This window comes from Manacus candei, unplaced genomic scaffold, assembly GCF_025592945.1.
Source record: "Manacus candei isolate 608988 ecotype Guabito, Panama unplaced genomic scaffold, ASM2559294v1 h1tg000005l, whole genome shotgun sequence".
NCBI lineage: Eukaryota > Metazoa > Chordata > Aves > Passeriformes > Pipridae > Manacus > Manacus candei.
In genome coordinates, this window is record NW_026138053.1 from 7,007,533 (window position 1) to 8,160,965 (window position 1,153,433).

At 42.3% G+C, this 1,153,433-nt stretch overlaps 14 protein-coding genes and 4 long non-coding RNA genes across 78 annotated transcripts; 7 read left to right on the forward strand and 11 right to left on the reverse strand.

Annotated features, from left to right (window-relative positions):
• Nucleotides 1–3,935: 3,935 nt before the first annotated feature.
• Nucleotides 3,936–48,735, reverse strand: PLPP3 (phospholipid phosphatase 3). Its single transcript, XM_051801671.1, has 6 exons — nucleotides 48,038–48,735; nucleotides 23,464–23,621; nucleotides 18,573–18,856; nucleotides 17,479–17,536; nucleotides 10,159–10,335; nucleotides 3,936–5,763 (listed from the first exon to the last, which is right to left on the reverse strand). Exons 1-6 carry the CDS (start codon nucleotides 48,174–48,176, stop codon nucleotides 5,638–5,640), a joined length of 942 nt encoding a protein of 313 aa, XP_051657631.1. The 5' UTR covers nucleotides 48,177–48,735; the 3' UTR covers nucleotides 3,936–5,637.
• Nucleotides 41,461–47,943, forward strand: LOC127477531 (uncharacterized). Its single transcript, XR_007906976.1, has 3 exons — nucleotides 41,461–42,099; nucleotides 42,198–42,666; nucleotides 46,886–47,943. It is a non-coding gene; the product is annotated as an uncharacterized LOC127477531 (long non-coding RNA).
• Nucleotides 48,736–76,430: 27,695 nt separating the features above from the next.
• Nucleotides 76,431–100,299, forward strand: PRKAA2 (protein kinase AMP-activated catalytic subunit alpha 2). 7 transcript variants are annotated; one of them, XM_051801267.1, is made up of 10 exons: nucleotides 76,933–77,121; nucleotides 83,136–83,277; nucleotides 85,182–85,275; nucleotides 86,620–86,764; nucleotides 87,632–87,719; nucleotides 90,274–90,498; nucleotides 91,808–92,312; nucleotides 94,028–94,154; nucleotides 94,391–94,674; nucleotides 95,668–100,299. In XM_051801267.1, the coding sequence occupies exons 1-9, from the start codon at nucleotides 76,956–76,958 to the stop codon at nucleotides 94,627–94,629; spliced, it is 1,731 nt and encodes a 576-aa protein (XP_051657227.1). In that variant the 5' UTR covers nucleotides 76,933–76,955; the 3' UTR covers nucleotides 94,630–94,674; nucleotides 95,668–100,299. The 7 variants fall into 7 exon arrangements, 6 of the variants coding, with proteins under 6 accessions (XP_051657264.1, XP_051657255.1, XP_051657227.1 ...); XM_051801277.1 differs by having other exon boundaries at nucleotides 98,774–100,299; XM_051801265.1 differs by having other exon boundaries at nucleotides 94,391–94,664.
• Nucleotides 100,300–100,776: 477 nt separating this feature from the next.
• Nucleotides 100,777–126,589, reverse strand: FYB2 (FYN binding protein 2). 9 transcript variants are annotated; one of them, XM_051801021.1, is made up of 22 exons: nucleotides 126,479–126,589; nucleotides 124,930–125,043; nucleotides 121,959–122,727; nucleotides 120,518–120,712; nucleotides 119,405–119,438; nucleotides 116,419–116,519; nucleotides 115,654–115,682; nucleotides 114,380–114,411; nucleotides 113,437–113,521; nucleotides 112,950–113,103; nucleotides 111,037–111,163; nucleotides 110,894–110,937; nucleotides 110,521–110,590; nucleotides 108,571–108,654; nucleotides 107,296–107,324; nucleotides 106,489–106,549; nucleotides 105,841–105,924; nucleotides 104,013–104,097; nucleotides 103,559–103,715; nucleotides 103,359–103,392; nucleotides 102,812–102,930; nucleotides 100,777–100,956 (listed from the first exon to the last, which is right to left on the reverse strand). In XM_051801021.1, the coding sequence occupies exons 2-21, from the start codon at nucleotides 125,017–125,019 to the stop codon at nucleotides 102,822–102,824; spliced, it is 2,373 nt and encodes a 790-aa protein (XP_051656981.1). In that variant the 5' UTR covers nucleotides 125,020–125,043; nucleotides 126,479–126,589; the 3' UTR covers nucleotides 100,777–100,956; nucleotides 102,812–102,821. The 9 variants fall into 9 exon arrangements, with proteins under 9 accessions (XP_051656981.1, XP_051656987.1, XP_051657002.1 ...); XM_051801027.1 differs by lacking the exon at nucleotides 100,777–100,956 and having other exon boundaries at nucleotides 102,777–102,930; nucleotides 110,894–110,934; XM_051801042.1 differs by lacking the exon at nucleotides 100,777–100,956 and having other exon boundaries at nucleotides 102,777–102,926.
• A 7,594-nt stretch (nucleotides 126,590–134,183) lies between these two features.
• C8A (complement C8 alpha chain) lies at nucleotides 134,184–154,099 on the forward strand. 2 transcript variants are annotated; one of them, XM_051801186.1, is made up of 11 exons: nucleotides 134,184–134,379; nucleotides 136,416–136,575; nucleotides 137,498–137,642; nucleotides 138,768–138,912; nucleotides 140,029–140,218; nucleotides 141,511–141,711; nucleotides 143,004–143,244; nucleotides 147,712–147,840; nucleotides 148,523–148,680; nucleotides 150,748–150,970; nucleotides 153,354–154,099. In XM_051801186.1, the coding sequence occupies exons 1-11, from the start codon at nucleotides 134,282–134,284 to the stop codon at nucleotides 153,503–153,505; spliced, it is 1,842 nt and encodes a 613-aa protein (XP_051657146.1). In that variant the 5' UTR covers nucleotides 134,184–134,281; the 3' UTR covers nucleotides 153,506–154,099. The 2 variants fall into 2 exon arrangements, with proteins under 2 accessions (XP_051657146.1, XP_051657155.1); XM_051801195.1 differs by having other exon boundaries at nucleotides 134,186–134,379; nucleotides 136,479–136,575; nucleotides 153,354–154,097.
• Nucleotides 154,100–157,824: 3,725 nt separating this feature from the next.
• Nucleotides 157,825–177,258, reverse strand: C8B (complement C8 beta chain). 2 transcript variants are annotated; one of them, XM_051801208.1, is made up of 12 exons: nucleotides 177,066–177,258; nucleotides 175,719–175,890; nucleotides 174,519–174,660; nucleotides 173,866–174,007; nucleotides 171,519–171,651; nucleotides 170,456–170,653; nucleotides 168,144–168,384; nucleotides 166,960–167,088; nucleotides 166,072–166,235; nucleotides 163,738–163,891; nucleotides 161,866–161,934; nucleotides 157,825–160,509 (listed from the first exon to the last, which is right to left on the reverse strand). In XM_051801208.1, exons 1-12 carry the CDS (start codon nucleotides 177,200–177,202, stop codon nucleotides 160,358–160,360), a joined length of 1,833 nt encoding a protein of 610 aa, XP_051657168.1. In that variant the 5' UTR covers nucleotides 177,203–177,258; the 3' UTR covers nucleotides 157,825–160,357. The 2 variants fall into 2 exon arrangements, with proteins under 2 accessions (XP_051657168.1, XP_051657176.1); XM_051801216.1 differs by having other exon boundaries at nucleotides 157,826–160,509; nucleotides 175,719–175,869; nucleotides 177,066–177,253.
• A 155-nt stretch (nucleotides 177,259–177,413) lies between these two features.
• DAB1 (DAB adaptor protein 1) lies at nucleotides 177,414–618,336 on the reverse strand. 13 transcript variants are annotated; one of them, XM_051801374.1, is made up of 17 exons: nucleotides 336,503–336,957; nucleotides 314,764–314,876; nucleotides 293,245–293,444; nucleotides 243,790–243,929; nucleotides 241,404–241,502; nucleotides 222,121–222,252; nucleotides 221,416–221,535; nucleotides 220,785–220,823; nucleotides 219,397–219,462; nucleotides 214,776–214,835; nucleotides 203,633–203,689; nucleotides 200,704–200,766; nucleotides 199,449–199,557; nucleotides 196,532–197,080; nucleotides 195,570–195,697; nucleotides 194,544–194,642; nucleotides 177,414–185,876 (listed from the first exon to the last, which is right to left on the reverse strand). In XM_051801374.1, the coding sequence occupies exons 3-16, from the start codon at nucleotides 293,309–293,311 to the stop codon at nucleotides 194,559–194,561; spliced, it is 1,713 nt and encodes a 570-aa protein (XP_051657334.1). In that variant the 5' UTR covers nucleotides 293,312–293,444; nucleotides 314,764–314,876; nucleotides 336,503–336,957; the 3' UTR covers nucleotides 177,414–185,876; nucleotides 194,544–194,558. The 13 variants fall into 13 exon arrangements, with proteins under 13 accessions (XP_051657334.1, XP_051657293.1, XP_051657355.1 ...); XM_051801333.1 differs by having other exon boundaries at nucleotides 177,414–186,491; XM_051801343.1 differs by lacking the exons at nucleotides 177,414–185,876; nucleotides 336,503–336,957 and adding exons at nucleotides 409,169–409,233; nucleotides 618,306–618,336 and having other exon boundaries at nucleotides 192,126–194,642.
• Nucleotides 618,337–702,070: 83,734 nt separating this feature from the next.
• On the reverse strand, nucleotides 702,071–721,296 carry OMA1 (OMA1 zinc metallopeptidase). Of its 3 annotated transcripts, XR_007907769.1 has the most exons (10): nucleotides 721,142–721,296; nucleotides 719,870–720,392; nucleotides 719,255–719,483; nucleotides 718,020–718,193; nucleotides 717,817–717,924; nucleotides 716,477–716,605; nucleotides 713,333–713,407; nucleotides 711,762–711,911; nucleotides 703,603–705,358; nucleotides 702,071–703,432 (listed from the first exon to the last, which is right to left on the reverse strand). XR_007907769.1 is itself a non-coding variant. In XM_051807928.1 (9 exons), exons 2-9 carry the CDS (start codon nucleotides 720,370–720,372, stop codon nucleotides 705,140–705,142), a joined length of 1,587 nt encoding a protein of 528 aa, XP_051663888.1. In that variant the 5' UTR covers nucleotides 720,373–720,392; nucleotides 721,142–721,296; the 3' UTR covers nucleotides 702,071–705,139. The 3 variants fall into 3 exon arrangements, 2 of the variants coding, with proteins under 2 accessions (XP_051663888.1, XP_051663898.1); XM_051807928.1 differs by having other exon boundaries at nucleotides 702,071–705,358; XM_051807938.1 differs by lacking the exon at nucleotides 721,142–721,296 and adding an exon at nucleotides 720,853–720,963 and having other exon boundaries at nucleotides 702,071–705,358.
• Nucleotides 721,297–731,182: 9,886 nt separating this feature from the next.
• On the reverse strand, nucleotides 731,183–748,483 carry MYSM1 (Myb like, SWIRM and MPN domains 1). Of its 4 annotated transcripts, XM_051807903.1 has the most exons (21): nucleotides 748,354–748,442; nucleotides 747,431–747,576; nucleotides 746,326–746,401; nucleotides 746,082–746,152; nucleotides 745,738–745,815; nucleotides 745,583–745,609; nucleotides 744,974–745,052; nucleotides 744,206–744,304; nucleotides 742,845–743,599; nucleotides 741,846–741,976; nucleotides 740,933–741,036; nucleotides 740,224–740,301; nucleotides 739,116–739,204; nucleotides 738,743–738,797; nucleotides 738,608–738,658; nucleotides 737,862–737,936; nucleotides 737,384–737,572; nucleotides 737,046–737,178; nucleotides 735,200–735,305; nucleotides 735,025–735,082; nucleotides 731,183–734,483 (listed from the first exon to the last, which is right to left on the reverse strand). In XM_051807903.1, exons 2-21 carry the CDS (start codon nucleotides 747,442–747,444, stop codon nucleotides 734,319–734,321), a joined length of 2,433 nt encoding a protein of 810 aa, XP_051663863.1. In that variant the 5' UTR covers nucleotides 747,445–747,576; nucleotides 748,354–748,442; the 3' UTR covers nucleotides 731,183–734,318. The 4 variants fall into 4 exon arrangements, with proteins under 4 accessions (XP_051663863.1, XP_051663854.1, XP_051663844.1 ...); XM_051807894.1 differs by lacking the exon at nucleotides 747,431–747,576 and having other exon boundaries at nucleotides 731,184–734,483; nucleotides 748,354–748,483; XM_051807884.1 differs by lacking the exons at nucleotides 747,431–747,576; nucleotides 748,354–748,442 and adding an exon at nucleotides 747,243–747,415 and having other exon boundaries at nucleotides 731,184–734,483.
• Nucleotides 748,417–894,466, forward strand: LOC127480140 (uncharacterized). 3 transcript variants are annotated; one of them, XR_007907774.1, is made up of 7 exons: nucleotides 770,484–771,133; nucleotides 775,734–775,868; nucleotides 778,239–778,326; nucleotides 783,717–783,809; nucleotides 825,559–825,623; nucleotides 856,095–856,252; nucleotides 892,182–894,466. It is a non-coding gene; the product is annotated as an uncharacterized LOC127480140 (long non-coding RNA). The 3 variants fall into 3 exon arrangements; XR_007907773.1 differs by lacking the exons at nucleotides 770,484–771,133; nucleotides 778,239–778,326 and adding an exon at nucleotides 748,417–748,515; XR_007907772.1 differs by lacking the exon at nucleotides 778,239–778,326.
• Nucleotides 748,636–749,461, forward strand: LOC127480146 (uncharacterized). 2 transcript variants are annotated; one of them, XR_007907775.1, is made up of 3 exons: nucleotides 748,636–748,673; nucleotides 748,773–748,809; nucleotides 749,203–749,461. It is a non-coding gene; the product is annotated as an uncharacterized LOC127480146 (long non-coding RNA). The 2 variants fall into 2 exon arrangements; XR_007907776.1 differs by lacking the exon at nucleotides 748,773–748,809 and adding an exon at nucleotides 748,850–748,886.
• JUN (Jun proto-oncogene, AP-1 transcription factor subunit) lies at nucleotides 768,295–770,283 on the reverse strand. The gene has a single exon (XM_051807955.1). The coding sequence runs from the start codon at nucleotides 769,917–769,919 to the stop codon at nucleotides 768,975–768,977; it is 945 nt and encodes a 314-aa protein (XP_051663915.1). The 5' UTR covers nucleotides 769,920–770,283; the 3' UTR covers nucleotides 768,295–768,974.
• Nucleotides 894,467–897,246: 2,780 nt separating the features above from the next.
• LOC127480133 (uncharacterized) lies at nucleotides 897,247–902,214 on the forward strand. Of its 2 annotated transcripts, XR_007907771.1 has the most exons (4): nucleotides 897,247–897,342; nucleotides 898,247–898,384; nucleotides 899,823–900,086; nucleotides 901,561–902,214. It is a non-coding gene; the product is annotated as an uncharacterized LOC127480133 (long non-coding RNA). The 2 variants fall into 2 exon arrangements; XR_007907770.1 differs by having other exon boundaries at nucleotides 899,823–902,214.
• Nucleotides 902,215–906,104: 3,890 nt separating this feature from the next.
• HOOK1 (hook microtubule tethering protein 1) lies at nucleotides 906,105–1,076,602 on the forward strand. 10 transcript variants are annotated; one of them, XM_051796387.1, is made up of 37 exons: nucleotides 906,109–906,237; nucleotides 917,310–917,518; nucleotides 919,394–919,505; nucleotides 920,987–921,138; nucleotides 930,222–930,307; nucleotides 954,822–954,937; nucleotides 967,455–967,583; nucleotides 972,270–972,373; nucleotides 994,967–995,074; nucleotides 998,280–998,341; nucleotides 1,003,342–1,003,489; nucleotides 1,004,816–1,004,890; nucleotides 1,008,019–1,008,139; nucleotides 1,010,728–1,010,822; nucleotides 1,035,877–1,035,938; nucleotides 1,039,122–1,039,314; nucleotides 1,060,027–1,060,112; nucleotides 1,061,385–1,061,457; nucleotides 1,061,689–1,061,739; nucleotides 1,062,232–1,062,364; nucleotides 1,063,029–1,063,096; nucleotides 1,064,326–1,064,388; nucleotides 1,065,087–1,065,170; nucleotides 1,067,782–1,067,948; nucleotides 1,068,541–1,068,681; nucleotides 1,069,829–1,070,030; nucleotides 1,070,876–1,070,986; nucleotides 1,071,283–1,071,370; nucleotides 1,071,454–1,071,514; nucleotides 1,071,947–1,072,087; nucleotides 1,072,601–1,072,688; nucleotides 1,073,143–1,073,177; nucleotides 1,073,753–1,073,835; nucleotides 1,074,251–1,074,351; nucleotides 1,074,700–1,074,801; nucleotides 1,075,498–1,075,566; nucleotides 1,075,770–1,076,602. In XM_051796387.1, the coding sequence occupies exons 2-37, from the start codon at nucleotides 917,321–917,323 to the stop codon at nucleotides 1,075,926–1,075,928; spliced, it is 3,867 nt and encodes a 1,288-aa protein (XP_051652347.1). In that variant the 5' UTR covers nucleotides 906,109–906,237; nucleotides 917,310–917,320; the 3' UTR covers nucleotides 1,075,929–1,076,602. The 10 variants fall into 10 exon arrangements, with proteins under 10 accessions (XP_051652412.1, XP_051652423.1, XP_051652364.1 ...); XM_051796394.1 differs by having other exon boundaries at nucleotides 919,397–919,505; XM_051796415.1 differs by lacking the exon at nucleotides 906,109–906,237 and adding an exon at nucleotides 912,393–912,725.
• Nucleotides 1,076,603–1,081,900: 5,298 nt separating this feature from the next.
• On the reverse strand, nucleotides 1,081,901–1,107,698 carry LOC127475178 (cytochrome P450 2J2-like). 9 transcript variants are annotated; one of them, XR_007906128.1, is made up of 11 exons: nucleotides 1,093,456–1,093,604; nucleotides 1,092,805–1,093,106; nucleotides 1,092,123–1,092,288; nucleotides 1,091,822–1,091,971; nucleotides 1,091,069–1,091,229; nucleotides 1,090,490–1,090,666; nucleotides 1,090,095–1,090,230; nucleotides 1,089,677–1,089,864; nucleotides 1,089,061–1,089,199; nucleotides 1,088,688–1,088,922; nucleotides 1,081,901–1,082,022 (listed from the first exon to the last, which is right to left on the reverse strand). XR_007906128.1 is itself a non-coding variant. In XM_051796697.1 (10 exons), the coding sequence occupies exons 2-10, from the start codon at nucleotides 1,092,991–1,092,993 to the stop codon at nucleotides 1,088,747–1,088,749; spliced, it is 1,482 nt and encodes a 493-aa protein (XP_051652657.1). In that variant the 5' UTR covers nucleotides 1,092,994–1,093,106; nucleotides 1,107,550–1,107,698; the 3' UTR covers nucleotides 1,088,620–1,088,746. The 9 variants fall into 9 exon arrangements, 8 of the variants coding, with proteins under 8 accessions (XP_051652657.1, XP_051652675.1, XP_051652647.1 ...); XM_051796697.1 differs by lacking the exons at nucleotides 1,081,901–1,082,022; nucleotides 1,093,456–1,093,604 and adding an exon at nucleotides 1,107,550–1,107,698 and having other exon boundaries at nucleotides 1,088,620–1,088,922; XM_051796715.1 differs by lacking the exons at nucleotides 1,081,901–1,082,022; nucleotides 1,093,456–1,093,604 and adding an exon at nucleotides 1,100,460–1,100,594 and having other exon boundaries at nucleotides 1,088,620–1,088,922.
• On the reverse strand, nucleotides 1,082,020–1,100,594 carry LOC127475214 (cytochrome P450 2J2-like). 7 transcript variants are annotated; one of them, XM_051796804.1, is made up of 10 exons: nucleotides 1,100,460–1,100,594; nucleotides 1,086,334–1,086,635; nucleotides 1,085,679–1,085,835; nucleotides 1,085,378–1,085,527; nucleotides 1,084,625–1,084,785; nucleotides 1,084,195–1,084,371; nucleotides 1,083,803–1,083,938; nucleotides 1,083,385–1,083,572; nucleotides 1,082,764–1,082,902; nucleotides 1,082,020–1,082,257 (listed from the first exon to the last, which is right to left on the reverse strand). In XM_051796804.1, the coding sequence occupies exons 2-10, from the start codon at nucleotides 1,086,520–1,086,522 to the stop codon at nucleotides 1,082,082–1,082,084; spliced, it is 1,473 nt and encodes a 490-aa protein (XP_051652764.1). In that variant the 5' UTR covers nucleotides 1,086,523–1,086,635; nucleotides 1,100,460–1,100,594; the 3' UTR covers nucleotides 1,082,020–1,082,081. The 7 variants fall into 7 exon arrangements, with proteins under 7 accessions (XP_051652764.1, XP_051652744.1, XP_051652774.1 ...); XM_051796784.1 differs by lacking the exon at nucleotides 1,100,460–1,100,594 and adding an exon at nucleotides 1,100,303–1,100,451; XM_051796814.1 differs by lacking the exon at nucleotides 1,100,460–1,100,594 and adding an exon at nucleotides 1,093,613–1,093,747.
• LOC127475209 (cytochrome P450 2J2-like) lies at nucleotides 1,102,393–1,107,698 on the reverse strand. The gene is made up of 10 exons (XM_051796760.1): nucleotides 1,107,550–1,107,698; nucleotides 1,106,899–1,107,200; nucleotides 1,106,212–1,106,374; nucleotides 1,105,911–1,106,060; nucleotides 1,105,155–1,105,315; nucleotides 1,104,578–1,104,754; nucleotides 1,104,206–1,104,341; nucleotides 1,103,787–1,103,974; nucleotides 1,103,169–1,103,307; nucleotides 1,102,393–1,102,678 (listed from the first exon to the last, which is right to left on the reverse strand). Exons 2-10 carry the CDS (start codon nucleotides 1,107,085–1,107,087, stop codon nucleotides 1,102,503–1,102,505), a joined length of 1,479 nt encoding a protein of 492 aa, XP_051652720.1. The 5' UTR covers nucleotides 1,107,088–1,107,200; nucleotides 1,107,550–1,107,698; the 3' UTR covers nucleotides 1,102,393–1,102,502.
• Nucleotides 1,107,699–1,110,025: 2,327 nt separating this feature from the next.
• On the reverse strand, nucleotides 1,110,026–1,118,784 carry LOC127475587 (cytochrome P450 2J2-like). Its single transcript, XM_051797557.1, has 9 exons — nucleotides 1,118,578–1,118,784; nucleotides 1,116,869–1,117,031; nucleotides 1,116,097–1,116,237; nucleotides 1,113,966–1,114,126; nucleotides 1,113,181–1,113,357; nucleotides 1,112,490–1,112,631; nucleotides 1,111,728–1,111,915; nucleotides 1,110,666–1,110,804; nucleotides 1,110,026–1,110,204 (listed from the first exon to the last, which is right to left on the reverse strand). The coding sequence occupies exons 1-9, from the start codon at nucleotides 1,118,782–1,118,784 to the stop codon at nucleotides 1,110,026–1,110,028; spliced, it is 1,497 nt and encodes a 498-aa protein (XP_051653517.1).
• Between the last annotated feature and the right edge of the window lie 34,649 nt (nucleotides 1,118,785–1,153,433).

Sequence of the window (1,153,433 nt, forward strand, 5' to 3'; positions counted from 1 at the left end):
GAAGTGATGGCTTTGTTTCAATTTATTCATTTTTCAGGTGGGAAAGAGAAGTCACATTATTTCAAGTTTTGGTATGTTTTGAATCACTTCAAAGATTTCAGGAGCAGGCTGAATTCCCCACAATTCCCATTTCTCCCATCCATAGATATGCATGTACACATAGTTTGGTGTTTTGGTGGTTCTGTTTCTCAACTTTCTGCTGACACGTGGAAACACTAAAAGGTGTTTTTCTTAAATAATAGCCCATTGTTCCTGCTGGTTATGAACCCTTCACATAAAGTGAGATCAAACCCTGCAGAGTTCATGCCTTTAGACACCGCAGATGCTGATGCCTTTGCCACCAGCACTGAGTTGTCTGGCAGCTTCACACTTCACGTGTCCCGAAACGCAGCACACAGAGTCACCTGATGAAAGATAAAAACAAAAAACAAAACAGAAGCAAAGATGGTTATTTTCGGGGTTAAAGACAAAAATTAAATGCTGCACGAGGCCACACCACTATATATTAAAAGCAGCGTTGCCTGCGAGCTACCGCCGCGGTGGCAGCCGGCTCTAGAGCGGGGCAGGAACTCGTAGAACAAGACTTTCTAAGGAAACTGGGAGATGTTCCTGGTGACTTCACTCCCTTCTAGCTACAGATAGGATGAGGCGGGGACTCAACACAGCCAGTTGGATCATTATTACCCAAACACACACATAGGTGTAGTCTGTGCCCCGAGGAAATTATAACTCAGGACAAGCTAACGCAGGCACTCCTGCGCCGGCTGGTGCCAGTGGGGGTGGCATGCAAAGGTGATAATTGAAAGTTGTTGGGTTTTGGGGTTTGTTTGTGTGTCTTTTTCCCCTCCCTGAGTCAATAGGAGGTTGTTTTCTACCTTCTCTTTCTTCAGTGAAGGTGACAGCTTCTGTTCTGTTGTGATGTATCTTGGTAAGACAAGCAGTTGGCCATCAGGACTGTGTCAGAAGCATCACCTGGCACCCAGGGAACAAGGGTAGGAAAGTCTGGAGGGAAGGGGCAGTAGGTCCTGTCTGTGGGCAGGTATAGGGACCATGTTTACAGAAGCCAGGAGAGAAGTGATTCACTTCATTCATAAAAGTCTGAACTTCTGATCTGGTCTCCAGAGGAAAACACAAGGTAGGAATCGCTTGCCTTTTGAAAAGAGAATAGTGCATGAAGGCAGAGGGTGTGTCAAAGGAAAGGGACAATTGGGGGAGAAATGCAAGTGAAGTGGGGTGCTGACTCTAAGGACAGTCATGCTGCACCCCAGCCATGGATATGGGCTTGACATCAGCCCTCTGGTGCAGCAGGACCTCAGCCTAACCTGTCCTCTAGCTCCATGGCTGAATGCTGGTTTCACCTTTACAAACAGTTGGGTGAAACCTTCGGACACCCAAAACAAGGCAGGTTTGGAGCATGAGAAAAACAGGTCTCTGCTTGCGGGATGAATCTCCTTCCTCCCCCTCCCTTGATTGAGAACTTCATATCCGAAAATCATTGAGCAGAAGTACAACAGCTTCAGCCTCTGAAGGCTGCCAAGCATTCTTGCTGAGTGAAGCTGTTTAGGTACACCGAGACATGGCCGAACCTAGCGCTTGCGTAAACCTTTCTTACCCTGGAACAAAGGACCTGCTCCCATGGCAGTCAGGTGCATGCACGAATCCCTGCCTTTGAAAACACGCTGAACCGGTCTCTGTGCAAAAAAAGACAGGTTTGACCAGAATGTCCCCTTGTGCAGAAAGGATCTGCCAGCCAGGCCCCAGCATCAAAGGCAGACGGCTGGGTGCTCCACAGCCTCCGATTAGCATCAGCATGAGCAGAGCCCAGGTTTTGCAGTACTAAAGGCCACAACCAGCATCCAGCCTCAGGCTCCAGCAACACGTCTTGTTTGCATGAGCACATCTGAGTTTGTTCATCTGTCTGCCTCGTCAGGATCACTGCAGGGAGCTACAGCATGCAAACCCCAAAGTCTCCTGGCTGCTCAGCACCCCAGCAGGAAGGATGAAACACCACAGCACCAGCAGTGCAAGGTGCAAGCATCAGATGCACCTGCAGACACTGCAGAAGTGGTTGCCTCAGGATCCAAGTGCTCGTATGGGTTTGGGTTTGTTTTCTTTTCCATTTCACCCATTTCTCTTTCACTTCCTTCCTGCCCCTCAGGAAGTGCTGGCAATAGATACGCCCTGTCGCTGTGCTTAGGGCTTGAGGTATCTACACCTCTGCTCCTTTGGCTTTCACTTCTCTGTGGGGTTTCATTGAAATGCTCATTTAAAATCAGTGCTCATTTCCTTCTGTATCACCAAAACATTCCTCTGTGCTTTGCTATCCAGAAAGGTCTCCATGGACTGTGACACCACATATCACCACGCCTCCAGTAATTATCACTTCATTTAATTCCCAACAGTCAGTACGGGTGAGCCCCACCAAAGCTGCACCCACCCACCCAGCACACGCTACCGTGCAAAGCTGCCCTTACCCTCCCGGGATCGGATGGAATCCGACAGCACCGGAGAGGCAGACAGGAAGCAGAGGAGGAAACGACCATTGCTCAGCCAGAAATAGGACTTGGCACTGCTGATGCTCAGCCTCATGCTATAGTGTCCAAACCTGTTGCCTTCTATACATTTATCCATGGCCTTTTCTCCCTCTCGCCAAGATGACCTACACATCCTGAGTGAGGTCCCATGACTCGCTGGCCCCACAGCCCTGCCCTGGCTCTTATCACCTCCTGTGCTGTTTCCCCTCTGACACTTCTCCAAGCCCTCCTCTTTCACCCAGACATCTGTATTCCTGTTTTTTCCAAGTAGCTGGGGTTAAGATGCAAGCAAACACTTTTCTCAGCCCAGGGCTTGCTGCACCGGAGTCAGCTCTGCACATGAAGGGCTCCATGGGGCCAGGCTCCTGCCAGGCACAGGCAGACATGGCAGTGTTTCCTCCTCCCATGTGGATTAGTTATATCCAGGCAACATATTTTGGAGATAAACTGGAGATTAAGCGTCTGTCCTCAATAGCCATTGCCCTAAAGCTGATGTGTAACCTCTACAACCCACTCAATCCCCAAACACTTTTACACTCAAGTCACACATGGCACCATGAAAACTTTCTTTGCATTTAGGACAGGTGTGGGTTTACGAAGTTTTTCCACATGTAATAAAATATTACTTCTAATTAGGATAATAATAGCAAGTGCTAGCTGAGTTCTGCTGGCTTAATTTCCACCTGCTCTTTATTTGCAGTTTGATGTGGTATTCACTTCCTGTCATGCATTCTTGCATATTATTTCTGTGCTGTGTTATCTCGCTGATGTGGTTCACCCAAGGAGTGGTCGAAACGCAGCTCTGACCGTGTGTCACCACCAAGAAGTTCATTTGCTTCTGTAGGAGGAGGAAAATAACAATAATAAAAAAAAATAAAATCAAGGCTGCCTCGTAACTGTATGCTGTGCACATGTGCCTTTCTGAGAACATGTTGTTGTGGCATTTTTTTTTTCTTCTTTTCCCCTTCCACCCACACTTGCAACCCAGTGAGCTGCGTGGTTTTTTGTTCAGCTGCAAAGTGTCTGTTTTTCATGGAAAAGGTGTTTGTGCAGGGAGCCCTCCTAGGCAGGGGCTGTCCAGGACAGCCAGCAGCTGTTAATTTCTTTAAATAAACATTGCTAAAGATGCCCTCAATAAAATGGGATTTGCTTTAAGACCAGGGCTACCAAAGAACAGATCAATGCAAAAACCCCATGAGTGTCCCCAGCCAGGAGGTGGTGGGACTTTCTCACACACCCATTGAAAGCACCATCGGGTCCTTTTTATCTAGATGTCCTCCTGAACCATCACATCCCCAAGTGTCATCCAACATTCACATCACAATCCCAACTGGGCAGGGACCTTATTTCTCTGGCAAGGGAAGGGCAACCCAAAGGCAGAACACAATGTGCACCAGGATGTTTAGTTGTGTTATGAGCTTTTATTTAAAAAGCACATTTATACAGCAATAATTTCGCAGATACAAACTTCAGTTTTGTATTCTACAAAAGTCTTTGAATATTCTTCTCTTTACAAAATGGAACATTACAAAAATACAGACAATTTAATATGATTTTTTTATACAAGTGTCTCTAATTGTAGTTATTTTCATTAAAATATTACTACCACAGACCTACAATATTTTAGTCGACTATAAAAAAATTAATTCAATGCTTTTTTAAGCAGCAAAATGTAAATAACACAGGTCAGGACACAGTTTATAGTCATAGTGGATATATCTAAAATTGTTTCAGAAATAATATTTTACATAGTTAATTTTTAAGGTTTTATACATTATTTATATAATATTTATAATATAAAAAAAATCATAGCTTGCTATAAGTTGAAATGATAGGACGGATTCTGTAAGAAGGATGTGCAAATGGCCGTTCTGCATGTTTTGCGGGATCCCTTTGCAAACGCGCTTGGTGAAAGGGCTGCAAACCAAGAACCTGTGGTTTCTGGGCGAAAAAAATTAGTCATCACACTCAATATCGGCACAACTGATTTACCACCAGTGTGACCCAGCGGAGCACAGGACCTGGTACCTGCCATGGCGCACACCGGGGTGCCCAAGGGAGGAAGAGGAGGAGGAGGAGGAGGAGGAGGAGGAGGAGGAAGGGATGCACAAACCGACTGACACCCAGGCCAGGACGTGCCGCCCAGCAGCCCGTCCCAAAACTGCAGAATAAAAGTTTCCCCAGGACTCAGCCCCGAGGTCGTAGTGCGAACGAGTCTTCGGCAGAGCCGCCGCTACCCACTTGCAAACCGCCAGCTCCCGTGGGCACACAGAAAATCTGCTGTGATTTTTTTGGGGAGGGGGATGGCCAGGAAGTGGAGGATGCTCTTTTCATGAAGGGCCATGTTGGGGGTTCAGACAGGATGAACCCTCACCAGGGAGCGAGCGGAGAGGAAGAAATGTGGCTTCTCTGCGCGGAGGAGGGAGATCTCCAGCCTCACTGCGCGTCTCAGGGCCGCTTGTTAAAGGCAGGTAGTGTGAACAGAGAGAACAGAGACCCTTTGGAGATCTTGGATTGGGCAAGCTTCTTCTAAATTAAGTCACAGTATGGAATAGAGGAGGCAAAAATAAACTAGGATCAAAAAGAGAAAAAAGCATCTCTTACAAACCAACCCCAGATCTTGACTCAGTGCTGTTGCTTGTATATAGTGCTATACAATTTAGACATGAGTTGTTTTTTTTCTCGCAGGCATTGGAAATCTTCATAGTAAGAAAAAACCTAGGATGGCCAGCTTTCCAAAAACCCCTTAGTGTTCATTGGGCTATGAACAATTTGGCGTTCACTACAACATGAACACTCAAACCAATTGCACATCCAGAACTCCGGCACCTCTCTTTGTTTGTTCGGCTTTTGAGTTTTGTGGTTTTTTTCTTTCTCATTGTCACCTTTGCCTTAGTTGACCACCACCACCCCTTTCATCAAAATGTCGCAAGTTGAAAAGACCACAGAGTAAGACTTTACTGGTCGGGCAAGAAAGTCTCTCCCTACATTCTACTGTCTGATGAGATTTGAGAGCAGCAGGTAGTTGCTGTCAGCAGTCATTTTTTTGCCAAAAAAAAAAAAATTAAAATAAAATACAACACCCATCCGATTTCTCGAAGTTCTACACCATGTTGTGATGGTTATTCCTCTCAATGATGTCCACAGGTGAAAGGATCTCCTTCCGGATGGGTGGTGGAGGCAGGCAAGTCTTTGTCTTGGGCTTGAAGAGATCTGAGACGTAAAACACCTGTAGAAGGAAGTGAAAAAGGTAAACTTAGCCACACTGGGTGATGCTTTGTTTGAAAAGTTAATTTACAGAGTATATAGACATCTCTAATCTGCAAAAGTAGCTCTTTTTGTGGTATTGAATGCCTGCCTGTAACACCAATAGCTGTGAAATCCCAAGTGCCTGCTACCACCTTTCTGTACAGTGCAGAAAAAGGCTCAAGCCTCTCAAAACAGTGTAAAAACATGACGGAACAACTCAATTTCTCACTGCGTAATCACCGAGTGCAACACCCAAACCTCTGCTGAATGGGTTGAAAAGCCAGGAAACAGATACACGACCTCCACTCCAATAAAATAACAAAGGTCTCCAAAGGGCTGTCCTCCCTCAAGGCACGTGGTTTCAGGGACAGAGTCAGTGTGAAACAATTCATTCAGCCAGATATGAGGTAGGCAGTTAAAAGCTTTCAAATCAAAGCTGTGTTAAAAGTTATCAGCAATGAGTCAATGGTGAGTGATGCTCCTCATGCCCCCACCAAAGTACCGATACAGAGTCAGGGTTTGGTCTTGAAGCCAAAGGCTAAGGAGCGGAGGAGTTATTCCTGGCTACTTCTTCCTAAATATCCCGTGATGTAAGCCCTCTCCAGGATGTGAAAAAGGTTGGCAATTTCGGAAGGTAGCAACACAATAAGAAACAAAATGCTGGGAGGAAACTTCCACATCCTCTTTTGGCAGCCACCGCACAAAGCTTATCAGTCCTCCAGGACCGGGGCACTTTCACCCTTGCCAGAGCTCAGCCCTGTTCCAGAAGGGAAGAGAGTCAGACAGCACAGATCCTCTGGACGGTGTGAGAAGTGGCAAAGACTCATAATTTTGTTACCTGGCACCAAAGCCTCAAGCTTCCGTCCTGCCACCAACTGCCTCTGTCAGCCCAAATTGGCCAGCTCATCTCGGACATCCTTAAGCCCTGATAATCTGGACCGAGCTGTGGGTTTGCTAAAATGAAGTCCCAGGATGAGCAGCACATGGCCATAGGAATTAGCAGTACATTTGTGTTTTCTCCCACAGTACTCTAATGCAACATTTAAGCAACCAGATAAATCAGGTGAAAAAGTAATTCCAAGATGCTCAAAGAATAATATTAGATCACTACTTCCAGGCTGGGTAACACAGGAAGGAAGCAAAGGTTTTCCCTACCTGCATCTCCATATTTTCTAACTACCCAGAGCCTTGTGCAGCAGGTCTAGTTGTCCTTGGAAACAACTTCGGCAAGTCCCTATCAGCAGATAAGGCACCAAGCTGAACAGACAGCAAACCTGTTGTAAGCAGCAATTTACTCCTACAGTTGTAACTGGGAATGCAGGAAGCTGAGCTGTTGTTGCTTGGCTTTTATTGCTTTGTGGAAAAGCAGAGAAGGAGACAATTTATAAAACAGTTCTTTTTTTAGTGTATGTGCTGGTGTCTGGCCATCTAATCGTATAACAGAGACCATAAAGTTGTTTACAGGGCATCCAAGTGGCACCATTTGTACCTTTGGTTAAATAACAGGATCCAGCTGACCTCACCAAGGATCACAAGCTGGAATCTGGCCTCTTGCTGCAGCACTATGCTGTAAAAGCATGTTGAACTGCTCTGGCACTGGGTTTCTTTTGGATTGTTAATAACTCTAACCCCCCCATTTGGCTGGTTTGGTGCACTTCTGATACCAACTCAAATACTTGTCCACCTTGGAGAACTGGATTCAATCAAAAAGATGTCGAACTTCTGCACCAAGATAGCCATGACAAATCAATTTATGGGAGGAGACTGCTGAGTGCAAGAAGCATATGGGGATTGCACTGAGTTTGGTCCTTATTTTGGACAGGAATGAGTTATGGTGGAGTGTCATCCTGGGTATTTTAGCTGTTACTGTGCTGCTTTTCAGGGTTTCATTCAGAGACTGGTTAAGAGGTTTCATTTCTCTTTAAACTGTATTTCACTTTAACATGGCTGGAGGTTATATAAACATTTATAGGAATCATGAAACGTGATCTATGGGGGTTAAAAGTGTGTTAAATCCTCCTAATGCTTGAACTGTTTAACACAAAAAAGGACTAATAAACGTGTGAAGTTTTTCACTTGGATTAGCTCCATTTCCTGTAGAAGGTGCTCTCCACCCATAAAGAAAACTTGACAGGAGAAGGCTGAGAGCATTTTATACAAGTAACCAATATCTTATATTCCAACTTAACAATTCCTATTACTTTTCATTACGTTGAAGAAATTTTTAATCATATACAGAGAGGTTAAAACAACTCATCTAAACTAACCAGAGCAACACTGGGAGCATGTCCTTCCAACATCCCCCTTTTCTCTCTCCCTCAGATGAGACATAAACTACACAACACATAGCAAGCATATAAAAACTATTTCTATTTAAGAAATCCTCATCGTATTTCATCCTGGATCCAAGTCTGAATGTTTCATCAGCTGGAAGTGCTTGACATTAATGTCTTCTGCTTGTTATTTCAGGCACTGAAAGACAAACGTGTCTGCTGCAGCACGACCTGGATTTAAGCTCTGGCAGCCTTCATAGATGAAATCCACGATTGGTTTCTTCTGAAAATTATGGCCTGATAACTGTGGTGTTTTAACAGCTCTTGACTATCAGCAGAGTGGACTCCTGAGTGCTTTGCTGGGGAAGGGGTGGCTGAGAGCACCCAGGGTTGGAGGTGATGAGTCTCCAGGTCTCTCCCTCTGCTTCAGAGGCCTGGACACAAGAGCTGGGCAAGAACCACCAGAACATACCAATAATTTTAGCAAAAAGCTGCTAAACCACTCATTCAATGAAAACTCCAGGGAGTGCCAGGATGACTCTTCTTCTTGTCCCTCGCTGCCACGCCCCAAGATGGAGGAAAGTCTGCCAGCCTCTCCTAGGCAAAGGGTCCCACCAGCAAAGCCAGGTTCTAGAGAACAGCAACATACCTGATGGTTCCTTGCAAGCTGATGAAATGGGACAAGGGTTGGGTTTAAACCCTGCCCTGAGTACTGAGCTGCGGCCTGAGACATTCCGAGTCACTGAGCTATGCCTGCAAAGGCCTTGGAGACAACTGCCCCTTCCACAGGCCAGCTGGGAGAGCAACACAGGTTGCCCCAGGCTTGCAGGCAAACCAGAGCCTGCCTGGGAAACTCCAGGCAGCTGCTTCCTATGTCGGTTTACCTCGACACAGGAAAACTAACCCAGCACCGCCACAGCCTCCCCTTCCCAGCACAGCTTCCAGCTGCCGGAGGGCTGGGAGGGGACAGCTAGGCCTGCTGCTTGTCCCAGCCAGGAAGCAGCCGGACACCCATCCCGAGCATCCGGAGAGCTATTGTCTTTCTGAAACCACTGCTGGGATCCTGGGATGGATTGTCTGGTCCCTACTCCCCTTATGTATTGCTGTTATTCCACTTCTCAAGCATAAAGACACACACACTTCTCTCACTTCCCCCTCTGGATTTGCCAGCCCCGCATGGGACACCAGCATCAAGCAGTGGGAAAGCCCAACAGCTACTGCTCAGAGAGTTAATAATACTTCATAAAAACTTTCCAACAATGACATTTTTATTTCAGCTTTGGAATATTATCAATGAGTGGGAAGTACATAAATAACCTATTCTCTCTCCTTGCAAAATGTAACATTAGTGAACTTAACTCCTTGTCTCCTAGGCTGACATACTTTTAGATCAGCTAAAAAAAAAATTTAATAAAACAACCCAAAAAGTGGTGAGCTGTTAAAATCTTGCTTTCAGGAGTTTGCACAGACACAGAAACTACCACAACCTCCACCTCTTTTGTGTCTAGCTGAGGCAGCTGCCTGACCTGGTGTTCCCCAATCTGCCAGCTTTAAACATCTTCATGTGTCACTTTGAGTTACGGGGCTGTGCAATCAGGTCACCCTTTGGAAAGCAAATGGCATGAGAACAAGCCCAGCAGCCGAAGACAAGAGGGTACAGCTTTTGTTTGCCACTTTCTCACAAGCCCTTTTGCTCCATGAAAACCCACCACCCATCAAGGCAGTCTGCCTCCCCTTATCGGGCAGACACAGCTCCCATGCCCGGGAACAGCTTCTGGATGGATTGTATTGGGAAGTGCCATAATCCCAACTACCCCAGACTCTGCTTGGGTGCTGGTGGAAAGCCTTGCTAATGAGCCAGTGTTCATTACTGAGAACAGCTGGAGAAGCCAATGCTGCTGGGCAAGAGGGAAATACTCTCCCTTGACTGAATGCCTTCCCAGCACCCTGATCTGCCTGGACTGAGCCTCTGGAGAATGCTGCCTCCTGTCACTTCCTTGGATCTTAACAGGAGTTACCTGAGATGGCAGAGGCATCTGCTGTTCCCCAAGGACCCTCCCAGCATCCCTGGTGCCATTCCCTGCCCGGTTTTCCATACTTACCACGCAGTAAGCCACCAGGGCTCCCTGTGCAAAGCCTGCCAGCACGTCGGTGGGGTGGTGCTTGTGGTCTGACACGCGGGACAGGCCGGTGTAAAATGCCATCATGATGAGGGTGAACTGGAGGAGGGGACGGAGCAGGCGGGCTCCCTTCCATGTGAATCTGGCCTGCAGATAAAACTGTGGGAAGAGAGGAAAACAAAAAGGTTGTGTAATGATTTGCCCAAATTTGCCCAAAATATGCACATACAGCAGCAACTGCTCTGTGGGGCTGGCTGTGGGGAACCCACAACCCCGTGGGTCAAGGAGGGGGGAGCTGTCAGAAAAGAAGGATGCTCCTTGCACATATGTGGCCTCCATCATGCAGAGTAGAGTGGAGCTGGAGGGATTTTAACTCGTAGAGGGGATGCAGACAGAGGTGGATGGGTGCAGGTCCTCCTCAGTGAGCCAGGATCAGGGGTTTGGGAATCCCTGCATCCTGGTTCACACCGTGGCCCCACTTCAGCCTCCACACAACATCCCATGGGGCTGAGCAAGGAAATTCCTCTCCATCACTATTTACTATGCAACAGAAGCAAGGTCCCAAATTTGGGGTATGTAGGACTCACGGTATGTCTCAGAGGCAAGAAAGGAATCAATGCAGGATGCTACACCTTGCAGGATGCTACACCTTCAGAGCCAGTCCTGAGAATTTCCAGACATGGCCACAACCACTGATGATGTGCACAATGCCATCCTCTAATATGGGAATTCCCTCACTGGGTGGGAATGACATGCAAAGTCCTGGCCCAACCCAAAAAGGTGATGTAGACATGATGTCAAATAGGCATTGTACCCTTGTCGTGACTATCTCAGGCCCGTTTCCGTTTTAGTTGAGGGGCATGGCTGGTTCCTGTGGGAACCAGGAAGCTGGGCGGGAAGAGAGGACAGGAAAACGGCAACTCACTGCCCATAGATGAGCACAAGGAGGAAGGCTACTGGAAGGGAGGGATGCCAGAGCAACCTTCAGGCTTGGGGAGCAGAGAGACTCAAAGAGTGTAAAAGGTGTGGTAAATACAGCTCAGCTCCTGCAGCTCAGACCCACAGCCCATGGGCTCAGCTGCTGTAAGTCTGTTCTGCCTGTTTTTAAATGAAGCACTAGAAGTCAGACCTGGTGTGCTTCAAGGGACTCTGCAACGTCAGAGGGCTGGAAAGGGGTTTAATTCCCATTTATGATCCCTTTTACACACCCAGAGCACTTTGCACTGCCTTAATATGAAGGGAATGAAGCTCTTGCTGGGTTCCCTGAAACCACAAATAACTTAATGACACCATTTACCTATAAAAGCAGAACTAATTGGGAAGCTGATAAGGGGGAAGCATCATTTTGGCCAATTTAGTACGCTTGGCTGTTGCATAAACATTGTATTTACCCCTTTTTAGAAAGAACACACACTGGGCTCTTCAGAAGAAACGAAACATCATGTCGTTTAAATGGAGCAGATGCTCCAAATTATCCAAATTGTTATCCAATTAACATGGAAGAGAGCAGCACCAAAACAGCTTGGTGCTGGCTAATGCACACTATGATACTGGGGAATATACATGCAAACCAGCCCGAGCCTGGGAATGGAGCCACATCCCCACAGTGCACACCCCACACCATGAAAACGTGTGCACACAATGTACGGGATGAGTTTCAGCTCTCAGACCCCACAGCAGACCCACGCTGATGCAGCCCAGCATCAGCACATAGACCAGTGGGGTGGTTCTCTAGTTTGTGACGATAATTTTCATTGCCATGGTATTTGTGCACCCAGTGATCTGTCCCTGAGAGTAACTGTGCAGGCACAATACAGTTGTGGATGCCCCATCCCTGCAAGTGTTCAAGTCCCAGGGTGGATGAGGCTTTGAGCAACCTGGTCGAGTGGAAGGTGTCCCTGCCCATGGCACGGGGGTTGGAACTAGGTCATGTTTAAGGTCCCTTCCAACCCAAACCATTCTAGGATTCTATTTTCATGTTCGAGAGCCTCAGCTCAGCCCAGGTGACAGTGCAAAATTCAGGTTCAAGTATCTGCTGAAGAGCAAAGTTAGCTGCAAGTATTATATATTATAAACCATCACTCTTAGTTCTTCCAGGAAGACTTGAAACCTGACGTCTTATTTTAATCTTGTGTCTCTGTCCCATCAAAACCCTTAAGAAATAAATTTGCTGCCAGATAATCTGACATTTGTCACTTTAGCAGAGTCTTGACACCTCCTTAAATCATTCCATCCCACAAGCCTGGACTAAACAGGTCATTGAGAGGTGAGGATGCAAAGTATCAATTAAAAATTAGCAATAAAAAGCTAATACCAGGTTTGAACACCCAATAAAACAGACACTTTTGGGGCTGAACTGTGTGCCTAACTACATACTTTAGCCCTGGAAAAGGAGTGCAAAGGCAGTGTGGCACCATACAGGGTGTGCTGGGTGTCACTCAAGCCCCCAGCACTCAACTCACACCCACACATGCATATCTTGGAGGAGTAAAACCCACAGATGACCCTCAGACACTGCACTAACAGTGTGAGGATCTTTGCTGACTTCCTTTTACTGCCACAATAAAGGTCATGGAAAAAGTGCTCTTTATTTCCCCACTCACAAGGAAAAAGAAAAAGAGGGTAACAACACTTCTCGTATTCCATAAACATATTTTGAACATGAAGTATTATGGAAACTGCTCTGAAACACCAGGGTGCTGAGGATCCCCTAAATACTTTCAAGGTAAGACTCAGAGTGCTCCAAAACTTGCCTCTGCCCTTAGTATGAAAGTAAAACCCAGTTAATAAGAGAAGATCAAAAAGTGAAAGTAGAATTTAGGGGCTGAAAAGATTAGAATTTCCCTAAAGCAGGAATTAGTTCTATTTCCAAGAAATAGGAAGTTCCTGGAAATTTATCTGAAAATCTGCTTATGAAGGTGTTTTGTGTTTTTTTAAACCTGGGATCAGATCTGAAGTGCTGCCTGCTATGGACTGCCAGATTTGTATGGGAATGTATGGCTGGATGGAGCCCTTCCCGAGAGGGGGTGGAGGAGCAAGACCACAACCAGGGTTATTTCCACTGCAGATCATCACAGGGCAGTGAAAACCAGGAGCATCAACAGAAAGGGTGGATGGAATGATATGAAATGGGATCATACAGAGCAGGAGTTATTTGGAATTCCCATCCACTGTCTCCTGGCAGAGGCTGAGTTACCACAAAGCAGATGGCTTGAGGGATGTCACATCACTCTTCTTGTGCCAGGGGACTTCCACAGTGCTGGTTGGGACAGCCCACAGCCACACACAACCCCTGGGCAAACCCATCGAGGAAGAGCTGGCAGGGGACACCGTCTAAAAGAGTCATGTCCAGCCTCCCGGGGCTTTCTGCTATCCAGAAATCCCATCCTGTTCACACTCTCCCACCACAAGGCTGAATTCCCTCAACCACGACCCTTAGTCACACCTAAAGTTTCTCTCTGGGAAACAGCTGGGCTTGTTTCTGGCTGTCTGACCTGAAGTGACCTCTGCTCCAGCCCCATCTGCAAAGAGAGTGGTGCCTAAAGTGGTACAGGGACAAAACCTCTCAAACCCAGACTCACTCCGGTGTAACACATTGCCCTGGCTGGACAAAGTCAGCTAGAGTACAGGGAATGCAGAATTTGGCTTTTAGCACCAAGATGGCTAGAAGAGAAGGACAGGAGATGGGCAAAAACCTCTCAGGACAAAAGGCATGTGCTGTTTGTTTCTTCCCTGCCTTTGCTGAGCATACAGCATCCTCCCACTCCATCAGGAATACCCCCATCAACTCAGCAATGCAGTTGACACCTCAGCCTTGGCCTCTGATGTGATTCCAGTTTATTCACTTACTTAGGTCACCGCTAAACTTGACTCCACAAATCCACAATCACCACAGGGGTTCCTTCACAAGGGCACGTCATCGCTTAACAGCACCAGGTCACTGGACCTTCTCCACCCTTCAGCAAGAAGTTCCAGTGAGAAGCCTCATGCTCCCCCTCACAAAACCAAAAACATCTCTAATTTTTCATTTAAATCAGTAGAACACACCACAATCCATTCTGATCTGAAGTCTTCAGCCTCACCCACCGACACACAATAAATACACAAGCTGCCCTGGTTTACTTGCATTTTATCCAGAATCAGTAAACATTGTTGAGGGATATTAATTTAGATTTTCTGATACTTAAATTTAGCTTTTCTGCACCCTCTGTGTGGTTGGCTGTGATGTCAGGCAACTTCATGCTGCAAAAAATATCAGCGTTATGGTCTCACATGCTTGAGGGGTGCAGAAAGCATCCACTGCTCTCTGCAAAGACTCCCCCACATCCAGAGAAACAAAACCAAGAAGTGTGGGTCAGGTCCAGAGGGCTGCCTGGAATAAGCTGTTCCCTACCTCCTCTTTCCTCAGCCTACTATAAATATATATTACAGCTCACTCAGCCAAGGAGTAACAAAGCAAGGAAAATTAAGACAAAGAGGATTACCCAAGTGTAATTTCCCTTTTTAAATTTTTTATACAAAGGCCTGATGTTAATTGAGTATTCCTGGTGACAAGAAGGCTGCAAGAAACTTAGCCCTGAAGTCTCAGCATTCAGAACGAAATCCCAGGGGATTTTCCTGTATTGCAAGTGCCTTTCCCTGGGACTTTTCCTCCAAAGCCCTTCAGGGCTTGGCATCTATTGGTGTTTTCCTACCAGGAGCCCATGGATAATACAGGGCTCTGCTGCTGGGCTGGGAAATGGGGAAGCCATGGTCATTCATCCACTGCCCAAAAAATACCTGGACAAATCCATCCCCATGGTGCAGGCAAAGCCCTGTGGGATGCGTGGGAATTTGCGTATCTTTTAATAGACTGGCTGAATTTTTCTGGCACCCGTCTCCATCAGGTGAGGCAAACATTTTAATTCAGAATAGGATCTGAGAGTGAAGCCAGGCAACGCCAGGAAAGACGGGAAGTGACTTATCCTTGAAATATGAAGTATTGTTAAATGGGGAACACACTTGGGATGCAAGTGATCAACCAAACCTCTGCAGGACACACTCAGCCCCACAAATACCCCCACTCTGCAGAAGCTCCTGGCAAACTCCTGGTATCCAAAGCGTAGGCAGCAACCTGCTGCAGCACAGCCCTCACTTCCTAGGAACCAGTGAGCTCTTGATTGAGATGATTCCTTGATTAAATCCATCAAACTCACCTCCTGCAGGCACTGGCATGGTGGATTCCACATTTCTAACCAGTTGAAAACCCCAACTCATTCTTTTTTTTTTTTAATTATTTTTTGGTATTATCAGCCTCTCCCAGTCTGACAGATGTTCTGCTTCCCTTTTTCTATAAGATTTTTCATTCAAGTTCAGTCAGTGATCAAGGATCTGGATGCTGCTAGACATGTTAGAATCATAAAATCATTTATAAAATGAATGATTAAAGGTCATTTTCTTTATTTAAAAGACTCTTGAGATCATAACTTCATCACCTCTGATACACATCACATCACAATGTCTTGCCACAAGTTGCCTTTTTCTCCCTTCAATTTATGACTAAACACTTGATGTAATTTTTCCCAACTTCTTAAGGCACAAAGCAACTGGACAACTAGTCAGACAGAGCCTGCTACCAGCCTTATCACAGTTTTGAGACAAGTTAAAAATTAAAAATAAAATAATTTGTAAAGGGATTGGCCCTCCATGGAAAGGGATAAGTGGAGCAGCCTGTTGTCCTGGATCAGGAGGTGTGGGACAGGGGCTGCTCAGTGCAGATAGCTCAAGTGCTCCCATACGGGGACAGGGAACACAGCAAAGGAAGACCAGAGGCAGCTCTCTGCTCTGATGCCTCACCCTCTGAAGCAGGTCTTAGGTGCATTCTGTGGGAATGTTGAATGTACTCTGCAGTTTTGGGGTCTCCAGTGCACTCTCTGCCACCAGCCCCCCCAGCCACTGTATTTCCATTTGTTTCTCACTTGCTCCACAAGTGCTGGATTTTCAGAAAAACACATGGAAAAAGAAACTGGCAAAGCAACAAGGTTTGTCCAGCACCCTGCAGAAAGAGGGTCAAGCCCTGGCAGAGAAACCATCACCAACTTAATAGGGACTGGCAGTCCTTGCTGTTTCCAGATGCTGGGCTCAAAGGCATCTCAGGGCTGACTTATCTGCCTGCCCACAGATCTCCTCAGAAATAAATAAATGCTGGTGTGAGCGATGGTTTCCAAACTCAGCTCAGAAAGTTTTATGATGGGCTGAGCCTCCTGTGAAGCATCACCAAGGCAGCTCTTCATTGTAACATGGCTGGGAGGAAACGGCCAAAATCTTTACTGAAGAAATTCACAAGTTTTCCAAAAACAAAATAAAGTAAGAGGGAAAACAAAGAAATAATTTAATATGCCACCCACAACTGCCTGGGAAGTTCAGTGATTCAGTTACAGAAATTGCTCAGAGGGAGGGGGCATCCAGGGCTGAAAAGGCAGGAGGGAGCAGTGGTCACTTATCTTTGCAGAGGGTAGTGGATTGGGGGAAGCACTGCTCATAGATAAAAGCTCATGTTTAATGTTTTTATCAGTGCTGTGCTGTTTCTCTGGTTGTTAGTTAGAGCTCACAGGGGATGGAGGAGGTGCACAAATCTTAAAAGGAATACAAAATCTTTTTCTGCCTGATTTTTTACAAAATAAATAATTTTTAAATAGGGAAAACCAGACACAAATCACTATCCAGACTCTCCCAAATGCTGTGTGTGGGTCCAGCCTGTGTGGGCAGCGTGCCTCCTGCAGTCCTGGCAGGAAGCACCTTGGCAGCCACCCCGGCCCCCAGCCCCGGCACAGGAAGGGCAGAGCCATTTCTCACTGACAAAGAAAAACAAGTCCCAGCCCTCTGCTCCGGAACCAGGCAAGCAGAGGCTGCTCCACCTGCTCCACTGGCACATTTCAGAACTGGCCATCACACCCTGACAGAGCCACAACCGCCCTTCTTCCTCCTCCATCCATGAAACCTTTTGCCTCGCCCCAAACTCTCCTCAGTGGAAACCACAATATAGGGTGAACAAAATTGCACAGGTCATCCACAAATTTGGTAGGATTTAGATTTATTTGCAACCTTGGCTACATCCCAAAGCTGCACAGCTCAGCTATCACCCCAGGAGTCTCCATCCTAAATAATGTTTGAGAGTGGACCTTCCCATCACCAGTTCACTCTTTTTTTTTTTCAACCAGCTTTCTATCTCTGATGCTCATAGTGCCATTAGTGCTATGGAACATGGGTGAGTGCTGCAGGAAAGGGGGACAGGAGATCAATCAGCTCAGTGAGGTTACTTACCACTAAATACAGCATGGTGTACAGGGAGAAGGACGCGTGCCCGGAGAAGAAGGATTTCCTGCAAAACAAAGCAGGTGCTAAGAACCAGCCAGCAAAAGCTTCAATATTATAATTTAAATACAATACGGTGACTCTCCTGCCTCTACTGAGGGTGCCAAAGCAGAAGGATCCACAACATCCAATCCTTTGGGTTATAAAATCCTCACAACCCCCAATCCTTTAGGTTATAAAACCTGTGTTATCCGCCCTGCTTGCTCATGAAGCAGAAAGCGAACGGATGGACAGGATGCTTGCATTGTTTGTCCCTTCCTGGTCTACTCGTGGGACAGCAGTTATTTCCAGGATAACCCGATAACTCATCATCTCGCCTCAAATAACCAGGAAACTGTAAAGAAATAAGAAGTAAGCGACTTCTCCGGTCGCTTAATTGCAGTATGTGAAATGTGTCCCTGGAAAAGTCAAAACTGACCATCTGATGGATTTGATAGAGAGCTCGAAGGGGAGGCACAGCAGCCCTGCCTGTCTGGTGGAGCCTTTCTGAAGGAGAAGCTCTCTGCTCCACCACACAGGACAGCTCAGGCTGTTCACCATGAGCTCAGCTCATAGGGTGAATTCCCACACTGAGCAACAGCTCTGGGGAACAATAGTGTAGGAGTAAAGGGAAAGAAATATTATTCAGCCAAGTGCCACACTTCCCAAGGGAAACTGCCGGTCACTGGAAAACAGATTTATGGCCTTCAGAGAAAAAGCAGCATTTCATAGAATGACCACATGGTTTGGGTTGGAAGGGACCTTCAGGATCATCTAGTTCAAACCGCCTGCCATGGGCAGGGACACCTTCCTCTAGACCAGGTTGCTCCAAGTCCCGCCCAACCTGGCCTTAAACACTTCCAGGGACGGGGCAGCCACAGGTTTTCTGGACAACTTTTGCCAGTGCCTCACCACCCTCACAGGGAAGAATTTCATTCTAATATCCAATCTAAACATGCACTCTCTCAGTTTCAGATTTGAATCAGCTATTGCTGACAGAGAAGCTCCTGAGACACCTTTAGTGGCAGCAGCTCATCGCTTTAATGCCACTTTGGGGCTCTCACCTGGCTTCCTGGACCCTGCTGTCGTTTCCCCTGCAGGTGTAGTTCTGGATGTAAACTCCCTTGGCACAGTTGATGACAGAGAAATCCACGTCACAAACTGCCAGGAAATGTGGCCGCAAGCGCCCGACGGACACTTTGGCAATGTCTGTGAAGGACTGGCTGATGGCGCAGCCGAAAACAAAGCAGCCCACTTGCTTGTAGAGCGCTGCCACGTAGGGGTTCTGGATAAAGGAGCGGGATTTCTCCTTCAGGTAGTGGATGCGGTAGAGCTCTCCTGTTATAATCTGTGGAGGAAACAGAGAGGTTAGAGAGCAGGAAAAGTGCTGTGCAGGACCCCTGATGCGTGTAAATGCAGGGCTGAGATATCTCTTTGTGCCCTGAGCATCTCGAACCAGGAATCTGCTCCCTCAAGGAGGAAGGAGAACCCACAGCTCAGTGTCTCTCCATGCTCCTCTTCTGCCCTCTCAAGAAGAGATTGCAATGCTCAGAATGTTGTTTATGGAAAAATCCGATACACAAAAACAAGGTAGATTTTGCATTAGCACATTGGCATAGTTTTAAAGAAGTGAAATAGCACCCCAGAATAGTGGGGGGAAACATTAACATCAGTGAGATAAAGAATCAGTTTGTATTGGGAAGGAGAGGCCAGATCCACTACCCTCTTATCAAACTGATTTTGGGAGAAAGTAAATGAACAACCTGCTTATCTTACTCTCTTAAAATCGTGAACACAACAAGGGAAGAACCAGAATGTCGCAAACTTCATATTCTGGCCTAAAACTTGCTGCCACCAGACCCAATTCAAACCTCTCGAAGCCTTCATAAACGCCAGTATTTCAAGGCATTTCAAGGGGTCTTGCATTTGCGTGGCAGCAAATTATGTTTTTCTTGTGTCGGGGGTGCTGAGGTTGGACAATATCGCCATAAATCACTGTCAGGGAGCAGAGGACCCAACTTCTCACATTCATGACTCTTAAAAGGCAGGTTAATGAAAATCAGGCTGTGAAATGAAGTCCAAATGTCTCACCTCTCCCAAAGAGGCAAAGGTTCAAATTGTTCTCCGTCACGCTACACACCTAAGTTTTAAGCTCCAGATTTACAGCTTTAGGATTTTATTCATTACTTTAAATGTTTTTATACCTGAGTAATAAATCGAGGTAGAGGATTTTTTTTGGGTGCCCCCTTGTCCCTGCTTCTCTCTAGTCATGGCAACTATGATATGTAAAATTAACTGTCAGGAAAAATGCCTTCATGTTAATCCCTTTCTGGAGCAGCCAGCAATATTCCTCCTGGTGTGGCAGCCTGCCAGCTGTAAGCAGCAGACGAAGCTCCCCTGCCTACCTTTTTTAAAAGCTTGGCACAGCCCTTGGAAACTAATAAACTGGAAAAGTATGGCAATTAGACTAAGAGGAGATGAAGCTGTATCATTGTTTGAACTCACTCGTACCAGGGCTTGAAAAAACAAAGGTTGACCTAAGGCAGCTGAAATTGCAGCTAAGCAAGCTTTATCAAAGAGAGATACAACTAGAATAATAAAAAATAAAGGCCAAGCTAGAGTGTGCTCTGCTACCATGCACAGGAAAGCTTTGGGTGGCTGCACCATCATTTAGGAGTTTACATGTCACAGCTGAGATTTACTCTTGGAAATCTGTCAGTGACCAAGAGTTGTTTAGGCAGCTGCAGCTAACCAGCTACAGCATCATTTTAATTCTCACAGTCTCCAAAGACCATGGTTTATCTCCATTTTGGACCATTTTCCAGTACAAGCTGGCAAGCCAGGAAACTTACTGGCATGAGGACTGCAGGGTCAGGTTGTCCTGGACGCACACAGAGGCTCCTGTACGAGGTCAAAGCACCACTTGCACTCCTGAAAGCCTAAATTCACATGAAGGGGAGCTAAGAGGCTCAAAACTCATGGCTTTCACAGGGGGGAGATGAGACAAACTAAGGATGATATCTCATACTGGCAGATGTGCCATTACTCCAAACTCACAAACACGTAAACCTGAGGCTCTTGGTCTTGGAAAGGCATGTGACCATTTTAAACAGGGACCAACAAAGGTTCGGGGATTAATATTTTTCTCTCACTGTTGGTGGTCTGGGTAATTGCACACATGTAGCAGATTGTAAACTGGAGCCTTCATTCCCTCACTAACACGCTGCTGGGTACCTATGAACCCTCCCCACTCAGTGAAAGCCATGGCTCAACCTTAATGAGAAGGTAAAAATTGGGTAAACTTGTTTTTTTGGCAGCCATGTCCCAGATAAAGCAGGACGGTGAAAAACTAACGCAGCACAGATGTGCAAGGACTGGAAGGACATCCTGAAAAGAAAACAAGTTTTAAAGATATTAAGCTCTTCTCATGCCTCACATTTCTGGCAAGCCATCCACATGGGACATATGCCATTCCCAGGTGATGGGCACAGCTCCCAGGGACTGTCTCACACATTTAAGAAAGATGGTCACTAGAGAGAAGCCAATATCAAACTTTTCTATCAGTGAATGCTTTTTGCAGACTTTTGGTTGTCATGCCCATTTTATTCTTATTATAAGCAATTCAATGAGCCTATAATTACTTTTAGAGCTTTTCTAGTCACTTATGTCTCTAGCGTAACGTTCTCTGTGCTAATCACATTGGTGTATCACCTTCAACTGTAAAACACCCAGCTAACCCAGCTGTGTAACGTAGATCACCTAGGAAATTAATTTTCCTAGGAATATTTCAAGGGCTTTCAGGTGTGGGGACACAGGAGACCACAGCAGTGGTAGCTGTATGAGGCTCAGGAATAGAAGAGTGTCACCTTCCCCTGGCCATCCAAGGGACCACCAACATAAAATTTACAATTTCCCAGCATGAAGAGCAGTCAGGAGAGATGTGAGAGTGCACAGCTCAGAGGCACGAGCCTATCCAGTGTCATCTGCACAGAAATTTGCCTGAAGTCAGTAAATATACAGATATTAAAACCAAATGTATATCCTCTCACATCCTGATTGAAGCCAAGGATTCATCTCTGCCGTTTACTTAACAAGCTCTCTGGGTGTCCTCAAGCCACTTAAAACATGACCTGGACCTTTTACCCCAGGCTACACTGCCTGTGACGCCACATAAAGCAAGGGCGTGAAATTTTGGCTGCCCCATCCCAAATGCCAGCTCCGTGGAAGTACTCACAACCACCGTCCTGCCTTCCGAAGGCAAATGATGGGAGCGAAAGGAGCAGAGTCAGTGCTTTGTGGATTTGGAAGGAATTCCTATTATGCTACAGTAATTCTGGTATCTGGGTTACATCTGAAAAAAGAGGTCAGGCTGACTTGAATTTTCCATGCAGGCTGCCTTAGCAAAGAAATCTGTTGCTTCAATTCCTCGTTAGCCATTTGTGTCACTCAGCAGCAAATAACTGAGCTTTTGAATTTACCTTATTAAGTTACATTTGTTGTGGGCACAGTGAAACCAGGGCAGAAACATCAAATTCTTTGGGGATTTTCTTTCTCTTTTAATTGACCTGCTATTTCGTGGTAGAAAGTTGATGGATCACATAGGCAGCTGATTATGTTTCCAGTCTCTGTTCCAACTCCTATATTTGCCACTGCCTCATTACAGATCAGAAGAGCACTCCACATGGAGCTGGCGTGCCGATAGCTCAGGCAGTAATGCAAAAATGAGAGGCTTTTTCATTTTGTTTTTATGGCTTTTCCACACTTGGGGGTTATTCACCTGCAGGGTAAAATTCTGCTGTGTTTATAGAATTGGGGGTTTGGCACCTTTTGGGCTTGCTTTGGGAAGGGAGGGGGCATAGGAACAGAGCAGTTTTGGGGACCTGCTTTGCTTAGTGAGTGTATGTGGTCAGGAGATGATGGAGAGATCAGGAAGTGATGCAGATATTCATGTCAGGAAGCAGCAAGGCTGAGGATGGGGTATTACCAGAACAGGCACTGTGCCATCCTAAAATATCTATTGCCTGTGACATTGCTCCTATGAGGAAAGACAGAAGCTACAATGAGAACAAGTATTCTGACCTCTCCCATCACCATCCCTCCCAGCTGAAGGACTGAGAGGAAGGCAGCGTCACTGGGAAAGCACCTGAGCATTTCTGGCAGCAGGTGAGAAGGAAAATATAGGTACTTTTCACAGGAGAATTTCATCTCAGCTGGAAGCGTTTAAGCAACAACCAGGAGACAGCTCTTGTCTTCTGCCCCAGGTACATGCTGGCATAAAGACACTCAACTCTGTGAGCTGAGTTCAGCATTTTGGCTGACACTGAAAGCTCTCACCATGCAATCAATTCAGGTCTAGGGAAACTGTCAGGAAAAGGAAAACGAAGAGACATTGGGAAGGTGGTGCATTACCTACTTTTTACAATGAGGACTCTGGGAATATGCTCCCCATGGAAGGTTTTAATTGTCATTTGAAAATGGCTGTAATATGCAATCTCTTAAAAACCTAATACTAACCTGTTAAACTTTTCCAGGCACTGGTTAGCTGAAAAGATGTATCCTTTCTTTGTTTTTTAAACCTTATGAAATAGGCAAATACCAAGAGTGATTTTAATAGGGACAAACTATGCCAAGTCCTTACAGACACTCAAGTGTTTTTGCCTCTACTCTGAACTCCTACCGGAGGGTGAAAAAGCTCTTGTGAAGCTCACAGACTTGCCCAAACAGCTTTGGGCCTGTTTACGGGCTTCAAGACTAATCTCATTCCTCTCATTACATGCTTTCATTTGCAAATGTTTGCTGCCATGCTTACAGTGAAGTCAAATCATTGCAGTAGATCCTGTGAACACACTGGTAAGACGGTGTTAAACTCCCCTGCTGACGGGATGTTGGTGCTAAAAGAGGTGACAAAAAAGCCCCTCAAGGGACAGAAGAGGAGATTTCAGAGGTGCTACTTACAGCGAGGATGGCGATGAGGATACCTGCAGCACACAGCACTGCATCGTTGATAGTCTCCACATTCTTCTGTGGGTACCTGATGCTTTCATCGTCGCAGTAGAAGCCCCGCTGGTAGGGCTGGATTGTGCTCGTTTCAATGATGAGGAAGGGCAACCCAGCTACAAAGAAAGGGGGAAACAACCAAACCCATTATCAATACAGGCAAACACAAGCAGCTCACAAAAAAAACTCAACTAGAAAACCCCTTGCAAACCACGCAGCACTGTTCCTGATCCTTGTCTTTCCATATTCCTATCTTTCCAAAGGGAATAGGTTTGGGATTTGTTTTTCCAAGTCGGTCTTGCGGGGAAAAAGCATCTCCTCTGTTATGGTTATCAGATGTCTGTGCAGCCTGGTTTCAGTTAAGCCTTGTGCACTGCAAATATTAACTTACAGGAACAGACCCCTGAAGCAATCCCTCTGCAAAAGGCCATGAAAACTAATCTGGCACTTTTCTCTAGGGAGGGCCCGATGCTCTGCCGAGCGCCCTGTGGCCGGGCAGCCCAGAGCTGTGCAAACAAACACTGGAGGATCGAGTATCTGTATGGCTTCTACCTGGTCAGCCCAGCTACACTCCAGGCCCATCACTTTTATGCCTTTGAAGCCTTCCTTGGCTCACTCCTCTCTGTATTTACAGGGTATATGTGTGTTGGTACCTACTCATGCAACAAGTATGTGCCTTGAGCAGCTGTGGGATACCCATCCTTGACCCACCCATGCAAGGACCAGCCCCTCCACAAGAGCCAATGGAGTCCCATCAGAACCTGTTCACCTTCAATCACAATAAAGCCATGTGAAATCTGTTTTTTAAATGCTATTTGTGAACCCTCTGTGCAGGATTTCCTGCATCTGCACAGCTTGGCTGGACCTTTGCACCAGGCAGGGGGCAGATCTGCTCAAAAACATGAGGCTAGGACATACAGTGAAGGGAACACCAGGAAATTGCTGGAAATGTCTGTAACTCCAAGTTCTTATAAGTTTTTCAGAGAAATACAGCCTTGCCTCAAAACTAGAAGGAGAACCCTAGGGTGTTTCCCAGCCACAATGTCACCTTGGGCAGGGCACCCTCCTTCCCTTTGCCTCAGTTTCCCCATCCACCTTTGCTATTAAGCCCATCACTGAGAGGAGCACTACATCCCCACCAAAATAAGCCCCAGATTCCCCGAAACCCACATTCAGAGTAATCACAAACCACAAGGTACAGGAAACCCTCCTCCCACTTGCAGAGCGAAACCCAGGTAGGGGGAAAAACAAATGCACAGTGGTTCAAGCTGTCCTTGGGCCAAGACAACAGGTCTCACGCCCAGATCCTACAGAAAGCACTGGGGAATACTTGTCGACCACTAACTTGCTTAAGTATCTGTGGGTTTGTTTACACAGCTAGAAGTCAAAGACATCAGAGGGTTTTCCCTTCTAAAATTAATAAAAAAGGAAATAAAAAGTGAAGTGCTGTTGGGTTTCACCCAAATTTGTTCACAATACATTTATAGTGAACACAATCTACTAGATGTGATTAGCAAGGGCATCATCCAGGTTGCTACAAAGTGTCATCGAAATAATGTTCCACATGTTCTCCACATGAACCACTCTCTGGATCTCACTTTGCGCAATCCCTTTTGGCTCCTCTTCCTGTATGGTAATAGGTTTGCCTAATCCAGGATTACTACAAGGTTTTCTTAGTCTTAAGAAAAAGGAAAAACTCCATCACCTGTGAGCAAGGACAACACACACAAATATGAAGCTATTCAGGGAGCCGGCAGCGGTCAAGGCCACTGCTCAGGGCTCCTTTCAGATCCTCTCTAAAAGCTCTGGAAGTAGGTTAATTGCAAATTCTGGGCTCCGTGGTGCTTGGCAAGGCAGAATAGTTTCCACCACATGTGTGAACCAGCGAGGAACAGTTTCAGAACTGCCTGCCCAGCTCAGATTTGGTAAATAAAATCGGACATCTCGCGTGAATCCAGTTGATCTTCATTCCACTATTTAACTGTTTTGATGCCCGGCCAGCTTGGCCCCAAAACGCACCTCTGATGCCAGCAATCCCATATTAATAGGCCACTTAAAAAATCTTTAAGTTTCCAAATGAAAAATGGCAGGAGAAGCGCTAAGGCCGCTCGGCGCGATCCGATTTCACACGCGCTCGGAGCGGCAGCGTAACAGTTGAACTCGGGGAGTAGACATGCCACGGTTACGTGGCTTATTGTTATTCCTCCAGTTCCTCTTGTTAATAGCTTTCACATGACAGGTCTGTAAAACACATGTTCCCACAGACAATAAAATACATCTGAAAGCTAAAACTGGTTTAAAAAAAAAAAATTAAAAAAAAAAAAAAAAGACAATAGTGTTCCTATATATTATGTGAACCCAGGAATAATAAAGATTTGTTTTCTCTTCATTCATTGAACAGCATGGGGTAGTATTTCCGCGATTCAATTATGTGTACACTTGCCACAGCTATAATAAGAGCATAAGTGACCTATATGGGACACATTTTCACAAAGCACATAGGCATAGTTTAGAAAATCCAATGGGTTTGTTTTCTCTCCTACAAACTTGTGGTTTAGTGGGATATTGCCAATCAAGTCTTGATATTTTTCCAGCAAAACAGTAACCTCAGATTACCTTTTTTTTTTCCCTTCCCCTTTTTTTAAAATGAGAAACATAAACACACTCTCCATACCTAAACGGATATTACTTATAAGACATAACATGCCTTTAATTTTGAGGGCTGGGTGAGAGGCTGCTCTTTCACCCAAGGAAGAGAAGACCCCAGCCCATGGCAAACAGTAAATCATGCTCAAAATGGCTCTTCTTCCACAAGGTTATTTCTTGGAGGATGGGTTGTCTAAGGGACTAGGTCACTGCTCACATTTTTTTTGGCAAGGGGGTTGCAGCACAGAGAAACTTGTACCAGTACCAAAAGACAGCCAGAGTATGGGTTTTGCAAAAAAAAACTCTACAGAGGGAAGTCTGGAAGAATTAAATGCCGAGAGAGATGCCCTTGGAATCCCCAGCAAAACACTAGAGACATCTCCTTCACACTAGGAGATCTGCCAGAGGCAAAGGTATCCAGAAGTGGGGCTACAGCCCACACATCTTGGAAATGGAAGGCAGGCCGTAAAGGTGTAGGGTTGTACTGTGAAGATGAAACATCTGTCCCCATCACCTTTTCTGCCCCAGTCTGCCTGTTGGATTCAGCATTATAGTAGGAAATTCAGACTGTGCACCCCTGGCTGCAGGGATTTGGATGTAGAGATTCAACAGCCAAAACCCATAAAGCTGCTAAGTCTTCCCACCCCTATACATGGTACAAAACTATTGAGAATACAAGAGGTACATTTCAGAAAACAGTAATTAATGGTGATTTGCACTGAACAACAGAAATACAGGGCAGGCAAAAAAAATTACACTGATTTTGGGGATAGTCACCCTTCTCTGAAAATAATCCTGCCCCCTTATTACTGGTATCTCCATGCTAAGAAACGACATAGCAGCCTGTGGACCATGTCCTAAAGCATGGGGGCAACACTGGTACATCCATATAGAACTGTGCAACCAGGGAAGGGCTGCTATCCCCACCTCACAGACACAGGAAACTAAAGCATAAAACAAAGGGATTTGCTTATTCATACGTATAAAAGGTAAACGGAGCTGAAATTACCTTCTGAACTCTAACATCATTCACAAGGTGAAGGAAAGTTTTTTTCGTTATACAAAGGGGATTTTTTACTTCAATAAAAGAACAAGGGAATCCCAACCACAATCTTTCATCCAACTATGCTGTAGGAGATCAAACACAGTTCCAAACCATGAACATAATAGAAATCTCTTGAGGACTGATCCTGCCCTATCCAAACAGGCTCAGCCCTGCTCCAAGTGTCATGGAGCAGGTGTGGACACTAAAGAATTGTGCAAGGCACTGCTGGGTGCTGTGGGACTGGACATTGAAAAATGATTGTTGGGAGGAAGTCCAAGTGACTTGGTGACCTCTAACCGCTGGTGTCCTACACTAAGGTATTTCAGAGCAGGGTTTAAATTTACTTGTCTTTCCATTTAATAAAGCCAATCAAGTTTGGAAATCTAGCACCAAGGAAAAAATATTCCTTTCTCTGGTAAGCACCTTTATTAAGAGGCAATTAATAGGCAATAATCCTGGGAAGGCTGGCAGCATGAAAGGTAAAACCCCACCACCAAGCCTAAACAAAACCCCCGTGTACTCTCTGACCAGCCTGAAATGTGCATAAAATCAAAGGCAGGAGAAAAAAGGGCTCTGTGTTGGGTACAGCACTTTGAATCTCAGTCTTTGAAAATTTAACACTTGTGCAGATTTAATGGGGAAAAAAATTTAAAAGGGGATAAGCTTTCATTGGCCACTCATCAAAAAGCAGAAGGAGCGGAAGGCAGGAGGCATTTCTGCAGCGACCCACCCATGCCACTCTCATCTTCCCAGCCCAGCCTTCACCTTTGCACCAAATTAAACACCATCACTGCCTTTTTCTTTCTAAATGTTTGGTTTTGATGGAGGTTGGTTTTTTTCCTCCATTAAAGCTTTCTTCTTTCAACCCTGCAGGTCAGTGGGATGGTGCTGGCTATCTCAACAAAGCAATGGTAATTTCTAACAAGCATTCCATGATGTGTTTGCCTGCCTGTGTCCAGGTCCTGGGTGTTCTTAAGGTTTCGGTAGATTAGACATCCACCTTAATAAAGTGAAAAAGACCATTAAATAATTTGGCAGGGCTGAGTGGAGTCTCTAATTCCTCATTTAAATCACACTCTGTAAATATTTGGGTACCTACAAGAGATAGGCTTTCTATTTGAAGTACTTAGTGGCTGATCTTGGGAACATGTAAACTTTATTTGGTTTACAATACTTGTACATATTTAAAATGCATAAAAACTAGATTAGCCTACGGTAGGCTTTTATTGGGGCTTTAAAAGTTGGCTTCCCCAACTTGTAGAGAGGAATTGCAGCACTACAAGACCAGCCTTGGCATCTGCTATAAGAGTGAACAGCTCTTGCAGCCAATTTACATTGTATGTATTGTATATATATATATACACACACACAAATAAAATGTAACAACCCAAAGAATAGAAGTATTTCCACATTTTCCACATTTCCACCATATCAGGCATATGCTGTCAATCAAAACAGAGCCCATTTATGCACCAGCACTGGGAGCATCTGAAGCGTCACCAACCAAAAAATAACCTCAAGGAACCAGATCCACAGCCCAGTGGCAGACAAAAGAAGGATCCTACCGCAGACTGGATTGAGCCATTATGTTGGGATTTTTAAATGTCTTGAAAGCAGCAGTGATGCACCTCCAAGACCATGGTTTTTGACTGAATCTGGATAGTCAAGGCCCATATATTCACTAGGACAAGAAGGACTAGGATGCAATTAGGCTAACCATCAGCTCTGCTATTTTATTACCTGCGCAGTCTTAATTGTTCTTCACCTTGGTTCCAGCAGTCCAGAAGATTGCTCTGTGCATATGCCTGTATTTTGGAAACACATCTAATATCTTTGTTTGCAAAACAGATTCCCATTCAACTCTATTACAGTTCCACTACTCTCAGCTACACAGACACATGAGGATAGAAAATTCTCCACACAAACAAACCCTAGACTTTACAGTAAAACAGGTACCTGCTTTAGAGTACTAAAGAACCTATAAACAAGGATCAGTATATATTGCATTTCTCTGATTTGACCTGTTCAGAAAAGTTCTAGGACACAACAGGTTGATTTCCACAAAAACATAAAAAAGGCAACAAATTATTAGTTAATTTCCGACTTGTTGTAGGTTCTTTCACGTAACTCACATGAACGTTTGCCCCTATCTATGTCAATCTGTCTCGTTCTCTTCCTATGAAGAGTGTGACATTTCCGTCCACTTTATAATTATTAGTTATATTTCAGCCAAATCATAGGAACTTTAACGTAAACCTCACCATTTTTAGGTCCACCAGATGCTACAGAGTCCAGAAGACTTCCTAGTGGGCAGACACAGATTCATTTTGAATTAGATGATATTTTCTGGGTCCTTACTTTTTTGGGGGTTTTCTGTTTGTTTTTTAATAAGAACTGGTTAACCAGGAACACAGAAAAGCATCTTCTCATGCCTGTTAGTGCATTAGCAAACAAGAAGAAAGCCAGGAATATTCAACTTCTACATATACAACCATGTAACACTGATGACCCCAAGCTGCAGAGGTACTTGAGATGCACCTTTAAAAGGAACCAAATGTGGTGTCAGAAATGACAGGTGTCTTTATTTGCTGCCCAAGCCCATCCTCCAGAGACATATCCATCCCTGGAAGTGTTCAAGGTCAGGTTGGACAAGACTTTGAGCAACCTGATCTAGTGGAAGGTGTCCCTGCCCACAGCAGTAGGGTTCCAAAAAGACAACCTTTATGGTCCCTTACAGTCCAAACCATTCTAGGATTCCATTATACTTATCCTTTTTGGTTAATACAGCCCTGTGCAACATGGAGCATGTTTATTGACCCAACCATCCTAGGAGAATATTATTATAAAAAGGTTCTTGGTCACAGGTACTTTAAACCAAATGTCAGATTATTCTCATGCACTGCAAATTCCTCTGGATTTGAAACCTCGGTAGAAACACTTCCTAAAGTGGCTGGAGCACAATGTGCCAGACCCACCCTTTAAGAATCTCCAGATGAACAGGAATGCTACCATTGGTTTTGCTGGGAGAAATAATGCTTTCACTGAGTACCTGTTACCTATTTTCAGAGGTAAAGACCACATACAAAGGAAGAAAGAGAAGAAGGGAATTCTACTAAGAGTGTTAAGCTGTTCCTCATGGGAGTTTGGCATGAGCTGATGTATTAAAAGAGCTTTATATTAAAGAGCACATATATTTTTAATACCTAAAAATGCATTAATAAGACAAAAGGTCTTATCCAAGCCACAATATGTAGATGCATATAAAAGTTTGCATTTCTGGGGTAAAACAGATTTAAACCAGACTGGCCAACCAGCAAATTTGGAGAGGGTGAATAAAAAAAGACATTACCAACAGGAATCCAGAGCCAGCTCCAGCAAAACATGATGGAAACAAAGCCATAATTTCACATTGTCTACAACAAGGAATAAAATGTGACACACCATGAAAATTCCAATGCGTCAGCATCTTTTGAGGTACCTCTATACATCCATGTGCTTTGGAAGTCTCACAGATATGACAAGTCTGACCTAGGATAACCCAGCCTGAATAGAGGGGGAAAAAATGTAAAAACAATAAAAATGTGCCTGTGAACTCTGCAATACTGAAGGCAAACAGATTGTGTGAAAAATACACTGTGGCGACTATTATGTTTTCAATTACAAACGAAGCGAACAGGGTTTACTCTGCCGGTCAGTGGGGTTTGGAACAAGCCTCACCATTGCTCCTCAAGGCTCAGCCTTCGAGGAAGGGCTCAGACCACTGCCCAGCCCCACCAAAACCCAACACCCTGTTTCTTTGGGGGAAATCTAAGAGCTTTCTGTCAAATGGATGCAAGGATGAGCAGAGAGTCTGCTCCCTTCATCCACCTGCACACACTGGCTGCATGAGCCCTAATATTTCCCCATCTAATAACAACTCTGTTTTCTACTCATATAGATTCATAGAATGATAGAAAGGTTTGAGTTGGAAGGAACCTTAAAGATCACCCAGTTACAACACCCTGCCATGGGCAGGGGTGTCACCCACTAGACCAGGTTGCTCGGGGTCCCATCCAACCACTCTATCAACTTCTATTCAAGAGGAAAGTTTTGTGAGCTGTAGCCATTGTTTTAATATATAAAATCTCAAGCAAAGATTCCTTATCTCAGCTTACTGCCCCCCAACACCCCCACATACAAGCCGTGGCTCCTTCTCTTTGCACAGCCACCCCAAACCATAACAAGAACAAGTGGAGCCAATGGGATGCAGTAGACAAAATCCTCTTAATTATTTTTAAATCAATAAAGACACAAAGCACTTGAAGCAAAAATAAAGCCAGTTAACCTGGTCAAAATTCAGCTGCTGAACTTCCCAAACTTCCTTCCCTCATTCTTGAGTATGCTGGCCAGGCACTGCCATTGTAATTAAGCACGTTTTCAGGAGCAACTGCCCCTGTGTAGGAGGCAGCAGAGCCCCTGGCCACAGCACTGATGCCTGCCACCAGTAGCTTTTTGACCCAGTTCTGTCAATGTACCTATTGTAAATGCAAAATCCTTCTTCGGATTTGAAGCAGCAGCCACCTGCACAAATAAGGCCGGGTTATAACTCTGTAACCCAATACAAGCACTGGAAGCTTAAAAAGTTTGTATTACAAAAAGCACTTCTGACCTCTTCCTTGGAAGTTCACTAATCACTTTTAATTCATAATTTATTTCCTCTTAATATACTTGCTTTATGTAATACCCCCCTTTCCCTCCCCTCCTTTCTTTTTTCTGGAAGTTCCCCAGGAGAAAATGGTATTACACAACTCCCTTGACTAACTGGAAATGAAACTTTTCCCCCTCGGTAGTCGCGATTTGGTGGAGTTTCCAGGATATAGTGCACAGCACACAGTGCTGAAAGGCAAAGAGATGTGAGTGTGGGTGGAAGTGATCCAAAGGGCCCTAAAGTGATGGGGGGTGATCTTGGTGGTCCCTCGAGCAGATCTCAATAAGGTTTTGCCTGTTCACCAATGGGTAAAAAAACCCCATAATATTATCACTTTTCTGGCTTCCCTGTGTTTTGATTGCAGTTACTACACAGAGTGACATCCTAATATAGAGCAATACATGATATAACTGAGATTGCACTGGTAGTCAGGTAATATTAAAAAAAAAATCATGCACCTAATTAAAATAGCTTTGTACTACAAGGAAGGGAAATTTTGCAGGTGGAAGGCAGAGGCTGCTGCCTTGGCCCTGCTGCCACCTTGCTATCTGTAGAAGTTTGTGTTTCTTTGATGGAAAACAGCTGTGAACAGGATACTTCAGAGACAAGACATCACCTGCAGTTACAGAGGTGTCCACCCTATACTGCTCACAAGAACTTACTTATACTGACCCTATCTGCCCCTGGATGACAACCCTATGAATTATTCATGTCCCTAGAAGTCAAACAGATTTTCTGGGGACAGCATGGTTCCATGTTGCACACCATCTTGGAGTTCTGGGTGCTTTCATACTGCTAAGAAACTGAAAACTCTGCAAATCCAGGTGATGCAGCAGTGTAATAGCAACACTGAAAATTTCACCACCCTCTTCTGCAAGCACAGGGCCAGCCATAGTGGACACATCCCCCTTGTCACACACAGTGTCACACCAGCCCCTTTCCCATGCACAGCCCAAACCTCCCCTCGACAGCTGCATTTTGCAGCCAGGTGACATTTCATAGCCCCATTTCCTTAAGGGACAGTATAAATTGGGCCACATCTGACTGGCACAGGCAATGGCCAAGCCTCTATTCACACTGACTCAAGGGACACAACATGTACCATGCCTTTTAAAATCCAAAATGGATAACTCCCAATTTCCCTTTCCAGCCTCCTGTAACAATGCTGTGCCCTGCTGTCAAGGAACGTGTGAATAAATTGAGGAAAAAAGGTTAAAGAAGCCCAAGGGAATAGCAGTCTCTTTTTCTTTATTGCAGTTAATTTTGACAAAGGCTCTTCTGTTTCCTCCCTCTACTTTTTTTTTTTTTTTAAGGGCTTCGTGCCAAGCTGCATTATTCCTCTTCACCATGGTACTTCCATGAAACCCGCCTGGTATGTTTGCCTGAAAATCACAGGTTTTCATGGAAATTGTTTTTATCTCAACAACTACTCCTTTTGTCATCTGGACATGAAAAGAGGAAGATAAGGGTTCAGGCTCAAATCTGATCCCAGTAACAAAGTATCCATTAAAAAGCACCACGACCTTCCTTCCAAATCCAGCATCACGAAAACCTGCCCTCTCAATGGGGCAGAAACCCCTCAAAAACCCTTTTAACTATCTCCCTCAGAACACCAATGCAACTGCAGATCCATGTGAAACTCCAAACCCCACTTTGCACAGCCTCAGTATTAAACACTGAGGCTTGGGAAAAAAAGCTCATTGTATTGGTAGGATTGTTTTGAACTATTTTTAAGTGGAAATAGTTTCTTTTCTTGCAGCCCATCATGGCAACCAGAGCCCACTGGCTCCTGTCAGCGAGGCAGGAGCTCAGCAACTCCTTGGGGGTGTTCTCTATTTCCAGCCTATTTACTGCTCTGTTGAGAAAGGCGCCTATAGATGCTCCAGTTCTCAGATGGGAGTTTGGAGGGACTCGGTTATTCAACAAACCAACCCTTTCTAAACACGGTCAAAGGAGTGATTTGATGCCTTTCAGTGCTTACTATACAAAACGCTGAAAGACCAGCGGACTTCAAAAGCCGCAGAAGCGGAGCTGGAGTTTGGCAGGAGTTCATTAGCTGCCTGTGTCCTTCTGTGTGTGGCTTGTAATTACATGCAGACCTGATGCCAACTCCTCATCTACTGAGGGGTACCAATTAACGTGCTGCTGGATGATTCACAGGTAGCTAATGTAAGGATTTATACAACTGGCGTGCCAAGTATCCCATGCTTTATTATTATTATTATTTTAAGCTGGCCTTTTTTGATTCTCTTCAAGTTATCAGACAAAAATGTGGGTTTGGCAGTAAAATTGGGATTGTTCAGCCTGTTCCCAGGCCACACACTGGTGGGCCTGATCCTGCTGTCACTGTGTACCACATCTGCAGGGAAATGCACATCTCTTGGTGCATTGGCCAAGGACTTCCAAGTTAAACAACCTACTGTATTTTACCTTTGTATAAAGCATAGTTTTCTGCTCCAAGGAGAAAATTCTAAAATTGAGGTACAATTTGTCCTCCATATTTGCCTTTCCTGCTGCTTGCATCCTCTTACTCCTACAGGTAGTAAAACAATAACAGCAGGAGCTTAACAGCAGCTGGGGGAGCTGAGGAAACAGGTACCTAAAAATGATAATTCATTTTTTGGAGGGGAAACATACACAAAACTGCATCTCCCACAGGAAAACATAACAGTTATTAGCTCCTCTAAAAAAAAAAAGATAAAAAAAATGAAAGTCTTTCTTCTCTTACTTGAAATCTGCATCCCTTTGCTTTTCTTACTGGAGATCTGCATCCCTTTGCAGCCAGCTGGCTCTCAGTGCAGCCTTTGGCAATTAAAACCTTGGGAAGTCAAACACAACAGCATGGAAGTGAGCCTTTTGTTTTCCTGCTTTGTCATTCTTGTCTTGTGTTTCATCCCAAGAAGATTTCTCAGGCTACGGGGGAACCATGGGCTTAGTGGAGCACCTTGGCACTGACCTGGAGCAGACCTCCAAGCACACTGTTTTCCAATGCTGATGTTTTTCCCATGGAGAAAAGGAGAGCCAGTCCTCATTTCCTTCTTCTGCTTGACTTTCTACTTTCCAAAAGTCAAGGTGAGTCCACCGAATTTCCCCTCCTCTCAGTCTTCAGCATTTCAATGGCCTCTTGTCCTTAAAGCCACCAAGAAATGAATGGCACATGAGACGGGCATGATTTTAGATTTACTAGAAATTTGATGCTCCTGGGCAGAAATGAGACTGTAAACATGGGCAGCAAGAGAGAATTTAAAGAAATTATCCCAGCCACAGGACAGCTACGCACTCAGTCACGGTGTTGGATGCATTATGGATACACATATAGCATCCAGAGACCCTCATTAGCAGTAATTTGGTGGCTTTTGCTCTTCTTCCTTTATGTTTGTCATACAACTTCCCCCAATATTCAGTTTCTGTGTTAACCTTTCTGTGTGCTGTGGTCCAGCACACAGACACCAATCTGTATCATTCTCCCCTTCAGACACCCCTATTTCCATACATCTTCCTCTCTCCATAGGAGAAGCAGTTTCTCCATCACACTTTTTGCTCCAAGACCCTTGCATAAGGCCTTCAGCCCTGGGGGATAACAATTCCAGGAGGGCTGCAAGTACAGCCCAACACCCACACCATTTTATCCTTCTAATAAACCTTTCACTGCATTTGACACAATACAGGTCTTGTCCAACCATGAAAGCTTTCTTGCTTATCAGGAGAATTTTTAATCAACTAGAAGGGAAAACATGGCCTGACATTTTATTGCTTCCTTGCACTTTGCTTTTAGATGTTTTGGTTTCTCCCAATTTGTACTCTTGTTAATCTCTTTAGTCAGGGATTGGTGGAAAGCCTCAAGTTTTCCATGCCCAGCAGCTTCCTTCAGATCATTTGGAGGCAGGGCAGGCAGAGGAGCATGGGGGAATGCGGAGGCTTATGGTGGGGTAGGAGAAGAAGGCACCAGGCACCAAACTCTCCACTCATTGCAGGTTCTGGGGCAGGGTTTTGTCCTGGCCACAATTACAAACCAACAAACAACGTCTGTGGGGAAGGGTCATAAGAAGTTCAGCTTTCCTCTATTGAAACCATCTGGTGCCTATAAAAAAAATCCAACTGGTTGGTTGGGATGGTTGGTAGCACCTCCTCCCTGCTCGGCTCTTCCTGGCACTTCTCGGGAATGTGGTGGCACCAGAGGTGTCACAGTGAGGGAGAGGGCTGCCATGGGAACAGGGGACTTGGCAGACACACTCCCCACTTTGTATCCCTCCTGCTGAGAAGAAGGTGCCCCAGAATACACCTCATTTCACTTCTTATCTGAGCCAAACTCCTTTACGAGGTGTCTGTCCCCTCAGGAACACTGTCTCCTGCCAGAGTGCTCTCAGTGAGCCTGTGAGAGGGCTGAGCTTTCTGTGCAAAATAAAACATCCCTGTGAGGCCAGCGTGGGACCCAGCAAAGGCTTTCTCCAGGTCAGAGTAACCAGTGGGTCCCCCTCCAGCATCAACAGTGAGAGGCATCGCCAAACCTGCAGGAGATGGGAACCTTTATTAGAATAAAAAAAAAGAAGGCCTAAACCTCTCCTTTGTTTTCAACAGAAATAAAAGGAGGGGAATAAAAACAAAAAAAGAAAAGAAAGGAGAGGAGTGCTTACAGCCAGTTCCCCAGCCTGTAACACAAAACCACCCTGTGCTGGGAAACCTTACACCACGCAGCATCCAGCTCATGTACTCCTGCTCCGCTCGCCGCCTCCCGGATGCTTCCCCAAGCCCAAACTGCCCTTGAGAGAAGCCAAGCCTCAGCCTCTGCTGAAAAGCCTCTTTGTTTGGATTCGCTTTCCAAATCAGCGTATCCTGAGATTGAACTCCCTTCCACCCCTCTGCAGGGCTTTTTAATGTTCAGATGCCTTTGGCAGCAGCCAGATTTGCCAGCAGGTTTGCGGTCCCGTAATAGCGTTCAACCCTCGGTGCTGGGGCACGTACAGTGCTAGCAACTTTCTTCCTGATAAAGGAGAGAAGGGGAGGGAAGGAAAAGTATTGCAGAATTACTTCAAACGATCCTTTAATCATGAATTGTGAACATAGGAGCTAAGTTCTCCTTAATTAAACAATAGCTTTAATCAACCTTCAGTAGCTGACATTACTCAGAGGGTGGTGAGGCACTGGAACAGGTTGCCCAGAGAAGTTGTGGATGCCCCATCCCTGGAATTTTTCAAGTCCAGGTTGGATAGGGCTTGGAGCAACCTGGTCTAGTGGAAGGTGTTCCTGCCCATGGCAGGGGGTTGGAATGAAATGGACTTTAAGGTCTCTTTCCACTCAAACCATTCTAGGGTCCTATGACATTAAGGCACACCAGTGAGATGACCATTTTTTCTCAAGTGGAATAACTGAAAGAAAATTAGACAAGGCATCAAAGAAACCCAGGCAAACGGTCTAGACAATACATGCATCATGAGAGGGTTTGACTCCAAGTACTGCCATGAGCTTTCCATGCAACCTCAAATCCACCACTCACTGAGGTCCTCAAGATGGACCTCAAGTCCGCCACTCACTGTACAGAGAAATTAAATGCATTCTCTTGGACTGCCCACTCTCTCTGCAAGCTCGGGGCACAAATGTGCTACATCCATACAGCCCCTGACATGCAACAGGGTCTCCTGTCTCCCTTGGGGCTTGCAAGCACCCCAAAATCCTGCATTCTCACAAAAGGCAAGAGATATGGTACTCCCAAGGCAGGACTTCTGCTCTAGCACAGACCCAGCTGAGACCCACAAATGGTACCAAAGCAATAATTTCAGTTACCACTCAGATCTTGCAGCAAGGGAGTGTAATGGGAATGTCAATCTGGCACATCACCCAGACACTAAAGGGAAAGTCAACCCTTTTCTTCAAAAACAGCCTCAGGCCCAGGACTTGAAGCAATTTCATGGGAGGAAAGTTTTTTTTCACTGGCAGTTAGCTTTTTAATCGACATCAGAGTTACATCTTTCTCTGTGACAGCTAAATGCTGAGTATTTAAGCAGGTGTATTTTCCGACTGTGGACACAATACCCACTTGTTGCAGACAATTTCAGCGAGAGCAAAGGCAAAGTACCTGTTGTTATATCCACAATCTAGATGTATCTCAAACCCTATCCCATTTCTCTGGCTGTTTTAAACATGCTGCGTGCCTAGATTCTGCAGTAGCTCTGAGAGTTTTACACACTGGAAAACCTCTTTGTGCAAATGCACATGGTGATTTATCAAAACAGGCTTTCTCCAAAATGCTGTCTGGCTTTTCTATGGCTTTTGCATTTGACAAAGACTCATACCAGCTCAGTCAGAAAAATAAATGCCACAAAACTTCTCCTTTAAGGAAAAAAAAATCAAAGCATCCAATCCTCACAGCCCAATGCTTTAGAAATGCTTCCACATGCTAATCAGCCTCCTATTCAGTTCCAGACTGAATAGGACTTCAACAATGACAAAGAAATACGCTGAACCTATCCCACATTTCATCCCCTTCACTCAAAATGTTGCTGTTACCTTGGTTTTCAGCTGCTTTGTGGGAGCTGCAGCAGAATGACAGCTGCATGCTAAAGCTGCAGGGACGGTCAAGAAATGAGGAGCGCTGGATGAAAAAATATCTAGCCCAGATTATGGAGGGGGAAAAAAGAATTATTCAAGGAGATAGTAACAAATGCTGCAAATTTTTATAAGAATTAATAAGAAAAAAAATCTACAAAAACCCTCTTGAGGCCTCTACTAAAAGCACATCCTCTTCTGATCAGGCAACAAAGGGAATCTTTTTCTTAGCCTGGCAAGTATGAGTAGGATAAAGCCCCCTCCAAGCCCTTCCTGTGAGAATTACCCATTTGTGTTATGTATCAACTGGCAGATGCCTTAGTGCACCTTTTTCTCTGTATCATTAACCTGAAAAACTTCAGCTCTTATCTGGGAAAGGACAAGCCAGCTCCCTCTCTAACGGGTGAATCCAAGATTGTTTCCCTTTTCTGCAGAACACAGAAGCACAGGAACAGAGCCACCTGGGGAAGTTTTTGCAGGAATTAGGGTGGGAAGCTCCAGGACAGGTGCACACATGTCCTAGGGACATGCTTCAGCCCAAGCCCTGGCAGCCACAGACTCCTCCACAGTAGTGCATTGCTGAGGATCTGATTTCAAAAGATACTTTGGAAGGCTGGTGATGGCCCGGTAGGACTGGCAGAGGCACTGAAGTCTGCAGTTTCAATGAGGAATTCAGCGAAGAATTAGAGGTTCCTCAGTAGCTCCAAAAGCCCCACTGGGCACCTGGGTGCATCTGTACTGGAAACACTGCCTTCAAAGTGTGCCCTCCCCGGGCTCCAGCACTCTGCCCACGCATGGAGGTGATGCTTCTTCATGCTCCCTGTCTCCTTAGATTAGAAACTCCCAGAGGCACAAACCTCTCTGTGACGTGCCTGGGCAGGACCAAGGGCAGCAAGGCTCACATCCTGGCACAGGGATCCTCTGGGGCTTCAACCCAGCAGTCAAACAGAGAAGCAGCTCCCCAAAAAGCAAGGGCCATCTGATCAGTGATCAAAGAGCCACTTCAGAAACCTGCTAACACCAAACTGATTCACAGCTATCAACTTCAAAGGAGTTTTGCTGCCTGCCATCAGCTCAGCAGCCATCCAAAATTACTCTGTGAGCATCACTCAGAACATAAATGTACCCAGTGATCACTGACCAGACCTGCTTATCATCATTTTACCACACTATTTTCGATTTTCCCTTTGGAAACTAACACTTTAAAGAGTGGTGGGCTTTGCAGAAAAGCCTTGGAAGCCCTCAAAATGCTTGGGATGTGCGATTGATTGATTGCCACTGCCACTGTGCTGCTACAAAGACCAGAGCAAAGACCTCACTGTCAGCATCAGTGGGAATGATAACCAGGGCTGGGCTGCCTATTCACTCCAACCAGCCTCAGGCTGAGCCTTGCAGCCAGGCTTAAAGGAAGGCCCATCACACCACCTCAAATCAGGGGTCATAAGTAGTGTGCTGAGCATCAGGATGATAGGAAGCCCAGACCCCATTTGGCACACTGGCTTTCAAATTCAGTGGCTGGACACTTGGAGGCATATGATGATGTCTCAGCTTCTGTAAGCACACACTGAATTAACAGCAATGTAAGTAATATCTACGTGCAGTGCCTGTCTCCAGCACATGCATGATCAGACACAGGGGCACTGCTGTAAAAACTTTCAAAAATGGCTGCACTTAATTTACAGCAAAAGCAGGTGAAAGCTAATTGCAGGATGCCATGCAGCTCTTTGCTCCCTTTGTGCTGACACTGCTGGAAGAAGTGAGATCTCTGAGGGAGCATCATTTGTTTCAGGAGGGTTGGCTGCCCAAAACCACTAACCAGTAACTTTCACTTTTTCTGTTTAGAGCCGTGGAACGAAGAACCACAGTGTTCTCAGCTCTGCCAACCAGTAAAGGTGATGTGGCTCTAAGAAGTGCAGCTGCCATCTGCAAACTCACAAAGCAGTGAAGGACACCTCCATGCCACAGCTACCTTGATGTTCAGGGCATGGTCTGAGTGAGCCCAGCAATGCCAATCCAGCCTTAATTTGCTGTGTCTCCCAGGCATCATAATCTAAACCCACTGGTATGTTTTATCAGAAAGGCTGGAGGCATCTCCCAAGCTTCTCTGTGCTATGATCAACACACTTTCATGTTTTTCTGGGCAAGGGATGAAAATCTATGGGAAAGTACCAGAGGATTATGAACACTCTCCAGTGACTCAGTGCCACCATCACTGTCAGACCAACTGCAGTTTCATCTGGGCTTTGGTTGTCAGCCCCAGCCAAGTTCTGATGGAGAGCACCATATGCTCTGATAAAACAAGCTCATATATGGATGCAATCTGCAGGCAAGGAACATCCAAGGCTGGAACAAGAACACACAGCATAAAGAGCACAGGCATTTTCAGAGTATCAGAAACTCTGGAGTTAAATTACATGTTCTGCTTATAACATTTACTTGATGCAGAGAGTCTGTTTTCAACCCTCTGTCTTGAAAACATCCAACACATGTGAAAAACAAGCCCACTTACGTGACTGACTTGAAAGGATGGAGTCCATAGGAATTTCTGATACTTAGAAACCTGCCAGGACAAACCTAATTTTCAAACTCATCCATACACTCCCTTGCTAACAAACTTATGCTTAAGACAAGCTTTCTAACTGTTTGTATCAAAAGCTGTATGAAGACACTTCGAATCCCCCATTTTTGATGATGTTCTGCCATCTCAGGTCCAACTTTTGGAGCAGCTTCTGCTGATCCTGATCCTACTGTTGCAACTAAGCCATTGCATGCAGCTAAAAGGCAAGAAGGGATTCTTGGACGTAACTTCCCAACAGCTGCCTCAACACAATCCCGGGCACAGACATCCGATCCACATGAAGAAGCTTTCCACCTGCTAAAATTGTGGAGCAGGTAGTGCCTCTCCAAGGTAGATGTCATGGGAGAGGGTGAAATGGAGACGGGGTGGCTTTGAAAGGGATACGAATGCCCTTCTGAGAAAGGGGCCACATTGATCCATGAAGAGATGTGACAGATAGGGCACCCTCTTCCCAACTTTTGGCAAGGCCCACCCAGCCGCGGTATCTGCAAAGGCAGATGGAAGGCTGGGAACAGGCAGGACCTCCAAACACGTTAGAAAGGGTGGAAGCATAGAAGTGCATTCAGAATGCTGACTTTAGATATTATAATTACAAAATAAGCCTTATATTTCTTTAATTCTTTAATTCACCTCTTTTGTTGAGGCTTTATCATTCTCATTTTTAAGCCTTTTTTTATTGTTTTAAATGTGAAACCTGACCTATCAACAGAACCCAACACAACTGCAGAAGCCAAGGCCCTAAGACAGAACAAAAAGGAAGAAAGAAAAAGGTAAATATATGACAGCACTCGTACCAGACCCCAGATGTCATCTTGCTGTGCAGGAGGGAAAGCTGCACTGGGGAGGGGGTTTCCCTGCTGCCCCCCTTGCTGGGACACAGCCCCCAGGATGCCCAGGGAAGCCGCTGTTCCCAGCACTGGCTGTGTGGACGCTGGGATAGGAGGGTTTGAGGGCTGCTGCCTTTCCGTTCAACAGGCAGCCCTTGTTCGAGGCGCAGGCAGACCGGGCGACCACAACGGTCCCTTCTGGATTGCCACGGATGAAGTGGGAGTATTGTATGAACGAAACGGACAGGATGGAGTCTGCTCTGCCAGAGTGAGCCATGGAGCAGAGCTGGGGCTTTCCTCCTCCCCCTCCTCTTTTAAGTAATTTCAGACAGAGATGGAAACACACAAACACCTTTCCTATCTCAGACGCAGGCGCTGAAGAGGAGCTCTGGTTTGCAAGACGGTGCCCATGTGAGGGTTCCCCAGCTGTGGTATGCAAACCATTTTTGGGCGGTACATGGAGGCACAAGCATCTGGAGATACACCATCAGCCTGTATCTAGACAAACAAAGTCAGACCAAAACAGCCTAAGAAAGGCATGCATATTAAATAGAGATTTGAAGGGTATAAAAATAATCCGTTTGATCTGGGAGTGATGTTTATATTATTTTCTGTGCTCACTACAAACAGACAATTAAAAAATGTCATCTGCTGTAATTGTGATCCCATCTCCTGCCTGTCTCAGCAGCAGGTACACAGGATTCAAAGCACTTCTGGCCATGAAGCAGTTGCACGTAATCCTGCTTTTCCTGGAGACACATCTTCAGGCTCGCCAAATTCCACCAACTCAGGAAAGCCAGCACATTTATACCCCTGAGGACTCAGTCTGCCATAGGTACAGCATTTCCTTGTTCTGCAATTAACAGAACAGTGCAATTAATTGTCACTAATCTCCTTTTGATAGGTTGGTTGGTTTTTTGGTGTTTTTTTTTTTCTCGTTTTTACAAAGCAAATCAAAGAAAGTGGATCTTAAACACCTCCAAAGTATTTATCTTGTCTTTACTTCCAGTTATCTTTGGCTCCTTTGGTCTTTCAGGGGAGGCATCAAACTACAGATTGGTATTGCACTTAGATCCTGACTGTTGCTTTAATAAGAGGCTTCCCAAGGCTCAAAAAAAGCTCCTTTACTCCCAAATTATGGTAGAATCTAACTGCACAACCCCATGCCAAAGACGCCACTTCTGCCAACCTGCCTTTGCCAAAGCACTTCCAGACCAGCCATCCCTGCTGCCTCATGGCCTCAAGGAGCTCATGGCCACCAAGAGATCCTACAGGTATTAAGTGATACATAAACACCAACGACCAAACCCCATCTAGGGATGCCCAAAACACGATGACAGCTCTCCACCCACACAGCTTCTTGCATGTGGTATGGACTCAGTCCTCCCCACCACAGAGAAGACACAGCATGGAGAAGGCAACACCAAGGGGTTGGGACTGTCCAGCTGGTTTAGTACAGTCAGGTCTTGTTGTCCCTTGCTGAAAACCAGAAATCATTGGCTCAGCAGTTTCTTCAGGTGTATAGAAAGACGTTACCTACATGACCAGTGAGTGCTGCACAGCAGGATAGTCTCAAAAATAAAAACAACAACCCCAACCCAAACAAAGCAAAGTTGCTTAGCTCATCAAATCCAGCTTTACAGCATCCAAATAACTCTAACCTCACCCCTCATCTTTAATTCCTCCCACTCCTTACACTTAAATGACAATCCCAGGCCTGTTTGCACCAATTTCTGTGACGAAGCAACAGGGCCTATGGCAGAGCTTAAATCCTTTTTGTTCTGAAAGCTGGAGGATGATACAATTTTCTACACAGAAGAAGAAAGTTAAGAGTAATCTAAATTGTTAGCCCAAATTATAAGATTACATCCACACTTATATAAACATGTCAAGGTCCAGCTAGTGTAAATATTTACTTTCAAAGTTCATTTTAGCATCAAGCTTGTTACAGAAGAGGAGATGCTAAATTTGTAAGAAAGCTGCAGAGATATTAAGGTTGTAAGAGATCTATCCATCTGTTGCTTCAAAAACCTCCGCAAGGCAGTAAAACTTGTGTTGTACAGATTAACTGGAATTGACAGAAGAGAGAAAATTAAATTAGAGGCAGAAAATAAGAAGGGCAGTAAATTATGTGCAGTTTACATCCCGCCAGCCTGAAACATATGCTCCCATAAAGCCAAATTCCACAAGCCTCGGAAGCAGGTATGCCAGATGAAATCCCTCTATTTTATGGCACAAGCAAGACTTTTTGGAAGCTGTTCTACCTGCGCAAGCTGCACAAATACAAGCTACTGAAGACCCTCATCTGCCCTATCGCCCTTGCTGACACAGCCTTCCCCTCTTCTGAGATTAAACGCTTGACTTAGCACCCATCAGCAGAGCACAGGTGGCTGCTCAGAGTTTGTTGAGCACAGGGAGTCCCTGCCAAGGGAAAAAAGCAGGTCTGAGAGGAATAAATTTAACCCTAGGTGCTACATCTGTGGGGCCAGGCTTCCAAACATCCCACCTTAAGGGTCAGGGCAGAAGGCTTTTCCCCACCTGACCTACATCTCCTGTATCAGGAAGAGGTTGGTGGCTGGTTGTAGAAGCTCCGTGCAGTGCTGCATCTGGGCAGCAAAACCCCAAGGTCCTGGGGAAAGCCCCATGGAACCTGCCCCAGCCAGGGTCACCCCAGTTACCCCCCATAACAACTCCATGCTCCAGGAAAGAGCTGCAAGGAACTCCTGGCAAAGGGACAGGCTGCAATTGGGCTGAGGATGATCAGATGAAGGTGGAGTGAGGTCCTCCCATCATGCCTCTTGTTTTGCAGCTCAGAGTCTCCACAGCTCTACAATGTGAAGACACCAACTGGCTCAGCAGGGGCAGCTTCAGACCCACCCAGCTCTTCAATCGCATTTTCAGATGTGTTGCAGTGACCAGTGAGACAGGGACAGGGCAGCAGGGACTCTTCCACATCACCAAGCTCGCCTGTGGCCCTAACAATTTCAGGAAGCATCTTCTAAATCTCTAAATAGAGCCCTCCCGAGAGGAGGAAGCAGATGGAGAAAGTTATTTTCCCCCCTCGGATGACCTGCTTTATTAATAAATGCACACTCAGTTCTTTTCTGCCTTTTTTACTGAGTTAAGTGCAGACGTGGAATTTCTGGGAAGTTCACAGTGTTGGTGATGAAACCTCTTGTTCATGCAAGAAACCAAGGATTTATGCGTGCCAAGTGCACTCATTAGAAGAGTAAGTTGGTTATTCAATAAAATCCAGCTCCCTGCCAACTCAACTCAAGTTGGAAATGCAGGAGAAATTGGAGGTCTGGTTCAGTGGATCTTCATCCAACTTACTCCACCAGCAGTGCTCTTCTGGCAATGGCTCCATGACTCTGCTCCCCAAGATCCTCAAGAAAAGAAGATAAAAATCTTCCTCTTATGCATTTGCTATCAAGATAACCATTGCACTACTTTTAGATGAAAGACAAGAGTGGATCCTTCTAACAACTCTCGCCAAATTAAAGCTGAAGGAAGCTCCTGATAGCTCTGCTTTACTAATTCAGACTTTCTTAGATGTTTATGATAATTGTCTTCTGGGTAATTTGTTTAAATTTGTGTGTAAACAAAGGGTTTGTACACATCTACAGCCTCACAAAGAGTGTGTCACTTCTGAAAGACATTTCAGCCATAGTTCATTCTTTTCATTTTCCCCTCAGAGAAAACCAGTTCAGGTCCAAATTATGGCAGTACCTGCTGTGGAAGCCAGTGCAGCATCATAGGCCTCTGCAAATCAAGTGACCAGTTTTAATATTTCCTAAAGAGGTCCTCAAATGAGAAAAAGCCTTCTGTTTTCCTGCTTCTGTGAATGTCTTTGGGCAGCTGCTCAAGAGGCGTAACTCAGTTTAACTGCACTGGAGGCCATTGGCCTTGTGCCTACATGCACAAGCAGAAGACCTTAGCTGAGTCCCTCCACCTTAAAAGAAGTTATTTCACCCAACTGGGCTCCTGATTATCTTACATAGGACTCTTTTTTTTTTTCCACTGAACGTGTAAATACCCATTAACTTGTACCTGTCCAGCTTTCTCTTACAGGAAGGATTCAGCTAGGGCACCTTTTTTTCCACTTTCCAAATGTTTCTTTAGTTCTTTTTTTTTTTTACAAGCTCAGAAAGGGAGAAAATGGGAATCAAGTGCTTGGAAACTATAAGCTCATAGTCTTCCCTAGCAAAAGGCAGAGAGAAGAGCAAGCCAAACCTCCTGTGAGTAGGGCAGCTGCTTTCACAGCAACTCATGCCCAGTCATCCACTGGCAGGTCCGATACTACTGGTCTGGGTGTATTTGAAAAGCCCATCCCCAAACATACATCATGGGCTATCCATCCCCAAACACACATCATGGGCTATCCATCCCCAAACATACATCATGGGCTATCCATCCCCAAACATACATCATGGGCTATCCATCACATAATCACCTTCCTTACCATGTCCCACCCATGCTCTTCACCTGCCAGTGATCTAAACCAGTGATCTAAGCTGTTGAATTCATGTTTTTACTTTTAAATGCTCCTCACCCTAAAAAAACCCAAAACCAACAACAGAACAACAACAAAAAAACCCAACAAAAAAACCCCCAAAAACCCTTAACAAGCCAACTCTGGTGTTTACCCTCCAATTTCCACCTGTAGTAACCTGAAACAAAGCAACAATCACAGTTTTGCTGTATCACATTATTCCCTGCTAACAATGCCTTCCAGTGATGCTTGATAAGTCCTGTTTACCCAAACTATCACAAGTAGAATAACACATGTCAACTAACTGCTTTTTCATTTAGGACCCTTAGTCTAGAGAAGGGGAAGCAAAACCCTTTTCCCATTCAAATAGCACCTACTCATGCCAGGAACGCCTCAAGTTAGGAAAACTTGCATAAATAAAAGTTTAAAACTTCTGATCCTAGGAGTTGTTTTACTAGGAATCCAAACCTTCTGTTTAAATAGGTGAAGTAAGTCAAGCTAGTTATGTTTCTACTTATATTAGTTTCATATATGGGATATCAAGTATTTTTATTTTTTCCAGATCTGAGGAGATGAAGCTTTCTGCACTGGCCTCTATTCTTGTGGGAATATAAAGAGAAAACCATGCCTCTCTTCTTAATGTATTAGTGCCTCGTAATATACACCAGATGATCAATAAACTACATAAAAATTAAATCAAACTGACAGTCTTTAAAAAATGGGCTCTAAGCAGAAACAATTGTTTTAAAGATTGTGGTGTCTGGAGTATTAAACTCACGTGCTGTTGTGTTATTAATCTCTTTGTTGGAAGCCAGTTGATTTCCCCTGCCTGTGTCTGTCAATTAAATATTCAGCATCGCAGCCACAATGGAAGGGGTAATGTTTTGGAATGCAAAAAGTTTTTGGGAGACACACTGTTGACAGTTCCCTTCCATGCCATATCATCTCCAAAAACCATAGCAGCTCCAAAAGCCATAGCAGGCAGGTAAACCCAGACCTCTGCCAGCGGCTGCGAGATGCCTGAGAGCACTTTAAACTTTTAAAGGAATGAGTTTAGCGAGATGTGCGAGTGGGGCGAGGGGAGAAAGAGAGAAGCGCTGGTAAGCCGGACACCCGAGCGACACACAGTAACCAGAGCGGCAAGAGTTTCTGTTTTTCATGATTAACCATAACACGAGTCACCCCGGGCTGGGCGGTGGAGCAGCCGTAGAGCACTGCCTCCACCTGGAGCTGGCCCCGGCGCCGCCGAGGTGCCGCCGACCCTGCCCCGGGGTGCGGGGCCCGGCGCGGGGGGACCCCCGGGGTAGCATCCCCGAGCCCACAGTGCCCCCTGCGCACCGCCAGCGCCTGGCCGGGCTGCTCCCCCACCCTCCAGCGCCGCTCCGGGTGCGGCAGCGTGGGGAGCGACACAGAAATAAAACAATATCGATAATACTGAGCAGATCGGGGTGCGGGGCTGCTGTGCCCGGCGGACACCCGGCTGTTTCCCGCAGTGACCCCCGCGCTTCCCCGTCCGGCCCGATCGCTCCCCGGCCCGGCTCTCCCGGCGGCCCCGCTCCGCTTTTGTTTGGGAAGCAGAGCGGCCGAGGCACGGCCGAGCTCTGCCCGCCCGCCGCCGCCAAACTTTCCCAAAAGTTTTTCTCGGTGGTGGGAGACGGGCTGGGGGTGCCGGGAGCGGGGAAGAAGGGTCGCGGAGCCCCCCCCGGTTGCTCACCCATGACGAGGCAGAGGCAGTCGAGGCAGATGAGCAGGGCTTTCTTGCTGCTGCTCTTGGCCGGGTTGTTGTTGAGCGCCGGGCTGCCCCCATTCTTGCTCTCCGGCGGGATCGCCTTATCGTACTTGTAGCTCTGCATTATCGGGGGCGAGCGCCCGGGGCGAGCCGTGCCGAGCCGAGCCGGGCCGTGCCGGGCCGCAGGGAGCCGCTCCGAGCCGGGCCGTGCCGCGCCGAAGCCGCGCCGCGCCGCCGGGGCTCGCACGCCGTGCGCCGGGGAGGTGCTGCCCGCGCCGCCGGAGCCGCTCCCGGCCTCTCCGGTGGGGCACGGGAGGCGAGAGGCAGGCGGGTCTTCCAAAGGGGAAAAAAAAAAAAAATCAGAGCAGCAAAACAGCAAAACAAAACCAAACCAAGCCCAAAACCACCAGCAAAGGGGCGAAAGGGGGAGCGAGGGGAGAAGTTTGCGGGTGTCCCAAGGCGGTGGAAAAAGTCCTGGAGGAAAAGCCGGGGGGAAGGATTAAAAAAAAAATAAAAATGTGTATATATGTTATGTATATGTATGTATCAAGGTCTCAGTCCGCGGGGAAGGAGGTGCGGGGCGAGGAGCCCGGCGATGCTGCCCCGGGGGCAGGTGGGCTCCGCACTGGGCTCCGCTGCGCTGCGCTGGGGGCTCCCGCCGCGCCCGCCCCGGCCGCTCTGGGAGCCACCGGCTCGGTCCTGCACTTTTATTTCGCGAGGCCCTTTCCACCCCTCAGGAAAGAAAAAAAAAAAAAAAAAAAAAGAAGAAGGGGGGGGAAATCAGTCACTTCGCTTCGGATGGGATATCCAAGTAAGCACAGCCCCTTTCCTGCATCTGACATTTTACATAGATAATTAACTCCACATTTTTTTCCTGAGGGAAGTTTAAAAAAAAAAAAAAAAAAAGAGTTAGGAACTAAAGTTTCTCGTAGACCAGAAGGAGGGAGGGAGCCTCTAGCGTTCATACAGGATTGCAGGGCGGGAAGGAAAACAACCAGCCGATCCAAGGCTGGAGGACTCCTGAAAGGTGGGAAAAGTGTGAAGGGCAGAAAACTAGTAACAAATAACTTTAAACATTTTTCTCCTGTCTTTTCTTCCTGCCCTCTAGCTCTGTTCCATGTGCTGAGACAGGGCCTTTTGGAGGGGGCATGGTGTGTGTGGTTCCCACAGGCTCTGGCAGACCCCACTGGGGCAACCCTGGGCTCAGGGCTGAAGGACAGTTTGACTGTGCCACCCCACCAGGTACCTCCACTGAACTGTAGCAGCACCACCTTCACCAAATGAGTGTAATGAGAGAGCTGGGAGTTGGGTGAGGGACTATTATGTTGGTTAATCGTTCCTTTGGTCTAATTAAAAATCACCAAGGAAGTAAGCGAAAGATTTCCCAGGAACCCCAACTGGCAGGATGGCGATGCTCACAGCTCTGAGCAGGGGGTGCAGGCAGTGGGAAGAGTGGTGCTGTGCAAGGGAACTGCTCAGGACAGTATCTAACCAGTTTTCTTCTTATTTTTTGGTGTTGTATTTGACCTCAACCTTTCATCTGTGTGCAGGCAAGCAACTGGCTGGTGAAATCCTGTGCCGAGGCACAAAGCCTGCTGCATCCCTGGTGTTTCCCTGCTTGCAGAGGCAGGGAGGGCAGGGAGGGAGGTATGACAATGGTCCCCTTCTGCTTTTCATAGAGCTGCAGACTATAACTGGAGTGCTGGAGATTGTGCCTCGGCAAGGGCAGGTTTTCCAGGAATCTGTTTAGACACATACCTGGGCATACCGGGGCCTGGGAGGAAGAAAGCAAAGTGGTTGTTTTTATATTTTACATTTATATGTGCGGTGTAAAAAGAAAGGGAAAACAGAACTTGGACGTTCCTCCAATTCTTTCATTGTGCCTCAGCAACATGCACTCAGGTGCCACCTCACTTTTGAGGAGATAGCTTTCTTTTGCCCGCTATCACCCCATGGCATTGAGCACAAAACCATCAGTTTTGGCCCAAAATGGTGCCCCATGGTGACAGTCACCCACTCAGGGGACCAAGCTGCCTGTGGAGGACACATCTCAAGGTCTTTCTCTCTTTCCCCTAACCACGGCAGAGGTGCGGGTGCCTAATTTAGGCTCAGATGCCTGAAGCGAGTGGAAAGAATCTTCACATGGGAATTCTCCCCCAGCTGAGAGGCCAACCCCGCGCCAGCTGCGGGCACACTGCACATCCCAGCTTGCCTTCACTGTGGGGCCAAGCATCCACCTTTCCCCACACCCTTCGGAGCCTGGCCATGCCAAGAGGAGCCCACAGATTTCAGCAGCTGGCTCCAGCCTCCCCACATCCTCAGATCTGCTGGTTCCCTGGGTTAAATTCCATTTTGTGTTTAAAGGAAGAAAAAAATAAACAAAAATTGAGACTTATCATTGTAGCAGCAAATAAAAAAAGAGGCTTTCTTGTACTTAAAGGGAAATTGAAATTATAGTTTTATATTCGCATTTACAAGACCCCTCAGGCTACTAATGTTTGCATTTTCACAACAAAAAGATTGTACTGTTAATTGATGCAAGCCAGGGCATACAAATAAGTCTAAATCTTGGACAATTTCTTAAGGGAGCAGCAGCCACTACAATTGTCCAGTTCACACTTGACAATGGGTAAGTCAGTAACACCAAAAAGCAGCTTCTGTGCCTTTGTCAATAATATGCAAGAAATTCATTGGTAATAATTATGTATTCACAAATGGAGTTATTGAATGCACTATGCAACAGCTATCCTTCTAGGCCTCAGCTTTTCCTTTGAGTCAGACTTGAAATTCCCACTACGAACTGAGAGTTTTCTATATGTAAATTACATGAACCAACCTAATTTATGTTACTAGTGAATTTTGCCCTGCATTTTTGGAGAAGGTCTGATCTCACAACATTTTTACCACCTTCCCAGCTCAGCTGGACCAAACCTCTGGTGAACAAGGAACACAGCACTGATATAATCTCTGGGAATATTAAACATTGCTGTAACACTTGTTCTTGCCCAGACTGAAACATTAACTGGGATATTTCAGAACCCAACAATATTAAAAGAGGAATTGAGTTTTACTCATTCAATTTTGTCATTTTAAGAGAATCAGCTCTACTCCTGAAATGGGAAAAGGGGTGGTAACTTGTTGTTGCCCCTTGTACCTTTGTATCAGTGGGTCATAACTATGTGGAAACGTGCTTATTACATGTCAATAACTTAAAAATTGACAGAAGCTCTTCCTGATATATCATGACCAATCATCATGATCCAGGCCAAAGGATATCTATCAAAAGAAACCAAAAATAAAAACATCAGTAAAAATGTTACTTTTTTTCTTACTTATCCATAGAAGACTGTATTAAAGTGGGACAAGAAGGTCTCGTTTGGGGAAAGAGGAGCCTGTTGAGAGCTTGTGTTTCCACTCAGTACACACGGTGGGTTTGGGGAGAGAGAAAGGAAGGGTGGAGGCTTCACTTTCTGCTCTGTAGTTCATGGAATTAGTTTATCCCACACATTATTTAATGTAAAATAACTATTTATTGGAGTGGAGAATGAATCTGTACCCAACCCTTATGCTCCCACTTACCCCATTCCCCTCCCCTTGGCCCAACACAACTTTAATTAGTCCCTACAAAGTGTTTCATTAGTCCAGCATTGGTGCTGGGATGCAGAGACAGCCTGGCCAGCAGCACTGCCGTTGGCCAGCACCAACTCCATGCTCCTGGGGCTGCTCCTTGGCCAGGCAGGATGTGGCCCCAGCACTCTGGGCTGCTCTGCTTACAAGTGTAGAGGAGCAAAGAACCATAGAATGCTTTGGATTGGAGGGGACCTTAAAGTTCACCTCATTCCAGCCCCCCGCCATGGGCAGGGGCACCTTCCACTAGACCAGGATGCTCCAAGCCCTGTCCAACCAGGCCTTGAACACTTCCAGGGATGGGGCAGCCACAGTTTCTCGGGGCAACCTGTGCCAGGGCCTCACCACCCTCACAGCGAAGAGCATCTTTCTAATACCTAATCTAAGTCTTAACTCTGTCAGTTTAAGCCATTCCCCACTGCCTTGTCACTCCATGCCCTTGTCAAAAGTCCCAGCCCACCTCTCTTTGAGCCCCTTTAGGTACTGGAAGGGGCTCTAAGGTTTCCCTGGAGCTTTCTCTTTTCCAGGTTGAGTATCTTCTGCTCTTCCTGATGTGCTACAAAACAAATGATGTTGCAGAGCAGTTTGATGTCCAAAGGGTGCATGACTGGATGCTCATTTTGATGCACTGTCCAGTACCAAGCCATGACTTCCCCCTCAGACCTACAGCAAGGTTTTACTTGGGAATCCATTTTGCTTTTCTGTCACAGGGAGAATTTGGCAGCAACTCTTCTGGAGAGGGGACATGCAGCATGGGAGGACCAGGCCCTGCCTATTGTATTTCTTGTAGCTGTTAATGACCATGTCTATAGCAATCCTAAAATAAGAAAGCAAGCTGTGTTCAGTTTGCTGATTGTTATCCGTTATCTGAGATTGTTCCCCACCAAGGGGGGAAACTGGAGCAGAGTTACGTGCTGCACATCAGGTGGCCTAAACTGGAGTCACGAGGCCGAAATACCAAATACCAAAAACTACTTCCGAAAAGTCCAAAGCTGAACCATCACTACCCTGTTCAAGACTATTCTTAGTATCAGCAGCTGCTGCTGCTGAAGAAAACACCCTGAGAGGGGCTATGAGCAGTGGGAGGGAGCTGGGGGCATTGCCAAGCCCCCCCTCAAAGCAGGAGGAGGTTAAGGGCAGGAGAGCTGCCGTGTCCCCTGCCCATGTTCACATGCTGGACACCTTCACTGGTGCCAGGTTGTCCTGGTGCAATCAGTGCTGCCCATTAAATGTTTACAAAGGCTGGACTTAGACCTGTTGTTGCAGACCCAGGCAAATAAAAGTGAAATCCAAAGGGGGCCGAGTTCTGCCCTCCCCAGTGCTGCTGTAAAGGATCAAGCCTCATAAACCTTCAAGTCATTAAAAGAAAGTAGCTGATAAATGTCATCCTGATGCAGCATTTGGTGCTGCTTGGGAAATTGGGGATCCAGATTGATGCAGGCCAGGAGGGTCATGCCTCAAGCACGTGCCTCAGTGACCCATGGGGTAGGACATTCTGTGGTCACGGACCTGTTCCTGGCATCCTGAATTACTCAGGGTCAGCCACATTCGATTTGCCAACAACCTTCAAGTTCTGTTTTGAAACTAGTATCTGAACTCCTGCCAAGTTTCACAATCCTGGTGTTTCTCCTTAATTTCATCTAGTTCCCCTAAGTCTTGTAGGCTCCTGACATGATTAGAGGATTCCACTTCACGTTATTACAAAAAGAAAAAAAAAAAAACACATGAAAACCAGAGAAACTACAAATGACACGATTACAACAAAAAGTTTGAAAACATTACTTCAAAATCTCATCCAAAAGATCAAAACAGAGAAGCTGCAGAAAAGGATGTTGTTTTATTTATTCTGAAGATTTTCTGAAGCCCAAATCCCATGATTCAAAGGAGCCTGATTTATTATTTGGGTATACTGAGGACCGGTAACACCGTGTGCATAGCCCTAGTTGTGCCACCTCTGTTCTCAAAAAAGAGAATAACAGCACCATCTACTGCCCTTCCTCAGCATTTGCTTGGGAACTCCATCAAAGCATCCCAGCAGGTCAGGGTATGGGTGGTTTCCCAATGCCTGGTGATATAGCCCAGTATTGATGGACAAACTGGAGCAAACTCAGACTGCAAAACCCAAAAATCAGCACCTAAATTACAAACGATGTGTGTTAATTATTAAAAATTCCAAGTCTGAATAATACACCTTCCCCCCAACTGGTGGCATTAAAAAAAGGGTTTCAATAGACCAGTATTTTCATATAGTTCCCTCAAATCCTTTCATGTGTTTATTAGTGTAGCCTTAAAGGGCTGTCTGTAGAATTTCCAATTTCTACCGGGCAGGCATTTTCACCGTCAACAACAGTTAATGAAAGAGGTGGTACATCACCCTCATTTCCAACCTGGTAAAATCCGCGTCTGTGCTCCGCGCTGGCAAACTCCCAGGAGTTTGTTTGAAAGTCAAGAATGTGCCACGGTTTAATTACGCTTCTAGGTCAGGATCTAAATGAAAACCCCGTTATAAACAGCAGTCTCAGAGGAAAGGTCCGCACTCGGGTTTTTAGCCCCGAATTGATTACCAGTTAACTCGGGGTAGTTAACACGTTTGTAATGTCTGGTCCGGACACTTCCCAGCTGTTTGTTGCAGGATACAAACATTTGTGGTTTATAATGTAAACAGGTACACCGACATTTTTTCAGCTTGGACTGATTTCTGGTCGCAAACTATCTCAATAACCTGGCTGAAAATGTTCAGCATCCAAATGAAATGTGAAAGAAAAATTAATATATTTTTCCACATCTAGACTAAGCCATTTTATGGGCCACCCTATAGCTTTTGGCATCACCTTCAAAGTGTGAAGCCCCTGATGATGAACACGGGCACTAATGGGGCAGGTGCATGGTGGCCACTGGCACCATGGGGCAGCAGGAAAAATGATGCTGAACATGGGCTTGTTCCTTCCCAACATAAATGAAGACTCTTTTCTGATGGGATGGTGCTGGAGGGGCCTGGGTGTGTAACTGGGGAAGCAGGGAGAGGTTTTTGAAAGACATTTCGAGCAAAATATATACATGGAGCAAGAGTGGGGCTCATCGAGAGATGAAGCAGCGCAAGAAAAAGTGAAGCCTGTGGCCCCACGTGTGGGGGATCTTCTATCCATCCTGTCCTGCACAACTGTACAACATGACAATGGAAATGCACCAGGGAAGAGCTCCAGCATAACTCCTGCTGCCTCACATGAGCTGTGAGGGCCAGGCCAGGTATTTGTATACAATGCTCAGGTTCCTGGGGTTATCTGCTCCCAAGTCTCTATCTTGATAATTCATTGTCTGTGAGCCTCAAGTATTTAAATGTGTTTGCAAAGGTCAGGCTGGACCCTCCCCAAATATTTGCTCCATCACAAAAATTGGGTTCACTGTAACCTTGGTCATCCATCCATGCTGTGATCCCCCCATGCCATGAAGTGCCAGGGGCTTATAAAGGAGCTGCACAGACCAGCTCTGCCATAGAGGAGCTTTCCTCCATCTCCATTGAAATAGTGAAGGAACTGCTCACAGTAAAACAGGGAGAAAAGAGGTTTTTCAGGGGTAACACTGCAATGCTGTGGCTGAGCAAAGTTGTGCCACATGTTGACAAAATTTAGATGATTACACTGCAGCAACCCCTTTAACAGGAGGGGATGGCAGGACCTCAGTGTCCCCATGGGCTCTGAGTTCTGCACTGAGCTTTTAAGGGCCACAGTACACACAAAAATCTCAGCAGCAGCCTTTCAAGCCTGCTCTTTGCACCCATTTATCTTATCTAGCACTCCACTGAAGTATGGATTTACATAATACACACCCCATATATTAATGTTCCTATTCATCAAGGGGATCTCGACGCTGTTTTCTTTTAAAGTCCTGTTGAAAGTGGTCAAGCTCCTTATAACAAAAGAGGGGTTTATAGCTCTGAAGAGGATTTTCTTCTCCATTTGTATTCTGAATCCTTTCACAGAGGTTGTTTGCTTCTGTGATAAGAGCCAGGCCCAAAAACTTAGGAGTGGTAGGATCCATGATTTGGACTAGTAGCACATTACAAAACTACAGCACTCAAATTACTGACTCAGCATGAAGCATTTGTTTCACACCCTCTCTCTAGTTAAATTTTTTCCCCAAAATTATCTTGCAACACAGCGTTTTAATAGCCAAAGGGGGGCAAGTCAGGCCCATTCCCATTTGTCACACACATTTCCAGTTAAAAGCCCTTTTTTTTTTTTAACTGCACAACCCTCCCTTCCCTCTTCACTTTTCTGTGCCAGTTTAATTATTCTTGGGACACTGGATTTCCAAAGGCTGAAGAAATGTCTGTAAAGAAAGAAACCCACCAAATTAAATGATGTTCAAGTTATGATATTGACCTTAATACAGTTCAAATTACTTACCAGGCCTTGCAGATCACAGCAGCAAACCACTAGAAAGTTCCTCTGTAAAGCCATGCAGATTCCCTGATATATATATATCTTTCCCTTTGTTTTGAAAAGGATTAAGAAATAATTGCTTTTATATGAATGTTTAGGCACCAATTATTCTTCTACCCAAAGGTAGACTAAGAAAAATGAGAAGTACATTCCCCATTTTATATCAAATAGTGATAATGGTCAGATCTTGGAACAAATTTTTGGGTATTGGGTTAGTGGCTGATCTTCCTAGCTTCATATCTTGCCTTTGTAGAAGACATGATGTAGTTGAACACAAACTATCGCGCTCAGTACAGGAGAGGATGAAGATAACTGGCTTCAGCTACCCAGAGACTCAGACTATGGTATTAATGGTCTCTTCTGATTTTCAAAATCTGCAAATTTGCTCTGAATCAGGGATTGTGAAACAGCAAGGAGTAAATCCCTTTAAAATTGCCAGTAAATGTCAGGAAATACACTTTAAACACATAAAGACACAGGTTCACTGACAGTTGTTGCACAATAGCTCACAAATAGCTCATGTGTTCCATCATGGACACCTTATCTCTTTTATCCAGTATTGCTAACATCAAACACTGAATGTCAAAATCCTCCTGTTTCCAAACCACAAGACTATTTTGAAACAGTGGAATCCAAAAATTAAAGAAAAAGACCCCACCCCAAAGTGATGCATTCTTTTACTTGTCCTCAGATACCCACCTTTCCCTGGCCATGCACCCACTTTTACAGCCCTGTTTGCAATCTTTAGCAAAGCCTTGTACCACCAGCTGCTGGGAAAGTGGAGTAAAACACCAATTGTGAGGTGACTTTTGGGCTAACAAACCCAATGCCAAAAGCACAAATCACACAAGTCTGACAAGGCAGCATTTCAGTTTGGTTTTGTTTTCATTTTATTTTCAGAGACTGCCAGCCTGGGTAGCTCTGTGTGCTTGTGTCCCTATGGGCAACAAGTACCTGATAGGCAGCCAAAAAAATACTAGTATGGCATGACATGCATTAAGGAACCAAGTCCTGATGTTAGTCTTTCCTACTGGACTTTGATGCAAAGCTCCTATTAATGGTTCTCAAAGAGAAAACATGATCATTTCACAGAATCCCAGAATGGTTTTGGTTGGAAAACACCTTAAAGAACATCTCGGTTAAAAACCCCTGCCATGGGCAGGGACACCATCCACTATCCCAGTGGAAGTGGATAGTGGCTCCAAGCCCCATCCAACCTAGCCTTGAACACTTCTAGACAATCTGTGCCAGTGCCTCACCACCCTCACAGGGAAGAATTTCTTCCTAATATCCCAACTAACCCTGCCCTCTGTCAGTTTGAAGTCATTGTCCCTTGTCTTTTCACTCCATGCTCTTGTCCGAAATCCCTCTCCAGCTCTCTTGGAACCCCTTTAGGCACTGGAAGGAACTCTAAGGTCTCTCTGGAGCCTTCTTTTCTCCAGGTTGAACACCCTCAGTTCTCTCAGCCTGTCTCCACAGCAGAGGTGCTCCAGCCCTCTGATCATTTTTGTGGCCTCTGGACTCAATTCAGTAGCTCCATGTCCTTCTTATAATGAGGACCCCAGACCTGTACACAGTATTCCAGGTGGGTTTTCCTATGTCTTGACACATTCTTGTTCTTCTTTTCCATACTCAGACAGCACCTTGCTGTCACAAGCTGAGAACCTGTTCTCTATATCACACACCCCACCCGAAGCCAAGAGATAGAACACACTAAACAGAAAAAGTGAAGTGCAAATAAATGCAGTACTTAAACTCACATGAAAAATAGTTGCATAAAGGGGAATCTTGCTTCCTAAAATAGCTTGGCACCAGGCTGTAACATGAGACCAGTTTGCTGATGCCAGATGAGGAGACTGAGCACAACATGACCGCCTGCCCTTACAAGAACTCAGCCTGGACAACACAGAGGTCTCTCTGCTGCAGCTTAAAACCTTTGATTTTAAAAGAAAGCAATAAACAGTACCTTGCTTCAAAAGTTTCACGATCCATAGAAATTAAACTTGACCAGTTCAAAAGGCTATTATTATTAATGTGCCTTCTTGTGCAGATATGATCTCAAGAAAAACACACATGTAGGACTAATAATAACAAATAATAAAGTTATTCATACAGCTGCTGCTTACATGATGGCAATTTCTCCATAATTGCAGGTAGAAGAAATGGGCACACAAACAGCACTCTGTAGTACCTCTGCCTACTGAGGGCTTGGGTTGAAGCTATTTCTTGTAGGTACATATACTTTTGGGAAGAAAAGTATTTCAAACTCCAGCTGAACCCCGATAAGGCTCTCCTGCATCCCTGCCTGGAGCTGTATTCGCACCAGAAAAACACAAGGAAAAGAAAAATAAAAGGCATGAGCACAAAGGTGTTTCAGAGGGAAAGTGGTTTCTGGGTGGTGATGAGCCCCAACCCCTTTTGGTGCCTGACCTCCAAGTGAAACAAGAGTCGAACCCCAGTAGCTCCTTTCCTGCCTGTCACGTGAATCACAAGATAGATGTACGCCAGGAGTGAATACCTGTGATTGAGCAAGTGGGGAAACCAAGCGCCTACCCCCGTCATTTCTCCCTTAAAATGCTGCGGGGGTGGCGAGGTGGGGACGGCAGATGCTCTGGCTCCAATAAGGTCAGGGCAGCTCCTTCCATGGGCTGTTTGGGGCACTGCCGGCACGGGCAAGGCAGTGGGGATCTGTGGGTAGCCCCTGCGGGGCCAGGTGGGATACTCAGCCCTGAGAAGCCTTTGTTCATCTAGAGAGGGAGTGAAGAGGCTCAGGAGAGACGGCCTTAAAGTCCCCTCCAGGACCTGGACCGCGGCACCCTCCTAACTGGGGACAGGGCAGAGGAAATGATGCTGGTAATTGCACAGTGCTCATTAAATTGTTAAACTCAAGGTCACCTGCAGCATGCAAACAAGGCGGGGAGGGAACGCTGTGCCCCTGCCATGGCTCCTGCACCTCCCGGCAGCCACCCACAGACACTTACTCATTACCTGTCTGTGCCTCGCACCTTCGTGTTCAACTCTGTGCTGTGCGTAGCAGTGCCTCCGAGCCCCTGCTTGGGTGCTGGCCCCCAGCCCCACGTCCCTGAACCATGCGGCCAAGCACAGCTGCCTCTCCTGAGAAGCTGGTTCATGACCACAGTTAATCTGAGAGATGATAAAAGCAAGTAATTTGATACCCAAGCTGGAGGGGTGGGGGGCTAATCCTGCCCTCGTCCCAGCAGGGCACAGACATGACACAGGGAGAGGTGCTGGACACTCCCCCTCCTCATCTCACATCATCAGAAAGACACCTTCAAGGTAAAGAGGAGAAAAAAATCTGCCAGGCAAGACCCGTCTCTTGTGGTGCTTCTGCTTTCTACCCAATCCCATTAATGTCCATTAAAGGACAATTTGGCTTGTTTTAGAAAACAAGGTGGATGAAGCAAAGGTAATTCCTTCATTAGGAAATGTTTTCCATCTCAGAGCAGCTGCATTTCCAGTCACCTGCAGCTGTCCCCAGGCTGTACACCTTAGGTGACACTAAGGGACAGCACATGAACAGACACCAACATACGTAGTGTGCTGTGCATCCAAGAGGCCATGAGGCTGGCAGCATTCAAAGGAAAGAAAGGATATGGGTGAATGCACCCCTGCAGGCTTTAATGCACCTTGATGTGTGAATGATGGCTTTGCTTTTCACCCTGGCAGATTATTTTCCTGTTTTGATGGCCCAGGACTCAGCTGCGATGGTGGAACAGACCTCAGAGCGAGCTGTACACAAACGAGGTACAGGAGATGGAAAGCAGGAGATGGAAAAATTCCACTGCCTTGGCCCTTTGATTTTTTCCCCATCCAGATGGAATGGGGAAATGGGGAATTTTTTGATTCAGCTACAGTTTTAATTTCACAGCCCAGGACTGCATTCAGGAGCCCAAATTCCCCCCTTGGATGCCATCTAGTGCTGAGTGCTGAGAGCAGAGGAAGCCTCGTAGGTGCCTGGAGCTGCTGGTAGGAAGGTCACTTCCACTCCTCTTCCAGGGACTACAGTCATTCTTCTGGTTTTAAGCTGCTGGCTCACACCAGATTTTATTTCCCAAGATTCCACTGAAAATCACCTGTGATTTTCTTTGATGAAGCTTCTTCTGACCATTTCTTTCTCTACTCTTTTTTTTTTCTGTCCCTGTAATGTAGAATAATTTCAGGGATAAGCAACCACATTGGCAGCACAGAAAGATTCAGGAGTTAGGACAACTTCAGAAGGTAAAATTTGTTGGAGCCATCTAAAATCTGTTTGAGTGGTTTTGTCTCCTGGAAATGAACCACCCAACTGAAGGGTTGGAGTTTGTCCCAGTGCCAGGGTGTGGGGCTGAGGATCTTCAGTCAAACCCCAAGATCCATGCATCCTAAGGAAGAGGGCAGTGTACTTTACCCAAATTCCAGCATTATCATTTTGTCCATTTTGCAGTGCTGCTGGTCAGCACATTTAGACTGGATGTTAGGAAAAACTTCTGCACTGAAAGGGTTCTCAAACACTGGAACAGGCTGTCCAGGACAGTGGTGTAGTAAACCATATCTGTAAGGATTTAAAAACTGTGTAGGTGTGGCACTTGGGGACAGGGTTTAGTGGTGATCTTGGCAGCACTGGGGTAATGGCTGGACTCAGTGATCTCAAAGGTCTTTTCCAACCTAAACAATTCCACGATTCTATGATTTTCCCACATGATTTCTACAGAATGACCACCCCACTGATGAGCAGAGCACGTGCTAGTCCATAAAGTCCTTCCACCACCCAGCCTCAGTCTCCAAAAGCATCATGAGGCTTGCTGAGGCTAAAAACCTTCCTCCTCCTCCACAGCCCCTTCCCAGAGCCCAGGGACACATCCCCCACATGTTCTGGGTGCATCGCAGCCCCACGGCTCCCAAGGACTAGCTCAGGTCTGTCTCGCCAAGCCGAGGTCTCACCTCTGCACTGCAATGCAGACATATCCTCAAGGCATGTCTATTCACCCTGCTCAGGCTGCTCTGCTCCTGCCCGGAGCTGGCAGGGTGCAAGTCAGGTCTGGTTTGGAAGCTGCTGAGTGGCATTAGGGTGCAGAGCCAGCCGAATTTGCCTGGGCACTGTGCCATGCTGGAGGAGCTCCACAGCACAAACTCAGCTTGGGGCAAGAGTGGCAGAGGCTGCGCAGACCTGCTCCTCCCCTGCCTCCTACTCTGGCTCTCGGCTCACAGCTCCCCTTCACCATCGCTTCCCAAGAGCCATGGCACACTCCCACCCACAACTCATCCTGCTTTTCTTTGCCTCTGCTGGCATCTTACCCCTTCCAAAACTGGCATGTCCTTGCTCTTGCTGCATCGTCAGGAGCATTGCATCTCAGTACCCTTGGGGTCCTGCTGGAGTTGTGCTCCCATTTTAGAGGCACTGGGACTGAGCCTGTTTTGGTGGAAGCTAAAATGATTCACTTGCAGGCTTGCTCGTTGTTTTATTAATTCTTTTTTTTTTTCATCTGCAGTTTCAAATGGTGCAATTTTGAGATCAAAGCCCTTCCCCTGCTCTAATGGCTCCGTGTAAGCCCAGCCTTCACACTTACAGGAGGCTCTGCCTCCAGGGGAGATGCAAGAGTCAATCTCAGCCAACGTGAACTAATTCACAGAGAAGAGAAACTGGACTATATTTTGCTCTCACTCATACCAATCCAAAATTAATTGGCTTTAATGTGGGAAGAACATACATAGTCTACTGATCTTAGTCAGATCAGGCCCATCCTTGAAGTGTATTTAAGAACATCCATTGGGTAGTGCTGCCTGTGAAATAAGTGCAATTACCCCTGACCTGCAAGGAGGACTAGCTGGACAGTGTGCTGCATGGAGAAACAGCTGGCAGGACACAAGGCAGGGGGCCTGTTGCATCTCCCACCAGGAGGAGGGGTGTTTGTGTTGGGCTTCCTGAGCAAAACTCAGCTCCAAGTTTTTCCAGAGATGCTGTTTACACTCTAACTGGTTTCTTCAACATACTACTGATAGTCCCATGTGTGTCCTTTCCTCCACTATTCTGCAGGACAGAAAGATTGTAAATGAGGCCCCAAATGGGGCTATGGCTGTCCGAAAACTATGGAATAATTGGGTTGGAAGGGACCTTAAAGACAATCTACTTCCAACTCTCCTGCAATGAACGGGGACACCTTCTACTAGAGCAGGCTGTTCAGAGCCCCATCCAATCTTACCTTGAATGATTCCAGGGATGGGGCATCCATCACCTTTCTGGGAAACTGTGCCTGTGTTTTACTACTCACATCATAAAAAAATTTCTTCCTTATATGCAGTCTAAATTGACCCCCTTTTAGCTTAAAACCACTTGTCCTGTCACAACAGGCCCTGCTAAAATGTCTTTCCCCTTCAATTTTATATGTCCCTAAGAGAGAACAGAGCTCCCACCCAACTGGAGATGCTGGTGGATGTTGCCTGATGTCATTCATGACATCAGGAACACCAGAGTTTGCATCTGGGAGATCTGCTGAAGCTTAACCTAAGGTGAACCTGCAGAGAAGGGTAGTGAGACTTCATATTGGTTTAGACCTGTCATTGTAAAGCTCGGCTTAAATTGATTAGGAGTTGTTTTATGATAAAATGAAGCAAAAGCTGTCAGAAACAGGTGCAGGTCTGCACAGTAATTCAGGCAGGAAAATAACAGGGCAAGGACAGAGCCAACCTCACCAGTTATATCTGAATGTAAATATGGTGTCTACAGGGCATGGTTGAAATCCCCAACCTGAGGGCACAGGAGAAGAGCCTAAGGTTGTTCTAGCTGGATCTACTCTCCAGAATTAGCTCCCCCTTTCAACACAGTTCCCAAGGTAGCCTGGAGACCCTAAGTGATGCCCTCTCTCCCTTGGGTGCTGGCTGAAGCCATATGTCTGTGATGTGTGGCAGCTCATGAATCACTCTGAATCAGGAGCAAACCAGCTACCCCCAGATTTGAAATGAGCCTAATCTTTTTCTCATAGACCTATTCCATCATTCCCCATTTTAAAAAAAACCACCTCACTCCCTTTGTTCTCTCACATGAATCAGCAAGAAGAAGCACCATGCTTCTTCACGGGTTCTCTTTCCTATTAGAAATTGTTAGTGTATTTATTGTGCACAGTGCTTTTGATGTGTGTGTTGCTGATAAAACACAGGCTCTGGTTTACCAAATCAATAAAACCATCCTGTTCACAGCCCTTCTGTGCAAAGTGCTTCTGGATGTTGAATGTTTCCTTATCTAATCTTTCATACTTCAGCATTTCTTCATGTGAAGCATTGATAATTAAAAATGCAGAAGGGCATGATCATGAGGAGAGATTAAAGAACTTGAACAAAATATTTGAAATAATAACATCATTACATTACAGGGAACAATGTCTCCTGTTAACTGACTGCTGTGCAACAGTGCCAAGGGATCCCAAGCTATGGCTCAAAATTCCTCTGCGTTAGGTGACAAAAACTGCTGTAAAAATCACACAAACTCCCTACAGGATGCAAAAGGCAGCCCAGCAGATGTTTACATCTCAAATTTCTCTGACACAGATCTTTAATTTTGTCTTAGTTCTCACTGAATTCCAAAGGTTGATAAAACGCTTCCTGAACCAAGATTTTAGGAGCTCTATTCTTTGAGCTACTCTGCATTTTATAAAGAGAGATTTGCATCAGATGATACATCAGTTAAAAATAACTGGGAAATATCAAGTAATCATAAGTACATGTCCCACAGGTTTGCATACCTTGAATACTGAAATGACTTTAATTTATGCACTAAGTGATGAGTCCCCCTTTTGCCCTTGGAAATAGCATATGCAATGCCTTCTGTTTTGATAGGGTTTTGTTTTGGAGAGTTGTCTTAATAGACACTGTTCAGTGTTTATGTTAAAGAAGGCAGACCAAAATCCTCTGCTTTGCAGCTGGAGTAGAATGGGTTATGAGGTTAGTTCTCGTGGGCTTTTTTCTTAGCAGTTTGTGCTGTTTTGGCTGAGGTAGAGTTAATTTTCTTCATAGTAGCTAGTATGGGGCTGTGTTATGAATTTGTGCTGAAAACAGTGTTGATAATATAGAGCCTCATCCTTCATAAAAACAGGAAAGCATTTGACTCCAAATGAAGGATAAGCAGCAAGGACTCTGGATGTTCAGCTATGAGTTCCACAAAAACCACAGGCTTTTTTCACTAGGGCTCAAGAAGCACTAGAAGCACTGCCTTAAGAGTAAAACTTGCCTCTACTCCACATGGAGACCTAAGAGTATCCTGCAGCATGACCCTGTGTAAAAGGTTGGTTACTGTGGACTGAAGAGAGAGATGGAATTCAAAGCCTATCTGGATATCACAGCTCTTTTGCCAGTCAAAGGAAATGGGTAACTTCATAGGCAGTTCACTATAAAGATCTGGCCATCCAGAGTAATTTCATTGCACAGCTAAGCATGAGATGGATTTGATTTCCACTTCTTCCTTTTAGCCACAGTACAGCATATTCAGCTCACTTAAACCACAGGAGGGGAATCCTTGTACAACAGCACCAATGTGCCTTAAATTCCAAAAATAGGCATTAGCCAATAATCCCATCCACCATTTTCCATCTGTATAGCTCCAATCACTTTAGAAAGGAGAAAAAGTAGCTTTCATCATTTATCTATCATTTATCATTTGGAATACAATTCCTCAATACAATTAACTCTCTTGGTAAAAAAATGCTTCCTAATGTCCAGTGTAAACCTCCCCTGGTGCAGCTTTCAGCTACTCCCACATGTCCTATCACTGGATCCCAGGGAGAAGAGCTCAGCACCTCCTCCACATTCCCTCCTTAGGAAGCTGTAGAGAGCAAAGAGGTCACCCCTCAGCCTCCTTGACTCCAAACTAGACAAGCCCAACATCCTTAGCCATTCCTCCCAGCACATGCCTTCCAGTCCTGTCACTAGCTTTGTTACCTTCCTCTGAATGTATTCAAGGGCCTTTAAAAGGAGAGAGCCAGGCTCAACAAAATAATAATGAAAGAAAAGAGCCAGACTATAAAGAAAACTGAGAAAAAAGACTCACAGCAAATACAGTCAAGTGAACATAGAGCATGAGCTGGAGGTTAGAGAATTGTGATGTAACAATGAGGAATTAATAAATAAAAAAGCCCTCAATATTAGGATGCATGAATTTGTTCAGTTAATCATCTTCTTCTTCTACTTGCCTCAACAAATGTAATGCCTGAAAAAGAATTTGAAACACAGGCAGGGTAAGGAAAAGGCACATCAGAAGAGGTGAAAAGGATCAGAAGCAGCATTTTTTCCTCTATAACCTCTCATATTTTATAGCTCCACCTCATCAGAGTCCATTATCACACATGGTATAACCTTCAGGAGCCGAGTTTGCAGGTTGTCCTACATGACATGCTGTCAATCACTGTATCAATCATTGCTCTTGTTATTTTCCTCATGCTTGTATTCCAAATTAGACTTTCTCAGCAAAGCTGCTGTTCAATCTCAAAGAGGGTTAAATGATTTTCCAGCTGATCCTTGGCCACAGTTTCTTTCCACTCAGCTCAAAATAAGGACCAAATCCAAGCTTGGCTCTGCTTGCAGTATTACTTGATAAGTTCCTTTTGTCTGGAAAAACCTTCAGATTTATCTTCCATTTCTCCCATACAGAGATAACAGCCAAATCATGAGCACCGTCACTGAACATGTGCAACTCAGATGGTTGGGAAATACAGCAGGGCTCCGCTTCCACATGTCAACTTACAAGACCCAAAGTCATCTGTGTTTTCTACTTGTTAAAAACCCCAGCCTAGCCCAGATATGTCAGCAAGGGACTTAATGAGACCTCACTTTGTTAGTGATTAAGCTTTGTCACGGTAATTGCTGGGATGCACAGCAATATGTGCATAGGGCTCTCCAGGGAAGCTCATGAGATTCCACCTACATCTGCAGGTCTCCCAGATTTTTCCTCCCAGCCCAGCAAACTTGGCAAAAACATTTTGATTTCTACTTAAGTGGGCTGTGAAAAACTAACATTCTCATCTGAGAGCAGGTCTCCAAAGACCTCTGCAGAGGATGCAAACGCGGCTCCCACGGCCGCGCTATCCCCAAGGCTCACATCCAAGAGGGCATCCTTGAACTGGAACCAGAGCAGAAAGGTTTAAACCAGCATGGCTGACTGACAGAAATGATAAAACCAGATTAGCAGATCTAATCTCCAAGCAGCAAAAGGAACTGATGGGAAGGCCAGCTGTGAAAATTGCTTTCATTTACACAAGGCAAAAGAACGGGCCAAAAATGCTACTGTAGAATGATATCCGGTATCACATGAGTTGGTTAGAAAACATTTGCAGGATTATTACAATATATAATTTCTCAAATTAACCAGTAAATTCCTGATACAACCTGAGAGAGTTGGACAATAGTCTCGGGCACATGATGTGACTCTTGGAGATGGTCCTGTGCAGGGCCAGGAGTTGGACTTGATGATCCTTGTGGGGCCCTTTCAACTCGGCATATTCTGTGTTTCTGTGATCCTGTGATACACTGAAGTCCATGGGAAAAGCTGACTGCTTTCAGCATGCATTGGATAAAAATGGAAAATTATACAAATGCACAAACTTGTAATAGGACACAAGTAAAATGATATCCCTGCTTATAAAAGCAGGCATATCAAGCAGACTGTAAAATTAAATTGATGCACTAACACACAACACAGCCTAAGCAAAATACGATATCCCTAACTGTCTGATACTGCTGCTGCACACATCTAGTGGGCATGATTGGTGTGTTATGAGGTTGTTACTTAGGTACACAAAATATAGCCAAAAGATTGTTATTTCTCATGAAAGAGGTTTTGAGTTGTTTGTTTTTAACACAGATAGTCAAATATAGGTTTATTTTCACAATACGCTGCTGAGTTATTAAAGAAAGCATTGCACAGAGGTTAACTCAGAAGCCTGGGAATCAGGGAAAACACCCTTTATTATGTGTGATTTATGGTTTATCTTCTGATCGGTAAAATACGAGTAACATCCCTTTGGTGAGGCCCTAACTCCTTATGCTTTTTATAGTAAGACACACAGGTTGGAGAGGAAAATGCCTTAGGAGTGCTGCAAGTCAGGATTTGCATGCATTTTAAAGTCTTTTGTATATGGTCAGGTTGCTGTGCTGTGAGGTGTTCCCCCACTTCAGCTGATGGATCATTACTGCCCACGGAAGATGTCTCTCCTTCATATGGAAGCACACTTTGCTCCATCAACACCGGGGTAAGCCTGGACACACAAAATTCCTGCAGAGCAGCGGAGGGACAAGAACTTCTTGGACAATGGCAACTTGTATTAAAGCCTTTAGCAATTATTTCTCATCAAAGCCTCTAGATAATTAAGTCCTCTCTCCAAATGAGCGCGACAGTTCACACACGTTTCCTGTTGCTACCGTGTTAAGCTCGGTGACCCACATACACGATGTTGCCACAGCCTTGGACAAGCCTCTCACTCACAGTCACACTAAAATGCCAGTCATGTAATCACCACCGAGCATCTGTTTTGTGGCAGCCTTGGCATAACCATTACAGACATGGAACTTTTCATCCTCAAAGATGATTGATGTGCAATGGGGGGAATACTCTCTTTTTCCTAGTAGTCAGAAAAAGTCTATATTTCTGAGTGTAGATCATGATGCAAAGGCATTGATGGCCCTTTGCCTAGTTTTCCACCTCTAAGAGGCTCTGCTATTTATCTCTGATCTGGTTAGGATTCAGGCTAATGCAACAGAAGTGAAAAATCTGTACTGCTCTTGCAAATAAACTTGCAAATAAATTGAGCCATCCTGTTGCCATGTCATCCTAATTCATAAGGTGAGATTTGCTCTCAGTTCCACCTCTCCTTGATGTTCACATGTCTAGGAATATATGAGAGACTATTCAGTGAATGACTGCAACTTACATCCACTCCATCTTCATGCCACTGCAACCAACATACTAGATTCCACTCCCCGGACACATTTTCTTGATTCATGTTCAAAATATGAGTGAGTTTTTATATTTGTCCAGAATTTTTTCCTTGCACCACTGGCTGCCACGTGGCTGGAATACAAATGCACAAAATGTCTGGGAAGGTCCTGATGTGCCTGTGGCCGCACAGGCACCGTGTGAGCCCCTTCCTCCAGGAAAGCAATCCTGCTGTCACTGGTTGTGGATATCAAAAATGATTCTGGCTGCTATCTCAAAAGTATGCTTGGACGTTGAGGGGAGAGGGAGAAAGCATGACTTATGCTGCCAGAAATGGATTTTTAAATATTTTTTTTTATTTTTGCACAGTTAATACAGGGCTGATACAGAAAATCACTAACAACAGCAAACTGTCCAAACTCATCCCCCCTGGAAAAAGCACCCCCTTTCCTCCAGGATCCCCTCGGCATGCAGCTAAATGAGCACATCTCCCTGCCCTTCGCCTGCCTTCCTGACAAATCCCGAGACATCTCCCCCTGCTCACACTCTGCTATGCAAACTGCAAATTCACTGTTCAGCCATCTTCTTAATGTTATTGTGGTTTCCCACATCTCTTACCAAAACTCATTTCCATGATGGAACCTAAAATGCTTTTCTTTAAACCTATAAGACGTTCTTATGCATCAATTGCAGCCTCTATCTTTTTTTCCCCAGGAGTTGATTTATTAAAAATACTTAATCTCAACTGGGCCAGTTCCTCAAGAACCCACCCCAATAGCTTCTGAAGAAAGGGCAAGGCTCTATAAAATATCAGAGATAGATTTTCACAGCCACAACAGTGAGGGAAGCATCAAATCTAGGGACATAATCACATCAAGTTCCTGATGATCCTTATAATGTGGAAGATTATTTAAAGTCATACATCTTCCAGATTTTTTTTTTCAATTTCATAATATTTGAAAGAAGCCACTCAAGCCTCTCCAACCAAGATTTCTGATGCAAGAACTCCCCACCGCAGACCAAAAATAGCAGAATTATGAGTGCTAAAAGTGTCTAGCAAGGCTTTTTATTTTAATTCATATTTGAGAAAGGTTTCTAGCAGCTGGAGAAAGTAAGAGCTGTATTCATAAAAACCTTGGCTATTTGCCACACAAATGGTGCTTTTATTGAGCGGGGGGCATTGGGGGGGAATGGGGAATGTGCCTACTCCACATCAGGAATGTGTTTCTCCGATTCATAAATCCTCCTCCTCTCCCCCAGCTGACTAAAGGAAACCTTTCTCAGTTTGCCACTGTGATGAGAGAGGGCGAGAGTGATTCTCCCAGAGTGGCAGCCCCAGAAAGAGGCGTTTCAGTTAAAACAACATGGTTATTAAAAACACACACACAAACAGGACTATGTGTTACAGCCTGGCCGAGGGACGCTCAGACCCGGCACAGACAACAGCGGGGACAAATCTGTCAAGAGTACAGCCAACCCATCATACTAACAGCCTGCCACGAAGTGTAATGTCCTGCCATAAATACATACATTTTTCAGAACAGGTCTGAGAGTTTCCAATCTAAAATGCCCTCTCAGACACAGGCAGGGAGAAGGAATGAGGTACGAGGATGAGGAACTGGAACACAGACTGATTGAGGGCTAAATAAAAAAATATCATATCTAGATTTGCTTGAAAAATGGTGATTGAAGTTGACATGTTGACACAACTGGAAGTGGGAACTAGAATTCCTGATTTCCCCCAAGTAAAGCTTTGTCCTGAACTGCAGGTACCACAAGGCACTAAAGATGGTCCTAAGATGCAGCTGCTAAGATGCAGAGGAATACTGTCACCATGGGTTGTTCTAGGCTTAGTGACTTCACAGCTCAGCAGTGTTAAAAACGGAGCAGTTTGGGTTAATAAGAGAGGTCTAACTTTTGGCAGATTCCCAGGTGGGGAGCTTAAAAGCAAAAACATAATAAAAGCCACTTAAACATTAGGGCTTGGCAGCAGCCAAGTGGAAGGTTTGGATGGGGATTTTTAGGCTTCAGCTCAGCTACATTTCTCCTACTTTGGGCACTTCAACCCTTAAATTCGTGTAACCCTTGACGGCTTGCCCATCATCACACAGAGGATGAACCCAAATCCTGAGGTCCTTGGTGAGACATGAACCAGGCACTAGACGTGCAGGGGCTGAGCTCGCAGCGTCCCTCCACCCCAGGCAGGAACATCTGCACTCCACAATCCCGTCCAAATAACAGATTCTGGCACTTCAATAAGCCGCACTTCAAGTATTTCTTCATTTCATACCATCTGTGTGTGGTTTAATTTTAGCCCTATTCTTGTCCTGGCCATTGTGGACGTGGGGAACATGCTGTTCTACCCTGTTTGCTGCAATGCTCTGATACAGAGCAGCACTATAGACAGGGCAAGGAAATAGTGGACTGATTCTGCAAGGTCACGGATCTTTAAACAGCATTTCATATCAAGGTCAGAAGGCCAGATCTACTGTACAGGCAGTAGACCAAAGCCTAAACTCTTCCTCAGTCTGTCCCTGCACCCTATTTGCTCACGGGTGTAAACAGAAGGGTGATGATAAACTTCAAACTCCTCCTCACCAGTGAGTGCTTTCCCAGTGAAGCTGGGATTATCCTACAGATTACACCCTAAAAGAAAACACACTTGGCAAACTACTAAAAAAAATGCTATAAGCAGCTCACATGGTCACTGCTTTTGCCTTCATATTGATAGAAGTTATCTTCCAGGAGTTACTGTTGAGCTCCAGGCTACAATGTTTCTCTAGGGGCTGTACTGCCCACAACTTGTAAAGAAAAGGAGGGTAAGACTGCATGAAAATAAAAAAATATCCCCCACCTTTCAATATAGCTCACATTGTGCTTCATATTTGTGGATAAAGCCTAAAGGGTTGATTCCATGACTACACAAAAAGGACTAGTGCATAGAGAATCATAGAATTGTTAAGGTTGGAAAGACGTCTACGATCATAGAGTCCAACCATAACTATCTACTTTAAAAATGACTCCCAAACCCCCAAATAAACCATCACACTAACCATAGAGCATATAAAAAGATAACAGGAATTAATTACTGTTAAATTCTAATGAGTTGAGGAATCTAGTTACTCATTTATGCCCTTAATAAAATCTTACCCCGAAGTCTCATTCTTACGTAGTAATCCACTCAGAAACAATGTCCTTCTTTAGCTGCTGGTAGAGCGTGTATGCACTCAGTGCTTGCATAGGCAAGCAGTCTCTTTTCAGCAGACTCCTCGTTAAATGGATGTTTATCATGTCCATGCTTAAAATGTTCTATTTTCAATGTAAGAAATATCACACTCCTTCACCACTCTGATTCGGGGAGAGTTTTCAGCACACATTCCCACTGGAGCATCACATACAGTTCAGATTTTCACCCAGTACCAACAAGAGACCATAACCAACTTCAGATCCACATCTAGTACATTTTTGGAATAATATTGCTTGTTGTTACATTATATTACAGTCACAGGACTGTATTTGAATAACTAATAATTTGAATAATCCCCAGAAAAGTTAATTTCCAACACTGTAGCACAAATGGTTCAACATCTGCTCTTGGACACTACATGGGTTTTGATAAATAACATCACTTACATAATATAAATGGGAATTGCTTAGTTATAAATCTAATGTGCATAAGCTGCCTCTGATGCATGCAGTTTCTCTAACATTCAAAAAAACCCCCATTTTACATGTCACAGTTTACCCACTGCTGCATTATCTCATTAACCATCTCCTCCAAAAACAGACTGGGAAAGCAAATCCTACCAAAAATCCACAGATTTAGGGCACTTACAAGGGTAGATAGCGTGCCCCCGAATTTGAGCTTTTGTATTAACAGATGCACAGCATCCCTGACATTTTTTTGGTCACATTGAACTGGAAAAATACAGCATCATAACCTCTTCCCAAATGGGCTGACAAGTTCAGGGTGCTGAGGTGAAGTCCTTTGACAAGTCAGACACAGCTTGAGATGTTCAGCTTCGAGTCCTTCTGCAAGTTCATGCAGGTTCATGAAGCCAGTGCTGCAACAAGCAGCACCCAGGTTTGCCTGGTGCCCTCCCAACCCTTCAGCATCCTGCTGTTTAGCCCTGCATTTCCAAAAAAGCCCCTTACATACTGAGTGAAGAGAGTGCCTACGAGGAGCATTAGCAAAATGTGAGCATGTGGCATAAGCCCTGGCAGGAGCTACAAGGGACCTGTGTTTCTGCCCAGGACTCCGGCATCCCACAAAGGGGTGAAAAAGCATTCCATGTTTTAGCACTCAGACCTAATTTCTACTGTAAATCCAGCCCTGGCAGCACACCAGGGAGAGCTGAGTGCCCCAAGTGAAGGGCCAGGCAATCCAGGGCAGCTTTCCCAGTGCCATCTCATAGTCCCTGTCTGTGAGGAGGGTGGACGTGCAGCCAGCTCAGATGGGGGGGCTGACTCCCGGCTGGCACCGGGGTGTAACAGGGGGCACAAGCAGCAAAGCAAGAGAGAACAAGCCCTGGCAGGATATATTTAACAAGCCCAAACCCCCAAAAAATTGACTGCTAACTCACAGTGCCTGAAAAAACAAGAGACAACCGGCCACAAAGGAACCAAAGGCATGCAAGGATGCCTGCCTCTAAACCAGAGACGTATATCCTGCTGCTCAGACAAGGGATTTCTCAATGAGTAGGGAAAAAGAAAATAAAAAAAAAAAAAAAAAAGCTTGGAGATTGCAGACACCCAGCCTCCAGCTGGACTGAACAACACCCAAAATTTAATTTCTATTTTAAATAAGCTGCAACGCTACTATGCAAAGACAGATCATTCAGACATGAACGTAAGCAGAGAGAAGAGATTTCTACCCTGCTTCGCAGTCAAATACCATTTTGTGTGATCTGCACCAAAAATAAATATGCCACTTTGCCAGACACTGGAGTCTCCATCTCCTAGCAACACCCCCCCACCCAGCGTTTTCCACGAGACCCTTCAGCTCCTGCCTGTAAGCACAGCTCCCTTCCCCAGTGTCTGCAAATGAGATATCCGTTATATAAATACATGTACATATATGTATATGTTTAAAAGCCAGAGGGAAATTAAGTAAATATCCTCAAGCCTGAGTCCCAGCACTACTTTCCAGGAGCATCACAGGCTCTGCAGGGCAACTGGGGGTGGAGGGTGCTCACCCACCTGGTGACATGTCTGCTGCCAAGCAAAGGGCTTTCAGTAACTCTCCTGAAAACCTTAAGCCCCCAAAATATATCCTGTAAATTAAAAACCTGATTAATATTAATTTGATGTTTCTAGTGAACAGCTTCTATGTGTATAACAGGCAGTGGAAACACTCACGACAGATCAGTTTGCTCTGGGATTTAGTTACCAACTTTTAGGAAACAAGCAGGATGGCAAAACAGTGCATCTTCATACAGCAGCTCCCGTTAAACATTTTAGTTTAACCATTAAACAAACACCATTCAAGTTCACACCTATTTGTGCGGTGCTTCATTCAGGCAGAGTCAGGGCTTGCCAGGACTGGAAGGGGAGATCAAACAAACCCCATGTGCTTTTGTGAGCAAAGGCAGAGGAGAGCCCAGAGCTTCCAAGGTAAAGACTTGCATGGGCTGACAACTTTGCAGCTGCCTGAAGATGATAGAGATTTCTCAGGCTTCCCAGGAGATAGTATTATTACTATATTATCTAAAGTTTACTGTTCGTAAATACTGTTTCTCTTATGCCTTCACATAATTCATGTCTGTTGTTCTGGTTGAAAAGATATGGTTTTATTACACTACACACGGTTTTATATTACAGCAACCTTCCTGTTCTACCTCCAGCTTCTTATTTTAGTTATTTATGTTATTGGATTTGTTGAATTAAGTTGTCATTTTTTTATTTATGATAGCACAGTTGCATAGTCTTGTTATTATTTTATCAGGTATCTTTTGTTTACACACACTGTTCCAGCTTCCCAAATAGCTGTTTATTACCTTGGAGCATGGATTGCTTTTGTGACTGCCTTCTGCTACTTCATGTAGCTGAATAAGAAACAAAGACCTTCAAATTAACACTATTAAAATGTGGCAGGACTACTTTTCAGATATGCTAGATCAATTTCAGTATTCAACCATGCTACTTATTTGGGATGAGCATGCCTTTTTTTTTTATGTGAACTATTCATGTGATTCAAAGTTTATGTCTTACTTAGGAGAAGAGGGAGAACACCCTGTTTTCATTAGAAAATCTTTTGGACTTCTGGCTGAAAATGTCCATTGAGTGATTGCTTGAAAGAGAAATAGATCTCAGCTTCTGCATAAACAACAGACCCATTTCTCCTATCTGAGCTGAGGAGCAGCTTCTGCTTTGCCTGAGCTCTGCTCTGAAGACACAGAGGTCCCAGGACAGGATTCACTGGGGTTCCATCACTGAGGCAAGAGGCAGCTGAGGACACCAGACTGCACCTTATAGTGAACACACCTGCACCAGCTGCTCACTGTTGTGCATCATGGCAAGGGCTTTCTTTTTTGGGGGGTTGCAGTTGTCTTGTAAATGAGTAAAAACAGAAAGCTTCATCACAGAAAAGATCACTAAATAGGTGTTCCCTTCAGGATAGAATTTTCTTCCAGCAGAAGTATATTTCTAATGAGAAATTCTAGCAAGCAGTAGCCCACTTGGAGCAGCTATGTTATTATTTCATACACAACATTACCCTACCAGGCTGTCCTAGGGTTGAAATCCTAAGGAATGTATGACACTATCATTAGGATGAGCCGCTAGCTCATGAGCTGCCAAGATATGAGATGGTTTCAGCTGGCTGCACTGACTGCTCTTGTTATTAATGTTTCCCTCCCCGTGCATCTGTTTTGCTCCTTTGCATTAACACAGCTACTGATCCACAAGAAGGCTCATGAGGCTGCTTTGCCAAGTGAGAACTGCTCATCCACCATCACACCCAATACACTGCCCAGCAGGTGCCATCATACAGTGGGTCTCCTCTTCACCCAGCCTGCAGTCTGGAGTGAAGGGGAGCAAGGAGACATCCATAAGTGCCGTCTCCCTTCCTCAGCATGCAGGACCCAGGATATGGCACCAACCAACCAGGCAGGTATTGACACCCACTACCTGCCCCACAATGACCCTTCTCTTCTACGTGACACTTCTTTTCTGGCCCTTCAGCCCACTACCCAATCATTCCAACACAAAACATCCCCCCTCCCTCCCTGCTCCTCCACCTGCCCATGTTTCTCCATTACTATCCGTCCCTCCTACTCACACACCTTGTCACCTAGCCCAAGGTACAGCTGAGCCTCAGAGAGTGCATGCAAGGCCATGCTTCCCACCCCCAGCATCGCTCCTGCGGGAATGTGTTCTTTGCGGCAAAGCCACTCCAAGTACAGTGTCACCAAGAAGAGGGTGGCACAAGGAAGGAGCATCAAAAGTAGGGCTTACCCCAAAGACACTGTCACCCTCTGATGGGTACATTCCCAAGTAGGTGTGACATCCCTCACAGCCAGGGGATGATGCACCCCAAGGACAGTGTGGCACTCAGGTGGCTGTCACTCCAAGAACGGTGTCACTCTCAGGCATTCCGAGGAGGATACCACCTCCAAGCAGGTGCACCCCAGAGATGGCACACCATAGGGAAGGTTCCACCCAAGCAGAGTGCACTGCAAGCAGGATGTATTCCAAGGGCTGTCACTCTTAGGCAGCTGCACCCCTCCAGACAGGTGTCACTCCAAGGAGACTGCCACCAGCAGCCCTCTGACACGTGCCATCCCAAGCCTAGCACACTGCAAGGAGGGCACACCTAAAGGAGGGTGCACTCCAAGAACTATGTCCCCATCAGGCAGGTGTACCCCCAAGGAGGGTGTAACCTAAGGGTGGTATCACCCCAAGGAGGATGTCTGTCCAGGTAGGTGTGTGGCAGGGAGGGTTTATCCCAAGGACAGTGTCACTCTAGGTGGATGTCACCCCCAGGCTGGCACACTCCAAACTGGGTGCACCCCAAGGAGCATTGAAATCCTATAGGGTGTACCAGAAGATGGACATGCACCAAGGTTGTCACCTCTGGCTGATGCTGCTGTAGAGAGGTGTCACCCCAGGCACGTGCACAGTACCCCAAGGACCATGTCACCTGAGGAAGGTGACACTTCCCGGTAGATGCTGCTCTAAATGGTAGTCAACCTAGGCGGGTGCGCAGCACAGAGGGTGTACCCCAAGAACAGTGCCACCCTAAAGGGGTGTCACCCGCAGGCAGGTGTGCGGCACGGAGGGTGTACCCCGCGGTACAGTGCCACTCGAGGAGGGTGTCACCCGCAGGCGGATGCCGTCCTAAAGGGCTGTCACCGCCGGCAGGTGCACCCGGAGCCAAGGAGGTCTCCCCATCCCCACTCCCCTTCCCACCTGGCCCGGGCGGCGGGCGCGCCCCTCCCCGCCCCCGCGCTCCGGGCCGTGCCCGGCGCTCCCCGCCCCGCCGCTCCCGCCGCTCCCGCCGCTCCCGCCCGCCGAGCCGCGCCGGTCCGCCCTGTGCATTGTGGTCCGGCGGCGGGGGGCGAACATGGCCGAGAAGCAGAAGCACGATGGGCGGGTGAAGATCGGTCACTACGTGCTGGGGGACACGCTGGGGGTCGGCACCTTCGGCAAAGTCAAGAGCTGAGTACCGCGGCCGCGGGCGGGGCCCCCTCGCCGCCGCCTCCCACCTCCCTCCTCCCCTCTCCCGCGGCCTCCGCGCCCGCATCCCCTGCCCTCCCCTCCTCTCCCTTCCCCTCCCCTCGGCGGCTCCCCCGCCGCGCCGGGGCCGCGCAGCATCCCCGGGGGGCGGCGGGGGGCGAGCGGCTGGCGGAGCCTCCGCGGGGGGCACGGGCTGGGAGGCGGCCGCTTCTCGGGGTGGGGATGGCGGGGGTGGTGGGAGATGCAGCCCTTGCCCCTCGGTAGCACGGGCTGTGACAGCTGCCGGTGCTGCGAGCACGACCCACCAAAACTTTGCTCCCGCGCTGGGAGGGAGGTGATGGGAAGGCTGGACCGCACACCGGGCACTGCCGGCATCCTGCCCCTCGGACCCGGGGCCGCGATCCTCGGTGCGCCTTCTCTTTCCAGGGGACGGCAGGTGCTTCGGGTGGGCGTGAGGAGCCGGGAGCGAAAGGGGTTTGTGCTGCCGCCGCTCCGAGCATCGCCTCGCGGAGAGAGCGGCGCCCCGGCAGGCTGGGAGCGCCTCCGGCAGCGGGCGGGGATGGAGGGGTCGGGCCGGGCAGGGATGACAGAGTTCGGGTTGTTCAGCCTGGAGAAGAGGAGGCTCCAGGAGACGTTAGAGCACCTTTCAGTGCCTAAAGGGATTGCAAGAAAGCTGGAGAGGGACTTCTGACAGGGTGTGCAGTGACGGGACAAGGGGAAATGGCTTCACATTGACAGAGGGCAGGATTAGATGGGATGTTGGGAAGGAATTCTCGACTGTGAAGGCGGTAAGGCACTGGCACAGGTTGCCCAGGGAAGTTGTGGATGCCCCATCCCTGGAGGTGTTCAAGGCCAGATTGGATAAAGCCTTGAGCAACCTGGTCAAGTGGAAGGTGTCCCTGCCCATGGCAGGGAGGTTGGAACGAGGTGATCTTTAAGGTCCCTTCTAACCCAAACCATTCCAGGATGGTAGGATGGAGGGATCATGTTGGGTTGGGGCTCCACACCAGAATTCCTTGGTCAGTCATACCAGAGCAGCCAGCTCACATTCTGAAGGTACCAGTTTTTCTTTATCTGACTGTACGGTTTGTGAATATTCGTATTTCTTTCTCCTGTGAGTTCTGCCATTACATTAAAATTTTATTTTTTAATCAAGATATTAAAAAAAAGAGCAAAACAAAAGAACAACAAAATTCACTGTGTCTAAGCAGTAATGGATAGCTGTCTTTCTCAGTAGGAAATGGGTTTATCTTGAGCTGGGGGAGCAGCTGCCCCACTCAGTGTCCCCTGCCCTGTTGGGATGTGGCTGGGTGAGGGGGTGATGTGCCTGCACTCGGAGACTGGCGTTTTAAAATAAACCAAAACTGACAGCAGAGGAAAGAAGGTGGAGTTAAATCCACCTGTGACCATTAATCAGGGCCCTAAAAATATATTGCTCAGTTTAATCCCAAACCACAAATTTACTGACTAAAGAATTATTGGAATAAATACTTCTAACAGTAAGAACCATTTCAGTCTATACTAGCAGACCTCAAAAAGTGCTCCAAAGGCAGACCAAATTAAGCCCACCAACAAGACTTTTTTTCCTTGACTAGCACAAATACTCCTCACCCCACCTGTGGCCCAACTTTGTTAAAAACTGACAGTTTCCAAAGAAACATTTCAAATAACATAAAAGAGATTTCTTAGCTCAAACTCCTCTATAGATGAGTAGTATCCTTTACATATTTTTTCCTTCATGTTTTGCCTACAACAGACAGGTGAAATTTGTACTTGAGATTGGAAACTGAGATGAAGAAATGAAATCTCCTATTTATACAGAAATCTAACATTTTAATTTAAATGGGCTTTAGAAAAACCTATATTCACATGAGAAAAGTAAAGAGATTTTTGCTTGATTGATTCAAGTGTTGTGTGTGTTGTGTATAATAATTGCTTTTTCAGAAAGAAGGCAGTGCCATCAGTGACATTTCATGTTGCTGATGTGTTTTCTTCAAACTCTGCCTTGCACAAGCTTTTGTTTGAGGCACTTTTTTCCTGCCTTACTCCTCAAGGTTAATGAATCATAATTTACTATTTTTAAGGGTTACTGTTATTAAGGAAATAAAAAAAAGGCAATTTTTTTAGGAAGGGTTTAGTGACATTGGTTACTAACCAGAACTTGAGTTTATGGCTGGAGCTGAACAGTGACTTTGAGCCATTAGAAACCAGAGATGTGACAGCAAAGGTCCTTGCCCCTGTTGGGATGTTTCTTCTGGCTCAGCACTGTCTGGGTCATCAGGGAACTGATCCTCCTAAAATCTAGCTGAACACTGCAAGAAACTATTTGCTTTAAGCCCATGCAATTTCTTGATCCCATTTACAGAAAGCCCACACAAGGCATGGAAGGGAGTAAATAGGTTGGCAGATGAGAGCAAGATTTTGGTGATAATACTGACATTTCAGCTGGAAATGGTGATGAGGATACAGCATCTGTTAGAAGAGAGGAACGTGTCAGGAGCTGATGTGGTGAATGGATAGGAGGTTTCATGCCAAGGATCCACATTATTACACAGGATTTTGCCAAGTATAGTTATTTTCCCTGTCCTCCAGGCCAAAGGTAAGATTAATTTGCAGAAATAGAACCGTGGAGAAGATCCTGGACGTTGAGTTTAGCTAAGCATTGAAGGAAGGAGGTGGCATCTCCTCCTCTGAGGGTTGGTAAGAATAGATTAGACAAACTGTGTTTGTCATGAGTACGTTCTACCCTTCTGGTCCCCAGAAGCTCTCCCCTGACCACAGCTGTCACACAATGAGGTTCACAGTGGATGCAACTTGGAGAGCTTCAGTCAAAATCCGGTGAAGTAACCCAAATATTTTTCCACGTGGTGCCATGCATGACATCCCCGGCGGCCCTGGTGGTTTCTCACCCACACTTATTTGCCAGTTTGTGGTCCCTCAAGGACTGGCAGTGCTTGGGTTATGTTTATGTTTGTTATGATGACACCTCCGTGGCCTTCAGTTGGGATCAGATCCTGTTTTTCCAGGCACTGGCTGCTGAAGGACACCTTGTGTCAGAGGGATGATAAAAACTAAAGGAGACTGAGCAGATAAAGGAAAGGGAAAGGAAGGGTGGTATAACATATGAGCAAGTGGCTCTGGGACAGAATTAATACAGCTTTGCTAAATATATGGTTTGGATGGATTTCATTTTTAACTTTAGGCTGAGATAAGGGCCAGCACAGCTGATAGGAAAGGAGTTTTCTCTCCCCTTCATAAACTTTTACATTCCCCTGAATCATTTGCAAGAGTTAAAAAACATGCTGTAAAGAAACATGCTGTCAAGGGTTTTTAATTGTTATCTATGCTTATGGTACTATAATCACTATTCCTCCTCGTTTTTTCTCTTATGAGACTAAGTAAATGAGAAGAGTCTTCTCTTCAAAACTAATTCTATTATACCTCTCCCCTTTGTAAGAGCATCTGATGCTGAAGTGTTCTTGTCACACAGTCACACGTGTGAGCAGATGGGTAGCAGACAAGGACACTCACACTGTGTCCTGTTTGGTGCTGTATTTTGGAGTTTAGGGTCAGTATTGCCACCTGACCCTTATGGCTGTTTGGTTTTTTTGCCGCTCCTCATCTCAGTGTTGAATCCATCTCCCCTGCTCACCCCAGCAGAGTCCTAGTTGCTAGTTTTAAGCTCTGGTGGAGCTTACCTGAGTCCCTGTCACTAAAAGACAAGACATGCTCAATCCCCTGTCTAATGCTGCTGCTTAGCCCTCCCTCCTCCCACTGGGCTTTTAATCCGAGGAGGGAGTGAGAGGGAGGGAGGGAGGGAGGAGGCTTTTTGAACACCAACCAAGGCCACCATTGCCCACCCTTGGGGTGAGAAGACAAACCCAGAGGAGCTGCACAAGCATCCTCTTCCACACCTGTGGGAAATATGGGACCTGCCACTGCTGAGTGATCCTGGGGCCAGATCATCCCACCAGTGTGCTCCAGTGTATGGGGTCAGACAGTGACTTTGTGGGCAGAGAGAAGATTGTCCTTCCTGCCCATGTCAAAATTCTTGCAACTACAGGCTGTAGCTAGAGAGACCTCAAAGGCTTAAAAGTCTCCCACCACATAGGAGGTTGTGTTCTCTCTTTGTCTCTCTCTCTCAGCGTTCAAGGAGGCTTAACAAGTCACTGGGGACAGAAACAATAATATCTCTGTATCTAATGCTTACTGTAAGCAAAAGATGGATTACAAAATAGACTGTTTATTTTTAATTATTAATGTGTTTGTGCTAGCAAACCTTCGTGGAGTTACACATTGTTTGTCACGGATGGAAAGGGGATGAACTGTTTGGCAATAGTATTAAAAACAGTAATTATTCATTCCAGGCATGGGAATTTTTTTTTTCTCAAGTGTATAATAAAAATTTTTCAAAGCATATGCTGAAATAAGGCCAGAAAGGGTTGTCCTGAAACAAAGGGTGGCAGAAATCAGGGTTTTTTTCCTTGTTCGGCGATAAACCTCTTTGCTTTGCTGTTCCTCAGTTTCCCAACTAATGGCTTAGTGTGTTATAATTCTTTAATGGAGCTGAATTAATCAGGGGCAGCTTGCAAAGTAGCTTTTTTTTGTGCTCCCAGGAAAGAAAGAGCTATAGTTGACCTAATGAAATACTACTGGGAAAAGACTTGATCTCGAAGATGTCGTGCTGAAGTTGTCTTGCACCTTTCTGTCATGCTTCCCCAGCCTCCTCAGTGTAACATATACTGTGCATATACCCTGACAGCCTTGGCAAAGAGAGATCAGTGCCCTTTATAAGACTACTCTTGGCACAACTGGCAGAGAATTGCTTGCAGGGAATGAAGAGGCTGTATCCCAGCCCCCCTGCAAGCCCCTTGGTTTTGTACCCCTTGCACATGTGCTATTGTGCCCACCTTTGCTCCAGCAGAGCCTCCCTGCCATGGGGGCAACCCCAGCACTGCCCTGCTCTCTTCTCCCTAAGGATACACCAGGGAAAATGCCTCCTTGGACTATTTACAGCCCTCTCCTTGCACTGCACAAGAGGAATTATCTGTCTCCTCCAGCCTTCAGCTAATCCCTAAATTGCATCTATACTGCAAAGCTGAGTTTATTTTCATTTCATCTAGTAGTTTTAAGTATTACGAGGAATAAAATGGACATGCAAAGTGGTGCTTTAATTTTCAAGGGCAGTAAAGTGTTTTATTTTTAGGATGCTCTTACTGAGGAAAGAATCTCTGGCAGGTCTTATCTGGTGGCTAATAATAGTGACCTGGTGTGCCCTGAGCGGTGCCGACGCTGCCGCCCTGCCCTTCTCACACCATTTGCTTCTGATCAGTTCATTAGAGCCTCCAAAATTACAGGCTCTAATAATGTAATAACAAGGTTTGCTCATGCTAATTAACTCCTTGAGCTCTGTGTTATTACTGGAAGGGTAACGTTCATGATTAGAGAGCACAAATATTTACTGTAAGCAGGTTTTCTGCGCAGCCTTGAGGAAACCATCCATATGTCACCATGTTAATATCACATTAGAAAATACTGAGAAGGGGTAGCTCATGGACAAAGAACCTTTTTTAGATATAAACATCCAGTTGACAGTTTTCAAGCAGTTTCTGCTCTTAACTTCAATATAAATCTTACTTCCTAGGGGCTTTTTATTTTTTTGTGTAGTCTGATAACAAATGGATCAAATGCTGAAGTCATTTCACATTATTAATTACAATTCCCCCAGTGACAGTGGTGCTGCTCCCAGTTTGTGGTTACGGTTTGTCCCTGAACACAGTAGATAAGCATCAGCATCTCAGTGAACTAAGTGCATTTTGTAAAACCCCATATTGAAGTTTGCATCTTTCCTAAAAGCAGAATTTGCTCCTGCAGTCCAGCAGCGTTCCTGCAGCTTGTCATCAAACCAAGGAGCACGCTCGAGGAAGTATAAATAGAAATTCATTTTAGTAATGCAAATCCTGCAGTCCTATTTTGGGCAGGGAAAATCCCTATATAATTTTTTTAAAAAGAAGTATGATGGTCTAGTTTTAAGACTGGGTTTATTAGGGATTTAGTCAGTCAGTGTGACAGTGGAGATTCTCTTCTGCCTTTTAAATATATCTATTTCTGATTAATCTAGCTTTTACATGCTATAAATCCTTGCAAATTAGCTCAGGGTATGACCTCCTCCAGTAACTCACTCTGTTTTATTTACTGGAGTGTTTTTGGCAGATAAGTCCCCTCTATTCTGTATTCTATGACTCCACTGGGAAAACATGGAGTGAAGAGACAAAACACAATTTTAAAATATTTTACGCCCTCATCTTTTTCTTTTTTCCCTTCAGGAGTGGCTCTTTGCTTATAAATCACAGTGTGCTGAACTGCTGGCATGACTCTTGCTTCACTGTTTAGTGACTTTGCAATGCTCTCTTTCTAATAGTTGGTGAACACCAGCTGACAGGGCACAAAGTAGCAGTAAAAATACTGAACAGACAGAAAATCCGCAGCCTGGATGTGGTTGGGAAGATCAAACGAGAAATTCAAAACCTTAAACTCTTCCGGCACCCTCACATTATCAAACTGTAAGTACCCTTTCAGCTTAGTCCTCTGTCTGCAAAGGCCTCTCGTATGCAGTTGGCTTCATTTCAGGAGATGGCTTAGAGTAGTAAAAAATGTATTTTGTCAAGTTTTTGCATGTTGGAACATGCACTGGCACAGGTTGCCCAGAGAAGCTGTGGCTGCCCCATCCCTGGAAGTGTTCAAGGCCAGGTTGGACGGTGTTTTAAAAACCTGGTCTGGTTGAAAGTGCCCTGCCCATGGCAGGGGGGTTGGAACTAGATGGTCTTTAATGTCCCTTCCAACCCAAACCATTCTATGATTCCATGAATTGCAGCACGGTCAGGCTCACAGAGTGAAGCCTTGGCCTCCAGTCAATAGGATTTATGTTTTAATGGACCGATTATCCAGAGCTTAAAAGAACATTTTTTTAAAATTTATTATTCAGACATAAGTTTTCGAAGTTGCCACTTTGATCAACCTGAGTTTAAGTTGTAAATCAGCACCTGCATTCCAGCTCTGGGATTCCTTCTCAATCCCTAGTTTGTGCAGCCAGTCCACATTAATAAGGCACTTGATAATATCTTTGGCATTTCTATGAAAGAAAGCGGTTGAATGGTAACTCTAAGGGTAAGTTGACATTTAGGTCAGCCTTAAAACTGGCATGAGATACAGCAAATACCTGGGACTTAGAGGCAAGGGAAAACAAATTCTCTCTACAGTTAAATAACTAACCATGCAGCAACTGTTAACTTTAGAGTAACTTCACAGTTCTATGGATTTATTGGAGAACAGGTTGGTATTATTTCATGAAAAAACCAGCAAGACTCCTCAGCTGCGTATCCAGCATCCTGCAAGTTAAGTCCTGTTTCCACATTCGTCAAAGTATTAAAACCTAAAAATTAAACCCATTTGGCAATTTCAGTACTTCCTCTGGTACACATTGCAATCATGGAATACAGTGATAAAGAAAAGAGGTGAGGAGGAGACTGTGGTACATAAACCTCCTCTTTCAATAACTTTTGAAATGTATATAAAAGAAATACTTGGGCAATTAACAGCAACTTAGATGTCTTCAGAAAAATGAGATTGATGCTATTGATCTTTGTGGAACTATCACATGTTCCCTTGCTGATTTCTGAAAATTGTTTGAAATCTGTTTGTTTCATATTACAACCCAGCTGTAAAAAATCATGAAATTCATTTGCAAAAAAAAAAAAAAAAGCCAACAATAAAACAATGAATCTGAAAGAAAAGAAAGGGAGGTCTCAGCTGGTGCTGCTATGAATTCCTGGGGCTGCATTGACCTCAGCTGATCACTGGCAGTTTATTCCAGCTGGGACACTGAAATGCCCTTGCAGCGCTCAGGGATAATTTTGAATGAAAATGGAGAATAAATTTGCAAGTCAAAGGTGATACTTGTTTTTTTTTTTTCCCCCATTCTAGAATATAGAGGAATTTATATTTGAAAAATAACTTTTTGGAGGTCTGATCTTTGTTTCTGTACCTGTCCAAAAGAGACTCCCTAGAGTTCTTCTTTATCCTTGATATGAGGGAAACCAGATGTACCCTCTCTCTGCCTTCAGCTAACCAAGCCTTCGTTTCTAAAGCTGTTGATGCACATCTTACCCAAAATGGAAATTTGAAAGTCAGGACAGTCCTAAATATGGTAAGATTACCTAGCAGAGAGTTCAGAGGAGTATTAAAAAGGTTGAAGGGAAATCATAGGTTTTTAAAAGAGGACCTTTCACAGACAAGTGAAAGATTATACTGGAAATAAGAGATGGCTTTTCAGGAGTGGAAAACAATTAGAAAGGTAAGATCCAAATAAATGCTTATTCTAAGCATTGATGTAAAATTAATAATCTGTTTAGAAGCCTTTCCCTGTTCTTAATTATTTTTTTTTGTAAATTCACTTGTGTTTTTGAAGGTACCAGGTCATCAGCACACCAACAGACTTCTTCATGGTCATGGAATATGTATCTGGTGGGGAATTATTTGATTACATCTGTAAGCACGGACGTGTAAGTGCCAGTACCATGTCAGCCCAAATACCTATGTGGGAAGGGGATGGTGTTTAGAAGCAAAACTACTGCTAAGGGGAACACAGCTAAGGTTAAGGCCCAAAATAGAAGTTGCTTCACAGCAATCCCGTCTGGAGTGTCTCGTACCCGGCTCGCACTAAAGTTGTGTGTGATTTTTTGCAACGTTGTCTGGTGTATTTCCATACTCAAACCAAAATATCCGAGGTAACATGTTGCTTAGTGAAAATATTTGGAAAACTTGCTTATTTTTGTAATTTTTAGCTGTGGATTGCCTGTCAAAACCCGCATGGTTCAGCAGCAAATTTAAGGCATTAGAGAGGAAGACCACTCAGTGTGTTCTCCGCCCCAGTCATTCATCTGTCCCAGAGCCCCCCTTGGCTCCATGTCAGGTTCTTTGAAGACATTTTAAGGATGTGGCTTATCTGAACAACATTTTCAAATGCCAGTAATCCAACAGAGTATAAATCACCCAAGGTGTAGGTTAAGCCCATGAAATGCGATATTATGGTTATAAAGAAAATCACTGGTGTCTGCTCCATGGACATCCTTGTAGGCAGGGAGCAGTCGCAGGACAAGGAGATAAAAATGGGCTGAAATGGACATCCAGAATAAGGCTTCAGGTGCAGGATCAGCCCATCACACATTTCCTCTCTGTACTAGAAAATCAATACATTTACAGCAGATTGGTTTAGATTAGTGCAGTGGTCGATGGAGCTGACTCTACTGCTTTTGTATGTACAGTTCTGATTTCTCGCACATTTTACAAACCTAGATCTTTTCACTTACTAATTTGGATCCTTTCTGAACTTTTCCATTCAGAAACTCAATTTTTCATGAGGGGATTCTTTCAGAATTCATCAGTAAAAATAAACAGTCATTTAAAATATAATTTCCCTAATACAGCTCATACAGCTTCATAGCTTATCTAGCTATATAGCTAACTAAAATTGTCACAACATTCCACCTTCTTGCTTCCAAAGCCATCTGTCCATGAGGAATTGCTCCCAGCAACATCCTCTGTGGTGTTTTGTCCAGTCTGGATCTGCAGGCCATTGTCTAATAGGTGCCACCTTTAAGTTCTTCCTGATAGCTCACCTAAACTGAAGTTTCACGTTTCATCTCTGGGCTGTATGTTTTACAAACACTAACACGCTATAAAATACAAGGGTGAGAAATCTGCTTTATTTGCTGCTTCTGGTCACAGGCACGCTGTGATTTTCTCTCTGCACCCTGGAACGTTTTGGCTCCTTGCTAAGTCAAACCTTCCCCTGCCAGCTCTGCAGGCAGACCAACCTTCAGGGCTGTTTCTCTTTGTGCCCACAGGTTGAAGAGGCAGAAGCTCGACGCCTTTTCCAGCAGATTCTCTCGGCGGTGGATTACTGCCACAGACACATGGTTGTCCACCGAGACCTGAAACCAGAGAACGTGCTGCTGGACGCACACATGAATGCAAAGATAGCTGATTTTGGTATGTGACCCCAGCAGCATTCCAGGAGCGCAGCCAGCCCCGCGGTGCTTGCTGGAGCGTGTCCGTGTAGCACTCCTTACAAAATCCAGAGCCTGCTTCCCTAACCACCACCAGTTGCTCTACCTGAAAAGCCCACAGTTATAAACGCTGGCCTTTTTGCAAAGGCAGGGATTACTTATTGTAGGCTGCTTCTGTACTGGCACTCAGAGTGGAGCAGCCAAGTAATTTGTAAATCTTGCTATGTTTTAGTATAATCACCTAACATAAAGATTTAACTAATTTATGTTTAAGACAGACTCTGTGCAGTTAATCCAGGGTGAGCTGGCTGTGTGTGTTTATTTTCATGCATGTTCTCAGTACGTTTGGCCATGTGCTCTTGGCCTCACTTCATTTTACAACGAGCAGTAACAGGAGTCTTTAAGTGGCATTACTGATTGAAATCCATTAAAATACCCAGGCTACCAGCTCTGTCCTGGTGAGTCCTTTCTAGCAGTGATAAATCCTTCTGAAGATTTACTCATTTCACAACTCCACCTAATTCCCTTATAAAGTGACTGCTCTGGGATGAATTATGTCTGTTTTCCTCTGTGTTCTGGTATTTGCAGCTTAGAGAAGCAAAATTAGCCTGGAGTGAATATTCCTTGGTTGGATGGGAAAAAACCAATAATGACAATAATGATGATGATGCAGATAATAATAATAATAATATGCAAACCATCTTGAAGGAGTCTATCTAAATTATGTCAACAGTTCCTCTCCAGATTTCCCCCTCCGCTTGCTATACCTCTCCTCCTCTGTGCACCAGGAGTCCTCTGTACCTGGACCTTCAGGTCAAACATCAGTATGTAATAAACATCTTGTTTTTAGGATTGTCCAACATGATGTCAGATGGCGAATTTCTACGCACCAGCTGTGGTTCCCCAAATTATGCAGCCCCTGAAGTAATCTCTGGCAGGTAGGACATTCCATTTCTAATCAGAGCCTATGTAAGCACATGGACTTCAAATTTGTTCTTGGCACTGAAAACAGGTTTGCAAATTTAGTAAAAGCAGCTGAGTCCTTCCAACCTGTGTTTTATGTTTGGTTGAATATACAGGCAAAGATCTGAAAGTTTTTTTGGTTGTTTTATTTCTCAATAACTGTAATAGCAAACCATGTTTTGCTAAAAGTGTTTACTTTGGAGGGATTATTAATACCAGATGTTGACTGTTTATATTAATTAAAGAGGGTGAAAATTACTCTTTGGATGCAGATACAGAGGTTCCAGATGGTAAGGCTTTTCCAGGCCACCCCCCTCCTCTCCTGCCCACCTGTGATATAAAACACAGTGTTAATGAGGAAAACCATTCACTAACAGAAGAACCAGGAAGATCTTTAATCACTTCCCAATGCTGTTGAAACTCTTGCGTTGAAAATAGTTGTCTTCTGGTTCCTTAAGCTAGGGTTTTGGTCCTGGCAGTAGGTTCAACCATTGGAGCTTTGTTTTGAACTGATGAATTGAATTGACAAACCTCCACTGTGGTTGCATCTCTCAGTGTGCAACATCTGTACAGCACATGGAGTGTTGAATGCACTCCACAAGGTTGAATTGGACATTTACATGTTGATACAGAAATGTTACCTCCTATATTTTATTGTCAGGAATAGAAATTACATAGAATGTACATATTTCCCTAATTCTCTCTGTAATAGCATAGCAAGGATTGCAAATACAGATTTTCAAAGTTTCCGTTCTCTGTGTGGTCCTTCAAACTGCCCATCTCATTGTTTGCCCCATATCTTTGAAGTGCCCTTTATATGAGCATTACTTTTCCTAATTCAGTGTTCTTTTTACCTATAATCGTAGCTTTTAAATACAACATTTTGTTCAGAGTGTGTTTGCTGAGATTATGGTTATTTTATCCCTGTTTACACCACTGCAAGTGTTGGCAGAATATCATAGGAATTAGACTAACATCCAAAAACCTGTTGTGACTACAGCTTTATGTGAGAAATCAAGTAAATCCTCATTGTCAAGAGGGGGACAAAGCCAGAAACTCTACTGGGATGCCAAAAAATATTAATAGTGTTTCCATATCCTTTTAAATAAAGGCCAGACACGTTTTTCAGTTTGTGTAGGAGACTAGGCACATGGCAGATTAGCAAGAAGGATTTAGTCCCTGTGTGCAGAGCCTGATCATTCCGTGGGTACAGGCAATACAGCTTAATAACAACAAAAGTAAGAAAGAAAACCAAAACCAAGCCTACATGTTGGACTTTTTCATTGGCTGCAGCTGCATCATTCCCGCATTGGTCCTACTTACAGTGGGATCGGTATCAGGGATGCCCGAGTTTCACACTCCTGGTTGATGTGCCAAGATACCCTCTTCTCAGAGCTATAGCAGCATGTGAGAGCTGCATTTGGGTGGGAAAGGCATGATCCACTCTTCCTGCCTTGCTGGTGGGTGTGTGGGGCAGGGGGGAGCTGAGTCCTGGCTCCTGCTGCCTTTCCTTATAGTGCACAAAACAGTAGAGCATGACAGCTCAGGTTTCAGAGTCATTAAAGTGCATCTCATTTTGGTTTAAAAGTCCAAAAGACTGTTCATGCAGTGCAGTTATCAGCAAAAGAATCAGGCTTCTGATCTATGGGAATCAGGCATGGAGGCAGGACTGAGGGGGCATCTAGCTAATGGTCTGCCTTTCAAAATTACTTTACTGCTGTCCCTGACTGGGAATGTCTCACCCTTGGACAAGAAGACCTGCTGTTTTGGGGGTATTCAGAAAATGGTTGACCAGTGCTTTTACTTGATGGTTTGCTTATGGTTGACCAATGACCAATGCTTTTACTACGCTGTTGTATCTTCAGTAATGCTTTTCAGGAGGAGCGGGTTTCATGAAGAGACTTCTGTATTTCTGTTTCAACTTCTGTATTTTGGTAGGGTTTCACAGCCCAAGGGTAAGCACTGCCTCTCAAAATCTCTGAAAAAGCATTAGTTGTAGCAAAAAGAGATAAGCAAATTGGACAAACAGCAGCAAATCCTGCATATTTGGGGTGTCCCTACTTGGTGATGCCAGGGAGCACATTAGCAGCTTGTCGGAAGCAGGAGCACTTGCATACCAGCACACGAACTTCCACCAAAAATAAACACTCAGAGACAGAGTATATGCTGCTCTTTGATCTGCCTTGCTGAATGAACAGAAATTTCTGTCTGAGCCCTTGGAGCAGAGGAGCAAAGAGCCTGGCAGAGCTCTTAGAAATGTAGGGTTTGGCTTTTTGGAGAGGCAGGGGTGTACGTGGCTGTCCAGAGAAGTGTGGGCAGCCAATGCCAGCTCTGCCATGTCATTTCCCTGAGTAATTTTTGCTTAAGCAGGTTTGGTAGGGGGAAGCCACATGAGCAGCCCCAGGATGTGCTGCAGCTCTGTCCCTGGTGGAGCTGGCAGGGGGTCCCCAGCTCTCTCAGTGGGATCTGCACCCTAACTAAGGAGAGGATGGGAGGTAACAAGTTTCTTCTACCCTTGCCCTCGTGCAGACTGTATGCTGGCCCAGAGGTGGACATCTGGAGCTGTGGTGTTATCCTCTACGCCCTTCTCTGTGGCACTCTGCCTTTTGACGACGAGCATGTCCCCACCCTCTTCAAGAAGATCCGGGGAGGTGTGTTTTACATCCCTGAATACCTCAACCGCTCCGTTGCCACTCTCCTCATGCACATGCTGCAGGTTGACCCCCTCAAGCGAGCAACTATCAAGGACATCAGGTCAGCTCAGGTGGGCTGGGGTGGGCTGGCTGCCTTTGGGGGGCTCCGGAGGCAGGGGATGGTGACTGTCCTGGGGGTCACCTGCTGGCACGTGGACCAGGTGGTTTACAGAAGTAGTCAGCTAATCCAGATGGCTTTTGTTCCAAGTGATTCAAGGAGCAGTCCTGCACTCTTCTGTGATGTTGGAGACTTGGGTGCTGCTGGCAGGCAGGGGGTGATGAACAGAGTGATGAATTTATGTATATTTTATATACATATATATTTCTATATAAAATAGCCTCAAAAATCTCTTAGTATCACTTAGCAAAACCAGCTATAGCGTGGAATAATCCTAAGAACTTAATATCCACCAACCGTTTTTCATTATTTTATTTCAAGACCGCCTCCTTCTTAGGTAGTTCAGAATAAGAGGGTAATCATTGTACTTACTGTCTATCCAATAAAAAAAGGAGGAGAAGAACAAGAATTACTAACTTAATCTATAAATATTGGGTATAATTTAACGTGTATGCAAATGGTTCATCTTTAAATACAGTATAGTTTTTTTTATCTAGTCAGTGAGCACAATGCATCACTGTGGAAATTCCAGGTAAAGGAAACAGTTGGGTTCTTAAGCAGATATTTTTGTCTGTAGAGATCATTAAAAGTTCATGGCTGCTAGTAGCACTTCAAAATTCTCACAGTCTGAGCCATTTTGGAAACATTTTGTAAAACTTGAGCCTGATATACATTTTATGAAATTTATAGTAATCATTACATTTAGCTGGTGTGCTAAGCTTAACATAAATGTTTCTACGACTTTCAGGCATTCTTAGGTTTTTAATGCATTTTCAATGGATGGCCTTAATTTTACCCTTCGATTAAAACCATGTGAACTGCCCTTTTTTTATTTCTTAATGCCTTAAAAGTAGAGGATTTAATTGCATGTTAAAGCAGCAGCACATATGGTGAGATTACTGTTGATACATAGAACATACAGACAAGGCACTGCATGGCTTTTAGACACTTAATTATCATTGGCTTCACTGTAAATCGTTGGGAAATGGGTACCTGGATAGCTTTGATGCTCTGTATCTCTATCAGACCCATGGGAATCCAAAAGTGTGAGAATCTCAGAAGTGCAGAGGTCGTACTTCAGAGCCCAGTGAGCAGAGTGTCATTGCTGTTCCAGTACTGGGGGGACTGTCCAGGGCTGGGTCGAGCTCTCCAGTCAGCAACTGAGGATAGGTCTTGGCTAGAGCCAGTGAGGGACTGGTGGCAGTGGTTGCTTCACACAGAGCTCATGGTGGCTCCTCTCTGTATTCCCCAGGGAACATGAGTGGTTTAAGGAGGAGCTGCCCAGTTACTTGTTCCCAGAGGACCCTTCTTACGATGCCACCGTCATCGATGACGACGCGGTTCGGGAAGTGTGTGAGAAGTTTGAGTGCACGGAGTCGGAGGTGATGAACAGCCTGTACAGCGGTGACCCTCAGGACCAGTTGGCAGTGGCTTATCACCTTGTCATCGACAACAGGAGGATCATGAACCAGGCCAGCGAGTTCTACCTTGCCTCCAGCCCCCCCACCGGCTCCTTCATGGACGACAGTGCCATGCACATCCCTCCTGGGGTGAAGCCGCACCCCGAGCGGATGCCGCCGTTGATAGCGGACAGCCCCAAGGCGCGGTGTCCTCTCGATGCCCTCAACACCACAAAGCCAAAACCCCTGACTGTCAAAAAGGCCAAGTGGCACCTGGGAATCCGCAGCCAGAGCAAACCCTATGACATTATGGCTGAGGTGTACCGGGCTATGAAACAGCTGGACTTCGAGTGGAAGGTAGGGAGTGCTGGTGCTCTGTGGTGCTTTTCATCATTTTCTCATGATCTGAATTGCTCAGGGAGGTTTATAAGTGTGGTTACAAGCCTTACCTGTTTCCAAATAAATGCCCCCACCTTGCAATCATCCTGCTATTTCTTGTTAATAGAGACACAGTGAATTAAGGTGCCAACTGTGCTTCAGTGCTTGTGGTGTTTATTTAGGGCGTGAAATAAGAGTTTTCTTTCTGAGTGCTCTAAGCCTTTGGCTGGAAAGATGATTCTGCCTCTTTTAGCTGTGGGTATAAGAGGAGCTGTTCACATTTCTAATTTTAGTGGCTAATTCCTTGCAAGGTCATCTTGAGTGCTTCTGAGGAAAGGAACTCTCATTATTTCTGCCTGGTCCCCTCAGTCTGTGTGCTGAAATGGCACAGCATTCATCTTCCTTAAAGATGCACAGATAAGGGGCGGGGGCCTTGGGGGCAGGATTTGTATCATTGACTGCGTCTTTTCCTCAATGGAGATGGAGTGGTGCTTGTGGACAGATGTGCTTTCGACCCTTACTGCCTCCTCAGTTTGGGGCTCAGCTTCTTGATTTAAGCCCAGATGTTTTAGTTGACAGTACTCACTCTAGATATTTCTCCAGAGCTACACGTTTAGTCATAATCTTTTTCAAAGTTGGAATAATAAACCCCTGAGTTAGCCCTGAATATCTGCTGCTGAGCCTGATTCCCTAAATCTTGGTGCAGCCCCTGAGGTGAGCTCTCCTGACTCGTGGGCCTTTCGCAGCAGCCTTGTGCGAGCATCAGGAGCAAGGTAAGGAGAATTTCAGCCCAGATCTTCATCACCAGAGGAATTGCCCTCCTCGCTTCAGGTCCCAAGCCTTGTACAGTGTGAATGTCACTGTGCTGCTTCTCTGTAGCCTCCTGTCTCCTCCTTATTTTTGATAATATTACATCTTTAAAGCCAAGTAGCTCCCAGAAGCCTGATTTCACTGCACCAGCCAGGAGATGGGCTGTCGCCAGGTCCACCAGCCAGACATTTGTTAGCTGCATGGTTACAGAGAGTGAACAAATCTCCTGTATTTCTGGTACAGCTGCACAAAGTCAGCCCAACGTCTTCATGTGGGCAGTGGAGATTATTTCGTATGAGGAGGTTTCACAATAGTCTTTCCCAGCCTAAGAATAACTTCAGATGTGACTCTTCATCAGAATAGCTTTCCCATCCACGCAGTTGGTTCATAAATATAGTGCAGAGAAAAGATCTCATTGTAAATGAGATGCAGCAGATTGTGAGGTGGGAAGCAGCAAGGGAAAATACACAGCTTGAGGCTGATCCACAAACACTGGATTTAGCTGCGCTGATGGGAGAGGTCGCTCTGCCCAGCTTGCCCTGGTTTCATGGACACTGTCCTTGTACGTGGGTCCACAAGAGGACTTTTTGGCTCATATGGCCATGGCTGGTGGTGAGGGAGGAGCAAACTTCAGTTTGGTGCCTGGCAGATGGGTCACAGCAGCTTTCTCTGCCAAGCAGCTGGTGAATCAGAGCCCTAAAATAATTTTTAAAGATAGGAGGAAATAAGAAATGAAGCCATTTGCTTAATTTTGTCAGCACTGTTCTTCTTAGAAACTGTGTTTTTCCCAGAACGTGTCTTGCTTGTATTTAGAGAAAATAGGGAAAGAAATGTTCTTCTTGCTGTCTTGAATCTTACTCCTGAAAGGAGGTTTCCCATTGCAGGTGGTGAATGCCTACCACCTGAGGGTGCGCCGCAAGAACCCGGTGACGGGCAATTACGTGAAGATGAGCCTGCAGCTCTACCAGGTGGACAACCGCAGCTATCTCCTGGACTTCAAAAGCATCGATGGTAAGTAGGAAATGGTGCTGTGGGAGATGTGAAACACATAGAACGGCAAGGCTGGAAGTTTAAAAACCACTCTCTGCATTTTGAAGTGCTTATGCAGCTGTTTCAAGTCAGCGAAAGCCCTTTTGATCCATTTGTCTCCACTACTGTTAGTAGTCCCTTACCAAACCTGCGATGCAGGTGCCAAATTAATTCCACTTCTTTTTCTTTTTTTTTTTCTTTTTTTTTTGATTTTCCAGACGAAGTGATGGAGCAGAGGTCAGGCTCTTCCACACCACAGCGCTCCTGCTCTGCCGCCGGCTTGCACCGTCCAAGGCTGAGCATTGACGCCGCCGCATCCACCGAGTACCAGTCCCTGATGGGCTCCCTGAGCGGCTCCTTCGTTGGCAGCATCCCCTCGGTGACCCCACGCCTGGGCAGCCACACCATGGACTTCTTCGAGATGTGTGCCAGCCTGATCATGGCCCTGGCTCGCTGATGGGTGCTGGCGAGGCACCAGTCCCTCCGCACACGGTATTGCACTGTGAGGATCTGGTCTGACTTGTCTGTCCCTTGTTTTTTTTGCTTTGTTGTTCCTCTTCCCCCTCCTCACCACTCCACAGCCTGTCTGAGCCAGGCCCAGACCCAAAACATTCTCCCCTCTAACAAGGCACTGAGGAAATTAAGATAACTTCATTTCACTCTTTATGCTTGGTGAAATGTATCCAATACCCCTTTTTTATCCCTAGTGAACCCAATGGGAAATGTTGGCGTGGCTGTAAAGTAGCAAATTATCACTGAGTTTTTGGAAGATGCCTCCCCCCTGGTTCATCCTGAGTTAGTGGAGCCATGGCCAAGCTTCCTGCGATGTAGACCGTGTTCAGGGAGGTCAGAGTTTCCATGTTGCTGTGTAGAGCAGGGGCAAGATGGGCTGGGCCAGGTCAGAGGGATCAACCAGGAGCTACCTGAAATGGAGCTGAGGGATAATGAAGTAGCTCTGCAGGTTCACACCAGGGTGTAGCCTCTGGTAACACTTTTCTCCCAAAAGTAGCAGCTACTTAGATGTTTCTGCACTAGTGCAATATGACCTCCTTCCCCTCTTTTTCCCCCCCTGCCTTCTAAAGATGGGGAGGGAAAGTGGGATATGCAAAGGTCCTGTTGCAAATGTGCCGTGGGGAAGTCTCCATGTGTCAAGTCTTTGCAGAGGAGAGTCCCTAAGGTGCTTTGTTTCCTCTGAGAGCTCCGGACAGCACTGACCTGCTCACCACGTTCGGAGCTGAAGGCAGCTTGCCTTTTTTCCAGCTCTTAATCTCCATCCCTATCCAACCTCCTCACTCCCCCCTGCTGCACCACCATCTCCAGGGCCTGAATCCCAAGCAGGGTTCAGGTGAGCCACCAATGGAGGGCAGGATGCCAATCACTCACCCAGAAACCCAGTGCTTTGCCCACACTTCGCCCAAGGGTGGGATCATCACTGCCGGGCGAGAGCCGGCAGCATCGCATGGCTCCAAAGCATTTACCTCTCACCTTTCTGTAGGAAGCCTCTGCCTGCTGTCACCACCCTAAAATCACTGCCAAATCTGCCTTCCCGCCCTCCCCTGCTCACCTCTTCGTGCTGCCAGAGACTTGCTTTTCATGCCGAAGGGCTCTCCTGTCCTGCTGCTGCCCACTGGACTGTGACCTTCACCACTCCGCTGATAAGGCAGGGATATCCAAATCCAGAGTTTTACTGTTTCTTTACTACTGGCTATCTGAGGGATGGGATATTTTTTTTTTTAAGACAAACTACTGGGATTTTTAAGGTTAAATTCTTGTTATTCAAGGGTAAACCCTAAAGCATGTGTGACTTCTTTGTTTAAAAGAATTATTTTTTATTACACAGGCTTAATCTAATGGGCAGCATTGGCATCTGCTTGGCTTTGCTGTGGTATTTAATTCCATTTACTTGATTGCAAAGTAATTGTCTCATCAGTCAAGGAACAAATGCTTTATGAAAACTTTGCCAAAAAAATCCTGGGTGGAGGGTTTGGTTTTGGTGTTTGTTTGAGGGGTTTTTTTTATGTTCTGTTTTAAGAAACAAAGCAAAGGACTTTTGCTGGTCCCAGGTATACAGTCATTCAACTTGAAAAAAAATTAATCCATCTTTTTGATAGCTTCTTATGACCCGTTGAGGTTTTTTTCTAGGTTTTTTTGTACAGTTGCACTTTAATTTATACTTTCTGCAAGTTTCTATGAGAAGCAAGGAAGAGAACAACACATTAAACCTTTTTTACTAATCATTTAAGGTAATCAAGACAAATATGGGATATTTTTGCCATCTACTGGCAGTTAAATGGACATTTTCAGCTTGAAGTCCCTTTTTTTTAAAAAAAAAAACCACAAAATTGCCTTACTTTTGTTACAGATTGTGCTTGGATTCTCACTAATGTGACTTAAAGCTCCATTTTTTCCAGAAGTCGCACAAAATAGAAAGCTTCCCCAAAAAAAAAAATCAGTTTTGCTGTTGAGCTCTTGAACATTAAATCCAACCAAGCAGTGGGTGGATTATAAACCCACAGCAGAACAGTTTTGTTTTTAAAAGAAATACTGGAAATATTTGTAGTTCTCCTAGGTTTTGTAATGAGCCTTTTAGTATATTATGATTATTAAATAAATACTCAGGGGTGGAGGATGGCTTTGGTGCTGTGTCTGGTGGCTGTCAGATGATGTTTCTCCAGTGCTGTGGTGTGAGCAGGTCATACCTGGCAAGGATGGACAATCCAGACTCTGCATGCAAAAAAAAATACCCACCCCAGAGCCAAAGCTGAGCAACACCCAGCCCTTTAACAGCTTTTGGATCACAGAATATTCTGAGTTGGAAGGGACCCACAAGGATCAATGCTGAGACAAGAGCAAACAGCCCTAAATGATTTTGGGTGCTGGAGATAAGCCCCTTTGGAAAGGAGCAGGGGAGGGCAGCTGAGCGGCCGTAGGGACAGACATTAATTTCCATCTGGGAAACAGTTATGAGTAAAATGTATTTGGAATGTAAAAGGCTTTTTTTAAATCTATACTCCCAACTGAGCATCTTGCCAAATTGCTTGTCCTGGAAACACTTGTAGCTCCCTTGATAAGAGGCTGGTGCGTTAAAATCTGGAGTTCAGAAGCAGGTAGATGTACAGATGTCTTTTTTTTAAACTGACTCTTGTCCTCTGGGATTTTCTACCCAGCAGAACTAATAGTATTAAACAGCAACAAATGCCCTTGGGAGGAAATATGTGCTTCCTGGAGGCAGGTGGGATTTCTAGGTGGTAGAATTAGCCCTTGTGGCACTTGGCATCTTCTTAGAGCCATGCAAACATTAACTCCTATGTGGATCTGCAAGACCAGTCCTGCCTGGAAGGCAGGAGGAGTTACTCAGTTTTACATGTGGAGAGACATAAAGAGATGAAGCAGCTTTCCTGCTCAGTGTCAGCAGAGGCAGTGGAGTGAGTAGGACTGATGGAAGTACCTCCTCAAAGAACACATCGAATTGAACTGTCCATTACAGCCTTACCCAAATCCGTGCTGCACTTTGAAATACTCCTGAGAACTTTTACTTTTTTTTTATTATTTATTTTACCTTCAAATAAGGTTTTCTATTCCCCAGCTGCAAAGAAGCTGCTGACCTCCAGTTACATTTTCCAGAGGAAAAGTTTAACTTTTACACTGTTACACTGTGGTCAGCTCTTTTGAGTTATGCTGGTACGTGCACAAGCATCAGGAAAAGCAGGGTAGATGTTATTTGAACTACAAAAACTTGAATTAATCCAAGTGCAATTCTTCAGAAGCCACTGGACAGCTGTGCTTTGCAAGCCACAAGCTCACCCACACTTTGCTTCAGCCTGAGAGGGAGAGAGACAAAATGCAAAGGATATAGAGTTCAGATAGGCTCCAGCAGTAACCTCCAGCTCCTGGGTGAGTTAGTTCAGAAATAGCTTGTACTGTTCTTGTTGGAAAAAATATATATGCATACACACATATATATATATACATATATATATGTGTATGCACAATATATATATATGTATAAAATGTAAGTTGCATCCCTGTCATTGGCCTCTCAGCTTTATTTACCCAGCAGAGTAGGTGTGTGCCCTGGACACCTGCCATCACACACACTAATCCCAGCATGCAAGAGGACCTGGAGAAAAGGGATGCTATTTTTACACCCTCTTTTAGGTAAAGCCCATGAGTAGCTTAGCTGACCCCATTGGACCCAACATGGCCTTGTCTGGGGACGGAAGGAGAGGTGGGATTGGGAGCCATGAGTATCCTGCCCTTCTACCCTCCCCAGCCAAAGCCTTGGTGCTAAAGGGGTTTGGGGTAGGTTTATTTTTGGGAGTTGGAGCTGAGCAGGTGAAGGCAGCAGGATATTTTTTTTCTCTTAACGGGTCAGAAATGCATCTTCAGCTGTGTGTCCAGTTTGAGCATTTCACAAGGTGTGTACAAGCACAGGGTTATATATATGGGCAGTATTGTAAAAAAATGAATCAGCTGGTTAGTATCTGTTGTATATACATTTTTGTGTGTGATTATAATGGCATTCATATTGGAATAGATGAATTTCGAACAAAATAACCGTTCTGTCTACTCCTTTTCATTTTACTGCTCTTTACCATCAGTGTGCACCCCCTGTAGAAGGAAGAGAGATCTGTGTGCAGGACATGAAATCGTGCCTTCAACATACATTAGGACTGCTGGAAGTCGCAGCTTTCTTTCACAAGGTGCACAATTTCCCCAGCTCATGTAGAGTCCCCCCGGTGAGACATGCAGGCCATGTTTCTAAATACTTGAAGTACCATTTGTTGTGCAATTATTTGGCTTCACCCTTTTATCAGCTGAGAGGAGAGAGGGAAGAAGAACCACACATCTGGATGAGCCAAACAAATCCCTGCTCCAGCTCCTACAGTGTTTTCCTAGAAGGTTTTAGGCTCTGGTTTTGTTCCAGGTATGTGATGTACCTCCTAGAGTAGCCTTTCTTAAGGTGTTACATTGGTATGGGCTTTCCATTTAGTGCTTTCCTTTGGCTTCCTTAGCCCTTCCCTTATATATCCCTTTTCATCATTCACTTATAAAACAAGCAACAGCTTCTCGTAATTCTGAATTTCCAGTTTGCCTCCCGGCCATGGAGTTAATGATTCATCCAGAGATACCTCACTCCCATGCCCAAGAGATGAACTGGTTTTCAGAATTTCCACATTACACCTGTTGACGGAACAGTGACTTTTGCAGGGAGCACACCTGGTATTCGATGCACAGATCTTTGCTCGTTTTGATCATCAAAATAGGAGAACTGGACTGTAAATCAGAGCTCTACCTGCAAGCACGAGTACACTTTTGGTGTTGCAAAAATCTGTTTTCAACAAAAGCCTTGAAGTTCCTGCTGAAGCTGCCTTAATTTAAAAATCACAGTTTATTTGTAGGATTCATCTCTGGTTGATTTTTTTTTTTTTTACAGTTTGGAAAAGCTGTGAAGTAGATACTGTAGACATGGTAATATTTATTCTTGTTGCTGAAAGCATGTTTTGTATCATGTTATATTCACGTGTTTTGTACCTCAATGCATTTGTTTGGGTTTTTTTCTTTTAGAGCACAAAGCAAAACTGAATCCCAGGGTAATTGTAGTGTGCGTGGCCCAGCTTTTGGGCAAACAAACTTCAGCTCTATGACAGAGATGAACCGTATTAGTCCACTGTAATTTTTTTATTCATACTCTAAGGAGTATTTATGATTTATAATATTATGTATTTATGAATATTTTTGTTAAAATAATGAACTTTTAAAAGCTCTGAGTATAAGCATCCCTTCAAACATATCATTAACATGAAACTCAGAAAAAAAACCCTTGAGCTCTATAATTACTCCATCCTTCTTGGTATTTTCTATTTTGTCAACTCAGAGACTGGAGAAAGTTTTGTTTTCAGATTCATGGCTTTAGTACTTTCTGGGGGTAGCTGTTGTGGAAGGGCCCAGAGCCTAGGTTCAGTTTTGTCCTTTGTGCATTAGATAATCACAACGAAGCCTTTTTCCTTCCATTTATGGTGTGGAAAGTGTTTCTCGGTGTACTGCACTGCATGTGATAGCTGTCTCCATGGTTGACATTTGCACTTTAATAAACTCAGAGATGAAAAGAGATAAAAGCAGCAAATCCTTAAAATTTGCTTATTTCACAGTGCCTTTTTGTGGACTGGAGTTGGCTGTTAAGAGTTTCTCTCTGGAGATGCTTGCACATCCCAACTGTGGGATCATGGATGCCCTGAAGGCTTGGGGGTGGTGCAGAGCAGGAAGGGGAATTAAAATATATATATGAACAACTTAAACAGCTTCCACAACCCAAAATACATGCCAGGAGCCAGGCCTGAAGGTTTTCTGTATTAACATGCATCCAGCAGAGCTGATGGGCCTGTGCTGACTCAGATCTTGACTCCTTACACCAAAGCAGGGAGAGTATAATTTTAAAGATAGTGTGCAAAAATGACCTTTCACTACAGGAAAGGTGTTGGGGGGGGGGGGGAAAGTAGGGTCTTATTTCCTATATGCCTGTGATGCAGCTGGATATAAATCCAGTGAAAGCACACAGCTGCAGTGAATGCCCCAGTTTTGTTCTTATCCACGCTCTCCTTTTTACACAATTTCTGTGATACAAATTGCCCTCTAAAAAATTTCAGTTCTCCCTCAGACTCAGCAAATCAACAGCTGTTATCATGATGATTTCGTTTTTGAGAAGAAACACAGAGGAACAGGGTTTAAAACTCACGTGAGAATTATTCTAACGTTTTATGTGGTTAGGATGTACCAGCAAGGGCTGTAAAGGAAAAAAAAGGAAAAGGACACGTTTAATTTCCTGACCACTATCTTAACCTAAATTTAGCCAACCTGTAGTTTAATTGAGGATATCTAAGTTGCTCTATCTAAAGAATTTTTGTATTGTCTGGAGTCATCCCATAGAAAGCTCTCTTCTTCTGTACATGCACTGGAATTTACCCATGGGGAAATATATTTCTAAGTGTATTGCCAGGCACCTTTGCATTAAATCAGCTGCCAAATGCTGGTGCAGAAGTTTGTGTTTCACGGGGATTTGGGGCTCAACCCCACAAGGACTGTGCGTCATTGCACCGGGATCAGGGCCCAATCACGTCTATCACAGGATATATGGGGAGATTTTTTTTTTTTAAAGCCTTAATTTAAAATGAGAAAAACTTGTTAAATAACTTCCTTATGAAGCACAAAAAGAGCTCACACGTGTGGCTAATACAAGATTTGCTCGTAGTACTCACAGAGACGGTGCTTAATGGACTTCATGAGCTGTGAGTTAGCACTGGCTGGGGAGGAGGACAAGGAAGGGGATGTTTTCTTCATGGTATTAATCCTCAACACTGCCATGGAAAAAAGCCCCCAAGCTAAACCATCTCCACAACTTCCATCAGGCCGATTCCCCTCAAAGGCTGTAGGTGAAGGACACAGAGCACGTCCTAGCCTGTGCCAAAGCCAAACACGCACTTCAGCTCCCCCAACCCTCCATCACCACTAGAGAAGTCTAAATATTTGGACTGGCAAGCCTGCAAAGCTGCGCATGCTTACAGGGGATTGTTTTATTTATTTTTTTTTTATTTCAAGGATGGATGCAGGCCAACGCACTTAATAATAACCACATGGTAAAATAAATAAGAATGCCTGTATAGACTTAAAAGTAAATGTTAAATATTTGCTCTGTTTTCTTACTGATGTCTCCTTTGCCAGCTTTGAAATGGCCCTGTGGCAAACAGCACTTTTATTTTGCTGTGTTTTCTTAAGCCTGGAACTTTTAATAATTTCTAATTAAAACTTCTACATTTTTAGGATATTTATGAGCAAGCTGATACAGGCTCTTAAAATGAGCCAGGGAGGGGCAAAAGCTGTACACTACAATCAGATTTAAGGGTTTTTCTTCTTCCCAAGCCATGTAAAAATCCTATCCCCATTTTTTTTACTTTTCACAGAAAATTTCACAGAATATTCTGGAAAATATGTGCACTGGATACACTAAGGAGAAGCCATTATAAATTTATATTTCTCTTCCTACATTTAGAAGCGTTTTTCTTAAAATAAGCAATCATCCTCCAGGCCCACAGTGGAGAACAGCCCAAACACAGGGGCAACTGTTGGATAACTGCCTGTGAGTTAGTGGGAGCCAGGAGTCAACCTTTACATATCTGGGATGCCTAAGTTAGCTTACAAAAATAAAGTAAATTTTGACTGAATGCTTTATTTACTCTTTTTTCATGTTTTTTTGGAAAGAAATGAGTCAACTTTTCCACTATTTGATATATTTAACACAGCAGGAGTGGTGATACATCCTCCTTCTCCCAATAGTTTTAAGACCAAAAACGGTTCAAAATTATATGGTTTGCTTTTTAAAATCTTTTGGGGAGTTCTGTAATTCTACCACCTAAAACAGACAGTAACAAGTTGGAGCAACTTAATGTGCACAATTTTTCTTCATGCAAATGCAGAAATGAAATGGCTATTTCAGAACTGACCAACAAGGTACTCCAAAAAGTGAGAAATACTGAAAATAACTAATAATCGATGCAGACATGCTCTAAATGTCAGGGAAAAAAAAAAAAAGGAAACATCTCTTGCACATTTAACAGTAGAAAAAATAATTCAGCTTTATTTACATGGGCATCATCACTCCACAGTTGACCAACGTGGGCTCTCCTGGATGCAGGAAGCACAATGAAGACTTTCAGGAATGATCCAGGGAAGAGCAGCTTTCAGGGAAGTTAGTACTGTCTGCCTCAAAAAAAAAAAAAAAAAAAAGAACATTTTCCAGCAAGGTTCATTTGTATCAATTATGCATGAGCATGCAAGGAAACACTGCAGCAGGGAATTTGAGGGTGTGTTTTGGCAAAGCAATGCACACTGAGTGGCCCATGTTTGCAGCAGATGTGAATTAATATGGCATATCTGAAGGCAAGTCAGGAATCTCCAATTTATAGAAGTCATGACTGGACGGGCCTTTTTTTAGCTGCAGTTGGACTGGAAACTTGTGTAACGGCAGACTAAAACTGGAAATAATTATTTAATATTTAATATTTAATACTGGCTGTTTATATTAACTTCCCCTACCTTCAGAAGTTTTAAGTACATTTCTCCAGATCTTAGATATCTCTACACAGAAAAGAGAAGAAAATATGCATCACAATAAATAAAATGTGAGTTTACCTGAAGTTCAAGTGCTCCACTAGAACGTACCCATCTGAGAGAAGGGGGGGAAAAAGGAAGTAAATTAGTAAATTCCTGAGCAAATGAAGTCTCAGTGCCTAAGCACAAAGAACATACTGTGGCTTGGGAGGCTGATTTGCCCCTCCAAACTGGTTTGCAGTGTCCCCCCTTCCTGTGCCAGAGACTTTCTGCAGACTTACATCTGCCCTCTGAATTTCGGCAGATCACTGCGTGGCCCTCCGTGACATCAATGACATCCAGCTGTTCTCCAGCTGTGACAGGGAGATCCACTCTCCTCTCACTGGGGACTGAGCACTCAGCAATGGCTGTGTTGATGACACTGATCTCCTTATCATACTACAGGAAAGAAATAAAACAAGTTATTCCACACTTATGTGCGATGTCTGTAAGGGCAGTGGGGAGGGATGAAGAGATTTCAGGATGGGTTGTGAGGCTTTGGTTAGGGATGAAGAGGGAGAAAAAACCCAGTAACCTCCCTGATGAAGATCCCAGTTTAGGGGAGAAGGAACAGGTCAGTTAGGCATCTCTGGCAGAATAGCTGAGGACCAACAACGTTTCCCTGTGCATCTTTTAAACAAGCCACATAGCTGTTTTCCTCCTCTGACACAACCAGTTCTCTAGAAAGACACGTACCACAAATGTTTCTCTAAAGAACTTCTCTTCTTTTTCTCTCTTCCTGCTTTTTTCTTCACTGCTCTTCTTGAATTTGAAGATATTTCTGCATCAAGAGACACACACACACGCACTCGTGAGCTACTTTTAAATAATCCCTGGCACATTTGGAATTGCAGCTCAAAGCCTAACTCCAGCCTTGTCTGCAATGAACCCTTGGAATAGGAAAGCACACCATTCATATCCCTATTTTTCATAAAAGAATGAATATACAATTCAAATATGTTAGTGAGCATAACTTGGGCCCTTTTGTAATAACTTTTTTTTTTCTGTAAGCAGCATGGGAACAAATGAACTCTCTATTGAGTGTTTCAAATCAGTCATGTTTTTATAGAAGTCAACAATTCACTTTTCCCCCAGCAGTTTGTCTCCTTCTGGTTTTATTTATACTCAAACATAAAGGGAAAGGGTCCCCAGATAACTCTCATCCTGAGTCATTTATGGAAGTGGGGCTTGACACAGCTCTCCAGATTTCTCTTGGGTTTTTTAGCACATGGAGGAGAAAGTCACCCAAGCAGACATTTATATGGCACTGTAAAGTGGAAAACAATTTCTTATGCCCCACTTAAAGAGAGCAATGGCCATTCCTTCTGGGGCATTCCCTGAGTATGGAGATGCCACTCTTTCTGGTACATGAAATTCTAGTTATAGCATTAATTTTAAAACTTAAGACAGGGAAAAAAACACCAAACAAAACCCCCCCACCCATTTGTAATATTCACCTTTGGCTCACTTTGATGCACTTAAAATTAAGACAAGAGAAACAAGAGCTGAAATTAGGAACTTCTAGGCTGTCAGGAGATTCCTCCTTGGCAGACTCAGCCTGGAAGACCTGTGATGTCTAAGGAAGGGATGAAATTGCATCAACTTCCTGATGATCTGTAAAGTTATACCTATGACTGTGCACAACACAACCAGCAGTGTCTGAGCAACCCCATGCAGGAGCTCTGTGGTAAGAACCTGGAAAATGGATCTTTGATTTGCATTTCTTTGAAGTCCCATGTACTGGGTCATAAAAAAGCTCACTGCGATGCACATTTTTCTAAGCTCAAAGGCAATCTCCTACTTCCATATGAATTTTTCCAGCACCAATAACAAAACAAAAAAAAGTCTTTGCTTTTATGCACAAAGGGTACAGCAAGAGGCAATGCAATCAGCCCAACCAGAAAGAGAAGATCTAAGAAATCAATACTTTAAAATAAGGGCAAGGGGAAACTACAGGCAATTACTACATTGTGTACAGGGCTTCCAAACACAGAGCTCTTGCCAAAATCATAGAATGGTTTGAGTTGCTGCCTTAAAGGTCATCTTGTTCCAACCCCTCTGCCATGGGCAGGGACACCTTCCACTAGATCAGGTTGCTCAGAGCTCCCTCCAATATGGCTTTGAACACTTCTAGGGATGGGTCATTCACAACTTCTCTGGGCGACCTGTGCCAGCACCTCACCACCCTCACAGGGAAGAATTTCTTCTTAATATCTAATATAAACCTTCTAAAATAGCAAAAAGGAGCCAAATAAACAGCAAGTAATGACTTTTTGCCTCAGCTAAGTGGGAAGCCATGACAGAACTTCAGGATAAGACCTCAGGATACGCCCTGTTTGCATACAGCTCAGATCGAAGAGTTTGTTTTACCCTTGAGACATTTTCTGCAAAGTTTCCTAAAAGCCAGGTTCAAAGCAGTCAACATAAAACGTCTGTGCAATCAGGGACATCCCACTCCTGAAATCACTCAGGAGACACATGTACAAAGTTAGACAACGTGGGAATACAGAATGGAAATCAAGACCTTTCCACATCGATGATGCTTTTCCTTTTGTCTTTCACCACTTGAAGTTTTGGCATCCGGATTTTGTACTTGTCATCCTTCTCTCTGAGAGGAAGAGACACATGGGAATTCAATTTTTTTCCAGCAGACTATGTCCTCTTCCCAAACCCATGTACCTAGAGAGTAGTGATTTTTTCCTCTCTTCCCCCACACCCACCACTGAAATGCAAACACTTGCTGTGATTTATACCAGCATGCACGGCCGCCACAATCATCTGGCAGCAAGACACCAAGACATGCTGTTCCTATTAAAAGTAATTTTTCTGACAAGGAGCCTGCCAGGACAAGGCTGATAATCGGGTCTGGGAGCTGGAGTTTTCCTTCCTTAGGAAGGCTATCTGAATTTTCATGTGTTTCAGGGAGCAGCTCTTTCCTTTCCACGTCTCTGGCACTAACTAGGTAACGTTGAAGAAACATTTTTCAGGATGCTACTTGCCAAATTAAACACACATGGAGAGGGCACCTGGACTGTCTCCAGAGGACTGAGTCCCAACCAGCTCGTGACCCTCAGTGGTTTGCAGTACCACAGGCTCCTTGGGGCATGGGTTTGTGCCCAGAGGAACATCTCCTTGGCCTGAGGCCAGCGCCAGGAGAGGGCACCCTCCTCACCTGGGCTCTCTCTGCCCCACCTCGATATCGTCATACACCTGGTCCTCCTGGGATACAGAAGCTGTCAATCAAAATGCAGGAAAGAAAACTATTAGAAGATGTCATTCTGAGCCTGGTATTCCAAATGATGTATTTCAGGGGAAAATTGGGGCTGCTGCTAGTTGCTCAACCCAAAGGGACCAAGGCAGTGCAAAGGCAAGATCCTCGGGTCTCCAAACATCTGGCAAAGCCCCAGTGCAAGGAACGATGCTTGGGTTTGTTAGCTGTGTGTGTGGGCAATTTTCTGGATGGGTTTGGCCATCCAGCTCCACAGACAGAGCAGGAACAGCAGTAGCCAGCTCAGGCAGGGTTCCCATCCTGTGGTAATGGGTAAGTTCACTCCAGCAACTCCTCCAGGCTTGATTAGTGAGGACAGGTGTTGTGTCCACCCTCATTTATGCAAAGCATGAACTTGTGACTCCACCAGGCAGAAATAAGTAGTTTTACAGAGAGCTGCTGGAGGGATGTCATCTCTTAACCACCAGCAGCCTGAAAGCAGTGGTTCAGCATGGACTGCTTCACGCATTATCTTCCTTAATATATTCAGATCTGCAGGAGAAATGCTCCTCTTCAAAGAAAAACCACCCAAAAATGAGCAAAAACACCACCCTCAAGTGAGGTACAAATCTCTATCAAGTCTTCAGAACTAATGCTGCCATATTACATGATTTTCAAAAAGGCACAATGCATCAAGATTACTGTACAATACACATTCTTCATACACACAAAAGTAAATCCCCAAGAGTCAGATACATGTATGTTGCTTACCTAAATTTGGTACCGAAATGGAAACCAATCTGTTGATAGAAAAAGACTTTTAGAAACAAGTCTGCACTTCAGCATGACCCAAAAAGCCAAGAGCCCCCAAAAGCTGTCAGTGCTTGCTGCTGATGGAGACAGGTCTAGTTGCATGAGCTATGTGATATCAACAGCATTTGCCAAAATTACATCCCTTGCTAAATAAGCATTTCCATCCTCTGACAACATCAAGAGCCATGTGTTCATCAAGCAGGAAAGGTCTACATTGCATCCAAAATACAGTCCAAGCTCTGCTGCCCACCCCTACATCGCTTCCCAGCAGCAAGAGGGTTGACAGTTCGTAATTGCAGTCAGTAATAATTCCTTTCTATAAGTCTGCCAATATCATGGGTTGCCCAGGAATTTAAGTGTTACAATGTTTGTAGATATCTAAGGTGCTTTCAGAAACTTTAAGGGTTCTTTGAGACAGGAGGATGGCACACAACCTGATGGGTCCTTCCCTATAATGATATTTAGTGCTCAAAGGAGCCACTGACATGACAGAGTATCTAGTGTGAAAAGGTTTGTAAGTAAAATAAAATACCCTAACATAAAAGAGGAAAGGTTTAACCTGGAATTTGCAAAGAAATAAGAAAGAGTAGCATTTCAGGCACTCTGCACAGGGTGAGGCCCTCGCTGGCAGCAGTGGAGGATGGGTTCTGCAGGCAGCTACTGCACACTCGAGGAAAAGGCAATTTCCCTGGAATCTTATCCAGGGTTGAATATTAGAGTATCTGAAAGGGCACTCTAAGAAGTTATACAATATCCTCTACCCTGTTAGACTAACATCTCAATAGTAAACTTCAGCAGATGCTGTTGCCAGCTTGGCTCTAAATGGGACTTGGAATAAAAACCCTCAACCCTTAGAAGCCACATCAGCAAGGCTGTACCTAATCCCAGCCCAAGGCTGAAGTAGCAGAAATCACATTTCTACATTCCCTTGTGTACCTGTGTCATGTTGAGGTATCAGAAAGGTACCAAAGGCAGCAGAAAGCCTATGAAAACCTGGAGGCTGCTGTAGGACTAGCTCCTGTAGATTCCTGATGCCAGAGATCTCAGAGAAGCTGCACAGATGGACCATTGGCCACATCTGCCATAGCAGCTCTTAATGAGTTGATAGAAGCAGTTTTGGCACAAGCAATAAAGCTGCATTTCTTACTCTTAGACCTCCTACTTTCAAATTACTGCAAAGAAGAATGCTCAGGTTTGAAGGGGGAAGGGGTAGGACCACCAACATTTCCTTACCTTAGGTTTTCCTTGAGCCTGAAATTATTCAGCTTCAACTTTTCTATCTTAAACAGGTTTCCAAATCTCTTCTGTTTTTCTGTTCTGTCCAAAAGGGAAACAGAATTTAAATTAAAAGAGGCACTAGGTGCTGAAGTATGTGAGAGCTGCAATACTTGTAGCCCCAGAGATCTTGAAGCAGGGAAAGGAAGGTCAGCAGAATTTGGATCTCAGCTCAGCAGTAAGCTTTAAGTTTTAATAGCTTCATGTAAATAATGGATTCACTGGAATAGGCACCAGCACAGCAAAAGGTGCTTAATTATAAAGTCCAAGCTCAAGTCTTTACTTAGGTTTAAACTTTTCTGCGTTAATTGAAGTTCTTCTCCTCTGACCCAACAACTACAGGGTGATCCAGGTTTATTTGGAGTAAAAATTGTGACAAAAAGGAAGCATTACCCAGAACCATGCAGGGACAATTAAAGGAGACACCAGGGGCATCTGTCTGTGCCACTCTCCCTCACACATTTCTGTCATGTATGCTCTTGAGAAGGATGTTCCATGACACACTCTCCTCTCTGAAGCTTACAGGGGGTTGCAAAGCTACACAGCAATTTTCTAATAAGGTATCTGGAAGCAACCAAGATCTTCCTATGGGGGACATCACCCATGCACAAATACTATTAAAATTATTTTATGTGTATCAGCACACAAAATCCTGCATGTGGGATCAATAGTAGGATTACATAAAGGCTGGTTTGGGGATTAAGACCCTGACCTCTGAACCCCATGAATTTGGTCCCAAATGGTCTTGAAATTCCTTTGCAAGCCCAGGAAGATGCAGTGCTCCTCTGTGAGTTAGCAATAGTTTAATTTCTGCTACTGTTCTGCACCCATGTGCAGAATGGTGAAGGAGAAGCATGGATGCACTTCCCAGCTGGTGGGGGACATGGGTAGTCAGCCTGGGAAGATGTTACCCTCTGGTCAGAGAAGCTTGTGTACCTCCATCACACAACTCCCATGGACAATTTGCAGAGAAATGACACCTCCTTTAATTAACCACCCTGTCACCTCCAGGGTTACAGTTTTCCCGTTTTCCCCCTTTCTGACATCTACACTTTAGCTAGACTTGAATCCAGATGCAAGCCAGTGTGAGCCTCACATCCGTAAGGGAAAAGCAGATGTACAGCAACACCTTATTATTCCTCCCACTCTGCTCCTTAGAAGAGAGCCACCAGATGCAGTCCAAGCAATAGTGTGCCACATCCCCAGCCCATATGCCTTTCCCAAAGGCTGTCTCTATTTCTTACAAAGGAAACTTTTTACTGCGTGAGGGTAGGGAACCACACAAAACACAACTAACTTCATGTTTCACCTCTTAATCCATTTGGGAAGCTCAAGCAACATATAAACCCGAGGCTGCAAAACTCATTGGTTTTATAACACACCCCATGGAAGCAGATATCTTGAGAAGTCATATAAAAAAGAGAAGGTTGCAAGTTAGTTACAGCATGTCAGGCTCTTTTCAGCTTTCCAACCTCCTGTGATCTCAAATTGTCCTGTTTTATGGGGACAATTTGTCCCTTGAGCATTCCCTCTTTTGACACACACAAAAATGTGCCGTTTCTCAGCTACAGCTGAGCAACACTTTTAACCAAAAGAAGGCAAGAGAAACTGTCCTGTGTGTTTGATTCAAGGAGAGGTCTGTAAGGGTAGTACTTCCAACGGATGGGGAGTGCTATAAGAAAAAAGAAAGCCCTCATTGCTTAGGGATTTAAGTTTGATAACTACTTTTTACTCCCGGAGTATCAGCCAAAGGGGAAATAAGGAGGAAGAGGGGGAAGAAACCCATCCATACAACAACTTTTCTGCAGTTGCATTAAGAAAAAAAAGGCTTCCAGCCAGTACCTGGTGTGTGAGATCAAGGATGTATGGCCAGTATTTCAAAATACAGGCTAAGAAATTGCAACTTACTCTGGTTTTGCTGGATTATCACCTCCAATCTCAACATCTTCATATGTTTCCTCGTAGCTGTTTCCTGAAACTTTAAACCAAGGGATGCCATTATCACAAACCACGCTCAGTAGCAATGAGGTGAGGTGAGGTTTGCTGCACAAATTGCACCCAGACTTTTTATGTTTTACTCTTACAGAGGCTTCAAGGTCAGCTCAAACGAATTCCATGCTAGACATGTATATTACTCCCCCCCTCCAGTGTTAAAGGGAATTTAGAGCAACCAGGCCAGAATGAGACACTATAGATGTTGAAAGTTAATCTCATCTTCTCCCAGGGACCAGCCCGAATTAAAAGCAGCTCCTGTTTGAGCTTCCCCACATGCTGCACTTACAGCTGTCTGAAGTGAAGGAACTTGAGGCATTTGACCCGTAGCTGCTAGAAGACAGAAGTATGACATGGGGATTTATAGCAGCAGAGTTTTTAAATGACATTTCATAGACACAGGCACTGTGAAGAGCCCAGGTCCATACTCACAGTCCATCTTGCAATTCTGCAATATCATCGTATATATCCTCTGGTGCCTGCAGAGGCTGCCAAGTGTTTTGGTTCAAAGCTGTTCTTTCTATCCCTGGCTTTTGAGCACCAACATCCATGCTGTGCACTGGAAATAAGAAAGGACTTTTGCTTTAGGAGCTTTTCTGAGGAACTTCTCTCAGGACATGAACTGTTGAGGGTAACACAACTTGTATTTTCTGTTCCAGGAGGCAAGGAAAGGCTCTGCTCTGAGTCACTTTGAGAAGCAAAAGTTAAAAGCTTCTGAGTTTTAAAACATTTACCTTTAAAACATTTTAAAGTCATAAAATGTTACAGATTTTACAAAAATTAAAATATCCATTGATATTCTCAAATCCTTCTCACCAGAAAGCATCCCAAGAGACTATTCATGGATGTTTGGAGAAATGATTGAAGGGTTTTTTTGGAATGGATCCAAACAATGTACCTGTCCATAGGTATACACCTGTAAATCAACATCCCAGAAAGAAGCCAAGGAGGATGAGTATCCTAGAGATGTATTTCACTGAGGGATGGAATCAAGCATCAGAGTTGCACCTCATGAGGTTAGAAGAAGATTATTACTGGAGAACTCTGTTAAGTGGCAATATTAAATCCTTAAAATTGATTTAAGAGAGCTGAAATAATGTAGAAATGCAGCCAGACAAATAAAAGCAGATAGTGTTTCAAAATGAACACGGGAAGTGTTCAAGGCCAGGTTGGAAGGGGCTTGGAGCAACTTGGTCTAGTGGAAGGTGTCCCTGCCCATGGCAGGAAGTTGGAATGAGATGATCCTTAAGGTGCCTTCCAATGCAAACCATTCTATGATTCATGCAGTAGATCTCACTGGAAATGCACACCACCTCAATATTGTCTAATTATGGACCACGACTTCTGCAAAACTTTCAAACCCCATGAAGAAGAAAAGGAGGCAGGAGAGGGACCTAACAATTCTCCTAATCAACCTCTCTGTTGAAGCAATAGCAGGAGGCTCACCATGAGTACTTTGAAAAAAAAATCCCAACTGAAATCACCTCCAGCTGTTCAAAGGTGAAACAAGCCAGTAAGATTTCTTACAAAAACAGACGCCAACCGAAACAGAAAATTATTATGAGGTGATTTAAAATTAAAAAAAAATAATACCTGAGAACCACACCAATAAAAATAACCACAGTCACAGCCAATTTACACTTTCTCCTTCACACTCCTGGCCTGTCCACAGAGCCCAACAGAGTTACTTTGCTCTCTTTCATCTTTAAAATGCTGCCATATCACACTAATGGCTTGCAGAGGCAGGAGTAAGGTTTTGCAGAATAGAGCCCATGAACATTTGTACCTGCAGCTGCAAAATAGTGTTTACAGAGGAGACGGGATTGGGTTTAACTGTGCAGCTAAGGCGCATACCACCAGCTCCAGTCACTGTCTCAGGGTATCGTGACAGAAGGAGGTGAAAGTCAACCTGGTACCACAAGAAGATAGAGCAAGGAATCATCATCCATCCTACTAAGGGACAGAGGAAACCTTCAGGCTCTCATCCTGCTCACGTCGTTTCTACCACAAGCCTTAGCCAAACCCTTTTCTGAGACTCAATAAATTGTGAGAAGCAGAGGAGTGGATTTCAGCTCTCTTGGATAAGGGCAATCTGCTAGAAAAACAAACACCTTGGTTTGAGTTACGCAGATGGTTAACCAACTTAGGAAGCTATTTGCAAAGCCAAAATAAATGATTCAGACCAGAACACAAACGCTCGTGCAACCTTTTGCCCTGGTTTAACTAAATTGGTTCAAGAGTTGCATCCAAATTTAACATTATTATTTCCCACATGGAAGACACATTTGGGCAACAGATGGGACTGAGGATTGAGGAAACACTCAACGGCGCAATGAGATACTCACAGAGCTCAGCTCTGTCTTTTGCCAGCCCTTGTAGGGCAGGGTACTTTGCAGGCAGGGTACTGGTCACATCCTGCTTCCCTTGCAGGACCTTCATCCCATCTCTGCCATCTTCCTTGGTTTGACTACTGGGAGACATGTATTCACTTCTGCCTGTCTGAGATCAAACATTTGGTTTAGTCCATATAGCCTTTAGAAACAGTTTTCTAATATAAGTTAATATAATTCACATATATATAAGAATATAAGTTTTTGTGGACTTAAAACAGTTTCATGCCCTTTTCCATCAGGGATTTGTGGTAGACACAGGTGCTGCCTGGCACCACTACCTGACTTTTAGGCAGTAGCAGCTGAGGGATGAAGAGCCAAAAGAGAAGGGATTAAAAAGGGATTAAGGGCTCAAGTTTTAACTGTTACCTGAAGACAGGGAGGACAGAAGGAGAAGAAACCCTATAATAACTATTAAAATTAATCTCAAGGATTACAATACCTTGAAAATTTTCTTCACTTCCAGTTTCTGTCTTTCATGACTTGGTTTCCCCTCTTTTTCATCCTCTATTGTAGCTCTTCCAGGACTGAAATTTTCAGAAATGAGAAAGATCTCAGAACACAGACACTTTAGCAAAGTCGTAAACACATTGGTTTATGACAGTGCCCAGGTAAACAGCTCATTTTCCCCCTGAATGAGGTAGGTGCCCAAAAGACCACCAGTACTAAAAGGGCAAATCCAAATCTAAATCAGCAGATAGTCAGGGATAATAGCAATCATTCTTGGAAGGGAAATAAACTAATGAGATTGTTTCCTCATAGCAGGAATGGACAAGTTAGATCCATTTGCTGGTGGTGGCACCTGGTTCACAAGATGTACCTCTTACCATAGATTTAGGGAAGAAGATACAGCAACAGTATGCAGAACTTGATACCTTTTTTTTTCCCCCAGCATCAAATTTTCCCACTGTAGTGACTCCCTTTTATCTCATGACTCTAAAATCCCCATTAAAAAAAACCCAAACAAACAAACAACAAAATCCAGCCTCCAGACAGTGACAATAATTATACACTGCAAGGAGTTTGAAGCATGACATTCAGAGTGAAATTCAGTGTAGACCTTGCCTTACCCACACAGCCTTAGACCTGGAACCAGGCATCCCAGATTGAGAGCCTCATAACTCTCCTGCTTATGCTGAAAGACTTCAGGTTACAGTAGGAAAAGACTATGTATCTTCTTGTGTCCCAGAGGAGAAAAGAAAATCTCCCCTCCAGATATGCTTAGAAACCATGAATGCTGCCACAGAAAAGCATCATTGTCCATGCTGTCCTGGTCATGAAATATATGAAATTTCTTTCTATTTACTGATTGTTACAATATCCCATTCCTAACCTGAGTTAGTTGTGGGGCTAGAAGAAGATTGAGAGAATGGAAAGGAAATTACCTGTATTTGGCAAAGGGAAAAATCTTCTGTTTCTAGAATAAAGAAGAGGAAAGCCTTCAGCCACTGTGCTTTTCTCAGCAGTCAAGCTTTTATACAAGGCCTCAACTGTCATCTAGTATTTAAAGAAATATTTCTTTAGAAAGCCCAGAAGCATTTTACATTTGGAATAGTCATCAGTCAAAGATATTTCCTCTACTTTGCAGGACAGGGGACACACATATTGACAAACTATATGGGGATAATATAACAGTGCAAGGGATGGGGCCAGTGAAGCTACTGGTCAGCATGAAATCTATTACAGACTGGAGAGCTTACAGAAGAGGAGCAAGTTTTTTTACTTAAATAAAGATTTCCCAACCTACCATAAAATGAGACCAAAGCCAAGCCAGAGAACTTCCCTGCAAATCACACACAGATAAGTGCATTTGGAAACCTGTGCTGTTTTCCAGGCAATTTGATTGCTTTGCAAGTCAGGATTTGACAGTGGAGTTTGACACTTTCCAAAGTTTTCTCTCTTTTAGCAGGGCCAGAACTGATACCCAGCACATGGTCATCTCCTGGCAAGAGGTGATGTGTTCTCTCGGCCCAGCTACCCGCTGTGAGCTCGTCCATGCAGCCAAGCCAGTCTGCTCTAGGAATAGCTGCAGCAACTCCTGCCCTGTGCAATGCACAATCCTGCCTTCCCTGCAGGATATCACCACTGCCAAGGTGCACTGCCACCCCTTTGCAGCCAAGGTAAAATGAAAAGTTGTAGTTTGCAGCAAAGATATCCCCGCAGCAGGGGATGAAAACGTGTAGTGTTGTGCCCACAACACTTGCCCTTGCTTCTAAGCCAAAATTCTAAGCCTTCAGACATGCCAAGCAAGCAGGCTCAATTTTGCTTTTACACCTGCACAGAGGGACTACCAGCACCAGCTCGTCTTTGGCAGGAACTTCCAGAATAATTCAGTGGGTTTTCCCTCCAAGAATTCATGATCTTACTATTAGTGTGTGACACTTACTTGGTCTACCACCAACATCCAGATGGTGTTACCACTTCCTTACATATATGCAGTGGAATTGAAAGAAACTGACTCTTCCCACTAGTATGTTTGGGAATCTCATTAGTCTTTGTGTCCCCTCTGCAATTTCTTATTTATTTTTTGAGAGTCTTCACAGACAACACACAAAGAAACTCTTGGCATGTAAGAAATACAGATATTGAAAATTTTCAAGACAGGAAAGTATGGTGCAGTCAAGACTGTGAGATCAAAACTGGCTGTGATAACACTTACCTTGTGCTCCTGAGGCTCTGCCTTAGGTACTGGAAAATACGAACATATATTACTTTTTAGTCTGCATTAAAGTCACTGCACTTTTAGTTGCAAAACTCAACTTCAGTTGGGATGCTCAGCATCCAGGCACACATGCACCATGGAACATTCACCATGTCCTACTACCCAGGGTCCTATTTGCTATTAAGCATTTGCTTGCACGCAGAGAACTGCAGCACCAAGCTTGACTGGCCACAGTTTTCATATGAAAGCCCAAGAGGGCTGTGGCAGGATCCCCCAAGGAAACTGGCTCCTGTTCCAAGAGGAGAGAAAAACAACGTGCATGGCAGAAATTAACCTCCCAAAAAGAGGCAAACTTGAAAAATGTAAAAGCAGAGCAGTGGCCCCTTTGATGGAGAAAATTATACTGGGAAAAGACATTGATGGAGATGGAAAAGTTCTGTACCCTGTGCCCTTCTGTTCCCAAGAAGATGCTGAGGTTTGCCTCACTATCTTCTTTTCCTTCTCTTCTACATGTGTAGTATATCATGATTTTCCCCACTGTTGTTTTACTATAAGCATTATTTCACCACCAAAATACTAACTTCTGTCTTGTCTGGGCCCCAGAGTCCTCACACACTGTCAGTGCACAGAGTGACAGTACAGAGAGTTATCTTTGGTCACCTGGAACAATGTGCAGCTGCTTTTCTCAACTTGAAGAAACTCTGTTATTTCCTTTTTAAATGCCTTATCCCAGATAGCATGTGATTCACCTAACAGTCTTACCTTGCAAAGTACCTTCAATGACACACAAGGTTGTGGTGTCCCCAGACTGATTCAGGTACATTGGGGTTTCTTCATAATTATTCTGCTCTTCAAGTTGAGCACTGAGAAGATGAAAAAGAGAAATTTTTTTTTCTGTCCCTTTTAGAAGCATGAAAAAAAATATTCCTCTTAAGGACAAGGAATTCAAGTGCTTTGATACTGAGCCTACAAAAAAGCAAAGTGAAATCAGGAATTCCTTGGAGGGAGAGGAGAGCCCTGTGCCAGATGTAGGGCTCAGCTGAACCTTACCCCCAGCTCCACACTCCCACTGCTTTTCCTCTGGGAGGACAGGCTGCATTTATAGGGCTCAAAGCACATCAGGAGACGTCATACTAGGATTGTAGTCTTCTGCCTACAGCAATCCCTCAAGTAGAAACAGAACAAAAAAATCCAAGGAAATTGGAACACAGTATTTTTTTAAGCCTACTCAGGTACTTTGAAATAGGTAACAACTTAGTTGCACTGTTCGGCACGCTGCTTCACATGGAAGGAAACACAAAGGGGAAAGCAGAGATATCAGAGGGTATGTCTAAAGGTCCTGCTTCTGAGTTTATCAAGCCAATCACTCCATGCCAACACAGCAAGTGGCACGTGTCAGCCACAGGAGGAGACAAGGCATCACGGCTCCAGCACCACAAAGCCTCAAGTATTTGGTTTCCCAGTCCAGTTCCCACCACCCCCTCATTCTCCTTTCTTCCTTTCTTCCTCCAGAAATTCACATCAGTGTCATTTGGGAATAGCTGCAGAGAGAAAGCCAAGCATTCCTGAACTACCCACATAAATCCCCAAGTCTTCCCCTCTACCTACAGTGGCAGAGTTTTTGGCATCTCAGGAATGTCTCAGGAAGCAGCAAATGCACAAGATACAGCTTGTAACGCACCTGGGCAACAGGGTATGGTAAGAAAAGAGCACAAGGAAGAATTCTAGCAAGAACTTCCTTCTTTTAACTGAAAGACTACATAAAAAACCTCAGGGAACGTCAAGCTGTCCTGGAATCACCCAACTGTCACAACTCAGAGTAAGGACTAAGTGTAAACCAGAACCTGAGGAACAAGGCACTCAAGGTGCACTTTAACAGTAGTGAAATTGGAGTAAGAAACAACACCTAAAGTCAAGCAGAAGGTTGTGCTGATACCAAAGGCTGCCTCAGCCCCCTGCTCTCCCCTGCAGCCCGGGGACAGTGCCTGCCATCTTTCTGGTTCCACAGCATGTTTGGGACATGTAGGTCCCACTGAATGGGACACACACACATACATATTGCATCAATACTGCAAGCAGGTATTTTGTCCCCAGTGCCATCATCTGATGAAGAGGAGACCAGGAAAACCCCTGACCGTTCACTTCCCCAGCCCAATCTCTGGAATAAACCACATCCTGGTTTGGGAGGTTGGCTGGACATCAGACAGCCCTTTATATAAACCACAGTGCCACGCCAGACTTGAAATACAGCTGGGCTGAAAGACCCCTGAATAGCATCAGTGAAGGCAGAGTGTTTATCCCCAAATAAGCAGTAAGAGGTCAAGATTAGTCAGCCCAAGTTACTACGTCAGGGTGTCTAAGAGACCAGACTTCATTCCAGGTGAGGCTTCAATGAGGGGAATTTCCATCCCCAAACCGCTGTGATTTTGCTTTCATGCTGGAGTTATTTAATTCATTTCCCCAGTTATCATATGGTTAATATTTAACAAGTGACCTATTGTAAAGACCATATCACAAGTGTTGGAGCAAGAACGCTAATTTTGCTGCAATGCATTACTAGAACAGCTTCCTTGTGGGGCATGACAGCTGTGGAGCTGGTTCCTATTCGACCAGTTCTCTTCTGACAAGTACAGGTTAAAAGCTAACACCAGCCAATGCTGGCAGGAACACCTCATGATGTCAAGAACAACTTGCTGTGTTGATAGCTGCAGGAGTTGTTTGGACACAGAAAGCATTTTAAGAATTCCCCTCCCTTTGCTCTGGTTCAGCTGTTCCATTTCCCTTTTTCACAGCCAAGACAAAACATGTATATGAATATTTTCCTCCACTTTTCCTGTTTTTGTTGCACAAAACCAGGACCACTACACAACAACTCGGGACAAGTCACAGACATATCAGAAAAAGTCAGGATCCCCATGCACACAGAAGTTATGTCTGTAAGATTTTTGAGCCATTTCAGACAAACTCCAGTGATTTGGACCACCACTCAATAAAAATCTCACTTCAGTATCTGGAGACAACTGAAGAGCTGGGCATGGTGAGGGAGGGCAGTGACTCCTGTACCCTGGTTGTGCTGACTGCACAAACATAGGACCATAAATCATGCAGGAGAGCAAACTCCTTCACTGCTGGCAAAGAAAATCCAAACACCTGCTGGTTACACCAGGGCTTTGTTTCAGCAACAGTTCTCAAAAGCATCTCTTTTCTAAAAACACCGAACTTGAGTACATGGAAAACAGGAAGCAAAAAACATGTGGGAGTTGATGACTTTGCAACCAAAGCACTGGTAGTGTTTTCCTTTCCACTAGCTAAACCAGACCTAAAGACACATAGATATGGTTCTCCATGTGGCTTTAACAGCCCAGGGAAAAAAATAGGGAGGAAGCTTTTTTCTTTAGGAGAAGGTCATCCCAGCCAGCTTTGAGTTTCCCATGTAGGTTCTGTTATTCTGTGTTTCTATAACCACAGAAACACAGAATCACAGAATGGTTTGGATTGGAAGATCTAGTTAAAGATCTAAAGAGTATCTAGTTCCAATTCTACCCCCCATAAGCAGGAACACCTTCCACTAGACCAGGTTGCTCAGGGCCCCATCCAACCTGGTCTTGAACACTTGAACAATCCCTGGAGCAAGTTGCTGCCTCTGGGAGTCAGACATTCTCTCCAGACTGAACTGGGATGCTTCAGATCATGGGATGGGGATGCTCCTGTCACCTACAAGCCACACATTGCCTCCCCACAGGCTCACCTTTTGGGGCTCAAGTAATCCTCTTCACCAGCAGCTGCACACAAACACACAGAGGATTAGTATTTGAAGGCAATCCTGCTCTCCCACAGAACACCAGCTGCAGCCACAGGAGGTGTGACAGGGACTGCCCTTCCTCAGGCAGCACGCTGCACACAAAGGCAGGCGTGAAATAAGATTGCCAGCAGAAACTGGGGATGTGGCTGTGTTAATGTCATTATTTCATGTTTCCAGGCAACAACCCCAAGCTTTCTAGAGATCGATATCAGAGCAATATGGAGAGGGCATGGAGATGATGACACATAAATGCAACTAGGTTCCTCCATCAAATTCATATATTTAGAAATGGCAAATAGGTTAGAAAAGAGTTTCAGTGAAAAACTCTCTTTCCCTCTTATTCTTATCACAGCCAGGGCACACCAATAATTGCTGGCACATTAAAGCCAAAGAGACTTTAGCAGAGCCCTTCTTATGAAAGGAGCTCCCTTGGAATTCAGCAAAAGTTGTGTCTAAAAATCTGGGTATAATTAAGCCTGTATCTATAAAGAAACACCACTTAGCAGCTTAATAAGTGGTCCAAAATATTCTATTATACAACATCAATAGGGTTTTATTATGGGAAACTGAACTTTTGCATTTCTTGATGTTGGAACACTTTGCAACATTGCCCTCTGTTGTATTTAAAACAGAAGTGGGGGGGATTAGCAGACTATTTTCTAACAATTTTATTGTGCCTTCCCACAGTTGTGCTCCAGAGTCAAGGCATTTCCCATTGAAGAGGAGTGATAAAGATCAGCTCAGCTCGTAGGCAGCTGCTGCTGCTTTACAGCCAGCTGTAAACCACTCACAACACGCTGCACTTGGGAGGGAAGCGGGTTTCTGCATGTGGGATGGCATCCAGCCTGGAAAACCAGATCCCTTTTCCAGATTAAGAGCAAAAATCAGTCCCACTGAACTGCTGGGCTATTGTTAATGTTCGAGGAAGAAGTTACAAACAAGTAACAATGTCTTTTTTCTGTGGGCTTCGAATCATGGCCTAATAGATGTCAATAAACTGCAAATTATTATTCATTTTCTACAGAACAAGTCTGGAGAGAAAGACCAGAGATCTCTTACTTGTTTCATTTCCTCTGTGGACCAAAGGCAGGATGCTTCGGAAAGTACTGAGGTCAAACTTTGGGGGTCTTGGAGGCTTCCCAGGGGCAGGACCCAGGGATTCAGCTGAAGGGAGAGGTTTAATTCTTGGCCACTTGTTTCTGGGGCTGTAAGACCATTTTCCTGCTCTGGGCTGGCAGAAGGGAGGCTCCAATTCTGCTCCAGAGAAGCACAAGGACAGGCACCAATTAGCCCTCATTTAAGCAAAAATCCACATAGAATCATTAGTTGTTGTACTCACATTTCTAACCAACTTTGTTTCTTCCCAATTTCAGCATCCTCATTACACAGCAGGTCTCTTACCATGTTACCAGAATGGCAAAGTAAATGGAAATGTCCATTTTTACAGATTTTTACAAAGTGAACCATGTTGGGGTCTCAGCTCTCGACAGCTCCCTTCCTCTGGATTATAAAACACTAGCCCAGTTTTCTGTACTGATAACAGCTTAATCCACCAGGATTTAGTGGCGTGGCTGTTTTCAGCATTCAGTCCAAGCAAGGTGGCTTTCCAGGGTAAACAAAGACTTAAGCTTTTCAGTGCCCTGTCACCCAGTGTGACATTAGCAAGGGCACCTTTGCAGCATTTGAGTTTCCTAGCACCAGTTTCTCTAAGAAATATGTTCTCTGAGCTTAAATATGACCTTTTGCGCAGCTGGGAGAGTGCAGAGGGGGGAATTCAGCTTTAAGTGATTTTAATTAGAATTAAACTGTCTTTGCAGATGAGCCAAGCCTTTCTGTGTCTGTGTGAAACTGAAGAGCAGGGTCCAGTCACATTTACCTTGTGACTGCAAAAGGCCAAAGCAGACCGAAATTGAAGATACTCCCCTATCCTCAGTCTTCATCCTATTCTCATAATGTGGACAATTTCCTTAAGTGAGTTTTAAAAAAATTGGTAGAGATGGAGACCCTCCCCTTACCATACTCAGCAGCAGTTTGGGACCCATTTCTTATCTCCAGAACCTCCAGAGAAAGAAAAAAAACATTCCAATGGACCAGTTTGGCCCCTTGTTTAAAGGTCCTGACTTTTAACAGCTTTTCTCTCCAGCTGCTCTACTCTGTACTTCCAGAACACATATGCATATAATGGCCTGGGTCAGAAGGGACCTTAAAGATCATCTCATTCCAACCCCCTGCCACGGGCAGGGACACCTTCCACTAGACCAGGTTGCTCAGAGCTCCATCCAACCTGGCCTTGGACACTTCCAGGGATGGGGCAGCCACAGCTTCTGTGTCACCTGTGCCAGTGCCTCACCACCATCACAGGGAAGAATTTCTTCCTAGTATTTAATCTAAACCTACTCTTTTTCAGTTTGAAGTCATTCCCCCTTGTCCTGTTGCTATATGCCTTTGTAAATAGTCTCTCTCTATATATGCTCAGTGTTAAGAATATACCTTACTGTACCTTTCTGGTGCTGAGGTTTCTCTCTTGGTGGACGATAACCTGCCTGGCAGAATGCAGTTGCCACCGCCCCCTCAGCACCTGCCCCATCAGAGCTCCTGTGTCCTCTGGGAGCCTGGGGAAGAGCTGTCCCACTGCCATGCAGAGCATCCTTCTTCTTGGCACGCCAGTCCAGCACAGCCTTGTTTCCAGAGGATCGCATCCTGTCACTGTCCCATGCAACGGGAGCACGTGTCACCCTCTGCTCCGGACAAGGGTGCATGTCTAAGTTTGCTGCCTGTTGCATTGGGAGTATTGCACTTGCTTTCTCATTGCAGCACAAAGTCTCTTCCCAGATCTGTAGGATATGGTGGAAAGAATCTGGGAGCTGAGGATCCACTGGAGCTGTTTGGCCTGATCCTTGCTGATCAGTGCTACATGACAACAGAGGTTTTTCTGAACTGTTCTGGGGAGAACTCAGCCCTTTCCCTGAGATGTTGCCCTCGTGCTCTTTGTTGTCCCCCATTGGCTCCACGTAACCCAACTTGGCTCGAGGCCATGCTAAGGGACTGTGTTGGGTGAGCACAGAGGGTTGGGAGGCAGTATGGGCAGGTTTTATTATTTTCACACCTCTCTTACTCAGGGGTGGAGGGCTGGACACAGCATTTCCTCCAGAGCCCAGCTTGGACGTGATCTCAGTGGAAGGCTTCTTGAGTGGCTGTGCTAGCTTGTTAGCCAAGTCAGAGTCATTTTGAAATTTTGCTCGGAGGGCTTTGAAATCAGTCACACCTTCCTGGGTGAGAGGAAAGAGGAGAACACAAAATATCTGCTTACAGAGCTGGCAACAGGCAATTTATACAATCATGATGGTTTCAGACAGAAATAGGCTGCAGACTCCACCCTGGTCACCAAGGATGTGCCAATCCTGGCAAAAATTTAAAAGCAGTAGAGGAGAATTAGCTCTTTCAATGGATCCTCCAGAGGCTCACAAATCACTTCTTATTAAGGCAAAAGAACTGAGACAGGAGGAAAACACAGGAGTAGAGCAGAGAAACACAACCAGAGCCAGCAGGACCAGGAGAGATGCCTGCTTCTCCCCAGTGTCACCCAGTGATGGAGAATTTCCCTCAGGAGGACCTGTCAACCACTAAATTTAATGTTTAGCTTCCTGGTAGAGGTGCTGCTATACTGTTTATGCACCTGCTGAGTAGGAAAGCTCCACTTTATTTTTAGTACACAAACACAAAATGGGAGAGGCCATTGCTTCTCCAGAGATCCCCATTCCATCCACTACCTTCTTTAGAAAACTCCACCATGGAAAGAGAAGCACCAAACATCCTCCTTGGCAGGCTCCAAATGACCCCTGGGACAAAATGTTCTTCCTCCCCAGTGCTAGTTCAACTCAGGTCCCCAAGGCTCTTTGGATGCTTCTCCCCTTGCCTTTATTCCCATCCAGGAAGCAGAGGACATACCACCCAACCAGTAGTACACAATGACAGCAGAAGCATCTCTCAGTGTAGGTGATGAATACTCGCTACAATACTCAATTCCTCTTCCACACCAGACCCCAGGTAATATATGGTTTTGAAGAGAGCTAATCAGTGACAGTGCCGTTCAAAAGAACACTTGAAGAACATTTTGCTTCAGGCCTTCATTCCCTGGTGTCTCACCATCCCATGCCGGAGAAAGAGGACCATAATTTTTGCCTGCAGTGTTGTGGCTTAAATTCAGCCCTGAACTGAACTAGGGAGAAAATATGAAGAAAAATTTATGAGCTACTTAAGTCCTTGAACTGCTCTATAACTTTTTATATGCCATGATTACATTAGGTGCACTGCTCTGGCAGCTTAGTTCAGTGCAGAGAACTGTAAGGCTTCACGAGAACCTTTCTAATGAGGAAATTGGAAAAAATTATCTAGGACAGAACTTCGTTATTCTGAAAAAAGCCCCAGCCTTAAGTGTTAAGACAGAACAGATGAATAGCATACTGAGGTTTTATTGCATTTAATTGCACGATTTATTAAACACTGACAATTTCTCTTGAATAACCCCTTTCACTGACTTTATTACTTTCACAGGGTAGTGCATGATGTAAAGAACCAACCCTTGGGGGAGAGGTTTGAATTGCTCCAATTATATTTCATATTAGTGGTCAGCATCTTGATGCTGTGTGAGCTGCCCAGACAGGCTAATCTAGAGGTGAGCCGATGGGAATGGGAGCCTTCAGAAGCATACGGAGGATGAATCAGATTTTGGAAAAAAAATAGTCCCACATGTACCTGATCCCTCCAGCGATGCCAGACAGGAAATAAAGCAGCTAGGTGCCCTAAATGCAATTGCACCAAGCTTTTGCACGTGCTGTAGCAACAGTTGAAGAGTTCAATGCTGCTTACCTCCCCGCACTGATTTTCTTTACTGTAGCACACAGTTCCTCATCAGCGCCCTCAGAGACAAAGAGAAGAGGAAAGAAAAAGTACCTACATGTCTCAATGTGCCCTAGGCAAGGTGGACTCATGAGACATGGGGTTTTTGGTCAGGCACTGTCTGTGACAGTCATGAGCTTGGCACTAAGTTTAATTAAAGAGGGATGGATACAAGCTTCCCTTTTCCTCCCTCAAGTTTTTGTTCCTCTTGCCTTGAAATGACAGCTTCAAGTGATTGGCCTAATTAAGTGGAAGATTATCTGTGCTTAATGTACTCTCAGTGCCCCTCACTGGAATATAGTTTCACCAGACCGCAGCCTGTTGGGATATTCACAGGATAGGGTTAAACTGTACACCATGGCCACCTCCTGCACACCCACATCCAGCTGGACAATCCATCCCTCCCCAGAAAGCTCCTGCAAATGCTGTTTCCTTGCACAGGGTTGAGCTTAGCCAGACCCTCCAAGGTGCAATGAGTTCTCCTGGTCTCTGCAGGGATGATTTTCCATCAGAGCTGGGACTGTTTCAAACCACAAACCCATCTAAGCAACTCTCCACTTCAACCCACACACCTTAACCTGGCCCAGGGAGATGCTCAGCTTAAACATAGTGCTGAGTAGGTCACAGGCAGGACACGTGAAATCCCAGTCCTGGTGTCCCATCAGCGCAGGGAGGGCTCAGGTCCCCTGAAAATCAGATCAGTTGAAAGTGAGGAGAATACACTAATAAATTTAAAGGGCTGCCAACTGCTTACAATGTGTATTTCAGCTACATCTGGCCAAATAATTGACTGTGAATAATACTACATTTGGCAAAAGCCCACGCAAGATGAGAGGGGGAGAGAGTAAAAAGGAAACAAACTTCCACTGGCCGGAAAGCATTAAGGAGTCAGGGGACAGGAGCATTAGGGAGTCAGGGGGCAGCTAAACTTCCCATATTTTCTGCCTAAAAATAAAATGCTCTTCTAACATTAAGATCAGTCTAGGAAGCAAAATAAAGCTCAGTTTAAGCCTATGATAAGGGTACCTTTTAGAAGGAGCAGCAGCAGGAGGTTTGTGCTGACGCCAAAGTCTAACCAAAAGGAATCTGAATTACAGAATCACAGAACGGTTTGGATTGGAAGGGATCTTAGAGATCAGCTTGTTCCAATCTCCTGCCATGGGCAGGGACACCTTCTACTAGACCAGGTTGCTCCAAGCCCTATCCAACCTGGTCTTGAACACTTCTAGGGATAGAGCATCCACAGCTTCTCTGGGCAACCTGTGCCATGGCATCACCACAGTCACAGACAATAACTTCTCTCTAATATCTAATCTTACCCTGCCCTCTGTCAGTTTGAAGCCATTCCTCCTTGACCTGTTGCTACAGGTCCTTGACAAAAGTTTCTCTCCAGCTCCCTTGTAGCCCCTTCAGGTACTGGAAGGGTGTAATAAGGTCACCCCAGAGCTATTCTCCATTAAGTAACTAAATAGAATTAATTGTCCTTAGTTTTCTGAAGCCACTTTTCTAAAACAAATCGACATAGGAAGAGAAACCCCATTAAGGACGCGGCACACAGGATAGCCAAGAGAAACCAAGAGCCTGTTCCCCTCCTGGAATTCTTCTGGTTTACTCAATTCTTTATCTTGATTAGCAAGGGAGCTCCGGTGGGTAAATGTTTAATCAGCACTGCCCTCTGCCCTGCCGTGGGACTGCTGGAGTCAAGCCCAGGCACCCCGGGCATGCTGACGAGAGCAGGCTGCAGATACCATCGACTCATTAACCAGCCGGCTTCTCCCAGGAAAAAAAAAAAAATCCAACTCTACTTTTTATTAAATTAAGAGGCACAACTGCAGCTCATCTCAGAGTGAAGGGCAATGAAAGCTGCACTGGGAGCCCCTCAGCCCCTGCTTTGGGGCAGAAAAGCAGTGTCTGTGTGGTCTCCGCCCGGAGCAGGAGCAGCGATGAGAGTGTGCACCTCACTCCCGGAATGAACTGCTCCCGGCATTCCATGGAGAGAACAGCCCCAAGCTACGAAGCAGCAGCAGAAAACCAAGCAGCAAATCTTTCACCCAGGCCAGGTGCAGAGGAGACAGAACCCATTGCTGCAGTGAGGGTAGAAAGGGGAGCCCCAGTAGTTACCACGTCCATCCCTTGCTGCTCCAGCATGTTCCCTGCCCTGCCTCCAGCCGGAGTCTCCCACAGCTGCTCCCCGCTCTGCTGCCCGTCCTGCAGCCACGCCGGGTGAGGCGGGGCAAGCCCTAAACACACCTAGGCAAACCTGGGTCTGCCCCCGGGGCGGGGAGAGCCTCACCTGGGCAGGGCTGAGCCTGCCCAGCAGTCCCTGACCTGACCCGTGGTTCCCTGAACAACAAATGCCCACGCTGTGGCAGGTTCGGGATGGGTTCAGAATGGGAATGATCAGCTTTGGTTTGCTTTGTGAGAGAAAGAATGGCACTTGCCTCTTCATGGGTGCCCCTACAGCACATATGTGTCCACATGATGTGCATATATATGGCAGCTTATAGAATGTTAGAATGGTTTAAGAAGGGACCTTAAAGGTCACCTAGTTCCAACCCCCCCCCCCCCCCCCCCCCCCACGTTCTCAGGTGTCTTCTCACACCTGGAGTAAGCAAAACTGAGCCCCACCATGCCCAGCAGTAATTCTTACCCCACCTCTTCTTAGGTCTCCCCATGGGTGACACCCACCTTTATGCAGCAGCCCAGCCTGCACCAGGCTCTTCCCCACAGAGAAGCCAGAGTGATTAAAACAGACATTTTCCCAGAGGAACCAAATGTTTCCTTCATCTCTGGATAGCAGAGTCCAGCAAAAACAATCATCCTTGCTGAATCCCACACATATTTCCTGGTGAAGCACCCTTTCCATGGTGAGCTGTTTCTCCAAGTCCTAAGGACAGACCAGCTAAATTAGGGCAAACAAGACTTTTCCTATCACTGGATATTTCTGCCCTGGAGAACACACTGAAAGGATCTGTCCAAACATTGAGCCCATGTTTTTACAGAGCATGTCTCCCAGGAAAAGCAAGGCTGGTTAGCTTGGCAAGAAGATAACTAAGAGCCCCAGGACTTCCTTTTTCCCCTCCATAACTGATCAAATATTATTTCATCTCTTTCTGCAGGAGTGCTTGATGTTTTCCTTCAAGCAGAGATGGCTGCTGCACAGAGCCTGGGTGCTGGTATTCAGAGGTGGCTGTCTATGGGGCTTGGGTGGGCAGGAAGCCATTGGCACCCTAAGCAATACTCATTAGTTGACCCTAATCCCACATAACAAGACATAACACCCCTCCTACAGATCATTCCCAAAGAGCTGCCTGGAAAAAAACCATAGAGCAACCTTAAAATCATCTAGTTCCAGTCCTTCTGCCACAGGCAGGGACATCTTCCACTAGACCGGGTTGCTAAAAGCATTATCCAACCTGGCCTTGAACACTTCTAGGGATGGGGCAACCACAGCTTCTCTGGGCAACCTGTTCCAGTGCTTCACCACCCTCACAGGGAAGAATCTTTTCCTAACATCTAATCTAAACCTACCCTCTCTCAGTCTGAAGCAATTCCCCTTTGTCCCATCCCCCTCCCCACATGGGCCTTGAGCAAAGCCTTGCCCCAGGCACCACTAATGCCTTCAGGAGTGGGACCAATGCTCTCACAGCCTAACCTGACCTTGCTTTCCAGAGCCAAACTTGAGGAGAGATGAAAAATAACAGGAAGAGAAATTGGAAAGGGGGGGGGTGGAAGCAGGGAAAGGCTTATTTGTCAGAGACATGACTCGAAGCACGAGTCTCATTCCTCACCACATGAAAAGTCCTGCTGCTGCGTGGTGGTCTTGGAGAAGAAAGGGGGGTCCTGCCGAGCTGAGAGTTGGCAGGGAATTCCCCCAAGCCAGGGCTGGAGTCACAGCATGATTGAAATCAATGCCAGCTTTGTGTACAGGTAGCCGGGGAGGATTTATGAGTGGTATGAACACAGACCATGAATTAAAGCACTGTTGGGGAATCAGGAGGTTGTGACTTCAGAGCCATGGTCCTGCGGAAAAGGACGGGGCAGATTCCTCTATATGCACTCTAAAAACATTTAAAAAATGCCAAAAGTTTCTTGAAAACATGCATTTTGTGAGTGCTAGCCCTAGTGGGACCCCACTAGCCTCACCTCCCCTCGACAGCAGCCTCAGGGCTGCCATAAATCGCTCCGGGCTGCACTAACTGCACGGGGAGCACGGTGTAGCCACAGTGTTGTTGTACAGATCAAACACTGCAGAGGTGGAAGCCAGCTTTTTTCCCTGGCTCTGGACTTTTGGGGAAAGCCTGATGACAAAGAGCTGGTGCTGCTCTACATAAGTCACCTTTTAATGTGCCACACAGAAAAATTTCCTTCGAGAAACTAAACAGAGATGTCAAGAGATAACAAAACACTTTACACCCTCCCTGAAATGCTGGAGGGAATGCAGGTAATCCCTTCACTAGCCCTTCCCCTCCTACCCCACCTCTTCCGATAGTGCTGGTGCCTCCCATTGGTCCCTACCAAGCTATTGCCAGGAATAGTGACATCCCAGTGAAACACAATGACCACCTTGTCCTCTGCTGTTATTCCACAGGCAGCAGATTGGAGCAGAAGCATGGGGTTTGCTCTGGGTTTGTGTCTCAGAGGCACCGACCCAGAACAGGAATTCCCAGGCACAGCCCTGATGTGAATAAAACCAAACAGCACTACTGAGAGTAGCAGCCCCAAACACTCCCTATATATGCACCACCTCCCCAGAACAAACCATTCCAGCCTGTTTAAAAATTTAAAATTTCATTATTTGGATGTTTTTTTCCTGCAGTTGTGCTAATAGTGTATTATGTAGTTGCATCAGTCCAAGGGCTGCAAGCACAGCATCCAGCAGACTTATTTTCCCTGAATTATTCTTTTCAGCTACTTAGTGACTGATGGGATTTGTAATATAATATAGGTCTATTATATAGATTTGGAATTTGGGGGGTTTTTTTCTTTGTTTGTTTGGATTGGTTTGTTTGTTTGGTTTTAGATTTTGTTGTTGTTGTTGTTGGTTGGGGTTTTTTTTGAATTCACAGAGGTGTTACTAAAGAGCAGAAACAACAGCAGATCTTGGGAATATGATTTATTTCTAGTCTTTCAGACTTTTAGAAAGGTGGGGCAGTGTGACTGGTGAAGATGAGGCAAATTTTTATGCAATCCAGTCTTCTCTGGAAGACAACTAGATTCAGGTGTTGCCCGTGATATAATTGGTGATAACATTAGCCCAGTGTCATGATATTAGAGATTAGGTGTGGTCTGACAGCTTGTTTTCTTTTTTCACAGCTACTGGCCCCACATGTGGAACAACACTGGGGAAAGGCAGTAAGGTCCATATCTCTGAAAAAAACCAACTCAAACCCCAGACAAATGGGAAAAAGTGGATAGCAGGGCACAGTCTTGTACCAGGGAGGGATTTTAGCTCAGATTTTATGCTTTACTCTGTCCCCAAGAGGGCCAAGACACTCACCTCAGTCTGGTTCCTTGAACATCTGATAGAGTCCTAGAATGGTTTGGGTTGGAAGGGATGCTAAAGATCGTCTAGTTCCAACTCCCTGCCATGGGCAGGGATGAGGATGATTTGAATCTCAGCCTTTTTCTGCCAGGAGGTCATATCATGGTTTTCCAGCAGAGGGGGAGAGAGGATCACTTGTTCCACCATCGAGCGTCTTACTCTCTCTTGCATTGCTGGCAGGAATGAGAAATTTAAGAAAATGCAGTATTATTGATCCCTGCATTCAAAATCCAACACTTTCATTTACTGGCCAGGACAACTGTTGTTTAGGAGGAGCCAGTGTAGGTACCATACAGCTCCGTCAGAATTTTTAAGATCAGCCCCACCAAAGCACTGTAGCAGTCAAGAAAATTAATTTAAAAGCCTTGCAATGTTTCAGGTATTTTATCAAGTTGCATGGTTGTCTCTGAAGGATGGCCCTGATCCCACACTTAAATGCATACTTTTTTCCTAGAAATATAGCCCATATAATTACTTGTGTGTTTAAAGCTAAGCGTTTACTCTGGTAGAAGATAATGTTATCAGACCAGTTCAGTGTTCAGTGATACCAAATGAGGCTGGCACGTCCAGCACTAGGGCTGGTCCTTAGATAGACCTTTTCCATGCCTCCCTACAGCCTCTGTGCTCAGTAACTGAGACACATGCACAGCGTTGTTGGTCCTTAAAATGCACCATCTCGCAGTGAGCCCTTGGTAGCTGGAGAATTTAAGGTGGGGAGGAAAAAACAGATGTACTTCAGGAAATGAGGTGCAGAACTGGTGCACAGAGGAAAAGCATGCTGGTCAGAGGCTGGTCAGCAGTGTTTGCTGCCACCCCTCTGACATGGAGGATGATGACCTGGGTAATACAGAAACATCATCTAGCACACAGCATCTGCTCTGCAGGGTAAACTGTAGCAAACACCTTATATCTGTCTTATCCTTCTTCATACTTCTACTCAGGTCTTCTATTTCCTATATGATATAAAGACATCTTCCAAATCTAAATCCTTCTCTTGAAGATATCTGTGCTGGGATTTTGATTTTGAAGTTTAGAGATGAAGACCTTGGAAGCCAGCTTTACTTCCTTGGCAAAACAGAAGTTATTTTACCAAGCTGCTGTGCAGGGAAAGTTCTCCAGCGCCTGTAGAGAGGATGAGCTGAGAAAGGCCATGTGTGCTGTGAAACAGCAAACTTTCCAAGGGCAGAGCTCCAATTTCTAGGCATAGCTTCTTGATCTTGCCATAGCTACATCTCTATAACCCCTGTACATTGCAACAGTCTCTACATTCTTAAAAGAAACCCCACCACCCCTGAATAAAGGCTTTCTGCTCTGTGCTTTTCCTTGGTGAACCACGACAGAACAAACGGCACATGGCAGGTGCCAGTCACATCACCTAATGCTCAACAGGAAGAAGTTTGGATACAACTTTGTGGGTAGGATGCATTGAACAGAATAAAAAAGAACAGGACTCTTCCTTTAGATGGTCACAGTCTTCAAGTCAGGAACAAAATTCAGATATATAGTACTGCATGAATAATGTACTACAAAAAAATAAAAATAGAACATTGGCATAAAAAAAGAATGATTCTTTTACATAACTGTATCCCCTGCAGCAAAAACTGTATTAATATACTAAAAATAAAAATCTACATATGAAGGAGGAACAAATGCAAATTGCTGGATGACAACAACATTATATTATATATATTATGGCTTCACCCTGGAGCTAGGCTTGTGCAGACAGCCACATTACCCACGGGCTGCTCAGGTGCTATGCAAAAGATCAGTGCATTTTGTAGGCGGAAATTAATTCCCCTTTCTGGGCCAAGTGGAACAAAATCCTGTTTTGCTATCAGTGAGGACAAGTGGGTGCCCAAGATTGTTTACTGAGTTAATCAGCCCCTGATTTTTAGATACGTAGGAGTTGTAAATGAGGAGCTGTGTGCCTTCTAATTAGAGCGAAAGATTTCTTCAGTGTTGGGGGAAACAGGTTTGTGATGGGAATAGTCACAAAGTGACGATGTGAGCTTGCTGCTCACCCCAGCCTGCTCACAGCCCCTACTTCCATGCTCCTGAAGAGCCTCAAGATGTCATGGCTCATCCTCCTGAAGGTGACTGCATCACCACCAACAGCATGGCCATCACTGCAAGCCAGAGATTCAGAGAGTTAATTCAGGTTTAGAGTCAAGGATCCCACACACATTTTAGACACGTTCAATTCATAACGTTATAGATGGAACCATAGCTTTTATATATATATATCACTTTGGGAACATAACACCTTTGAGAAAGGTTCTTTAATTTCACCTCTAACGTGGAGTGCTTCACTTGCTGCTTAAATCTCTCTCTCATGCCTCTCCCTCAGACGACCTCACCTATCAGTGCGAAATTGGTGTTGTGCCTGATTGCACAAACCAGCCCAGCCTTTTACCTGAGAGATGTGCCACAAATAACTTTCATTAGATATATATGGTGTGTTTCTGATGCTGCTATCAGAAAAGATATAATGCCTATACAGTCTTGCTTAGATGCTGAGGAGGCACTTGGCTGTGCAAAACATCCATTTATATCACAGGACAGCCCAGGTTTGGATCGAAGACAGATTTGGAAGATGGCCAGGGAGGGTCCTACCATGGGAACAGTGGGGTCCATCCCCATCAGACCTCTATAAGCATTGCTAAAACCTTTTTTAAGTCATTCTGTCTCAAAATAGACATGCAGAGAGGCTGTGATGTGTAACAGGGAGGTGACAAGGGGGATTGCCTTAGGCTAGTTACAATTCCCTACTTTTCTCCCAGGCAAAAGCAATTTAAGTTTAATAGTATATTGAAAAAATATTAAACTCCTTATTCGAGTTCTTCTTGCATAGGCGAAGAAAGGAGAAGGACTTTCTGAACCCATCTGAAGTGCATTAGTAGGTAAGGGATTACATTAACATACTCCCAAAGGTCACAAAAGGGCAGTTTTCATTTCATTTCACTACAGAGTTTACCCATGTGCTACATTTCTTCGTGTTTAGCAAAGACAAGCCCCAGGGTCATTCTGAACTTTAATTACCTTAAAATAACCCCATAAGAGGTCCTTTTATTTTGATAATTTACAATACCAGCTATTGAAATAAGCTTTGCAATTAATTTGGGAAATACACAAAGTGACACTTCTATCCCAGTCTTTTGTGGACAAAGGACAACTCACTGTCTGCTTAATAGCTGTAATAGCCCAAGACCAGACTTTCTTGCAATAATTACACTTTCTCTTGAATTTACTGAGGTTCAAACTTCCAGTTGTCTGCTGGGAACACTTCATTTATGCATGAAGCATCTCAGCCCACTTATGCAGAAGAAAAAGCAGGGAGATACAGACCCTTATTTGAACACACAAGTCTCCACAGATCTCTTACTCTTTTTTTAACTGCTACCTAATGAAGTTACAGATTCCTTGTGTATTTTTGTATCTGCCCAGGAGTCCTTAGGGGAGTTCTGGAGGCTGTGTGCAAGCTTGAGGAAACACCTATGGGGCAACCTGGGCTATGACCAGGTTGTCTTTCCAATGGCCATTTTTAGTTTCTTCTAACACAACAGAACTAAATATGGTCATCTTGTGACTATTATCTTAAAAATAAATAACCTGGGGTGCTCTTGCTTTCTTACACTTGTGCACATCCACTACTTCTGTGCTAAGATGCCACCCAGCTAAGAAAGAGCATTAGAGCCACCATGAACAGATGGGTTTGCACAGTGTATGGGCACAACAATTTCAGGTGTGTGGGACATCTTCCTCACCCCAAATCACTTTGGAAAACAAAGAGTTTTCCAAGATTCTCATGGTTCAGTGACTGTGTAAGGGCCATGCAAAAGCTGGGTGATAACTCACATCAGCTTTAAAGATGGAAAACTGTCTTATGGGGCTGGTAATGGGAGGAAGCTGAACTGACATTTCCCTGACATATCTGGAAGGTACATGTTCCTCATAACACAATTTTGTGCTAATCTTCAATTTGCTGTACTGGGAAGCTTTTCCCTGGTCAGCAACCAGACACACCAAAATTACAGTGAAGTTACTGTGGGAAATAAAATGAGTTTCCTCCTCCTTCAAATTAAAAGGATGGAGCAGGTTGGACAAGAAACACACTGCTGTAATAGGATTTGATTGACTTTAAGGTGGAAACACTTGCACAGTTTAATATATTTCCTTGCCAGAAAACTGGGAATTTGTTTCCAAAAGGGCAAAGGCCTCTGGGATGTGTCCTGATTCTTTGTGATTCGATCTGTGCTATTGTCAATGATTTACCTCAGTGTTTTGGAGGCTGGTGGGCTCTGTGCTTCTTCCAGCAGTCCTGAAACTTAAAGCTTTTGTTTGCAGCTGATCTATAGCAAACATTTACATATGGGAAAACAATGTGGTGGAGCCAGTGTCAGCTCTCTCTTTTGATCCTGTCTATATGCACCCTGGTTTTAATGGCACGCCAGGAGCCCAAGGCATTGCCTACCCAAAGGTAAGTCTGTTCCCTCTCCAACTTTACATATAGAAATTACCAGCATGTCAGTCAGCCCATCAATTTTGTCCTGACTTGAGGCATGTGCACACCATGCTCTCTGTAAACAGCTACCAGGAAAAAAAAAAATTATTGGCAGTTGTCCAAAGCCCAAGCTCAGGATCATAATTCCTTCTTGAAGGAACTGTTTGCACAATGGTTTTTCTTTTACTGATTACTATTAAGCCTTCCTAAACTTCCTTACTGAAATTAGCATACTGGGTTTGGGCACTTCAAATGAATTCTCTTTACGGGATGATTTATGAGTTAATATTTTTCATATTCTTTTTCATTATAATTATTTTACATTTGACAATGTGAAGTTAACAAGTGCATGTGAATAACCCAATTTTCAATCCAAGCCAGATCCTCACACCTCAATTTTTTTCTGTGAACAATATTATTAACCTATTTGAGTGTCACTTGGTCTTTGAAGGAAAGGAATAAACAAGTTACTTTTTTTCTAAAGCTATAGTGTCATGATAGGAAAATGGTTGGATTTTTTTTTCTACAGCTATTAATTTCAGGCTTGTTGTAAAGGCAAATATGATTTAGAAGGATCAAAAAAAGGTATCAGTGATAATTGGAACATGGAGACAAGGAGAAGGCGGAAAGGAAAAAAAGTGTGGTAGTGATACACTTAATTATGAAGGCTTATTCCGATAATCCCTTTTGAAAATGAACAAAGACAAGATTTTTGATGTTTGATGAACTTATCAAACAAGGCAGAATAATGAAGAGGTAAATGTAAAATCCAATCGAAGGTGAGCCAATTAAGTACTTTGAGAAATGCTGAAGGATACAGCCCACAAATCCTCCTGTCAGAGCAAGAAGGCATCAATACATATGTGTCCTCCAGCTCCATTTGTCTGCAGGTTCCTGTTGATTTCCTGGAGACACGGTGGGTTTTTATCTCACACAATGATCTGCATCCACAGACTCCCTTGCTGAGCTGTTGTGGCTTTCATATAGTAAGTCTCTCTACAGCCTCTGATGAATCCCCAATGTGCTCCATACCTCTGCTAATTATCAATATTTCTCTTTGGACTGCAGTCTTGTAAGTAAAACAGGCTGCTCATTAGTTAGTCACCAAAATAATACTACTAATAATGATGTTTTGACTTGGAATAACTCCTTAAAATGCTTTGAAAGCTATGGCAAACACAGAGTTGCATTAGCACTCTACAGATTGCTCCTCAAGACAAAGAAATGCATCGTACAAATAAAGGTTGCAGGAGTTAGGACAGAAACAGAGATTGTAATGACTGGGCTGGGAGGAAAGAGAAGTATTTTCTTGCTGTAATATAGTGATATTCAGTGTATGTGCAGAGTCTGATTCAACAGCCAGGAAGATACAATACCTTTGCCATTTTCTGCCTTTGCAGTCTTCCTTTAGTTATTTTCTTCTTCTCAGAATTTACGTATTTTTTTTTAGAAATAGACAACAAATTTTTCATCAACATCCTTTGTACATTATTTTCTCAGCGCTGTTGGTGTAGCCATTCCCACCACTCCACAAAACCCCTGGGAAACAGACCCTGACTTCATACATAGCAGGAAAACTACCTGACCATGAGTTCACACTGGTGTAAAAATAGTGAAATCAATAGATTTCAAAACATCCCTACTCCTGGAAATTGTGATATGCTTTTGAAGAGAAAGGCAAAAAATAATCTTTTCTTTAAAACCTGTCTCTTTCTGACATCCGTTCTGTTTACTCAGTGTGTTTGCTCTTAAATATATATTATGTACATATATTTAATCATAATTTTAAATCTACCTGTTGGAAAGGGCTAGGATCTCTTGGGAAAGCAGGAAATCCAAGACAAAATCCTCAAGCACTGCACCTGTGGCCCCTGTTAAATGCTGATGGTGAATACCTGGGTGGGACATCTCAGGTTGTAATACAGTCGCCTCTGCTAAGGGATGCTTCCCACATCCTACAACATAGGTTCCTGGTGGAAAAACACACACAGAGACCATTTCCCCTCTTCTAGCCTCCAGTCCTCCTTAAAACACAACTTCAAAGACCTTAGACTGCGCTCTCTCTCCCCCCTTAGAAGAAGCAGCAGAGATGTTAATTCTCCAGCTCCTGTCGACTGTCAGCTGAGCCAGTGGTCAGGATGGACTGATTGCTTTCCTTGTCAAGAGAAAAAAGTAAGGATCCACTGTAATGTATTCATTTATCTTCAGATGTGTCTGTGATGAGGATGTACACACATTAATTATACATATTATACATATTCATCATTCCAAAGCATCCAGTAAACCCATCCAAATATGATGGAGATGCTCCTCTACTTGAGAGGTTCTTACTTACCCTGGTGTAAACTGGGGAATAAATTTGAGGTAGCAGAACAGGAAGAGGAAAATCAAGGCAAATGGTGGAAGAATCAGGCCAGAATACTTGCCCAAGACTTTCTTCTCTTTTTATCTCAGATTTAATTAAGTATCCCCTGATTCTTAATGCAAATATTCCAATGAAAAGAAATTAGAAGCAGCCTTCATTCATCTGCTCCTGTTCTTAATTTTTATATCATTTCACATATGTCATCATAATTTTAGAATTTATTTTTAAATATCTAATTTTGCTTTCTACTGAGTTTATGTTATCCCTGCTTTTTTCATTCCTGTGGTTATAATCAGTAAATTATTTGGCTCTTCTCCCTTTCCCTTTTTTTTCCCCTTCCTAGTTTAAAGAGCAGCAATTCTCATTAATAATCCATCAGAAATGTTGCAGGATCAGCGTTGTAATTAGTGTCTGTGTCCATCTAACACAGCCTGTTACATTCCAGGACAAAGTATGTGTAACTGGAAAAATGCCATATTATTTCCAAGGTATAAACCAGCGAAGAGATACTTCAAAAACATTCCTTCCAACCTCCTCTAAATTCCCACCTATCAGCTTCCCACCTCTCTGCTGACGCTCCCTCTCCATTCACCACATACAAAGTCTTTGGGCCATATTAAAAAAAAAAAAAAAGGGATATAGATAAAAATGATAGTTTTGATTGCTTTATAGCCCACGGAGGTGATGTCTGTGGGGGATACAAGTGGTTGTCTCTGTTGTGTGCTGTAGCACCGGTACCGGAGGCTGGTGCAGCCGGCGAAGTTTGCAGGGAGGAGATGTGCAGGGCACCTCTGGGATGAGCAAACCTGTCATGCTGAGACCACGTGTACTGAACCCCCCAGCTGCGGGAAGGACTTTCGGTGCGAGGAAACAGGTGAGTGAATCAGGCACAAACTCCTGCCAAAGAGGTTTTTTTCCTGGTTGGGCAGCCCTGGGGTGATATCAATCCCCTGCCAACCAGGTGGCAGGACGGTGAACCAGTGCAAGGGGAAGCAGGAAATTTCCCCTCTTTGTTTTTTCCCCTCACTTTTACAGAAATGCATCCACATTACGCTCAGATTTAGATAGAAAGAAGGCTGTGTGACACAGAAAATGTTAATTTTTCAGTAAAACAAAGAGAGTAGAAATACTCTGCTCCAACTGCTGTGCTACACACTCACACTCCCCTCCACGGGCACAACGCTCTCACAACACACTGCTTTTTCCCCCGCTAGAGACATAGTTCAATCATCAATCCAACTAGCAATCTGTTGGGGTGATTTATTTATTTTTAGCATCCTCAGCTCTGAGGACTGGGATATAATACGGCTGTTCTCTGAGAGTTTGACTAGCCTTGACAGATTTTTGTTTCTACACAAATGGCTCAAACTTCCATCTTGAACATCTAATGAAAACTCTATTAAAATTTAGAACCATACATTAGCTCTGCAACTAGCTCAGCAGCTGGAGTAGGTCACTGTCCTTCCATGGGACAAGTGCAGCAGTGCCAGATCCCTTCTGCCATGACTGTCATGTCAAGGCTTTCTCCTCACTCCCAGAGGCAAAAGCTCTTCCAAGTTGCCCTTCCTACAAACATCCATTCTTGCACTCTATTGCAATAAATCCCCCAAATACCTCCTGCAATTGGAAAAGGCAAAATTGCACTTTATAAAGATGGAGTTGACTTCCTTAAGCCAAGTGGAGAAGCTATTCCTATAGCAACTTTCCAAGACCATAATTTTAGATAATACAGTCAGGGCAGTGAGGCAACCTCACCTCGATTCCCACCCCATGGGAGTGGCCAGCTTGAACTCAGAGCTGTGCTCACTTGGGTCGCAAAGGGAAACTTCCTGCAAGGAGCTTGGAAAAGCACATTCCCACTGGAAGAGCACTGTGTTTAACACCCAGCATGACTTCCTGTGGCCCTGAGATACGGGTGAAAAAGAGTCCAACCAGTGCAAGCTGCCAGCGAGTGTTTCAGAAGGGCGGATAAGCCGTCGCCTGCATCTGTGCACTTTAGGTCGCTGTATTAAACGTCACCTTGTGTGCAACGGAGAGAGAGACTGCAGAGATGGGTCTGATGAGGAGAACTGTGAGGATGAAGATACTGAAAGCCCTTGCAAAGACCTGTTCCCAATCCCGGGGTCTATAAAAGCAGTCCAAGGGTGAGTAATTAATCAATAGCTTCTACTCTCACAATCAAAACTGGATCCTTATATTGCTCTTCCTTAGTAATAGCAGTGGTCCATGAACTGACAGGGTGCTGTCCCATGCAACCACGGGTAGCAATGAGGGAGGCAAGAGGGTTCATCCCAGCTTTTATTTCAAATCCTCTCTCAGATTTACTATCTGACCTTGGCCTCTCCCAGCCACACTGTATTTGTGATGCCCACTTTTTACTCCTGTAAAAGTCAGCCATTAGTTAACCTTCCCATCAGCTCGATCCAATGCTCTCTGGAGTCCATGAGATAAATGTGTCCCTGGCCCAGGGCCTGGGAGAGTCCATCAAAAGTTTTTCAAGACATGTATTAATTTTCACTGAGAAACATATTTAATTCTGCTCTCTGATGTGCTTCTCCTGTAGAACATACAAAACCAATGGGGTTTACTATGTTAGTCTTAAAGGTGATTCCCTGTTGTGAAGAGAAATGCTGCTGTCTAGTTTGAATAACACTTTCATTTCAGGCCATGGAATTACAGAGAATGCTAAGTAATGGGAGGGATTTCAGAGGGCAGCAGATGTGAGGGCTGGAGAGAGGGAAGAAGGAGGAACAAGGAAATAATAAGTGAGAGACTTGGCAAAGCACAAGCTGACTGCATGTCTAGGGAGGGTGTTAAATGCCCTGAGAAATGGGACCATTATTAAAACGAAAGAGATGAAATTAAGATAGAAAATAATTATATGAAATGCCAGGAAGCACTTTGTGACAGTGAGATACATTAGGCTAAAGGGAGACCTGAAGGAATTCCAGGACTTTGGGACTTTCATAACTGTATATGCTGGGAGGGGCTGAACAACTTAACTGATTTCTTCCATTTCTAGCATATGAGTCCAAACTAATGTTTTGGAATTAAAATTGTTGTTTGTCTGTAACGTCTGTTAGCTTTGGGAAGGAGATAGCAACAAGAGAGCAAACCCAACCCAATTTTAAGTTCTATTTAAATTCCTCAGGAAACTTGAGGCTAGATAACCTGTAGTGTCAGGAGAGCCTGTGACAGCGACTGTTGAGGGAATAAAACAGGAATGATGGATAACTTTCTGAATGCTATTTCTTTCCAAGATACAATATCCTAACACAGGAAGAGAGACAGTTTGTATACGATCCTGAGTTTTTTGGAGGCCAGTGTGAGTATGTCTACAACGGAGAGTGGCGGGAGCTGAAGTACGATGCTGCCTGCGAACGTCTGTACTACGGGGATGACGAGAAGTATTTCCGCAAACCTTACAACTTTCACATATACCAATTCCTAGTAAGTGCTTTGAGTGGTCAAATTCAGCAGTGATTTCCCAGTAAAAAGCCAAACTTCCTACAGATATCAAATACATTTTATCATTCACTACAAGTTGTCTTTCAAGTTACCTTTCCCCAGCTGCCGCCGAGAAAACAGGCAATCGATGATATAAATGCTGTTTTATGGCACATCAAGGAACTAACATGCTTTATCACCCAGGCATTGCCACTGCTTACTCTGGCCTAGTCAGAGCTAAAAGAAATGGGCTTTCTCTAAATTCTGCTATTAATGAGCTGTAGAGCTTGCACAAGCCACTCACCTCTCTAGGGATGCAGGTGGCCACGTGTAAAACTGTAATGATGCTGCTGGTTCAATCTTTGAAAGCGTTTTAAGTCTATGGCATGGCTACAAAGGACATAAATCCAAATTCTGAGTGAGACAGGGATCCTGAAACCTATCACCGTGTATCACAGTACCTATAGTCCATGAGGTCACATATGATGTTGGAGACTGATCTTAGTAGAGCAGGGGTTCAGCCTGGGTCTCCCACATCGTCAGTGGGTGCCTTCGCCACACTTGGAAACGTCCATCATGCTTTTTGACATGAACGACTGAAAACACATTATTCCTAGGAAATATTAAGGCCACAGACTCAATGCAAGCATCTTTCATATCCTCCTAGCAGGCAGAGTCCCCTGTGCCCCTTAGTCCCCAGTTTGAACACTGGGGCTGGCTTTTTACAGAGCTGGCAAATAGTACAGCCCAGATTCAGCAAGACTGCTCAATTCCACACACCAGCAAGGTAAAGCTGTCAAGAAAAAGGTCACTTCTCTAAAACAGAGGCAAAACAATGTTTGTTTTCTGGTCTTGCCACCATAAATGGCTGTTGAATTTTTTTCCTAAATAAATTCATCCAGAAGCAGGTTGGAGAGAAAAAAAAAAAAATCAGTCCAAATCCTTAGGATTTGGCAGAGCTGTAAGGAACTGGAAGGAAGGTTTTATAATGGGAAGTGTCAAGCTATCTTAATAGGTAACATTACAAGTTCTGGCTTTGAGTAGCTAAACACAAACCTCTCCCCTGTTTGGAGATGGATGAAGCAAAATGCTTGGCTTTATCCACATTTCTCACATATTTCCAAATGAAATGTCATGTGACTTAATTCCTTATTCCACATTCACTGAAGTCAATGCCGGTGCTGTCAGGAGCATCACAGGCTTCAAGCAGAGGCACTATCAGCTCCTTGAAGAAATGAAGATTAAAAAGGAAGAGAAGTACCTGAAAAAATTAATGTCTGCTCCTTTCATTTTAGGCTCATGCTGATTCTGGATTCACTTTTGAGTTTTACGATGATTCAAAGGATCTGCTTGATGCCCTTAAAAATCATAAATCCAAAACAATGGGCTTTACCATTGGAATTGGGCCTGCAGGTTCAGATATACTGGTAAACCTGGGCCTCACTTTATCAGGTGCCAAAGGATCCCTGAAGAATTTCACGGAATACACTGCAAAGGTAAAAAACCCCAACCAAATCAGTGATACATATGCTCCAGTCGTATCATCTGTGCATCACATGGTCTGGCTGTAACTTATGTCAGTTTATTCTCTCAATTGCATTTTTTAACACAGTAATTGTACCTTAATTTGTTCATGTAATTGCAAATGTATGATCGTCAGTAATCCTGTTTGCTGTTCTTTGTATGTTTTAGCAAACAGGGAGTGGGAATAAAATTGAATTACGAAGTGCCACAACACATGTCATCTCACCCCATTCTGTTTCATGGCTACATTAAGCACATAAATAAAAAAATGCTTAAAAGTGACGATGAGGGAGGAGGAAATATCAAGATGCTGATCCAAACAATAGTCCTCAGGGAATGGTCTCCAGTAGCAAATATATCTTGTTCAAATTAATACAAGCTGCCTTATGATGGGGAAATATGCTACTTTTTATGGGAGGTTAAAATACCATGCTGAAAAAAATAGTACCTGGTAATAGGGTGCACTTCTCACAGTGGGCTTACATCATGGACTAGCTGTGATGACCTCTTTCCAATCTAATAACATGAGTGCTGGTATTTCCCACATTTACCGTGCCCCATCTCCACTTCTCTTGTGGCTGCTGACAGAAAACAATAAAGAAGAATTACTTTGATGGTGTTCTGAGTTAAAATGCCCTTAAAAGCTGTTTGAAATGAGCACCATTATAGTATTTACTGTGCCCTTATCCAGACTCACACAATGTTTGTAGCTAAATGATGATCAGTTATTGGAGGAATCATTTAAAGGGTTGTTCTGGTTGCACTGGAGCCTTGTTTGAGGCAATGACTAATCTAGAGGTGGAGTTGTGGATCTGTTGGTATATCCAGGAAATCCTCCCCCATCAGCATCTTCCTGGCCAGGGTATTTCCCCACAGCTGGGCTGGACTTGCCTTGCCTTGACCCTTGTCCTGTATCACTGGTTGAGGTTGTGAAAAAAGCTAAAGGGAATAAACGCTATGGAAAAGAAACCAGAAAAAGAAATAGCAGAAACAGAAAATGGAGGAAAACCAAGCTGAGCCTCACACATCAGTAAAAAACCTCGTAGCATCCAACACCACAGCTTTGTCCTCCACCTCCACAGCACATAAGAAAAAGACTCTAGAAAATGAATTAATATTTCTTTCATTTAAACCTGGGCTTGTTTTCATGCCTTCAATATACACTGACAGTCAGAGACTCAGGCTTTCCTCTGCAAGCCTAAAGACGAGAAATTTATTTTTTTAAATGAATGTTGACTGCAGCTTCTTTTTTCTTTACCTGCAGGACCTTGCATTCATTAGAGCTGTGACAAAGGTGCAGACAGCCCGTTTCAAGATGAGAAGGGACAACATTGTTTTGCATGAAGATGTACTGCTCTCCCTGCAGGAGCTTCCAGACACCTACAACTATGGCATGTATGCCAAATTCATCAATGACTATGGCACCCATTTCATGACATCTGGTACCATGGGAGGCATCTTTGAGTACATCCTCGTCATTAATAAGGAGGAAATGAGAAGAAAAGGTTAGAAAATGAGAAGCTATTCTCTGTTCACAACTTTCTGCTCTAAACCAGCTCTTTCCAACCTGGTGACCGAGGGGTGGATTTCCACAGCCATCTCCTCCCTGGACCCCGGGAGGGTGGATGCTCATCAGCACGTCTTTGCTGAGCTGTCTGGCCCATCCCAGCACATGATAGACACATACTCATCACAAGCCCAAAAATGCATGGGGGGATGACATAGGGGTATCCACACATTCACAAGATGGATGCACTACTGGCCACATGGCAGGGGATTAGCTTGAGTGTCACAAAATGTGCTTCCCAGTCTAATGTCAGAAGTATCTGGGTGAGGTTTTGGTAGTTTAAGAAGGAACCTGAGCATTATCTTCTCCATTTTTTCAGTGTCACTTGCCAATCTTCTCCTATTTCTTATAGTCTTTGTTCTGGCCATTCTCATGAATGCTCAAGGTTTGCAAACTCATCCAGAGTACAGCAAGCCAGCCCACTCACTTTTTAGCCTGTTCATAGTGAAGGCTGCAATTTTCTGTAAATGGAAATAGCACACTGTACTTGGCAGTACCTCTACCACTTTACTCTGTTCAGTGTCATATCTGAAGACTAACAGACCTCTGTTAGCTCCAATTCTCAACAAATTAGAGTGGATGAGGCTGGAGAGCCACACCTTTGAATCTCAATTAGATAAAATACCTACTATAGATATCTAGAATGCAAGAATAGCCATTACTGGTGAATCAAAGCATAACATTTTTCCTCATAAAAAACGTAAGATGCAGAATAATAATATGGTACTTCAGTACACTAACCAGATTGCCAACTTTTGTAAAGGTGTCAACAATGCAATAGATCCCACTTTCCCTATGGACCATCACACCACTCTGCAGAGGGTACCCAGGTAACTGCCTTGGTAACTCCAGGCTGGACATGTATGTAGAAGGAAACTGTGATCTTGGACAACATGTGCAAATTGCTGCAGTTGGCGCAAATTGCTGTAATTCCATTAATTCCGATAATTTCCATGGTTCTGCCCCAAATTCTGCCTCTGGTCTGAAATGGTTTGGTACCAGCAGCACTAGGATAACTATGCACTCCATATTGAGTGTTAACCATGCCAATTCTAAAAGAAATCACCAATTCAGAGAATTTTCATCAAGTTCCCAAACCTCTAATGTTTGGAAATGTGATGCTTCTTCAAATCATTTCTTCACTTTGAAGAGTGAGTGATACAGAAGTGAACAAGGTCTTGGCAAGCAAGTCTTCAGGAAGCAGACTGCCAATTTCAAAGGAAGAGTGAATCAAAAGCATGTGGAGGGAGGCTGTTATTTTGCTTTATCTTGTGCTTGCTGTGTATATAAGGGGGAGATTTATTGCTACGAGATGCTTTATCTTGGGAAAGAAGGATGTTGAAGTTCAGCAAAAGACAAAAATGTGCCCCAGTAGGGATGTAATTTTCATTCTAATGCAGCACCACTGTGTATTTTTCATCTAATCCAGGCTGTGCTAGTGAGTCCACATTTACCAAGTCAGCAGAGCTCTATGTCACACGACGCTGACCCAGAAGGACCCACCTGCAAGTGTCTGATATGCCACAGTCTAAAAGCATTTAGTAAAAAATCCCTGATTTTTCTAATGTTGATCACAGCCATGCTTGAAGGCTGTGTTTGCAAGAGGATTATCCTCCTTCCCGGAGGAATGGTCAGGATCAGGATATAAGTGCTCAAATCTTAAAATTAGAGCTTCATAAGATGAGCGTGAAGCTCTGCAGATGCCTGGAGATGTATCGCTGAGTCCCCACAGGGCTGAGGAACATGGCACCTGCTTTAGAACAACCACTGCACCCTGAGAGCCCACCTAGCTCACAAGGCTGTGTGTTAAATGCTCTGCAAGAGAGAATATTCCTTTTTTCACAGACCAGTAACTAAAACACATGCCCAGGAAAAAGACCCCTTGGCTGAGTCCTCCTTAAATGAGAGACAGCTTTAGGTGGCCACTGAGCATTTAGCTCAGCATAGACATGAAATGGACTTTAGGCATTCAGGCCACCTGAATTTTGAAAATTAAATCACCTTCTCTGTTTAGATACTCGGGAATAGACCACACTGCAGAGATCAGGACTGCAGTTTTGCTGCCAGACCCATTTCTAGCTTTCAGGCTGCAAGGGCTTATATGGATGTGGTCATGAGTGAAATAAATACATATGTCAGAAAGAGGTCCCTTGTTGCTCTGCCATCAATATTTTTCATTACTTGTTTTTAAAATAGATTGTTATGGTTCTATTATTTAGCAGAAAACAGTATAATGTGTTCACATATTACAAGAACATTTATGGGAGAAACATTATGCACAGAGTAAATTAGAAAGAGTCTTCATATATTCTGATTAATTCAAAATGCAGCAGTAAATCTTATCACTTGAGCACATTTAACTATCACAAATTATATCACATAAAAAACCCTATCAGGACTCCCCCCTCAAGTGCCAATATTTACTATGACCACCCTTTTGCAATGATAACCACTTTTCATTTATCAAGACCCGATCTTGCTGCAACCAATAGCAAATTGTATTGACAGACCCTCGCTGAACATAATTACTCAATGGGAGCCATGGCAAATCAATTAATCAGGGTGTTCCTCAAGTTTAATTTTATGGCACTCCAACACCAATATAAGCAATCACTCACATTGCTTTGGGTGAATGAACTTTACCCACTGTGTTTACAACTGTTGAACAGTTTAGTACAAGTAATTGAGTGCCACACATTTAATCTTTCTCAAGGGCCCAGTTTTGCAATGGGATGCAATTCCCACTGAAGTCTTGAGAATGCTTTAGCTGTCACCAGTTTGAATCTGGGACTTGTAGCCCCTTTCTCATGGACGAGAGGCTGGAGGCTGGACATGAGCCAGCAATGTGTGCTCACAGCCTAGAAAGCCAGTGGTGTCCCAGGCTGCACCGAAAGCAGTGTGGGCAGCAGGTTGAGGGAGGGGATTCTGCCTCTCAGGTGCTGTACTCAGCTCTGGGGTTCCCAGCACAGGAAAGACATGGAACTGTCGGAGCGAGTCCAAAGGAGGCCAACAGAGATGACTAGAGGGATGGAGCACCTCTCCTATGAGGAAAGGCTGAGAGAATTTGGGTCATTCGGTCTGGAGAAGGCTTCAGGTGTCGTAATTGTGGCCTTCCAGCACTTAAAAGGGGCCTATAAGAAAGATGAGAACAAACTTTTTGTCAGGGTTTGTTGTGATAAGACAAGGGATGATGGTTTTAAACTAAGAGAAGGTCAATTTAGATTAAAGAAGAAATATTTTTACAATGAGGGTAGTGAGGCACTGGCACAAGTTGCCCAGAGAGGTGGTGCGATAGTTAAACGTGCTCAAGTGGTAAGATTTACTGCTGCATTTTTAATTAATCAGAATATATTAAGACTTTCTAATTTACTCTGTGCATGCCCCCTCCCTGGAAACATCCAAGGTCAAGTTGTATGAGGATCTGAGCAACCTGCTCTAGTTGAATGTGTCCCTGCTCAATGCAGGGGATGTTGACCTTTAAAGTTCCCTTCCACCTCAAACCACTGAACTGCTGGGGTGAGGCAGTTCAGCAGACAATGCTCCAGGCTGGAACTCGAATGGAGATTCCATCTTCAGACTGTTAAGTCACGATGCACAAACCCCACTGACCTCTGTGCTTCCCTTTCAATACCATGGTATTGATTACCAGGCTGCTTTGTAAAACATTGTAAGGTTCTTTGACGAAAAAGAGCAATATAAAAGTTACCTATTACTTACAATACTCGTATTTATAGAAATCAATTGACTTTTTAACTACTAAAGAGTAGTTATTTTATTTGCAGTACACTGAAGTGCTTACATAAAACCTGGCTGTATGAAATATGCACGTTGCTTACCTTGGTGAAACCATCTCATTAGTTCCCTTCTTCCCCTCTGCAGTCGCTTCATGGCTCTCCAGTTACATATTTTCTTGATGTATGTGGCAGTGCTGGTGGCAGCAGCCCAGCACCAGGAAGGCTCTAGCAGCTCTAAGCACACAAACCTGCAAGTTGCTACTTAAGCCACCAACAGGTGGGTCAGATCCTGAGTTTAGGAAAATTAGTGAAGATCTATTGATTTAAGCTGCTGTTCCCAGCTTTACCCTAATTATGAGTTAGCCTGTAAAAAAAATAATGGTTTGGTTTAAAATATATAGATCAAACAAGGACATAGATGCCCAAAGCCTTGTGTTAAGATATTTACTTCTAATGTTTTCTAAGAAACAATTTTTATAAAAAATACTTCTTCACTTCTTATAAAAAAATCTTCTTCACTGTCCTATGCCCAGAATAGCTCTTGACTTTGAAATACAGGCCATGAAAGCAACTGAGTATTTTCTTCAGTAACAGAAGAAAACAAGTAGGAAAATTAACATCCTTCCACTCAGCATGAGTCACTGAATTTACCTGTTTCCTTTCTTTTGCAGCCGTCACAGGTGAGGAGATCGGGGCCTGTATTGGCCTGTCACTTGGCCTTACAGCCAGTGAGAATAAACTGGATCTGAATGCATCTGTGTCATACTCTGACTGCCAAAAGAAAGGATTTCTGAAAACTGGTATGATATCATGGCAGATGTCTGTTAAGGCATCTTGTGTCACTTCTTCTGGTCACTTGGGCATGGAGATTCAAGTAGGGTCACACAAAGAATGAAAAAGAAAGCTCTGGTGCCATCTCCCAGACATGGTGGGACCACAGCAACTTTGAGTCCAGGTCTCCAGGAGTCCTAGTTGCTCTTTAAAGAGCAGGAATGAATGTAACAATACCTGGATTAGAAGCACATATAAATAGAGGCAGTGGGGTGGCTGGAAGGCTGCAGTCCTTATAGCAATGACAGACTGGGCATGCATGGCAAAAGCAACATGGTAACTAGTAAAAAGTCAAAATTGACTAAGAAAAATACTCAAAGGGGGTAGGAAATCCCAAATTTGTACATTACTTAATGAGATGTAGACAGTGTGATCTATTGCCCATGTCCTAACTAGAAACCAAGGCTGGAGGTGTGCAGGCTTTTCGGGTCTTATCAGCTTAAAACATTTGGGATGCTCATCTTGTCACTGACTACCTCATGATAAGGTGGCAGGGCTCACCCCACAAGCAGGGAACACTGAGCTCCCATCGATTCCAGAAGGCAGCTCACTGATAGCCCCCTGCACGATTGATCTCACCTCCATTAAGCAGCTTCTACTGCATGTGTGGAAACAGTAACTAAATAATATGTGTGTAATTCAACTTTTCAGGTCGTGAGAGCCACAGTGCAGTTGTGGAAGATATTATTCCTCGGATTAGAGGGGGAGATACCAGTTACAGCGGAGGGCTCTTAAACAGTTGGGATGGCAATATGTATCGTCACTGGGGAAGGTCATTAAAATATAATCCTGCTGTTATTGATTTTGAGGTAAGGCTTTTCTGCAGTTGAAGAAACTCCGCCGCTATAAGGAATGAAAGTGTAGTCGAGCAGATCATTTTGTATTTTTATTGTGATCCCATCACAGAACAAGATTAAATGTAATGGGCCACTGATCTGGTAACCTCTTATTCATTTCACAATGGGGAGTACATCTCCCACGGACCGCATCCACAGGGAGATGGACAAGGAGCTTAATGCTGGATTAGTGCCGAGTTAAGTTTTTGATGTGTTCCTAAACAGCTTCACAATGAATTGTGGTTGCATTCATCCCTATTATTCTCCCTGACGCTGTCCACCCTTCTGTATAAGCAGGCGACTTGCAGGGGGCTGGGGAAGGTGTTTTAAACACCCTCCAGCAAAGGCTCTGCATAGACAGACCCTCCTCAGGAGTCCTCAGAGCAGGGGGCTCCTGGCTGTTTTCCCAGGGGGGTCCTGTCTTTCTCCACACTCCAAAAAGAGGGTCTGTAGCTATAAAAAACATCAAAGCTGTACTCTCCCTTTAGTTTCACTGGAAGCCCCATAAAATGGAAAGATCACTGAAGCGTCTAATATAGTTTCTGAGATGAGGAGATGGGTGCAAGCAGAGGAGATGGAAAAGGAGAGGGAGCAGCAACCCTACAAACAAATACTTGAGGGACAGAGATGGCAGAGACATGAGGAGGTGGCCACAACTCCTCAGCTGTGGTCAGCAGTGCCACATGTATCCTAAGATGCCAAGATCACTGGTCTCCTCCAGGAGAGCAGCTGTGGGGTGTGGGGGAAGGACCTCCATCACGGCAGGGACATGCAGCTGCTTCTATCCCTCTTGTCTTCATTTGAAAGCACATTTGAAACCTCTGACAGAGAGTGGGAGAAGGGAAAATGGATCTGGGTTACTGGCAGGGCAAGAAGGATTGTGCAAGCCTTCCTGGGCAGTACCCTGATGGCAGAAAGCTCTGATAGCATAGAAGCACTTTCAGTTCCAGCTGCAGGTTATTCACCTTTCTGCACAGTTCCCATCAATCCTGGGCAAAATTTATTGCACTTTTCCAGTAAACCATGTGCTGACCTCTCTGTTGCCTGCTCCAGAGCTGAGCAGTCACTCTGCAACCGAAGTGGCCGATAAGAGCTCGTGTCCACTGCAGCAGCTCTTATCTGCAGTTCCCTCAGTTTGTTAAACAGCCTTGTGCAAATTTGCCTAAGAGCTCTTACCAAAGCCCAGCTGACCCTGATCCTCCCCACGAATCACTCTCACTATGCCTTGTGCAATGAGATGATGCCCAGCTCTTCTTTAGGAATAGTTTCCACCAATTTCTGGCCTAGACACAGTGTTTGCACAGATGCATGGATGGACAAGTATAAATAACTGTTCTCAGACAGTCCTGAGCTTTTAGCTTTAATATTCATTTGAATATTACTAGTCAGTTGGGCAAGTTATAATTACAGCTGCCCAAACTGGACCGTTTTTGCTGGTATACAGGAACTTGATTTTGCTACTGGAAATATGATGAGCAAGTTATATTCTTAAAGCTGTAGGTTACAGTATTATTTCACTACATCATGACAGTACATTTCACTACATCAAAGGACAAAAAAATATATGGGCGATATTCTTCATTCTCAGCATTTACTGGTTATTTCACAATCTGGACACTGTAAGTGGTAGGCTGGCAATAAATTTTGATGAGTCCCTCTGTCCAAAGCTCTTACCAAAACATTTTCTTCAAAAAGGCAAAAAGCATGCAAGAATCTCAGATATTGTGACAGCACTAAGAAATCAGTCAAAAAATGGGCTTACTGGGGTGTTTTAATTTATCATTTGAATCCCTACTAAAACTCCAAAGCATGTCCAGAGAAGCCAATCCTACACAAACCTCTAAGATGAGGAAGGTTTTGGAACGGTGGTTTCTCACTGGGGCCCATCAGTCGCAGCAACACATTTGCATGATGTACATGCAGCTGTCGAGGAAGACAAATGAGTTTTTCCCGAGTCCTGAGTTTATCCAGCAATGTCACAGCGTCTCAGTGATGCCCAGCTGAAATTGTTTTCATGCTATCCATCTCCATCCTATGCAGCTGCAGCCCATCCACGAAATTCTCCGCAGAAGCAACCTTGGTGACATGGAAACCAAGCGGCAAAACCTGAAACGGGCTCTGGATGAATATTTGTTGGAGTTCAATGCCTGCCGCTGTGGGCCGTGCCAGAACAATGGAGAACCCATTTTGGTGGGGGACACCTGCTCCTGCCAGTGTAATGTGGGGTCCAGGGGCCCTGCCTGCGAGCAGACTGAGCGCCGAGGTAAGACCCTGATGTGCACCTCAAACAGGGGAGGGCAAAAAGCAGCCAACAGACTGGGTTTCCCTCTCCACAGGTTGGATATTAGAAAAAGGTTCTTCACCCGAAGGGTGGTTGGGCACTGGAAAAGGCTCCCCAGAGAACTGGTCACAGCATCAAGCCTGAATTCAAGAAGCATTTGGATGATACTCTCAGGCACATGGTGTGACTCTTTGGGATGGTACTGTGTGAGGCTAAGAGCTGGACTTGATCCTTGTGGGCCCCTTCTAACTCAGCATATTATGATTCTATGAACCAACAGCTCTTTGCATCCACGCATCAATCCAGCCTTCACTTCTGTATCACTTTTGTTGCTGGGCTATCCTGAGCAGTCCTGCAAGAGACTGAAATTAGCAGCTCAGGAAATGGCTTTAAACTGACAGAGGGCAGGTTTAGATTAGATATAAGGAAGACATTCTTTATTGTGAGGGTGGTGAGGCCCTGGCACAGGCTGCCCAGAGAAGCTGTGGCTGCCTCATAACTGGAAGTGTTGGATGGGCCTTTGAGCAACCTGGTCTAGTTGAAGATGTCCCTGACCATGGCAGGGGGGTTGGAATGAGATGATCTTTAAGGTCCCTTCCAATCCAAACTATTCTGTGATTTTATAATTACTATAAATAAAGTGGTGGAAATTAGGGTGTGTTTAATAGCTGGAGATTTACCGAGATGTTGCAAAGAGCTGAGCTGGGTGGCATCATCCTGATAAAACCCAGCTGCCCCCACTGCCCATCAAGGGGTGAGCTCTGCCTGTGTTGCTCTACAGACATAGCTCATTACTGTAAACAAGACCATCACCTGGTCCTTGCTGACTGCCATGTCACATTCTTAGGCTGGTGATCCTCCAGAGGGCTTGTGGCATTCCACTAAGGATGTCTGCTACAAGGATGAGAGCACAAACCTCAAAAGTCAGGGAGAGAAGGGAGGGGGAAAGGGTCACGTGAAACAGCTGGGAAGTGGTGCTCAAACAACATGCCACCAAAAATGCTGTTTTAGTAAAAAATTGCCACATAACCAGATTCCCCCCCCTGCCACTCCCTGAGATGCATTTTAACTAGAGGGAAGTATCTATTTTGGGGTGAAAAAATGTGTTTTTCCAAAGTGACAGGTTTCTATTTATGTTTCCTTTATCACTTTATATACTATCCTAAAAAATTAAATGGGTGGCAACAAAAGCCAAGCTTGGAACATGTTCTTTCATCTCATGATGACAAAAAAAATCCAAATCTCAGCACATGAAGCTGGCAGAAAAATCTATCTTCAGAGCAGTTCCACCAGGCAGAGCTCCAGGCCTTCAACCATGTGCTCATCACTGAGGTCTCACACTGGAAAATCAAAGCTGTGATGAGCTAAGGAGTTTGAGCAGAGCTGGGTAGATGGTTCATGAAGCTGAATTCAAAAGCTTTGCTTCAGTGACTGCAAAGTGGGTTTCTTTAAAAAGCTCAGGTTCTCTGAGTTGCCTCCAAATTCAAGGAATTTGCATGGAAGGCTCAGGACCTGCCCCCAAAAGAGCACATGGAGAGCAGAGCATAGGCCAGCCTTGTGCTCCCTGATTTTTGCAATAGTGGGGACAGACACACTTCTCACTCATGCACAACTTTTAGTTTCAAATTTTTAGTTCCAAAACTCATTTAAGAACATAGTCAGTTTTTTTAAAGCACAACGTTTCAGCAGATGGAAAGCCCAGCTTTACACCCAGCACTAAGTAAGAGCACACACATCCATTTGTGCTGTCTGGATTAATAAAGTGCCCAAGCCAGGCATGAAGGCCAGATGAGTAAATAAAAAACGACAGTAAATGACAGCCATCAAGCATTCCCATCATTCAGGAGCACCGCCATAATCCATAGTATCGACCGCTCCTGACAACTCAGTCTGTACTGTGATGGAAAAGCCTTGAAATGACCCATCTCCAAAAGGATGAGCAGACTTTCCACAGCACCTCCATGACATCAGGGGACTTTTGTCCCTCTTCCTTGGTCAGGGGTGACAAAGTTAGTGCAGAGAGAGCTGTCAGGTGCCCTTTGGGAAAGGAGAGCCAGGGCACAGCCTTTCAAATGAGCAGAGAAGAAAAAGAAACAGCTGTTGGTGTTTGAGGTGATTCATCTCCCCTGGCTTCAAAGGGCCTTTATCTCAACAGCTGTCCGTGTGCTGGGCACTGCTGGGATGGAGCAGGGATTCCATAACCAGAAGGGTTACAGCCAGAGCTGAAATCCCAAAGCGTTGTTGGCATTCTGCTCCATCTCCCTCCCCTGCTCCCACCCAAGGCAGGTGGCTGTAGGTGGCACTTCAGAACTAAATACTTCTTTTTGTTTGTTTGTTTTTCCCTTTCTTTTCAATGTGTTTGCAGGTGGTGTGACAGATGGGCGCTGGAGCTGCTGGTCAGGCTGGTCCCCGTGCCAGGCGGGCACGTCGCGGCGCAGCCGGCAGTGCACCAACCCCGCCCCACAGAATGGTGGGCAGCCCTGCACTGGGAGGCCCCTGCAGAGCAGAGCCTGCTGAAAGCCCACAGGTACCCAGGCCAGAGTGGTTTGGAGTCTGTGCTGGGCTATAAATACTCCAGGCATGCAATGGAATTACCCTGAGGACAAATAATTGGCTGGTATTGCGTTTCTATACATACGGAGATGTGCTGGATTCACTGTACAAAACCTGACCAACTGCTTTGGTGGACTGAACACATGTTTTGCCTCACCAATTGTGATGGGAGCCCCACTCAGTGCACAGCAGCACAGCTGTAGTACAGGAGATGGTGGAAAATTCACACAGGTGGCTTTGCTGCTAGATGACTGTGGGGCTACAACATGTCATGAAATAAATTTACCGCAAGTGTTTACATAAGTAAGCTTGACTCTCAGAAAGTTTATATATTTGCCTTTGCAAAATACAAAAAGAAGCTCATGATCCTTGCAGTTTTATGCAGCTGGTATTGACATATGTACCGTGGAACTTTTGTAAGCTGGCACTGTCAGATTTTTAAGTCCAGCATATTGGCCAGGGCTGCATTTGCAGCAAAGCCATATGCTGCTCTGTGTGGAGAAGGCTTAAGCCTAAAAAGCATCATTGCAAAATGTAAACCCAAACTGACGAAGAATTTAAAATAAATAAATAAAGTAATAAATGGAGAGGCTCAAACACAACCATTCTGCAGAGGATGTTCACACATAAGCAAAGCCTATTCTTCTGTGAGATCAGTGATGAATTGACTATTAGCACGCAGGCATTTTATCTCCCAGGCACCCAGAGCCTGAGAAGATGCTAACGGGCTGCTTGATTTAAGGAGCCTTTTTGAATGTGAGACGTAAATCTCAGCACAAGAATGCACACAGTATTGAACTGTGCCCAGAGACCAGGGCGAGAGCCTGCAGCTCCCTCTTCTTAATGAACTGCCACAAAAAACTGGGATGGGTGGAAGGCGAAAGGTACTTCATTTTACTGAGCTTTTCATTACAAGGGAAGAACGGAAAAAAAGCCCTGAGAAGGAATCGGGCATTATAAACAACAACAAGAGCACCAAAACCTCAAAGCACAAAGCAGCCCTTCTATATACATATGAATGGAGAGAGGGAGCAGAAAGGAATCATGGTTTAGTGAAAGAAATTGCTCAGGTATAGCTCTGTTGCTTGGAAATGCTTGTTTTTCAACAGCGTGTCAGTGGGGATTTATAGGCTGACGCTCAGCTGATGTAAATCAGTGTTGTTCCTTCACCACGGCTGATTTATGGTACCTGAAGATCTGGCCCCATATTTTCTTTTGTGGGCATGTTTGCCAAAGGACAATTTTCCATCACTTCTCTTTTGCTTGTAAATGAAACCATAGGCTGAAAACAACAAACCATGTTGTCTTGAATCCTCAGATGTACTTGTTCTGTGAAAAATCCCTATGATGAATAGCAAAGCTGTGGCCTTCTAGCCAACTTTGCTTTTCCAGGTGAAGGTGATATTTACCCAGAGAGGAATTTGCTCCCAAGAGCCTGATTCTGATGTCTTCTACGTTAGGAAAATGCAGCAGCATGAAGCACCCACAGACCGGTGTGATTTAGACTTCTCAAAGGAACAGGAAATGTAGGATCTCAGCAGGTTTTCCCATCCATGGTTTGATCAATGCTGTTTGGCATTGGGCTACCAGGTTATGTGGAAACATGAGACAGGGCTCTTATACCAAGGAACAGTTTGACTTATAGGTGATTCTTACCTTTATACCAACTGCTTAGAATCACAGAATCATAGAATAGTTTGGGTTGGAAGGGAGGCCTTTAAAGGTCATCTAGTCCAATCCCTCTGCCATGATCCCACCTTCAACTAGGCCAGGTTGCCCAGAGCTGGCCTTGGATATTTCCAGGGATGGGGCATCCACCACCTCTCTGGGCAACCTGTGCCAGTGTTTCACCACCCTCACTGTAAAAAAGTTCTTCCTTATATCTAAGTCTGAATCACTGCTCTTTTAGTTTAAAACCATTAGTTTAAGTAGAAACAGGAGAGGTATAAGAGGTATAAGAGACAGGGCTCTTATACCAAGGACCAGTTTGGCTCTTAGGTAGTTCTTACATTTACACCAACTTCTTAAGACTCAGGAAAATGCTTGCAAACAAATGAGTATAAAGTCACCTTAGTCAGAAAGCCAAGTATGCTTCCTTTGTGACCAGAGGGAAGAAATTAATGAACAGAAAGACCTGATGCCTTGGAGGGTGGGGAGGGATGGGGCCTGCAGGAAGGGAACCTGCATCCTCAGCTTTTAGACCTGTTTCTAGAAGGATAGATTACAGGCTAGAGAACCTCAAAAAAGAATAAATCCAACTGCATATAAAATGCCACTAGGAAACACATACAAATAAGAGCAGAAAAAGCTGTGTTTTACCTGCAGTTGTTCATTCTCATGACTCTGCTCACAACCCAAGGCACTGAAATACAAACCCAAGGGGGTTTCCTTTAAACACCAAAGGCATGTGAGTAGTGCCCCTCTCCTCCCACTCCAGTCCTCCACTACCCCCAGGGCTCAAATATCGGGCACGCTGAAATTCAGGAGCAGCGAAGCTGAAGTCAAAAAAAAGGAAGAAGCTGCCTGTAAGGTCTGGGGGGGAAAAAAAAAAAGAAAAGATTATGAGCAATTACACATTTACAATGGCAGTTGAAGAAGCTAATATATCTCCTGCTGAAGTGGGCAGCATGAGAGTTGTGCAAGATGAGATAAGCAGCAGAAATGTATGTTTCTTAGTTAAACTAAAAGCTTAGAGGGTACAATAAAACACTGCAGTTCCACCCGGGTTTTAATGAATGGATTTTCCCCTTTTGCACACTGACATACATTTGATGTAGTTATTTATCCTATATATTTCTCGCGGCATATTTCCCAGGAGACCTTGTTTATCTCGCTCATAAGTACATGATGGATGTATGGCGCTTTGGATAAATGGTATCACAATCAGATATTTTTATGGATATAGGCAAACTGGGTTATTAACAAAGGAAGGGCAGAGAGGAACCAGCACGCAAAAGAAAATAGCGAATGATTGATGACAATACACCTGAGGTTGCAAGGTGCAGGCTCCAGATAACCAGCTAACAGAAGAGGAGATAAGGGCAGTGCTTGAGACAGAGCTGTTTTCTACCTCGGGGTCAATGTCACGTTGACTGCCCCAACGCCTCCATCCCTCTGACCCTGTGATTTTAGAGCAGGCAAAAATTCCTCAGCAGAAGCAGCTCAAACAGTATTGCTTTTCTTTTTATACAGTGGAATGCACAGGCACAGGAAGACGCAAAACATGTAATCCCATGCCAAAAACCTGAAACAAAAGATATTCCAGATTCTGGCAAGTTTGGTAAGGGACTGGTACTTGTGGTGCTGCTCTATCATGCCCAACACAGTGGGATTCATGGTGCTGCATTAAAAATAAGTAAAAATATGTGTTCATAATCATAATAATTACTGTACTCATCTCTAGTTTTGTTGATTTACAGAAGCAGGGTGGTATTAAAATGGTATATAAAAGGAAGATTAATCTGTAGGCATAATTTGACCTGAAATCAGGCAGTTGTGTTGAGTTCTCACTGGGCTCTTCAGCCATCAGAGTGAAACAAAGAAATTCTGGGGACTGTTAACACCTCTGTATGAACTTTCTGAGTTGCTTTCCACTAAATCGATCTGGAAGAGAACCTGGGGAGGAACAATATATATATTGTTTTATATATATATATCCACAAGAAACAGGAGCATGGTAAAGTGATTTAGCAATACTATGGTTACCAAAGGGTTTGTAAGTCCCCAGTTGCAGTGTGGACCACATTCCAGCCTCACAGGTAAACACAAAATGCGTACATGATACGACACAACAGGGAGCAAGGGAATCTCGGCTGGAAAGCAGTCTGGTTTAACCACACCTGACGGAGATGTTTAGGGTAGCAAGAGTGAAGTTGGTTTTGTCCTGGGAAAGCTGAATGTGACAACTACAACTTACCTGAAATACCCTTTTGGGAGTTTCCAAAGCCATGTTGCCTGGATCCAGCAACATCACAGCAGCAATGTCTTCAGGCAGGGAGATGCAAAAAAATTACAGCTTCTTCATGTTTACCCTCTCTTTTTTCTCAAGCGAACTACTTGTGAAAATATAATACGGGATGTAGTAGAGCCCACTGAGACAAGTATCTTAACCACAGAAATGGGCTAGAGCAGCTCAGCCAGCACTGAACACACACACAGCCTGCCTTCCCGAGTTCTCACATGTGGGTTATTAATCTAAACTTACACAGAAAGTGGAAGTTAGAAACACCAGTAAAAGATAGTACCAAAATTTAATGCGAACCAAAATGAAACGATAAAAGCTTCAGCACAGTATTTTTTATTACCCTCCAGGTTATAATAAATCATTAGTTAGTTGAATCAAAGCACAAAATCACAAGGACAAGATAAAGTTATGTCCTTTATGGGAGCTTCTAAGCCTGCAGGCTGCATATTCAACCACTGTTGAACTCATACTTCAGTTAGACTACCTTGCTGATCTTGACGACTGTCAAATCTCTCCTCTCTTTCTCCAAAAAAACCCCCAAATATACAAACCCAGGCACTGCCACTTCAAAAACTCTGGGCTTTTCTGATTTGGGAAGAACAGTTGCCAATCCAGGTTGCTACACTCTGCTTGCCACAGCCATGGATAGAGGCACCACCACTATGTGTTTAATCAGCTTGATGATGAGGGAAGGTGGTTAAATTTACAAAACCCACTTGACTCATTTGAGAAATTTCCTTTGTGAGATTACATTGATCATTCTCAAGAAGGGCAGGCAATGACACTGAAGTACCTGTCCTTACAGGCACCCAGGAACCATGCTCAGAGTCCTCAGCTGCAGAGCTTCTCATGTGCCTTCAAAAACTTGGAGGAATGTCATCCTTCACACAAGCAGTGACCCCTTTGACCATGACCTAAAATTAATCTCCTGGCAAATTTCTATCACACAAAAGATATCACAGCTGCACAGCGGAAAAGGGAAATGTTTTGGGTTGGCAGCTAAATTGTGAAGCCCATAATGAGTATAGAGCACTCATCTTTTACATATGCAATGTGCTCTGCCTTTCTTAAAGCTGTCACAGAAACCTTGTCGATAAGTGTGGAGGCGGCATGAGGGCTACAACTAAATGCACGTTCCATTGTTCAGATGTCAGAGAGCCTGAGCTGTTCTTATAGGAATTACATTTAGACAACATCAGTCTGAAAGGGGAGAAACTGGCAATACCAACCCACCATCACCAGCACTGCTAAAAACCCTCAGAAGAGTGTTTGACCTTGCGGATGTTAGAAGACTCACAACACTCATGAACAACTTTGCACTGATGGAATTGCTTTTTGGAGCAAAGCTATTGTTGGTTATTTTACAGCAGGTCCAGCCAAATGCCTTTGGAAAAATCATTAACCACCAACAAAGCTGTAAGAGGCAAGTCCCCGGAATGATCCAGGCTCAGGTTGGTCATGACATGGTGCACAATATTCTAAGTTCCTCTGTTGTTACATCTGCATTATGATGCACAGCTCCAGGGACAGTAATAAAGGGCAAACCATTTCCTTTGGCTCTTTTCATTAGCAAACTCTCTTCAAGTCAGATGTCCTACCCTGAGCGGACTAGCAGTGTACCTACTGAAATACAGACTTTGATGGGATCAAACAGATGAAACAGAGCCTGCCTGGGACAGAGGCAGCTACTACAGGTAGAACACCTCAGGGAATGTACAACCAATTGTTCCAAAAAGTTCCATTTATCCCAGAGAAGTTGTGGCTGCCCCATCTCTGGAAGTGTTCAAGGCCAGCTTGGATGGGGCTTGGAGCAACATAGGACAGTGGAAAGTGTCCCTATCCATGGCAGAGGCGTTGGAAGGAGATGACCTTTAAGGTTCCTTCCAACCCAAACCCTTCTGTGACTGTATGATTATGCTGGTGCTCATCCTGCTCCAGCTGAGGGTCCTGGCATCCTGGAGTGACATCCCTAGTCAAGGTACAGCCTCTCCATCAAGTGTAGCCATCTTTCCTGCTCTCCAATATCCCCAAGGAGCAGAAGCAGCAGCAGCTGCTTTCCAGTTCCTCATCCATCCCAGCTGCATCCCGCTGTCCTTCCCTCCCCTTCCCAAGGAACCAGAGCACTGATGTATCTGAGCATACCAGGGTGCATCTGATATTTGGTGCATCTTTTTTACCTCAGAAAGGCAAAGGAGGAGGCTCATCTCCTACTGTGGTAGGAGAAAAACTACTGTATAGTCTCACAAGGCTTTGGTGTCACCATTTGGTTTCCACTCCTTGAAGACGATTTCTCATATGACAGACAATTTAAGTTAAATACAATAAATTGGGCAACTGGGGTATTGAGGCACAGAAGCTTTAAATGTCACATTAGATACTGTTGTGCTCATTGAGATTTGGACTTTAAGATGCTGTATTTTGCTCCACATGACACAGCTGTCTTCACAGAAGCTGCATATTAGCACAAATTCTGCTGCGCCTCAGATCAAGCAGTCTTTTCTTATCTCAAAGAAACCTTCAAAAACAAGACAGCACAATTTTAAATCGTGCAGCTACCAAATACAGCAGGAGATAAAGCTTGTCTCAGCTCATTGCAATAAAGACAGGGAAAAGGCAAAATATTAAGGTCAGTGAGCACACTCAATCCCATGGGACAATTGTAAGGCATGTCCAAAGGTGTGATTCATAACACACTCTCAGCTCCCAGTGTCTTGAAATGTTTCTGACTTCAGTACACTTGGATGAGACCCATGAGCAGAGAGAGGTCAACTCAGAAAGCCAGTCAGGTGACATCTTCCCAACCAGTTTTCCAAATGCCCATCACTTTTTTTGTAAGTTCCTAATGATTCCCTCTAGCAATTAACTGTCTCCAAGTCTGGCCCTGAGCACGATGAACCACCGTTCTGTGGGGCAGGGTTGTTGCACTGTCGTCTTCTTGTTCTTTGACCTCCTGAGCATGGAGACCAGCTGGCCCAGCAGCCCCAGTTTCCACTAATAGCAGCATCTGGAAAAAAAAACCCAAAGTAGGAAATGATTGTCAGAGTAAGGCAGGTCTTTCCATGGGAAGAGCTGTCAGCTTCCATGAATCACATTTGAATACAAACAGTTCTGCCCCTGTCTAACAATATACTGGAGTCATTAACAATGAGTGATTGCTTTAAAGATGTTAATTCTTTGTTCAACATTTCTGGTGTTTATTCAAACTACACTTTAGGAAGACACAAAAGAGGACAAAAAAGGTTAATTAGATTTATATTTTCTTGTAGGATGTTTCTGTCTCTGACTTAGTCCAAGCCTAGATAAGAAACACACCAAGTAAACTCGTCTCAGCCACATTTTGAGGTGGGAGGGGCAGTGTTAGCACTTCAATGAACAACAGTTTGACTATTCATCTTTCTCTCCATTGCTTTTCCTATTACACTGATTCTTCTGGACCCTGAGCATGCGAGTGAAAAATTCAAAATCCTGAGAATTATGGAGGCAACAGATAAAAGGAGGAAAGGGGCGTGAGAAAGGAAGTTCCATGTTGACAAGTGAGTCTTTGGGAGGGTTGGATGTGACTGCACGTGTGATAAGCAGACTGAAATAAGGTGTTACTCTACAGTTTAAGGCTCCATGGACTTTTCTAGAAACACCTATAAAATTGACCCCCTGCTTGGTGAAAGCTTGGTTTAAAATGCATTTCAGCCTAGCTTAGTTAGGACACAGCCATACAGAATAAGTACTGGATAAGACTGTAAACAAAGCAGTGATAAATGCACTGCATCAGACTGGTGCCAGAGCTCTGGGTGCCTGGGATCTGGTACTATTTAGCAAATAAATTAATGAGCTGGAAGAAGTAAACAAAATGATTAAATTCACAGATCATCCTAAACTAGAAGGAGTTAAAAACATCAGTCTGGAGACAGCAGCAATATCAAGTGACCAAGAAGCATTAGTAAACGCTTCAAAACAACATAATAAGATTTTAAGATTAAAATGCATGGTAGCATATCTGGGGGACAACAGTTTGCAACATGCTGGCTTATTCAAAGGGAAAAACTTAGGAAACAGAGCTGTTGGAGGAGACTTGAGGCTTGTCATGGATTGTCAATTAGGTAGAAGTTCATATTTTTGATACAATTGCAAGGCACGTACATGCAGCTTTGAACAGCAAAAATAAACTCTCCTCCTCGAGAGTACAAAGAAATTCAGAAGAGGGTGGGGAAAGTATATCTGTCACCTTTGCAGATGTCAACTAAGCCCTGGTGCACTGGGCTGGGCAGACTGGGGATAGCCAGCGCTGGGCATCACTCCCCATCCATCAGCTACACTCCTAATGCAGCTGGGACTGTCTCCTCAGACCTGGGGTCCCTCTCACCTTTTCTCTTGCTGATCTCACAAGCGATGCCGCTGTAGCCAAGGGGACATAAGCATTCACATTCTGTTCCTAAAAGTAAGCAGAGACGGCGGGAATTAGAGACTTCAAGTCACATTTCCCAGCAGACGCTCATTTCTTTTCAGTACTTCATATTCTGTGAGGAAGGGACAGTGGGTGAAATGCCATCATTTTTCTGCAATGTTGAAAGGATGTAATAGCAATAAAGAGGGGAGCCGTCGCTACCCTGCCACCCCTCTTGCCTCCCCAGCCATTTGTTCCTGCCACTGCACTGTAGCTCAACCTCCAACACACTGGAGCAGTAATTCCTCACACCAGGGGTCCGCACAGTCCCCCTGTTCCTCTCCAAAAGAGATCACAGAATCACATAATGGTTTGGGTTGGAAGGGACCTTAAAGATCATCTCATTCCAACCCCCCCACCATGAGCAGGGACAGCTTCCACTATCCCAGGTTGTTCCAAGCCCTGTCCAACCTGGCCTTGGACACTTACAGGGGTGGGGCAGCCACAGCTTCTCTGGGCAACCTGTGCCAGGGCCTCACAACCCTCACTGGGAAAAATTTCTTCCAAATGTCAAATCTAACCCTGCCCTCTTTCAATTTAAAGCCATTTCCTCTTGTTCTGCACTCCAGGCCCTTGTCCAAAGTCCCTCTCCTGCTCTCTTGGAGCCCCTTTAGGTGCTGAAAGGTGCTCCAAGTTCTCTCTGGAGCCTTCCCCTCTCCAGGCTGAACAATCCCAGCTCTCCCAGCCTGTCTCCATAGCAGAGGGGCTCCAGCTCTCAAAGCATCTTTATGGCCTCCTCTGGTCTCCCTCTAGCAGCTCCATGTCCTTCTTATGTTGGGGGTCCCTGAGCTGGACACAGCACTGCAGGTGGGGTCTCTAGAGAGAGCTCTTGGTAAAGCTGAGAGGGAGCAAACTGCAGCATCAGAAACGAGTACCTGGGACAGGAGTATCCCAGCTTGGCTTTGTGGCAGAGGAAAAGCCCACATATCCCTGCTCTGGCTGCCCAGGACTGTGATGTGCATCCCATGTCAGGAACCCAGAGGAGAACTCCCACTTAAGAAAATAAATGGTCATTTAAAACCTCTTGTTGAGAAGATCCTAAATGAAACGCTAACCTGACTCAGCCCCTAAAAAGTTATTTAAACAAGGGTCATCATGAGACAAATCCTTGAAGTGCTATAATCAACTAGGTGGTACCTGAAGTGATCGTTTCTGCATTAGGTACAATTTGATGATAATGATTCTCATCAGGAATTTTGCAGATGCAGATTGGAATTAGGCACTTGACAAAATGGTCCCTTTGTTAGAAGCTCTCATCACATCATCTATGTCTGTTTAGGCAGAGCAGTTTTCATTGAATTTGATTATTTTTCCCCTTCATTTTTAAATCACAGCCTGCTTACAAAGGAGGACAGCTTCTATCAGAAATGGGGGGAGGTGGTGGTGATCACTGTACTTGGCACTTATATGGTGCTTTTCATCTTCAAAACACTTTCACAAACACTAATTAATGCTGAGACAGTAGTCACTTCTCCAGGAGGACTGAAGCAATCTTAAAAGCAAGGGAGGAGACTTAAAGATGTCAAAGGCTTTTTTTAAACGCATAATTGAGAAGGAACAAATTCTTCCATAAAAGTGATACAAATGGTCACTCCTATTAAAAAGACACATCCCCTGACTTTACTGTCTTTATTCACCAGGACTCTACAAACAGACCAACTTTAAAAAAATAAAGTAATTACCTGATAAAGAAATGACAGGGGAAACTAAAGAGCCAACCTTCCTCGCTCCCCACAAATTCCCAACTGATTTCTCTTAAGAGGGTAAAAAAGAGGTTCAAAATCCTTGTACCTTGCAGGAAGGGGGTGCCATTGCCCTGGCACGGAGCACAGCGACAGGAACTGGTCTCCAGCTGAAACTCATCCAGAGCCCGTCGCAGATTCTCTTTTATTGTGATTGCACTGGCAAAGTCATTTGGAGTCACCAGCTGATACAGCGGCTCTGCCTAAAGGGAGGCAAGAAACTGCATTAATTTCCAAGTTCAAGATGCTGTGAACATCACAAAGCTCGGTGGTGGCACAGCTGGAGAGGGAAATGAAGGCTGTGTGGTACAGGCTCCAGGTTTCCCATTACTATTTACTTAAACCTTGTGAACAACAAAGCCACGATGTCAGGAGTACTCAGAAGGATGCTCCCCTTGGTTTCCAACACCAAAGCAGTTGGAAATGTGTAAAAAATACAACAGCCAAACTGTTAGTTAACAAACAAGCAAAGTTTCACAGGAGTTCCATTAAATCCTTTCTCATCCATTTTCCTGATAAAGACATTTTTAGATGAGATTTGCTCAAACTTACACTTTCTGAGTGATCTCTTACTCTGATCTAATAAATGTCCCCGAACACCCATCCACAAAAATCTCCTCCATTCCCTCCGCAGCCCCCCAATGCTGCCAGAGGCATCAGCCACAGACATTTACATCAGCACCTTCACCACTTCTGCATTTCAAAGATGATTTCTATCTTTATGGAGCCAAGATAAGAGTTTCCACTGCCTTCTAGAAGGGAGAGGATTTGATCTCCATCTGCAGATTGGGTTGGTGGGAGAAGACGAGGGGATGCACAACATGGTGAACATGCAATAGGGGATCAAGGAGACTTTGGTTCACTCATTATTTTTCTCTTGAAAACAAGGGAAAGTTAAAGTGGGGTCTCAATATTGCCAGTGGGACGATACTGCCGCGTGTCACCAGAGGATCCATCCCAAATTCCCATCCTCACTACAGAGATGCTGCCATACAGGCCACATCAACAAAGTAAGCATGAAAGATCATCTTTCTGCCATCACAGGCTCAAACTACAAGAACTAAAGAATGTTTCAGTAAAAAAATACTAATTTCCTGATGCTGTACATCCACTCTTCATCAATTATCTGTGATCCATACTTTGCTTTTTGAATTCAGATCATACAAATGAGGAAATACACTAAGAGTGACCTGCCAAGTCCCTTCAGCAGATGATTTATGAACTGATTTGCTTTAGTTTTCCCTAACTAAGCATTCTTAGGCTGACATTTAGTCACACTTCACTGGCACTTTTGATCTTCAAGCCCCACAGGGATATTGGTATGGAAATGAAGATACCAAATCTAAATTACATCCGTCTGAGGTTTTTCACTGGGCAGCCTGGTCACTGATGCCAGGCAAGACAAAGAACGCAATAATTTCTTGTGGGAGATTTTTCTGTGCATGGGATCTAGTGCAGAGGGTTGCATTTCTCTTGTCTCCTGCCCTGAGACCTCCCAGTGCTTTTCTGGAAGGTCAATCCACAGCACACTGGGGGCTTGGGTAAGACACCTCTGCTGCAAAAAGTGCCACACAGGCACTGGCTGCATTTCCAAATTACTGATTTTTTTCCTTGCTTCATATTTTTAAAATTCACCTCTTTCTTGAGAAACAAATGCTTTTCAGAAATATAAGTATTTTTGCCTAAAACTAAATTTTACAATAAAAACCAACCATACAATAATAAAATCAACTTCCACCACTACCAGTTCAAACCTCTGTTTAAAAGAATGTCCTGTTGCACCTTTGTACTATCCACTTATTTTGACATTTAAAAAGATGAAGCAGAATTGCTACATACTTCTGCTTACTTTTCACACTTCTAAAACTCTTCAGGATCAAAAATCCTTGACTCTTCAAAAGTTAACTTCTCTTTTTAAGGTTTAGCTGAACTGCACAAACATCTAGGCATGTATGATGAACTATCTGACCTTCTGAACTGAAAGGATTGTTGCTAAATTGTCACTGGTTCTCACAGAAGATGAGAAATTTCAAGAAAAATAGAAGTCTTTATAAAATCTATGCTGTCAGAAATATATTTTGTTAAGTTATAAACTGGTAAAAGAGAAGGTGGATTGTCTTGCCTGTTGCTTGGTATCAGCAAAGAATCACATCTGCACAGCCACATTACAAGGGTCAAAGCTATTCACTCTGTGTACTTCCAACCACACTCTTTTTAAAGTATCACACCTTTGATTTTCTGAATTCCCAGTCTTAGAGAAACTATGCTGCACAATAAGGTCTATTATTCCTCTGGGTTTGTTTCTTTAAATCTTGTTTATTTGAACACAGAGTTCTCCAAGGTGCTCATCTAAGTAAGGCTGAATGAAGTGATGGATAAGTACCTTTAGCTTTATGATTTCAGGGTTGTACTGTACAGCATCTCCCCACTCCTGCATGAGTGCAGCTGTTGGCAGGTTTTTGTAGGCCAACGTGGTGATGTGTTCACTTGCTCCGCCACGAACCAGGGCAATGAAATCTTCCACATACTTTTTTTTGGAGGTGCTGTCTGCAAAAACACATTCACAAAGTGGCCAGCTCTGCCCAGTTATGTCTTTGGGGACTGCAGTTGAGATACAAGCTAAGAGCAAAACAGCCCTGCACAAGATCCATCACAGTCAGAGGGCAAAGGAAAAACGCTACAAGTGCTTCACACCTGGTTTCCTACAAAGTGTGTCCTATGTCCCTCCTGATCCCTCGTAAGAATACTCCATGCTCCCCTAAATTTCTACCCTATGGTTATAAGCTCACAGGTCCATCCACAGTTCCTCACCACCAGTATTGTTTGTTCTCCTCCATGTATTTTCAGGTACACCCTCCTCCCACTGCACACCCCCAGCTTCCCACATTCCCTGAGGCTCCCACAACACCATTACCTCCCTTTTTAGCCCATCAGAGCTTTTTTGGGTGCAAAAAGGGGCATGCTGGGCTGCTCTGCTGAGAGGTGGGGGATTAGTAACACAGCAACAGCCAGGTGGGTAATGGTTGATCCTTCCCTGCTTTTCCTGGGGATGCTGAGCAGATATTTACTCTCTACTCAGTAAAGAAAATCCTGGGAAAAACCCAAGCTTTGAGATATCTTCCCATCTGTTAAGCCTGGCTGGGGTTAGTCAGCAGACTCAAAAGTGGTTGGGAGGAAGTTGGGAAATATTTCAGGCAGGCAAGATCAAAAAAATCTTCTTTTCATTATGACAAAGGCTATAAATGAAATGGCAGAAGTGTTTCATGCTTACCTCCAATCTCTTTAAAAATGGATTTACAGCCAGCTGCATTTATTCCAAGCCTCACATAGACCTCATCAATATTTGCACCAATGTTAAAGCCATTCTGGGTGCATTTTTGGACATCGCTCAGAGAATAACCTTAAATACACAGCAAAAAATTGTACCGTTTTAATACAACTGTTTGATGTTTTATATTCATATACACAGAAAACGGACCTAAAAAACCCTGGTGAAAACTTACAGCCCAGCTCAGTACTGGGGACAGTGAGAAGATGTTGCTACTGCTGCAGGATCCTGATCTAGGTTGGAAGACACTGATGGGTGGAGCATTTTGATGCAAACAATAATACACATTAGTTCAAGCAAATGTGGCTTGTGATGGGCCCACACCAATAGCTGAAATTGGGAAACAGTGTTAAAATTTGAATATGTGAAATCTGAATCTAAATTCTGTCCCTCGGGGCTCTATCTGACTACAGGATAAGGAACTTCCTCGACAGCAGAGCAAACAGATTGAGCATCACCTACAGCAGAGTCCACTAAATGCCTTTGCAAACAGACAGCGGAGGCAGGTCCTCACTCCCATGCCAATGAATAAATAACTGAGAGTGCAGCTATTGATTAATGTCACATAGCTTGCTCTGTCCTACACAACAATCATCATTTCTTGCAACAAAGGAAGCCAGAGTCAAAGAGCAAGAGCAATGTCAGGCACAAGAGTCATCCAGCAAATTATTTACTGTTTCCTACATGCCGGAAAAGCTCTCGAGGCTAAAGGTGTTTCAAAACTGCCATTTGAAAGGCAATGGAAAAAGAACTTAGGTGAAGGTTTTCAAAGCTAACAAAAGTGTTAAGATCCATGATTCTCATTCATCTCAACCTCTTGTCAGCCTCCAAAACGTGTCATCTAAAACACTTGCTACTGGGCCCTTCTTTGTGAACTGGCAGCACCCACAGCCTGACCACTAGACAAGCCCATGATGCTGAGAATGCTTTGAAAACCTCTTTATTCACTGCCATAAAGCACTTCTACTCCCACATCCTGCAGGACTTTTTTCAGACATTGTTAACTCCTTCTTCCACCATCTCTCTTTTCTCATCTCAGACCTGAGCCATCACTGTGTGCCTGCAGGGGGGTTTTCCCACGAAAAAACTGGTCCCAAAGCTCCTTCGCAACCATCAGATGCACATACCTGCCTTCTGGAGCTCGTCACTGTTCATGACTAAAGTATATTCATAGATGCCACCGACAGTGGCCTCAGTGATGTAGTGGGTCCCGTAGTCCCTGAAGAGCTCCCTGTACTCCCCGTAGCTGTACTCTGTCGGGAGCTGGTGGAGCCTCTGCAGGAACTCGTAATGCAGCATCAGGGCTCGGGGCTTCAGCTTATAAACAGCAACAGCCAGCTCAGAACGGGCATGGATGAATTTGCTGGACTACATGAAATGCAGAAACACAAGAGAATCCAGAAGAAGTGAGAGATGTCATTCTCGTGACAGTGTGTGGTTATTTGCTCTTAAACAATTAGCGCTGGTCAGGATTTATCAATTTTACAGTTTGCAACTGGAAATCTTTTAACTTTGCAAAAGCAAAATTTTTAGTGGTCAAGTTTCTGAAAGTCAGGCCACTCTTGGGACACAGGGAAAGGCAGGGTCCAGGCTCCGCTCTGGCATACCCAGGATGCAAGGATGCAGCAGCACCCCACGAGCCTGCTCCACCCATAGTAACACTGACCGGCCTTTGTCTGTCACAAACTCTCTCCTGAAAAGTTCTGACATCTGAAATCATGATTTATATGTGAAATGGTAATTCTCTGGCTAATCCATATTCATATTTCATAGAATATGCTGTTATCAAAACTCAAAGGAAAGAAGACAACACAAGCACTCCCACATACATGCACACGTATTTGTATGTCTCTGTGTAGATATGTGTACATGGACAAATATTATCTCCCCCCTTTCTGGCATAAAAGTCAGGAATAGAAGATTTCTTTCAAGATGTTCAAAGGATTAAATGTCTAGTTGTTTGAGCCAGCAGGATGAGCACATCAGGGGGGGTTCAATACAGAACTCTGCAGCTTATATAATAAAATCAAGACTTAGGATTGGGTTTCTTTTTGGATATCTATTGCAAATGCTTCTTATATATCTCTGATTTTGTTGTGGGAAATGCCACTTTTCAGGAAACAAATGCAAGTTTAATAGCAACAAGGAATACTTTGCCATTCCTGAGTGTACTTTATACTGAAGGGAGACATAGATCAGTGATACTATTAAACCACTGATAAGAGCTATGTTTGTTTACAGCAATAACAGATGAAACAAAGAAAGCAGATGATGATGCACACTATCTCAGACTCAATCTCATAAAGCAGTCCTAGGAGTTACAGATCTCCAGCCAGCTTAAAGCCAGCCTCAGCTCACAGCTGTGACCAAACCTCTGAAGACAAGACTGGAAGTGATGGTGCCTTTTCTGTTTTGTGGGGTGTGTGTCCTGCTCTGATGAATGATGCACGTGGCAGACAGATCACATCAGCCAAAGCAAAATGGCATCAGTTAGTCTATAATTAAACCCACGGAAGGCCTGCTAGCTGTTTTCATTCTATGTTATTGTCAAGGCTGCCCTACAGTGGAACAGCTTGGCCTTGCTGTTTGCATTATCATTTACCAGCACAACAGCTCCTGCCTTGCTGAACCCACCTAAAAACAGAGATGGCCCTTCACGTGTGAGGTGATACTCTGCAGGGGTCACACAGACAACAGCCACCCACACCACTGACCAGTGCCTGGACTGCATGTACAGGTGCAGGAATTCCTGGAAGTGCAGAGATCCTATTTGCCCTCCTTTCAACCCAGATATCTCACTTAGTCGCCATCACTCACCAGTAGTTCAAAGGGGAACTCTGGGCTCTGGGGTTCGATAGCTACACCCCAATTCTACCTCTGCAGATTTCCTTGGAGGAGCCACTGTGTTGGCTGCACTCCCAGACTGCTTTGGCATCAGAAGTAAGAATCTCTCATGACCCAGCACCCATGGCCACGTGGGGACTGTCACCTGAACATCTCCAAGTAGCAAGGTGACTGTAAGGAGAGGAGACCATCTGAACAGGCTGCTTAGTTTCACTTTTTTAAATGGTTTGACTACAAACATCCAAATGTGGATGCCCAGCAGGACACTGCACAGACCACACTCAGAATCATAGCATATCCACAGATGGAAGGGACCCAGGAGGCTCACTGAGTCCTCTCAATCATTTGTGGCCGATTCCAGAGGTTAGGCAGCTCAGTTCCTGGCTGAGACGTGAATGGAAAAGCTCCTGGATGCCATAAACACAAATGAAGGCCTTGTGGCTGTAGAAAAGACTTGACCAAACGGCAAAATCTGGTGGGGGAAAAGATTTCATTTATCCCAGTCATGGCTGCTGACCTGATGATGAGCATCAAACTGGTACACACACACTAACAGATAACATGTTAGAAGAGAATTAAGTGGAACAATGCTTACAGTTGAAGAAAATCTTTTCATCCTCTGAATGAACTTCTTGAACCTGTTGTCATTTGAACTGTAACCGAGCTCAAACACTCCTGGTATTTTTATACCAAAGCTGAAGCTTGACTGTGAAGCCTTTGCCTTCAGGACATTGCTTTCATAATTTGAGTAGGAGTCATATTCAGTCATTGTAAATTCATATTTGCCTTTGGTCTAAACAGAAAGGAAAAACAACATGTCTCATTTCCTGCATAGTGATTGTATACCTGAAGCATGAGGAAGGAATGCAGATACAAATATACTTGTGAATTAATGCTTGCACTTTGAAGATGAAAAGCGTTGTATAATTGCAAAGCACTATTATTATTAACACAGATACTTCAAGAATACTTGATTTACAGCAGCAGGAAAGCTACTATCTGCTCCATACTGCAAGGTCCTCAGGCTTTCACTTAATATGTCAATCTCATGCAAAGAGGGTGAAGTCTTAAACACAGGCACCAATTAAAGTATGAATTCTAAAAGGAAAAGGTTTCCTAGTGGGCAACACTCAAAAATATCATGCTATGTCATCAAAAGCATTAAGGTCAAATACATAATATTTGAAATATAGCTTTGATGTACCACAGATACAACCTTTCATACAAAGCACATGGTGTGCTGCTCAACCCTCAGCTGTTGCGCAAGGGCAGCTTTCCCAGCCTGGCTCGTAAGGCACTCCACAATTCTGTCTAAAATTAACCTCCCCATGCCCACTGGGTACCTTTTGGGGCCTCTTGGACACTTCTTGGCACTGGGAAGGTAAGGCTCAGCTTTTGCAATGATAAGATCCAAGGGAACACTGTCACCTATTCCAGTGCACATGGATATTATAAGGGGCTGTGTTCAGCATCATGGACTATGTGGAGTATGATCATGTTCTACAATAGGGTTAAATTCACTCTGATCCTATTGGGTGTCAAGAATTTTTTGTAATCTTTTATAAAATGATCTGGTAATGAAGCTTTGTTGGTTTTGTGCACTAAACCTCTTGGAATATATGTATGTGTGTTTATTTGCAGATAAATCTGAGACATACCTCTGGTGTATAGCTTTCTACATTGTATGGCTTTCTGAATCTTGTGTCCATGATATAATGGGAAGAACATCCCCCAGCATAGTACCTGTGATCAAGAACTAATCCTTCCAAGTTGTTTGTGAAAATATTTAACCTGTAGATGAAGCATAGCAGCAAAATTTTACAATATCATCAATTTAAAGGTAAACATTAAATGCCTTGGCTGAGAAAGGCAAAAGATTGCTTTGTTTGGCTGAGGACTTTTTGTTTCACACTTCTTTATTTTGAAACCCAAAAGAAAGTTTTGCCTCTTTCACAGTCCAACCAACCCAGCTGCTGCAGAAGAACCTAACTAACAAGGAAGCAAAAGGCAGAGTCAAATTTTGACACTTGATAAATATGAAGGGCAATTTTCAGCACCCAGCTATGAATGACACCAGTGTTACTGCCACCAGCACTGGTAGCTTTTGTAGTCTTTGCTGGAACTCTCAGGGATGAGCAGAACAAACCCTCACCAGCCAAATCCTCACCCTGTCAGGCTGCCCACCCTGAGCATTGCCAAATGTTCATTGCATCCAGCAGGAAATTTAAAGACAGGTTTGCCAACCCACGTCATCAATCCAGACCAATTTTTAATTTACATTTCTTTGTTCTGGTTTATCAGTCATGATCTTTGCCAGGTTGGTCAAGGATCAACCAGAGGTCAGTAGAAGAGAGAAAAAATTGTCAGGGTACAAGAATAAAGGTAGTCAAGGAATTGTTCAACTAATCCTTGAAATCATGGGGAAGTTTTTTTTTATTTCATTGGATGATGGAGAGAAATCTGCTCTAAGAAAGGATGTAGCATTGCAATCTTTTTAGATGAGGAGATTAAACTCTATAACATGTTCTTCCTATTGCTGCTGGTGGGATGTATTGTAGTAAAAACCCTTCTGTTGCTCACTGTCAGGACACACATCACCCTTGTGGCACACAGTTGAGGATGTGGCACTCACTTCCACAAACTCAAATAGTTATGTGTAAATAGATAAAACTTCACCAAAAAAAGAGGATAAATTGCTAGTAGTCCATGTGTGTCCCCATTAGAGTTCCAGGACTCTGTTGGACCTGCCTCTCCTTATTTTGGGGAGAGAGGCTTGCATGATAATGACTCTGAGGCTGTAAAAAATTAACTCTAATTTTAGAACAATCTGAAAAGATGGGAAGTCCACTAAAAGCAAATTACTGAGCAATTGTAGCTTCAAAGAGATGAGAAGCATGTTCCTATAATAGTCCAACATTATTTTTAATTTTGATTAAACTCAGAAGTACAAAGCATTAGCAATGACATGTGCAGCAGCCATATCTCCAGAGAATAACGAGGAAATTATAATTTTTTCCTTGCAATAGGAGTTTTTCTTTTCCTTTTTTTTTAATGTAAAAAGCATTTTTTCCCTGTAGAATGAGAAAAAACTCTTTTCACACAGTCTGATCTTACAGAAAGTTGTTACAGTTTTAGCTTGTAAAAGCTGGATCAATTCAGACTTGGATTTTAATCCCCACAAAGCTGGAGTTTGCTAAGATGCATGTTAACCCTACTCCAGTCAAGTAAAGTCCATAAATTCCTCCATCTCTCACTGTTGTGAAAGAAATCAAAGAAATTTTGAACTCCCTCTTCCTCCTCCAAATCAATATATGGTGTAAAGATACAAACCTGTAGTAAGGTTCATATTTTAGGCAATCCAAGATACTGATTTCATGGAATCATGGAATGGTTTGAGTTGAGGGACCTTTAAGCTGGCCATCTAGTCCAACTCCTCTGCCATGTAAAGGAACACCTTCCACTGGACCAGGCTGTTCCAAGCCCCATCCATCCTTAAACACTTCCAGGGATGGGGCAGCCACATCATCTCTGGGCAGCCTGTGCCAGGGCCTCACCACCCTCACAGGGAAGAATTTCTCCCTAATCTCTAATCTTAACCTACTCTCTGTCAGTTTGAATCCATTCCCCCTTGTCCTGTCACTCCATGCCCTTGTAAATAGTCTCTCTCCATCTTTCTTGTAGCTCTTTCAGATACTGGAAGGCCATAGTTAGGTCACAGCAGAGTCTTCTCTTTTCCAGGATGAATAATCCCAATACTCTCAGCCTTTTCTCATAGAAGAGGTGCTCCATTCCTCTAATCACCTTGGTGACCATCCTCTAGACTCACTCCAACAGGTTGATGTCTGCAAGACTTTGGATGAGGTTCCCAAAGGTTGTTGGATCCTAACTCACTTCTGGATACAACAATTGCTAGAGTTTTTCTCTGGTCAGTGTTTATGTCTGAAGCCACATAAGATCATTCCTAGCCTTAAGTAAGAAAACATTTCATGCAAGTCACTGACTTACCCTTTTGCCAGATTCTCTATTCCCCAGTATTGTTCCATCTTCTGGTCACACTTTTTAAACACCTTTTTGCAGTTCTTTTCATCTGACTGGTCCCCACAGTCATCGTCCCCATTGCAGAGTAGCCTCCGTGTAATGCATCTCCCTAGGATACAAGGCGTAAGACCCACATAAAATAACCTATGATCATACTCTCTGACTCAGTCTAGAAACAAAATAAAAGATTCCTGTAACGAATGGTTCAAATCTAGTTGGAAAAAAAAATCTTCATCTGCATGGATCACCAAACTTTTAACTGCTCAGTTTTGCTCAAAACTCTCCTAATCTTAAAATTCATTGCTCAACCTAGAAAGAATGTCAAGGATGCCCCAGTGCATGTTCTCCTGTTGCTGTCACTTGTGCTACAGATTTTACTGATATAACTGGGTTTTAATTTCCTATTTGAAGATGTAAAGACATGCTTTAGACCAACAGATGTTGGCTAATGGACTCACTCAAAACCACTGATGCAAACACAAGTATGGATGGAGCCGGGTCAACTCCCGACATCCCTTTGGCCCAGAAAACCCTTGTAAAAGCAGAAAGTTCAGCAGAGTGGTGTCAGAGATGCCACCTGAGCACCTCCACTTCCCACTTCCCACTCCACAAGTCCTTACCTGTGACTGAGCACACAAACCCATCACATCTAACTTTATTCCTGCAAGGACTATTCGTAACACAGTCTTCGGTTTCTCTGTCAGAGTGATCACAGGGATCTCCATTGAACTGAGAGGGTTGTTCCAGGCGGGCAAATCTGTACTGTGATGAAATAAAAAATATTGACTCAAGTGTACAGAAATTGTGAATTTTACGCTTCTCTAGTTAAAAAACAATCTTTGTGGTGTGGAAAACTGATCTAAGGGTACTGTCATATCAAAAAAAAAAAGTGTCAGCAAAGAAAGTGTGATGTTAGTAATGTGCCTAGTTTCAAAGGTTTCTGATCTGCGACAGTTTTAATTTTATTAAGGAAAGATTGAGGACTGGAAGGGATGAAGGAAAGTTTGGTTTTCTTTGACAGTTGCTTTAAATGAGCCTGACAGGGTAGTGCAGGACTTTGCAAGAGTAAGGAAGGATTCAGTTCCATCTCCTCTCTTTCAATTAGCACTGGTAACGACATCCCTTGTTATTTTCTGTCAGTGTATTTACTTGCCCCTCTGTATCATTAGGGATTTTTTTCCGCCCACAACACTGCTGTGAAGCAGTCAATTACTCCGTCCAATATGTTAGCCCTCCTTTTTTCCCCAGCTTCTAAGATTAACTCTTTGATACGAAGCTTCACTCTTCCCAACTCCCATCACTGGTTATTTCTGCTTAAGCCTGGGAACAGCTTCTCCAACTCATTAGCAGAGGTCTCTCTAGCAAGGGGGATTTTGCTCTTCATGCTATTGGGATCATTACTTTCATTTGATGGGGCTTCTTGGGTGGAAAATGCTGGCTGGCAGACAAGAAAAAGCATCTTAATCCTGAGATGCACCAAGTGTCTCCAGGTCCCAGAGGGGACCATTAGTGTAGATGGTGCCTTGCACTAATGCTGGAAGAAAAGGACTGTGTTGGAAAGTCCCTGCAAAAGCCACAGTTTTTACCAAGCCTGGGCTTACACCTTCTCAGGACAGAGAGGCACCCTGGAAAGTACTGGAATTACTGGGTGAGCTGAAGAGCCAAAAGCCACCTGAAAGCAAAAGCCCACAGTCTCACCCTTACAGGACTTTCCTCAGCAGCCTCCTGTATGCCCAACCCCACAGATAATAAAGACAGGGCTCAGAGGAGATTCTGCCTCCTGGTTTCTCAGGCTTCATGCCTAGACCACAAACACTCACCCTTTTCTTCTGGCAGGGATCACACTTGCTCCATGAGGACCAGGTGGAGAGCACGCAGTCGCGGGGCTGTGGCAGGTCACTCACGGATCGGACGTGCCTGCTGTTGGTCACACTCTCATTGGTGCCACTGAGGTTAAGGGACTCTTCACCACTGTGCTCAACAACACGAGAGCTTCAAGGTGTGAAACTACCAATCTATAAGGAGCAACTTGACCTATACCTGTGCAAAACTACACACCAAAGAGAACTAACACTTGTTAGACCCCATCAAGTTTTGCGGGCAACATCTAGATTTCAGTTCCCATTCTGTATTGGCATTGATCCTGTATGAAACCTGATTTCCTCTTCAATGTCCAAGAGCAGATCCAGTCCTCTACACCACCACCATGAGAATAACCCTGCAGAGCATTCAGGAGGGGTGACTGCAGGACACATATTTGATCTAGCCAGCAGAGGAAACTCAACCCATGACCTTTCAACCTGAGCTTCACCTCAAGCTGTGCAAGCCCTATCAAATTACCTGGTCAAAATCTGCATCATCAGTTGCTGCCCTTGCCCCACAGTTCCCTGTTGCTTGGTGCACGGGCAGCACTTTGGTACCTCACTGCCATACATGATAAACAGCTCCGAGGTGAGGCACCTCTGTGACAAACACCAGTCCCAATGATAAGGGCTGGTGTGCACTCAGCATTTTTGAAAACCAGGCTTAAGTGTCTCTCTTTACCGAGCAGCCTATTTTTTCCCAAGCTGGTCAAAGTCATTAGTCTTAGACTCTGTTCTCAGTTTACAATAGGGAGTAATTAACCCATTAATCCCTTTCAACCCCATAATGAACCTGAACCCCAAGTGTTAGCCTTTACTTCACCCCAGCCACTATCTTCCCCCTCATGTGATAACTGTCTCCAAGGTTTCCACAATGCCAGAGCTAAACTGGAAAGACTACAGTCACAGTTCTCTGAAGGAGTAAAATGTATTAAGGCACCAGCGAAAGGAACAACTATCAGCCACATTCGCACTATTTACACACTCCAAGAAAACAAACCCCTGTCTCCCCAGCACTCTGTTGGGCAGCTAGCATGGGAGAAGGCTGCACGTTGCAAACAATTCCCTGTTACAACACGATCGTGGCAATTTGTCATCTCAAATTTATCAAGAGGATTACTTTTCTGAAGGCAGACACATTGCACTGTGTTGACTTCAAAACAATGTCTCTCGCTATTCATTAGAAACACAGAAATCGCTCAAGACAGCAATTACGGACCACACAACACGAAAGCAGAGAGGTTGTGCTGATCTGACTGTTTATCTTATCATCCCATGGACGTGGCTTCAGAAACAGTCACTCACCCAAAGCAACGAGCAGTTTGGATGCCAAGTACAGCACAAAGCAGCAACAGTTTGACAGGGTACAGGGTGAACGTGGTGCGTGTTGTGCTCATCACTCCCAGGTACCATCGGCGACTCGAAACCACCACTGTTCCCATTCCATCTGCTAGTGGGGGTTTGAAAATGGTTCACGTAGTAGAAGATAAATTACTGAGGCTTTTTCCCCACCCTGTAAACAGCAGATGACCCAGCACCTGGCAGGTTCACAAGGTAAACGTTGCAGTTGTTAGCACACGGCTTTCCGCAGGCAAGCAGGGAGGAAGCAAAGATCTGTCTGGAAGCAATTTACACTTTCATTTGTAATGCTCCTTTCAAGGGATGGGGAAAATGAATATTTCAACAAATGAAACATATTTGAGTCTTGGCAAGAAGGAAGTGATAAGTAAACTCAAGTCGGCTTTCTAGGAATAGAGTGCAAAATCATTTATTTATTGCTGCTTTTCATGTCTGTCTTCCAGAGGAAGGCCAGACATGAGGCATAAGCACTCATTCTTACACCTCAGGGAAAGTCTTCATCCCAAGAGTGCCCTTTGCTGTCTCTCACCAGGGCTTGGGCTCGTGGTGCTGGGGAAGACAAGAGCCCCAGCTCTGGCTGGGCCATTCCATAGAGATTCTCTGCTCCATGTACCTGTTGAGCCCATGGAAGCCTGTCAGGTATTAAATTAAATGATTTGGTGCTTTCTAGGTACTATGTTGAGTCATTCTCTCTCTTAAATGGTCCCACCAGGCTGAGAACTTACCACGGGCCTATTCCCATCAGTTCAGCTGGGCTTTCAAAAGCAGATCAGGACCTTCAAAACCTTGCAGAATGTCTCTTTAGTTACTTCATATCCTGCAGCCTTCATATCCTGCCACTTCTCCCTTCTTTTCGATTCCTGAGACACAATAGTCTTTCTCTTCATTTTTCTGATTAGACTTAACCTACAATGAGCATCTTAGATGGAGAAAAGTTCTCTGAATCTGTGTTTCCCTGTACAAAATGAGGAATATCATTGTGTTTTCCCACCCTTCCTCTTGGTGGACAAGCAGAGGTTCTTCGAAGAAGACACAGCCTCACTCTGTCTGCAACTGTGGTTTTTAGCAGCACAGTCTCTCAATGTGGGATAAATCTCTGAGTGCTTTGATGATACAAAGAATAAATACATTTTAATTTTCTCATTATGGGAATGATGGATGCTATATATAAAATGAATCATATTCACTAATACAAAACAAATCTGACAACCTCAGTGCCGTTACCTGGCCAAATGCTACACCCTAATGTGTCACAGTTACCTTACAAATGACATTATTCTGCCTGTGAAGCCACGTCTCTGCAAAATAAGCAACTGGCTGCGACATCTTTCTGGTTTGGCAGCTTGATGATAACAATTTAACACATAGAAGCACATTAACCGAATCCTTGTAGGAATCTGCTCCAAATAAAAGATTGTATTTCAGGCAGCCCATTCTTTAACCCAGAGTTACTGAGCACACAGTTAGTGATTAACAGCCCTCTAGACATGGAGGACAAACTGTTAGAGAAGATGACTTAGGCTGTGCAAAGCTTTCTGTTTGCCTCTTTTGCCTCATTTTTTTGTTTCAAATGATTTTGCCCCAGCCTGAACCCAAGATGTGCCTGTGTGATACAGCTTGCTCAACCTTTGACACAACTGATTCAGTTAATCATTTGTCCATAACACAAAAAAAACCCAAAAAACAAACTAACAGAAAAGACCTTTCCATCCAGGGGACCTTTGCTGGCTGGGAAATACAGTACACATCCAATATTTCAACATCAGCAAAAGATTACTAAGATTATATATATAGAGCACCCTCTAGATTTAACTGCAAACCATGACAGTGATCCCGGCATGTGGAATTCTCCAAGCAACCTGCTTCTGTCTGCTGCTTGTCTTTGTTTGCTGCCTCTCACCATGCACATCACAGTGGTGAACATGCAGAAGGAAGTGGTGCATTAGCAGAAGGAAGTGAGCTTAAAACAGCAGCAGGGACCCAGGAGAAGGAATTCCCTACACATTAACATACTTTTCAGAGAGAACTGAAAAGCACAGTCAAGTTCTACACATAGTTTACAATCTGGTTGAATTAGAGGTAGGTCTAACACATAAAGTTTATGACAACAACCACAGCTCATTTTCTGCTTCCTTGGGTCCATGGATCAGCGGGAATGTTACCCTGTAACAGTGTCCTCTTCCCCCAGTCCTGCTGCTCCTCCGTGGCTGACTGTTATAGTTATGTCTGTCTGCTGAGCTGTTTGTAAGTCCCAAAGCACTTAGTGCTAACAACACTGTAAGTCACTGAATGTCGCTTTCATCACAGTTGAAAATGAAGCCTTGCTTGTGCCCACTATGAACATCAAGCTTGCAAGTGCAACACATCCTTTGCAGAGTTCATAACCCCAACTCGAGCTTGTGACCCCTTGCTCTCTGTAAACAAAACCCACACAGTTTCACCAAACATGATGTTTTTTTTAAAATGGCAGTTTCCTGTTCAAAGAAAAACTGCGAACCACATCAGAGGTGAGAGACCCTCCCTGGGAAACGTCAGACTGGAGCCAGCAAGCAGCTGTTTACAGTACCACTAGTCACTTTTCAAAGAGAGTTTCTTTTTCTCCTTCTCTGAGGCAACTTTTTTATTCCCTGCTTTGGAACTCGGAACACATTTCCTTCTACAGAAGAACACAACTGGCTCATTCAAGGGTAAGAGGAAGCTTTCCACCAACTTTAATGGTGAAGAACGTAAGATGGCAAATACCTGGTAAAATTTAAAACTAGAGAATGTTTTCAAATGTTTTCTACAACTGATTCTATTGCATCACACTTTTTCTTAATAATACAGTTATTTTCTGGTGCTGAGGCTGGTCTCTGAAAGGCCCTGGACATAAAAAACTCACCTTGGTGAGCTTAATTCTCCTCTTCTGGCTTTTGATTTACTAAAAATAATGCCTCATAGTGACTCAGGCCAAATCTGGCACTGAAAACTCTAAGGTCTTGTGAAGATGGTAAGATAGGGAACTGAGTGTACAAAGAAAGATAACCCCGCGATGCCCCATCCCTTGTCTCCATCTCCTCTCCATTAGACCTCAAGATAACACACACACAAACTCATTTTCAAACTAGAAACAGCATTTTTAAAAGATAAAACCAAGACACTCGTAATCTGAGTATGTCAAATAGTACAAAATTTACAAAAAATGCAACATATCACAGCACCATAACTTCTGCTGATTTCAAATACAGCTGGCTTCTGCAACTGAGAGCCGCTCTTAGACCTCTAATGACTGTTAAAGAAGACAAAGATGCCAGAAAAGGCTTTTTCACAGCTAGTACCTGGCAATAATTCTTCCTAATCCTTTATTTTCACAAATGTCTGAGGCTGAATGGACAATGATTGCTGCCTGTTAACCTGATTTTCTTTTAATCTATTGTGATTTCCTTTCTTTGCTGGTGAGAAGTATTGATAGAAGTGGTGCTACAGGAGCAATGAAATAGGGCTGAAAAGCCAGCAAACAGTATCAGATCTTAAAAGGTCTTTTTTAAAAAAATACATTCTGTATCTGAAAGCCCCTTGAATGGGCAACATCTGAGGCTATTCTTCTCATTGAGATTTTTCAGGTGCTGATAAAACATTTTAGGGTGATAGATGAGCCACAGGGCAAACACATCCATTGAGATAAGACTATTTAAAGCTCTAAAAACTAATAGCCAGAGAGCTGTTTCACTAATAGACCTGATATTTCCTGCCTCCAGTAGAATAATTTTAGAAAGAGACAGGCAATGTCACAGGTACTCAGGAAATCCTATCAGGGTATCTCCCCATATTCCTCACTGTCATGCTGAAATGTATAATTCAGTTTCCCCACACTTTCAGACAGCAAGAAAAAACCAGCCCTTTATTCTTCCCCATGCCAGCTTTACCTCAGGTATTTAAAAACAACAAAATAAAGGTTTTGAACTGGGCTGATCCTAAAAAACAAATCAGTATAAGACCTTGTCACAAGAGAGTCGACTGAAACACTCTTAAAAATCATAACTTTTGCAGTAGTATCATCAGAGTACAGCCAGGAACAGGAGATGAGTCCCACTGATGGCACATAACAGGAGCAGAACTAGAAGCCAGGAGCAGTGCCTCCATTTTCTGGTGGTCATGTGGACTTTTTCCCTTTGTTCATTCACCACTGTGTGCATTCCACGCTGGCTTAGAGAGGTAATTGTAGAGAACGGACTCAAATCTCTGTAGAAAACTGCCAACAGATATCCCCTTTCATTTCTTTGACGTGATACTCTTCTGACTGAGAAGAGCATTTGCCAAAAAAGTAAAAAATATGAACTTGACAGGAGTTCTTTAGAAAGCAAAGAAAAGAAAAAAGGAAACGTTGCATGAAAAACATATCACAACCTACAAACAGCCAGAAAGAGGTTAACTTCCCTGCTGCAGCAACTGTCACTGACTAGTGATTAAAGCACATAAAACATTGCCTTTAATCCAACGTAAGGGAGTTAAAATTGCATATTCCCAGTCTATACAATCAATTGCTTTCCCAGAAGTCACTGACAGGGAAAAGAGAGATCTGTCAGCGTTCTCACTTCTGTAAAACCGCAGGCTGATTCTGCAAACTGTTTGCTAAATAAATTCTCATTACTGCAGGAGATCATGGCCTTAATTAGCATTAGTTAAATTGGGACCATTTCTTGAACTAAGCATGTCTGAGTTGGATACTCTCATATACAATCTACAGACTCCTAGTGTGCTTAAGTTACAGCAGTATTAATGTAATACAGTACACAAACACAGCACAGAAAGAATCAGACTTTTTTCCCCTTCTGAACAATGCCAACACACAGCCAGCGTGTTGTAGTCCTTTCTACTTCAAGATTCCTCACCACTGCCAGATTAGATCTCAAACCTGCTCCTTCTGAATTTTTAAACCGACTTTACATAGCAACTGTGCAACATAAGCCAACTTTTCTGATTTTTCAACCATCTTCACAGTGAGAGTACCAGAAGAATATCAACAAGAGTAGATTTGGCCTGTATTGTAAAAATGCATTTTCATTTAAATACATGCTTAGCTATGTCTTTTTTCACTGTAAGTTAATTATTTGTAGCTTATTGAGAACCAGAGATCATGTTCTTCCTCCCAAGGACATCTGAACACAGTTAGCCCACATACAAATCAAAATGACATTAATGCTGGTGTACTTTCATCACAACAGAATGACCTTTATTCTTAGGTGGGATCCAAGTATTTCAACAATCCTCATTGACAAAGGCAATCAATATTTCAGCACGACCTACTGGGCATTTCTGGTGGATAAGACATCAAAAAGTAGAAATACAGTAAAGTACATGTGCACACATTCACATCTCTCTCTCTTCCTGTATATAAACATGTATTTCTTACCCTTATTACCTTTATTGCATTACCCTCTTGGCAAAGAATGGTACTATTCCTTCTCAACCGAAAGATCCAGTACTTGGTACCTCTGAATATCAAACATTATTATTTTGCATGTGGCACTGAGAGTTTCACACCAGCGAACCCTACACATTGCCCCAAGGAGCAGAAAGGTCCCACTGATACAGAAGGTGGTATAATTACCATGTGGTACTGGATCAAGGCTTTGCTTTCAGTTCTGTGCATATTACTGGAAATTTTGGGGGGGGGTTCTGGTTTCAAAATTGTCATGTTTAAATGCACAGTTTTAATTTCAAATCTTACTTGAATGAAAAATGTGACCAAAATAAATTTCAGCTTCTCATGCCACAAAGGTACACCAGCTTTGGGAGCATCAAACAACATGGCCTGTCCCACGAATGTGTAATTTTGCAAGAGGTGATAAAAATACCTACCGGTTTGGAATGCTCATCCTAAAACACCCAAAAGGAGGCTGAAAATGTGGAGGCAGCAATTAAAATCAGCAAATTACGTATCTGCAAGATAAGCAACACTTAGTGTTTAAGATAGTTATTCCTCAAATCGAGGATTTTCTCCTTTCCCAGATACTTCTACTGTCAAAAATACTGTCCATGCCAAACACCAAAACCACACTGTAAGAATGGCAGAATTATCCCAGAAGAGCAAAAGCTATGAAACAAACTTACTAAAATGACACCTTTTTTTAATGTTTTTATTCATAACAGTATTACATGGTGTGTTACAGAAATTAATGGAAAATTTCTAAAAATTTGTTGGTTTCTTTCATTGTTGTTGAATGCGTTATACATAAAGTTAAAAATAATGTGTCCGTATATGTTAACAAATGGTCATTATCTGAGGTAAAGTTAAAGTAGGTTTAGAAATGTACTGCAACAGTCATTTTATCTTTCTCATCTTTATTAAAAAAATAAGTGTCAGAATGCAGAAATAAAAATGAATGAAAACCACGGAGTAAACATCTTTGCAAAGAAGGTGCCCAGTACGTTATTAGATGAAAGGTTTCATCAGACACTTGGATGACTACGATCTATCAAAATATCTTTTCATGACAGGTAAAGATCAAGAACCTACGGGGGATGATTACAGGATGGCTGGTGGGATTCCCTGGTTTTTAAATTTAAAGTGACGAATTTAGTGCTAGTGAAGGATGAGGGATTAAACAATTGCACAAGCTGGATGTTTCAGTTATCTACAATACTGGTACAGTGCAGAGGCCCTCCAGCCCTCTCGACTCAGCATCTCAACCATGACAAGGACGATCATATGACAAGACAACCTGGAACTGTTTTTTATTTATGAGCATTAGTAAAGGTAAGACAAAGGTCCGTGGTGATGGTCCAGCCGTCTCTCAGGAGACACTAAAATTCCAGCCTCATTCCCTCGGCACCTATTCGTTAATGATCCGCTTCCTATAAATATGATGTCAATGGATCCTCTGAGACATAAATCTCTTCTTTCAACGTTTTACCCCATAACTGGAAATGCACTGACAGTACTAAACCTCAAATGTCTATGATGAACCAAAACTGTCTTTGAGGTTCCACGTGTAGGACAAAACCCAAAAAAACCACTGAGGAAGAAAGTAGCACCACTGTGCAAACTATGAAAATATTCTTACAGAAATGTCCTTTAGAAACACTTTTACCTCTGCTTTTGATCCTGAAACACTCAATCTGCCAATTTTTAAATATCTTTTCCAGTTAGAAAACTTGATATTTCTTCAGGTGGGAAAATAAGATTTGCTACAAAGCTGTTTGCACATGACTAAGGAAGAAGCATCAGATGACCGTGAATGAGGATAAAAGTTCTCTTCTCTGCAGGTTCATTAGGTCTATTCACAGCTAATTTTTCATTCACATACATTCCGTAACGCACATTTCTCTAATTTCTCTAATTCAAAATAAAAGACTGGAATCATGTCGTGAGATTTTTTTGCACATACCAACAGTTGCCACCCCAGTTATTCTGTCTTCTAAACCATTTTTAGCTTTTAACAGAGATGAAAGAAAGTAAAACATTTATAACTCCAGGCCTATTTTAATCATGACAAAAAATGTAAATCCTAATGTGCCAATTTAAAAACAAAATCTGCACAATAACCCTAAAAACTGATTAATCATTTGATTTCTTTAACCTTTTTTCCTTTTTCTACTTTTTTTTTTTGTTTTTTTTTTCTTCTTTTTTTGTCTTTTTAGTGTTAAACCACTAAATTCAATATACTGTAACTGCATAGGAACATCAGGAAAACACATTTGACCTGTATAACAATTCTCTGTAGGGCAAAAATATATAGATTCTTTATGAAAATCATGTGCTAAACATATGAACCCAAACACTGTACTTTTGTTTCATAAATGTAAAAAAAGGAAGTTTTAAATTCTTTTGTTCTGCGTGTAAACAGTTTGATGACTTCTATGCAGAGGTTCAAAGGAATGTTTATGTAATGTGAGCTCTTGTAAGTGGAATATGTCCGTGTGATAACGCTAGACCATAAAATCAAGTGTTCCCATTAATTTTACTAGTCGTTGACAAGCTGACTGCTTTTGGCAAATGCACTTGAGCTTCAGCCCATTATTGTAAGCATGTGAAAAAACATATGTGATGTGAGAACCACAAATTGGGTTTGCCACCCCTCCCAAGCACTGCAACTTGCTACCTTCTCTACTGTGTAATGGCATTAGTAAAAGAATTTTCATAACATTTATATTTACAAAAAAACTGGCAATTTTCATTCAAACTCCTTAAAGCCATTTCCCCTTAAACATTTAAAGAGTTTAACAGTAAGATTTTTTTTTCAAGTTATAAAATAAAAATCCCATTTGATTTTTCTGATGTACAAAAAGTGATAAAGATGAACAATTTGATCACAGAATCAGTTTGTTATTCCAAAATCCATGCCGTCCTTGTCCCATTTGTAAAGTCCGCTTCAGCCAAACTCTTAAACCAGAAGCATACCAGTATTATTTGGCAAATGATTTTTTTTCATCAAAAATGGCACACAGAGAAGAAAACACTTGTCTGCATAGCATTACAGCAGCAAGATACTGAAGAAATAAAAATATTCCTTTTCTGTACTTTGTTTAGAGTTTCCTAGGAAATACTGACTCTTTTGTCTTTCCTCAGTGGGACTCCAGGTCCTTTCTCTACCCACAACATGAGTATTCCAACAGAAAGCAGCATTTCTTCCTCATGATGTGCTAGAACTTAAAGGTCCATTTGGCAACATTTCAGTCAGGATGGATAAACAACCAAGTTTCATTCTGTGGTTTCAAGTTGGGAATCATTTCCGCAGGAGGCGTTCTGCTGTTAGATCTGTCACTCATACAAAACTACAGAATAAGAAATAAAATAAAATAAAAAAAAAAATGACACCACCAGTATTTTTTGTTGTTGTTATTTAAATATGTCTACATAGGGAAAAAAATGGGTCAGGATCAGCCTGATGTAAATGATGATGAAAAACATGTCACCGTGACATAAAAAGTGCCGACTTGTGCCCCAAAGGCTGTTGAATGATAATGCCACTGCTACATACAGACTCTGCTTTTTGCTCAAAAGAAAAAGGAATGTCTATTACTCAATATGTGGCACACAGAAGACAACAAATCTTTAAAAGAAGACCGAGGAGTAAGATTTCCTAGTCTGGATACCCACCACTTGTGGGGACGGGGCTGGACTTGTGGTATGATAAGCAGGGAGAGTTTTTATTTTGTGCTGCCATAGGAATCTGCCATTGGTTGCCAAAAAAACCCACATCAGGAACACTCGAAGAGCCAGTCCAGAAGGGCAATCTCTCTCCTTGTCAGACAAAATCAATTGGAAAAAAGCATGAAAGCCAAAGGCCTGCCAGGTTGTTGGGTTTCGTTTGAGTCTTGGAGCACCACAAGACTGTAACAATGCTATTTCTTAGGTCTGTTAATCTGGGCGTAGAGAGGTTCTGCTTCCTGGGGATAACAAAAATAAAATAAGCGGAGATGTCTCCAGACAGCATTTTTAGAACATTTTAAGAACATCTGCTTGAGAACAGCAACACTTTGTCAGTCAAAACCCAAAGGAAGTGTTTGCTTTCTGTGCTGCCTTGAGTGATCAGGGTACTCAGGGTAAATTGTGAAGCAAACAGGACATTATTTCAGAAAATGAATGCTTACTATCAATTTCCACTTCCAGCACTGGCCATGCACTGATTTTCACTGCTGGGCATAGACATATGAAGAAAGTAAATGATAATTTATCTGACTGGATGCTTGGAAGTTTAGAGACCAGAAGTGTAGCCAGCATAAAAGGGAGTTACTCATCCCAGGCTAAGACACCCCCCCCCAGCAGCACAACAGCAGAACAAACCTGTGGGTTTTACACAACTCAGGGAGAAAACCACTTGCAAACAGAAACCGCTGCGGAAAGCTGAGCTAATGAAGCTGTGATGGGATTTAAAATAACAACATGAGTTGCCTATGAAGAACGAGGAACACTAGCCCAGCTCAGTTTGATTAGGAATCTGTAGAACTATTAGTACAATCATTAAAGTCAGGAGGACAGTGTGTCAATTTGCTAACGGATACTTTCTGGGGAATTTCCTGGATGGGGAGGGGGAAAAGCTGCCATGTTCTTCAGCGTTGCTTCATAGCTGACACCCTGTGCTTAATCCTATGTTCATCTTGGCTGCAGTGGGAAGCAAATCACCCATGGACCCTGGAATCCATTCTACTTCATTTCCAGAAAGTAATTTATTAAACTAAGAATGACATCTAAAAAAAGAACAAGACAGGCAGAAAGGCTAATTAATGCCATACTGCATTAACTCTCCACAGCTTGATAAATATTCAAATACCACGCCACGACGTTGAATTTAACCAAGTTAGAATCAACTTGTGTTACAGCAGCATTAGCAGGAGCTGACTTTGAGCAAAAAAACCTCTGAAGGCTGGCAAATCATGGGCACTGCGGAGCAGAGACATGTCTGCCAGGGGATGGCACAGGATTTTAATCACTGCTTATACAAATGCTGAGGATGGGAAAAACAGCCCAAAGGGGGATTCATAGGGCTGTATGTACTCTGTGCCCAGGGTACCTGGCCAGTGTCCTGCCCCAGTGCCCCCTCCTGCTTCACTGTGCAGCTTGTGTTGAATGAGGAGCAAACACAACAAATCCAAAATATGACCTGTTTCCTCCATGCCAAGAAAAGTTGTCTCTTATTCTCTGAAATTACTACATTTCTGGACCGTGCAGGGACCCTGTTTCCCTATCTCCTACCTACATGAAGCCCTTGAGTACACTACAAGCATTATGAGAGGATGAGAGAAATCCTCTGGAATGATTAAATAAAGGCTTCTGAAATTATCCCGAGCAAGAAGCAAATATATTTTGTGACCTTGAAAAACCAAAGGTAATCAGAAGAGATGACTGAGAGCAAATAACTGCATTTCACATACTGTGTGTTAAGTCTACCTGTGCCAATTTTCACGTACCACAGACATGAAGCTGCCAGAATGATCTATCACAGCTAGTTCAGAGAAAATCTGTACTAATTAATGTGTGAACCTGACACACACCAGGCCATTCTTCAGGCAGTTGCTGAACCTGAGGTGATTGCAAAGTGAAGTGAAAAGAAGGAGGAGAAGAAAAGGAGAGGGAGGGAGAACACCCCTTTGGAACAAAAGATGTCAGTTTTCCAAATGCCTTCAGGGAAAAAAAGAGCTTTTCAAAATGTCAAGCCTGCTTGTTAGAGTTGTCCTCAAATATCCTTAAGATATGCAGATGTGCTTAAGTAACAAGTGTCCTAAGGTGCCACTGAACTTGACACCCTTGGAAGAGGAGGAGGAGGAGCTCATCATCGGTCATCAGCACTTTACATCGCACATGAGGCAGCCTTTACATTTAGACCAGGGCATTTTGCATGAAAAGTGTGTTCTTATGTCTTCCTTTCAGTTGATTTCCCCCTTCAGATGCCTAAATGAGAAATTAATTGCAGTAATTGTGTGCAATCTTCCCAGCCAAAGTTTTTGTGTCAATGTCTGAGATTTGTTTTCTAATATTATTTTGAGCTAATTCAAGCAGCACATCGTGCCTGTAGCCCAACATTGCAAATGGTATCTGTAAAGTATTGACAGGGTACTCAAAAGGGTAAAAGAGAGCAGAAAGGGACAGAAAAGAGGCAAAAGGAGAGTTGAGTGCTGTTGACTTCATGAGTAGTTTCTCTCACAGTGCTGGGCACTGTTTTGGAGGGTCTTGAAATCAGAAATACACCTCCTTTCTGTACACACTCCATGCAAAAGTCACAGGCTTGTTATGAAAAGGCAGGTGAGCATAAATCTTCTCACAGTATCAGAACCATCTCAGCAATGTTTTCTGCTTTCTACTTCTACCACTGCATTAGGAACAGACTCGGAGGGAAGGAAAGGAAAGAATTGGTCTTTGTCAGAACAAAAAGAGACAAACAAATAATATAGCAAACAAAGCTGCTAATTCACATAAATCCCTTGAATCTCGAAGTATTTTCCTTTCTGAACTGGCCCAGAAGCACTGGTGATGTGCTTTCATCAATCTACAGGGAGAAACCAAGATGACAACTGGAAGCACCCTTTTTTTGCTGCTGTATTCTAGAGATAGTTCATGCTGCAAATCAGTTTATTCTTATTTTAAGGGGGACAGCAAACTGTAAGTATTTCTGGTGTAGCACACTACTGCATGAGGCAACAAGGTCGCTAATGCTTTTGAATAACATTATGTAAATACTAGAAGTAAATTTGCATCCAATTTAAAGATATTAACATCTGCTCCCCAGCAGAACTAATCACTGGAGAACATCTCCTGAAAGACTCAGAACCTACTTAGGCTTGCAGAGGTGAACTCACTCACAAAACATAACACGAGACTGGGTTAGGAAGAGACTATTTTTACCGTGGCAGCCCTTTCATCACTTTGAGACACCCTGCTACGTGCAGAGCTTCAGGCAAGATGTACTCAATTGAAGAGGTGAGGCCTGCATAGATTTCCTTGCCCTTTACAACAGATTCTCAGTGCCAGTTTTACTCCTGGTTGACTGATCAGAAAGGGCAGGCTCAAATGATAAGAGTTTCATGAAATAAGAGTGCTGGAGAGCCAGACAAAATGAGCATCTTGTGCTGGGGATGCAAGTGAAGGGGGTGGGAGTGTGATGCGTCTTCACTGTTTATTGCATGCTGACTCAGCAAAATAGGACATAGTAAAGTTGGCAAGCGGGGATCAAATTAAAGATTTTTGGTGATAAGACAGGTCATTCCTATTGGCCCATTAACAGCCAGTTTTTATTTATTACTTATTATTAATTATTAATTTTTAATATTTAGGGGTTTTCTTACAGCTAACCTCTATTAGCAGCATAAATATACCAACCTTCTAGGTCAGGATTATGACTGGAGAATGCCTCTGTTCTTATTATAAACCTACCTAGGAATATTTCCTAGTTTCAAATATCCAGTTTAATTACTATAATTTTAAAAGTTTCTGTCATTTTAGTATCAAGATGGATGCTGTACATCCACAAAATGAAAAAAGCAATGACAACAACTCAGAAATATGAACCTGCTCCATCTTGGTCCCATTATAAAACTGAACTGCAGCCATGAAACATGCTGATTATTTCTGGGCTCCTTTCCTAACAAAACAGTAGCTACACAATTCTACTTCCCATCTACATATCTGCCAATTCTCCTTCAAAACTTCTGAACCTAATGGCCAGTTCCAGTTGTTCAGAAGTCTCGAAGATACTAAAATATCACAAGTAGATTTTTAAAATCAGTTGTGCAGAAGACAGGGAACTTTTAAATGACCTCATTACAGATAAAGTGAGGAGAGCTCATCCCCAAATTGAACTGCTGGGATGACAGTCAGCAAGGACTGTGGCTCTACACAAGCTACACAGTATGTTTTCTCTTGTTTGGAGGAAAAAGCTGGAGGAATGGAAGGGCACATGGCTACTTCAGGTGGGCTTGATAACACTGGAATAAGTGAGAAGCCTGTGTATAAGCTGGTCAGATGAAAACTAACAACTTGGAGCGGACTGTAGCAGTGGAGATGGAGGCAATTCTGTAGGATGGCCCCGTTCACAAAGCAGCCTGAATTTCTCTGCTCATGGCCCTTCAGATTCCCTGGGAAATACAGTGATGAACAACTGAGTATGAGACTTGAAATATCAATTTTAGGATTTCTCTGGAATGAAACAATACTTCCCAAACTGTGATCCCTTTCCAAAGACATAACACTACTTCTCTCAGGAGCACAGCCCTGCCCAGTGCTGTGTCTTCAGTTTGAGAATGACAGTTCTAGAGCCTACCAAGAACAGGTCACCTATAATCATTATGAATTCCTTGTTGGACTCTATACAGTTCCTACTGAGCCAGGTGAATGATAGGAAGAGGTCTTGCAAATACAGGCTTTAATATGTGGAGCCCATTCCAAATCCTGGTGCAATAGAAAAGGGGCAGAAGGAAGAGGAGGATGAAGAGTCAGCTTGATATGCCCTCCTGAAGATCACTAAACTCCCAGATAAGCCAGTGCTTTGTCCATAATTTTCTGTTTTCTCTCAACTTCCTAAAACCAGCCCAAATAAAAGAATTATAGCAGTCCATCCAGGAGCTGACTAAGATTATTAGGAACATTTATCACTAAGAATGGCATTTGCTCAAAGATAGATGATGGCAGCAGGCCACTGAAGTACCACCAAAAGCTGATAGACAAATATTCTAATGAACTGTTGCTCTCCTGACAGTGCTGATAGCATTGTGAAGGGTGTGACATATTTTGAGGGCTTATAATTGTCTGCACACATTTCACAGAACAACTAAACAATTTTTTCAGGAAGATATGCTTTAGCCACAAATGTTTTGAAGGTTTCTTGAGAATCTCTCATGAATGATTGCCAGTGCAAGTTTTGAACCGGGCAGCATCTCACTAGAGCTGCATTTGTTCCTCTGTTCAAACTTCTTGCTTTAATGTAAAATGTCAATAATAAGAAATGTTTAACACATTGGGTAGAATTACAGCTAAAACCAGTTCTTTCCCTCTCTCTCCTTTCATCATAGTTACCCCACACACAATCTAAAGACAGCAGTAGGGATAAAATATAAATCAGTTGAAGATGGCAGTCATCTCATTCAGTGTTCTCTTCGCCCCTTATGGAAAAAGACTATCCAACCTCAATGCAGTGCACAAACAAAAGGAAAACAAGCAAATACAAATCTTGCTATATAAACAACCCTGCAAAGAGTTGATCTTATTTCACCTGTGAAAGTTAGGCCTCTCTGCTTCTTATCTTCAACCACAGAGGGACAAAAATGTAATATACCCATAAAGTGTCACATGTACCTACTAAGAATTCATAGCTATTTGTGGAAGAGTGACTTATAGAACAGCTACTGGTAGGATTAGGATTTTGAGAGCTGAAGATTGCCAAAGGAAGAGAGGAACAATAGGAGAAAAGAAGATAGTAACTAAATGATAATATAAAGTATCGGAAGGAATCAAGACATCAAATTGCTGTGGTACCTTGAAAGACCAGGGTGCAAAAAGCTAGGCAGGTGAGTATTCTGACGACATCGAGATAAGTAAAGATACTGTATGGGCTGATTCCAGAGATGCTGGGAACAGATACATTTGAAATTTCTGCACACAATACTATGCTGTGCTCCTGAGTGGTCCATTCAGTCAAGTTGTTACTGTGCTGTTCCTGGGGTAAAAACCATGTTCCAAAGAGTGAAGTAATCTCCCATCTAAGCCACAAAAGTGGCTTTTATGCAGACTGTGATTCTTTTGTACTACATGTTTCTCCCCATTAAGTTTCTCTCCAAATGCAGAGCTCAATACACAACTCAGTAGTAAGTCCTGAATTGATAATTTTCCATGGAGATTAGACTTCCCATTGCTCTGATGATACCAGGCTTCAGAATTCGATGGGCTGGCTTTAGCAAGTGGATTTCCTACGGACTGCTGCTGAATGGTTCTGCACAGAGCCACAATGATATTAGTGAAATTTCACTGGATAGGGGTTTTCTTTTTGTTCAGCTTCCTGTTCCTGCCAAAAGCTTCTAGGAATTACTGTAATATGATAATCAGTAACATTATTTAACATTTCCCAGAATATATTCCTGAGAATTATACATACTTGATGCAAGACTCTGCAGATTAACAAAAAATACAGAAAAACCATATGGAATCACTGCTATTATACTGTTCTTGTAGCTCCCAGATACTCTTGATGGGTAAAAGAATGTATTTTGCTATGTGTTACATAAAAGCAGAACAAAAGGAGTCCCTCACTCGACTCCCTTACATGGTAGGATGCATTACCAGACTTAAACTACTGTTTCAAGTTCTATCTAGAACTCCTGGCAGGTAAATGTGTGTGATGGTAGTTTAGCAATGATTTTAACTATATCTGTGACTGTCAAAAAATTAGAGATTTTATCATTACTCTCCCCAGGATGAATTTCAGAATTATCCCAAGTATGATAAACCATAATAAACAAATGTATGTGGATTTCCAGAGTGTAGGACTCAGACAAAAGTCAAATCCTCTTTCTTGACCTAGGAAAGAATTCTTGGAGTGGTCTGAAGCTGGGAGAGCTGGTGATGTCAGCAAAGACACAGCCAAATTATTATGTGGCACCACCCACCGGCAGAAGCAGCTCTCACTGGAGTAAATATCAAATGCTCTTGTTAGAGCAGCTCATCCCAGCTTGACTGCATCCTTACACTGTCATTTTTAGACTCAATGAGACACAAAGCTTAAAGCTACTTTTGCTTCAGCCCTCCAAGAGCTGAGCATTACATCGGTGAAGCTAAAGAAGGGGGAGATGCCTTCTCACAGCACCGCATATTATTAAGAGATAATCTTATTCTTCCCAAATGGATCAAAGCTAAGTTGCTCTAAGATTTTTTTTAAATCATATTTAATGCACAAAGTAAACTGACTCCAAATGAAACTATTAATTCTGAGTTGAAACCAAATTACTTTGGCTCAGGATGGGTAAGTCTAATAAACCCAGTGCAATTTCTGTACAAAAATGGAAAGGGTTCTACCACTGTTATTTATTTGCTCCAGGAGCTCTGTGCTGGAGCACAGAAGCCGTATCAGATCACATATTTGGGCAATATCAAATATTGCAGAATGGCAGATAGGGAAAAGACAAGGAAACATATCCTTCAAATAGCAACACTAGAGAGTCTTTGGATGGAATAACAATGCTTAGCCCTCATAAAACTTTGTAGCTTCACTGTCTTTTTGGCAAAACATATTTACTGTATTGAAACAAATCACAGAACATTCACTGGGAGCCACATTTTCTACCATGTTCTGTAACACAAAAGATGAAAAGATTGTTTTTCCCGTCTGTCTGAATTTAAATGACTTCATTGGTGAGTAATTTTTAAAACATCAGTATACCAATGCTAATATGAATGATCATAATTTTCTAATGTTTTTAATTTGCAGTCGGAGATAAAAATACACAAGCCCATTTCAATATTTTTTACAAGCAGATAATAAACGTGCTTCTTCTACTGATTATCGCATTGATTTAGGGTAGAGACATTCATGTATCATTATATAATTTTATTTAATGATTGTTATGTCTATGGGTAAGATGTCTTATTCCATTTAACATGTTACATCTGACTGAAGGCCAGAGTGGATTTGATAAAAAAAATGCCTAATACATTGTTAGTAATGGTTCAGTTTCCCTATTTGCCCTTAGAATTTGAACACAAAGTAAAATAAGTCTACATTTCTTTAAAGCATGCAGGCAGCTGAAACACACATATTTGCATAAGCTGCAACACTTAGTGAATGGCAAAAGCCATGCAAACCACCAAGCATGAGAAATACACTGTGGATGATGGAGAGGTCAAACGGAAAGATGAAAGGGAAAAATAAACCATGCATCCATGAAAGCAATGGTAGGCACTGGTGGGAGAATAAGTGAACACCTCAAGGTGTAGAGAAAAAAAGGACAGATACCTACCCCAACCTGTGCTATCTAGCTACCGACCTGTGGACTTATAGTATCACCAGTTGGCTCACCAAATGGATCACTTGTGGAGGAGGCCTGAGACCCATCAGGCTAGAATACAAGAACATAACACCTTTTTTTCTCAACAATAGAAAGTGAAAAGTCAACACGAGGTTATTTTCATGCTGTGGGCATAGCAAGTACATCCTATCTCATGAAAATCAGGAAGTGAGACCTCACCCCTGATATGTTATCAAAAGCCACAATGGTTTGCTATAGCTGATGCAGTCAGGAAAGAACCTCCCCAGTTCCTGCTGGAGCCCAGGCAGAAGCTGCCACAGACCTCAGAAGGTACTGGATCAGGTAAACCAGAACTGCAAAAAGCCCTGAAAGCCAGTGAAACCATGTGAATCAGAAAGAGTCCAAGCTTGCATTATGTTGTACCTTTGGGTCCTTTTGTTGTACAGACTCCCTCTTGCCTTTGGCTCACTCGGGCTCTTACCTCCCTAAGACACCTTGGGACTTACAGTCATTGCTTGGATAACATTTCTTGCTTTGGTCCATAAAGGCAAAGAAATCACATATTGAGGGCCAGAACATTGAGGAATGTAACTAGGCAAACAACTGGGATGCAAGAATGTGTAAGACAACATCAACCATCATTTTAACACACAGACTCTCACATCTTTCTTTGCAGCCTCACCATGTTTGTTGTTTTACCTCAGACTTCCTCCTTACCATGAGTAAGTGAATGCTGGTATGCTAAAAAAGGGATTAGATACAACTAACATATACAGTCTTACATATGAACTCTGAGTTTGGTTCCTCGTATGCAATATTAGTGCATATCAATGGAAAAGCCATGCTATCAGCTATCAAACCCAAAGCAGGATGTGAATTCTGTCTGCAGTCCCTCCTTAAGTACCACCCAGCCCTACTGGAATAGTTACTTCTGACACTACAAAACAACATTTAATTAACTTGTGTCTTTTCTAGCTAAAAAGAGACAATAGGCTTAGAAACCTTGTTGCTACTCACAGCCTCTGGCTCCTCACTTTTGCTTGGGCTTTCAAACCCCTCTTCAAAGAGGTCATCTGCAGCAGGATCACTCGTATGAGATGCTGATGATTTTGATGGAGAACTCTGTCTGGGTGCAGGGGTTGGAGCTAAACAAAGATTAAGGTAACAGCAACAGAATATATTCTGTTAATTTCTTCAGAAAGACACAGCAGCACAGAATTTACTCATGCTTTATAGCCGTCAACTTTATTACTCTCAAAAATTATTTTCTGATGAGGAGCTGTACGAGGTAAATTTGAACATAGTAGTCATTATCAACTCCATGTATTTGATTTCATTTGGCAACTTCTAAATTAAGTTTGGTTGCATCTGGCCTGTGTCTTCAGGAGCCAGGGAGATGCCACTACATAACATTAAGAATGTGTGAGTTGCCTGCCCTCTGGCAGGTAAGTGAACCAGAAGGTCTCTGTCTGACTCCTGGTAAATCTGTGTCTCATGAACTCCTCTTTTCAGCAACCTGCAAAATCCCCCACCTCCATGCTATGAACACAATAAGCTTTATTTTAAAACTCTTCAACGTATTTCCCCACATGTCCAGTACATCAAGCTATTAAAATAAATATCCATCCCCTAATTTCTGCAAAGTATGGTTTGCATGGGACATGAGTGAAACCATTTGTAAGTCTGAATGTCATAGGCATTTGCCAAACAGCTTGCATGGCCCTACCACAAAACACATATTACTATCTTAGAAATTAAATTTCAGACTTCAGCTATCTGGGCTGTTCATCTTCGTGGTCTCTGAAATTCCTCTCTGATATTTTCCTTTATGGTTGGAACACATTTAATAAGCTGGACATGCATAAATATTCTCAGTTTGGATCTGTGTTGGAATTTACTATATGAAAAAACAGAAATAAGTACTTTGAGGAGCAGTCACATCTGAGGAAAGGTATGGTTGAAAGCATAGGAATACTCACGTGAATTTGTAGATGGTGTTGTGGAAGTCACAGGAGTCAAATTTAACTGAGAGATGTCAAAATCATCACAATCATCTGCTTCCTGTGCCATCCCAACTTTATTAAAGTAACTTGAGAAGGCCTCTGAGGTACAACTGAGGGAAGGCTGATCTGGTTTTCTTGATGGCACTGGTGGAGGCTGAGCCATCTGGAAATCTTTAAACATTTCTTTTCCCATTTTCTGTCTGGGCCTGTCTGTCTGTGGACTCGATCTGTTGGAATCACTTGTGGGTGGAACTGTAGCTATAGGAGCAATGGTACCTTGAAACATGGCTGCTTGTAAAGGCAAAACAGTTTGTGTTGGCATGAAGGCAGTTGGTTGGAACTGACCAGCTACAGATGGCCACGGCTGCTGAGTAGGAGGAAAAATACCGGGTTGGCCCCACGCTATCGGCTGTCCTCCCTGCATCACCTGAGCAACTGGAGGCTGAGCACCCATGGCCAACTGCTGTTGAACAAGTGGTTGCTGTCCCCAGAAGGAGGGCAGAACAGCTCCCATGGCAACATAACCTTCAAAGAATAAAGAAAGCAGAAGAGGGGGGGGGAAATGAGGTGAAAGATTTTAACATTACTATCAACAGCACGCAGAACAAGCACAATAAATCAGAGATGTGCAAGCTACATTAGTGATCCCAGAGCTTCAGCACACTTGAAAAGAAAACTGAAAGACATAGTTGGATTCACATCACTGAGCAAATACTCGTATACAGAACCACAGGCTGGTGGGTATCGGCAATAATCCTTCCTCTCATCTGAACAAAAACCTCTCCTCTTCTTCCTCAGTGAGCACCCCCTGTGCCTGTGAAGACCTGTGTGCATGGACCTGGTCAGCAGCTGGGCACTGGGCAGCCCCCTTCCATGGTGCTCTGTTAAAGCAGGGTCAGTTTGGTCAAACCACTCACCAGAACCACAGCAGCTCCCAAACCACTTCCTAAACTCGCCCCCTTCCAGCACAACCCTCCTCCACACCACTGAGTTCTGCAGGCTCTTCTTGCAACCCTGACTGCCCCACCCTCTGCCTTTTACCTCTGCCTGTCCTTGGAGAAGGAGCTCTGGGACCGAATATGATGCACAGAGTCAGGCTGGGATGGATGCTAAAAAGTGAGCAGCCAGAGCTAGCAGAGGGAAGGAAGAGGATGCTCAGGATTCCCTCCTGCCTGCTGCAGTTCCTCATCCTTTTCACTTCTACTCTTTGTTGGGGAGAGGGACCCACCAACACCAGTCAACTCCTGCCAATGGCACAGCTGCCAAACTGGTTCTAAGGGACAGGGAAGCACCTCTATATATGTTACATGACAGCTCAAGGGCTCTCTAATGACAGTGTGACCTTCTTGCAAGGGAACGACTCTTCTGACACAGTTACAGTTCAAACCATTTGGACTCTGAAAAGCAAAGGAAGTGTCTCAAATTGCATAATAATAATAATGAAAAAAAAGAGCCCAGATGAATTCCAATTAAAACCCCTCACGTGTGGTTATTACCCAATTACTTGAGAACATCAAAAACATCTTGAGCTTCTGCTGCACTAAATACCTAATAACAACAAACTGCTTCAGGTATTAGGCTAGTAGAACACCCCTCTAGTTGGGGAGAAAATTAAAGATTAAAACTAAAATTATAATTGCTTCCTGTCAGACCTGAAGCCTCCTCTCAAGCTACCAAGAGGCTGACTGTGTAGGAATTACATCATCAGGTGCTTTTTTATTTACAACAACAAAAAATACTCTGAAACTAAAACTACTATAAAAAAATCTTACAAATTAAATCACCTAATATAATTACGTTCCACTGACAGAAGTACTGTGCTTTACAGATACACTGTTTCACATTTAAATTCATTATTTATTGCTAATACTTTGCAATATGTAACTTCTCTTTCATCTTTAATAGCTTTAAAACTGTTGTTTCTAATTTGAGTGTTTCCTGAGTCCTCCTGTACCTTTTCCTCTTCACTGTATTTCTAGGTTGTTTTGTAATCCTAAATGTAAGGGTGGTTGCAATATTGTAAAGGGAAAAGCCCAAAATAAAATAAAAAAATAGAAACTGAACTATGAAAGACCAAATTACTGACTGATGAAAGGAACAGCAGCTCAGATACATTTCTTTTTCAATAAATGGCCACGATGGATTCTCCAGATGTCCTTTCATCTTGCCCCTGCTGTAACCTCATCCCAGCAGTGAGAGTTTTCATCTGACATTATCCCCAAACACTTCACCATCACTGTAACCTTTCTGAGATCGGATGCCATCAGAGAAGGAGTTAACCAATTAGAAAGGCACTATTGAATGATTCAAGGCATTCCTGCTCCTCCTTTCTTTTCCTAAGGGGAGCTGAGAGTGCTGCTTTCGCAGCATATCCAGGGAGAGATCAGCAGTCAAACCACCCACCTCTCAGTCTGTGCAGAATGTTACTAAGCTTTCGAATCCTGAGCACTTTGAGGAACACAAGTCTAAAGGACATCTCAGGACTTGACAAAGTGGAACACTTTTGAAGCGCAATCAAATTCTCTGTGTCTCAGCCTCTATTTGCAGGAGACAGCAGAGGATACTCACCACTTCCACAAAAAACACAAAGCTAAACAAAATGCTTTTTTCTCTCTTGCTACTGTACCTAGCAGGTATGTTATCCAGATGTCTGAACTATGCCTGAACTCCCAGTGACTTTTTTGGCTTTTGCTTTAAAAAATGTGGGTAAATTCAAACTAATGTACTCCCTGCTTGTTAAAGACTTGCTTTACCTTGCCCTGGAGCACCGACCTCAAAAACCTTCCCCACTTCCACCGTGCTAAATTAATGCCTCAAGTACTGAAATGCAAACCAGAGCTACAAACTGATCACCAAATCTGAGTCAAGCCTGTAATTCCAGTACATTTCTTACCTGAGGGTACGGCAGCAGTGCTGAAAGGTACAGAACCAAACATGTCTGTACTAGCAGGAAGTGACTGGGATGAAGATGGGATAAAGGCATCACCTGGAGTAGCAGGAGTCTGCAAGAAGAAAGGAATAAAATCCAAGGGTGACATATGAGTTGCAGCTTCTGCTGCACATACTTTGCTGCCACATCATCCATAACTCTAAAAATCCAGGTTTGGAGTAAAGAAAGAGAATAAAGAAAGAATGGAAAGATGTAGAAGGAAAGAAGCAATAGAAATAAGAGCATTAGAATTTGCTGGTAACAGGATTAAAACAAAGAAAAGGAGAGACTTTCTATTAGAAGAGAAAAATCAAAATGAAATTTGCCTGGAATACATCACATGCAAAATATTGACATAATTTCCTTCTCCAGAACATACAGACTTGCAATTCTAGATATTAGGTGACAATCAGGAGAGGCAGTGACCAAGGCATTAATGTAAGAAACAGTTAAGGTAAATGAAGAATCTGCAGGAAAAGTGAATAAATATTACTTCTAATTAACCAACAGGACCAGAAACATAGGTCTACACTAAAGGAGAAGCCCAATCCAATTGAGTAAGTTAAGGATGAGCAGGCATGACTTTGAACATCTAGTGCCAGATATGCTCCAGAATACCTTGGAGATTTGAGGCTCCTGACCTCACATATCCTTAATTTTCTCAATACATTTATACTTCCCTACAGCTTAATGTAAGGTTCAAAAGCTTTACAGAAAAATGATTGTGTTTTCATTTTATGATGCAGAAAAGCATGTTGAGAAAATTTTCATTGCCCTCAAAACACATTCAGCCCTTTCTCTCTTTACTGTTTCATCTTCCGTCCTTTAACAGCAGTTCTGGGATAGGTGCTTGGTGGAACCAGAGACATGATGTATGAAGCTGTAACTGGATCTTCCTGCACTGCAGTGGAGAGACAGAGTGCAGTGAAGCATGTCCCTCTGGCAAACATCAGGGGAGTAGATCTGCAGCTCAGGTTGTATCATATGTGACACTGAACGTTAGAGTGGAAAAATAAAAATCGAAGATATTTTTGCCCATCATCATGAAGCAGGGACTCTGCATTCAATTTGCTTCATTTTTATCTTCTTGTAACATAAAAACTAGTTTGAAATTCTCCCCACTGGAATGGCTGATGACCTGAATTGTAAATGTGCTCAATAAATGTGCTGAAAAATATCATGTAAAGTAAAGCACAGTTCAGTTTCCCTGAGTACTCACTGGGGGAGAGGTTACGTCAGGAGGAGTGGACATGTCCCCAAAAAGCTCTAGTTGGGTAACAGCCTGTAAAGAGAAAAAAAATAAAATTTCATTTATCTTTTGAGGAGAAGAAACTGCAAATTAAGTGGTTACAAACAGTAAAGTTATCCAGTAACAGCAAACAATATAAATCCCCCCAAAGGCACATAGGCTTCAAATGCCAAGTCCCACATGGAAGAAGCACATGGGTCCAAGATGTAGCATTTTGATATTGCTGATGGACCCAAATAGCCAACAACTGACTCTATAAAACAATTCTGTAGGGAATTGTCCAAAATGAAAAAAAAAATGAATAAAGCATGAAAAAAACTATCCAGAACAGGACTGGATGCATTACTGCTCTGCCTTTAACATCAGTGAGCACCAAGCATGATTTATGGCCAGTCCTTTTCCCTGGCTCCTTTTTTAAACACTCATTTCAAGGTCTTAAAACATGGCAGTGGAGTGTGGAGTGACAGAAGGATACAGAAGGGAAGGGCTTTTAAAATGCTGCCCGATTTCCCTTTGCCCATGGGACAGGTGCGACCTGGATACGTGGACTTGAAGGAGGATGCACAAATGGGTTACTGCAAGTTTTTAGCTCGGCATTTAATTTGTGTTAGAAATATTTTCTCAGGATGTCCTTCAGTTTGAGCTCAAAACAGGTCACCCATATAGACCTCACTAACTGGACCAGAAGAGAAAAAGCACTTTCATAAAAAGAAACACCTTGAGTGGTTGCATAATCAAAGCTCCTAGACATGTTCTCAAGTAAAATTACACACTTCCACCCATCTGCAAATCAGTTCAGCTGGAGTTCAGGGATGTTAAAGCACAGATTCCTTAGAACTCTGCAGGAAACCTAAATCCCATCTACCACCTTTATCAGGGTGGCTATACTGGAAAGCTTTGATGGGAACACAGAAGTACTTCTCTACTACCTTTCTTACTGGCTTTCCCTGTACCATACTCAATCACACCTACACATGTGGGAAGGCACAATTCTCATTACAAATGAGATTTAATGCAAATCTCAATTCAGCTCATTGAATCTCCTCCCCAGCCTAACCACATAAACCTCACAGCCTCCTATCACATTTCTTTCACTGCCATAGGTTTGAAATCTAGTTGAGTCTTGACCTGCAAAGACAGTCCCTCTTAGTGCTTTGGACATTAATGAAACTGGCTGGTCAGGCTTTACAACCTACCAAAGGAGATCACTCCAAGACTTTTTCCTGCCCTTAGCTTTCCATTATAAATGATCCCTTAAGGAATTAGACTACACATATCATAAGTCTATGCAGTTTTTCAATCCAATCTCGATTCCCACATACAAAGACGATGCTACAATCACTTAGACCTGAAGTTCATCTAGCAGCTCAGATGATTCTCAGATTCATGACAACGATGTAGCTAGGGATGAATTATCTCACATTTCCTCACATCATGTCTTATATTAAATAGATCACATTGCTCTAGTGCTATGAAAATGAAATTTCTTCTTAAGGGCTTATATATCCCTCTAACTATCTGCATGGAAATGGAGAAGGGAAAAAGAAGAAAATCCATGTTTTCTTCGGGATACACTGATTCTAGTTCACGTTATTGAAATACTGCCAGAAATAGCTTCTGCAAAAAAAAAACCCCAACAAAACCCAGCTTGTGAGTCACTTCTGCAGTGTGCACAAACACACTAGGCAGAAGTTGTTAAAATGCTCAGAAAAGTGGGAATGACAACAGCAGCACTCATTTGGAAATCACTTCAGGCCTCCCGTAGGCACTCCTGACTCAAGAGATGCCAGGTGACACTGAAACACACAGAGAGCCACTTTCTTCTCATCTCTCCAAACTGCTTGTTTAGCATCAATCCTAAACCTGCTCTTTTCCTGCATCACTAGTGAACTATTCACTGTTTGCTCCTTGCTGGTTTGCTGAGGAATACCTTGTGTCCTTTTGAGGAGACCATGAGCAAAGGTTCCCAATGTGCAAAGGTTCCCATCCTACGTGAGGGAGCAGATGAGCAAGCCAGAGAGGATGGGAAAGCACAGGATACATACAGTTACACCCTTGTGTGTAGAGTTATACATTTTCTGTGGAACAAAATATTATACGTTTCATAGGAACACTGAAAATTGATAGTCAGCATACTTTTGAACTCAGGATTATATGAATGCATTTGAAAGGTGGTAACTCAGATCTCTGTGCCTCCATACTCCTGTATAATGGGAATAATAATAACACTTTTCAGAGTGCTTCAAGGTGATGGATCTTTGGAAACTCTTCGCAGATATAATTCTGTTAAAGCTCTTAAGGGAAACTCTGCAGATGGATTTCTAAACAGGCAGCTGGAGAGAGTGATAGGAAAGTCGACATCACTGTTTGTTGTAATAAACCCTCGTTCACAATATTCTCTGGTAAAAAGAAATATATTTACAGAGGAAATATTTCTTTACAGAATAGCAACCTCAAACGCAACAGGAGCTACAGAACTACATCAGAGAACATAAACAAATTTAGTGGGAACACAGTTTATTAATTTACTGACTAGAGGCAGCTTTAAACAGCAACACTTGTAGGTGCATTTTGAAGTCCCAAATGGTTCAGATCTGTAGTAATTTTTCCACAACTCAGTTCTCAGCCTGAATAAATGAATGCATCTTCTCTGACACAGACTTAGTTTTATCCACTTGCAGCATATGAGATTCTGGACACCAAACAGTTATCTTTTATTTTTGTGATTTCACTGTCATTACAGAACTGATTTCACCCATTATGCTTCATTAAATTATTCACATCTGATATTAGCTACGTTCCAGTGAAGTTAATCCCAAGCTGAACATTTTCCAATATCGCTATTCCTATAGATGATTTCATCTATATTTTCTTAAAACATTTTGAGTCACAACCTTACCTGAGTGACTGAAACAAGATTTTCATCAATGTCCAGCAATAAGTTTCCATTCTCCAGCTGTAAAGCATGATTTATGAAATGAGATGAATGATTTATGAAAATGACATGAATTTCTGAGCATGAAAATGATAACCTCCATAATTATTGACTTGAGCATTGAAATGAAAACCCTTTCCATCTTGCTGTGAGCACAGATATGAAATCAGGCAGTCAAAACAGAGAGTTTGAATGCTGCTGGGATGTGGGGGCAACGTACACTATTTGTGCTAAATCTCATCATCTGGTGTATAAAGCAATTTTACCACTTGCAACATAACTATTCATTTTCTCAAATATTTATTAAATCAGCAATAAGCATACCCAGTGAGCTCTGATCCTGCTTACATTAATGGAACTTTTCACTGGCTTGGAGAAAGAAAAGCCTTAGCATCCTCAGGGAAAAAAGGAATAATTGAGTTTTGAACAACAAAAGCCCTTAAAGGCAAGTATTTGCAGGAAAAAACATGCCTTCCTCTTAACTAGAAGAACTGTAACACCAATTTAAACACATCAAAGATAAATATTTTCTTTCCAATTTCTAAAATTACATAATTCAAGTGACATTTAAATCTATAGTTTGTGTGCGTGTAAATAACTTTGGAGTATCTGCCCTCAGACACAAACATATCTGTATCTATCCACATATTTAACACATCACTTCAGTGTCCTCAGAACGCTAAATTTCAGGTAACATTTATTATACTGTTGCAGACTTTATTTCTGAAGAAACAAACGTAACAGCAAGCTATCGAAAATCAGATCTTAGGTGACTGGGAAGCTTCATACAAGTTACCAGCCAGTAATCCCACGCTAGCTTAAAAATCTCAGAAACAGCCTCATCTCATCATAGACGTGAAGAAAAAAAAGAAAAAAAGACTGGGAAAAGGCAAAGCAAAGGCAAAGCCAAAGGAAGATAATGTCATTGTGCACAATCAAGTATGGACTCAGTTCTGTAACTTCGTGGTGTGTTCCCCCAGACCCAGATAAGGAAAGTGTGGAAAAAGCTCTGTCTGTTCATTCAAAGACCACAGACCTTCAAAATATTCTTTATATGACACCAGAAGGGTTTATGCCTCCTCATTTGACTCTCATTCTCCAGCATCAGTGATGCAGCACCAGCTGCACAGATCACTCTGTGAAAGCAGCTGAAGGATAACCCCGTCTCAGCACAGAGGGAACACGTGCACGGCGTTCCACAGCCCATTAGAAATTCCCACCTGTGCTACAGCAGGACCCTGCAGAAAACATTTGCCCAACATGTCACAGAGCATCCCCAAGTGCCCAATTATCATGGAGTACTTGAGCCACGTCTTCTATTAGCTAGTGTTCTGCATCACATACCAGCGAGGAGACACTTTCTAAGGGTGAAACATCTCTCTAGAGCATGGAAGAGCCTGCTCTGGGGGGCCATGGCGAGGTAGCGACACAGCTACCAAGGGCAAAATTTGGCCTTATGAACCTTCCCCTGGTTCAGCTTTTCAACACAAAGAGTTTAACCTTTGCAATGAAAGTCAACAATCCTCTCCCTCCTTTGCCAGTGCACAACAGAAAATAACCAGAAGCCTGGAGACATGCTCCAGTTCTCGATCTTTCTCTGGGAAAGATTCCTCCACAGAGTGATGTAAAAGCTTGTTTAATTATTCAAAAAGACATCATCCTGAATATGAAACACCCCCACCACAGCTTAGTCAACCAGGGGCACACCACTCACTCGTGACCAGCCACGCAGACCGAGGCGGAGGAAGGAGTATTAATCCTTGTATTGCAATGACATTAAACTTGTAATGAAAGCTCCATCTTTCTATACAGGCACGTGAGACATATTGTAAATCTTTTAAACATGAAATATGGAAATCTGGCTTCTTAAAGCAGCAGCAAGCTTTTTGAACCACTCCAAGCCAGTAGCGGAATTCCTCATGACACTTTCCACTATTCTCTAAAGAATAACATATTATCCAAGAGCTGGAGAGAAATCAAGAGTAGAGAAGCAATGATAATCATAGAATCATAGAATATCCTGAGTTGGAAGGCACCCACAACGATAGGAGATAAGTAAACTGCAGTTTTCATAAACCAAACCAAAATTGATCCACTTCCACTGCAGTATTCCCTCTGATCGCCCAGTCTTCGGAAAAACATCTGTTCTAAGCAATGCAAAAGTTCAAATTTTTAAAGGGAAATCTAAAACAGGGCTCTTGTGCTCACAGGAGTGCAAAGCACCTTCTTCTTTAACTCCTAGATACATATCGAGACAGAAATTCAACTTCTGTTACTCAGTCTGGTTTTACCAATGGCAAGGGATCTATGCTGACATATGGCACGAGAAAACCTGCTCAATATTGCTACACTTTTGAAAACAAGATGATAAAAGTAGCATCTTACAAAATGTGATTTTGTAGTCTCAGAGAACGAAGCAAAGAAGGTGCTTAAAAACATGAAAAAAAATGTGGTAATTAACTTGTACTCTGATACAGAGCTCAGCAAAAAAAAAAAAAAGAGTACGATGGATACTAAATATAGCAAATAACCAGCAATTAGTAATTAACCTTTGAGCTGAGTATTAGCTATTCAACTCTTTTAAGAAGCAGAGGGATTTAAACTTGATTTCCTGCATTCAGTGGAAGTGCTGTACCACTCAGCCCAGCAGACAAAAGAGGGGTCACCCAACTACACAGCCTCTCTGGATTTCGATTTCCCTTCTTCTAAAACGGATTTTACACTGGAAGTCTAATGACAAGTCAAATAGTTGGTCAAACTAAATATTTTTTATCTTATTTTAGTTGAAAATGTAAATATTTTGGCCATGACAAATAATTTTTCTGATGGTTTGAATCACCATTGTAGCTCAAGAAAGCCCCAGTTGTTTGCACAACCTTATACAACAACTGTTGATATTACTATGAGCTCCATGAGCTTCAAGCAGCTTGCTAATTAACTACAATTCATTCTAAAAAAAACAATTAGAACTATAATGAGGGAGCATGTCGGAATCGTGACTAAACCAATCATCAGTCAAACCATGTCTAGTACATTGAGACACACTGAAAACATCCCACAGACATATTGTTTTCCTGTAAAACTACTGCTGAATTAATGACATCGCATGGTAACAACAAAGAATTGCTCAATTACTTCCCAATTAAAGAGAATATGCTGAAGAATACGTGTGTCAAGGAAAAATCGTCAATGCCTTTGCAATCTTCAGCCTCCAGCAGATGGTAAAGATCCTCAAATGCCATAAACCTTCCCAGTAACCGAGGGAAGGACAGTCACGATGTTACCCTCAACCCCGATTTACACAGGTACAGCTGAGCACAACCCTTCACTTGTAAGGCTGCTGTGAGCATTTAATCATAGAATCAGGAATGGTTTGGGTTGGAAGGACCCTATAGATCATCTTGTTCCAACCCCCTGCCATGAGCAGGGACACCTTCCACTAGACCAGGTTGCTCCAAGCCCTGTTCAATCTGTTCTTGAACACTTCCAGAGATGGAGGCAATTCCATCTACAGGTCATGCCAGCAACATGAGCTGCCATAAAACTACACCAATTTTTATCCAAAATACATGCATTTGGGCATCCCACACTTACACAGAGTACAAATCCAGTGCTCAGGATCCCATGGAACATGGGAATCCTCCAAAATTTCTCTCTTCAGTTTCACAGGGTAACTCTTATTTCTCAGGCTCACTCTTATTCAGCAAATTCTCCTGAAGTCACAAACCCAAGTCATGGCTTTGGTGTGATGTACCCAACCACAGGGGAGCCTTGAGCTTCTTGGCATTCATCAGCTGTCCAGTTTCCTTTGTTTGGTCACTGGATGTGCTGGTTAAAAACCCTGTTAGTCAGCCCTGAGCAGCTCAAGTATTGGGATAGTTGAATATAATCGACATCACAGCTTACTGAGGAGTTTGAGTGAATTGAATTGCTTTACTGTTGCTCAATAGCTTCCTTTAAATTAAGGAACTCTTCATTTGATCAAAACAGATGCTTACTCATTTGTTTATTTTCTCTTCATTTGCAAGGAACTTAATTCTGAATTCCCCGTGTACTTGAGGTGTTTACTTTTATAGGAAATGGTATTTAAAACACTTCAATTACCACTTTTCTCTGACAGACTCTAATAAATCAAGAGTCCAAAAGAGTGACTCTAGCTTAGAGCCAGACCCCTGCTGCTCCCAGGCAACACAAAACTCAAGATAATGAAACTTTCCAGGGCACAGAGGATGCTGGTACAAAGGTCCCACGGTCACTTCCTAAATATCCTCTCTGGACCCCACACACACAGGACACAGTAAGAGCTCAGATAGGTTGGGATAAGCCCTTTAATGTCAGGAGACTGCAGCACTGCCTGGGGGCACACTGCAAACAGCCATGGGACACGTGGTGGCTTTCTTTAACAGCAGATGGGAGAGACAAGTGATGATGGGAACTCAAACTTCCACTTGGAAGCAAAACTCCACTTCTAGACTGTGACAGCAGAGATAGTTCTGAATGCTTTCAGGGAATAAACTTAACAATGGAAGAGAATTAGGCATAACCCCGTACTTACTATTTTAAAATAATTGCAAGGCACAGTTATACAGTTGTATCTACTGCTTTTCAAAACAAGTGACTGGAGCTATAACCAAGCTTGAGAAACAAGTTATTTCTACCTTTATTACTGAATACCTTGCCTTCATGGTATTTTCCAAACCTTGAAATCTCCTGAGTTTCAGCAGGCAAAAAAGCCAAAACCTGTGTATTTCTGTACTTAATAATGTAGGGTAGGATTGAATGAATCTGCAATAATTTACAACAACTTCTCCCCAGACTGATGCCAAATACATACAACACTTTCCCCAGACCTATATTACCTTAAATTTGTGAATAAACCCCAAATTGTGCAAATGATATAATTTAATGCATACAGTGATGCAGAAGAGGTAAAGCCATAAACTTCACTACTTAGAAAGCAGACTGCCTGTGAATAAACATTTTAGCAAATTACTGTGAGCTGTAGGGCTCCGAGCAAATCAAAATGTAGTGAATCAATACAAGGTGCAGCTGTCAACTTAATGTACCAGCAGCCATCAGACAAAATCTGCATCAGTCATACTAAAAAAATGACAAAAATTCACTATATGTAACAAAGCTTTATGCCACAATCAGTGAGATCAATTACACTCTTTTCTCCACTTTGGAGAATATCAAAAGGTCCGGAATATTATCCCAGAAAATGCACAGGAACCCAGGGAAATTTAGGAACACAAACACACATGGAGTCATTAGATATGTGACCCAACAGGTTGGATAACTGTGAGGAGCCACTAAAATGTTTGTCATTTATTTATATTGCCTGAGTTCGTTACTAAAAATACAAATCTAAACTCCCCCACACACGGCAGCACCAAAGTGCCCTATATCCAATAAGAAAACTGTGTCACCAGGGCAAAGCCTGCAGCTTTTGTTTGCCTCCTTGTTTCTTGCTGTTTGAACAGTACAGAGAGAGAACACTGGAAAACTGATCAAGGGCAGCTCTGCTGGATTACAGCTTTCCCACACTATGTGATTACGTCCCAAAATCCTAAAGGATTGCACTAGGAAGTAAATTCAATGCTTTGATAGCATGTAATCATTCCACTGGCCAAGCAGGGTTTAGGATCACATTGGGTGAATGGTATTACCAATGCAGGAATGGAAAGCCTGCTAGCAGCACAATTCCTACAGATTAAAAAGAGCTCAAGATGTGGCCCACAATATCAATATGGCATAAAAGAACTAGGACATGATATTAAACTATTTAATTATATTAATTAAACTAGGACATTATATTCTCATCTGTGAATTTACACTGACTGCTAAAACCTGCTATTTGACTCACCAATATAAAATAAGGGATGGACTGAACCCTGAAGTTTGCATGGGCACATTTTCAATGCTCAGAAAATATCCAGATTAAGATTCTTAATCTTAAATAGTCTATACACTAACAACAGATTAATTCAAACATCTAGCCCTCTGGATTGCTGGAAATCAGACTCTGAATTCAGGTTAACAACTTTCTAAGTGTACTTGCTTTACCTAACAATGCAAGAACAAATTTTCAAGATTCAATTGAAAAATCCCTAATTTTGAGCTCAGGTGCTAAGACCTACATAAACCATGTATTTAACACACATGAAGAAACTTCATCACTTTATGTTACAGATGTTATAAACTGGGAGGACTAAGGAGAAGAACCTGATTTCTGCTTCCTGTGCCAATAAATTTTTTATTAAGGAATAAAGCACAAAATATCCCCAGAAAAAACAGATTTTTATAAAAAAAAGAATAAATTATAGAAAGTCAAACAAAACAATATAAAGACAGATTTAGCTATTAGAACTAGTTAGCAACTAACACCCCACTAAGTATATAGCAGCTACAAGCTTATGGTTGTGATCTCTGTAAGACGTCCCTGTCAGTGTTCCAGTGGAACACTTCTATGACTCTATGATTCTAAAAAAAGCAAAGGCCCACCAAAACATCAACTCATGCCACAAGACATTATCATAACAAATTAATATATTTGCAAATTTTGCAACAAATAGCTGTACCTGTAAAAATGCATGTCCCACACTGAAATATTAAACCTCACACATGGGGTTTAATTGAGTGTAACTGAGTCAGGGCGGTTGAACACAGGTGTCTCTTTTAGCAAACATAAATAAAACTGGACAGCATTCTCATTACAGATGGTCAGAGACTGTATCTGTGCACTCTCTTTCTCCTCACATTTGAGAATTTGGTCCTGAAAGCTGGATTGTGGAGGCTGAAGTCAATGCAAGTCTGCAAGTTGCTTCTGCAGAGCCACTGATACAAACTTAGGGGAAAGCCAGACGTAAATGAGACTGTAATCCCAGCCAGAATTAAAACTGAGCTTATCCCAGTCAGAATTAACACTGAGTTTTCCCAAACACAGCATCCTAATTTGGGCAGAATGACCAGGCAGATCTTATGGCTTCTAAACCTGAGTGTGCTCAGGTCCCGCTTCATCTGCTCCTCCCTGTCCATGCCATCCTGGTTTAATATTCTCCATGTAGTTGGCACCAGCCAAATGAGTGTCTGCATTGTAAGGCACCAGCTATAGTGCCTTGGATCTTTATACAGCAGTAAGATGAATTGTTTGAAAGCCTTCATAAAATTGTTAAGCAGATAGTTTAGACATCTTGATGAGAAGAGAAGGTTTTATTGTGACGTGACTGACAGTCTCTGTGAAGGGTATTTACAATTTGACTCTTGTTACTAAAAACACCGTGACAGGTAGAACTTGATGCGGATGTTTAATGGGAGATGAAGGGAAATTATGACAAAAAGAGCTCATTAAACATTTCCGTTTTTTACAACAGTTAATTTCATACACAGAACTAGAATTCCTAAGCGGAGTGTGCACCACTTAACACAAGCTTTTTGGGGTGAGCTTGCTTTCTTTGTCTGGCTTGATGTCTGCTCTCAATGAATGGAGAATAGGAGAACTGGTCTAAGGAAGGAGCAGAGAGAAAATAAGAATGAACACAAGAAGTGCAAGTTGATACAGGAGAAGGAAGAGATACTGGGAGGGAACTGGATACCGTAAAAAGTGTGCGTTAGGAGCTGAGCTGCACAGCTGGCAGAGGAAATCTACAGGAGAGTAGGATTTGCTGGGAAGGGATGCAGCAAAGAGACAGGGAAATACAAGAATCATATTGAGTAAGCAATCTTTTCATCCCAGTGTCAGAGAAGTGACTTGGCAACCAGCCACCACTCATAATTGAGTTCAGCGGGTAGGTTCAAATCCCGAGATTTGAGACTCATTCCTTTCCGCCTCATTTGCACCGTATTTACATTACTTGATATCGGAGATCATGAGGAGCCAGACTATAAAGTACTTTGGTACCTGCTGACAAATGGCCTCACACAGTGGCACAGTATTGTGTAGGCACATCAGCTATCTCAGTGCATGCACAGTGTTCAACACTTCTGCTTCGTGACACTACCAGGAAGATGCTCTATACCCTCAGCCTCAGTGGGATCCCCCATGCATGGAGAAATATTTGCCCAAGGTTGTCATAGGAAGATGTATCTTACTGAAAAATCAGTGTGAATTACGCTTCCCAGCTTCAAAGCAGACTGAAATGGGGATTCTGGCTTTCAGTCTTTACACTGTGGTGAATCTCACCTCAGCTAAGCCTAACTTTTAGAAGTCATCATACCTGCAAGTCATTTAAAATTCATATGTAGCCAAAGAAGAATGAAATCTAGACAAATGTTTATTTCCACCTGAGAGGGACATGTCATGCAGACAGAAGGAATTTCATAGAATCAGAGAATCCCAGAATGTTTTGCGTTGGAAGGCACCTTAAACATCATCTTGTTACAACCGCCTGCATTGGGCAGGGACACTTGCACTAGACCAGATTGTTCCAAGCCCTATCCAACCTGACCTGTGAAGTGCCTAATTCCCTCCATGGGCTACAGAGAGTCAAGGCTGGAAGGCACCTAAATGACTACTTCAGCACCCCTCACTTTTCAGTGCACAGACTAGAGGTAACTTGCCTGGGAACATACCAGAGGAAAACAATCCTAAAATGGAAGATTGATCTCTGTCCAGGGAATATGGGCAATTCAGTTTGAACTCAACCAAAACTTGCTGCATTGTTATTAAGCATTGAATTTATTGTCAGGAGAGAGGATTCATGGTGCCTGAAACCTATCAGGAGCTACAAAAGGTTTCTCACTTCATTCATCCATTATGAAATTACTGAAAGCAAGACCTCCTAATAAAGAAAGTGTCCTTACACGTTTAAACCAGGTAGATGAGCTAGATTATTTGCCCTCAGACTGAATTTTAGAGGTTTATATAATAATGACAGCTATAAATTGAAAAAAAAATTATGGCAAGTGTCTCAATGACAGAGAGTCTCATACATGGAAGGGTAAGCAATAAATCAGATGGGCAGTGGAATATTAAATTGCTAATTTTAAGAGCTATTGCTCTTTTTTTCTCTTTTAATACATACTAATATAAAAGGTGAAACAGAATTTCAGCTACCTCTTTCTTCCTTTTCTCTTTTTCTTCATAAATTAAAGTACATAAGTTGTTAAAAGGAAAAGCTTTAATCCCTTTAAATTTAACCATGAAATAGAAAAAAAAAAATTAAAGTGCAACCAGTTTCATGGAGATGATAGATTAAATGTATTTGATGATTACAGAGTAGGTTCCATGTGCCCTGTATCTCAGTCATGCTATTTACCAGGACATCCTAGTACCAGGTGTCTGCAGACATAACTGCAAGTGTCCTATACACCCAGTCCTACTGAACGACCTAAATTACAGACTATACCCTGAGTAAATCTGAAACATCACTGAAGGAATAATAAAAAAGTCACAGGAAATGTATGGCAGAAGAACTTATAACACTGAACTACATGAAAAGCTATATGAAAAGCAAGTGAAAAATCAACAGCTATTTTGTGCCCACAAATACCTTAATTAGTTATGCAACGTGAGCTATTTTACTAGATTTTCCCAAGCAACGTGACGATGCCTCCGTGCTTCTGGTGGCTTATCATGAAATATTTATGGCAAGGTTTATTTGTTTGTGCAAAGCCCAGAGATGTCACAATCCAGGTCCCCATCCAGCCCCTCCCCAGCGTTCATCTTTTTTATTCCACATCTCGGTCTCCACGCTCAGCCCAAGCTGTGCAAGTTACCACAGCCTCGTGTGAAAGGAATCACTCTCTACTGAATGCAGGCTTCTTTCCCACACTTACAGTAGACTGAAAGTCCTGACCTTTTCCTTTGTTTTTCCCTACTATCACACAAATCCTCAGAAATACTAATTTTCTGTGTAGCCAAAGCAACTGAACAATTTCTTGAGGTCTTTATAGCCGAAATTTATATTAAACAGTACAACCCACCCTTCAGCAAGTGCACACCCTGTTGCTAAGGCATCTATCACTCCACTGCGTCTCTCAATCACTGGTTACCATTTCTTACATACTTTGGGGATAAACTCTTCACCTCTTCAAAATGCCAATACACAGAAAGGGAATGGTGATTTCTGGATACAAGAGTATATTATTACTATTTTTTTAATATTTTACTGTCCATGCAAGGCATAGGATAGAGAAAATTAAGCTGAATTAAGCTTAGTCTCTTGTATACTCAGAGCACTAGAGAAATAATGTATAGCAATACTGGGAGGGATTCTCAATGTACTGATTAATTTTCCTTTCAGCATTTCCCACAGCTAAACTGATGGCAATTGCATGTACCTCTGCCCTACAACTCTACAGTACTTACTAATCTACCACAGAAGTTGCCTTTATTGGAAAAATAATTGCTTTTCTACGGTATATGTTAGGTTGGACTTTGCTGTAAGTTGTTTGGTTGTTTGGGTTTTTTCCCCAAATGACAGAAAAGTAATTCTCATGCAAATATCCTTTTTTTCTTTGTAATATTTGATATGAAGCTCCCTATAAAATCTTTTACCTATCAGCACACGGTATTCACCAAGAAATGATCTGAGAAGAATAGCCATTAAGGCTGTAGAAAATCACTGTAGAGGTCACAATGCTCTGACATACCTCTTCCTAGTGCTACTTCTCTCAATCTCTATTCAGACCTTACCTCCCCTGCTGTCTGACTAAACCAAGCTGTGAAGAGCACAATATATAAAGTGCAGTTCTGGCAGATCCTACAGGGGAGAAAATGCAGCTCATCCTTGCTCAGAGCAAGATTTGTACAGGTTTGGGTAATAGAGGAACCCTTCTAACCCAAGCAGCAACTCATGCATTAACATGTAAAAGGCTCATTGTCGACTCTTAACCACAAATAACACATTTACACATAGTGACTTTCAAGGAATGAGTTGGAGAAGACAGAAAGGAGATTCAAGCAATGAATGAGATGGATAAAAGTGACATTACAATCCTGGTTACTCTGCACCAACCCAACCAACCCATAACACAACACTGATAAAAGTCACATCACAAGGAATGTACCAAATGCTACAGACAATAATGAAAGCCACAGAGGCTTCTTTACTGTATATACTTTCACATCTTTTCTTTACTTTATATAGACAGGGAAGATACTTACACTTACAGGTTGACTTTTTGGCACATCATAAACGCCTTCCTTCTTTTGGCTGGTAGGAACCTGCAAAATCAAAGGAAAACTGAGGTCAATATCCAAGGAAGTTGGATGAAAACCTGAAATCAGCAACTCGTATTTATGTACAGGGTAGTAATTTAATATTAATGAAATCAAGGACGGTTCCCTTCTCATCCCAGTAGCACCAGTAATGGAGAAAATACTGAAGAACTAAAACATCATCTATCTGTTTTTTCTAAGTCCTATAGCTCAGCAGCGTTCAGAAAAGAGATTTCCATTATCAGACAATTTTGGTTGCATGAATTCCAGGTGCACTTGGATCTGCTTCCTACTGAAATGGCTGTTTTTTCCATATAACTTGAGAGTTAGAGATGCGAAGTTATGTGATGGAAGTTATGATCAAGTGAGTATCTCATCTTCCCAGAGACACAGAGCAGAGTTACTGATCTGAGGGTGAGATGTTTCACCTACGGGTTCAGGTTTCTTCCTTCCAATTAATTTAATAATCTAAGTCAAGAAAAGCCATAACATGTACCCCTGTAGTGAAGGGGCCCTGTGGTTGCTCTGTGAGATATTTGGTTATAATGCTGCAGTTTTAATACGGAATTAATGGCCTCTTGAAGTATGACACAAGAGACATGGACAGAGGACAACACACTTAAAAAACTTTGGATGAGCTTTTAGTTGGGCCAACAGTCATGATTTACACCTTGGGCATTTATAATCTGTTCATGTAAATTCAGTTGCTTTGTTATACAGGGCTGTGCTTGCCCAAGGACCACTGGTTCCCATATTTATAATTTGTGTGTGTATCTCTTTTTCTTCCTAGAAGCGCTGAATGTTTATTGTAAATGACAAAAGCAAAAAGAATAGTAAAAACATTTTCTAAACTGGCACAAATACTCTAAGAAAATCAGGGCTGCTTTTCCACCGAACGGGGCACTGAAAATTACATTTCAGACATCAGTGAAACCTCACAGGTCACTAAAAGATAATATTGCAAATGCAGAATTATTACCTTTTTGTTTTCTAAGACAAAAAACATCTTAAGGTTCTGATATTTCACTCAGACTGGTTTAGGGGAAGTTGAAGGAATGATACTTATTCGTTGAGATGTGCTATCTTTTCTTATTCTGAAAAATTATTCTGTATAATATTCTGTATAACACATGAAAACCTCCCTCTGCTGTTGTCTCTACTGTTCTCTTGCCCACGTTTTAACACCACAATCTTCACAGGAAACTGTATGTCATTAATTCAGTGCACATTGAAGAAGTTTGTCGAGAGCATGAATGCAGAACCCTCACAGAAACTGAATAACCTTTTCAAAAGACCTCTTCTACTCCTATCCTGAGAATGATTTGCTTGCCCTGGTTTTCTCAAAGTACTGGCCACTTCCACTAAAACTACCTATCACATTAGATATGTGGAACTGGTAACAGTGGAGCAATTCAATTTCATGGCAGTAACAGTCTGTTAAGAGAGAGAGCTGTAAGTGACAGTGTGAGAGCAGGAACCAGGAAGAGTCTATTTAGGAAGTGACTAGAAAGCTGAGTCTTCACAAAAAGAGGACAAGTATGGAAAGATAAACTGCTTCTAAACTTTCATCAGGATGCATTTATTTTGCTCTCTGGAAAGTTTTCCTTTCAGTCATTCTCCTCTTCCTCCTTCCGATTTTTCTATGAAGTCACCCCACTTTGCACATCTGCCTGCAGTTTATTGTGGAATGAACATTTCCCTGCACTATCAATCCCCCTTTTTTTATTCCAGTTTACATATAGAGAAAAGCTGACTCCTAATACACGACAGAGAAACTTCTCTGAAAGACATTCTTCTCTCCCAACGTGATACCACCTGTCTTCCTGCTGTTTTTACTTCCCATGTATCATCACATTTTTTGCATTGCTACTCACACAGGGGGTCCACAAAGGATTTCTGTTTTTCCTTTGATTAACAATACCAGCAAAGAGGTACCAGCACTGCTGCTGCTGTCAGCTCTGTCTGTGACAGGCTGTGAAACATTTGGATGTATTTGTATCTCACCAGCAATACAAGCATTGCAATTCAAAAACCTCCATCTCAGACTGTCAACTCCTCATGGAGCAGAACTTGCCTCTCCACAGAGACCAGTGCTGCTGCCAAAGACAACTCCAAACCACCTCCCAGAATCCCATCTCCACCTCACTAGAACACCAGGCAAGAGGAGAGATGCTATTAAGCCATCTGACACTAGATGAGAGGATTGGTATGTGCTCAGTGACTGAGTCCTTGCCTAACACATTACAGCAACTTACAGAGACAACGTTAAAAGAGCAGACACAGAGAGTCTTCTGGGTAATGTATCAAAGAAAGGTGACAGACAGAGAAAGAATGCTTAAAAAGAAAATTGTGACCTCTATTATGCTAAAGAGAAATAGAAATTGTCACTTTCAGCACATATCTTTCATCTGCAATTCCCCACAGGGAATCTTTTCCACCAAGGGAGAAGTGCACACCAGCAAATAAAACGCCACAGCAAAACCAGTAGAAAGATTTGGTGAGGCTGAAGCAAGGTTGCATGAGGTTATTGAGCAGTTACACATGTAGTATGGGGAAGGTTTTGTAGTAAATAATAGAAGCTGCCACAGCTTTGCATCAAACTAAAAAAACCCCACAATGCTAAGCAAACAAACGAAAACACACACACAAGAAAAAAATAAAAAATAAAAAGAGGACCTTTTCTAATTTGATTTTTAATAGTAGCCTGGATGGTTCTGAGAAACAATTTTGTCAGTGATCTGTGTGTAAAATCTGAACTGTGGAAACTCAGATTTACAGTAGCCAAGAGCTCATGAAGCCTGTGGGAAGCTCATGGCTACGAGCCAGTCTGTGGCAGCAATGCCTCAGCATCCATCAATTAGAACTGATACCACAAAAAGACCCCTGGTTCCCTAATTTCAGCATTTGCTGTACTCAAGGTACTGCCTGTAGTAAATACAGAGGACAATGCTAGACTGCATATAGTCAGAGTATGGCATATTGATCACAGGTATTTTCTGTGCACCACTGTGGGAGGAAACACTTCATCACATCCAGATACTGTCAAATAAAGGCTTCAGCAATTCTCTGGTGACTTACAGGACAATAACACCAGTACCTTGAGGTGAGGTAAGACCTCACTACCTGCTTATCATCTTTAATTTCCATTTTAAGGAAAAGAAATTCCTCCAGAATTTCCTCCATAAAGTCCTCCTGTTCACTGGGCCATTCCTCAGAATACAGTTCCAGATTGTTTTCCCACCAAGGTTCGCTCTAAGATCTACAAACACTGTGAGCAACAGCCCCATTTTGCTTCCTTCCACCAGTACTTCTCTAAAATGTCACTAAAAGCTCCGTACTTTGATGAACAACAATCGGCAGTTTTTTTCCCTGAATGCAGTTCTCATGGGATTTTTGTTTGCAGCATAAACCTGACAAATAGAGAAGTAATTTTTTAACATGCTGAAAACAGTCAAACTTTCAATACTGAAAATGTTCAGCCTTAGGTAGACTCTCACCTTGAGAGCTTTGCGTGCCTTGGTCTAGAGATGCAAAAAGATACATATTCCAGTGGGGGTTGTGGGGGTGCCAGGAGATCAGCAGAGACAGATCAAATGAATCTCATATTAATGACCCTGTAAAGGTTATTTTCTAATGTTTAACCTGCATTTCCCTTTCTCACTCAGCTTCTTTCTATTTTGGCTTACAGCTACACTATCCTATCATTTTTTCTATTATCTTCCTATATTTTCTCATTACCTAATACTTTTCCCTTTTTTTTTTTTATTGTTCTATCCTTGCTCCTGTGTACCTTAAAATCTTTTCCTATTTGCAGATCAACCTCTAGCACAGCTAGATGAAATTCTTAATCACTGCTTGAAACTCCTTCCCCTCCACACTAAATGATTTCCTTGAATCACAGGGTTTTTTACAGCATACAAAGATTTCTGTCTATCTTCAGATTTGCCTCTAGTATGTGATACAAAATGAATTACACTTTAATAAACCTTGTACTGATCCCTTGAGGATAAACTGAATGACAAAAGATTATTTTATATTACTTTCAATGCAATTTTTTGTCAGGGTGAAGAATGTGAGCTTGGGCTCTAACATAACATATGCACTCTGAAAATACTTTCCCTGGTCTGGGGGATATCCCTTGAGGACTCTGAGGTTTTGCTCAGTTATTTCCTTGGTTAGCCAGAAAGAAGAGCAGTACCATCAAAATTTCTAGGAATTGCTTGGATGGTCTGGCCTCTATGATATGCATGCTTCTCAGAATAGGTGTAAAAAGTTCCAAAAAATTAACAGAAAAAGAGAATCCACTATTTATCACCTTATATGGTGTATTCAAAAGCTTAAGACCCTTCATAAGTTGACAAAGTTAATATAATTTGTAGAAGCTGAAATGACAAACAACAGAAAAATCACATTGAGACCAGGCAGATAATTCACGTCATGTCACCAGAATGAAATACCAAGACATTTTTGTGATGAATGAAAACTAAAAGTGAACTATATATGAAATGTGCTTTATTAAATGCTTGCAATCGCTGCAATGGAAACACCGAAGGTAGAGATTTTATACCTGATAAATGTTTTCTTCCGTTTCAGGCTCACGGATCGGCTCGTGTCCAGCCTCAAACACAATGTACTATTACACCAGCCGCCAGAGAGGAAAAGTCAAAGATGAAACAGAAGGGAAAAAGGCGATTTGGAATTCCACGTCAAAACAAAGGCAGGCATTAAAGAAACAAGTTCAAAGTACAGGCTGGCAGCAGGACAACCAGTTTGTTGGAAAGCACCAGGTAAGGTTGTTTCATATTTCATAAACCGGCAATGAATAGCCCTAAATCTCCTCTAATGATCATTAGAGCAACTTCCTAGTTCTTTCTCACTAGGGAGACCGCCTGTGGCCCAGTATTAATTTTCTGAAGTCAACATGAATTTTGCCTTTTTTACATAATGGCAATTATTTCCACATATATTTATTATCTATGAATAAAAATGCTAAATCCAAGCTGGGGGAATAGGCTGGTGCACATGGGACAGGGCACATGGCAAAAGGCTGTCACAACATTTTTAATTTTCAGGTTCTTGCTTTATTGTGAAGAGTACAGAGTAAAACTCCTGACATTATAAAAGCTGAATAGTAATTTAGGGCATCCTCATTCTTATCATCTTTCTTGCTGCACCTCAGGCACTGTTCAATATTCACTAATGCTTGAATTGGTTCCTTTCACGTGCCTCCCACTGATATGCCTAAGTGGAGGAACACAAAATCCCCAGGAAAAAAAAAGTCAACTATTGCATATTTTTGTTTCAGCACAAAAACATAAGAATTAAAGTACATCTTTTTCTTCTTCACACTCAGTAGGGTATCAGACATGAATATATTGGCGTATTTCTGATAATCATCTTTGCTCCCAGACATTTTGCTTGGATGAAACAAGACTTAAATTTCAGATCTGTTATTAAATTGTAACCCAAACACCAACAAGGGAGTGTGTTACAACATCAATGTCACTGTTGTTTTTTTCCAAATATTCACCCTCTGAATTAAATTCTGGCTCCACAGAAGACAAAAACAAAATGTCAACTTATTACTATCAAAACGAGATGTCACCTTCCCTAGTTCTCAAAGTAGCTCCCTTTCCAGTTAGAGTTTGTATTAAAGAATGATGACAAATCTAATTTGGAAACTTAAAATCTGGATGTACAAGCCACATTTTAAGTAATATTTATGACACATTAATCCAACTGAACATATTCTATTCTATTCTATACAGACACACAGTGCTATTACTTACAGTTTAATCTCTAAATATGCTACTTTCTATAAAAATCTTAAAGGTTTCTCACAAGACCTATCTCGGTAAGTTTCAAAACATCTTGTTAAAGGTTTTGGCTGTGTTTGAAGATAACATATATCTAGTCATTTCTGAAACTCCAAGGCCATACAGCTTCAGAAATTACCTGGTATACAGGATCTTCTACATCTTCTTCCAAAATTGTCTACAGCAAAGTAAGAGGACAGGCAGTAAAAGCAAAGAACATAAACAGCAGAGATAAAAGAACTGTACTCAGAAATTAAAGGACAGCAAAGAAATAAGCAAAATTGGCAGGTAAGTATATAGTTTTGTTTCTTTAGGATACAGATAAAGTCACATTAGTGCACAAAGTAACTTTATTCAAGTTTCATCCGAGTTTAACAATCTGCACCTCGTTTGCTTTGACTCAAATACACACATTCAGAAATATATTTAACCTTCCCTAAAGTATCAGACACTGTTAAAACCTGACTTACAACACTGACCTTCATTAAGGTTTTCCTTCTGAATTAGAAGAAACACTAGGCAGGAAATGAGCAGATCATTTCCAGTTGCTAAACAGGTTCATCACACCCCAAGTGACAGCTTTCATCACTTTAATCCTACGTCTGAGCTCACGATGGCTGTTGGGTTCACACTGGTCCGTTTGAAGCCAACACCGTTCAAGCCCATTGCTGTTAAGAAGTGCTGAGGATGCTCAGTGCCTCTTTGGAGCAACTTGGGGGGATACTTCAAACCAAGCTTTTCTTGGCAGTAGTCTAAGCTTATTCGTGTACCTGGTATACCGCTTGTTCACACTGTTTGTCCTTTTGTGCCTTTTTTTCCATTTCTTCCCTTTGTTTCAGTTCATAGATGAGCTGAAACAGGTCTCTCAAGTCCAGGATTACTGGTTCAGCCTATGGAAGCAAAAACAGGAAGGAAAATTTCTGCATGGGAAAACATACACCTCTTATCCCACCCTGCTGATAGAGCAGTTACAGCATCTCCACAATTGAACCTCATATAGAATTAATTTCTATCTTAGCATCCAGGCTTGGGTTAATTTCTACTGAACTAACTATACTTGAAAATTAATTATAATTATAGTTATGAATATAAAAAGCATTATGAATATAAAAGGCATATGCATGAATATAAAGGCAAAATTATTAGTGGTTTCACATCCGACAGAATTACAGTAGACTATACACAATGTAGGTTTCAATGAGTACAGGAATATAACCAAACTTATCTGCATCCAGTCTAGCTTAGCCAGAAAGGAAAACAATAAGAAATGATCATGAAAAACTGGAAATAGTGAAATACATTCCCTTTTGCCCAAGCTGGTTTCATTAACTTGCTATTTAGGAACATCTAAGCAGACACTCATGACTAGTGTAGCAGAATCAGAAACAACCCAAGATTGGCCTCTTGAATAGCTTGCTATGAACAGCTTTTTAGTTGAGTTACATGGTAGAAAATGACAGTGATTTGATACTTACTGCCTGGGCTGTTTTTATTGCCACAAATCTATGGTTCCCCTCCTTTCCACATACATATCCGAACGCTCGGTGGTCTGTGATATCCTTTGCGATGTATGAAATTTCATGAACTGCATGGTGATGCTGTAGTAGCTATTAAAAAAAAAAACAGTAGAGAATCACATCAAAATGTTGGATTAAAAAACAGTATAATTTTTCTTTCATCAGTGCTTTACCTGGATCTCAATTCACCTATGGAATTCAAACAAGCAAACATATCCTGGTATCAAAACCAATTAATATCTGAAGTCTTTAAGCCTGGTTTTTTTCTCAAAATCTAGACAAACTTGACTTGCTTTAGTAAGTCGACTAAGAGCTTCCACTGAAGATTTTTCTTGGTGTCTTTTAGCGAGATATAATTAAATAAAAAATGTGCTTCCTAGTTATTACCTACACAGCATCTGAGGCACAGAATCAGTATTTGTAGGTATATATATAAGCAGGGGCTGCAGATACCTGTAGCTTCATACAGGATGACTCTGAGGCCAGGCTGCTCTGCAGGAGCTGCAGAGCTACAGCTGAGATCTCCAATATCTCTAAGAATTGGTACCAGACCTGCTTTATCTCTGCAGCACTCAACATCAGCCAGTGAGAGAGATTTCATTTCAAGCAGTAATAGAACTACAAACAATTATTTTCCCCAGAAAACTAATGGAAATGCAATTATTCAACTTGAAATCATGTTAAATGCAAAAGTTCACATTTTACTTAAAATTCCACTTTGGTGAACTGTAATAATAAAAAGGCTCAATTTTGTTTTAAATGTATGAGTAAAACTCTCCTCAAAGTCAGGACACAAATCTAAGACTCCTATAAGCATCTCTTGTAGTGCCAGAATCTTTCTCACTCTGGCCTAAATAGTATTCTATTATCAAAGTAATAGAGAAGTATTTCTACTTAGAATGATGTCCTTGAAAAGCTTATCTAAAACAATCTATTATTCAATTTCTACCTTCTGATATATTGACCTGCTCTTATATCCTCTAGGGATAATGCTATTTCTGAGAGCAGGCAAAGCCTCACAAAGAATTCTTTTGAGGTCCAGATTCCTGCTGGTTTTGAGAAAAGCACATTTTGAAAACCAGCATGGTATCCAGGCAATCTCTAAACAACCAGTTATTTTTAGAGTTTTGAAAAAACCAAACATTTTAAAATTCAAAAGCAGAGAGGATGTCTGTGTGTGCAAGAGAAAAGGCTAAGTGTGTGCAGGGCAAGTGACAAGCGATGGGACTTCTGTAGGACAGGGAGTGAAATCTGAAAGGAGAGGCAGCCTGCAAGAGATGGATGACTCCATATAAAACAAAAGACTGGACATGTTTCATTTTCATTTCACAGTAAATGGCTCTTAACATCCCAAGATCAAGATTGCTTGCTCGTAGGAGAGTAGAAGTGTTGCCATTGACTTCAGGCAGAATGTGGCTGAGCCGAAGGTGCACTTCAGGCTCTCCCGGTGTGTTAAGCGTTTAAAATTAATGAGAGGATCTTACTTAGATAATACAGGGATATTGATTTATTAGAGTTTTTTTGAAAACCAAGTTACATGCTATCTGTTACAATGAAATGAAATGTTCCCATCTCTCTATTCTGCATATGACAGGGAACGTTATCTCTGGCTCCTATTAAATCAAAGTCCTTTGACATTGCTTTATTGATTGCCAGGCAGCATTTTGCACTGAAATTAAACTGTGATCAGATGCCTCCTTTGTGGAACTAAATTTGAAGACCACCGTACCATGGAAGAGTATCACTCCCAACGTAAGACAGCAGATGGAGACCCTCCAATTTATTTAGGAATCCTCACTCACTATTACACTTTTAATGGTTATGATATTTTACATGCTGCATCAACAGAAGTATAAATTAAGTAAAGGTGACTGCAACATTATCCTTTTAGGTATTTTATTGGATGGCATGTCTAGGAAGAGTTTTTCATTTGTTTGAGGGATACTGAGTTGGAACATACACATGAAATGCAATGTTGCATGCACACATCTGTACTCAAATGTAGATATAAACATTTCTTTGTACATGTTTTTTCACAGTCCTTCATTCACCTAATGTGTCCTTTATACATATTACAATACTCTATTATTTAACAAGTTCCTGATTTTTTGCTCTTGCAAAGCAGAAATGGGAATCCTGTTGCAATCAGGAGAGATTCACCACTGTAAAATGAAAAATCAGAACTGCATCCCTTCTGTAAATATTTATTTAAGGACTCAGCCTGCCCAAGACCCTGCAGAGCCCTTCACAGCAGTGAAATGTGTGCTAGAGCAAAGGACAGCAGAAGGGACAGCATGAGGAGAAACACCATCTCATTCAGTCACCCAACAGAGACAGACACTTGAGGCTATCTATAAATACTCTTTGCATGTTTGGATCAGATGTGTGTCTGATGCATTTGCATAGATTAATCTGTCCCATTAAATGAGGTCAACCAAAAGAAATGTTATGTTTATCCCTCAGATTGAAACTGCTCACATGTAGCCACCCCCTCGCTACTTGATATGAAAGGAAATGAAACAAAAGCCACACAAATTGCTTAGAGCAGAATGTCTGGTCAGTGCTCACACACTGATCTGCCCCTCTTTCTCTCCATCCTCTTTTTTTTAATGTATTTAGTATTTTCAAGTCTTTACCATGACTAAATCCTGTCTCTAGTGGTCATAAGCACATAAATGAATTATTTCATAACTTGACACCCCTGTATGCCAATGCTGATGGATTCCATCACACACTATTGGGTATTTTTACTGTATCTGTGCCGAGAGCTGCTACAAACCATTTACCAATTCTTAAGTGAGGTATCAAATTGTTTTGGAGTGTTGCAGTACGACAGAACAAATTATAGAGAAGACTTAATTTGTATTATGGTTCAATACAGTCAATTACATACTGCAGAGATTAAAAAGTAATTTAACATTTAAGTTTCAGTTGTTAAAAAAAATCCACTGCCTCCAAATTATTTTAGGTCTCCTGTGACTTTTAGTTATTGTTGGAAACAGAGATTTTGAATGGAAGCACAGATAAAGTCTCAAACTGGCTAAGAAGACACTCTTCTGATACACCAGGCCTTCGTTTTAGGTTAAACATGACATCATAATCATACTTTATTCATACACTAGAAAGTTTTTGCCTGGTGTTAAAATTAAAAAGTCCAAAATACCCACCACCACCAAGGCTGCTGTCTTGCCTCTTTTCCTTAAGTTTGCTCTGGTCTCCCCCACTGGCCATTATTTTCTCTCCTTGTCTCCATTCTATCGCCCGCTTCTCCTCTTCCCCCAGGTTGCTCCCTGTACATCACACTGAATTGATTTAGCTGCCTCTGAGATCTGTAGCATTTCTAATTTCCCTCAGGTTGCTTGGCACCTATCATAAATTTTTTCACCCCTTATCCTCATCTTGCCCCTTTATTTCCATGCTGTAGCCTCCAGTGCCACTAAATCAATTAAGTCAATCAATTAAGTACTTGGAGGGTCCAGCAATCATGTCAAATATGTGAGTTAGGTGGCATGAGAAAGTCACTGCTTTACTATCGCTATTTCTCTTTTAATGAGGTTGTCTATTTAGTGGACCCTGGGGCACAGCGTTAAGAGCCACAACAAAAATACCCTGCAAGCTGCAAAGCCTTCTAGAAAAGCTGCCCCACTGAATGCAGGAAGCAGGTTCCACACAGTATTATATCCATAAGGACAAGTTTCACAGGGATTTAGTCTGCACAGCCTTTCACCTTGAGCATCTAAATGGTGAACCTGGTTTCAAATAGGTGGGATCAACTGGCAGCTCCACCAACAATGGTTACTGGGATACTGGGAGACAGACATGGACCAAGCATCCTTGAGTTTCTATTCCTGCCTATTCACTTCTACCACATTTGAATAAGCAGCAATACACTTTAAGTGTCACATAAAGCTCCCCAAACAACAAAGTTACCCATCAAACTGCAAAATTCTTAATGGATTAATAATAAAATAAGTTTGTGGACTATAGATTCAGTCATGCTGCTGTCTACCTTCAAGTCCCCTGTATTCCAACTCAGCAGTTTATAAGGAAATCAGGTCCTGTATGTTCAGGAATACCACTGAAAAAATCACAGAAATTGAACCTCATATGGAAAATTAATGGTAAAGCCTTAACAACAAGCTTAGCAAACCTTAAGTGCAACAGGACATCGACCATTACCTACTGCAACACATTAAGTGAAAACAATGACTTGTAAACCACGTGAGTGGTTCTGAGATTAATTTTATCTCATTGCTGCAAGAAATGTGGGTGTGATACAGATGATTCTCCCTCACTACACCCAGGAGGCTGCTGTGTTTCTTTACAGGGCTCAAGATGTGTATGCTATAGCACTTGGTCAAATGTTCTTCATGGCCATTTCCTTACAATTCCTGTTTGTTTTATCATAGATTGGCAGGGATCAGGGGGACAACAACTGGCCACAGGCATTTCTCCAATTGCCTGTGTTTGTGCTGCAGTGCTTCTCTGCTGTTTCGTTAAAATGCAGTTATAGTAGGGTGGTCTGGAGTTGCTCATCTCCACCATAAACACCCCACAGTCCATACAAGTGCCCATGGCAGCGGGGTTGGAATTTGATGATCTTTAAGGTCCCTTCCAACCCAAACAATTCTATGACATGAAACACCGAAAGTTATGAAGATTTCAGTATTTGGGAGGCATTTCCTGGCACTGGCCAAGATGATCAGTTTTGGTCATAAAAAGAGTATAAATGGAACATACTAACAGAGTAGGAACTGAACCCTTTTGCTGTAGGAGACTGTCCTACTCAGCCAAAATGAATAGTCCAATCCTGAGTCTGAGGCAGAGCCACGCATGGAATGTAGGCCGAGCAATAGGTTATGGACTTTCCACCTGCAAAAAACCCACCCCAAGAACAAGAGTAGAAAAGGAAAATGTAACCTCTGGAGCGTTCTCCAGGCCTGAAGGGACTTCTCAGACAGCAGCCTTTAAGCCTGTCTTCACAATGAGAGAAAATAAATCTGTCTAATCCCTGTGCTTCTTCCACACACACTGATTTCGCAGACAATAACCTAAAGAAAGACTTTTCCAAGTGCCAACTACTAAAAGGCGTTTCAGTGCGCAAGCTTTGCAATAAAAACACTTGGCACAAAAAAGCTCCCTTTGAGATTATATGCAGATCAAAGCTTGGTCTGTGTATCACAAAAGGGCATATGAAATATGGTGCTGATAAAGAGAAGAATCAAAACAGATTTAGCCCCAGTTATCACAGACTCAGTCCCTCCAGGGGGTCAGCTGTCTGGCTGTGACACAGCACAGCACCCAAAGACGTGTAAATTTAATTTCCTTTTAATAACAGTAACAATAATAAACTCTTAAGAGTCATTCTCTTCCTGCAGCCAAGGAGACTGAAGGAAAAAAGATTATTTGACTTCCCAAGCTTACATGGCAACGCACAGCTGAGTCAGGAGGGACGAAAGTCAGTGAGAAAGAACATATGTGTAAGGATAAGCACATCTTCAAGTGAAGGGCTACACTCAGCTCAGTCTATACACTCCACTCTAAATAAAGAGAAGCACTTCACCAAAGTACCCCAGGTAGGAGCCTGTTTGGTTGGACTCAGAAAAAGAGCTTAAAAGGGTACTTCAGCCTCAGCTAAAATCCAAATTAATCCTTACCATTACCTTTGCTTGATGAAAAAAGTATCCTGCTACTGCCTGTATCTTACCTGGGGAGCAAGAGTAGCAAATTCTTAAGAGAGCAGAGGCAAGTGTCCTTGTTGGTGCCTCCTGGGACAGACACACAGGGATGCTCTCGGCTGGCCTGGCACTGTCCTCACCCCAGACCCCTGGAGTCAATTAAGGCAGCAGGACATAGCTTTGCCAGCACAGCAGTCTAATTGTGATGAATGGATCTATGATACTGAGCTAGCTGGATGCTCCAAGAACCTAATTTGTGAAAGAGAACACCACTAAGGTAATAAACTTCTGTCCAGCTCTCATAATTTGTAATAATGTCTGACAAAGACCAGATATGAATTTAGTTATTGTTCATCGTCTTCAGAAGCAAATGCTAAGTTGCTCATGCAGAAGATCCATTTATTAGATATATGAATTTGGAAAGGAACAAAACAAAACTGGAATGCACATATGGCCAATTTCGTATCTTCACTTCAAAGGTTTTTCAATTTTTTATTGTACCAGGAACAAAAGTAGCTAGTTAAATCCAAAACCCTTGACCAATTACTATTAAGCCCAAGTTATATTTTAAATATGTACTTGCAAATATTCTTTCAGGACAAAGAAAATCCTAAAGGGCAAGGAAACATTTTCATAGAGCTCTGAAAAGACAGATGTGCTACACTAAAGCCGTGATGTTGGGCCTCCCATGAGTCTTGTACTATTTTCTTATTGCTTCTGCATCAGACACAGTCATTGTTTTGTCAGGGTGGTTAAAGCAAAGGATTTGCACATCCATACCAAGAAGCAGCAAACCTGACCCTTGATACCAAAGTCAGTGGCCCCACTAGGCCATAAACAGCTCAGCAATGCAATATGCCCAAAATTGCAACTGAATCTATAGGTTGCAGTACATTGCTCTCCCTTGCCATCTCACTGTTTCAATGTGCTGTACAACTAACAATACTTGCCTATAAGGTATTATGACATTCTTTGGGATGGCAGCTGCCCAGTGGCCACTGCTGGGTTCCCAGGGCTGTAACACATACATAGGAGTGTATTCCCCCTTAGCACCCACCTCACCACCTTCTGCAAAACAGTCAGTAGAACAAAATAGCCATAAATATGCCAATATTGCCCTCTTCTCTCCAGTGAAAGCTTTCACACAGCTAAAGTGCACCACCTTTGACCATGCCTTGTATTTTTTCCTGATAGACTCTGATGACTGTAAGACTCTTAGTGATTAAATCTCGAATTGGAAGGAGCACAATTACAATATTCAGTAATGAGAGAGTTTGTTACAGCATCACTGAACCTCTCCATATTTTTACTGTGTTCATCTTTGTAGCTTGTGAATGTCTTTTGAGCAGCCTTTACTTTTTACAAGGTTCTTTTGTTCCTTTACACCAACATTTCTCACCTCCTGAAATGCTTTTGATTTACAAGAACAGCACAAGAAATTCCTTCATACAGCTCCTTGGAGATATGGAGGTAATTTTTTTTTTTGCTTTAACTGTCTCAGATCTTAACTGCTTCAGATTCAGCAAGCATTATCAGTCACCCTCTTCTTGCAGCCTGTGATTTGAAAAACTCATCAGTGAAAGGCAGCCGCTGATTCTCTTGATTTGTCATGCAAACCCCATAAAGCAGAGCTTGCAAAGATCACAAAAACCCTACTCACACTGGCAATGCTAAAATTTAACCTGCACTGAACAGTCATCAAACAACAACTTCCTTGAACCATAAATCTAGTTGCACAGTGTTACAAACTTTACTGGAAAAGGGGAAAAAGGACAAGGGGGATTTATTTTATATTTCTCTATTTATCTCCCAGATACTCTCACTAATTTAGTAAGACTTTAAAGGGGGTTGAGAGACAGTACATGTACAGAGTAAAAAGGGATTCTGTGAATTCACAGAATTATACTGTGTATAATCAGTATGTTTGTTGTGTTCATGAGCCAATTGAAAATTACGCAAAACAGACGAGAATTTCAGGACACAGTTTTTATCCCTTTCAAATATAAAAGTGATTTCATAATCAGAAATAAACCAAGGCATAGATGTAAGACATCCTGTGTTACACAATGATAGACTGATTTCAGTGGCACAGTAAAGAACTGGACAACAACCACTCAGCCCAACTCTTCCTCTCTAACAGCTTAATTATCTAGTGGCCAATGTATAATTCTACAGCAGCAGCTAAAGTTGACATCCTGAAATCTCTCTTCCACAGACACTGGTTTGGTTATGAGAAACTTGAGTTTATCTTTCATATTACAGACAGCTTTTCAGCCCACCCTTCTCTACTACTACTTTTGCTGAAATTCATCATCATGAGAAATCTTCCTGGTTCCCAGCAGAGACGTCTGAACTGCTGGATATTTTTTTCCAATGCAGAACAGGCCTGAGAGGCTATGGTAGATGTTTTGAAAAGACTAAGGAACAACCTCTGCCTTTACTGTAAGATCTCAGATTATTCCATAACTGGAGGTGTACAATTGCAGAACATTCTACAATTGCAGAACATTCTGCAATTGAAGGTGCTGAAGGCTATTGATGGACTTGAGGTACCTGCTCGTTAGCAAAAGATGACTCTGGAGTGATGGGTTTTACAGTTTAGAAACAGCATCATGAACTACCTATCCTGGTCATAAAGACCATGACATTTTGTTTTCACTCTTCCTGCAGAAGAGAGTAAACCTTTTCCTTTGAGTTACAATTGCTCATATAAATAAGCTTCAGAGAATCCCATAAATGGGATCATTCATCAATAAATCCTTCATTTGTTCAGGTCCCACAACAGACACTTCACCTTGGATATAAACCATCCATAGCAACATGACAAGTGTGCACAGCACTTGAGCCCTAAGATATGAATAAAATAAAATGTAAAAGACAAACCTCAAAGAGACTCTAAAAAAGAACAAAGAACTTGCAGGTAATTTTTTGCTCAATTTTCTTTTTTTCTGCCCCCTGCATTATCCCAAGGTAGGAATTTCTGGAGCTGCACTTAGTAGGTGCTTGGCACATCTTGTTTCAAGAGTTCTACATTTCAACTCAGGGAATAGGGAGTATTTGTAACATCTGCCCTGGCACCTTCCAAAAGAGATCCCTAAAGCCCTCATTTGCACATTGTAATGCCCAGAGTTGTTTCTTCCCTGCCCATTTTCATGTAAAGCAGGCTTAATGTTTAGTTTTAGTCTTCTGCTGCTAATTGAAATCGCTAAAAGCAAACTTTGATTAACACTCTGCACGGAAACCTGGCTCAGCTGAGAGCACAGCTCAACTCTGTTTGCTTTTCTCTCTCCTTGCCTTAGTTTTCTGTCCTGGCCATGGGTGTCACACAGGGCCTGCCTTTCAGAAAAGCTCTCTGGCAGGGCTGCCCTCACCTTCTACTTAAAAGCATACAGTAAGGCCTTTCACAGCTTTGATGAATGGATGCTGGTTTGTTTTCTACTACTTATTCCTTTCATTCTCCCCCTCCTGTACAACTTTTGTGCACAGCACATCTTCTCCTAATCAAACCTGAACTTACCCATTACTTCGCTCTCATCACTGCTCAGCCCTGAGCCTTATGCACATACAGGTTACACACACATGTGCTTTTCACTTTAAAGCACTTTTAAATTTCTGTATCATCCACAGGAAAGCATTTGGCTAATTAAAGATTGCAGAAGGCTGCATATAAAACCTTTTACAAACCAACTTGGCCTTTTTAAAAGCAAGGACATAATCAAAAAGTTGTGTTCAAATCCATATTTTGACTATCTAAAAAGAAAAAAAAATACTTTGAGCTATGCAGAGCCAGGGTTAGGAGCCATACGTAGTATTTTCAAATACCTAGACTTCTTATTTGCTTTAAATGTCAAGGTACTCCAATTAATTAGTGTTCTGCCTCACCTATTCACAATGCTGCCTTTGAAATCAGCAGGAATGTCGCTGCAGAGCACAATGACGCAGAGTTAGGATGGGACCCACAAAGGATTAAGAAGTATTAACAGCAGAGACAGGTAGAACGCAACAATTCAGGGACACATCAGGCACTGCTGTAATTCCACGATTACCACTGGGCGCTGGGAGCACAACAGGAGATGCTGTTCCAGCCCCGGGGCTCTGTGACACAGGGCTGCCCACATGCTGAGCACACAGTGCATCCACCACAAAGGTCATGGAGTACAACGATCGCATTTAGGAGGACAACTTCTATGCCCAGTTATTTTTATATCAAGCAAAGCTCTACTGGTATCTGAAATTTATTACTTATTCAACCGAAAGATGGGGATAAAAGCAGGTATCTGTATTTGCTAAGTGTTGTTAAATAAGAGCAGCCAGTGGCAGTGGTCTTGCCTCCTCCTTCCACAGGACCACTTATGACATAAACTAGGAGGGAAAATAAAGCTGTTTATTTACCTCTATCAGACTGAACAAAGCTCTTGCTGACTTCCCTGTAAACACAAACATGTTCCTCACGGCAGAACATCATCTATCAATTTAATTTCCAATAGGTGTCTATTACTATCATCCTGCAAACTCCTGGGATAAATTTAAAAGTAATCCTTCCTGCAGTTTCCCTCTCCCATTGTCCTGACAGTGAAGGACATCTGTCCCCCTTGCATCTGACCCCAGCAGTAGGAGAGGTTAAACAGCCCAAAATGTAGCACAGGAATTCAGAAACATCCTTGGTACTATTGCTACTACCAGGGCAAACCCAAAATTGCAGAGCAGCCTACCAGATAAAATGCACTAAATAGGAAGGAAAATCACCAGCACACCTGGGGTGTAATGTTTCCCAGCCATCTCCACCAAGGAACACTGGATTTCAAAGGGGGATGTAACTTTTTGTTCTGGCACCTGCTGAAGGTCCCCCACTGCTCTCCAGGGAGGTTTCAGAGCATCTCAGCTGCCTGTGCTATTATTATGTCAGCACTTCTCTTGCTAAATCCTTTCCCAAGCAGTCTGCAATCCAGTCATTGTAATTCCAGGTGTGCTGAAAATGGGCCTGAAATTTTCCTCTACTGTGTGATGCATTAACCTGTCTTAAAAATGCCAATACTTGCACATAACTCTGTATTTCGGGTGCTCTTCTATAAGACAAAATTGCAGCTGGAAAAAGGAATATGGTTCTGCTGGAGACAGCAGGACCACAACGTGCCATTCACATCCTAACTTATTTATCTGGATCAAAAATGGGTAGTGACTACAGGCAAACCTCCCTCCCCCCCTCAGTATAACTCTATACTATGACTTTTCTGCCATGGGACAATAGGAGGGATCCTGTGCAGCTCCACTATGTAACAGGATCCATGACGACAAACATGTTGACTTTCAACTTCTTAGCAAAATTCACCCCTAACTCTGGTTAAGCATACCAAACATTTAAATTATACAAAATCAGAAGTGTTGGCATGTAATTTTTACTACAACAGCTCTGCACACAGATACCCATCCCCATATGCAATGGAAGCCAAATGGCAATTGGGAATATGCCAATGTTCATAATATCTATTATTGGGAACTATATAAATCACTGTTGTAACAATGTAATAGTGAGATTCTCCATACCATAAAACAGAATGCATGTAAGCACTACTTCCTTTTCTTAAATCCATCCTGGGGTGCTTGGATTAAACAACAGGAGGCCAGATACAGCCAAATGAGACCATCACTAAACTCACAAAATCTCATTTTCTGCCTCTTTGAAAGCAATCAACTTTTTACCCTTTTCACACTGAAAAAACATAACTATAACAAAATCGCACAAATTATTTCAATTTGGATAAAATGTCTGGAATAGCTTTATTTTATCTTCATGCCAATTAGGGTCAGAAATCTCACGAGGCAGTTCCTGCAGATTCTGACCACAAGAAGGTTGAACTCAGCTCCAGATCAGAGCTTTTCCAGATGAGAGGAATGAGAAAAATTTCAGCCTTCCTCTGTATGCCAAGCGTTAGGAGGGAAGACATAAGGTTCAAACCAAAGCTCTACATCCCCAAGACTTCACAATGTACAAAATCACACCCAAATTTTGCCTTCTGGGTTCTTTTTTTTCACAGGAACAAAACTACCATAACAGATAGGGCTTTTACAATCCTCATACAGCAAACTGGGCATCTAAAAATGTAACTCTGTGAGCTTGTGGCTATTAAAAATCCCAGTGGAGCACTCTGAACTACCCAAACTGTCCAGGGCTCAGTTTGGAGGGCCAATAATAAATGAATTACAATAGTCAATAAGGGATGTAATTAAGCCAGTAGGTTCTTCTGACATTTACATTTTGCTAACTGTCAAACGTTATTCATGAAATGTGTTATTGTTTCCCTTTTGAAGTATCAGAAGACTATAAATACCTTGCAAGAGTAAAATGCAGGGTGTTAAGCCCTCTACTCTGCCATATTCTAATTAGACACATTTATTGCATGTAGAACAGTAAATGCCATGTTTTACTGTTCATATTTACAAGTAGAAAGATGGAAACTGTCAAGGAACACAGAATGACTCCCAGTCAGCCAGAGGGATCTTCTGCAGGCAGAAGCTGAGGACAATGCACAAGAAGGGCCCCAAATGTCACCATTTTCAACTGCATGTGCAAAATTTGACTTTGCTCTTTTTCAGTTATTGCTCTTTACTGTCATTACACAGTATTTTTATCATTGTAGTCCTTAAAAGTCCTCAGCATGGTCCAAGACCCAACATTTCTTAAAAAAATTTCCTATAAATAGGTAATACTGATTAAAAAAAACTGAATTAAAAAGGAGTTTACACTTTAATTCTAACTTTCGAGAGCTAAGGACCAGATGCCCCTCAGGAGACCTCTTGGATGCAGGACTGCAGTAGCTCCTCCTCATAAACCAACAACTTTGTAGTGTGGGAGTGTTTTAAAGAAAAAACAAGGAGGTACTGCATAAACATGTGTAAAGAATTCCTCCAAAGTACGATGGGTAAGATGGGAAGAGACCTGGAGGCAATTATTAGGAAAACTGAATAAATGAATGATGAATGACAGACTGATTTCCTTGAAAGCTGGTAAGAGTAAAGGCAGCCATGAAGAGCCTGGACAAAACAGTTCAGCAAAGGGCTGATAAAACAGAGAAGGCAGATGCAGCATAGGAATGCAAAGGGAAGTGTGACACGGTCAGAAGAATAAGCTGAGACAGTGATCTTGGCAGTCATAATGGATTTCAAAAATAAAAGCCAAATTTGTCAAGAACAAAGAAAAGGATAACAATTGAGACACGAGGTGAAGAGAGGCAGGACTGGGTTTTAACCGTAAGCATGACAGTAAATGCTGTATTTCAGAGCAGGTAAGGAAAACTCTGCAAGATCTGGAGTTACCCTGGATTTAACAATCAAAAACAACACTGGGTCAAAAAGGCTGCTGAAGCTACAGGGCTGAATAATAGATGATGCTGATAGTTTCCTCAACCCTCTGAAAAGGAGGTCAGAGAGAGACCTTTGGGAGTCACGATTAAAAGGCCTGGTTTAGCCACATTAAGCTTTAACTGCTGTCTAAACATGTAAAGAGAGGGCTGGAGAGACAGATCAAGATCTGAACAGAAGACAGAGTTGGTATCGTTTGTTTTGACACAATAACCAAATCTATAGTTGCAAATGAAATAATTCTGATAAAAAGCATGGCAGGAAGAAAAAGAGATCAAGGACAGAGAATACCCAGGAAATCCCAGATGAAAATTGCAAGGAGAGAAACTAGGGACACAGGGGTTAAATCCAGAGACAAGAGTCATGGAGGCCAGGTGGAGGACTTTATGCAAAATCAGCTGATCAGGTAAGATACTTTCAAAGTACTGCACCTGAGATGAGCCATGAAGAGGCCAGCAGGAAGTTTAGGAAGTTTGGGAAGTTTCAAAGACAAAAACCACCTCTGGGAGCCCCAGGCAGAGACTATCAGCAGTCTCCTGGCCAGTACCACACTCTGGCAAACACAAAATTCAGTGAACTAATCACACCATCTCTCCTGCTCACTGCAGAGCAAGTAGAGAGCAGAAGGAATTAATTCCTTCCTTTATTTCTATTTTTAAGTATTCAGAGATGCTCGGTGATAGAGACTTGACAGTTTGACATTTCATCTGCTCCAGCACATGTGCTTCAAGGAATAACTACAGATCCATAATCGTACCTCGATTTCTGGTCACAGATGCCAAAACCAACAGATTTCCAGTAAAGTCAAGAAGTACCTTTGGTACATTTTAAATGAGGTATTTTCTGCCAAAACTGAGAATTTTAATCTTGTTAAAATTTTCTTTCAGCCAAGTTTAGCTGTCCTGTTAGCAATCTATCAGCATAATTAACACCGTCATTCACATCAAATAGAGAAGAGCAGCAAACCCAGGGGTTATCAGCATAAACCTCTTGGAACACGCTGGAAGCTTTATAGAAAGAACTTTGAGAAATCTGTGCATTAAAAGGTCATGAGAGCTCAAAAGTTCAGGAAGATGGGCAAGATGCTGGCATCCAAAACGCTGTTTGGAACATACCGGTGCCATAACATTATCTCAATAGAAGAGAATGACATGACCTGAGGACAAACAGACTTAAGACTTAAAGCAGAAACATAATCACCAGTTCTGTGGCCATCATGAAAAGGAAAATTAACTTTTTTGAATGAAATGCTACAGGTAAGGTCTAGTCCCCCTTCCATGGAACAGGGAAGTGCTATTCACTGAGAAACACCATCTCAGGTAGGTAAACCTCAAAAACAATAAAATAAAATCCTCATCAAAGATAACAAAGGTTGGAGTACCAGGTAGGTAACAGTAACAGATAGTCAACATGGAATACATGTATTTATACATACAGTTTTCCTTTCTGGATTTCATACTAACAGCCTGAAGAAAATGTCTACAGATTAAATTCATAAAACCTGAGTAACACACTGCAATACTTCTCTGTAATACTGTAACCCCATTAGATACTTTTTTCCTAGAAATTTTACAATCCCACAGGTTGTGCCCTGTATTTGTTAAAGATATGAGTTAATATCTCTGAAAGACAAGCCAGTCCCTCTAAAGTGCAGAACAGACAATGCAAATGAAACTCACTTTTAGGGTACTACACAGGACAAAATAGGAAAAAACTGGTGAGATGACTGTCATCTTCATCAACTGGGTTACAATCCATCTGTTCAGGGTATTTGCCATAAATAAACAAGATACTGACACCAATCTATCATGCTTTTTGGACAATGGAGGAGTCTAGATAAATAATAAAGCTACAACAATACCTCATACAGAGCTATATATTATGGCATATTCTGGTAATTTGCATATCCATGATTTATTTAAAATTTTACTTTAACAGAAATAATACTTTAAAGCCAAATAGTAATTTTTATCTTATTTCTTTCTCACAAAGTCTGAGTTTTCCATTAAAGTCAACCAGAAATAACAAGAGTTTAAAAGCACAGCTCACTGCATGAATGTAGAAGAAAATGTTTTCCCGAGCATATTTTATAGAATTTAATTATTAGTTTCAAATACATTTTTGGAAAGTAATCTACAGTAAACAAAGATTTATTGTCACATAAATAAACAATGAGACAATTACAGGCTCTTCATGGAGCCCATATTAGTCACGCACATCTAATGAAGCATTACTAAGCTATCACAGGGAGATGGCCTGATGTGTGTGATTAACAAAATAACACTCATAAATAGCTAAGCAACAATGATGGGCCTTTAAAAATTTTGCATACCCTTCTATATGTAGAGTTATGGCTTTTGTTGCTTTCTAAAGAAATCACCAACCACTAAGTTCCACCCTGAAAAGGAGAATATTAAATAACATAATGCAATTATTTGCATTTTTGCCTTCTACATGCTTTTGAAAATATAAAAGAACTCTCATGAAATATGACTAATGAAGAATATACTGCAGCATGAGATATAACCAAGATGGATATGACAGAATAAATGATGAAAAATTATTTTCATATAATATGCAGCCATGAAATCTCTCAAGTGGCAATGGGTAGAGAAAGCATGGGTTTAGCAATAATTATGGTAGATTTTTTTATGTTAAAAAAACAAAGAGATGTATTTCCCTTCTGTGAGGTATATATTTGGCAAACATATTCTGGAGAAAGCAAGTGGGATGGATGGATCCATGGCACGGAATGATGGAATATAAGAAAGGATTGTTATTATTTCTATTGCAGTGCTGTAGAAGAACTATAACATACTGCATCTACAGTGTAAACTCACAGCAAATCCTTCTTGCATTTTTCTTGGTGAGATAAACTCTTTCCAAATGATATTCCTTCACCCTAGTCTCCTTCATGGATAAATTTACTCAAAGGGCAGAATTCCTGATGGCTGGAATAATAGCATTATTAAAATCAATATTTTTTGATGAATATTAGGTCTGGAACATATTAAAGAGAGCTATAAAGTACAGGGGGAAAAAACCCTGCTTATCATTTTCAGTAGTAACCCAACTACAGCCTTTCATCTGTAACGAATTATGGAGTAATTCCCCTAAATCATCTGTATGAAGTCAGCTATGACACTGCCAATTTTAAAAAAATTTGCTAGTTTTGAGCTACAAATTGATTTTTTTATTGTGATAAATTAAAATCCAATGGCAGCCTACAAGACATTCAACATACAGAAGCCCACATTTTTTCAGAATATTTTTTTCTCTTTTCTATCACACCAGACTGCCACTGTGCCGGACGTGATAGCAATAGCCAATGGTAAAAGTTAAGAAAGGACATTCTGAAGAGGTAAATAACCTTTAAAAATAAACAATAAATGAGCTCTGTGGCCCAAAATATCCTTTTGGGAATTCCAAAAGGATGGAAATACAACTAAGGGAGAAAGCAATGTGGGGGGCAGAGCGGGCTGTTAAAGGAGAGGAAAGCAAATGCAGGATTATCTGGCTGTTCCCTATTAAGGGCTATTTTTTTCCCTATTGTATGAATGTAAACATTACTCTCCAAACTTTATAAACTCCAAAGTTTAACATGGATATCAGAAGATCAGTGTGAGAGAAACATAACCTTCTTGCAACCCCTTTTGCTTCCTTCCCATCAAAAGATCCAGGCCAAGAAACTGTACATTCCCAGTTTTGCCAGCTTGTGGGATTTTTCTAAATCAAGGATGGGATTGTCAGTGTTCTGCATCACCTAATTTTGCCTTCTAGGAAGCTCCTCATCATAGCAGTGATGCAGCTTTCTTTGGGGTCATTTTAGCACAGAGACATCGAGGTGAGACTACACAGATGGTCTCATTTACTGCTCTGCCAGCTGACATCTCTCAGCATTCCACCAGGATGAGCCATAGCTGTATGGATGAGACATGGTGCATCACCCCTAAATATTTGTCTCTTGTGCTGTGGGAAGAATCTTGCCTCAGCAGTGCTCCAAGAGCCTGGAGACTCTGCCACGATCTGTCCATTAATTTGCATATTTCAGATGTTGAGATTCCCAGTAGGAATGGGAATGAGATGACAACTCGTGGCAAAGCAGAGACAGGCTAGATGAGACAGTCTATGAAAAGAATGGGATGAGAGTGTGAAACTTTGGGACATGGAGAGACGCAAGCCATGGAAAAAGCCAAAGGGATGGTGGCTCTGAAAAACCAGCAGAGTATTTTATGCACTCCTGCTTCAAAACCTTGGCATGGAAAGCATGATTCTCCTGCTTTCAAAACACGTAAAAACTGATGTCGAAAGCTCCCCACAGCCCTTTGTCACAGTCCTGTTCCAAGAAGGACAACTCAATATTCCTGTCCATCACTCCAGCAGCTCAGGGGCAGACATTTGGAAGGTGGATTTAGAGGTTTCATTCTAAGCCTCAGTGAGTGAGTGACAGGTTTACTATAAGGATGATATAGATGTGTCAGATTTTGAGTACACGGTGTCAGAGTTATGAAATGAAGGAGACTGTTCCCATGTCCCCACCTCACCAGCTGCAGACAGGAGAGTGTGCAGGATGCTGCAGGAAAGACAACTGGAAAAAAGCACACCTTTGTTTCTAAAACACATCCCCTTTTCCCTCTTTATTCTATGCAGAGAAATCCAATGTTTGAGAAACATTCAAAGACAAGGGCAAAAGGACTAGTCTTTCTTCTTTTTTATTTTTCCAACAAAAGGCTTTAGTCTTAGGAAAGTAACTGTGGCCTGAGTGCAATTTTCACTGACAGTCCTAATTCTGACATTTTCTATTTTCTGTTACCCCAGCAATGTTCTCTGCAACACTGCTTTTGTATGAATACTTTACACAGGCTGTACACAACACATCCCAAATGAGCTTTTCATTACTAACTACTCGTATTACGTATCAGTGAGCTCAACGACATTGATTTTCTAATAATATAAATTAACTGGCAAAGATAATTTCATCTATCATCAGTAGGGTTTTATTTCTGGCATCATGTTAAATAGTTAATCTTCCAAAAGATTAAATCAAGAGCTTTTTAAAATTCAAGGCAGAGCTTCAACTGCTGTAAAAATCTTCTTAATTATGATTAAAACAGTTTGTGTGTTGTTGCTTTATATCTAAGTAGTATAATGTTTTGCTTAGGTTTCTTCTTTTGGAGCAATTTAAAAAATCAAACAGGGTATTGCTATGGCAAAAACTGTGTAAGACATGGAAATCTCTGCAACTTCCTCAACCAGATGTTACCAGGGAAGGTGCTGCTTGGCAGCTTTACATGGCAACCTCAAACTTTCCAGTGCCTTTTGCCTCCCATTTCATACAATATATAATTTTTCTACCACTGACAACACATGAGCTCTGATTCTGATGGCGTTGCTGTTAATAGGATATATCACACTATGGTGACTACACACAGCTGCATTCATGTGGAATTATGGATCTGATAGAAATTCTTATGACTACCCTGGGACATCTTGAGGACAATCCCAGCTAAGTGCATGCTGCTCCCCAGCCCACACTGCCCTTCCTTTTCTCTCCCTATCTCAGGCATCGGGGGGGAAGATTAGCTTCACTCTTCTGGAGTTGCCCGCAGCTCTCTGTTCCAGCTTGTTTTCATCCCCTCAGCTTACTCTGACACAAAGAGCCCAGTCCAAGGCAATTCTCACCTCTAATCCTAATCCCTTGTCATGAGACCCTCAAAAGTCACCTGACCTGTACTGCTGAGGAGTTTTAAGCAGCATCCAGAGGATGGGGTGCAGCTGGACCCAGGATGGATGAGAAAACCTGTATAGGCACAGATACCAGTGTGACCCATGGACTCCTGCAGTCTTCTGCAAATACTGGGCTGGCATTTCAAAGACGTGATTTTTTTATCTGCTGAAGGAAAACAAATCCCTTTTTGCCACTTCTGGACTCAGAGCTGTGAGCATAAGGAGAATCTGTGTACTCCAGTAAGTGATTCAGCAGCAATATCCAGGACATGGCTTTACAATAAACCATGTCTCCATGCTACACTCTACAAGTCACGTAATGACTGGCTCTGACAGATGATAACCCTTTATCAAACTTCTCAGATGCTTCACGTGTGTTTACACTGGTGAGATATCACAGGCCAGTCAGGAAATGCTTCTAAAGAAACATCCATGAAAAGATTCAATTCTGCTCCATCAACTGATCATTTTACTTACCCCTGTCTTTTCATCAAAGATTTTGATTCCCCCAAAGGAAACTGTCAAGAAGACTTTTTGTTTATGTTCTCCTTTCGAACGAGCCGCAGCAACAATTCCCTATGGAAAAAAAGAACAGTTTAGTTGGTTTCATGACTCTTTCAGGTGCCACAGCAGAGCACAGATTTGCTTGTGGACTATTCCCCACTTTTCTGGGAAAACTTCAAGGCTTTCCAGGAACAGTCCCCCTCTTACTTCTGGCTTCTTCTCTTTTTTCAAGGTATCAGATCTCTTTATGCTACCAAGAGAGCATTTCAAATGTGCTCCCACCTCCAACCACCGCACTAGCTAATCCTCCATGAAATTTGTTTTCATGGAAGCTGAAGGTCATCTCTAGCACACTTTTCCCAGCTATAAGCTGCTCTGTTTTCTTTTCTTTTTTTTTTTTCTTTTTAAAGGAAAAAACCCAACAAGGAGCAGAGGAAAGAAAATGCCAACAAACTTCAGCTTACTTCATGGGCACATTTATTTGGAATAAGTAAACTGAGCTTTTTATAGAAGAAAAACATTCTTCTCAAAATATAACTACACCTGTGCTGTAAAGTCAGACTTTTACTTTCTAAGTGAACTTGCTGATATCATCCCATGCACCACTCTACCTCAGTGTAACTATAATAGCAGCTTCTATTTCCACCTTCTCAGGAGTCTGTCCTGACCAACAACACCGTACTAAGACCAAATGCAACCAATTGCACTCCTAAATAAATGAAAATATTTAGCCTTTATCTGGCTATCTGAAATTTCAACATATTTTAAGAACCACTAACTTAAGTTCTAAGACCTTCATGGGATCATTGTTGTCATTACACAGACATGATATCAAAAGTCACCCCAAAACTTTATGGGTGGCCATAAAACCCATGTCGTAGGACACTGGATTTCCAGAGCCCAAAACTTCATGTTATGCCACCAAATGTGAATTTCTAGTGCTCCCTATCCTTAACAGCTTTAGTCATTTCCCAGGACTGTTTAGATTAATATTCCCACCATGCAAACAGGTTATCAGGCATCTGGGAGATGTGGAAATGGTAATCCATGGAGGAGAGAGACAAAAAAGCTTGTGCAGCAGCACAGTAGCAGCTCTCCCCAATTCCTTCTAAAAACTATGAAACAGTGAGAAATATCCAGCACACATTTAAATCAGGTAGGAATATTGTGGCCAGTGTGACATATCAACAGAACACCTTTTAGAACAGATTAGTTTTTGCTTTCCATAAAACTGATTTGTAAATTATCTACCAGATCTTGCTTTTAGATTGTTGAACCATAGGAGGGATGTCACCCCATGCTGTTTCTTAATGAATAACTTATTCCTCCCAGATAGTTGGGACTGGAACTCTGCAGGTTGGTAGTGAACAAGACACCATTTAGTGATTTCTCCTCCTGAAAAAATCAGCAATAGAAATCCATCAGCTCTCTTGGCAGAGTGGTGGGGAGAGGACTGGCAGGAAATAAAAAAAAGGGAGAAAACTGCAAAGGGTTTACTCCTAGAACTAGCTTGTAACCTACAATGCAGATGGCAAGTCAACAGCTGACACTGCGCTGCAGAAAAACACAACCTATCCCTCCTTCCCAACAACACAAGCTCTTCCACATGTCCCAGGGTGAGGGAAAGGATATTTCCTATAAACAGGTCTCATGCTCTTTGAGGGGTGTGAGAAAAGTCTCAGCCAGAGAGATGTCTATCATCGCTCTCATACCACTGGTGCTTTCAGACTCTGTCTACTCTCCAAGTTCACACTCTACGCAAATCTGCCCTTGCCACTGCTCATTTTCTTCCCCAAAACTCTGGGGACTTCTCTTTATCATCTCATGCTGCATCCTCCCAGTGCACTGCCTCCTGATTTTGTAACCCATGAGTCCTGCCATTATAGGTGCAAGGCATGCTCCTTCCAGTGAGGACACAGGTCCCCTCTATATCTGGCTACCTACACCCAACACTGTCACTAACACCTTCCTGCCTGTCCCCATAGGAGGTAACGGCCACAGGCAGGGCTGTAGTTGATTAGCAATGTCACAGAAAATATTCTGATACACCATTTCTCTCCACAGTGCTTTACTTCTCCTTTTGCATAATAAAATTATTCAATTTGCAGATGTGTTGTTTATAATTTGTGGACAAATTGCAGTGGTGTCAATCATGAATAACTACTGAACTCAGAGATAATATATGAAAATTAAACCAGGATAAGCAATACCAGCCAGGAGTTCATGTAAAATTGACTGATTTCAATACATAATTAACCAGACCAAGACTCAGTGTCACGAAAGGAGAATGAGTAAAAGTTCAAGCTGAAATTTGCTCCCTTTGACTCCATAATATTAAGTATTACAAGTTTCACTGCACCTTGAGCTTCATCATGGAGTCTTGGCATAACTTGTCTCCTCGTGCTGCAGAAACCTCATCTATCCCAATCAGTTTTGCTTTGTATCGGACACCGTCACCTTTAAACCTCTTTATTAAAGTGGCTTCGCTGCGATCCTGACCTGAAAAGACAAAAGGGAAACAAGGCAATTTACATGAGTGCAAAGGAAAATAAATGAATAAACACAATTAAGTGGTAAATTAGATCTAACTCCTATCTCAACACCGAAACATGCAAACATTTCAATAAAATTAGAAGGAAAGTACTAGTTCAATAAACCCCTTTGGCCTCACTGCCTCAAATGAATTCACAGTGGAATTGTTGCCGTACAAAATCTTCTGCACAAAATTTGCACACAAATTAGGTTTGCAGAAGTAAGAGATAAACCTGAATCAGAGCTCATGGATCTGAAAACTTGTGATCTGTACGAGTTGTTTTAATCCCAACACACATGAGAATTCTACATTTTGCAGACAAAACTCCAACAGAAACATGCTACTATTTCCTTGTATACTGACTTATCTAATTGTATCAACCATATTTAGACCATTAACATTTCAAAGATGGATAACCAAATTATATTATTTGCCTACAGAATATTGCTGCTTTAGAACCCTCACAAGAAATACTGTCTCCTTGTTCTATTCTTTTTGCTTATAGGCATACACAAAAAAAAACAGAACTAGCAAAGGCTGCTCTTGCAGGCTCACCCTGAGAAGCTTAAAAAAAGGCAAATATGTTTCTTAATCAAAAAACAATTGGGGGTAAGAGAGCACTGAATGGATAAGGCCAATTGCGCTGGTTTTCTTCATAGGAGCTCGTATGGGGCTGTGTTTTGGATCTGTGCTGGAAATAGTGCTGAGCAGGCTGCCCAGGGAACTGCTGGAGTCACCATCCCTGGAGGGATTTAAAAGATATGTGGATGTGGCACTTGGGGACATAGTTTAGTGGTGGGTTTGGCAGTGCTGAGGGAATGGTTGGACTCGATGACCTTACAGGTATTTTACAACCCAAAAAATTCTGTGATTCTGTGATTGGCTGCACACTGGTTGGTGGTGAGCAACTGTTTTTCATTGGCATCACCTGTCTTTCTTGGGTTTTATTTCTCTTTTTCTACTATTTTTCTTCCCATTACCAAAATAATAATAATAAAAATAAAAATAACAACAACACCATTTCAACTATTAAACTATCCTTACCTCAACCCACGAGTTCTCTCACTTTTACCCTTCCAGTTCTCTTCCCCTCATTCTGCTGGGAGAGAACTGAGTGGCTGGGCAGTATTCAGTTGTCAGCTGGAGTTAAATCACCAAATGTACCTAAATTACAATGCTCAGACTGGCCTGAACCACACGACCGTGACACCACAGCAATTCACAAAAGGGACATCTTTGCCAGGAAGACTTTCCCCCCCTCCCCGAGTATCTGCAGAACAGTTTTTACTGTGTCTTAGCTGGAAGAAATATGTTAGTTAGGGAATGAGTCTTCCAAAAATTGATTAAAAATATATTTTGCAGCTGTCTGTGGAATTTCTTGCTAGGACCTCAAAAAAACAGCAGTGAGCTGTAAATAATTGCAACCAAACAGGGAACCAAACAAACATTAAAGGTACAAATCAGCAAGCAAAACTGTAAGATCTTTAAAGAATTTGTAGTTTCTTGGACCCAACTAATTCCTCCAAAACAACGTGATCTGACATTGCTAAAATTTACACCATTACCACCTAAGAGCTCTAGTCACAGATTCTGCCTCATCATTCCAGTTAGTGTAAAAGAATGAACCAAGAACTTCTATAAATCAACCACAGGTCAGAGCCTAGTTTTAGACACCTACATTTGAGAATTCTGGCCCAAATTTTCTCCAAAGCTCATTCCTATTTAAAAGGTCAGATTTAAGCACTGAAAAATTAATAAAATCTGCTACTGTGCATCTGTTTTTTTGATAAACAGAAATACAGAAGCTTTGGGGGAAAATGTTATTTTGTCTGGCATTTCTATTAGAAGTACCTTCCTCAGCAGTCAAACTTGGGTCAACTTGCTAATTTACACACCCATCAACTGGATGAATAAACTTTAGGTTCAAAACTATGGAACTGAAATTTTTACAATATCATTATGAGTATATACGACCAGCAAAGAGTACTTCCAAATGAAGATACTCATTTGGTTCTTCTCCCCCCAGAGTACAGCACTGTCCATGCTGTGAGCTAATGATGGATTAAATGTATATTAAAAAATGAAGCCATATTAAGCATTTTCTGATCTTTAAGTATGTTTGAGCTCGCAAATACTATTTCTTTCAAAGAAAAATATCAGCTCAGAGCAATGTTTTATGCCTCAATCATAGCCCCTTAAAAATAGGGCAGCTGCTAAGTGCTGCTGTGATACTTCAGCAGCCACCCAACTGTTCCCCTTGAACTGTTCTCGCCCCTGCTCCCTCAAAAGAATTGAACAGGGTTCAAACTTCATACTCTTACATTATATTGTATTAAAAATTAAAAAAAAAAAGGCAAATGAGACACAAATGATGCATCAGAAACTCTCAGCAGTGCTAATAACGTTCCCCAGGGAAACATCAAGGCAGATGTTGGCACCACCAGCTAAAAACAACGAAAAAACATTTTCCACTTTCAGCCTCCGGAGTGGGGCAGGAGGGAAAACATCTGGAGACACAACAAAGTGCAGTGATAACAGCGGACTTTTCCATATGTCTTTTATACTCGCAAAGGTATCCTGTTGATTTGCAATAAATACAATCCAATTCCAACAGCTTCCTTACCAAAACTTTCCAACTTTATGTCTTCCTTAGGGCCAAAGGCAGCTGTGAGCTAATAGCATGAGTATGTAAGTGTTCTGAGTCCAAGTCGTGACTGTGACCCTGCATTCATCAATTATTTGAACATTTATACTTATTCCAACCTCTGATCTGTTTTACTGCACGTAACTAAATCCCTGACATTAACAGCCCATTCAAACACACCTCATGGCTGTGTTCTGCTTAGGCACGAGTCCCATGTCAATTATGACCCAGATTAAGTAGGATAAAGTGCTTTTGGGATAAATGACTGGGAAAAATCATCAACCTGAAAATGATGTAGATATTTGAAACTGCGGTGGAAGCTGCAAATTACTAGAGAGTACAAACTCATCCGTAAAACCCTAGAGCATATGTCCCGTGCAAGGCACAGAGCACGCACACGCACACTGCCCTATATTGTACATCAGCCATCTGCAACAGTCACCATTTCTCACACATACCCAGAACTCCTCCCATCCATATTCATGCCATATTCCCAAATTTTGGTGTTGTAATCAGCACTGGAAAACTTTCTACCTGCATAGGAAATTACTGTACGACGCTGTCAGTACAGAAGATTTTACAGCACCCATGAGGTGTGAGATTCATGTGGGCCAATACTTCGTTTGCACACCGGACACTTAGAAAGCAGATAGTCCAGACTCTCATAAGCACTTCATCATTAAAAAAGAAAAAGGTTTTTTTTTTTAATGACAGTTCTTGAACAAGGTTCTTTCTGTATTTGAAACTTCATAAATCAGAGATATCTGAATTACAAGGCTGTAATTCTTAAGTTTTGGGGGAGGGTAAATGATAACATTAAACCACTATACTAGAGAGCTTGCTGTGCCAGGAACCCACCCAAGAAAGCGCCTCCCTCTTTCCTTCCATGTAATAAGTGGAGTCAATCTTTGCTCCTTCACAGCTTCCACCTTCCGAGGAAGCCAAAATCCCCCTAAAAAGGTCACACAAACTCAGTTTAGGAAGGGGATCACTTTTAATTAGAAAATGTGCCGCTCTTGACCCAGGCAAGAAAAGTTTTGTTTGCAGTGTATAATCCTCAGAGGTCCTTAAAATGTAAATGTTAATTATTTTATTATTATCGACTAATGTAGATGTCACCACACACCCTTAAGCTATATGTATTCCAGCTGGACCCCCTGCTTCTGCATGAGTAGGACAACATGATCTTTGCTGCTGAGCTGTGACATTGCACTCGGACTTTCATGGTCTTTTAGAGAGCATCAAATCCCCAGAGCTGGGTGATGCAAAGTGCTTCTGAGCTCGCATCTACAGCAGAGATATCAGCATGATCAGTGTTAAGGTACTTTATCCATCTCCCTAAAGCTACTGTAGAAGTAATAAACAAGGTTTGTAATGCAATCAATCATTTTTATTCAAGGCAATATACCTTAATTAAACCAAGAGTCCTTCAGGCAAGCTAGAGACAGCCCCGAACCCAAACCCCCAAGTACTTAACTCCAAGTCCAGTCAATCCCAAGAAGTGACTGGCAAACAGTCCAAGAGGGAAATAAGCTACTGAGGAAGATCCACAGCCCGAGTTGAGGGATAGAGGCAGATGCTCCCAGGGCCGTACCCAGCAGCAGCAGGGACTAGGGCTCCTTGGGAAGCTGCACCCAAGGCAGTACCACACCCTGCCTTTGACGGTAAGAGGGAGAGTTGTGTTTGAATTAAGTTATCTCGCTCCCCACAGTGCTCTTAATTTTGCAGCCTGCAGCTCATTTAAGGTCTGCTTTCCAGGCACTGTGTATTTTCGTGAATGTTTCAAGAAGACTTATCCTCACTCTTGGTACAAGTCAAGGATTACACCTGATTTTGGCTCTTAACCCAACAGAACACTGAGATAACACTGTATTAATATGTTAACATTTAGAGCAAACGCTTTTCATCCTCCCAGGGGATCTGTAAGTGAGCATCTTTCTTAAATAGAAAAAGAAAATAAAGCAAAGCATCGCAGCAATAAAAACACCGTTGCTCTTTCTGTCCTCGTAACACACTAAACATTCTTCATAGCACCTGCTAATCTAAGCCAATAACCCCAGAAATGGCTATATCCTTTATTTAAATGTGTGAAGCCCTCAGAGCATAATCTAAATTTCTTGATTTTACCACTGTAAAATATATAATGATATTATCACCAAAGTCAATAACATGCTCCTGGCAATCAATTTGCTGAAGAACAACACAGCACTGTCTTGTTTTTTCTTTTCTAACTAATAAACTGTCAAAGTTGTATTCATTCAAATTATGTACGCATTCAAATTATAAACCTGAAATAACACCTCCTTCTATATCACTGGGCTGAAAAACAATCCCATACACACTTATAAGAGTCTACATCTTCCTGGGGACAATTAGCATTTTTATAGGTTTGTATAGCACCAATGCAGAGGAAAATACAAAACATTGTGGTGCAGAATGACCTCTAAGATACCACACAGAATATTAAAGAATATTGAAGAATATTAAATTAATTGCTAAGTGAAAGATATTTCCCATTATCTGTGCATACATATGCACCTATGTGCATATATATATGCATAATTTTATGTATTTGCACATATGCATACACACATGGTGCACAGGTTCATTTGGTACCAATTATCTGAAGAAAACTCACAGTAATTTTAATCAACTACAGATTTCCTTAGAAAAACACACCCAAGTACATAAGCAGGTGTAAAAGAGAAAATACTCATAGGTAATTACATGTACATTTATTTCAGTATGGCATGAACTAAATAGCAATTCATGAAGGAATCATGAAAAACTCTGATTTTTCTCCTTGATGGCATATTTTTCTCAATGGCTTCACAGAACCTCAAGTCCAGTACAGAGGGCTCAAAATTATCCATCACACAAAGGGCTGGATCATCATACCACAACCACAGCACCTTGGGAATGCAATTCTTTGTTCCTACACATAAAAAAGTTCAGTGTATCATGTTTATCTGGGATTTTAAAACTAAGAAAATCCCACAAGTTCTCATTTTTGAAATTTTCTGCTAGAAGTAGAAAACTTGGAGTTGCCAGGTCATGTATCTGTCACTGTCTTTGGGAGCACAACTGCCCAAACCCCCTGTGTGACACCCACAGATCTGCCACAGAAAAATAAAATCTTTTTTCCTTTTTTAATGTAACATTTTAGAAAAGAATCGACATCACACTGGTATATGTGCCCAAAATTTAACTTCTAGTTAATCACTACCATTCTCTTCCTCTAACAATATTTCTCAAATGAGTTTCTTGCAATGAGTCATTTTCAACCTTTTTTTTTTTGAACAGGAGAAATACTTAAAGTTTTAATTTCAAGATCTATCCTTCATCTTAAGAGATCAGAGTACAGTCACAGCAAGATCTGCTCACAGCATCAACCACTGCTGTCTTTTAAATGAAGACATTGGACTTTGCACTTTATTTCATTGATAAAGGCTAATCCCTAGCAACTGAAAAAACCTACTGATGTAGCGAAATACAACTTTATATGGGGTTACAACCTTAAAAAACATGCTAAAGTTTCAAAAGGAATAAGTACCTCTTTTCTATATAGGTCCCTATACAAAACCTTGATTACAATATATGGGTACAACTTGAATGCAAACTTTGTTCATCAACTGATAGGGAATCTCCCAAAAAGTCTGCAAGATGTGTTCTGGAGTGCTTTTAGCTTATCCAGCTCCAGACGGTGCTGTGGAGTCAACACACGAACCCTGTCAGGGTCTACTATATTGCCAAAGTGACATTGCCATGTGCATAAAACCTCAGCAAACTCTCTGTTAAACCTCCCTCTCCAAGAACCCCACCTCCTCCTAGGAGCTGCCCTTGCCCAGGAGGGCCATCAGGAAGCACATGAGCCTCCCAGCACAGGGAATTAGAGGGAGAACCTTCCTCCCATCCTGTTGCTGCCTCAGTCCTCTGGATCCTTCAGCTCAGAATAAGGTAAAATGCCCTGTTTTGACAGCAACGTAAACATTTGTCTTGGATGCAAAGACCGAGAGTAATTCTACAGAAAATGATAAACCACTTAAAGAGGGGACACACAAACCACTCTGTAGGCTCAATGAACTTCTATTATGGTTTAATTTAAAAACATTACCTACAATTTTAAGCACAGATAAAGGCTCTCCAGGAAAACTCAATCATCATTCAGACTATCATCTCAGCAGTACTCCCCGATTTTTCAGCACTGCTGTTCACAAAACCTCCAACAGAGAGATTTATGGCTTCTGGAATTATTAGCCAGTGAATCACCGTACTTGAAGGCACCTACACATACCCACTCTTAGAACCAAGTTTCCTCCATAAGTAAATAAGATGCTCCCATATTATTTGCTGTTTTTAATCAGAGCTTTGTAAGAAGAGATGTCATTCATTAGGTGACAGCAACTTGTCAAGTTTTTATCTTAGTACTCTCCATAAACCAATACAAAACAAGATGTACATTTGACTGTATCCAAAGTAAAACGTTTGCATGGACTAGATTAAATTATTTCCTTATAGAACGGTGAAGTACATGTGAGTATGTCAAGAGAAGGGTTCTATTATTTACAGAGAAGGCCTCAGTATAAAATAATGTTTGATTAAAACTTTGGACAAATCTCAGTGATGGAGAGTCAGGGGCGAGCACCAGAGAGATGGCAGTGATTGAGCACACAGGCTCCACAGGCAGATGACAAAGCACTCATTTTCCTTTTAGCCAGAAGGCTCACTGATCAATTTTATTTTCTTAGATGGTTTTTGAGATGACAGTACATGGGCACATCTTCAGACACAGAAATGACCAAGAGCTGAATGTAATTAAACTTCCTTTCAGCCTCTGTACCATGCAAGTCTTCATAAATCTCTGAAAGCCATTTTGTAAGTGGCCTTTTACAAGCTGTGTGCAGAAGCAGCTAAACTTCTAAATTCTATATTGATTTTAAGTGAAATGAGACCCTGCAATAAAACTTCATTTTGGGATACTAACCTTGTTCAGCAAGCCCCAGGGAAAGACCAAAAGTGAAACAAGGAAAACTTAGCAGTCCATTTTATGCTGTTAGAGAATTAAAATGAGGTTTTCTGGACAACTAGAGGGAAAGGGAGAAGACAGATAACCGTGGATTTTTCTCTTGAAAGATAGAAGATAGTTTGGAAATCTTTGTTCACCTAACATTTCAAAGCTGGGGTAAATGTTTAAATCAAGAAGACATCAAAATGTCAAGAACATAAAGCCTTTGGGAAACCAAGGTCATCAACCAGTTCATTCCTTGCCCACTTGCCTGGATGTCAGTATTAAATTGGCTGCTTCTGAGCCAAAATCAGTGAAGAAAAGGCAATTGATTTTACAATGATCCTTAATTTGCATTAATATGTGCACTGCATTTGGATGGGGCATGGTAAAAGCCCAACCATTTTGGAAACCAAAGGACCTGTTACAGCTGTACTAATATGGCCAAGCAAAACAGTCCCAATGGGGCAGCAGTTGACAGCATCAGCTGCCAAAAATCTCTGTAAAGGACTTCCAAAGCAGCAAGGAGAGGCCAGTCCAAAGGGGCTGCTAAATTACCCCAGACTGTGTCATTTCTCAACCAAATGAACCTGAACCTGTTGGGGGAGAGGAAGGTAAATTAGAATTGCCTTTCCTTCCAAGCTCCACTATAGCACTGAGAAGCACCTTAAAGCAGCTGAAAAATTAACCAACACTAGGAAAACTGATCATTTACAGATGAGCATCTAAAGAATTATTTTGGCATGTGAACATGCAACAAGATCTAGAGTTGCTGAATTTCCTTGATTTCTCTTTAATCCTACAAGAACTGTAAGAGTTCAGAACTCATGAAAAAAAAAAAATCAAGCTGTTTTTATGTGTCTACCTATACCTGGAAGTATGCAGTTTTCAGGAACAATTTTAATTAGACTGTAACTAATCCAGGACACAGACATGCATGTGCTCACACACAGTGCCCCAAAGTCATGTTGAGACACACAAATTCACAATTTACACTTCAAAGCCCACAAATATATTCTGTTGATGAGTCTATCAAAGAGTTCAGTTTTTATTATGTATAAAGAAAGAGAAAGGGTGGAGAATCAGTTCACTTCATACAAATGCCAAATTCTTGAGCTGCCCTAAGATAAATGTTAATTCTCCAGGACTATAAAAAGAGCAAGTTAAGAAAAGGTTATGCTCTGCTGATTAACATTCCCAAATTTCTCACATGTTCAATAAGAGAAAAAAATCTTTCCATTCAAGATAACTAATTACAGACACTAAAGTCCCCAAAGAAAAGAGCAATAGCCCGTAACAGCTAAAGCAGGAAGATCAAGCCATTCATTGATTTACACTTCACCCTCTCCTGTCACTGCTGTGGTCTCCCACTGCATCAGGGCTGGGTGCAGGCTCAGAAATAGGTCTGTGCACCACACTGGATGCAATAATGGATGTGTGCCAGGGGAACCTTCCTCCTCCAAGCCATCCTCTTTGCCAATGTAGGACTTTAATTTACTCTGTTAGAGACTCATGCCAGTGCTCCACAAAATGATGCAGTAAAGCCCATCAGGCTGTAAACATCTGCAAACTGCAGAGTTACGCTTATGTTCCTTGACAGATTTCGTTCACCATTGCAAATAAAGTCTAGCCTAATTCATAGGACTTGGTCTTCTGGGAAGAGAAGGTGCACATGATACTCTCAGGCACATGGTTTGAGCACTTGGGGATGGTCCTGTGCAGGGCTAAGGGCTGGACTCGATGATCCTTGTGGGTCCCTTCCAGCTCAGCATATTCAGTGATTCTGTGAACAGTCTTGAAGCATAAAAGGTCTCCTATTTGACCTCCTCTGAAGGTCACTCCACCCCACTTCCCACTTCGTTTAATCCCAAAAACACTTCAGACACCACTGAGTAAAGACTCCAGCAGAAAAGCCACATCACTTGCTATTCTGGCACAGCAATGATGTCACCAATGTGACACTGCAGCTGCAGAACCACCCTGCACCTTTCTTTCTGTGGAATTAGCGGCACTGACAATTATGTCTGGATTTATTAGACGTTCTGATGATATTGGTATAAAATGCAGCTCTGGAACATGCAGACCTTTAAGTTTCTGGTTTAAAACGCTGGCTCCAAGGCCATGACATTATGGGCAGCATGTGGCTTCAGAAGGGAATTATGTACCCAACTTACAATGCCTATTCTCATTCAGAAATATGAAAAGAACAAAAATGACATGTTAAAGACGCCCAGTAAATAGGTTTTTAGAAATTATCCTGAGATCACATTAATTCAATAAGAAAAGCAGCTGCTATTTTTTTTTTCCACAGTCAAATGGAAATACCAGCATTCGCCACATGGCAGTCAACAAAAAAAAAAACAAACCACTATTTCCCTGCTGAAATTGTTCACATTTTGTTATCCAATGTTTCAGGAAGAAAATTATTTTCATTTTGGCCTCCCACTGCCTCTGCAACATCAGAGAATGTCTCTCCCTGTTGGAAAAACAATAGGAGGCAAAGAGGAAAGCAGCTTTTTTCCTGAGACTTTGGGCTAAAAAACACCATCAATTTCAAAATTACAACAGTGGCAAAGTGCTTCTTTCAATCTGGTCCTTTCATTTTTGCCTCCTGCTGCCGTTCCTATTGTCAAAGTGGCAGCAGGAGGCAGAAATGAAAAGACTACTGCTGGCACTCACCCTTGGGCAAAGCGTTGATAAGAAGCGAAACACCCCTGTGCCAGGACAAATTCCAGAGGTAGGAAATTGGGGTTTGAGCATCCCTCGTGTGTGTAGAGCCACAAAGGATCAGCACATCAGGATAACTCCTCTATTTCTGGAGTTACAACTGATCAGGCATCAAGGAAGTGTTTGGGCTGGTACTCAGGAAACTAAGTATGAAACAGAATATTGTTAGAAAAGTAGTAAAATACAACAAAAATTAACTGATAAAACCCACCAGCCAACTCTGCTTCAAGTAAGAGGAAAGGGTATTGCTCAACTGGGAAAAGCTGGGTCACTTTTTCAAGACATGGGTTGAGTTACAGGCACAAGGATCCAAGTGCCCACCAAAACTGCTTGAATCCAAAGAGCCTGTTGGTATGTGAGGAGAAGCAGGACAAAACACCGGAGTTGAGTGCTCAGTCAAGTGCCAAGATTTTTACAAATTTTAACACATTTGCTGAGCCACCTGCAGACCAGTCCAGTATTTCAGAGTTATTTACCTAAAGAATGGCAGGAAGGTATAGTGCAACCAGAAAGGAATCCCTAACAATCCTCCTTCCAAACTCTGCAAGACAGAGAGAAGCTCCTAAAACGGTGACTCTAACTCAGCCAAGTCATCACCTCCGTCTCTTGCTCTTTGGTGAAGCTTCCAAAGAATCCAAATTGTTCAGCTGCAAATCAGTGTCCTCCAAACATGACTTATTTTAAAAGGATTCCTTCATTCCCTGAAAGGAGGAACTCCATCCCCAACTGAGCAGTACTGAAGGTGTCTCTGCTTACAGCCCCCAAGGCTATGTCTGGCAGCCGTGCACTGCAAGGATGACTGAACTGTATCCTTTTTGGAAGAAATAGGGGTGCTAAAGAGACAGTTTAACCCAGTTCTAGGAAGTTTTAAGCAGCTGAAGCAAATCAAGATAGAGGGTAGGAGCTGTGCTTTGGCCTGGCCTTGCTTAAGGGTTGAAAGAAAACATACTATTTGCCAAGACTATACATGTGTTTTTACTACCTTTGTGGTAACAAGAGTTCATTACAAGAGACCAAAATATTACTCTGAAGGCCTTGAGAAAAAAATTGTGAACAAAGTTGATTTCATCTAGAGATTCTTCAAAAACACAGAAAACAACTGGGAAGCGAATAAAGGGGCTACTAAAATTGAATATGATATTATTTTTTCATCGCATTGGTTACATAAAAGGAGGGTTTTCTTCGTTGAAGCTGAACCATGACAAAGGTACTTTTCACCCAATAAAAATAAAAAGCAATGGTACTTCACAAATAAAAGCACTATTATTACTTGTGCTAGAACTGAACAACAAAAATTTACGAAGCTTGAAAACTTTATTCTGTGCAATGTACACCTAAAATGTTTCATCACCTGTGTTTGTTAAAATAATAATGGTAGATGATTAAAAAAAAAATCCATATAAACTTAAAGTGAGAAGAGTCTTTTTCTAAAGGTCAGAGTTCTTTGTTAACCTATACTAAATCGTTTTTATATTAACTTTAAGGACACGCAGATAAAATCAGCCTGCTGAAATCAACACGGGTATAAAGAGCAGCCACAGGGGAAAAAATAGATTCTATTATCACAATATTACCAGATTTTTAAAACACTATTATTCCATTTGCAGTTGTGCTTATCTTCTGAAAAGGGGAAGGTCTGTCTAAGAGGTGTAATACTCTCATTATTTGGCTTCTGGTACCACCAAGCTTTTCTGGCTATTTCTACTTCTAACAGATTTTTGGAGAACATGTTGAAAACACTGATCAAAAGACGCACAAGTCCTTCTTTGGACTGCACCCCAATGCCTTCTCAATATCTTGACTATAACTTATTCATTTACAAACAAAATTGACTGTGTCTAATTTCCGTGAAGAAAACCCAACAATCTAATAATTTAATGTCTGTATGCAGCTTAGTATATTATAAGATCGGGCATTGCTATGTCAGGTTAGTCTGCTATTAGCTGGGGGATTCTCGAGCATCTGTCATGCAAAGTAGGTCAATTTCTAGCCATATAATTCTGATTATGTCAAAATATTTATTCATGAGTTTTCTAATTCAACATACTTCAAATAAGTCATATTTATGTTAAAAAAACCATCTAAATTATGGTTGCTAACAACTGGGTTATCGCAGCTTCAAACACTCTGCTAATCCGGAGACGTGGATAATGTTTTTTCCTTACAATGTACTACGTAGTAACAGAATTGTTTTCATTTCCTATTTGCCATTATTTTTAGCCTGGTTTATCAGGGAAACAAGAGTAACACAGCCCCACACTCTCTGGGTGTTATGTGGGAATGTGCAAAGCAATGGAATCCCCCATCCTCCCTTCTCATGCCCACTCTTCCCTGCATTAACACTTCAACCTTTGGGCAAATTTCAGTCAAGTCTCATCTATATTACGAATTTTTCACTTCACCAGTCAGGGGAAAATACACAGCTCAATAGAAGAGAGAGAAACTATGGATGGAGGTGCTGAGGAAAGACCAAGCTGTAAGCTTAGATCAACACCAAGACCCAAGAAACCAGGCTTTACCAGTCCCACAATGCACAAAAGTCTCTCAATCAAAATTAGCAGATTACCAGGAGGAAAGGGGGGTGGGTATACAATGACTGTCATCCACATGCTCCAAAAGATCTAACCCCTTCCATGGAGAGATGAGGAATGACTCCAAGCTGCAGGCAACTCTCCTGCAATACCAGGGAGATGGAAAAGTTCACAGAATCATGGAATCTACCTGGGCAGGGACACCTTTCATTAGACCAGATTGCTCCAAGCCCCATTCAACACGGCCTTAAACACTTCTCGGGATGGGGCACCCACCCTTTCTCTGGGAACGACTTCATTATCCAGCCAAGGCCAGCTCTGACTCCTTGATCACATAAAGACAAGAACTTACGACAACTCCAAAGTTTTCAGTGTTATTGCAAGCAAAGGTCTTCAGGATCAACATTTTCTTCATTCCACTCATCTTGCTGCAGCATTCAGATTAGCTATGGATTTCTTCTTGCTTTTACCAATCCTTGCTTTTATCAGCACACACATGATGGATTCCACCTTTTACCCACCGTATCCCTATTAAATATCCTAAAAACCTTGGTAGAAGTAAAATCTTTTTTCTCCCCATGTAAGTGCTGCCTAAGCCTATACTTCATCTTCTAATATACTGCCAGGAGTTGTAACTGAAAATGTATGGCATTATCATTCCTAAGGCAAAAACTGATGAGTTTAATTCTTGCTTTACTATGTTTTCTTTTATGCCACTCTAGCACCACACTGGCAAATCAAAATGAAGGGACACTGTATGCCCACGGTGAGATGCAAAAGACAAAGAAGCTGCATGCAAGTTCTCCTCCTTGACCACATTTAACAGCTTATGTGTGCTTGTGACCTGTAAGATTCTTTACTTCCAGGACAGAATTGAAGGAGTGGCTTTACTTTACATAAGTTAAGAAGTTTTCCCTGAACAATGGAGACACACCAGACTTAGAACCTTTTGATGGTCTTTCATTTTTGCATACTACCAAACCTTCAGGTCACCTTGATACACTCAAGCTAGAAAGGTTGCACCTGAAAAAATCATTAGGATGCTGAAACTCTGAAGTCATTACTCATACAGCTACTTTTATAAGCTTTTAAGTACAAAATCATGTTTCTGGGCACCCTTTTAAGAAGTTGTTTATCACTGTTCAGCCCTCAGTCCTCCGACACCTGCAAGAGACATCACAACCATCACTCCCATGTTTGCTCGAGGTACCACGTATGCACACAGCCATGTTCTGTCAGTGACCTTTTTAATCAAAGAAAAGAAAAGGGGGGCATTAACACTTTTAAATGCTTTCAATTGCCAGTGTACTAATATTAATTTTCTAAATGTTCTTCTACCGGGGTAATTAAACCACAATCTGTGTTCCCTTTGTCTGGCTGCTTCTCATACCGGGATTTAAATGCTATGTTTTGTTTCATCTGTAATTGTTTTCCCTTAGACCTTTCTGGTGGAGACTGCGGGCATTCAGTATAATCTGATTTGTTGATTATGTCCGTGGCATTTATTTAACTGCCTATTGGGTTGGTTTGAAAGAATCACAACAGTGGCTAATAAGACAAATCTCAGAACTACCATTTAAGAAAAACTCTTTCAAGATTTAAATGCCAATTCTTTCTTCACTCGTACTCCTACATGATACCCCCAAAACAAAAACTATTCAATATTTAAAGCACCAACAGTGAGTCTGAACCAACAGATCAAAATATTAGTTTACATGTTGAAATACACTTCTACTGTATAGACTTTATAGTTTAAAAAACTACTGTTATATCCAAAGCCTTTCATATTTTAGAAAACCAAAGAGTATAAGACAAGGCAAGCTGCAGCAGATATTGCAAGATGAGGAAGACTTGATCCTTGAGATCATATTTTGGCAAGTGGTAATTTAAAAATTATGCAGAACTTAGGCAAATTCTGAAACTGCCTTTTGGTAGTCTGTGCTGCCCATCCTTCACTTACACAGTTCATTACCCACAACTCTGTTACTTTCCTTAAAAAAATGTGTGGGTTTGATTTTGTTTCAAATGTTCTGATTTCCAACTCTGGGGTCCTCAACATAAGAAGGATGTGAAGCTGCTCCAGCAAGTCCAGAGGAGGCCATGAGGATGCTCTGAGGGCTGGACCCCTTCTGCTCTGGAGACAGGCTGGAAGAGCTGGGCGTGTTGAGCCGGCAGAAGACTCTTTGAAGACCTTATTGCACCTTCTGGTACCTAAAGAGGCTCCAAGAGAGTTGGAGTGGGACTTTTGACAGGGCATGGAGTGGCATGACAAGGAGGAATGGCTCCTTGACTGCCAAAGGGCAGGGTTAAATTATATATTAGGAAGAAATTCTTCCCTGTGAGGGTGGTGAGGCCCTGGCACAGGTTGCCCAGAGAAGCTGTGGCTGCCCCATCCCTGGAAGTGTTCAAGGCCAGATTAGATGGGGCTTGGAGCAACCCGGTCTAGTGGAAAGTGTCCCTGCCTATGGCAGGGGTTGGAACAAGATGGTCTTAAAGGTTCCTTCCAACCTAAACCATTCTGTGATTCTATGATGTCTCCTTTTCACCACATTAAATATTAAGCATTTGTAAAGCAGACAGTGCAGACACACATGTGCATGTACAAAAGGGAGATGTTTCAGTCTGACTTATGTTAGAACCTCCTTGAACAGCAGGAATGGCCTTGGTCAGGATTGAGCTGACTAAACATTCATCTGAATAATGCTGCAATGGAAAGCTCAGCAAAGGAGGTAATAATAGTAGACAAAACAGGATTCATTTAATCAGCCATGTATTTCTCTGATTACAACAAACAAAGAAACAGGATTGTACGACAATTTTGAGAGCTTGGTAAACTTCATCAGTGCCTTGTAATGAAGCCTTGGCAAGAAATAAGTGAAATACAAAGATTTTTCATATTGAGACTGTGTAAACAGTTTCCACTTTTAGACTTGTATCTTAGCAACTCATAGAAATGATTTTAAAAGACAGCTGGACAAAACCATAATTTGGAATTAAAACAGATGTAATTGCTAAACCAGCAAGTCTGGTGGTCCCAAGCTGGTCTTGCAGCACCAGCTCAACTGTGATTCAAGATGCTGAGAAAAGAAACACCAGGACAAACAGATGTTTCAAAACCAACATCTGCAGGATCAACTAAAAAACATGTATCCGAGTTGGTAGAAATGATTCTCAATTTTGTATTTCTTTCTTACTGATGTAGAGAATCTCTTTGGCTTCCAGTAGCAAGGCCTGCTGGACATGCACCTCCTATTCTGCATTTGCATGTTGTTAGACAGAGATGCAGGATGTACAACTGAAATTTATGTATCAGGTGTTCACGCAATTCCATTGCAAACCAAAAATTTTTAGTTAGTTTTTCAGGAGAAAACTGAAAGAAGGAACTTGTATAATAATTCACAGACCTTGATTAAATAACTAATCCATAATTCAGTAGAGAGATTCTGCTGACATCACCAGCAACAAAAAGGTGCATAAAATCTATCATGAATACAAAAAGAGCCTAAACTATATTTCAGGATTAGTATTCAGACTACAACTGCATAAGCATTATTGGCAATGGGGATAAACCATGTTTATACACAATAGGTCATGTTTTAAAACCCTCCAAGAAGCTGAAACATGAGAGTAGAGCATCCTACTCCTGAGATGCAAACAGAGAGGAGTCCTCAGAACACACTCAATTCTACCATGGAGGATTATTTTGCTTTCCAACATCTGTTTACATGCGATCTGCAGCACATGGCATACAGAAAATAATTAACTATCAGGTTGTAAATTCAGATACTGTTGGGTAATTACCATAGTCATAAATCTTGGCAACTGCAGCCAAAAGTGGTGGTGAATGGCAGCAGATTCCACAGGTGGGCCACAGACAGGATCCCAGTTTGGTGTTCAAGGACTAGGCAAGGGATTCTTGGGGGATGAGGAATCTTTGGGGCATCTTAAGGGGGTGAGGCTGTTTTTAAGCCAACACTTACCATACATTCCCCTGGGCAGCTTAGCTATCAAGAAGGAACTATATTATACTGAAAATCTAATGTGTAAGAAGATTATTTTTAACTATCATAGATACATATAACTTCCTTAAAATTCACATTTAACAGTTTGCTAGAGGATATTTTTCCACAAAAAACACGAGTTAATTTTCAGTCTCACATGGCATCCTGAATATTCAAAGGGAGGTTCAACTAATTCTTTGATTTTTCATTTCTCCAAAGGTCAAGTTTTAACAATTTTGTTATAAAGTTTGTCAACAGATACAATACCAAACCAGTCACACACGCTGCAACATACTGCACATTTAATTTTGTTTCAATTGGTAAAATACAATCTATTCTGCCAGGCTGCATATAAGGGGCCATTGATTCATTGAAAGGGAGTCTTGTATTACTATTTTTCCTCTATGTGGATTGTTTTATGTTATCAACATAGAATTGTATCTGCTGCTTTGTTGTCCAGTTATTCAGTATCATCCTGCCTTTCAAAGTTTTACTGTTACTGTCAGTTCCACTGCTCTGGATCATATTTTACTACTAGTGAACATCCCCGCCCCTCTATCTCCCTCCTTCCTGGCTCATATTACTAGTTCAGAGTGACTGACTTCATCATTTTATTACCCCTTCCCCTCTTTCCCAATTCATGTATTACTTCTGAACTTTAACACTTTTAGACCTCTCAATAAAAGGGAAACAATATAAAATGAAGATTAAACTGAAATTCATATGGAGAGCAGCATACCCAACCCTACATTTGGATTTGTTTTTGAAAAAAAACTTAAGATCTTTTGTTCTAAATAGAGTTACTGACCTAGAAACATATATTCATTTCTGGAAATAAATCAAAATTCCTCCTACGTTAATCTAATTGCACCAGTGGAAGCTAAGTAGTCCCTTAAGTAATTTAAGCTTCCCTATTTGAGGGGGAAAAAAATTTTTAAAAAATGCAGACCTTCCTCATTGCTGGTAGTGTGTTTTGTAGAAGCCAGCTATTATTAACTTCTCTGTTTGCAGTAGGAAAGGCATTTTCCTTTAAAACTGGAATAGATGTGAGCAGACAGTCTGGGTATTAGGGAGCATTGTATTAGCAAGTAAATAGACAACATCAAAGTATATAAAATAGTCAAGGTTTGACTGTTTGCTTTTTGTTTTACTGTCACTGTCATAAAATTTGCTGATTTATGAAATACAGAAAACTCAGAAACTAGAAACCTTTTTTTAGAGGCAGCTGAAATGAAAAAAGTGGAAACCTTAAAGAATTAATGATCCTGTTGAGCTGCTTACCTCGTGTAATTACGAAGCTATTTTATAAAAGGGCAGAGGCGTCAATCATCAACAAGAAGTCTCCTCTCCCTTAGACCAGTCTGTTCAAAACATTCTTGCTCCTTTTCACAAGGCTGAACCACTGAGAATAAAATTTCAACCCCATCACCCCAAGGAGGAGGCACCTCTGCTGACTGAGGTACCATTCCTCCAGCACGACCCAGTTGGAAAATCAGGCAAATCCATGTCACAGAGCACCACAGAATTTATTAGGGCCCGTGACATCTGGTGAACCCCTTTTCTGTAGCCAAAATGTTCTCTACAAATAGCTCTTTGTCTAGAGTAATTATTTGGGGATAAGGAAGGGCTAATAAAATCCTCTCTTGAAAGGCTGGATGAATTAGAGATGATAACAAGGTTTTGATGTGCCTAAGGGAGCAGGGGCATCTTTCTGATTGTAATTTAATCAACCTTCACTAAAAGAAAGAAACATTTACCTGTATCCTCTTCAATAAATTTTGATAAAAGTCTCTATTCCAGCAGGCAGCCAATCTATCCTACCTCCCATGCTTACTGTAAAAAGGCTAAACACAGATCTCATCTACTTCTGCTCCCAACAAAACCAAAGGAAGACACAGTGGTGCAGTACATACACTAAAACCCAAAAAGAATACTCCTAAAAAACCAAAACACACACAGGCAGTGTTCTCAAGAGACACGGTCCTGACTTCCTCTTTTAATATACTCCAAATCCTTATGTTGGTATTTGGGATAACTGATTGCTTAGATTAGGGATATTTAGCCTGCAGAGCAGTACTGATGCATTTCCACTGCGTTCAGCCCTGAGCACCACAGCAGGGATGTAAAATTAGACTTGAGCCCCAAAGGACTTTCCTTCTCTGAGCCAGTAGAAGGACCACTGCAGAGCATCTGGCTTCCTGCCCTCCCAGAGCACCTGGATAAAGTGTTCTGCACCAGCACATACTACCCTTGGTGAAATGTTCCCCCAGTAACCACCTCTAAAGAAAGAATAAATTAGCTACTTTTTCTTGATATGCTGCAGCTGAGGAGACAACAATAAATAGTAATTATCCGTCCTCTTCCCTAAATATCAAGCCTCTGAAGTTCCAATTATATATTCTCATATACACCAGAGCTCACCACCAGTGTAAATATTTCTTCACACCACTTCTTTCAGACTTTGAAAGAAAAGCCTATGTAGTGAAAAATTTAGAATGCAATGGATTGAGTATGAAAAGCTTATTACTTCTGCAAAGAATATTAATTACTGTAGGTCTTACTAATCCAGACAATTAAAGCTTGATTAGGCTAAAGTTATTTTCCTACTTTAGTCATGTAGTTATTGATATTTACATCAAGAGCCCTAAGTGCATATACTTTAAAAGAACCCAAAATAGCCAGAGAAGCACCTACCTTCCAAATGCATGAGTAGAGAAAAACATGAGTCAGTGCTGGTTAATCAAAATAAATCCTAGCAATTGACTGAATTTTCTATATTCTTTACACAAACTGAAACAAGGCAATTCCTGTAAGGTTTTAGAACCCAAGTTTGAATAAGTCAAAAAATAAGAGCACTGAGAATAAATAGACACTGCACACAATACAAATTAACATATTGCAAAATCACCTTCACTAAATGCAAATGGAAGATGAGATTCTTAAATGCTTACTCCAGCATTAATTTGAGTGTGAGTGCTGATGAACTGAGGTGCTAATTAATTTGTAAAGCTATCAGTATTTGGCTCTAATTGATAGGCTGCATTACGGCAATCCTAGGATGCTCAGAACACGTCAAAAAAAGAAAAATAAAGCTCACTTAGGTTCTCACTGTTTTGACACAGTGGCAGTTTTAAAAGCAACAGAAAGGAAATTCAACAGATAAGAGCTGCTTTGCAAAATAATGAAGTGAATTAAATTAAACTATAGTTTGATGAAAATCAGTGAGGAAAACAGCACTAACGATGCTAAGAATGGAATATAACATCCCTCTGCCTGCACCACACATTCAATAAGCACAGTGTGCACATAAAGCAATGTAGTGAGTGCAATAAACATAAACCACAGTAAAAAGGAGAATGTGCACTTTATATTAGGCAGTACACAGAAACCTAGACCAATTACGTACATAAAATATTGGTATATTCTTCACACACAGGCAAGTTAAAAAACAATGAGGAAAAATCAGGGCAGCAGGTGACATTTTCAAGATGAAAAAAGTCCAAACCAGAACAACGGGAGCTAATTAAAGAGCACATGGCATAGCAGGCTCTTCCCTCTCCCTTACCTTGTTTCAATACCCCTTCAAAACATATTAGACAACATCAGATGAGGCAGGAGATGATCTGGTTGTTACTCTCTCCCCTGCTTTATGAATCCCACCATAAACTGCCCAGCAGCTTTTGCCTTAAAGTCTTTTCCCCTTTCTATTTTTGACTCTGCTGCGCCAGTTGAATACAGAAGACTCCCAAAGAGGCACTTCCACATCTGGCACAGAGTAAAGTTTAACATCTGAGAGGCAGAGGGGAACATATTGTCACCTACTGAAACTGTGGGGAGATGATATCGGGTAGGAACGGTGGCCCCACAAGCTGAGATCTGTATTAGAGTCTTATCACTTCACTGAAAAACCAGCAATTCGCAATTACAACACAGCTAAAGGAAGGAACCCACCTGTTTCTAGATCATTTACGTACCATTTTGTGTTAATTAAGGATCATCTGTACCAAATTTCAAGCCTTAATGTCACACAGTTAATAATGAACAGAAAACAGTCACTAGCTCAGGAAAGAAATATATAGGGAAACCAATTAGCTGGGGAAAAAAACCCTCAAAATTGTTAAATACAGATCCTTAAGTGTCTTATTACATAAATAGTTAATTAAGAATAATTTACAGAAACAATTATCATTACCACATTAACACTAATTGTTCTACCCAGGAAGACAGCATTGTATAAAGCAAAATTGCCTGCCTGTTACTTCAGCACATAAAAATGTCAAGGGACTTTCTTTGGTCTCCTTAATTCCCTTCCAGCCTTTTACCATCTCAAGACAGAAGGGCTGTAAAACAAACTCATAGAACGGGGGGTTAACATATTAAACACACCACCTGCCTACTTTTATTGAAATAAGTCAAGTTATTCTATTCAAAATATTCATCCTTTTTTCCCTTCTTTCATGAAAATATGTCACTTACAACCTTGCTCAGGAAGAAGTGTCATCGCTAATATTGTACAGATAACAAGGAGCAAGATTAGGTAAATAGGAAGAGATGTAATTATGTCTACATAAGGTTTAAGTCTTGAGATTTTAAATTCAATGGAAAAGTCTACCAAAAGAAAAAAAAAACAGCAGTGGATATAAAAGATAGGGGAAAAAAGAAGGGACAAAAAGGAGGCTTTTTGCTCACCACATGTCCGATGCCAACATTGTTTTCTCCAGTGCTCCAGACGGAAACAGCAGCTCAGTGCATGTACCCAAGCACAGAATCTGGCCCTTCAGCTCAGGGCTGCTGTGCCTGATTGAGTTTAATTTAAGCCTCTTCCAAATTGCCTCCCCTGTTGCCTCTCTGCCAGCAGCTTTCCCTGCACAGCACGTCCTGCCCTCGGGCAGGGAAGGAGGTGGCAGCACAGGGATTTCAGCAGCTGAAAATGGTTGCAGCTCCACGGGTTCCCACTCTGAAGAACCAGCCACATTCTCACCCTTGAGTACCCCAAAGTTACCTGCTTTCCATTACAAATATGCTTGAGTAAAACAACTGTAGATGGGAATACCTTCTCCTGGATCTCAGATACAAGTATTTCACATCAGCCTTCCAAAGATTTTTTTGGTAGGAAGAACAGGGACTTTGAGATTGGAACATTCAGCCACGTGTCCCATCAAACCAATCCAAAACCCCCAATAACAAAAACATTACTGCAACAATGCCCCTAAATACAGTCACCTTCTATTTGCTCATGTAAAAGGCAACCAGACCAGTGTCCTTGGACATTTCAAATAACATGCTACAAACCAGCTGTTTTTTCCTCAATCTGTGTGACAAAGATGCCAGCTATTTCCTGCCTGCCTGTTCCAGGAAGAACAAAAATTAGAAACAGCATACTTATTTTCATTTAGTCGTGCTTTTCCTCAATTGCCATGTAAATGAGAGGCAGGTGTGGAAAGGAAACATCTTTTAAGTTGTTGACTTCTCACCTTCCACACATGCAGCACTGAGTTCTGTATACCTGCTCAGGTTACCTCTCAATTTCTCCAGATAAAGAAAAAAAACAATTGCAGAGAACCAAGATGTATCCAATACTTGAAAAAAAAATTAGAAAGTTATTTGCTTCACGATGGCTAAATACTAAATGTTGACCTCTGAGCCTAACACAGGAGAGGAGACTAAAAGAACTTCCTTTGCCCTTTTGCCAACACCAAAATGGAAGAGGATAAAAATGTATCTCAGTTTCAGCTGTAAGAGAGTCAAGGTCTCTTTCAGGGGGAGCCTTATCACTCTCTACAACTCCCCGAAAGGAGGTTGGAGCCAGGTGAAGGTCAGTCTCTTCTCCCAAGTAACAAGTCACAGGACAAGAGGAAATGGCCTCAAGTTGTGCCAGGGGAAATTTAGATTGGATATCAGGGAAAATTTCTTCACCAAAAGGTTTGTCAAGCACTGGCCCAGCCTGCCCAGGGTGATGGTGGAGTCCCCATCCCTGGAGGGATTGAAAAGCCGTGTAGATGTGGCCCTTGTGGACATAGTTTAGTGGTGGGTTTGGCAGTGCTGAGGGAATGGTTGGACTAGAGAGGGCAAAGAAAAGCTCAATAAACAAACCCAGCAATTACAGTGCAGCTGTAAAATCATTTGTCTGACGTTCGACCGTGCTGGTTGCTCACAGCCTGGTCTAGCATATGCAGAAGATAACTGGAACAGCAACATGACACTGAAGAAACAGGCTGAGATAAACTGTTTTGCATAATTATCTGTGTGAGGGGCTGGACTCAAAGTTCTTCCCAATTCAATAATCTCATGAAACAGAAAGTCTTAAGTTTTTGATGTAGGAGGACAAATGAGATTGATCTAGTAAGTGCAGTAGGTCCTGATCCCTCCATACATTCAAATGTCAATCACTAAGCTATGATTTTCAAGCTGACAGAGGTCTTGGAAACTACGACGGCCTCAAACTCAGCACTAGGTCTGTTGTTTAAGCTCAGTCTACAAGCCAGTATTAGCCCAGTTTTTTTTCTAATTATGGTTCAGAGAAATTCCAGGGTGGCAGCAACCTCTGCAGGCTGGCCTGTCACATGAGAATTACTCAGCTTGGGGTTTTTGCTAAAATAGCTTGCAGGAATTAAGCTCTTTTACCTTGATGCTGAGTCTGAAGCTGCTGCCTAAACCTTCACATAATCTTTTCCTAATCACCACCTCAACTTACCCATAATTAAAGTGACGAAGGCTTGATCTTAAATAAATGCAACAGTACAGAAGAAGAACAAAGCAGACTTTAACACTGATTGTGTTAGTGCTGTCATTTCAAAATTCCTCAGACTTAAAAAATGCCATAGAAACATGCACTCATTTATACGAGGGCACCTGCTCACAGCAAGGCCAGACAGGTCATTATTCTCTACAAGCTCCTCTTTTAAACAATACAGAAAAATTGGAGACCAAATGCTACAGAAGGACAAAAATGTTACTATTCCTTATGTCCCAAAGCTTTCTTGTGCACACCAAAGCCTGTGTTTGTCCAGCAGTCCCACAAGCCCACAAGGGAACCCTGCACACCCCAGCAGGCACTTTACAGTGCCAGTTTACCTGTCTGGCACATCTCTGTTGACAAATAGGATTTTCAGGGCCAGTTTATTAATAACAATTCTGTGTGGAGGTACTGAATAATGAGGGTAACTACTGAAAGTCATAATGTGCCTCTGGTCCCGGTGTTCGACTCCAAAGCTCGATCTCCGAAGCTCCCTGGGATGCTCTCCCGCAGCCGCCTGTCATGACGTGGGAAGCTGAAATCAGAGCTCGAACTCTGAGAGCTTCACTCCAACAATGCTGGCTAATGAAAATGACGGCGGAGGAGAAGGGAATGGTAATGAGACATTTCAAGAGACTCACTCGTGCTTGCTTTAAGGTGCGGGAGCACTGAGGTGCACTACCCTGTTTTTTCAAGTAGATGCAATAATGACTTCTGTAACAACTGCAGAAGCTCCTATGCCAGTACTGGCACCTTCTGATTTAAAACAACTTGTAAGAGGGAAGTAGTACTTGGAAAAACACGAGCCCTGAGCTGCTCCTGAAAGCTCCTCTCCTTGCACAGAGGCTCCAGGGGAGGATATCCCCACCACCTCTGAGCTTCCCACCCACAGCTGAAGGATCCCATTTAACCACAGGCTGCTTCTCACCATGAACTTTTCCCCTTTGCTGCCTGTGTTCATCTCTACTCCAGCATAGTCAGCCTGCCCACAGTGTGAAAAGGCAGAGGTGACCTTTTCCCACAAGCTGACTGATTTGGAGAGTAATATTTAACATTTAAATGAGGCACAGTAGGTAAACATTTACAGCTGCCCTATCTCTGACTCTGTCCCTCACTGGCTAACACATCTTTTCCCTTTAAATTCAGTCGATATATTTGCAAAGTGAGAAAGTCTCCTCTGGATGGGACTCCACAGGATTTTGCACCTTGAAAAAAACCAAACCATAAAAATCAGGCTATCCAGGTATTCAGAGTAAGTGGAAGCCAGAGAGTCAGGAAAGATTCAAGTGAAGCTCTCCACTGTGAGAAAAGTTGCAACACCAGTAGATGTTTATCATTAGACATTAAATAATACACATAAGAGATAAGAAGACTCTATTAACTCAATTCACTCAAAATTACTCATATCCTCCTCTACTGAAATCTGTGTCAGTTCATAATCTGAACAACAGACAACCAAGGCAACAGATTTTCAAGAGCTGCTTTGGGAATAAATGTTTTTAGGATCATTTTTACAGCATGCTGGAAAGCAAAAGTGAAATACGACAGTCTTTTACAGAATTATATCCTCATTCTCACAATATACACAAAAGCAAAAGCACTGAAATATAAAGATGAAGGCAAATTTAAGCTATAAATAATATTCAATAATGACTTCATATTCAATTTCTTTTCCAAGTACTAGCCATGTATATTTTTATTTGTTAATTGCCATCACACAAGAAAGTTACAACTTAGGTTTGTTGTACGGGTTGTCCTGGTTTCAGCTGGGCTTAAACCACAACATGGCTGCTGGTTTGTTTTTCCTTATCAAAGGTATTTTAATTTTCTTCGTCATTGTATTATTTTTCTTTTATTCTTTTTTAAACTTTCACCATTCCCCTTGCAGAGCAGCAGAGGTAAAGGAGCCTGCACTTCCATCGCTCCCCATCTCCCACAGGCTGTCAGTGATATCCCTGATCTCCCGCAGCCTGAGCCTTTTCCCTCTACACTGGAACTTGCTGTTCGGTGCCACCAGCACCTCTGTCTCCATCAAGAAGAAAGATGAACAGTCGCCCAGGTAGTCAGGTTCAATTTCACTCCATAGATCAACTAACTAAGAGAGCTGCAGCAGAGCATAATTTACATCCCCCGTCAGAAGTCTGAGTGTAGCTGACAGCCAACTTCACACAGCTTTGTCTGATCTTAATCCATTCATGCACTTTGAGTTCCAGCAGCAACCAACTCGGCCCAACTGAAACCTTTTAATGTCTAACCTACAATTCCAAGCAAGCTCACTTGCTACAGAAAAGCCTGTTCTTTATGAAAAAAGAAAACCAACCCCAAACCCAACAGACAAGGCAAAGCAGCACAGAGAAATAATTTGAAAATACAAATTAAGCTGTGATGAGCAAAGGCAAAGTGAAATCCAGGAGAATGTCCTCCAGGTGAATGTTTACTAAAGAAAGGGTAGAACTTTCTTAATTTCGAATATTTTAATATAATTTTTGAGAAGCAGATGTTTGTCTTTTTTATTTAGCTACAAGAGTTCAACTCTGAGCAAAGCACTTACAACTCTGCAGGCAGCATTGCTAGAACACCACTTAACTAGGCTATGCCTTTCTATCATCACTATCTAATGGCTCACCTAAAAATGGCTTTGCAATAAAATCATATCAGTTACAGCTAATTCGCTGATAGAGCGTTGATAAAGAAAAATTACTGATGGGACCTGGAGCTCAACATCTTGATGCATTTTGCTCCTGCATCTCTTCAGTGACAGAACCCAACGTGGCACCCCTCAGAGCAGCAGCATCGTGCTCAAACTGTCACCTGAGGAGCTCACATCCAGCTCAGAATTTTTCACAAAAGTGAAGCTGAGTGACACTGAGGTAAAATTCAGCTTTTAACTCGCATTGGAGATTGGAAAGTCAATGAAAACCTTGTTTCTTTCAGACCCATTAGTGGTGAGTCCTTCTATAAAAACAGATAGAGCTGCTTGAAATGCTTCAAGCCAGCAGCACACAAACACCTGAGAGTGAAGCCTCTGCAGAGGATAAAATGCTTTACAACCAGGTAGCTTTGCTGGTATAATTTAATACAGAAAACCAGCATTTTCTTTTGTAAAATCAATGTAGTGTATCTGCCCTTCACTGATATATAGGATGAAACACAGACCTTGGTAACATATCATCAGAGACACCACCTAAAGACATTCACATACTGGAAGAACGTTTCTTCCTTTAACTGATGTTATTTATTAGCTAAGAAGCACAAAAGCCTAACTCTGGCCACTGAGTCCATAATTTTACATCTCTGGATTTCCAAGATTTACACCTGTCATAAATATCAGAAACATGAATCTTGGAAATCAAATATTAAAATGGGGGATGATACTGTACTGCGCTGCAGCACACAGTAAATTGCTCTCATTTCTGGAGAGGTGGCAGCATTTCAGTGGTGGCTGATTGCTTTATTATTTTTGCATTCATTGCCCATCACTGATGTATGCAGGTTCATTTTCATTTTTAAAAAGCGGCTCTAAAATAAAACTCTAAACGCGCTGTTCACAATAGGCAGTGCACATGTGATTTCTAGGCATTATGGTGTGAATTCCTCATCTTTATTTAGTTTCAAACTTTGTACAATACTTTGAGATGTGGGATAAAGAAGACAAGACATCCATCTTCATAGGCAGATTTACAGATGTGTACAGCATCTTTACTAATTTTGAGTTCAAACATGTCCTAAATATCTCCAGCAATTATTATCCTCAGTGTGAGTTCAATAATGAGGAACCATTGTAAGGATCTTTTTATCTGAGTATTTTCAATTCCATGGCAGCAAAAAGATGCTTATTTTAATAACAGTCTAATTCTAGAAAGCTTCATGGGAAGTGTATTATAGAAGAATACACACAGATTAACTGTTTTCCAAGTAAATCTCAGACTCCTGTTAGCAAGGATGAAAGTATGACTAGGATTGTGGGAGAGACCATGGTGTCAGGCTACATGGGTGCAGTAAAGGAAGAAATAACTGAGGAAGGAGACTGAGGGCAAGCCAGGTTTGCAGAAGGCCTGTAGGATGTTGTTAGAGAAACTTGGCTAGCAATACCTCCCAGGACACTGTTGTGAACCAGTTCGGTGAGAAAATTTCAGCAACAGGAGGTCCAAAAAAAAAAATAAGACCAGGGCAAACCAAAACAGATGCTGCAGTTCAGTGAGGCTCCTGACACTGCAGGAAAACAATTTCCGTACTTGAAACAAATATACTGACATGAGTGGTGACTGAGTAGTGTTTAAGTTCTGAACTCCATAACCATATGAGGCTTTGTTTCATGATTACAAAATGCTTCTTCCAGTAATTCATAAAAGTTAAACCCTGGCTCTTTTCCATTAATTGCTCTGAGCATTTGCTGTCTCATCCTTGTGGGACTCCGTACGCACTATCAATTTCTATTCTGCATAGCTGGTATTGCTCTTTACCTGCAGCCTCTGGAAAAGCATTGCATATTGTATTTAGACAGAAATGGAAATATGACTGTAATGATGCCAAAGAGCAGTAATTACAGTGAAACAAATTAAATTGGGAAGACAGTGAAAGACAATTTACTTGAAATACTGTATTTCAGCCCACCTAAGGAAAAAAAAAATCTAAACAGTTTTTCATTTATAGTTATGGTTAATTATTTACGGAGGTAAATCTATAAAGACTAACAGCTGTATTAGAGAAATCTTCTGCCTGTGTATTTGCAAATACTGCAACTCTGATACTCCCAAAGTCACTCCTGGGCTGTAAGTTTTGATGGGGAGGTGAGAAAGAAAGAGTTTTTCAGAAATACCCCAGTAAATCCAATTTCAAAAGAAAAATTTTGATTTAGATTGAGACTATAAAAGGAGTTCAAGAAAAGAAAAATATTACAAACTCTGAACAGCCTCATGTATTTACTTATTCTTTGGACTTCTAATACAGATGCTGCCCCAACCAACAAGTAGCCATGATGCAAAGAGGTTGTCCTGACACAGGGTAAAAGCTTGTATGGCTACTCAAAAAATCACAGAATATCCTGGGTTGGAGGAGACCCAGAAGGATCACGGATATTCCTCTTCAACAGATTTCTCATTTCATAACGAATAAATACATAACTAGCCTCACACTCTCATTCTGTAAACACAAACTCCTGCCTATAAACAGCCAAACTGTGAAGCAAAAAATAACTGTGAAAAAGAGAAGGTTATTAACCCTTCTGGATTGGGGGCTTGGAAGCAGGAGTGCAACCCTGCAGCCCTCACTGTGATTACAGCTCCAACGCTGGTGAAAACATTCTCACTTGGGTGTATTTGGACTACAATGGAATCTCAACATACAGGGGATGTTCAGTATAAAGTGACAAATTTAAACAGATGTTTTCACAGCAATCACTCAGTTTAGGAAAAATGCCCCACTAAAAGTGCTTGATATGCTTAAATAATATTTCTGAATAGTTCAAGGAAATACCTGAAATTACAGACCAGTTAAGTGGCTAATTTCAATTCAGCATGACAGCGTTCCTCGAGGGGAGACAAGTCATAAATATGAAACTGTCAGAACTTCCTTAAAACTCAAGCATGATATAGCCTAAATCTGCCACACAGCTGAAAAAAAAGTGAAGAAAAAGTAAAAAGAAACCTTAGAAAACAAGCTGAAGTGATTTCTTTGTGCCTTTTGGGAAAGGAAATAAAAAAAAAAAAAGAGGATTTTCTGCCAAAGTTATTTTACAAAAGTTGTTCAACCCCAAATTTCCTTTCTGCCTTGGGCAGAATTCTCAATTTCCTAGAAGAAGAGTCCAAAGTGGGTTTGGAGGCACACTGGCACCTCCAGAGCCGTGCAGATACAACACCTGCCCCTGAAGCCGCCTGTCATTTTCCCTGATGCCATCAACACACTTTTCCTACTTTTCTCTCTTCGTTAACTCATAAAGGGAAACTGGGAAGAGAGCAGCTTTTGCTGCCGTGCTGCAGGCTGGATTCATTAGGAACATCCTGACAATGTGCTACCAAAGGAAGGGGGGAAAATAGTTAAGAAATACGGTGAATATTTTTATATTTTAATTATGTCACACTGCATATTTTACCTGCGGGATATGAAAATATTTATGGACTTTTACACATTTACAGCAAGATGTATGTCTTTTTCTGGGACTGAGGGAAAAAACTGGGTCTAAAAGGAGAGAAACATAGGTTTCTTTTTGTGAAAATGTTCATGTTACAGGACAGTGAAGAACTTGCTCCAACACAGAGCAAGAAGTATTTACCAAGCATCAAACCTAATAAGAGCAGTTTGATTTCTGAAGCAGCTTTTCCATTCTCCTCAGTAGCAATTTCTTTCTATTTCTATGAAAATTTCAGAGAAATTCCAATTTCCATAACCCTCTCTGCTAACAAAGAAAATAAAGTGCCTGTATGCTTAATAGCTACTCAGTGTTAAATACTTACCTGCTCCTCTTCCAACAACCTTCCAGTAAGAGGTTTGCCAGGTCTGTCTTATGCCAGAAGATTTTCACAGCATTAAATTGCCATGTCTTCAAACCATATTACATTGACCATTCTGAAAACTAGACTGACCTTGCATTGAAAGGTGTATTTATTCACATTTAAAAGATAACCAGAGAAATCACTGACATTAATTTATTTCCCTCAAAGTATTTTTCCTGACCCTGTAAGCAGCAGACGTGGAGTCACATATGTTTATTCTTACAGCCAGGGACCAAAATCCCTTCACAATGACAAGATATTTAAAATCTCTCCTTCCTAGAGAACCAGCTTTATTTCAGGCATCTTAAGGAGAAAATCCCATTCCCTCAACAGAGTGCTCTGTTAAGAGCCTGGATGTGGCTGATGCACTGCCCAGACCCCAGCAGTAAGAGGAATTTAAGGATTTTAGACTATCTGAGGCTTTGCCTACATTGCAACATTTTGTGGGTTTGTTGTCTAGCAAAGTGTGGGGGAAAAAAGCTTTCATTTTGAGGATAATGCTATTTTTTCTAATTTTTTTTTATCTAAACATTGTTCCATGGACAGACACTTGGGCCATCAATTCCCTGAGATCACTGCTATGTCCCCTGCCCTCAGCTATGTCACAAGACCACTCATTAATGAACACACTCATAACTATTTTTATGTTACTTCCTTCCTGCGTATCACAAAAACTGGTCGCCTCTGAATTTCCCAGCAATGTTTAAATGCTTGTCTTGAACTGCAAATCCATAAATCACTTCATAAGCAGCAACATCAACGAGAACATCTTAGCATCTTGCCTATGGGTACTGTGACCATCTCAGCCAACACCAGCACTGGTCATCTACAAAATCTTCCATGTGAGTGTGCGTAGCTTGAATTTTAAAAGTGCTACTGTTACAACAAGGCATTTTCCTGTAATGTTTTCATAATTTTTTTACTTTCTACAGGAACCTTCCAAAACGAACTTGGGAGATGAGACAATTTGCTTACATAACGAAGAAAACGTGCAATGGTTTCAAGAAACATATTTCACTTCCCAAGTGACAAAAAAATAAAGTTTCATGAGGAAATAATAAATTTAGGAGCATCCCAGTATTTCTTCCTGTACTACAGCCTATTTCATAATGGGCATACCACAGTTTCCTGTGATGCTTATATTTCAATAAAACAGTTAAAAACCAAATATTATTATTTGTTTTCTGTAATTATTCACTTTTCTACTCCAGTGAAATCTTATGAATCACAATTTAGTGGTCACTTGTTAGGAAAGAAGACTATAATAGATAAAACCAACAATAATCAACAAACCAGGCATATCAGCACTAACATGAAATGGTTTTAACTTCTGTTTTTCCACAAAGCTAGCAACCCTTACATACTTAAGCTCGTTCTAATTAGGATGGAATGGTCAAGCTTGAAAAACAAACACAATTTTATCTTAAAAATATACAAAAATACAACCATTTAAAAGTGTATATTCCAGGAAAAGACCTTCCATATTGCAGAAGTCTGGTTTCAGCTAACAGGAACTATAATTGAAAATAATGTCTTAGTTTGGTAACTTCTGGGAAATTTATCTGCACTGATTTTGACACAACTGAGAGCTGAGCCCACCCCATTGAATGTGCAAAACTTTTGCATTAGTTTCAAAGTAGAGTCCCCAGCAAATTTGTCTTAAGTGGGACAGCTCTAGCAAACTAAAAAATTAATTCCTCTTCTTAATTTCCCACAAGAGTGTAAACATTTTGTGGTAGGTTTCTTGTTCAAATGAATTCTCACCAAAGATACTTTGGCCTGGAGCTTAATGAATTATATGATCCAAACAGAATGTACCTAGTAAATGTTTTCTGATGAATCCACTAACTCAGAAGTCAAGTTAAAGCTGAGATTTTAGAACACCATGTTTATTCCCCACACTAAGATCTTTCTGTCTGTCATCTTTCACATATGAACTTACCTGAAGAGGTGAAAAGTGAAGATTCCTGCTCTTTTCGGGTGGGTTTTTACTTATATAAAACACATCTATTTCACTATCTCACTAAATGTTTCCAATTTGCAGGTGAGATTTTCTACTTCAACTGGGAAAACAAATGGAAGCTGCCAAGAACCCTGTCTGAACAATATGTCACAGTGTATCCTTGCCCACGCTGACCAACACTGCCATATCAGTAACTCTCACTCCCAGAAGAACTTGCCATTGTTTTCCAGAGCACACGTTCAAGCCACCAAGAACAAAGTTCAAGCCACTCTTTCATTTTTATCATGGAAACAGTTGCACCAGGGGAGGCTTAGATTGGATATTAGGAAAAATGTCTTCATGGAAAGGGGTAGTAAAGCATTTAACAGGCTGCCAGGGGAGTGGTAGAGTTACCATCCCTGGCAGTGTTCAAAAACCATGTGGATGTGGCACTCGAGGATGTGGTTCAGTGGTGAACATGGTGGCAGTGTTGGGTTGACAGGCTCGATGATCTTAAAGGTCTTTTCCATCCTTAATCATTCTGTGATTCTGCTGGTGTTCTGGCTGTCATCTCCTGCCAAATCTAAATGGGTGCTGTTCCCAGAGCAGCAAGGTCTGATTGCTTCAGCTTCCTATGCATCCATAGCTATCACTTCCATGGCTTTCACCAACTTTCTTAGCTCTGGTTGAATCCCTGTGGTCATGCACTATTTCCTTTCCACTTATGGAGTCAGGAACAAGCACTCTGGCACAGCTGTGACAAAAACTGACCTGCACGTATCAGATGATAAAGGCTCAACCCCATTTTTAAGATAAAACAGTAATATTTTTGCTGGTACTGTTGAATTTTCCTGGAAACAGCTTCTTCCTTTCAGGTAAAATCCTTAATCATGAAGTTAGTCCATGTCTGCGTGCCTAATTCCAAGAAATCTCTAAGCACAGAGAAACCCCAAGCACAAGGTTGGTTTGACTTTTTCTGCAGCACCTGGAGTATTTCTGCAGGAATTTAGCATCTGGAAAGGTAACACCCACTGGAGCCAGTGGTGATCCTGGCCAGTAAAAGGAGCAACCTGGACAGCAAGAAACCAAGGCCCACAGCCAAGATAACTTCAAGTTATTCAATACTGATTCAATATTAAAATCCTCTTTGTTCTACTGAAGTCAAAATGAAATATTTTTATGTATTTTGAGCCTTATTAAAACCTATTCTTCCTTTTTAAAACAAAACTTAATTGAAACCAGCTAGAAGCAGAAAGCTTCATTTATCATGAAGTGACATTTTTGTAATTAAAATACAGTTCAGAACAAAATGTTTAGCTGCAAAGGCGTGAATTTTCCCTTCTTCACTGTTGCTGCCAACTTGCCATTATTATGAATGCAGTTGCTTCTTTTCACTGAAAATTAACTGAAAGGAAAACAGTTTGTCTAGAAACAGATCCCACCTTCTCTTTTTAAGGAGGCAAGGCATGGTGCAGATGCAGTGCTGTGACCATGTACTGAGTTCTGTGTAATAAACAGGATTAACAGCAACAATTCCTTCTCCTTCTTCTCTTCTTGAAGGCTTCATTTTTGGGTAACTCAGCCTTTAATGAAACAGTGGCTCTGTGTGACTTCCTCTAAACATATTCACATGTTAACAAGGCTGGTCATGTGCAGCACTAATCCCAAAATCATGCCAGTAAATCTGGGAAGCTGAATTTCAGTTGCAGGAGATAAGAGCAGGGAAGAAGCATCAAGTTACATACACCTCTGGGTACAAGTCCGACCATACTTAAATTTCTGTACATGGGTCTCTAATGGAAAAATCAGGTTAGTTTTAGATGAATGGAATCTTTGGTATCATAACCATGAAAACTGTACATGGTGCACATGAACACTGCCTTTTATACCCATTTCTTGTGCCCAAAATGCTGAAATATGCTGGTAATAACTTTAAACTGTTGTAAGCTGGAATCTAAAGTTGACTGGCAAATTACTTGGGGATATACTAACTCATTCACTCCTTTTCCGAAACAACATTCCATGTGCTAGGAGAATCTCTGCCTCTATGAACAGCAGCAATAAATACAAACCTTCTCATGGAGGCACAGAAAATTTGTATGAAACTCTTATTCCTCCAGGTGGAATGGAAGATGGAACCGTCATTTCCACCATAGCCTTTCACTTTGAGACACAAATAAATGAACAGCAAACTCAGAGTGATGAGAACATTCTTACTCCTCTCACAAAGTGAGTGTGCTCCTAAGGCTTTGAAGTAGGTTAATACCATGATTACAGCATTTGCAGAGTTTTGCAGTGGCATGCTGCTCCAATCTCCTTTCGCACTTAGCAACTAAACGAATAAAAATTCTTCTGGTACAAAGGTTAAGTACATTAAAGAAGAGTCATATGAAGCTTTAGCCACACCTCCATCTGATATATGAAATAAAAATCTGCAGGATCTGATGGCTTGATATACTTGGAGTGATTCAACACTTCTGGCACAATCTTGTCATCTCTAACACCCCTTATGTGCTACAAGGTTTTTAAAAGGGGGAGCACAAACAGCCACCTCCAATCGTACAATGAATCCAGTGCTTCAGCTTAATATAATGACTGTTGGGATTCACTTCCAGCTGTGATCCAGTTCCCTTTCTAAACTGGTACTTGAAACACAATCATTTGGAGGCATTCCATCACCTCCATTGCAAACACTGGCCCAACTGTGCAGACACTGGGACCAAGGCTGCTCTACCTGGACTCCAAACTCTCTCCAAATGGTTGAATTCCAGATTCAAAGTTGAAATTTTCATGAAAGAAAAGCGTTTCCCTCAACAATTGTGACTTAGAATTCACTTACTACTACTTACTATTAGGCTTGAGATGAGTAAACTTGTAAATTCAAGTGTTGTATATAAGTGAAATTCTGATGAATAGGAACTTATTGATTACGAAATCTCAGACCTCAAAGCCAATCACATACAACAGAGCAAATGAAAATCCTCCCCTAAATGCTGGCAAAGGAACTCTGAACAGTGATGAACTTGGAATATTTTGCCTTGGTCATACCAGCATAAGCATATTAATGTGTTTTAGACATGAAAGTCTGGCTGACTAAATACTCATATTCCAGGGATGCTCAGTTTACATAAACAGCACTGGCAATAGGGAACTGCTTGTGTTATACACCTACTATTGGCAATTAAGATAATTCACTTATGAGTGTAAAAATATTAACACTAGTCCTTTAGAAGAAAATACCCAGTTCCTTTTTTCAAGTCTGTTGGGTTTTTTCCCCTCACAGATCCCCATTTCTAAATCTTTCCGCTTGTCAGTTCTGAATAACTTGGTTTAAAAAAATGGTACTTAAAGGGTTTTGAGTTTAATGCAGGCCAATAACCTTGAATATTTTAAAGCAGCTAGAAAGAAGCTTAACCACACATTTCAGCAAGTCTAAAGAGACATAATTTGAAAGGTATTTATAACTAGCGCCTCTATTTTCACATCTCAGGCTTTTAGAACCTTTGCTCTAAACCTAAAGGGGAAATTTTTTCCCTTTGAACTAGGTTACTTCAAATGGAAACTTCATTACTAACCTTAGAGAATTCAGTCTCCTCCAAACATCATCTGCTTTGAGAGAAAAAAAAATCAGCTTGTGTTTGGATATAATTAGTGTGAAATGACAGAAATGACAAAATCTGGCCTGCAGAGGTTATAGGGCATTAACAAAAGATGATGTTGTAATAGTTTACACTTCTCTGCTGGAGATAGAGTGTGTGGAACAGAGCAAGAAGAAAGGACAGAATATGTAATGCTGACCTCACCGAGTTCATCTGGTGGTCAGTGAACTCACACGATTTTCAAGTTACATTTTTCAAGATAACTTCGCATTTCTGAAAAAAAACAAATTAAGAGATGCCCCTTTGGTGTCTTTTCCCCCTCTGTCTCTCTAACTAGAGCATTATTCTGCAATTCAGCAGTGGAAAACAATGTATAGTGTTCACCACACAAGTTTAATAAAACATAAAAGTCCTCTTTGGTAATTTCACACAAATGTGTAGCTCCAACTTTCTTACTCTTGTGTTGGCCAACAACTCTAAATGAGTTTTCTCATTATGAAACATTCAAAACTATTAATGTTGATATGACTTTCCTGGAAGCTGAACTTTGACTAAAAGGTGAAAAACAAATGCTTTTCAAAATTATTAGGTTTCAGATTTCCTCTGTTGTGAAAGTCTTATTATGAAATTGGACTTCAATAGCAAAAAGTCAGGTTTCTTGTTAAGAGTGACATCTTTATATTTGTCGCTCTTCACATGATCATCAGGCAACAGGAAACACATATTCCATAGTATGCTTATAAAAGTTCTTATTGCACTTTTAAATTTGCATTGATTACTTCATTACCAAAAGGACACAAATCTTCCCTCAAAATCATTTTTAAAAATTATATTTTGTTTTAAGAACTGAGGAGTTTAATACAAAGACACAAAGTATTTAATTTAAATACACAATAATTTCAAATAATAAAAATCCTTTATCTGATTGCTCTTTGGACATTTAGCCTCAAATGATTGGTTCCACCACAAGATTAAAAAAAAACAAACCCAAACTTCCTCTTTATCTTCATAATCTTTTCAGTATACTACTAGTTTATGCATTGAATAGAATATGAGGAATTACTGAATTAAGGAATTACTGTAGAGCGTTTACTAGGTTTTTAAATATATGGGATATATATTTGCTTTATCTTTATTTGCTTAAATGACCATGTCCCTGAAAAAGGTTATGAGATAATTTAAAATGAATAATGAAATTAATATAACATCTTAAATGTTTTTAAACATAATAAAGATTCACTGCTTCCACAAGATCTGACTCCAGGATCCTTGTTGCTCTCTTAAATTAATCTCTCTACATTAAGAAAACCCCAGCCATGAACATACAAATTAGCATTAAAATGGGCTTTCAGGTTGGTAGGACTTCTTTCAAGCTCTTTTTGAACACCCAAGCTGTAGTGAGCAGAACTACCTACACTTGCCTAGTAGGGAAGGACCTGGCCTAAAAAGAAAAAAGACAAACCTGCATTATCCTGGGCCTCATTAACATAGGCACTTACAGATGAGCTTCAAAGTACGGGCCTTTTCATCATTTTAAACAGAGTTAGGTAACCTTTAATAAACCTCTTCTTAATATCATTAAAGACTGTTCATTCCCCTCTGCTCTAACCCTGTGGCCATGTTAAGCATCCGTATCTTAAACAAATTCTGCAAAACTGCTGCGACCTCAGTCTTTTCTGACTTGTTCCTCTTACTAGTTCCTCTGCCAAAATAATCCCTCATGAATCCTGCTGTGACTGCACCCTCTGAAGCCCTGCACTGATGTCCAGTCATTCAGACTCTTCATTTGAAACTTGGTTTTTTCTTCTTCCAGCTAAAACTTGATAAAAAATAGGATCTACACTGAAAATATTCAGATTTTTCCTATTCTGATATTCCCCAAAAGGAAAACAGAGCTGTAAAAGCAAACGAAGATGGAAGAAAGGATGAACAGACATATATATATATATATCTATATCTATATATATATATATATATCACAGTGGCCCAGGGTAATCACCAGAGATATGAGTTCCTCCCAGAGCCATGCCCCATAATCAGCACAAGGGTCCAGCTCTTCTCCCCTCCCTGAGGGATCCACCACTCCTCTCACACAAAGCTTCTCTGTCTGAAACATTCTCTGCATTTGAGGAAGTTTCCTCAATGAAAACTTAGTTGAAAACAATACTTCTTTATCGAAAGTTCCTCTGTTAACATACCTGCTCATTTTGTTGAAAAATTATCCAGGAGTAATTTCTCAATATCTACAGTTTCTACTTAACTAATTTATTTACCTCTCATGAGCCAACCTCTCTTCCTTTTTACATCTACATGAGTATTAACAGACTTTTAAAAAGAAATATATATGAAAAGAATTTTTCTAAGACATAAAGAATTTAGAAATTCTAATGTTTCCATCAATATCCATGTACTCACATTCAAGTTGGAGTATCATGCAAACAAAGCAGGCAGCTCCATCCTGACTGCCAAGCACAGAAAGCAGCACCAAATGGAGCACATTCCCTGACCACTGTCCTTCCATTCACTGAACAGGACAAAGGTCTCCAGGAAACAGCAATACGAGCTCAGCTCATTAAAAACTGTATGAAAATGTATATCCTGAAGGGATGTTAAATGAGGCTTACCCAGGCAACTTTGAGTCTCTGCTTCCTTAGAATTTTAGTGCTTAACCTTACAGCCCCAGCATTTCTTTAATGCAATTAAACAGAGGTATCGATATAATGTATTGCTTTAGTTATAGTCTAGCACACAGAAAGAAAACAGCCAAGACAGATAAAGAATTCTGCAGGTAGTTTTCATTTTGATCTCCACTGCCTCTCTAGCACTGCCATCCTTTTGACATGCTCCTAACAGCAGATGCTGTGTTCTTCCACATTCAGTTTTACTGGAAAGGACTGGTAACACATTATTTGTAAAGAAACATTTCAGATTTGTGATTTTTTTAAAAAAAACATATAATCCATAAACATCCCTACACTAGTAAATACAGCAAACACTAAATACACCTAGGTAACCATGTCAATATTAAACTTAAGCCATGCCTGAGTACAGAGTACACCCAATTTCCCTGGTGCATTTAATTCACTTTATGCGACTTCGTACATTTGAGTTCAATTTAAAATTTATACAGGCAACACAAGGTATAAAAAGAAGATTAGTTCATCCAGTTACTATGTATGTTTTTGCCTTCCACCTAGTTATCAGCACATTATTGTGACATGAATATTACCCTCTTATTACTTTGATGGCAATTTTATATTTAAAAGTGAAATTAATAGCTAACCTCAAAAGGCGTACTATGCTTAATTTCATTTCATTCCCTGAATCATCCTTTTCACTATACAATTTTTCCTCTAACTAAACTAAGAGAATCAGAGGTGTAATTATAGATCACAGATTATCTGTTCAACATTTGCCAGTAGTTAAGATGGGGTAGACATTAAAGGCAAGTTGACTCCAGAGGAAGCTGCTGCTCCTGTCATTTCTAGAAGAGTTTGTTGTGAAACATTAATATTTATGAAGTCAAGGCTAAAGCTTTCTGTGCTTCTGGACAACTTTGCAGGGCTCTCCCAAAGCAGGACATCCTACCATCACTGAAACCACTGCCAGGAGGATCTGGGAGAGGATGAATCCCCTCAGGCCCAGTAGCCTGCCCGATTCAATTACTTCTAATGGAAGATCCTGGAAACACGATCATGTTAACATTTCTGGTTCTACATGTACTGACTTTTGTGTTCATGCAGCAACAGCTTGTTTCCTTCCCTGACTGAACCATCACAGAGAGGACACAAAACCCAGACAGACCATACGCTACTCACACCTCTACTTCAAATTTGATCTACTGGGAGCAAGGAACGGCAGTTTTGGGACTCGGCAGCCAAATGATAATTCGCCCTACTTCTCTTATTTTCATTGCTGTTTTGCAGCACTGAGTAATGCTGTCTTCAGGAAATGGAAGTGAAAGCTACTCTGTTCTTGTCAGAATAATAATGGATATTGTGTTGGCAACTACTCTCCCATGCTGCACAACTGCATAAATAAAAGGAATTGGGAAAAGCCAACAGTATTATAGTAAATAAAGTGGATAAACTCACCTGCTTGTAAATAAGTGATAACCTCTTTTGTTTGGTGTTTCAGCCTGAGCAACAAGAACAGGATAAACATTATGTCTAAATCAGAAGTGAGTCAACTCCACTGATCCTCCTCTGTGGAGAGAGGTTGTGGGGGAGAAGCACTGGCTGTTCAGGGAGGGTCAAAGAAGAAACAGGCAGCTTGTAAGATGTCAAGTGCCTCCACACATGGTTGTACAAACAGAAACAGACTGAAAGATGGCCTTTGTCAAATTTCAGGTTTAGGTCAGTCCTGGGAAATCAGCTTTGGCCTCACTGTTGTTACAAAAAGAAGGAAAGATGCCAATAAGCACTAAAGTCATTGCTCCTTACAACTTGGTTTCGTGCAGAGTTTCTATTCACGGAGTTTCTATTCAAGCAGGGAAGACTTGCCTTCTTTCCCAGTTTGGAAAATGGGTCATCTTTGGAAAATGCCCCTCTGCAGAGCACTAACTGTGAACCATGGTGCAGCTCCTACTCGTGATCAGCCACCAACAGGCCAGACAGACAGAGCAGCCTGAGCTCTGGGCTCGTGGGATGCAAGCTCTGGTGTAGATACCCGACTGCAGAATATGTTGTTCAAGACAAGAAGGGACTTTAGAAGGTGGTCCCTAAGGATGGAGGTCTCCAGTGAGACAGCTGATAAGTACCAGTTACTTCATGCACTAAATTTACAATCTTTCTGAAGTACATAAGGACCCTATACTTTTCTAAGTAGCACTCACAACACACATCGGACCCTTGGCAATGTCTCCACATTCACTACCCAGCTCTGACAGTGCTTCTGTCCACTGTCACCTTCCAGAGAGACACATCTGCTTTTGTACCCAAAACCTATTTCATGCAGGACTCCAGGATTCTACACACATATTCCTGGGAGAGCAAAGGTACCTAAAAGTACTCTGATTTCTCCTTTCCAGCAAAATCAAAAGCATTCAGTCTTTTTTGGCATCAGTTGGTAGTTACTAAACTAAAAATTCTCTTTCTTGCTCCTCACATTGGAGGGAACCTTGATTATTTTTCATATTCACTATGTCTGCCCAAAATCCATATATTATGTTAAGATTTGATCATTTGGCACTTGCATTAAAATACACATTGAAAGAATTGTAAAAAAACCAACAAATTGATTAAGGGCATCTAATACACCTGAGCATGAAGTGGATTTAAAAACAATTTAAAAAACTGAAAAAATATCTTGCTTTTTATTCAGCCCTTTGTTTCCATATAAAAGGCCCCCACGAACACATTACTCAGTTAAACAAACTAAATACACCATTTCATCTGCAAAACCAACCAACTGTAAAAGCAGAGAAATGCTCTTTTTCCTGTCTTTACACTAACAGTAGCTATTATATATAACAGTGTCTAGACAAAAATAATACAAATAATATGTAATTATTTCTGAGGACAAGTTTATCTCAAAGAAGAATTCAATTTCAAGAGGAATGTTATACTTAAACACATTCATCCATTTTACCATTGGACAACCCAAATACAATATGAATTATATATTATATACCTTTATTCTGGAAGGCCAACAATGTCCGTATTGATTCTATAGATGCAATCATCTACGAGGATCACAGCCACATCTTTTCTTTACTCATGAGGAGCACAGTGAATGTCTGCCCTGACATATTTATCACAGGAAGTCTGAGCCTATTACTCCACCAAATTCCCTACATATTTCTTTGAGGTCTTAAAGAGGAATTTACCATAAGGCATGAATGAAGGACTTACAATTACAGCCTTAGTATTTCAAAATGCTACCAATTCTGTCAGTAAGTTTTTCTTAACTGTAAGTGGTCAGTGTTCAAGAGGTCTGTGACATTTTAAGGACATCGTTATTTTTCAAGCAAAGTGTTTGTGATTACTTGACTAGTATATATAGCTCAACACTTCCGTTTCAGGCTGCTTAAATACACAAATCAAACCCTGCATGTTTCTGTTAACTTGTACATTGCTCCACAGTTTTTATTTCACAAGCTGATTAAAGAAATTACTGCGATATAAACACTGAGAGAGCAGACATTGGTTAAAGCACAAAATAAGAAACAAGATCCTCAGATTACACATCAAGCTCTGCCCTGATTTATGCTGTAATCTTAGGAAAGTAATTGAGAGATCAGCACTGGCTTTAATGCAAAGATCTAACCACCTCTGAAATCAATTTATATTTCCCCATATGTACACAGGTCACGAAAGCTCATTATTTTCCATAAATTATATAAGATTATATAAGTTTGGAGGAATTTTCCCTAGTAATATGAAAAAGTATTCACTGCAATAATGTGGACAGCAATGCTAAGTGTTACATGTTTATTTCAGGGAAAATTAGTGAGCAACTTAATGCTTCCAAGATTGCTGAGATGAAGCTAATATTCCAAATTTACTTGACTTTGATTTTCCTTCAGCAAAATGGGAGCAGTTATCAGCACAGCTGATACCTTTAACTTGCATTACACAGTAACGCTTAATTGCATTGTATGTGAAATTCTGCAACTAACTATAACGTCAATAGAAAAGGCAAAATGTTTCAGAAAAGTAGAAGTGTTCAAATGCATGTAGTGCAAAATGGTGACAGAAATGTTACTCATTAATATTTATTAGGCAAGCAAATGTCTTCGGATGAAGAATGCTACAAAAACATTATCACCATCAGCATACTTGTCCCTGTAGAGTATTTCTCTGTGAGCCATATTAGGAAACTTCTACTAATCCAAACCTCTGGAGGTATTTTAGCTACTAATCTGGATGAATTAGGTCACTCCTGCTCAGTTATTCATTACATGATAGAATTTTCTTCCCTGAACTCTCTGAACAAAACTTTTCATTTACAAAGGTCTCAATACGAATTTTGCTCAGGCCTTTCAATGACTGCAAGCGGAGAAAAAAATTCCCTGAAAATTAATTTCTTTTGCCTCCTTGGAAGTTTTACCTCCTTACCAGTCCCAGCCCTACCTTCTCCAGGTTTCAATCAAATCTCAGATGTAATTTTAGAGTATAAGAGGATGAAGCCAGAAACAACATACAGCACAGGCTGAGGGGGATACATAGGATGCATAGGTGATCCTCACTGCCAGCAACCAGCAGGTTTCCCAATCTACATCCTGCCTTGGAGCACAGGAACACCCACCTGTATTTAATGACTGTTATATGAGTCAAATCCTCTGTGGAATATGCTTTGCATTAAGCTCCTAATTACTAGTTTCAACTGAAAGGCTTTGACAACTGTTAAAACATTGAGAAATTATAAAAGAAGCCTTCAAGAAATCTTATTCTTAACATTCAACAGATTATTGATTCCTCTACCGAGGAGCAGCAAAGTAACAAGAGCCCCAACCTTAACTCAGTCATATCCCTCTCTCAATTACAAACAACAGTACGCATTATAACCACAACAAGATACAACATCTATCACCCCCAAAGAATTAACAATTCCATTAACAACCACAGCCCCCCCCCTTTGGTACGTGGTATTTAAAATACAATTCATGAGCTCTCTAATTGATGATAGGTTATTGGATAACTCTTGTTAATTATAGCTACACAATGTCAAAATTAATGATTTTCCCACCCCCTTTCAACTTGCGAATGAATTCATAACTTATATCAAGACTCAAAAGATGTGCAATTAATATTGTCAGTAATCATTTCACAGAAGAGATTTGTTAAAGGCAGGCATGTGGACACAATTAGTGTATCAATTAATGGTGCTGTTACTTGATCTATAAATTATTGAAAACCTCATAGCTACTACAAGGAAACAAAGCAAATCCACTCCCCGTCAATGAAATAAGCTCCTGACTGTGCCCTTCTTTCATTACTCTTTAAATCAAATTTGAATTTTCATGGATTCCATGAATCTTAGCTATGTAATCAGAAAAATAAATGAACCTATACCAACCTGACAACTTGAAATGCCTCATTACAGTGATGATGGTTTCATTATTGTTAGCTGATCACAATATTTTGTTTTAACATTAAATAATTAAAAAAATAATCCACCATTCTTGTTCATAGCACTTATTAATTTAAACTCAAGTTCTAATCTGGAAATGAAGTTGTAAAAAGTGCATCGAGATTTCCATGTGTCAGTAAAACTGTAACTTTCACATCAATCACAAACCTCCATTCCTCTCTCAAATTTAGCAATGATTGATCCAAAGACTAGATTCAAATGAGGTCTAAGAAGCCCAAAGCAGGACTTGGGTAGCATTAGGCACCTATGATGAAAACTGAAAATGACAAAACATAACCTCATTTAAAGGCTGCCTCCCCCAGAGGCTTTTAAACTAACTAGGTACCTCCTGTTTGATCTTAGTGTGACTAGAGTTTTGCTCTTGGGTATGCAAAGGTTCTCCTTTAGATACTTAGACAGACCCCAGTCTCTCATTAGTGTTTAAAAGATCCAGGAAATAGATGTGACTCTGCCAGAGGCCCAATCCAACAGACGTGAATGGTCCTGGAGCCACTTCATTCCTTTTAATCAGGAGAGATAAAATGGGACAGTTAAGCTTTTTGCCATCCTGATCCCAAGAGGATCAAACTCAGATCTCCCACCACCAAGAAGGCTGTACCATGAAAAACCCCTCCTGCCCTCCTAGTGCAAGAGGGGCAATTCCTTACCTGGCATTAACCAGCCCCCTGAGCTCTCCCTCCTCAAGCACGGCTTCGGAACTTGGATATTCATCCAGTTGGAACAAAGTGCCCAGCTCACAAGAAGAGAAGACATCCAGCTCTAGCAGAGACCTAGCACATCACACCCTCTCTGAATTTCCTGTTCCTACTGGCCAGTTACAGCAATCCTCAGCTTGGCGCCCGGCCTGCTGTAAAATCTGCTTCCAGATGCCACGTGCTTCCCACACATTCAGTGGAAACCCATTAAATAGGGGAATTTCACCCAAGGGGATCCTTAGCATCAACAATCATGATGCTGACTGTCAACGTGCCCAAGCTCCTCTCTGTATTTGTTACCATTTTTAAAAGTCCCTGTCATTTTGAAAATTGACTCAAAAGCCTTACTATGGGGGATACAATGAGAAATGATGTCGCAAAAAAGCCCTAAGCTTCAAATAGAAAAATTACAGAATTTAAGCACAAAGGGAAGAAACTAAATGTCTAGAAAAGTCTCCTGCCCTCCCCCGAGCAGGTGAAGATCTGCACTAAAATTTGGTAACCTGGCTCACTCCACTGACATCCCATTTTAGTTTTACTGTTCCAGTTAATTTTCAAGGAGGGATTTTCCAAGGCAGTTATCAGTGTGAATTCAACATCAATGCAACACATTTCCCCCGGAGAGGTTTCTAAATCAATTTTAATTCTGATAGGCTCAAGTAAATGTTTTCAATTTGATTCAATAATCCATACACACTTATAAAATGGCTTTTCCCCCATGTACTACAAGACAAACATGGTTTATGTTTGTAACAACTTTGGTTAATAAAAAATTCTAATTTCCTATCTCGAATGATACAGACACACAATTTTTATTCACTTCTTAATGAACCAGATGACATAAACAAATGAAATAAAATCAGCATTTAAGAGCATTAGTTGTATCATTAGATCTCTAAATGCTACAGCAACACATGATTTTTGGCAAACTCAAAAAAACCCCACAAACCCTAAATCACAGAAGAGTCCTTAAATAGAGCTTTAGAGCTTTCTAAATCTCCTGAGAATTTGTCATAATTTCCACTTAGAGAGCAACATGAAACCTCTTAAGGAAGTCTTTTGAAATGTGAGCAAGTTCTCAAAAAAGGTAATTACAATAAAGTTACTACCAGGTATCAGCAAGAGTGGCACGAAGATTAGGGCTGGAGGTGAGGGATGGCAGAAATATAATCTCCTCCAATAGCATCTAGTGTACTGCAAGCTCAAAAAATGGAATAAAGTGTAGAAAGGATGGGCTGTAGAGGTCAGGGTGAGACATGGGCCTTCAATGGCAAGAATCTTCACAGTACAGGGAACAAAAAATGACAATCTGAGGAGGAAGGGATGTGCCTGGCTCACCTCCATTTCTATAACTGTATTTCCAAGTCAGCTAAAACTCTGACCCCCTTGCTGGGAGTATGACTAGGCAGTGTTTCCAGACCCCATCAAATTCTGGATCCTTAAGATCAATACTGACTGAATAAAAAGCAAAATTCATACTTGATTTTTCAACTGCCTACTTTTAAGATTATCCAGGTGATAATGTTAACATACAAAATTACAGTTTGATATTATCATGTTAATATTGAACTTACCTACAGTACATTAAGAGTTTCTCAGCTGCAACTTTGTAAATAGCAGCTTCTGAGAGGGTTTTGTATATATGTTTTTGTCCTACCCGTAGTAACAACCCTTTAGTGTTGGAACAGGATATTGTCCTACAAACCAACTCAGATGACAGCTGAGAGAGACAGGAGAGGTGACTGTGACTAGAAAGCTCAGGGCTGTAAAAACTCTGTGTCTAAAGAGAAGTGTTTCAGAGAGAACTGCTTTGCATATGACTACAAAAAGAGATGTGTCCCCAGAACATAAAAGAAATATTTGGTAAAATCTTTGCATGCCCACTGTCATTTGCCCCCTTTTCAGCAGAAATCAAACTATTTCCCTGTCACCCCACAGTCAATAGCCAATGCAATAGAGCCTAAAAGCAGTTCTAAGAAACCCTAAAGGAACTTCAAACACACATTCCACCCCACTGCAGGGAGTTAGTCCATCCCAGCAGCAGGACTTTGCATTCACACTCACTCATTAATCATGAGATTCCTCCTGGACCTTCCCTCTAACCTCTCCAGGTTATTAAATTGTTAACTAATGACATTACAGTGGTTTTAACTCAAGATAGGCACTATAACAGAAATGTACAAATCACATCATCTGAATAACCATAATTTTCTTTTCGGCGATTGTACTTAAATAAGCTGCTTCCATTTATCTGACATTTTATCATACTTTACATTCATATACTTTACAAATCTTAGGAATTAAGCCTCATATTATTTCAACACTTTGAATAAGAAACATTAGCTTACTAGATCCTTATACAGACAAAAAGAGAGCTAAAGATTTAGCTGACACTACACTGAAGACTTATGCTTAGATAAAGAAAGAACCCTGTCCCATGCTCTAACTCCATCCTAATCCTCATCCCCTTCCAGTTACCCCAGATCTTCAGCGTGGGATATATCTGTGGGACAGACATTCCATGCAGTGCTGTGAACTGCAGAAAGCAGGAGAACCACCAAAACAGTAGATAATACAGCAAAAGAGGCCCACCCCTGCTCCAGATGGAGATGCCTGCATGCATCTTGCAGAAGTACAACAAAACACTGGAAAACACTAGAGCTGAAATTTCTGTTTATAAAGCAAAGACTAATATCTTGGGAATACTTAGTTCCACTGCATAATCAAACTCATTGATTAGCAACATTAGAAACTTCATGTTAGCACTTGCTACCTGCCACTGCTCACAGTTAATGAACTTAAGAAAAAAAGGGGAAAAAAAAATCCCTGTTTTTCACATGTCCATCATTCATGGAGGGCTCCTTTGTTGAAATATAGGCAAATGCATACAACTCAATGGTAAGTAAATGAGCACACAAGTTTCTTTTGACTCTCATTATGTGGGATTTGAATGGCAAACAGTGTGTGCATTGTGTACCTTGTCTATGTAAGAGCCCTGGGATGGCTGATGTGATCAGATGCACTCAGACTGCACAGACAATACAGAACAAGATTAATCCTGCAGATGTGCAACTGCCCTACACTGTCCCTTCCAGCTCTTCAGACACTCATACTTGCTGCAGGGAGCTCTGATCACTGCCACACAACATATTTTATACTCCCTCTCAGCACTAAAGGTAATTCTCAGAATTTCCATCTGGGGGATAGAATCAGATTCTGTGCAGAGAAGTGTTCAGTTATTATGATTTATGAAAGTGTTTTCAGAACTTGGATGCTGAATATTTTATCAACATAAACATCAAGTTCCTAAAAGAGTTGTTTGCTGCTTTCGAAAGTTTCACCCTCCAGCAGAAGAAAAAAAATAGATGGCACACATCAAAAAGATGTTATCCATACTAAAAAGGAGACATTTTTTAATTTCCTGCCTGCCCCAAAAACCTGAATGATCGCACAACTAAACCACTTTCTTTATTTGCCTTAAAAATCTCTCTTAGATCACATTCTAATTTACATCAAAGTTCCCCTGTTTTTGCCTTGCCAACTACAGCTTTTTTATCTTAAATGAATCACTTTTTCCTTGTAAGTTTAGGCCTAGAGCAGTCATAAGGTTTCTAAATCATCTTCCCAAACAAACACTTGAATTTTTTTAATTGCTGTGTCTCTTACAAATTCTAATATAGAGATTCAAGATACAAAAGCTAAAGTAAACACAAGTAAATGTTTTGGTAGAACTGCTGCAGTAAACGTTATATCTGCCCAGAATTTCAACCAGTTATCTACAATGAGTAAAATTCACAACACACACATATAAGAAAAGATGAGAACTTTTTTTGTCTTATAAAGAAGTAAACAATCCTCAGAATAAATGGCTAAATTATACACCCACAGAAAGATACAGAATGCCAAACTCAAAAGCTCACATGAAAGTTCAAATCTTGCTGTCTCAGGTATCAAAACTATTTAGTACGATTTTTTCTTTTTTGTTTTACTTTTTTATTTGAGTAATTCTGTTTTCAATCTCAATTTTACGTACAGGTTTAAAAAACAAATCAAAGATGGCTACACAGAACAACATGAATTACCACTAGAAATTAAGGTCTTGGGCTCCAAGTTCATCAGTATTTAAAACCATAAGCAATAAAAATACTAATAAAAATCTAAGAATAAAAATTCCCACTAAAATAAGTAAGCAAAAGCACCAAATTCATATCAGTCCATTTCTCATGGTTATCACTCCAAAGAACTGCCCTACAATCAGAGGCAAAATTGTAAATACAAATATGATCTAACCCAACCATGCATTTATCCATAGCTTCTCCTTGATTTTGAGTTTTCTTCCTCCTTGTTTATATTTCCTTTAGCAGATTACAATTAAATCTCTACAGATTGCTGCTGAGTTCTCTGTAACTTCACAAAGTGTCAGCAAGATTCAACCTCCAGTAACAGAAAGTGCATTTAAGTTCTGCTTAGTTCAAAAGAAAGTAGAAAAAAAAAGCCTTTAGAAGAAAATGTATTTATCAAGAGCGGAAAAAGAGTTATCTTTTGTTAAGGGTAATTTTTAAAATTGTATTTCCTTTTGTGAACCATAAATAACATGTAAGTTTTTTCTCACATTTCAGGTATATTTCAAAATGAGGTATTTTGATGTCAGAGAACTGAAACCCATATTCCTGTACCAGAGTTCCACTGAGCGTAACAAATTCCACTCTCACTGAGTGCACAGATAACAGAAGAATCACAGATGCATAAAAGGTGGCTGATGTAGGAGCTGATTAAAGTACAAAACATGTACAAATAAAGAGAAATGAGTCACTACCTTTCTTTTTGGAGTCTTTCTTTGTGCTGGTTTTAACAGCCACTTGAAGTTCTGTCTCAGTTGACATCCTATATCCTTAGTCCTCTTCACACAGATCCAGGATCTCGGTCAGGCTCATTTAGAACGTCTCTCCAAGAGAATAATTTAGCCTTTCAGATACTATAACCCAAACAGTTCATCTCATTCACTCCTTTCGAGTGCTGTTAAGGAAGGAAACAAAAAGGAACAGTCATTTTCTGAGTTTAAAACATAAAAGGAAAAAAAAAAGGCAAACCATTGCAAGCTTACTGAAGAAGAAACATAAAATTCTTCATCTACAGAGCCAATTGTCCACAATTTTGGATGCCTAAACACAGTTATCTCTGACTAGCCTCAAACATCTATATTTTAGATGTTTTGGCTTATCTGTTATGTCTTAACAGGCTAGAGACACTACTTAGGATGTACAAAAGACCAGTAGTTTTGGACCAGCAGCTGGAGGTCAAAGATTATGATCTCAGAAGTAGCTTGAAATGTCACCAAAAGCAAAAAATTCTGCAAGGACTCAATTCTTAAATGCAACAATTCCAAGGTATAAACATACTGCCAGATAGCAAGTTCAGATTTTTACTCCAGTGCTCTTTCAGCGCCTTCATTCTCTACTTGAACAAAGACAAATGAAAAATGTATTCATTGCTCATGCTGAGAACATCATACTTTGCCACTCCTCTTGCTTATGGTAATGTTTCCAGTATAAAAGAATCTGTCTCCACGCAAACAAAGCTGTAATTTTTAACACCCATCTAGTAATCTTTCTTGTAAAGAACTCTGAGAATTGCTAATTAAACCTATGAAAAATAAATGGGATAAGGGCAAAAAGATAACATTTAGAGAGCAAGATACAGTTTTACATAATATGTGTTTGTTGGGGAGATACAAAAATACACCAGCTGTGAACCCACAGCAGAAATGTGCTGGAGCAGTATGAGGGAGGCAGGACTGGGGATGGCAAAGATCACACAAAGAATAAACATCTAAGCAAAAAATTACTCCAATTCTTACTGCTGGTCCTTCTTGCTTTGAAGGATGACCCACCTACTCCAGGCAGTCTGTCGAGGGCAGAGGACCATACTGTCCTGGAGCCATTTGTCATGATGTTCCCTCACCAAATGGATCTTCTTATTGCCCTTTCTTTTTGTGAGAAAGTTCTCATTATTAGCACAATTACAGTGAAGTCCATCTGGCCTGTCTGAACAGCTGCCCACTTATTAAATAAGCATTTAATAAAGATATTAACCCAGCATATCAGCTGGTTAGCTGGTCAGAGATTAACTGCAGTTAGTTATTTACTAGTGTCCCTTCTTTGTCATTTAAGAAAGTAACAGACTGCAAACACTGAAATAATTTTGACAGTTTAAATCACTTTTCACAGTAAGGGTTGTGAAGCCACCAGTACTTTCAAATCCAGGTTCTTTCAACATTTTAAAATGCTTCAGTAACATTACACTGCCATGCACCGTCTGAAGTGATTTAATATTGCTGAAGTGTGTCAGGGGCTTTCTTTAATAAGCTCTTCAAGTCTGTCTGTGTATTATAGAATATTCAAAGATAGCTTTTCAAAATCTGCTGAACTGATTTTTAAATACAAAATTCCCTGTTCCTCCTCTATGGGATCTGAATAAATGCCGAATAGCAAAAAGGAGGAAAAATAAACCAACGTACAAATTGGAGTTGCAGTGGTTGCCAAATGCACCTTCTTGGTGTAATAGACCCAAATAAACTAACAGCATTTTGATTAACATTCTTAGTTAGGAAAACATCAGAAAAGGACAAAGCAAATGAAGGCTGATCACAGAGGGAAAAGGAATAACAGCTCCAGAAGTGACACTTCCAGGATCTGAAGTGCTCTTTGGCCAGGTCCACGGACAGGGAGATGACACTTCCCAAGCACAGGCACGATGGGCCCCAGCACAGCTCAGAGCTGTGCTGTGAGGGAACTCTCTCACCCGGCTGCAGACAGAGCTGCTCTTCACTTACGCCTCAAATCCCCCCACAAACAGGGAGAGAAGCGCGGCAGAGAACAGATGTCCCTTGCAACCCCCATCTCCTTCCCCTCCCCCTGCATGCAACCCAATTTAATAATATTTAGTTTTACAGCACAGTAGGGATGCATCAGCCTTTACAGCTCAATGGCACTTACTTAAAGCATCTCTCAAGTCACAGTTGGATTGACAGTTTATTTTTTGAGAATTTAGATTTATATTTACCTAAAGGTTAACTACATAACTCTACATGAACCAATTCACAAAAGGAAAATATTTATGACAGGTCCATTTATTAAAAAGATAAATTCAAAAGAAATACAAAATACCACTAGGGTCCATAGTTAAGCAAGTTTTAATGTCTTAGAAGACTGCTGTGGGTACAAAGCATCAGGAATGTCATCTGTTGTCAGCTCCTTCCAACAGGAAATAGTAGCATCTGAATGGCACTGAATATTTTAAAGTAACAACATAGGACTGCTATCTCATTTGAAACTCTCCAGAAAAGCTATATCCCCTCGTGGCTATCCTACTGAGTAATATTTTTTAAAATAAATGCATGTCTATTTTTGGACAGGTTCACATATTGATTTGCTTTCAAACCTAATCAGGTCATACTCTCACAGGCTCATAGATCCTTGAATAAAGTAATAGGTATCTTTGTAAAGGAGCACATAAACATCTGTCAGATGCAAGCTATAGTTCAAACTGAATTTGCTACAGAGACAATTCCTCCAAAAGTATAGGTCTTTATGTAAGCCACATTAGTAAACTTCCATGCACTGTCCATATTTCAGCCGTTTATTACCCAGATGAGAATGGCAGTCAATCTGCTCTTCACTGCAACAGCTTTTATTGTCTCCTCCAATCTAGGTCACCGTTGTTAAACACTACAGTCTCCCAACTGTGGGAAGTACTGCAGCATGTGTTTTATCAATGAGATGCTATTTTCTTTGATCAGTTCTGCCACATTTCTCTCCCTGCTCTGAAGACAAAATTTTGTTAGCTGTGTTTCCAAAAAAAAAAATCCATCATCTTACACGTATCCACTCTAACGATCTTCTTGTGTGCCTTGTTACTGCTCTGGCTATTACAATGTTATGTGCATGCCTCAGCTTTTCCTAAAGAGGATTCAGAGCTCTTAATTTTAACAAAATACTGACATTTTCTGTGGCCTTATTAAGTGGCTACAGCAGGAACACAATCAGCGCATTCTGGAATTAACTGGCTTTTAATTCCAAGAGAAGTCTTAAGCCTGTGTTCTCTATTACTCCTACGCCAGCGTGAAACCTAAAGCCTCAGTGAAAAAATATTTCCATAAATTCTCTGCAGTTAGGATTAACACAGGTTGGACCCTTTATGTGTGGGGAAAGTAGTCCCATGCTCCACTTGCCTCCCCCATGCATTTGTAAAACAACGACTTCTGTCAAATCACTTGTCTTTTCCACCAGGCTTGAGCAGGCTCATGAAGGTGTTATCAGGAGACTTCCCTGGCCCAAGTTATGAAAGAGGTCAGACCAGACCATCATAATACTTCCCCTCTGGCTTTAAAATACATGAATTAATTAATTTTCTTCAGGGCTTCAAAACTTAAGAAGTTGCCTCCCCTGAAACCAGTTTCCATCTGCTTATGTAAAAGAAAAGCAGTCTTAGAGAGGATTTGTAACTAAGCCCTGGCATTCCCTAGGTATTTAAGTTTTCCACAGCCCCAAAGTGGGATTTGACAAGAGGATAGTACCTCCCAAATGCTGGTTTGACAAAACAAAAGCCATGCTACCATCCTTAGCTCTTGGCTTTTATGGCTCTGAAGTCCTGAAAACAATTTTTTTTCCTTCAAAGCACCCAATATAATCATGTTGATGCCATAGTTTTGCAAGTGTTCAACAAAGTCCAACATACTGAAAGGGTAAAATGTAAGTGACAAAATTATTTTAAAAGTATGTGATTCTGGAAAACTAAAACCAGTTCAAGCATAAAGGACTGCAATCCAGGGAGAAAATGTTACTCATTCACTTCCCATCTGACCACAAAGCCTAACACAGAGAACTGCAGTGGGACCACACACGAATAGACGATGGAAAACCCATCCTTGCCATCAGTGCTCTTTCTACCCTCCAGGGAGAGAAGGCCATGAATTCTCTGATGCTGCTCACACTATTTTGTACTCATCAGCTCATTTCCCCAATGGTCAAGGCTCGGGAACATGAGAGTATTCATCTGTTACAGCAGGCACTACACTAATTCCAAACAGAAACCCAAGGGACTGATCCAAACCTCACTGATATACTGCAGTTAATAAGGCCTGTAAGTGAGAACCAGAAAAAGAGGAAGATGAGGTAAAAGAGAGAGCTTAAGATACTGACACAGAGGAGAAAATGAGAAGGAAACAAAAGAAAACAGGGAAGCTGTCTCTGTGACACTTCGTTACAGCAAATTCTATAATGTGCTTAGCAGCAAAATCTAAGCCAGAGCAAGCTTTAAAATTCTGGTTACCCTGGAACAGAAAACAATCTCTGTTAGGCTGTTGCATGGGCCAGTCCTCTCCTCCAGTTTTGCCATTTACCCACAGAACAGCACAATGCACTGGTTCTAGTGACAAAGTCAAATGACTCTCTCTCCTTGCTCTTTCCTGCCATTTCTTTACTAGTATTTCTGCAGCCTCTAAAGGTAGAAGGAATCTTACTGTTCACGTGCACAAACTGAGATTCTACAAAAAAATTCACTCCCTCAGCAGATATGGACCCTCCTCTGGAACTCAGCATCCTGCTTCTCCCTCCATCTCCCAAAGTTACACAGTCTGCAAAGACTCACAACTGCCTCCATAGCTCATACTTAGTTTTGTTTGCTCTAGAGCATTTACCTTCTCACTTCTGATTTTCTATATATTAAGACACAGGAAGGAGATTTAAGTGCTTTATTATGCTTTCTGTACTGCGTCTGTAGTGTCTTCCAGAACAACACTTCCAAATAACCCTTTTTAATTCTTCTAACATCAGAAAACTACTTAGTACTCAAAACACAGCATTTAATTTCCCTTTGCATTTAGTTGCTATAGTTGACTGTATTCATAAAATACTTCTCTTAGCTGCTGAAAACAAGAAGCTCTTTTTTTTTAAAAAACCCTACATGTAACTAAGGCAAACAACATATTTTATATTTAAGTTTGTTGTGGTTTACAACATTCTTCATTATTCTATTTTTACAGCATCTTTCAGGTATGTTACCCAGTTCCTCAGATGGGGTAAATAGCACCCTTGAAGCTGCTTTACTACTAGAAGAGCATCTTGGAAAAAAATTGACATATAAAATATTTCTAAAGTAAGATTTTTATTAGTATTCCGATGATGGCAGGAATAATTACTGAAATTCCTCCTGGAAATCACTCCATATAGTGGTGAACATTGCACTTTACCTCACCAATTATTCACCAGAAGTGCTATGAATTTTCTACTCACAGAAAATGCTGACCAGATTAAAAAGATGTTTTTCAAAGAAATGAATTGATTTCACCAACATTTAAAATGGGGAATTGCTAAAATGTCCTTTTAATATTACACTTTCTTTTTTATATTACGGAGGACAGCAATCAGGAAACAAAGGCAAAATAGAAGACATGGAGCTTGCTTAAATGGAATTTTTTAAATACTTCAAAATATGCCATTTGGATTCAGAAAAAAACTACATAATGCATGTTCATAATTTATCTGAGAATGAATATTCAAATACTTTTAAGGAAAACCATTAGATTTCAGTCAGTCACTAAAGACCAACAGAAAAATATTTTTATATATATATATATATATATATATATACATTTTTACATATATATAACATACATTTTTTTTTTATATATACATACATACTGAGCTAAGTATACCATGCAGTGTGAGTAGCATCACTTTCAGGAGTCTTACAAGGTTAGAAGGGAGAGAATCAAACCCTAAATCTACAACCGCAAAAAATTAAAGGCTGGAAATCAAAATGGAAATGGCAGTCACTAAAACCAGTCGTGGCATCACTGTAAGCCTTCAGTTCCACAAGAATCATGGAATCATTAAGGCTGGAAAATACCTCCAAGACCGTCAAGTCCAACCTTTGAGAAAGTATGTAATTCTGCCGGACCAGGGTATTTGCAGCCTTGAATGAAATAAGCTGCTCCTGGAAAAGGTTAGACATAAAAAACTTCCCAGGACTGTCCTGCCAGACCCCGGGAAGGCAGCGATCCCAAGGCTCATGTTTGCATCTCCTCTGCCTGTGTAGCAGGGAATGCAACTCCAGCCCAGAGAGCTGAAAACTAATAACAAACCCCTCTGTGCTGGGGGTATAAATACAACACTCATTGTTCCTTTAAGTGTACTTTCTGCTCCAAGATGCAAAGCTCCACTCAAAGTGCTATTTGTAAGCTTTTTCAGGGTGTTACATCAAAAAGAGCATTGCCACTGAAAGGAACAGGCTTAAAAAACTTCACATCACTCCTCTGGTACTACATTACCAGAAAACAGAGGAAGTCATTCAGACGGGACTAGAGATTCCCTGTGCTCAGTGAAACTTAATTACCTAAATGCTTTTCCTCTATGAACTGCATTATGCCAAGACTCTACTACACCCAGATTGCTGCATTGCTGACCCTGAAGCAGAAAAGAGAAAGAATTTCTGATAATGCTGTGTAAGAGCAAACTAGAAACTGAACTCACACCTGCTACAGACACATTGCCCAGGCACAGCCCGCCTGCGACCCGAGTCCCACCAGCAGCAAACTGCCTCACCTCCATTAAAGTCAATAAAGTCACACCAGCACAAAATCAATAGCGTTACATTTGACTTATACTGGCGTAACTCCATTGATTTTAATGGAGTTGGAGTTACACCAATTTTATGCTGGTGTATCTGCATTAGTGTCAGAGAAGTTATGCCGGCGTGACTGATGTAAACAATACCAGACCAACCAACCCCTGTATGTCTAAAATTCAATGTCGTTAACTCCAAAGCGACAAGAAAATGCAAATCTGTACATTACCAACGCAGGGCCTTTGGAATTTATTTTTGCAAAGCAGAAGAACGGCTCTTTTGTGATCCTCTTGACACCAAAGGAACAGAGACTAAGAAGGCAAAAAGGACAAAGTACACAGTCGGGATCACAGATTCTGTAATTAGAGCTGTTAAATGATTACTAAAGTGCGGTGGTGCAATCATCACACCGAAGGAAAGGGAGAAGAATGCAGTCAGGAACATCACCAGGGAGAAGGTAAAAGCAATGTCAGACACCACATTTCATACTGAAATGCAAATTCCTCACAATCAGAATCTGTGTATTCTAATTGGAAGAAAAGGTTATGGAATTAAACATCTCCCATCCTGGACAGCTCAGCATGTTTTTAAGTGGCACAGTAAGTTGAAGGAAACTTGTTCATCTTCTGTCCTTTATAGAAATATCCTAATTCAGCTATTTTTTTTTTATTTCAAGATGACTTTCTTAATATGGCAAGTGAGACTGAACTGAGACTCGCCTTCTCATTCATTTTAAATAAAATAACATCACTATACCTACACACTTAAGCTATACTTTGAAATCTGAAGTAGAGCTTGGAATGATGCCTTAAACTAACCTGCTTAACAGATGTGAATTTTGCACCAACTTTTTCAGGTCCCTTTGAGATTTTCTCAGTCACATGAGTTGACTTGTACATTGTGCCTTTCCATTCTCTGAACACTTCCTGACATTATAGCAAAGCAAAGCAAACTTTCCTAATGTCAACAGCAACAAAAAGCCCCTATGTCAGATCTTTATTCACTGCTGCTTTTCAACACTCAGCCCTTGTTTCCTGACAGTTAAGTATTAGGAAAGCTAATCAGAGGAATTCACCTTGCTGTGAATGGACTTTTGATTTATTACACCAAACTCAATGACCTGCCTTATGCGAAAGTTCATTGTCTAGTAGAGCAAAGGGGAAAAAGCAAAACACTTCTGAGACTATAAGTATGAATTTACCCTAACAGGCAAAAATGTTTACATTCTTGTTCCACAACTGACAAATATCACTATTTTAAATTGTCTGGTAAATGGGTGACCTAATTGTGGCCTTTCAGAACCTGAAGGGAGGCTGAAGGAAAGAGACACTTTTTACAAGGATATCTAGTGACAGGACAAGGGGGAATGGCTTCAAACTGAAAGAGAGTAGGTTTAAATTAGAGAGTAGGAAGAAATTCTTCCTGGTGAGGGTGGTGAGGCCCTGGCACAGGCTGCCCAGAGAAGCTGTGCCCATCCCACCCCTGGAAGTGTTCAAGGCCAGGTTGGATGAGGCTTTGAGCAACCTGGTCTAGTGGAAGGTGTCCCTGCCCATACAGGGTTGGAACGAGATGGTCTTTAAGGTCCATTCCAAACCAGGCTATTCTGTGATTCTGAGTTTTACCTACAGAAATAGTTTTGACCAGTCCATTTAAAGACTCCAGTCTCCAAACCAGCAATGTCACTCATGCAGGTAATCCCACAGGAATGCCCAGATGAACAGCGGGCAGGCTCCTGCACAATATCAAACAGAAGTATTTGAGAACAGCTGTTAGATTTTACTGGAGAAATTTCAAACCATAAATAATTTTCTTGGATTCACTTATCTGTTCTCATCTCATTTGTGATTGCAGTGCCTTGTATCTGATTTTGTTATACACTGCTCCACAAATGCCTCTGCTTTCTATCAGTCAGAATGTTAAACACTTTCAAAGGGAGGAAGCATCTCCCCTAAGAAGGTTCCACACATTTTCTGTTCGTGGATAAAACTGAGCAGTGTTTCTGAATAATATCAGACAGTTCTGGAAAATATACTAAAGGGAAAAAAAGCACATGACAATATGACCCTTGAAACTGTCTGGGCCAGGTGTTGTTTGCTGTATTGTAATTCCACACCCAGCAACATCCATACCAGGAAACACACTGATCTCCACTCTGCTATGACCATGCAACTGGAAAGGTCTACGTGACCATATCACCCACTTACAGGATCAAAGCCCAAGTGATCCTGGGTTAGAGACCCTGTAAAAGAAGGAAAAAGAAAAACCAAACTGCTGCCAGGCTAAAATGTCCAGGGAAAAAGGAAAAAAAAAAAAAGATATGTTTGATAACTCAAACAGTTAAATGAGTATAAGACCTGCATGAGTGGTAATGCATCACAAAACCATGTTTATATTCTAAACATTTTTAAAAATCACCCAAGTAGTGTGCAGTGAGGAACCATTCACCTTCTACTGTCATGCTACAGTTTATTCTCTCTTGGAAGCAATTACAGGACAAATGCCAAGCTACAGAAGGTATTTTTCCAGCAGCAGCATCTGGCTTCTTGGCAGACTCCTCAGGCAATTTTATTGGAAGCTTTAGAGATGCTGTTGGGTCAGTCCTAGTTATATTGCTCAGGAGCTGTCTGGCAGTTTCCTCTTCCTAGATGTCATAATCCTTCTGATTTACTTTGAAGGAATTAGCACATTTCTATCCATTTCAAAAACAGTTGACCTGCAAGGCATTTAGGGGCCATCTACAGAGACACAGTAAAAGTCACTGGTCTAAATCTGTGTGCCTTTGAACCAGCAGCATTTCGGCATCCACTGCCTAATGCCTCATCAAGGAAACAACTAATCCATGCAAAAATTCTGTGTATGTGTGTGTGTGCATCTTACTGGTAAATTAAATGTATTCCTTTAGATTAAAGGAAAAAAAATAAGATGCATGAAAGATTAGCTAGTAAAAAAAAAGAAAGGTAGGATGGGCAACAGCAAATCTGTGCCTTTATTTAACATGGACCGCTCTCATATAGTAAAGACAGTCCTGTGCTTTATCCTGTAGTAAGGGAGAGTGCACATGAAGTCAAGAAATGCTTCTGGCAGACAGCAAGCATAAATTGAAATACAAGGGGATCAGCTCAGTCCACAGAAGAAAAACAATTCCTGAAAATCTGCTACTTGCAATTCCTCCATTAACCATGGTGCCTCCAAGGGCAGGAGGGGCACATGGAAGGGAAGAAGGCAAGACAGCTGATGATGTCCTCTGCTCTCCCTACTGCCCATCCCTTCCCCCTCTCCAGCCCTAGCAGCAAAGATCTGCATTATTCTGCAGCTGTAATCATGATTAATCCTCCTCCAGAAGGATGAAGGAGAGGGTGCTGGGTTTACCCACCCTCCCTGCATACCAACAAAACCTAGTCCAAAACAAAAAGTCTTTATGTCAGTTTGGAGCTGTCCTCTAGAATTCATACAGAGAAAGGGGGCACAATGCTATAGAAAGCACACTTACAGTCCATAACACAGGTGGGGTTTTAGAATACTTTTGTGCAATTACTTAAAAGAAATACGTTCCTTAATTTAAAAAGAAAAGGAGGCAGAAGTGTTCATTACTACTAATTTTTTTTTTCCAAAGACTTTCACACAGACATGCCTCGATGTCTTCTCATTTTTTTTTCTTTCAAGAGTTTTCAGAGAGGTTAGACAAAGAACCTTCCACGAAATCCTCTACCAGGTTATTTTCTAGGAAAAAAGAGTCCTAATGCCCAAAGGTAAATATTACAGGCACAAGAAATGTACTCTATAATTTAATAAAGGGCTATGGCTCTTGGATTTTCTGTAACAGGAATATACACAGAGCAACATGAGAGAAGACTGACAGCACTAAGAAAGATACACATATCCAGGTCAAACAAAAAGCCAAACAGAGCCCTGTCATCAGCAGAGTGCAACTAAATCCAACCAGACACAGACTTCAGACTTGGCTAATGCAAATTGACTAATATAATTCCATTTTATGCAGGGCAAAACATATTCTGATTGCAGGGCAGTGGTGCTCACAGGTTCTAAATTTAGGTATCATTAGGGCCAGGTGAACCATTCAGTGAACTAATCTGAATTTTATCCATAGCAAAGATTTGTACTGTCCAGAAATTACCTTCTCAGATTTAAACCACGTATTCACTCTCATTACTTCATACATTTTTTGGATATCTCCATTCATTAATTAAAATATGTGCAGAATCACAATATGCATTGACAAGGCAGCCTGGGTTTTAAAATGCTGTGCTATGGCACACACTGAAAAATCAATTATTTAGGCTTCAGTACATGAACAGAAGTTACTGGCACACTAGAAACCAAACCATATTTTAGGGGAGATGTAGCACAGATTCCATTGTTTACAAGCTGGTTTCTGCAAAGTACTGAGCAATCTCAGTGATCAGGTGAACATTTGGATACACACTGAAGACTAAACTTCCAGTGATGCCCTAGATTTCACTGACTACACAAAAGAGATGAAAGCTGCACAGAGAGACAAACAAAAGGTTTCCTCGATGCAGCAAAGATCTAAAATATTCTTATAAACTGTCTTTGATTCTACAGTCTCAACAAGGCCTGTAAACTGAGAAAGTAAACAAGAATAACCATCAAATGAGTGTCCTTTAGTACAGTCAAATAAAAATAGAAGTAAAATGCTGGTCTCCCTTGTACACTGCTCTCCTGAAACATCTGGCACACTTAAAACAATGTACTTTATATTCAAAGATAATATAACCTAATCTGAAATAAAGTTTCTGCTACAATGAAAACTAGTTGTTTTGCCAGCTGAGTTTAAAGCCAAAAGGTGAAGAAAACCTAATCCAATTAAAAGGAGAGGGAATTTAGGAATGCAGAATTTAATTACTGCACTTGGAAGACAGCCAGGACCATTGGGTTAAGCCCTTGTGAAAGGGCCAGGGGAACTCAGAAGAATTCCAGTGGTCAGGCCCCCGGCTCCTGAGCAGGGCACCCTTGGCACCCACGTGCCCTGTAGCTGAGGCCCAGGGAAGAATGCCAGCTTCTGACTTGCAGCGTTTCCAGCAAGTCCTTCCTCCCAATGCCCAGCATGAGGCAGACCTGGCTCTGCCCAGCTTGTGACACCAGACAGGCTCTCAGCACAATACGGTGAGACTGCAGACGATGGCCAATTAAAACTGCTGGGATAAATACGCCCTCAATGAAGTTATTGCCTGTGTGTCACTTTAACATCTTGGTTTGGTTTGGGCTTTTTTTCAGTTCCACAGACTAAATAGCAGGCAGCAATATTAGTTTTGGAAGAAGTATGATGTTTGTGTTACCCACTCCAGTTAATTAATGAAAATAATGACAGAGTTACAAAATCAGGGATGATTAAGAACTTGAAGACCATCCTATCCATTTCTCTGCCAAGCAGGATTTGTTCTTAATAGCACATAATGCTGTTCTTCAGCAAACCTTTTTAAATCACACCAGCAGCAAGAGTCCCATCTCCTTCCTTCAGAGGTGTTCACTCATTCAGGCTGGTTCAGAGGAAGAAGTAAAATCCGAGAACAGACATCCTGCTAACTTTGTATCATTATTCTGAGTTAACTGCTCAGAGATTATCTTCAGCAATTACTGCAAACACATTCCAAATGCCTGTAATCCTCACGCAGCTCCACTCTATCAGTGTTAAACCAATCTATCCCCTTCAGGTAAGAGCTAATGGTACAATCACATACCACTGGGTTTATAACCCAGACTATTATAGTCTCCATTATTAAATATTGCTTATTATTTTGTACTTACGAAGTCAGGGAGATGTGATTTTATTGCTTGCATATCATTCTTACATTAGTCTTATGCTGTTATAACTTCACTCTGCTTTTCCAGATAAGCTTTTTTTGCTTTCTGCATATTTAAATAGTAACTCTAATTATCCCTATTTGATTGCCCTCCTCTTGCAAAGCCTTTCCACAGGATCATCTGCAGCGAATTCTTCATCCTACTTAGATTTTAAGAAGCCTAAGACACATTATATTCTTTAATTTTAGTAAGAGCATAGAGGTGCTTCTTTCATAAAAGAAAAAGACATGCATAATGTGTTACACCTTCAGATATATTTTTTTCAAAAAGAGAAGGGTAGATTATTGATTATTATTACACTGGGAATAGTAGCAGTACAGAACAGTGCCTAATGATAAAGTCAACTAAAAACTAAAGAAACCCCAACAAACAAACAAAAAACCCCTGTTGACATGGTACCACACTGGCAAAGAAAACTTCACTGTCTAAAAATATTGCTTCTTTTGCAAACAATGCTTATAAGAGTTTTGTGGATTTATTTTCAACCAGTCACAGAAAACACTTTATACTTGTAGTTCATAGGTACATGAAGCTACATGTGGCTACACAGTAACTACAATTAATGGATTTAATGCATAAACTCAGGTAATCTATTCAAAGATGTGCACATTGCAGTAGCCCAAAACATGCCTATAAAATTTGAGTCAAAACTAATGTTTGTTACAATAATTTTGTTAGTATTTTTGGCCATTTTTGAAGAGATTTTGCTATTTTGATTACTGTCAATACATTTTGGGTTAATTATAGTGGTGTTTAGTAACATCATGTGTTGTTAAAGTTGCCTGACATTTCCCTTAATGATTCTCTTTCTAGCTCTTTATAACTTTACCACACCAAACTCTATCTGCCAGAGCTGACATCTTGCATGACACACAGCAAAAGCAGTGACACTCACAGATCAACCTCCAGGACCTTGTCCTGCTGCCCTGAGGCATGAGATCATCCCACTCTCCTCCTCCTCCTCCCCTGCTCACTAAGCAGTGAAGTTTCCCACAGTGACTGCCTTTATCATTCACTCCTGACTTTGATCCTCCAGCACAGACATGTTCCTACTAAGACTTTATGGCAAAGAGAAGTTACTCTGTACACTGCACACACAACTTTGCATTCTGTTACCTTCCATCTGGACAATGTTAAATTTAGCATTTCTTTACTGATGTGCTTGGCTCTGTAACAGTAATTTACATTTTTGTGTGTGTGTGTAGTAACATTCAGGGAAAAAGACGCAACACAGGTGTACAGCAACCATATTGCAGCATCTTGTGGAATTCAGCTCACAAGCTGCATTCTTTCAGCACCTACTCCTGCAAAAGTTACTTCAGCAATAAGTGATATGAGTCTGGCAGTGGTAACTATCTCTCAAACATGACTTGGACTGAACAGGACAGGAAAGAAAAACAGGAGTTTTAGTTGTTAACTGTGACTTTCAGATCCATTTGTGTCAAAACAGTGTCAAAAAGCGTTTGGAAAGACAAAACACAGTCTTGAGCCCCGAATGCTCACAGAGCATTCACTACTTTAGTAAATACTTCTTTATTAAGGACTACTTTAGTAAATAAAACAACCAACCAACCACACAGAGGCACAGTCTTTGAGCCAAAGACTTTCCTTAGGAAATGTGACATTCAGCCAAGAAAAATGCCTCTCTCTCATCTTCTCTGGTCCTCCCCACAAATTTGTACACCCCTGAAGATCTAACATCACCTCAGAAGCACAACAAAGTACCACATTCACACCTGAACCAGCTGGTTTCAGGTACAGCACCAATGAAAGCAGGATGGCAGGGTTGGCAAGGCAATCAACGGGGCTCATCTGACCAAACTAACCATGTGGGAAGAAAATTCTGCTGCCACATACACTCAGCGCCAGGACATGCTGAGAAGCAGCCTGGTTGAAGAAGGCAGGACTGCTTGCCAGTTTAGTTCCCTGCAAAGAGGCCAGCTCAAAGTCCTGTACTGCCCCAGATGATGATAGAGGGGCTGTGAGGGCAAGCTCAGAACACCTGCAACACAGCCTGTGGTTCAAATAGACACGAAAGGATATGTGTCTGTGTTCCGGACAGGGGTTTATATTCCCCAGATTGATGACTTTAAAAGGAACACACAGTAGAGATGTCCCATTGTGATTTATGCTGCACTCTGCTCTCATGCTGCAGCCCTGGCAGGAGCAGCAGCAGGAGGATCGATGCTGCTGGCTGGGTCTGCCCACAGGGAATGAACCTGCTCTGGAGGCAGCACCACGAGCAGAGACAGATCCTCATCAGAGCCAACGGCTCGGAAACATCACAGGGAGATAACCCACACAGATCCTCAGTGACCTTCACAAATATCTCCACAAAGATGCCCACGATTGAAGAGAAAGTTATATTGGTAACAAGTGCTGAACACCTCAAAGCAAATACTTCAGATTAATAATAGCCATTAAAATATATTTTCTCAGCAAGACGTAGCAATCCCATCAGGAAGAACAACTGGTGTCACCAGATCATAAGCAAACACAGGTGAGGACGCCCAGTCTTTAGCAGCAAAGTAATCCTCTGGCACCCTATTCAAAACCTGAGAATATTCAGAATATTATTGGAAGAATAATTCTGTTTGAAGCTCACTAAATAAATCTCAGATTCTTATGTGAAGTAATTTGATTCTATTTTTATCTATTAAAGAACATTTGGATTAACAGATTGAAAAAGTTCATTCACAGCTTTATGTATAAATATATATATATATGACTGTTACAAACCCTCCCCCCTGATGCCCATATAACTAAAAAAAAAAATCAAAGCAGAAATTACATTTACACAGTCTTGAAAATATTTTAAAATCATCACTAACATGTGTGATTTCATCTTATTTTACTTATGAGCCCAAAGATGTATCCTGAATGCCATTTCTATAGAAATTGAGTGCCAAATATTACAAAGTTGCCATTTTACTATGTAAAAATATCCTGCCAGCATTCAAGCAAATTAAATTTAAAATTAAACTTCAAGCCTTTGCATGCCACCATAATATTTCAGGCAACAACTTCAAGCAAGGAAAAGCAAAAAACAGACTGTGCGTATACTACAGTTCAAAATAGATTTCTCATGTCAAATGGCACAGTTTTTCCTTTTTTTTCCATTAAAGAGTTATTTTAAATCTTCTGCTGAATATATTTACATGCCTAATGAAACTTCTTTGGTGATTCTTCTTGAATTACTATATATGCTTTAACACTGCATACACTAATAGTGTACACATATATACAAATCCACACACAAATGTATGCACTCATGCACACCATATTCATGCAAAGAGAATTAATGGGTTTTTTTGACTGGATGCTACCCCCTGTAAATATGTTAAACGTGAATAGTGCTCATGGTTGGGTTCATTAACTAAAAATGTTGCTGTTGTCTGCACAATTCGTGTTGCTCAAATAAGAAGGCATGACATGTAAAATGCTAATTTACAGATTGAGTTCTTTTCAATTTACCATCAAGGTCTTTCTCCATGAGGAAAATCAGTGGTCGCTCACTATAATTCTCATCAAGTAACTTGAGCTGAGACCTCACTCGGCACCTGAAGATAAGTCTCTGCAGGTAGCCTTCTCCAAGAAAAACAGGGGAAAAAAAATTATAAAAAGGTTTTGAATGAGCCCTAAACACATTTTCTGACATGTTGTCATGGAAAAATAATATCCAAAAGCCACAGTCCACTGTGACTGACAAACCTCATCTTTCAAGGGAAGAGTCATTATACTTAGAGTGGCAGTTGATGTCATTGTAGATAACTCTTCTCACAACTTCAGCTATTTCTTCTTCAGTCTTTTTCCTAAAATCCCCATCTCTAGAACATCTGTAGTCTGAGAGATCTGCTCACATCCATAAGCGTGAGAGTTACTCTGAACACCCAGAACAAAGCTTGGAATGTCACTCTATCAGTTAAGTTCACACCTGATGTCCCCATTATAGGTCGATGCAGCATTTGATAAACAGATACATTTAAGAGATTAACTTCAAACCCCCATTATTTCTCCAAACTAGAACAGCAGTAGTTCCATCATTCCCTAAAACATTCCAGGACTTCAATCTACCACAGCTGTACCAGTTGCCTCTTCTATAAATACCTATGACACCCAACTACTTCAGGGACCATAAATGGCAACTTAACTGCTCAACACCTAAATAATTTACGTCTTTAAAATTTCTGAGTAGGTTCATCAGTGGGTTTGTCTCCCTTTCACAGATGCAGCTCTGTGTTGTATTTAGCTTTCCACAGGATCTCACCACCTCCCTGTCACTTGATGTACAAACTACTTCGGTTTCAAAGATCTCTTCTATACAGGGTGAGTTTTCAGCAGCAACTTAATTCTTTTAAATTCTTTTCTGTCACCTCTGTTAGTTTATCAGAGCAGTCATTAAGGCTGGGCATTCTGAGGCTGGTGGGTATATCTGAGCTAGCTCACTTGGAGCTAATTGTGTTCTATTTGACATTCTCCAAGCACTGACAGTCCTCATTCAAGCCGAGTGTGAAAGTTTTTAAATTAGCTTTCACAGTTTGATTCACAGACAGCAAATGCAAAATGGCACAGGATTAATTTTTCCCCAACAACACAGTGTAACAAAATAGCCCAAAGGCTATTTTACTTCATTTGCTTTAACTATTAGGGAAGATTCACAGCACAGACAATGTTCCAACAGAGACAAAAGCTCCAGAGGACTTTCAAAGCTTAGTATTGCCCCCATTAATTAAAGCACCATACGTCTGTACAGCCTTTCCACTTTGTCACTACATGTTAAAATGAAAGTCTAGACCATTTTAGACAAACCACACTGATTATTGCTTAAAACATGAACATATCAATAAAGTCTTCTCAATTTTATTATAGAACACATTTTTATTACATATTAAAGCATGGCATTTGATTTAAATTAAATTTAAAATAGGCTATATAGAAATCCACATTTTCTTGGGGAAGTACAAATCTTGACTTCACATGTTATCTCACTCTCTTTTTATTGGTCTGCCTTCATCTGCCAGGATACAACTTGAATATTGTATCACCTATTGCAAAAGTGCTTTGGTCACTTCCAGCAAACAATGGCAGAGCAGGATGGAATTTTAGCTTTCCTGGCACCTTTCATTTTCCCAGCCATTACCATTAGGCACATACACTGAGTTTATATGGTGAACTTTCTGAATCTGCAAAGTCTCTCAAACAAAACTTCCAAGTACACAAATTTCCCTTTGAGTAAGCACAAAGGTGTGTATGAGCAGCTCCATCAACAAATTGAAAAGTTTATCACATATTGAAGCTTCTACACTCATTTTTTAGAAGCAAAATACTTCTCTGGTTTCAGAGGCAAACTAAAATCTCCACCAACGGTTTGGCTCCTCTTGTCAAAGTACGTATCAAAATATTTCACGTAAGGTCCAAAACTCATAAGCACTCTTCAATTCAAATTAGTTCTAATACTCTAATAACCAATAATTCCAATATAATCTAATAACTGTATCAATAGTGGTAAGTCACATCTCAGATGGAAACTATCTTAAAGTATAAAAAGTATGTACAGTGACATTTGAAAAAATTTTGCCCGCACAGATGGATTCCAGCTCCATACTCCAGATTCCATATTTGATATAGCCTAGGATATGCAGGTCAAATCTGACAAACTGTAAAGTCAAAGGCCCATCTGTAAATGTCAAAATTTAGTCACTGAGGTTGATATAATTTAGGTACTTCTTGACAGGATTTAGAATACTAATCTCAAATATTAACCTAGTTTTAAAAGTTTTACGAGCTTTTTCCATTGTGTGTTAAGAAGCTACATACTTTCGATACAGTGATAAATATTTTGTAAATAAGAAACCTTTTTCACAGTAAATTTGCAAGAAAAGAAAATCAGGAAACGTCTGTTACAATTTTTAAAAAGAATCCACACTATTTAGTGAAATGTATTTATAAGACATTTTAAGAAAATCTTGGAAATCTTTCTTCAAGTCAATTCTAGTATAATGCAAAGCCACAGACCAGTCAATGAGACCCAACACCAATTCATCCCTGTCAGCAGGCACTCCAGGCAAGAGTGCCCTTGCCTCGAGTGCCCTTCACACACAAGATCACTACAAGATCACACACAAAACCCACAAACTAGTCAGGTTTACTTTTTTTTTTCTTTTTTTCATTTTGGAACATTTAAAATGTGATGAGTTTACATTTAGAATCTCCAGTTGCTGCAAAAATCCTCCATGCATAAACCCAGAAAACAGGGATGCAGCTTGTGTGAACAGAACTAAGTTAGACCCCAACTAGCCAGAACTAGGCTGTGAAAAGTGAGCCCTGACAGTGGTGGGCAGGCTTGGACAGGCTCCTTGAAACAGAGCTGGCACAGCTGGCACACAGGCAGTGCTCCTGCTGCCTGGATTAACCTTCATTTGGGTACAGCTACAAAGGCCAGAATTGCAGCTCTCCATGGTAATAGAGAGCAATTTGGATATGTCTTTATAGTTGTTTCATGAAATCTTTTCTGATGATGCTTATGTAATGAAATGGAAGATGAAATTCCACTGACTTTAACATATCAGAAAATCTAATTTAACACAGACAAAATAAAGAACTGAAAAACATGTTTTTTTAAAAATAAAACCACTTTTCTACAGCCTTTAGACCATTGGATCTTGTGTGTAACTACAGATAACATAAATCCTTAAGACAGTCATGAAGTTTTACCCACCCAAATATAAACCAGCCCCCTGCACATGGAACTTCTTCGATGGCAAGTACAACTCAAATGTTCTCTGAATTAACTTCCAAAGCTTATAAAGCTTTATCAGCTCAGATGGTAAAAACCAACGGGTTATTTGAGAGCTAAACTTGTCAGAAACTGCAAAAGAGATACAATCCAATTGTTATTGAAAGTTATGAATACAGTTTTCTGGTCACTTCATGTCAGGTGCTAACAGACATCAGAATCACTGAACAACACATTCACATGAGACATGGAGTGCTTGTGAATATTTATGCTTAAGAAACTTTGAATTCTATCCAATTGTAAATGCCACAGTGTAACTGATCAGTCCTGATCATGAAAGTCTTCCAGAGTATTCTCAACTCTAAAACAAACTAACACTTTTACCTTCCTGCATTTGGCAGGAGTTCATATTACAAGAGAGACATTAGATAAAGCAAAGAGGTCTTGCAGGGCAAAAAACTGCTGAAAAAAATACTCAAATAAGCAGCAAAATAAAGTCACTGCTTCAATATATTATTTTATATATTGACTAGATGGTCTCTGTATATGTGTATATGTAAAAGCCTGTATCTACTTAAGACAGCCTTCAACTGGCAATCTGCAATCAAAGAGCAAGTGTCGGTTGAACTAAATGCTACCAAAGAAAGAGTTAACACATAATCATCACTCAGTTTAATGCAGTTTCTGATCTGTAACAGCACAGAACAACAACTTCAAACCAGCTGTGCAGGGCAACAGAATTCTGCCAATTTACACAGGATCCAGGATCTGTCCCATTGTATAGTTCCTTCACTCATTTCATTAAATCATGTTTGCCAGCAACTACAAAGTCCTAATGGGTGCAGAAAGCTATTCTGCACTTGTTGATTGCCAAGGCATCTGTGCAAACCCAGTGAAATGGAAAGAAGTGAAGCAAGGAACCCCACTGTTAGAAATAAACCTAAATCAATACAAATAGAACTTAAGCACTTGCCATATATGGCTGATTTCTTGCAAAGTATAAGACCTATCAGGGCCTGGTTTTAGCCTGAGACTACCTAACAATGTTTAAATAAATTGGATGATACTTTACTAAACAATACTCTTTACATTTAATTGTCCTAATGCAAAACAATGGCAATATTCAAGTGGCAAATCCTCAAGATGAATTAACATGTTGAGTTTCAGAAAAGTTTCTTTTTCTTTCAAGACACTATCAAGCTACTTCTGTTTTCTCACCAAGTTCAGTGCTGTTCTATTTTCATAGCTCTGAGAGAATCACAGACCTGGTAGAAAATCTTCAGCTTTGCTTTGCAATACTCCTATTTCCGAGACAACCAGCACCAAGCAATATACAAATCCAAGAAAAGGAATTGCCATGAGATGCTACAGTTCCGTGAATAGCTGTTAATGCCAGCTGCAGCAGCCAGAATATCAATTTCCTCATTGCAAAAATTTAGGAAAGCATGATACAAAAGTGAAGGCAGCTTTATCATTACCTGCCTGTTATCATTTCAGAAAGCTTTCCCCCCTTACCTTCTTTAAGTATCTACTAACAATTTTTTTCATTGCAGTTCATCTTGAAAATTAATCATCATAAATTTAAAACCATTTTCTTGCAGATCTGTCAGGTCTGTAGTGCTATTTCATTTATTACAAGACCACATGACGCATCAGAGCTCAGTATTTGAACATGACATATTTTCACTTTGTTGTGATACCACATTCGAAAATTGTTCCTATCAATCTTTCACTGGAGCCAAAACTTAACTGTCTTGTTCACTGAAACATTAAATGCCAAGTCACACAGATGAATAAAAGCATTTGCAAGATGCAAACATTTGCAAAAGTTTCCTGTTGAAAGGGTCTATAGAAGAGAATCCACAAAAATGAACGGAATCCACAGTGAGTACTGAAAGCCACTATTTGTAATCATTTCAGCCATCAGATCACACGGAAAGTTAAAAGATTTCATGAACAGGCTGATCTTTAAGTAGGATTTTGGAAGTATTTACAGTTCTGATTTCCAAAAAAATACTACAAGTTCTGTGCATTTGCCTGACTCAGCTTATGCATTGCTTAAAATCCCTGATTTTCTGCATCGTTCACCAGTGAGGAGTAAAACCCCAAACAAACAGGCCATATACTTACAGTCCCCATAATGCATCATTTTCCCTCTAAACAGTGGCAGCAAACAGGCACATCCAATACTGTATTACTTTCTTCTCTCATTCATGACGATTTCACACACAGGTTCTTTGACTCTGAAAAAGAAGCATTTCCCAGGTTCTAAGGACAGAGGTACCCCAACCAATCCATCATGCTTTGTGTGCTAATGATAGACTCATGCATAAGAGGCACCAGGAGCAGTCAGAGGCAGCAGGCATGAAAAGGAGTGAATCAACTGTCAAGGGTTGTGATCTGAAGGACCGCAAGGCTGTGATTAGAATTTTCAATCAGGACTTCCACAATTTATCATGCTACAAAGGAAAGGGGGGGACACACACATATTTCTTCATCAGCCCTTCCTGCTGTGGGCAAAGTGAGTGTTAGGGCATTAAAAACAGGAAATCTGAACATCTTAGGCTTATAAGCAGGTACTCTTCAGGGAGTGGGAAGTAAAAGATTTTCTGGGACTGCAGGGCTACTACTTTTTGTCTGCATACCCAAAATTGAAATAAGATTATTTGCAGCACAGGCTTTGATATTATGAAAAAGAAACACAGCTTTTCCTTCTCCTCTTACAGGTATACTCAGACACCTGAGCAAGAAGTAGCTCTGGAAACCTCTGACTGTTGCCTTTAAGGATATGAAATGGAATAAAACCCACCAGGAATCCTACATCAGAATTTGCTAATACACCCTGTGAAACTTTAGAAAATAAAAAGGCAGAGGAAATACAGCGGAAATATTCTCATAGCCTGTATGAAATCACCTGCAGCACTTGCCAGGAGGCATACAGTCACATTTTCAAAAGGTAAAAAGGAGCAGCAAGTTTACTGAGTGCACAGGTTCACAGCAACCAAACACATGGTCTAACTGTGGTATTGGTTTGTCTTGGTACTACTACCTCTGCTTAGTAATTCTACATCTCAACAGCCTCAAACAGGATTTGGAGATGGGCTGGTTCTGCAGCTCTGCTATGGTCTCCCTTTTGAAATCACAAGAGTCACAAAACCTCTTCAAATATTTTGCTGCTTCTTCCTCTCCTTCCTCACCTATGAAACACAGCAACTCCATCTCTCTGGACACAAATTTTGCAAGAACTCATTCCCAGAGGGGACTGCTGCCTCAGAGAGGATGACCCCTAGAAAATCAAAAAATGCCAGCCCAGCAATTAGGAACTGGGAGCTGGTGGTTCAAAGGAAATGCCACAGGGTCTGTACCCATGTCACTGCAGAGTCTTTGTCTCAAACTCTAGATTCAAGTGACAGACCAGGCAGATTAGATATTTATTGAAATATATGAATGAGGCATTATTTTAAAAGGCAATTTTCATGTTAAACTATGAGTAATGAACAGTAAAGACAGATCTTATTTACATAATTAATGTTTCAGTTATTGATATTCCTTCAGAGGGTCACTAGCCTTTTTTCTCCAAGTTAATTAATTAATAAAGCAACTGCTTTTATGTAGGTAATTGTAATCACTTTAATACTCAAAGGCATGTAAAATATCTGGCTTTTTTTCTTTAATGTTGCAACTGGAGTGACAAACCGATCATTTGCATAAATATAAACACTGAATGGGTCCATTTAACTCCTGACTAGAAAGAAATCCTTTGAAACTAACAGGAAAGAAATACATTAATTATGGACCAACACAGGAATCTGGGCAAGATCACCTTTTGTCCTTGCATCACAACAATCATGTTTTCCCTAACACAAATCTCAGCTTCAAGACAGTAAACTGCTCATGGTGCAAATCTGGTCTCACTTTTAGCTGAAGATTGCTCTGAGGAGACAAAATACTTTAAGAAAGAACAGACTTTATGGACAAACAAACACAAACCAGAGAACTGTTAGCAAGCAGAAAGCTTTAAACACTCAGCATTTCACAGGTAATTCAGAACTTTTTATTTTTTCCATTAAGAAATACACATACAAATCCAGCAAGAAGCAGTTTGACCCTATAAAAACCTGTTGCAGAAAAACTTATTCTGCATGGTAAATGCTATTCAAGCCAGGTGAGATGGTTACTTTGCTCAGTAGCCAGAGCTCACGTGCTCCTGCATCAGATCAGGCAAAGCATTGCAAATCTGGAAAGGTCTAATGGATGCATTTTCTTGAGGAAGACAGGACAACTGAGAGGTTAGATGGAAGCTTTTCTCCCCTCCCTCATTAGAGACAGTACTGAGTGACCAGGTTCAGTACAACGTGGTGAACACCTTGATCCATGAGTTAATTTAAATTCTGCACAGTCCATCTATGAGCTGTTGGCTCAGAAGCCAATTACTACAGCTTCTTGTCTGTAAATCTCAGTCTTGCTCCACTCACAGTCCACTCAAAACATGACTGCAAAAAACATTTTAGTGGCCTCTTTCATAATTCTGTCCTTGATATGGGAGAACGACACTGGGATTATCATTTTTATCACACACCATGAATAAATTATACTCATCCCTTTTCTGACCCTTCCTATCTACAGCACTACAGGTTGCTGCCAAACAAGCATCTTCAGTGCCACACGGTTCTCCAAAGCCAATTATCTGTTGTTAAAATTTCATCTTGAATATGCTATTTATTGTGTGATCTAATCAACAAGAAAGAAAGAGTTAAAGATGTTGATATCTGAATACTGACACCACTGACTAGCTCATAACCAGAGTCCCATCATTCTGGTATTTCCTGATCAGAAAATTGCTATAAAACATAACTGAGGGGAGTTTCCCCTCTTTTATACAGTGTCTAGGATCACACACAGAAATGAAGGGAAGGAGAGCTCCAATGCACCTCCATTCTAGGGAATGGGATTGCAATACAGAAAATAAATGTTATTATTTGTATTATGCACTCATCTGCACCATATCAGCTGCTAAAACCTTGCAAAACATTCCAGACGTCATCAGGAAACATTTCAACCTGTTTTCAGACTGTAAATCTCAAATCTGATCTCCCTCCAAGAGATTATAACAAAACATGAAATAACCTAAATATTGAAAGTTATTTCACAGAAAACTGAAATAGATACTGTAGGGAAAAACACATTCCAGGCTTGCAAATTCTATCTTGTACGTAATCCTTCTCCAAATTCTTCCAGAGGACTATCTGATCCATCTCTCTCTCTCTGTCTCACAGTATTTTTAACCACTGCAGATCTTTTCAGCCAGTGGCTGGTTGTTTTCAACTGGTGGTTGTAGCAAGTGGCATTCAAACCACGCAGGAGTAAGGAATGCAGCCACTAAGTAGATTATGAATAAACCACTCAGGTAGTCTTTTCTGTGTTTCTCAGTAATCACTCACAGCCAAGGAGCACGATAGAGATCTGCTTCTTCAGTGTCTCACTTCTAAAGGATCGATGTGCTGCGAACACAGGCACTACAGGACTTAATAGCAAGTTTTAAGTGCTTCTTACAAGACAAGGGTCTCCTCTTCTTGCAGGCATGGAAGAGCTAAAGAGCTGCTATCACTGGGTATTTGTGCCTTTTTGTCAGAATCATCCTTACTAAACACAGAGAAGCTACAGTGCACAGATCCAAGAGAAGATATAAATGAAATTCTAGATTAACACAGCTCCATTAAATCAACTTAGCAATTTTATCTCCAGGGATAACAATTTGGCTTGCAGTGGTGGGCTAAATAATGCAGTTCAACACATTAAGAACAGATCTGTATTCAGACTGAATGGACTGTTAGCTCAGAAAAAATAGACAGGAGGGAAAAGAAATGCTGAAGCAGCTGTTTCCTGCCCACAGCACATTTTCTCTTCTCCTTTATCTTCCACAACTATCATGTTCATATATCTATCACCATATCTTGCACTTTCCCTATGAAAGAGACAAAACAGGCCTGAAAATCTGTCTTAATGGGTGCCATAAAAAGAAATATCAATTCATTTGGATGTAGCACCTGCAACAGGCGTAAAACATCCAGAAATCAGTGTAATCAAGAAGTGGGGCTTCTCCTTTGCCATCCAGTCCCTGCAATAAAATGGGCTGCCTATATCTTTTATCATTTCATATCACAGATACCTTCACTTCCCCGGAGTGCATTTAGCAGCAAACCTGGAAATTTCTCCTCTGACCAAGAGGTAAGTCCCCTTTTCTCTCCTTGTAGTCACAGTTTCAGCCATGCAGTTTTCCATGAGGCAGTAAAAAGTTTCCCTATTGTCAGCACTAAAAGCTTCTCCTAAAGTAGTTCTTTTTCCATGCAGCCACATTTTCATCAAATTTTAGTGCATACATTTTATGAAACTGTTTGAAAACCTCAGGATTTAGGTTAGAGAAAGAACATGAAATGTAGGCTAGGCTAGAGTGGGCTTTCTAGGGAATACCCCACTAAAGCAGTCTCTTGATAGGTAAGGTATCTTCCTTACTATAAAAGCAAAGATTGTTGAGCACAGATTTTCACAGGGCTCTGGAGATTTAAACTCTTAGAAAGACCTAATTTCATTCAAAACTATCTGCTTGCTTCCTCTGGATTTTATATCTGTATGAGTTAAGATGGAATATAGAATTGGGCAAAAGAAGGGATTTTACACCATTAGCAAAAACTTTAGTTGAATTTTTCTGTCTCTTAACTCTATCATCTAATGCTGTCAGGCTTGCTATAGGATATTTATTGCTTTGACTATCTAAAAATTATTACTTTTTCAGATTAAAAACAACACTTCAAGGGGGATATAAAATTACATGGTTTCTATTGCAAAAGTCGGCAATGAAAACTTTAATGTACCTGTTCCTATTCAGGCATACCTATGAATATTTTTAAAGCAAAGCTATCACATTCCACCAATGTTTTTACTCCTATTTTTGCTCTAGTTGAGTTATATTTTTTACTCCAAAAGGGATCCATTGGCACAGATATTCACACCACCTTCCCTATTACAATTCATTTGGTGCAGTTTAAACATTCTGCAGTATAACGTCCTGGATACAGTTAAAAACTTCGCAGCTGTATACAGTAACTAGACAGACAACAAAGAATTTCTAACACCCTGCCTTTTAATGCTTCATATCACTTCTTTTGTGATAAAAACCCCGTAAGTCAAAGGATTCCAGACTCATCCTTTGTGCTGCCTTTTCAGGACATGCTGAACATCAGAAGCTTCCCACAGACTGTGTGCAGTGTGGGAGACAAGACACATTCTAGTGGTTTTTTTTTCCTTTCTCGAGATTTCAGCACATATGTATGACCTCCACAGTTTAACTGATGACTATTCAGCGCATCAGTTACAAAAAACAGCCATTCTCATTTCCTTTACGCTCCTCCTCAAAGAAATAAATCAGTATCTTGACTGATTGAAACACTTAGCTGCCAGTCATTTTGCTTTGTCCTCTCACTGCCTCACACCAGCCTGTGTGAACTCGAGAGACGCAGAGAAGTGATTAAATTGTAACAAGGAGCCCTGAGAGCAATAACTAAGTGAGCGGTTACAAACAAGTAACACAGTTCTTCATAATTCAGTAAAATGTATTATTTGATTTTGTATGTGGTTTGGAAAGCCAGTCAAACAGTAGTGCTTTTTCACTAATGCAATAACATTACTGCTTAATGGTGGAAAGCACAAGAGAGCAATATATGGCCTACAAATAGGAGCAAAATGTGCAAGCTTAACAATACAAGTTTATCCTCCTTATGAATTACCTAGGCAGTGCTTTTATTAGATGAGATCCATTGTTTCCTGATCTGCAAATTACTTCCTGAATCTATTAACTATAATGGGAGAGATGTATTTTTCAGTCTTGCCCTCTGAAAAAAAACCCACCACAATAAATCAGTCTAAGCAGGTGAGACTAAACTGGCAACAAGGCCAAGGTATTTCAAGTATGCAATCCCTGGCTCCCTATAACACTAAAGGATTTTTTTTTTAGGATGGGAGCATAGAAATGAAAGGATTTAAGTGTAAATTACCCAATGATAGTATAATTCTGGAGTATTACCATGCATGTGAAGGATTATTAAGGATCAGGTAGGATTTTTCTTGTCTTACTTCAGTCACCTCCAGGGAAACAAATTCTGAAATGCTCCATAGGAGATAAAGAACAACTTGAGTATATTAAAAGACTCATGGATATAATTCCATGAACTACAATCTTTCTTTGTAACTCAGTTACCTTTAAGTGCACAAGACTTTTATCATAGTCCTTGTATTTCACGTGTCTTTGAAGGATGACATTTCCACTCACTGACTTAGCATGTGCATGTCTTGAATTCTCTAGTGAAGGCCCATGGACAGTAATATTGTTTTTATTTATATCTTCCTCCAACTGAATTGCAACAACACATCCCAAAACTCACTTTCCTAAGCAAAATACTTCAGACATGTATAGCCATTAAAGACACAATGATTATCCTGAAAATGTAGAGGTGGAGGTACTTTTACAGGTTCCTGAAAACTGAAGTCAACAGTCGATACTGTGGCAGAAGACAGAATCACAGAATGGTTTGGGTTGGAAGGGACCTTAAAGATAATCTCAGTCCAACCCCCTGCCATGGGCAGGGACACCTTCCACTATCCCAGGTTGCTCCAAGCCCCGTCCAACCTGGCCTTGAACACTTCCAGGGATGGGGTAGCTACAACTTCTCCGAGCAATCCAGTGCCTCACCACCCTCACATTTACTATGTTCTTGCTAATGACATACCAGTTGCTAAAAAACACTTGATAAGAAATATCTGAATCACCACAAGGTAGTTTGGCAGCATCAGAACTGCAAAACAATTACAAAAGGCAAAGCACCTGAATCTGCTCAAGAACTATGACTACATGTACTGCATTCCTTCTTCAGAAGCTCTCAATCGCCTCCCAGGTGTAAGAGTTCATCAAGCTGGATCCATTTTCCAAGCTCCTCACATCTCACATTCTCTTCTAAGACTCAAACTCCAGCATAGTTTAAATTCTTCTCTTTCCCATCAACTGGAGTCAACAGGACTCTTGGTATCTTTGACCCTTGTGCTCCACCTCACAGGAGTCATCGGCTGTAACACATGTTCCATTGACTGAAACAATTAGACCCAGAGTACCTTAATGAGTACATAATCCCTACACAATCTGCTCTTCCAACCACCTCTTACATCTTTGATCTCAAGGTCTGATATATCACCAAAAATTCTGTGCATTTTATTTATGATGGTGCTATGAACAGTAACACTGCTAAATAATTCCCTTAAAGCCACCTATTTTAATTTTCTCTACTCAAAGCCAGGGCAGGAAGCACCACCTGTGGATAAGGTTGTCTGACACTTCCCACTCCCTTCAATTACTCCCTTCAATTACTTTGCAACTTTGCCAGATTTTTAACTGTTCAGGCTACAATTTTACATGTCAAGGGTGTCTGCTTTGGTGTGATTTTCAGGACATGAGGGAAGAGGAATGAGTTGAATCACTTCCAAGATTTAGATTGTAGGGAAATACCATGTCTTGACCATGTTAAATAATCATTATGAACGCTTTTTGAAAAGCTTTCTGAGTTTTGAAACTGGGAGTAAGAGTTGGTCTCCATACAATGGATGGAGACCTAAAAAGCAAACAAACAAAAAACCAAAACCAAATATCCCCTAACAAACAGACACACAAAAAAACGCCACAATCCAAAAATCCCAAAGTCAAAACTACCTAAAGTAAAAAAATGAGATTTCACACTTCTGCAGGGAGGACTCCTTTATACTAAAATCCCTCTACACTATCAACCCTCCTGCAGCCTCCAGAAGGAATTAAAATTTGTATGCACATTCCTATTAACACTGTCCTGGAAAACGGGCTGTTTCTTTAATTACTGCTCTGAACTGAAATTACACAAACCAGTTGAAGTGACAGCAAGAGGTTTGTCTTTCCATCAGGGCACCCAGAAAGCTGCTGACTTTGAATGCATAAAATACAAGTATCAGACTAGAGAAAAAAGAAATAGACTTTGACGTGAAGTCTTGTATCACAAGAAGCAGAAGAGAAGAATTTTGAAGTGCTGTTTAATAATGGAGGACTTGGGAGGTTTAGTCTGGGAGTCAAGAGGTAAAAACTGCTTCAGGGGAGGGGGAGGATTAGAGCAGATGAGACAATCATCTGTAAGAGAGGAGCTGCATCCAGATAAGGAGCCATGAGGAAAGGAGAGCTAACTCAGGGTACCAGGAACCGGATTAAGAACTCATGTCAAGAACATGCATCTCATTTGCCTCTGTTTAGGGTCACAAAGAACACAGCAGAAGCTGCCGTCACAGCTACTCAATTACACCAAATTGTGTAAGCCTATTCCTAGGAAAAAAACTCAAACTGGACCTGATGATGCACATGGATCTCAACACACTGAGATTTGATGTTCCTTCCCAGAAAAGTTGTAATTTCCTTACTATATTAAAAGTAAGATCATCCTACCATTACTACTATACTTCTTGTTGAATATTGTAAGCTGAATTATTCCAAATACTTAATTTCATTAGATGAATTTTCTAAGAAGACATAAATTAGGGCATATGGTTCATAATATTTTCACTTCCTTTCCCAGTAACCCATTTCACTAGTTTTACACTTCATCAATTTAAGCATTATGGCTAATACGTAACATTTAACTCTGTCACAAGAGGAAAAAAAATCCAAGTGTCTCATTAGGAAGCTATGATGGCCATTTCAGAAAGTGGTGTTACATTTTCTACCTACGTCCATATATGAAGGCATTGATATCAGAAGCACATGCAGAGCTTACAGGCCTACAGGTTTCTATGCAGGTGAAAAGCTTTTTTTACTGCTCACTTGGATATAAAGAAAACTGGATCCCCAGGGGACAGAACCCCTGTCTGTAAGATTTACTGCTACACAACAACAGCACAAAGCATTAAAGTAGAGCACACGATTAGGTCTGTTTTACCACAGCATAAACCCAAGGGCAGGCAACATTTTATTTATGTTAAGCAGAACACATTCCTACACACAACTGAATCAGTGACAACAATATATGAAGATCACATAATGGCAGGAAGAGCATCTCTGACTAACTCCAGAAAAGTTAACAGCAGTTAACATCAGAAAAGCTGTTTTCTACCCAAACCTCTGCACTGAAACATGACAACCATCTTTCAAACATCAACAGGTGCCAGAAAAACATACAAGAACAGTAAGAAACACATCAAAAGTTTTCACAAAATATAAAGAAGGCTGAAGCCTCAATTACAACACACTGTCTAACTTACAATCATTGCAAAGATATACAAGGAACTGTTTTACAAATCTTTGTGAACATATATGAACTCCGCTTCTTCAAAATAAGCAGGACACATTTCTTCACACACTAAGAATTCTTCTACAGGTTGTATCAGTGCCTTAAAAGCATCAGTGATCAATTAGAATTATCACAGGAGGGGATTCAGTCATGTCAGGTTTTTGAATGACAGCAATCTGTAAGGCTTTGCACTACAAAAAGACTGTTCAAAAACAGAATACATAACATAATTGTCTACACGTGCTCCTGAAGAAGTAGGTCAGCATATAACACCTTTGCAAAAAACAACTAAAAGGTATCCTACTCCAGTTTATTAACAGACATCACACTGTTTCACAAGTTACTGCTGAATACACAATTATTCAGTGAATAAAAGGGAGGCCGTGGTTAATAACACATTGTACCTATAATGGCAGCTGTTTCTTTTCTGTACCCTGACTCTTCCCTGAGCTGTTTTTCACACTGTATTTTTGAAATATTATTGGGTACACTGCAGCACAGCTCCTAAGGCTGTAACAACAAAATGTAATGGACTTCTCTGACTTTAAAAAGGTAACCTTTGGTATGTTAGACTGGAGGTGGGAGGGTCAATAAGACACTTTTATTGGTGCCAAAACTCAAGAGTTTTTCTTCCCAAGTGTGATTTACAGCACAGGAAGGACATTGACCTGTTCCAGCAAGTCCAGAGGAGGCCACCAAGGTAATCAGAGGGATGGAGCACCTCTGCTATGAGGAAAGGCTGAGAGAACTGGGATTGTTCAGTCTGGACAGGAGAAGGCTTCAAGGTCACCTAACAGCCCTTCCAGTACCTGAAGGAGCCGACAAGAAAGATGGAGAGAGACTGCTCACAGCCTGGAGTGACAGGACAATGGGGAATGGCTTAAACTGACAGAGGGGAGGGTTGGATTAGAGGTGAGGAAGAAATTCTTCACCTGTGAGAATGGTATGGCCCTGACACAGGCTGCCCAGAGAAGTTGTGGCTGTCCCATCCCTTCAAGTGTTCAAGGCCAGGTTGGATGGGGCTCTGAGCAACCTGGGCTAGTGGAAGGTGTCCCTGCCCATGGTGGGGGAGTTGGAACTGTATAATCTTTTAAGGTCCCTTCCAACCCAGGCCGTTCTACGATTCTAAGATGTTGTTATGATACCATAAGACCCTGTTAGTGACTCTTACTTTTATAGAAAAGCTTTTCTATATCTTATACAATACATATATTAAATATATATATATATTAAGATCTTTCTCATAAGCTTTAAATATTAAAAAACTGGAGAGAACAAACATCCTTGATTTGTTCAGGCAAAACTGCTTCATTGCACAACCAGGCTCCTACACCCCCAAGCATCCAGTTCTCCTGTGCCTAGTTCAATACTCCACAAGTAAGTTACACCTTCTCCCCGCTGTATTAGTCACGTACATACTATTTGCTCCTCAGAATGAGTGCCCCTAAGTCCTTTATCTGCAAGCTCTGCCCAGAGCCCTGCAGACTTCATACTGCACCACGACAAAGAAGTTTCTCTCACACACCACTGCACTGAGATGCATTAACCAACTTTACAAGTTACTGCTTTTCCAGCATCTCACCAAAACATTACACCAGCATTTTTCACTTAAGGGAAATTTCTTTTAAAAAAGCACTTTGTGAACTCTACAAGTTGCAAGGCATTTTGGTCTCCCACGTCTACTAGTCAAACTTCTATTACAATAAATAATATATGCAATAGATTAATATTTAGAAGAACTTTACTCTTCTACTTGCATCATCCTTATAAATTATTCTCCTATTAATGAGTTATTTGATCTCAACATATTAGCACAAAAAATACATTGTTCTCTGTACTTCTCTGTAACCTACGTGCTTGCCTTCTGCTAAAAGCTTCTCTTCAAAGTGCTATTATTAATTGTCAAGCATTGGAACTGTTCCTCCAGACATCACCCCCCTTACTTTCAAGACAGGCAGACAAGATTTTCTCCACTTTTTGTACAAGCTAAAGTACATCTGAATACACAATTCATTCTATTCAGCACTGTCCTCTCCCTAATGTACCCAGTATAGCCAACCTCTTACAGGAAGCAATTGCTGGAACAATTAGGACTCTCAGAAGGACTCAGCAAGATTAATACACACTATGGCGTCATGTCTGCATCTTATCCCATGCAGTGATACTGAGATGTTAAAGATCTGTGCCAGCAGGGACCAAAGCCTGTGCAACAACCTTCTGGAACTCTAGGCTGAACTTTTCCACACTTTATTAATGTGAAAACTTGAGAGCTATCACAAACTACTTCTATTCCTGTTGACTATAATTTAGGATTAAGTAGGTCTTTTCTAACACCTGTGACATTCACATCCAAAATGGGAAGGAATCCTCAGAGATTCTGATTTCAGTTTGTTTTGCTTTCTTCTAGTATTGTTTGACTATACAACAGTGACCCTACACAGATCTCCAGAATGGGGTTTTTTTGGAGAAGAAAGCAGATATACACTCCATGAGCACAATTCCTAGTGGTTTCTTGATGCTTGTTTCTCCCAACAAACCAAGAATGTCTTGGAAAAATCCACTGTTAGTCTTCCTCATGAAAATATACGTGCATATATGAAAATGAGATACATTCACTATCATTCAATCTAAGAGTACATCTCTTTAAATTAATAAATAAATAAGCACTGTGAAACAGCCAAAAATAAAGTAGCATAGTCCACCAAAATGGGAAAAAGTCTTAGAGCTAGTCCATTAAAGACATTAAATTTGATATTATAGCCCTTTACTCATTGTCTACATTGCAAATTATGTACATACTTTCAGCCACAAAGAAGAAAATCAACACTGTATTCATCAATTTATTATTGTATTACTGGATCCACAAAACACATGATGTCTACGTGCACTATTTGCCTTCTCTGTACTGTACTAATTCCCACCTCCATCAAAAAGTCCCACCTAAAAATACTGATTAGCAGAGTCAGCCACCCACAATGTGTATGGGTCACTTGCAATCTGTTCTTTGAACTAGAGATGATTTTTGCAATAAAGAACAGAGTTCTCTACACAGGCTTGAGCAATATTTCGAAGCTTGATGCACATGATCTGCTCCCCTGGATTTCTGCTGCCTGGAAAAAGGCAGCTAGAGTTCACTGACTGAGAACAGGATTCCTCTCACCTAAATTTTAGCTGTCAGGACTGGACATCCTGTGTAAGTTAACAAACACAGCTGCTTCTACAAACACTGATGAGCGACAGAACCATCCCATGGAATTTCCTCCCTCTGCAATCTCTTCACCTTACCCAAGAGTCTAACTGAACAAATTATGCAAGAATGAAAATCACTTGCTGTTCTTCATCAAACCCAAAGTCAGGAGTGCTGAAGTCTCAGACCCATTTTGAGGCTGCAGCAGAGTTATTTTCTAGTGTTCTTTCACATATAGAGGATTTCATGTCCTCTCCAGGAGCACCCCGCACTGAAATCCAGTAACTGAAGCTTGGCACAGTGGGATTCACTCAGTAATAATTCTCACTTTTCTCTGAAGATCTCTATGCACCAAAATCAATTAGCATTTGCTACAAATGTAACATAGCAACAGCGGACAGGCCCTCATTTGATGTAAATCAGGGTAGTGGTTCTGATTTGAAAGAACTTCACCAAATTTCATCATCTGTAACTCTCACACAGTGCTGCTGAATAGCTCCCTCCATCACCAGGGAGGTAAGGATCATAAAATCGAGTGCCAGGAACAGTAAGTGGTCAATTCAATTCGTTATCCTCTTTAGGACTTCACAAACATTTTATTTCTCTTGTTTTCAGAAAGAAGAAAAATAGGTCAGAATATATGAAAACTATCACACAGGGACGGTGGACTGTCCTGAAGCCATAATCTGAGATTTGATTACTTCAGCAACCACAATAAAAACCCATTCATAAAGTAATCTTTATTAAACTCACTGATGGTTTTTTACTGTTTTTAAACTTGAGCTAACTGCCAACATGCTGTGTGAAGTAGCACTTCCTGTTGATTTGTTTTGTATTAATTATAGTGTAATTAAAAAAGGGAGTCTTTATTGCAAACATCTACCAGGTGTTACCAGGGCCATAACATTTTCAAATGGCACTGTCAGTGTCACTGTGGCACAATGAACAAATTTCAAAATGTATGCACATCCACAGGAAAAAAACTCCTAGAATGGAAAAACTTTCATTATGTTAAAAAAGGGGGGGAATCCACCTACTGGCAAGATCCTTGATATTTGTGGTATAACTGCTACAGTTAAGACATGAACGCCTAACAGGTCATCTAATCATCTAACGCCATTAAAAGGTTTGAATTTGCCAATAGCCCTCAAAAGTTGAAGAAAACTGGCATAAAAGGCAGTAACAATAAAGTAACTGTGTATTTTGTTACATAAAGGAATGAAAGGGAAAAATCGAAATATAAATAAAATATTCACTGCATTGACTGTTTATTTCCTGAATATCAGTTGGACTACATTAAAGTAGTATTTAAAAAGTATTTTGCTTCTTTCCTAATTACCTTTGTGCTTGGCTTAATCATGGAGCTACTTGGAAATTCCTAAGCCCTGAATCCTCTACTGCATTGATGCACTGGAGTCTAAGTTATTAGTGCAAACCATCATCACTAACCTCAAGATCAAGGAAGCAGAGTCTCCTACTCCACCACAGCCACAAGCAAAATATGATAGGTTAAAAATTGTTGGATTTGTAAAGGTTATACAAGGAAATCAAAAAGAGGGTAAACCAAATTTTTCATGCTAAATACCTGTTAAAAATATCCTAAATACAGAGAAAGCTTTTGTTTCCTCCCATCAACACTGACAGGTTACTGTGAGAGAGAATTAAACAAAAGGTATGAACTCAATAAGGGGAAAATTCAAGTGACCTATTACATGTTAATCTGGTAAAAAGCACATGCCAATTGAACTGTTATGGCCAGTCTCCAGGCAGAGACTGACAGGTCCTGGAAAGGCTGTCAAATTACCAACACTGCCTGCTCCTGCAGGAGCACTGAGTCCTGCCAGCTTGGATCTCTTCATCCCAGTTTGATCTGAGCAACTACTTGAGGCACCTGAATAAACCCAATGAAGGTTAAACAAGTTGAAGTGCTCATTTTCTTTGCTGTTTTAGCATAGTTTATTGAGTTCGATCTCAAGTAACTAGGAACAGAAATGAAGCATTTTTTTTTAACAGTGTACTGAGAGCACTCACAATTTTTCCCTCAGTTACTTCAAGTACTGAAAAAAAAAAAAAGTATAACCCTTTAGGTTGAAAAACTACCAATATGATGCCTGCTATTCTCTAAGTAACTAATCTCTCAGCAGGGTAGAAGACAGTTATGTAAAAGAAAAATAAGAAATGTATATTGCATCAGTAATTGAAGTTCTTCATTTTCAAATGGGCATAATTAAAGTCTTTGCATTTCCAAATTCTACAAACTGCAAACATCAACAATCTCATTTAAACATTTCAACTGACGGATAAAATTATATTTGGTAGGTACAACTAAGATAGGTGTATGTTCCAGAAGTTACTTTATGCTGTGCATGAGTGACTCAACTTTTAACCAACAACAGTTGGTGTGAATGAAACCAGATGAAAAGACACAATAAAAAAAAATTCTCCCATGACCAGAATACAGTAACACTGCAGAACCCACTGCAACTTTGAAACTTTTTGCACTTGCTGGAAAGTGTGCATTTCAAGTCATTTAGTGCTGTTTAAAAGTTACATCAACTGATAGTCTTAACGTCCATTATTGTTCAGTATACATATTTTTTCCTTTTTTAAAAAATATTTTAATGTTTCATAATCTATTATCTTCAGATATTGGATTTTCTTCCTAGTTATGTATGCTGTGAAGCTTAAAGATAGTCATGAGGGAAAACTGTAGCAATGGGTCACTGCAGGAATTAGGAAAATGTCTGTTGAAGAACTTCCTTTGTTTTCAAATATCACTTACATGGGTTAAGAGCACTATACAGTGCTTTATTCTGTTTTGTCTCATGTTGACCCCACACAGTCCAAGAAAAGTGTAGCATTATCCAATCTGTTCTACAGTTGGAGAAGAAGTAAGACCTTTCTTATTTCGTAGAGACCTAAACCAAGAAGAGTCACTTGGTGCCTGCCAAACCCATTGACTCACTAACCACTAACCCTGTCTAAAGGGGTGTTTATGCTCAGCTGTCCTAAAATGAAAGTGGAGGGGAAAACAATCTCTAACTGGAAGCCAATAGGTTTTAAACTCTACATTTTAAAAGGGAAGAGCTACACTTTTAAGCAAAAAAAGCAAGTCTTGGCAGAATTAAGCAAAACTTTCCTGAATGACACTGAACAAGTGCGAAAGTTCTGCAGTTGGGATACCTGCTCAGTCCAAGAGCAAAGAACTGTTTTCAGGTAACTGCTGCTACGATCTTGAATTTTTGCAGATCCACAACTTTCCTAAGCTTTCCAAGAATAAACCTGATAAACCTGTGCAGGTTTAGAAAGTTCTTTTCCATACATAGATTAACTGATAAGCATTACAGTGTATCTTGGGGCACACAGACTGATGGGTCCTGCAATTTAAAGAGTAACACCAGAAAAGGGTTTTGCACACCAGGAATTGCTTTAGGAGGCCACAAATGCAGTGCTTCGATGATAATCAGCTCCCAATTAGCTTCAAAACATGCTGACCCAAACAAAAACATTTAGTACCACTTATAATCAGCAACCCTATGAAGATGAAATGCAGCAATCACCCACATCAAACCCCCACCAGTATCCCTGTAACGCTGATGATAAAGGTAGTTATACTGCTGTTTGCTACAAAAAAGCATTTTTGGGAGATTCCGGCTCCATCTTTAGTGATAATGGAAGGACTCCCTATTAGAGGACTCTTGATTACCCTCAATGCTAAACAAGGATACACTCACATTCAGGTATAAATACTTCTAGCAGCCTTAGTATTCTGTCCTGATTGTCTCCCTCTTCACAAATGTCCTCTAAATGTCATTTTCCAGTAAGTACTCACTAAGTAAAAGCACCTCCTAAAACCATAGGGACGTTGCCTAACATCTAAATCTGAAGTTTTTGCAAGAGAGCAATATGCCTGCTAAAAGAGAACAAAACAGCAAGCACACATGCATGATAGGATTACTTGATTCAATACAATATAAATTAGGTCAGACTCCTCTACGGAGAATTCTGTGTCAAGAACTAGGTGGTCCACTAAATTTCTATTCATTTGCCTTCAGGCTTGGGGAATTGCAAACACTCTCAAGAAACTGATGTTCCTCTACCCACAGGAGTAATCACTATGTAGGGGTGGGGGGAATCTCTCAAGTTTAACTGCTTGATGATACCTGGAGACCAGAGAAATCTTTATATAATAAAAAGAGCAGCTAATAAATCCTTGCATACATATAAGACATACATACATTTATCCATACACACAGACATACAAAATTCAAGAGAATAAAAATCATCAAGTGCCTTTGCCCTATTTTTTCATGTTGTATGTATCATAAAATCACGAAACCACAGAATGGCTTGGGCTGGAAGAGACCTGAAAGGTCACCTCATTCCACCTCCCTGCCATGGGTAGAGACACCTTCCATTAGACCAGGTTGCTCCAAGCCCTGTCCAACTTGGCCTTGAACACTTCCAGCGATGGGGCATCCACAGCTTCTCTGGGCAACCTGTGCCAGGGCCTCTCCACCCTCACAGGGAAGAATTTCTTTCCTATATCTAGCCTAAGAAAATATTCTTCTCCTTAAGAATATAAACCATAAGATAAAAAATAAAAATAAAAGATAAAATATCCTTAAGAAAAGTAACAATCTATGCATCCTCATTAACCCAACAGTAAAGGAATTACTATCTCTAGAAAGTGCAAAGGATTACAGGCTGGAAACTCTGCCTGGAGCCTCTTCCCCAGCAGGCTTTTCCTGCTCAGAAACATTACATTTTTAAAAGCTTGCCCACAGTTATCATCCTTCCTGATTCTATAAGCAAGTAAAGTAAATCTTCACGCCTCCAAGGGCCATAAGTTCATGTCAAGTACTCCACATATCTAAGAAGAGGACTGAGTCAGAGCAAGATGTGACAAGCAGCCCTTCAGCAGTCCTGTTGCTCCACTGTGAATGGATCTGGTTCGGTCATGCAGCTGTCATGAGCTAGGACTTGGAGGGCTGCTTCCCCCACAGCTGGGAACACAACAGCCTTCAGCATCTGCACCTGCACAGACACACAAGGGTCATTCCAGGGTATGAGCTTCACTCTAACTCCTCAAAAAGCAATACACTGGTTAGGAGACAAAAGCTGACAGGTCTCGCTCTGATCTGGTTCTTCAGTATGGCACAGACCTTGAAACAGATCCACCACTGCAAACAGCCTGGAGAGACCCCACCACAACCAGTAAGGATTTGTGCATGTGGCTGAACCACTGAAAATAAACTAAGTTAAGGGCTTTTCATTACATTTGTTTTTACTGCACACTTATAAGCAATAAACACTGCTTGTAACCTGCAACACTTGAAAACGTGTTTGATGGCTGTGTAAGATTAGATACACAGCCACGGGTACCTTCCCTGGAACTCAGAGTATTGGGTTTACTCACCTTTTCTAAGTTGTGACAATTCTGCTCCCTTTAAACAGAAATGGAAGATTGCTTCATGGATGAAATTCTTAAACCACCACCATGAAATGTAATTTTGCTGCAGCTAGACTGGGCAAAAACTAGTGTTAAGGACAAAATACAGAGCTGCAGGCTCTCTATGTGACAAGTCAAAGTATGAAAATGAAAACGTTTCAATCTGATTAATTACTTGGTTTAGAATATATGCTTTTCATTCTACTGTATCAAAATACTCATAATAAAACAGTGCAGCTGATGAAGTCAAGCACTGCCTTACAAAGGCTGGCAAATTTGCAGAACAGCACTTGAGGTTCAGATTAGTAAAATCCTAATGAATATCTACTCTAATACCCATGTAATTGCAGGGAATGCATTTGCAAGTGATACAATTAAAAAAAAAATTTAAAACAGAAAGAAAGAAAGAAGAAAAAGAAAGAAATAAAACACTGGTGCAGTTGAAGTCCAGATTGTGATTTTAGTGTCAGTTTAAGAAACTTAACTGACATACTGGAAGAACGAAGATGCTTCAGTCTTGCACTATAAAGTAACAATGACAACATAATCAATTTCATTATTTCTGTCCCAGACACCAAAATGGTTCCCATTTTTATCCATTTTATCATTTTACTCATTTTATCCAAGGACTGCTTCATCCAAGTGTCCATTTCTTCCTGCTCACTCTATGAGGAGCTCAGCCCAGAACAGGCTCCTGAAAGACTTTCTTGGAACTACATACATAAACACTGCTGCTGCACTACATGTTGCACTTCCTTTTGGGAGCCAGTACCTGACATCTCCACACCTCATCTTCCTGCCCATAAAGACAGGATAGTACAGGACTTATTCTATCTCACAAATCCACCAGGCAGATAAATGCTTTAAAGATAGAACTAGTGCTGTAAGAACAAAGCCACAGAAGAGCTGAAGGCAAGCACTGCAGAAATAATACCAAATAGCACAGGACATATGAGAGACCAAGTAATCATGTACTTTTATTCCTAAGTAATTGGCTGAGCAAACGTATTGTGATCCAACAACTCTGATTAATTCAGCAAGAATGCTTGGGTAGTGTTTATAAAAACCAAGTCATTACCTTGACTAAACATTGACTTGGACAGTTAACTTTAACCATCAAGACCTTGACTAAATATTGACTGGGAAAGTTAATTTGAACTATAAGGTCTAGAAAATCTTGTTCCTCTTTGCTAGTATTTGTTATCACTTTAAAATGTAAACACGACTGTAAAAATAGGTAGCTTGGCTGTCGCTAAATTGAACACAACTATCTTGCAAAAATATGAAATCTGAAATGTTTAAAAGACAATGGGCCTGTTACAGATGAGAGGGAATGGTCAATCTTCCTCTGCTTGAGCAAGGATCTCTCAAAAGTGCTAAAAAAGAGAGTCACAAGGTTCATGGCTTAAATTAATTTCTATACATATATGCAGGGGTCTTACAAAGTATATTTTAAAAACTGTGCCTTGCCCAAAGAATCATGCAGGCTGACCACCAGGACAATGGCTTTATTCTGGTACCTCTACTTTTGAAGCCCTAGTAGCAGCTACTTCAAGTCTACATCCTTCACTATTGGCATCACTTCATCATGTGAGGCCATGGGTCAAAGGACATACACAGGGTCTCTCACTAGCTGAGTTAAAAAAAAAAAAAAAAGAAAAAGAAGAAAATCAATTTCAATCCTCCTAAGATGAAACCACTGATGTGTGCAGTCACTAAAGTCCCAAAGGTAATCCTACAAGAAAATATGATGGTGTCCTCCATCACTGTGTTGAGATACTGTTGAAGTGCAGCAAAAGCATCTGTGAGGTACAGTCCAAGATCAAAACACTCTAAACCATAAATGTGAATTTCTAGACCAGTGTGAATAGTGCATGTTAAGTGTTTAATGAAAGAAAGTGGTAATGACAAAGGGCCAAGGAATCCTATGTTTCAGGAAGGTGTTATATATGTGGATAAAGAAATAAACAATGCTGTGAATCCAGCACTAATTCCAGCCACCGTTTCAGTTCAAGAGTTTGAAAGTCCCTTTTAGCTTAGTGTCTTGATTCCTTTTTTAATACATCAGCTGCCTTTAGCACACTGAATGAACAACAGTTTAAAAGCAAATATAAAAGACATAAATCTCAGATGTGAGTGGAAATATCAAACTGGTAAAAACTTGCTCTGCCATTATTTTTGAGTGTAGTAGTAAGGAACAGATTGATACTGGCGTTATGGGGGGTGAGGGTGGAGAATGAAAGAACAATAAACAATACAGTCATCAGTAGTTTAACACAGCGCTGTGTCTTGCAAAGGAAACATACTGTGAAACAGCTTGCGAGATAAGCTTCGTCAACGATAAGTAATTTTTATTCCGTTTGAGTGGCTGAAAACAATAAACATGATTAAATGCTTCAGACGTGCATTCAGAATTTAGACAAATGGCAAACAGTTCCAAGGACTTTGCTTTTAAAACTACTTTGGAGGAAGACCTAAAAATTGACTTAACCGGCTTGAAATGTACAATAAAATAGAAGTTCACAGGGAAATTAAAAACTTCCCATTGGCCTGCAAGCTCCATGACTCTCCAAGCCAGAAACCAGCTTTATTGTCTACTGTTCTTTACTATGATTACTGGTCCCAGTTTCCCACCTCACCACTTCACCATTTATAGAAGCATTTCAAATGTGCCGGTCATGAACACGAGCTCCCATGGTGTGAAATACCCAGGAAAACACCAAAGGAAGAGGCTCTAGGGAGTTCACAGTCTCGTGCTTGTCCTGCCAGCCCTTGTGGGATATGTCACGACTGTCCCGATCCAGCCTGGCAGCAGCTCCCGCACCCACTTCCCACCGCCAGCAGCGCTCTGAACTTTAATTCCCAGGTGGCTGTTCTTGGAGACTCAGTGGCCGTGCACAAACACACAAAAAAAGCATCCCAAAACATTCAGTCGGGGGGATTATTGGGGTTTTTTTCCTAAAGTAAGGGCCATAAACCAGACGGAAATGAACCTTCAAGTGGTCACTCTGCACCCGCTTCCCTGACCGCTGGAAAGGGGGTTGGGGCTGCTCTCCGGGGACCAGCGGGCGGCTCCCGAGGGTGGTCCCCGGCTCGGGAGGGTGAGCTCGCCCCGCACCCCTGCGCGGCCCCTCCGCCCCGCTCCAGGCGCCATTTCCCCGCCGCTCCTCAGCGCGGCGTCCCCGGCGCTGCTGCACCTTCCCGGGGAGGGCAGCGACGGCGCAGCCGAACCGGGCTCCCAGCCCGGCTCCCTGCCCGCCGCCGGCAATCTGCCCGGCTCCCTGCCCGGCAGAGCGGGCGCCTCCCGAGAGAAAGCGGGACTATCGCGACCGAAGCTGCGATCGGCGGTACCGGCCGGGGGGCGGCAGCGCTGCCCGCCCACCCCGCGGGGCAGCCCGGGGACCCCCGGCACGGCGGGGGCAGCCGGGGGGGGCGCGGCGGGGGAAATCCCGCACCCGCATCGCGTCTGCGGGTCCCTCCGCGATATTTTTTTTTCCTTGCCCCGCTCCGGGAGATGGCAAGAGCGGCCGCCTCTGCCCCCGCGGCTCGGCGGGCTGTGGGGCAGCCCCGCGCCCCGCACCCCGCTCCCCCCGCCCCCGAGCCAGCAACTTCCCACGACTCCAAGGGGATTCCAGTCCTTTCTCCCCCCTCGGGGGGACGGGAGGGAGCGAGAGGGAGAAGGACGGGCACAAAAAAAACTTCCTTCGGAGAGAAACTGCCCTTCCGTGCCTGCTGCGGAGAGGGGGGGTCCTCGCTCACAGGAAGAGCAGCGCACCTCGCACCGGGGGCCCGCCCCGCATCCCTCCCTCCCCAACCCCGCACCTGCAACCGCGCCTGCCCCGAGGACCGGCCGCCGAGGGGAGAAGGGACCGGCGCGCTCACCTGCCCCAGCGAGCCCTCTCCTCCTCGCATTCCTCTGCTCCCCATCGTGGGCGCAGCAGCTGCTGTTATTCCTTAGGATACACATGGCTCGTCCATGCTGGGAGAGCCGCCTTCCCGCGCCGCCTGCCCTCTCCGGCCCCGCCAGCGCGGCGCTGAGGCCAGAGGGAGGGGAAAAGGGAGGTGTGCGGCGGAGGAACGCTGCTGATCAGGGGTCGGTCTCCTCCTCCTCCTCCTCCTCCTCCTCTCCAGCGCTGGGGGTCTCAGCGCCGCTGTGCAGCTGGGCAGGGAGAGAGGGACGGGAGGGGAGGGGAGGGGGCTGGCGGGGCTCTCCCCGCTCAGGGCGGGGGGGCGATAGCGTGTCTTCTTGTCCGCAGCCTGTCATCGCCCCCGGGGCAGCCCCCGTGTGCGGAGCGGCTGGCGACCCCCGCACCGCGCCCGCAGCACCGCGCTCCAGCCGCTCATCACCGGCGGGTGTCGGTAGAAGGGGCTACCCCCGGGATTACCAGGGGCTTCCCCGGGGCGGCGGAGCGCAGGGAGGGCGGTCAGTGGGTCACTCGGGGCTGGGGGGGGGCGGCCCCTGCCCACGCGTGAAGCCCGGACACGGCGCCGCAAACGCGGCTCCCCCCGAGCCGGGTCGGGGGGCTGAGGCCGGGCCGGGGGCCCCGCCGCTACACCGCCACCAGTGTGCTGCTTTTCTCATGGCTTCTCTCAGTCACCCATGAAAATTTAATGAGGCATTTAGGGCTGTTACCTTCAGAGTCAATGGAGGAAGCATATTTAGCCTAATGCACTTGCTGCCGAGCCAATAGGTCTGTTGCAGGCGGATCAGAAGTCATGGAGAGACTCTCCTTTCAACACAAAATTCACGACCCATTAAACTTATTCTGTGATAACAGCTTCTTTACAAACGGGAACCCATAGAAAACAGAGGCTGTCATACACTTCCCGAAAGGATTTACATACAGAGAGAAGTACATTCGCCAGGTTATTGCCATTTCATTAGTATTATCTCTCATCAATGCATAAAAGCAGCTCTGCTCTCGCTAACTGAGGTAAATGACTAAAAGAAAAGCTTTTTGCAGCCTCCAGATAGATCTGATTCGCCCCCCGGGTCTGAGTGGCCGCATCTCCCTCGGCTGACAGGGAAGACGGCTCAAACCATTACAGGGTATTGGATCTGATTAGAAATTACGAGCGAGATGTTCTGCCGGACACGCAAATATTCAACTGCTGATGTGCACTCTTCGAGATGACAGCCAAGGGGTGATCACCAAGATGCTCACAAAGTAGAAAGATGTCTACAGGTTATTTTACCTCCACCTGACAGGCAGGAGATCTGAACCAATGTGGCAACATGGTTAACAGGGCAAGGAGTGCTCATCCAGGAGCAGAGGGAAAGGCTGAGTGAACAAATTGATTGAAAGTACATGCAGATATCTGGTAACGTTCTCAAATATTATCAGTTTCATCTCCCTCAATTATTCTTTCCGTATCACATTAGGTATTAAGCATAAAAGATAAAGTCATGTAATAACCTTTACAATGTAACAAAAATGCACTTCAAAATTCAAGCCACAATTACAGAAGTAGTTGATGGAAGGGAGACTTTCCTTATAGACCTTTTTTCTTCATTTCAATTTATTACAGACATGAAAGGTGAGATTAACAATTGAACCCACTTATTCTAATGTGAATTAAAAAAATTAAGTCCTAGTAGTCAACTTAATTGCAGCAAAATTTCCTATTGGTGAGAATTTCACCATCTAGGAAGACAAAGAACTTAAGTAGAAATAAAGACATAGAAGTCACTTTTTCATTTCAGCATCCTTGAGGAGGCATGTGGCTATGCTTGTCTATAAGTATTAAGTCCAATAAAATGTTGGTGATCCTTAGTTCCCAAAAGGCATATTTTTTTGTTGGGGAATCAGTAAATTAACTGCTCTATGCCCTTGTCCATTACACTATAAAATGAAGTTGCACTTACTGTGTTGCTGGCCTCACTGAGGTCCTGCAGTGTATAGGAAGGGTGCTAATGGTTGACTAAGAAGAGAAGGAGCTTTGAGTGAGTGCAAACTTCATTCAATTTCTGAAATGGATGGATGCAAGACACACTTGCTAACAATATTTTTAAAATATAAATATAAATATAAATTTAACTATAAAAGACTACCAGGTCACAGCTTGTAATATGAATGCAAATGAACTTGTAATTATACTATGCAATTTTCTACTTAGAAAAAAAAGAAAATAGAACAGACCTGAAGAGTAATATGAACTGTAGTTCTTTATTTTGTTCTTTCATTATGCAGGAGTTACCATAAGAAATCTGCTCTGTTTTAATGTATAATATTTTTTAGGCCATAACTTTGCAACACAAAATCTCACATGAGAACATATACATGGTCACAGTTCCTTCTCTAGTGACCAATGAGCAAAAGAGCAAGAAATTTGGTGTGAAGACTGACATAGACGCCTTTTTTCTTATCTGTAAAGCTTATTTAAACTCATCATTTCTATATTCTCCTTTCTGATGATGCACTGTGCCATCACAAATTACGTGATAAACCATTAAGAATTATACATTAAGATCTGTAGGCCAAAGTGGTAATTTCCACTAAGCACTGACCAGCTGGAGGACTGAAGATAGAAACCTAAAAGCACAGTTCTCAACTATTTTCCCATGTGTTGAATAGTCACCTCTGCAGCTCTCAGTCCCTTAGTGTTTCCTAAAAGAACTAAAGGGAAAGTAGTATCATCTTCTTAGTTCCTTATTAGAGAAAACAGGACAACGATCCTAAGCTATTTAAGTGTTTCTATACACTCAGTTGAGATAAGGATGAATTCAGTGTTACAGCCAACAGCACTGCACAAATTGTTTAAAGAACTGCCTCAAAATAAAATTAGCATATCCACTACTGATACCTGCAGACCTGTTTTTTAAGTAATTTGTTATACTACCCAATTTCAATGGAACTGCAGTTGTCAGTAAACTGCTGTACCCCACAGAGCAAAGATGTTTACCTGGAAATAAGAGATAATTTGCAAGATAATTATGGATGGTGAATTCACTGTCAAGGTTTCTGACTCCTTAGGAAAAGGGTAGTCAAAAAACTTCCCTGTTTCACCTCCGAGGCAAGTTAATCAGTTTTGTTCAGCTGCAAGCCTATGTGAAATGCTAAGGCAGTATGCCCACTGTAAAACCACTATTTTCCTGCAAAAATGGCAAATCACTGGCCACAAATCCCATAGGGTTCTTGTCAGTGTAACAGCCATCAGCATTAATGAGAACTGGACATTCTCTGAGATGGAATATAGGTCTTATCTTCATTAAACTAAGCCATGTATCTCAAGCTGTGCTGATGATAAAGGACTACCAAATAATGGTAAGGAGAAATTTTGAGAGATGTTTGAGGAGTCTTTGGTGGTGCTTTCAAAGAATCTAGAAGGGAACAATACACAATGTTACACTTTACTTGATTCGAGCAGGAATTCAAATATCTGAAGAGAGAATCAGCTGTTATTTCTGCTATTAACATCTCACTAAAATATAGTACAACATGCAGACCCATCCATTCCTTGCCATCTGAGCTCAAAAAATGTTGGCCTCCTCACAAAACCCCTCTTCACATCTACCGATCTATATTGTAGCCTACAGCAGGATCATCTTGATCACTCTGGAGACACTCTACATGAATAGTTCCTCACACAATAGTGATTTCAGTTTAATAAGTTCCTCTAAGGCAATTAGGCACTGACTGAAAAGAATACCTGCTGCATTATCAGTAGCTATGGTAGCCCATCTTTTACCATTGTAGCCACACAGTTATCTCCTTAGCCATTCAGCAGAACAATTAATCACAATTTGGTATTCATTCTCTATTTTCTCAAATGCAAAGAAACTCAGGTCTCTCATTCCACTAAAGACCTATTAGGGATATTTTCTCAGATACCAACTCAGCTGATAGGTCACTAAGCAGAATATGTTCCTCCTGAACACGACTCTTGCCCACCAAAAGATCTGTGTAGAAAAATTGTGGTGGTTCATCATGAAAAATGAGAAGCCACTCTATCATCTGGCAGTGACACATCAGCAAGAGGTTATGATAATCCTTGACCACACAGTGCAATCTGATAACACATGCATCATCCCAAAAAATCAATGACATCTATCCATTAAAAGCCAGCACGTGGAAATACTCAAAAGGGAATTAAGTCTTGAATGTTCCAGAGACTCATCATGAGTTTCTGAAGGTGGAGTTTCTACTATTATGGCTTGGTCTCGGGAGGAACTCTTCATTCATCTCAACAAAGATTGCACAATCTTGTAGTTACACATGCAAAAAAGGATTCGGGAGCTTGGTTCAAATCCCAGCTTTGTCAGTGACTAGTTGTGTGGCCTTAGAAAAGTAAACCCACACTCTTTTTATGTCCATCTCTACCACACCTATGTCAGAGGCCTCCTAAGAGACTTTCTCCAGCAATACTTGGAAAGATCACAGAGAGAGGCAAAGACATGCATAAACACTAACCATTGTTATATATATGACCATTCATTCCATTTTGATTCCTGGGAGGAAAAATAGAAACAGGATCTTATCATTACATCTCCTAGCCCGTTATTCTCCATCTCATACTCACAACATTACTGAACTAACCCTAATGCAAACACTTTCCTCAGCTGCAAATTAGCAGCTCCAAGTGTCTCAGACTACCCCTCCAAAATCAATCTTCTAGTAGATAGCAGCAAGTAGATGCCTGTCCTGCCAAGTAATGGAATTCGTGAAAGCACTGGAGATTATGATCCACATTATTTCGCAGATGCCCATGAAAGAGTCTATGATTCTTCAAGTACAGCGATCAACTTCTTCACAAATCCAAACTGCTTCATATTTCAAATCCTTTTTGGCAAGGTGCATTTCCCTTCACAGTCAATTAACTGCAAACTAATTTAGAGTGGGTTTGCTTTTGCGAACGTGTCAGGTTCCAGCAGAGAACATGTTGCTAAAAGCATGATATATGCACACATTCTGAGTTCTGTTGTTCTCTCATCCCCCCTCCCAGTCATCACTGATGATCCAGACAGAGACACCTCAGCATTTAATAAGTTCCTTTCTAGGAAAACTTCACAGATGAAGAAAACTTTCAGCATCCCCTATATCCTGAAAGCCCACATGTTCTGTATTAATTTGCAAAGTGCTCACACTAGTTTAAACACACATAAAAGGGTACCTACTATAGAAATGTATTTCTACTATGGAAAATAAAGAATATCTGCTGTATAGAGAATTCTGAAATTCGTCTTCAGTCTGGATTACAGAGTAAAAGGGAGTCTGAAAATTTCAAACTCCCCATTTCTCCAAGAAGAAAGCTTATTGCAGCCTGTGCTTGAGATTTTGTCTGCTCTAGCAAGCAGTCAACACATTTAAGCTTTCTGATTTGGACAATACTGCAACTTCTTTTTACCAAGTATATATTTATCTTCATTATTTCCTTATTTTCAGATGTGATCTTTACAATGGAAAACTTCAGACTCAGAGGCTCCTAAAGATCTTGGCTCTTGTCATAGTCTGTGATTTTGACAGCAAAAGATCCACTTGCCATTGTAAAAATCATTTTTTGTTAAAAAGGTACAGATAAACATGGTATTTAGGGCTGCATTCCTCTCAATTTCTGCCAAAATAACAGATATTCAGGAGACAGCAATTGTGTGTAGTGAATGTCCTCAACAAGTAAGGTTGTTATTCATTTTCTCTTATGTCACATTACATTTTCCTCTTTATATTTTCCTTTAAATATTTAGACAGAGCAGAGAGTTTAAAACATGTCATTGACACAAATAAATGTTTAGGCAGTCATTCTACCTTGGGTTCAGTTCTTGTCAGATCTGATAAGTTAAATATCACTGGATCTGGTCAGTAATTGGATGGAAGACCTCTGAGGAAAACTCAAGTGCTGAACTAAGTGACTCTGGTTACTCAGTAGGTGTTTTTCTAACCTCAGACTCATCCTGAAAAATGCCCTCAGCATGATAGTATGAGCACTAGCTGAAAAAGGCATTTTCAAGTAAGATTTAATGTATTATTTCTGTTAGGCACTAGAAAAGACTCCTAACACTTTCCTTTCAAACTTGCTTAGCCCACTTTTGACTTAGTTGAGCCCACTACTATATAAAGCTATATTTGAAAGTATGAAATCAATTTTTCATCGTTTTCCTTTTAATAATAATAAATTTTTAAAAACCATTGTTTAAATAGTCATTTGTACATTTCTTTGCCTTTGATGCCTACATTCCTGACCCTTCCTCTTACTCTCTCATTATGTCTCTGAGGGGTCAGCCTCAGTCCAGCCCATGGACATCCCTGCCCATGGCAGGGGGGTTGAAACCAAATGATCTTTAAGGTCCCTTCCAACCTAAACCATTCTGTGATCCTGTGATGAAGTGGAACTGACACTGATGAGACCACTCCACCCTTCAGGCCGTGGAGTACCCTTGAGGCCAAGGACTGAGGAGTTCCTTGACTTGCTTATGAACTCCAGCCTTCCATGTTATGTGGCCTGACAGTCAACTAAGACCTGCATCTCAAATACAAGATCTCAGCACTTCTGGGACACTACAGCATGCCATGGAATTAATGAACAGGTAAAACTAGCTCCTGGGATGTCAATTTTCTCCTTGTCCAGCAAAGAGGCTGGACCTTGGAGCTCCCCATCCCTGTGCCCACTACACAGTGAGGGTTTGCACAAGTCTGGAAACCTCAGCTCTAGGCAGCATGCCAGACTTCAGCCAAACACATTTGTCTAAGCTGATATTTCTGTAATACATTTCAAAACATGACAAATCATTACTTTCTGATGTTTGGTATTCATATTTTTTTTCCTCTTTAAGCTTTCCAGGCAGAAATAGAAATTGCAAGTGCCACCATAGCAACTCAGTGCAATAATATAAATCTTCAAATAACAATTTAAATGAAGGATGTGTGAAGTATTTTTATTTTGTAATAAATTTATAGATGTCAACTAGATCAGGGCTTCATTTCTAAACAGGTTTTGCTGTTTATTTAAAAAGACAATCCTTCACTTGAAAGAGATTATAATGTTAGCCTGAAACAAAACACTGAGGTTTAACAAAACATCTCAAATCCATACTATTTATTTATATTAGAAAACTGCTCACTGGAACAGCTTAGGTTCCTAATTGTCTATGTCACTTTTTACTCTTGGCTTTCTTATTCACATTTAATAAGAAATTATGACAGAACCAAGACAGAATCTATACGAGCCAGTTAGGGAATCCTCACTCACTGTCACAAAACCAGGATAACTTCAAAGGTTGTTAACAAGTGGGATTTTTAAAAGACTGATGACTGTATATGCTTAAGGTCCAGTTTGAGACTATGCAACACATACGTAGAAGAGATCATAGTTTTTCACATACGTGGTTCCTCCGGCTGAGCTGATATCTCTCCAAATCAGGATAACACTCAGCTAATCAGGGAATACAGTGGCACCCCTTCAAGCCAATGTAAGGGCCAAGTTCCAGTTTCAGATGCTAAGCACGCACTGTTGGAACTTTTGGAAGGCTGACTTTCACATATATTGTGCATTAAAGGCTGAATCTGTATGCCAACCTCTAGCAAAACTGCCAAAGACAGCAGCATCAGTATCCAGAGGAGTTACAAGGAATCAAGGTTGCACACAGAATAAAAATAAATCTGAGTTATTGTTAAGCCAAATAACCCATTCCTTTCTGATTCCTTCATTTCTCATCAACATCTGCCTAAATGTATCTCCTTTACAATGAATTTGTTTCCTCAACATAAAAATAAATTTGAACAAGAACACCAAGATGTTTGTCAGCTTTCAGAGCATGGAAAATCCATGTTGTTTAAAAAACAAAGCTTCTGAACACGCAAATATGTTCACTGTGGACTGAAATATATCATAGGCATGGTCTTTAGCAAGGAAAAAACTCCAAACTTGATTATAAATAGATAATTAATTACAAAAGATCTATAGCAGTCAACTGAATACTTACCTTCTGCTGAAGTACAAGTCCTTGGGAGTGACAAATGTCAATACATAACACAACTGAGGAGTGGGTGGTAAGCAAGACTAGATCCATCTGGCCTGTTGATGAGGAAGAAAGAGGGAGTGTGACCAGTAACACATATGCCAGGGCACATACTGGATGAGAAAATGTGAGTGTGGATCTTCCCCAGCCTCATGCCCTTATGTTAACTTCAAATCTGTGGTAACGTATGTTCCAGCCCTGCACATCGCTGCCCATATTTGTGCTCCATACGTAATCCCCCAGGAACACATGAGCATGACTTGGATTGGAGAAAGTGGGGTTCATGGGAAAATCTACTGAAATTAAACAGTGACAGTAAATGAAATTAGAAGTTGCTGACATTTGTTTCCAGGTAGCCATAAATCCACCTTCCTACTTTTCCTATTCTCTGAACATCTTCCTTTTCTAATCCACGGGAGGTTTTCCAGTCTGTCTGACACACCTACTCACTGCTTTGCCTCTCCCATAGTCTGGAAACTGAATCCTCTATCTATAGAACCCTAATTTGCTACACCTTCTGAAGATGATTTTGCACTGAGCTCAGGAAGCATGGATTTTATATGTGTTTTGATGAGCCATCAACTATTTTAGATACTATTCACGCTCACCAACAGATTTTGAAATGAAACAAAATCTGCCTCTCATCACATGCACAACAGGATGTAACAGATGTCACAGAGAAACCAAGTAATAGCAGTTTTCATGGTTGAATTCAACAATTACCTCTGTGCTCCACTCTGCGGCCTCTGCCATAAAGCCCAATAAAAATGAGACAACTACCCTCAGGAGTCCAGTGTAAACTTTTATAAACAAAGTCTAGGAAGAGACAAGCCAGGAAAGCATCCAAATAGACATTTAGAGTTAGGTTATATCTAATCTTGAATGCACTATGTCCTGTTGGAGCAAAGAAAGACGTACACTGCCAGAGAAAGAACAAAACTGATGTCTCTTCTAGGAAGAACAAAGAATATTGTGCCCATGTTTACACTATAACCTCACTCTCATGGTAGTATTTGCTGGCAGGAATGGTATCCTCTTGGTAATTCCATCACTGACCACTTGCAGCCAGTATGAACACACTGTAAACTCCCTCTTACAAAACAACAGCATTTGGCAGCTCCTTCCCAAACCCTCTCTAGATGAAAAGCCCAATGAAGATCCTTTTCTTCGGCTCATTGCACAGGAGTTGTTACATGGCTTTTCTGTCCTTGTGTGATTTTCTCCTGCAATGTGTACTCAAGGTTAAAGTGCTGTCCTTTCTCCTTGGTGATATCTGTCACTGAACTATCAAAGTGTGCATGTTAGATCTTGCCAAGTGGATAGTCAAGCGATTCAAAGACCTTTAGTGCATGTTGTGACCTTAGTGCATTCCCTTTAAACATGTAAAAAAAAAAGGAAGGAAAAGCACCTCTTCTCTTTTCCATTTGAAAGGGGAGAGGCCATTAAGTGGCACTTTGGGTGCAGTAGCCCTCACATTTATTGCAATTATTATGGCACCTGGAGGCTTCAGCCGAGACCGCAATCCCTTTATGATGAGCAGTGTAAGACATAAAGCAAGAGAAAAGCCTTATCTCAAAAATGCATAAACTAAACACAGCTATAACAGCTAGTAAGAAAAAATCCTCATCCCTGTTTCCATCATAAGGAAAGGAGGCATAGGGCATAAGTGAGCTTTTCTCCAAAATCCTGGTGAATCTGTGGCAAAGTCGGGGGAAAGACTCAGGTCTCTGCCAACTGCTCAGCTGACACCTCCACTTCAGAACAACACATCTACGACACAGACCTCATCTTGCAGGTTCTGCAGCTCTTTCACATCATGCACAGCCTTTGAAGAGGCTTGTAGCCCAGTAAATCAACATTTTGCAGAGCTAATTTCATACATTGGCCTTTCTAGGATAACACAGTTTGTTGGTTTCTCTGTATTTGCCACAAAACAGGGAAAGAGAAGAAAACCACAAGCTTTGGACAGCACAGATATTACCTGTAGGAAGTGTCCAGGGCATGCATCTGGCATGACTTCCAACTCCTCTCTTCTACCCAGTATGCATATCCAGTTGGGAATGTCCATTTTACTATCAGTTAACCTGGTCTAGTGTTTGAACACTCACTGTGATTTAAACATCACCACACAAAAGAGTATTAAAGCTCAAACATGACTTAGAGCATGGATTAACAACAATCATTTGGGAACTATCTCATTTTAGCTAAAAGGGAGTAGGATTAAATGCAATTAAGAGCTCCCAATGATGTAATAAAGAGAACTAAAAAAATTAAGGCAAGTGGGCAAGAAGCAATCACCTTCTGTCTGGAAACAGTAAAATAATGACAGTCTGATTGTTCTTAGGGTCACCAAGGCCAAAATGTGCAAAATGACCTTCATTAAGTCATACTTTCTACTTCTGCTAGGGGACTGTTGCATCTGCTCCTTTCGATTTGGCTTGTTTGAGTAACAAAGCTCCCAGTGATCATCTAAACCTCATTTGAAGCACCTGTGAACAATTCATTATATTAATATAACAGCAGGGGAGGAGTACAGATACTAATAAATAGGTTGTTGAGTAGCTTTTGCTGCCAAGGTTGCTTTACACAGCAAGGAAATGTCCCCTCCACCCAAAAGCTGGGGAACTGCACTGAGACACTGGGATGTGTTGTACCACGACGTGTCAGAACACACATCTGGTGGTAGAGAAGCATGTAAATTAATTTTTCCTTTCAAAGCAGTTGATAAACGTGTGTTTAATACTTCTGAGAGACTCCAGCATGATTTGAAACAGTTTGTTCTCAGTTAGCATAGAACAAATGTTCTCCAGCTAAAGGTGGCTATGAAAGGCATTTGGTAACGATTTGTACCAGCTGGGCTTCTCATTACTTTGAATAGATTTGTGTAAATCAGCACATAAAAATAAGCAAGTGGTCAATGCCTTTAATTGCATTTGGATGTAGTGTAATAATGGCAAATATCAGAACTTTTGTATTTGTCCTCACACTGTGCAGTTTTAGAAAATAGATTTCTCTTTTTTTTTTAATAGAAAGAGCAGCAAAAAGATTTTGCTGTTAACATCTATTTAGTCTGGTTTCACTTAGTCACATTTTGCAAATGTCAGTGAAAAGCAAAGGTCAACTGGGAAAAAAACAGTGTGTTATGGATCGGTACAATTACAGAATGCAGAGTAGCACAGGGTTATGGAATGAGCTTAGGAGGAAAACATATCTGCAGTGTGGGATAGACATGGGGCAAAATACTGCTCATGGACTAGAATACCTATGACCTTAAAGTAGTAGAAAAAATACAGTTTATGTTACTGTCTTTAAGATATTTTACCAAAGAAAAAGAGGATAACATCATACTTTCAATTAATTGCCTTTTTTTTTTGATATTTGGGCAGTTTGGAAGTGTCTTGTGTTTGATCACCACTTTGCAGGTCAGAGCATCCTCACTGCACTCTTGCTAGAGTGATTTTTTTTCCATTGAACAAAGGGACGTGTAGGAAACTAGAAGCTAAGTCCCCATAGAAGATGTGGGCTGTATTCCTCTCTCCACAAAGGATTTGGGAAAATACAGTAAGGTCTAACTTTTAAAAGTGTTTAACATTTTCTAAATCAGTATGTGTTAAGTACCTAAAAACCTTTCTTTCTGTCTCTCTTACTATTCTGGGTATGGGAACTGCCTGGAGAAGCTGTGGATTCCCCATCCCTGGAAGTGTTCAACACCAGGTTGGACAGGGCTTGGAGCAACCTGGTCTACTGGAAGGTGCAACTGCCTGTGGCAAGAGCGTTGGAACTGGATGATCTTTAATGACCCTTCCAACCCAAACCATTCTGTGATTCTGTGATGATACTAAAGCACACTGAGAAACTTGAAAAGAATGTGTGCTTAATAATTATAAAGTATTCTGCCCTTACAGACTTGATTGAGAATTTGTAACTATTATTATTCTGGAAAGCACATAAAATCCATACAGAAGTGTCTCCAGACAGTTGAACTGGAATAGACTTTGCCCCTTTTCATCCCTTTATATAAAGAAGCGAAAATTAGAAAAGGAAGGATACTACATATATCAACAGCCAGGAGGGAGAACATTTTAAACACAGAATTTAATACAATCAATAAATTTTATACCAATATAACAGAGTAAACAACATCAAATTGAAGAATGGACAAAACTGCTTTTATAAAAAAAAACCAAGCTAATTTTCATCACATTTCTGTAAAGGTTGCTCATTTGAAACCTTTGAGCCCAAAGGAATCACATGACAAAAACAGGTTGAGAGATTTTCAGTAATTGCATCTTTCACATCTATCTTCTGCATAGATAGCTATGAAATAAATACTGTGTGTGAGCAAGTATAAAAATGTACTTGAGGTACTTCTGTTAGATAGAATCTCATCCTCTTGAAATTGCCTTTCACATGAAAGATGCCCAGTGACAACCAGCAGTTTAACTGGCTGGGGATATATATAGACAGTTACCCCTCAGCTTTAAACTGTTATCTGATTTGTCCCATAAAGCAAAATATATGAGGTACATGATACAGCATGGGGATAATGTACAATAAACATAACTTACACTGCAGGAAAATGAGTTCCTGTTGGATCATCTCACAACAGAGTCAACTGTGCAAGAATACGCCCAATCTGCCCAAACTGTGTTCTTGTTTATATTCCTTTATCCCATAAGCATAATTAAACCCAGTCTTTTTTTTTTGTAAGATAGTTCTGTGATAGCTTTTACATTACTTATTCTAGTGAAGCCTGCCAAAACTTTTTTCCCCCTTTTGAAAATGCAATGTACGTTATTTGCTGCACTGGCAAGGAGGTACAATCAGACTGTTCTTTCTCAGCCTGTCCCTTACAATCTTTACAGAGCATGCAATCACCATGGCCTTTTGAGGTTTCTTCTCAGGTCAAGAAAAGCTATGGCTTATAAAGAGTGGAATGTATTTAAAAGGCTTTCAAAAATCATGAAGTTAAAAGCTACTGGATTTCTGTAATAGCTCCTAAATACATTTACATTTTAACAGGGATTATTAACTTATGTCTCCATTAGAAGATAAAAGGAAAAATATTTCTTTATAGGACAATTTACAATAGTTATTTATTTTTTCAATGAATGCAGACACTACGTCAAGTCTTATCCATATTCTGGAGTTATGTAATTTTGTACATATCAATCATCACTTTAGATGTTTTGTATCCATTTAAAGGTACAAATATTTAGAAAGAAAGTCTTCACATAGCTTGCATTCTCAAATAATGGCTATAAATTCAAAAGCAGAGGTTCTGGGGTGTCTTTCTTCACCTACACATGTGCTTGCATTGAGGAACTTTGAACATGTAACCCACATGCTCTGAAAAAGTATAGAAGTTGGGGCTTCAGGACCTAAAGGCCCACTCTGAGTTTGTCCCATTAGATTAGAATAAAAAAGGTCAGGAGGACCTGTGCCCTGAGGAACTGTTGTCTAAATAGTTGATAGTCTTTGGCTGGAAGGGAGCCTGGAACATGTATTTTCGTAGTAACAAGTGTATTATTCTAATTTGTGATTTCTAAATGAAGAAAAAGAGCATTATTAGGTAACAAGGTGAGAAGAAAAGGAGATGGGGTAGGGAAGTCTGGCAGAGAACAGCATAGTGAGGAAGGCACACGTGTGGGAAAGCTGAAATGGGGATACAGTGCTGGAGGGACAGACGGAGTCAGAGCCAGGCTGTGACACAGGTCCCACACAGCTTCTGTGGGTAAGCAAGCAACACAGACCCTTCTAGTAGAGCTTTTGCACAGGAAGGTCTATGCATAACAAATTCATTATTGCTTTAAAAAGCAAGCATGTAAAAACCAGCTTTTGATACTGGTCACATCATGATTTTCACCTTTAATGGGCCTCTAAGGTCTGTGGTTTGTTAGCATTATGCAAACCTTATTTTAAAGAATGTAAGTTGGAAGAATTTGGCCATAAATGGGTTTGTAGGAAGAGTAATTCCCCTAAGGTTTCCCAAACTTCCCCTTATTGTCACAAGTTCACTGCAAACACAGTCTGAAATTTCATCTATTCTCATTGACCATTTCCCTCTGGCTTTCTTGTGTTGTGTTTATTTTTATTATTCCTTAATTAGATTACAAACACTTTCCACAGAAACAGTAAAACACTGCCTCTGGTTCCTGGTAACAGTACATTTTAAATGTATATTAACTCAATGTTTTAATTTCAAGCTGAATGCAAATTAAATTAATCTTTCAACAGAAGCAGTAAGTTGTCATTTTCCTCAGTGCTTGTCTCATGCAAAATTTGTTCACTGTTTAAAAAGCCATTTTTTAAACAAAATTGGTCACTGACTTCAGAACAAGCCTTGTTGCCTTGTGTTATTTCAGATCTGCACTTCATAGGAGGAAAGTCATCAAGACAGTTTTATCATTTTCCAGTCACTGCTCTTGCTACAAGCTTACATAAAGTCTTGCAAGCAGTTGGAAATAATACTGTACCTTTCTGGAGTACCACTGTCTGCTTCACTGCTGGGTGGGATCACTACTGTCTTGCCATCAAGGTACTAAAAAACATATTTCTTGATTTCCTTGACTTAGTGAAAAAGCTTTAACCACAAAATTTCCTAATAAGGAGCCATAGGGTGACTAGTTTTGGCAATTAATGCCTCCTGCAGCAACTGCCAGCTTGATGCAGAAAACAGTGGAGTAGGGAGAGTGCAATAGCAAAAGCAATGATACCAATCTCTCAGTGACCCCCGTGTGCCCAGGGAGGATGACTGGGGAGGTGTCCCTGATCCCACGGGACTCTCTATTTCACAGGCCTGGAAAAGGGCAATCAGTATCAATTGCTCATTAACCTTCTCCACTGCTGGAAATCTATTGGCGTGCCTGGGAGTGAAAACATCTTTATGAGAGCAGAGCCAGGGAAATGGAGGTGCAGGGAGTGGTGGGAAGGTTCACACATCTTCATAACCAAGAAACTAAAGAAAATGAAAGGAAGGGTGGATATAACAGGATTTTAGTTTCCATTAGCATCACAAAAATAACATATTCAGCATAAAAATAACATATTTTCCACAGGACCTATTTACCTCTAAGACCAGAGTCTCTTTCTCCTCACAGTTAAATTATGGAGAAATTTCTCCCAGGATTTATCTTTTACTTTAAGCCATTAGTTGTTTGCTGTTTAGGACTGAACAGTTTTAGCCAGTACTGCCTGAGAAGGTTTGCTGTGACATCTGATACTCAGCGTTAGCTCTGTGGGGAGGGCACAGTTATTCTCAGAAGTTTTCTGTGTCTTGAGTCCTTAAAAATAATGTTAGCTGTGAAGCTTAAATCAGCACTGTCGGGGGCACCCAGTGTTCCTCCACACAGCAGCCCAAGGCTGCCAGAGGTATTACCATTGCTCTATTGAAGCTTGCTGTGAGGTGGAAATACTGCCCTGGAGTTCATGACTTTGTAGCTGTAAAAAAAAGATATAACTATCAGATCTTATTATACCACCTCATGCACAACTCGGTAGAAAGGGAAAATCCAATACAGGACTCTGTGGACCAAGAAATCCTAGAAAAGTTATTTGTGGAGGGGAAAAAAAAAAAAGCAAAACCCAAACAGGTGGAAAGAGTAGGTTTAACTTTCCATCTGCACAGTACAGACATCCCCACTGAAAACTGAAGAGTTTACATTTTTATGATCCTTGTGTGACTGACACACTAATGAGCCATGCCCTCCCTGCTAGTTTTTAATTGTGCCCATTAACCTCCACATTAAAAACATTGCATTTGTTTGAGACTGTGGAGAAATCAGTTTGCCTAAAACATTTTTTGCAAAGATTTCATAGATCCAGGATCAAAATTTTCTGATGAAAATATATGAAAGAGACTGAGATAAGAGAACCTCAGGTTAAATTCATGCCCTCCCTAATTCAAGTATTCCATCTCTCATTCTCCTACCCTTTAGCTCAATGAATATTTATTCTTACAAAGCAGAAGGCCTTTAAACAGAAGAGATCAAAAGCAATAGAACAAATCTGCAGCCTTGTGGCTGAGTCTCCCTCCACATGGGCTGCAGGAGGACAGATTAAAACCCTCCTCCCAGATATGTGCCCATCCAGCTTATCCATATCCTCATCACCACCTCACAGGCCTTCAGAGGGTTGGGAACGGACAAGAGCTTCTGACTCTTGGTCATTACACATGCTATTAATCAATTTTTGTGTTGTTATTAAAAACCATTTCCACTTTTAGAGGTGCATGTCTGCACTTGATGCTCACCTGCCCATGCTACCAGCCTACATACAAATGTTTCAAATATTCACTCTCTTTCCCCGTAATGATGTTTCCCTTCAAAGGGTGCTCACTGTACACAGGATACAACACAAATATAATCTCAGGTTATTTTTATGTTTGTCCTAAGTGGTAACGTTGCCAGTAAAGTGATCATGGCAGGATTTCACCCATAATTACAGCCTGAGAATGAAGTTTGATGACTTGTAAAAAATATCAGGAGATTGATCTGCTACTGAAGAAATAAGACCTGATTCTAAGAACTATTAGAAATTAAACTAAGCATTCACTTTCTAGGACACACTTGATTTAATTTTTACACAGACCTATGAGTGACACTATAAACACTGCATTTGTTAAAATATTAATACAAATATCTATACACAAGGAAGAAATAATTGGGTGGTGCCTTTACCTTCTGACAGAGGAAAAAGCTAATTTTAAAAAAATCTATTACTTCCCTCAGATGGGCCTTGTAGGTTAGTTACAAGGAACTCATAGGTCACATAAAAGTGCAATGATAAAAAATGCAGGTACTGTGAAACATTTATAAAGTGAAAGTATGAGGGAGTATGTAGTTTAGAATCTGAAATGACATTTTGGCATGGAACAGATCTCCCACAGGGCAGTTTTGAAACTCCCAGAAATTCTTAAAATGACATCTTTCAAAATGAGCAAACATCAAATGCACTGAAGTCATTACCTCAAAGTGCTTTACAGATAAGTCAGGCTGGGAATATGCTAAAAATAAGTTGCCCAGTTTTACAGCTGGCAGGAGCCTCGTGCCAGGAGCTGTGACTCCTGTGAGTCATGGCCACACCATCCTCATTCCAGCTTATATTAACTCGGGTTTGTTTTGACAGAGCAGGAGCACAATGGGGAAACGCATCCATAGCTGGATATACCATGCACAGGGACACACACCTGGGCAGGCACTGACATGAGCCAGCATGAGCCATCTCTGATGAGCTCTGACCCAAAGCAAGTGATAAGAGTGGCATCTCTGCCCTGTGACTGCCAGGACAGCACAGCTTGTTTTATGTGGTTACTGGCACAAAGAGCTCTCTCGAAAGGCTGAATTTATATTATTGAGCCTGTTTAGTTTGAAGAGGAAACAAGAGGGCATAAAATGAATGGTACAATGCTGGCATTTAGCCATTTATTTAATAAGTCTGTGGAATTCAGGAAAAAAAAAAACCCTGTTAAAAGGAAATTCCTTTTTTGTGCAATGCATAATTAACCCATGGACTCCTTTTCCTCAGTCCCTGCCAAACATTAAAGCATAGTAGGATAATATGGATTTGCTACTGTTCTTAGGATTGCTATGGTTCTTTTCTTTTTTCAAAATGGAAAACCTGAGGTGCTAACAATAATCTGACAGGAGTCTGCCACTTACAGGTAGAGTACTTCACAGTAAGTTCCTCTAGCTGAATTGGAATTCCTAGCAAAACAGAATAAAAGAATAAATGTTCCAGTGCTTTCACCTACCATTGATCTCCCTTTAAATGCACTGATGCTTTTGCATTAATTTCCTTAACTACTACAGATACAAGCAGAATTCTGCCTTCTGCCCCCAAATGGGCTTATTGAAATTTATTGAAAACTTTATTGGGGTTATTGGGAAGTTTATTGAAAATAAGACCTCTCAACTCCAGCAGACTGCAGTAATGCTTTGCACAAAGCCCACTGTTATAAACTTGTAGAAACACTTCTGTCATTTTTGTCGTGACTACATGATTCTGAGAAAAGCTGAACTGTGTTGCTGCATCCATGTCAATCCCTTCTCCATCATCAGAGGTGCTATCCAGGCTCATCTGTTGGCACAGCTCCACAGTGATCACTCAGTTATTTCATTTGGATCTGCTATAGGAATTTGGGTTGGTTTAAACAGGTGTAAGTAGTAGTAGAGGATTTTTTTGCTCCTACGTGCACTTCCATAAATCCAGGTTAGTAAACAACCCTGCATTCATTCCCGTGCTCTTTGGTCTCCACACAGCAACTAGGAAAGGAAAACAAAACCTCACACAAAACACTGAAATAGTCTCTTGTCCACAGAGGAGCCAAAATCCAGAAGGGAAATACAGGTTGAGGCCAGACCCAGAACTGCACTTCTCACACTGCATCAGAACTGAGACTCTGGGAATGTCTTTCCCACACAATTTCAGTTCAGCCCACCTGACACAGATTTTCATTTCATGCATGCAGGCTGGTTATACAGGGAGAGGCCACAAGAGCTGTTCATGCACCAAGCATGAACAGGAGTATTTCACCTGCCTGGCCACTGTGCAATCCCACACTGCATTTCCTGCAACCATCCAAGCCCATCTCTGAAGAAAGAGATTGCTCATTTCCTTACAGACTGTTCCAGACACTCTGCATTAGGGAATACAAGCTTTCCACAAGTGTTTGTTAACCTTCACAGAAGAGAACACATTATTCCATTTTGTAAACAAGAAGCCAATGAAAAGGTTGATTTAGGTATTCAAAATCAATGACTAGCTCTTAAGTGTGTAATCCAAAGCACAAAGGTCTGGAGCCTACAAAGAAAAGGTCATAAATATTTTAGGGGACTTCTTACTACAAAAGCAAACAAACAATTTTCCTCCCTTCACCTCATTTTCAAAAGCCATACTGTGTTGCAGGAAAATTTTTCCCACTCCCCAAAGTCAGCTGGAGGCAGACACTCACCACAGCACGTAAAAGACAGGATATATAAAGACCTTGCTTTCAATTGCTCATATTGTTGGAGATATAGAGGAAAAATCAACCTTTTGCACAACAGCAGGACCAGGGCACACACTTCCAGTGAGTGAATGTTTTCTTTGCAATTAAATAATCCAGCTTTATACTAGTAAGGAAACTTAACAGAAAGAAAGAGAATTGGTGCCCATGCAATAACTTAATTCAGAGGGACTAAATTCACTAACCAGAGCAAATGATGACTTTATTAAGTGCTATCCCAGATATTTGTGTGGGTTTAGTACACCCTGATGTGTAATTTTTCAGCTGGACATATCGTGGCATAGCTCCACAGGAGTCAATGAAGCTGTAACAGTCCAGCTAAGGATGATGTAGGGAGCTGTATACATATTTTCCTTTCTTTCTTGCTTTCATCACTTAATCATTAATTCTGGTTTCAGAACTTGGGGCCTTGAACAGGGACTGCAAAAAAAGATAGCAACAGCAGCCCCTTTATCAAGCTGACAGCTTATCAACCTGTCCCTCTACTAATTATATGATTCTGCCTTCAGCAAATAGTAAAAATGAGACTTTTTTCATCTTCTCTATGTTCTTAACCACTGATGGAAAATATTTGTTATACGCTTCATATTACAAATAAGGTCCCAGTCCATTGCTGATCTTGGGTAGCTCCACAGGATTTACTGTGGTGTAAGACAGAGCAGAAGTGATTTCACAACTGAAATCCTGCTGTCTCTGTAACACAAGATGCAGATGAAAGGCTTTGAGCTATTTCAGCTTAGACTGTGCTACACACAAATCACCCATAACTAGGTTGACTTAACTTTGCTCTAAATTCAATGATGTTAATGAATTTTTACATCTTCTCTGCTATTAGTGACTTGCATGTAATAATCCCAACATTATCACAAATTCCTATGATACTACAATATTAATGGAAATATAAAACTAAACTACTAAAACTTAAAACCGATTAATAAAATATCCCGTCAAACAGATTCATTTCACTTCCTAAAGCAAAGAACTTCACTTGATCTCAGAGCATTAGCTATTTGAAATGCTAAAACATTTTTCTTTCAGTTGTAAAAAATTTTTCCGCAGGCAAGAAGTTGTTTGTCACTATTCACACGGCAGCCTTTCCACAAAAACAAGAATCCTGTTCTGTTTCTCTGCTTAAGCACAGGAGTGTCTAACAAGAAGAGTTAGGGATTATTTCAGTAAGTTAATTGGGTTTCAGAAATGGTTTGGAAAGAAATGGTCTCTCAGGTTTTGTCCTCTGTTTGGGGAAATATGACTTGCCAGTCAAAATTAGGATCTCTGTTAGTAAGGGCGGCACGAGCAAACCTTCACTCCCATCTGCTCAGATAGTCTGGAGACAAGAGTAAAAAAGGCAAATTGAGAAGAGTTCCACAGTAAAGCCCCAGATGTGAAATTTCTCGAATTTGAATATCTGAGTTCAATCTAAATTTGTGCAGACCTTATCAAAGGTGACTTGTCATGGAGACTCAAATCTCAGTTTAACAGAAAAGGCAATTTGAAGCAGTAAAGAACCCAGCACATCCTCATGACTGCCAGAAAAAAAACCCACAAACATACTTTTCCTGCTTCTTCTCTGGTTTCAAAAAAGTTGAGCACTCTGTGCCCTCCCTGGGGACACCAACATGAAGAGAATTCCCACGAGACAGGGAAATGTGATCCCAGTACAGGTTCATTCATGCTGGATGCCAGTGGGGACCAGCACGGCCCTCTTTATGCATCCAGCTGTGTTGCAAACCGTGGAGGAGCGTGTAGAGCTGCAGGAATTAGCGTGGCAGTGACAGACATCTCCTCTCATCTTTCAGTCAGGAGAAGTGTGATTCACAAACAAGACAGCGGAAGAGAGAGCTTGGGGCATAGATGCTGCCAGTGCACCCCATGAACTTCATTCCTTGGATTCATCCCACTGAAATCGTGGTTCTGTGCGTATGTAAATACCCGGAAAGTAGCAATCCTCATTTGTGCAAGGGGAGCAAATTGATACAGCTCACAGCTTCACCACAGCACTGCCACCCCTGGAACAGATGGGTCCTTCCAGGAGATGCACTCAGGCTACCCAGACTCGAATAAATCACCGGACCAAAGCCTCCAGCTTTCAAACCTCAGCACAAGGAGCAGAGACACACCCTGTCCTCAGTCACCTGCCACCCTGCAAATCTAGATGAGCAGGTTTGATGTCTCAAGGACACTACAGGCTCATGGTACCACTCACAGGAGGGGGACCTACCTGTTCATCTTTGGCCAGTGAGATGCAATTTGCTCTCCTGGGCTTTAAAGCAAGGAAGAGAAAGAATCACTCACACGTTCATAAAGCACAGTTTGCATTTAAAGATATCCAACATAAAACTACCCACAGGGATTTCTCTGCTTTCACCAGAGGCTTCTTTGTTTTATAAGCTCCATTATTATGGCGCTACTAAAAGGTTTAATGATTTAAATAGCACTCGATTTAAGCCAGATGCCTTCACTCTCCAAGTATCAGACTCATAGGCTACTAACACAAACATGAGAAATCTTCTTTGAAATCTTCTAAGGCTGATAGTACTCAATTTAGTATTTTTATTGTAGCCAGAAATTCCTTTGGAAACATTCAGACTTTCACAATATTAAAAAATAACCCACTTAGTAAGTTCTAAATAATATTTATTTTAGCTAACAGCAGTATTTTAAAAATCCTTGGCTCTATAAGCCTATTAACTTCTAATACTACCAAGTTGAGCTACAGAAAAAAAAGCCTGCTCTTGCTGCCTATTGACACTGGATGTCATCTAAATGGCTAAACTGCAATACTGTTCCTAGGATTAATGCTGCACGAGAGAAAGATGTTTAAGAAGGGACTTGGAGAAGGAGCCACACTCACAGCCCAGGCAGCACAGAGCTGGGCCTTATGGGCAAACACCTCCTCTAATTTCATTGTATTTATAGGTCAGCTAGTTTTATTCTGAAGCACAAGAGATTTACTAGGAAAATTCATTACTGCCACTTGCTCTGATTTTCTTTCTCAATATAATTAAGCTTTGCTAATTGTCTATCATGATTAAAATCATGCCAATAACAACCTTGTTTCCCCATTTGGCTGCGCTCCAGGCTCTTCAGAGCTCTTGTTTAAGGGCAGCTCTTCCTGTAGCAGTTATGAAAGGTCTTTTACCAAACACGTGAGGTGAGCCCTTGGCCTGTTTGCCAATAAATTCATAGGAGTCAGGATTCTACCCATGGATTTGTCAAGGGAAAGAAGATAGTCAAAAAGGACAGATGTGACCAACAACTGTATGTTAAGAAAAAAAGTGAAATCCACCGAAGAGTCAGGATTCGTTCGTGCAGGTCAGAAAAATTATCTCAAACTAGAGACAGAGATATGGAGGTGTTGAAATGAATGATTACTTCAGGGCTGTACTATCCTCCCAGCAGTACAAAAGCCAATGTAAGGCCTGGAAATTCAGCCAGAACACAGAAAGGAGAGAAAAGGGGAGAGAAAAGGGGTTGGGCTGGGGAGGGGAAGGAAAAACAGGAAGAAAGAATCAGTGCTATTGTTCTAGCACAAACTGCAATTTCTTAACCTAATCCCCTCAGTGGGAGGCAAACCAGGGGTGCAGAGGGTAGGACCATGAGCTGAAGGCAGCTTTGCTTTGCACTGGGTCCCACTCAGTGACATGAGAGGACTCAGATAGGGCCCTGGCAGAAGGGACAGGATACAGACAGGCCAAACCCATCCCTGGCTTCTTTCTAGCTTCCTTTTATGCCTACCCCTTAGGAACTTCCCTTGATAAACACTCAGAGCTTGGCTTTTAGCAACGTTCATCAGCAAATTTCTGACAAAACAGATTTTTGAGGAAAAATATTGATTCATTGTCACTAAGATGTTTTAACCTCCAATGCCCTTGTTTCTCAATAACCCATTTAATGGTTTGCCCAGGAATCAGGATTCCCACTGTCCACTGTCATGGGCAGTCCACCTGGCACATACTTCTCTCTGCATCAGGGACAGTAATGCAGAGGTACTTAGCTCATGACCGCAGACCTGAGGTTTTGGGGCTCTGTGCTCCCCAGTAAGGGACACAGAGGTAGAATAACAGTGCAGTGTTTTAATCTGTTTAAATGTTTTCGAAACACTACCTCTATGTAGAAATCCAAGCAAGTTCCAAATGAGTGCTTATGTCTACGTATCACTCGGGTGTCCCAGGGTCTCAATTCCAGAAGTAAAATAACCAGATCACTCTGTGTCTCACCTTTTGGCAGTATAATACATGTACCTGAACTTTTGTAGCTCATTCAGAGCTAACTCTGTGCATTCCTGCTATGTAACATACTCTTTCCCCTTAGGAAATGAATAAAAGCACTGCCTTTCTCTCCACTTCTGACTAATTTACACTGTAACCTCTTCGGGCCAGGACCTATTTCTTGTTACGCGTTCCTACAGTGCCTAACACAAAGGCAACCTAATCTCAGACCCTTTTCTAATGCAAATATAATAGAGAGCTGGGCTGTTTTTACAGAAAGGGTAATTTTGGTTCCCCCTCGGTAATGGACTTTTTCTCTGGGAACAGATAATTGGGCTGTTTTGTCATTATTCTTTTTAAGTGAGGTTAAGGTCCTATTGGTGATAAAGTGAAGTATGTATTGTGGGCTAATCAGCAGCCCATATCAAAATGTGCCAGGGCAGAGCTCACCCTGCATTTACTGCACTGGGTTGTACTAACACAATTAAAGGAAGAATTTGGCTATGTACACATGTAGATCATTATCATGTAGATCATTATATTCGTGTGTCTTCTTTTACTGGAGATCATGCAGAGAAGGGTTTGAAGACTAGAACATAACAATTATGGGTCTAGACAGAGACCTGCCTAAAGGCATGAGCTACAGTTAGAGCAGTTTAAGTTACTGCCTCCTCCAGAGGAAGCAATCAATGAGGCAGTGGTACTTATGTTCCTCGTCTACCACAAAACCAGACTTCAGCCCAATGGCAGGGTAAGCTGAGCTGCAGCACTCGGCTTTGCAGAGGACTGGAAGGACACACACAATCAGTCAGTGTACCTCAGCTGGGGGCAGGAGCTTTTGAAGCAGTGGAAGTGAACTGCTGGCAGTTGGTTCTGTCCTCTCGCTCCAGAGTCAACAGGGTCAGCAAAGATGCAACCCAGTAAATACAGATTTGATTCTTCATCCTTACATGCCCCTAGTTATCAAGTGGCTGTTTCTCCTCACACAGGGAAACATGTTTTTCATGGTGCCAGGGTACAAAACTGAAAAAAAATAAATTCTTCAGCACTTCTTCCTCAACTTAGTTTTCAAATACATTTCAAATACAGCAACATTTTGGTGCTATTGGTTTTGGTCCGAGAGAGAGAAAAGGACTGCCAAACTTTCATCTTTTCTGAGCATCAAGAACAGCTTATCAGAAAATAACATCAGTGGCAGACACTTAAAATACCTTTATTCCAAGGTTTCTCCCTTGCTTTCCCATGGATGGTAGATTTAAAATGCAACTAGATAGTCCAAACCAATAGTGGGCTGTTCTGGAAAGTCTTTTAAAACATCCATCTTTTTTACAGTGAACCTGATTTGCTTCCAAGTGCAAGACAGAGTTTTGAAACAAATCACAAAGCCGTATATGAAATACACTTTGGATCTATACAGAAACTTTCTTCCCCTGCAACAGTCACATAACCATGACTTAAATCAAGCAGGCACTTCCCTCTAACATGCAGAAAGAAAATTCCTTAGCTCCAGGATTTACACCTTTAGTAAGATGAATCCTATTTCTGACAACCTCCTAGAGACATTGCAAAGAAAACCTGCTCATTCCAGCTGTTACCTGAGTCTCAGAATTCCTGTTACACTTACATTTTAATCCTCTAATTACATGACTTGTAAGCCACTGAATTCTCTGTTCATGAGAAATTGTCCAGGATATCTTGCAGAAAGAAAACAGTGTACATTTCTGCAGTGCTTAATTCTCACATAATGAGGAAATATTGGACCAAAGCTACACAGTCCAATCTGAGTAAGAAAATAAAAAGCATACACTCAGTCCTTTAAATGCCAAGGAAAAATCATCCAATATATCTGAAATTTCAATGCTTTTTTTTCCCTGACACCTTAGGCATTAATAGCTTTTTAACGGGACACAGTCTGTAATTTTCTTAAGGCAATTTTCCATGTTTTTTCACCTTCAGAAAGAATGTGCTGGGTTAATCTTTCCCTACTGACATCATAAAGATAATTTCTCCAGTTAAAAAGGTCTTCAAAACAAAAGGAATAAAAACAAAAGAGTTCATTTACAGTTTCTTTGCTGAGCAGACAAATCATACTGGAGGATCATTCAATGACAGCCAGTGGGACAATTGTCCATTCAAACGATTATCATATTGCAATGTGCATCCCCGCAGTCCCTGCATAAATCCTTACATTATAGCCCAGACTCTGCTGTGTAAAGACTTTAACCACCTCTCATTTGTGACTCAGGAGACCTGGGTTATGCTCCTGGATTTGCCATTGCCCTCTGGTATGTTGCCTTGCAAAAATCTCTGCCTGTCTCTCTCTGTTTTTCCACCTCTACAATGGGAATCGGGGTATCCTTATAAAACATTCTCCTGCGGAGGGATCAATGGAATTGTTAAGTTTCACCCTTTGAAATGGGTCTCTTGGAAAGCACAGAATTTCAGTCTTCATTTAAAGCATAACAGCCAGTGTGTTTATGGTGTTTTTAAAGGCACTTTCACATCAAGCTCTGAGGATGCGTAAATGAAAATACCTCTGAAACAAATTTTGTTTGTTTTTCATCCATTGTCTGTACACATTGACAAGCAGTTCATCTTCTCTTCAAGGGAAAAAAAAAAGTTAGCACTTAAGCACTTATTTCTGCTGAAAAACCATTCATATAAATAAAAGAGAGACAAAGTGCTCTGTACGGACACTTTAAGCTGACAGAGAAAATGCTCCTACCACAACAAACTGGAGCATGCTCCAGGAGGACAGCACTACTCTTGATTTTCATCTTTGAAAGAAAATGAAGAAGAATGAATAGCTATGCCTCACTTACTCTTGAAGCAAATCAAAAGGAATATTCTGGTATCTATTTTTTATCCTCCTGTTCTGGTTAATGAAAACAAAAGACCTAAATATTTGATTACTTCCCTTCTGTGTCAAAAATAATAGTTCATGTCCCTTCTAGTTTGACAGAATGGAGACTTGTTAGATCTCGGTTCTTTCATCTGAAACACTACCACACGGATTTGCAACAGTCTAACCTATTAAAATAAAGTTGAGCTCTGAAATGCTGGGGTTTTTTTCCCTTTTGGAACTGCACTGCAAGCAATGATTAGATTGCATTTGCCAATAAATCTATAGGGATAAGTGAACCAAAATAGCTACTCCCTCTCAAACCTATGAGTTAACAGGCTTCCTTTGTTAATGATGTTACCATTTCATGCTTTGCCTTAAACCTTACTCTGCTTGTCCTGTGCCCTTCAGAACAAAAATGACCCATGTTGAAGGCTGTGCAAAATGCATTCAGGACACCCATGTTTGTGAATTTATATTTTAGCAATTTAAGCAGCATTCGTGATTTTAACTAGAAAGAATTTCAAACAGGCAGGATCTTTCAAAAATCTGTGGTTCGAGTGGAAACATGTCACAGCAAAAAACCACTATGTTGGTACAGAAAAAAATTAAAGTGATCAGAAACTGATTTGAACTAATAAGGACAAAAAATGGTGAGTGAGGATAATTTTAAGACATATGTATGTTGGGATAAGTAATTATATTTCAGAAAATTGCATGTAGCACACAATTACAAAGAGTCATGGAAGTCATGGGAAGAGTGACCTTATTCCACCGAGGTCATTCAAATTATTCTAATAGCAACTTCCTGCTTGTCAGTATTAGCCATAAATATGGGTGGTTTGACTTGTTAGTGGTAGGGTTTTCCCCTGATGTACTGAATAGTACGTTTTATTACAACACAGATTCCATTTCATTCCCACAATTTTCCCTCCAACTGCATTTCCAGTTCAGGTGTTGACTCAAAGAACCCAGTTTCTGCACCCAGCTGTACCCCAGTTCTGTCACTGCCCCACTTTGCCCCCTCATTTCTCCATCTACATGGACTTGTTTTACACAGTTCTTGAAAATTAATGCTTAGTATGATACATGATTTTAAGTAGAACTTTTATTTCCACTAATTATGGTGCAGCAGTATTTTTCTGGCTGATGTTTTAAGTAACCTGAAGAGAAAAAGAGAGATAGAGAAGGAGATAAAAGAGCAGTTTAAATGACTCCATCCTTTTAGCAGAGTTGTGCTGGTCTGAAGCTGAATAGATCATTCGGAATGTTCTTTCCAAATGGTTGTGTAACCAAAAAAAAAAGGGAAGTAAATCAGGGCATGATTAGTTTCTGCAGCAAGAACTAGGTAAGAGAACAAATCAAATTTAACACTAGGAAAGCAATAATGGAAGATGTCTGTCTCACCGACAGTTCCCTTGAGATAAACAATCTGACAGTGCTGAGCTGAACCAAGTCAGACTTCTCACAGGAACTGCAAAAGCTACTTGTCCATGCTGAGAATTTTGTAGAGCAAAATATCAGCTGTAGCCTGTCCCTTGTCAGCATTATAGATCTCTATGTTTAGCAAAGATAAGCAATTTAACAACATGTAATAGTCCAGAAACTTATTGGTCTCCCTCTGAGATACTCAATTAACATTTTCACAACTCCAAGAAGTTAAAAGGAGGCAAAAACTCTCAAGTACCTTTGAGATGATTAACGCTATATAAAGATCACAGTATTTTTTTTCTTACTATTTTCCCCTTCTAACCTCATCATGTAACAGTCTCGCTAATATTTCCAGGCTCCCTCTCTGATCATCACTTCATTACACATTTCCTACCACACTGCAAAAAAGTAGTCACAGGGTGCATGGAGCACTGAATGCAGACAGACTGCTGATGTAAAAAAAAACAAATATGGAAACCACAAAAGCTTTTGTTCCATATGATGAAAGCCAACATCAGTATGGATTACACCCCTTAAGGAGAAGCCAGCTAATAAAGCACTCACGAATCTTAATTCCCCCATTTTGCTATCAGAATTCATCAGTTTTAGAAGAGTAACATGGCCCTGCCTCAGGCACTACCACATACTCAAGACAACCCAGACAGACATTATATTGTTCAACAGATTATCAGCTGCTGATGTGAAATCAGAATGAACTATGGAGCAAAGCGACCAAGGAAGCTCATCTTAGCAAACCAAATTTGCTTGAATGACTGTTACATGAACTCTTCATATTTCCCACTCCTGTGGCACCAGCATGTCTCAGTCTCTCTAGTTCAGGCCCACAAGCCAAGCTCAGTGTACCAACCCACAAATTCATAGTTTGTGAGCTCCTAAACTTGTGGGAAAATTGAGAAATTATGAGATTTCCACCATGCTCACACAAGTGACATATCCCTAACAAAGAGTTTAAGAGGGAGAGGCAGCCCTGTGCTGTGAGCTACAACTTCAGCCCTCCACCTCACCTTACCACCCATCAGGATGGCATTAAATCCCTGACTTCTACCAGCCAGGGAAAATGAGAAATTTATTAGGCTTTATAATCATGCATAACAATCTGCTGTACATCACAACTTAAACTGGAAAATATGCCTGACAGTAGAATTTCACCCTTGTTAGATAAAATGAGGAAAGGTGATTGTGTGTGATCCTTGCCCCATGACTCCACTGGGAGAGGGAGAGGAGACAACTGGCAACAGCATTTCTTATTAATTACACATTATCTCTTTGAATAGACAGGGGTATAGAGACCTGTTTTCTTCTCACTCCCTTTGCTGGTGCAATGTAAAGAAACACTTTTATTAATTGGACAGCAATCCTTTGAGCTATAAGGTACTTAAACTCCTAAACCCTACAGATGAATCCAGAGCTAAAAATGCGGAATTTCACTTTCCAATACAGATCAAGGTAAATCGATAGTGAATTTTAACATAACTGAAATTATTAAGGCAAAAAAGCACTCAACACAACGAGCAATGAGACACATGTGCCTCGTGTCTGAGCTCTCTCCTGCACAAGAGACTTGGCCCCCATGTGACATGCCTTGCCTTGACTCCCCTGCCCACATTATTCCTATTAAAAATGGATAAACAAGGAGAGGTGACTGTATTTTTTCAAAACCAGCTAAAGAAAATGTCTCTCTGTGTTCCTTGGTGGCCTGTGGGAGAATAAATAGGTGTTCAAGCTAGACAGCCAGAGGCAGCTCCTCAGCAAGAGGCCTCAGTGGCCAAAGCACTCAGGGTGTCAGAAACCCAAATTCTACCTAAAGGACCATCCCCATCTTGTGCAAGAGATCCTGCCTACCACAAATTCCAGATAAACTGAACACAAACATCCTCTGCTCCATTTTCCCACCCTGACACATTTCTGATTACTTCAGGAGGCACTCAGCAGTTTCCAGGCAAGCCAGGTCCCTAAGAAGTCTCCTCTCCTGCTCACAGTCCAGCTCAAGAGCCAGCTCTCCTTGCAAGGAGCCTGTAAGCTGGCAGGAGAGCAGCTCACACTGCATTGGAATGTTTATATTTATACTTCTGTTTTGCAGAGAGGGTTTTGAGTATTTCAAGTCCACGTCTATAAAGTTTTTCTCCAACAACTGTAAGCACTAGAAACTTAAAAGCAGAGCAAGGTGAGAGAGCAAGACCTGATGCCCTGAGAAAAAGACAAGACACCTGAGAGCTGACAAAACTCATTTAAACATTGACATGATGCTGTTGCACTGAACATGTCCAGAAGTGACTGGGTTTCTTTAAGTACTTACACTGCACTATCACAAGATTTCAGAAACTAGAGATTAGTGCTTTAAAACCTCACCCAACCTAAAGCAAAAGGGATGGGTGCCAAGGAATAGCCACTAATCGTTTGTCAGGGATCTGATTTGCTTTACTCCTGCACAACTCTGGCTTTGCTTCACGGGTAGTGCCAGAGTAAGGTCCCTTCAGACTACCAGCACGGGTCAGTCATGGTGCTCTGCATATAAATTGGCTGCACTCATTTGTAATGTTTTTCTTCCTCTGTTGCACTGCTTCTTGATTAATTAGTGCCATTAAAGCACCTACACAGAGTACACATGACAACTTGCCTTGCATAACAGTGGGAAGAGAGAGCAGGTCCTTCTGAATTCAGGAAAAAGTCTCTGAAGTGTAAATAGATAAAGATAATCAAATTCAGACGAGATTAAAATGAACACACTATCAACCAAGTGACACTATTAATAAATGTCCACAACAAGTAGGGACAGAAAGGACTCTGAAAAGACCAAATGTAATTTAATTAAACAAATGAGAACACACAAAAGAAACCATAGCGGATAACTGCACGAAAAGACAAATAAAGATTTCTGCAATAATTGATGTTATATTATTCACTGTATAAAATGAACTGTACCGGTCTTCCTCTCCCTTTACATAGCTAGATGTAGGTGGAAAACCTTGAGATTTTACCTGTAACCTTGTACACTACAGATATTTGTCCTTCACATAAATAAATGTTTTGTTCTCAGTAGGCCATGTGAGTGCAGAATATGCTTATGTACTTACAGCAATCTTGTGATGCAAGGGAATACTATTATTCTGATTTTATGGATAGAGTTTTACAACCTCATTAGTCTTGAGGCAACAAAGCTTTCTTGGTAGGGTTTGGCTTGATATTACAGAGCGTGAAAAATCACATCCCATAATTTACATGACTAAAATAGGCAAAGTTTCTGATGTAAATGCAATAAGGTTGACAAGACCCTGCCCATCAGCTGTGCTTATGTTTATTTGAGTAGCTACACTGGCAGAATTCCTCCTTCACTGTTTCTCCACTGGAATTCAGCCCACCAGGCTGATTGGGGGGAATTTTGTAACAGAACTGAGCCTCGATCCACAGAGCAATGAAGGGACTTGCCAAGGGATGTGGATTCCTGTACTACAGCAGGGAACCTGCATGAGAAGAGCCCATCCTGGCATGTAGGAGAGGAGCAGGCACAGCAGAGGAAAAGGGCTGAGCAGGGCCTCCACTGAGCCCAAAGGCCAAAGGGACCTGAACAAGGGTGGGAGCACAGCCAGGCTATGGAAGAAGGAATATGGTTGCATTGGCTGGGCATGAAAGGACAGAGGAACGAAGGCTCGCTGCTTGAAACCTGTTTCTTCAAAAGATGAAAGGGAAATCTCGTGTTTCCACATAAACAGTTGAAGAAAAAATACTCTGTGTTACCCTTAACAACCAACAGCATGTGCTGAACTTCCCCTGTGATGCCTGTCCTGCTGCTGGTTAAAGTAATGCTCAGAAACCTCTATTTCTAGCAAGGTAACTCCCCATTCTCACTCACTACACTTAAACAACAATGCAAACTGCTGTAGAAAGAAGGTGTGTCAGAACTCACCATCTATTTGGGGAACCCTCTTATTGATGGTACAGCTCTGCCTATGCAGGTGAATTAATCTTGACTCCTCGAGGGAAAAACAAGGCCATAAAGAAAAGAAACTGAAATGAACCACAACCTTTTAAAAAGCACAGACATGTCAATACTGAAGCTTCTTCCAATATAAAAATTCTGCCTTAAAAAGTCACAGTCCAGAACAGCTGTATAACAGAGGTTATTTTCTCTATTGAGTTTGTAAGAATTCTTTTAAAAAACAATGCACTACATGGTTTGCCATTGAATTCTACCATCACAGCACTGTCTAATGTGGCAGTTCCCTAATTGTCACTGTTTCCTATACCACTTCACTGATCAATTTATTTGATTTTACTGTGTTTCAATCACTCCACAGAGGAATCACAGAGTGGTGGGTGTTTCTAATGAGATCCTGTGAGGACCCTGAGTAATTGACCCTCAGCTATACAACATTTTTATCAACAAGCTGGAAGAAAATAAGAAAACATTATTTGATAAAAATGTCAAATGACTGACAAAGATTAGGAGAATAGTAAATAATGAAGTGGAGAGGGTATTGATTCAAAGCAAGCTGATAAGATCAACACAAGCAAACATTATGTGCTCCACAGTACAGCTACTGAATGAGTCCTAAATCCTAATTAGGAAATAGGATAAACTGAAGTCCTAGGAACAAAGAACTTACAGCACTTTTAAAGGTCGGAAAAGTCTATTTTGGATAGAAAAGGCCTAAAATGGAGAAAAAAACTTGGAAATCAAGACCAGACATTGCTGTTGCAGTGAAGAGTCTAATGCGTTGGCTCAACATGTCAGCAGAATAAAGCCACATGGGAATAGAAAGATTATATCACACTGTTAATGTGAATTGGTACAACCACAACAGCAATGCAGCAGTGATTTTCCCCTGGTAGGTTTTGCATCAAACAGCCACAGAAATTATTAAAAGAAGAGTAAATACGTGGTCAGTGTAAAAAGTGAGGAACTCAATCTGTTCAGATTATCAGAAGAAAGGAGAGGGCACAAGTTGATCACAGCTTATTAATACCTACACAGGACATTGAAGTTCCATAATTGCAGCCTCTTTATGAAATAAATGGAGCTATGATACGATCCAGGCGCTGGGAATTAAGCAAGGCAAGATCTGACTTGAAATGAGATGCTGGATTTTAATAGTGAGAGTAAATAACAACTGGAAATGATTTATGGAGCGTTAAGCTGCATTCCTCAACATTGTAAACCTGTATTTCACGAGTGGATGTTTCCTGAGATATGCCCCAGCTCAGCTGGATTAATTCAGGGTGGCCTTCAGGTGGTCAGAGGAGATTATTGCACTGGTCCCTTACGGCTTTACAAACCACAGGTCTCCAGATCAATCCCTGTTCCTGCACCCCTGGCCTCGAGTGTTTCCTTCAGGTCATTAAGTTTAACATCCACTCTCTTTCACTTAGAATATGCAATTTAAAGCTATAACTGCTGCCTTAATTTAATGGTAATTAAGCCCGAGCCGGCCTCAGTGTTTTCTGTAACCAACTCCCTGCTGCAAAGGGAGAGTTGGACACAGTCTTGTGGAGCCACCATCTGACCAGGCTGCCAGGAAGGGACAGGGACAACAGCATTCCCCCACAGGTCACTAACAGCCTGAAATTTAATTAAAGAGCTGTGTCTTTAAAAAACATTTTTGGCATGCAGGGACACACAGGGACAGGTGTCAGGGAGCCAGCACAGAGTTCATGGAGTGCTGACATCCAAAGACAATTCTGCCATTGAGATAAGCTTCCCACAGCCAGGGTCCTGGGGCAATGCAGGACTTGCCATTCTCAAAATCCATTTTCCCCCATCAATGACACCATTTGGACAACATTCCTCTTCCTGAAAATCCTCTTCTCCTTGGCTGCAAGTCTGAGCCTGTTCAAGACTCACAAAGGCTCAGTTAAGCACCATACAGTCATTTGGTTACAGCAAAATAAACCAGTTCCAACATTCAGCCCACAGAGTTTTCAAAAGCATCTCTTAACTGGTATCATATGGAAAGACACAGATTCTTATTTAAAATAAAGATGATTTTTAAAGGTTTTCAATGAAAGCTCTTGCAGCAGGTCAACAAATTGTGCAACACTGCAAATATTATTTACAGCCAGACAGTGCAGGACCCAATATATCCTGTTGAATAATGCACTCTAAGCAAGTGCCCATCAGTGATGATGATTACACACCAGAGCACCTCATTAAGCCTTTGACTCTCTGGTATCCATCTAACCAGGACAACCGTGAGCCCTTGTCAGCTTTGTCAACTTTGACACGACCTGCCAGGCTTGAGAAGGGGCAACTTCTGAGACTGCAGAGGCACCACTGACAGCAGTGCAGTGGAAAACAGGGAAAATGCAGCTTGGAGAGGGAATGTTTAAAACCAGACTCCAATTACTCCAGTCCAGAAAGGCTGATGTTTCCTCTGAAGGAGACATGGCACAAAAAGCTCCGCCAGGAATGCTAAAACAGAAGCAAAGCCTGTTTGCTCCTCTTTGCCTATTCATGCATTTCTCACCCTGTATAAATGGGAGTTACAAGCCTGCACTAAGGTCTTTGGAGAACCAGAGAAATACCTTTAATCTTTATAAAGATATATGCCTTCCCTAAGCTTTACTTTAAATTAAAGGAAATAAAATAGCACTCTTTGACCTAAACCAATGGAGACACAACTGGAAAAGTTTAAACCAAACCTGTTTTTTCATACAACACAGAGATTGGCTGTGCAATCCTTTCCTCCTGCTGCCTTGGACATGCATTGCAGAATTTGCTTTTAAAATACTAATCACATAGTGACCACTAACCAGGTATTTGGTATTTTTCCATTTGCAAAGCACCTTCCCTGCTAAGTTATCTAACAACTACTTAACAAAAAACTCCCCCAAAACATAAAACCCAAAAACTAGTATGGATATGATGATGTGGGACATCAAATCTAACAGGTATGCTCTAAAATCTCTTCTGCTTAATGCAGAAGGCATAAAGGAATTTTCTTATAATGTATCATCATGCACATTGCTAATAAAGAATTCAATAAATTGTTAGTTTACAGAGAATGGGGAAAGAGATTTATTTAACTAACTACTACTACTAACTATTTATTTAACTACATTGTTTAGCAGAGATGACATAATCCATAACCTCATCACTGAAATAAGTAAGAAAGCCTTAAAGCATGAATTTCTGCCACCACCACCGCCACGTGCCGCTTCAGATGACAATATAACATAAACAAAATATTTTAAGATAGATAACCTCAGATGAAAAACATTACATTGCTGTCTTTGAATTTTGGTCTGGTCTTAAAATATAACTTGTTTTTCTATAAATGTATCTGGGCTTAAAAATAAAAACTAATGCTTGTGTACCAATCTATTTGCAGTGCTATAGATCTACCAAGTGAAGCGATAAGGAAGAACGAACCCCAAACACACCATGGGATTTGGTTTCATTCCTGTTATTAGTGGAGGTAATTCATCCAATGCTGTAAACACGTAGCTCTATCTGAGGCCTGAGTGGAGAGGACTTTGGTGAAGGCAGCTTTTGCTTTTACTGAGCTATCAGCAGGGAGGTCTGCAATAAAAAACTTAACGTCTTATCTCAAGTGGAATACTTCAAATCTTCTAAAATGAATTTCATTTTCCTGATGTATTCTTGGGAATTTACATGGAGATAAAGAACATGAGTGTTGCATTTATTCCTTAAACGTGATTATACAGAATGCACAAGCCTTTATGCTGAATAGGTTTTAGTTGTAGAAGTGAGAACCTCCTTTTGGCAAGGCTGTGTGGCTTCTCCAGCAAACCAGTATTTCTCCTGCTGAAGGGAATCACAGAAGAGATCTTGGGATCATGTGGGTTTCTCCCTTGCAATGATGCTGATGTCACAGCAGGACTATCTCAGAAGTTTCAGTTACAAAGTCTCTGTGCTCTGAAATAAAAATTAGGAGACTAATGGGACTGCAGGTTTCTCAACAGACCGGAGCCTTGTTGGTTTATTGCACACAATTTAGTGAGAGTCATACCTTTCACAGGGTGCAAAAGTGCCTTTTTTTTTTTAATAACAGCTACAGAAAATCAATAGATTTCATGAGTTCAATTAATTCCTGCAGCTGCTGTGTCAGAAGGAAACAAAGAAATTCTCCAATTCTAAGCTTTGGGACTAAGCTGGTGTATGTAGAGGAGGATGGTCCTTGAGTAACTTGAACTGCGGTTCCCATTAAAGCAGGTTTTCCTGAAATTTGTGATTTTTTTAAGTTAAGGCTTTGTAGTTAAAAAGGTAAGCCAGTTCTAGACTCTGTTCTGAAACAACAGTTATTTATATTCATATTTATTATTAACAGTTATTTATATTTAAATGTGTTGGACATCCCTAAGATACAAAGCCACTAGGATTTAGGTTTGGATAATGGATCAAGATCCTTGAGGCAGCCCATTCTTGCTGAATTACATGGAGGTTCATGCTAGAAGATTTATCTACTGCCAGTACTGATTCTGAAATAATTAGAGGAATGTTGACTACTTGAAAATCCATTTTTATATTTTTTTCCCTAAGGTGTTGTTTTGTGTGGCAGTGGATACTCAGCAGGAGGTTGGAGAGCCCTTGCAGGCAACTTTCCAGCTGCACATCATGCTTCACATCTTCTGGAGGGACAACTATGTCTGTTGTTTGATTCCAGATTAACCCCTGTCATCTGCATGATTGAAACCCGCAAGATACCTCTTATTGATGAGATATTTCCATGTCCAAATTCCAACTCAGCTTTGACAACCAACTACTTGAGAGGGCCTGGGCACCTCCAACTCTGACTTGTGTACACAGGGGACCTCACTGAGATGTGTGACATGCAGCCTACATCTTCTCCAGGAAAAAGGTGAATGTTTTAGTTCCCCTTCTAAATAGCCAGTTTGGGTCCTGCAAAGGGCCTATAAAGCTGGCCTTGACTAATTACTTTGTGGTAAAAGCAGTGACCTCAAGTAGATCACTGTCCTTTATTGCTGCCAGATTTTATTCCAAGACAGTTTTCCTGGTGTAAATAGATGCCTTTTCACATCACAGACAAAGTAACAGCCTTTGCCTTTCCAACTCTCATGTGGAATTTTTTGCCAGTGGCAAATCTGAGCTAAATTTGGAGTGTTTATCGAGTGATTCACCTTTTGCACAGCCCAGAACAGCTGCCTCATAACAATGTCACTTCCCAAAAAGAGCAATTTCTGCAAAAGCACACAGCACACTGTGACACTGTGAGGGCAAGGGACACACCAAGGAGCTGTGATGGCCAGAGGGACAGGGATAACCTTCAGCCCAGTGCTACAGTCCTGAATGGGTGGCTTAGAGCCCTCAAGGCAGAGGGAGCATCCTTTTGTCAGACTTTGGTAAGTGTTTTTTCAGCAATAGAATCAAGAATGGTTTGGGTTGAAAGGGACCTTAAAGCTCATCTTGTTTCACCCCCTGCCATCGGCAGGGACACCTTCCACTAGACAAGGTTGTTCCCTGGTCTTGAGCACTTCCAGGGATGGGAGACCCACAAAGTTTCTGGGCAACCTGTGCCAGGGTCTCACCACCCTCACATATCTGTATGTCTGTATGTCACATATCCACATATCTAACCTAAATTTCCCCTCTTTCAGTCTGAACCCATTACTCCTTATCCTACCACTACAGTTCCTGATGAATAGTCCCTCTCTGGCTTCCTTGTAGCCCCTTCAGATACTGGAAGGTTGCTATGAGATCTCCCTAGAGCCTCCTCTGGGCTGAACAGCCACAACTTTCTCAGACTGAAGGAAAATCATTCCACTCTACTCCAACTATAAAAACAGGGAAGAAAAGGCCAGTGCCAAGATCTCTGAACTTCTGGTACATGACAAGCTGGTTTTACATGCTGTATTATCAGTGGGCACATGCCACAGCACTCATGTGCCCGCTGAAGGAGGACTGGAGGCGTTTCCTCCTGTTGGAGTATGGATCAGTTTGTATTTTTCAACATGACGACTGTGGCTGCCAAACACGATAATGAAAAATTGAAAGTCAAATAACCCCTATTAGTCTGTCAAAGGTTGATGGAGCTGGTATTCTATTTTCCCATTGTGAACGACTCCCATTGTTAAGAGCTGACAGGCGAATCTCGGCAGAAATATGGACTCTTTGTGAGAGCTATTTATAGCAACATATGACAACGCAGTGCTGGAATATGCATACTAAAGCACTGCCCGGGATATAGAAGAGCCCCCTGGTACAACTCCTGGATTGTAAGGAAAAATTCCATTAAGATAAGAACATTTGAGAGACCTAAACAGATGAGATCTGGAGAAGTGGGGAGGAATGATTTGGGGGTTGTTATGGCACGGCACGACAGCCCTAAGGATGTACAACGGCCTTTCAGGCATGAGCAGAGAGCATATTTATCAACAGCACATGAGCAAAAAAATGGCAGGTTTGTGTTTATTTTGCTCTGCTTTGCTTTTTTGGTGGGTTTGTTTGTTTGTTTCATTCTGTAATCAGTTAAAAAGCAAAACAAGGAATAAAAAGCATGAATCCCAGAAAACGAGGATGATAAATAGGGAAGAACAGGAGGATGGATGGTTGCAGGAGGGATTCAGAGGTGCTTTCTGACAAATATCAAATATTAGCTGGGACTGGATACCCACTCTGCTCCATGGACACAGAAGCAGATCCAGGCTTTGCAGGAGTGTCAGTAAAGTCAGGACAAAACCCAAAGATGAGGATCAAAGAAACGATTTCAGCAGTTTCTGAAGGACTGGATGACACATTGGGAAGACACAAACACAGAGTGCAAAGGCAGGATAAAAGAGCCAAGTTGGCTGAGCATACACTAGCATGATTAAGCCTTGTGCAGATGGCTTTCTCCTCCTCCTTGGATGCCAAAATTAATTTTGGAGAGGCAGAGTGGAGCCCTCAGTCTCACCCAGTCTCCTCCACACCACACCCTTCTCTGTGGACAGCTGGTCCCCTCCAAGTCCAAAGAGCAGCTGCTGCTGCTTTTACCAGATGTGTTCTGATGCACATGGCTTTGAAAAGAGAGGGAAAGGAGGAAAGGAAGGGGAAAGGAAAGGAAGGGGAAAAGAAGAGGAAGGGAAAAGAAAAAGTGATGCCAGGATGGTTAGTTTTTGTGACTGTTTTTTGCTCCATGTGTTTGAAGCTCCTGCATATTGATATCCTCTGCTAAGCCAAGTCTGCACTAGCCACAGCCTAAAAAGGCAAAGCAAGTTCTCCTGGCACTCAGGAAACCAGATTTTGGAATTTTCACTGTTACTTCCCATTTTTAACTCTGAAACAGTTCTGTGCTTCCTACTGTCAGGAGGTGGTAAACAGAAGCATTCTGATTTGATGGCAGAAGGTACACGCACAACACTGTGTGCTTTGCAGGTTGAATGCTCTGCAAACTGGGGCTCATCGCTGCTGTGGTGGCTCTGGGGGATTCTGACCACTGCCTTGGGTCATGCCATACAGCCTGGATGCTTTTGAACCCTATGTTGTATCAATTAAAAGAGTAAAAGCCAGAGTTAACAGGACAAGAACTTTTCAAAGATGAGTCAGTGTGTGGGAACAGGGTAGGCAGTGGAAACGCAGCCAGGTTCCTCCTTCCCCTAACCCAGCATCAATTTTACAAAGCTTCTGCAGTTTCCATTCACTTACCTGATAGAAAACTTCTGAGCATACAGATAACGCACTTATAGGCATCAAATAGTTATCTAGCCTGCTAGATACTACTATTGTATACAGATGAGATACAACTTACACCCCTATAAAGGATAAAGGCTAAGACTGATAAAACTCCACAAGCACAAAGAGCAGCTTAAGACTCACCAGCCCCTTAGACTCTCATTACCAGCTCTTTTAATTTAAGAAAACCCTTCTGAAACAATTGAAGGAAATCCTTAAAATCCTTGAACAGTTCCAGCAAGGTCACCAAATTTCACCCAAGCCACCAGTGCCTCCTGCACTTCTTGCACTTCCTGTGTACACACAAGCTTGCTTTGGCTACTCACCAGTTATATATTTTCTTCTTTTTTCCCACCTTTTTGCTAATTTTCCAGTTAGCAAAAGAATAGTGTATATAGGAGGCAATCTGTGTGTTATGGGGGTCTACATTAAAGGCATATGGTTCTTCACATTGCAGCCAGACACTTTGTCAAGAGAATGGAAGGTGAATATTAATGTCTCTTAAACCACACACAAGTGCTAATGAAGCTCCTTTGGAGAGGAAGAAAGAAAGAAAAGAAAGAAAATGGTGCATTTAAGTGATGGCTATGAGTTATATGGGCTCTGAAAAACACCTGTCTCTCCCAATAAACATGTTTGGTTTTCAAATGGGGTAGGTATTTTGGTATGTTAAAAGATTTTCAAAGCAACCTTTTTCGAGGAGATTAATTTTTTTCTTACTTTCCTGTTAGAAGCTGCTTTGTGACCATCCCTCTGGACTACTGAGCTGGTTACATATTCAGGAACTATCTATTTTTTTAAAGAAAAAATAGAAAAATAATTTTGCATCAGATCTGCACTGCCCGACCATATTTGACAATTGGCTCCAACACTTAAAGGACACAACTTCTATATGATTTAAGATAATTAAAATCTTAAACATTGTGATTTCAGGGGTAAAGCTAGTCTTAAAGCAAGGATTTCAGTTCTAATCCTGGATGAATAATTAGCTGATTCAGATGTGCATTTATGGGGACAAAAGTGTTCCACTGGGCAGAAAGACACTACAATAATGACAAGTGAATTAAAGAGCCCACGTTACTGACGTGAGGCAATGACAGCTGACGCCTGTGTTGTCATGTCAGGGAGTGAGTTTGCTATTATTTGGGCCCCTGGAACCCTTTAGGAACCCTTTACACTGCTGACTGAGTCAGATGGTGGAATTATATTTGATTATGGGTGCTCAAAATATTTTGTGCAGTCATGCAGTGCCTTTATCACGAGAAAGGAAAGAAAGGATGGGAAGGCAGGAGCCGAACTTGCTATGAGACATCACCTTCCACAGCTATGGCAAAGGCAGAATAATAATTCCCCATCAGACAATCCTTTAAAAAGCCTCCCTCCAGATCAGTAACCCCTCTGGGAAGCGCAGCTGCAATGTGCAGACACTGGACGTTGCTCCAAAGGAAAAATGTCAACACTTGGTTCTAAAACTGTTTCTCAAGGCCTTCAGAACACACAAACGCAGTATAATTTGGGTGTATTCAGGTGTTAACCTGCCAAAATTGCAAGCCATAAGGAGGAGAGTACACTTACAAGTCTTTGTGTGGAATAAGAATTACTAGTTTAGTTCCTTAAGTACATTAAATAAGAGAGTTTTGACTTTGAATCAATAGAAAAGCTCAAAAAGTTAAATACAGAACACAACAGATTACGCAGAAAATGATCCTTGAAAATTTTTGCACTTAGCAATACTGGAAGATTTTATCTTCTCTAAGACTGGACGTCTTAGATCATTAAATGTCAATATTTTGGTCTATTACTGCATTTTATATTGCAGTACCAAGCCCATAAATATGACATGGGGGTCTGTGAGCAGCTGCACTGGGGGGTGGCAATAAAAGATATATACAGCAGGGCACTGGGTCTTCAGTAAGGAGGAAAGTTGTTGTTCTTTACACAAATCTCAGGAGATTAAGCAATGGAAAAGTGTGTCAGACAGCAGAATTTCACGGTCCAGAAACTCAAAAATAAGATAAAACTCCAAAATCGAATTACCACTCCTGCCAATAAGCTATTACTGTGCAGTTATTAAATACACACAGACATTCCCATGACCACGTTGCACTGTAAATCACACTTGCAGACAGTTCATTTAATGAACAGTGTTTGAGTAGACAATCTGTTTTGGATTATATTAAATATATAACTCCACTCGCTAAGAAATGCATTCATACTTAAATTTTGTTGCAATCCTCACTTTAAAAAAAGGGGAGAGGAAAAGAATAAATCATTGCCAAGTGGCAATTTTCAGTTTTAAACACCAGCAAGTGGGAACCAAAGTTCAATTTAATTTAATAATTTACCTTTAAAGAATTTACCCTGTAAAGCTGGATGATAGCTATGAAGAAAAATATGTAGAATTTTGCCTGAAGTTTTTAGCAATTAAAATATTACATTGTTGATTTCATTTACTTGTGTTACAGTAAATGCTTTTGCCTTGAAATTCACTTTGAGGATGTAAACATTAGATATTGTTCCCTTCTAGCTGCTCCTGTGTCACAGCCATTCCCAGTGCCTGGTACTCAGCTGGGTCCTACCTCAACCCTGAGCATCCCTCTGGTCTTTGCCACAGAGCCAGCGCCTTCCTGGGATGTTTCCCTCCCCCTTTGCATTCCAAGGCTCTGGGGCTGCATCTCACCACGTGCCTGGCAGCAATTGCTGATGATGCCTGACCCAGATATGCTGCAATCCCAATTCCCTGGTTTACAGTGGAGCTTAGCCACCCTCTCCCAGGGGCACCGTGCAGCTGGATCAGAGCAGAACCCACCACAACAGGATGAGAACACAAGGAAAGTGACTTCCCCAGGGACTGAACTGTGCCACATCTTCACTGTGCCAGAGGTGATACCTGATGGAAATGGGATAACGTGCATACTGGAGCTGTAATGTGTATTTTATAAGTAGAGGAGATTTAAAGGCGATACACAATCTCATGCCACAGGGGTTTAGCCAGACTCCATTAGGATTTAGGTGCAGATTCTGCTGGAGAAAAAAATGGTGTCTTATCAGGGATCTGCTGCCTGGGGGCTTTCTTGCATTTTACTTGGAAGCACCTCGTGGCCCCTCAGCCCTCATCTGCAACAGCAATTTTTAAATCCCACACTACTGTGTGATAAGGTTGTTCTGACTGAGAGATGTGATGGCACAGGCTCTGCTCCTGCCAGGAGCTGAAGGTCACCAGCCCTGTCCCTACGAATCAGGTGCACAGAGAGTCCCACACAGGCCCAGAGCCATCAAGGACACCACTTCTGGGCCTGATAAATCAAGTTAAAGAGCATCTCCAAATGCTCAGCCAGATGGATCACTTGAATGGCTAAACACTCTAATACATCTTTTTGAGAAAAGATATTGGCTTGTGCAATGAAACAGATAATTGACTATTCCATGGAAACTATTAGGGCTTTACCTCTGGGATCAGCAGGAACCCATCTCTCTTACTACAGAGGAAAGCCAGCAAGTCTTTGGGTTTGATTTTATTCTCCCTCCCTTCCAGAAAAAAAGATTTGGAACAGAAACCAAGCCCAGGCTGGTCTTCCCACATCAACCCCCCGCCAATGTACTGCAGTAATCTGTGACTGAGCACAGGTACAGCAGCCATGTCAGACAATGCACAGTATAAGCTTCCAAAATAGCCACAGATACAAGATAACCTGTCCTTAGACCAGATAGATCAGATGGAAAGGAGCTCTTCAAACTACCCCCATCGATCTCAGCAAACTTTCCCTCGCCCCATCAACCACCTGAAATCAGTGTTTTCTCTCTGATGGGCTACTACAGTGATGGAAATGGAAAATACCTGGTTTTTTTCTGTGGTAGAAGTGGGTGAGAGGAGAGTGTGCCACCCCCACTCTTCTCTGGCTCTTCCCGCTTCCAAACACAACATCAGCTCCACAATTTATAAAACTGTAGGGCTGTTTTTTTTCTAATACAAAAAAATTAATGAAATCCAGGTTGTGAAGCTGTAACTCCAGGCAAAGCTCCACCAAAGGCATGGGCTTCTTCATGCTTTATTCGTGTGGTTTCTCAGGACATGAGATCCTTGATGGAATTACAGTGCTGTCATTCAAGTTGCTTGTTATTTGTTCTGTATGTAAATAAAGGGAATGCATTTAAAGGACTGCACTAATGTATTCAAATATTTGTAGATAATCCACTGTAAATCTCCAGACTGGAGGATTTTGCATAAATGCTTGAGTCTGTAACAGCTAGGAGGGAATTCCAACTCCCTGATCAAGTAAATTACACAAAAAAAATAGCAGGATGATTAGACCAAGCACATTAATATTCGCAATAAGTTTTGTCTGTCAGCATGCAGACTGAATTCAGGGATTGCCCATCTCAATATTTGTATGGCAAAAGGAGAAGCCAGCCACAATCAGAATATAACAGTATCCTTAATACACATCATTTCACTGTTATAGAGCACCCCAAAACATAAGGAATCGGGCTGCTTATTGTATTTACTTGTAGGTTTCATACAAGTTTTGCATGACAGTTGCTCAGCTGAGCATTTTTACTGTCCAAATATTCTTTCTCTCCATATTTCAGTAAGTTAGAGAGAGGTTCTGACAGCCTTGAGTCATTCAGATCTTCCACAAATCGATTCTACATTTGTCTACCAGGACAGTCTATCTCCATCAGTAAAGGTGTTAATAATATATACATGTATTATTAACAGAACTTATTTTCATTTCTTGCCCTGGAGTCATCATTAGTGAAGATTAAACATGCATAAATCAGTCTCTCCTAAATTAGTGAACATCAGCAAATGTCACCTTGTTGAAATGAAAATTTATTTATTTGCCTGGTTATTTATTTATTTTTCCAAAAATTGGATGGTGTTAAAAGATAGATACAATTATTCCACCATCCACCACTTTTTTTAGCCAGGCCACTGGGCTATATCCAGTCGCTGGTCCCATAAGTCTCTCATTTTCTCTAAATCAGGGGAAATAAAGGTCAGGCCTGGAATTACTAACTTTTGGCCTCATGTCTTACACACCTTAATTTTACTAAAGAGTCCTGTGTGGGTTGGAAATCTTATGTGGAGATGACCAAATTATGTCTTCAGTTACTTATATACTGTACAGTGCCAATCATTGGAAGTCTTACACGTATAATAGAGAGAGATTAGTTGTCAATATTGCAAATAAAAACTAATTAAGAGTGAATGGTTTAATGATAGAGGCTCATATTTCAGCATTGCCAGTTCCTGCTATTTTATCACAAGTCTCCTGGAGTTTATTTAAAAGTCTTTCTCCTGAAATAAGGTGATTACATGAGAATCTCACTGTCATTAACCAGGAGTAATTTCCCAACCTTTCAGTTGCAAAGAGAAGCTTAAAGACGTTAGCTAAGCACACCTTCAAGGCTCAGAAATGAAAACACTCAACATTTATTAATCTCACTAATTTTTGAGGGCCTGCTCACATTATTAAATGTTCAAGGTTGGCTACACTGAGATAGCAAATGTACCAGAGACATCCCAAATACCGGGAGGCTCTTTGTCCTTTCAAGGAGGGGAACAGTGATGCTGTTTATTCATTGCTGCTAAGTTTAGCACAGCTCCAGGCACGAAGTATTAAAAAACGTACTTATGTTGATTTGCATTTCTGCTAACTATTTCCACAGAGCTGTCACCTCCAACACTGCCAGACAGAAATAGCTCCCCTAAAGGGCACTGGACAGACAGGCATGGTGGGGTCGGATCCGAGACCAGGCAAACAGAATTGTTCTATACACCCTATATCTTGGGGAAAAAATATGGCCATTCAATATTATTCCAGGTTACAGTTGCGTAAATAAGCTATGCACATGGTGGGGTAATCTAGTGACAGAAGGGAATGAATCTAGTGATCCATTCCCTGTATTGCATCTGCAGCATCTTGTTTCATCTTTTATACATTTTCTTGCTGATCCAGCATTTTTCTACAAACCAATAATTAACAGCGGTTTAGTTCTGAAAGCCCTTCAGCTGCCTGACAGCTTGGACTTCATCACTGGTTAGGCACACAAATCACAGAATCACAGAATCATAGAATGGCCTGAGTTGGAAGGGACCTTAAACCTCATCTATTCCAACCCCCCTGCCGTGGGCAGGAACACCTTCCACTGGACTGGGTTGCTCAAGGCTTTATCCAACCTGGCCCTGAATACTTCCAGGGATGGGGCAGCCACAGCTTCTCTGAGCAACCTGTGCCAGGGCCTCACCACCATCACAACGAAGAATTTTTTCCTAATATCCAAGCTAAACCGACTCTTTCAGTGTGGAGCCATTCTCCCTTGTTCTGTCACTCCAAGCTCTGGTAAAAAGTCCCTCCTTATTTTCTTGTAGACTCCCTTCAGGTACTGGAAGGCCACAAACAGATGTTTATGAGAAGTCCATGTTTAAGGGAACAGGGAAGACATTTCTGCTTCTGCAGCCACTTGGGGACCCTCCTGCTCCCACTTTTCTCTGCTGAGATCCTTTGGCCATCAGCAACACACTTTCCCCTTTAGGACCTCGGTGGTTTCATCATGGGAGCTGCCTGGACCCACAAAAACCATCAGTGGCACTAACAGAGTTACCCTGTTCTCTCCCACCAGTGAGAGGATGGCACAGCAAGGAAAGTCTAAGAGAGGTTTTGGCTAAGGTGGTCCTGTTTCACCAAGAGCCTGAGCCTGGGCTTACTGTTATCTCAGCACTGTAACTTGGGGCTGTCCATACAATGAGATGAGCTCTAAAATTTCTGAGTTCCCTCCCCGTAAAATAATGGTAAAACTCAGCACATTCTATGCTGTGCTGACACAGGCCATCAGTCTTGACACCCTCACATGCTTTGTAGTGTTGATGCAGAACAAGAGAAATATCACAAAATTTACCAATAGTGAAATCAAAATAATCTTAAAAATAATGCTTTAAAAATTAATTTTAAATATTTCTATGAAGTTAGAGAGAAGCACCCCAGGATATACCACTGAATCACCCCAGAACTGAAAGCAGTTTTGGTTTTGAATGTATCAATCCTCTTTCCCAGTTAGCATTGCTAAAAACATTTGCTGTAGACCTAGGAAATACTGTTCCCATTAACAGCTTGACAGTATTCTGTGAACATGTGCACACAAGCAGATTTTTTTGTGTACTATTACCCTTGAGCGCCAGTTGAGAGAACACGCCTACATACCAAGTCTTGGATAAACAAACACAGGGGTGTAATACAGGATATAAATAGTGAAAGAAGTTTAGTTCATGTTGTTCCCCTTTTCCTACTGGGATGCAGGGCTGTGATAAGGCAGTCTCCTCTTAGTCTCATCCAGAGCCTTTCTATCCATAGAAACGATTAAAAATTAACTAGGCGAGGAAGACAGATTGACTTTATCGGGTACTGCTGAGATCAGATTAACATTCCACTGACACATGGGAGTTCAAAGTTCAGGTTCTTGCATTATTGAAAGTTTAATTTTTAATCTTTCTTTAATAGTTAAGGTCTACATGAGTGCCCTAGATAGGTCCTGCCCCAGCATGAGGGAACCTCAGACCATAAACTTCAAAAGCATTGATAATGGGCATCTGATGTTCTCCAAAGGAAGCACAGTTTCTTTCCTGCTGAACTAGAGGTACTGCTAGAGTTAATCATGTCTTCATTGCTCTTGTTTGGACTAAATGTATCATCCTGCTCCAAAGGATAAATGCAGTGGAGAGAGAAAAGGAGGGAGGCCTCAACAGACTGCTGTGACTCTTCTGTTCATACCTGATGGCCAGTGCCACCTCCAAGGACCAGCTCTCAGAGAACCTGTGCCTTACTCCAGCTGAAGGTTTGAGTGACCAGTGACCATAGGAGCACTTCTGCTATGGAGACAGGCCGAGAGAGCTGGGATTGTTCAGGCTGGAGAAGACAAGACTTCAAGAGACCTTAGACTCCTTTCCATTACCTAAAGGGGCTACAAGAGAGCTGGAGAGGGGCTTTGGACAAGAGCTGGAGTGATAGGACAAGGGAGAATGGCATTAAATGGACAGAGGACAGGTTTAGATTAGAGATTAGGAAGAAATTCTTCTCTGTGAGGATGGTGAGGCCCTGGCACAGGTGACACAGAAGCTGTGGCTGCCCCATCCCGGAAGTGTTCAAGGCCAGGTTGGATGGGGCTTGGAGCAACCTGGTCTAGTGGAAGGTGTCTATGCCCATGGCAGGGGGCTGGAATGAGATGATCTTTAAGGACCCGTCCAACCCAAACCATTCCATGATGCTATGATAAAGTCAGCAAGTATTTGTGACCTACACGTGTTTTTAACCAACACTGTTGTGTCCAACCCCTCACTTTTGAAAGACCATCCCAGCCAGCAGAAGACACACACTCTTAGAAAGGTAGGATGTTCCACGTGTCTGCCACTGTTTTATTGTCTCCCTTTACTGTACTTAGCACAGTTGTTAAGAATTACTTAGCCTAACATCAGCAAATACTTAGCAACAAATGTTTTACACATGATAAATCCTTTGCCTCTGGCCTTTTTAGAAGTTCATGTTTTCTCTCACGCAACAGAGCCTTGGTTAGACTCTCACATCAACTGCTACAAAGGGTACAGGAGAAATAAGGGACTTTTATCTCCCACTCAACCTCACTATCTCTTCAAAACTGAATTGATTGCTCTTGGATGTAGATGGGGGACATGCTGTACCTACACATATGGAGAGTAGATTCTATGTGTTGAACATGCCTGAGAGGTAATATTTCAGCTGAATCTACTGTCTGTCACATCTGGTATTTTGAATAATCGGTTAAGTGAACTGTAAATAAAATTAAGCCAAGCCAGTGTCATAAACCTAAAGTGCATTTCCAAAGGTTCTCCCATATGAAAAGGGAGTTGGCTTAGAAGGCTTTAACATCCTGACTCGGAGACCCTTAACTGGAAATAAATCAACAGCCTATGTGCTTGTACCCATGGAACAGCCCCCCAGAGTGGATTAAAAATAAATACTTGTGAGAAAGGAAAGTGACAACACAGATGGATTTTCCTTCCTAGACACCTGCCACAAATGAAGGGCTTCTGATGGTGACAGCCAGAGTAAGAGACTAAATTAGAAATATGAGGGGAAACAGTGTCCCAGTGGTGCTTTCTTTGCTGCCCTGGGTCTGCCAGTTGGCTCTGAAGGAGCAGGAGATGCCAGCCACCCTCTCCAGCTCTGGTGGCAAAGGAGCTATGGGAAAGATGAGGTCGTTTTATCCATCTGAAACTGGGATGGGTAAGTCTGGTCTCCTGAGCAGGGGCTCTGGATATACCCCAGTATTTTCTCCCATCTCCTGAAGCTACTGGCTGAATCACTCCAGTTTCAGCTGAAGGAATGACTTCAAAGTCAAGTAACATAAAGCAGCAGCTAATTTGTGAGCTTGTCCTTGGGAATGCTCTACACAGCCTTGTAACTGCAACGATCGTACTGATTTCAGCCAAAGGACTGTCTTTTCGTGCACCTCTAACATCACTGAGCACCACGTTTCACCAATAAAGGGCTAATGAACCACAGCAGTTGTTCATATGTTTTCTTACTCCTTCTCCAAAATGTCACAATAAATCTATATTGCTGGATAACAGCAAGCAGATGGATATCGTAGCTTGTAATTTGGCATAGGTATTCTCAATCAAGGCAAAGATTAATTCTCCCCAATGATAACCAGCTTTTTCATTTATTAGAAGCCCATTATAATTTTCTAAAAGGTATTTCTCAGGACAAGGGTAAAACCAGCTCTCTTTGTCCTCTTGCTTTATCCATTAAGGAGAGATTGAGGGATGAATTTCTGGAGACAAGGTGAGTTAACCACAGAAAATGACATCTTCAAATAAGCATAGAAACAATGGCAAAAAATCCCTAGAAATGCCCTTTAATGGAGTACATGGATTCATGGAATGTATCTCCTGTTGTTTTGTGAGCAGCCCAGGAATATTTTGCCAACTTTGTTAGGATTACTACTTCCTCAATGAGACTGAAAAATGTACAAAAAACTAAAAACAAAAAACTATTTCATCTTACAATAACAAAAGGAATGTGTCCTTTATTCTAAAACCTTCATACTAAACAACAAAATAGGAAAACTATATGGATTTTGCTAGCTGGGCAAAAATAAAATGGGGATACAGTGCCAGTCCCCTCATGAAATGGAAAGGCCCAAAATTTGTAAGTGAACGCAAACCCTGGCAAACAAAGTGAGCTTCTGTCCTGACTTCCAGACCTTGCCTTGTCCCTGATCCTGCAGGAGGTGTGTAGCAACTCAGGGAAGAACATTTACATTTCCTCACAGTTCTTGTTCTGATTTCAGGATTTCATTAAATGCTCCTAAAAACATTCCCTTAAGGTATTTGTTACCCTTGAATTTTGTTTGCTAATGAGCTCCTAATTGTGGCATAGCAAGTTCATCAACTATTATACTTTAATAAAACAAAGTGGTACTGCAGCTAATTATTTGTTAAACTCATTATCAGAGCCCTGCTAGTGCAGAATTTTGTAGCTGTTGAATTTTCCAGTTGACACCCTGCGGCAGGACATGGGATGAGGGCTCTAGCAGAGGTCTCTGCCAGACCCCACTGGGTAGCTGCAGATGTTAAAGGTACATAAAAGGTGGCACACTGAACTGGGAGGAGAATGAAAATGTGGGCACGTCCTCGTTCTTCCTCCAGCTCTAGAAATGACAATCCCTGGCAGAGAAGATTGGAAATTCCTGCTCCCAACAGGAGTCAGCAGTGTCTGTCCAAACTGACTATACACATCATAGAATCACAGACTGGTTTGGGTTGGGAGTTACCTTAAACTTCACTGAGTTCCACACACCTGCCATGGACAGGGACACGTTCCACTAGACCAGGTTGCTCCAAGCCCCATCCAACCTGGTCTTGAACACTTCCAGAAATGGGGCAGCCACAGCTTCTCTGGCCAACCTGTGCCAGGGCCTCACCATCATCAGAGGGGAGATTTTCTTCCCAATTTCTAATCTAACCCTGCCCTCTGTCAGTTTGAAACCATACTCGCTTGTTCTGTCACTCTGTGCCCTTATAAAAAGACCCTCTCTGGCTTTCTTGCTGACATATTTTTTTTCCCTAGTTGAAAAGGCAGTTTTGAATCAAATTTACCAACAAATATCTTCTAAGGAAAATAAAGTCAGAACATATCTTCAAAAAAGCCTAAGAATTACACAACCCAAGGCTGTCAGTATTAATTTGGGTTAAGTCTGCTTTGAAAACCTTGAAGTGATAAAACAGCAGTGATGAGAGAGGCTTTAGAGTTCCTGCTTTTCTTACCACCTCAAACAGGGCATCTCAGAGCACCCCTAGACACTCACTGAAGTCTAGGGAAATCTCTGCACTGACCCTCATGGGCACTGGGTGGGATCAGTACAGGTAATCGACAAGTTTTCACTCTCTGCACTCTAAAGAACAATATACTAGTAGAAAATTAATAGCTCAGTTAGTTATTGATTAACAGAAATGCTACAGTGCTCTTACGATTTTAAACTGCTCCTGATTAATGGAAGAGGCAATGGAATTTCCACAGTGATCTCATTGTGCTGGAAGCATCACCGGCAGAGCATGGGCAGCAGAGCAGGGGAAGGGAGGTGACCACAGCAGTGACTACACCTTACCCTGGAAATGTGCATTACCCAAGCCTGATAAACAGGCAATCTGAACTGGAAAATATATTTCTGTATTAATCCTGGGGTTAAAACACTTTAGGGTTCTGCCCCAACAGAGAACTGTATTTCCTTAATCTGCTGGGTGAATGTTTCATTTCTTTTCTGCCTCACTGTTAGTGCAGGAGTTCAGGTTTCTGGTGTGAGCCCCTCCGACTGTGAAGGCCCCATTCCAAAACCATCTTTACACTGTGGTGCATAATAGTTGCTTCTGCCCATTCCCACCTTTTCTTTCTACTCCCTGCTCTAGTGTGCCAAGGTTAAGGAATAATGAATAATCAATAAGGCCACGTCTCCACCAGAGAAATGAAATGTTCCAACCTGAACATGAGAGCTGAAAAAGATTTAAATACAGTTTTGTGTCATCCACTCCAGCTTTGCTAATATGAGCTGTGAGTCAGCATTCTCTTAAATCACTGCAATTGCAATGTCCTCCAAGAACAAGTCCTGCAATTCTTCCCACAGCCCCCAGGAACACAGACTTCTGGGAAGAGTCAGAAGCCAGAACTGAAGTGGCAGGAACAAAACTACTGACACTACTCAAGTGCTCTCTCAGCAATGGCATCCTTTAAAACAGTGTAAATTGAATCAGCAAGTGCCTTCCAAAGAATGTCTGCATGCAGAGGAACCAACCAGAGCACCTTCCAACACTGATATTAGTGTTATATATATATACATTTATAGATATATTCTATATATAGAACAGATAAACCACTAAAACTACCTATTTGGTAAAAGGGAGAATTAGATTTCCAAAATTGCAAGTGATGTTTTACACTAAAATGTTTTGGAAACAGGGACCATGTTTCCAGTTCTGCCACTGACCAGCTCTGGATGTGAACATGGTCTTTGCTCACCGAGGAATATGTAACACAAATCTGCCATGCAGTGAGGCAAAGGGATTGAAAAAAACTTGTGCATCTCCAAGGTAAAACCATTCCATTACAAAATCACATTGCTATGCAGTACTCATTCTTCTGCCTATTTAGGCCGAATGTGAATGCAGGCTACTATAATCTTGTGTTATAAAGAAAACACCAAAAAAAAAACCAACCAAAAAAGATATACCAACCTCTACTACAGATATAATCAAAACAGGTTTTATTGATTTGCAGGAAGTACTTTGCCATGTGTATCACAAATAGTTATCAATTTATATTAAAAAATAATAACCCTACTCTATTTGATAGTTGGCAATACTGAATTAATAATTTTAGCAAATCAGAAGGAAGTTAATGTAATACTCAATTTGCTTTACATCCTCAAAGTCACCCACGGCATTTTACAAGGCAGGTAATATTATCACAGCTGGACACCCTGGTAATCTTTTGAGCTCTTTTTCCCTCTCAAAATAAATGTTACAGATTTACGATGATACTGTTAAAATAAATTTACTTCCAAAGATAAAACAGGTGAACTAACAGAGCCTTGAGCTCCATCAAACTGAACAGAAATGCCAGCAGGGCACAACACAAATGGGAGTTCCAAGGCTGCAGATGGAGCAGCCACGAGAACCTCCTGACACACCTCCCCATTTCAGGAGAGGTTTGGATCCAAGTCCTCCACCCTGGCTTTTTGTTTGTCCTTTGATCCAGAGCCATGGGATTTGCAGAAGATGGCAGATGCTCCACAAGAGCAAACTTGCTATTTGAAAACATCAAGTTGGCTCTTTGGGGCCAAAACTGAAAGGTAACAAGGACCCCAACAATGAACTATTCCTCTCTTCACTCTGGTGTTCACACTCTGAAAACCCCTTGGAAAGCTTAATGGGCTCAAAACACTGAGACTAGGAACGATTCAGCTTTAATTAGCATCCAGTTCAAAATAGCAATTTTAACTCTTCTTCTTTGAGGGACAACTCCTGTGGAGTTTAACCAGTATCCCACCTCTTGGGAAAAGCAAGGCTGTCCCAATAAATTAAGTTCAGTTGAAAAGCTCAAAGAGGGATGTACCTGCAGAAAACCACTGCCAGCTCTCTCTGTGCCCAAGGAGACAAATGCTTGATTTGGACAAGCGAGGCCAAATTATGTCTTTTCTACAGAGGACAGATGCTGGATTTATCATCAGCTGGGCTTCTTCCTTACTGAAAAATCCCACAGCCATGAAATGCCTGACCATACCTGGCGGGGGGGGGTGCTGCTCAAAGCCCCATGTGCTGCAGTGGGACCAACACCTGCAGTATCTCAAGCTCCCTACAACCTCAGCAGTGCTTTCTTATGGGCACCAGGTAAAAAATTACTGATGTACTTTAAGAAAAAATATCTTAAGGGTTATGGTGATCCTATTCATCCCTATGTTGCCTTCCAGCACCACTCAGGACATCTCAAAGACAGCAGGCACAAAACTTGACATCCTCTCCACTCTGTCAATGCTCCAAGGAGCAAGCCCCAATGTTGTTGTGTAAGGACCTGTGTATCGGGATGAAGTTGGGATGTTACTTTTTGGTCTGTGTTTGGCCCTAGCCACCTGCAGTTAGTTTATGTTTTCTCCTGCCAAGTCTTCTGATAAAGCAGTGAACTTGGCCTTGGAGGGAGAGCTTCTGTGTAAACTGTTTTAATTGGTCTGTTGTGATTGGCCCATTGTTCTTCAAGGGCAGTTGGAGGACAAAGTGATGATGATGGTGCTGAAGGCCATCCCCCAGACTCAATTGGGAAGACCCCTCCCAAATCACTGTGCCTGCACCAGGGGATTTCCAAGGTGCTCACTCACGCACCCGCAGGAGGGGTGCACTTACATAACAGAAGGGGTGGGATTGAGAGCCCCTGACGGGGTGGTGCTGGCCACACCTCCCCGGGGCAGGTGCTCTCAATAAACTTTAAAAAGGCAGACTCTTTGGGGTTGCTGGCTCTTCAGGATGGACCAAGTTGCTTTCAGCGGGGACGCCTGCTTGAAGTGGGAGCCTGCCACCCCCCAAGGACCCGCAGCTGCTGCAGAGGGACTTCATTATGGGTTAGGATGGGTAAGACTTGTTTACAGGTGACACCTGGGTGAGTATGGGGGGGAAAGCCTTCTTCCTAGGGTCTTTTATGCACTTTTTCCTCCGCCCCAATCCCTTTCCCTCAGGCGCCTGTTTTTATTCACCTTTTTTTTCCCCTGTTTGCCACCTTTTTCTAATAAATAGCTATTGTTTTGCCAACTAGCAACGGTGTTTGGTTTATTCACATTCCAGAATCTCTCAAACCTGTGTTTTTCCCTTGGCTTAGTCCTTTCCCTGTTACAGACCTGGTACAGGAAATCACTTGTAAGTTCACGGTGATAATCTAATTTTATTGAGTTTTCTATTGTCTGGCCATGGTTCCTGCCTAACTTTTAGCAATTGTGAAATATTATAGCAAAGGCAGACTCTGTAAGAACCTGGCATAAATACTCCGTGAATACTAAAGGGTCTCTCCACTAACTTTCTGGATAGAGTAGTCAGTGCTTATTCTTAGAGTTCCTTTAAATACATGTAACTCACGAGAACATTCTGCTCAGGTTCTTTATTCAATTGCTATAGGATACTATTTCCTCTTCCTTAAATAGAACTTTAAACAAATTTTTAAAATATACATAAAACTCATTTACAAACATTTACATATCAGAAAAGCCTAATCAAAACCTCCCTGATTTCCATGTCAACTGTCATAGATGTTTTAGCAATCAGCAAGCTGATATAAAAAATAAAATCAAAACATATTTGTCTTCTTACATAAACTGTTATAGCAATATAACGTAAAAAGTTAGAGATCTAAATAACAGTTGAATAGTGGGAGCTGTAAAAGCTAAAATGATTGATTTCATAATGTTTTCAGGCATTATAAATAATCTTTAAGTGTCTCCATTGCTTTGATTTGCATAAGCAATTAACAGTTCATTAAGCACAGATTAAAACAAAGCCGAGGCAATACCAGGAACCTGGGTCAGTCAGTGCTGCTCCAACCCCAGCTCTCCAAAACAGCTACTGCAGATTGTTTGGGGTTTGGTTGGTGAGGGTTTGGTACTGGGGGGCTACAGGGGTGGCTTCTGTGAGAAGCTGCCAGAACTTTCCCCCACGTCCGATGGAGCCAACGCCAGCCCGGATCAACCCACCATGGCTGATCTCCAGGGTCAGCATTGCACTGTGGAAAAACTGTGAAAATGATGTATAAACCAGGGCTGGAGGCCATGAAACAGTGTGATACCTCCATAGGAAATTCACAGGAACTTCACAGGATCTCCAAAGGAACTTAGAATCATAAAACAGATCACAGGATCACTAAGGTTGGAAAAGACTCCCAGATCGAGTCCAGCCAGTAAGGAAACCTTCACAGGAAATTCACAGGATGTCCACAGGGAATTCCCCCCAACATCCAAAGGATTTTCCATCCCTGACACGGTTGGAAGGCCCCCTCAGTGAGCACCCACACAGCCTCACAAACACACACACAGTTTTGTGGCCTTTCCTGCCATTCATGTAAGAAATGAAAGGCTTTTGCTCATGGGCAGCCAGGTCCATGAGCTCTGAGCTGCAGCCCCAGATAGCGGTTATGGGGCATGAAAAGGGAGGATTGGGAGCACAGGGAAAGGAATGAAGACAAGGGAAGATAATTGAAAGTACCAGTGCACTAGTTATGTTGCATATTTCTAATGTAATTAGTATTAATAAGCTGTCAGTCAGAAGATGTAGTTGTTAAAAGGCAGTTTCAGTGGGGGGAAATGATAATTGAACTCCTCTATGTATTTGTCTGTATTATTTATTCTGTTGTTTTTTTTCAGTTCATTGCCACTGATGCGTGTTTAGCAGAAATGAAATTGAAGAAGTAAACTGAGTTTTTTGTTTATTAACTAGAAAAAAAATTATCCACTATTGCTCTGAGAAGTGCCAGCCATAGGAGGGAGGCTCAGGGAGGTCAGTGGGTCAGTTCTGCACTCAAACCACAATGTTTTTAGCCTATAACTTTAAATTAATTCTGTTCTGATATATACACTTGTTCCTGTGGTACCCAGCATGGCACTACTGCTCCTTTCTTCTCTACCAATGGGTAAAGACACTCCAGATGCTCTGCAGGTTCCTGTCTCGTGGCTTAACATTGCAGTTCTTAAAGCTGCTCAAATCATGTGCACCGAATAAAATATTCAATAATTTCCCTTTTTCTTTCTTAACTTTTCAATTGTCTGCAAGCAGTTTACAGCATTCTCCAAAGCATCTGTAACAAGAAATTAGTCACTAAATATTTTATACAAATAGTTATTTAGGCTCTATCTTGATCACAAACAGTTTGCTGTGGATTCAACTGGGACAGAAGGATTTGGATTGGATTTGTACTTCTGACTGTAAATTGGCCACATGGAGACAGCTTGCTTTCTCTGCTTTGCAAAGCAGCCCTCATGACAACAGTCAGGGTATTTCAGGCTCCAGCATCCCAATGGCCAAGTTAAAGTTATGTGAGCAGTGGTTGCTCTCAAATATCCCCAGTACGTCACCTACACTGTGGGCACCTCCTACATCTCAGAGCTATGTGCAAATACCACATCCGTATTTAACGGTGGGGGAAGGGAAAACAGAGTCAAACATGACTTTGGCTGCATGGAGGAGGTCTTGGCTTATGGAAAAACCCTGACTTTCATGTGCAGTGTCATGAAATCTTTCCTCTGTGCTTTGACAAAGCAGCCTCATGCAGGTTGATATAGATGAGACGTAAGGAAGAAGTTTTCTGCGATGAGGGTGGTCAGGCACTGGCACAGGTTGCCCAGAGACGTGGAAGCCCCACCCTGGGAAACATTCAAGGTCTGGACGAGGCTCTGAGTGACCTGATCTAGTTGAAGATGTCCCTGCTCATTGCAGGGGGTTGGCCTTTAAAGGTCCCTCTGTGATTCCATGTGCCAGACTATGCATCACCAACTACATGGTCCCTCAGGTGATCCTCCAGTACAGTCCTGTGCCTCCCATCTCTCCTCACATCCCAATGGAACACTGGCCATTAATGTTAACACCAGGAATTTCTCTTCTGTGTGTCCTATAAGTAAGAAATGCTGCCTTTTTTGGTCACTTAAGCCACCTGGTAAATTTAAGGAGGCTGTAACTCACAAACTCCTGGCAGCTCGGCACAAAGGCTGGAAAATGCTGAAAGCACTGACTACTGCAACCGATTTTAAATTCTGACTTTGTAAAATCCAGGATGAAGTAACTGAGGGTAACTGAAGTAACCTGGACTGTAATAGCTCCCATCAGCTCATGTTATCAAAATAAAACACTCCTGAACCAGTACCATTCCAGGCAAGGGATATAGGACATCTTCTGACTCAGACTACTAAAGGAAAAAATAGACCTTAAAGGTAGTTAGGAAGAAAAATGGGAACTGTGACACTACCAGAGCCCTGCTCCTGTGTCCAACATCCTGCCTTGTATGGGGTCACAAGGAAACCAAGGTGGGGCTGCAGAGAGCCCAGATGTCCGGACTGGACATATCAGGGCTCTTCAGTGGCTTAATGTGGCTGATTTGGATTGTTATGGTTGGAGCTTTGTTTGGAAAATGTTGACTGTTTTCTAAATGTAATGAATTGTTATGATTTGTTGCAGTCATTGAGCACAAGGCCCCAGATAGTGCTCAGCAGAACGTGAGGATGCAGAGCAGCTCAATCCATCAGCACCTTCCTGGGAACTGCCTTAGACCCCATCAGGCAGGAAGTCACAAAATGGAAATGGGCTCCTGGAGCTATCTGGGACCTCCCTTTGGTGTCTCCTTCCTTTCTTCCTCCTCCTGCCAAGCACCAAGGTTAAAATACATGATTTCAGTGTTTTTAAGGACAAGGAAAACCAAAGAGGAACGGATATTCTTTCAAGGCTTTTTACCTTTTCAGGACAGAATATTTTCAAGGAGCTTTGGACGGGGAGAGTTTGTGGTCATTAAATAGCTTGTCCCATAATTACAAATAAGGATCCAGCTGAGGCACAACTCAGGGCTCATTTTCAGGATGTATGGCTGATCCTCAGCCATGGGGGGACCAATCGCCCACCCTGGCAGAGCAAGAGACTCCCCAGAGACACACCAACAACTGCTGGAGCTCTTCTTCTCAAGCTATTGCTGATACAGCAGCTGGCGCCACCACTGAAGGCAGGATTTCAAGCCATTTTCTAAGTTGCTTATTACCACAAGGACAAAAATTATTTTCTTCCACCCAGGTTTTCTTGTGTCAGCCATTCAACATGTTCCTATGGGTTTTTTCCTCCCTTTCTTATTACCTCTTCTGATAGTAAAGACATTGCAGATGGGCATCAAACTGTGCAAAATGTAAATTATGATTGGGCAGAGTCAGAACATAAAAAATAAGTTATTTGGATGCATTTTTTTTTTCCTAAGGACCACAGCACATATGGCATGCTAAAAAAATGTCTCGTGTTCATTAAGGCTAAATGAGACAGGTTAGAGAATCATGGGCACCAAATGGAAAACTTGGGGGAAAAAAATGCTGGCTGGCAACTCATTCTGCTGATAATATTTTTTGGATGTTTCCCTCCTGCCCTCTCTCCCTTATTTTTTTTTAAACTGCAAGGACATTTTCGCAAATATTTCACAAATATCTGATGGCTGTTGCTTAGGAATCTGTCCGCCCCGCTGTGCCTCCCTCATTTGAAGGTCATAATCTTCAGTTTGTGAAATCATAATTATCTTGCTAGCCAGTAACTCTGATGTCACAAATGGAGGATTATGATGACTTCAATGAAAAAAGCAGCAGTGGGAGAAAATGAACTCCTCAGCCACCAAGAGCTTGTTTTCCTTCCCCCCCCCAAAAAGGATATAGCGGAGAAAAATATCATCAGAATGATCTCCAAATAGACTATTTTCTGCATGGTATCAGTGCCTCTTTCAGAATATGAGGGTAATTTCTGGCTTGTGCCAGTTTAACGCAGACTTCCACTTTATTTTAACATATAGCAGATCTTATATTTAATGTAATAGCAGAATCTTGCTACTTCTTGTGGAGCTCATACAGAGACCACAGAGTTCTTCTATAAAAATGAAATGAGCCTCCCTGTAACCCTCAGCAAAATGAAACGGCCAAGGTTCACCCCAAGGTCACCTATGCCTGGGGCTTCACTACTGCCAGATAATTCACCACTGTAACAAAAAATATAACAAATAAACACTGTCTGTCAGATTAATAAAGTATTTAATGTCCAGCTCTCCTTACTGCTTGTTATTAAGGATCCCTGCCAGCCTAATGCTAAAAATGCAATGACTCAGAGTGGGTGACTTCTCTCCCCAAAAATCACAGAATTTGGAATGGGTTGGGTTGGAGAGGACCTTAAAGACCATCTAGTTCTGACCCCTCTACCATGGGCAGGGAATCTTCCACTAGAAGAGGGGTGAACCATCCACCAGAAATGGAGGAGAAGAGAGACCATGGCAGAGCTTAGACCATCCTGATGCATTTCCCCTTTCTGTATCCCCTCCCTTTTGTACAGACTGAAAGACTCATATGCCCCAGACTTTATTTAGTTCTTGGAAATAGGACTGAGATGACGGCACTGACTTTCCTCCAGGACAGTCCCTCTGGGAACGCGATTCAGCAACTCTGAGTGCCGTTATTTTGAATAAAGCTATCAATGTTTCTCCTGAAGAGTTTGGAATACAAGTAGATTTCTGTTGTCACTATAAATGCTAGCGGCGTGTCTCTTGGGCATCAAATAAAATACGTTTCAATGTTGCTGTCTGCTTGAATGAGACATTAAAAGAGCTATATTCCGAATTCCTGCCGTTTTATAAAAATATGAACTAATAGTGCAATGACACCATTCTCCTGTCTCTTCCCACTGTGGATCTTAGGCACTACATTGCAACACCTCCATGGGCAAAAGCAGCAGTGCACTGGGACCAACCCAAATGTGGAAAATGCAATGGATTCTGACACAGGAATGAGAATAAAAGTATTTAATGCTGGAGGTGTGGGGAAAAAACTGAAATTCCCAAATTGCAACCATGTTCCCTGCCACTTGGCACTGGTGCCGGGCTGTGTAACTCGGAGGGGAGCAAGTGGCAGCAATTGCATCCTCACAGAAGAGATGTCTTCCAAAGGCGTATCACAGCAACAGCATCCTCAACTTCCTGGCTGCGGATTTCAGCAGCAGAGGGGAGAATACGGGGGGAAATAAAAGCACAACAGCTGTAGTGCCACAGGCCCCTGGCCTACAGAATATGTTAGGAGACCGATGCACACACCCACTATTCTCAATCATTAGAAACAACATATGGTGGGTTGGTGTTCGTGCTGCCTTTCTCTGCCTGCCCTCTTTCTGCTCAAGGTATAAGTAAATTAAGAGAGAGTCAGGCTGCACACGTGAGCAGGGAATTGCAGAGGGAAGGACCATATGGGGTCAGAAGGACCCGTAAATTCTTTACTGGGGTTATTTAAAATCTTCACCGCATCTCCATCAATTCTAAAAGCTCCAAAGGCACTGAAAAATAATCCCATTTTGTCTTTGTGTGGCCAAAACCTTTCTGCGCTTTTTTCTGTTCTCACAGCAGCTGATATGCCCCATCATCGCCATCATTGTTCACAAACTCCCAAAGCACAGAGCAGGGGCATAAAACAACAACACAGCATTTGCAAACAAGGTGACAACAACTGAGATGGTTCATCCAACTCCAAGAGCACCCTGTAACCTCTTCCCCTGTATTTACAACACAAGGTACACATCAGCTTGTGAAATAGGCCAAAATCCATATTGCTGTCTTTGGGATGGCCAAAATGGTGTCAGACAAACACCCTGAGATGTTCAGGGTGGTCCATGAGTGCCCAGATGTGGGAGATGGGTCCTGAAAACACCTTTCACGTGGGCTGCCCTGGAGCAGCCACAGCTGCCACTGAGTACAATGGGCAAGGATCGGTCTTGAAGCAGTAGGAGAAAACACAGGGATGGCATGGGATAGGGGTGCAGATAAAGGCACAGACTCACCGCACTGCAAGGACATCAGGTGAGATAGATATGTTCCTAGGATCTGGAAGACAGCAGGACCAGGATTTGACTGTGAATTGCACATATCATTGGGGCACTGGGAGCACTGCGGCTTGCATGGATACGCGCAGGAAAAAAGAGCAGAAGTCTTTAATTCACCTCTGTCAAAAGCAGGATTATGAGTTTCTCCTAACATTTAGACTGCTTTTGATGCTGCAAAAGGTGATATAAGAAATGTCATTGCTGCCAGAGGAGCGGGGGATGGTGACACCAGACATTGCTGCAGCCGTGACTCATCGCGCGAGCGCGGGAGAAATGACACGCGAGTTGGTGTCACGACTGTGGAGTTAACCTTTGTCACCTCTGTATTCAGCTGACTGAGCTTCCCCTTTAATGAAGCAGTTTGATTTATGTATGAGTCATTTGCCTTCATAAGAAATTTATTAAATGATCATCTTTTTTTCCCTCCAGATTTGTCACTTGAAACGTGGTAATTGGTGTTTAAACCTGCAATGGCATGTCATCAAATGAGTTCAAACAACCTTACACGTTCCTCGCTCTCCCGTATTGTAAGGAAGCTCGGCTGTCAGTGGGACAGGAGGACTCCAAAGACACAGAAAAATCCTGGCATGGAGATGCTGCCTCAGGATGCTGATGGCCTGGGAATGGCACATTCTTTTCCCTTCCTCAGTGACACAAGACTTAATAAGAACCAGGGAGCAGCATGACCTGCCTTGGTACCTGAAGTGGTATCTGGCTCTAAAACTCCATCTCAGTTCAGCAAAGTGCTTCAGAAAACAAGAAATCCAATGAATTCAATGAGGACTAATTCCGTGGTTAACGTTAGACATGTTTGAGTGTGTTGCTGAACTGCATCCTAATCTCCCACTCTCTTGGCATCTCAAAATATGAAAACAATACAACCATGCCAAGAGTCTGCTATAAAAATAATTGCTTTTAGTTTAAAAAATCAAGTTATAAAATATCTCTAGAGCTACTATCAGTCTTAATTTCTCTGCAAGCATCATTTTACATTAGATCTTTGTTTTTCATTCAAAATTTGAATCAAAAAAAGTACTTCTGTTTTAATTAGTTTTATAAATTTGCTGAGCTAAATGAATACAGTAGTAAAATCAAAACTACAGAAAATATGCGTAATCTCAGCAAACTGTATTACTTGTGGAACAAATTGTAAATCTAGTGCTTAATTAAAATTATTTGAAATGCCAAGATGTGAAAACTGTGAATTATGCTGCCACACAAAATCTACAGCTCATTTTAATAAACTATAATAGCCTTAGCTAAAAAATTTTGGCATTTGAAAGGTTTCCATCTATACATGTAAATTTTGTCCCACGTTATACATATACTTTTAAGACCTCATTTGCATCCTGATTGGATCCATGATTGCATAAAATAGCCCTTGGGCTTCTGTTTGGAGCAGCAATGACTGAGGGAGTGATGCAGTTGGAAGATATGAAATTTGGAAACCCAGCTGGCAAGGTGTGGATGCATTAGCCCATGGAACCTGGGAGTCCTTAAGGCTTCCTCTGTTTACTGAGAGAACAGCAACTTCCAGCACTGTGGTGCAGCCAGAATTACCTGAAAAGGGTGGCTTTCCCAAAGAGCTTGGAAGCACACTCCTGTCTCACCCTGTGGGTGCTCAAGCCAGCATTCTGCTGTGTTTCTGCAAGGACCACAGCCCAGATGCCAGCCTTTCCTCCCTGGAATGTCACAGACTGCCAAGCAGACGAAACCCTCTGCCCCAGAAGCTGTTTGCAGATGAAGCCAAATGTGTCACACTGCAGATGGCTTCTGATGCCCCAAACCACACCTAAACCTCTGGGGAAGGTTTCTGCAGACAACCTGCTCCAGAGAATTCAGCTGGTGTGTGGACACGGACAAGAGTTTAGATGAAAAGAGGAAGAGTTTTCAATTCATTCTGTGACACCAACTGGAGACTTTTGTTCTAGATGATAATCTCAGTTTTCTCAAAACTCATTACAGTCAAAGTATAATTTAAACTATACTTCTTTTTCCTTGTGATGGCTTGGTATCAAAGCACTGTGAGTGGCAGATTAGCAATATTTGATTTCAGCTTTCAGGGCTTTAATAATCATGGGAAATTGCTCTTATGAGCAGCGTTTCCTTGCCCACTGGCTGCTTTGCAGATTGCTAGGACAAAACCTACCTATAAATGCAGAAATTGTATTTCTGTACAGCTCTGCCAGCTGGCCACACCATTATGCACATAATTCCTTCTACTTGGGTATCTCAGTAGGAAAAAACCCAAATCCTAAATTGAATACATCTTAGGAATATCAATTTAATTAAGAGGATGACAATAGGATGAAAAGGGCAGGGGGGTGTTTATTAGAATAGATTTCTGCCTGCACTGCATTGATACACCTGTGCCCATGTATTGGTACGTTCTAGTGGAAAAAACCTATGTAATCTGTACTATGTCACAGTGAACATCAGCATCACACATACCTGTTTGGAACTGAGCAAAGGAGACAAAAATCTCACCCTGTGCTGCAGGAAAGGGAACAGATGGTGCAAACATTCACACACACACAAATTCACACTTTTTGATGACACAAGGTTACTAGCAAGATCCTTCCATGCTTATGCTTGAAAGGATTATGGACAGAGTTAGTCATTCTGGATTCACCACTAAAATCAACTGTAAAAGGGCTGCAGCAGGTGAGGAGCTGTGTGGTGGAATAGAGGATGGCCAGAGACCTGCAGCCATGGATTGGGCTCACAGTGAGCCACACACACACCTCCCTCCACAAGCTCTGAGACATCAGCTCAGCTCTGAGTTTGTGGAGTCTGAATATGTCCCTGGAGATATTCCAGAACCGTCTGGATGCAATCCTGTGCCATGTGCTTTGGGACGACCCTGCTTAAGCAGAGAGGTTGGACCAGATGACCCACTGTGGACCCTTCCCACCTGACCCATTCTGTGATTCTTCTCTTCAGCTGACCACTGAGCACTTCCATGCACACCTCCAGAGTGCCTACAAATCCCATGGAGCTGCCTGTTGGTACCCAACATGACCCAACACACGCAAACAGCAACTCAGTGCCCACAGAGTCCTGCATGTTTTATTTAAGAACACATATGCAGATGATTCTCTAGAAAGCACACTCTATAAATAAAACATGTTTAATAACCTAAGAAAACCAAACAAAATAAATAAACCATGCTACTGAATGGCAACTTCCTCTGCAAAAGAATCTGTAAAACACTTTCCAGGGTTTGCAAAGTGCCTGCCTGCAAAATATTTTGCATGATACAGTGCTATTCCTTAAACAGCTGTGACGGTCCACATGGTGCATTGCCTTAAAAACTCCCTGCTGTACAGCTCTCCTGCTCTCAAACCAAACCAACTCAAACATCAGCGGGAGTCAGCACTCCATTTTATAACTGCAAGGTATGATTTATTAGGAAAAAATAACTCCTACTTTATTTTCCTACTACTGGGAGTCAGTGTGGTCCTTCTGAGGTGAGGAACACCGGGCCAACCTGTACCAGCTCACTGCCCAGACTGGCAGAGTCCCCACAGACCATTAAGGGAAGCAGTGAAGCCTGATGTGCTGACTGATGTTCCCACAGCTTTACATCTCACTTCTAGACACTTCTTTCACCTGCAGAATCGAGTGATATGAATCACACTGAGGTCTGAGCTTATCCTGGCTTATCTCCATCTTTGGATGGAAGCCTGAAGCCACCCCGACCTGTGCTGATGCTGGAAGGGATCAGGCAGCAGTCCTGCTCCTGCTTCTGCTCCTGCTGTGAGGACAAAGCAGGAGATGAGGTGCAGGGGGGAAATGTCAGGCAGTAGGGAACCAGCACAGGTTCAGTCTGCTGCGAACCCCACTGAAACTGCTCTAATAAATCTCTGCTGCTGTCTCTGCAAAGGGGCTTGTCCACTTCAGCTCTCTGTGGGTGGGAGGCTTATTTCCATGGGATGGGCTGGCAGGATTGAAGCCAGGCTTCTAAGAGGTGGCTTCCAGAGTCAATTTGTTCTTCTCTGCCCTTTTTTATTTTCTCTATAAAGCTGAGCATGCAGGAGGAGAACCAAATCCAATTCAGCATCAACTAATTTTTCTCAGGACAGAAGCTCCCTTTCATTAAAAAAAAAAAATCATCAGTAATTCCATACATGCCGCAATCTGGTGAATTACCAGAATGTATTCGAGACAGAAAGCTCCTGCTTTGGAGAGAGCCCTAATTGTTGGCTTCCTTGCTATGCACTACACACAGCTTGCCTTGTTTCACAGCTAGAAGTGCTGCTGTATCTTTTTGTCTTCCTCTCCCCAGCAACTCGGCTATTCTTCGGAGACGTACCGTAAGTGCCAACAGGTGGGATGGGGCGTTGGGAGGGAGAGGCTACAAAGGACCATCTGCATGGGCACAGAATGCACAGTGCACGGCCAGCAACACTAGAACATCTGTCTGCCTCCAGCCTCTTCACCTATTGCAAAGGTTACGCACCAGCGCCGTGCCAGCTGCGTCAGGTACTCGTTTGAAAGAAAAACACCCCAGCAGTAGCCTGTGGGGACATATTTTTGGTGTCTTTATGCATTGTAAAAATACAAAATTCTGCCTAATTCAAAGCTAAAGTGTCCTCCCACTTTTCCAGCACAGGAGATGTTATTGTGGTTGATCAAGTGTGTTTACTTGATGAGACTTTCCCATGTGGGTGCAGGACCCCTCTCCACATGACATCAGTGCACACCATGTGCTCTGCCTGCATAAATCTTGGGATTATACAGGCAGTCAATTTCCAGCCAGATTTCCCAACAATAATATTGAAGTAGGGAGCTTAATACTATTAACACACTATCAATCACACACAAACCCACAGAGTAACCCAGAGACAACAATTTCCCCCATACTCATTGTGTATTTTACTACAAATAAACAAAAGCATTCCCACCCTGCACTTTCCCTTTCCGAGACTGCCGCCAGCTCTGATATTTTTTGTATTCCTCTGAGTAAACCAGTGCCAAAAATTTCCCTGTCTTTAACAGCAATCGAAGCAGCAGCTACAGAGGACTCCTGCAATCCTCAAACCTTCACCACAAAGACTAAGCCAAACCCCAAAATTCTCAAACAATTCCTTTGGCTAAATCCCAGAGTTTCATCTCTTCTGGCTTTTCAGAACTGCACCCTTTGCTTCTAGCAAAATGTGTTCCCCACTGACAAGCAGGCAAGGAAGGAGGAGGAAGATGTTACGTGTCTCAGGTGGTTTGAGTTCAGCAGGATGTCGCATGGGAGGCTGAGCACAGAGGTGTTTCTCAGCTGGCATTTGAAAAGGAGAAAGATGGAAACCTGTCTCTTTACCTATTCAATCTAACATAGTCCGGGAAGTCCTGTCCTTTTTTTTGTTTGTTTGAACATCGTGTTTTTTAAACATGTTTTGTTAATACTTTATTGGTTTTTTTGGGAAATACTTGGAGGAGGTACCACCTAAGGAAATGGAAGTTTCGCAGAGTCTGCCCTGAAATGTGGCTCCTCTCTACGTGACATTTTGAATTCCCAAGAGCCGGGATTCCTGTCATTTTTATGAAGCTGTTTGATGCCTGTTTGTAACTCTCTGCCTTCCCAGGTTTCCTCCCTATCCCTCATACCCAACAAGCTGCTCCCTGACTGACACCGCCACGCTGGCACCACTGTGTTCACACCCTGCCAGGCACTGCTTTCCAGGGTTTGTTTTTTACACCAGCCACTGGTAAATGAGGCTGGTGCGACAGACCACAGGCTGGATAATGAGTTCATTCTCCAGACCCACCGAGAGCAAGGTACTTTCCTGGCCCATCTGTTCTCTACACTCCTCACGGCATGGCTCCGGGAATGCTGCTCCTAAAGAGAGCAGCGAACACCCGGCGGACTGCTGATGTGCAATAGACCCCGGGTTGATGGCCCCTGTAACACACAGTGCAAAGCTTTCTCAGCCGAAAAATGGGAAGAGACAGAGCACTGGGATTACATCAGAGCCATTGCTGGTAAGTCTTAAACTGGAGAAAAAATCAGGGGGGGGAAGAAAGTCTCCAGAAGGCCAAAACAAATCTAGCACACACATCGCACAGGCACAGTGATCTTCCTCGGCCACCTGTATTTCCTCCACATTTTCTAGGAGAAATAAAAGCTCCAGGCTAGTTACAGGTCTGTAAACAGAAGTGGTCAAAAGTCAAAGCAAAGATCTAGAGAGACTAGAACAAGAAATGAGACTTAAAATACCAAGCCAGGAAGTTTACCCAGTCTTCACTGAAACTGGCACACCTGACCTCACAAAGGAAAAAGGAAAAAAAAACAGTTAAAAAGCCTAGGTAACATCTGCAAATATTTTAGAGGAAAGGAAAACTGGTACCTTCTTCAACTGGGAGAAGGGATGAATAAAAATTGATGGGGGGTTGGTATACTTGAGTGGCGAGTGGTTTAACAAAGATAACTTGGGCTCTGTAAGGTACCATCTCCTCAGTCCAAAAGTGTGGCAACAGATGACTGACAGTATCACGTTTCAAGCTGCCTTTAAAAAAAGTTCTGCGTGTTTTTAAACACGTTGCCCTGCAGAACTTGCTGCTGCTTGGTATGAACAAGGGGCAGATGTGAGTGATTCATTAATGCCTTCAGGCTGATGAAGGTCAGGAGAACATCCTCACTCACATCCAACAGGACATTGTAACAATGAACTCTCACAGCTAGGGTTGGGATACGAGCCAGCTATTAGCAGATAAGAGTTTGCTCCAGGTAAATCCTTCCACAGCTGCCTATTATGCTCTATCACATTATTTCTCCTGACAGACACAGCACTGTCCATATAGATCACAGGTGCAATCCAGTATGGAAATCCTATCTGGTTGTGCAATACATTACTGTCCTTGCCCTGACTGTAGTAATGTGTGAATTAAACTGTAATATCTCATGACTGGAACCTTTCTTTAATTCATACTGAAGATCACTCACACAATCTATGCACTGAACAAAGTAGTAAATTCACCTCAACATCTTTATGCTTTCCCATAGTCTTTAAATCATTCATTTTCAGACTTTCTGTGTGTTCTCGATTGGATGGAAATGTTTCTAGTCCATAACTTTTCCATTAATGTTTTTGTGGAATTAACTCTTTAAAGAGAAAGCCCTGTTCTTTGATTATCAGGAGAAAGAGCAAAGCCCACGCTTCACTCTGCAGGATGAGCCCGGAGGAGCCCTTGGGCTCTGAGCCATCCTGGAGCTAGGTCCCGAAATCAGGCCCTGAATACAGCCCTAGTGAACAGCACACATTGCAAATGGGTGGCTGGTGGGGTGGCATCTCCCTCCCTCCACCAGTGCTGAAGGTGTCCTCCCCCTGTATAGGCAAAGAAGTTCAGCAAACTCCCCTTTCTCTCACACGATGTGCTGCTGTGAATGAAACCCTCCAAATGTGCTTGCCTGTAACACAAAATGCAATTATTCTGCAAGACATGATAAAAATCTGAAAAGAAGTTTGACAACACGCTCCACTGCATCATCTGCAGAAGCTAAGGGGGATGAACAACAGAGCTGCATGGTAGGAAACCAAACACTTCACTGCAGTGCACCTAATTTGTGAGACATCTCCCAAAATCAGCCTCATTGAGACACAGCGTGCCAAGGGCTCACAGGTAAAAACCACCACTGAGTACAAGAAAATACATTAAAACCACATTAAGGGGTTTGACAGAGTCCTCTAAAATTCAGAGAAAGACCTTCCTCAGCAAGGACCCTGTACACCAAGACACTGCAGCCTTTAGGGTATCAATGACACTCACTGTCCCTCTCTTTTGACAATTGCCCTTTTCTCAATGAACTCTTTTTCTTCCATGGGTTTAACCCAGGGCTGGAAGGTCTCCATAATCACTGCTGCAAAGGCTATTGCTGCTAGTCTATGTATTGTTTCCTTAGGTACTCCAAATTTCTGGCTTGAGGCCAGCCTCTCAAACACAAGGAGTTCTCCTCAATGCCATGTGTTATCACAAGTCTCTCCCTACTTCTGAACCTGCCCTGGGAAGGCTTGTCCTCCTGCAGTGCTCTGCAGCTGCTCCCAGCTTCTGCCTCCAGCCTCTGACCTTTCCAAGGCTACCTGTGAAATCCTACGTTCAGTAAGAGACTTTTTAAAGCAAACAGTTTACATATGATTAATTCTGCCTGTAGACCTCAAAAAACCCCTTCCTGGTTAACAAAGGTCACTGAATCTCAAAAGTTTATGGCAAACAATTCTAAGATATTACAGCCCTCCTATAAAAAATGAAGTAGAAAAAGCTCCTATTTTTTTCTGGAGAAAATAGACTGTGGCTGAAGACAAGGCAAGAAGCTGGGTAGATACAAACTGGAAAACTGATAGAAGAGCAGCTGTGGGTTAACACCAACAGCTGGAGAGGCAGGACTTCTTGTCACAGCAACACCCAGATACAGAGAAAAAAATATATATCCTAACAGTGAGCACTGCTGGAGCTCCTGTTGGAGTCATTTGGCAGTAGGATATTCTCTGAGTGCTTCAAGGTTGCATTTTCCCTTCAAGGATGTCAAAACGTTGCAGAGGTATGACATGGCTTTATCTTCATTTACAATGAGGGGAACTGAGAGAAGGTGATGGGAAGTCATTTTGTCCAGCTGAGAGAGAGGGTCATCAGCAAAGATAGAACTCTGGTCCTTAACCCTCCAGTGTTGCTGCCACCCTCCACAGCCTCCTCAGGGAAGACAAGGTTTACAAGTGTCAGCAATTCCTGTTGCAGGTTCTGTGCCTTGGAGCATGCCAGGACTTTTCAGTGGTGACAATCAGTGACAGTGTCACCCAGAGCTCAGCACTGAGGGCCTTCCAGCTGGGCTGGACACCAAAAAGCCATGGTGGCACAGAGACTGTCCTATTGCAGAGCAGGTAGGGATGCTCCAGCCCTTGGTGAGCTTTCACAGCTCTCTGGGACCAGCAGAGGAGCAGCAGTCCTCTTTGCTGAGGAGAGTATATGAAAACATTAAGCGGGAATCCTCAATCATCTTCCCACATGTTCCCATCATACCTTTCTCTATTAGGCAGCCGTGACTTTGCTAACCTGACTGATCCATAATTCATAACTATTATCCATGCTCAATAATTACAGTGTTAATATTTTTGTAATTTAAAAGTACCTTTCTCCAGCAGAGTTCAGCCTGTACCACTGACTAATGCACAATTTAATATTTAAATGTTTATGAGCAAAAATGTTCTCTCTCCTCTTTCTTCCCAATTCACACCATCAAAACGTTTTCAAAATGTTAGGGAAAAGAGGAATTTTAAGAAGGAATATGATTATGATTCAAAGCAAAATTTAAAAATTATGAAATGCATAATGCCCAATCTATCAATCAAAGCCAATTCTGCAGTACAGACACACTGAAAGCCCTTGAGTTTCTAATCACTAATAGGTAACACTATCAAATTCAGCCCTACACTCTATTAGAATTGCAGTAGAAAAGCACTTAGTGTAATATCCAAAGACAGCTCACCAAATCCTGCTCACTTGGCTCAAAGACAGAACCAAAGATGTTAATAATTTGAAAGCTTCCTTAACCAATGTGCTTTATCAATATGCTCAGAAAAGGAAATAAAATACCTGTACAGAACTTCTGTAGATTAAAAAAATAAATCTAACTTGTATTCAGCCAGAGAACTGTGATTTTTTCCCCAGATTTGTGAATTACCCATGGATGTGTTGCTGTCCCGGATGCAGAGCCCATCATCTCCCAGTTGCAAACCACAGGAATCATTTCCATTCCTTCCTTCTGACCATATTAATTTCAGGCTTGTTTCTAGAAGGATTTTTTTATGTCTTCATTTCCTAATTCCTCATTTTCCCATCAGTCTCCCAAGAACCACAAACACAACATTGGCAGGGCAGCGATGAACTTCATCCAGCCTCCTCTCTTTCAGCTGTGCCTTGTTTCCTTCACCTCCTCCCAGGGAAGGACAGGCAGAGACACCAAGCATCTGTGACCAGGTCCAGTACTCATGTCCTCTTTTAAAATTATTTTCAACCACCAACTTCAGATTTTCTGAGGTTTTCTTACTCTCCAGATTAAATGTCACTGACAGAGCTGCTGTAAAGCAGCAGAGAGGGAGTAGAACCGCCCAGCTGCAGGCAGTAGCACAGTAGTGATGAGGGAATGTAGCAAACACCGAGTTTACACACATACAAAGACACTGTGAGCTGGTGACAAGTAGTACAAAGACTTATTTGATGCAAAGACAGAATGACTGCATTGCTTATGTCAAAAAAAGATCAGTGGAAGCATAACAACAGACCATTCTGCATGCGACACACACTGCATAAAAGCACAAAAAATACTCTTTATGTTTCCTGCACTTTTTTAGCCTGGTTTCTCAGGAAAAAAACAAGAGATGTGCAATTGTTCTGTCAGTCATTGCTTCCCCAAATAACTTTTGAACCTGTTGGCTGATCTCAGGTTTGACAGATAGGCTCAGGTCTCAAAGGGATCACATTCCTATCAAATGCATGAAAATAATAGAGACTCAAACTAGTGCCTTTACTGAGCTGCCCCCCGTGCTGTGGCTGCCTCTGCTCTGTACCTCAGGGGTACCAATTAGCCCATGAGCCAGAGCAGCTCTGTGGATAAGGAACAGCTGGGGTAATGCTTGCTTACACCCTCACACAATGCATAAAGCAAAAACAACACTGTGAACATTCCAACCACAGGACACACTGAGATGGGGGCTTCTGCCTTCTCAGCTCCTCCAAGCACACAGAAATCCAGAGCAGAATCCCAAAATGCTCATGTTGGCAGCCTGAGCAGCTGGCCTTGGTGTCTTTGGTGCTTACTTTGTCCTCAAAACTGAGTCTTTGATATTTGCAAGCTCCCGTGTGCTGTTAGTTAGTGCTGATGCCCCAAGGATTGCCCTGTTTCCCCAAGGCTCAGCAATAAATGGCATTACCTTCCTTGACCTCCCTTGTCTGCCCCTTGGAGCTGCAAACAGGAGTACAACCTTCACTGCTAAAGCACATGTACATTTTCCTGCTGAAATTACAATAAAACAGAGAGGCATCGCCTAGCAAAGAGTAAAATTCCTGTTTAGTTTTAAGGGGATGCATATGACAGGGAAGCTACAGGACTCTCATTCTAATAGCCAACGCTGCTAATTAAAACTGTTTTGGAAGATCTGCAGCCAGCCTATAAATCACCCCTCTATATGCTATAAATAAGAGGCAGATACGGAATTGAATAGCACCCATTTGTCAACGGAATGAAGAGATTTGATTGTGCCTTTTTGAATAATAAATCCAGACATACCTAGCAGGGCACGGAGAGTTGCTCCAAGTGTCTCTTTTATCAAACAACAATGATTATATTATAGGGTATGCATTATGGGGCATCATCCATTTCTCTTGTTTTCTCATTTATTGCTGACATGCTCCCTCCCAGATGAAACATTTCACTCTGTACAGCATGTGTTCATGCAAAGATTTCAGAAGCCAGGCAGGAGCAAACACTACCAAGTCTCCTGATGTGATGTGCACGTACTAGAATGTATCACAGAGCAGAAGGGAGATCTGTAGGGAAATTGAGCCATGGAAGCCTAAATACACAGGGAGTTCTTCCTATATATTTGCCCATAGCACTTCTAAAGGACACTCAAAATGCACTGGGTATCAGACAGAGGAAAGTCACATTGTTCTTATTGTCAATGGATGACCATTTATACAAAACAACAGAGAGAATCAAAGCTAAATTCCTTAAGATTGTGTTATAACATCACTGAACAATGGAAACTCCAAAGACATCCATACAAACCACCAGATTCTTAATAATAATAATAAAAAGTTACCTCACTCCTGTGTGGAAATCTCAATCATCTACTACATCCCACTCACAGCCACCATGTCCTTCTCACTGGAAAAAAAAAAAACATACAAATGGTCACCAATTAGGAAATGGCATTTATTAGTGTTAAGTTCAGAGTAGCTTCAAATCTTGCACATGCACTCATAAAATAGGAGATTTAGGAGTCCCTGTCACACAGAAGGCTGCAGAAGGTTAATTGAGTTCACTGTAGAGGTATCATTACCTCTGTTAACATACCTCAGGAAAAAAGCACATCAGTCAGGTTATGATAGATTTATTTTAAGCCTTTGAAACTATTTGTCAAATTTTTGCCCTCTGACAGGACGATGATTCCTCTTGCTTTGTCCCTAAAACCCACTACAACTGAACAGCAATTTCCACAGCATCCCCTCGACCATGGGTTTTGCACTTCCCATGTGCAGATGTCCTCATCCCACCCACTGGTTGACTGAGACACAGAGAAGCCGTGACCTCTGGCATCTGCTTCCATTTATCCAAAGGAAAAACATTCTTTGGGATGGACCATGGGATTTCAAGCAGGCTTTCCTTTCCCCTGCTGAAGGAGCAGCTGCGGGATGAAGCCCATGAAACCAGCTCAAGGGGCTGCAGAGAACTTCCCAGGGGCTGTGCCTTTATCTTCGCTTCTGTTGGGGCTTAAAGTGAGGAGAAACAAGGGGGAAATCTCTCCATCTGGAATCCCTCATTCCCCTTCCAAAACAGCAGCAACTGCCTACAGTCCTTTCAATATCACCAGGATAAACAGCATCCTTGTGGCCTGCTCCTCATCTGCTCAGGCTAGTAAAGCTGTGACCCATGTGTACTCATTTTATCAACAATAACTGTAAATCAGGATGATTTTATTATTTTGATGTTATGTTTGCCAATAAAAAGGAAAAGACAGTGCTAGGCTGAAACCATTTGATGGCTATGCATTGATTTTGAAATCCCAGTCATGCTGCCCACATCCTGAGGTGCTTACCTGCCCTCCCCTTGCTCCCTTGAGTTTCTAAGTAATGTTCTAGACACTACAAGTCAGGCCATGGCTCCCATGTCACCAGCTCTGCAAAGACTTTGCAATCACTGTTTAGTGCCTGATGATGATACAAAAGCTACTGCAGAGCAATTCACAACACACACACACATACAGAGCACAAAGCGAGCAGATGGGACTCAGAGCACAAAGAGGATAAAACATCATTTTAACAAAATCCGTTTGTTCAGATGACCTGAACTTGAAATTAAGGTGTTAAAATCCAAGACAAAGAGGATTTCTGATTGGCAGCTAGTGATGTCATTCCTGTGCCAATTACAGAGGGAATTCATGTGGCTGCCTTTAAAAAGAAATAATTCCCTCTCTGATACAGCAATAAGACATTGTAGACAGCCCATTTGCAGGGGATTACACGGCACTTCTCAGGTAGTTAAAGTCACTGAGCCTTTTGACCTTGTGCCTCCTAACACTACTGGAGGTATAATCACACTGCTTATCATGTGTGTCTTATTGTTTAAACAAAGCCCAGCCACCCAGCAAACTGAGCCCTGAACCTCGGGCTCATTGGCTATGAATTATTATGCTGAAACAACATAAATGTAATAAACAGAGCTATTTATTAGTTTATTCTATGATTTCAGAAATGACTACACAGACTAAGAAACGAGAGGAAGGCTGTGCCAGGCCAGAATGAAAGCATTTCTCAGGTCACTGCCTTAAACAGAGATATTTCATGCTACCACAATGCTTACACAGGACAAGTAAATCTTTGCACATTGCAGTCTTGAAGTCACTAGAACTAATTGTCTCTCCAGATGGGATCTGAGCTTACTCGCTGTCATAACGTTCACATATAATGAACATCAGGCAAGGTGAAAATTGATATCAAGAGCCCTTCTAAGAGCTAAAAAGTTAACACCTAAATTGGAAATCAATATATGCTTTAAGTATTGATCAGCAGAACAGAAATCTTCAGGGTTTTGCCTCTGCTGAGTGAATACTGTTGTAGGTTGAGCTGAAGTCCACTGAAAAACCATACCTTTAACAGTTGTTTTTAAAAAAATGCACAAAACAACACAACCCTACACTTTATAGAGTGATTGCCTAACTCTACCACAGCCATGTGCACCTGTGCAGAACAACCAAGAACATGCTAAGACAAGTGAGGGGTGACTTTTTGTCTATCTGTTAGTTTTTTTGTCTATCTGTTAGCTTGTTTCCTCCAGACAAACAGCAAAGACCAGAAGAAACCACAGCTGAGAAGCACCACCTTTGAGGCACATCACCACTGAGGAGCATCACCTTTGAGGAGGATGGATGGCTTTTGGTACAGGCATGGGAAGGGCAGGTCTGTGCCTCCTGATGGAGCATGAGGCAAAGATTTTGAGCTTGCTCAGCACATGGAAGCCCAGATCTCATCTCTGCAACGCAGTTCACAGGCCTCTTCTTACTCTGCACGTAGAACTATATTGCTTTGGGAATTAGTATCTCTACACAGTGCCCTGCTCTGCAGAAGGGACACACCTCCTTGGGTCAGTACTAGGTGAAGAGCAGCTGCAGAATATGTCATCCCATGCTGTGTATCTGCTCAAAGCAAGCTTTTCAGACTTACTGATGAATGAAATAGCTGTGAAAAACAAATGTCTTACTGTTTGAGTCCTCCAGCCTGCAAGGAAGCAGGAATTTCTGTGCACTACATCAAAGAAACACTTGACCCTGTGTGATCAATTCCTCCTCCTAATTATTACACACCGAAAGACCTGAATTCCTGCTAAGTCTCTCAGGTGAAAAGGGCAAGAATATCTCAGAAAAGGTTAGAAAATCCGTACATTTCTATAAATATTTGTTGGTCTGCATTCCTTTAACTTTGCATGATTAAATACAGCCTGCTTCTGTTCTTCCACTTTATCCTCCGGGGAAATTTATCATCAAAATTATTGTACAGCATTCATTACTCTAGCCTCATTTAAAACCTTGCCCTACTTATTATTTAGGCTGCAAAAAAAAATGTTGCTTTGTATAGTATTTCCTATAATAGTCTCAATCATTACATTAAAAGATTGCTGTAAGGCAGCTTAGCCTGCATTAGAGAAAAATAAAGTGGGATGCCATAGTTAAGTGTTACAGTTCTTATTCAGCTTTTGTTTCCCAAATCATAAGAATGCAACGTTTCAGTTCCTTAAAAGGCTCTCACTGCTCATTAGCAACATTCAGGACTTAAGTCCCTGGCTTTAAAAGGTACATCCAGTGCTTCTTTTCCAGTTTAAAAGGTGGTGGGGAAAGGCAGAGAGATGGAAAGGAATGGAATGGAAGGGAGGCAGGAAGCTCCATCAACTCAATGGGTGGGGAACACAGCTGTGACAGTCAGAGCAGCAGGGAATGCAAACAAATGAATTTTTTTTTGAACTCTTATTCAAAACTTTTTTTTAGTACAGCAAGACAGACATGGCTATTTAAAAGAAACAAGATACTGTATCTACAGGGAGGGAGAAAATTGATCTGGTATATGAAGCCTCTTAATTTGGGTTCCTTCATTAACAAGACTACCCTGATGCTGAGTACCACTGCTGGTGTTTCAGATAACATTATGTATGTGTTTATCCAATCCTAATGTACTTCTGAAAAAGGATCATTAATCCAAATCTGAAGACACTGGTACAGCTGCCCCTGAACTGCACACCCCCTCGGAGAGGTTATCAGGGAGATGGCATCTCCTCTCCCATTAGCAGCTCCAACAAGATCTTCTGCAGGGATTGCTGAACTGAAGACTTATTTCTAGTTTGAGCACAGCAAATTCAAACTGAAAACACAGGCTGGGCAAAAGCCATGCATGAACACTGACCATTTTTTGGAGGTTATGTCATGTGTCTATTGGCTTGTTTAGGTTGTTCTGACCTTCCTCAGTGCCTTCTCTGGAGCTGGCTGACCCCAGAGGCTTTTTGCTATCCACAAACCTAGTTACTCATCCCACATCAAAAACCTGATATAGGACCTAGGGACATACAAGGAACCCCTGGTTTAACCCTCTGCAATGGTGAAAATTGCCCGCTTATACCTAATCTTTGCTGCAGGTTTTGATTCCCGACTATATTTTTCCCTTTCACCTGCCTTCCTTGTCTTTCTGACTGTTTTCTGTGAGAGGCCTTGCAAAAGACCTTTCAGTATCGTAAATAAATGAGATAAGCCAGTTCCTCTCTCTTCCTTCTTATTGACAAGTTCAAAGACTTCTAAGAGATTAGGAGTGAAAGACTGTAAGTGACCTGCTGGGTCATCAAGCCTAGGCTTTTCCTATCACTTCCAGCCACATCCTACACTACCTTTCTACTGGATAAGCCTGATTTTATCAGCATCTCCCAAATGTTTTCTTTTTTTTTTCTTATCATTTGAACCAGTTTACCAGGTACAAATGAAAGGCTTAGTGGTCTGTAACTCCCCGGATCATTTTCTTCCTGGTGTCACAAGAAGGCATCTTGTCCTTTCTATCCATTGTGCAGACATACTCCTCATCACCCATGGGGAGGGAAAAGAGGTAAGTTTTGGTGGAAGGGAAGAGAACAGGACAGTGGAGGTGATGTTCATATAAGATGTACTGCCAACTCCAGTACATGCAATGCACTGAAAAATGGTGAAACAATGAAAATTCCTGTTTTATCATAGAATAGTTTGGGTTGGAAGGGACCTTAAAGATCATTTAGTTCCAACCCCACAGCCATGGGCAGGGACACCTTCCACTAGAGAGAGCAGTCAAGGCAGGGATCAATATTTCCCCTGGCTATTATTTTGTCATTAGACTTCACAGATAAATACATATTATTTTCTTCTTTACCCCTAATTGTATGGACTCAGAGTTAATAATGAAAAATATGCAACATCCTGCTATTTGTCATGCACCAAACACAGCTTTCCCATCGGTCTGGTCAGCAGAAGCTGTTTCTGATCTGTTCCAATGACTGTCTGTGGCTGGAGGGACTATGCTCATTAGCTGTGCTGTGCTCCAGAGGGGCAAATTACCGTCCACCAACCCCAAAGCTGCCTCAACACCCAGCTCTGGGTGCCAGCAGCTGCCTAGCACATCAAGATGCACACTGGCAATCTCACTACCTTTCAACAAAATCCACTGGAAAACTCATTATGCCAAAATACACCTTTTGCTGTAAAAGGGAGTTTCCCAAGAGGTAAGGGTTTTGTGTGTCCTCTCCCCAGCAGCCATTTCAAGCGCATAAAAAGCTTTAGGCTTGAAGCTGGCTGTGAAGAGCAGCAGAGATCTCACCCAAAGGAGATGCCACTTTGGTTCAGGGCCAGGATAGGTCAAATATCACTGCAGTGCTCTGGTCACAGGCAATTTCCAGCAGGGCTGAGCCACAGCCCTTTAACCCACGTGCTACACAAACGCTCTGGGTTACAACACTCATACGAGAGAGAGCAGTTTGCCACCCTCTCTGAGTCCCAAACAGCCCCAAACCTCTCCTCACACGCAGCAAACATTTTGCTATGACATGATTTCACCTCCTGAAACTGATCCATAAAAACACTTCAGTGCAACCAAAACATCTCCTTAGATCAGGTTCTTGTAGTAACCTCGAGAGCATGCAGGGGTGCACGGGGCTCGAAGTGGGGGCACCTACTAATGCAACATAAACAAGGAAGGGGGTGAACCTAAGCAGATCCTCAACACTTGGAGAGTAAGGGGAGGAAGACATTTGGCTTTTTTTTTTTTAGTGATGCATTAATTCTATAATTTGCAATGCTTCTCTTGCTGTCCCACACACAGCACAAAAAGAGGTCCAGAAACAGGCTGACTTGCCAGTTCTGTGCAATCACGGTCTGAGCCCAGCTTCTCTCCAGCCCTATGCTCAGACAGGTTATCATTCAGACAAGAATGGGATTTCAGACAGGTCTTCTGCCCCTGGATTTGCGTCATTCCACATCTGGACCATTTTTCTGAATGTTTTCCAGATGCTTCTGGCAGCGTCTGCCCTTTCTCGGTGTGTCACGCCAGTGGCATCCCTGTGGTGAGTGTAAAAGGGTCTGAGGAAGTTATTTCAAGGGATGCTGGGCAGCCCACCTCAAGGAAAAACTACTGCTGGGTAAGAGTCATACTGGGCTCCCTGACACCTACAGTGTCATCCTAAAGCCATGGTTCAGGCGTAGAACTGTAAAATGAGTATTTTCCTCACAACGATGCTCTTGTACCTGAGTAGAAAGCAGTTCTCAAAATCCCATTTAGGGTATCAAATATGAACAGGACAAGGCACTGTGGACTTTACCTTCCATACCACTTCTCTCTCTGGGGAACATCTACTAATTTGATCACCTTCCCCCTCTACCTCACCTGTTTTTTGGGCAGACTCCATTCCCATCTACCACCGAGTCCCTCTCCTGCACAGATGTCTGAGCTTCATGCAGCTAAAACCTGTCTGATAACATCCATCACCACCTTGTGTGCTATGGGATTCAACCATGAGTGCATGAGTGCCACTACTCTGATGAAAGTAATGAAAACTGATTATTTCATCGTGTGATTTGCAGTGGAAAGAAAGGCTGATTTTCACTTTTGAGTGGTTGGATCTAATTCTTTGTCATGAGTTCACTGTCACCTTCCCCTCCCCAGCCTTTGAGTCTCTTATCTGTTAAAAATGAAAGGTTTTGAACAGGAGCAGGTGAAGGTCATCTCTGCCTGTGCTTCTGTTCCACAGCCAGTGTTGTAGAACAAATACTGATGAGGATCATGATGATAATGAGGAAAATAATAATGAGCATTGATCTCGATGGAGATGCTCCTCCGTTCTACCAGGCCACTGAGATGAGAATCAGGAATCCCCAGACATAAAGGATGTGTCACACTAAAGTTTAATTAACAGCAAATCACAACCCAAATGACATATTCCCCCCCCTCACACTCTCAATTTTCATAACTGACTTTTCACAACAAAACTCCAGGGGACATTTGGAAATAGAGAAGAAAGTAAAAACTTCTGCCTCCACGTACAGCTTGTTACACCAGGGGAGTCAGTCATCCGTGATCCCTCTCTGATTTTCTACAGCATAAGTCGTAAGCATCTTCAGTCTAGTCCATGGAGAGACAATAATACAGATGAGAGGAGAATTAGGTCCAAAGTGTTTCAAGAAGACACACTTGGCACATTATTTCACAGCTTCCTGTGCTAATGGCAACACATCACCTTGTGATAATGGTGCCATCCGTGCGTGTCAGCTCAACACACCAACGCTCTCCTGCTGCTAAAACAGGGGGTGCTGACGTCCAGTCAGACACTCTGCGCTTCTCCAGCATGTCTCCTAGAATTTTCCCAACACAAACAAATTAACCTGGGTGAACTGCTCCGGAGAGCACCATTAGAGACAGCACAAGGCCTTGCTGGCAGGGTCCTCTTGTTTTCAGCAAGGAGGATTAGCTGGAGTCAGTCGTGGCACTATGGCACAAGAAGCTCTACAGATTTCTAAGGTTGCTCATAACTCATATCGGGATCAGAAGATATCAATGCTCTAGGGAAAGTCATGTAGCTGTATATAACCAAGAAATAGTGCTCAGGACTGAACTATTTGCTTTTCAGGTATGATTTTTGCAATTGATGTTTCTGTAATATAAATATTTTTATCTAGCTTTCAAGTACCGGACATTTCAAAGTCTTTTCCAATAATTACAAAACATTTTTTGATTGGCACACTCCTCTATAACTGCTCATACAAGAGATCATGAAGGCAAACATGGGTTCCCTTTCTGTCAAGACCTATGGGAGGCCTTGTTTATGAAAAATTCTTTAAAAGACTCTTTTTTTAATAAACACTATGAAGTAGTTGACTAATTTTATGGACTAAGTAGGAGGAAGTAAGGAATATCTCAGACAATTCCATGCATTTATATCCATTCCATATTAACTCATTATGTATTGATCATGGAAAGAATAAATTGTTTAGATTAAATCAATCTCCAGAGGGATAAGGTCATAGTCTTGTGCTATTAACTGCAGTTGGCCACTTAACAAGAGATACCAGCAGAATAGTTAAAAAACCAGGTACATCTTCCATTGATAACCTATCTCATAAACATTCCCCATGGAAAACTTCACATAAAACCATAGCTAAATTCAGAACACAATAGGAGATATATAACACATGAGTTTCAGAGTCCCACACTATTATCTAGCCCTCTCTCCTCCCTGCAAGCAGCTTCTGCTCAACAAAAACAGCCCTTCCTGACATGAGGAGATGAAGCAAAGGCCCAAAGAAGAAGGACACAAAGCTGCACAACCTCATCCCTCCTGCATGGCTGTGCCCTGCATGGGCAGAACCAACATTTACTGGAAGAGTCAGTTCAGGGCAGGCCAGCAGCAAGGAATTCTTGATCCTATCTTTGGCAGAAATAAATAATCATAGTTTAAAAAAAATTAAGTGAGAAATAAAAGGCCAAGTTTGTATAAAATTCAAGCAAGCCAGTCTAGCAAATCATAACTTAGACAGCTTAGAGTGCTGTAAGACAGGGATCTGTAGCCTAATTGAAGTGAATAGCTTGAAGTGCTCTGCTATTAGAGAATCAAAGCTCTGGCGTTTCAGCTCCAGTATCTGTGGAACAGCAGTAATAAGTGTTTGCCCACCTTACAGAGATAATAGGAGCGGTTACTTTTATGTAGAAATGTGATCATGTAAAAAGCACTGTGGTATAAAAGTGCTAAATATTATTATTAGGTGTATGTTTTGGTACTCCAAAAAATACAATTCATTCAAGCTCTTCTATTTCTTTGACACTTGTAACAGGCTTCCAATGTGGTTTAAAACCCCTGCTCAAAAATAAACATCAGAATAATGAGCTTTCCTTATTTAATTCACCAAATAGGCACAATAAGCTCATGTTTAAACAAAAAATGAAAAGGAAACTTGCTGCTGTGCCAGAACAGCAGCACAATCAATTTTAATTAGCATTGCTCATTGTGGGAAATGATAAGGTATCAGTCATAGTAATTGGTGGTGTTGACAATTAGTCAAAGTTATTAACATCTCAAGACCCAGGACAAAAAAAACTCCCTGAATTTTAAATATCTGGAGAAGGCTAGCTTTGAAATTCTTAATTTTTGCACAGTCTGAAAACATTGCTCAGATTTATTATTTGTTAGCTTTCCATCAGAGCACAAGTGCTGGAATAACACGACTGTCACCGGTGCTTGATCAATACGAGTTTTCCAGGGAGAGCTGCTGTGAGTGGGGCTCCCTCCTCTCTTCCAGAGCTCTGCTGCCTCCCCGCTTCCCACCCCTCTCCCTTTGTTTCCCTTTGCCTGCTCTGGATGCTCATCCCAGATCCTATCCCAGGCTGAATGGATCAAGGAATGTTCCCAGCCAAGGGAAGCGCCTTCAGCTCAGAGCTGGAGCATCTCCAAACCCCACATGGTCCCATCCAGGAAAACAAGTCCTTAGGGTACACAGAGTGAGGGTGGGTACTGCCATACAAGCAGCTGCTACTTGCAGATACTGCCTGGACCACATCTTTTAAAGGCCAGTATGAGCAATTCCTCAGGCTTCTGAGAAGCTCAGGTCTAAGTCAAAGCTCAAGTATAAGTCAAAGCCTACGACAAGTCCCCAGACCTGGTATAGGGTACTTCAGGGCTTTGACCTGGTCTCGTTTACCCCTGGGCAGCCCCACGACCATCCTGCCTGTGTTTGATATCTGACTGCTGCTGAAAGAGGATCTGTGCTGGCAAAGGAGGCCAGTGATTATATGAACCAGCTGAGCAAACCAGATAGCCCATCTGCATGGTTTAGGTGAGAATTGACACAAAGATTTCTGATGTTTCAGGAAAGTTAATGGGTTAACGTTATTTTGCTGATCATCAAAACCATAAAGTGTCCATGGCACAGGAGATTGTACTTGTACCTTCATGTTTTAGTTGGGAATTACTGAGACACCCAGTAAGCAAATGTTGAGAGCAGATGATCCAGTTGCAAATGGATCACTTATGGACTCAGCTGATGCTAAAAAAGGCAGAAAAAGATTGTCATCAACTGAAGCAAAAAGCATTTAGTCAATCTGACGGAGTCCTGACCACCCACCCTAGAAGACAAAAATCATGGTAACACTCTGTCAATTGTTTTCTGCTAGAAGAGTTCCAGTGAAAACTCAATATATTCCACTTCCCACACCCTTCTGTACCTTTACTGTAAATAAGATGTGTATAATACTGCAATAACCATCATTCTGGTGTAAGTAGGTGTTACAGTTTAAAATAGCAGAGGTGACATGTATTACTCATTTGTCTTTTTACTCACTTTAATGTGTTTATTTGTATGGAAATTAAAACCCAGGTAAAAATACCATCTCTCTCCCAAGCATATGTATCTGTTACACAACGACAGTGATTCTTCTGACCCTAGGCAATTACCACTCCCAAACTGGCTCAGCCTTTCAAGCAACACAGTAAAATATGAGGCTGCCACAAAGGAATAAATCCCACCTGGCAAATGCTGCCAAGCAGCACCACTGGCGTAACTGTCAGAGAACACAGTCTTGAAAGAAACTCCTCCAAAATCCAACTGAGATTCAAAGCAAAGAAACTCTGATTTAAATTCCCCCTCAGCCACCGACCCACGGCAGCAGCGGGGCTCTGCCACTGCGGCCGCAAGATAAACACCATTTTCAAGGTCAATTTCCTATGACCACTTGCTTCATTTCTCATCATTTTCTGTCCAACTTCATAGATTACCACTTAAAATTGATTTATTCTTTCCCTTTCTAGCATTACTTTGCACTTCATTTAAGAGGGGGGCGGGGGGGATTTTCTCTCCGTTCCGTACAACGGCGCTGTCATAAGACGATGGGCTCAGCTGGGTTTCAATTGACTAAAACAACTGCTCAGTAAAGCAGCATGTCATAAAAAGCTAAACCAAACCAAGAGGCATCTTCCAACCATTTCCCCCTCTCCTCCCTACTGCTAGAAATATTGTTTTTCAGATACAGTGACTTGAGTTTTTACGTATGGAGCTCTGATTGTAAAGAAATGTTTTAATAGCCTCTAGTAGAAAACAAAAGTTGTGTTGAGGTCTTCCCAGGGTTTGAGGTTCCTTCTGCAGGCCGGTAGCACTCACACTTGAGATCAGATTAAAGCTGACAGAGATGAAACTATGCTGGCCCACATCCTTGGGCTTGCTCCAGGGCCTCTCATCTGCATTTCATCCTGATGTAAGCACATGTTCCCATCATTGGTACACTCATCTGCATCACTCTGAATGTTAATCACAGGCTAACCCAATTTCTTCAGCAAATTTATTACTTACTGTTCATTAAAGTTCATAAAACCTAATGTGAGCCTGAAATAAGCGGAACTCCCTTACCAAGGAGTCCTCAGTGACACGGCAATTCAGAGGCAGCAACGTCAGCCCAAGGAGCTCCTCCTTCAGAGGTGGGTGCCAGAATCTTTCGCGTGTTCTCCAGGGGATGCAAGGGGAGGGGAAGCAGGCAATGGGGTACAAAGAGCTCTCACAGCCCTTTAGAAAGCTCTAAAACTGGCATCTTTGTAGGAACTCGCTTATCGAAACAAACCCAGAAGGTTTTCAGAATAGTCTAAAGATATTTTTTCGGTGCTCAGACAACGGTCATGTGCTTCAAACCAAGCGTGTGCTTAAATGCTTTGCTAAGCAGGGCCCGAAGAAGCTGCACTTGTGTTTTTCACACTGGAAAGGGATTATCTAATGTATTCTAGTCAACAGCCAGAGAGAGTAAACATTACCATCTACCTCCCCAATGAACTCTGTGCATCTGAAATTATCTGTATTTCCTACACCAGTTCCTCAAAACCTCAGGAACACACACAAATCCAAGCCTCCAACATCCCGAGTGGAAACTGCTAAAATTCTCCAAAGGACATTATGATTGAAATATTCAATCAGATGATGCTACCATCAGAATAATGAAGCCTTTGGAGGATTTGCTTCATTGAGTGTAAAATAATTTTGAGAGACACTTGAAAGGAAGAAACCACGTCTGTGGGAAGAAACATGACCGACTTTTTGCCAGAAAGAGGATTATTCTGCAAGCCAGAAAATGACACCTCTTGGTAACCCAACATCTGATCTGCTTCTAGGCTAAAATTAGATGCCCAAAATATATAAATATAGTTTTTACACAGCAGTGTAAATGAAAATACATGTGTCGAGAAAAGAAATTACAGATGTTTATTCTCCATTCCTCAAAATTTCCATAACCACAGAATGAATCCAGCCTGAAATTACAAATTTGCTCTCTCCTTTAATTAAATCCATTTGCATTTTTTCTCGGCTGATTAAATAATAGAAAAGCAGAAAGGTGAAGGCAGGTTTTGTGATTAAGACACTGGACAAAGACCCAGGAGAGCTGCATTCAATTCCTGGTCCTGCCGCAGAGTTCCTCTGCAACCTTGGGCTTAATCTCCTTGTACCTCTTTTCCCCATCTGTGGAAGACGGATAATATTACACTCGCACAGTTTCCATCTTGCCTACTAGATCATGAACTGTGCAGGGAAAGGACTATTTATTAAACCTTGTAGGAACAACACTCCCACAACAGGAAGGGGATTGGAGTGGGATCTCCTGCTGCCCTGCCCCTTCAGATTCACAGTGGCAGCAGAAAGCCCAATCTCTCACCGCCATCGCCATGTGGGCCAAGCCTGGGTGCAAGGAATGTAAAATAGGCTCAAGGGAAGCAATGCAGGGCTTCTCAGTGACTGTTGTGCCCATTTTTTACATAAGGAATGCTTTGGGCTTGCTAAGGTAACTCCAAAGCGTGGGTATGTGAGCTGTGCACAGCGATGGAACAGGAGCTCAGCAGGGTGAGGTTTGCACCAAAGGACAAAGCAAGACAAGGCTGAACTTTTTATCACATTCTGTTTTCCAGGTCCTAATCCCATTTCACAGCACATGGCATTATACAGCACTGCATTTTTTGCAAGCAAGGCTGAGGTGCAACCTAATGAGGGTGTAAAACCCGACTTTAATAAGGCCAAAATGCCCACAGCTCTCCACAGGGACAGGGCTATGGATGAAGCCTGCAGCTGAGTGATCACAAACACCGCACAGAGAAAGCGGGAATTCATCTTGGGAAAGAGACTAGAGCCTAACAGAATTATTTTAGAGCACAATAACACACCAAGCTGTCTTCATCACCACTATTACTCTTGCCCAGCTTGACTGCGAGCATATCGCATCAAATCGACGGAAGGAAAATTAATATCTTCAAAAGGAAACAGTTCACCACATCACACATAGTCCAGCTACCATAATGATAAGTTCCCTGATAGCAATCATCTTCAAAACCCCAGTGGTTATAAGAGACTCTATGGAATTCATCATTTTTGATGGTTTGTTTTTTTTTTTCAATTGAACCAAAATACAGTTTTGAAAGAATATTCCTAGCTATGCTGTTTTAAGGGATTAACAAGCCATTATGTACTAGAGCATACATACATAATGGAATCAGCAAACAGGAATCAGCAAGTAATCTTCTGTCTCTACGAAAACTAATGTGTAATTGCCAGAAGCACCAGGGGAATTTCTGCCTTTTGTAAAGCTTCAGGAGGTGACTGTCATCAAATTTGACAGAAATACAGAGCACAACGACCAGTTTTGGGCATGAAAGGGAATGGTTACTGTTTCATACAATAACAAACTTTCACTACAGTTGGGAGCTAAGCCTGTGTATTGATTTGCAGATGCAAGTGCTAACTGTTATTATTTAGTAGATTATGGGAACAGAAAATAGAGCTTCTGAACACTACAGACAAAGAGAGACATGATATGCAAGATGAATTTTATGAAGCATATTTTCTTCATGGAGCCTTTACATTGATACAGTCTCAGTGTAATTCCATAAACGGACAGCCGTGATCAGACAGCTGATAGGCAGCACACTTCCCTAAGCAATTGCTTTTCCATTAAGAACTTGCATCAAATGAAAACACCATGGGGGAGAGCAGAGCACGAAGAATAAATATCAGAGTGAAACCCAGAAATGTGGCAATATCACAGAACTAAACCAAAGCCTGTGGCTTTACAGAACAAACACATTCACAGTGTTTTGGTGTGAGCGAGCACCAAAAGTGAAGCACCACAAAAAACCCTCCTATGTGACCATCTTCAGGTTCACGGTCAGGGGGATCTGCAAAGTTACCTCCTGGGGAGATGGCTTTACTCACATGCCATGGAATGCTGGAGGAAAGGCTGCATGTCCTGCACAAAACCTCAGCACTAATGCATCCGATCACACCGATTCCACTGCAAGGAACTGTCTTAAAGAGAGAAGCAGCAAAAGAAGCGCTTAAACACAGATCCTGCAAGCTCTAAAAGGATTACCGGAGCACTGTTCCAGCTGCCTTCTCTAGAAGGCAGCTACTGGCACCCAGAGAGGAAAGAAAATAGCTGCAAACCCTGCACAGCCTCATGCCACACCTGAGGCTCGACGTGTCGTCCTGCTCTGACCACAACTTGACGAAGTTCATGTTGAAATTGGACACACTCAGGCCTGCACGCTGCATCTGGCAGGATAACTATTCGCTGAATTTTCCTCTTCCTGCTCTTTTATTCCCTTTTAATAATTGCATTTAGATCCTGTGGCTAAGGAATTACTGATAAAAGCAGCACTTGAAAAAAAAAGATTTTTTTACTGTTTTGAAAGCCATCCCAACCCAGTGCAGCATGTAATATGCTTGAAAACAATTCAGCACACCCCACTGTAAACATCCACAGCCAACTTCCGCAGAACTCTTCTCATGCTTAGGAATACAGAAGAAGACAATGTCAAGTGGGATTTTCACTACAGATTAGGAGGTTTCTTCTAAATAACTTATTAAAAGGGCTGAAATGTCCTAATGTGTCCCATGGAAGATGGAAGGCTCCTTTGAGAACACTTCCAGGGAAAAGATGGACAGAAAGACATGTATTTGCCCAAATCGCTGTGACAGAGTTAACTCATGGATTTCTTGCAAAACAAAATATTTCTAGTGTTACACTCTCTACTTTTATTCTTTGAAGTTTCTCACTCTAAAGGAGGCAGCAGAGTTTCTGGTACCGGTACCAAACCCTACTAAAGAGCACAAGTGAGGGCAGACTCTTTCTTGAAAGCTCATGTAGTACCTACTGCCATCAAGGGAGGGATGCCAATAAGATGTTATCCAAATAACTTCTAAGATTTGTACAATCCCACTCCATAACACACAATTCCTGCATGCAAATAGAAGGTCTAGATTCTTATCTGGTATCTCTTTGTCCTCAGAAAGACACATGATGAGAAATAAATTGTCAAAGACTTTAAAAGCTCAGATCAGATGGTCGTGTCCAAGGCAGTGGAGAAGCCCATATATCCATCAAACTTCAGGTAAGAAGCTGATTACAGCAGCAAGATTTTGAACAGAGCTGCAGGATCACGAGGCAGAGGATGAGGTCTTTTAGTCTCTTATTTTTACCCAATGACTGTGTAAGATGCCGTAATCAATCATAACCATGCTAAGAATAGCATCGCAGTGCTGGAGCAGAGGCAGTCCTCTACAGGCATTGCTTATTCCGGAGCTGCTCCAGATGAAAAGATGCTGCTTGAGAGAGCTGTGGCAGAGTTTTGTGTCCTATGGCTGAACCCCACCATCCAAAGCCATGACACGAGGTTTTACCACTGTAACTCCCTTGCATTAATCCATCACATTAATCCATCGGGAGCTTTGCGGGATAACTTTCCCCCTCTATTTTCTGAGCAAGTCACACACAAACAGCTGCTGGCCAAGCCATAATACCACACACAGGTGTTCAAAAGCAATGTTGAAAATATAAAACAATACAGACTGTTAAAATTCATGTAATTCCTTATAGATTTCTATCAGGGCTGAGGAATCAGGTGCATGAGAGCAAGCAATGCTATGGATAACATACGTACTTCTTCAAACCTTATTATGCTGTAGCACATCAGTATTCCAGCAACATCTTGGGTAGGAAGTTGTAGTGATATTGATAAATTATATTCTGTCCACATCACTAGGGTGCCAGTAATGTTCAAAATGCCTGGAGGATCAGTGGGTGACTCTTACAATGTATATATAAAGAGAAATCTTGTTTTGTCTCCCTAGAGACAGTTTTTCTTCTAATGGAGTGTGGTCAGAGGGGTTCTGCTTAATTCATGCATTTAACTCTTGATCTCCATCACTTCACAGTGGTTTTGTGCTAACTACAATGTATAGAGGCCATTAGGCAGTCAGACTAAGATTGACTTTTCTTACTTCATGGATTATACAGAAGGAATGGGAGCAAGTCAGGTTCATTAGCATATGTTTAAAGAGTTCGTGGGGTTGGTAGTAGCAGAAAGTACCCAGCAACCAGCAGAGACGTTTAATTCTAAACCTTACACATCAACAATAAAAGGAATATGTCTCCTTCTCACTGTTATATCATTAAATGAACCAGAAGGAGCTAAACCAGGACCTCTGGAGGTGCTGACAACAGAGAGTTGTCTGAGCTTCACGGAGGATAACATGAATTTTAATTATTGTAGCAAACTAACTGTTAGAAGTGTTTATTCCCCTTCAGTGGAAGGAATTAGTGTTAGAACGTGTGCCTAAAGTCTTGTGGTGCAGCCAGGCATTCAAGGAGCTGGGCTGCGTGTTTCTAGAGCCCGGGGAGCTCCACTCCATCCTGGCAACACCACAACCACCACAGCCTCTTGCCGGACACACCATGGGGATTTCTGGCCGTGTAACCTGGGCTCCTGCGTGCAAACCTCACACCTGAGGTGGGGACTGCACCTGGGAACGAAACAGATGATGCAGCATCCCTCTGGCACCCTCAGCTTCCTCATCCAGAGAAGCCAAGTAGTGCTGGCTTGCAAACAGGTGATTCGAGATGGATGAGTGAAGGTTGTTTTTCCACAGGGGACCATCCCTGCAGTGATGTGGCCAAACAGCACATCACTTATTCCTCATATCTCCCATTTTGCAGCTGGGCCCATTAGGGCTGATATGAAAACACCACTGTGCTCAGCATCAGCCCTGATTCCAGGGTTGCCTCGTCTGAGAACAGGAACCCCTCAGAGATGGGCATTATGACCAAGTGAGAGCAGCAGGAGTTTCAGCTACTTGCCACCCATCCTGCTTACAGCCCAGGAACCTAAGCCATTAAATGGCTTTCATGTGCCACTGCCAAAGGAAAGCTTGGGAAATCTCACCGTGAGCAGTAAGGAGCACGTGGAGGTGAGGAAGATGCAGGGCCTGATGTGGAAAGGGGCAGCAAAGGGCTCTCCTGTGCCTTGTCTGCCCTCCAGCCCCTTTCCCAGGGCTGGTAGCCTCATCCTGGAGCTGAGAGCAGCATCCAGGCTCTCCCTTCCAGATCAGCAGCCGACAGAGAGCCATCTCCGCAGAGACAATTTAAGGCAGGGAGATAAGTAATGCTTTTTTCACACAAACCTCCGGAATAATAGACTTTGCTTTAACTGAGTTTCTGGGAATACGATAGGGCTGCGCTGCTTAATTCACAGAGACTGCATTCTGCTGCTTGTTCCCACCCCATACACACACATCCAAAAAAGGAAACCATTCCCTCGTGGATGTGAACCCTCTCTCACACAGGACTGTCTGTGGGTGTGAGCCACGAGGGGAGAAGCAGGGTAGCTCAACAAGCCCCCACGTGCCTATGCTGCAAACAACCTCCTTGCTGGGAATTTTGAAAAATGTCAGATATCAAGGAGCATATGTTCCTAGTGCCCCTGAGCAGTCACAGAACACTACATTTACAAACAGAGAAAACCAATTTGAATCACTCAGTACATTTGCATGCGCTGTCTGCAGGATGGTTTAGAATCAAGATTAATATGCAGATTGGAGCAGGGGGCTGTGATGACAGGCAGGGCCAGCCGGCTCTGTGGCCAGGGAGTGGTAATGAAGGATGCTCAGGGATACAGGAATGCTTCACAGAACCTCCCCAGGCAAACGATGATACAAAGGGTATTTACTGCTTTTGCAGGTTCACACCAGGGTGGTAAAGGTCATCTGAAATTAGATCTTAATCTTGTGTTCCAGCAGCTCACAGGGATGCGCTGTGCATCCTCTCAAATGCTCCTAAACCATGGACCTTCACCCTTCAGCATCTCCATCACCTTTCCTTGTGAAGAAATCAAGTTTGAAGGGCAAAATTAGGGAGGCAAAGCCTCCCTAAAGCCTCCTCACACATTCTCAAGCTCGTTTTATACAGTTACTGCTTTTAACGAAACTGAGAATTTGGGGGGGTGGGGGTGTTTTAAAGTGCAAATTGCAACAAAAGGCCCTGCTTGCCGATGCCATCACAGTGGGTTCATCCTCAGTAAGATGTGGCTGCCACGCTCAGATTGAGCAGCTGGAGCTTTTGAAGCATAAGGCTCCGGTTTATCAGGTAAATAAGCCGGCGAGGTGATAAGCCACTCTCTGAAAACCCTTCAATAATCACACTGATATATGCCTTGAACTCACACTCTTTTCAGATTTCCCCAGCTTTTTAATGACAGAAAAGAAGATCTCAGTTTCAGAAATATTCAGTGTTCTCCATTGTCAGTCTCTAGCTTAAAAAATAATTAAGTTTACTCTCCTGCTAGCCTGTTATCAGGTCAGTGCAAGATGCTAAGAGATCAGTATGCCACCGTAAGAAATATTTCTGTCTATTTAACCCACTAATTCAATCTCAGTAAAGAATGAAACCCATGAAGTATCTACTTATAAAGTAAATACAGTAAGTAAAAATCAAATATTGGTCCTGTTTCAGGCCATTAGCTGAGAGGATGCTGGGAAGGTAACAGCCACGATTTTTATGGTGTTAAAAAGAAGTGGTTTGTTCCGAACCATCTTCGTTATTTTTTTTTTTTATGCCCATAAGTGTCAACCTGAAATGTTGTGGGGAGCACTGGAGGAGAAGCACCCCAGCTGTGATCTGAGAAAACACTCCCAGGACGTGCTGCCCTTCTCTTTACACCACGGAGGTAAAAATATCAGACACCAAAAGGTGGATGCACACAGAGTTGAGACAATTATTGCCCACTCTCAACAGCTCATTTCAACATTTCCTTCTGTAAATGCAGCTTTGTGGACTGGCAGTTCCCATAAAGGTATTTGTTCTCCTTGGAATCTTCCGAGTATTTGCCACAAAAGCCGGTGCCTCCCAAAAGAAAGTGTTTCCATTCAGCCATCCTCCCTCAGTGCCTTGAGGGGGGTTAATTGGATTACTTCATGGAGATTATTTTCCAGTACAGTCTAGACCTAAATATATTGGGATGTAGCATCTCTCATCACGCTGACAGGGGACTCCAGAATTCCATGGGTGGAGAGTCTCAGCACATGGAACGAAATGGAGGTGAGATGGACACTGTGGTGGTGCTCACAAAGCCTCACCCAGGCACTTATCAAAATTTTCAGGGAGAAGAATTAAAAAATGTCCAGGTTTTATCATTCAGCAATTATTTTTTGAGCTAAAGCAGCTCATTATGTCCCCTCTTCATCTCCTAACACACAGCGTTAAGCTGACTCTGGTCTACCTCTTCCATTCTGCAAATCCAGCAGAAAGTGTCTATCCTGAATTCTCCATATCCATTCATCACACGAATTAATGTGGAAGTTTCAAGTGCCAAACTAATACAACTGTGGAGTGCAATTAAAAATGCATTTAATTCCACTAATATTTCACAAAGAATATTTTCACAAATAGCAACTTTGTTCCAAAAAAAAGTACACAGTAAACGTCACTAGAGCCTTAAATAAAGGGAATTGCTATTGATCTCTGGGTATCCTAAATTCAGTAAAATACTGTGGCAAAATTGTGTTCTAATGAAACAGTAATTTCAATGTCATTAATTTCATATTTGCCATTCCCTTTTTACTACACTGATCCTTAATTAAGGGCCTTAATGTCTCCTATGTCATTTAGGGATTTAATGGTTTTGATCCAGATTTAAAGGTTTAGAAGTGTTTTGTTTGGAGTTTCTCATATGCTCTCCTAGGAACCATTAAATCTTTGCCAGAACCAGGATAGGAGCTAATGGCTGTTTCCAGATAAATCTGTATTTTTAAACCAGGGAAGAAATCTCAACGTTTTCCATTTTTAACCCACCAGCTCCCATTTCACCCTCTACCCAGCAGAGCAGTGCAGCTGAGGAGGCTTCTCACGGGATGATTTCTGACCCCAAATACATTTCAGTATGAAATTCTTGATACTTTCTACAACCAGACATGAAAAATAAATTATGCTAAAAATAGTAAAAGCCTGGCTGTACAGTTTGTGTCAGAGAAAAAGACCACCTTGTTTCTACAACTACCTGAAAGGAGGTTGTAGCCAGGTGAAAGTCAGTCTGTTCTCCTTGGTAACAAGTGACAGGATGAGGGAAATAGCCTCAAGTTGTGCCAGGGGAGGTTTAGGTTGGATATTAGGAAAAATTTCTTCACTGAAAGGGTGATCAGGCATTGGAACCAGCTGCCCAGGGAAGTGGTGGTGTCACCATCCCTGGAAGTGTTCAAAACAACATGTTAATGTGGCTCTTAGGGACATGGCTTGGTGGTGAACATGTGCTGCTGGGTGAATGGTTGGACTCAATGATCTTGGAGGTCTTTTCCAAACTAAATGATTCCGTGATAACTTTAATGTACTAAAGTTACAGTTGCCTCCCCACATACCAGGATCTCCCTCTTAATTGTCCACATAGAGAATTTAAATAGTTCAATGCGGAGTTGAATTCTTCATTTAAATGGTTTGTGTCTTTATTGGATAATCTCTTACATGTGCTTCATTATATCAATAACAGTAGGAAATTATTGATTTTTCTAAAGACATTAAGTTCAATTAGCTTTTCAATTCAAATGGAAAAATGGTAAATTACCTTCATTTGATGGTAAAAATAGTAAGAGGGGAGAAAAAAAAAGGATAATACCCTAATTTGTGAAGTATGTGAGCAAAGTGGTAAAGGTAAAGCAAACAAATGAATATTTGTGTAATAGCTCTAATCAGCACTGCTCGGCATTTAAAACTGGCATCATTATGCTCACTGGACTGTGCAGCTATAAGTAGTTGTGATGTTGTTTACCCACTTAATCTTGTGAATAAATTATAGCAGAATAAATAATAAACAATAGGAAAAAGGGTGGAAAATCATTTGGAACAAATTAAGCTTCTGCTTATCCTCAGCCTAAGGCACACACGGAATACCCCAAAAGTTGTTGAATATTGAAATGTAGCCAAGAAACACAGAACTAAAACTCTCCAAGGTCTTGGGAGAGAAACCTGGGCAGTCGCAGGGCACACCTGTGTGAGCCCTGCCTGTAAAACTGAGGGATACGCAGATCCACAAATTATGAACTGAAAGCCTGGTATCTATTAAAGCATATGCTAGAGATCAAGGACTATACCATAAGCCACCTGATTTAGAGTGGATTTTACTTATTAATTTTAAATGAATATAACATTTTTGTTGCTGTTCACAGACAGCACATATAAATCCAAGCAGAGATAAGACCAATGAAATAGTAAAATAAAACTGAGCATGTAGTAAATGGAATAACATTTAAAAATATCTAAACTTGTATTTTAGAAGTTTACTGGAAAACCATGGCAAAATTTTATCATTTAGTTTCATTATGTGCTCTCAGAAGAGCAAATTCAAAGCTTTTAGCTGCTTTTTTCCCCCCAGTATATATCAGAATTGGTTGTTTCTCTGTTTACTACAGCACCAAAACGGACTCTGCATCAGGCATTGGGTTGAAAATACTCCAAGAAGCACTTCCCTCCACCAAGTTGGGCTTGGACACACTTCAAACGAAGTCCAGGGAGAAACCTCAGTGCCATGATGAAGCATATGCTGAGAATATACAAAGTAATAAACTGTCTGACTGATTGACCAGGAAAGACTGAGAGCTCTACATCTTCTATATTCAGTCCCTCCTGGAAGATCCTGTGTTCCTGGGAGGATTGGGGCTGGGATTTGTGAAACCTCCAAGAAAGCTCTGGAGCACTGCCGCCTTTCTGCCTCACACTGTTTCAGTTCCCAGCCATGCCCAGACTATTGATTTCTGCAGTGACTGCAATCAGTCATAATGAGGAAACGAGGAAGAAACCATTCATCCAGACGCAAACCCACAATCAAATAATATCTGGGGCTTGGTGCTGATTTAATTTCTACTGACCCAGTCGTTTGGGTTGGTTGGAGGTTTTGTGCACGACTAAAAGTTCACTTTGTGCCCAACAGTAATCTTAGCATTATTACTGTGTTCATCATCTTTAAGGCAGTCTAGAAACAGGAAGAAAACACTTTTTAAAAGTTATTTCTTTCATTCCCACGTGTTGAAGTTTGTTTGTTTTATTTTACCTTTATGGCTTGATTTTACTAATAATAAGAAAGTGTCTAGTTATTTTCTTATCAGGTATCACGCTAACCTTTTTTTTTTTGCTGAATAATTCACCTTTAATGTTCTTTTTCTTTTCCCCCATGTGAATTCCTCCTCTCCACTTCATATCCAGCTGCAATGAACTTTACTGCTTAATCCTATAAAACCCAAATACATTCATTTTCTGGATGAGCAGTATAAACTTTGAAATTATGTATTCCCAAGGCTTTTCACCAACGGCAGCCTTCCAAAGAACTGGAGAGGATGTGCTTAGATCCTCCTCCACTTTTCCTTTTTCTCTGTCCTCTACCCTCCCACATTTTTGTGCCTGGATACCCCTCCAGTTGTTTCCTTTTAGCTCCACACCACTTTAAATTACTTTTGGAGCTGTTTCTTTTGACCAGCTCCATAGCACAGAAAGATCTATACTTCAAAACTGGTATATTTTAAAAAAAATCAGTATTTAGATGGAGAAACAGAGGTATAGAGACTGCATGGCTGGATGCAGACCAAGCTCTGGAGAATGCACCACCACAGAGAAATACATCTCGTTCAGCTATTCACACAGTGGTCAGAGTGTTTGTTCCATGGTTGCTCTGGACACAAGATGCAGTTCTTGTTCACTTGTGGCCATGGGCTCTCTCTTTCTGTGAGAAAGGCTTCCCTCAAGCTCTGTTTTTTTAGGACACTAACATGAAATGATGACCAGACCAAAGATACTAATGGTTTTGTCATCTTTTGACAGCTCTGTCCCTGTCTGTGACAGCAGTCCACGAGCTTGGCCCAGGGTATTTAGATTATCCTAAAGTCTGGGATGAAGGCAAAATGCTGGGCTGGTGTCTGCCCACCAAAATTCATCTGTGACTCAGTATCTGACTGAAAAAAGTCCTTCTGTGAGTTACACAGAATGACTCTGCAGACTGCATGTGCCACGGGCCATCCTTTGGGACTCTTTCTGCACGATGAGTTAAAGCTCACCCAAGCAGAAGGCAGATGTTCTTGAAGGCAAGCATAAGGCTGTGGAATCAACTGCAAAGCTTAGGAGAAAATTCACACCCATCCACCCCGGATGCAGGATCCAAGCCTCGATTCTCCCTGCCTTAACTTCAGGACACAGCAGCTGGTGCATGAGAAACCGAAAAGCGACCGCTTCAGAAAAGACTTTCATGATAACAAAACCAACCAAACAAAACTGCTATTAAAATAAAACACTCCATTGCTCACACTTCTCTTCCTGGGGAGAGATGACAGAATAAACACCATATGATGGATGCCAGGCCTGCTGCTTAATGCACTCCAGGATGGTGCTCTCACGAGAGAGGGATGAAAACAAACTAGGGCAGCAAGCGAGAAGCATCCCAGGCTGAAGTTTCTGGCCCAGGGCTGCTGCTCATTAAAACTATGCAAAAATTGTCACTTCAACATAAAGCTAAATGCAATTCAGCACTACTGACTCAATCTTGGAGGTTTTTTCCTAAGCCTGACACTGGAGGGGAACCTTCTAGTGCTCCCGTGGATAAGCTGAGCTAGACCTGCAGAAAGCCTCCAGCTGTGGAATTATGCAGTGTCATCATACAAACACTTTATTTGCTCTGTGCTATAAGATGCTTATCTTGTGCAAAGGATCTTTGCAGGTCTCATACTATGAAGATTTTTGGCAATCAGTCAATCATTTTATCCCACTTCCCCAGTAAGGCCAAGCTATTGATTTCTTTCTTTATTAATGCAATCTTTAGTAACAGAAGAATAACAAAGCATCTGTCTATCCCAGATTTCAAACCTGCAATCAGATCTCTTCTAGACTTCACCATGATTTAATATCTAGTAAACATTTCCAATGTTAGCTGCTGAAAGTTTGCCTTTCGTAGATGTCAGGAAAATATTTTCCATTTAACATTTTTAAAGAGGTTGTGTATAAGAATTGATTTTCTGGTGTGAAGTTGTAATGTAGAAACCAAACATATTTCTCTACCAAGTCCAATGTGAAATCCTGCTATCCAGTATAAAAAATAGCCTAACACTAAATATATTTGCACTATGACTATACTTATTTCTCATTGAACTGATATCTGCATTTCTGACTATGCTCTGCTCATCTTTGACACCTTCAACTACATTTTCAAACACAGTCTTCTTCATAAGGAACCAACATTCACATGCAGCCTGTTATTTGCCATAAAATTATTATAATTGTATGTACACCAGGAAGAAAGGAAGAAATTGTGGTTAAAAACTCTGAATTGGGATTTGCTGTGTTTGGGGATCTTTTCCCCATACAAAGCACTTATCCTCTTGGAGCATCACCTTTATATTTTTAAACTCAGATTCTACATATGCCACCTTTCCCCATCATTACACATATATATATATATTTACATACACACATACATACTTACATACAGGACAAGAAGGTGTTTCAGAGATGCTTTCCAGATTGCAGCACCGGGACTAAGCCTTTCTCCCACAGAAACTGCTGTGTCCTCTCCTAAATTTCTAAATCAGTGTGGCCCCCACCTCCAAAGCTTGATCTTACCACTGCTGCACTGCTAAAAAACAATAGCAATCGCTTTTTCTTTGGAGTTTCTAAGATTTTTGACTAGAAAACACAAAAAAAAGAGTTTTAAAAAAAAGTCCTTCTGCTGAAGAACTGGAATAGCCTAAAGAAGAAATACCTACTCTTTAGCCATTATTAATTAACTACCTAAAATACAGTACAAGTATTCAACTACTTTGTATGTATGCACAGGGGGGTTGAACTTTTAAGAACATGGTTATGTGAAAGCGGAGGGTGATTGGAACAGAAACGTCAAGAACAGAGAAGTATCACACAAACAGGAGTTCTCTGTTTAGGGGTTCCAGGGGGAGCTGAGAGAGAAAAAGAATTAACAAGTAGATGTATTAAAATGTGAGCAGATTCTTAAGCAGCTCTGAGGACACATCCTATGAAACACCTCAGCAGCTAAAAGCAAGTGATGGCTTATCTCCGCACAGGGACCCAAGTTCACATGCTCTGAACCACACTGATACAGGTCCCTTCCAATATCACATTTTCTGATCAGATCATCAGAACGGTTTGGATCGGAAGGGACCTTATGGATCATCTAGTTCTGACCTACCTGCCATGGGCAGGGATGCCACCCACTAGACCAGATGTGACACTAGACTTCCCATTTGGGAGAAGCAGCAGGTTTTCTCCCTTATTTTTATTTTTGATAAGCGGGACTGGCTGGATTCACCATCATTTCACAGAAGCCTGGGTGTATTTCTGAAATAAGTGCTCTGGTTCAAGCACAAAGCATCAAGCCTGATGAAAGGGTTGTTGAGTGACATCCTCTGGCCCGGGCTATGCAGGAGGCAGGACTGGATGATCATGATATAACCTCATCTGGCTTTTACCATCTGTGAAGCTGCAAAGCGTAGCCTGAAAGAACCAGAGTTTCTGAACATTTGTAAGGTCTAATTGTATCTGTATCCAACGTAGCATGACAGCTGCACGTGCTAGGAAATAACAGCCAGATCTAAAATAAAATGTGCTTCTCATGACACTCTCCCAAAGGCCATTATTTGAAGGGCAGTCCCACTGCAAATACATCAGAGCTCACGGCTTAGTTTCAGCATCAGTTTACACCAGCCTGGTTTATATAAACAGAGAGAGGCCACTGGATCCTGAGGTGGTACTTCCATTGAATCAACCACAATCACAGTCAGCCAAATACCATTTAACATTATAGATGATGCAATTCCACTGGGATGCGGTTAAAACGAGTCCCAACTCACTTTCCCTAAAGGAATGCAATTTATCTGGGCTTACAGCCATTGCATTCACAGGATAAGATTATGAAATAATCCTTTCAGGAGCATTAGGAGATATGGGTGGCCAGAGCAATAGAGTCATGCTGATGTCCCGGGAAACGCTCTCACTGCGAACGTGATTTGGAGAAATGAGTGTGCGTCCTGCAGGATCTCTGTGAATTTCAGTGTGCCTGCTTGAGAGGCTTGGCTTCTCCAAAGGCTGGGAATTGGGAAGGGAGCCCACTGCATGACCAAGCATTTCATGGGAATCAACAGGAAAATAAGCAGAGGAAGAATTTAACGGAAACATAACACGAACTCAGTAGGACGGAATTACATCCTCATGATGCTCCTCTGTAAATACAACAGTTTCATGGAGTTGGTGCAAACCCTTACACCTATATGGTCCATGAACACAGTGATGAATCCCAGCAGGTATGGAATTACTGCCTATTATTCATTCCTCCTTAGTAATAATATCAATTTAGCTGTTAGTTTTTGTTTTGACTCCGTGCTTAGGAATCAGCAGGGCGATAAAGCTATTTAAATGGAAATACTATTCAAATACACAATCACCTGATTGGAACACGAACAGCTCCTGCTCCTGAACATTTCTCATATAATAGCTACTTTTTCCCTCATTAAATGCAGAAATCTGATTAACATTTAGATCACACATGCTTTACTTACAGCAATTAGGACCAGATACTAGAGTTTTGTTAAACTATGTAGGATTTTTATGCTTTATCATGAAGGGAAGAACAAAGAAGCTCCATAACACTACATCTGGTCCTTTCTACTGCTTCTGTTCTGCGCACACTCTCAAGGACAAACGTTAACTTTAAAGAGAAGTCTGCAGGGACAAACTCACTGAGAAAAAAACTGGACACTTGGATGAACTCAGCTTTGTAATGTAGTACAGTACTTGGTAACACTATAATTCTGTACACTCACTGCAACACCCAATTAAACAGTCTGAGGGGTTACAACAGATATAGATTAGGAAATAGCTGATAAAATAACATGTACGAGGCCTGAAAATTAAAACCTTTTTTGTTCCAATCAAAAAATAATAGTAATCTGCAATTCATAAGGTTCAACTCAAGTTAGAAGGGAGAGTCTTGCGATTCGAAAAGCTTCTGGACTATAAGTGAAGAGGTAATTTAGGATGTGCATTATTTTGCTCAAACCACGTTGACACATACTTCACAAGCTGTCATGTTGTTCAGCAAATGCAAAACACAGAGTTCAGTCCTTTAAAATAAGAAGCACAACTAAAATTTAACAGTAAAACAAAACAAATCAAATGATATCTGAAGAACCCCCAAGTATATCAACATTTCCTGCAACACACTGCTTTGACTGGTCTTGAAAGAGATTTAAATACTTTTAATGAAATTTTCCAAGATTGAATTTCACCCAAGTGAGTAGGATGGAAATGTGCTTCCCAGACAGACAGCAGGGGACAGCACTGCTGGTCACCCAGGGCAGCCCCCGGTTTTGGAGCTGTGCCCCATCAGGGGCTCAGCAGATCCAATGCTCTTCCATAGGGTGCTCCACCCTCAAGGTCAGGGCAAACCCAACAGCTCCCAGAGGCAGCCACCCACTGCTGTGGGTGAAGGTGCACAGATCTCACAGCCCCACCAAGTCAGAGAGTGGGTGATTTAAATCAGCAATTGACTTCTCCAGGCAGTGATCTCCTGGGTTTATGGGGTCTCACAGAACAGAGACTCCATCCAGGTGGCTCCCAGCAGACATGCAGAGCAGCTGCACCACATCCCATGTCAGAGTGTTTGCCTGTTCAGCACAAAGCTGATCTGCAGAGCACAGCAGATCCGACATGTTTCCAGATGCCAGATGTGCTGCTCACACGAGGACCAGGTGCACACGTGCAGTAGGTGTGACATGACACATTCAGGACCCTCTGGCACAGACACCCCCATGCTGGATGGGCTTTGATGCACATGGACAACAGCAAAAGCAGAAAATCAGAAATTATGCTGCCAGGATCTCTAATGGTTTGGCCCCTTTGGATCACCAAAAATGCCATTTGTGTCAAGCTTGTCCCTTGCCTGTGTGCTGCACAAACCGGGGCAGAGAGTTTCTCCTGTCCACATTCCTGTCCGCACCCCCCACATCATCAGGAAACACAAAATGCCGTTTTCCACGTATTCATAAGGGAGTGAGGAGATGTGTGTGTGTGATGGAAAGGATCTTCTCTCCACAACATACAAACCCAAGTTTAAAACAATGCAAATCCAGTTCCTCTCTTTATGGATCACCTTTAATCTTTTATACAAGCACTAACTCAGGTCAAGGTTGAACCGACTTAGGAAGAGGACTCGGAGTCCTTTGAAAGAGCCTGCAAGTACAATCTTCTGTTTGCATTTAATTAATCAGCTGAAGCTTTCAAATCTGTACTATTATCTCTTTAATAGACTGGCCCCCTGAAGGCTTTTGCAACAAGCCCATGGCCCCTGGGGCACATTGATGCAAACCACCGCCAGCCGCAATTCCCAGATTTGAGGCAACTCCACATGACATGAGGCACGCGAACAAAAGAGCTCCAAATTTGAGAGACTAAATATTAATTGATGGTAAACAGAGTAAGATTTAGCGGCAGTGATTAGCTTCCCCAGTTGCTTTACGGGTAATGTTGTTGTTGGTTAATGAACTGTGTCTTTTTCTTTTCTTTTTTTAATCCTGCAGATGTCCGGCGTGCAAGAGCCGTTCCTCAGACGGCTCCCAGATGAACAGCCTGGTGAATGTCTAACTTCCCACGCAGTCTGTATTCCTCAGATACTAATTAGTGATATTTCAGGAGCTGTAAATGATGGAAGAGCCTCCTTCTTTTTTTCTTTTGTTCAAGACATGTTAATAATCTCAATCAGGCTGCTCTTGCCCTCGTTTCCCACCCCAGTAACCTGATGCCTACTGAAATGCCTTGAGGGCCTGAAGGGCAGACAGAAGGTGCCTCACAGTTGCCTCCTGCCCCGGGTGAGCTGCAGCTTCACTTTCTCAACAACGAGGTGATGAAAACCAGGAAGCATTCAGAAACATAGAAGTAAAATGCAGCCTCGTTGATTTGTGCACTTTATTATCCACATCACAAAGGTAGCAAAAGCTTCTGGCTCAGGTGAAAAGTGCCAGTGAGCCACTGTGTTTTCCACTTCTTTTTTCTTTTTTTTTTTTTTTTTAAATAACCAACCCCACTAACTGTAGGAGAAAGTGTGGGTTGGAAAGACAGCAAATATTTCCTCTGTCACATTTGCAGTTTTGTAGATGATAAAACCTGAAGGAGCTACTGGAACATCCCTCCTGATCTGCAGCAAATAGGACACGGGGCTTGAAAATAGTCACCTATGGAGAATGCCACCCCCTAAGATACGTGGTGGTGATGGTTTCCATTATCCCTCCTATTTAAAGCATGCATCTTGTTTCTATTTTGCAAAAGGCTTATGTTTTCTTGGGACCATTGGCAGGACGAGTGGACACCTGTAGGAACAGAGCAGCCCTGACAAAGGACTTCAGTTCCTCCTGATTTTTCCAGCTCTGATTTCCCATCTGTCCCACCCACGAACAGTGGGCATTTCCCACAGACTAAAGCAGAATAAAATGACACCAATTTACGTAGCAGAGGGGAAGGAGCAAGACAACGAGTGTTAATTGAGTTAAATTAGTTTGCCATCAGGCACTTCCCTAGCAAAGCACATATAATCTTTGGACATCTTTAGTTCAGAAAATGCTGCCTGTAATTTGGTGCTGCCACACAAAGCATTCCTAGTTTTGGCAGAGTATTATTAGCAGCTGCAAATTCACTCCTGCATCCAAGGCTTTGGGTAGCCCGTGGGAGGGTTTTTTCCCCACCTGCCCAATCTCCAATCCCTTTTTCCCTCCAATAACCAAGCTTCTTAAAACAAGAAAAAGGCTAAAGGAGATTTTCTGAACTCTTGCTATTCCCCATCCATCACTATATTGGTAGATATGATATAAATACCTGCAAAGTATGTTTTTCTGAGCCTTTTTCACTTTTATGTCCCCTCTTTCCCCCTCAAGTATTAATGAATGACACGATTAGCAAATTGCTAAACATAGGTGGGAAAAACACTCTGAAACAGCCTCTGAGAACTGATCCCCTAACTATTATTTAAGAACCAAAAGGTGAACTAGTCTCACACAGTTGGTTAAATTTGGGATCCTGCTCCCCCAAAGCACTGCATTACACTGGTGGGGTACCATGGACCCTTCACCTACTCTGTCATTCCCAGAAGCCAAGAGGAATCCTGGCTCTTCCAGAATTAGTCCTCACATACAACTATGTTAAATCAACAGGCACTTAGTGTAATTTTCTGTAACAACAGCACATCACATGACAAACAAATCAGTTCCGAGGAAGAGATTACTTTTTTATTGCTACATCCAATTTATCATTTAGTCTTTCCACAGAATGGATTAAAAACAAAAACATGTGCATTTATGAGGAAGTTTTCCAAGAGAAACAGCAGCAGCTAAAACATGGAAAAATTCCTGCTGAAGTTTTCTCACCCGGATTCCCCCCCCTTCCATTTTGCCTGTCGGGAACCAAGTGGTTTGACTATGGCTGCCTTATCCTCAAAGAGAAAGGAAAAAAGGCACTTTCCATGCCTGAAAGAGATCCAGACTTCAGGTCAATTATTAGCAAAGACAAATCCTTCTGTCATTTTCATGAGTTAGAAAAATCAAAGCAACTTTGATACCTGGCTTGTCTCCACAGCCTTCTAACTCCTGGGAATGCTATCAACTAATCTGTCTGTGCTCCGTAGTTTTCTCCTCATTAGCACTGCAGATTAAGGACATAACCAGCACACCTTCAGGAGAAAAGCCTAGGGCCTTCACCACGTGCCCACCACATGAAAAAAGGTGACTTCATTTTCCTCCTCTTCCCAAGAGGACTTATGCCATCATTCCCTCCTCAATCATGGCAGCTCCTGCAGTGGCTTCTCGTGCTCCAGCCCTATCTCTTCCAGACACACTTAAGCAGGGGAAACAGTGAAACCGGCTCCAACTTCCAAGAAAAAAAATGCAAATAAGGAGCTTAGAAGAAGGGTCAGGGCTGGGAATGCTGCAGGACGGGACAACAGAGAACCTGCCTTTGGAGGTGTTTCTCCATATAACACTCATCTGCACATTTGTAAGGCATCAGGTCTCCCCCTACTAACACCTCAACACCTAATTCTGGGCCCTAAATTCCTCTCCAATTTCTAAGAGCAAACATTAAAGAGGGGGAATTCTTTTTTTTTTGTTTAGCTTTGACTCCACAGGGCATCCTTGTTTGTTCTTTTTCTCATTTAAAAGCAAAAGCTTTCTCCACAACACAGCTTCCAGGACTCGCTGCATTACAGAGCAAGGTCAGAGGTGTCCCCTTCAAAGCAAGCCTTTTACATCGGAAACACTGGGAATGTGCTCTGTGCCAGCGAGGAGGGAAAATAAGGTTGGTTGGAGGACCACTCATCCTAGATTTGTTTTCCCCTACAAAGGCTCTTGCAATATACTTACAGTCCCATAAACATCGACAAAGATATTTGGGATCACCGGACTTTGCCCTTTCACCTGAGATCAGATCCCTTCAGCTTTGGAATAAAGCAACCCCTTCAGCTACCATCAGGACACAAACCTGTCTGACAGTTTGTGCATCAGTCCACACCAGAGCTAAAGAAAGAGAAGGAACAATCAGCCACCATGCAGAACCTGGGATCACAGGCACCTGCTCACTCTCTCTGGCAGAGCTTCCCCTGCTAATGAGGGAGCAGCACATGTGTAACCTGCCTTAGGGACATACAGACACCAACCACAGACTCATTATGGGATGCCTCACTGGAACCTCCCATCTCTGCAGAAAAAGGATGTCTGTGTATTGCACTGCACAGAGCCCTGGACACAAGGATGACCAGAAAAACATGTCATGGACACAGTGCTACTAATCTCCAGCATTCAGCAGCTGCATCCATAAGCAGTCACATTTGAGAAACGACTCACTGTTTCTTCAAGAGAAATCTATAAAACTCTACTGACACACCAAAAATCCCTTGCACTGATGCTGAACATGGGTATAGCCACTTTTCAAGGTGAAAAAAAGTTAAAAATTATAAATAAGAAAATAAATAAGTCAAACCTAAAGTAGTTCTGTCAACACATTAGCCCTTCACATAGCATGGAAAGAGACCCTGCTGTGCCATCCTCTCCTCCAGTGACAGCAAGCTAAGCAACCAGAGCCAACAGCAAGTGTATTGTCCAGACTCACAGTCAAATGAAACATGGGAGGAGGTATCTTGTCTTCATGTGGCAGAGCAGTAACAAAGACTTGCCAGTACAGTGCTTTTCTGGGAATTTCCATTTCCTTTGGGAAAGGCCTAGTCATTTGATTGCCAAAAAAATATTTAAGGATTACTACCCAAAATAATTTCTTCTGCTACTGTACCATATGTTTGTGGCTCTAACCAGGCTAAAAAAAAATAATTACATACTCATTACTGTAAGTATGGCCAGTTGCAACTGAAATATTAAGCTGTCAGAGAATTCCCACTGCAGCCAGTGCCTCACAAGCCCCTGCAGGAGATGGTGCATCTCATCCCAGCTTGTGCATCGTGTGAGGCAGCTCCAGGACAGCATTTTGCCCAAGTGAATGATGGTGCACTGAAACAGATCAGACCTGAGTGTCAGATTCCCATTTACACAGGAAATTTGATTTAGGTTTAGCAGTACATACATTCCTTTTGGTTTAGTTTCCCATGGTGAGAGCTGATTAAATGTGCAGAAAATGTCACACTAGCTCCTAAGAGCCAGTTCTTTGTTGCAATCAATGTCCTCATGGCAGCTGCTCCTCACCCTACAGCCAGAGGATGCAGACAGACTCTACACACCCCAAACTCAGCTGCCAGAAACACAGGAGCCAGAAATATCTGTAGGACTGATTCAATAACTGTAAACAAAACAAAGCCTCTGCCGACTGCCTTTATTTTGTACTAAAACCCTGCAGTTGTGATTGCACTGAAAGGAGGGAACACAATTATTTATATATTTTATCAGCATTTATTATTTTGCTTTTGAAACTTTAGCACATCTTAAAAACTTATGAAAACTGCAGGTGATTGGCACCAGCTCTGAATCACAGCTGACTTGCAGAATGGATGAACAAGTGAGTTCACCTTGATAAACCTGGATGCCTTGTTGCTTTTTTCCCCTCTTTCTTTGCTTTTCATGGGCTAGTTCAAGAGCAAAAGCTTTCTTTCCCTGCCCGTTTGTACCTGGTGCAGCAGTAACACAGAAAAAAGTCCTTGCTCCTGACAGTGCTGCTTCAGGAGAGAAATAAGAGCAAGCAGGTGACCAGTGGAGCAAGATTCCACAGTAGACACTACAACAATGGAAAACCAGTATTTATTGAGATTTTGTATGCACAAATGTTAGTTTTCAGAAGAGAAATAACATTCTTTTGCAGATGCACATGGAAATCTCCTCACGAATAACACATTTTAGGAGGTGCCATCAAGTATTTATGAGATTGGGACTGGGATTATGCTGGTACCCAAAAAGCATTTATCACAGCAGGCTGCAAATCCCTGACTGGGTCTCCTAGACCTTAAAGCAAAAGCCAATGCTACAAGATATGTCTGTTTAGCCTGAAGAAAAGAAGACTGAGAAGGGATCCTATCAATGTGTATCAGCATCTGAAGGGAGGGTGTCACAGAATGGACCAGGCTTTGCTCAGTGGTGCTGAGCAATAGGCAACAGGGAGAAACTGGAACACAAGGAATTCCACCTGAACGTGAGGAAGAACTTCCTTTCTGTGAGGGTGACTGAGCACTGGAACAGGCTGCCCAGAGAGGCTGTGGAGTCTCCTTTCCCGGAGGTACTCAAAATCTGCCTGGACACAATCCGGAGTGATGTGTCCTCAGGACCCTGCTTGAGCAGGGAGGTTGGACCAGATCACCTCCAGTGGTCCCTTCCAACATGAACCATTCTGTAATTCCATGAAGATGATTTCTGTTGAGGTGATAGTATTTTTCCCAAAGAAACCACATGCATAAATACCCATTATTTCCTATCCCTCAGGCAGGTTTGAGCTTTTTGTTATTTTTTTTTTGCTTTGTTTTTCCTTAAGAAAGCAGCCAGAAATTGTGATGCTATCTTTGGATAGAGAAACACAAAGACCTTGCATTCTATTTCCAGCTGGATAATCTTCCAGGACATCAATACCCACTAAAACATTTAGAACAATTTATATACTCTTTATACTCTCTAAAAAGGAAATAGCCTTTAAAAGCTGAGTTATACACTATAATCACTCCAATTCTCCACATCTGGCATTCAAAAGAACCCAAATTAAACAGCACTGAGCACCTCAGGTGCATCCATGGAGCAATGAAGGTGGAATTAACTCCAAATTAAATGGGACGTCTTCAGAGACTATCATACCACTATTCAAAGTGCATAGATTACAACCATTTATGTTACTGCACTGATTATTCCTCTTAGGGCAAAGTAAGTATTGTGAGAGTTTGCTTCAACACTTCATAACTTTACTTCAACTATAGAAATGCTTAAATTAGAAAATCCTGGAGCTAAACACCATAAATATTGGAGAAGCTCTAGGCTGGATCAGCTCCAAACTGCAGATTGGAATTAATCATTGATCTTCTGGTGAATAAAGACTTTTCCTTCCTGATGATAGAGCAAATGCAACCAGTACAGCACACACAGCCACTACAGCTCTGAGCCACTGAACATCTACAGCATGGAGAGATTAGGAGCTGTCATTAAATTTAAAGCATGTGACTAAGAGAAACTACAGAGAAATCCTTCTGGGGTTATTTTAGATGTGGTACCTCACATGTCTAAAGGATTTAGGAAGGAGCTACTGTGCTCTTCATCCTCAGTGCAATACAGCCAGTGACCCAAATGTCCCACAAGTAGCAGATTTAAGATCTGAAAGCAGCACATCCAAGACAGGTCACATCAGACCCACACTCTGCCTCTGGTCAACTGATCTGTGCAGATGCGGCAGCCTCTTCCCACTAATCCAGTGTCAGACATCCAAAACATGGAGCACTGCTGCCGACAGAAGTAAGATTTACAAGTCTAATAATTCAGTCCATGCTCTTAAAATTGAATGGGGCTGATTTTAGTTCAAAGATGTGAACACTACTGACTGTGCAGCTGTACCCTAACACCTAGAAAAGCACGACTGCACCTAAGGAAGCAAAAGGACAGTCTGTTTGAAGGATGCACCCAAGAGCAAACAATGCCTTCAAGGTGGCATGAAAGATGGACAGGATGCAGAGAAGATTGCAGCTGCTTCCCATCACTGATCTACAGACGGAATTGGGTGTTCAGGACCTGAGGCACAGGGCAAGTAAGCTGCAAGCCACACAGATGTTTAACAATGGGCAATCCACTACCACCTTCAAGGTGTGCCCAGGGCTCTGCCTCCTTGTCATCCCTCAGAAGAGGACGGAGGTGAGAAGACTGAGGATGGGAATTCAACCTACTCTAGCCTGGAGTTGTGCTAGCATCAGCAGCTGCTTCACCAGAAAGAAGAGAACTAATATATCACTGAGAAGACAGAAAGTCACACTTTTGCACTTGGGAGAAGGCTGAGAGTCAAGTGAGTTGTACTAAAGCCACAGAGCAGCCTGGTCGCAGCAACCTGCAGCGCAGCAGAGTTCATCAGATTTGCAAATGTTATTGATTTATCTGCATGGCTCTTTATAAACAGTCATCCTACTCCCTGCACAGAAATAGCAACAGCTAATATATTCTCAGAGGATAAATAGCTGAAAGAAACGATCTGGGGGATGAATTTACATTCAGTGAGTACAGAAGTCTCATCCTCAGAGCCTTCTCAATACTCTCTCCCTTTGCAAGAGGATGGCAATTGCGTGCGTGGAACCAGAAGCCATTACAACAGATTGGTTAATTTTAATAATTGTCTAACAATATAGTATATGTAAGTGTGAGGACAGCACATATATGTGGTTTAAGAGTTCAGGAGAAAATCGTGGCTGCCCTCTGCCATCCGCTGCCTGGGCCTATAGCCAAGAACGACCCAAGCCAAGCTCCACAGGAGTAACTGCAGAGGTATCCCCGGCCCTTTGTTTGCTATCAGATTATTTCAGGTGATTTAAATATCACTCTGCTACACATGCTTTAACATACTGGTTGCTGTAATGCACTGATGATAACATTTGTGATGAAGGCAACATCATCCAACTCCCCTGCTCATCTGTTCCTTTTCCATCTTGTCAGCATACAGCCATGGAGGTTATTTTGCTGCATCTTTTTATATTTCATGCTTTGTCTGTCCATAGGCTTATCTTGCTTTACCATAAATTGTGCAGCCTGCTTATCTGTCTGTGCTCTTAATCTATGGGATGGATTCCCAAGTATTATATGTTGCTTACCTCTTCAGCTCCAACTCTTTGTTTCCCAGTTCTGTGTCACTCTATATCATTTTTTTTTATCCTGCTGCCAATTCCCCTTTTCAAGTTATTAACACGTGAGGCTTTTACAACTCCTTCTGTTGTTTCTATGCCAATAACTCAAAATTGGTGCAAGTCTTCCAAGTGAAATCCTAATCTCTGAAGTAGAAACTAAAGACTTGCTCTTCTCAGCTGCCTGTGGAGGATCAGCCTTGGAATGCTACTGAGTCTAACAATGCTCTACCAAACTTCCAAAACATTTTGACTTTTTTCTAGCTACTGACACAGATTTCCAAAAAGAATTGATACTGCATATGATTATGTAATTCTGAATGAATATTCAATTATCCCAATTCAAAATAAAGTTTTCCATACTACATCTTATTTAGGCTCTTGCAGAATTTCTTTGAGTCTCCCATTTCAAAGTCAGATTTAAAAAGCTGTTTATGCATTCCCTAAGGGACTCAGAAAATTTATCAATGCCTTCCCACACCTAAAACAATGCAATTTGAGTTTCCTCAATCCAAGTAATTTACAATCATTCTATCTACTAAGTTTTCCAGTATATATTTCAATACTTATGGGCCGTAATTTCTGCTGTGATTTCTGCCTGTTCCTCCCCCCCTTCATCTTACTTTCTTTTAAAAGCTCAGAAATTTACATCCATTTCCTATGGAATTTATATCCCATTTCCCTGGCAACAAAGAGGCAAAGAATTATTATTTTTTATTTGGGCACTAAGTAATCGAAGCAGTCCCACTGTGCAAAGTGTACATGCACGTCTGTTTTGCATCAATGTAGTTACATAGTATTTCAGTCTGGCCTTAGTTAGTAAATAACCTTTACAAGTTCTTGAAGCCCTGACATTTTACATTCAAGGATTTGACAAATGTCTTAATACTTCCATCTATCTTTTATGCATCTTCCCTTCAGTCTCCGCATCTGCTTTCCACATCATATTTATTCCTCCTCTTTGCTTCGTAATCTTCTTTATCAGTGTGTTTTATTCTTGATACATGCTTTATCTGTACTGTGATTATTCTTATTTTACCCTTCTTCATTTGTACAGAAGATATTTTAAATAGTTTTAAGCTACCTGATGGAATAGACTCAGAGCAGTTCAACATGTCCCGTAGCTTTGAGCTTCTCTGTTACATTCATCACATCTCACTCCTGTTTATCTACTCTTCCAAACTTTGATCTATGGAATTTACACATCCTGATTTCTCTTCCTTTCGGTTGTATCTTGTATTCATCCATCCAAGGCATTTACAGACACTCATCACCGCACATCTAAATGTCAGTTGATTAAATTACAGCCAGTATCCTTTGGATACCCTCTCACCTCTCATCCAATTGTGTCTGGGCACTATGGAAAATGAAAGGTCAGATGTTGCCCCTAATCTGTTTGCAGAGCTCCCCGTGGAGCCTGGGGTGACTCATTCCCACACAAGGTCTCCCAGCCTGTCACCCTGTTATGAGAGTGTTTTACAGCAGACAAAGTGAGCTGAACAAAGAACCAAATCAGCCCCTCAGCACCGTGTGTGTGCGCGAACTAAACAGACTCTCGACAGCCCCCAGACCTGCAAACATTTCTATGTGGGGGCCCTGGACCTGTGTAGGACCTGCTAACACCAAACATTTTTTTACTTTTCACTGAGCTCCATTCCCTACAAGCACCCAGGTGAGCTCCAGTCTGAGAGCACAGCTCACCAAATGCCAGCACTTGTGGTCTCTGCAAGGGCAGCAAAATGCTGCAAGCTCTGGCATCACCATGTCAGCACTCACTGCAGCTGGCAGCATAAACCACGGGCCCTCCAGCAGCTTCCTTCTGAAGAGGCTTTTAACCAAAACTCGAGGCTGCTGGCCTGGGAATGCCACTAAGCTGATTACCAGCCAGCTATAGCACCTTTGGCAGATGAATAGGAAAATATTTTTAAAAATACAGCTATTCTGGGGGGGAGTGTCATCAGTATAATTTTCCAGTTAACAGTAACAGTGCCATCCACTGCAATGTTGATGTACTTGCTGCCCCACTAGATGCTGCCACAGCCTGCCCATCTCATCTTGGGCACACAACTGAATTCATCAGGCTTTAGAGAAGGTTTTTTTATCACCATCTACCCACACAAAACACATTCACTGGAAGATAGTCCTGCAAGGATGCAGCCAGGGAGCATCTCTGCTGCTAGATCCAGCCCAGCTAATATGCATTATACTCACCAGCAATCCAAACTAAGTTCATGGATGCTTGTACATCTAAGGACCTTGAAAATAGGGTACTAAGTGAACTACAACGTTTCACTGAAGCTGTGACTAATTTTCCAACTCGTAAAACCCAGTGGGTTTTTAGTAACCCATGCAGGCAGCCCTGTCAAAGTGTTTTCATACTGCCTGAAAAAAACGTAATTGCCAATTGCTTTTTTTCTGGGGTTGAAATTCAGTATTAAAACCACGTATTGCCCAAATACAGTTTCCAAAGGAACTGGGGATTCTAATAGTCTAATGACTGTCTCCTAGAGTTCATTTTTCACTTTTCAATAATTGGTTTTTCAGTTGCATTTGCATAGAGTACATGTAAAACTCCATAGCCCATTAAGTTAATCACAACATGAGGCTAATAAGCATGGACATGCAAAGACATACCTAAGCCCAGATCAATTTTTGAAGCTGTGATTTGAAGTTGCAGCAGAATAAGTGTTCCTCAAGCCTGTCAATTTGATAGGTAAGGATGTGTTTTAAGGAATTGAAATTTTACACTGGTGAGAATAGCCCATAGTTATTCAACAAACCTTTACTTAAAGAAAAAAAACGGAAAAAAACTAACAAGAAAGACACGATGCACTTTGAGATGAGGATTTTAGTGATAGTTCAAGCAATCTCACCTGCAGTTTCCTTTCTCCTCTCTCCATCCTCCACACAACAGCATACTTTGTACAACAGGCCACGTGCATTAAGGAATGATGCTCTACAGCATCCAGCTCAACACAAGAGCCACTCTTCAAGTGCTCTTAACCACCACATTTCAAATTACACCTTCACCCAACACAATTCTGAGGATCACCTGCGTATCAGCAGGCTCCTTCAGTCCTCACCAGCTGGCTTGGATTCCCATTTTCCAGCCCCTACAGCCTCTTAAGCGGCTACACATGTGCAGTGTCACTATGTTTCAATCCAGCTGGCTCCAAAAACTGCCTATGGACCACAGGTAGGTTGTCCAGCCCTGCCCAGGACGCTGGAGCCATCTCCCAGTCAGGTGTAGAAGGTACATGGCTCTCTTACCCTGGAAACCGGGATATTTCCACGGAAAGTTTTCACTTTGCAGAACTGTTCTGTGCTGCCGGCTTCCCATCTGCCTGCCTGGAAGGCTTCACTCCATCCTGTTCTTCGAAAACAGGGTTTTTGTCAAGGAAAGCCATGCCTGGGGAAAAAAACTAGCCTTTTCCTTCCTTTTTATTTTTTTTTTTTCTTAATACTGATGAGAATGGGAATTAAAAAAAAAAAAAAAAAAAAAAAAACCACCAAAAAATAAAACGCCCCTTCTTCCACATGAAAAAGGGATTTCCATTTTCTGGCAAGCTCTACTCACAAGGACTCAAACAGAATAGATGATGTCAGAGCTTAAGAGCTTTCAGGATGATAGTTTTATGGTGGCAGAGCTACTCTCTTTTGAAGCTTAAGGATTTGAACAAAATTATGGGAACTTAGCCAGAGGCGGTTTGTTCAGTCTTGGCTTTAGAGGGGTGGGGGCTTGGCAAACAAAAGAGAAATCGTTGCTTTTCTCAGCAATGGTATTATATACATTTGAAAGCATTTTCTAATTGAGTTCTTGTTGTTTTTCTGTTGATCTGCAGAGTGATATGTTATCTAAAATATATAATGCAGTCAAAGAGTTGAGTTGTTAGGTAGAAGGTGCATTTCCTCTGATGGGAGAAGCACCAACCATTGATTCAAGAGCTCTGGCTTCTCCTAGGAGGTTCAATGGGATTTGGCACAGGTTTCCCTCTAATGCCATGGCTACTCTTTACTTCTCTGCCATTATTTAGATATGAAGCCTTAATTTTCTTGTTGTTTTTGTTAATCATGACATCATGGGTGGAAACAGGGCAAAGCAAGCAGCCCCAGAGGGAAATAAAAATCAATCCAAGCTGCTCATTAAAAGGTAAACCGTCAATAATCTTTGTCAGGCCTTTTTATCTCGGGTTTTAGCACAGTGTGATCCCTAAGGCAGCATGTGGTATTGAGATTTAAGATGGCTCCGACTTTTCACATCTCCATCAGGAAGATTAACTCCTTCAACACAGGCTGAAATTACCCTGATTCTAATCAGCACATAAAAATGGCACGGGATTAAAAGGGATCTTTTGTAACAGCTTTTCTGTATCTGTGCTGACAGAGAGGAAAAAATCAGCTTCTGAACTTGATTAAAATGGTGCAAGTCAGAAATATCTGCACAGACAGAGCTTCCACAATGAAAAGTGTTGATCAAAATCTAACCACTTTATTCTTCTAAGCATTTATATATATAAATAAAAAGAAAGAAGAAATATTAAAGCAAACACTTTTGGGTTTTTTCCTAACATTGTAATTTTTTTACATAAACAACTTGCTCTCTAATTTAGGCAAACACCATAGAAGGGGATTTGTAAAGTTTATTTATCTAAATCCTTAGTAACAAGTCTAAAGATTCTTCCATCAATTTTCTTGGAATGAACCTCTGTACCACAACTTTGTTTTTGAAATTAGGAAGAACTGCCATCACATGATTAACAACAGGCTAATTACAGAACTCATGACAGCTCATTTCAGTAGGAACAGTGTTATTCCTTCCACATACCACATAAAATAAGCTTCCCAAATAAACAGTTAGTGTTCTCAACCACAGTGCTTTAAGCAAACTGCCAGCTATCTTTGCCTACATCTTCTCTTCCACGGATTTACTGCATTGGATAAACCACCATTAGAAACCACAGCATTTTGTTTTTCTCCCCAACATAAGCTTTAGTTCTGGCATTTAAAGAGCAGGTTATGGAAAGGCATAACTGGAGCTCACACAGTTCAAGTCTAACCGTTACTCTGTGCTACGAGCAGGGATTTCCATAAACAAATGGAGTAACAACTACATTTTTATTCCATCTGTTCAGAACGTAGAATAAGCATCTTAATGCACAGGAAGCAAACATCTCTATTACCTGAACAACTCATCTGAATAGTAAAAACATTAGTTCAAGAGATTTAATTATATCCCTGCAGATCCATTTGCTAATGGGACGATCCCAGGATGCTGGCTGTTTATGATGAAGCCTCCAGGATCACAGGAAAGAGTTTCTTTTCCCTGCCAAACCCCACTAACTTGGTACAGAGGCACATCACAAAGGCAGCACAGCCATCTTCAAACCGCCTGAAGGTGTCATGTGCCAGGAGAACACATTTATGGTTTTTATGCAAGTACAGAAGAAGAGACCAAAGACTCCCCAACAAAGCAAGGGAGAATAGCTTCAAACTGACAGAGGGCAGGGTTAGACTGGATATAAGAAAAAACTTCTCTCCAGTGAGGGCAGTGAGGTCCTGGCACAGGTTGCCCAGAGAATTTGTGGCTACCACATCCCTGGAACTGCTCAAGGCCAGGCTGGATGGGGCTTGGAGCAATCTGGGATAGTGGAAGGTGTCCCTGGCCATGGCAGGGGGTGGAACAAGATGAGCTTTAAAGCCCATTCCAATCTAAACCACTGGGATTCTATGAAATCCACCTCCTCTTTCACCAGCTCTGCACAGGGGCAGAGTGGGCCTGTTAAATATAGATGTGTCATTCAAGTGTGATAACACTGAATTTTCTAGGAACCTTGAGGTCTTAAACAGGGGAAGCAGCAAAAAGGAAGTAAAACAAAAACATTTCATTCTCAATTATGAAATACTTTTAGAAAAATACAGGGAGCTGACACTCATGCTTTATCACCATTCTGCAGCCAGGTTTGCTTTATGTGACACTTGAACTCCAGCGGTGAGGTAGGATTTAAAAATAAAACCCATCATGAGCACACAAGCTTGTGATAGAAAACCCTAGTTTTGCAATGTGGGTTTAAAGTGATCATATTAAAAAGACAGGGAAAATAGAAAAGAAATGCAGCTTCAAGAAGCTTTACAAGAACAGTTGTACATAAATCAGAGACCTCCCCTATCTAGAAAAAGCTGAACCAAACAAAACAGTAAAATTCATCTACACTTAGGTATGCACTTACCTTAATCAACACTTTTTATTTTAGCTCATCAGTTTGAATAGAGGCCTAAAAGTGTGCTGAATTATTTAGATTGTAACTGCTGGATAACACATTAGGAAAATAATTTGCTGTATTTACAACACTGAATGGGTTCTGATTTTCATCACTACTTTCCTGGGATGCAAATGTTGAAATAGAAATGCAAAGTTTGATAATGTTTTGTTTGGGACTGGAAGGGCCTAATACAGAAAGATGGGTAATCTGGTTGGTCTAGGGCTAGGGACACAAAGGGATATAAAGTAACTAGTTCCAAAGAAGAACAGAAAGAAGGAGGAAGAGAAACCTGAGGTTGTGTTTCCATTGATGTACATGCATCCAGAAAGAAAGCCTGCAGAAGAGATGAGTGCTTGGACAAACTTAAATCATATTGTTTCATCTCACTGGAATAGAAACTACTAGAAGGAAAGAAAAGTCCTTTTCCCATTTCCCTTCTACAGACATTTTTGGAGAGTATCATCCCGGAACAGTTAGCTGGCTCCACAGCCAGACAGCTTGTGGCCAGTTCTCCAGACAGGCACAAACCCACCACGGGCTGACCCACAAATCCTGTGCTGTCAACCACCCTGAGCCACCCTCATCACACCACAGGAGCTCCACCTACAGCAGAGATGAGCCATGTAAAGGACCTTCACATTCAAGGGCCACACGAAGGATAAAATGGTGAGTTCTTCCAACATGCATCATTCTGCACCACATTTTGGGGTACTAAATGTCATATTCAGGTACAGCCTGAATCAAGGTCCTCATCTATGCTAAACTGATATAAATAAATATGTACTGCCAGGCAACTGAAATCAAACTCTTTGCCACAGTGAACACAATCAGCTGAGTACCAGGGTGGGTATGAAAAAGGCCTTGGAGGGAACTCAAGAAAATTGATGTGCTACACATTTGCTATAGGCTATGAAAACCTAAAATTGTAGGAAAACCGATGCCCAGAACACTTGACACAGTTCATGAGTCCCAGGAAGAATTAGTTCCCTTCATGGTGGCAGGCACTGAATACATTTGATGAAAGAGAAGTGCTATACAGCCTGAATGGAGAAATTGGAATCTCAGACAGATGGACAATCTCACTGTTGCTCGCTACTGATGCTGTGGAATTCACTTGTTAATCAGATATAGCAATTTTTCATGTAATGCAGACCCTGAAAGCAATTGCATTTCAAGCAAACAGCTAATAAAGGCGGAGATTTTTATCTGCTAATTTAACCCACAATCTATCTCTGTCTGAGCTCTTGTTAAGAAATGCAACAATACCAGTGAGCAAATGAATATCTTAACTTTGGCATTTCAGATGAATGTTATGTTGAAAATTGTGCATTTTTGCCTGAGAGATTTCTGGAACACTTGAAGTACTCTCAGCAAGTTATTCCATAAACTATCTACCAGACCATATGTTTGCTGCCTACAAGTCTGGGCAGGAAATGTCCAGTAGGAGCCACATCCGAAAGGAGGAAGAAGCAGCAGCCAACAGCGCTCCCGTCACTAATCTGCATTTGCAAATGCCACATTGGAGCTGGCAAATGAAGCGTTTCAAGTGCAAATAGCTGTGAAGACATTTGTATGTAGCACTGAAATGATGGGTAGATGCTGGGTTTGTTTCTGTTTAATTTTCGTGAAGTTACCTGGGTGCTGGTAGAACAAAGCCCCTTTCCCAGGATTTTAAAATATATATACAGATGATGCTTACATGGAAAAAGCCCATTTCTCTTCTAAATGCTCATTTTGAAGCACAGCTACTTACAATAATTATAATTGCTGTGATTTTTGAGCACAAACACTTATCCTGTGAACAATTACAGGCATACATCTCCAGGCAATATGGTCCTACAAGTATAAAGCACACGCATTAAACATGGTTCTAAAGTTTATAAAAACATATGTACATGTTGCACATATAAGGATATATACAATATGTTTCCTTTGAAGAGTAACTTTATTTCAAAAATTATTTTAGAATCCACTTATGTATGTTTCAAGACGTCTTAATCTTCCATATATTTATACATTATACAGTGTATAATGTGTGTATTATATGTGTGCAATTAGTAGCTCACACACAAGATGATCTTAATGGTTGGACTTTTCCAGCCTAAATGATTCTATGATATGTTTTCCAGCAGCAAATTGATATAAATAGTCTAAGACTGGGATAAATCAACACAAACATGAAATATTATGATCTGGGCTTGCATTTGCAGGATATAATTCCCATCTGATGAAATGGAGTTTCTGAAATGCATCTCTGTCACTTATCATTAATGCTGACCAGACATAACCCCAAGATTATGCTAATAGAAGACAACATTCAATTAGCATACAGAGTGCTCTCTAATCAAAGCCTACACAGTATTAGAGAAACTTCAGATTCTATTTTCCCCCTGTGCTTCTACTCTGCAAAGAGGTTTGAGCAACCTGCTCTGGTGGAAGGTATCTCCGGCAGGGGCTTGGAGCAAGATGAGCTTTAAAGTCCCTTCTAATCCAAACTATTCTGGGATTCTATGATTCTATTAAAGAAAACACTCCCCTTCCACAAAATCGACTTCTCAAAAGGAATGTGTATCCTTTAGTTGATCAGCAGTCAATAATGTATTCCTGAAGGAAATTGCCACATGATACTGATGCAGTACATTTCTCTCTTCACCTATGTGCTCACCTTCATCCTACCCAACAGGCTCATCAATCTAATTAATCTGCAAAAGTATTTTAAACATGAAATGCATGTGGGCCATGGGAGGTTTTCTTTGTTGTACTAAAATATTTTCTTGATACCTGTTGCAATAGGACAGGGGGTGGTGGTTCTAAACTAAAGGAGGGTTGATTTAGATTAGTTATAAAGAAAGTTTTTTTACAGTCAGGGTGGTGAAACACTGACACAAGTTGCTGAGGAGGTGGTGGATGCCCCATATCTGGAAGTGTTCAAGATCAGGTTCGACAGGGCTTGGAGCAACCTGATCTAGTGGAAGACGCCCTTGCTCACTGCAGGGGAGTTGGACCAGATGACCGGTCAAAGGTCCCTTCCAACTCAAACCATTCTAGGGCTCTATGATTCCAAATGCTTCACTGACAGGTGCTCTTTTCCCTCATCCCCCAAATGGTTTCCAGTCTCCAGGATGGAGCAGATCAATGAGGTCTGGGACTCCAGGAAGAAGGCAGGAGCCAACAGTGCAAGTACAAGGCTCAGGAAAAGCAAACATTACAGCTTCTGTGGTCCCAAATGAGGATTTATCTCTGCAGGGATATTTCCACAAATTGTCACTTTCAAACACAATTTCAGTTCCCAAAATAACCCATCTACTTTCCCAGAGGACTCCGCTTCTGTGGAGCAGCTGTGGCTCACCTCAGGAAGGAGCCCAAGTTATTCAGCTCTTTGTGAGCAAACTGTTCATCCAAGCAATTGCCAGGGGGGCTTGAACTGGTCTTAAAACAACCCAGAACCTCCGAAGTCATCTTGCAAGCACAGCCAGGCAGTGTTACTAAGCCTTCCTCAGCAATGTTTTCCCCATTTTAACCACATACAGCTCACAGCAGCGCTGAAAATAACCACTGTCTAATGACCACATGGATTAGGAGGTTTTGGTTTCACTCAAAGGCAACACCCGTTTGTCCTGTTGTTCCAGGGAACAGATTTGAGGAGAGCAGTCAGGAGGACTAATACACGATGGATTTCAGTGCTTGGGATTTTAAAGTTCACTAAACACAAAAGCAATTAAAAATTACTGGTTCCAATACCTGATCCAACACGTAACCGAGCTGCAGCACAAAACTTGCCTTTTTATCTGTGTTTCAAAGTAAACACTTGTGACTGATCCCTGTTTTATCCTCGCCTCCCACATTGCCATATGGCTACGGATGTTTCAAACAGACATTATTCCAATAGCTCATTACTTACCATATTGCGCTGAAGGAGAAAAGCTACAGACAGTTTTGACAAAAACAGCAATTGCCTAAAAATGTTAAGTATCACAGTCTTGCATCGTCTTAGACATTTTTAGTCTGGTAACAAGGATGGGCGCTAATGCCACACGTAGGGAAGAGTGAATCAGCACGTCTGCACCGACTGCGCCGCGTCCCCAACAGTTTGCACTGGTGGAGGCTCTAATCCCACCCGATTTCATATGGAACAGACACTGCTCATGTGAATTCAGCACACGTCCAGCCTAATTAAGGCAGTATCCTCTTGCTTCAGTATGTTTCTGTAGTTCCTTTCTTAAGTACCACACAAAGATAAGACATCGATCGGGGTGAGCCTCCCACTGTGCCACGACATGGTTCAGAGGGAAGAAAACCCTCCAGTGTTCACCTGTGGTTCACCCGTCCCGGGAATCTGCCGAGGGGGACTTGAGCACAGAGCATCTGAGCCTGGTTTTGTGACCATTAAATGATGCCCCTTGTGCACTGCTGAAAGATTAGGAGTTTTGGAGAAACAATACTATTGACTGATCACGGGTGACTTGCTTTTCTTTGGCAGAAGGAAATTCAATGAGGAGCATATTTTTGGATTGAACATAGAGCAGCTCTAAATTTAATGGGTTTCCTGGGATACAACCCAAGGCTGACCAGATCTCTCTGGCAATGAGGAGAAAACAGGTTTTCTTCCTCCAAGGAAGCAGTAGGCTGCTGCAAGTCATCATGTAACTGTGATTCAGCTCCTTGTTGGCCAACACACACAAAGCATCTGTGCACATACCGGCCCTCACAGCTGTCCTTCCTGGGTAAAAGAAACACCTTTATCAAGCCCTTGAGTAAATACATACTACCCTGCAGAACAGAGCCAGTCTGAGAGCCTCAACAAGGGCAACTGCACTCTACCAACAGGCATCAGCTTTTTAAGTGGCAATAACCCAAACTCTTGCAAACACTGTCACTGTGAGCTCAGGACAACAGCAATCCAAGGAGAGTTCCCGGGTACAGGTTTCCAGCCTGACATAGCAAAGGCTTCCTTCATGTTGATTTTTAAAGGCTGAGTAGATGTGAAGAGGGGAAGAAATAGAAAACACGAAGTTCACCTTGTGTTGTCTTCCTATGAGATTTGACCACCTGCCCAGCAGAAGGAAGCCCATCAGCTTACAATTAAGTGGTTCTAATTGTGTTCTTTAAAGGTGAAAATACCTACTAAGTCAAGTGTCCATCATTTCTAGAAGTGTCAAAAAAGGCACTTCATTAGCAATGACAATTGCTGATGAACATCAGGCCAGCTCTTTGCTCCTACACACCAGTTCAGACCACTTCCTACTTCTGACCTATCCTGCTCTGATAGGACCCTGAAAACAGCAGTCCTTTTGCTATGAAGAGGCACACACGTCACTGGAGGCCAAACTTTCAACACATATCAAAGCCTGCCAAGAGCCAGCAACGTGATTTCTCATCCTTGGCAGGCTTTATTGAAGAGCTCCTCTAGCAACATCTGGCTCACTAGACATGCAGCTGGCAGGTCACTGCCATGTTATTGATGAGGGATGCCTGGATTTGAAACATAATGCTTGATACTTAAAATATACCAGTACAACATTAAACAGAATTTTTAATAACTATATATTTTATTATAGATTGCATAAAATTTTTATATACATATATATACATGTATGTATATAAACATGCCCTAAAAAAATAATAATTAAAATCACTGCTTGTCTCCTTGAAGGGCAGAAGCAAGGCAGGCAAGGAACTCCAAATGCACCAACACAGAGCCAGTCCAACCTTGGCAACTCAAGCAACCAAACCAGACTCACTCTTTTCTACCAGATCAGAATTATGGTTATTGATCACAAGAGTAAACAAAAACACTAAAGGAGGGATCCCAAATAATGCCTTCAAAATTGTACGGGAAGGACTGAAATCAGGATATATCTGCTTTTGCACCACAGTTATTTCCCTCGCTAACACCCAGAACTCAAAATGTGTTTTGATCACAATAGGACCAGGCAGGCATTTGACTTCAAAGTACAGTAAGCTTGAGCCTGCCCTCAGGTTAGATGCTCAGTGAAATTAACTTTTGATTAAGTACTGTATTTAATGTCTGTGACTCCTCAAAAGGTCAGCCTTTGGTGAGTGCATGAGTTTTCCAAGCCAATGGCTTCAGAAGGAAAGACTGCATTCTTCCCACCACTCTTTCCATCCAAATTAAGAGATGCTATTGTTTGTGCCAACAGGTATGTCAGTCCTGCTTAAGAATAAAAACAATTAGAAGAAATTCTACTCCCCTCTCAGAGATTTCACCTTCTTTGGAGAAGAGAAAGTCTAGTGTTGCTGTAACAATTAATCCAGGATAAAGAACAGGCTTCGTTTATTTTAGTCATTTAAGGGGTTTAAAGTTTTGTTCTCTATTTATCAGGATAAATGTGACATTATTCCCTGCAATATAAACCAGTGAGGTTCCTGGGGGTAAGAAACTGCCCAGACTGTGGAAGCCCTGAGTTCAGGTGGGTCTTTAGCAAGGAGGCGCAATAGGATGTGTCTCCAGCAAAAGGGGTGGGCAAACTTGAAAGCAAAACTCTGCTACCAGGATCAGAGAAACCTTCCAGACTACAGCTTTGTTAAAGTTTCCTACAGAAAGGAAAGGAAAGCAAAATAATCAAGATCATATTCAGAAAAAGCTCCTGTTCAGGTGAAACTGTGCTGGGATTTAGAAGGGAGTGGAGTTTTCCACTAAGCTGCTCCATCCTCACCTGCCCCAGCTGAGGACAGAGCAATGCTATTTCAAGCTCTCAAGTTCAGTCTTAGACACATCTGCTTCATTTTCTCTAATATCAAGTGACATCACCTACTACTGCATTACAAAGATGATAAGAAAAGCAGCTGAGAACACTGGCAAATTCCCATGGGAGTCAGAGGCACAACTGCACCATCTGATTATATTAAGTACATAAATTGATAGGAAACTAGACTTTAACATAACTGTTCCTCCTGGTTTCTAGTCCAAGAACACCTGGCTTTGCTGTATACCAGATACACTATACTTCTTCTTTTTTAACTTCACAAAAGCTGAAAACATAATACACTTGTGCAATTTTGACACAACACCTGCTTAACAAAGCCAGCAGTCACAGGGGTGCAAGAGACAGAGCTACAGGTTGTAGGAATGTGATTTAATAGAAGCATGGGATAAATTTGAGAATTTATGTCCCTATCAGAAAGCTCTTTTGAATTTGAAGAAGTTCAAAAGTTCACATGAACTCTGTTTCCAGGAGCTATATTGTGGTTACAATTCTGACAGCTTTTCTATTAGAGAATTTGGCTTTTTTTTTTTTTTAATCAGAAAGATATAAATACATGTTGTATTAAATTTGCTTCAATACATTACAAGCTTAAAAAGAAATGGACAAAAAATATTGATGGCTTTTTTTTTAGCTAACTAAAAAATAAAAATCCAGCCAGCAGCCAGCTAATAATCTCCTAATAAATTCAGCTCTGCATTTTCCAGCTCTCCTTTTTCTCAGTCACACACCAAGCACTTTTATATGGCACTTTTTGTACTATGAATTTTAATAAAACCAGCAAAAGAATTGGGAAGGAAGCTAATTTTTCTATATGCCTCTGGCAAACAGGAAGAATTCAAGAATAAGTTAAAAGATATCTTTCTACTACCGAAAATTCATTTTCCATAACAAGACACTGTCATCTTCCCGAGGAGCCTGTAATTCCAAGATAAAGATGAAAAGATGTTGTTTTATCATAATGACAAGTATCTGCATCCATATTTATTTTGTGCTCCTACATCACCGTACAGTTTGTATTGTCATGGTACATTGGAAAGTAGGAAAACATTTAGCTATTTCAATAACAAGAGAATAAAGGATAAAGTACCAAAGAGAAATAGCATAGCACAATCATTTCCGAGTATCCCTAGGAAAATATTTGACCCACATAGAGGGAATACAGAATGTAGTTTGTCTCCTTGCAACTGCTTTTTCCATTTTCTAGTGGCCAGACCACATATTTTAATCACCAAGTACTACAGCTTTCCCCATCAGGCAGCCACTTCGCGCTGACTACATGGATAAAACCAGGACAGAAGCCAGCAAGCTTCTGGGGGGAAGACCCCAAACCCAGGCAACTAGCTTAGGATGTCCCAGATGCCCAGATTTTATCCCACTTGGAGAGTTTATTGCCACCTGGCCACTGGCTCCACAGCACAGGGTCGAGCACAGGCCAGCACCTTCAGCTATGGCAGCCCTGGAGAGGAAGATGGAATTTTGTCAAAAATTAAACAATAGTGAATAAACTCTTCTCTGTAAATGGCTTAATCACTCTTCTGAGAAAATTCCGAGTGGCTGCCTTGGAAATGTCTCCCTTGCCTGTTACACCGTTATATCCATGTCAGAGAGCATTATGGCAGTGGCTTAACTTCCCCCTTGTTTATAAGGTTATCTTTTCACCTTCTTGTTTAAATAAATTCTGAATGTGTCAGTATCAGTGCCTCTACCACAGATTAATAGAATGAGCCAAAAGGATAGCTGACATTTTTGTTGCCATAGAAACTGGTCATGATGTTACACAGCTTGTCTAGTTCCCATTTGCCATATATCTAGCCAGCTTCTGAACACGGTCCCCTTTTGTTTCATGAGGAATTACATTAAAATATAATTCCATCTTAGTTCAGTCCCCATTCTGTAGCAAAGAGGATTATAGAATATTAAGATACTTCCTAAGGAAAGTGCAAAGTGATGATAATATTGCTGTGTGGCTTATGTGCATCCCAGATTAAAAGAAAAAGAAAATACAAGTGGAGTAATTTATCCCAGAGCCCTATATCCCAGTTATCCTCCATTCAAGTATCTCCATCGGCTTCAAATAAACAGGCGCTTCCTCACTGAACCTCAAAGTGGATGTACTTCAAATGATTGTACAAGACAAAAAACAAAAATAAGAAGACATTAGTGAAGATATTTTTTAATACACCATCAACATTTTTCTGCATAATGCGTAACCTTCTCAGTGCTGCTATCAGGCTCCCCCTCCGCAGAGGCATCACAGCCTCGAGAGAAAACCACTCACATAGAATTAAGATGTGAAGTTTCAGCACTTAGCAATGCAGTGTGGATGGATATTGTGCCACAGGGCACTGTACACTTGGAGAAAATGCAAAGTAACTCAAGCAAGAACAATATCTGAAGACTCCAAACTGTCATGGCCCTCTTGTACCTCTCCCAGACACATTAATTCTTGTTATTTTAAAGGAGCCCATTTGCTGATACAGAGATTAAGGTGAGAAACAGATTTCAGGCAGTTCACTTTCCCCTCTTTTTAATATACATGAAAACTAAAAGGACAGGCAAAAGAACTGAACTCCAGGTGCTACACAAACAGATGGCAGCTCCTTCTCCAAAGGGACAACTTCCTGCCAGAACAGCAACAACTGGACATCGCTCTGGTCACCCAGAGACATCCAAACCCACATCCTGGCTGTTCTTATTTGCAGGTAAACAACTATGTCACAGTCACCACTACCAAAGCCTAATCCAGTCACTGCAATAATCCCAACACCAAGCTTGATCCTTATTTATGCCACCAAGCACCATTTTGGTTTGATTTTCACTGTTCAGGTAAGCACATTCCACTCATCACTGTGGCCAGGGACATCCCCAAGCTGCTCTCAGGTGCTGTGGCAAAGAGAACAGGCAGACAGGTAACTGTTGGACAGAAAATTTTCCCTGTTTTCCCTGCTTTCAGGTGTGGTCATCAAGAGGAGTTCCTCAGGGTTTCCCATTGTTGCAGCCATGCGAGAAGTGCCTGAAGAATCTGTTTTATTTCACACAAGAACATGCAAGGAGCCACTGACAGATGTCAGATATTAAGCAAAAATTTTGCCCCGAGCAAAGCACTGGGTGCTTAAGCTTACACATGGCATGTCACAGCCTTGGACTCAAAGATATTAATGTCCAGCATCAGCCTTTTCTTCTTCCTGAAGTCCATAGTTATGCTCCACTCAGGCACAGCAGGAGTGAGCATATGATGCTGGCAGCTTTCAGAGGTGGCTGCAGAGTGTCCCACAGAGCAGCCCCGCATCTGCCAAGCAATATTCCCGTTCCCTTCCCTGGATAGAAGCAGGTGAGATGACCTGAGTGCCTTACAGGATGCCAGAGGAGCAGAAGAGCTGCAGCAATGTCCCACTCCCTGTCATGCCACAAAAGAAGTTAACCCCAAAGGCCAGATGGCAGCTGGCCTTACACAGTGTGTGGTGTGGGAAGGGAGAAAAGCAAATTCATACAAGATTGGTTGAACCCACAGCCTCTCTGCAGCACCAGAGGAGTCCTAAGAGCTGGCAAACGGAATACAAGGAGCTGTGGGAACTTCCCACTGCTAAAAGCAAGCTGGGCATAGCCCTGCAGGCAGCACAGTAAGCCACTCTCCTTCCCACGCTAACCCAAAGGCCAAAAAGATGCCCATCCTTTTGAGCAGCCTCTGATAGAGAAACCACATCCAATCCAGTCTGGAGTTACTCCCATTCCATAACCATTACCCAATCACAGCTTTCAAAATACTCCATTCTCCCCATTTGTACAGAAGACGAATAGGAGGGACGACGGGGAATAACGAGGGTTGTTGAACAAGGCGAGCTGCAGAGGAGGATGTTGTTGTCTTAAATGCCCTGGTTTGATGCTCAGGTTAATTTGGCATGCCTGGCTGCATCAGCGTGGTGAGTTATGCAATGTAGCAAGCTGTCGCACTGTACAAAGCATGACGTATCATCCCATTGATGCATGAAATTAAAAAGATGTGCTTTGCTGGGTCACACACAGATTGACTGAAAATCAAGTTGCGTTTATCTCCTTTTAATTGTATTTAAAATCGCAGAAAGGGGGGGGAAGGAAAAAAGATTGTTCAAATACCTGCTCATCCACTAATGGTAAATAATTCCTGCTAGTCAACACTAAAAGCAGGTGCAGCAGGGTGGGGATTTTCTTGCTGGTTTTGACACGCTGGTGAAGAAGTGATGCTTCATGATGCTTGTTTGTCCAGCCCAGCAAGGCAGGCAGGGAGTGGAGCAGCCTTTATGGGCATCCTGGGATACCAGGAGGCTGATCCAGCTGTGTAAGCTGTGAGTATTTACTCCCACAGAGTTTGATCTGCCATATTGTATTCAGTGATTTGTTAATCAAACCCACACCATTAAGGCCTAAGTTCACAGAGAAAGCAATCTTTTCCCTGCCCTTGGGTGACAGGAACCCTTGGAGTGGGGACAGCACAAAATCTGTGCATCACCTAAATCCCATTTCAGTTTGGTCCAGAGAACTAAGTGGTCTACAGTCTACATTTGCTTCTGCACAGTGGAAATATTTTTGCTATCCATGGGTAAGGTGGTCTTTTTATTTACATATCAACGCCCTGTTTTCATAGGAACTAAAGCTATTGAGAGAGAAAAGAAAACATAGGAATAATATAATGAGGTAGCCTTGTCAAAAATACAGTACACAATGTATATAATAGATAGTTTTTCTACTCATGCAAAGGATTGTTCAGACTAGTGCAGGCAGTAATTGGTACTAAAACCATGTTCTTAGCACTAACAGTGTAAAACTACCTGTTATGTGCCTATGATCCCTGTGAAACTTCAAGTTTTTCCAAAAAATATTTAGAAACCAGGTAACTTAAACATCTAGCCTATATGACTTCATTTAACAGTGCAAATAGAAAAATAAGTTGAAATTTCTATTCTCCTCCAGCAAATAAACCAATTCAATCTAGGAAAAATATGAAAAAGTATAAAGCATGAGCCACTATGTAGAGTCAAAACTGCACCACATGAGGCAGCACCAGTTCTTCTGGAAATCTCTCCTGACTTACAGCAGGGTCTGCTCCACCCCAAGCTGCCCCATGACAGAGAGGACACAAGAACAGCTTGAAGCCACTGCCACTTGCTCCAACAATTTGTCATTTTGGCTTTACTCCCCTTGAGAGAGGTTACAAATAACCTTCTTCTCCCCATGACCTCTGCTAATCATCAAGCATTTCCATAGCTTTAGTGGAGAACTGGGAGGTTAATAAGATGCAGGACTCATGTCTGCAGTCTAAACACACCAGAATCATTCCAAGGAGTCATGTATTCATAGCAAGAAATTTCTATTATTAGAAACATAATTAAGGCCCGAATTTCATACGCACAACTCTAATCTACTTGAATGGAAGAACGTGCAAGTACCCCAAAGCAGAATTTGTGCTCCTGTACTCTGATAAAAATATGCTGGGTCTTTGGCCGGATAGAATTTTCAACAGGAAAAAGGAAGAAGAAAAGAATCAGGTTTAATGAGTCCAACAGGTACCTAAAGAAATTAGTTCTGAAAGCCCTGAACTTGGCAGTAATGAAATTCAGAGAAAAATTATAATGTTTTTGTCATAACTGATAATCAAGAAAAATAGATTAATGGCTTTTAGAATAATACAAAGCAATAAAATATGCAGAAATTCATTAATATATCTATTATGTAAGAGGCTGTGAATCATAAGCTTTTGTATTGTTGGAAAAGAAATGCTAAGCAAGAGGTTTGATTTCAATAAAACACATAAGTAGCATCTAATATGATGCAAGAGCCATAATATGATAAAGTGTATTCTTGTCTTCCAAGAAATTCCTTTATAATGGAACATTTCTCATTTCAATAACTTTATCTTGAGATAAAAAAATAATTTATCACATTGAGCATCTGCTTTAAGGAAGCCTAAAAAAAAAGTTATTTCAAACAATGCCCATTTAGCTGCCCGCTAATGCAAAAGATATCACTCGCTGTGTGTTACAGTGCTCATTTTGCTTCCTTTTTAACTCAGAATGACAGTAAATTTTACTAATTTTGAACATGGACCTCAAATATGGTCACTTCACTTCTGCCATTTCCACACTAATAAATGCATTATGAGAGTTTAGAATGAATTACTAGGCAGAGTTTGACTTCTGACTAGGAATCTTATTAAAGCACAGCTTCAGGGAAAGGTTTATAATGCTGCATAAATTGTCCTGGCAGTTTTTACAGATGGTGTGGCAGTTTCCCCCCATCTTACTTTTTTCCTGTCCAGTTCCAGATTAAGCACAGGGTACTGAGCAGTTTATGTAAAGTGAAGGAACCCAAATCCTTTCCCTGCTCTCCTCCAACTCTCTAACGTTGAGCTCAGGGTTTCCACCTTTGTTTTAAAGACTTTTCCAATGCTGAACTTTGTCATGCAATCCCACTATTTCTCACTATGTATAAAACATATATATTATTTTGTATAAAGTGAGAAATAATGAGACTTTATATATATATAAATATATATAAGCAAACATATTTGTTTTAACCAGAATGATGTGCTAACTCATCCCCAACTGCTTCCAGCACTGGAAGCAAGACAGGCACATAACAAAGTGCTTCACCAAACCACAAAAGCCAACCAAGTTGCTCACTTGAGCTGTCTCACAAATATCCACAACATATTTGGATAGGAAAGCATTTGGGAGAAAGAGTCATAGGTTCATCTTAAAACCTTGTGTTTTCCATGGCCAAATCTTGTCTAAGTTGATAACTGCAGCAGCCTTCATGCTAATTGGTGACATTTCCTTGGGGACATCACCATGGGTTGTGCATTAGTGTCAGTGCACGGAAACCGCCTTGTTTTTATTCTTGTGCCGTCTGTCAGCAATAACCAAGGTGGGAATTGCCAGGGCTGTCACTAGATTTGCTTCTGTTTTCTCTACAAGTGTTTATTAAACCCACCTTTTCTGTGACACTCCCACCACCTTTGTCTATAAATTTGCAAAGGTATCACTAAAATAAACACGGTAAAATTAAACGGCGCAGTGGAACAGTTTGGTGACATCCTATTCATTTCCTCAGCAATGCCAAGCCGACATAGGGAGGTGATGCTAAGCAGAAGCAGCAGCAATAAAACCAGCAGTCCAGAGAGAAACTCCCCACACTGATCCCCAAGGCCAAAGATACAATGAACACACGTTCTCCTTCGAGAGCACACAATGGAGACCTAATGCACATTGAATATAAAGAATAATCTGGAACATGGAAAAAACAGAGTGGTACAAATTACAGAAAGACAAAGCAGCTTTAATCCTACTTACAGGAATTTGATCTTCAACATTCAACTCTCCCCATCACTGTAGCCAAGCCCAACCTTGGTGCATTACAGCAAAAGAAGGTACTCCCAGTTCACTCTCAGTCCTGGCTCTAACCACAGGGGTGAGGAAATCAGTTAAAATTTAGGGATTCAAATCTTAAAACTCCAGAAAGTAGCTGAACTGCTGCTTACAAATACCTTTGTCACAGAGCTGATTCATACAAGTCTATATACAAATATACAAATACCTCCACCATGCCCTCAAACCAACAGAATCACACACCTGCTCTTGTTTTACAGGACATACACTTTTCTATATCACTATACTCCAAGAAAGCACATAATTTAAAAAGAGTACCTTTATACATTGCAGAGCTGCTCCCACTCTCAGCCTTCAAACTGTTCAGTAACTTAGCTAGAGAGAATAAAAAATATCTATCGCCAGTCTAAACATTCCAAGAGAAACTCAACCTTCTTTCTGTCGCACACATCCAAAAACCAGGTAGCACTTCAGGGCGCTGGAAAAGCCCCTCCTCTTCCCAAATGAGGCCCTTACTCCAGCTGAGCACTCTCAAAAGAATTAGGGTCTGCCCAGGTGTTACCAAGGGCTTGCAGCAGCCACAGCCCTCGCAGAACAAAGCTGATCATCAGCCCCACCATGAGTCAGCAGTCTGATGGTTATCACATGCACATGGCTCAGGGGCTGTGCTTGCAAACCATGTGCAATTGTTATCACCTGTGTCCTTACCCGAACTATTCCCTGTTACACTTCAACCAACAAATAATCCCCTGAGCTCTGATCCCCTTGCTGGTCAGGTGATATGGTTTGAAGCTGGCTCCCTGCCAAGTCTCCAAACCTTACCACCAGAGTTTTCCCCCCCCCCCCTCAAACCTCAGGGAGAAGAGGGAGAAAAAACGAAAGAAAACCCGAAACGAGAGAGAGACAACCAAAGTGAGATATATAAATATATTTGCACTTATATACAATTAAAAATAAGGGAAAGGGAAGGAGGAAGGGAAAAGGAACAAAACCAAAATATTATATATATATAAATATCCCAATTAGCAGCCCAATATCTATCCACTAAAAGAGTTAGCAAAGAAATAGCTCACTATTCTCCTGGGACAACCGAGGGTCGCTCCGGAACGATCGCCGGCAACCTCTGTCTCCCAAGGTCGACAAGGCCCAACCAGGCCTCGCTCCCCAACACGGTAGACTCAACAGCAGGGAACCTGCACCTCCAAGCCGCCGGAAGGAAAGAGGACGAAGGCCTCTCCTCCTTTCTTCTTATAATCTGGCTTACGTAAAAATCGTAGGGAATACTGGGTAAATCTGGACCCTTCCTTGGTTACAAACTAGTCACCAAGGAAGGCCTAGCCCAAACCACCACATCAGGAAAGCAGGTTTGTTCCTAAATAAGGTAATTCAATGAGACCTTTTTAAGGAAACATCAGAGTCCTCTTGAACTCCTTTGACGAGCTGGGATCCCAGGGAAACCTGGCTTTTTCACTGGTGCCACAGACCAAGCAATGTTTGTCTCTCAAATAAGAAGACTAGATCCTGGGTTTGCTCCTGCACAGAGACTGAAGGAGATGCACAGAGAATCATAGAATATCCCAGGTTGGAAGGGGCTCACAAGGATCATCAATCCAACTCCTGGCCCTGGCCCCAAGAATACCACCACGAGTCTGAGACCACTGTCCAAACGTTTCTTGAACTCTGTCAGACTTAGGGACATGACTACTTCCCTTGCGAGTCCATTACAGTGCCCAACCACTCTCTGGGTGAAGAACCTTTTCCTAATATCTGACCTAACCCTCCCCTGACACAGCTTCATGCCATTCCCTCATGTCTTATTGCTGGTCACTGGAGAGAACAGATTAGTGCCAGCCCCTTCGCTGCAGACCACGATGAGGTCTCCTCTCAGTCTTTTCTTCTCTGGGTTTAACAAATCAAGTGACCTCAGCCACCCTTCCAAGACAGCCTCTCATCTAGACCCTTCACCACCTTCACAGACCCCCCCCCTTGGATGCACTGGATCCATAGGTCAGTCCTGTCCTGCCCCATCCCTTGCCAGGATGGAACATTTGTGACCAATCTCCCTGCTGCATTCACGGCATTTTTAAATGTGAGTGGGCTGTTTCAGTGCCAAGAGGTGAGCTAAAGGAATGACATCCACACTTGACCCTGAGGAGAGAGTCAAGACTGATAGTTGCTCTATCCCTACAAGGAATCATTCCTCAGACCCAAACCAGAGACCTCCTCTTCCAGTTGGTCTGAAGAGCCCAGCTGAGCCACAGCCACTAAACCTTCCACTGATTCCTTCACATTGTGTCACTTGAAGACAGACCCTTCTCATAAGCTGCAGTAAGAGGATGTTTTTGGGGAAAGACTGAAAATCTTAACAAAGATGCAATCAATGGTTTAGCTTAATGTAAGAGATCTCAGAAGGGCTCAGAAGACCACTGCACATAAACTATGCACGATGACTTGAGACAACCATCTGGTAACATCTTCTATAATTTAAAGAGGGCTGAATAATTTCAATAATAATAATTTATTCAACGACTTCAGCCCCTTTCCTGTCCATAAATTGTCTTTTAATGAGTTACAATGTTCATAGATTTACTGTTTCTTTTTCTTCAGTTGCTTTGTTTTGGTCTGAAATTCTCAAGCGATGAGTGCAGTGGAGCTACACTAATGAGCTTTGTAGCCAAACAAATCCATGTTCCTGGTTCTGTTCTCTGAAGGCTAAATTGTAACACTAACAAATTAAAAAAAAAAAAAAAAAGAAAATTGTGTTTCTCCTGTGGTCACTGAAAAATTAGCCTCGTGCAACTCTGAATCCGTGTTGCTGGCTGCCAGATTCCACAGCTCCATCTGGTTCCAGTCCTTCCTCCAACAGGGACCATGATGAGCCAACAGCCTCGGCTCCTCACAATCCTGCTCATGGACATGGGGGCCACACTGGAAACATCTTCAAGACAGATTTCCACATCACCTCATGTAATCTCCTACATTAAATTGTGCTGAAAGCTCATGAAGTAACCTCAGCATCAATTCTGATTTCTGACCATGTTTTCTAGAAGGCTGTCCGACCTCTGTAGGGACATTTAAAATAGGTTGGGTTTCTACTGATTACTTTTTAGCTACAAAGGCATAAGTAACCCAGCCTGGTGATAAGAAAATAAGAAATAAGAGAGAATAAGAATATAAATCAACATAGAGAATAAGAGAATAAGAAAATAAAATCAACATAGAGTCTATAGTAAGAATAATAAAAAGTATCATTTCCAACTATGACTTGCCTGGAAAATGGTTTTTTCCTCTTAAGGAATTTCCTCTTCTGATGTGGATATTTAAGGTAAGGACCCAAAATTTAAATGCAAGTGTCTAAGTACCTAATCCATTTTTCAAGGAAGCGCAACACTGACAGCTCATAACACCAAGAGGGGGTCACTACAGGTAGATCTGTCTTCCTTGGCTGCTGAACCGGGAGAAGCTGCACTTGGGGCTGTACAGGAGGAGCCACTGCTGACTCAGTGACCTGACAAGGCATTTGGATTGTTATTAGCCCTCCACAGGATTTCCTGCTGCGCATTAACCATGGGATGTGCTGGCTTGTCCCTTAGGATATTACCTGCATCTCTACAAAAACTTGATATTGGAAGGTCCTTGAGGGATACAAGTCATTAATGGAAACCTGAGGCCTCCTAAGAGCAAATTAATAGACATATATATTTTATACATTCATGAAGAAAGGGTAATATGCCTGTGCAGCCATGTATACAGCTTTTGCTGGAAGCCAGAGACAAGAATAGCTCGGGGACACTCAGATCAGATACGCCTCCACATTTTCATTCTGTAACACCTTCAACTGTGCAAGTCCCACAGAGAATCCAGCAGGGACTTCAGGTGCTACCGAGCCAGCACAGCCTTCAACAAGGAACAGTAGCAGAAGAGCTTGCTCTGTCTCCTTTTAATGTCATCTGGAATCATGGTGAGACACCCCTGCACCAGCAGCAGCAACCTGCTATGCAACCAGCAGCAGCTTCTCTGACTACATGGAAATGACCACACACAACTTTAGCAAGCAGCAGGATTTTCCCAAACAGTTTAGTCAGGACCAGCAAACTTATTTCATGCAGAACACTGAACTGCAATCAATAGTATCACCTGCTCTCTGTTATCAAGCTGGGGCTGGGCAAGTGGCACAGACATAGAGGTGATGACTTCTGGCTTAAAGTGGCCTGAGAAAGGCTTTTGGCCTTTAACATGTGGATGCTGATCATGGCTTATCCTCAGCATCTTCATGCCTTCTTGGTTCACAGACCCTAAAGTCACTTCCTGACCAGCAAAACTCCAATTACAATTTAGTAGTGAGGGGTTGGTTCAGACCAAGATTTTATCAATAGGCTGTGTGTAATATTTACTATACGAGCAGTATTGCAGTGTTTGAGTCTGTTGTGTCAGCTCCAGGAATGTTCTACTCTTTTCAGCAGGGTCTCTGCTGAGACAGCCTCTCTTACAGCTTCTGGACCTACGTTTCTGTGCATCTACTTCTGTTAGAGTTACACTGGATTCAGTAATGTAACATATATTCATACCCAGAAATAGTCTGTCTATAAAGGGATTTCCTACAGTGCCTACTAATCTGCAGCCTCGCCCCACACCGAGACAGGAAGGAGGCAGTGAGTCTATGACATCTAGACCCTGGTAAACTCCAGACACAATTTTGTAAGAAAAGCACAAAATAACTCATCACTGAGGCTTTCAGGAGCCTCCTCCTCTTATCGTCTATTCAGATTGGCTCTACCAGACCCTCTCTATTAAAACAGACATTCAAGAAGAGAGGAAACCCTGATTATGCTGCTGTGCTTTGAAGGATGGCAACCACAAGAACTCTAGTTCCCAAAGAAGGAAAGAGAATAAGATTACTGGGATGGAGGGATATCAATCTCCAAAACTGGGAAAAGGCAACCTCCAGCACTCCAGTGCTTATTGTTGTTTGGAGATGATTTCATTCTGAGACACGAAACGTCCCAACATGGGATGTCACACCTTGGCAACTGAGAAGAACAGATCATCTCCCTTCATGCAACAGCTTTGTCACTGAGAAAGCAACCTGAGTAATTGCCCCAACTTGTTCCTACAGGAATATTTTGTTTTCCCAAGGGTTTTGTGTGGGTTTTATGGTTTTTTTAAAGGTACCTGCCATCCTGTTCCATGCCGTGTTGTCTCTGCCATAGAGACTTAATGCCATGGTTTTAATTTGTATTCCTCAATGAATATATGATTAGCAACTGCATTTATAATTAGTATTTTTGTCATTTGAAGTTCACCAGTTTTGCAGCCAATTATTGAATAAAAAGCTGTTTATTATTTTCAATATATTATTACTTTATTATGGCTCATTGATTTAAAATACTTAGCTTAATCCTTCGCAGGTCCTTAAACACAAATATGGCAGCTATTAGCAACCTCTTCAGTCAGGCATAAAATTGTACCCACAGGCCTCATAAACAACAGAGTGCTTTGGAGAGATTAAATCAGTGTATACAGCTGCGAGGGAGGCCATTAGGAAATACATTCTCATTCTGCCTTAGTGTTATTTTGTTTTGCCACTGTGCTCTTGTCAAATCTATCACCTACCTGTGCTCTCCTCTCCATAAATAAGAGACGTCACCTCGCCGGGTCCATCCATCAGAAACATTTCAGTCAACATACAATTACACCCTGCGGTCTCCTGCTAATATACTAATTCCTATCATTTGTATTTCGAAGAGGACAGGCCGGATGGCGACGAGCGGAGCCGCGCAAAGGCCGGAGTGATGGATCTCTGCAACCAGGACAAGCAGTGCAGCTCTTACCAAGTCTGTGTGGTATAAATATGGGACTGCTGCCACTCCTGCAGCACCTCCTCAGGTCTGAATTTGGAAAAAATGTCATTCAGGCCAATATGGGAACACTCTCCTTAGCCTGGCAATCCCCCTTAAAGCACGGAGCAAGATGGACTTGTGATGCAAGAAGTGCTGGCAGCTGCTGAGCACAGAGGAGATACCTGGGTTTGTCTGTGCATCTCCCCTGCATGTGCACCAGGTGCATCCCAAACATCCCTCCAGCCTCCTTCTCTCTCACCCTCTGCAGCACTGCAAAAAAAAGATGCACTGAAGACAGGCAGGCCAACGACGAGAGTTCAATATTTGTTCTGCTCCAGCAGTGCTTGGTGGAATTCTTCTCCCTTTCCCATCCACCAGATTATTTTCCCTAAATCTGTAATCCCCTTGAAATCATCAGGTGAGCCATTTTTCCATTATAGTTCTGACTCAAGATTGCCAAGAGCTCCCTGCAGAGCCAATGGTAAGTGCACTATTTGCTAAAGGACAGAACAATCTCAAATGAGGAGGAACTTGTATGGGAAGTAAAAAAATATGACACAATTATCATGTAAATTATAGTGGCTGTTTTAAATCCCCTGCCAGTGAGACATGAGGTTATACCACATGTTTCTGAGGCAAAGAGAGAATTGCTTTCTTGCCTGGAGACAAGTCAGTAATATTAGAAGAACAACCACAAAAAAAATACCCAACAAAGCAAATCTGTTTCTTTGGTGTAATAAATATCGGCACTACTTGACTATTTTCCATGTAGTGCTTTTTGTATTGATATGCAGAGTGGCAGATCCTGTGGGGCAACATTTGTTGTGAAAAATTAAGGTAACAAAAGCAAGAAAAAACTGTGAATAGTAAAAAAACAAAAATAAAATCATATTCGCCTTTTTCTGTTTCAAGCCTAATTAGGCTTTTTTTCTCCTGCCTGCTCTGAAACAATGCTCTAAGTGAGAGAGTAAGTATTTCAAGAAATAATAATATTGGAAGTCCTTTGAAATTAGCATCAGTATTAGTATTAGTATTATCCTTCTCCTCTCTGGTGCATAGAAAGTAACAACTGCAGGCATTTTCCCCCCATGCCTGGTCCCTGGTTGGACCTGCAGCTCAGTACAATGCCTCACATTCATCTTGATGGATTTGTTGGGATTATCTCCTAGGATGGAAGTGAGAACCTAGAGGCAAGATCCTAGATCAAAATCCTTCAATTTGAAGCCACCTTTAGAGTCTGTCAGTGCAGGACACAGAGCCCACAAAATATTGTTTTCCTGATCCTACGACCTGGAACTTCTTGATCTTGTAACAGCCTCTACTGAGAAATCTGAACCCAGATTACTGTGACACTATTCCCATATCCTTGTTTCTATACTTGCAGACAATATTACTGTGGGTTGTCCCTAAATGACTGACTGGGAAGAAGACAGGGATAAAAGAGTCACAAAAGTGAGTATTCCAGGTGAAAGAAAGGAAGAAGGAATAAGTCTTCATATCTTAGGCAGGTACTGTTAAGTTTCCAGCAGAGATGTTGAAGCTACTGCCTGTTATGGGTGCTATGTTCTTAAAGGTAAAGTATAGGCAAATGCACTATTGCTCCAGATTAGCCTTCCACATCTCCCAAAATAGCTTCTTCCACCTCTTAAGATGCCACCACTGTGCTTAGAAAGTTTTTTTGCAGGAAATGAAAATCTATTAATCAGTATCATCAAATGAGGACATTGCACTGCGATAAGGGAAGGATGAAATCCCATTCCACAACAATGAGTCAATTAACTTCATGCAATTTAAATGAACTTGGCATCAATAATGTTTGGGCAGAGCCAGCCATATTTCCCACCACAAACAACAAGGACTGTTTGCTAAGAAATGCAGCAACTTATCAAGGCAGTAGAAAAGGAAGCGAAAGACTTGGGACAATGTTTGTTTGAAATGGTAACAGCTCAGATTCTCTGAAAAAAATGCAAAATTGCAAATAAAATGGAATTCAGATGTATTCTTCCAGTGGTTCTGCCTAGATGAACTTAGATGCTCATACCACACACTGCAACGGGCAGAAACAGGTACCTGCTGTAATACTGCATTTCCTGATAATGCCCTGGAAGGTCATTTTCTCCTTTTTTTATATTATTTTTTCCACAAGGTATTAATATTTTGTGCATTTATTTTAGAAAGCTTGGGCAATAGGTCTTCCCTTGTACCGAAGAATTAAAAGTCAGTCTCTCCAAATCTACATGCTGGTCAGGTCTCCTCTGGCCATGATATACAAGTTAGGCTGCAGGACGGAGGGCAGACTGAAGGAAAAACACTTACCCAGGAAAGACACACACAAAAAACCTACTGATTTATGAATGCAACACTTAGAAAGTGTTGAGCATGCAAATCAAAGCTGCCTTGGAGCAGGTTCATTTTATAGCACCCACACTTGTATGGCAGGTTAATCACATTGATGCTGACACAGCAATGCCAGGGTAACTTTAATAAAGGTTTGGGGCTTTCTTTTTTTCTTTTTAAAGGTATAGTTCCAGCTCATTTGGGTCCAAAATTTAGATTTCTGAGTGTGAGTTTTAAAGGCAAAGGAATGGTCAGAAATAAGTGGCCAAAGTGAGTGGAAGAAAAAGCTTTAGATGTAGTATTTCTTTGCATTGTTGGATAGAGTCACTGTAGCAGGGCATTAACAAATGAGAAATCAATGAATTAAGTAATCAGACTTAAAGACAAACAGGAAACAGCACATGGGTAAAACATAAAACCATCTGGCAATATCCTCCTGACATTAGTAGTGCAAGATGGTGCAGAAAGAGGTAAGGATGTTTTCTACACTGGTGCTTCACATTTTTTTATATATCTTACACCGGTTTTGGAACATGACAGGTTTGGTCAGGGTCTGCTCAAGGTCTCCTTGGTAGAATATAACAAGTATAGAGCAGTAACACACATTTTATCTGCTTTACTCTCTATCTTCTGCACAATTATCTCAAGCTATACTGTGGCAAAAGCGTGGTGTCTTTGGTAAACTTGGAGAAAGGAAACCAGATACACAGGCACAGCATGTAATAAGCCCATGATTCCCCAATTCAGTCCAATATACAACTGTAGATGTGCTGAGAAACTTCAGGTGACAACAGTTTAGTTACTACATCCGCAGCCACCAGTTCAAACAGTTTCTTTATTGTAGTCTCACCACTACATCTACATTAGCAAGTAATTTCACACAGCAGAAGTAAATCATTAGATTCAATCTGGTACTGAGGCTCCTACATCTACACTATATATATTTCAGGCATTCACTGGGGATTAGATTTAATCTGCTCCCCTCAACCAAACATGCCCACCATGCGTGTGGTTCAAAACTTATCACTGTTTCAGACCTTTTATCTCCATTAGAGGTTGGGACGCGTTGCCCGGGGCAGTTTGTGCAGAGCAAAACAGAGCTGTGAATTGAATCAGCTCACAATCAGGGGGGACAATGAGGGCACTGGCTTCACTGCTCTGAATCGAAAGAGAAATAGATGTAGTTGTATTACCTACACTTCAACTAGCAAATCTATGGTGAATAAATTTGCTGGCTTTCGCTGAGTCGCTGAGATAGATGTTATGTTTCATTAATGCAGCTGCCCCAACCATCCGTTCATGTCGGAGATACACAAACTGTGTAAATAAAAAGTGAAGCCCCTGAAAAGTGCTAGAAACATGCCCTAAGGATGGTATTACATAACCCTGTATTGTACACAGAACTTATGCTTTAAATGAGGGGGAAATTAAACTATTCAAGACATTCCTTGCTATTTGCTGTAAAGCCACAGGTTAGACCAAACACAGCAAGATCTCTGTTGTAGCAGCTCTTCTTGCTCCAGTTGCTTTGTATCACATATAAGAGGTTTTTCTTTTGCATCAGATGTAGAGATTCTATAGAACATTCTTATTATATATGCTACAAGCCTCGCTAGATTTCTTTTTAATAAAACCTATCTCTTTCAATTAACTTGATTGGATGTGTTAATGTTTTGGGACTTGATTAATAATCCTGGGAGATAATTCTGCAAAGGTCCAGAGGCACTAAAATGTCCATGCAAATGGGGAATGATGGAGGAATCGTGAATGCAATCTATAACACTCGGCACAGCGGCAAGCCCAGAGCTGCCACGCTGCTCAGCTGCAAAAAACAAACAACCCATACGCCATAAGTATAAACTATCTGGGAGCTCAATCTATCATCTCTCTCATGCAACTGAACAAGGAATGGAATTAACAGTGTAATACCTTCCTAAGGAGTGCTTTCATCCTCAGGCTTTAATTAGAGATTTATCTGAACTAGAGCTCCAACCATAAGCACACTGAAATCCAGACACATAATCCTTTGCTTTTTTCCAGCTCCCTAAGTAATGTTGGAGTTACCCAGCAGAGAATTTGCACCCCAAACACAGCACAGGCTTTGGTAAGCAATGACTCTCTCCTGTGCCACAAGACAGACAGAGCACCTGATGAAACCACCTGAAGTGTTGATGCCCAGTGCGAGCCCAGCTCTGCAGGACAATTTCTGCATCTGCTCCTTGTCTCATCTTCAGAGCAGAAAAATATTCAGAAAAAAAAGACTTTCAAAGGGTTATTTCTTGACCATTGTTCACTCAGATCTGTTCCTGACAGCACACACAGGGAATAAACAGCCCACAGACCAGGTGAGGGGTGTAGGGTTGGCTGCTGTCTGCTCATCCTCAGGCTTTAATACAACTCCCCAGAGCCATTGTAACCTCCTCCCTGTGTTTTGCAAACCAAGCCATCGTGTCTTACCCCCTTAGGAGAGGGAGATAAAAGAGAAATCCATGCTAGGAAAAGCACTGGATCTTTCCAAAGAGAATCTTTTCCCCTTCACTAGTGAACTATCACAACTTCCCCTTCATTTCCCAGGTTTGGTGGCTCAGTAGAGCCATCACTGCATTTCAGTGCATGGCCACATTTTCATCTTCAGTCTCATCTCCAGCTCTCATTGCCTATCATGGTCATCATCTCACACTTAAAATGATAAAATATTTACCACTAGGAGGCTGCTAAATTTACTCCCCAGTGCCCACATACACATTTTGCACAGCAAGTCCTTTCTGGCTTAAATTCTGCACACCAAACCTTAATTACTGCAGTCTGACAAAGTGAGAAACTGGACAGGAAATACAATTTTGAAAAGCATGAAAGTGACAGAGGTGACTAACAACCATTTTCAAAAGTAACTTTGGGCAATATCTAAAATAAATCAGTTCATAAATTTTTTTTCTTGAACTGGAGCTCATGCTGTTAGTTGAACTACAAGGGGAAGAAACCTCAAAGTGACCAGGATGTCAAAGAAGGATTGCACTCAGGTTTATTGAGTGACAACAAGCAGTGTCACCAGGAAGTCATGCATCTCCCCTCTGGACAAATGTATCTCAGATTTTTTGCTCCTCTGATGCACAATCTCCTCACCAAGGTGGTAACTCCCTCGAACAGCCCAGTGATGCCATAAACACTGCAGCTGACTTCTTCCTTTCTAAAATTTTATTTTCCTTTTCAGTTAATGAAAACATTCTAGGTTTTAGCTTTTTGATCACCTGGTAACATTTTCAAAATTCCTACTTTTTTTCTGTGGTTGGAAAAAAAAAAATTCCTTTCTCACTACAATCTTACAGTTTTCTAATTTTAAAACTTCAAAATGCAGATTTGCAGATAATGCATGAAAAGCAGACAATTACAACAAGGTAGAGGTTATGGCCACAGGTATAAGTTTACAACCACATTGATGCCAACTTTTTGTAACGATAGACCTGACTTTAGTCAACTCAAGAGTAATCTGAGAGTTGTTCTACAGTCATTTAGGTTGGAAAAGACCTCTGGGATCCTTGAGTCCAACCACTAACCCAGAGCTGCCACGACCACCACTAAGCCACGTCCTTAAATGCCACATCCACAGGTTTTTTTGAACAATTCCAGACCTTGTGATGAAGAGCACAGATAAAACACGTTCTCCAAGGATTTGATCATCAGAAGATGATGACACATACTCACTGGAAGTCCTAATGGAACTGTGTGTTTGTTTTTTAAATTAAGAGTTAGGTTATTATAGAAATATTTAAATTTCAGGCCAGGCCCAACTAAATGGCTTTAGATAATATATCATATTTTAATCTAACAAAGGCTTCATCAGCTATCCTGAAATTCAGAATTAGCTAGATGTGTTTCATCTGACCCACTTGTCCTGTATTGTAAAATAATGATGTAATTTGTAATAAATTAGTAACACCGAGTTTCAGCGGTGACAAAGTGTTTACTTAATTCAATAAAATAGTGTCACTTTCATAAAGTGCATAATCTTAGAGAACTCAACTGGTTGTGAATTGCAGGTTATGAAGAAAAACATTCATGTCAATCTAACATGGAGAAGAAATAAGATCTGAAGCAAACTAACTGCATTCCCTCAGATCACTCTTTTGCACTTTAGTGTCACTCTCAATTTAAGTTTTTTCAGGAAATCAGCCAGCCTGGAAGAGGCAGGATCATTCTCGCTCACTGAGTCTAATATGACATGACTAACAAAAGCAGACACAATATGTCATAGCAATGAATGACTCATCAGGCTGGGAAATTCAAAAAAATACCATTTTCCAGATACAATTTTTGACCTTTACACTCATCCCCAACTTATTGCACACAGACCTTTTAGACACAGCCCTGAGAGCAAGGTGCAATAAAACCTGTCAAAGGAAGGGAAAGGATGGGGTAAAGGGGTGGTATTTACCCACCTTTGGCAATTTTTTGTACAAGAGAAAGTCATCAAAGCACAACCTCAGCCTTCCTGCATGTTTGGCCAGAAATTCCTCCCTTACAAACCCTTTCCTGCTGTCAACTGTTTGGGGGCCCAGGACAGGTGATTTATCCCTGTCACCTTCTTTCTCCATCTCTATAATGAGGACCAAGACACTTGTCTGTGCTATACACTGGCTCTGACAATTCATCAGTTAATGTCTGTGAAGTGCTCTGGAGATGTGAAGAATTATTACTGGTATGTTTTGCACTAATTTGTATGTACCCAGTCAACCTACTGTGCCCAAATCCCTGTGTTCTGCCCTACCTGGGCTAAAAAGGAAAGACTTACTGCAGTTTGTCCTGTAGTAAAAAATAGTAGCCAAAATAAGGGACACAACTAATTGATTCTTACTTTTTCAGACCTGTTTGGAATCTAGTGGTGATTAAAGCACCAGTCTTGCTATGTTTGTGTTTTCACATGAAGCTGTTCCAAAATCCATGAGGCTCTTGATCTGTTTACCCAAATATTGCAGGATGAAAAACTAGGACCTAAGTAATCTTCCAGATTCCTTGTAATATTTTACATTTTAATTTTCCTTCCACAGCTTATATCTAGAAAAACAGCTTTTAAAATAACTTTCAGAAAAATTCAAATTGAGTTAGAATATTAGAATAATAGGCAGCAAGTAGACTACACATGATATATTTTAATTTATATTCATAGAATGGTATTTTTCAGATGATTATAGTATTTCTTTATGTATATTTTCAAGCAATGAAGTCCATTTTCATTTAAACCGTTATTTGAAAACCAAAAACTCCAAGCAATCTGTTATATATAAATCTGCTCTGCTTTCCCTTGCTGGACATGTTATTTTCCCTTGTACTATGAGGTAGTTGGGAGAAGAAGCTGCCAGACAGCTTGGAAGTCATATCTGAAGAGATGAGAGAAGACTGTTAAAAGATAGAAAGGAAATGAGGAAAGATCTGAATGCCAGAACGAATACAGGATCTGTGCGTGTCAGGGAAAACAAAGATGAACAGAAGATCAGGGGATGCAGCATTGAGCTCATCAGGAAAAGCAAGGCAGGAAACCAAAGCCTGGAAACAGTGAGATGAAAAAGGAGCAATGACAGATCTGTGTTAAGTAAAAAATAGGAAGGAAAGAGGTAATAGTGTAAAGATTATTAGGAAACCTGAAGAAATCGATGATGAATTTTCTTCCATCATTTGGCTTTCGAACCTGTCTGAAACATCCAAGAAATTAGATTTGCCCATCACAGAAATAGGAAACACTGGAAAGAAGGAACACGAGGAGCAGGAGTATGGATCGTGGTTACCACTGGAACATGGATGTGCACTCCAAGGGTCCCTTGTTGTTACTACACCATGGACTTACATGAAGAAATGCAAACCCAGTTCATGCTCCCATAACCCAACACTAATCTCTGTACCTAGAAAGCAGATGGTGCTCAGCTCAACTTTTACTCAAATCATTTACTCAATTAGGTCCATTCCTACAGAGGACTTTATACACAGGGAATTTCCAGGCTTATCTATTCTAAGCTAGCAAAAAACGCAAGAAGAAATTCTAATTCTATCCTTCTATATTAAATCAGATTCCTATCTTTCCTTCAGCAATTAGATTTTTAGGAAATGATAAGGAAAGCATTTACAGTAAGAGGGCTTTTCAATAAATCATCATTAATTATACATGCACACTAAGTGCATCAAACAAGTTTGGGCACACAATTAAGTAACTAATTACAGTGACTCTGCAATTCCAGACTTCAATGGACTCACCTGCCCCCAGATCCACCTGATCATTTCGAGGGGGTTACTTCATTGCTCAGGGGTTTCTTTGCTATTAAGCACCAACTGTTGAAAATTTTTAAGCAACTGCACTTCCACGCTTAATTAATCATGTAATTGCCATCATTATTTGGACACCTTTTTTGATAATTTAGCTTTTGCAATGCTTCAATTGTAAGAAAGGCAGATGGGAGAATTGGGAAGCAAGTGTCATAGCCACGCATAATCAGGTGGGTGCTCGGCTTGCACGGTGTGGAACAGCCTCAGCTCTGACAGCAGCCATAAGGAATTACATGGTTCAGCAGCAATCCAGGGATGCTGAAGATCTCTCAGGATGTGCCCCCTTACAACTCACCAAACACTGAAAATTATGACAGTTTTATAAAAAGGACATCAAAGTACAGTCTGTAGCTGAATATTAGTGCACACACCTTGCCATTTATACCAGGACAACCAGAATTCCTCCTGGAGATTTGAAAAAACCTCATATAGCCCCAAAACTACCTCTTCCCTAGTTAGATTCTGCCTGTGCCTTCCCAAACATCTTAAGCTGAACAGAACAAAGCCCATCTCTCTGGCATGAGCATGTTTGGGCAGGGATCACTGTATATGATAAGGGCCATCCAGATCCATATGGGATCTCACATGGTTATCCTCTGGACAGATAATCAATGCTTGTGTATAACAAGCATTTTTCTTGTGCTGTATCTTACTGTGTGTTACACATTTCCAAGCATGGACATACCCATATATGTGTACAAAAGAATATACATCAGGGAAACTAAACTTACTCAAACTTTTCCCACAGTCAAACGTGTTTAGAAGATGAAAGGGAGCCATTAACTTTTATTTCTTCCCCACCATTTCTCTTTTGTTCAAATCTCCAGCAAAGCTAAAACTGCAGAATTCAGGAAAAAGCAACATCTGTCTCAGTGGCACTTCCAATTGAGCTTTGCAGCCTCAAGAATTTCAAATTAGGTTTGAAAACCATCATCATTTGGGGGGGGTCTGTGATTACCCAAATGCAACGCAAAAATTCTGATGAAGTTTTTCCACCTCTGGGTTGAAATCTGAGAGAAAGTGAAAAGCCTGAAAATGTGGCTATTCCAGAAAAGTATTAAAATAAAATGACAAAATTTTGTATTGCACCTGAATTGGACACAGGCTGCTACAAACATGTGAGGTGATGTTATGTGCATAATATCAAGAGCTGTGTGTTGAAATTAATGTCTTGGAGTGACAAAGTCAACAATGGGATTTCTTCAGAAATGAGGTATTTACCAGCAGACGAAAGGCCACACTACCCTTTTTATTGCCTATTTAGAGGAACTGATTAATGTTTTCACGAGGTTCCATGTGCAAATTCCACCAAATACTGTGATTTGCATATGTGTGTAAGGGAGAGGAAATATTTGTGTAAGATTCAGAAAGCAGCATCTCAGTCTAACATTTAGAGGGGTTTTTTATCTTGCTGGTTGGCATTTGGGGCTCAGCTCTGCCTTAGTCTGCAACAACTAAAACTATTTCCTACTGATACAGCAGTTAAACAGTTTATTCTCCCTGATGCATGTGATAAATAGAGAAGCTTCAAACCTTTTAAAAATATTAAAGGTTTTATGGCTTGATGTGTGACAGCCTTGATTAATCCTGTGCTGACAGCAAGAGTCAATGTGTGCAGATATCTGCATTCAGGACCTTCAAAGTTCGAAGAGTTTTCTTTGATAAAGGTAAAGAAGCTTTGTAAAATATGGCTTGTGACATGCAGCACTGGAAAAGAATTTTAATGCTGTGGTAGACACTATAGCTCACTAGGAAATAATAAAAAAAAAGTTCTTGTGCGACCGAAAACCTCTTTTAGAAAACTTCCTGGAATGAGTCCAGAGGAGGCCAGGGCTGGAGCACCTCTGCTCTGGAGACTGGCTGGGAGAGCTGGGTGTGTTCACCTGGAGAACAGAAGGTTCCCAGGAGACCTTAGAGCCAAGGCAGGGTTAGATGGGATATTAGGGAGAAATTCCTCCCTGTGAGGGTGGGGAGGCCCTGACACAGGTTGCACAGAGAAGCCCAATCTCTGGAAGTGTTCAAGGCCAGGCTGGGACAGGGTTTGGAGTAACCTGGTCTAGTGGAAGGTATCCCTGCCCACGGCAGGGGGATGGAACTGGATGGTCTTTAAGGTTCCTTACAACCCAAACCATTCTGTGATTCTATGAAAAAGAAACTAGAAGATGAGAAAGAATATCCCAAGACAGAGTTGGTGAGTCTACCCAAGCAATATTCCCCTAAAATTAACAATATTTCAATGCAAACAAAAAAAAAAATCCAAAATTAAATTAGTCTCTGTGGTTCCCAGGATCTATAAGAGGGGTATCAGAAAAATGACATATTAAGTGAAAACAATAACATGTAAAAACTTGCTCTTTGGATCATAGAAACAACTCCTCAGTGCAGACTTGTGATAGAAAGGGGTGATGATGTATGACTGCAGTGTGCCTGATACATGGACCCAGAGCAGCACAGCCAGCTGGAGAACGTGTAAAGCAAGTCAAACATCCACAGAAACCATGTCAAAGCAATGACTCTTCAAAAGCAGGGAAAGGGAGGCTGGTGCTTCCACAGCAGGCAACTCCCTGCTGCAAAATGATGCACGTGGCCGACACTAAGGCAGGTGAGATGGCTTTAACTAAGGTACCAGCCAGATCAGCTTCCTGCAGGAAGAGGTTGTTCTCAGAGTAATTTTAAGAACACATAATTGTTTAACTGAGTTAAACCCATACCTGTCCTATCCCATTCTTGGCAGATGAAAGCTGGAACATTTCCCTTTCGGAGCACAGCAGCTACTAACTTCTTTGGTCTGATACAAGCTCTGCAGGTAGGAGGATGCTCAGGATTTATTCCACACCTTGTTACCTCAAAGGTATCTCATTCTTGTGAGCTGTGCCTTCATGCTGGATACCAACAAACTAGTCCAGGGGTTTAATTCAGAAATAAAAAAATAAAAAAACAGAGTGGGAAGGGCTGCCTCAGGCTGTTTTACTCCAGGTCCAGCTTGATTATGATGACAAGTGGCAGAGGAAACCTTCTTGCTCACCCAAACAAAGATAAGTTACTATCTTTTTCAAGTTTCCATAGCAATGTGATAGTCCAGCATAAGCAGAGCTTGGGGGAGTAGGGAGAAACAATAAATTCAATTATCTCCATAATTTCAAATGGCTAATTGGAGTAGGGGGAGCCTTAGGAAACCAGCCCCCTTCCAAGAGAAGAAAAATAATCTTTTTATCTTTGTTTTTTTAATTCTGTCAGAGATGGCCTAAATTAGGGAGTGACAACTTGCAAAGCAGGAATATATTCTCTTCTTAAATCAGGTCTGGAAATGCCGTGAGATGAACTCTGATAATGCAGCCTGCAAGCCCTGGGAGCCAAAGCTGTGCAAAATTGTTTAATATGGTCAAATCCCTTAATCCTCATATCTGCTGATGCAGAAAACAGAATATTTCTGCCATTTATTACCAGAAACATTATTTTCGAACTCCATAAATGTTGCCTGAAGATCTTATGCAGCAGAGAGAGCAGAGGCCTGCATTTCCTTCACTGGACAATTTTGATTCTAATTTATTTAGGCACAAAGCAATACACATAAATGAACAACCGTTGATTTTTCTTCATCTCCTTCAACGATTTATTCCTGAACAAGTTTATGCCTTTTCGCCTTATTCTTTAGTACCTGTAAAGTTCAGAAACTTGAATGCCCTGAAAAACTTAGGAATTGATCAGACTTGTAATGAAAAAGGATGTCTTTCTCTCTCCTGTAATACAGGAAAATAAAATATCGTTAACTCTGCAGGGCAGTGTACTGAAGATTGATCAATCCCTCTCTTTTCCTACCATCCCACAATGCAAGAGCAAAAGGGTCAGTCGATAATTGCCAGTAAATTTGGAACGAATAAAAGGAAATACTTGTTCACACAGCCAGCCTGAGGAATTTCTTCTCACGGAAGGCCATCAAGTAAAACACTCCAGCTAGTTTTTAAAGAGGCAAGAGGAATTCTGTAAGCAATGATTCCCGCAGCTGGGATGGAGGGCACAGCACCCAAGGGAGATAAGAGAGCAATAAGGTAATGATGATTACATTTCATGCTCCAAAGCATGAAACAGCAGGAGTCGGGCCGGATGCCCACAACCCTCACTGAGCTTGTTGGCGAGATGAGTTAGCAGTGGCTGCAGGTATCTCTGCCCAGACACGACCCCTGCGCTCCACACCAACAACTTACTCTGTGCTCAGAAAGCAGCATCGCAAGAAAGTGAATAATCAGTGAAAGATCCTCACAGTAACATCCCATTTTCCTAACACTGAAAACGGTGGGACATTTTGGGGTTTATGGCGCAGTAAGGCACTTGGAGAGAGGAGGCTACAGAAGTCCTGCCTCAAACTGCCACCCTACATCAGTCAGGCTGTCTCCCCTCCATGGCCTGCTCCATGGGGCACATCCTGCACTCCTGCTGCTTTTGAACTGTCTCCCAGCACGAGACACAATCATAAACAACACTGGTGGGCACAGGTAACGAGCCAGTCTCTATGGGCAGCTTGCCATCAGCCAAGCATCTTTTGAGCAAGAAGTCTCCAAGAGGCAGGAGGGTTTGGCTGTGCCTTGCAGGGCTGTGGCTCCTGGGCTGGTCCGTGGGCCCACCTGCCACACCGACGGGCACATCCCTGTGCTCTGCACTGTGACAACGATGCCGGAGAGAACACGGAATTCACGCCTGTCAACACTCCTCGCTCTGCCGGCACTACTGGAAGGCAACAGGTCCCTTCACCACGGATGTTTGGGGTGACCCTTGCAGGTGACCAAACAAAATCCCACAAAATCACTGTTTATTTGCTGTCAGCCAGCTCTGTATCAGAAGCAGCCTGGCCCATTAACAAGCCCATCGGCGTCATTTGTTTCGGAGACCAGGGCCGAGATATCGGCGCGCAGGAAGAGGGACATAATTTGTCCAGATGCAGCAAGGAACCCAATGACTAATTCATGAAAGTGCGATTGATTTTGATGAATCAATGCATTACAGGGTCCAGGGAAGGAGGGGGAGGCACTGGGCATTTTACAGGCTCAACGGCAGGATCACCCTTTGATCTGAGAAACAAAGACAACCTTCTTCTGCATCAGAAGGAAAGCCCTGATTTTTTTTCAGCCAAAAAAGTGGCTTCACTCTTTTAAGAGACAAACATCCCCTGTCCATACATTTTCCAAGGTCCAGATGCTACGATTTAAGCTCTCTTGGATAACCTCATTCAAATACTCAATTTTTAAGAATTTCTACTCCAAAAACAGCTCTGATGGGAAAAAAACATATACAAATCAGAAAAAATAATATTAGCTGTTAATATATTTCCATCCCTGAATTGTTAGATTTTAAAACAGCCTGTTTCAGAAGGAAGCATCTGTAAAGGAGAAATATACATTTATATTTTAATGGTAAAAAAACCAATTTTCCACAGCATGAAAGGATAAATGAGAAATGCCCCCATTTAAGTCAAAAGGAACAAGAAAATCTTTGCTTTCACCATACTTCTATTACAGGTAAGTGGGAAAGCAAATCCATTACTAGCCTCACATTTCAATCACTCATTGTCTATCAAATTTCATAATATCCACTTCCCAGCTGTTCTCTCTCTCTTTTTGCAGATCATGAGCAAAACTGAGACACTGCCTGGTTAAGGAGAATTCAAAATCCATTCTCTACTGGGACACGAACGCATCTCTGTGTATATCAGGATGGGGAAAGTTTATGGCGGGTGACTGACTCCAAGGCTGATTTAACATTTGCCATCAAGCAGAAATGCACATTCACAAATACACTAAGACTAGCAAATTGCTCCCTGATTTCCATTCCCCAGGCATCAGCCTGTAAGGAAACCTATTTAGGTTTATTCCTCATATCAGTATCCAAAGTAGTTGTAACCAAACTCTGATTCTGTGCACTTTATTTCCCATTGAGCCAACCATGGGGGAAATCATTACCTTTGACCTTTTGGAGGAAAAGAGAGGAAAGGTGGGTTTATAAAAAAGGAGATTTTACTCCAAGTCTCGGCTCTTTAGGCCTCTGAATGGATTTTCATGACCCAACAAGTATCTGCAGCACTTAAAAAGTGCTCACCTCTATTGAAGGTGAGAGCAAGAGTTTACACAGGCTCAGTGAGCATCTTCTCCTCTGCTGAAAGACAACGTAGTCAAGGAAGGAAATCAATCTCTGCTCTAAAGCATGATCATGATTTCAGCTAAGACCAATGGCTGAGCAATTGAGTGCATGTATTTCAAAACCTGCCCTTTGCCAGGTTAAATAATCAGGAGATTTGAAGGAAAGAAGTCAGAGAAAACCTGCATGCAATAAAAAGGAATAATTATATTCTTATTCCTAGGCACACCAAACTCTCACAGAAGGCTAAGGGACACACATGGGTCACAAATCAAATTGGGAAATTCCTGTTTCTGAAGAACAGTGCTTCAGGATAGGCTCAAAAATTAATACCCTGTGTGTAACTCCCGCCCTTTCAGGGTCATCTCTTATTTCTTTTCCAATAAAATAAACATTACCAAGATTAAAAATGTTCCTCAGGCTCCCAAATAAGTTGGTCACCCCGAGGAAGTGATCTGAATCACTCTGAAAATGAAACTTAAAATTAAATGCCTAGATCATTCCTCTCCTAGCAGTGCTCCTCACACTGATGGATTCACTGGTGGCTCTTTCCTCCCCTCCTGTAGCAGTGGAAACCATGGGGGCTCCCAGAAGAACCACAGGAGGCACAGCCTTGCTGGGCAAGTAGTGGGGACACAGGGCAGCAGTGACACTCCACAGGTACTGCTCAAGCCCTGGCTCACCTCCTGAGCTGCCGCGTGTCCCTCCCCTCGCGTGCCAGCAGCACATGGGCTTTGAGGACACGCTGAAGGCTGGGAGCTCTCTGCTCATGCAGGTTCCTACCTGACCTTTACAGTTCTCACACATCCTGGGAGCTGACAGGCAACTGTTGGCTGCAGTCAGTGATTTGCAAAGCAAGATGTTCAACGGATTGAAGCGTGTTTTCCTCTAATTTAAAGAAGCTTAAAATCCATGCATAAACCACCTGAAAATGGAGCTGACAAATCAGGCAGTGCACCACTGAACCCCACTGTGACAGCCAGAAGTAAATCTAATAAAGTACTGAAGGCTGGACTGAGATTCAGCCCCTCTGCCTGCACAGGAGACAGGGATGGCTCTTCCAGTCCTGCACAGGCTTCCCAGGGCTGGGATAAGTGAGAGCCATGTGCTTTTGCATGACTCCCTCAGCCCATCTCCATCTGAGGGAGCAGATGGAGCAAGGGTCTACCCTGCCTGGTAGCCAACACACCAGAATTCAAAGGGGAAATGGAGAAGAGTGTTTGAGGGGATAACCAATTCTCCTCCATGACAGGATAGAGGGCTGAGTGAATGACCCCATCAGCCACAGCAGAGAAAACAGAAGGATGCTGAAAGGAGAGAAGGGTTGAGGAAAAGCCTGTGGGAGCAAGTAGGAGAACTGAACAAGGAAATGAAGAACACAACCACAAAAATGAGCACTATCAACAGGCTCAGCCTCAGTGGGATTTGTGAGGTGGAAATGGTGTGACCCACCAGAGCTCCCAGGGGAGCCACTCTGTCATCCCGCTTCCCAGAGATGGCTGCGCAGTACCAACCTTCCATTCCCACTGTTATTTATAATCCAGCTCCCACTTCTGCCCAGGACCAACTTTCTCTGCTCTCCCTCCCATATCTCTCTCCTGCACTCCCTGCCCTGGTTTCCCTGCACCACTGTCCCAGGCAGCTGAAAGAAAGAAGTTGTCACCCCTCCAAGTGAGAAGAGCAGGAACAGGCACCAAGTGACAGACAAGATGCACAAACATAACTCACTGCTGTGAAAGCAATTAATGGCACTCCTGAAACATTTTTCTCAGTAAGAAACATTCAAATTCAGCCAATCTGTCACAACCCTCCATTTGTCATTGTCATTTTTACCATTGTCACGTTATTTGATGCCATTAAGCAGACAAGAGCGAGTTGTAGGAACAACTGAAATAAGCATAAGTTGATAAAATAAATTAGCTCAGAAATTTGTATACACAGATATTAAGTAAAAAGCAGAATGATGTCAAGGTTGAAAGAATTAGGAATTGAATTTTAACCAGCCCACATGTTTATGGCTGATTTGCTGATGAATATTTTATTTTTAATAACCTTCCTATCACATTCACTAAAAGGTCTTACCAAGGATGGATCAGTAAACAAATCTGAGGGGGAAAAAAGGCTGCTCTGAAACATAAAACACTTTCAAAGCACCAACTCCCTTGAGAGTAGGAGTCAAAGGGAACAAAGACAACTCTTAGCATGAAAAGAGAAGACGCGGCGTGACTAAATAAAAGGGCGATATTTGATAGGTACAAATTGGATATGTTTCCTGCTTCATTCCTGCTGCTTAAAGATGTCAAGTCCATATGCAGATTTGCCAGAACACTGATGGGCAGGGGCTCAGACTTGGGCCTAACTCAGAAATCACAATCTTTTCCTTGGTTCTTTCGAGCTAACACATTCCAGAGGGCTGGGACGTGCCATGGAGCACATTGCATCCTGTTCTGAACATCATTCCCATTGCCATAGGGGGAGGTGCTCAGGTATTTGGGAAGTCTCCCCACATACATTTATTTCATCAAAAGATAATCTCCATTTTTACCTTCAAAAAGGGTAGGTAATTATAAATGCTTTCTTTTTACTCAAATATTTTAAGCAAGTAATTGTTGCCCATGGGAGAGAGTTTAATTATTTCTGATGAACAGCCAAGACACAGAATCAGGAGAACATGACAGGAAGAGTGTGGAAAATGTGTTCCAGTGCTTAATTGTGTGGCTATCTTGCCTTTTCATCCTGAAAAACCAGGCATTGATTTTTTTCCCCCTCCCAATTGATTTCACACAATCTTCAGTTTAGTAACACAAAGCGTATCCAACTGCAAAAGGATCAGAGCTCCCTGGGCCAGGGCATCTATGATTTCCCATCAGGAATAGGCAAATCACATGCAGGTCTCTGGGTAGCCCAGCAGCGAGACATCTTGGGCTTGTCTGTATGACACGGCTTTGAACAGAGGAGCCACTTTTTGTCCTCCCCACAATATGCTCAGCTGAATGGAAGCTGTGACAGACCATGAAAAACAAAATCACAGAACCATCGAACAGAATCCCAGAATAGTTTAGGTTGAAGGGATCTCAAATATCAACTAGTCTCAACCCCCTGTCAGGGACACCTTTCATGAGACCATGTTGCTCCAAGCCCTGCCCAACCTGGCCTTGGACACTTCCAGGGATGGGGCAGCCACAGCTTGTCTGGGTAACCTGTGCCAGGGCCTCTCCACCCCCACAGAGTGAATTTCTTCCTAATAGCTAATCTAAACCTACTCTCTGTCAGTTTGAAGCCATTCCCCCTTCTCCTGTCACTTCAGGCCCTTGTAAATAGTCTCTCCATCTTTCTTGCTGGTTCCCTTCAGGCACTGGAAAGGCCACAATTAGGTGACCCTGAAGCCTTCTCTTTTCCAGGTCATAAATACCAACATTTTGTGGCCTTTACTAAATAGAAATAGTAAAGCAACTACACATCCAGGAGACAGTAGCTGCCTTGCCACAACAGGACAACAGCCCATCCATAAGCAGACAGGTTCGGACACTCTGGAGGATGCACAAATCCCTTGACTTATATAGAATATCTTGTCCATAACAGACTGATCCTTCTGATTTTATATCAGCTAAATCTTGCCATGTGACCTGGAGCACATGGGTTTATAGTGCTTAAAAGAATTAACTATTACTACTCATAAATATTTCCTTTGGTTTCCTGCTCTGTAGCACATATGTACAAAACAATCTTATTTATGGAAAAAGGCACTGGGAAAAGTTCCATTCGTGTTCTTTGATTTAAAAAGTATTTTGCATGAGTTGCTCAGGTAAGTGATTCATATGTAACAAAGAATTCTCTAATGCATCTCCTGGATACAGGTTTATCACACACTGAACACTTGAACCTAATCATGATGCATCATATAAGGGCTGATTCTGCATTCATACGCTAATGATGCCTATAGAGAGGGCTGCAGGTATATAAATGGCAGGACAAAACCAGCCTATGCGAATGAGTACATGATACCAGATTATGATAAGTGAGTGCAGTAGCAGGTTGGACTTGAAAAGAAAAAAGATCAAACAGGAGCTGGAGAAAATGCATCTCAGCACTCTGCGCTCCGCAGCCTACGCCAGGAAACAGAGCATTTTGCACATTTTCCCCTGGCAGCCATAAAAATAATGCTGAGAAAGCAAATATCATCTCTCCTCCCATGAGTTCCCATTGCCCTCTTCCCAAGAGGTATTCCAAAATATTATCTTTCACTTTTCACTTCCATCGTGTTTTGAAAGGACTTTTCTTTCTCTGTAAGGAAACAGTGAAAACAGGAGAAATGTGATGGCAGAGAGCTGATGAAAAAAGTCCTACAGGAATGTACCCCATTATTGATGCTGTTTCCTTAGGGATGGCCTGTGGTGCAGGACACAGAGGAGCATGATGGATGTGTGAGTCAGAAGCAGCAGCAGTGCCACGGCTGCTGTCCCCCAGGAAAAAGTGGCAGCAGCAGAATGAGGCAGGAATTACCACAATGGGACTGTGGGACCAGCCCTGACCATTCTCAGCCCTACCTTCCACCAGCATACTTTTTTCCTGTAACTACAGCACAAGTTCCACACTTTCCTTGGTATGGGAAAATCTCTAAGTCATGGTGGAGACCAGCACAGCCTAACAGCAAATAAAAACTGCAAAGCACAATTGCAACAAGCCTGGGTCAGTGACAAATGCCTCAAATTGCTTGGAAATTATTGCAGGCTACATGTCCTGCCACTCAAACTCAGGAAAACTCCAGTCCTCCAAGGAGAGGACAGGAGCAAAGCCAGGAGCCTTAAGGAGTAATTTGCACGTCATAAATTACAAAGAGTGAACAATTCAGCAGCACTTACAGAGCAAAGCAGACCTGTATCCTTTGCCAAATTCAGGGAAATAATAAATGCAGTCTCAAATTCTCATAAAGTCTCAGCTGCATGTGTCAGACTGAAACCAGTAAGGAGAGTTTATATATGAATTTTAGTAGAATCACAGAACTGCCTGGGTTGGAAGGTACCTTAAGAGTACCATCTCCTTCCAAACCCCTCCCATGGGCAGAGACACCTTCCACTATCCCAGGTTGCTCCAAGCCCTGTCCAACCTGGCCTTGAACACTTCCAGGGACGGAGTATCCACAGTTTCTCTGGGCAACCTGTGCCAGAGCCTCTAAACCCTCACAGTATTTTCTCCTAATATCTAATCTATACCTGCTCTCAGTTTAAAGCCATTCCCTGTCACTGTATGTTCTTGTAATTAGTCTCTTTCCATCTTTCTTGTAGGTTCCCTTCAGGCACTGGAAAGGTAATTTATCCTTAAGGAAAATATGGATAACCTGAAATTATAGTAAGTCTGCAAGAACAATTCCACATTCTCCCTGAGAAAACCCGGGTTGAATTTGTTAGTCTTCACCTCGTGGTTAAAAAACCTTTGTTGGGTTTCAGTTCTGTTGGTTTGCTGGTGTTCTTATCAAAGGTGACAGCTGAATTGAAAGCACTCTCCCTGCTCAGCAGATCATTCCACTTAATGAAGTACCTGGACAAACACTGCCAACCCGTTGATGAGCAGAGCTGGGGGAGTACAAAGCCCGTTGAGGGTGAGCTGGTGTTTCTCCATCCCGTGTGTTCATTAGCACCCGGCCCCTCGGCACAGAACAAGAGGAGCTCCCTCAGTTCTCTCTCAACAGCCATCTGCAACTAAAAATAACATTTTGGGGCCTTTGATGGTCGCTCTGAACTAACAATTGCCCAGAACTGTTATTTCCATTTATCTCTACTCCTTCCAAAAAAATTCACTCTCTAGCTTTCCAGAACATAAGCCTAATTTAATGAGGCACCTGTTTCACAGAACACACTGCACCCTCTGCAATCACACAAAGAGGGTTTTGCAACCTGATTGAAATAACCCCAAAATATTGTTACTCTGCATTTGATCTCTATTTTTTTTAAGTGTTTTTTCCCTATTGTAGTTTGTGAGGTTTTTTTCTCATTCCCAAATCCTTCAGATGTCACATCACAGTGCTCATCAGCTGGGAAGCCCCACAGAAAGAGCAGATCACATATGAATAAACTCTCTACCAGGAGAAAAATTCACTCACAAGAGCTGGAAACTGCACGTGCTAAGCATCAGGCTTTGCACTTCGTTTTCATCCCTTTTGTCATTTGCCTGATTTACCTCCCAGTTTGCATTTTGTGTAGCTTTATGGCATAACAAATCCAGGCTAAAACTACTTGTTTCTTGACTTTAGAGAAGTACAGAGTATTGGTAAAAGACCAGTATATCATTCCAGCCATCCACCTGCCACTATAAGATTATTCTTCACAGTGTGTATTTATTTTAATGCTTCCTCCCATCTGACTATCTGATGTCCTGAGAGGTGTGATTCACACTGCTACATCCTCTTCACTATGATGAACTGCTGTCAAATACACCCCAAATTTATATTTATTTTTCATATTGGCACACTTCATTGCAAACTTACATCTAATTTGTTTCCTACTATTGCCCTCTTGGTCTATTCTCCCAGCACCAGCCGTGTGTTCCCAAGGAGCTACATATACACCTGCATTTGTATTTTCAAGGTGAAGGCAGTTTATCTTTTTGCCCATGTACCTTATTTCCCTCTTTTTTATTATCTGCAAATCTTCTCAAACCGAGATCATTAATTTGCGCACTTACTCCCTCTCCCAGCTCATTAATGAAGAGGTTAACTAAAACCAGACCTAACACCTTTCCCAGAAAACCCCATTAGGTACCTCTCCTGCCTGCAATCCTTGGCTATCCATCATTCAGCTTCTGCTGCCTGGTCTCTTGGCTGTGCTTCACATCACAACCCTCACTAAACTAATTTGTCAAATAGATTTCTTGAAATGCAATACCCAATGCTTTGGAAAAATCCAAATTTATGACATTAATTACATGACCCGCTGCCAAAAGAGGCAGTGATTCTGTTTTAAGCCACAGTACACTTTCTTAGTGGGATTTACTCTTTATAAACTTGTATTCCTTGCTGCACTCGGTTTCATTAGCCTTCTAACATCAGTGATTTTAGCTCCATTTATTTTACTGATGATAGAAGATACTTTTCAAATGGAACTGCCAGAATCACTTTACATACTGTTTTCAAACTGATAGTCTATTAGCTTTTCACCAGGTAACCCATGATTCCTCCAATTTTATCAGCTCCCCTTTACTATAATTTGCCCGTTTTGTTTACCCAGAGACTGCTAATTAAATCCCGGCAGGTGAAGTTCACTCTTGTACAGCAGACCAACATCTCTGTGTTTATCTTTAAGCTGTGTTTCAAATGGCAGGAAAGGATTGCTTTCTACATTAAAGAAGAAACAAGAGGAGGTGCAGTCACTGGAGGGTGTAGGGCTGCCCTAGGCAAATGTCCTGCTGCCGGAGGACTCACCCCAGGGATGCTGCCTTACATCCTTCAGCTGAAAATCCCACTTAATACCAATTTAGACATATTGTCACACTTTTAGCACCCCCCTGTACACTCTCCAAGTTTCAGCCACACAGACGTCCCATGGCTTGCCCCAGCTCCTGCTTCAGAAGGTGCTAATTACATCAAGGCTTGTAACATTGCACCTCTAAATGTTAGTCAAGCCCATCAGCTCTTCCACTGCTGAGTCACCAGTTTAACTCCTTGGGCCCTGGAACACCACAGCATCTGGCCTTCCTTAGCTGCAAAGGTGCTCCTCGCCACCCTTCATCACTTACATCCACAAATTTATTGCCTCCAGCCTTCCTACGATATTCCTGGATGTCAGAGATAACACATGTAATAACCTTCCAGAACTATTGGGCAAAATATGGCCCCATCAAAAACAAATGACAATCAATACTAATTCCCTGGAGCCAGAAACTAATCTTTCTCTTCACTATAGAAATGTTCAAAAAGTTTTTTAGCACCATAGCCATTTGAATTACTATTAAATAGACTCTTCTTGTAATTTGTTATAGGCCTGCTCTCCACCTTGAACTTCCTTCTCCTTTATAGATTATTTCTAAGGGAGTTTCTTTTTTTTCTTTTTGCTGACTCCAACTCCAGCTTATCTTTGTTCTTTTGCATTTAACTCAGCTCTGTATTCCTCTTTCACTACTCTGGGCTTTCAACATACACTTTCAGCCTCAGTCTCTGAGAAGTCCCTCTTTAAGGCACAGCATCGCTGATTGTTCCATATATCCCTTCCAGCCATCCCACTTTACCTCCTAAAACTTTCTCAATTCTTCAAAATATGGTTTCCTGAAACCTTTGTATTGCAGCTTTCTGTGAACTAATACATTGCTCCTTTTATCCTGGGTTTTCATTTTCAGCTCCATTGTGCCACAGTGTTTGTGGCTCAGCAAACCTATCTTGTACAATTTGCCAGCTGGAGCTACAAAGGCGCTGAATGGGACAGAGACACGGCCCAGCCCATCGTCATTATTAACCCATTAGCTTATAACCCATCCACCTTCTCCTTCCTCTGAGTCTTGCCTGCCTGCTCACCCCACTTTTAGATGGATAACTGGGATGAAGCATATGCCTCCTTTTCATGCAGCGTTGAAAACCCCATCAAACTCGTTGAAAGCCTGTAATGGAATTTAATGTAAACATATTTAATACAGATTAAAGAACCAAGTGGAAATGTGAAAATATGAGTAAAACAGAAGTACAAAGGCCAGAATTACAGAAGTACCTGGCTGAGGCATCAAGGATTTGTACCACCGGTTTTCCTAAGCAGCATACAAAATGGTTGATTTTCTTTTATTCTCAGTAGCAATTTCTGTTTGGGCTAAACCAGTCTGTAGTTTCAGATCTTCTCTGTTGTACAATGAAGAAAATGAATGAAGAAAAGGCCTCAAAATGAAAGGATAGTTATGTACATCATAACAGCTAATGACTAGCACATACTTTAGGGATATGGAAGCTGTGAAGAGATTACATTATTTTCTGAGGATAAGAGATGATGGTCATTTAAAGCCATGTATATTCTCCAGCTGGTTATGGTCTTGTTAGCTGTCATTCCAACAGTAGAGGAATAATTCCTGTATCCTTCTAGTGGGCAGCTTAGATTTGCATTTGTGGATCCTCATGCAAATTTTGGCATTAGTTTCAATACTCACAGCCCTCCTTCTGCCCATTCCCTACAGTGCTTTGCATCCATTTATAAGGCCTGTTCCTCACATCCTCCAAGCTCAAAGGATGCAATTCCATCTTCTCAATGTTTTAGTATCCACAGTAGCTGCTTAAGCGGGGTCACCCATCTCTGTGATGACGTGCTAAAAGAGACTATTAACTTCACACGAATTTGCAGACAGTTTTTGATTTCACAAACACTCTGACACAGGCGGTTTAACCAATATAGATTTATTGCTCCGAAAGGGCATCCCTCTGAGTCCTGGGTACCGTCCTGCCCTCCAGCAATCCCTGGTACTAATTACCATTTAGGCTTCTTGAGATCCTGAGGATGCAATCAATGACACATTCCTCCAACCAGCCCCTCTGCTCAGCAAACCTCTGATTCATGGCAGGGATTACTCCCCACGGCACAGCTCAGCCCAGCTCAGCAGGTGGGGACCAAGGTCCCACGTGGACCTTCCCCCAAGCTGACACCTGGTGCAGGACCTCCAGGTACTCTAACAGAAGCAAATGCTCTGACGGGCACCGCTGGACTGACCACATTTATTATTGTTAAGGCTGGAAAACAATTCCAAGGTCATTCAGTCCAACCCCTTCCCCAGCACTGCCAAGCCCACCACTAACCCATGTCCCCAAGTGCCACATCCACCTGTCTTAAATTCCTCCAGGAATGGGGACTCCACCACTGGACAGCCTGTGCCAGGGCTTGATAACCTTTTGGTGAAGAAATTTTGCCTAATATCCAATCTAAACTTCCCCCGGAACAACTTGAGGCCATTTCCTCTTGTCCCGTCACTTGTTACAAGGGAGAAGAGACCAACTTCCAACATTTACCTACTTCACACGTAAGGGTTTAGCTGTGAAAAAAAAAGTCATACCCACACTAAATTTTGGGTGCAGACACCAAGTGCAGATAAATTTCTTCCAGGTACCATGACTTGGAGCTATTTGCCAGCCCAGGGGAAGCAGAAGTTACACACCTGGCAGTGTGATTTAAGCTCTCACTTTCATAGCATACAGGGAGGCTGGTGTGACTTCAACTTTCCTCACAGTTACTCTTTGGACAGCAGAGAATTAACTTAAGCAGTTCAGAAAAATCTGTATTTTTATGAGTGAGTTGTTCTCCTGGTCTGCAAACTCTTACATCAACACCAAGGTGCAGAGCACGCAGGGAGGAGGTGGGACCCCCACACCGCGCACACTGGATTCCTGGGGGTTTCTCAGAGTAGGTTACTTTGTAGCTAACAACTGAATTGCCAGTAATATTCAAAAGAAGGAGAATTTAGCTAGAAAATAAATAACCTTTTACCCTTAATTTGTTCTTCAATTTCACATTCCTCCTGTGCTCATCTGGACATCCCTCAATAAATAATAAACTCACACTGCCACAACAATCTGCATGTTCACTCCCCTATCAAAGGCACTGAGTGCTCTGAGGAATCTCATTTTTTCCCAGTAATCACTCTGAATAGCATTTTTTCCTTCTCTTCTCTCCTAACCCCTCACAATACAATGAGAATGGGAGCAGTTTTCTCCCTTTTATTTTGACACTTTTAAACAACGTTTTCTCTTGTGAAAATCTGTTGAGACTATACTGAGCTACAGTGTCTCATTGTTCATCAGTAACTTTAGTTTGGTTTTACAGTTTCCTAGCCTCATCCTAAAAATCCATGAAAAATATACAGCACAACTAAGTCCTTTCAGCAAATTCTTTTTAGGCACCACTAAAAAAAAGAACATACAAGAACCACGAATTTCTTTGGCTCACCATCTACACCAAGGATGGTTTCTCACACCTATTCTCTTATTCCTCTTTCAACAAGAGGTTGATAATATCTCTGAAAGGAGCACTTAATACCTCTAAATATGTAAAACATATTAAGAGTCTGGCTCCTTCTGAAGGACAGAAGAGAAATATCACTGATTTACATAGTTTTGTAGGGTGTTCAGATGACACAGTGATGACTTCATTCAGATGTGCATATTAAAAGAAATTAATAGAAGATTGATATTTAGTTATCTCAGGAATAGGTACTTTAATACCTTCTCTATTTATTTTTATTCTGTGATTGCTCAAACACATTTGTGAAAAGAAGATGCTGCCTAACAAGGTACCAAAAATAAGAGGTTAAAAACAGATTTTTAAAAAAAAAAGCAAGTGGAGAAATTGCTCTTTCTTGTAGTAGTTGTCTACTGGGTAATAAATGCCGCAGGATTTATGCCATTTTGGAAAAGATACTGCAGAAAACAAAATATTGCAGGTTTAAGTATCTTAATTACGGAAATTTCATATTCAATGAACTCTTGCCAAAATAAACTGTGCACATTATCTAAAAAGCAAATGTTAATTAAAACCGTATCTTGATAGCCTTCCTGGCTCACAAGGCATCCTGCTAGTGGGAGATTAAACAAGGTGCTTCAGCTGCAATCAGTCCTCCAGCAGCAGGTTTCACTTCATTTTTCTGATGTACGAGGGGCCAAAAGAAGTCAATGTGCATTGATGGCCCTTAGCAGCACCTCATCTTTTTGTCTCTAACATTTGAGATCTACAGTTCATATTTCATGAACTCTATTACAGCTGAGAATAGTTTCCTGCAAAACCCTACAATAAACAAAAGAGTTAAGTTCCAAATATTAATTAGCTGCTTAACACAGAGATATCCACTTATCATCGTGCCCAGCATACACAATAATTAAAGCCATAAAGAACAGAGGACGCATTAATATTTGTGTGGTGTGTGGGCTCTGAGGAGGGATGGCTGTGGGTTACAGAACAGGCCAGCAAGTTCTTACCCAGCTTCAGAGGGGAATCAGAGAAGTCACTTCTCTTCTCTGCAGCCATTTCCATAAATCCAGGAAAATTATATAATAACATCTGTAAGGAGAAGGGTGACCCACTGCTTAGCTCCTCCAGGTTTCTGGGGGAGAGGTTCAGTGCTGTGTTCTGCACACATCTCTCTAGGTTTGTTTCTTCAGAGACACTCCAAAAGCAGATGCAATGGGTGATGCATAAAAGCACAAGTAAAGCACTGTTATAACAGCAGAATCCTGCAGCAGTAAAAGCACAGGTACATGGGCTTATTAAGGTACATAAAAATGCATCCAGGGATGCTGAGAATGCCTTTACAGCCTGCGGTAAAGCCTGATGTTCCATGCCCTTACTGCTACAGCTACTGCAGCCAAGACAATTAAGGAAGCACAGGCAACTTGTGATAAAGTCAAAAGATGACCATTCCCTCCACATCCATGGCCTCAGTTCATGCCTCCCAACGTAATGCACTTGAATGAGGCCTGAAAGGTGGGAGCTCAGTCCTGCCTACTCAAAGCAGAAAGAACAATGATACATCCACAGAATCCCTGGGGAGTCTACTCCTCTTCAAAATCTGTAGGTGAAATTTGGCCAAGTATACTCCTCCTTAAATGCCTTGGCAGGTGACATGTTCAGTTCTGGGTTGAATCAACCTCCTCCCTCCTCAAGAAGAGAGTTGTACTGTCATCCTCCAAATATTTCTGAAGAAGGAGGTCAAGCAAGACTTATGAGAAGTTTGGGTATAAATCATAGAATCATAGAAAGGGACCTTCACAATCATTTTCTTCCACCCCCTGCCATGGGCAGGGACACCTGCCACCAGACTAGGTCGCTCCAAGTACCATCCAATCTGGCCTTGGACACTTCCAGGGATGGGGCAGCCACAGCTTCTCTGGGCAACCTGTTCCAAATAAAGACCAGATTATTTCCAGTCAATAATCAGAAAGGTTTTAAGAGTCTAACAAAATACAGTTGCCAAAATAAGCCTCCTCTGCACCCTCCTAAAGAAGCTGAAGGCAAACCCAACACACCATCACTGTTAACTTACTCATGCTGATAAATGATGACTACATTTTTTTAGCATAAGGTAGTACATATAGTAGTAGTAGCAGCATCATGATAAAGCTGTGGCCAAATCTTCCACATCCATAAGGCTTTAGAGCATCCCTGATTCCATCTCAGTTCTGCCTGATTCAGAAAAAGCTTCCTGCAAATACACACAAACATACAAAATCCCAAACGCTTCACAGCCAACCTCTCAATCAGTTGATTTTGGAAAGAAGCTGCTGAAGTTTACTTTAATCACAGATTTTTGGAGTTCAGCTGGGGAGGTGATGACACACATCAGCTGCAGCCCTTCACACCTGGCCATGTTCCTCGCTCTGGGGTACACAGGTTTCCTTGTAACATGAATTAAAGCAGACTGAGTACAACAAACTGGTATTTCAGTACTGGGGTTATTCAAAGGTCAGGCCAGAGATTTTGTATGTCCAGTTTTCTGCAGTCTACGGCAAGCTGGTCAATATTTCAATTCCTGAGCAGGTATCTTCACAGCAACCTTTCCACATGGATTTGCATAAAGAGCACTAATAAACTAGTAGGGATCTAACCATGTTTTACAGCTATTTCCCATGGCAGATGAAGAGTCTTTAAATCCACCTCTAAAAATCGTGCCATGAAGTGAAAATCTCTCCAGGTCCATTTATCTGGGTCTATCAGTCAATACTGGCTGATGAAACCCTCAGCAAAGCCAACAGGTTAGGCACCTGAGTGATTTTCCAAATTACTTAACTGAATCATCAGGCATCCAAACACCTTTTAAACTCCAGTCTGGGGTGTCTTTAATGCTCAAAACACCATACTGAGACACAGAAGTGCTTGTATTTCTGCTTTACAGAAGTACCTTAGTCAAAATCTCAGAGAAAGCTGTAGTTTGAGGGATTCAAACAGAGGTATCCCATGCCCTAGGGACATTTTCTAAACACTGGCCTCCCCATGCAGCTGGTCCAGAGCCTTTTTCAAGGACTGTATTTAAAATATCAGCCCTGAAGCCCTTGGTGGGAATGTTAGTTGTAAGAGAAATACTGAGCTCAGAGCTTGAACCCATGACTCCCATATGCCAGTGAATCCCACAGCCACTACACCACAAAGCTGACCCTATTTTATTTGATCTTAAGATGTTTCTAAATCTTGCCTTTTTCTATGGTCAAGGGATAGAATTTAGTTTCTAGTAAGCTATTCTGATTTCATACTTTAGGACATCAAAGTATGAATGATGTTTTTCAATTTTCTCCACTTAAGCTTATTATAAGAAATATTTTAAGGAGCATTATTCCCTAAGATATTGCACACAAAAATCTGCAAAAACCTTCCTCTCTATTGACTTTGGGTCAATGCTGAACACAGACACGATGTGTTTCTTTAAGGACATGTCACAGAATTATACATCTATCACTTAAACAGAATGGCTAAAATACCGCCTGAGACAAAGGGAACCTCACAGCCCATTTGGTTAAGGGATGCTTTAGGGAAAATGCATCCTAATGAAGACAGATTTATATTCCACTGAATTATTTTCTGTCTTTTCACAAGCTATCCTTGCCCACACTGCACGTAACTGTAAACTGCAAAAGCATGATGATACCCTCCCTCTACAACCAGTTTTAGGTTATTTTCACTGACAGCCCTGTCCCAGTGCCCTTATCTGTCCAACTGCTCTTATTAAAGGACCCATTTTAAGTCCCCAGGTCAGCACCACCCCTGTGATGCCGAGAGGATATTTTCCAATTCCACAACACTGATATTTTCTCCTAAAGGCAGATGGAAACAAGCTGTATCATTCCCATTAGACTAAAAAGCACCAATATCTTGTGAAGTTGCAGCAATATTGTTGGTGGATTTAAACAAGCAACATAAAAGCTTGCTGCCTGAGAGAGCTGACACGGTGCTGTGTGTCACTCTTTATTATGCTGCTGATAGTCATTTATATCTGGATGTGAAGCACAAGCCTCACAGACTCACAGCAGCAACACAATGCAGAAAGCACAAGAGTGTGTATTTTAGACAGAACACAGGCATGAAGCTTGTTTTTGTTTGGTTCAGGGTCATTGGGACAGGACAGAAAAGATCAGGATCTAACTGCTGTCAGGGCACCTGAACTTGTATAAGTTCATTCTTTTCTCTCTTCTTTTTTTCCTTCTCATCTCATTTTTGTCTGTCTTTGGACAACAAGCTCAATGTGAGTAACCAGGGTGCTGCTACAGCCAAAGAGCCAACAGGATGGCTGCACCAACAAGAGCATCACCAGCAAAGATAACAAAGTCATTATCCCACTGTATGTGGCACTTATCAGGCCACACCTGGAATGCTGTGCTCAGTTTTGGTCACTGCTATGCAAAAAAAATGTGGACAGGCTGGAGAGGGTCCAGAGAAGGGCTACAAAGATGATCCAAGGCCTGGGAAGCCATCATATGAGGAAAGGTTCAGTGACCTGGGTTTGTTCAGCCATGAAAAAAGAAGGCTGAGGAGAGACCCTTATGACCATGTTCCAGTATTTAAAGGATGGCTACAAAGAAGAGGGAGGGGAGGGTCCATTTTTACAAGATGAAGGGCAGTGGGTATAAATTACTCTTGGGGAGATTCCTCTTGGACACAAGAGGAAAATTTTTCAGAATTGGAATAATCATCATTGGAATAATCTTCCCAGTGAAGTGGTGGATTCCCCACAATTGGACACTTCAAGATTCAGCCGGACAGAGTCGGGGCCACCTTGTCTAGACAGTGCTTTTGACAAGAAGAGTTGTAGCAGATGACCCTTGAGGTCCCTTCCAATTTGGTATTCTGTGACTGATATTTTGCTCCTGGAAGACGTGGACTGGCCATGCAGTACAGAACAGCAATACATGGAAAGAAATCACACTAGTCCATGTTTCAAAAGGCATCTCAGAAGTTTAGGCTCATCCAGAAGTGTCTCTGGATGGTACCTTCACCCTGCTGCTCTCAGGACCATACTCCATCACATCCTAATGAATCCCGATGGAATAAGTCAGAGACTATTTCTTATTGAAAAAACAAGTCCTCTTCCCAAATCCCTCCCAAAATCCACACACAAACCCCCTCTTCAGAGTTTCCTTTTTCTCCCACACGTCCCTCAGCCCAGATGAGAAGTTGCACACCTGAAACTGGTGGCTGAAAGAACAGCCTGGATGAGTTCAGGAGGCAGCCAAGGTTTTGAATTGGAATTCTGCATTCCAATTTGAAAGGATTTCTAAAGTCCCGCTGCAGCATTTATCCAAGGCAGCATTTGCAAGGCTGAGGTTATCCACACTGCTGAGCAAACAGCACACAGCTCATTTATCTGGAGGGGCTTTGTTCAGCCCGGTTTCACGCTCCCAGCTCGGACACGATGTTTAGCTCCTGGAAGATACACTACTGTATATTTAGATAGCAATCACACAAGCCATCATTTTAGATGCCAAAGAAAGTAAAATTAAATACCACGGGGATTATATCAGAAACCAGGTTTAGCTAGTATTTCAGCTCTGGGTCATTATTTCGCATGTATATATCAAAGGAATGTGAATATGGAACAGGCTGGGAAGCAGAATGCAGATGCAAATGCCAAAATACTGGAAGACTAATAGATTATTTTTAAGGGGAGGGAATAGACTGAAAATATAGGAGAAAGTTGCTGAAATAAATCAAAGGTGAGCAGATGCACTTGGCCAAATGGCTTTTCCTTCGTAGTACAGCGATTTGTTTTATCCTTATGCTTCCCGAATCCAGTCAATAAGACTGCATTAAAAATGCATGGGCCAATTTGATGGCTACAACACAGGGGTTTTCAGAAAAGCTGGGGCATTTGGAAGGGCACAAGGACTGCATTTATGTACAGAAGAGGAAAACAGAGGTTGGGAGAGGAAAATACTTGTCAGATGTCAGGTTCCCAATCTAGCAAAAATAATAAATTCCTCTTCTTTCAGGAAAACAGCCTTCTTTATCAAGAGAAGCTGCCACATTCACACCAGGCACTCACGGGGGGGGGGGGGAGTAATAGCACCTACGAGAAGAGCAGCCTAATTTTTACCACTTCCCTTTGCCACTTGCTGTATTTTAGGACTCCTGTGGATGCAGGCTGGGGATAGGCACTACCAAAGGCTTTCAGGGAAGCTGGCAGACAATGAATTTTCATCAGAAAACAAAGCTGACATTTTCCAATTTTCTGTCTGGACAAAAGAGTAGAAAACACTTCAATTGGAGGGAGCACCCACTGAGCCGGGAGATCTCATCCCTCAGTCTCAGCTGACACGGGTCAGTGGTTGGCTCTATTTGGTGGCAGCACTTCAGACTGAGAGTTCTTTGGGAGCATCCCACCTCCACACCCCTTCCACCTGCAGCAATTCAGTGGTTCTGCTTCCTGCAGTCACTCCAAATCTGTGAAACTGCACGACCTGTCCCCCAGACAGTGGCAGCTCCGAGCCCTCCTGGGGCAAACTGAGGCCCAACCCTCCATAGGGTTGGCAACCCTTTCCAGCGAAGTCCTGGTGCTACAGGATCTCAGCAGGTTGCCAGCAGATTATGGAGGCACCCTCTGCTCTGCAGAGCCCTTCAGCACGCCTGGGTCACCCTGAACTACTTTCTAAGAGGCTGGATCTGCCCAAAAAGGGCTGACTGGTGCATTAAACAAACAAAGGTTGGTTGGAATGGCTGAATCACTGGTCTGCAGGACTCAGCTCCCAGCACTGACCTCATCAGCCCACTGTCAAACTCCTGCTGCACCAATCCTGCTGCCAGGGGCAGGAATTCACAGGGGTTTGCCACATTCTTTGGTTGGATATTTCAGATGTTTTAAGAACTTGACCATGTGGGCCTTTAGGCTTGGAGATAAATCAAGGGAGAGCATCTCCATTTGGAAAGCAAGTGCATTGTCCAAGGGAGGGGAAGAAGAGAGAGGGGGGTGGAGGGAACGAGACTCGCACTCTCTTCATAAAATCTGTCAGAGGATCCACAGCTGATTTGCAGCTCTGCTCTCCCCCTGGGATGCCTGCAGCCAGCCAGGCTGCACAGGAAGGTCTTCCCCGGCAGGAAGGCAGAGAACACATTCTGTGACACAGTAAAACATTGAAATTAAATTTAACAACAGAGGAAAACAACTTCTGAGGGCTCCTCCAGCAGCAGCAAGAGGTTTGTGCCGCTATAGGAACATCTGAATTTGCATGAAGTGTAAACACACTCACACACACACACACACATACACACACCCTGCTCCTGTTTGCACCCAGAGTGTTCAGAAAATAGCACATGTTCCTTCCCTCACTTCCACCTCGCTGCAGTCATGGCAGAGCCAAAGCCCTGCGAATGGCTGGAAGGAAGCAGGGCTGTCATCCAGCCGCTCCGCAGTCACAATCCGCTGGGACGAGATTGTTCCAAACTGTTGTTGGGGACCATTCAAGCGGCAAAACATTAAATGTTTCTATTATTTAGTGCATGCAGCTGGTTAAACTGAACAGCCTAGCAGGCTAATGGGAACACAGGAATAACCAGGTCAGCCAAAGAAGGTGTAAGAGTGAGAGTGCGTGCGTGTGTGTGTGTGTGTGTGTATTGCTTGCTGCTTCCTGTATCGAGTGGAGATTTAGGAACAAATAGCCTGTGTTGTAGCACTTTCTACCACTGAGAGCTGTACAAGGCACTGATTAACTTTTTAAAACCTACTGGGGAATGGAAGGATCTCTAGGAAGGTCGTACAGGGGCAAAGCTGCCCTTAAAGAAAAAAAAAAAAGCAAGAGCTTTCATGCAGCTTCAGGTGCAGCTGTACTGCCATGGAAAGGCCTCCTGGGTTTGGGGGCTCAAGCACTTCACAGAAGGATTGTATAAAGTACAGCTGAGGATGGAACTATATTACTCATGCACTGTAGAGTTATTGCTGGATTGCTGGTCTGGATCAGAAATCATTCCCTGTAAAAATCCAACATTTCCATACTATTTTCCAACTCTTCGGAAGCTATTTCCACCATCTGGAACTACACTATCCATTGCAGATCCCCTCCTAAGCATCTCCTGTCTAGGCAGAATCATGAGGTGCATCCTACCAATTAAAAAATTATCATCTTAGTCTCTCTCTTTGGAAACCAGCCTGTAAACCATCCTAATATTTAGGGTGACATGGAGGAAAATGAAAGCAAGCAAGCAGAGGCATTTCCATAATGCCAGGACTAATTGCTCTGTTATGGAGCCATTTGGTTGAGAAACAGTCTAGAAAAAGTCAAATGGAAGTCCTCAAGCTTCAGGCATTTCAAGAGTGGGTGGGCAGAGCCCAGGGTAGGAGACCAGACAGCACAAGCTGCACAGCAGATGACTGTGTCTGTAACATCTATATCTAATTCCCTTGGATTTATGGCACCCTCAGAACCAGCCCACGGGCACTGCTCCGCAGGGTGTGCAGCCTCAGACCACTGCCTGTCACCCACCCATCCCTCTGATCCACAGGGAAACAAATCATACCTTCCAACTATTTTTATTCCTTTAAAATTCCACCTGATGGTGACTAACAGCACAGTGATAGTCACCACACACTTTTGTTTTACATTACAAACTGAGTTCTGCAGAAGATCCATGTTCAGATAAACAACAAATTTGGAAAATCAGCTTCATCGCAGTTAAGGGGAAATCTTCCCCAGACTGAAATTTTTAGTGCAGGAAACTGTTGCAGAAATTGTTTTGTATAATCAGCAAAATGCTCCATATCAGTCATCCACGTGCACAAAATTAGAAAACTATTCTAATGAAAGTAAATGAATTCTAAATGAAAGTACAACTGCACATGAAAGTCAAGACCTTCTGCTCCAAAAACTTTGAGATATTTAGACATCATAACATCTTTCCCTAGATTTTTCTTAGACTAAATAATGTCAAATTCAACTAATTTCATGAAATATTTTTATTCTAATGCAAATGCAGGTCTCATCAGGGTATTGTTGTCAAAATTTCTGCAATTAAATTTACTTGAAAATTAGTTAAGCTGTCCTAGAAGATTTGGGCTAGCACAGCACCACAAGTTTTACAGCTTTCCAGTTACAAAGATTAAACTTATGCAGTAGAATCACGGAATCCTAGAATGGCTTGGGTTGGAAGAGACCTTAAAGACCATCTATTTCCAACCCCACTGCCATGGGCAGAGAATATTCCACTAGACATATACTGATATACCAGTATGTCCCAGTATCCAAGCTCAGAAAAGGGAGACTGTCATTCTCATTCTATCTATTCACTCCCCTCAATGGTGTATTGTGTCCCAGCTCATTATTTTTGCAGTCTGCTGTGTATTTTTGGCTCATACATGTCTGCTAAGGTAAGCAAACAAAACTTGAAAGACCTACTTCTGCTAAATCAAACTTATGCTACAGTTTCTTTTCATCTTTTATTTTTTTTTCCCTCTTCTTTAAGGTTCAGCTCCTCACTACATCAGAGTTCATGGCCTTAAAATCTGCTTTGGAAAGAAATGCAACATGGACCCCTGTTGATAATTAGCCCCAAGTCTGAAGGTGGAGAAGGAGGAGGTTAACATTCCCCATCAGCAAACTACAAAGTCAGGAGGGTGCTCTCCATCCACCTGCAGCTCTGACATGTAAGAAACATAATTAGAAATTGGTTCCTATATTTTTCAAAAGGAGTAAGAATTATGAAGTAATCCTTATAGGACTCCAATTTTTGCATGTTATCCTATTGGGATATCCACATCCCTCTTCTGAGTTCTCAGGTAAGTATTAATGTGCACTAAAATTTTTTGCATTTTCCCAAGGGGAATTCCCTACACTAGGGGTGGCAGAGCCCGACCAAGAAAGTACATTTCATAGACTGGTTTGGGGGTGGAAGGGACTTCAAAGCTCAACCAGTTCCAACCCCCTGCAACGGGTAGGGACACCTTCCACCGGAGCAGGTTGTTCCAAGCCCTGTCCAACCTGGCCTTCAACACTTCCGGGGATGGGGCAGCCACAACTTCTCTGTGCAACCTGTGCCAGGGCCTCACCACCCTACATAAATGTTTGCCTACAAAAAGAAGGCAAACAATTCCCACCCAAAGGTGGGAGCTACATCCTGACCTCCTTGATTTATAGCAAGGGGAAAACAGCAGCAGAAAAACATTTCTGGAAGGCCTAATCCATAGAGGTAATCCATAGGTAACGCAATGGGAACAGAACGGAGTAACTAATTACGTTTGGAGTGTGTGTGCAGAGCACTTTATTGACCAGACCTCTTAAATTGGTATTTATGTTATTGCTGTCTGGAACCCCCAGGCCTTCTTTGAGTGATATTAGTAGATGAGATAAATAGAAATTATTTTACAGTTCCTGATCAGGTTACTGACACATATGTTTCTTGTTTGTAAATGTCAATTCATTAGCATATGAAGGATAAACTCCTATACTTCAATAACTACATTTTCTGATAAAGCCGTTCAAAAGAACAAAGCAAAACACCAACCCAAGAGCATGTTTTCACAACATCTGAATATGTTGCAAGGCTGCTTTGGAAGATACATAAACCAAAGCTGACACTACACTTGATCTCAGCCAAAAAGCCTAATAGCAATATTATAGCCCGTAATGTTTTACATCTGACAAGAGTGAAGATCCTGTTTGTGCATCTATCCATTATTTATCACCTTAGTCAAAATTACTACCACACAACCTCCCCCCCACGCCAGCCGTGCATGTTGGGGGGGCAGAATTGCCACCTGGAATGGCAAAACCAGGAACCACTCACCGTGTGGAACGTTTTCAAAGTCAGGGGATGTTTTATTTCTGCAGCTGATTTGCAGTCAGGCTGGACTTGGAGAAATAAGTGAGCACAGCTCTAATAGACAAGGTTGGAGAGTCAACCAAAGAAACCATCTCTTGTCTCCTGTCTCAGGAGTTGTAGCTCTGCTTAAGGTTACCCCATTTTCTCTATATTCCACATTTTATAAACCATATCTTTATCTGAGAGGGTGGATAATCCCTGTACATAGGAGCTATTGGCAAGTATAGGAGTTATTCAAATCTCTAAAACACAGACATCTGCTGCAGCTCTTACATGCTTCAGCTTTCACAGGTGGCTTTTTCCATGCAGGACTGACAGCCCAGTGTTGTCCCCTGCAGTGAACAGTTTTTTCTGCTGGAAAACACCCCGATTCATTCCAGTCTTCCTTGAGCTTTCTGTACCATTCTCTGTGTCCTGGCCTGAATCAGTAGGTCCAAAGAGCAAAACTAATGACAAAAACACACACGCTTTCCCCAAAGGTTACACAGATGAAAAATAATAATCATACCACTTTCAGAAACTTTTCCTCTGGATATTGCAGAAATCATGATACTTTTTCAAAACTTTGGGATGTTGCTGACAGAGCAGCAGCACTTGGGAAGGTTGTCTGCATCCTGGATACTTTTCTTTGCATGATGCCTTTGCTTCACAGTAAAAAACAAAACAGCATCTGTGGAATAAAGCTGTAACTCATGCAGAAAGGCATTTTAAAATAAATATCTATCTTTTTTTACCAGAATAGATCAGAAAATATTTTCTGAAGGTGAAAGAATAATGAATTATCAATAGGCAACGTGGGTGGAATCATTCGCATCCCATCTGCCTTCTCGCTGCCTAAATCCAGCAACTCCTGCAGTCCCGCAAATGCTCCTCAGCTACAGCACGTGAACAGAGAGACCTGTCCATCCCTTACTGATTTAAAGATTAAAACCCTGCCTAGAAGAAGCTACCTACCAAGATGTGTTCCAAGTTCTTACAGTCCTGATTCGACTGCCGCTGAAATCAGCGGGAGTCCTGCCACTGATCCTAACAGTGCTCAGATCACGTTTCCCACAGAGAGTTATTCAGGACTCCTAACGCAGACATTTTGTCAGTAAAAAGAGCACAACTGTAGAGTATGTACTGGAAAAAAGGAATTTTATATTGGCAGGAAGATAGATAAAATACCTTAATAGGGTTTTCTTTTCTTCTCTGATTTCTATTATTCATGGAAGTCTAATGATCCCTTCCTGCACGCAAGACAAAAGTAAACCAGAGCCTCCTGATAGCAGGGCTGGTACTCTGTCATTAATGTGATGTGGGTATGTTAATGCAACAGTAATTGCCCACCCTCCTGCACTCAAATCACCTTGAGCTGCAAGAGTATCACTGTTAGAGTTTCACTTTCATTAAGATGACAAAAAGGACCCCGAGATGACTGTCTGGTTTTGTGTGGTATTCATGAAAGTGAATATTAACAGAATTGGGAGGGAAATGAAGAGCAAACCCAGAAATTAGCTAAACTGATGCCCTAACGCTGTAATTAAATAGATGTGGTGACCCGGCATGTCCCCCTCCGGACTGGCCAGAAAGAAGCTGAAGGCAAATAACTCAAGAGGCATCTGAACATCAGTGCTGGCTCATAATAAAACTTTCAAAACACGCAAGCTGCAGTGAAATTTAATCAAGTGAATTTCACATCAACGCAGCTTCTAAAAAGAATTAAAAATCAAGAAGAATCACAATTTCAAGGCAACGTCGCCAGCCAGAGAAAGCATAATCCATATTTGCATTAGGTCCTCATGCATCTTGTCACGTATCTGCTGCACTGAAATCTTCTCCCCACTTGGCACAAAACTTCCTTAGTTTTCAAACAACTACGAAAGAAAGTCCGTAACTAATTTATCAAAGGAGCTTTGAGCCAAAATGCTGAACCCTGTGGGCCACGGTGATGAATTCCTGACTTGGGAAAGAAAAGTTTGAGACAGATATGATTAACTTTCCATGCTGGGAAGTGTGGCTGCCCTGAAAGGGCAAGGAGTGTTGGGAACCGCAGATGGCATCCCAGAGCTCCGCGATGAATCGGGAGCATCTTACGTTCCCTGGGGGGATGTTCGCACTGTGTCTGCGTCTAGACCTGGAAGACGCCATTGGAATGGCAGGACCCATCATCGGCTTGTGAGCCGTACGTGATATAACTCAGTAACTGGATGGGCTGCAAGAAGGGGAATAGAAACATGAAATAACATGTGAAAAGTACCAATTAAAGCACCAATGTGGAGGCTTTATATCTCCAAAGAACCCGCTTGGGTTTGCTGAGGTTATCTGTAAGGAGACTCCTTGCCAGCAAGGATCCAGCCAGTCAGAGTTGAAATACGAATTTGTTTTTTTTTTTTTACTTTTAGGTTACAAGGGAATAGTGCAGGCAGGGAGGGATGTTGCTGAAATCCAGCTCCGTAATGGAAACCTGGATGAAACGGTGGCTGCATCCTTATCACCTCCCTGCAATTCAACACAAACGCTCGCAGCCTGACCACGTGCCCAAGACAGTCGACGGAGTTTATGTTAGTTCAGCCATGTGTTGCTATTCTGATAAAGGACAAACTGACTCGCCATTAGAAGCTAACAACAACCTTAGAAAATGTACTGTTAAGCATGTTTCTTGGTTAAAAAAAAAATAAAAAATACCTTCAATGCATTTTGAAATGATGAAAAAAAAAAGGGCCTGAATGTTCAGCTGTGTTTTGAATTGCAGAGTGCACACTCCACCTGAAAATAATCTGTGCTCTGCTAAAGTCATTCGTGTAGAGACTTAAATTATTTTTATTCTTTGTCAGTGGTAAAATGATACTTAATATTTTATCTCTTTTGTTCGCAGCAAGGTTTTTTCTTGTTTTGGAAAATAAACGTCTTTCCCTGGGGAGTTGGGCATCAAACAGCTCCTGAAGCAAGTAATATTTTTTGCAGCTGTTGTGAGCAGGGTTCATCTGTAGTTTGACTCAGAAGCGACTTGTGCATCACTGGGGTCAGAGATCATACGAGAGGAGAGAATGTCACATAAGAACGAACGAACAAGGACAAAGGAAAAAATATGGGAACAGTTCCTCACGTGCTGGGAATGAACTAATGGTAACAAAAGGGCAATTACACTCCTGAAGTAAAGCTTCTTCTAAATCAAAGTGGCACAGTACAGTATATTGTTACAGACTCACAGCACAAGCAAAAAGAGCAACACAATAAATAAAACCAAAATTCCATACCCTGTCTGCTTGTTCTCCAAATTGAAGCATCTCAAATATTACAGCAATATTTTCTGTATTTCATTACAGAGTCTGCATTTGCCACTTGCACACTTTAGCATGGAGGACATAAGTGACTGTAGTAAGTCACTGGCAGAGAATGTGGCTCTATAATGGGGTGCATCCAAAACCTCAGCATTGCTACTCAAAAGGTGAAACCAAACACTGGAAGAGGAACTGAGCCTAAAAACCTAAGGATTCTTACACACCTATGCCATTTGTGAAAGTGGAATGCTGGGGAAAATAAAAAGTATGGAAATATTATCACCTTTTAGAGAGCCTTAAGGACCAAACAGACAGATCAAAGCACAGCTGATTTATGAGCAAATCTCACCTATTCTTTTAAGAGCTTTCCAAAATTACCACTGTATATCGAGGCTTTAAAAACAATGGATGAAAAAGTAGAGGGGCAAGGGATTTCATTCTTCACATAAAATAATCTCTGTGTGGAGCATATTAATGTTCCTTTGAGGGGCTCTATAAAAGCCCCTACACTAGAGAGATAAGGAAATATATTGAAATGGGCCAAACTAATCCACAGAGCTAAAAGACACAACAAAATATTCAAATACCTGCTCTGCAAGTTCTCCCGGGCTCCATCATAAAACCTGGGTCATTTATAATCAGACATAAAGAATAATGAGCAGAGGGCACTTCAGTCCTTTTGCAATGTCCCTTCATTGTAATTCACTGGTTTGTCAGGAGCACGTCCTGCTCTGCTCAGACAAACAAGATACAAGATCATGTGTCTCCAGGGATGGAAAGAGGAGAAAATCCACAGAAAGAACAAACATGTCCACCCTTATGTCCAGCACTGTCATAATTAATGACAGCAAAAAAACCTCAGTGCCTCAGGGGTTAGGTCAGCCTCTAAGTACTATAGATCCAAAGAGACCACACAGGAAATCACATTATTCCATATCTTCCTCCTGCATGGCTCTTTAGACTTTTTCCCCAAAAAGACTGTAATGAATATTGTCAGATACAAGATACTGGAATAAATGGACCTTGGGTCTCACTCAATTCCTGTGGCTTTATTGGTATTAGAAGACAAGCTGTCATAGGCATCTAAATGATGATGGAGCCCCTAAAAATGAAAGGGCAGAAAAACCAGGAATGATGCAGCAGGCAATTCGATCAGCATCTGCTCTTCTTCCCCTCCTTTTCCAAGCACAGCTCTAACATTTTGCATGGCTTCATAGTTCTCCAGACTAGGACTCCAGCCCCATTCCCATGAAAAAAAAACAGGTTTGTGTACAGTGTATTTCACTTTGATAACTATTTTCCCAGAAGTTTAATAGAAAGCTCTGAAAACATAACTAATTCTGCCTCCCTAGTGCCTTGTTCATCTCAGCTACCTTCCAGGAGAGACCACCTGGCCCACCATGTGGAAATGAGAAAAGAAACTACAGAGTCAACCCCCCTGGCTGGTAACAGAGGATATTTATTACACTTGTCCACAGCCTTCAAGGAATTGGTGTGTTTGTGCATAATTTAGTAGGTAGTTGCAGGAGTTCATTGTTAGAGGCTGAACATCTACTTTAATGGTTATAGATACACTCTGAGTTTTCAATCTGCTTCTCTATTTCCGAAGGGGAAAACAATGTAAATATCTCTCGGAAAACCGGGATATAAATAACGGGGCACAGGGTGGGATTTGGAGTTTCTTCCCACTGCAAGCTCCTGCCTTCTACCTCTGGTCACTGCCTTGTGTCCTGTTCCAATCCTGCTTCAAGCAGATGAACTGGATGTGCTGCCTGCCATGAGCACTGCTGCAGTTCCAGCACATCCCTGGCATGTGCAGAGACTCAGATACAGCCAGAGCCCCACAGAAAGCCCACAAACCCCCTCTTGTGTCTCTTCACCACTGACAAGGTTGGTTGGGACAGTGAGCAACCTGATCTAGTGTGTGGCATCCCTGCCCACAGCAGGGAGTTGGAACAAGACCATCTTTAAGGTCCCTTCCAGCACGAACCATTCCGGGATTTCTGTGACAAAAGAAACACCACTGAAAACCAGGAGGTGAATGTGCCACCACGACAGTGTCAAAGCAGGGTCTCCTCTCCTCCCGTCTCACTCGTACTCCCCTCCCAAAATCCAATTCCAAGTCTGCAAAGTCACCACTTGATCATATGATGACGAAGGATGTGGTTGGAAAGTGCCCAAAGTTGAAGGATAGCAGTGAGAGAAATTAAGCCACTGAGAGATGCTGAGGTGAGGAACGCGCTGCCGGCACTTTGGTTAATCGGTGCGATGTTTCTAGTAACAGCTTCATAAAAGCCTAAGTTTAATAACACCTCAGCCCCTTCCAGAAAGTGCTCATTAACTCACTGTCGCTGCTTGGTGTATCCTTAAATTGTTACCTTTAAAAACCTGCAGAAAACTTCAAAGATGGTGAGGCTGAAGAGCAAATATTCACTGGTGTCTTAAAATGAAATTTAAGGTAGGGCAATGAGCAGAGGAACAGTTGGTGAACAGTTGGTGAATGGATATTTTTATGCAAGGAATGCCTGAAGGAAAGAGAAGGAAAAAAACTGTGTAGGAAGAAGGAGCAATTAATATGCTCCCTTTCCCCCCCCCCCTTACGCTTATTTTGATTTAAAAGTCTATTCTTTCAGTACCACAGATTAAGGTCGCTCTACAATTTACCGTGCAAAAGAAAGTGGTCATAGGGGTGTGTGGTGGTTTGGGCTAGGCCTTCCTTGGTGACTAGTTTGTAACCAAGGAAGGGTCCAGATTTACCCAGTATTCCCTACGATTTTTACGTAAGCCAGATTATAAGAAGAAAGGAGGAGAGGCCTTCGTTCTCTTTCCTTCCGGCGGCTTGGAGGTGCAGGTTCCCTGCTGTTGAGTCTGCCGTGTAGGGGAGCGAGGCCTGGTTGGGCCTTGTCGACCTTGGGAGACAGAGGTTGCCGGCGATCGTTCCGGAGCGACCCTCGGTTGTCCCAGGAGAGTAGTGAGCTATTTCTTTGTTAACTTTTTTAGTGGATAGATATTGGGCTGCTAATTGGGAATATTATATATATATAATATTTTGGTTTTGTTCCTTTTCCCTTCCCCCTTCCCTTTCCCTTTGTTTTTAATTATATATAAGTGTAAATATATTTATATATCTCACTTTGGTTGTCTCTCTCTCGTTTTGGGTTTTCTTTCGTTTTTTTTCTCCCTCTTCTCCCTGAGGTTTGAGGGGGGGGGGGGGGAACTCTGGTGGTAAGGTTTGGAGACTTGGCAGGGAGCCAGCTTCAAACCATATCAGGGTGGAATCAAGAAATCAAAGAACCTATGACAGAGTTTTTAATTATTCAAAAATGATCACAAAGATATTCTGAATTAATTTTCACATTTTTGCATTTGTACATTTCAAATGCGTATGTGCATGGATGTCACTCAGTTCACTGGGAAGTGGCACACATCCTTAAGACCAGTTCCCTCGTTAATGTCACTCTTGATTGGGAAGGCCACCAACTGTAACAACATCCTGCTAAAAACATTAAACACTTCGACATTTCACGTGAGCTGTTCTCACCAAAAAGCCCTGACTTCCCCAGAAATATGTGCAACAACAAACCTTTGATGCCAAAAGCTGTTTAGATAAATATACCAAGTTAAAATAATTTAAAAAAACACTCTGCATCCAGATTCCCTCTTGCATCCTGCTAATTCCAGGGTACAGGCCATTATGGGTGCATCTTTTAGCTTAATGGGAGCTGTGAGGCACCATCAGAAACAGAGGTCACAAAGAGAGCCTCACAAAGCAGCAGATGCCCCAAGTGAACGTGGGATGAGCTGGACTGGACCCTCCCAGCAGAATTTATCCTGGGAGTGATGTCTTGGCTTCCAGCAGGGATGAGGAGAGAAATCTTCACATTCCCAATGTTTTTATAAGCAAGGAATCAATACAACATCAAGGAACTTGTAGATGTGTGTGAGATGTGGACAGTTTTGGGGGGAATTATTGGAAATTTGGCTTTACTGAGAAGTATTAGTATCATGTACACAAGGCTGTGGAGGGTAGACACAGAATTTAATAGTTTTTTATTGAAAACATGCTCCTATGAACAGTCTACAGATTCTTAATTATTTTTTTTTTTTAACTATCACCATTTTTAAGGGAAGCTCCACTTTGGAAATGTACGTTTTCACACCTGGAACAGAGATGAGCAGATGGGGAGAATAGGAGAACAGAATAGTCAAGTAAAGATCACAGGAAAAACTGTTTAAGAGCCTCTGCAAGAGAAGGACAAATATTGGCATCAAATATTTATGGACAGTCATTCAATCAAGGTCCATGAGCTTCCGTTCAAGTATTCATTCCCTTTTTTATTTACTCCTTGCAAAAATTCACTGCAAGAGCAAGGTTTAGCATGACTAGATCTCCATCTAAAATATGCACACTGGATGCAAGTAAGTTTTCATAGTTGTGAAGAATTGGACATTTGTGAAGTGAATGGGAGTGTTGCTGTGGGTTTCAGATACACTGAGATTTCCCTCCAGATGTCTTCTAGCTGATTCAAAGCAAGAACAATCAATTCCACTGACAATAGGAATAGCAAAGCATTCATAATCTTTCATAGAATGAGACAGCTTTTGAAACAAAATCCATTTTCCAAGTTACATTGAATAACATGGGCACTTAAAACCAACTCCAAGTTGAGGAGAAATTCTAATACAGTGGCTACTTGCTCAGACAAAGTTAATGGAATACTGCAAAAAACCAGGGAAGGCTCTTCCTGGACCTATTCTACACACATAGACACACACACTAACACACCAATTTTTTTGGTTTGACTTTTTTCCTGTTCAGACTTGTGATTTAGGACATTACCCTCCATGTCTGAACTTAAAATTACAGCAAATTGCAGAGCAGTAATTCAGAGGACTGTCTGTCGCTTCTCTCTGAAGACACCAGCTGAGGATTTTCAACGTGCCAAACTTTTACAGACTCGAGTCCTTAGTCACCAGGTCCACATGCACACTTTGACTCTATGAAATGCTGCAGATGCAGATCCAATATTTGCAGTTTAATTTTTCATGGTACAGTTTTTAAACACACATATAGATTGCAGTCCCAGATGTATCACTGCACACAGGCAGTGATCTCTGGGTGCATTTCCCTCGTACCCTGTCATTAAGAGCTGTATTGACAGCAAACAAGTTACAGATCTTTTTTTTAACAACATATAATTTTGCTGTTGTTTGCACGTTTTCTCCAAGACATATTGGATACCATTTGCTTTTCATTACAAAAAATGTGCTGACAACAAAATCACATATTCCTGACACACAAAAGAAAGAAGACATAGCTACCATTTTTGGGGCAGGGGAGCTGTTCCATGGGAAACTTGATACACCATTCCCCAGGGATGCAGAGCTTGCCCAGCTCACACATGAACACACAGTACGTGCATCTTTCACGACACAATAGATGGGTTTGAGGCTTCCCAAACCCCTGTCCTTTTTATTCATACTGCAGTGTATTGATGTATTATTTTCAATTATCTGAAGATAATTAGATCTGGATATCCAAGGGTAGCCAGATGCAAACACATCTGAAGATTTATGCAGTTGGCTGCTACATTTCTGAGTGTGTTTATACTATAAAGGCTGTAAGACAGCACTGCAGTGGAGCTACATTAGCCAGGTTAATTCATCACACAAACACGGCGATGCAACATCCAGGCTAAAGCCAGAGCTAACTTTGATTCTTCACATTCAAGATGCACCTAAATCAAAGATCTGCAGATAGACCTAAATCCAAGATGGGTGTAAGAGCCTTTGGAGAAGCCAAAGCCATTACAAAATGATATAGATCTTCGGCTGAGGTGAGATATACAGCCCAAGGAGTAATTTTACATCAGCCGGTCTCCCTCCCACTGGAATTCAGTTTGTTACACTCAGTTGATACCCATGTACTGCTCTGTTGGACTAGAGTGAGGCCTCCCAGCTGGATTGGAACCTGGTGGTGGTGGTCTGTCAGAGAAAGGAGAGAAGCTGAGAAAAGAAGAGAAGCCAAGAAAAGTCCATGTCTATGTATATGGCAAGTGATATCTGAGAGGATAGCCCAGTTCTTCTTATAAACTTCCCAGCTTATAGTAGAAGGCAGACCAAGAACACTGGGGCTCAGGAGTCTATGACTTTGCATCCATTTTTGGTGAATTGAACTCCACATCCCATATATCTGCTTCATGCTCAGGCTTTAAGCTTACAATGGTCTGTGCAAGAAGATTAAATCCCAGGAGTTCAGGACATGACTCTAAGCCCAAATCCTCTTCGGGATGCTCAACACTGAAAACAACAGACAGTTTTGTCCAGTTTCTTCCTTCCATAGTTTCCAGGCAAGAAGATTTTAAAAAATCATGTGGAACTACAGAAGGAAAATATGGTGAAATAGACCAAAAAGCTGGAACAGCAGAAGAAATTCCCAAAAGAGCAGCAGGTCCCCAGGCCGTGGCCTTCCCAGTTCTCCGACAGCTTGGGGTACCCCGCAGCTGAACGGGGCCTATGGCATTCATCAGTGTGCAGCAGTTCTTCCAACTGCAAAGCATACTGAGAGAGAGGAGGAGAGTAGAATAAAAGTAGCAAGAGGACAATTTTCTTCCTCTGCCTGTTTTTAATTGTCATTTTTATAAAGAGCTCTCAAAAAGAGTAAGACTGTTAAAGCCAAATTGAGTCACTGGAATTTATTGATGAAGGGAAAGGCAAACCCAGCCACTACTTTGTCCATGAGCTGTATTTCTTTATTATTACTAAAAGGCCATACTGATCTCTCTGGAGCTGGACTGTCAAAAAGAATGTACTTGGGTCTAAAATATCCTTTTTTGCTTGTGTGGTCTCTCTCCCTCTCTCAGTTCCCTTTCCCTGTCCTTAGCCAGCTGGTTGGTAGTTAGTGCAGCTGGCAGTGATGCCAAGTGCTTCGCTACAGTGGAGCCCTGGGATTAGGCAGGATAATAATCAGTGCTCAGGGAAGCATGTCCTGAATACACCAGTGACACTGAGCACTGGGCTCCTCGTTCCGTGCACTCCGACCCACAGGACGCAAAGGAAGCTGCACATCAAGAACAAGGAGTGGTTAAGCACCAGAAAAATGTTAATGGCAGCAGTGACCTACGGGGTGTGCAGTGTACATCAGAGACCACCAAACCCAGTGCTGGAGGAGGCAGCTGTGTGTGACTGCCAGGGACCACAGGCTGTGTACAGCCCCAAGGTCATGGTGTGGTGCTGCCACAGCTCCACAGCGGGGAATGAACCCACAGGAACTTGCTGAGTCCCAGCAGAGCTCAGGAATCACCCATCCCAGCACTAACATCCCAACTCCACTCCTGTGCAGGGGGAATACCACAACCTGACTCACGGAGCTGCAGGCTCCAGCAATTCTGTGTACAAATTTGTTGCAAAACATGGCGTGTTTAATGCAGAGATAAAATTTGGGGAAAAGTCAAATCAAGCCTGTAACCCACCTGTCTCCCTTTCTAAGCCCTGTGCAGCAAATGTTCAGTGACACAACGCTGAGGTCAGCACGGGCTCCATCTACAGCCACAGCAAGGTCACAGGCTCCTTCCTCAAGAGGCAAAGCAGCACCTTGTCTAGCCAGGGTGTCTGATGGTGATCCTTCCTTTGGACAGCCCACACTTCTCTTCATCCCAGAGTCACCCTGATTTTCCACCCTGACCTATCCCACAGTCTACTGCAGCAGTAGCTTGGGCATTACACTCTTCTCCTTTATACCTCTGCTCAGCAGAACTGCAGTAATTACAGCTGGTAATTCAGTATAGTTGAGTCTCCCACATTTTCAGTGATTTCAACACCTACATTCCTGGCCAGTGTATACTGATAGTGGATTTCAGGTGAACCCTTACTGCAGTACCAGCCACTCATCCTGACCAAATGGATGAGCAGCAGACCAGCATCCCTAACGAAATGACTGGCTCATGGATTGAAATGGCTGGCTGAGAATTCAGCCATTATTTGAGAATCCTGCTATTATTTTTTTTCTCTCTGCAAAATTTGAAGTCATTAAACTGATTTCCTCTTAATGTCTCTTGACTTCTTGTACTTTGCTGAAATGAGTATTTCCCTTCTGTGCATTATGCATCCTTTCAAAACTCACCTGCACACCCATGGCCTCAGAGTAGGTCTGAGGGTTCAGGGGCTAACAAAATCTCTGGGAATGTGGTTTCAACACTGCTGATGAGGGTAGGAATCACACAATCTATCAGCAGCAGGTTTGTAGAGCAACACACGAGTACAGCTGCAATTAATTGGGATGGTTTTCAAAAAGCAGAGGCCAAAAAATGAAGAAGCAGAAATAAAGTAACTTTTCACCACTGAACTAATGGAGCAATTGGTGGCCAAGAAGCACAAGCCCAAGACCTGCTCCAAGAGTCCCCACATGAAGCTGGTTAGCTACAAAGAAGGCACAATTATCAAAAAGCTAGAAGACAGCAGAAAAAGGCTTATGATTCTGCAGGAGACAGCAATCTTTTACTGGCCTGGGATAAAATGTAGTTTTTATTCAGGTAAAGCTCTCATTAAAATCTGGGAGAATACTGAGTAAGTAAAAATAAGAACCTCAGGGTCCAGCCTATCCTATCTTACTCTCAGATAGAGAGAACAAAATTTTGCCCAGGGAGCAGCTTCCCTGCTCTGCTCCACAATCTCCTGTGAGCTCACAGGGAAGTCAAAACAGCTCATGATGTTTAAATCAAGGCACAAGCTGATTTACTATAGCAGAACAACACAGTGTGTATGTCTGCTTCAGGATTCTTTCTTACCACAGTCATCTTTTTACATCTCCTTAGAGCACAGGAAACATACGACACAATCTGAATATTTATGGCACGCTGTGGAAAAGCAGAAGCCCCTCTTCTGTACCCATCTCATTACAGGGGTTTACAATTTTGGAAAGGCTTTCTGTGCGGGACTAACCCGAATGTGGTATTTCTACTCCACTGTTGACCCAGACTAATACAGTGGTGTAAATCATAGAGGATTTCAAATCTTCCAGCAGCCTTTTCCAAACCAGAGCCCATGTAAAAAGAGTTCAGCTAGCCACTCTCCTTCATCTGAGGGGAAAGCTTGCCTTAGGCACAAACAAAGCTTCAAATTGATTTAATTTAAAATTTCAAACTTCTGTATGCTGCTCAGCTTCCGACTGCCATCTGCTTTTTCATATTGCCGTGACAGAGAGCACATTTTTTAGTATGTTTGTTCAAGCAGGTCCATCAGTACAATATTAATTTCCAGTATTTAGAAGTTCTGTATGCTTTTAAAAGGAACTAGTTATAAATCTAACCAGAAATTACCAACAAAAATATCATTTCTCATTCAGCCTGCTTTTTAAAAATTGCATCTTCTCAGCCTAAAGCCCCAGATTCTGTTATCTCCTCAAACTGTTCCTCCTGTTTGTTTGTGCTGAACCAAACACACAGGTCTCTCATGATCTTAAATCAGGACCTTTTATATCAACCACAATATGAGTCTTCAATAAACAGAACCCAAATGTATTTCGACTACATCAGGTGAAGACACCCCTGCTCAGATATCCCAAGAGAACAGCGGCAGCACTGGAGCAGATCAGTGAAACAGCCTTTCCAGCAAGAATCCAGTTTATCTCAAATCAGAGTTGTCTTGACATCCCATTCCTGGTATTCCTGGGCCTTTCCCCCCCTCTCCTTTTTTTTTTTTTTATTTTAAAGCTTCCTCTATAAAACTGATTTTCCAAAGAACAAAGCGTGTGACTTGGGACTTCTCCACCAAGTTAATCTACTTTTCCAAACTGCTTAACTGATGTGTTGCATTGTGCCAAGGCAAGAACAAGTAGAGCTCTTCTTCCACTTGCAAATACACTAAAATTAAGTTCTTCACTAGGCTTTGTGCTTAAAATATGGATCTTTTGCATCCTTCCAGAACGCCCTCCTTCCAACAAACACGTTCCTGGAGATAGGCATATGTTACAAACATTCTGATAAAATGAACTTTGGAGGAGGCTGCAGCTTGCGCCTGTCCCTGCTGAGAAGCCAGAAACATGCCAAGTCATGGCTAAAACTGGAAAAGTCCATTAATAGACGGGATGTGAAACAGCCCAGCCACGAGCAGCTGTGATTAACTCATGGGTGCCCCCCTGAATTCACCCCACACCACGTCCAGCCCTGCTCTCCATCAAAACCACATCACTGCCTTGTAGGCTGGACTGAAGCCCCCGTTTGCTTTGCATAAGGAACTAAGCAGCAATTATTAACTCTTTAAGATGAAAAATAAAACCAGGCCCCTGTCCACACTGGTCACATATGAGTCCAGCACTCTTTCCAGGCCTGGTCTCTTACTGAAGTTCCAATTTAGACAGCTGTATCTTCCACCTAAACTCTCCTCCCACCCTCTGGCAGCCGGACATCAACGTGGGATTCACTCCCCTGTCCCCCTCCGACCAGTTCTATTTCCATTCAGCAGCAAACTCACAACCCCAGCTCCACACTGACACTCTACACAGTGCCCCAGGGTCTCCCCGAGAGGCAATACATAAATGTAAATTCTATAATTATTTGAAAGCGGAGCCTCTTCCAACCTGAGTGAGATCTGATAGCATCTCTGCCTTATAAATAATGTAATGTGCTGGCAGGGTTTGCTTCTCTGTACAAGGCACAGAAGGCCCAGCTGGAGCACAAACAAGCATACAAGGAGAACACAGTTGACAAAAAATGTACTGGGAGACCCAAAAAGATGTTCTCTATAGATCTCAGAAGAGATGGACAACAGGGCTTTCTTCTGATTTAGGGCAACATCTGATGGATGAAAACTGTGACTCTTTGTGAGAGATATGAAAGCAGAGCTGAGCCACGGTAGAGATGTGAGCGTTACAAATACCCCAAATATTTCAGTCAAATCTCTTTTGTAGTTCTACTTTCAAAGTCACAGATCGTAAAATAATAACGCTGTTGTCAAGATCCTCAAAACAAACAATCAAGGGCAAAAAATGAAAAATAAATTCAGAGGCATCTTACCAACACCCCCCCCAGCAGCTGTGCCCTTGGCAGATGCGACACAGATGTGCTTGGCTGTGTCGGGCGGTGACACTGCCTGGAGCACCTGTGTGGGTGAGAGCTCAGCACTCCTTGGACTTTCCCAGCTGGGTTTAGGGCACCAGAATTGGCTTTTTCATTTGTGGGTTGGTAAAAGAACTCAGACACTTCACAGAGCTCACAGAAAGCCCCTCTCCTTTTGCAAACTGCCTGTATTTTCTGAGATAAAAGGCTGAGGGGAAGGATCCGGTTTACTGTAAATAAACCACAGACTACTGGACCATCTGGAGCTTTCCTGTGCTTTCTGCTGGCTCTGCAATTTTAAGGAGACTTGTTTCCAAATGATGACACAGTTTGGGGATTTAAACCATAATCTTTAAAACACATATTTAAAAAGTATTAGCTAATTATTTAGGCTGTAACTGCTGCAAAACCAGCAAATAAACCAAAATTCCTTGAACTGGTGGTTTTGAAGTTAGTGTTTGAAGTGAGTTATAGGTAAGACCATTTGATTGACTTTAGTGGAGACAGACTGTAAATGAAAAGGGGAAAAGGTGCCTGGTCTTTGTGCAGGGAAAAAATCGATAGAGAACCAGTCAAGGAGAGTTCACGTGGGAGGCGACAGCCTGAACCGTGCCGGAGCAGCCGAATTTCACCCACCGTGGCAGGAGCTGCTGTGCAGCTTATAAACCACTTACAACACATTTCAACTTTTCCATAGGCTGCCTGAATAGGAACACATTTTTCCCAGAGAAACTATGACTTATCACAAATTTAATGCTTATGTACTACAAAAATTCTTCACTTCCTTCTATGCCCTCAGCTTTATTCGTTTTAGTTATCTCTTGTGGGACTGTCAGCCATGCCTGCTCCTTTTTTACTAGCAGACCCATTTTTCCCCGATACATGCCTTCCAAACATCCATTTCACAAAAACTAATCTGAAGCTCAGCATTATTAATTTAAACTTCAGCATGGGAGACCCAAATCAATGGCAATCAGTTACATCCCAGCACATCCCTGAGCGCACCTTCCTCAGCGTGAGTCCTGCGTGAGGCACCACAAGGCACTGAGTTTCTCTCTCTGTTTCCTGATTCCTATAAATAATGTGGATGACTTATTTTCAGAGTGTCCAGCACCCACATCTGAACCAGACAGTCCTGGGCAGGCCTGTAATGGTGAAGCTTTTGTGATCACTGGGGTTCAGGGGGCCCCAAGTGAGGCAGGGTAAGAAATCCACCTTCCAGAAGATGTTCAGATTGACAGCGGATAAAAACCTGACAGGCTGCCATTTGTTACTATTAATGTTTAATTAAGAGCAGATGTTATTAGTCTTGCATCAGAAAACCAACATGTCTTCTATGCATGGATAGAAATTCTGAATTTGGTGATAAAGAAGCAATTCATAAATGGCTGCAGTAGAGAGTTTCTAACAGGGAATGCTGGCTTGTTCCTAAGGCCTGAAGAAAACAACATGGGTCTTATTTTCCTTCCTTTTTTGTCATCCCCTGAATGTTCATGCTGGGATAGATAGAAAGACTGATAGATCTGGTTTGGGGTTTTTATATAAATCTCTAACCAATTATACATTGAGAAATACAACACCCCTCCCTCATTTTTCTTTCCTAGAAAGTCATCGGACTTTGCAGCATTTACATGGGTCTCTGGACTGCTCATAAATATAAAAAACATAACAAATTCTAGTCCAAATCTTCACTTTTTTTTTTTTATTATTCCATTCTCTTTTTTTTTTTTTTTTAAATAACATTAACCTGCTTCATCTAAGTCCTTATTTTCAGCATTCCACTTCTTTTGGTCAAACAGACACTCAGATGAACTTTGTATCTAAGCCATGTACTCCAGAAAGAAGATACCAGGCAGCCAGCAAACCCATCATGTGTCTATTGTGTTTTGGAAGAGGGTTAGAATTGGGTAAAGCTCTTGTGAGAGGGATAAAAATATTCCTGAATGCATATAAAGGACTTTCAAAAAGCTATAAATACAGTAGTATTGTGGACCCCTACAACAAAATGACACGGCTGGAAAATGATCTCAAGAAACAATTTTCATGCCAGTGTAAGTCTTATTAATGACGAAGAGTTTGCCGTTAAAGAGAACGAAGGGAAGGGAATGTGTTGGCATTACATTTCAGTAACCAGGGACCCACTGGAACTGGAACTTCAAAATAGGATTTCTTAAAAGCTTTTTCTTTCCTAAATTCCCTTTGCAGAAGCCTGCTTATTCTTTCATAATCACTTCAAAGCAATCCCCAGCCTTGCAATAAAGTAAATTCAAAGCAATTAGAGAGTAGATCTACACAGCAAGACCAAACAGTGCTTATAGAGGGTTTCTGTAAAGTGGTTCTGCATACATTTTCCTTGGAATGACATTATTTGTATAAAGAAGTAGGGGGATATTTTATGAAGGAAAGAAAATACGAAATAAATTTATGATAGCAAATAGAAACACTGCATCTCTGGAGTGTGATATTATATTGCAGTTTGCAAGCACAACCAATATCACATCGCCCTGCCACGTTCATGCATTTTAGTGAACAATAACAGAGAGGGGAAAAAAGAAAAGAGAGGCGTCTCTGCAGCGTGCTACAATAAAAGCCACCACGTACCACAATAACAAGCTACATATGTTCAGGAATAAACAGACCAAGTTTGCATTTTCCTTCCCCAGCTCCCAGAGGCCCTGCTTTGCTGCTTTGCCAATCCACGTTTTCACGAAGGCAACCCTGTGAAATGCAAAACTGCCTCATCCCTTCCGCCGGTGAGGCTGGTGCTGCAAGAGGAGCTGAGTGTGCTGAGCTGAGATGTGGGTATTTCATTGTGATGCAAATAAATGTAACAATTAAGAATATAATTTTGGAAGATGTCAGTGGCGTAATTACTCATATGGCTTCCAGCCAATTAAGCAGTAGGTGAATTAGCCCATTTAATTGGGTTTGGAGTTTCAGCGCAAGGTGTTTTATGCTTTGTATTCTGTCAACATTTTGCTGAACTATACGTTAATAATTCTGATTGCTCTCGAAATAACATCTGGGTAAATTTGGTCTAGGGTATAAGAACCACTGCTTGAAAGGTTGCATACACCTGTGATCCCAGTTGTGCAAGCAGATTGACTCCAACAAAAGCTCCATTCAAGGAAGATGGAAGTCTTGATTGCTTGTAAGCCCATTAAACACTCTGAATGGCCATGAAGATGAAACAAGGAAGCCTTTAGGACTCTGAAGTTCAAAGTATTGGAACAGAAATGGCAATAATAAAAGCACAACACAAAGTGATTACTGCCATTATAAAAAGACAAGCATATAACATCAACTGAAGAGGAAAAAGCAAAAAAAAAGTGTCATATCTCTTGCTTGGAGACTGCTGTGATTCAGCTAATCTCCTCTATTAGCAGATGATCACAATACACAATAGTCCTCAGTAAGATGTGAAAACAGAAGCACTCATGGGTTAGTGGAGAAGTACTTCACAGTTACCCTAAGGAAGCACAGAACAGACACACTAACATTATGACTGAAGATTACACTGTTAATGACAATAACAGCATACAAATGAACCCTCCTTCATAGGAAAAGATTAGTTGGAGAACTAAAAAATTCCATGTAAAAAGGGGCTGATGAGAGCCTAACTAATACAGCAGCAAACTCTATTAACCACGAGAATGAGAGAGAGTGCAAGGCCCACATGAGATGCTCTTTTCATGCCAGGAGCTGGTTCTTTTCATTTTACTTTCACATTGTTATTCCCTAAAACTAAGAGGGTCCTAGGGTGTGCTTGGTATCTCTGATTGAAATTCAGTCACTGTTTGCTCAGCCTTGATTGAGTCACTTCATCTGCAGACTTCATTTTTCAGAATTCTAGGAATAAGTGACAGGCTCTGAGTTGGGAAACCTCTGTGTGAGAGATCAGCCGAGTACCACTCCGTGCTGAAACAAAGCAGTGGCAGGGAGGAACAATACTGAATGTCTTTATGTTTATGTGGACTGCAAGACTGGAATCCCAGGGATGCTTTCAGGGGAATTACAGCATCGGAGCTGGATAACTCTGTTTTATATAGCTTCAGACTCCTTGCCAGGATTCCTTGAACTTCCTAACATTAGAGAAGATAAATCAAACATGCAGATCTTTTCAGTTCATGGGTGATACTCTGCACAATCAGACACCCCTGTGTAACTGTAGAGAAGTCAGAGGTTGGACTGTGCTTCCCAGGGTTGCACAGCTCAGGAACAGCCCACAGGAGTAACACTTGTAAAATGCAAGTCTGAGATCTGGGTTGCAGCCTCGGACTTCTCTACTTCTGTATTTAACACTGTAATGGAACAAGTTGTTACATGCCTCCACGCCTCATTCTTCCCACTTTGAATATCAGAATAAATCAGTGATTCATATTTCAAAAGCATTTTGAGATCTTTGCATGTAGCCTGCTCCGTAGCATTATTGTTATTTATAATTAACAGCAGGGTTATTCCACTATTAATAACACTTAGCAGCAGTGCTTTTCATCTTCAATCCACTTTCTGAGCACTAATTAACTTCAGACTTCTGTTATTCAGAACATCTTACTTGTTCTTGTTCTGCTTCCCTCACTTCCCAGCACTACAGAGGTAATGGGGAAAACCACACGACCTATAAGCAACCTGACTCTCAATATTTAACTTTAGAGGGTCACTTCATGACTTCCACAGCAAGAATTTGCTCCATCATGACAAGTTTTCTCCAAGGTGTCTTTGTAAGACACAGGAGTGGACCCACACTGCCCCTATATCCTGCCACTGGGGTCTGTGCAGACAAGTGGGGTAGAAACAGTTTTCCCGTGAGTTTCCCACCTGCCTGGGCACTGCCTTTCTCTCCTTGCTGTGATACAGAATTACCAGAGACTGCTGAGGGGTGCTTGGGAACCCTCAAAACATCTCAGCACTTAGTGCAATGGGAACAGAGATGAAAAATGCATTTTCTTCAGTCTGCACTTTATCTCATCCCAAATTTCATTCCACCAGCAACATCTCAGGGCAGCTGGTCCCATTTTTTTCTTCATTGGCCATTTCTCAGGTACAAAAGGTGGTGCACAGTCCATTTTTAGTGAAGGATTTCTTACTCAGTGACTTATTTTATATCTTGGCATCTGCAAGACAAGGCAACGCAGGACACCTCTTGATTCTTCACAACGAGCTGGTCAGCAGTGAGCAACAGAATGAGCTTTAGTGCCTCTCCTGCCAGGTGGACGAGACCATCCCACCCAATCTACCTGCCTTGGATGTAATCAGCATCAGGGACACTTGTGATCTATACCACTCAGCATTCAAGGTGGGCTTTAGTAGCACCATGTGCTTGTGTGTAATTGTCTTCCCGTCTGGTCACGAATATAAATGTGTTCATGTTGGTGTATTGTTTTGTTGACTGTACTGTTTTGAGGTTCACAGTCTTTAAATTAATAATTTTAACTGTATTGAAGGTACTTAGCCTCCTGTGTGTTTTTAACAGCAGTCTTTTTTTCTACCATGAAGAAGCCTGCCACTAATGGAAAATGGTTTAGTTATTCCAGGGAACTTCTAGACACCTGAGTTTTCAACACATTGACTTATCCAGGGCTCTTCCTCACTTCCAACCATCAATAACATGCACTTAGAGTGAAGTAAATCAGTCACAGTCACAGTGGTGACTGTTAGCAGCTGCTCTGTCTTGGACCATTACGTTGGTTCCCAGTGTCCTCAGAGCTTAAAGGTTGCTCTTAATTTTGGAAGAGAAATTGAGAGGAAAGGAGCTGTGGGAGAAAATAATACATAGGAATGCAGTGGGAGGGGAAAAAAAACTCAAACAAGCTGTTCTCTGCTGTTCTGTGTCTCCCTATGAAAAAGAGCCTGTTACAACATTGGCTGCAGAGGCAATCCCAGGAACCTTGCTGCTATAAAGAACAAACGAACAATATCAAAGAAATGTAGATCCTTACCAAAACACTTTGTCTGCCTGTCCTTTGGCTCCTACACTGTGGGGACCAGTTACTGGACTAGTTATTTATTGAAGGGATGCTGTTTCATTTTAATTTTCTTGCCGAATTGGTCAGCAGGAAACATAGATCAATACAAAATACTATTTATTAGGTCCAATGTTGCAAACTGCTACCTCCCTACCAGCTCCTTTACATCCCTGTACTCTACAGAGAGAAGCAAAAGACTCAACCACCAGATGCAATTAGAACTTCACCTACAGATGTACCTGTGTGCCCTGGCAGCTACACTGTGCCTCTGCTGTACAGCTTAATCATGGAATGAGGATTTGCATCATCAAGTCTGCATGCATGTGTAAAAAGGGAATGCATTAGCTCACAATGAAGTATAGCTGCAGTTCATGGAATTTTATCTCATCCATCATACTAAAAGCACAGTTATTTATTCCAGGGCTTCCTTTTTTTTTTTTTTTTGTTTTATGTAAAATCTATAACAGCCAAAACCCCCAATCAGTGAAACCATCCACACTTTTACATGACTGTAAGAAGGTGTTACAGAGGGTAGACAAGTTATGGCCTCTCAGTATATATGTGGCCCTGGAGGTAATGATAACATAAATTCTTCATTGTGCTCTAATTTAACATCCAAAGATTATCATATTCCACCCCTTTTATAAATTATAGAGTTCCCAGCACACTCTGCATTTAAAATCCAAAAGTGAAATGTATGCATTGTTGATTTTAAACAAGAAAATGCTGTTTGCAAACTGACAGGGGTCTCTCACCCAGTGCACTGGAATAATGTCCAGTGGAACGAATGTCCATTTTGAAGCAGATGACCCAGTGTGGTTCCTTTCAATCTCACCCATTCCATGATTCTGTGAAACGACTCACGTAACCAGCTGCTGGAGTAAGAGCCAAGTGGCCCAGACTACTGCACCATATAATTCAATTGATTGCCCTGAGAAACAATAATATAGTTATAATACTTCTACTGGCTTGATCCCCAGGGGAGCAAATTTACTTCAGTCTCCCTAACTGGTTGATAACATATTTAAATGCCAGTCAGTCACTAATCCGTTGCTGCTCCATCCTCTGAGAGCTGCTTTATTGAACACTGTAATTGCCTGGATGTTGTTTTTCATTTCTGTAGCTGTTGCTGTTAATTAAATATTTCATAGAAAGCTCTCTCTGACATTTCTTACTGCATTCTTGAATATCTGATAAGATATACAGGCTGAATATCTGTACCTGCTCCTCTCGGTTGATACTCTTGTCCTAGATTCAAACCCCCAAAACACTAAAGAAATGACATACTTTTAGTGAAATTAGGACTCACGCTGTTAAAGGGCTGAGGGGAGCTGAATGAAATAGAGGCATATGCCGTGTCTGTTGGATCACAGATGTCAGCTAAAGCAGGATGTACATCTGGACTGCAAAATTTACCTTCCTCTCCCTATACACACGCAGTGGATGTGGGCACTGCACTAGTGGCAGAATTGATTTTCTGGAGTCAAACCTCAGCAGCACGTGTCAGTCTGGGCATTTTTGAAACAAAGAATATTGAAGGTCGGTGAGGATCAGAATTACTTGATTTTATATATGCCATGATACAAGAGAAAGCAGCATGAAGAAGCATTTTGGCAGCTCCTGGGGATGGCAGGTGGGTTCCCTCTTAACACAGTCTTTAAAAGAAGGGATCAATCCAGCTGTGGACATGCAGTGCTCAGTGGCACAGCAGTACCAACAGGTTAAGGCTGAGTTGGGCATCTCAAAACATCCAGAACTTCTCTAAAACTTGAGACACAATGCTGTTGTTTACTGCATCCCAAATTAACAGGACTGTTAACGAAAAGAAACTACTGTTAACGCTCTGAAGTAACTTGTCCAGTGGGGTCTGCCAAGTGAGTCTGGAGCGGTAACAAAGCGTATTGGGTTTGCATGGCAAGGGTTTGGGAGTGGGGGGGCCACAGGGGTGGATTCTGTGAGAAGCTGCCAGAAGTTTCCTTCATGTCTGATGGAGCCAATACCAGCAGCTCCAAGAGTGTCACTGGCCAAGGCCAAGCCCATCAGTGACAGTGGGGGTGGGACAACATGTTTAAGAAGGGGAAAAAGTTATTGTTCAGGAGCAACTGCAAGCAAAGAAGAGAGGAAGGAGAAAGTGAAAGCAACAGCCCTGCAGACCCCAGAGTCAGTGCAGAAGGAAGGGGAGGAGGAGGTGCTCCAGGCACTGGAGCAAAAATTCCCCTGCATCCCATGAGGTCTTCCTCATGGATGTGAGTCTGCAGCCCATGGAGACCCATGATGGAGGTCTATGGGGGAGCAGAGATCCATCTGCAGCCTGTGGAGGTCTGTGGGGGACCAGATATCCACCTGAAGTCCATGGAGGACCCCATCCTGGAGCTGGGGGATGCCCAAAGGAGCCTGAGACTGTCTGGGAAGCCTGCACTGGAGTAGGCCCCTGGGAGGACCCTGGAGAGAGGAGTCTATGTCAGTAGGACCTGTGACCCTGGGGAGGACCCACACCGGCGCAGCCTGTTTCTGAAGGAATGTACCCTATGGAAGGACCCACACTGGAGCTGTTTGGGAAGAACTGCAGCCCAGGGGAAGGACTCACTTTGGAGTAGTTTGTGGAGGACTGTCTTTTGCAGGTGGGACCCCAAGCTGGAGCAGGGGAAGAGTGTGAGGAGTCTTCTCCCCAAGGAGATAGGACATCCATCCATGCCATGGAACTAAAGGCACTTACAGTGTGCATCCACAGGCAGCGTATGTGTGCACACACATACACCTGCTATCTTAAATGTTTGGATTAGTTAAACATTTAACTAACACAATTTTAAACTGCAATTCATATGTTTTAAATGTTTAAATAATCAGGATGAAATCCCTGCACTACTTAAGTATTTGACAAAGCCTCTATTAAGTTCAGGGGAATGCAATATTTTATTGGCTTTTCTATTCTTAATTGCTTTAATGCCACCAGTATGATTACTGATCCATCACATTTAGAAACTAAGACACTGCATGGACAATCTAAGGAACAATCCCTCAGGAGCTGTTTATTACCAGCTCCTGTATGTCCTCTCAGCAAATGGAAAACATTGTCAAAAGTCCCAGAGCTAAGGAGACTGGGATGCCAACAGCTCCATGCTGCCAATATAGAAGAAGATATGTTGCAGAAAACTCATGTAAGAATAAAGAAAGTTCTTTCTGTAACACTGTTTTGGAAAACTCTGTATGTAAAGTCCTTCATTTACACCACATTTTTACCGTGTAATTCTGCAGTGTGGCTGGAGACACCTGCAAATGAAATAACCCATATGAAATAAAGCTGCATTGCATGGCCTGAAGAGCTCTTTTTTCACCTGCCCTAAGAAGGCACATACCCACTTCCCTGGAGAGACCACAGTACAAACATTCAGTTGAGTCCCTTAAAGTCTCCCTTCGTTTGTAAGGAAAAACCCACTCCTGAAAACACATAGGGAAAATCCCCATGGGAAACAGCTTGTTTCCCTAAGAGGATCTATGGGGACACAGCAACAATTAAGAGATCTGGCTTCCTTCCACATATGAGAAATGAGCAGAGGAAGGGAATATGGCTGGGAAGCATTTTCATTGCTTTATTTGAGCTTTGTCTCAAATCAGGAGTGTTACTTTAGATCAAGGGAGGGTGACAGGAAAGGGAAGGCAGTGACATGCTGCTGCTTCCACCTTCCCACACAGCATCCCTACAGCTCTCCAGGGAGATGAGCAGCGCATGACCACACACTGTCTCCATGGCTTGGGTTTGGTTTATCTGTCACTCTGTAGGTTTACAGTCAGCTCCTGCTGGCAGCCCCTGATTTCTGCCTAGTTAAGGAAGAATCAGTGGTGCATTCTTTCAAAAAAGAAATGTTTTCCTTTCCTGCACAGAGGGGTACAATCCCAGGTGTCTCCCAACGCTGGCAGTAGATGGCTTGGAGATTTTCCAACAGTCAGAAATCCTCCTGGAGAGACCCTTTGGAGTTTTCCTCTCTGAGTTTAACCTGCCATGTTCCTAATATGATTAGACTCTCAGTTCCCTGCCAGAGTGACAGCATGAGACAAGTGGGACTTGGCACTGATGCAGGAGGATGCAGGGTGGCGAAATCAGGGAGCATTCGACCAAAGTATCAGGGTCCTTTGCATCCAAAGGAGCAGCATTTACATTTCCCAGTGACCACTGCACGAGCATCTGACAACTACAAACTGCCAGATAACAACAGATTTGTTACAGACCTCTGGGCCAAAAATTAAGGGGAGATATATTCTGTTCTTTTTATCTAAAAAGTAAGTGAACACCCAAGCAAGCAAGCAGAAAATTCAGTGGAAAGAACAGGTGCACTTATGTATCAAGAAAGAAGGTATTTACAAGCTCACAAGAGCAATGAACAAAGATTCTTAAACTACAGATTTCTTTTTGTAAAATGAAAAGACTGAAGACAAATAACCATATTTTGAGGCTGGCAAGTATTCTTAAGCCTTATGAAAGCTTTCTGGGCTGGATCTGCGAGCCTAAATTACATGGTGATTTTAAAGCCAGGTTAATGATTTCAAGCAATCTCCCCCCCCCCAAAATTTGAAATGCAACCAGAGATGGACCAGAATATTCAGAAATTCGTATTAAATATATGAAACTGTTTCTACTCACCAAACAGCTCATGATCTAAAAAAGCAAAAATCCTTAGTTTAATATTTCCAATTTTTAAACATGAAATGAATTTCCAAGGTTTCCTGCACTGAACACTAAAAATCCTTCCTCCAGCATTTTCACTGTAGTAAGAAATGAGAAAATGTTTCCTTTAGGATTAAACAAAAAATATTTTTAAATAAATAGCAGAATAAAACTTCTGAAGCCCTAGATTAGGGTATTGACCCTGGATGAGCAAATTTGTCACCCAGCAGGTTAAAAGAGGTTTCTCTCTTGATTCTTCCAACAACTGGAACATTTCAATAAGGTGACAGTAAGACAGGGCCCTCCACGCTCTCCCTGCCCTGTCCCAGCCACACACCTGAACACAGGTCCCCAGAAGCAAGTGTTTGTACATTAACCTCAGTGGCTCAAGTGGCCAGTTCTCTACAAATATTCCAATCTGCTAATTATCACCATAACGACTCTGTATTGTCCTTGATTTGTGTTTTAATCTCCGTAATTAAAGTGTCTAGCTGCCACAGCAACAGACGCTATAGAAGCATGTCTGCTGTATAATCATAATATTAATTAAAACCATGAAGTAGCTACACAATAAGGAAAGGACTAGATGGTATGGGAGACTGGTGGCTTTAAAAAAACGGCAGAGAACCTTTCACTCTCTTGTGTCTCAGGCAAGGAGCTGATGCTTTTCAGGTACCAGCTGCAAGGCTGACCCGTCCATACGCCCAGAGTTTGGAGGGGCTCATTCCAGCTCCCTGTGGATAAGTGTTTGCATCCCCAAATAGTCAGCAGACTGGCCCCTTGTGGACACTTTCAGCAAAGGAACTAAAACCTAAACAATACCAAAAATTAATAAATCCTCTCACCCTGAGCTGTTTAGAGATTAAGGCGTTTCTATTGCCTGTGCTAAGTGTTATCTGCCAAGCAGAGGATGATGCAAGCAGGTACAGCCACCAGGACACAGCACCTGCCTCAAAGATCCTACAGAGCTGCAATTAGCCTGATTATTTCCAAAGCAAAAAAGGAGCATATTCCCCTAACTCCAAGATGCCTTGCTCACTCCAGCTCTCTACCACACAGCAGCATCCCCAGTTTCTTCCAGGACCTGCAGATCTGTAGCTCCCAGCACCCTGAAGGATGGAGGGGGGGCTCTCTGCCCTACCAGAACTGTCAAAAGAAGAGGGGCAGGGGGTGCATGTAAGGGTGTGTGCCCACAAAATTGGGCTGTAATCCCAAAGATGTCTCTTCTCTCACTTGTTTTTGGGCAGGAGATAACCCAAACCTATTAAAAGACAAATCACGAATGAGAACACAGGCTGTGGAAGACGGTAAGCAGGTGAGTAGAGGGGGAAGGTTCAATAAATACCTTTTTTGTTTCTAATCAGCAGCAACTACAGGGGAGAAACCAGCTGTGAACTTGTCAGCTCTGCTGATGATACACCAGGATGGGGGGCAGTCAATACAGAGCCAAGCAACAAGGGAACTTCAAAGGGAAACCCCACTTGCTGTGTAATTGGAGTGAAACACGGCAAAGAGAGGGAACAGAGAAGGATACCTGCTGCTGAGACCTGGGGCTCTGGGGAGGGGAAGTGGTTTTGTTTTGTTTCAAGTAGTAAAAAGGAAGGTAATGGTAGGAAGCAAGATCTGTAAGAAAGCAGAGGGGAGCCTGGACAGAGCATGAAACATGGGAGCAAAGGTCAGCTGTGGCTTTGGACCAAATTCTGGAGAGGACCTTTTAACCCTGCAGGCCAACCCCTCTCAATTGCACATGGATGATGGGGAGGGCAATCAGATGTAAAGGAGGGAAAGGTGAAGGAAGATGAAAATCCAGTTTTTCTAATTAATATATTCTGCATTTGGTGGGATAAGGTAGGACTTGAAAGAAGTTTATAAGAAAAAGGTACTTCTTAAACTGATTTTTCAGCTTTGAGATCTTGGAAGTATTACAGCTACCAGGAGCCTTGCTGCTTCCAGGGAAGAAGGGCCTGTGAATAACTCACTTTTCACTATCTGTGCAGGATATCTGGGACCTTGGGGCTGACTTTAACCTGTTTGAATATATTTAATAAAGCAGCTAGTGTTTTAACTATAAAGTAATCTCCCATCTTGGTATATCAATTCTTGGCTTGATCTGATCCGGTGTGAAATGCCATCTCTAACCTAGTGGTTTGTCTCACTCAATTTTGCACAATTTACTGCAAAGTTTCAGCTTGAACATATGTAACCTATATAATGGTCATCTCTTTGATACAAGCTGTAGTTTGTAGCACAGCTGGGTGCTTGTATTGACTTTCCTTTTCCACATCCCTCAGAAATCAAGGTAAATGATACTGAATCTTTGTACCACTTGGAAAATCCTGGGCAAATACAAACGAAGTGTGAGAGTGAGAATGGTTTTTATCAAACTTACAGCTAGGCTGAGTGAGAGGGAGTTTGTTTATCATGAAAATAAAGCTGATACTGCCCAAAGATTGACACCTGCATTTCTATCAGACACCTACACCACCGGAAGAAAGGCAGCTGGCAGCATAACTGGGGGTCTGCTGTCTGAGGCTGGAAAAGCACAAGTAGAAGACTTGAACCAGGGCTCAGGAACCTGAGATGGATCTGTGGCACTTTGGTAAAGCACATTCATGGAAATACCTCAGACCCTGGGAATGAGAAACAAGGTGCTGCTGGAACAGATTAGTTAAGGTGTGAGGAGCCTTGCACTTGTCATTTGCTAGTGCCAAAGAGTAATATTATCCCTTTTGAATCAAATCATCTCAGGAGGAATTCCAGCAAGAAAGATGATCTCATAAGGAACCCAAAGTGCCCTTAACACATCCTATACATTTTCAAGCCCTATTTTTATGGCATAGAGGTAACAAAACTCAAGACCACCTTACTGCTCTTCTGCCAGCCAGCATTTAAAACAAGTATTTTGTGTTGGCTCTTTTCTCACCACAGACCCTTGGGTTTTACTGCTGCTGTTTCTCCTGGTTGACCCCAAAACATGGTCCCAACTCATCAGTGCTGTAATTGTTTAATTTGGTGCATCAATCTCTTGGAAATCCTTATTTTGCAGAGCATGTTTCTGCTAGCCCTGGGCCATTCCAAGTTTTGGGAAGGGACCTACAGTTATTTCAGCTCTTAATTAACAAGATGGCAATGGAGGAGGTTGGCATCTCGTCTTACAAGTGTAGGAGGGTTCAGTGTCACCCATGACCCTTCCAAGGGATGAGCAATACTCCACAGCTCAACAGTGTGAGAAGCTGAACAGCAGGAGGGCTGGCACGCATCCTGATCAAGACAAACTCCAGAAATAGTATTTGTTCACAAGAAGGAACCAAAATAGATCCTCAGTTGGATCCAGACTGCCTATGAGAGCTCAATCAAACACAAAGTAGGTTTTAAATGAAATTTCCAGCTATTTTCATAGTTTTCCCCTCCCTACACAATTGTTTTCCACATTTACCACTCTACCATACATGTGCACAAAAAGAAACACCAGGCACTCTCCTTTCTCTTTCCTCTCCTTTGACCTTTTCTCTGGATCCCCTGGCTTCTCTTCTCTGCAACCCTTTTCCAGCCAAGGAGCATGTAAGCACCACACAGCACTTGCTAAAAGTGGCTTTACTTTGTCAGCAGATGAAAAAAATATCTCTTTTTCTGAAGGTTTCTTGGAGTAGTTTGTTACCCTTCAAGAGACCTGGGCTTCTCACAGAAAGCAGAAGACCTAACTGACCAACAGGGAAAGGAGACAAGAAAGTCAGGAAGAAAGAAAGATGGAGTGTACTAAAGGGAAACTGGATTTGACACTGAAAACTGCAGACAAGACAGATGGGGTCCAGAAAAACCAGCATGACATCTGCAACCTGGAAGTGCAGAAGACATTTGGTCCTGAAAAGAAAGAATTCAGGGAGAGTCAGATCTAGGGTTGCTGTCACTTTCTAAAAGTCAGAAAAAACCCAAAGACTTTATTCGGCACTGCCCATCACAGATGCACCTGTCACTCTGGACAGTCTCCAGTCCCATTTTCCAGCTGGATTCAGGCTGGTGACTATTCAGAGAAGGTACCTGGGAAACAAAGACCCTGCCCAAACCTTTCAGCAAGAGCTCACACTGCACAGCAGCACGGACTCCTCACAGCTCAGGCAAAGGCTGTCCCTCCCCTAGGACAGATGAGGGCATGGAGAGGTTTGCTCAAAGTCTGGGTGCAGATTCAAGAACAAGCTTCTCCATGAAGGTAACTGCATTGCAGCAGGGGAGCGTGCAGTTAATGGAATGAAGCAGATCTGAATTTAGTTTGGAGTAGAAACTAAAGATACCACTCTCAGTGAGCACATGTTGCTATTGCTGCTCTCTTCACCATTCAAATTTCATGTGCAGCTTTTTCAACAAACCATCTACTCATCTCTGGTGTTCATTTACTACCCTTTCCACACATTTGTTTTCGGAGATACCTACAAGCCTGAGTGTACAGGACAGGTTTCTGTATTCCTTCCCTACCCTGCAGCCCCAATCACGTGTGTTTGCACTGACAATTTAATCACATTGCACTGATTTGTCATAAGCGATCACTGACTGGTACTAACGACGTTCCCATTGATTGCTCTGAATGGAACAATTGACAGTGACTGAAGGTCAGGCTGACACGGTCAAGATGAAACATCAGTAAAACTATACAGGTTTTCTTTCCATACATGTACTATAAATTATTTTGAAGGTGATTCATATGAGCTTACAATGAAGTCTAAGAGTATAATTGTCTTTCATTACTATGCAAATTATGCAAAAAAATCATCTAAGATCTAGTTCTATTGATGATACACTGCTTTATCTTCTTTCTCCTCTGACAATTCACATCTACAGCATACAGAAGTCAGATTATTATCTATACCATTATTAACTCCATTTACTTTTCAAGGTGGTAGTTGTGGTTTTTTTCTTCAAGCAGCTATTTTGACACACAATACTTAGAAACTGTGGAATTCAAAGCTGAAGACAACAATTACTTCAACTTTCTTCACACACTTCCAAGGCAGTGTTCAAACTTTCCAAGTGTGATGGATAACTAATATAATTACACTAAACTTGGAAAGCAAGCAGATGGTATAAACCAGGCAAATGAGATACGCACCAGAAATAGTTATCAGCAGTGTGGGGTTTTTTAAAGTAGCTTTCTGAAATAGATTCACTATCATATATTACTTTCTACTTAAGAGCTTGAGACTAAGCATGTTCAGCATCTACTGAACTACCCAAGAAGAAATCTTGCACTTTACAGCTGTACTTTCAACTACAGTAATGATTATTTTCTTTAAGAAACATACAGACATTTTAAGAATCAATACTGCAGATTACTTACCCAGCAGCAAATCACAGCGTGCCCTCTGCATAAGTCACTTCTGAAAATAAAGTTGTCACAACTGTCCATTAGAACAGACAATGCTCCACATTAATCTTTCCTGGGATAACATCCTTCAACCCTGTGCTATTGCAGAACACAAACAACACAATTTACTAAAGACCACCCTCCAAAAAGGCTCTGGGGAGTAGACCAAAAAATCAAAAGAAGGCATAAAATCTAAACCCCCTTTACCCAAAATGTGTTTCCCCTCTTCAAATAAACAAACACAGGATCTAAAATTTAGGTAAAATGAAATTTAAATCTCATACAGATATATACACAAATGTTCAGAATGTCATTGACCCATGCACAGTTCTCTTCCGCAGGAACAGCCTCCCCTAGGATACACCACATTTTGGCAACACATACTTTCAAGTGTGGCTTCTGTTAACTAAGATCAGTTGTGAGAAACATCACTGTGATAATGATTTTTACTTTATCCACGTTATCATTCTATCTGCATTTTGAGAGCGCAGCTGAGATTTTGCCAAAAGGGAATTCTTCATATAAGCCCTTATTCTGACACCGTAAAACAAGTAATTCATATGGTTTCCAAAGACTCACTTCCCAGGGAGAGCTCCCTGCTTTCATCCCTTAAGGCTTGATGTACAAGGAGTATCGTGGGACTGGGGAACCGCTGACCCTCGATGAGCACCAAGTGAACAGTGAAATGCCTGCAGGGAAGATCCCAAACATGAGAACAAACAGTGAGTCACAGCCCACAGACAAGAAGAAAGGTCTCTGAGTGAGTCGCCCAAGTGCAGCCCAGCTCAGAGTCAGGGCACAGCAGGTGGCACCGGCTGAAGGAATTTCATCAGCCATGGCCAACACATCGGCACTTGTAACAACAAAAATACAATCAGCCCCTGACAGATATTCCCCAAATAGGAAGGTGCTCCATTCTTCAGATAATCTGTTTATTGTGAGCAGCTATGGGAGACCCCCAGGACTGTTGATTGGATTCTGCCAAGCTCCTGCCCCCCTCAATAAAAACCCTTAAATACTATTGCACCAGGAGCCTGATTTCTCATTCTGAAATTCTGCTCGTCTTCAAAATACACTGGACATTGAAGGAACAGACACATCTGAGTGCTACACGAGCTACTGTGACTTTGCCCTTCTTAAAAAGACACTTGTATGTTTATTAAAATAATAGTTTTAACTAGTATCTTAAGTGTTGAGTGTTTTTAAAAAGCTTGTTTCCTATCAAGTATCTTAGGTTTTATTTCAGAGTCATGTCTGACCACTGAAGCAAAAAATACTTACTTCAGTTAAGAGTTTTGCCATGGTAAGGACCACTGGTTTCAGTCTTGAATTATTTAAAGCTGAGAAATCACAGCTCAGGAGAGTTTTACAAAGCTTTTGAAATTATAAAAGAGGTAGAAGAAACACTTTGTCCAAATCACTGCTCTTAAAGATTGTTACAAACCCCTAAAGTCACCAGCTCAAGGGAACCATTGTGCTATCAGCCGAGGAAGGTAAACTCTTCCTCTAAATTATCACCCAACACCCACAAATTTTCTTGTAGTTAACAGTGTTTTCTGTGACATTTTAATGTGCTCATGCATGGCTGTCAATTGTCTCAGCCTTGCTGGGATTGCTTGAGGGGGAGCTACTGACATCTGATACCAAGGACAATTTCTGGAGCAAGGAAGATTGTTTTTTCCCCCTCGAGGATCTACATTACTTGCAGGAAGGAGTTGGGTTTGCAGGCTGAAAAGGCAGAATGCCGGTTCTGCTGATATGGGACAGCACATGGAGGTAACTTGTCTGTACTCTCAGCTCCCCAGGGTTAGTTCCCTGCTCAGTAACTAATACACATGTGATGTGCCCTTGTTCAGTGACTTCCCTGACTCCAGGAGACTGTTGTAATATTATTTATGCTTCTTAGTCATCAAACCTTTTTTTAATCCAGCTTAGGTGTGAGATCTTGGGGCCAGGTGAATAGTGGGGTAGAAAAAAACAACCATGCATGCACACTGCAGTGGGTCTTGTCTTCTGTAATTCAGGCTTGATTTCAGTGTGCAGCTGGGTGGAATGAGCTCACTCAGTATCTCAAAGATCAAGGACTTGGTAAATCCCAAATGTGACCACTGAATAAGGCTGGCTGCCTCCCTGCAAACCAAGCACAGCTATTTCTCCATCTGAACTCCACTCACATACTAATCTCCATCCAGATTTAGCTTCAATTTGCCTTTTTGCCACAGGTAGAAAGTTGTCTGTCTTGTACATTGCTGAGGAAGTCACAGACACCAAAAAAGGGATCTGATTTCAACTCTGTCCATTATGCAAATGCAATTAAGGTACATTATCTTCATTTGGTTTAAAACCTTTAAAACACCTTGAGCAGCCAGCCTAATTATACTTTCTTCATCATGTCTTAAGTTTCAAACACTCCTTGCTTTAGTGTAAAAAAAAAAAGACTAACAAACAAGCAGAAAACCTTCTCATCAATATTTCTCAGATAAAGAGTAATAATCTTTTACGCTTATTTTGCCCATTTATTCCAAGGAAACGCTTTACAAATTGTGAAGCCAAGATCATTTTACCTACCTCTGGGATGGAATGTCACAACAGTTTAATCACACAGCAACACCATACAACATTTGAGGATCAGGCACGAAGAACAATACTAACTCTAATTGAAATTACTGGGGGAATTAAGGCATGCAGAACATAATTACTCATACTGGATTTTGGCCAGAGCAAACTGGAGCACAAGCCAGGACATGAGGTCCAGCCACCTAGTTCCTACCAGAAGTGCCATGAACACAAGTGGCAAGATCCCAGAGTGTCAGATCCTATAAAATATGGACTTTCTAGAGAGAAAATAGCCACTGAACAAGCTCCAATTTTAATGTAGCTCTAATGCTGAATAAAAATAGAAAAACCTTGCCTCATCTGCTAAACGCAAACAACATCCTCATAAAAATACAAGCTAAGTACTGATTTGGCAAACTTCAACTTGTTTAAGCACTACACACCAAGCATTACACCAAATTCTAGACAAATTCTAATGAACCTCTTTAATCAAACCTCCCTGGGCCTCAAGAACATCAACATGACTCTTTATTGAGGAAATAAATCTGTTCTAGTGGGCTCAAATATCTCTCCAGCCTTGCAGACAGAAGTGCAACAGGGAAAGCAGAGCGAAACCCCAGTATCTCATATGATTTTTATGCACTCAGACACCCCTAGAAATACATGTCGCTTGTTTAGAAACAAAGTTTCTCTTCTCTCCTTGTGTGGACAGGTACCACCATCTTTATTGCAAGTCACCACTGTGTGCACATGGATGTTCTCCCAAGCAGCTGCTTTCCCATTACTGTTTTTGATGGAGCACAGCACTCCCTTACTCAAGCAGCCCATTCCTTTGGGGCAGATACCCCCACGAGTCTGTGCAGAGAAGCTACTGGAGGAGCAAAAGGACTCAAGGGAAGGTCCTGGAACTGTACAGCTGGGACCCATCTTTGGCTCTTCCAGCACAGCTTATTGTAATCCCTGCACCAGCAACACCCAATCATTAAACAGCCTGCTATGGTTTTAAGTGGCCAGCTCTAAAATAGGAATGTGATTTTATCACAGAGATAATGTTTGTCTACTTTTGTAGATGTCCTTGGGATCTAAATCTAAAACGAGTGCTAAGCATTACTGTTATTAAAGCAACAAAACACGTCCTAGGAGCAGTTACAAAGGAGGGATTCTCAAAGCACAGAAAAGCATTAAAATAAGGTCACATTCCTTGGAGTCCCACGGGATCTGAAATACAGATGCTGTGAGTAGCGAGCAACTAATTAGTTCCAAGCAACTAATACATGGTGCAGTGCTAACACACAGATACACAAACATAGCCCCATGTACACAGGCAGAGTATGATTGTGTTTTTAAATATTTCATCTTGCAGGCCAATTATCATAGGGGAACTGATACGTAAAATTGCCGAATTCTCAATTATGCTGTGCTTTCTTCAACTCATTTCCATTTTGACCATGAAACTCTGTGCAGCCCTAAAACAAGTCATCAGTTACAGTAAAATGAAATTCAGTGATGGTGGGGGGTTTAATGCAAGAATAAAATCCCTGGCTGAATTCTTTGCTCCAAAGGATTAAGAACGGACACATAAAAAGTCCTTTTTATAAAATAACAGACAAGGAGGCAATTTTTGCCAATTTATATATATATCTTCATAGAATCACAGAATGGGTCAGGTAAGAATGGACCGCAGCGGGTCATCTGCTCAAGCAGGGTTATCCCAGGCACAAGATTGAGCCCAGATGGTTCTTGAATATTTCCAATGAGGGAGACTCCACACCCTCTCTGAGCAATCTGTTCCAACATGTGGTCACTGCACAGGAAAGTTGTTCTTCCTCATATTCAGGTGGAATTTCCTGGGCATGTTTCTGCCCATTTCCTCTTGTCCTACTGCTCGGCGGCACTGAGCAGAGCCTGAGCATCCTCTGACACCTCCCTCAGACACTGATAGACACTGACAAGGTTTCTTCTCCCACTTCACCTTCCTCCATGTTAAAATATTACCTGAATGCAGGTGGGAGAAAGCCCAGCAGAGCTGTCCCACACAGCCTTGGCTGATAAAGCTGGGACCCCCAGGGCCCTCCAGTTCAGGGATGCCCCCACCCAGTGCGTGCCATGGCCTGAACTGTGCACCACAACAGCCCTTCCCAGAAGGATTCACTGGGTTGGCTTTCATTTGCAAGGAAAACTCTGCCATGGAGTTACCTGGTGGACAAGGCAGCTTAGAAACTGCTGATACCAGCCACCTTAAAACCTTGACTTTAAAAGGCTGTGAAATACAACGGTGTGAGCAGAGCGAGCCGGGTTATTCCTGAGACCCAGTTGCCAGCAAAGGGCAGCTAGGCCAGCTAATCCTCCCCAGCCAGCATTCCCAAATGCATAACAGTTCTTACTTTCCCCCTAAGCCCTCTCACTCATTCTCCCCCTCCTCTGTGCTTACCCTTCTCACACCTCCTCTTTCATGCCTCTTTACCCACCACTCTGCTATGTCTGAGACAATTTCCATTGCCTTCTGTCCTTCCCCAGTGGCCTTGTTATCTTCTTCCCATCCTCCTCCTCAAGCCTGGCTGTGTTCAGCCAGCCTTCCACTGGGAATCTGCACTTTGCACCCAGAAAAGGTGGATAACATTTACAAAAGGATATAAATAACTCCTGTGCTAAAGCTTTATTGACTATCAGTGGGATTTTGGATCCTTGTGGTTTTGTCTCTTTTTATTTATTTTGTCTCCCCTTTTTTTTCCTCCCTGCATCACCCTTTATTTAATCCTACTGGTTTAGTTAAAGTGGAATAACATGGTATGGGATCAGCTATATACACACTTGTATTGACACTATGGATTTCCACAGAGGACAAGATACAGGCTGTGTGTATAAATCCCATATAGGCCAAGTTATGGATTTGATCTGCAGTGGAAGCCACCATAGCACAGAGGGTGAAAGGAATGTGACCCATAAAGGACCAGTACATCTTCACAAAATCTGCATTTACAGGAAATCCCATCACTCAAGCACTACATGCTATCACTGGAGATAGGAGAAAATAGTGAGGTTTCCTCCCAGAATATTACTACATCAGGGTTGGAAATGGATACATAACCTACTGTTAACTGAAAAAGTTTATGGAAAATATTGCTTTGTTAAATATTCTGTGTGCCATGATTTTCTGTTTTCATATTATTCTATGCCAAAAAGATTAAATCTCTCAATAAAGCTATTGACAAAAGGATAAACTGTTTCTCTAAAAACACACAAAAATAATCTATACCTGTAACACAAACAAAGCTCCTGCTTTCTCCCTCTTAAACATTTCTTCATAGCTCTCACCAATCTTCAGCCCTTAAAAAAGGGGTCACCCTTTCAACATTTAGAAATCTTTCCTTTTTTTATTTTATCCTTCCTCTGCTCTTCATCTTTGCGTCCTTAAGAAACCTTGACCACCACAGGTGTGCAAGATAAACCCACATGTCACATGAAGAAGAAACTACAGGAGTTCTGCACAGCTCCACCTAAAATTGAAACCTGCCCCTGCATTTCACAGCCCTCAGCTCCTGCAGCACTAATAACACAGCAGCCACCCCTGGTGGAAAGGACACTAGAAAGAGAAGAAATCTTTTTTGCAATTTAGAAAATTACAGGATCTTTTTTCTTTTTTATGTGCAGGTTTTTTTAAGAGAACTAAAATTGTTCAAGCGTAATGGAAAGTGACCTCTTTCAGATGTATAATTTTCTGAAAACCCCTTAAAACAATAGGCTTTTCTCTACTTCACAAAAGGTACTTATCCCATTATTGGCATGCAGGCATGGAATCGGTATTTGCCAGCAGAAGAACTTTTCTCAAATAAATTTGAGAATTTATTTTATGTCAGGTGCAACTGTGAATCTGTTGGATTATTATTATTTATCTCTTCAGTGCTGACAGAGCCTGTGCCCAGAATCTGCACAGCAACAGCCTTAAAAAAAAAAGTCTCATTTAGAGAAGGGCCAAAACTGGGAATCGAAATATTCGACATTCCCTCCTAGGGCTGCCTTAGACATTTATTCTCATCTTTAAATATGCAAGTCTCTGCTTCAGTTTCTTATTTATTTATAATAAGAAACTGGTAATATTTAACACAGTGTAAGAGTAGAGAGGCATGAGATGTAATGCATCACTGTGACCTTCAGCTGCAAAGAGCTATAGAAAAACAACAAATTAACATTCTTTGCTGTACTCTCCTGCTTTCTGCTCCTGAGTAGTCTGTGCCTGTGTGCTTTACACAAAATGAACGTTTATTCATACAAAAGAGCCCAATGGAGAAAATCAAAGCTTCGCTTAATAAAACTTACTTTGATGTCACTACATTTTTCTTCCATTAACCTTTCAGCTGCCATGGACGTTCTGCCTACGTGCATTCATTTGTCCAGCAAAGTGGAAAATTGCTGGCAGGAGAAGATCTAAAAAGAAACCATCAGATGAGATAAAAAGAGAAGATTTATGAAAACCTGCTTCATAGCTCCATGCACTGGAGAACCATAAACTGAAAACTTTGCAAATTAGAGTGTCATTTACGCCCTTCAATGTCCGTGTCAGCAAAAGCCATCATACCTGTAGAGCTAAAATTCTTGGAAACAAAAGTTGATCATGCCCAGAACCAGAGATGACCACGTGAGGCACAACACATTTCTAACAGAGATGACAAACAGTTGGTTTTTTAACCTGATGCTTGTTATTGGAGTCACAGGTGGTAAAAAATAACAATCACAGAGACAAAAAATTCTGAAGAGACTATAATGTTCTTCTTGAGATTGGTAGTTGAATTTAGCTCTGCCCAGTGGCGTTTGGTTTGTTCTTCAGGTACTGTTCAACTTCTGTAGCCCTCATTCCTGGGTGCTGGAGCGCTCTGGGGGACTTCTCTGCTGCAATGCAACCACTCCAATCTCAGCCCCACCTCAGTCGACGGGAATTTCAGTGTCAGCTTCACTGACCAGGCTCCAAGCACATAGCCATGCCCAGCCCTGAAGCTGGGGAGCCAGAATTCCATTTTGAGCCACCCACCAGGTGCACTTGTTTACTAATACAACCCAATAAATCAAAGCTATACCTGCACCCTCAACTCTGCCTCTCTGAATCAGTGTGATGCAATTGCAGGCACTGGCTGCAGCTCTGTTTTTTCCTAGGGGAGATGGTGCACTCGTCAATGTGCTTTGCTTTTCAGGCTTGTTGCCTTCCCTGCTCAGCGGGCTGCCCTTTAACATGCTCCATCTGGCAGATTGGTGGTGACACCCTTCCCCCCCTCTGTGCTGGTAGGCTTGTGACGGCCGGCTCTGGGATGCCCTTCCTCCCATCACTCGCCTCGAGCCAGCAGAAGAGCAGCCTGCTACTCCTTATTAATTTTCCAGTAGGGAAAAACATCTTGGGGCTCCCTTCCGAGCACATTCTGCTGCTCATGAGCTTCTGTGCGAGGCTTCTGCCTCACACGAAAATTAACTGTGGCTCAGTAAGGCTTTTTAAACAAGCTTCAACCCAGGTTTTTCTCCGGATGTCTCAGGTCTGCTCATCTCCCAGTCTACTTTCCCTGTTCTTTCCAGGGATTGCAGAGGAGTCAGTCTACCATGGGTGGGGATGGGGATATGCAATCATCCCATTTTGTCTGCAATCACCCCATTTTGTCTGCTACACCTGCACTCCTATCACCCCATCCTACTATTTTTATTTCCTACTGTTTGGAAAGGAATTTTTTCTCATTTTCATCTATTCTCCAGCCTAAAAATAGGTTTATTTCCTAAATAAGCCACATCCATCTCCCATTTTCCCTTCTTAGTGTCTCTACAGAGTTTTCATGTTAGAGTCCATTGGCTCCATTTGCTTGTTTTCCATTAAGCAAGCAGTGCTGCATCATTCACCATTTTATTATTCAATTTCTTTATGAGCCTTCTATAACAGTGCAGTATTTTCCTTCCTGTTCTAGTGAAGAGACACCAATTCACACAAGGCTTTACTGAATAGAAGCGCAACAAAGGACTGAATGAGGAATTCACACATTGTAACCCAAACTCTCATTAGCAAGCCCCGACTGCTCACATTCACCAGAACTTCCAGAACGAAGTGAAGATGGGTATGGAAAGACATCAAAACAGGCAACAAAAAATCAACACAAATCTCTGGGACACAAAATGGAGTGAAGGGTAACCCCAGTGTGAGTTCCAGCCTCCTCACCTGCTGTTGACACCTGGCAATTTCTCAAAATTACAAGGGAGAATAATTGGAGGTTTGCTCCAATTCTTTCTTCAGTCATAATAAAAAAAACTTTGGAAAACAGTCAAGAGCTGTGACAGGGCAGAAATAAAAGATATTGAAAGGCCAATCCTCACCTTAGAGTATGAAAGTGCAGCAGACCCACAAAATCTCTCTGTTCACTATAACAAAATCATCACTGGTAATTCATAAGGGCAACATGTTTGCTACTGAGAGCACAGAAGATTTGAAGAACTGGCTGTTCAATATTTGGATTCAGAAAGCTGTTTCTGATATGAACTGCCCTGGTGGTAACTAATGAAATAAAAATAAAACCTTCGCCTTCATCCTGTCAGAGCCAGCCCTGACCTTAATTTGCCACAGAGATCTTTGATGAGTATGAAAGTGTTTCCCTCCAATATCTTGGAAGGACAGCACACTGCCTAATGAGCTGGAGGTCTCAAACCCACAGGCACCACGGTAATTACAAAGGGGTATTTAATTATCTAACCCTGGCATCTAAAGAATTAACAAACCTTGATAATGAAAGGAAGGCAGTGAGGAAAGAAGAAATCGTCATCTAAGCCACAAAACGCTGGGAAAATCACTATAGAGACAGATTTCACTAGATTCATATCTGGTATTTCTAAAAGCTTACTGTGTACTAAAATGCCAGATGTTCACACATTATGGTTGTTATTACTGTTAACAGCATTAATTGGGAGAGGGAGGAAGTTAATCCAATTTAATTCAGGAAACTAAGTAGAGAAATATGAGAAAACAAATGGAAGTCTGTAACAAAGACAGATACCCAACATTTTGGCAACCTGCACATTTCATACACTGCTGGTACAGTCATTCCAGAAGTGGCCAAACAAGAGAAACATCCCTCTCTAGGAACTATTTCATTTACATTGGTTCACCACACAAAACATCAAAATAAATAAAACAAAACAAGTCTTGATGTTCAGGGCCCTGCGTAGCCCCTTCTCTGGCAATGACAGAGCTCTGTGCACACCTCACCACTGCTCCACTTGTGTTATTTCCTTTGCAGAGAAACTTTTGCCTTCTCAATGGCAGAAAACCACTGGTTGTTTGAATTTCAGCGCTCCCTCAAAAATAAAAGGCACCATTACATGTAGACCCCATCTCCTTGCAAATGTATGCAAATGCATGTATATAACAAAGCAATTTACATCTGCCCAAAGCCTCAAAGTGAGTGTATTTGCTTTGATCAAAGCTTAAAATGGGATTTATCTGTAGGGCATAAAAACAATGTTTGCCTTAAAGAAAACAGCAGTGGCTTTAGATCGCTGCAATGAGGCTGTTCTGTTCATTGTGGCATTGCTGTTTGTAATGCTGCTAAGGTTGTGTGAGCATTTCCCTATAATCCTCTGCATCCAGAAGCTTACAGCTTGCCAGTGAAATGTCTCTCCAACTTACACTTAGCGCGTAAGACATTAATCTAAGCCTTTTATTTCCTCACCAAATTATTTTTTAATAAATACCCAAACCCATGTATATCTTCATAAATCGTATCTTATTATTAACCTTGGCTGCAAATTTTGCAAGAAGCAAACCGAATTACCTCAAGATGTTTTAAATCAAGACCAAAAAGAGCTGTTTTACTTGGAAAACATTTGTCTAAAACTAAAGGTCAGTAAATGTATAATGTAAAAAAAAAACTCAAACACCCTAAAACAAACAAACAAAAACACAAACAAACAAACAAAAGCCCAAGAGTACAAATATTAAGTTGCCCATGGAATTTTTCCTTCGAATTCTGTCAGTAGAAAGAGATATAGTTAATGGTAAGTGCATATTTTGAAGGAATCCAGAGATGGGTGATGATGTGATAACCAATAATAGATATATTCCAAAGAAATTTTCTCATCTCACAATAGGGAATTCCTCTGTAATGTGGAAGAAATTGAAAAAATATTCAACATTCATCAATTCATCTGATTCACAAAAGTCTACTCACATTTCTGGGTCTACAAACACTTTGAGAAACATGGGCTATTCTGCTCTAGGAAGTTCTGGAGTAACAGTTTCAGACTGTTACTGAAAGTAAAGGAAAGGATGTTTTCAGGTGTAAGTTGCTGAGAGCAGCTTTAAAGCCAAGTGGGGAAAAACCCCCCACATTGACCAATTTTATGCTGCCTATTATCCTTCTGCAAAGAGGAACAGAAGACTCTTAGGATAAGATGAATTCAGTGTTAGCTGTTTCTTTTTGTCTTCAGCACTGGAAGTTTATTTCATTCACCATAAGCATCACAACACAAGGGGTGATGTTCCTCACCCAGGCAAACCTCCTACCCGCCAGCAGTCACAACCCAAGGGCAGAATTTTGTCCCATAAATATGAATCCATTCATTAGCATTTCCAGCATCATCTGCATTTCACATGTTAAGGATGTTATTATGAACAAGGAGTCTCAGCTATTGCTTAGTTAACTCTATGCAAGTGTTTCCCAGGCAGACAGACAGGAGAAGACTGCTCATAGGCATGGAACAGTCATTGCATATTCATAAGTATCTCAACACACAATTAATTGCTGAGTGGTGAAAAAGCAGTAATGAATAGAAAAGATTTCTACTTTAGCACAGAACAAAATCCATATAAAGCTCACACTGTGTGTGTTACATCACCAACGAGCATCCTTGGCCTCACACCTGCCACACACTCATTGTTGCATCAGAAATCAAAAAGCTTTAGTTGTTTAATAAAAAGCAGAGATAGCGTGTCCTTCTTCATTTACTACCAACACAATCACATTAGATCTTGAACTAACTCATAATAAGCACAGATAAGTGCTGGAGCTTGTTTTTTTGATGTTGGCTTGAAGCAGTGGCAAAGTGCACAGTAATGGGCTGCAACATTATCCTATTGCTTCCCTGTTCGGCACTCCAGTAACAGCCACAACCCAGCAAAGACAAGTCTGCTGATGGCTTTGACACTTCCATTTTCACTTTCTCAGTTTTGAAGCTTCTCATCATTAAATTAAGTGTACTCTGTAATTGTTGTAAAATGACTGCCAGCCACAGAGCCAGGGAAAAGCACTCTAGTTTTGTGTGGACCTTATAAAGCCATTTAACTGGCATGCAGTGGTCAGGCCAGATGAGTTTCTGTTGGACCAAAAATTACATCTCAATATGTAAAATCACAGCACCTTTCCTTCCAGTCTTATCTGGCCCAAGCTTTTTCAGGTTTCCATAGTCAGATTTCCTGCAAAGTTCAACAATCTACATGAATACACTGTCTAGTGACAGCATCTTGATGTTAAGTTTCCCAGTGTCCGAATCCTTTGTTGTACTTTGGATCCAGATTTAATCATATAGCTAGAAAATGTATTTGTATTGAATTTATATTGCTCCTAAATTAATGCATACAAGGAAAGATGTTAGCATCAGGATTTAGTACTTTTTAACCTTGAAGATATGCCATATAATAGGTATTGATTTTATCTTTTTTTATTACACAGAAAAAATAATAAAGTATGTCTGCTGGTGAACTGTTATACGACAGAATAAATGGTTAGCAGTGTATGTTATAAAATAGCACGGTGACACCACGTATGTTTGCTTTAAAAGCTTATTATAAAAATCAATGATGATATACATCTTGGTTAGGCTCATTTTTTCTAATTAAAGAGACAGTGTCAAAAAGAGGTTTTCGGTAGTTCAAGCTGTAATTCTTAGTTCTCTTCATCATCTGTAATATTTTCTCTTACTGAGGAGGCCTTGCAAATAATATTACTCTATAAAATTTCGTTAATTTCCACTCAAAAATAATTCTGTGTGTGGCACTGAGGTTAATGTTGCTCTTTTATGTGTGATCATCTTAACATGAGATGCTTCAGATTAAACTGTCTGGTTTTCCTAAGCGGACTCTAAGGAGGAAACTCTGATTGCCTTTAAGTCAAAGAAAAATTTCCATTCACCCCAACAGAGCCAGATTTTACACCCTGAAGGTATGAAAGCGGCTTCTCTCTCCTCCAAGAATGCAAGGAGTAACCAAGGGGAATAACTCAGTGGAAAGCTACATAAAAGAAAGCTGGCAGGATCTCCTCTCCAAAGGGATCCCTCCCAGCAAAAGAGAAATGCATTTCCATCTCCTTGGAAAGTGCATGGAGTCACAGTACAGATTTATTTTTTACCTTAAGTGATTAAGGTACTATTCAGGTTTTAGAAGTGGCTCTGGCACTCTTGTGGTTCAGCTCGAACTCACAAATACCCCTGTGGTACAAATGTATCTGTGGCTACTTCCCTCAGTGTTCACAGCACTTTCAGGATCCAGTTTTTCCAGACAGGGTTCATTTATATCCCTGTTGGTACTTTATACACGTACATAACTTTTCTAAAAAGCCCTTCCTGTACCTTAAATATCTTTGAAACATTTCTTTTGATAGTTGCCCCTTGTAAGCTGATTGGTCTTCCATCAAAATGAAATATATCAAAACTATTTTGTTATTCACCCAGAAAATTCCCTTTCAGACACAATCATCTTTCTTTCCCGAATTCCACCTAATTTGTTAACCTGTTGCTATTATTGAACTACCTGTAGATAAATACTATTTTCCAAGGCAGAAAAAGGCTTTTTGCACAGAGGGAATATTAATTCTCTGGCTTCCAGACAAAATGTCATTGGCATCATAATGTCCTGCTCACTAAGATCTGCATAAAACTCATTATGGGTCATGGATCCTCATCAGAGTGGGGATGGTGCTGAAGTGGGGGATACACAGGGGCAAGAGTCACACAGTCAGAGAGGAATGTTCAGACTGGCCATTGGAGAAAGCAGCACAGGCACCCACTGCAACAGAGGCTGTGAAAACTCCGTCCCCTGAGGATTTGAAGGCTTGCCTTGACCAAGTCACAGTTGACCAGGTTAGTGTTTGTGATCTTCCCGTTCCAAGCAGGTTTGACTCAAAACCTCCAGTCCTCCCTCCCAGTCAGCACTTCCATGATTTGAAGATCACTTTTCCTTGGTGTCCTCTGTAACTCCTCTTTTCATACTGTTCACCATGTATCACTTCTGCTGAACCCTCAGGTGGTGCCATACCAACTACTGCTTCCAGAGGAACAAAGGTGAAGCCATGACAAAGTCTCCTGCCCACACTTCTAACCTGTCCCTGCCCAGCCTTCAACTTCTACTTCTTCCCTATTGAGAAAGACGTTTTCAAATTTTCTTCTTTTTTAACTTGCTTCCTTTTCCTTTTCAATTCTTTGCTATGCAAGCCACAAAATGCAAAGCGATGCCTGCAAGAGAACAGAGCCCTCTCTTACAAGTGAATCCATTTCTGCATTTAGACACAGTGTTCCTCCATTTGAGAGCCAGCAGTCCACAGAGCCAGTGTGTGGTCAAACCTCATACACTGTCTTCATAGTGTCTTTAGTTTCCTCTCAGCTTCTGAACAGGAATGTGGTTCCTGGTCAAGGGAACCAGAGAGAAAAGCCCACCGTAGTTCTGCCTTAGCCCTCCTGGGACCTTGGCATCACGCAAGAAAGGCAGGAGCTTAAGAAGCCTTCCTTTTTCATCTAGTTACCATTTTCCTGTCTCTCCATATTCTTCAGACAGCAGTCTGACAACACAGATAACTAGAGTGACCTATACAGACCTCTCAGATATATCTGAATCTTTGGAGAGATCCAAATGGAAAAAAAGGAAGTGTGATCTCACTTGTCTTAAGATACCTTTTATGAGAACTTGAGCCACAGACCGTGTGGCATTTTGTGTTACTACCATTTAACTACTCTCAGATTACCTTATGGGTTGCACTCATGAAGCTCTTACAACAGACTCTTGCTAAATCATATTATACACACATATTAATACTTTTCTGACAATATAATGATGATGTTTATAAAGGCAGTAAGTTATCAGACATAGTTTTAAAATGTGAGGTCTGACCACAGCAGTATTTTATATTTTTTGAACAAAAGTGTACCTGGGGGGATACACAGAAGCATCTTGCAAAAAACATAAAAGTATTTGCTTTCAGAGGTACAAGAAATCTGTCTTTTTATCCTTGGCTGAGCCTCAACGACTTGATTTAACCTTTGCTAGCACGACAGTGTCAGCTCATATCCCATTTCCCTTTACTCCATCTCCTAAATCTGAATGTTCTTCGGGGCAAAATTCACAAGTGTCGAGGGTTTGGAGAGTCCTGGGAATGGGAAGTGCTGTCATTAGGACTACAAGCCATGTTTCAATGCGTACTTTGTACGTTTTGAGAGTTTACTTCCTCCTCCTGCTTTTAAATCTTTGTTGAGAAAAGATTGTGACTAGGAATGATAAAGTGTGTGAACTGAGGGGATTGTAGTGTCCTTAAAAGAAGAAAGAGAAAAAAATGGCACAGCATTCTTTGCAATGGTTATTATCAACAGCCATCCTTTGTGCCTGAGCACTCATGAGAGCATAAAGTAACTGCAATACATCCCATCTCTATTGATTCAGAAAAGGAAGGTAATTGATTCACCCTCAGGATTTCCTTTAAAAGACACTGGGTAAGAATTATCTCTCCTATATCATATCACAAAACACACTAAGCAAAGCTACTTGAAATTTGTATACTGTCATCCATCACTGGAATCCCCGAGCTCTTTTCAAGTATAATTGAGAGTAGACACTTTTATTTTTGGGGTCGTTGCAGGGTCTCCACTTCCCTCTTTCAGGGTAAAACCCTCCACTTGTAGTATTTGGAAAAGGGTTGTCTTGCAACGAAGGAGAATTTGTTGTTTTGCTGATTGAATTGACTTCGAGGCTTAAGAAGATGCAACAAACCGATCAAAGTCACACTGAAGTCCAAAAAACATCAGCCCCTTTGCCCCACTCCCCCCATCATGGTTTCCTCTTGAATCCTTAATTTCAGGGCATTAAAACTTGCCCAAGGGCTGAGATAGATGCCCTATGGAAGGAACCCTGGGTCACACAAAGTCTTTTCCTCAGCAAATGCGGATCCAATGCTACCATGATAATTCATACAAAGGACTCCATTTTTAAACCTCCTGAATTATCCTTTTCTACAGATTTGCATATTTTTAACACATCTTGGCATATAACCTATAAATGTTGGCCTTATTTCTGAAATGCTGTCAGTTCTCCTCCTCTATAAAACATCAATCCCATGACAGGGATGCCTTGCTTCCAGTCACTGGCACTTGTAGCTACTTATAAAACCTACTAGATATTAGGACATAAATTATCTGATAATATTTGAAAATTTGACCTGATGGAGTGAAACTTTATCTGATGGACAAATAATTGGAGAAATGGACAAAAAATATGGAGAAAGCTGGGGTTCTAGTCTATAGGCTCCAAATAATCTTGGTCAGAGATTTCATGAATGGCAGAAGGGGTAACAAAGCACAAGAACAAAAGCCAGCAGCTCCAGCCTTAAAGGTCTTCCCACAGTAAAAATACACATCTCCAAGTTATTCTGTGCAGGACAGCAACTGACAGCCAAGAAACTGCCTTCCATAATTAACGTGATGCTTTTCTAGATGAGCCTCTTCCCTGCAACATTTTTACTTTGAATTTCTGACAAGTTTAAAAAAAGGAGAAGGGCTGAGTGCTCAGACTGGCAGATTGCCTGAACCTACTCAGAATCACTGACTGATCTCGTGTTGTCACCTGCTGCCACCTTCCCACAGGGGAGCAGATGTCCCAAAACAAATAGTTCTGCTGGAGGGGGAACATGAAAGTCAGGTGAGCAGCTCAGAGCTGCCACTTCTCAGGGGATTAAAGCCTGACCAAGTACCCTTTTTGGAAGATACAATGGTACCCTACCCAATAAGAGAGAGGAACTGTAGAGGTGTGCATGCCACATTAGTCCATTAGACCTTGATGATGTGAGAACAAAGGGCAACACACAGAGAACTCCATGGTGGTGCTGAGCAATAGGACAAGAGGCAACAGGCAGGAATTGATGCATGGGAAGCTCCACCAGGACATAAGGAAGAACTTCTTTCCTGTGCAGTGGGCACTAGAACAGGTTGCCCAGAGAGGGTGTGGAGTCTCCCTCACTGGAGATATTCCAGAATAGTTTGGATGCAATCCATGTGCTCTAGGATGGCCCTGCTGGAGCACAGAGGCTGGACCAAATAACCTGCAGTGATCCCTTCCAATCTGACCCATCCTGTGATTCTGTGATACTATCCCAGACTTGCCTCCAGCTCAAGCCAAGTGGGGGTGAGGAACACCTAATTTACATCAGCCCCTTTCTTCTCTGTAAATTGTCTGTGAACAATTCATGAGTGTCCTGACTTTATCACAGCAGACAGTGAATATTACCCGAGATCAGCCACTAAATACCTTGTGTGAATACGCTCTAGTCTGTGACAAGCTTCCAAGTATTTGATTGCGTAAGATACCAGTGTGGATCTGGTAAGACCTAAGTTACACAATGTATCTGTTCCTTGACTGGAAAAGACAAGCTCAGAGTCATATTTCCAGGGTGAACAGTCACAAGTACCCATCCCAAATGTTCCTTCTGGAAATATTTTTCAATCCTCCTATCTCAGTGCTAACTGCAGCCAGAAAACCCACTGGCTAGTACATTTATAGATAACAAATACAAAAAGAAAATAAACAACAAAAGCTGATTTACTGTCATATCTAAAAGAACATTTGAGCAAGCTTACGCAGTCCTGGGAACCAAACCAAACTCAGGCAGAGTGGCTGCCTTTGGAAAGCACACCTGATTCCAGCTGCTAAACACAGACACAGGGACTTCAACCTCTTTCAGGAGCACAGGAATGATGCGTGGCTAAACAGCTTACCCAGCTCCAGGTTTGGGGGGGTGGGAGAAACTAGTGAAAAAACATGATTACCCTAAATATGTTCTCCTCTAAACACACACGCAGCAAATTCCTCCTTTCCCTTTGGACCCTGTAAGAAAGTAGGAGAAAAATCCAGTATTTTTTGTAGAGCACTGGAACTCCTGCAAACCCTCATTAAAGGCCACAGAGAAACCATACATTTTAATGCCTGCAATGTGCTGATGCATTCCTCTTTATTACCTGGAAATAATAAAGCTGTTGTGTACATTATCTGCATGTAGGCTATCCCTGGCACACTCCAGGCATGCCTCTTGGTAGGTAGGGATAAAATATCCAGGGTGAAATAAGACTTTTAAATCCACCTGGAAATGCTGGCTGGAGATTGCCAGCAATTTATATAATTCATTCTCCTGCCTCATAGGTGATGCATATCATTAATGAGCAAATATATTTGCCTGTAGACCAACACCCAAAACTATTCCTGATGGCTACAAGAGGCATGGAACAGGCCCTAAATGTGCTAGTACAAATATAAATCTGTCTTCAGTTGAGCTTAATCATACATACAGCCTAAAGCTTGGCTCTCAGGCAACATTTTCAGGCTAATCAAGAAGACAGCACAGTCCAAGCACTAATAGTTCCTCACTGCAGAGATGGCATAAGGCATCATAATTCACCTCACTCTGCACAGGTGAGAGCGGTGAGGGGGATACTGATGACTGCCCATCCATACTGGAAACAACAGTCTGCTTGGATGAGCCAAAATTTCCTCAAAAGTTAAAAAAAAGTCCACCTGATTCTGGCTTTTGGATGTGTACAAATGATAAAGAGTTGATGGACACTTTTGGGAAAGAGCATTAGGAGCAGTGAAATTCCTTTTTGCACAGGGTTCCACCTCTGTCCTCCAATTACCCTGTGGGGACAACGTGGTTCTAAGGGCAAATTTGCACCTCTGAGCAAAGCCTAGTGACCACAATAAACACAACCTGCCTGGCAAATTTGCAAGAACAAATTGTTCTTCACATCTGCAGGAACAATTTGTACATCTCATCATGAAAAAGACTAGAAAAAAAGTACGATTTTTTTTGTTTGTAAACAAAACACCTTTCTAGAATTGCTGTGCCATACATGTATTTTTGCCCAGCTATTTTTAATCTTCCCTTATTGAAACATAAACTTCAATACACAAACTATTAATTGTTTATCTTAAGCTCCTCAAAGGGCTTCATGGACTCTCCCCGTGCATTACAAAGGCTGTGCAAGGTGCAAGGCTGGGCAAGTGCCAGTCCCAGGCCCTTCCAAACATCAGGGATCCCCATGTTTCCAGCTGCAATGTGAAGAAGTGCACAGTCCACAACAATTTTTAAGAGAATGCATTTTCAGTCCCATAAATAATGCATAGGAAACATACACTTTGCTTGCTACCTTATGGGAGAGCTGTGTTTGATACACATGCACAGTAAGGCTGCAAGGTCTGAGCTTGTCACCAAGGAGCAGCCTGGGATGGATAATCAGCTCAATGAGATGAAATTCCCAACTACTTTTCTCTTAACATTAATGAGAATCATATAGCAAAGGTCTGACCCTAAACCAGCCTCCTGAAGATGGCTTGTCTTCATCAAACTAGAGCAGACATGTGCCAGTGCTGTGCAAACACAGCCAGGAGGAAGCAAGACAAGAAAAACTTTTAAAAAGGAATTTTGTGGGAAAATGGCTAATCATTCCCAGACTTGAATGAAACACAGGAATCCCTTACTCTGAATTATTTCACTTCCCAATGGAGATGATAAAGGAAAGCAGAATTTCAATGCTTTGAAAGATTTTTCTACTGCCAAATGGAATGTAAAATCGGTGACTTTGGGGTAATTTTGTCAGGTTTGAGATGCCATGGCCAGGAGCTCTCCAACTGTTCGACAAAACAGAGATTAGTTCTCAGAGCTTTTTACCTAATATTTTTCCCCTCTTTGCAATATTACACTGTGTGTTGGGACATCTGGTCCCACTGTGGGAAGGTGATGGAGTCTCCTCGCATGAGGTAAGGTGGATCAGGAAAGCTGCCAGCAAGGTCTGCTCTCCATCCCGGCTTTGGGAGGTGCAGGATGGGGAGTTCCACGTGTCTCCCCTTCCAGAATGCGTTAGGTATGAAAAATGGCTGCGTGTCACCTTTGTTCCGTGCAATTAATCATCTGGCTGAAAAAGACAGGGCACTGGTTGCTCTCCAGATGACACAAACACATGGTTGTTTCACTCCTTCACACAAACAGGTCCCTTGGTTGAGAATGGTCTTCCCGCTCGTAGCCAGGGACAAATAAACACACAAAGTACACGGGTCATCTGTCACCCACGGAGCTTAAAGGCACTGTCTGACAACCATTCTGACAAAACCTGTACTGAGGGGCTTCAGTTCTGATTCCCGCTTACAGAGGATGTTGGATGAACAGCCCCCTTCGCCAGTAACCTCTCCTTGAAACAAATAAAGGAGACCACAATCAGGTCCAAAATTTCCCTTTAGTCCAATCCTCCCTGATTCTCAGTGACAGCTTGAACAGTCAATCCTAAACTGTTCAAATGGCACTACAGAACTAACTATGTTTTGAGTACAGAATACAGAAACCTTCAGCATGGACTGAAATTTTCCACTCAGGCCCCACTTTGGATACACCCAGCCAGCACCCCAAGTTACATCTTCATCTGACCACAGCCAAAGTTCACGATTTGGTTCTAGAGCCTTGGGTTGCACCCAACACTTAAATTACCAGCAGTTTGATAACAGAAACAAATGCTGTCAGTTTGGCTACTAATTAGTCAACAACGATGAAAGGAAAAGAAAATAAAGGAAAACTTCTCTTCTCTGACAAGCTGTCACAAGGATATGAAGAGCACAAATAACAAGTAGCTCCTCTAGAGCACGAGACAACACGACAGTTCATTTCAAAGCATGATTCAAACCGTCTCGCAAAGGAGCAACCTGTGAGTAGATAAGTATCACTCCCAAGGAAACAAGAGGCATAGGAGGGTCCAAAAGTCTTCATAGTCACAGCAGATCAGTTACCAGAGAGATGGTGAGAGAAGATGAAAAATAAAACCAGTTTGCAGCAGCAGTGCTGTCCAACACTGCAGCTGCCACCAGCAAGACAATGGACAGACAAAAAAAGACGGTGTTTAGAGGTTTAAGAAAATGCTGGGATTTAAGCAATTGTTTTGTGAACAGTAACAATAAAAGGAATTACATTCTACACTAAGTCCACTGTGGGTGAGTCAAGTTCATAAATTCCCTAAACCTCTTCAGAACACACTGCTGAGACACCCTCACATTGTGCACAAAAGAGCACAGTGCTCATTAAAACCAGTTCCCTAAAACAGAGGCTGGAAGAAGCCATTCTTCTGCCTAGAGAGCTCAGTAGCTGAGCAGGAAGAGTAGGAACCCTGATGGCATCTCTTCTCTCCACTCAGGTACTGTGTCCCACCAAAGTGTGCTGCTGTTTGGTGTCCAGCCAGAAGGACACAGCACGGCACTTCTTGTGGCACAGAGGAGGATGGAGCCTCCACACTGCTGAGGAAATGCACAAAAAACAATGTGCCACATGGCAGCAAACATGAGAGTGAGCAGAGGAAGCCCAAACAGCCCAGTGTGACCCACAAAGCCCAGATGACTTTGTGTCCTGCTCTGAGCTCCTCAGGAAGGTCCCAAAATGCAAAAACATTCCAGGCTGCATTCCTCCCAGCTCTCATCTGGGAACCAATATCAGTCCCCTGCACAAGTGTGAAAAAACACCAAAGCATACACCAAAAAACCAACAATTCTAGAGAAGTGAATTCCAGGCACATTGCAAGGAGGCGTTTGGGGACTTGGCAGCAGCACAAGCCTGATTCAAGGTCCTGTGATAAAAGTGAAACGAGCTCACATCTCATCGCTGTACATGCAGTTTATGAGCTGACATATTATTTTACATGGTACACTCACTCCATCCCAGATGAACATAGAGCAAATAAACCCTTGAAGGATTCCTGTGAACTGTACAAGTACTGGAATCAGACATTAGCAAGACACCAGCCTTCAGAAATGCAGATTGGGAATCACACACATACCCCAACGAGAACCCACAGCATTTAAATGAAGTCACCACATACACACCTGCCACGTAGGCACATACAGGCTGATGTACTGCAGTATTTCTACACAATTATTTCATTGGTTTGGATTCAGCAGTTTGGGGACCAAACTCTTTCAGATTTTCCAGCTCCCTTGGTAAACTCCCAGGCTGATTAACAGGAGGTGACTGAGGGCTGGAGGGAAGCCCCTGAAGCTCTTTGTGAAAACTGACTGTATTTTATATAATAGAAAGCAGTTTCATCTATTACCATCCTGTAAAATACATTTAGTTTATAAAAGCTCAAATCCTTTTTGATCTTCTACAAATGGAAGACAAAGGCCTTTGCTAATCCAGGTGTTAAAACACTCTATAGCTGCCAATTAGGCAGCAGCAGGAAGAATACAGATGAAACAATCTTTATCTCTGGTAATGATCTTCCACTGCAGTCAGGACAAAAAATAAACACCTTCTGGGAAGTCATCTGTTGACAGACATTCAGAAGTTATTGCTGACATTCAATTTGAGAAATATTCAAAGAATTTCTAATTGGAATCATGGAGCCCTGTTTCCTAACTGACCACCCTATGTCAATACTATTTTAATTTATACACCACCCTTTGTAGTAAACTATTCTGAAAGCAACCCTGATGTAACACACAGCTGCTGCCTTCAGGAGAATAGTGGGAATGATTTCTTACCAAAACATCATTTTTATATGACATTTCACAGGCAGCCAAATGCACAGCTAGAAACTAGGACCTCTGAATTTCCATCATTTCGGAGAACTTCAGTAGAGACTACTTTAAAGTTAATATAATATTGACTTTCCAGCACTGATGATTGAACTGTTGGGATATAGTAAACGATCCAGTGTTAATATTTCACCTCTCTTCGGTACCTTTAATTTTTAAAGATACCCACAGTTAAAGGATATGTGGTTGCAGAAGCAGGGACTGGGACTCCTAAGGCTTGTGTTACATTCGTGATTGCAGCCTTTAATCTTTGGGGCAAGCATTACAATAGAAGCTTTTTCCTGTTCATATGAAAAAGAAAGCATATACATCATTACACCTACAGTAGCTTGATTTCATAACACAGGTATTCCCTTACAACGAAGGCACACCTTGATCTAGATATATTTTATTTTTCAAAATCACTAGTGTAGCCTTCAAAACCAGGTTCAAGTCTGTCACTGATCTCAGGTTTGTGGGTCAAGCTGCATGACTTATCTGTGCACATCTTTATGTGTTCGGTGAATAATGAGTATTTTACATTTCTATACTATCCTGAAGAAGCTTTTTCTTCTGAGAGAGTGTTTCTGGCAAATTAATAATTCAAGGATGTTTTCATGGTGGTTCTTTCACCTTTATTTATTGCCCTGACTGGAAGAGACAAAATTTCTCATTGCAGAACGAAGACTGAGAACATATCATTTAGAACAGCTGCCTCAAAAAAAGGGATTTTCAAGTCCCAAATTACCTTTAGCTCTGCTGGTAATCTGTCTGCACTATTTAAAGTTCATATTTTAAAAAGTAATAATAGTAGAAAATGCCAGGATCAAAGATAAATAAGGTTTTACAAAATATCATGAGTGTAATAAAGACCTATTACTTCTTATTTCATATTTACTTACATTTATGTGCTTTTGCAGATTCAAAGAGGCAAAGAGTTGCTGCACAGCAGCTCTGGAAAAGTTCAGGATACTGGCAGCAAAGGTACAAACCAACATAAGGTGGTAACTCATATCATCTCCAAACCTGCTCCAGCACAAGTCTTTTCAGTGCACACCTCTCTCTGACAGCCCATGAAATATTTTGCTGCATCAGCACCATTGGCCCTTTTTCATCCCCTCAATAGAACGCAAAATCCCCTCAATAAAAGGCAAAAACAAATTATAAGAAATGGAACATAATTTCTCATGGAGATGAACAAACACAGACTTTCACAGAGTGACAGTCATAGAATCCTAGAATTGTTAGGATTGGAAGGGACCTTGAGGATAACAGTTCTACCCCCTGCCATGGGCAGGGACACCTTCCCCTATCCCAGGTTGCTCCAAGCCCTGTCCAAACTGGCCTGGAACACTTCCAGGGATGGGGTAGCCACGGTTTCTCTGGCCAATCTGTGCCAGAACCTCACCACCCTCACAGGGAAGAATTTCTTCCTCTTTAGGCTTTCTAAAATGCAGTTTTGAACTGAAAAAGCATTTTTTACAATCCTAAGTTTCTACTGGTTTTATTCACATATTTTGCCAACTCAAAGAGTGAACAGAGTCCCCCTTCTCTGTGTGAAGCTGGATACACCATTAATCTAAAAGTAACTAAGTATTCTGACCCAGGACAATTTCAAATTGAGACAGCACTGGCAGTCAAAGAAACCTTCCCTATGAAATAAACCTCCTGAGATCCCATTAATGTAGACATTTAACTTCAGCAAGTTCAGTATGACTTTGTTTCTTGAAAACATCCTATCATTAGAAAGCTGGACCACCTGCACCCCCTTCTGCCTCCAAAGCTCTGCTCAGAATAAGCACTGTCATTAAATTAAATTGGTTTAATAAAGTGAACTTTTACTCTAAAAGAACTGGAAGAGTTTCTGTGAAGTCTTTCAGGGAGATCACTGAAATTCAAGGTTATATCCTTAAGTTACCTCAAATAACTTGTGGCAAGCGCCAGTATAAAACTTTAAGAAGTATGAAAAAAAGAAACATCATCATAGTAACTAGAGAAATTCCACATGACATGAAGGTGGAAATGCTGCGGTGGATGATTTGTAGCATTTTTATACCAATGTTGTCACCAACACCCTACTTAAAATAGCCCATTCTGGCAATCCTGCTGCTACCACAGCTCTGCTGAAATTACCTCTTAGTGTCAAGAGAGAAAACAAGTCAGTAGTGATTACAGATATTTATTTTTTTAAATGTATAACAAAATATGTGGGTATGATATGTGAAGGAAAGGAGCAAGGGGATGGATAGCAAACAACACCCTGAACGACAGAACAGGTTTCTAAGGTTTGATGCAGTGCCCTACTAAGCTGCTGTGTCCTAAAACGGCCCATTGCAATGGCCTAGAAAGTGTGTCACTTCCTTGGGCCACTTCTGTTTTTAGGCCTCTTCTGAGACTGCTGATGAGCACAGAAATTAATGACACCTTTTTTGGAAGGTTTGAGGAGAGGAATACCCTTGCATGGGGGTGGGGAGTGAGGCCACCAGCCTCCAAGCAGCTGCAGGCCAGAGTTTGAGTTTGACCTGGATACATGGAACCTAAAGGTTCCTCTCCCACATGAACACCTTCACTTAATGCTTGCTCCTATCTTTTCTTCTTTCCAGAGATGTTTTTCTGTGGGTCACGTGTTAATACACAACCCAGGTAAGAAGTGTGGTTATTCCCACTACACCCTTCTCTATCAGACTCTGCAGGCAGCTTGAAAGGCAAATACACATCTCCAGGATCTGCATAAATAAAGTGCCCATCTGAGCTTTCCATGGGATTTGCAGTTAACATTTTAAAACATACATGTCCCATAAACATGTGTTATTCTGTAAAATCTGGTTCCCAGTAACTTTATTACCTGAAATACACAGGACTTCACTGCTTAGCAGCAGAGTTCCCTCCCTGCAGCATTTTGCCTTTTGGAATCAATCAAACAGACCAGGAAAAACACAATACAGTGGCTTTCATTCATCTCTCCCTGATTATTTTGAGTCTGCAGCAAGGTCACCATACAAATCAGCATATTCCAGAATGAAATATTCAAAACCAGGCAGCACACTTTCACCCTACAGACTTCTGAGTTTCCTGGGGTCATTCTCTCCAATAAGCTTTATTGCACATAAAGGTGCAGTTCAGAGAAGTCTCTTCATATGTAAAACAAATAAATTATTCTTCTCTTCCAGAGAGATCCAGAACTGTAAACACCATCCTGTCATGACTGATTTCCATCACCAAAGTTATCAGGCCAGGTAGCTTATAATGTACATGCTTCTGTGACACCTGATTAAGGCTGGTGTCATCACAGTTTTATGGACTACTTAAATGTGGCAATTTCCATTAAGTGTTTTTAAAAAAGCAATTAACAGTTTTAACAAGAGTTCACTAGTTCAAATCATTTCAGCATTGACTGGTAGATTGTCCTCCTGGGTCCCAGGCTTGACATTTGCAATCTCTTAGTCTCTCACAAGTAGCATTTTGGCAAAGTAGGGGGGCAATTATGAACATCACTCCATACAGCAAATATACCTCTCTTTAGAGGAAACAACAGACTAACAGCAAACCAAGGCACCATCAACGAGCAATTAATAAAACTTGCAAACAATGCTACCAGGGGCAGTTTCTGCTAAAGTATCTCCCATCTAGCATGAAAGCAAATCCATCTGCAACAACCCACCAAGAAAAGACAGGGAGGCAGCTCTGTGTGAAGGAGAGCTTGAGAAAGACAGATCACACCTAAATTGTTTGGTGTGATTGGCAGATTTGTAAGGTAAACAAAAAATCAGCAAAAATTAGAGTGCAGTATTAGTGGAACTGAGAGAAGAAGATCAGGTTGTAGCAGGGTCCTAAACTGCATGGAGAGCAGAGGGTCAGCCATGAAGGTGTCAGCCTGATCGTTTGGAAGGCAAACAAAAAATTAATATGAAAAAAAAGACTTCTTAGTAGTTAAATATATTAACAATCCTTTTGCTAACAAAAATTGTTAATTTGGTGTGTCAATTGCTTAGTTGTCTCAATACCTATTTTGGTGTCTCAGTGCCGGAGGTCAGGGCTTTGCAATACGGACCAAGGCACCACTGGACTTCGAGGTTTGAGTCTCTTGTGCCTTCATGTGATGAACCACTGTGTTCCACTGGCACACAGACACTTCGGGGCCACTTATTCATTGATTTTTCAGTATGTCAGGAGAGAGTCCCACAAAGGAAACAGTATGGAAACAATCTGTTTTCCTTTCCCTTCCTCCTCAGGTATCACAGCCAGAATATCCCTGCTCGAGGGACTCGTATCTTTATGCTTCTCCCAAGGGCACAGCAATTCCAGACAAATGCAAAAAGGAACAGTTGCTTTTTTACAATACCCATTTTCGCAGTTTTCTCTCAAACCAACATTTCTTTCTTTAATTAGCATCTTTCATAGAAAAACTACAGACAGACAATGATGTTTCACTGTGACAAATATAGAGCATGAAGAACACGCACAGGAATTGCCAGCGGTGCAAAGCGGGGATTTTTCTCCTACACCTGGATTTACGTGCACTGGGGCAGCAGGGATAGCTCACCAAAGCAGCCCAGCTGCAGCTCTGAGATAGCTGCTCTGTCCACACTAGCTGCTGGTGATCCAGCTTCTTATTAACTAACATGAACCCACCCTGCAGCTCATTTCACTGCTGTTGTATTCTGGCCAAATTGCACTGTTGCTCAGCTGTAACGAGCGCTGCCTGTTCCTAGGAAAGCTGAGCCTAAACAGTTCACAAGGCTCCATCATCTGTAAATCTCTCCCCCACCAAACTCACCAATAAACACGCCCAAGCCAGTTTCTCTGGTTTCACCTATTTTTTCCATCCCAGTAAGACAGGACGTGGCTGTCACACTGGTCTCTCAGGGAAAACTGTTACACTGTTAAGACATACACAGTATTTGACTGAAAGATAACAGTAGTTCAGAAATAAGATTAGTTTTTACTGTATAATATTAAAGCAGCACATTAACTGTTTTGCTTCTTAATTGAGACTTCTTTATATAAATTAAAACAGAGGCTTTCTTAAGCTATCATGTATGCTCACAGAAGTACTAGGAGCACTTTTAATTAAGCCACGAAAAGGAATTTGTTTTCAAGGATGAGGTGGTTTCATCATACTCATTATGGCCTATTCTTAACAGGGGATCTTACAAGAAGTTCTCATTAAACAGCTGTTTGAAATGAGAGTAGGTTGATTCATGCCAGCTTCTCTTGCTATTGCAACATCATACTTACAGCTTAAAACAATTAAAGCTCTACAGTGACCACGGATTTTCTTTATGTTCCTCTTCACAATAAAATTCACCCACAAAATCTGTGACTGCTGCTGAAAGGAACAATTCAGTTATTTGAGAGTCCAAAGACAGCTTACTTGGGTTTTTTTTCATCACAAATCTTTAGAATCCCAGTTCCTCTCTGTGAGGGTGGTGAGGCCCTGGCACAGGTTGCTCAGAGAAGCTGTGGCTGCCCCATCCCTGGAAGTGTTCAGGGCCAGGTTGGACAGGGCTTGGAGCAACCTGAACTAGTGAAAGGTGTCCCTGCCAATAACAGGGGGTGGAATTAGATGAACTCTAAAGTCCATTCCAACCCAAACCATTCTGTGATTGTGGAGTCTGCAGATAAAGACGCCATGTCTGGAAAGAGCCGTGGAAGCATCACTCAAACACCTCAATCTTTCTCACTTTCTTTTTCAGTCCCTGCCAAGGAACTGCCCACATTAGTGCCTGGGTGCAGGGCTGAACTGTGCCCTCCCTTGTAACTAGAAAAAAGCTTGGAGGGCTCTACAGCCAGGAGCATCCCAGGATTCTCTTGTGTATAAGTCTCATTTAGGACATCGTGGCTGGCTCTGGCAGGTAACATCATATCCACTTTACTGAAATACAGAGAGTACCAAAGGCTGGGCAGATAAAAAGAATATAAGTGCCAGCCCTTCTGCAGAAAACCCTGCTTCTTCTAGGGAAGTCTGAAATTCACTGCTCTATATCCTTCTCCCCAGCATACGCTGGTCCAGGTTTGAAGCAACTCCAATTAATAGAGCTCTGTCAATGGAACTAAAGCACCTTCTGTCCTACAGCTGATAGAAGCACCACACAGCATTTCTTTGGTTTATCATGCAGTAACTTTCCCCATTCTTTGCAGAAAAACTCAATCAGGATTCCTTTCCTTAAAATATTTGTCATTATGTGACACATTTCCAGGACAAGCCCAGAGGCTGCAGAGACTGTGCCAGAAAGAAAGGGAGCAGCTGAGCAGTTACAGGGAGCGTATCCAGCTCTAGGGTAGCTCACATACAACACTGGACACTTTGAAGACAGTTACAGGCAATAACAAGGTTTATCCTGGTACAGATGTGGTGAAAAGTCTGACACAGAAAAAGAATTTGTTTGAAGTCACTCAGGAACCCAAGGACTGTACTGAAAAACAAAGCCTAAGCCTGCAAAGAAAACAGAAAATTGAATACTATTCAAAATTTTCTCAAAAGCTCTTCAACCTCATTAAAAAAATTCAGTCAGTGAAACCTCTTAAAATCCTGGACTTCATCCTAAAAGGTAGTTAAAAGGAAAAGCCACCGTGGGCAGAAGTTTAATTGCAGAGATGAATGAAGTTCTCATCTCTCAGTGGTAAACCTTTCAGTATTTATGACATTGAAATCACACTGCATAAACAAAGGAAAAGTTAGAAAAGGGCTGCCTTCATAAATAACAGCCCACTGTTGTGCCAGCCCGATTACCTCATGTCTGCTCTCACACAGGCAGCACCTCTGGCAGAGCAGCCTGCAGTGCCCTCCAGCTCCACAGCCAGGGGAAGGGGGGAATGTCTCCTTTGCCAAAAGGAAAAAGACCAAATGAAAATACCATTTTCACTAGAAAACTGTTCCATAACATAGTATATTCTATTGTGACACTTTGAGAAGTTGCAACAGGTTAAAGACATCCGTGTGGATGTTTGAGCCAAAGACACCCGTGTGGCACAGTACAGGTGTGTATTCATATGGAATGGGGACGTGAAGCTGGTGAAGTGTCCATGGGCTCTCTTTGCTCTGAGCACAGCCAAGGCGATGGTAAAGTGAAGGAAGTGACTCTGACAAAGGAATTACTTGATTCATGAGGTCAGTTCTGGCTCCCTGAGCAACTGGTGCTGAGTTCTAATCTCAAGAACAAGCACATGTGCACCTTGCTAAGAGGCAACTGCTGCACAGCAATACCTGTCCCTGTGTGATCCCTGTCTTGCACTCCACTCCACGTACCAAAATCCCAAAGGTTACAGCCAGCTGTCCGTGGAAAAGACCAGACAAGCAGCACTTGCACAGGAATATTCAGTACCAAGTCTGCTTCTGTACAAATGGCTCTCAAGCTAAAGAGTTTTAGCTACAACTGTGCATACGCTATAGAATTAATTACATAATTTTTTTAAGGTGATAAATAAGTAGAGAGTAAGCAAGGTTGGGAAAGGGCAGGGAAGAGAGAACAGGTCAGCAGGCAGCAGAATATGGAGCAGAAGACAGTTAAAGTATACAAAAATTTTCTGATTCTATCTTACTGAATAGTCTTATTGAATTAAGGCCAATAAATAGATTAAATTATATCAGGCACAATTTAATTAGTGAAGTATGAGAAATAAAATGAACGAATGCAATTGCTGGAATTATCTACAGACTCATCTGTATTGCTTCACACAGTGCAGGTATGGACACTGAAGGCAGTTGAATGCACAGGCACAAAGGGAATTTGGTCTGCCTGAATCCCAGGATGCTCCCAACACAACCTTGGAGCCAGCTGGGGTATATTCAGTGAAATGCAGATATATATGTTTGTCAAGGGTAGTTAATGGTCACACCGGCAAAAAAACAGCATAGAAACAGTGACCGAACCAGACTATTCCCAGTGGTTGATGCAGTCATTAAAAACACAGAGGAACAGGATAAGTTCAAGATATCATCTTGTCCCAGGACCTGCCAGTGCACTGGTGTGTCTGTGCACTTATTGAAATTAGAAGTTGGGCATTTCCACTGCTCTGCTGTCAACTCTCCAAGGGTCAGGCTGTTCACTTTACCCCTCGTCACCATCTCCCTGAAGGTCAGGCTCCCAGGAACCCCTGTGCTCCAATGACTGCCCTACACCAGAGCTCCTTAGGAATACACAGCTTCCAAAAGGATCAGGGCAACATCTTCTGTATACACAAAGTCTGCAGCAATTATTCCAAAAGGGCCTTTGGGCATTGCTAAGGTAAAGTGCTTATAAAGGTAATAGTTATTCCAACATGGGCCTGAGAGAGCAAGCACAGCATCCTGCAAGTGTACAACAGCTAAATGAGGGAGTAGAGGTGCTCCCAGAACCCACATCCAGTTATTCAACAGAAAGGGAGGAAGTGTTGTTCCAAATAAATTAGTGGAACTAATTAGGAAGCAAGCCGGAATCGCACTAAACTACCATGTTACACAGTAAATAAACTCTGCCTTAAGTGCCCCCAGAGAAACTCAATAGAGGTGTCAAGTCTCCTCTTACAAGAGGAGAGGAGGGTTCCCAGCCTCCAGCTACCCAGCTGGTTTTTAGGCTCCCTTCTCTGGCTTTTAAAATCTAGAGTGGGAGGTTGGAGGCTGATCCATATTGTGACCTGGGATTCAGTTCTATAGTTCTGCTCATCCCTAGGGAGAGAAATTACTGCTCCAACAGTCTGAACAAATATCCTCATCTCAGACAAAAACATCTGGGACTGTTCTCTCCAGCAGTAAGCAAGGAAGTTGCAGTAGATTTGTTGCAGTAGATTTCCCTGCAAGGGATTAACCAAACTGCTACAGCATCTCAGCAGTCAAGGACTGTGACAGACAGCTCACCCAGAGGCAGGAGGGAAGCTGGATCTTGCAGCCTCAGCCCCACTGCAGACCTGCTGCAAATGAGCCAACCTGTCTGTGCCTGCTGCAGTCCATAACATGGGCAGAGCCCAAGACAGAGGCATTTTAACTGACTGAATTAAAATGCTTCCAGGTTTTTAGCTGACCTATCACTGCATCAGAAGGATCTGCAAAATCTTTCCACATTCAGCCCTCCTGGACACCACAGCTAACACACCAACATACGTGATTGTCACCTCGTTAATCCCAACTTTAAAGCCAGTTATAGGTTTCCCAATTCAGAGTTTTATTTGGCTTTGAATCTTCCATGTGTGCTGGGTTAAACTGCACAGCTCCACTGCTAAACCATGTCAGGTACTGTTACTGTGCCCTTGCTGTAAGGTGAGGAAATTCAGAACTACATTTAATTGCACGGCCCTTTATATTTTGACTTGCCAACAGCCAAGCCAAGTGTCATATAATGAGCTGCATGAACCACCAAGACAGAAGAGGTGAATTTCTTTAAGCACAGTGCAGAAATCATGTGAGAAATTATTTTCCTGGTTGTTTGATGACCCACAGTTGTAGATCTAATAACCATATTGATGCCCATAGGGAGGAAAAAAAACTCAAAAAACCTACCCTCAACTAAATTCTAACTTTCAACTTGCACCATTTTTCTTAAGATTATGAAGTGTTTATTATCAAAATGCTGATCTACAAGTGGAAATCATTCAGTCTAATGAGTACATGTGTGTTTGCTGGAGTCCCCAGGAGGTTTCTCCAAATGAGGTATTCACTTCAATGAGCCCAACACGGTAATTAATAAACTCACTAAACAGACTCGGTTGCTGAAGAGGAACAGGATTGAAGGAAGCCCTGCCACTGTGGAAGAGCTTTCTCAAAATACTGTGAAGAGTACAGAGAAGGAAAGAGATTTTAAGAAGGGAACTAAGAGCAGCTCAAGTGAAAAGTGAAAAAACAGTGGTCAACAAACCAGAGCTCTTCTGGATGGACAGAGAGATCCCAGGCTGTGAACCAAGGCATCCAAGCCTCCACACCATCTGATGCTCCACTCTGGACAGGTTGGGAGGTTTTGTGCTTAATCCTTATTTTAAAAGGTTACATTAGTGCTTATTGTATTTTGCCTGCTGTGAAGTTACGATGCTTCCCCATGAATTGTATTAAACTGATTTTTGTGTCTATTTATTTTGGTGGTTTCTTCCTGGCTTTGTCAATAAATTGGATTCCTAAATTATACATAGCATTATTGAGCATCCCAGTCAATTATTAAAAAAAATACATCAGTGATAACTATCAAAATTTTATTTGGTACTAAAAAGACATTAACACATCATTGCTGGAGGAGTAATTTTTATTTGCTGTTTTTCCATTACGAGGCACTGACCATGATACTGCTCACAGTATGACTTAATTCATTTTCACTTTAGAAGAGGAAACAATTTTGCAAAATTATTGCAGATCTTAATGCCACTGATTTTGCTTTTGTTGACAGTCTGCAAAAATGGGAATAACTGTCTGCTTTGATGGCTTTTCCCTGCAAAGTCTCAGGTCTACCTGATCCAAGCTCTGCCTCCCACGATAGACATTAATGCATCAACTACTGCTGTTGGGTGGTGGTTCTTGTTCTCCACCCTGAAAGGCTGCTCTGACTTCTCCAGTCTCCAGTGTTGTCATCGATCCCGATTCCAAAAGCAGGAACTTTTATGAAGCCTGTAAAATGTATGACTGAAGAAATGTTTCTCACCCGGTTATGAAGATCGGTTGATGATGATGCATTTTCACCCTTTCCTCTTTCAGCCAGTCATGTGTGAAAGCAAACAGAATGTGCAAGGGGACAGCAGCTCTTTTGTGCGTGTGACACACACGGCGCGTCTCGGCAGCGAGAACGTGTAACACCATGTCACACTCTGACTTTTCAAAACAACCACTGAGAGTTTGGACAAGCCTTTAATTCACTGAGCTGCCGGCCATATAGGATGGCTCCAAACTGTTGGAAGTCTCATAACTGCTGTGTAATGCTGCAACATGGAATGCATGTGGTAAATAGAGCCTGTACAGCAGAGGGGAAAGCAGACACGATGACATGTGTTGTTCTGGTAAAGTCGTCCATGAGGCTGTTGATGAAGACACAATGCTGCCCCAACAGTAGTGCTGACAAAGCTGTCAGTTCCAAAACTTTGTCCTCCCAAATATATAAAAAAAAAATAACAACAACCAAATGTTGCTGCTGTTATCAAATGCTAATTTTAAAGACAGGATAGTCCAAAAATGGGGAAAATTAATGCCTGTACAAAGCCACAGGTTGACCTTCTTAATAAAGAGCGGAAATTCCTTTCTCCCATGATTTGCAGGGCAGAGCCCACCCTGCTGTGCTGGCACAGGGCAGTGCTGTGCCCTCTCCTGTGTTTTAGCCGCCTGATCTCCAGCCAAGTCTCTGTCCTGAATCCTCCCCGTCAGCACAGGCTGGTAGTGATTGAAGGAGCAGATAGCACACAGTTTGATTTCTTGGAGAGCAGGTTGCTGCTGCAAAGCTGGCAGTTAAGCCAAATCTCATTGTGAATCTTTAAATGGACAGCATTTGACAAGGAGGTCACTGCAGGAGCAGGAACGAGCCCCGAGATGTAACAGAGGAGAGTCTCCCATCTCACAGTACAACCACCCTTTGCAGAGCCCTGGTACAGATGTGCTTGGGAATACTCTCACAGCAACTGCCCAGGGCTCCATGAACCCACGATGTCAAATCAGCCCAGTCTCAAACCTGAGGAAGGAGCTCTTCCCATTGGCCTCTCTGTGTATGAACTCCAGACTAAATATTCCCTGCTAAATATCTGCAATCACTTTGGCAGAGCATGTCACAGCCATCCCCCTTCTAAAAGCCTACTTTCCAACAAGCCATAGGTCATTTCCGTCCCATATAAGCCAGAGCAGAGGATAAGGAAAGGCCAGAAATGACACATTTTTAATCCTAAATCAGGCACAAGGCAGCAGCACTTCAAAAGTTGCCAAACAGAGGGCAGGAGGCTGAGGAGAAGTGGCCAAGAGAAGCTGCAGAAGCACAATCTTGTCAGAAGTTGGTTTTAATCCTAAAACCAGCCCAGGGTTTATGGGTCAATCCGTATTGCAGGAGCTCTGCTGTTCATGACTCATCCTCTTCAGGCAAATGGATCAAGGACAGGCTGTACAGCAACACATGGGCACGCTGGCAGTCATTAATGAGAAATAAGATGAGAAGAACCAAGGAAAATGCAGAATGAACTTTAAATACACAAAAAGGGCAAAATTGAATCACCAAGTCAGGAGAGAACACCATGTACCTGACTGCAGTTGCCCACAGTACAACTAGAGCACTCGACAGTGTCCACACCCAGTTGGAAAAAGCTCTCATACTACTGGGATGCACGAGCTGCAAAAGCAGCTCATGAACACAGCATTAGAAAGTGTCCCACATGAAATTTTGGAATTCTTTTCACTGGCGGAGTCTACAGCTTAGCAGGATGCTGGGGAACATCTTTGCTTTCCTGACACTCTTCTCAATTGGGAGAACATTTCTCTTTGCTGCATTATGCTGAAAATCTTTACTGTGCTTTAGCTCCAGTCGTCACAATCAGCTCTCACCCCTAAAATTGCCAGCCAGCTCCCCAAGGAGGAAAGGAGAAGCTGTGTGGACACGAAGGTAAAGATTTCTTCTGGTTTTGAAGGAATATGCTGAGAAACTGCGTCCATGGGAGGATGATAGTTTTGGATCCACCTCTAGTATACACTGAAGCAATATTCCTGGTGACAAAGCACCAACTTTCTGCAATTACTGATGGAGCTGCCAAACATTAATTTGGAGAAATGCTGTATTATCCCAAAAAGCCTGACACTCTGATCCCCTTTGTCTTATTGGTGCTCACTCCCCTGGTTTCATCTCAGTCTTCATCCCAAATTTCTCTGATTATCCTGACCCTTAACCTCTTTCCTCTATATACCTTTTAAGCTATTCCCTTAGCCACACACACACAATCCCCATGACATATATAATAAAAAACCAGCTCATAAAAACAGGGAAATAAAATTGAATGCTGAACTCTTGACATTTGCTATCCATTACTGTATTTGTACTCACTGTCTTTTCCCACTGTTCATTATCATTTGTCTCCATATCGGCCCTCGTGGGTTTTTAATCCAGTTCTCATAGTATTTGATACTTTATATAATCACTTACTTTGAAAAGCTGGACAATCTCAGCTTCTAATGTGAGAATCTCAGCTTTAGTCAAAGTGATTTTCTACCTTCTGCGTTTTAAAAGAGGGGCGCGTGGAAGGAAGAGAAAATGCGGAACACAGAGGGGCTGAAATGACACAATGAGAAAACCAGACCAAAAAACTACAGGGAAAGAGAAAACATTTCATTTTAATGAAGTCAACTTTCTAAGCCAATCTCATGAGGAAATAGGCATTAAGAGTGTGACCTACATGGCCCCTGGAGCTATAAAGGGACTGGTCTAGATGAACACTAATGTCGGGATTAGCCAATATCCTGCTTCAGGAGAGGGTAAGACACAGCATTAAAACCTTCAGAAAGTCTCGGCTCCCTACCCAGACAGATGTGGGCAGAACTGTCTTTAAGGAAAACATTTTTCAAAGCTTTCCATGAGGCACTGAGGTGAATCTTTGTTTAACTGTAATTGGATTTCCAATGGCGAGAGGCTCTGCCATTCAGAAGCAGATAAAGGATGAGCCGGGGACACGGGGGAGAAAGTCCCCACTCAATTCCCAGTTCCTAGGCAGTCGATTTCTCTGGGAAAAGGGAATGGGTCAGGGGACCAGGAGACCTCGTGCCCAGGGCTTAACACTCCGAGTTATTCTTGAGTTGACATTTTTCTTGGTTTTGGAAAGTTTTAAAATTCTCCGTCAAATCTCTGTTAGTGTCACAAAATGTGGTTTGCACTAAAATAATCTCGTTACGAGGTTTCCAAGGGTTCACAGTGTGCCCTAGAGTTTACAGATGTCTCAAGTTATCCTCAAACATCCCTTTTGAAGTCTGCATGTTAATAAGGTGTGATGTATGAAATTTTCTTTATAACTTTTGCTTTGAGATCATTTTGTATCTCTTTTCTGCTCAGGAAGCCATTGAGGGACTCATTTTAGCTACAAAGCTCTGTCTTTTAATCCTGGTGTGCTCAGGGAAATATTGGAATAGTTTTGATATGATAAATATTTATTTTTTACTTTTGCACAATAAAAACCTTTTTCATCCATTTGGAGCAGGAGTTATGAATCTGATTACAAATTTGGAAGCAAACAGGCAGCTCCTAATTACCCCCTTTTTGCATGTTATTTTGTTTTTCACTTCAGGTCTAAATAACAGCCTATGAGGATATTTGCACCACCTTCTGAGACACAAAACTCAGATATAGTTAATTGCAAAAAAAATATTTTTACATATCTGACAGTCCAACTACATAAAGAGATTAATAAAAGATTTATTCGTCTATTAATAAACAACTTGTTTATTATTAATAAACAATAAAGAACCTACCAGACTCACTGAAATATTTTGAAACCTACCATGCCATGTCTGCTTTATAATAAGATATTTTTTCTTCTCTATTAAACTCTAAAAAGTAATTACTGACAGTTTCCCTGACCCTTTCAGCTGTGTTTTCCTAATCACAGCTTAAAAAAAATCATCAATGTGATTTCTGCATCCAAAATTAAAGCAATGTATGTGTTACCACTGCCAAAATACATTCACAGAGAAGTACATCTGCATCTACAGACCCTCTCATCAAAATCAAATATTGGATATATGTATTGCATAAAATCAACTCAAGGATGCTGTTAGCCTAGGAATGTAAAATATGCTCAATGCATCATGTTTTGATGCTTTCCCCCGACTATATCATAGCTGATACAGGTCATTTCAGATTGGGCTTGAATTTTGAATACATGCATTAAAATGTAACCAGTCCTAGGGAAGAAAAAATATCCCTGTGCTTCAAACGTGACAGGGAATGAAACAAACTCAATTTTTCATTAATAAAGAATCATTACTCAGTGTGATGTGGAAATTCTAGAGGAAACTTGGGGCATCCCTTCTGCAGGGCTAATCTGTTCCAAGGACGTACAATTTGACAGGTGGTGTATAAAAACCATCCTTACAGAATATACAGGAGCAATAAATCTATTGACTCAGCAAAGCCAAGAAGGGTCACAAGTATTTGGGCATCCTGTGATGTCACCTGCTTTGCTGACATGATTCTACAAGTTGTGGCTGCCCCATCCCTGCAAATACTCAAGGCCAGGTTGGACAGGGCTTGGAGCAACCTGGGATAGTGGAAAGTGTCCCTGCTCATGGCAGGGAGTAGAACTGGGTAATCTTTAAGGTCCCTTCCTACCCAAACCATTCTATGATACTTATCTCCTCCAAACAGTACCTGTAGAACAGCTTCACACACTGGTATTTGGTAGCAGACTCACAGAAAAGATTATGAATAAAAACAGTAAATTAAGGAAGGGATTTTCCTCCAGTTTGGCATCATCATCAGACAGTCAGTACTAAAACTGATACTCTTGATCAGCAAATGTTTTGTCACAGTTACATGAGAGTTGAATCTTCCCCCTCACACCTCCCAACCCCAACAGGTAGGATTTCCCAGTACAATATGTACAATCTGCATAAGCATTGAGCTGACAAAGGGAAATCAAACAGCAAGAGAAAAAGTAGAGATGGTGATTTTCTTTAGGCATTCATTAATGTCTATTCAAATATAAATACTGAACAAAAATCTGCATTTCATATTGCGGGAGAGCACACTTGTGCCAAACCCTTTGGAGATTTGGTTCAAGAACAGTTCATCCCTATGTGAAGATTTGCCTGAAATACTGCCAAAAACCACTAAAGCTCTGTGTTAGCTGAAATAAAAGCTACTGCTGCAGAAGAGAGAAATACAAAGGAGCTTCACAGGACTGTGCTCCCACTCCTGTCTGTACATTCATGTACCTGATCAAACCCTCTTTGGTCTTTGCCTTTCTGCTACAACTTCAACTGTGCCCATTTTGAAAAGCAGTGTAATACCAATGGCAAATTTCTCCCTAGTCATCCACATCACAATCATCAGAAGACGCATTCCACTTGTTTTTTAGGCTTTATTGGTGCCTTTCATGTCATCCACGGAAATTAAACTGTGAACAGTTCAGGGAAATTTTTACGTGATCCCTCTTTGCTGCCTCTTCTCTCCCACTCACAAATTCAGGGACCCGGATCTGCACACACGCCCCCACTGAACATCACCATGAACAATTTCCCCTTTGGATTCAACAAAGAATCTTTCTGAGAGAACTTCCTGGTTTTAGTGGAACAGACATGGGATTCAGGCAGCGAAGAGGCCTCTGAGTTCGAAACGTCTCAAATACCACAGATCTCCAAAACAGATCTCTGCTCTTCATAGACAAGACAAGAGGTAACAACCTTAAGTTCTGCAGGGGAAGTTTAGACTTAATATCAGGAAAGGGAAAGGGTGGTCAAGCCCTGGCCCAGGTTGTTCAGGGAAGTGATGGAGTCACCATCCCTGAAGGGATTTAGAGTGGATATGGCACTAAGGGACATGGATGGGCTTGGCAGTGCTGGGAGAATGCTTGGGCTTGATGATCTTAGAGGGCTTTTCCAACTTTAATTATTCTTCAACTGTACAATTAACCTGGATTTCTGCAACATCCAACACCTGCAAACAGAAAACTCACCAGCACCCTGTGAGCTGAAATGTTAGCAGTCATCTTCCCACAGTTTGTTCTTGTAAACAATACCCACTGGAGCAAGCAGGACACAAACAATGCATTTCCCAGCATACTGAATTTATCAACACAATACTGAATAAAATTAACCAAGGGAGATGCACAGACTGGTAGGACTGAAAGCCAGTCACCTGCACTGGTCAAATTAGGGATCTACACTCTCCAACATACTTTTGGAAAACAGTGGGAGGAGGTTTGCTGGTATCAATTTATTCAGGGTAATGAGGACAAAGGCTGACTGTGAGGAACTGCAGAAGGACCTTATGAAATGATATGACATATGAGATGGCAGATGAAATTCAATAGAGATAAATGTCAAATATGCATGTGGGAAAAACAATCCTAACCTCACATATAAAATGATGGACTCTGAGCCAACCGCAACTGCATGGGAGTGAAATCCTGGATTTACAGTGGATAGCCTCACGGAAATGTCAGCCCAGAGCCACCAAAAGGCAAAGGAAAAAAGACAGCAGATCAAATGCTAAGAATCATTAAGGGGAAAGGACACATGGAGCGTGGGCAGTGTGGATGGCAACAGCTTGCTCTTGGAATTTTCCAGTGCTGACACAAAGACCCCTTAAACCAAACTGGAACCATGTCCAACACAAACAAACAAAGGTGATTTTTGCACCTAACAAGAGAAGCTGTGGATGTCACAAGCCTACATTGGCTTAAGGCTAGAGAAGATTAAGTTCACAGAAGAAAAATCTATTCATGCTTACTATCTACACAGAAATCACTCCTGGCACAAAGTCCCTGAGCTGAAAACAGCTGGAGCCTGGGAAGCATCAGAGGGGACACATCACATGTGACTGCCCCGTTCATACTCCTCCAGCCCACGGACATTGCTGGAGATGGGATGCTGGGCTGGACCCTGTAAACAGGAATTAGCACAATCATCTGAAGCTCAGCTTTGTATCCTTACAAGGAATTGGATTTTTCTTCTATTTTTAACCCAGCATATGTTAATTGATAATTTCACATTTCTGGTTCAAGTGCTGTGGAAATTTGCAAAATGAATATAAAGAAAATGGGGGGGAAACAGAGTAAAGATACTGCTCATTGTAAGAAACACACTGGCCTAAGACAAAGCTGACCAAGACTTTTGTAAAAACACCAGCTAAGGGTATTTTCAGAAACTGAGCACGTTCTGTTTACACAACCACTTCAGTTCCTCCTCCTCAGGCATCACAACTCACAACACAGGGACATGTACAACACCTCAACACAAGGGTATCTGTGTGTGGTCAAGAATGTCCATCTGAAGGGCATCTTCTGGAGGAAGCCAAGGAGCCATGTGAAAAGGAGGAGGGTTTGGAATAGCAGCAATCCAAAGGGATGGAAGAGGGAGCTCAGAGCAGTAAGTGGTAATGTGATAGTTGAATCTCACGGTGAGTTTGTGCTCCTGCTATCAGCACTCTTTGCAGGAAATTCTGTTCCATGGCACACTCCCCTCTGATATTAATTCTGAATGCAAGACAGCTTTGTAGTACCTAATCCTATTAGCATGCTCCTGAAATCTGTAAGAGCAGAAATGTAGGGCTGGCCCAGAGACGCAGCTCTCAAGCTCTGCTCCCCATGAAACAAATTCAGGTTCAATTCGACAGCCCTTGGGCCCTTAGGGATGATTAGGTAGAATTTACTAACACTAAACGATAGTTATTGCACCACAATAAGGCAAATAAAAATATTTAAATGAAAATACTTTGGACAGAACATGATTTCTTAATTTGGAGAAGTCCATGGCTTTTTTCTTCCCTACATTTTCACCCAGATTGGAAAAAACAAACAGCTGGCTACACTTTTTTCCCCACTTCAAATGTTCACTGAGGTCTTTTCCTCAGTCTCTCTACCATCTCTCCTTTTTGTATGAGGCTTTTCCAGAGGGAAGAATTGAAAAATATAAAGAAAAAAAGCAGAGAAAATAGGTAGAATAAAGTGAAAAATTAGATTATAGTGATTCTGATAAAGGAGATGAGGTGGAATACATTTGAACAGAAGAGTCATCCCCAATCTGGGCTTACTCCCTGTGCAGCCATGATAGGTGTCTGCATCCTGAGTTAGATGATCCACAGTGACTCTGGAAACCACTGATCACAGAGAACCCCACAAATCGCCTACAGCAGCCAACGGGAGCACGTTCAGTTAAAGGGATTTCTGTCCAAGTTCTTGCTGCCTGACAGCCAAAATGTTCTAACATTTTTATAGATGTGTTTCAGTGCAGGGGAATCAAGTAGATGTTTTCTAACACAAGCTGTAGGCTGGTGGCTGGGGCTTAGGTCTGGGAGATGGCTCAGCATCAGTCAATGTGATGCAGGATGAAGAATTCCACTGGAAATCCAGCAGTGCCTCTGCCAGTTGCACCCATTTCACATGATTCAGCAACAGACGTAGTAACAATTCAATTTGAGCTAAAATGATTTTGGTTTTATTGAATTCTGGAATGAAAGCATGTTTTATATCTTTGAGAGATGCCATGAAATAGAATAAGCAGCTTGTACTCCACATCCCCTCAGACATACAGTGTCTCCATGCAGAGACAAGAGGTTGGCAGCAGGGAGTCTTTCAGAGTCCAGAAACATGCAATACCTCTTCATGCACATTTGTGTTTTGAGGACAGTTAATTTAAGACAAACAAAAAACAAAACCCCACACCATTCATTATCAACAATTAAATACTGGAATATAATAAATCTCAGTGCTTTTTTATTTAGCTTTTTGCAACACTGGCATTTCATTCCTCTAATATGAGACTTATCCCAAATGATACGTCTATCAACTGTGTATCAGAATGGGTGACTTCAATTTCACAGCTTCTCAAGAATTGTTATTACACAATAAATCTTAATGAAATACAACACTGGCTGTGATAGAAAAACTATTGCAAAGGAAAAAATACAGCCCAGTAAGGTGACTGATCTCTAGTCAGCACTTCTGGCAACTGCCCAGTGAGGCTGCCCCAGCTTTCTTGGTTCCCTAATCCCTGGGATTTCACTGCTCTGGCAGCGTTGCTGTTCTGTGGGTTCCTACCAAGGCCTTTGGTCCATTCCCACAGCACCTTCATAACTGCTGAGCAGTGTCACATTTGTCACATTCCTCTGTGCAGCAGCAACAGACTCTGTGTGTACCTGACCCACATAAATCAGGGGTTTAGCTCAGGTCAGTAGGTCTTTGCCTAATTATCCCTAGAGCATGGCTGTATCCACCCATGGACATGGCTATCCCCAGAACTAGGTGCAAGGAGGGATATCATGCAGGCAGGATGGGGACATTGATGCTCTTCATGGTCCTTGCCAAGGAATTTGAGACTTAAGACCTACAATGTGCTCCAGAGCAACAGGCAAGGACGATGTCCCATCAGCTCACGTTTGCTTCACGCCTGCACAGCCTTTACTCATTCCTGAAGGCCTTGAAACCACATATTGCTGCATCTCTAAGCCACATTTGTTTCGGATATGGAAAGAAAAGCAAGGCAATGACATCAATAAAAATAGACGAAAAATCCTTTTTTTTCCTTCCAAGAACAGTTTTTGTCTAGGACAGCATGGATATTCTACTTCACATTTTGTGTTTTCTTGCTTATTCAGTGCATCTATTGGGATTTCTGTCCAACTTTGCCTCTCTTTTCTCCTCCCCCTCACAAAACTGCACAAAATATTGCTCATTTAAAAACATAAATCCAAGATGGGAATTATTTGAATCACCTGTTCCTCACTCCAGATGCCCTCTGCTATAACTGGTGACTGTTACCTTTCATTTTTTCATTTATTTCAGGGCATAAACAATGAGAATCACCACAAACCATAACATTAGCAGTATTGGAGTGTAACTTGCCTGACACTTGTATTTCACAAGTCACATAGAATTCAGAAGTGATTTATTGGAGATTTGAAAAGCTAAAAGGGGTTAAAACTGACTACTCCTACCATGAAATTTCATGCTGACATAACATGTTTTGAAAGGATGATTTAAAGACACAAGGATCCCTCATAAATCAGTCAATATTTGCTTTATATTGAGACTTTAATGCTGCCTTTATCTTTACAAGGTTGTCCCTGAGGTCAAGACTCCACCTCAGTCAGGTTTGGGAAGCCCTGGAGCACATTCAGAAACATTAAATACACTTAAAAAATTAAAAAAAAAAAAAAAAAAAAAAGAGAGAGAGAGAGAGGGAGACAGACATCCTCAGTTAAAACTCAACCACAGGACATGACATTGTCTTAGTGAGTCAGACTAAGAAATTAGCCAAAAATACTCTCGAGTAAGTTGTTTCAGGCAGTTCACCTGCTCCTCAGGCTTTAGTTTCTCAGCTGAGTGTCATTTTATAATCACATTTGCCTAATTTCCAGATTTGTTTTTCCAACTGACTACCTAAAAGAGCAAAACAGAATGTACCAAAACAGCTGAAATGAACATAATAAATCAAAAAGCAAAGGTTTATTTACTTTCTCTTTCTTTCCAGTTTTTTTAACCTACAGCAATCCTAAGCTTTGCCTGCAAAAAACAGATAAAACAATACAGACAACAACAAAAAGAACACCCAAAAAAAACCCCAAACCCAAAACAAAACTGAAGGCAGTTTTGAAAGGATGACACTCCTTTCTCAGCACAAATCCTGCTGTTTGTTAGAGGGGTTCTAGAGCAACAAATCTCCAGAAAATGTTACCCATATCCAAGAAACACATAACAATATTCAACTCTTATGAAAAAAGTTGTTTGTGAGTTCTTTTTTAAAGGAGTTTTATAGAGCTTCACTCAATGTTTTTGAAGCATTCACATTCTTGCAGTGCTACAAGATAATGGCTTATATCCAGAAGAAAAAAAAACCAATACATCTCTTGGCTAACATTTCTTTTCCATTTTGTGATATAATTCACTATAACTAGCTAGCTCCCCTTTGAAGCTAGAAAGGAAATATTGTGAGCATCAGAAAGTAACAGAAATTAAATGAAAACAAAGGGAAAAATCACTTTTATGAAAATATAAAGACAAGGCATTTGAAATGTACTGAAGCATCACACATCAAATTAAAGATATTTGTAAGGAATGGAAGAAAACGTTTTGTCAGAGATAAGCAGTTTGACATTCCCTGTCACAACATGAAACACAGTTAAGGATATAAATCCAGGTAGCTTCTGATAAAATACTGTCAACCTTATTTTGCTTTCATTGCAATAAAAGGGGTAGCTGCCTCCTGCTGGGCTGCTGGAATCTTTCATGTTCCTAGTGCCAGCTGGTCTTATGAACAAGCTGAATTCACTTACAAACCCAACAGCAAAGGCACTGCTCTTCTGGCACTGTAACCATCACCCTCTTCAGACCAAGCTCCTGTCCAGGGAATTTCTACTTGACACAGTAGTCACATGTTCTGGTAGCAAAAACTTCCCCTCTGTTCCTGGAAGGGATTGTGTTGCTACTAAAAATTGAATTTCTGGTTGGTGGCATTTATTTGCTTATAGATTTCAGAGACTATTTTCTTTCACTCTCTGAGTCTGTACTGCTCAAGCTGATCCAGCCCCATCCCACAGAGCTGACTGGAGCAGTTTCCCACCAACACGAGCAGCAGCTGAGTTCGGGGAGCTCCCGGAGATGTAAAGAAGTGAGAAATATGGAAAAGTTTGATGTGTGTTGGAGGAGCAGGCAGGGTTAGTCTAAATCACCATTTACCACAAATCTGCGCTTTTTTAGCAGGGTTTTGCTGATAAATATCAGCTTAATCCTAAAACTGGATGCTTCAATTATGGGATTAATGTCAATCGACACACAGAGTAACAGCAGAACTGCCTTCCTCACGGAGGGACTGAATCAGAGTCTGGTTCCACAGAGCCAGCCTGGCTGCTCTGCAGGGAGATCCCAGGCTTCCTGTTCTGGAAGTAAACAGTGGCTTTTTAAACACTTAAAGCATGGGATTCATTGCAAAGTCTTTTATTATGACCTGGGTGGCTTGGGAGTGAAATGCAAGGGGTGAAGAGTCCAGCTGCATCCAGTGCTCCTTCAAAAAGAGATAACCCAAAAGAGGGATTGCCAGCACTAGAGCTCAGCACCCCGCAGCAGTCGGGTTTTTAAATCCTCTCTTTCTATTCCTGAAACAAAGATCCTCCTCACAGCTGAGTATTCCAACGATACAACTCAGTGAAATGCTAAATCAGTCGAGAAATGCAGAGAAACCATAGCAAGGCCATGGATAAACTCTCTCCAGAAAGTGGTTCCTTTCTCTCCAGGGCCATGGACTCCAGGGCCACTAACAAAAAACTGAAAAGTAAACTAGTAAAACAGAAAAAACTACCTCAAATAAAGGGGACCTTTTAATTAACGAAGTGAACAGTGCTCTCCATATCAGCCACTTTTCTCTTTTTCATTTTTTCTTCCTTTTTTTTTTTTTAAATCCATCTGTTGGAAAGGGAACCTATTTCCAACCAATGCATTGGACATATTTGTTGGCTGGATTCTGTAATCCGTACTCAAAACAACATACTAACGCTGCACACTGTCCAAATGTTTTCCTTAGGAATACAGCACGTGCCACAGACACACAACAGATCACAGCAATAAGGGGCAAAGTACAATTTAGATTCTATCCTGAGGAAATTCAATAACTCAGAATTAGAAAAGTCTAACTCATTTGACAGCACTTCTTTAAAAAGAGATACTATGAGCTCAGGAAGTAGACACATGCTGCAAGGTTTTTAAGATCCTTACAAAGATGAATCCACATACTGAGGATTTCAATGTAAGGGAAGTACACAAATCCCACCAAAATCATGGGAAATAGCAGGTGGGATGTTGTGGTTACCTTCCCAAATGCAACCCAATTCCGGCAGCTGTGGTTAAGTTTCTTACTTCAAAGAGCAGCCAAAGGCACCTTTCAGAAAGAAGAACATGACAAAGGTGCCCGGTGCTCTCTGTGAGTGCCAAGCTGCAGTGGGGAGGGTCAGGATTCCCCCAAATCCATGGGTGAACTCCCAGTGCCAGAGTGGGAATGGACACACGCCACACAGGAGCCTTCCCTGCCCTGAATATGCATGAAATGTGTCCTGAAGTGCTCAACAATAATGAGCTTGCACAATCTATGGTAAATTAATTCAATTGCTAAATAAATTTACTATCCTACAGAGACACTGGAGCTGTGAAAATGGATTAAGCAATGTTGCTTATGATATTTTTACCCAAAATAAAAAAAACAGTCAGAGGGGAAAGGAACATGTTGGAGAAGACAGATTTTCACAAATATTTGTATTTGAATTGCTGATGAACTCTTCCTGCTGTTATTTTTATTAATGTTTTAATTATATATGCAATACACTTCAGGAATAGCTGAAAATATACGAGAGAGACAACATTTTACAAGCAAGAGAGACAGTTCTGTAGCCAACTTCAAATGTACTTCCTTTGTGGCAGGGAAACAAAATGCACTAGGGCCATGACCTTTCACAGAATATTTAAAAGTGAGCATGTGATGGAGTAGTTCTCCTGAGCTCCTGCTAAAACTGATGTTGCCATCCCTGGAGCAGTATTTCACTCCATGCCTCCAGGGTTTTTTTAAGATGTGCTTGGTCAACAACACAATGGACATGGAATGGGGCAGCAAGTTTTTTGTGGGACGTTACACATTTTGGGATATGTTAAAGATCTCGAGTCCTAGGACAAGGTCATTATTCCCAAAAACACCTCTAAAATGGGTGAAATTTTAAATTTCACGTTCTCGCCAGGGACCTGGTGTGGCAAATCTTTCTGCAGCGAGCAAAACCAGAAGCCCTAATCCTAATGCTAAAAAGCAGTATTTTGAGAGCCAGTTTGACATGTAGGTGAGTTAAGCACATACCTTACTTAGCAAAACAGTTGAGGACCTTCCCTTTGAGTCCTAAGTCAGCCCAAAGCTGTCTGGTTGGCTTTGGACTAAGCAGAGTGTGACTCCATCCCATCACTTGGACGGTGCAATAACCCTGGTGCACTTAACATGCAAGAAGGATTAGACCCCATGAGTCTTTCCAAGCTCATCCCAACACCCAGGATATTGCTGTGTCAGGTCACTGACCCCATCTGCGTTCCCGGTTTGAGGTCTGCTGGAAACTCACTGTGTTGACCCTTCGGAATAGCACGTAATGAAATCTTTATTATAATTCATTTTCAACCCACACTGCTAAAAAAATTTGTCAGCTGCTTTCAAATGGTCTCTGTTTTTCTGGCCCTGCTTCTGGCAATCTAAGTAGCTGTCATCACTGTAGGAGCAGCCTGCTTGATAAGATTATAATTTTGTTTACATTGTGCTATAGGATGCCACGCTGAGTGCAGCACAAGGAAAATGGCAATCGACAGCATGCAATGTGCATTTCCAGGAAAATGCAGGATATCTCCCTTTATTCCTGCCTCAGAACTGCACCATTTTGGTTGGTGTTCTTAAAGGTAAACTAGAAAAAATGGATTTATTGTATATTTCTTTGCTGGATTTTATCTCAGTAAAACCTATAATGGCCTTTTTTGGCACCACAACAATATACAGCATTCAGAAAACAGCTATTTATTGAAGCAGGAAATGCAATACCAAGACTACAAATCACTTCTTACATATAGAAAACTTGAAGTAAATCTGGCTAACGTCTCCCTCTTTACCAAAGGTAGAGTTCTAGGCCTCAAACTAGGAGCAGCCAATTCTCATCTGCTGTGTGGCAGCAAGTTAAAGGCCTTAGTGCATCTCATTTCCACTCTCTGTAAAATGGAGATATGGCCATGTATTTTAAGAGAGGGTCTCAAGCTCTCTCAGTACGTGAGGCTGTAAATCTACCAGTGTACCAATATTTTTACAGCAGTCAGTTGAGTTGGTTTTAATTTGTGTTTGATTAGCAAAGAGCTCTGGGCCAGACTCACAATATTCACAGAATTCCCGGTGCAGTCAGGAAAATTTAACAATTATAACAGTCTTAATATGTATTCAGTCTCAGCCATTAACTGTTGGGAAAATGGGTCAACAATAACAACTGTACAGTGAGAGGATTTCTTCACCACACATCTAACTGCTGCAGTAAAGGGCAGTGAGCAATGTGAACCAGATTCCTATTACCTTTAGCATGATCACTGCTGTTTTTCCCTTCTCAGCAAGCAAATTTTTTTTTATGCTTTTTTTTAACTCGCTGCAGAAATTAATTTCTCAGTTGTGTTCTGCTCCTGCCTTCCTGTGAAAGGTCGGCCAGAGCTGGAGTACGTGGTCCCAGGAGCAAAGTTGAATCTAGGACTTTGCACTGGGAGGAAAGGCACTGAACAGCTTTGTCAGGTCAACCAAAAGGCAACATAATGAATCCTTAAGCAGTGCAAGTGCACAGAGTGGGTATTGCACGTTAATAATTGATGACTTTCCAAGCAGGGTACTGAGTGGTTTTACATCCCAAGGCGGCACTGCTGAGCCCTGTCAATGGTAGGAAGAGAGCAAGCCAAGGAGGTGTGAGCTCCTGAGGTGCATTTTCAGGTTGCTGTGTGGGAGGCAAGTACACAGACCCCGACACAAGAGCAAGGAGTCCCTGGACAGCCACCCACGGAACGAGCCCCACTGCTCCCTCTGCCCGGCCAGCGGAACCGAAAACTCCATCGCGGAGCCTGACAAGACAAATTGTGAAATTTATCTTTCTCAGACTGGATTGTCCTCCATGTAATGGGAACAAAAGGCAATACCAACAAAAGAAAGAGCAGCATTAAAGCCCTTTCTGAGGATGGAAAAGGAAGAAGGCATGCATCAATATGTAAGTCAGTGCCCAACACACCATTTAGGTTTGGAGGTTCAGTTCAAGCCTTATTGACCCACACTGCACAAGACCTTGAAGCACAGCTGAGGGCTCCAACAGCAGGACCTGCAGTCACCAAGGAAAGGAAATAAAAGCACAAACAAGAAATGCTTGTCCTTTCCTAACATAAAGCACCCAGCTTTACACAGCTCAGGCAAAATTTTTGAAAAGCACATTATTGCCGATGACAATGGTATTTTGGTACTTGAGGGCAATTGGAAGTGTCAGAATTTATGAAGGTATGAACGTCAAAACATTATTTCTTCATTAATGGTATCAAAGCTGGTGCTTGATTTAATGGTCACAGTGTTAAGGATTCAGTGTCATTCATTTGGAGTCTGCCAAAGTACACATGTAATTTAGTCTGATTGTTTAGGAATATATTTTATCTAACTCCTGTTGTTCAAGAATAGAGTCAGGTGATTTTTGGCTCAGTCTGCTTCTCCTAACAACTGGAAACAATAGGAACATTAATTATACCTTACTTCACCCATTCAAATGTAGAATGACTTGAGCATGTTGATGAGCAAGAAATTGCTGAGACACAAGCACCAAATTTCACGTTTTAGAAGTCTGAACCTCCCATTTGGAAGTACCACTATGTTCCCGTGCAGCAGCAAATTCAAAGCATTGAAATACTCCCAGCTTCACTTTACTTAGAGAGGTAAGGAGAAGCTAAAATCAGCATTTACCATGTGTCATTAACTAGCATTGCAAACATCATGACTAGAAATGTGGTCACTCATAGTGACATGCTCTTGTTCCTGAGAGAAGAAGTGCGCTAACCTATGGCACAGCACACCCCAGCACCTGCACAGACAGTCGCAGCACTTTGGGGGAGCCCATGGTTAATGGATTCAGCATTTTCAAGCTGATGGTTGCTTAATGCAAAATTAGGGCTACATTCTGGCTTTGTTCCCAAAGAAGTAGCACAGGCTGGGCCAAGAGGCAAGAGAGACATGCAGAAATGTATTTTCAAACACATCATCAGTCTGTCTTTGCCCACTACCGATAACAACATGGGCAGGAAAGGCACCAGTAGCAGTGCGTTTCACTGCCACAGGAACACACACACAGGAGGATACAAGGCTCTGTGCATACAAAACACCCTAAAGAAAACTGCATCTACCACCTGTGTGTGACTGGAAACTGTGGGCAAAGCTCTTGGTCGCTATCTCAAAGGATACTGGAAAAACAAAGGCGAGTAGGTGTAATTGAAAAGGCAACTGGACACCTGCCCTGAAAACCACATTCGGACAGAGCGTTCCACTGACACTCAGAGCCAGCCAGACACCAATGTCAACATGCAGCAGCCAGGAGTTATCAACCATGACAGGGCAGGAAGGGTCAGGTGCACTGACCATCCCACTCCTCATGCCCCTGACTGCACACGAAGCAGACGGCTTGCCACAGATGCACAGATAACTCTTCTGACCAAAATCAACACGCCAAATTACCCTCCCAACCAATGGCAACTGGAGGACACACAAAATGATATCTCCAAAGCCAGCTGGCACACTGTGTCCTGGGCCTGGATGTGCTCAGTGGCACGATGGGCACACAACTTTGCTTCCATCTGGTGTGGCTGGCAACGGCGGAGGTCGGCACGCAGGCTGAAGGAGGAGAGCGGCGCGAAGATGAAGCAGTTGACGGATGACAAGGGAGAATTGAATGTGGAGGGGGAAAAATGACCTGCAACAAATCAAGTGTGGCTGTGTAGATGGGTGTCTCTGCAGCAGACTCAATCACCAGCAAGAGGGTGACAGAGATGCTGAAATGGTTAAACAAATAGCTTCACTTCGGCCTGCCCTGGCTTACCATGAGATGGATAGATCCAACTGAGAACCACTGACCTTAACAACACAGAAAGAAGTGAGTGCTCTGGGAAATACAGAGATAAGCCAAACACACAACAGAAAGATAAATATCAGCATGGGCTATGATTTGCATGTTAATCCATAAAGCCCAAGGTAAATGAACAGACAAATGAGGAGTCTGGATGAGAGAAATGTCAGTACTGCAAATTGCACTGTGCATTGGTGAGTGGTGAACAGACAGACCCCCAAAACCCCACAAAAGTCCTCAATCCCTGACTTATCAACATGACTTATCTTCAGGCAAAACAACCTCTCACTAGATCTTTTTTCCAACCTTACCTCTCATTTCTCAATGGCTACACTGAGAACTGATCCTATCTTTAGTCAATAAATACTCCTTACAGGTTACAGTTTCAAACAGCAACCTTCAGATTTTATCTACAGCTGATGTGGGCCCTTCCCATGAGCTTCCACCAACTTGTACAAAATCTCCTTATCTCTTTTAAGCCCTTCACTGCAAAGCCTTACAAAAGACTTTGTGGAAGGGGCATGCAGGAGCAGTGGCCATGCTGAGATCACCCGTTCTCAGAGTGATTCATTTTCACCCTTTTTTTTCCACACGTGTCCATAGCAGTGCAGAAAATGTCTCTCATATTCCCAGACTCTCAGTGGGGGGAGACTTTCTTTTCTTTCAGTATTTATTTACAAGTACAACAAAGTCCTGTTCCACAGTGAAGGTTCCTATGCATGATAGCAAGACAAATAAGCTGTAGGATTGCAGGGTACAAAACCCAGTGTGCTAACAAGTGCTCCAGCTCGCCAGCAACTCGTGTTTCTCACACAGGGAGCTTTGCAGAAAGCCTGAAATGGCAAGATGCCAAAGCTGAGTTGCTCAGCACGAAGGCATGTTTCCTGCACATCACCATAAGCAGCAGTAGCTGTGAAAAATCAGAAGTCAAAAGCCACAGTCCAGCTGTAAAAGGCTTAATGAAGAATAAAGGGGAGGGCAGAACTCCCAAGGTAAGGCTATCACCCAACATTAACTAAAACAGCAGCACCTCTCTCCTGCATTGCTGTGCCCTCACAGCTCTTCTGCTGGTCCAAGCACCAACGCGTTTCTCTCCAACACTGACTTCTCAGTTGATCTCAACAGTCTGACTGAAAAACCCGCCTTAATGTAACAATGCTTTCCAAAGCTGATAATCACTGTAATGTCTATTAACAGACCATTATTGTCCACAGTCTTGATGCCACTCTAGGTGTCTAACCTTCTGACCCCAAGTGCCACAAAAGCAGACAGCCTGTCTGAGAGGTGTACAGGTGATAAAGAGAACACTAAAAAGGCATCTGTTCTCCCAGGGCAGCTCTTCTGCCCACTGACATTTCAAAAGAAGTAAAAGTTTGTCTTTTGTTGTCAGGTTTAAGCTTCTTACTGAAGGCAAACGTGCTTGTTTTTTGCCAACCGTTCAAGTCTCCCTTTCTATTGGAAGAAAAGGAAGGAACAAGGATTATCCAGCTGAGGTTGGATAATCACAAATCTTAGGGAGGGTGAGATTTTGTGAAAAGGGGGGAAAACGTAAATTGGTCTGATAGAAACATATTTATCTTTTTTAAATTATTTCCCCATGGAGCTTCAGATACGACAGGATTAAAGTGTCAACACATGAAACCTCTGCTCAAGAGTCCTTCTCAAGGTCTCATATGTAAACAAATCTAGAGATCCCAATTCGGTGTCTCCTGTGTTTAGGTCTAAAAGCCAGCCAAGAACACGACACAACAGAAAGACTCTCTTAAGAAACATGCAGAGCACTTAGAAGTCAGATTCTTAAAGATCTTCCAGATGCACCATCATAAAAAAGCCATTAATAGATGAAGCTAAAACCCTGCACCCAACTTCACTCCAATTTAACTTCTATTTTATAAAAGACACATTTTGGCTTAGGAGAAATGCTTACTTTTCAAGTAAAAAGTAGGTGAATTTTCATTTTTATATCGATGTCTAATTTATTTTTTACTAGATTTTCATCAAAAAGTTCCCACGAGCACAGGGAAAAGAGCAAGCAAAATGTGCCATGTACAAATAAATTTTCTCATTCCTTCTTAAAACCAGATTTCCTCCTCATCTTTCCACTCATCAAGGGTTTATCCTCTGAGAGACTCCCTGTTCAACTCATGAAGAAAGCAAAAGGAACTGGTTGTAAAATATTAACTTATTCCATTTTTTATCTTTGGAAATCAAACACACATTAATTAGCAAAATTCTCTGTGTTTCCCTCCATCATGTCATTAGCCCAATCCACAGAGAAGAACACCCTGCACAGCCCAATTCCAGTTATAATCACCTATATATTTATTAACAGCCAACTCTAATTTCATCTGCTGCTGCATGTTAAGTACATAAAAAGCCAGTGATATCCTTCCAGGGTGGTTGTCTGTGGTATCTCCATTTGCACCTTGGACACGGCCTCCCCCTTCAGGGAAAAGGGACCACGCAGACTGTGGCTCCTGGATGGCACTTGACAGAAAATACTGACCTGAATGACAGCACAGCAAGGCAGGACTTAATTCCCAAAATGTCATCTCTCTGCTCCTGCCCTGGGTTTGTTTGCTGTGTTTATTGTAGCAATGTCTTTTTCATTGAACAGTAACTGCCCTTGCCAGTGCACTGCTTTCCCTCAGGCTACTTTAAATCTCTCTAAAACCCAAACAAGGATCCTTATCTTAATATAAAGTATCTGTGAATAGTTGAGAGCAATACAGAAGAGCTTTAAATTGAGAGAGGGGCATCACTGATGTAATAAGAGCACTTTTTCCCTATAGATAAAGCAGACAGACTCAGTTTTGATCAAAAGCACAAGCTACTGGTGCCTGGCCATGGAAGGCTCTCCTGGCCCCAACCCAGCCAAGCCCTTGAGTTCACCATCAGCTCTTCACCCACGATTCCCACGTGCCATGGGGATGCCAAAAGCACGGGTCAAGCCCTCTATGCCTGATGCTCATCTGCCACATCCCTACCACCAGTTTGGCACAGCAGGTCAATCATGGATACCAGCCCTTGTTGGGAAAAGGGCCAGCAGTGGCCCAGTGGCTACTTGTGCAAGTTATGATGCCCAGCACAGCCCCTACTCAGAGGCATCTGCCTGGCCAGCCCACGCCTGCCTCCACCTCTTCAATGCTGAAAGTTCAGCAAGAGGCACAAACAAACTCCAGAATCCCTCTTGCTGCTGAGCTGTTCATCTTTCCTGACCTTTTTCCCAGTGCTCAGAACAAAACCACTGCACCCTGACCCTGGTCCTGCCTGTCATCAGTGGATTGATTTGTAGCACAGAGCCTGTTTCACTGTCTTGCTCGTCCTATTTTCTTGGTCACAGTTCGTCAGACACACCTACTGGCTGCTGGCCACGGCCAGAAAGTATTTTTCTTTTTTAATAACCTCCATGAAGCTCAGATAAAAACTTGATTATGATCTTTTGTCTTCTTATTGAAAACTATTGTATTAAATAAATAAAAACTAAGCAGTAGCTGCCCAGCAAAGATGTGAAGTGCACCCACAACTATGCCCTCACTATCACTGTTATTCGAGGACAGTGTCGTAGCCTGAGAGGAGAGAAACTGCAACCACTCAAGATGTGAGAACAAAGAGACTACACTCAGTGGCATTACTTCACTGACCACACCATTTTTATTTCCAGCATTTCAGACTATGCAACTGTTGATGAGGATGGATTCTAACAAGAAATGCAAGGAAACCTTGTGGGGATTCAGTGCTTATTTGGACACTGCAGGTTAAGCCTTTCCCAGCAAAAGCGAATTTTTTTTTGTGTTCAAATTCCATTTCATGGCACTTCTTTAAGACTAGAAGAAAGAAAAAATTATACTGACATTTAACTCACAGCCTGGAGCCAGCTAATCAGACAGAGCAGGCAAGCAGAGCAGTGTCAGGAAAACCATGGGGGAAGGGGGGAAGGAGGGATATCAGTGGGAATGCAGCTGGAAACCTGAGTGGAAATGGGCTGCCATGGGCTGCAGGGAGGCAGGGACAAGGGTGATGGGCACAGGAGGGAGACAGGAGGGAGTGAGCAACAAAGGAATATTGTCTCCAGCACAAGGAGAAGAGGAAAACTGAAGCACACAAGGGGAGAAAAATTGCTTCCTGGGGTAGGAAAGTGCATGAGAGCAAAGGAAAAGCAAAGAGCAGAATGGGAGTGCTGGAAGCATCACTGAAGCATCACAGAACAAAGAGCAGAAGGGGTAAAGGATTTTCAAACAGCATCCAAAAGCAGCAAAGAGTGGAAAAAAGGGAGGAGAAAGACAGAACAAGCTCTAAGAAAGCCAGGAGTTATGGAGGAGCAGTGGACCATTAGGCAAGAAACTCAGAGGAGTATTACATAATTCCAGAGAATCTAAATTCTTCCAAAGAGAGCGATAACCAAGTTGCATGACATGGTACCCAGTACATATTTTCAAAGTGGTATGTGAATCATTATCACAGAGTGCATCGATGAAAAACATCATTGTAAACACTCATGGAAGGTGCATAATAAATATACTTACTGTAAAAATGCTCTGCATTTTTTTCCTGATCGTTTTCCTCCTAAATAAAATGAGGCCTTTTAGATACTCATGTTTCAGAACGTGGGAGGAGTTTTATTTGTTTCCCCAAGTAATTTTAGACAACACAGCAATGCCTCCAAACATTTCATAAAGTGCTTTTCTTATTTCCTCATTTCAGTTTGGGTGTAAAATTAACCTGAAATACCAACTGCTTAAATGAAATGCATTGGCATCACCTTGCGTCTGAAAGCATTTGTTAACTGTATTTCAAGACTCAAGAACCTCAGAGTGTTTTATAAATACACTGTAACTACATATTGCAAATAATTTCATCTTTATGGGATTTGATCTTTGCTATTCATCTTTATGGGATTTTTATAAGTTCTTCCTGAAAACCACCTGAGCTACCTGACAACTCTGGCAGCTTTTTTCAAGAAGGTGGAATAGATCTTTTAACAATTGTTTTTGTTCCTCTTCACTGGAGGATTATGAGGTATTACTAGATCCAAACAATGACCACATGACGCTCACATCAACACACAGAAAGAAATAATTCTAAGAGAATATTATAAAAATAATATGTAAAATCTTCTTTCAATTTCAGAGGGTTCTAAAAATCTAAATCACCAACAGCATGCAGGAGATCAGCTCTAAACCACTCTAAAATGTAAATAAAGATATACAAATTTTGCAAAAGCAGTGATGTCAAGCCCTAAACCTAGAAATTCTTTGTAATCTTTAGAAGGTTGGACATTCAGAGGCTCATATGAAGCTCTGCTGAGAAAGTGGCTCAAGGCCTGAAGTCACCAACGCTTTCCTGATAAATGATCTCTGAAATGGCTCCATCAGCAGCAATATCAGAGATGCCATTGCTCTTTCAGGACTAAACAGCAAGAACATTTCAACAGCTGTAGATGACACTGAGCTAAGAAATGTGAGCAGAATCAGCAGTGAAAGAATATACCAACAAGTTGGAGACTTGGATACGATATCCAAGAGCTGAAACCTGACACAGTGGAGCACTTTCTATTTGTTCATTTTATTCTTCCTTCTAAAATTCATGTGGTCAAAGTGTGAGGTAATAAAAGGCCAAGTATCTGTACTTCAGCCACTTACAATGAATGCAAGTAAAAAATACAGTATTATTGGAAAACTAGAAATATCAGAGAAGTGTAACAGAAACATGATATGCCGAGACCAAAGAGGTTATTCTTCTTTTCCTATTGCACCATGAAGACATTGACTATCTCAAAAGATATCCCATTTTGAGTGCTACTCCTTAAAATACGGGGAAAGGTCATTTGGAGGCGGAGAAAATAAAACAGACCACCAAAAAACAACCCCACCACAAACAACTCAGTGATTTCACAGGCACCGTCAACAAGAACCAAAATTTCTTTTCCTTTCTTCTTCTTCTTTTCCTGCAAAGCAAAGCTGAGATTAATTTAAGGAGGTGCTAAGCATCATCCACAAGTGTCCAACAAGGCAGTGGCAGAAGAGGACATCCATCAGTTCTTCTCCCACAATTGACAGGAGGACAAGTGGTAGAAAGGATTAGGTATTAGAAAAATGAAAGTCTTTTTAACAGTAAGTGGTGAAGACCCAGAGCAGGCTGTCTAGGGAAGATGTGAAATCAATATCCAAGGTTTAAGAAGAGGTTAGACAGACTGTCAGCTTCTGGAGGTGAGACAGGTACACTTGATCTCGCCTCAGAGCCTGGCAACCTACTGACTTATCTCCCAAGGTCTTTTCCACATCAGCATTTCTGGGATGTTTTAATGCTTCAAGCAATTTGTCTCAATTATGGGATAATTTCATATATGAAAGAACATATCCAATACTAGTGTTGGCTTATGTTAACTGATTCTCACCTCCTCCATCTTTGTTTTAAAATAGAAGACACTAAATTCACTGAAATTGAGAAATTGAATGGGTTATATTTTTTTCCCCCCATTTTACTTTGTTTTGTTTTCCTATCTAAGGGCTCCATGCCCTGGGTGTTCATATCCTCCAGTTTCTTTTTCCTCAAAGAATTTTAGGAATAACAAAATATTTTATGATCCTGCTCTAAGGTTATTACACAACCCACCCTTCTTGTAAATCATAAGGTGATGTCTTGGTCTTGTCCTTCCTTTATTTAAGTCCACGAGGTGCCCTCAGGTATGTGCTAATTGATACTGTACATCTGTTTGCTCCAGAGAGTAGAATCCACTTGCCCTGTGAGTCCCTCTTTCTCTTTCCTAACTGGAATCTCTGACTTGCAGAAATTGGACTTGATGATCTTAAAATGTTTTTTCCAACCTTAACAATTCTAAGTGAACCCAGTAAGGCTGTCCAAGACACACACCTGCTCTCTGAAATACCTCCTACTGCAGGACACATTCTCTTGACTACCAAAAAACAGGACCCCGACAGCAGTGTCCTCACAAACATCCTTTGTGTTGTACCAGCAGATCCGACAGCTGAGCAGAAAATTTCTGACAGAAAGAGGTTTTGGACAAACAACCCCTGTTTGATGAGTTTACAACAGTTCACCAAAGGCTTCCAGGTGCTGGGCCCTGGGGAAGCTCTGCAGTGCAGGCTGGCTCAGGGCAGTTCCCCAGTAACTGCAAGGTGGGCCAGACTCCCCTCAGACCACAACTTCCAACTTCAAACCCAGAGCTGGTTGAAGAGATTGAATGTTACGGGTACTTCAGAAATAGAGAGCAAATTCCTACTTTTTTCAAAACCAGCCAAACACATGTCTTTCAGGCAAAGGAACATTACCAGCACCATTTTTGCTGAGATGGAGGTGTACTGAGAAAAAAGTAGATGTTCTTTTTCAAGAACTGCCTATTCCTCACAGATTAAAACCACTGGGTGACATTTTTAATCAGTATTTCTATATAGCATTGCTAAAATGAGAACATTAGCAAGCTCATTTAAATTTGCAAACGAAACCCATTTGAACAGTACTTGAGCACTAGCAAGTGGCAAAGATACATGAAATTAAAAGACTGTGAAGAACAAAAAGCTCTTGGGCACTGCACCACCCTCCCTACGCTCCTGCTTCTCCCATCACATTAGAGAACACCCAGACATAGCTCTTTCTATCCCACTCCTATCAAAACTCAGATTAAAAGATCTCCTGTGCAGAGTAAGTACTCTATATGCAAAATTAAAGAGAAGTTTGCCTTTGGAATTGCAAAGTCCCACATTTTGGAGGATGCTCCATCCTGCAGCTACCTGGTCTACAGGTGGGGCATTGCCCACACAAAAAGTGACATCTTATTTCCAAATAAGTTGGTTAATTTAAAAAGAAAAAACACTCAGAGCTCCCCATTGCTCCTAAAGCTCTGTGAAATTAAAAGTGCATTTTACTCCAGTTAAAGAACACAAGGATGCAAGACAGGAACGAGGCTGGGTGTGTGACGGTTCAAACATCTCACTTTAGATGATCTTGAACTTCAACACCTGTACTCCCTAGAAATGTTGCATTCTTATCCTTTAAAGAAAGGGAAAAGAAACACAACAGGACAGATGTAGGAAATGTGCCACATGAGGTTTAATTGCAACCATTTGTAACCTGCATTTCACCCAGATACAGATCTTATTTTTGAGAAGATATTCCTAATTAAGCAGAGGACTTGGTTATCGCCAAACGAGCGACTTGCAGAATGGGGTTATCAACACTATCATATAACAAAAGTAACCCCAGATATTGATCCAGAATTAGATGGCCATCACACACTGAAAGATCCCAGGACCAATTAGGGGACAGGGAGGAAGGATGTGAGACACCAGGACCACAGCTCTTGCATCTGAATGAGGACTCAGCACAACCCTAATCGACTTTTGCCTGGGGAGCTGACAGGGTCTGAAATGGGCTATTTACAGCCTCCCGTAGCACAGGATGTGAGACCCACTGTGCTCTGCAGGTGTATTCCCATGGCCCTTTGAGGCTGGGAATCCTGCTGCCTCCCTAACCCAAACAATTTACCTGGCACTGCAGAGAGTCAGTAATGGAAGGGGGAATTAAACACAAGTCCCACGCATTAACTTGCAGGTTAACTTGCAGTGCTACCAGGTCACTGTTCCACTCTGGAGTTGTCATTCCAGGCTAATAAGGTACTGCACAACTGTAGCAGCCTTGCCCAAGTTTTAAGGAAGCCTAAGTATGCAAAAATTCATATTTTGTATTCATTGTGTCTGTCAATCACAAAAGTAAAGCTTTAAGATGAGGAGGATCCTGAACTACTTGTGGGTTTGCAGTAACTATATAAGTTTATAGGGCACAGTGCAGCAAGTTGTTGAAAATCTGAGTACCTCTGGGAATTGAAAAAAAAAAAAGGTTCAAGTAGTACCAACACATCACCATGGCACTGATAGGGATAAGGCCCTCAAGGACAGCATCAAGATGCTGTAACACTGCTCTGTGTTTTGGAAGAGGATCAGAGATCCTGCACCAGGCCCTCTTTCACAGCACACACATACCCATAATTCCACCTGCACTTTCAGTCCACTCATCAAATAAAATTATATTTTCCATATCTTCAATAATTTTCTTTCCACAAGCTCAAGGTGACATACAGACATTGACAGGAGCTTGGCAATAAATCTGAAAGGCAGGTAAATATTAGCATATTATTTGCTAACATTAAGGCTGAAGTACTGAGGAGTCTCTGGTCAGAAAATCAAGCCCTTCTGTCCTTCAGTCCCTCACTTTTATAGATCAAAGAGTTACAATGCAAATAGACAGTGCCAAAAACCAGGCTCTGAAACTCAGCTAAATGCTCCTGGAAACTTAAAATGAAAAGCTCACCAGTCTGACGTTGTTTCTGTTAAGCAATGCACGCTGTGGTGCTGCCTCACGGGTGAGACAAATTGCTGCTCCAAGTCTATTAAAAAGGGGAAAAAAAAGGCCACCATATGGTGCTGACTGCAGTAGCTCTTAGCAGGTGAAACCCATCCAGAGCAGTAGCTACCATACTTAATTATTGTGACAAATTCAGTCATTCCAGGTGGGAATTTTTTTGTTTGGGTTTTTTTGTTATTTTTAATGTGCAACCCCCACCCAGAAAATAACACTGGGGAGAAGAGGCAAGAGGAGGAGAGAGAAACCACACAACCCATGCAGATGTTTGTGTCACTCAGAAATGGGATGGAGTTCAAGCAGGGAATTTGTGAAATTTAAGTCATCACAGGTGTTGGCACACAAAGAAGGATGTAAAGTAGCAGGGGGTTCTCACACAGCTCCCTTGACTTCCCTTACAATCCACCTTGAGCATCTAATGAAGTAACAGCAGCACTAACACCCCACACATGGACACTGATGGAGATGATGAAGCCACACAGAGAACCCAAGACCCTCCTTACACCCAATGAGAAAAATTAAAAAAAAATATTTACAGAAGTATTTACAAGAAGATGGTCTCGGGTTTCATCTATCCCAGATTATGCAAGATGCACACGCACAGTATCTGTCCTTTGATGTGAAAGTGTGCCAAAAAATTACTTGACTGGTTTCAGTGTGGCTGTTGTCTGATCTCAAGGTCTGTGATGCACAAAGGAACAGTCCAAAGAGAGCGCATCCAAAGAGTATATTAAATACAAACAAGCCTACAGACCAAATGGCACAGAAGTCAATTAGCCCCATGCACAGATGAGGCACGTTTCCAAGTTCTTTGCTATTTAGTGTAAAGTTTCACAGGTTACTGCTGGGATCCTCCAGAGCCACACCTGCTCTTCTCCTACACCCCCACTGGAGTTTAACATCCCACTGTCCATGTGTCAGACATTTACAAGAATCAGATTAAGTTATTCCAACAATCTGACTCTTTCCTTTTATAACCTGTGTCATTAGGAGTCAATGACATCATTTTATTCAACAGGAAAAGTCCATGAAAAGTTTCCCCAGTTCCCCCATGCCCTGGATCATTCCTGTCTCCTCAGTATACCCACAAAACATTAACCTAATTCAAGCACCAAGAAATGCCCCTCTCCAAATAATCAAAAAGTCCCTGTGAAAGACCCAGAGATCTGATTCCCTGGTTTTTTTCCCCAGGATAAGCACTTCAGGTAAACTCAGCTGATCATATTCATCACTGGCTGAGCTCCTGAGGTTCCCATAGCCCAGCAGATTAGTCACCTTGATCATTTCACACCTACAAGTTGTACATTAATTTTTTAACATCAGCCTAAATCCAAACTCTTTAACATCTTGCAGATACACACACGCCCCCATATATACACACACATTTGAAGCAGAGATTAAGTAATTTCCTTTTCCCTAATTTAAAATAAAACTTTCACTAGCAGAAGCAGCTAAGAACTTGCCCACGTCCAAAACCAGAGTTTGCATAATTTTATTTCATTATTTAAAAAATTCTTTAATTACTAGGCATTGGGTTTTTTCCTTCCCTTCATAAGATCCTACTTAAAATCTTAAGGGAAAAAGCCTTTTTGTGGTCCTTCCACATGCTGACTAATTTGTTCAAAAAGCCTACAGTAATTTCCCTGATAGCTTCCAAAATGAATCCCATAATACAGCCTCTCTCACTGGAAATATCTTATCTGTAGGCGAGTCAAAGGATCAGTTTGTTACGGGGCTTATGTGGAGGAAAAATACAAACCAAACCAAAAAATTAAAACACCCCAGCAAAAAAGTGTTGGTAATTTTAAATTTATAAATACACATTTTAAAGTGTGACTACCCTGAGCTGTAGGAGCCTTTCTGTGAGTCAGAAATACACCAAACACAGCATTTGATGCAACAACAGCAGATATTGTTCATCTCAGAACAGCAAGTCTGACCAGAGGAAGGTTCAAAAAGTAATAAAATACAACCTTGCTAAAAAATACCAGCCACAAACTGTGCATAGAACTGATCTTGGGCGGCAGGGAGGCATCTCCAGGGGAGCCCAGGGCTTCCTGGAAAGGTCAGCACATCCCAGCCCAGCCTCAGTGCGGGGACAGATACAGAGGAGCTCAGTGCATGTTTACAGCAGTGATTCCTGTGAGCTTGAAGCACACAGAGCACAACTCAGGGGGCTCAGCAGCCAAACAGGTGTGGTTACAAGCCCTGGCTACAATGACAAGCAAGAATGAACAGGGGTCTGTTGACCAAAACTGGTTTCTGTATGAGGAGTGAAAATTGGTGACTGAAAATTGCTGAGGAAACATCATGGGAAAACAAACAACAACAGGTTTCATAGATACACCTACCCAGGGTTTGATGTCCCTGCCCAGACTTTGTCCAGCAGGTTCATTTACCTCAAGGATCTCTGAATCGGTTTTTCCTGGCACTGCTGCCATCAGTCAGACTCCCAGGACAGAAAGGGAATCTTCTTTATACAGGATCCTTCCCACCTCTTTTATATTTACTCTTTTTTTCACTGATTACCAGGTTTTTAATCCAACATACAAATTCACACTAGAAAAACATTACAAGATTCAGAAAATGGTGGTTGTAGCCGATGCACTGGCTGAAAGCTGCCTCAGGAACTGAACAGGCTCCTCAGCTGAAATCATTCCTGCTCACTGCCTGTGTCCCCTCAAACACACTGTTTGCTTCCATTGGTTTGTCCAAGGAAATTACCTATTACTCTAAACAGAAACAAGCAGACTTATTATTTCAAAGAATAAGACTCTTCTGACCACTACCTGAAAACGGGGGCACTGGCAAGTCTTGGTTAAGCTTGTTCTGCTGGCTCCATTAATTCTATTGTAGAATAACTCAGATTATGAGCATTTCTAGTGTATCTCAACAAATAAAATCCCAATATTCAGCAAACATTTCCTGCTATGCTTGCTATGGTAACCAAAGAGTCTGAAGGAAATTTGAATTCCCAAACCAATCTAGCTATTTAATGTATTGTGGACACACCTTTTAAACCGTTAATTCCACGGAACACAAACTGAGGTTCAAAAAGAACCGCTCACTGTGGGGGCACTGTAGGCTGATAAATTATTGTGAACTTGTGAAAGGCAACTGAAGTTCTGTGAAAAATCAGTGTCATCACCTGGTCACAGGCACCCAGAGGGCTCTGAGTAACAGAATCAACGTGTCATCTCCACACCTCTGCAGTCTGATGATGTGTGACATGCTTTGCTCCTCAGAGCTCTCTCACCACAACCTTTCCTGTTACCTTCCCTCAGCACGGAGCATTTGGGATATAACCAGCACTGGTGTGTGCCCTGTGCTGCCCAAGCTGCATGATTCCTTCATGGAGAACACCAAGGCCAAGACACGAAACAGCAGAATAAAACAAATGTGTTACCTGAGCAAGCATAACCAATACCAAAAGCAACTGTAGGAAGAGACTGAATCCTACATACCTCTTTTACAGCCAGCTGGTCTTCCTCCCACTTCTGAAGTCACTAAAATATTTCTTATAAAGGAGAACACACCACATGAGAGCAAGTCACCATTGCTTACCCAAGGCAACAAAAGTAGGAATGAAACAAGGATGATTCTTCTAACTGCAAGTGGACAAACAGGTGCTCTGGATTCCCAATTAGCTCAATTCAGAACACATGGTTTGCCAGGTCTGGATTCAGGACTAAGCCACCAACATGTTTTCGTTCTCACTTAATCTGTTATGTAACCCTAAGTGATCTGTAAAAAAAAAGGCCTTACTAATGATGGCAGACCAAAACAGCCAACCAAAGTGTATAACAGTCTAGGAGGGAATATCCTTCCTAAAGGGCAACTGTAAACCCCCAATTCCATTTTGGAGGGAAGCAAGACAACCACAGACAAATTCTCTAAGGAAAAGCAAAGCTGACATCCCATATTAGGAGTTGGGGCCAGTTTCAGACAGCGATCTCTTTTCCAAGTGCTTACCCATCATCCCAACATTACATGCTGTTATCCAGAATAATCACACATGACCAATTACGAAAGTCAAATTACTCAGCACAGAGTACTCCTGATCCAATTCCAGCAATTCCATGTTAATCCTGAAGCATCACTAGTACTGTGACATGTTTAGGAGTCACCTCCAGTCTGGAAGCATGAGATCATGTTTCAGTTTTGACAGGACACACGCACTGGCACGCTGTTGATCTATGTTTTATCTAGACCTGGGTACTTTCTGCACAAACTCCGAACAGGTTTCATTCCCCCCACTATACCTGCAGTTAATCCAGGATCCAACAGCATCCAACAGCATACTTTTCCACAAACAGGTTTAAGATTTTGCAGCTAATGCTTTAAGGGACAGCTCAACCCTCTGTTTGATGAATTGATGAATAGAGAGATTTCCACATGAATCCAAGCTTCTTCCAAGAGTGCAATGCCCGGAGCAGACTGCCTGATAAACTCCCAGTCCATGCAAAGAGAAAGGTGGGATGCTTTACCACTAAGGGAATGAGAATTCCGAGTGAAGACCATCCCTAGGGATCTGTGGGCTGAGCAGAGGGCAGAGCATGGACACACACACAGCTGGCAAATACAAGACTGAGAACTTCATCCCAAATTAAAATATTTAGACAGCTCAAAAACTTTTTAACCAGTACTCTTGTCTGTAGTATAATGGACATAACCTTAGACTCTTTGACCACAAACAACTCAGCCTCTCACAGGTGTCCTGTAGGAAAATGCAGTATTAAATCAGATTCGAGCATGGCTCAGAATCTCAGCTCCCTTTGTTCCCTGAGGCTGCAAGGAGGAATCTGGGCAGCGAGTGGGGGGGAGAGGGAGGGTGTTATGAGGAAGCTGGCACTACTGATTTCTTGTAAATACCATAAAAATGAACACTTGACCATAATCTATGAATTGGATATAAAGAGAGAAGATAACTCTTACAGAAATGAGCTCTTTTAAGTGCTTCTTGAGCATCAAATTGAAGCAAACATTTATGAATTTTCCATCATGGCGTGAAGCACCATGTCAGGCAGGATCAACCCCATAAAATTATTTTGTGACAATACATGTAAATGGTTTTAACATTCTCTCTTCCTCCAAAGTGATAGCAAAGACTACCCAAGCCATCTGAGAGTTCAGGATTGTAATGGGGCCTTTGAAGAGATTATTTGCAGACTAATCATATATTTTCTCATGGCAGCATTCTACAATGTGAAGTACCACATTCACACAGCACATTTTGCCTTCCACAATTACCTCTGAAAGAGCCACTGAAAAATTATACACTGCGTAGACAAGCATATATCTAAATTATATGCATGTCTAACAGAAATAGATTATTTTCAAGGGGTCCTAAACCCAGCTCTTCCATTTTTTCATGCAACTGCATGCAATAATAATTTACATATAAGAATCCATGCATTTCAATCAGATAGACACAACTCCTAGGGCTGTTTGCTCAGGTTTGCATGTTTATACAAAAAATAATAAAAATAAATGCATTTTTAAAGGTATTACTTTTGGCTTTTTTTATATCTGAAAAAGAATATCTTTACTATCCTCATGATGCTCAAACACCCTCAAAAATGTAATATCTATCAGAACATGGGATTTTAATGACAGTTGCTTGAAAGCACTCCCTGTGAGATGTCTTCAACGCATCTTCATTGTGGATCCTATGCAGTGGTTTCCCCACAAAACTGTATTCTCTATATTCCCTACCTATGATTCCCAGGAGCTTAGGCATCTACCCTTGGTCTTCTAGATGTCATCCAAGTAAGCTGACTCAAATAGCAACTGGTCAAACGTTTGAGTGTCCCAGTGACATGTACTTCAATGGACCCCACATTCCCATTGGAGTAGGTAATAGTGAAGTTAGACTAATCCACAAAGCATTATATTGATAAAAAACCCAAACCAGACAACCTAGATCACAGACTACAGCTGCCTTTAATACCTTTTCAAACACAAACAAATTAGATTAATCTCATGTTCAAAAAGCCAAGGCTTTTCTCCAGTAATAAACTTGTGTCTGTAAAACCCATGGAACAGCAACACAAGGTTTCCTTTTCTTTTGTGTTTAAACCATGGAGAGGGAAGAAAAGAAGAATTTCACTTCACTGCCCCATTCACAGAGCATCTCTGATCCTTGGGTCCTTACTGAAGTTACTGACTTTTGGATGTAACAGCAGGAAGAGTCTCCAAATTGGCTTTCAATAACTTATTAAAAAAAAAACAAAAACAAAAACAAAAACAAACAACAAACAACAAACCAAAAACCCCACCAAACTCACAGGACCTTTTAAATTTTCTTTGTGTGAGGAGCAGTGCATTAGATCAGATATGGGATATTAACTGGCCTTTAGGTCTGACAGCAAAGAGCTGCTATAATGGGAGTCCCAAATTGTGCTGCCAGCAATCCAGTGTACTTACAAAACAGCAACAACAAGATGCCAGAACAGCGCCACGACCTATATTTCCTGCAAACCAATTTTATTCTTTGTAGGGTGGATAGAAAGAATTCAAATGCTTTTTAAGTTCCTTTTCTTTCTGCTGGAATTATGCCTTATCATACACATTTTTCCTAAATCCAACTTTTCAGTGCCCCACAGCATTTAAAGCTACAGGCTTTAAATTATCTACAGGTTATTTATGCAGTTACAAACAAAAAATACTGCAAAATCGTGCCTAGGCTGCAATAACTGGGTGGGAACAAAATTCTTTGCATCTCATTTCCCTGCCTTTAAAAAAAACCAAACCCCTTAGAGGGGAATTTTAAAAGAAGAACAATGTTACAGAGGAATACAGGTCACACATTCAGAGGAATTCCTGTGGATTCTTTACTGATGGAGTACAGCCCAGCTGATCCTACCAGCCCATGCAGGTTCAGATCTTCGCATTCCACCTCAAAATTACAAGCTTCCCCACACTCTACACCTGTTAGTACTGAAGTTTTATAAACAATATAAGCAGGGGAAACACTAAGCTCAGGCCATAGTGACAGCCTTACCTGAGATTCTATTAATGTAGCACCCAAAATAACCACTCCTAGGAGAAGGCAGAACCATCACTAAGGACCGAAAAGGCTGGGAGACTTTTTCCCATCTTCAAGGCTGTTACTTGGGCTTTGCACACAGGAAGACACCTAAATTTCCAACATTCATATTTATCAAAGTGAGGGGTTTATTCTTTTGGTTATTCCCGCCCTCTGGGGGAAATCGTATCCTTTAAGGAGAACATTAAAATCAAAACAACATTTTTAAAAGAAAGTAGTATCTCTGTCCAATTTCTTTTACTCTATTAGCTTTGTGATATCCCTAAAAATTCCAATTTTGCCTCCAAAGGAGGAACTTGGCTCATTTGTTATACACGTCCCGCTCAGAGTGGTCAACAAGACACCTGAAAGGATTTATGATAATCTTGTTCCCACTGCCCCACCCTCTGTACAGTTATCCTTGCCAAATGCAAACCCTCTCCCTCAGGCAGGGAAATTTGGAAAGAGAACACCTGATGCAGCTTTTATTCCAAAATTGTCACACGTGTGTTGAGTGTCAGGAAGAGCCATGTTGTGCCACAGCACCCACTTGTCTCGGGAAAATTGAAATCGTTCGGTGTCTAACACTTTGAATGATTTCCCAACTTCTCACTTGCCCCATCTGCTCCTCTCAGCTCAGTTTGATTTGTTTTAGCCTTTGTGTCTGCAGTGGCACCAACAAAACTGCAGCATCACTGCAAGCTCCTCTGCTATGGAGTGCTGCCAAGGCAGGCAGATTCAGCCTCCTCCAAGAGAAAAACACCAAGAAAACGGGATCACTGTCTAGTTCTGCTGTCTCTCCCATCCTCCAACACAATTACAAGCAGCCATCCAACTTCACCACTGCAATCTAAAATAACATGTCACCTGTAAGACAACCAACATTACAACTGTAAATCTGATGATCACCTGAATACAACAAAGCACATGAATGCCACATCTCAGCCCCAATTTTACTCAATTAGTTATCCCGATTAGATTAGGAATTAAGTCAGAATTACTTGAGTTTAGGTAGCATTTTGCTCCTTTGTTGTTAGTATGGTATTTATAGGATGTTTCAGGTAAAAATACCAGCTACTTTCCAATGCTTAAGACACTGGGATTCTGAAACCAAACCAAGAACTTTTAGCTAAGTGGGAAAATTGATAAAAAAAATAGGTAAGATATGCACATGAAAAGGGTTTTTTGGTTAAGACCGGGCATAAGGTAGGCAGTCACAGTGCTGTCCCTGAACTGCAAAAGAGTCAGGAACTACACACCCAGGGTTTTAAAAAGGGCCTTAAATATGATGGAAGAAAGATATTAGAAATAAACACATGGGGAAAAAAGCCACAATCTGCCCATACAAGCCTCCAGTGAAAAAGACTCAGCTCTGACTGAGCAGAACCTTAACAAAAGAAATGAAAAAAATCACACACACACACTTGCTTATCTCCCCACAGCCTTGAAGTCAGTGATCACCAAATTAGTGAGGACCCACAAAGGTGCAGATGTACCTGTGAGAAGGGAATCAGTTAAAGACTCTCCCTTCTGAGCCACTAAGGACTGAATACACAATATTGCACAGAGAAAAACAACTGATGGGGAACAGCTCACAGCCCTGACTCATGTTCCATGTTACTGAGAGCATCATGCTGAAAAGAGGTCAGAACTCAGACAGTGGTCTTAAGTTTAAGGTTTACTCTAGAGGAGGTCTTAAGCTCAGTGAAAAAAATGTCAACCTCTCCAAAACCCAGGCATACACTTCTTCAAGTGCAAAGTACCAACAACACGAGTGACTCAACACATGGCTTTGTCTGGTAAGAGATGTTCAGGATGGGTCAGGTAACCATAACTTTCGGCTTTACTTCAGTAAAGCACAGAGTGATACCCCAACACGTACCACCCCGGCACCAGCTCCACTCTGCTGAATCCCTGATCGGGAATTCCTCACATTACCCTCAGTGGTGTATTTTCTCCCAGTGCTCATTCCCTCCTTCTGGTGAAGCCAATGAAATTCAGCTTTACAATTCCAGAGACTCACGGCTATAACATCTTTAAAGAGAAGTCACTAAACACAGTGCTACTGCAGCATCCTCAGCAGCCAGTCACGAAGCTGGGCTGGCCCTGAATTCAGGGAATGTTGTTCAGCAGCCATTGGGGAGTAAATGAGGCAGAAAGTGAGTTATCCAAGCAACTGCCGAGCTGGGAGCCCAATCAGGTGTGGGAGCTGCAGGGGAAGCAAAGGTGAACAGAACCACAGAGCCAGCACACGACATTTGCAAGGTAAAATATGATGTTTGCAACTAATAGGTAGAGGTAGGAAGAGAAATCTCACTGGCAGAAGAGGCTGGTGTTGCATAAACTGCTCTTGGGAAAGTCTGTCATGCCAGTGAGAGTGTGTCCATTCTGCTTCTTCAATAAAGGGGGAAAATAAATCAGGATACACATCACATTAACTAGCTTCAATGGACATGGCATTTTCCTTCGAAAAGCACAACTGCTGCCATCTCTGTTCCAATCTGTTCACACCTGCTGACAGGTAAAAAACGCTATTCCATTCCCCAGTTTGCACTTCTGGGCTCTATGATTTCCTTGCCAATGTGAAATTCTCAGCAGCCAGGACACACAACATAGCTCCAATAAGGAAATCTTAGTTGGTTACTGGTTTGTTCCACAACACACTGGCAGAAAAGCCGCCAGCCAAATGTCTCCAGCCAACTGCAAAATACATTATTAATGAAATTAGAGCGAGGAACCTTTTTGTGCGGCTCTTTTATTAAATAATTCCAAGTGGCTCCATTGCACAATTACAGCATCTGAACTCTGCTTTTTAAATGCTGCTGTGTGTAATCTCCACTGTGTATTTGCACTTGAAGTGATAATCTGAAGGCAACAGTCTCTAATCATCAGAATTATTAATAAACTTACTCTGGGTCCTCCCACTAACAAGTGTCATTGTACCCCCAAGACCCTGCATAAGGTGACACTCTTACTATCAAATTATTATTTCTTCAAAAATTGTAAACAGAAAGTTACAGAAAAAAACAAGCATTTCCACAGAAAAACAACCTATTTCAAAGACAAGCATTTAGAATCAAAAGTAATTCCTTGATCTCCAGAATTAGAAAGAATTGGACAAACCATAAACCACAGGACCACCAGTGATGTTCAGCCAAGATCATTCCTCCACATGGGAGGAAATGCCTGGTCTCCTGTGACTAAGGACTAGATAACTTGAACTCGTACCAACCTCTCAAGGATAGAGAAAAAAATACAAAAGAAAGAAGAAAAATGCCTGATCAGTCCATATCACCATCATGAAGGAAGGGTTCCACTGGGAACTGAGTTGCTGGAGGAATTGGTAACAGTGCACTGGCATTCCATGTCTCAGTAACCTGTGTGCAAATCTGGCTCAAGCTGATAATGATCAAACCTAATTACAATCTGACAGCCCTTCAGTGGCTTAGACAGCGCTTAAGATTTTATCACAAGTCTCATGATATTTAGCATTCTTCTTGAGCCCTAATTCCTCAAGTCAAGCAATTACCCAAGATTCTCCACTTCCAATAAAAATGGAGTTTCCATGCCATGAGCTTGGAACAAAGCTTTAAACATGACCTACATGCAATATAATGGTTTCTAAACCATTTTTTTTAATACATGCATTTAAAATTCTGCTGAGTCCCTTTGCAAGCTTTGTACAGCTGTGGAGCCAGGTACAGATATATCCAACATGACTATTGAAGAAGAACAAGCAGCTCCAGCAGACAGATCATTACACTGTCAAACACCAAGGGCAGAGCACGGATCTCCAAGTGAAATAATAGGCTTAAGCCAAAGTCACTGGTTAAAAATACAGCAAAATCATCTGCACGACAGATTACTTCAGTTTTCTACACCTTTGCACACTGGGTGCCTTGCCAGAACAAAACATCTTTTCTCCAGCACTGCTGTCTTCTGTCTCTTAGAAACAACTTTTACCACCTCCCATTCTCAAATAGCTTTAACTCAAGAGAAACCCAGATGACAGCAGGGGAGAGGAGATGCTGAACTACACTGGCTTTTGGCTGAGTTCTTACCTCTGTGTAAGAAAGCCCTTCTGGCTCAGCAAAGGGCCAGCTGGCCCTGTGTGCAGTAACCTTGACTCCTTGGCAGTCCCCGAGAGCAGACACATATTGTGATAACTCACCACAACACATTTCCAGCCTCCAGACATTTGTGAGCCTGCTGTGTCTGCACCAGAAGCAGCACCACCCCTTGTCTGGGTCCTCAGTTCCACCACAAAGTTTTCCAGAAGATTGTTTGTTCTGTGTTAGCTTTTAGGACCCTCAGCATCCAAAGGCACCTGCAGAACACCACCTGTGTGAAGCTCTTGTGCCTGCTGCCTGCTTGTTTTGTATGACACCCTTCACTTAATTAAATGGAAAAGACAATTCCTTATTCAGTTCTCCACGTGGTTTCACTAAGTCTTTAGCAGAAGTGCTTTCTTTTCTGAGCTAACCTTCTCCTGTTCCACTACCTCTCTTATGCTGGGGTGACATGAAAGCTTTGTCTAATGTAGCTCTATGACACTCAGCAAACAGACAGCTAAAAATCTCTCATTTTTGTATCTATAAAACAGTTCTTACCTTCCTAACCTACTTGTCTAATTCAAACCTAAGCAGAGGAGTCCAGAACCATTAAAAGCAGGATACTTACCTAATTAATCCAGTTTTGTTCCAGATTATACTTGGAAGACATGACTATACAGAATTCAAATTATGTAGTTCAGAAGGAAAATTAGATATCCATGACTCCTAAATTGAGATCTCTCTGGCTTTGGATCAGGAAACCTTTAGGTCCACCACATCAAACCAGCAGGGGAGAATTTTGATAACACAATGAGAAAGCTGGAAATGCTTCAACCCCTGACCTGCTGCAACAGCCAAAGGGGTGAATATTCACTGCAACCCTTCTGTTTTCTTTCCACACTTTCTAGACGTGATTCCTCAAGGAACCTCAAATATGCATAATAAAAACTGAAACATGTTAGACACTATGAACAGCTGACCTTTACCTAAAATTATTCTATTTCAATAATGTGTAAAAAATTATGCATTAGTATCCAACATGCCTGTTAGGCTTTGTAAAGATAGCAGGGATGCTGCAAGGCTTTCCTTTTTTTCCCAACAGTATGGATTTCCACAGCTTTAAGCCAAGTCCTAAACATGCTCTACCAAAGTAGAATTATGATTTGAGAAGGTGATGTCCTGATCCCAGGACACATTTTTCCGAACTCTCACAATTCACAATTACATGTCCACTAACCACAGGGCCACTGTTGGAAACTTGTTTGTATGGAAAACCGCTGTGGTGCACTTGTGATTTAACTGACACCATCATGAGCCACAGAGAGCCTGCTCTCAACTCTAACTAAGGCTCTGCTCCAACTCTGCACAGACCTCCTGTGGACCAAAGCCTTTTCCACATGAAAAATACTGAACTAATATAATTTAAAGCATGAATTTAAGCTCATTTGAAAGGCTGCAAAGCCAAGTGTAAGCATGGTTATTCCAATACCAAAGTTGCAATTCTCAGTTTAGCTTCAGCTTACTGAAGGCATTTAAATGTTAAATCTATATAAACCAGTCCTAATCTGAAAGATGTTTCTGATAAGGGCCTGTACCAGCTTAGCAGTGCAGGGAAAAATAAATCAATTGAAAGTGAGACTTGTTCAGTGATCATGTACATCTCAGACCTATGACTGGAGGGACTTTGGTCTATTGACAGTAATCACACACTTTAACACAAGCCCGACATCATCTCTTCATTCACCAGACAAATAAAATTTCATGTTGGAAAACAGTAATGACAACAGTTAATATTTTCAGTAATAAGTTATCCTCACAAAGAGCACTTGACCTTCGTTGTAATTTCCACACAGTTTGCAGTAAACCACCTGAGTGTGTATAAAATGTAATGAATAAAGAAATATTAAAAACGATAGAATGTTATTAAAGTAGGTCACAACTCAAACAGCACAATTACTGAAAAAATGATGTTTGAAACTACATCACTCTCAATCCTTCTCACACTGGATGAGCTACTCTATAATTTATTTTGCCTAACAACAGCTTCTGTCCATATTCTCTCTCTCTTTATCCCCAAAGACTCTATTAATGCAGCCCACTGTGCCACATGACAGCACAATGCCCACATGAGGCATGAAATGTCACAGATCACAGCTTTACACCTGGCCAGCATAATATATTCATCAAATTCTTTCAAGCAGTGGAAGCATTTGTTGTTATTTTGTGGGTCAAGCCACACAGAGGCAGATGGAATGGGCACTTTATTTACATGGGAATTCCGTAAGCCCATTCACTTTATTTATGAGGGTCAAAATCCAGCCTTACACATCTAAGAAGCCTTGGACCAAAACCATTGTTATTTTACAAAGATGAGGAACAGTGCTTTCCTCTGAGGCTTTTGGATGGCAATGATGATTCCTTTTGACCCTTAACATTATATTCCACATATTCTGAACACCTTAGAAAGCTCAGAGTTGGGATTTTGATTCACATCCTAAGAGGAGATGAGCATAGTTAAAACCCAGCTGTACGTTGAGGTAAATCTGACAGTAACAGAATGATGAGACTCTACCCAGCCCTCACAGCTGCCCCTCTGTCACCCCACAAATTCTATACAAATAGCACCATCACACTGTGTAACAGGTGGAGTGGTCATTCTTTACTTTTAACCAGAAATTCAGGACACATGGATGTAGATATTGGCTTTACCCATCCTCCCACAAACCACACAACAATCCAAACTGTCCACAAATACATGAAAACATAGAAAGAAAGTCCCTGGACACAAAATGTATCACTTTATACATTATGTATATTTTGAGTGATTTTGAAACGATATTTTAAATTAATGACAGCGATGTTACCATGAGAGTTTGGGGGAAAATTCCTATATAAATAGCAAAAATCTTTGCTACAAGGAGAGTATTCTGTTATCTTTTAATTAGCTGTGTTGCACACGTGTATCAGTGGTGTATGTGGGTTAGAAGCACAGTCTACTTATGTTTGAGCTTGCAGGAAACCAAAATCTCAGGACAGGTCTTCCGGTAGGAAAGAAAAATAAAGTATCTACTACTACATCATCCTTTTTGTTAATAAAATTAAAGATTGAAGTCTGGATGCATATCTAATTTTATCTCCCAGCATCTGCTACTGCTTCATGACCTCTAAGACAGTCTGCAAGCACTTTGATAAACAGATTAAAAAGTAACTCAGCAGACACAGAGCAATCCTCCAAGTTTCCACAACCATATTTGACTGAACTACAATAAACACACCCTCCCTAAACCTCCAAAAGAACCTGAAGCCTCTTTTCCCCTGGAGAAGCACACTGCCATCCCACAGCTTTCCTTGCCTGAATACCAGAAGCACTGATATAAAAATACATTTGTAACGAGACAATGACTTTTTACAGTGAAGAAATGCTCATTTGTTAGTTTGTTTCGTCAAAGATTCAAGTTCAGATTGCTACAAGGAAAATTGGGAATACAGAGAAGAAAGTATTTTATGCATCAACTCCTTTCTTCAGAAACACCAGATCCAGTAAGTTTTATCATCTGTTTACTGCTGACAGATAATGCTTTCATCCATTAGTCCTCATAAAACAGGGGAGAAAACCAGCACACTATTGCTTGGGGAAGGAGGTAAATATGCCCACAGCAGAGGGACTGGAACCAGGTGATCTTTAAGGCCCCTTCCAACCCAAACCATTCTGTGATTCTATGCCATGGCCAGCTCAAACTGTAGGGGAACTTCTCCATATGAAGCCCACATAAATTGGAACTGGGCTTTGATGTGCAATGCTGAGTGTTTGGATTTCCTTTCGACTCAGCAGCTCAGGGTGAAGAAAACCCTTGGACATGTGGAATTGCAAGGCAGGTGTTCTGGAGAGCCTTGAGCCTGTGGGATGAAAGCAGATTGACTAAAGCAACTCATCCTGAAGGAAGGCAAAGCATTCACTTCATCCTCATGAAGAAATGAAAGCTCGGGCTTTCAAATGAGATGTAAAATACAGTCCTGACCATTCATCGTCATTAAAGATCCCATGATAATTCCTGCAAGAGTAAAAATGTTAACTAACATGTCCTGGCCAATATCCAACTCGGATAATTGCATTCTGCTTCCTAAATCCCCCTTGCAGTTTCAATTGGATTAATTTTTCTTCATTTCTCTTCCCTAAACCCCTCCTGCATAATGTTTCCATCCCGGAATGGCTGCTGTATTCCACTCCAGAGGTGCGTGAATTATCAGTGCTGGGCAATCCCAACATACATTTTGGATATATTAGTCAGGCAAAACACTCTCTGAGCTGGAGTAATACCTTCACCTCTCACTGAGGAGCATTTAACTTTTCAAATGAGAAATCCCTCTGATGTTAGGCAGATTTATTTTTTTCTCTAAAATATTGCCCTGCGAGGAATGGTACCAAACCAGCCTCCTGCCAATTAGAAAAGTCTTTGCTGGGCCATATCCTCAGCCTAAGGAAACAGCTGCAGTTGCTTTGACTTCAATAGAACCCTGCTTCATTAAAACAGGAGTAAATATTCACACAGTGTTTTTCCACTAAGTCACTCATGTTTAAATGTTGGAAGAATCAAAGGAGTTGGCTGTTGAATGCATCAATCTGTGGATATAAAAGAGGAATATCGGAATGCATTCTCCTCCCTTTTAACCGGCTTGCACAATCTTCATGCTATTTTAAAGGGAAGTTGGAGGCTCTTTAACTTGGCATACTGATGAAAAATGAAAGTGCTGTGAAATAGGAATCTCCTGTTGTTTGTTAGGTGTATTCTACTGTAAGTACTCACAATATTGTGGAGGCAAACTGAAAAGTCCTGACCCAGTGCATTTTTTGAAACAGGAGGAGCAAAGGTGATTTATGTGCATAAAAGCAAAAACTGACAAGCCTTTGATTTTCTTGCAGAACAATCCCAAAACGATTGTCAAGACTGCTTAGGATTTTTGCCCTCTGCACTTCCTGTAATAGGACCATTTTATCCAACATGCTGTTTTATAGACACTGTGTATAGGGTCATTTCCACCTGCTATTCAGGTTACTCAAAAGAATACTTCTCATTCCCTCTTCCAAGAGCTCTTAGCAGCAGTTAATATCAGCTTGTTTTCACTTCCAGCCTGCTTTTGCATCTCTGGTAAAGCATAAAATCACAAACATGCCACTTGCTTCCTTCTTTAGAGTTCTGATAGCAGAAAGATATCCTTTAAATCCAAGAGAGGAGTTATAGGCAGATAAATGGGGAGCACAGGGAATATATCCATTTTGGTACTTTCTCAGTATCAGAACCCTCCTCCTTTGCCCCTTGCAGAGAGGTGTCACTGTGAAAGCATCCCTATCTGCCAGCTCCAGGCTGGGCTGGCTGCAACATCATGCTTACTTCCCTACACAAAGTGTGAAATAGGGTGATGGAAGACCTCCAACAGCATCCTACTTCAACAGCAAACACTCCTAGTGCTTGGGTATGGAATTGAGTGGTAAAATTAAAGGTTGGTACCAGACCGTGAATACCAGGCACAAGCATGACTTTGGCTCATCTGATGAGCACAGATGGATCTGCAAAGGGATTTTATGTCAGTCAGATGGTTAGAGAAGCACAAACCATGTTCCTGATCTGCAGCACACACACAAGTTCAGTAAGGGGAGAGCTGAACTTCAGAAGTGATTGACTCACATTCCCTGCTGCTCATGTACTGCCATTCTGGGTACCAGTCTTGACTCCAGCTCAGCTCCTTTTGCACACAGTACCTGACATCTACATGGGAAATGATTCCCAAGGGTTTTGCTCCAATGGAGAAATGGGCTTGACCAGGAGAACACTGATGTTGCATCTTTACAATAAGCAGTGTTCCAGATAACCTGGCACTTAGAACAAGCACAGGATGGAAAGCTTAGTCCTCTCACTGAAATCTAATTTCAAAGCACACAACTGTTCATCAATGGCCTCAATTTCATAAACAACCTGAAAAAAAAGACTGGAGTAGGATGTCTCCTTCAGCCACTCCTTCCTCCCCACTTTAATTTCTTTGTAAGACTACTCTATGTGGAGTGGAAATGTTTTCTGAATCGATAAAAAATTAGCATAAGTACAGGAACAGAAGCTTGGGATTAGGGAGATCTAAAAATGGATGGATTTCCCTACCCTTCTCTCTGCATCTTAAAGAACCCTTCCAAGACCTGGCTGTAAACATTTCAATTCTCTGTCAGCTTTCTGGAGGAAATCATTACAGGGGCAGGATCACAGAGCACTGGGTGCCACTCTGCAATAGGTGTCTGTCAGTCAAACAGGCGTCAGCCCACACGTCACCCCGAGCACTTCCAGCCTCCAATCCAGGAAAAGGGTGCTGGAAACAGAGAGCTTGCTTGGAGAGCTGCTTGGAGCACTGCTTGAGTGATCAGGCCAAGACTGTAATCAGCCAGTCATTGGAGCGATAGCTTAATTTTTTATTTATTATTTAAAACAAACACAATTATTCTCTCTCCCGGCTCTGGTTCAAGCAGTTTATATATTTAATTCAATTTTAAGAGCTATGTGTTTGTTTACTAGAGCAAACAAAAACCAGTAATTAAGAGCTGCAGTTAGAGAGAAGAACGAACCTGCTTGTCTTTGGCTCACAATTAAATTTTTAGCACCAAATATTGACATTAGGAGGTAAGCAGCTTAGTTCCATGTCTGCTTTTCACACCTCCCAAGTACGCACCGGGATCACTGAAGGAGACGCACTGACCTACACTTTCAGCATTACATCCCAAAGATACCATGTAAAACCTGGTGAGGTTCCTCAGAATAAACCTTAATCTCTCAATTTGCCAATATCATCGGCCTCAGGAATCTTCCTTCCCTTTTGTCTCTAGTTTTCCTTGCCTTCATTCCTTGCAGCATCAGAGATAGAGTAAACCATACATGGAAGAGAATGATGGTATCAGGTACTACTGCACTCTACTTGGTTAAGGAAAGATATTCTAGCTGGAGACCTCCCTGCCAATTAAAGGAAGAAGGAAGGAAGCAAAAAGAAAAAAAAGGCAGAAAAAATACCAGAAGAACCTGTTGGAGGGAAAAAAAAAAAAAAGACAAATTATTGCATTAAAAATAAAGCCTTGGGTTTGGAGCTTTGCTTCTTTAGATTTTGGGTTTAGATTTATCATCTACATGAATATCTACAAGCAGTTTAACATCACAATTAAAAAAGCACAATCCGTTCAGCCCAGATTCCTTAAATCCAACACAATTACTTCCCAAAGAACTACTGAAGTCTACTGAAAACGTAGCTGCAGCATTAGAGGGTTATTTGCTCCAAGGACCTTTTTAATATGGCTGTATTGTAATACTGCAGTGCAAGAGCCTCTTCAGCCATAAAAAGAAATTTAGCTCAGAAACACAACTTGTGGGCAATGAAAAACACATTTGCTTCCGTTTGCCATCATTTAATAATAGCATTATTTAACAAGATCAGTTAAAACGACCAGCCTCACAAGGCACAGCAGTGCACTTCTTCTCACGAGACTCCGAGGGCACCAAAAAGAAATTCATTTCTGCAAACCAAACAGTCAAAGCAACCAGCAGCACTGGAAAGACCATATTTAAAAAGGGAGAAAAACATTTTGTGACTGACCAGGAGAAAAAGAGCTCCTCTCTATATCCACACACACACACACATTTTACTTTAAAGCTGCAAGGAAAATAATAGTCTTCCACTGGAAGTAAAAACATATTTATCATTACACTTTGATTTTTCACTCAAAATCGAGAACACCCTGAATTTGCACACATGGGGAAACAGCTACCAAGATCTGGGTGTATTCTGTAACACATCAGTAGTCAAACCCATATATCCTGGCATAATTATTTTCCTACAAGGTTATGCCTAATTGGCCACTAACCTCACTGATTAATCATCTCCACTACAAGAAGGCGTTGAGAAAAAGGCAGAAGGGCAACAAAATATTTATTCGAGCTGCAAATATTAAACCAAGAAGGGACAGCTGGTTCAAGTTGCTCCTTCCCGGCTGGCACGCAAAGGTGGATGGCGAGAAAACCCTGATCGAGTCACACACACAGAGAAATAAGAAAGGAAGCGGTGTCTCACGTTCATTCGCAGCACGGAGATGCTCAGTACGGCTCTAAGTTGGCTGTGCGCGGCTCTGGAAGTGTTAAATCCTCCCGCACGGCCCCGCACCGCGGTTCCTGCCGCTCGCATCCCCGCCCGCCCGTCCCGGCCGGCAGCGAGGCGGCCCCGCGCTGCCCGGGCATCCCTCCCCGCCTCCTCGCCGGCTCCGCCGCGCCAGCGCCTCCCTCCCGGCGGACAAACTTTGCGCCCAACTCCGCTCGGCTCCGCGGGGCGCTGCCGGGACCCGCTCCGCGCCCGGCGGTGGCGGCGGGCGGGCGGCTCCCCCCGCGGATCCCGCCGCCTCCTCCTACCTGCAGCCGGCGCCGCTCCCCGCAGCGCCCCGCTCATCCTCCTCCTCCTCCTCCTGCTGCTGCTCCCGAGGCGGCGGGCGGGCTGCGCGCCCCGCTCCCTGGCTGGCTGCGCCGCGCTGCTGGCGCGGAGCCTGCGCGGGCGGAGGCGGCTCCGGGCCCGCGGTGGCGGCGCCGGTCCCCTGCAGCCCCGGTCCCCCGCAGCCCCGGTCCCCCGCAGCCCCGGTCCCCCGCAGCCCCCTCGCTACCGCATCCCCCCAGTCGCGGGGAGCGGGAGCCCCCCCGCCCCGCCCGGCCCGCGGGCAGGGGGCGGTGCCCGCCCGCAACCCCCCCTCCGGCAGCCCCGGCACCCCCGGGTAGCAGCGCCGGTCCCGAACTCCCTCTGTCTCCCTCCTTCCTCCTCCGCTCGCTCCGTGCTCGGGGACGCGGCTCCCAACCCGCTGCCTGCCCGCGCTCTGCCCAAACCCCACCGACCCCCGGCGGCACCTCTCTCCAGGCTCCTCTCACCGCTCCCGGCTGCCGGCTCTTCCTTCTGCCCTTCCTTCCTTCGGGAGACGGCTGAAGAAAGTCCTCCCAGCGCAGGGGGGGTGGTAGCGGGGCTGCGCTGGCCATCACTCCCGGCTCCGTGGCAAAGAGGGCTGCAGCCAAAATCTGCCCGTGGGGCGTGGGACCCCCGAGCCCTCGCCCAGCACCATCCCTCTCCAGCCGTGAGCAGGCAACAGGCAGCAGTTGGGAAGATTCACGAGCGGTTGGGCAGCGGAGGTTGGTCGCTCAGATCCGGTGTAGACACCAAAAGGCATTCTGGGCCCAGTGGGACTTGGCATCGCCCTTCCTTCCCATGCTGACTTCTTTTCCTTGGGATTCTGCCTGGTTGTCCCACAAGAGGTTTCCTTCCTGGCTGCTGTCTGCCCTGTGCAGGAAGGTGTCTGCTCTTGCTGCTTGGAAATGGACTTTGAAGGCAGAAATACTTTTGAGTGACAGCTTGTAGCCACGATAGATCCAACTTCCCTTGCTGTTCACAGGTGGATGTTGAGTGTTTCTCTGGGAAGATCTGGCCTGACCCAGCTCCGTCAATAGGAACTGGCCTACTGGGCAGTGCTCAGGAAGGAGAAGCACCGCCTGTGCACAGATATATTTCTTGCTCTTCTTGTCCACTCCTTCAATGGGATGTCACCAAACAGCAAAATTAATCCCTGGCAAGGAAGAAATTCATGCGTGAGCTCACAAACCACAGCAGTGAGACAGCGATTAAAGTTTGTCTAATTCTAGGAGATCAAGCTTGTAATAGCTAGAGAATGAGACTTAAGCTGCTTTACATATTCCTTCATATGTAAGATCATTAGGGCATCTGTGGTTACTGTACCTCATGGGAGAGGGAGCCTTGCTGGGGGTGTTGATAGTTGTGAAATTCGGTGACTACGGGCATGTGCCACGTGACAGGGTGTTAACCTTTTGTCAGTGTGACCTGACACGTTTGACTAAACCACCTTCCCTGGCCCCAATCTCTTACCTGCTCTCCCGTGTCACATATTTATTACAGGAGTAACAGTTCTTCCTGCTTAATGGGCTTCTTTGATGCAAACCTGGGGCTGTTTGGCAATGGCTGCCTCAGACATTTTGTTATCCTTAGATCACGGATGATAAAAGATGAATAAAGCTGTCAAACACCCTATTGATTATGTGATTGAGATGTACCCTTATTGCACTTCTTATGTTGACTTCCTTCCATTCTCTCTCTTTCCTGGGGGTTGGGTGAGGATGGGAGGAAGAACCAGACCTACAAAACAGGACTGAACGTGCAGTCTGTCAGACCAATCTGCTCCCACCCACCACATCTCTGTGAGGAATACAACTCTTGGCAAAAATATAGGTCAAATCTCAAGCCCTGCATCCTTCTGGTGTTAAATTATGGTGTCTCTGACTTCGAGGCCCCAGCAGTTTTCTTCCTGATGTCTTCTTGCCTGGTTTTGGAGGGAGGAGTTTCACGGAAAATCTTCCAAGTTCACATGTCGATTGGATAAAGCCACAGTTGTGGGCTTGCGGTTCGGGTACCAGGCAGGATGTGAGAGATGGGGGTTAGTTCCAGCTCCGGTACAGATTCCTCCCTGTGTTTAGCAAAAATACTTGCCAAAGACAGGCAGGATGCTCAGTTGGGTTGAAGAGCTTGCTGTTGGTGTGATTAACACCCTGAGCTTTGGGAACACCCTCGACTTGCACAGAAAGGGCATAACGATGTGTGTCTGTACCCAGAGCATCGATGCACAAACGCTTCTCTGCAAACCCCTCCTCACAAAGAGACACGCTGAAAGGGATCTATATGCAAGGGATATTAATTTCCATTCCTTAAACACAGATGTCTGAGCAGAAAAGCCGCATAAGTGCCTCTGAATAAGAGCGTGCTGGAGTGCTCCCACAGAGCTGTCGGAGCTCCAGTGCCTCGGAGTCAGCTGGGAAGCAGAGTGCCACAAACAGCTGGGCAAGCACAGGAGCAAGCCCCGGGAGAGGGAGCGGGAGCGAAGATGCTGCAGTGCACAACTGCAGTGAGGGACTGATTATACTCGTCTCAGAAGAGGCAGAGTTTGAAATGGAAATGAGGAGGAGATTTCCCTGCCACACTACCCAGCAGCTACAGCAGACGCTGCTCTGAGACAACGGGGAAGCAGGGAGCACGCTGAGGGGACTTTTGTTTCACCATTATTCAGCTCATCCCAGAGCTCTCATTTAATTGTTACTCAAAAAGTTTCATACAGGAATGAAACATTAACAAAAAACTACTTCTACCTTCACATCTTGACATTGATATTGAGGTCTCCCTGCATGGGGAGACTTCAGCTTGTGTACTCAAAGCAGAGCAAATTAGCAGTTCTTTACACAAGTCTCATCACTACGGGTTTGGAAACAAAATACCCCTGCAGTGCAATGGAAAGGGCTCCAGAGCCAGGAATTCCAAAGGCCTCATAACTGAGCTGCAGTCAGTACATTGCTTCATAGAGTCATAGAATCACAGAATGGTTTGGGTTGGAAGAGACCTTAAAGATCATCTCATTCCAAGCCTCTGCCCTGGGCAGGGATGCCACTCGCTACATCAGGTTGCTCAAAGCCCCATCAGGTGTCTGAGAATGCCTCAGGTCATAGCAACTACTCAGTCCAAAATTCCCATGAGGAAATCAAACCCACCTTCACTGATGTACTTCTCCCCCAAACCTTCAAAACTTCCAAACACAGAACTTCCAGGTGAGAATCAATGCAAACAGCTCACGAACTTTTGTCTCTGCCCAAAAAAGTATTTTGATTTGTCTTGTCATCATCCTTCATTGCAGCTTGGGGATCTCTTCCTTCTTTGTTATGATTTTAGGAAACTCCTGGCTTTCTCAGGCAGGAGATGCATCTTCTAATGGCACCTGAAAAAAACCAAACAAATAAATAAACAAACAAACAAACAAACAAACAAACAAAAAAAAAAAAAAAAAAAAAGGAAAAAGAAACCTCAGGTCTCTGTTTTAGCCATGACAGAATTACTTAATCAAATACATGCCAAAGAATACCACAAGTCTCTGTGTAGAGATAAATGTTCTGAATTTTATACTGCAACACCTTTACTTTAGCACTTGCCATCCATGGATCTCATGGAGCTTAATACAGGTGTCATTACCCCCAGTAATTGTCTGGCCCCCACTGCCAGACAGTTGGAGTGGGGCAGCTGCTGCTTGACCAGTGGCACTGTCTGGCAGTGGATCAGGTAGCGTGGCTTGACTTTGCATTTTTCAGACACATACAGGCACATGCAGAGATACATATAGTGAGTTAAAGGGAGTCCTGAGATACTTCCCAATCAAATGCATTACATCACTGGAGAATCTACTACATACACTGAACTCCAATCTTTGGATTAATATTCAGGAGTAAATATTAATCCGGATCTACATCTACAATATACACACTCACACCCTTCATCCACTGAAAGAATAACTTAGTATTTTTATGCAGCAGTCACCTCCAAAAATACTACTCTCCAAGGTAAAAGTGAAGTAAAAAATATTAATAGAAACTACACTGTTTCTTCCTTAAAATATATCCCTTCATATGATTTCTCAAGTGGAAAAAACAGAAGATCTCTTGTGACTGCCTTGTGTTCCCTTTCTAAAGCATTTGAGAGATCAAACTTCAATAGTTTAAATGAATTTTAAAAATTACCTTAAAAATGAGATTCACATTGCCTAATGTTATGTCTGGACATATTTATACCAGTAGCAATACTGTAGCTATTGAGGAAAAAAAACCTAATACACATTTCTCCAGTCACAAATAAACTAATTTCTAAAACCAGCTCTTTCAAGGCTAGAGTTTATATTCTATTCATAAAAATAGAAGGATGGTGGCTTGAGGGGAATTCATGCTTAAAACTGATTTAACAATAAATTAGTGCAAAACATACATAATGTGTGTAGGGCTGTTTTACAGAAATGAAGATGCTAAATTCAGCCGAGGAATTATTTGCTGTGAATTATTCACTTAGTCCTGTCGGTTCCTGAACCTTTATGAAGGTTCTGTGGAAAGCAAGGGGGAAAAAAAATCAAGCATATGCAAAGCAAAACAGCATCAAAAGTCAAAGAAGTCTCCGAGGGAGATGAACTTCAGTGCCACAGTAGGGTAAACAAATGGAATTATTTACAATATAACATTATCGTTGCAATGATATTTTATTCATTATTTAGTCCCACACTGAGTCTCCCTTGTAGCCTGTGGTAGACAACTCAGGCATTTTGTTCCATCTTTCACCTACCATGTCTGTATGTAAATGATATAGTTTATTTAATATTTGTATACATCACACAAACTACTGTCTCCTGCCTGTTTAAAACATATCTGTTTCCCTCCACCTGCTCACAGGGCTACAGAGATCTCTGATATTTCCTGCAACTGGGCCTTCGTTTCACTGTCCGTTGCTATTTTTGTTGAAGATGCCTGATATTCAAGCTAAGTTTCAAGAATCTCTTGGTTTCCTTCACAATTTGCATAACCACGTGTCAAATGAGTGCTAAGCTTAAGCACCTCTTGGTTTAATCCCCTAATTTGAGGGGGGACAAGGCAGGGGTGGCTCTGCTCGGCAATGGAAATCAGCCAGAGGCGGATACTCCAGGATTAACGTAATCCAACTGCTACAACTATTCAATTTGGAGACTAAGGACGATAAAACCTATTTTCCCAGTCAATCAATCATTGTGATCGACTTGCAAAAAAATCAGTGAAAGTTAATGAAATCAGCAGAATTATGTCAAATGACACTGCTGAGAAGGCCTTGTGTTAGAAACATCCCACTATTGCTGGGAAGGGAAGTCAACAAATTACAAGAATCCTTATAATTAAGAGCTTATCAAAGCACTTTATCCCATCAAGCACTACCTTACAGATACCAGGTATTGCTTTTCTTAACACTTAAGGAAATTAAGAGCAATGAGGATGCTTGAAATATCACAAGGCACTCGGAGTGAGCTGGGAGCGGAAGGTGACACATCACTGTACCTCCTCAGTGATTAAGGAGGTTTCCCAGGGAAACAGGAGAAAAAGAGTCATTGCTGGCTGAAGCTGATCCCTGGTCTGCTGTCACTGCCAGTTCCATCTGTGAGCAAATCCCAACTAAAAGACTTCTGAGCTTCCTTCCTAACTTCTTCTGCATGATCCCACCACCAGCCCTACGAGAACAATTACATGCTCCATCTCCTTTCCTTCCTGTTGGATTGTCTGAAATAATAAAGGTGTTTGCAAATATTGTCTCACTAAAAACAAAGACCTTCAGCTGGTGATTGCTGCAAATGAGGATTTTGCACTGGAAGAGTGAGCAAAACCTCAGTAACAAATGCAAACCTACAGGCTGTGAACAACCCTCTGTCGCATTCTGGGGCGTGTCGTGCTCACTTTGACTTAACTTGCCAAACTCACTTGGTCCCAGTTCTCCGTGCAGCCTAATTAAAACAGGATTGGCTTCATTTACTGTAAGTGATTTCTTAATAGCTGATTCACATTCCCCTAATAACCCATCCCCACCTTCCTCATCCAGGGTGTGCAACTGAGACTTTAACACAGACTCTGACACTGACAAATGCCTCTTTTTGATCACCTGAGGTTGTGTGAATCTATCACACACATCAAAATCAAACACAACATAAGGGAAGCATTAATTAAACCATATCAAACAAACACCTGACAAGTCTATGATTTAAGTATAAAACAGCCAGAAGAATTGTGAGTCAATACTTTAGTTCGTAACCCACTTTTTATATCATTGTACAGAACTAAAGAAAACTGGAACACTTCCCCCCCACACCTCCTTCATCTGTGTTATTTTATCTTTCAACTCGAGCTGGAAAGTCTGTCTCAGCATCGCCCATGAAAAAAGGTGACATAAATTGCTCAGAGAGTTGAAAGAGAAGAAAAGCTTGTAAACAAGTTACCTATTCTCATACCTTGTTCCCTAATTCCAAAGAGAGTAACAGCAGCACATCTTGCAGAGGATGCCATTTCTTCTCCTTCAGCTCAAAGTCTGTGAATTGCTCCGTGCAGCCCCTATGAAGGTTCCCTAAAATTCTCTATAAAGATTATCCTAGATCAACAGAATAGTCCAAGAAGCCAGTAGGCCTAGTTGGTTGGGGTGACTTACCAAAGCCTTACTATGGATGTAAATCTAATACAAAAGCAAATGCTTTGGACTAGAAGCCTTTAGATTAAAAACCCTTTTGAGATTTCTGATACTCCCTGCTCCAAGTTCAGCTAGAAGATGGAAGTTTAGGGGGTCTTGAGATGTACAAAGAATAAAAAACAAATCTTCACAGCTGAATACGTGTATCTGTCATTAATCACATAACCACTCCTAAGGCCCATCATGGAGGAGGCAGCTGTGGGCAGGGGCTGAAAGATGTGTGGTACAACAGAGGGAACTGCAGTAAAAGTGTCCCAGGAATGCTCCAGGGCCAGCACTCTGTGGGCACACGGTGCCTCCTGTGTTAATCTGTTAAGTGCTTTCCAGCCTTTCTGCCATCCTTTAATGTCACAAAGGCTCATTAGAATATTGCAAAGGCCAGTCTGGCCTGACATTTGACGCCAGGGGAGGTCAGGGACACAACCTCTGAGCTGGAGCCTGTTGGGAGGGCAACGCTAACTTTCCTTTAACGCCTTGCAATTCCCTTTTTTCCTTGGCTCTGGGTATATCCTCTTTCTTCCTCTTAATTTCAGAGTAGGCTTTTTTCCTTTTTACACCTCTGTGTACAACCCTCCTCTGTTTGCTTCTCTGACTTCACACGAAGAGAGCAAAATAGTGCCTTTGTTATCAGTGGGAATTCATCATTTCCACTTTTTTGATAAAAGTAGCTACTCTGACTATCTCATATTTCCACTCATGTATCACCGGCACCCAAAACTCAGCTGAGTCTTGCCACTGTGAAAAGATGATCTTAAACAAGAATAAGATGCAAAATCTTTCCCAACAGTGGAAAGAACCTTCCCTGGAAACCTCCAGCGTTTGCTGCAAGCACTGAGCAAGGCTGTTTGCTCACTTTGTAATCTTCTGCAGTAGCCACAGTCTGAGGCCTTTGCAATTCTTCAGTTTTATGATGAGTTTACTACCAAGTGATCTTCAACGTGCTGCTCCGCGCTTGGATGTGACAGGGAATGGAATTTCACTCACAGCAAGATTATTATTATTATTGAGCTGGATACATCTGAAGGAGCACAAATGTCACACCGCTGCTCCCATACATCACTTCCCCTTCTTTGCCATCTGCTTCTGGAGTTGTCAATCAAAGCAGTTTCAGCATTTCCCGTTATTGTCTTCAAGTTTGCTTCTGCCAACCCAGTTTAATTTCACATTTGCAGCATCGTGTTACCCAGCATGCAAATTAGTGAAGTTTCTGTGTGTCATTTATCTTACTCCTCCCTTCCTCCAAAATGTGTGCTTTTGGAAATTTGATGTTCATTACTCTTTTCGACAGATCCTGGTACAGCTTGAAAATGTTCCACAAGACTTATCTGCATTGGCCACATCAATTTATCAGATTAATTTAACTTCTTTGAGGAAGCTTTCAGTGACAATCAGCTCTAGTGTGTCCACAAAAGTAATTCTAAATGTAGAAATGTTAATTAAGATCTCAAGTTCTGATTTGCTTTATTGTTAAGATAAGGACAGCTCTGAAATTCAGTTCTGTTTGGCTTCCAGGAGCCCAAGAAGTTCAGATGTCCCAGAAGCAGAAGGTCGTCTCAAAATCCTCTTTCCAAAATGTGGCTTGTTCAGAGCTCTGCTCTCAGTCCTCCCCTGCATTATCATAAGGACAGAGCAACAGGGCAGTGGCAGCATTAGTAAGATAAGGCTCCTTATTTCTTGGCACAGGTAACAGAATAGAAATGAAGGCTTCCAAACAACAGGAAAATGCACAGATAAGACTAAAACTAAACTACAAGACACTAGAACTTATGGGGATCACGAACACAAATTGCATTAAAATCTGTGTAACATTTTATTTTTCAAAGTTTCCCTCCTATTCTCAGTTAGTGCTGCCATCACTTGATGAACGACACCTCCCTGATTTCCAGGTCAAAACTGGGATTAAAATGGAGTTCTCTCCTAGGATCTTGTCCCAGTGGGAGCAGCATTTGCAAAACTCGATCAAAATACCTGTAGATCATGTCCTTTCCAGGGTTTTCTTGCCCCCAGTGGGGAGAAAGGGCTTGGATGCTCGTTGCTATGGCAGCTACTAAAACTGCTGCTCACCAGAATTTTTGAATTACTCTCTATATTCAAACATGCTTTGAAATAAGGTTAAAAATCAAGTTTCAGCACTATTAAAGAACCAATTACTGACTTCTTTATGTTTTCCAAAATAAAAAAAAATTAGAAATAAGTACTTAATGTCCCCTCTGTGTTAATACAAAATCACATGCAGTCTGTAAAGATTCTTCAGAACAGAGATTTGAAGCAACCCTTATAAATAATTTAAGTTATTTATATAGTTAAATTAGAATATACTATAACTCTTTTTCTTGATAATTTCAGACATGAGCCCCTTTTATAAATGTGAACCCTAGTTGAAGACAAGCTGCATATCAAACAATACTTGCAAGAAATGGTATGAAATAGGTTTCTAGGCATTGTGTGTATTTGTGGGTTGGAAGGTTTTCCAGGTTGTCCCACTGCACATGTTGCACAGTGGTTCCCAGACCAGACTCTTGCACTGAACTCCAACTCTGCCACTTGCTTGTCCTGATCTTTCCATCCGACCCAAGCAGAGACTTTCCCATGCCATCTCTGCTGTTTCACAGTTATTTAAATGCAGTTCAGAGCCAGCCCCCACAGCCCTGCTGCTCCCATGGGATGGTACCTGGGGCCACACAGGCACAGTTGTCACAGCCATGGGTGACAGTGGCTCTGAATGAGGCTTTGGGTTGGCAGAGACACCTCCCTGGGTTTGCCAAAGCATCTCTGGAGCAATTTCGTGCCCACATTATGGTAAACATTTCATTATTATAACTGATAATTAAAAGAGAAACATTAAAATTGGTGTATTAGCCCATGAATGAGGGGACTGTCCGTCCAGGATCTTGCCCACTTTAGCCAAGACAACCCATGCAGTTTTGAGATCCACATGGAAAGGGAACAGTTGATGCTCAAATAACTCCTAAAGAGAGGGAGATGAAGATACTAAAGAGCTTTCCCTTATAACTGCCCTGCAGAGGAGAAATAAAGCAGAGGGCTTGGAACAAAGGCTGTGGTGTTCAAGGAGCAGCTTTGCTTTGCATTACTCTCTGAGGTTTTTGTCTGAATTAATAAGCAATGCCCTGAGGGAAGAGGTTGGAAGAGACTTTGGCAAGATGTTAGTCCTTCCTTAGCTGGGGAGACAAGCCAGCAGCTGTACAGCAGTTATGGAATAATCTGCCCATAGGGAAGCTGCTTCTTAGCTCTCATTAGTTAGAGGTGGGGTTATACCCTCAAGCATGAAGCACAAATCTAGGAACTTTAAAAGCATTAGTAATAAAAATCCACTATTAGCATTGTTTCAGCTCCTTTTAATTGACCATAATGCAAATATAGTTAAAATGTTTAAAAGATACTTCAAGAGAATTCCAGCAAACAGTCCTCTCTGCTGCTATCATGTTTAGAAATACAATGCCCAAAGAAAATTAACTCACATCTTAAATAATTCATGCATTCATTGGGTCAGAGGCTCTTTCAGACCTGATGCTCTGCCAATAGAAATGGCAGAGATACAAGTGAGAAATCAGACAGGAGCCTTATCCATAAACTTTGAAACTGGATCTAATCCCAGCTTTCTGGAGGAAGATGTGTTCTGAGAAAAGCTAGTTTTCTGGCTTGCTCCTTCTGACAGCAATGAAGGTTTTCCTAACAGGTGCACTGCCCTCAGGTCATACTAGTTATAGGCAGAGACACCGTTTAGAACAGTAATAACAAAGAGATCATATAAGTTACCTGAATGCAAGGATGAATTTATCCCAGCCACAGCCATATTAAACCTTTCTGCAACATCAGTACCCAGCCAGCACTGGCTTGTAGAGCGACAGAGAGGAAAATATGAACAGTTTGAAGGTGAAAGTGCTGCTGTACCTTTACAAAATCAGTCCAGCAACCGAAGTGTGCACAATATTACAGGTACACTACACCCCAACCCCTCAGAAACATACACCAATGGCATTTTTCTTGGTTCAGCTCTTTTTAATAGACTGGTAATTGCTTGACATTCCTAGTAATGGATTGCCATGAGTCTGAGTGGAACTAAATGAGGTGTGCTTTTGACATAAACCTGCTGATTCCCTTCAGTTGTGGCCTTTAGCACCCTTGGGTAGCCCTTTTGTGGGTCTGCCAACCACCATGAACCACGAACCACAAACCATGCCAGTCCATGAGTAGTTTATACTGCAAACACCCACTGGAGATGAGGTCAGGGCCACCAAACTCACTTCACTCATGGCCATTATTCTGTTGAGGCCTTTGTTTCTAGAGATGGCAAATGACTGCACTGACCCACATGTTGCAAAGTGAGGTACAGCTTTCTGTTATCCTGCACCTGTGAGTCACAGAATCACAGAATCCTGGAATGGTCTGAGTTGGAAGGGACCTTAAAGCTCATCCAGTTACGTCCCCTGCCACAGACAGGGACACCTTCCACTAGACCAGGTTGCTCCAAGCCCTGTCTAACCTGGCCTGGAACACTTTCAGGGATGGGACAGCCACAGCTTCTCTGGGCAACCTGTGCCAGGGCCTCATCACCCTCACAGGGGAGAATTTCTTCCTAATATCCAATCCAAACCTACTCTCTGTCAGTTTGAAGCCATTCCTCCTTGTCCTGTCACTCCAAGCTCTTGTAAATAGTCTTCTACATTGTTCCTGCAGGCTCCCTTCAGGCACTGCAAGGCCACAATTAGGTCACCCTGAAGCCTTCTCTTCTCAAGGCTGAACAATCCCAGCTCTCTCAGCCTTTCCTCATAGCAGAGCTGCTTCATCCCTCTAATCCTCTTGGTGCATCCTCTGGACTACCTTTCCTGTGCTGGGGACCCCAGAGCTGGAGGCAGCACTGCAGGTGGGGTCTCACCAGAGCAGAGCAGAGGGGCAGAATCCCCTCCCTCAACCTGCCCACGCTGCTCTGGATGCAGCCCAGGACACGTCTGACAGTGCGACAAACTCCAGGACGAGCAAAACATGCCAGGATTCAGTTAAAATCCTGGAAAGGGAAACTTTTATATCAGTTATTACCAGTGAATTGTCTCTGCTGGAAGCACTCCAGGGATAGTTGAATTAATTCAGCCGGGGTGTTGCAGAAGGCACGGATAAGCAATCCATTTGGGAGAGGTGGTAATGCAGCACTACGCTGCTCCCAGATAATCAAATGTCAGCCTGGCAACTCTGCTGATATGATCATTAAAAGATGGGCTCGATTCCATGAACACTCCCAGGTTTTTCACCCTTTGAGATGGAAACAGCTTCACCCCACTTAGAAGAAAAAATAATATTTGCATATATAAAGCTATTTTATCCCCAAGGACTTCACTCAATATGGACCAGATTTATAAATAGACACTGGCAGATGTCTTTGGAGTTGTGATCAATTATTGATACTCTGGCCCTACGTGTAGGGTAGAACCTGTTTGTAGATCTCAGTATGATTGTGAACACACAAAGGACAAAGGGATTAGGTCCCCTTGTTTGTCCTGTGCAGGTGGGGGGTAGGCAAGGGAGGATCTGCTTAAAGAGCTGAACAGGTCCATGTAAGACAAATTTTCAGAGGGGGCTCAATTCTGCACATCCTTTACTTCTCTGCCCCTGAACAAAAGACATGTTCAAGGAATATTAGAGGTCTCTATATAAGGTCACACAATTCTGATGCTCCTATTAAGACTTCTGAAAGTATCTTGGATAGAGTTCTTGTGGAAAGTGTAGCTTTTTTCAAATAAGAAACAAGAGCTCAATTAGATGGATTTTCCATCATCATCTTCATGACATGAAGCCAATCAAAGAACTCCACATCTGAGATCTGACCTTGTCATCAAATGTGAAACACTCACTTCCATCCAGTTAGTATTTCCCATTAGGAATAAATCTGGGATGACCTGACTGGTGTTTATCATTCTTGTGGACCTGCTCAAGCTGAAGACGTTTTACTTCTGGCTGTCTAAGAAGGCATCAGCACCACACCAGGAGGTTGTAAGAGCACTTAGAGATCCCTGGAATACCTACATTTAAAGAAAGGCCCAAAATCCCAAAATCTTGGGATTAAAGTCATTAAAAACAAAAGCAGAAGCTAATTAGATACCTAGTATGATTGTTTCTTCTTGCAAAAAATTTCTTTAACCCAACCACTTGAACTAATCCACCTGCATATTAAATGGATCATTACTTTAAAGGGTTTATTCTCACTCCTGGTAGTAAATGGTGAGTTATTTTGCAGTGCAGCAGTATCTGTTTTGCATGCATGACATAAGCTAACTGAGAGCACATTGGACAGCAGCTGCATTACCATTAACCAGCATTTACTTCATCAGAAGAATAACAAATGCCACAGCATTTCTTTTAACATATTCTCCCATCCTACAGCTATCCCAATAACCTCCCAGGAACTGAGGAGGTCAAGGGAACAGCCAAAGTTGACAATGCTGAATCTCCAAACTACTATTATTAAACGTGGTAATTTGGAAACTGAGAGTTGCTGATACAAGGATGATGTGCCAGATAGACCAAAGGTGACTGTAAGGCCACAGAGTACTTGAGCAGGACCATCAGCAGGGCAAAAGAGCAAAGAGAGTAAACACTGGTCTAAGGCTCTACACCAATGGTATGTTTACAGAGACAGAGAAATGGGTAATGTATCAAGTAAAATAAATCTATAAAACAAAAGGCGAAGTAAAATGAAATATTGCATCACACACATCCTCTAACTCATAAATACAGATGCTGGAATCACAGAAGGCTGCTGGGCTGAGTCATTTCACAGTCTCTTGGGAGAGAAAATTGCTGTACAGAACACTGGGGCTTCACACAGAACCTTATAAATCAGGACTCCTAAGAAAGGTGTAAACACTTTACAAAACCCACAGTTGTAAGTGGAAAGATGTGACTTTTTCAAGAAAGAACCCTGCTGCAAGAATTTTCCAGAAGCACATGACCATAACATACAAGCGGTTTTCCTGGGAACTTCTGTACACAGCAGCTCCTGGTGACAGCACTCCAGGGTGGCATTTTGGGTAGGCACTACTTAGTACTTTCAATGATTCCTGAAAATGTTTTGATTCACCCAAGAGGACACACGTTCCTAAAGGTCAGCAACACTGCTCTGCTATGGACAAAGCAGGAAGGGGATTAGCAGCTCCCTTTCACATTGTGTCAGCTCGTCAATAAAGATTTCCCAGCCACTGATTTTCTCCTTGGTTGTCAATTGTGGCAATGTACCACGACAATTTTACGTGAGCACAAACAAGTAAAATATGTCTAACGCTCCATCGACAGCTCGCAGGCCACTGCATAGCCCATCCAGCTTCCCCCTTCTGCAAATCCTCAGAGCAACTGGAAAGGAGAATAGGATTTATTGAAGCAGGACCAGAAGCCCCCAGATGGCAGGAGATTGCAATAGTCATAAGAACAAAATAACACAGCTAAGTAAAAATAAAGCTTACACAGCTACTGCTAAACTTACCAACACCCTCCCAGGCTTGAGCCAAAAGAAGGAAGGACTGTTCAGCATCAATCCAGTTGGAATGGAAATCCTGAAAAACTCAGAGTGAGGGCCCTCTTCACATACAATACCCATTTCATGTATATTCCCAGGGGGAACAGGGTAATGTGAACTCAGCGTATTCTGAATTTCAGGACCTTTTCAGAAATCCAAGTGATCTGTTCAGAGTAGGGGTTCAGCTGTGCTCTACCTCTCATCTAGAATAATGAAAAATAAAGAAATGCTGAATATCCCAAGCAAGCCTAGATCTTCAGGTTAACACAGAAACTTTGCTCCTACAGAGTCAGTAGCTTCTACTGACCTGCAGAAGGAAAACTGTCAGAGGAGGGGAAGAGGTTTCCAGATAGGGTCACCAAAGTTATGTTTTTAACTGGGATATAGGATAGTTCGTGTTGGAAGGGACCTTAGAAGTTCATGCAGTCCAGCATCCCACTCAGAGTAGGGTCAGTTTTGAAAGCTTTGTATGCAGCAATTCCAGCTCCTACTCCTTCTCCTAGACAGAAAAAAAATCCATCAGCCAGAACCCCCTTTCTCAGCCCACATCTAGGAGAGGCTGCTGAGGTACCCTCTGATCAGGGTGCTTTACTGTCAGCCAGGGAGTGTCTTCTCCCTGTTCCAGCACCTCAGGAAAATCCCTTTTCCCAGTTACAACATTATCAGTCAAACTTGCAGGCACTTCTGAACAGAGACATTGGAGCTCCCTGGCTTTGGGATCAGCACGGATGCCCCTGTGATATAGGTCACTGACCTGCTCCGACAAGGTAGATCCTGGCTCAAGGACCAAGCTCTGATCATGAGCTTTTGACGTTTTTGAGAGCAGTACAGTGACAGTTTCACTATTTCAGATTCTCCAGATATACCCCAGAAAATTCACTCCTCAAGTCTCTTTAAAAAGAAGGGCAAGATTCACCACTGGAGATACAGTCATGTCTGTACTTCTGTAACAGCAGAGAGACACTGGAGTACATCCTAAAATACAGTGCTGTCAGTTCCTGTTCCTTTCCATGGAAAGGCACTGGGGTTTTACATCCTGGCACAATAGATTGCTTAAAAAACTGCTGACTTCTCTAATCTCCAGAGGAAAGGCAATTTGCCCTTCTCAGTGTTCACTAAACCCTTTTGTTTAAGTAAATATTAAAAAAAAAAAAAAAGTCTTCCCAAATAAAATTTCACTCCCTTCTCCCCCCCCACCTGTACCTTCCATCCTGTATTTACAGCACAGAAACATGTCATGCAAGACATGGGAAAGCAGTTATTGGTCTGAGGCAGGGATCTGCATTTTGAGTGGTACAATCTTTTCAAATTTGTAATTGTGCCTAAATAAATTCTGTTATCACAACAGTCAGTTCTGGGACAGGAATGGGAGGAGGTTCTAAGTCTGGGAATTTGGATGAGTATTTTCTGCTTCTCACACACAGCAAAGAAATTCTAAACCCTTCAGTGCCAATGGTGTGTCAGCACTGGAAGACTAAAATTCTGGAGTCTGCAAGGACAGGAAAGCTGTTCTGGTCCCAGTCCTGCTCTGGAGATCTGATATCAGGATATGAGAGCTGCTAACCTGCATGGCTGTTATTCAGATCTTTCAGAGCTTTCACATATTCCCATACCTGGCACCACTGTGAGTACTAACACAGCATATCTGAGCTTACATCTGCTCCTTATTCAGCCTATTATTGCCTTTAACTAAGTGAAAGGCAGAAATGAGATGTCACCTAACGTAGATTCTCCTACACTTCTTCCCTTGTAGCGTTATCGAGGATTCACAAGTATTCAAACCCAGAAGAAATGTGCTTGCTTTTGTAGATCTGACATCCTGATAAGAGATGAAACACTTCACACATCAGCCACAATGTTACACTGTGCCGAGTTCAAGAGAATATCCAGGAGATAATTCCATCTGCAGATTTTGAAATCTCAGGTCAAAACAACATACCCTAATATCTCTTATCATTGTCATTTGAGAATGGTAAAACAAAAAGCAAAAAACCAAACCCCACAGCCAAATCTAAAGTACTGATACAAACCCAACCCACATAGGACTTCTTTCCCTTGCACGCTTCCTGACCTTCAGGGTCCCATTCAAGCAGCTTTGTTTAACCACCCCCTTGCATTGCTGCCCTTCTCCCACAGAGCATCTCTGTTCATACCATTCGTTCTACTGAGAGTGATTTCACTATTTCAAACATGTATTTCCTTATCCTAACATATTATCAGAGCCAATCAACATGCAAAATATGGGTGAATCCAACACTTGAAAGTGCAAGTGGTTTTTTATTTTGTTTCATAGATTTTAGCTCACTTAACACACACAAGTCCCTCTTTCTCAGCCTGATGCTCACCTGCAAGCCAACAGCAATAACTGAACTCGAAGCTTGGGGCCCTGCATTTTGGGGCAGCTATTTGAGAGTAGCCCAAGATGGATTTAAGTGGGCTAAGTGTCCATTAGCAGACAGATTAGGTGCACTCCTGGAGTGTCTCTTCTGACTTGGTTTCATACTAAAAAAATCCACTTTGTGCACTCCAAGAACCACAGTGCAGTGAATGAGAGATTACCTTAAAAGCTTAGCGCTGACCTGAATTAAAGCATCAGGGTAAATACCCACCTGACAAGCAGAATTTCTTTTCTGTATCCAAGTGCTGTTTTGACCTGATTTACAGCACTACATAATACAACCCCAGCAGTTCCAGTTCCCCAGTGTTAGTCACTATTCCCTAATGAAAGAAATATTACATTAGATAGTTGATGAAATGAGGTTGACAGGTAAGCAAGAAGAAAAGGATGAAATCAACTTACAAAATCAAAATCTTAGGGGCCATAAATTACTTTTATTAAAATACATAATATTAAAAAAGAAAGAAAATCAACATTTGAAACAAGTTTTCGAAGTCATAAAACTTCCATTTTTTAAAAAACTTCACACTGGCTTTTAAGTCAGTTTTAAAGAAATTAGTGCTTCAGTGACAGCTGTGATCAAAGCTTCTCTCTCTGCAGTCAGGAAATAAGGTTGCTGCAGCTTCCCTGATGACAGATGTGTTTCTAGTGCTTCCATACTCTCTTCCAACCTATTGCCTACAAAACTGATTTATAACCTTTCTAGAATGGCTTTAATATCTGTCTTTGGGTTTTGTTTAGTTATTTAGTATTCAAAATTTCATTTTATTTCTATGCATTAATAATCCCTGTAGAGGTGCTTCTTTAGCACCTTTCAGACATGGTTTGCAATGTAATTTACAGATACAAAGTCTCATTACTGCCCGTGAGGTCCTGCTCTGCCAGAACATCCCACCCTCTCCCTTTGCTTGGATTGCATGGAGCAGTAATTCATTTGAGCTGATGCTGGATGAACCTGGAAAAAAACCAGTGAGGCCTTGAAACCAGAAAGATTTGTGCATGCAGAGATACACATGCAGCAAACAAATTATTGGAAACAGGGAAGAAAACAGTCCCGACCATTTATTTCTGTGATTTCTTGAATATTTAAGAACAATTCTATGAAGATCTTAAGAATAAACTCTAATCACAGAATCATAGAGTATCCTGAGCTGGAAGGGACCCACAAGGATCATTGAAGTCCAGCTCCTGCTCCTGCTCCTGCTCAGGGCAGCCCCGAGAATCACATGATGTGCCTGAGAGCATTGTCCAAACTCCTCTTGAGCTCTGGCAGGCAGGATGCAAGCAAAAAGCAGAGTTGTCCAAGGACTATCCAAGGCCTGTACAAGGCACTGTGATGTCATGTGGGTGAGGAGATACAGGCTGGGAAGTGTACAATTCCAGCATGGAAAGACACACAGCATTCACTGAGCACAGTGCATGCAATATAAATGAAGGCTGCACGCAAGCTTTGCAAATAAAATATTCAACCACTTAGAGAGATAAGAAATAGGTGGATGCATAAGAGGATTATGCTCTATAAAGAAGAACTCTAGCTGGAACTGTTTGGGGGTTAAACTCCTTTCCATCTGCTTGATCCCAAGTCCCTGGGGTTATGTTTGCTCTCTATCAAAGACTTGAATAAAGGTTTGTTAAGCCAGTTTCGAGCTGAGCTGAATCTCTGCACGAGTCTAAGCAAGTTTAGACTTGCTTAGTGCTCCCCACTATTAGTCCTTGGACAAACAGCAGCTCCCAGAAGAGCCAGCAGTGACCAGCAGGACTGAGCAGCCCATGAGGGAGGCACCCCTGGAAGAGCTGGTGTTGCCAAGTGCTCAGTGTTTTGGCCATTCAATAAATACATGTTTTAGAAGTAAAATTCAACCTGGAGTTAGATTCTATTTGCTATAAGTATAAAACCTCCCAAAGTTTCCATTAATCTATAAGTTTTCATTCAATCTATATGTATTTTTAATAAATGACAACTGTGGCACTGACATAACTGAGCAGACACATTTTTAGCTGCAGATGCTAAAAATAAGAACATTCAAAATAAACAGCTCCTGTTTCCACTGCCCACAAAGAAAGCATGAAAACATCTACAAAAGTCTTGACTATCAAAGGCACAGCAAAGGAAATGCCAGATTTTGTTCAGGTGTAGAGGCAGGCATTCATAAATCTAATTTAAATCTGTATGTAATTTCAGTAAGCAAAAAGAAAATGATCCTGACAATAGTGGTGTTATTGGATTGTATTTACAACACAAATATGTGCATTTCATGAACAGCAAGCAATTTGCTTTTGTGTGGAGATCTAAATTTGTCTATTAGATTTATACTGGGGAGGTCACAGATTAAAAAACCTTGAGATACGGAGGACTGTTAATACAGCTGAACAGCATCTAGAAATCAGGAATTTTACCAGCTTTCAGGGGTTGGTTTCTGTGGGTTTTTTCCCCCAAAACAATGTTCAAATATTTCAATAATATAAGGAAGACTCTGCCAAAAACACAGTAAAATGTATTATGGCTGGAAATTACAAATACTGTATAGACTAATAAACAAGGGGTATTGAGAGACCTGATTTTAATATAACTGCCTGGATAAAGCAAATGTCACCTTAAAATGGCAAAGTAGAGAGGAAAATACCCAGCCTGTATGCATGGTTGTTCAGACAGTTGTAATTCTTCCCAAGGTACAGCCTGAGCTCACTTTATCACTCTCCTCATGTTCCAGGTGTGCTAAAACAGGGATGTATGAGGAAGAAAAGGTATCATTTTATAGAGCACAGAGAGCTGGGCAGGAATTGTTCAGCCAAGGCATTAGCAAGGCAGCCACAGCCAGAGTTGGATTCCAGGGAATGGAGGGAGAACCAGGGTTAGACTGAAAAAACCCCAAGGGCCCAGAAGAAACTGAGAGCACAAGCAGTGGTCTGTTGATGCCGCGTCCCACAGGGCCTGTTAGGGAGTGAGGACCAAACTCCCACTAGCTCCAGCTTTCTGTCTCACCTCATATCACCAGTTATGCTTCCTTCCTATCCATTATGTCAATCCTTTGGGTGGCAGAGCCAGGGATCCATCCTCCTTCCCCGCTCAGATTGGCGGGGGGGGGGCATGAATCTTGGCATCTCATAATTAATACCCACTTCATCCAAAATCAGCTAAATCAGAGTCTCAGAACACGTTGTGAGAGTCAGCACAAGGTGCATGACAAATCACAGGGCCCTCTTTCTCATGTGGAACTGCTACCCAAATGTGAATGCAGAACACAGACAACCTTATCACATAATTCCTGTTGCTTATCCACTCAGCTAACACTTCATGAAGTGAAAGAAAAGAACATTAAAATCAAAGCACGCTTTAGCAGTAGACACTTTGTGCTGATTTCCTCCCACGAATACATTTTTAACTGGATTTTCCCCTCAATTTAAGATGATACCTTGCAATGATTTAAGATAAGCAGAGGGATGCTCAGTGCTCACATACCTCCTATAGTCAGTTTAGGCTCTGTTATTGATACATCTTATTTTATAGGTATTTTACCTCTGTTGTCAAGCATGTAGCTTATAGCTGATCAGGTGGTTGGTTTAAGACCAGGAGTACAAAAACCACTTTAAGCTCTTGCACACAGAGAAAATGCTGGAGCATCTCATCTGATGGCAACGTGCTCTGAGGCCATGGCAGGGTTAATGAGGCTTGTGCTGGGGTACAGCTACATGAACAAACTGCTGCAGGCTAAGGCCGTGCAGCAGGACAGGGAATGAGCTGCTCCACAGCTCTTCCCTTGGGGTAAAGCTCGTCCCCATCTCTCCCAGTAGTAATTCGTTCTTGTAGCCAGAATCCCAGGAATATGCTGGCATGTGCAACAAGGCAAGCTTATTGAAAGGGGCAGATGTTAAGGATACTTGGAAAGGTTAAGAATCCCAGCATGCCTGAAAAGGGAAGGGAAATACACTGGTTAGGATTTTAGTTAGGGAGATGAATGCTTGAGACCCTCTGAAGCCAGAGTTGTACCCCCAGATTGTTACTGGTGTTTGTGTGAACCCTGGCTGCAGCTGGGAGACACTGCGGCAGGGAAGTGATAGAGTGGGAGAAGAAAACAAATTGCTGGGATCTGGAGGCAATCCTTCACAGAGTGACAAGAGTAGGATCAGACCCTCTGAGATTCACCTCTGGATCTCAGCAGGAGCTGTTAAAGCAGATGGAGAGTGCAAGAGGAGATGTCTTCTCTTACAGCAGGATTTACTCCTTCTTTGGGGAAAAGTAGCAAATCACACAGAAATATTGCTCAGGTTGGACCTGGCCCACAAGCTGTGAGTCCAGATACACTACATAAAGTATATGTGCACACACAGCTGCTATCAGGAGCAAAACACTCAAAGTGTAGCGAAGTACCAAGCCCAAGAACTTGCCATAAAGGAAAACAGTGCAAAGGTTGCCAAACAGAAAACAAGGGAGAGACAACACCTTGATTCCTGCCACATTACCCTGTGGCACAGCTCAGCAGGGACCAGGGATGAGCCAGAATGGAGCCCTGGACATCAGGTCTCTGCAGGGAGGCCCCTGGTCAGAGCAATCAGGAGCTGTTGGTGCCCTTGGGCCCTGACACACTGATGATGGTCAGTCAAACATTTCCCTCTGCCTTTCTGTGAGGAAGAGTTGAGCACCATCTCACTGAAGCACTGGGAGAAAGAAGCTGAAGTTTTTAAGATTTCTAAAACTTTTTCAAGAACGATGGTGACATACAAGTGCAATTAGCATAAATTCCACTCATCTAAGTACACATTTTAATTAAAATCATTTAAAAACCCCTTCAAAATAATTTTTTCCTGAGGTCAATCAACATAACAGCTCTTCATCCTGACCCTACCAAGTCTGGCATATTCTATATGCTCTGTTTGCAGTCCCATTGACTTTAACACTACTACTGCTAGAAGAAATTATTATAAAGGCAGTGCAGCTCTGTCACTTTGCAGTGCTGGAAAAGAGATCAGGTGCATCTTCCTCACTGCACAGTGAATAATAAATTGAGCTCTGTGCTCTAAGCAGTCATCAGAAATATGGCAGAGTGATGTCCATCCCTCTGTGCTCATTCCAGCCTCTAAGCCAACTCCTCTGTTGTACCAGATCCCCTCCCATCTTATTGGTCACCTGGGCTGATCCCCAGTGAGAGTCTCTGCACAGCTGTGCCACTGTCTGTACTCAAACACCAAGAGGGGTAAGGTCAAGTGGAAAGGTTAAGGGCTGCTTAACCCTCACCTGATGCTGAGGGAAAGCTCCCTGGAGCTGTGGCCTGGCTTGCTGTGTTTTGCGTGTTGGCCTCGCTTCCTCCAACTAAAATCCAAAATGGCCTAGTTCTAAAGAGGATCAGCAAAACAAAAGCCCACCATTAACCATAGGTGTCCATTCCCAACTTGATTTTATATTGTTAATCTGTTAATTAAACTGGGTAGTTAAATTTTCTTAGGTAATGTATTCTGCAGGTTATACTCCACTACTGCACATATTTACATGATGTTAGAGTGGGGCTTCCCAGGAGGTGTTACTGTGGCAGCAAGTGCTAGCAGTGCTCTTTATTTTCAAGAGAAAGAAAAAGAACCTAACACAAAAATAATACTCTTTCTTTACAGACTAAGCTTCAGTAATGAAATTAGGACTCCTAACACAGAGCTATAAAGAGTGACAAATCTCTCTTGCAATTCTTAATTTGCGTTAACCCCTTGACTCCAGCGGGTCTGGAGCTCCTGACATGAAGTGCAAATGCATTTAGCATTGAACACACACTAAATGCATTAGGATGATGCAATGCTAATGGAGGCATTCAGGGCCTGTCACACAGGGCGAGGATTTGCTTCAGCTGGGTGTTTGCTACGAGTGAGGCAGCGTTTCAGCATCAAAGCCTTGTCAGAAACTTTAATGATCTTCATTTGGAGAGATTGCATGGCATTATCGTGCATTTCATTTCATTGTTTTTTCTCCCACTTTTACCTGCTGAAGTCTGGAGTTTGAAAGGGTGCTCTAATTAACTTCTTACCACTGGCTCATTGATATTGAATTTATGAGGAACAAAACTTTTTTTTTGCTACATCTCTGAAGAGATAGGTTTTGGATTTAGAATACAGCTTGAATATTGAAATACTGAATAATGAATACAACCTTAAGCACAGTGAGAGAAGAGAGTTCTGTAGTCAGTCTGCCTCCTTTGGTATTGGAGTTCTTGGTAAAATATTACTCCTATGATATATTATGAAGTGCACTGTCAAGCAAAGGCATGGTAACCTTTTTAATACCCAGTGATATTTTACAGCATGCAACATACTTATGTAAATAAACCTCTAAGTATTGTTATTTCAATTAATAGATCTCTATATTATCACATATATCATCATATCAAAAAAAGACCCTAAAATATTCAGGCTAAGTAAATTACTATTACATACAAACCTACATACACCAACACACACAGCCCACAGTAACATGAGTTTGGACCCCTGCTCACAGACTGTACTGGAAATTGTGTGTGACTAGAAAAGGGACAGGTTGTCCTTATATATTGGGGTGGGGAAGTCACTCCCAAGGTCTAACTGGCTCCTGCCAGTCTCATCCTCTCCACTGTTGGGTTATTTATCAGCATCACAATGGAAAAACATAATGCTCTGGAGGGTCTGTGTTTGCTTTTTAACTTCAGACAATTAGTCACCTAAGTTGTTAAGAATTAAGCACAAATTATCCTGGTAGCCAGAGAACATGTTCATTATTGTCCTCTGGACTTCAGGTTACAAGAGCAATAGAGATTTCAATGCAGACAGAAGCTGACACCTGATTTGGAGCTGCCATGCAAACAGATTAGGCAAATGTCTGTGGGAGCAAAATCCAGGGCACAGCAAATGCTCTGCCTGTGACATATTCCAAGGTTTGCCCAGAGCAGCAGCAGCTGAGAGCTGACAGTGGATGGCATCTGTATTTCCAGAACAACCCCCCAAATGTTTCTTGTTATTCACAGCTGACAAAGCATCACTAAGACATGCTGCTTTTGATTTCTACCTGTCAGGCTACATTCCAGCCTCTGTGATGCATCCACCTGGAAAACTCAGAGAGACAATTTTACGATGGGAGAAATAAGACAGCAACTGAATCTTTGCAAATGAGAAAGCACACGGACTAGTGTGTGTTGTTTCCTCCTGACAGCCTTCCCCATAAGCCATCCACTGGCAATGCCTGGAGTAACCTGACTCCTCACTTTCTTCCATAAAATGCTGTTTATGGTGAAATGCATTTCCAGATTTAAATGCTCAATAATTCAGCATGAAAAGACTGTGACAAACTTGAAGAGAAAAACACAGAGCTGGACTTGCATGGTACCACTCACTGCCTTTGCTTCCCCATCATCCCTCAGCCCACAGGCTGGACCAGGGAAGTCCATGTAAAGCAAACGAAGCTGCAGTCAGAAGGAGCAGATAAAGACAGGCAGTGCAATAATTGGTGAGACAACTCTACCCCACACCACGCAAACTCAGAACAGAGGAGAGATGTTCTCTTTTCCTTAGACAAACCAGAGTATCAGGAGGAAGATGTCAGTCTTTCTTATATTCTCTGGCAGAAAAGTCCCTGCTGTGTGAAATCCCTGCTTGTGTGCTTTATCCCTGGCCCCAACCAAAATAAATGTATTTTGACAGACACTGGCTGGGGCAGGGAGCATCTCACATACAGCACTTAGCACAACAGAGCTCTGCTCTTGGTAGGCTCTTCAGAACAACCACAAATACAATTAGTAATAATAATACCCACTTAAGTTACTGGAGGTATTTTTAGGCTAACGTCCAGCTTAAAAGCATAATTCATTCACAGCAATGACAGAGCATCAGTAATAATCCTCTCACATTACAGAAAGCAACCTGGGATGTTGGAATGGCACAGTGGTGATCACTCCTGCCCATTCCCAACTGCGAGCTGCAATCTGTGTGAGGGATCTCAACATCCAAAACTGCTGTTCAGTACAGGCAGGGGTAGAAAATGGATGCTTTACACTACTGAATTTAAAACTAGAAAGCCAACCTTTGGAAATGGTTAAAAAAATATGAAAGAAAAAAAACCTACCTGCTCATTTCATACCATGTAAAAGAGTAACTCTGCAAACTCCATGAGTCAGTGTTTCATCAAGTAATCTGAATATGGAAGCAGGAGCTCTGTGAAAAGTGCAAATCCTTTAGTAATAATCCCCTTCACACTCTCTCACCCCTATTTTCCCCTTCATTAGCAGGCAGAGTGTTTCCTGCTTGTTGCTTCTATACCTGCTTTGGTTTCCTCCAGGAATTTCCAGTGTCTGCCTATGGAGCAGCTCCACTGTTCCCCAGGTTCATGGCCTCCACTGCATTTCTGCAAGACAACTGCAAATACTGGGTGTGCAGGCAAAGGAGGCTCCACAGTTAAAGAACCACTAAGGTTTACTCCAAATAGGCATAACCATAACACAAAATACTCCTGCTTCCCTCCTCAGGCACCTCCACTTTGGGTGCTTCCCTCAAAATGACTTGTGCTGCAGTGCAACTGTATTTCACATGTGTTGGAGAAACATAAAACACTAATGGAGCCACTGCAGCTGGAGAAGGCTGTTGTTCTCTCCCAGTCACAGGTGCTTTCTACCTGCTCCCTTTTGAAATTCTGTCTCTAAATAATTCATATTTTTTATGATGGACTCTTCACTCAGCCAGAAAAATCCAGAAATTTATAGATTAATGGCTAAATTCAGCCTCAGGTAAGTGGGTTTTAGGAATGGGGTGGCACAGTGAGATAAATTACATGTGATGATGAGGTCTGAGGAGTGGGACGTGCTAATAGAGCACCAGGTAACCATGGGAAACACCCTGCACCCAGTGTAGCCCATGGATCTGCAAAAACAGTAGAATAAGATAAAATATACTTCCCTCCTTGTGTTTGTAGTGCTTAAAAATTCACACTGCATTATTCCACCACACACATTAGCAGTTTGTAATTATTTTTTTTAGAATGAGCTTTATCTGCATTAATTTCCTTTTGTCTTCACTTTACCCTGGGACCCAAAAGCAGGACAGGAGTAGGAGGTCATTACAAAGTGCAGAGCTCTGAGGATGCTGTGAGGGAAGGGACTAGAAGGATAATGGGATGCAGGTCTGGTCACCAGACTGGCAAATGAGGTGGCAACTCCAGCAGCACTCAGACACAAGCTGAAAATGCCCTGCGGCACTAAGAAATTCTGCAGACACCACGAGAAAAGGCAGGAGGGATGTGCAGCTACAGCAGTTTGCTCTCCTGCTTTTCCAGGGGCAGGAGGGAGCCTGTGCCCTGCTTTGACAAACCCTCACCCCACAAGTGAGGCAAATCCCAGCAATCAAGAGTACCTGATCTATAACAATTCTGGGCCAGAAACATTTCTACCAGGAAGAAATTTGACAAAAAAGCAAATAGCAATGCTGCCTGCATAAAGGGGCTTTGGTGGCAGGTCACCCATGCCAGAAAATAATTGGAAACCCCTCGTTACTTGATTTGCATCGTTTACATAGGTCAACATCACTCATTTTCATATTGGCATCAAACTACTGAATCTGGGACTTCTGTTAATGGCATCTCCTTGGACATGACACATAAAATGTCCTGCCTGCAAAGCAGCAACAATAGACAACACAGTCAATCAAACATCTTCTAAGAGTAATGAAGAGCTTTTGAAAAATGTCATGTAAGCCAGTGACTGATTAAACTTCATGAGGAAAAGGACCATGGGCTGCTTTGGCTAATCACTGTTCCATCTCTCTGTCCAAACCCCAAGCCTTCTTTGGGCCAATGAAGATATATCTGAACATATACCTGAAATTAAAGTGATCTAATGCATACCAGTAATTGCTTCCCCTCCCTTTCAGCAAGAAACTATAGATTAACTTGTTAATTCAAAATGTAGCACATTGAACAGTCTTCCCTCTGCAAGGATGGTTCTGGAAAGCTCAGAAATAAACCAGGACAACATTTGTTATTAAACCTGTAAGATTTTCTAAAGTAAATAAGAATCTGTGCAGTTGCTCCATGACTCTGCTTTAAGTTCCTAAAGGCTGTGGGCTGAATTTGATGAGGTCAATTCAACAATACAGACATTCTGAGCTGTTTTTTTCTCAAAAAACAAAGAGATATGCATCAGGAAGGGAAAATTTACAAAACCATGTGGATTCACAGACACACAATAAAAAAGCAAATGCAAAAAGATAACAGACCAAGATGCTATCAGAACTTAATCCTGGTTTCCCTGTGTCTGCATTCCTCCCTCAATACATTACAGACCACTCCTATGATTTTATTTCTTCAAGACCTAAGAAATGGAATGGCAAGAAGGTAATTTAGATCCCTGCACCTGACAGTTCCTGCAGAGGTGACTCATAGAATAAGAGCATCCCTATGCTAGAAAGTTATGTTGGCTGAGAAACATCATTAAAAATCTTCACTTCCACAGGCAACAACTGGAGGCCATACCACTGTCTGTACCTCAGTTGTGCCACCATACAGAAAACAGCTCCCAGAGGAGACCAGATACTCCTGAAAGCAGATGTCAGGGCAGACCTGAAGGGAAGAGCCTTCCCTCACACATTGCAGTTCATCATTCCCATTCATCAACTCTTTGGGGAGGTATCCACCCATCTCTATAGTTATCCTTATAATTTGCAGGAATTTATCATTTCCAGAACAGAATAAGAGATAATTGCTTTCTGCTATAAACCAAAGTGAACTGATGACTTGAGCCACGTCAGTAACGTGAGGATTAACAAACCCCATTTCAAAGGGGGTAACAACTGCTCCCCTCTCCACTGCTCAGGGCATTTATCCCTCCACCTGCACACCTGTGCTCAGAATTCTCTAGGCACAAATGTAGCTCCTTTCTGCCCTTTGTGTTGGAAAAGGCAAGCAGGAAGAAACAGCCTGGACTTCTTCCATGCATAATCAAAAAAACCCAAGAAGAGCACTGGCATTTTCTGGTTTTGTGTCTGAACTTGCAACTGTTCTCTATACCAGATAGGACTGAAATCAGCATTTACAAGAGAAAATTGAAAAGGTTAAGTGTGTGGCTCTCACTGGGATATGAGCTGTCTGCTGCTTGTGAAGGAAAGAGGGTTATCTGACTGCTGGTACCATTGTAAATTTAATCCAGACATAATGTAGTCAGGCTTCGGTTGTTCAATTAAGAGCCTATTTTGCATTTAAAGAATACCCACTATTTGCTTTACAAATTTGTCCTTTCTCAGAGCATATATAACATTTTTGAGACATAAAACAAGATGCATGAGAGTCTTGTGCAAAGACTTGGGTTTTTTCTCATAACTGATTCAAATTAACACCATGTTTTTTTTCTCCTCTTACCTTCATGTTTCAAGTAAAAACATGTCAAAGAATGTCAGTCCAAACCTTCTCCTTCTCTGGTCACCTCTTCTTCTGCCCCTGAATACAACGTCCAGAAGTCCCTGTTAAATCTCATTTTCTTGATTATCTTCTTGATTTATATGGAATTTATATCCACACAAGGGATACTTAAGCCCAGCACTGCTCACCACATCCTTCCCACCAGGGATGCAGGAAACAGATGATTTTCTTTCTCTCTGCAGAAGTGACTTACCATGGCCTTCTTTAAAATTACTGTTTTGAAAATCTCATTCCAGGCTCTGTGGGTCTCCACAGCTTTAGGGATCATGGCTAATCCAGTGATCTCCACAATAGGGCACACCTGCATGGTTTGAAGAGGCACCAGCATTACCTCTGAATCTTTTGAAACTACCTCTAACACCTCAGGCTTTAGCAAGGTCATCAGCAAATTTTGGGATTCTTCAGTTCAGAATTTGGAAAGCAAAACCTGATCAAATCCTAGTCAGGTGCTGCCAACAGAATTGTCCCAGAGGAAACATGAAGAATGTTTCCTCTATTTCCTTTCAGTCAAGGAGAGGATTCAAACATAACTGGCTATTATATCTTGTACTCTCTGAGCTGGATGGTTTAGAATTATACCAATTTGGGGCTGGGGTTTGGGGTTTTTTCTTTTTTGTGGTTTATTTTTTTGTTTGGTTGGTTTGGGTTTTGTTGTTTGGTTTGTTGTTTTTTGGGTTTTTTTTTCCACAGAGATTCAAATGCTTGTTTAGAGCAAAACTAATTTAAAGTTAATAGAAAGATGGTGTTCAGTTAAAGACAGTGGTAGTTAAACAGTGTTCAATTAACCTGAATTGGAGCCTGTGGGACATTGAGAGCAGAGCTTAGAAAAGCTCAGCAAGAAGTTCAGTGTTGACTTCATACACAAATACATGAGCTAAAACAGCAGCACAATAGTGACTGATTAGTATTTACATTTTAGGGGCAAAGACAAAGAGTGGCTGGAAGCAATCTCATCTCTCTAGTTTGAAACTGTTAAATGCCTCATCAAGGGTTTCTGCCTCTCCTCCCAGCATCAGCCAGTGAGGGAGACTAAATGAATCATTGATTTGTATCCATATTGAGAACTGGCCCAGGATGTGAAGGAAACATCTCCCCACCTTATCTGCACAAGAATATAAGTGAATTTCAAGCCCTGCTTGGTAACCACATACACTGAGACAAAACTTAATTTTCCACCCTCCTTTTTCATATATCTTGATTTTCTCCCCCATTTGTCTCTGGAAATTTCTGAATTCATCTCTTCAGCTTTATGAATCAGACCTTAGAGGGCAAGGAGATGAAACCTTGATGATCTGAATTAACCTCTTTGATACTGCAGCTGCTGCTAGAAATTAGAACAGACCTTATCTCTAGAGTTGCCACTGATCTTGTAACATTTGCTTAAAATTTTAAAAAATTACTCCTAATAATAGTAGAATCCAATTAATAATTAATTTATAAATTCATTGCAAACAGGGAGATGCCAGGGAAATGGTTAAGCAGATCAGTGTTGGCCACACAAGCTGGAACATTCTTAGAATTTCTCCACGAATATCTGAAAATGAACATTTTCTCTGCACCTTCTCCCTGAAATGTCCTGAGGGTTCCTAATTGATTGATAAGCCAGTGCCACTTTTCTTCCCAAATAGGCAAGATCACTTACCTCAAAATTTAGGAAGTGTAAAATTGTAGGCTACACTATTTATGAATATACTTCTCTTTCTTGCTTTAATATCTCACTCCTCCTGCCCTCATCTCTTGCTCTTTTGCGGGTAATAGCAATCAGATATAAAAAAAAACTGTTCTAAGCCCTTTCCTTTGTCTTGTGCATCCCCTCCTCCCCACCAGTTTAACACTCTGCACTTGGAGCAGAATTCTCCCCCAGCTACAAATTCTAATATGCCTTGATCTTTCCATTTTTACATCTGATCCCAACTGGAAACAAAAGCAGTTTTACAAATAATAGGAAAGCCTGAGGTTTGGTGTGGAAAAGCTGAAATAGGCAATGGGGTGATGTGATCTTTCTGTGATGCAAATAATGTCCTGCATTAAATGTGTAACCAAAAATAAAGCTCCCTGAGGTGTATTTGCTAGTTCAGACAAGAAGAGGCATCTTTAGCATAAAAATACAGAGCATAGATTGAAATATTTCTCTGTCTCAAAATAGCATAGATTGAAATATTTTTCTGTCTCAAAATAACCAGGGATATAATTAATGTGGTTCTTGGGCTCAATTTTGTTTTTCTAAAAAGTTCAACTTTCTGTTATTTGCCTTGAAAATATTGGGGTGTTTGCACAAAGGTACCACTGTGTACTATCAACTATAAAATGCAACTGGGAGAAAGAGCAAACCTTTTAAATGTCTGAAACATTCAAATTTAAGAAAGTCATGGTAAAAACTGAAAATCAAGGCCGATTCTCCTCTCATCCAGTTTGCATCTAATAATGCAGATGCCCAGAATTAGCATGAGAGCTTGTAAAAGTTGGGCTGAAATTCACAAAATTTTGTTAAATTTTAATAGAGATAATTCATTAAGTGATTTAGGGGAAAGGCAGGTTTAATAAATAATTATTAATAAATATATCTAAGAATAATATCAGTAAATAAATATGTTTAATAAATAAATATGTTTGGGTGTTTATCCTACTCGAAGGCCAACATTACTAGATTTGATGGGTACAGCTGAATCATGTGAAGTTACAACACTTGGTGGACTGAAGAACAAAAGAGAACAAGTTGGCTGCAATGTCATGACTACTTTGATTCTTCAGGCAAGACTTGAGGAAAGCTAAAACACACACAGAGGACTTCCAGCATCTCTCAGAGGAATCAGTCAAGGCCTCTGGAATCTTAGTCTATAACTATTGCCCAGGGCTGAGGGTCACTGTAGCCTGTTACCTGTATGAGATCTGAGAGAACGTACCAGCCTGTTAGATTTGGCTGAAATTAGTTGTGGCCTTCAACAGAAAGGCCAGTAGGTTCTGCATGCAGACAGAAGATACAACATGCCATATTTTCCTAGAGCACTAGATTGAAAATTAAAGTCTCTGGCCTTTCTGATTGCAATCAGCTCTAGGAAGGGATCAGGACTTGGAAAAATAGTCTACAAAAAGACTACAAAATAGTCTACAAAACAACAGCTCAGAAGCAGGACATGTCAGTCAACTCATCCAGAGTCTAACCCAGACCATTTAAATTCCAACACATTTGAGTGTTTAATCTCCAAATAATAAAGAAGGGTGTGAATCCTTCTGTGCAGTTCAGTCTGAGTGGATCTGGTGCAAGAGCAGCCTGTCAGTCCAAAAGGACACACACCCAAAACAGTCTCTGACAGTCCCACACTCACCCCCATCAAGGCAGAATCAGCAGGAGGAGACCAGTGAGTCCCAGTACAACAATCAGTCATAGTTTGGCTCTTGTGAGCAGCTGAGCTGTAACTTACCTGGGCAAGGGTTGTCTGTGGACAGGAAATTTTGCTGATCGACTCAGGGATCATGAAGGGAACTATATGCACATGTTTAACTTCAATTTTGCAAAACCTTTTACAATTTATATGCTGGGGAGTTTTTAAAAGAGGGTTACTGACTGTAGCCATAAGTGATGCTGCATTACTAACTCATATATTTATGTTAGATGGGTGCAATGTTCACCCCATCAGGACAGATTGTGTATTCTGCAGTATGGCAAGAAAGAGGCTTTTATTTTAACTATGTTACTTACACAAAATCAGTGTTATCAAAGACAATGTGTAGATCACAAGGTAGATAAATATTAAAACTGCTTTTAAAGAAAACTAGAGTGTGGGTAATGGAATCTAAATTAAACTGCTTGTTTCTGGATAAATATTGGTAAATGTAGAGAAGACTTCTATCATTTTTGCCTTAGGAGAGAGAGCCATTACAAAGCTGATGGAACTCCTGACACCATCTCTGGCTGCCTGGTGTTGGCTGTGCCAGGGAGATGATTCTAGGAAAGAATGAGCACTGAGCTGAGCAAGTACTGACAGTTCCTGTACTCCAGCAGTCAGACTTCAGAGTTAAAAGAAACCCTCTCCTTAAATCACTTGATTTTCTTTGATGCATATTTGCCACTCAGAATACCTGTCTTATCATCTGCCTCACACCAAAGGATATCCTGCCATTTCCTCATTAAAATATAGTAGAAATGTGAATGAGTAAACTCAGTTAATATATGGTCAGCCCATTTTTTCAAAAAGGTCCCTAGATTCTGATATTGCATCAGTTTAGTTCAGGTATGGGTCACATGCATGGAACTGGGCTGTGGATCTTTATTTTAATTCAGATGTAGTGAACATCCTTTGCTGAAAGAAACTCCTGCAACATGTCAGCAGGAGACAATGTATTCAGCTCCATAATTATGTACTTGGGTACAATCACATGGCATTATATACAAAATCACCACACTGCTGAAAAAAAAAGCCTGAAATGCTAATTAGTTCACAAATTAACATTGATTTGATTTAATGTTGAATAAGGGTTTGCAGCTTATACTTAAGAGAGAAGTTCACTTTCAGACATGCTCAGACTCCCCTGTTTTCAATAACACTGTGCTGCCTCTGCCAGGTGCATGGTGGGTTCATTATCTGTGTATAAAGAGGGATGACTTACTCAAAATAAAATCAAGCACAGAGACTCCAGCACAATGTCATCCAGCAGTACAACATCCTTTGGGACTAAGCTACCAAGTAAGAGCAGAGTGTAACAATCATCTGTCTTTGTGCTGCATCATGTTGGGGAAAGGTGAGCAGATCACATTTCCAGTGTAGTGCCCTTCCTGTCACTGATGTCAGGACTGACAGGTGAAAATCAAAATAATAATGCATATTCTAATAACATTTTGCACTCCTAAGGCACCCTCATGGAAATAACTCAGCTTTCAAAGAGCACTGATGATCTCAGTCCCCAGCCACTCCTATGCTGGCAGGGAAATCACACCCTCCCTGTTCTGTCCTAATTCTGTTCATTCAAGGGGTGTTTTGACATTGACTGAAACACAGTGATGGTTTCACTCAGGGAAAATGAAGCACAGGGGAATTCAAAGGAGGATTTTTAACAGGAGCTGTTCGAGATGGGACAGAGAATACGAACATTAAAACTGGCTGCTCCACTGTGTGATCAGAGGCAATGCTGCTGATTGCAGTCCTGGAGCTCTGCACCCAGCCATGCACAGAGGGCTCCTCAGCTCAGTACAGGGCTGTGAGATGAATTAATGGGGCTGGAAGCTGCCAGTCCTTCAGTCCTGCTAGTCCCAAAAGCCAGAGTGCCCCTCTGGATCCAGCACACACAGGACTGAAAGGGAGGCCAGGCAGGCTGTGCATGGTTCACTGAGGGGGTGACCACTGTTTGACAAGGGGAACACTGAGCCAGGAAGGGGCAAGACATCACAAGTGCCACTTTCCATCACTGGGGAAGCAAAGTCCTTCCATGTGCTACTTACTGCCACTGCTCTGGCTGCTTGCAAGGAAAATGCTGCTGAAGGGAGCAAAGCTGCTTTCTTTGGCCTGGGGAAGCCAAAACAATGGGGTGGGGAGGTAAAAGTAAAACCAGACTAGTCAATTGAATCCTTCATTCTGTGAAGGGTATGACAGGAGTCAAAGATGCCACAGCTGAAGGGGAAGCAGAAGATGGAGGCTGACTGACAAAGCTGGGCAAAAAGGCATCAACTGGTATGAAAAGTTCTAACTTCAATATAACTGGAGTTAGAGGGAACACTCCTTTAGGACTCCTTGGTACAGGTGTGAGAAACTAATGTATTTATCTTCCAGATCAAGGAATGGCCACAGCTGTAGGGAAGCAAATGAACAACAACTTGAATGACCAGTTTCTAAAATTCCAGGAGCTTCTTATCTTTTTCTCTCTAGGCTTGTGTTGATATTTGCATCACCTCCGTTTGTACAGCTTGTAAGCACAAACACCTCTAAGCCTATCCCAAAACATTCTGGTCCATTTCCAAAGCTACAACCCTCACCAAAACAGCCCATGGACAGAATTTTTGCCAGACACCAGGGAATGGGGAGCTAGAACAGGGCCATGTCTCAGAGGAATGAGCACAGGGTAAGCAATACACTAAAGCCCATCACAGAGAAGGGACACTGCCTTCCCTTCTCAGCACTACAGAGAAGACCCACAGATCCCAGAGGATCAATAGGAAGCTTTCTAATAACTATGGTGTTCACCCAAGCTTTAGAGCCCTGCTCTCCAGACAGACTGAAAGGTTTTAGTGAGCATGGCTTGACTGTACACTCCATGGTCTGGGCACAGAGGGCAGGGATCATCCATGGACCGGAAAGCTGCATCCCTTCTATTTCTTATCCATGGAGGTGCTCCCTCCACAAGACAGAAGCCCAGTGGAAAATTTGAGATTATGCTGACAAATAAAAGAAAGCAAATATCAGATTTATATGGATATGTAACGAAATTATTTGGCTTACACCTGAAAGTATATCTAAACAAAAGTACCATGGTTTTAAATCCTACTTGAAAACAAGTTTCCTTGTTTCTTTATGCTAACTTGACACTTATTAAGAAAACATGGACTGGGTATAAAACTATAGGCAGTACAACAGAGCAAATGTTAAAATCAGGACAAAAGAATCAGGGATAAATTTAGATTTGCTGGGATGAAAATCTAGATGAAAAATAAATCTGACATTTCTGCTATTCACAGCTGAGGAATAATTGTATTAAATAATTTCACAGTTTTCTGGTTCACTGAGTGCATATTTTCTGATAACTCCCCAAGAAGGAAAGTATTTTGTATCCAGTAACTTACAGCAGTGCATTGCTTCACTCGAGTAGCACTTGACCTGCAATAACTTACTCTGTTAGAGTTCATATTTTCACCCTGTTTGGTTTGATCTCTTCTGCATTTGCTTGACCCAGTAAGCTATTCAGCTCACACATACCCTACTGCACAGAATGTAATTGTTGAGTGTCACAAATTAATACCTACAAGAGGCCATCCCCAAATACATAAAAGAGGGGAAGTCATTATTAGAAAGGTTAATCTTCTCAACTGCTGCTATCAGTTTGACTAGATAAACTCAGGACCTCTTTTTGTTTCTTTATGCAAAATGTCAGCTTCTGTAGACTGTTGCCCTCTATGCCCCACACTAAACATGCTACAATTGCATTATCATAAAGCATTATGTAAAATAAAGTGAGATTAACTTTCAATTATTTGGGTCAAAATTTATTCCAAATTGAAACCCATTCCCCTGCAGCAAGTCAGGTCAAAGAATAAAAGCTCTCAACAGTAGGATTTAAGACCTTGTGCTAACCCATGGTGGCTTCACAATTAGTGGCCAGCACCCATGGCTGTCACCTTAATGCATGCATAACCTCTTACCCTGGGATAATTTCATATATTCCTCCCATTTTCAGCAAAAAGCAGCTCCGTGCCAATGGCAGGAACTGAAAGGCATCTGATTTTCTCAGTCACTATGCACTAGATATAATTGCTAATGCAGGAGTAGCTGTTGCATTAATAAACCCAATCAACCGACTCCAGAAAGCTCTTCCCTCTCTTCCCTGCTAACCCCACTGCAATGAGTCATTCCTTGAGGAGTGATCTACAGTTGTATTTTCTGCTAATAGACTCAGGACTTCAAGAGCTGTTATTTACTGGACGGTCACTGGAGATTTAAAAGTGAAGTAACCTTGGCTTGGTTCTGTATGGTAGATTTACATCCAACAAAACAATATACTCACCAACCACCGGGGAGGATTTTCAATCTAGAATAGCAAACTTGACATCAAAATATATGTACATGTGGCACAGAGCAAACATGCACGATCCCAGTCACTTCACTGGCACGGAAATCCAGCAGTGTGAATTGCCACAGCTCCCCTCCTGGAGATAAGGGAGTGACAAGGAGCTGGCAGCAGCCTGTGCCAGAGTTATCTATGGAAGCAGCCACAAGAAGGGGAATGTGCTTTATTCTGTGAACTGTGCTGTCAGCCCAGCCTGGGACCAAATCCTGCTCAGCTCCTCTCTGAAGGCAGAGGAGCTGGACACTGGCAGCTCCCAGAACAGCTCATGAACCTGAAACCACCTCACTGCCTCCTCTGCAGAGACAGGAACTGCAGGGGACATGGGGATCATGATGCAGGTGGGCTGGGGGAAAGGGGATGTTTTCCTCTGGAAAATGCTTAACTGAATACAGGTCTCCCCACACAAGTACTACAGCTTTTCTGGAGAGCCCATGAACTGGGGAGTGGGAAGGGAGAAAAGATATTTTAATGTGCTTGGCCTTTCATCCCTTTCAAAAGCCCTGGCACATACTGCCCTCTGGTCTGAATTTAATGTGTGATCCTGGAATGAGGGCATACACTGGCAATTCCATTGGATTGCTGGTGGACAGTAACCTGCACTAGTGGCTCTGCTTCTGAGGAAGAGCAGTAGCACACCTCTGGGCCAGCAGGAACACAGAACAGCCCTGAATTCCTGCAGAAGGGGCTCTTCTCCAGGCAGAAAGAGGTCAGTCACAGGACAGAGCACAGACAGCTGGAAACTCTCGGGGCACCAGGTGCCTTAACCTTCACAGGTGCATCTCCCAGTTGGTCATAAGTTCCACAGCAAACACAATTTTAAAGGAGTCCAGTATTTCTGTAAAGAGCTTGGTTCTGTCAGTGTGTCTGCATTGCCCTTCTGTCCTCCAAGTGGCACACAAAAAGCCCCAAGAAACAGTTCTTGAACTGAAGAATTAATAAGATTGCTGGCATTTTTAAATGTCAGTCAGTTTTTGCACAAAGCTCTCTGCCTGTGGAAAAAAAATGGGAGAGTCACAATCCATAATTGTCCAGCAGGAGTGTCTCCTTCTAATGAAAACGTTAAGGATTCATTTAGAGGATGCTCAGGAATGGACATCTCAGGCACTGCTGTCTGGGGGTTGCCCCAGAGCTCCTCTGCAGCCTCAGCAGGGATGGAAGCTGAGACAGATGATAAGATTAAATGCTCTCCTTCCCCCAGGGCAGGCAGCAGCACCCCCACATCCCAGGGGAGACTCAGCAATGAGAGGGTAAGGATCTCCAGGGCTAAGGGAACAAGGAGGTCAGTGACTTCTCCTGACAAATATCTGCCTTGGAGACAGCACTACATGAATGCACTGCTGCCCCTTGTTCCAGAGCTGGGCAGGGCAGGTGCTGAGAGGCTGTGGGGGCTCCTGAAGCAAATGTGCTTTTTGTGGGAATAGTAAAGACAAAAGGAAAATAGATTTTGTCTGGTCTGTAAGTCTCAACTTGAAGTTCGTCTACCAAAATTCTAGATATGATGGAATGGGGTCAGATATTCAGCTCCTCTTAACCCCAACTAAATTCATGCCTTTAAAACCCCAAATATTTTAGAAAATTTTAGTCATATTTAAAAAAAAAATCTTATAATTGCAGATGCTTACTTTTAGTTTTCTTACAGAATCCTTAATTTCATGCCATCAGCAAAGCTCTTAAAGCAGCCTGTCAGCTTATGCCTCACTCCTGCAGGGAGACATGTTATCAAAGCAATCTAACCTTTTAATTCCTTCTGTTTTCATTTTTCAAACAGCCCAGCAAGGACAAAACCCAGGTAAACAGCAAGAAACAGCAAGTACTGTCCATGTTCATGGCAAATATGGACACAGATTAATGAATCAAAAGATGTCCATAACACAGTCAGGCCATTGAAAAGCAAACGTGTGTTCCAAGGTAGCTCAGACTCGCAGCTCATCCTGCAGCCACGGGGGTCCCCACCTGAGTAGGGATCTGCTGATCTTGATTGCTTGTGTGACCTTTGCTACCTGTGCTCCAGAGCCACACGGGGAGCACAACAAGCTGCTTTTGCACTGCATGAAAGCTGCAGGGTTAACCCTGGAGGCAATCAACATATTCCATCCTTGGCATGGCTGCGATGGATGAATCACATGTACCACTGGTTATCAGAAAAGCCTCTCCAGCTCCTCATTTACATTTGCACAAATTAATGATCCTTATAATTTTTATTCCAATAAATGGGCAAGCTCTTGTAATACATGAGAATTTAAATTTTTCACACTCATTTTAGGCTTAAATCCCACCCAAATGGGCACAGTGATGCAGTTTGACTGCAGGCAGAAGCGAAACCACAACCTCCATCCCCAGGCTCTTGGAGGAACCAGGGCAAGGGATGGGAATCAAATGGCTTCCCTTTGAGACCCAGAGAAATTTTAGCCAAACTTATGTTTATCAATTAACTTCACTGCTCTCAATATAAATACTCAATAGGGAAAGGAAGTTTGATCGGTGGTTTCTGCAGCCACCTGGGAATGTAACACCACACCTCCTTGCTCCTGAGAATTCCTTCATGGGATTTGGCAAATCCCTTAGGTTGCTTCTTACCCTATAAACGAGTTGCTTGTTTATCTTTAACACAAACTAGTCCTTTGGCTGTAAACTTTGGGCCAACTAAATTTCTGTGAAACTAGAACTACAACTAGATAAAGTCTGCCTTAAGGACAGCTTTGCTTAGCTTAGTCATGATAAATCTGCAGCACTTTGCATCCATTGGGATTTTCCACCATAAAATCTGCGGCTGTCTGTGTCTGGTGAAAATGATTACTGTCTTCTCCATTGGCAGGCTGCATAAAAACTAAGTGTCTGTGTGTCATTTAATAAAACTGGTCTTTGTTTGCTGTACACATCTATAGGAAGAGGCTGTGCAGGGTTTCTACAGGAGTAGTGACACTAGAGTTTATGTTTTCCTATTCATCCTCATTTGAGCTTTTGCAATATTCTCAGCAGCATCTCCCTATCTGACAGCCAGCCTTAGCATCCAGGGGAAAAGGGAAAACACAAAAAGCCCCAAAAGAGGCTGGTCAGAGACAAGCCCGGGCAAGAATATTTTATAGAAAATGCAAAACATTTCTGGGTTTGAATTTAGGAACATGCTTGTCCCCATTTACAGCAGCAATGATTGCTAATAGACCTCTGTGAAGAGTAAAAAATTATGTTGATTAGTTTCCAGCAGGGCCATTTGCCTTTGCAAAAGAGCCTCAAGTAAAACGAGTGCGAGAGCTTGTCCATGCTGTGTGAAGGGAAGAATTCAAATTCCACAGCACGCTGGGGAACCAGATACAAACCCAGTACCTGTGACCAGGGCACCCAGCTGAGAACATGTGCACTGGGCAGCCTGATTCCTCTGTGCAAACTCTTACCTATATTTATTGTCCATTTTAAACCTGGGAGGGGTTTTTAATGATGTTCACCTGGTTTTAAATGATGGCAGCAAAATCTGCTGGTCAAATGGTCAAGTGCCTGATGCGAAACCACTTCTTGCCAACAATGAAATGCTAAATGTAAATAAACCTACTGTTCCTGCAATCCTGCCCCAGAGAGACAAATTGATGTTAATTTTTTTTTAAGGTACAGGGGAAATAGATAGAAGAGAACTCTGCTGTTCACCTCAGACGTATCTTCACTTCAGGCACATATTTACTGACCACTCACTGAATAGAAACTCTGCCAGACTGATGTCAGGGAAAAGGATGCTGAATATTTCCCAAAGACAAGCTCCCCCTAAAGCTTCAGGAAGCAGAAAAGAAGTTGACCACATGGTTTGGGAGCTGAAGGTACTTGCAGGATACACAGACAGAACAATCCCATGTGGTCTTGGATGTAGAACTTTGGAATTTCCTTCAAAAGTCTTAAATTACAAGGTTTTCCACCTCCACGCTTTTGAAGAATCTGCTCTTTGATCTGTCTGTGACAAAAATCTCACCCAAACAGAACAGAGATACACTGTCTTAGAATAATAGACAAGGATACCCGTGTTAACCTCTGAGAAGCACTCGGCACCACGGTGATAAACAGTATGGAAATGCTTAAGTAGACAAGTGGGTGTTAGATACTAACAGAGTTCAGAACAATCTCGCTAAACATGACCTTTTCATAACTTGTTTTTACTTTCATTGCAACCTGCTGCCATACACTGTTGGCTTCAGCCACCTATTCAGCAATAAAAAAACACATCAAGACTTACTTCTCAAATGTCAAAACATGGGAAAAAAATATATCTCTCAAAAACTGGCAAAAATGCTTTATCCACTGTGTGTAACTGATGGAAAGGGATTTTTATTTTGTTTTACGGGTCATCTTCAAAAGAAAAGTTTCTTAAAAAGGTGTTTTCACCACAGCAAACCAAAAGCACAAAAGGTCCAATAACTGCCTAAAGTAGGAGCTATTTGAAGAATTAAAGCTGCTGTGGAAACACTGTCAGCAACTGGAACTACCAGTGTCCAGCCTCAGCTGCAACAGACACGGGAAGGATCCTCTGCAATAATGAACAGCTGAGGAGTGATGCTCATTCCTATCCTATGACTGGGATATGGCAGGTCAGCCAATCTCAGTCTGTAGAATGTTTTATTTCTCAGCCTGCCCATGGGACTGGGTGAGACTCTCACAACCCTGAATCAGCTGAGGGACCACACATACAGGTCAGCAGTGCCCCCACAGCATCATTTCCCATCCAAGAGCTTGTGCTTACTGGACAATCCTCCCATGGTGTGGGTGCTGTTGTCCTTGTCACCCTGCTCAAGGGGAATATTAATTTGACATGAAAGACAAGTGACATTCCCAAGCATCAGGGGGGAAAGCAAGTGGTCTTGGTCCAACAGCTGTTACACCTGGAGGATTCCCCTTTCCTATCCCTCCTTAATCCTTTAGCAATGTGAGAGTGGACAGGAAATCCATACACAGCATCTGTTCCAGTTCTCTTCTTGCCTGTTACTTTATCTTTCTTCTACTTTCAGCTCTCCTGCACCAAGAGCCCAGAGTGCAGCAAGGAATGTTCCCCTCCATGAATAAATAAGGAACTCCCATGGAAGGGCTCCAACACAGTTGAGAATAAAAGAACCAATCTCTCAGGACTGGCAGCTCTGGGTTAAGTAGGGGTAACTACCTCTTTCCCCTTTGTACTGCCCTGTATATGGTTATCTTAACCTTGCACATATAAGTTCAGACACTACCAAGTGTATTTTTGTAAAAAGCCCCTTCTCAGAATTGTTGCCTTCACACATACACATGAAAAGAAGCTGAATATTGGTCTATTTTCCATCCTCCTGCCCTGCCTAACAAGGGAGTTTGACAGGCAGACTGACAATAAAAGTAATGCAGGGCTGTTCCTTCATGCCTGCCTACACACCAGTCACTTCCAGGCTCTGGAAAAAGACATTTGCTACCTGCTGTGCTGTTCTGCCTCCTTCCACAGGGTAACTGCCTTGGAGACAGCTAATGCATCTGGTTTTGCTCTTACCTTGCCCTTCACATAGACAGTGTATGATTTTAGGTGTAATTCTGAGTTATCTCTGGACAGGGCACACACGCATGTGCATGTGAGCACATACATTCATTAACACAGATTTATGTGCTGGTGTTGAGCTGAATTCTACTTAATATTTCAGTATAAATGTGTACTTCGAGTCTGATTTTCAAAAGTAACTTGTCTTTAAACAGACATTTGCACTCACAAACAGTTAAACACAACATCATAGTGTTTATAGCCACTTTACCAGCCTCAGACATCACCACTGTGGCAGGGAATAGGGGCCAGTCAATAGCTCAGTATATGGAAAATCCAAAGCAGCATCATGTGGGAAGTCAGCTAAAAGGAAATAGGGTCTGAATATGCAGCACACAGTCAGTCTAAACTGCACAGCCAGGGACAAGAACTTTTAGAAATCTTTAAGGAAAGATTACAACTGAGTTATTTTCAGAGGGATTTAGGGCTTAATGTTTGCCATTTCTAGAGAGCAAAAGAAAAACGTTTAACTTGACTGGTCAGGGCTATGTAGGGACACAGAGATCAAAATGACAGGGAATGACAGGGAGACAGAAAGCTGAGAAACCTGTTCAAGGAGAAAGGGGAGCAGGGGCTCTGTACTGCCTGGAGCTGGAGTTCCTATTGTGTTTGTGGCTATGTTTGTGCAGCAAACAAGCAGCCAACTGAATCTCCTTGTAAGACACCAGCATGTTTTCACATCTGACTGCCTGAACCTGAGCACCCAGGCTGTAATTTGGAACATAAATGTGACTGGCCTCCCTTTAGAACACCAGAAACACCAGGCAAGAAAAGCAGCCAGTGTGTGGGGAGGTCAGACCCACCCAGCTGCCAGAGTTACACAGATGTGAAACTGGAGTCCTGTCACTGAACCATTCCTGTGAATATACAGTTCTTTATTCTCAGATGGATATGTGTGTAGGGAGAAGGCCTCTGCCACGATGGGGACTGTCACCAGTTGTGGGGCAGTCCAAGCCTGTGGCAGAGCTGGCTCTAATAAGCAGTAGCCAGAATAACCTCTTCAGCAACACCCACAGTGACACCAGGACACTGCACTCTGACCTGTGCACTGCTCTTGCCCCTCTCCATGGCCTTGTTCTACTACTTTAAATTTGGCCTTTTTAGTAATCTCTGAGATTGTTAAAAATCAAGCCCTGATGTAAGAGGTGGATATGGCAAATGTTGGCCTTTGCTCTTCTGGTTCACTTTTCCTATCTGTGAAGTAGGAATAGTAGTTATTTCACAGAGAGATGATGCATCTGATGCATGAGGGTAAACACTGCGGTTACCTCACATAGGAGGCCACTCTGGAGGTGAAATATGTCTGAGTGTAAACACCACTTTCTGAAAACATTCATTAACAATGTTTAGGCTAAAGGAATCTCCATGGCCATATGGGCTCCAATAGCCTTATTAATCTGCTTCATTAGTGCCAGGCAGAAAGTTGCATTTAGTTGACTAATATTCTCTTTTCAAAGCAGCAGGGGCTTCCCCTTTGCAGTCTGTGCTTCTGCTTGCAGGGTTCTCTTTCTCACATCCCATGTACCTGCAGCTCTTGCCATGCTCCTTCCCCACCCCACTGATTGTAGACTGGCACCTCATTTCTTTCACTACCCCTTTTCCACACATGTTCTTTCCCTGCAGCAAGGCTTAGTCATAAAATAATCTGGAACTTTTTGCAGTGCTGCTGCCCTTGCATCCTAATCAGCAAAGTCTTCATCTCCCAGCCCACAGGAATGATCAAGCTGCAGGTTTACAAATCCCTTTGCTGCCAGGGTTAGGAATTCCTCATTATTCCCTGAGTCCCTCTCTGAGCTACATTTAATCTATCAGGACTCAAATCTGGCCTTTAACCTCGATCACCCCCTCTCTCCCAGTCCTGGCCAGTATCACAGTTTGACCTCCCCAGGTCAGTGCCATGGATTTTCTGCCTCCAGATGTTGCTTTCTATTCCCCTGTGCAAATACTGGTTGCTACAAGGATAAGATTGGATTTCTCAACTCATGGGTGAAGCACTGGAAAGAAATGACCATTTTAACAACCCCTGATCACTGATGTTAAAATGATGATTTCATTTTACCATCATTCAGGGCTCTTTTATATCTTGGCACTTACTAAGCTAAACAAAACCCAGTTTAATCAGTTCTAACAAGATGATAAATATATATATACAGGTGATTGCTGAAATGCTGTACAATTTAATCTTTTTGCTGACAGGAATAACTCCAAATATTGAAAGGGAAAATTTCCCATTCTCTAATACAAACTTTGCCTGATTTTGGTTCTGTAGTGGATGTTTGTGTTTGATTTTAAGTATTTTTGCTGGTTATGGTCAACAACCATTTAGCAGCAATTGTATTTTTGAAATACAATTGAAGCAGTCATTTCTGGCCTTGAGTTTCATAACTACTGAGTTCTGATTACAAGATCTGAACAGAGATTTGAATTTTCCCAAGTCCTCCACCTTCACCACGATGACCTGAGGCTCATCTAGCACAACTTCATGTAAAGAAAATTAGTTCCTGATTCCCACAGCACAGAAAAACTGGGAGGGCACAATTTTCTGTCGCTTTGGGTTCTTTCAGTTTGCAGAACATAAATGGAGTGCTGAGCACTGGCCTGGTGGCTTTTCTGAGTGTAACAGCTAAAGCACTGTGGGTTACCTGTTCTAACACCTTCTGCATTCCCAGGATCCCCAGAATAACATTGTGCATGAAGCTATTTGCACATCTTTGTTTCATTAATAGATCAGGAATTTAAATAAGGGAATTTAAATCCAGCAATCAAGCTGTGGATTTGGGATTCTTCAGTTCCTGCCTCCCTGCAGTAAAGGTTTCTATCAGACAGGGTGGCATTCCCATGGCCCAACCCCAGGTGTCTAAAGCTAGTTGCCACGGACTCTGAAAGAAAATTCATTTGCCTCTGGTTCACCCTTTGGAGAAACCAGTTTTTTCTCATAACTCTAAAGGGTACCTACAGCAAACTTCTCCATGCTTAAATTCAATGGGATGAATCCCACCTTTGGAATCCAGTCTCCTCCAATAATATTGTCCTACTCCCAGCACACTGCACAGGATCTGAAAGTGAATGAAAAAGGTGTTTTTTGACATTTCTTTGCTGTGGACTTTCCCTTCATCCAGTCTCTCATCTACAAATGAAATTAATTTTCAGAACTAGAGAAAGGACCATGCACTGTAAGCACTAATGTAAATTTTCCTTTTCTGCTGGAGGAAAAACCTTTACTGACAAGAAAGGCTCTTGATCCCCTGGGTGAGTGTAGTCCTGTCTTGCCTGTGGAGACTGACATGGAGATTATTGCTTGAGATCCTGCTCTTTGTGCTGTGGACACCTGGGACAGGGATTAAAGCCACTGAGCTCATTTGACATATAAGAGACCACCAGCACCTTGGAAAAGGGTAACAGACACCGATTGCTTTCAAGCCTTAAGGGTGGAAGGGAGAGTTTATGGTTAAATAACCAGTTTATGGTTATTTAACAAACATGGTCATTTAACAAACACATTTGTGATTTCAGTAGGACTCAAAAACACATAGAAGTTTCCTGTATACAAAATGAAGGCTTTAAAAAGATTTTTTAAAAGATTTTAAATCAGAAGTATTAAAATAAAAACAGATCCACCTTAATACAGGATTTCCCTTGGTGCATGTTGAAAATAGGTTTTGCTTTTAATATATTGTAAGACTTTGAAGGTGACTTCCAGAGTAGCTGTCCTAGATCATTTCTTCCCCTTTCCTGATTTCTGAGGATTGAACCAGATGCCATTTTAAGGATTATTAAGCAATAGTTGTAAACAGCAAGCGACCACACAAAAGAGCCCAAACTCTGGAAAGACTGCAACCAGATGAGGCACAGGCCCTAAAAAATAATAATGATCCAAAACCAGACCTGACTTTGAAACCAGTGATTCCCTTCTTCTGGGATAAGAACTCCCACCTTCAGCCTTCTCAATAGACAAATTCCTGTGAAAATGGCTGCCTGAGGTTTGACAGCTGGAAACCTTGGGGAAACTCCATATTTTGAAGTAATCCTGAGTATTTCTTCTTGTAGTTTCAGTCCCAGCAACTGACAGCCTTAACTGGTGTGTAAAAGCTAATGGACCTCAGCAGGCACCCGGCTGAAATAATAACCACCCCTGCAATATCAAAAAGCAAGAATTCAGAGCATCTATAACAAGTGATTTACCTTGAACAATAGGATTCATGTAATTAGCATGTTTTTTCCCCATCTCTAAACACACTGGGCCCAATCCTGCTTTCACTTACTGACCCTGTCAAGCTCAGTGAATTTATACAGGTGGAGCCATGGGGAGAATTGTACTTGCTGTGCTTGGCTTTAATTTTAAAATAAATGAATTTTCCAGAACAGTGACAGTATTGACCTTACATATTATCCAAATAGAAATTTTAATGAAACAAGTATAACACTGAGTATAGCCGTAATAGATATGCAAATATTGGTCTTTTCTTAAAGGTCTCCCTATCTGGTCACATGGATTTTCTTGCCTTTGTGGGAGGAAGGCAGGGAGCATTTATTAGAAGCAGAGCCAGGAAGGGTGGCTGCACAGCCATGGAGAATCAGGCCATCAATTAGATTTTCATTCTCATTTCATGAGAATTCTCCTTTGAACAATGATCACAGGAGAGCTGTAAAATTTGTTCCCTTCCTAATTTCTTCCTGTAATGTGACAGCATCCACCTTTGCTTTGCAGGCAAAAAACCCTATGCACATTGTGTTTTATTTGTGCTCAACTAAACAAGGTGTAGGGAACAATCCACATGGATGGTGACTCTTCAAACGTATACAAGCCAATTAAAAAAAACCTAAACAAACCCAAGCCTACCAGAATGGTGTCTCCCAAGGTTCTCAGCCCTAGCAGACCAAAATTGCATTTTGCTTATTTTAAAGCTCCAAGACACTGGGAAGCGAACAGGAGGCGGTACCATGGCCTAGATTCATGCATAGGAGTACAAAGGTTGGGAAATGGAAGGGTTGAAAAGCAATCAGAGTCACCAGCTGAGAGGAGTTTAAAATAACAGCCTAAAATCAGGGGCTTCAAAATAAAAGTCAAATAAAAAAGATCTGCTGAAAAGAGCTAAAAAATACGTGATCTGAAATTGTATTGTCTGTGATTTCTGATACTAACCAAAACCAAATTACTTTCCTACTACATCTGCCTAATATTTCATTAGACCATATTGCCAAGGGCCAGATGGTTAGGGGTATGTAGGCACCTAAAGACATAGGAAGGTGTCTATTGGGATTTGTCACTCTTCCTGGACATCTAGTTCCCACTTAGGTGATTTCCATGAACTGTTCTGACCAAATCCAGCTGCTTCACTCAGCACCTCTTAAAATCAGGAGTTGTCAACGAGATTCTCCAAAATCTCCCTTCCCCAGTTTTACTTTCCACAAAAAACCCTCGTGTGCCTTTCCTGCTGGGACCTGTGAAAGTTACAATGTCCCTGAAAACTTGCCTTTTAACTGCCTGGATACCTGAGTTCTCTTGAAAACCATCTTCTCTCAGTCAGGCAAGTGGGGCACTTAAACTCTTCCTCTTCAAAAGAGGGGTTGGGGTTATGGTTTGTACTGAAAGATGGGTGTATTAAAAAATCCCAGGTTTATTTATGCACATTTGTATGTAGCAGGTGCATGGAGTGAATGACAGCAATAAGATTATCTGGTATTCTGAAATTACAATTGTCATTTGCAAATGATCCTCGAGGTGCAGAGCTGAACATTTTATAACTGTGTTGTGGAATGATACTTGGTTAGAGAAGAGTTTATACAGGAGTCCATCAGGGGAACAACATCCTCATGGGCTGAGCTCTTAAACCTTCCTGGAGCTTATCTGAACCCCATCAAAAGACAAATAAATCAAGGTAAGGCCTTGTGGCATCAAGAAAAGGTTGGGCAGGAGCCCACAGAAAATGGAACAGAGGGTGCTCTTTTGTTTGGAGCTGGTGCCCTGCAAGAGCCAACAGACTGAGCTGTGAAGCTGTGTTTACTCAGCTCCTGAGCTGGGACTAATAAACTCTCACAAATGGGCAGTTTGGTTCCTCTCTTTTGGCCTGTTTGACTTAATGTACAGGTTTCCTGTGGGATGCTCCAGCCTAGACAGCAATCCATGAACTCCAACTGCTGCTCAAAGTCAACCCCTCCATCAAACTCATGTCACATAAAACTGATTAATCATAACTAGGACTACAACACTGATTCATTTCCCCAAAACTCACTTCTAAATGCTCATGCTCTCTCCATGTACCAAACTCTCCAGACATTTCTTAACTAGGCACTGAGTCCCTCCTGCTATTTGCTTCCTGGTGAACACCCTGATCTCTGGGGATGCTTCTGGTGATGTTGCTCCTTCCTCCTCTTTGGACAGAGCCTGATCTGGGCTCCTTTCTCTTCCTTTGTCTCATAGCTCTCTCTTGCTGTTCCACAATCACTCTGTGCTGACTCACAAATCTGCCTTCCCAACCCTACCCCACACACATAAATCTCTCCAGCACATCATCCAGCATAACCCCCCTGCCAGCTCAAGGGCAACTTGGACAAAATTGAGCTCTTTATTTCCCATATCCTCCACCCTCCCCCTTCCTGCCTTTCTCCATTATTTTCTTAATTTCTCCTCCCTCCTGCTCCCTCCCTTTCTCCCAGGCCAGCACTGTCAGCACTGCCTTTTATTCCTCTGCCACCTCCTTCTCACATATGAGCTGATAAGATTTAGTGAACTCACTTCATAATATTTGACCCTTTATGTCAGTCCAACCAACTCAAACTTTGCTATGCACTTTTCCTCTTCACAACCTCACTCTTCTACATCTCCAACCTCCTCCTTCCCTCCAGGCTGTTGAAGATCACTGATGTTTCCTCTCCAGCCCATCAGCCAGAACCTTGTGCTCTTTCTGTATATTGTTTCACTGACTTCTACTACAACAACTTTCTAGCTGTGTGTCCACAGCTCTGCCTCCTTTTTCCTATATTCTTTTTTGTTCCTTTGGTTTCCAACTGGGGCAATCCTGGCATCCATGCCTCATGTTATATAGAGCACATCCTCTGTGCCTCACAGATTCCAAGTAACAATGTGCCTTTGTCTGTTTAAAATAGGAAACCAAGAACAAAGGAAATTTTGGGTTATTTTTGAAGTGTGAGTTGGGTGGACTTTTTTACCATCTCCAGAAATGCTTTCCTGAAGTATAAGAGCCCATGTTGTTTGGAAGCAAATGTAATGGCAGGAGGTGAGTTTTATTGGAAGAATTGTTCTTCATTCCTGCACAATGAAGGTGATGATGCACTGAGACTTTTCCAGCTGTAGAGCTGTGGTTGCTCAGAGTAATTCCACGTATATTTGAATTTCTCTTTAAACAGGATTGTTTGGACATGGCATTCTTTCATGGGAAAGGGGAGGGGACATATTTAGGGTGCACCCAAGGCAAAAGAAGGCTCCAGTACCATCCCTGGGAAGGTCAGCATCAACAAAGGCCCCACTAGGCAGCCCTTCTAAGAGCAGACTGCAAGCATGAGGCAAGGTATGCCTTGACAATCCTTTATTTCTTGGAGCAGGAAGAGACTGGGTCTCAAATATAGGAAGAAAGGGGAGATGCCCTAGCTCCTCCCACCTTTCTTTTCTTTGGCTATTTTTACAAGATATTGAAAAGAAAACATTTCATTGCAAGGTCAGGGAACATATTTTGTATTGGACTATTTTACTTCTACATTTTCATTTCAGGGTGAAAAACATCAGATCTACTTTGGTTTGATAGAGAGTAAATTTATTTCCTCCAGATTTTTGTTGTGAAATTGGAAAGCAAAGTCTCAACCCATTAGAAAGCTGATGTGTTTTGCTTCCATTCCTCACTAAGGGCAGTTTCAGTTGGGTCTTTTCATCTCAATAGTATAAAAAAGAGTTTTTTTCAGTTCTGTCTGGATCCCTTCCAAGTGTCTCTCATTTTTCAGTCTTCCTCTGAAAAATAAGAAAAGGACCCTCTGGAGAAAATTATTCTCTAACCTCTGCTTTGAGTTCCTTCCCAGCACAGTCAGTTCACTGGATTCTCTGTCCTCTTTGTATTTCCCAGTAGGAAATGGCTTGGAGTTTCACGTTCCCCTCAAGTGCCTTATGAATTCCTTCTCCTTATTCAGGGCATTGAGCTGAGTCCTGTGCAAACAACCCTGACTTGCACCCCAAAAAAGAGCCTGGTTTGCCCTTAGCAGTTCCTTAGGAATTTTCCAAAGTAAAGGAAAAAGAAAAAATCTATTGCATTTGCTAAGAAAGGAATACCAGGCAAAGTCATAGTTCTGCATATTCCTATAATCCTGCAGCAATTCCAGACCTAGAAGGCTTCCTGATGTACTCAATGGCTTTCAAAAGACAAAAGCATTTTTTCTATACTTAGGGAAAATCCTGTGAACATTTCTATCAGTGGCACTGGGAATCCACTGATGTGAGGCACAGCATGTAAAAATTAACTGTTAATGCAACCAGGTTTTAGCCCTTTTTGACTCTTGGGAAAAGCTTTCAAGTATATCCCAGCCCCTCCAGAAGCACCAGCAAAGGAAGAAGCCCCTGTTCCCACAAAAGATAAATAATTCCTCCTGGTCAGGGCAGAGCAGAGCTGGCAGCAGGAAAGCAAACCAAGCTGGGTGTTCCCAGCCATTGTTCCACACATTCCCAGATCCTGCACGGGTCACAAAGCAGAAATGAAGATGTTTTGCACAGACAGGTGCAGGCACTGCTGTGATTAATCAAGCCATAATTAGGGACCTGTCGGCAGGCACTAAATATATGTTCTGGGGCTTCAACCCTCTCAGAAATCCATGGATGGAAAACTTGCCAGGGAGGAAATTTATAAAAACAGAGAGTCTTTGGATGATGAATGTGTACAAGAAAGGAAACTTTCACCAGCCTGGGATAATGACAAGTCTCTCTATTGCTCCACATGTATAATTTTTTTTTCCTATTTCTCTGAGCTTATTCAAGTAAATTGACTACATTTAACAGATAAATTCTACTCTCTCTTCAGTAAAACAGGCCCCGTTTCAGCATCTACAGAGGTGTACGTGTTCAGATGCACTCTGAGAACAAAACTGGTCTCCTCTGCCACTGCCCTCACCTGACACAGCTGTTTACACCTGGGCAAAGGTAAAACACCTCCCTTTGACAGTGAGCAGAGAGTAGAAATTCAGTGGCATTTTATAATCTGCACATGTATTAGTGCAAAGTGAAAGCTTCAGATATTGTACTTATTTCTATGCAAATGTAATATGGGGCCTCCCTTGGCAGAGCACGACATGACCCTGGGGCTGAACTGCTCAGTACCCACTGAAGAAATTCCTGGGGTTCAGAGGAAGAAAAGCAAATAAATCCTGCTCAGACTTGAGAAGCACCATAAGAGAGGTCCAGGGGAAGCCCAACAAATGAAACAAGGTGATCTGGGGACTCTGGGCCAGCTAATGCTGCCCTGTTCAGATACAGCAGCTGAGGGGCTGATGTCACTGGTTTACAGCCACCACTCCCACAGATTTTAAGTTTCCACGTGAATATTCTCCTCTCTCTGTTCCATTTCTGTCTCTATATGAACCAGCTCCTTCACATGATAAGAAAATTCCTTTGGACTGCTCCGAGATACAAACGTGTTTCAGTCACAGCAGCTCACAGATGAACTGCCAATAGCATGAAGGTGCAGGGTGAGGAATTCAGTGCTTAACAAACTGTCCATCCATCTACCTTCTCAGGGGCCAGTAGCAGGTGCTGAATTTACAGCATTTCATTTCTGGATGTTGGTTAAAATATATTGAGGAAGACAAAGCGTTGGGTGTCGGATTGAGCTCAGTGTTATTAAATGCGAGGGGAAGTCATCTAATGTCTGTTTAATTGTGGCTGCCTTTGGTGAGTAATATTGATGATTAATCAATTGACCAAAGGGGACAAGCTGAGAAGGGGAATAAGGCTGAATCGATGTGCAGGAGAGGATGGGAAGTAAGATGGACTCTGAATCGATGGTGTTGCCACTTGTTCAGTTAGGCTGCAGATTGGGATGTGCCCCCTGCACGAGCTCACGAGCAGTACAGAGAGGTTGCTTCACAACAAAGACATTTCACTGCTTTTTATTTGTATTGATTTCCCAGTGAAGTGTGTCTTGGCATTAGGGATTCCCACTGAGCAAGGAAGAAAGATCAGCTTCTTTCCTCAGAGGGTCAAGAAATCCTGAGTGATGAGTCTTGTCTTCTCAGAAAAAGAGACAGAAGCAGAGGTTTGAATCACAGAATCACAGAATATTCTGAGCTGGAAGGCTCTGTGTTGCCTACTAGAAAGGAAGAACTGAAAGTGTCATTAAAAGGGAGGAAATATAAAAGTATCTGAGACTGAAAAGCTGTGATTAGAAAGGAGGAACGTGTAAAAAAAATCTGAGCAACAGAAAGATTGATGAGGTCAGTGCTGTCAAAGGGAGTATATCCGATATGGTGAAATTTAATTTGGTATTTATTTAGGGCTTTTGTACTTCAGACAAGTGTATTCCATAGACACCAAAGCATCACAGGCATGAGAGCTTTCTTTCCCAGCTATGCTTTATTCCCAGCCAAGCAGTAAATCGTTGGAAGAAGTGCTGGCCTCTGCTGGAAGGAATTCTCGTGGCTCAGCTGGGTCAGAGTCCCTGAGTAAATGCTTGAAATCCTGTACCTGGTGCCACGCAGGAGGGAAGGGGGTCTGTTGGCCTGCACTGCAATTCTCAACTATTGGGTGCCAACTCTTTAGGGTTAGTGGGGCTTTAGCACTACCTGGCTCTGGAGTTGTTTCAGGATTCTTCCCTCTTTCTTACTGATGGATAAACTGTATTAAACACAGAATAAATGGCAAAACTAAGACCAGTCCAGGCATCTCAGCTCCTATAAAGTATGCAAACAGCCAGTCACTGCAGCACCAGGTTGTAAAGAGCCTCGGTAACACTGATAAATCACTCAGATAATGGTATAAAGGAAGACAGTGACCACTGAACTCTTCCTTGCTGCTTTCTGTGCTTGCTGAAAGCCTTGGCTGGTTCAAAGGAGAAAGTGTGTTACACTGCAGGTAAAACAGGCCTGTGAGCAACTGTGCTTCCCTGAGGAGCTCATGAGAACAAGAGAAAGGGCTTGGGACTTTTCCCAGATTCTCTTGCCAGGTGATATTCAACGTCTGGATAATCCTGAGGCCTCACATGTAACTTAAATCTTGCAGAATTTGTGCTCATGCCCCATTAGTAGTACCTGGAATATTCCCCCACGTCGGGATGCGGGAATAGACACTAAACTTCACCCTTTCAGCTGCTCCTGAATGTCATTCCACAGCCACCTATACTACACACTAGAACAAATGAATATGGATATTTTTCTCTCTTTTTGTTTCCCATCTGCATGAAACATATGCCACAGACAGTGATTCCAAAAGATCAGAACAGGGTCTATAGTCCACGTGCTAAAATTCGTAATAAAATATGCATGACCAAACCTTGCAGAGGAAATCACATTTCAACCCAGGAAAAGAGCCCTCCTTTTTAATGAGGGTTTAATTAATGTCAGATGGGCTCAGTTGGTAACATTCTTGCCTCTGGTGTAGAAGGTCATGGTTTTGAGCCCTACATTAGGCTCTGGGCTCATAACCAATGCTGACACTGCAATGTACTTCTGCTACACTGTTAGAGGTTCTGACCTTCAAATGAGGTGTTTAAACTGAGATTCCTCCTGCTACTCTCTGGTGGTTCTTCCAGCTGGAAGCTAAAGATGTCCTGGCACTTTTTGAGCAGCCCAGGGAATAGCCTTTGCATCCTAACTTACCCTTGCTGAATAAAGCAGGTTATTATATCCAAAGCTGCAACTCTCAGCCATTGCTGACAGTTGACAACACCCACTAATGAGCCTGTTGTGTTTATTTATGTGCTGACTCCACTCATCACCCAGGGAAAGCTGCTTTGTCACAAATGGTGAAGGACTTTTGCTTGATGCTCGAAGAAATATAGGGAAGACATTAAAATAACATTAAAAGGGTTCAGTTCCAAAATGAGAATGCCCCGTGTATTTTCCAAGAAAAATGGTACTACTTAGAATAGGTGAATATTTTAGGCAAGGAGAGACAGAGGAGATTAGAAAAAAAAAACTGTGAGGCTTAGGAAGTAGGTAACAGCTGTTTCAAGATTTTTTGCACTCTAAGTTACATTAAAACCAAGACTGACCTTCAGCAGCATGAGGGTTAAAAATCTCAGGAAAATTATTCATGAAATAGCAGTCAGATTGGTATCAATCTGTGTGATCTGTTAATCAGCTGACTCATCACAAAAGACATCCTATGAACCCATCTGGAAATTACAATCTTTATGATCTGTCCATTCCAACCATCACATATGATTTAGAACTCAATACCAGGACTGCTCCACTTCCAGCCTTGCCAACCCTTCTCCCCCCTGCTCTCCATCCCTCCCCCCACCACAAAATTATTTTAGAACCAAAATAAGGTTCTGATTTCAGCTCCAAGGTAACTCTCTTACCTAAAGCAAGTCTATTAATGCAAAGTATTAAATTAGTAAGGGAAAGAAAGTAACAGCAAAGCCCAGAACTTCATCTTCGTGTTTCTCACATCCCCCCCAAGAATGTTTGCTACGTCTATTTAAAAATATTAGATATCAAAGCTACTGATCATTGAAACCTAAGAGACTTCCTAAGATGGACTTTTTGTGCTTCTGAAGTTCCCTGGTATCCCCAGTCACAGTGTTGAGCTGTAGGACAAATTCAGCTACATCAAACTTTTTCTATTGACTCAAGCTTGGCTTGGGAGGAACAGCAAACTGGATTACAGAATCAGCTCCTGTACAGCTCCCACAAAACAACTTGTTGAGGATAATCGAATATAGTGCAACAAGCCAAAGCTTTGATTATCTAGAATCTGGTTTATGTCTGGGTAAATAAAATACAATCAATTCACACACAGAAATTTAATTGGATTTATTTCTAAGACATCCTACCTCCTGCCTTTTGTTCACTCTGCTGGGCCTGCTGCCACTTGAGCAGAGCAAAATTGAAATGATGCCATTTACCTTTATGAAATTACATCTAAGATATTTACAGAAGCTCATGTCATGAACATGGACTTTTTTTATTCTTCAGTAAATCGTTTCTGGTCTTCAGGTAATAATTTTAATGTTAGAAAGGCTTGAAAGTCATTTATGTCTCTGAAAACCAGAAAAATTTGAAAAGAGCATATATTTTTAAAGAAGGTAAGCTATAGATCCTACACATCCCAGCTGAGCTCCCAGCCAGCCTCCCATGGGAATTCAGTCCCAAAGCTTTTGTATGGCTGTGTTATTCAAGACTCTGAGCAGTGATCATATTCTAACCCTGATAGCATCTGTAAATTCTATAGGTAGAGTTGGTCTTGGTGTAGGGTAAACGTTGCATCCAACTGTATTTCCTGTGATTTTACACACAGCGTAGTGTTAAATCAGCTTCTAAAAAGGCACAAGGCTCAAGCACAAAGCTGTACTGCAAGAACGAGGAACTGAAATGTCAGATTTGAGAAGAAAAACTAATCCTTGACTATTTAAGCTGAATAGACGAAGTGCAAACAGTGTTCCTGCTGTCAGAGGAGCTGAAAGCAGGGTAGTGCAGCCACACTGCCCCTCCGAGCAAGGCAGGCACTTGACAGCTTGGGGCAGGTGGCAGGGGCACCTTGGGAGGGGGATTCTCTCACCTCATATTTTAGTCTAACTTCCACAGGGCAGCAAGCCTAAATCAGTTGCCCAGGCTCTCACTATATTTATTGAAGAGGGGAGTTCAAAAAACCAAATAGAACAGTCTTAAAATGAGTGGGATGGATCGTTCTATGGAGCTGTGTGTTTCCTTCCACTGACTCCAGAAGGAATTCCAAAAGGTGAAAGAAGACCTTAATGACAAGTCTGAAGACAGCACATGTCCTTGGTCCAGCACTAAAGATATGCTTGGCCAGGTTGGACGAGGCTTTGAGCAAACTGTTCTAGGAGAAGGTGTGGAAGTGTCCCTGCCCATGGCAGGGGGAGTGGAATGACCTTCAAGGTCTCTCCCAACCCAAACCATTCTGTGATTCTATGATAAGGCAGGAAATTATCAGTAGAAAATGTTGCCCTTTCCTTGTGCTCTTTGCTGCATAATGAATTCAACGTAGAAATGAAAAAGAAAAATGGGAAACTACAGGACTCCCAGACTTGGACACTTGCCCCTTTGAGCTGATGGGATCACTCAGGGCTCGCAGATCTACTTTCATCCTTACAATGAAGTCTCTTTTAAGCAATGTCACATCCTGCTAAACTCCAGCCAGGGTTTCCCAAGGCTTTTTTAGACAGTGTAGCTATAGCAACAGGAAGCCAAACAACCCCGTTCCCTACATGACATGACTTTGTTGGGTGTTTCTTACAGTTGGAATTCAGCTGTGATCAAATGCACAGGTGACAGCTCTGCTGAGGAGGTCTGACACACACACAGCAGGACCTAATCAGGCTGCAAAGGAACCTGAGGAGATTAGAGCAGTGGGAGCTGTAGGCAACACACATGGATTTGGGAGCAATGCCAGCCCCAAACCACACAGGGAAGAAATCAATTGTGCTGTCACAAAACGAAGATTAGAAATAGGAGTTTCTTCCTCCATCAAAGTGAGGAACATTAATCCTTTTTAGTGTGTTCTTTTATTGAAATGTGCTCTGGCTTTCAATGAGAGTGGCTGCTGTGCTTGGAACACAGGACATGGGGAAGTGCAAAATACTATTTCTGTGGTGAAAATCTACAAATGGTTCCAGAGTCTCTGCATTGGTGACTTTTTCTGGAGGCCACTGTCCTTGCTGTGCTGCCCTGGCTCACTGGCACTACTTCCAGCAATGAACAGGGTAGTGCCTTGTGCTTATCCCTTGGGAAAAGATATTTTTACAAGTATTGATTGAGCAGGCTGCAGGGCAAGCAGACTGATAGCAGCAAGCTGCTTTTATAGCGTGGCTCACAAGCATGACAGTGAAATCTTCTTTATTCCTCATCATCACCTCTGTCAGTGCATTTTAAAGCAACATTACAAGATTTAGCATTTGATCACCACAGTGTTTTTAACATCTATACACCAAATGAAAATATATTCTAAGGCCTTTAGAATAAACAAACCCACAAAAGTAACTTAATAATTCGTTGGTATCATCTAACAGTGCCTTTTGCTTAGAAATTCTCCTTAAAAGGAAGCTGATACTCCAGCTCAGCTGTTCTTCCTAGGCTCTGGGAGCATGGCCAAGGGACTTTCCTCTGGAAGATGTAGCCACCTGTAGATAGAATATGGGGCAAACATGTCTTTGGTTAGAATTGAATGGCCACAGTTCAAACAAATCAAACATTCAGGCCTGACCATAAGTCTGATAAAGAGTGATTTTGTTGTTTGCCCATGGCTGTGAAGAAAAGTCACACATACATCCTTGGAAATGGGAAAAAATGGAAAGAAGGCATTTTTTTCCGCAAGGGATGGAGAAGCACTGACAAAAAAATCTTCTTCGAACAGGAACATTTCTGGAAACCTCTTCCCAGTCCCAGGAGAATTATTGTAGCCAGTTGTGGAGAGAAAAGAATGGATCTTCTCCCTGCATTTGCAGAGAAGAGGCCTTTGGAAAAGTGTTCCAATGGGAGTGTATGCCAGAGATGAAGGCTGCAGCACTTGGAAGAGCTTTGGTAGCACAACAGTCTCTTAGCACTGTGATCAACTGTCAATAAATCAGAAGTTTATTGGTATTCAGCTGCAGTGTGAAGCAACAGGAGACACAGACTCACTCCACAAAGTGGAGTTTCATGAAAAAATTTATCTATGTTTCAGTTTAAAAAAAAGTAAAACACTTGGCTAACATGATAACTGGTTTTAGTGCATTTTTCCTTTCTTCTGTTTGGGGTAAACCTGAAAATTCAGCTATTCATCTGGTCCCAGCTTTCAGAACACCAGTTCCAAAGTAGCAAAAAAGCCCATTGCTCAGGAGCTTTAATCTGGAGTTTGGTGTCAGAGCAGAGACATAAAAATGTTCAAAAGATTGAGTCAAATTATTGTATCTTTAAGCTCAGAAATCTGGATCCTGAAGAGTAGGTAAAAATGGCTGCAGAACAGGGCAAATGATACACTACAGAACATCCTAGAGTAATTCTAGTCCTTCCTAAATTATAAATAAAGATATGTCTGTGTCTGACATTGCCATTGCATAAAAACTACTGCCCGAATCTCAGTGCATCCAATCACTCAACTTTAACTTAATTCCTCCATGTGACTTCCACAATCCAAGGGCATGAACCCACTCATTAAGTACAAGCATTACCCAACCTGAATATAATGCAGCAAATAACTCAAAATTGGTCATAACTGACACGTAAAACTCCTGTTATGGTGTGACTAATTTATTCTTCATTCATACTTGTAGCTAAGGAAAATAACTTCCACTGATAAATAATTCCTCACACATTCACTCCACTAAAGAGCTGAACAGGTGTGGCCATGTCCCCATTATCCAAATTGTCCTGGAGATGAGTTTTAATTTGCCATAAATACTTTATGCTGCATCCTTTACTACTGTATTATTCATTTTCTAGCAAAATGTGAGGCAAGTAGTTTCACACGGGAAAAGACAGTAGATGGATACTAGCAGGGATTTCTCCCTTTTCCAGCCAGCCTTCAGGGTTTTCTGGAAAGCAGGAAAGACTGCTGATATTGAGAGAAAGTGGCAAGATCTCCAAGAAGCATGTAGGAAAGAATTTCCCTCTGTTGGGAAATACTTCGACATTTTTAGTGTTCCAGATAACAATAGAAAGTCAAGATGTGAGTTACATAAGAGAATAAATTCCCTCTCAGCCCTGAGAGACATTTCATTTAGATTTCAAATATTCTTACTTCGATAAAAGCACCGAAAGGAGTCATAATATCACACTAAAAAAAACAAAATCTATTCATTTTTTAAAGTATTCTATACTAACAGTTTTGTGTTTCTCCTCAAAACTTCACCCTAAAACCAACTATGCTCTAATAAACTGCCAGCGTTCCATTATGCTAAATTTCTGCATTATTGTGAAAATACAGAAGCCTTTCGAGTGATTTGTTGATACCAATCATTCCTTAAAGTACCCCTAAACTCAACAACAACTTGAACTTCTTGCTCTATTCTCCCTCAAATAATTTAACTCTAACAATCTAAAGATTATCAGGCAGCTCACAGTGGAACAGAACTTCCAGGTGAACATGCAGGAAAGTGATCCTCCCTCTCCAGGAAAAAAGTTCTTAATTTAATATTAAATTTTCCTGACAAAAAGCACATTAGACCTGGCTCAAAGCACATTGAAGTTATTTAGAATGGTTTTTATCTGGTTATCAAACCTAAATAAAATAAACCTTGATGTTTCCTAACAAACAAGGAACCTTCAGTGACGTGGCTCAGAAAATGTGTTACAATTTAGACCTTACAAAGCACTCTCTAATCTGGCCTTTCCTCTGTTCTGCTCTGATCCTTCTTCTTCCCCCACTCTGGAAAAGCTGTGTAAACAGCCTTTCCTGCCCTTAGCAGTGTGTCACAGAGTCCATCCCTGTACCAGCCTGCAAACCTGCACATCTCAGCCATGCTGCCTTTGGAGGCAGATAGGGAATAAATAGATAATAAAAACAACTCAAGAAAAGGACTCCAGGATCCTGCTCCAGCCCTGCTGAGATTTGTTCCCTTTGAGCTCAGGGTACAGGTCTCCTGTAAGATCTTTTCAGAGTAACTGACAAGAACAAAGCCCACAATTATTAACCTTTCCACTTGTTCCCATAGTTTATTGTGACAAGACAATGCAATAAGCTTGAAGATAATCAAAAAGCAATTTTGTAGTAGTGAGCTTAAAATGACAAACCTTTCCTTTTCTAAATAAATCACCATTATTCCCACATGGTCCATGCTTGACAAGTTTGTTTCCTTAGTAACAGAGTACTTAAACAGGGTTTGTGTGCAAAGATTTTACCTTTAGCCACAGAAGTGAAAGAGGAGACAAAAGGACAAATAGTGATCCACCCACCTGAGCCTGTGATCTGAGGATCTATCAGCTGGGTAAGGACAGGAGCCAAGGCTGTGCAGGAGCCTCTTCCCTCTGTGCTTTTGGTGCACTTGCTGGAGTGCAGGGACTCAGAGGGGTTCTCAGACTGCAGTGCCTAAACTGAATGTAACAGTCCCTGATGTTTGTTCAATAGCTCACCTAATGTTGAGGTCAGCTGTCTTATAAATTATTGAGCACATTAACAGTGTTAGGACTGCAATATAAATAAAGGGTATGAGAGGCAGGGAAGACATACAAGTTGTCTGGCTCAAACACAAAAGAGGGAATGGACAGAGGAAAAGACTGATGTGCTCTGGTACACCTGAGAGCTGTCTGTTTGGTTTCATCAGCAATTAAATGAGTGATTGCTTTGTAATAGTAAATGTGTTTGACTGGATACACAAAACCTGATGTTATGTGGTACTGAGCTCAGTCCAGCGTTGGATAAAATCCTTTGTCCCACTCTGTTTAATAAATGCTTAATAAATTCCCAGCTTTCTTCCATAAAATGTGGTGAAATCAAGTAAACACTGAAAGGCCAGGCCTTAGAAAAATTGCTCTCTGTAATTAAAGGAGGACAGCTTTTCTAGCTTTCAAGTTAAGTTGGTGCAAAACAAATTGATTTTAAGTCTTTCATAATTTTTTTAATATATTTTCCCCATTGTCAGTTGATGGGTTTCAAATTCCCCTTGATAAACAAATGTCCTAAAAGGCTCTACCCAGCCAGCACATTGATAACTCTAAATCTGGTATTATAGAGCCTACAATTTTTACAGTCCTCCATTCAGCTCCCAGCCACTGATACACAATGAGCCAATGTCTATGCAAAATGCCCCGTGGATCCAAAATACTTCCCTCCTGACCTGACTGTGTCACCAGCTATCCCAGAGAGCCAAGTCACAGCAGCTTGTCAAATGCCAAGTAACTTAATAAGAAAAGGAAAAGGAATATTTCTATGTCTTGCATCAGTGCTTGAAAGGCAGTGTTGGTAACTGTGAGTAGCAGAGGCAAAGATTGTTTCTGCAGAGAAATTATCTGAATGAGTTTAAGCCCAGATTCAAAACTTAATTCCAAATAAAACTGGTGAGATTGTAATGATGATGAATTACCTCTATTGTTTATAAGTAAATTTTCTCAGCATATGTAGATGGATGTCCATAAATGGATATTAAACTTGTGAGTTATAAAAAAGTAAGGCAGTAGATATAGTACCAAACACAGCTTATTTTAGATTCCAATCAAAAGCAACAGACTCCAACACTCATTATGGCCTGAAGTCATATTCATCAGCAATTTGAAATGACCAGGATGAGCAGAATTCCCATTTCCTTACGTTTCCCAGCAGCCACACAGCTTGCTCACAGTTTGAACAACTCCTCAAGATAACAGAATTTGCTGCTAGTATCAGAAATATTGTAAATGCTGCTGGCCAAGAGACAACCAGATGGGTAATGCTGAAGGTCACCTGAGGGTACTATTGCAATGAATGAGGGGAGGAGCACTGATGGATAAGTTACTCTTGAGGAGAGAGTTCTTACCTTAATCAAAGTCATCTGAATTTTAGAGATGGGAAAGATTTAAGCAATTCACTTCTGTTTGAACCAGAGTTTTGTCAAAGTGGCCCAGAAAACAAGGCTCACATGTTGGAAAGCAAGAATTCCAGAGGAAACCTGCAGAGCTGGAGGTTTCATTAGTTACTGAGAAATACCAACAACAGGTGACACAAACCATTTTACTTCATTTGTTATCGGTGGCCACAACAACTGAGAGTCACTACTGGAGATATCAGGAGCATAGGAATGTTAACCCCACAATCAAAAAGCTCTTCTCATCCATATCCTGCCTGAGCACCCAGCCTCCCTCCTGCATCTTTTAGTGTAGCCAACACTCAATATTGAGCTGTAGGATGAAAATCAAGACAGAGTTTTGCTAGTTAACAATTTACCTCTCTGCATGGGGAATAATGAGCCCTATTCCTTTAACTCTTAGGAAATTAGCCTGTTTGTTTTTTTTTAATTTACTGAAATATAAAACTTGCTAAAAACGAATTACCAGCTTAATAACACATTTGCCCAAACATTCTTGGATGAAACATCAATGTGGAAGAGGTACCAGATTAGATCCATCAGAAAACATGTTGCAGAGTAATTTAGAAAATATTAAAATGTCAACTTCTCTCCAATCCTCCCTCTGAAATGTAAGAGAGGATATTGTTTAGCTCAATAATTCTATAGCTTTGTTTTCTTTTCCCTCCCCCCACATTACGTTCTTTTCTAATCGTCTCCTCTTACAAGAGAGGGGGAAAATGAACCATTATTAAATGTTTTCACTGAGTGTTTTTTCTTTACTCTCTCTGATCAGGAGTGAAACTTTCTCTCCAAGTACAGCTTCCCAGACCATGTGCAGAGATTAAATTCTGCTGTTCTACACACTCAGAGAGAACCTACCAAAATCAAAAATGGTTGTACAATTTTTAAGGAATAATATTTTTATCTTCCATCTGTGCCAACCCAAAGTCTTTCAGTAAGAAAGTAGCATTTTGCATTACAGAGCTGGAATTGAGAGATATATTTGCAAAAAAAATTAGTGTTTGCACCAACTTCAAGCACTGCAGTGCAGATTTATGCATTCCCCACTGGCAATTTGCATTAGCAATAATCAGATGTAAAAGCACGAGGCTGCAAGAAGGACGCTTCCTTCTGCACTTAAGAAATCAAGTGTGCAAAGGTATTTTCTAACATTTTTTAAGGTTGTTTTAATCCCATCTATGATAGTCAAAAGTACCTGCAAACTTCACATTTAACCTGTGGTTTAGAATGCTTTTTCATTGACATTGGTTTACTCATTTACAATATTTTATGGAACAGGTTAAGCTGAATCTTGTTGCCAAGCAAAGATTCCAGGTTACTATTTCTCACTCCTCCACAGTTGTCCTGTGTGATCTTTGGTAGATTACTTATCTTTAAAGGTGCATATTTATACCAAATACCTGTACAGAGTATTCAGTCCAGTAAGGTAAATCTTTAAGCATGGAAAGAATAACCCACATTTAGGTCATGAGGAAGCCTATGAGCTAAACTGGCAGGATTTAACCTCTGATATGGAAATCCTGACACAACTGAGAAAATGATAACCTATTTAAATACTAGGCCTGAATCTCTGATCCTTTGACTTCAAACTGTTGATGCCAGTAACTCCTGAGTGTTAGGAGAGATTCTTCATTCAAATATTTAAACTGACAGAAGGCAGGGTTAGATCAGATATAGGGGAAAAATTCCTCCCCATGAGGCTGGTGAGGCCCTGGCACAGGTTGCCCAGAGAAGCTGTGGATGCCCCATCCCTGGAAGGGTTGGATGGGGTTTGGAGCAACCTGGTCTGATGGAAGGTATCCCTGCCCATGGCAGATGGTTGGAACAAGATGGTCTTTAAGATCCCTTCCAACTCAAACCATTCTGGGATTCTATGATGACTGACTATATTCTATGACTGAGCCTATTCTCGCCTCACTGACAAATCCTGGAAAGATCCTGACACTGGAATAAGGTACTTTTCTACCAACATCCGTTTGTGTCCTTCTGCCTCTGGCACTGGCAGTGCCCCTCCTTACTGTGGACCCCAAAATTTAGTCTGTACTAGACTGTAGTAAACTTATATCACCTAATGGACACCCCTCACCCCAGTATCACCCTCCCACTTCTCAGCAGGTCTGTGTGACCCAGCCCTGGAGCAGGAACAACTGAGAGAATCCTCTGCTCTGGAACAGACTCACCTCTGCCCTAGGCATGTCCTGCTGCAGAAAAGGCAGGAAAAGGCAGCAGACTGGTTTCAGGACACTCTTCAGGATGCCAAAAGGTCTGTGCTGAAAACCACTTGCACAGAAGGAAGGTTCATCATCTGTATTTGGGCCTTTGGACACTCAGTTGCCAAGTAGGAACTTCACCATCCTGTGAAGGGGTTTGTAGGTTCCTCTAGCAGGAGCCTGCCCCTCTACAGTCTGCAGGAAATAAATAACTACTAAATTAATACAAAACCTAAACTACTAAGGAACACTTTAGTGGTCAGAGAAAGAATAATGACTGGAAGCTTGGGTGTCCTGCTCAAGCTCTCATAGGATCACAGCCAAACTCTTCTATTTACCCACAGAGACACCCAAGATCTGCAAAGCTTTAGATCTCAGCCATCACAATTGCACTTACAAGAACGAAGATGTGTGAGAGGAACGCAAGTTTATAGACAGATCAGTGGCATCAGGTTATTAATTACCCACTGTCTGTAAGTCTCTTTGAAATGCAATGTGTAAGCTCACAGCATTATTAAAAATTCCCAGTTACCACGCTGATGTGCAGTTCAAATGGTTAGAATAAACTGTTATCCTGCTCATTATTCAAATCACTAGGATAAACTGTAAAATCCTGGAATAGCATTATTGAGTGTCTGAGTGGAATCTAAGAGTTTTACAGCTTCAAGTCCTGATAATATATTTTAAGTGCAACTGAGACAGTGGTGTCCATCTAAAGCTGCAGATACACTGAGACTAATTCTGAAAGTGTGAAATCCGTGGCTTCAAGACTTGTTCCCTTGAAGATTCATCAAGACCATGTACATGTGAGAGCACATTGACAGCCCAATCCAAAGGGACAATTTTCAGCCAGTGAGCCAATTCCTGGGTCTCCCTGCAGCTCAGAGAGCACAAACTAGAGCACAACACTGCCTCTGTTGGGGAGCACTGCAGCAGGGAAGGATCAAACAGACTTAGGAGGGCTGAATCACTGCAGACACCTCCAGTCTGTAGAGTCTCAGATGCCCTGAATTACTTTAGTAATCACTTTAGGCCCAACTGCTTTTAGTGAGCACTTCAGCCTCCTGTGCCAGCAGTTCTTACGCAGATATACAATTTTAGATTAATTTCTTGATTAGAAGCTCATAGTTATCCAAGTCCTTTGCTCATCAGTAGTGTGACATTCACAATCTGCCAACACACCACTCTGGGAGATTAAGCAGAATAGATTTTAAACGCTATGTTATTGATATTTCAATTATTTAAGCTTCAGTAGAAAGTGACCAGATGAGGTTTAGATTATATGATTCGTCTCAGAGAAAAGTTCTGCTGGAAAGGATCAGATGAAAAGAAGGGATAAGAGGTGGCTCAGGTACCTATAGATCAGAGCTGAGGAGAGAGGGAGACAGGTTGGAGAGACTTGTTAAGGGGATGGATCCAAAAGCGCTTCATAAAACAGTGAAAGGGATAGAAATGCTTTTCCTAAATACCTCAGGAAGATGAAATACCTGAAGGAAGAAGCATGAAGCAAAAGGGTATTAACAGCAGGAATGAAATTAAAGGGTAGCCACAAAACTATTGGTATAAATCAGCCCCAGCAGAATGAGGAAGTTTGGTGGGTGGTTTCTAATAATGAGAAGATCAAGATTCTGGAATAACTCCAGTGGAGGCGAGACAACATAACTGTTTGTGAATGGGATTGTAGCACGTGCTTGCCAAAGTCAGCAACAGGCAGGGCTCAGGGACTGGGACATCTTTCCTAGCCCCGTCTGCCCAAGGAACACAGCACTCCATTAAAACTAATTGTCATACTACTGCTACAAAATGTGAGATACAAAAGTACAAGTGCTGTAAAAGCCTGACATTCCTGCTCAGAGGGTATCTCAGGGTTACATCCTGTTCTGTGTGACAGTACCTGCATCCTGCTTGGAAGACTCCAACCACAAAATGTCAGAACCACTGGAAGTCTGTCATTATATGAACCTCACACGTAACAGTCTGCCTCAGTTTGCTTAAATCTTTGTTAAATGTTCTGTGTTACAAAAGGTCAAAAGAGCTGGCCAGCAATATTTGTATTCTTATTACTAATTTTATGGTCACAATAGCCAGACAGAACCAGGTGGACCCTCTAAAGAGGAATAAAATATATGAGGGTTTTGATTTTCAGCTACTGGGGTAACTCTTCCATTTCCAAATAAGTACAAACACACTGAACCTCTTGAGGATGGCTGCAGAGTGGGAAGAAGCAGTGAAGTATTTGAGGGGTTTGTATTAATAATTATAATAATTAAAACTGTCACTGGTAAGCACTGAAAACACAATGGCCAAAATGTCTTTATGCAGACATCTAATTCCAAATCCAGCCACATGAGCAGGGGACTGTTTTAAAAATGAGCATCTCTGGGGGGCTGATCTAAAGAACTTCAATAATCATCTCATTTCTGAACAACTGCACTTTGTCTTTTTAAGAAAACACTTCAGCACGTACTTAAGTGCTCATATAAACTGGGACATTATTTGGGAAATTGAGCAGAGTTTGGTCCCTAATTTAAACACACAAGTTAAAACGCTTTGGCATAAATTTTACAGTTCTGCAAAGACACTCTCGCTCACAGAAACAACAAATCAGACATTTTTCTTACACTGTAAAACCTCCAGCCAAAGTGTGAAGATGAGGATATTCCCTTCAATTTTTAAAGAATATCTGAGGCACATTAACTGCCAGACTAGGAGGGATGCTCTGCCAAGAAAAAGTGAAAGATTTTCCAAATTTCATTCCTGGGGAAAAGGTTTGTCATGCCACCTGAAGCCATGAAAAGAAAACAGTAAATATAATGCAGCATTAACACCCATCAGGCAGCATGTTTATAGGCAATTGTCTGCTTCACACACCTTGAGCTGTATAATGAGACACAGTGAGTTTTACTACCTATGAAGTAGAGCAATCATCCTCAAATGAGCTGCCTAGAAAGTATTATTGCTGTTATGAAATGGAATTTATATGTAAAAATAACAAAACAGATTTGAGTATTAAGTAGGTCCTTGTTGACATGATTGGAAACAATGAAAGCCAACCAAAAATTGCCTGTGATTTATGACAAAAAAGTGAGATCTGGGAAACTACTTTTTCCCTCTTCTACCGACCCTGAAACATTTATTTTTTAACTTGCACCTTCATTTATTCATCACCCTTAGGGCTCCATGAAGTTTCCATTAGTAGCTAATTGGAAACTTGTCCCTACCTCAAAATAAGTAAATTCCTCTTTGGTCTTAGCTCAAACTGAATTTTTAGAAGCCATAAACAGAGTTCACAAAGCAGCCAGTGAACTGACTGCCAACCTGAGAGGCTCAGTCTCAAAGGGTGCAGAAAGCTCACCTTATATCCCCACCTGCAGAGGCAGAAGCAGGTCATGGACAGCAGCTCAACACCAATCCAAAAAAGGCAGCATCACAGACAGATTTTGGCTGCAGGACCAGACATCACCTTTAGAGCTTTCTCCAGCAGGAAGGCCAAGATTCAAGGGAGCATAAATGAAGGGGTTTATGTGTGACAAAACAGCAACTTGGATGTTGAAACCACTCTTCTCCTTCCCCTTTTCCCCCGATCCTTCTCTCCTGTCACTCTACTGTAACAGAAAGCCCAGACACAGATAACTATGAAATTATTAACCAGTGGTTAATTATGGTGTAAAAATAGGGAGTGACTTTCCTGCAAAATTTTTCAGTTGTAAGCACAAAGAAATAAAATGTGGGGTTGGACTGGATAGTAGCTGTCTGAGTCCATCTCCTCTTTGGTGAGTGCACTTCAGACAGCATAACTGAGGAGGGCATCTCTACATGGAGACAAGCAGGCCAATAAATAAGAAAACATGCACAAATGGTGACATTCTGCCCCACATGTGGCACTCTGCACAATGACAGATTTTCTTTACAGGAACAGAAGAGGAACCTGAGTGTTCTGTGAGCTGGGCCAGCTGTCACATGTAAAGATCTCATACACAAAGCCCAGAGGATTTGTTTCCCCAAACAAACTTGAAATCATCTGTCTTTTTAAATATAACTTCTGTGACACACAGAGGAGAATCAGAAAGCAATGCTGAAAGCTTTCCATGCTCTATTAATTTTATTATGTAAATCCACTCCCCAATTGATATTTTCATTCAAAACTAGCACAAGATCCATCATTATTCCTGGATGGGAAGGGAAGCAAAACAAGTAGTATTCAAGCAAGTACTCTCATTTGGATTATTATTTTAATACAGCAGTATTGTCTGTAGGTAATTTTTAAAGCATGTTTGCATAGCAATTCAATGCTGCTCCTTCCCAGAGACTATTTAGCTTTGTCAATATTTATTACTGCTGCTTTTGTAAATACAGTAAAAAGCAGAAATGTTTGACTTGAACCTAATAAGCAGATTTTGAGCAATGCACAACATTGCTTTTTGAGTTATCTGTCTCCATCCCTAATAATGCAGCAACAAAGGGAAAGCCAAACTCACAAAGACCAAAATCCCATGGAAACAAGTGCAAGGCATCCTCAGTGCCTGAACATCAGTTCTACTGCCAGAGGGGAGTGTTAAATAGTTGCTTAAAAACTGCTTTTAGTGTAGTTAATGTAAGACACTCACCCAGTCCTATGGATATACAGACAAATGTATGTATTTCATTTAAATCCTACATTCCTTAAATACCTGGAAGAGGTGTTCCACACCGTCATGGTCTATGGGTTGTATTTGGTCTAAAGGCCAAACACAGGGTTTGACTCTGCTGTGGATACTGGAGCTCAGATAAACCTGCACAACCATACAGAAGTTAATCAGAATAGCCAATAAATCAAAGCAACAGAAATTCTTTTTCTCCACAGAAACATATTAGTTACGTTTTCTCCAAAACATTATCAAATTGTGATTTATAGTACAGAAGCAACAAGTGTTTTCAGGTAAAATTTTTGACTAAACTCTCCAAACACAGAGCAGGAATTAATCCCCAAAGCAAAGAACTTCAAAGCAAAAAAAGAGGTATGTTTGTGCCCTAATAAAGCATTAATGAAGGTATTCATGAGGTATGTTTAAGTGGACGTGTTTTCTGGTAAGACACTGGCTGAAACTAAGTCAAGAGGGTTTGGTTTAGGGAAAATGGAAAACTTCAACTCCAGAGCCAAGCAAATAAAACACACTGCTTCCAGTGCTGGTATTGCCACTTAGAAACCTCATGGCACAGGGATTTGGAGCTGCTGAGCCAAACAGGAGGTGTTTGAGACCAAACCTGAAAAATTTCTTATTCTATGAGGGAAATGAAAGGTTGTTTCTCTGTAGGACCTGTCAAGGTTGAATCAGGAGCAAAAGAAATGAGTGTTCAGGAAAAGTCAGAACTTGACATTCACACTCTTGACGTGGTTGTTCCCTTTTCAAGGTCCACTACACATTTTCTGTCACTGAACAAAATTCTAGTTGAGGGTGGAAGAAGAGTTTTTCAAGAATGGTGTAAAAACACATGTCCCCATTTAGTCCTGGGGAACACAACACTATCATATTTTTCACAGTTCTGTTTTCAGCCAGTTTTGAGCAGAGCTTAGTTGCTTATAGTTACATTTTGTTTTGGGTGTCTGCATTTTATGGCTTAATTATTCTCCTATGAACAACTACAACAGGGTCCATGTTTTACCAAAGGGGAAAAAAAGGCAAGTAAATATTCCAATTATCAAGAGGCAATGTAGCACTTGTGTATATCATTATGAAGCTGTTAACAAAAATGCTACATTTTCATTAGCTAAAAAGCTATTTACCCCTAATGGGTTGTTAAAGACTAAGGGCAAAATTCTGCTTTCACTTACACCAGCACAAATCTGAGATCTATCCAAGTGCCTTTCCATTTATATTGGTGTAAGTGAAAGCAGAATTTGGCCTGAATGCTCTTGGGTTTGAGTTTGTAATCTGTTTCTACTTTAAGAAAGTTATTGTACACCAGTAAGGACCAATCAATAACAGTAATACTGGGGGGAAGGAGAAATTAAAGGAAAAATCAAAGGAAATTCTTTCCCCCACCATTAGATTTAAGAGGTCAAACTATTTTAATACGTCTGTTCTTCACAGAAAGCTTTGGAGGCAAAGATAAATTCTGTTTGCTGTATTCTGGTACAGTAACAGTAGTAAGTGTAACCAGAAAGTATCACATTCCTGCTTGCCCCAGTTTTTAAAAACCAGCAGATTGTTGCTAATACATGTTTTTTTCCTGTCTTCTGTGATTGATTCATCTATTCCTTTTATCTACTTTCATCTATGAAAGTATTTGCCATCAGTAAACAAATAATATAAATATAATTAAATACAAAAGAGAAGGGAGATGCTTTGCATTGTATGAATTATCACCCAGAAATACATTATAATAAGCATGAATAAAAGAATGTTTACTGTAAAAGACGCAGAAACACACAGCTGTATAAACATTTCTCAGTAGTAGTAAAAGTATGATTTCTCAATCTCCTTTTCTTTACTTGTTGAATTTAACTCTATAATCCCATAAGCCACCAAACCCTGGAGAGTATATTTAAAAGTAGAATCACTGAGGGCCAGCATTAATTCACATTACACGGTAAAATATTAATTTACAGTGAAACACAGGGTTTAGGAATCAGCGAGTCCAGTGTGGATATCTGTGTGGAGCAGATGGGGAGGAAAAAACCCCTCTCCAAGTATGAGTTAAGAGAAGAGGTTCCTGTAGTGACAATGACAGCATTTCAAGATTAAATGTCCCAGCTTCTTCCTTCCAAAATATTCTTACCCTCGCTTGTTTTGATTGGCATGAACATGAAGTTACAAGCAAATAGGGATTAGTATCATGATCCCACCAAACACCCCGTGGTCCTTGTCCACATCGATCAGCCCTGCAGTTCTAACCTGTGTTTTGCCATCCTTTGGAGGTAAAGAAGCAATTGGATCCCTCATTGCTGCTGGACTGGAGCACAACTCCAGGAACTGTTTTGCCTGGGTCGTACAGGAAGCCTGTGACAAAGCAATGAAATGAACCCAGGACTCTTGAGTATAGTCCCAGGCCTCTGAACTATTTATTCTTCCACTCTCTGGGGTGAAAGGTTGGGAAAGCAAATCTATTTCCTTGATAGTCTCCAAAGGAGAACCCAGCACAGGGGCTCAGGAGGTTTTGTTATTTGTGTTACTGGATGGTCTGTGCAGTGCAGCACACATGTTCATCTGTCACATCTTTTCAGTCTTTGCTGAAATTCTCCTTTTTTAATCCTTGCTTCCTCTGCCTTCTGGGTTACAACCTCTTTCCTTCCCTTTATTTCTCCCTCTTAGCATGTTTATCACATCTTTGTACAGTGTCCCACTGTACAAAGCAGCAGAAGCCAGTGGAGGAACTGTGCACCTGCTGCTGATGTGTGTAGAGTACACAGAGGGTAAGAGGATCCCACTCTTCTCTGCATCCTGGCTGTCTGAGTCAGGGATAAACAAGGATTTCTGGCTCTCACAGCTAACTACCTGCTAATTGTGTATTGAGGTTTGAACTCTTGGGAGAATATCAACCACTGTAGAATTTCTTTCAAATTCTAAGTGGAAAAAAGCAGATTCAATATTCTATTGTTAAGGAGAATGATGTTTTTAAAGCCATAGGGCAGAAAGCTCAAGCCTTAACTGTTTCCAGGTTGTGATGAATATGAATGTCACAGTAAAATAGCAGATACTCTTTGGAAAGCAAAAGTGAAAAGTCAGCCTTGAAAGACAGTTCATGAAAGTGTTACTTGAGGGCCTTGTAAGTGAGCGAAAGTATTTTAAAATCAATATAAAATGTCAATCACAACAAACAGATTTCAGAACTGCACTTGGGCCTGATGTGAAAACTGAAGTTTGGAGTCAAATGACCAAACTAGTTGTTATTTAAGATTTAGAAGCAGATTTGGCCCTCGGCCTCCCAACTCAAAGACTAGTGCAACAAATATTCAGTCCCATACATTGTTGGTCTTCCTTCCCCATTCAGTTTAACTTACAAGTCTCATGTGACCTTTTAAAAGCACTCATTTCCTCATCTCTGGCCTTAAAGCACTTGCATCCATTCTGCATGGGCTTCCAAATGCCCTCAGTGCCTCATCAGTCAGAAACACTTGTTCCAAAGCATCATCCCAATCCCTTTTAGTTTGTGTCTTTTTACACTTACTTTCCCATTAGTCTATGGCCAGAATAAAAAGCAGGCTCCACTGACAATACTCCTTGCACAAGTCCATGAAATGCAACCTACTATTTCCCATAAGGATCCCAGCACATTTACTTGAAAAGCTGAATGTTATTATTGATATGCCACTGATTTATATCAGGAAGGCTCAACATCCAGCTATAATTTATCTTGGCCTAGTGTTTGGAAAATGAAGCATTCAATATTGTGTCCTTTGACAAATGTACATAGGCACTGGATCCCAGAGGTAGCTCTAACAAATGGGTTTATTCTTGCATCATCCTAGAGATGCCTAAATGCAGCAACTTCACAGAATTGCTTTTGTAGGTTCACACCAAGTAGTCTCACTGCTTTCAGAGAGAATTAAAACAAAACCACTGACCCTCAAGCTCAAAAGCTGCAGAACTCGTTTTTTTAAAAACAAAATAATTAAAACACTAACCACAAAGACTTCACCTTTAGAGTCTAAGAGCCTGATTGAATTTGTCCCTGGAAAACTTATAGCAGTAGAGAAAGAAACACACATTAAAGCCAGGGTTTGCTTTCCAAGTGAATGTTCCATCAAGAAGCAAAAATCTCTTTATTTGCCTTGGATACAACCATGTATCTAATCTTCCCATAAATACTGCATGACTGTGTTAGACTGATTTAATGGCAACTCTATAAATAAAAAACCCCTTGACCTAAAGTACCAGCTCTGCTGCTGCCATGAAGACGCTGTTGGAGCTGAGACTGTGGGGCAGAGTCCCAGAGCTGTGCCCTGGCCTCAGAGACAGGCTGTTGACAGCAGAAACTTGGATCCTTCTTTCCCTAAGTGGCTCAGGCTGAGCTGGGAGAGGGTGGTCTGGCACAAATTTCCCTGTGGCAGGAATAATTTGTGAGTTGTTTATGGAATGCTGACTGCAGACAGATGCACAGGGATTGCCATTGGGATGTTGACATTTACAGCTGGAAGTGCTCTGCGTTTCTGAGGCATTCAGGGCATGTGGGGCACTGCAGGAGCCGTGTGTACATTTCTCAGAGGACTCTGGGCATCTGCTCACTCATGTCTAGCTGTTCTTGGCTCAAGTACAGCCAGGTGGTAGGGCAGAGACACTCATATCCCATGGAACCCTGGGGATGGATTGACCCTTCCCTGTAAAATGGGATTTTGCAGCAGGTAGCTCTAACCATGACTAGACACAACAGCCAGTGCTGACCTGAGAACCAGCCCTGCCTGTGTCCTTTCCCAGCTGATGCCCAACACCATCACCTTTCCCAGAGACCATATTTCCTATCCACATACACTTTCTGCCAGTGAGAGGGAACTGGGCACCAAGGATAGAAAAATCCACTGCCTGATCAGTCCAGAGAAAAGAGTGGGCTGAGAGACGGGAGCTGAGCTTGCTGTGCAGCACAGCCCTGTGTCAGCCCCTGCCCTGCCTGGGGAGTGCTGCTCATAGTGCAGGAATCCTCCAGGCAGCCCCAACGGGCCTCTGTGGAGGGACATCATGATATCAAAATGAAATGAGACTATTTAAATGCAAGACTATGGTGGTGCCAGTACAATGTGAAAATGGAACTAACTCAGTGTAACCCCACAGGGAGCAAGTTACAGTTTGAGAGAGAAATAAAACAATGTAAATGGATGTTACACTGGACTTAAAGAGCCCACCGAGGCCGGGGTCTGCTGCTGAATTTGTTTGGACATTCAGCTTAATTTGTGCCATATATCTTGAGCTGGATGCATTGTTTTACTGAATAGCTATTAACTAAAATTAACATGCAGCCAAGTGTGTTGGTGTTCAGGCAGGGTTTGACCTAAGCTGTGAAAAGCAAAGACACTCTGGAAGTGGGAAACAACTCAGTGATACAGAATCTACACAACTATGAGTATCCTGGCCTAGTCAAAGAAAGATGTTTACAAACTCATTGGAAACTAAAATGTAAAAACATAAATGATATGGGTGTGTTGGGATTCAGTGTGAATCGTGGCTGGATTCAGGGCAGGGAGAGGGAAGTGAAAATGCAGTGTCATCATTAAGTATCTAAGGGGTGTGCAAAGAGCAAAAAGCAAGTTTTAGTCCTTAGGGGAGCTATCAAGGGGTAATGGCACAAAACTGAGAATAAGAACTATCAGTCTGATTACCAGGAACAGTCTTGCATTAGTGAGATCTGCTGGGCTGTGACAGGGTCTCCCCTGGAAACACATTTCATCTGGATCTCTACTGGGAGTGCTGGGATTCCTAATGCAAAAATGCATGTTCATGTGCTGCTTAGAGTGACAGCACTGATGCACAGGCTGAGCTGGGCTAAGAACGGCTAAGGAATAGCAGAAAAACGTGGCTTTTTGGCAGCCAAGTTGCAGGAGGTGTTCTGGACAGTCCACCAGGCATCTGCTTAGGCAAAACCTCCAGCTGGAAAAAGGACATAAGCAGGTAGGCCTGGAGGTAAGGTCATCCTCCCACTGCAGTGCACCCATAGCTCAGTGTTTTCAGGTATGAAACAACAACAAAAATGCAAGTAGGTACCAATTTTCCAGATGGCACAAACCTTAAATGAATTAATGAGCAACAGGTCTACAGGACACAGGAAGATTTTATTATATTTTTTGAAGAACCTGACCTTAGCAGTCTCCCAGGAACAAGAAGGGGGACTAAAATTTCCCCTCTACCTGCTAGTGACAAAAGGGATGGATGGAGAGACACAACTAAAATTTCCTAGGTCACCCCAGTTCTTTTATTGACACACAGTACTGCAGGGAAAGAATACAAATGCTCCCAAAGAAATACTATAGTTCACAAAGCCTATAATGTCAACAAGATTCAGGGCATCTGTAATCCAAATAACCAGAAGTACTTCAGCATGTCCTCAAAGAGCACTGAGTTCATGGCAACTGGCCTTACTACAAAATCCCTGGGAAATCTTGGCTTAGAAATACATGCAGGCACTACACAATTCCTGCTCTGTTGAAGTTAAATGTATCAGCTACTCATTTAACAAAAACAATAATCTTAAAAAGACACAAAACAAAACAGAACTCAATTAGTCCAGATAAGGGATCAAAGACATGATATATGTTAGAGAAGTTTTTAAGATACAGGAGAGTAAAATTATGTTAACACTGTGTTTGCTGTCCAGCATCATCATTATGAAACCCCTTGACTCCCTGCAGAGAACTAAGAAGAAAAGCACATGGAAACACAGCAGGAGCTGAAAGTACCAAGCTGTGAGGGAAAAAAAGAACAAACCCTTTAAGATCCAAACCAGTTACAGCTGCAAATTATCATCCTGACCATATTTAAGGAATTTACTAAGGATTAGAAAAAAACACAACCGAAGGCATAAAGAGACTCATGGAAAGATGTACATTCTTATCTTTCCAGAAAGCGGGAATATGAAGAAAAAACAAAACAAAACTATGAACAGTAAAAAATTGCACTCTGTAAGTCACACAGTTGTTTGGCATCTGAAAGAGCCTGACAAAAACTCTGGTGCTGGGGCAGGGATTCAGTGCAGCTTTCTTAGCACGTGTGCCAGGGCTTGTCTAGACGACATCCAAGTTTGTAACATGATTTCTAAGCCTTTCCTGCAGCCCTCCTAAAGAAACACAGCAGACTGTGACTCAGGAGAGGGAATTCCAAAACCAGTGAGTTGAAGTGACTGCCAGCATTCTTGGACATCAATGAAAAATTATTTATAAAAATTTACAGCTGCAGGTTGGTGCCTACAATCTAACTTTGAGAAACCCAGACTTTCCAACTCCACCTGCAGGTTTCAGACCCGGCACGGCAGCTCTCAGGTATATAAAGCCCATTCCCAAGCCATGGATGAGTGGGACTCTGGAAGATTCTGATCTCTGGGTGTGTGACAGATACAAATGGTGTGTGCAGGCCCTGTGACAGGCTGCTCCCTGGGTAACTGATGAGCTGCTGTCCCGGGGAGCAGAGCCCATGTATTTAGCGAATGACAGACCTGCGATGTTGATCGAATCCATGGGAATAGCAAAGAAAAGCAAATACAGGCTCTGCACTAAATGCCCATGATGGATAGATTTGTCTTGCTACTCTCATTCCAATGTATTCATTCAAACTACACATGTAATTCAAAATTTTCCTTGAATTTATTCTTGTTTACAGGAGCTCTGAAGGACTGTGCTTCCAAGTGTTTGCAAATGACAGAGTACTACGCTCTGCTCCAGGGAAGGATTTGAGTCCATATCCTGAATTAAGTCTATAGCACACTCTTGCTGGCTGCAATAAATAAAGGGAAGGCTTTGATTTGTCTATGTGACAGTGTAAATCAAAGCAAGTAGAGGGAACAAAGCCCCAACCACGTGGCACCTATGAAATGAGAAGAGGAGGGGTGGAGAAGGTGGTTCTGCTTCTTCCACAAAGCTTTGGCCAAAATCTAATTGGCTTTGAAAGAGCAAAAAGCTCAAACCTCCCACTTGGATCGACCTCGGACACATCACCTTCATGTTCCACAAACAGTGTGCAAATCCACACCTTTTACTGAAAAATTAATCACAACGCTAGTTTTTTTAAAAATGTTTATACTAAAGGAGAGAGTTCTGCAAGATTTTAAGTTTCCTAGGTGACTAGTTTGGGGTCTTTGAAGCCCTCCTGTGAGAATGACAGCTACAGATATAGACTCTCTTTATTTCTTTTTTACTCTTCCCTTTCTACAAACCATACACAGCTTTATGAGGAACCTTTGCACCAGAAGCTCTGAAGCCTCAGGAAGCCTGTACAAGCTGTATTTTGCCAAGGATTTTGGCATTGATTTTTATTTTTGTATTCTCTGTGTAGGCCATTTTTGTAGAAGCAAAAAAACTCTAATTAAATTGTCTCAGTATGGACAGTTTCTTTGTTGCATTTTTCCTATTCCCTATTCACTGGATCAGGCTGATGGGCTGGAGTAGATGTAGAAACATGACCTCACTGAGTCCAAGGAGGTACTGCAGTCCAAACCCATCAGCACTAGCCTAAGAATGTTCTACTCCATATTATTCAGTATTAGTTTAAAATATGTAGAATTTCCTATGCTAGGAAATCAACAAAGATACAGAGTAGCCGTGTCTCATTGAAAACATGGATTCACTTCTCTCTGCTTCCAAGATTTGTCTCAGAATTCAGATTGGCACAGGCCAACCTGCCCATCAGTCTCTGTGACCTGGCAAAGGTCATCCTCTTGGTGGAGGAGCTTTCTGACCTTCTAAAGATGGGGGAATCAAGTTCACTAAGCAGCTTCAACACAAGCCTTTCATCCCTGACCTCCAGGCTGGACTCCTGCAACTCATTATGCTGTTACAGTGGAACAGGCTAATGGATGGCACATTAAGAGTCACTGATGTATCAGCACCTGGGGTGAAAGTCTCTGCAGGAAGAGTTCAAGATGCCAGGCATTACCTGCAGCCACTGCCCCACAGCGTGGGTTAAGCCACCTCAGCTCACCTGGGCTCTCAGCTGTCAAAGCTTTTCTTATTATTTGGAAACAGAGGCAGAAAGCTATCTGGATTTATCCCTGCATTTTTCACAAGCAACCAAGTTTAACCTAGAAAAGCAGGGAATAAGAAAAAAGGTTAGGTGGGAAAGCCTTAGAGGAAGACAGGTCACAAAGCAGGTCTGTGTAGTGTTAAAGAGGAAGAGCTGTGGATTGGACAGGATTGCACATGTGTGTTTTGTTCCAGGAGGGAAAATTGTGTACACAGTCTATAAAAATGACACCAAGTCCAAATGGCTGCAAAGAACATTTTCTTTTTAGACATGAAAACTTGTAAACCATTATAGCAAAGGGTCTGTACACAGGCAATGTTGTACGTGGCAAAAATATATTAGTGGACTAAAATGAAGTAAAACTGCTATAAATGTTTAGAGGGGTTTTATCCTCTAAAAATTACTATGGTTTCATTATGGCACCTTGGTATGACCCCTCTGACCATCAGCACCCACACCCCTTCACAGCCAGGCCTGACTGCTGCTGGCAGTGAGTTCCAGCCTAACCCCACATCAGTGGCAACAGAAGGAAATGTGTAAAGCCCCCAGACCTGTTATTGCTCAGGAGACTGCTCTGTGTCTCAGATATCAGCACACGAGAACCTTCTGAACATTTCTCTTTGCCAATGCTGTGCTCATTTTATCCCCATCAAATTCAGGGTCCTCCTTCCAGTCCTGGATGGATCAGCCCACGACAGCCATTAAGAAACATCCTCCACGACGTGATGCCTCTGGACACGTGTGTCCCACAGGCACTGTCAAACTTTAAAATGATAAAACCCAAAGTCCAAAGCTAAGAGATGGAGATTACTCCAGGGACAGCCTAATAAATTGGGACCTGCTCTCAGAGAAAATCAAGAAGTCCATAGGTCTCAGTGGCTTCCACAGCCACATGGAAAAGTCTTTTCAGTGGATCCTCACTCCTGCAATGCTGACAACAAAAATAAGAGAGGTCAGCATGTCAGAAGTAAGTTATTATAAAAGTAGTTTGACAAAAGAGACCAAACAGCCACAGAGAATTGAAACTGGGACACATTTAAATTCTACACCCGGAGACAGCCACGAGAAGTTCTCTGATTCCACACAGGGACAAGTGTGATATATGTTGTGTTAGCTATGCCCACAAACACCTCCAGTCACTGAAGCTGCAGCCAAGGCAGAAAGGAGCTGTAAGAGGTGTGGGGGTAGAAGATGATGCAGGACCAGCAGCACCACCAGCAGCCACTACTGAACACAGGGCATCAGCCTCAGTACAGCCCCAGGACACACTTCAGCTGGAATACAGAAATGTGCCAGAGGTCACAACCCACCACATCATCCAAAACTGTGTCCATCATTATTCACAATAATAAAGGCAGAGAAAGCACTAAAGCCTTCCACAGACTTATCCAAGCTCAGTCTCAAGGGTTAGTGTGTGACCAAATTGTGCCATCCTGCATCACATCCTAAATGGGTGTGCAAGTGAGGAATACCTGACATCTGTGATTCTGACACACATCCACAGCACTGTGCAGCTACTTCATCTAAGTTCAAAAATAATACACATCATTTGGGGACCAGCTAGCTTCCTTGCTACCAAATCAACATAATTAGCTTAACCACTATCATTACAGCTGAACTTTCCAGCCCAGTCAAATGAAATAAGTCAATTCCTTCTGTGTACTTTTTTTGGATGTTTTCCTTCCTCTGTGGCTAATTATTGAATATTTTTTTCCTAAGCCCTAATTCATGCCTCCTTCCTGCTGACTGCAGATAAAATGTCATCTGTGCAGGAGCTCATAATCAGCTGATTCTGACAAGCAGAGGATAAACCACAAAAGGAAAAATATTGTTTTAAGGAGGGAGAAATCCAGACCTAACTACTGGGACTTTTGCCAGGGGTTTCAATGTGAACAGAAGAGAGGCCTCATTGAGACAGTGAAAATTAGACCCTGTTGCTTCTCAAGGGTTTTGTTTCATTCTAGCTTTTGGGATGAAAAATGGTGAAACACAGACCAGTCCAGCCCCGTCTGTATGATCAAAGTAATGAGAAGGTGATACAGCTGAGGATATAGCAAAGGAGGGAGCAAAACCCCACCAGACACAGCCAGCTGAGGTTCTCAGCACTTTGAGGATCATCTGCCATTTTGTTAAAGTGCTTAAGGAAGACATAGAAACCTTCTCCAGGCTCAGAATTTGCTGTTCATATACCTGGCAGTCACTGAAATCCAACAGACACATGTTCAGCTCCTCCAAATACCAACCTCAATTACTGCCCTTCACCTTTTAATTCATGAAATACCTCACATGGAATGGGGGGAGAGAGAGAACACCAAGCATTGAGACCACAAAACCAAATCAGTTGCCCCATTTCATGCCCTCCCGAACAAGCAGGGCTGGCTGATCTCTTCCCCTTTTCATTATTCCTCGTACTCTAAAAATGGAGCTGTAGAGAAGAAAATAAGAACAGCCTATCCTAAAAAGTTCATTTTCTCCTCACCTCAGATACATCTCCATCCCGATACATCCTTGAACTTATTCTCTCATGTTTTACAGAAGAGAAACTTCTATACTAAAAATCATTGTGCCCATTGTGAGATGGCACAGGAAACTGAAATCTGGAGTCTCCATTCCTTAGCTGGGAACTCCACCATTAGTCCACTCTCACACTATACGGTGGAACAGGCTCTCCTATCCCAGGATGGCTGTCGTGGTGCCCAAATTCACCAGCAGGCCTTAATGCCCTGGCCAGCCTTGGCAGGGCCTCTGCACAGGTACCCACCAGCCAGGGCTCCATTTCAGCTCAGCCCCAGGCCTTGGTGAGCTTTGCTGGAGCCTTGTCCCTGCTGATCCTGACACACTGGCTGGGCCTCCTGCTCTCAACCAGATCTGTCTCCTGGAATTTGTCTGATGATACTGGACTGTCAATGGGATCCAATCCCACCACCAATCCTGTGCTGCTCACCCTGCTGTGAGGTGACCAGTCAGTACTGTGGTCACCTCAGCTCCTGGCTCTCCCTCCCTCATGGAGAAGCCTCACTCTGGTTGAGAGGCTGTGGAGGAAGAAAAAAATCCAGGCCCAAGATATCAGAAACACTGGTGGAAACATATCTTTTATCTCCTCAGAGCACAGCTCCTGCTTTAATCATTAGACAGAGAGAAGGATGTTATCAGCACCAAAATAAAATGTTCTGTCTTCATTTGTTACACTGCAGTTGGAGGAAAGCAGACCAGACTTGCAACAGGGGCTCAAAACTGGCTACTTCAAGTATAAATCCAAGGGTACATAGTTAATTTTTCCATGTACAGTTTTTCACTCAGTCACTCCTTTCTGATCATTTCTGCTAAAGGAAAGTAAGGTTTGTCAGACAACTTCACAGAAAGCTGCTGTCTGATATCTGGATAAAGAACTGAGAGCCTTCAGCAGAACCCCAAGAGATTCGCTGGCTCACGGGGATGATGTTTCGAGTTTACTTCGGGGAGGACTCACTGACGCTAACACCGAGAGGGAAAATCGCCTGGATAATTTACTGAATCCGGACTGAAAAGGCAGGTGTAGAATCCATGGGTTTGAGGCCCGGCTCGGGCAGCCCAGCTGCCACCTGGTGACTGAAAAGTCACACTGCGTTTTTCCCGCACCATTTACTCCTTCATTACTTTTTCCAGATATGTATGGAAAAAATCTGACAAAGTATCTCAGGAAGGAGTAAGGAGCTCTGATTCTCCAGAGTCGAAATATACAATATAGATCAATGTCGGTAGAAAGGAAAAAGAGATTAATTAACTCAAGTCTTAGATTGCAGTCATTGGAGGGGAAATGGCTGGGTTGGGGCAGGAGTCATCTAAATTTGGGTACTATCCTGTACATACTGACCTGACAAAACAAAACCAACTTCAATATCCAAATGAAAAAACATCCTTTAACATTTTGGGGGAAATATTTTATTTGACACTTGAGTCAAATATCCAAACGCAATTCTAGAAAAGAAGCAGCAAAGGAGTTGAGAGGTACAACTTTTCAAGTAGATTTTTGCATCTTTTGTGGCCTCTTGGGTTGATCTCAACCACAATTTGAAAAGATCTAAAGTGGTATTTGAGGCTGTGAAGAACCTGCAATGAAACTGGCACAAGAACTTCAGAGCTCCCTATTATCAAGTCTTCAGTAGTTTCTGTTGCTTATGCATGGATCATGTCACACCCTTTTTTCTCACTGACTTGATGCTGAACTGTTGGTTTGCTCACCCAATTTCTATGGCACCTGGCAAATTTTCTACATTGGACTGTGTAGGGAAGGCATGATAAGAACCTAAGAAAAACTGGAGAGCAGTGGCCACAACATCTCGTGAGAACAGGCTGTACCATTTTGATGCAACTGGTTTGAAAAAGTCTTTGTATCTGACCCTATAAACAAAAGACTGAATGGCCACAAAGCTGTTTACAAAATGTCCCAATACAGTTCTAACAGCTATTTTTCCCATGAAAATCCACATGAGATTGAAAGCTGAAGGAAAAAGTTCACTGGTCAGATCATACAGCACATGCCACAAGCAAAATTTTTATTTCCACTTGCTAAATGAACTGATGAGCTATCAGAGTTTCTTCACATCTGTGCCTCCACTGACTTCCCAAAGGAAGGCAGCAGCAAAATGACCAGGTTCCAAAGACCTATTACCTTTCTCTTTGCCTATTCCCTGCAGTCCTAACTTGCACCACTGTTCTGAACTGCCTTGTGAAACTGTGTGCTCTGAAACAGGTGACTTCAGTAAAATGATTTGTAGGCTGAATGCTACAAAATAAATTTCTTTGGTGGATATCACCAAAGAGTGCTGTCAGTCAACAGTGGTTTTATCAAATTAAGATATAGAAGACAACCATAGAAAATAGAAAGTTGTTCTTCAATCTCCATTTTCACATCTGTTTTGCTGATCTCCAACAATATGAAAGCCTGTATTAAGGATATTATACAGGTGACTAAGTTACACATCAGATTTCTGTCAACTGTTGTCCCACCAAATGTTGGTCATGGTTGTTAATTAATCCAATATTGTCAGAATCCCATTTTAAATGGAAATATTATAGTAAGCTATAACAAAAGGTTTAGGAGCATCATTTTTAGAAGGTGATCAATATCAACAAACAGAAGGCTGCTTGAAAAATGTTTATGCTTAAAATATAATAACTACTGCACATATCCTTTTCAACTTTTATGCTCTAGTCAATGTATTATAATTGAGTTCTACTGAATTACTTTTTAGTGGATAAATACTGTACACGCTGCAGTGTGATGAGACATCATGTAATGTATACTAATTAAGCCATTATATCTGTGGAGGAGATCGTATCTGAAATATCAAATTAGCAGGAATTAAACATCTCAAAGGATTAATGAAATGTTATGGAGCCATTCACTTCCAGGTCAACAGGTTCAATTTCACCTCAGTTTAATAGTTATAATGAATTTATGTGCTGGAGATAACAATTCCCTGCATCCGTTCATAAATCAGGGCAAGAGCCCCCGGCTCATACCAGGAGCAGCAGCCTTGAACCAGCACAGCCAGAACAGCAGAGCCAGGAATATCTGCTAGGCCTGTGTTTGGCACGTAGCCCCAGGCTCCAGGAGATCAAACAGCACATTTACTGGATGGCTGCAATATGTGTAGGCAGCAGCAGCGACACCAGAGACACTCAGTCAGTTCTCTTTACAGACCTGCCAACAATTGTCAACCCCAGCAATAAAGTTATCACAGGCACAACATTCCAGCCCATCTTGTCCTCGGCTCAGTTCAGAGCCCATCCTGCTTATCCTGATCCCTCTCTCAGCAGCCCTTGCTGCTTCAGCCTGCAGCACAAGGAAAAGGTGGGGCTGGGGCACGGGAAAGGAAGAACAGCAGCCAACTTTTGTTGGCTTTCTCTTCAGCTGACGAGACCACAAATACCCAGCAAACCCTGGTTTTGCAGTGGAACCACGAATTGGAGACTAAACTTTTTTTAGAGATTAAATAACCACTAAACTTTTTTTAGAGATCAAATAACCACCACATCAACAGACTGAGGCATCAGCTCCTTAATGATGATGGGCAGCGAGCAAACCACAATGGGTTTGTACCTAAGAGAAAGTAGTTAAGAAATAACCACATCAAGAACAAAAAACTGTATCTTAGTAGCAAAGAGGTACATCCAACCTCTGCAGATACACATAGAAAGGAGACAAATTGTAGCAATCACTGAAAGCCCATCAGTTCAATTTGCTGTGAGGACTCTGTTAGACACACACAGACATGACAGTGTAAGTAAGCTAAGGAACAATTTTTTCACAAGATTTTTTCACTGACTTCTGCTGAGCTTTGCTAGAACTAAAATCTCACTGAGCCTCGGTATCTCCGACTCTTACAAGGATCACCTACAGAGGTATTATGGAAAAAATAGTATTTATGAGGTGCTTCAAGTGATCTAGAAATATAAGTTTTTAATATCAGTCCTTCCTGGAGGTGTTTAACCCACACTCTGCAATATGGATTGAGAACCCAAAGGAAACATGCTATACTGTGACAGGAAAGTCTTCTGCTGCCGCCTCTACCACCAACCACACTTTGTGATCATCCTGCTCCCCTGTCAAATACTCCCAAGACCTGGAAAACAACAAGGATTTTCAGCAGAGAGAATGTGGATGGCTGTAAAACAGCTTACACAGGCTAATACATTGAAAATAGTTTTTCAACCAGGGGTATTGAGATACAAACACTAGACTGAAAGAAAAGCTGTGGCAGTCTTCATAATATATGAAAAAAGCATCAAGCTTGCAGGATTGTTCTCTCTTAGTGACTACAAACAGAATTCAAGAACAAAGAGCATTCTAACAGCTGTTTGCTTTGCTTTCCTGGCACTCAGGTATTTCAAGTTTAAAAAAAAAAAAAAAGAAAGAAAAAAAAGAGTAAACATGACAACCCAAAAGATAAGGAGCCATTTTTATTGCAGGACTGCCTTGAATGCACATTCCTGGCTTACAAAATCTCTCAACACTCCACTACAGCAATCAAGAGGTTGAGTGGAATTTGTACCATATATTTACTCTTTCAGCAGGAAGCTGGAAAGTACAGCACCAAGTACTGGAGCTGGAAATGCAGATGTGTTTTTACTGGTCTTTCTTACCTTTTTCCACTTTAGCCACTATTCTCCCTCTTCTATGACATGTGACTTTCAAGTACTGAGTTCCTTCAACAACACTTCTAGATCTACTTTTCCAGTGACATCCTAAGTTACACAATCGTAATTAAAAGTTTCTACAGATCATCAGAAGCTTGCAACCAGAGCATTTTCCTAAGGGATATATTTTGAAAGTATAATTTTTATGATTAATAATCTGATAATAGATTATAGCTTATATATTAACATATTACATAATTACATATGCACACAGAAAATGATCACTTAAAAGTGCAATTTTTACTATGACTTCCCAAACCTTTGGAAAGCAATATTTTTGTAGTTTCTCTGTTCAAGAAAGAAAATACTTTAGTAATATAGGCAGATGCAATAAAATATTCAGTAAGAATTTTAAACAAAGTGTCCTCCAAGAGGCAGATGAATTTAAGGCATTTTCTGTGTTGGACATGAGAGAAGCAGGAAGAATAAACCCTTCAAAAGCACTTGAGAAAAGTATTAAGGAAAATTCAGAATGTAAAGTAAAACCTGAAATTTTCAACATCACATACTGGATTTAAAATTATACATTTAAAACCATTTAAACTGTATTTAAAAATAGAGGGTTCTAGTTTAGAGGCCTAACTCCTGTGTGTGTGTTTGCAAGGAGAGAAATATGTTTTATTAGACCACTATAATTCGAAAAAGTACATAATCCTTTTGTCAGTCTAGTATAAGCAATTACCCTTCCCTTGGAACCTTTTCTCTCACATCACCATGATCATGGCTACAAAACTATCTATTTCCAAAGTTTTTAAAATCTCTCCGTATCTCGAGCATTCCACTGCTGTACTTCAGTCACTTAAAGCAGAGAGGAGAAATATTAAATTTGTGTAGTTTCATACTTCATCTTGAACACTGTAAAACTCTGGTATGTTCTCCTCATTCCTAACAGACACAAGCATCCAGTTGCATGTCAAGCAGGAGCCCTGGATAACAAAACAAGCTCTGACACTGGAGCGAGAGAGAGGCAGCAGCGTTGGGGTTTTGGTGCTGCAGGATAAACTCTGAGGTCCACAGGGAAATCTAAATGGTGTATTTTTCTGTTTACCTTCAGGTGACAATGTCCAAATGCTGCAACACATCACTGAACGTCTGCTACAAAAAGTCCTGTCATGAAGAATAAGAATGGATGGATGAATAATGGTCAGGCTGGACCTTCTGCCTCCTGCCAGCAGGGCTGAGCAGAGATTTAAAACCAGCTTGTAAGCAATATGCAGCCAATCTAAACCTATACAATCAGCCCTAGAATCATCAACATTACAGAGACATCAACTTACCTCTGAATAGAGATAAGGGAGTTGCTGGTGTTTCTCAGAGGACCCAGCTTCATGGACTGAAGTCAGAGAAAGAATTACTTCTTTCACAATCTGTTCTCCCAACTATATTCACTGATAGCACTGAACAGGGGGGGGGGGTGTTCCTTTTTAAAAGCTTGCATTCTGATTTAATTGAAGAAATATGATAAAGTCTTCCCTTCTCCATATAGAAAAAGAATGTTTCAAAATAGGATATACCGGAAAATATTTTTAATGTTTCCTTCATGTAAGACCCTATCATATATGAATGAGATTTTTGGTTTGATCCAAGTAAGTAACAAGTTTCGATCCAAGTAAACAACAGATCTTAAGAACTGGAGGAACAGGATTTCCCTTTTTTATTTTCATTCACTGTCACCTCTTTCTACAGCTTCCTGCAAGATGGACATTTTAGTATTTTCACCAACTGCAAAGCAAGGACAGCTCAAACCACTCAAACAGAGACGACCACGCTGGGTCACAGTGGTCCATCCTGAAAGGCAGAGCTTTACCTACACTGCATATTGGCCTCCAGGGCATAAAAATGTGGCTTCAGGGGGACTGGGGAGGGAGGGACGCTCAGCATTAAATGCCAGCTTCCTGAAGAGAAGTCACCTTTTACAAGACACAGCTGCAAAAGCTGTGCAGTCAAAAAATCTTATATTTGTCTTACTACATAATATATTCCACATCAGCAATCGTTTCTATCCAAATGGATATATCCAAATTAAATGCTGTTGCAGCAAAACTGCTCTTTGATGAGGCACCCTGATCATTTAAAAAAAGACAACAGCCATCCTGGCAAAGCATCCTAGTGCTACAAACTGTGGTTCTTTCAGTGCTTCTTTCAAAAGAAAGACTCTCCTGAAAATTATTTAACTCCTTTTTTTTTTAAACTGAACTTCATGCAATCCTTTCAGGTTACTTTGAAGAAAAATGTTGAATCAATCCACATTCTAAAATGCCTCAGAAAGAAGAAAAATCCCAGCAGTAAATCCACCTAATTAAGTGGGGGTGTATCTAGCCCACAGCTATTATCACTTCTCAGCTTAATATTTTTAAACAGCCTGTATGTGGAGCAGGCAGTGAGCTCTCTTCATTATTTCTCAAATGAAGCTGAGTAGATCTAACCCAAATTATGGCAAGATAAACCAGACAACTTAAGTGATGAAAATTGTACTTTTCCCTCTGCTTTAGGGACGCTTCTGGCTCATCTGTCCTCTGATCAAGGTGAGCCTGATAAAGCTGAAAATTACACTGTGTCACTGGATTGTATGAGATTATCTTTCCCCTGAGAAGTGATTTATTTTAGTAACTCTTAATGAATAAGAAACTTTCTGCTCCAACACACTGCTCTTCTTGTGTGGGCATGGTTCCTTATTGCTTTGAGTGAGGGAATCACATAAAAAGAATGGAGAATCTGAGTGGCTACATCTCCTTTATGGTTCAAAGACAAATTTATGTTATAAGACAGACCTTCAGGGACCACCAGTTCCATAAAAAGGGAAAATCATTGTCATTAGTTTGTAGGTTTAACTGCAAAAGTTACAGGCATATCTTCCACTTTTTGAGTGTGAGCAAAGTCTGGTTTTGGCTTTGAGGGATCTTGCTTTGTAGAATTTGGGGCTTCTCGATCTTTAGACGATTCCAGGAGATGTTGCATGTTAAGTTTGAAAATAAGGCGAGGATCTGGTCCAGAAAGAGATGGGCAATTGCAGCTCTCTCTTATTTTAAGAGCCTGTGAACACATAGGAAAACAAATCAAGCTCATTTAAACAGGAAAAACAAAAAAGTTTTCAGTCAGTGACTTGGCTTTCCACAAGGTTTGCATTTGCACATAAAGCTTAGTGAGTGTAATGCTGAGCCTGAGTTGTTACTGAACAACTTTCCAACAGAAACCAAGAACTCCTGTGAAGAAATGCAGCAATGTGGTAAAACAATGGGGAAAATGAAGAATGAAGAATGAAATGATTTTCTCACAGGGTCTCCAAGGATGGATACTGTAAAAGGCACAGCATAAACAGACAGGAAGCTCTCTAACTGTTTTGTGTGATACTTGTGGCACATCAGTACCTTTTACCTTTTAATTTACATTCACAGGTAAATTGAACTTTGTGTAACCCTTTCAGGTTACTTTGAAGAAAAATGTTGAATCAATCCATATTCTAAAATGCTTCCAAAAGAAGAAGAATCCCAGCAGGAAATCCACCTAATTAAGTGAGGGTGTATCTAGCCCATAGCTATTATTGCTTCTCAGCTTAAAATTTTTATATTTATATTTCCATGTAAATGAAAATGACTGCATCAGGAAAAAAAGGTCTCTGAATTATTTACTTCATCAGGTATGTTCTATTATTGATGTAACTATATATAGCTGCCTGACTCAAAAAAGGAGGGAAAAATCTCCAATAACATAATGGACATTTAAGTGTTTGGCACAGAGACAGTTCATCAGTATAGTTAAGGTCCAGCTACACAAGTGATCTCATCTCTAAGAACTATTTGGATACACAGCTTCCAAGTATTAGGAGAAAATAATGTCTCTGGAATGTAAAAATTTACCTGAATAAAAAGATTAGTACTAAGAGACCAAACTTTAAGCTCACTGAGTAAGTGCCATTGCTTCCATTTTACAGATAAGAAAGCAGAGGCACGAGGGAGGCAAAGAATTCCCCAGAGAGACAAAATTCATTAGCACAGGCACATTCCCCCCAGATCATCCTGTGCTGTGGGGAATGAAGGTGTGACAATGGATGAATCTCATGGCTCAAAGGCACTGTGGAGAAACTGGTATCAACTTGTAAAAAGTCAGTTGGTTTAAAGGATGCTGAAGTTGGTGTTCATTGTAATAAACCTGAACATGCATTAATTAGACCACACAAACAGGCAGCTCCTGGTGTGTGTGGCACATAACTAACTGATGCAGGGGTTGTACACAGACCTTTATCTTGGCCTCAATTAACAGCATAAAACCATGGGCAGATTTACATCCTGCTCTGGTTTTAATCCTTTCATGGGAAAACAAATTCAAATGTACATTTTATTCCACTTCACTTTATAATCATGGATTCTTGAAAAGTAATGGCCAGACCTGGCCTGAGTTGTATCCAGGTGCACCCTGGCCAGGACTCAGGACCGTCAGCAGAAAGTGAGGGTCAAGTCATTCCTTCCAGATGGATTAAAGAGGAGGAAGAAAGTAACAGTTTTCCCAGCACTCCTAGAATTGTACTTTGAACAGAGCAGAAATTTTTAATCTGTTTTATAATCACTAGCTTTGGCTGAAGTAACAAATCAAATATTCCAGCACAGGTATGCATAAGCATTTGCCCATCATTTTGAAACACTCTACTATTCTTCCACAGGAGACACTGGAAACATCTCACTACAGCAGATTTTAAAATAGAAGAGCAGAGCTTCTTAACTCATTTCTTTGGATAAAGAGGTTTCAAAACCTATTTCTCCCTAACTTTACTACAGCAAACTGATAGAGTTTGCTGTAAATGCCTAGAACCAAATATATTTTAAATTTACAACTGGTTTTGGAAAAAGACACATTCCAGGAATGTAGGAAGAGTCTCTCCAGCCATTTCTTGGTGAAATGTAACATTTAAATTACTGGATACACAAGTCTGGATTAGGCATGAAATATTGCTCTTGTCTAACTTTTAAAAAAGATGAATAAAGCTTCCACAGCTTGTTTTTCTACAGCATGATCTTCTACATAGTCACCAAATGTAACTATACTGTGAACACTCTTCTGCTTCAGTGACCAATTAATTTCTAAACTGACATTTATGACAAACCAAGAGTTTTCTCCTGTTCTCTCCTACAACATAAGGAGCTGCAAGACTGCATTAATGTCAAGCAGTGTTATTCAAGGCAAATGGAAATACAAAGATTTAGGCTGCATCCTGGAAAGGACAAACTAATCCTTTTTTAAGCTAATTTGGCAATTTTGTATCTCTGTGTTTTCCTGGCTATACAGTGCCTGGTCTATTTCCATGGCTTCACTTAACAAAAATAATAAAGTCACGACAGCAAAGGCGAAAAACAGCACTTCAGAGTTAACATTTTTACATCAGTAAGATGCCAATTACAGGCTGAGGAGCTTAAAACATCATTTCTCCCGAAAGATAAACCAGCCCAACGTGGTCAGGTGTCTGCATCTCCAAAATCACTGGTAACTTCAAATCTGGTAATTTAATATTGCTCAAGTAGATTGGGTTTTGACAGTCTGGGTAACCAGGTAAAAGCATTGCCAGTGAAGCACATGCATATTGATATTATAATAAGAACATGTTTTATTGACTGTTTTTACTGAAGAGCTTTCTCAGTAAATGAGGCAGGATGAGCCAAGGTTAACCAGCTGGAGTGAGGATGAAGATTCACCTGGGAAGAGAGGGGATTTTAATGCTGTTCTTTCCAGGTTAACCTCAGGAGCACAGCACTGCTGCTCACAACAGAGACCCCTTGCCTGCTCACTGGTTCAGGAGATCCCAGATCAAATATCCAAACTATTGCTTGTGAAGTATCTCAGGTGAAGCTGTTTTTCTTATCAATACAATCACAGTCACCTCCTGCAACGTGCTGGGAGCAGGGAAAGCATAAGAATTAGGGGTATCTGCCTCATCCTCACTTTCATGTAAAGCCTGCCAGGATACAAATACAGAAATAAGGAATTTTTAGTTCCCAGCATTAATCCTTCACACTGCCACAGACACCAGGCTACCTGCTGCATCTTGAGCCCTTACAGTATTAATGAAAGAGCAGTAAAAGATGATTAAAAGAATTGATAGACTTTACTTGATAGAGAAGAAAAGCAGCTTATATATAATGCTAATACTTCCAATCTTTCACTGCCATTGGCACAGAAAGGAAAAATTGTGACAAAATATTTAACAATTTTATGGGGAGGATAGAAATGCAGGTCAGTGGTTTTTATTCTTGTTTTCACACTGATAGGGCTTAATTAACATATTCTACTACTAGAACTATCTGAAGTAATCTCCATATCACAAGCAAAGGGCAAATATACCAACCCAATTTTGAAAAGAAGGCAAAATAAATGTATCTTCCATATCCACAAGGCAGCAGATTGAGCAATAATCAAAAGCTACACAAAAAAATAATAGAAGTAACAAACAGCCAGGGTGGATTTGACAAGAACAGGTGTTGCCAGAGTAAATTAATTACATTTTCTTTGACAAGTTAATTGACCTAGCAAACAAGACAAGCAGTGGAGTTGATGTATCCCAACTTAATATTAGTCTCTAAATGATCTCACTATGGCATTTCTACAAGGAAGAGTGGGAAATGTGAGTTACAGGGAATCAAAAATGGAATCTGAGCCAACAACACGATGCCAAAAAAAATCAAATGTCATGTCAAGATGAATTTTTGTGTCACAGGAAAGGCTCAGTAGATAACCTTCTGCTTTATTCAGTGTGCTGTTATCCAGGAACTTCTCTCTGGCACTACAATTCTGTGATTTTTCTCTCCAGAGCAACACTAAGCACCCTCCCCACTATTACAAAATCATTTTAAGATTTCTCTTTCTGAAAATCAAATGCACAGGCCTTCATCGAGTATCTCACCACCTTCCAGGCAGGAATTCTGAGAGATTTCAGTTTCCTATTTAAGAGTATACTCTGTTTTCCTAGTTTAAAATCCAAAGCTCTCCCTGAGGGGGAACTGCTTTAAAAACTTGGTAAATCTTTTTCATTTGCTTTATTTCATTTCCAGGACTCTGTAACTGCTCATAGCTCACTATTTACCGATGCCTCAGCTTGGCTGTAGGTTCCAACTTGCTCACAAAACCAGATGCAAGTTCTTCAATGGTCATTTGCTTTGTTCCCTGTCTTCTAATTACATATAAAGAGAATCCCTGTGATGCTCCTGCTTTAATTTACATTTCCTGGGACTGTTCAGTCAACTCACTGAGATGTGACATTTCCTTACCTGAAGAAAAACTCTGACTTTATATGGTCACATTTTATTGTGAACTTGCTTAAAGTCTGTAGAGAAAGATCAGTGTGGCCTGAGAAGTCCAAAAACTTGTCCCAATTTGTCCCAGCTACAGTAGCTGGTCTAATAGTAGATATTGTATTGTCCCCAAAACCAGTTCAGCTTCAAAACCAGCAGCACATGAACACAACAGTGCTCACCATGGATCTGATACTGAGTCTTAAGAAGTACCAGTTTCTTCACAAAATGATACTAGAGATTAAAAAGCCTTTTTTGAAATCTGGCTTCTCTCCCTGGGCTCTGAACATCTAATGGCTATTAACATATGGTAAAAATACTGTTCTAAAAGCTTTAAGTATGTGAACAACTGAACAAAAAGATGCTGATATTGAACAATAATGCCCTGGGATTCCCTTTAAATGCCTGAGGTGCAGCCTCCAGGCAGCAGCTCCCAGAGGAAGGGAGTCAATGTCTCAGACAAGAAGCCTCCAACAACACCTCTACACACTTCCTTTCATCTTTATTCCACATTTGTAGTGCCAACTTCACTTACTTAGTCAACTTGTTAAAGACAGGAAGTCTTTTTTCTCATCCTACTCCAAAGAATGTTTAAGGTAAAAGGCACACAAAAACATATCCCCCTCAATTATCTTTTGGAAGAAAACTTCCCAGCCCCCCTTGCTCTTGGAAGAGAGAGTACCTATGAAAAGATGAAGTTGCTCCACTTGCTAAACTATTAGAGATAAGGCAGAAATAACAGTTGTACACAGTTGCTCAGCTATTTAACAGGCCAGGTGTAGAACACAAGAACTAATTTATTTCGTTACCTCTTTATAAGCCAGTCAGCAACTATATGAAAATAAGCAATCCTGAACCCTTAATGTTCAATCTACCTAAAACTAAGGCTCCACAAGTATCATTTTCCATTCAGCTGCTCTAATGTGTTAAAAATCCATCTAAAAAAGTCATAACCTGCTTTTGCAAAGTACAGACTTTGTGTATATTAATTTAAAATATTCAGTCTAGCCAGTCTCCAGCCTCCTACCCCTAATGCTGACTTTGATTTGCCACCATTTAGAATATTTACTGTATTCATCCTCATCAAAGGATTTGTGAAAACCTTTCTTTCTCCTTTGAAGTCAGCAAACACCTCAACATTTTAGTGCTCTCTCTGCCAATACATCTTCAACTGTCTTTACAGTTTGGAACTGAGAAAGGCTTTAGGTGATTGAGAATTTTAAAAAAAAAAAAAAAAAAAGAAGAAATCACTAGTTGGTATAAAAAAAGAGTATTTCCAAACATAGTTTAGCTGCTGAAAAACAGTGTCATTTTGAGGTGCTTTTGAGGTGCTTTAACATTCTATTTCAAAACGAAAAAAACTAGGCAAAAAAATCCATTTTATTTTTCTGTAGTTAAAACACCCACATTTAAAGAAATAGTAAGCAAACTAAGATTACTAAACCTCAAAAGTTCTCTGTCCTTAAGCTATCAGCAAGTAGCACATCAAACTAAGATAGTAGCTTTCCACTTGGCATTCCTCTGAGAGGAAATCCAAAAGAAAGCACAGGGAAAAGGCTGCAGATTGATGGGCAATTGTGTGAATTAGTTCAAGTTTCTTGGAGTGAAGTAAAATTTGCTCCCTAATATGCTCTCAGGAAATCTTCTCCTGGGGCTCTGACATCCTTCTGAAGCTCAGCTACTCGAGGTGTGTTCAGTGTCACAGCAGTGAGGGGCAGGATGGAGCACTCTCTATTTGACAGCCTAGGCAAAGCTACAAAAGCAAGAGAACTCACCACAGTTTAGGGATCCAACTTAAAAATTGGCTTCCAAAGTGGAAAAAAAAAGAGGAAAGAGTGGCTGAGATCCTGACACTGTCACATCTATAGGAGAAGGCCATTCAAAAGCAAAGACTATACTTTGATCAGAAATCAGAAAAAAAAAAAAAACAAACCTGGAATGTAATTACATTTTATCTGTGCTATCGTAATTTTCCTCATTTAAAAAAACCTTTAAGGTTGGGAGCTTTGTAGCAGAGAATTTGTGGGAGGATGAAGAGAAAGATAAAAGTGTAGATTGTGAATCAATCCCAAAGTAGCTCCAGAACCAATATCAAACCTTCCTAAGAGGGAAGGACGCTCCCTGCAGCTCTGCTCAGCTGTGGGATCAGCTCTGCTCACCTGTGGGATCAGGCGGTCCAAATGCTCCGCTCTGTTCTCATGGGAAGGGTGTGTGGAAAGCCACTCTGGGATCTTGGGCTGCCCTTGGATGGTTTCTGCCAGTTCCATCTGCTGCCAGAACACGCTGCTCGCTCTGACATCCACACAGGCCTGAAAACAGAGAGCAAATGTGGGCACCACTGAATTTTTAAGCTAATAAATACACACTCTAATAGATACTGAATTATGAAATTTCTTCAAAAAAACCCTCAGCTGTGAATTCTAAGTTACATTTGCTACATAAAGTACAGCAGCAGAAGAAATTAATCATCTCCACAGATATAGGCAAATTTACAGGAAGAAGTTTAGAGTCAAAAATAGTAAGTGATAATAATTCATCCTTAAATAGCTCTAAAAATGAGCTGCAAAGGCATTTCTGTAAGTGATTACATGCTTTTTTCAGGGGTGATCTCTGTAACCCATAACAGATTAAAACAGTAATTCTGCAGAATTCTTACTCTCTCCACAGAAGTATATATTTAACCACAGAAAGTCATGGAACAGTAACTTTTAGAATAGCTTTTGTGTATCACTAACAGACTCCTTTATTTTTGCATTTAAGTGAAGGAGAAAAAAATAAGATGATTTCTTACACTGACTTCTATTTGTTAAGAAAATAAAAGACTACAAGTTGTCAGAAGGTAAGAAAATTACTTCTTCCCCCCCACCCCAAAATACAGTAGTGGTGCTTTATTCTTTGAATTTATTTCTTAAAATTATTATTAAAAAAAAGATTACCTGCACAAGTAGAGAAATGCTGTGCTTATTTCTTTCTGGTATGGCCCTAAATCTTTGGTATCACAAAACCCTGAGCACAAACACAGCAATTATGGGTTTTTTATAGATTGTATTACTCCCTTAAATGACTTTAAATTAAAAATGCAGTTTCAATCTCAAAATCAAAGTTAATTTTAAAACTCTTCCTTGAAGAAACATAAATAATTATTAAGAAAAGGAAGTTTTCCTTATGAAATATTAACACTAGATGGTGCTGCTCACACTGTTATCTGACACCTTGCTCTATACTGCACTTTGCTAGAAACCAAAAAGTTTGTTTAGTTTCTTTACTATCAAATTAAAATCCAGAGGGAGGTGAAAAAAAGTAACTGAAAAAAAAATTCTGAGAAAAATGTTGAGTAGCTTCTGGCCAAATTTTTGTCTTACTTTAGCCAAGTTACACTGTTCCTATGGCTGCATTTAGGCTAAATGTTTAAATCTTTACACACAATTAAAACCAACTTATGGTTTAGCATTCTCCTTGTTACAAATATGTGGGTTTTTCTTCTAATAGTAATAAACTACACAGAAAATACACTGTGCAGTTAATGTGCAACTTTACAAACTCCCATTTTATGACCTGTAATTAGGCAGCGTGACTTTGTCTTTCCCTAAAAATTGTTTTATTTCCCACCACTTCATAAATCTACAGGTCTTCAAAAATTCACAGCTTACCTCTGTATGAAGTGTGAAACTCCCTTCAATTTAAACAGAAACTGAAAACATTGTTAATAAACCCAACCAATTCCAGTTACCTTTGCTGCAAACTGAAGTCCCACTTTATCAGCCTCAGCCTCCAGTGTTCTGCTGTAGGGTCTGTCAAACATGAACTGGAAAGAAGCACATCAAAGCTCTATTTTTGGGTTTGAATGTGCACAAAGCTGGAGCATTGTAACTGCCTTTCTAACCTTCCCATAAGAAAAGGGGTTTATCTATCTTGTTCACATTGTACGTGATCAGTATTAATTTTCTTAATGTAATCTTTAATTCCATTCTATGTAACTCATTGATCCTGTATTTAGTGGAAATCAATTCAAATTACACTTATTTTCATGGTCACTCTCATCAGCCAGTCCCACTTCACAGCAACTGAAGGCTCAATACCAACTTTACACTAGAATTTTTTCACTTCACTCTTTTATTGACACCAAGATTTTTGTTGTAGCAACTGCAGGTAAAAATTCCAGTGGTTCCCTAAACTTTTCTGCTGACTGCCTTTAAGCCTGGTATCATCTATTCTGCATGGCAAACAGTGTACAGTGTGGAATGTAGCCACGAGTGTTTCCATGCAGAAATCCTTATAAGTTTCAGGGGGAAAAAACCCACCAAAACCCAAACAACACAAACCAGTTTGAAAAGAGAAGCACCAAAGAAGGGGAGCAATGCCTTGAGTACAGAAAGGTAACTGCAACTTTTTGCTTCTTTCCAAAGTAGCAGTGATAGTTTTTCTTTACTAGGTCAAAAATAGAAGCCAACCAAAGCTGATCCTCTAAAGTTTTTTTTAAAGCCAAATACTCTGGTTGATAAATAAGCACTTATATGAGGTCACTTTCTAAATTCTTGGTTTCCATACAAACCTTAAATATTGCAATTATAAATATATTTTTTAAATCCTCTGATGATAAAGTCATTCCTGGAAGGGGAACACATACCTCTACTGCCTCAAAAATCCAGGTCTGCGGGTGCACATATGTTCACTAAACAGCAAAGATGCCCCTGGCTGGTCTGTCATGTATTCCTGCAGCATTTCCCACTTAGCCAAATAAACTATTTGTTTAATTATTAAATATTTTTTAGACAAGGAAATTAAATGGGTTACGTAAAAAAGAGTCCAGAGTCATCTCACACACAGTACTTACTATTCATCTGCTACTGAAAAAATGAAATGGTTTAAAAAACCTACTGTGAATGTGCTGGAATGAAAAATTAGAACCACAAACTCTGATCTAAAATCCTTGTCTGAAATTGGACATAATAAGAGGGATTTGAGTTTTCAAATCAGTAACCAGAGCTGTCTGTGGAATACAAATCTGTGAGGTGGACAAGGAAAGGAGTGTGGAGTACTGCAGCTGTACATATCTATGTGCAGGACATGAGCAAAACTCAAAGCTATGCTTTGAGCTATTCCAAGAATAATTCCTAGCTTTAGTTCCCATCTAAAATAACTGCTACTGTATAACAAAGCCAACATGCTTCAGTTCAGAAATACATGACTAAAGAACAACCATAGATGAACAGCATAAGGAAACTTAACAATTTATTAAGGAAAGCAAACCCACCAGCCTCTGGGGAAAAGGCAGAGCTGGAGCTCACATGCCCAAAGACCTATAAAGAATCACTAAGAACTACTTAGAGTCAATAATAAAAAATACACAATAGTCAGTAGGTCAAAAAGTTAAGCCTCTAGGACATAAGAGAAAAACAAATATACAGAGAGAAGCAAGTACTGCAATGTGGCTTAAATAACCCTTTCACAGAGTAGGAGGCTAAGGCTTCAAAAAGCAAAATACAGTTATGGAAGAAGAGGACAAGAAGTATCCTGAGAAAGTTTGCAGAAAGGTTCACTTTCATGGAAGCACAAGAGGCAAATGTCGAATGGAGAAAACAAACAGACGCTGCACTCCCGGGTGACTGAAAGAAATGAAATTTTCCATTCAGCATCTTTTTCATCTGGGGTTAAAGGTCTGCAGGTATCAATCACTTCAGTATTACTGAAGGTGAGTTTGATCAGCCTTTTAACCCAGGACATTGCTGTACAGCATGAGACATGTTTCTTACAGCACACCAGGACTATGAGCTTAAACCCCGATTCCATTTGCAACCTAAAGCACAACTCCAGTCCATGATTCCCAAATATCCATGCAGTTAGCCTAGGACAGGAGAAGAGATGCTGACAGGGAGTGGAATCTTGCTGTCTGAATTATGAGCAGTCTCAGGATTGATTCACACTCGTTCTTTGCCAAATTCAGCTCTTCAAAATGCTGGCCAGTGTTCATCAATGTATTGGTTTCTCAGCTACTTGTACGAAATATCCCAGCTCCTTAGAGATAATTTATGCTCAGAATCCACATATCTCCTCATTAGCATAAGAACTACCAAAACAGATTGATTCTGTTTAATTTCATGTTTTTGAGGAACTGAGGGAAATCTCAGGAAAAGCATCAAGTCCAAGTAATCAAAGAGTTCTTTCACTTAAATTCAGATTCAAGTTTTATGATCTAAGCAAAATTTATTTTTAAAAAACACACTTTTATAAAAAATAAATGACTCAGTAACTGTCCAAAGGCAGAGAGAAAATTAGACTGTGGAAGAAAATTGGCACCACAGAGCCTCTGAATTTTACTTTGTTGGAATATATGCTGGCTGAAAAGATTATTTCAGTAAGCTTTACTATAGCATGATTTAAACACTCTTAAGGAGTGTTTAGATTCTCAAATTTTTAATCTTGGAAACCATTCTTACCACTAACAATACATCTAAACAATTCCATATATTTTATTTGCTATAGGAACAATTTAACAACTAGGTAAAAGAAAAACATGGCATTTTAACATACATAACTTTAAGGGGCAAGTTACATTTCTAAAAGATAATCATCTGCCTTAATTGGCAGCTGGTACCTGGAGCCTGTGCAGCTCAACCAAGTCATGTAGGGAGATCTAAAGTTCCTCATGATGACAAATGAAAATCAGCACCAACCACAGCAGAATCAGATTTTTAAAAATGTATTTCCTTCAATAACATACTCAAATATTAATTTTTGCTTATATTTCTCCTCTTGCCTTTTTCCCCAAACATACTATTTACTGTAGTGAAAGATTCAAAATTATCATTAAAATTAAGATTAAAACTGTCTTTCCGAGGAAGTCAGGGAGGATAATACAAAATGCCAATCTTACCTCCTGCAACTTGCTCTGAATCCACTGGCCAACAACTGCCAAACTATCCCGAGGACAGATGGCCCAAATCATGGTGAGAAAGATGAGGGAGAGAAAATCCAGGATGTGCACCAGGCTGGCTTTCTCTGCCTGCAAACAGAGATTGTCCCATTTTCATTCCTTACAGTCTGACATTTCTTTAGAACACAACAGAATTTGGAAACACTTTAAAAATCACAGATTTGGTTTTTTTCTGTGCAGCCACAGGAACAGGGCACAAGATTCCCTGCTTGAACAAACAAAAAAATCCAGTTGGATACAAGGTACTTTCAGTCTGGAACCCACAGCAGCTGTGGAATACAGCTGGAGCAAACACATCTGGCCATCACCCTATTTGAGAGACACAAAGCTGGAGGTAAGATGGGGATGACATACAGAGAGTTCTTCAGTAAAAAGGCCAAGAAACACCTCACTTGGAATGAAAAATCTATAAAGAGACCTCAAAGACTGTTCTTTACATTAATTTGAGAAGAGACAGACATCACTGAGACAGGATCCCTAATGAGAATAGGGGACAGTAGACATAATGTATTTATCCTTTGTTTCCTGCTGCACTGCTTTCATTTCAGAATCTGAGAGATCCTGAAGAAATAAATTGAAATTATTCTGTTTTCCAGAGCTCTATTTGACATGGAACAAATTGATCTGAGCACTTACAAGTGGGATCATGCAATAGTTCTCTTTATGCCAGCTGGGTGACACGGGTTCCACATAAACAAGGTAAGTTCTTTTTACTATGAGAAATGCATTTTTTAGAAGTTCAAAGGGGTAGTTGGCTCAACTGGGCCCAAGAAACAACATTGTGAACTGTTGCTCACCCAAAATCACAAGAATCAAGCTCCAGGCATTCCAGAGTTTGACATTCTAAACCAGTGTGTAACTATAATAAAAATACTATGGGTTTTAGGATAATTTTTTAAGTATATCCACTTCTGTAGGTATTAACAAGTATAGGAGTAACAAACTGAGTTGCTGAGTACCTCCAGTTCTTTATATCTGAGCTATAAGAGAGGCATCTGCAGACCAAGTTCTATATGACTGTTAAAAGTGAACCATAATCTACCTGTGCAGCTGTGAAAAAAAACACTGGCAGACTTTGTGCTAACAGGGACCAGTAGAGGCCTTCTGACAGTTATTAAGTATTATACCAATAATAAGGATCTACTGTAGCGGACCAGACACTTCAAATTCCATTTTTCATTAATTAGAGTCACATTGAAAACTTGGTTGGCATAATATGATCAAAATTAAAGTAATTAGAATAATTTAAGAATATCAGATGACTTTCTTTAAAAACTTACTGCATGTTCCAGCACAGCATGAGCTATTTCATGTCCCAAAATAAATGACAGCTGATGAATATCAGAAACTGCATCGAGCAATCCAGTGAAAACGAACACTTGCCCATTCTGTAAACAAAAAATGAATAAAAATTAAGTGGAAGACACATAAATAAAATGCTGTTTCAATATTATTAATAATGTTTGCATTGTGTTCAACTTACTGGAAGCACAAAAGCATTTACACCTGGTTCATCCACCACGTGAATCACCCACTTGAGTGCTGAGACCTCTGGGATGTCCTTATTGCTTTCAGACAAATGCCCAACAACTCTCTCCACAACCTGGTATCTTGCATCTGTCTCAGGCAACATTTGATTTTTGAACTCCTCCATCCACTGAAAAAAAAAATTCACTGATTGCCATGCAGAACAAACACACAGTGAATGACTAATTAGTAAACTAATTTAGTGGCTACACACAACTTAGATAAAACTAAGTTTCAATACATTTTTCTTTCATATAGCCAATGTCAATACCTTAGAGTTCAGGCTTTGAGACCCACAAGCAAAAGAATAATAAACTTAAAAGAAAGTAAACTGATCACAGATCAAAAATAAGATAGTATAAACTTGGTGCTACAGCCTCCTGTATCTGGCATTTTCCTAAACACAGTTAAGCTTGGCATCACAATTCAGAGAATCTTGGTATCCCCTCTTGAATTTCCATCTGAATTTGTAATTTTTGTCTATCTGAATATTCCTGTTGTAATTTGTAAGGTGGGCAAATTTATACAAATTATGTATTTTGAAAATATCCTTGTACTTGTTCTGTTCTTAACTCATATCTGAGAGGAGGGACTATAGTGACATTTGGATATGGTTTATCAAGTTTCACTGACTTTAGAACAAGAAGACACAGAACTCAAAGCTACAGAAACTAGTTCTGGACAGTTTAAATAGGCAGTTTAAAAGAAGCCAGTTAAAGAATAACAAGCTAATCAAATACACACACACAAAAAAGAACAGAATGCAGGTAGAGAGTACTGCCTTACAAAGTGACAGCTTCAAAGAGAGGACAAGTGCCAAAGAATGCTGCAATCAGCTCAGAAACTGAGACAAATCTCAGCATACACCTGTTCTTCTAAGATCCTACCAGATTTCCGTATTTCTTTTACAAAATCCTCTTCAATCACAGTAACACAGAAATGTTTGTTACATGCATGTCATGTGGCCTTTAATGTGCCCCTGATGGAAAGGGAACTCTTAAAAAGGATGGGAACAAGAGGAGAAGGTAACAGATGGGGGGGCTCAGCAGGGTTTTGAGTGTGAACTTCAAGACTTATCAAGGACACCACAAGGTTTGTTTGCCCATCTCATTAATAGGGTTATCTCATCACTTAAAAAAAAAAGCATTAACAGTTATAGAGTATTTTAATTTTTTTTCTTTAAAATCTTACCATTTCATATTCCATCTGTGACAGTTCCCTAAAATGCTCCTTCCCAAACACCAGCAGTCGAGCACGCCCAGTGATGGGTGTCTCCTCCAAGTGAGTAAAATAAAACATGATAAATACAACTCCTAAGCTACTGACACCCAGGAGGATCTTCCATTTATTTTTTCTTGCACTTTCTTTAAACAGTTCCCGTTTATTAGGAGGAAGTGCCTTCCACCAATTTCTTATGCTCCTGTAAGATACAAATAGTGTTAACTTAGGACATAGTTAAAAAGAAATTTGTTAGTGTCTGCCCTTGCTGTATTCTCTGTTATAGTTTCATCTCATGTAGCAGCTTATGGAAGGTTATATTATAATTGGCTTCTACTCCACTCCATTTCTTCCCTCGAACATGAGAAGAAGGAATGCCCCTCAGTGTGTTGGTTCACCTTCCTCTACCACATGTAAATGAGAAGGAAAAGAGCAAAAGATGCACCCAACACCTCTGAAAATGGAAAAAAACCTTCTTGTTGAGCAAACTGTCAGTCAAACAATACCACAAACACACCTGCCATCCTCCACAAACTCACACTTTGCATGATGGGGTCTTGCACTGAGAGCGAAGTAACAGTATTTTACCTGCCAAGAATGATGGCAAGTAATTTCTGAGCTGGCTTAACAATGATCCAGAAAAGAGGAACTGGCGCAGCCTGAAATGCTGGTGATGTGCGAAGAGACCTGATGATGTGAACGTTCCAAGCAGAACAGTGATGTGGGAGTTCCCCTATGGAACAGATCTGGAGGGATGTGGTCTTCTCCTCCTGTGGCCGAGAAGACTGGATGCAAAACCTTCCCGAATTGTGCTGTGCATTCCTGTATACTCCTGTATTTGGCACATTCAAAACACACTTCAGTCCCTTACTGATAAAGTTTCTGTGGCAGACAGGGTTTCCAGTCAAAAAACAGTTTCTAGTATTTCCACTCAAATCCAGCCTTTGGCATCTAAATCTGTTGATGTGAGTTCGGCACCATCCTGTGTAAGACCTAGAGAGGTTATTGCACTTCCCCTGCTTGCTCAAAGATGCCAAATGAGAGAAAACACAGTTTCTGCCCGGCAGCTTTAGACCACAGATGATATTCATAACTTCTTTGGCTGGTTACCCTGAAACAAAGAAAGAAAGTAGCAGAAAGGCATTAAGAAACCCCCCCCTCGAACACGAAACTATGAATCATTATTTCATTGCTCCTGAACAGATACTGTGTATTTGTTTGCCAACAGCTGCATTGCACAAAACGGTCACAGTTACAAGTGCACCCGGTTGCAGTTTCAAGATACCAATCCTTCCGACAGTGAAGGAAATCCCTGTCGAGTATCACTGAAAATAAAACAAGGTGCGATTTATTTTTCTCTTTCACTTTTAGTACCACCAGTCCAGAGTGACTGCAGGTGTCCCTTGGGGAAGACACGTGTCACCTTTCCCTGCTGCCCTCGGGTGTCATTCCTATCCATGAGGAAAACCAGGATCTATGAGCATGTTACTGCTACTTTGCTCCGGGCCTAGTAACAAAATGACTCAACACAGCGAAACCAAGTGTCTGCCAGCCGGGATCCTCTGACTCACGGGCATGGACATGGGAATGCCTTGGGACGGACAAGCCCCAGCCACCCCCTCGCTCATTTTCACCCCCCTGGCTCCGACCGCGGCCTTGGCTCCCTCCCTGACCCCCCGAGGGGAACCGCGACTATCGTGACAGGGGCTGACGTGAGAGGGGAGGGGGGAGAAGGAGACGCGTCACTCGGAGGCGCCCGCCGGCATAATGGCGGGCGGGGATGGGGGGACCTTTGGCCGGCTCTTAGCTGCACGTCCCGGGGACCGGGAGGGACCTCCTGCACCGGGCTCCCCTACTCACCACCGCGGGAGGCGGAGGAGGAGGGGGCGGACGGCGGAGACGATGTCGATACCGGGACGGAGGGCGGGAAGCGAGACGGGCTCCGCGTCCCTTCCTTCAGGCGGGGCCGCCGCCGCCGCCGCTTCCTTCAGGGGCGGCCGCCATTTTGTGTGGCGCGGGCAGCGGGGCTGCCCCTCGTGAGGCGCGGAGCCCGCTCTGCTGAGCGCCTTAACCCTGGCTTTGCCCGCGGTGTTGCGGTGTCACCTTACTGCAAAAAATTTAGTATATCAAAATTGCCATAAATCAGGGTGTTCTTTGATGTAGGATCTTCGTGTGCTTTCGAGCCTGAATCAGCGGAACAGGCAGCAGCCAGCATCCCCTAGTTAAGGACATCCAGGAACTAACAAGCTACAAGGATGCAGTAAATCAAAGATGATGATGTATATCTATGCACACATTGCTAACTTGGCAAAATACAGTCCATGTATCCTACAGCTGAACTGTGCTCATTATAGTACTAAAAATCACGCCTACAGGTCAAAAAGACCCCTGCCCAGGTCAAGACCCTTCTCCTGAGCGTGTGTAGAAGTTCACTGGGTTATGTAACTTGTATGGAAATTTCTAATCAATCATAATACAGGGGCTGTGCTTGGAAAGTTAGTAACTCTGAATTTCTGCCTGTAAATAATAGCGTGAAAAGTCCAGTGGCCGTGCTTGATTCATGGAACACCACCGAGCACCCAGCCTTGTGCAGCTCTGAGATAAATAATCGGCATCTCTCTCTAGAGTGTCATTATTGGCTTGTTGCACACCTGGTTACGAATCCGATTTTGAGGGCAACAACCTCCCAGCCCTGAGTCCTGACTGGTAAAGCATCCGGAGCCAGAGTGATGTACTGGGATGTATGGTAATGGCAGGGCAGCCCAGGCTACACACAAGTCTTAGTGCTTTGCATGTAAACAGAGGCCCTGTGGTTGTGAAAAGTAAAGAAACACAAATCTTTGCCTTTCACAGTCCCGTCCTCTCTGTGAACACAGTGAAGTATTGTTCAGTGTTTGCTGAGACTCATTAGTCCATCCCTTTTTATCTGCAGAGCCCTCTGCTGTGACAGTTCTTAAGCATTGATGTCCACTGCCTATGAAAATATGTAGTGAACAGATACTGGAGTCCAGGCCAGAAAGAAACTTCATTTAATGGTAAGTAGAAAATCTGTTTTCATCAGACACAATTCCTTTAAGATCTGCCCAGCCTCCATTGTCATAAGAGGCATGAAGAGTAAAATCTGTCAGTCAATAACACGGCATTCATTTTTGTGACTGTCAGCTCCAATCACAAAACCAGCTGAGCTGTAGCAGCAGAAAAGCATTTTGTCTAACCTAAGGCTTGTGTGTGTCCCAGCTGTCAAGAAATAAAGAACTGAGATGGAAACCCTCATTAATATCCTTATTAGACTTTGTATTTGCTTGCTCTTCTTGTCTTCTTTATCTAGAATTCTCAGTTCCTAAGCCAAGCATTAGGGCTTTCTACCATTTCTTCTGTGGAGCAAATGTCATTTTTCCACCTTAGAGTCTTCACTTTATATCAAGTCTGCTGAAAACATATTGTTATGTATTATTTCTTGGCATATTTCTTTTTCCTATTACTTGTTTCTCCAACTGCATTGTTTAACTGTCTGCATAGAGGGTACAGAAGCTATTTCTGCATTCCTGACTCGCCTGAATTCCTGTTAAACACAATGGATGTTTTGAGTGTGCAAGGATGGGGATTAAAGTTGTGTTCTGCATTCTGCTTTTCTAAAGTGGCATTGCTTACAATTAAAACTTCAAAGAGACAAGCAGCAAATACAGCACAGGTAATTATAGGATATCTCTATCAAATACCAACACTAAATATATCTTAGATGAAAATCTGGTAAACAGTTGAGCAATTGGAGAGTTATAAAGTGTTTTTCTCTAAACAGACATGTTGTGAAAAAAAAATTCTAACTAATAATTTATACTGTGGCTTCTCTTGAATTTTAATGAATTTATATGCATATAACCATTTTTTTTCCCTGAGAAAATAAAATAGAGTATTCTGTGATAAAGAGAGTAGGTTAAGATTTGTTTTGTAGCTGAGATTTTACTTACAAACCTCATCTCTCCTAGAAAAAAAGACTGTGGTTCCCATTTCTGAAGAAGACCAGAAAGCAAGTTTTCAATCCTTAAGACTTCATAAGACCTACTTAGAGGTCATAAGTGATTTCCTAAGTACAGTTAAACAATTAACACTTTACCAGGTACAATTTTCCTGTGTAGTTGTGTCCATTAGTATTTCTTTATCTCTCTATGTAAGTAGTTGTGCTGAACTGAATGAGATTTTGTTTATATATGAAATTATTCACACAAGCAAATGTCAAACGAATAAAAGTAATGAAAACCAGTTTAAATTAAAAATAAAGGCTATTTTTCTGTATATTTGGATATTTGGTACTGAAGTCTCCCTGCTACCAGTTTTGTTCATCACTATTAAAAGATGTCAGTTAAAATATATCGTTTTCAACTGCAAATGAAAAAACTTAATATAAAATAACAAAATATTTGAATTCTAAAAAAATCCAAGGAAAAACTAAGTATTAATCAATGCCTTTGTCATTCAAGTTTCAGTGTAATTCATTTCTGCTCACAGGTACTGAGCTAAAACCTTGGCAGAAACAATGCACTCCATCATCTTCTGCAAGTCAGAAATTGGAGTTAATGCCACTTAGCCTGTTTGGCCATTTGAAATCTCAGGACCTCACCCAGGCAACACTTCTCATAAATGCCAAGATTTTTCCAAATACTGTTGACTAGAAGTTCCTGTCTTGATCCCCCTGTTGTATTGTGTACTAACTGTCCCTTGCCCTCCCCTTCCCCACTGAGACACCAGTTAGTAGATCCTATTTAGGAATTGAATAGGTAATAACTATTTCTGCTCGTTATCTATGTTGTTGATGTTAAAAAAAAAAAGTAGATTTAAAATCCAGAAGATGAAGTTACTGACCCAACCAGAAGTTTACTGCAAAACTGTCTAAAACTTGTTATAAAATTCAGTACCAAATTTAATTTCAAAACATGTGTGAAGAGGTTGTAAATAAGGAGTGCTCTTTTCTTTGCTTGCTATTTCACAACATTTTAATGCAAGACTCAGGAAAAGCTTGGATGCTTAATAGTTGCAAAACTGGCAGAAATTCTGAGAATCTGTCACTTAATTTCTATTCTCCTCGCTTCTTATTCTGCAAATAATTTGTAAACTGCTTTTAAAGCAGCTGACCTGCATAAAACATCAGTGAAAATAGTAAATAACACAGAATTCTTCTACTTGCTGTCTAAAATGCCAAATGTATCTGGAGTGACAGAAAAAAAGGGAGCATGAATTAACTGTCTATACTTGAGAGATTTTGCTTAAGTCCTTCAGAATTGAGACAGTTATAAAGTATCTTATTTCCAACAACAGCAAAAGAGCATGTGAAGATGGGAGGGGAAAAAGAAATCTCAACAGACTGGACTGGTTGGGTGCCACCAGTACTGTTGGGCCCATATGGAAAAACCTCAGTGGAAAATTAGCAATTCACATTTTCATAATTCAGTCTTTCATTTAGATAATACAGACTCTCCCTAATTGTTCTGTGGTGCTTGATTGGTACTGGGGTAGGGCTGGAGTGTTATCCCTCGGGGACTAACTAGGGATCATCGGGAAAATGAGATGTGGATCTTGTCAGGCTGCCTGGCATGGATGAAATTTTAACTAGATAGGGCCTGGTACAAGGAATTTTGTTAGAACTGCTGAGTAATAATTGTAAAAGTTCAGGAAGTTGATTTTTCCTGCTTTGATAGCAATTGTAATGGCTTAAGATTAATTTTAGCATTAAAAAAAAAAAAGAGAGAGTAATTGCAGTGCTTAAAAGCCTGAGGCAAATCAGTGAAAATGCTTTGGAAAGGATAATTATACCTGCACGAGGAAGACATCTGTTTAATGGCATTAACTGGCCCAATTAAGGAGAAGTGGAGGAAGGGCCAATCTGTGATTTCTTTAACTGTTCTCTGAAAAACTGGCTTTGATATGCAAGCAATAGAAATTGGTTTGGCTTTCTCTAAGGTGATCCTCCAAGGTTTAAACATTTTAAGGACTATTGGGGGGATCTTGTCTCCAGTTGTCAGTAACATCACAGACATGCAGTGTTTTACCATCAAAACAAGAGTGGCCTTGGGAGTGTTTACAAGGAAGGCATTACAATTCCCATCATCAACCTAATCTGGCCATAATTCCAGTCTAAACATCCCTAAGAGATTATCTTTAAGCGGGGGGGAAGATGAGACAAGAAGAGGATTCTTTGTTGTTCCAAAACAGTGGCAGGTTTGGCTATTTTACCACTGATAAGAGCTGGAAGCTGCAGGCTGGTGAGAGTAGTGGAGGATCTGCTGCCACAAAGCTTCCCCTGGGGCTTCCCTGCTCCAACCCAGAGTAATGGGTGTGCTTTTAAATGTGGGTGTGGAGCAGACAGTTGTCAACTCACACCAGTCACAAACTAACGCAGGGATTTTGTGTCAAAGAATCTGAGAATACATATTTGGATATATAAGCAGAAATATATTTACCGGGGGAGTAGAGAGAACAGAGTTTAAGAGGGTTTTAATCCTTATCTTTCATTTCCTTGCTGTAGTGCTGGCATTGCTTCTGGCACTGTCCTCAGATCTGGAGTGGTTAAAGAAGTTTGAGTTAAAAGCAAAGGCCAGAAGTCCCTTTGTGCAGTTGCACAAGAGCAGCAGGGCTGTACAGGAAGGGCAGCACTGGCCTCCTCAGAGCTGTAGCACAGAGACAGGATTTTTTTTCTCTACCTATGTTTAATTTGAGCTTTTCAAGGCAGCCCTTCAGCAGTTGGAATTGCAGAACATAATTTAGGCAACAGCCAGCTCTAGCATGGTTACAGCAAGCATATCCTCCATTAAATAACCCAGGGAGGTAATAGCACAAGGGCACCCTCTCCTACCACTCACAGAACCCACTGCAAAGGGAATAGAGCCTGATCACTTAAATACAGTGAGAAAACATGCAATTAGAACATGATGATGATGCAATCAGGAAAAGGAGAACTAGAAATTTCAGAGTTAAAAATCTCTACATTTGAAATAATAAAAAACTTTTTGATTTTTCAAGTTGAAAGCTGCCAAGGGGTTCATTGTCTCCTTTTCAATGAGAACATCAAGAGAGGTCAGAAATTCAAACAGGCTGAACGTGATGGACTGTTACAGTAAAATACAACATCTACCATGAGCAAAAGAGATGTCACGTGGGAGGTGGCATGACAAGGAGGAGAGAAGTGAGTGCTCAGCAGGAGCAACGGGTCTGTTTGGTTTATTCAAGTCCAGATCCTACAGTAGCTTTACAAAGCCTTAGTCCAGAGAATGATCTAGTCCAAGGAGAGGTTCTCTGAGCTCAGTGCTGCAATTAATCTTCCCATTCTATGATTAATTGCAGACACCTTCTCCCTCCTATTAAATGACCCTGGTGCATTGCCAGTCCCCGAGCAGCAGGCTCAGGACTAGCAAGGAAATACCTGACCACAACACATGGCTTGCATGGGGCGGTCCTTTCATGATTAATAAAAACATGAATGGCACCACAACAGCCTCTCTTCTCAATCTCAGCTTCTAAAAAGAAAAGCAGGACCCAAAAAAAGATGCAGACACTGTTACCTGTTATGATGTTTTCAACAATCAGTCACTTTTGCCTCTCCTAATGAAAATTATGCCTACATGTTTATATTCTAATATAAAATCTCATCATTCACTTTTAAATTAATATTTCTTTTCTCATGACAGAAAAGAGAAAGATGCAGTGATTTTAAAAGACTGTTGAAAGCCACAGTAGATCCCCAGAAAAGACTGCACATCCCATGATCCCTGATGGAAGGACAGCTCCAGCCTCTCAAACATGTGGCTTTGATCAGCTCTGCATAAGTTAAGAAATGGTTAAGCAATGCACTCCAAAACTTTTTATTCTCATCCCACATTTCTTCAGCACTGAGGGCTGCTCAGCTCTAGATTTTTAATTTAATCTGTTTTATAAATGGCTGATTGCAAAACTTTGTGGAGTCAGGCTAAGTTCTGAATTTTCTTATGACATGGGAAAATTCAGCCTAGATCTCAAATTCTCACTTCATCTTCTATGAGTACAAGTGAATATTCCTGACTGACAACCAACCAGCTGGGATGTGTTGTCATAAGGCACCTGATAAATTATAGACCCTGCTCCAAAACTTTGTGAATGTATTAATACCGCTGCTGCAATTGCATAAAAAGCTTATTTTGGGGAAATGGGATGCATCAGCCCCATTCTGTATATCCAAAGCTCGAAGTTTTCAACAGGTAAGTGAACAAGAGTGAGGAAATGGAAAGAGTTTATCCTGAGCCAAAAAATATTACCCAGCAGGAACAGAATCAAAACCTTTCCCTTTTTCCTTGATGTCCTATTCATTCAGTAGAACCAGGGCTGCATATTTAATGGTTTGCCATTAAATTGTAGTAGCACATTCCCTGATTATTACTAGAATTACAAACTTGTAACACTGAAACTAATGCAGGGAAGAGAAGAGCAGACCCAGCTGCAGTGTCCGGGTGGAGTGGGCACAGAAGCAGGTTGGAGGGATGGGATTTAGACATCCATACCCAGCACAGAGAATGGAACTGCCAATGTATCAACATTTAACAACCAGCATTGTTTTCTTTAAAAAGTCTTTCCTCATGGATATGACCTCCCGAATGAGGAATGCAGCAGATGAGTAGGTAGCAAAGGGGTCTGGTTGTAGTGCCTTGGCCAAGTTCCAACTTCAGTAATTACTCTCTGCTCTTAAATTCCCCCCACAGCTCTGTTGGAATAAAGCTCTTTTTCAGTTTGTCCTGGAGCATTGTGTAGCGTTTCTGTGAAGCTGTACAACACTGAAAAATATCTCCTCCCATTAAAATTGCCCAGGGAATTTAGGTAGACAGAAAGCTATTACCAGAGTTGGAATGTGGGCAGAACACCAAGGTTAACTTACACTTGCATTGGGATCAAGGGATCTTTGCTGACTAGGAGTGTCAGACCCTTATTAAAGAGCACAAGTGGGAATAGCTCACTGTGCTGCCTGAATACAAACTCGGGAACTTGGGATCTCTGCTCTTGGAAGCAACACAACACCTGGGATGTTTCCTAACAAATGACTCTGTATAAAAGCCTCTGGTGCTGTGGAGTGTCTTATCACAACCTTATTTGGTTCTTTAGTAATATTTATGAAATTATTTGTTGATTAAAAAAGTTCCAGAAACTTAAAAAAAACTACCAACAACAAAGAGCAAAGCACATTTTAAAAGAAGTCTACCAACAGAAAAGCAGCAATATAATCCAAATATGCCGAGGCAATTATTTGAATTTCAGTAAGAACCCCACAGAGTATTTAAGTATTTAAGCAAGCTGAGCCAGGCCTGCAGCAGGAGTGAAAGCATTCTGTGTTATATTAAATAGACAACTGCAACAGTTTTCTTACCCTCTAAAGTAGGACTGATTTAAAATATTTAGGTAACTGACTCCCAAATTCACTTATACCAAAAAATTCATTCTTACCAAACTAGAATAATTGAGAACAGTCACTGTATAAATTCCTGTGGAAAGGAAAAAAACTCCAAATCCTATTTCTCAGGGAGCGGCACCTGCCTCCAGCTGCCTCCTCTCCCTCCTCCTTGATGAGCAAATGACAGGGAACAGACAAAAGACAAGCTCCTACTTTGGTCTTCTGTTATGGATTAAAGACAAGCAGCTTCCCCTTTTCCTTCTTTAGACTTTGTATGGACTACATATAAATGGATGTCTAAGGAGGTTCTCCCATTTCTGTTGGAAGAAATCCTACTGCTCCACTTCTGTCGTGGTTTTTCCTGCATCTTTCATCACAGAGCATCCCTATCCTTCTACTGTCTAAACTCTTACCACTTATGGACTTTCTACTCCCACAGATTTATAAACTAAAGCCTTTTGGAGTTTGATGTTTGCTGCCTGGAGCAGCTGCCAATTCAGGAGGTTGATGGCTGCTCTCCTGCTTGGAGACCATGGGAGCACAGCCTCATCTTCCAGCACAGAAAGCTTCTCTCCCCCCTTTCCTTTGGCACATGCTCATCCCAAGGCAGCAGTAGGGATGCTGATTTCCGTGCTTGTGTTACCCTTACAAAGTTGTTTGTCGTTTCTAAGAAATTTTCAGCCCGAACTTTGAGTAATGCCTTTCACAACACACTCCAGCAACTCCCAAGTGTCTTAATGATCTACAAAGCCTGAATTGCCATTTCCATGTGTTTTGGCAGCAGTGGAAACACATTTTCCGGTTTGCATTGAGTCCCATTCATCTGATTTGTCAGGCCCTGTCAGCCTCTTCATAAATCATTATTTTGGGACCACAGAGCAGTGTGTGCACTGCTCTCACACCCACCTGCAGGCAGCTCCTTCCACCTACGGACTGGTGACCTGAGGCTGCTCCGCTTCCAGTCCAGGCCTGCTGGGCTCCTTGGACTCACGGATTGGGTCTGGTCTGCCTGAACCCTGGGAAGGACCCTGCCTGCCAGAGAGTGTTTATAACTCAGAATAGGTGTAAAATCAGAGCTCCAGGTGTAAATACGATGAAAATCCCTTCTGCCACCAGAGAAGGACACAACCTGGATATTCCTTCACATAAAAATAACAGTAGTTACCTTTCTTAAAAAATAACTGAGATCTATAGCTAAAATTATTAAAATTATCAGGTTAAGTCAGTTTGTCATATTGATGATAATAGTTTAGTAACTATAGTAGCTATAACAGTTTAGTAACTCTTCCTATTTTTAAGTCATTCATTTACCTACATTACAATAATCTGCCTTTTATTTTTTTAATTTCACATCCCTCCTTCTAAGTCAAAATCCATTTAATGGTCATCTGTATCCTCATATCTTTATTTTATTTCACGTTATTCAAATGTCAAATGTGAAATATTTTTCAGACTAAAAGTGCACTTTTCCACTGACGTTTTTTTTACTGAGGTGAATTTTCCCCTCTGTAAATAAGGAAGGAACAGGCTTAAAGACAAGAGTTTTTAGAAATATCTATATACCTATATATAAATATATATATATTTATATAGATATGTAATGTTTCTATGACACTAAAAAAAGTATTATTTCTTTTAGTCCATGCTAAGCTGTAATAGCAGTAAAAGAGTTAATTATTTAGAACAGCAGGCTGCAAAGGGAATAATCCTGTAGGAAATGTGCATTATTTCTTTAGTGATCTCTGCTTCCATGGAAACAATTTCTCAGCACATTTCTAAATCTCATAAAAATAGGGCACTAGGTCTGTGTAAAACAGCAAGACGTTTCCAATTAAACAACCCCAATGCTTTAATCTGGGCCATTAAATACTTTGTCCAGCATCAAACATGATTATGGGATGTTAAACCACCAGCTCCTTCCCATGTGCCAGCTCTGTGAGGATAAAGTCCCCCCCCAACCCTCACCTCCTCAGGGGTGCAGAGCACAGTCCCCTCCCCGTGCAGATGTCGGGGTGCACAGCTGTGCCACACCACACTTTTGGGGTGCATTGTCCACCTCCACGGTGTCTCTTCTCCCTCCACACCCCGTCTCAGGGCTCAGCACTGCACTGCAGAGCCAGTTTCTCCAGCAGAGCAGAATCAGCCTGGCTCATGGAGCTGGAACCAACACACTTGGATCAGATCTGGGGTAGGAACACGGCTGGTGAAAGGCATCTGTGGGCATGTCCAGGATCACTGGGGTTGTCCATGCAAACAAATCCCTTATACTGTGTACCCAGTGATCCATCCTACAGCCAGGACTCTCTGAAACGCCTGTGGAAAATACTGGCCTCCATCCCCACATCCCTGCCATGAGCACCACTGGATCATTTCTGAAGGAGACTAAAGCAGAGGGTGTGTAAGAACAACTGAAGGGGACAACTCCACCTCCGGGTACAGCTCCTGCCCCGGGATGTCCTCGCTGGCCAGCAGTTTACATGCACTGGACAGAACAGCTTTGCTCTGAGCTCCAAACCTTTCCTGTATGAGCTGTGACAAAGCTCCCTCTGGTGGAACCGGACGTCGTTCACTCACTTGGTTATTGCCACCGACTAGGAATAAAGCAATTCCAGAGCTGGTGCTCAGGAGGCAAGGAGCCATCACAAACACGGACACATCTTTCAGGGCGTTGCATACACAGTCTTTATTAGCAGACTCTTCTCTATCATCAGTCAGGAATAGCAGAGAAGCAAGCAAAGGAAAAACAGTGCTTAACATCAATGGCAACAGTGTTAACTTTCTGTTTGGTTTTGGGGTTTGTTCATTTTCCTCACCTGAATTGTTCTTGGAAAATTACTTATTTTAAAAACATAAAAATAGAGATGTTCCCTCCCCTTTGTACACAAGATCTGTGCCCTGTGAAGCAGCACTGCTGGAAACTGAGAGAGCAAAACATAATTCAGCCAACAAATGCCCTTCAAGGATATTTGCACAAGTGACATCTTGGGGGGTTGTTTGGGTTTTTTTGTGGTTGCCTGTTTTTATTTTATTTCTTCCTATTTTAAACTCGAATTTCAGTTTTAACTGTATCATTCTACTCACTGCTCAACCATTCCTCATCTCCTGAGCAACACCTTGGCAGGGTGTAACACTGGACCTACAGAAAGGAACAGTGGATTAGTCCTCACAAGTGCACTGAAACAAAGCCTGGATGGGGAAAAAAAAGCTTTGTAATAAAGAATTTTCATGCCTGATATGTGTTTGGTAGCAGAACTGGCACATCAGTAAAACAGATTTTTACCTCCTGGGAAGCCTGTAACTTCCAAACTCTCCTTATTAACCACTCAGACCAACTAAATGCTGAAAAGCAGATTAGTTATTTTCTTACCACAGCTCCTGCCAACAAAATCATTACTCAGCATCACAACTGTGCTCTTTCCAATTCCCATACAATTCCGTGTGCAAGACTGGATCCCAATGGTACCAGCATTGTATTTTCTCCACACCACCCTGCTCATAAACTCAGAATATTTGCAGTCTCTGTGCATGCCAAAGGCTCGGTCCTGCACCATGTCCTCTTCCCAGAGACAAACCACTTCAGAAGTGTGTGTCACTCAGAACTTCCTTATATAACATCTCTGTTAAATCCAATTGATACAACTGTGTTACTTTAATTCATTGTAATCACTACAGAGCGAAGCAGCCAGCACAGTTACCACTGCTTGGGTAATCCTGATCCATCCTTAAAGGGCTGGGAATAGACCCTATGAGGACAGTGAACAGGATCTACTTCATACTGGTGTTACACAGGGGTTCAAAATTCTCCTGCTACCAACCAGCACAAATTACAGCTGTCCGTGTACATTGATCCTGGGGGATCTCCTAGAGAACCTATGGAAAACTGAACCCAACACCATGCACTGCACAGCACCCACAGCTGAGCTGTCAGGAGTGCCTTCCCACTCAGAGTGTAGTTTAACTAGGAATACAGAAATCCATGCAGCACTGGGAGTGAGGAAGTCCCAAAGAGGACAGTTTAGAGTAAGTGCAGACTGAGCCAACACACTGGACACAGATGGGTGCACCAGTGGTAAACCACACACAGCAGTGGGACCCAAAGCTCTGCACCTGCAGATCTGGACATAGAAGAGAGCACAGAACATCCACCAGTACTTTTGAGTCCAAAAGGGGACTTGAATGAGGGAAAATCACTGAGTATCAAGAGCTCCCATTTTCCTTTGATCAGGTTCTGCACCTTCCCCTCAGTGACAGAAAGAGTTTGACATTTCATGGTAAAAACCGTAACATCAGCTTCCTGTGAAGGGCTTCCCTCCTTGGGATGCAGCTCCATGATTTTAAAGCTTTTCAAATTCTATATAAATGAAAAGCTGAAACATATAAAATCTTAAAGTTCCATTTATGTTATGTAGAACTAGATATATACACACACATATTTTTTCTTAAAATAAAAATTGAGCCCATTCTCTCCCCTCTAGATATAAACTTGACGTCTTGTTTCAGGTTTTCAAATACATTTTAGACCTCTCTGAGAAACTTCACCCAAGATAAACCTGTGTAAATACCTGTAGACAAGTCAAGTTTCTTTAGAAAGTAAAATTTAAAACACATTTCTTCTATAAAGAGTCACAGTGATACAGCTCACGAAACATTTCCAAGTTGCAATCAGGAAACTTCTCCAATCAAGATCAATCTGTGACTGATTTATCTGAATATACACCTGTAAGAAATCATAACTGAGAAACTGATATAAACCAGTGTTTTCTTATTAAACTGTACATTATAGAGAAGACTCCGAATATAAAAGTTGGGATTTTTTTCTTTACAAACACAAAGACTTTTCCTCTCCTTGCCCCCAGTTTGCCATCAACCCAGAGCTCGTGTTTCCACAGGAAACAGTGGCAATTCCAAATGGACAAACGGCAAGGATCTGGGGAACAAGGTAAAACCTCCCCATAGAATGGAAGGTCAGAAAGGTTGCATTTCCACTGGAAACAAGCACAGGCACTACTGAGAAGTCAGGAAAACTTGCCAGCTTTTCCTCCCCAATACAGAAACGAGATGGCAAAGAATGTGCCAAAAAGCTACTTGACCATCAGGATGAATGGGGAAAAACAGTAATAAAGCAAAGAAATCAGGTGATGTATTTTGCTACGACTGAATAAAACTTCAGGCTGGATACCAGGAGAGTTGGAGCTACAAAGTTCTCATTTCAGTTAAGTCTCTCTTCTGTGAATTCATTCAAACTTACAACCTCTAAAGCATTAATTCATCCTGAGTTAGATGGGTACCTGGAGACAACATTAAGAGAAAATTCCCAAACTGGAAGACCTGAGAGAGGACAAACTCTCCTTGAAGGTGGATGCACAGTATTCCTGACAGGTGTCCTTCTCCCAGAGCAGTCACTCAATTAATGCTGTGTCCCTCGTTAGCCTGAGCCTCTCTTGGGCACTGGGGTCACACACAAAAAGAGCTTCCAAAGTATCTTTAAACCACCAAGATAAGATGACACTGGATTCTGTAACAGTCACTGCTGAGGTGGGTAACAGTTCTGAAAGAGTTGACATAATGAGGAGGAAGGAGAGAAATCAAAAAATAACATCCGAATTCCATCACTTTGGTTTGCCAAAGCCATCACAGTGGCAATTGGTGTGAACATTCCTTCTCACTTCCTTCAGCATTGCCCTTTTCCTCACTCTTGTATGTGGAAAGGAATAAGTTTTCTATCTGAGTCAAGAACTCTTCAGCAATGAGGCAGTTTGTTACCTTGCCCAAAGTCTTCCTCATGCACTCCAAAAGCTGGTCAAAACAAAAGAACATTTTGTTAAAACTGAAATTTTTCCTGAAATTTTTTTCATTTTTTATTACAAAGGGATTTTTATTTAGAATTAACACTAAAAAATTGTTCAAGTGTGCAATACAACTTTAAAAGGAACGGTGACACAGGAAAACACAGGTGATTTAAATCCAATTTTTTAAAACCAGCTACACAACAGCTGAATTCCAGAGCGTTTTACCAACTCAATTTTAGATTTGCACTGTTTATAAGCAAAGTCATGAGAGGAAACAAAAGAATTCAATGTGGGCAATTATTGTGTACAAGTGATTTGTCATTAAATCTTCTCCGAACTGAGGGTCAAACTTGGTGTCTGCACATAACACATTCCCACCTCTCTCAAAGGAGGATCCTTATTTTCACTGTGTAAGTTTTGCCACAGAAGTAATTTACTGCCATTAATTTCCATCTCTGATTTGTAAAAATGTAACTTCAGGTGACCTCTGCTAACATGAAACAGATTTGCATTTAAAAAAAACATTCAACATTAAAAAGAAAACTTACTTTCTGCAAACAAGTCAGGTCAGAATCCCTATGAAAAATTTTATCCATGGGGACGCTGCTGTTGGAAAAAAAACAAACAGGAATGCTGGAGAAAGGAGCCACAGGTCTTGACTGAAACAATAACAAACATACAACCATTCCTAACTGGCCGTTTGTAGCAGCAGTAAACACATACCTGTGGCAAAATCTGTACTTTTCAATTATCCACCTTGTTTTTTCAAATACTAATTCCCACTGAGGTTCCTCCAGCATCTGCTGCACTTCGAATTTGTAGGGCAGGCCTGCAGTCAATGGAACATCATCATTCAGTGTTTCCAGTGCAATCCACTGTTTTCTTTCTCTTTTCAGTTTTAGATGCAATCCCTTCCCTCCCCATAACTGTTCCTGTTTATTACTGACTGCAGAAGCCTGTGGTTCTGTTACTTGACAACATTAAGGAGGTTAAAGCAAAAGGATGACGTGTTTTGGATTCCAAATTTAATTGTGGTGGGAGTAGGAACAAATCTGTTTTCCTCCCTGCCCTCACCAATTCCCCAGGCCATAAGGAAGGACACAGAAATCTACAAAAAACAGAGAAAGAGAAAAATGAATTGAGTGTTTAGTACCACTTTTGTAGTGGCAAATCTCTCTAAGATTTAGGTGATTATTAAGTGAATAAAAAAAGGTTTAGTTTTTATGCCTGAAGGGGCTGCTGATGAGTATTGTTCGCTATTTCAGAGGAATTTGGCTCTGAAAGGAAGAAAATCTTCTGGTTTATTGCAGGTGGGGGAAGAGGAATTTAGCAAGAAAATTATTTGCAGGTTAATGACTCAGTTATCAAAAATCAGGGAGAAAGAAAGAGAGTGTGAATTTCAGTAAGTCATTTCCAAAGAGCCCGAGGAGATGCCATTTAGTAAACCTTGGATTTCAGGAGCTAAACAGAAATATGGAATCCTCTCAGACAGAAAAAGTGAGTGACTACAAAAAAGTCTTCTAAAGGCAATGAAGTTTGTCAGTAATTTAATTCCTCGGCAAGGACGGGATGTGTGGGAAATGAGGATAAAATCACAGGACAATCAGTGTGGTAAACAGGAATTAGTGCACAGATGTGGCCACTGCTCCACTTCCCCCAGGACTGTGCAGTGAGTCTCCAGGCAGATGGTCTCCCCTGCTTACTTCCACAGGAAAAAACAGGGAGAACTGTTGGCTCACATGGCCTCAGCTACTGCTGTGCCAAGAGAACTGGAAACCTTGGAGTGGGGATGCAAAAATCAGAACTTTATAAATAGAGGGAGGGAGGAGGAAAGAGAACAGGCAGCTACCAGAACCATCTTCTGTTATCAGGGGAATTTTCCTCAAACGAATGTCAGGGAAAGAGCAGAAGATCTGATCATCACTGGAAATACCATGAATTTTATATGGTGTGTTCTTAACTGTTCAAGAAAGGAAAGGATCCCGTTTTCATTAAATGCTAATGACATTTTTAATCAAACCCCTTAGGTTGGGGTTCCTGCCAGCACACCCTTTCAGCTTTCCTAGCAAATTTGATCCTTTGACCTTCAGAATGGCACATTAGTCGAAAATTAAGGATTTTTGGCCACTGTAGCAGCCAATTCTTTGCTATTTACCTCTGTTTCCTCGGGTAGAGGATCTGTTCAGAATGTTGCAATGCAGTAAAGCCCATGCTGTACATGTGAAACAGTTTCTCAGCTGTTCGTAAGGATTCTGCATGTAAATAACAGTGACTCTTGTCCCAAAACTTTCGCTTCTTCCACAGATTGTGAAAAACACTAACGCAAAAGAACAATCTTCTGTCTATCTATATTTGTATATTCTTGTCATGACAGCAGAGACAAATTTCAGAATCACTCTTTCAGTGAAATTCCTGGGTTTGTCCAGCACGTTACCAATAGAAATGATACCGTTTGTACAATACCATCACCTTACCAACACAAATACATAAATACCTGTTTCTCAAGTTCAAAAGCAGACATTTTTCCCCTCAGTATCCAAAAGGAAAAGGATAAACCAGATGTACTTACGGTAGGAACCATCAGCACTGATCTCATCACTAATGACCAGACAGGTGATCTGGGAATATGGCAGGGGATTATTCCGGTTATAAGGGCTTATGATCATTCCAATGAACATGGCACCTCCCCGGGAGAAATAGCTCTAAAAAACCCAAAAAAACCACAAAAAAAATTCACATATAAAAATCCAACCTTTTTTCAGAAGAGGATGCTGAAATCTAAAACCCAGCATTTATGTCATTTATGGTTGATTTAAAATTGGAGCAATAATATGTACTACCACTGTAAATACCACGGAGGCTTTGGGCCTGGGGGTCTTTTTTGCTCTTTGTATGTTTTTGCTGTACCTGGTATTTGGCTTGAGTGTCTATGTCTCGTATGGAGGGGTTGGGATCGAAGGCTGGGTGGGAATGGTACCATCCAATGACCTGGAATCCTCTGGCAGCCAGTGTTTCCGAGGCCTGTGTCTGGGACACCGGATCCATCTCGCACTGCAGGCCTGTGCTGAGGCTGTTGCAGGGCTCTGCTGCACACACCTGGTAAAGAAACCTCCAGATGGATAAATGTAACAAACCTCCATCAGTTACATAAGGCTTCATCAACAGAATTTTAAGAATAATTTACCAGATCTTCCTCATAATTTACCAGATCTTTCTCCTTCACAATTGAACATAACTCTAACATTTCAAGACTGCAGTAATTAACTTAGATTTCATATATTTAATTAGTTGCCCTTCAGAAATAACAGTTACATTTATTCAAATTATATCTATTATCATATCAGTTTTAATATTTTAGAGAAAATGTAAAAAGACAAACACTCACTTCCACAATTTTATCAGCTTCAGAGTACCTTCCACCCAGCAGCCCTATCACTTCTGCCAGAGACACATGAGAGTGCTGGAAGATCAAACAGGTATGAAAGAAATGAGATTAAACAAGTATGGAAGTCCAAGCTGTGTAATTTCTCTTTGTTTTGCCCTGCACTCAAGTCAGTAACTTCTCAACGACATTTAGAAGGAAAACTCAAAACCACTAAAACCTCTCAAAACCCCATTGTTTCCATTTATAGCAAACAGAAAAGACTAAATTTGCTTATTATAAACACACCAGGGATGTAGTACAAGGGTGTAACACATCCATAGATGCAGCCTGGGCACTGCTGAACAACTGCACAATTTTGGCACAACCTGTTGTTCCTAAAAAAATTCCCACATTTTGCTTTGTAAAAACAAAATCAATTGCCAGACTGGTAGAAAATGAAGCCATAGATCTCAGAAGGACAGACTGTCAGAAAGTAGTTTTATGCAAATTAGATTTAAAGTGTGACAGAGAGTAGTAAGCAGTAAAGCAGTAAAACTCTAATTCATTTTTCTAGAAGGTAAATAGTTGTACAGTAAGCACAATATAAAAAGTATTCATCTTTAGGGGCTTTATTTAATACTAGGTTCTCACTTCTAGGTGAATGAAAACATTTCTGTATTTCTCAGTCTTCCTGAGAAGACTTCATTTAAAAAAAACCCCACAACACAGACATCATAGCTTTTTGAAAGACAAAACTTAATCCTCACCAAATCCATTACTAGAAGTGCTTCAGAAGACACTTTCACCTTAAAAGGCTCCTGAAATGATAAAGACAATAATGAGTATAAGAAAAGTAACCCAAGTAATGAAGCCTTCTTGGTAATTCCCTCAGAGGTACATACCTGCTTCTCCTCCGTGAACAGACAGCAGGGTATCAGCTGAAAGGGATCAAAGGAACTATAAAATGAAAGAAAATTTCTCTAAAGATGTAGGACAGTCAGGAAACTTTTCAACTTTCCCACTGTCACCTCAGCTGAGGAGAAATAACCTTGTGTTCTTCACTGGATTTTCTCATCCCACACTAGGATGACTTCCACCAAATACAGAAACATCACTCCCCACACTCGTGAATTGCAACAGGCAACATGTGAAACGCATCCAGGCTATTTCAGACCGTGACACGCGCTAACGCTTTGCACCTTTCCAGCCTGACACAAGACATTTGTTCCATCTCTGGCAGAGCTGTGTTTGAACATGATGCACATCTGGTAATACCTTTTGGGTTGTCTCGAACCTTTGGAAGATTTTGCAGGTTTCAGTTTTTCTTCCTCTCTCCTTCTTGCTAATTCTTCAGCTGAGAGATGCTAAGAGGGTTCAACAAAAAATGAAATGTCTTAATGTCTGAAGTGCTGCTTCAGCAGGGATTGCAAAACCAGCCCAAAATCAATTCTTGATATCATTGTCCTCTTGATATAATTTGTGTGTTACAGAACTACTGATGGCAGAGGCAATAGCCATGAACCAGGCAGTGTGGAAGGAGCGACAACCAGAGACCAAGCCCACAAGATGCCTGATGAGAGAATTCTCATATGAAATCAATCAAATTCAGTAAAATCACAGCTCACATCACAAACCAGGTGTAAATCCAAGTGTGATAATCTGCCAGTACAAACCATGCTCAGAACTTATCACAACCCCTCTTTAGGGATGAGTGTTTTCAACCTTTTTTTCCATCCAAATACGTATTTTGCAAGAAGCGTTCAAATTATTAATCTCAGTTAATCAAAAATAGCATTATGGAAGTAATTGTTACAGGTAATTACTAAAGGTTGCAAATTAAGAAGGTTTTCTATACAAGAAAAATAGATGTTCTTCCCTTTTCACATAATCTGAAATTGTAGGAATGGACAAGTATTTTCATTCCAATTCTCCCATAAAATATTTAAACTCGTATGAATTTTTAAAGCACTTCATAAACCACAGAATTTCTGGGGATATTGCTAGTAGCAGAATTAATATTAGGAACTCATTATCACCTGCATAATGAGCACAAAGAAACCATACAGGACTGAAAAAATAACATTTAAATGGTATTCTCTCATCCCTTACCATTTGCTTTAAGGCAGTTAACTCAAAAGCAATGGATCATGAAATCTCCTACAAGATAAGGCAAAGAGCTTTAGGGGCATAAAACCCCTGTGCAAACACCAACTTTAATTATCAGCAGCACAAAGATGTACCAGCTGCTGCATTACTTTCAAATTATTGCTTCCACAGAGAGGTTAAGTCCCTATGACACAACTGTTCCCTTGTCTGTTTGATGCAACACCACCTGCCAGCAATCAGCAAGAACTAAGGAAAGTTAAAAACACAGAAGGGTCACCTCAAATGTCTGTCCTTCCAAATCCTTGGCATCACACCAGTTTCCCCAGGGGTCTCGCACTCGCCGCCTTCTTGTGCGCTGTGGCAAGAAATCACCAAGAGTCAGGGCTCTCACCCTGCAAAAACTGCATTTACTTCAGCTGGGCAGCCCCAAGGACAGTGTCCAAAAGGGTACTGCCACAGGGATGTTACCAACACCCTGGAGTTCTGTAGACTGTCACGAAATATCATCAGTGGAGTTTTTGCATTTTAAGGCAGTAAAGCCTGTTGGTGTTCTGAGGAAGCTCAGCACCCCTGACAGCAACAGGGCACTGTTATCCAGCCCTGAATTCTAGCTCAGACAATGCACAGAACTATAAAACCAGGATGTTTACATCCAGTGGATGCTACAGCTCTTTATATTTCAATTTATTATATTTTTAGTGGGATTGATTTTGTGTTTCCTCTCATCAACTGATGTATTTTGCTGTGAAGTACTTAAAAACTCTGTATTACAAGTGAATACGAAAATTTACTCTGGGAACCCTTGGTAATTCATGTAGTTACTACTGCACTTAATTGTGTGCATAAGGCTCTCAGTAAGCCATATCCTGCTCTATTTAACAGTTAAAATGCAAGCAACTTAATCACCCACTGCAAAACACTTCACTATGAAAGCTGGACAGGCTTTCCCCATTCGTGCTGCCCCCCGGCTCCCCCGCAGGCCGCACCATGGACTGCAGGCGCTGTGCGAGCTGATAGGCTTCCACCGTGTCCTTGCCTTCCCGGGAGCGCGTCCTGTCGGCAGCCTGGGGCCGGTTGTACACGGCCTGCTCTGCAGGAGACACAAGGGAGACACTGCACGTCAGCAAAGCACGGAGGCACTCAGCGCTGCTACACAGACAGGGAGGACAGGGGTGAGTGGGAATGGCAAATGCCATCATGGAAAAGGCAACAAAAAAACCCCTAGAGTAAAGAGACATCTCTTGTTGGTTATAATTCTGTTATTTTACATAACTTTACTTCAGACAAAAAGTATTTGCAAGACATTGGTCCTCTCTCAGGTGACTGTCGTTCAGCTTTGGACCAAAATCCATCCAGAGACTCTAAAACAACACCAAGTTCCACGTGTATATACACTTTAAATGTCACCTGATTTTAACATTTGAATCGTTTAAAAACTAGCCCTGAGGATGAAGACACTGATGTTTATTCAGGAAACAGTTATCATTCAGTGTGGGAGAAGTAACAATAACTTGAATTTTGTCTTATAAGGAAGGAGGGTAGAATTTCAGATACAGTAGGTTATCAGGAAAAAAAAAATAATCCAACCCTAGACACACAGAAAAGCACAAAACAAAACAACCAGTCCACCAGCTCATGTATGGTTAAACATGAGGGAAGGCAAAAAAAATAAAGAAAAAATAAAAAGGTTTTGTATAAAACAAAAAATCCATAATCCTGTAAGCAGGTTACAAACTCCTCCAGATTTTCCAAGGTTCTGAGAGACAATCTGCTCAGAAAGTCCTTCCTAGCAAGGATAGTTGTGTATCCCCTGGGTGAGCAGTGCACCCTAACATTAGGTAGTCCTTCAGCATTACCCCAAAAGAGGCTATTTCTTGGTTCCCACAGAAATGTCCCTACCACAGCCGAAGTTAATGGCCCCTATGAGTTCCAGGTAGGTGTGGATCCGGCCAATGCAGTTGACGTCACCGCAGTTCTTCAGGCCCGGACGCACCGAGGTCTTGTTCAGGTACTTGGGTTTACATCTCTCCCTAAAATCAAATCCAGCACGTTGTCAGACAGCAGAACAAATCATGGGGGGAGGAAGGAATTGTGTGACTTTAACTGAGGTCCTGTTTTCACTCTCTATGCACTTATTGCTTCCTTTTAAACTGACACTGAACCTTTTCAGTTCCACACTTCTCTGAACATGGAACTTTAGTCTTTCTTTCACCCACAACAAGCTGACAGTACACAAGACAACTGAGTGGAGTCTGAGTTAAACTCAGTAATTATTTCTACTTAAAAGCAAGCTAAGCAACAGAGTGACCACACAAACCAAAATGGAAACAAGACAAACTGTATCTTGAGCCTGCTGCCACAAATCCCTGGGGTTCCTTACACCAGCTCTTTAGAGATGGAATAAAAAATATTCAAGTGTGCAAGCACTACACCAAATTGATACTTACTTAGAGGCATTCTTTTGCTCAGCATCATTTGTTCCAGCACAGACTTCTTGCTGCCCTTCTGTAAAGGCAGTGCCCCAATGCTGCAGACCTCATCACAGAGTTAATGTCACCAGTTACTTATTTCGAGGAACCACTTACTAAAACCCTTCTTACATATAGGATGGCAAAAGTTGGAAGAAAATAACATAACTCAAATGCATGCAGCTTGTTCTGATACAGGACACTAATTTTCATAATGCTTCAAAGTATGTTCATTGCTTAGCTTCCAGAATGCCAGGAAAAAAATGGGAAGATGCAAAAGAAGCATTAATAATGAATGCTGTTCACTGGCAAGCTGCCATACAATAATTTTACTCTTTTCAGAAGTTGTTAATACTAAGTAGTGTTTTAACTACAACAAACCAGGACACATTAATGACTTATTTCAGTAAAAGAAATCAATGCATCTTACCATTGATCCAAAATATAATTCCTGATTTTCAAGTAACGCTCCGGTGTTTTGGCCTGGCGCCCTTCAAAGAACTCGGGAATAGCCTGCTTTTCCTCCTCCAGAATGATGCTCCTGTCAACCTCCACTTCTTGATCAGGGGGCTTCAGCTCCTCTGCTTCTTCTTGATGATCTTCATCCGCTTGGCAGGGGGAAGGAAAAAGCAATCCATTGTCAGCCGGGTTTCTTTGCTCCTCACTGGGCTCCTGAGCAGTCGCTTGTCCAGTACCAAGAGATGTTACTGCTCCTCCTTGTTCAGCTCTCTCAATATAATTATTGTACTGCTGGAAATCTAAACTCAGAGATTTATCACCATTCAGGTGCTGGGAACACGTTGCTGCCACAGCAGGAAATACCAAGGCATCCACTGTATCCTGCCTGGTCTGCTGAGGATCTTCTTTAGGCAAAGCAATTGCAGAACTGTGTCCAGCAGATGACAAACCGTGTTCCATTCCTTTTGTTTCTTCAACTGGACTTTTTGGAATAACAGATAATTCAGATTTTCCAGTTTCTTGCTGGAAGGTAGGAGAGAGTAGCTCATCCATGTCATCAGTTATGTCTACTTCTTCATCATCTGACAGCTTTTCAATTTTCACTGCATTCAGATTAGGGTCTGCACGGCCTCTCAAATTTCCAGTTTCCGCCCTTATCCCATCTTCCATGGGAACACTGCTCCCTTGCTGACTTTGCTCTTCTTTTTCAGAATCACCATTTTTTGCCTTAGGAAAATATCAGATACTTTAAGAAGGGAAAAACAAAACAATCCCATCTGCCTCCCAAATAATCAGAACTATTTCATTTGAACAGCAGATATTCTGAAGCGTTTCTTCCTTATCTTACCCTTTTAATATAGTTTAATCCACTGCAACTGACTTTGGCACAGCATTAAAGGTATAATTTAGCCCAAGTGTCAATTAACATGTATTTCCAGTCACAGAATCCTAGAGAATAGTTATCTCTTCCCTAAATGTCCTCGAAATCTCAAGTGAGGTTAAGGCTAAAACTACAACAGACAGCAAGGACAGCTGTGTAGTGGAAACTAATTTTCATACTAATGACAAACAGTGTAAGAGGCCACAATTATACTACATTTTTTGTTTAGTTATACCAGCAATAAAAATACAGGTTATTCTAGGAATTTGAAATCAGGTCTGAATTATTTTAAATCTGCAAATAAGCATATTCCACTTTTCTGAATATGGGAATAAACAGAGTATGTGCTTTGCCAGCAAGTGCCCTGAAAGGACAGATTAAAAGCAAGCTGTACATGCAACACCACACTTGGCAAACAGCCTTTTTGCCAGCTCCAGAGATCCTCCATTTACCTTGTTCCTGAAGTACTGCCGAGCGTAGCTCTTGACCTGTAGGACAGTTCGACTCCCGATCAACTTGGCGATTTTCGTCCACCGGCGGCCAAATTTCACCTGACACAACAAAGCACACTGAAGTCACCCAAACTCTGACATTCCAGACATTGCACTTCACATGCCAAGAGAGTTTAAAACCTCAATTGTTCACTCAAATGCACAAACAGTACAGCAAACTTATGGTAAAGAACCTCACTATTCATGTCCTACCAGAAAGAAAATGGCATCCAACAGTAAGAACTATTGTTATTCTCCTTAACTAGAGCATCTTCTTCACCCTCTTCAGGCACTCTGTAAATTATGCTGCCTGCTATCCCAAGGAATTCTACTGTGCTTGGCAAGCAAACCCTATTACATTATATTACATATAATCTGTGAAGACCTTACAACAGTAGTTAAAGGATTTCACTTTATTTGCCTTAAAAACACACTACACTTCCAATAGTTAAGAACAGTATTGTGACTGTGCAACTCATAACGCTGAGTAGTTGAGGTATTTTGTGCTCTCAAATTGTAATCAGCATCACATGAACAAAATCTGGTAAAGAAAACCATTTTGGGTTATCATTACACTCTTGGTAGATGGCAATTACTTTTAACATGTTAGAAGAAAAAAAAGCGGAAGCCTTAGAAGAACCATATCATGCTTATTCATATTAACTATTCTCTTATTTAGAATAAATAAATTAATTCAATTAAAAATATTGCATCTATAAACAAACTCACCAGTCCTTGTTCAAACAGCTCTTTTTCCTCCAATGTCCACTTCAGGGAGCAGCCGGGTGGTTTTGCAGGTGACCGGACCCTAGGAAAGCAGGAAGCAAAAGTTGGTGCTTTCCTAAAAACATTTAATCCTCCAACTCCAGTAACTCAAGTACCTTCTGACAGGGGAACTACTCCCCTTCTTTGGTAAAACTCAAAGTATTGTTTTAAACATGAGTTTATAAACATGATAAATAAAATACTGAGAATCAGCTTCCCCACCACAAAGGAAGGTTCAAGGTAACTCAATATTCATCAGTGACTAACGGTACAGAAATAAATAAAAGCAGCAAACAGAAAAGTTCAGGCAAAAAAGCCAACTAGAATTAACAATTTTTTTTCATAAGGACCACTGGGCAACAAAAAAACCCCCCACTCCCCTATTTTACCATGAGGCTATTATCATACACAGCATTTCTTCCTGTTGAAAGTTCTCTTACATAATTTTGCACAGCCAAACAAAAGGAACTAAGGAACTGTAACTTCTTTTTTTTTTTTAAACAGTTTCTAGTAACTGAACTTAAATCAGACACCACATTTAAAAATGCAACTCAATCGTTAAAATGTACGTACATGACTTTTCCAGTCTTCTTATGAGGGCTGCAAATAAAAAACAGAGTGAAAATAAAAATTAGCAATTGTGATGCTGTTGCATATCTCAGCAAATAACCCTACTTTAGGAGAACTTTTCATTCCTTCTCATCTAATTTTTCCCAAGCACATCTTACCTTTTCACAGATCTTTTCTCCACTTCCTTTTGGTTGAGCCATATTTTTTCAGAAAGTGATTTATTAGATAAATAATACCTGAAATATTGCTAAGTAACTTTTTAAAGCATCAGGGATATTTGTACATGTGAGAATTCTAAAAATCATATAAATTATACTGGTTCAGAATTACCCAGTTGCAGAAACAAACGCTGCAGTTTCTGCAGCAGTATTTCTTCAATCTACCTACAAGGTGGCAGGGCTTCAGTCATCTTAACAGGAAAAGATTAGTGCAGTTCCTTTGGAAATAGGAAGTTTTCTGTTTTTCTACAGGAAAACATGAAACCAAATCAGCAAAAGGATACTCTTCTTCCAGCAACATCTTCTCAATGACAGCCCTGTTTTCTTCACTAATGCTGCTGTCCAATGTCCAGGGCTGCAAACAACACAACTGCGTTTTAATATCTGAATTCCCCAGAATAAATATATAACACTTTCTAAAAGTAAGGAAAAAGCCCTGGTTAAAAACCTAAAGAGCATGTACATGGAGGGAAGAGCACACAGCAGCTGTGATAACCTAAAAGCACCACTCATTTAAAAAATACTTACAAGACTGTTGCCAGTTCTCCAAGATGAATCGAGATAGTGATCCTGCAGCAGGCTTGATGCTGGGTTTTCATGATCTCTGAAAGAGATTCCATTGTGCAAGACAACTGTAGTTTAATATTAAAAGTGTCATTGAGTTCTATTATCTCCACTTAACATTTCTACATGTTTCCCCCAATGTGGTAAAAACACCTTCTTGTAAAGACAAACTTGTTTTCCAGCCAAGGAAAGCTCATACTTACACAAGGGTTAATTGTACAGGGCTGTTAGTATCATGGAATGGTTTGGGTTGGAAGGGACCTTAATGATTATCTCATTGGCAGGGACACCTTCCACCAGACCAGGTTACTCCAAGCCCCATCCAACCTGGCCTTGGACATTTCCAGGGATGGGGCAGCCACAGCTTCTCCGGGCAACCTGTGCCAGGGCCTCAACACCCTCACAGGGAAGAATTTCTTCTCACTATCTAATCTAGTACTCTTACAGAATTAATTCAGTTTATGCTTGATCTTTTCTGTAAATAACTACTTATTAGAGATCTGTCACTGATTAACATCATTGATCAACTTCCTTTCATTTTCATGCAGCATAAAATCTGCTTAGTAACGCAAGTAATTAGTTGTTTAAAAAAATCTTTACTTCCAGAGCATTCAGACAGTTCTAATGACTAATTAGCCCTATATCCCCTGCAGTGCTACTAATTTAAACTCATTTACTATTCTGAAATGCTTTGTGCCAGCATCTCAAACATCTCTTTATAGGATAAAGAATAAATCTCCATGTACAGTCAGAAGCCTACACAACTCCTGCTTCTTTTGGAGCACACCAAGGACAGGGTGGGATCAACATCCCCTTTGCCCAGCAGCCTGTGTGCAGCAGTGGCAGGTGCTGCTCTAGGACAGCAAGTCTCTGCTACAAACCTCTTGTTCTCTTCCAGCACCTGCAGGTGCTCCATTTGAGGTGTTACAGTCTCTGCCCACTTCACCATCCCTTATCCATGAATTTGCTGAAGCCCAGAAAGCCAACTCAACCCTGGGCTGCATCCAAAGGACCACAGCCAGTAGGTTGAAGGTGATTCTGCCCCTCTGCTCTGCTCTTGTGATCCCACCTGGAGCGCTGCATCCAGCTCTGGGGTCCCCAACATAAGGAGGATATGGAACTGTTGGAGCAAATCCGGAAGAGGCCGTGAAGTTGGTGAGAAGACTGGAGCACCTCCCCTATGGAGATAGGCTGGGAAACTTGGGGCTGTTTGACCTGGAGAAAAGAAGGTTGTGTGGACACCTCACAGCAGTCTCACAGTACCTGAAGAGGCCTACAGGGAAGCTGGAGAGGGATTCTCCGTCAGGAACTGTAGTGACAGGACAGAGAGTAATGGGTACAGACTGAAAGAGGGGAAATTTACGTTAGATATCACGAAGAAATATTTTCCTGTGAGGTTGGTGAGACACTGGCACAGCTTGCCCAAAAAAGGTTTGGATGCCCCATTACGGGCAGTGTTCAAAGCTGGCCTGGATAAAGCCTTGAGCAACCTGGTCTAGTGGGAAGTGTCCCTGCCCACGGCAGGAGTAGAACTGGATGATCTTTAAGGTCCATTCCAACCCCTTTACGTTCTATGATTCTATGACTGTTTTTTGCACCTCCCTCCCGGCGTTCAGCTCTCTGACCCTCTCTGCCTCCGCCAGTTCGCGAACACAGTTACACAACCAAGCACCTTCTCCATGTGTATTTTTAAGGATTCTCCCAGCAGCCTCCGGGCGCTGTTCCGAGCTCTGGGGGATCCGTTGGCAGCAGTTCCGTGTTCTCCTCACACCAGCGCTCCCACAGCCCCGTTCCCTCTGCCCTGCCTGACGATGCTCCACACCGGCGCTGCCCCCTCTCCACAGGCACTCCATGACACTCCAAGGTCTCTCCCCGGAGCGGCGGGAAGAGCCCGGCCAGGGCCGCCCCCTCAGGAGCGGCCGCCCCCCGCGACCCCCGCCCGGCGCAGGGGGACGGGCCGCGCTCCCGGAGCCCCGCGGGACCCTCACTCACCCCGGCGGGGCCCCCGGGTCCCCCTCGATGTCCACCTCGGGCTCCTCCGCCGCCGCCATGACACCGGGACAGCGCTACCGCGGGAAGGGGCGGCCCGACGGCGGCGATGGGCGGGCACGGAGCGATGAGGAGCGGCCGGGCGGAGCCGGACATGGCGCTGGGGTAGGCGGAGCGCGGGGCGGCTGGAGCGGGAGGGAAGCTGAGGGACAGGACCGGGCTGTAAGGGGGCATGGATGCGCTGAGGGGACATGGCCGGGCTGTAAGGGGGCATGGATGCGCTGAGGGGACATGGCCGGCGTGTGAGGGGACATGGCCGGCGTGTGAGGGGACATGGCCCAGCTGAGGGGACATGGCCGGCGTGTGAGGGGACATGGCCCAGCTGAGGGGACATGGCCGGCGTGTGAGGGGACATGGCCCAGCTGAGGGGACATGGCCCAGCTGAGGGACATGGCCGGCGTGTGAGGGGACATGGCCCAGCTGAGGGGACATGGCCCAGCTGAGGGGACATGGCCCAGCTGAGGGACATGGCCGGCGTGTGAGGGGACATGGCCCAGCTGAGGGGACATGGCCGGGCTGAGGGGACATGACCCAGCTGAGGGGACATGGCCGGCGTGTGAGGGGACATGGCCCAGCTGAGGGACATGGCTGGGCTGTGAGGGGACATGGCCGGGCTGAGGGGACATGGCCGAGCTGTGAGGGGACATGGCTGGGCTGAGGGGACATGGCCGGCGTGTGAGGGGGCATGGCCGAGAACTGAGGGACAAGGCCGGGCTGTGAGGGGGCATGGCCGGCGTGTTAGTGGGCATGGCCCAACTGAGGGACATGGCCCAGCTGAGGGACATGGCCCAGCTGTGAGGGGACATGGCCGGGAACTGACGGAGCGTGGCCGGGCTCTGAGGGTCACGTCCGGGCTGTGAGTGAAGGGGTGACGGTCAGGCAGGGGCTGAGGGGCAGCGCGGGATGCGACAGCGGGAGCCTGGAACCTGAGCCCACCCTGGTGAGGGGCACCCCGAGTGCTGGGTGTGGGTCTGGGCACCTCACTGCGAGAAGGACGTGGAGGGGCTGGAGCGAGTCCAGAGCTGGGGAAGGGTCTGGAGCATCGGGAGCATCTGGGGGGGGCTCCGCATGGAGAAAAGGAGGCTCAGGGGGGACCTTCTCGCTCTCTCCAAGTCCCTGACAGGAGGGTGAAGCCACCTGGGGGATGAGGCTCTGCTCCTAGGGAACAAGGGATAGGATGAGAGAAAATGGCCTATTGTATATTAGGGGAAAATTCTTCACGGAGAAGGTGGTCAGGCATTGGAACAGGCTGCCCAGGGAGGTGGTGGAGTCCCTGCCCCTGGAGGTGTTCAAGGGACGACTGGATGTGGCATTCAGAGTGCTGGTCTGGTTGACATGGTAATCAAAGGTTGGACTCAATGATCTTGGAGGTCTTTTCCACCCTACATAAATTCTGTGATTCTGGAGGCCTGCACAGGCCATACATCCCTTTGTCCTTCAAGCATGTGGTCATGTCTGTTCCTTCATCTAGAGATGACAGCACAGGGTGTTGTGTGGGTCAAGTTAAGGTGTTGTATTATGGATGCCAAAAAATCACAGTTTTGTTCCCATTCATTCTTAAATCTGTGTTTCGTTTCACAAGAAATATTTTGGTGTTTGTGGTATCTGGGCTTTTAATCATATACCGAAGGGAAGAGTTGATTATCATTACCGTCCACTCAAAAAAGTGTTTCTGTTTATATTTGTATTGTCATCTCAATACAAATATTTCAAGTCAATAAAGTCTGTTGCAGCCTTTTTATTCTGAACATTTCCTCTTTGTGCTGGAGTGAGTTTGTAAGTGAAATTAATAAAGAGCAAATGTGATGGTTTTTGTTATCTCGACTTGAAAAAGCAAAATCTAGACAAATGGTAGGATGAAAGATAGAAAGAAAAATAGTTAATAATTGTTATAGTCTTAGGAATACCTTTTTCTGGAGTAAAAATCCCATTGTCTGTGAGTGCAGGAGCTGGTCTGGGTCCCTTATGCCTTCCACCAGCTCTTCCTTTTTAGTCCTCAGGACTTGGATTGCATATGGGTTTGCAAACAGGGTGCTTGACTGCACCATCATGCTGCTAATCCAAGAGTGAATTGGGAAGGTAAATAGGAAGTAGGAAGGCAGGCTCACGTAGTTTCTTTCTTTTCACAGAACTATGAACAACAACTGTTGTAGTTCAGAGATAAATCTTTAAAGAATGAGAAAGAAATCAAAACTCCCTCACCTTTGGGTTTCTGGTTGCTAGAAGTCCTTTGATCTCCTCTCTTCTTCCTTAGCAACGAGTGCAGTTTAATAACAGAAGTCTGTGATATGTAAAGATATTCCAATTGGAAGGCTTCTTCCAGAATTTTTACACGTAATTAGGAATAAAAAAAAAAGCTTTTGTGAATCTGATATTTGAATAGAAGATATTTGTTTGTCGAGTTTCTCTGTTCCTCTGGCCAAGCTGGTTTTTGTAGGTCCCTAAATGACCAGTCAATTAAACAGGACAAAAGAAAGTTGACGGCATAGTTACTGTTGCCACAGTCACACCTCTGGTATGATCTGACATGAGAGTCCACACTGCCACCTGTGGAGGTGAAAAACCTATAAAGGAATGGAATAAAAGCATAAAGACCAAGATAAAAAATAAACTGTATAAGCAGCTGATTATAAGAAGTGATCCAGCCTTTCTAGTATCAGCTACAACTGCAGTCTATGGGGTGTATTTAACTTAAAGGCCAATTATCTTGTCATTGCTGCTCTAACCCAGAGTCTGTCTGGAAGTTAATTCTGTTACATGAGGTGGATCAAGGCATGTGATTCAGTGTGCAATACTTAAAGGATAATTAGAGCTTAGAATCTGTGCACTTGTAGAGTCTTCCATATGGATAGGACCTTGGAATCTAGCTGTAATTAATTTAATTTATTGGCGTTAAAAATCCTTCTGGAGATAAGGACACAAAGTAATAATTATGTACACATTTTGAAACCGACTGAGAGAGAAACTGAGATTACAGAGTTCTGGAAGACCTAGAAGTAAAATGCTCCCAGAAGCTGAAAGCATGACATTCTTTAAGGAAATGGGAATTTTTGGCATCGGTTTCTTAGTTCAGTGCCCTTCCTGCTGGGTCCTGCTGCCTTTGCATGTATTTTCTTAGTAGTGGGTACAGTGTGACTGATAAGATTTGTATTTTTTTTCTGTTGACTTTAATTTTATAAATGAGATCGCAAAATTTATTCTATTAAAAAAAAAAAGTTTTATTGAAGAAATAGCCAGGAAAGGCAAGACTTTTAATATATATTTTGAAAACCAGCCAGGTATCAAGTCAGCAAATTTGACAGCCAATTTAAGAGCCCAGTAATTCCTCTGAAATGCAAAGAAGGGCACTACACCAAGAATAGCAAAACCTTTGTCATTTAGTTAATGATTGTTAACTCATAACATGGAAAACCATGGTTTATTGTAGGGAGTCAGGAGGACTGAATTTTGTTCCCAAATCTGCCAGTGACTCCATCTGGGATCTGAAAATTATTTAGTCTTCAGATTTCACTTAGTAAAGTACGGAAGATCTATCTGTGCCTTGAGTAAATTAGTCTTTACTTAACATTTGGGGAAATGGGATCTACTTGTTGTCATTGTTATTCTTCCCATGCCAAACAGAGATGACAATACTTATCACCTCCACAGGAAAGTTGTGAGCTGTGGCAGTGGAAAACGTTGAGTGCTGAGCAGTGTTGTTGGTAGAGATGGCACGAGAACTTTTAGAACTCCTGAAAAAATTTACAAAAAGAAACGGTGATATTCTTTAGGAGTCTTAGTATGGCAGTAATTTCCCAGGGTTCTGAATACAGAATTTTCCCTGGGAAGAGATCCTAGTACAGATAGAAGGGTGCAGTTCTCCTCACTGGCCTTGAGGAGGAACATTTGAACAATATTTGGAGGCTCCATCTCTTTCAGAGCCACTGTGGGACTTTATTTTGGGAAAGTAATAAGCAGCAAATGACGTGTTATGAGATGCAAATCACAGTCTTCAAAATATAATTATGCATTTTTTTTAAAAAAGAAGTTCCTCATTATAAATATGTGACTCAGGAGAAAATTCTGTCTTTAACAAGAATCACAGTTGGCAAGAAAATTTTGGAAGCTTATTGTATGAATTCATTTTTAGAAATTATGTTTTAAAAACCCTTATTTTTTAATTACTATTTTAACTACTTATAGAATTAAGCCTTTGTTCCAACAATGACTTCACAAAGAGGTTCAGAATTGGCTATTTGAAGGATGCTTTTTTGTTTGTATCTTTTTAACTTGCTAACTCACTTTGTTTGACACGTAAATGTTTTAGAGAAGGGACAAATATTAAGGTTCCACACCTCTTCTCCTGTAATTTAAGTGCATGAGGGCACAAATATGTGGGATCAGCAGGAAGCTCTTCATTGAAAATCAAAACGGCAAAATTCGATATTACAAAAGATCTAAGAAAAGAAGTAAGTTGGAGAGAGGAAGATGCCAATCCTTGGCCTTCTTTGTTATTTTTTGTATTTATTTGTTGTCTGAGGAACATAAGGTGATTATGTTTCTCTTGCTAAGTACATCACAGACCTCTTTTATTTTGCTGACCTTTTTTAGCTTCATGTATTCAAGGACTGGGTTGTTAGGTTATTCTAAAAGGTTATTTATTAGGTTATTTTAAAAAGGAAATGATTGACTTTGCTAAATTTACAGATTTGAAGGACAGGTGATGCTACTGATAGGAAAGATCTCGGGTTTTGCCTCTGCTGAATGAGTGGCCATGCAGGGAACTGTTTCAATCCAGCTGTACCTGGGAGACTTGAGCCAGTTATTTCTGATGTGCAATCTCAGTTTTGCCACCAACTTGTGTCCTTGGGCCAATCCCTTAATCCCCGTGCCCTGTTTACACAAGCATTAAAAAAGGAAATTTTTTTCTACCTCACAGACATGTCCTAAGTGTTCATTACTGTTGGAGCAGTGCTTTGAAGTTATAGAGTGCTTTGAAGTTTCTGTCCTTTGAAGTATTGTTTTCTGACTTCTCAGCGATGAACATTTATTTCTTAAATTAACGCGGGCCCGTGTTTTCTGGCTTATTTTATGTTGCCATGTCATCATCAAATATACGTTTAATTTTCTCTATTTTAATTTCTCCAAGATGAAAGCAACCCAAAGTACACCTCGAGTGTGGTTAGAGGGACTGAGAAGGGACGTGAGGCACCTGCAGAGGTCACCCTTCCTCCACCGAGGCTCTCGCCGAGCTGGTTATTGGGAACGTATCTCGCTGTGGAATAACCAGTCTGGAAGAGATAATAAAGCCAACTGCTTTATCCAGACATGATGAGGGATGGAGAAATATCTCCGGGTAATCAAGGCATTTTCCTTAATAAACATGGCTCACGAACAAAGCTTTGTTTTGGATAACCAGGAATCTGAGTGTGGCTGAGCTGGTTGAGGTTGAACTATATTTAGGTACAGCTGGATTGAGAAACAGCAGTGCTACAAGTGCTCGTGGTGATGATTAGAGTGAGCTTGACTTATTATCTGGAGGAGAAGCTGACTGGTCAGAATGTCTGCAAGAGGCAAAATGTGGTGCTTAGTTTTGCCTAAAGATGAAGTGCAGTAAATTAGGCAAGTCAGGAGGGGAGCTTTGGTGCTGAGCGATCAGTTTGTGTTAGTCATATTTCTGTAGAGAGCAGGCTTGGGGCCTTCCTGGGCTGAGCAACCTCTGCCCTGGCTGGTATTTAGATGGGAGGTGTTCCCTAGGAAAGTGCCATCCCCTGAGTGGAACTGGCACATGCAGGACATGTGGATCAGGGGGCCTGAGTGGGGCTGCTGAGGAGGGGAAAGCTGAGCTGCTCAGCCTCGTGTTCTGTGTCTGACTCTGCTCCTCCTGCGGCTCGTTGGCAGGACAGAGCCCCCCCTGCGGGGCCTGTACCAGGCTGGAAGCAGGGACCTGCAGAAGGCACAGCTTCCTGGATGTGTCCACTGCTCAGGGATGCTGGCAAGGTACTGACAATGCAACAGCTGGTGTAACAACTCAGGTATTTCATTCCATTTCCAAACCACAGCCTTATCCCAACCCTGTAGTGCTGTTTCCTCAGGCATAATCAAATGAAGATCACGTTGTCCTGCACCCCTGCATTGCAAACTGTTCTTTTTTCCAAAGACGTGTACTTTTATTAAGTTGTCAACCTGGGGTGACTGTGAGTGGATAACACACACCTACAAAGTGCCCCTGATGGCTGGAAATGCCCACAGAGCAGGAGGGCTGGATCTGGCTGCAGGAATGAGCCTTAAAGAACATAACTCACCAAAGTGAGGATTAGAATTGTTTGCCAGTTTACCATGAATATATCAGTGAATTTAAGAAGAGTGACCGAACTACTTAGAAACTATTCTTTTGCCATTCAAGTTTTTGAATAATTAGATTTAAGTATTTTTCCAAATTTCTTCATGGAATTACTTGCCAGGTAGTTTTCTGAGAAGCTACATAGTGGAGGCAGAAGAAAAAAAAAAACCTTTCTATTTTAGCTTCACAGAGCTAAAGAAAAGCAATGGTTTTGTTTCAGAACATAATAAATAAATAAAAGTTGGTTTGAAAGAGGCAGAAAAAATGTTAGTTGTGATATGATGAAATACATATTTAGTTATTTAGCAATTTTCATAATACAAAGTTAAAAAAAGAAATATTACAATTTTTTTGTCTAAGTGATAAGTATTACTAGTTATTTGTTTCTATACATATTTATTCTGCAGAAGTCTGTACTGTCACAAGCTTAATTTAAATTTAAGAACTATTTTGGTTGTCAATCTATTGACTAAACATGGAAACTAATACTGATTCTACTAATAAGGAGTTACCATTTTCCAGTTCACTGGCTTGAAGTTGTATCAGTGTCATAATTTTGATCTTATAATTTTAGAGCTTTAAATGTGTCCTTCCAGACCAAGGCTGACAGAAAGCAGTTATGGCAAAACACGAGCCCTCCTATCATTAGAATAAAATGTAAATGATGTAAAAGTATTGAGTTACCAAATGCTGAGGCAGCTTCGAGGATCAACAAAACCAAATGGAGAGAGGGCCAGGGTTTTTCTCCAAAATGGGCAGATTTTTTTTTTACTATTTTGAACCAAACAAGCCCTTGTGGTTTTGAGTCAGGAACAGAAACTTTGGCAGTGAAATCTTACAGAGGAAAATACTTTATGGAAGTTCTGTAGCTGTTGAAGACCAGGATCCTCCTCAAACCCCCTATACCCCGTGGGCTCACCTTACTGGCAGCATTGTCCCCAGGAGGTGGGGATGGCAGTGCCACTGCACTCCCACAGAAGTCTTTTGGCCAAATTTGCTTTGCTTTGTGGACTACTATTCTGAATTTACAGCAGTATACAAGCAGAATTTGGTTCTTAGTGATTATACAAATCTATCACCACTATCTTCACTGCTCTATCTATAGCATTATCTCTGTCTTTAGACAATTCAAATTATTCAAGGGGCTTCCTTGTGACCACATTTTAGAAAAAAAATGGTATTTTTCCTTCCTTCTCCTGGAAAAAGATATGGAAGCACTTATTTATTTATTTATTTATTCTAGTTATTAGCATTTGTTGTATTCCAACCTGATCAACTAGTTTTAATCATCTTGGATTTCCAGTTACATTCACTCTATGTTTGTTGTATATCAAAATGAGGTTTGACTTTCCTGGTATAGCAGTGCTAGAAAGTCATGGGTATGGAATTGTTTCTTTCATATTAGTGTTTTAGTTTGCCTGTAATTCTGTATTTTACTGAGTACCTGTTGCTCAGTTTCACAGTATTTCTCATTACTAGAAGGTTTTCTGGGGCATATAGAGTTGATTCTTTCCCATGTTATCTCCCTTTCCAAGTTCTGATAGTTCCCCCTCTCTTCTGTTTGAATCCTCTGGCTTTGACTGTTTTGGCTCCCCCAGAATGTGTCTTGTATGTCAGGATCTGGATTCCTGCACCTCACTTTAGTTCCAGTTCAGCAAAGTATATACTTACACATCCACCACTGCAGGGAGTGCCTCAGTGCAGTACAAGTCTGACTCCTGGAAACTTTAGCAGGACATCAGCACCTCCTATCATTTCTGAATTGTGAATTCTGCTTTAGCATTAAGGAATTGATTAATTGGAGCACTGAATCTGGACCTCAGCTCCACTCCTGTCTCTTTGACTCCATGAGAAGCACCCTTGTTGATTTGGAGAGCTCCCCAAATCACAAAGTCCTGACAACTCCTCCAGATTCGCGATGTTTGCTTTCCTTGGCACGTCCCAAAACATCCTTCTCTGTTGGGCTGCACCTGTGATATTCCAGCAGCTCCCTTTGTTCCCAAGCCATTATGTCTTCCTACTCAAATTTCCATTCAAAGGGTGATTCATGCAGCAGGGGAAAGGCATGACCTGGCTGCCCCCTCAGTTTCCATCGCTCTGCAGATCATGTGCAGTCTCATCTGAACCAGAGCTTTCATTTCAGACTTCTCCATTCCCATTCCTGACTCTAAGTCTTTTATTCCTTGCTCCTCTAGCCTGCACTGTGAGCAGAGAAGTATTTGCTGCACAGAGTTTTGGTCACAGGAGCAATGCAAACACACCAGTATGGATTTTGTTTTCCCTGGGAATGCCTTTTCTCACAATATGGGTACACAGAGTGGGTACCTGTGCTGGAGCTACTCTGTGGACAAGGCACAAGTTTGAATCATTATTCCAGCATCTTTTTTTTTTTTTTTTTTAATAATAGCTTTCATAATTTGAATGTTTGGTTCTGCTGTGCAGTGGCAGAGAACTGCACACTTCCCCCAACAGTCTTTACAAGAGCTGCATCTTTTCAGTCTTCCCTCCTAATGCTTTTGATGTCTTCCACTGTCCATGCACTACTTTCCTCTTCATCCTTTGAATTTTGCTACCTTATGCATTTTTGAGTCTCCTCCTCCACCATTATCCCTCTGTCATCAACCCACTCATTTACAAACCCAGTCTCCTTTACTGTGCAGTTGAAGCATTCCCTATTTGAGAAAGTTTTTAAAGTTTGGGGGGGGTGTTGTTTGTTTGTTTGTTTCTACGTTTGTTGGTTGTTTTGGGGTTTTTTTTCCTCCTTGCCTAAATTGCAGTTCTGGGTTTATGAGACTCTCAGGGTTAAATTGAGTTCTCTGAGAGTTGTGGGACCCCTGCCAATAGATGTGGTAGATGCTGAGGATGCCTTTAGACACACTGAAGTCCACCTGTAGGTATATTTTTATATTACATGCTTCCCAGTGAAGCAAAATCTTTGGCTCAATAAGTATAATAGTACACAGAGCAGTAATATGCTCACTAGGGATTTTAGAAGACACAGATTAAGGAAGGAATAGTGATTTTTAATAGCTAGAATCAACCTTCTTTTTCCCTTGTGTCACAAGACAGAGGGAAAGCTTAGTTTCAATTAAAAGTTAATATTGTGTCATGAAAATGGGATAAACGTGACATTAAGAAGTCAATAGAAGGGATATTGTAGTGACAGCTCAAGTGCTATTAGTGACTTCATGTTTAATTCAATAAAATACCTCTATTTAAACATTATCTGAGGCAGCCAGAGCTTGCAATAGAATTCAGAGCAAACCTGCTGGAGAGTGTATGTGGCCATGGCATGTTTGCTAGAAATATTGGCAAATTTAGCTTAATTTGCATTTTCCATACTGTTTGGTTTAGTTCTTGCATTATTTTTTCTTTTTGAATCTTTTAAATCAGAAACTATTAAACATCTCTCATGCTCTGTAGACTTGTTTTTGTTAGTTTATTTTACAACAGGTTGCATTAATGTTGTCTAGATGTGACTTTCAGTTTTGTATGGATTGGCACCAAAACCACCGGGATGGTGGTTTGTTCCCCCTTCCCCTCTTCTACTCACTGGCATAATTTCAATCCAACAAAGCTTTTCAAAAATAAGGAAGGAAAAGGCCTTCCTGTACAAGCTTCCTGTGAATCCCATGCAGATATAAAAGGCTTGTGTAAAAGCTTGGCAGGCAATCCCAGCATATGCCACTGAGTGACTTCCTTATTTTCTGCTGTCGTTCCACGTACAGCAAATGAATCTGAAAATCAGAGTCATTTCCATTCATTTTCGAATCAGAAATTGTAAATGGTAAATTTCCTATCTGTGCAGAACACCCACATTTTAAATTCAAAGTTTTGAATGCTGACAGCATTAGTCAGAGGAAATCCTGTATGAACATCCAGCACTTAAGTTGGACCTTCCCCTGGATCACACCATAGAAGGAGTTCGCAGGAAAACATTCTGTTACTCTTAAATACTGCACTGATTTTAACCCTTTACCTGCCATTGCCTCTGGTATGGCAGGGCTTTTTTTTTCTAGAGGCCATTTCCCATTTTCTTGTGATCAAAATGGTATTGAAAACTGATGTATTTCAATGCTAGAATTGTCTGTATTTTAATAATAAACCAGTAGCATTCTACAGTACAGATGTACATGTATACACCTTCCCTCATGAACACAAATAGTCTTTAGTGTTTGCTATTCAGAAGAAAAATAATTTGAATAGAAATATATGTTTAGAATATTATATTGCATATATTAATATTCATGTATTAATTTTCAACATGAAACTGTATAAGTCAGTAAAAATGGAAAGCTAAAAAAGCCAACGTAAGTTTGTACATTAAACCATAACACAGTCAAGGCAATAACAGCACCAACCCAGCTGTGTTGCACAGGATCATTTCCACATTCCAGGGGTGAACCAACTTTGGCAGTTTCCTTGCCTTTATTTCAAAGGGGCCATTTCTCAATGGACATAATATATCTTTAAAAATAAAAAAAGTCCTAGTTATCATTTTCATTTAGTGGGAAAATCCCACGCATGTTGAGTTATTGTGGAACAGCTGGCTTAAATTAAAGCTTCAGACTTAAGGAAGGAATCTCAGAGCATAAAGTATCAAATAATAGCTAAATTCAACATTGGGATGAGGCTTGTGATGTTAGGTATGGCAAGCAGATATTGGGCAAATGGACTTGAAAAATCACAGCTTTTTTTTAGTGTGGTGAATCACAGTACTCCAGTTTTAGCTCAAAATACAGCAATACTTAAACACAGTTTAATACAGTTTAAGAAACAAATCAAAATACATTTCAATTTATCATGTTTCATATGTGAGGGGCTTTAGACTATGCAAATACTAATGGATGTCCATAAAGGAAATAGAAAGCGATTAAAAATTCTCAGTATTTGAGAGCTCTACTTTTATTCTGGCTCTTCTCATGAGTTGCAAGAGCCATTCATAGATTTTTTTGGAGCTTCATCATTACAAATAATCATTTTTGGTTGTAAGGAAAAAGTGGCAATTTTTCCTGGCTACATGGAGAGTTTCTGTTTGTCTTCAACCTGTACTTAAAAAACTTTTCCTTTTTAACTCATAGACTCAGAGACTCATTGAAATCAGAGAGTAAATCTCTGTGAAGTCAGTATTATTCTGAACATCCAAACCAGAGGGAGGGTTTAGGCCAAGACACAGTTGTTTGGTTTGGGGCGTTTCGGTTTTGTTTTTTAAGCCAAGACATGGAGTGCCTGGAAGGAGGAGAATTAAGCTCAGCACTTCTCTTCTGCACTGTAGATCTCAACCAGCACTTATGGAAAATCACGTGTGGGACTAAGAAGTAGCTCCTCATGTAAAGCTGTAGGTGGAATTAGAACTCAAATTCATCACTGACTGTGCTGGTGGCTGAAGTGGTATCAGCTGAATCCTGGAACTCTGAGGGATCTGAGTTGGTTTCTGTGTGGTGGTTGCTGGGTCTCGCTTGTTCCTGTTTCTATACAGTTGTAAAGAAAAGGAGTTTTATTTCTTCCTGATCCCCCTGGGTCACCAGACCCAGTGTAGAAGTCAGACCCTCCTGAAGAGGCAGGAAGGGTGAGATGGGTGGCACTGCTTCCATGGATTGCTGGGGCTGTGCTGCTGTGCTGGGATGTTCCCAAGGGGATAAATGTGAGCTCTTCCTTCTTAGATGTGCCAAAACACTGAGAACTAAATTTCAGGAGAGAGCACCATTAGAAAGGCTACAGAAAATCAGGTGTGACTACAGTGCCCACACTTCTGGAACTGAGCTGCTGGCGTTCCTAATTGGCAACAGGCTTGGGAATTGGGCTGTTTGTAACAGAAAAAGAGTAACTTCGTAAGACCTTTCCTTCCCTGATTTTATTACTTTGTTGCTTTTGTCACCACATGTTGTCACTGTTACCTTTAGAGTTTGATTGGAGCTGTATCTGGCTTTGGTAGTAGCAAATAGGTGTTACAGAGCCTGACTGGGAGAGCATTTCCTTAACCGAGTTGCCACGTTCAACCCACGGCAATAAACATTAACATTTAGCTAAAATCCAAGCCTTTCTCGTGTTGCCAGCCTGGCATTTCCTGTCCAGGGAAAACACAGAAGCAGTTTCTGCACATAAGAATGATAATGCAGTGAACAGAGGGGGCCAAGGAAACAGCTTGAAATTAATTGTGGGTGTGGTAGTGTATTTTGTAAGTGAATTCAAAACAGACATGGAAGCCAATATCAGGAACATGTGCAAGAAATTCCATTTATAAGGCTTTGGATAATAACCTCACTGCCCTCTTAAATAATTTAAAATATATATGCATAAAGTTAGTCATCTAACAAAAACAGTTTCATAAGCAGGTACAGTAAGGTCTCACAGTTCTTGTTCAAGTTAATGGGTGCATGAAAAATGTTCCCTGTGAAAGTCAAACCACGTTTTATGGCTTTGTCCATATGGAAAGTTGAGCTTGTTTAACCAAAAGTGTGAATTCAAATTAATTGAGCAAAACTGGTGCAAAATCTGCTTGGGCATTTTTGTACTGTAAGTTAACTTGGGCAGAATGAATTTTGGAGTCCTGCCTCAGCCTGTGGCAGTTTGGACATTGCCTGTGGCAGTCGTGAGCGTTTCTTTCAGCAGATGCCACATCCCCACTGCCTGTACCTGTGTTTATGTTCCACCTCCCTTGTTGCTCCCCCTCATTTCAGGTCTTCATGGAGCTCTGTAGTTTACAGAATAAGGGAAGCAATGCAGGTTAAAATAAGTATCCTGCAATATTCCAAAAAGCACTACCAGCACAAGTGAGGGAGTGGAAAAGAAAAAGCAAAAGAGGAGGGAAAAGGTGGCTGCTCAGGCTGGCACTGTATTAAAAAAATGCTTATACACATCAAAGCAGAGCTCCATAAGGCCAGGAGGAGGATCTGTGGGTGCTCACCTGGCAGCAGCAGCCCTTGTAGCAGTAGTGGCCAAATGCTTTAACTCCTGCAGTCCCGAAACTGGCCCAGAAACCTGAACTGCTTCCTTGGAAACTTCATAAGGCACCACAGCTAAAGCTTCCTGAGGTCCTGCAGTGAGGCCCCAAGTTGTATCAAAAAGTAAAACAGTGTATATTTGTGTACCAGTTTGAAACCATCCCTTTGAAAGAGCTGGAGCTCTGTAACCTTCCTATGAAAATAAAAGTTTAGTCTGAGGCTAAGATAAGAAAAAAAAAAAGGCTCCTGGTACAAAATGTTTTGCCCTTGTGCATTTTCTTTCTTCCTTTCTTTCTTTCTGGTCTGGAAATTCTGACATCCCCATTTCCCAACATAAAAAAATACAATGGTTTTTAAACATGTTTTCTTTCCAATATTTATCAGTGGCCTGATTTCCAAAGCTGGGATATTCAGCATCTTTAGGAGTCATGCTATGTTTTTCGGTAACTGTTAGTGTTTTGAGAAACAACCAAAGTGGTCAAATTTATTGTTACTTCTGCAAAATTACACGGAAGCAAAAGCTGTCAGTAGTTGTGAAGTGTAGTCAGGGGCACTTCCCTAAATATACTAAGCTTAGGTGGTTTTTGGAGTGCAGAAGTGGGAAATAAAATCCAGAAGTCTCTAACCAAGCTGATGTATTAAAAGCAGAGACCCATCTGCCCAGAGGAAAGTCACTGCTTTGCTTTTGCACAGGTTGCACTCCTGGAAACTGTGCTGCTCCCTGCAAGTGCTGCACTGGAGAGATACTGGTTAGAAATTTCTGCTTCAAGGAGGAGGGACCTGGGCAAAGAGCACTAAAATCTCCTTACAATCCATCAGTTAAAGAAGGAAATTTGCTGTTAACTTCCCAAGGTTTGGCTTTGGTTGGTAACCTGGCTGGAGATTAACTGTAAGCTCTTGTAGTGCCAGTCCTGAATTCAGCTGTACTTACTGTATGGTTTCACATAGTTTTTGTGTAATTCTGCATATTAAAGCACTTTGTTAACTGATTAGAATATATGTACTTGTAAATACTTTACCTGGTTCAGTCAGGAAGCAGAGGGAACAGTCTGTATGATAGCAAAGCCAAACAAGAAAACCGGAGATGGATTTTGCCTGGAGAATTTGAGTTCTTTTTCTCCCCGTCAGGTATTTGGGTCAGAGACTTGGTGATTATTAACATGATAAAGATCATATCTTGATTGGGCTCCGAGACACCACTGGAGGGTTCATAGTAAGCCTTGTTTTTAATGACTTCTTGTGAGGAATTTTGAACAGTTAATGTTTGGGGATACCATAGTGTTTGGATAGGGAAAAAAGAGTGTGCATTATGTATGGGTTGCAGGAGAGTACAACTTTGCATAGGGAAATTGTTCATCACAAACACGTGGTGGATGTTTGCAGAACTTCTCTGTTTAGTGAAAGGGAGTGTCTCTGATTCTAATCAGGTAATCGTTACTCCCTGGTTTCATCCTGACTGGAGGCTCCTAAGTTGAAAAAAGCAGCCTGCTGGGGCCCAGGGACTTCACTTAGCAATTTACTTTATCCAAATCACCCTGGAGAGGCCTGTGCTTTTCTGTGAGCCATAGGGAGAACCTATGGTGCCTCCTGAGCCAGCTCACTTCCTTAGATGTCAGGAGTTAAACTCTTGAGCTGTATCTGTAAAGTGTTATGGCTTTTTAAGTCTCACTTTCCAAGCTGAAAATAAAACAACCAACAGAGCTCACAAGGTGGATGCAGCAGCTCACAATTCTTGCTACTGTTAAAAGTTCTAGAACTACTTTTGGACACAGATGAAAATGATCTTTCCATAGTTGCCAAGGTGCTTTGATTTGCAGGCACACTTGGAGAATTGCATCACTTGAACTAGGCAGGCCCTGCTTTTAAACCTACCAGTGACCCATTCAGCAGATTCACAACTCCTTCACTTATCTCTTCTCAATACAAGTGCTGTGAGTTTGAACAGCGACATGTATTGGATAATCCCTGCATGGTGCAAGTTTTCGTGGCTTGTTATCTGGGACACAAAGGTGTGATAACAGCAGTCATCTAAAAACCACACCAGCTAATTTATCACAGTGGATGAGAGTTCAGAAAACAAACACTGAGTGTTTGAACACTCAGTGTCCCCTGAAATAACTGTGGATATTCTATGACTAAAATGATGTAGGATCTCCCTATCCATGCCAGTGATTATTTTAAGAATTCAGGGAAGCTGGTAACATTATTCTGGTTTTACTACACATACATGATAACAGGTTTCATCTGAAATCTTTTTTGGCTACTCCACCACCTGAGCAGAGGCTCCTCTTCCAGGCATCTGTGCAGCTGCTTCCAGGACTGTTTGCTTTTGAGCTCCATCTGCTGGAATTGTATCCTGTTTCCCACATCTTTGGTGTTATTATGCTGCCAGGTTTCACAGGAATGGGCTTTAATTTAAAAGAGAATAAGGAATAAAGTTCACAGTTCAGAGGAATTTCCAGCAAGTTGCTGGTACTTTTGTTTAAGGATTCAACTTAAAGATTGCTTGGAGAATGTAAGACGCAAACCAGAAAATAATTGTGAGGTTGAGGAAAATAAATATTAGTTCTTCCTCCACTTTTGTTTACAGAGTTAGTTTCTAGGTGTTTTATAGAGATTTGGATTAATCAGGTCAGTCATGACCTATCAAGTTTTGTAAAAGATTTCAAAAATAGGTTACTCACTCATTTTTCTGAATTAGATTTTTGTTTTGTTCTCCCCATGTCTGTTGTTACTCTATAACTAAAAACATTAGCAGTGTTTTCAATATTTAATTAACTTTTTAAAACGCCATTCTTCCCCATTGTAACTGTGCTTCTAGTGGTTCAGAATATTCAAGGACAGAAGGGACCTTGATGAAAGTCTAATTTGATTTTTGTAGTTCCATTGTTTCTTAACAAAAATGTCCTGCAAGGAGTAACGTGCAGAATTGGAAAAGAGGGCCCTGCTGTGCAAAACCACTCCAGAAGTGTTTCAGTAGTCAGAGGCTTTCACGGTGAATTATATGATGACTTTCTACAAGTTTTCTTTGTGAGAGGCACATTCTCTGCTCAGGGGACACCTTACACTGTGTGTGTCACCATTAATGTGGATGTGTGGAATTAGGATTGCCACCAGCCCTTGGGTACAGGTCTGGTGTTGGCAGAGCATGCAATTCTAAGGAACAAGCACTTCTCTGGAAGAATTATCTTCCCAAAAAGCAAACCATCTGCATCTTGGAGGTTTCCTTTCCTTGCAAAGCTAATACCACCTTCCTTCCCTGTCCCTAATGCCAGATGTTCCGAAGGTATGTTCTGTTTCATGAGGGGTTTGTGTATATGGTAATTTCCAATGTTATTTCCTTGCTGTCCAGCTGCCTGCTAGCAGTATTTGGTGTTCACTCATGAGGTTTGCAACTTTTTTTGTTCTACTCAGCCAGCTTTGCCTGAACTGGTTTTAGTTCTTGATGTGAGTAACTCCATGCTGGTACACCAAAGTCTTGGGAATAGGAGTAGGGAGGAAGAGGTGGAGAACAGATAAAGGACTAGGCTTGATATTAAAGATAAGTGGGGGTTTTTCAGTTCTGCCTTGTACTTTCCTGGCCATGGCACACAGCACAGCGTGGGGTTCTCCAGCAGCGCCCGAGCTTGTCCCAGCCTAAGCTGTTTTTTCAGAAAGTAATTATTGTAATGGATTTCTTAGACCTTAGCATGGGACAAAATTGCCAGTCATTTTTCACACAGGTTTGGAGGGATGTTGTCTGGATTTCCTGACAGCTTCCTATAAAATAAAGACAGCTAAGGCATCTCTTGGTCCTGACTTCGATATTAAATGGGCATGTGCTGCCTTAGGCTGGTATTTAAAGTGCTCTGTTTTGAGGTTGGTATTTTTTAGACCTACAGATATGTAGGAGTACATGGAAGTAGGAGTACATGTAAGTACATACAAGTAACTTCTGTGTTCTGAGATTGAAACTGGCTGGTGTGTAACTCTGTCCCACTGTAGAATAAGTTAGATTTTGCTGTTATTCCTACAATGACAAGTACTTTGGATTTAAAATGGTACAGTGAGTAATGGTTGTCAAACCCCCCTTTGTAGCTCACTTCTGTTCATGCGATGGAAGTGCGAGGGTTTTGTTGGTTTCAATAGAGACCTAAATTCTAATTAATATTCTGTGTCCCAAACATGTTGTTCTGATTAGAGGCTCTTTGCCCAGGCATTTCTGTGCAGCCTGCCCTGTTTGAAACCCTGCCTTTTTCTGACTTCACTTCCTGAATCCGTTGACAACACTCACAGCCAAACAAAATACATGTTCACAATGCTGTTATTTGCAAAATATTCCCTTGTGAGTACAGCTGGGGCAACAAAAAGAGTTTCTCTCTGAATCTCAGAGAGAACTGACTATTCCTTATAGAAGTAAGGCCCACAGTGCATTAGGCAATTTAAATCTTGGCAGTTCAGTAAGTGTTAAAACTTTGCATTTCACCACATATAAAGGCAGGCACGGCTTTCATTGCCCTTGTGGGTATTGATCACAGAGTGATCTGCTAATATCCTGAGAGTGCTGGATTCTAATCTGGGCTGAAGTGAACCAGATAGCAACAGGCTCCCGGCCCACCACGCTGTTTACAAAACACATGGAGGTGGAGGGAATATAAACCTACTTTGCCCTGTCCTAGGCCTGATCCTCAATTTTGGTGTGGGACCAAAGAAAGGGTTCATCTTAAATTGCTCCTGGTCTCCTGTGAAACTGCACAACTGGCACTAAACCCCACCTTGCTTGGGAGATTCTCTGACTGGCCACCAACAACTTGTGTCCCAGGAACCAACCATTGCTCAGGGACTTTTTTGCCCTTGCTACAGAATGTCACCCTTGGGAGCAAACACACAACTGCAATGTCTGTGTGTGTATGACGGCAGGGTGGAGCAGACTGTCACTCAGCTGTGTTTAATTAACATAGTATTTTATATAATGTATTTATTTTTTACGTAATTAGGTGATTAAGCAAAATGCTTGCTAGTAACATCTATTCCATAACCCAGTGCTGCTGAGAGTTAAACATGCACCTTTGCAGGTAATTAATCTCCTTGCCCTGCTTATTTTGCTAGTTGGCACTTGCTAAATCCCAGTAAAACCACACCCAGCAGTGCTGTGTATTATCCCTCTGCTGTCTATTCCTACATATGGTCAAAATCAACTTACCTTCCGGGTTGCTGACATCAGCAAAATGTACTCTTGGCAAACTCCAGAATCCTCCTAGTAACCCTTTGTTTGGTTGGTGTTGTTACAGTTGTACTCCTCTGACAGCAGCAAACACCAGCCCAGCAGTGCCTACCTTGACACTTGGATTGGGATGTGGAAGGTGATTACCATATTTTAAACAGTAAAACAACCCCTTGTGATAAAATGTATAGCATTTTCAAGGAAAAAACATTAAAGGGAAGATACTTCTATGCTTCCTGTAAGGAACTGACCCACAGTACTTGCAAGGTTCAGGGTATCATTTTGATAACAGTAAAGGTATGTATATATATAAAATTATCTAGTCATCTTGTGAAGTGACCTTAAGCAACACTGTCACTTCAATTAAAATTATGCTTATTCCTCTTCCAAGGAAAAAAGACTTTTTTCCTTAGAATAATGCCTGCTTGAGAATAATGAATTTCTAATATTTTCTGGCTGTCTTTTTGTATCATCTACTTCCTCCTAGCTGTTAGGCTTCGAACAGCAAGCAGGAAAACATCTGGTCTCCTTTAAGTATGTTTATTAAATTAAATGAATTGGGTACCATGTTGAAAATCCTGGTATAAAACTGTTCCACACCCTCCCTCTCCCAAGTAATGTAGCAGGTTTCTAAGCTATATCTGTATATTGTCATTGTACTAAAAACCAAGATTACATTATAAAAAAATACCTGGGAAGTGCTAGAGAAATTGCTGTTTTCAGCAAGTTGCTGGAAACAAGCAACAGGAGTTGCTGTTTTTCAACAAGTTGCTCTTTTAATTTCCCACTAACTTCAGTTTTCCCAGCTTTCCTATTGCCAAAAAGTTTAGAATCCAGAGTAACACCCAAAAGGGAAAGGATTTAGAGACAGGGGAAGGGTTGTAAAATTATTTTACTGCTGACAGCATTGCCATAAATATTAACAAACAAGGATCACCTCCTACCTGGGAAAAAAAACCACAGGAATAAAGGTGAATATTTTTATTTTGAAGCCTACAGCATTTTTTTGAAGTGCAACTGCTTGCCTTATCTTCTTGAGGGCATTAATTTAATAAAAAGCCTGTCAGATCAAGTAGCCAGTTGCTCCAGTTATGGAACAGTTTCATTCCCTGGCTTTCTACCCCTCTCCAACCCTGCCTGAAGTCAGTCAGCTGTCTGAGCTGGGCCTGGGAATGTGGCAGCCAAGGCACTCAGGCTACAATTGGGAAATAAAACTCCAGGACAGCCCAAAAAGTTGTATTGTTTTAGTGACCAGGATCTGGCTTCTCCCCATCTCCTCTCACTTTCTCCAGGACATGTCTGGAGTTAGACAGCAAGTTCAGCATAATCCCTCTACCCTTCAGAGCCCAGCGCAAAGGGCATTCTCCCAACTCAGCCACTAGCAAAAAAAAAAAAAAAAAAGTGTGAGGGGGAAATACATTTTAATTATTTTATTTTTTCTTAAATATAATAGAACCTTCTAGAATTTTTTCCAGAAACAGAAACATTAAAAAATTATACTTTATTACAAATGGTAAACTCAGAGTGCTAAAAAAAAGCCTCTTATTTACAAACAATACTGGGCAGTGCCCAAATAAACAACATAAAAATAACTTACAAAGTCATGAAGTAGTTTATTGACATTAATCAACTTTCATAAAATAAAATAAAAAAAGATATGTACATACACAATTTACTTGAAGGCAGGCAGAATAGTTCTTTTTTTTTTTAAATCAGCCTCCCACAAACCTCCCTCCCACTTTGTTTGTTTTTTTTTTTTTTCTTAAGGAATACTACATAAAGCAATCTACAGTTTCTATTGCAGTTTAACCTTTAATACTGAATGATCATCGAATGTTAGGTCCATGCAGGTCTTGGTCAATGTTAAACGAAGATCTGACATCTCATCCGAGCAGGAATAGCCCTTCCCGGCGCGGCGCCGGCCGCTCCACTCCCGGCTCCAGCCGAAGGCTTTGCCAGTCTTTCCACACATGCGCCTTCAGAGCACAGGCAGGACAGCCTTCCAGCCTTTGCCATCAGCTTTACGCCTCTGCCGCTTTGGATTTCGCCCGTTTTAGTTGTACCACAACATCACAGTTCCCGCTGAAGAGTCTCTTCAAAACGTCTGCAACTGCTGTGTGAGCATGAGCTGACACCCGCTGTTGACGTGGTTCATGACCTTCTGCTTAAGCTGTGCAACCTGTTCTCTGAGCATGTTGGCAGTGGATGCCAGCTCTGAGTTCTGGGCTTTCAAAGTTTTCACTTTTTCCTCCAACCGGGCAATCCTTTCCAACTTCCTTTTCCGGCATTTGGACGCCGCGATTCTGTTCCTCATGCGCTTTCTCTCGGCTTTGATTCTCTCCTGTGATTCCATGTCAATGGGGGACAGGGGAGGGGTTTCCCCGGGCATTTCAGGTACAGTCTGTGGCTCCTCTTTCAGCGCCTGGAGCCGGGGATGCTGCACGGGCATCTGGGGGTTTATGTGGTGCTGGGGCGCGTAGCCCATGCTGTTCGTGTTGTAGCTGGGCGCGGAGCTGAGCGCGTTGGGGTTGAAGTTGCTGAGGTTGGCGTACACGGGGGGCTCGCTGTGCAGGCTGGTGTTGAAGCTGGTGCTGCCGGCCATGGAGGACACAGGTGCCATCCCGCTGGTGACGGGCTGCGCGGCCGAGGTGACGCTGGGCAGCGTGTTCTGGTTGTGCAGCTCGGCCAGGGCCCGCACGAAGCCCTCGGCGAACCCCTCCTGCTCGTCCGTGACATTCTTGGGGCACAGGAACTGCGTGGGGGTCGGCGTGGTGGTGATCAGCCCGTTGCTGGACTGGATGATGAGCCGCTCCAGCTCGGGCGAGGCCAGTTTTAGGAGCCCCACGTCGGGCGAGGTGAGGATGTCGGCGTTCTTGTTCCTCAGGTGCGGCTTCAGGTTGCTGGAGGGGTCGGACAGGTTCAGCGTCATGTTCTGCTTCAGCACCTTGGCGTTATTGTATCCGTACCCGCCGCTCTCCGGCGGCGCGAAGCCGGCGCTCAGCGCATCCTCGTAGAAAGTAGGCTCCATCTTTGCACTCATAGAACACAGTCCGGGGAGGGGAAGCTGCCCGGCCGCCGCTCAGCTCCCCGCGGGCACCCCGACCCTCCCAGGGAAGGGGAACGCGGAGCCGGGGAAGGAGAAACGAGGAGTCTTACTGGGGTGGCTGCTGCTGCTGCCGCCGCGCTGGGAGCCCGCCCGGCCTGGCGGGGCGCCTCGCCGCCCTCCTCCTTGTGCCGGCGCTGCCGGGACGCCGCTCCGCCGCCACAAGTACTTTCCGTGGCCGGCTCCGCGCAGTTGCCGTTCCCGCTCCCTGTCCCGGCGCTCGCTCGCTCGCTCACTCTCCCGTTCCCGCTCCCTGTCCCGGCGCTCACTCTCCCGTTCCCGCCCGCTCTGCGCTCGCTCCCGCCGTGCAGCCCTTCACTTATCAGCGGCCGCGGGCCCGCTAAAAATAGCGCATGATGTCACCCCGCGCGCTCCCCATTGGCTGCCGCCGCCCCGGCCCCGGGGGGGGCGTGGCCCGGCGCGGCGCGCGGGCCCCGCGCGGGTCGCCATGGCCACCCCCCCCGCTCAGAAGCTTCTTGAGCCCGCGCGGGGCACTGTGGGATGACGTAATGCCGGGGGGCGCGCGCGGGGCACTGTGGGCTGACGTCGTTGTTTTTGAACTCTCTGGTTACCGCGTCCCGCGCGCGCGGGGCTGGCCCGGCGGGGCCGCCTCAGTGGGGGGGGGGGGGGACACGGCAATCCTCCATCGCCGCCAACCGCCCCAGTCCCGCTGTGTCTGCGCCCGCGGGTGTTGCTTTGTCTCTGCGGTTATTTGTGGTTTGGTTTGTTTGGCGGCCGGCGCTCCCCCCGCGTTTCCGGTGGTGCTCTCTGTGTGTGTGTGTGTGTGTGTGTGTTCGTCCCCCCTCCCCACTCCTGCCCCCCCCGGCGGTGTTGGTTCGTCCCTTCAGGCGGCGCTCCCGGGGAGCCCCACGTGGTTTCCCCGTCCCGCCGCCCCCGCGGCTTCCAGGCAGCGCCGGGGGCGGCACCGGGGGCACCCCCCGCTCCCCGCCCTGACCCCCTCCCGGCACCTGCGGAGTCCCCCCGCGCCTGCCCGGCACGGCCCGAGCCGCGGGGTTCGGCGTTGGCGGACACCCCCGCACCTCCGCCACCGACACGGCTCTGCCTTTCAGAGAGCCGCGACGTCAGTTCCCGTCCTCGGGAATAACCGGGATAACGCAGGGGGGAGTAGAACCCGACCGGAGAAAGCAGGGGTGCGGATGGGTTTCTCTGAACTCGTCCTCTGAGGGGAGGGGACAGCGACGGCCTAATTTTAGAGAGTGCCCCAGTATTGTTGTGGAAGTACAGGTTAGTCGGGAGGGAGAATAAGGGCTGGAGCTGAAGGATCGTTGTGGAGGAGTAGAAAAGTCTGTGCTGGCATGTTCCCCTCGGAGCAACAGATGGGAGATGTCTGGTTCGCTGGAGCCGCTCCGAGCGAGCGGCGTTACAGGGCACGGCTCTGATGAAAGGGATGCGTTTGTCTTACCTTGTCCCGCACACACCCTTCGCTCCGGGAGGTGTGGATTTGGGAATGCTGACGGGCAGCTACCTCTGGAGTAAAGTGCAGCAGGTATTTGAGGGCAGGCAGTGACAATGCGGGGTAGCACGGGGACGGACTGAAGGGCTGTGCTGGTGTTTGGTTATCGACAGTGCAACAAGTGCTCCTTACGCTTCCAGCACAAAGTTCTTACCTGCTGTTTGTCCAGCTTCTTGTGTCAGTGAAGAAGTTGATCTGTTAGCTTCCATCCCTTTTCACGATGTGAGAGGCTGACAAACTTATGTCCAGGTTTGAAAACACACTTTCAAATTCCCCAGTGCTATTTTTTTCCTGGATATAATGACATAATTAGCAGTTACAGTATAGGAAGGAGCAATGAAGCAAACAGAAACACAAGTGCCTGTGAAAGAAAAGTGAAGGTCCAGCTCCTCTCTTTGAAGTTGCTGACATTTTTTCCTTTCAGTTCTACCCTGTGTTCCCACTTGATTCCATTTGGCCACACTGTGGGCACTGGTGTTACTTGTGTGCAATAACAGATGCAGTATGTTCGTGTTAACAGTTTGTGGCACAAAATATAAAGTTTTGGTTGGATGGGGGAGCTCTTGATGTTCTGCTGGTGCCCACACAGTCCTCACAGAGGCAGCATCTCTGAGCTACAGGTAACTCAAATTTCAGCTGCATAAACAGTTCAGCCAAACAGCCCTAAGTTACTGCACATGCATAAGAAAATCTCTGAAATTCATTAATGCAGCGAGTGCTCAGAGCAGTTGTTCAACTCCCTTTTATTCTTTACATACAAGATAAATAGAGACCAGTGACTGGCTCTTAGGGCACCAGAGCCAAGGGGCATCAAATGGAACTGGCAGGTTCGGAATAAACCAGAGAAATGTCTTCACAGAATTGTAGTTCAGCTGTGGAACTCCTTGGCAAGAGTGGTCTGAGGGATTTTAAAGTGTTTAGATGAATTCACAGAAGAGAAATCACTTAGGGCCTGTTGAATGCAGAACATCTCTAGCTCTGGAAATCCCAGGGCTGCAATTCACTTGTGCCTGGGGGAGCACCCCTGGTTTTGTGAGCCTTCCCAGGGATCTTGGCTCCGGTCAGACGTGGGTATCTTGTGGGACCTGATGTGGAGGTCCTGAATGTGGTAAAACTCTCCCAGGTAGTCCATAAACGACCTGACTCTTTGTCACCCTGCAGATTTTATATTTATGAGGGGCTTGTCTCTGCAAGGAAGAAATGCTGGATGTAAGATGTGTAAGTTATGAATTAGTAGTTTACTATGTGGAAATTTTGAAATAAAAATGACTTTAAAATTAAGCTAAAAAGGGATTTTTTTGGTGTGATTTGTGGTGCATAGGAAACCATGCAAATAATTTGCTGTATAGACAAATAATACTAATAAAGTTTGTTCCAATTAATGATTGACATGTTTAATTTGTTAAGAGTTTTGATGTTTTGTTTCATCTTTTGGGTTTTTTTCCTGCATGTTTCTTCTGTCCTAGAAAGCAAAGTTCAGACTACGAGGAACACAGTCAGTGTAGCTTTAACTCTGTTTGGTACAGGTTTGTACAACCTGAAAAACTGCCATTACAGCCCCCTGATCTCAATGCAAGGTTTTGATTAACTTCAGCCAGGGTTGGATCAGGCTGGAGGGATTCATTTAAACTCATTTGATTTAATTTTTAATTTTTTTTTTACCCTCCACCCATTTCAGTTTTCTACTTCCTTCCTCTTGCAGAGGTGGAGTTTCAGGACTAGACATTCCAGTTTGCCAGGGACGTGTTGGTGCTGGGGCCTGGAGCTGTGGGGGGCAGTCAGGCCACTCATTACGGTAATTGCTGCTCACTGGAGGTTATTGGGTCCAGGCTGGAAGAGTCAAGCTGGTCATGAAGGTTGAGCTCTGAAATCAAAGAGCTCTTGGCTGCTCCGAGGGGATTTTCTGCCTAATTTGGGACTGGCTGGTGAGCGGGTGCTTAGGGAAGGCTCAGCTTAGATTTCAGCCCAAGCTCAGCACCCCAGACCCACAGAGTGGTGCAGATCCAGTGGGATCCATGGATAGTGATCCTTCATGGCCATTAGCCAAGGAGCTGGGAATTTTGATGACTCTACCCTGATTTATTAAACACCTATTACTTCAGGGCTTTTCCCCCCTCCCCGCTTCCTGATGTCCTTAAGAAAATATTCCTTTAGTAGGATGAAGGAACACTTACTGACCCATTTATAAACCAGAGCCATTTACATGTCTCAATAAACTAACTTGTGGGCAGGGACTGCCAATTGGATTTGTGAGAAGCCAACACACTGAGCAGCAGTAATGCAGATTTTGATTTATAAAGTTCTCTAATCAATCAATAGAAGCCTGAGTGAGGCAATCAGATAATCTGAATAATTAAATGCCTTTTCAGGGGCAAATTAAAATTTCTTATCCATACCACATCCGTCTAAATTATATTTGGTGTCCAGGAATAAATGGGGTTGTTGTTTTTGTTTCACTCTTCTATCTCAAGTGCTTTTGGCTTATTTTGAGGCCATTTGGGGAAAAAAAAAAAGAAAGATGGATAAATGAGAGTTTCTGCTCTTTTATATTGGAAAATGTGCTCACAGAAAGAAAATGCTTGTTTCCACAGTTTAAATATATTAGAGGTTTATGTATTACATGTATTCTATATTAGATATTTAAATATATTACTTTCTTTAGACATATTAAATCATTTTGCTTTTTCCCCTCCTCAGATATGTTTCCACGACATTTTTATTATAAAGAAAATAGAAAAGTATAGAGAAAACATAGAATTTTTTATTATATAGATTTTTTCCTTTTTTTCTCATTTGCTTTCAAGTGTGATATCCTGCTTCACCTCTGCATGAAGTGAGTAAAAGTGGGAATTACTGGATCTTCTCATACTGCTTTCCCCTTGCTTAAGGAATTACTATAGAGCAGATTTCCCCAAATGGGGGAATGAGTTTGAAGAGTCAGAAGGAACAAGTATTTTTCTTTCATTTACTCCATCAGAGCATAGTAAAAGAAGCTGGGAGTCAGGTGGCACAAGGAACAGGGTTTCCTTAAGCCAAGTGGAAATACAGTAATTCCCAGGTCCTGCCCTGTTCCTCAAGGTGTGTTTGCGCAGTCGGTTCAAGTCCACCCAAGTCTGCAGCACACACAGGTGTGGCAAAGAGGTGCCACCTCATCCACCCCCGGCTTCCGTGGCCTCTCCTCTTGCTCTTTGCTCCCAGTGGCCAGGTGGAGATCCAGGAACTGCATCTGGCTGAAATAAAAATAAGTAAATGAATTTGAGGATGCCAGGAAGGAGTGGGAATGCACAGACTGGGGGGGGAGTGGGGGAAGAGTAGACCCCACTCTACAAGGAGGCCAAAAGCTTGTCTTGAGCCAGTCCCCAGTTTGCACATGAAAAATGCTGCTCAGAACCACAGGCAGTTGTAAATGAATATCGTGTCCATCTCCTCCACCCTCCATTAGTCACCGCTTAACCAAGCCATACGCATTCAGGCCTTTTCATCTTTCTTCTTGTCAAGCCCTTTGGCCTGTCCCCCTCACCTACTCATCCCACCAATCATTTTAATTAATCTCTGCATTTCTTTGAAACTAATAGTTTGTGGAATGGAGGAAAATGAGTAGGTTAGAGAGACAAAGATTGTGGATGGTGGAGGTGGGGCAAAGTGAGGAGACTTTGCAAGACCTGTTGGGCGACCTCTGGGGCAGGACAGCGGTGCTGTAAACACAGAGGAAGGCTGCACAAGTGAGGGAGGAACCACTAAAAACAGCTTCTATTTTCCTAAGAATGCTGCCTGAGCAATTCAAACCCTGGATGTTTATGTGCAGCAACACATGAATGAAAGCTGTGATGTGATTGTCTCTAAAGTGGACAGGAGGATCTGTTCACCCAACTAGATTTCTGACTGCTGTGCCTCCCATTCCCAGCTGGCTTTACAGAGGATTTCAGTGCTCACTGCAAGTGCTCAGAAATACATTTCTGAGTGTGACTACAAGTAACAAACTATATATTTTTTTTATTCAAACAACTGTATGTATTTTATAATTTTTTATCAAAATTCTGAGCAAAGAGAAGTTGACATTGTCTAAAGATGAGTCCAAAAGGAATGCTGGGGCCTTGCTTCCCATGCTGCTTTTTAGAATTCCAGAATGGTTTGGGCTGGAAGGGACCCGAAAGATCATCTAGTTCCAACCCCACTGCCACGGGCAGGGACACCTGCCACTAGAAGGATGTTTAGGATGTTACAAATCTCAATGTCACACTATTAATGTCTCTGTGTTCATTATTCCTATACCACAGCATAGCTGGTGCTCCAGGAAATAGAGAGTGGGCAGAGTTCCCGTCCTGTGGAGCCTACAGTCAGAAAAATCCTCTACACACCAAGAAGGCTGGCAGAGGAGCAGTTGATCCACAGTGGGAGCCCAGAGAGGGAAGGTGAGCAGGAGAGGAGGCACTGGAGGACGGGTGGCATATGGGAAGCAGACGGCTGTGCTTGGCATTGTGAGCTGGCAGCAGGGAAAAATTCCCCACACAAATAGAAACATATTGATGCTGAGTGCTGGGGAGGGAGATGAACACCTTTGAAAAGGTATTTATTATGTTTGGGGAGAAAGATCCCACTGGAAGCCTGCATTTGTTCCCATATTAGTGAGGTGGGGGTTCGCTGTGGAGAACTGGAGTTGGCTGTGTGGCACTTGGATATTTCCATAAACACTCATTAAAGTTGGTAGTGTCAACAAAGTGGATTTATTTATGGTTGTCAATTGTGACTGAAAGCCCCAGAATAGCTGGATTTAACTATTCAGAGGTAAAATAGCTCAGTTTTGATGAGGGTCTCCGAATGCTTGGATTTTTAATTAATAAACAATCTGGCATCCTGTCAAAGTCGACACCTTGCTCTGTCTTAGCAGCTGTCGGCACAGTGGGCTCCTGGCAACCTGGGATAAAGCCATGCTTGCAACAGGAGAAGGGGAGGAAGCGAGTCTGCGTGAGAGCAAAACTGCCCAGTGCAAAGCACCACAGAGCTCAGGGATTTCCAGGGAATGGCCAAGCTTTCCCGCCCTGTGCTGTGGGCTCTGGATTAGACACGGGCAGCGAGTCCGTGTCACTAAACGTCAGCAGTGGCTGGTGGGTGACAGATGTAAGGACACCTGTCTGGATTTGGGCAATGTCCCTGACAGGAGGAGCAATGAACAGGGAAAGCATTCAACAGTGAAAGTAGGTCCTGCAGGTTGCTCCCTCCCAGGGATTAGAGTGGTGGAGCCTGTGGGGAAGTTCACAGAGTGCCTGCTCACGTAATTCAAATGGAAACATTCACTCTGGATGACAGTCATCTGTGTTGGAGTCATGGTATGGGAGCAGTTGTGGTTGCCAAAGAGCCAAGGAAGGCAGTGCAGGGAGGAACGGGCATAGCCTGGGAAGGACAGTGCCTGGAAGCACAAACAGGGATCAAGTCTTTGGTTTTGGAGAAGGTGCTACGGAACTGCTTCTCTTCCTCAGTCCCGGCTGATTAATAAACAACAACCTGATCTCTGATCCCAGCTGAAGCATCACACAACAACAATGTAGCTGCTCCCCCCTGGTCCAGGCAGCCCTGTCGCCTCAAAGGGTGGGAATGTCCCAGTCGTGCCTGCAGCAGCCTCTTAGGACTTCCATAGGAGAAGAACCAGGACAGTCAAACCCCTGAAAACTGCTGTTATTTCCTCTTTTCTTTGGTAAAAGTTGTATGCAGCTGCCAGCACAATATCTGTATGTTGCCTTGTTTCAGAAGGAAGCAGAGAAGGAAAATTTAGCCCAGAATCCATATTGATCCCTACCTGAGATCCTGTTTTTTTTTACCATGGGCTCAGGAGCACTGTTCTTGCTAGAGCAAGTCCATGAACAGCCAGCAGTGCCTTTGGCAGATGCATTGTTCAGCTCATAGGACTGTTTACAGCCTGTTGAGAACATATGAAACATATAAAAAGCCATAACAGTTAAATATATTAAAACTAAGTTCACAAGATCAAGGAAAATTTTCAGGATAAAAGACAATACTAAAGCAGTAGCCTAAGGGCTATGAATTGAGATTCAGTTTGGTTTAAATTTTACTTTTTTTTTATGGAGCAACTAGAAAGCCATCCCAGAAGTGGCTGTGTGATATTTAGAGAGCTGGGTGCTCTGTGCACGCATTTCCAGAGGCTTCTGCTCGGTGAGGAGAGGGCTGTGGGCTCAGGTGAGTGCTGTGAGAGAGGTGAAGCACGTGTGGTGTAAGAGTTAATGGCACAACACAGCCTTGCTCTACAGGAGCACGTTTTGTGCTGATGTTTTCCAGTTCCTGCGTTCCGTGCAGTCGGGGTAGGAAAAGGTGTGTGTGTGGCTGGCAGAGCTGCAAGCCCAGACACAGCACTTCTGGGTGTGGGTGCTTCCAGCCCAGTGCCAGGTGCTTCAAATAGGCATTTGTGTCAGAGATCTGAGGTCAGTGCAATGATAGCCCATTTCAGCCCTGGATTGTTACACAAATATTAATAAGAACAGTGGTGTATTTCACATTTATGTTGTTGGGCAGCAGGGTATTTACCTACCCCTGTAGCAGTACTGGTAGGGAATATATTTCTCTTCAAGACAACTGAGAGAACTTAAAAAGTTTGACAAAACATTTGTTCACATTTTTAATGAAACCTTGTGAGTTTAATGAGAAGTAATTTTCTGTATACCAGTAGAGGAAAAACAGAACAGAATAAACTCAAATGGGGTGGAAGTGCACTCTTCCCTGCTTTTGCCTCCCTGCTGAATGACTCTTAATCACTTTTTACATCTTTGTAGCTTGATTTCCCTGCTTGTAAAAGAAACATAATGAGACTGAAGTCCTATAAAGCATGCAGATCTGGGGGGAATAAATGCTGGACAAGAGGTATGAACTATTTTTATTTTTAAAATGCATTAAGGAAAAGGTACAGAGAAGGAATGAATTTTCATCTGGAAGAAGATCTAGGATTAACTTGTTGGCATAAAATATTTGTTACTGCCCCCATTTGCTTTTAGGATATTAATCATTGACATTTTTATTGGTTCATCAGCCTTGTAATGCATTTTGAATCTGACCCAGGACTGTGTGGAGCAAATACTGGCACTTAGATTTATGCCAGCTTCACTCTCTGGTCACTCTTTGACATTTTTGACCGAATATCTTCCAGTTGCTATGGGCCTGCTTTTTGTATGTGGGGGGTTGTTTTGTTTTCTTTACATTTAGAGTCTGTGCTTTGAGGGGCTCTGACAGTGATTTGGAGTTGTCCATGTCACAAATGCACTATAGGGGAAGTATCATATAGCAGGTTCCCAGGAGGGGCACTGCCATCTCTCCAGATCATCCCACAGATCATTTCTTTAAAGAGTAAGCCTCTGTTCTGAATCCAAACCTTTGAGAAGAGGATGACCATGTGAAACACAGGAGCTCCCCTGCTGTACACAGCCCTCGGGGAAGAGGGTGGGTGGCCGGGAGTGTGCATTGCTGTTCCTGGGGAGGCGAAGCTTATGGCCCCCTTGGACACCTCCTCCCGATAAATCTGCACCTCAGCCTTCCTGCCCGTTTTACACCTCTGCTAAGGTTTGGAATGCTGTCCATACAGCAATCCTTTTTAAGGCAAACTCCGGAGCGCTCCTGAAGATGTAAATCGCAGAGCCTGGAATGACGTCGGTGCCCCGTGTGCTCGGCCGGCCCTGCTGACACAAGACAGTCCTGCCTTTTCCGGCTCCCACGCTGTCCCCTCCCTGGCGCTGACACAGCCGAGAGGTGAAGGAAGGGTGTTGGGAAATACAGCCCGTTCAGATCTATCCCAGCGAAAAACCTGAATGGCTGCGGAGCGAGGAATTTGCTCCTTTTCAGGGAGTGACCGGCATCCCGGATTAAAATCTTGTCAGAACCACCCTGTGAGCGCCAGTCACGGCTCTCCCTGAAAGCCAGGAGTTTCCCTAGTGTGTCCCAACAGCTCCTGGCTAAAGGGAATTGCGCTGCAGCTGGAAACTCGATCAAGCGAGTGTCAAAACATTTCATGCATCCTCACTTGATGCTTAATACACCTTTACTGTGGCGGGTCGTGCTTCCTAAGCCTTGTCAACATCGCAGCCGAACAAAAGCTCGTCCCAAGGCTGGGTGTTGTGTAAATAAAGCCTGTGCCTCGCAGGGTGTCACGGAGTTAATGTGGAGCCTGGAGAGGGGAGGGCGTGGGAGCACATGCCAGTGTTAACGTTCTGCTTTCTGCTCGGGATTGCAACAGGATTGCAACAGCCCGGCCTATCTGAGCTGCTGCACGTCCCGACAGCCTGTCTGCTCTGAATTTGATAGGGGTGGTGATAGAACAACACACCTTTCTGGGAAATGGTCATGGACAGCAACACTTCGTTCTAAGGAAATTTCAAATAAACCGTAGCAGTTTTCTTCTCAGAGTGGTGATGCTTTCCAGGTGGCCAAACTAAGGAAATCTGTATGGCAGCATTCACTCAAGGGATAGTTTCGGGCGAGGAGGGGGAATGCTGAAAATCCCATGGACTTCAATAGCTGTGCTTGTATCTTTGTGGTAACTCTGACTCCTTCACTTGCTTCTCACAGATCAGTAATTACGGGACAATTGACAGGAATAACCCCCCTAGTAAAAATATACAGCTGTTTCTGAAACAAACAGCATTTGATTTGCAAAGCTGCATGGTAAAGGACATGCTCAGGGTGTTTTTTCAGGCCTCATGGGAAGTTTTGCAAAGAGCAAGCTACTTTTAGCAAGTGCTTTTCTGTTAGTTTCGAAATTCTCTCTTGCTTTTCTCTAGATTTTTTTTTCCCCACAAAAGGTGATAGAAACCATAAGAAAAATCTCAGCAGAACTTACTGCTCCCCTACCCTCTTCTCTCCCTTCCTCCTCCCACAAACACTGGGAGCTCTCAAAAAATATTTTAGTATCCCGGAGATTAAAAACAGTATCTTTAATTTGTATTTGTCTTGTAATGGCTCTGACTTTCACCGCCTTGTCCTCCCCTTTGTTGGGAGTACATGTGTGAGCACTCCCTCTAATGTTGTTTATATGCCCGCTGTCGGGTTCAATAAGCAGTTTCTTAGCAGGGCACCTTCCCACGTGAAGGAAATGTTTCCAGTTCTTGTCCCAGCTCCTGCTTCCTCCATGTGCAGTGTCCTGACAGAGAACAGCACAAATGGGTATCAGTGATATCAGTAATTCTTTGCTGATAAATGGAAATTAACTCTAAAACCTCATGAATCTACTGGCAGCTTAGTCCAGTTTACAGGACATTTTATAGATGTTCCAGTTATGTGAGTTTTTATGCAATCCCTGTTTTAAATTTAGGCATTTTATTAATAGTGGATCAGGAAAATTTTAGAACTGTAGGACACCGATGCACCGATGCACCTCTTTGGAAAAGAATGTAGTAACCAGTTCAAGGATTCTCTATGTAAATAGGCATAGTGCTAAAGGGAGTCAAGATAAATGTAAATGTGAATAATTGCTCTGAAGACAAAGAAAAATTGGCAAGCAGCCACATGGGAATTAGAAATTTAACTAGTTTTATGCCAATAAATCATCCTGGAGCAGTCTCAGGGCTAGTCAAGTGAATGGTAAACCCACAGCCAACCTGTAGGACTGAGGATTTCCCCTTCACAGCTGGGTATAGGTAAGTAAAATTTCCCAGAGCAGAAAAACACGTCGTAGAAGCCGCCGGATTTTCAGCTTTGAAGTAGAGGAGATACTTTCATTTTCAGTATCTCCATTAGAGCTTCTTTTTTTTGCAAGACCAGGAGTGTGAACCCTTGTGCCTGAGCCAAAATTCCAACCTAAGCAGAATGTACTCATCTAAATTTCCCTTTTGGTTTCATTTGGCCAAGGTATTCCTGGGTGTAGTGTTGCTGTGTACTGTTACTGCAGTTGCTGTATTGGGAGCTTGGGAAGGCGCCCGCCTGGAAGAGGTTACATAAAACCCAAACCATGAGAAGCTCAGAGAAACCCCTGAGCGTGATGATTAAAAAGAGAAAACGATTAGGGAAAACACATCAAAGAGCCCCAGTGAGAGTCCTAAAAGGAAAAATACTGATTATATTTGTTTTGATTTTGTCTTACATGAGGTAAAAGGCGTGTGGTGTGTCCTGGGTCGCCACCCTGAGGGGTGTGTACTTAAAGACAACAGAAGCAGACTCCAAGGCTTCCATGGGGTTTATTTTGGTTGCAGGGCTGGGAAGATAAGATATAATTGTACCATATACCTAGTGGTGTATATCAATTTGAGAGGTTGCACTTCCCATACACCCCTGAACACCTTGCCTACCCTCTGCCTGCTAATCTGTGTCCAGCAGCAGAACTCTGAGCCTTCTGACCTTTCAAGAAACTTTCAACTGTGATTTTTAAAACAATCACAGAAATGTTTTTCTTTCTCCAAATGTGCAGTTCCTTTCTCTGGTAAAAGAAGTCAGAGGCATGAGATGGGTAACATTGATTGCTAAAGCTGGTGTGCCAGTTCAGGTTCAATAAATTGTGAGTCTTAGGGACTAAAAATTCTTTAGAATCCCACTCCGAGTCTGAGAATAAGAGTAGACAATTATTGATGATCCTGTTGTTCACACTCCACTGGATTCTGTTATTTAGAACAATGTTAGATTCACTTTTTAAAGTTTTTTTAGACTTGCTCTGCCCTGGGAACCAGGTTAGAAAAGGTTTGAACTAATAAAATATGCAAAATGTGGTTTTAGGGCTCTCCTTTAATGTGGAAAGAGGAAGAAAGGTTTCAGTCAGTTATAGCAAATCCAGTAAGGGAAGTGTTTACTTAACACTCTCACAGTTATTTATTTTAATATACCTTTTCAAAGCTTTTCAGCTGGGTTTAGTTCATGTGGACTCACATATTAATTAGTGTCTTTTACTGATATGTGTTTTTCAGTTGTTATTCTTCAGTAGTTACAGTAATTTTCTTTCTGGATGCTGGCATAGTAGATCCCAAAAAGCTAAAGGAAATTAACAGGACTTTAGGAATGGGGAAATACAAAATGTAATCCTTATAGACTTTGAATTTAGATAGGAAGATAACATCTGAGTTTATTTTCCCATGAATATAGCTAGCATAAATGTATATTTATGAGGCAATGGTGCCTATTATGTTCCTGTATCAACAAAAATAATTGTAAAAAATGCAAGGTGGAGGAACACACTGTATTAGTGCCAGTTGTGTGATGCACAGACTTTGCTGGTTATTCATGTTTGTCTTTGGCCTTGTCAGAGCTTTCCTGAGTTGGGGTCCAAGCTGATGCAGAAACTGTCTTGTCCCTCATGCTTTTGCATATAAAAAAAAGAGGCTGCTTTGAACAAAACAGGGAACAGCACCTCTCTTCTAGGTGAGAGATCCTTGCATTATCCTTATATCTTGGTTTGCTGACATGCTGGAAAATCCACCTGTTGTCCTGTTTCATTTGGGACTCTGGAGAGCAGTGGGTGAATCAGCCAGGCATGAGAGACAGGATGAAGGGTGTGGGGAGCAACACACCTGGCAGGACAAGAGAATTTGTCTGTGTCTGGGGTTGCCTGCCCCTGTACATTAGGCACATGGAATTTTATTCAGCCTAGGAGTGTAAACTGTTTTCCCTTCTTAAAAGAACTATTAAAAATCACTCTGTATTACCAGTGGACCTGGATTCATTTAGTTGTGATCCGATGCTCACAAAACATCAGAGTTGCTTGCAAAGCTAATAGCAGTGTAATGACAAAAGCAGCAGTGACAAATACCTTTGTTTTTTCCCCTTTCTCCTTCTTATATCAAAGCTAAAAACGTGGTCTTGATTTATATGCAGGATTACTGATGTTAAAGCTATATAATAATACATCTAAAGCCTAGCACAGTTTATAAATACACAAAGCATGTAACTTAATTGTTATTTGTGCTGAATCTTTTTTTTCCCCTGCATACTCTGTCCTACCTTTGTTACTGAGGGCACTAATGCTGCACTAATGTAAGAGAAACAGCTGCATTTATCTTCATTTTATTCTCCCAAGTCACAGCAACGTGCTGGAACAAAAGCCACTGTCTAGAGCAAACCTTCTGAAAGTCTTTTAAGGGCATCCATCTGGGCAGACTCTGTGGTTGTGGGAGGGCTGATGCTGTAAATGTTCATCCCACTAATGGTCTCATTGATTTTTATTTACGCTCTTTGTAGGTTGGGCAGAGTCTCACTTTGAGTAAGAGTTGCAGAGAATGTGCTGAATTCTGGAACTGCAGGCGGCTGTTCAACTAAACCCAGGTTTCTCTGTCTGTTTTTAGGGTGGTTGATCAAAGTGGTGCCTCCCAAACAGACTGTCCTGTCTCCAGTGAAGCAGAGGAGAAGTGCAGTTGGTGAGCAGTGTTAAAAACCAGGTGCATAAGTTTGAAAATGTTGATCCAAATCACATTATTATAAGTACTAGGGAAATGTCATGACTTACTGAGATTAAACAAAGACCTGCTTAGAATCTTGTGACTTCAGCTCATAAATGGATTTCATCACTCATTACAGCTGCATAAACAAATGCATGTGGTACATATGCATGTTTTGTTTTGGGAAGCTGTTGTTTTTAAAATCCCCTCCGAGTTGCTTTTTTTTTTTAATTGCTCCTAATGAGCCAACGCTCCCTAGTGCTGGAGCCATGCCTCGTGTACCTGAGCAGCACAGCGCACTCATTGCTTTTAAAAGGGAACACTTTCCCTGCTTTTGTCCCTTCCTGGCAGCTGAACTGCTTTGGCAAGCAAGTTCTTTTAAAGGAGGAATTTACAATATGAAACCTTGTGTCAAAACTTTTATTCCTTTTATGAAAGTAGCCTTGCCCTGGTGCTCCTATGGAGCTGTGGAAATATAATCCCTGCCCAGGCAACAATTGGAGAGAGTCCTACACACATCTGAGCTCAGACTGAATAAGTTTGTCACGTACCTGGATATTTTTCAATTGTTTAATTTAATTTTTCATGTGGTCTGTGGCCTTCTTTCTCCTGATGGGCCTCTCATAAGGAATCCTAGAAGTGGATGCCCTGTGATTACCCAGGGGATTTAGACCTTCCCCCATGTTTTCTTGCCAATATGTTCCAAGTGGGATGTGGCAAGATTAATCCAAGTTTTGGTCTTCCTGCTGTGGTTGTTACCTGAAGGTGCTAATGGTGGCAGGAGTTTGTGATGTAGAGCAGACACTTGTCTGTGGATTTAAAAAGTCATACAGCATTTTGCAGCGTCTCCTGGCAGGCAGGTATCAAAGTTTAACCTCAAGAAACCAAGATGGCAAAATATCTGGCTAATTTTTTGAATTTCAATGTGCCATTTCATATTCAAGACTGGAAAGATGGATTATTCCTGGATGAGTAGTGTCTCCTTTTAATGTTACACTGTAAATAGTTTTTTTAACCATATCTAAAGGGAAATCACTTCCCCCTCCAAAAAAAAAAGTCCAAGGACACTCAGTTGTTGTGGCGATTTGCTGAGAAAGATTTGAAAATCAAGTTTAAAAATGGATATTGCTGGGAAGAAATGGTACATTTTTTTCCTATTTTAATTGCAGCCTCCTCTTTTACCTCTAAAAACTAGAATCAGGAAAGAAAAAAGTGCAACACTGTGGGACAGTTCATGTCCAGGGGTGCTTACACATATATCCTATATAGATGGATTTGGGCCTGAAGTGCTTTCGTTTATTTTGCTCCCTAGAAAAACAAAACAGGTAATAAAAAGAAATGTCACTTAAACTGAATGAACTGAAATATTTTCGCTTTTCTGTCAAGCAGCCTTAATTTTCAGGCAGCTGAGGAGGAGTCTTAGCCATGCATGGTTCCTAAAGCTTGCTTGAACAAATTGCTGAGTGTCTGAGGCTTGGAGTGTCCGAGGCTTGGAGTGTCCTGCTCCTTCTGTTAAAGCCTGTGGAGAATCCAGTTGCTCCTCACCTCTGGAAACCTGCCCTCTTACGTAGGCAGCTAAAAAGCTGCCTGACATTAGAGCCTTGTGCTCCGAAATGTTGCCGTGAACGCCTTAAAATGTCACATTAATATCGCGTACAGTTCACCCCCAAACCATCTGCCTTTGCAGAGCTGAAAATGATGTTTCAATTAATTAATTAAGCTGTTCTGTTCCCTAATAAGGCCTATTTGAAGTGCTTGGAGGCTGCAGACAGCAGGGCTGTAGGTCTGCATTGAGCAGCTGTGGCGTGGCCAAGGGTCTCCCCGGGCATTGGGGGATCCCGGGAAGCCCTGCCTCGCCTCACCTGGATGTGCCGGCTGGGAAAATACCTGGCTGTGTCCTTATAAGGCCTGCGAGCTGCTGCCGCAGCGCTGTTCCTGCCCCGGCGCTTCCCGGCTCCGCTCAGCCGCAGTCCTAAAAAGGCAGTTCCTCGCTCCCGCTTCCCACAGCTGAGCTCCCCAGGGAGCACAGCCCGGCCCTCCCGAGCCAGGCATTGCACTCACAGGGAGAGCAGGCCGGATGGATTCTGCTTCTCCAGGAAGATGTTGTGTTTACAGGCACTGCTGGGGTTCTCCTTCCTCTCGTTCAGTGAATAATGAAAAGTACAATGCAGTGCGGTGTCCGAGCCGCTCCGCTGGAGCGTTTCAGTAACGAGATAGATCCCTGTAGGATCCCGCACGGGGAAGGAGACGCTTGGTGTGAAGCAGTTCAGAGCCGTGGTCTTGAAAGCATATTAGGTTATGGTTTTATAATAGAAAGTCCTCAGCAGCAACATGAGCTCAAAGCAATTCACGTCCTTTTCCTTCCCTCCCCTGGCTGCCATTCCTGCTCTTTGCCTGAGCTCGCTCAGTTCTTGTGGGGCCGCGCCGAGTTCTGGGGTTCGTTTGTGCTCAAAGCCAGAAAAGGGATTTCTGCTCAGATTCACAGTGTGGCTTCACAAAACGTTGTGCTCGTGTAACTGAGTGAGTGCTGGGTGGGAAAGAGGGGGAAAAAACTTAGTTATTGATACCCTGTGCTCTTCCTAATGTGAAACCAAAGCTGGTGTACTCTCCTCCTGAATAAAAAACTCTTCAAATGCTGAATATTTTATTAGCTATTTTTACAACTCTAATTGAAAATTTCTGAAGGATCTGATTATTGGCTTATTTATTTCACATGCCAAGTTACAAGCTTAGTTACAGTCTGATAGATTTTAAGGACAAGTTCTTTACTGGAGCCAGATTTTGGAAAGGCTTGAATATGCTAATTCAAAAGAGGGTTTACACGAGATTTTTCCCTTTTTATTAAATCAACAAATCATCCTGGCTCAATTTGAAAAAATAAAGAGGAGTGTTTTTTGAATTTAAGATCTGTGAAATTCTGGCACTGAGGGGTCACACGCTCATTTCAGAAAGGGGCTTAAAATAATTCTTTTTCCAGGGGGCTGTCTGGGAACAGTCCCTGGATGGTGTGTTGTGTGGAGCATGTGGGACGTTGGGGTTCAGCTCTCAGACCTGGACACGCTGTACTCAGCACAGCCCTTTGTCTCCTCAGAGCCAGGCGCTTCCTTCGTTTATCAGGCTGCTCCTGGCAATCCTGCTCAACCTTTGGACTTTATGGCCTCTCTCAGGATGTAGCACTGGTTCCCTAATATCTCTTCTCTTGTCTTTTGCCAAGTTTCCAGCAGGCAATGAGGCCGTGACAAGCAGGGTCACAGGTGCTGAAGGAACTCAGCAGCACAGACAATTGTTATTATAAAATTGGATTCTGCAGTTACAAGGATGAAATGCTGCTGCTCTTTATGAATCTGGCATGCCATCCTCATCTTTTTTTCTGAGTTTCTAAGGTGTTTTCTAGCTCCTTTTGTTCCAGTGCTAGGTGTGTGCTGTGGATTTAGTAGGTGGGGTTAACAGTACTGATGGTAGAGATTAAAAAAAGAAAAAAACAGGAGATTGCCATGCATTCATTTAATGCACGTTGTTAGCTGAGATCTGCTCTGTATTTTCTAATGTTGTTTTTGTAATGCTGGTTCCTTAAATATCTGTCATCTACAATGATAAAACAAGTTATTCCCATGCTGGAATGGTAGTAAAGGAGATATTTAGGAAGAAACAGATCAGGCAATAAGGAAGAGGGTGATTAGAGAGAATCGCTGATCGGGCAATAAGGAAGAGAGTGATAGACACTCTGGTACCACGAGGCAGGAGATGACACATGTCTATGGAATTCAATAATTTAGGAGAAGCATTTACAGCAATAGATTTTGGACACTACATATAGCAGAGAATTGTTTAACAAAACCCTGACTGGAAAAGGGGTGCTCCTGCCTCTGCCACGTAGGGGGTAAAGGTTATGGTAAAGGAATATGGGGAATACCCCTCACTAAAAAGTTCTTCCCCTTGGTGTTTCTGGTTGGCTGTTGGTTGTGGTCCCAACATACACCATGTGTTGTCATGGTTTGTGACCCTAGAGCTTTGGAAGATGCATGTTTTTGGAAAGACACACATGTGAAATGACAGTGGGACAGCAGTTATTCTGAATTAAGAAAGTGCCCACATGTAGTTTTTAAAGTGAAAATCAACATTGCTTGTCTTCCATACTCTGTGATTAATGCAGATTAAACTGTCAAGGTCTGGGCTGGTTCTCCCCTTGACTCTGCTCTTGTGAGACCCCACTTAAGTATCACATCCAGCTTTGGGGTCCCCACCATAAGGAGGACCTGTTGAAGTGAGTCCAGAGGAGGCCAAGAAGATGCTCCAAGAGCTGGAACCTCTCTGCTCTGGAGACAGGCAGGGAAAGCTGGAAGTGTTCAGCTTGGAGATGAGAAGGCTCCAGGGAGACCTTAGAGCCCCTTCCAGTGCCTAAAGGGGCTCCAGGAGAGCTGGAGAGGGACTTTGGACAAGGGCCTGGACAAGGGGGAATGGTGTTAAAGAGGGTTTTTAAATTTCCTAAAGAATTTCTCTGGCGCAGGTTGCCCAGAGAAGCTGTGGCTGCCCAACCCCTGGCAGTGTCCAAGGCCAGGTTGGAGAGGGCTTGGAGCAACCTGGGCTAGTGGAAGGTGTCTCTGCCATGGCAGGGGGTGGAATAAGATTATTTTAAAGGTCCCTTCCAACCCAAACCATTCTGTGATTCCGTGAAAAGTTCTTTATATACACAAAGCACTTGAATGCACCCAAACCACTATCAGTCTGAGTTTACAGCCCCCATCTCATGCTCACTAATGCCTTTCTCAACCTGTGATTGTGTTGCTTTTCTTAGTCCAAAATGCAGAGCTCTGCTTGGGGCTCTCACTAGTCCTTGGTTTTGTATAAATTTGTAGCAACTTTAGTGATGTTGGTATTTTTTAATAGACTATTCCAACTGCAATCTTTGAATGCAGTAACGGTGAAATCAAGGACACAGCCTCCTTTCAGGATGTGAATTAAATTGTAGAATTCAGAAAATATAAACTTAGCGGCCTCAGAATGTTTCACCACTTTAACCACACTGGTGAAACAGTGAAAAATTGTGATTTGAAGGTGAAATTTAGACAACCTTGGGTCCTTCCCATCACAAAGGTGGTCTGAAGACCCGCAGTGTAATGGTAACCCTTGTGTTAGCCCTGTGTGCAGGCTCAGCCCTTTGTTCATTCTCTGATCATCAATCTTCAGTTAACTCAGTGAGACTTGTTGTGGAAAAAGGTGACTAAAGGTATCTGAATTTAGCCTTTAACCACAGGAGGAATTCAGCTCCCGTTCTGATAACACAGGTTAAAGCACACTTTAGAACAAGCTGATGTTGTTAAACCCCTGCATATCAAATGTCATCTGTGTTTACAAATGGGACCTTTATCAGGAAACGTCACTAAGAATCTAAGGAATCTTTAACCAATGGCTTATTACTCCCAGGGATGGGCTCTGCAGGTAGTTTATGTAAAGCCAACATTTTACTGTTAATATATATTTGGTCAGGAAGCAAATACACCTTCCTAAGTGTATTTCCATGTAAACAGTACAAACCCATGTGTTCCAGGCTGCCAATGGCATTGCCACTTGTGGAAATCAAGCTTGCAGAATTCACAGAATCAACCATCAGAGCTCAGCTTGCTCACTGCTTTAGCAGAGTATGTTGGAAATCAGAACAGAGGAGTTAGTGCTGGGGAAACCTGTGCTGTTAATTCACTCCTGTGGTAGTCTGTGGATCATATTCATGGATATTTTGAAGGTTGTAATCATTTCTCTTTCACTAAGTGCAAAGCCTTGTGTCTTAATGCAAGAACCAAACTCTTCAATGCTTGCAACAGACATCCCAAAGGCAAACAGACCAGTCAGAGCCCTGAATGACCTGGTGTGACCTCAGAGCTGACTCTGCTTTGGGCAGGAGGTTGAACTACGTGTGCTCCTGGGGTCCTTTTCAGCATGAATTATCCTATGATCTTGTGATTTGTAAAAATGGTTAATGCTGGTTTTTATCTCCTTTTGGGTTATCATACTTTGAACCTTTTTTGAGATTATTGCTTTTCAGAGAAGACTTTGACACTGAGAACTGTCACCTGCTAAAGTCTAATCACACAGTCCCACTGAAGTGAGATGTCATGTTATCCTTTGAACATGGTCACTCAACTGCTTTGCACACAAGGTAGTGCCAGCCACAGGTCTGGGTGTTAAGTGTATCCCACGAGCTGGACCATGTGTGTATTATCCACTTTTTAAAAAGATTTCATTGAAAATATTTGATCTGGCCTGCCAAAAATGTATGATCAGGCTGTTTTAAATACCATGGCTTCAGGATTCCTTTGGGCTGGGAGTGATGATATTAATGTCATCCCCAAGTATGTGACTTGTCTCCTTTGTATTCCCCAGGTTGCACAATTTATATGTCTTTTGCCTTGCAAAAGGCAAAGCAGTAAAATAGTGTCAGGGGACTTAATACAACTCATAGGGCCTGAGTTTCCTTCATGAGCCCCAATAACAAGATATGGTGATCCTGAAGGAATTTACCAAAAGAAAGGTGGCATTTCCTGGGGCTCTCATCCCTGGTGGATGCAGCCCAGCTTTAAAGGTACTGCCCAGAAACACCTCGAAGTGCTGGGCTGTAAAGTAAAGCAGCTGTTGTGCAAGCTGTGATTCCTGTGGTGAGGATGCGAGCCTTAAAAGTCGGGTAGGGTAGAGAGCAGGAAATGGGAGCCATTACCTCTGTCCCAAGGGAAGTGGTTCCCCTGGTGAATCACAGCCCCGGTTTCCCTGCGCTGTGTGGGAGTGGCGTCCTGTCCCACGCAGATATTCCCAGCTCCTGGGGCCTGCCAGGCCCCACTGCTGCAGGGGGAAAGAGCAGGACACTCAGTCCCACCAGCATCACTCCTGTGCTGCCTTCCACCATGGTTTGGGCAGCTGGAGCAGGGCAGCATCGGGGTGTGCCAAGCCCTGTTTGCTGCATGGATTAAGTGACGCGGTGCGTTGCTGTTACGGAGGTGGCCAGAGGGGGACAAGGACTGCAGTCCTGTGCGGAGGAGTTTGGCCACGTGCCACGTGGGCCTTAGGTTATCCCGTAGAGAACAAAACCTGCTGCTGTGTGAGACAGCCCAGGTTGCCAAGTCTTGCCTTCCCCCCCCCACCGCCGTGAGTCACCCGGTTCTGGCAGAGCCTGGCTCCCGTCTCACAGTGGCACAGGAACCTCCTGCCCTGGCTCACACTCCAGCCTCTCCTGGAGGAAACCTCCGTCGGCATCTGAGCCCGCTCTGGCTGTGCCAAAGAGCTGCCACACCCTGGGTTCCTCAGGCCTTCTTGTCAGGGCACCACTGACTTACTCATAGCGGATACAGACACTGAAACCCAGCAGTGCCTCCCCTGCTCCATGTGCTCTGTGGTTCCCAGAGGCTTCCCAGGGCTGGAAGGAGTGTGCACCTTCGTTCTATTCTGTCTAGTCCAAAGCTTCCTAACAGGCAGAAATGAGATAGACCCTGGCAATGGAGTGTTGGTGGTATTTATCCTTCCTAAGGCCAATGCTGAGGTAAATCCCCAAACCACTGTTCATCCCAGGCTGTGGGTGTTCTCTGGAGCAGCACCATTAATGACTCTGTGCTGGGAGCACAAACCATGGGTGTGCACAGTGGGTGATATGAAGGGACTGAGCTGTGCCTTCCACTTCCATATCTTTCTGCCCTGATTAAGTCCCAGAGCTGTCCCAGAGCTGTCCCACAGCTCACTCACTATGAGCAGATCATTTAGAGGTTTCTAAGTCGTGGTGGAGAGAAAGCGACACCTGAGTCCCCAAGGCTCCTGGTGACATTGTGGCTCACCAGAGATCTTTCATATCAGCCCTCATTCTTTGCTAAGGACTTGCCATCCTAATCGTGGAGCTAGAGGTGCAGCACCACCAGTAATTTTAGGAACTTAGGTCTTTCCTATAAATTTTGAGTTAATTTTATGATATTAGGAAGCTGAAGCAATGGAATTTTTGTATCATGAGATGTCTTTGCAGCCATAAAGTCTGTCATTAAATCTTAATGGCAATCCATGAAAGTGCTTGCAGTTTGGGACAAAAGGTGGCACTTATCTAGTAAAGTTAACAAGGGAGTGAACGTCTCTAGGTCTGACAGGAGTGACCTAGGGCAGGTCTGTTGATCTTTTGTGGATGGACTTCAGTTTTATCTGCTCATATGCCAAGATAGCCAGGTGTAAACTATTTCTATTAGAGAAGTTGAGTGTTCATGGTGAAGTAGCTTGTGCCTGATACAATAATCCTTGCTAAGGGCCTGAATTTATTAGAACAATAATTAGCTTATTAGGCATATAGCCTAGTTTGAAATTCATGTTCCATCTGACTTATATCCAATGAGTTCAGGTTATTTGTAAAAGACAGCCCATGTATACTATGAAAGGCTGTAAAAGGATTTGTTGAAGAAACAAAATGGGAAACCACACATAGAAAGTCTTGGGCTGTGTGGGAGGGGAGAAGAACAGAATGTACCTGTTCCAGAGAAGTCAGGTTTAGCTGAGGGGCCAAGTCATCAGGGGCAACAGAAGGCCCCTGGATGAAATAATTGGACTCATTCTCAGGAAGGAACACTGGAAAGAGGATCCACATGTGTGCTTAGAAAAGCCAGACTGGATTATGCTTGGACTTTACTCACTCCATAGAGGTCAGCACATGCTGGAACAGGTGGGTTCAGAAGTCAGTGATGTGTTCAAACAGGGAAGGACAATCAGATCTGTGACAGCTCTCCTGTCATTGGCACCTCAAAAAAGATGCTTGCAGGTGAATTCCCCTCCTGCCTATAAGCTAAGGTAAGGAAAACCAGGCATATAGTAGGGTCTTAATGATAGAAAGGTTCTGACAGAGAACTGGAGAGGATGGAAGGGGTTTCAGAGGTGGGAGTGCAGTGTCCTCTGAAAGGCAGAAAAATACTTGCAAATATCGTATCTATTCAGATGGAAACAATTTCTTTCAGGGGCATCTGATAATAATTTTTACAGTCAAATACAATTTTTACTTTAAAAGTGTGAAGAGATTCTTTCACTTTTGGGTAAACTAAAAACAACTCAAGCCGCTGATATTCCTCAGAAAACGCCTCTTTGGCCTTTCCACTTTGTAAATTTGTCCTTCCTGATAAAAGGGGGACACCTTTTATTTCTGTATAATAAAACAGTCTTCTCAAAATCATGCTAAGGTTGCACAGTAAGTTGAATCAAACTATGCACCTGAACAGAAACCCCACCAATCGTACAAGTTATTTTGTATTTGTTATTTTATGGGTTTGGTAAAGACGAAATAGCCAGGAAATTCAGCAGGGGAAGTGAAATTGCTGGTTACCAAATTTGAGTTGTTATTTTTAATGTAACAGTACCCCGTTCCTGGATGGGGAATAAGCATGAGGTGACAGGTGGATGCAGATGGAGCACTAGGAAACTGGAAGGTCAGGTCAGGCCACTGACACCAGGAACTGAACAAGAGCTAGGGCTGAGATTCCTGGTAAACCTACAATTAGATATTCAAGCTAATGAAGGGGAGGCTTAGCCTTAAGGACATCCTCTTCCTGGTGGTTTCTTGTGCTCCTGGGTGCCAACACTTGTGGTGTTACGAGCACAGATCTGCAACAGCAGCCTTAGTTAAAGTGGTACATACAGCTCTATCCATCCAGCATCACATGGGCTGAATTAGCACTTCTGATCAAACTCTGCTTTTTATGCAAATACTCCAAGGTGTCAATCCTTATCTTAGTGTAATGAGCTGGAAAAGCTTTAGGTTGAAATCCAAGCAGCATCTTAAAAAACAACGAATGTTTTTGTTGTTGCCCTGACCCAGCCTGGTCTGATGATTTTGCAAGTAAGAAATATGCTCAGACTGACACCTTGTACATCATGTTTTATCTTCCAAAAGAATTTTTATAGTCTCCAGTTATCAGCTTTAAAAACAGCATAGGTTTATAGATGAAAGGCTGGCAGATGTTTGGCTGTTGTGGATAAGAGCAAGGTTGAAATACAGCTGCTAATTTTCCATGCTGGTATCATGTGAAGCAGTGCTATAACTGTGTTATAGTTGGCTTTTAAGGATCCTGGCACCCTAAGAAATTGTTTCTGTCTCTCCTGCCTATTCTTTGTACCTCTCTGTAATGCTTCCAGTGACTACAGTCCTATACTGAGATAGAAGAGCTGATCTACTGGAGCCTTACCCCGGGAATGAACTCCACTAATTAACTGCTCATGACTCCAACAGATGTTTCTGGTTTTCAGACAATTGGAACCTCATGTTCTACTATATTTTTAAATTTTTTTCCCTTCTTTTGATACTGGCAGCAAATGCCCCATTACACATGTGAGCTTCAAAAACTTGTCACATGATAGCAGGAACAAATTGTTAAGCCAGTCAGCAAAGTTCAGGTTTGAAGTGGTGGTCCACTGAAGGCAATGGGGTCTTAGAAGCTGAAGGAGTGGTTTATGGAATTACCATGCTGTAGTTTTGTTGTAAAAGCCAATATTCTATTTCAGCCTCTTGTATGAAATTTGGAAATGTCAGAAGAACTCAGATCACAACTCTTTTTTTTTTTTTTCAAAGACTAAATCACTTTAGGATGTGGAGATAAAGTTAAGCGATTCTTTTGAGGATATGAGTATTGTACTCTTGAAACCACAGAAAGGGGATGTGAATGGTTTATAGGATGTTGTTATATAAAGACTTATCTCCCATGGCAGGTCAAAATCTGTGAATTTTCAGACATAGTGCAAATACGGATGTGAAGAATTTACTTTTTACTTCAGTTTATTTAGTCTGTTGCATTTAACTTTCCTTTTCTAATTGATAAGTGACCGATGGATTGTTGATCAGTCAATATCTTTGTATGATTTGGGCAAAAGGAAATATAATGTGTGTAGAAAGGATGATAGCTTGTCACCCCACGAGATGCAGTGACTCCACTGCCAACAAACCCAGAACTGCTCAGTGGAAGCAAAACACCTGTTACAAGAGCACAATGGGCCTACACAAACTGTGGGCACTGGAGTCACTTCTTGGGGATTAAAGCAACTCATTTGCAAACCATTCTGCTGTCAGCAGTGAGCAGTTAATCACCAACCTTCCCCTGCCCACAGCTCACCCACGCTGGAGGGATTCAGGAGCCATGGCAGGGCATGGCTGGAAGGCACAGCTGGGAAGTTTATCAGCATTCACACCCCGTTAGCCACATGTGGGAGGCCATAACCAGGACTTGTGCCTTTCTCCCTTTCCCACAGTGAATAGCTTAACTTGCTCCTGGTGCTGGTCTTGGTTGAGGTGATAAACACAAGTACAAAGAACAGTGTGAGCTGCAAGCTCTTCTATTAATGGAAGAGGTGAGAGTGAGGGTAGAGAGGGTCAGTGACAGCTCTGCAGCCACTCTGGGGATACTCAGTACTTCTGAAACGTTTCTCAGCTGATAAAGATGTAATCAGTTAAGAACATGGCCAGTGATATGCATTGGGCACGTTGGTAGTTGTTTCCAAGCTGGTGATACTCTCTCATTCCTTTCTGTTGTTTGAAAGCCAAACTCTGACCTCCTGGCGCCATTGGCATGTATTTGGTGGAACTTGAACTTGGGTTGAAGGTCTGGAGTGCAGAGGGTTTTCTGTCTGCATAGAGATGCTGTAGGTTTTTCATGACCTACATGAAGGAATCGTGACCTTTCGTGAAGAAATCATAAGATTTCTTCTTTGCTTCTTGTGCTTTCTGTGTAGAGCAGGAAACTGAGGAGCCCATAAAATGTGGGTAACAGAGAGCTGGTGGATGATCCTCATTAGAACATGTGCAGGCATGATGGGAGTGGGAGAAGAGGAATCATTAGGGGAAAGAATCATGTAAGCCAAGGGCTGACAGGAATTCCAGAAGGGCTTGATTAGAAGTGCTGAAGTTGGCTGACAAGCCATGGAGAGGAAAAATATAGCGTTGATTTGAAACCTTGGTAAATGCCTTTGGAAACTGAGAGAAGAGTGATTTTGGTGGAATGAAGGAGCAGGAGGTGGACTGAGCAGAGTCTGGCATGAACCTGGAGGAGGAGAAATCTAGATGTTGGAAATGGTGACCCTGTTGATGTTAGAAATAAAAGGAAGAGGAGGACACAGAGTGGGCAAATGCTGAAAAAGGCAGAGTTGGGCAAAGAAGGGATTTGGGTTAAGTTAGCAAAAATATAAATGAGCTCAAGCATGTGCTGTAGAGAGAGAAGATAAGCACTGGAGCAGGAGAAAATATGTAAAGGTGAACAAGAAGAAACCAAGGATCGTTTGTGGATCAGTGGAGAGGCTGGAGGAAAAGCAAGTGAGATGTTTCCTTATGGCATGTGAGAGGGGCTTATTGGCAGAGAAGAAAATGAGCACATTATGCTCTATCAGTTCATCCTTTGGAAGTGATAAACCTGCTCCAGCACAGAGAGGGAAGTAGGGACAGAAAAAAGGAAGTATTTGGGCAGCAAGTTTCCAGGGTGGGTCAGAGGAGCTGAAAGGACTGCTAGGAGCATGAATGTGGGTTACAGCTAAAGTAGAAATGGGTTTCTAGTGGTAGAGAGGTGGCAGGACAGAAAAGGATGGAAATCAGTCTCCAGGGATAGACTTTCACCAGGAATTTTTGTCAGCAAAAGCAGAAGAAGCAAGTATGGGGAAAGAAAGATAAGGATTAATTGAGAATAATGAAACATAGAGAAAATCAAGATTGCTGATGAGAGAAAGGGAAGATAAAAGTAGGGAGAAAACTGATGTTGGTGTCTCAAATGCTAATTGGAAAAAGCATCCCTGTCAAGATCCCTGACTTTTCCTTTGGCTGAGTTTTTAGTGTTTCTCTCACACATGTCCAGGAGAGTTACACATGAAAAGCACAAATCAGGTCAAGAAACAGCAGTGAATGGAGCTGAGTCTTCTGGACAGCACAACTTCCACAGTGCTGGTCTTGTATTGGGAGACTGTAATCAGTGTCCTGCTTTCAGAGCATCCAGAGAGGACAGCTTTCCAAGGTAACCTTACCTTGGAAAACAGGTCTGGGGGGCACAGAGAGACCAGAGATCTGATGGCCAGTGAGAATAATTTCAAGTGGTTCATCAGACTCGGGAGAACTTGGTTCAAACAGTCCCCAGACACACAGGGATGTGAGTGAATATACAAGGTCAGCCCAGGACAAGGATTTCCCCTCCCTGTTCTGGGGCAAGAGGTGTCAGTAACCAAATCCAGCTTTGCCTGTAACCCTAAGGAGCTCCTGTAGGTTTTTGGAGGGGGGTAAGAAAGCTCTGTTACCCTCTGTCCTGCATCCAGCCTTCTGGCCGGGGAGATGCAGACATTCCTGCTTCCGGGAAGGATTTCCAAAAGCCTTAAATCTGCTGTAGGGTTGACCTGTAGTAATCTCGTGTGTGTGTTTGTGTGTGTCCAAAGCACATGACCTGGGGGAACGGGTCCCCTTGGGAGGGCGATGGTGGGATCCCTGCTGTGTTCCAGCCGGGCAGAGCAGTGGTTTCGTGGATTTCCTGGGAGAGTTCAGTCCCGGGGGGTTCAATCTGGCTCCTGTCCCTGTGGTTCCTGTGCGCTCTTACACACACACACGCGGTGCCATCGATGAGTTGTCATCTGCCGGCTGCACGCCCACAGCAGGAAGGAAATGGCTGGTCCTCAAAGCCAGGAGGAGTAAAAAAAAAAAAAAAAAAAGAAGAGGGAAAAAAAAAAAGGCAGCGAACAGCAGGCAGGCTGTGTATTGTCCCGATTCCTCCCGGACTGAAGGAATCCTTTGCCCCGTGATTCATGCTGAGCTGTCTGCTCCATCCGGCAGGCTCGGAGCATCCGGAGCCGTGTCAGGAGCCTCCCACTGCAACTGGGTGCTGCTGGCACCGCAGCCTGCAGCGTTCCAGGATTCTTTTGTTACTCAGGGCACTGGCACTTCCTTTGGCATTTGGCTCCAGGAAGGCTTGTGTGTGAGGAGGGGCTTTCTTGGTTTATTTTTTGTTACTATTTGTTCAGTTTCGCCTTTGGAAGCCGAAGATTTGATTCAGGCGTCTCCCTCACTCCCGGCTTTCTGGAGGTTGAAGGCTCTGTGTTCTGATGATTAGCCAATACCAGCTGTTCTGGCAGTGGAGATGTCTCGAATCAATCCTACCCTGTCTGGCTTTCCAGGAAGAGCCGGCCCTCCCCTCGCTCTCCACAGCCCCTGTCATCCAAGGCTGAGTTTATCAGAGCTGCTGCGAGTAGGAAATGAGCTCCTTCACAACTTGTTCTCCACTGCTTCTTATTCATTTTATTGTTTTAACATTTTCCAGAAAATAAGGCAGAAAACAAACCTGCTTCCTCTTTAGAGGAGTTGTGCTGTTAACCTGTGAGAAGCTTATTTCCTTGGCAGGCTGCTGCTTATCTTTATAGCAGAACCATAGGATTAAAATCAGTTAAAGCTGAACTCAGATAATGAATAAAACACTGGAAAACATTTAGTCATCCTTTAAGATCCTGAAGATAAGGATTTCTACATATCGGCATCAAAGCTGTGCTGAACACCAAGGGAGGGATAGGCTCAGGAAAAATGGAGGGAAGGGTGCTGCCCACAGACTTAGGAATGTGCCTGTGAGGAAATTATTTGGAGGCCTGGGTCTTCAATACCTGTGGGAAGTTGACTTGACTTTCCTGAAGATCTGAGCACCAGCCACTTCCTTGCGTGCAAAACTCACCTTAAAATTGCATTCAGGTAACAGAAAAGTGTTTTTCACTTGCTTTATGTCTGACTTTAAATATGAATATATTCATGTTTTCTGGGTGTGTTTCCAACAGCAACATTGGAAGATTTATTTTTTTTTAATATATGCAGAAGGAAGACACTCTCTTAATTAGTATCAGACGGTTTTGGTGTTGTTCAGCATTAAAAATAAACCTCTGCTTTTGCCAGAAGTAAATTTGGCAATTGTGTGCTCCCTGCTGCAGGAAAACAATGTCTCTCTTTAGAGCTCCGGACCAAGCACTGGCAATGAAATGGGGCCCAATGTCCATTGATCTCAATGGAAAACCTATTATTAGAAGGATCACTGTGACCACATCCTGCCATCATTTTGTACCCAGAACCACCACTGAGGTCAGCAGGATTTTTGTGCAAATATTTATGGCAGGATATGGGCCCACTTCAGGGTGTTCTGAGGGCTCACAAGCCATCAGCTGAATTGTTCCTTCCTCGTGTTGGTCCTATCAGGCTGCTAAAACCTGAGCTGGGAAAAAGTCAAAACCCCACCATCCAGGTTGGTGTTGACTGAAACCCAGTCACGCAGTTTGGGCACTTTGAACGTGGACATGAGGCAAGGCTCTGGCATTGCACAATGTCCTGCTGGATTGTGGACACTGGATGGGTTGTGTCCTTCTCATTCCTCAAGAAAGCAGCAAGGAGCGACTTCGATAGGTCTGTGGTTTCGGCAAGTGAAAACTGTTGATAATTGAGTAACTCAAGATTTTTGTTTGCAGCAAATGCTTTGCATGTGTGACTAGTGCAGCTCATTTCCTGCTTGCCAAGTTCAGTTCTATCAACACTTATTGGAACCACGAGCTTGGAGAGCAGAGGGAATGCTCTCTCCTTTATCCTTTTGATATGGGGAATAAATGAATTCTTTTCAGCTTACTGTACATCTGTGATTTGACTGGACAGCAGAAAACTGTGTCACTGACTCATTGTTTGATCTTGGGTAAATCATCTAATCCTGTCTGTCCCAGTACCCTCGTGTGCATAAATAATGTAATGACTCTCATCTGTCTTTACAAGCTGTTAGAATAACTTTGGTTTATGTAGTTTTAGCTTTACTTTAGTCTTTTCCACAATGTTTTATTGGTGAAAGAAGGAGGCTCTTACCCCAAGGTTTCTTTCCCTGCTGGGTGCTGAAATATTCACTCTTCACAGGTTTAGATAATTTGCATAAACAACACCGCTTTAGCTAAAGTGTTTCTCATACCTGTGGGGCCAGACTTGAAGTTTGTACAGATTTGCCACTGCAGAAATTTCTCTGATAAAATGAGAATGTGGCATTTTCAGCAATAGCTGTTGGAGTCCAGCAGGGCTTTTGGAAGATGGGAAAACTGGGAACCCAAGTTACATTCTTCCCAACCCTGTACATAGGTCCCCTGTAAGAGGTGAAATAGGCTCAACAATGAATTGATGCTCACCTGAAAGAGGAGTTACCCCTTTGCCTGGTCCATATGAAGAGAGTATTTTAGATTGAAGCCTAAAAACGTAGAAAACAAATTAAAAGCTTAATCATTTCCTTGTGTATCAACAGCTGTAAAGAGAAAAGGAAAAAAAAAAACAACCAAAACCAACAGAAACCCAAACAATGACCTGAAAACACAAATGGGCCATTCCACAATACCAAGCCTGCAAGACATTTTCAACTGTAGGCTGTACAAAGTGATTCTTTCCATTATAAATTGCATCTTGAGGCCCAGGACTCATGTGGTTTCTGGCCTCTTCCCTGTCTAGTTATATGCCTAAAGAAAATGTCACTCTAATGCTGAGGAAAAAATGCATGGCTAATAACAGAACTTTAGGCAAAACTGTATCAGTTTGAAAGAAACTGGTATGTTGGAAACCTTCACTCAGAGATAAAAGTTTTGTAGGGAAGAGACAGCAGGTTATGGGGATCTAAGAGTACAGGAGGTGGGTGATATTCTCACTGAGAGCACTTCTAAGGGTTTGGGGAGAAAAAGGTTTATGTCTCTGCTTTGGTGAAAAAAAAAAGTCTACTTTTCTATTTTAGTATTATCCCAATGCAAGAATAACACTGAATGCAAAACCTCAAAAATGGTTGCAAAATGGAACTCTTATTTTCCAGCCAGTTTGGGAGGGAATGATTCTGTATTTGTGTAGGGCTGGAGAGAGAAGTTTCCTCTTAAACAGGAAGAGGGTAATCCTGCTCCTGCACCTTGGTCAGAGGAGGTGTCTGGCTCCCCAGCAGAGCTCCCCATGGAGCAGTTTCCATCCCATCCCCAGCATCCCCAGCACAGGCAGTAAGTGTCTCATGGACACAGCTCTGTGGTTAAAGTGCTGAGTCAGGACTCAGACTGGGTTCAGTTCTGGCTTGCCCCAAGGTTTCTTATTTAATCTTGAGCAATGCACTTAATCTGTCTGTGCTTCAGTTTCCTTTCCGTGGGGTTTGGTCTGCATGAGGCATCAGTGACCTGCTTTAAGTACAGATATATTGATTTAGAACAACATGTGACCATGTTAAGGTTAGTTTATGCTTTTTGGGACAGGTTTGGGCTAAACTGAAGTAGCTAATTTGCATCTCAGAGTACATATTTTGCAGAGGTGCATCTAAAAGTCTGGTTGAATCAAGACAGTGAAAACTTTCCAGGCAGTCCTGGAGGTGTGATACCAACAACTGTATTAGTTGGGGCACTGTGGTCTCCTCCACCTGAAATGGCCTTATATTCATGTAGTTTTTTGTAGGGAGAAGCAATACTCAGACTTCAGAAGGGGCACAAAACCTTATGATTGATGTTTCTTACTAGAGTCTAATAAAAGTGAAGTCTTTGCATTGGTCTCCAACACTGCAGAGGCTAAAACAGTAGGAGACTCTGAGTTGGGTGATTTTCTTGCTACCCTTTGAATGAAAATGTGCAGGTTCAGCCTGCAGAGAGAAGTCTCATCACTGAAACAAAAGGGAATCTTTTAACTGCTTCCTTCTATTGTCTTGTCTTACTATCTGCTTTGCCACCCATGTTCTTTTTTTGGTTGGAATTACCACATAGTTATTCTGTTCCCAGGGGTAATAATAGCAATAATAGAAAATTACAGCTTTGCAAATAATTTTGGAAAGTACACACGGAAATCTTTAGGAGTGAAAATAGCTGCTATGGGTGGCAGTTGCTACTAGCAATGGAAATGTTTAGGTATATAAAAAAAAAGTATGTCAAAGATGCTGAAATTTCATCTGGAGGACTAAGTGCATGATCTCCTCAGGCACTGGAAGGATAGAGGGGAGATTGTGAATACCCCAAAGTCCTGACCTGCCTGTGTAAAGTTCTCCTCACCACAGGCACTAAGTGTTCTTTAATGCAAGTCAAGCACTCCAAATGAGGAAAGAGAGAGAAATTAGTCTGAACAGGAAGCTTCAAATATTCTAAGACTAATTGAGTTTAGATAATTAAGGGGTTTTAGAACAGTAATTCAGAGGAGAATGGGAGGGGAGGATAGTTTAATTGAGATTGCCTGTCCATCTGTGAATTCTCCATGCATCCTTCTGTGGCATGTCCTGGTTGTCATTCCTTCTGACCTAAAGGAGCTGATGTCGTTTGTATTGACCTTATTAGCAGCACTGCAGGCTTCCCCTTGCATTTTGGAGCTATTTGTGTCCTGCCTCTGGTGCCTGTGCTGTCCTGGACTGCAGGAAATGCCCTGCCCTGGCCCCTCTGCCCCTGGGAGCCCTCACAGTGTGCCTGGGGTCGTGTTGGGAGCTGAGGGATGAGGAACAGGGTTGGAATGCTGCTCTGTGCTTCAGTAGAGGCTGTTCCATGTGTACTGGAGATTAGTCTTCATCTCTGCTACAGCAAGGAAGCCAAAACTGGAATCAAGACCCAAAACTTTGCTGCCAGGAGCAGGTGGATGGTGGTGATAAGCCTGGCTGGTTCAGTGGGTGAGAGGAGACAGCGACTAAGCCCCATGGCTTGCCAAGGAAAAAGGTTCCCCATAGCTTTGCTACTAAGGAAACAACTTTTTTAAAGGATATTATCTTGTGCACCTCGGAAGCAACCATGCCCCGTGGTGCAGGAGAAGCACCGGTTGTTGAGGATGGTGCCCAGGATCCCACAGCCATCGGCTCAGCTGCTCCCTGACAGTGTGGGCAAACCTGGAGTGCTGAAAGATGGTGACATCTGAATTTTGATTTAGCACTGAATAAATAATGGGAAACATGATGCCAGAGCTATGTCCTGTCCCTCTCTAGGGCCACGGCCACCCTGCAGGCAAGTGGCGTGAATTCTGATTTTACACTGACTGGTGCCCGTGGATACTCCAGTGATTTAAACAGGGCTGGCCCAGCACCTTGCCAAGTGTAATCGAGATCAAAATGCTGTTCAAACTGCAGCAGGTCACGTTTCTTAATTTAGAAAGCTGCAGCAGACAGGGGGAGGAAAGGCCTTGGAGCCTCTATGAGCCCTGACAAATTGTAACACACTTCTTGGACTGTGTTTGTAAGGACAAGTAACTCGACTCGGTGCCATAAAGACCTCTGAGAAAATAATAAAGGCACCTGGAAGTGGATTGTCTGGGTTTTCTTCTTGTCTCCTGCTCCATTACAAATACTGCAGTGGAGGAGTTGCAGCCAAGCACAAGGGGCCCTTTCCTGACAGACCATCCCACTTGCACCAGGAGTCTGCCTGTCAAAAATGGGGAAACAAGCTCCAGGATGTTTTCCTGGGGAGAGCCAGGAAACCTCTGCACTAACCTGCCATCAGCAGGTGTTTTCCTAGTGACGGTCAGGGCTGCTGCCCCTCTGGGGCTATTCGGATATGGAAAGTGGAATAAATAATCAAAGAGGATGTTCCCAGCTGCTAATTTTCAGTCAGATTTGATCCTGGTCCAAGATTTAACACTTCTTGTCTCTGCCAACCACATACTAAAAATAACATATTTTCAGGATATTGGAGACCACTGGAAACCTGTGGTATTTGGCACTTGAATGTTGTCTTTTGTCTGGAGATCTCAAAGCAACAAGTTGGAGCCTCATTGCAGCTCTTTGGAATTGGGAGAATTTGTGATATTTTTGGAGCTGTTTGAGATGTAGGTAAACAGGAGACAAATCTCAAAAGGTCTGAATTTCCTTGTTGAGTGATATATATTTAAAAGAAGAAAAAGCACCTTTACCTTGGCTCATCTCATGGGTCTTCTGGCTGTGCCTCAGAGAGGCTGGTTCTTCCTGGGGCCAGGGGAGATGCAGTTGGTGACTGTAATGGGGGTGGTTCCCTCTACAGAAAGATTACTGCCCTCAATAAAGGTTGGAGAGAAGTCAATTAATGTATTCTTATTAGGGGTTTGATTGGTTGGTTGGTTTTGTGGTTTTTTTTCCAAGTTAATCAGGACTTTAGACTGCCCTCCAGTAATAAGACTTATTAACTAATATTTCTGGCATAGGGAATGTTTTTTTGACAGAGAGTTTTGGGGGTTTTTTTTTTTGCTTTCCTTCTCTATACTTTATTTTTCTCTTTGGTCTTAGTCATTGGTTAAAATAGAGATGGTGGAAGCAACTACAAAAATAAAAGCCCTGTTTGGCTGGCAGGAATGCAGCAGATTGGGTCTGTTTGTGTAGATGGGTTGTAATGTCCCTGAGTCAGGAGGGTTCCCTGTTCAGCCCTGAGCGTGACGTGTCAGAAGGGTCTTCTCAGGCCTTGGGAAAGCAGCTGCTTTTCCTCTGTTGGGAAAACAACACATAGGTGATGGGCTTCAGCCAAAAGTCCAGGGAAAGGGCTGAAATAGAGACTGATCTGAAAGGCAGGCTGAGAGCAAGATGTAAGTTCCCCAAGGAAAAAGGATTTGTTTGGATTCTCCCCTCAAGTAGTTGAGCACTTTCCTCCCAAGACTCAAAGTAGCTGCGGAGCCTCTTCCTTTCAAAGGACAACTAATGATTTCTTGTGTTTGATAGTTTTGGTTGCTATGCTCATTTTGATAATTCATTTAAGTCTCTCAAAGCAGCTGTAATTTAATCAAAATGCCTGGAAAACAGCAGGACCGTTGATCCCAGGGTGGGGGTGTGCACAGCTGGCCATGGAGGCCACGGGAAGCTGCAACATTTTCATCTTGGGGTGATTTTCATCTTGTGCTGCCTCTCACAAAATGGAGGTGGGTCAGGCCTCGAGTTCCCACAGGTACTGGGATGTTTTCCTTTCTGGGAAGCGGCTGTTCCACTCTTTGATGTTGGCAATGTGATGGCACGGAGATAACAAGAGCCTCCTTTCTGTGAGCAAGCACCGCATTGTTTATTTGGCATCAAGAATGAAGTCACCTGCCTGATGAGAGATTTAAATGTTAGGGAAATGTCAAAACTGCCCACAACTGTTTGATTGCCAAATCTCAGAGAAGTTATCATTTCCATCCTGCTTGGGGAAGCTGGTTTTGTTATGCTAATCAGTGTGGCTGTGCTGTATTGTCTACCTGACTGCGATGAGCCAAGTTTTGGCTCCTGCTTGCCTTATCTCTCCCCATCCTGACAGATGTGAAGGAGCACAGGTTCTTCATAGATTCTTTTTTCCCCAGTGTTGATGATAAAGTACCAGGTCTGGTTGGAGATATTTCATGGCTGGCTGTTGCATCATGCTTAGTGACCTTCAGACTGCTGCTGGTGTGAAGACTGTGGAACCCTTTGATTTACAGCACTATTGAAGTGGCTGCACACCTTGGCAAGGGCCTATTTACTATTTCAGTTCAAGTCTGTGGGTGATGAGTGAAGAGAGACATTTTGCACTCCCATCACACTGCTGAGAGATTTATTCAATTTTGAATGTTACAGATTTCATTTGGAGCAAAAAAAACCAAAACAAAAACCCCCAAAGACTTTTTTTTATCTAAAGAAGAAAATACCTTGATGAAATATTTCTCTGTCTCTTTACTTCTCAGTCCTGGGGTTGCTTCCTCAAGGAATCTCTATCCCAGCTTCTCCTCCAACTTCTGACTGTTCTGGGCCTCTCTCTCCATGTCAGTAATTTCTGTCTCTTGCTTGGATTTCTTCCAGCACCCTTGTCTTCATCTCCACTTGAGCAAAAAAATCTTTCCTTTGCATCTTGACTCTTTCCCTTGACAGGAGACAAAAGGGAGGCACTGCTTGTGGAGAAGTAACCTGTGAATACAAAGGGAGGCTGAGAGAATCCATTGCTCCCCAGCCCTGGAGATGCTGTGCCTGATGCAGAGATGAAGAGATAGTGGATGTTTGGGGGATTCCTGGCTTGGGGCTGGAGGAGCAGCAGTGAGAGACACGGCAGCTGTGGGGGGAGCAGGATCCATTCCCTGCTCTCTGTCTCACTCTCTGGCCCTCATGGACGATGACAAGCAGGTGCCTGTCAGTGGATTGCTGTGGGAATTGCACAAGGAGCTGTGGGCTGGTGGAAAGGCTCCAGGGAGCCAACTCCAGCCTACGGACAGTAGGTTTGACTCCCTTAGTCTAGACACTCTCACAGGGATTACGTCAGCAATCACTTGTCAGTCTCTATTTATTTCCAGTGGCACGGTCAGTATTTACTAGTGCTGAGATTCTTCTTATTCTCTTCCTCAGTCTGTCATGCAAGAGGCACTTCCAGCAAAGCTGCTTCCTAGGCCACAATTTCCATGGATTTTTGAATAATATGAGTGATATTCATACTTAGGAGAAGGAAAAGCCCTAGTCTCAAAACTACCAATAAAATGAGTGTCAAAATTTCAGTTTTTTACACAAAACCCCACCATTTCCAGGTACAGTAAATTTACACCTGATCCCTGGGGAATGTGTCCAAAGCCCAACTTTAAACATGGATGTGCCTGACATGTGGGGCCACTATCTTGGAGTTCTCTGGGTACTTAATGAACAGACACCTTTGAGCTGCCTTTTGCAGCAGCTTTTCAAGTAAACTTCTGCTCTGACTCACCCTCTGGAAGAGTTTTCCTCTTCCTATGGACTGGAGAGGACTATATTAAAATACAATTTAAAAATAAAGCTGTGTGAAGAACCACCTTTGAACTTCCTCCCTTCTTTTCACAACCAGGGTAAAAGTTCAAGTGCTGACAACATTTTACGCCCCAACTTCTGGACTCTGTCCCCTCCCATGACATGTTAAGACTCCATAATACAGAGAGAGGGTAACTGAAGATTAGGAATATTAAGAATCTGATATGAAATATCCCAAGTCTACAAAATGTAGACTTCTTAGAATGTGTTTAGTGCAAAGCTCAGCTTATGCAACAGGACAATACAAATTTTGCAAGACTTGTCTTTCATGTTTTGTATTTCCCCAGAGAGTACTGAAAGGGCATTAAACAATAGTTTAATACATAAAAAATAAAACAGTTTAACTCCTTGGTTGTTGGGGAAAGGGGAAACCCATGGAAAAGTAAATCTTTAACTCCAAACAAAAATCAAGTAACTTTCTCAAACTCAGAGGATCGATGTGGTTTTATTATTAAACCACTGTGCTGTTGTTCCCATGGAAACAAAGAAACAAATATTTGGAGCTGTGTCACACCTTCCACCGAAATTCCAGCTAAGAATGTTTTGGAAAGTGTTCCTGTCAATGACAGCCCTGAATGAAGGCTTTGTGCAGCCTCCTGGACTCCTGTGAGGGCCACAAGGTGAACTCCCCACTCAGCCCCGTGGACATCCCTTGTCTTTACAGTTCTTTACAGGGAATTAATTGCATCAGGAGGTCTGTGCCCAGTACAAAGGATAAGTTTGAGCCTGCAGCAATTACCCAAATGAAATGTGTGACTTTGGTCCTTTGCTGTTAGTTTGGGTGGGGTTTTTTTAATCCATAATTTTCTACAGATCTATCCTAGCAAATGATTTCACCTTGAACCCAGCATGATCTGCTCAGAAATGGAAGGGAAATAAAACCCCATGAAACACAACTGAGACTTTGGCTTAAAATAATATTTACTTTACTGAGATAATATGATCCATCTCCTCATTACCAGTGGGAAGAGATCTTTCCATGCTGCCAGATATCTTTTACCTGAGGCACCCCATCTGTTGAGATTTGCAGGTTGGGGGAAGAGAAGGAAATCTGATCAAAGTTAGCAGGTGCTCCTTTTTTTAATTATTTTTTTTAATTAAAATGCTCCTCTTTGTCCACAAATTTCTTTCACCTTCAGATCACCATCACATTTTAACTGTTTTAACCAGAAAGTTCTCTTGTTACCCTGTTTTCCAAACAAGGAGTTTAGTCAAAACAGGGAAAAGCAAAATGCATTGACTCTGGTATTCTGTGTTGAATTTTTTTAGTGAATATAAGGTCAAAACTGTAATTAAATATCTCACCACTGGGAAAAGCATCATATTTCTCATTTCCAGCATGGAAAATAGTCACTGATGTCTCATTAAGTGCAAGCCCATTTTGCAACCTTTCCCTTGCTGGAAGCACTAATCACCTTTTTCTTGCCTACCCACAGACCTGTTTTCACATAGTTCATAGAAGTTTCATATTGTAGGAATTTCTTCTGCTCTGTTAAATGTCTTTGAAATATTCAGGTTGGTTCAAAAGCTATTAAGGATGGAAGAGGGGAAGGACATTTACATAATGTTTTTGCACATTAGGCTAAAATGTGCTTCTCTGATGTGTGAGGAGACATCACAATGAATTCGACTCTATAAAGCTGTGCTCCCCTTCTGAACTAGAAGGCCACGTTGGATGGGGCTTGGAGCAACCTGATCCAGTGGAAGGTGTCCCTGCCTACAGCAGAGGGATGGAACTGGGGGAGCTTTAGGGTCCCTTCCAACCCAAACTGTTTGATGAGTTCCTTACGCTGCATTTACTTTGTGTAGCACCACATGTACAAGGATGCTGAAGCCTTCTGAATGTGAAATAAAACAAACAGTTGTCTAAAATTTTCTAAATTTTAATGGAATTTTCCTTGTATTTCCCTCCCTAATAAAAGTTGGGATTGCAGTCCAAACACTGCTCAACGTTGGAAGGTTTAAATTGTAACCAGCTCTAAAAATCATCCTTTTCAAATTACAGGCTAAAAGACACCAGCCTGGGAAACCTTCCTTCACCGTGGGGTGAGTGAGCAGTCCAGATGCCTTTGATGGACCACACACTGCAATACCTCCAGTATTATCAAATAATAACTCAGAAACCCATGTGCTGTTTGAACTGAAATCAGAGGGCATCTCTGGCATGTGGTCTGTGGTCCCTGGGCTGTATCCTGACGGATGGGATGTACTGAAATGAGGGGCTGGGAAGTAGTGATTTGATTTGTAAAATCCTGCCCAGGATAATTAAGGTGGTGTAGAGCAGAAGGAAGCCTTTGGCCTGGGCTGGTGGTTCTCCGTGTCTCATGGCCCAGCACGTCTCCTGTGTAAAGGAATATGTAATTCAAGAAGTGTCCCTAGGAAAGGGAGAGGCTTTTGTTCTCAAACCCAGCGTTGTCATGATTGAGGCCACATGTTCCTTTGCGGCCCCTAATCAGTTTGGGGCTGATTCCTGTTTAGTTCCTTTCAGCCCCTGTTATTTGAGCTTTGTGCTGTTGTAAATCTGCTCGTTCTCATCAGCTTCTACTGGAGGGATTCTCTGGGTCAGGTTTATAGATCCTGATGATCTTTCTAATGTACTTTCTCTGCCTTATGCTGAGGGATATTTTTCTACATAATGATTCACCGTGACTGTGCCTCAGGCAGTGGCTCGAGATAGAAAGTTATGCAGCAAAGCTACAATACTTTAAAACACTAATTTTGGTTTTAAAGAGGTGAGTGAAAAAGGAGGGGGTTGTTGGGCTGAGGACAGTCTATACAATTTGAGTATGTTGCAATACAGTGAGAGATAACACATCTTGTGAAAACTCATGTCTTCTACACAATGGATCAAGGTGGCTGTGCATTAATATTTTATAATGGTAGCTTATTTTTCAGAACTGTCATTTTGCTAGAAAATGCAGTCATGCAACCAGTTAGTTTCATCTTTAATTTTCTGATATCCATAATATTTTCTTTGTTGTGAATGCATTGCTGGTTTATCAAATACTAATAATCAGATTTATAGAATTTTAAAAAGTGAGTGTAATAAAGTGAATTCTTACCCAGGCTGTAGGAAAGCTGAGTTCTAGTCCTTTTTCTCCAGAGAGCCTCGGACCTCTATCTCCAGCTTTCAGGAATGGTCGTAACCACTACATTTTAGGATTTGGTTTTCATTTTGAAGAGAGAACACTATGTTTTCTGAATCACTCACAGGGACTGGTCTCTTGCCATTGAGGTGCCTGTCAGTCCACAGGGCTGCTCATTTGCATCCTCCCTGTCTGGCTTGATGGATTTTGATCAAGGAAGGGATGAGTACAAGTAGAAGGGGCTTATTGGGGCTACATCCCCAAATATGTTGTGCTGCCCAGTTGGCAAACTGGTCCAGAGGTGCTTCCTCGGAACACTTGAAAGGGCGAGGAGGCAACATGTCAGTTTTTTTCTCCAAAGAATTTACAGGATGGGTTTGTTTGCCGAGCAGTTTTCCCCCAATTCTTCCCAGTACTGAACAGAAATAACTCACTTTGCAACCACTGCTCTGAAACTCAACTGTATTTCAGCCAACGCAGTTGGGCTTAAACCAGGCAACTAATGACTAAATCCACAGCTTCTAATTGCAACCAGTGCATGGTGTTGTAAACATGGTGCAGATGGCCTTGCTACCCTGGTAGCTTCCAATTAAAAAAAAAATAAAGTAAAATTTACTGGTCACTTAATTCTCCATGTGCAAGTCTCAGCCTGGCATCATTAATCGGTATTTGACTGGAGGAAGGCACTAGAGTTTCCCTTCTTGCACTTTCACTCTTCTGTTAATGTGATCATTTTGGATTTGATGTTGGCTGCAGAATTTGCAGAACCTGAACGTGTAATTTTTTGAAAAAACCAGAGTTGCTATGGAGCAGTAAAAATGATTATCCCTCCTCTAGCCTAACTTACTCACTTAGCAACAGTCCTAAACCAGATCTGCTGGGCCTGAATGGATGCTTCTGTGTAGCTGTTTGCCTGTTAAAAACATGAGAATATCTTTATTCTTTCATGAATCCCACTAGTGTCTTCATTTCTTGATTTTGTTGGAGACAAAATTTGCCTCAGCTCATACTTTTTCTTGATTAATCCACCTGAATAATGAAGCACATGCCCAACTACAGTACCCTGAGCAAGATGACCAATTGGAGTGTGATTTCTCTTGTATTTGGGAGATGGAGAATATTTGGGTGGGTGGGTTGATGCTTTAAGGTGGTTTTGGTAGGGGTGGTCAACTATGTAATTTTTTGGTGTATTTTTGACAAATTAATGATACTTTTGATAAGTTCTGTAAATAGAGGAAGGGAACATTTTTCAGGAGCAAGTTAAGAATGAAACACTCTCTTCTCAAATAAAGTCTGCAGGGAGGTTTGGGAAACAACAGATGTTTTGGCTGGACAAGTCCCCAGCTATGGTACATCTTTTTCTACATATAGTCCAGTGGTACTGCTCTCTTTCCCAAAGCAGATTTGGGAAAAGAAAAAGTAAGCAGTAGGAGGAGAAGTGATGTTCAGAGAGAGCACTGGGATCTCAGGCCACCTACAGAGGGGTCAGAACTGCTGTGGGAGTGCAAGGAAGATGATGCAATGTAAGTTGTAATTATTGGAGTGAAATATCTCCTCGTCAAATGTAAAGTGCTTTGAGACCTTGAAAGTCTGGTTTAGTTCTTTGCTTAGGCAGCACCTGAACACCAGAGGCTCTGATGGGGCTTTTTAGTGCTGCTGGGATATAAAAAGTGAAAAATACTGTGAAAAATGCTACTGGGACAAAACATGAGCTTCTCTGTGTTACCAGTGTTGCAAGACACAGGAATCTAAGAATGTGTTTGACAGTCTGTCATTGTAACCACTGAAACCTTGAAGGTCCAATTAAAACCTCATAAAGAGTAATTCGGTGATGTTTCCATATGTAAAATAAAATGCTTTCACAGCTCAGCTTTATGAGCATGTATGGACTCTAAGAATCCTGAAAACATTCGTGTATTTTTATAAATGTCATGAACTCAAAATTATTTTGCAAATTTTGCCGCTTTTTCTTTTTTTTTCTCTGCAGCCTTTCACCATTGCTTACAGCCCAAACCACAAATAAAGCATTAAAATTATTAATGTGAGCTAAACAGGAGGGCCATTGCCAAAAATAGCAGTGTTCACTCAGGCTCATTCTGTGTAGCTCTGGAAAAATTATTCCCATGCTACAGCAAAGATCACATTTTTCCTTTCTTCACTAATAGCAAAAATATTACCTTTCAAGTGGTCTGTTATTCCTGCAGCTGGGGGAGAAGCAGGTTGGATGAAATTTAAGGTAGCTAAATGAGCAAGGCTTGCCTACCCAGCCTCCTGCTAATACAGTGAATGATTTATGATGCTTTTCTCTCCTGGTGCCTTCCCACCCCCTATTTTTCCCTTCAGGATGACAGCAAAATGAGGCAAACGGGCGTGTGGAACCTCGGATTTGACCTGACTGAGCTCCAGGAGCTTTGCTCCTTTTTCTTTCTGCTTTAATGGAGAGCAGGGGAGCAGTTTGAGGGCAGGTTGGGCTCCCAGGGAGCGTGTTCAGAATGGATGCTCCAGTCCTGCCTGGCTCCCACCAAAGAGACACTTTTACACCACAAAAAACATGAGCACTGTGAAGCTTGAAAAGAGTCCAGGTGTGCAAATGCATGAGAGTTGTCTTGTGCAGTGTGTCAACATCCCAGAGATGGGCAGTGACAGGAAGACACTTTATTCTTGGATAAGAATCCCATGTGTGGTGCTGTTAAAGCCAGGATCCCCAATTTGGGCAGCCTCCTCCCCCCTATCAGCAGCAGCTGCTGCTTGGTCTCTAAATGACCTACAGAGTCCTTCAGGCCTCCAGAAGAGAAGGAGCTGGTTTATGGGGCTCAACCTGCAGCCCAGGGAGCTGTAGCACATCGTACCAGTCAGTACCAGTGGCAGAAAGAGCCACCAGTGCTGTGGCAGGGGCAGACAGGAGGCTCTGGAAGGCAGGTGGGATTTACAGAGAAATATAAGCCATCTAATAAAGTGCTTACAAAGAAGGTGAGACAAGTAAAGGAGAATTTTCTAAAAGGAAACTGATAATCCTGAAGTGTGTTATAATTTTGAAGGGAACGAGAGGCAAAGAATTGATATTAATTGCAATTAGTTCCCTTTGCAGTAAGTTACCTTTGGTAGGTTCAACTCTAATTAAAAAGAAAATGCCCTTTTATGTTTCTTTTGGCTGGTGAGAGTTTGGGTTTCTGCTAAGCAATGCTGCTTTCTGCACTGATATTATCCAGGGCACAAAGACCTGGATTTGTTGGCTGATGCTTCAAGGGATTTAGAAAACAATTTTAGGAGCAAGTTTTGGAGCTGGATAGTCTTACTACCAACACACAGACCTGTAAGTACCTCATTGCCTGTAGTAAGATGAGTACAACTGTTTCTTCTCTTCCCCGGATGATTTTTAAGGCTAAACTGATTTGTGTGAGATTATAGGGTCTTGAGGTCTTAGAACAATATCAGTACAATGATCATTGCCAAAGTCCATCCTTGAGTCCAGGATTCAGAAATAAAATGATCATGAGCAAAAATGAGAAAAGTAATGGTAGGACCCACTGGAAACATAGGATCCTGGGAGAGATTTGTGTGGCCAAGTGCCCTTGTTAAATAATGAGGAAAGAAACACATGCACATCATTGTTGTAGGAGTTCTTCTCATTAGATCAAAAGGACAACATCACAGCAATCTGTTGCTTCTGTAGAAAACACAGCATCCAGGAGGAGGAGGAGAAGGAAACACATGTGAGCAGCAAGAAAGCCCTTGGAAAACAACTCAGGAGACAGCAGGAAAGAAAGAGCTTATGGGTGGGGTCAGAGCAGTCCCAGAGCAGCTGAGGAGGAATGAGCAGGGACATGAGTGGGTGAGGACAGACACCCCACTGCATGTTGATTGTGGTACAGCCTCCATCTGTCCTGCCTTGATGCACCCACTCCCAGTGCTAGGAATAAGCTGTGATACCCTGGAGTCAGATTGCTGTTTGTCATGGCAAAACTGCTGCTGAGAAACACAATCTTTGTTTCCCAGTTGAATGGTAAAGAAACAATAATAAATGGTGTTTACAGGCCCAAGCTGTTTAACCCTTTTCTCTCTAAACTGTTCCCTGTGCCATCACAGCCTGGAGACTCCATGCATGACATCCACGGGTGACTTGAGCTTCACTACATCCATGGGTGACTTACCTTTCTTAAGCTCCAGTAATTCATGGCTGAGTCCGAGGCACTTCGATACCAACAACCTCCACATTAAAGAACCACCACAGGATTTGATGTTAATCCAAAGCTACATCCAAGAATTCAATAACTCTCACCATTGACAACTCAGTAGAGTTTCAGGGCAGGAACTGAAATCTCTGCCTCACTAGCAGAGTAAGAAAGGCAAACAGAAAAGTCAGACCAACTTCCAGACCCAAGGTTTGCTGTTAGATTAGTTCTCTCTGAACTCGTGTTCTCAGCTTTCCTTATGATGGCCTTGAGACCGAGGATGGCTCTACAGCTCCAGATGTCTGACCTCTGTGCTGCTGGTGGAGTCCTGTTTCAGAGAACAATCCTGTTTAAAACCCTCAGGAGCAAAGGCACAGTGAAATGTCAGAAGTAAAGAAATGTATTTTTATTTCAGCACTGAATTTCCTTTGGAAGTATCAGCCATCACTCTTGGAATGAAATGAGTGACTGCTCTACATGAGGGTGTTATCATGCTCTGAACCTGACTTTAATGTGGGCCACATCAGAGCCAGGAGAGGTCACCAGCAAAGGGGGGCTGTGTGTTCTCCCTGAGGTAACACTGTGTGACCCTGTGGGTTTGTTTTAGGCCTATTTAAAGTGAAAAAAAGAAATGCAAAGAAAAAAAAAAGGTGGCTAAATCTTTATGCATGTTTTCTTTTCGGAGGGAACACCTGTCTGGGGTAATACTTCATTGCTTTGCATTCATGAAAAGCAGGAAAGCAGCTCTATTTGCTCTGACTTCATTAGTGGCAGCCCAACTTCTCAAATGAGCACAAAGTTTCTTTTTTTTGCCAGCTCCAAACAGATAAAATTACTACTTGGTGAATTCCACATAACCTTTAAGGCTTTCAATCACAGCAGTAAATGCTACTGTGCCCCAGCTCCTGCTTTTACTAAGTTGTATTATAAGCACCTTAATTATAGCCCGTGGTGTCTGATGGGCCATGGAAAAGGTCGTCTTCCAAAAAACACATGATAACAGGGGTGGAGCCATCCTGGGCTTTTTTTTGTCTGTTGGGAAAGAAAAGGCTTTGCAGAGAAGAAGATTAATAGTAAACAATGTTAACCTAAATATATCTCAGACACAAAATATGACATTCCTGCAGGCTTGCCTTCTCAGGGGGCACTGGCATTAACCACGGTGCTGTGGGGATCTGCACAAAGCCAGGCTCCTCCTCCGGAGCAGAGCCAAAACCAGGTCTGGTTTTGTTGTCATTTCACTGCTGAGCTGCAGCAGCACAATGAGGTCTCTCACTTGTGCTGCTTTTAGCAGTTGAGTTCAGGGCTCCCAGGTCGAGATCTGGTTCAAGGGCAGAGGAGGGAACAGAAACGTTCGCAGGGACTTCACGGTACTTTGAGCGAATTCTCCACGGCGCTGCCAAAGAGAAGCATCAGACCCGGGTCTTTCAGATGGATTAGTGCCCCTTTATGGCCCGTGTCTGCCTCTTCACTTATTTAATTATTTTTATAGGTCAGATCAAATATAAGTTGGAGGCAGCTTGTAGAGTCTGTGCTGCTCCCAGTCCAGCAGAGCATCTGGCAGGGCCGTGGCGTTCCTGCCTCCCCCCGTTAATGGCCCGGCTCTGGCCCTGGGGTAGGCAGGGTATCCTTATCACCTTGGCAGCCCTCCAGCTCCAAATAATAATCCATTAACGTCTGCCCCGCTGGCATTCTTGCCAAATACAAGGGATATCTTTTAAATAAACATTGGCAGTTCCCAGTCGGAGGAAAGAGAAAGGGAGTAGAGGAAAAACAATCCTTGACATTTCAGTGACTTTGCAGGGCAAGCTGACACCTGGTACCACCCTTATCTGCGGGTGTTTGTGCAGGGCTGCAAAACAGCTTCTTCTCTTGGCTCTTTTGCCTTCTTTAAATAGAACTGGGAAGGCTGATAATGACAGGAGCAACTTTCTTGGACAGGCACTCTTTGCCTTTTCTTTTTCCAGGCTGGGGAGACCCCACGTTAACATCTGGGCTCCTGTTTTCCTCTGAAGTCCAGCAGAATGGTGTGGCAGCTCGTGTGCCTCAGACTCTGCCAACAATGTTTTTCTTCCCACAGTTTCCTCCCTGGTGGATCACATACAATGCACATTTACTTCCATGGGGGCACTTTCCCACCTGATTTCTTATCTCTTCATCAGTCAAACGGAACAGCCACATGGATCTGCCAGGAATCAGAGCAATTGGGGCTCACCCCATTCTCAGCATTCCTCGGGAAGGGCTTTTTCTGTTTGTTCCAGCCATTTCACTTTTCTTTCTCTGCGGCCCAACTCTCAATGACAGCTTGAGGTTTATTTTTCCAGCTGTTATATTTTGCTTCATAGCAATGAAATTACTTGTTTGGATATTTCACTGTATCAATAAATGAGCTGTCGAGGTTTTATTTTTGCAGTCCAGTTAAGAACTGGAGTAAAATTCATTAATCCAGAATGCGATTGGGAGACAATAAAATATTTGGTGTTGAAAGAATAACATAGGGACAAACCCAGAGTTTGCTACCCAAGTCTGGAACTGGGTTTCATTTCTGCTAGTTTTGCCTTGATTCACTGACTGCCCTGATGCTACCTCAGTGTAAATCAGAGGTGGCTAAAGGCACAAACTCTTTTATTTCATCTTTGTAACAAGTTAATTAAAAGATTGGACAGTAGTCTGAAGGATTTGAAGTATTGATTGTAAGGATGTTTTAGTACTAAAGTCTCTCCTGCTCAGGACTTGGTTTACAACTACTTCCTGCCAAAATTTTCTCAAAATCTGAATTTGTATTATATTGTATATTTCTGTTGAATTTGCAGCATTGTATTTGGCTTGCCCCTTTCCGTCAGAGCGTAGAGGCTATTCCTGTCTTCCCCTAAGTTTCAAAACCAGCACCATCCCCACCCATGATTAAACTTATAAGGTTACCACTATTACTGAATTTTCTGCTGTGCAGCTAAAAGTTTCCTCTAACCCTAATGCTTGTGTGTGGGATGGGGCAGAGGAGGCTCCCTGACTGCTGCAGGGCCCAGGGACAGGCTGACAAAGTGCAGAAATGCATTTTTTTGACCAGATCCTCATTTTAGGGCACTGAGCTTTTATGTCTCAACACTTCCCTTTTCGAAGCATGGTGACATTTGAATATGTGAATGTGTTTCCAATGAAGATAACTTAATCAGCAGCATTGGGAGCTTGTATATCTCCTAATTAAATTGGAACCAATCTGAATCTCCCCAAACCAATCTTTGCTGTATTTTTAGTTCAATCTGTCTCTCCACCCCTGGCCAGCCTGTACATGGTAAACCTTCTGCTATTTCCTGCTCAGTTATTTAATGCTGGAGCCAAGCTACTTTCAGTTCCTGAAGCAGAACCAAGCAAAGCAAATGTGGTTAGCATGGAGTTAACTGGAAACATTCCCAAAAGATAGCAGATTTATTCCCAAACACATACTGATCCACCTACAGTGGGAAAGAAACATCATTTGCAAATCATAACCTCTTCACTCTGTCTGGACACTCACAGGCCCTGTTAATAGTCTGTACTTAAAAAGGATAATGAAGAAGACTCTGCAGGCTCTTCACAAGCAGATTATAATTGAAAATGCAGTGGAAGTCATCCAAATATTGCAACTAGGGTGTAAAAGGGGCAAGAGAAGAAGTGTATATTACTGAGAGACTGCTTAAAATAGGCAAATGTTTTAATGTGTCTGTGTATTAAAGTAATTGTAGGTCCCTGCACTGGATTAAGGTGACACATCTATTGCTCTACTTTCATTGTTTTATTAGACTGTACCAACAGGTAGTGTCTTTTGGCTGGCCAGGAAGATCCCTAAATGTGAGTGTGCTCAAGCAGGGAGAAAGGAGGCAGATGCAGTTGCTGTGTGGGCTAATAAAACACTCCAGTGGGCATGTTTAGCAGGGAGGAGCACTCCATAGTCATGTCCACATTCAAATGTGCAGCTGTTAATTGAGTTTAGATGGGTCTAGGAGGGTCTTCTCACAGGGGTAACAGCATGGTTCATCCCCCCAGAATATGAGGGGGAAGAGTAAATAAATACAAAATTGCTGCATTGAGTAGAGGCTGTTCATTAGTGCCAGGAGAGGTCTGTGTTCTGCTTTCCCAGAAGTAATACTAAAAAGCACTTGTAGGGAACTCCAGTGGGTTCCTGCACAACTGTCACCAGCACCTGCTTCCTTACATGATAAAGTTTGCAGGGCAGAGAGAATAAGGAAATGTCTGCATTTCTCCTCCTATAACATTTCAACCTGTTCTTCAAATTAAGGGTAGAGGTCTTGAAAATAAAATCCTGGATATTTAGTGAAAATAAAAAATGGAATACAATGCAGAGGTCCAATTGTGTCTTCCACTCTTGTGCTTTCCCCCTCCTTCTCCATTGCAGTAGAGATGAAACATTCACTAGACACTGGGGAATCCATGTAGGAATTAATCTGAAGGAACAAAATCAATAGCAAATCCAGCTTCAGTAGCTCTTCTGTTCACAAGGTTAATTGTTTAAATGAAGGAATGCAGTAATAGGGACTCTCTGCTTTGGGCCTCTCTCTTTTAGAGACTCTGTAAGTATTTTCTAACCCAGATTTCCAGAACAACAATGTGTAGCTGTGCTGGAACAAGTGCTATTTTTAAGTTTCCTGTGGTCTGAGAAATTGTCAGAGTTCTCTCTCTGAAGGATCAAGGGATCCAGAAAACCAGTTCTGAGTTTCTGGCCTGAACGTTGAATGACTACAAAAATGAACAGACACTGATTTTCTGTGCTGTAGCAGATGAAAGAAGACAAAAGAACTCAGCCATGCTTATGTCAATCCAGAGCAGCTCTAGCAACTGCAGACTTTAGCTCAATTAATATTATTTAACCTAGTTCAGGAAAATCCCTCCACTACAACAAACAAGTTTTTCCACTGTTAGGGGTCATGACCGCGTGCGGAAGCAGCTCATGCTGAGAACCAGTTGCACAACTGATACTGAGCGAGTCTTCAAAGGCCAAGTCTGCCCCAGCTGCCCTGGGTCTGTCTGGCAGGACAGTCCAGGTGAGATGATGTCATCTGCCATCCCTGTGCCTTTGGAATTCCAGCCAGTCGTGCACAGGAGATGCCATTTTTGGTGCAGGCAGGGCCAGCTCACATGCAGAGATCTGTATATCCCAGTGAACATCCCATCACCCGTGGGGAGATGCTGTGGCCTGTCTGCTGCTTGGTGGATTTTGTAAGGCAGTAGTTATGGAGCTCTGCTGGCTCTCACTGGAAAGGCTGTTCCCATGTCTATGTGTTCCCAGGCCTGGTATAACATGTGTTAAGACCACACAATAAAGATACATCTATTTTTCATTATTTTAATGCTACTGGTGATATTTATGGGTTTGACTCGCTCCCTGTGCCACAGCCTCGTTTCACAGCCTGTGAACATCCCTCTTCTCTGTCTCTCCTGCCCATGTATTCCCATGCCCCACAAATACTATGTATATATTATGATGAAATATAAAAAGACACAGTGCCAGTACTTGTGCATTGGCACAGGGGAAGAAGAGGACAGGGAAGAGGTGAGAGTTTGTTTCTATGCAGACTGAAACATTCCAATGACAGAAATGATGGCACTTACAGTAATGTCACAGTCTCCTGAATAATACAATTCCATCATTGCCTGCAAATGTAACACTTAGGCAGGGGGGTATTTCACCCTTGAGTAATCGGGTTGCATCTTACAAATGGGTATGACTTTGTACATCCAGGAGATCATGAGGGCTCATGGGTGTTTGTTGGCCACAAGACTTGTTTCCACATGAACTTGTAAGAATCCAGAAGCCTTTCCTGGGTGATGTGAGTCCAGAGAAATCCATGATGTGGTTCTACCCATCTGGGAGCATAAGGCAGTGCATATACAATGGATTCCCCATCCCTGGAAGTGTTCAAGGCCAGGTTGGATGGGGCTCTGAGCAACCTGGTCTAGTGGAAGGTGTCCCTGTCCATGGCAGGGGTTTGGAATGAATGATCTTAAAGGTCCCTTCCCATTCAAACCACTCTGTGATCCTCTTAGCAGGGCCTTTGGTTTGAGCAGCATCACCTTTAATGCCATACAATGCACCAATCCTAGAAACAAACTTTAAAAATCTGATCTGGGAATGGTACACAAACGAGCAGTTGCATGGTTTATAAAATCCTGGTGTGGCTTTACAATGCAAAATGACCCATCTGGCATCAAGCTGAGAGAGTTTTTTCATTTTTTTTTTCCCTGTCCCAAAGTGCTTTCTCCAGGGAAAAAACTATAAGTCAAATTGCCTGAAATAACACGGTTTCAATATTAGCAGTAAAGGCTATCTGTGCCCTGTCAAAGTGGAGAAAATATCCCATATACAATCAGCACATTATGTTGTTGACCAAAACAAAACTGGCAAGTTTCAAGAACAACCACTGTATAATGTCAGATTGTCACGGTGTCTGGTTTTGGGAGCCTCATTCTCTTCTTTGAGGGTTATTATGCCAACATATGAAAGAGTAAACTAAATGGAAACCAAGAAAGATATCATTTTCCCTCCTTCCCCCCCTTCCTTCTTTTCCTGTTGGGAGTGTTTCTGTTTGTCTGCATAAAACTCCCCCAATTCCAATCCCTAACTACTATTTAAGGTGCCTGCCAGCCTGGGAAGTTGTTATGCAGGTTGCCCTTAAATAGCTCACGTTTCACTGCAGAGCACCTGTTAGTTGACTGGGAGACAGTAAAATTCAGGGCAAAGGCTTCCCAAACACAAAGGATTGCTTGTGGAAAAAGCCCTTGTTGATCTTGGATGGAGTTATAACCAGCACTTGATGCCTTTAGTGAGGCATTGTAGGGTGGGCTGAGTCTGTACATGTGTTTCTGTGTGTGTAAAAACAACACTTGAGCTAAACAGGGGAGAATGGAGCAAACCCAAGTCTCCTCCTAACGGGCTTTCTTCAGGTGGATTTTATGGAGCACTTTTGAAAGGACTTTTTGTGTAAGGCCCTTGGAAACTCTTTTCAAAGCCCCTGTGCAGAAGTGCCAGGGCCTGTGGGCCACCTTCCCACTCAGGGCTCACGTCTTCCCAGCACAGACTTCAGTCCGTCAGGTCGGGTGTTCCAGACTCTGAGAGAGTCTCTTGCCTGGATGGGAGGTGGAGGAGCTTGAAATAAAGTTTTTACAGGAAAGTGTTCTCTCTTTGTGCCAGTCCCAGTTCCCACACACTGCTGCACCCTCAGCTTTGCTCCCTGCTCTCCTGCCGCGCTCTCCCGAGGCATTTCTCCTGCCCTTGGAGTCAGCTCTGTGTCCTGACTCACTCACTATTGTGTTTGTGGGTAATTTTATGGGGCAAAGCAACTGGGATAACCTTGTGAAGATCAAAACAGAGCACTTTGAAATGACACATAGTTACAGTATTAATTTTCAAATACATTTAGGAATAATATTGACATTCATTTGTTCTTTACAGGAGCGTGCTTGTTTGGAAAGATAGACATGCAAAAACTTTTTGTGACCACACAGTTCATCTATGAAATAACTTGTTCATTTTCAGAAATTTTGTGTTAGAAAGCTACTCTAAACTGCCAGGATCCATGAAGCTGTTCCCCAGAAGACATCAGTCTAATCCAGACCCACTAGAGACTTGGAACATCTTTTTGTTTTGCTGATTTGGTTTTCAGTAAAGGACTAAGTTCTTAAACATGGTGACACCTCTTGGTCACACTGACTTCTCTCTGTAGGATCTGCTCACTCTTCTCTTTTTGTGGCTCAACTCTGGTCTGCTGGAATAACTTTGACTTTCATACCAAGAGTTGTTCCTGCAAAGCTTGTCAAATTTTCTGCTCCCTTCCAGAACCAGATAATGTAGTGAACTGGTACAATACAAACAGCATTGCCCAAAATGTTTATGGTGACCAAAGCCATAGCACTGTGGTTTTGGCAAACAGGAATATTCGGGATACTTGCAGGATCCTTTTAATGGGGCTGCTTTGTGCAAAGTGAGATTTCATAGTATCATAGAATATTTTGAATTAGAAGGGACCCACAAGGATCATCCAAGTCCAACTCCTTGCCCTAACTTTCCAGTGGACAGATCATCCTGCTCCATCCACAGTACCTCAAGGAACCGTGTAGAAGCTGGGAGTTATTTCTTACCATTTGAGTTACTTCATACCTTTCCTTTAACATTTCAACCAGAAATGAGTTGTTTCTTAACCACCACGCAAGGCAGCACCTCTGCAACCTTGCCCAGTTTGGGATTTCCCACCCCAGCACACACATACAATGCCTTTTACCCCACCCCAGGTGCCAGAATGAACACAATCCACATGTTTGAACATCAGGCATTGAGGCTCAGGGTGAGGGGAAGCCAAGCATTGCACTGATCACATGCAACAGGCTGATCCTCTGCTGCAGTTTTTGTTAAAAACTCGATTATTTGTGCAGGCTGGACTGGATGCTGAAACATTTGGTTTGGGGCTGGACAAGCAGAACTGACGAAGTGAGCAGTTGCCCACAACCAGTGGAAGGAGGAGCCTCTGGTATCTTTTAAGAACTTGGTTTTTTTCGGCAGGTATTTTTCCAGTTCACAACAGGCCATTGACCCCAGAAAGTGCAGCAACAGCAGCCTCAGCTACAATCAGAGGGAGATAAAGTGAAGGATTTGTTGGAGGGGCAGTGCCAGGAAATGGCTGAGACATCACATGGCAGAGGATGTGCCCTCTGCAGCTGAGGGACGTATTTACTTACAGGCCAGACTTCACCAGACTCCACCAAAGGCAGTTTTGGCGAGTTGTTTGAATTACCTGACCCACTTGCAGTAGGAAGTCATTACAGAGATAGTAAATACCTACCCCACCCTTGGTAGGCAGACAGACTCTCTGCCAAAATTGTCTAGCTCAGCTTCTCAGAATATAAAATATTGTACCTTTCTAGCTAAAACTGGCATTGCAAAGGCATCAGAAACCGCTGCTGTTCCAGTAAACTGCTCCACTTCTTGGCATTCCATTATCCTGGAGAGAGCCTCCAGGATTTATGTCTTACCACCACCTGGAGCACAAATCATAGCAAAGAATAAGTTGGAAATTCTTCTTCGGGTGCAGATCACTTGCCTCTCCCATTGATGGGAAAAGCTCCCAGCCCCTCTGGCAGTCAGGGAAGCTGCCTGGGATGGAGGATTCCGAGAGGAGCTTTACACATCCATTCATTTGGAGTGTTAAATAGACTCCAAGACAGTTTTTCCAGACTTTTTTGGTTTATTTTCTTGTAGTGAAACTGCAACTAACTTAGCACACATAACATGGAATCATGGAATTGTTAAGGTTGGAAAAGACCTCTGAGATCATGAAATTCAACCATCAACCCAGCACCACCACCATGTTCACAACTAAACTCTGTCCTCAAGTGCCATACCACATTTTTGAACACTTAACATGCTTGGTGATTAATTGCTGATAACTGAGGGATGGGTTTAAAATTTCAAGCAAGAGGGCTTGAAACATTATCTACAAGTTATCTTTTTTTTTTTTAAATCATGTTACTATTATAGAATGTTGTAACTGTAAATTCGTTTCCCCTTGAATAGATGTGATTTCACCAAAATCTGTGGCCTGCACCAATGTTGACATTCATAAAATTATAAACTATAACCAAAATAAGATTCTGATCTTGCTTAGACCAGAATATAGCTGGAGAAAGTCCATGAAAAGACAACTGATTTTTACTAATGCAGCTAAGAGCAGATCTGGTCCAAAATAGATATTAATGTAAGAAGGCTTGCTTCAGATTAGACTGATGATGGCCTTTGCTTGGACTGTAGGAATAGGTATTGACAGAAAAGAAAGAAAAGAAGAATTAATTATTATTTTTTTTTATTTACTTCACATAGTTTAATTTTACTTATATTTTATGAGACTTACCTGAGTCTTACACAAGACTTCAGGTACTGATACTTGAGATGCTGGGATAGGTTGGAGAAATTAATTTAGCAGAAACTGAGATAAAAATTTCATTTCCTTCAAAGGTCACTTCTCAGAATTTAAGGGGTAATTCTTCATTTGATAAAACCAGGAGATGAGTTTGCTGGTCCTTTGCAAAGTCAGTGACTCGTTGCTGAAGTCAAACCTGAGCTGTCTGTGTGCACAGGGCTCAGGTGTCACTGCTGACTTCTCTGAGCACCATGTGCTCGTGGCCTTGGTTGGACTGGCTTAGGAGAGACCACAGCCAGGTTCAAAGCAATTTATGCTCCTGTTCCCCTGGATGTCAGTCGTGGTTGTGCAGGATTAAGGACAATGTGTCGCATTGGGCTCAACGGAGGGTTTCAGTGCACGGAGGCAAAGATCCATACAGGACGTACGAACCCAATTCTGGGGCTGGGATTCAGAAGCTTTAATTAGGAGTGTCCTGCACAGACAGTTGGGAGAATTCAGTGTCTAGTAATGGGATTCACATGTACCAGGTACTGAGTGCAAGGAATGAGTTGGTGAGATGGGAAAATGCCAAAGAAAAGGATGTGTTTCTGTGCTTTGCTTGGTACCTCAGCACAGGTCCCTTTCTTAGATCTGGCCCTGAATGCTGAAGTTTTAGTAACAGGTACCAGCCAGCCTGTGTTTACAATTGCAGTTTCTTTGGGGAGATCAATCAAATTAAACAGTTTTTTGTTTGCCTCTGTTATTAAAGCAGAAAGCTGAATCCCAAAGTGCTCGGGAGGCCCAGTGCTAAACTGGAGCCACACTCCCCTTGCTTCTCCTCTAGTTATGAACACCCTTCATCCACTAATCACTGCCTGGCACAGTATTAAATTTAATCACTGAACTCCAAAACATTGTAATGTGTCTACCTACTCCATGGTTCCATTTGGATGGAAATTTTCTATCTCGTTTAAAGACTATTAAAGCCCTGCCTTTCTTGCTCAAAACAAAAGGGCATTGTTTGCTTTGTTTTTCGTTATGTTCCTATTCAACAAAAGATGATTATTCTGTCTGCTCCGTGCTGAGGTCCCTTTGAACATGTAGACCTCCTCTCCACTTGCTTTTCTTTCTCCTGGCTGACTACAAAATAGAAACATTTCCTTCATGCAGAATTGTAGGGTTGAAATGCACAAAAGCAGATGTTATTTATCAAAACTCTCAAGGTTTTCCGAACATAGGTATTCATTAAATAGTTGATGCGAGGCATAATTGAATAAAGAAGCAGCATTATGAGGCACAGCAGAGGCAGCAATGAGATTAACACACATTTGTGATTAAGAATTCATCTTTCATGAAATAAAAACAGTCATTTCAGTTGAACACTTTTGACCTTTTAAGAGCAACACGGCAAACCCACAAACATATAGTTGTTTGTTTGGTTCCTATTATTGCCATCACATTGTAACCTGGGGAGAGGAGCTTTTTCCATCCTCCAGCTTGGCAGCCTGTGGGCAGGAGAGCAGGATTCTTGCTTTTGGAGAGCTCACAGCCCATTCACAGTGGGTTGACTTTCAAAAGCCCCATTTATTGGATGACGCAAGGTGCAAATTATGACTCACTCTGCATAGGTTAAGTTTGTATAAAATCAACCTATATTCATCTCCTGAGCACCTACACAGCTGCATAATGTATTTATTATCTCTGGGGTCCCCTTAACCCCTTTAGAGGGTAAAAGTGATCTGCAACACAACCCAGCCAAACTGATGTTCTTTGCCAGGGAGCTGAAGTTTTCTTCCTTTATCAGATCTGGTGAAGGGCAGATTTTCTTCTCTCTGGCCAGGATTAGGCCACAGAGAAAATTTCTTCCTGTTCTAACAGCCCTCACCTGGATTGCTGGTGGTGTTGCTGATACAGGACACTGTGTTTTCCAGGTCCCAACCAGACGAACCAGATACTCCTCGATGTCTGAGTCCTCTCATGATCCTGCAATGATACTGTAATTGTTGTTTATTACAAACAGCTTTTATGCACAAGTTTGGTGCTAGGCCAGCGTGTTTTATTAGTTGAAACATTTCCTTGTATTTCCCATGTGTATCACAACCTATTTTTCTGGTGGATTTAAGGTTTGCTGTGTTTGCAAGGCCTTTAAAAGGACAGAACCACATCTTCACCTTCTCCACCCACCTCCTCCCCTGTCTTCCCCCCTTTCAAAGGGAGAACATCAGGAAGTTTGGAGATTCAGATGTGGTTCCTAAACCTCTGTCAATGAGGAAGGTCTCCTGTGCTGCTGGAAATGCTGTGCAGCCACTGGTTCCTGTATTTCAGCTCTCCTTCCTCTCAGGAAACCCAGATTCCAAGGGAAGGAAAACCCCGAATGACCCTTGTACAGGTCATTGCAAAAAGTGGTGGTTGCTTAAAAAGGGTGTTACCTTACATGAATGGTTTAATTTCTCCACCTATCCCTCTGCTGCATGTGTGACAGCTGTTACAGGACTGGCATTATGGGATGGACACTGAGAAATGAAGTGTCTCCTCCTTTGACCCCTTGTCTGAAGTCCTTACTCAGCACAATTCTCTTTCCTGGTAGTAAGGCCGGGCTAGAGGAGGGACTGAACCTCCTTTAATTGCTGTGGGTGATTAAATACTGCAAAAAGTCTTTCTCCAGTGTTGAATCAAACACTGAAATTAATTTACTTCCTCTCTGTTCATAAAAACTGTGTCAGCTTTCTGCAAGCCACGGTTTGCTAACCTACTCCCAGAGATTCCTGCAGAAAGGAAGTGGCAAAATTGCATGGAAGATTATTTCCAGCAAACTGATGTGAAAAATGAACATTGACCAGATACCTGTCTGTGTCTTTGCTCAAGGAACACATATATACCCTGTGACTTTCCTGGTCAATCACAACTAGTCATAAAATATGAGTTTCCCAACCCATGTAGGAGATTGGAATTGAGTATAAAGATATATATACTGTTGTTTTTAAGCCCATAATAAAACTTATTGAATACTTATGAATAATAGATGCATTTAAAGGAAATTACGATCTGCTCCTGTTTAATCCTTGAAAGAAAAAAAAACAAATTAGCTTATAAATCCTCTGATGGTTTATTCTCTGGGACAGAACAATGGAGGCTTGGTACAAAACTCACTGGAATCCATAAAAAGACCCCCATTTTATGCCCCAAATTTGTAGCCTGCACAGAAGCCTGTTATGGCAGCTGCCACCTTCACTAACACACCAGGGTTCAGACCAGGTTCCTCTTGGGCTGCAGCTCTAAAGTCTGGCTGGAACAGGCTGATATTCCCTGTGGATCAGGCACAGAGGTGGACCTGTAACATGCACTCACCTGTGCCTTACGTCAGTCAGTGGAGTATGTGCTGCTCCACTTGTGGCTCCTGTAAATTAAACAGAGAAAAAAGCTGCCTTTTCGCTCCTGAAACGTGATCCAAGGCTCAGGTAGATTCCAGCTGTGATCCTGCTCCTTGGTTATGAACATACATTTATGTTCTCAGGACATTAGAGCTCCTTCTGCACGGGCAAAAATTGTAAAAACAAAATGAACAACGTTCTCTGTGTACAGGGGAGTTATTTAAAGAGCCTGAGGGTTTGAACATAAGCAGACACTGTGTTCACATACAATATAAGCAAGACTTCTGGGTTTTGGCATTTCAAATGACAATTAAAAATACAGCAGGCATGTTCCAGCAACTTTATGGGTTGCCATAAACATCCAGAAAAGGATTCCAGACAAAAGTAAAGATTCACAGTAAGGATTGTTTTCTTTTTTTTCTTTTTTTTTTTTTTTTGGTGTCCTACCTCAATTTTTAGTGGGATGTGTTGTGACACACCACAAAAAGAAAGGGCAGAAGGCGTCTCACTCATTGGAAGACGTACGTCAAAAAATGCTTCTTTGGGAGAGTCAAAGTTTACAGTCTGTGTGGCTTTGTTCAGGTAATTGTTTTAGCTTCCTGCTCAGGAGTTTTCTAAAAAAATCTTGAGGAGAAAAATCCCCAAACAAGTCTGGAAGGGGCAAAACACTTTCCTTCCTCAGCACAGAAATAAACACAATAGACTCAAAATCTCTCCCTGGCACAATTTTGGGTACCATGCCATTACCTGAATTTTCTTAGAAATATTTACCACAGGAATGACACCACTGCACAATCAGATAGCTCTTCCCACTGTAGGCTCCTGGAAGCAGGAAAATTGTAAATGGATTGTGTCCCTTTAAGCAACATAGTGTTTACAAATTTATTGTGATTGTGTTTTAGGCACTAAGGCAAGAAGAAGAACCTGAATGTCAAGTGAAGGATTTAATTACAAGGTCTTTCTTCCTCAGTAATTTTTTACCTGTAAACCTTTGACAAAAAGGGTTCCTCAGCTGCTCTGGGGGGTTTTGTGTACCTAAATCTCCAAAATGCTTTGAAATGTTATTATGACATTGAGTGGCATTTTCTCTAGGATGGTCAGCTCTTTCCAAGCCTTAAGATGGGAGAGAAGTTGCAGTTTGTTGTTGGACAGTTCTGAAATCCATCTTTTCTCTTTAGGACACTTTAGCAATGAGTTTTGTTCTGTGCATGTATTGAAACCTCATAGCCATCAACTGACCCATCTAATGATGCTCAGCCAAAACAAATTCCCTCAGCTTTCCTGGGTTTCTGTCAGTCCCCTCCTCACCAGGGGAGTCGTGTGGCTCCTCTTTACTGGACACCAGCACTGGGATTGTTTTTCAGGAGTCAGGGCTAAGTGAGAAGTAGGTTCCTGCCCTGAGTTAAGCAATATTCCACATTAGTGATCCAGTGACTCCATCAGGGCAGGAAGGAGTAAGGAAACTGCTTTATCCTCCTGAGTGCACAAACCAATCCCCAGGGACTGGGAACAGGACATCTGTCAGAAAAGAGGGAGATAGAGGCTATCTTAGGGTTACATTTGTTTCCTGTGGCTTTGTTTTATCCCTTTCCTCTCCCCCCTACCACAATTCAGGACTGTCTATGAGCTCTTTTCTCCCCTTTACATGTATTTATTTCCTTTAACTGGGCAGTAGTTTTGCAATCTGAAGGATTCAGAGGCAATCCTATTTTCCCTTTGTACCTTGCTAGTTGTAGCCTCCCGTTCCCGACCCTGCCACAGTTGCAATGCCACGCTGTGAACCAAAACTCAAAGGTCCTTTTTGTTTTTTACTTTGCATTCCTTCCCTTTCCCTTGCATTCCTGCTCAGTGCAGCCCCAGCAGCTCTCTTCCCTCATGTGGAGCATCAGGCACATCCCCCAGGCCTCCTGCTGGAATCTTTCCCTTCCTGAAACACGACCTTGAATCTCACCCCTCATGCAGGTGCGCGGCACAGAACAAACTTCAGCTCCAGTTAAGAGCTATTTCAGGGGCTGAAGTGGGCATGAGATAAGGTGCAATTTTAACACTCATCCTTTATCCAGGATAAATTGGATGTTAATTGTAGCGATAATTGTGGTGGACAGTTTTTAGCTATGAGTGATGATCTGTGCTTCTTCCTCTGTGATAGCAGCTGTGTGACTTCTTCATTCATACAATCAGCCTGAAACCGCCTTGATTAAATCAGATTTGTAATTGCTGCTACGACAAAAAGGGGGAAAGCAGCTACAGGAGAGCTCCAGAATGCTGTCTCCATCTCTTGTACCTTGCTGAACATTGCCAATAGTTCCTTTGGTGGTGGGAACATGGAGCTCACCTGGACATGGGGCACAGTTGAATAGTCTCTTTCACCTGTTGTACAACACAGATTTGGTCCTTGCCTTTGGTTTGCTCGTCCTTTGCCCAAACAGTCACACCAACAAAACCTCAGCTGTTTGGGCAAGTGTATCACAAGCCACAGCACCTTAGTCTTGGGAAATTTATCTTGCTGTTCCAAACAATTCCTCACACTCCTCGACATTTACTCCTGTGGGTATTTGTAGACTGTTATGTCTGCCCTTACTTGTTTTTTAACCATTTAGCTCTGTCGTCATAAATCATTTCCCCTCAGCTCTTTAGCTGGGCTGCCTGCCTGTGCTCCTAAGTGTGAAACCCCAGGCTGAGCCTGCCCTTTCCATGTTTGCTCCCCACAGGATTCTGTTGGTGGCACAAAGTCATTGCTCAGGCCATGATTTCATTCCTGGCTTATTGAACAATCCTTTGCTAATAACACTGACCTGAGGATCTCTGGTTCTCTAGTTCTCTTTCCCCTGTCCTCCCACATACTCCTAAGACTTGTTCTACCTCTTCCCCTGATTTCAAATCACTAATTCAGGCTCCCTGACCCCTCTCCCCAAAAGCACAACTTCTGGGAGTAGCAGAGGCTGCAGGGAGTGTCTCTGTTCCCACTTCCTTCATCCCTCACTCTTCGCTGAAGGAATTCCCTGCAGCCAGAAACCAGTTCCCAGGGACAGCTGGAAGGTGGGCATGTTCCCAGATCTGTGTCAGGAGCTGAGCCACACGTTTACCTCATTATGGAAAATTGTTGCATTTTACCCCTTCTGTGAGTGCCTGTTTGCATTTTTGGAGTCTGGACTTAACAGGTACAAATTTCAGGAGCTTTGTGGTAAGGCCGGAATATGCTGTTGTTTAAAGCATCTTTGAAGGTATCTGGATCTTAAAACAAATTAATTGCCACAAAATGTCTACCAGGAAGAAGAAAACCCTGCAAAAGGTGCATTTATGCAGTTTATGAGGACATTTACAGTGACTGATTGAAAATAATTAGGAGTTGTGTAAGGCACAGGAATTACTTCAGGGTGCAAATCAGACCTGGATTTTTAGGGAGGAGAAGGGAACTTGTTGTTGGCAGATTTGGCCTATAGCAAACTTCCTTTTACTTTTTTGTTACATTTTTGTTTGTGTTTGCAACCACAGATACAAGAAGGACCAGAGAGATCCCTAATCTGGCCCAGAGTATCACCTCATCAGCTCAGCATATCACACCAGCATGTGCAAAGTACAGTTTGTTCTCTTTTTGGCTGATTAAAATTTGAAAATTGCAAAATGATCACGAAAACAAGAGACAGGATGTGATGAAAGATGTTTATTTTCCTAAAAACTAAAAAAATCTAGACAAGCCTCAAGTCCATGCTGTGTTTCCTTCCTACTTGCACATTCATTTTATCTCCTCCACTCTCACTTTGCTTGTTCCTGTGTTAAATGTGGCTGATCCTTGCAGTGGGTTCTCTTCCAGAGCTCTTCTGTCTCCAGGTTGGAAGAATCATCCATTTGCCTTTTGGCAGAAGAAGAGTTTGGTTCTGAATTTGGGATTATATGTTGAAAAGCTGCTTTTGTTTCTCTTCTGAGCTCCAGAACCACCCTTTACAACTCTGAACATGAGCAAGAGGGTCCCATATGACCATTAATTAAGTTAAATCATATCTGGGAAGTTTAGTCTTGTTTAATGGCTTTGTTGAGTCGTTCTACCTGTTCATTTACTTACAGAAACATTAAAATCATTTGGAATTAAATCTGCAGAAACAGGCTGTGATCCCTGTGAAATGTGGGACCAAGCTAAGAACCTTTGCATTGGTTCTGTGAAACCATTCCAGCTTGCTCTGCTCTAAAAGCATGGGAATCCTTGGTTCTGATCCCATGGAATGACCTCATGCCCACTGACTCAGGGCAGCCTGTATAAATGGGGTGAGCAAAAGCCAATTACCTCCCATAAGCATCTCTCCTCTGATGGGCCATTTTATCCCATAGCTAACTGCATGTCTCTTCATTTACATTTGATCCAGACTCCATAGAAGGTACTGGGAGTTAATTATCTGATTTTCCCGGGAAAGGAACTGGACCCTGTCTTTAACAAGTGACTTTCTCTGAGCAGACTGATGCTACTTAACAGTTCAGGCAGAGCAGGAGCTCTGCAAGAGCCACGAGCTGAGGGCAGTTCTCTTGGTCCTGCTCAGGAGAAGACATTTGGCAGGGAGATCCATCCTCTCTAAAAAGCAGAAGCACACATTTCTGTGGCTTGCTCTGCAAACACCTTCCCCTCAGGGACGTGCATTTAGAGCACCAAGAGCTGAGGGAAGCGTAAGGGTTCTCTCTACTTCCGAGACCATTTCTAAGCAATCAAAAAAGAGCAATTTAGAATTCAACTGACTTGACCATTAAATAGAATACATTTAAAAAGCCATGACTTCTTTTCTGAGCAAAGACACACTTAGAAAACTTCCTTTTTTTTAATAAAACCAGGTTTATACTGTGAAGTTGTGGGCACAAAATTATTACTCCTTCATACCTGCAGCTGAAAAAGGAACCATGTACCTCTGGATGTCAGACGTGGCTTTAATCTGCTTCGCAGCTTGTTTTGTTTTGGTTTGCTCGGTTTCATTTCCCTTTGCCCTGTTAGGCTCTGACCCTGAAAGGTGAGGAAGTGAAGGAAATGGAAGAGTGAAATTTGGGGAGTCTAAGGCTGAAAAGCTGAGGGAACCATGAGGCAGCCTGTCTGGCTGGGAGATTGAAATGTAAGTGGACTCCTCAAAGTAATTACTTTGGAACCCACTTACTTATGGATGTGGACTCCCATAAGCACAAGTCTCACATGATGTCACTGAGATGGCATTTGGGCTTGATTTATGTTGGCACAGAAGGAGCTGTAAAGTGCACATGTGTGCCCAGAGTAGCCCCTTTCCAAACAGAGCATGTTTATAGAGACAGGAAACATGGCTGGAGCAGGAGCACCCCAAGCTGCTGCTGTGTCAACAGCATCCCAAATACAGGTATCCAGGATCTGCACCCTGCCTGCATTTTCCATGTATTTCCACTCAGTTGGTAACCTGGAACACCATTACCAGGGATTAGTGGTTGGTGGATGGAGGAAAAATGACTTATTAGGTGAGATTTACTCCACCAAAGATGTGTATCTGAACAAGAGCCACAATCCACATTTTAATCTTTTTCTTTCATACTCTGTCTAATCTCTGATATTTCATGGTGATAATCTCTCTCTCTTTTCCCTCCTTGGAAAATAAGGACACACTGTATGAATTATATCTGCAGTCACACAATTTATCTTTAAAAAGGTATGTGCTTTCCTGTCTGAATGAATTTGAAGCCTTGAGGTCATGTTCAGGGAAGTGTAAACTCCTCACTGTTCTCCATGGTACATTAGAAACAGTTAAATACATAAAGCATTATTTGATATTTCTTTTAGGAGACAGAAAGATCAAAAATTGCAGAGCATTTCTGATGACTGAGAAAACTGTATTCTTTGGTTCCTCAGATGAATTTATTTGCATATTCAGTCTCCAACCTGCTTTGAGTTGTGAGGTGCTATAAATAGGTCCAAATAACCTCCTCCATGATCCATTTGGATCTGCTATTCCTGTAGTGATATGAGAGGATTTATGCTTCAGGAATGCAGAACCCTGAACATCTTCTCTGTGACACTGATGAAACCCTTCCCAGAAGGGGAGAGGTGGAGGTGAAGTGAGCTCTGAGGGCTCTGTCTCCTCCATCTGGGCTGACCTGCAGGCTCAGGGAGCTGCAGGCTGTAGGAGTTCCCTTTCACAACTTCCCTTTCTTCAGACTTGAAAGAAATCTGTAACAGACAGTGTTGTTGTGTACACAAAACAGTCTCGTCTAAGTTTCTAAGCAGAACCAGTGATGCAGGAGGAATCTTTTTTTTCGTGTTGTATACACCCCTCTCTTCCTCAGCCTGCAGAGTCCTTATGTTGGTGTTTAAACAATTCAGGAGATTTTTATAGGGCACATCTCACACTGGAAGAAAGAAGATCTTCATGTTGTCTTGGAGAGGAAATGCATGTGAATCCTAAAGCCCAGTTCCTAAATAAATGCTGTCTGTCAGTGAAGATTAGCTTGAAAAAGGAACCTGTCTGTTGAATGGATATATTCTGCCTGTTGCACCTTTGGAGCTGGCAGGAGGTGTAAGTGTTGCTCACAGGAGCACACCTGGAGCACAGTGAGCAATGGCATTAACCAGGTAACTCGGAGAGTCTGGTCTATTCTCAGATTTTACTCAAAAGCAGCAGTAACTGTGTTGCAGTTCTTGCTTGGTGATGGTAGGTAAATCTGAACAGGCTACAGGGGAAGGAGTGTTGTATTACTCACTGAAGACTTACACTCACTTTGGAGATGGTATGGGAATGCATTCCTATCAGGGAAATACACTTCTACATCAAGTGTCTTAGAATCAGCTTATTCACTGACTGTAAGAACCAAGGACCCTGCCCTCGGTGTTTTATTGCCTGGAATATTTCATGTCCCATTGCTGAATGTAGCCCTCCATGTCCTGGCATGGTCACTGCTATTGAGGGTCACAGACAGCAGCTGGGATGCTCTCTTGGGTTTGGGCTGGGAGATGTTTTTACCTCTTTTGTTGGAAAACTGCTTGCAGGTAAATGCTTTGTTTGAGTTCTGCTTTACTGTTTCACTTCGGGGCATCCTGATGTGTTTGGGACAAGATCAGAACAGAAAACAGGCACAGTTATCAGAAGGACTGGGAAACAGATACTGTAGTGCTGAGTGGGTGTCATAGGGGAGGGTTTTTAACTTCCCTGGATTAGTGCCCAGCACAGGAGTAGATATAGGAAAAATCATGTCAGCAGAGAATTGCATGATGAGTCTCTGTGGGTGTGAGCTGAGGACGCCCCACAGCAGCCTGTGATCCCATCTCTGCTGTCAGGAATAGCAGGAACAGGCTGCACAGCCTTCAGGAGCTCTTCCATGGCAAAAAGGCTGTGGCTGTCTGCCCTGTCAGAGCAGTGTCTGTGCAGCCTTCAGCCTTCACGTTCAAAAAGGTCTGTTTGTTAGAAAGTAAAACATTTCTTTCCCACAGGTAAGAAACACAAGCTTTTCAAAGTTCTGCAACACATTGCAGCTTTTTGAGAGAAATGTTTCCCTTCAAATTCATTGCATCCAGCACTAGTTTGTATCTATTACTGCTCCCTGTTCCCATCTCACAGGGATCTGCTGCATCTGGAGGACTTCCATCAGTGCAGTGTATTGGGATGGGTAAGAGCTGCGAGCTCTGGCATTCAGCTTGTGATGTTGGTAAGGACTGAAAATTAGGAGGTCTCTGAAGGTGCCCATTGGGAGGTTGCTGGAAACCAAGTAACTTATTTTTGTGCCTTAACTTTCCCGTGAAATACAACCCGTGGTGCTCAGTGTCCGTGTGTATTGTGTAGTGGGAATGTGGGTTTAACACCAAGCTGGTTTATAACCCCTAATAAATTCTCAAACTTTATAATCCTTATGCATACAAACTTTTCTCCCCCCTGTGTGTACTTGAAATTAATGTACATGACACACGTGAAACAATCAGAACAGGATATGAAACAGGAACCTTTGGAGCAAGTGTGAGTTGGGCACAGATGTCAGAGCCTTCAGGAGCACACGCTGCCGCTGACGTTTGTCAGTGAGAGGATGGCCTGGAATCCCAGCCCAAGCAGATGTGTTGCAATAGGCACAGGGAGAGATCAGTCTTAGTGTCCCCTGATGGCTTCTCCTGGAGATTTGAGGTTGTGCCAGCTGCTGCTCCGACGCCAGTGTTCCTTGATCCAGCCTGGATCTGGAACGAAGCATTTCTTCCCAGCCAAGATGTGTTCGTGTTTTGGTGCCTGTGAAGCTGAGACTTGATGTGAACCTGGATGGGGGAGCAGCAGCTTCTATTAACTTATGACTTTTAACTTCTCTCTATTTGCATAAGAATTAGCCAGAGGGAGAAAAATGTTTATGCTCTTTTTGTACGTGAAGTGTAGAAACTGTAGGGATTAACACAGATTTCCCAGCTGGGTTTGCAGCCCACACTGCACGTTCACCCCAGAGCATCTTCCACGATGACCAGCTCCAGCCTTTGGTCCCGTGTAACCTCCTCCCTTTCCCCCTGCCCTCCCCCAGATCCCAGCATCTTCCTTATCTCCCATACCCCTCATCTGACCCCTCCATTCCTGGTCTCAGAGTGTCTCCTCCAGGAGCTGGACAAATCAACAGATCTGTCAGGAGATGCATGAAGGGGGGAACCCAGGGTTATCTGAGTGTGCAGGTTATCAGAGGGGTTGCTCTCCAGAAACAGTATCTGGGAGCAGTACGAGTTATCCCAGGCTGGAGACAAGTGGCTCCTCAGCACCAGCTGTCTGTGGTTTCGGGTGAAAGATGAGAATCTGAAAACAGTGGTGGAGTTCCCCTGAAGCCAGAAAGAGGTGCCTGAGATTGAGAAACATGGAAGGAAAGTTAGTTTTTTTGATATGCATTTGGGGACTTTGAATTAGCTTCCTCTGTAAGGAAGGGCTTCCTGGAATTCTTTGGCCAGTTTTATACCCAGAAGGGGAACTATTTGGCGCTGGATTCAATACACACATGGGATTTCACTTTGCAGTGGGACCGCCCTGTGACAAACCCCCTCCAAAATGTAATCAGCAAAGTTTCCTCAGATGCAAACTCTGTGATTGCTTCCAAGTTGGACTCCTGCTTGCTCATTCCTAGGCTGGTTTGTCAAAACTTCACAACATTTAGTCTTGCTTTTCCTTGCAGTGCTGAGTCACTCCCTGAATTGAGTGAGAATTAAAAAGTTTGTTACTGTAAATTTTGCTAGCCTCTGTCTGAAATCCAAGTGGAAAAACCTGAAAATGAGTTTTTATAGTCCTCAATACTTCTGTATGTAACACTTGCTCAGATTTGTTTTCTCTGTCACTTGTGGTCTCTTTAATTGCACCATGGGAATCTGAACTGTGGCAGGATCAGACACGGAAGAAGCATGACTAAGGGAAACCAGAAATTTTATTGGGTTTAAATAGATTTTTCAATCTAAGAAGTGACTTTTCTGAAAAGGCAACATGATATCCTTCTGTCTGCTAAGTTTTTCTACAGTCCAGAGAAGCTGTGGCTGCCCCATCTCTGGAAGTGTTCAAGGCCAGGTTGGATGGGACTTGGAGCAACCTGGCCTAGTGGAAGGTGTCCCTGCCCATGGCAGGGGGTGGAACAAGATGAACTTTAAGACCCCTTCCAACCCAAACCATGCCATGATTCCGTGATCCGTGTCCCAGGACACACCAGTGCATACAGTGACTGGGGGGTCTGTACTCACTGCAGCATCTTTGCTGGGCACGGGGTATTGCACAAATGTGACCAAAGCCATAATTGTAAGGATTATACTCATGCACACAGAGGACAATTTAGTTTTCAGAATTCTTTACTGATGACGAAACGTAAGCCAGAAAGAACACTGTTGGGTTTTCTGATGTCAGTGTGAGCTGACAGGGTTGGCAATAAGAAAAATTATCCTTCAATTATAGGTTAAACATGTTTAAAAGAAGTCACTGAAACATAGCTAGTATGGAGCTCCATATTGCTATTATTATACTCAGAAAAAAGAGTCCATAAGCTGTTCTCTCTCCTTCTTCCTCCTCTGTTGAAAAATTAGTCTCTTTGTCACATGTAAGAGCTGTACCAGTAACAGGAACAAAACATGTAGGTGTTCTGAACAGAGTCATTAAACAACATTTGTTAAGCACATCAAGTTCTGGGCCAATTCATACTGTAGCTTTTCTGTTTCATGTGCTCAGGTGATAAAGAACACTGCAGAACTTTCTTCAGTGACAATTTGATTTCTTGCCTTGAATCAAATTGTGACTCAGAATGAAAATGTCACTGAGACATGAGCTGTGGTGAGTCTCTGTGGCTGCTGGTTCCAATCACCCTGGAACTACAAGGGGGTTTATTAGTGATCCATGAGTTAAGACAATCTCCAAGGGCTAAGGCAAGATTTAAACTCTGCTTTCAGCAGAAAAGACAGTAGTTGATAAGCCACAAGTTTAAAAATGTTACATTCCATGGTTCTTCATAGAAAGGGCACTACTGATCACATAGAAGCATTTCATAGTAAGAAGTCTGTCCCTCAGGTGTTAAAATGGAATGGAACCCCCTTTTTTCAATTTTCACTTTTTTTTTCTTCTAGATATTTCTATCTAACTTCTTTCTGAATCTCCTCTGATCCCTGCTAATAGTATCATGTAATTATATGATATAATAATGATAAACAATACATCAATATTAAATAACAAATGTTCTGTATTTGTATATATAACATGGCACTGGTTTTGGCTGTGGTAGCTGCCATCAACACAGATATCCAGGGGAAGTTTGGGAAGTTCTGGTCTTGGGATTGAAGGTACCCACTAACACTGTACTTTCTATGCACTCCCACTCAGGACTGAGTCTACCCACCTTCACTGTGGAGTTCTGAAATGCCATTACTGTGAATGATTCACCACCCACGGCAGGAGGGAGGAATTCAAATCAGCTGGGGAGCAAAGTGCTCTCCACTGGGAATAGGAGGAGAGAGGGCTCCTGGTGGTGGGAGAAGTGAGGGAGGAAAGGAAACCACTGGTGGGGAGAAGGGGGTTATACAGTGTGGAAGGATATGGATGGAGTTAAGTGGGACCAGGATACGAGAGCAACAGACGTTGGCACTGGGGAAAAGGAAAACGGATGTTCATCAAGCCCAGCCATAAGAAGAAAATGAGGAATAATACAGTGATGGAAAAAACCCCAAACCCTGCTTTTTTTCCATGAGGATACCCAGCCTGCTGATTGGAGGTGACACTTGTATTTCTGGTTCATTACAAAACTGCTCTCCCTGCCTAGAAGAGATGCTGCACTTCCAGCCGTATCCATGCAGGCCACAGCAATGGGATTAGCAATTCCATCGCCTCTGTGAGTTGCTGGGCACCCTCTTAGTTCCTGGCAGGAAGCAGGAGCCACTGGTGGGGCCTGGCACACGTCACCCCTCTGCATGCTCTGTGATTGCTCTGATTGGAAAGCTGAGAAACCCAAGCAGGAGGCGGGAGAGATCTGGAAAAGGAAAGGAAGGATCAGGGAAGAGTGGCTCTGCTTGCGTAGTTGGGTGAGGGTGTTTTCTGTGTAGAGCTCCCTATTTTTAGGTTTTACACTTTGCTGTGAGCTGAGCTGGTGCCTCCTCTTGCTTCCATCACTACAACGTGATTACAGGATGTGATTTTGACCCCATCATTTCTCAGATTTGCTCCTGCCCTGCTTATCCTGCTAAATGAGGGTTACTAGGGAAGGAGCACCAGTCGTGGCAGGATCCAAAGCTCCAGGGATAAAATGACCTATCCTCTGTCTCACCATGTGAAAGCTACCACACTCATCTACATCAGGTATCCACAAACCTCAGAGAGGCTTTTTCGAGGTGTTCCTAAGATCCTTTTTTTCTACAAATTCATTTGGAGATCTCCCCATTTGCCTTCTTGTTTGTAAGTCTTAGGAATGCAGATGGGTTGGTCACACTTTAAGGCTTTTTTATGCAATCAATTTGAGAAAAAATTTTTAGACATAATTATATACCCCCAGGAACTGGATCTCATTCAACTTGCAGAATAAATCACAACAGTTAGTGGGATGTACCAGGCTGAAAAAATCCAGAGAGAAAATATCACACATTTATAAAATGCCTCACTTGCACTAGTTTCTATTTGTTTATCTATTTTCATGTTCATTTACTGCACAGGTAGTGCAGAAGTATGAACTGTTTTGTTTAGATAAAATCAAAACATATCCATTCCTAAAAGTGAGAGAGTGAAATCAGGTGGATTTTCATTGCTAAATTAGGCAGATCCACCATCTTTCAAATACTGCTGGTTTAGGAAGGACAAGGTTAAAGTGAAAAATACCTGCTCTTCATGATGCAGTGACACTGGAAAGCACCAAAGTGTTGGAAAATTTAGTCTTCTGGTCTGAAGGGTGTCTTGTCTGTCCCTGGAGCAGTGGGAGCTCTGATTGAGCTGTCCACACTGCTTGGGTACCAAGGAACTTTCCACATCTGCCCCTATCCCTTGATTTCTCTCCTTTCTGAGGATATTCCGAATGTTTCTTGAGCACATTCTCCGTGTTTTGAGATAACACGTGAAAAGGAAACTTCTTGATAATTATTTTTCTGTGAGCTGTTGAGGAAGTCTTTTCTTTATTCTCTTCCCAGACTCACATGACTCCCAGGAGTTGAGGAGCAGATAGGTAAGCACTAAAAACAAATGCAGAACCATCTGGTGTGTGGAGGAGGGACGACTCCCACGGCTCTGATCTCAGCACGAACGTTCGGCATCTGCGAGGCCGGGATGGCGGGAACAGCACCATTAGCCACAGGGGGATCTGGCAGCATCCCTTGGGGAATGAAGGGCCAGGTGCCCAGGCACTTCCCACAGCAGCCTAGGGAGCCGGAACAGTGGGAAGGGGTCAGGGGACACACGTCATCATTCATGGGCAAGTGGGCTTTGCACTCGCACCATGTTTTAAGTGTTGTTGTGTTTTTTCCCCTGTAAAAAAGGGAGTTTCAGCTTCTTTCCTCACCTTACCTGATGGACACGAGGACAAGAGGGCACAGTCTCAAGCTGTGCCAGGGGAGGTTTAGGTTAGACATTAGGAAGAAGTTCTTTACAGAGAGCGTGATCAGACATTGGAAGGGGCTGCCCAGGGAGGTGGTGGAGTCACCATCTCTGGAGGTGTTTAAGAAGAGACTGGATGTGGCACTTAGTGCCATGGTCTAGTAGACAAGGTGGTGTAGACATGGTCTAGTAGACAAGGTGGTCTGGGTGGGACTCAGTGATCTCAGAGGTCTTTTCCAACCTAGTTGATTCTGTGATTCTGTGACACAGTGTTCCCCAAGAGGCTGAGGGGTGTCTGACATTCCTCATGATTGTGCTCTGTGGGCACTCCTTCAGGCTGTGTCGGTGCCAGGGGTTCCTGGTATTGGCTTTCTTGGAAGTCTTGTGGACAAACCAGTCCCAGCCCAGAGCTGTTCCATGCAGCAGCACTGCCAGCCCTGAGATGAACTTAGTAACTCCTCACACATCCATAGGGCAAAACTGACTGAGCTTCCAAAAAATACTCCTAGTTTTGATGTCTGTTTTGGGGTTGTGTTCATCTCTCATTCCAGAGCTACTGCTGAGACAGACTTGTTCTTGCTGGGAGTGGAACTGATGGTTTCTGAGGTTGGGATAAGATGAACTGTCAGACCAGCAATAAAAAGGTGATGCATATCAGGCTGCTGGGCAGTGACATCCTACTCTGTATAAAGTCTTTTACCTGCTGTTTTACCTCCCCTTCTTAGTGAGACTAATGATACCACCCAAGGATACTCCTGAAGGCATAAGCAGTTCATATTTACAGCAAACTTCAAAGACAGAAATGGCTACAGAGTTGTAAAGTATCATTATCTGCCACTTTGGAGAGATGCTCCAGATTTGTAGAAAATTGGGCTGTTTATTCTACAATTCAGTGGAAAAATAAGTTTCTATAGAAACTACCACTTCAGAGGTATTTACATTTCTCTACTATGAAGCATCTTGAGAAAGAGCATTCCCATAAATAGCAAATTGAAGTTGTTACATTTAGTATAATAAGATAATATTTACAAGAGACTGTGTATGTTCTAAGTATTATTATGGGGTTGCTGTATAAACCATGGATCCATTGAATATATTGCTAAGAGACTGAAATCTCCCCGCAGGAAAAACAGTGACGTGTAAAAGTAATGCGTAAAAATTCCTTTATGCCCTCCCTGGTGATGAATCTGCTCTGAAACACAAGATTGAATCTAATATCTCTGGCAGAGCTAATTCTTTAAAAGTTCATTTCTGAGTAAGATTGCAAGAAAAACACCCACCTTTTGCATGTGCATGTGGTTAGAATTCGGGTATTTGTTACTGGTACTTAGCTGGGCAGGTTCCTCCAGCTCTCCCGTTGCAAAGCACCACATGAGTGTGTTGCTCTGTGTTATCTAATAATGAAAACAGCATAAATAGAATAAAGGCCATATAAATAGCATTTTTGTGTTTGCAGTGATGGTAAGAGAAGTAGATTTGGAAAGGCTGATGAGCGGTGGATTGTGAGCTGTATCCCTGCTTCCATCCCGTGTCCATCTTTTTCAAGGAGTAGATAAGGCACTGTGAGAGCTTTGGTGCTTCATTTCTAGTATGCAGGCCCACCATGATAAATGAGATTGCAACCCACAGAATAAAACACCACTGCCAGTGTCTGCGGGCTGAAGCTGAAGTTGATGACAGAGAATTTGGGTTGTTGCTGTTGCACACAGCAGAAATTCTCTCTAGGGGAGAAGGTCTAAACCTGGTGAAATCTCATTCATCACCCTCCTGCTCACGCACATCTCAGTGAGTAGAATATGAAAGAGGAAATTTGATACTGGATTAGGAGAAGGGTGCAGCCTACCCATGTCCTGTCTTGAGGGGATCAGTCATCACAGACCCTTAGGAAAGAAGGTAAGAAGCCTCTTTCCTCCCTGGGATGCCTCCCAGCCTTAGGAAGTCAGTGTTCAGGACTTGCTGGGCTGGAGGTTGCATCCAACCCCTTGCATTTAGTAACCGTGGCCTCAGTGAACATCATCTTACCCTGAAGACATGTCAGAGGAATTACAGTCTGGAAATGGGAAGGTACTGAGTATTGAGCACTGAGCACATCCTGACTTCTTCAGAAAAGCAGCGTTGCTCTGGAAGCACATCTGAAAGGCTCAGATGCCTGAACGTCATTGATGTCTTCTTTGGCAGCCGAATACTCTGAAAAATGTCAACCAACACCTTCAATCAGGCCAGTGGCAGTGGAAGTTTATATTCCAGATGTCAATTAATCACTCCAGTGATAAATAATGGCTGAAGTGGTTCTTTGTACCAAAACCTCTTATTGCAGCTGCTGCAGGCGCAGAAGTGAAAACCACGTAGGTACTGGTATCATCTTCTCAAGGTAGTAGTTCAAGTCAATTGACTAACAAATACAACCCCCAAATAACAGCCAATAAAAAAGGAGGGGCCAGGCTGCTGCTTCCTAAATCGGATTTGTTCTCTGACAAAGGACTGAATTACAGGTCTTAGTAACAATGACTGCAGCGTATCGGTGCTGTCCTGACCCATTTACTCCATCCTGCCATCTCTCCCATGCCTTTGTTTTGTTGTTTTCCTTGCCCAAGACTCCCAGAAGCCTTGAATGCAAGACATAATGACACAGCTCCTGCCCTAGTAGCACATTGTGCAGTCTTTTGTTTCAAGCCCACAGTGTGCACCCAGACTTGCTCATAAAATATCCATAGCAAAATCATGCGATGCCTGTCTCTCTTATACATTTTTAAGAGCTGTGCCCTAAATCCATCAAAAGGCTCTAAGGTATGAGAAGAAGAATAATCCTTTGCATCATGTGGGTGAGAAAGGAGTTGGGATCAAGTAACTGGGCATACAAAACGAACCATGGGAATTTGCTGACTACCAAACTTCTGCTGTGAGCACAGAGCATCTCCTGAAGTCCAGTTCTTTGCCTAAATGCATGAAAAGTGTTTTGCATTAAAAACAGAGGCACTTGGTACAATAAAAATGGAGCTGTCATAAAGAGAGGTCCGAGAAATAACAGCACAAGAGTCAGAAGATGGTGAGGATCATGAGTATTGATTTCAGGACAATCCTTCTGATTTTGGGACAACTAAGTTGAGGGAAACATGTCTTTATGATCAATTACTTTTGAACTGTGGAGTGTTTGTTCTTACTCCAGAAGTGAACCTTGGAAATCCAGTTCTATACATTGGACAGAACTGGCCTTCATTGTTTTATCCTTAGGAGAGGAGCAGGGAACCTAATGCCATTCCCCATACTCTAGGTGGATGTTCAAAGGAGAAGGGATGAAAGAGAATTGGTATCTACATACCTAAGGCTCTTTATAAAATGATGCACTACACCTCTTGCCCAGAGTCCTCTCTTCTGGTCTTTTCTGTAGAGCTGTAGTGTCTTTAATTTGGAAAATTTATACTCCACTAAGCCTTGCTGCCATATTTTCTTTTCCTATTCAGTGTATTGCATCTTGGAATCACTTGCAGGTGCCCTCAGAGGTTGGTTTCACTCTTTAGCCATGTCCATAGGATTTCAGATGTATAAATGGGGCTTGTAAGCAGCTGGTTTTGCTCCCATGGGAGCTGGGAGGGGATGAGGAGGGGATGGAGACACAGGAGCAGGGTGCTGTGTTCCTGCTCCTGCGTCCCTGCCCGGTGATGCAGAGCCCCTTTCACTTTCCAGGGCCTGTCCTCCTTAGGGAATGTGAACCTCTGACCTGAGGCAAAGGTACAGAAATAAATGGCATTGGCATTTACTGTAAAATCTTACAGTTGTAAGGCTAAGTGCAGATTTGCATCACTCAGTGGGTGTGTGCTCTGACTGAACACAGCCCCACACAGCCACCTCCACAGGTGGGTTCCTTGATGGGTCAGAAACTGCCAAGAAACCAGGACAGCATTGTCTGGGAGAGAGTTTGAGGGGACAAGTGACTGCAGCATTTAGGAACTAATTTCCATAGAATCTACTTCCAAGAGCTTGAGTCTCTTGGGTGTGAGGTGATGTGCACAAGTCCTCTGGTGCTTTTGCACACTTGAACCCCAAGGCCATGTGCTCTGTAAGAAAAGTATAAGAAAGCTTCCTAATGCATTTTTTAGAGCCTTGACTGTATGAACTGTGGGACTGCATGACTTTCCTGGTATTATTCTTAGTTCAGAAATGGTTCATGTATTGACCTCACTTGTTGGTGTCACTCCTCTGAGCTTGGTGCAACTCCTTGAGTGAGCAGAATTGGTGTTTGTTGTTTAGAAACAGGCCAGAGGACAAACCAGCCTCCATATACCCTAGGACTTAATTCTGAAGAAAATCCCTTTGACAGAATCTTCAGTAACTAACTTATCACACAGCCTTAAAAGCAAAGTTTACTGTAACTATTAATTTGGGATTTTTCTATCTTGGTCATCTGCATTTTAAAATGACTTGTTACTAGAATTGCCTTTGCAGCCTGTGAGTCTCTTTTCTACTTTCAGTTTCCCTCTGTATTGCCTCGGTTGTAAGGAGGCTGTGGTTTTCTGAAAGTGGAGCTTTGATGTTTGCTGTGTTTTCGTATACAAGACCTGTGTTAAAAAAAAATGAATCCAAACAAACCAAAAAACCCAGAAAACCAAAGAGCAAACTACCAACCAAAAAACCCAACCTGGCCAAAATCTTAATTCTTTCCCCCACTCATTTAAATTACTGCTATTAAGACAAGTTTAACATGCACAGCATAATTGATTCACCGAGATACTGTGTTCATAACACGTCATATTTTGAGATTTTTAATAACATTTTCATTGTTAAGGGGTCCCATTGTGGGGGTGATGTCCGGGCATAGATCAGCTTGAACATGTGATATGTGGAGATTTGACTGTAACTGCAGGGGAAGATTTCATGATCATAGTTTGCCTCCTTTGTTTCTTTGTTTCACAAACAGCAACCTCAATCTTGCATTTCTGTCCCTGGATCCCGAATAATGTCAGGAGGCTTCTGTGTCGGATGGGAGCCCCCCCCCCCGGTTTGAGGGTGAGGAATTACAATTAGGAAAATACCCTGCTATTCTGCACTCTTCCCAGGAAAAGAGATGTTACTATTTTAAACCTCCTTCTCCATATTTCTCCATCTTTGACATCCCCTCTGATTTTTATTTCAGTTTCATATGATAAGTTTCATTCTTTTCTTTTTCCATTTTAAAATACCTTGGGCTACTTCAGGCACAGATTTTTTTGGTCAGTAGGTGACTTGTTGTTATTGTCAGCTTGTACTGAAATCAGCAAGGCCTATTTGGCTCACATTTCATCAGTGTGGTTAGAGAAGTTAGATTCCCAAATCAAGAGCATGGGATACTTTAATTCCTTCTTCCTTCTGTGGGCTGACTTCTGGCTGTGCTGTGGTGCCTCAGAGCTCACTGGAGCTGCGTGAGCATCTCCAGGAACCTGAAGATCAACCTGCTACTGCTGCCATTCCAGCAGATGGGATCTCCCTGATGTTTCCTGGATCACTCAGTCATGGTAAGGATGCAGAGTTCAACATTTTGCATGTGTTTTGTATGTTGGATTATATTTAGATATTTAAAACCCATGTAGTCCAAGGCAGTTGTCTGGTCTCCCTCTGAGGAGAGGGGCTTCTTTAGAGAGTGCTTCTCCCATCCCACTTAAAAACCTTTCCTTGGGATTATCAGAGTCATCATCTGAACACATCTGTTTCTGTGGCTGTAGGGGAAGCCTCAGCTGGTCTCTGGCCATCAGACAGGTAAAGGCAGATGAGATAAAATCTTTTATTTAGAGAAAAAAAAAGATCTTAAGTGTCGGATTTGTACATCTCATGGTGGAAACAGCAACCTTGAGAGCCATTTCCCTCTTCTTTTGGTGGTGAACGTGGCATTTCTGGGACATTCAGTGAAGGTCTGAATCGAAGGGCACATTCTGCCTCTCTTTCTCAGATAGGTCAATCCTCTGTTTCCTGGGAAGTGCCATCCTGGTGGGTTCCTGTTTTCTGTAGTAAGGAGGGACTGAGCAGATGCAAGGGTGTCCCCTGCACGTTCAGCTCAGGCATTTGGCTGCCAAAACTCCTTCCACTGCCTTCCTGCAAAGCTGTGCTTGCCATGTCAGGCCTGGCAGGGCCTGAAATGAGCCATTTCTTTCCCATCTCCTGTGCCTGTAACAATCTTGAACTTGTTGACCCGTGTGCCTATTAATTATTGATATAATGATGCATTATTTAGGCTTGTTTCAGCAGACGGATACATTATTACCAGGCAGACATTTGCCAGACAGGCTGATAGATAACATCCTAAAAAAAGTCTCGAGTTGCCTTTGTACAATAAAGGGCTGTAACTTCATTACTCCCCCCCCCACTCTCTCCTCTTGGTACCTTGAAACCTTAATAGGAATTTAAGTGCAATAATGATCTCTTTAGACAATGGGCTTAATCTTGACCGTGCTGGAGTTGTGGCCCTGATGTTGGTCAGGCTTCAGAAATACAGAGGAAGTCGCCTTCACCAATCTGCTAAGGTGGTTTTCCTGAGATACAATGAAATTGTTTAGTATTTCAACCCCTTGCCATGGAAAGGAGAACTGATTTCTCCCTGGTTGCTACGAGCTGTGTTACAACACTCCAGAGCCACGGGCAGAGCTCGATGTGCATCTCCCAGGGAAACCTGCCTTTGATTGTTGTCAAACCCCGCCGCACGGATTTTGCCTCTTCCAAGGAAAAGGCGTATCAAAATGAGTTATCTGTAATTTAAAACACGTGTGTGGAGCGTTCTGGAGCCTTTGGAACAGCAGCATCGCTCCAGCTGGAGGAGGAAGGAGGGAGCCGGTCCCTGGCGGCAGCACGAGGAGCGCTGTGCGTGGTCCCGGTGACGGGGACGTGACAGCTCCTCACGTCTGTGCCGCCCTTCCCTCCTCCCCTGCCCTTCCCTCCTCCCTGCTCGTCAGCCTTCGCTGTCGCAACCAGCCCCTGCTCTGATGTCAAACCCTCTGCTCCACACGCTCCTTACGAAAGCAGAAGAGACACAAAAGAGGAAGGAAAGCAGACGAAGGAGAAGAAACGCAGACTCGAGTGTTAGAATCTGACGGCTCGTTTGATTCCCCGGGGCTTCCTCAGAAGAAACAGTTCTGGGGAAGCAATTTCAGAAAGAATCAATTGCTCTTTTTAAAAGTGATCTGGTACCAACTTCTCAGTGCTGTGTGGGCACGTTCTGCTGCCAGGGGTTCTCCTCCTGACCCCTTGGGTGCCTGTGATGGATTTTTTCATCCTTTCTCAGTCACTTCTATCTCATTTCTGATTTCCTGCTACAGCAGAGCCGTGTCTGGGCTCCCTTAGTGCCACCCCAACTTGACTGGTGTGTTTGGCCCATCCCCTCTCAGACTCTTAATCTATGGCCTCACCAACATTTTCCCTGGCTTTCGGGAACACCAGCCACATGTGCTCCTCTTCCAAAAAACCAGCACTAAACCCTCAGAGCCTGTGTTAACCCCTTTCACCCCAGCCCTGTTCAAGGACACTCTTTCCCAGCAGTCCAACCTTGTTCAGCAGGAGGGCAGCTGTTCCAAAGGGATCCTTTAGGTCTGTCCAAAATTATGAACAATAGATCTGGACAAAACAATAAGTGAGGAAACCTGCGTTGGTTTCCTGACTGCTCTGGGATGTGTTGTGCATCTTCATCAGCGGCTTTGAGATGTCCAGGTTTCCCCCAGTTTATGGCTTTTCCCCCAGTTTATACAATCATATTCCTGAAGACATTTTGTTATTATTTTTCCAGACAGACCAGTGAGGGACTCTCATCATCTCCTTTGTCACCTGTTTCCTTTGTCCAGTCTGTCCATCAGTGCTATCAGGCAATCCCAGCCTTCCACTGGACAGTTTCACCTCTTTGAAATCAGTTCTTGAAAAATGGTTTTCTGGAACCACTTCTCTTTTTTTTCCAGTAGTCTTCCATTTGAGTACATGAGCATCAGAGTTTAGCAGCCTTCCCTTCTAGTCCTGGATAAGATGGAAGAATTTATCCTGTCGCCTGTTGTGGGTTTTATCTCCATGTAGGAACCGGGAAGCAACTCCCACACTCAAATCGAATTTTAAGTCTGACATGAATAAATGTGTAAAATGCAAGTCCCTAACACTGAATGCACAAACTCTCTGTAGACTTTCTAAATTATTTCAGGCTAGTTTACTGAAATTAAATTACATAAAAGTTATACAAAGCAGCACATTGTTATGTAATCCCCTACAAAACAAGTGCTGTGATTTTAACTGAGTTGAACAAATAAAAAATTAAGTGTAATTTTTGTTCAGGGCCATATGTTAGCTTTTGAAAACAAAAAGGAAATAAATGAACCAAGTCACACAAAACATATGTCTGCAGAATAATGATAAAACATATACTGTAGCTGGACATCTTGGAAGTGTGGTTTTAATTCTTGCTGCTGTTGTGGCTGGAGGCTTTTGGTTTGCAAAAAGGCTACACTGTGTTCATATTACAATACAGAGTGTTTTTTATTCCTACTGTATGGGGAATAATGTAATCCTCTTGGAATAATGTGGGGGGTTCCAAGTCCTTCAGCTGAGACACCTTTCTGGGAAGTGCTGGAAACGTGCAGGAAGACACTGCTCAGTCCTGCTGTTTGTGGTCCAGGTCACCTGTCAACCCACCCAGAGTGTGGAGGAGACTGACTTCACCTTTGGTGTACAAAGCCCTAAATTTTGAGGCTAAGAATTCCTAAGGAAGGGTCAGCTGTGCCCAGCTGAATTTAAGCAGTTTCACACCAGAAACTTAGTCACTCTGCCCTCAAGAGTTGCTTTGTTAAAAAAAGTGGTGTTCCTGTGCTCCCTGTGGTGTGCAGGCTGCATTTTGGGAGGACAGGAGGTGGTGGTGGCTCTAACCATGCCCAGAAGACCTTTGCAATGCCCTTGCCTCTCCCAGCATGTCCTGATTCCCGAGTCCCCGTGTCTTGCAATCCTGTCACTCCCAGGGCAGTTGTGGGGCGTTGCTGTCAGCGTTCCGGGCATGGGCCAAGAGTGTAACATCTTAATTAGCTTTTTCTTGTTAAGCATGATTTCATAATGTAGGTACACGTGTTCAGCTGTCAGCTTCATTCTTGCAACAAAAGGAAAAACAAACCAGCAATAAATAGAGAAGTTGCACAAGCCAATCTCTAAATAATGGCATCGGGTGGAACATGAGAAATGGGAGCTGTGGCTACAAAGCAGATTATTGCTTCCTATTCCTCCCGTAAATTACAGCTGTTCAAACTGATGCAGCAACCCAGGAGAGTACTGAAAGCCTGGAGGGGCCTTTGTATCCCTCCTGCTGCTCCTGTTTCAGGTTTGGAGAAGTGAGGACAAGCCCCACACCTTGTTCTCCCTCTGACAACTGGTTAATTTGGGTGCACTGAGCAAGAGCATTGCAAATTCACCCTCCTGGGTGAATGTGTCCTGCTGGGACAGGCCCTGATGCTGCACAGGGCTTTGAGGTCCCAGGTCATCGAGCACTGACTTTTCAGTATTATTTTGAATGGCTGTGGGAAGGAATTTCTAAATCTTTAGAGAAATCAAGCATGAAAAATGGAGGCAAAATATTAAAAAAACCACAGAAAAATAACTTTTAAAAATCTTCCATCTTTCATTTTTTTTAAAGGTCTTAGCTCAAATTTAGAAGTTAATGATTCATTTTTGTAACATTTCATTGTATCACATGAAATATTATTTTTGGGTGAAGGCAGGTTAACATGACCAGTAGACACATATTCATCTCTCGGTACATTTGTATTGAAAATCAATGAGTAATTTAAATGATTAATACCATTCCAGATTTCTTCAAACATCATCAGTTAACATTAAGATAACAAATATCTTATTTTTAAACTCCCAAAGTTTTCTTCAGATGTTTGGTTTTGAAACTGTGGTGGTATTGTGTACCTGAAATATGAATGCATTTAGAGTGGCAGAATGTCCTCAGAATATAGTATATATAGTGTGGATATATAGTATATATACTATATATATGGTATATATATGTAGCATATATATAGGCTTCCAAAATATAAAGGCTTCTAAAAATATATTGTAAAAATTAGATTTTGAAGGACTGAGTTCCTCAAGATTCCTTTAGTTCTTCGCAGATTATGTAAAAAAAAAAAAAAAAAGAAAATATATACTGAATAGGAGTCTTTCTTACGGAAGTCATTGACACAACTTCTTCTGTCTTCATTATTTACATGCCTGTGTCACAAAACTCTGGAAAGAATGAGAAAAATGGGTTCTTTGGGACAGAGGGAAGAGATACCTGAAACACCAGGTGCCAGAAGGGTTCTCCCACCCCCGCCTTTGCCCTGGTTTGTCCTGGGAACTTCTCTGGCCTGGGCAGTGAGTTATCATGATGGATCATCCTGATGCCCCACAGCTGACCCCAAGCTCTCCTCTTTCTGGAAAGCCTCATATGCCCTTCCTTGTCCTGAGTCACACGGGCCCTCGGAGCAGACAGGGACAAAATCACCCTGCACTGTGGGTGTGTGAGACAGACCTACTGTCAAACCCTCCATTTTAGGGTATTTCAGCTTACAAGACACACTTGAAATCCTTGTCCCTGACATGGATTTTTGCAAAGTGTGCTATACTTAATGATGGCACAGTAATAATCCCCAGGACTTTCTTCCTTCACAGATGAAAGTTCTAACCTCATTTTGCTTGTAAATTAACTTGTATTATCACCCAGGGCAAATAATGATCAAAATGTTACTGACAAATCGGTTGTTTACTTGAATCTAGACATAAACATGACCTTTAAACATTGTGGGGAAGAAGCTCCTTTTTCACATGCATTTTTCACCAGAAAAACAAAAAACTTGGAGATGATTTTATCCACAATTGTTTCCTTAATCATTAACATCTTTTTTAATGAAAAGGCAGTGTTTTGTAGGGGAGAGAGGGATAATTTTCTGGGCAGTTCTGTTCTGAACTGAACCTATCTGACACGGGTACAATCAAGATTTTACAACTGCTTAAGTGGATCAGTGCAAGAGGGAGACATTTCCACCCCCCTGGACGTGGGGAGTGCTGCTTGTGCACCATCATCAGATACTCCACTGAACCTCCACAAAAACGCTATTAAGCTTTCTGCATTAATTATGCTTAAAACCATCCCTCTAGTGAAACTGGGGCTAATTTTTAATTGATACACTTAAATCAGTTCCTCCATGGGCAGGCATTTGTTCCTGATGGACTCGTGAGCCAATATTGTTCTGTCAGCAGTCAGGTACATTAGAGGAACCAGCGCTGAACGGCTCCTCCTGATGTGTTTTGATGGGGCTCATTTCTCCTGGCATGCTTTTAACTCCCAGTGATTCAGATGTGTCAGCTGCTGTAGCTGTGAGAAAACATTGATGATGGATTTATAACACCCAGGCTTCAACTTACTGACCTGAAAAATGGCTAAGGATTTGCTTTTGCAGCAAAATTGGTTTTATCCATACAAAAACCTTGCTTCCTACGTTCCCTTATCTGTATTTTAATGAAACATTTTATCCTGGTTATAATTCATGACTCTTGTCAGAGGAAGTTTCCTCAATGAGGCATAGTTGGGGTAGCTACTGAATTTATGGGAGGGAATCAACTTAATCTCTTTAAAAGCAAAGTCGTCTTCTTCAATTGAACTCTACAGAATAATGGTTCTGAAATGTCTCCCTGCCTGTGGTGAGGAGGAGATGCTGGAGCTCTATCAGGGCCATGGTTGGCCAGGGTTGTACTCCTGAGGCAGCTATTCCAGCATAAAACCCCATAGATTATTAAATAATGAATTAAATGTATCTAATATTTATTTTCCATCTACGTTCTTCCAGTGGAGGACAAGCTCCCCGAGACAGTGCCAGCTCTGGGCTGTTCACGCTAGATTTGTTGGAAGCTTTACTGAATCTCCTCAAAGAAACAAACAATCTGCCCAACAACAACCCCACGGTTGAAGTGGGGGTGTATTAAGCACCCCATGGATGAAGTCAGGAGATCTCAGTTCACTTTCCAGAGTGATTACAGATTTTCCTGTGTCCTTGGATAAGGTGTTCAACTCATTCTTTCTCAATTTACCATCTGAAAAGTGGGAATGACAGTATTTCCCTCACTGACAAGGAACAGTCCTCTGCTTAGATACTATCCCAAACTGTAGGATAGATCTGGGATATGGTCTGTTTTGTCTCAAGTAAAGAGTGTCTCCATTGTGCAGGTGAAATGGGATCTCTCTCCTACAGCCATATTTTGAGGGCTATCTGGATTAGGGAGGACAAGTAAAAGGACCTGCATTTTTAAAGTGATTTCTGTGCTGCAAATCAGTTCAAGTGTTTTGAAGTTACAGAAGATCAACACCCCCACTCCTCCTCCCCCCCCCCCCCGGAGATGTTTGACAGAAAGACTCATTATCTGGCTTTGAAGTACATCAGAAAGTGGTTTCTTCCCCTCCCTTCTCTGGCAACTCCTCTAATATTTATCCCATCCCACAGGGGAGAATGTAGCTCCTAGAAGAGGCTACCCCTGGAGCACCTCAGAGTGCATCCCTAATAGGGCCATAGGGATGGTGTAGGATATAATTCATAACCAGAAACACTTTCCTTGTGGACAGGCTCCTTGACACACCCTCGGCTGAGGGCAGACAGCTGTGGTTTTCCTTTGGTTTTGGGAGACTGGGATAACCTCCCTCCTGCAAGTCACTGATGGAGCCGTTTAGCTCTTGTCACCCAGTGCTGCAATGGTAAGTGGAGAATACAAGTTACTGAGCAGGGAAGAGGCAGAAATCAGGTAAAAGAGGAGCAAGATGCCCCAGTGTGCTGCTCTCCTTGAACCTTTAGCATTTAACCTGAAAACCCATTCTGTCTGTGGCCTCTGGATTGAAGCACCAGTGACCAGAGTGGCTTTTGTGGTGTTGAACTCTCTGGAAACACAGTGGGAGCAAAGGTGACCTGGCCACGGTCAGACAGTTGATAGCTTTGGTCATACCACACTGGTATGGATGTCCATCCAGTTCTGGTGCAGCAGGGGAGTGATTAAAGGAGCTGTTCTGTCCTGGAGGAGTCTGGAAGCATTTGGGGTCCTCGCATGGGATGAACGGGCAAGCAGGGAGAGCAATGGGCAAGCAGGGAGAGCAGAGCTGCTCCAAGGTGTTCAACCTTGTAAGTGGTGAAGTGGTGCAGAGCCCTGTTCCTTGGCCTGAGGGCACAGCAGAGTCCTGAAAAGGCTGTTGTTGTTTTGGGGGAGAAGGAAACCGAACCCAATTCCCTGTCCATCTCCAGCTCAGCAAGTGGGCCCTGGCAGGCTCCTCCCAGGGGCCCCAGACACTGCTCCGCTCCGTGGGAGCCTGCGCCGGGAATTCTACCTGCTTGTTTACAGCTCCCCTGCTCAGACCTGGTGTCTGCTCTCTCCTCTCAGCTAATTTGCAGACAGAGGCCTCGAGGGCTTTGGGTTAGTGCCACCAGACTCCTGCAAGCTCCAGCGGTCGTGTTCTATCCCAGACAATGACTTCAGTAGCCTCAGGGCACCCCAGAACCTCCCAACAAACATCTCTCCTAACTGCCTTATTAACTGATTGCTCTAGTAAGATAATAATTAACACCTTTACTTGTGCCTTGGCTCAGCCAAAAATATTCTCAAGTGGACTTAGAAATGCATAAAATTAATAAATGATTTATGTTTACTATTTTTAATGGAGCTACTTATTAGCAACGTTCTCATACAGAGCACCGTAAAAACACTCCTGGTTTCGTTACAGATTTAGAAGGTGGTAATGAAAAGCTGTAGGGAATAAAACAGGGAAACACTCCCTGAGCCAAATCCTGCTCTCAGTTGTATTTAAAGATCTTGCTGAGTTGAATTCTCAAGAGGATTTTGGCCAGAAAGGCATTAAAATGGAGAGAAATCTCTGTCATCTGCTCATTGCAGCTCATCCATTCAGAATGTGCACCAGCCAAGAGGAGGGTGTCTGCCCTGTCAGTATAGACACAAAAACCCAAGGGCAGGACATTGTATATCTGGAGCAGATCAGAAGGGGCTTGTTTACACAGCCTCCGTGTTCCTGACTGTACCAGGCATGAGACAGTTGGAATGTTATCATGGGATTCTGAAGTTGTTGTGCTGGATTCAGGATGCAGGGCCTCCAGCACCAGCATCTCTGACCTTGGTGGGAAGTGGGAAGGTTCATGTGGCAAATCTTCACTAATTTACATTGTTTCTTACTAAAAGCACTAATTAGGAAGGTGTAGTGGCCTTCAGAGGAATCGGGGCATGAATGCTGTGCCTTTTGCTATTGCTGGGTGAGAAGAAATGCCACCCTTCCTGCATGTCCTGCACACAAAAGTGATCTTTGTGTTTAAGGTCCAGGTGCATCTAAGAAGCCTTGACACAGGAATGGGGCATGTGAGCTCTTCACATCCTGCAAATGCTCATAGAACACTTCTGCAAATACCATTAAATACCTGCAAATATTTTCCTGCTGTCTTTGCTCTCATCTGTTGGGAGAACTAATAATGTTCGTTAGCTTAAGTTCCCCAAAGAATTGGCAGTGCCTGATTTTTGTCTGGATGGACAGGATTTCAGCCCTGTCTGAAAAATCAGAGCACTTTAAGGTGCTGGAAGTGTCAGATCATTAGTCTCTGGAGATCCCAGAGAGTTTTCCAAACGTCCATCCTTTCACTAATGTGTAAATGAACATCCTATGGATATTATCAGCATTTCTGAGGCAGTCCCATCAGTCAGTCCCATACAAGCTGAAGGCTACAGACCTACACTTGTCATGAAGAAATACTGGATTTTGAGATAACTCCCACACCATCCTCGCTGATGTTTCTTAAAATGATGTATTGCTCTATTTTTTTTAATTTTCAGAAATAAAAATGAGTTTGCTTCAGGGCAGAGACAGTCTAAAAGCTTGTGCTAATAAATCTCTGCAAGTTTAGTAGTGCTTAATACATATTCTGCTTCAAGTGCTTTTTAAATGCATTATCACCTGTAAGTAAATACAGTGGAAAGCTGCCAAATGGCTGGATGCTGCTCCCTGTAAATTTATGCATTTATATCATTAATGCAATGAAATGTTTAAACCTTCATTGAATTTTGCTAACTGATTTGCAGTTTGAATGGTAGTAATTTTATGCATTTATCAATTACCATTTAAGTAGCTGCTCTAATATTTCTGTTTAGGCAGGCAAAGCACACTCACCAAAATACTTTTCATCTGAATTAGATTAGGGCTGTGTAGTGTTCTTTTAAAATTTATACTCATTTGCGTAAAGTTTTTGGCAAAATATTAACATATATGTTAAAAATAGCCTCTAATTTCTAAGTGAGCTGATCCACCTTAGGGGATGATAGTTCCTCTTGAAATTTTAAAAAAGAAAATAATATAATGATCCTGTATCTTTTGTGGCCTTTTTTGCTCAAGTTTCAAGTTTAGAAACAAGCAAAGAATGGACCAAGTGCCTCATTTGAAGATGCAGAAAAACCTTGTCAGCTCCCACTTGGGTTTAGTTTTCCAGAGTGACTAATAAGAAGGTGGTGATTGCTTCATTAGCATGCACTGAACTGAGTGCACAATATAATTATATATTTCAGTTGTAATTAGGACACTTAATTGATTTGTTTTAAGTAAATTAACAGACATCAGGAAAAAAAATAAAGATTTGTGGCAGATTTTGAAATGTTTTCCACACAGCCAGCTGGGTTCAGCTGAGCAGAAATATCTGTTTTATTTCTGGATAATGTTGGGAAGATCAAAAAACTTGTTATTGAGAAACTCTTATGAAATCTTCTTGCATTTCTTCAGCTCTCTCCTTTCTATGCCAAAAATTCACTAGCTGAATTTCACAGCATTCTTATGGATACCTTTGGGGAGAGGGAAAGGGAAGGACAGCATGACTCAAACAGGAGATGTTTCCATGCATTGCCATAAGAAATAGGGGTAAAATGCAGATTTTCTTTTGTTGGGCTGGTTCACTGGTAACTCTGCTGCCCAGTTAGGCAAATACAGGCATTATTTAGAAACATCTTCTTCCTCCTTTTTGGTCACCTACTTCCCTCTGATTTTTTTCCTGGTTTTGCAACCTGGCTCCACACTTCTTGATTCTGGGTTCTTCTAACAAGATGCCTTTTCACTTCCAGTTTTCAGCACAGAAGCAGAAATGCTGATACAGCACGAGAGGGGCTCCACACGCAGCTGATGGATCTTCTGGAAGCATTACAAGGCCTCTTCCATCAGTTTTCCCCACCTTTTGTCTTGGAGGAGAGGCAGAATATTTAAAGGAGAGCTTAGAAAGCCTGTAAGTTGAAATCCATTGACAGTATTTACATCACTTGATCCATAGAACCCACAAGAGCTCCCAAAACCAGTCCCAACCCTCAGGCTGAGAAAGCCGGACATCCCAACCCAAAAAGTATTTCCACTGTTGAGTTCCTTTGTGAAACTCATTTATCTCTTAATTTCTGTTTCTATTGCTCATGGACTATTTCAAATTTTCCTGATTCCAGTACACTCACGTTGCAAAACTAAATAACAGCCTCTGAATGTATCCCATGGGACTTGTCCCAGGAAAAATGCAGCAAATGAGCGTGGAGACAGGATGTGCCTCGGGGGCAGCCGTGGTTTGCTGTTCCTGCTTATCTGCAGTGCCTGGGTGTGAGGAGCAGTTTAGAAACCACTGGGGCGAGAATGATGTGGGGCAGCTGAAAGTGTTGTGGTTCCCAAATTTATTGTGCTCTTACATTTACAAGAATAAGTGGAATTGAGTGTGGAGCTGAACACGCACGGAGCAGGAGAGAGAAACACTGAAGGAAAGGCGAAGCGCCCTTCTGCTCAAACCCTTCTGGGTTTTAGGAACAGCTCATAGCCCACTGTTTACAAACAGCAGCAACATCAATGTGCAGCACAAATTACTCAGAGGGAAAAAAAAAACAAACAAAAAAAGCAAGGAAAATCCCCAGGTTGCCACTGAGTTCTGACACAGGGCACTAAAAATAGGCAAATTGAGACCGAAAACCACATCAGGGCAAACAGCTCCCTCTCTTCATGAGTCGCAGGGGACTCTGCACCAAGGGGGGGCGAGGCACAGATTTGTCTCCAAAATATTTTTCTTTGAAAATATGGTTTCATTTGAACTAAAAATTTCTTCAGGAACCTGTCAGAAACAATTTAATTTCATTGAGATATCTCGAGGCAAAGAGATCCTCTGATAATGTCAATCACTTCATGTCAATATTTTCAGAACAGACCCTGCATATTTTTATTTCAAGTGATTGTTCCTATTTACATATTTTTCAGTTCCTTCAAGAAATGTTTAGAATTAAGGTTGGAAAATCAGGATGAGATTAATTCATTTAATCCAATCGAAATAATTCACTTGACACATAATGCCATTCTGTTTTTAATGTCTTTATGTGGGAATAGCAGAATTTATTGCAACCCTGATAACACAGACTCAAAACCTATGGAAAAATATTTGCTTTAACAGCAATATATATATTACCAGGAAGTCTTGAAATTAATGGTTTGTTCTAAAACCCATTTTGTGTTAAGTGTGTTTATATTGAGAGCATTGGCTGGATCGTTATGGCTCTGCTAGGAATGAAAACAAGTTTTGAAAAAACAGTTTTAATTCAATAATAATTAAGTTTTCTCCAAGCTGTAGGAGAAAGCAGTTCCCAAACACCCTTTAAAGCACGGGATGTTCTGAACTCTCCGGTCAAAGCGAACGAAAGCCGTGGGGGATGAGGGGAAAACTCGTCCATGTGCTGTTGATTTGCACATGCACTGCTGGGTTTTGCTTTGCTCTGAACAGACAGGATTTGGCAGACATTTAGAATCTGGCAAATCCCGTTGGGAGCAGGGGTGTGCCCAGCTTGGGCAGGGCCAGCAGCTGCATCTGGGGCTGGGCTGCACCAGGGAGATGCTGCACAGAGACATCCACAGTGAGATCCAGACAGCTGTTCATCCCCAGATGGGGCTCCTGGGCCTGCCACCCCTTCCCCAGCTTTAAATGAAATCCCATTTTTCAAGCATTCAGAAAGCTTGTTACTATAGTACAACAACAGGGTGTACAGAAGCTCAGCATATTCCAAAATGTGGCCTTTATACGAAGTCATATTTCCATTTCCAACAGTAGGATGAGAAGATGGAAACACTTTCCTGTTTCTTGCCCTGTCCCATCAGCTTAAATTATTGCCTCTCTCATGCTGGCTGTCACAAATCCAATCTCTATTTATGTCTGTAGCTCAATTATATTATTTTTATTATTTATTATTCTTCTTCTGTAGAAAAATACAGCAAAACAGGGAAGAATTACATATTTGGATCATCAGCACATGAAGACGATTCATAGCAAGGAAAGAGTTGGGCCATCTCACAGCCCTTTCTATCACTTAATAGCCAAACTTCATAGTTTGTGAAGTGTTTTCAGTATCTTACATCTTTAACTACACATCTTTCTTTTTAGAAAGATTCTTTAAAACTGTGTTACATTACTTTCTTTGCATTCTAGGGAACCCAAACTTTGCATTATGGTGCCACGTTGCAACAGGAAGGAAAAAAATCTAAAATCAAAAAGTGAAAGCACATCACCACATTTTGCCTTTCTTTCTGGGGGTAGAAATGCAAACTTTAAAAGCACAAATAGTAATCAGAGCTCAACTTCTCACTTTTAATGAGTATAGATTCCACAGCCAAAGAATAAAATTAAAGAACAGTCCCACATGCCCTTTTAAAAGTTTCAAGTTTACAGTCTTTTTCTCTTTTTATTGTAGGAAACCAAGAATCTGTTTATTATCTGTTTATTATAAGGCAAAAACACTTTCAAATGAAATGCCTTTGAATTAGAAAAGACTAAACCTTAAGTTAAATTGGGAGAGTTTGAGTGCACTATTGAACTCCTGCTTTCTGTTAGCACGACACAGGAGTTCCTGAAACCTGAAGGGAAATTGCTACAGGAGTAACTGTAGTAGGATTAAATTACTTATTCCTTAGAAGAAAATATGATGTACCTGAACATTGGACTCCACTATTCATGGAATCACAGCATGGTTTGGGTTGGAAGGGACCTTAAAGATCATTCCTTTGCTTCACCCTGTCCTCTAAGAACATTTTATTTGCTTCCAGCCCTTGCGTTTGGTGTTTCGGGAAGGAAAGGTGCTTGGCCAGAAGCAAATCTAGTTGTGGTAACTCAGTTTTTGATGGTTTTTTGGATAAAGGCTTGATTCATTTTTCAGACAATCTCTTTAGTGCTCTTTCAGAAAGGCTCCAACACCTTGCACAAGGGTTACCGGAAAGTGAAAAACCATCATCTTAGCTCTGCTCATTTCCAGGGAAATGTTGAGTCTCACTGGTGCTGCAGTAAAACAATAATGTCTGCTTTCAAGCCCTTCCTGAAAGCGTTACCTTCATCATATCAAACTATCATATCAAATACTTCAAACTGAGAAAAAAGTGTCTTTCTGGAGAACAGTGACACTCTACAGAAAGGCACAGGTTTTTGCATGGGAAAGGATACTATTAATAACTCATATTCTTCCAAGAAATATAACATTTTAGTGCCTGCTGGGCTTTGTTGTTCAAATCAATGTAGTAGTCTGCACGGATTAAGCTTCCTAACTAAATTATTAACGATAATTAAACTAAGAAATGCATAGCCAAAGCCCTCAGTTGTGTTGAGGGATAACTGGGATCTGTAGCAGAGGAAGAATCCCCTTTCTGTGGGGCTGGCTCATGCAGTATTTTACATTTAGCATAAACAGCCTTCTGGCTCCTCTGTTGTGTAGATTCCTAATCTCACTTAATTCAATTTCCTTTCCTCCTGTGGGCAGCTATAGCACCTTTTGCACCAGCTGAAGGGCTATAAATCCTGCATTCACACAGCCAGCTACTCCTTTCCCTGGGGGCTGGAGGGGAAGCTCAGATCTGGGAGCAGCACAAGGGGTGCTCTGACCTGAGCTGAAGAGTTAATCTGATGAAAACCCGAGCGCGGCCTGGGCCGAGCTCTGCGCTCACTTGTGGTGTTGAACCAAGCCCATGAGCATATTCTGGCATCAGCTCCTGGGGGTTACAAGAACCTTATGTATCATTTTATGTATTTTCTTTTCATGTGCCTATAATCAATTCCAGTGGCGAGGTTTGTGTTTTGGTTTGTGCAGCCAAGCCAGGCAATGGACTTGGCTCCATTTTCAACCCTCTTGGCTTGCTAAATGTCAGAGCCTGAGCAGGGCTCCTCGTTGTGCTCCCATCCCATACAATTGGCCTGAGTTATGTGTGTTCCCTGAGAGCACAAGCATGGGCCTGAATACAAATCAAACCTCCTTAGGAGCCAAACACAGAGGTCAGCGAAGCAAATATTTGTGTCTCCCCAAACTACCTTTCCTGCCTCCTGGCACGGCTGTGCGAGGCCTTGGCTGTACAAGTCTCCTAAGTCCCATATGCCAAGAATTGAAAATGAAATAAAGTCATAATACTAATAATATAAATGCATCAACAGTTTCTGATCAGGTTCCCCTGTGACTTACTGGATTCTTGCAGTTCTGCACCTCATGGAAACCGTAAATTCTCTGGAAGAGGGAGGACCTGGAGGGTTTTTTTGGTGATGGTTTCTTCAGAGTGTTGATTATCCTAGATCTCCTTAAATAAGTTGTTGGAGAATAGACTGCTGCACACAGAAGTGATCTAAATTTCCAGTAATAGCAAGGAAACAGTGAGATAGCAGACAAAAGAATGTTTATGGAATTAATATTAAATATATTATCTTTAGATTGGTCTTACAGGCTTTGACTGAAGAGACTGACAGATGCAATTTTGCAACAGCTTTATTGGAGCGTGGTCAGAGATGCTGTTCCAGTTGCAGCTGAACTGAGTCAAGAAACTATCAATCTCAAGATGAGCTAGCTCAAAAAATAATAAAAATAAGCCCAAACAATAAACTTACTAAAAAGTGCTTAAGCTAAGCTGGATCATTCTGAGGGAGCCAGACTTGGGAGTGTCCACAGATGGGGTTATGTGGCTCATGGAAAAGGGTGGTAACCCCTAATGGGGGGCAGTGGATACACAGCTGTGGGCAGGCTGGAGGTGAGAACGCCTTAACCTGGCTCAGCTGCTGCTGGAACAGCTCCTGGGCTGTGCCCTTCCTTACACAACACTGGGATTTCTTAAGAGAGGAATTCTTAGATGGAGGAGGAAGCTGCTGTCCAAGTTCACAGTGGGATGTGCTGCATCCCAAAATCTATGCATAAATATACATCCCCCAAACGTGTGTCTGAAGTGAACATTCAGTCCTTCGGAGCACCAGCACATAATACTGGCTCTGATTCCTCCCAGAGCCATCGTGGTTGGAGCACAGGATGTTCCCAACAGCACATTTTGCTGCAGGAGTCTCAGCTGTAGATCTCGAGCAGAGAGAGGCTTCTATTAAATGCATCTGTACTTGTGTGTCTTTGGTCTGTATCAGATTCTCCTTAGGTTACTTAAACTGCTTCCAGACTGAGCTCTCCTATGCCCCCACTGCTCCACGATATTCTTAACCCTCTCCTCACCCATCAGGGCGGGACGAGCTATTAATTGGTTAAGAGTGAAGCACACGAGCTGCAAATGAGGCGCTGCCCCACGAGCCTCTCTAAACCCGGGGAGGAGAAGGGCTGTGCTTTGCTGAGAGGTCACGGTGAGCTCACGCTGCAGGACGGTTTTGGGCAGGACCCTCTGGGTGGAGGGAGCTGCCTGAGCCGTCCCAGGGCTGAACTGGCCAGAGGCTGTGGGGAGGGGAAAGCCTGACCACACCAAAATGAAAAGGGGTGTGGGGTAAAATGGGATATTGAGGGCTCCAAGCATTGGGTTAGTTTAGATTTGATGCAAAGAGATGGAAAGATGTGGTTTGCTGCATTTAATACCTTTGTTTCAGTTTTTGCCCCCAGAGCATCTAAGAAGCTGTGACGGGGTAATGACGAGACCAACTCTGCTTTATCCTGAGATTTTTCCACAGGCTTATTATCCCATATACTCTGAATCCCTGCTGCACAGCAGGAGCACAGCCCTGTGGTTGTGTGGATCACAGAGCCCCTGCAGCAACTAGCCCTGGCCCAGCTCCTGAGAGTCCCAGGCAGGGGGAGTCTGCCAGGCCCTGGGCTGGCCACGCGCTGTCCCGAGTTTGGCTGACTTCTGATGTGTCCAGGAGAAGATGGGGTAGGGAAAATCCAGTGTCACACTGCCCAATTGTCCTTCAGGCACCTCCCTTTGGCTGCTGAGCTGCCTTCAGTGCCCTTTCAGGAAGGAAGCTGGGCAGCACTGGGACATAATCTGAGGTGCAGCCACGGGCACCATGTCCAGAACTCAGCAGGTCTTCAAAATTCACAAGATTTGGTGTCTGTGCAATCTTAAAAATCTACAGCCCCTCCGTGGTGGAGTGGTTCTCTAGTATCATCCTCATGTTTAGGAAAGGGCAGTGTGTCCATGAGGCAAAATTTTGGGAATATCCAAGTTTATTTTTTACTGGTATGGACCTCCATGGCATCAAATACTTTTTCACACTGAAATTTTAACACTGCTGGGATAGGTCTCAGGAGAAGAGTGAAAATCAGACTTTGAATTTTATATTCACTGAAGGTTTGTAAGGTGAAGGTTGTGGATTTAGGTTTAGTCTGCTATTGCTGAATAGCAGACCTGCTTCCCACCTGGGAATTCTGCCCTGGCAGCCCCAGCTCTGCAGCACACAGGCTGCAGCAGCCTGTGCCTCATCCAGCACAAAGTGAAGGTGCCAGACCTGCCTCTCCTGGCCAGTATTTCTTTTTAAATGATAGTTTTGGTGATTCTCAGAAAAACTTGTGCACTACAGGACTTCCCTGGCACTGCCAGGCAGCTCCAGGGGCCAGAACCTGCAGGGCCAGAGAGTGAATCACCCTGGCCTTGCTCTGGAGCTGTGAAACCTGTTGGACCCCATGTCCTGCTGAGAAAGGAGGATTCCCTGGACTATAGAATTTTATAGGATCAGATAGTCACCAGAGTGGCTTAAAAAGGGCACAGAGACAAATCCTCGGGGTGGTGGGAAAAGCAAACTATTGGGATAAAGCAGAGGCAGTTTCTTTTCTCTGCAGGGTGTCAAATGGATGTAGTTCTTGGCAGAAGTTTTTCGAGTGACCTTAGCCTGGGGATATAAATTTTAATTGCAACTTTAAATGATGCTGGGACCAGATGGGTGAAGACTAAAGGAACACTGTTAGCTCTGCCACCCCCCTCCCTGTCAGAGCTTTGCTTGCAGAGTATGGAGAAAGGCTTTGGGAGAGGACTTAGGTCAGGATCACTTGGGGTATCAGCAGTGCAGGAATATATGTTATCCCCATCAGTTTGTATGCAGATAAGGAAACAGCCTCAAGTTGCATCGGGGGAGGTTTAGATTAGATATTAGGAAAAGTTTGTTCACTGGAAGAGTGGTCAGGCATTGGACCAGGCTGCCCATGGCAGTGGTGGAATCACCACCCTTGGAAGTGTTCAACAGGCGTGTGGATGTGGCACTTGGGGACGTGGTTTAGTGGTGACTACAGCAGTGCTGGGGTAATGGTTGGATGATCTTAGAGGGCTTTTCCAACCTCAATGACTCTGTGCCTGTGTGAGCAGCGGCACTGCTGGGATGAGGGACGTGTTTGCAGCTGCCCCAAAGTACCAGCTGAGTTGTCCTGCCATCCCACAACACCATTTTCCAAAGACACAGGAGAACCCCTCTCCATGCTGGGTAGCTGCTTTCTGGGAGTAGCTGCTTCCAAGGAAAATGAAAGACTAGAAGCTTTGGGAGACGTTGTCGAGCATCTGCTGGGGCGAGCGATCATCTCTCTTCGCTCGTGTTTGCGAGGCAGGAGGGTTTCCTCTCCAATGGCATGTTTTGAAGAAATGGGGTAGTTTTATTTCATACCTAAAATTTAATGGTGGTTGCAGCTAATTTCACACAGCAAATTAGACAAAATACTTGAGCTACTTCCACCGTCTGAACTTGACAACAAATGAAAACAGCTTTTGGGAGAGAAACTTGAGAGGGTTAAATGTGTCTCACTGGTGCACTCGGTTTGACAGGCTGATGCACTTTGTCTAGATGATAGATATGAAAAACTAATATCTCAGTTTTCAGAGGGGGTTCTGAAACCTAAAATCAAAACCAGATGTGCAGCAGAAAAGAGCAGTGTATATTACAAAGTGTTGTGAAATAGCCCAAGGGAGGCAAGTAAGCAAAAACAGCCCCGTTCCTTAGCAACCTGCAAAACAAAACAAGTAACAGCTTGGTTGGCATCTGACGGGGCAGATTTTGGTCTTTGCAGTGGAAAAGAAGACTGGGGAAAACGTGAAATAATTGTGGAATTTTTAGTGACCCGGAAACACCTTTGTTTTCAACAGAGTGGTTACCTGATTTCTCTCCTTCCCTGGACCTTTCCCTGTAAATGTACAGCAGCTGAGAAACATGTGTGTGCTCTTCTTGTCTTCCCTGTCCTGGTGTGGATCACCTTTTTTCCTTGGTTTTCCTCTTACTAAAGTCAATCACACCCATGAAAAGTGGGTGCAGAGTGGAAGTAAAATCTACCAAATCAAAATAATTTTGAAGATTTTGCACAACTCTAAAACATAGAAGCCTGGAATGGTTTGGGTTGGAAGAGACTTGAAAGCTCATCCAGTTCCAACTCCCTGCCATGGGAAGGGATGTCTTCCACTAGACCAGGTTGCTCAAATGTGGAGGGATATTGAAGTGGGATTTGTGTGTAGAAATGAAGCATTCAGTAAGTAAAAAGTTAAACTTAAATACATAATTAATGATTTCTAAAAGAGCATTTAAATCACTTTCTGGAAATGGTGCTCCTTTTTTCCTTTGAGTTCATTCAGTTTCTTAATTAAATGAGTGCCTTTTCTCAACCCCTCAAATGAAAAATTCACAGCTCAGATCCCAAAACATTCTTAGCTAAGGTTTAAAATTCAGTCCTGAAAGCAAGAGAAGCCTTTGCTCACTTGAACGAGTGTGATGATGTACCTCTGGAAAGCTCTGCTGGCACAGCTGCAGGGAATGGGAAGGTCATACCTTGGAGCAACAGCTGGGCTGCCAGATGTGTGCTGGGAATGGGCTCCCACCTTCGAACCAACGAGCTTATTCTGCTCTACCATGTCCAGGTAGGTTTGCCCAGACAGACCTACTGGCACTGCTGTCTGGGCCACTTCTTTCTGAGAAAACCCTCTCTGGCGTGGGCAGGTCATGGGGTGTTCCTGTAATCAGCCCACTCTGGGACCTGCAGCTGGAAGTGAAACCACAGCGTGCCCTGAGGTTTGTAATCAAACTGTGAGAGCCTGTGTTTGTGATGGAGAGGGAAGGTGGGTGGATTTGACTTGGCTCAGTTATTTTTAGAGAGGTTGAGGCTGCCAGGCAGCCAAGTTTTGTGTTTTGGGGTTTTTGTCTGGTTTGGTTTATTGGGTTTTTTAATTTATTTTTAATTTGAACAGGATAAATTTTTTTTTGAAAATGCTGTTTCAGCATAATTAGAATTTTGGGGGAAGTTCATCTTGATGAAGTTTTCAACGGAAACACTGATACTACTTGAGATTGAAAAAGCAACTTTCATTTTGACTCCTTGTTTCAGAGTTCAGCTCTTTTCAGCTTCTAAAAATTACAACAATATTAAAGATTAATTATAGATATGAATGGTCTGACATTATCAGATAGAACTTCTTAATTGAACTAATTTTGATCCTTTCAGCTAAAAATAACTCAGAGTTTCCACTCTGAAAATATTTGATATTTTGCTTTTCTGTCTGATTATACAAAAAAAGCAAATGTCAGTGTCAGCATCTTCTATGGGATAAAAGGTTGGACTTGATGATCTTGGAGGTCTTTTCCAGCCTTAATGATTCTATGTTTGCCAGTCTACTATTTTCACTGATTGCACTTAAACTCAAAGTAAGGGCAGCAATAAAAGTTGTAAGTGCAGTCCAGGTCAACACGGCCAGCCAGGCAGGTGCAGTTGCTGTTGCTGTACATTCCTTTTTGTAACTGTGAGAGAAATGTGGGCACGTGGACCATTATCAGAGCCTGAAATCTACAGTATTTAATAAGTTGAAACAGTTCTTTTCAAATTGCAAAGGCTTTTACATTTGACTTGCACTGGCCAATGAAGTGCATTAGTGGTAATCAGTAGTAAGAGTCACAGTCATTAGTGTATCTTATCCCTCTCTCTGGAAATCACAGCTGGCAGGCGTGGGATTCTTCAGCAGCCCTGGCTCAGTGTGTGGGGCAGGACAGGGAGGGCTCCATGGCGGTGTTTGGGAAGAAGTGGCTGTTCCTTGTGGTCTTTTTGCAGGGCTGGAATAGGGTAACCCATCCAAACAGCATCTTATAGGAGATGTGCTTTGAGAAACTAGGAAACTTCAGGAGGGGGAATAACTGGGAGGAGATGGCAAGTCTAGCAGTTGTAGGATATTCATGGCTCTTCCTTTGGTGTCCAAGATGCATTGAATTCACTGGAACCCTCCTGTGTAAAATCAGCCCTCTCCTGCACAGTGTCTTCTGTGTTCCCTCATCAGGCTTGAAAATATTCTTGGGTCTCCTCTGCTCCTCAGCACAGAATCACAGAATCATTACAGTTGGAAAAGACCTCCAAGATCATCGAGTCAAACCTTTGACTAATCCCCACCATTCCCACTAAACCATATCATGAAGTGCCACATCTACTTTTTTTAGCACTTCCAGTGATAGTGACTCCACTACTTCCTTGGGGACGCTGTGCCAATGCTTAATACTCTTTCTGTGAAGAAATTTTCCCTAACATCCAACCCAAACCTCCCCTGGCACACCTTGAGGCCGTTTCCTCTCATCCTGTCCCTCGTTCCCTGGGAGCAGAGCCCAACCCCCATTTGGCTTCACCCTCCTGTCAGGGAGTTGGAGAGAGAGAGAGAAGGTCCCCCCTGAGCCTCCTTTTCTCCAGGCTGAGCCCCCCCAGCTCCCTGGATTTATATTCTAGTCCCCTAATGTTCAGCTTGTGAAGGATGGCACTCCTAAAATGGGAGGGAGCAGGGGATGGGAGGGAAGATGTAGGGATGCATTTACATAAATACAATTTTCTTTTGAGGCAGCTTTGTCTAAACAAAGCATTAGCACACACATTTCATACAGTGGGACTCTGTAATACTTTTAACTCTGATAATGTCATCAAAATCAGGCAAGGAGATGCTTGAAGCTGTGCTGCATCAGTTGTGCTCCTACCACTCGATTTGAGTGTCAAGGATTTTTTTAGACAGGGAGGTTTAGACTAAACACAGGGTGATTAGTTTTCTATTCTGCACTTGAAAACAAAGTATTTCTGCCCTAACAACCCTTTTCAAGGGATGGCAACCCTACTGACTCTGTTATACCAGTAACTTTCCACGCAGGAAATTCGGCATCTTTGGTGATAAGGTGCTATCACTGGTACTTCCAAGAAAGATGAGCCAAGAGATAGCCAGACTTCGTGACTCACTGCACAATTATTTATTGGATTTAATACCCCAAAGTCGGGTTTGGGGCTTCTCATACCTGTCCCCTCTGTGAGAACAGGCAGAGATGGACAGATGAGAAACTCGTAGTCACTTTGCAGCTGTGTTTTGTCACAGGATGAAAGTGTGGAGATACAGATCAGATACAGCTGCTGAAAAACAAACTGAAACAAAGAGTCTCACAAAGAGAAGGGCTGCAGCCAGAGTTCATAAAAGGGCTCTATATGCTTTCCCATGTAATAAGCCTTTATTCTCCCTGGCTGGCCCTTTTAATAATGGTAAGAGAAAAACTGACATCTCTTTTCAATAGGAAAGAAGAACATTTATTTTATCCCTAACGGTTTTAACAAACCTCTCCATGATGAATTATATATTTATTGGAGCTGCATGCTCCACAGCCACAAATTCCTGCAGTCTCTTTCCAGCTGAAAGCTCCAATGAAAGACTTCCCCAGACAAAGGCCAGAGGATTTGAGCCATGGTTTTTGTACTAAGATTAATTCAGTTACTCTGGATTCTCTGGACTGGAGATTTCACAGACCAGATGAGTTAAGGGTACAGTAAATGTAGTTATAAAATATTAAAAAATAGTAACTGTGGAGCCACGTGCCTCATCTTCTACTAGATTCTTTCTTAGATTTTTGTTTTCTCAATTTTCCGACTAGCTATGGCTTATCATCTTTTTCAGTCTTCTTTCCTTTATGGAGCACTGGGAATTAGATCTAAAAATGCAGCCATTAAAGATGCTGAGGATAAAGGTGTGTGTCCATGGAGGATAGGAGGAAAACAGGCTTTCAGCTGTGAGCTAGGAGCCCGATTCCAGCTGATCTGGTCCTGTTTTGTGCTGGGAAACAGGACCTCATAAATAAGATTACACTGGAGAAAGACCTGACAGTGTTCTGTGGTTAATGGAAACATCTTAAAAGGCTCTGAATATAGGCCAAGTATGTGGGTCAGTAGAGAAACTACTATTTATATTTGGACCTACCTATGAACACAGTAAAACATCCAGCTGTTAAAAACACTATGAGAAGTTGCAGAAAAGGGGGTTTTTTTAGGTATAAATCGCCAAAGACTTTGTCAGGTGATGTTGCTGTTAGAACTGCAACTCTCCTTTCATCTCCTGTGAATGCAGTGGGCAGCTTCTTGAAAGTTCCCGTTTGGCAAGGTTATCTCTGATCTGGTGAGTCAAAAGGATCTGCTCCCCCAGTGAACACGGTGCTGAGCCCCGGCACAAAACCGAGATGTGAAATAACAGACACCCAAAGCGAGTTGTGCTGGGGACATTGAAATATTTCTACTGACTTTTGGATTCTAAGAATTCTCTCTCTTTGCTTGCTGGCTTGTCAAATCCGCTTCTGTTTGGGAAAGTTCCCACATGGAGGTTAGAGGATGTCAGGAATGTTCACAGAGTTTGCCCGTGCTGCAGGCGAGCTGTGTACACGTGGAAAACCAGGGATTTTGAGAAGTCCGAGTTCCCTATTCACACAACACTCATTGTAAATGGTTATGGCCTTGTAAAGAACATCTGTTACAGAATTTAGGATGTGATGCATCCCTTAGAAAAACGGGGGGAGGAGGGGGGGAAGGTTGCAGGAGTCACTGATGCTGTGAAAAGGGTGTTCATTATAATTTCCCAGTGTCTGGGGAGATCTAGGGCTGAGCCCCATTTTGGAACAGGCTCCTGGCACCAGTGGGAGCTTTCTGTTGGTGGGGTGGACGACTTTGAACTCCATCAGAGCTATGGGGTCCTTCTTGTTCCTTATTATAAAAATGTATCACACTCTGTTCTCTACCACATCCACTGATGCAGAACAAAGGCTGTTACAGCCAAGCTGCTCTGTAAGTTTATATGTTTTTTTCCTGTAAGTTCTTTTATGATCCAAATCTATAAGAAAACAGTCAATGTGTAATTCTGCACCGAAAGAAAATGATTTTTTTTTTTACTATAAATGCAATTTAGACAGTAATTGGAGTTTGCAAAGCTTTGAAGGTGCAGCTGGAGAGAAATGTAGAGTGCCATGTAAAAGGGTGTAGTTGAGGAAAAGAAAGCTTTTCCAGAGGACACAGGGGCCTGGGAAGGGAGAAATTGGATATGAAACCTTCCAAACAAGGGCAGAGGGCAAGTTTATTGCAGTCTCACACAGCCTGCATTGCACTGGTGGCTGGAGCTCATGCTGATGGGCCAAATTCTGCTCCCTCCCATCCCTGTTGCTGAGCTTAATGTGCCACTTACCTGGAGCTGTTTGGGTGTGACCCTGTTTGCTCCTGGTGGTGGCTGAAAGCAGAGTTAAATCCCCTGGCATTTAGATATTGGCTCTGTCTGAAAGTCTTGAAGATCTGCAAACAAACCCTTCCTGGGAAGTTGGAACAAATGGAGAAAATGATGTGCAGGAGAGGTCAGGCCACCAGAGCCAGACGACAGGGTGAGAGCAGGGTCCCAGCCAGGAAGCTCCGATAGCGGTGCCTCCGTATTTCATCCTGCCAGAGGGTAGTGGAAAAAATGGTTTCATAATCCTTTGTCACGGGGTTGGGAACGCTGCAGGTCAAGGGGACAAAGCCATTTGTTCAAGTAGCTTGACCTGAGGACTCCTCAAAAGCTGTTGAAATCTCATGACCTCTCATTCCTCAAAGGAGTAAAGTCCTGCATCCAAACTAAACATGGATGGCTCCTTCCCCACTGAATCTTGAGCGCTGACCAAGACCTGCTTCCTTCTTCTCAATGGGGTCTTTTGTATCTGAGAGATTTTGCTGCTCTTTCCACAGCATCTTTTAAGCACAGTAGGCCAAGAGGAACTAAAAAGTTCAATCTTTCACTCTGAAAATTTTAAATTATCACAGTTTGTGAGACTTTTTGAAAGCAGCAACGTTACTAATATTTGGTGTTTTGGCGGTTTGGCCGAGTCCCTCAGTGCTGGTGTTGTTGTTGGTGTGTCACTGTCAGTATTTTGTGCTGAACTATCTAACAGCTGTCTTGGCTTCCTTCCCCACTCAAACAACTGCTGCTTCACAAAGAACACAGATAATTTTGTCTTCCTTGATATTAACAGATCAAGAGAGGCCTTTGCCAATACAAACTCATCTTTTATTTTTACAGTCTGAGAGAGATCCTTGGTAGAATTTGTTGTTCTCTTTTATTCTGTACTTGGAGACCAGTTGACATCTAATCTTTTCATTCCAAGTGATGCTGAGTGGGTGGGACATCTAGAAGGGGGATGAAAACTCTCACAAAAAAATCCAAGTTAAAAGGATTTTAACCCAAAGGCAAAACAAAAAGCCCTGCACAAGGCACCGAAAAGAAAGAGCTTGTTTAAAGGCAGAACAGTGACAGCACAGTCTTGTCTGGGCTTTAAAAGGCAGTGAAATGAGAGATGCTGCCCTGAGATTAGTGTTCATCTCCCACCATGTCCATGAATTCTGTGTGTGTGTGTGTGGGAAGGAGAAAGGAATCAAACACCAAATGGGTGTTCCTGCTTTGAAAGCCAGGCCTGGACAAAGGTCTGCAGCACCCACAGCAGGACATGCTCCTCCTGCTCCACAAAGCCTCTCTGTGGTGACAGAGGTGTTCACTACCAGAGGTGTTCATGGAAATTTGAAAATAATGGGAGGTTAGAGAAAAATTTTAAATCTGAGTTAAATTTTGGCATCTGAAATAGGTACAATATTTGTTTGTTTTTTTTTTTTTTTTAATGCAATTAAAAGCAAAACTGCCAAATGCACAGTATTGGAGGGCTCACCCTCCAGAATGCCCACAGGGATTTTACATGGTGACTCTCCCAGTAATTCAGTGATGACTTGGGTCCTCTGAAAAATCTGCTACACATCTTGAAGACTTAGTTTGTGATATCTAGAAACTCTCCATTCCCAGCCATTGCTCTCTAAAATACCTGAAGTTTTACCTTGCAAGTCTGTCAGGTCCTTTCCAGAGCACTCTCATGTCTGCATGTTGTCCCACAGTCACCTCAGCAGGCACAGAGATGGTGCCAGTGCTTCCTCTCACCTGTTTCTTCTACAGTCATTTAAAAATGTGGTGCTCTTCCCAGATGTTTCCCCAATGTCACGTCTGTGCAATAAAAGGCCAGGATCTCTGGCTTTTTCTTATTTGGACTTGTTGAAAGGAACCATAGGTTTCAGTGACCCTTTGGGTTAATAACAGGGTTTTTCATTGACTTTATTGCAAAGGGACAGTTCAGGAGGGCAGGAGTAGCAGAATAAAGAGTTTTTCAGTGCCCAGGGTGAAAACTGAGTTTGAGGTCAATAAAGTGAGGATTTCAGGCAATCTAGTTCGGGTTTAGAATTCCAAATTCAGGGCTTAGCTTTGCATACAAACACATACCTTGTTGTGTATACATACAGACAGACATGTCACTGGTGTATTTAACACCGAATTTTACCTCTTGGCAGAGTTGGCCACACACTGCTATTTGCCAGTTAACTTCTTGGAATCACGATGGAAGAAAAGTACTACAGCAGAGGGGGGGAATCTGCCAGTTCAGAGGAGTTAGGTAGGCAAACAGTAATACTTCTCACTCCCACATGGATAATGAGCTGAACACGTACTGTGAGTAATTTGTTTTTACAGAATTGCAATTGACCCCCAATCAAAGCAGCTGTATCACACTAATGTGTTGTTGAAGAAACTGAGGGTTCATCATTTGAATTTTCTACAAAAAGTAATGAGATGAAATTAAGTAGGGAAAGAATTTTATGTGAAAGGTGTAAGAGTTTATTTTTAAGGGATTACCAGAGGGCACCTGGACAGTGTTACCTGCTGCCTACCTGGACTGTTACCTACTTGTATGTGTATAATAAGCTGTTTCTTTACATCTGGTGTTATTTTTGCCTGCCTATCACATTAACATTTATTTAATGACTATGTTGAGTAGCAAATAAGCACCATGTAGATTGTATGATGTAATCTGTGTAAAGAGGAGGAGGTGTTAGCTCAGAGTGCTGGTCACCAACAGGTCACCCTCTGACTGCAGATTCCACACAAAGGTTGCCCAGGGAGGTTGTGGCTGCCCCATCCCTGGAAGTGTCCAAGGCCAGGTGGGGTGGCACTCTGGTATGTCTGACTTTATACTAATATTAGCAAATGTAACCTTGAAATAGAATCACTGTTCATTAATCTGAACACTGCTCTAGTCCAAAAATGCTCAGATTACTGACATTCACTGCAATCTTCTTCCCCAGGCCACTATCAATAGCAGTCTTACTACCAACCTTTGAGCATAATAATTGCCTCAAACTGCTGTTAAGCAAATAAATGATCTGTGGTGCAAAGTGAGGGAAAGGAGTTGGGTTTCTGAGTAGGTAAACTTGGTCATTTTCCAGGCAGCAGATACATATATGCCCTCATTTGGCTGTTTGCAGATTTTCTGCTACAGGAGTTTGGTAATGCATTTTATAGGTGGAAATTTAAGGCAAATTTGGGTGCTCTGGGCTGTTTTTCAGCTCATGAAGCCAGGGTAGCTCAGCAGGGATCCACTGAGAGTCTGAGCTCAGAGCTCAGCTCCATCTGCAAAGTAGGTTTCATGGTTCCATGTAGATGTTGAAGGGACAAGGGAGTTGTACCTTGTGAAATTAAACATTTCAAAGGAGCATCTTTTCAGCCTCTGAAAAAGTGAGAGCACATCCTTGTAAGATATATTTGTATATAATGTAGACTTTAAGGAAATGCTAAATTTTGTTACTTTATCTATAGAATGTCTTCACTCAGCCTAAGAAAACAACCTCTAATTGTAAACTTATATACAGCCATGTTTGTCCTAATTAGTATCTGTGAAGTAATTCTAGACACCCACATATAGAAAGTTATTAAGGATTTTAAAATTATTATTTTATGTAGTGGTCTCTCAGCACCAGCTGCATAAATAGATCCAGAACACTGCTAGTAAAATGAGAAGGGACAGGCAGAGGGGACTTGGTTGTGTCTGGGTTAGCTGTGATGTCCTGGCTTCACCATGGTGGGTTCCTGGGGATGACAATGGAGCCCTGTCCCAACATGCTCCAGTGTTCCTTCAGAAACAGAACGTGCTCACTGCTGTCCTGAGGAACCTCAGACCTCACAAGGGACACAGATGGTCATTCATCGCACGAGTGACTCTTAGGAGCTGTAAGTCAAGGATTATAAACGGGCTGAACATAGTAAGCAATGCATGTGGTGATCTTATAGTTTTATTCAGTGCACTCTAAATCAACTTGTGGTCCCATATTTTTTCTAAAACTCTGGAAACTGGAAGACCTGATCGTTTCGTTAAGCTGAGTGGTTCTGGTGACTGTTTATGAGAAGCACACCAGGTCAAAGCACACTTAGTAAAGTGCACTTTAAATATACATTTCTAGCTTCTTTCTGCAAAAAGACACGGCAACTGGAGCTTGCCTCATCTATTGTTTCTTCCCTACAATACATAAAAATTACATTTCAGCAAATACCTCTTTCTGATTCCTGTGTCTTGCTGATTTTTTTTCTGCATTGGCTTTGGAGTCCCACATCCCTAAATGGGGCATCACGAGCAGCCATGAGTCACAGTGCAGGCACTAAATGTCAGAGTTGAGGTGGAGTTTACTGCCACAGTTGGTGTGAGCAGTGTGACGGGCGGTGTGTCATTCCCATAGCGGGGATGTCTGGGCAGGGGGGCGCTGGGTGCCCCCCTCCTCCAGCACGGCAGCATTGGGCAGGGATGTCACCGAAAGCACGGCGGCTTCTGCCTTGGTGATCTTTGAAATGTACATTTGAGGGATTCAACAGACCTTGAAAACAAATGTGGTGACCCCAGAGTGCCCTCTGAGCCAGGAGAGCGGCCGCCGTCCGCGGGGTGACTCCGCAGACACGCTCGCTCCCAGCGGGATGGCGTGTTCTCCCGGAACAGCTGCGTAGGGATAATGAGGAGAGCTCAGACCTGAGGTGCCATGCAGAAGGCAAGGCTCTGCTGGGCTCTCTCCTGGGGCCTTACACTGGAACACTATGTGAAAATTGTCTGTCTTGGGTCCTCGTCTGACCTCTTCTTAACAGAACCCACTATAGCCCTTAATGGGGAGAGCCAAGGGATTCTGATGGAAAACTCCCCTGCTCCTGTGTTAGGAAGTAACTTCAGGACACTTGTTTTGGCTCATTTCCTGCCCTAATGTCACCCCTGCCATCGTGGGCTTTCCTTCTTGAGACTCACAGTTTTGAAAATAGAAGATGGAGGAGTAGAGGAGTCACTATGGCCTTACACAAACTGGGCTCTTTCTGCTGCTGACCTGCCCAGGGAGCTCCAGTAAATTCCTTCAGGGGGCTAAAACTCTGCTTTGTCTTCTGAAATCTGGGGGTAATATTCTGAGCTATTTTGAGATCAATGGTTGAAGCAGAGGCAGTTAAAGAAGGTAAGTTAAGCAGAGGAAGTTAAAACATGAAAATGAAAGACAAGATGCAGAAACGAAAAGAAGTTGCAAGTATTCCTTACCACTTAAATTGAGACTTTTTGGAATCAAGGATTATCCTTTCTGAGCACTGAGCAAGTGCCGAATGATGACTATAAAGAGTTAATGATGGTTTAAGGCCATAGGTTGCACCACTGTGATGGGAGCTCAGCACATTTGATCTTGGGGCGTTAAAGGCACATGGCATCTTGCAGTTTAAGTGTTAGGTTTTTCTCTTTTCTTATCTGGCTCTAAAGCTTCATTCCCATTCAGTAGAGCGAAAATAAATAAAATAACTTTACAAACCCCAACAACTGACAAACCACCCTTTTGGTATTTTTAAGTCTTTTATGGAACCTTGTTTGTAGAATGTTATTTATGGATTTTTGATTTGCTCCCAGCCAACCTGCCTTGCTGGCTCTTTGCAGAAACCTCTGCACTACCACAGCACATGGCAGCACCCTTGTGTCAGAATTCCTCTGCTAAGGTGTCACGTCAGCAGGGATGTGCTGGGTACATGACCCAGCTCAGAGGTACATACTGCCCTACATAAAGTGCCAGTGCTGAGCCTGTTCCAGTTTTATTAATTCCCATTGTCTAAATACAGCTTGAACATTATCACAGACAAGGATTCATTCTCCTGGTCATTGTCTGTAATCCTTCCTAAGGACAGGAGTGAAAAATTGTGAGCAGGGTGCTGTAGAAGTCCAGGTCTGTGGAATGAAATCTGGAGCAAAAAGGGGAGTTGTCAGTTGCTAGAGTTCCCCAAGTCAAAGTGAATTAACCAAATCTTTTTAAATAGGAATGAGATGGGGTGGAACTTGTGGTTGGGAAACATCTTGGTAGCAAAGACTTGGAGGATTAAAATGGCAGAGACCTGGAATTCTGAAATGTGTTCCAAATCTGGCCTTTCCAAAGACCACTGGTGGTGCTGGTTTGTGTAGGGGTGGTTTGCTGCTGGCTGGGCCCAGGCCCTGGTCTCAGGGAGCACAAAAGGTCAGAGTCTCAATGTTGCTGACCTGCAGCAGCTGCAGCGTGGCTTGGATCTGTTGGGATATTCTGCTTTGCCATCAGGCTCTGAATGTCACACTGACTCTTGGGGCCTAAGAGAAAGGGAGCCCTTCTGGGACACAGTGCTTTCCATGGACTCAGCGGGAACCAGCTGTCATGGCACCTAAAAGGCTGGAAGAGCCACGGCTAATGGAAACAGGGCTTGAGTTCAGCTGAGGGAGGCACGTCTAAGGAGCAGCTTTTCCCAAAACTTGAGGAAAGGTCAAAGCATGTGGAGCTGGGACAGTCCTACTGCTCGTAACTCATGTAACCCTATCCTCACAAAGCCATTCCCAGCCTTCAGCTCCTTTCCAGGAGAAAGCGAAACCGTTTTGACTCAGTGAAAATACCTGGACATCACCCTTACCTTACTGTAGATCACTGACACTTTCTGTCTCATCAGACCCGAAAAATAACTGATTTTTGTCTCCCAAGCCCTGATATCTCTCCAATCTTTGCTTTTATTGCTTTTGGAGTTCCAAGTCTTGTGAGTCATATCTGCAAATTACAAGAGTCGGGTTTCAGTGGTGACCATCTCAAAGTGGCTGCTGGAAAAATTCACCATTAGTTCATGCGTTTTTATTTGGTCTGTGGCCTTGGTGTGGTGAGTCTTTGCCATTTCTCTTTCAGTTTTTAAAGATGTTTAATTGTATGTTGGCATTCAGGTTCATTGTAAGAGTTTTAATCAAGGGTCTTAAATCTGCCAGCTCTGGAAAAACAGACTTCCTTTAATATTGTCCACAATCCAGGATTTCTGTAGGAGCAGACAATGTAATCTCAGCCACCCAACCCTTACAGTACACATAGGTACCTGAGGAGGTGCAGGGATTACATCCCACACCTGGTACTGTGGCTTCACAGTTCCTCCTGCTACAAATAACAATTACAAAGTGTTTTTGAAACGTGCTGTACCAATTGCAATACCCAACTATAGTTTCCTGGCATTTGAGGCATTATTAGCTTAAGTTGTCCTTAAAGCAGAAAAATGATTTTTAAGTTCTGTGACACCTCAAAGTGTGGGGTTTGCAGGTAACAAGTAACAAGCGTGGTTAGGCCTGAAGGGCACCTGGCCTGCACAGCCAGGGGTGATGGGCAGTGACAGGGACAAGCTGTGGGAAGCATGGAGGTGCCTCCAGCTGCTGCCAGGAGTTTGCAGGACACCCAGACAAGATGCACTTGCCCTGCGGGAGGTGACACAGGAAACATGACGTTTCCCGCAGTGGTGGCGGGGAATGACAAAGAGTGTCCTCTGTGAGCTCAGATGGACAGAAAGGAAAGCATTTTGTCAGCTGCAGCTCCTGACAGAATGAGGATTGTGGCTTTCTGCATTCAAAACCAAATTTCCTTAAATTGGCAAGCGGCTCCCAGTGCTGCTGTGGAGAGTTCTCCCAAACCCTGAGCGGGGGAATTGACACCGTGCTGAAAACAGCAATGAAATCACAGCTTCCTTCCTCCCCAGCAGCCTTTGTGCCGGGGAACGTGTGTCCCAGGGCAGCCTGGGACTGCTAATGCCGCTCCTCTGGAAGATGGGAGCGTAACACAAGACAGCTATTCAAGGGCTGCTGCTGTCCCGGAGTGATTTATGGCACGCAGGACAGATTCTGATGTGTCATGCTGCAGGGGGAAAGGAAAGGAAAGTGGGACCGGGGTCATGAACAAAAAGGAATTTGCTTATCCAATTTCCGTCTCTTTCTGAGTTTGATTGGAACTCACAGTTGTCAGGCTGTGTTTAAGTCTCGTCTCTCCCGACGCCTCCTGAACGGCGGAAGGTCAAAACCAATTATTGTTTTGCCTCCAGGGACTTTCCTTCTTCAGAGGGACCTTACAGTGGATATTCTTTAAACCCTTTTCCTTCCAATTAAGGCGGCAAATTCCTCTTTTAGCGGGTTTTTCAGGGGGTGGGGGGACAGTAATCGGGACACTGATAGATTTATCAATAGCCCTGAAAAACAAAGCCTGTATGTCTCAGGAAGCTTGAAGTCTAATTCCTTTCAATGACTTTTCCCACTCTGAACTTTAAATCTGTCGTTTCATTACACCGGGAATGGAAAGCCCCTAATTTTCCCAGGCTACAGATTTCCTCTGTTTTTTAACCCTCAAATACCATGTGGATGTATGCCTCTGAGTACCTGTTGAAGTTTTTCTTGTAGATAAAAATGCTGAAGGTCTCTTTTTGGGTGGAATTTACAGCTTTATGGACTGCAGGCAGTTGGGAGAGGCTGTACCTACATCAGTAGCTATAGTCTGACTAGTCATGAAGAAGCCTTCCAGATCTTTGGGGTGGAAAGGGAAAACATCCTGAGATAGTTTTGGATTTTTTCCCCTTTCCTTTCTATTTTGGACAGCCTTGTTTTCAGTTTTATTGACAGTATCTCTTCTGCTCCAATGCATTGATGCCACTTAGAGCCTGTGTCAGCTGATGGATTTTTTTTTAGATTCATATATGTATCACAGGCTGCTGTCATTATGCCTTTATCCATGGGAGGGGTTAAATCTTTAAATTTCCCCTATATTTTGTGCATAATCCTCATTGTGGGAAAGATGAGCAAACAAAATAATGTCTCCTGAAAGAGCAAATCCAATGTAAGGTCAAGGGAGGGAGGCGGTGGAGGAACAGTGAGTACAGGAAGCAATAACTTGGTATTGCAATTGGTACAGCACGTTTCAAAAACACTTTGTAATTGTTATTTGTAGCAGGAGGAACTGTGAAGCCACAGTACCAGGTGTGGGATGTAATCCCTGCACCTCCTCAGGTACTTGTTTGCACTGTAAGGGTTGGGTGGCTGAGATTACATTGGTTGCTCCTACAGAAATCCTGGTTTTTGGACAATATTAAAGGAAGTCTGTTTTTCCAGAGCTGGCAGATTTAAGACCCTTGATTGAATGCATTCACAGCTTCTCTGAAGAACTGCAGAGCTCTGATGATGTGATTATAGGGCAGCTGTGGTCTTGGGGACTGAGAATGAGGGTAGAAATTAGGAAATGTGAGTTGTCTTGATCTACCACACTCTGCTATGTGAGATCCTGGGCTGGTCACTCAAAATGCTTCAGCCACCTTTTGATAGACCTGCCTTAGATGTTTAGTTTTGGAGGACTCAGCTCACTCCCTTGACTGTGTTACCCAGAGAGTGAGTGTGGAAGGGCTGGCTGAGATTTCCATCCCAGATGCCTGCATTAATCAGATAATGGGGCTGAGGAGTGCCCTGTCCATCAAGAGACTATTTGCAATTGGTTTATAAAGGGTTAATTTATTATTAATGTCTCAATCAGTCATTCCACACCAAACTGAATAAATCCAGGGATTACTGATAAATGACTTGCTATTTACTGTTCCTGTCTGCAATGTGTGTATAACAAGAGTCAGCCAGGTATTAATCCTTTCTAAAACATTTATAAATAAAACTTGAATACCAAGTGTGGCTGGAATACTCCTAGGTATGACTGAAAGCAGAGGTGCAGAGCCTTAGCCCTGAGATCACATCTGGACACACATCACAGCAGCGGTGCTAAGGAATAAATTATTGGTTGAAAAGAACAATTCCCTTTTTACCCAGAGCAAAGAAAATCATCCAGATCTAATAATAACCCTCTAATCTCACCCCACCGGAGCAGCTGGGGAGCACAACGGAAATTTCCTTCCCAGCTGCTGGGAGAGCCTGTCCCCAAAGAGGGCTTTTCTTTTGATAAGGTGTCTCCTATCCCAGGCTGCTGAACCAGCCTGAATCAGCACGTCACCCCGGAGTGCAGGAAGATCCCGGTCTCCGCCGCTGAGTCACATGAATAACTGGAATAGTTCTGCAAAGCAGAATTAATTCCCAGAACCTCTCCAGGCACAGACCAGCAGGCACATGCTTTAGCTCCAGCATTACTTCACAGCTCCGTGAGGTAGTGGAAAGGACACTACTGATATTTTTAATTGAGATAAAGCAGTTTACCTGGTGTTAAGAGTGTTAAACCTTACAAGTTTATTGTTGACACTCTCCCGCTTCCAAGACGATTTAGGAATAAGCCAGGACATAACAGAGCTATTAGGGTTAAGCTCAAATCATCTATGCAATGACTCAGAGCTTGTAGTCCTTTCAAACCAAGTGCTGTGGGGAGAAGCTGCTTATTATTAACTATTGAGTAGCTTGTGGTTTGTGCAGCCTGTTCAGCCAGCAAAGACATCTATGGAAACTCTGGGGTTTTTGATCTATTAGACTGAGACAAAAAAGTCTGATTTACAAGAAAACTAAATCAAGAGTGCTGAGATTGTGGTTTAGCAAAGTCCTCAGATTGGAAATTTGGGCAGAGCTATGAAATTCTTTATAGAATTTTTCAGTCCTAAACCTTGTAAATGCCGCCGGTGTGTTAAAGAAATGAGCTTGTCTGAGACAGGGAAGTGAGGGGAGAAGGCTCTGTAGCAAATGCAGGATCCAGGTACTGCTCCAAAAAGTGGACCAGGGTGGGGGAGGCTGGACTAGGGAAGTAGGATGAAATCGAATCAGAGGAAAGCAAGTAGAGGGTTAGTAGTTAATGAAAATTTTGAGAGTTTTTCCATTTAAGCTGTATTTTGTTATCTGAATAATAATGATAATCTGACCAGACTCACAGGAGAAACACCACTTGTACTTCTACCTGTTGCTCTGGAATGTATCATAATGAACACAGGATAACCTGCTCTGCAGTTCAGCATCACCAATAACAGGAACTGATCACATGGCTCTGATTTCTGCCCTCTCCTCATTGTTCTAGAATATTAAAGTCAAAGTTTGGGCTATTTCTCTACAAGTTGCTGTTGGGTTTAGTGTATGTTAGTCTCCTCCAGAAAACCTGATGTGGTGTTACTCTTGACCTGCTATTTTCAACAACCATCACAAAAGAACATAGAATCTGGAAGTTCAGTGTAATTAGGAAGCATTCCTGAAGGGAGCTCTATGGCCAGTGTTTAGAACTCTGGCTGTCTGTGCTTTGTGTTTTGCCCACAGATGAACCTGTGCCACTTCCCTGGGCTCCAAGGCAGCACCTTTCCCTGTTCTGTATCCGAAATGAACTCACCAAACCTAGAGGTCTGACATCTGTTCTTGTTTGGATGGCAAAACTTGTGATAATGGTCAGAAGAAAGTAAACAGTCCGGTAGCCATGGAAACCTCACCTCGTTTTTTCCTGTTTCTTTTTCTGCTTTTCCTAGTGAATGAGTTGGTGCCGAATCCAGCTGGAATGCAGCCCGGGAGACGGCCATGCCCAGCTCAGCCACGGCACAGGGCAAACTTTGGCCAAAGCCATGAGCCTTCTCCTTGCAGGTGCTCCCCAAAGGGCTGGTTTCAGTAATCAGCTTTTTCAGGAAGAGCAGTTCAGTGCCTCAGGAAGGGTCAATGTTCACTCCCTGCTCTCTCTGGCTGTGACCAGAAAATAAAATAACCCAAACACAAAGTAGCCTATCATGACTCATATCCACATGACTCAACTCTTTCCTCCCATTCCTGCATCCCAAGCAGGTGGCCTCATCCAGACGGTCTACAGGGAGCAATCCTTGGTCTTTGCATCGTCTGGGAGAGCACTGGCTGGGACAGGCCAGAGCCATGCCAGGGAGGGTTCTAACAGTGACACATGGATCATGGATCAAAGCTGTGCCCTGTTCCTTCTGGATTTGCAGTATAGATTCAGCCTCTGGGAAAGCTGTGAGCAGGGAAGGCAGCTGCCAGTGGTGGGTTTGGGTGTGTGACAGGGACACCAGAACAAGGCAGTGCCAGGCACTCTGCTGCTCCAAAGGCTCATTCACAGACAAACACCTCCCAAACCAGGGGGCCCACAGGCAGACAAAAGGTGGCTGGGATTTTCAGAGGCTGTTTGAAGTCATCTGGATGTTTCTGTGCAGTAACCAGAGCTACAGGGATTTGGTCCATCCTTGCTGCCCTGAGATGCAACTCAGCTGCTAAACTTTGATACCCAATTCTGCAGTTCAGGTGGTTTAGATATCTCTCATCCTGTTCAGGTGTTTGCAGGCCTGGCACAGGTTGCCCAGAGAAGCTGTGGCTGCCACATCCCTGGAAGTGTTCAAGGCCAGGTTGGATGGGGCTTGCAGCAACCTGGTCTAGTGGAAGATGTCCCTGCCCATGGCAGGGGATGGAACAAGATGTCCTTTCCAGCACAAACCATTCTAAGATTCTATAAAACTGTACAACTGCTTTATGTGCTGCTAATGCCATATTTTGTACCTTCATTATAGAAGGGTTAAAGAAACATGTGCCATGGCTCTGTTCAGCTCTGCCTTTTATTTATTTTCTCCTCAGACAAACAGGAGGTTGATATCAAAATCATGATTTTAGGGCTACATGGTTCAGACAGCAGATCTGGCTGAGCAGTAAAGCTCAGTTTATGTTCCAAAATGGAGCAGGACAGGTATTTATTGTGGGAAAGCCCCCAGAGTGCAATATTTAGTGGAATGCTCTTTCTATAAAATTTTACAACCAGTTTATAGAATTCCACAGAGAAGATTGTCAAGATGCAATCTTTATTATGTTCCAGTCCAAATCTCTGTGTGGCTTCTAAATATGTGTGCCATAAGTGTGCCTCTAAATGGACCTGTCCCTGGTCACATGGGAAGTGCGTCATGCCAGAATTGATATCATCACTGGATTATCCTCCTTCTTAGCACTTTGGATCTCTGTAATGCACTTTGAAGTCTTCAGAGGAAGAGCTTCATGGGAGTATTTGAAGAGCCTGATTCAGTTCTTAATTGGCCTGATTCATGTTGAGTCACCAGGATGTCCATTAGCTGCATCTTTAACATCCAACATGCAGATTTTCAGTGGTCTGCAAGGGCATCAGACACCCCCAGCAGCTACTGAGATTCCATAGGATTGGGATATCTGCTTCCCTTGGTGAAAGTGCTGATTCCTGGTGCACCAACCAGCACAGCACTGGCTGCCAAGTCAGCCCATTTCTCAGTTCTCCTGACACCTGGATGACCAACTGCTTGCTGGGAAGGTTTTGGGAATGCCCTCTCTGGCACCTCTTACGCACACAGAGCCCACCACACCCACCCCTCTCCATCCTGCAGGGAGCACTTGGCTGCCAGGAGCAAAGTGAAGAACACAAGGAGCATTATCCTTTTCATTTCCTGGAAAGGCATTTAGTCCACAAGTGCTCCTTGAACAAAACAGCAAAAGGCAGTGAGTAAGGCACCTGATGACTAAAATAATTTAGACTGTGGGAAGCAGCAGGATTTGATGTTGAATAAAACCCAAGTGGGATTCATTTCACCAAACTCAAGCCATGTGAAGTTAAGCATTCAGTTAAATTCGGCCTAAACAAGGCACCCAACTCTTGATCTCTTGTCAGAGGGGACAAGTAGATGCTCTGAGAGGGTGACTCATCCCGTCTGACTTTGTTCTGCTGGGCTGAAATGAGTTGTCCTTTGAAGCTGCTTCCTAATACCACTTCCTAATACTCAGCAAAATATGTAGAGAATCTGGAGTGGGCAGATTATTGATATTAAACAGCCTAAGTTAGGTAAGATAAAGACAACACTAATACACTGCCATGTGCAAAGGACCACAGATTCACAGGAATCATGGATTCTATGATTCCATGGCCAGCAGTGGCTCACTTAATGTTTTTCCAGACTGTCCAGGTACTCAAAGTGTCTTAATAGCTTTCTTTTCCTTTAGAGGTAGCATTTCTGGCAGATTTTTGGCTTATTACGACTCCTTTTGGGGTGGAAAAAAGGGAGACATCTAATCAATGAACCACCTTGTGAATCTCTGTCCTATAGTTCTCTTTCCTAGAGGAAAACATTTGCTTCATTCTGTAGCAACAACTACACAGAATGGATGGCAGAGGAGAGAATGAGCAATTCCAATTATTAGGATAATAAAGGGAAAAGAATGGGGACACTCAGTAATAAAATTAAACTTTGGCAAACTTGGCCAAAGCCATATGTGTGTTCTGGACCCACTTTACCTCTCTTCGAAGATGCAGAGAAGGATCTACAAACCCTGCCAGCACCATGGGGCTGCTGAAATTTCCATCACAGAGATGCAATATGGGACAAGATTTGCAAACTTTTGTTTGATGGAGTAAAAAAAAAAAATCCCCACAGGGTGTTTGCAAGATTGAGGGTAAAGTACAAATGCTGCAGCCTCACCTGGGGTGTGATTTTGCTTTTTCATTTTGAGAGATTGAAAGCCTAAAACTAAGTAAATGAGCTCTGACTTAGACTCACTAAAAAACCCCCACAAAACAATGTAAGGAATCTGTGACAACTCTCTGAGAAGCAGAAGGTTTGACTTGAGAATAACTGTGGGCAATTAAATATTGAATGTAATAAGAATATTTTCTTTGTGTTTCTTACGACATTTCTTGGTTAATTATATCATGCATCTGTTGAATATGTAGAACGTGCTGCTAAAAATGCTCAGCTTCTAAAATTAATAAAAATATGTCAGAGAACTAGATGTGTTATGAATAATACTAGAAATGGTACAAATAATGATGACTATGGAGCCAAGGGGCCTACTCCCACTAGTAGGAATTATTAGGGATGAATAAGAATTGTGGGATGACAACTATAGTACTTTAAATCTTTGAAACACTTCACACACTTTCACCCCAGAGACACCTTGCAGCAACAGAGGAGGAGAGATACAGGAACTGATCCTGTGCTATGACGTCAAACAGCTTTGCCCATGACTTCAGGAGGTCTGGGATCAAGCTGTAAAATTCCCTGAGGCTGAACTTGGTGTCAGTGGCAGGATGAGCTCAGGCTCCTGCACTCCTGCTCTGGGTGGTTCATAAGACCACTCACATGGTGTGATCTGTTAGCACAGTGGTGTCTGTATAAATCACTCCTGCCTTTCAGCTTTGGATTATCCTAATATTTATAGGGCTAGAAGCTTAGGAAATAGCATTATGTCCCTTCCAACCCAAACTGTTCTATGATAGGATAGATGGATAGATAGATAGATAGATGGATAGATTGATGGCTTCAGATGGACAGAAGGCAGGGCTAGATTGGATGGCGAGAAGAAACTCTTCCCTATGAGGGTGGTGAGGCCCTGGCACAGGTTGCCCAGAAAAACTGTGGCTGCCCCATCCCTGGAAGTGTCCAAGGCCAGGTTGGATGGGACTTGCAGCAACCTGGTCTAGTGAGAGGTGTCCCTGCCCATGGCAGGGGGTGGAAGTGGATCATCTTCAAGGTCCCTTCCAACCCAAACCACTCTGTGATTCTATGATTACATACATAACATATATATATATATATACTTAAGAGCTGGACGTCATCTCTCTTACCTAAACCAGTTTGTGGACCATGAAGGCTAAGGCTGTTCTAAGGCTTTCTTTCTGATGGCCACATTATCCCTCCTTGGACCCCAGGAGAAAGAGTAGCAGAGGTGGAATACAGCTGGGGCAGCACAGGCTGGAGCAGACCAGAGTGGGAGGGCTCAGGGGACAGGGTAAAGTCACTGCTTTTTTCCAGAAGATTGATAAATGTGTAATTCTGGAATAAAACTTCTGATTTCAAAGAGAAGGGATGGGCAGAGCTGACAGCAGGGGTAAGGATCCTGTCTGACCTGGTTTCACTTTGCATTTTGTTCCTGTTCCTGCTGTTGTGAAAGGGCAAAGTGAAGCCCCATTTTACTCTGCACCATCAACATTTCAGTCTGAACTAAGAGCTGGATTTATAAGGACTGATCAAGGTTGATTGAAGACCTTTCAAAGACATGATGGGGCTTTGGGCTGGGCCTTAACAAAGACCATATTTTTAAATTTATTTCCATATTGCAAAAATGTTTGACATTATTTGCTTCTTGTTGAGTAATACTCGATTCTGGAAACTTTTTTTTCTTCCTACAGCAGAATGAGAAATCTGGAAAATCATTGTTTTATGAATAGAATTGGTAAGAAAAAAGTGTGATATACTGTAACTCTTTAAATAAGAAATTAATCCATTAAAAACTCACAACACTGGACAACCAAAGAAAAAGATGTGTCAGGAAGGAGAACCAAACTTTTCCTGGGTTGTATCCTTATTTTAGGCATCAGTTCCTTGCTGCTGTTTTGTTTATTTGCCAGATTTTCTTTTTATCTTGCTGTAGTTACTGTGCTCAGCTTTCTCCAAAAAGAATGTGCAACAAGGAATATCCAGAAGGTTAGAAAGAGAATTCAACATCATATCTTTGTTCATAAAGACTCTTCTTGAAAAAAGGATTATTTTAGCCAAGTTTTCTAAGGAAACAAGACTCAGGACCATGTATGTGGCAGTCTGTTACTACCTTTCTAGTAATCCTTAATGGTTTTGAAATTTTACTGGGAAGTAAAAGTCAAATACATATAGTTTCTATAGATTCTGTGGAAATATCTGACAATTAAAGGGTCTTCATAATGTGCCTTACGAGGGAAATGCAAACACAACCCCTATATCCACATGGTAAAGGCAGAGTGGGAAGTAGTTTTTTTTTGTCCCATGGGACTATTTAGAGAGCAATGGGTTCATGCCTCTCCAAAGAGAAATGCTATTTATTATTGGCTAGTGGGTGACTTCTGCTTCATGAGGGAAACGTGCTTTTCAGAGGGTTTTAGAGAAGAAGGTGCCACCCTGTGCTGGTGGAGACTTTGCACACGGGAAAAAGCAGAGGTTTAAAATGAAAGAGAAAGATGCAAATGAACAGGCACAAAGATGCAGAGGTGGCAGGAGAGGGGAGGAGAAGGATGCTGAGAAATGGAGCCTGGACCAGCTGTGTGGGCAGAGCCCCTTGGGTCTGGCTGAGCACTGGGATGTGGCTCCATGGCTTCTTCAGAGCAGATGGATAACCAAAGGATTAAGTAAGAGAATTCTTGTGCAGAAAAGGGAGAGAGGAAGCTGATCTGAACAGCTCCATTTCCCTACATGTGTCCTTTAGAACCCCTGCACAACAGAGCTGGGATGGGAGAACTCTGAATTTGTTGGAGGAACTGGGACAGAGAAGGACAGGGGGCACTTCCAGTTAAGAACAGCTGGGTCTGTCCCTCTGGGCAAGAACTATGGATATTTTTTTCCTGAAATAATCCCTTTCCCTTTTTCTTATGCTTATCTAGACCCTGTTCTTACTGACAGCAAAGGGAGTTTCCATTTTATTTCTTCAGCTTTTGCTGGGTTTTCACATCTTACTCTATTTCTGATACCAGAGAAGTTCTTTTTAGGGCTTAGTTCTTAACAAATGTGGACATTTATCAGAACTGACTTTTAGTGCCAAAGTGCTTGCTCTGTCCCTCTCACAGTTTGTGAGAAAAGGAAGGTAGGGTGTGAATACACAACATTTCAGCAAGTCCCTGATAACTGCCTGGATGCTCACTTTTGCCCTTGAAAAATGGAAGTGAGCTTACTTCTCTTTTCCTGAAGGCAGTTTATTTTATGTTTAGTGAAAACAAAAGCAAAGCAACAAAGCCATGATAAGAAAATTCTTCTACTCTTGGAAGTTCACTTCTGCCCAGTAGCTGAAATGCTTCAGTTTTACACTGTCTCTAATTTTTCTTTTTTCAAAACTTATTTCTGTATTCCCAGCCAAGGCCAATATTAGATGTATCTTAGGAAAATCATCCAAATTGCATTTCATGAAATAGCTTCAAACCTCACTAAAACTTTTTTGACTTGAAGACCTGAGCCTGGTCCTACTGTCAGAAATGACAGAACTCTCTGATGGTGAGACTGGCCCAGGGATTGAAAAGTCACTGTAAATGCTTTAATACCAATGGATTTAGGGATTTCCTCAAGCACTTTATAGTCATGTTCCCAGCTTTGTCTGTGTTTCACTGATGATTGTCTACTGTTCTCCCTAATCCTCCCTGGGCTTTCTGCAGCTCTATCTTCCCTTCCTGCTGACAGATAAAGATTTATTGTTGCTACCTTCAGTGTTCCTGAGTACTAAGATCTCATTCCTTTCATGTAAACATGGGAATGTTTTGGTGTTTTCTTTTAGTCTTGGATTCCTTAGAGATAATTAATTCATTCTATTATTCTGTTCCTATTAGCAACCCAACATCTGAGCTTTTAATTACTCTACCCTTGCTGTTTAATTAGTTAAAGCTTGCTCAGACCTTTGAAAATAGAAAATACGAGACATGATTATTTAATATTTCTGAACAATTGGCTTCAGGATGTTTTAACCTTCTCTTTATATCCACTGATGGAGCAGCATCCCTTGTCACTTCCCCCCAGAAACCAGAGACATAGACCAAAACCATCAGCTGAGTCATTTCTTTGTCATTTGACTTCTGATAGGGAGAGATTTAATATCATTGACTTTCTCTCAGCTTTCCCCACCTTCTGCTATGGATCCTTTTCAGGAGGCTGCTTAAATGGATCTCAGAAAGATTTGGGCATGGTGCTGCTGATCCATTTGCCTGTAGCAGAACCCACTGCTCATGCCAGGAAAGGATCTGTGATGCACTAATTTTGATTTGGGCACAGGGAGACTCAAATTCAGGGCACCTTGATTATAATTGCAGAATTCTCTCTCATATCCAGGAACAGCAAATGTGGAAACAGCCAGTTGTGTGTTGGGCTTTGTTAGTTATCTACAGATCATGAAACTCTGGGCATATTCACACTGAAAAACTAAACCAACCCCCTCACAACTTAATGTTTGTCAAGGCAGAGATTTTTTTTACCTGCAAAAGAGATATGGATTTATTATTCTGTAGTAGCCATCAAGTGATTCTGATATCTGCTCTTGTGAATCACTAGTATTCTCCAGGACTATTACTTTTAAATGTCAGCTCTTCACATCTCTGCTTGTGATCTGCCACTTCAGCCACCACCCTTTGTTTCCTTATCAGTGTCAGGGCAACTCCCAAACCCACAAAGATTCACCACTTTAGGAAGGCCTTTTTTTCTGAGTCTGATTTCTGCAAAGAGAGTTGTATGAACTCTTCCAGCAAAGCTCTCTTTGAACATCTTCTGTTGTGAACAAGGTGAGAATATGGGTGAGGTAAATGTAGTTCCTGTGCATGTGAACCTTTGGGTTACATGTGACACCAAGTGACACCATCGTTGCAAGAGGTGTCAGTGAGAGAAATATGTGAGTTTCTACTCTACGCTAACTTTGAGACATGGAAAAATTATGATAGCAATAGAAACAGGGAGTTCTTCAGATTCAATTTTCAAGGAACCATTAGAGACTTTTTTCTGATATAATTCCCAATCTTTTCCCACTCAGCTTTGATAATAAATATCCCTTGAGGACAGCAAACATGAATCTACTGCGAATCTTGGACAAGGGGTTTTAATGATTTCATTTAAAGTGCTGTTCATTCAATCCTTGCAATCTGCCTGTCTCTTTCCTTAGTTCCTTATGTTTTTATTCAAAGAATTCTCCCTTCCAATTAAGTGAATGAAGCTTAGAATTAAGTAAGGCTGTCACAGGAAGTAAAATGAATATGACTGATTTTTATAATATAAATTGGAAGCAATTACCAGTTTTCTATCTTCATTTTTGCTTGGAAAATTTACACTTAACCCGGCAATACACCTTAATTAAAGGCCTATCTATCTATATAACCTTCTCTTTCTATCAAGAGTCCTTCCGTGGGCTGTGTTAAATTTACTACAGCTTCATCTCTTTGTTAATAACCTTTTCCTATATTTTCAATTAAGTTTCTGGTCACATTATAACACTGAGGTAAGAGCTCTGTCTGACCTTTAATAGGATATGGATAATAGAACATCTTTGGCTCATGTTCTCCTTTGGTAGCACAACCTCTCACTTCTACTGAAAACATCTATGGAATTTGTAGACAGTTAAATGTGCTCCTTGCATGAAGGAAGTCTATGCCAGACTGCAGTAAAGCTGGATGGACTTCCATCCACAGACTCTGAGACCAGACAGTGCTGAAACAACCTCACTTTTTCTTGGTTTTATGGCAAACACCAGTGGGACACTGTGAATGAGCCTTTATATAAGATAAAATATTTTATTTTGACTGATATTTTCCATATGGCAGGTCATGCTTCTCCCCACATGAACCCAAAGGACTTTGGGGTAAAGGGGGCTGTTATTTGAGGTGATAAGGACCACACTGTATCTGAATTCAAGTAGCTGGACACCAAGTAGAACTGACAATTGATGATAAAGAATGATAAGGGATGTTTGTGCTCTCCTCAACCCCACAGAATTTTGGGGTGGGAAAGGTATATTTGGTATCCAGCCAGAGTTTTGTCAATAGGAATATCAGAACCAGCTGCTTTTCTTGCTGTTCTCCCACAGTTGGATTAATCTGTTCTTCTTTATGTTTTGTCCTTTTTCTTGTAACTTACAGCTTGTGATGCTCCAAAGAATTTTACTGCCAGAGTATCATGTATTTTTCTCTGGATAGGGGATTATTATTTTACTTCATTGAGTATGAAACCTCCGGCTCCTTTTCAGCTTCATTTTTTTGTTCTCAAATCAGCCTTTCCCTAACTTAGTTGAACAAATCATACAACTGGCCTTGGCTGAAAGTTGCCAGAGCACAAAGGGGGCACAGTGAGTTAAATCTGCCAAGGTGACACCTCTCTGCATTAATTCCTGTTGATATTTCTGTCTCCATGGATCAGTGTTCAGGAAACCTCATCTGGCATGTCCACATAAAGTGGGGTCTAAAGATCAAGGCAGTAAATTTGTCCCAGATGAGGCAGAGCTTGATATTTCAGAAGGAGAACTCGACCTGTGGCAGACCCTGAATGGATGAAGAGGGAACAGCTCCAGGATGGGCTCAGGGCAGGGAGGCCACTCCTGCCCCATGTGACTCACACTTATTCCCATATGGGTTTGTCCCACTGACTTGAGTGCTTTGTTCAATGAATTACTGGTTGAACCTGCTGGTGAATGTGCCATATCAAAGGGCTGTGGGGCAATCTCTTCCTCAGGCGGGTTTTGGAAGCTTTGGAAGCGGCTCAGATCTGCAGATAACACTCCCAGAGGAGTTTCCAGGGGCCCTGCCTTGGTGTGGATGCAGCTGATGCTCCTTGTCCTGGAGCAGCAGAATCTCACAGTCACCCTTAGTCAGCAGGACTCATGTTCCATCCATGTCCAAACTGAAAAGGAATTCATCGTCATCATCATCATCTTCATCATCATGTGTTCACCTGTCACGACACTGCCTGCAGCTCCACCAGTGTTTCCAGCCCAGTCCACCCATTCATCAGCTTCTTCCACAGTTATTTCCATCCTTCTTCTGTGTTACAGCCTTTGTTCTGATGTGAACTCCCTGACTTTTTCCACCAGGCTCTGAATCTTTGCCTATTTAGTCTCTCTTAAATAAACATTTCAGCTTGTTTTTCTACAGAACTGAGTTTACTTCTACACTCATTAGGTTTTGTCCCCATTCTCCTCCCCCGCTTCCTACTTCCCTATCTGTTCTGAGATTGTGGGATAAGGAACAACCCCTTGTTTAACATGCAAAGCATGCAAACACATGCTAAATAATTATGCAAATAGTTTCAATTGCTTTCATTGTGATTTTTATTATCATTGTTTTGGTCTTACCATGGGAAGTGGAAGCCAGTGAGCCAAACTGCCTGAGTAGAGCTGGGACTAGACCCTGAATTTCCCGACTCCTGTTCAGGCTGGAGCACATGACTGTCTCCTCTAGTTGTTGTCCCCTGGAAAATTTTTATTTACAGAAACAGAAGTTCTGGAATTTGCATCGTTTTGTAGCAGCAGTTCCTGCAGTATACTCAAAATACTGTTGTTTTTTTTTTTAATATTCAGACCATAGCAGTCACATTTCTGCAAAATCATAGTAAAGGAAATTATTGTGGACACTGGATACTCCTGTGCTGTTAGATTTCCCACTGTGAGTTTGCTGTAGTTGCTACCAGGCTGCTCTGAACAGGAGGGGGTGGTGTAAGAGAAAGCATTTCTTTTAAAATGTGGTGCACATCAGAAAGAGTCTCCCAAGCCTTGTGTATGGGAATTGCACTCAGGGCTGTGTTTTGGGGCCGTTAATGGATCGTAGTCCTATGAGGGAGGAGGGAAGGGGCTGTGAAACAGCAGAGCTCCTTCTGAAGATGAGGAACAGAAGGAGGGAGCTGCTCTAGGCAGTGCCAGTGCTCTGGGAATGGTCTTCCTCTGACACCAAGGCTGCAGACTCATCCCTGAGGTGCTGCCAGCTTTGCCCCTTCTCCTGCTGGGAGGACCAGCCCAGCAGAGCAGCAGGACTGGGAGCTCCAAGCTATGGGGAGAAGGATCACTGAGGGAGGCACCATCTCCTCCTGTCACAGGCCAACAGGGAACTGTCAGCCCATTTCATGTGTCATCACTTTCTTTCCCTCTTCAGGTAAACCCACCTCCTATCCAGTGACCACTTCCAAACCAGGGCTGAACATGCCAAGCCAAAAGGAGAGGGCAGGATGCTCTGGAACACAGACAGGACACAGACACACAGGATTTCCTCCCTGCTGCCAACTCAGCCCCTAACAATCAGTTAGTTTTCCTGGATAAATTTTTAGAAAGAAGCGGAAGGAGGGAAACCTTTCCTGCAACTTTCATTTCTGGAATGAAGTAATTGCTGGATCTTATTTCTGGAACAACAGTTCTGCCTCCTAAGAAGTGAGCACAGGGAACATAGGGAATGGCTGAAGCCTTGGAAGGAAGAGTCTGAACATGCCACAGTGCTGGAATGCCATGGATTTGTGGAAAAACCTGGAAAGAAGCTGAGGAAGAGCAGAGATACCAGGCAGCCTGGAAGATGGGATACCATGGAATTTTGAAGAGGAGTGCTTGGGCTGTGTGAGAAGCCTGGCAAGAGCATGGATTTGCTGGAAATGCAGGAGATGCATGCACAATATTCAGTTCTTCTGTCATTTAATCCCAAATCATTCCATGTTTTCCATTCTTCAGAAAGCCCTCTTTCTCATGTTGCCTGATTATATGAGGCTTTTGGCCCTCAATGAGAAACAACTGTAATGGTTCTTCAGGTCACAGAGAAAAGCTTAGCACGGATAATCCAGCTGGGAAAGCTGAAAGCCTTTGGGATGATGTGTGGGGCTCCCAGTGCTATCCCTGTGTTACTTTTCTAGAAGTCACCAAGAACCAGTCTGAGCTGCCACACATATTTGGGTTTTCAGGCCATGCATTCTACCTAAAATGTGGTAATCTGTGGGAGGAAGAAGGAACAGCCCAGAAATGGCATCTTTTTGACACATGGAAGCCAGTGATTCAGTCATTTCACAGGTACATGGACTGCTGCAAATATGCAGCTCTTAAAAACCCTGACAGTGTTTGAAGAAGCAGTTTGACAGTGTCAGTCCCCTCGTCATCCTGCCAACTGGCCAGTCTGTTTTCATGTAAGCCAAGGGCTCATGGAACAGGTGAGCACTTGGTTGGCCTGAGGAAATATCTCTGTCTTTGTGCATGAAGCTTTAATGACATTTCTTGATGTGGCCTTGTTCTGTGAGTGAGGAGAGGACCTCAGACTCTGAGGATGCTAATCCAGCACTTCTTGCTGACCTTACACTGACCTACATAATTTAAACCAAACTGATGCACAAGCGACACAGTTTCTGCTGAGAAAGTGCAATATGTGCCAACATGTTAATAGTACCTTTTTTTTCCCTGTCTGTTTAATCCAGTATCTGATGTGAATGGAGGGAAAAAATGATGTGCAACGTATTCCTTGCACCAAAGCTTTAGAAAAGAAAATGTAAATGCACGAGTATGACACGAACTCCCTCTCTGCGAACACGCGCTCACAGACTGGGAGCTGCCAAAGCACAGTGAGCCAACCTACAGTGTGTATGTGATCTACTGAAGGGAGGGGACAGGCCTAATTTATGCACTTGGCCCTCAGAGCAGGGCTTACCTCAATGCTTGTCAATGCACAGATTCTGTAAATCTTTCTGGGAGAAGGAATGTCAGCTCCCACCAGGCTCTGGACACGCCGAAAATGTCGCTCGTGTAGATGATGACTTGTGTTCAATTTGCTGCAGTGGATGGGCCTGAACCAAACTCTCTTTCTTGTTCCAAACATCTCTAAATTTAGGAGTTTTTGGCAACCCAGTCCAGATATGAGTCAATAGTTCTCTGTGTTCCAAAGGATAAGTATTAGGCTGCAAAGGTGGGAGCTGTTATGTAAATGGGATAATATTAAGGAATGTCTGTATTAATACCTTTGTTATGCTCAGAGCTAAAGGTTTGCCAAGGCTTAAGTGGACTCATGATGGGCTGGACACATCCAATTAATATAAGTAATGTGATTTTTCTTGAACAAATGTGACTTCTTGGTGCACATTACAGCTGCTGAGTGTTTCAGCTCTGCTGCATCTGGTCCTTGGAGGGTTACAAATGTGTATTCTAGTGCTGAAGCTGCTCTTATTTCTGCATTTGTTTGGTATTCAATAAATGGGTTTGATTTTCAGTGCTTCTGTCAGGGAAGTAAAAAATATTGGGGTGTGTGTTACTGATGGATATAAAAGCCCCAGGGGAAAAACCCCACAGAATATGAAATTAAGAATGATGTGTCCACATGCAGAATAAGTGCATTGGACCTCCCATCTCCTTCCTAATGTCATTGCTGTGTTCAAAGATTCTACATCAACTAAAATTCTTCCAAGGCTTCTCTCACTGAATGTCTCATCTGAGTTTCTTCCACTGATGCCATAATTAGCATTGAACATGTTCTGCTGTTTCTCTCTTGTCCAGAGGAGGAAGGAACCATAGGTGGGTGTGGTTTATGGTGGGACTTGGTGCTGGCTCAGGGCAGGCGGAAGGTGAATGCCTTGAGCTGTGCACTTGTACTTTGGGTTTTGGTCAAGTGGGCAATTCTGCTTGGTTTTCAGGAAAGGAAACACAACTTCCTTCCACAGTCCTACTGAAGCTTTCATATTCTTTAAATGTTTTGTGATTCACCTGTCAATCATATACCAGTCTCACTCCAGGATGTCTCCTGAGTGGTCAGAATTCACCACTGGCAGATAGAGAAAACCAGTGGCACTGAGGAAGATTATTCCAATCTCTCTTCTGGCTTCCCAGGCTGGCAGGGACAGGCAGTTCCCCTGCTTCTCCACAGCTCTGCCCATGGCTCACCATGATCTCCACCTCCACTCCCTGCACAGGGCCCTTAACTGGAATTGTCCTTCCCACTCCAGTGCTCCCTTGCTGCTGTGCACCATCACCGTGCTGGTTGTACCATTGTGGAAGGAGCAGGTTTGTCCCTTTTCCCGTGCTGCCCGGAATGCTGAGCACTTTGAATCACCCCCCAGAAGCAGGAGGCAGTGTCATGGAGCAGGCACAATGTGCCACATGAGGGTCAGCTTTGTGAGCTGGATCGGAGACACTGTGCAGCAGAACACAAACTGCTTATTCTTTCACAGCTGTTCTCCCAAGCACTTTGAGCATTCATTCCCCTCAGCATGCAGGAGATTTACGTATTTCACTTCCACGGACATGGCAGGAGAGACCCTCCTCACTTGCAGATTTGTTCTTTTAATAGGCATCCAGCACAACTGGGAATTGAGCACATGTGCGTGTCCAACAGAGAGGAGACCAGAACCAGCTGTAGGCACAAAGAACTGCTTAGGAGGCCCATTTTTTTGTGCTGATTTGGTAACTCATGGGCCAGCCAAATCTTCCTTTTTAGGAATGAGAAGAACAGGAAAAACAGAGGACCTCATCTTCAGATTGTATCACCCGTGGAAGGGGAGAGTTAGCAGGGAGAGAACTCTCCACATGAGGTTCTCCTCTCCCTGATGCAGCATCTGGAGCAAATAAGGTTCATCGTGGGCAAACGTGAGCTCATTGTGCCTCCACTCCAAGCTGGCAGAGCAGTCGGGGTGTTCGGGCTCTGAGTCAGTGCTGTGATAACTCGCTCGCGTGACCTGCTAATTGAAGTTTGAGATCCTTCAAGATACCAAACTGTGGCACAGACCTGCTGCTCCCAGTCTTGGCTGTCTCAGAATCCAAACCTTTTCAAATCATAAATTTTATTGCAAATCATAGAAGGACAATGTGGGGTTTGGGAGAGGCAGGCCCTGTACACATTCTCAGGATTTGGGGTAAGTCACCTATGCTCTGTGACAACAAGACAAGTGCAAGGAACACAGTCCTCAGCAAAGCCCTTTTAGGGTCAGCCACACAGAAAGGTGAATCTTAAAAACAAAAGAAAATGGTATTAGGAGGGAAGAAGTGGCAATGAACAGAGGCCTTAATTTGATGCCAGTGGGTATCTCAGAGTAAGCAATTTCCCCAAGGATTGCCCGAGATGCGAAATGAATTGTAAGAGCTGCTTTACAGGCAGTTGTGGGCACACACCTGCTCACAGCCAGGGAAAGACAGTGCGTAAATGTCTGGAATATTACATAAAAGCTGTCTGGGAGACTGGGCAGAGCAATTAAAATCCATCTCGCTTAAACGAACCCTGAGTGCAGGTCAAACAAATCTAATTTTTATTGTTCCTTAAGGAGATGTCTGCACAGGAGACAAAGGGGGGATGCAGCCATCAGGTTAAAAAATCAAGATGCCTTTAAAAAATTAAATGTTCACAATAGTGCTACAGCAAGCTGGATAAATGATATATTACAGCGATGGTTTAAAACTAATTGATGACTAATGTTGTAATGCATTTGTAGCTACACTGATCTATTATATATCTCGGCCAAGCTGAAGGGACACTTCAAGGAGAAAAATTGCTAACTGTTTTAACCTGATGGAACTCGGGGAAAAAATAGTTACTTTAGGAGATAAATGGAAAGGTTGTGACCTCCTAATGTACATCTGGGTCTTGCAATGCAAAATCAAATTATCATTAAACAGAATGTGATCGGTGATGGAATTAAAACAACTGCAAACCAGAAATTTCCGTGGGGAAGCAACAATAGCCCAGTTTGAGCTGGGAGCACTGGCTGAAAAGCTGCCTGGATAAAGAACTGGTGTAACAAGTTGGGATGGAATTGTTTTGCTCTGTAATGAAAGTTGGTTTAATTGGAGACTGCAGGAAAAACGTAAGCATCTTTACATCCATTTACATACGTAAGCCACTCTATAAACATTACTTAATTAGTGTCTAAATAATTAACGATTTACCCTAAGTTCTCAGTAACATGTGTCTCTCTGGATCTTGGAGGGGAGACAGATGCCTCATTTTCCCCTCCTCATTTTTGTCATGCCTGAGGCTCGTGCCCTCTGGGTTTTACCCTTACAGTTGGAATTTGGAGAAGATGTCAGTCAGGCTCTGCTTATTTTCACATCTAATTCATGCAAAAACCAGGTTTCCTCCCCAGGCAGTAAACTGGCCCAGATTTGCTTCAAAGTTTGGCCCAGGTTCAGTGAATGACTCACTTTAACTAAGGTACATCCATCTTCCTGGCTGGAACACACAATGGTAGGTGTTGTCACAGAGCAGATACCCCCTAGAACCTCTCAGGGATTCAGGAGCTCAGAAACCAAAAGCAGTGGCTTGTTCCATTCCCTGGTTTCCTGTTACCCAATATTCAGGACATTGGGTGGGTGTACCAAGAACACTGTTACTCAACCCTGAGTGCCAGCGTGGGGTTTCGCTTGCTAAACATGCTGCAGGGGGCTGGGATGTGCTGCTGGAAGCTGGGCTGGGAGGGGCTGCAGTCACGAGCCTCCCTGGTCCCAGGATCTGTGCAAAATTCTATGGAGTAAATCTGGCACTAGGTTACAAACGAAGGTAACGTCATGGGCCACTGCTAAAATATGGATTACCTTGAAAAGGCCATGGTTAAAAGGCCAAAAATACTACTCTCAACCTCTGAATTGGTTCCCTTTATTAGGACTAGGTGAGATATGAGAGAACAATCTGACCAAGACACCCCTCACCACAGGTGACACGAATTTTCTTTGCTTGGAAATAAGTTAATGAGCAAGAACATGAGCAGCCTGTGATACTCTCTGAGAGCAACATATTCCTCTCTAACAAACTAACCTTCCAGTGGGAAGGGAAATGCTTGCAATATCAAACTGCAAATATTTTGTACTCTGAAAGGTTTGATGTTCCACAAACCTCCATATATTTTAACTGCTGTACCTTAGGCTTCCTCCTCTGCATTCATTCAGTTCTGGTTTGAAGCCCAGTTCAGGCGGCAGCTTAGAAAAATAGTTCTCTAGCTCAAGATGGAGCAGCTGAAGTCTTAATTTGGGAGGTCTTTCTTTTACAGGGGGACATTACTCTTGGGTCAAAATTTTAAGTTATTCAGGTCATGGTACTGGTGTCAGTTTTCAACATTAGAAACTCAGTGACAAAAGTACCACTGAGCTGACTTAGAACATTTATTTTCACAAAGGAGGACAAACAGTCACATCCACAGCTCTTATTGGGATTTCTTTCCTTCGCCAACATTAAAACAAAGCAACTCTAAGAGGTATTTTTTATTCCATATCAAGGTGATTTCCAAAGCTTGAGGCTAAGTAGATAATCCTGTGTGTCCCAAGATAAGGAGTTCTCAGGGTGTGCTGTGACGATGGGGACAAGGTATCAATGGGAACATCCCATGGTATTTCCATGATTGCAACAGACTGTAGGTAAGGAAACTGTTCCTGTGTTTGGATCACACTCATAAACAATGATCCCAGCAATTCTTGGAGAGGGTGGAGTTACACACCCAGTCACATATTCCTCCTAATTTTGAAAAAGTCAGACATAAAACAGCCTAAAATAAGGGAGCAGTTACCACTTATTCCCTCCCTCAATTTCTTATCCTGCTTTCTAACAACATTCCTACCTGGTTGACAGAAATGGCAAAAATGTCCAGTATTTCTGGTTTTTTACATGTCTTGATTTTTATTTCACTTTCAGCTTTTCTGACTGGTCAATGATTCAAAAAGTTGATTAAAGCTGTGATGGTTTTATCTTTGCTCTGGAAAGAAAACTGTAAAATCCAAAGGGTAGCAACCCTTTGGGGATTTTAAAGAATGGATTTTAAAGAATGGGATTTTAAAGAATGCTTGAAGCTGCTTCATTTGCTGCTTGTGTTTAACACTGGAAAAAACTCTGAACTGCAGCTGTGCCAAAGTTTTTTTTTAACTCTTTTTTTAACACATTAAAACATATTTCTCCATACATTTTAATTTACCGATAGCATTTGCTCCATTTCATTTATAATAAGTCTTTATTAGTGTAAGAATGCAAGTAGGAAATTGAAAATGTACCTTTGATTGTTCTATCTTTTTCCATGTTCTTTCTAATATTATGTCAATAGTCTAAAGGAGTTTTTGATGTGATGCACTGAATATTTTGACTCAATGCTGAGAGCTCAGCACTGGGCACATCATTTACCAGCTCACTGCTGTCAAAAGCTATTTCATCCTTCCTCCCTCTTGACCCAAGCTCGATTAATCTTTCCAGAGTTTCGGTTCTGGTTTTGAAACAGTGTTGATTTTCCCAGGAAGCCTTAAGAAACTGAGCATCTGCTCTGTGCTGTTTGGGCAGCTTGAACAACTGCAGGGGGAAGGGAATAATCTCCCCCAGCCCCCTGACAGGATCACATCCCACCCCATCACAGTGCTGGGTACAGGCAGCGCTGGCAGGAAGAGCCGGGGAAACTCCTGTTTTCTGGGCCATGACCTGTGGGGCTGCAGGATTTTAGGAAATACCAGGTTAGCTCCAGGAGCAGGGAGGTGTTATAACTCCTTTTCTGTGATTCTGCACAGAAGTTTTCAACATCAGTGAGAGCATCAGTGTGTGCTTCAGATTTCCATCTGTCACACAAAGCATAAATCCAAGGCACTATGTGAGATCAGTCATGCCCAAAACATTTAAAGGTACCTAAAATGTTGGAGAATTAATATCTTAAATTTTTCTCCAGAGTCCTGAGTGGTGCAGATGTTCTGCTAATCATATATTGAAAGCTCAGGCAATGCATTAGGTTGGAAAATAGATTTATATGACAAAGATGAGGGAGAATGAACCGGATCCACAAATGTCTTTCTACTCACACTGTCTATAATCATTTCATTACAGTTATTTGGGGTTTATCCAGTTTTGCTGCGACCACCTACTGACAATGTATCTGTCAGGAAGAAGAAAAAGCACGAAATTCAAATGTGCAAGAAGACGTACAAAACAAACCCTGTGACATTTTCTAACATGTGAATGTTCCCAAATGCCAGACTAAAACATCTCTCCAATCGTTTCTTTTACAGACTTCCCTTGTTCCAGAAACTTGGCCTTACTTAGGAGGAAACCCCATAACTGTCCCTTAGAAGTTGAATTGCATCAGTGTGGGTAAGATGTTGGGCCAAATTCCTTAATGGTGCAATTCCGTGAAAATCAGAAATCCTACACCAGGGCTGAATCTGCCCTGTGGTATAAAAATTATTTCCCCAGAGGCAAGATTTTTGGAAACAGTATCATATTTTAATTCTAAGCAGACAATTTGTTTTGGGTTGTATACAGAGCATGACTCTCTCTGCTATAGGAACCAGCTACATATATGGTGATTTTATTCCTGTTTCTCGTGCTGTTTGGCCTATTTGTGTATGATTTGCAGGTGGCTACATGATCCCACAAACTTCTTTTTATGTAATGGAACGAGCCCCTGCTCCATCTAAGGTTAATAAAGATTACAGTGCTGGCATTAGAACATCATTTGTACATTTTGCAACAAGTTTTGGAGAAAGGCTGTGTGTTGTTTATAATCTTGGAAGTACAGATCCCAGTTAATCTTACCCTTGGAGAACAGAGAGCTATATTTTTTACAAATTAACAGATCTTGACTGATTGCCTCCATGACTGTGTTCACTGGTTTTGGAATTCAAAGGGCAAAATAGGATCTGCCTTTTGTAGGAGGTGCCAGGTGTGGAATTGGGACACGCCGCCTGAAGGGGGTTTGAGCTGCCTTCAATCCTCTCCACACTGACTGGATTTGGCACCACTGTGTGATATATCACCACTGTAACAAACTACTTCTCACAAGCTGGTCAAATCCTATGGAAAAAGTCTTGGAAGGATGTTGCTGAAAGAATATTTAACCTCTGTTATAGTTGTTTTTCCGGAGATGTGAGGTATTGTGAAACTCAAGGAGCTCGACAAGATTTTCACAGCTTGGCTTGTGAAATTCATTTCCAGCTCGAGAGATTGTGATTTCATGATTTTGCACATCTGGATTGTGGCAAAGAGCTGTGATGGGAGATGTGTGTGGCAATCTTGCCTCTGTCTGCTCCTGGTCAGTGAGGAGTCCTGGCTGCGAGTTGTCACCTGCCTGCCCTCACCTGAGCCATGTCTGATCCACACAGGAAAGGCTGCACAGCTAGACTTGGCTCAACATCAGTGAGCTCAGGAATTACTTCCATATAAATGTTAATGATAATATTAATATTTCTAATATTTAAGGAGTGTAAAGGCATAGACAAAAAAGTTGCAGGGGTATCTGTACTGTGTGTTCTGTGGAGCAAACAGAACATTTTCACTTGCTGAAAACACTGTGTGCACAGACTGCTGAGCATCCCCTCTGCCACACTGCACCAGTGGGTTGCTTTTCTGGTCAGACAGTTTGAGAGGGGGGTCTTCTCCTTAACTAATCTGTGGAGATCTGGCAGCCTTTCCAGAGGGGAACCAGTTGATGAAAACAGGACTTTAGGCCAGCATTTTTTCAGCATTCACACCCCAGAAGGAGAATTTACAAAGGTGGCAAGAGCCATGCGCATTTTCCCTTTGTGTATCACTGTGTGACAGCAAAGTCATCCCATTTGCCCACCAGGATCACATGGTGTCACAAAACTTCACTTATTCTTATGGCATCGGCAGTGTGGGTTTGGAAGAAAAATCCCCGTGCTGTCTGGAATGCTCAACTGTTGGGTACCAGAGTCGGAAAACATCCTGCCTGCCGTGAACGTTAGGAAAACAGAGCAGCCCTGACTCGAGTGCCAAGTGGTTTTTTGGAAGGCTGACTCCCCTGAGAATAAAGGATATTGGTGTCCAGCCAAGAGGGCAGGCAGGAACAGGCCGTGGGCAAGACACTGGAATTTTGGAGCCTGAAATACTGTATGTTTGTTTGTATCAGTTTCTGACTTTGGTATTAAAAGGTGAACTGCCCAAATGGGTCACAAATTGATAAAATCTGAATTATTTTTTTTTCTAGCTATATTTAGAGCCGCGTAAAACAGGGATTTCCCTTTTTGGCTGCTCAAGTATCTGAGAGTAACTTAATATTTCTGTTAAAAACAGAAAAAGTCCCCTAAAGGAAATTTCCTTTTTTTCCTATGGTACACTCAAAAATTCCTTCTTGTCGTTACAAAAAATTCAGTTGGTTTTTACTTCCCTATTTCCCTGTTTGAATGAATAGTCCTAATCTAATGACCCCATGAGCATTTCATCCACAGTATTCTCCAGCTTCTATGTCCTATACCACTGTTATAGTTATTTAAAATGAGATTAAAATCCACCCTCAAGTGCTTGTATGAACTACCTGAGCACATGTGTTACAAGAACCTTTATAAATATTTTCTTCCCTTTCATTGTTATGCTAATCAACACCTAAGTGGAATTTTTGGATGCTCAGAGATACTTCTGGAAGTAAAACAATTTGCTTGCCTTGTTTTGGTTTGTACCTGGATTGGTTTTAGATGAAGTTTTCTGCATAGAAACCCTTGAAAATGTCACCCACAATCAGTATGTCCCACTCTTTCATTTGGGGCCCAAATACAGGTCTTGAAGCCATTTCTGTTCAGCCCCTGGGGCTGAAATGCACCCACTGGGCTGGCAGATGTTGTCTGGTGTATTTGAGAACCCTAAACCACTGGATTCAGAAGTGCCAACAATTTTTCCAGATAGTTATTTTTGCAAAATGCCCTGTTAACTGAAAAGCCAGGCCCAGCATTTGCAATTCCAGCATGGCTTTGGGGGCAATTCAGTGAGGAATTCTGCACGTGGTTTTTTGCCAGGGTGTCTCCCGTGTGAACGACTGCACTCCCAAAGTGATGTTCCCACTGATATTCACCAGGGTGATGGTGCAAAACTTGGGTCCACAAAGCCCAAGGGACATTTTTGTGTTGATCTCAACAGAGCGGGGCTGAATCTTTATTTCCTTGATAAAAATGGAAAATGTTCCTTCCCTCTCTTTCCCCTTCACACACATATTTTCTCTTCTTTATAGAAGAAGTAATTTGTCTTTATCTCACCATTCACCTCTTCCTCTGATTGCAGTTAATGGAATTGTCACCTTTATGGACTCATGCTCCATTTCTCAACCTGTCTGGACTTTGGCCTCCAAAGGTTACCACAAGTAGTGAAGTAATATGATTGAGTCTTTTTGGACAGATTTATGCAAGATTTCTTCTGCAGCAAGTGTCACATCTAGTCTAGTTCTGAAACAGAGAATATTTCAAAGATGCCAACTGTCATCTAAACCCACTAAATTGTTCTGAGGGGCTGGTTGAGAGGACTCAGGGCCATCCCGGGCAATGCTGATTTACACTACCTGGAGCTGTATCCCTGCAGCTTGAAATATGAGCTTTGGTTAATAATGATAAAAAGAATGTCCCTGTGTCCCAGAAAGTCCATTTAAAATGGAATTTTCATCAGTTACTCTGTAATGAAAATGCAAAAGGGTATATTTTAAGTGAATCTGTCCAGAATCTTGGAAAAAGAGAGGGGTTATTTGGAAGCAAAACCACGACAGCCATGCTCTAAACAGGGAAAGGTGGTCTTGGGTTCCATTTCATACATCTACAGGGGATTTTCAGCTTTACAGAAAGACTTTGAAATTATAGAGGATTCACCACACATGTTCCTACTCCTCCTGCATTTGATACAAGCACGAATCAATCAATCATCATTATTCTGCACTAATACAACACCTCTTAACCCTTGGCTTTCAGAATATTTCAAAGGAGCAATGAATTAAACCTCATGTGGGCTTGGGAATATGTAATAATCTAAACTCTGATTCTTCCATTAAAAAAATAGGCATTTTCAGGGCTTTGATTTTGAGGGCTGGAGATCCTGTAACTTTCTTGGAAATGTCTTCATTTGTCACCCCCTTGGAAAGAAACCATGTGAGTACTAGGGAAGTGAGATGAAATGGAAAAAATGTATTTAGAAATCTTAAGTTAATACATTTGTCTGTACTTATTTTTGCTACTTCTTGGAGCAAAAAGACCTGGACACATCGAGGTGCTAATGTGATATAGGTATAAAAAAGGCAAAATTGATCCCTGTCTGTAACTAAAAGAGTGCACGGGGAATTATCATCGCCACTATACAAGTCTCTAGCAAGCCATCATTTTGAACATTACACTTTATGTCAGGCTCTGATGACTTGTGGTCAGAAAAGATGAATTCTGACTGAAACAAGTGCAGAGAAAGCTTATTAGATACTGCAAAACTTGCTGTTATGAAAGAAAATGTAAATGGTTAATGTTTAACTTGGCAAAACAAAAGAAGGGATTTAAATGGTGTCTACAAATACACTGTGGGAGGACAACAAGTATTATTTAGATTAAAAGAAAGTTCAGCAATGTATGAATATATAGGGGACAAAAATAAATTTAGTTTTAACGAACAGAGAAATAGGATTCTGGAACAAAACAGCAAAAAAGGGAGATAGTTGGGAGGGTGAAGAGCCAGAACTATGAACCAGCGCCCAGCATGTGCATGGTAGGGTTGTAGGATTTGATTGTCAGAGACAGAAGCACTCTCAGGTCCATTTCTCTGGGCTTCATTTTACTGTTTTTCAGTTGAACAAAACATTTGGGTATCTCCCCAGCCACGGCTCTTTGGTTTAGGTCACTGAACTAATGTGAAACAGCTTGTTTGTGTCTCTGAGTCCTGCACTTTCTCTCCATGGAGCACTTCCCTGGTCAGTGTGGTGACCCTATGCTGGGATTTGTCCCCATGGGCCAGGCTGGACTCAGATCAGGACAGACATGTCTCAGAAAAGAGACATTTGAATCCTATTACAAAAGTGCAGACCTGTCTTGGAGCAAAGCAGAGCATGAGAGCACACACTCTCACTGTGCCATGAGCTGATTTGGAATTACAGTCAATAGAGAGATTTTTTTTTTTTAAATCTATCTATTCAAAGCAAAACATCTGAGTTAATGCAAGAAAACCTCCATTTGGTCAAATGTCCTTCCCTGCACCACCTACATGCAAGGTATTCCCAATGGGAAAACGGATTTTCACCCAGATTTCAGTTTTGTAGCAGTGTTTTCCATCAGAAAATCATTCCAACGGAAAATTACTAACTGGTTGTAGTACAAAGTGACTAGCGAGGCTCTCAAAATGATTCAGTGGTAAAGCTGGAATGAGAACCCACAGCTCCTGACCACGAACCCTGTGCTCTGACCACGAGACAACACTCATCCTTCCCTGAGCAAGGTTGTTCCTGCAGCGTTTCTGCCTGGGCCAAAGTGGGAATACTCTGGAAATGTTGCAAGACAGCTTTTTTGCTGCAAGATTTCCTGCTGTAGAATATTTGGGGGATAACGGGAAAAATCCCTGGTGGCTTCCTGGGGCCAGAAGTGTTTGGACATGATGGGAATGTGAGGGCTGCCATCTGCTCCTCCCTTCATGGGTTGTGGAAGGTCACGGAGGGATGTGGTGGGATCTGCAGTGTGCAGCCATGGCTGTGCCATGGCTTGGACTCAATGATCTCAGAGATCTTTCCCAACCTAATTGATTCTGTGATCTCTGTTTTCCAGGGATGCATCTGAGCGGATCCCACTGCCCCGTCCTCCCTCTATTTTAAGCAAACCTTAACTAAACTCAGGGTTTATTCCTCACATCAGCAGCTTCCCAGCTTTTTAGGCAAAACTCTCAGAGTAACTGTGCAGAACATCACACTCACGGCTCACAGCCCTGTTTTATTTATTTAAGAAGCAATTGCATATTTATGGGTCAGAGGGTGGTGGATGTCCTTAGCCCTGACATTCCCTCCTGCTTATTTAATATTATATATATTTATATATAAACTTCCATATTTACATATATTTATTATTATATGTACTCTTGTATATATATTTATTTTTCTGTATTGTGTATCTCCTTCCTGGGGCTCACCATGTGGCTTTTTGCACCACTCCAAGGCTTCTCTGACCGCCTGAATTTTGCAGTCCTTTATGAGAGCAACGGGGCTGAGAAATACGATATACCAACCCCTTTAGCAAACCAAGCCAACCCCCCGCCTTCTTTTGCTTTATTCGCTTTTAAACACAGGATAAAGGCGATTCCCTTCCTTCTGAGCCGATGCCCCTCAGAACCGGAGGAACCGTGCGAGGCCGCTCCCGCCTCTCCTTCCCTCCCCTTCCCTTCTCTTCCCGGCGCAGGCGCGGCCGGCCCGGGAAGGGGGAGCCCAGCGGGTTTCCCGGCAGCGGCGGGTTTCAGGGAACGTCCCCGCTCGGGGTGTGCTCGGCCCGGGTAGTGTCAGGGTGGACAAGTAAGTGACGGCGCTCGCCAGGGCCCGGCGGCCCCGGCCCCTCAGCGCGGCCGTGAGGGGAGCGCGCGCTGCCTCAGCGCGGCGGCGGGTCCCGTCCCTGCCCCGTCCTTGTCCTTGTCGCTGACTTTGTCCCTTCTCTGAATCCATCCCCCTCCTCGAGGGCTCGGATCCTGCTGCTAAACTGAGGTCTCGCGTTCGTGTTGTTGTTTAATCACCAGCCCCGCCTCCTTCCCCAGGGAGCCGCTCACGCAGCCTCGGGCCCCACGGCGCCCCGGCCGTGCGTGGGCTGAGCGATTTAATAGCTCCAAATCACTTCGCAGCCTGGTTTTCGTGGAGGTCGTGGGGCATCATAGGATTTACTTGTATAACTCCTACATTTAGTGGGAATGGGGCTGCCCTTCACAGCCCCCACTGCCGGGGAGGCATTTGAGGCTTCCCTGGGCTGGGCTGGGCACACAGATGGTCCCAGTGCCTCCTCCTGAAGTGCTGGATCACCATTTCACTGCCACCTTCCCTCAGATGGCAGCGCTGGGATGACCTGGTGGGCAGGTGGGATGTGCACATCACTCATACATTGGCCTAATCCTCCAGATCCCCGTGAGGTTTCCATAAATGCAGTTTCCAGTCTGGTATCTCTGGTGTCCCGTTTCCACCACTGCCTGTTCCATCCTCATGCAGCTCTGCTTTCTTGCACCTTCGCAATCTTGTCTCCTTCCCATGGCATTTGTTCCTGCCTTCCCGTACAGCTCATGGGTTGGCAGGGAGCCCATCCCAGTAACCTGCTGGAATTTGCTTGTGCTTGGTTCCAGAGCGTCCCATCACAGCCGAGTTCCTCTCTGGTGACGGGCTCTGCACTGACCTTGCAGATTCTTTCTCTGCTGAGGAGCCTGGGATTTGTTAGGAAGTTTAATAAATTTAGCACCAATGCCTCTTGTCTGGAGAACACTTAGGAAACAAATTCCAGGGAAGGAGAGGAGCTGGCTAAGTCATCTCCGAGGTTTTTAGAAAGTAATAAGCAACCACATTGCTGTGAAGGTGGTGTTGTCTTTTTTAATCCTCATATATTCTCTCATCCTGGAAGACCATTTGCTTAATTAGCTCAAATTAACTTTTTTCTAAATGTACTTAAATGTAGTACAAAAACATTGACATTTTAAAGGGTCTGTAATATTAATAGTGCCATTTCCTTCAGAAATGTGTATGAGCATGTAGTAAAAAAAAGTCACTTTTTTTCCCTGGGATGTGTGTCTGGGATAGGAGGAGGAAAGAGGAATACAGGGGGAATTGGGTGCTTGCAGGGACAGTTGTTCCCAGCTATAAGAATCATGGAAGAAATAAATTTATAGTGCCAGAAGAGACTAAACAAAGTAGTTCTATGCTGGGAAGGTTTTATGTGTATTCTTAGCCACTTCTGTTACTCTGTTCTGTGTTTCTCAGCTAAATTACCATTTTAAAATGTTGATTCTTTTGAAAACATTCTCTTCCCAAATAAGGACTCTTATCCATTTTGTTTCTTGTACTATTTCAATAAGCCTGTTTTCTCTCTTTCCATAAGTCATCCTTCTTTCAAACGTTCTTTTGATTCTGTTAGAGGTTGATCTGTTTCCTAAGAACCTGTAGATTTACAGAAGAGGATCAGAATGGCTCTCCCGTGTGTTCCTGTTTTGTATCTTGGGCTTTTCTAATGACTCGACCTTTTTCCCTGGTACCTGCTACTGGAGCAGCCTGATGTGTAAAATCAACAGAAGTGGCACAGCCTTGGTGGAAATGAGCTTCATTTGAAAGGTGTCTTGAGCTGCCTTCAGCTTCCCCTCTGCATTTCCATGTGTGAAAGGGAAAGTACTCAGACTGTTCATAAAGTCTGAGAATTTGTGACCTTCAGCTGTTTGAGGCAAGGGAGCTTTCCAGCTCTGGACTTCTGAGCTGTTTTGGGAAAGTCGTTGAAGGGAATTTACAGAGTGGTTAGGCCTGATATCCTTTCAGGCTTGGCTTTGTAAAAGTTTGGAGTTAAGAGACTGGTGGGCTCATTAAGAAGGCAGATTTTGCATTGGTAAAACCAAACCAACCAACCAAACTCCCCAGCTGTGTATGTGGGGAGAACTCACTGCTTCAGAGACAGGTGTGATTCTTCTTGCCCTGTAGAAAAGAAGGGGATGTAGACAAGCTAACATGTATGGTCTGTTTAAACAACAGATTTTTCTGCAGAATTAGTGTTTCTTTTAACCTAAGCTAATATGCAACCTCAATTTCTCTTAAGTAGTTGTGACAGGAACTTCAGGGCTAGTGTTTTTGGAATTGCAGCCCAAATAAATGTTTAATTTTGAACTGACGAATTACTTGGGGCTTTCACTCTTCCCAGGGTTTTGCTATGCAAGAGTGAACAAATACTGTGTAATAAACTGTGGATTCGGCTTATAGACACATGTTTGCTTCTGGGCTGAGCATCCTGAAAGAAGTGGTTTGCAGCATGTCTTTAAAAATTTATTTCACTGTTGCATCTACTGCTGGCCTAAGTGCTCCAGTATCTGCCAGGAGTAATTATAGGCAGTTGGTTCAGATGTTGCTTAAAAGTGTAAGCCTTGATGGGAAATGCAGTGGATTTCAGCCAGAATGCTAATTTTGATGTTTTGTCATTTCATAAAACTGTGAACTCAGAACAAATTATTTTTATACTGATCTGCTGGTACGTAATCACAGGGCTAGTGCCAGATTCAACCATGATGTAGCACTGGAATCTGAAGATGGGATTAAAGTTAGAATATCAGCATTAACCTAAGTTGGCCAATTCAGTATCCACAGTAGTATAATGGCTGTATTTGCCCAGAATTCCATGTAATCCTGCACGGAAGCTCCTGGTTTGCTCCAGGAATGCAGTTTAAAGCTGTGAACTGTAATTGTGCCTTTTGAATTGCATCTACTCCCATGTTACATGTTATAACTTAAACAGATACTTTGCAAATTAACATTATTGTGCTAGAACTGTGTTTATTTTATGCTTCTTTTTTTTCTGGCATGTTTTGTTGATTGTTTGGAGTTTTTTATTTGTTTCTCCATTTCTGTTATAGCATAAAAGAGAATGAAAAAAAATACAAACGCCACAGTACAGGACTGTCTCAATTTTACAGAGAAAGAACAGAGATTATTCTTTCTGTCCATCATGGGGTAGGTTAAAGTGATAGAGACACAGGGATAAAAAAGATCTTCCTCAGCATTAGATTAATAAGCTGGTGGATCCAAACACTTGGATCCATCAGTCATTTTGGAGCCTGTTACCTCCTTTCAACTAGTCATGAAGCTGCTACAGTCAGAATTTATGTAATAATCAGATGGCATTTTTCCCCCTCAGTCAATGTAAACAAGATAGTGTCTTCTTTCAGAGCTCCAGGCATCCTGCAGTGTCATTTGGGACATGTCTGGCTGCCAGATCATTAGCACAGCCTCTGGGGGAGCAGTGTCAGGTCAGGGAATGGATCTAAAGAGCTTGGTGTGCGTGGATTGTATCCATTGCCCTTTCCAGGATGTGGAGAGGAAAGGGTGCTCTATATACTCCCCCTTATTCTGTAGGTTTTCCTGTGTGAGAATTATGTCTTGACATAAACTGATCAACATTTCCTCTGCTTGACAGGTTGTAGGTTATGGCAAAAGTTCAAAATGCTGCCAACCTGTGAGAGCACCTGTGATGTTCACGAGCATCAGGAGTTTAATCCTGAGCTCCTAATGTGGCTGGGAATTTGGCAGTAATGGATGCAGGATCAGACCCTGCTTTTGGAGTGATGGCTCAGTCCCAGCAGGGCTGGGAGAGCTCCTGAGGAAATTGGAGCCCTTGGGTTTCCTCAGTAGCCTGTGTCTTCTCATCTGGTTTTATGTCTTCCCGTGGCCCTTTGCTCAGCCTTCCTTTTTCCTGACAGCTCCTCTAGGCAGCTGTTTCCTGCTGTTCCCAGGGCTGGGTGAGCACTGGAGCAGAGGGAGCTGAGCGTGTTTCCTTTGTGTGGCAGAGTTAGGCTGGGGAGGAGACGGGGTGTGCTGGGCATGATCCTTGTGCCTGCTGCTGGGGGGGGCCTGGATCTTCCTCCCAAGGAAAGCCAAGATGAGCCCTAAGCCTTCTCCAAGCATATAGTTGTGAGGGGCTCCTGGAGGCCAGTGTTTTGGGAACTGCCTGAAGTTGGAAATCCCTGGCCTTCCGTAGCCACCTCCATGCTCCAGAGCAGCACCTCTCGGTTGACACCAACACATTGTTTTTGAGCTGTATCTCTACTCCAAAGTGGTTTTGGGATCATTTGTGGCTGCTTATTAGTGCTTACTACTGCACTGTGTTACAGTACTTGTTACTGCCACATCCATGAACAGCCAGAGAGCAGAAAAATGCTTTTTGACTTATCTGACCATGTTGAGATTGCGAATTCAGCTCATCAGCCGTGGTCTGTGGAGAGCTGCAGTGAGCCCTCTGGGGATGATTCAGAATGCCATGGAATCGTGACTGCATGGAGAAGGTAAATACAGAGCAATTGCTTAATGTCTCCTCTAGCTCAGGAACTCAGACACATCAAACAAAACTAGCAGGTGGCACACTCAGAGCAAACCAAAGGGCTTTTTCTTGCATTGTTTACACAGAACTTTATAGTCCATTACCACAGTAGTTTGCAGTTACAAAAGTTTCCCTGGACTCAGAAAGAGCACCAACAAATTTGGAGAGGAAAAAGTCTTCAAGGTCTGCTAATCCTAAAGATAAAATTTCTGGCTCAGGAAGTGCCTCTGCTATAGATAGCAGGAGGAAGAAGGTGTCCCGGGGAAGGACTGCTGGATGAAAAGGGCAGGCATATGCTTTTCTTATGGCTGCTGCTGTCTGGGGCAGGATCCTGGGCTAATTGGACCTTTCATCTGACCCAGCACAGCCCTGCTTTGCTCTTTAATCAGGGGCCAGAATGCCATTGCTCTTATTTGATCATGGGCTGTGTCTGCCTGTGTGAGCTGAAGATAGGAACTGGAAGGAGAGCAGGATTCTTCTGTTCAGTACAAATCTCTTCTAGAGCAGAATATAGAGAAAAACAACTCTGTTGTTTTAAGAGCTTGATATTTATTGACACTGGCCATGCTGATGTCTTTGTGCTGTTCCTGAGAGAGATATCTATGTAGACAGTAGAAACTGAAAAGAAATAAATTTTTGATCTAGTTTCTTAGAATAATTTACATAGTTATATTCCTTTCTTTGCCGATTAGTTACACCAGGATAAACTGGGATACATCTTGCTTTATATCAGACCAGGTGGAAGTAGTTTGGCCTGAAAGTATTTAAAATGCAAGAGGTAGAATTAAAGGGCAGAAGGCATTGGTGAAGTAATGGCTTTGTCTTGGACACTGAGGGGGAAAAAAAGATATGGAGAGACATTACAGAGGATTAGTGCATAGTGAATTATTTATAGGGAGAAAAGGAGGTACTAGAAAACAGTAGAATATTTTCAGTCCTGCCTGTGGTGGGGTTTATTGAGGCTACATTACAATGTTAGAGGGACTGTTAGGAAGGTTTTGGTGGAACAATCTAGGTATTATGGGACTGGGAGATGGGGCTGGATCCTACTACTAAAATTAAGTCTCTTCTGCTATTTGAAACTAGTTTTCCTTGTTGTAAGATGTGAGTAAGCTCCACAGAATATACCAGAGAATGGATAAAAGAATCTAGAGGTGTTTGGTTTTAGTGAAGAAGCACACTTTCTCCAACTCTGTTTTTATTTATTGCAGTTTTGTTGTTGTTAACATTGTCCTCACATTCTGAAGACAGAGATCCTGCACATATGTGTTTCTGTTTTGGGAAGGGAAAAGGGGAGATATGAGGTGTGCTTTTGTTCCTTGTTTTTGTTTTGTTTGCTGTCTGGTAGCTGAAAAATAAATGCCTGTTGATAGTTATAGCACAGTCTCTTGGGCATTGAAGGGTATTTTCTATATTAGTACTGCCCTTCAACACAACCTTAGAATTCCCCATCTGCTCCTGCTCTCCCACACAGACATGTGCTTTCTTTCTCTTTTCAAATTCAAACAGGAATTACAGAACCTGGAAGAGGAAAGGGAGTTTTCAAGAAGAGATGACCACTCCACCACCGTCCTGTGTGTGGGTTTACTGTAACTCTAGAAAGCCAACAAAGTGCTGAACTTCCAGTATAATGTCAAAAATGATTCTTTCACTTTCTACAATCGAAAAGCAGCTTTTATTTAACATATTTAGATCTTTTCACACAAAGATTAGGAAACCTAATTTGAGCCTGTTAACCTTTTTCTTGGTAATCCATAGAAAAGCACAGCTGCACTACTAAAAACATACTGTTTATCCATGATCACCAAGGCTGGGCAGCCTGCAGCGTTCCAGAGATCAAAGTTTAAAACAGACGTGCCCGTCCTTCCTAATTCCTTGTATTTGAGGACATGATACCACCAAATCTAGACTTGCTGCTGCTAAAAACTTGAGCTGAGCTTCAACCTGTGTTCGTGTGAGAAAGGTACGTCCTGGCAACTTGATAACCATGAAATGAAGTAGGACAGAGCTTAATAGTTGTAATGAAACAGTCTTCTGATTACTTAGTCATTCCTTTTAAATTAAAGTAAATAGTGTTAAGGATTTTCTTTTTTTTTTTTTTAAAGAAATATTTTTGCAACCGAGTTTTACCCCTCCTTTTTTTTTTTTTTCATTGCCTATGTGGGAAAACTAACACGTTTGTATAAGGATAAACTGGGAAGTCTGTGGTTTCCAGCATGCACATTTTGAATAATATTTATACAGACTATGATTTAATGGGCCATATAAATATTTATCATATGCTGTAGCCTTTTGATCATAAATGCTTGTTTGAAAAGCCATTCTGTCCCTGCTGTGATTTGCAGAGAAAGAGGCCATTGCTGGTTTAGTGCTTGGAGGGAATTTTGGCTTCTTGTCCTGCCTTAGCAGTTACAGTCATGGATTAACACAGTCAAGCTGAACATGGCTTTTAATTTTATTTTTTTTCTCTGTCCCTCACCTTCTGTTTGCAAATTCAATTAATAAATTGTAAATACGAGGCCCTAATTCTGCAATGGACAGACAAGGCTCTGTTAAAGTGCTGGAGGCCTTTTTTCTTGGCTGCAAACTTGCTCTTGGCTTTCTGAGTTAGATACTTCAAGGGGATAAAAGGTTCTATCTCCACTGCTTTCCACCACTTGGACGTACATAAACACGTATCATCCCTGCATCGGATATTCTGGTGTCATGTTGGGAATATTGCACGTGAAGAATGGACCCATCTGGTCTTTTAGGATGTTTTATTTCAGTTGTTTTTCTGGGTTGCTGTTTTCCTCATGATTGTATTGCCTGCCGAAGCTGTATGTTGAGAGTCCAATAGATACAAAACCCAAACCAAAGTTTTCTTTGCATAACAAAGTTTTCTTTGCACGTGGCAATGAATGTTGCTGTCCGTATTCCAAATCAAGAAGTTTGAACCTGGGACCTTCTGCTACCTCTGAACTACATTAAAGAGATTCTTGATTTCTAATTTGGAGCTTCCTCGTGTAACAAAGGAATCTTCTGGAAGCTAAACAGAATGGCAACATTCCTCTTTAAAATTCTTCTTAAAGTACTTTGGCTAAAGATTTTCCACTAGCCTGACTGCTGATTCTCAAGAAATACCTTTGGGCAGAGTGCATAATTGGTGACATTTATGACCTGGAGATGACAGTGCTTTCCGTGGATGTGCTTGATAAGTACAAGCCCTTGGTATTCCAGAAAAACCCTTGGCATCAAATGATGTTTTTGCAAGCAGATCAGATCCGATTGCAGATCTTATTTACTTCGAACAGCCTCAGTAACTCGGTGCTTGAAAAAAAGATTAATATTTACTTTTACCTTTTTTTTCATAAGACATGGAGTATTGCTTTGTGAATCTAGGGGAGCTTTACTCAGAGAAAGACCGGTTCAAATAGGTTTGTGGTTCTTGGTTTTGGACTCTGTCACTTAACTGGTTCCTGTGTGCACTGATTTACAGCAATAAACTCCTGGATGTGCATAGGCTGATAGGGGCTGCTGGAGCACGTAAACAAACTCTGCTTCCTGCCCAGTCACTCACACGTGCACATCCTGGCTGCTTAGTAAGGAAAAAAAAGGAAAGTAAACATTACATGGGCAGATTGGGTTCCAGGTTTCAAATGTTTGTGGGAAGAATCCAATGCAAAGCCATAATTTTAAGTGCTGAGTAGGAGGTACTGTGAGCTTAATTCTCTAACATCTGTTAAGCTTGTTCTCTAAGTAGCAAAAACACATTAATGAGCTAAAATCAAGGCTGCCTTACAAGGGAGAGAAATTTAGAGTAATATTGTGTGTGTGAGCAGGAGACAGGATGTAAAATACTCCTTTTGCTATTTGTATTTTGTGAAAAGCAAGGAAGAAAGATTTGCCTGTGTTTAAAAAAAATAATAATCTGTTTTGCAGCTTGTGGTTTATTCTCAATTTTTTCTGAGTCAGCAGCTAAAGGCAGTGCCGAAATAGGGGAAAACCAGGGAAATTCGTGAGATAGTATCAGGAACAGTCTTATGCAATGTCTTTATAGTAAAGCTTCTCCCAAGTAACTAGCAGCACCTGCAGCCAGCCTTTGCAGCTCTGAGGAGATGGAGTGCAAAATTAAAAAGTGAACAAACACCATCTTTTGAAAAGAACGTCTTAAAACTGCTTTTCCAGCCAAGGGCTGAGAGGGAGGTGCCGAGCGCGTGTCCCCCCAGGTGACAGATGCAGCGTTAGTCACCCACGTCCCCTCTGTGGCAGAGGCATCAGCTTTTGTTGGTCTGACCAGGTCACAGAGCCAGGGCCAAGAAAATAAAGGAGCTTTCTTGCCAATATTCCTTAGTGTTAACTCACGGCACACCATTTTTAGCTGCTTGCTCATCGCTGGAACACATGACCTCGCTTAACAAGATTAGTGTGTGGCACCTCAGCTGCTGGCAGAGCCAGTGCTCACAGAGAGGAGCCACAATATACTCTGTAGCTTTGAGTTTTTCCAAGTTTCTGACACTGTTAGAAGCTGATGATCTGTACAGCTTCCTCTGGTGCCCCTGCCATGGTGTGTGCAGAATGCAGCTCATAACTGCTTTAATCTGTGCTGGGCTGCTCAGGAGTTTTAGTGATGGATAGAACTCCCTTGTGCTGTCCAAGTAGAGAACAAAAAATGGTCCCTGGACCCAGCAGTGGGGTCTAAGCATGAAGTACCAGCTTGAAGCAGGACAGAATTATCGTGTGATAACAGATCTCCGCAGACTGACCACATTCCCATGAGCTGTTAAAGGCTGGGATGAGGGGAAGCCTCAGTAGGTTTCTTTTGCCAAGGTGTTGTCTTATGCCTTTTTCAGGGCAAATGAAACTTTGCCCAGCTGTTACACTGCTTAATTATTACCCAGAATCATGTTTGGAGTTTTCTGAGATAAAGGGCTCCTTTTTTTTCCTTCTTTATTTTACCTGCTACCTCTTAGCCTCAGCGATGATAGATTTGTGATGTCCATCAGCAGCAGTGGTTACAAGCCAGCCATGGATGTGAACAGCCACCTGTATTGGGCCAGTGCTATGTTCAGACTGACAGCCAAGCAGAGTTCCTGACCCGTACTCAAAATTATCATTAAAAAAGAGAAAAAAGGATTAATTTGACATGTGAAAAATCATATTCTACTAAGCATTTCTTTCCAATCTTTCCCTCTTTGCCTATGCCTCTCCCTCTAACCACCCTTTAGTCCACATCCAGAAGTAATCCAGGTCACTTATCTGGGGGAGGTGGGCTGTTTTTAAGTAGAGCCATTTTGATGCTCTGTAAATACCATGTGTTCGTCAAGTGGTAATCGATCCATTCACTTTCTGGAAGTCAGAAGCTGTGTGTCAGCTGAGTTTCACGTGGTTCAGAGACGTAACAGATTCACACAGCCACTAAACTTGGTACTTGTCTGATGTTTCAAATACTTGTACCAGCTCTTACTTAGCATTCTCCCAGCTCAGTTAAAATGTAAATGTTAACTATTAATTAAGAACAAACTGTGAGAAATTTAGAACAGTGAATTTGTCACTATATTAAATGTGAAACAGTTAATATAGTGAAATATGCAACTCATTGTGAATAATTAAATCAATTAACTTAACCTCACTTTGTTCTTGTAGGTTGTCAGAGAGCAGGCAGAGATTTCCTCGGATGCTCTCATAACACTTTTTCAGCAAATTATTTTCTGAGGCTTTAAAGTTGAGTGGATTGATGGTGGAGAGCTCTTAAAAACCTAACTTTTTATCTCCTTCTTTTTCCTTGGGTAACATGTACCAGATTGTCACATGTTTACTTTAATTATCAGCATCACACTAGTTTTTTTTTTGGAAGAGGAAACTGTTTCCAGAATCTGCTGAGCTCCAGCCTGACTCACTGTCCCATTCAGCAGTAAAATGTCACTCAGGAGCTGGTTGGTTTGATGGGAGGCAGCAACTCTTGTGATCCTCGTTCCCTTCCAGGTCAGGGCTCAGTGGAGCCCAGCCCGGCCCCCCTTTCACTGGTTCAGGAGTGGAATTTGTTTGCTTTGAGACAGGGAAGACCTGTGGTGGTTCTGGCTGTCTTGTCCAGAGGGGAATTCAGCTTTCCAGGCATCACCAGCATCCCCATCTGCCAAGAAAACCCAGGAACCTCTGGGTTGAAATTTCCCTTGTGTGTAAAGCACCAGCACAACCTTTGCTTCCCTTCCTCTCTTTTTGCCTCTTTCTCCCCTTATGTAGATTGATGCTCTGTGACAGCAGCACATTTTCATTGTATGAGTGCAGGAATTTTATCACTGCCTGCATATTTTACATGCACATTTACAGTTTGCTTTTCAGGAGCTTCTGTGCCATGCAGCTTATGTGCAAACATTTGAAGAAAAGTGGTACAACTAGTGAAAGACTTGAAAACTCTAAGTAATTAAAAATTGCCAAGTGAAGACTTGCTGCAAAAATGAGTTATCCTGTGAAGTGCCTGTACTGCTTCTCTCCTGCCCTGTTCAGCACAGTTTTCCATCATCAGTCGTTTTATCTGCTTTTAATCCTTTTTTTTTTCCTTGCACAGGTTTCTTAAGAATGCACAGTGAGAAGACTGCAGTCAGGTACTATGTTGGGATTGATGTTGGCTCAGCGAGTGTTCGAGCAGCTTTGGTCGATGGCTGTGGGACAGTGGTGGCACACGCGGAGCAGCCCATCCAAATTTGGGAGCCCCAGCCAGACCACTATGAGCAGTCCTCTGCAGACATCTGGGCTGCCTGCTGCTCAGTCACAAAGGTGGGCAAAGGCAAAGAAAATGAAGGATTTGTGTTGCAGGTAGTTCTTCAAGTTTTGAATGTTTAAGGTCTTGCAGTCCCTGTGTGTCACTTCCCTTCAGGTCAGTTTGTGCTGTGTAACTTGTAACCTCACCTTGAGGATGATGGAGCCTCAACAGTGTTTGTTTTATTGGTGAGGAGCTGAAGGCCAGAGTGAAAAAAACTTCTGCTACAATTGCAAATAGAATGAAAGGCCCTTCTTTGTGCTGTTTTGGCAGGGGGAGGACTTACCCACTGCCTTCAGGTCTCACATCTGTGGGGTTTGTTTTGCTGGTGTTTGTTCTACCCATGAGACAGTTCTTTGAGGAGTCAAGGTTGCTTAGAACCTGGCAGTGCATATATTTGTGCACATAAATGTGCTCATACTACACTGGAGTCACAAAGGAGCATTTATTGTATAGAAATTGTTATCTGGTTTGTGGATGGTCCCCAGCATAACAGCTGTGATCCTCATTATAAGAGGATCCAGTATTGTAAGACCAAAATAAATGATAAATGTTTGTGGATAACATCAAGCATAAGCCCAGATTGAAATAAACCTTACTGTAGGGGGAAAATTTGTGCCCACTGATCCAGGGCTCTGCCTGTACCTGCTGGCAGTAAAGGTAAATCTGTGACCTTGCTTGGCAGTGCACACAGAGGCCATTTCATCTTCCTTAGTAAAGCTCAGGCCTGCTCCATGTTCTAGGGTTGGCTTTTTAAATATTCATGGCAGGCTTGGTAATTTGCAGATGGACAGTTCACCCACTGTCTTGTTATTGATCAACCTTTTCAAACATTAATGAGCTTGGCTCTGTAGAAATGCCCTGAGATGGAGAGGAGGAGGTGAGGGGGAAGGAAGGGAAAGAAGGGAGTGACAGGAATGATAGGGAAGAACAGCTTGTTGTTAAAGACAAGCAAGTCTTACTCTTTATTTGATTTTTCTTTGTGTGAATTGCTTTGTTCTTGCTCTGGACCCCTTTAAATGCAGTCTCTGATGTGTGAGCAATAAAGCAGTCTCTGAAACTATGGCTTTTCAGAGCCAGTAAGAGACTGGCACTGTAGCAAGTCTAGTGAAAGTCTTTCCTTATAGTACTAATTAAAATAATGATATTTTTATTGTTGCTGAGAAGTGGCAATTTATTACTCTTGTTCATTTTAGGTGTCTTGCAACCTCCTTTGGCACTTAATCCACGTGGGTGTTGTGTTTTTTTTTCCAGTGCTGCTGGAAGCCATGAAGTTCAGGCATTTTGGGGCAGTGGTGTTTTTTTTTTTTTTAAATCTTCCAAAAAGTATGATGTCCAAACTCTTGGTAAGAGAGAAAAGGTGTGCGTTGCAGAGGTGTTATCACTGCTACAGGTTTTGACCGGTTTTATTTTTGGGACCCTTCAGTATTGCAAGGCAAAAAAGCTGTGGCTCAATATAACCAAAGCAATTCTAGGGTATTTATTGCTTCCACAGGTGGGAACTGAGTGAATTAACTGATGGAAACACTTGGCCCTAATCCTGTGTCCATGTTTCACATGCAGCTCAACTCTAAGCTTTCAAAACCAGAAAATAAATGTTGCTGGTTTTCTGCTACATTTATTTTCTGATATTTTTGTGCTTCCTGCTTGATCCAGGACTGTGGCTAGTAAAATTAAAAAGCTATTAAGGACCTCTGAATTCAGTTTTGAGAACCAAAGAATTTTTTGTAATTTATGGTTTTTTGATTAGAAGTGTTAAAGAATACCGAATATAAAGAATTTCACAGTTTGAGCTTGCATTTTTAACTTGTAACTCATTTTCTGTACTCAGTTCAGTGTACTTGCATATGAATTGATACATTTGTATTCATGTGTGTTTTGTGTATTTTCAGAAGGTTGTCTGTGGAGTGGATGCCGCCCAGATTCGAGGGGTTGGTTTTGATGCTACGTGTTCTCTTGTTGTTCTGGATAAACAGTTCCAGCCTTTGGCAGTCAACTGTGAAGGTAGGACTGCACACAAAAAATGGTGTTACTGTGTGTGTGTTACCACTGGTGGGAGTGAACTTTCCATTTCATCCACATGCTGAGGCTGACTCTTGGAGATGGAGATGACACAAAACCTTTTTTACAAAAGGATTTTTTTTCCGGTTTTACTGTTTTAATTCTACTGCAAAATTAATTTTGGGATGAGAATTACTGTTTGGCTAAGTATCTGGCATCCCAAGATCAAATTAATTCATCTTGGCTCAAAGAAATTGCTTCTTAGCGAAATCTAGGCTCGTTTTTCTTTTTTGCATGTTTTCTCCTCCTTCAGACTTTGCTGATCATGGCTTTTATAGTCTGTATAAATGCCCATCCACACTGGCTAAAGGAATGCTAAAAATGTTGGTGTTAGTGTAGTCCAACTGCTCGCTCTGTCATGAAGCTGCAGGCAAGGGGTTCAGTTGTGTATTTTATTATACTGGTGCTCTGTCTTTGTCTAGGACAGTGCTAAACTTCAGAAACTGACTGTGACCTTCTTCTAAAAATCTGGTGGGTTTTATTAGAGTTGATGATTCAGAAGACTCAAAGTCTTTGTTGCACTTTATTTTTCAATGAATCCCATTTAAGATTAGGTGTGTGCAAAATCAGTAGTTACAGAGACCTACTCACAGTTCTGTGTATATTCTCTTCCTATTCTCAGATATATTTGTCGTCTCCTCTTATCCTCCTCAAAAAAAACAGCTTTGCCCCCAAAACATCCTTCTCTAAATTTAGATGAGATTATTTACTTTTCAGTTTCAGAGTATCTTACAATCTGTTCAATGCCTAATGATGTCTGTGGCTATTCTGGTCTAGTGAGTCAAATTCACTTCTTATTTTTTATGCTCTGATATCCCCATGGAACTTGTGAGTGATGGTGTTAAACAAGAAGACAAGAATTCACTGAATATTCTCATGCTGCTAAAAGTCATGCAGTGGTGGGATTTCAGGCAGTTTCAAATTATTCCTCCTGAAACTGTACTTCGGAAAGAAATTAGGATAGTTCAGCCCATAAGCACAGAAGAGGAAAGAGAATCTCTGTAGCTGTCTAGCTAGCTGACTAGCTGAGTTCATTTCAATTTACAGCAGAGTTGTTCAGATTTTGTCGCATTTTTAGTCCTTGGTCACCAAAATGCTTCTTTGTATTTTAACTAATTATGTGAACTTTGTCAAGAAGTTTGGGTTCTTTGAAATACAGCCTACGAGAGCATGTTGTTTCAAAGTTCTTGGATGCTCCCAAGCCTGATTGGTTTGTCAGCTTTCTCAGTGCTCAGCATGTCTTAAAGTTGGCTCAGAGGGCTGAAATGTTGTTTTTAGATACTTAGTGTGGATTATTAGCTCAAAGAGAATTTGAGTTTTTGATGCAGAAGTGAAAGTGTGAAGCAGCTCAGGGTAACTCACAGTATTGAGGTGGGATTAAACCAGACCTAAAATAATCTCTTTTTTCCTTTTGTTCTCCCCAGGACAGAACCATAGGAATGTTATTATGTGGATGGATCATCGTGCAGTGAGTCAAGTCGAGCTCATCAATGCAACACAACACAGAGTTTTGAACTATGTAGGGGGAGCAATGTCTGTGGAAATGCAACCACCTAAACTGCTGTGGATAAAGGAGGTGAGTACAGTTCACATTTTGGGGCATTTTCACTAGTGATTAATGGCCTTTGTTAATTCCTGAGAATGAGATTTCTGGAAAGTCTTCAGCCTTGGTGTTGAACTCCAAGGTGTGCAAAGTAAGGCCAGGCTTAACTTGTTCTTTTTTCCTCTCAGTTACATAGAAAGATGTTTGATTTAATTGAAATGGCATGTTTCCTGAGAGGACATTTCATATGCCTTTCTTCTGTAAGATTAGCTATACATAGAAATTTAGGTGCAGGTAATGAATGAGTATCCTGGGATTTAGTTATGGAGGTGTATTTCCTGTTCCAGCTCTTGTATCTGAGCATGCTTACAGAGGTGTAGGTGCTGCTTGTGGGCTGGAGTCCCAGAGGCACTGCATCCAACAAGAGAGGGGATGTGATGGCTTTGGCTGCTGGCAGAGGAACTCTTCAGTTAAAGATTCAGTTTAGTTCTGTCCCATCAGTAGCAAATAAACCATCTGTAGAGGGAAGATGCCCTGTTTGTAATGTGGAGCTCTACCTCTGTCTCCTGTGTTTAAATTCTGTGTGTCACAGATGACATATGGCCTCTTAATAACAACTGTCAGATAAAAGGAGAGACACTTGCTACTTGAATTTTTTGTAACCTCCTCCAACCTGGCTTTTACATTTGGCCTCAGTGATTCTCACGGTCACTTTAACAAAGCCCAAAAGTACTTGCTGCCAGTTTCAAGTAGTCCAAGTCTCCTGTCCTTGCAAACATGAGATATCATATCAGAACAAGGTGCACACTGGGGAGAGTCAAAGGAATTAACTGGTAGAAGCAGGTACTGACAGATTAATGATAATAGACGACAGTGAAAGTTGATAATGAAAAACCAGTATCCATCTACTAGTTCTTCCCTTCTTGAGCAATGAGTATCATACATCAGTCATTTTATAAATAATAAAATGTAAGCTGTAAAAACCTTAAACTGATCCATTGAATTTAAAACATTTTTATATTGCAAGGTATCAGTACCTGACTGATCAGGAAACCCGGATTATGAGGTGTCCAAATGTGCCCACCCAGGGCTGTTAAGTGTCTGCTGTGTAAGCCCTCTGCCATAATTGCTGTGGTTTAAAGGGGAGAGCATTGCAGGGCTTGTTCCCTCCATGAGCCAGTGGGTAGGACACAGCACTCACCTGATTCTACGTGCCAGTCAGGAGCAGGGATTGCCTGGCAGAAGGTGTTACTGAACAGGGCTTGTTCATGTGTCCCTTTTCAGCTCCTGACATAACAGATAAGGAGATTATTATCCTTAAGAGAGGGTTTTTTCCCTCAGTATGTGCTTTGCTGAGCTGCTCACGAGACAGTTCCTGAGTGGGCTGGGAATGACTCACCATTAAACTGCTTATGCTTGTCCTGCTTAGCTCAGGCACCTCAACAACATCTACAGCAGCACCTGAGCTGGGGAGAGGAACAGCAACAGCTACCATGGGGTCAGCTGTAATCAGCTGAGGTTTGGGCGTGGAGTGCTCAGCTTCTGAGCTTTGGAGAGGTACAGGATGGAGTGTTCTTACTGCTTCTGTACTCGTTGCAAAGTAGGAGGGTGAAAGGAATTGTCTGAAGAGGAAAGGTTTGTTTTCAGTGCCAGTCACAGTAATGGATCTGTGGATTACATGACATCGGGGCTGTCAGCAAAGGGTCATGTTGGCCTCTGGCAGCTCAAATTCAGCCTCATGTAGTGCAAGTGTCATCACTTTTTTGCCAAGGCAGAAAAGTGTTACAATAATTTTGAATGTCAGGTTCTCCAAATGAGAACTACAACAGAGTTTACACGTAAGTTGTTACTCAGTGCACTGTCTTGAACTGGTCTACAAATAGAAATTTATGAATTTTTTTCAGATTCTTTGTTACCAATATTTTATAGATAATAAACTGTGACACAGGTATTAAAAGTATGGTTAGAAAAACTACTTATGGTACTTAATGTGTCCTTCCTGGTTTTTTGTGCTATATCTTTATTATCTGTGTTTAGTATTTAGTGTATTTCCCTCCTGCTAATACTACACAGTTCCCGGAGACATAGCAGAGTAAAATTTTGCTCTAACTCACATATCATAAGGAAAAAATACTCTGTTGACTTTTTCTCTGAATTCCCTGGACCTTATTTTGAACTCCCCAGGAATTTATTGTTTCTGCTGTTGAATGGTTTTGTGCTGTTTTCCCTCTATACATCTTTGCATGGGATTGGTGCTGTGCACATTCCACAGCTGCTTGCATTGATTTAGGTTTTGCAGAGAGGGTGCAGTGGGGAAAAGAACTGCTTTGAGTCTGAAGCTAAATAATAAAATAGAAGTTAAATAATAAAGGTAAAATAACCTGGTACTAATAATTAAAAACAATTTATAAATCCATTGAAGTAACCAGCAGAGTCATCTTTGGTGTCATTGGAAAAATGTCTGATACCTTTCTTTTAATCAAACCTCATGTATTTGTAACAATGAACAGCATCTAATTAGGAGAACCTTAAAATTAGTCCCCATGAAATATGTTCCTTTCAGTGGATCCTCATTTCTCTGGAACTCACAGAATTGTTTTCTCAAGCTTCAAAGTTTATTTAGGCTGGCAGAAATATAATTGTTTATTTTTGAGTTTATTGCCTAGCCAATTAATATTCAAAATTTCCCCTGACTTTTCCATATTCCACAGTTTGTGGATTCAGTCATATAAAACCTCAGTCCTGCTAGTACAAGATAAGTTGCACAAAAGTGACTGTAAATTAAATTAGTTTGTTAAGAGTCATTTGTGAGACTAATGATTAAGGAGATTAACCAGGTACCCTTTTGGAAGTAAGTTATTTGAAGAACTGATGCTAAATGACCCTTTGGACTGTTGTTACACCAATAGTTAATTGTGTATATATTGTGATCAAAGCCTCCCTCTCCCGTTCCATGGTACTAACCTGACTCTGGAGGGCCACATTAAGAGATCCTGTTGTCTCATGTTTTCCCTTGGGAGTATCCAAAAACAGGGAGTTTCCCTGTAGTATCCAAAACCCTGACCGCTGTGAGGAAGGTTCTGACATGGGGCAATTCAACAGTGTTGGCAAGTTGTGAGGTATTAGAGTGTCTCTCAAAGAAAGGAGTTGAATTTCTATTGCTTGGAGAATTTTCATCCAAGCAATTAAAAGTATTTCTGAAGAATATGACTTTGAAAATTTACTCTGAATTGGTTGCAGTAATAAAGAGGGAGGAAAGGGGAGAAAGGACTAAGGTGGAGAGGAACTTTTGATAAGGGCGTGGAGTGATAGGACGAGGGGAAGGGCTTCAAACTGACAGAGGGCAGGGCTGGGTTAGAGATTAGGAGGAAATCCTTCCCTATGAGGGTGGGGAGGCCCTGGCACAGAGAGGCTGTGGCTGCCCCATCTCCAAAGTGTCCAAGGCCAGGTTGGACGGGGCTTGCAGCAACCTGGTCCGGTGGAAGGTGTCCCTGCCCATGGCAGGGGATAGAACGAGATGAGCTTTGAGGTCCCTTCCAACCCAAAGCATTCTGTGATTCTGTGATGACCTAACTGTGCTTTTCCATTTCCATCATCCTATTCCTAGAACTGAAGTCAAGGATGGTCTCACTGACTGTGAGGAGTGAGCTGACACCACTGTAAGAGAAGTAGATACTAGTCCTTATCTCTTTGTTATGCTTTTTTGTTATGCTCAATTTGTTTTTGTTTGAGGATTTACTCTCATCTGCTTCTATTTTACTTTTTTTTCCATATAATGCATTCTCTTTAACATTTCATCTCCTTACACATAATAGAGATTTAGCTAGAGAGAAGAGGCTTCAGGATGTTTTCTGTTCTTACAGCTCTTCATCTCTGTTCCATTTTGGCCTTGAATTAAGAAAATAAACTTTGAAGGCCATAATAGGCTTTTTGAGATCTTTTGTTTGATTTGCAGTGCCTTTCATTCAGTTTAGTTTGATCAGTGCTGAATCATTCCACCCTCTAACACCTAGTAGTCAGTCTCCATGAAGTGTTTGTGATTGCAGATGGGTGTTCCTGTGGCAAAGCCACCCCTGGAGTTTGTGTCAGGGACAGCTGCAGTCAGTGATCAGCTGAGTGCAGCTCCTGTGTAGCATATGGGCCAGTCTGGGTGAAGTGGGCACATCTGTGGCCCACTTAGGAGGAGCATTTTTCTGCTTCTGTGGACCATGTGTGGTGAGAGAGAGTCCAGTGTTAAATCTGTAATGTAAAATAAAAGAAATACATGATTTTTTTTTCCCAAAAGCTAATTTGTGTGGATGCAGCCACATTTGACTTTTGAATGTGGTCAACCAATCCCAAAACATCAAGTGTAGATAAAGTTGAAGTAAAGAATCATTATCCTGTGACAAATATTTAGGAGCTAGCTGGAACATAATTCTGACAAGGTCTTGTTGAAGTCAGTAAGTAAGTGAATGTCAGCTTCACTGAAAAGGAAAGGGGTCTTTCAAAATAGCTAGTTAAATTCACTCTTTTTGCTTTTATTTCCTTAGATTTCATTGTGGTCTAGAATTATCTTGCACAACACTATTGCAATAGTTCTGTAGTTGCAGGTGCATTTTTTTGCAGCAGTTCTGCTGTTTTGTAGACTTTGGCTAAAGAAATGGGATGTTCACACGCATTCAGGGTGTGTAGATAGTTCTGGGAGGTAGATGCCTGCATATGAGCTGAAAATACAGGTACAGGCTCCTTCCCTTGGGAATTATTTTGCTGCAGGTGTTTGTACATCATGACTGTAGAGATGTCTGTGCTGTGGCAAACCAGCATTAGAGCAGTGAGAGCACAGCTTGAACACTGCAGTGCAAAAACTGCAGGGCAGGGGTTTGCAGCTCCAGAATTAGCCTGTTAGTATTTTTTTTCCCCAGAGATAGTAGAAGAAAAAAAAATCTTGTTTACTAACTTCTGGCTGGAAATTTTATTGTAACTTGTGCCAAACTGAAAGGATGCATGTTATGTTTTCCTCATAGTAATGACATTACAAATCAGCTATTTCTAAAAAATACTAGTCCCATGAAATCAGAGATGCTGTAGTTTTTTCTAAGTGGGTGGGGGATGCTGGACTGGGAGTAGATATTTGCTTAGTAACTGTCTCCAAATGAAATGCAATTTTCCTATGCTGTGCCTTCTCAGCTCTGTTCTTAATGTAGTGTTGAAGAACAAAGAAAAGCCTTCCTTTAGCAAAAAAAAGAAATTCACTTCACAGAATGACTATCTACATATTATTCCTCTGCAATTAATAACTAAAATCAATAGGCTGTATTTTTTTTCCTAGCACAGTGGTCAGTGGTGGTTCTGTGTGTTACAGTTCACATCCTAAGTTAGAGCTGCTGTTTGATCCAGCATTCTTCTTCTCTCTGCCCCCTGAGACTTGCAGCTACCAATGGGATAACTTGCAGGAACAATTAAGGCATCTCTTTCCCTGGCTGTGGAGGGAAGGACAGTGGATGGACTGGCATCAGCTTGGCAGCAGCTCTTTTTTCCTGCATTTCTTCTTCCTTGCTTGCTGCCCTTGCACTGGCTTTTTGTCTTGTTGAATGTGAGCGAATGTTTTTCCATTAAAATAAACAGTAAATTCCGTGTTAAGTGAGAATGAGTCCAGGCTGTTGAGTTTAGAGCTGAACTCTTGTTTAGAATTGTTTATAAATGTTTCAGCACTCTGTGTTATCAAACTCCATACACAGTGCAGACACATGTGCACAAGCCACGCTCAGGATGCCTCTGGGATTTGAGGATACCAGCACGTGGCTCTGACACATCTTGCCCTAGTGGTCTTCCTCTAAGAGTTTACATTCCAAGGCCCTCCTCTCCCCCTGTCCCACTTCCTGAATCTGATCATTGGGTCAGTTAATCTTTTACCAATTAGAGGGCAAGTCATGGCTGCAAAATTGATCCATTCATGGCCTTGGCTCTGGCAAGGACAGAATTTCTGCTCAGGGCCTCTCTTGGAATAGCTCTATCCCATGATTTGGCATCCCATGTGAAGTGTGGGAGATGCAGGTTATAAGTCCTTGCTCTGTCTGAGTTGGAGCAGGGCATGGGACATCAGTTTCTTACATTCCTGGGAGTGTTTGCATTAAAGTATTGGGTTGTTCTCTTTCCTCCCTTCACACAATGTACATTCGTTTTCAGTAATTTAGAAAAAGACACACTGATAGACTTCATAGCCCTCTGCTACAGATTGCCTGGGAGATGGAGATTCAAATCTGGGGGTGAACTGGGAAAAGCGGATGGTTCTTCAGTGATTTTCAGGTTTCTTTCTGGTTTTCAGATGACTTAGAGTTTTACCTGATGTGGAACTTTCATTTTTGCCCTAAATGGTGAAACGTTTTTCTGCTTCCATCTGTCCCTTCTGATTTTAACCTGGATTTCTGATACACCACTCTCAGATGATTTTTGAATTTCTGGGTTTTGGCTGTTAAGTAGCCACAAAATTTAGACTGATACACTGTGTTAAATCAGATGTTGCTTCTAGCCTAAATTTAGTTAATCTCATGGCCAACAGGGATCTATTATGAAGGCTGTCTATAGTGTCATTTAAGATAATTTGATTAATATTTAATCTCTTAACAATAACAAAAGTTAGAATATCTTTAATGTTTGTATACACAGTTTACTTCTGGTGGAAAAAAGTGTGTTTTAACAAACATTAGATGATTGAAGATCACTCCATCTCACAAGATAACTATACCTTCAGTAAGAGCAGAAATCAAAGGTTTCCTGTACAGAAAGAGGCTACCTCAGCAAACCTGAGTAAAATCTGAATGTTAAAACTCTTTCAGGTTTTCCAAGGAGAACGTGGCTCTAGATGTCTCCAAAAAATTTCATTGGATGCTGGAACTCCTGTGAAATTCTGCCTTAGTGTGTATTTTCAGTCCAATTACAAAGTCCCTCATTATCCTGGACATTCCTTGTCTAGGAATATTAAAAGGCATTGCACTACATAATTTTTAAAGTCTTTTTCCCCAGGCATTTGGGATTATCTATAACAACCTCAAAAATTATTCTGTGGAGGTATAGTTGTTAAAACAACCCAAAACAATCAGAGAGCTGTAGGAAAGGGACTCTGGAAGTACCCCTGGGAAACAGCAGGACTGTGTGAGTTCCTCCAAGTGAGTTTGGAGGGTGAGTCGCAGGATGTGAACACAGCATTGGGAACGTTCCCGGATCTTCTCCACAATCCTTTTAATGTGGTCACAGACTCCTGACTGTGGGTGAAAATAAATCTGAATTAACTACAGTGAAACATGGAGACTTTAAATTTGTTGGGAAAAAGCACCATGATTCTTGTTGTCTGTACTAATTAGTGATGACACAGCATCGAGATGGCAAAAAATGAATCATTTGGATGTTCATGAAACAACATACTTTGAGTGTCACTAACATGTGGCTTTTGGGAATTCTTGAAGAAATAGAATCAGGATCCAAGGAGTATCTTTGGTGAAGCAGATTTGTTTGAAGAGGACAGTTATTCTTAATCCAGCTTCCTTTCTTATTACCAGTAATAGACAAACTACTGTTGTTCCTTGAAGGCCATCAGGTGTGTTAACAGCACATAATGGCTTTTATTATCAAAATAATTGGTCTGAGTGATCTTTGGACTAAATTATGGAGCTCCTTTGCATTCACATCTGAAGTTAAATTTGATGTGTGTAGCAGCCACGTGAGCTAAACCTGAGTGGTCAGGAACAAACATCCAAAGGTTGTGCATTTAATGTTAAAAAGTTGTAATTGGAGCATTTGTTTTTTGAACTTAGTAGAAATCCAGTAAGTTTCAGAAGCTTTTGAAGAACTAAACAGAAAGGTAAGACAGATTCTTTGCATGATCCAAAACTAAAGAAAATTTTTCTTTTTTTGCACTTACCCAGTTGCACCTTAGTTTCTGGAATTCATTAATTCCTTTTCAACAATTTTCTGGACTTGTAAGATTTTAGTTTGATACCATGTAGTATTTGAATTAAGTTACAGAATCATTGAATCACAGAATGGACTTGGGAGGGATCTTGAAGCTCATCCAGTTCCAACCCCCTGCCATGGGCAGGGACACCTTCCACTATCCCAGGTTGCTCCAAGCCCCATCCAACCTGAACACTTCCAGGGATGGGGCAGCCCCAGCTTCTCTGGGCAGCTTGTGCCAGGGCCTCACCACCCTCACAGAGAAGAATTTTTAGAGCCACGTATTCTTTCTTAAAATGGAATTATGTTTTCTTTTAATTTAGCATGTACCTTCTTGATATTGCATGGAATTAAATCTGGCTCCAGAAAGAGCCCAGGTAGGACTTGTTTTTCTAGCACAGCAGCTGCTCTTAATAAGTGAGAAAACTTTGCACCTTTCCAATGATTTAAAAAGCTGGTGGAGGTTTTTAAAGCAATGTTATCTTCCTGTGGAAGTCTGATTGTGACCCTTTTGGTCAGCAGCACTGACTTCTATTTGGTTTTGATGTTCTTTACTGGTTTTAGTGTACCAAGGTCAGAAGTGGGCATTGAATTCTTGCTTTCTGGACCACCATCTGTCTGCAGAGTAGAGCAGTGGAAACAGCAGTTTCCACTGTAAATGATCCCTGTAAATGGTCTGTCTTGGTAGAAGAGTTTTTTAGGAGTTTGGAAACATCAAGTGGCTTTTCCAAAAGCTGTGTGATCCGAAAGCTTTGTTCTTGTGCTCACAGAGCTGTTTGTTTCCTTCCTGTGCTTACAATTAACAAATACGAAATTTAAAATGGTAAATTCTAGAAGGTAGAGTGTCCTTCAAGCAAATGGTTTTTGAGAAGATTGTGTGTTGACTTCGAGGCTGCTGTGACACGGAGCAGCTGATGGGGAACTGAGAGCTCATGTTATTGATCTGAAACTTGTGCCTCCATGAACTTTTCATGGGAAACTTTGCTTAAGATCAGCCTGTGGTGGGGCAAAGGCTCAGTTCTCTAGGCAGTAAATCAGAGAGTAGAGCAGACAGGATGATCAGAATAGTTGGTTTGAAAAAATTGTCCTTTTTACCTAAATATAATTTTTTTTAATTGCATTAAAATAAGAATGTGATTATGCCTGACCTCTAATATCTGCATTTCTAAACATATTTTTATTAGAACTTGCAGGAATCCTGGGAGAAGGCAGGCTACTTCTTTGATCTTCCGGATTTCTTGTCTTGGAAAGCCACAGGTGTCACTGCAAGGTATGTTAATTATAACAATATGATTTGGTCATCCTCATCTGTTTTCTTCTGTATGTTCTGCTTTAATTCATTGTGACTGGACATGCTGTTATGTACATCTGTCTGTAATTGAGTCTGCCCCAAAACATCTTGAACCTATCTCCTGCTTCCATGTGCATTCCTGAGCACAGTTGTTCCTGGGAGCAGTGTAGTTAACAGATACAGTTTGTTGCTACAAATGTCAGTTAATTGGTCTTGTGATCCATTTTGGAACAGAAATGTGATTGCTCTAGTTCCTGTGAAATACACTTTTAATAATTCTCTGAAATCTGGGGGTTTTTACAAGTTTATTGACTTCAGGGAGAACTGGAAAGAAACACTTCTTTGCCATGTGGGAGGGATCTGTTAAAATCTTGTTTACAGTGGTCACTTCACTGTAAAACACAGCAGCTGTACTGCTCCTCAAAAGCATCCTGGAATACCTCCTGAGCAGTTCAACAAAATCCTCTGAGAGAACCCCTGAAAAATCTGCATTGAAGTCACCAGCACAAGTGAAGTGTATTTGCAGATAAACAACTCCTTGTGAAAAGTGAGGGATAGTATTATTTATGGACTTACATGACCAGCTGCAGTTCACAGTTATTTTCATTGCAGTTTGTGGAACTGAATCTGCAAAATGTAGTCTCAGATGAAAACTGATCACAGGGTAGTTTTGGTCTATCTGGAAATGAAGATACCTTTGCATCAGACAGAGTTTTTTGAGTTATTTGAGTGCTCTATTTCTCCCTAGTTAGTCTTTATGACTGACAGCTTTTGTTATAGTGTTATATATTATATATTCCCTGCATTATAGAGGAGGGAAATGCTGTGTTTGACTTAAAAGAAAAACAGAGTTGCTAGATGGTAATTGATAGATAGTATCTCAGTTCTTCCTTTGGATTTTCAGTCAGATTTTGCAGTATAACTATGAATTATGTAACAGAAGAACAACTCCCACCCCACAGATCTTGCAATCTAAGCAGTCCTGTCACCTGGCCCAACTCTTCCTTCAACAGGATAAATCCCAGGTCCCAGATGATATTCCATGCAGGATCTGCAACTCGTGAAAGTACTCAAGACTTGGATTTAGAATTAGAACCCTTTAGTCAGGGCATTAGATGGAGAACGGTCTGAAAAGGGAGGGTACAGGGGTACTGGTGGCTCCCTGGTCCTGCCTGGCTTTGGCTTTGTGCTCTTGGCTGCAGCTTCCTGGAGTTGAAGCAGAGAACCTCTCCTAAAAACAAAAACTGTTGCAGAAGATTATACTCAAAAGTGGAGATGCCTGAATTTAGGCTGGCAAATTCATTCCCTTAGCAATGACAATTTTATTTTTCAAAAACATTTTGATTCTATTGATGAATGTTGGGAAAAGACTTTCTGGACCGAGTCCTCCCCCACCTTTGGTTGAGAGTCTTCTATTTTGAATAAAATAGTTCTTTGTAGTGCCTCCTTTGCTAGCTTAATGTTAAGCCCATTAACATTAAAATTAAGCCCATTGTTTTGGCTCTAGTGGAATGTCTTATAGGGTAGCAAAGCAGGAAGAAAAAGATAGGAAAATAAGGACAAGAAATGTTTTGCTGGAATCAAACCTAATTTTTTCCCCCTTTCTCTCTTTCCCCCGTGCACACCTGTTTTTTGGGAATTTCCTTGTAGTTTGGTAAAGTAAAGTAATTTGCCCTGCATATGCTCATAATACAAGGGAATTGTGAATTTGTCAACTATAAGATTCTTCCCACCTTTTCTCCCTTTGAGCACAAAGGAGCCTATTCACAGGGCAAGACACAGTGTTACTCACTCTGAATCATGCAGAACTTGGCCCTGATAAAAGACAGATTTATTTTTTTAAAAATTTGTTTTGGTGATGGGGATTTTACCAAAATAAATGCAATTCCAAAGGCACTTTTATGGGAAAGACCTTGCTTCTTTAAAATTTTAAGGGGCTCTCTAGAACATTTTGTGTGTGTTTGACATTTAAAAACTGTGTGTAGTCTTTTTGCTTTAGTGAGGTCGCTCAGAGCAGAACGTTGTGTGTGAGATGTGAATGGGACGTGTTTGAAAAGCAGTTCTTGATGTGTATTTCTGAGTATGAAATCCTTTCTCTTTCCCCTTTAATTTTGCTGGCCTGAATTGCCTTGTTGCCAAGGTTTTTTCCAGTGGAACTATAATAAAAACAGTAAAGACCTTTTACCTCCAAGCTGGAGATTCAAATGTATTCTGACATTTTTTTACCTACTGACTTTGAAATTGCTCTGTGTCTCACTGAACAACACCCACCCATCACTTACAGAGGATAAGTTCCAAATTGTTGATTCCCATTGTTCTTGGAAGACTGTTGCCTGTAATATTTCATATTGAAAATAGTTCTTTTTTATTGTTTCTCCTTGATGAAAGACCATTGAGTTTTTCTGAATGATCCTGACTATTATGCATTGAAAATGTTACTGACAGCTCTTTAGTTAACAAATTTAAAACTTTGGAACTTCCCAGCTTCTGCCCCCCAAGGTTGCAACAATGAAGTGTTGGTTTTGCCACTTGAACACTCAGTTGTGTTCTCTCAGAAATGCTGTGGTGGAGAGGAAGAGCTGTTCTGTCACAGACACGTTAGAAGTGCTTTGCAGAGGCTCAGCACTTCGACTTGTGGTGAGTGTGACTCACTGCTCCCCCTCCCACCATCTACAACCTCTGATAACTTTTTCTTTATATGGTGTTTTGGGTACAGCTATCTTAATAAAATCTAAACACTTATCTAGTTACAGGCTACTGTGTTATGGATGGAGAATCCAGAGATGTACATCTGTAATTTCAGTGTACTTCTGAGGTCTCGTGAGGGATTCCACTGCAAATAAGAATATGGCTGAGCTGTTCAACTGGGTGGAATTCACACACAGATTTCTCAAAGGTCATGTGTATAGACCCAGCATTCTGCTTCAGGGTCACTTCCAGTCATGAGCAACTCACAGGAAAATGAGCAGGTCTCTCCTGCATTTAAGATGAACTGTAACTAATGAGAGATTAAACCTGTGAAGGAGGATTTGGAAGCATAGGGGAAAATGTCAGGCTGACATTATCGAGATAGAGAGTGTCCAACATCGTGCTGCAAGCCACCTCCCAAAATTACCAAAAAAAGTTGGAATAAAATGAATATTTGTGCAGATTTTTTTTCCATATTATTATCCCCTAGATATGTTAATATTTAGGGGAAAGTAATGTATTACCTAGGAGAGACTTCATCTCTTATAGGGATGTTGATGCAAATAATTTTCCTGTGGAAATAATTGTCCAGTCAGTCTTCAGCTGCTTGCCATCATGACAGGGAAAAGGGTGGAACAGATGTTTTGTATACTTTGGAGGAACTTTTCTAAATTATCTCCTTCCAACAGATCTCAGGATCATGAGTTTCTCCAGAGAAAATCAGTTTTATAGGAAAGAAATTCATGCTGTTACAGTAATTACAGACTGCAAAGTGAAGGAGAAATGGTTGTAGTTGATTAAAAGCATTTCTGGGAACCACGTAACCAATATTAGTCTGTATCTCTGTGAGAGGGGGTGATATCTTCTTAATACACAGTGTATTTTCAACAGGAAGATCCCTTGACTAATTGTTTTCTTTCATTTATGAGTTCCTTGGCTTGAGCACATTTAAATAGCTGACTCTTTATGTTAAGCAGTGATTGAGTCCTCAGAGTTTATTTGTCACCCGTTTCCAGTTGCTTATCATTAGGGCTTGAGATGGCTCTGTTGCACTGATGGACTCCTTGGATATTTCTGGGGTTGATGCAGAGTCTGCTGGGATCAATAGCAGAGATTGGTCCCTTGCTGAATCGCAGCGATGGAAGTTTTTAGTGAAACATTAAGCTGGGAAGGTGCTCTTGAATCCAAGAATCTGGATTCAGGTCTCTGCTCTGTTATATCCCCTGTGTGATTGTAGAAGTGAATTAAATCTGCATCTTCAGAGGTGTTTGGGCAGCTGAACACATTTGGGGATTTCATTCTTGTTCATCCCTGTATTTGCTCTTCAGCTGTTAAATTGACATATCCACACACTCTTAGGAGGTTTCTTGCTTTTACCGCTGTGAGGTGAAATCGCTGTGTCAGTGGAGACCTCACCAAATGTTTTATCCAGATAGGCTGGAAACTCTGAAAAGGGACAGAGTTTGGAAGAGGAGCTTATGTTTAGAGGTGCAGTTGAAAAAACAAACTGGTGTGAGTTAAATGATTATCTGAAGGATGTCTGTGTCTTTTTAAAGGATTGGGCAATCCCTGCAGTGAGACGTGGTAACTGGACCAGTGGAGACACCCATTTTGGGGCCAGCTGCCCTTCCCTTCCTTCCCAGCCTTGCCATGACTAATGTATACCCTTTGGCTGGGCCCTGGAGTTTGGCTTCTTGTTTATATTTTGTGCCTACTTCGAAAGATGGCTGGTTTAAAAATCAGGCCTCTCAGTGGAAAGAAAGGGCCAAGGGAATATTTCAGAAGGCTGTTGTGATTAGTGCTGAGCCCATGTGGCAGTGACAGTATCCTGAGCTGCACTCGGGGGTTGTGTCCTGTTTATGAAATGAAACCCAAAGCTTCAGACTTGCAGACTTGTTTGGAAAAGTCTCTGGAGAAGGGAGAACTATCTTGAAGGGCTGGTTGGGAGGGGGGGAATGGTGTTTTTGTGGATTGGACAAACAAAGTACCATGGATTTCTTGTCATGGAGCCAAGAGCAAGTGTCCCTGTGATGGTATCTTTGCCAAATGAGAGAATTCTTCTGCTGTTGGGCTTTTAATAAATTCAAAACATGTTCTTTAGAGACTGGTGACACATAGGCTGATCCAGAAAATAGGAAATGTGTAGCTGGAAAAGTTATCAGGATTGTGAAGGGCAGGTGCAATGTGGGCCATTACCGTTAGATTTTTTTTTTTTAATTTAAAAATGATCTGTCCTTGAGTATACAGAGTAACCTGAAAAAGTTCTGTGTGCTAAAGAAGAAAACTGTTAGCAGGTCTCGTTAACCTTAGCCAGGAAGCACACAGGCAAACAGGAAGCTTTAGCTATTGTTATTGTACAAGTGCCCTTTACAAAATATTAGCAAAGGAGCTTAATGTGTTTTCCACAAGAATGGAAGCCCTTCATAGTATCTCACTGTGCAGAAAAACTGCATTGTCCCTTTCCAGCAGCTTTGGACATACATTGAGACCTTGCATTGCAGAGGCTTGCATTGAGATCTTCAAATATTTACTACTTTGATTATTTTTTTAAGATGTTAGGATTGTTAATTAGCTGTGGCAGTATCTAGCCCTTTGTTTTCTATTGTATTCATTTGCTGCTGAAAAGAAAAAAAAGCCAGCTAGGTCAGTATAGAAGGGATTGGGGCAGGCAGTGGATGTATTCCTGGCAGCGTTCCACAGAGACAGTGAACTCTGAGCCAACCATGAAGTCATCGTGAACTCAGGGAGTCTCACTAATCCAAGGCAATGTGTCTTAATTTGACAAAGCAAAGGCTGCTTGATAAGCCAGCCCAGCTAGAAATACTGTCACAGGGGGTGTTTGTTAAACTGAGATTGTGGACGAGAAACGTGCTGATATGAAAGGAATCACCTTGTTTTCAGGTCCTTACTCCCCCAAGCCCAAAGGCAGCTTGGCTCCCTTCTCCCCTGTGGTTCGGGCTGTGCAGTGGCTTGATGTGAAATTTGAGAAACATATGTAGTTTTCTATTTCAGGAAAATGATCTCAGGGATTGAATGTGTGTTTTGTTGGCTGTTAAGCTCTGATCTTGCCTAGTGTGGTAGTTTGAGAGTGTGTGTGTATGTGAGTGTGTGTATGTGTCTCTGTGATGGTTAAAATGTTCTCCATCACTTCAAAAAATAATAATTAAAAAAAAAAAATCAGAGTTCATATATTCATTTTTAAGGGTCTTATTTCTTTAGTCTCAAAAGGCAACATCCTACATCTTAAGAAGCCTCTTAAATAAATCTACGATGTGCATCAGAAAATATGTTTTATTTTTGCGTGGTGATAATGAACATTTACTTGAGCTGATGAGTGGTGCACAGTTTTCCATTGAAGCAAAAAAGCTGTGTTTAAACATCCCTTTCATTGTTGATCCTGTGCAGAAGCAGTATAGATACGTATGAACACTGTAATTATTAACTTCCCTGAGGTTCAGATGATTATCTTCACTTAATAAAGTTTGTGAAGAGATGGCTGGGAGTCTCTGAGATCCGTCTTTTTGGGATCCTGACTAATGGTGGCACTGGATAACTGTGCTTCACTGGGGCTGGGAGAGAGTATTGAAGGAGGTTGTGGTGTTATGGCCTTAAATTCTGAGGAAAGACAAGACAGGAACCGCAGAGGAGTTTGTTGTCTTTTGGTTCTCTTCATCTCATTTTTTATAATCATCTTCAGATACAGGCTGAATGTTCAGGGTGTTTCTTTTGCATCAGCTCCTGTGAACACCGTCAGGGATGAGACCCTCGTGGTACAGGGGGTGTAATGAACGATCTGTCATCTCCTTTGAACTCTTTTTATGTGAAACCCCATGGAAAGCCCCACGCAAAGCCCCTGCCCCTTGTGGGATCGGGTCTCTGTTCAGCCAGAGCTGTGTAACAATTGCTTCCTTGCATAAATTTGAACCAGATAAGAAAATAGCCATGTTTATGAACTCCTGGGTCATTTGCAGCCCTGGCAGTGTTTCAGTGTGCACATATATAATGCATGTATTCACAGTAAATTCTTAAAAACCACCCCCCTGAAAACAATAACATTCCAGGAGTGTTCTCATCCAGGGAAGGAAAAGAAAGCTATGTAGCATGAAGTCTGTGCATTGCATGTGTACATACAGTACTTAGAAGTATTTAAACTCACAGAAATTTATTATTCCATAAGGAGCTCTTTCATCTTGTCTTTAAAAAAAAAAATAAATCCAAACCTTTACTCTTCTGGAATATCTTGCATATGAAAGTGTTAACAAATTCAGGCTTTAAATGCTGCTCTTAAGTAAGAAAGTAGCATTATTATTTTATAGCTGGGAAAAGAGCCGTATAATTTGAAGGGTAACATTCTTCTAAGTGTTTAGCTGGGCATCCAGCTTTCTGTCTGCCTTGCAGTGAGAATTAGGTGTCGTATTCCATGGACATTTTCACAGATCACACTATAAATTATTTATTCAGGACCAGTTCTTCCTGCAGACTTCCCAAACAAATGCTTTTCACCACTGGAGTGTTCCTCCTCTCCCTTTCACTGTAATACATGGCTGTAGCAACAGTCTTGGCCTGGAAGGCAGTTTACCTACAGATTTGCTTTATTTTTGTTGGCTGACTCTCTCAATCTGCTTAATGTGAGTAACTTTCCCTGGAAATTCTCAGCATGCTTTAGGATGACACTGATGGTGTCAGGGTTGATTTACATTATCTCTTTAAAGAGCATTAGCTTGCCTAGGACTTTTTCTTTTATTTGTTTTAGCATTCATGTTCTCCAGAGAGGAGCCTTTTAACTGTGAAATGTAAATAACCTGACAAGGAAGACTTCAAAAGCAAATGATTCTTTGTCCGTGGCAGTGATACCAAGCTTGCCAACTCTGTAACCTTTAAAACAGAGCACTTTTATGCTTGACCTGTCATCTGCCTATAAAAATAATCTTAGATCAATGATACAGTGCTTTCAAGAATGTGTCTGAAGAAAGCAGACACTTCTATGTATGTGTTCTGTCATTTCTCCATTGTGATGGACCATCTGCTGCTTCAGCTCTCAGGGAGATCTGGGTATTGATTTGGTGTCAGTGTCTGGCGTGCTCTGAGGTGGGGAACACTTTCACTGCAGTTTGCAAATTGGTGTTGCCAGATAGCGAGCCTGATATTATATAAATATATGTGTTTTGTGAAATCACCAAGGGTTTGTTTTTGCCTTCCCCGTTCTTTCTTCCAGTGCCATTCCATTAAGCTGTTCATTAGATGAAAGGTTGTAATTCAGTCTTCAGTGGATGAAACGTGTATGTACTTATGGAATCAAAGACATTCCAAGAAAGGTTGTTTATTTTCTTACTACCTTCTTTAATTAGATGTCAGTGGTGGGATTCTGACTGACTGCCTTCAGAGAAGCAGATGAAGCAGCAATGATTGCAGTGGGATCCAGCAGAGATGACTGAAGTTATGCTTCTTGGTTGTCAGACCCTGCATGCACAGGAAACTTAATTCTCCTGTGGACAGGAGAGTTGGAATTTCAGATTCCACCATGGCCAGTAGTTTAATTTTAAAGCAAAGGGGAAGTTCTGTATTTTATATTTTACTCTTACGTAACTTCAGATAATATTTTTTCAGTTATATTTCTTTTTGGTTCAAATTGCTCACACTCAGCTTTAAACTGCCCCTGGAGCTGCTAACCTAAGTTAAAGCCTGTGTTTGTCCACTTTATTTTAGTTCAGTTTCTCTATCTCAAACTTGCCAGCCTGAGCTGTGAGCCTGCTGGTGTTCTGCAGAATGGATGCATCCTTGGACTTCCCTGAGTGGGGATTGGAAACCACAAGCATTCCTGTGAGAGCCTGTCCCAGTGTTCCCAGCAGGCTGCTCAGCAGCTCAGAGCCCCTGAGCTGGGGCTTTCCTGAAGTCACTCCCAGGATCCATGTGCTAGTGTTAGAGTAGAAGAGAATTCGTGGAGGGTGACCAAGCAATTGTACCCATGCACAAGGAATTTCTGTCAAAGTGGGAAAGAAAGTGGGAAAGCCCTTCATGCTGCAGAAGGTGATTGGGAAAAATTTGAGGATGTGCAAAGATATGCTTGTTATATCCAAAACCCTCCCCACCCCCAAATCCCAGTTGCATTTATCCGTATGGAGTACCCATGTTTGGGATGAGGGAAGTAACTTCAGCTTTCACTCACTGTAGCTTTAAACTTAGAGCTTTGAAACTACTTAGATCCTCTCCTTCCAACCTCATTTTCCGAGGTGGGCTCTTCCTTCTGAGGGCTGAGACTGGATCTGCACACTGAAGTGTTTACATCTGTAATTAAAAGTGATGAGAAGGGGTGAACATGCCACAAAATACACAGAAAACTACTTTCCTGTGGTTTCCATCTTCTGAGATTGCCTCTGCGAAACTGTACTTGGGAGTTGTGTCATTGTATATAAAATACCTCTTACAGACTCTTTTGAGAAAAAGAAATGTCATGATGTAAGTTTACTTTCAGGAAAGAAATTGAGTGTACTTCCCGTCTTACTGGAAAAAGTAGATGTGGTGGTGTCCTTAGTTCCTTGTACATGGCATCTGTACGTGAGGGTAATGATCACAGAGCTTTTGTCTCCCTATAAAGAAGGGAAAATGGTGGATGATACACTGTTGACACTTGTTCTTCATATTCATCCCATCCTGTGCTGTTCTTGCCCTCACCTTTCACCCCCAAGCTCTGTGGGCACATGTGCAGTCTGGGTTGAGTCTCCTTCCCAAGTGGTGTTTTTCATGTGTCCTGTTTTTCATGTGTTCAGTGCTGCCCATGATATGTATCTATACACATATATATATAATTTGTGCATCACAAAGACAAATTAAAGTTCTTTAGTGTTCTCCATTCCTCAGTAGCACCAGGTATGGATATACCAGGGGACTTCTCTGCAGGGATCCCGGTTTGTTTAAGACTTTCTGGGTTTGTATATTTTGTCCTGTAGCAGCTCTTCATTTTGTGTATAAGGACAGTTCATAAACAGATGTTGAATCTCAACATGGTGCCTGCTATTTCCTGCTATTTCTGACCTGCCTGTAACAACACAGACAATCCTTATTTACACCAGTTAGCTCCACTGGTAAGTTATTCAAGGAAATTTCCTGTTAACTCTTTCAGCTGTCTCTTTAAATGTGGAACAAGGGAAACAGGCCTACTAAAATGTTAAGAGATTTCTGATTGCCTAGCCTATCAAGAGACATATTAATTAATTAATTAAAGTAGGTGCTCATTTGCTTTGGCACAAACAGAGAAAGGAGGTAAAGTATGAAGAATGATGTCCAAAATGACATAGCACAAATTAACCTTGTGACTATGGTACTGTGCTGATGGAAATCACTTCAGGCTGATTAAGGCTTCAGCCACTATCTCATTTGCATATTGGTTTATCTGTAAGGGCCTCTATTTGTATTTGTGCATAAAATAGGGAATACAGTTTGGCCTCATTAAGTTTGAGACTCTGCTTGGAGGAATATTGCTCAAGAAAACCACATCAGGACAAGCTTTTGAGAATGCAGACTGGTTTAGAGAAAGCGTTTTAATATATTGAAGCCTCAAGCCATCTACCTCTGCTCCTGAGAGCTCTACCTGAAAACTTCCAGGACTGAATAATTTAAGGTTTGGGGTTTTTTTTTATTCTTTCTGTAAGAAATACTAGTCTGATGTTTTATTTTCTTAAAGTCTGAACTCCACATAACTTTTTTTCAGAACTGTTTATCCTCACTCCAGACATGAACCTTGGAAAGGTGGCAGAAAAAACAAACAGCTGCTGTGTTTTTGGGCAGTCTGCATTCCTTTAAACTCTCTGAGATCAGACTTGTGCTGAGATTTTCAAATTATTTGTCCTAGGGCTTAAACACTTTCACTCCTGCTTAAAAGTCAGTGAGTTTGCCATACTGGTGCTTGTGAGAGCTGTCATGCAGAGCCTTAATGATTCAAGAACTATGAATATATGATGTGTAGTTAGGACTTTTTATTATTGTTTCATTCAAACTTCACCTGCCTCCCTAATCATCTTTCCATTTTTGGACTGCAGTCCTTTTTTTAAATTAAGTGCATTGCCTAAAATATTCTAGGAAACTTTGTTTTCATTTTGGTTTGGGAGTAAATTTGATACATATAAAAATGTTATTAATGGACCAAGGTGGAGGTAATATAAAAGACTGTCACATTCCCAAGGCCCAGAGTCAGAAATTATCTTCTTAAGCTTGGGTTTCCTTCACAAGTGGGAGATGCCAGAAGAGCCATCAGTCCTATGGCAGCATTTTGTGCTCTCTTCATGAGGTCTCCAAAAAATGTTCTATGGAGCTGGATGTAAGAGGAGGAAGACTCAGGACAATGCAGGCTTGTGTGGGGAGCTACTGAAAGAGTAATTAGTGGTTGGGGTCTTCCTGTGAGTTTTCCTGCAGGACAGATGTGAAGATGCTGCTATTACTTGTTCCTTATGAGTAGCTGAAATCCCAAACATGTCTTGCAGTTCCTTCCCAATTTGTGGAACTTTGCTGGGTGAAGAGATTGGCTGTACCAGATCACTGTGTTTGTGATATGGGTTAAATGCATTGGGCAGGACGTTGAGCCCAAAAGTGTGTTTACTAGCAACTGGAATGGAAAACAAAGCAGTCACTGCAGTTCTGAAGGGCTTTTCAGTTACCCAGGCTCATTCTTTTCTTTGGGCCCTTTTCCAGCAAAGCACTTAAGGCACGTGCTCAAAGTTAAAGCCTGTGCTTAAGTGCTTTGCTGGTCTGGGTCCTTTCTTTGCTGTCCAGGCATGTTGGTATGAACAGGCTGTTGGTTGTAGGAGAGTTTGGGGAACTGTCCTTCTTACACTGCTCATTTTCCTTTTCTGAACTTCTTGGCTACTTATGGCCTCGAAAAGACAGTGTGTCATTTCAGTGTGACACTGATATCAATTTGCAAACCGTCTGTAGGTTATTGGTTGAAATTAATTTGCACTGATTAGGAAGAAACTCTGTATATGGAAAAATCAAGGTCAGTCCACCCAGAGAAGTTTTCATGTGATATCTTTCTCCAGCTGAGTAACATGACTGGCAGCACTTGTCATATAATAAAAGCATCTTCAAACAGTTCAGGTACTGTGAATTTAGCCCATGGTGTGACACGTTATTCCTTCTTCCAGAAAATTCTCTTTGATGTAACTGCTGCCTTTTAGATGACACTTTTTATTTTTTGATCTAGATGTAGATTGATTTATTTATGGTTTTAATTTCTGCACTGCAGAGTTGCATATGTCTGATTCCTGCAGGACTGCTGTCCCTCCTCATCATTCCCCTAACATCCATGGCAAGTCAGGACAGGAGAATTTGGTTAAATTTAGTCCCTGGGAATTCTCTTTGTATTCTTGCAGCAGTGAAAATTGGCCTTTCACCTCTTAGGACACCAGGGAGTTAATTTCTTCATGCTTTTCTTTGTCAAGGTGGAAACCACTTTGCACCAGTGAAAATGGCAGAATGTACAGCCTGGTATTGCTGACCTGACTGTGGAGGGAGCAAGCACCATCTGTATGGAATAAGTCAAACACAATCCTGCAGTTGCTTATCCAAACAAGGGACTTCCATAAATGCTCCTGCTGACGTCAGAGACACTGTTGGTTTAGGTCAAGTTACTCACACCTAAGTCTTTGTAGGACCAAGCTCATAGATAAATAGCAGTTTGCAAAATTGTATTTATATGTTTGGTTCTTAATTTCTCTTATATAAAAATGTACAGCGTCTCTATGAACAGTGATCTTTTTAATTCCCTCATTTAGTTTGGTAAAGCACACAAATATGGAAATTCTTGTGCTTTTTTTCCTCATTAAAAAGCTATAAACCATAAAAGAGGGAATAAAGCATTCTCTTTTTTTCAGGCCTCTAACACAGGGATTTTGAATTGACTTTTATTCCATTCTCCTCTGTGCTTGCAGCATTTGTGAGTGTATTTTCTGCAAGTATTACAGTATAATTGAAGTCCCAAGAAAGGGAAAGACAAATATTTTGGTGTTGTTAGAGCTACATGAAAGGGTTCATTAGAGTTTAGAGCAGTGGTGAACTCCACCCTGCTGGTTCAACCGTCACCCTTCTCGGTGCTGGGGTAAGGCAAGCTCAGGCAGTGCCTGGGAGGGTGAGCTCTGGCTCTGAGAGAGCTGTGGATGTGCATTCCCAGGTGAAGTTGTTGTTAACATTTAAATGAGTGTAAAACCCACTGCTGTCCACCTTCCTTGTGTAACAGGCTAAAGCATCTGAAACGAGAAAAGCAACATCCTTCTTTCGCTCTTCCAAGAACCCGTGGGTTGATTTGTTTGGTTGTTAGAACAAGTCAAAGTGAAGTTTATTTTGTCCAGTCCCTCCTGTTTTACAGTGGCAGCAGTAATGGTTTCAGAGGAAATAAAAGGAGAGAGGAATCCTAGAATTGAGAACATGTGAGCATCCTTCTGGGGACACTGCTTTCAAATCATGCTCAGTTAATGAGCATTTATGTTCCTGTGTATTATTTCTCTCTATTATTGACTGAAAGCAGTCTAGATATCCATGTAATGTAGCCTCCTTTTTGTTTTTCTTTTCTTTTGTCCCAGAAATACCCTTTTTCAATTGCAGAATGATTGCTTGTTTTGTTTGAATGCCTTTATTGCTGTATTCTGAGGAATAATGACAGCTGATTTATCTACTCTATAGCCTCCCTTATTTTCTGTATTGCTCTACTGATGTAAATAAGCTGAAATGTTTTTTCATTCTTACTTTATGGAAATTTATGTATGCTTTTACTCACTTGTTACCATTTTCAGAACTCTTTGTGGTTCTACTTTGTGGGGGTTTTCTTTGTTTGGTTTGTGAAATCCCACAGCTATCCAAATAATACTGTTGATATCTTTGCTTTTTGAGATTTGCTCAAAAATTTACCCTCTTTTTTTGCATGAATACAATTACAAAGGGCAATGCAAAGCATTATTATTATAATTAATTAAAGATACTCCAGAAATAGATACACTGCTACTGTAATTTAAAGAATTAAATTACAGGCATGCAGTACATGTATGATGTATCTGAAACAAGCCATCTTGCTTTTGCTGTGATTTAAATGACTTACCTTAAAATCTAACAAAACATATTTTCAGAAATAAATACTAATGACTAAATTTTGACTGAATAGATCTAGTATTTAGGAATGAGTTATGATTTTAAGAGTTGTCATTGACTGAACTGATTTTTGTGACAGGAGGTAGCAACAGACCTTGTTGCCTGTTTAGGAGTCTCTGATGTGCATCTCGACTCAGGTGCACATGGCAGCTGTATTCTGTCATCCAGACTGGAGTAAGACTTCAAGGTGGCTTCCCTGAATGAAAAAACAGGGGCTCAACACTGGAGTTCAGCATGTGAAATGGGATCAGCCTCCATCAAAATGTAGTTATTAAAACTTTCTTTTATTGCAGTACTCTTGGCAATTTCCCTGCTTCTGTTCTGGTTTCACTTAGGCTTTGTCTGGCCACAAGTGCACGACAGCCGAGGTTCCAGCACAGCCTGACTAAGCTGGTAACAACTCCCATTAACCCACTGACTGTTCTTCAGAACTTCTTACTCACACGTGTTCACGTACTGTGCTAAACTAGACTATCAGCAGTGCTGATGTTGGGAATATGTACATTATTTACTCATGAATTAGTAAAATGTGCCTTTATAGTGGACTTGTGAAGAGATGTCTGGACTAACAGTTCTCTCTCTCAGAATATCACTGTGAGAGTTGTAAGGGTGTGGTTTTTCACACCCCTCTAATTCCACTCAGTGACATGAAGACAGCAGAAACCACATCATGAAGTGTAGCACTGATCATGTGGAGATTTGCTTCATTGCTCTGTGTCTGGAGTGTCACTGTGCACGTGGCGCTGGCCAGGCATTGCCCTCAGCATCTGCCACACTTCCTAAACCACTGCAAGAGCCCACAGAACTTCCTAAGTCTTTGTGCTCCCTGAACAGGGATGTTGGTTGTACATGTCCCATGTTTAGTGCTCACCCTCTGGAAGGATACACGGTCGTGGAGCCAATAACTGCCATCTTCCCACAGCCTGCCCATGGAATAACCATGCCTGTATGTAACATATATCTCGGTATAACACAGATGGGAGGGTACATGTGGCTGGGGCACCCACTGGTGCTGACAGACGTGTTGGGTGATGCACATCTGGGTGTGCTGGGAGACACTGATGCTGCTGAAGGGAATAATCTCACGCTATCAAAAGCCACACCATGGTGAGGAAACCATGACCCAACTTCCTTTTGCTTAAGCCTTTGCTTAATCTCTTCACTAACTTCATTGAGTGTTTGGTGAAGCCTTGACTGTGGTGAATTTGCTCAAGCTTTTCCTTCCAGAGGAAGCTGTACACTGGCTCTGTGTGCTGATATTTTCAGTTTTAATCGTGTCATATTTTTAACTGCCTGAAGAAGGTAACAGGAGAAAATATGTTTTTTAAATACAGGCTCTTAATTGAAATAAATATTTGACTTCCTATTGCAAAGTGGTTTGCTTGAAATACTGAGCTTGAAAGATATATATTTTTGTGCTGAAATGGAGCTGAAAGGTTGCTGATGTTGCAGAGTGGCAGGAGGTGGGTCCCGAGGCTGCGGGACTGCAGCGATGTCATAAATGGGCTCTACTTCTAGTTTTACTTTTCATATCCCTTGCCAGTTTTGGATGATTATTTTTTATAACCTCTCCTCTACTTATTATGCTTTTAAAACTTAATGCAGTGATTGCTTTAAACTGTGATTCAGTTTTACATATGTGCACACGTCTTGTTCCTCTCCTATTTAAAAATTTAGACTGAAGTTGTCCATAGAAAGATTTTTAACCTGTTTGGCATCACATTTTCTGAATGGTGTCTTCGTACCTGGGTCTGTCTCTAGTGTGAGTCTTTGCAGTTCAAGATTCAGTTCAGGGGTCTGAATGATGTTTACTCTTTGACCCTTGGCCAAATCCCTCAATTTTTTTTGCCTCTGTTTGCCATCTTTTAAGGAAATGGATTAATATTTCCAATCCCACATGCTATGTCTGATTTGTCTAGACAATACATTTTTTTGTCTAGGACTGTGTCTCATTATGACTTTTTCAACAATGCCGAAGACAATGGACTTGAATCTTGGTTGGGTGTCTGTAATATAACACAGAATGATGTGAATAAAAAAACTAAGCAGTCTGCTGACTGTTTGCTTCTCTTTGCCTCATGACATGGTGAGGCATATGTGGGTGGATAAAATACTCTTATTTTGTACTTTCTGGTCCAACTCAACGTGTTTAACTAAGAGCATCCCTGGTATGAATCCACTGAAATTATTAGATGCACACAAGGGATTAATCTGACTGGATATGTTGCACTTGAGATGGGTGGTTCCCTTCAGGTTTGGTTACATAACTTCTAGGAAAACTTAATTCAAGGGTCCAAGTATTTCAGTCTTTTGATAGCGTGTTCCTAAAGAGAAACACACTTTTAAAAAGAATTGAACTCTCATACAAGTAGAAGAAACATAATCGCATTGTAGTTAGTGTGATTCACCTTCTGTGTGTGACTTTTTTGATATTTGCAGTGCTTGATGCATTTATTTGTGGTTTTTAAAGGGCAGGTTTAAATAGATTACAGCAAACACAGACAGGCACATTCTCCCAATCCAAAGTAAACCTCTATATGGGTATAAATACATGTGTATGTGTATTTATGAAAAACTAAAACATTCCAGTTTTCTTACAATACTTAATATATCAAATGAACACTTTTACATCTCTGACAAGATGTACAAAAGTTACACATTTAAGGTACCTCATTCAAGACAGCATTTGGATCAAGGGTTGGACTTGGTGGTCTCAGAGGTCTTTTCCAACCTGGTTGCTTCGACGATTCTTTAATTTTCTTTCTGTTGTTCCTTAGAGTCTGAGTGTCCCAACAGTCTGTCGTTAAGTTTGAGGTTTATCTAATAAAACATCAGTCTCCTACCTCTCCTGGAATATAAGAAAAATCTACACTCTGTATTTCTCAAAAGACTTCTGTGCCTGCTGTGATGGTAGTTGGAGGTCACTCCTTACTCTGGTTGGGGTGGTCAGAAGGTTGATGCCAGAGTTTAAAGCACTTTGCTCTTTGAAACCTTGTGCTGCTATGTAGGCTTTGAAAATGATCCTATTGTTCTTCTTTTTTTTCCTTCAAAGTGGCATCCAGAGTTTAAATATAACATGGAATCTTGTCAGGGAGTGGCTGTATTCAGAGGAGATTAATTATAGATGTGGGTGTAGAAAATTGCAAATGTGAATTTTATTTTTCATACAATAAAATCTATCCCTTCAAGTAGGCAACAGACTTGCTTAGAAAATGCTGTGATTTAAAGAGCCAACCAAAAACCTCCAAGTGTTATAGCATGAACACCAAATACTAGAGTGTTTAGAAAAAAGTGATTAATACTTTTTCCCCTTTACTTTTCAATTTGCTAATTGAAAGACTTTCTTTCCTGCTCGCTGGTTGTTGCTGAGGGCTGGGAGTGGGACTTCTGCTGTCACACATGGAGGGATGTGCTCAGGAGAGCCCAGAGTCCTGCTTCTACACCCTACAAAAGACCTAAAAACCTTGTCTGATAAATAAGTTTGGAAGTCCTGGTATAATGCCCATGTCTGTTGATCAGAGATTTGATGGATCCCAGTCCCTCAAGGGCTCTGATATAGCTGCTGTTCCCCCAGGGCCTCTCTTTTACCTCCAAGAGTGTGTTACTCTTTCATGGACTGTGCTCTGGCAGGGAGATTTATGGCAGAGGAAGGGAGACCTGCTTTATATTTTTAAATAAAAGCTGTGCCACCAGTCCAGTGAGAATTCTGACTTGCCAGATGTGAGGCCCACAGAGCTGCTGAATACAGGTTCACAGATTTTTAACCCAGAGTTTAGTCTTGTTGGTTGTGAAAGAGGGTTAGGATCTTACAAGTTCACTGAGTCATGAGTATGTGGGAAAAAATGGAGGGAATAATGTATCTCATCAAACAAGTATTTTAAACACAGATTTGAAAGAAAACCTGTAAAGTCTTTACACTAAATGTAGTACTTCAGTAGAATTTTTGCAACAACAACAACAAAGAAAAGGCTTGAAAGGTTTTGGAAAGGTATTATATAGTCAAATATCAGTATCATTGTTGGGTTCAAGTATCCAGCTTGTAGCTCATGAGCTATTCACTGTCACTTACACACAATAAAGAGAAATCTTTTCTATTAAATCCCTTTTTTTTGAAACTGAAGAGCTGTTTTCTGAGATTGGATTTTCCCCATCGTGAGGAAAAAGGGAAAAATCCAAATAATTTATTGAACATTAACTTTTAAAGGTTGAGATCTGGAGTTTAATCCTATTCCACCTGTGAAATATGACAAAATTGCCACTGACCTTAGTGTTAACAAATATTGGCCTTCCATTACATCATTTGTATTTGTATTATTATTTTTTTCTCTGCAGTTTTAGTGAAGATTTCAAAGTGGGGAGAAAGCTTTTCTTTTGCTGTGATATTTAACTTCCTTAAAAAAATCTAAATGGCAGCCAGACTACTTTTAGTTATTTGTGATAAATATAAGTGCTATCCAGAGCATAAGAAGGATGAAGAAGTCTGATTACCGTAATTTCCTTGCTGCCTTTATTGAATAGATTTAAGTCCTCAGACGTGCAAAGACTGAAAGTTGAGGCCTGTGAGTGCAACTGGAATGCGTCTGCTACTTGTCCCAAACAGGCTTCTCCACCTGTCTCCTTTGTTTGGCCTGTTTAATGTTCTGTTAGAAGAAGAAAACCCTTTTCAGGTAAGAGTCATATTGGAGAGCTGTGCTAAGACAATGGGCTTGGGCAGGCTGGAGTTTCACAGGCTTTGGGTCAAAGGCAATAATCATGAAGAGTGGTGTGTTGTAAATATTGGGAACCTGGGATTTGCACAGTTGGGTGGGTGGAACAGCCCCTGACATGTTTTGGTGTGTGCACATGCAATTAAAGAACTGTTGAATGAGTGCAATGAGTAAAACCCAGACTGTGAATGTGAACCAGAGCACACCCAGACTCACTTGGCCCCATGGGTCCAAACCAGTCTGCCTGAGAGCAACTGTAGGAACTGAGTGACAGCAGGTGCAGCTCTTCTCAAACCACCCTGAGCTCAACCCACCTCTCCGAATCCTTTTAAAAACCCCCAGCATGGGCAGCATCTCATACATTTTATACATATCAAGACTGAATGACCAGGTGCCACATTTTTATTCCTATTACTCAGACTTATTCCCTTAGGACAAACTGCCCTCTTCTTCCCTGTTTTCCCCAAAGCAGCCAAATACCCCAAGCAGGCAGAGGCATTGGCATGCCAGGTAAAAATAGCAGTGGGTCCAACAGGTTGGTTCTGTTCCAAAGCTCATTCATTAATGGATATGGCGTTAGCCCTAAAGGAGCAGAGAGTAATTACATGTTTCCTATTGCTCTGTGATAACCTCTGCTGTATTTCAGGCTCTTGCAGCACCAATGCCCAGTTCTGTTCTTGGATGCTGGGACTGTGTGTGCTGGGTATTAATTTTTGTGTCTGGAACATTTTTGTACAAACCACAGTCAGATCTGTGACTGCGTTTGAGCGGGGAATTACTCGTTCTTGTGAAAAGCCTGGAGACTGTGGGGTGCAGAATTTGGGAGGACATTGGCAACTTGGTCCAGATGTCAATATGTGGAGACGTTCACTTAGGCAGAATTTGAATTCAAAATCTGTTTTAAATTTAAAGTTTTGAGAACAAAAGGAAAAACACATTTGATGTTGTGACTGTCACACTCCATTGCTCCTTCTTGCCTTCACAACATCATAAAGCTTTCTTAGCTCTTGATTCTTTGTAGCTTTAAATAAATCTGCCCAACACACCACAGTGTGACTTTATCCTGCTCCACACTGTTCCTTTTGGGTTCTAACTATACCCTGTTCTCACTTTTGTAGGATTTAGTTTTGGTCCAGCCCTCAGCAGGTGCAGCTGGTTTTAGTTCATCACCACTGGACAGTGATCCAGGGAACACATCCTGTGATTAGACTGTTACCTTGTTAATGATACCTGTAAAATTAATTAGGTTCATGAGTTTAAATTCATTTCTGAGCAGTTGGGATGAATGAAGCAGATCCTTTTGCTTTACAATCAAGAGCAAAGCTTGCATTCACTTCAGGGTGGCCCAGACAGGATTCTCTGCCCTTAAAACTGATAACTGATGCATTTTCCAGGCTAACTAGTATTGAACCAACCCTCTGGAATGGAAGGTCATGTAGAAATGCCTTATGGGATCACTTTTCAGGAAGAAACAGTTGCTTTTAATAACTTTTAGTAGGATTTACCTATTACCTTATTCAAAATTAGGATGACTTCCAGAAGACAACTGCAGTTAAGGAGTATCTCACAACTGTATTTTCATAGCAGGTATTCTTCCAGGCTGGACTGAATCTCTGCAGAGTTGGGAGTTGTGTCCATATTTGCTTTATCCTATTTGGAGTGTGGGAGATGGTGTCAGCAAAGAATGGACCAAAGTGTAAAGCCCTGGTGACTCTTCAGAGCTGTGGAGAAATTTTTTGTGACCTTTACCTTTTAGATACATTTTACGCAAATGACTTAGACCACACAGTATTTCCCATTTTCATAAATGTATCTAATTTCCTTCTCTCCAAGAAGTACAAGAGAGTGAGAGATACTACTCTGAAAGGGCAGATAATGTGGGAAGAGCCACAGCTCACCTTGAGCACCGAAGTGACCACAAGTCCAGTTGCCCTGGATCCTTTTGCAGGTTAGTGAGGGTACCTAGTTGCTTACAGACAGCATTTTGGGAATTACCAGTGTGTGTTCAATCCCTACAGATTGAACTGAGTTTTTAAGACTGCTGAGGTTCTGGTCATACAGAACTTCAGCACATCCACAGTCAGTCCTCAGCAAGAGATGTGCATAAACTCAGAGCTGGACAGTGAGAGGAAGGGTTGTGCAAGGTACTGTAATGAACATTTGTGATGAATGTGGCAGGGATTTTCTTTTCTTGAGGCTGTTGGATGCAAGTAGGATCCTATAGTTCTTTGTAGACTGGTATTTGTAAGAAACTCTAAGCATAATCATGTTCCTGTTGAAAATCTGGTTTAAATATAAATTTTCCATGCACAACGGTTGTTGTTTTTTAGTAGGAATATTCTAAGTAAAACTTTTTGTTCTGAACAGAGAAAGGAAAGCTTTCATTTCATTGTATTGGGAATATGCTTGAAGAAAAGAGTCTTTAAATTCATGGTGTTTCAACCTGGCTAAATATGACTTGTGCTACTGAGGGGTTCCACACCACAGCTTCTCAAACCCTGTGCTGGATCAGGCACCTGGGAGAACACTGTTGCCTCAAGGATTGCCTGTTAACTCAGCACCTTTGGACCCATTTGATCCTGATAGTAAAATAAGAGGAACATTTGCTTCTATCCATCTGGTTCATCCAGCTTCAACCAGCACAAGTCTGGTGTTTATGGCCAAATAATTGAGGCAATATTGCCAAATAGTTGGGAAAAATGGGATATACCGCAGTGAATATCACCTCTGTTTCTGTTTAACGTCTGCCCTTCATCTCATAAAATTTGGGAGTTACTGTGAAATATAAAATTTTCTCATAGTTGAGGCTTTCTTTGTAGGTGTAGTGATTTGGTCTTTGCCACAGTCCTTCTGGATACAGTTTTCCCACATTAGGAGTCGTGCTATCCTTTTCTCAGGGGGATACTCTGAGAAGAATTTCTGAGTGATTTCCCATGAAGTTAATATAAATCTATATAATATATATCTGTCTATGCCATTGGCTTCAACAGTGACAAACCATGAATGAAGTGCTCTCTGTGTGTGCACAGAGCTCCTCAGCATATGCAAATTGAGCATCTGTCTGTAATTACTACAGCACCTCATCAGGGAAGGGATTTGAGTTCAACACATCCAGGTGCTTCTGAAGCTTGTGGTGACATTAATCCATTATTACAGGCATCTCAAAGAAATTCCTCTATCTTGAGCTGTTGTCTTAGAGACCAGAGTCCTTTCTGCTGTATAACACTTTCTCTTAGATATTAAGGATTTTTATAAAGCCATATTGTTCCATTAAAAGCCTACTTTTTGAGTGGCAGCAAGAGTGGAATAAGGAGCTTAAGTCCCAGATAAGTGCAAACGCTTTGACTGTGTTTCCAACAAGCATTTTGAGTTCCTTGTTGTGGCCATGGAAATAAAAACCTACCAACATAATGTGTTGGTGTTTTAGCTCAGATTTGAGGTTGGTTTTCCTATCAGAACCTTCCACTTACAGATCTGCCAGTCAGTTCATTTGGGAAGAGTTGTCCTTCCCAGTTTGTTTAAAAATTCAACCAAAAATCATCTATTTGTCCTTCTCCTGCAAGCACTTTGCACTTATAAATCTACACAATGTGTTCAGTCCAGCCATGTCCTGCTGTGTTCTGCTGGAATTCTGTGGATTGGCAGGGGCTGGTCTGTCCCATCCACGCCATTTCAGTGGCCCGTGTGTGTGGTGTTCCACAGGGGGAGCTCTCTGGGAGAACTGGCCCTGTTTAAAACATGCTCTTTGGAGCATTTTTCAGGGTGTGGCATTAGTTCAGAGCTCCGATTTAATTAGAAAAAGACACACTCGGTTCTGATGATAATTTGTTATGATTTAGTATTTCCCATATTTGGGAAAACTTGATTCATTATTGTTTCACTCTTTATGTCTAAATTTTTCCTAAAGTGATGAAGTGCTTTCTTTTGTCAAATACCCCGTCTTTATTTTTCCTTTTTATGAGGGGTTTGAACTGATTTGGGGAGAATGTTTATTTTTTCCCAGTGTTTTCTTCAGCCTAGAATTTATTTATTCACCCAGTTTTTGTCAAAGGTCCTAATTAGATTTCTGTGTCTGGCTTTTAAATCCTTGGAAATTGGAATTTCTTGTATCAACATTGTCATTGCTGTAGTTACAGGTCATGTGCTTTTCTATTTTCACAGAATCACTGCATTGTGATTGCCTGATCTATTCTTAAACTGTTAATAAAAAAAAGGGGATGAGGTATCAAAGCTGTTTTAAGAGTAGCCCTGAAATAATCTCTACAGTATCTATAGGGATATAAATAGTTAACTCTATATCTTTTCTTTTTTTTTCCCAAAAAAGATGTTAATTAATTCTCAAGAGCAAAAAACACCCCTTTATAACCAGTGGGATGTGAATGAACATCACCTGTGCTCTGATTGTAAAAACATGGTCACTCCAGTAGAACAGGATGAAATGAAACATGATGCATTTAAAATATACATTTCTGTCCTAGATGAGAAAATGGGAGTTCAGGGAGTCCCTGGAATCATTCACTCTTCTCAGTGTCACATTAAAGGGTGTTGGTTCTTGTTGTAAACCCCCAAAACATGGAATGTGAGTCCCAGATAATTTTCCATCTGTGTGGAAGGCTCTTCCTGTTCTTATTTGGCTTTACTGTGTGTATAGTACCAGTGTCCAGAAGCCTTAGCTTTGATTTGTATATAGTAAATAAAAATAGCTTCTGTTTTTCTGTTCAAAGCCAGGTTGGATGGGGCTCTGAGCAGCCTGGACTGATGGAAGGTGTCCCAGCTAATGGCAGGGGGTTGGAACAAGATGAGCTTTAAGGCCCCTTCCAAACCAAACCATTCTGTGGTTCATACTTCAATCCTTAGGTAGTTCACTTGGATGAAAGGAAAGGTTTCCTTTTACTCAAAAAATTTTTTTGTAGAGAGGAATTTTATTTGGATTTTTACTTATGCAAAACTGCCAGAAAAACTCAAATGCTTCAGTAAAATTGACTTTGCTTTGAAGATACACGTTCAAATTGTAACATCCTGGTAAAGAGAATATGTCTGTGAGAGCTCACCTTGGCTAAAAATGAGTCACAAATAAGCTGCCTTGTAAAACATCAAAGGCAATCCAGCTCTGAACAGGGTTTCTCTTTGAGAACAGTTATGAAGTTCTGTTTCCCTGAGATGCATCTGAGATGTCTTGCACTTGATGGCACAGTGGTATTCCCAAGCCTACATGTAGCTGCAATTTTCAGTGTTATTTAGCATTTTTAATACATCTTAGTTTATTGACTTCTCAAGTGCAGTTTAATACTGATCTTCTGAGATGACTCTTAGCATTCAGACAGAAAAGAGTCTTAGTAATACTAAATCTTCAGGAACGTTTTTCTTATTTTGGGGAGGAGTGAGAGAATGGGAATATCAATAATTTTGGGACAAGACCATTCTGTGTTTTATGACAGACTTTTCTGCAAGTGTTCTTGTATTTTGTGTATATCCTGCTCCTGCAGTGCAGCCTCAGCTTATCAAGAATCAGACTTGAACATGTAACCTGTGCATACATGATCTCCTGTAATTTGTAATTTGGTTTGAAAATAAGAAATACAAAGTTTTTCTAAGGACGTAGAGTGTGCAAAGCAGTTATTTAGCCTGGAATAGCAACAATCTGAGCTGCCTGCTAAAGAGCTGCTGTGTTCATGCTCTGCTGTCCTCTAGGCAAATGCATGGCCTGTTATTTGACTGATTTATGCAATGAAGTGGCCAGACCAGGGGTTGTTTCAGCAGAGAAGAATCTTAAACACAAGGTCCTTTTAAGGTCCTTAAGACGTGCACTCCAAACAGTAACCAGTTTTTTTAATGTTAGCATTATGCTCGGAGTTTTTGGACCGGTGAAGAAGAGATCCTTTTGGAGAAACTTTTTTTCTAGTCACAGGTTTAAAGCCAAATGTGTTCACCTGCCTGATTCTGTGCCCATATTGTCTCTTTTCCAGGTCCCTCTGTACAGTCGTGTGCAAGTGGACGTACACGTCAGACAAGGGTTGGGATGACAGCTTCTGGAAAATGATTGGCTTGGAATGTTTGGTGAAGGATAAGTATGAAAAAATAGGTATATCAGGGTGTTGTTTCATACCTATGTATATTCATACTAATAAAAAGCTATATATATATAAATATATCAGATATAAACATATATATATGGATGGGGCTTGGAGCAACCTGGTCTGGTGGAAGGCGTCCCTGCCCATGGCAGGTTGTTGGCATGAGATGATCTTTAAGGTCCCTTCCAACCCAAACCATTCTGGAATTGTATGAATAATAGATATATAGATATCAAAAGATGTTTTGCTGTATAATTGTGAATGTCAGCAGAAATGTATCTGGGCTTGATGTACTTCAGATGGGCTGCTGAGAAGGCTGGATGCCCATAGGGAACAGGTTTCCTAAGTACGTTTTTTACTTTGCATTGTCATGAGGAACTGTGTTTAAATATTTTATCTTCTACCCTTTGCAAAGGCCTAAAAAGCCTTTTTTTGTACAGTTCAGTCTCAACAATCTAGAAGTAAATAGGAGCCCCAGCAATCGATTCCATGAAGGAAACACTCCGTTTGCATATACTGGATGACAAGCTACAAAAAAAAAGCCATAATATCATAATTTATAGCTGTTACTGATAGTGTAATTTGTGACCTGTAACCAATCTCCCTTATGGCAATTTTCAAAAAAAGTGCTACTTCTGCTTGTTGTTATCTTTATACATTTTTTTTCACTCTCAGAGCCCAAGTTTAATTAGAATGGTAGCCTTGCTAATAGCAATTCCTACAGCAGATATTCATTTAAAGTCCATAACGTTAATACACCAGAAAATTTCCAGGATAACTTTATTAGACTTTCCCTGTTAACTTAATGGACTTTTAATGGATGTCCTAAGCAGACATGTCATTAACAAGAATATTACCAGACATGAATTAAAATATGCTCATTCATCAAAGTTAATTATCTGAAATTTCCTTTGATTTTTTTTTTTAATGTCTGGCACTTTGAACAAGTTTCTACAGCAGTTTAAATGCAGCAACATGAAATGGAAATGGTGGAGGAAGGACTGTAGTGAAGAGAAATTTAATGGAATCTATAAAGTTTTCTGATCATCACATAATAAGCTATAAGTCATTTTCAGGTTATCAGAAAATTATGCTTGAAAGCTTCCTTGAATAGATTTCAGCTTTTCCACTGCCACTGAAACTGCTTATGCAGAGATATAAAACTTATGAGGGGAATGAGGCTTTTTAGCTTCCTGAGGTTTGGGTTTGAATACAGTTCTTACAACATCTTATCACATGTGGCTTTTAGCAAATCTTCAACAAGTTAAATTAAGATGTGCAATAAATACATGTTTTTACCAGAAAATTGAACATCTTGCCAGCTGGTGGTCTCATGGAAGAGTATTTTAAAATTAAATTATTTATGAAGTGTAAGCTAAGGCTTTAATACAATATTTATGCAATGCACTTCAAGGACAGTGCAAAGCAATTTACCATTTTAAGTAACAACATACATGTTTTAAATGATAAAGTAGCCATTAATAAAAAGGGCCTTTTGCTGTGATGGAAGCCTCATAACACTGATCTATATAAAGCTCAACATTCAGCAAGAGAAAAATCATTAATTTCCAATATCAGGCTGCCATGTTCATTAAAACACAGTGTTTACAAAACAAATCAGTAAGTTAACTTCTGTTGATAGGTGTTTCTTGCAAGATATAAATGTTTTTGTGAGTTAATGGTGAAAGGGTTTAGTTCCTTGGAAAATTGTGTTGATTTTCAAGAAATGAACACAGTATCCCTGGATGAGTTTTGGCTGGAATTGGAGAAGCACAATCTGACCTTCAAACCGTAGGGCAGAACTTGAAGTTCCTGCAGAGCAAACACTTGTGCTCACCTTGAGAAATCCTTTGGTTTTCACATTCTGGGACTGATTCCCTCAGGTATATCCAAAGCATAGGACAGTTTCTGTTTTGCATAATAATGCTGAAACCCAGCCTTAGGGAGAATATGTGCTCGTTTCCCTGACCATTTGTCTAACCTTGCCTTTTTTACAAAGGAAGATGTTGCATTCATTATGTTTAGCTGCGTGATAAAATCACAAAATAGCAGGAGAGTGTCCTTGGTTCCTGTGTCTGTGAAGAGGGAGTGAGGAGCTCCCTGCACCAATGTGGGAACCAGTTAGCAACCACTTCATTCCTTTATCTCCTACACTGCACCTGCTGGAGTCTCTTGGAAGGGTTTGGCTTCAGAAGGAAAACAAAGCACCTCACTCCCTACTCAGAAGCTGCTCCACAGTGTTGTGTGCTGTGGATGGGCTTTGCTTTCTGCCACCCCATATCTTACCAGTGTCCCTGAATGGGGGGAAATGGGAATGGTGGCTTTGTTCCAGCTAAAGTTTGGGGAGTTTGATTTGTTTTAATGAGTGTTCAGTGTTAGATGTGGGAAGAGCACTCTAAATCAGCTCAGCTTTCCTCTGCTGAGTTTAAATCAATCAGGACAATGTAGATCCACCTACTAGGGAAGTGATATCGAGCACTGGCCAAACTGCAGCTGGAATGGTCTTGGTTAGTGGAAGATTCCTTCCTACAGATCCCACAGTGTTGACATTGGTGGTGAGGCACCATCCCTGCACAGACCTCCTGCCAGGAGCCCTCAAGTGCCACAGGGCCACACCTTGCACAAACTCAACTCAAGGTGTATTTATAATATTGCTCCAGGGTTCTGCCCCATAAGGGAATGGGCTCAGCTGCTGGAACTGCAGCCTGTCACCCAAAAGGAGGGAATTTGTGTGAGTACCTCATATGGACAGTGTGTGCTTCCAGGAGGCACATCAGAACTCACTCCAGCTGACAGGGAGGAATTTGAAGCAGTGGGTTTAGCTGGGTTGTGGATTAAGGAACTCGAAGTTGTCAGATAACCCAGGTAGGAGTAGGTTGAAGGGAGATTGTACATGCTCAAACTCTCCTCCTAAAATGAAAACAAAACCAAAAACCTGACAGGTCTGAAGTCATTCTAGTGGAATTTCCTTTTCTGTTCTCAAGCTCGTCTAAGTCCGTGTCTGTCTGCTCAAGGTTTGTTTAGCTCAAATACAAGGATGTATTTTAGTGCCTGCACGTTCCCCTTGCAAAGAGAGATAATGGCATTTTTCTCATAAAAGATTAGCAGGCTTTGAATCATCATTTCTTTCTAACCAAAGCAAAATGTCCCAAGATAAAATTAGCAAAAATTTCTTACTGTAACAAAAGTAAATACAGAGTTTTCCAGTTTAAAAGAGGAAGAAAAGACTTTTTTTTTTTTTACTCTCTAGTGAAATCATTACTGTTTCCAATCAGAGGGAACTATAGATCAATAGTTACAACTAGACTTGTTTTTTGGAAGTAGCTTTAAATTTCATGCCATTGGAAATACTTATGGATATTACCTGAGAACAACATCTTTAGTGGACATATTTCTTTATGCTGATAAATACACTTTTAAACATCACTTTTTAAACTTCTTTCCCTTTGAAAATATATTTACTGTAATCAGAGTGGTGCTTGTGGTTCCAGGGAGTACACTCCTCCTAGTTTCAGTTTCACTTAACATATGACCTTGTTGATAAGGGAGAGCCTCACATCTGACCTTTAGGATCTTCCACAAACCTTTCCCACATCAAGGCATGGGTTCACATCTGAAAATCCCCAGGCCTTTGACTTTTCATGTTTCTCAGAGCAGACCAGCCTTTCAGGGAATCCACACAAGTTGTTTGTGGTCCCTTCTCTACATTGTGAATTTACTGATTAAGTTTGTGAAGTTTAAGTGTCTTATGTGGAGATACTACAAAATTTATTGATCCCATTAATTTGCCCAACAAGAGTAGAAGATGACTTTTGTTCAAAACCACTCTGAAAGCATTGTGTACTACAGGCATTAGCATTTATCTGCTGTCGTGGAAGCACATGATGACTATCTCTTTGTGGTATTATAAAACCTAGAAAGACATTAACAATTCCGTTAAAATTTCATGTCCTATAGACCTCTTTGGGTATTGGAGCGTACATTCCATTTGGAGGAAAATGCCTGATAAATTTTCACCACAGCCTTCTACTTCAGGGGCTACTTAAGGGATCAAATAATGATTTTTTTTTATAGAATGGTAATATTTTATACCGTGTCTTTTTTGGGTCGAAGATGTTGAGCATTGCAGGGACTGCAGAATAGGTGTTACTGAGCTAGTTGGGATTTACTTTACAGCCCCAGCACTTTGCAACTGTAACTCTTCCCTTAATTCCAGGAATTTGGGGACTGCAGGCTTGATGTTTTCGTGTTCCTGGACACTTTTGAATGTGCTGAAAAGAAGGATCTATATAACTGGGAGACTAGATGTTCTTTTCTAATGCTCTTTCATTTGTAGTACTTATTAATAAATTGATAATACAGAAAACATGTTATTTATAGGAATAGTTATATTCCTGCATGTCCCACTGTCTCCTTCCATATACAAAGCTAATAATGGTACTGTATATCTCACTTTTTACACTTAAATAGGGTCTACTTAGGTTTTGTCTTTTGTCAGAAGTGGTCAGTTTTAATACTTGAAAGTTCTGTTCATTTATTTGCATTTAGGCTGAAAATGGGAGATTGAGTCTGGGGTGAGAGAATTAAATAAGTATTAACTTAATACTGCAGCAGCTGTGAAGGGAATGGTCAATCCATTTGTTCTGCCAGTTTTCTATCTCTTCCAAGGCCTTTGATGCCAGATGCTCTGGAATATATGAGGGATTTCCTTGAAGGCTGAGAGAAAAGGATGATCATTTTTTTTTTCGGGTCAGATTGTAGCTGCCAGTTCTTCATAAACCTGGATTGCAGCAAGAAGCTTTAAAATACTCTGCAAATAGTAGAGAATAGGTAAAGGGATTCTCTTAAGTGTGAGATACCTTTATCTGTCTTTCTTTGGTCTTTTGCTCTCCCCAGTAAATTACAACACATTACAATTTCAAACAAAATTGAAAGGATGAATCAGAGGATATTTACACTTACATGCTGTCAAAATCCATGGAATTTACAAGTGAAAGTGTTCCAAATATGCTAACATTTTTCTGGCCTCCTCTCATTCCAGTCTGTCCAAGAGCTGTAGCAACTGTAAAGGAGCTGAAACTGGCCCAGTGCAAAGAGGTTTTTGGGTCTCTCCTTCCTCAGAGCTTCAGGCATTATTTTGTAATACATAATTCAGCAGTAAGAAGTTAGAAGGAATTTTTCTCAGAAAAGATACACATTCCAGTGATTTTTATTTTATTTTATACTTTTTCCATCTTGAGGTCACTGAGTCACATGAATAGTTGAGGTTAGAAGGGCCGTCTTGAAATTATCTAGTCCCCTTCCCCCTGCTCAAAGGAGGGTTGGCTGCAGCAGGTTGCTCAGGGCTGTGTCCAGTTGAGTTTTGGGTATTTCCAATCATGGAGACTCCAAAATCTGCCTGGGCAGCCTGTTCCAGTGTCTTGACCACTTTTCCCCAATCAAAACATTTTCATTTGGTTTAAGTGCAGTTTCCTGTGTTTCAGGTTGTGTGTCACCAGTTGTGGTGTCACTGGGTGCCTCTGAGAAGAGTCTTGCTGCATCACCTTTGCTCCCTCCCTCCTGCCAGATGTTGATATACACACGGATAAGATCTGCCCCCACCACCTCCAACCCTTCTCTTTGCTGTCTAGTCTGGGATATTCTTCCTCTTTCCAGTAACTGCTCTTAATAGGCTGAACTTGGGTGGCTCAAGTTTCTTCACAGCGTTTCCTGGGTGACATTTCCTATTCCTCTTCCACTGGGAAAGGGACCATCATTCATTCTGCTTATCATCAGGTTGAGTCCTGCTGGCAGGTGGTTCCTCTCCACTTCTGCCTCCTCTCTGCTGCAAGAAGTGTACTGTCCTTTCATCTGTCATAGCTTAGACAACTCGTGGTTGAAGTTTAGATCTTTCAAAGAATAATAGTTCAGAAATTTCCTGCTGTCCACTTGTAGAGTTCTGGTCTCAGACTCTGCCTGTCTGGGGAATCACATTTTCTTCTACTCTGGCAACACCAGGGACTTGTGAACTTTCTGGTATGAAAACTAGGAGCTTTTTCTTTGAATTTATGTTTTTAAATGTTGTAGAAACTCTGAACCTGTTGTGATTGTTTAATATTCAAATTTCTGAGATATCATCCTTTTACTTATTTTTCATACAGTTCTAAAAAAAAGGAAAGAAAAAAAGACATTTCTCAGAATCATGCTGGGTCATTTCTTCCTTTTACCTTCTTTTTACCTTCTTTTCTTCCTCCTCCTGGGCTCGATTTGTTCTTCATCTTCTTTTTTTTTGGCTTCAGCCTCTCGCTGAGATAACTTTTAAAACAGTGCTGTCTGCTTTATGAGTCAGGATTCACAAAACCAGAAGGGCTATTTCAAACAATTTGCTGACTTCCTCCAAGTCAGAGGCAGTTGGACTCCTTAAAATTAATGTTGAAGTAGCTTGAAGTGTATCTTAGAACCAATCTTGATTTTATAATTTCCTGTGATGGAGAGCCCACTTCAGACTTACAGGTTGTTGATTGTTAGTTGCTGTCATGTCTCAAAAAGAATGAATTAATTAAAGAACACGCTTTATTTTTCATCTGAAGGTTGACTTCCTCCTCCTGCCTGGCAGACGGAGGGACACGCTTGACCTGCACAAAGTGAAATTTTCTGTGTTCCACAAAAATGCTGAGCTGCTTGAGATTTCTCCCCAAAACACTTGGGCAAACTGTCAGACTTCTCAATCCTAGTAATTGCTGGCCTGACTCATTTCTGAACCCTTCACAGTGCATCAGTGTCTTCTCAGTACGGATGTTAGAGCTGGATACTGTGTGAATGTGGTGGGGAAGAAGCTTGGCTGGGAGATTTAAAAGTGTTCTTTCAGTAACTGATAAGGTTATTTTTGGTCTGTCATTTCTTTCAGTTCTGAAAAAGGGCTAATTACTTCTTTGAAGAGGAGTTTTATTATGTGAATTATTAAAAAATATCCAGTAAAAAAAAAATTCTTTTAGGTAATAATCTGTAATTAATACAAGCTAAAATACCTGTACAATCTTAGTGTACTGTGCCAAACCAAAACATCTCTGAAAGTCTATCAGTAGTCCTGTCATTTGCATTGATAATCGTATTTAGAGAAACTCTGAGGAATATTGTGCTCTAAAGTGCCAGAAATGTAAATTATCAGCTTATTGAAATTATTGTTTGCAACAAATAACAAGGTCAGGTAGCTGAGTTTGGATGCGAATACATTGCAACTAGATACTTAGTAAGACATCCAAGTACATGTTGTACACCTTGAGTAAGACATCAAATGTATGTGCCGTGTACCCAGAGGCCTGTCAGCAGTGAGCAGTGAACCGGGCACTGCGGGAGATGTTTGTTCTGCACTGGTTCACTGAAATCCAGGGAAGAAAACTCACTCACGGCCACCATGACGTGTCTAATGATCCAGTGATGCAGAATGCTTCCTTTTCTTTTTCTTTTGACCTTTAACCAGGAAAGCTTGTCATTTATCCATGGAGCAGCTCTCTTTCCTTGGGCCGAGAAGGGAAGCAGCCTGTGTTGAAGTCGGCACCAATGGTCTGCTGCCCAATTTACTGTTCAGCCTAATCAACCAGGACCTGCCTGCACACAGGTTGCTTGATTTTGCCAATATTTAGCAGCTTAATATGTCTGCCTGAACTACTTACACATTAGGTGGAGATGTAGTTCAGCCAAAGGCACTGGCCGTGTGGGACACTGGGATGGAAGGGACCCAAAGTAGATTGCCTCAAGCTCCTGTGGCAGCTCTTGTAGACAGAGATGGATTTTGATCTGAAGAAAGCTAAAGTGGTTTTGTTTAACCAACTGTTTTTCTCACTTTTATGTTACCTAGCCTATAATATCACATTTTGGTTTGATTTTCCTCAGTGCAAATGCTAAAGTCTTTAAGCGCCAACCAGGAAATTTTGTGGAGGGTATTTGCTGATTAAAAAAGCCCCAGATCTCACTGTTTTTACATCCTTTATCCACCATGCATTCAGTCCTAAGAAAAAATTAGTATTATAGTTTTATAGTCTGCATCATTATCCTGCTTCCTTTGATCTTAGCACTATTTTGGCTATTCAGCTGGATTAAAAATTGTAGAAGAGCAGCCATATACATCTCAGTTAAATGTGAGTATTGTATGTAACTGAGAGGGATGTTTGACAATGTGTTGTGTATGAGATAGGATTGGGATGATGTATATTATTTATATTATTTGTAGACTCTTGGCATTGTGAGATTATTATAAAATACAAAAATTGGAGTTTGTCTCCATGCTTTGTAATGAACAAAACATCAAAGGGGAAAATCCCTTACATTGCCTATTACAAGATCCATCTGAATGGGTGGTGCTTCTTTTTACTGAGATCCTCTTTCCTTTGGTGCTTATTTAGCACTGTTTTGTTGAACTAGATAACTTCTTCAGTGCATGTTCTATATCCCTTATTTAACAGGATATCTGTTTTTTGGATGGTCTTTTAAACCAGAAGGCATTTAGCTTGTCCAGTTTGGGGGGCTATGAAATGGGGATGGGATGTACCATCCAGCTGGGTTTCTTTCTGAGGCTGCTGGGATTTCAGAAAGGTATTGATATACCCAAATTCAAGTTTGCTTGTGTCAAGTTAGTGAATAACAGAGACGTCTCCCTTGGATTTTATTCCTTTTGAATTTTTAAGCACTTACGCAGCCAAATATAAGTGCATGTGAAGTGCAGCCCTGTTCTGTGTGATAGATGAAAAGCTGTTTGGGTGAGTGTATCACAGCTCAGTCAGCTGGGCCCCTGCTGGGCTTGGCTTTGTTGTTTTAAAAAGGGCTACATCCTAAAGTACCTCATTCTGTTAAATATTAGTAAGCCAGTACAGTGTATTTTGATCACTAAAGTTGACTGAAGATACATTATCTGCCTTGTGTGTTGTGTTTTGTAAATAGCTGGTTCCTGTGGGAACCACCTAAAAAGGTAGAGGCTCCTTGGTAGCACAGAAATTCTTTAAGCAAAGCTTGATCATAGCAAAATCTAATACAAGTTTTCGAAGAAGGATAAAAGAGGAGGAAGAGATTCAGACAGCTTTTTCCTTTTGTAAACTCACTGCTTTACAGGGGAAAAAAGTAACTGGAAATAGCCTGTCTCGTCCCAAATGAAAGGTTGTGGATTAAGGCATTGCATTAGTGAGACAGCTGCACGAATGTGAAACAGAAAGTCCTCCAGCTTCAGCCATTATGGGTTTGTTTGGTTAGGTCTAATTTTGGAAGTCATTATAGCAAAGGTAAATGACTTGCACAGGAGACTACTGTAAACAAAGGACTCGATACATTTACTTTGGCAGGAGCCTTGAGGAGTTTCGGGCCTTTCAGTGCCTCCTTTATGCAGCCTCCTGCCCTGCTCTCACTGCCCGGCTCTGTGCAGGCAGCTCTCACTTCCCTCCCTTCCCCTCCCACAGCTTCTTTTTCCCCTGACAGGTTGGATTTAGGGGTGGCAGCACCTGCTCTGAATTGCTGGTGTGTAGCTGTACAATACCTTTATGTTTATAGTATCTGTCCCTTGATTTCTAAAGCTGCTGTGTTTTGCTCAAGTAAGAATCTGTTCCCTCCCTCCCAGTCTGGTACCGGAATGCAGTTTCAAACACTTCACTTTTAATTGTGGCTCCTCGCTGGTTACTTTTTGTATGTTTTATCATTTAATAACTTTACATTTACAGATTCTAATACTGATGCTTAGCTGAGTTTTCTAGTTTTTCAGTGAAGATTAAACCATGAGAATTATAGTTCCCTTCCCAGGTCTCTACTCATGTGGTTCAGCGCCCATTCCACATATTTTTTCCCACTTGTGTAAGTGGAGAGGCAAATTCTGTGATGCCAAAAGAGTGGCCAGGCAGATCTTGCTTCTTCCCTTTTACAGAACTCCTTGTGAACACATTGTATGGGTGTAGCAGAGCTTGCATTGATCTCTAAAGCTGGAAGTATGAAGTAGAGGGACAGAGTCAGAATCCTCTCCTTGTGCACCCATTTTCCGGCACCTCTTTTCCACACTCCCTGGCTGTTGTGTGACCCAGGAGACTCCCCTTTGCAATCACTGTCGTGGGTGACTTCTGACTGCTGGGAAGTGCTTTCAGTCAAGGAATATTTGTTCAGGTGTACTTTGACTCCTCAAACATGTGGGACAAACTCTAGTATTAATTATTTTGTTCAAAATACAAGATGATTATGCTGCATCTTCAAGAAGCCCATCCCTGCACGTTCTCACACACTTCATTGCCATGTGAGATAGCAGTGCTGCTGCTGGTCATTCTGATATAAAACCAGTACCAAAGGAATCTATAGGCTCATTTCTTCTGCTGCTGTAGAAGAGAGGATTATCTTTATCTCTGAAATTGCTCCCTCAATGCTTATTAACTAGAAATACAGTAATTGAGAAGCTGCTAGGAAAAGATTTTGTGTGATAGTAACCCTGATCTCTAAAATGGAGTATAGTAATTAGACACTGAAATGTTTGACTAGTATGACTGATATAAACAAGTCAACCATGGAATGGAGTACCAGGAAAGAGGTTTTATTTCAAGTTAACTTCATCTCATGCTGTATATACATCATGTTGGTGTGCTTTCAGGTCAGGCAACTGATTCTGAAGAAAAAGATGTGGGTTTAGCTGCATGAACTCTTTTGAACTTCCTCCCACCTGCAGGGTCTTTGTATGTCAGGAGAAGCAAACAGCTTTGGTTTACTGGTATTTTTCTCCAATGTCTTAAAAAAAACCATAAAGATAATACAGAATTCTCTTAAAGAGAAACATCCTGCACTCCGAATTATTGGGAAAAAATGCAAAAGATACACCTTTTGAAAAAGATAGCATGATGTTTTGATTTTACAAGTAATTAATGACGTATAAAATTGATAAAATACAGACATTTTTTCCCATGAGGAGGTCATGTAATGTCATCACATCCTTCTGTATAAACTTAATGGTGAAGTTTGGTTATTGCCCCCAATATTTGAATATAAACCAAAGTCAAGTGCAAAAATTCAGGCTATATAGACTTGTTTTAAATTTCCAGTGTGAGATTCAGCCTGGAATTTCAGGCTCGGTGGTGTGTGACTGTCAATAGAATAGAAATTCTTGGAGAAATGAACTTCATACCATGAAGTGATCCCAAAGTGCTCCATACACTACATTCCTCAGGAAGTAGGCAGAAGGGGAATGTGAATTCTTAAACTGAAGATCCAACATCATTTACAGCGAAGTGTTATGAAAAACTGAATACCTGTGAATTTAATACCATAATCTTTTCATCCAACAGGCAGTATAACTGCATTTCTAGAAGTTCACGCTCATGGGCATTAGTGTATTCCTGATATGTTACCATGTGCTATTCCTCTTAATTAATGTCTGTTGTGGAGGATTGTTGTGTCCTTTCTAAACATCAGAATGTGCTTTAGGTGTAACATTCACAATAGAATTGACCCTGAAAATAGGATTGTATTTTAAAAAGTTCTACCAAGTCTGCCCAGATGTGTTGAATTTAGTAAACACTACAAATAATGTACTAAAAGCCCTGGCACTGGCAGGGAAATCTCTGGGAGCTCCCACTGAGCTTTTCTCTGCCTCCCACCCCCAAACCTTTAGATAAATAGTGGAGTGTGTGCATTCCCAGGAGCTGTTGGTCTCACTGGCTGGGGTTATCAGCAGCCTGAGAGGAGGCTCTTGGGGGTGTCCTTAAATTCTGATAGTTTAATGAATCTAGATTTGTTCTTCTAAAGTCTGAGCAACCTCTATCACCGTGATTTAATTATTAGAACGGTTTCTTTTCACGAGACAGAACTGGATGTGTGTTATGGCAGTGGAGGGAAATGCAGGCAGGACCTGCCCCTGGGCTCCCCAGTGACAGGGCTGGGAGGGAGGGGTTGTGTTCCCTGCCTTCTTCGTGCTGCACAAGGCCAGGGAAGGCTCAAAAAGACATTATTTAAGTCTGTGAGGAAATACAGCTGCAACAGGAGGAATTTGCTGCTTAAGCCAGTTTCTTTTTCAGAGTTTCTGTTGCTATAGCCACATTATTCCTAGTAGTAACTGCTGGAAGGGATGGAAATGGAAAAAAAATTGGCCTGTTCCTTGTGCAACAGGTGCAGTGTTCATTTGTGAGCGTGGACTGAGCCGAGTCTCCTTCCCATGCCCAGAGAGTGGCTCAGGCAGCCCAGGCAGCAACTGCCCCAGGAATCTGGGATTTCTGCATTTCATATCTCCTGGAAAGATGCCAAGCAGAATTTAATTGCTTGTGCTGAAATCTTTCTCTGTGGCAAGATAGGACATTGAATGCTTTTGAACTTCTAAATTGCTATGGGACAGCCTGATCCAGCCTGGTTGTGTTTAATGTACAGACAGATAATGAAAGATCCTTCTCCATCCCACTGAGTTCTTTGATGCACTTCTTTGTTTTATGAATCCCAGGCTGACTTGAGGGAGAGGAAGGGAGTTCTTGTAATAACATACACGTTGGTTTTTCTGTTTAGTAAATTGACAGGTGTTTGGTTTTTCTTGTGTCTACCCAGGAAACCACGTCTTGTCTCCTGGAGAGGCCGTTGGAAAAGGTCTAACGCCAGAAGCTGCCAAAGATCTGGGTCTCCCCGAAGGGATTGCAGTGGCAGCATCTCTCATTGATGCACATGCTGGAGGACTAGGTACTCACTCATGTGTTACTATTCTTGGAGATGGGAATGTACTGAATTAACCTTAGAAAGCTGTTTTTCTCACAGCCTGTTTTTATCCAACTGAAGCTATTCTTAAAAAAAATAAAGTCATCCCAATAACTGCTAATATTGTATGTCTGTTTATAGAAAGGAGCTATCACTGTTATTTGTCTTTTCAGCTGAATTTCCCAGTTCTTGGGTTTATATTCATACATATCCCAGTAACTTCTGCTAGTTCCACTTTGAATTCCAGAGCCCAAATACCATTCTGTTGGAATGCCAACATGCTAAGAGTTTGCATCTTCTGTTGCTCAAAACTTTGGGGATAGGCAAGAAAAATAAAAAAGTAACATTCTGAAGGAGAGGCCTCATATCTGAGGCTTGTTCACAGTTCGTCTTTCTGTTTAGTTTTAGAAGTGATTCATGCTTCAAGGCTTTAAGGCCTGATGCTTAGACTTTGTTTCTTTTCCAGCATCCTATTCTGATGTGCCCAGTTTCAAGTGTGTTGAAATGTATTTGGTAGGTTCAGTGCCTTCATTTTCTTACTATGTAGTTTAGTCTTATCTTAATGCACTCAATAACAAAGAGATTCAGTGTAACTTTTTCAGCAGGAAATTGAGGTTATTTAGTTTGATTGTTTAGAAAAAAGTACTTACCTCAGGAAGTTACAATGTCATTGAAACAGTATTTTTCAGTGGAAATCTATTGCTCATCAGAGGATTTTTCTCTAGGTTGAACTGAAATATGATTATCTGCTAAAATACCAGTTTTGTTTCAAATATTTTGTGCTGTTTTAAGTCTCATTTGTTCTTCTAGAAGCTGGAGTCTGGAACCTTTAAAATGTTTAAATCGCTTTACTTTGCTTCTGATCACTGTTTCTGATGAGGTTTAGTAATCATGCAGATTGCTTTTCTTACCACCTCAGAGGGATTAGACATAGATCTATGTGCAAAAAGGAGGACTGAGCTTTAGTGTCATAGTTGTAGGTGTGTTGTGCCCCTACTGTTGTGACTGACTTAAAAGTCTGTTTGTGTCAATTATTATCCCAACTGCATAAAAATGTGTTAAACTGTGTGCCTTGGCAGTTCTGTGTTCTTGGAAAAGGGTGTAATAATAAACTGACCTGAAATAATGATCTTGCTGCAAAACTGGGTTGTCACAGAGCACCTGGAAATGTGGCAGTGGAGGGACCGTGTTTAATTGGCATCATGATGTGAGTACTGGATCCAGAGCACAGGAAGTTTCATATGTTGAGATCAGTTAATTGAATTTAAAGAAGAATAGAGAGCAAGTGTCCATTCCTTTTTTTATAGACTTCTGTAAAGAAACTCTAACATTAGAAATACATAACTACTGACAGCCCTCAGAGAACGGCCTCAGTGGATTGAGACAGTCTGCTTATACTAGTCCTGTTTATCCAAATATGTTTTCCCAGATGGCGCCACAAACATGAGCAGACTACTGAAATGATTGCCAGGGGAAGGAAAACACAACATTCAGGTTGTTGTTAGAGAGGGAGAGGGGAATCACAGAGGGAAGAGTCAGGAAGGTAGTGGGAGAACCCACGTGGTGATCACAGGATAGCCCAGTACGGTCTGGGACAAGAGGAATATTGAAGATGGAACTCATCCTTCAGTCTGGGAAGGATCATAAATAGGTAGGGAAACTAGTAGAAAAGGCAGTAAAAATAAAAAGATTTTGATAACAGAAGTGACAACAGGAGAAAAAGGAGAACTGTAGAGTGCAAATGTATGTAAAGAGAATAAACAGTGTGGCTGCACATCTGAAATGCTGAATATAAATCCTTCATCCATAGCTGTTGATAACAAGAAATTTAAATATTTTTCAAGTCGAGTTTTACCTGCACTGTGTAGAATACAGAGCTGAAATTCCTGAAAGTAAAACAGGGAAGCAAAAAGGAGAAGAAAGATAATATAATGAGAAAATGAAACTGTTCTGGTTAAAAGACACCAAGGATGGCAATGCACTAAATCATATTAATCTTTTAATAATGATTAAAAGAACACAGAAGAAAAGAGAGAAGAGATATTTGAAACAGTGAAGTAAAATGTGAAAATATTTGAAATAAATATATCTTGTAGTTGATATAAAACATCTGTTTAGAAAAGGCACTGGTGTATGTTTTAGTTCTTACCCTTCTGTGTTCTGTATTGAAATACTGAGGTTTACAATTTGTTGGAAGGATATGACCTGTAGAGTAGTAGACATTAGGTTAGTCTGGGGGACAACAACATCCAGTGGGTGTCATTCTTCTTATTCTGCTGGTTGTTTTAAAAATAGTTTCTAACAGCAGAGTAATGAAAAGGGCTCTTTGGTGTCCTGCAGGCTAAACCAGAATGACATGATGGACATCTTGTCTTCAGTATTAATAATTTTTGATGCAGTTCACATCTACTTTTGGCTGGATATAAAGTGCAGTTTTGTTGGGCAAACTTCAGTTCCTGAAGTTTATGAAGGCTTCAAAGTTTTGAGTAAAATAAGGTATGGATAAAGAATTATTTAGTATTTGTGTTTGTGGAGGTCATGTGTGACTCCTGAATTGGTCCATCTGATACCTTTTATGGAAAAGTAAAAATCCAAGAGCTGAGTAGTTATGTCTTACATTTTGATGTACTGTACCAATTTAAAAGTGTACAGATAAAAATGTGAGTATGGGAGGCTAGGCTTTGGGACTGGCCTTATAAAAGTACTGTTTACATTGTACCTTTTCAAAAGACATCAGCATTGTTTCAACAAAAGTAGATAATTTATTATACAGTATCTAAAATACCTTGTCACCGTGGAGCAGATCCAGAAGTGCACATGCTAAACATTGCCTGCTTTCCTAAAAATCTTGCTTATGTTTTGTAGGGTGCACAGATTTCTCGTTCTTAGTGTCTCTTAAGATACTTCAAAAGATGTTGAGTCGCTCTTGGACTATGAAAAATTCCAACTAAGTTAGAGGTGAAAGTGACTTAGCCATTATATTATTTTTAACTAATACAATACCAAAGCTTTCATTGTTATGAGAATGTTCTGGACTCGTTTGCTCTCTGACTTCAATTAATCATGAATAGGAGGACTCTTGCAACTCTAAACACTAGTAAAGCCACCCTGGAAAACTCCAAAAAGGCCCAGAATGCCTATTTTGCAGAATGTATATTTTCTTAGTGATTAAAAAATATCTGAGCATGGAGTCGTTAATTTTGTATTGTTTATGAAAATGCATTTATGACATGTGTTAACAATTCAGTTTCATAGATTTGGTCCCTCTCAAGTGTGAACAATATTTTTAGCTCCTTTAGAAATTCTAATACAGTGTTGCTTAGTACAGGAAATTGCCTTGTAGACAACTCTATCCAAAATGAACTCATACATGTCATGTTGGAGCAGTGAAAAATGAAGCATATGAGGTAGAAGCCTTACTTTTAGCTTTCTCTTGTTCCTGACTGTCTGCATGACAGCTGTGCTACCACATAATTAAAGGATAAAGGGGCATAAGGACAGATTATGATTCCTATGATTATTGAAGACTGTAAAATTTTAGCCCATTAATTTTCTGATTATTTAGATGATTTCCAACCATGATAATACCAGGATAACCATGGCACTCAAAGTAAGACAAACCCCAAAAGAATGTTGCAGTGGTGACCTAAACAAGAAGGTGTTAATGAAATGTAGGATATGAACCAGCCACAACACTTGGCATCCTTCACAGTGTCCAGCAAGTGCTTTCATGATCCTTCTACAGTGAGGGGAAAGGGGTTTTTTTGGCAGGATTGACAAACTGGTATCCAGACTGAGCATTGCAGATGCAGATGCAATGAGCAGTCTGGTGACCAGTTTGCCAGTTGAAAAGTGATATTCAAGAGGAAAAAAGACAACTAAGAGAATGTCACTTGTTGGGCTGCTGCATTTTTCTGGGTGCAGCACAACTTGGTGCAAGAATGCAGCCTGGGAGAGGAGGAGGAGAGGCCAGGATTCCCACTGTAACCTCCCATGGAGTGAATCAGGCAGAATGTGATGTGTCTGAGGCTTGACCGTAGGTTTGCCTGGCACCTCTCTGGCATCTCCTGGGTATATTTTCTGCTGCAGCCTGAGTGTTGCTGAGTTTGTCCTCTCTCCTATCCTGTCCTGCACGCAGAGGCTCCTCAAAGCCAAGCTCAGTTCCTCTAAGGGAAGGAATAATCTCCCTTTAGATGGTTTGACACGGACAGAAGAGCAGCAACAGTGAAGACAACAAAGCTGGCAGCCTTCCAGTCTCCTGCCAAGTTACCCCTTTCTCCAACTCATCCCCTGACAAAACACATCATCTGGGATGTGCATGATAAACTGTGAACAAATAAACACATCTGCAGCCTGCCATTACAGCAGGGCACTCTTTACTCTGCATGTCAGTGTGCTACCTAAGAGAATATAGTCAGGTTATAGGCAAAATAACACTGAAAAATCATGATGATAAACATGAACACAGAAGAAATCATCTTCTGTCCTTGTATCTGGAATAAAAATTTTATTCTGATGGATAAAATAATTTTCTTTATTGACTAAGTAGACTTTCTTGATTTGTGGCAGTTGTGTCAGATTATTTAGCAATCATTTATGTGCAGAAGAGCTCTATTTGGTGAGGCGTGGCTTGTTCTTCTTTAAAAGAGAATTTTAATTTTATTTTAATAGGAGTAATTGGAGCAGATGTGAAAGGACATAACCTGCCATGTGAGAACCAGCCGATTACATCCCGAGTTGCAATGATCTGTGGAACATCTTCGTGCCACATGGGGGTAGGTTGTGTGTCCTAATTTGTACAGAATATACTAACTTATGTTTTTGAAGGGAAAAGTGACCTTTGTCCTTCTCACCCAGTTTCTTTCCCTTGAATTTTTTCTGGTAACTCTATCTTTTCCTTCAGATATTAATTATAAATTACCGTGCATTTGCTATTAGGCAAGAACTTTAATAGTAGTAGAAATCAATACTGAAAAATGACATGGAAAGTAAAAACCACGATGCCAGAGTGGCTTAAAGAGCAGCCTGAAATCTGAGCCAAAGACTCTGAGCCTGAGTTATCTGTGACAAGCCTGTCACTAATGTGTTGCAGAATAGTGGCTTTGGAGAAGGAGTGCACGTCTTCAGTCACAGCCCTTCTCCCCCACCTCTTCCCTGAATCAATATAAATCCTTCTTCCTCTGAAAATTGCCATGATGTATAGAATTATGATACTTATCATGACTAAAAAGAAGGAAAACCCCCAATAAGCAGTTTTCACGTTGCTAATTTTTCTCAGTGAATTAATACAAAAGCTTTCTCTGAGATTGCAATTAAAATTTAGTGTCTGCTTTTGAAATTTATGCCAGTTTAAAATGTATGAGTCTGAGAGCATTCCATTTAGATAAGTACCCTTTTCTGCCACATTTTTTATTTAAAACTCATTTTGGTCTTAAATTTAGACTGATTATAACTTGGATTTTTCCAAAAGGAGCAAATGGCACGGGGAGTGCTAGAGGTGTTAGAGAGGACTAACATGCTTCATGGAGAAAGCGGCAGGAGAGACAAAGAAAGGAGGCTGATAATAAAACATCAGGCTTAACAGTAAGTTAAGTTGTCTCTGTAGTGACAGTGTGAATCCATGGTGATCTTGAGCATGAATAAATGGTGATCTTGTCACATGGACTGTCGTTCTGCAAAGCGTTTTAGCACATGATTGAATTTAAAGATGTGAATAATCCCACTATTGTGAAGCAGAGCATTGAACAAGAGCTTAAATCCTGTAGGCAAACTGGAATATATTTAGGCTCCTTCCTAAGCAAAAGTTTCAAACCTCAAACTCCATCACTTTTGACTTGCTCTATCTCTGAAAAATTCCACTGGTACCTCTGTGTCTGTCACAGGGCAGGTGGGGCACCTGCAGGTACTAGCCCTGGGGGAAGGAGTCACCCTTTGAGCCTGCCACTACTTTCATTACTTCCAGGTTTTTTGCTGGAGGTTTCTGCCCTTTCAGTAGAAGCTGTTTGAGTGAACTCTTCCTAACCTGTTTCATATAGCTGAGTTAGTTTAAATTGTTAAAATTAGTTGAGTTAATAGAGACATAATACTGGACTGAAATGAGCTGAGGAGCTCGCAGGCAGTTTCCCCCAAAGGTCTAAGGGCAGCCTTGAGTAGCTGGCAATGGGCCACCTGGCTCCATCTTATTCCTTTAGGACAACCAGCCCTGTAGGAGCACATGTATGTGGTTATTTATTAATTTTTAATATTTGTATATTAGTAAGTTCTAACTAAACCCAGTTCACAAGTATAGATTATTTTGCTTCCCAGACTAGAGCGTGGCACATCAGCATTGACAGTTCCACAGCACTTTTTGTGTGCATACTCCACAACCATGAGAGATGTGGCTCCATTAAATATGCTAATAGAACAAAAGGGACTTGAGAAAGTCCATGTCAGTATTCTGTCATTAAAGCAACCCGAAGTCAAACACAGACTGCACAAGGTAGAACCTTTTAAGGCTCTTAATCACTTCAATGCAAACTTGGGAATAGATGCTTGTGCAGTTTTTGGCTAGATTTAAGTGGATCTTTATTTAAATGTAACTACTCAGCATTTTATAATCATTTCCTTAACTGCCTTCCTTCACTCATCTGCACAGAGGTATAACAATCTGTAACCAGCAGACAATAAGCAAGTTCTAAACTTCTCTGGATTCAATCTGTGAAAGGACTTTGGTTTACTGTTCTTTTATCTATTACCTGCACAGGCTGCATGAAGTGAATGTACAGCACACAGAGCAGTTGTATTTGTGTTTTAATGAGACCTATATGCAGCTGCATTTGGCTGAAATTAGCTGTTCCTTTTTTTAATTAGGGCTATAAAATGAAAGTATATTATACTTGTGTTTTGATAGAAATATATATTTTCTCTCTCTGTGTGCACCAGGGGACCCTCAGGGCAACAGAGATTAATCATCGAGTTTAATTTAATGCAGTGGGAGAGAGACCTGTGTGGTCAGGCGGGCACTAAAAAGTGCCTTTGATGTGCCTCAGGTGCACTGAGCCCCAGTGAACCAGCAACAATAATACCTTTGTGAGATGATCAGAGAGGAGAGAGGGAGAAAATGGCCTGTGTGGAAACTCAAGGCCGTCCTTTGTTGTGGTTCTGGCAAACGAAGGAGCCAACTGTCAGGAGAAATTCAGCAAACAGAAAGCAGGGAGAAAGTATGGCTGGATTTCTTTCAAGGGACCGTAACAGGAAACTGTTCAAAATCATCTGCTATGCCTTTCTTTCCCCCGCCTTCCTCCTTTTTTGTGAGGGCTGTGGTACTACTGTTGGTGTGTGTGTGTTGCTACAGTAGTGCCATTCTCTACACCAAATGCTCCATGAGTCACAGGAGCAGGTATTGCTTGAACACAGCATTTACTTTAAACTTTGAGAGAAACTACTCCTTGACCCAGTTTTCATTACCTCCAGGACTCTAGAGATCTTAAACAAAAGACTTTACTAACCATACCTTTGATATTTTAGAAAGTACAAATGTGGAACCTAATTTTACTCATGGCTATAATAGTTTAATTTGTGGTACAACTACCATTTTTAAGTGAGGATACGCTTTTGGAATTAACCACTGACAGTTTAAGGTAATCACACACACACACACGAAGAATTTTGTGTTTCTTTGAGATACTTGAATAGCTCATGAAAGCAGCAAAATGCATGTTGTAATTAGGTTATTGATCCCAGTCCAGGTCTGAGTTGTTAGTTGCTCAAAATCACTGCCACCTCAGGGCTCATCATTATCCATGAGGAAAAAGAAATGAAAAGATGGTCTTCTGAATATTTTTGGACAGTTATTCATTTTACATGATTCTCTGCTGCCTCCCTTGCCCTAGCAAAAGTTATGGACAGAATTTGCATGTGGAATGGCAAATAAGCTGTCCTTGCACTTGTGAAGGATTGTCCCTTGGTTTGGGGCTGGGATTCATCCCTGCAGGTTTGATCCATGGGTATTCCACTCCAGTGATGGACACTCACAGATGACTTTTCCGAATGGCCTGCTTCCATCATGCTTTGCAGACAGGGTCTCTGGGCTCCAGCACCCACACTTAGCTTTGGAACTTTTTAGCCTTTCCCTGTGTAGCCATAGCGACTGCACAAAATGTGTGAGTAGTTTTTCCCAGCAAAAGAGCAGCAGGTTCGAGGCCCTGAAATAGGAGCTCACATGTCACTCCTAACTCATAGTTTGCAAGGGTCTAAGAGACATGCCCTAACTTCTGGGAATAAGGTAATTGGTTTCCCCAGAAAACTGCCAGTGTCCTAGGGTTTTATGGGATGTTTTAAATGTTTCAAAAATTTTTTTTTTCTTCTGAAACCTTGATGTGATCAGGAGGATTTCAGGCTCAGGTATCTGTATTCCCATATCCCAGCCCTGAACACAGGCGTGTTTGCCCTTTTGCAGATGTGTAAGACCACCAAGAATTGAGTTAACTCTCAGATGCAAGTTAGCAAAAGCTGAAAAGTAACAGGGACAAGCAGTGTGACAGGGGACTTGGACACAGAAATTTTCCAGTATTCCTTGTGGCAAGTAATCTGGCAGTACTGCTGCTTCTGTCAGGTTTTAAACCAAAAGAGGGTTGATTTAGACTAGATCTTAGGAAGAAATGTTTTACAGTGAGAGTGGTGAGGCCCTGGCACAGGTTGCCCAGAGAAGCTGTGGCTGCCCCATCCCTGGCAGTGTCCAAGGCCAGGTTGGATGGGGCCTGGAGCAACCTGGGCTAGTGGAAGGTGTCCCTGCCCATGGCAGGCAGTGGAACGAGTTGGCCCCTTAAAGGTCCCTTCCAACCCAGACTGGGACCTTCATGCAGGACAAGGAGAATGTGCATGCAGAGCTACAGGATCCAGACATATCGAAGAAGAGAAAACTGGGATTTTCTTTTGCAGCACCCCATCTTCTCTTTTGTTTCTATTTTGTGGTGAATCTCAGTTAGAGATCAGTGTTCTGCTTTGTACTTGTCCCAGAACAGTTGTAGCGTCATGAAAATATTTGTTGTTCTTACTCTAAAACCTTTTGTGATTCACAGCTGAAGGAATTAGCAGGAGCATCTTCCAATGGGAACATTGTCTGGCCTATTTTCAGCTTACTGAGGTGGGGGGGCAGTGTCTGAATTTGATGGTATTTTGAGTCCCAAATACAGAAGGTTTGTGCTACTTCCTATCCAGAGTCTCTGATATTTTTTTCTGTCTTCATCTGGGGATGTGGTCTGCGTTCTTCTTTAGTCATTCCTTCTTTATCAGCTCTCAGCACTTCTTTTTGGGGATTATCAGGGAACCTTTTCAAGTTTAGGTGTAGTCTCTTTTGCATCTGTTTTTGTTACTTCTCTAACTCTTGACATTGGGAATGGACTCACCTGGCTTGGTGCACAGTTCTTTTTTCCCCAGGTGATATTGTATATGTGGTTTGAAGTGTATGATTTAGTCATTTTTTAAATTGGAGAGGGACGAGTAATTTATCTTCTATCTTTTTAGATTTACTGTATGTTCTAAAAGACAGAGCAACTACACAAATAGCAAAATGGGCAGATCATTTTGCTGTCCAAGTGTTTACTATTTATAATTTCAGGAAGAATATCCCATACTCTCTTTCACTAAGCCTGACCAGCCTTTGAGTGCTTTTTGCTAAAGGAACTTCAGCCCATTTTGCTTATTCTAAATTTGCTCATTTGATTCTCGTGATGACTGGCAAACACAATAGAGCTTCTTTGCTCCACAATATCCGCCTGAGCTGCCAGCTTTGTTCACACAAATAGAGTGTAAAGCACGTTTCCACCCCCAAAGCATGCACAGTACGTGTCCTTTGCAGTACATCCTGGAGAGGAGACTGCAGAGACATGCTGGCTCAAAGTGTTCTCAGAGCCTGATCTCTAATCTCGGTGGGAGCCAGACCAGCAAGTGCATTCAGTGTATTTTGGCTCTGATACGAGAGTCTCCTCTTCAGAACATGCCACGTTGTTAAAGCAGCAGACTTTGAGTAATCACTGCACAGGGACTCCTCAGCTGCTGGAAATCATCTGTGATGAGAGAAAAGCTTGCAGGGGCTAAGTGGGCTGGTAGTTGCTTTGCCAGCTCCGTTTGATCCAGTGGGATGGCACCGGGCAGGGTGTGTTTGGAGAGCCGGTCGGAGCACTCCAGCCTCGCACGCCTCCCTCCCGCAGGACACGCATCCCTCACACGGAACGTGCAGTCTCCGGGGGGACAGGGCCAGCAGCCCAGGGCAGCACATCCCGGTGCCAACTGGCTGTGACCCAGGGCTTAGCAGAGGCAGCAATTTGTCCTTCTCCTGACCAGGGGAAAGAGGCTGGGTTTGGGAGGGTCAGGCGAGCAGGGAGGGAGGGGGAGGAATGCAGGAGGGAAAAAATAAAAACAAAAGCAAACCTAGTGAAGCTGGGGCAGCCTGGGCATGTTTGTGAAATGATCTGTGTGAGCTTTAGGAAATTGATAAGTGCCTGCCCTCTTGATTTTTTAATATTCTTGTGTTCTGTAAGGCCTGTTCTGCACGTGAGTCACAGAGCCAGTGTCTTTCCAATGGGAGAAATGACTGTCTCAGGAACCTCTCCCTTGCTCTGTCCTCGTTCAGTTGAGTCCTGCTCTCTTCTATATTGCATTTGGCAGCAGTCACAGTGCTGACTTCCCAGCTAATGAAGACGTTTTACATTGAGGGACGGCTGCATGAAATGAAAACCACACTGACTTCACGACTCTTGTTGCAGGTTCTTAGTGTACACAGATTTAGCCTTATGAAGAAAAGGTCACAGAGCCTATTTAGATGCCTTTTCAGCTCATGGCCTTAGAAGGGTTATATATCCATAAAATTGCCACCTTCTTTTACTTGTCCCTCAAAGAACTCCTCCACACCCTTTTTTAAATGAAACTGTCTCCTTCATGTTCTTGCATCCTCAGTTTCAAAAAGAAACAAACACAACTGTAATATCCCCTTTGCTGGCATTAATTTGCCCTTGTATGCTTTGCTTGCTTTGTTTTGTTTTTAAAAGGCAAGAAGTAAAATATTTTTGCTAGCAGGGCATATAAAAGATTGTTGCTTTTCTGACCTCCTTATTATATTAATAAAAGCTAGGAAGACTTCAGTAGTGGTGGGAGATCATGTGCAGGCAGCCTCCAAAACCCAAAGCACTTACTTGCAGAACTAGTAAACCACAAAGCGTAAGATCTTGAAATGTAAATAGGAAGTTGGAGAGTTTACATTAGAGCCAGCAGTGGTGAGTCTGTACAATGTTTATTTCTGCTTGCCTCCCAGCCTTTCCTAAAGCTTGGCAGAGATGAAAGGGAGGCTTTCTCAGCGAGTTATTAAAAGTTTTTGTTATGAGCAAGATTCCTTTGTTCCTGGCCTGACATAATTCAAAGCTCAGGTATGTCTTGGTGACAGGGAGAATGGGACGTTCCTATTTAGTGTGTGCCTGTTCAGAGACATCAAAGATTTGCACCCCAGTGCTCTCCTGGTAATCAACCTGTGCAGGGCAATGTATGTGAAAGCAATTTAATCTCTATTGTACATAAACTAGATAAAGCTTAGTAATGTTCCCAGAAAACTGTACATCCAACTCCCCTTCCCTTTTGTGAACAGATCGTTTGGGTTCAAAGACTCAAAGGATAGATGTGGATGGAGGGAATGCTTTGGAAAATACTCTGCTTGGAGACTCCATGAAGGCTGATTTTCCAGAGACGTCTCACTGGCATCAGTGAAAACACTTGCTTTGAAAATTCCAACACACTCTGGTTACCTGCAAACTGCCCCATGTGACACAGAGCCATGGATTAGGGTGTCAGATTTAGGATACTGAGGCTTTAGAATACTTACCCAGAGAAGTTGTGGCTGCCCCATCCCTGGAAGTGTCCAAGGCCAGGGTGGATGGGGCTTGGAGCAACCTAGGATAGTGGAAGGTGTCCCTGCCCATGGCAGGGGGTGGTGATGAGCTTAAATCTCCCTTGCAACCCAAATCATTCCAGAATTCCATGTTTTTATGATTCTTTCTGCAGTGTCTTCTCTTTGGTGGTCTTGGGGTTTTTTGCAACAGTGAAGGGGTAAGACAGTAGGAATGTTCTTCCAGTTTTGTTAGATGGTAGAATGAGGCACTTCATAGTTAAGTATGATTTTAATTATCATTCCTTTAATTGCTACTTTTACAAACTGCCCTATCCAGTGCTTTGGGAGTGTACGACAGCTGGAAATGTTGGCTTGTATGTGTGTATTTCCCTTGTGTTCTGAAGTGACAGCATTTGCACACCACAGACAAGAGTATATTGCACTATATGATAAACAATGTGGAAAACAGAGATCTGTTTTCTGCCTCCTTGAATTTTCTGTTGTTTTTGATACAAACACAATGGATATAAAGCCTTATGTTGGGCTTTTTCCAGGACTGTTAACAGGGCTCTTCTCCTGTTCCTCACTCCCTTCCCTGTGTTTTGCCTTAGAAAGACTGAGAAAGGGAGACTGAGCTTTTCACATACTTATGTTGACACTACTAAGATTTATCTGGTCTGGCTGCTGGAAGTTTTGGGCTGCCTAATTTGGGCCTGTCTGCTTAAAGCAGTGTGGTATTGAAGGTTACCTGTTACCAGATCTAGCCCTTGAGTCTGGCACCTTGCACCTTTGTATCCTAACTGTAACAGCTGAATATTTTAATAGTGTTTGGGGGATTTTGCTGCTTCTGTTGTAGGAAGGAGTTGTATTCTGGATTATGTGATTCTGTGGAAGTTACAAATTTGTCTCCTTCATTAATCTTTACATAACAGCATCATTCTGTTGTAGGGGACAGGACAAAGCAACTAAATTTTGATTTGCTGTCAATATATCAATATTCCCATTTTTGTTCAGGAAAGTCCAGCAGCACGGCGACCTTTCATTGTAACAGAGGATTTTTGGTGTTCCTTTTCTGTATTCTTCAAAGTGATGGTATCAGATCTGACAGGTACAACACTCTTATCAAGTCTGCAGATAACCAAATCTGATCACTCTCTAGACCCAGGAGGATGTATTAGCCTGAAGCCCAAAATCTTGAGCAAACCCAAGTGTATTCCTGGAGTGTTCTGTTCCAAGGAGAGCTGGATAGATTTTTCTCAGATCACAAGCATAGATATGTATAATGAATGACCCTTCCAGATTCTTTGTCTATCTTGGATTTTGGAGTAGGCATGAATTTATTGAACAGCCTGTTTGCTCTCTGTTGTTCTCATGGTGAACAAAAAGGAAGCAATATGTGCTCCTTTTCTTACAATAACTGTAAAATAATAACTAAAATATAAATGAAATAGGGTATGATAAGGGATTTCTTGGTCATTTGTTAGGTTTCTTCTGGGCCTTGAAACAACTGAATGGAATTTTCAAGGGAATACAGTAATTGTATAAAAACCAAGAATTTTCTGTTAGATTTAAATTTTTCGAATTAGCCATATTTGCAATGAGGAGTGTGAAAATTTGGGTCAAAATCCCAGATATTGTTCAGTGAACTGGTTTGCTGTATGAGTCTGTCAGATTATTGCCTTTCCTTAGTTTACTCACTTGCAATATGAGCACGAAACTGAAGCTGTGCACACAGGCATTTTCTAATGGAAGGGGGGCTATGAGAGTGCTGGGTATTAAGAGCTTCATGGTCCAAGGGGGTATAGATGCAATGGTATTTACTCTTCTTAACAGCACCAGTTCCCCCAGTCAGGCAAATTTCTTCAGTATTTGGGCTTTATGCCTCCCACTGAGACCTTTTTCCCCCCTTCCATTTCCAGTTGTATTCATCATCTCATGAATCAGTAGTTCTTCATCTAAGTTTCTTGTTGCTGTTCCAGCTGTGCATGGGAGAAGATCTTGGATGGGCCAAGTTTCTTTAGGGAGAAACTAAATCTCTCTTCATATAATCATTCTGGAAGCAAAATGGGGGGCAGCATTAAGTGCTGCTTCTCTCCCAGTGTCAGCTGGGAATCACAGTTTGTGCTGAGTTCATTGTTTATAGCTGTGGGTGAAGGCCTGAGGTCCCCTCTCACTGTTTACTCTGTCCTTGGGAGTTGGTCTCAGTAAGTAAGGGCTGAATAAACACTGGGTAAGGTTCTCAGGATTTACCCATTTAGTTATTCAAATGTTTAAAAATATGTTTAAAATAGTGTGTGAACACATATCCCGTACAATGTAAAGCTGCTTCCAAGCTCAGGGGTACTGCAGAAGATTTATTGAACCTGGAGGTGATACTATTGTTGATAGTGGCCTTCACTGATATAGAAGGCACACTTAGCTAATGGTGAAAAAGGAAAATAAATCTCTAAAATGAACTGTATTATGTGATAAATAAATAAGAAAGTCCTTAAGGTACGTGGGAAGGGCATCCAGAGTAGATAAATACACCAGACCTCGTTTGAAAAGAGTTTGGTTCTTAATATTTCCCACTGAGTGAGGTAAGAACTGCAGGTTTTGAAGAATAATTCTCCCTACCAAAATAATAAGTTTAGGGATAATACCTATATGCAACCCCCCCTCGAATTTCCTGTTCCACCTCTGAGATTTCTTTCCCACAGCTTGTATCTTCATCAGCTTTTTGGGAAAAGGTCACTGCTGGAAAGCTCTTCTGGAGACCCCCTGTACTGTGCTGGCCCAGCGTGTCCCACTCTTCCAGAAGAAAGGGCTGGGCTTTCTTTGGACTGCACAGTTCAGATGGGGGTCTTGGTGGGGTTTTCTTAAATATCATTTGGAACAGGGTTTTTTTTTTGTATTTGTGACACAGCTGTTCCATGAGCACAGTTCCCAACCTTCCAGGCTGGGATGAGGTCTCCCTGGTCTCCTAAAATGGGATAGTGCTGCAAGTAGTACCAGAGGTGTGTTTTTTTAGGAACCAGAACTGAAGTTAAAGGGTTGTGAGCTAAAGGAATAATTCTGAGACACTTAAAAAATTCCAATGTTCATTTAAGACTTACATTGATCTGCAAGTTGTCACTATAGTAAATTCATTTTCTAATGCAAAAATTGAGCTTTTTACTGAGACATAGCTAATGTTCATGAAAATGGGATTTGTTTGCAATCTCAGTCACTTTTGAAGACTTGGTTGGTTGAAAGTAAGAACAGAAATTTGCTTGAACTTCATCTCACTGGAGGGTTGGAGGACATTTTGAGGAAGAATTATTGTATGTTTACTGTGTTCCTATGATCTTCCCTAAGCCACCTGTTCCTGCCCACTGTTAACAGGTTAGTGGGCTTCATGGATCTTTGGGTTTTGATTTTATTTTTTAAACTTGAGGAGAGTTAGTTCTTATTGTGATGAGCTTGAAGGGATTTAATTTACCATAGCAGCCAAATTGTAGTGTTATAAAGCACATATTTAAAATGGCCTGCAGTTAGTTGTCTGGGCTGGAAGATTTATAATCTTCACATAAACTGGCATTTTGTGACAGTGAGTATCTATCATTGGAGGAGAAGTAAAAATAAATGGGTGGTGTAAATTGTAGCTTGTTTGAGGCCCTGTATCCCCTGTGAGCTATTGTTCTGAGAGGCACAGAAGGAACTACTGTGAGTCATGGAGCAGCACTGCTGGAGAAGGGGACACAGCAGCATCTCAGTAAGGACATAAGCAGAAGCCGTGGTGTAACCAGACAACCTCTCAGTCCATTTATCAAAACACTTGTAGTGCCCATTTCAAGGAAGGCGACACAGTAAATATGAGGGAAAAAAAGGTTATTCTGTATATCTGTATCCAGACATTTCACTAAATAAAACAATAAATAAATCAATGCAGGACTGCTGGTGCTTAAGTGCTTAGCAAAAAGCATCTGAATCCATCACAAATGTGGGTGCTTTTTTCCTGGTTTGGATCTTGAAAACAACTTAACAGATTAAAAGGTCTTTTTTTACCAAGTTATATAAGAAACCTTGACCTTTGGGAGTACAAAGAAAAGGACGATCTGCTACTGTGTGTCTGTTGTGTACTTTCCCAAGCTGAAACATAAATATGCTTAGTGCTAATGGATTCTGATAAAAAGCAGAAGTAAATGTATGGGAACATTCAAGCTTGGAACAGTCAAAATTCATTGAGTGTAAGGGTTTTGTTTCAAAGCTGAGCATTCAGTCAGGGTCCCTGATAAGACATTGGAAGTTTTTGCATCTCTTATTCAGACAGATGGAAATGGTGGACATTCAATGAGTCTGGAATAATTACCCCAGAATTCATTCTTATTTAACTTCTTCCAGAGCTGAAACTCACACGTTGTCCCAGGCTTAGTTCCAAATTTGCTTCCTGGAACAAACACAGGAGGTTAAACTCATATACAAGGAACGCAAACTTAACAGGAGTGCAGATTTTCTGTTGAGGACACCAGTATTGTTCTTTTCTGTGTCCGGGGACAGCAAATCCAGGGAGAGTTCCTGAGGCAGATGCTATGCTTAGACTTCTCTCTGCTCCCATTGTGACCTCCTGGAGACCCATCCTATAAATGTCTCTGACTAATCTGACACCACTCTCTAGACCCTCCTGGCCTCTCCCTGTACCAGTTCAGAACCTGTTTGACCCACTTGCTCCAGCCGCTCCCTGGGGACGGTTCCCTGTTCTTTGGTTCAGTGCCTCAGCCATCTGACAGTGCCTCATAAAACCCTTCATTCTACAAATCAAACAGCATCATTTTTCTACAAAGAAAACAAGTAATCCTATCCCTGACACCTTTTAATTTATTATAATTTTTAGAAGATCATCTGTTGGACCCCAGGCAGCCTCCTCAGCCCAGGGGTCTCAGGTGTATTCTTCTACCACCGTAGTCTTTTTCCCTGTTGCTCAATTCGAAGGATCAATCTTACTGCTCACATTTTTTGTTCATTGGTTTCAGTTCTACCTCAGCAGTGCTCAGGGCTTGCCTCTTTATGACAGGAGTCTCAGGATCCAGCTTTCCAAGATGGTAGAGCTCCCTCACCCCAAGCTGCTGTTCTCTTCCATCACGTGTGAGGTTCGTGACCCTGATTCATAGATATGACTCAGGGTTTTTTGATGCCTCATGGGTGGATTATACCCACATGAAATGGAAACCTGAGAGTCTGCTGCCCACAGGGGTTCAATCAAGTCATCACTCATGGTCAGGAGATCACTGGCAAAAGATCTTGTAGAAGGTTGAGAAGTTTGTGTCTATTCCACAATATTGATTTTTATAATTCCCCTTTTTAATTGTTCACCTCAAAGTGCCCTGGTAGGGTGGTTATTTAATATTCCTGATACAGGTATCATTAAGCCCTGCTTCTCTTACAGCTTGTGCTTTTAAGTGGCCAACTTCCAACCACTCACGTCCCATTACAGCTTTCCTCTTTTGCACACAGCAGCCAAATTTCAGAAAAGAACTGGAGCAGGAGTTGAGGAACACGTTGTTCAGATGTGGCCCTCTCAGCCTCTGTGGCCAGAGTGCTCCTGTGTAAAGATAAGGTGAGGTGGCTGAGAGGTGCATCACCTACAACCCTTCTTTGCACCTTTGTTCCAAGGTGCATCATCTGCTTTCAAACAGTGGGTCATGGATCACATGTTTGCAATATCTCAAATCCTCCTCACAACTCTTTCCTTGTGGCAAGGGGAGAGATAATGAGAATACAGGTTGTAGCTGTCTTTTATGAAAAAATACCTGGAGGGAGAGGTCTCTGTGTACAGCTGGGAGAAGATTTGATGAGAAGGAGGTACAAGGATATTGCTGGCAGCCTTGTGGGAGTTTGATGGCTACTGTTGTACATGGTTTGGATTTCAGCACCATTTTTGAACTAGAGCACTCACTCTTTGATCTCTCCTTATGAGGAGAAAGTTAATTGGGAAGGTTTAATGCTGCCCTAAATGCTGTGAGCCAAAGACTTTCTTATCATTGAATTTCCATGCCTTGATGAGGTAGGCAAAATATAATGAAAATAAAATATATATTCACCCTATTTGTTTAATCATGCCTGAAGTTTTCTTCTCTCTGTCTGTCTCTCATTTTACTAAAATCTTTTCCTGGCTGAAAGAGAAATCTATAAAAATACATTTTTTTGGCAGAGAAATGATATTTTATTAACATCTCGGTTTTAAAATAGATAATAGTAAGGCAAAAAAATGAAGAGCATTTTGCTCCCAGTATAATTTAAATTTTTTCCTGTTTTTATTTTCTGCTTCAGAATTTGGAGTTTGGAGTGCAAAGGGAGGAAGTAAAAAGTTTACAGTAGGAGAGGTAGGTACCAGTCTTGCACTCTATTTTCTCCTAGGGAAAATGGCAGGATTTTATAATGTGAAAAATATTGTTCTATTTAAAACATGTATCAGTTGTCCAGCTTTGCTGGTTAATGTTTGAAGCTGATACCACTGCAAGCTTCCTTCATAAGGTTGGTATTAGAAAAAAAGTAAAAGTAGAATTTTAAAATCCTGTTGTATGATCAAGTAATAAGAGCAGAGGCAGATGAAGGAATTAACTGAGTAATCTATAGCGTGTATTTGCACGGTGTCAGCAGCTCGGAGCAGCACTCCTGGCCCTGGTTTCCTGTGGAATGTGCGAGGTCCCTGGGATCTGTCACACGATACACCACAGAAGGATGATGAGTAGAGGTGGTTTTGCTGGGCAACTGTCCTCCTCGTTTTGCCCATAATAATTTATTCATGTGGCTGTACCCTGAGACGTCCTAATACCAAACATACCTTGGGCTGAAAATTGATGCAGCACGTTGAAAAAAAGCATAAAATACCCACAGGCAGCTGAGATGAAGAGGCTGGACCTGGCTGCTGTCAGAAAATGGGCCTCCATGCAGAGGTGTGGGGGGGTCTGTGCTCTGTTTAAGAAGAACAGTGAGTTAGTTCAGCCCCACAGCACCCACTCATACAAGTGCAGCCTGTGACCTCTTCTTGCATTCACTGCTCTTGGCAAGAGTCTGATCTGTTACATTTTTAAAATACAGCTGAGTAAAACAGTGTCTTTTTGCTAAATTTGATTTTTTTTGTTGCTGTTGTTACCAGTTTTAAACAACATTTTAATTGATGTGTTTTAACTGTTTTAAGATCTAGTATCCTCTGGGTGAAAGGGGAAACATCCAAACACTGCCTTATATTTCTGCTGGTGGATTAGTTTTAAAGCTCTAAATGTTTGAGTATGTGGTCATCTTCCTTAGTGAGGAGTATGTCTAGTCAAGTCATCCTTCTCCTTCCCCTTCTCCTTCCCCTTCTCCTTCTTTTTGTCCTCCTCCTCCTCTTCCCCCTTCTCCTCCTCTTTTTCCTCTTCTTCTTCCTTCTACCTTCTTCTCCTCTTCTCTTCTTTTGAGCTATTGGGCCAAATAAATTTCTCTTTATATATATATATATATATATATATATATATATATATATACCAATTAATATATATACCAATTAATATAAACTAAATGCAACTTGAATATCTAATGTTATTGTGAGTCAACCTATTCTTTTATTAAAAATGGTAAGATTTAAACGTTTTTCAAATACCTTTCCTTATTTAGCCTTGAATAAAAATCTTAGCATGCGAATGTGGAATAAACTGAGTGAAGTTTTACTCAAATGAATTCTTGTTAGATATAAAGACAGTTTGTGCAGTATATAGTCCCAACATATAATTCACCTGAAATATTTTCAGAGATGAAGCAATCAGGTTACCCTAGGAGTGTTGTTTCTTTACTGGGTATTAATCACATACCTTGTTTGGTCTCTAGTTTGTAGACCAGTTAATGTTTTATGAAGAACTTAGAAAATTAGAAATAGTTCTGCGTGTGTGTAATTCGCAGTTTGCTGCCCTTCTCAGATGGGTTACTGTTTGCAGTAAGGGGTAACAGTAGTCCCTAAGAACCCATTTGTGTCTCCTGGTTTTAGGTTGTACCTGAGAGTTTTGCCTGGGAAATAATGAACACAGGGGTTGAACTGGGATATGAGCTCCAAATCATCATCAGAAATTTCAGATACCAGTCTGCATTTGTTGCATACTCTCTGTATGTTTCTAATTCTGGTAATTTTTACTTAAACCTGTTCCTGTGGTTGTGACTGGTTTGATTTTTGCCAGACAAGTTTGTGATATTATCAATTTCAGAGTAAGCAGCAAAAATAAGAAGATCTTTGCTTCCATATTGTCACCCACCTCCTTTGTGGTGAGCTGCACTTGGCACCTTGCCGAGCTGAAATGTGCTAGGCTTGTGTTCTTAGTGCTGTTGTGGTGGGTAAATAAGCAATATCAATACAATTAGATTTTCTGGTTGTAAACTCTCCTCCAAGGCCTGTCACGCCAGTGGCCTCAGGTCCTGAGGACTCAGGAGGCACATGTGGCTCTGCCAGAGCTCCAGCCCTGCCAGCAGTCACCCTCCACACTCATCCCATGAGCCCAGAACCAGTGAGGGGACATGGGGGACATAAAACATGGCAGTACTACAGCCAACATGAAACAAACCAACTTGGGCAAAAAAATAATACTGAATACATGTTTCTGTTTCAACTTCCCTCCCACAGACCACTCTCTGGCCATAAGTTTATGCTCTGGGCAGTGCCCAGAACCCTTTGATTCTCTTGCATGATTGTTTCTGGTTTGGATGATATCTGCCTTTCTATCTGCCTCTTTCAACCTTGTCTGGCTCCACAGTCAGAAATCTTATCTTGCAGTATCTTGTGCTGCAAAAATACTGCCTGATGGCTTTGAATATTGTGTTTTTGTTGTTGCACAACCTTGATCGACATAGTTGGAGAATTCATTCTGTTACCATTCTCAGAGCTAAATGAGATTAACTAAAGTTTAAAAATTTTGCGAGTCTCTGTGGCATAGCCTTGGCAATAAATGACGAGATGCATATTCAGCAAGGCATTTATGGAAGTGTTTTGTATCACATAAGCCCGAATTCTTCAACTGGATGTAAACAGGTTACCAAAACCATCCGTGGGCAGATGTGTTCAGGCAGAACCCTGAAGTCCATGTTCTCTCTCTGTGTTGTTGCCACTCAAGTAAATTCCATGCTGCCAGTGGGGTAAAGTGAGCTCTGTGCAAACATTTTTGTGGCCTAGTCTTAATATCATTGCAGAGTAAATCTGTCACCGTGGATGGCTCAGGGGATGCCAACCTGTCACGTGGAGCAGAGCTGGGTGACTTGCCACCACAAGCTGTGCAGTTGCATAGCAAACCCATGATGGCCAGGGACCTGAGCTTAAAATATAAGCAAATAAATTGCTGGTAGTGGATGACCTATAGGAATTGGAATATTAATGAATTTTAATTTCCTTTGTTTTCTGAAGTACATTTCTTGTGTTCCAAGACCTTGTTTTCTTAAATACATTTTGCATCAGGCTAAAACTGGGATGCTGTTATGTGTTTAACATGTAATTACTGCTAATAATAAGCATATTTTAAGAAGTTGACTATGTGCACCATAGGTTTAATGTAGAGAATTGCCTCCAGAGTTAGAGGGAAGCTTAGTTTTAAACCCATTTAGTGCTTGAGAAATAATGCCAGGATGGCAATTTTAGAGTAGGCATCAGTTCTCTGAAAACACAATTTCATGCCCCAACTCCACCCCGTTAATATAAATGCCACCAGCAAGTGCTGTTATTAAATCACACATTCAGTAGCTATTACTATGACCTAAGTTTGAACCAGAAACCTAGAAATGAAACATTCTTGGGTTTCCCTTTGAATGCTGTTTTTTTTTATGAATCTCTTTCATTCTTTGTCAGAGAGTTGGGGTCGAGGAGCTATATAAGACCCATCTGTCAGCAAAAGCAAAATGATACAGTTTTCTTAATACAGGATTTTATGCATCGATGTAAAGTCCCTGACCTGAATGAATGTCAGTATTCTCAATCCACAGTCAGTCAGAAACTTTGAAAGTTAAAAGTCAGCAGAGAAGTTAATGAAAGTATTTGACTTGTCACTGATCAAAGTGCCGAACTGTAAAGGGCATTTATTAGTTGGTGACTGATACGGTGCTTTTCCTTGTTTTTTTCCCTGCTCTCCATTAATATCTTAGATCTTTTCTTCATACCTGTCTTAGCCTAACAAAAGCAGCTGTTATTTTGAATTTCTGGCTATAGAAGCTGGTAAGTGAGGTGATTTTCAAACAAATTTTCTGACCTAGCTTCTCCTTAGCAAATGGTTACTCTAAAAAAGTTGTGACAGTAGAATGAAGGTTTAATTTTGCTTCCATGTAAGTGAGTGTAATTCAAGAAGAGTTGAGCAGAAATCTGATTTTCTGTCTCTGTAAGTAAATAGAAAATCTGATAGTGATACCAGAATGCTGCCAGATCTCAGAGACACAGTATTGGAAAGCAGAAATGAAAATGGCATAAGATGGATATACCTTGTTAATATAAAGATTTACTTTTCAGGTAATAGCAAGTTCTTTGTCAGTGTTACTGAATAAGTCTGTGTAAGCCTACACCAGCAACAGATGGTGTCAACTAAGGAAGAAAATTCTGCTGAAATTCAGGATTCCACAAACCTGCTCTCGCCAGTGTGGTGTGTTTTATTTTATCTTGTCTCTGATTGCCGTAACATTTACATAAAACTGAGGAGGAAACACAAGCATGTGCCTGATCATTATGGCTAGTCTGGCAAAACAAAGCTAAGTAAAATAAATCTCCCACTACCACTTGCTCATTTTATGGGATGGCTGGATGCCTGGGAGATGCTCCTCTGTGAAAGTCTGTGTTCTGTTCTGTCCTTGAACCAAGTGATAGTCCTGAAAGCTGAACTTAGTTTGGATGGAAGGCACTGGCTCCCCTGATTCACTTCCATGAGCTCTGAGTTAGCCTATCCTGCTTTTTTTCTATGACTTTAATAATAGAAGTGAATTTTTTTGCCTCTTTTTTTTCTAAGGGCAGAGGCAAGTGGGAAGGACTAATAAATTAAATACATTACAGATCTCATATTAGTGTCATTTAAGCAGGTCCTCTCATACTTTAGCTTAGTTCTATACAGCTTTATGTATTTTAAAGACATTTTTTATTTCTGTGGGCTGCCAGATGTACTGCTGATACCTTCTGATCTGAGGTAGTTTGACACTGATTTTCCTAGCACACGCCAGGGTTCAAATCTGGTCTGTAACCCATCCAAATGATCTATTCATAACAAAAAGTGCCTTCTGGCACTTGCACCACAGCTGAATATTGTTAAACTGAATTCATCATTTCATTTGTTTCTGATTGCTCTATAATGTTTACATATCTTACATATTAGTATGATCTTTTATAAAGCACATGCCGAGGTTAAACCCTCCCAGACAGAGCTTTATTTCCCTTCTTCTCCCTTTCAGAAGGTGTTCAACTCTTTTTCCCTTCAGATGAGCAGGAATCTTGGAAATGCTTAATGCTCATTTCGTCTGAAATGATGGGGCTGAGCAAGTAGGAATGTGCGTGTTGGGGGGACATGGAAAGGTGACATTTTCTTGCACAAAAGGGATTCTTTCCCATCGACAGACAGAGTAACTGTGAGGTGGAATAGCATGGCTGAGTATAATCCTTGGGTAAGTTGGCATCATCACACGTAGGGGCAACAGTCTCGGTGTGAACATGTTCAACTGAAATATTTATAGATGCAGCTTATGACTCAAAGTGTGAATAAGTTCAGCTTCTCATCTCCAGTCTTCCGATTCCTGCTTCGTTGTTGGGCAGAGATCATTCTCAGGTCTAGCAGAGGAAATCCTCTCTGTGTTCAGTTTCGCTCTATGTAAAAGATAATAAACATTAACATGTCTTGCAATAGGAGTGTGTCACAGAAGGAATTTCAGTTAAATGGAAGGCAGAAAATCTGAGCCTCCTTTTGAATTTGTATGTTAACTTCCATAGAAGGATGACATCTCTTATTTGCTTTCAAAATAAAAATCAATTCCCCATAAATCTAAAACACATGTTGTTTTTCTACTAAAAAGATTAAGGATTTTCTTAAGCTCATTAAAGGGAAAAAAAAATGGCATTGATCCTCCTATATCATCATGAGAATGTCTGAAGGCAATTGAAAGCTATAAAAGAGACATGGTATTAGTGTAACAAAAATAGCCCTGAATCTGGCAAATTGTGCTTTTCTTCTGGGTTCTGTGGCAAACTTTGTACTTTTTCTCCGACCTTACACTTATGTCTAGTCATGTGTTTTGGTGGGATTGGGTGGGATGTATACTCAAACAGAATATGGGCCTTTTATTATGAAAATACAAATGCCAGCTGCTGCATGGCTTGAAAGACCATCCAAATATTTCAAGAAAGGGAAATGGAAACCATTTGCTGTTTTTTATGCATAGAGCTATGGAAGGATGTTACTTCTCAAAGACTGTGTGTCTGTTTTGAGGAGAATGTTATTCCCAATTTTCGCTTTCCACGTGCATTAAAACCCAGAGTCTGAAAAATGTGAATTAAACCCCTTAACTGAGAGGAGGAGATAGGAGATCTGATGGTGCCCTATCATCAAATAATGCATGATAGCCAAGGTTCTTTTATTCCAGTTAAAAGTTCCCACAGCAACAAAACTGATAACCAAGTACCCCACTGCCTCTATCCATCAGCGTGGCAATTCCCAGTTCCCTTGTTTGCTCTCTTCATGTGTTGAAAGTTTGCTGGAATGTGAACAGACGGTACTTAGTAGTAAGCTGATAGGAAGGTCTCACTGTAATTTGAGAGGAGCCAGCATGGAAATATCCTGTCCTGGCAAATTCCTGTGGGTGCCCAAAGTACTAGGGCAGAAGTACTGACTGCAGAGAGAATTTGGTCTTATAATGAATCTAAACCTTTTGGTGTTATCAGATGTAGAGGACAACTTGGTAAATTGAGGACCAATGATAGAAAAAAGGTGTGGTTTCTGTTTTTATTTTATAAAATATATTGTCCTTCTTGATGTTTAGACTTTCTCCTGACTTCACAAAGCATCTTTATGCTTTCAGTGCCCTTTGGCTATTTGTTTTTTCAGACTACACAGCAGTTGGATTTTAAGCTCCATCCATTTGGTGTAACTAGATTTTTCCTTCAGTGAGCTACAGAACACTGCAAAGTTTGCTGCATCAAAAAATTTCTGAGATAAGACTTCAAAATCCCAGACCCCTTTTACCCTAAATGTTTCTTGTCACCTGTAGAGACACATGCTGTGCCCACAGCTATAGGATGGGAAGGAGACAGGATGTTTGGGTTCTCCTCACACTTCCATCACCAGTTTGGAGCAGATGCTGACATGGTGTGTTCTCAGTAAGGTCAGTGATGTGGAATAGGTCTAAAACTCAGCTTAGTTTAGGACTTGCTTTGTCTTGCACTTCATTTTCATATTGAAATTGTAAAAGAAGCCTTGTCCCGTTGAGGTGATGAAAACTCAAAGCTGCATTAATTTGTAGTTTTAAGAGAAAACAAAACAAAACCAAATGTCTCCTCAGTGTTTTTGACGTAGCTTCGTCCACTTCGAGTCATAAATGCCTTTGTAAATTCAGTGCAGCTATTCTTGCTCTTTAATGGGTTTAGTCAGCCAAAATCTTGCACAGACACACAGACACATGTGCACGTACATCTTTAGGGAAAGTAAGTTAGGGCTTTAGAGCTGATAAGGGAGAACTGAGCAAGATTCCCTGTATTTGTTAGATGCTTTCCTGAGAGAAATCGTGATTTCTTGACACGGTGCTGATTTATTTTGAGAAACAAATTTTTGGGTTTTTTGTTTTCCTGCTTAACTTCATGACAAGAATCAGCTGTACTGTGAGTTTATGGCTGGAGCAGACTATTGTTTGTGCAGAAACCTCCCTGCTGCTGTATTTACTAAACATGTGTGATGCACAAATGCCAGTAAACTGCATCTTGGAGCATATTCCCCCGTTGCTTGTAAAAACTGTCTTTAAAGTTTGGCCTGTTTAAATATACGGAGAATGTGCATCATGTTTAACAGGAGCAGGCCTCAAAACTGTTTTGACATGAAGTCCAGGCCTTATTGAATCAATAGCAAACCTTAAGCATCCTTCAATGGGTCTAGAATTTTGCTAATGAAGAACAAGGTCTAAATACAAAAAATCCTATTGTTCCATTGACTGAGACCACTCTTTTTTTGCTGTTGCAGCATTGAAAACATACAGACTTGTTTTGTTACAGAATTAATTCTCTTGTTTCCTTCTCTGGGAGCAAAGCACCTTCTAGAAAACAACAGTTGCAGATTTAGCCATCCCATTAACGTGGAATGATGGGAAGTGCATCATGCATCATGTGGTGGTGTAGGACTGCACTGCTGTTCTCTTGAGTGTATAAATGTGGTCCTGGAAGAGAAAACATGAAACCTGCTTCCAAGAGAAGAGGGTAGCCTGGCAGGGGATGGTGACCTGTCTCCTCCAGCTCCTGCTGCAAGAATTCATTGTTCAAACAGTCAGGAATACACAACTAGTCTTTGGAGTAAGTACTAGGACCTCCTTAGGCCTTCTGCTGACCCAGAATGAAAGCCTAGAAAGTCTGTCAGGTCTACTGAAAGTGGAACAGCTTTATAGGAGGAAGGAAAATGCCCTCCACCCTTATAAACTGGCAATTTGCATCTTCTGAAGCAGAGAAAGGAAATGAACCAGTGTTTCCCACATCCTGAGTGGTCTCACCACTAAAATACTGTGTGGGGCAGCTGTCACTGTACACAGAGGAGTGTATTGGTGTGAATAGGGGCCTGTTGTTTCTGTAGGATATTGCTCAGGTAGCTGCCTTGATCTGCCTTCACAGGTGTGAAGGAAGGAGTGGTTTGTGTGAAGCTGAGCCTAAGTAAGGGGCAGAGTCTGATGTTTACCCAGGCACATGTTTCTTGTTGGCCATACCAAGCACATCCCCCTTTGCCCAGCCCAGGTCTGCAGCTTCCACACAAGGCACCAACAATCCTGGCAGCTATGTGGGCACACTGGAGCCTGGGGTTCCCTTGCCAGCTTTGGGAGTTGGTGGCAGATCTTGGGGGACATCACTGTCCTCTGTCAGCAGGATTCCCTCCCGATTCCTAACTCTGCAAACACCCATCACCAAGTACATTGGCTGTATTTGCTGAGGACAGTCAACAGTGTTGTATCCAACTGTTCATTCTAAATAAGGCGTTTTTATAGAGAAATGAGGCAATTTCCCTCTTCCTGTAAAATACAGTTCCCATTCCTGAAACTTCTTCCTTTCTGCTCAGCCAGGCCCAGCTGTTCTGTCAGAGTGGGGGCACTTGTGTGATAAGTAGCTGCAACTGTGTCATGTGAGCTAAAAATGATGCAATTGGAAGATCTCCACATTATCCTTGGAGTAAATCTATACCTGTGGATCTCCACTCCTGTTGGTAACTCCTGTGGAAAAGCAGGAATTGTTTCAGTCTTGGACTCCAATAGCTGCCAAGCATTAGTTTGCCAACCTACTTTGACAGGTTGTTTGATTCACCAGACCTTTCTTTTGCTTTTACAGATCAGTGAAAAACCCATTTTTGTTCCTGGTGTTTGGGGACCATATTTCTCTGCAATGGTACCTGGATTGTGGTTGAATGAGGGAGGTCAAAGTGCTACAGGAAAGCTGGTAAGTGTTTGGAGACACAGGCAGACTCCAAGATGGGAGGTCTGGCATAATTGCTGTCATTTGGAATAACTTCACTGTCAGTTCAGGCAGAGCTCTGCTGAAGCACCTCTGTAAGATCATGGGAGATACAGGTTGCTGAAAGCAGTGAACAATTAGTTGATTATTATGTCTCTTACAAACTGTTCATTTGCATATGGATAAGGGATTTTATACAGGGCATGTCTTCCTTTTATGGTGGTGATGATTATTGTTATTATCTTACAGGGAAATAGGCTTCATTCTTTACTTCAGCAGGAGGCTGAGATAAAGAAAATTGCACATATTGTGTTCATAGATCAATTGTGCTCATCGATGGGCATAGGTGAAAGATGTACTTTATGGACAGATAGTAATATAGTAACATGTTATCCTGTCACCTCAGGTCTTTGCTCAAATACAAAGAGTCTAACAGTATTAGGTTAATTTAATTTACCAGGCTGGATTACCTAAAAAGTGAATTTTTTTACAGGAAGTCAGAACTAAAACATTGATGTCAAATTTAAAGAAAGGCTAGATGTACACAACGGTATTTAGGCTTGAGTCCAGAAGTGCCACCAAGATCTTCGTCATTGCTCAACCATGAAGCTTCCAGAGCTCCCTGTGTGTCTCCTTGGCCAGTCTGACTGCTCTTAGGACTGAGCTGCAAAGGCCTTGTGAGAAGCTGCAGGAGGCAGGCGAGGCCTGGGGGTGTCCCCTGTAAACCCACCATGTGCAGGTGGAGTTTGGTCTGTCACCAGTTGCAGGTGTAGTTGCTCTGACTCAGACCCAGCACCACCCACCTTTTTAAAAGCCTAGAGATGGGAGAACATGTCCAGAAAATAGACTGGGGAATCCCTGCACTTACACATTCCATGTGGAACAGTCACTGAATGAGAAGCACAAATCATCCAGACACACCCCAAGCACTGAGCTGTCAGTGGTGTTCCCTCCTGTGCTCTCTCCTTGGCCATGTTAACCTGACATTCCTCTCTGTGTCACGGCTTCAGTGGGAGAGTCACCCCTCTTTCTCCTGCAGCCTTGCTTCCCATCCCACCACCAGACCATCCTTAGCCTTCTGGCTAAAAAATGCTCTTGCAGCACGTGGGATGTGTATTTTAATTCTTTTAATTATGTGCTTTAAATTTTTCAGGTCAAGATTGGGCTAGGACCAAAAAGTGTCCTATTTTATAGGTAACTGCTACAACCAGAAATAAAACTAAATTATATATATATAAAATACATTTAATATCTAAAATAATATATGCTCAAAACACCCCCATTTTAAAAGGAAAGTGGCAAATCTTGTGCGTTTCTTTGCAAGAACACGTTTGAGAGGGAAGTCTCTATCTGTTTAATCCAAAGCAGGTAAATACTCTTATCTAAGCTCTAGAGAGGATACAGCAAGTCAGTGATTCTTCTCAGCTGGCTCAGGATAGTTCCACACTTTAAATGTACTATGACAGTTAGGGCGTTTCAAAAAGATGATTTAAAAAATCCTTTCTGTTCTAGTACCAGATAACAAGATGTTCCTGAATCATTAAAGAAATTACTGGAAAAAGTGTATGGTCTTTTTAGGACCCATAGCAAAAGCCATGGGAGGTAACAGTACATGTGCTCTGTGTGGAGGGTACAGAGTGTTCATTATCTCTGTCATTTTCAAGCTGAAGGTTTTTAAGATCCTGCTTTCTCACACCTTCTGAAAACAAACAAACAAAAAGGGTATGTTTCGGGTTCTTTTCATTGCTTGATCAACGTCCCGATGTTAATTACTTTCATAAAATGTGAATAGTCTGTTTAACTTCTTAAAAGTAGAGCTGATACACTTCCCTTTAAAAAGCTCTAATTAATTTTTTTTTTAAATACAGCTGCTAAAGAAATCTGTTGGGTTTTGAAAACTGTAGAGTCCAAATGAAGGATTAAGTCCTCTCGTTCTGAAAAAGCTTGATTTTTTTGTATGTTAGATGGGTTTTTGCACTGGATTTTCAAAATTTATGAGAAGAAAGATATAGCACAACAGAGAGAAAGGATGACATGACATAATTAGAAACTGTGAAATAAAAAATAGCAGAAAATGGTTTCTATGTGCATCCCTCATGTGGCCATGTCTTGAATTAAGGGCATTTAAATATCTAACTTCATAACTCCTGCAACAGTTTTCTGTAAAAGTGTTTTCATGTGATGTTTATTTATAAATTTATTTCTGAATTTATGAGCTGCCCCGTGTTCTGAGGGGATTATGCAAGATTGCACAATTCAGACCTGAGCTTTGTTTCTAATGCACACGCACGTTTGAGTTCTGTCTGATGCCAATCTCAGGAAGAACAGGCATTATTTTCGTTGCTGTGTTCAGATGTGTTTGCTTCATTATATGTTTTCATGCACTTGTTCAGAACTAGACTCATGCTGTTAAAAATTAAATACTGATGTGATTTTCTGCCCATAGGTATTGCCAAAAGTACTCAGTGCTCTTGAGTAGCTCTAGTTTCGCCTCCTTAGCTTTTACTGTCACCTCTGATGGGATATTACCAAGAGGCCACAAAACCTGCTGAATTATTGTCTTAAAAAAGCCCATATTATTCTACCTGATACTTTGTTTTGTGAGTAATGGTAACCACTCTGGACTGAAAGGACAAGTTGATTTATAAATTCAGTATAAGACAGAGTGTATATTGATCTTCCTTTATAGCAGTAATTGCTTCTCAGGGTATACATTTTGTTTCCTGCAATGAATGTATGAAGCATCTATCAGGATGACAACACACCTTGTGTTTTATTTCAATGGAGTGATACAGAAAGATGTAGGGATTTGGGCCAAGGAGATGTTCCTGGTAGAAATTCCAATGAGGATAAGCATGCAAGAGAATGGGAGAGACCAGAGGACATGCTCTCAGGTGCTGTTGGAGACAGGAAAAATGTCATCCTGTCACCTTGCTCTCCTGACTGAGGAGCTGCATACTTAGCATTTTGCCAGTTTTTGGTGCAAGGTTGGATGTTTTTCCTTACTGTTCATAAACCAAATCCTGAATGTCAGTGGCAGTTCTGCCATTGGCTTCACTAGGACTTAACACTTCATGAGTAATTTGGAAGCTCTCTTGTCTTTTTAAAGTTATAACACTGCCTTACCCTTTTCCAGGACTGAAGTTGTAAGATGTAATCATCCTAAAAATGTTGCTTTTCTCTTTTTCAGATCGATCATGTGGTCCGAGGCCATGTCGCCTTCCCGGAATTACAGTCAAAAGCTGCAGCCAGGTCACTGTCCTTATTCCTTTGTCACACACCTGCCTTACAAACTGATGGCACAATGTATTCTCAGCAGTGTCCTTACTCTGAAACAGGGCAATTAACGGTCTGAGAGAGGGTTGGAAGTACTTACAAAGGCTTGCCAAGTGATTGCTCAAAGATGAAAGCTTTAAACTCCCCTCAGATACCTTTGGTATATCTAAGTAGTGATATTAACTTACTGCTTTTCAGCTTTTCTGTCCAAGGGTATTTCTTGATTCTGTAGCATCATCCCTGTTCAGCAGACCTGCCTCTATGCTTTGGGCTAGCAATGTGTCTTCATTTGTAGGTGACACAACTAAGCTCCAAGGATGAGATATAGCTTAATTAGGATATGTTATTCAGTATTTTTGAAACAATCATCTAAAGGAAGGTATAGCCACCGTATGGAAAACTCCTGCATGGCAGCACAAATAGAACAGAGAAACCCTGGATGAATTTTCAGACAAAACTCAAGATGGAGGAGTGACTTGGAGGTAACTCCAGGATTCCTTGAGCAGCAGACTGTGTGCAGTGTGGAATTTTAGTGTGGTCAGCTTTAGAAGTGGATGAAGACGGTCCAGACTGGTCTGGACTTTGTCAAGCAGTTTTGGCTTGGATTCCTTTTAAGATGGTTCCCATCACTTCCAGAGAGGTCTTAGCTGAACAGTTGGGCACATTGGATGACAATTTGATTCTCTTTTAATGTCTTTTTCATCCTTAGATTAAAGAAAAAAACATCGAAATTGGCATTTTCTCTTCAGTTTATCCCTCTGGTCTAAAAGACAAGGGTCAATCCTGATACATATATTAAACATGCGCAGTCACATAGTTATTTTCAGTCCTCCTGGGGGGATAAAGCTACCTGGTTTTTCTGGATGACCCTTCCATCCCTTGCAGGGCCCACTGTCTTACTTGTTTTTTAAGAACTTGTCCAAGATTCCCAGAAATGTATTGGACTTCATTCAATATGAAACAGATTCACGCTTCCTAGAATTCTCTTTGTTGTTCTGTGAAAAAGGAAATCAGGAAATAAATGCATCTGTGTATGTTTGGAATAAAGATTGATCTGGGGCTTTTTCAGAATTTTGGCTTCCAGGCCATTTTTCCAGTGCCCCTATATGAAGCTCAAGCATAGGACAAACAGTTTAGTCTGTAATGCCAGGATAATCTAATTTTTGTTGTTGGAAAAATGGCTATAGAGTAGCCTCCTTGTCTCTGCTAGGTCTGATACTGAACTGACTGAGCACAATAATGCTATAGTGCAAAAACTTGGAGTGTGGTGTGAGCAAGACACTAAATATGGAATATTGGGAATAGAACTCCATGTTATCCAAGGGTATGATGTCATAACTTTGGATTTGAGTCTCGTGCAATTAGTAAAACTCTGGAGAACAGTACTGATAATAAGAGCTGTAATATTTTATTAAAAGAGTAATAATATTTTATTAAGTTAATTTGCTCAATGGTATTCTTGTCATGCTTTCCAGATATTACTCTACTAATGAAATGTTTACACAGCTATAAATTTAGTAAACAATTCACTTACTAATTCTCTCATCCGCTTTCTCCCCTTCCTTCTGAAATATTTGTTAAACTTAAAGAAGGAACATCTTCCACCATCCCAGGTTGCTCCAAGTCCTGTCCAACCTGGCCTTGAACATTTCCAGGGATGGGGCAGCCACAGCTTCTCTGGGCAACCTGTGCCAGGGCCTCACCACCCTCACAGGGAAGAATTTCCTTTCCTCCCAATATCCCATCTAAACCTGCTCTCTGTCAGTGTGAAGCCATTGCCCCTTGCCCTGTCGCTCCAGGCCCTTGTGAATAGTCTCTCTCCATCCTTCTGGCAGGCTCCTTCTGAACATAGTGTCTTGTTTTGGAGGATTATTGGTGATGATGATAAATTATCTGCCTGGAAATTTCAGCAGAATAGTTCAGACAATCTGCTTTATTATGTTTAGGATGTTCTCTGTGTGGGTGTAGGAATTTGCATCTGTTCAGTCAATTGCAAACGGCCACAGAAGGAAAACAAAATGAGAATTCCATGTTTGGGTGTGCAATTTCGTATTACCTTTACTTGCCATGGTAGATGTAGTGCTGGGAAGAGTTGAGCACATGCATGTCTGGATCATTAAAACAAGAACATCTGAGGTCACAAATCCCTGCCTGTTTCTTTCTGCTGCCTCTCACCTACTCCTGCATCCCTAAACCTGTCCTCCCTTTCTTCTCATGCTGCCTATAAGCAGGTTTGGAATGGCAAGTGCCTGCTGAGCAGCTATCCCAGAGGCTTCTTTGTGCAAACTCCTCCTATTCCTTTGCCCACACCAGAGCAGTTTTCCAGCTGCATTTATCACCAGTTTAGTAATTTTGGTAACTTGTAAGGGCGTGAGAGCTCAGACAACCAGCTCCTGCTGACCACTGCTGCTGAGGACCAGGCTTGTGCAACCGTCCCAGTGCTATTCCTATGTCCTTTATTCCCTTCTTTTACTGGAAGTGGACAGGGTTGAATTACATGAGGATTTTCTGGACAGCTGTAAATTTAGCATTTGGTCAAATGGTTGGCACTCTGCAAACAACAAAACTTGTTTTTTCCCAGGCAATTCATTGAGTTGCAGAAATTGCTGTGATGCATCACTTTTGCTCTTCAACCTGCATATTGTGTAGGTCTGACATTTAACCATCACTGATGTGTTAAATCCTGTACAAGTAGGCTAGAGTGGGAAATCAAAACAAATAATATCATCATTTATGGTCTAAAGTTTAAATAATTCTGTTGCCTAGAATGACCATTTCTAATCTTTTGGAGGAGAAAAATATCTGACAGTAAAGTTGATGTGCCCTCTGGCACTTTGTGAAGTGCTGTTGTTTTCAGACAGAATTCCCTTTCCTATTCATCTCGATGCCCCTTCCCCATCTAAAGAGATGTCTCCTCAAAATAAAACTATGAAGTTACACATACAGGACCCATCAGCAATTCTGGGATCTTTCAAGTAGAATGTAATAACCATGTTTGGCAGTTTTCTGTACCTCTATATGGTTTAAGAGTCCTTTTTTTTTGATATAGAAATCTGTAATTTAATTTTTTTTCCCCTGAAAGATACCTGTTGGCATCTTCTAGGATTCTTGAACAGATTAAACACCAACTTCTTGATTGATGCTTTCTGAAGTTATGTCCCAAGTATGAACATAAACCTGGGCAAACTTGCATCGATTTCTTATTCTCTACTTTCAACACAGTTCTTTTTTCATAGCAATAGCTCATGCTCAGCTCTGCAGGTGAGATGCAGCTGCCACTGATACCTTGTCATAGAACTGAATAGAGAAAGGTCTGTGAGTTGATGGTATAATATTATGTATAACCCAGAGGTGGGAGAAACAGGAACTGGCAAGTGTTTGAAGGATTTTGCCAGTCCAAGTGTAGTCCCTTGAACCCTTATCTATATATAGAAAAAAATAAATTTAAAAAGGTGTGGGGAAAAAATGTAATTCCAAGTTTATGTGGGTTTTAAGCATATTTGGCTCAATTTCAGCCTCTTTTTTGTTCAGTCCTTGTGTTCTGACAGAGCTGCACAAATGACTAATTCTTGTGAGAGCAGTCAAGCATGATGGAGAAGAGATAGAAGCTGGGATATCTGGTGGGTCTTCTTGAGTGAAGCTTTCCATTATTTTCCCCCTTCCCAACAGTCAAGCCCTGATTTAGACTGGAAATAAAATTACTTTATCCTTAGCATGTACTGCTTATAGTGCAGTCTTTAGGGATGGAGAAAACAGGGCCACTTTCACAACAAGGGGGAAAAAAAATGATTGTGACCTCAAAATTATCATAATTTAGGCCCAGGAAGACACATAAAGTACATTTTAAAGGACGTGAATAATGATGTAAATTAGTTATTTTAATGTCTTCCAAGTGTAGTTCATTTTGAATGATATCCTCTGATAGCATACACATGGTAAGGTATAATTGAAAAAACATGCAGCTGAATGGTTGAATGCAAAGTATAAATATACAGCTGCTAGTGGGTCAGAAGTCAAACTAGTAAAGCATATGCCAAATTCCCTCAGGGATCTCATTAGTGCATGATTGAATATACATGTAGAGGCTAAATGAATATCACTGTTTGGGTCTGCAGTGGATGAGACAATGACTAATCAATTGTAATTAGGGTTAGATGCTGTTATTGACCCACATGTCTAGAATTAAATGCCCCACTTGGAGATTTCCAAGGAGTTGAAAAATATATATGGATTTGTTTGTGATAGGGTGAGTGTTTGAAAAAAGTATTCTGAGCATAATTGCAACATTTTTTAAACACAATGTCACCAGAGTCACTGCAAGCCAGGGCACTGAAGAATTCACTATTAGTCCTAGGTCCAGGAAAAAGTCTGTTGGATATCGTGGCGTTGGGTGTAGCATCTGAACTTAGATACAATCATATTTAGGCCCATGGTGGGCTCCTCCCTAAAATAGCAGCCACTCACTTTCTCTCCTCCACCCTTGGTGCTGCATTTTAATCATAACACACACTGAAATAATTATGGTTTGAAAAAGGAAAGCTCTACATGCTATTGATTAATCAGAGAAATTTTTAAACATTTGCAAAGGAATTTGATTTTCACTTCTGTCTGGAATCCTCCTCACTCCTCCCTCTCCGCTTGCTTTTCTCCAGCTTTCCTCACACAGTGTCAGCACCGTTCTGTGGGAGACAAGCATCAGCAGCCCCAAATATCAAACAGCTCTGGCTCCTCCAGGGACCTGGAGGAGTCAATGTACAAACTCAAGGTCATATTATCTCCCCTCATCCCGTGAAATTAAGGAATTCAGGTGGCCTGTTGAGCACACGTGCTGATAGACAGCCCCTCAGTGCCATGGGCTTGGCAAGCAGGGGGATTTTGCTGTTATTTGATGGGTTTTGTGCATTTGATGGTAGTACAAATGTTTTATGTTTGATGAATAACCTCCCCTCTCTGTTTCCAACTTGTTTTTCTCCTAGTGCTCACAGCATATATACATACTTGAACAGTCACCTGGATCTGATTAAGAAATCTTTGCCTGTGGGTTTCCTCACTGTTGATTTACATGTTTGGCCAGATTTCCATGGTAACAGATCTCCCTTAACAGATCTGACACTAAAGGGCATGGTAAGAAACAGCCTGTCTTTGCAAAAAGGTCAATACAGGGTAAAAAAAAAAAGGAGCTTTTCTTCAATTTTGAGTGTACTCCTCCTTAGCTGTTTACACTGTCACATAGGATTTGGGTTTCTTGCTGCATTTCGAAGTGTGCTGATGTTTCAGTGGAAAACCAGAGATCACTGTTGTTAAGATATCACTACAGCCACATTTATTTTCTAAAAATATGAGGAGTGCTGTGTGTGTCCCAGGATCTTCCCTAGGAATCACATTTCACAGCACTTGCTGTTGTTAACTGACTTGTCTACCAAATTTTGAATATTTCTTGCAATGAATTTCAACACGGATTTGGGTAAACCTATCTGGAAAAGGCATGAAGTATTCTGATGATAGATTGCTTGATTTAAACAGCTTTTCAGCCCATCTTTAAGTGTTTTGATGTGTCTTTTTACTGAGCTTATGGTGGTAGATCAGATGGGTCACAAGGCTGTGCAGAACTATAACAGAAGAATGTCATAAGGGTATAATTTGGTGATGTCAAAATACCTGATGATTAATGCAAAAACGTCTTTCAAAATGACATATTGTCCTTGAAATGAGCATCTCAAGCTACTCACCAGCACTATAATCTGCAGTATTTGAGGTTGAGGTAGGAAAGGGTATAAGCACTGCAGCATTTAAATCACAAATGAGGGAAACATTAAAAGCATAAAAAAGACCTATATATTTTTGGGTCCTAATAATACCTGCTTTATTTTATGAGAGAATTATATGCTGCAGCAGAATCAGGATTTCCTTGGTATGATGCCCCTATGCAAATGCTGTTGATAGCAGCCCGTTTTTTCTGTCGTAATTATGGCTGCATTCAGGTCTTGCCTATGCTGATATTAATCCAGAGTAACTACAGTGCAGTATTGATTTATGTCAGAGTAAAGGAGGCTAAGATATAGTATTTAATTATTAATTGTGTTTCAGTGTTAGGGTGCTTGGATGGGAGGGGGAGAAATGCTTTTAAAAAGTTATTTTTATGTAATAGCATTTTCATATTATTACATTAAATACATACACGAGCAATATCTGAGTCATAACATAAAACTGTCAGAGTTAATCTATCTCTAATCCCATACAATATGCTGTTTGTTCTTTGCAAGGGCAAGAATAATTTATGTGGTTCTTCTCCAGATCAGGAATAACATGTTTAACATAGCATTATGTGTACAGCTCACAGAAGTAAAGCTTAGAATTAGTGTTTAAAACTTGTTACAACAAGAAGCCATAGAAAATAATAGAGTTTTATGTTGGCTGGATTTGTACATTTTCTTTTTGATCTTTGCACAGGTTGTTGGACTGACATTGTCCCGGGGTCTGGATGAACTTGCCCTTATCTACCTGGCCACGATCCAAGCCATTGCTGTAAGGCATTTTAAGTGCATAAAAGAAAAAATGAGTAGTCTCATGTGCTGTGAAGAGTGATCATTACCTTCTGCTAACCAGATTTCTAATAATACGTGAATTCACTTAATGGACTTCTTAAAGGAGCAAGATGTTGTTTATCCGTGTTGGTGACTATTCCCAACTGTGGGAGAATTGACAGACAGAAAATGTTCCCCTATAACGTCTTTTCCTTGAGGCAATTCTGTAAATGGAGCTTTTTCCTCTGGTGCAGATGTGAGGAAAAGGAGCTGATAGTCCATGGAGCAGTGTTATACCATGGGCTGTCTAGAGGGAAGCTGAGAGGGGGGAAAAAAGCTTTGGCAATTGTACAAAGGACTCTGAGCTCCCCTAAAAGCCTTAGCTTCAGATTGTTCCTAAATCCATGGATTTCCCCTGCTTGTCTGGTGGATGAGGCAGAGCTCTGTGCCACAGTGAGCAGGAGAGTCTGAGATTAAGTTCACAGCTCCCACATCCAACAGAGCAGATCTTCCCCCTCTTGTCCCTGCTCCAAGGAGAGCAGCTGGTTCCCATGGCACTCCCGGGCGGGTGGATGTATGGAGCAGGCAGGGAGGCTCTGAAATGTCCCTGGTGTTTGCCAACACTCAAATGGGGAATTTTATTGGAATACTTTTCTTTCTGCCCTGATTTTCTATCGAACCCAGGATTTCCAGTTCACAAGAAGTTCTGTTCTGAAGCGAAAACCTGGGTCACAGAAGTTGTTTGGAAAACCTGGCAGAGGGTATTTTCCATGGGGCCTTTTGGTGACCAAAATCCACATTCCTTTGACATCCTTTCTGTGATTTTTTATTTTTTTAAAGTTTGCTGAACTTGAGGCATTTTTTGCAAAACATTAACAGTTTGATGAATTGGGGAGTTTTCCTGACAAAACTCTATTTGGTTGGAAAACTTCCAAACTCCTCTCCTGGTTAAACAACAACTTTGCTAGGCTGGGTCAGCCATCTGGGATGGAGAGGGTGGGTAGCTGCTGTGAATTTACTGGGAATTGTCCATTTTATGTGTTAACCCTCCCTAGTCAGCAAATAAGGGGAACTTAACCCCAGCCTGGAATTCATTGTTGTGAGTTATGAGACTTTTTAAGATGAAAGTAGCTTGGTTATACCTGATGCTTCAGCATAATCCCACCATTGAAATAAGAATGCCTAGGAGAGGTTGAACAATGCCAGGGACTGATACTGCCCCTGAAAGGAACTTCCCAGTCTGGAACAGGTGCTCCCTGATTATATGCTGCTAACGAAGTGGAAACCTTCTCTGCAGGAAATCCTGGGAAAGTCACCTATTATCTCATTGTATGATACAGCTCAGATTTTATTGTAAAACACAAATACTGTGTTGAACACAAAATTCAGCAGCTGCATATTTTTGATACCTGATTGGGCTGATTTAATGTAAAAAGGCCATCCCGTAGTTTTCTTTTCACTGTAAGTTCAAGGAAATTCATTTTTCCTGAAGTGTTGTTGAAACAGTAACTAAAAAGTAGATAGAGAACATTGGTTTTGACTTGATATATTTACTAATTGCCAATGTGACACCTAGGAAATTTGGTTTTCCTCCCATGCTCCTTCACTCCCAATTTTAGCTTCACTTTTATTGAAGGAAACAGTTGTAGTAATCCTGCACCATTAGCTGCCTTCAATGGGTGCAAGATAAACTTTCAACCCAAGTAAGAATCTTGTACAAAGTGTAGGCCTGCCCACAGAATGTTAATCTCTAGTTTTCTTTTCAGCAGGAGAGGCTTTTTTCTTTTTATATAAAATTTGCATTTGAAGCCCCTCAATTTGCATTTTCTCCAATCCAGGATTAAATTAGTTCCCCCCCACCCACGGTGAAATAAGTCTGGCTTTAATTTAAATTGCTGTGTGAATACAATTTTCCAGGCAGGTAAACACAAAATAATTTTCACAGCATGTTCTTTCTCAGGGTCTTTGACGTGTGTATGTTGTGAGAGAAGTCGTTAATAAATTTGAATTTCAGAAGTAGTGAAAGAGAATCTCCTTTTAACCATTCACTGCAAGATGCAATGCAACAGTTGGATGGCTGAGAACACGATCAGGGATGTAATTGTGGCCCGTTCTGAGCAGACGGACTCCTTTTAGAGCAGTTTATTTTTCCATAATTAAAATTGTGGATTTGGAAATTAGCCCTCTGTGTCAATAGGGAAGCGATGGATTTAGTCAGCTGGGGCTGTGGCTGCTCATGTTCCTCTTAACTGCTTCCCTAAAAATCAAAATATATTTGAAGGCCTGTCCAGAATAGTGCTGGTCATTCATCGTGGACGTCTCCATCTGATGGAACTCTGCTCGTTCCATTTTCACTGGCTTTTATTTGAAGATGAGTTTATTGCAGCTGCAGACATCTTAATGAACTTGCAGCATGACATAAAGAAAACTTAAACATTAGTTTATGAAAACTCTGACCAGATTGTGTTTTGTGAGGAATCTACCTACAAAGAGTCAGCCTGGGCAGCATTTTACCTTGAATTTGACAAGTCTGAGCTTCAAACTTAACTTTCAAGGTATTATAAAGAGCTGGGAGTTATTTTTGGTCACATAGTTTGTCAAAGAAATGTGAAATACTCCTGAAAAAGGGAAATAGGGAGAAGGTTGTCTTCAGTGAGGAGTTGGAGGCAAGCAAAGCAAACAAAAAGAGAAAAGCTATATTTTTAAAATGGCAAAGCATTCACTTTGGTTGTTCTAATTTGAGTTTCTCAGAATTGAGACTGTAAATGAAAAGTTTAAAATATGCCTGCATTTGAGATGTTTCAATTAATTCAGGCATGAAACGGAACATTTTATTTTGTGTAGGGCAAAGGCCAAGAGAAATAGTTAAGCCAATACAGAATTCTTCAGGTTTTCTTTTTTGCTGAAATGACAGAAAACATAGATTTTTTTAATTTGATGTTCTTTTTTTGTTCTGTTTTGCTATTTGGCTTCAGAATTGAAACCTCTTCACTGAGAGGGATTTTCAGATGCTGTTACACAAAGTAAATAGAAAGTTTCGGTGGGGATGTCTTTGCACATAAGTATAGTTCTGTTCCTGTGGCTGCTCTCCTGTGCTCATCTGACTTCTTTTCCTCTCCCTTTTTGAAGTTAGGAACAAGACATATTTTGGAAACGATGCAGGCTGCAGGACATGATATCAACACGCTGTTTCTGTGTGGTGGGCTGAGCAAGAACCCTCTCTTTGTGCAGATGCATGCTGACATTACTGGTAAGTTAGGGGAAGTACAGGGAAAGGAGTGTAAGCTGCTTTTATTTTAGGTGTCTAAGTACCTTGTCTTTGGAAAAATAAAGACTTGCTTTGTACAGAACTGTATTTCACTGCTTGGCCAAAAAGCGTGTCATGAAATATTACTTTATGAACTTCATCCTATTTGACTTGTGACACTTCCTGCTCTTGCTGGGCATTGTATCCATTATTGCTTCCATGTCTGTATCTCTCATATGGTTTAGGGGACAATGTCTGGACTCTTGCTCCTGCACAGTGTTGTCTTTGGTTTTGTAGAATTCCTGATGGGTAGAAGGAAGCTCCTGGATCTGTGTTTTAGTGCAATCTCAGGCCTACATGGTATTTTTGGTCACCCTTCAGCCTGTGTGTGTTGGATATCTTAGCACACCTGTGAGTCAGTTGAATATACTTCAAAAAATGTGGAAAAAATAACAAAATTTAGTTTAAAGGACTTCAGAGAAACATTGAATGATGTGTGTTTTGGGTATATTTCAAATTAAGACCAGTTGAGCTGTCATGAATAAAGTTTAAGGCTCAATTTTGGGGCATTTTGTCTGGAGATCTGTCTTGCCCTGACATCAAATTACACTTCATAACCTTGATGCAGGAAGGAAGATGAAAACGTGCTTTACCTGAGAGGAAAACAGAAATGGAGAAGCAAAAAGCATAATGCCTATTGACCTGAAAATTCACTAATTACATTGTAGTCAAAGTGAAAAAATGATATTGTCAAGTCTGTGCATTATAGAACTCAGATGTTTTAGGTGAATTTCAGCTACATGTGGAGTTGTGCTGCTGGTCTGTGATGTGTAAAAGAAAAGATCTGTGAAAAGGTATTCTGATTAAAATGTAATCACAAGTTCTTTGACTGTAACTAATGGCCAAGTACAATTCAGTACAAAAAGGCCTTTTTGCAGTCTGGAGTTCTCCCCCATTTGTAAAATCAGTGACTGACAAGGGATGTCAGAGTTCATCTCACTGAAATGCTCTTGGTTATGTTGAACTCATTAGAGCCTATCAGATAAAATAACTAACATTCCAGGATCAATCCCCCATTCTTTCCCGAAAAGAAAAAAATCTGAATATATTATTGTTAGCTACAAATGCCCATGACTCAGCCATGCAGACATCCAATAGATAATTCCACAGGCCACTTAAAAAGTATCTTGATCTTTTTGTTTGCCTGGTAGGAATTCCTATTCATTCTGATGATGCGGGAAATGGGCAGTAAATTTTCGAGCACGCTGAAAATTGCTCACTGACGCCTGACAAACAGCCCTGGAGCTTTGAGTTTGAGCTTTAGATTTGCTGTTCCAGGTTGACCCAAGTCCTGAGCTGTGATCCAGCTGAACTGGAGGAATGCTCAGGTGACAGGGAAAAGTAACTGGAAATGTAACTGGATGCCTGTTGCAAGGAGAATTTACTTTGTGTCAGTAATTGCTGCTTATATTAATAATTTTATTCCTCATTTTGCGGAACGTGTATTTGTCTTTTCCTCTCTAGCAGTTGTTCATGGCTAACTTTAGGTCTTCCTCCAAATTCCAGCTCCTTCTAATCTTCCAGCTGGTTCTCAGGAGCAGCATTTTTTGGGGTGTAATATCATGGAGACTATTCTCAGAAGGAATCCCTCCTTCCGCCCCTGTGTTTACATCGTCATTCACTCAATGACATTATCTCAGTAATGGAAATTTAGCCACATGCCAAATACTGTAGGAATATTAAATTTTTTGACTTAGTGAGGATAAGCATCAGAAGTGCAACTAGAAAAGTATTTAAACTTATGCTCTTGGTTTAGATTTTTCAGGAGAATTAATAAAGCAGGCTGGTTTTTATTTATTAGTATTTTTCTTCCTGTTTTTACATTGGTGAAGCATGTCTCAGACACTTTGTGTGAACCAAAGGGAAAGTATGTTCACGATAGTACCCCTGGGTGATGAAACAATATTTTTTAATTCTGCTTCATAATATATATTATTTGTTTGTTTTTCCAGTGTTTTAATTTTGTTTTTGAGTATCTTGCACAATTTGGAAGGCAAGATTTCCCTTATTATTTCATACATAGCTTGAGAAAGTTTGCTACTCATATTTTCATGTCTTCCAGCAAAACCAGACTGGCTTTGTTGGCTATATATTTAAAACCAAACACAAACAGTCTTTTGTTTGTTTGTTGCAAAAGAAACAAAAAAGACACCGCCCTGTTTTCCCCTCCAGGTTAACTTTTAATGGGCACGTGGGTTTGGAGGGTGTGGGTAACAGGTTTATACCAAGCCCTCTGAGATAAATAGCCAGTGTCAAAGATCTGGGGGGGGTGGGGTTGGTTTTTGTGCCCTTTATGTTCTGCATTAATATTTACTGAAATTGTTGTATTTAAATCTTGCATTTTTCCTGGAGCCTGGAACCACAGAGCAGAGTGATTTACATTAACCTACAGCAGAAGGTAGCTCTGAATGGAGTAATGAATAATGGTTTTGAAGCCCTTTTTGATTTCTTTTTTTGCTTTAATTATTTATGGTGCTGCTGGTGCAGTCCTGCTGTGTTCTCCCTAACAGACCTGACTCTTTCCTGTGCAGGGAAGCCTGTTGTCCTGTCCAAAGAGGTGGAGTCTGTTTTGGTGGGTGCTGCTATTCTTGGAGCTTGTGCTTCTGGGGATTTTGCATCTATACAGGTATGAAATACCTGATTATACTTATTTTTTTTTCAGTTTTAATGTGTTTTGCACCTTGACTTTTGGCACCACACACAGACTTCAACCCAAGTGGAAAAGTTTGTACCTTCTACGTGGCTGGACAAGAGCCAGTATCGCCTTCTCTCCACCCCCTGTTTAACTCCACATTTAGGTGTATTGAGTATTCATTTGTCTTTTCACTGTAGAGACGTGCATGGAAGCTGCTGTCTATGAAGTTGGGCCATGTAATTTTACAGACAAAACAGGGAATTTAGCAAGGCTCTGATCCTGCAGGAAGGTCATGCTTTCATCTCAGTTATATTTGTTTGACTTTCCTTCCTTCATATTGAGGAATGTTAAACATAAGAAGCAACATAGCACTATTAATGCAGTAAAAAATAACACACCTATAGCTCTTGTCTTGCCCACAGTGAATGCAGAGTTAATAATGAGGATGGAACTTCATGTTTATTCATGTTATTTCAATCCATTAGCAGTTGCAAAAGTAGCAGTAAGGCTTTTATTTTCAGTGGATCAGGCAAAGCATGACTTAGCTGCATTTGTATAAACAACAGTGGTTTACAGAAACCTGAGGAAGGGTCTGAATTCCCCAGATCATGCCTGTTTTCCCACCTGGCAATCCCACTAGTATGAGACATCTTCTCTCTTCATGCTACACAAGGACATTAAACAACACACTGCATTCAGTTGGACAAACTTATTTATTGGGATGGTCCCTTGTACATTTAATACATTTTTCTTTATAGCATCAGGCACAGATACTTGTAGATGAAATTTTGCACAAAAACTTATCTGGATATATTTTCTGAATAGGGAGTTCAGCTTCTTGACCTTGTTAAATTGATGCAGTTCCACTGGAATCAATAAACAGCTCAACATAAGCTGACGAGCTGGGCTGTGCTTGGCATTTCTCCAAATGGGAATATTCTACAGTGCTGTGTAGGTTAGCAGGAAGAGCAGTTTCCTTTCATAAGAATTTTTCCATTAAAATGAATGCCATTGCAACAAATATAGAGTGCAATATATATGTATATAATATCTGCATATAATTGTTCTAATGCTTGTAAGAAGAACTTGTTTTGATAGATGTAATTTCAGTAGCAACTTTTGGTGACAGGATTTTATATTTATTTCTTACTCTTCTGTTAATCTTTTACCTTCAAATACATATTTCATTCCAAGTCTGCCATGTTTTTCATTACAGTGCAATAACTGAACATCTCAAAACTGATTTTATCAAGTCTGTTTTAATCAACATTAGAAAAACCTAATGCTGTGAAGTTTTCTGTGATGTGTTCGTATATATTTTTGGTGTATTTGCTTACTTTTAGTTTTTACCTTGCTCTTATATACAAAAATATTTCAGATCCAATAATGTCAGAACAGATACATATATTTTATACATACATTAATATATGTCAGTGTTCATCACACACCCCTTCAGATGTCTTTTTCAGTGAAACTGAATCCTTTGAACCAGCCATGTTGCAGACTTTTAAATTGCAATATGTTAGATTATGTAAAAACATTTTTAAAAGAATTTAGCTACATGGGATAAAGAAATGAGAAATGGAATGAATTTGTTTTAGGGACAGGGAAGTGTAAATACATATCTAGCATCACAGTTCAATAACATCTCTTACATTTATCTTTGTAACACTTGTTCCAAAACAACCCTTTCTTAGAGGTGCTGCTGCAAACATTCAGCATCGTTGTAGACTTTGCAAATAATAGAGTTTATTACCTCTCCTCTAATAGATGGTTTGTGCTTAATTACTGTCCTTCTCAAAGCTCTTTGTTTGCTCAGTCTAATAGTAAAGGAGAAAATTGTGGGTTTTTTTGGTAACCTCTCTCCTTATGTCTATGGTTTTTTGAAGGGGATTTTTTACTGTAGCTTTCCCAGTCACTGGTCACATTTCTCAGAATGATTTTTGGACATTTCCACTCAATGTCAAGATCAAAATGCTTAAAAGCTCTCTGGTTTTTATGGGTTGGCTGTTCTCCATTTTCTAAAACTCAAGCCTTTTTAGGACAGCTTAGAAGTAACACCCAAAGCCAGGATCCCTCAAAATCACTCCTGATAATCTTAGTCCAGCTCTACCATGCTCTGCTGACTGAAGGACTGGCTGCTGAACAAACAGTGAGTCCCACTAGTGATGCTGAACCTGATGCTTTGGGGATGAAATGTGCACCATGAGCTGACCTGCTCATATTGACTGGAACACTAAAGAGCTCTTCCTTTGATATTCCTAAATAAGTTTATTCTCACAAAGACACAAGCACTGATGTACCTCCCAGCTCTTTTCCCTTTCCATACCACAGCAGCAACTGTTCTCAGGATGCAGCATTTTATTCTAATTCTTAATTTTCATATATTTTTCTTCATATTTTGAGTGATTTGGGTAAAGGTTTTCATACTTTCTGCTGTCCACATCTGTATTACCATCAAAATTCGCAGTGTGCTGAGCCTTTACAAAGAAGCATTGGAAAAGAAGGTCATTGTAAAATTTGTAACCATACAAGTTAATTTGCAAACTCCTAGTGTGGATTTAAAAGTTCAAGCCCCTTGAAGCTGCAATTTCATCTTTAGGTAATTCTATCAAGGGAAGATTTATAACCTCCATCTCTCAGGCCTGGTCACCATATGTTGCTGCTTCAAAGAATGTTGACTTCCCTATTTTCCTCTTCATTTACTCTCCCTGCATTTTTCTCCTCTGTGGTAAAACAACTGGTCTATCCAAAAAGAAAAAAGAACATGCAGTGTGGTGAGTTCTTCCCCATTTCGTCTCTCCGTTATTTAGTTTCTAGAAACTCTGGAAAGAGGAGAAAATAAACTGAATTTCTTCTTGGTTCATCTTTTAATTTGTCCAAATGCTACACCCTTTTTCTGTGAGTGGTTTTGTGGTGCCCATGAGCTCTAACACAGCCTGGTTGTGTCCCAGCAGACAGTTCTGTGTAAAATCCTGTGACAGAAAGATTTTTGAAATACAGACTCTATTTTGGGGATTTGGATTTTTGAAATATGCTGCATTGAATGAACTAACCCTCACATTGCTGCTTAGATAGGTCAGTTTATTGGTTCTGGCCATTCCTTTCATGCTGAGCAGCAGGATCCTGGTTTTCTATGGGATTGTTTCTATAGTAAAAATATAGTTTCCGGTTTAGCAAGCCAGCAATTCCTTCTCAGAGAAAATGTTCAATAAATAAATGTCAAAGTTTCCAGTATATCCTCGTTACTCTGCCTCACTCGTTCATAATTGAAAATGGGAAGAAGGTGCTGTTTGACTTGGCAGTTATCCAGCTCTTTTTTTTTTTGAATAGCCCACTCTTTGGGACAAAGCTGTACACAAGGGAACAGGATTATTGCCTTATAAAACCCTGCAGCCCACTGACTATTCCTTAATTGCATATTAAAGCAATTAATAAAATTACCTGTATGAAACCAGATTACCAGATTTATTTTGGGTATTCTGCATTCATGTGGGACATTGTTACTGGCCAGTATGGGAGAGAAGAAACTCTGATTTTCTATAATGCATATTGTCGGTATGTCCCTGTAATCAGCTTTCTGTAATCATTTTTCGTGTCAAACATTGAGCTAGAATTGAGAGTCCTCATGATTACAAGATTTTTCAGGTACAAATTGACTTTTAAGAGAGGTTTAGTCTTTTCTTTGTTAGTTTTAGTTGTTGTGCAAGTTGCTGGTATACTCTGCAAAAGGATAGGAAAAAGCATTTTAATTATTTTTATCAAGCAGATTGGAGGTATCTAAAAATGAGCTGGATTCTATAGAAGGAAGTGTTAGGTAATTATCTAATGTGGATTAGCTGAATTATTTAGCAGCAGTAGCAGTTGAGCAGGTCAAGTACCCCCTGGGCACAATCTGCATCCCTGAAAGCAGCCCTAGGAGCTGTGTGGATCGGGATCACCTGGCTCCTGTGTCCATAACTCTGGACTATATTGCAGGTGGGGGTTGAAGTTATGGTGGTGCAGGGGACATGATTCACTTTCAACTCCACTAAAGGAGTTCAGAAGAGTTTTGTTTGTGCACTGCGGGGTTTTGCTTAATTTAATGGACATCTCCTCTCAGTTGTCTTGGGATGTTGTCAGGTGGTAAAGCATGAAATCAAATAACCAACCCCACAGATAACACAGGTTTTATAAAGATCAACCAGGAAGAACATTTGATACACAACTTATTCGCCTTTTAACAATTAAAATGTTACAGACTGTTATGAATGTAAAGAAGTTCCTCAGTACTACAGTTACTCCACAACCTTGGTAATGGACCAACTGGCAATGGGGAATAAACAGCATTTCATAAGAACACCCATAAATAGTACTGGGACATATTCAACACTTCTGCTGACAGAACTGGAGGGGATTAGGCCATTTCCATTTCTGAATCAGGCAGTTTCTGGCGTAATTTTGTTCCATTTATTTCAATGGACGTACTTCAGTTGATGATCTGATCCTCTATTCCTCTTCCAAAGCATTACCTGTCAGGTCATGGCTTGAAATTAATACAAGCCTCTTGTTGATTTCCATATTTTCAAAAGGAAGAACCGAGTAAGAGATCAGGGAGGGGATAGTTTTTTCCTTAGAAATGGTAATACCATGGGAAATCAAAAGAGGAAGTAAAATGACTTCTCCCTGTTGAGTTAGGGAATGTTGCCTTCCCTCATCTCATTAAAAATTTAAAGCACTCTTGTTTTTGAACAGGGTGAATTAGTAATTAAGTGCTGTAATCAACTTGTGTAAACATAATATTGAAGGAGAACAGCAAATTAATCATTTCGTTGGCTTGCCTTCCCCAATTAATGCACCTTTTAGTAAAGGCCTTCCTGCCGTGTTGGGATGGTTTTTTTCTCCTGTTCCCTTAATCAGGAGAGTTATGAAAGGCAGAGGAAGGAGATGGTTGTTCTTAGGCACCATGGTGTACACGAGGAGTGTCCTAAGGTGCTGGGATCTTCCCTTGCTTTTCTTCAAAAACTCCAAATCTGGGCATGTAGAGTTTGAGCCCAAGGTTTAGTGGAGATAAAAGTGGAGTGATTTGGGGGAAAAAACCAAAAGCAAACAAAAAAACCCCCTTAAAAAAACCCAAAAAAACTCTTGCTTTCCTAAGTAGTGTATTGTCTGATATGGCCTCTTCATCTAAGTGATTTCGAGAACCAAACTGTTTTCCCTGTAAGATGTTGGATGGCTGTGGAGAACATTTACAGCTCACCGGGCCTGACTCAAGGCTGTGACTCGGCAGTAGCAGAACTGCATCCCTTTACCTCTTCCCTTGGTGTTTTGACACTGAAATACGTCTTTCCTTAATTGAAAGTGGGTTTTTTTCCCTGTGTAATAAAGTTTGATTCAGTATGGCATGCATGAAACCACTAAGATACTGGCAATGCCTCTGGCTTTTGTATAGAGTCAGCTGCCTTCTTACCAGAAATCTTTAGAGAAATATAGATGAGGGAGAAAAATGAAAAGGCAGTGATTTGATGGCCACTGGCCAGTTCCTTGTGGCCTAGAGTTTATGGTACAAAGAGTGCCTTTTTAGTTAGCATATTTTGGCCTTACTGTCAGAAGTCTTTGCAGTGAGGGTAAAAAGCAGATGAATCACAACTACTCTTTTGCCCTATGGTTGATCCTTCTGCATTAAAGCTGAGAAATATAAATGCTGGTTTGTCTCTGGCAAGCACAGGGTGAGCTTTCAATCAGTTTGAGAATGTGATTTTTTTTTTCACTTTTCAAACCACAATAAATATATAGAAACCTTTCTACTTTCTTTCAGCTGACTCCAGTGGACAGTATTTCCATGTGGTTGGAGATCCTCTCTTGGTGGGAGTTAAATCACACATACAAGCACCACCACTTAGAGTCACACAGCTGAGATGTGGCTGCAGCTGATCACACGATGCTTTCACAAAAGTGCTTAGAAAAGTACCCTCTGTCTTGTTGCTGTTTACTGACATGTGATACTGGTTGACATCTGTTGCCCTTCTCATTTGAGGTCTGTTTGCTTTACTAACTTTAACATTTCCACATTGCTGTGCTGCTGAAGTGCAGATACACAAATCTCCTTGCAGTCCCCAAGGTCCTTTTATGAGAAGCAGAGCTGCCACCATTTGATATCATCCTGCTGGCTGCCTTTTATATTGGAGTGGAGAGAAATAATTCTGTGGCTGTGAAATGTTCTTGGTGGAGTGCAATGTCTAGTGCTATATGTTGTCATACATTTGATGTATGATCAGATCAATACATGCTGTACAGTAGCATTTACATCATTGTCACAGCACATGATTTGTGGTCGGTTTATATCACTTGAAATTATTACAGGTAAAAACTTGTCTAAGAAAATGTCGAAGTTTGTCACAGCAGGTCATATAGCTACTGAAATGACAGATGATCTTAGTCCATAATCCTAATGCAGAATTCTCAGTTAATGTAAATCAGCATTGCTCCAGGATTTCAGAGGAGTGACACCAGTTTACTCCAGTGCCCTGATCCAGTCAAGCACTCAGGTACCTCATCTGACTTTAGGCAAGAAGCTCAGTTGAAGATAAGCAGGACTGCCCATGTGCTGAAATACTTTACTGGATTAGAGCCCAAGCAGGAATCTGACACAGTTCACTGGAGATGACACATCTTGAAATGATAACAGTGATTAGAGCTCTTGCAATTGGTTTTTGTTATTACACCTTCAGGAACAAGTTGTGGATGCCGCAAGTTGTGGATGCTATGTAATGAGATACAAAGGTGTTGTCTTTTGTTAAGTGGTATGCTTTTGTGGAAACCCAACATGCCTGAATTTTAAATGTCATCCAGTACACAGATTTGTGTTCTGTTCAGATTTGGAATTTCTCAGTAACTGTTCAATGACGAGGAAAGGCAGCTGCAGCGGGTCAGTGTAATGTGTCGGCTCTAACAGGACTGCCCATTTACATTGGCTGAGTATTTGTTCAAACACAGGGGGTAACAACCTCAGAAATCCAGTGCTTAGAGATGGGGCCATATTATTTTTCCGAAAGTAGGTGGTTTAATTAAAATGAAATCAAACATGACCTTTCATTTGGGCATTGGCAGAAGGAGACAGAGCTCTGTGTGTCGGGACATCAGTTTGACTTACCTGGTTATTAATTCCGGCTGAAAGTGGTGATAAAGGTTTTATTGCCTATTTCACACATTTACAAGGATGGACTAAAAGGTAATGAAGACCTCCCAAAGGGAAGCATGACGAAAGAAATCTGTTTAATCTCTGTGCTGAAGGTGTAGCCGGCTTTGTGCACTGGCACAGAACTTCACCTGAGTTCTGGATCTTGCAGGCACACCCCAATTACTGTATTAGAAACAACCACGTGTATGTCAATATAATCTGCTCTGTCTATGGGATTAACACTTACATTGTCATGTCTTTTAGCTTTTTAAAAACTCACATCAGCTGATGTTGGCAAAGAATAACATGTAGTGTTTTGTTAATCTGCAGAAGTTGAGACTCTTACTAAACCAGTGGTATTCTTCTCTTCTGTCAGTAAGCCCAAGACCTGGCAAGCAGGAGACAAAATGCTGCCTGGAATAGTTCAGGTTCTGCTGCTATGTATTTTTGTAACAAACCATGAAATGACCACAGTGGAGTTTGTTTAAGGAGATGTACAGTTAGTTGATTTTTTTTTCAAGAAGAAGAATCTTGTAGCAGTTTAATAATATCACAATTTACAGATTTTCCAGCTTGCTGACCTTGTCTTTTCTTGAGGAAAACCATAAATATGAGGAAACCATAAATGTGTCTTTATAGTAGATAGTTACTTTTTTGAAAATGTACTGTGATCCTTCTCCTTTCTATTTTAAGGACAGATTTTACCCACGTACTCAAGAGACATGGCTGAAGTCATTCAGACCTTGGACTCCCCTTCTGTCCAGGCCATTTAAGCAGGGAAAAGTGTGATAGCAATATTTTATAGGCAGGATGAGTACAAAGGAGGATACCATGGATCCTTTGTAACTGTCAGTAGCCAAGAAGGTCCTTTTCAGAGCGTGTCTTGCTTAAATGATGTTTGGGATGTCAAATGAGTTACAGTCTCACTGCCCTCATCTCTTCAGTAGCTGAGCAGAACAACCTTCAAGTTATGCACTGGAGAATTGGAAACTCAATCTGGCTACACTGTGAGATTAATTTTCCATCTGGGATTTGCACTCTTGCAGTGTCAGCTCAGGGATCAGACTGTTCCGTGGTGAAGCACAGGCGTGTGGAGTCACAGCACTGTCTGAAATGCTTGAGGGTTCTTCACAATAAAGTTTCTGAAGGACATTATGATCACTTAGTCGTGGGATTTAATGCCAGTAACTCAAACCACTAGAACATACTTTTTCTACCCTATATTTGAAAAGGTTTTATGTTTTACATATATTAGATTGTTCTTTCTCCTAAAGATGTCTAGAGGGTTTTGTTCCTCAAAATTCACCCTATCTGTATAGTTTAACTAGACCGTTTACTGTCTAGGAGTTTCCAGTGCATTTCATTTTGTTGTGGTTAACAGTGAAGACATTTTCCTTTATTCCCTTTCATATAATCATGGATCTGAAATGGGGAAGGAGAGATCCCATAACATTTATTAGTTTTTTTAGAAGGCAGTTACTTTGTTAGCATATTGGCTTTCCTCAGAATTGGAATCCAATTCTCATTTTTCCTTTCTCTGTTCTGTCGTATGTTCTTGTTTCCTTGGTTTCTTAGATTAGACGTATAACAACCATTCCCAGCCCCTTCTTTCTTGTTTTGAAGCAACTTTTCACACCTCCTGTATGTAAAGATTTCTGAGGCACATCTTGAAACTGGACAATGAGATGTAGAGAGAGTCCATATGAAATTCCTTCATGACTCTGTTTTGTTTTTATTGGGACAAGTGTCCATGTAATGAGTAGCAAAACCATAATTGTCACTCTGAGGGAAGTATAGGCAGAAAGGCTGACCACCAAGTGGGCACGGAAAAGCCTAAGTTGCAAATTTTTGCACAGAGATATTCCTCCAGATGAGGGTTGAAAAACACTGGAAGAACACAAATAAGGAGAACTTCTGTGCTCATTTCTTACTGTGCCTTATAAACATGTGTAAGCAGCAAAAGTGAGTTGGGTTGTCATCTTAAGAATGATTTATAGGGCATGTACTCAATGTGTAGCACTCCTGGGGCTGCATTCCCCTGAGCATTACTAACCCTCAGCACATAAATACATCCTGACCCATGTTGGGCCTGTTTATGTGAGCCCCTGCTGCCTTCTGCACTGCCTCCTGATGGTCCTTTACCAGTAGAAGTCTTAGGGAGGAGCGTGGGTGTGGAAGCTCTGGTGGGAGCACATTGTTTGGGCAAGGAACAGAGTGAAGTGATGTGACAATGCTGCTCCTTGCTAAGCAGACCAGGGTGCTTGGATCTACCATGTCACTTGTTTTGGAGCTTGGGAAGCACAGGGGACCCTCAAGGGAGAACAGTCTGAAAAGTAAACCAGCTTCTAATCAGTATTTTTTCCTTTGGAGAGTCTCTGCATGATAAGAATATGTGGGAGAGAGCTCTACCCCAGAGCCCAACCTCTCCCTCCCAACCCCATGGGCTGGATGACGATAACATGTCACGTTTGGAAGGTTCCTTCATTGCCCAGCCTTGTAGCACAGAACTGACTTAGACATCTTGGATACATTTGGCAAAATATTACTGAGTCTAGTACCCTTGTGTCAGACTCCTTTTGCTTTCAAAACGTCTGGTAGGACTTGATTTTTGTCTAATTTTCCCAGATTTGTGTCTTTGTATCTGTTGCTGTGAAATCACACGTTTCTGTTAACTTGAAGAAATTCAGGCATTGAGTCCTGTATCTTTAGACAGAGTGAAGCAGCTTGGGTGTCTTCCAGCAGATAAATGGGATATGTGTTAGTCTCTAGGTTGGGAGCTGGCACTTACTTTAGGTGTAGGAGGTGAGTAATGGCCCTAAAGATGCTAAGCTGTGTGAAAACCTTCTGATAAATGGGGTCTTTTCGTGATGAGCTATACTCACGTTCCTGGACTGGTTGGCATAAAAGCTTTGAATATACAAGCACATTACTCATTATTTACTGGTCGTGGTTGTAAGGTTGTTTAATTTTGCAATAGTCCCATCTAAGGGATGATTCTTGCATTGCATGAAAGGAAGTCTAAGCAAAATCCACTTTTTTATTTACTTTGTATAACTTTGCCCCTGTAGATATTCAGCACACATGCCATAAGACACAAAATGCCAAACTTGGGGCTTGCTGGACGTGGAAATTCCACTCATCCCAAAAGAGAACCAGGCATGAAAAGAGAATAAAAGAAAGAAGATAAGTTGGAGGAGAATGCGGCTTTTCTCTTTTGGCACTAAATCCCAGATATTTCCACCATCTCCCTCTCCCTGCTCCTGCTCTGATGTTGTTTATTCTTTCCTCTTGTATTCTTGCCTTCTTGTTTGTACTTCTCTTTTGTTTAATAATTTGGTTTTTTCTTCTTTTATCAACTGTTGATTTTTCTTCTCCTCTTCTCTTCTCTTCTCTTCTCTTCTCTTCTCTTCTCTTCTCTTCTCTTCTCTTCTCTTCTCTTCTCTTCTCTTCTCTTCTCTTCTCTTCTCTTCTCTTCTCTTCTCTTCTCTTCTCTTCTCTTCTCTTCTCTTCTCTTCTCTTCTCTTCTCTTCTCTTCTCTTCTCTTCTCTTCTCTTCTCTTCTCTTCTCTTCTCTTCTCTTCTCTTCTCTTCTCTTCTCTTCTCTTCTCTTCTCATCTTCTCCTCTCTTCTCCTCTCTTTTCTCTTTTCTCTTTTCTCTTTTCTCTTTTCTCTTCCATTTTCTTCCTCTTCTTTTGTTCTCTCTCTCTCTTTTCCAACTCTTTCCACATCTCAGTCCCTTACCCCTGCCCTCACATAATAAAAAGCAAGGATGAAGGGATGGTTTGTGCTGATCCCTCACCTCAGGTCCACTCTCAAGGCTTGTAGACTTCAGTAAAGCCTTGTGGCATGTCCTCTGCTTTATGGGTACAGCATATCCACACATTTCCAGCCCTGATTGGGCTGTGCCAGTGTTCTTGGACTGGAAGAGGAGAGATTTATGATGGCACCGATCACAGAGCTAAAATAAACTGCCCTCCCTCAGCCAGAGGAATATGAGTTTGTAAATGCCAGCATTTTATACACAAAATGAAGGGCACGGGCTGAGGGAGCCAGCTGCCTGGGGTAGCTGTGCAGGGTCTGAAAATGGCAAGTCTCTAAAAGCAAAGAGCCAGAAGAAGTCATTTATGTTAAAACAAACTCTGTCATGAGTCATTTGACTTCTTTTTCTCTTACACACATAGTTTATGTCTCAGGCCTTCTAAGGCCCGAGTAACATCTGATACTCCTTAGCCTGAGCCGGCTCTAATAGGAGTGGGATCCTGCTTCCACTTACATTTGCCACTTAGAACTATATTTAATTTGAGTCTTGTGTTTACAGGCTGTAACTATTACTTATTTGTCATTTTTATGGTAATAAAAAGATTGTTTGTCTGCGATTCAGTCCCAGCCATGCTGTTGAATAGGTCTGTGTCCTCAGCAGCAGCAGAGAAAAAGTGGTGCAAGCGGGGCTTTTACTTTTTGCCTCATTCATTTTTCTCCTGTGGCTCCAGTTGAGCAGGTCAGCAGGCAAGAGGGGAGATGCAGGTCCTTGCCATCCCTCCCAATCACTGTCTCTGTCTAATGATACCAGCAGAGCATCACTCCACATTTCTCACACTGTTTGCAATGAGCTGCAGGTGATTTTTCTTCCCTTCTCCTTTAAAAGAACCAACGCCAAAGTGTACACTGTTTGAAAAATACAGCTTTACCTCTTTTACCAGTTTTATTTTATTTTTCATCCTCTCCCTTTGTCTCCTCCCTTTTCCTCCCAGGTTTTTGTTTAAATATTTTTACCAGGTGGTTCAGGTGCAAAAAAAATAATTAATTGCAGCTATAAAATATGAAAGGTCTAGGAATTCTTCAAGTCTTGTTCCCTGCTTGTGCCAAAGCCTATGGAGATCTGAAAGGGGAAAATGAAACACAGCCAAAGAGCAAAAAAAGCTTTGCCCCAATCCAAGGTTTACAGGGAAAGGATTCAAACCCCTCATCCAGCTTCTCTGGTCAAGGATAACCCTTAGACCCCCTGCTAAAAGTGGCTGCACCTTAATTAAGAGCATGACTCTTGTTCCCTCTAGTGGCTAATTACACAGCATCTCCCTCACACCAGCATGTCATTCCCCTGCCTTTCCACTTCCCTACCCAATTTTCCTCCCATCCACAATTTTTTGATGTGTTTTGTAACTGTCTCAATTTCTCTGAATGATGGTGTTTACCATTCTTTGGAGTGTAACTTTAGAAAGCAGGGAACCCTCCTATGGATAGATGCTACCTTATATCTGCAACACAGCAGTAGGATTTCAGGGTGGAGAGGTTTTTGCCCATATTCCACCCATGCTGGATTTTTTATAGCATTAGTAGTAAGGGTTAAGGAAGAAGTGATTTTCTTGGTTTATCAGCATCCCTGTTCCTATTGTAACTCCTTGAGTATGAACAGATATGAATGCCCAGAACTACTAGACACCTCAAATCACAGGCTTGTTTAATGTCCTGGAGATAAGGACTGAATTGCCTGGCTTTCCAGATCAAACAAATACCCAGTAAAATGTAGTGGCTTATTTCTTAGTGACACAGGGAAAAAATATCTGTTTGCCAAAGTAGTTCTTATTGACAGCCTGGTAATGGGAGACACTCTGTGCTAGTTCAAATCTAACATAAACTACTGCAGCATAACTAAGTTATTCTGAGTTTACCTCAGTATAAATAAAAGCAGAATTTGGCAATGAGAAAACAATATGTTACCTAACTCGAGAGTCAGAGTAAGTAGTTTTTATTCACAATTCAAGCACTGATTCTGTCTATGTCTTTGGGCAAGTTATTTAGCTTTGCTCTTAATCCATCTGATTTGTGAAGCAGATTTAGTGATGTTCAAGTACCTCAGAGGTGGAGTTTATAGTTACACTAAAGGTGATAGAATGAAAAGTGCAAGGAAAATCTATGATGATGTTAATGGTGTTGCTCTGGGGGATTAAAATAAATCAGAATGGAAAGGCTAGAGACTGACAACACTGTTACACGTAATTGGAACATCTTTTGACTTCAGATCTCACTTTAGAACGGCAGTTTTATTATTTGTGATAATTTACATGGCTATGAATATAATATGAAAGATGGCCTATGTAGTATGGCATGGCTCTGATTTTTATATCAATTTTTAGTATTTACAGCATTCAGGACCTTTAAAGGTTGTGTTATACATCTGCACCGAAATGCTCAATGTGAAAAATGCACTTTATATGCAGAATTCTTGTTTTTTGAAAATATTTGGGCAGGAATGGTTGACCACATCCTTTAAAGCACAAATTCACCCATGGTTTGTATTGGCAATTCCTTAGGAACAACAAAGGCTAATTCCAGAGCAGCATTTTCATTCCCAGGCCTGTCATTTTAGACATCTCATGCCTTGTCCAGCATGTAACCAAGGGACTGGGTGCTCTTTTTGCTCAAGTATGGAGCCTTCTAAACTGCAGTTAAAGACATTTTTGGAGACTTCTGAAAATCAATTGGTATCCTTTTTTGACTGCAGTGGGACCAGCATTACCAGAAACAACAGATGCATATTGCTTTGCTGAGCATTCTCCAATTTGCATCTGAAATTTGTTTGTGACAGGCCAGTAACCAGGGAGTGTAATCTAAAACATTCAGCAGGATAAGACCTCCTTGTTAGAACTGTATCCTTTTTCTTGTATGTCTGGGTTATATTCTTTTAAATTAAGTTACTGAGCTGTAGAGTGACCCACATTCCTTCTATTCCTGTAAAAATGACTGACAGCTTTCCAGTTGCACATGGTCCTGCTATTTGTTGGGAGAGGAGGGCACAGAATGGGATCCTACCAAATTTTTTACATATTATATATAAAGATTGTTGAGCATGAGAAAATGGCTACTTATCAAGGCTTTAGTTAGATCTGTTGCTGAACCAGTCTAATCTTATATAGATCTTCACTGATTATTCCAATACCAATAACCAAGCCAGAGCAGAACAATGGTTAAGTGTGTTTAGAAAGGTGTACTGTAAAATTAAGACTTTCATCAGATAAAAGTAATTTAATATATTTCCCCCCGCTCTAGACTTGTCACAGATGAAGAAATACCTTTGAACAAAAAGTAGCTTTTTTTTTTTCAGATTTGCTCCATTAAGCAATTTCCAAGGTACGGAATTGCCGCTAATGGAAAAGCGAAACAAATCTGGGATTCTGAGCTGGTGGAGTATTCGTGCAAGTGATTAGGCTGTACAAAAGGAGCATTCATCTTGAAATGACAGATAAGTGCTAAGGACAGGATTGAAAACTGTAAATATGTTAGCACTTTAAGCGAGAGCACAGCTCCAGCACTTGTGAGACTCATCAGCTGCTGTAAACAATATGGATCTTTGAGATGATCTCTGCCGAGATCTCAGCACATTAGATAATGATGGAGTTGTTCATTTTTGCTTCTTCTGTTTTGCTTTTTTTTTGCTTTCAGAAAGTACTTTCTGCAAAGAATAGGCCCATGATGGTGCCAGCACACACTTATCTCTCTCCAGGAGCAGAGGCTGCTGAGTCCCCGTGGGGAGCAAAGAACAACCCACAGAGCCAGACTCTGCCTTTCCCAATTTATGCACGGGTGAGGAACAGTATGTGCAGCTGCACTGCAACTTTCCTTGCAGGGCTGTGCCTCTACCCACGGCTGGGAAAGGCTCTTTGAGGTCACCCAGCCTCAGTTCACAGTCAGGACACTTCAAGTGTGATTTTAAAAGGCAAGTGTTCAGGTGGTGGCAGCAGCTTCCCTTGTGGAGTGTTGCAAAGGGTTAACAGTGACTGAGCTGTAACAATGGAGGGTTTCATGTTGTGAAAGCTGCATACAAGAGAAATTAATTTGAAACCAATAAATCCCCTTTGCAAAGGACACTATAAAAAGCTGGCATACCATGATAGCTCCAAACACTCACTGACCTCGCTGAGGTTCTGTTCGGTGACCTACCAGTGAAAAGCTCCATGAGCCATTTGAGTCTCTGCTATTCATCTCTTTTCCCAGCTTGCTGTCTTTAAATAAAAGGACAGATCCTCAGCAGCAGGAATTGGCTCAATTCTTAGGATCAGCTGAATTGTGAAGCACAAAGTGTTTTTACTTCAGTTGTGTCCCACATTGGCCAGGTTTTCCTCCTGAGTGATATTAGTCTAGTGGTGTTATTGATTGTCATGGAATACATGAGAAACTGAGGTGCAGAAGGCTTGTGTGACTTGTCCAGGGTTAAAATTCAGGAGCCAATGAATCCAACTGCCCTCCTTACAGTCACAGAAGTTGTGCTGGGAAGAGTTTTCCCCCATAAGCACTTCAGGAGCAGTGAGATTTCTCACTGAAGTGACTGAAAGGGCAAGGTTTGCTTGGAAACAGGAGCCACATGGTGCAGCTCACTGGGGATTCTTAAAAACTGGGAAATAGGATGGGACAACAAAGTAAAAGTAGGAATGGTGACTGGCTGGGTGTTGCGAGAACATCCCTCTGGAAGGATTCTGTGCTGTTCCCTGGCAGTTCTGGGTGGCAGGTTTGGATTTGCTCATTAAGAGAGATTTTGCAATATTACTGTCATCAAAGGCTCTTCTATGGCTCTGGAGCAGGTGGGAATTTATAGCCCTTGGATTTGGCTTTGTGTAGAAAAATGTCAGATACCCAGAGTGGTGATAAGGGTAACTGGAAATTTATCAGCAAGAATAGTTTATTTCAAATTAATTTGTTCAAGGTGGTGCCTACAGGTTTTCTGTGCAATAAATGTGATTGCAGTGCACAGACAGGTTTGCATATAGAGAGGCTCCTGCTGACAGAGAAGTTTTAATTATAAAGAAAACTGTATTTACCATTTCCCAATGGTCTGTAAGAGATACAAGCCAAAGTTTTTAGGTGCGAGGGGAGCAGAACACCCATTCTGATGTGACTGTTACAGTTTCTCATAAATCTCCCTGAATTCTGTGTCCACAGAATCCTACAGGGCAAGTTGAGAGTCTCCCTTGCTGCTGTTAGAGCACATTTTGCAACAGACTGGCCATCCCATCTGTCAGACCAGGCTTCCCAGGTGTTTAAGGAATCAAGAGCTTCCTGAAATTGTTTAGCAATATGTATCCAGCATTAAAGTGCTTTTTTAGAAACAGCACTCTTCTTAGAGGACAGTTCTAGTGGCAGAAGAGCAAATGAGAGCAGTAGCTTCTCATCCCTGGCTGCCTCTGATTTCCAACCCTGAAGAAGAAAGGGTGTTCAGTTTTTAACAGAAAAAATATCATCAGCTGGTCATAGAATCATAGAATGGTTTGGGTTGGAAGAGACCTTTAAAGGTCATCACCCGCTGCCATGATGAGTGTGCCTTGCTTCAGCCTCACTTAGTTTAGTCACTTGTAACCTCTAATTTGGGAAAGAAAAATACTTTCTGGAGCAGTTTGCTACAAAAGGTTGCTGACCCTTTCTCTGTAGCAATTGTGGCAAGGAAAGCAAATGCCTTGTGCCATGGACAGCTGCCTTCTCTAGGCTTTGCTTCACAATAAAATACCAGTTTTCTTCTAAATTAAACTTCAGTTTTTTGTTGGACATAGAATATCTGTAAGGTTCCTAGAAATGCTTTCTATGTATTTTAATGAAGTTTTACCCACTGTTTAACATCTCAACCTTTCGTATACAGTAGTGAAAGACTTTTTTTCTAAAGGTCTCTCATTTTTTATGAGCCCCTGTCCAGGGTGATTTCCCAAATGCAGTCCAGATTGGGCAAAATTTAAGCATATTTCTGAGGTACAGTTTTTTTAATAGTAAACCACGTATCAGATTAAATACATAAAAAATAATCCCAAATGAAAACTCACAGCAGGGATTTCCCTCATTAACCTCAGGTAGACACTGGAGCACAGCAAAGAGTGTTTTTGAAAGATGAGGGGAAAGGGAAAGTCTCCTCAGCTAGAGCTGGAAACAGGGAAAAAATAATTAGAGTGAAATGTTGCAAATAATTTTGTTTTTGTGATGGAGTAACCCTAAAGCAAAGTATAGGGAGAAGTTGGTTTTATGACAAAATCTCTGCTAGATACCCCAAAAATGCTCAAACCCACCGAGTGGGGAAATGAACAGAGAGACGGATTAATTAGATCGAAAAAATGTTTTGACAGCATAAGTGAACATATGGAAAGAATTGAGAGAACCCGATCCAGGTCCCCATGTGTAAATGATGCCTTAGCCATAGCTCATAAAGCAAATACAGATGCAAAAAAAAAAAAAAAAAGAAAAAAAAGCCCCTTTCCTATCCCCTCCCCCCAGTAAATCCCAATCCATTGCCAGATGGCAAATAAAAGTTTGAACTCTGTGACTAAAGGCGAGGAAAGCTGTATGTTCAGTGTGAACGTGGAAAGAAATCAGCTGAATAAATCTGAATTTTGCACCCTGAAGGAAGTGGTGCAGTTCACCTAAATATTGTGTCAAGTCACAGCCAGACATCAGGATATCCTGTGTGGATGCTTGATGCTCAGCTTCTCTGTTTTATCCTTCCCTGTCCAAATCGTGGAATCACGGAATGGTTTGAGCAGGGACACCTTTCACTAGACCAGGTTGCTCCAAGCCCCGTCCAACCTGGCCTTGAAGACTTGCAGGGACAGAACGCCCTGTGCCAGGGCCTCATCACCTCACAGGGAGACCTGCTTTGTTTTGTTGTGCATGTCTGTGGAACCACACACCCGCCCTGCCTGCCCCAAAGGTTCTACCATCTAAAACTGAGAGTGAAAGCATTGGGACAGGTGCTGTAAGCTGAGGCTGTAAGGAGAAGGGAGCCAGAGAAGCAAAACCACTTGTTGCAGGTTGTGCAGAGGAGCAGCGTGCCAGGATTAGTTTATTCCATCCCCAGAAGTCGGGAGAAGGCTGTTATAGGAGTGCCCTGCACTGGGAGCTGATGGAGGAATCTCGTGACTCCCAGGTGAGCTCGTGTCCTGTTAAACACAGCTGCCTGTCAGCATAACATTGCCAAGCCTAAAGAGTGGGTTAAATCGATATATTTTCATGTGGTTTATACGGACAAACCTCAGTCTACTCTGACAGCTATGCTGTGTGTGGTTAACGAATTTATTCCACCTCAGAAGGGGGTAAGGGAAGTGTGCTGTCTGTGCCAGGTGGTGCTGGAGTCAGGAGCCTGTGCCAGCTGTGGCATTGCCACCCACAGCGTGGGACCGGCAAAGAGGCCCCAGGATCTCCACACACAGACGCTGGGGAGTGAACACTCACTTCGTGGATAAGCTGTACAAGCTCATGTCAGGGTAAGAACAGCTAAACCCTGCTCCAGCCTGCTTGAATGTTGCCCCCAGACTGTTGATTCATGGCACCCAGTGCCAGCAATCTGTGAGGCTGAAACAGGAGCTGAACACTTGGGCTCTTTCCATTGCCTGGGTAAGATGAAACCCTTGCTAAGCCGTCAAGTTGGCGTCCAGGAAGCTTTGGGCACTGAGAGGTGCCAGCAACGGAGCCCTCACAAAGCAAACTGCTTAATTATTTGATAGTCAAAGGCAACTTGGGGGAGGGCAGAGGCAAATCAACAACTAACCAACCTATATTTAGTAGCAGTGTGGCTGGAGCTTAGACCCAAAGATAGTTTCCAGCTGATAGATGATGTGGCAATCATAGCTGATCCTCATCCCATTCTAAATTTGGGCTGTGGAATAAGTCATTAATATCATTGCTGGCATGGCCAGGCACCCTCACAGCAGCTGCCCTGCCACTGCTGCTCCTCTTAGGGCTGTGCCCGTGGCTGCCCAGCCTGGCTGGAGCTCTGTGGGGCACTCAGTGACCACAGCCTGTCTGGCACCCTGTAGCCACTGAGGCAGAGGCAAAGTCAGTGCTCTGGAGGCAGAAGTGGTGCTGTGACCTTACCTGCACTTGTCTCTGCTCTCAGGAGCTCTCTTCCATTTGTCCTTGTCCATGAGCTAAGGAGTGAAAACTGTGCTCTGATGGTACAGGACAGGTTGAGTGATCTGTGCTTTAGTGAGATGTGGAAGGTGCAGTAGGGTAAGAACTCCATGGACCACTCACAGTGCAAAATTAGGGACAAAGCAAACTGGGGAAACAGGGCACAGCCTATTTTCAGAGAGAGGAATTACTGAAAAATCACTGAAAATTAAAAGAGTAAATTACATGTCCCAAATAACTCGGGGAATTTGTGGAAACTTTATGGATCCTGATTCAGTGTTTGAACCAGAAAACCACCTTGTCTCAGTACTGAGGATCCATCCAGTTGGCCTCTGTCAACTCAGGTTGGATGGTTGAAAGATAGAATAATGTTGGGCTTCTTCTAAACTACCTGCCTGATTCCCTCCTTCCACAACAGTAACAGTTTGCAACAAACCTGTTACTGAACATATGGATAGTGAGGTTCAAAAGGCCAGTGACTTTTCCTGGAAGACAAATTCAAACTCAAGTCCTGAGCTGGTGTCCTGCTGGACCTCCATCCTTCCATCCCCTTCTCCCTCCTCCTCTGCAGTCTCACGTACACAGACACAGACAGACAGAAACACTTTTTCTCTCTGAGGTTTGATATGGACCCAGAAATCAATGTTGGATCAGAGTAAAAGGAAAATACAAGCTTGTGTGAAATTTTCCACCTTTTCACTAAATGAATCAAAGCCAAATTTTCACACTTTGGTCTTAGGTGTGAAATTTTTGCTCAGCTCTAATATTTATCCATAATGTGTTTTAAAACTTGGCTCGCTCCATTCAGAATACCACAGAGAATTGAGTTACAGATTCTGGGCTTTGTGCACGCTGCCAAGATCTGCCCCTATAACTCAAACAAATTTAAGGGGGGGGAAAAAAACCACTAGAAAAATATTGTATATGGTCCATCACATGCTTTCTTCATACAGTCATATACCACTAAAAAGTAATGTTCTGCTAGACCTGTGTTACAGAAATACATTCATGTAACTCCTGTAAGCGTAGATAAGATGGATTTTGCATCTCCAGGCTATGGAACAAGCAATCCCTAAATAAAAGCCTATAAAGAAATAGCCGCCTTACTTAAAATTCTTAGAAAAATTTATAAGTGTTTCTTGAACATCAGCATTTCAAGAAATCTATTTATTCCTCTCAAATCCAAATATATCTGTGACTGGACTTCTTAAAATGATGCTAAAGAGCATCTGTTAGTCTGAGCTTATGTGTGTGGAATAGAGATGAGTGAGAGGGAGGTTCTTCACTGACAAAGAACAGTTAAAATTATTATATGTAACATTATTTATTGTATTTGTTGTGAGGACTAGAAGTATAAAGAAAGTCTGTTAGTTTGAAGGTTGTTACACCTGCTGAATCCTCAAGTCAGCACAGGTCTGGTGGGAAGAATATTCCTGCATTTCAGCCTATTGTGAATAGGGCAACTTTTACATTATTTTCCTGTGCTGCTGGATCTGTGACAGGAAAGCTGTACAGGAGCACTGGGCAGTCGAGACTGGCCTGAGTGGGAGCATCGTGTCCCCACAGTTTGGTGCTTTGCTGTATGTGCAGCCCGGTGCTTTCAGCCACTGAAATTGTACAGGAAAGCTTTAAATGATACATGGGTTTTTATTGTTAATAACTATGCCAGGTAAAAATCCAAACATTTCTTGGGATTATTGAAATGACTTAAGTGGAGAGAACACATCTGGGAAATTGCACTTGTGCTGGAAATATCCATCTACCTTTGGATACAATTTTAAAGTACCTAAATAAAGCAAACCCCCAGTTTCTTAAAGGGACTGATGTTCCCAGCTCATTCATTTCAATGGCATTTTATTACTGCACATTCTTAGCCAAGACTGACATCCCTGAATCTGACTTCTCATTTAAGGGCCTACATCCCATTTATTTTCAGTAATACTCAGCCATGTAAGTCCTTGGGTCACTACTGAAAACGAGACTTGGGGACTATTCACAAATGGGCTGATCTTCCATGGCTCCCTCTGTAGTCCCAAGGAAGATGGGCTCTTCTTGTAGGATGGGCAGGATGGTGCTGGGTGCTCTGAGGCAGCTCTTGGAGGATCCCATGAGGTAAGGAATCAGAGAAGACCAGGCTCCCAGTCTAAAGCTATTCCTTGTGTGCTTCTCCTGTGGGCTCCCATGCCAGGCTGATGGGCTTGTCCTGGTGCCTCCTGGTATGATAGAGTAACTTGCTGCACTGTGGCCACACAGGGTTAAAAACCTTTTCCTTCCCATTATTGAAGGGAAAACAGTTGAAATGTACAGCTTTTAGTTGCTGTGTCAAAGTAGGGTCTCCACAGGAGAAAAGGTTTTCCCTGGTTTCCAGTAGGGATTCCCTGGGAGATCCACTGCCTGTTGAGGCTCTACCCTGTATTTTTCAACTTATCCCCTGCTGGAGAGCTGAATTCAGCCACCAGGACCAAGTGGATTTGAATGATCTTCCCAGCAGCAAAATGGCACCTTGTTCTGAAGTCTTGGTGGCCTTGGAGAGTTTGGTTCCCTGGGCCTGTTCCTTCTGTCCTGGGCAGGGTAACCCTGTTGGACTGACTCTCTGCATGGAGAGCAGAGTGTTTACTGCCTTGTATCTGTCTCAGCGTTGACACTCCAACAAAAGGTTAGAAATCATGAATGCATCCCTTTATTCCTACTCCACAGTGCCTCTCTTTTTTTCTGTGTAAACCCTTCACTTGCCTCTTGCCCAGCCTTTAGAAACTATGATCAAATGCGAACTTTCAGGGGTTATTTATAGCATAGCCTTTATGGAAAGAGAGAAAAGAAATGATTAAAAAGCAATTTTACAAAATATTTTGTTTTAAGAGAGAATTCATTGTGTTTTAAATCACTATATTCATTGTGCTGTCTAGACTGGCAAACAAAGAAGATAGAGCGTCATTCAAATTAAGATTGTGAAATTCTTGGTGACTGGAATTATGGATTTGGATGTCAACCCTCCAACAAACTATTTCTGAACAGCAGTATTATCACTTTGCTATATTTAAGGCTTTGTTGGAGACAGAGCAGTGCACAAGGTTGATTCGATTCAGTAATGCAATTCTAATGTTCCTTTGTTTCCCATTTCATTATGAATTCATATTTTCAATGTTCTGTTCCTCTTTGTCCCCAGAAAATTGTTGAAAAGACTCTCCTCTGGGAGTAAAGTTTTTTTGTTCAAACTAACAATGACCAAACTGACTTTAAAACACAGAAAAACACACAACTGAAATGTGAATTAAGAGAGGGAATTAATTTAGGATATTTTGAGCAACATAGAATGGGTGAGTTGTTGAAAATTGCTGGCTGTGTATTTTTTTGACATGTTAATTCCACATAACCATGGTAGTTGCTGTGAGACTTTAATACTGTGGATTCTCAAGGATCTGGATATTTTCTGTAGATTTAAAAACACAAAAGTATTTTAGCAGATAAACTGGAAACACTGCTTGGACACCTTCCTCCTTAGCTCAAGGTGGCTGGATGAGGGGACCAGGCCCTGTTTCCTAGTTTAGATCAGGCCTTGAAGGACCAGATTTCCTTTAGGGACCTCTCCATGGGAGCGGTGACACCCTCTCCTACTGCCTGACAGAGGATGGTGAATCTGTGTACAGGGGTTTCAGGGTTGGGGAGACCTCACAGGGAGTGTGGGAAGCTCTCAGCAACCTTGTGGAGACTTGGTTTCACCCTTTGAAGACTCTACAAAGGACTTGGTCTGGAAGCTGGGCCCCAGCAGAGCAGTGGAGGCACAGGTGGGGAGGGGGGACATGTGGAGGGACCCTGAGCCAGGTGGGATTGCTGTGCAGAGCCGGGATGCCCTCAGCCTCCCATGCCTGGGGGAGCCTGTTCTCTCCTGGATCAGCCCAGGAGACCTGGGGTTTGATGAGTAACAGCATAAAAATAAAACCTGTGTGGAGATGGGTTTATCTCCAAGCTGGCTGACTGCCCAAAGCAGCAGCAAGGCTTGTGCTGCACTGGAAGGCGTAAGAGGCCCCAGAGTAAAGCACAACACAAGTGTGTGGAGCACTTATGTCAGAGGCAGGACATACCCTGGGAATGGTGCTGTTTGTGTCCTGGTCTGTTAACGCTGCCCAGGCAGGCCTGAGTGTGCAGGGAGCAGGGAATGGCAAAGTCTGTCCCTCCTTTTCAGTTTGATTGGTTTTATTTCCATTCAGCAAGGTGACTCTTCCATTAGTGAGAGAAAGTGCGAGGGGCTTTGCCTTATATTTTCTGTAAGACACAATGGAAAATCAGTATCCATTGTAACAGAGGGAATTGGCATTTACTTGTAGACTTTTCTTCTGTGTCTTCATTCATTTTTGTTGGTATCTCTAAATCCAGCTGGCCATGTAATGGAGTTGTAAGAGACTGACTGTTGTAAACAGGGACAATGCTCAAGTGTTGTCAGCATCACCTGTTAAACGACAGGGAATAAAATGCCCGTTCCTCTTACTGGGAAGGATATCAACCTTTCCATGCCCGTATTTTAATCTGGCGGGTGTACAGACTCTCAGTGCCAGCAGGCTCACATGTCCCATGGAAAGGAACACACTATCTCGCTGGAAGTGTTATTTCAAGGGTGTTTCTTGGGGAATCAAAGTACAATCAACCTCTGCACATAGGAAAGAGAATGGGCATATGAGAGCACAGAAATATTCCCTCCTAGTTTATCAGCAACCCTAGCAGAGTAAAATCCCGACTGCACACACTGGCAGTCTTTTTGCTTCTATAGAACCACCATTTCATCCAGTATCGACACCCTGAAGTTGACAAAAGTAGAAAGTAGGCATTCCATGTTCTAGTGGGACATTTGGACTGGCAGGATGAAAGGACACTCCCAGAACACTCCAGGTAATACTGCAGGTTCAGTCAGGCAGAACTTATCCTTGGAGCCTCCCTGCCTGCCCTGGGCTGTGACACTGTGCTGACATTGCTAATCTACTTCTAAAGTTCTAGGAAATCTTTGGCTGTGAAGTGCTGGATTAGTGGAAAGCACAGATTTCACTACAGCAGATATTACAGTCTGTAAAATCATCCAGCCCTTCTAAAAATGCAGCTGAAGCAGTTGGGTGGAAGGTTCCAGCAGCAGCACAGGCTGCCTGTTCTCTGGGGTCATCCTGATTCTTAGGCACTACCTAAGAGCAGTTTCAGGGTCATGCTTAGAAACTATGAACATTGATTTAGTCACACACTGATTCTTGAATCCTGATATTTAATGCTTTTAACATTCTTCCATCTAAAAACTATTGCTTTGATGCTCCTTGTGAAATCACTGAGTGCCTCCTGGCACTCCTGAGAGCTTGGTCCCCTGTGAACTTCAGTGGTTAGTATCTCCTTCCAGGAGGATTGTTCAGGACAATCTATGGAAAATCAGAATCTCACAGAGATCAGGAGAGGAACCAAATTACTTGTTTCTCTCCCTTCCATAAGTGACTGTCCCACACTCCTTCTCTAGGGGGTTCTGCAAAATCTGACTTTGTTTTGGCCGAAAGCAGAGGAGGATCAGAGTTTGCCTCTTACAGAGTGTGAGGGAAGTTGTGGGCTCCAGAACAGGCCTTTCCAGGTTACCTTTAGCTTCTGGAGCACCCTCCAGTCCCCCCTTGCTGCAGGGAACTGATACTTTCAGAATACGATTAAGGGATCTGATGTACAGTATCATTTTATTTGAGAAACTCCCCTCTGGGGACACAGTGTTTAACATTTCCTTTGGTTACTGTAAATAATAAAAGATAAGTCTGTTCCGCCTGGGACTCCCAGTGAGAAAGAGGAACAGATTTTGGTGATGAGGGGTCTGCAGTGCTTTGTTCTCATGACTACTATATAATGGGATTGAACATATTTGCTGCCATCTGGCCCGTGCAGCCGAAACAAAATACATCACTAATGTTCCGATTGGTTTTGAAACATCTTGTTCTCGTCAAAAAGTATTTTAAACCAAAACAGGCTTTTCCAGTTTGTGTTTGTCTTTTCCTAGGAGGCCATGGCGAAAATGGGGAAAATTGGGAGAGTTGTGCAGCCCAACCACGAGCACAAAAGGTAACACTGGGATTGTTGTGTTCCCCTGGGAAAGTTGGGGTGTATCTCTTTATATCCCTGTTCAAGGACAGTAGCGTTGAGCACCCAGATTTTTTAAGTGTCATAGTACATTATATTTTTAAGGTTGTTTACATTATATTTTTAAGAATTACTTCTATTAAGTTTTAATTATTTCTGTTATATTTTTAAGGATTATATTATATTTTAAGCGTTATTTATGTTAAATTTTTAAGGACTATAATATATTTTAAGGGTTATTTATGTTACATTTTTAAGGATTCCATATTCCATGGGCGGCGGCGCGCGGGCTCCCCCTGGCGGCGGGAGCGGGTCCGCGCGCCCCGGAACCGGGATGGGGGGACACGGCGGGACACGGCGGGACACGGCGGGACACGGGGGTCCCCTCGCCACAGGACACACATTGAGTGTCCAGGGAAGAGAACAGAGCTGGGGAAGGGTCTGGAGCACCAGGAGCGGCTGAGGGAGGTGGGAGGGCTCGACCTGGAGAAAAGGAGGCTCAGGGGGGACCTTCTGGCTCTCTGCAACTCCCTGACAGGAGGGTGGAGTCGGGTGGGGATCGGGCTCTGCTCCCAGGGAACAAGGGACAGGACAGGGGGAAACGGCCTTAAGTTACGTCAGGGAAGACTTAGATTGATGTGAGGGAAAATTCCTTCATGGAAAGTGTTGTCCTGCCCTGGCACAGCTGCCCGGGGCAGTGGTGGAGTCCCCATCCCTGCAGATACTTAAAAAACACGTGGATGTGGCACTTGGGGACATGGGTTAGCGGTGGCCTTGGCAGTGCTGGGGGAACAGTTGGACTTGGAGGGCTTTTCCAGCCTGAATGATTCTGTGCAGCGCCAGTGTCTCCCCACTCCCATGGCAGAGAACTCTGGGGAAAAGCTGTCTGGGAAGCAAAGCTGGCTGTAGGGAAAAGGTGTAATTACAGCTTGAAATCACTCGTTTGGGTGGAAACTGTGCTCCGGCAGCGCACAGGGAGGGCTCTGATCCCGGCAGAAGGTGTAATTAGGGAAGAGTCAAAGTTTCTTTGATGTTGAGGGAAGGCAGTAAACGTGTGTATTACCGGGGGTTTAGATCTTCAAATCTTGGGCTTTGTTGAAATTAACTTCCTTACACAGATTTTATGACAAGAAGTATGAAGTATTTTTGAAGCTTGTGGAACATCAGAGGGAGTATCGCTCCATCATGAACAGCTTGTGATCCCAAGGGATGTAGTCTGGGAACAGCAGGGATAATGAATTTCCAGGCATGTGTGATGTGGGTAATTTCTTCTTACTGTACCGTCCATGTTAAAAATATACTTTTATCATTTAAAGTATACATTTTAATTTTTAATGAGAAATAAAATGCACTCACTTCGCTGTGAAGCACTGGGTATTTCCTGTCAATAATCCCTGCACCCCAGGGACAAGGAATATTCATCTGTTCCAGTCAGAGAACACAAGATAACCATCTGCAGGTACCCCAGTGCTTGTATTTGGACTGGCAGGAACAGCACAAGGAACAACATGACTCACTCTGATGGACTTGAGTCCACAGAGTCACTGTTCGTGTAGGTAGACTCCATCTTATGCCCTTAGCTTGAGAGAAATTCATTCTTTAGCATTGGCATAGGCTGCAATTCCCAGTTAAATGCAAACAGAAGTCACACAATAAAAAAATTGGACTTGGAATATTTGGAAAATAATAGTTTCTGCTTTTTTTTTTTTATGTTTGTAGTCAGTCCTGAAAAACATCTGGTAAGTTTTTTAAAGAAACAATGCACTTCCTGCCTTGTAGTTCATGGAAAAGCAATTGTTGCCATTTCCAAAGTACCCATTGTTAGGAGAAACAGCTTTACAAGTTCAGGGACATAATTAAAGACAATGAAAGTTGATGGGAATAAAATGAAGAAACATCACAACACAAAGAGTAAAACAAGCAAGAAAATGACTGAGACACGATGGTGTGTCAGAGCTCACAGCTCAAGGGCATGATAAAATATGGCAGCTGGGAATACAGGGAGGGGAAAAGCAGTTGGAGAGCAGTGTATTGTAAACAACAAATATTCATAAATTTTAATGTATCTATTTCCATATACAATTAATGTGTAAAAAAGAAGTCCACAGACTCCAAATGGATAGCAAATGTACAGATTACACAGGGACAGATGTGCAGGGTTGGCTGGCACTGTACCAGCGCTTCTACTCTTTGCAGCTCAATACAAACACACACACAAACAGCATCAGCAAAGTTTCCATAAACTTCCTGCTTTTTATATCATTATCATCAAACCGGCCTTGATTCCTCAGGCTGAACTGGTACCAAGCTTAGTGATCACAAGGAGTGTATGGAGTTTAGAAAGGAAACAAACAGTCACACTGGCTTGGTGTAAAATGTAGATGCACAAAGTTCAAGGAATCTCTGTACCTTACGTGGGCTTGTACAAAACAGTTACAGGGAGATTTGTTCACATTTCCTGCGTGGCTTTTTAATGCTTTTCTCCCCGTGTAATAGCTGTACTTAATAGCTGCATTTCTGTTGCAGGACAGTGTTACTACCAGTTTCACATTATGCATTTTAAAATCTGTTCCCATTGCAGAGCTGTAAGAAACCCATATCTCAGTGTCTGGGAAATCAGCTGTGATAACACAAACACTGGTACAGGATTTTGCAGTGAGATTGTCTGACCATCCTTTTGTTATGCAAGACTTAGCAAATTGTACATCTTGTCGAGTTCTCAAATTAAAATTTAATTCAAATTGAACCAAGATGTAAAATGTTAAAGCTCAGGAGTTCTAGCACTCTTCAGCTGCAGGTCAATGGGCATTTTAATGTTAAGCTCTGTTTTTGGCTTTAGGCACTTTCAATTTAGGCTCTTTGGATGACGAGAAGTTACAGAAAAATGCAACATGAGAGAGTTTAGCAAGTGCGCAGTGTAAAACTGCCCTCTGAGGCTTCACACTGAGTCACTTGGCAGTGCCAAGCACTGCTGAGTCCTGATCCAGCCCATGTCACCAGCAGAGGGACAAACCCATCACACGTGTCCCCAGTCCAAGAGAAGCCCGTTCACTGTTTGGTGAAGTTTGCCCAAGGGCCCCAACTGGAGCCAGTCAGGCCCAGGCCTCGCCTCCCTCACCCATTGGGTGCAATTTGCTGACAGATGTTTATCATGCAACTTAAAAGAAGGGGAACCACCATGTCATCAGCTGCTCCAAGTATCCTGCAGAGAGGCCCAGGCTTCACATCAAATGGAGAAGACAAGCATATGGTGGTTCCAAAGAAGCAAACAGCAACTCTGAGGAAAAAAATCCACGAGACACCCCAAGGTGAAGATTCTTCACAAGGCAAGAGTCAGGAACAGCAGCATGTCACACAGGTAATCTGCAAACTGAGTATTCACATGACATAGGTTATTTTGCATCCTGATGCTTGCAGTGTTTCAGTTCAATGTGTCTCTAAGCACTTTCAGATTCAAATCTCTTGAATGAAGAACCTTTCTGTGCTGTGTGAATGCCCCTATGCTGTTCAATTGTTGTGCAGTATCCAGAGGAACATTTCTAAAAGGAATCCCCACTGCCCCAGACCTTGGAAAAGAAAATATTCTGCCTGACATTGAATCCTTTTGGGAACTGGGTCTTAATGGCTGCACTGGTGTGTGCCTGGATTGAGAATTTGGCACCAAGTGTAGGCTGTGAGTGCTTGGAAATGAGGCCTTGAGTCTCACCCGGCTTTGCACAGGAACTGTAGGACTAAGTGATTGTTCCTCTTCATTAATGCTGTTGGGTCGGGTTAAAAATTAATGTTTCCCTCCACGGGGCGTAGTTTAGTCGGTAGGTTAAAACAGACTCCACAGTTCTTTCAGGCTCCTTCCCAGGATGTGACAGGAGAGGAAGGATGTGCTTTGGTGATATCTTACACCCTGTCAGGAACAGGCTTTCAGGGTTGTGAGGGCCAGTTATCCCAGATAAACCAGGAGGCACTGCCAAGGAGCAGATGTACCTCTGGAAAATCCAGTTGTCACATCCTTTCCAATTCTTCTTACCCAGACAACTGCTGATTTCCAAGTACAACATAGAGAGGTTTCAGGAAAGAGGGCAGGAAGATGAGGCTGCATGTGTGGTGACAGCAGTGGGTGACACACACTAATGTCAGGGCTGGCACCACCAGCAAAAACAGCAAAGCACAAACAGCATCTGATCAGAAGCAGCACAGCTTGACTTGCAGCTCCTGGGGCAGCGAGCAGTGTGACAGCTTAGGGGAAACAAAACCTCTCAACAATTAAACTGATCAAACCTGACAAGGACCCCAGTGCAAACAGCAGCACAACACTGAGCTGCCACTGGGATGGAATTGTTCTGTTGAACTGAACAATTACCTTTGTTCTTCAAAATAACCAGCAAGCAGTTTTTTGTAAGTCTCCAGGAGCCCTCAGTGCAGGGTTTCTGCACCCAGAGTTACTTTGTCTGCTGTCATTGAAAAGGGGAATATGGAATAAACCATGCTTGAAATCCAGTATAACAACGGTCCTGATGCCATCAGTTACATGTTGTGTACAAGGACTGGGGATGTTAAATTTGGCCCAAAAGTATTTTTATGAACCTTGCTCTGACTTCTGCTTTTTACTCTTGTTTTTGTTCAAGTGCAGGGTTTTCCTTTGTGACTGTTGTGTTTTGTTTGCACTCACAGACCAGCTGTTTGGGCCCATGGCTGTTTATCCCTAAATCCCCATCCAGTCTGTATAAGCCCAGTCTGGCACCCAGCTTCCAGCATCCCCTTGAGCTTTTGCATTTGCCAGCCATCACACCTGACTTCAGGAACTGCTTTGCCCCACTGGATCCAGATCCTGTCTGGTGATCCCGTGGCTGCACTGCTGTGTCTGTGCTCCATCCTGGTGAGGTGGACAGGGCACTGATGGGTCCCAGAGTTCTCCAAGGCCTTTGACAAAAGAACCCTGTGGAAATTAAGATTTGCTGCATGTGGAATCCTTTGTTTGGTAGAGGAAAGGAAGGACTCCTCTGAAGTTGACCTATTTGTGCTTTGGTGCATTTTTCATAAAATAGACAAAATCCTGTTTTAATCCAGCTCACTCTACAACCTTCTGAGGGAGCCTGTAGGTTTCTCTAAAATACCTCTGTGGTTATTGTTAATTAGAAAAAAATAATATTGCTCAAGGATTGCTTTTCAGTTGAACTTCCTGAACATATGGTTCAAACTGAAGCTGAAAAGGAAAACTTCAGGACAAACTGTATGAATTACTACTAATAATAAAATCAGACATTTTTTTATAAGTCCACATTAATCTTCCTTAAAAGCTTTGGGTTGACCACATTTTTTAAATAAAACTTTTACCGGAGCGGAATTTATTAAGAGAGCTCAGCGTTGCCTTAGCTCTGATCCACAGGGCATCAAGAGAAGTTTTATTGCTGATTTCAGTCACAGCAGACTTAGATCTACACTGAATGGTTTTGATAAGCCCAATGTAAAGTTTTATTGGTTTAAGACATGAAAAACAGACGTTACAGAGAGCACTTCTACTCTATAAACACAGTCATAACATGTATAATGCTTTGCAAGGAGTCAGTGCTTTGGAGTGTAAATAATGGTGTGTGGAGGAAAGTAAAGCCTGGCTAAACACATACAACTAACAAAACCAATATAGACCGAGCTTGTACATGGTACTTCTCCTCTGCAGATCTCAAAATTAAGGACAAATAGTCTGTATCATTATGTCATACTCACAGATGGGAAAGGAAAAATTAACCAGACCAGGAAAGAGGGAAGTTGATGCTCTTTGTTGTTATGTCTGTCCTTGTACTTGAAACTATAACTACTGTGGTATTATTTGAAACACATTTTGAGGCCATGTGCTCATTGTTTGTCCTGGAAGAGTTCTATTCAAAGCCGCCTTTTCCTGTATGTTATAAAACAGTGTTAGAAAAACATGAAACAACATAAAATATTACTCGGTGTCTCTCCTGAGGTGTCCTGGCTGTTGGTGATCCACTGATGCATCGTGGCCTCAGAGGATGGTGATGCTGGCAATGGTGACAAGGGGCTGTGCTGTGTGAGCATCATTTCAATCTAGGGGAAAAGCACGTTTCCTAAAGATAAAAATGTGGTTTTATTGCACCTTGTTCTTCCTTGTAAATATAACTTGCACTTGCTCTAAGGTTGTGGTTCTGGCTCCAGTGGTGCAGAATGTGGGCGTTAAAAATCCTGAAATCCCCTTTATAAATGGAATTATGAACATAACTGCCTCCACTATTCTATGCTTCATCTTTGTATTCACTTGGAATAACTATTGAAATGCTGTAATCCCAACCATATGGCTCAGAGCCTCAGAGAAGGCATTTAGCAGGCACGTTTATCCAGAGAATTATGGTTTTACATAGATTACCAGTGGCTGGAGATGCTCTGGGGAAAGACAGGAGCCCACATCAGGGGCGGCCTTGACAGAAGGACCCTCTAAATCTGATCTGTCCCTTTCCCGTTAAACAGATCCTGGGCTGGAATAAACACTTACTGAGCATGTAATGAGATGTCTTTGAACATTTTTCCCCTATATGACCACAAAGATTTACTTAAAAAACAGTAAACAGATTAAAAAAGGCTTTATACATGGCTAGAAACTAACTTACTGAATTGTTTAATATGGACCGTCCGTGATTTTGTTTGTTTAGAAAACTTTTACAGGGCTGCAAAGCAATGTAATTATGCCTGGATCACTTCTGCTTTATTTTAGGCAGAACCAGACCTAAGACTGGTGTGTCTTACTCCTGATTTCCACCAATATAAATTAGTTTTATGGAATAGCTGGATTTTTATGCTGATGATTAAAAAGACATGCTGTCTTCTGAGAATTGAGTTCATGCTTTCCCAGTTACAAATGTGTGATTATTGGACTGTTGATTTTTATAATAGGTTGGGGGTTTTTTGCATAGTTGAATACAAATTTTGTAATTTTCTGGTGCATTTTACCCATTCCACAAATTTGTGTTGTAATTTAACAGTATACTATGAGAGGATCTATTACTTCTTGTCATCCTTAGACTTCTTGGGCATTTCAAAAGTGGCACCTTGTAATGTGAAAGCAATGAGCAAATAAAAATTTGCTGGGGCAGCTGGAGTCCTTGTGATTACTGGGTTGCCAGATTTGGAGTGATTCCTGGAAGAGTAGTAGTACAGAGTCTTCAATAAATTAGTAATTTGATTGACATATTCAGTTCATTAATAATAATTTACTGTGGCTAGCAGAACATCACAGAAGAACAAATGCCACACATACCTGTTACTGTTTCCCCCCCTCCTTTTTAGTCATGTCAGTCACTTAAATGTAGTGAAATAAAGTCCAGTGCAATCTCTGCCTTCCTTGGGTGGCAGAACAGGATTCTTAGTGTGTACCATTGGCTGGGTAGCAAAAAGATCCTTTATTTAAGTAAATTAATTGCTTCCAAACAATCCATCCCTTTGCTTAGCAAAGTCTGAAATTAGTAATAATATTAAGCTTTGTTTTTGGAGTTGGAAGAGAAGAATTCTATAAGCCTCTGAAATGATAAAGAGGCATTCTCAAATGCAAAGTGTATTATCATATGTTCCATTGCCACAGCCACGATGAGATCAGTCTTTGAAGTCAGAAATTAAATACCTGATTGGCACCTGTCTACATGACAGATCAATGAATGCAACTCCAAGTATCTGACTTTTTTACAGAATAGTGGGAAGAACCAGATGACTGGGAAGATTCAAGCTCATTTGAGAACAAAGTGGGTTTTTTAATTACTTTTTCTAATATAATAATTCTAAGAAAGAAGAGAAAGGTCATTGTGTAGGTCTGCCAGGTGAGTGTTGAGAACCCGGGTCTCTTGCCAGAGCCATGTCTAAAACTATGTCTAAACTCATTCATCAAATGAATAATTTCAGATCAGCACCGTTGATACCAATCTCTCCTCCTAGAATGAGGATCTGTAAATAAGAGGAATTGGAGGTTTCAAAACAAAGTGCCAGAACACGGACTCAATGATCTCAGAGGGCTTTTCCAACCTAAACAATACTATGTTTCTGTAACTACTGGAAAAGAATCTTTCTCGTTTACTGTTTGTGAAGTTATAAATGTATTTGTTTCCAATTCCCAAAAGAAGAATTTCAGATGCCGAAGGCCTTTCCATTGTATTCAGATTTTCTTCTCCCTGCACTGATCAGATTCTCTCCTGATGAGATAACAACCACACAGTAGCAAAGCTGGGATGGCCATGTAGGAGTGACTAAACCTCAGGATGGTCCAGGGCACTGTGAGGTGAACTCCAGGCAAAGAGGCTTTTTTAAATTCAGTGCTACCTGAAATGCATCCAGCACGTCCCTCTCCTGTATTTGGACTTCCCCGCAGGACTGAGGGTATTTGCAGATCCGGAAGAGCATTATTTCAGGTATAAGCTGTGGTGGTTTCTGTCAGCTGGCACTGCCCCAGAGCTGTGTTTACAAACACTGCACACATGACATAAGCCCATTAGGTATCTACTCTTTGTTTTTGCACAGTAATAACACACACATTTCTTTAGCTTTGTCTCGTACAACAAAGGGAACGAAATGTGTTTCTGATTATGCAATAGATACGGAGTCAAGGGAAACCCAGCATTCCCAGACCATAACCAATGGAAATTCTGAAAGGCTCTCCTGCCCTTTGCAGCCTCAACACGTTGAAACCTCTTGTGTATTTTGTATTAGCATGTGTTGTACAATAATTAACTTATTATATGACTCCTAAGGGACAAGTGATTATGGTTTATTTCCAGATGACTCATGAGCAAGTCTGCAGAAAGAGAGTTTGTGCTGCTCAGAAGATAGGAAAATGAAATGTTTAGTGTTGCTGATGATCCCAGTTCTGGCTGCTGAGCTCAGGCACCGTGCGAAGGCGCTGGAAACTCATCAGCTTCAGTGCAATGTCCTGTCGAGACCCTGAAAATGCCCAAACTCTGCTCCCAGAGCATTTGAGTTAGGACTGTGAATTACAGCAAAGAGCCAGGCAGTGATCCTGCTCTGGGTGAACAATATATGCATATATGGGAAGAAGAAAAATCATTTAAACCCAGTATCATGACACCACATTTTTTGTTTTCTCGTGATCTCTGAGTGAATGAAGTGGGAAACTCAGCCAGCTCCTGCAGTGTGACAGAGGACGCAAAAAAGGCAGTTCTTTACTGATTAAGATACATGGTTAAGCTGTGGACATTCTTATGGATGCTAGAGGTTTCTGAGCCCAACAGGTACTGAGGGCAAGGTGGCCCTGGTTTCACCCAGTAGAGCCATTCCTTCCCCCAGTTGTATTAACACAGCATTTAGGAGGAAAAAGAGACTTGGGGTCACCTTCAGCAAAGATATCAGTGGCTTAGTCTTGTCCTGAGTAGATCAGCTAGGAAAAACATGCCAAACCTCTCACTGGTTTTTAACAGATTATATGCACATAATCAATTTCTGATTTATTGAGTCCAAACACTTAAAATGATGCTCGAGTTGGCTCTGTCCTGATTATAAGGGGCCCTCCCAGCTGGATGTGATAGAAGGAGAAGACAGATGATATCTGACATCGCTGTGAGTCTGCCAGAATTAATTTACCCCTTCCAAAATCCTGAGCTGGCCTTTGAACGTTTGAACGAGCAGATTGAATTAGAGATTGCAGGAGTGATTATGGCAGTTAGGGTTTGTGTTGTGAGGCTTTGAGTTTTTGATGGCATTAAACAGTCTTAACAAAATAAAATATTTAGTGTGACTTTGCGTACAATGACAGATTTTTAGGGAGCTTCCTCTCATGCAGTAGTTTTGTGTCCAATTGCAAAGAGCACAATTAAATTTGTCATTCCTTGTAGCATTTCAGGCTGGAAACTCTGTGACAGCCCATAAAAGCAACTATTTTATAGCCTTGATTTTGACCTTGGTGCCTATATATTGATGTTTCTAACCCCCGTCTTCTTGGGAATCCTGCTACAGCAGAATGGGATGGTAAAATGTTTAGTTCACTAAAAGTCAATTTAATTCATTTGGAGGAAATAAAAAAAATGCAAACAACTAAAACCAAACCCCAAGTTCAGCAGCAAATTATTCTGAAAAACAGACTTAGAAGTCAAAGATAGAATTCAAAGATCCAGAAAAAACTTTTAACTTTTTCAGGAAGAGTCCTTATGTTGATATTGCTTTCTCAGTGAACAGGTGTTCACTGAGGTCACTTTTCTACAGCTCAGATTTGCTGAATTCTCCATGTAGGTACCTCATCAGGGGCCAGGCTTTGAAATTGTGATGGATTTTTGAGACAAAGGAGATATTTTCAAATCTTGACACATCTTTTGGCTTAAAATGAAAGCTGAGCATTTCAGAAAACAATCATAGTAGAACGCTGCAAAACCAAGCCCATTGTACTAAACCCCAGCCATCAGATACGAGACATTTTTAATTCTTTCATGCAGAAGAAAGCCATGAGGCACTGATCGGTTTGTTGACTATGAAGCCAGAAACTCCTGGGTATAAACCTTTATCTCTGTGCCACAGCTCAGCTCACAACACCCTCCAGCTTTACCACAAGGAAATTTAGTTTTAAAGCATCAGTGGTGAGTCCATTCTCATCAGCACCTTTGAGGAGAGGGAATTAAAGTTTAAAGGCCACTTAGCAGATTTGAGTGCTAACAAACAGTAATTCATTTTTGCCAGAGAATATGCTGTATTTAGTAAAGCAAGCCATGCTTTGAGGTTTGGAGTTGTCAGGAAGGTGTGAGAGTGTGTGACCTCTGGCCAGCTTGCTCTGACAGGTGAGCAGCTGCTCAGGGTCTCAGTTACAAGGCCAGTAAGATGACCAGGGAGGAGACACAGAACAGCTCATTCCACAACACACATTTAGCCTAATTATAAGCAAATTCTAAACATGACATTTTAAAGGGAAGAATTGATTCCTGCAGATTTTCAAAAAGTAATCTGAAGTCTAAATAAATATTTCAATTATTTATTCATAATCAGTCTAATGAACACTTTTTAGAGTGGTCCAGGACACCTATGTGATGTTTGGCTTATCATTCCCCTTTCCAGAAATGTTTGAGAGGAGTTGACAGTGTTGGTGTACAATCATTCAGCAAGACCAATTATGCCTTATTTGTCAATTATTAACTTAGTTGCCCAATGGCAAGGGGCTGACAGGTTTTCTAAATTATATCTATGAAAGAAATGTACTTTTTTCCATCTCAAAATAAAACGCTCCCTTTCTAAATCTTCTCCTCCAAGATACATTTAACATCTTGAAAAGATACTTGAACCTAATAAAAAAAAATTGTGTTCCTATTTTTAAATATTAACTTGATCAAGTGCACATGGCAGGTATTTTGATCACCTGACAGAGTAGCAGCTTATCAGTGCTGTTGTGAAACAGCCCTAAAACTTGCCAGACACTTACGGTGCTTGGGAATTGCATAACTGCAGAATTAGGTTGTGCAATACAACATTGTCCAATTCCTAAGTGAAGTGCAGCATTTAAGCAGAAGGTCTAATATGCTAAAATAATTTTAATTGATGGGAATTTATACTCCATAGGGTTTTTATACTTTGTCATGATCTGTGGTCCTTGAGAAAGGTTTGATTTCTGTAAAGGTGTTCTCCAATTTAATGCAGAAAAATTAATAAGGAGACCTGCTCCTAGCTTGGTTTTGTGCAGTGTTCACCATCCTGATCCTGATTCAACAAGGCACTGAAGCACAAGCTGAATTTTCAGCCCTCAGGTAACACATAACCTCTTATGTGTCAGTAATATTGGAATAGAAATACACTTATAACAGCAATAATGCCCCTGGTATTCCTGCTGGAGCACTGATAAGCTAAACAAAGCACTTTTCAAAGACTAATAACCGGATGGGATTTGTAGCATAAACAATGCTCCTTGTTAGTCACCAGTCCCCAGGGCATCTTCCTCACTTGGTTACAGACAAATCAGTAACAAATGAAATGCTGTGTGTGATTTCCTGCCCTGGCTGTGTCTCCCTGCTCGCGTGCCAGTGTGAGAGCTGTCAGTTATTATTTATCCGTGGCTGTGTTCACATCCACAGTGTGATTTAATTACTTATTAAAGGTGCCAGACTGGCAGATGCAGAAGCTGGAGCAGTTTTATTATCCAGAGAAGTGACACAGTGTGAGCAGTAATATCCTTTCAGGATGTTCTCGGAAAGTGCTTCATCACAATGGACTCCTCAAATCCTTCTCTCCAGCCTTTTCCCAGCTTCTCTACTCCAAGTGTTAAATTCAAAAAGGCTGCTCACAGAGATATCAGTTAGTCCTGTGGTTTTTAGATGGGAATGTGGATAGCCTGGAAAATCATTTTGAACACATTAAATCTATTTTAGCTAGGCCACTTGACCATTGGTTAGTACTAACTCAAAAAAGGACCTGAATGCTTTTAATACAGAGGTGAAACCTACTCTAACTAAATAGTAGCAAAAAAGATTATTTGTAAAGGGGGAATGAGCCCAGAGGATTTCCTTCTGCTGGCCAGGGGCTGTATGCACAGGCCTGTGGCTCTTCTGCAGTAACTCAGACATGCTTGTCTTGGAAACTGGAGGCTTAATTCTGCACTGTTTCAATAAGCAGGATTTTGGGTCCATTTTCTTACGTCACTCTAAGCCCATTATTGCTTGGTTCAAAGCTCTTCCCCACCCCTGGGCACAGCTGGATGCAGGAGAGCAGGGAATCTTCTTGCACTTCCATCAGTGCCTAGGCTTTAATGAGGAAACTGAGATTTTATTTGGCTAAACTCAGTGAATTTGACCAGAGAAAGGCTGTTAAATAACAGCAGGTTCCCTTCACACAGCTCCAGAATATTTTGAGAAAGATACCGGACACAAGAAAATCCAAACTTCTGTGAATCTCTACATTAAATCAGTCAATCCATGATTGCCCCAAGCCAGCCATTCCTTTTTCCTTGCTGACTTTATTGGTCCCAGCACATGCCTGAAAGTTGCAATCCTGTATCCACTTTGCCAATTATAGGTTGGGATTTTTTGGTGCTAGATCTTTGCAGAGTCCTCGAAGCACAACTGCAGTGCCAGTCACAGTGTTTGCTGATAATGAGCTTGTTGTTTGGCTCTGGAGTTTAAGCTGGCAAACACTCCCATGCCTGAGTTATTTTGCACAGTCCAGTGGTCCCATCAAAGCCAACAGGTCTGTATGTGCCAACCACTGGCATTACTGCATTATTAATTCCCAATTTTACAAATCAGGTTTCTTGATCTACTCCACAAAAGGCTACCTAACCAAAAACTGGGCCTGTGAAGTATAAAGATGGGGCTGAGAGGTACAAAGGTGTGAAACAGCATTCCCTGGCAGTATTTTGGAGCAAGGCCTGTGTAATGGCCTTTGACCACTGAGGGGTTTTCGACTGAGACAGTCTTGCATGATGCACCCTCAGTGAGTCCCATCTGTGACCCTAATTCCATCCTGGAATGTAAGACTGGGAGCTGCTGGGTATGTAGGCAGGCTTCACAGAGTTCTGCTCAGATGAGGAGCTCAGCTGAGAACCTGTTCCTGTGCACGAGCAAAGCACGTCTGAGCAGCTGCCAGTGGAGGGCAGCAGGAAAGCAAGGGAGGAGTCTCTATAAGCACAAACAGAAGGGACTGGCTGGTAAAATCAGACAACAGTAACCTTTAGCTTCAAAAATGATCCAAGTGCAAAATGCAGTTTTGTTAGAAATGCCAGTAAATACAATTGCAACTTCCCAGCACTGCTTAGAGAGAACAGTCTGTTGAAGAGACTCGACCCCCTGCTGTAGGAATTGGCTTTCCCTCTTTGGAATATACTGTATCAAGAGAACCTTCAAATATGAAAGAATATGTGTTCAAAATTTTTAGGCAAGAAAAATTTTTCCAAGAAAACCAAGAAAAATGACATTGATATAAAAATTATGGAAAATCTGAAATCAGTTTTGACAGATGCACAGTAACATTTTTATTTAATACATAAATATTGCAGTTATTATCAGAATAATTCATCCTGCACTTCACATACCTGTAGCTCTCCCACTCTGATTAGCTGTGGTTGGGTTTGAGACATTGCTGTGTTATTCAATAGCAAGTGAGAGCTGTGACATTTTCACTCAGTGTTTCTATTTTTCAACACAGACTCTTCTTCAGCTAGAGAATACTATTTAAATATTCCATTTAAAAACACATCTTTTAGTAATTTTTTTACACCAACTTACAGATGTTGAGAAAGAAATACCCCTTAATAAGTGAGCTGTTGATTTTCCACTTAAAAATAATGAATCAAGTTATTAACATTTTATTCAGTGAATCTTCTATGCTGATAAAGTTTATGAATAATAAAGATAATGGTATGTAACTGGTACAATGGAACACAGAGTTTTGAAAATTATTTTGTTTAAAGAGATTAGAGATATTACCAGAATTAGTTTCTCTAGTAGTATGTACCAATACCCTGGTACAGAATCAATCTATGGGGATTTTCTTTCTGGAAATTAAGTTTGTGATTTCCCTGATCCTGCAAAAAAATAGAATTCTGATCTTACTCATGGAGTAATCCCAGACTGTGGTGAGAACTGAAAGTATTTGGACAATATTAAATAAGTGTGAGAATATTCCCAGGATCAAAATCTCCAGAATGGCCTTGTTTGGACACAAACCCACCTGCCAAGCTGGTGCCTTACAAGTCACCACATGGTCCCGCCTCTTTGATGCACCTGTGGAAAGAGGATCTCAGAGTGGGAATGTGGATTTGCTTGTGACCAACACGCCTCTGTCACAGTTCATATCCCAGTGCTGCATTTTTTCTCATAGGCACCAACCGAAATTGTATCTGAGACATTTAATACATGTGAATTTGCAAAGCCAGGAGCTGTTACCGTGACAGAGCAAACAGTTCCATGATGTCAATGAACGTCAGCCGGAATGCTGGAACTGCCAAAGCCCCCTTTCACTTGTGACCTTGTTCAGTAAAAAAGATAAGAGCACTAAAATAGAAGGGCAGGTATCAGGGAGAAAGTAAATGAAAAGGCAGAAATAAAAAACCACAGATAGGAGATTGACAAATGTTAGGGAGCGACTAAGGCAGCAAGAGCAGGCCTGGAGGGGACAGGACAGTGGCAAAGCAGGGTCCAGCTGAGGAGAAATGTTGTTGCAGAGCTGTATTTTATTCTGCTCAAGTCACTGCTCTTAAAAGTTCCTGATTCTGAGGTGTTGCCCTGAGAAAATCAAAGTGGATCATTCCTTAAAGATGTTAACCAGTTACTCTCCTGCTGTACAGGGCCAAAAGGTACAATTCCAAGACCTGGTCTCTTTTGTGAGCACAGGTAGGTAGTTTTCCACCTCTGACCTGCTTTGTCTCCAGTATAGTTTTTTATGGAATTTAATAAGCTATCACAGCTATTGGCTCTGTGGCTCTATTTCCATCTTTTCTCTTTAAGTTTATCAATGCCTATGTCACTGACATATGAGAAACCTTAAATAATATTTGTAAAAGCAGTTGCTATTTTTTTCTGAAACTGCTATAATAAACTAAATATTATTATTCTGTGTAGAAGGTGTGGATGCATTTTTACTCTGCATGCACACACTCGCTGTATCACATGGGCTAAGATAACTGCACTTGAAAGTTTGTAACCAAGGACCCCAGAAACTACTCCAGTCAAAACTAAATTAACCATAAAACAGACTAGAAATGCCAGCCCAAGCCTTCATAGTTTTAATGAGATGACTATTTCTTACCAGTATTAGATCTGTGGGGAGAGGGAAATGTTCAGTGAGTTAAGATGTGCTAAGAAAAGTGTAAAGAAGAGCATAAACGGCTCAGGAATTCCAGGAATCCCACTGGCTTAACAGTCTTTTATTTAAAGCAAATGTTCTCATAGTTGAATGACTTCCAAGAAGGGCCTCAAGTGATGAAAGTATTTCCATCTAATGTGAAAATACTTGAAAGATGCTTATTCCCTGTGAAAATATTGCCACCTTTCAGTAAAGCATGAATACAAGACTCCTTCAATGAATATACTCTTGTAAAAGGTATTAATTTTCAGAATTAATATATGAAATATCCAGAATTCCTACTGTTTTGATTATAACAGATTCTAGCGACTTTCATCTCCTAGAACAGCCAAATTAAGTCAGAGTATTTTACAAAACAGATACTTCAGTTACAGAGTGAAAAATTTCACATTCATCATCATGGCATTGCTCCCATTTCCCTCGGGGTATAACTGACCTGGAAAGTACTGTGGAGCATCTGCAGGGAAAAGCAGCTGGGAAACACAAACCTGCATGAGACCAGCAAGGCAATGAGAACCTCCAGCCAGTCACACAACTACAGTTCACATCAATGGCTTTTTAATTCATATTTTATGATTTTTAGGTGTTATGTTGAATAAACTCCATTTGATTACAATAGATTTTAAATTGGCCGAATTTGGAGAATAAGCAGATAGTCAATGCCTTTTTCATGGAAATAGAATAATGTCCAATAAACATAGAGCTTGACTCAAAAGAAGTGGGAGTGTTTATGCCAGGAAGGTGTAAGAGATTGTGACAGGACATGAAGGGATGTGTGGCCCAGGGAATACAGCACGTATCAAATCAGTTTGTATTGTGTAATAATTCACTGCACACATTTTGGGAATTTGTTTCTAGTTTGTATATCTGAAAAATTCAAACATGCCTCGGCACCACAGACCACCACGGGGCTTATGGGTTGTTCCTAAAGCTTTTGAAAAAGCTTTGAAAGACACTTGGGAGGTGCAGACTTCCATAAATCAAATCCATCAAGCTGCTAAACATGACTGAAAAGCTGAGGAATGTTTTTTATCTTATGTTTTCTAATGGCAATAAACGTGCAAGGTACACAACTAACCACTAAGGGTCACTGTTTGGTGTTTTCACATCCTGATGTCTTTCTTTCCAAGTGCTTAGAAAACCCCTTTTAGATCCAGTCCTGTATATTAGGATTTTCCAACAACACTATTTTTTAAACTACCAGTGAGATGCATATGTGCCACACAAGGTATGGGAAAATTCCAGTGTCTGGATATGGAGCTTTCTTGAGCAAGCCACCAAGTCATGTCTGAACTGAATATTGTTCATATTACTGGATACAATGATGTAAGTCCCATTGAACATAAAACCAACCCCTTAGGAATCTATTTTATTTTTATGAATAGCAGTTAAATAATTGTAGCAAATGCCATTCTTCTGTTTTGTTAAGAAAGTTAAATAGCCCTCACTGAGAGATTGTCAGATGCTTTGTCAAGAAGGCAAGAGATGCACTATCAAAAGGAGTGGGCACATTTTAAATAAGTCCCTGTTGTGAGAAGTAATTTAACCTGACTTTATAATGTAGTAACAGTGGATATCAGACATCAGGAGACTGAGCTGCAGTCCTGCCATGAGGTGGAGTCCTGGCTGGCCTGCCCTGTTTCTAGGATGTTAATATAGGTCATAATCCTTGACTGGCACTAACCCAGAATGTGCTGACAGACATTCACAAAAGCTGCAGCTCATGAAGAAATCTCCAACCAGGCTTAAAAAATAAACCCAAACCACCTTATTCTGCATCAGGCACAGAGATCCCTTTGTTACACTTCTGCCCCACGGCTGAGCTCCCAGCACGGCTGGACAGTGCTGTGGTGTTCCTGATGTGCCCTGAAAAATGTGGAATAGCTGCACAGATCTGTCTGGAGCTGTATTTTATTTCTCTGCAGGTTCAGACAAACCCTTGCTGTGTGCTGACACTGGTTTGTCTGGGTGAGTGCTCCCTCACCCGAGCCAGCCGTCTGACCTGGATGCAGCAGCCGGGAGCACACGGGTGAGCCGATCTCTCCTGACATAATCCCAGATTACCAGACCTGCACAGCCTGCCTTGTTTTTACACAGATCTCAGCCATGCTCCCTGCACCAGCCACACTCTCAATAACACCTTTCCTGCGCTGCCATCCCTTAGGAATAATAATTTCTGGATGCTTTTGAAAGAGGAGCAACCCTGAGCCTCACGTGGTGCCTCCACCCATCCCTTCTGTTCCACCTCAGCCCTGGGTGCAGCAGTGTCACAGTCGTGCCTGTGCCTGTCCAGGGACCCCAGGGATGTGGACCGTGCCCTGTGGACTGAATTCCCACCTTGGCCTCAGAGCTGCCTCGTCACTGTGCACCTGCCTGGTGGTCACAGGACTGTACCTTACTCTGATCACCTCGCTGGGCCTCCCCCTCACCGGCTTCCTGGGCTTTACGCTGGCAGGAAGCGACTGATGTTGGGATATGACACTGCCTGAGAGGGAAAGGACATCAAATTATGGAACCTGTAAGGAAATAAAGAGGGGTAATATAAGCAAAAGCTAGTAGAAATTATAGAAGAGCAAAAATACTAAAAACCTAAAATGAGCATGCTCAACAGTGCAAATCCCAGCACAGAACTGTGTGGGATTTTACTTTAAAAACCTTTTATTCCTTATTCTGTTTTTAATAAGGATTTACGTTAATCTTCCACGGCAACCAAGTCTCTTTAAGAACCTTTGGTGAAGGAAATCAGTAATAGGGTTTCCAGAAATCAAAGTCCACTCTTGAGCCTTTATTAGTTCTGGACAGCATTTTGAGGGAAATAGTCATGTAAATATTGTCCATGTCATGACCACAATTTCCATCTCTGCAAGGAAAAATAGAATCAGTAACAGAAAATTAAATTATGTGTCTTGAAGAATGGCTAAAAAGGAATATATAGTGCTTGTAACAGCTATTACTCAAGATATTTAGTGTATTCTTAGGCTACCTTAAACACTAATGCGTTTAATGCCATTCTGCACATTCCAGTACAGTCAATGTAAGAATCTTTATACAGAATCAGCTAACGAAAAATAATGGTTCAAATAAATGAGTAAAAGAGGAGATAGAAGTAAGTTCTTTTGCTGAAACAGGAAAGGCTCAGAATAATCCCATTGTTTTAGTGTAAGGTAGAGATTTTTCTCTGGTGTCCGGGGCAGGGTGGTATAGAAGACAGGATCCTGAATCAGTCCAATCAATCCACAAGATCTGATCAAATAAGGTAAGCTTTTCCTATGAAACAAATATAGTAGAGGGAAGAGAGTGAACAAATTTTGGTAGTTCCTCTTTTTCATTGAAACAAAAAAAGATCAAACAACAAAGTACTTCTGCGTTTTAGCTCTCATGTCGTGAACTGTGTAAAATGCAAAGAAGTGCGTGGTGCCTGCGTGGTGGTGTCTGACGTGCTGAGCAGGCAGGCAGAAATGACAATATAAACTTATATTTATATAAACAATATAAGAACAGGTGAAACTGATGTAGCCCTCCTCAATCCCTCCTGTTCGATGGGGGCAAGGGGTCCCTTCTCCAGAGGGGTTAAAGCAGTAGCTCCTCACCCCTGTGCTTCAGCGCTTCCTCCCCAGGAGATGGATTGCTATTTTTGCCTCGTTTAACAATTTTTTAAAAATTTAGCTGTTTTTTAAGAAATTCTGTATCCTGCTCTCAAATGAATGCGTGTGGCGGGTACAGGTACACTGACCTACCTACACCTTAAGCACAGGTAATTCTGCACCACACCAGCAGCTCTTCGCCCGCGATCTCCCCGGCCCGCCCGACCCGCCACAGCGCCGTGACAGCCTGGGCGGGCTGTGACGCGGCACCGCCCGCCATGTTGTGACGGAGCGGCATCTCCCAGGCGGGCGGGATAACGCGGGGGCTTCACTCGCTGAGTCGCGGCCCATTAGTTCACTCCGGGGGAGCGAGTGACACATTCCCGCTTCGCCCACGCATCACCCCGGGGCTGGCGACACCCTCCCACCTCGGCCGCGCTGCCCCGGAGAGAGGGGGCGCGGCCGTGAGGGGATCCCCGCCCCTAACGGGTCCCACTGTGATTGGCGCGAACACACCCCTCCTCCCCTTTGATTGGTCAGGTGCGTTGTCACTTCGGGCAGGCACGGGCGCTGACTGGCCGGCGTTGGCGGCAGCCCCGCCCCCGCGCGGCCGCGCGGCCGGAGCGGAGCCGCGACCGGAGCCGCCGAGCGGGGGCGGCCTGAGAGTGAGGGCGTCGGGGCTGCGGCCGCGATGGAGCCAAAACCGGCGGATCCGCTGCTGTGCGACAGCCTCATCCTCTGGGTGAGTGCCGCGGGGGTGCTGCCGCCTCTGGGGAGCCCGCGGGGGCAGCGAGGAGGCGCAGCTGGCGGGGGAGCGTTCCACCCGTCTCTTCCATCCCTCCGTCCCCGGCCGAGGGTCGGGCACAGGCGCGGCCGCGGCGGTGGGGCTGCCCGGGACACTGTTCTCAGAGCCCGCAAAAGGTTCCTGCAGCACCCCCGGGGTGTGGATGTGGTGGCTGGAATATCGCCCGGGCCCAGTAGTGGTTCTCCGGCGGTGGCTTCAGTGTGGAAGCTGCTCAGTAATTTATAATAATAGTAATAATAATAAATGCAATTAATTTGAATTGGCGGGCGCAGAAGCCTCAGAGCGTTTCACAGCAGCTGGTTAAAGCGTGTATTAGTCAGGCACACCACACCTGGGTGTGGGGTGTTCCCTGGGCCAGAAGCACCGGTTTGGAATTGTGGAATCGTTCAGGTGGGAAAAGGCTTTTAAGGTCATCGAGGACAAGCGTGTTTGTTAAACTCATCAATCGCTGCTTCCTCTTTATCTTTCTTTCCAGGCTCCTTCCGTGACCTTGTCTGTAAATCTGGTCTTGCAAGTGCAGTGTTTTTGGTGAGAGTGAGCTCTGCTAAATAGAACTGCTGTGTGACAGCTTGGCAGGGGAGGCCACAGTTACCTGTGTGGAGGGTTTCTCTAGAAATAAGCAGGTGTTTTGCCTCTGTGAGGTGTAAATCATGGAAGAAGGGAGTGTTTTGGAAGCATCGTGGAAATCTAGGAATGAAACTGGCAAAAGTGGTAGCTACTAGGGTAGGTAGTGTTCTTAATTTCTGCATGGCAGCACAGAAGTTTTGAAGAGTTAAAGTTGGTAATAAATCACTGAAAAACAATTTCCTTCTTTTTCTCCCTTAATTTTCCTTTTAGTGACGTTCCAAGGTTTTGTTGGTCTGTAGAATTTTGGTTGTCTTATGCTTACCTCTGTGGACCTGGGTTAATCTTTCTGTTTTGTGCTCTTTAACTTTGTGTTTTCCTCTCAGTAGTCACGTAAGAATAATTCCATCATGATTCAGTTGCAGAAGAAATCACTGCATTCCTGAACTCTTTCTTAAAATCCTTAAGTCAGCAGTGCTGAACTCCTTTATAATTTTTATAATTCCTGCTTAAAATATTTTAAGCCTAATTCTCATTTCTAGTATCTTCACAGTGCATAGCTGTAATTACATCCTGAATCTTAAAGGGAATGTAAATCTGGCCTTAAGATGAGCTTTGTGTCAATGTAAAGGAACATCCAGCCCTGTGTTCAGGTTTTCTGTACAACCCTCAGCAGAGGCATTGTCAGCATGTTCTTAGATTTAACACCCTATTTCTCAGACCTAGTTTACAACTTTATAGAAACTGATTGTTAACACTCTAAGATGTGTTTCAAACATCCTTCACAAGTTGAACTTCAGTGTGAATAATAGGGAAAAATGTGGCGTGGGGAGTGGCGTGCTGGAGAGAAAAGAGTTCTTTAGCTCTATGGTTCTAAAGGTTTCTCAGTTTGCTTACTCATTAATGTAGCAAGCACATGCTTCTGATTTTCTCTGTTCCACTGCCAGAGTGTGTATTTTTTCTATTTTTGTTTTACCAAATTCTGTATTAGAAAACATACATTATCCAGAGAAGAAAGAGAATTTGAATAAAAAACATTATCTGTTGATTTTGCAACCCAGGTGTCATTGAATTATGAAGTTCTGAGGATGTTGCAGAAAAAACAAAATGCAGTTGAACTGAGTTTTGGGGGAAATGGAGGGAAAAGATTAACAGCAGTAGGTGTAGTGATGGCACTGGCATTGTTGGTGATGTTAACTCTGTCCAGTGGCTGAGTTTATTCTGTCGATATTCTGGGGTTAAGAACGGGAATGTTTATTACTACTCTAAAATCTATTTGATTGCTCTGTAATCCCCAGTGTGTAAAATCTGGGTATGAAATGGAGAAATTCAACCTCACATTGTCCAGGTGACATTGAGGGCACACCTTCCCGAGGTGGAGAAGGATGATTTCCTCTGGGCACTGTGAACACTCATGTTTTCATCTGCAGTTGTTTGGTGGTGGAGCTACAAAATTAATTTTTCAGCTGTTTATTGTGAGCATAATATCTGTGTGCCTGAGAGAAAAACACTTGCTTCTCCTGTAGTAGCAGGGTGCATTTGGGCTGGAACTCACAAAATGGTTTTCAGTGTGAGTAGCATGTCCTTGAAGCTATATTTAGTAAAACTAAAAAAATAGAGCACTGCTACAGCCCTGAAGTCTGTGGCTGCTTCTGCCAACCTCCTTCCCATGCCTGCTGCTTTCATGGGGTTTGCTAAACACTAAAAATCCATTTTGAGGAAATGATTGGGCTGGCATGAGGTTTGGAGAACCCGTAATTAATACTTCTACTCTCATATTATTTCTAGGCCCTTATGTGACTTTTAAATATAGAGAGAAACAGACTGTCAGTCCTGCTTTATAATTAATTTTAATTAGCTGTTTCTATTCTGGGAGATTCTGCATAAAGCAGTGTCACCTATCATGGGGTTTTCTAAGGCTTTGCTTACCAGGCCCAGGTGAAATGGTAGTACCTGTGCTTAGCAATTCCCTTGGTTTGCAGCGGGGTGTATCCACATGGCAGCATCCCAGTCCTGTGCTGTGAATTCTGTGGGTTCTGGGAAGCTCAGCCTTTGACTCGTAGTCGTGCCTGTGTTGGTGTGGAGGCTGCTGGAGTAACAGAAGCCAGGGCTGTCAGTCACAGCAGCTTTGGGTTGTGGTGTTCCACTTAATCTTTTATGTAACCTGCAAGGGATTACTGACTTCTCACTTCCCGTAATACAAGATTTTAAACTGCTTTTTCAATCGAAAAACAAATGGAAAAACAGTAAAAACAAATCCTTGCTCTGCATATTTTTCTCTTGGCTTGATTTGGCTGTTTTTGAAGCAAGCAAATATTCAGAGTTGTGGTCACTCTTTGTAAACACAGACTGGACAAAAACTGCCTCAGATTCTCACACTGGAAACTGTTTTTCCGTCACTGTGGTCCAAGTAGCTCCATCACTGTGGTCCAAGTAGCTCCATTTCCCAAACACAAGGTCATTCACCAGTGTGTTCTGAAGAAGCTTGTGTTTCACAGAACATTTGGGAAAGCCCTCTTGCAGATGAAAGGTAATTTAGGACGCTGACTTCTTAAACCTCCTACATTTATGATTTCTGCAATGGACAGAGATTATAAGGACCTGTACTTGCTCCAATTCCATTTCATATACACATCTTTTAGTAGCGCTAACAGCAAACTTTCTATTTTGTTCATAGTGGTGAAGAAAGCTCTTATTTTCCTGTGATGAACTGACATGTGTATGGAAATGGCTCTCTCACCTAGAATAGTTAGTTCTGAGGTGATTGATTGTGGAGGAATAAAATATTGCAACTCTAAATATACATCTAATTCTGTCATAATGTTAGATATAAGCTTGGGGATAGCTTAAAAAAACCCCAAAATATCTAAAATGGAGAAACATTTTTAACACTGAGGTAATCCCATCCTACTTCTATTACTAAGTCCTTGTTGTAAAAGACTGGAATTTTTTTTCTCTGCAAATTTCACACCTTATTCTGATACCATTTTTTATTTAGGTAATTATGGCCAGAACTAAGCACTGCAACATAATTGGAGGGATGGATAAACACAACTGTAGTTTCCCAAGTTATCATTCCATAATTTGATTTACAATAGAAGGTCTGGCATGAAAAAGCAAAGTGTGGGTGGTTGTACTAACTTTTTAATCTACTAGTCATAACAGTCACAAGTACTGAGATAATTGGGTTGGCTTAAAACCTGCATAGTTCGAAAAGGATTTTAGCTGCCTCAAGTGAAAAGACATCTTTAACTTAAAGAGGAAAAGGAAAGTGGTAACTAATTTCCTGTCCTTTTGTCTGCTGAATGAGAAACACTGTGTTTTTTCCCTGTTTTAGCTGCAGACCTTCAATACTGCTGCACCTTGCAGAGATGTTCAGGACCTGACTAATGGGGTTGCCATGGCACAAGTGCTTCACCAGATGTAAGTTGATTCTCCAGTTTGAAGAAGAGGTATTTAATTCCTTGAGGTTTTTGTGTCTGATATACGTAGTTGCTTTTAAAATAGGCAGAAACTCGGAGTGGGCAGTTTATAGAAGAAGACAGAATATGCCTGTGTATTGCTGTTTTGGTGATGATGTAACAGTTGAATAATAACATGATGGAGAAGGTGATAAAAATATATATATAAAAATACATATATATAAATATATATGTTTTTATATACATATATATATATGTTTATACTGCAGTATAAAGGATAACTAGGCAAGAATGACATGATCTTTTTCACTTTTCCCATCAACAGTTGTTGTTGGGATAAGATAATTAAAGAGAAGTCTGCATTACCATCTCCTGCTCAAATTGTAATTTTGGTTATTAAGAAATTACTTAAACACCACCACAAACCCCCACCCCCATAAGAAAACCCCTCCTGAACTCAGAAGCCCTCCTGTCTGCTTGTGAAGATTTAAAATGTGCTGTGAAAGGACAGAAATTATAGTTTTCCTGAAACATGGCAAAAATTGATTTAGGATTTGCTGAGGATTGCTTCCCACGTGTTTGGGGTACTGGACTGCCACAGGCTCTGGGCAGACCTCTGCACAGCCAAGTTGGTTCATGTGCAAGTTGGGATAATAATTGTCCTTTATTAGGTGCTTTGATACCAGTGAATAAACAGTACGTTGTAAAAGTTAATATGTTGTTAAATATGTTGTGATTGTACTGCTTGGCAGCTTGGTGTGTATAAACACCTCCCACAACAACTCATCTTTATTTATGCTGGCAAAGTGAAAAGGCTTCTGCCCAGGGGAGCCAAACACACAAAAAATACAAAATGCCAGTAGTTCAAACTGTTTTTTTAATAAGTGCCTTTGACAAATTGTGGTGAATGTTGGAAAGTCCAACCTGCAGGAATAGATACCAAACTCGATATCAGCACTAGTCAAAAAGGGATGTTTCTTTGCATGATTCCGATCGCTTTGTCAGGTATAAAAATTCAGCATGGCAAAGATCTACACATCCTTGTGTTCCAGTTCTTCCCAGCTCAAGCACACATGGAAATTCTCCCAGCCCTGGAAGGTGTCTTAATGCAGCCAGCAGGATGGGAATTTCCTGTGACCTAAGTCTACCTTGCAATCTCCAGAAATTCATGCCTCATTAGACACTGTAGTTCAACACCTGGTGATTTAATGCTGGGAATTTGCTGTCTTATTTAAGTCTGTGCTTATTGATTAATCATTTAATTTTGTTTCAGAGACGTTGCTTGGTTTGATGCCTCTTGGCTAAATCGCATTAAAGATGATGTTGGTGACAACTGGAGAATAAAGGTATTTAAAACTGAAGACAGTGAAATTTATGAAGTCCTGAGATCTAGCAGTCCAAAACCTACAGAATTAAGATCAGGCTTTGAAGCATATTTTAAATGAGCTTGAACTGTCTGTTGATAGTTTTAAGTGCTTTCCAGCATTGTTGCATGGGGATTTTCTGTTGGGATATTTCATCAAAATCAAAAATTTTAATTAAAGCTTGTAACTTTGCCTTTCATGCACAACAATTAGTCCAGTAATCTGAAGAAGATACTGCAAGGAATTATGGACTACTACCATGAGGTATGGATTATTGCCCTCCTTCACCTGGCTTTTTTTTTTTGTTGGCAAGTGAATTTATCTTAAGGACTTCTTTGGCAGGAAGTGTATGTTGATTATCTGCTAAGTGGGAGGTCTGAGTGAATATAAAATTAATTTGAGCAGATGTATTTTAAATAAGACTCTTGGAGTATAATCTGGAAGCCGTGTCTCTGCCCAGGTAAATGTCATAAGGACTGAGCTGCAGAATCCTGTTGACTTTAGTCTGTGCATTCATGTTTGCTCTTGTCTAGAGAAGCTTTAATCCTTTTGTACACAACAGAACAGACTCAGCAACTCCAGTTTAGGTTTTATGATATTCACTTGGAAGCTGAAAGCCAAGGTACAAATCCTCCTGGATCATTTTCTCTGCATGGCTCACCGAGTCCAGATTTTTTGCGTGATACCAGATTTTCATGTTGTACAAAAGTGGGAGTCTGCTTTATCTCTTAATTATTTTTTTTTCATTTTTTTCAGTTCTTGGGTCAGCAGATTTCAGAAGAGCTTATTCCAGACTTAAACCAGATATCTGAGAACTCAGATCCCACTGAACTGGGCAGGCTTCTGCAGCTTATTTTAGGTTGTGCAGTCAACTGTGAGAGGAAACAAGGTAGGCACTACCTTAACCTGTTCAACAATCACCAGACTTTGACAAGTGATTGTTAAGGTATAAGAGACATAGAAACTTTTTTCTTATGTGTCAGAAAGTCTCTATTTTTAGTATGTTACATTCCTATTCTGAAACTGGAGTTCACTTAAAGGAAAATCTGTGGGAAACTTCTTTGGTTAAAACTCAAAACTTTGTTCAAGTAGGTTTAAAAAAAACAGTCTAAAGCATTTGAGGATTATTTGTATTTATTAAAATATGTACCAAGACCTAAAACCTACTATTCAAATGCAAATCTAACAAATTAAATTAAAAACTTACATTGGGAACTGTCTCTTGTTTGTCTGCAGAGTCTCAAAATTGAATTGGCTGTTTTCTCTCCCCGTACAAGAGCTAATGCTCCATGCTCTGATGGCATTGCTCCTTACTCTGTTATGCAGAATATTAGTTTGTGCAGTTAAGAGTTTATAATCTCTTGTGTTTATACCATATTACTGGATAATAATGTTGGTTAACAGTAGTTCCTCTGTACAAAAAGACCACTACCTGTTCTGAAGGAGCTTTATAGATAATAGTTTCTTCTGGATCTTTCTGCAAACACTTTATCACATTACTCAAGCTGTTAAGATGAACGTGGTCATGAGTCACTGCAAATTGTTTTTCACAGAACACATACAAAATATCATGACCCTTGAAGAGTCTGTTCAGCATGTTGTCATGACAGCCATTCAAGAGGTGGGTAACAGTTCACAGCCTAATGCTGTCAGTTGAGAAGTCCAAATATCTATTTGTTATCTTTGACCTTTGCTTGAATGAAAGAACTTACAGGGAAGAGTGTAAGTACTTTCCTAAATTATTTGGGAGGTTCAGGACCAAGAGGCCCCAGATTCCAACCAAGGGGTTTTGATTTTAGTCTCATGTGCCCAAACATACAACAAATGCTTAAGATTTTTCATTCCACACAAGAAATGTATATAGTTGCCAACCACTGATTATACTGGAGTCAGGTTCTGAAATGTCCCAGTGTTATAGTCTTGGTCCCAGAATTAACCTGATTGTGTCTGTGAGGCTGCATTGTTATGGAAGGACCATTCCAGCCTCTGATTTACAAGCTTGCAGCTGCATCTCTTCCATTCTTGTCATGGTGTCCTCCTCCTCCTGTTTTAATTTGGTTTTGGTTGGATCATCTTGGAGATCCAGCTCACTGCTTAGCTCTGCAGTCACTCACATTTGTAAGCTTAAGGACTGAAGCAGAGTGTGGAGAAAGGCAAAAACTAAATACTGACTTTGAAGAAAAGGTGGTGTGTAACTGCAACCTCATCAAGGTGTGAGTGGAGTTGGTAATAGGCTTTAAAACTCAGATTTAAATTGACTGGATAGTCTTTAGAGGTGCAGGGGTCCTATTGGTAGAAAGAAATCCATAAACCTCTTGGTTGTTGTCTTCTGATTAATTAAAATTTCTGAAGAAGGTCTAGAAATAATACAGTAATTCCTGAGTGAAAAGTAAAGCCCTGTAATTGTTGACAGATACACTGTGTACCTCTTTGTACTGGAGATCAGTGAGAGCAGTGTTAATGTTCCCATTGTTTGCTTAGTGGCAATTAACGGAGTACAAAGAAGTGTGATAACTGTTTAATTTAATTGACTGAAATCCTGTCCTCTGGTTCACTCCATTTTAACTTCAACAGATCACAGATTCATCCAATAAGATATTACTGCTAACTTGATTTTTTTTTTTTTTGAGGGAGGGAAGGGAGGGAGAGGTAAAAAATGTAATCTTATTCTAGATTTGTTTAAATCCTTTACCAATCATGAGGTGGGTTTTATTATTACTATTAATCTATTTTGACATATTGAAGGAATGCAGTGATATAGTGGAAAATACAATTGGTACTCTGTAGGCAGTGAATTTACAGGTATTTAACCTCTAACTTAACCTTTTTTCCTGTGGCCTCTTCTTGTAGCTCATGAGCAAGGAAGTAACGAGTCCTTCCACCTGTGATGCATCAAGTGAAGTGGAACAGCAGGTAACTGCCTAATATTTGTCGCTGTTGTAGATCAAGCCTGAACAATAAGCTGGTTTCTTGCCATCCTTTAAGTGAAGTAATGTTGTTTTTCGGTGCTAATTAAGTAAAAAGTTATCTGCTGTTCTATAGCTTCTTAAAAAAAAAAAAATCAGTGCCTGCTATGTCATCTTACTGGATGGGGTAAAACTGGTCAGTGCAAGAAGAGGTGAGGGTACATCAGGGCTCAGCCATGCCAGGCTGAACACTTCAGGTTATTGTTAAGGGGTCATGGAAAGTCTTGATAACCTTAACACTACAAGTTACACATAAAATGATACTTGTCTTTACAAGTAGCTGCTCATAAAGGAGCATCAGTATTTCTATTCTAAGATGAAGGGCAGGCATTTCTTTAACAGGCAGGGATTTTGAAATTGTGATCACATGAATGCTCCTGTATTTCATTTTGTTATGCCTTTAGCCCAAGTTGCTGTGTTTGCTGTTTTTCAATAATTTACTTGTTATATGTGGCAGTCATTTAGAAGACAAGTGAAACGAGCAGGGATCCTGATGTAACAGTGTATATATAGGTTTCTGTGTCAGTGTGTGCACCTGACATACTTCTTAAACAGTTCCTATAAGCAGTTAAGTTGTTTTGTAAGCTGCAACTGTGAGCACTTTGGATATGGGCCGCAGTGATTGACTGTCTTATTTTTTGGAAGCTTAAAAGAGCCTTGGAGGATCTTCAGGAAGCGTTAGCAGAAAAAGAAGAGTTGGCACAAAGATGTCAAGAGCTTGATTTGCAGGTAAGAAACAGCAAGTTGCTTACTTCTTTAATATGTAGTGGTGCTGCTATTAAGATGCAGAAGTGAAGGGCAAAGTGAATTTTGCATTATTTGAATTTCTGTGAGAATTCTTGTGGAGGAAAAGCAATCATTCTGTACTCCAAAATGCAGTTACTGGGGAATGTTTTCCAATGGAAGTGTAAGCTGAGGTGCTGTGCCAGCTGTTACCTCAGGCGGTCTTTGATCTCTTACCTTTGTTTACCTTTAGTAGCAGGTAGTGTTAAAACAATGTTCTTGTGGTTGTAAAAATTGCCCTTCTCATTTTTAATCACTGTTTCCTCTAGTCTTTTGTACTGTGTCCAAAAATCCGGTTCATGTAATAACCAGTCATTAGATTTAATCACAGGAAAATGATGCTGTTTGAATAGGAGTTGATGAATGACTAAATTTCGAAATTTATCTAAAATTTGTTAACTTTTTGTCATGCACAAGTGTAGCATGGAGGATACTTTTGGATAAAATAATGGAAACTAATAGATCCTTGCTGACCTTTTCAAACAACACTAATAAACCTATTTTTGTTTTTAATGGATATAGCAGTTAATCAAGTCACTCTTGAGAAAAAGTAGAGAGGATTTTGTGACAATAAAGAGAAATTTGCATTTCAATCAACTTTTTAAAGGAAAAAAAGAATTCATTTGATACTCTTAAGTGTGATTCCTCTTTTATGGCACAATAATCTGAGAATAGAAAGAGTTTTATCTGGCAAGGCACTTCATCTCAAATTTGGCTCTGCACAAAGAGAACATTTGGATTGCATCTTCTTAGAGGAGCCAAAGGGCTGTACTGGCTGTGTGAGCATCTGAAAATGAACACCCACAAAAGCAGAGGCCAGCTTTACGTTTCTTACAGGCAGTGACAACTGAAAAAGTTGAATACTTGTATATGAAGTAGCTCAGAGCTAGTTGCCATGCCCAGGAAGCTATTGTTATAATGGAATTGGTATTTAATTTTCTTTTTTCTTGAGGCAGCAGTAAGGCTTCCTAGTGAGAACAGAGATATAAAAGTGAACAGAATCTGCAGAAGTCCCAGGCTTTCACCTGTCTCCCACAAACTTGTCTTTCCAGATTTCTCTATTAATTAATCATAAGTTATGCAAAGCCAGTTGCTCATAACATAGTATGGGACAGGTGAAAGGTGTTTAAGGGAAAGGTACTGCTGAGTATAAACAGAGGAGTTAATGTCACCACAGTCTGTAATACTGTGATGTGTGTTTAAAATATCTCTTTATAATCTGTGTTGACTTTGACACCACTTCTGTTATGCTGAAATAATAAAAAACTATCAGAAAGGAACTGAGAAAAGATGTAAAACTTGCTCCGAGTTGTGTCATAGTTTGATTTTAAGGTTTTTTAAAGTCTGAGATGGGAGATGTCTTTAATGTTATTCTTGAAGTCTGAATGTTGTACATGCTTAAGGAGTGGCTGAACCTTGAACAGGAAGTGTTTTGCTGAGCAAGGCTCAGATACGCTCTCTACTCACAGATGTTTGTGTGAATGCAAATAGTAAATTACATCTGGTATTGTAAAAAAGGAGTGAACCCAGAATACCAGCACCTAATGAAGTGGTAGATTAACTACTGTTTGATTTTTATATCTGTTTGACTGATAGACTTTAAAATTATGATCACAAACAAATTGTTTCTTAATATTGCATACTCTAGGTTGTATCTATTTTATAATATCATGATATGTTTTTTCTTAATTTTATTTATTTGAAGCCGTAATATTGACTGACACTTCTCATTTAAACTAATTCTTAATAAATTCACTTGTAAGGTCTCAGTCTTCCTTGATATTTTCCAAGAGTATAAGAAAGGTAGGTTTACTTTCTGATTCAGGAAAACATAACCCAAAAAGCATATTGTCCCTGTTTAAATGCCAGTTGACTAACACATGCTACGTGCTCTTGTGTTTGACAGGACGTTAAAATTAACACAACAGCTTTCACTAGAAAAACTTTAAAGGTTCTATCCTCCTAATCCTTCCCCATTTTATGGCTGTTAATATACTTCCAGTGAAGTGTTGTATCCTCATTTGCTTAGCTGTGAGCACCCAGTATCTGACTGTTGCCCAGTGCATGCTCTCTCTGAAGCTGGCCAGGTTTTCTTTTGCGTGTGTGCTTACGGCGCCTGAAACCGCTTCCGAACGCGCAGCCATTCACTGCTGAGCACGGCAGTCCCTGGGTGTGCTGACCATGCCATCCTGCTGCTTATTGTCCAGTACAAGCAAGATGGAGAGTAACCTTTGCACCAGTTTTGGAGTTTTTTGTACGGCGTCCGTGGTGTTTTTAATGAAAGTTCCAGTTCCTCTCCATATCACTTTGTGTGCCTTTACTGTGGTTTCAGTTACAAAAAATTGTCTTTTTTTTTTTTTTAGAAGGACTTTTCCTTTAGTGCTTCATAACTGTCATACACTAAAGCATCTGTATGCTCAAGTGTGCTCTGTAAAACTACATTCTAAAATTTCTAAGCGCTCAACCTTTTTCATAAACTAATTTGGTGACATCCTGCTGCCTTGCTTGAGTTCTTTGGACAGGTCTTACAGTGTTGATGCTGTTTTATCTGTACTAGGTAGCTGCCCTCCAGGATGAAAAAAACAGCTTGATGTCAGAAAATGAGATTATGAATGACAGACTAGAGCAATTAGACGACTCTCTTGATGATCCAAATACTGTGGTGGCAAAAAAGTATTTTAATGCACAGTTGCAGCTGGAGCAATTGCAAGAAGAAAACTTCAGGTATTAAATTATTTCCTTCAAAAATCCCTCACTTGTCTAATATATCCTGAGAATTTCTGATACTCTTTTGAGATTTTCCATCTCAATTTCTATTGCATTAAAAGCTTTCTAGTGCTGTATAAGCATATTTTAAAGATAGTCCTTATATTTAAAAAGAAAAAGACACCGTTACCTGTAAAAGATATTACTTTGGTAATATACTTTGGTATAGCCCTCTGATACTTCAAAAAAGGAGAGGGAGAACAGAAAATGAGTGCTGAAGTGATTGGTGTGTAAACAAACCCCAACCCACCTAACACCATCATATCTCTTTACTGTACTCTTTTCTTTCACATATTAGTCTTTCTCTCTGTGATACATAGTGGGGGGAAAATCACTTTTCATGTGATCCCTTGATACTGATGTGGCAGATTTGTAGTAAACAATTCATTATGATTTAACAGGTAGACAGTAAAAAGTTCCGTGTTTGCAATACCATTTTTCTGGTGACTTAACAGTTTTCCTTTGTCTTATTTTTAGTAATTCTAGCACTAAATGAGAACTGTATAATAACAAAATGGTCCTAACAGAGTTCCTGGTTTTGATCTGGTAGGCTTGAAGCTGCAAAAGATGATTATCGTGTCCATTGTGAAGATCTAGAAAAACAACTGATTGAACTGCAGCATAGAAACAATGAACTGACCTCTCTGGCAGAAGAATCTAGAGCCTTGAAAGATGAAAATGATATTCTTAGGTATGTAGTAGGGGGAGCTCCACACACACACACACACACATTAGGAAGATTTAATGACTAAATCCAAGGCTTTATATTTAACAAGATTTTTTGGAGGTGTTACTTCTGCAGATCTTACCTGGATGAGGTGTTTGACAAAGCAGAGACGAAGTGGAAGCTTTCAGGCAAACCTCTGTTGTTTGACAAGAATAATACATAGAATTAATTAAAGCAGAATTAATGACTGCAGAACTTATACTTCTTCATGGGGGATGGAAAGTTGAAGTTCTAAAGTAGAAAAGCATGTATACAGCTAGACATAATTTTGGTATCAGCATTCTAGGCCAGATTTAGGTTAGGGAGATCATTAACAAAATGAAGATGAAATACAAAGTAACCTCTATGAGAATTTAAGGTAACATTCCAGCTTGTGTAAACTGTATAAAATACCAGACCACCCAAGAACTCACACTGTGAAAGCAGGTCTGCTATTCATAAAATATTATCAATAAAACATAAAAAGAAAATTGGTTTCAGGGGCTTAACTTACAGTGATTCTTAAGTAACATCTGAAACAAATGTTAACTATAGATTTTTTCCATAATTTTCTTGTACCAGTTTTTAATGATATGAGAATGCAGATATTAAACACAAATATTAAAATTAATTTGAAATTTATGATTCCAGTATTTTCTTACTGTGTAGATTTTTGTTAGTGATAAACTGATAATTCTTGGTCATATCTGCTAATGAGCATTCTCACAGTGCAATTATGTTTTCATTATGTATAATCCCACAATGAGAACACCTGTGTGGTTTTCCTTCCCAGGTACCAGCAGTTTGAGAAGATGGTATCTAGCACAGGATGTGGTGCATTTACATTGCACCCCACAGAATTCCCCAGGGGTATTTGACACACTAACCCTTGCTCATACTTCTTGCATACAACTGTCAGTCTTACTCCCACTTAAAGCCTGTGCTGATTTCAATTTTTATGAGCAAGTTTATGTTGATTATACATTTAAAAATAAAGCAGTAAGATGTAAGTGCCGCTAAACGTGTTGCATCTCTCTTTGAAAATAGCTTGATGCTTATGACAGCAGAATTGGGCTTTTGTAAGCTTTTGAAGAAACATGCTCTCTGTTCTAATTCCTGTTCATACTTTAAGGGCTACTGCAGACAAGGCAAGTAAGCTGGAATCAACTGTGGAAGTGTATCGGAAGAAGCTGCAGGATCTGAACGACTTCCGCAGACAGGTCAAGTCGCTGCAGGAGACCAACATGATGTACATGCACAACACAGTCAGCCTGGAGGATGAGCTGAAGAAAGCCAACGCAGCACGAGCCCAGCTGGAGACCTATAAACGACAGGTGAGGCCACACTTATACTGGAAATATTAATTTTTCCTCAGGTACTTGGGTACAGCTTAATGTAACAGCCCAGGGGCTTAACCTGTGTCATCCCCTTAGGATTTCTTATTTATGAAAACTCTTTCATATGCTGCCATTCACTTCTGGGGTTTTCCCCTGTTTGTTAAACTGGGAAGCTTAACTGGTTGCTCTCTCAACTGATGTGAGAGTCCGTGGTTTGCAAACTTTTCTTTTTTACTGTCTTCTGGGAGAGGTTGTTCAGCTATTACTGAGGTCACTTGTAAGGAATCACAGAATCACAGAATGGTTTGGGTTGGAAGGGGCCTTCAAGATCATCTTGTTCCAACCCCCTGCCATAGGCAGGGACACCTTCCACTAGACCAAGTTGCTCCAAACCCCATCCAACCTGGCCTTGAACGTTTCCAGGGATGGAGCAACCACGGCTTCCCTGGGCAACCCTCACAGGAAAGGGCCTCACCACCCTCACAGGAAAGAATTTCATATATCTAACCTAAATTTTCTTTCTTTACAATCTGAACCCATTCCCCCTTGTCCTGTCACTACATGCTTGTATTCTTATATTTCTTCATGGAAATGTATTTTAAACTGTAGTTTTATTTTAATTTCAGTAGTAATTAAAAGAGAGAGTTAAATATAAAAAAACCCCCAAACCAACCAACTAACAAAAAAAAACCCCAAAGCACACAGGCTCCTGTCCCATCTTCCCTCCCCTAAACTTGAGGGATTAGCTGTTTTATTTTGGCTGAACTGGACAGGAGTGACTGTTTTAATATAGCTTTTAGAAGTACCATCTTGCAATATTCATACACTGTTTTTCTGAAAAGGTCCAAGAGCTTCATAACAAACTGTCTGAAGAATCCAAAAGAGCTGATAAGCTGGCATTTGAAATGAAGAGACTTGAAGAAAAACATGAAGCTTTAATCAAAGAAAAAGAGGTAAGTCTCTCTAAGGGAGTTTATTTGAGCACCTAATGTCTTTCTTAACTGCTCTGCTGGAGGAAAATCTTCCTGGAATTAGTGTCTTCATAAAAACTCTGCGTGTGTGTGTGTGTGTGTGTGTGTGTGTATACACATATAATAAAGAATCATAGAATCATCCAGGTTGGAAAAGACCTCCAAGATCATCAAGTCCAACCTGAAAAGTGCATATGTCAATATTAGTTCTGCTTCTTGTTATTTGCTCTTAAAATGGAGCAGTTTGACTTAACTCCACCTCAAATCTGTCTTGTTAGAGACTGATAGTGCAGTGTGATGCATTAAAAGAAACAAATGAAGAGCTCCGGTGTTCACAGATGCAGCAGGATCACCTGAGTCAAACAGGTATTGCTGTACCTTCAGAGGCTTTTTTATTTGTATTAGAGATCTCTTTGAGTGTGTTAATTAAACTTCCCATGTGATTTCAGGTGGCTCTCGTGTTAAAAGCCATGAGAATCTTGCTGCTGAAATTCTGCCAGTGGAATACAGGTGAGACCAAAAGGTAGAGGTTGTTTTGGGATGTTCATGGGTGGGGCTTGGTGCTGTCTCCAGGAAGGATCATGACTCTGTATCCCAATTCCTGCTTTGCCTCCATGATGCTTATTCAGACCACCATAGCCATTAATTATTATTTTCCTATACTACAATTAATTTTTCTTAAAAGCATATCAGATTGCTGTAAATAAATCTGGATTTGGAGTGACAACTTAAAACTTTGCTCATATCTCTTACAATTTGCAAACATCACAATATTTTAAGTTACCTTTTAATAAAAAATTGCAGTGTTACCCCAATTATATCATTAAGCAGAATTTGATTTACTCATACTTTAAGGCTGGGAGAGCGAACAGGAATATTACTTCTTCCTCTTCGTCACCTTCTTAATTAACAGGGACTTTTTTTGGGGTTTTTTTGATTCAGAGAAATGTTTATTCGGCTGCAGCATGAAAATAAGATGCTCCTGTTGAAACAGGAAGGGTCAGAAAATGAGCGTATTGCAGAGCTCCAGGAACAGCTGGAGCAGAAGCACCGGACAGTGAACGAACTGGAAACTGAGAAAAGGTGAAACTACATCTTAAAACACAGCAAAAAGTGATTTCTGGAATTTGAGAGTGGCCTTGTGGCCTGTATCTGTAGTGTAGCACCGTGTAGGAAGCCAAGTACCTTTTCTTTCACCAGTGTAACCATAAATGAGACGTTGCTTTTAGGACACTTTTCTTAGTTCTGAGTGATTCTTGAAAGTAGACCAAGAATGGATATAAACTCTATTTCAAACTGCTAGACCATGGGATATGGTCTGAATTTCTCTATCAGTTAATGCTGAAAGCAGTTCATTAGAATATGAGAGTTTTTGGTAGTTAAGGTTTCTCAAAACTTAAAACGATTCATTATAAAATGTTGATTAAAGCTCCATGTGCTTGTTTCAGCAGAAGTTCAAGTCAAACTAAAAATCAGTTTCTTTGTGGCTTAAGTCTTCCTGGATCTACCTCTGAAAAACTGTTATCCAGACATGAAGCAGAAAAATTTGTCTATGATCTATACAGATGACCAATAACTGTCTTTTCTTCCTAAAAGGCTGAATGAAGAGCGTATTGGGGGATTACAGCAGCAGATTGAAGATCTGCAAAAGACTTTGCAGGAGCAGGGATCTAAGACTGAAGGAGTAAGTAGATGTTCGGGCTTCTTGGCCTTGGAACACATACCAGTTTTAAGTCCTTCAGTGTAACATCAAGTCCTTTGTTTAGATGTGCAGCTTATTTTTCAATGTGTCTGAAAAACACACCACACCAACTGTATTTCAATTGAAAAGCTCATGTTTTATGTGATTCCTTTCCTCCACCTTCTTTAAGGAACTGTAACTCTTCTACCTTCTACATTTAGTTTTATCAGTCAATAGTGGTATAACGAGAGGAAGAGCTTTAAAGAAAAGGATTTGGAATTGATTTCTGTGCAATGCAAAAAAATATGAATGTAGTTACAAAAATGCAGTTTCCTTGGTATTTATTTGCTTTGACTTACTTGTGCTAAGTATTCTTGGCTGATTTGTAAGAGCACTTTAATGTTGCTTAGAATGAAACACTGAAATATAACTGAATTTTAACTCTTCCCTTTCATAGTCCAGCAACCTGAAGCAGAAGTTGGCAGCACACATGTAAGTAAGGCACATGCATCCACAACAGCTTATTTATGCTAAATACAGCACAGAAACTGCTTAAATCTTTGCAGGGATGTCTTGTCTTTCTAAGCCACTGATTTGGGAATCCTGCATAAAGTGAGTAAAGTATTGGTGTTCTGGTTTTGTCCACTCCGATCATGATGATCTGGTAATACTAGTACCACTTAACTGTCTTCACCACCACCAGCTTTTTAAGTGTTCTGATTCTACAACAGACTGCTAAAAGCATCACTGTTACTGGGCTCAAAACATATTCCATTCTTCTGGAATACTTCCATCCTCTCAGCAGATGTACTTCCTGCTAAGGAGCTGCTGGAGGGGTTTCATTGTTCATTTTTTCCTAGTTTTAGGTAAATGAGACTCAATTCAGGAGTCACAACTTTTATGGTTCTTCAAAAACACATACTGATATTTCTGTTTAAACTCAGAAGAATTGCCAGAGCTTAAAATAGTTATTTAAGCACTTCTGCCATCAAGTTTCACCTTCCAGCTGTTAAAACTGCAAGGAATTATTTGTGAGCTTAAGCCTTAGTCCAGCCTTTCATTCATAGGGAAAAGTTGAACGAAGTTCATGATGAGTTACAGAAGAAAGAGGCTGATCTTGCAGAACTCCAGCCTGATGACAGTCAGAACCGTAAGTTGTTTTGTGTGGGATTTTTGGGCTTTTGGCTTTCTTTTTTTTTTTTTAATAAGGTAAGGGTCTTCTGAAATGATTCCCATAGCCAGTGGACTATGGGATACTTGTCTGGATAGGGGTTTCTGCTACAGCTTAGCTTAAAAGGTGAAATGGGATGTATGGAGGGAATTTTTTTTGTACCCACTGGTGGGCAGGGAGAGGATCCTGGGGGCTTAATTTTGTTGCACAGCACTCTGCCAAATGGGAATTCAGGGTCGGGTGGGACAACTGAGACAAAAATCATAACTTAGAGAACTCTGTAGTAGCCAGAAGGTTTATTTTGAGAGTGTTGAAATCAAGGGAACTCAGAAGCTTTGAAAGTACCACATCTGTTTTTATTTTGTATGTCTTTGTTGGTAATTTCTGTAAATAGCCCAGAAGATTGGAGAGCTGGAAGCAGCTTTACGAAAAAAAGATGAGGATATGAAAGCAATGGAAGAAAGATATAAAATGTACCTTGAGAAAGCAAGAAATGTAAGTGGCTTATTTCTGAACATACACATTCCTCCCTCATAAATTGTTAAACAGATTGATTTGAATGTGTGTGTCCCCACCTCCCAATTAAAAATGGCATTCTTAATCAAATTGCTCAACTGCAGTCAGTTAAGTGTATGAGAGAATGGGGTTTATACTAAACATGAGGTACATTAATAATTCCTGTGTACCCTTTGGTCTCTGTTAACAGTGTAACAGCCTAATTTTCATCATAATTCCCTGATCAGTGCCCAGACTGTTTCCATATTCCTTCTCCGAGCAGATGAGGTGCAGAGCTGTTGAGAATCAAACCTGACTTGTTATGCTCTTGTTTTTTGCCTTATCCAGGTGATAAAAACCTTAGACCCCAAGCTAAATCCAGCATCAGCAGAAATTATGTTGCTCAGAAAACAGATACTGGAGAAAGACAAGAAAATTGAAGCACTAGAGGTAAAAGTTTTACATATATTTAATAACAACTTGTAATGTGTTCTGTCGTGATATTAGACAGTCAAGATACTGTTTCCTAATGATTCAGTAATGATTCAGGATTTCAACTCGGCTGAAATTCTGAAAGGATTGTTGACAGTAGTCCAAATATCAAAAAAAATGGAGAAATGCATTCAGTTTTACAGCAATATTGATGGGTCTAGTTAAATAGTTACCTGGACAAATACAGAATTTCTCAACACAGATGAATAGGCTGATAGGTCTGACTTATATATGTGCTGTGGCCTCAGATTGCTTTTATGCAAGATGTTCTAAGTATATTATATAATAGCAATTCGGTAACACAATAAGAATAGTCAGCTGCTGGAAGTACATTCTTGTCTTTTCAGCTGGAAAGATTACTGAATTTTTTATAGACTTTCTGATACACCCCACACAAACCCTCAGAGTATATTTCTAAGTTGTTTCTGTATTTCTAACTGCAACTTTTATGAAGTTTAGCCTCTTTGAAGTAGTCTGGTAATTTATCTCTCAGTCTTTAATGGAAGTATCTTTATTTATACTTCTAAGCTTTCCAGTTATTTTGCATATTGAAGCATTTCTGCTGCCTCTGTTTCACTCTATGGGCTGCCATAAGTTTATGCAGATAAAATTTGTGTTTTAATTGAGCTTATCTTCCCTCTTGTCTCCTTGTAGAATGAATACAAACTGGCTAAGCTACGTGATTATGAGGAAAAGCTAATTGTAACTGCGTGGTATAACAAGGTGGGTCAAAAATTCATTTGTTGGTGTATCAGAAAAACATATTTTGCTAAATGCAACAGTTACATTTTAGTTAATCTAAGAAATCCAGTAAAAGAATTTCTGTGTGTGTACTAAATAAGGATGAGCTTTGTGTATGAAAGATGGCAGGGCTTTTTTCTTCCGTTTTTTGCTATTATTTAAGTTGTTGTTTAACTGTTTTGCAGAGCCTGACTCTGCAGAAGCTGGGTATGGAAGCAAGGCTGGTTGGCAGCAGTGGTGCCTGCAAAGATGGGCCTGGACGCTCCTTCCTGGCTCAGCAACGTCACGTCACCACCAGCAGGAGGAATCTCACTGTTAAAGTACCGGGGGCAACATCTGATTAAACCACAAGGACCATGAGGAAAACTTACCTGCTAAAGTGTCCTTAAATGTTTTATAGCTTCCACTTTACTTGAGGAAAGGGGAGGTTAGAACTGGGCAGCTGCAAATTCAACATCAGAACTATCAAGGAGTGATTGATTTGATCAGTGGTGTGTGTGGAAGGTAGCACGTAGTTTTCCAAGTAGATTTGATAACTGCAGTACCTATTTACAAGCACAACGTGAAAGATTTATATTTGCCTTCAGATTATATTGTAAATATGAAATTTGGCACTATATATTTAAAACTTTATTTAATGGGTTTGGGCTAGAAAGTTGACTTTTATAATGGGAAGATGTTATGCAAAAACTTACTTCAGGAAACTGGCAATATTGGGCATTTTTGCTGGGCTCTTCTAAAAATAGATTTAAAAGATTGGTACCATGTTTTAAAATAATACAGGTTTTTTTAGAATAGAAAGTACAGTTTTAAATGCAAGAAAATACTTGCATTTATAGAAAAAGAAAATAAAGGTATAGTACCAGTACAGAAGACAGGATTTGTTTCGTAAGAAGCAGAATTACTCAGTTTAGGAAAAAAAAAAGCTTAACTTTGTGCATATACACACTAAAGAAAACCTGTCTTTAAAATGCTGAATTCACTTAAGCCAAAAAAGCTTGTCTTTTCCTGTGTAAGAGAAAGCTATAATAATAATTCAAAAGTCTGGGCTGTATTTTAAAGTCTGGCATATTCATATGCTGCATTTATTTGCAGAAGGGGAATTAGGTGGGAAGGAGCCCCATTTATTTCAACCTATTTATACAACCCTGTGCATGGAAATTAATTTTTCTTTTTTAAATGTAGTTTTCACTTCAGTTATTCTCAACTGAGTACTAGGCAGAGAAATGAAAGATGGCTTTGACAGTTGTTGGCAGTGAGAGAAGTGCATAAACTATAATAGTGTGATAGAAGACGAAAAAGGGATTGATATCTGAAATTTGTGTGCAGGAAGTTGCTGTCTTTCACAGAATTTGTCACTTTATTTTCCAAATGTCTTATTTTTGTTTTGAATTGTATTTTTAGGAAACCTGTCAATGTCTGTTCTTCTTTGCAGACTGTCTAGAACAAATCCATTATGCCAATAGTTAAATGAAATAAAATTGCAGCAGCCTGTAAAATAAAATGAATACACTTAAACTAAGTATTTGAGGATGGTCTACTAGAGCACCATCTAATACAAAACTCAACCACATTTGTGAATGAAAACACACCTGTCTCACCATATTTGATTTGAGAGCAGAATTCAGCTTTGCAGAATTTAAGTCTTGAATTATGAAATTTGGGTAGTCTTTCATTTTACATGCCTCTTGCTATGGCTTTTGTCATTTGATTTCTTCCTTCCCCAACATCTTAAATTCTTTATTGGGCATTGCATGCAATGCCAGGGAAAAGGCAAGTATTAATTTCTAATACTTAAGGTTGCTTCTTAGTTGTGGTGGTTGTTTTACAGTGCTGTACATTTAGACATTCAACGGATTTCCTCCTTCAAAAAGCACTGTTTAAAAGCCAGTCTCATGCTACATATGTTGTGAGAGCAGAGAACGTGCCAGACAAGTGGCTGTTGGAGAGTTTTGTCTGTCTGGTGCTGTTCTTTGGGACTCTATGCTTGGACTACCTCTTGGGTTTTGAGGTCTTTTATTGCTGCAGTGATATTAGTGGAGTTTGTGTTTTTAAGATACAGTTGCTTGTTCACTCTGCTGGTAGTGTGGGAGATGGTGGTGAGCAGTGGAGCAGGAGATTCAGTCTTAGCAAGATGCTTACATTCCTAAAGCCTGGTCTGTGGTGTGGTGTAGTGAAATGTGAAGCTGTCACTGATGGTGTTGAGTGGGTCTCTTAACCCTCGTTCTTTGCAGCATGGAAATTTTCATGGACGTCCCTCAAATACTCATCTAGTTTGTAGGCTTGATGCATTTGTTGTACTTCTCACAGTAGTAGAACTGTGTCAGTCAGTGTCTGTCAGGTGCTGAATAGTGACAAACTTGGAGCAAATGTCTTTGACTTGCACTTCTCAAAACTGCAGACCCTGGGACCAAAAATAAGCAAGAACCTCCTTATCATTTAATTGGAAGTTTGTCTTCTAACTAGTGATGGAAGGATTTCAATCCCAAACTACAGGCAGGGATCAGCCTTTTTCAGGGCACACTTGTCCCCATAGTCTCGTTGGGGTTGCCAAAAATTAATCAGGTTTTCAGATATTGAATAAAATGTTGCTTATTTGGGACTTTTCCAAACTGTTAGAAGTTAAGCCTGTGAATATAACTTAAGGGTTTCTTTGGGATTGAGAACCTGTTTAAGAGCAGCTGTTCTACAACTGGTAAAACTTGGGTTATGTCCTATGAATGAGGAACTGATCTTTAGAAATAAATATTGGATTATAAGCCATGGTGGTGTGTTCACTTCAGCTCCTCTGGCTGTGCAGGAAGGACCATTAGATAAGTATAATTTTAATGTCTGCTTCATTCATGTCAAACAAAAAAGCTACTAATGCCTTTGCTGTTTTACAGCCGAGTTGTATCCATATAGCAGCAGAGCTCTGTCAATACGTGTCCTTTTATGCACCACTGCTGAGGCAGGACAAAGAAAGAGGCATCTGTCTCTGCTGCAAGATGAATTCATAGCATCCCATCAGCACAGTTAGGAACACATCCAAATATGAGGTGAAATCACTGAATACTGGTGAAGTTAAACAGGATTATTAGTAATTTAGCCAGTTTCCAGTAAAACGGGTAATACAGATCCAAAGAAACAACAAATATGTTCTGATTGACATATCATTTGTTAATTATTTTTTATATAAGATTACTATGGAAGAGAAGTTTTATAGCAATAATACAAATTCTGGACTAGTGAGTTCTTTTACTCAAGATGGGTCAGGCAGCAGTTTTGAGAAGATTCTTTTGCAACAACTTTATTATAGTGGATTAAGAAACATTCACTGAAAATAAATTTTCACCTGATTTTTTGGTTCATTAAAAATATATATATATGGGTATTTTATTTTATATGATATACACTTACTTGGAAATAAGTAATATAAGCAATACTGATGTTCTATTTAGGTAGCCATAAATAGATTAGAAATTAGAAAATAAAAACAATTGTTTAAGACTTGGTAATGTCTAGTACAGTAATTTTCTTACATGTTTCTTTTTTTCCTTCCCCTAATGCTAGACTTAAAGTTTTCGGTGTATCGGTGTCTACATCTTCTGTTTAAAACAAATGTAAACACTGTGTTGCATAGAACTTGAAAATTGCACTAATTTTTAAACTTTTGGTTTTATTTTTTTCTTTGGAAAGAGTTCTTTTATATTCACATAAAGATTTTTAAAATTAATTCTTTGTTGTCTTTATTCCAAGAAATGCATTTAATGGTCCCTAGTTGATGTAAGCATCTGTATTTCTGGGCAACATGTGACCTGGATCAGCATGTTGGTAACACTTACACCATCTAAATGTCATGTGCCGGGATGTGTAACATGTATAATGAGGGTATGGATGTAATGAGTTGTGCTACCTTTCCCTCCTCTTCTCAGTTCTCTCCTGCTCATATTTCTGCTCCCACCCAAAGCTGGTTCCCTCTGCTCAGCCTGCAGTCAGTTGTCTCAGAGCTGGGCAAGGGACTTTGGGAAGTGAAAAGCCTAAACCCTACTACAGATAAACTGTCAGGTGACTTCAGGAATTGCTTACAGCTACTGAAGGAGGGGAGGGTATCTGCCTGTTGTCAGCCCCACCTGAGAGGACACAGAACAGGTACCTCTCTAAATCACTGTTTGCTGTTATTTGGAACAGAAAGCTGACTGCCCTCTGCAGCCTGCTTTGCAGGTGATTTAAGTGCTCCACTGTTAGTCTCACTGTAAGCTTTCTTGTTCCCTGAGCTCCAACCCAGAAGTGATGCTGGGGAAGATCAGGCAGCCTTCAGCCTTGCAGAGGGAAGACCTGAGGATGAGGACCTGTGATGTCTCAGTGTGGAAGGGCCTTTGCACCGGCAGAAATCCTGGTGAGCATGAGGTGAACAACCACGTACAGAAGAACTGTTTTTTCTGCTTTCTGAGACTAGATGTAAAGGCAATTTCAGACACTGAAGAAAAAAATGTGCAGGTGTGTGCCTGAGGGAGAAAGGAAGAGAGGAGGCACTCAGCTGTGCAGGAAGCCTGAGCTGAGCTGTGCTCAGCCCTGACCCTGTTTACTTACACCTTTTCTGGTAACTCCTGAAGAGCCAAGCACTGCAGTGGGAGGTTTGTATGTTTGTGAGAGTGGGGCCCTGGAGAAGAGGTGCAGGAATAAAGCCCAGAGTGCAAAGACAAGGAGTTGAGGTAACCGTGTGTGGGAGAGGGTTTTGGTGGAGGGGGCAAAATAAGAAGCCTGTGAGATGTGTTTTTCTCTCAAAGTACAACAGAGGCCTGGGGAGGAGGGGGAAGAAGCTTTTGGATATAGCAGCAGCTTGGGAAAGGAAATGGGAATCTGAGCCAAGCATTAGGGAAACAAAAGTACCACAAAACAGTCAAATGACACCTGCGAACTGGGAGTGCTTTGAAAGTAACACTGCACACAGCAGACACTTGTCACTGCTCCCCCTTTCCCAGTTCCCAGTCAATTCCAGGCACCCAGCCTACTTCCAGCCTTCCCCTTCTGCTTCTCCCAAGAAAGGAAAAGAAAGGATGTAAGGTCTAGAAAGTCAAATAGACTGTCTCGTTTCTGCTGTCAAGGAAAGGTGTGGGAGCCCTGTGGCAGCAGCAGGTGGGAGGGCAGCTGGCACAGGGAGAGGAGGTGTTGAGAGCTGGGGTTGGGAATGACCAGGTTCTCACTAGAATTGGGATGAGACAAGTCTCCTGCACTATATAAATGGATTGGTTTGGGTCCCACTATGTGTTATCGTCTCCCCCTTATGGATCTGCAAAACAGCTTTGAGTGCCAGAAACAGCATCTTACTCCAACCTCTTGCTTTCACCTGGCACAGAACCTCCCCACCAAGCCCTGTGCTTGACGGAGCCTTGCCAGAAGCTGTGTTCACTTGGGAGAAATTTGCTTCCTCTAGGAATACGTGAACAGTACTTCAGGGAAAATTGAAAATTAAGAGGAAAAGATTGCTTTCTCCCCATTTCCTCAGCAGGTGAGCAGGAACTGGAGTGTGTGTTACTGGTGCTGTGCTGCTTTCCTGCCAGGCAGCCCCGGTCCCGCTCCCAGGAGCTGCAGCTTCTCATGCCTAGAGGCCTCACCCAGTGAATGCTTTTATGGTGTTAACCATCAGTTGTGAATCTTGGGACTGTTTCACCTTGCATGTGATTGTTTAAAATAGTAATTTATTGCTGGTGTTTTCCAAGGGAACCTCTTTCTCATTAGAATCTTGACTGCATCATGTGCTGCTGGAGCTCACCCCTCTGCCCCTGGACACACCAGCCACTCAGTGATGCTGGGCAGGTAAATGGGGATGATTTTGAATATCCTCGTTCTAGTTTACGTGTTCTGTCAGGGTCATTTATTTCCATCAGTTCATCAGAACTGGCTTTGCTGTTACAGTGCTATTCTCCTGCAATGCTGCAGCAATGTGGGTGGTCCAAAGGCTACAGCCAGTGCTGGACATGGCCTGTGTTGGTCTTTACTTTGCAGAATACTTCATGCCAAAAATGTTTTGGTAAACATTTATTGATGTATAAAAGAGAGCTGTTAGAGAGAGACTTTTTTTTTTTTTTAGACGAATACGTTTCCTTAAAATGGTGATGAATTACTGCTTGTATTCTTGTATTAGTGTTACAACACAAGGGCTGGTATTGCTCTTCGACTGTACACAGCCACAGCCTCTACACTGCAATCTCTCAAGTGTCCCTCATTTTGCCAAGGTGAACTATGGCCATCCATCATAAAATTAGGAAGGCCCCAAACCTCTCATTAATTTACAGTGCCATAGGGCGTGAAAGTGCCCTGGCAGCTCCCAGGCTGATGATGTTTCTCATGGCAAACAGAGCACAAGGTCCACATATAAAGGAAATTATTTAGCAGCTGCTTTAAAAGAAACAAACGGCCCAGCCTCTCCCTTGAGCAGAGCAGAGCTGCCAAGACCTTGTTTTCAGCACTCCTGACAAAGGATTTTCCCTGTGAGGGTTGTGGCTGAGGCTTCCCTACCGAGGCACAGCGCAGATCTTGTAGGGCTGTGGGGCCATCGTGATGCCCATCAGGGGCTGGAGGCTGAGTGTGGTGTCCGGGGGTGCCTGGAAGGTGAATTTCTGGAGCAGAGACGTGAAGAAGAGGAAGAGCTCGGAGCGGGCCAGCACCTCGCCCAGGCAGGCACGCTTCCCTGCGGAGACAGCAACCCACGGCATCCCTGAGCTTTTGCTGCTGGAAATGCTTCTGCCTTCCCTCAGGACCATGGTCCCTCATCCCTTCCCAGGATGAGTTTTACAGCCCAAACTGAGAAGGTGTGTGATGCTGGTATGGGAAACCGGAGTGCTAAAAGCCACCTCCCCAGGGAAGCTGCTGGCTGGGATAGCCTGGGGTGGCAACAGTGAGGCCCCAGTGACCTCAGGCATGTGGGAGCAGGAGCACAGAGCGATGCTTCTGCCCTGGTGAAAGTGTTCCTGGGGTCCCTGGAATTATCAGGGATTTTTATTCATCCTCATCTCCCTTCTCTGCATTTAAAAAGAGACAAGAAAGGGCTCTGTGTGTGGTTGTGGTGCTTTGGGATGACCACGTGGCCACTGTTTGAGTGGCATCTCCCAAGTATATCTGCCCTTCCTTTCCATGCAGTTGGAAACTGAAGCCTGGTGCCTCAGCACGAAAACACCACAATTCAGCAAATCTTACCCATAGAAAATGCCAAAAATGATTCTCTTTTCCAGAACTTCCCATCCTTCAGGAAATGCCCAGGGTTATAAGTGTTGGGGGTTTCCCACTCATTCTTGTCAAACATCACAGAGGTTATATTTATTGTTAAAACAGTGCCCTAAGAGGAGAAAAAGAAAAATAATTCACACTTTCTCTTGCACTGACAGCAGGAGGGGCAGTTTTATCTTCCAGTCTCTCCATGAAAAACATGGAGAGTCAAATTCTACTGCAATTATTTGTCTGACAACCCCTGCAGGGTCAGGGTCCCTTTGGAGGTGCAGTGATTCTAGAACAACGTTCTCCCCTCATCAGCATCACTTTTGTCTGCTGTAATCTTGGGCCAGAGTTCCTGTAAGAGCTCTGTGAGCTGGGATCTGTGCCTCAAAGGTGTGCTTGGGGGGTGTGGGACCCTGCAGGGCTCTGCCCCCTTTGGGGAGCTGGAGAATATTGGTTGGTTGGATGGCAAAAATGCACACTGAGCAGGAGTGAACTCTGGACAGGGCAGGGACAGTGTGTCTGTGCAGGAATGACCTGGCCTGGTGAATCATGCCTGGGGAGCTGGGAGTCTCCCTGAGGTCCCAGTGCTCAGGGTGAGCTTACCTTTGGGATGAAGAAGCCATCAACAATCGTGTCCTTCGCTGCCACTCTTGGCATGCTTAAAGGGACAATGTTGGCTTTCCTCTGCACCTCATGGATGACGGCGTTGGTGTAGGGCATGTTGTTCCTGTCCTCCAGCACTGGCTGCCGAGCCTGTCCGATGACGGCGTCGATCTCGGCTTGCACACGGGCTGGTGGGAAAGAGCTGGAATCAGCCAAGGCCCAAGGACAAAAACCCTTGGAACAACACAAGGTTGTTGCTGTGAGGGTCCCCTAAGGACTAACCTGGAACACCTGCCACTGTTTGCACCTCTTCTGTGTGAGTGCAGGGAGATTCCCAACTTTTCTCTCAAGAAAAGCATCTCTCACAAAGGTGTGAGGGATAAAAGGAAGGGAAACCCTGACCTTTTGCTACTTGTACCTTGAATTTCTGGATGTAAGGCCATGAACAGCACAGCCCAGCGGAGGGTCGAGGAAGTGGTCTCAGTTCCAGCAAACATCAGGTCGAGGGTGCAGGCGACGAGATGTTCCTCCCGGAAGGTGTCACTGCCCTTGTCCTTCACAAAAAGGTGTGTTAGTGCTGCAGGAACAGTGAGGGCTGCCCTGACACCAGGCTTAGTCCAAACCACACAAGAATTTCGGCAGGAACCTGGCCCCCTGCAATCCCATCCCACTGATGGGTGCCCTGAGCCTGATGTGCATCCTAAGCTCCTAAATGGCCACACAGGCATCTCAGCTGGAGAATGTGGGTCATTTCTCGTCCCTCCTCATTTCTAAGCCCTCCTGCAGAAGGCTTTGCTCTGCATTGCTGACCTTGGCTATCTCCTGCAGGTAGCTGTCGATGTAGTCCCGGCTCTCTGAGGGGTTCCAGTCCTCCTTGTGCTTGTTGATCTGCTCTTGCATGTAGCTTTTCAACGACTTCCAATTTTTAGAAATGGTTTGGTGTGCTCCAGGGAGGAACTTCATTATGGATGGGAAAGAGTTGTACAGCTTTGGACACAAAAGGAGAAAGAAAAATTGAATAAAGGACTGAAAACCCCTTCAAAACCCAAAAATTGAGGATCCTGCAATGCTATGCTTGCTGAAGTGCTGGAGTTGGTGGAAATAGCTCAGCTCCAGAAGAGCAGGAATCCTTCATGAAGGAAGGACTTGTGTGTTGCCAGGTATTAGAGCAGGCAGGTTGGCTCTGAGGTTGACTCCAGAGGAGAAACTATGGCTGTGGCGTGTGACAGGAGGGCTGTACCTGGGTTGTGATGGCTCCCTGAAGGAAAACTGTCTCATGCATCAGCTTCAGCAATTTTTGGAAGTCCTCATCATAGTAGTCAAACCGATTGCCAAGGGTGAGGGAGCAGATGACGTTTGAAACAGCGTTAGTGAGTGTAAACTGAGGGTTGAAAGGATTCCCTGGAGAAGGAAAAGATCAATTCTCTTCTGGTCTTCTCAGAAAAGGAGAAGACAACACAACTGGTAAAGGTAAAATAGTCAACCAATACAAATTAAAAGAGTGGTCCCAGTGACCATCCTGTGTCACTGCTTTGCTTTGACACCTCGCTGCCCCCAAGAGCTGGCCAAGCTTGTCTGGGAAACCCCAGTAGTCCCAGTTCTATCAGATTATGGAGATGTTTATTTCCTTTGAAAAGCAAGATCTGCAGGAGAGGGATGTCATTGGAATACATTGGAAATATCATTGTTTCTGTCACTGGAATTCCTTGGGAACATCAGTGTTTATACACACATGGTATTTCCCAGAGATCTCAGAGAGAGCAGGAGGCTGAAGGTGGGCTATGAATAATGCATGGGGTGTCACCTGCCTGCACTCTCCAGTCACTTTGAAGGCCAAACCCCTGCAGGAGGGAGCAGGGATGCTGGTGGGGCTGCAGCATCCCTTGTAAGGTGAGGTATTTTTCAGCATGCAGTGAACCACGGGTGAAATGATACCAGGCCATACCAGGTCCTGCCTTCAGCACAGCTGCTGAGGGAGGCACGTGGCACTCACCCTGCTCATCCTTAAAGGCATCCACGAGGAATCGGCACTCCTCCTGGATGCGCTCCTCCACGCTCCTCTTCCCCAAGCCAAAGTTTCGGAGGGTGCTCAGGGTGAACCTCCTCTGTGCCTTCCACAAGTGCCCACTGGAGGAGATCAGTCCTGGCAGAAACAGCCCCCCGTGAGCCAAGGCTGATCCCCCACTGAGGGGAAAAAGCTCCAGGGCTCTGCCTTCTCCCCAGCTGTCTCAGACCTCTGCAGGGCCAGCACCTGAACCTTACAGCTGAGGTGCATGTCTTGAGAGATCACTCACCTATCTTGCTGAACATATCCATAGGAATTTCTGGGCGATCCAAAAAGTTATCCCCTTGGTTTACAAGCACTTCCTTAACCAGCCGCATCCCATTTACTACCACAAGCTTCATGCTGCCCATGGACATGCCGAAGATGTCACCATATTTTTTAGTGTACTGGGAGAGGAAATGATAAAGGGGGTTTCATTTGAAGTGAATGTGTCTGTTGGGACAGGGACAGACCTGTCAGGGCGTACAGGTGAAAATAAGGGAAGCTGACAGTGTGAGGAGACGAAGAATTTTTGTACAAATCTCTGCCTGACTGCACAGTGTTTTCTCTTTCCTCTTTTTCTGAATCACTGATCACTAAATCAAGTAAACCTCTCCAGGTTTCATTTTGTAGTTCTGTGTTTTTCTAGCTTTTCCCTTCCCAAACAACGTTCCAGCCCACACTCAGACCTACGAGGCTCCTACAGCTGCAACTGCACCCGTGGGATCCTGCTGTGCCCTTTGCCCCAGGGATCACTGCACACTTGTGCCCCACTATGTACCCAGGTAAACCGTTGAGGGCAAACCTCCTGCCTGCCTTCCTGGCCCATGGGGACTGGTTTAATCCATTCCCTGTAGGGGCAGTTCCCTCTGTTGCTTCCGACACAGTGCCCACCACCCCTGTACCTTCTGCACTGTGATATGCGGAGCTTTGAAGTCCATCATGTAGATGTGTCCCAAAAAGGGAAGGCGTAAAGGGGTGGGAGGGAAGTTCTTTGGGTTTCTGTTCTTCATGTAGTCAGCGACAAACAGGAAGACAATGAGGAAGATGAGGAGCGTATGGAAGGAGATGCTGTCCCAGAGGAAGTGCAGCATGGCTGGATGGGGGGGCTGTGCACGGACGTGTCCCACGGCAGGTCAGGGCAGGTCGAGCTCCCAGGGCACCACTGAATCCCCAGGGACAGGGGCAGAGGGGTGATGTGCTGGCTCTGTGGGCACAAACACAAGAGAGCACGGAGCAGCTTTTGCTGCCCTGGTCTACAGGCTGAGTTCAGACTCCTGCTTTGCCAGCTCTCAGTTTAATCTTGATTAAACCCGAGCATTTCCTCTGCTGCGGTTAAAAACCACAAACACCCCAAACCAAAACACCCCCAGCTGCCCCTTTCCCCTCCCGCTTCCCAGCGCTGCTTCCCCAAACCCCAGTGATCCACGCCTCGTGTCAAGGACAGAACTGAGCTTTGCGGGATCAAGATTAAAACCTCCCGGCAGCTTCCCTGCGCTGTTCCCGCAAGCCCCTGGCTCAGCCCAGCCCTGCTCTCATCCCCGTGGTGCCCTCACTGTGCCGGGTCCCAGTGTCAGCTCCACGGTGCCGGGAGGCTCCAGCCGCTCCGAGTGCCTCGAGCTTTCCTCCTTGACAGGAGCTCGTTCGCTGCTTTGAAGAGTCCCAGACCAAGGCCCAGGTCGCCGGGGGCATCCGAGATAAGGTTGCACAAACCTTCCCAAACCGCCTGACTGCTTCCTTCCGGCTCCTGTGTGTCACAGTGACGCGGGCTGCCAGCACAGAGCCATCCAGGCTCTGCAGCCGTCCCGAAGCACCGTCCTTTTCTCATCCCCGCGGGACAAGTGCAAGCAGAACGACTTGCTCTGGCCGGGAGGTTGGCCCTGCCCGAGCCCTCCAGCCATCCCTTCCCAGACCTCCTTTGTCCTTTTGGGTGCGTAGCCCGTGGTGGAGCCGTTCCCAAAGCCCCACGAAGCTGGGGCAGGTGCTGAGAAGCCAAAGCAGATGCCCAGCTCTGCCGGCGGGGGCCCTTTCGGGGTAGCTGGCAACAGGCCGTGCTGACTTTTCCCCCTTGGATCGGCTCTGAGGCCGGGAGGTGTTGGTGCACGTGCAGCACGTGGACTTTTGATGTACATGTCGTGTTTTATTGTGAAAGCAGCAGGGGGGTTGCAGCAGCAGTTTGACATTGCACCACGTGGCTCTGCAGTTGTCAGCTGCCCCCTCGTGCTCTGGGGGGCGTTTTGGGGGCCTTTTGTCCCTTTTGGGACCATCACTTGTGTCCACTGGGGTTGTCGAGCGCCCATGAGAAGGCACAGAGGTGCAGCAGAGCCCCTGGGGTGATGCCATTCATGTGTTTACCATAACCCTCACACTCGGGAAGTTTCAAAAGTTAAATCCCTTTTTTATGGGGGGACTTAAAAGGTGAAAAAAGATCTTTTGTTTTCTCTTTTAGAAAGACCAAAACACAACTTGGGAGCCTGTGACTGTGACCATTAATTACAAATTAAAATAAGATTCAAGTGGTGAGTTGGAAGGACAGCTCAGTGACAGAATCCCTGAGTGCCTGGCATGGCAGGGATGTGATGTGCAGAGGACTCTCCCATGTGGCATAAATCTGCCACTGCACAGTGATTGCTTTGTACTGCAGCAAAGTGGATGTAGGAGGATGTGGATTGTCAGGGATGTAGGAGGAAACCAGTGGAAATGGAACTCAACCCTCCTTCCCTGTTAACTGTTCTGTGTCCTACGTGGGTGCCCATTGAAAAGTCTTCTATGAAAGGTGAGAAGCCAAACAAGAGAAAAAAGAAGAATCTTTGCTGTGACTACACTGCAGACAGAAGCACCCAGGAGACAGCATTTCTGAGCATAAATAGTTGATCATGTAAATGATCAGCTCTTTACAAGTTGCATGTTTAATGAACTCTTATCCAAAGGGAGCTGGTATGGGCAGGAGCAGTGTGTCTGTCATGAGGGGCCATGTCCCAATCCACTTCCTCGGCCCCACGCTGTGTCCAGGCCCATCATGCATAGACACAAATCTTTGCCACAAACAGAGGGGAAGTGTTGAACTCGAGACTTCTCACCACAAAGCCACTTCCTTCCTGAAAGCCAGCGGTGAGCTGCCACAGGCACGACCCTTCTAACACTCGCTGCTGCTTCTCCTTCTCTTGGGCTTTGATAAAGTGCTCCCAAGCAACAGAAGGATTATTTTATTGCAGGTTTTCTACTTTATATTTTATTAGCCTAGATGAGTTGCCAAGACCTTGTTTTCAGCACTCCTGACAAAGGATTTTCCCTGTGAGGATTGTGGCTGAGGCTTCCCTACCGAGGCACAGCGCAGATCTTGTAGGGCTGTGGGGCCATCGTGATGCCCATCAGGGGCTGGAGGCTGAGTGTGGTGTCCGGGGGTGCCTGGAAGGTGAATTTCTGGAGCAGAGACGTGAAGAAGAGGAAGAGCTCGGAGCGGGCCAGCACCTCGCCCAGGCAGGCACGCTTCCCTGCGGAGACAGCAACCCACGGCATCCTCAGACTGAGCTTTTGCTGCTGGAAATGCTTCTGCCTTCCCTTAGGACCACAGTCCATCATGCAGTTGGAAACCCAAGACCACTGCCTCAGCACAATTCAGCAAATCTTACCCACAGAAAATGCCAAAAACGATTCTCTTTTCCAGAACTTCCCATCCTTCAGGAAATGCCCTGGGTTAAAAGTGTCGGGGGTTTCCCACTCATTCTTGTCAAACATCACAGAGGTTATATTTGTCAACAACATAGTGCCCTAACAGGAGAAAAGAAAAATAATTCACACTTTTGGTGGCACTGACATCAGGAAGGGCAGTTTTATCTTCCAGTCTCTCCATGAAGAACATGCAGAATCAAATTGTACTGCAATTATTTGTCTGACAACCCCTCCAGGGCCAGGGTCCCTTTGGAGGTGCAGTGATTCTAGAACAACGTTTTCCCCTCATCAGCATCACTTTTGTCTGCTGTAATCTTGGGCCAGAGTTCCTGTAAGAGCCCTGTGAGCTGGGATCTGTGCCTCAAAGGTGTGCCCGGGGGATGTGAGACCCTGCAGGGCTCTGCCCCCTTTGGGGAGCTGAAGAATATTGGTTGGTTGGATGGCAAAAATGCACACTGAGCAGGAGTGAACTCTGGACAGGGCATGGACAGTGTCTGCAGGAGGGACCTGGCCTGGTGAATCATGCCTGGGGAGCTGGGAGTCTCCCTGAGGTCCCAGTGCTCAGGGTGAGCTTACCTTTGGGATGAAGAAGCCATCCAGGATCGTGTCCTTTGCCGCCATTCTTGGCCCATTGAAAGGGACAATGTTGGCTTTCCTCTGCACCTCGTGGATGACGGCGTTGGTGTAGGGCATGTTGTTCCTGTCCTCCAGCACTGGCTGCCGAGCCTGTCCGATGACGGCGTCGATCTCGGCTTGCACACGGGCTGGTGGGAAAGAGCTGGAATCAGCCAAGGCCCAAGGACAAAAACCCTTGGAACAACACAAGGTTGTTGCTGTGAGGGTCCCCTAAGGACTAACCTGGAACACCTGCCACTGTTTGCACCTCTTCTGTGTGAGTGCAGGGAGATTCCCAACTTTTCTCTCAAGAAAAGCATCTCTCACAAAGCTGTGAGGGATAAAAGGAAGGGAAACCCTGACCTTTTGCTACTTGTACCTTGAATTTCTGGATGTAAGGCCATGAACAGCAGAGCCCAGCGGAGGGTCGTGGAAGTGGTCTCAGTTCCTGCAAACATCAGGTCGAGGGTGCAGGCGACGAGATGTTCCTCCCGGAAGGTGTCACTGCCCTTGTCCTTCACAAAAAGGTGTGTTAGTGCTGCAGGAACAGTGAGGGCTGCCCTGACACCAGGCTTAGTCCAAACCACACAAGAATTTCGGCAGGAGCTGCTGGCCCCCTGCAATCCCATCCCACTGATGGGTGCCCTCAGACTGATGTGCATCCTAAGCTCCTAAATGGCCACACAGGTAGGTCAGCTGGACAATGTGGGCTTGTTTCTCGTCCCTCCTCATTTCTAAGCCCTGCTGCAGAAGGCTTTGCTCTGCATTGCTGACCTTGGCTATCTCCTGCAGGTAGCTGTCGATGTAGTCCCGGCTCTCTGAGGGGTTCCAGTCCTCCTTGTGCTTGTTGATCTGCTCTTGCATGTAGCTTTTCAACAACTTCAAGTTTTTAAAAATGGTTTGGTGTGCTCCAGGGAGGAACTTCAATATGGATGGGAAAGAGTTGTACAGCTTTGGACACAAAAGGAGAAAGAAAAATTGAATAAAGGACTGAAAACCCCCACCCAAAACCCAAAAATTGAGGATCTTGCAATGCTGTGCTTGCTGAAGTGCTGGAGTTGGTGGAAATAGCTCAGCTCCAGAAGAGCAGGAATCCTTCATGAAGGAAGGACTTGTGTGTTGCCAGGTATTAGAGCAGGCAGGTTGGCAGACAATGGGCAGGAGAAGTGATGTTGAGTGAGAGAAAGCAGCATGAGCAAGGCCCAGCTTGAAAGTAAGGCAGCAAGAAATGACAGGCCAATCCACCCTGTGCAAAGCAATAGGCAAAGACAGGTTTGGTGATGACAACACTGAGCTCTGAGGTTGACTCCAGAGAAAAAACTATGGCTGTGGGGTGTGACAGGATGGCTGTACCTGGGCTGCGATGGTTCCGTTGAGGGCAGTCGTTTCGTACATCAGCTTCAGCAATTTTTGGTAGTCCTCATCATGGTAGTCAAACCGATTGCCAAGGGTGAGGGAGCAGATGATGTTTGAAACAGCGTTAGTGAGTGTAAACTGAGGGTCAAAAGGGTTCCCTGGAGAAGGAAAAGATCAATTCTCTTCTGGTCTTCTCAGAAAAGGAGAAGAAAACACACTTGGTAAGGGTAAAATAGTAAACCAATACAAATGAAATGAGTGGTCCCAGTGACCATCCTGTGTCACTGCTTTGCTTGGACACCTCACTGCCCCCACTAGCTGGCCAAGCTTGTCTGGGAAACCCCAGTAGTCCCAGTTCTATCAAATTATGGAGATGTTTATTTCCTTTGAAAAGCAAGATCTGCAGGAGAGGAATGTCATTGGAATACATTGGAAATATCATTGTTTCTGTCACTGGAATTCCTTGGGAACATCAGTGTTTATACACACATGGTATTTCCCAAAGATCTCAGAGGGAGCAGGAGGCTGAAGGTGGGCTATGAATAATGCATGGGGTGTCACCTGCCTGCACTCTCCAGTCACTTTGAAGGCCAAACCCCTGCAGGAGGGAGCAGGGATGCTGGTGGGGCTGCAGCATCCCTTGTAAGGTGAGGTATTTTTCAGCATGCAGTGAACCACGGGTGAAATGATACCAGGCTGTACCAGGTCCTGCCTTCAGCACAGCTGCTGAGGGAGGCACGTGGCACTCACCCTGCTCATCCTTAAAGGCATCCACGAGGAATCGGCACTCCTCCTGGATGCGCTCCTCCACGCTCCTCTTCCCCAAGCCAAAGTTTCGGAGGGTGCTCAGGGTGAACCTCCTCTGTGCCTTCCACAAGTGCCCATTGGAGGAGATCAGTCCTGGCAGAAACAGCCTCCCATGAGCCAAGGCTGATCCCCCACTGAGGGGAAAAAGCTCCAGGGCTCTGCCTTCTCCCCAGCTGTCTCAGACCTCTGCAGGGTTGTCACTTGGGCCTTGCAGCTGAGGTGCATCTCCTGAGGAATCACTCACCCATCTTGCTGAAGATTTCAGAAGGCATTTCTGGTCGCTCCAGGAAGTTTTCCCCTTGGTTTACAAGCACTTCCTTAACCAGCCGCATCCCACTTACTATCACAAACTTCATGCTGCCCATGGAAATGCCAAAGATGTCACCATAATTTGCAGTAAGCTGGGTGAGCTAAAAAGTAAAATGGCTTTCATTTGAAGTGAATGTGTCTGTTGGGACAGGGATAACCCTGTAGTAGGGCACAGGTAAAACTAAGGGAAGCTGAGAGTGGGAGAGGAAAGAGAATTTGTGCACAAATCTCTGCCTGATTGCACAGTGTTTTCTCTTTCCTCTTTTCCTGAATCACTGATCAGGACTGGGTGTTAACTGTCCACAAATCAAGTAAACCTCTCCGGCTTTCATTTTTCAGTTCTATATTTTTCCAGCTTTTGTTGCTCTCCCTTCCCAAACACCCTTCCAGACCCCAACTCAGTCCTACGGGGCTCCTACATCTGTGACTGCACCTCTGTGATCGTGTTGTGCCCTTTGCCCCAGGGATCACTGCACACTTGTGCCCCACCTTGTACCCAGGTAAACGTCACTTATGATTACAAACCTCCTGCCTGGCCCATGGGATCTGGTTTAACCCCTTCCCTGCAGCTACAATTCTCTCTGTCCCTTCCCCCACAGTGCCCACCACCCAAGTACCTTCGTCACACCCTTTTGGGGATCAGTGAGGTGCATCAAGTAAAGGTGCCCAACAAAGGGAAGGCGTAAAGGGGTGGGAGGGAAGTTCTTTGGGTTTCTGTTCTTCACGTAGTCAGCGACAAACAGGAAGACAATGAGGAAGATGAGGAGCGTATGGAAGGAGATGCTGTCCCAGAGGAAGTGCAGCATGGCTGGATGGGGGGGCTGTGCACGGACGTGTCCCACGGCAGGTCAGGGCAGGTCGAGCTCCCAGGGCACCACTGAATCCCCAGGGACAGGGGCAGAGGGGTGATGTGCTGGCTCTGTGGGCACAAACACAAGAGAGCACGGAGCAGCTTTTGCTGCCCTGGTCAAGAGGCTGAGTTCAGACTCCTGCTTTGCCAGCTCTCAGTTTAATCTTGATTAAACCCGAGCATTTCCTCTGCTGCGGTTAAAAACCACAAACACCCCAAACCAAAACACCCCCAGCTGCCCCTTTCCCCTCCCGCTTCCCAGCGCTGCTTCCCCAAACCCCAGTGATCCACGCCTCGTGTCAAGGACAGAACTGAGCTTTGCGGGATCAAGATTAAAACCTCCCGGCAGCTTCCCTGCGCTGTTCCCGCAAGCCCCTGGCTCAGCCCAGCCCTGCTCTCATCCCCGTGGTGCCCTCACTGTGCCGGGTCCCAGTGTCAGCTCCACGGTGCCGGGAGGCTCCAGCCGCTCCGAGTGCCTCGAGCTTTCCTCCTTGACAGGAGCTCGTTCGCTGCTTTGAAGAGTCCCAGACCAAGGCCCAGGTCGCCGGGGGCATCCGAGATAAGGTTGCACAAACCTTCCCAAACCGCCTGACTGCTTCCTTCCGGCTCCTGTGTGTCACAGTGACGCGGGCTGCCAGCACAGAGCCATCCAGGCTCTGCAGCCGTCCCGAAGCACCGTCCTTTTCTCATCCCCGCGGGACAAGTGCAAGCAGAACGACTTGCTCTGGCCGGGAGGTTGGCCCTGCCCGAGCCCTCCAGCCATCCCTTCCCAGACCTCCCTTGTCCTTTTGGGTGCGTAGCCCGTGGTGGAGCCGTTCCCAAAGCCCCACGAAGCTGGGGCAGGTGCTAAGAAGCCAAAGCAGATGCCCAGCTCTGCCGGCGGGGGCCCTTTCGGGGTAGCTGGCAACAGGCCGTGCTGACTTTTCCCCCTTGGATCGGCTCTGAGGCCGGGAGGTGTTGGTGCACGTGCAGCACGTGGACTTTTGATGTACATGTCGTGTTTTATTGTGAAAGCAGCAGGGGGGTTGCAGCAGCAGTTTGACATTGCACCACGTGGCTCTGCAGTTGTCAGCTGCCCCCTCGTGCTCTGGGGGGCGTTTTGGGGGCCTTTTGTCCCTTTTGGGACCATCACTTGTGTCCACTGGGGTTGTCGAGCGCCCATGAGAAGGCACAGAGGTGCAGCAGTGCTGCTGGGGTGATGCCATTCATGTGTTTACCATAGCCCTCACACTCGGGAAGCTTGAACAGTTAAATCCCTTTTTTATGGGGGGACTTAAAAGGTGAAAAAAGAACTTTTGTTTTCTCTTTTAGAAAGACCAAAGCACAACTTGAGAGCCTGTGACTGTGACCATTAATTACAAATTAAAATAAGATTCAAGTGGTGAGTTGGAAGGACAGCTCAGTGACAGAATCCCTGAGTGCCTGGCATGGCAGGGATGTGATGTGCAGAGGACTCTCCCATGTGGCATAAATCTGCCACTGCACAGTGATTGCTTTGTACTGCAGCAAAGTGGATGTAGGAGGATGTGGATTGCCAGGGATGTAGAGGAAACCAGTGAAAATGGAACTCAATGTAATCCTCTTTTCCTGTTAACTGTTCTGTGTCCTCTGTGGGTGCCCATTGAAAAGTCTTCTATGAAAGGTGAGAAGCCAAACAAGAGAAAAAAGAAGAATCTTTGCTGTGACTACACTGCAGACAGAAGCACCCAGGAGACAGCATTTCTGAGCATAAATATTTGGTCACGTAAATGAAAAAGCTCTTTACAAGTTGCATGTTTAATGAACTCTTATCCAAAGGGAGCTGGTATGGGCAGGAGCAGTGTGTTTGTCATGAGGGGGCCATGTCCCAACCCACTTCCTCGGCCCCACGCTGTGTCCATGCCCATCATGCATAGACACAAATCTTTGCCACAAAAAGAGGGGAAATGTTGAACTCGAGACTTCTCACCACAAAGCCACTTCCTTCCTGACAGCCATCGGTGAGCTGCCACAGGCACGACCCTTCCAACACTCGCTGCTGCTTCTCCTTCTCTTGGACTTTGGATAAAGTGCTCCCAAGCAACAGAGGGATTATTTTATTGCAGGTTTTCTGTTTTTTATTTATTAGCCTAGATGAGTTGCCAAGGGCTTGTTTTCCGCACTCCTGACAAAGGATTTTCCCTGTGAGGATTGTGGCTGAGGCTTCCCTACCGAGGCACAGCGCAGATCTTGTAGGGCTGTGGGGCCATCGTGATGCCCATCATGGGGTGGAGGCTGAGTGTGGTGTCCGGGGGTGCCTGGAAGGTAAATTTCTGGAGCAGAGACGTGAAGAAGAGGAAGAGCTCGGAGCGGGCCAGCACCTCGCCCAGGCAGGCACGCTTCCCTGCGGAGACAGCAACCCATGGCATCCTCAGACTGAGCTTTTGCTGCTGGAAATGCTTCTGCCTTCCCTCAGGACCATGGTCCCTGATCGCTTCCCAGGATGAGTTTTGCAGCCCCAACTGGAAGGTGTGTGATGCTGGTATGGGAAACAGGGGTGCTAAAAGCCACCTCCCCAGGGAAGCTGCTGGCTGGGATGGCCTGGGGTGGCAACAGTGAGGCCCCAGTGACCTCAGGCATGTGGGAGCAGGAGCACAGAGCGATGCTTCTGCCCTGGTGAAAGTGTTCCTGGGGTCCCTGGAATTATCAGGGATTTTTATTCATCCTCATCTCCCTTCTCTGCATTTTAAAAGAGAGACAAGAAAGGGCTCTGTGTGTGGTTGTGGTGCTTTGGGATGACCACGTGGCCACTGTTTGAGTGGCACCTCCGTCACTATATTCCTCTCTATCTGCATCATGCAGTTGGAAACCCAAGACCACTGACTCAGCACAATTCAGCAAATCCTACCTATAGAAAATGCCAGAAATGATTCTCTTTTCCAGAACTTCCCGTCGTTCAGGAAATGCCCAGGGTTAAAAGTGTCAGGACTTTCCCACTCGTTCTTGTCAAACATCACAGAGGTTATATTTGTCAACAACATAGTGCCCTAACAGGAGAAAAAGAAAAATAATTCACATTTTCTCTTGCACTGACATCAGGAAGGGCAGTTTTATCTTCCAGTCTCTCCATGAAGAACATGCAGAATCAAATTGTACTGCAATTATTTGTCTGACAATCCCTCCAGGGCCAGGGTCCCTTTGGAGGTGCAGTGATTCTAGAACAACGTTTTCCCCTCATCAGCATCACTTTTGTCTGCTGTAATCTTGGGCCAGAGTTCCTGTAAGAGCTCTGTGAGCTGGGATCTGTGCCTCAAAGGTGTGCCTGGGGAGGTGTGGGACCCTGGAGGGCTCTGCACCCTTTGGGGAGCTGGAGAATATTGGTTGGTTGGATGGCAAAAATGCACACTGAGCAGGAGTGAACTCTGGACAGGGCAGGGACAGTGTGTCTGTGCAGGAAGGACCTGGCCTGGCCTCCCGTGCCTGGGGAGCTGGGAGTCTCCCTAAGGTCCCAGTGCTCAGGGTGAGCTTACCTTTGGGATGAAGAAGCCATCCAGGATCGTGTCCTTTGCGGCCATTCTTGGCACGTTGAAAGGGACAATGTTGGCTTTCCTCTGCACCTCATGGATGACGGCGTTGGTGTAGGGCATGTTGTTCCTGTCCTCCAGCACTGGCTGCCGAGCCTGTCCGATGACGGCGTCGATCTCGGCTTGCACACGGGCTGGTGGGAAAGAGCTGGAATCAGCCAAGGCCCAAGGACAAAAACCCTTGGAACAACACAAGGTTGTTGCTGTGAGGGTCCCCTAAGGACTAACCTGGAACACCTGCCACTGTTTGCACCTCTTTTGTGTGAGTGCAGGGAGATTCCCAACTTTTCTCTCAAGAAAAGCATCTCTCACAAAGGTGTGAGGGATAAAAGGAAGGGAAACCCTGACCTTTTGCTACTTGTACCTTGAATTTCTGGATGTAAGGCCATGAAGAGCAGAGCCCAGCGGAGGGTCGAGGAAGTGGTCTCAGTTCCAGCGAACATCAGGTCGAGGGTGCAGGCAACGAGATGTTCCTCCTGGAAGGTGTCACTGCCCTTGTCCTTCACAAAAAGGTGTGTTAGTGCTGCAGGAACAGTGAGGGCTGCCCTGACACCAGGCTTAGTCCAAACCACACAAGAATTTGGGCAGGAGCTGCTGGCCCCCTGCAATCCCATCCCACTGATGGGTGCCCTGAGCCTGATGCGCATCCTAAGCTCCTAAATGGCCACCCAGGCAGCTCAGCTGGAGAATTTGGGCTTGTTTCTCGTCTCTCCTCATTTCTAAGCCCTGCTGCAGAAGGCTTTGCTCTGCATTGCTGACCTTGGCTATCTCCTGCAGGTAGCTGTCGATGTAGTCCCGGCTCTCTGAGGGGTTCCAGTCCTCCTTGTGCTTGTTGATCTGCTCTTGCATGTAGCTTTTCAACAACTTCGAGTTTCTAAAAATGGTTTGGTGTGCTCCAGGGAGGAACTTCATTATGGATGGGAAAGAGTTGTACAGCTTTGGACACAAAAGGAGAAAGAAAAATTGAATAAAGGACTGAAAACCCCTTCAAAACCCAAAAATTGAGGATCCTGCAATGCTGTGCTTGCTGAAGTGCTGGAGTTGGTGGAAATAGCTCAGCTCCAGAAGAGCAGGAATCCTTCATGAAGGAAGGACTTGTGTGTTGCCAGGTATTAGAGCAGGCAGGTTGGCAGTCAATGGGCAGGAGAAGTGATGTTGAGTGAGAGAAAGCAGCATGAGCAAGGCCCAGCTTGAAAGTAAGGCAGCAAGAAATGACAGGCCAATCCACCCTGTGCAAAGCAATAGGCAAAGACAGGTTTGGTGATGACAACACTGAGCTCTGAGGTTGACTCCAGAGAAAAAACTATGGCTGTGGGGTGTGACAGGATGGCTGTACCTGGGCTGCGATGGTTCCATTGAGGGCAGTCATTTCATACATCAGCTTCAGCAATTTTTGGAAGTCCTCATCATGGTAGTCAAACCGATTGCCAAAGATAAGGGAGCAGATGACGTTTGAAACAGCGTTAGTGAGTGTAAACTGAGGGTCAAAAGGATTCCCTGGAGAAGGAAAAGATCAATTCTCTTCTGGTCTTCTCAGAAAAGGAGAAGAAAACACATTTGTCAAAATAGTCAACCAATACAAATGAAATGAGTGGTCCCAGTGACCATCCTGTGTCACTGCTTTGCTTGGACACCTCACTGCCCCCACGAGCTGGCCAAGCTTGTCTGGGAAACCCCAGTAGTCCCAGTTCTATCAGATTATGGAGATGTTTGCTTCCTTTGAAAAGCAAGATCTGCAGGAGAGAAATGTCATTGGAATACATTGGAAATATCATTGTTTCTGTCACTGGAATTCCTTGGGAACATCAGTGTTTATACACACATGGTATTTCCCAGAGATCTCAGAGAGAGCAGGAGGCTGAAGGTGGGCTATGAATAATGCATGGGGTGTTCCCTGCCTGCACTCTCCAGTCACTTTGAAGGCCAAACCCCTGCAGGAGGGAGCAGGGATGCTGGTGGGGCTGCAGCATCCCTTGTAAGGTGAGGTATTTTTCAGCATACAGTGAACCACGGGTGAAATGATACCAGGCCGTACCAGGTCCTGCCTTCAGCACAGCTGCTGAGGGAGGCACGTGGCACTCACCCTGCTCATCCTTAAAGGCATCCACGAGGAATCGGCACTCCTCCTGGATGCGCTCCTCCACGCTCCTCTTCCCCAAGCCAAAGTTTCGGAGGGTGCTCAGGGTGAACCTCCTCTGTGCCTTCCACAAGTGCCCATTGGAGGAGATCAGTCCTGGCAGAAACAGCCCCCTGTGAGCCAAGGCTGATCCCCCACTGAGGGGAAAAAGCTCCAGGGCTCTGCCTTCTCCCCAGCTGTCTCAGACCTCTGTGGGGTTGTCACTAGGGCCTTACAGATGAGGTGCATGTCCTGAGGAATCACTCACCCATCTTGCTGAAGATTTCAGAAGGCATTTCAGGTCGCTCTAGGAAGTTTTCCCCTTGGTTTACAAGCACTTCCTTAACCAGCCGCATCCCATTTACCATCACAAACTTCATGCTGCCCATCGAAGAGCCAAAGATGTCACCATAATTTTCAGTAAGCTGGATGAGGAAAAATATAAAATGGCTTTCATTTGAATGAATGTATCTGTTCGGACAGGGACAACACTGTCATAGAGCACAGGTAAAACTAAGGGAAGCTGAGAGTGGGAGAGGAAAGAGAATTTGTGCACAAATCTCTGCCTGATTGCACAGTGTTTTCTCTTTCCTCTTTTTCTGAATCACTGATCAGGAGTTGGTGTTAATTGTCGAGTTGGTGTTAAATCAAATAAACCTCTACCAGCTTTCATTTTTCAGTTCTTTTTTTTTCCAAATTTGTTGTGCTCCCTTCCCAAACACCTTTCCAGACCCCAACTCAGTCCTACGGGGCTCCTACATCTGTGACTGCACCTCTGTGATCGTGTTGTGCCCTTTGCCCCAGGGATCACTGCACACTTGTGCCCCACCTTGTAGCCAGGTAAACGTCACTTATGATTACAAACCTCCTGCCTGGCCCATGGGTCTGGTTTAACCCCTTCCCTGCAGCTACAATTCCCTCTGTTCCTTCCCTCACAGTGCCCACCACCCAAGTACCTTCTTCACTAACACTCGGGGATCTTTGAAGTCCATCAAATAAAGGTGCCCTACAAAGGGAAGGCGTAAAGGGGTGGGAGGGAAGTTCTTTGGGTTTCTGTTCTTCATGTAGTCAGCGACAAACAGGAAGACAATGAGGAAGATGAGGAGCGTATGGAAGGAGATGCTGTCCCAGAGGAAGTGCAGCATGGCTGGATGGGGGGGCTGTGCACGGACGTGTCCCACGGCAGGTCAGGGCAGGTCGAGCTCCCAGGGCACCACTGATTCCCCAGGGTCAGGGGCAGAGGGGTGATGTGCTGGCTCTGTGGGCACAAACACAAGAGAGCACGGAGCAGCTTTTGCTGCCCTGGTCTACAGGCTGAGTTCAGACTCCTGCTTTGCCAGCTCTCAGTTTAATCTTGATTAAACCCGAGCATTTCCTCTGCTGCGGTTAAAAACCACAAACACCCCAAACCAAAACACTCCCAGCTGCCCCTTTCCCCTCCCGCCTCCCAGCGCTGCTTCCCCAAACCCCAGTGATCCACGCCTCGTGTCAAGGACAGAACTGAGCTTTGCGGGATCAAGATTAAAACCTCCCGGCAGCTTCCCTGCGCTGTTCCCGCAAGCCCCTGGCTCAGCCCAGCCCTGCTCTCATCCCCGTGGTGCCCTCACTGTGCCGGGTCCCAGTGTCAGCTCCACGGTGCCGGGAGGCTCCAGCCGCTCCGAGTGCCTCGAGCTTTCCTCCTTGACAGGAGCTCGTTCGCTGCTTTGAAGAGTCCCAGACCAAGGCCCAGGTCGCCGGGGGCATCCGAGATAAGGTTGCACAAACCTTCCCAAACCGCCTGACTGCTTCCTTCCGGCTCCTGTGTGTCACAGTGACGCGGGCTGCCAGCACAGAGCCATCCAGGCTCTGCAGCCGTCCCGAAGCACCGTCCTTTTCTCATCCCCGCGGGACAAGTGCAAGCAGAACGACTTGCTCTGGCCGGGAGGTTGGCCCTGCCCGAGCCCTCCAGCCATCCCTTCCCAGACCTCCCTTGTCCTTTTGGGTGCGTAGCCCGTGGTGGAGCCGTTCCCAAAGCCCCACGAAGCTGGGGCAGGTGCTGAGAAGCCAAAGCAGATGCCCAGCTCTGCCGGCGGGGGCCCTTTCGGGGTAGCTGGCAACAGACCGTGCTGACTTTCCCCCCTTGGATCGGCTCTGAGGCCGGGAGGTGTTGGTGCACGTGCAGCACGTGGACTTTTGATGTACATGTCGTGTTTTATTGTGAAAGCAGCAGGGGGGTTGCAGCAGCAGTTTGACATTGCACCACGTGGCTCTGCAGTTGTCAGCTGCCCCCTCGTGCTCTGGGGGGCGTTTTGGGGGCCTTTTGTCCCTTTTGGGGCCATCACTTGTGTCCACTGGGGTTGTCGAGCGCCCATGAGAAGGCACAGAGGTGCAGCAGAGCCCCTGGGGTGATGCCATTCATGTGTTCTCCATAGCCCTCACACTTGGGAAGCTTGAAAATTAAATCCCTGTTATATTGTGGAACTGAAAGTGGGAAAACCTGATTTTGAGAATTTGTCTTTTAACATCTCACCTTTGAGCACACTTAGGCATGAGCCTGTGGATATGCACATGTTCCATTAAGTTATATGAGATGGATCGCGCCGAGAATTTGTTTCATTCATGCCTCCTGCCTTTATGTTGTGGGATAATTGCATTGATTTTCCACCCCCAACTGATTAAAATACAGAAAAAAAGAAGAATGAAAAAATTACTTGAATTATTTATTTTCTCCATAAGCAGGGGAGGAAACTCTAAAGTAATTGGGAAACACAAGTTTGAAATGCAAGAGAGAAGAGATCATCTTTCATTGTTAATCCACTGCAAAAAATACATGCCAGAGGTCAGACCTACAGCAAAATTAATGAAAAAATGAAGAGAAACCAGTGCCTGGTCCTGAGTGGCTTTGAAAAGTTCATAGATGGAAAAAAGTTTTCAGACGTTTTATGTTTTCTCTTTGAGAAAGACAAAAACAGAACTTGGTAGCCTGTGACTGTTAAAAATTAATTAAAAATGCAATAGGATTCAAGTGATGAGTTGGAAGGACAGCTCAGTGACAGAATCCCTGAGTGCCTGGCATGGCAGGGATGTGATGTGCAGAGGACTCTCCCGTGTGGCATAAATCTGCCACTGCACAGTGATTGCTTTGTACTGCAGCAAAGTGGATGTAGGAGGATGTGGATTGCCAGGGATGTAGGAGGAAACCAGTGGAAATGGAACTCAACCCTCCTTCCCTGTTAACTGTTCTGTGTCCTACGTGGGTGCCCATTGAAAAGTCTTCTATGAAAGGTGAGAAGCCAAACAAGGGAAAAAAAACGAATTTTTTCTCTGACTACACTGCAGACAGAAGCACCCAGGAGACAACATTTCTAAGCCTAAATACTTGGTCATGCAAATGAAAAAGCTCTTTACAAGTTGCATGTTTAATGCACTCTTATCCAAAGGGAGCTAGTATGGGCAGGAGCAGTGTGTCCGTCACCGAGGGGGCCATGTCCCAACCCACTTCTTTGGCCCCACGCTGTGTCCATGCCCATCATGGCCATCATGGACACAAATCTTTGCTACAAACAGAGGGGAAGTGTTGAACTTGAGACTTTTCACCACAAAGCCACTTCCTTCCTGACAGCCATCGGTGAGCTGCCACAGGCGCGACCCTTCCAACACTCGCTGCTGCTTCTCCTTCTCTTGGGCTTTGGTAAAGTGCTCCCAAGCAACAGAGGGATTATTTTTTTCCAGCTTTTCTATTTTATTAGCCCATCTGAGTTGCCAAGGGCTTGTTTTCCGCACTCCTGACAAAGGATTTTCCCTGTGAGGATTGTGGCTGAGGCTTCCCTACCGAGGCACAGCGCAGATCCTGTAGGGCTGTGGGTCAGTCACTGTGCCCGCCGCGGGCTGGAGGCTGAGTGTGGTGTCTGGGGGTGCCTGGAAGGTGAATTTCTGGAGCAGAGACGTGAAGAAGAGGAAGAGCTCGGAGCGGGCCAGCACCTCACCCAGGCAGGCGCGCTTCCCTGCGGAGACAGCAACCCACGGCATCCTCAGACTGAGCTTTTGCTGCTGGAAATGCTTCTGCCTTCCCTCAGGACCATGGTCCAACTCTCTTACCCAAAAGTCTGTTACCCAAATCCCCATTCTGGATAGGTTTTGCAGCCCAACGTGAGGTTCCCAGTGAGGACATTGGCATTACAACACAGGCTGCCCCCAAATTGCATAATATTGCAAGGGCTTGACTGTTTAATACAGACATGCTTCTGCCCTGGTGAAGGTGTTTCTGGGGTCTCTGGAATTGTCAGGGATTTTTATTCATCCTCATCTCCCTTCTCTGCATTTAAAAAGAGAGACAAGACAGGGGTCTGAGTGTGGTTGTGGTGCTTTGGGACAACCATGTGGCCACTGTTTGAGCAGCACCTCCCGACTGTATCTGCCCTTCAATTCCATGCAGTTGGAAACCTAAGCCTGGTGACTGAACACGAAAACAACACATGATTCAGCAAATCTTACCCACAGAAAATGCCAAAAACGATTCTCTTTTCCAGAACTTCCCATCCTTCAGGAAATGCCCAGGGTTAAAAGTGTCAGGGGTTTCCCACTCATTCTCGTCAAACATTACAGAGGTTAAATTTGTCATCAAAACAGTGCCCTAAGAGGAGAAAAAGAAAAATAATTAACACTTTTGGTGGCACTGACAGCAGGAGGGGCAGTTTTATCTTCCATCTCCATGAAGAACATGGAGAGTCAAATTCTACTGCAATTATTTGTCTGACAACCCCTGCAGGTCCAGGGTCCCTTTGGAGGTGCAGTGATTCTAGAACCATGTTTTCCCCTCATCAGCATCACTTTTGTCTGCTGTAATCTTGGGCCAGAGTTCCTGTAAGAGCCCTGTGAGCTGGGATCTGTGCCTCAAAGGTGTGCCCGAGGGATGTGGGACCCTGCAGGGCTCTACCCCCTTCAGGGAACTGGAGAATATTGGTTGGTTGGATGGCAAAAATGCACACTGAGCAGGAGTGAACTCTGGACAGGGCAGGGACAGTGTGTCTGTGCAGGAGGGAGCTGGCCTGGTGAATCATGCCTGGGGAGCTGGGAGTCTCCCTGAGGTCCCAGTGCTCAGGGTGAGCTTACCTTTGGGATGAAGAAGCCATCCAGGATCGTGTCCTTTGCCGCCATTCTTGGCACGTTGAAAGGGATAATGTTGGCTTTCCTCTGCACCTCGTGGATGACGGCGTTGGTGTAGGGCATGTTGTTCCTGTCCTCCAGCACTGGCTGCCGAGCCTGTCCGATGACGGCGTCGATCTCGGCTTGCACACGGGCTGGTGGGAAAGAGCTGGAATCAGCCAAGGCCCAAGGACAAAAACCCTTGGAACAACACAAGGTTGTTACTATGAGGGTCCCCTAAGGACTAACCTGGAACACCTGCCACTGTTTGCACCTCTTTTGTGTGAGTGCAGGGAGATTCCCAACTTTTCTCTCAAGAAAAGCATCTCTCACAAAGCTGTGAGGGATAAAAGGAAGGGAAACCACTGACTTTTTGCTATTTCTACCTTGAATTTTTGGATGTAAGGCCATGAACAGCACAGCCCAGCGGAGGGTCGTGGAAGTGGTCTCGGTTCCAGCAAACATCAGGTCGAGTGAACACGTGATAAGATGTTCCTCCCGGAAGGTGTCACTGCCCTTGTCCTTCACAAAAAGGTGTGTTAGTGCTGCAGGAACAGTGAGGGCTGTCCTGACATTAAGCCTAGTCTAAACCATGCTAAGGATATGGGCAGGAGCTGCTGGCCCCCTGCCATCCCATCCCACTGATGGGTGCTCTGAGCCTGATGTCCGTCCTAAGCTCAGCTGGAGAATTTGGCTCATTTCTCATCCCTCCTCATTTCTAAGCCCTGCTGCAGAAGGCTTTGCTCTGCATTGCTGACCTTGGCTATCTCCTGCAGGTAGCTGTCGATGTAGTCCCGGCTCTCTGAGGGGTTCCAGTCCTCCTTGTGCTTGTTGATCTGCTCTTGCATGTAGCTTTTCAACAACTTCGAGTTTCTAAAAATGGTTTGGTGTGCTCCAGGGAGGAACTTCATTATGGATGGGAAAGAGTTGTACAGCTTTGGACACAAAAGGAGAAAGAAAAATTGAATAAAGGACTGAAAACCCCTTCAAAACCCAAAAATTGAGGATCCTGCAATGCTGTGCTTGCTGAAGTGCTGGAGTTGGTGGGAATAGCTCAGCTCCAGAAGAGCAGGAATCCTTCATGAAGGAAGGACTTGTGTGTTGCCAGGTATTAGAGCAGGCAGGTTGGCAGTCAATGGGCAGGAGAAGTGATGTTGAGTGAGAGAAAGCAGCATGAGCAAGGCCCAGCTTGAAAGTAAGGCAGCAAGAAATGACAGGCCAATCCACCCTGTGCAAAGCAATAGGCAAAGACAGGTTTGGTGATGACAGCACTGAGCTCTGAGGTTGACTCCAGAGAAGAAACTATGGCTGTGGAGTGTGACAGGAGGGCTGTACCTGAGCTGTGTTGGTTCCCTGAAGGATAATAATCTCATGCAGAAGCTTCAGCAATTTTTGGAAGTCCTCATCATGGTAGTCAAACCGATTGCCAAAGATAAGGGAGCAGATGACGTTTGAAACAGCGTTAGTGAGTGTAAACTGAGGGTTGAAAGGATTCCCTGGAGAAGGAAAAGATCAATTCTCTTCTGGTCTTCTCAGAAAAGGAGAAGAAAATACTCTTGGTAAAGATAAAATAGTAAACAAATATGAATGAAATGAATGGCCCTTGATAGACACCGACCTCGGTCACCGCTTTGCTTGGACACCTCGCTGCCCCCACTAGCTGGCCAAGCTTGGCTTGGCAACTCATTGGTCCCAGTTCTGTCAGATTATGGAGATGTTTATTTCCTTTGAAAAGCAAGATCTGCAGGAGAGGGATATCTTTGGAATACATTGGAAACATCATTGTTTCTGTCACTGGAATTCCTTGGGAACATCAGTGTTTATACACACATGGTATTTCCCAGAGATCTCAGAGAGAGCAGGAGGCTGAAGGTGGGCTATGAATAATGCATGGGGTGTCACCTGCCTGCACTCTCCAGTCACTTTGAAGGCCAAACCCCTGCAGGAGGGAGCAGGGATGCTGGTGGGGCTGCAGCATCCCTTGTAAGGTGAGGTATTTTTCAGCATGCAGTGAACCACGGGTGAAATGATACCAGGCCGTACCAGGTCTTGCCTTCAGCACAGCTGCTGAGGGAGGCACGTGGCACTCACCCTGCTCATCCTTAAAGGCATCCACGAGGAATCGGCACTCCTCCTGGATGCGCTCCTCCACGCTCCTCTTCCCCAAGCCAAAGTTTCGGAGGGTGCTCAGGGTGAACCTCCTCTGTGCCTTCCACAAGTGCCCACTGGAGGAGATCAGTCCTGGCAGAAACAGCCCCCTGTGAGCCAAGGCTGATCCCCCACTGAGGGGAAAAAGCTCCAGGGCTCTGCCTTCTCCCCAGCTGTCTCAGACCTCTGCAGGGTTGTCACTTGGGCCTTGCAGCTGAGGTGCATGTTCTGAGGGATCACTCACCCATCTTGCTGAACATATCCTTGTGAATTGGCATTTCTGGTCGCTCCAGAAAGTTTTCCCCTTGGTTTACAAGCACTTCCTTAACCAGCCGCATCCCATTTACTATCACAAAGTTCATGCTGCCCATGGAAATGCCAATGATGTCACCATATTTTTTAGTAAGCTGGAAGGGGAAATAAATAAAAGAGTTTCATTTGAAGTGATTGTGTCTTTTGGGACAGGGAATGACCTGTCAGGGGGCACAGGCGGAAATAAGGGAAATTGAAAGGGGGAGAGGACACAGAATTTGTGCACAAATCTCTGCCTGATTGCACAGTGTTTTTTCTTTCCTCTTTTCCTGAATCACTGATTAGGAGTTGGTGTTGATTGTCCATAAATCAAATAAACCTCTACCAGCTTTCATTTTTCAGTTCTTTTTTTTTCCAGATTTGTTGTGCTCCCTTCCCAAACACCCTTCCAGACCCCAACTCAGTCCTACGGGGCTCCTACATCTGTGACTGCACCTCTGTGATCGTGTTGTGCCCTTTGCCCCAGGGATCACTGCACACTTGTGCCCCACCTTGTACCCAGGTAAACGTCACTTATGATTACAAACCTCCTGCCTGGCCCATGGGATCTGGTTTAACCCCTTCCCTGCAACTACAATTCTCTCTGTCCCTTCCCTCACAGTGCCGACCACCCAAGTACCTTCTTCACTGTGGTTATGGGATCTTTGAAGTCCATCAAATAAAGGTGCCCTACAAAGGGAAGGCGTAAAGGGGTGGGAGGGAAGTTCTTTGGGCTTCTGTTCTTCATGTTGTCAGCGACAAACAGGAAGACAATGAGGAAGATGAGGAGCGTATGGAAGGAGATGCTGTCCCAGAGGAAGTGCAGCATGGCTGGATGGGGGGGCTGTGCACGGACGTGTCCCACGGCAGGTCAGGGCAGGTCGAGCTCCCAGGGCACCACTGAATCCCCAGGGACAGGGGCAGAGGGGTGATGTGCTGGCTCTGTGGGCACAAACACAAGAGAGCACAGAGCAGCTTTTGCTGCCCTGGTCAAGAGGCTGAGTTCAGACTCCTGCTTTGCCAGCTCTCAGTTTAATCTTGATTAAACCCGAGCATTTCCTCTGCTGCGGTTAAAAACCACAAACACCCCAAACCAAAACACCCCCAGCTGCCCCTTTCCCCTCCCGCTTCCCAGCGCTGCTTCCCCAAACCCCAGTGATCCACGCCTCGTGTCAAGGACAGAACTGAGCTTTGCGGGATCAAGATTAAAACCTCCCGGCAGCTTCCCTGCGCTGTTCCCGCAAGCCCCTGGCTCAGCCCAGCCCTGCTCTCATCCCCGTGGTGCCCTCACTGTGCCGGGTCCCAGTGTCAGCTCCACGGTGCCGGGAGGCTCCAGCCGCTCCGAGTGCCTCGAGCTTTCCTCCTTGACAGGAGCTCGTTCGCTGCTTTGAAGAGTCCCAGACCAAGGCCCAGGTCGCCGGGGGCATCCGAGATAAGGTTGCACAAACCTTCCCAAACCGCCTGACTGCTTCCTTCCGGCTCCTGTGTGTCACAGTGACGCGGGCTGCCAGCACAGAGCCATCCAGGCTCTGCAGCCGTCCCGAAGCACCGTCCTTTTCTCATCCCCGCGGGACAAGTGCAAGCAGAACGACTGGGTTGATGCCATTCATGTTTTTACCATAGCCCTCATGCTTGGGAAGCTTGAACAGTTAAATCCCTGTTATATTGTGGAACTTTGAGTTTCATATTGGGTTTTTCCCTCAACTTATTAAAAAAAAAAAGAAAGAAGAAATAGAAGATATTTTGAATAATTTATTCTCTCCATGAGTAGGGGAGGAAACTCTAAAGTAATTGGGAAACACAAGTTTGAAATGCAAGAGAGAAGAGAGCAACATTTATTTGTAATCCACTGCAAATAATACAAGTTGTAGCCACATGCTGGAGGTCAGACCTACAGCAGAATGAATGAAAAAATGAAGTGAAACAAGTGCCTGGTCCTGAGTGGCTTTGAAGAGTTCATAGGCGAAAAAAAGTTCTCAGATCTTTTATGTTTTCTCTTTGAGAAAGACCAAACCAGAACTTGGGAGCCTGTGACTGTTAAAAATGAATTAAAAACGCAATAGGATTCAAGTGATGAGTTGGAAGGACAGCTCAGTGACAGAATCCCTGAGTGCCTGGCATGGCAGGGATGTGATGTGCAGAGGACTCTCCCGTGTGGCATAAATCTGCCACTGCACAGTGATTGCTTTGTACTGCAGCAAAGTGGATGTAGGAGGAAGTGGATTGTCAGAGATGTAGAGGGAACCAGTGGAAATGGAACTCAATGTAATCCTCTTTTCCTGTTAACTGTTCTGTGTCCTACGTGGGTGTCCATTGAAAAGTCTTCTATGAAAGGTGAGAAGCCAAAAAAAAGAGAAAAAAGAAGAATCTTTTCTGTGACTACACTGCAGACAGAAGCACCCAGGAGACAGCATTTCTGAGCATAAATATTTGGTCACGTAAATGAAAAAGCTCTTTACAAGTTGCATGTTTAATGAACTCTTATCCAAAGGGAGCTGGTATGGGCAGGAGCAGTGTGTCTGTCATGAGGGGGCCGTGACCCAACCCACTTCCTTGGCCCCACGCTGTGTCCATGCCCATCATGGCCATCATGGACACAAATCTTTGCCACAAAAAGAGGGGAAATGTTGAACTTGAGACTTCTCACCACAAAGCCACTTCCTTCCTGACAGTCAGCGGTGAGCTGCCACAGGCGCGACCCTTCCAACACTCGCTGCTGCTTCTCCTTCTCTTGGGCTTTGGATAAAGTGCTCCAAGCAACAGAGGGATTATTTTTTTGCAACTTTTCTGTTTTTTATTTTATTAGCAGAAACCTATTGCATTTCCATTACAATATCCCAATACTGTATTTTTATAATCATTCCAGGCCTGCTGGTTGCACAGCTCCTTGTGCAATCCCACTTGGGTTGGAATTTTGGTATAAAGTTCTTCTCCCCTATTGCTTCCTAATTAAAATTTCCATATTATCTATGAGATCTAAAAAATGCATGCTGCTGCAGAGATCTCTGCTTAGATATTTCTAATCCCTGGAAGTGTTCAAGACCAGGTTGGACTTGGGGCTTGGAGCGACCCTAGTGGAAGGTGTCCCTGCCCACAGCAGGGGGGGTGGAACAAGATGAGCTTTAAGGTCCCTTCTAAACAAAACCATTCTGCTATTTCCATCACAAGGCATCAGTGTGGTGGTGCAAGAAGTGCCCACCACACTGAGCCCAACCCCAATCCCACCCGAGGCTCATGATTGTCAGTGACCACCTTGAAGTACAACTTTGTGCTCAGGCATAAGCTCAGGGCTTGTATATCATGTCCAAGGCCAACTGCTCTCCCTGCCAAGAGACACTTTAGAAAACACAGCCCTTGGCTATATGGGGTTCTGCAGCTTTGGGATTTAGTGGTTTCTAAATGGTCTCTGGGTGATGGGCATATCCCCTTACGGCGAAGTCAACACGAAACCATGTTTTCACGGGTGGCATACACCTTCCTGTGAGTTGCTAACGATGGAAATGAGGTAATAAGGCTTTTACATTCATGCATTTTTTCAAACTGGTAGAGGGGAGGAGGAATGAAGGGAAGAACCACAAGGGTTGTCTTTGTTGCAGTGTTCAGGATGTGGCCCTTCTGCCCTTTTCCTGCAACCCAGATGTTGATGCGTGCTAGACCTCTATGGCCCATCATTGCAGCCCAAAATCTGTGGGGCAGATTGGTGAAGGGACACTCTCCAGTTTGTGGAGGGCTGCAGAGGGCAGTCATGGGGCAGCCCCACACTGGCCTCAGTCACGAGGCAAAGCACAGATCTGGAAGGGCTTGGGGCAGCGTGTGAGGCTGAGTGTGAAGGCAAAGGTCAGCGCGGTGTCTGCCGGCGCCCGGAAGGTGAACTTCTGCAGGAGGGCTACGAAGAAGATAAAGAGCTCAGTCCTGGCAAGCTGCTCCCCGGGACAAGCCCTCTTGCCTGAAAAGGAGCAAAAAATAATCCAAAAGACTCCTGAGTGAGCTCCAGCCACCTCTGAGTCTCCTCTCGCCTGCGCCGCCTCGCACAGGCTGCTGCGGTTTTTCTTCCTGGAAAGGTTAGGTGGCAATGTTCACCCACACAATCTGCTCAAACCTTACCCAGAAGTTTACTGCTGAGCAAACTGCGGCTGCTCAGATAGACAGAGAGGGGAAACGGTGAAAAAAACCCAGTTATGCAACTTGTGCAAGAGGGAAAAAGGCTTATTTTCTTTATCCTGCAATAACAAAATTGATTTCCCTCCTGCTCCGAGCAGTCAGTATTAACAGTGACTGGGATTTTCACTGTGGGGATGGGCTGGAAGCTGGACAGGAGCAGTGTCCCCTACTCTATAAGCTGTGTCTTGGGGGAAAAAAATAAAAGCATTGCAAAAAGGAAGGCCACCTCCCCATCCATCATCCTACCTGCAGAGAAGGGCAGAAAAGCCTCCCGCCTCCTGTACTGGCCGTTTTCCAGGAAATGTTCAGGATTAAAGGTGTCTGGAGTCTCCCACACGTTTTTGTCGAACATTATCGAAGTCAGGCTGGTCATCAGAGTGGTGCCCTGCGAGAGGTGGGGAAAGCGGGCGATTGCGTGGCGGAGAAGAGCCAAAGTGTTGTCAGACCGCGTTATTGTTAACTCTGTTCCACACACAGCGTAAACTACATTTTCTTAAGGGCAAAATGTGCTTTGTTTTTTTTCCCCTAAGCTATGTAATTAAATGAGGATGAAAACCTACAGGACTGTTCACTTCTGTGTGTCTTTAGGTATCACCATAGTGTTGATCCACACCTTGAGCTGCTGTAACAGGTGATGTTACTATAAACCAACTTTAAATTGGTAACACTGCAATCCCATAGGAATTTGAAGCAATTAAATCAAATACTTTTCAATCAGTTTGTTTTATTGAGCCTTAAAAAAACCCCAGACTTGATCTGGTTTATCTCCACATCCTCCATCAGCAAGAGAAATATTCTAATCAATGTGGAGGAAAACATCCAGATTTTTTATTTCTAATTTTCCTTGATGCAACCAACCATATAGATTGAAGAGGCTAGTTGTATCTAAATCTAATATTTGCTTTCATAATTGCAGCACAGTGTGCGTGCAACAATACCCACTACATGGCTTTAATCCAGTTCTGGTTTTAACAGATGATTTTTAATACTCTATGGAATTAACAAACCCAAACTGTTTCTTGGCCCTCTATTCCCATAGTGTGTGGAATATAAAATTACAAAATTTTAAGGGATAAATCTTTTAAAATTGGAAATTATGACCAACACCATAAGGATCTTACAGTTCTCCTCTGTAAGGAACTGAGACCCATAACAGCCCCACGCCCTCTATCAGGAGGGCTTGTATTTTCTATATAACAGTGATATCTCTGCAAGATCCTGCTGGTTGCTTCCCTTCCAGGTGAGATTTGGAATTTGGGCTGTGAAGACCCAGCTCTGGTAGGATGGAGGCTGGTGGACTGCACGCACTTTGGGCAGGTGGAAGCCGGCCAGGGTGGTGTTGCTGGTGGCCATCCTGGGCACCCCCAGTGGCACCACGTTGCCCATTCTCAGGACCTCGCTCAGCACCGCGCTGGTGTAGGGCATGTTGTCCTTGTCGGCCATCGTGGGCTGGCGGGACTGGCCAAGCACCGTGTCGATTTCCAGCTGTACTTTCTCTGTGGAGACCCAAAAAACCAAAAACCTGTCTTTATAGAATCATAGGATTTTTAAAGTAGGAAAAACCCCTTAAGACCATCGAGTCAAACCATTAACCCAACACTGCCAGGCCACCACTAAACCGTGTCCCCAAGCACCATATCCATACTCCTTTAGGAAGATTTCCAGGGGTGGTGATTCCATCACTTCCCTCTTCCAGCCTCTTTCAGGGCTTGACAACCCTTTCAGTGAAGAAATTTTCTCTAATATCTAATCTAAACTTCCCCTGGCACAACTTGAGGCTGTTTCCTCTTCTCCAATCACCTATTCCTTGGGAGAAGAGACCGACCCCCACCTGATTACAACCTCCTTTCAGGGAGTTGTAGAGTATGAGAAAGTCTCCCCTGAGCCCCCTAAGCCTCCTTTTTTCCAGGCTAAACCCTCCTAGCTCCCTCAATCACTCCTTCAAAAAATTCCCAATAAGATACCTGGAGCACAGGCATATCCAACGCAGGGCAGAGCTGGGATAACTCTGTTCCCTGAGTTTCACTTATCTAGTTTTGGGCTAAGCAAAGGACCCATCCGTGGCCCTACCCTGGATGTGGGGGTACGTGGCCATGTAGAGCACAGCCCAGCGGATGGCGGTCGCCGTTGTCTCAGTCCCAGTTAAAAACAGGTCCAAGGTGGAGCACAACAGATTTTCCTCATGGAAATATGAGCTGGTGTCACCCTTAAACTTAGGAGAAAAACATGGCAATGAAAACTCTTATTAAGGAGGGGATGATGCTTTCAAAAACCTGATCCAGAACCACTGGTATGTAACCTAAATCCTGCTGCTCCTTTATTATCTACCAGCCCTGGACTTGGAAATTTCTAGGTCTTATTTTCACTGAATTTTAAGCCCTATGGACTGTTTTGAAAGACAATCTGGATGCTGTAGAGCAACTCTTGAATGAAGGTAGTGTTTTTAAATGTCAAGTTTCCCAATACCAAACACAGGCCTGAGAGCTCTCGTGTAAACCTGAACATGTTCCCTGAGAGTCCTCCTACGCCATGTAACAGAGTGAAAAAGGGAAGAAGACAAAGTGTAAATACTTTCAAATGGAAAAAAAAAAATCTGTGTGTTTTTAAAGCTCCTGCTGTTTCTAGAGTTTGACATGGCAGAGGTAGGGAGGAGAAGGCATGAGGAGCGTGAGGCATAAGCGCCCCTGACAAAACAGACTTGAGTCTTCTCTACTCATTCTATAGGTTAATCTTTCAGTGGCTTTAGGCATTTCCCTCCTACCTTTTCTATTTCCCTCAGGTAACAGTCAATATAATCTCCTGCCTCGGACTGGTCCAAATGCTCTTTGTGCTTTGCGATCACACCTTTCACAAAGTATCGAAGTTTCTCCCAGTGCCTGAAGATTTTCTTGAAGGGTCCTGGCAGCCAGCTCATGACCAAAGGAAAAGCGTTATACAACTGGTGAGAAATCAAACAGAGCAGAAGAGCATTTCCTGAGTTCAAAAAGAGCTGGTATCATAGCTGAGATTATAGGACAATTTATTAACTCCACTTGCTGCCAGGAAGAAACATGAGTTTTGTTACAAAGGTCCAATTTGTGCAAATCTACTATGTAAACAAGTACAAACAAGATAAGAATGGCCCAGATGTTTTCTGCTGATAAAATTCTCTGATTGCACCAAATATGAGGTGGCCACAGATGAGGTGGGTGCAGATCAGCTCTTTAGTGCCCTCATGGAGGGGACAGAGATCAGACCTGACCCATGGTATGTGGCCATGCAGGAACTACATTTACGTTGTTCTTTGGCTATGTAACACATAAGACTGGTTTTACAATCCTGTAGTATTTTTTTTCCCCATATGCCCAAATTATTTTAACTTACTTCCTTGCTTTCCTGATAGATTTGTGTATGTTTCCAGACTAATGTAGAACAATACTTTTGGATATTTTTCTTATAACGTGACTTTTTCTACAGGGAAAAGGAGATTATATCAGTGCCTTAGAAACTCCAGTTTCTAAGCTCTTACATGCAGCTGAAGCTAGAAAAACATCCAACTCTCTTTACCTGGCCCCAGAAACTTCCAATGAGTAGCAGTGTTTCAGCCAGCAAGTGCAGTAATTCCTGGAAACGGTTGTCATGGTAGTCAAAGCGGTTCCCAAAAGTTATGGAACAGATGATGTTTGAAACAGCACCATTAATTTTGTAGTGAGGGTCAAATGGTTGTCCTGGAGGAAATAAAATGAAAGGAATTGCCTGAAAGGAGGTTGTAGCCAGGTGGGGGTCGGGTTCTTCTTCCAGGTAGCACGCGACAGGACAAGAAGAAATGGCCTCAAGTTGTGCCGGGGAGATTTAGGTTGGAGATTTAGGTTGGATATTGGGGAAAATTTCCTCACTGAAAGGGTGGTCAGGCATAGAAATATGCTGTCCAGGGCACTGATGGAGTCACCATTCATGAAAGTGTTTAAAAGGCTTTTGGATGAGGCACTTGGGGCCTTGATTTAGTGGTGAACACAGCAGTGCTAGGTGGCTGAATGATCTTAAGGGTCTTTTCCTATGTAAATGGCTCTCTGATTCCAATAACAGCTTCTTTTTTTTCTTTAAAGTCTCAGTCAAAACCACAACTCTACCACAGCTGTAAAGTTGGGGTGAGACCTCACCTACTTCTCGCCCATGGTGATGACAAAGGCTTCAGTTGGGTCTTGAGGTACCCACCAACCCCATCACTTCCACCATCTCATTGGAGGTTAGGCCTTGTGGGCCATGATATCCTTTCCCTAAGGACATCCCCTCCTGTCTCCAGCCCAGGCTGCTGGCAGACACTGACACTGACACTGGCACAGAGCTGCCCAAGCAGGGTTTGAGACACCAGAGAAAACAACCAGAAGCAGGGTTTGAAACCAGAGAAAACAACCAGAAGCATACCATGCTATGGCTGTTGAGTTTGTATGCTGCAACACATTTGGTCCCTCAAAGCTTAACCCAGGGCAGGGAGATCAGGACTAACCACACTGCAAAAATACCATTGCACTGGCCTTTATTTGTCCACCACAAAGAAATCCAGTGACATGAGGGAGAGAGGGAAGAGTGTTGCAAGTCTCTGTGCCCACTGTAAACTCCAGCAACAGCTCATATGGCCCATAGACATGATGCACATTTACAAGAATAAAGTGTGGTGTGACACTCGTCACATCTGCACTCCCTGGGAGGGCTGTTGAGTAGACACCACCATCTCCCAGGACACATTTCAGCAGCGTGGAGAGCTCCTTGCTGTGACATGAGAGACTAATCTCAGTAACAAACCCAGCCCAGCCCTGAGCTTCTGTCTCTGCACTGGGGAGTATCACTTTGAAATGCAAGGCACTCTGCACAGGACTGCTGATCTCCACTCTTCAAGAAAGTAATTAAACCGGGCTGGTGCTCAGATATCAGAGTGATGGACATGATCACTATTTGTCATTGCTAATGGGAAGAAAGGCCCAAACCAGCAGCTTAATTAGTTTATTGATTAGGAATATAAAGGACTATAATCAATTGGCAACATGGAGTATTTGGCCTGTTCAGTGCAACAGCAATTAAAATGGAGCAAGTTTAGTATATAATTTCACAATTCCTATTTAGATCTTTCTTGTTTACTATATATAGCTCCATAGAATTAGCTCAACCCCATCTGCTTCTATTTAAAGTTGAAGTGCAACATCACCCATGTACCAACATACAAATTATTCTTACTAATATCCCTCTGGCAGTTTTTAAAAGCTGGACCATAAAAGAGCAAAACACACACTTCATCTTTGTGTGACACAAAAGGAAAGCCTGACTAAACAAGTTTTAAAATACTTTGCAAAACCAAGGACAAGCAGAGGTTAACTAAGCCTCTGAGTGGTAGTGCTTGATAGCAGGAGAGCTGCATTTATTCCTTCTCAGAATACAGGAGACACCTTCTTAGCCCTATAAACATGCGTGTTTTAATAACCATCTACTATATATTTGCTTGATATTAATAAGGAAGAACTGAAATAGGAGGCCCGAGGTCTAAAATAAGTGCTAAAAGGCACAGTCTGGAAGTGTAAGATAGAGATTTGAGCTATTGAAGAAATGTTTTGCATGTTAGGAGCTGTGCTGGGGTAAGGGTTTTACTTCTCATTGTTCATTTAGCTGCAAGCTCTGAGCACGTTGCTGTACATTAACCCCCCACCTTTCTCCTCCTCGATCGTCTCCACGAGGTACCGGCTCTCCTCTTGCACTTTTTCCTCAAAATTTACGGCAAGGCTCTTCAGTGTTGCTAAAACAAACTTTCTCTGTTGCCTCCATATGTGCCCATTTGAAGATATGAGCCCTGTAGGTGGAAAAAACAAGTGAACAAACCTCTCTCTGGGTCATGTGTGAGCATTAGGATTCAGAAACAGCCATTCATCGTGAACAAAAACCCCAAACCAAAGCAAACAAAGCCCATAGATTTGGAAAAACTATGGCTTTGCCTGGGAATTAAAATTCAAGAGTAATTGGCTTATGCTAAAGATCTTTAGCTTTATGGATTTGCTTTAATCTGCTACTTTGTCACTTTGCGTGGGAAAAAAAGGTGTAAGCCAAAATACTATGAGCACTATCACGCTGCTGGCAGAGCTGCAGGCAGGAGCACCACATCCCATCTCTGGAGCTGTATGCAACTGAGGGAGAAAAAGTAAAGGAGAAATTAAAACCAAGGGGAAAACTCTTCAAATATATCGTTTGCTGGGCAGCTCGAATTTATTTCTCCTCTTTCATCAAGACCTGGCTTTGATCCCATCCTCATCCCTAAATCTCAGAGAGATTAAAACATACTCCTGGGAGGTTTTTAGTCTGAATTCAATTCTTGCCTTCCCCAGTGCAGTTCACAAGTGTTGAATTCAGCCTGTTCCTTTCACTCTAATTGTTATCATTCCAAATAGATAAAAGATTTGTCCCCAAATCTTGGTAGTTGTGCTTACCAAAGCCTTTGAATATTTCTTGGAGGAGTGGAATATTTGGTCGATCAGCAAATATTTCAGCCTGGTGGACAAGAGCTTCTCTCACCATCTGGTATCCGTTGACAACCACGAAAGTCAGACTTCCAAACTGCACACTGAAGATGTTCCCATACTGACCGGTGAGCTGAAAGAGAGATCATTGCCCTCTGAGATCAACAAGGTGGGGATTTTCGAAACTCATCTGGACAAGACCTTGAACAAGGGGATCTAACTTCAAATTCAATCCTTCTTGAGGCAAGGGGACTTAAAAAAAACCCAAAACCAAGCCTGCACATCCCATTCAATCTAAACTATTCCATGAAGGCTGGAGGAGGCCTAAAAAGAGCTGGAGAGCTGTAGTGTGGGAGAGATGGTTTGCTTATATTTGTTAGCAGGTGTGACCTGGGTTTTACCAGGTGTTTGCATCAATTTGACTTGTAAGAAGGACATGACTTGCTTTGTAACTGATGGGCATTTCTTCACAGAAAGAGTACAAAAAGTTGAAGCACCACCTGGGTCACCACACTCAGACTCTTCCTGCTGAGGGCAAAGTAAAACAAATTATCTCTTTCATCAGCTTTGTGTTTAAAGTAGTGTGGCTTCTCCAGCTCTCCCACTTAGAGGGGAACTCCAGCTGCTTATGGATAGAAATGTACTTCTAATTTTAAGCCTGAATGCATTTATGTCCAAATTATAGCCATTTTCCTTGCATGGACTCTGCTGGCCTTAGTGCCTCCTTGCTGATGTATGAGAGCAAAGGACAGTTGCATCCTCTCTCTGCCAAGGAACTCATCCTCTTCTCAGTGTGAGTCTACATGGAAAGGCACACACAGTCACCCTGAACTGCTGTGGTGACTCATGAAACCATTCTGGGACCAAATGGGTGTTTCAGTGACTGTGTGTGTGCAAATGAATGGGATTAATGTTCTTAATAATAATTGTGTGTATTGACAAAATATTCTGAGCTTGCTGCTTCAGCCTTCCCCAAGGGTACCCTCAGGGGACATCTGTGCTAGTAGCATGTGAAAACCCAGGGTAGATAAGCTGGTGTCAGCCTGCTAAGTAAAAGCAAGAGATAAATAGTCACCAGAAAGGATATTTGCAGCCAGCAAGTCAGAACTTCTCCCACCTTTTCAGAGAGACATACTCAGCATGTATAAAATATCTCTCTTTTGTTGGCTTTGATGGGAGTCAGAGCTCTGGAAACCTTTCAAGAGCAATCACTGCCTCTTTCTGCAACACAGAAGAAGCCACAGGGCTGGTTAATTCAGGGTCTTAAATGTTTCTTTCAGATGTAATGGGGCAAATTGTTACCCTCTGAGCAAAGAAAATTTCCGGAGGTGATCCTCACAGTCCCAACAGTTCATTTCTCACACAGCACTTGCTGTCTGTCCCCTAGCCAGGCTCAGTCCTTCCTGGGCTCCAGAAGAAAATAGTCATGGTCAGATGGGAAGAAAGAGGAGGAACATGTAGGTCTTCCTCCATTATGGGTTTCTTTTCCATTTAACCTTCCTACTCTCATGGAAGAGGAGGTGACAGTGAGAGATAAAATCAAGAAGGGTCATCTGTCTTACATGGTTATTATATAGGTAGTTCTTCAGAGGCTGCCCTTGATTCTTCCCAGTTTGGTGACAAAAGTCATGGAAGAGGTAAGATATTGTTAGTAGGAGAAATGTCCATGGAGCTCTTACCTTCTGCAGGGCAAGATGGAGGGGCTGCTTGAAATCCACAAAGGTTCCTACGAGAGGAAAGAGCTGCGGCCCCGGAGGAAAATTCCTGGGTCGTCTCTTTTTCACAAGGTCAATAATCAAAAGAAACAAGAGCAGAAATACCAAGAGCATCCGACCATTCAGCTTTTCCAAGAGAGAAATCAAATCAGACCAAAACTGAAGCTCCATCTTGGCTGATGAACTCACAGATTTTCATCCCAGGAAGGGACGCGATTCTGGTGTTACATTTGCTAAAACAGGAGTAAGAAAGGACTGGAAAGGAAACAAAAAAAGCTAAGACCGGTAGCTTTCTGAGGGCGAGCTGCTTTTCCATGTGCAGCTTCTGCCAGACGTCCTACTGAATAACTAACTGTGAACACCAGGACCTCCAAAAACAACCCCAAGACCTCAAAGCATTTGGCCAACCAAAAGCAATCTTGCAAATCTTTTAGCTTTACATTTCTGTCAACTCCCTAATTTTCTTATAGAAGAGCATTTCTCCATTTTGCCCTGGACAAGGGGCTCCTTTATACAGACACCTAGCTGGGATTATCAGCATGGCAAACATTTGAGGTGAGGTGAAAGCAGCTTACTTGGCTAATTACATATGGTGGGCGTTGCATAGATTCAGAAATGGTGAGGCATCTGAGGTGATGGACATCATACAAGTGGCTAAGAGGCTGATCCTATTAAGTGCTAAGCACCCTCTGCAAAGAGCTGGATGCCATCAGTGCCCACCAAAGCCTTCTCAGCTTTGTCGGAGCCATCAGGTGAGGTTCGGACAAGGGAAGCACGGCGGGAGCCCAGGGCTCTTCCAACCACTTAAATAAGAGATAAAGGAGCTTTATTTCGAGAGTGAGAAGACAGACTCATGCATTTGCCATGAGATTGCAACTTATGCATTTAAATCTCCTGGGTTTTCTCAAAATCCCCTTTGAATTAAGCTTCATGCTGTCCTGGGGGAAGGCTGCAGAGCACTGACGTTGACCTCTGTGACTGGAAAGCAGTCTCATGTCACCTGCTAATACTTTAACTACGACTTGTTTCCAGCTCCTTTTTTTTCCTTTTTCCTTTTTTTTTTCTTTTTCTTTTAATAAATTTACTTGCAAACAATCTAAATTTATACCAAAGCAAAGCTGTCAGTAACGAGTTTTCAAATTATTTGCCTAGAAGTTACAGTGAGGAGTTCAGAAGGATAGTAAATTTTTCTTGTCATAGAATCCCAGAATGGTTTGGGTTGAAGGGAACTTAAAGACCATCTAATTCCCACCCCTGCCATGGACAAGGAAGCTATGTCTTCAGTGTTTTTCAGAAAGCTTTAATTTTTCAGAAAAAAAGAGCAAATTTTCATAGGGAGCAACCATTGGGAAAAAATTGGCATTCTCTAGTTTTTTAACATTTTTACAAACTTTGTTGTCCATTTCTTTCATTACCTTAGAAGCACACACAGGCTGTATGATAGACCTTCACTTCAGCTTTTGCAGAAGTCCTTTTTAAGAGCAACCCACCCTTCTCTCTTTGAAGTATTATTTACAGGTTTCTGGATGGGATTAGGCATCAAATGGGGAGGAGCAGTGGGACAAACATTTCACATCACTTGTCTATAAAGTGTATTTTGCATGTCACCGTAGCACAGCTGCGAGCAGCGGTGGTTGGACATGCTGTGCTTCTCCCCATGCCAATGCACCTCCGTGTTCCAACCTTCCTGGTGTGGCAAGCCAAGCCTCGCTTACCAGAGGCTAAATCAGGATAGCAGGCTCATGCTCTTCATCCTGGCATCGGGGAGATGACTCGGTTGGTGGAGGTGTCAGCCTACAGCATGCTCAGAGGGACTGTGATGATAAGGCGTCAACTTCTGCTAGCCCAGTTTCACTCCTCTGTTCCTCGCTATGCCATATGATTTGTCAGCATGCACACAGAGTGCAGATCCCTCTACCACTTGTGGCTGCTGTGAATCGGGCTACGTGCAAAGCCAAGGTGTTAATGTGTTCTTCTGGGTGGTGTTGTGGGGGTGGATGCATCGTGGTTGACAGGAGAAATGTTATTTTTAGCAGGAGGAGCACATTTTGCATGTACTCACATGTGTCTTGTCAGTCACAAACCTCAAGCCTATTCCTTTGCCTTGAAGTTTCACATGTCCAAAAGCATCCCCTCACAAAGTTCTTAACACACCAGATTTACTAAAAATTAGAGAAGAGCATTCCGGTATTACCAGGGCTCTCCTAACCTTGGCAGACAATAACACTAGCCTGTTATCAAACTGTGTCGCGATGATGCTATTTCGGGTCCCAGGCTTTAATCAACTCAGTGCTCAGCATGTGGTGATGTGCGGATCCCCAAGGCATAGAGGATGTCACGTCACTGCAGTGCATGGGCAGTGCAAAGGTGTTGGACAACTCTGATTTTTGCAGTTTTGATAAGACCCTTAGCGTAAGATCCTGGTCACCTGGAAGATGAACCTGTTCCTCTGATCAGCACCACGAACATCAGTCTTATGTGGTCCAAATAACCAAAATTTGAATTAATATGAAGATGAGAACTCACACATCTAGTAGGGAACAGGATTTAAACCCACCTTCCCCCAATTTCTCCTTGAATACCTTCTCTGACCCCAGTACACAACTTTTGACCACCTCACCTGAGCTCCTGAATACCACATAGATAACTTGTGCCATATTGCATGGACACACACACATCACTGCTTGAATATTAAGGCATCTTGAACAGCCAACAGACAGAAATTGGCCCATATGCTTTGTACCTTCTTCCCTGGCTAGATGTCTAACTGTGTGCAGAAGGTTTTGAAACACAAAGAGAAACATTCTGTTAAAAATGCAATTACCATTTGTTTTTCAAGATAGAGTATCCCATTATTTTTTCCAGAGAAGTGAAATTCAATAAGGTTACAACAGAATGTAGTCCAACAGTTACCGTACTTTCAGAGCATTATTTAAGCTACAGAATTTCTTAATGATTAGAAACATATGTAGGAAAAATCACATGCAAAATGAAATGACTGGAGACAATTTTCCCCAAAAACACTTTTTTTTTTCAGGCAAGTAACAGCTCATCCACCACTGTGGTTCCATCCATCATGTTGGAGGTGTGAGACCCCCACCCACCCAGGGAGCCACGTGCTCAGGTCATGTCAACAAACAGGCTCCAGAGAAATCCAAGGACCCATCCTGACTTACACCAAGGAATATTTTGCTGTTTCTTCCCTCTTTGTGTCAGTCCCAAAGGAGCAGGGCAGCACAAGCTGGTGAACAGCAGCGACTGCCCCAGTGAGTGTCCTAAGGCCACGTCCCAGAAGGTTTCACAGAGGTGCAGCTGCTGTTTCATGATCCAGCCGATGTGAGTCTTCATGAACCTGGAATCAGTGACAGCTTTGGACACTCATTTGCTTTTAGGATTTACTTTACTGGATCAAATGAAAAGATTTGTAATTTCAGAAAGCCAGGAATGGGGAGTGCTGGGACACCCAAACCTCCTGGAGCAAGCTCAAAAAAGACATGGTTGAACTCACTTCTTAAGCTTAAGTTCCCTGCTTGGGGTGATTTCACAGGTACAAAAGGGCTCCCATGAGAGCTCAGGGCTCAAATATATCTAGGACTTTGACTACAAGCCCCAGAATCAGGGAGCCAAGTACATATTTGCTGCTGTGCATATGTGGTGAATACTAAAATACCTCCAGTTTTGCATCTTCTCTCTCTCCTTTCTCACACAGACTAGATGTAAATATTCCCTAGGTTTTCCTGGAACCATAGACCTCTCACCTGTAGCCTCCTGGCCACAGCAACATTTCCAGCACTCAGAGCTATAAGACTGGGAGCTGTCGCCAGGAATGGGTAAAGTGAAAGTGAGGCATTATGAGCAGTGTCAGTAGACCTACAAAGTGTCCCACTGTGCCATCTGGGAAGGATCCCAGAAGACGGGAAGCTCAGTCCCACTCTGCAGCAGGCCAAAATGTCCATTTTCTGCTGTGGTGAAGGGTTTGCATTCAGACTTGTCAGCCAGATAATTAGATGTAGGTAGCACAAAGCACTGCAGGGAGGCTCCCTGTACTCCCGGACCCTGGATCACCCCTGGCTTTTTGGTCTGTTGGCCAAATTTTATTCCCTTCCCATCCAGGAGCTGCACTGCCTCAGAGCCCAGACAGACGCACGGAATAAGATTTGGGGGTGCCGGGTGCTTCCCCCCGAGGGGGCCGAGCCCGAGGCAGTGCCGGCGGCAGCCGCCCACCATCCCCCTGGCAAGGCTCTCCCACCGTCTGCCGCAACCTGGCACAGCCGGGGCTGCAACCCCGGCTGTTCGCGCGGGGCGGCTTCCCGCATCCCAGCCCGTCCTCCGGCTTCCCGCAAACCTCCGGAATACTCTCCCTTCTAAAGCGCACCTTTTCAGTATTCACAGAGAAGAGTACAGTCACATATTCCTCTCAAAGCCACAAGGACTTGACTAGAGCTAAAATGTCATTTATGTACATATCACAAGCGTTTTTCTAGGCACAGATGTCTTTCTGGTGCCAATATGCTGTTTATGTACTTATCTGTCACAAGCACATGTCTACATACATATGCCCTGCTGGCAGAGGCACAGAGCATTTTGAAACTCTTATTAGACTGCTAATGAATAATACGCATACAAAGGAGAAAACAGAAGGTGGGTCTATCAGGAACAGCCTCTTTCTTAACTACCTTTTAATTGTAGGAGAGGAAGAAAAGAGATGAATTTTGATATGTTGGCATCTGTGAGGGCCTGCTTAGCAGCATCCAACGCCATCATTTTAAAAGTGGATTTTTCGCAGGTTTGGGTATTTTGGGGGGGAGGGGAGGATTTTTTTTTTCCCTCTTAAAAAAAAACAAAACCACAAAATTTTGACACTGAGAGTATTGCAAATCCTGGTGCCAATGATGTACGATAGTGTGATTGTCACCATGGAATGCTGAAAAGCCCGAGCAGCTGTTTGGCATATTGACAGTGCGAATTCGGAGCGTTTTAAATGCAAATGACAGTATTCAATTGATCGCAGGAAAACAATGGGTCATAGCCTTACCTTTCCTTGGCTATGCTCTGAATAATCAGGCTGCAAATCCATGCACAATAGGGATATTGTACACGTTCTGGGGATTTTGTTCCCCGCGTACATGGGGGTCGATATGATGCTTCTTTTGGGCAGAGCTGAAATAGAGGTGCCGCTGCACCGTCCCCGGCACCTCGCTGGGGTGACGTGGGGAAAAGGGCATAATTTGCTCCAAATCCACCACGTCCTAAGTGTCAGCCTGTTTTTCTTCACTTCTATCCTTTTCTGCTTGCTCTTTAATCATTCCCAAGGGTGGCTGGCTTTCTGCCTGACTTGTCTCCATTATACCCTGCTGCAATCAATATGGCAAGCAGAAATCAGCAGGAGAAGGCATGTTCTGCTCCCAGTGAGAGCCGGTGGGAGGGAAGGAGATCAGGCCAGCCAGCTGCAACCCCAGCCCGGCAGGCAAGTCGAAATCCAGCCGAAAAAGCTGCCACCAGACGGCTGGGTCCTGTTTGCTTCATGGTGCCTCCTGCCTGGCAGCGAGCAGCAGGTAAAGCTCTTCCTCCTTTTCTGAGCCCAGGGAGGGCAGATAGGAAAACCTGTGGTAAAACTTACACTGAAAGTCACTTTTTTGTTTGTTTGGTTGGTTTTTTGTTTTGTTTTTGTCTTTGTTTTGTTTTTGTTTTGTTTAGTGGGGGAAAGAAAAATAAAGGTCTTTCCAAAGCAGAAAAATTCAGGAATGGAGGAGCCAGCCTTTCACCCTGAGCAGGTCTGTTAGATATGGATGCTGCTGAGCACTTGCTGGTTCAGGTAGGTTCATGCTGGTTCAGGTCTCCAAGGTTGGCCATATTAAATTGAAGGCAGCCACTCTCACTTCTGAATATCTCTAGCCTTAGATTTTTTTTTTAAGACCCACATTTCTTTGAAAAAAGTTCAAAAACCATAGAGGAGTGGTGTGGGTGAGGGCATCACCCAGTGCTCTCTGCCCATGGCTTTATCTTACCTCATACATGTATGACATCTCCCTCCAAGAATTTTAACTTTGTGAATTTCTTCCCTTTCCTTAGTTTGTAAGCCTGAAAGGGCTTTTCAGGGTCCATTTCATTCCTACAAGCCCCTGATTGTATCTAAATTGCACCAGCGAGCAGTGCTTTTCTATCTCCTGTGCTTCCATCCACCCTTCTGGTGTTTCAGTCTTATGCACTTCAGGTCAAGCACAGTTTTTTGGATCTCCTTAGTGGGTGAGTTATGTGCTCTGAGACATTTTTGAGTGCTTATGCAATACAACCACTGTACAAACAGCACTGCAGTTGCCAGAGCAGTTGCTGAGATGTCTGCAAGATATCCATGGACAGATTTGCACCTGGAATCAGAAGGGTGAGTGGAACATCACAAATGGCTGATGCTCCTGTGCCATCTGAATTTAGAATCTATGTGAGGGCACCAGAAACTGCCTTTTCCAGGGAATTTGCCAATTAGAAAAAGTTCTATTCTAAAAGGAGAGGTTCATGAGGAGCTGGAATTGGAGACCACATGGCTAATGTCATCCGTTCATGGAGTCCCGTTAGGAAGCTCCACAATTTTTTTCAGGCTTTTCCAATCTTGCCCAGCAATCCCAGACACCTATACTGCCTAGGTACAAAAATCAAGGGATTGTATGACTAACTTACACCTATTTCACCGTTCAAACTTTCCATCTCTGATGGAAAGCAGTGAATAAGACCCAGCATCATTATTACCTTTCCCTTCCTAAGATAAATCTGTTTACCTGTAAAATAGATGCATTAAAAACCTATCAGCCAATAGAAATAATTAGTTACAGCACAGGCATGTGATGTGCTCAGCCTCTGGAACGGGGTAATGTCTTGCTTAGCTTGAACTCCTTGCTGATGGATGCTTGGTGAAAGGTCTTGGAGACGATGTACTCAGCTAAACGCTGGGGAGACAGAGAGTGATTACTACAGAGAGACACTGCTCAAGTCAGCTCTGCAAGAAATTCATCACCAGCAGCATTGGCACCACACATGAGCAGCAGCGTATGGAAACTGAACTGTAAAAAGTAACAAAATCAGGGAACTAAGGGAATGTTGCATATCGTGAGCGTGGGGGAATGCATCATTTCCCAGAGGGAGAAACGTTCTTGGTTAGAAGGCTTTTGTTGACAAGGAAATACTTGGATGAGGGAATTTAGCTGTGGACACAGAGCCTTTGTTTTCTGGGAACAAAGGGAACCAAACCAACACAGGTTGGTAATGGATAAACTTTCTGTGCTGAGCTGGAGGGTACAGACTTGAGCTTGCAATAAAACACACAGGACTGGCCTCTTGTGCCTAAAATCCCATGGCCCAAACAGCTGCCCCTGGAGGGAAGTTTATAGCTCATTTCTGCTTATTGGCCAGAAGACCACACTAAAATAAAGCCACCACCAGGAGCAAGAGGAGGGGCTGCTGCAAAAGGCTTCTGCCCGTCTCCAACATGCACATGTCTGAGCAAGATGGTCGTGATAAACCTTTAAAAGAAGGAGATGTTGCCTTCAGTCTGGAAGGCCAGCGCTTTCTCTGAGTCTTTCTGGGCAACTCCTCCTGCACTGGAACCAGGAATTGGGGTCTCCTCTGCCCCAAAGGCTTTCTGTGACCCCTTTTACCTGAAAGGTGAAGCACAGCAGCCTTCAAAAGCTCATGAACACCCAACCAAGAGTCGAATTTCATGTTGAATATGACAAAATCCCATATTGTTTACAAGTAGTTTAGTACATCTGGAATGAAAAAGAAGATGCCTTGTCTTCAGCTAAATGGAGGGTCTGATCTCATCCTACCAGAAGGAGAGGAGTAACAATAAAACAACTCCACAATCGTCCCTTGCGATGACAGGACTAGTAGAATTTTTCCAGTCCTGCTGGCAAACAGTAGAAGGCAGAAGTCTTGTGGAGACAGAAGGAATAAAAACAAAATGTCTTGCAAAAGGCTAGAAAACTTTCCCAAAGCATTTTTCTTTAAACTTAACCACAAGATTTACAAGCTTATTATTAGTTCTCTTCTCCTAACATGAAAAGAGAAATTTAAAAAGTGTAGATTAACACATTTTTGGATATCTTCCAAGCTCTCAATTCCTCTGCTTAAAGGATTATTTTAGCAAATCAAAGATCACTTTTTGGGTGGCCTGGAGAGATGCGAATTTGTGTTCTTTCTGTAGGAAAAATGATCACTTCTAGAAGGGTGCTTAGTTGTGCCTCAGACAAACACAGAAGCAAATCCAGTCCAGCTCCTGATCTAACTAAGAGGTAGTTTAAGAACAAGTCAAATCACTGTAAAAGAAACAATTGTCTTGGAATGGAAAAAAATTTTATATATATATATATATATTCACTTAAAGGCAATCTTCGTAAACAGGTTGAACAAGACTAGGAGGCTGGAGGAACAGATGGGAAAATGGAACAAACAGATGGAAAAACTCTATTTCTGAAAAAAAAAATAATCTATTTGTAAAGCTATAACTACTTTGAATGAATGTTTCAATGTTAGGGAGCTGAGGCATCAGAAAATTCATAATAAGGCCATAAATTCTTACATCTGAGATCAATAGGATGGCAGGTCTTTTAGGCAGGTGAATAAGGTGCTTCCCAAATAGCCATGTACATTATTTATCCATACTTAATGCCACATGTATACTTTGCTGCCCTTTAAGGATGTATCTTACTCACTTTACAGTTAAAAATTATCTTTCAGCGTTCATTAACAATCACTGGCTCATAAATTAAAAGAAAAAGAGCAAGTTCACCTTGCATTCTGTCATTTAATCACAGGAAAGAAATGGGCCCAAGCTCCCCAGCATCATTAGAGAAGTCCTACAAACAAGAAGATGAGAAGGAGTGAGCACCATGGCTCAGTTCACTGACTTGATGGGGAAGTAAAGGCATCTCCATTAAATGCCTTCTATGCATCCAGCTGATCCTGGTCAGCTCTTTGAGTAGTTACTGTGGGGAAGATCAAGAGACAAAGAGGGAGGAAAGGTCTGGTGCTACACTGACTCCAGGAGGAAACCTCACTTGCAGCAACCAAACGATGCATGGGATGAGACACAGCCTTGCAGTAAAACATGGGTCGTGTGTTTTAGTCTAAGAAACACCACTTGGAGAAATAAATCCAGCGTACGTTTCACACAGTATTCCTTGGTGAAGATGGGGGAGATACTTACAGAAAAAAATTTTCCAGCCATGGACCAGGTGTCCAGAAAGTCTCCCTGGAGTAAATGAGTTCAGCAACCTCCAAGCAGTGAATAGGATAAGCAAAACCAAAAATGCATTACACAAAATGCTAACTTTAAGGACTCGGGAGAGGAGTGGTTTGGGCTGGTCAAGCAGTGCTAATGGGTACTGTTTTATGATCTTGGCTTTAATCCCTCTGAATTGCAGCTTCACAGCTGTGAGAAGGGACAGTAGAAGTGCTTCAGCTCACTAGGGAGATGCAAAGATTGGATTTTTGACTGTGTGCATTCAGCAGTGTGGAAGTAGAAAAGGATGTTTGTTTTCAGCCCAGGGACTGGGATGGGAATATGGTGGTGGGAACCCACCTGCCCACTGTGTTTCGCTCTCTCCCTTATTTCAGGTCATTTCTTTTAAGTCAGTGCAGAGCTTTTAAGGATTGTGTCCCATATCTGGGTCTTAGCAGATTTGCCACATGTTTTCCTGTGTGTCTCTGGGACTCATAAAAGCATCTTTAGTGCTCAAGTAAGTTCCCCTTTGAGAAGGGACTGTCAAAGACAGGCACTAATGTCATTAGGAGGTTACAAGGGGGAAACAAGAGAGAATTTGCTACAGATCCTCATTTCCATAATCTTGCCTTGGCATCCTCGTTTGTCAGTTCTTAACCTCAATTCCTTAACCTCCAAATCTGTGGAGTCATTGACCTTGGGGATTTGTCTTCAAACTGATTTCAAGTTTTAGGCAATCTAAATTAGGCTCCCTGTGACAGAAGACAAAACTTGGTCTTTGCACCCAAATGTGAAAGACAGGCCCAGAGTGCAAGTGAAATCTTGCAATCGTTTTTTCAAACCATCTGCCCATCTGCAGTCCCAGAACAATATCAGTTCGGTGCTGCCTTCTCTCTCTCTCTCACAGGAATAAAGAAATTACCATAAACAAAGCAGATCAAGGGTCTTTTTAAGCCAAATGCAGCCAAGACACATTGCTTCAGAAAGGAGCAGGAGGGGAAGAAAAAGAGCTGCAGGGGAAGTTTCTTCCTAATTCCCATTAACTCCAGTTTGGCCAGTGATTCTGGACACTACCATGTAGTTTGGAGTGGATGGTGCTGTGCCCCTCTCCATTTCCAAGGTATTTCTGTGGCAAACAAAAGTGATCACTACATATGCAAACACACACACACACACAAAAAAAAAAAAAAAAAAGGAAAAAAACCTGCAGAACTGCTCCCTAACTGTGCAGAGGGAAATTAGGCTGGACACAAAGAGCCTTTTTCATTTCTCAGACCATTTCTGCATTGCACATGGCAGTCAAACCCCTGCCTGAATCATGCTATTTATTTCAGGGAGTAGAGCCATTGTGAAAAGATGCATTTATTTCCCAGAGTGTGCTCTGGGTTAGAGAGGCTGCGGCAAACTGGCAGGGCAGCTTGGCACGAGGATTTTCTGGAGCAGCAGGTAGAGATGAACAACAGGAGCTGGACCAGTCCCCGCATGACGGGGAAACAGGGGAGGCAGAGAGATTAAATAATTCAGTGTATGTGTTGATGTGATGCATGGAAAAACACCACCAGAATTCACGAAGCTAAATGCTTATGTGCCTTTTCAATGGATCGGAGAGCAGGTTTTGGGGTAAAGAGAGGGAAACAGGCACATCCGTGTTGGGGAGCAGCTTGTGCAGTGGTGGCTGCAGAGAGGCTGCCCCTGAGGTGCCGAGAGGGGGAAGGAGATCTGCGGGAGCCTCAGCCTCATTATTTTTATGTTCAGCTGCCTAATTACTACGTGTCAGCTGTCTGTTGGAAGGAACGATGTACTGCAGCCTCTCGTTTGGGAATTTATAGTGATTAATGGGCCTGGAGGGAATGACTAACGAGGAACTGTTAGAATTAGTAAATATGCATCACCGTGCAATGAGTAAACTGAGGGACATGACAAATGAGCCCAAGTATGTGAAAGATGTAAATGTCACAGAGGGACAGCCTTTGGGAGGCCCCAGGGACCCACAGGAACCGAGAGGCACTGGAGAATGGGAGCAACACAGGTGTGAGCCCATGTGTTGACAACAAACCAAGGGAGAAGGACCCTCCAAAGCCTAGACAGAGGAACAAACTTACAGCACTGTAACAGGACTGAAGCCCTGCTTCCCTGTCTGCTGTCTCCTATGGAGCACAGCAAAGAGCCCTGTGTTGGGTGATCACAGCAATCAGTTCCCACACCAGGACCTGGACTTAGGTACTTCAAGACCAAACCCACTCAGTTTACATATTTCATGTGCAGACATTGCTTTCAAGTTGACTTGTTCAGAAGAATTTGTTTACTAAATAACAGCTTTGCTGCATGCCAGAGACCTGTAGCTGGTCCAAGGCCCATGTGAAGTAACACCTGCAGATTCAGTCTTACAGGCAAGAAAAATAGAAAACAAGGTCCTGGTTTTGGGGGTTACTTTCATTATATTTCTATATAAGAGAGATTTATGCCCCCCCAGAATTACAGCATGCAGGTGTTCTTGAACGCCTGGCATTTTAATACTGTAACTCTTGTAAAAATGCTACTAATTTCAGCAAATTTATTAAAACCTGTAAAACCATTCAAATGAACAGGATTAAGGAAGAAGAGCAGCTGTCTTAATTTCTTGGTCTAACATCTCACTGATATCATCTGGCAATCACTGGTCTGCTACATCTGTCTATTGACAGCATCTGCAGGTGAGAACGCTCCTTGAGCAGTGTAAGGTAAATCTTTGTTGATGTTACTTTCTTTATAAGAAGAAATTAGAACCCCAGATTCAAATGCTCTTGAGTTTTGGGTCATGAAAATCTAGAATTATATATGCTACAGAATATTGAAATTTGGTCTCATTTGCATCTACCAGATCAAACCCCTCACTCCATGTGGGTTTTCCATTTTATTTCCAGCACAGCAACATTATTCAAATTTCGCCCAATTGAAAGATGCAGCTGTTTCTATTTTTGGTGCATCCCTGTTAGAGAATAGGAATCAAACAACAATTCTGCACTGCGTTTGGAGATCAGCAATATTCTGTCTGTAAGATATTTTTCACTCACTGGAAACAGAAGTCAGGGGAGCAATAGCTTAGGTGCTTTTGCCATTCAAATACTGCAAAGCAGCTGTAATGTTATATTTTCCCCATAACAGACATTTCTGAAAGCTGAAGTAATTTTCAGAGGACATATCTACATCATAGCTAGGGCTGTAGTTACGGAATAGATAATTTTCCTTTTCCAGAATTCCTTGATGCAAAAAGAGAATTATTTATAGGAAAAAGAAAAAAAACCACAACAAAACAAACACCTCCCACCCTGTTACAATATGCTTAAATGTTGCAGGAAGAACTTCAGATTCTAATATGCCCCTGAGCAAAATTAAAACTCACACAAGTTATCTGTTGATACCAAACCCGATATTTTTATTTATATTAATTGCTAGGAGATGCAAAGAGAAAGAGGAATAAATAAGAAAAGGCTGGAAAAAGCTAAGATTACTTTTAGAAGCGTAGGTAAGGTACCACCGAGCTACCTTTCCAGCCGAGATGGTGTAGGCGGGGGGGGGTGGTGGTGGTGGGGTAAGGGGGGGGAGAGGGGGAAGGAGCAGGTTGTTTTTTCTGTCTCTGACGCTTTTCGATGTTATCTCTTAGCTGCAGCGGGGGGGTCTTAGCAGCTTAGTTCTCTGGAATGCAGCCAGGATGTGTGGCCTTGCTGCTCACGTTGAGCCGTGTCCCGGGCCGTGCAGGGTCTCGATTCAGCAGCAGCTCTCGGCCCTCGGTAAGGACGGAAGGATGCTGTGTACCTCACGCGTGTGGCACGGTGGGTCTCAGCTCCCCAGGCCGGCAGGGTTTCGGTCTCTGGTGGCAGGCAGCCAGCGTGGGGTGGCGGAGAAGAGGGGAGGGGAAGGGGGGGGCGAGAGATGCGCAGTTACTGTAACTAGTTCTCTCTGTCCTTTTCCTCTCCCTCATTTTCCAAAATTTTTCCTCAACTTTTGTAGTGTTCAAAGGAGGTTGTACATGATTTCTTGGCACGTAGCCCTATTCAGATGTTTGAAGAGATATGATAACCATAAACAATAGCAGGATCTTTTGGCAGGAAAACTCCAGCAAGAAACTCTGGTGAGGACTTCTGGCAGGAAAGCAGACAGAGAATTCTTGGTAGGAAGTTTTGACATGCAGAAACAATGGCGAAACATTAGTTTTGGCATTTCTATATTATCTGAGTGTTACACACCCCCAAAACAATCAACTAATCTCCTTTGTGAGAATTAAATAATCTAAATAACTCTTGCTCTGGTTAGTGAACAGCATGTAAAACCCATAAAAAGGAGTGTGAGAAAGGAATTTAATAATCTCTGACAGTGTATTGCCATTCGGTCTGTGTTCATTGTGGAGAGGATGAGCTTTAACCCTCACACCTTGGCTGGCACAGGTTAGAATCATAGAATATCTTGAGTTGGAAGGGGTCTACAGTAATCATTGACTCCAGCTCCTGGCCCTGCACAAAAGAGCCCCAAAAAAATCACACCATGTGCCTTAGGGCATTGTCCAAGTGCTTCTTGAACTCTGGCAGGTTTGCTGCTCACTGGCTGGTCCAGAGGACTTTGAAGCCAGATGAAAGATTAAGACGGGTTAAAGGCAGATTGAATGCACAAACGAGGTATGTGAATTTACTTGTTCGTGGTTATGCAGCAAAATCACCATGGAGCTGGAAGGAGAACATATTTCTTGACTTTCAGGACTATGCTTTACCCACAGATCTATGACTTAAGCTTAAAAGAACCTTAAGCTTAAAAGAACCTCTCCAGTGAAGTCCATAGGGTGACTTGTCTTGGAAAAGACAACTTTAGTAAAAAAAGGTTTAAAACTGTTTCCCTTCATTGGATAGATCTAATTCCCAGTACCTATGTCATGTAAGCAACCCTCCTGATGCAGCCTGTCTGGTAGTGGTATTTAACTTGTTATTTGAGTGTTGCACAAATGGAGTATTCACTGAAGCTTTCTGCACTGTTGTCTTCTGGTGTCCCTCTCGTCAGTCTCGCTAAAGTATAGCTGGAGTTACTTCTCTTTTTCTCCCTCCTGGCCACAGGATTTTGTACTTGGAGACTTGTGAGCAGGAATCACCTGTTTTTCTGGGCTGCCACAAAGGAGTAATTGAGAAGTACAACAGAAAGGACACACCACTAATCATTGTTAGGGAGACGAGGAGAGAACTGATCAGAGGACAACTGTGAGCTCCTACAGGTAGCAGCAGGATCACTCTGTGTTGAAAAGTGTTTTAGGGCTCTGAAAGTGAAGCAGAACCACCAGTGCTGTCCACCTCCATCCAGTTGCTGACTGGATAACAATGATTTCTATAATTATATTTTAAAAGAACAAGTACTTCCCTTGCTTGTTTGTAGAGATCAATATAGAGACCATCCACACATCAACCAGCTTCTTCATCAACAGCTTGACTCCATCCCTTCCACTGACCCTGCTCCATCGGCATCAAAGTCACTGCAGAGACCTTCCCTGGTCTCTCCTAAAGCAGAAACAGCAATAGGAAGGACACTACAACCTCCCCTTTCCATAAAAACACTCAAAAAGTCTATTTTGGCAAACCAAAGACCTCCTCCAGTGTTCCCACAGGCAATGGGAAATATCTCACGGACCCAAACCTTCATGAGCAGCCCAGCTCCTGCCTTTTTCTCTGGCAGCAATGATGTAAAACATCAAATCCCAGCCTTGAAATCAGGACTTTTTTCCTTTTCCATAGGTCTGTGGCCTCGGCCAAATGCCACTTCCCATTACTTGTAACAGTGCTGTGACCACTGCACGCCAGGTGAAGGATGAAGTCATCCTCCATGAGAAGGTTCAGGACTGAACCAGGGCTCTCACGTTCTCTGGTTTCACCACTGGCAAAAGCAGTTCAACACTTGGCTGAAATGATGAAAAAGAAAACAATTAGCTGAAACATTATAAATACTCTAGTTACAATCAATCCATCCTCAAATAAAATATTTAATTTCAATCTTCACAGTGCTGGCTTTATTTGGGGGCTGTACATCCAGGGGCAAAAGGATTTCTATTTTGCAACAGCAAAACATGGTGTTTTGAATGTACTTTTTCTGTTGGAAAATGACAGGATGGAAAATCCACAGCTATCTCTACTCATAACACATCATGGTTAGGTGTGTGTGCATAGCACTTAGCACAGCATAAAACATAACATAGCACATAACACATCCAGGTGGGTGTGCATATGGCATGGGAACAAAAAGTAAGTTTTAGAGACAAAGTTTGAGGACACAGAAACTATTGGAAAAGGAGGGTTAAATAGCAGTCAGATCCGACGGTACAAGGAAAGCTGTGCTTTCTAGATCTCAAGGAAAGTTAAAATACAAAAGCCAGTTTGCAGGTGACACTGAAAACACTCTGGAGGTCCCTCCATTTATTGTTGGGTACAGGAAGACCTGGTGAAAGAAAAAAAAATAAAATACAGACAATTCTGAACTCTCAGCAGAGATAGTCAAAACCCAGCTGATGTGTTGGAGTCGGAAGCAACTGGTCAGACATGCTACATGCTTTCTCCCCCTCCATGTGGAAATAATATGGCTTCCAAATTTTTTGGGAGCATGAAGATTACAACAACAGCCCCAGCAGAGCTCCCCTGTGCTGCACTGTTTACTTTTGAGGGAAATTGTTGACTGCTTTTCATATTGCTACATGTGAGACAAAATAATCCCACTATCCTTTTATTCAATAAAATTGTTTAATATTCCAAGTTTCTTGTGTGATTCAGAAGGGGACTGTTTTTAAATGCCAACTTCTCCTGTTGGAGAGTGGAAAATGCCTGCTTCTGGCTTGGTTTAACAGCAGGCTGGTGGCAGATCAGCCTTTCCAAAGCAAGGGGCCTTGGGCAGTGCCAGAAAGAGGTGCCCAATACTCAGCCAAAATGGGCCTAAATACCGTCCAAACCCAGGGGAGGAAAGATTTTTAATAAATCACCTAAAAAGGCAAAAATTATTTGCCAAAGATTGCAGCAATATCACAGTTAATGCAGATGATTCTTGTGTTAAACATGGGGAATTAATTGCCTGAATTGCCTGAAGTGGGTCAGTTATCACCCAGGGAACCGCTGGCCAAGTCTGACCTCTCCACCTCACACCTGGGTGCAATTTCCAGCAGCCCAGCCGCTGTTTGCAGAGAAATCAAAGCCGATGCAGCCGCTGACTTCTAAGATCTCCGACAGGGAGATCTCAGCTGTGGTTACCAGCTGGGCTGCGCAAGTGGCATTTTCCAGAAAACCCATCTGCCACACTGAGGCTCCAGTAGCCAAGAATCTGCTACTTACTACCACAAAACTGCTCCAGATTTTCATTGGGGTAACCACGAGCATTTACATTTTGGGAGGGACAGAGAAGGTGGATTTGAGAAACTGTTACTTTCAGTGTTGAAAGGAAATTTTTATCTTACTGCACTGGTCCAAGCCTGCCTTTTTCTTTGCTGCTTTCTTGTTTTGCTACTTCATTTTCAGATAGGTGCCCATGGCTTCCCAGAACCATAGGCCATCTCTTGGCTCTTATCTTTCTTGACATTTTGCATCTGTTTTATGTCTCTAACTGCCTTTGATTTCAGCCTGGCTTCCCTTTTCTCATATTCAAGCTTAGAGGCAGAGGCAATCCAGCTGAGATTCACATCTCCACGGATGTTAGATGTCTCCAGGGTTGATGTCTACATTGGAGCTACTGGTTTAGATTCCCTTTAGCATCAATGGAGAGAAATGAGTGAGTAAATCATGGTTTATCTGAGCCACTTGAGGCATCTGAACTTAGTGGGGGGTAATTCCTGCATCCCAAGCATCTCTTTTGCTCAAGTAACAACTGATGGAGAAGTCAATGTCAGGAGACATGGCTCCTATCCTGTATCATAAAAATAAATTTAAAATTGCTCTGAATGTGCCTTTTCTTTGGGAGAATCCTATCCCTTCACAAGTGCCTTTCTACACCCCTTGGCTCAAATGATTCCCAGGCACCTGCCTTCCTAGGTGATGCCATCAAGGTTCATGTACCGGTCCTGGATTTCTGCAAGGTCTGGCAAATCCACCTCAGCTTATTGCCAGCGTATCTGGTCTGAGTTTTCTCCAAGAGGCCACGTGAAACCTAAAACGCCATCAATGACCCTATTTGAAGAGTATGGCCATTTATGTACAGGCAGGCAGGCTACGGAATGAAGGTGTTTTGGTAGAAAAGGGGATTTATCAGGATGGATGAAGGGCATTTTCAGCTCAAGAGGCAGCTGGTTTCCCTGCAACCAGATGGCCACAGGGTCCTGGCCAAACTTTGCATCTTGACCATGCTCCAGTGTAATGATTACAACTGACAACTCAGAGTTTGGCCACTGTGAGAATATTAAACACCCCAGAACTGTTTCTAAAGATTATTAGATTAGTGTAGCACCCAGGTCAACATCTCACCACTGAGCTTAGGAAAACAAGAGGCATAAATCAACAGCTTTAAAACACATGTGTCAGTGAGAAGTGCACTCTAAGAACAAGACACTCTAACTATTAAAACTGGACCAGGATGGAGGTGCTGGAGGCCACCTAACATACAAGGGAATTGTAAAATGCACCAAATCTGAGCTCAGATATGGATCCTGGTTTTACAAATGTGCATTTTATCAATAAAAACATTGGCTACAAATATCTCAACACCTTCTGGTTTACCTAATTTGTCTCGATACTGAAATTTGGATGTTTGAAGCACCTCTATTACTTCTTCATAGAGATGGCATGTGATTATCCAGAATTACATACCAAACCACAGCCATAAAATTCAGCTTGAGTTGCCCTTATGCTAAATGACTCCCAAACAGATGTATGAAAACCTGCTAATAGTAGTCTTTATGTTAGTCTAGTAAGACAGCTGAGTGCAGTGGCATCTCGGGAACTTGCTGTCAAGTAAATTCCTGTTTTGGGGAGCAGCAGGAGGAAGAGGGAAAGGAACAGGATGAAGGTCTGGTACCTATCTGCTCTGGTCATCTGGAGTTAATCTGCAGCCAGGTGTCTGTCAAAGCTCCTAAATTCTTTGGGTATCCTAGAGACAACTGAGAGGGAGAATGCATGAAAAGGAAGTCAACTCTGGAAATGGATCCTTTGCACATGATACAGCCTGAGCACCCAAAACCCACACCAACAGAAACTACTCGCTTTCCTGAAATAAGGCAGACCTTATGTCCATGGATCATATGTATTTTAGAGCTAAATGCAGGGACCTTGATGAGCCATTTAGCAAAGAAAAAAAGGAGTAAATAGGAAGACAAATAGAAGTAAAACTACTCTCCCTGTGATGCCTGCAACTGGCTTCTGTGAACTGCACGACACGGCTCCTCAGTGCATCCCGATCCAGGGTTCATCCGTGGAGAGAGGATCTTCCCCAATGCATCTGCACTTCATTAGTAGTTTGTAGACTGCTAAATGAGCAACAGACACCAGCATGAATGTGCATTGTCTGAGCTGGGCTGATCGCACTGTGTGATACAAGGGAGTGTTAAAAAAAAACTGCTGTTCTTCAGTAAACATTGGAAAAGGAGACTGAAGATTAATTCAAGCAGCTTGGAAAACTGAAACGAGAGAAACAAGCTGAATATTTCCAAATATGGGCTACCTTACTCCAGTATCAAGCCGGGAGAACCCTGGGGCATGCAAGCCAACCGAGCTGCAACTCCCTGGATAACAAGGCCTTAATTAAAAGCTAAATTGCACATACATAAAAAACCCCACAGGGCTCACTTCAGCCACAGAGGTCATGAAATCACAAGCAATCATATGACAAACATTAATGCAAAAGTCCAGGGAACACTGCTCTGCATACACTCACTCAACACAAGCCACAGAAACACTTCGCAAAAATGCCATAACGAGCTTAAGGCTTTTAGCACAAATAAATAAAGCCACAAATAGTAACACCAAAGGAAGAGAGAAAAGGAACCACCAAGGGCTCTGGTCTTCTGTAGTGGGAAGTTGTTCAGTGAAAATGCCAAATTAACTCCAAGAGAGAGATTCTCTCCAGTGCTCCCCCCACTCCCCAGCTCCTCGCTTCCCTGCTTCACTCCCCCAACTGCTCCTGCTAATCTGATCTGTAGGAAAACGTCTTCCCTGCTCCAAATCTGGCACTCATTTTACCCTCACATACAATCAAAACATGCCAACCAGCACTTGAGATGTTTTTCTTTAATACCATAAGGAGCAATAACACACCATGTTCAACATCCCATCTCCAGCTGCTTTGGAGAAAAGCAAAAAGCCCCAGCTCAGACACCAAACTATGCACAGGGGGCACAGGGAGAGGAATAATTAGCTCATTTATGTAATTCCCACATTCAGCCCTGGGTTTTTCTCATTACCCTGTGTTGGATGGTCCTGACTCTGACCACCTTGAGCAGCAGATCTCCCCACACATGCCGCGGCACCAGGGATGAGCACAGATGGTCCCACGTTGAGGTTGGATCCAGGAGGTCAGTGCAGGGTAATTTATCTCTCAGAGCACAGCAGACCCTGGGACTCAGCTGCTGTAATTTGGGGGTAACCCAGCTACTGACATGGACATCTGTTGAGGATCTGCTCCTCTGTTTCTGCACTATTTTTGCCATGAAACACCAGCAGCTTTCAAGAAAAGGAGTAAGAAAACCTATAAAAGAGAGGAAATTTGTACAGAGTGAACCAGGGACATTGTCCCATGTTGGCAGTGCTGACCCACCAAACAGCACATTATGATGCACAGCCTACCCTTGCTAAGTCTTTATTGCTAATTTTGACTCAAGATCACCATTTAATGAACTTTCTTTGCATTTTCATTTCAACTGGAGGCTTGCAAGACCATTTCCTTTGGAAGAAACACCAACCCAAAGCTCAGTATGGCACTTGTGGATGGTGGGGTTGCCCACAGCAGGACTCCTCTTAGAAGAAGGTTTCCTGTGCCTGTGGGTCTTTTGCCCAAGTTAAATACAGCCTTCCCTGACAGCTCATTGGATCTCCCAGGTATGACATGGAATCACAAGCTCTTGTCCCGTGGGACAGGCATACGAGGAGTTTCCTGGGAATGAGCAGACCCAAACGACATCATGTATAACTTCTTTCTGCAGGAGGGAACATTCCAGGGTTATACACATGTTAAATAATAATAATAATAATAATAATAATAATAATAATCATCATCATCATCACCATCATCATCATCATCATCATCATCATCATCATCATCATCATCATCATCATATTTTTCCCAAAGTTCCTGAGCTTTACTGGTGGAAGTCCAGGACTTTGCTGAGAGCAGGAAATGAGCACGTGGATGTACTCTGGAAATAGTAGGTGTACTCAATGTACTCAAACAGGCCATGAAACAATACAATTGAACACAGTCTGCCAGCAGAAATACATTGGGGACAATGCTTCCCAAGCCTCCCCTCTGCACCCACCACCATGTGCTCGTTGTGGATGTGGGGCCTTTTTTTCTGCTCACTGAGATGGGAAGAAAGCAGCCCCAGCAGCACCACTGTCAGGGCCGGATCTGGAGGCAGCACTGAGCAATCCAGATGGATTTTTCTCTGAAGGTCCAGCCGGTGGGGATGTGGTCACACAGCTGTAAGGGAAGAAGCTATAAATGAGTGTTGTTCTCCATCTCCTGACGTCAAGGGAAGCTTTGCTGGTGAGCCTTGCCAAGCTCTGGAGAAGATCTCCCACCCCACGCAGCCCCCACGTGAGATCTCAGCCGTCTCCCTCCCTGCCGGGTGCTGGCACATCTCCACACCCCAGCCCTGAGCTGCTGTGATGGGGGAAGATGCTGCCAAAAGCTGCTCGCCCAGAAAGCCACTTTCTATCAACAGAACCTTGTGCTGGACCCCAAATAGGTGGTGGTCTGTATCTAGGGGACCCCAGGGTAGGAGTGCTGTGAGTCCCCCTGATTCATGGCAGCGTGATGGAGAGAAACCATCTCACATACAGCTTTAACCTCTGATGCTTTTCAATCAACACCTGGTTTTGAGCAGTTGCTTTTTATTTTCATTACTGACAGGGGAGTTATTGTGTTGCTCCCTTTCACAGGGAGGGAGAAGAGATCTTTGAGCCTCTTCTAGAAAACAAAAATAAATAAAATTGTACACCTATTTGCTCCTGCAAATAGTCAGGACTGAGCTGGAGAAAGAGTGAGGCCCGGAGAAGCAGGTAACCCTTTGCAGCTAAGGCACAGGATTAAAAATGCCATTCCCATCATATCCTTAAACAAACCCATGAGAGAAGCCAAAGCCACCCCAAACTTTTCCCTTCAGCCTGCAATTTTCAGACAACAAATCAATCCTTTCACTTTTCTAAAGGAGCAAAGAGAAAGGCAGAGAACTGGAAAAACCCTTTATAGAAATATCAGCTGTTCCTCCTCATTCCCACCCCCAGTTCTGTTTTTTGACAAGTTAAAGTGAGGCCATAACTTATTCTGCTTTGTTCGACAGGGCTAATCACACGTGACTCTAATCACTCATGATGTTTTATTGATTTTAAGCACATTTAATCAGAAATTGGCTCTGAGTGAGATTCCTGCTAATTACTGAGAAGCAGCATTTTGAATGACTTCACAATTGGACTGCAGATTAGAATGGACAATATGTACTAAAATAATGATTCATGTATTCAGCTCCCTAGATTTATTTTGTTTATATTGGATTTTTTAATCTTTAAAGACATAATTCTGCATATGGGCAAGCAGCATTAAAAACCCTTAGCAAAATGGGTTTAATTTAACAGTCTAGGCTTTTGCCAGAGATGGGATATGTGGGGAACAGTTTATCCCCTGCAAACGCAATTCTTTCTCCGAAGGTCACTGGACGTGCCTTGCCCATGGTGACACCACACACAGGTGGTCGTGGGAGGTGGGAGGCCACTGCATGAGGTGCCTTTAGCATCCCCACCAAATTCATCAGCTCTGCTCTGAAGTCAGAGTGAGCTTTTCTGATGCAGTCCCTGCACTGTCCCTACTTCCAACCTCAAACCCAAAATGCAAACAGCTCATTCAGGCTAAGGGGACCCAGCTCTGAGAGGTGACTACAGTGAGCAGAACCACCCCAGCTGAGTCCATCCACCACCTCACCCCTCCAGCTGCTCAAATCTTTCAACAACAGAGGGTTAACCAGTTTATATTTCTAAAATTCTTGACTTAAAAACCACCTTCTCATTGAAAATCAGATTATTGCTGATCACAGCCTGGTAAGAGATTTCTTTCATTTCAATGGCCACAGGTGTCTCATCTTGGTTAGTGTCTAAGACATCCATTTCAGAGTGGCTGCAAATACTCCAGTGACATTGTCCATGCTCAGAAAGAGCTCTGGTCAAGCACAGACCTTTCTTACCTCTGCAAAACTTCCTCTGCCTCCTGGAAAACACTGATCCAGGATCAACAGGGAAGCTGGAGGCTGGCAGAGAGGACATGCTGGAGGCTACCAGTTATTTGAACTGGTAGGAAAGGAAAATTTCTTTCTGATTGAAAACAGAAACTTTCCATTTCTATCTACATTATTTTATTTTTGTTGGAAAATAAGAAGTCACTCTGTGGAAGCTCCCACAGTTTTCAGCTAAAATTTTCAAGGTTTGAGTTATAAAGTCAAAATTTTCCATGAAAAAAGGAATATTTTTTTTCCCCCAACACAACTCTACTAGGAATACTTACAGCCATTTTGCCAGCCAATTGCTTTCATATAAAAACAAACCTAAATTCAGAATGATGTACAGAATACTCTGCAAAAACCAACATCTAAAAAGGAACAGCTCCAAGGTCTCCTGTTCTGCTCCCACTCCTTTCCATGGGTCCACGACACCATGATTCAGTGGGTGGAACTTGGTCACGAATGATGTGAAACCTCAGTTTCACAAAAATCTGGAAAGTTCACCCCAGAATCACCACTGTCCTCCCAAGGAACCAACCTGCAAGTCTGTGCTAGTGCATCTATCATTGAGGAGTGGTGATTTTTAGTCCTAGAGTAATGATGCACTCCTTGGATATAATATGGCAAGACTCCAACCTTCATGTAGTACTCAAACTGTAGTGAAGTCCAGAGTGTAATACTGACTCCTGCATCCTTCATCGTCACAACCCTCCCCATTTCCCATGGTGTCATTTTATTATCTTTGCAGAACAGGATTTAGAGGCACAAGGAACTCTCACCTTGGTGTAACTTCACAGGTTTGCAGAGGGGATTCTGCATCAACTATAAAACTCACCACATCCAGAATTACTGGGTGTAGGTGTTCACAGCCCTGAGGCATGCTGCTTTAGTAGTTTTCTGAATGGACATGAGTGACACAACAGCAAATTTGTGTTCTTTCACTCACTGGTTGACTCCAACTTCAGAGTCTTCAGTGAGAATGACAGGCTTGAAATTATTCTGAAGTTACAGCACCTACAAGAGCTTTACCAGATGGAAACCTGAAAAAAGATTACTGATTACTTCTCAGATGCATTGCTCATTTGTTCAGAGTAATTAGTACATGCAAACCCAAAAATAGACCCTTTTCCTTTGATCTTCTCCAGTCAGATTCTGCACATGACGACCCAGAGCACATATCTGGATGTTCTGCACTGAAACTGCTGCAGTTTTCGTTCAAAACCCAACCAGTGTTTCACATCTCACCTATGAAAATGGAAATGGAGATAAGTCCTGTCAAAGGACACTGGTGAGCATCAACCTGTCCCAACCCCTCACATTTTGCATCTTCCTAGGGGGAAGAAATCACATGCAGGCTTACTTGCAGACTTTGAAATGTCCCAGCCTTTGCTGTTCCCCTCTGGTCATTTAATCAACTATTAAAAATCTGCCCTGAAGTGAGCAGCTAATGTCTTTGCAGTGTCCTGAAGTCCATGGCAGCCCTTTCTTTAACACCACTAGCTTTGGGATTAGCCCTTTATATACAGCCCAGGGCAAAGAGTGAGGAAGAAGAATGGTTTCCAGGAGGGGATGGAAGAGTGGAGTAGATGGGGCACAGCTTGGCAGCAAGTTCCCATGTTTGTGAGAGGAAGGGCTGGCAGCAGGAGATTGGATGGGCTATGTCAGGAATATCCAATGCTGCCAGAAAAACCCAAGAGACAAGGGCCCCTGCATCCCAGTTGATCGCTCTAAAAATAGAGGAGATCCTCTTACAGTGCAAAGCTAGCTGAGCACACGCGTGCTGGGCATTCTGCTTGAATGCTCCTGAGCAAGAGCTGCCTCATTCCTCTCCGAGCAGCTCCAGCACCTTGACATGGGCACCTGCCTCCCAAGGAGGTGCTGAGAGGTGGGAGACAGCATCTGAAGTTTCTCTGCAGGTTTTCTGGCAAGGCTGAACAAAGGAAGGTCATATGGACCCATTGCCCGTCAGTGCTTGGAAAGACTTGTCCTCCTTGGGTAGCTCCAAGAGCTGGGCTGGCTACATGGCCAGGAGGGAGACAGATGGTGGAGAAGCTGAGACTCACACTACTGTACCACTCTTGTGGCAAAGCTCAGTGCAATAATACAGTCCCAAATAAAACCATCAGCAAATGTTTCATCAACCCCAGCAGCGGTGCTGAGCCCAGTCAGCAGATGGACCAGTGGGGTCATGGTCATGTTTCCAGCTGTACATTTAACAAACCTCGTTCTTTATGCTGAGCATTAGCACTGACATCCTGCACTAGAGATTAAGGCAATACTGTACATTATTTCCAGCAAGGGATTAATTAAATCTCAAAATTCCTGAGAGGTAACTGGTATAAAGTAAGCCATTCATTTCAGTGAGATCCAAGTTAACAAGCTCCTCATTTGCTTCTAAACTTGCTCCATGGTGGAGTGAAATGCAAACCGGGAACTACCTCTTGCAAATACTTTAAAATGCCTAATAATTTTATAAATTATCTACCTCCAGAGTTTACACATGCCAACTACTGCTCCTTCCTCTTCAGGTCCTGAAACAGCCTTTTCTCTGCCCTAAGAGTAAGTCTCAAATCTGACAGCAATGTCCCTGTCAGCACACCGCCCAGATGACCTCTGCAGTGCTTTGTTCCTGATGTTCCTTAGGCTGGGGGGAAGCAGCATGAAGCCCAAGGCACCATGCTAGGATAGAAGGAAAACTCTGTTTGTGTTTTAATGTGGTGAGAGGACACAAGTGGGGACAGGACTGAGTGTTTTGCTACAAATAGCTGCAAACAGGGAGTGTGAAGGAGACTCAGCAGGGATGAAGATGGGGCAGCAGAGCCAATGTGCCCTGGAGATGTGAAGTGGGAAGCCACCCACCAATGTTTTGGGGGGATTTTTCCCAGGAAAATGGTACGTCTGCCATCAAAAAACCCCAGACCTAAACAAAACACTGGCTTCACTTGGACTCTTCACTGGCAAAACTGCTCACAGATTTACTCATTGTCCTCCCCTGCCTGTAGTGCTCATGCCATAATCACATGCTTATGGAGAGACCTGGGTATTTCCGTGCCATTCACCACCACATGGCATTTTTCATGGTTTCTGGGCTTTTTCTGGGGCAGCAAAACAGCTGGATTTGCCCACAGCTGCTCACTTTGCTTTCTCAAAATCTGCTGTTGCTTGTTTGGGCTTATTTAAACTCTCTTTCTTCCTGTTCACTTTTATTCTGCTTTTTGTCATCAAAGTCCTGCTTGGGCCGATGAGGGATTTTGAAACCTGGAGGGTTTCCATGGGTCTGGCTTGTATTAGAGGGGGGCAATTTCCCAACCACCGTCTGAGTTTCAACATTCCTGCTCTCCTTGCCTTGCTGAGGAAAAGCAGGGGCACACATGCAGCCTCTTGCAAAGACTTACTCAAGGTGAGGGAATTTTGACAAGAGCAACAGAGCGGGCTGGGCTGGAGAGCTGCTGCTGGCGTGCTTAGAGTTGGGTTTTTTCAGACTGATGATAATTTCTGCAGCTCATCCTCCATCCTCTTCCCTCTTTGCAACTACAACCCCAAGTCTACAATGATCCTCCCTTGCAACTGCAACCTTTGTTTCCCCTCTGGTACAAGGGGGCTCTTGCACAGCACCGCTGATTTAGGGCCTGTTTTTTTTTTAACATGGGGATGAACACTGAAATGAATTGGAGAGCAGTTTTTGCTGGACTTTTATAAACTGTAGGTGCAAGGCATGTCCATAGGACTGAACATCGTTGTAGTCTTCACAAAGCCTACACCTTTGTGTAAAGAGAAGCAGAAGGGTAGGTTGAAGTGACATTCCCAAACTAATACCAGTGCCACCATAACAATATAATAAAAAACCAGAAATCTGGGTTTTGCCTTTCAGTGTTTCAGTGCAGCTCCAATTAATCAAAGAAGTAAAATGTAAAAATCAATGGAAAAAAAAAAAAGAATTGCACAGGCATGAGATACCCCATCCCTGGGAACGTTCAAGGTCGGGTTGGGACAGGGTCTGAGAGAGGCTGGACTAAAAGGCCTTTAAGGGTCCCTTCCAACCCAAACTTTCCATGATAATCAAGCCATACATTCTACTCTAATTGACAGCCTTTCATCATTTGGAGGAGAGTTTCCTCCTGGTCCTTCTCATGTATTAGGGTCCATCCCATAGCCACCTTTGCATTTGCAAAGTCAAAATGCATGGATGATTTCCGTGCAACACAGGACACTGAGCAGTGTGGCTGTGCTTCCTGGTGGGAAAGGCAGCAAGCACTTAGTCCTTTGATTGCTCATGTTGGAATTGAGCTCCCCCATCTTCCCCTCCCACCTCCACTGTTACAGGCCCGGCTACACAATATTAATTGCTCTTACCCATGTATCTCATGTCCAGTGGATATTGCCTTTTAATAAGTGCCATCATGCAATTAAGCATCAGCGGTGCGAGGCAGGAATTCTGCAGCACCAGCAATTTTTGCAGGAAACCACAAGATGGCGATGGAATAGAAATTTCCATTGACAGAAAAAGCAGTTTTGGGTTAGGGAGAAAGGACTGAACCCCTTGGATGCTGAGCCCTCAGCCAGAAAGCAAAAAGCAGGGAGGTGTGGAAATTTTGCATTATTTTCCATCTTTTTTTGGGGGCATGCATGTTCTGCATTTATATGTTACCAAACATCTGAAGCATAGCAGTTGTCCTTTTTTTTTTTTTTTTTAATATTAGTAGCTGCCTTGAAATCTCCTATTAGAGCAGCAGCTTGATCCTGCCATGACCAATCAAGTCAGCATGAAGAGGCAGTAAACTGAAGCCCTTTAGAATTTGCTGCATAGGAGCCATTAAAGAAAAGGTATCTTTCCTTTCTCTAGCAAAACGCTCCATTTCCCAAGAGATGTGTCCATTATTGATCCCCACACTGAAGGAAATTTGCACACAAAGGGAAAAATTAATTAAGATTTTTAATTAAAACACAGAGGCATGGAAAATGGGGAGCTGGCTGATGAAGCACATGTAGTTGCAACCCCTTTAACCTCTGAGCTCACCCCTTCCCCCAGAATGGTCTGATTGGGATGTGTAAGGTGGGATGAATAAGTGTGACTTGAATGTGTAACAAAGAAGTCAAGGTGGATCTGAATACTGCTAATCAAAAAACCCTGCTTTATCACCTTATTTTTGCTTATGGCCTTCCTGTCTTATTGTAAACCTGTCTCCATAGGCAAAGGTGAAGTCCTTTTCATTTAAGGAATAAATGTTCATAGAATCATAGAATGGTTTGGGTTGGGAGGGACCTTAAAGCTCATCTTGTTACACCCCCTGCCATGGGCAGGGACACCTTCCACTAGCCCAGGTTACTCCAAGCCCTGTCCAACCTGGCCTTGGACACTACCAGGGATGGGGAAGCCACAGCTTCTCTGGGCAACCCATACCAGTCTATGACCACTCTCACAAGGCCCCGTGGTTGTTCCTGTGATTATTCTCAGCACAAAGGAGTGATGTTGGCAGTTTTATACACAAGGAACCAAGTCAACAAATATTGCACTGTTTTCAAAAGCTTGCCAGGCAAAAACCAAGATCTATGTCCAACATCTCCATCTTCCCTCTAAAAACCCTGAGTGAATGAGTACTCAAATCCTAAAGCCATCAAATTATGATTTTTTTTTTAATATTTTTTTTTAACATAATCCCATAAAAAAATTGTCTGCCTCTTCTCTGGATCTCTGTACCCCCAGCTCTCACAGTGCAGGGCATGGGAGCAGCACCCACTTCCCACCAAGCCCTTTGGCTCTACACAAGGAGAGGATGGTAGTTTTCACCTTCTTTATCCAGGGTAGCAGTATTTCTAGTGCCAACCCCAAATCTGGGAACTCGTTGAGCTGAATGAGAATAAAGATCCAAATTTTGAGCCCATAATTCAATTAGGATTTGCACAAATGCAGCTTCAAAGTGCCCTCATGAAATTTTGCCCTGAAAATTAAAACTTCCCTTTGCAAATCTGCCCTTTAGGTTCCTGCTTGGGAAGGAGATGGGAGACAGCTTGAGGAGATTCATTTTTCCTCTAGTTTATATATAACTTGCTAAGCTTTTTATTTTTTTAAATGAGCTTACTATGTCCAATTTAAGTCAAAATTTAATGATCCCTGCAGTAATTCATTTAAGGATACAGCTTCAATAAATGCCATAGCATAAGTCAGGGAATAACTGTCCTTGTCTGCAGCACAATGATTAATCAACTTTATTAAAATTAGGATTGGTTGAGGAGATTTGCATAATAAAAGAAGACTAGGAGCCTTCTCCAGAACTAAAGTGGACCTGAGACCAAACTTTGGGTATTTCCTCCATGCTTTCCCAGAGCTCTTTGCTCCGTGTAACTTAGGAGGATCCATGTCCAGAGTTCCTAGTTGGCATCATGCCTGGAGGTGGATGGTATGATAGTGGTCCTAAAAAGGGTTAAAAAAGACCAATAGTCCCTAGCACAGGCAGGCTGGTTGCTATGCACTTTGGACAGGAAGGGGGTGTGGGAAACATCCTCTTTCTGGCAATTTAAGTGGTGCTTCTCAATGCACTGGTGTAGGGATGCTTTCTGGATGAGGCATTAGCCTTAGAGCAAGCACCTGGAGTTATTTGATATTTATGTTATTTTACATCATTACATGTTATTTTACATTATTACATGTTATTTTATGTCTTCATCTCTCCCTTCTGCTGGACAAGGCCCTGGATGCCTGCTCTGCTTAGTGAGTGACCTGTGTGGATGCTCTGAGCGGCTCATCCCCCTCAGCAGGAGAAGCAAAAGCAGCCCAAGATGCTCAGGGCAGCTCTGTACCCCTGGCTCCGTGGGCACCCCCCTGCCATGGCCTGGCCACAGGGCCAGCATGGCCCTGCCACTGGGCTACCATGTCCGCTGGACCAAACCCCCACAGACCCCCCGTCAGCGCTGCAATGACCCAATATGTAACATGGCCAACCATGAGGGACCAATTAGATTCCTGGATCCAATTAGCAGCAGCTGTGATTTGTGTGCATCCCTCAGTACGTGGCTGCGCTGAACTTTCCCTCTGTTTCAAATGTCCCTGCATAGCACAGGCGAGACGAGAGGAAGGAACATTTTTCTCGGGCTTTTTGAAAGCCTTTATTATGATGGACGAGGAACCTTTTACATCATTCACCAACCTGCAAACAAATTAGGTACCTTCATCACCTTCCCCTGATAGCAGAGCTGGCAAGAAACAGCCCGATGAGCTGTCGGGGAGCGGGTGGGTGCACAAGTGTTTCATTGGACATCATCAACTAAGTTTGCTGGAAATAAAATATAAGTGAAGTCAGATGCTGAGGGCTTAAGTGTCCATGCATTAACCAAGATGGTTTCCATCTCATGGAGCAATTTGGGCTTTGGCCATTTAAGGCAGGACAAGGATTATTATTCATTTTAATGAATGTCGGGCATCCAAATCCCTTTGGTGGGATTGAAACATCTCATCCCTAATTTCTGTGTGTTTCAGTCCCTCACATGCAGCCAAGTCCTGCAGGGCACTCCAGGAAGCCTGATAAAAGTGTTACTGGTATTACCCATAATGATCTTCAGTTTCATTGAAGAGATCAGAGTAGGAAGAAGAGAAGGAAACGTCCAGGTCTGTTGACAAAATGACAGGGAGGTGAATAGAACTGGCTCCTTTTTCCCTGTCAGTGGTTCAAGCCCAGAAATAGAGGATCCCATCAACTGCAGCCCACCAGAAGCTCTGTGCTCAGGACTTCACACACAGTGAAACAGCAGCACTGCTGGCAGCAGGAGGGGAACAATGCAGATTAGGGTAGGTCCTGCTGCTGCCTGATCCTGGTGATCGGGAGCAAGGCTGTGATAAATGACTGAGAGTTCTGCAGATCAGCCCAAGAGATCAGCCCCTCTTTCCTACATCCACAGGGATTTTAATGGCAGGCTTGTTCTTAGCAGGAGGTGTTGATAATGGAGTGGATCACCAGCTCCAGTGCAAAGGGAGGAGATAAAACTACTTTATAGGGTGTTTTAGAAAAATAGTCAGCTAGCTGAAAAGTATCTGTTAAAAAACAAGGCACAGTTGGAGAAGAGACCCCTGCAGATATGCATAGCCTTGACAAAAATGTTTAGGGCAGAGGCACTAGAAACAAGGCCCTGGATCGTTTTATTGCTTGATAAACAACTTGGTGTCTTGTTGCTGGCAGTGCTTGGAAATCACAGAATCATTTGTGTTGGAAAAGCCCTCTAAGTTCATTGAGTCCAACCATTAACCTGGCACTGCTGTGTTCACCACCAAACCGTGTCCCCTAGTGCCACATCCACATGCCTTTTGAACACTTTCAGGGATGGTGATTCCACCACTTCCCTGAGCAGCCTGTTCTATTGCTTGACCATCCTTTCAGAGATGAAATTTTTCCTAAATGAGCCTTTATACACAGCAGCCACCAGGCAGTTGGATCCTGGGCATGAGCATGGGAAGGAGCTGCAGGTAAATTGAAGGTTGCATGACATCACTTCAGCTAAGTCTGTCTGAGAAAACTCAAAGTAGTTTCTCCCTGTTTGGGTAAAAAGTGAAGGGGACTGACCTGGCAGTGGCAGTTCCCCATTCCTCCTCTTACGGGTTCAACCTGTGTTTCCTTGGTGGGGAGCAGGTAAAGTCGAGCAACGTTATCTGTAGAGCTGAAGGATAAACCCAGTGTTATTTTTCATGGAAGTGGAAAACTCAGCAGAATTAAACTTGATCCTTGGAAGAAGATAAACACGTTTGAAAACCCAGCCCAAATGCTGAAGTCACAGTAGCTGACCCACAGAGAGGAAGAATAGTTTTGTGGTTAAGGCACTTCACTGTGATTGAAAAATCAGGGTTTCATTCCATTAGCCCCAATCTCCCTGTGTGCTCACAGACAAACCACTTCCTATCTTTTTGCCCAGTTCACTATATAAAATGAGGGTGACAGCTCTTTTTCAAACAGATAGTTCTTACCATGGAGAGGCTGCAGTCGTGGCAAACTCTATATTGTGGATTGAAGCAACAAGTTTCAGGAGCATGTTGCCCTGATAATGATGGTAATGTTTTATTGTCCTTCATGGAAGGAGCTGAATGCCTCACTTGGAAGCAGAATATTATATCCACAATCCATTCCTCTTCGTGGGTCAGTATTTGAAACCAATTCCTGTATTAAAAGAGATGAATCACAGCACAAAAGTGACTTAGTTTTGTAGACAGCCAGTGTGAGCGCAGAATACCCCAAGCGAGGGTCCTCTCCAGCCAAACACCGTCCTTTAGGGAACTTGGCATTCCTTCCAGGCTGTGTGTCAAGGAGACTGAGCAACTTTACATCAACACAACATGGGTTTTCCTTCTACCAAACTACTCTGCAATCTGTAATTTTTAACCTCACAAGTTTGAGATTGTACCTTAACATTTGCAGGAAGCAGATGGCTTCTGCATACTGCCAACCTGTTGTTACAAAAGCATCTTCCAAGAATTGTTTTCTACCCACAGTCGCTAACCATAATTAACCTTTCATATGATTTAATAAACAGCAAAAAATATTTGCCATCTCATATTAATAAAGAGAGCTCTTCAGGACATGTTCCCCCCTCTTCTAGAACATAGAAGCTGTGGTAATTTTTTTGTGTGCTTGTTTTATTGCCTTTCAAACTATTTAGGGATGCAGTTTACCTATCCGGATTAAAGCTGTGAAGGACTGCAGAACAGTGGATGAGCAGAGCACCTTCTGGTGTGGCACAAAGTGACCTCTTATTTGAGGAAAAAAAGTAAATCTAAGTGAGAAGAGCAACTGACTGCGGAGCCCAGCGACAGCCACAGCGATATCAAGGCAGCCAGCTGTCTTTTACACCTTTCCCACACTCATAATTTTAATGCCTCATGCAGTTTTAAGTGATCATAATAGAGTCCTGTAGTACTTTGACCTTTTTTATATTGGGAAACTTCACTGACTTGTCATTTTTGGATGGAGGGCTCTGTCTATATATACATACCATGGTGACAGACATCTCCAAAGAGTCTAGGAGACAGCCAAGTGCAAAGTGGGATATTACCATGATTTCATTAATGAATGAAATGAAGATGTTGGATAAGACTTTCCCCATATTACGAGGGAAATTAAATGACAGACATAAGTAAAAAGCTGGCATGGGGGGCCAAAGTACATCTCTCTGTTCCTGATGGGTTGTTGCTTTGGCTTAGGACATGGAAGGCTTTCTGAAGAGCTGAAACTGTAAAAGAAATATTCTCTTAGTTTAACTGATTTCTATAGTGGGGATTAGGAAACATTCTCCCTGCTAGGACAGGAGAACTTCTTCAATTAATATTTCTTGTGACTGTTAAGAGCTTATCATCCATTAGCATAATAATGCATCTTTAAAATTACAAATACAATTATAACTGCTTGGCTACTAATATATATATATATACATTTATATATACAAACACTGAGCTGTAGCCCAGGAACTGATTCCAGGAGATGGCCCCAGGTTTTCTGCTTTCTCTGTGGTTTTGCTGGTAAGCTGGAGTTCGCTGAATGGTGTTTCATTTCCATTTATTATCAATATGCTGCCAAGATTGAAATGGATCAACTTCAATTAAGATGGATGCACATCAAATTAATGCAAGCCTGAGGAGACTGGCTTTGTAGGTGAAAATAAAAAATGATAAAATAATTTAAAAAAAAAATTGCTTTCTGAAGCTAGAAATGAAACAAAGGAAACCAAAGACCTCAAAGAGACAGTATTTTTTTTTTTAAACTAAGGATAAAACTTCTTTATAAATATAATATGCACCTGAAAACAACCAAGCAGCTGTAGTGTTTTGTCTGCATCCCATTACCATCTCAGATGTTGACTGATAACTTTGCTTGCCTGGAATAGAGTAGAAAACCACCATTCTGTTAAAGATGCCATTTCTCTTACTATTTTCAGTAGCCATTTCTTTAACTACTTTCAGTAAATAATGTTTCAGTTATATCAGACTGTGGATACACTTCTTACTCAACTTCCTTTTGTGATAATTTTGTCCTTGTCTTAGTCTAGCTTAGAACAATTTTAAAAAAATATTCCTATTGAAAAAAAATGTTATTTTCTTCCAGAAGTCGCGAACACACAAAACATGCGTTGTGACATTGACACACGTTTGAAAAATGCAAATATAGTTTTTACTTTTGCAGAGTTCAGTGAGATACAGAGTAGAAGAAATCCAGGATCAGTAATCTTTCATATGAACCTTACCTCTTTGTATGGTACCTTAAGGTACCCTGTCCAACTCTGAAAATTCAGTCTGGTGCTGCTGTTGTCCTTGGAGATTTAATTTTTTAAGCTTCAACCCCAGTTTACAAGGTCTGACCAACTGAATTTAATTTTCTTTCCTTTCCAATTCAGTTTTAGATTCAGGTGAAGGTTCAGACTTTGACCTTCTGAATTTTCCTTTTCCTGTCCAATGTCTCAATATTATTATTATTTTAATATAAAGGGTTTTTCTTGCTGTTGTTTGTTGTTGTTTTTTTTTTTTGTTTTGTTTGTTTGTTTGGTTTTTTTGTTTATTTAGCTTTTTTTTTTCTCCTTTTTTCCTACAGGACGAGTTAAACAGTCGCTCTGAGCACTTTTTGGACTCATTGGATCCAGCTTAAATCCATGGGACAAACATTTTGCTGCCACAAGAGCCCCAAGGATCTATAATCTGCAGTTCCTTTCACTACCCTGGCAGCCGTTTCGAGCCAGGATGTGTTTGATGGGTTTTTTGGAAGAACATGTTTTCATTCAAGAGTTGTTACAGCAAAATCTGAGCAAGGTCTGTGGTGGTCTGTGTCCGAAGGCAACAAAGCCAGCTTTCTCCTCCGCTTTGGGTTTCTTTTCAGCACTTACCAACTTTGTCTCACAACACCCTTGAGGAGGCAAATGTGCTTTTTGTTCCTTTATTAACAGTCAAGGGAAGTGGGACATTAAAATCCCAGTGGTGCAGCAAGAGGCAGCCCTGGGGGTGCCCTGTTGGGGCGAGGGGGGGGTTTGGGTGTGATGCTTTGGATACCCCTCAACAGCTGCTCACCTTACCCACTCTCCTCTCACAAACTTATTCCCTCAAAATTGAGAGCCACAAAGCTTGGGGATTGCTGCTTTGGCTGGAAGGCAGAGGATTTTTTTGTTTCTGACCTCTTTGGGGAATTATTTTTTGTTCCTCTCCAGCCGGCGCATGGCCCTGCCATCGCTGCCGCCCCT

What these genes read in the sequence shown, in the direction of transcription:
- PLPP3 (XM_051801671.1), bottom strand. Translation starts at nt 48,176, where the DNA reads ATGCAGAGCTACAAGTACGATAAGGCGATCCCGCCGGAGAGCAAGAAT. An exon ending in CTGCCTCTGCCTCGTCATGG is followed by an intron (nt 23,622 to 48,037) that starts GTGAGCAACCGG and finishes CTTTCTTTGTAG; the next exon opens with CTGGGTTGCCCTTCCTCATC. An exon ending in CCCTGGTGGCTTACTGCGTG is followed by an intron (nt 5,764 to 10,158) that starts GTAAGTATGGAA and finishes TTCCTTCTACAG; the next exon opens with GTGTTTTACGTCTCAGATCT.
- PRKAA2 (XM_051801267.1), top strand. Translation starts at nt 76,956, where the DNA reads ATGCAGCCCTTGCCCCTCGGTAGCACGGGCTGTGACAGCTGCCGGTGC. An exon ending in GCAACTATCAAGGACATCAG is followed by an intron (nt 90,499 to 91,807) that starts GTCAGCTCAGGT and finishes TGTATTCCCCAG; the next exon opens with GGAACATGAGTGGTTTAAGG. An exon ending in GGACTTCAAAAGCATCGATG is followed by an intron (nt 94,155 to 94,390) that starts GTAAGTAGGAAA and finishes TTGATTTTCCAG; the next exon opens with ACGAAGTGATGGAGCAGAGG.
- FYB2 (XM_051801021.1), bottom strand. Translation starts at nt 125,019, where the DNA reads ATGGGACACCAGGACTGGGATTTCACGTGTCCTGCCTGTGACCTACTC. An exon ending in TTCCTTCACTTCAGACAGCT is followed by an intron (nt 110,591 to 110,893) that starts GTAAGTGCAGCA and finishes CTTGGTTTAAAG; the next exon opens with TTTCAGGAAACAGCTACGAG. An exon ending in GTGGGGCAGAGAGAGCCCAG is followed by an intron (nt 105,925 to 106,488) that starts GTGAGGAGGGTG and finishes TCTTCCTCTCAG; the next exon opens with AGAGAAGGATGACAAGTACA.
- C8A (XM_051801186.1), top strand. Translation starts at nt 134,282, where the DNA reads ATGTGGTGGAGCCAGTGTCAGCTCTCTCTTTTGATCCTGTCTATATGC. An exon ending in AAGGCATTGCCTACCCAAAG is followed by an intron (nt 134,380 to 136,415) that starts GTAAGTCTGTTC and finishes CCCCTCTTCTAG; the next exon opens with CCTCCAGTCCTCCTTAAAAC. An exon ending in TTCCTTGTCAAGAGAAAAAA is followed by an intron (nt 136,576 to 137,497) that starts GTAAGGATCCAC and finishes TGTGTGCTGTAG; the next exon opens with CACCGGTACCGGAGGCTGGT.
- C8B (XM_051801208.1), bottom strand. Translation starts at nt 177,202, where the DNA reads ATGGGAACAGTGGTGGTTTCGAGTCGCCGATGGTACCTGGGAGTGATG. An exon ending in TAGAAAGCTATACACCAGAG is followed by an intron (nt 170,654 to 171,518) that starts GTATGTCTCAGA and finishes CTTTCTGTTTAG; the next exon opens with ACCAAAGGCAAATATGAATT. An exon ending in CTGAAATCATAAAGCTAAAG is followed by an intron (nt 163,892 to 166,071) that starts GTACTTATCCAT and finishes GCCTCCCTTTAG; the next exon opens with GCAGAGCCGCTGTATCAGCT.
- DAB1 (XM_051801374.1), bottom strand. Translation starts at nt 293,311, where the DNA reads ATGTCAACTGAGACAGAACTTCAAGTGGCTGTTAAAACCAGCACAAAG. An exon ending in TCTTTGATGAAAAGACAGGG is followed by an intron (nt 222,253 to 241,403) that starts GTAAGTAAAATG and finishes TTTTTTTAATAG; the next exon opens with CTACTACAGCATCACCATGC. An exon ending in CTGACGTAACCTCTCCCCCA is followed by an intron (nt 199,558 to 200,703) that starts GTGAGTACTCAG and finishes TTCTTCTTGCAG; the next exon opens with ACTCCTGCTACTCCAGGTGA.
- OMA1 (XM_051807928.1), bottom strand. Translation starts at nt 720,372, where the DNA reads ATGAATATCATCTGTGGTCTAAAGCTGCCGGGCAGAAACTGTGTTTTC. An exon ending in CACAGATGGAATATGAAATG is followed by an intron (nt 718,194 to 719,254) that starts GTAAGATTTTAA and finishes TTTTTTTTTCAG; the next exon opens with TGGATGGAGGAGTTCAAAAA. An exon ending in GACTTCAGTTTGCAGCAAAG is followed by an intron (nt 711,912 to 713,332) that starts GTAACTGGAATT and finishes CTCTGTTTTCAG; the next exon opens with GCCTGTGTGGATGTCAGAGC.
- MYSM1 (XM_051807884.1), bottom strand. Translation starts at nt 747,310, where the DNA reads ATGGTGAAGTGGGCAGAGACTGTAACACCTCAAATGGAGCACCTGCAG. An exon ending in AAGATGTTGCTGGAAGAAGA is followed by an intron (nt 745,816 to 746,081) that starts GTATCCTTTTGC and finishes GCAATATTTCAG; the next exon opens with GTATTATTTATCTAATAAAT. An exon ending in CAGTGCTGATGGTTCCTACC is followed by an intron (nt 735,306 to 737,045) that starts GTAAGTACATCT and finishes CATTGACTGCAG; the next exon opens with GCCTGCCCTACAAATTCGAA.
- JUN (XM_051807955.1), bottom strand. Translation starts at nt 769,919, where the DNA reads ATGAGTGCAAAGATGGAGCCTACTTTCTACGAGGATGCGCTGAGCGCC.
- HOOK1 (XM_051796387.1), top strand. Translation starts at nt 917,321, where the DNA reads ATGCACAGTGAGAAGACTGCAGTCAGGTACTATGTTGGGATTGATGTT. An exon ending in CCTGCTGCTCAGTCACAAAG is followed by an intron (nt 917,519 to 919,393) that starts GTGGGCAAAGGC and finishes GTGTATTTTCAG; the next exon opens with AAGGTTGTCTGTGGAGTGGA. An exon ending in TTTGGCAGTCAACTGTGAAG is followed by an intron (nt 919,506 to 920,986) that starts GTAGGACTGCAC and finishes TGTTCTCCCCAG; the next exon opens with GACAGAACCATAGGAATGTT.
- LOC127475214 (XM_051796804.1), bottom strand. Translation starts at nt 1,086,522, where the DNA reads ATGCTGCACTTCCTCTGGGACAGCATCTCCTTCCATACGCTCCTCATC. An exon ending in GGATATGTTCAGCAAGATAG is followed by an intron (nt 1,085,528 to 1,085,678) that starts GTGAGTGATCTC and finishes TGTTTCTGCCAG; the next exon opens with GACTGATCTCCTCCAGTGGG. An exon ending in ATTTTTGGCATTTTCTATGG is followed by an intron (nt 1,082,258 to 1,082,763) that starts GTAAGATTTGCT and finishes CTGTCTCCGCAG; the next exon opens with GGAAGCGTGCCTGCCTGGGC.
- LOC127475178 (XM_051796697.1), bottom strand. Translation starts at nt 1,092,993, where the DNA reads ATGCTGCACTTCCTCTGGGACAGCATCTCCTTCCATACGCTCCTCATC. An exon ending in TGAAATCTTCAGCAAGATGG is followed by an intron (nt 1,091,972 to 1,092,122) that starts GTGAGTGATTCC and finishes TGTTTCTGCCAG; the next exon opens with GACTGATCTCCTCCAATGGG. An exon ending in ACCTGCAGGAGATAGCCAAG is followed by an intron (nt 1,090,231 to 1,090,489) that starts GTCAGCAATGCA and finishes CTTTTTGTGAAG; the next exon opens with GACAAGGGCAGTGACACCTT.
- LOC127475209 (XM_051796760.1), bottom strand. Translation starts at nt 1,107,087, where the DNA reads ATGCTGCACTTCCTCTGGGACAGCATCTCCTTCCATACGCTCCTCATC. An exon ending in ACCTGCAGGAGATAGCCAAG is followed by an intron (nt 1,104,342 to 1,104,577) that starts GTCAGCAATGCA and finishes CTTTTTGTGAAG; the next exon opens with GACAAGGGCAGTGACACCTT. An exon ending in ATGGCTTCTTCATCCCAAAG is followed by an intron (nt 1,103,308 to 1,103,786) that starts GTAAGCTCACCC and finishes TTCTCCTCTTAG; the next exon opens with GGCACTGTTTTGATGACAAA.
- LOC127475587 (XM_051797557.1), bottom strand. Translation starts at nt 1,118,784, where the DNA reads ATGGAGCTTCAGTTTTGGTCTGATTTGATTTCTCTCTTGGAAAAGCTG. An exon ending in ACCTGAGGGAAATAGAAAAG is followed by an intron (nt 1,112,632 to 1,113,180) that starts GTAGGAGGGAAA and finishes TTTTCTCCTAAG; the next exon opens with TTTAAGGGTGACACCAGCTC. An exon ending in CCGGCTTCCACCTGCCCAAA is followed by an intron (nt 1,110,805 to 1,111,727) that starts GTGCGTGCAGTC and finishes CACCTCTCGCAG; the next exon opens with GGCACCACTCTGATGACCAG.